The sequence below is a fragment of the Heterodontus francisci genome, chromosome 38 (genome assembly GCF_036365525.1).
Source record: "Heterodontus francisci isolate sHetFra1 chromosome 38, sHetFra1.hap1, whole genome shotgun sequence".
Taxonomy (NCBI): domain Eukaryota; kingdom Metazoa; phylum Chordata; class Chondrichthyes; order Heterodontiformes; family Heterodontidae; genus Heterodontus; species Heterodontus francisci.
This window is the reverse complement of record NC_090408.1, coordinates 22,619,982-23,727,813: the sequence shown is the minus strand read 5'-3', so window position 1 is coordinate 23,727,813 and position 1,107,832 is coordinate 22,619,982. Positions and strand designations below refer to the sequence as shown.

Here is a 1,107,832-nt window from a genome sequence, read left to right as displayed (position 1 = left end):
AAGTCTGATTAAGATTTACATTATTATGGGCGTGTCTGATCATTGCGGAAGGATCATTGGGCAGATGGTGTGGTGGTAATGTCACTGAGCTAATAATCCAGAGACCCATGCTAATCCCCTGTGGACATGGGTTCAAATCCCACCATGGCAGCTGGTGGAATTTAAATTCAATTAATTTAAAAATCTGGATTTGAAAGCTAGTCCCATGAATGGTGCCATGAAACTACCATCAATTGTTGTAAAAAAACCCATCTGATTCACTAATGTCCTTTAGCGAAGGAATCTGTTGTCCTTACCTGATCTGGCCTACATGTGACTCCAGACCCACAGCAATGTGGTTGACTCTTAAATGCCCTCTGAAATGGCCTCAGTTGTCAAGGGCATTTCAGGATGGGCAACAAATGCTGGCCTTTGCCAATTACGCCCGTATCCCATGAAAGAATGTTAAAGAAAATGAAATCCAATAGCAATATGCACTTCTTTTGAATACTTTTTTTGTGGTTAAAAACTCCTTGAAATAATGTCAAAGGACTTTGTATATGTTCTACAACTTTCTATAGCTTTGCACTGTAAATCACTTGTTGATAATTAGTGCTTGTGTTTTCTGTAGCTGCAGTGAAGGAGAATGACAACAGCAACAAAGTAGTGACAGATGAGTACAATACAACATCTGCAGAAAGCCCATCCATGGGGTGGGGGTTAGGGTAAAGCAAGACCTATCACCATTATTGAAGGGCACTCCCTGGAGCTGCATGTTATAAATACAATGAGATACGTTAGCTGCAGTCATGGGAACAGGAGTAGGCCCTTTAGTCCCTCGAGCGTGTTCCGTCATTCAATGAGATCATGGCTAATCTGTGACCTAACTCCACGTTACCTGCCTTTTCCTCATATGCCTTAACACTTTTAGTTAACAAAAATCTATCAATCTCATTTAAAATGAACAATTCATCTAGCATTAATTGCCATTTGTGGAAGAGGGTTCCAAACTTGTACCATCATTTGAGTGCACAAGTGTTTCCGAGCTTCACTCCTGAAATGTCTGGCTGTAATTCTAGACTATGCCCCCTGGTCCTGGACTCCCCAACCAGCGGAAATAGTTTCTCTTCTTTTTTCTGTACTCGATCATGATATTTTAATGCTCAATGTACCTGGACCCCTAAGTCTCTTTGGACTGCCACCGTTTCTAGCTTTCCACCATTTAGAAAGTACCCCGTTCTAGCCTCCTTGGGCCTAAAGTGGATAATCTCTTAATCATACAATGGCATGGTTCCATAGGCACTGGTCATGCTCCAGTACCTGTTCATATGTGAGCCTTGATAAATGTTAGGTTAGTCATCAGACTGCTTCTGTGCACAACTGAGGTTCGCACAACGAGCTTGCTGGATAATAACGAATAGGTATGGAATAAAAGCAAAATATTGCGGATGCTGGAAATCTGAAATAAAAACAAAGTGCGGAAAATACTCAGCAGGTCAGGCAGTGTCTGTGGAGAGTGAATCAGAGTTAACGTTTCAGGTCTGTAACCTTTCATCAGAACTTCTGATGAATAGGAACCGAACCTTGGCTAATTTCCCCCCTTCCTTCCTTACTAGTTGCATGTCAAAGGTGTTTTGTCTTTTGCCTGGAATTCAGGATTCCAATATTGGCCTGGATTTTCTGGTGGTAACGATAGCGAAACTGTCAATGTTCCTCCTTCATTATTCCGCTGAAATTGACAGCAGCTGCGGGAGTCCGTACATGCACAGAATTAATGCGGAAATCTAGAAGTTGCTGTCAGTGATTCTGTGTGTCTTCAGAGGGTGCACTGTTGCAGACCCCCAGAGTGCAATCCCTAAGAAATCAGTGAATTGATGAAAATTTCCACTTTGACATTGCTAGTCTCACTGAAAAAAACCCTTGAAAAAGTTACACCTTGTTGAATAAAGTGTAACTGGGTTTTTAACAGTGTACGAAGTTCATAATTGCTGCTAAACACCCTCAGTGGCTCAGAAAAGCTAACTTTATAGAATGTCACATTTATTTTATGATAAAATATTCCACATTTAAAATTATTTTTGATATTTTAGTTTCTAGCTAAATCCAATCATCACTTATTTCGCTATCTGAAAACATAAATTAAAAATGATAATCTGTATTTTTAATTTAGTGTCTTGATGTCGATAAGAATGCTTCAATGTGATTGGCTGCTTACCCTACTTCTCGCATCACTGCTGTTGCATGCCTGGAGATCCCGTTGACTTGGTGGCAGATTTAAACTGCCGCAGAAAAAAGGGGAAAGCCGTGCCAGAGAGATCGTTAGATCTTTGTGGTTTGCTTTCTTTGAGGTAAGTGGTGAGTGCTGTTGCTTTGCCCTGACTGCAAAATCCAGGCCAATATATTGTTCCCTAGTGATGTTTGGTGGTCTTTTAACACCTAACGTAAAACATGAATAATCCATCTGTTGAAATATTAACACAAAGGTAGGAAAACTGGCTGATGGAGTAAATATACTTCAGAAGTAAGAAATAGAAAAGTAGTTTATTGAAAATAATTGGCTTAATTACTTATTCATTTTAAACTGTTGCCCTTTACAACTGCTTTTAAATCCCTGTTGGAAATTGTGGTATGGAAGTAGCAAAATTTCCACCACTTATACTGCCCACACTTAATATAGCAGCGATGTATATCAGGTAAGCAGTACTGACCGTTTACCCATTACCATTAGAGTCAATTATAAAGGCATAAGCTTATAACATAATGGCCCAAATATTGGGAAGCCTCAGTGCGACCCTGTGGTGTCTTTCCCGCATTTTGTTTGCTGGCGGACTAGCTTACTCTGGTGCTGCTGCTTAAGGTCAACACACAAACTGATTGGAACGCTGCATCCCACACCAATCTGTATTTCAACGGGAGGTAGGTCCTGCAGGGATCACAGCAGTGGCATTTCATTTTGCTGTCCACTACTTATAGCAGGTAAAATCACGTTAACACCAACGGAGAGAACTGCACTACCAGGGGGACAGTCGTTGGGAAAAGGATCCTTTTTTCTCTTGCCGTTAACAGTTAAATGAAAACATACATAATAACTGCAGGCTTCCAAGTTGTTCAATGTTACAAGTCAATCATAATAGCATTATGCTAATAGTATTAATAGCATAATAATGCTGTAATAATAACATTGTTCTTTGATATCGGGGTGGTGAGATGTAACTGAAATGGGAATTTTGAGAGTTCAAAAAATGCTTTTGGTTTAGCCACCAGCCTCGAGCGACAGACAGCTGACAGCTCTAATCCAATACAACTCAAATAGTGAAGCTGATTTTGATGGGAATTGTTTTGACTTAAAAAAAATTCAATGGAATTTGTGGAAAATTCATAAACATTCACTGACTGCTGTGGCATCCAAGAAAACTCTTGTTCCAAGTCAAACAACTCAGCTCTTGGAACCATCTGATCAGGGTGTGTCCTACTGTCAGAATCCTTTTGAAACCAGATCCTCCAATAATTTCAGTAATGTGTGCTATTTATTTTACCATGTAAGGATATTTTGTCAGGTATTACTGGATGGAAAAACCCGATTCATTTTCCTACTTGACCTAAATCTCTGAGACGCAACAAGATAGATTGCAGTGCATAACTGCTTTTGAGATCAAGGCCCAATTTCCTTTTCATTTGTTGGATTGAGATTGAGTATGTTCATTTATTCATTTTTGTTACGTTATTTGGATTTCATTAATTGACTTCAGATTATACCTCTGGATACTATTTAGACCTTCAGCTGTAGTGTGGCACTAACCTTGTGAACAACAAAGCCTACAGTATATCAAGATGGCAGAAACTGTCACTATGGCTGGAATTTTATACCTCCTGTGGAAGTGGGCTGGAGGCAAGGGGTGGGTGCGTAAAATTGAGTGGGAGGCAGGGGGTGCCGTTCCTATCGCCTTCCCACTGTAATTTTACGAGTGGCAGGAGAGATGACAAATGGCCTGCCCACCCCAGGCCAATTAAGGCCATTTAAGGGCCTCTTCCCGCCGCCACTGGTACATTACCAGCAGCGGCCAAGCACTTCGCCAGCTGCAGAGGCCGCCCAGTAAAATCTGGCGGCCTCCTTGTGGGCTGTAGGCGGGGTGGGATGCAGGTGGGGGTGTGACTCTCCTGATCGGGCAACCTGTATCCCTCAGAAGCCACTCCCCCACGACACAAGACACCCCCACTGGAGCAACGACTCCCCCCCCCCCCCCCCCCTTTCCCGACACCCCTGCCTTGCCTGGGCCCAGCCGATTGTCCCCGGCGAGGCTCCACACACACCTCAATTCCAGGGCCTCCTCCATTGCTGCTCCTCTCACTGGGTGCAGTCCCAGCAGTGGCCACCGCTCCTGGTGGCGCTGCTGGGACTGAAGAGCTGCCGGCCCACTGATTGGCTGGCAGCTCTTGGAGGCGGGACTTTCTGCCTCAAAGGGGAAGAAGTCCCGCCCATGGCCAATTAAGGGTATGGGCCACATAAAATCACGGAGTGGCTTCCAGGCCGGGCAGAGGCATGCTCACCCCTGACTTTTTGGCTGGTGGGCGGGGCCCCAACGTAAAATTCTGGCCTATAAATTGATGTGAATTGACACTTCCATATTACAACAGTTGTGCAAGAAGATGAAGATAGCAGGTTGGTATCTGGTCCTCCACAGTTGACCCATATAAAAGGGGGTTTAGGATCCTGTACACCTGTTTCTGATCCTCATGGCAAATTGATCCTTCCCTCCAAATCATCAAAATCTGCTATTTGACAGAGTTTGCTTCACCATCCGTGACAATATGTCTGCTGCTTTAAGGCAATTTTTTTCTTCACCTATCTTCATCACATACCATCCCCAGCTGCAATGTCAAGCAGGCAACCTAGTCCCAAGGTAACTCTGGTAAGTTTACTTTGAATAGGGATGATATAAGTATGGTATAAGTGTACCAGTTCCCCTTCTATCTGTGGGGGAAGTTCTGAGGGTTTGCTTGATGTTTGCCAAAGTCGCACCAATGAGATACTCAATATGTGAAGGATTGTGAGCACATGCCCCACATCTTATTATCCTTAAGCGTATTGTTTTTGGGGCTCTGAAACATTGCACTGCCTGTTTTATTCTTTGTGATGAATTTTCCCCAAGTTGGGAGTGGACAGTCCTCGCGTAGGTCTGATGGAGGGTAGACTCAAAGCCCCATGTTAGCAGGTAGCGCCTGAGGGAGATATTTCATTTTATTCATTCATGGGATGTGGGCGTCACTGGCCAGGCCAGCATTTATTGCCCATACCTAATTGCCCTTGAGAAGGTGGTGGTGAATCCAATGTTGTATGGATAAGATGCATTGTAAATTAGTGTGCTACACCAGTCTGGGCCCTGAGTCGAGCACTATATCAAGAAGTGCCTCTGCGCTATTAAATTTTATTAAACTGCTAACCCCAGTAGGAGACACTTCGACAAATGCTTCAATTTATCATCACAAATAGGAGGGAGGTTGCTAGTAATTGGATAATTTGGCTTCTGTTTGACAGCAAAAAAATATAAGCAGAATTGCAATGAACAGAATTCACTTTTCTATTGAATTTCAAAAATGCTGCTTTCTGCAGCTTTCATCACTGGAGGAGACAATTCCACTGCTGAGTTCGTGGTGGTGCAGAAATGGATCTTTCTGACCTCTCCTCACCTTTCCCAATAGTGAATGTGAAGTCAGTCTTTATGCTGCACATGAGCACAAGACTTTCACTTCCATTCATGTTGTTCTAATGTCTCTGCTGATGCAGGAGGTGAGCCATTAATATAGGATTTCAAAACTGAGCTTGATAGATTTTTGTGAGGTGAGGATATTAAAGGATAGCAAACCAAGGTGGGGAAATGGTGTTGCGATATTAATCAGCCATCATTGGACTGAACGGCGGAACAGGCTTGAGTGGTCGAATGCTCAAAAAAGATAAGACTTGCATTTATGTAGCACCTTTCACAACCACAGGATGTCCCTGAAGTACTTCACAGCCAATAAAGTGCTTTTGAAGTGTAGTCACTGTTGAGATGTCGAAAATGCAGCAGCCAATTTGTGCACAGCAAGCTCCCACAAACAGCAATGTGATAATGACCAGATAATCTGTGTTTGTGATGTTGGTTGAGGAATAAATGTTGGCCAGGACACCAGGGATAATTCCCCTACTCTTTTTTTGAAAGAATGGCATGGGGTCTTTTACGTCCAACTTAGAGAGGGCCTCAGTTTAACGTCTCTTTCGAAAGACAGTATCTCAGACAGTGCAGCACTCCCTCAGTACTGCACAGGAGCATCATCCTGACTTATGTGTTCATGTCTGAGTGGGACTTGAGCCCACATCTTCTGATTCAGAGGCAAGAATACTACCACCAAGTAGGTGGCAAAGGATAACAAACATGCTTTTACTGAGATACTTTGTGCCCAAAGTTGCTCACATTCCCTCCAACTCATTTCTGTCCGGCTGTGTTGTTTAGGCTAAGACTAGAAGTGGAGTTTATTTATGAGAATTGGAATTATACAGAAACAAAACAAAACAGAAAGGAACTAGCAAGACAAATAATTCTATAAAAAGACAATTTTGGATCAATGCTCAAGCATTTGCAAATATCTGTTCAGAACATATCTCTTTCCAAATGCAATCATTTGCAAGATTTTCTGCTATGTTTATATGTGAGTGAGTCTATTATTGTTGCTTACCCTACAGATTTCAAACATTGCCTTAGATACATTTGAAACAGAATTGAAGACGCAATGACTGGCTAACAGTATGATATGCCCATCAATACAGAACTGTCAATCAAACCAGTCCAAAAACATAATGATGAGCGACGCTTCTTGAATACATTTCCTTGAAATTATTAATGCTGTAGTGCCAACCTCCCCTCCAGAACAAATCTCATTTTGATGACTCTGCTAGCAGCGATAGTAAATATGTCAGTTTTTATGCATCCGGTCTTTCCCAGACAGGAGAGAATTTCTGTTGCAATTAGCATGTAATGATATTATACAGCATCTGTGTATTTTATTCTACCTCCTGCCATACAAAGACAAAAATGATTAATTACAGAGGCAGCTAATAACAGCCGGGTTTAAATCTGAAATGGTTGGCCTACCTAATATTGTTGGACGTGTTCAAGACAGGATGGTTAGATTTTTGGATAATAAAGGGAATTAAAGGATATGGGGATAGTGGAGAATGTGGAGTTGAGGTAGAAGATCGGCTATGATTGTACTGAATGACGGAGCAGGGCTGCATGGCCGACTCCGGCTCCTGTTTCTTATGTTAGATAAGCAAAAAAACATAATGGACGTTTTATAAAAAGCCTTTGGCAACTCTGGTTCTGTAAAACCTCTGCTGCCTCAAATACAGACCACCTTATCCTTCCTCCTGTCCTCTTGTACCCACTTTATACCAGTAGAGAGTTCCTTGAGGAGGTGCAGGGAGCTTTTTATACTCGTTGGAAGTTCAATTACATAGAATTACAAAGTATCTACAGCACAGAAACAAGCCATTTGACTCCAGGTCCTTGCTGGTGTTTATCCTCCATACAAGCCTTCTCCCACCCCTCTTCATCCCACCCTATCAACATATCCTTCTATTCCTTTCTCTCTCATGTGTTTATCTAGCTCCCCGTTGCATGCATCTATACTATTTGCCGCACCTACTCCTTGTGGTAATGAGTTCCACGTTCAAACCACTCTCTGGGTAAAGAAGTTTCTCTTGTCCCCCAGTTCCGATTTCACCCACAAGTGCAAACATTTTTTCTGTGTCTACCCTATCAAACCATTGACTAATCTTGAAGACCTCTATCAGATCATCCTTAAGTCTTCTCTTTTCTAGAGAAAAGAGCCCCAATGTATTCAATATATCCTGGTTCACATAAGGAACGCAGTGGCCTTGGGAAAAATCCAGTTATTCTTGTCTTTTATTATTTGTAGGAATATTCCAGAGGAGGTTGTAAGATTAAGAAGTTAAGTGAACTCTGATTGATAAAGGAAGAACTGGTCAGTGTAGTTCATCTTGTCGGTTACCTGAGTAAATTGTTCACGGTTAATTGAAGAGCCCAGGAATGTCCCAGAGTGGATGAACATTAGATAGCAGGAATGAAAACAAGAAATGCTGGAACCACTCAGCAGGTATGGCAGCATCTGTGGAAAGAGAAGCAGAGTTAACGTTTCGGGTCAGTGACCCTTCATCGGAACTGACAAATATTAGAAAGGTCACAGGTTATAAGCAAGTGAGGTGGGGGTGGGGCAAAAGGTAACAAAGGAGGTCTAGATTGGACCAGGCCGCATAGCTGACCAAAAGGTCACGGAGCAAAGGCAAACAATATGTTAATGGTGTGTTGAAAGACAAAGCATTAGTACAAATTAGGTGTTAATACACTGAATATTGAACAGCAGCAAGTGCAAACCTGAAAAAAAGTGAGTAAGCAAACTGAACAAACTAAGATGAAATGAAATAAATGCAAAAAAAAGATTGTAAAAAATGTAAAAAGAAAAAAGAAAATCACTAAAAATGAAAGTAAAATGGGGGGCTGTCATGCTCTGAAATTATTGAACTCAATGTTCAGTCCGGCAGGCTGTAGTGTGCCTAATCGGTAGATGAAATGCTGTTCCTCGAGCTTGCGTTGATGTTCACTGGAACACTGCAGCAATCCCAGGACAGAGATGTGAGCATGAGAGCAGGGGGGAGTGTTGAAATGGCAAGCAACCAGAAGCTCAGGGTCCTGCTTGTGAACTGAGCGGAGATGTTCCGCAAAGCGGTCACCCAGTCTGCGCTTGGTCTCCCCAATGTAGAGGAGACCACACTGTGAGCAGCGAATACAGTATACTACATTGAAAGAAGTACAAGTAAATCGCTGCTTCACCTGAAAGGAGTGTTTGGGGCCTGGGATAGTGAGGAGAGAGGAGGTAAATGGGCAGGTATTACACCTCCTGCGATTGCAGGGGAAGGTGCCATGGGAAGGGGACGAGGTGGTGGGGGTAATGGAGGAGTGGACCAGGGTGTTGCGGAGGGAACGATCCCTTCGGAATGCTGACGGGAAGGGAGGGGAAGATGCGACTGGTAGTGGCATCACGCTGGAGGTGGCGGAAATGGCGGAGGATGATCCTTTGGATATGGAGGCTGGTGGGGTGAAAAGTGAGGACAAGGGGAACCCTGTTGGTTCTTGGAGGGAGGGGAAGGGGTGAGGGTAGAGGTGCGGGGAATGGGTCGGACACGGTTGAGGGCCCTGTCAACCACAGTGGGGGGAAATCCTTGGTTGAGGAAAAAGGAGGTCATATCAGAAGCACTGTCATGGAAGGTAGCATCATCAGAGCAGATGTGTCGGAGACGGAGAAACTGGGAGAATGGAATGGAGTCCTTACAGGAGGTAGGGTGTGAAGAAGTGTAGTCGAGGTAGCTGTGGGAGTCAGTGGGCTTATAATGGATATTAGTAGACAACCTATCCCCAGAGATGGAGACAGAGAAGTCGAGGAAGGGAAGGGAAGTGTCAGAGAGAGACCATATAAAGGTGAGAGAAGGGTGGAAATTGGAAGCAAAGTTGATTAAGTTTTCCAGTTCGGGGTGGGAGCAGGAAACGGCACCGATACAGTCATCAATGTACCGGAAAAAGAGTTGGGGGAGGGGGCCTGAGTAGGACTGGAACAAAGAATGCTCGACATATCCCACAAAAAGACAGGCATATATTATATTAGATAGCAGGATGTTGGTAAATTAAATAACTTGCTATGATTGTGGTTTCACAGTTGTGGCTTATTACAAATAAATAAATGCTGTTGGCTCTACCTTAGCATTGTCGGCTTGTGCTAGAGATAATAAAGTTATGCTAGCACAACACAACTTCTCACTTAGGGTCAGGAAAGGTAGGGAAACAACTGTGATACCAATAAGATACTTCATGATGTACTTTGTGGTGGCGTAGATACAGTTAATTAAAATTGAATTGGTAATGCTTCTCTATGTCTGACTGCATCTTTGATTCCTCCGGTAAGAATGGATTAAGTTGCACTTAACTTGTCCCCCTTGGATTAGTGGTAGTACTCGTCTCTCTAAGTCAGAAGGCCATGGGTTCAAGCTCCATAAGCTGAAAACCAAAATACCGCGGATGCTGGAAATCTGAAACAAAAACAGAAAGTGCTGGAAATGCTCAACAGGTCAGGCAGCATCTGTGGACAGTGTTACGACCAGGTGAGAAAGAGGTCTAGGGGTCTCTTTCAGCCTTCACCCAGTCTTATTGTAACAGGATTTAACTTTTAAACGCACTGAGTTTTGAACTCCCCCCTTGGTTGATCAAGGAGCATTCAGTATATCAGCTTCCGGACTGGCACTTCCAGAATGTTACTGTCACAACTAAACTGTATTGTGGTGCTTTACACGTACACTCTGTGGTTTCAACGAACAAAGAAAAACATATCGCCCTTGTAGATTGTGTCACCCAATTAAAAAATCATATTTGTCGCTAAATATTTCTCAGCAACTTTGAAATATATTATTGATCAAAATTTATTGCTGGTTTGTTTTATGCCCTTTCAACAATTTCACCCCCCCCCTCCCACCCCCGCCACCTGCTTTATTAAACCTGCTCTGAGTCTGATGCCTGTAATTACACTTTTATCAGGATGAAGAGACAGGCGCTGGGCAATGGAAAAGAAGGAACTTGCATTCATCTAGTATCTTTCACGTCCTCTGGGTGTCCCAAAGTGCTTGGTAACCAATGAATTACTTTGGAAACATCAGTGTTGTTCTGCAGTCATTGTTGTTTTGTAGATTATTGACTGGTACCATGACATCTGGGATATGCAAAGGACCTTATATCTTTGAGACTGGATGTGCAAAGACAATAGGATAACACGTGTCCCAAAATGCATGATATTAAGCAAGAGATTTAGCAACAGTTTAAGTTGTGTAGGTTTGTTACTCACCAGTTTAGAATTACTATCAATCAGTTTTGGACTGGACAGTCTGGTTTCTCAGTCCACTGTCCAGGAATTTCTAAGATGCAAGCTTAACACCAAAGGTCTTTTTTTTTTGTTAAAAAGATCATCTTTTCCCCCACTTCTGTGTCTTATAATGTGGAGACGTTACATGGTAGATACGATGAGGAAGGCCTCTCTTCTAGATCGTTCATTCAGAAAGTACAACTGTTTCCAAAATGAGTGCAAGATATTTTTGCCTTGACTGCCCCACCCAAAGTCACTTCCATGTGTTGATCATTGTTTGAGGAAAAGTTTCCTCAGATCAGTAACTGGGTTTCAATCCTGCCCCACCATTCCACTTTAGTTTCTCTCAGTGAAACTGCCCATCTCCAGTTACCCTGAAAAGATGTGGTAGACATTCTTCTAGTAATTGCATTTTTAACAACTGAATGGCCTGGCAGGCTACATCAGAGGACATGTCGGGGTTAGTGAACCAGTTGGGTTTTTATGACAATCAATTTTTCTGGTGTAACTTGCCCTAGTAAGATTTGTGAAGTGATGCATTTTGGAAGGATGAGGAGAGGCAATATAAACTAAATACTACAACTTTAATGGAAATGCAGGGTTCACATACACAAATCTTTGAAGGTGGTAGGCCGAGTTTATAATGATGTTCAAAAAAAAGCATACAAAATACTTGGCTTTATGAATAGAAGCATAGAGTACTAAAGCAAGGAAGTTGTGAAAAAACCTTTATACATCACTCACTAGGCCTCAGTTGGAGTATTGTGCCCCATTCTGGGCCCAACACTTTAGGTAGGATATCAAAGCCTTGAAGAGAGTGCAGAGAAGATTTACTAGAATTATACCAAAATGAAGGACTTCAGTTCTAGGGAGAGACTAGAGAAGCTGGGATTGTTCTCTTTAGAGCAGAGAAGGTTAAGAGGAGATTTAATAGAGATGTTCAAAATTGTAAAGGGATTTGATCGAGTAAATAAGGAGAAACTGTTTCCACTGGCAGAACGGTTGATAACCAGAGGAGACAGATTTAAGAAAATTAGCACAAGAACCAGAGGGGAGGAGGAGAACTTTTTTTAACGTAGCAGGTTGTTGATCTGGAATGCATTGCCTGAAAGGGTTTCAACAGAAAGGGGGGAATTTTATCCTGGCAGCAGGGGTCTGAACTTCCAGAGAGATTGACGCCAAGATCCCAGTATCTCCTCTTCTATGGAAGGCCCGCCGAATTTAGTGCCAATCAGGCAGTTAAATGGACAGCAGCGGGCCTTCCACGGGACCCCATTGCCGGAGGTCCTGCCTTCCAGAGCTGCAGGTCAATCAGAGGTGCACCTACTGGAGGCCGAGGAGCGTCGCTGGGATCACTCTCAGGTAGGTCAAGGCAGGAGGGGTCTCGTGGGATGGGGGTCACGGTTGGGGGGAGGGGTGTCGAGGGGACGGCAGCAAGGACAGGAGGGTGGTCCTCAGCGGGCTACCCCCCCCCCCCACTTCCTGATGCCAGGTTCATCGTTCAGGCACTGTTCCTTTTAACAAGCAACATGCTCCTACCCTGCCAGGAGCTGGGAAGTAGCCCGCATGGTTTTCCTTGCCATGCTCCCAGTTAAGGGCCTCAATTGGTGGCGGGGCGGGAATGCCGTTCACAGGAGGAGAGTAGAAAATTCCCCCCAAGCTTGCTGAAAGGAGTTGGAAATAGACTGAAAAGGGAACATTTTCAGGGCTATGGGGAAAGAGAAGGGGAGTGGGATTAATTAGATAGTTCTATCAAAGAGCTGGCACAGATATGATGGGCTGAATGGCCTCCTTTTGTGTTGTATGATTCTCTAGAGAATCTCTAGAGCACTCTGGCAGCTCCTTTGAGTTACTATAAAATTCCATGAAATAGTAAGGCAAATATGGAATGCTTCCAAGAAATCTAACATATCCCACTATTTCCCTCCATCAAAGTCTTGCTTTAAAATACTTTCCTGTCAAATAACTCACTACCATGGGCTGCAGCCATTAGAAATGTCCTTTTTTCAGATCGGAAGGAGGTCTTATTTCTACGTTAAACTTACTTCTTTGAATTTAAGCGCAATTTAATTTGAAGCTAATTCCCCGATTGTATCCCAAATTGGATTATGAACGTGGTGGCTGCTCAGTCACAGGCCTTTTGGACAGGATTTTAAGTGATGAGGCACAGTCTCAGCCTCACATCTCGCAGCACTTCGATTCCATTGGCCAGTAGTTAGCTCAAGACATGCAGACAAAGCAACAATTTCCCTTAATTGCAAACCATTTTGCAGAAATATTTGGTTCCATCTACTCAAAATAGTCAACACATAACCACGTGTCCATGTTTAAATCAGTCAATTAAGGAAGGCTAAAGATGCAGTATCTTCCTGGCATTTCTTCGCGGACGAAGGTTTTGGGAAGGTTGTAGTCATTGGTTGCAGGCCCGCTGGTGACCGGCAGGTTCTCCCACAGTGGGTGCAAGTGAAGGTGTAGTCGCTGCTGGGGGCAATTGGATCTATCCTTCTCCTCCTTTTCTCTTTCATGCTGACTCTTCGCTCAGTCTCAAAGGTGTCTGTAGTAAAGGCCTGTTACCCAACCCGAACCCAACGGGACCTGATGACATGTGTCGGGTTCAGGTCGGGTCGGTTTGCACTTCCGGGTCTGGCATTCGGGCTCGGGTCGGACACGCTCCATCACAGGTAAGTGGCTCCACTGTTAATGTAATGTTTTGACTAGAAAGGTGGTTTTGTTACAGTTATTTTAAGCTTGTGCAGATCAGCAACAAAGTGAAAAACGGAAGGTGTTAACTGATGGGTTGGGCACGGGAAAAATGGAAGGACTCGGGTCTGGTCGGGTTTTTTTTTTTTGCAGACCTGAGCAGGCCTTTAGTCAGTAGCCCTCCTGATGTAGCATCTCCAGGCATCACAATCTACGGCCTGCACTTCCCACTGGCGATGGTCGATGTGGCACACAGAGAAGGACTTCATCAGGGAGTCCTTGAAACATTTGCACGGGGCCCCTCTGTTCCTTTTACCTGTGGTCAGCTCTCCATATAACACGATCTTGGGCAGGCGACTGTCGTCCATCCGGGCAACGTGACCCGCCCAACGCAGTTGGCTTTGCAGGACGATGGCCTCCATGCCGGTGATGTTGGCTGTTTCCAGGACTTCAATGCCAAGATGCAAGTATAATGAGATTCATAACGGTACATATATCTGAACTCAGGAATAAACTTTCTTTAATTCCATTCTGTGTATGTGAACTTGACTTTAAGCTCAAGAGTATAGAAGGGAGTCAAACAGCGAGGACTCAATACTGGACCCCCCCTTAGTTTCTATAAAACATGAAGTGCAGCTCTTAATTCGGTTTGTGTAGTGAATTGTTAATTAAATGCTAGATGTTTTTAAAAACACTTTACTGCACAAACTTTATTAATTATGTAAATGCCAGCCATCAAACTGCATGCTCATTTCATTTGCAAACTGGAAACTCGCTGCTCAGGCTGATTGGAGAATCTCCATGGAAGTGGAAGAGTTTCTGGTTGAAAAGGTCGGGTTCAGGCACCTTTTCGCTGATTAAGAGCATTTTTTGAGGCTGATATCCTCCTGTTAGGTACATATTAACATAAAGGGAGCTAAAATGCCAGGTTAATTGGAGTTTGTTGTCGCAGGTATCTCCATTTTGCAGGGGTTTCACAGTCTTTCCAAATATTTGTGTAATTTTTTAAACACATCTCAATTTTTAATGAAATAGTGTAAAAATTATTTGGGATCAGTGACAGTAGATCATGCTACTAATCATCCAAACACCCTCATGATATCTCTTTAAACATTAGACCAGTGTCAATTTGCGTGCAACGAAAAAAGAATTCAAATTGATTCTCGGCAGGAATTATCGTTCAGGATCAGTCATACGATATACATTTAAAGGAGTCAAAGTTGTACAATTATTTGTTGGTGTGCAGACATTTGGCTGTGTTCTTGTGCCATTGCTTTGTAGCAGTGGGCCTGTTGTGATTGTCTTAGGTTGATGGGTGTGATGGCATAACTCTGCATGGGCTCCTGGCATGGCTGTTGTGGTTGTGCCTGCAAGGATGCTGGAGTAGCTTTTGCAGTTCGCTGAGGTGCCATGCTTGCCGCTATGTGGCTCCAATCTTTTACAAAGTGGAAAGTCACACAGCAGTGAGACGGGTCATTGCTTGAATTGCCTTTGTTAGCAATAAAAAGTCACTGAAAACTGGTGCCTCTACAAAACAGCTTTCTATCTAGCAAACAAAATTTTTAAGTCCAGTTTATGTTATTGAAATTTTTCAACTTCCTGCTGAAGAACTGGGCAAAGCTGAATTGCAATTGACCTACAGAGGGCAGAAGCAGGGATACCGAGTCTGCAGCATCCAAAGCGACAGGGGGCGCTGTCCCGTGAGTCGCGGTCCTCCGGGCCGGGTGAGGGCGCTGTCCCGTGAGCCGTGGTCCTCCGGGCTGGGTGAGGGCGCTGTCCCGTGAGTCGCAGTCCTCCGGGCCGGGTGAGGGCGCTGTCCCGTGAGCCGTGGTCCTCCGGGCCGGGTGAGGGCGCTGTCCCGTGAGCCGTGGTCCTCCGGGCCGGGTGAGGGCGCTGTCCCGTGAGCCGTGGTCCTCCGGGCCGGGTGAGGGCGCTGTCCCGTGAGTCGCAGTCCTCCGGGCGGGCTCGGCCATCTGCTTCGCCATTTTGTTGCGAGAGAGAGTGGCGAGGCGGCCGTTTGTGGTTCGAGGGTTAAACTACAACCCGGAGCGAAAATGCGGGTCGAGAAGTGTTACTTCTGCTCGGCGCCGGTGTATCCGGGTCACGGGATGATGTTCGTCCGCAATGATTGTAAGGTGAGGCCAGGGAGGTGGTCAGAGTGTGTGGGGTACTGGGCCCAGGCCTCGGGCCTGGAGCCGGCGGCTTCTGTCATTAACTCCTCGGTTCGTTGTGCTGTTGCCGAGTGGAGGCTGGTCCTGTGAGTTGGGAAAGATGCGGGTGAGATGGGGTGGAACAGACACAGTGTTCGCAGCCGCCGGACCTCACTCATAGGTAACAGTAAAAAAAAACATGTATTTATATAACGCCTTTCACAAACACAGGATGTTCCAAAGCGCTTTACAGCGAGTGAAGTACTTTTCAATGATAGGCACTGTTGTAATGTAGGAAACGTGGCAGTCAATTTGAGCACAGCAAGGTCCCACAAGCAGTAATCTGTTAATGGCTAGATAATGTTTTTGGATGTTGATTGAAGGATAACTATTGCCCCTGATACTGGGGATGACACCCATGTTCTTCAAAATAATGCCGAGGAATTTTTTTACATTCACGTGAGAGAGCAGATGGGGCTTCCGTTTAATGTCTGATCTGAAAGATGGCATCTCTGACAATGTAGTACTCCCTCAGTACTGCAATGGAGTTTCAATCTAGATTTTTGTGCTCAGGTCTCCGGAGTGGGACTTGAAACCAAAACCTTCTGACTCTGAGGTTAGAATGTTACCCACTGAGCCACAGCTGAAATTTAAGCTAGATTATTGATGTGCGATTAGTAATTTATTCTGCAATTGGCCATGACCTGGAAGTGTATGATGCTGACACTGAGGTCCCTGTGTAGCAGTGTCAGCACTGCTGTCGGTCAGGTGCACCCTCACATGAGCAAGCTGATCTCTCTCCTTCCATCAGTCTGCACGGAATGTCCTCAAGGCCCTACGGGAAAAGGAGACGGTGGATCCTGTCGGATGGTTCCCCGAGCAGACCGTCAAAGTCATTTGGCGGAATGCCTCATCACCAGAACTTTCAAACAAGCAGCGAGACGTAGCTTGGCTGGTGGTGAGAAGGGCCCTCCCCGTCAGATCCTTCATGCACACCCGAAGTCTCGCCGTCTCCGCACAATGCCCCCACGGTGGCTGTGGTGGGGAAGAGACGGTTGCCCATCTCCTCCTGGAATGTGTCTTTGCAAAGCAGGTGTGGAAAGAGATGCAGTGGTTTTTTTCGAGGTTCATCCCAAGCAGCTCTGTAACACAGGAGTCTGTGCTCTACGGGCTGTTCCCGGGGACGCACACCGAGACAAACATCAACTGCTGCTGGAGGACTATCGCTTCGGTGAAAGACGCCCTTTGGTCTGCCCGAAACTTGCTGGTCTTCCAGCGCAAAGAGTTGTCCACCACCGAATGTTGCAGACTGGCACGTTCCAAGGTCCAGGACTACGTGCTGAGGGACGCACTAAAGCTTGGGGAGGCCGCAGCAAAGGCTCAATGGGGAAAGACCACAGTGTAAGGTCCCCCCACCAAGCTGAACCGAGGGGCTGGATCCATGGGAAACCCCTCGAACTGTATCGTTAATATTTTCAATTGCTGTAAATGTAAAACTGTAATTGGCATGACAATTGTGCAATGGAAGGGTTGTGAAGAAACTCATGACAGTATTGAAGGAAACTGATCTCCCTTGCAATGTTTGTATTTTTTGGTGCTGTTTGGAAACTGTTTGGCAATATAATTTGTGCAGATTTTTATGAATAAAGTATATTTTGGAAATAAAAAAAAAATATCTCTCTCCACCTGCCGCCAACCCCCGGTGCTGCCGGGCCACGAGTAATGTTGGCGTGCTGGCTGGCGACAAGGAATGTTGGTACTGCAAAGTCAGTTAATTAATGTGCCAGAATGCAAATGTTCAGATTGTGTTTTGCTGCTGTACAGCAGTGAGATTTTCTGAAGTTCAGATTGGTGAAAGAGGTGACTTTTTACTTGTTCAAATGCAATTTTGTGCTGTGAAATTTACCTTGGCCTCAAAATGCTGTTTTGGTATTGCAGGTTATTATAGATTTAGAGGAAATCCAAATACCCAGTCTTGGAACCAGTTTATCACATGGCAGTGCATTATTGGAATGTTGTTTGAAATGCAGTAGTGATACTTAGTTTACTGCTGTAAACTTTGTATACCTCAAAATATATAATAGGGTAATTGAGATGTTGAACAATAGGCTTGGTTTGATTTCTTTCTGCTCAATCCATTCAGTTCTTGATCTTGGTCAAGCTGTTGTGCCCAGTTTGAGCTTCAGAGGTCTTCATGTTTTGTTTTTCTAATTGTCCTGCCCTTTTGACCTAGAAGGGAGGAGTGAAGTGACACCCCCAATTACTCTGTTATATATCTGTCAGTAACATTAAATTTGCTATACAAATTGTGCACTCTTATTTTTGGGGTCATCACCATTTTGATGTTCTGTCAGGTGACATCTCATTGGGGTGTTTCCATTATAAAGTTACCTGTCACACAGTCGCGCCTACACCTGCACGCTTCTACCACTACATGGTGTTTTGTAAGTGTCAGAAACTGCAGGTCCCTGTGTCTACAGCATCACTGCTCTCTAAGGGAAATTCACTTTGTCCTGACTTTCTGTGGGCAACACCACCTGAAATGGTTTAAATTTCTAAATCTTCTAGGTTTTCAGATTCTGCCGATCGAAGTGTCATAAGAATTTTAAGAAGAAGCGTAACCCAAGAAAGGTCAGGTGGACAAAGGCCTTCCGAAAATCATCTGGCAAAGAATTGACGGTGGTGCGTAAGAAGAAGCTTTTCTCGGCAACTACTGTCTAGTTTTACATCGTACACCATTTCTAACTTGATGTTCTTGACGTTTCAACTTTTATTTATAGGATAATTCATTTGAGTTTGAAAAACGTAGGAATATGCCAGTCAAGTACCAGAGAAAGCTCTGGTCTAAGTCAGGTAAGCAGCTCTTATATCGTTTGGCATTTGTATTATGAATGTATTGAACGTTTGTAGGTCACAACAGCAGTTTCGATGGATTTGATGAGATGTTCAGCCTGTCCCTGTTGCCATTTTGATGCTAGATTAACCTGGCACAGAATGTATTTTTGCAGCCCTCTCTGATTGAGTGTGTAACAAAATGGTCTGCAGTATGGGAGGGTAAATTTGAAGCAAACCTTTTATCTGAGTAAATAATTGAGAAGTGGAAATGTTATCTGACATTTCGCATCCATTTACAAAAGTGATGATAAGCTGGTGGATGAATGCAGAGTGGCTTACCAGAGTTTCTGCATATCTGACATGAGGAGCAGGGCACGGGGTCACAGTGTTAAATTTCCTTTCGATGTATGCCTAAGGCTACAACATTTTAATCCAACAAAAATCTAATTGTCGCCAGAAATGTTATTGGTGTCGCATGCTATTATGGAAGATGTTTCTACCTTTTAACTATGCATAGATTGTAAAAGTAAGTTACTATAAATTTAGGTGAGGGACGTATATGTTGGTTTCAGTTTGCATTGGTATTTCATATGCAAGCAAAGAAGCTAACTGTACAATAGATGATTTTCTTTCACATTTTGAAGTGTGTTTTGTTGCTGGAAGGGATAAGAGTTGATATAGTTGCGTAACTTTTTTATTTATATGCTGACGCTCTTGTCATTTGCTGTGTTCAGCACAATGTTAGCTGAACATTTTTTTGAAAACAATCACTTTACTGCAGGAAATCCACTGTGATGTTGAAATATACATTCTTTAATATATTAAGTTCATGGAAAGTTGCTGGAGAGTTTTACACACAATCCCCCTTTAGAAATAACTAACATTATATGGTGGCAGCAGCAGTGAAGAGAATGCTGAACCACTGAATGTGGATCTTCCTATGTATCAGAAAAAATTGGCTTGATTTTACTAAGCTCATCAATTTTAAGGCTCTTACATTGTAATGAAAGTAAAGATGAAAAATGGAGATTCTCTTTGCAATATCTCAGTGACATCTGACTGTGTACATGAAGACTGGTAGGTTTCTTAGGAAAGTAACTCATGTTTAACCTTTACTTTGTGATTGGGTTCAGGGAAATGCCTTCTTCCTGGATTGATGTTTTTTTTTTAGTGGATTTCTCTGACCCAACCTGATCTGACATGATTGAAGCCTGCTAGGATGCAGTTCCACAGGCACTGGTCATCCTCTGGGTACCTTCTCCAAAGTGGTCACTCCTCATGTTAGTTTAGACCTTGTTTTGACAGCTATTTGGCAGTGGGTGCATCACATCTGTCCTCAGAGTGCCTACATAACGCACTTGTCAACAGTGGCCGTTGAATGTTCCTGGGGAACCTTGGCTCATGCCATTTCCAAGCAAAGGGGTGTTGAAGTCTGTTGGCTTTGGAGCAGTATCTTTTAGAATCAGCTTTTATTTCTCTTGTTACATTTATTTAAGGCCATTGAAACACCTGGGTGAAAATGTTTTTGTTTTCATTTCATTAATGATGAAATTGTGTTCAACAGTTGAAGCAATGAAGAGAGTTGAAGAAATAAAACAGAAGCGTCAAACAAAATTTATTATGAACAGGTGAGTGTGAAAGATGACAAAGTGCAACATGTTATTTGCAATTTAATCCAATTATCAATATTTTGTGTCCTAAGGAAAGTTTTTTTGCATGAATATGTTCCTAGTGATTATAAAGCAAGAAATTGCATTTATGTTGCATTCGTAGATGGATACAGCACAGAAGGAGGCCATACTGGCCATTGTGCCTCTGCTCGCAATTTATTGCATTCCAAAATGCTTCACAGCCAGTGAATTACTTTTGCAGTATAGTTAAAGTTTTCTCTTGTTTGTCAAATGTGGCACCTAGTTGCATACAGCAAGGTTCCATGACTTCAAATGAGATAAATGAGCAGTTAATCTGTTTGGTGTTGGTTGAGGGATGAATGTTAGCCAGGACATCAGGAGGACTTCTCTTTCAGTCGTACCATATGATCTTCTATGTACATCTGAACAAGTAAGTAGGGCCTCAGTTTAACCTCTTGTATGATAAATGCACTTACTCAGTACTGTATCGAAGTGCCACTCTAGATGGTGTGCTTAAACTCATAACCTTGTAACTATGATGAAAGTGCTACCACTGAACCTAGTTGCTCCAGGTAATTTAGAAGGGCTGACGTGTGTGGACTGCACAGGGACTTTTGGATTGCTCTGTAGCCGTGCAGCTTCGAGGGAACATTGGAAGCAGGTTGCCTAACCACTAGTAGTTTCACATAGAGAAGGAGAGACAAAAACAAGAATTTTCAGAAATTTGAATCAAATGGAAATAGACCAAATTGAATCCAAGCTGTAGTAGATTTATAGTGAAGGTGAGCGTTCACAATATGTAAGAAAATACTAAGAATGTTTGTCAATGTAGTTAGACTAAGTAAGGCAAAGTTGAATGTATTTGTACGCATATCTGATGTAAATATAAGTTCTAAATATAAGTTTAGGATTCAAAATCTTAAATCTGAATTACTCTGTATGTAATCGTTCCTGTTGTGCGCACTTATTTTGGTTTCTAATCTGATTCTAAGTTCTGGTTGTGCAAGATCAGCTGGGGTATGTGGCTGAAACCTTAATCATCGAATGCAAGTGTTTAATAAAACAGGATTGCTGATATTCTGCCTTTTGTTCAAGGTTGAAAAAAAGCAAAGAGTTACAGACAAAGGCAGACATCAAAGAGGTCAAACAGAACATCCATCTCATCAAGGCTCCTCATGCAGGTAATGGACTGCGATTGCTTAAATATTTATGGCAAAGAAAGGAAACCTGTAAGCTCTAACATTGAATGTGCACTGTATATAATTAAAATAGCCATTGAGAAGTAAATCTATTTTAATATGTTCTGTTTTGATAATTCGTGAGTGTCATGTTTTCTTTTAACAGAGAGGCCAAAGAAATTGGAAGAGAAGATGGTACATATTTTGCAAGAAGATTTGGAAATGGCAGAAGATTCTTAACTGTTGCTATTTGGTGCCCCAAAAAGAGTGTATAAGATATGTTTCTACATAAAATCCCATTAATTTGCCTGTTTCACAAGCTATGGACACTAACAATTCTTAGAATTTATCCACGAGTGACCCAGCAGCACTTTCCAAACCTCGAGACTCCCAAAATTTAAACAGGACAAACCAGTGAGTAATTCAGATACCTGGATTTAATGCATCAGATTGACTAGGCTCATGGTTCAAATTGCTAGGGCCTAAAGGCAATAGTTTGGATGCTGATGGTATAAACTGCTGCTTTTGTTTGTATTATTAATGAATCTTTACCTGCAGTTTTTTAAAATCCGGATTACCGAATTGTCGTCATAAAAGAAAACACTTCGCTTTCGCAAAAGTAGGAAGGAAGATAACTGTTTGATAAGGACAACAATTGGGATCAGTTTCTGCTGTTTTCTGATATGAATAATCTGATGCGGATTTTGTTTTCCCCTTCAATTATAAAGTTTTCTGTTCCAGAAGTGACCTATATATTTTTTTAAAAGTTGATTGACCAGCCAGCTTTAAATGTAGGTTGCTTTAAACTTGATATGGAAAATTCCAGTCAATAAACATGTTTAATTAAAAAAAGCTTTTTGTAGATGTGGTGATTTGTGAAATTGTGACATTGATATTTAATTGTACAAATATTTTCCTGTTTTGTTTGGGTAGTGGTATTAAAGGCTTGTATTTGACTTTTTTAAAATTTGCATGAGCATAGAAACAGGCCATTTAGCCCACCCTTCCAAATCAACAACCTTTTCCACCTAGAAGGACAAGGACAGCAGATGCATGGGAACACCACCAGCTGCAAGTTCCCCTTCAAGCCACACATCATCCTGACTTGGAACTATATCACCTTTCCTTCACTATTGCTGGGTCAAAATCCTGGAACTCCCTTCTTAACAGCACTGTTGGTGTACCTACGCCCCAAGGATTGCAGCAGTTCAAGAAGGCAGCTCAATTAGGGATGGGAAATAAATGCTGGCCGGGCCAGCGATGCCCACATCCCATGAACGAATATAAAAAAAAACCTGGTCTGTGTTGGTGCTTATGTTCGATACGTGTCTCCTTTCACTCCTGTTTATCTAACCCTCTCAGAATATCCGTCTTTTCCTTTTTCATTCTTGGTTATTTAGCTTCTTAAATGCATCAACACCATTTGTCTCAACTATTCATTGTGGTATTAAGTTCCACATTCTTATCACAGTTTGGTTAAAGAAGTTTGTCCTGAATTCCTGATTGGATTTATTGATGACAATTATATTTATGGCTCCTAGTTTTCTTCTTAAAAGAGTTCTTTTTAGACACATCTTACTTTTTCAGTCTCCTTTTAGCATTGTTGACCATGTAACCAAAATGTGTGAATTTTAATATTTAAACAGCATGTTTTTCATCTGGCTGTTTAATTTTTTCCACCTAATCCTGGGCAGTTGAAATCAGTTGCTATGGAATTAAATCCAGAAACTTTTTTCCTGTTGTGTAATACAGTTCATGAGTGATAATTTCTAATCTATCTCAGCTTTGATTCTTGATGTGTATCGATCATGTGCTTTGCGTACACAGAAGCAGCACTGAATGGTTTGTTGCAGTGCCAAGTGTGTAATAAGCTTAGAGGTTGAAGTGTTTTTTTGATTTTCACATGTTTTAAGAGCTGCCCCTAACTTTAATTTCCTTTGTTGGATAAGTTTTACATTTTCAGCAATGAAGCATATAGAAGGAGATGTGTTATGAAGGTGCTTCTGTTTTAAATTTTTTTAAAGGAATGCATAGTCAAACTGAATAAATGTTGGACCAGTTTTTTTTCCCCCAAAGGTCATCAAGGGAACATTGTAAGAACTGGTTTGGCAATGATGTTTACTGGTTGTCACATGACTCAAATTAAAAATAGAACAGAAATCCTGGTAACAGGGGAAGAAGTGACAGGCGCCCCTTGATTGGACAAGCCCGGGAGCAGCAGCGCGCATCTGAGAGGGCAGAAAACTCATAGGCCTTTGGTTGTAGTGTCAGTATGTTTTACCTTCAGGAGTGAGATAAAGTCAAGTCTGCTGAAGAAGTGACGAGGAAGGAGAGAAGACCACAACCCGGCTCACTTTCCAGCAACACTCTAAAAGACTCTGAGAGGTCCACTGTTTCAATTCATCTTATCTCCTGTCTTTGAAGAAAAGCCTGCTAAATTAATTCTCAATGCTGCCTGAAAGAACTGTTCTAAAAGATTCCAGTAACAAAGAACAGTACAGCACAGGAATGGCCATTCGGCCCTCCAAGCCTGCGCCGATCTTGATGCCTGCCTAAACTAAAACCTTTTGCACTTCCGGGATCCGTATCCCTCTATTCCCATCCTATTCATGTATTTGTCAAGATGCCTCTTAAACGTCTCTATGGTACCTGCTTCCACCACCTCCCCCAGCAACAAGTTCCAGGCACTCACCACCCTCTGTGTAAAGAACTTGCCTCGCACAACCCCTTTAAACTTTGCCCCTCTCTCCTTGAACCTATGTCCCCTAGTAACTGGCTCTTCCACCCTGGGAAAAAGCTTCTGACTATCCACTCTGTCCATGCCGCTCATAACTTTGTAAACCTCTATCATGTCGCCCCTCCACCTCTGTCGTTCCAGTGAAAACAATCCGAGTCTATCCAACCTCTCCTCATAGCTAATGCCCTCCAGACCAGGCAACATCCTGGTAAACCTCTTCTGTACCCTCTCCAAAGCCTCCACGTCCTTCTGGTAGTGTGGCGACCAGAATTGCACGCAATATTCTAAGTGTGGCCTAACTAAAGTTCTGTACAGCTGCAGCATGACTTGCCAATTTTTATACTCTATGTCCCGACCAATGAAGGCAAGCCTTCTTGATTACCTTATCCACCTGCGTTGCCACTTTCAGTGACCTGTGGACCTGTATGCCCAGATCTCTCTGCCTGTCAATACTCCTAAGGGTTCTGCCATTTACTGTATACTTCCCACCTGCATTAGACCTTCCAAAATGCATTACCTCACATTTGTCCAGATTAAACTCCATCTGCCATTTCTTCGCCCAAGTCTCCAACCGATCTATATCCTGCTGTATCCTCTGACAATCCTCATCACTGTCCGCACCTCCACCAACCTTTGTGTCCTCCGCAAACTTACTAATCAGACTAGCTCCATTTTCCTCCAAATCATTTATATATACTACAAACAGCAAAGGTCCCAGCACTGATCCCTGCAGAACATCACTAGTCACATCCCTCCATTCAGAAAAGCACCCTTCCACTGCTACCCTCTGTCTTCTATGACCGAGCCAGTTCTGTATCCATCTTGCCAGCTCCCCTCTGATCCCGTGTGACCCGTCTATGTGTACTCAGAAGTTAGACTGTGCGCCAGTTTTGGAATACAACTTTTCTCATCTGTTTCCTTCGGGAATGAGGAAGTATTCAGTCGTATTTTTTTTGTCTGTAACAGCTCTGAATTTTAAAAAAACCCTCTTTTTGTCGGTTAACTGGTGTATGTATGTGTGTGAGAGGGACTAAGCTTAAAAAAAAGGACTTTAAAATTACAATCTGTGTGTTTATGCTTTACTTCATTACTAGTTAAGTCTTGTTTTATAATAAACTGATAATTTTATTCATTCAAGAAACCTGGTTAGTGTTCTATTCTGGGGAAAAATAGAGTATATAATTGACCGTATCAGTAAGTGGGAAAATTTTTAAAATATATATATTGTGACCTGTGGAGAAGTGGGGCTAGAATAAAGAGTGCACTCCTCCCGCCTCGGTCATAACAGATGTGAAAAGCTATTTTTGACTTATCCGGGTTTAATTGTAATTCATTCCTACTTATTGGTTAGAATTGTATTGTTGGTATGGGTTAAGTCTATATTTCAGGATGCCCTGTCCTCTTCACTTGAGGATGCAAGGCGAGAGAAGCATGGATTTGACACATGCCTTCAGGTTGGTTTAATCACTGCATTTTATCTTGTCATTCACTACCCGTATTTCCATTCAGATGTGAAATGCTGATATTTCTAATTAAATGACCATTAAAATCTATTCTAACGGCTGTGGTAGCATCCGTAATGTAGCTATAAGTTAAAATATTTTTGGTGGGAAGACGGTGGCGTAGTGGTAATGTCACTTAACTAGTAGTCCAGAGGCCTAGGCTAGTGCTCTGGGGATATGTTTTCAAATCCCACCACGGCAGATGGTGAAATTTGAATTCAATTAATCTGCAATTAAGAAGCTAGTCTAATGGTGACCATTGTCGATTGTTGTAAAAACCCATCTGGTTCACTAATCTCCTTTAGGGAAGAAACTCTTGCTGTCCTTACCTGGTCTGGCCTACATGTGTCTCCAGACCCACAGCAATGTGGCTAACTCTTAAATGCCCTCTGAGATGGTGTTGCAAGCCACTCAGTTCATGGGCAATTAGGGATGGGCAATAAATAAAAAATTGAATTTTGAATGTCAACTATGATTAAAATCTGAATAATTGTATCTGCTAAATGGGGCCATTTTAAATTTTGCATTGTTCTGTCCACCTGCTATTGATAGAGCTCTTGTCCTCAGCTGAAATATAAGATTATATTTGAATTCCATTAATGTGTAATGTGTCCCTGTCGTAAATGGCAGTGAATATAGAAAGATTTACGATGGTTTAGAACACTCATGGATGGAACAAGATTTAGGGGAACAGTCTCTCATTCTTCACTTGTTATCTAGTTGGTGGGTGCATTGGAGGAATTGGAAGGGATTCCTGCTCGTAATTTTCAATTCTCATTTCATGGAGGCATCTGATCAAAGAATCATGTAGCGCAGAAGGAGGCCTTTCGGCCCACTCCTCTACTCTTTCCCCATAGCCACACAAATGGCTCTTAATGTAGTTATGTTGCTCCTATGAGGAGTACTGGCATCTTCCCACATATGTAAAAATGTCAGAAATTTATGGCATGAAGAGCTAACTAAAATCAAAAATGTTTGTAACAAACTTTGTGTGTGGACCTAAGAACCATGATCTGTAACTGCTCCTTGAAAAACTGATTAAGAAACTTTGGGTGAGCAATAGAACTAATTCAAAACATGCAGTAACCTTGCAAGTACAAATCTCTATGGATATTCATGAGCTTTGGGATAAGATGGTAAAGCGAAATTGGAAGAAGAAAATTGGCACTGTAGGCACAAACCTCTTATCAAGTAGATTGTTATTGGCTGGGTAATCTTGTGATCACAATTTCAACTATATATTGATAACATAGGGACTGTCACCAATGCACGTAAGACCAGCTGCTTTAAGAAATAATTTTTTTCATTCCTTTGGCTTGAATGTGGGTTTCCTGCATAAGAATTAGAAGCAGGAGTAGGCCACTCGACCCCTGGAGCCTGCACCGCCATTCAATAAGTTCAAGGCTGAACTGATTACTTCACATTTCCACCTACCCCTGATAATCTTCCTATTAAATTAGGGAAAATTATAGGGACTTCTTTCTCTCCAAGGCATCTTTGAGAGGAAACAGAATTTGTTGACCTCATCTGCACTACGTTAACAACTTGCCCCATTCCTTTAAAATCATTTTCTCCTATTCAGATTGTGTATTCTGAAAGAATGTATAGGACTGGAAAGGACTAATGTGGCCCATGACATTTTATCAGTCTCAATTATCTACCTGTCCCAGCTACTCCAAGCATTCGACAGTCTGTGAAGTAGTTCTATCCAATCTGTCTATTCACCTCTCTTGAGTTTCATCCCATGTGCCTTTGTCTTCCTCAGGGTCGTGGTAAACGGTTTCGCCGTTCAACTTATCAATCTCCTTAAGCACCCCAACAAGGACCCTTGTTCATAGTCTTAAGTTGCCAGCTAGATAGTCTTTTGCAGTGCTATGTTATCCTTCCTAATTTATTGTGACCACACTGCATATTGGGAGATGCTAATGTCCAGTATAGACTCAGTACCGCAATCTGTGATTCTTTTTCTACCTCTTGAGCTACGTAACCTAAGTGCCTGTGTGTTTATTTACTACTGCCACATATTGTGCAAATGGTTTCAACTACCTCCTATCCAATACACTTATTCTTTATTTGTGTTGTTTCCAGTAGACTAATACACAGTTCCAATATTTATTCTTGCCTAGCCTCATCAGTTTTGTCAGCATTGATTTTCATCTGCCATTTACAGCCCAACTCCTCAATGTCTTGAGATCCCTCTGTACAGAATGATCCTGCTCTTGGTTGTTTGCAAACCCCTTCCACTTTACCGTCAGTTTGTTTCTATCTCCATTTCTAAATCAATGATGCACCCCTTGTTTAGACTTCTAATGTATTAAATATTTTTAGGCAGGATGTTTGTTTTTCATTTTCATTCTGCAATAAAAATTGGTGTGTGGCCCATTGTCAGGCTTTCATCCATGCTGACTGCTTGCAAATAGATGAGAATGACCTTGTGTTATATTTTGACACCTTATTTTTCTTTGACAATTCTTTTAAACTGTTGGCATAGTTTATTGAAGGTTATAAGCTAAACATTGACTACAGAAAGTGAACCTACACATTGCTTCTGGTACCTTCCTCTTGATTGCAACCTCGCTCCAAGCAAAATGTATGCTATCATTTGAAAGATAAATTTTCAAAAAATGCAACAGCTGTGTTCTTTCACCCAGGGAAAGAATGTGATAAAGATAGCCCGTGAATAAAACCATTCAACTGTTCTCTCTACTTCTGGAAATAAGAGAAAGGGTTGCTTCAGTGGAGCATTAAAGATCACCTTGGGGAAACGCAAAGTGGATTGTAAATTTATCGTCCAAGAATTACATCAGCCCTCTTCAACGTTGAGTATTCGGTTCTTGTAGAATTGTTTCCTGCTGCTTGGGTTGAAATGTGTCTGCTCTATACTATGGCTGTCTTGGGTGAACAAGTGACTTAATCAGAATTTTTCTCTTACAACTACCCATATTTACTTCTTTATTTATTTAGAGATGCAGCACTGAAACAGGCCCTTCGGCCCACCGAGTCTGTGCCGACCGACAACCACCCATTTATACTAATATATAGTATGAGTGTAGATTGATAAACTGAAGATTTCAGGCTTAATAACCCTTCAAACAGCTAATTGACTTGTCTAGTTCTAATATGTCTTGAAGGGTGTATGTCTTTGGTAGTGATGGTTGGGAGAAAAGGCAGAATGAAGGGACAACATTGCATAACACTTAATTTCAGTGATTGTAGAATTTTGGATAAATGCTGACAATGCTAAAAACCTCTAGTCGATCTTCAACATCAGGGATAGTCAGCTATTTCAGACAAGTTGAGTTTCTCTGTCTGTGGTAAATATTCTGTTTGGGATGCCATTTCTGTAGAAACTAAACATCTGCCAGCATATTTTCCAGGTATACCACTTATAATCAATGTCTAAAGCTTGATATTTTTGTCATAAATTCCTGTGTTCACATGATGGATGTTGCATATCAAAAGTCACATTTGAAGTTATGCCCCTCTACCAGTGATGGCCCTGTAGCACCTTTATGTCTCTCAGCTTGAACTCCTACGCGACTAGCCTGCTTTCCAAATCATTATAAGTTAATGGTATTTAACTGTAAATAAAAATATTGAATCAAAGTATATAAAAATGAAGCAGAATATAACATTTAATTGTGACTGCATTTTTGCTTCTTGGCCCAATTCTTGCTCATCCTCTTTGACACGCTGCAACTGGAGATTGTACTTGGTCTTGACTCCATGTGCAGCATCACAGTTCCAGGGACCCGGGTTCGATTCTGGGTACTGCCTGTGTGGAGTTTCCAAGTTCTCCCTGTGACTGCGTGGGTTTCCTCCCACAGCCAAAGACTTGCAGGTGATAGGTAAATTGGCCATTGTAAATTGCCCCTAGTGTAGGTAGGTGGTAGGGAATATGGGATTACTGTAGGGTTAGTATAAATGGGTGGTTGTTGATCGGCACAGACTCGGTGGGCCAAAGGGTCTGTTTCAGTGCTGTATCTCTAAATAAAATAAAAAATAAATAAAATCACCAGAAATCAACTAGTATATTTTAAAATCTTGTGTACTTGCACACTTCCTGTCCAAATTCCTGTTCACAATTTTCCCAACACTTGGCATCAAAATTGTCTTTGTAGTATTTAGACTTTTAATTCCTGTATGTGTACAGTATCCTGTGACAATGTAGCTATACACTCTGGTCAGTAGGTTTGTGCTCTAGAGTGAGTTTCTGAAATTCTGCAACTCTGTCTTGTGTAAAAAGACAATTATATTCATCAACTGTGAGCAGTGGCTTGGGCCTTCCCAATATTTAGTTGGAGGAAATTTCTACCTATCCAGTACTGGATGTTGCATAAGCAGTTTGACAAATCAGAAACAATGGATGGGTCGAGCAAGGTGGTGGTGAGGTAGGGCTGGGCTTTGTTGGCGTACATGTGGAATCTGATGTGCTTTTGGATGATGTTGAGAGGGAGCGTGTATACAAAAGATAGGGGGCCAAGAACAGATCCTTGGAGGACTTCAGAGATAATGATGTAGGAGTGGGAAGAGAAGCCATTTCAAGTGATTCTCTGGCTGTGGTTGCATAGGTGAGAATGGAACTAGTCAAAGGCGGTCCCACCCAATTCGATGGTGGAAGGGGAGTTGGATGCTGCAGTCAACCAGTCAAAGGCTGCAGACCGATTGAGAAGGATGAAGAAAGACGTAGGATGTAATTTGTTACTTTAATCCAGGCCATTTCAGTACTATGGCGGGCGAAAACCAGATCGGACGAATTCAGACGTGGGATTGTGAGATGGGCACAGATTTAGGAGGTGACAGCATGTTCAAGAACTTTGGTGAGGAAAAGTAGGTTGGAGATGGGGTGATAGTTTGCATCCATAATCTCAAATGGCAAGGGCCTTGTTCACAAGTAAACTGATATTCTAGAAGGAGAAGTGGAGAGGAGTGGTGATAGCTGTTCCAATGGCAGAGTCCACAAGGAAGGGTGAGTGGGATGGGAAGGAGATGGGCAAGATTAATCCCCAGTGGGTGCGTTGTGTGGGAAAGTCAGCGAGAGTAGGATGGGGCAGTTGGGGCTGCTACTCGTGAGAAGGCAGTGATGTGTGCCCGATGGGCCCAAAAGAGGCACCGAGGGAAGTGGGCTTATCTAAGAGGGGGTCAAGCTGGCGGCAGGAGAGTAGGAAGGCTGAGGAGTGATGAAGGGTTGGATGAGAGGGAAGATATGTAGTAAGTATGATAGAGAGGGGCTTAGGAGGTTAAAGAGAAAAGGGTGATTAAATATTTGTGACCACTGACCATAGGCTTAATGACCTTGATATTGAAGGTTTGTAGAGAAATAATCTGCATTTCTTTGAGATTCAGCGCCTGAGATGTATTACAAAACCTGCTAACACAATTGTTCATCTTGCGTATTGGCTTGTAAAGTAGTCTGATGAAAGCAATTTCTGTAAAACTTCATGGATGCCCTCGCAAGCCTAATTACTCTATAGTGATACTAATTTCCTGATTCTTTGTTGTTCTTGCAGCTAACTGCTATAAGCTTTCCTGTGGACGACCCTGTCCTTTTTCCTCCTGCGTTTTCCCCCGAAATCTCCCTGTACTTTAATCTCTCTGCCAACTACAGCTAATGGTCCAAAAAAGGTATAGAAATATTTGAGCGACAGCAAAATTGTATGCTACTAAGTCTTTTGGCTTTACTTAACAGGGGTTGTAGACTGATTGCAAGATATTACAGGAGGAACTTAGGAACAGGAGTGGGCCATTTAGCCTTTCGAGCCTGTTCTGCCATTCAATGAGATCATGGCTGATCTGTGACCTAACTCCACATACCTGCTTTTGCCTCATATCCCTTCATACATTTGGATAATGAAAATCTTATCAATCTCAGATTTAACATTTACAATTGCTGGAGCATCAATTGCTGTTTACGGAACAGTGTCTGGTAATTTCACTCCTGAAAGGTCTGGCTCTAACTTTTAGACTCTACCCCCAGTCGTAGACTCCACACCCAGTGATAGTTTCTCTCTATCTACCCTATCTGTTCCCCTTAATGTCTTGAAAACTTTGATCAAATCACCCCTTAGCCTTCTAAATTCCAGGGGATACAAACCTAGTTGGTGTAATCTCTCCTTGTAATTTAACCCTTGAAGTCCAGGCATGAGAAAAGTTGTTTAGCCCATCTTAGTTAATTCAACTCGAGAAATACCAATGTCCTTCTATCATAGCATCCAGTTGTCTCTGGTTCCATGGCTATTGCCTCCACTATTTTATCTGACATTTATTGCACACATTGGTCACTCTGAAAAATTTCCAGCTATCAATTCTAAAATTACCTTCCATTAGTTTGAACCTGTGCCCCCGGTTCTTCCACAGTTTAATTTAAAGTAATATTACACATTTCCTTTTCCAAATCTATAGCAATCTTCCATAGCTCGATAAGATCACCTCTCAGATGTTTCCTTTCAAAGCTGAAAATGTTAAGTTCTTCCATTCTTTCTTCATAACTCAGACCTCTGCAGCAGTTCACAATGGGATAAATTTTGTTTCCAGGGATGGTTAAAATTTGTGTGGAAATTAGGAAATTCTTTTTATTTTGCTTTCCCTCTTTTTTTTTTCTTTCTTGACTTAATGACTCCGAGGGAAAGCAGATTAGTGCCATTATTGCATAAGAGAACAAAATCCTCACTTTTGAGTTTTCTGTGGAAATGAAGGAAAACATTGGCTGTCATAGTTTTGGATTGGGAGAAGTCCTCATTCCAATTATGGAGTGATATGACAATTGGCAGAGAGGGAGTCATAAACTGGCTTGTTTACCTCCAAAGAAAATATTGTATAAATGAGAAACGTCATAATGCAATTAAATAATTGGAAATATTGAGAATATGAAATATTATTGGTGGAGCCCTTTTCTAATGCATAATGCTTATGTTCTGAGCTGAAATTTGAAGTAAAATGAGAATGTCTCCTGATATCATTCCTGCTGTGAACTGTAGATAAATAGTGATTTGTTTTGGTATAATTTCAAAAACTTGAAAAAATACCCAGTGGCGAATGAGAGAATTATGTTGGCAGCAGCAGTTTATTATGGAGTATTTATTCCATAGCAGTTTTTTTTTAACTGAGCAGTTCAGAGGACATTAAGAGTCATTCATGTAATGTGTGACTGGTGTCATTTATAGGCCAGACCAGGTAAGGTGACGGGTTCTTTCCCATGAAAGGCATTAGTGAAACAGTTGGGTTGGCAGCTTTCGTGGTAATTTTTCTTCTGGCAGCCTGTAAATTGCTAGCTTCATTGAACTCAATTTCACAATTTGCCATGGAGGGAATTGAGTGCTTTGGGTTACTAGTCTACTCCCAGAACCTCTCCACCATTTGTACACAAGCTTGAAAATTAGGTATGAGTGAGCCCACAGTTGTGGACTGAAGGACCAAGGCCTATTGAAATCAAATGAGGATCTTGTTGAAGAGGATGTAGCCTTTTATTGAAATAGAGCCATACTAGTGGAGGAAAGTGAAAATGGAAAAGCTTTGTTCGTGAGAAACAGTCTTTTCATAACGGCAAATTGATTAGAGATGGAATTCATGAGTAGGTGGATTCAAAATTGGCTTAGCTGTAGGAGACAGAGAGTGATGACAGATGGCTGTTTTAGTGACTGGAAGCCAGTGTCTAGTGGTGTACCACAGGGATCTGTGCTGGGTCGCCTATATAGATGACTATGTGGGGGGTAGGATCAGTAAGTTTGCGGATGACACAAAGATTGGCCGAGTGGTTAACAGTGAGGTGGAGTGTCTTAGGTTACAGGAAGATATAGACGGGATGGTCAAATGGGCAGAAAAGTGGCAGATGGAATTTAACCCTGAAAAGTGTGAGGTGATACACTTTGGAAGGAGTAATGTGACACGGAAGTATTCAATGAATGGCCTGACACTGGGACGTTCTGAGGAACAAAGGGACCTTGTCGTGTTTGTCCATAGACCTCTGAAGGCAGAAGGGCAGCTTAATAGGGTAGTGAAAAAGGCATATGGGACACTTGCCTTTATCAATTGAGGCATAGATTACAAAAGCAGGGAGGTCATGTTGGAGTTGTATGGAACTTTGGTAAGGCCACAGCTGGAGTACTGTGTGCAATTCTGGTCGCCACATTATAGGAAGGATGTGATTGCATTGGAGGGGGTGCAGAGACAATTCACCAGGATGTTGCCTGGGATGGAACATATAAGCTATGAAGAGAGGTTGGATAGGCTTGGCTTGTTTTCGCTGGAGCAGAGAAGACTGAAGGGTGACCTGATCGAGGTGTACAAGATTATGAGGGGCATGGGCAGGGTGGATAGGGAGCAGCTGTTCCCCTTAGTGAAGGGTCAGTTACGAGGGGTCACAAGTTTAAGGTGAGGGGCGGGAGGTTTAAGGGGGATTTGAGGAAGAACTTTTTTTACCCAGAGGGTGGTGAGGTTCTTGAATGCTCTGCCTGGGAGGGTGGTAGAGGCGGGTTGCCTCACATCCTTTAAAAAGTACCTGGATGAGCACATTCAAGGCTATGGCCAAGTGCTGGCAAATGGGATTAGGTAGACAGGTCAGTTGTCTTTAATGCATCGGTACAGACTCGATGGGCTGAAGGGCCTCTTCTGCACTGTATTATTCTGTGATAGGTAGTTAAGATCATCTTGTATTTGTCTTTTCCCTCTTTTAACTGAACTTTAAATTTATGCAACTGTAGTGAATTGGTGGTTAGCAGTGGTACTGGCTTGGTCACTTTAAATTCGCCAGTGGATAAGTGTTAATTGATAACTACAGTGTAGTTGGGCTGACTGATAATTTGTTTAAGCTCATCTGTGAGAAGGGCCTCCAACTGCAATTGTTCAAGTTGAGATGGAGATCAAGACAATCTGATGCTTCAAGAGAGAATGGAGTTTTGGAAGGCAGGTAAGCCATGGAGAGATTGGGAGATGGCAAAGATAGAAAAGAACTATTGACGTGCTAGCGCAATTGAGCGAGAGGCTGGAGCGGGAATGCCCAGAGCAAATTAACAGATTTGAAGCACTGTGGGGGGACATGAGGACTTTGGACAGGACATCCAATAGATTACTTGGGCACCAACAAACATGAGATGGTGGTGGGGGTAGGGTTAGCAATTCAAAAAATTAGGAATTTTCCTCTCCTAATAGCACTGTGTCGATGTACCTAAATCAGATGGACTGCAGTGGTTCAAGAAGGCGGCTCACTACCACCTTCTCAAGCGCAATAATGAATGGGCAACAAATGTTCGCCTTGCCAGTGCAGTAGTAATTAGAGACTCAGTAGTTAAAAGTTCACAGTCTGTACAGAATGCAGATTGCTTCTTTGCCTCCCAGATGCTAGGCTCAGGGACATTTAGGAAATAGGAACATTTATGAAGGGAGGGAGAGCAGCTAATCATTGTGGCCTACTTAAGCGCCAGTGGTTCAAGAAAGGAAAGACCTAAAGGAGTTTAGAAAACAGGTGTAGAGCAGGAATTCAAGGGTGGCAATCTCCAAATTACTCCCCAGCCATGCGCTATATAAGCCAAGGATGTGAAGGTTACGGAGCTCCATGTATGGCTACGTGGCTGGTGTTAGGAAGAGGGTTTCCATTATATGGGGCAGTGGGAGAGTTTTGCTGAAGGTGGGGGCTATGCCTCTACTATTGCCTACATCTGAACAGTAAGAGAGCTAATGAACTGCCAAAACAGATAGATAGGGAAGTTAAGAGTCATTTAACCAAAGAAGGAAGCAGGCAGGAAACATAAAAACAAAACAAATAGTGAAGGTAGAAATAGATTAGATAAATGTACAAACAAAAAAGAATTTAGTAAAACATAGAATGCAGAAGGAATAAAGGGTTCAGAGAAGGAAAATCAAATACACAAGTTATAAGCAAGGCAAAGACAGATAAAGGATGAACCGTTAGCTTTTTTAGGGAAAAAGGAGTGTTAAAAACCAAAAAAAAATCCATGTTTTGCAATGCTCTGAGTGTAGGACATAAATTGAGGGAATTAGAAGCAGTTATGCATCAGGAAAATATAGACTTAATAGCACTTTAACAGAAGTTTGAATGCAAACTGCACAGGAATAGAAAATAAAACATACTGGGTTATAACATTTTTAATAGGGCCACAATATGTAAGAAAGGAGGAGTGCCAATATTGGTGAAAAAGGGAATAAATGCTGTAGAGAGGACTGAGTTTCAGGAAAAGAGATTAGAGATCAAAGATGAAGAAGCGATTGTTACCATAGTGAGATAAAAACAAGAAATGCTGGAATCACTCAGCAGGTCTGGCAGCATCTGTGGAAAGAGAAGCAGAGTTAACGTTTTGGGTCAGTGACCCTTCTTCGGAACTGACAAATATTAAAAATGTCAAAGGTTTATAAGCAAGTGAGGCGGGGGTGGGGCAAGAGATAACAAAGGAGAAGGTGCAGATTGGACAAGGCCACATAGCTGACCAAAAGGTCATGGAACAAAGGCAAACAATATGTTAATGGTGTGTTGAAAGACAAAGCATTAGTACAAATAGGGTGTTAACGGACTGAATATTGAACAGAAGCAAGTGCAAACATGAAAAAAACAGTGGGTAAGCAAACTGAACAAACTAAGATGAAATGAAATAAATGCAAATAAAAAATCCAAAAGAAGGGTAGTAAAAAATGTAAAAAAGAAAAAGAGAAAAGAAAAAAAACAACTAAAAATGAAAGTAAAATGGGGGGCTGTCATGCTCTGAAATTACTGAACTCAATGTTCAGTCCAGCAGGTGTGCCTAATCGGTAGATGAGATGCTGTTCCTCGAGCTTGCGTTGATGTTCACTGGAACACTGCAGCAATCCCAGGACAGAGATGTGAGCAGGGGGCAGTGTTGAAATGGCAAGCAACCGGAAGCTCAGGGTCCTGCTTGCGGACCGAGCGGAGGTGTTCCGCAAAACGGTCACCCGGTCTGGGCTTGGTCTCCCCAATGTAGAGGAGACCACATTGTGAGCAACGAATACAGTATGCTACATTGAAAGAAGTACAAGTAAATCGCTGCTTCAGCTGAAAGGAGTGTTTGGGGCCTGGGATAGTGAGGAGAGAGGAGGTAAATGGGCAGGTATTACACCTCCTGCGATTGCAGGGGAAGGTGCCATGGGATGGGGACGAGGTGGTGGGGGTAATGGAGGAGTGAACCAGGGTGTCGCGGAGGGAATGATCCCTTCAGAATGCTGACGGGAAGGGAGGGGAAGATGCGTTTGGTAGTGGCGTCTCGCTGGAGGTGGCGGAAATGGCGGAGGATGATCCTTTGGATATGGAGGCTAATGGGGTGGAAAGTGAGGACAAGGGAAACCCTGTCACGGTTCTGGGAGGGAGGGGAGGGGAAGGGTTGAGGGCAGAGGTGTAGGAAATGGGCCGGACACGGTTGAGGGCCCTGTCAACCACAGTGGGGGGGAATCCTCGGTTGAGGAAAAAGGAGGTCATACCAGAAGCACCGTCATGGAAGGTAGCATCATCAGAGCAGATGCGTCGAAGACGGAGAAACTGGGAGAATCGAATGGAGTCCTTACAGGAGGTAGGGTGTGAAGAAGTGTAGTCGAGGTACCTGTGGGAGTCGGTGGGCTTATAATGGATATTAGTAGACAACCTGTCCCCAGAGATGGAGACAGAGAAGTCGAGGAAGGGAAGTGTCATAGATGGACCATGTAAAGGTGAGAGAAGGATGGAAATTGGAAGCAAAGTTGATAAAGTTTTCCAGTTCGGGGCGGGAGCAGGAAACAGCACCGATACAGTCATCAATGTGCCGGAAAAAGAGTTGGGGGAGGGGGCCTGAGTAGGACTGGAACAAAGAATGCTCGACATATCCCACAAAAAGACAGGCATAACTAGGACCCATGTGGGTACCCATAGCGACACCTTTTACTTGAAGTAAGTGCGTGGAGTTGAAGGAGAAGTTGTTCAATGTGAGAACAAGTTCAGCCAGCTGGAGGAGGGTGATGGTGGATGGGGACTGGTTGGGCCTCTGTTCCAGGAAGAAGCGGAGAGCCCTCAAACAATCCTGGTGGGGGATGGAAGTGTAGAGTGATTGGACGTCCATAGTGAAGAGGAGGCGGTTGGGACCAGGAAACTGGAAATTGTCAAAATGACGTAGGGCGTCAGAAGAGTCACGGGTGTAGGTGGGAAGAGACTGGACCAGCAGAGAAAAGATAGAGTCAAGATAGGAAGAAATAAGTTCAGTGGGGCAGGAGCAGGCTGACACAATGGGTCTGCCGGGACAGTCCCGTTTGTGGATTTTGGGAAGGAGGTAGAAGCGGGCTGTCCGGGGTTGCAGGACTGAGGTCGGAAGCTGTAGGGGGAAGCATTTAGTTACCATTGTGAGGTTGTATTAGATATACAATTGTGGGAGAGAAATAGAGGAAATCTATAGGAAAATCAGGGGGATGACTACATATACCAAAACTGGTTTTCTAGGAGATGTAAAGATCTGAAAGCCTGCAAAAGGAGTTTAAGAAATTAAAGAGTAAGCTTGCGAGCAGGACTGCAAGGGTGGTAATTTACAAAGAACAGTCCCAGCCACATACTAGAAATGGGAAGGGTAGGAACTTAAAGGAACTCCTGGTTGAAGGGCCTTAATCAGAACTGGCAGAGAGTAAACAGGAGTTGCTAACGTGCATGACATCTTCCTCAAGCAGTATGTTTACGCCTACAAATGGAGAGGCATTGCTTGATCTAGTTATGAACAATGTAATCTATCAGGTAAAATGTGGTTGAGCACTTGAGAGTAGTGACCATATTATTAAGTTTAGAGCCCAAAAGGAAAGGGTAAAGTTAGTATAAAAACAAGGGCTCCAGATTGGAATTGGGCAGGTTTTAACTGAGGAGTGAGCTAGCTATGGTGAAGTGGAAAGAGAAATAAGTACATAGGACTACAAATCAACAATGAGATTTTTTTTAAAGGTTGCAGAATAAACCTATAGCATATTTAAAAATGAGACTACAAGTTTCAGGAAGCTATGGATGAACAGAGGTTAGAAAATTAATATTAGAGGAGGGGATATGGGCCCTATAGATATGATGAAAATGCTAATATGAGGATGGAAAAATAATGAAAGATGAGCAAAGGAGTGAGTATGAAGAGAAAATCTCTATCCAAGAACAGCACTTTCAAATATATTAATAAAAAGATAATTGTAAAATATGAGGGCGACTCCTGAGAGGAAAGTATAGTGGGTTAGAGGACAAGTAAATGGAAGTTGGTAGGGATACTTAACAAGTACCTCGCTTCAGTGTGATTTCACTCTTGTGAAGTATCCTGGGGCATTTTATTACATTAAAGGCGCTATTTATAGAATCATAGAATGGTTACAGCACAGAAAGAGGCCATTCAGCCCATTGTGTCTGTGCTGGTTCTTTGCAAGAGCTGTTTTACAAACGAGAAGGACATTGGGATGGAGGTAAACCCAGAATTGATTTAAAAACGAGATGCAATATATAATAAAGGGAGATGCTTGATAACTTGGTTAAGCTAAAGAAAGGCAATGTGCCAGGGCCTGATGGGATACATCTAAAGAGCCTGAGAGAAATGGGAGTCGGAGTAACAGAGGCCCTAGAAATTATATTTGTGTTATATTGAGAGATTTGTCCAGGAGAATTGGCCAATGTCATACCCATTTTCAAAAAACTAATTTGGATAATTACAAACAGCTCAATTAACAATTGTGGCGGGAAAAAATGTTGGAATCACAAAAGAAATAATTAGAAGCAGTCAGCACAGATTTCAGAAAGGAAAATCTGATGGTACTCTGAGGAGGTGATGCATATGGTCGTTGGGGCAATGCATTGAATGTAGTGCAGATAGCTTTGACAAGGTACGATACAAAAGAATATTGAAGATCAAATGGCATGGAGTTGTGGCCGTTAGAAAATGGATTCGAAACCAGTTGGAAGGGAGGAAACCGAGTGGGAGCCAAGGGGAGTTTCTCAGTGGTTGGAAGTGGATAGTGGTGTCTCACAGGAATCTGCTCTGGGACCACTTCTGTTATACACACGAATCATGGCCAGAGGGAATGATGTCCACATTTGAAGGTGCTTCTAAGATAGGAGGCATATTAGATAATTCTGAGGAGCAAAGGGATGTTAATGGTAGAATGGCATAAAAGTGGCAGATGGAATTCAGTGTCAGCAAAGGAGGGTATATATATATATATATATTTTCTTTCTTTCTTTCTTTTGGGCCTCCTTGTCTCGCAAAGGTGAGTGTTGTGGGAAGCAGATAAATTTGGGTGTCCAGGTTCACAAGACATTAAGCAAACTGGATTAGGCCATGCAATTCTTTTAAATGTTTTTTTGATTCTTATGTTTGAGGAATTGCAACATGTGGGCTTATTAACTTGCATTAAAGCAGTAGATTGTCAGAACTAATGATCTGCTCATCTACCAGCAAAGGCCTTAAAGTGACAGGGCAGTGTTAATGTCAATTGTTTAAATATATGACCTTCGAAATGCAGTTTATGGTTGAAAGGAACATAAATGCTTTTGAGATGAATGGCAGATGCGAATTGTAAAGTTGTTTAATATTAGATAGTTTGGTGTAGTGTCCCTTGACTGATTTGCTGTATATGCAAAGGCTTTATACAGCTGGACAAGAATTAAAATGATGTTTGTTGACGACTGATTGTTAAAAGCCTGGGGCCATAATTAGTGCAACTATGGCCAATGACTAAGAAATTCAAGGGATTTTCTAAATGATGTGTAGGTTGTGTAAGAACTCAGAATTCTAGTTTATGACAGTTTATTTTGTACACTGGATAAAGACCAGAAAAATGTAAGGAACCCCTAGATTGAGAAGGACGCACTGACCTCATGCTGAACCAAGATATTTCAGCCATCACTCGGAAAACACAGCAGCTGAATGGAATACAAAGAGCTGCGTAACCAAGGCGAAAATCACTGACACAGCTGGTGGACTCCATAATTCAAAGGCACAAAATGAAAAAGGTACAGGATGACTTAACAGATCAAAATAATTGTGTAGCACAGATTAGAAGGAAATTAAAGAGGAGTTCAAGTAAAATGGGGGGAGGGGGAGTAATATGCAAAGATCCAGAAAAAATAAAAGCTGAAAAGAATATGGTGGGATATTAACAAAAAAGGCCCATGGGCCAAGAGGTATTTTACACATTTCAGCTTTAATTATGGCTTGCTGTCAATATACAATATCTTGAAACTTAAATCTTCACATTGTTAATTTGATCATTTTGGGGGCTGAATTGCCATGGCTCCCATTGACGGTGTTCCTGAACGTATAGTATTTCACTTCATGAGCATGTCTGTAATTTTAGTGCATTCTCATTCAAGGCTTTCACTGCTGTATGTTCTCCCCAGCCTAACCTCCTGGCTCTCCACCTGGGCTTTGCTGTGTGATCTCTTGTGACCTGACCTTCAGTCTTTTCTCTTGTCTGCTGTATTCAGTGGTTGGTCTACCACAGGGGATATTAAAAGTTTTATTCTGTTGCTGTTCTGGATCCCTGAGGGTCAGTTTTAGAAGGCTCTGCTCTCAGCGTGAAGTGTAGGATTAATCTCGACAGTGTTATAGCCCCAAATTTGATTGAGACCTCGTCTAATGAGACTTTATACTGGAATTGGAGCCTTGTAAAACTACCCAATGGTCTTTAATGCCATTTGTAGGCACTAATAACCAGCTTCACTGAAGATGCTACCAACCTGTAGTGGTCGATGAAATAGGCACAACAGGGAGTAGTTTTTGTGTAAAGATTGCACTGCTTAAGGGTTTGCGTGCTGGTTTGCATCTCTTGTTACGACCAGGTGAGGCAGGGGTCTAGGGCTCCCTCTCAGCCTTTGCCTGGTTTGGTCGTAACATGGTTTAATTTTTAAAACACCGTGTTTTTTCTAGCTTCCCCTCAGTAAATCCTTGTTCACTGCTCTCTAATTGTATTGGCAAAAAAATCAACCAGACAGATTTTCTTAAACTTACACCTTCCTTGTTTAAATCTATTAACCTTAAAACTCTAATTTGGTTAAATATGCGACGCGACCACGCTAACATGCATACACGATAAACACACATGCAAATAGAGACAGAGGAGGAGAAAAAAAGGGGAAAGGTTTAAAGTAATAGCTGGCGTTCAGTTACTGGCTTTTGAGTTTGATGTAAAGTCTTTGATTGCAGTTGTCTTGCAGTTCTCATTGGGGCCCAATGCACACTTTCAAACTTGTTTAGCTGCAGGAGTCTTCTGTCTTGAGGTTTGAGTGTCTTCCGTGGAGTTGTCTGTGGTGTCTTCTGGAACAAGATTAATGACTTTTTGGAGCATTAAAAATTCAGTTCAGTGGCCTGATTTGATTGTTAATAGACAAAAGAAGCGGTGGAGGGTGTCTTGATTTTATGAAATTATCACATTTGCTGATCCAAATTGTTGTAATGGTTTGTTAGTTGGCTTTCAAATTGCCTGCTACATAATTTTGAACTTCATTAATGGGATTAAATATATTTTGTTTTCTGCTAGTTAGAAATCTGCAGGCACTTTATAAGAATTTTAACGTTTATTTTCTGATCCAATGATTCAAACTCAATCTTGTGTTACAGTGTTAGTGGAAAGTTAACTAATTTACAAGTCAAATCTTACCTGGGAATGAATGGTAGTGCATTACACTTTAATGTTCTGTATGGAGTGAACTAGGGATTTCAGTCAGTGGAAATGTTTCATGCAAAACTATCGGATACTGTATAGAACTGTCAAAGACTGTATTGGGCCATTGAAGGATGTTCAAGGACAGGTTACAAAGAGTATGGCAGAAATATTTAAGTACTTTACATCAGTCTTCACTCTCGAAGATGCTTGACTATTAGGATTGAATGATAAAATTAATATTAAATTAGATGAACATATTGTTTTAGAAAGAATTAGGGACCTGAAAATAGAGCAGCTGGGCTGCATGATATCTACCTGAGTCTTCTCAGGAGATGGAACATATGTTGTATAAGCCCCTAACCAGAATTTTTTTATCGCTGACTGTACTCTGGTGTTCTCGTAGGTTGGATGAAGGCTAATGTATTCGCATTTTTAAAAAAACAGTGGCAAGCTGGACTCTGGTAACTATAGGCTCTTTAGATTGACCTCAGTAATGGGAAAGATACTTGAGGGAATCATCAGGGATGTAATATATGATTGCTTGTATAGAGGGGAATATATTAGGGGCATCCAACATGGCTTCATAAAGGGGAGGCCATGTCTAACAAATCTAACTACTTTTTGAAGAAGTTACAAAGTTGGCGGATGAGGGAAGCCCAAGAGACATTGTCTATTTCAACTTCCATAAAACTTTTGATAAGGTACTACACAAGAGGTTTCTCTCCAAGATTGAAGCCAATTGGTATTAATGGTAATCTATTGAGCTGGATTGAGAACTGGCTGGCAGGACATAGGCAAAAAGTGATTATAGATGGCTTTGGATCTGTTTGGAGATTGATCACCAGTGCTGTCTTCGAGAGATAGGTGTTGGGTCTGTTGCTCTGTTAACTATTATTAATAATCTGGATGTGGATGTTTCGTGGCACAATCTGTAAATTTGCAGATGACAACAAGCTCTGTGTGAGTGTTAGGACTATAAATGATGCTTGTCTGCTTCAGGCAGATCTTAATGTTTTGGGAGATTGCCAAATGATGTTTAAATTGGATAAGTGCAGTGTTATGCATGTGGACAGGGTGAAGTGCTCAACATTCATAGAGCCTTCAGACAAAAGCATATAAAGTTGGAGAGAGAGAGAGAGATCTTAGCATTCTAATGTATATCTCTCTAAAGATCCATGAGCAATGTGGTGAAGCAATAGAGCAAATAGGGTTTAGGGATGCATTCGTGAACAACCGAGTATAAGACGAGGCATACCATTTTGAGGCGTCACTTGGAATGCTGTGTCCAATTTTGGTCGTCTTACATGGTATAGACTTGGGGATGATCTGAGGTTTGTTAGATGAAGAAGAGAATAGATTGTATACCGGCTGACAATTTATTGTAATTAACTCAGTTAGGGAAGACCAAGGGTCACAATTTTGAGTTACTTAAGGCCAGATCTAGGTTAGGTATCAAGAGTTGGTTAGTTTTCTCCAGAGAATAGTGGACCTCTGGAACAGGCAATGGACGTGACTAGCTGAATCCTTTCAAATGAGAGCTGGACCTGTTTCTGGTTGGGACAGATATCGCCACTTTTACCAAGGGTAGTACTTCAGGGAATTCAAGGCCAAAGTGGTGATCTGGGCAAATTTTGATCATCTAGATGGGTTGGAGAGAATTCCCCCCCACCCCACCCACAAAATTGGCTTGGATTTTTGTCTGGCTTCTCACCTCTGCTAGGAGGTCCCATGGTTTTGGGTAGGGTGAGGCGTGTATATATTGTGATGCACAAAGTATCACAATTCTGTGGGACAGGCTGGATGGACTAGAGTGTTTTTACCTGTCCATCATAGTTTGTATTTGTCTCTTCTGATAAGCAGGGTAGGCAGGTGTGAGATAGATATTTATTGTGGCTGCAGAGGTTTGAGTGGCAACATTTATAGCTGACTGTATTCTGTCAGTGTCATATATATGTGATTATATATTTCATTGTAATGCCAATTATAACAAGGACAGTCACTATTATTCAATCATGAAATTTATTAAAATATGTGCTGTGTAATTCTAATGAAAGCTTAAATGCATTGACTAGCCCAGGGCAAATCAGGCATGCAGCTGTCATAGTGCATTTTGTATATTGTTGTATTGTAAAAACTCTGAACCTTCTAAATTTTCTCTCTCTATAATTGGTGTGTATTTAGTTCAAGTTTCAACAGCAAGCAGGCGGGAGTCACCTCTGGACAAGTTCATAATCTGAAATGTATTTTTTTCTTAGGTTTCACTGCCAAATTAAGATAAACTTTATATATCCGGGGCGGAATTTTTTCTTCATATTTGTCAAGTTTGGATCATAATTATATATCTGTATGTATGTAATGGACTAAAAAGGCAACATTTTATGTCCCCTCATTACTTTAGCAAAGAACCTTCTGAAAGTTGGCTGCAAATTTACCACTTAATTTCAAAACCTGTTGCATGTTTAATTTGGCTTTCATAGCAATTGCTCTTGTGCTCATTATAATTGTTTTGGTGCTGAATCTAACAGCATGTGCACAGTGAGCTGCTTGGTGCTCCCACACTGAGTAGCCCCAGTTGGTGCCTATGATGCAATGCACTTTGACTACACGAGTCGTGTTTGCTGCAGGCGGAAAAAAGCATGATTCATTCAAAGTTTCCCACAACTGAACCAATCTGAGAATTGAGGATTTTCCATATATAGCAGTTTCTTGTTTTCAGTTTATTAAGAACTCGCTTCACCAGATGCACAGCTGACTTGATTGAGCCTGTGGTCAGGTCTAGAAGACAATCAGCAAGGAAACTCTGCCACTTATACTAGCTCTTGCACTACTAGCAAGGAAGGACATTCCTCAGCTCTGACGCAATCTGACATCCTGCTGCCAAAAAAGCAAATGTGAGCAAAAAGCCTTTGGGATCAGGTGATATACAGATTATGGCTGGAGCCAGGAACTATAGACCACCTTCCTGCAAACCAACCACCCCAAGCCCTCACATCTGAAGGGAACCCTAGGGTGACTCCTGAATTGACGCATCCATGGCTTCCACCTTTACCCTCCTCCGATTCCAGGTACTGCACTAACCCAGTTGTCCAGCAAAACTTTTCACCTCACAAGAAAAGACAATGACTTTGCCAAATGATAACCCTGCTGAAATGCGAAGAACAGTATAACTATACAGTGCCCTCGATGTGCACGTTCAGTGCAACCCTCAAAGTAGCATGTGTTCCATTATTTTTTATTCTATCATTATTGGAGGGTGTGTATGAATCCACTTATAAGTCAATAATAGCAAAACAAAGTTTTTTGGAGGAAAGAACGTCAAATAATTTCCCATTTCCCTCCATTGATTTCAGAACGCCTCTAATTATTCAATAGGAACATAGGAACATAGGAACAGGAAAAGGCCATTCAGCCTGTTGAGCCTGTTCTGCCATTCAATGAGTTCATGGCTGATCTGTATTTTAACTCCATCCACCTGTCTTGGCCCCAAATCCTTTTAAAACCCTTGACTAGCGAAAATCTATTGACCGCTGATTTTAAATTATGAATTGAGCTGGCATCTGCTGACTTTTATGAGACAGTCCACACTTCTACCATCCTTTGCATGAAGTGTTTCCTAACTTCTCTCCTGAATGACCTGGCTCTGATGTTAAGGATATCTCGCCTTGTCTTAGACACTCCCACCAGAGGGAAAAGTCCGATAAGTTGCTTTCAAAATACTAAAAACCTCAATCAAATCACCCATTGACCTTCTATATTACAGGGATTACAAACCTAGTTTATATAGTCTCTCCTCATAATTTAACCCTTGGAGTCCTCTTATATCCACAGCAGTTACTCCTCAAGAATTTCAGCGACAAGATTAAACAAAAGTATTTGTTAAAACACCAACCTGTTGCTTAAATAAAACACACTGGGAAACACTTGTTTTCAGCAGTAATTCCCTTGTTTCTGCACAATTCCTTCGATCCCTGACGTTTACTCTGTATACAGCATTTTGGAGCAGTTTGAAAGGAATACCTGAGCAAATTGTAGTGTAATACTCAAGTTCCTTAAATATTGGAATTTACATTAGTTTTAAAAATTAAGTATCAAAATAATAGTGTATCACATAGTTTTAATTAATTTAATAATTCAATCAATCGAGCTGACCTATTTGTGGATCATACAAAAATAATATGACTGCCTTTTCTAGCACAATATTTGCTTCACATTTTGGTGTCACGCTGCTTGATTGGCTGAAAGGAAAAGGGAGCGGGTTCAAACATCATAAACAACAACAAACTGCAACAGAATAAGCAGATAATGTGCCAATTACACGGGGAAGAAGTGGATTAATTAACTTCCAAACAAAAAACAGAAGCATATGAGAAAAACTAGTAGAGATTGAACAGTAAGCAAAAGTTATCAGTTTTTAAAACAAGGCAATTAATTGAAATCATTCAAAATATTTTTTGTTCCCTTTCTTGGTTCCTCAATTAAATTGCGCACTTAGTACTGGGAACAAGATTTGTGTAATAAACCCGTAAAAAGTGAAAACTTTATTGGAATCATAGAATGGTTTCAGCACAGAAGGAGGCCATTCGGCCCACCATGTCTGTGCTGGCTCTTTGCAAGAGCAACTCACCTAATCCTACTCCCCCACCATTTTCCTGTAGCCTTGCAAGTTTTTTTTGTTCTCTTCAGGTGCTTAACCAATTCCCTTTTGAAAGCCATGATTCAATTTGCCTTCAGCACACTCTCAGGCAGTGCATTCCAGATCCTAACCATTTGCTTTGTTTAAACTTTTTTCCTTACATTGGCGTTGGTTCTTTTGCCATTCACCAACTTCCTCCTTAGTTATATCTTTGTTCAGTCCTCTTTCGGTGCTTACCAACTGTAGTTGCTGCAGGTCAACTGATATACAATGTCATTTTTGCTTTGTTATTTCAGAAAGACTTGGAAGAATTGCATCAAACTGTTTTGATATTTTTAATATATATATTTTAAATCTTCAAAGTCCCAAAAATGGGTTTGGGTCTTTGTACTGCTGGAACTTTTCCATCTCTTGCAAAGGAAGGGGCATAAAGGTAGAGCTTACAAAGTTCTGACTCATCCCATGAATAGCCAATTTTCTGTCATTCATGATTTAAAAAAAAATGTTTTAGGAGTTGTAGTCATGAATCCACGCTGAGATACACATTCTGCTACTGTATTGGTTCCCTTCAGCTGAGGCTTTGAGACCTCCATGAGGGGGTGGAAGGTTATCGGGGGCTAGGTGGAAATGTGGAGTAATCAGTTCAGCCATGAACTTATTGAATGGCGGAGAGGGGTCGAGTGGCCTACTCCTGCTCCTCATTCGTATGTTCGTATGACTGCCAGGCTTAGGCTTCTGACAGGCACAGGCCTCCAATAGACATTATTGGAGATATTTCAAATATAGAGAACACTACTGCACAGGCCAGTTTAATCATTTTAGTTATATGGATAGATTGGAGAAACTGAGGTGGTTCTCCTTAGAGAAGGTTGAGAGGGGATTTAACAGAAGTGTTCAAAATCATGAGGGGTCTAGACAGAGTAAATCGAGAGAAACTTCCCATTGGTGGAAGGGTCGAGAACAGAAGAACACTGATTGGCGAAGGCAGAAAGATTGGTAGCAGAATGTGTATCTCAGCATGGATTTATGCCTAAAGCTCCAAGAACATTTATTTTTAGTGAACGATAGCACATTGGCTATTCATGGGATGAGTCAGAACTTTGTAAGCTCTACCCTTTTGCCCCTTCCTTTGCAAGAGATGGAAAAGTTCCAGCAGTACAAAGACCCAAACCCATTTTTGGGACTTTGAAGGTTTATAAAATATTTATTAAAATATCAAAACACTTTGAAGCAAGAATTCTTCAAGTATTTCTGAAATAACTTTGAAAACAAAAACGATGTATATTAGTTGACCTGCAGCAACTACAGTTGGTAGGTACAGAAAGAGAACTGAACAAAGATATAGCTGATGAGGAAGTTGGTGAATAGGGGAGTGCTTGGGTGAGGACAACTCCGAACTTCTATTTTGTAAAGTATTCTGAACTGTTCCATTAGCTGAATTTCTTTTATTTATCTAGGAACTTAAAAATAGCCCTGAAAAGAAGCTGATTCATGTAAACAGTGGAATATCTGGGAGGACTCCGCCTATTATTAAAAAGTAAAAAATCTAAAGCTTGCATTTATGTAGCGTCTTTCATGATCTCAGGATGGCCTAAAATACTTTACAGCCAATGAAGTACTTTTGAATTGTAGTAACTGTTGTAGGAAATGCAGCAGCCAATTTACAAACAGCACGCTCCCACAAACAACAATGCAATGACCAGATAATCTGCTTTCAGTTATGTATAACTGAGGGATAAATTTTGACCATGACACTGGGGAGAATGTCCCTGCTCTTAGAAATGTAGAAGCAAAGAAAATTTATGGCATTGAAGGAAGCCATTCAGCCCATCATGTCTGTTCCTGCCGCAAAAGAGCTCTCCAGGCCTATCCTGCTTGCCAGCTCTTGGTCAATAGCCCTGTAAGTTATAGCACTTCAAGTGCATATCCAAGTAGTTTTTAAATGTGTTTAGGGTTTCTGCCTCTACGAACCTTTCATGCATTGGGTTCCAGACCCCTACCACCCACTGGGTGCAAAGAATACTCCTCAACTCCCTCTCTAATCCTTCTGCCAATGACTTTTAATCTATGCTCACTGGTTATTGACCTCTCTGCTAAGGGTAATAGGCACTTCCTATCCACTCTAAATAGGCCCCTCTTTTATATACCTCAATTAAATCTCCCCTCCGCCTTCTCTGTCCTAAAGTAAACAACCCCAGCCAATTCAATCTTGCCTCATAGCTAAAATTCTCCATTCCTGGCAGCATCCTCATAAATCTTCTCTGTTTCCTCTCAAGTACGATCACATATTTCCTGTAATGCGGTGACCAGAATTGTATGCAGTACTCTAGCTGTGGCCTAACTACTGTTTTATACAGTTGTAGCACAACCTCTCTGCTGTCATATTCTATGCCTCTGCAAATATAAGGCGGTATCCCTTATGCCTTCCTAATCTCATCCACCTGTACTGCTACATTCAGGGATCCGTGGACAAGCGCTCCAAGGTTCCTCTGATTCTCTACACTTTTCAGTATCCTACCATTTATTGAGTATTCCCTTGCCGTATTTGCCCTCCCTAAATGCATTATTTTACACTTCTCCGCACTCAATTCCATTTGCCACTTTTCTACCCACCTGTCTAGTCCATGGCTATCTTCCTGCAGTCTGCAGCTTTCTTCGTTACTATCAATATGACTAACTGTTACAACCAGGTGAGAAAGGGGTCTAGGGGTCCCTCTTAACCATCACCTGCTTTTACTGTAACAGAGTTTAATTTTTAAACACGCTGTTTTCAGCTCCCTCTTGGTGAATCCTTGTTCACCATTTTCCAATTACAAGGCAAAGAAACCAGCACAACACAGGTTATCTTAGGTTTAAAGAAGAAAGGTTGAAATTTATTAGACTTAAATTCTAATTCGATTAATGCCTAGGGATACATGACACGCTCACGCTAGCATACATATGCGATACACACGCAAATAGAGACAGAACAGAGCAGAAGAAATGAAGTGGAAAAGTTTGAGGCAATCTCTGAAGAGGGCTTTTGTTACAGATTTTCAAGCTCATTGTAGAGTCCTTGCTTGTAGGTCGATATTGCTTTTCGTTGGGGCCCAGTATTCTTCTTAAACCTTGTTTGCTGCAGGAGACTTTTCTCTCTTGGGGTTCATGTGTCTTCAGTGAATTTGGAGTTCCGTGAGAAAGAGATGGGAGCAGACGGGCGAGGCTGTGGTGAGCCAACCAGGAGAGGTCTTTTCAGTCCAGGAGCAAACAGACACTAAGTTCAAACTCTCTGTGGCTAGTTCAAAAAACCCTGGACCAGCCAGTTAGTCATGTGACTAGCTGGTCTAATCAGTCCTGGATTGTATCACCTTAGCAGTCTCTGGAATGCTCCTCTTACACGCAATACCTGGTGATCAAGGTCCATTGTGGGTTGAATGTGTCAGGGAATGGTCCCTTTGTCCTTCCAAACACTGTCTAATATGCAAATATCTCTTCCAGCCATGGCTGATCTGTTTAACAAGTCATTTCCTCGTTCCAGCAACAGTTTAAAATCAATGTTCATGACAAAATTAATGCGCCTCATTCTTGGCAGGTGGGGGACCTAGCATGACACTAACTTTTGTATCTTTATAGTGATTGCCTAGAAATAAATAAATATCTATAATGTAAATACATGGACTGTGAAGGTTTTACCATATTTCACGTAGATATTTATTTATATAATTATTGTATGTGAAGAGATCACGTCTAGCTATCTGCACTGAGCGAAGAAAATACTACTTATTTTCCAGGGAACAATTTAAAAACACGTCACTGCCTCTGGGAAGATGCCGTTTAAACTTCTTTCCAAATCCTTTCCGTGACGATGTAGCTCACTTTTGCACTTGCAAACCGCAGTAGTCCTCTTGCAACAGTGTAACCTCAGACCCAAAGTGCAACTAAAATATGTCTGTCATATTTCAGAAGCCACATTCCAATAGTCACATAAAAATGAATAAAAGAACAGCCATTCATTTCAACACAAAAGCACAATGCTGGAAACCTGAAATAAAAATGGAAAATGCTGGAAATTCTCAGCAGGTCAGGCAGTATCTGCAGAGAGAGAAACTGAATTAACGTTTCACTTCGACTTCTCATTAGTTCTGATGAAAGGTCATCGACCTGAAATGGTAACTGTTTCTCTCTCCACAGATGCGGCCAGACTTGCTGGGATTTCATTTCATGCTGATTTTGTCAGAGCAGGAAATATATGAGTCAGTCCCAGCCTGAAAAAGTTTTTCATCAACAATGAACTTCTAATTCAGGTTTTACAGTAGTTGGTCTTTGTGGCCTTAAAGAGACTGGCCATCTTAAACACAGCTCCATCAAAGCAGGCGAATAATACATTATGTTTTACAGGCTATAAACTCTCCTGTCATTGTAAAACTGTACCAACTGACTTTCTGCAAGCAACATCACTCGAGATCTGCTAATATTAAAAAAGAAAAATCACCTTGCTAACATTTTACTATAAGATTACACAAGACACCCTGTGGCATTTCACCTTGTAGCTTATGAAATACTTTTTTATACAAATAATCATTAGCCTGCATTATTTTAATATATCCTCAGTACGTTTAGTATCCCATGTATAAGATGTGCTTCTCAAAAGCTAGAAAAAAGCAAAGCATATTTGAGAGATTATTGTTTCCTCTCTTTAGCTTAAACACTGAACAGGGATACGTTTTAGAATAAATGAATTCCGATCAACATATATGATAAATAAGGCTATATTACTCAGTGTTGATCATGCTGTGTAAGGACCTCCTGCCCAATGTTGTCAGAATGTATCAGTATCATACCCGTACAGAGGGATCATACAAAATAGTAAGACTTGGGGAAATCTCAAAGGGCAAATACTTGTGTGTAAAAGTACTAACCCTACACAGATATTGCCCATCTTTGTGGCTGCTTAGGCTCCCATCATGGAGCCTCACGGGCTGCATAAAGTCAATGTCCCCATTAATTGGCACATATCTCAAGTTGCAGTGTTCAGGGATCTAAGTTAGGATTTAGCAATCAGTGAGGCCCTATTCAAACAGAATAAACCAACGACAATAAAATTGTCTTGCCTGAGTTTCATTGGACAGATTGCCAGGGGTTATGAGCAGTTGTTTGGATATCCCTGCATTTGTCTAGTAGCTGGAAATTCAAATGATTAAGTCTTGAGGCAGCCTGTCTTCAGACTCCATCTACCTCCATTGGCTAAGTTCTCATCTGGGCTTTTGGGTTTTGTGTCTCAGAGAAGTGATTGGCCCTCTGCCCTGGAATTAAGAGCTCCTATATGCCAACTAATGGGGAGCATTGACATTAGCCAAGATATTTCCACTCAACGTGTCACAGAAGTTTTAGTGACATAACAGTAGGAGAGAGAATAAAGCAATACAAACAAACACATCAATACGTTGTCCTGAAAGTTATTGAAAATCTTCCCAATGGTCTAATTTTTTTTAGAATTTCTTTGAAAGAAATATTAGATTATAGATAATTTTTCTTCATTAAATGTCATAAGCCAGTTATACTGTACATCATTTCTCGATGTGAAATAGTTATAGCTTTTCATTGATGTAAACTGTGTACTGTAACTCAAGTGTCAAGTTACCCAAATTCAAGGGATGACCTTACTCTTGGATTCCTGTTGGCTGCAGCAAGTTTGAAGCGAAGCTGAAGATTTTCCTCACCAATGTTAGGGATCACCTGGGAACATCTTAAATTTCATTTTTAACCTTTTCCAAGTTCTTTCCCATTGGCTCTTCATAACATTGAAATTAATTGGCATTTGGGGGTCATTGAGTGAACCCTGCTTTCCATCTACTTGCTTTGTCTGGCTTGTTAGCGACTATCCCATCAGCTCCACGTCTCCCGAAGCACATCCTGCAAAACTGGTACCTGCTGTAGAACTGTGACTATAGGAACATGCAATAGAACAGTGGAGTGCCTTATTTTTCTGTTTAAATAACAAGATTGAGAGTAGGCATTTCTCATGGTGCTTACTCTAAACTGTTTGGAATTAGTACCAGTTTGATTCTTACCAGACACTGTGTCCGAATGTCTATCATTTCTGGAGATTCATCTAGCATTGTTTTCGTAACTATTATACCGTCCAGTTATTATGGGTATCTTTGGGTAGCCTTTGGCACATTCTTGTGTAGACAACACAGCTAAGTCTCTCAAGATTTCCTTAGCTATTTGTATTCAGCACATTTTACTTACTGCTGATTTATCAGTTTAGGTATTTCCTGTGGGTCATTACACTGTACAGTCTAGAATTGTGACACTTTTCTTAATTAGAACTCGAAGTGCCAGTTTAATTTCATCTGCCACTATCTGAGGATTACTTCAAGTACAGGAATTTCGCTTGGATCCTGTAGGTGATTAGTTTGGAATTTGTTTTCTGAAGAGCCATTTCATCTTTGCAATGAATCTGGAATAAAATTTCACTGTGACCAACATTTCATGCTCACTAATGCGACAAAAAGATGCAGGCACATGTAGCAGGTCGTGTAATGTTGGGGAAATATAATCAATGGATGATTTGTTTGGCTAGTGCTGCTCTGAGGTTACCAGAAGCAAAGTAGCATTGTTAGAAAAAATTCCAAAAATTCAACTTATCTACAATCAGGTTGCCTGGCCCTTTAAAAAAAAAAAAGGCGACTGCAGGTCCCATCCTGCTGCTTCATGCTTTTTTTAAATGAGTGGGCAACGTAGGCGTTGCCAGGACCTGTGCAGTTCAAATGTGGGATCCAGTGCGATATCAGGATAGCGCCAAATCAGCGTGTTCGAGTGCATGCTGGGGATACACCTATGGGCACCATATCCTCGGAGAATGCCACACAGCTAATGGCCAGTAGTGCAGTCTGCCCCTGGGAAACCCAGGTAGGCCTTCATAGAAGTAGTGCTATGCATATGAATTTTGCACCTGTTATGTTGAATGCATTTTACTATATATTTAACAGAATATGTACCCGAAGAGCAAGATGCTCAATAAAACAGGTTAGTATTTACCTTTTGTAGATAAGTAGATTGGCTTATCATTGTACAGAAATTGACATATTTCTGAACTACACCGAATGGGGTGGTGCTGTTCCAAAAGCAATCTAGTGTTGTTATGACGGTTCTAACTCTTTTCTCCATTCCATTAGCAAGCGTCGCTGGCAAAGCCAGCATTTGTTGCCCATCCCTAATAGCCCTTGAACTGAGTTGCTTTCTAGGCCCTTTCAGATGGCCGTTAAGAGGCGACATTGCTGTGGGTCTGCAGTCGCATTTAGGCCAGACCAGTTCAGGACGGCAGATTTCCTTCCCTGAAGGACATTAGTGAACCAGATGGGTTTTTTACAACAGTTGATGATTGTTTCATGGTCACCATTACTGAGACGAGCTTTCAATTCCAGATTTTAATTAATTCATTCATTAAATTTTAATTCCACCAGCTGCCATAGTGGAATCTGACCTTGTGTCCCCAGGATATTATCCTGTGCCTCTGGATTACTAGTCCAGGGCTATTGCCACTACACCACCATATCCCCAAATGTTGGCCTTTATCTGAAGGGGCTGGAATGTAAAGAGGAGGAAGTACTGCTTCAGTTGGTTAGACCCCATCTGGTGTAAAATTAGAGCTAGGCCATTCAGATGTGAAATAGGGAAGCACTTCTTCACAGAAAGGACAGTAGAAATCTACAACCCTCTTCCTCCAAAAGGCTGTGGAATTAAAACTGTCAAGACTGAGATCGATGAATTTTTGTCAGGTAGGGGTAACAAGGGATATGGACCAAAGGGTGGGTAAATAGAATGGCGGAACAGACGCAAGTGGTTGAATGGCCTACTCCCCTTTCTTTGTTCAGCTTGTGGCAGATAATGTAAAATTCAGTTCTTCAATTCTGATTCAGAATAATCAGGTGGACCTTGAGATTGAAGTGAGGAGGGGTGTGACTCCATTTTGTGTTCACTAAGCATATACTATAGAGCTTGTAGCATTAGATTTACAAACTCCTCCTTGCCCCTAGGGTTAGCCAGCACCCAGCTAAGTTATTGAAAGCTCGCCTCTTGACACCGGAAATTTCAATTGAAATGAGTTGCTGCACATTCAGTCAACTCCCCAGGCATGTTGATTGTGCGGCACATAATTCTTTGAGGGATGAAAGAGTTTCTGAGACACACATGCTTCTTAGAACACATTCTATTATACCTGACACAAGGGGATAAGAGCATAATCTGAACAAAATGAGGGGGGCACAGGAAAGTTCTCTAGTATGTCGTACGAAATACTGCTGCAGTCTTCAGTTAATTCAACAGTCTGAACTCAGAGGTGCCTTAATGCCCAAGGAGGAAGGGAAGGGAAGGGAGGAAGTGAATGCTGAATAACATTTCTACTTATCGTATTAGGGGCAGCAGCTGGCTTCTGAAACTGAACATCTCAAACCTGATCTGGGAGAGGTTTAGAAATAGTCAATGAAAACCAATCAATTTGTCGTGAGTACAATCAACTCGCACTCTAGAATTCTAAAGAAATACAATTTTAGTATATGAAGATGTAATTTTCTTCTAACTTAATTGTCGGGTTCTGTCAAGAAAAACATGTATTATTTGTTTAATACTCTCAGAAATTATTAGCCATTTACAAGTTATTAGCATAACTGATTTCACTGTAAATGTGATTTATTGTTTTTCTTTTACAGACAATTTAATCTGTTCTAATTCCTACAACTTTGAATTTCCATTACAAAAAGGATGTTGACATCAAGACATGCTTCGTTGGTTTATAGCACGGCATTGTCCTCAAACCAAAGATCTTTTCTAATAAGTTACTTTCAGGTTAAACTGTTTTGAAATTAATTCTCCTACTCCATTATGGTCTGATTTAAAATATCTCGGCCTTCCAGAAAGCCCAAGTATAAGATTTGTTGTGCCTCTTGCTTCCTGGAGAAATTGTCATGTCAGAACCAAAAGAACAAAATCGTTTTCTTGATGAAGCAAATGTGATTATATTGTACATCTCCAGGAGTTCAGGTACACTCATTGACTTAAAAGTGTCTCTTTGACCATTGCCATAAATTCTAAAGCTGGAATGATATGAAAAAAACAGATGAGATTCGTCTGGTGTGATGCTGACAGACCACAGAAAGGTACATTGAAAGCAAGTGCCATGAAACTCATAAATGGCTTCATTTATCCCAATACTTTAATTCTACAGAGAAGAAAACCAAAGAGTAAAGGGACTAGTAGTGATACGGTAACAATTCACACTAAACTAATAAAATCAAAAATTGGAGCTCCTTTTTTATTCACATAAATAACAAAAGTTAATTTGGACAATGAAAGGAGATAGATTTGATTTTCCTTGAAGGCATGCTTGACAATTTTATAAGAGTTTTGTAATAATATTAATTAACCTTTATGAATTTCTTGTTAGGCCCCAACTACAGCATTGCATCCAGTTCTGCTAACCACACTTTAGGAAAGATGTGAGGGTCCTTCAGTGGGTGCAGAGGACATTTACTAGAATGCTTCCAGGGATGAGGGATTTTAGTTACAAGGTTAGGTTGGAGAAGCTGGATTTGTTCTCCTTGGAGCAAAGGAGATTGAGGGGACATTTGATAGAGGTGTACAAGATTATGATCAGCTTAGATGAGTTAGATAAGGAAAAACTGTTCCCTTTAGCTGATGGTACAAGGACTAGGGGACACAGATTGAAGGTTTTGGGCAAGAGATGCAGGGGGGAACATTTTTACGCAGTGCGTGGTAATGACTTGGAACTCGCTGTTCACAAGGATGGTGGAAGTGGAGATGATCAATGATTTCAAAAAGAAATTAGACGGGCACTTGAAGGAAATAAACTTACAGGGCTACGGGGATCAAGCAGGAAAGTGGGACTGACTGGATTGCTCTGTGGAGAGCTGGCATGGACTCAATTGGTCAAATGCCCTCCTTCTAAGCCATAAATGACTATAATGAGACAACTTTACCTGAAGATTAAACAAAATGCAACAAATAATAAATCATAAAAGCAAAATACTGCGGATGCTGGAAATCTGAAATAAAAACAAGAAATGCTGGAACCACTCAGCAGGTCTGGCAGCATCTGTGGAAAGAGAAGCAGAGTTAACGTTTCGGGTCAGTGACCCTTCTTCGGAACTGACAAATATTAGAAAAGTCACAGGTTATAAGTAGGTGAGGTGGGGGTGGGGCACGAGCTAACAAAGGAGGTCTAGATTGGACCAGGCCACATAGCTGACCAAAAGGTCACGGAGCAAAGGCAAACAATATGTTAATGGTGTGTTGAAAGACAAAGCATTAGTACAGATTAGGTGTTAATACACTGAATATTGGACAGCAGCAAGTGCAAACCTGAAAAAAAACAGTGGGTAAGCAAACTGAACAAACTAAGATGAAATGAAATAAATGCAAAAAAAGATTGTAAAAAATGTAAAAAAGAGGAAGAAAAAAAAACTAAAAATGAAAGTAAAATGGGGGGCTGTCATGCTCTGAAATTATTGAACTCAATGTTCAGTCCGGCAGGCTGTAGTGTGCCTAATCGGTAGATGAGATGCTGTTCCTCGAGCTTGCGTTGATGTTCACTGGAACACTGCAGCAATCCCAGGACAGAGATGTGAGCATGAGAGCAGGGGGGAGTGTTGAAATGGCAAGCAACCGGAAGCTCAGGGTCCTGCTTGCGGACTGAGCGGAGGTGTTCCGCAAAGCGGTCACCCAGTCTGCGCTTGGTCTCCCCAATGTAGAGGAGACCACATTGTGAGCAGCGAATACAGTATACTACATTGAAAGAAGTACAAGTAAATCGCTGCTTCACCTGAAAGGACCAGGGTGTCGTGGAGGGAACGATCCCTTCGGAATGCTGACAGGGGAAGGGAGGGGAAGATGCGACTGGTAGTGGCATCACGCTGGAGGTGGCGGAAATGGCGGAGGATGATCCTTTGGATATGGAGGCTGATGGGGTGAAAAGTGAGGACAAGGGGAATCCTGTCACGGTTCTGGGAGGGAGGGGAAGGGGTGAGGGTAGAGGTGCGGGGAATGGGCCGGACACGGTTGAGGGCCCTGTCAACCACAGTGGGGGGAAATCCTTGGTTGAGGAAAAAGGAGGTCATATCAGAAGCACCGTCATGGAAGGTAGCATCATCAGAGCAGATGCGTCGGAGACGGAGAAACTGGGAGAATGGAATGGAGTCCTTACAGGAGGTAGGGTGTGAAGAAGTGTAGTCCAGGTAGTTATGGGAGTCGGTGGGCTTATAATGGATCATGTTCTACACATATATATATATATATACACACACGTCGCCAGCATGAATAAAATCCATATTTGAACAGTTCTAATTAGATTGTTACAGTCTCGGTATAATCCCCTGATATATAAAACTATTTCAGAATAGGGTATATTTTGAAGATATAGCTATATTGCCAATGGTTTATAGTAGTTCAAAAGAAGATTTTTAACTGTACACATGGGAAAATATGCCCCATTTTTTCATGAGCGACAATCTTGTATATTTGTGTACAATAAAACTGTGTTCCAGAAATAGTCAAGATTGAGTTAAACAATAGGAAAGATATAAATAGAGATCTCTAAATGCAGATGAAAACAAAACGTTAAGCCATCTCTTCATTTATTCAGGCTCGCTTAAGAACATAGGATGGTAGAAACAAGAAAATCTCATTAAGTCGACCCAGGATATCCCATAATCTCCATTCTCCTTGTGATCTGCTGCAATGCCTCAGTCACTCAACTCTGTTGTATTGGGAACGTGGCCAATTTCTGTGTGAATATTCTGACAGCTAGCAGTAGGACACTCTACTGCTACCATTCTCCTGTCCCAGTTTGATATAAAGGTGAGTTCCCATTGGAATAGAAATGAGCAAAGTTGACAAATATGTGAGATTGTATATTGTGTGGCATGCAAATGTTTTAATTGTCAGTGCTGAGCTGAAGTGCCTGCTTTATGGAGTCGGAGACCCAGCCTATAGCATGCGAGTTGGAACTGAGCTGGGTTTGTGCTTTGTGGATTCTTGAGCTCCAGAGTGAGCCACACATCTGCTTCAAAAATGATTGGTGCCAAATTGAAGTGTAACTGCATGGTTCTTGTTCCGAGGTCAGTCTAATCATGAACATAAATAACCTGACTTTTATAAAGCTGACAGCAGAAACCCACTTTTGGTCTCACTAGCCTAGGACTGGGGCTGTAATGGAAAAGGACCTTCGAATTGTAGAATGATACAGGACAGAAGGCGGCCATTCTGCCCATTGTGCTTGTGCCAGCTCTTTGATAGAGCTATTCAATCAATCTTACTCCCCTGCTTTTTCCCCATAGCCCTGTCAGTATTTTTACCCCCTGCATATATTTACCTAATTCTCTTTTGAATGTTACTATTGAATCTGCTTCCACCACCCTTTCAGGCAGTGCATTCCTAATCGCAACGACTCATTGTGTAATAAAATGTTTCCTCATGTAACCACTGGTTCTTTTGCCAATCGCCTTAAATCTGTGTCCTCTGCTTAGTGGCCCTTCTGCCACTGGAAGCAGTTTCTCCTTTGTACACTATCAAAATCAATTTGAACACCTTTATCAAATCTCCTGTTAACCTTCTCAGCTGTAAGGTACAATAAACCCAGCTTCTCCAATCTCTCCACATAACCAAAGTCAATCATCCCATTTGAGTAAATCTTTCCTGCAGATAAGATCCATTGCTTGAGTTTTTAAAGCTTGACCATCCCTCTTCAACTTCTCAAGTTAAAAGTTTAAAAAGGTTCTTATTGAAACGACCTTCAGTAAACTATGACTTCCTTTGTTTGCATTCTGAACTCGAGGTTTTCTTTTCCTGGTTTGTACCTCTCTATAGTCACTTAAATGATTCCTTTGAAACTGGGATTGTGCCATTTTATATTTTTACTTTCTAATGAGAAGAGACTAAAACATTATCCTCTCCTCTTACCTCAGTGATCAAAGTCTGGAACTATCTTTGTTACCTTCCTTCCAAACTAATGTTTGACATTTCCTGTGACACTCCCAAGTTGCAGCCTAAATGTGAGCTCAAAATGTGTCAGCAACACAGTCAATCAAATCAGATCCATTTCTGGTAGGAATGTAACAACTAAATTGGTTGCACTGATGTGTTTTCATTTGTATTTTTGGTTAAATGTTGTGTTCATCCAGGTGAGAATTGCCATTGCTGGGGAATGGAACGTATTTCCAATTTTAGTGCTCATCTTTGCGAAGTCCTGTATGTGGAGACTTACTCAGCACAGCTAGAAGTAGAATAAGGTTCAGTATAGAGTAAGGTTCCTTCTATACTGCCCCAACAGTTCATCTCAACCCCATCATCAAAAAAAACACCCTCTACTTCCCACTTTCACACCAGTCTCGTCTCTTGGAGTAGGATCGACAATTTGATGCCAAACTGCCTCTTGCATACTGTGAGGTTGTGCCAAACAGTAACTAGCCCAAGCCTGCTTAAAATCATTGCAAATCTTTTGTAGCAAGTAGTGAGGGGTCTAGTATTAAATTAAAGTGTTGGCAAGTAAAACTCTCCCTCTGATTAAATCTGGTCTCAGCTCATGAATTCCTTTATTTGCCACTGAGGTTGCCTATAGTGTAGCCCATTTTGCTTCATTCCAAAGCAGTTTTGGTGCCAATTGTAAAGAGTAGCTGTTGTGGCCGGATCAATGTTAGTTTGTCACTTGGTGTCAGCTGGGAGATCTCTAGGAGGTAAACATTCAAACTAAGGTATAAAAATCAGCCGAGTGACCTCCTGTTTAAAGATTTTTTAAAAAGCTGCCACGCGGCGGGGCAGTTCTGATTTGAGAGTGGGGTTGTATGACTGGGTGGTGCCATCCTTGCATTATAGCAGTGTTAAGTTCCAAGCATTGTCCTGACTGACCACTACTGAGACATGCCCACTTGGCTGATTCATTTTCATTCAGAAAAACTGGCCAGTGTTGGGAATTAATAAACCTGAAGAGTATTAAAAGCTGGTGAAATTCTTCCAACCGTAACCACTCAACCACACTTAATGGTGCAACACTGGCCAAATATTTTTCTTAAAGAAAATATCATTTATAACAACAGTGGAAATCACTGGAAAAATGGAATGTGGCGCTTCAATGTCTAAAGTGTTGAATTTAAATATTATAGTAAATGTTGTTGTACCACAAACTGATGTAGATGTTCTAATATCTTCATGACTCAATACTGATGTTTAGGGCAGAATGGATTCCGAGCACAATGAATTCTGCAAGGCAAGTAAAATAGCGACAGTAAGTTTACAAAAAGGTAGACTAACAGAAAAGGGAAGGCTGGGTGCTCAGTACAACTGCTGGTTCACGAATAGTTTTTTTTTTAATGTAGTGCCTCTACAGCTATTTGCGTAATTTTGACAAGAAGTTTGAAAGCATTTAACTATTGCTTTGTTTGCAGTCAGTGAAAGTCAGTTCATCGTCACTTGATTCCAGCCAGAATTGCAGTTTGATTTTAGTCAGTGTGTTTGTCAATACCAAAGTGAATTTTCTTACCAGTGAAGTAGCAGCAATTCTGAATTTGCTGCACAGATTATTAGTTCGAGGGCAGATTTAAGAGAGTGTTCCAGTGCAAGAGTTGTGATGATGTGACCCGCTGCAGTAGGAACAGCCACAGTTGGTGTGCCAGCTTCTGCACTGGCACCATCGGCTCTCTGCCTCCCAAACAATCAACGTAATAGCACCTCATTTACCAAGTAGGCATGCTACAGCCTGCCGGACTGAACATTGAGTTCAATAATTTCAGAGCATAACGGGGCCCCCCTTTTTATTTTTATTTGTAGTTATTTTCTATTTGTTTATTTTATTTTTGTTTGTTTCTACAGTGCCTACCCACTGTTTTTTTCATGTTTGTGCTTGGGGCCAGGGCTGTTCATTTTTCTGTCACTTAACACCATCTTTGTACTAATGCTTTGTCTTTCACCACACCATTGCCTTTGCTCCATGAGTTTCTGGTCAGTTATTCTCTGTGATCTTGTCCTATCAGCACCTTCTGTTTTGTTATCTCTTGCCCCATGCCTGCTTTGCTTGATTAAAACCTTTTACATTTCTAATATTTGCCAGTTCTGATGAAGGGTCACTGACCTGAAACGTTAACTCTGCTTCTCTCTCCCCAGATGCTGCCTGACCGGCTGAGTGTTTCCAGCATTTCTTGTTTTTATTTCAGATTTCCAGCATCTGCAGTATTTTGCTTTTATATTAGCATTATTTTCCTGTTCCCTGTTTTACAAGTTATAGGAGAGTGAGAGAGGAAAGTCCAGGATGCTTCATTATACAAGAGTATCATTCTCATTCTCATTTTGCAAGTATAGCATGCACATTTTTTCATGGGGTTCGTTTCATTATTTATTTAAGCATTTTAACTCATCCTTCAGTCTGCTTAGTCATTGTGAACAAGATGATGAGGTATTTCTGTGGTGGTATCTGTCATAATCACAATTGTATTAGTACAGCCATAAGGAACCTCACAGGTGTTTTCCTGTTGAGTGAAAAGCATTGTTATAGAAAACATATATGGGATACTGTAATTCACCAGTAGAATAGAGATGGGGACCGACCCTGTTAGTGCTGAAATGTACCATTCTAGCTGTTCTATGTGTAGTAGAATCAGGCAGTGATGTTTACCAAATCCAAGTGTAACGAATCATTGTGACCTTTTTTGGTAATGAAGCACAGTTTCTGCAACTTTGCGACATCATGCTTAACATTTACAATGGAGGAATGCTGCTTTTTTGAAAGTATTCATGGGATGTGGGCGTCATTGGCCAGGCCAGCATTTATTGACCATCCCTAATTGCCCTTGAAGAGGTGGTGGTGAGCTGCCTTCTTGAACCGCACAGTCCACGTGAGGTAGGTACACCCACAGTGCTGTTAGGAAGAGAGTTCCAGGATTTTGACCCAGCGGCAGTGAAGGAACGATGATATAATCCAAGTCAGGATGGTGTGTGACTTGGAGCGGAACTTGCAGGTGGTGATGTTCCCATGCATTTGCTGCCCTTGTCCTTCTGGTTGGTAGAGGTCGCGGGTTTGGAAGATGCTGTTGAAGGAGCCTTGGTGCGTTGGTGCAGTACATCTTGTAGATGGTACAGTGCTGCCACTGTGTGTCGGTGGTGGAGGGAGTGAATGTTGGTGGATGGGGTGCCAATCAAGTAGGCTACTTTGTCCTGGATGGTGTCAAACTTCTTGAGTGTTGTTGGAGCGGCACCCATCCAGGCAAGTGGAGAGTATTCCATCACACTCCTGACTTGTGCCTTGTAGATGGTGGACAGGCTTTGGGGAGTCTGGAGGTGAGTTACCCGCTGCAGGATTAGTCTCTGACCTGCTCTTGTAGCATGGTATTTATATGGCTACTCCAGTTCAGTTTCTGGTCAATGGTCACCTCTTGAATGTTGATGGTGAGGGATTCAGTGATGGTAATGCCATTGAACATCAAGGGGAGATGGTTAGATTCTCTCTTGTTGGAGATGGTCATTGCCTGGCACTTGTGTGCGTGAATGTTACTTACCACTTATCAGCCCAAGCCTGGATATTCTCCAGGTCTTGCTACATTCATACATGGACTGCTTCAATATCTGAAGAGTTGTGAATGCTGAACATTGTGCAATCATCAGCGAACATCCCCACTTCTGACCTTAGGAAGGTCATTGATGAAGCAGCTGAAGATGGTTGGGCTTAGGACACTACCCAGAGGAGCTCCTGCAGTGATGTCCTGGAGCTGAGATGATTGACCTCCAACAACCACAACTATCTTCCTTTGTGCTAGGTATGACTCCAACCAGAGGAGAGTTTTCCCATTCCCTGATTCCCATTGACTCCAGTTTTGCTGGGGCTCCTTGATGCCATACTTGGTCAAATGCTTCCTTGATGTCAACGGCAGTCACTCTTTCCTCACCTCTTGAGTTCAGCTCTTTTGTCCATGTTTAAACCAAGGCTGGAATGAGGTCAGGAACTGACTGGTGCTGGTGGAACCCAAACTGAGCATCACTGAGCAGGTTATTGCTAAGCAAGTGCTGCTTGATGGCACTGTTGATGACACCTTCAATCACTTTACTGATGATTGAGAGTAGGCTGATGGGGCGGTAATTGGCTGGGTTGGACTTGTCCTGCTTTTTGTGTACAGGACATACTGGGCAATTTTCCACATTGCCGGGTAGATGCCAGTGTTGTAGCTGTACTGGAACAGCTTGGCTAGGGGCGCGGCAAGTTCTGGAGCACAGGTCTTCAGTACTATTGCCGGAATGTTGTCAGGGCCCATAGCCTTTGCAGTATCCAGTGCCTTCAGTTATTTCTTGATATCAAGCGGAGTGAATCGGATTGGCTGAAGACTGGCATCTGTGATGCTGGGGACTTCAGAAGGAGGCTGGGCTGGATCATCAACTCGGCAGTTCTGGCTGAAGATTGTTGCAAATTCTTCAGCCTTATCTTTCGCACTGATGTGCTGGGCTCCCCCATCATTGAGGATGAGGATATTTGTGGAGCCACCTCCTCCACTTAGTTGTTTAATTGACCACTACCATTCACAGCTGTTATGTGGCAGGACTGCAGAGCTTAGATCTGATCCGTTGGTTATGGGATTGCATAGCTCTGTCTATCGCATGCTGCTTACCCAGTTTGACACCTCATTTTGAGGTATGCCTGGTGCTGCTCCTGGCATGCCCTCCTGCACTCTTCAATGAACCAGGGCTGGTCTTCTGGCTTGATAGTAATGGTAGAGTGGGGGATATGCCGGGCCATGAGGTTACAGATTGTGGTTGAGTACAATTCTGCTGCTAATAATGGCCTACAGTGCGTCATGGATGCTCAGTTTTGCATTGCTAGATCGACTTGAAAACTATCCCATTTAGCACGGTGGTAGTGCCACACAACACGATAGAGTGAAGGCAGGATTTCGTCTCCACAAGGACTGTGCGGTGGTCACTCCTACCAAAACTGTCATGGACAGATGCATCTGCGGCAGGCAGATTGCTGAGGATGAGGTCAAGTATGTTTTTTCGGGAGGGAGTCGCTCTGGGAGTCCTCAACAAGTATGTTTTTTCCTCTTGTTGGTTCCCTCACCACCTGCCGCATACCCAGTCGAGCAGCTATGTCCTTTAGGACTCGGCCAGCTTGGTCAGTAGTGGTGCTACCGAGCCACTCGATGATGGACATTGAATTCCCCCACCCAGAGTACATTTTGTGCCCTTGCCACCTGCAGTGCTTCCTCCAAGTGCTGTTCAACATGGAGGAGTACTGATTCATCAGCTGAGGGTGGGCGGTAAGTGATAATCAGCAGGAGGTTTCCTTGCCCATGTTTGTCCTGATGCCATGAGACTTCATGGGGACCAGAATTGATGTTGAGGACTCCCAGAGCGACTCCCTCCCTACTGTATACCACTGTGCCACCACCTCTGCTGGGTCTGTCCTGCCGGTGAGACAGGACATACCTGGGGATGGTGATGGCAGTGTCTGGGACATTGTCTGTAAGGTATGATTCCGTGAGTATGACTATGTCAGGCTGTTGCTTGACTAGTCTGTGGGACAGCTCTCCCAACTTTGGCACAAGCCCCCGGATGTTAGTAAGGAGGACTTTGCAGGGTCAACAGGGCTGGGTTTGTCGTTGTCGTTTCCAGCACCTAGGTCGATGCCGGGTGGGTCTGTCCGGTTTCATTCTGTTTTATTGGCGCTGTAGCGGGTTAGATACAACTGAGTGGCTTGCTAGGCCATTTCAGTGGGCATTTAAGAGTCAACCACATTGCTGTGGGTCTGGAGTCACATGTAGGCCAGACCAGGTAAGGACAGCAGATTTCCTTCCCTAAAGGGCATTAGTGAAGCAGATGGGTTTTTAACAATAATCATGGCCATCATTAGACTAGCTTTTAATTCCAGAATTTTTTTGATTAATTGAATTCAAATTCCACCTTCTGCTGTGGTGGGATTTGAACCCATGTCCCCAGAGAGGTACCCTATGTCTCTGGATTACTAGTCCAGTGAGAATACCACTACGCCACCACCTCTCCAATTAGACAAAATTTATTGTCCTGCAATCAGTATATACTGGAAACCAATTCCATAAAGTCACTTACTCAAGAACTGCCATTGCACAACAAAGGAGTTCTTTGCTCATCAGGTAGCTACTGAGTTCTACCACTAGGTGGTGACATTTAAATAATTTAAGACATTTAAGGGTGCGGTGCCAGAGAAAATTTTCAGAAATAAAGTGAGGACATCTTTTTGTTATTAATGCTATCAGTACTATTTTCAATTTCTTTTTACTTTCATGGATTTTGCAAATCTAAATGACTGAGTCGACTGCATGAGATAATTAAGATAAAATGGAGGTCCTGCAACATTGAATTCCCCTCATGTAGAAACCTTAACTCCTCGTGCATCACAATATGGTTCATTCTAATAAATTATTCACACTGATATTTCAAACCCCCTAAACACAGTACAGTTAAAAAAAAAGACTGACAAAGTTAAATGATCCTTGCCAGCACCACAAGGGGCCATAAACTCCAGGCACAAGGAAAGCTCTGATCACCCATATTTGCATTTTTCTGCAGTCTCCATGCATTCGCCATCAGCTATACATTTTGCAGAAAAATAAAACAGCGACTTGTTCAACATCCCCTGGCTCTGCCCCATCCTCCCCCATTTACTGTCATTTACCAAAGCAATGTAACTCAGAGCATGAAGATGTGAATGAGTCAGTGCCATTGACATCATTACTTAATCACACTGGGAGTTACCAAGTAAATTGGATAGTTAATATAAAGATGAAAGCTGTAAATCAAATCCTTAAAATAAACGAAACAAAATGCCAGAGCCAGGAACAGCTTAGTAATAGTAGAGTCTTATCAGTAAAATCATATTGATCCAACTTGAAAAACTCATACAGGTTGATAACAGGAATATTTGGGAATTTAACAACTGGCTCCAGTCCGATTTCCATTCACTCCAACACAGCCTTTGCATTGTAACCTTCTCCCCAAAACACCGTGAATACTGGCGTCAATTGAAATTTACAGGACTGAGGTTTATAGATTCTTGTTCGTTAAGGGATGTCAAAGGATATGGAGCAAAGGCAGCTAAATGGAGTAGAGGTATAAAAATCAATGAATGGTGGAACAGGCTCGAGGGGCCGAATAGCCTCCTCCTGTTCCTATACTCATTACTGTTGCATATCAGCACAAAATCACATTCACAGAATTTCTGCCATCTCCACTGCAAATAGTAACAGTGGCTGGCGCTGGTCCAGGATTGCTCCTCTGTGTGGCATAGTGGTTACATTAGTGGACTGGTAATCCAGAGGCCTGGACTAATGATCCAGGGATATAAGTTCAAATCCCACCACAGTAGCTGGGCAAGTCAAATTCAATTAATTAAATCAGTCTGGAATAAAAAGCTAGTATCCGTAAAGGTGACCATAAAACTATTTGATTGTTGTAAAATGCCATCTGGCTCACTAATGTCCTTTAGGGAAGGAAATCTACCATCCTTACCCGGTCTGTATGTGACTTCAGATCCACAGCAATGTGGTTAACCCTGAAATGGCCCACTCCATTGTATTCAAGAAGGTGGCTCACTACCGCCTTCTTGAGGGTGACTAGGGATGGGCAATAAATGCCAGCGATGTCATCCTGTGAATGAATAAATAAAATTAATTAAAAAAAAGAGAGTACAGAGCGCTTTACAAAATGAATGAAGTGCAATCTAATTTGAACCACTAAATATATTCATAGTCAGTAATCAAACCATTAAGATCCTGTTTTTGGCACGATGTACATATTCTGTTCCCAGCGACTAGGATTCTTTCTCATTATGTAAACCTGCACAAGTAGGAATGTGACTGACTGCGAACTCTGAGAATGCTAACAGTTTATCTTTTACTGTGAGTTTCAACAGCAGTGGCAATTTTGCTTCATTTATATCAATCTTGACAGAACTCTGAAGCCAAGGCTACTTGGCCACTCCATGCAACAGTTGGCACCACGTGCTGACCTTTAGAGAAAGGTTTCTTGCAAATTCTTTAACAGCAGGACCATGAGTGGAAACCGATGACTGATCGAGCTCCATGCTCATGCTGACAGAATTGCATTTACATTGGTATTTGTGCTTAAGCTCACTTGAGTTGATTTTTAAATGACTTTACTTGACACTTGTCATGTTGACTTCTCCTCTGTGGTTTACAGATTTAAGTTCGAAGGGAGGCTGACTTTCCAATCTATCTGTCCAAAGTGCTGGAAGCTTCATAATTTTCAGCTGGTTGATCACAGCTGAGTATATCGACAGGAGAAACTCAAACCGCTCTCACTCAGTTCTACATGTGAATTTAGATAAACATAACATAAGGAATGGGAGCAGGAGTAGGCTATTCGTCCCCTCAAGCCTGCTTTGCCATTCAGTAAGATCATGGCTGATCATCTACCGCAGCTACACCTTCCTGGATTATCCCCATATTCCTTAACCTAACCCTGAGTATCCAAAAATCTATTTATCTCTGACTTAAACATACTCAACGACTGAATATCCACACCTCTACAAGGTACAAAATTTCAAAGATTTCCAACCCTTTGAGTGAAAAAATTTCTCCTCATCTCATTTCTATTTGGTAGACCCTTGCTCTGAGATTGCGACGCCATGCTCTAGACTCCCCAGCCTGGGGAAATATCCTCGCAGTATATACCCTGTCAAATCCCTTAAAAATCTTATATGCTTCAGTGCGATCACCTCTCAGTCTTCTAAACTCTAGTTCTAACTAATAACTGAACTCTGGCCTAATACCTTGATCATAGCAACTCAAATCCCAGTACAACTTTTGAAAGCAAATGTGTTCATCTGCTCAACAATGAGACGTGAGAAAAATAAAAATGAATGAACATTACAAACAGCAAAAAAAGGGATGACAGAGAGTTTCAGGTAGGAATAGCTGCCTGTGTGAGAACGAAGAACGAAGGGGAGAAGGAATTACAGTGTCAGGTTTCCCACAATCCAGTTACTTAAAATACAACAGCAATTGTGAGGAAAGCTATTGCTCTTGAGTTTTAACTGGATTCCTCAAATTCAAATTCATAGGCCCAATTTTCTGTCAGTCTAACACTTACTGTGCCCCTTTAACAACCTGTCCAATTGTTAACATTGTGCATATTTTGATCAAAAAGGATGGTTATATGGCTACACACTAATTATAGAGTGCGTGTCAGGAGAGGTCGTGCTCGTACATCAATCAAATTTGTCAAGGTTTTAAAAAAAAACATTGATCCTCAGGGTGTGGGCTTTGCTGGCAAGGCTCTGCCAATCCACTTGCCCTCAGAGGGTGATGGGCTTTCGCAGTTTGGTACAACAGGGTGACTTGCTAGGCCATTTCATTAGATTGTTAAGAGTCAACCAAGTTGGTGTGGGCCTGGAGCCACATACAGTTTTTCTTTCCGAATGGACATTAGTAAACTAGTTGTGTTTTTACAACAATGCAACACCTTCATACCAGCATTTAATTTCAAGATTTTGTTTTAATTGAACTCAAATTTTCAAATGGGCCTGGTACAATTTGAATTCATATTTTTTGGATTTCCGGTCAAGGAACATAACTACTACACCACCATAACTACTACACCAATATAACTACTGCACCAATATAACTACTACACCACCATAACTACTACACCAATATAACTACTGCACTACCAAAACTACTACACCACCATAACAACTACACCAATATAAATACTGCACTACCATAACTACTACACCACCCTAACTACTACACCAATATAACTACTGCACTACCAAAACCACTGCACCACCATAACAACTGCACCACCATAACTACTACACCAATATAACTACTACACCACCATAACTACTACACCAATATAACTACTGCACTACCAAAACTACTACACCACCATAACAACTACACCAATATAACTACTGCACTACCATAACTACTACACCACCCTAACTACTACACCACCATAACTACTACACCAATATAACTACTGCACTACCATAACTACTACACCACCATAACTACTGCACAACCATAACTACTACACCAATATAACTACTGCACTACCATAACTACTACACCACCCTAACTACTACACCACCATAACTACTACACCAATATAACTACTGCACTACCATAACTACTACACCACCATAACTACTGCACAACCATAACTACTACACCAATATAACTACTACACCACCATAACTACTGCACAACCATAACTACTACACCAATATAACTACTGCACTACCAAAACTACTACACCACCATAACTACTGCACCACCATAACTACTACACAACCATAACTACTGCACAACCATAACTACTACACCAATATAACTACTGCACTACCAAAACTACTACACCACCATAACTACTGCACCACCATAACTACTACACCACCATAACTACTGCACCGCCATAACTACTGCACCGCCTTAACTACTACACCACCAAAACTACTGCACCGCCATAACTACTGCACCGCCATAACTACTACACCACCATAACTACTGCACCGCCATAACTACTACACCACCAAAACAACTACACCACCATTACTACTGCACCACCATAACTACTACACCACCATAACTACTACACCACCATTACTACTACACCACCATAACTACTGCACCACCATAACAACTGCACCACCATAACTACTACACCACCATTACTACTGCACCACCATAACTACTGCACCACCATAACTACTACACCACCATAACTACTGCACCGCCATAACTACTGCACCGCCATAACTACTACACCACCAAAACAACTACACCACCATTACTACTGCACCACCATTACTACTGCACCACCATAACTACTACACCACCATTACTACTACACCACCATAACTACTACACCACCATAACTACTACACCACCATTACTACTACACCACCATTACTACTGCACCACCATTACTACTGCACCACCATAACTACTGCACCACCATAACTACTACACCACCATAACTACTACACCGCCATAACTACTGCACCACCATAACAACTGCACCGCCATAACTACTGCACCGCCATAACTACTGCACCGCCATAACTACTGCACCACCATAACAACTGCACCACCATTACTACTGCACCGCCATAACTACTGCACCACCATAACTACTGCACCACCATAACTACTGCACCACCATAACAACTGCACCACCATTACTACTGCACCACCATAATTACTGCACCACCATAACTACTGCACCACCATTACTACTACACCACCATAACAACTACACCACCATAATTACTGCACCACCATAACAACTGCACCACCATAACTACTGCACCACCATAACTACTGCACCACCATAACAACTGCACCACCATTACTACTGCACCACCATTACTACTGCACCACCATAACAACTACACCACCATAACAACTGCACCACCATAACTACTGCACCACCATAACAACTACACCACCATAACTACTACACCACCATAACAACTGCACCACCATAACTACTGCACCACCATAACAACTACACCACCATAATTACTACACCACCATAACAACTACACCACCATAATTACTACACCACCATAACTACTACACCACCATAACAACTGCACCACCATAACTACTACACCACCATAACAACTGCACCGCCATAACTACTGCACCGCCATAACTACTGCACCGCCATAACTACTGCACCACCATAACAACTGCACCACCATTACTACTGCACCGCCATAACTACTGCACCACCATAACTACTGCACCACCATAACTACTGCACCACCATAACAACTGCACCACCATTACTACTGCACCACCATAATTACTGCACCACCATAACTACTGCACCACCATTACTACTACACCACCATAACAACTACACCACCATAATTACTGCACCACCATAACAACTGCACCACCATAACTACTGCACCACCATAACTACTGCACCACCATAACAACTGCACCACCATTACTACTGCACCACCATTACTACTGCACCACCATAACAACTACACCACCATAACAACTGCACCACCATAACTACTGCACCACCATAACAACTACACCACCATAACTACTACACCACCATAACAACTGCACCACCATAACTACTGCACCACCATAACAACTACACCACCATAATTACTACACCACCATAACTACTACACCACCATTACTACTACACCACCATAACAACTACACCACCATAATTACTACACCACCATAACTACTACACCACCATAACAACTGCACCACCATAACTACTACACCACCATAACAACTGCACCACCATAACAGCTACACCATCATAATTACTACACCACCATAACAACTGCACCACCATAACAACTACACCACCATAACAACTGCACCACCATAACTACTACACGACCATAACTACTACACCACCATAACTACTACACCACCATAACTACTACACCACCATAACTGCTGCTCCACCATAACAACTACACCACCATAACTGCTACACCACCATAACAACTGCACCACCATAACTACTACACCACCATAACTACTGCACCACCATAACAACTACACCACCATAACTACTGCACCACCATAACAACTGCACCACCATAACTACTACACTACCATAACTACTACACCACCATAACTACTACACCACCATAACAACTGCACCACCATAACTACTACACCAATATAACTACTACACCACCATAACAACTGCACCACCATAACAACTGCACCACCATAACAACTACACCACCATAATTACTACACCACCATAACAACTACACCACCATAATTACTACACCACCATAACTACTACACCACCATAACAACTGCACCACCATAACTACTACACCACCATAACAACTGCACCGCCATAACTACTGCACCGCCATAACTACTGCACCGCCATAACTACTGCACCACCATAACAACTGCACCACCATTACTACTGCACCGCCATAACTACTGCACCACCATAACTACTGCACCACCATAACTACTGCACCACCATAACAACTGCACCACCATTACTACTGCACCACCATAATTACTGCACCACCATAACTACTGCACCACCATTACTACTACACCACCATAACAACTACACCACCATAATTACTGCACCACCATAACAACTGCACCACCATAACTACTGCACCACCATAACTACTGCACCACCATAACAACTGCACCACCATTACTACTGCACCACCATTACTACTGCACCACCATAACAACTACACCACCATAACAACTGCACCACCATAACTACTGCACCACCATAACAACTACACCACCATAACTACTACACCACCATAACAACTGCACCACCATAACTACTGCACCACCATAACAACTACACCACCATAATTACTACACCACCATAACTACTACACCACCATTACTACTACACCACCATAACAACTACACCACCATAATTACTACACCACCATAACTACTACACCACCATAACAACTGCACCACCATAACTACTACACCACCATAACAACTGCACCACCATAACAGCTACACCATCATAATTACTACACCACCATAACAACTGCACCACCATAACAACTACACCACCATAACAACTGCACCACCATAACTACTACACGACCATAACTACTACACCACCATAACTACTACACCACCATAACTACTACACCACCATAACTGCTGCTCCACCATAACAACTACACCACCATAACTGCTACACCACCATAACAACTGCACCACCATAACTACTACACCACCATAACTACTGCACCACCATAACAACTACACCACCATAACTACTGCACCACCATAACAACTGCACCACCATAACTACTACACTACCATAACTACTACACCACCATAACTACTACACCACCATAACAACTGCACCACCATAACTACTACACCAATATAACTACTACACCACCATAACAACTGCACCACCATAACAACTGCACCACCATAACTACTACACCACCATAACTACTACACCACCATAACTACTGCATCACCATAACAACTGCACCACCATAACTACTGCACCACCATAACTACTACACCACCATAACAACTACACCACCATAACAACTGCACCACCATAACTACTACACCACCATAACTACTACACCACCATAACAACTGCACCACCATAACAACTGCACCACCATAACTACTACACCACCATAACTACTACACCACCATAACTACTACACCACCATAACAACTGCACCACCATAACTACTACACCACCATAACAACTGCACCACCATAACTACTACACCACCATAACTACTGCACCACCATAACAACTGCACCACCATAACAACTACACCACCATAACTACTGCACCACCATAACTACTGCACCACCATAACAACTGCACCACCATAACAACTACACCACCATAACTACTACACCACCATAACAACTGCACCACCATAACAACTACACCAACATAACAACTGCACCACCATAACTACTACACCACCATAACAACTACACCACCATAACAACTGCACCACCATAACAACTGCACCACCATAACAACTACACCACCATAACAACTGCACCACCAAAACTACTAGACCACCATAACAACTGCACCACCATAACAACTGCACCACCATAACAACTGCACCACCATAACTACTACACCACCATAACAACTGCACCACCATAACAACTACACCACCATAACTACTACACCACCATAACAACTGCACCACCATAACTACTACACCACCATAACTACTACACCACCATAACAACTGCACCACCATAACAACTGCACCACCATAACTACTACACCACCATAACTACTACACCACCATAACTACTACACCACCATAACAACTGCACCACCACAACTACTACACCACCATAACTACTGCACCACCATAACTACTGCACCACCATCACAACTGCACCACCATAACAACTGCACCACCATAACTACTACACCACCATAACAACTACACCACCATAACTACTACACCACCATAACAACTGCACCACCATAACTACTACACCACCATAACAACTGCACCACCATAACTACTACACCACCATAACTACTGCACCACCATAACAACTACACCACCATAACTACTACACCACCATAACAACTACACCACCATAACAACTGCACCACCATAACAACTACACCACCATAACTACTACACCACCATAACAACTACACCACCATAACAACTGCACCACCATAACAACTACACCACCATAACTACTACACCACCATAACTACTGCACCACCATAACTACTACACCACCATAACTACTGCACCACCATAACAACTGCACCACCATAACTACTACACCACCATAACAACTGCATCACCATAACTACTACACCACCATAACAACTGCACCGCCATAATTACTACACCACCATAACAACTGCACCACCATAACAACTGCACCACCATAACTACTACACCACCATAACAACTGCACCACCATAACAACTACACCACCATAACTACTACACCACCATAACAACTGCACCACCATAACTACTACACCACCATAACAACTACACCACCATAACTACTACACCACCATAACAACTGCACCACCATAACTACGACACCACCATAACAACTGCACCACCATAACTACTACACCACCATATCTACTGCACCACCATAACTACTACACCACCATAACAACTGCACCACCATAACTACTGCACCACCATCGCTACTACACCACCATAACTACTGCACCACCATAACTACTGCACCACCATAACAACTGCACCAGCTTAACTACTACACCACCATAATTACTACACCACCATAACAACTGCACCACCATAACTACTGCACCACCATCGCTACTACACCACCATAACAACTGCACCACCATAACTACTGGACCACCATCGCTACTACACCACCATAACTACTGCACCACCATAACTACTGCACCACCATAACAACTGCACCAGCTTAACTACTACACCACCATAACTACTGCACCACCATAACAACTGCACCAGCTTAACAACTACACCACCATAATTACTGTACCACCATAACAACTGCACCACCATAACAACTACACCACCATAACAACTACACCACCATAACTACTGCACCACCATAACTACTACACCACCATAACAACTGCACCACCATAACTACTACACCACCATAACAACTACACCACCATAACAACTATACCACCATAATTACTACACCACCATAACTACTACACCACCATAACTACTACACCACCATAACTACTGCATCTCCAAAACTACTGCACCACCATAACTACTACACCACCATAACAACTACACCACCATAACTACTACACCACCATAACTACTACACCACCATAACAACTACACCACCATAACTACTACACCACCATAACTACTACACCACCAAAACAACTGCACCACCATAACAACTACACCACCATAACAACTACACCACCATAACAACTACACCACCAAAACTACTGCATCTCCAAAACTACTGCACCACCATAACTACTACACCACCATAACAACTACACCACCATAACAACTACACCACCATAACTACTGCATCTCCAAAACTACTGCACCACCATAACTACTACACCACCATAACAACTACACCACCATAACAACTGCACCACCATAACTACTACACCACCATAACAACTGCACCACCATAACAACTGCACCACCATAACAACTGCACCACCATAACTACTACACCACCAAAACAACTGCACCACCATAACTACTGCACCACCATAACAACTGCACCACCATAACTACTACACCACCATAACTACTGCACCAACAGAACAACTGCACCACCATAACAACTGCACCACCATAACAACTGCAACACCAAAACTACTGCACCACCAAAACTACTGCACCACCATAACTACTGCACCACCATAACTACTGCACCACCAAAACTACTGCACCACCATAACAACTGCACCACCATAACTACTGCACCACCATAACTACTACACCACCATAACAACTGCACCACCAAAACTACTGCACCACCATAACTACTACACCACCATAACTACTGCACCACCAAAACTACTGCACCACCATAACAACTGCACCACCATAACTACTGCACCACCATAACTACTGCACCACCAAAACTACTGCACCACCATAACAACTGCACCACCATAACAACTGCACCACCATAACAACTGCACCACCATAACTACTACACCACCATAACAACTGCACCACCATAACTACTACACCACCATAACTACTGCACCACCAAAACAACTGCACCACCATAACAACTGCACCACCATAACTACTGCACCACCACAACAACTGCACCACCATAACTACTGCACCACCATAACTACTACACCACCATAACTACTGCACCACCATAACAACTGCACCACCATAACTACTGCACCACCACAACAACTGCACCACCATAACTACTGCACCACCATAACTACTACACCACCATAACTACTGCACCACCAAAACTACTGCACCACCATAACTACTGCACCACCATAACTACTGCACCACCATCACAACTACACCACCATAACTACTACACCACCATAATTACTACACCACCATAACTACTACACCACCATAACTACTACACCACCATAACTACTGCATCACCAAAACTACTGCACCACCATAACTACGACACCACCATAACAACTGCACCACCATAACTACTTCACCACCATAATTACTACACCACCAAAACAACTGCACCACCATATCTACTGCACCACCATAACAACTGCACCACCATAACTACTACACCACCATAACAACTGCACCACCAAAACTACTGCACCACCATAACAACTACACCACCATAACTACTACACCACCAAAACAACTGCACCACCATAACTACTGCACCACCATAACAACTGCACCACCATAACTACTACACCACCAAAACTACTGCACCACCAAAACTACTGCACCACCATAACTACTGCACCACCATAACTACTGCACCACCAAAACTACTGCACCACCATAACAACTGCACCACCATAACTACTGCACCACCATAACTACTACACCACCATAACAACTGCACCACCAAAACTACTGCACCACCATAACTACTACACCACCATAACTACTGCACCACCAAAACTACTGCACCACCATAACAACTGCACCACCATAACAACTGCACCACCATAACTACTACACCACCATAACTACTGCACCACCATTACTACTGCACCACCAAAACTACTGCACCACCATAACTACTACACCACCATAACTACTGCACCACCAAAACAACTGCACCACCATAACAACTGCACCACCATAACTACTACACCACCAAAACTACTGCACCACCATAACTACTACACCACCATAACTACTGCACCACCACAACAACTGCACCACCACAACTACTGCACCACCATAACTACTACACCACCATAACAACTGCACCACCATAACTAGTGCACCACCATAACTAGTGCACCACCATAACTACTGCACCACCATCACAACTACACCACCATCACTACTCCACCACCATCACTACTCCACCACCATAACAGCTGCACCACCATAACTACTGCACCACCATAACAACTGCACCACCATAACAACTGCACCACCATAACTACTGCACCACCATAACAACTGCACCACTATAATTAGTACACCACCATAACTACTGCACCACCATAACAACTACACCACCATCACTACTCCACCACCATAACAACTGCACCACCATAACAACTGCACCACCATAACAACTGCACCACCATAATTAGTACACCACCATAACTACTGCACCACCATAACAACTACACCACCATCACTACTCCACCACCATAACTACTACACCACCATAACAACTACACCATCATAACAACTACACCACCATAATTACTACACCACCATAACTACTGCATCACCAAAACTACTGCACCACCATAACTACTACACCACCATAACAACTACACCATCATAACAACTACACCACCATAATTACTACACCACCATAACAACTACACCACCATAACTACTGCATCACCAAAACTACTGCACCACCATAACTACTACACCACCATAACTACTGCACCACCATAACAACTGCACCACCATAACAACTGCACCACCATAACTACTGCACCACCATAACTACTGCACCACCATCACAACTACACCACCATCACTACTCCACCACCATAACAGCTGCACCACCATAACTACTGCACCACCATAACTACTGCACCACCATAACAACTGCATCACCATAATTAGTACACCACCATAACTACTGCACCACCATAACAACTACACCACCATCACTACTCCACCACCATAACAACTGCACCACCATAACAACTGCACCACCATAACAACTGCACCACCATAACTACTCCACCACCATAACAACTGCACCACCATAACTACTGCACCACCATAACTACTGCACCACCATAACTACTACACCACCATAACAACTGCACAACCATAACTACTGCACCACCATAACAACTACACCACCATCACTACTCCACCACCATAACTACTACACCACCATAACAACTACACCATCATAACTACTACAGCACCATAACAACTACACCACCATAAGTACTGCATCACAAAACTACTGCACCACCATAACTACTACACCACCATAACAACTGCACCACCATAACAACTACACCACCATAATTACTACACTACCATAACTACTGCACCACCATTACGACTGCACCACCATAACTACCACACCACCATAACAACTGCACAACCATAACTACTGCACCACCATAACTACTGCACCACCATAACAACTGCACCACCATAACAACTGCACCACCATAACAACTGCACCACCATAACTACTACACCGCCATAACAACTGCACCACCATAACTACTGCACCACCATAACTACTGCACCACCATAACTACTACACCACCATAACTACTACACCACCATAACTACTGCACCACCATAACTACTAGACCACCATAACAACTGCACCACCATAACAACTACACCACCATGATTACTACACTACCATAACTACTGCACCACCATTACGACTGCACCACCATAACTACTACACCACCATAACTACTGCATCTCCAAAACTACTGCACCACCATAACTACTACACCACCATAACAACTACACCACCATAACTACTACACCACCATAACAACTGCACCACCATAACTACTACACCACCATAACAACTGCACCACCATAACTACTACACCACCATAACAACTACACCACCATAACTACTACACCACCAAAACAACTGCACCACCATAACTACTGCACCACCATAACAACTGCACCACCATAACTACTACACCACCATAACTACTGCACCAACATAACAACTGCACCACCATAACAACTGCACCACCAAAACTACTGCACCACCATAACTACTGCACCACCATAACAACTACACCACCATAACTACTACACCACCAAAACAACTGCACCACCATAACTACTGCACCACCATAACAACTGCACCACCATAACTACTACACCACCATAACTACTGCACCAACATAACAACTGCACCACCAAAACTACTACACCACCATAACTACTGCATCTCCAAAACTACTGCACCACCATAACTACTACACCACCATAACAACTACACCACCATAACTACTACACCACCATAACAACTGCACCACCATAACTACTACACCACCATAACAACTGCACCACCATAACTACTACACCACCATAACAACTACACCACCATAACTACTACACCACCAAAACAACTGCACCACCATAACTACTGCACCACCATAACAACTGCACCACCATAACTACTACACCACCATAACTACTGCACCAACATAACAACTGCACCACCATAACAACTGCACCACCAAAACTACTGCACCACCATAACAACTGCACCACCATAACTACTGCACCACCATAACTACTACACCACCATAACAACTGCACCACCAAAACTACTGCACCACCATAACTACTACACCACCATAACTACTACACCACCATAACAACTGCACCACCATAACTACTGCACCACCATAACTACTGCACCACCAAAACTACTGCACCACCATAACAACTGCACCACCATAGCAACTGCACCACCATAACTACTACACCACCATAACAACTGCACCACCATAACTACTACACCACCATAACTACTGCACCACCAAAACAACTGCACCACCATAACAACTGCACCACCATAACTACTGCACCACCACAACAACTGCACCACCATAACTACTGCACCACCATAACTACTGCATCACCAAAACTACTGCACCACCATAACTACGACACCACCATAACAACTGCACCACCATAACTACTACACCACCATAATTACTACACCACCAAAACAACTGCACCACCATAACTACTGCACCACCATAACAACTGCACCACCATAACTACTACACCACCATAACAACTGCACCACCAAAACTACTGCACCACCAAAACTACTGCACCACCATAACTACTGCACCACCATAACTACTGCACCACCATAACTACTGCACCACCAAAACTACTGCACCACCATAACAACTACACCACCATAACTACTACACCACCAAAACAACTGCACCACCATAACTACTGCACCACCATAACAACTGCACCACCATAACTACTACACCACCATAACAACTGCACCACCAAAACTACTGCACCACCAAAACTACTGCACCACCATAACTACTGCACCACCATAACTACTGCACCACCAAAACTACTGCACCACCATAACAACTGCACCACCATAACTACTGCACCACCATAACTACTACACCACCATAACAACTGCACCACCAAAACTTCTGCACCACCATAACTACTACACCACCATAACTACTGCACCACCAAAACTACTGCACCACCATAACAACTGCACCACCATAACAACTGCACCACCATAACTACTACACCACCATAACTACTGCACCACCATAACTACTGCACCACCAAAACTACTGCACCACCATAACTACTACACCACCATAACTACTGCACCACTAAAACTACTGCACCACCATAACAACTGCACCACCATAACAACTGCACCACCATAACTACTACACCACCATAACTACTGCACCACCATAACTACTGCACCACCAAAACTACTGCACCACCATAACTACTACACCACCATAACTACTGCACCACCAAAACAACTGCACCACCATAACAACTGCACCACCATAACTACTGCACCACCATAACTACTGCACCACCATAACTACTGCACCACCAAAACTACTGCACCACCAAAACTACTGCACCACCAAAACTACTGCACCACCATAACTACTACACCACCATAACTACTGCACCACCACAACAACTGCACCACCACAACTACTGCACCACCATAACTACTACACCACCATAACAACTGCACCACCATAACTAGTGCACCACCATAACTACTGCACCACCATCACAACTACACCACCATCACTACTCCACCACCATCACTACTCCACCACCATAACAGCTGCACCACCATAACTACTGCACCACCATAACAACTGCACCACCATAACAACTGCACCACCATAACTACTGCACCACCATAACAACTGCACCACTATAATTAGTACACCACCATAACTACTGCACCACCATAACAACTACACCACCATCACTACTCCACCACCATAACAACTACACCACCATATCTACTGCATCTCCAAAACTACTGCACCACCATAACTACTACACCACCATAACAACTACACCACCATAACTACTACACCACCATAACAACTGCACCACCATAACTACTACACCACCATAACAACTGCACCACCATAACTACTACACCACCATAACAACTACACCACCATAACTACTACACCACCAAAACAACTGCACCACCATAACTACTGCACCACCATAACAACTGCACCACCATAACTACTACACCACCATAACTACTGCACCAACATAACAACTGCACCACCATAACAACTGCACCACCAAAACTACTGCACCACCATAACTACTGCACCACCATAACAACTACACCACCATAACTACTACACCACCAAAACAACTGCACCACCATAACTACTGCACCACCATAACAACTGCACCACCATAACTACTGCACCAACATAACAACTGCACCACCATAACAACTGCACCACCAAAACTACTACACCACCATAACTACTGCATCTCCAAAACTACTGCACCACCATAACTACTACACCACCATAACAACTACACCACCATAACTACTACACCACCATAACAACTGCACCACCATAACTACTACACCACCATAACAACTGCACCACCATAACAACTGCACCACCATAACAACTGCACCACCATAACTACTACACCACCATAACAACTACACCACCATAACTACTACACCACCAAAACAACTGCACCACCATAACTACTGCACCACCATAACAACTGCACCACCATAACTACTACACCACCATAACTACTGCACCAACATAACAACTGCACCACCATAACAACTGCACCACCAAAACTACTGCACCACCATAACAACTGCACCAGCATAACTACTGCACCACCATAACTACTACACCACCATAACAACTGCACCACCAAAACTACTGCACCACCATAACTACTACACCACCATAACAACTGCACCACCATAACTACTGCACCACCATAACTACTGCACCACCAAAACTACTGCACCACCATAACAACTGCACCACCATAGCAACTGCACCACCATAACTACTACACCACCATAACAACTGCACCACCATAACTACTACACCACCATAACTACTGCACCACCAAAACAACTGCACCACCATAACAACTGCACCACCATAACTACTGCACCACCACAACAACTGCACCACCATAACTACTGCACCACCATAACTACTGCATCACCAAAACTACTGCACCACCATAACTACTGCACCACCATAACTACGACACCACCATAACAACTGCACCACCATAACTACTACACCACCATAATTACTACACCACCAAAACAACTGCACCACCATAACTACTGCACCACCATAACACCTGCACCACCATAACTACTACACCACCATAACAACTGCACCACCAAAACTACTGCACCACAAAAACTACTGCACCACCATAACTACTGCACCACCATAACTACTGCACCACCAAAACTACTGCACCACCATAACAACTACACCACCATAACTACTACACCACCAAAACAACTGCACCACCATAACTACTGCACCACCATAACAACTGCACCACCATAACTACTACACCACCAGAACAACTGCACCACCAAAACTACTGCACCACCAAAACTACTGCACCACCATAACTACTGCACCACCAAAACTACTGCACCACCATAACAACTGCACCACCATAACTACTGCACCACCATAACTACTACACCACCATAACAACTGCACCACCAAAACTTCTGCACCACCATAACTACTACACCACCATAACTACTGCACCACCAAAACTACTGCACCACCATAACAACTGCACCACCATAACAACTGCACCACCATAACTACTACACCACCATAACAACTACACCACCATAACTACTGCACCACCATAACTACTGCACCACCAAAACTACTGCACCACCATAACTACTACACCACCATAACTACTGCACCACTAAATCTACTGCACCACCATAACAACTGCACCACCATAACAACTGCACCACCATAACTACTACACCACCATAACTACTGCACCACCATAACTACTGCACCACCAAAACTACTGCACCACCATAACTACTACACCACCAAAACAACTGCACCACCATAACAACTGCACCACCATAACTACTGCACCACCATAACTACTGCACCACCAAAACTACTGCACCACCAAAACTACTGCACCACCATAACTACTACACCACCATAACTACTGCACCACCACAACAACTGCACCACCACAACTACTGCACCACCATAACTACTACACCACCATAACAACTGCACCACCATAACTAGTGCACCACCATCACTACTCCACCACCATAACAGCTGCACCACCATAACAACTGCACCACCATAACAACTGCACCACCATAACAACTGCACCACCATAACTACTGCACCACCATAACAACTGCACCACTATAATTAGTACACCACCATAACTACTGCACCACCATAACAACTACACCACCATCACTACTCCACCACCATAACAACTGCACCACCATAACAACTGCACCACCATAATTAGTACACCACCATAACTACTGCACCACCATAACAACTACACCACCATCACTACTCCACCACCATAACTACTACACCACCATAACAACTACACCATCATAACAACTACACCACCATAATTACTACACCACCATAACTACTGCATCACCAAAACTACTGCACCACCATAACTACTACACCACCATAACAACTACACCATCATAACAACTACACCACCATAATTACTACACCACCATAACAACTACACCACCATAACTACTGCATCACCAAAACTACTGCACCACCATAACTACTGCACCACCAAAACTACTGCACCACCAAAACTACTGCACCACCATAACAACTGCACCACCATAACTACTGCACCACCATAACTACTGCACCACCATCACAACTACACCACCATCACTACTCCACCACCATAACAGCTGCACCACCATAACTACTGCACCACCATAACAACTGCACCACCATAACTACTGCACCACCATAACAACTGCATCACCATAATTAGTACACCACCATAACTACTGCACCACCATAACAACTACACCACCATCACTACACCACCACCATAACAACTGCACCACCATAACAACTGCACCACCATAACAACTGCACCACCATAACTACTGCACCACCATAACTACTACACCACCATAACAACTGCACAACCATAACTACTGCACCACCATAACAACTACACCACCATCACTACTCCACCACCATAACTACTACACCACCATAACAACTACACCATCATAACAACTACAGCACCATAATTACTACAGCACCATAACAACTACACCACCATAACTACTGCATCACCAAAACTACTGCACCACCATAACTACTACACCACCATAACAACTGCACCACCATAACAACTACACCACCATAATTACTACACTACCATAACTACTGCACCACCATTACGACTGCACCACCATAACTATTACACCACCATAACAACTGCACAACCATAACTACTGCACCACCATAACTACTGCACCACCATAACAACTGCACCACCATAACAACTGCACCACCATAACAACTGCACCGCCATAACTACTACACCGCCATAACAACTGCACCACCATAACTACTGCACCACCATAACTACTGCACCACCATAACTACTGCACCACCATAACTTCTACACCACCATAACTACTGCACCACCATAACTACTGCACCACCATAACTACTACACCACCATAACAACTGCACCACCGTAACAACTACACCACCATAATTACTACACTACCATAACTACTGCACCACCATTACGACTGCACCACCATAACTACTACACCACCATAACTACGGCATCTCCAAAACTACTGCACCACCATAACTACTACACCACCATAACAACTACACCACCATAACTACTACACCACCATAACAACTGCACCACCATAACTACTACACCACCATAACAACTACACCACCATAACTACTACACCACCAAAACAACTGCACCACCATAACTACTGCACCACCATAACAACTGCACCACCATAACTACTACACCACCATAACTACTGCACCAACATAACAACTGCACCACCATAACAACTGCACCACCATAACTACTGCACCACCATAACTACTGCACCACCATAACTACTGCACCACCAAAACTACTGCACCACCATAACAACTGCACCACCATAACTACTGCACCACCATAACTACTACACCACCATAACAACTGCACCACCAAAACTTCTGCACCACCATAACTACTACACCACCATAACTACTGCACCACCAAAACTACTGCACCACCATAACAACTGCACCACCATAACAACTGCACCACCATAACTACTACACCACCATAACAACTACACCACCATAACTACTGCACCACCATAACTACTGCACCACCAAAACTACTGCACCACCATAACTACTACACCACCATAACTACTGCACCACCAAAACAACTGCACCACCATAACAACTGCACCACCATAACTACTGCACCACCAAAACTACTGCACCACCATAACTACTACACCACCATAACTACTGCACCACCACAACAACTGCACCACCACAACTACTGCACCACCATAACTACTACACCACCATAACAACTGCACCACCATAACTACTGCACCACCATAACTACTGCACCACCATCACAACTACACCACCATCACTACTCCACCACCATAACAGCTGCACCACCATAACTACTGCACCACCAGAACAACTGCACCACCATAACTACTGCACCACCATAACTACTGCACCACTATAATTAGTACACCACCATAACTACTGCACCACCATAACAACTACACCACCATCACTACTCCACCACCATAACAACTCCACCACCATAACAACTGCACCACCATAACAACTGCACCACCATAACAACTGCACCACCATAATTAGTACACCACCATAACTACTGCACCACCATAACAACTACACCACCATCACTACTCCACCACCATAACTACTACACCACCATAACAACTACACCATCATAACAACTACACCACCATAATTACTACACCACCATAACTACTGCATCACCAAAACTACTGCACCACCATAACTACTACACCACCATAACAACTACACCATCATAACAACTACACCACCATAATTACTACACCACCATAACAACTACACCACCATAACTACTGCATCACCAAAACTACTGCACCACCATAATTACTACACCACCATAACTACTGCACCACCAAAACTACTGCACCACCATAACTACTGCACCACCATAACTACTGCACCACCATAACTACTGCACCACCATCACAACTACACCACCATCACTACTCCACCACCATAACAGCTGCACCACCATAACTACTGCACCACCATAACAACTGCACCACCATAACTACTGCACCACCATAACAACTGCATCACCATAATTAGTACACCACCATAACTACTGCACCACCATAACAACTACACCACCATAACAACAGCACCACCATAACAACTGCACCACCATAACAACTGCACCACCATAACTACTGCACCACCATAACTACTACACCACCATAACAACTGCACAACCATAACTACTGCACCACCATAACAACTACACCACCATCACTACTGCACCACCATAACTACTACACCACCATAACAACTGCACAACCATAACTACTGCACCACCATAACTACTACACCACCATAACTACTACACCACCATAACAACTGCACAACCATAACTACTGCACCACCATAACTACTACACCACCATAACAACTGCACTACCATAACTACTGCACCACCATAACTACTACACCACCATAACTACTACACCACCATAACAACTACACCATCATAACAACTACACCACCATAATTACTACACCACCATAACAACTACACCACCATAACTACTGCATCACCAAAACTACTGCACCACCATAACTACTACACCACCATAACAACTGCACCACCATAACAACTACACCACCATAATTACTACACTACCATAACTACTGCACCACCATTACGACTGCACCACCATAACTACTACACCACCATAACAACTGCACAACCATAACTACTGCACCACCATAACCACTGCACCACCATAACAACTGCACCACCATAACAACTGCACCACCATAACTACTACACCGCCATAACAACTGCACCGCCATAACTACTGCACCACCATAACTACTGCACCACCATAACTACTACACCAACATAACTACTGCACCACCATAACTACTGCACCACCATAACTACTACACCACCATAACAACTGCACCACCATAACAACTACACCACCATAATTACTACACTACCATAACTACTGCACCACCATTGCGACTGCACCACCATAACTACTACACAACCATAACAACTGCACAACCATAACAACTACACCACCATAACTACTGCACCACCATAACAACTGCACCACCATAACAACTGCACCACCATAACTACTACACCGCCATAACAACTGCACCACTATAACTACTGCACCACCATAACTACTGCACCACCATAACTACTACACCACCATAACTACTGCACCACCATAACAACTGCACCACCATAACAACTGCACCACCATAACTACTACACCACCATAACAACTGCACCACAATAACTACTGCACCACCATAACAACTGCACCACCATAACTACTACACCACCATAACTACTACACCACCATAACAACTGCACCACCATAACAACTGCACCACCATAACTACTGCACCACCATAACAACTGCACCACCATAACTACTACACCACCATAACAACTACACCACCATAACAACTGCACCACCATAACAACTGCACCACCATAACTACTACACCACCATAACTACTACACCACCATAACAACTGCACCACCATAACTACTACACCACAATAACTACTACACCACCATAACAACTGCACCACCATAACTACTGCACCACCAAAACTACTGCACCACCATAACAACTACACCACCATAACTACTACACCAGCAAAACAACTGCACCACCATAACTACTGCACCACCATAACAACTGCACCACCATAACTACTACACCACCAAAACTACTGCACCACCAAAACTACTGCACCACCATAACTACTGCACCACCATAACTACTGCACCACCAAAACTACTGCACCACCAAAACTACTGCACCACCATAACAACTGCACCACCATAACAACTGCACCACCATAACTACTACACCACCATAACTACTGCACCACCATAACTACTGCACCACCAAAACTACTGCACCACCATAACTACTACACCACCATAACTACTACACCACCATAACTACTGCACCACCAAAACAACTGCACCACCATAACAACTGCACCACCATAACTACTGCACCACCATAACTACTGCACCACCAAAACTACTGCACCACCAAAACTACTGCACCACCATAACTACTACACCACCATAACTACTGCACCACCACAACAACTGCACCACCACAACTACTGCACCACCATAACTACTACACCACCATAACAACTGCACCACCATAACTAGTGCACCACCATAACTACTGCACCACCATCACAACTACACCACCATCACTACTCCACCACCATCACTACTCCACCACCATAACAGCTGCACCACCATAACAACTGCACCACCATAACAACTGCACCACCATAACTACTGCACCACCATAACAACTGCACCACTATAATTAGTACACCACCATAACTACTGCACCACCATAACAACTACACCACCATCACTACTGCACCACCATAACAACTGCACCACCATAACAACTGCACCACCATAATTAGTACACCACCATAACTACTGCACCACCATAACAACAACACCACCATCACTACTCCACCACCATAACTACTACACCACCATAACAACTACACCATCATAACAACTACACCACCATAATTACTACACCACCATAACTACTGCATCACCAAAACTACTGCACCACCATAACTACTACACCACCATAACAACTACACCACCATAATTACTACACCACCATAACAACTACACCACCATAACTACTGCATCACCAAAACTACTGCACCACCATAACTACTACACCACCATAACTACTGCACCACCAAAACTACTGCACCACCATAACAACTGCACCACCATAACAACTGCACCACCATAACTACTGCACCACCATAACTACTGCACCACCATCACAACTACACCACCATCACTACTCCACCACCATAACAGCTGCACCACCATAACTACTGCACCACCATAACAACTGCACCACCATAACTACTGCACCACCATAACAACTGCATCACCATAATTAGTACACCACCATAACTACTGCACCACCATAACAACTACACCACCATCACTACACCACCACCATAACAACTGCACCACCATAACAACTGCACCACCATAACAACTGCACAACCATAACTACTGCACCACCATAACAACTACACCACCATCACTACTCCACCACCATAACTACTACACCACCATAACAACTACACCATCATAACAACTACACCACCATAATTACTACAGCACCATAACAACTACACCACCATAACTACTGCATCACCAAAACTACTGCACCACCATAACTACTACACCACCATAACAACTGCACCACCATAACAACTACACCACCATAATTACTACACTACCATAACTACTGCACCACCATTACGACTGCACCACCATAACTACTACACCACCATAACAACTGCACAACCATAACTACTGCACCACCATAACTACTGCACCACCATAACAACTGCACCACCATAACAACTGCACCACCATAACAACTGCACCACCATAACTACTACACCGCCATAACAACTGCACCACCATAACTACTGCACCACCATAACTACTGCACCACCATAACTACTACACCACCATAACTACTGCACCACCATAACTACTGCACCACCATAACTACTACACCACCATAACAACTGCACCACCATAACAACTACACCACCATAATTACTACACTACCATAACTACTGCACCACCATTACGACTGCACCACCATAACTACTACACCACCATAACTACTGCATCTCCAAAACTACTGCACCACCATAACTACTACACCACCATAACAACTACACCACCATAACTACTACACCACCATAACAACTGCACCACCATAACTACTACACCACCATAACAACTGCACCACCATAACTACTACACCACCATAACAACTACACCACCATAACTACTACACCACCAAAACAACTGCACCACCATAACTACTGCACCACCATAACAACTGCACCACCATAACTACTACACCAACATAACAACTGCACCACCATAACAACTGCACCACCATAACTACTGCACCACCATAACTACTGCACCACCATAACTACTGCACCACCAAAACTACTGCACCACCATAACAACTGCACCACCATAACTACTGCACCACCATAACTACTACACCACCATAACAACTGCACCACCAAAACTACTGCACCACCATAACTACTACACCACCATAACTACTGCACCACCATAACAACTGCACCACCATAACAACTGCACCACATAACTACTGCACCACCATAACTACTGCACCACCAAAACTACTGCACCACCATAACAACTGCACCACCATAACAACCGCACCACCATAACTACTGCACCACCATAACAACTGCACCACCATAACTACTACACCACCATAACAACTGCACCACCAAAACTACTGCACCACCAAAACTACTGCACCACCATAACTACTGCACCACCAAAACTACTGCACCACCAAAACTACTGCACCACCATAACAACTGCACCACCATAACTACTGCACCACCATAACTACTACACCACCATAACAACTGCACCACCAAAACTTCTGCACCACCAAAACTACTGCACCACCAAAACTACTGCACCACCATAACAACTGCACCACCATAACAACTGCACCACCATAACTACTACACCACCATAACAACTACACCACCATAACTACTGCACCACCATAACTACTGCACCACCAAAACTACTGCACCACCATAACTACTACACCACCATAACTACTGCACCACCAAAACAACTGCACCACCATAACAACTGCACCACCATAACTACTGCACCACCAAAACTACTGCACCACCATAACTACTACACCACCATAACTACTGCACCACCACAACAACTGCACCACCACAACTACTGCACCACCATAACTACTACACCACCATAACAACTGCACCACCATAACAACTGCACCACCATCACAACTACACCACCATCACTACTCCACCACCATAACAGCTGCACCACCATAACTACTGCACCACCAGAACAACTGCACCACCATAACTACTGCACCACCATAACAACTGCACCACTATAATTAGTACACCACCATAACTACTGCACCACCATAACAACTACACCACCATCACTACTCCACCACCATAACAACTCCACCACCATAACAACTGCACCACCATAACAACTGCACCACCATAACAACTGCACCACCATAATTAGTACACCACCATAACTACTGCACCACCATAACAACTACACCACCATCACTACTCCACCACCATAACTACTACACCACCATAACAACTACACCATCATAACAACTACACCACCATAATTACTACACCACCATAACTACTGCATCACCAAAACTACTGCACCACCATAACTACTACACCACCATAACAACTACACCATCATAACAACTACACCACCATAATTACTACACCACCATAACAACTACACCACCATAACTACAGCATCACCAAAACTACTGCACCACCATAATTACTACACCACCATAACTACTGCACGACCAAAACTACTGCACCACCATAACTACTGCACCACCATAACTACTGCACCACCATAACTACTGCACCACCATCACAACTACACCACCATCACTACTCCACCACCATAACAGCTGCACCACCATAACTACTGCACCACCATAACAACTGCACCACCATAACTACTGCACCACCATAACAACTGCATCACCATAATTAGTACACCACCATAACTACTGCACCACCATAACAACTACACCACCATAACAACTGCACCACCATAACAACTGCACCACCATAACTACTGCACCACCATAACTACTGCACCACCATAACTACTACACCACCATAACAACTGCACAACCATAACTACTGCACCACCATAACAACTACACCACCATCACTACTCCACCACCATAACTACTACACCACCATAACAACTACACCATCATAACAACTACACCACCATAATTACTACACCACCATAACAACTACACCACCATAACTACTGCATCACCAAAACTACTGCACCACCATAACTACTACACCACCATAACAACTGCACCACCATAACAACTACACCACCATAATTACTACACTACCATAACTACTGCACCACCATTACGACTGCACCACCATAACTACTACACCACCATAACAACTGCACAACCATAACTACTGCACCACCATAACTACTGCACCACCATAACAACTGCACCACCATAACAACTGCACCACCATAACTACTACACCGCCATAACAACTGCACCGCCATAACTACTGCACCACCATAACTACTACACCACCATAACTACTGCACCACCATAACTACTACACCACCATAACTACTGCACCACCATAACTACTGCACCACCATAACTACTACACCACCATAACAACTGCACCACCATAACAACTACACCACCATAATTACTACACTACCATAACTACTGCACCACCATTGCGACTGCACCACCATAACTACTACACCACCATAACAACTGCACAACCATAACAACTACACCACCATAACTACTGCACCACCATAACAACTGCACCACCATAACAACTGCACCACCATAACTACTACACCGCCATAACAACTGCACCACTATAACTACTGCACCACCATAACTACTGCACCACCATAACTACTACACCACCATAACTACTGCACCACCATAACAACTGCACCACCATAACAACTGCACCACCATAACTACTACACCACCATAACAACTGCACCACCATAACTACTGCACCACCATAACAACTGCACCACCATAACTACTACACCACCATAACTACTGCACCACCATAACTACTACACCACCATAACAACTACACCACCATAACAACTGCACCACCATAACTACTGCACCACCATAACTACTACACCACCATAACAACTGCACCACCATAACAACTACACCACCATAATTACTACACTACCATAACTACTGCACCACCATTGCGACTGCACCACCATAACTACTACACCACCATAACAACTGCACAACCATAACAACTACACCACCATAACTACTGCACCACCATAACAACTGCACCACCATAACAACTGCACCACCATAACTACTACACCGCCATAACAACTGCACCACTATAACTACTGCACCACCATAACTACTGCACCACCATAACTACTGCACCACCATAACTACTGCACCACCATAACAACTGCACCACCATAACAACTGCACCACCATAACTACTACACCACCATAACAACTGCACCACCATAACTACTGCACCACCATAACAACTGCACCACCATAACTACTACACCACCATAACTACTGCACCACCATAACAACTGCACCACCATAACTACTACACCACCATAACAACTACACCACCATAACAACTGCACCACCATAACTACTGCACCACCATAACTACTACACCACCATAACTACTACACCACCATAACAACTGCACCACCATAACTACTACACCACAATAACTACTACACCACCATAACAACTGCACCACCATAACTACTGCACCACCAAAACTACTGCACCACCATAACAACTACACCACCATAACTACTACACCAGCAAAACAACTGCACCACCATAACTACTGCACCACCATAACAACTGCACCACCATAACTACTACACCACCATAACAACTGCACCACCAAAACTACTGCACCACCAAAACTACTGCACCACCATAACTACTGCACCACCATAACTACTGCACCACCAAAACTACTGCACCACCAAAACTACTGCACCACCATAACAACTGCACCACCATAACTACTGCACCACCATAACTACTACACCACCATAACAACTGCACCACCAAAACTTCTGCACCACCATAACTACTACACCACCATAACTACTGCACCACCAAAACTACTGCACCACCATAACAACTGCACCACCATAACAACTGCACCACCATAACAACTGCACCACCATAACTACTACACCACCATAACTACTACACCACCATAACTACTGCACCACCATAACTACTGCACCACCAAAACTACTGCACCACCATAACTACTACACCACCATAACTACTGCACCACCAAAACAACTGCACCACCATAACAACTGCACCACCATAACTACTGCACCACCAAAACTACTGCACCACCATAACTACTACACCACCATAACTACTGCACCACCACAAAAACTGCACCACCACAACTACTGCACCACCATAACTACTACACCACCATAACAACTGCACCACCATCACTACTGCACCACCATAACTACTGCACCACCATCACAACTACACCACCATCACTACTCCACCACCATAACAGCTGCACCACCATAACTACTGCACCACCAGAACAACTGCACCACCATAACTACTGCACCACCATAACAACTGCACCACTATAATTAGTACACCACCATAACTACTGCACCACCATAACAACTACACCACCATCACTACTCCACCACCATAACAACTCCACCACCATAACAACTGCACCACCATAACAACTGCACCACCATAACAACTGCACCACCATAATTAGTACACCAACATAACTACTGCACCACCATAACAACTACACCACCATCACTACTCCACCACCATAACTACTACACCACCATAACAACTACACCATCATAACAACTACACCACCATAATTACTACACCACCATAACTACTGCATCACCAAAACTACTGCACCACCATAACTACTACACCACCATAACAACTACACCATCATAACAACTACACCACCATAATTACTACACCACCATAACAACTACACCACCATAACTACTGCATCACCAAAACTACTGCACCACCATAATTACTACACCACCATAACTACTGCACCACCAAAACTACTGCACCACCATAACTACTGCACCACCATAACTACTGCACCACCATAACTACTGCACCACCATCACAACTACACCACCATCACTACTCCACCACCATCACTACTCCACCACCATAACAGCTGCACCACCATAACTACTGCACCACCATAACAACTGCACCACCATAACTACTGCACCACCATAACAACTGCATCACCATAATTAGTACACCACCATAACTACTGCACCACCATAACAACTGCACCACCATAACAACTGCACCACCATAACAACTGCACCACCATAACTACTGCACCACCATAACTACTACACCACCATAACAACTGCACAACCATAACTACTGCACCACCATAACAACTACACCACCATCACTGCTCCACCACCATAACTACTACACCACCATAACAACTACACCACCATAACAACTACACCACCATAATTACTACACCACCATAGCAACTACACCACCATAACTACTGCATCACCAAAACTACTGCACCACCATAACTACTACACCACCATAACAACTGCACCACCATAACAACTACACCACCATAATTACTACACTACCATAACTACTGCACCACCATTACGACTGCACCACCATAACTACTACACCACCATAACAACTGCACAACCATAACTACTGCACCACCAAAACTACTGCACCACCATAACTACTGCACCACCATAACAACTGCACCACCATAACAACTGCACCACCATAACTACTGCACCGCCATAACAACTGCACCGCCATAACTACTGCACCACCATAACTACTGCACCACCATAACTACTACACCACCATAACTACTGCACCACCATAACTACTGCACCACCATAACTACTACACCACCATAACAACTGCACCACCATAATTACTACACTACCATAACTACTGCACCACCATTGCGACTGCACCACCATAACTACTACACCGCCATAACTACTGCACCGCCATAACAACTGCACCGCCATAACTACTGCACCACCATAACTACTGCACCACCATAACTACTACACCACCATAACTACTGCACCACCATAACTACTGCACCACCATAACAACTGCACCACCATAATTACTACACTACCATAACTACTGCACCACCATTGCGACTGCACCACCATAACTACTACACCACCATAACAACTGCACAACCATAACAACTACACCACCATAACTACTGCACCACCATAACAACTGCACCACCATAACAACTGCACCACCATAACTACTACACCGCCATAACAACTGCACCACTATAACTACTGCACCACCATAACTACTGCACCACCATAACTACTACACCACCATAACTACTGCACCACCATAACAACTGCACCACCATAACAACTGCACCACCATAACTACTACACCACCATAACAACTGCACCACCATAACTACTGCACCACCATAACAACTGCACCAACATAACTACTACACCACCATAACTACTACACCACCATAACTACTACACCACCATAACAACTGCACCACCATAACAACTGCACCACCATAACTACTGCACCACCATAACAACTGCACCACCATAACAACTGCACCACCATAACTACTACACCACCATAACAACTACACCACCATAACAACTGCACCACCATAACTACTGCACCACCATAACTACTACACCACCATAACTACTACACCACCATAACAACTGCACCACCATAACTACTACACCACAATAACTACTACACCACCATAACAACTGCACCACCATAACTACTACACCACCATAACTACTACACCACCATAACAACTGCACCAGCATAACAACTGCACCACCATAACAACTACACCACCATAACTACTACACCACCATAACAACTGCACCACCATAACTACTACACCACCATAACAACTGCACCACCATAACTACTACACCACCATAACAACTGCACCACCATAACAACTACACCACCATAACTACTACACCACCATAACTACTACACCACCATAACTACTGCACCACCATAACTACTACACCACCATAACTACTGCATCACCAAAACTACTGCACCACCATAACTACTACACCACCATAACTACTACACCACCATAACAACTGCACCACCATAACTACTACACCACCATAACAACTGCACCACCATAACTACTACACCACCATAACTACTGCACCACCATAACAACTACACCACCATAATTACTACACCACCATAACTACTACACCACCATAACAACTGCACCACCATAACTACTACACCACCATAACAACTGCACCACCATAACTACTACACCACCATAACAACTGCACCGCCATAATTACTACACCACCATAACAACTGCACCACCATAACAACTGCACCACCATAACTACTACACCACCATAACAACTACACCACCATAACTACTACACCACCATAACAACTGCACCACCATAAGTACTACACCACCATAACAACTACACCACCATAACAACTACACCACCATAACAACTGCACCACCATAACAACTGCACCAGCTTAACTACTACACCACCATAATTACTACACCACCATAACAACTGCACCACCATAACTACTGCACCACCATCGCTACTACACCACCATAACAACTGCACCACCATAACTACTGTACCACCATCGCTACTACACCACCATAACTACTGCACCACCATAACTACTGCACCACCATAACAACTGCACCAGCTTAACTACTACACCACCATAACTACTGCACCACCATAACAACTGCACCAGCTTAACTACTACACCACCATAATTACTGCACCACCATAACAACTACACCACCATAACAACTGCACCACCATAACTACTACACCACCATAACAACTGCACCACCATAACTACTGCACCACCATAACAACTACACCACCATAACAACTACACCACCATAACAACTACACCACCATAACAACTACACCACCATAACTACTACACCACCATTACAACTGCACCACCATAATTACTACACCACCATAACAACTACACCACCATAACAACTACACCACCATAACAACTGCACCACCATAACAACTGCACCAGCTTAACTACTACACCACCATAATTACTACACCACCATAACAACTGCACCACCATAACTACTGCACCACCATCGCTACTACACCACCATAACAACTGCACCACCATAACTACTGTACCACCATCGCTACTACACCACCATAACTACTGCACCACCATAACTACTGCACCACCATAACAACTGCACCAGCTTAACTACTACACCACCATAACTACTGCACCACCATAACAACTGCACCAGCTTAACTACTACACCACCATAATTACTGCACCACCATAACAACTGCACCACCATAACAACTACACCACCATAACAACTACACCACCATAACTACTGCACCACCATAACTACTGCACCACCATAACAACTGCACCACCATAACTACTGCACCACCATAACAACTGCACCACCATAACAACTGCACCACCATAACTACTGCACCGCCATAACAACTGCACCGCCATAACTACTGCACCACCATAACTACTGCACCACCATAACTACTACACCACCATAACTACTGCACCACCATAACTACTGCACCACCATAACTACTACACCACCATAACAACTGCACCACCATAATTACTACACTACCATAACTACTGCACCACCATTGCGACTGCACCACCATAACTACTACACCACCATAACTACTGCACCGCCATAACAACTGCACCGCCATAACTACTGCACCACCATAACTACTGCACCACCATAACTACTACACCACCATAACTACTGCACCACCATAACTACTGCACCACCATAACAACTGCACCACCATAATTACTACACTACCATAACTACTGCACCACCATTGCGACTGCACCACCATAACTACTACACCACCATAACAACTGCACAACCATAACAACTACACCACCATAACTACTGCACCACCATAACAACTGCACCACCATAACAACTGCACCACCATAACTACTACACCGCCATAACAACTGCACCACTATAACTACTGCACCACCATAACTACTGCACCACCATAACTACTACACCACCATAACTACTGCACCACCATAACAACTGCACCACCATAACAACTGCACCACCATAACTACTACACCACCATAACAACTGCACCACCATAACTACTGCACCACCATAACAACTGCACCAACATAACTACTACACCACCATAACTACTACACCACCATAACTACTACACCACCATAACAACTGCACCACCATAACAACTGCACCACCATAACTACTGCACCACCATAACAACTGCACCACCATAACTACTACACCACCATAACAACTACACCACCATAACAACTGCACCACCATAACTACTGCACCACCATAACTACTACACCACCATAACTACTACACCACCATAACAACTGCACCACCATAACTACTACACCACAATAACTACTACACCACCATAACAACTGCACCACCATAACTACTACACCACCATAACTACTACACCACCATAACAACTGCACCAGCATAACAACTGCACCACCATAACAACTACACCACCATAACTACTACACCACCATAACAACTGCACCACCATAACTACTACACCACCATAACAACTGCACCACCATAACTACTACACCACCATAACAACTGCACCACCATAACAACTACACCACCATAACTACTACACCACCATAACTACTACACCACCATAACTACTGCACCACCATAACTACTACACCACCATAACTACTGCATCACCAAAACTACTGCACCACCATAACTACTACACCACCATAACTACTACACCACCATAACAACTGCACCACCATAACTACTACACCACCATAACAACTGCACCACCATAACTACTACACCACCATAACTACTGCACCACCATAACAACTACACCACCATAATTACTACACCACCATAACTACTACACCACCATAACAACTGCACCACCATAACTACTACACCACCATAACAACTGCACCACCATAACTACTACACCACCATAACAACTGCACCGCCATAATTACTACACCACCATAACAACTGCACCACCATAACAACTGCACCACCATAACAACTGCACCACCATAACTACTACACCACCATAACAACTACACCACCATAACTACTACACCACCATAACAACTGCACCACCATAAGTACTACACCACCATAACAACTACACCACCATAACAACTACACCACCATAACAACTGCACCACCATAACAACTGCACCAGCTTAACTACTACACCACCATAATTACTACACCACCATAACAACTGCACCACCATAACTACTGCACCACCATCGCTACTACACCACCATAACAACTGCACCACCATAACTACTGTACCACCATCGCTACTACACCACCATAACTACTGCACCACCATAACTACTGCACCACCATAACAACTGCACCAGCTTAACTACTACACCACCATAACTACTGCACCACCATAACAACTGCACCAGCTTAACTACTACACCACCATAATTACTGCACCACCATAACAACTACACCACCATAACAACTGCACCACCATAACTACTACACCACCATAACAACTGCACCACCATAACTACTGCACCACCATAACAACTACACCACCATAACAACTACACCACCATAACAACTACACCACCATAACAACTACACCACCATAACTACTACACCACCATTACAACTGCACCACCATAATTACTACACCACCATAACAACTACACCACCATAACAACTACACCACCATAACAACTGCACCACCATAACAACTGCACCAGCTTAACTACTACACCACCATAATTACTACACCACCATAACAACTGCACCACCATAACTACTGCACCACCATCGCTACTACACCACCATAACAACTGCACCACCATAACTACTGTACCACCATCGCTACTACACCACCATAACTACTGCACCACCATAACTACTGCACCACCATAACAACTGCACCAGCTTAACTACTACACCACCATAACTACTGCACCACCATAACAACTGCACCAGCTTAACTACTACACCACCATAATTACTGCACCACCATAACAACTGCACCACCATAACAACTACACCACCATAACAACTACACCACCATAACTACTGCACCACCATAACTACTGCACCACCATAACAACTGCACCACCATAACTACTACACCACCATAACAACTACACCACCATAACAACTACACCACCATAACAACTACACCACCATAATTACTACACCACCATAACTACTACACCACCATAACTACTGCATCACCAAAACTACTGCACCACCATAACTACTACACCACCATAACAACTGCACCACCATAACTACTACACCACCATAACAACTACACCACCATAACTACTACACCACCAAAACAACTGCACCACCATAACTACTGCACCACCATAACAACTGCACCACCATAACTACTACACCACCATAACTACTGCACCAACATAACAACTGCACCACCATAACAACTGCACCACCAAAACTACTGCACCACCATAACTACTGCACCACCATAACTACTGCACCACCATAACTACTGCAACACCAAAACTACTGCACCACCATAACAACTGCACCACCATAACTACTGCACCACCATAACTACTGCACCACCATAACAACTGCACCACCAAAACTACTGCACCACCATAACTACTGCACCACCATAACTACTGCACCACCAAAACTACTGCACCACCATAACAACTGCACCACCATAACAACTGCACCACCATAACTAGTACACCACCATAACAACTGCACCACCATAACTACTGCACCACCATAACTACTGCACCACCAAAACTACTGCACCACCATAACTACTACACCACCATAACTACTGCACCACCAAAACAACTGCACCACCATAACAACTGCACCACCATAACTACTGCACCACCACAACAACTGCACCACCATAACTACTGCACCACCATAACTACTACACCACCATAACTACTGCACCACCAAAACTACTGCACCACCATAACAACTGCACCACCATAACTACTGCACCACCATAACTACTGCACCACCATCACAACTACACCACCATACTTACTACACCACCATAATTACTACACCACCATAACTACTACACCACCATAACTACTGCACCACCATAACTACTGCACCACCATAACTACTACACCACCATAACAACTGCACCACCATAACTACTACACCACCATAACAACTACACCACCATAACTACTACACCACCAAAACAACTGCACCACCATAACTACTGCACCACTATAACAACTGCACCACCATAACTACTACACCACCATAACTACTGCACCAACATAACAACTGCACCACCATAACAACTGCACCACCAAAACTACTGCACCACCAAAACTACTGCACCACCATAACTACTGCACCACCATAACTGCTGCACCACCAAATCTACTGCACCACCATAACAACTGCACCACCATAACTACTGCACCACCATAACTACTACACCACCATAACAACTGCACCACCAAAACTACTGCACCACCATCACTACTACACCACCATAACTACTGCACCACCATAACAACTGCACCACCATAACAACTGCACCACCATAACTACTACACCACCATAACAACTGCACCACCATAACTACTGCACCATCATAACTACTGCACCACCAAAACTACTGCACCACCATAACTACTACACCACCATAACTACTGCACCACCAAAACAACTGCACCACCAAAACAACTGCACCACCATAACAACTGCACCACCATAACTACTGCACCACCACAACAACTGCACCACCATAACTACTGCACCACCATAACTACTACACCACCATAACTACTGCACCACCAAAACTACTGCACCACCATAACAACTGCACCACCATAACTACTGCACCACCATAACTACTGCACCACCATCACAACTACACCACCATCACTACTCCACCACCATAACAGCTGCACCACCATAACAACTACACCACCATAACAACTACACCACCATAACTACTGCACCACCATAACTACTGCACCACCATAACAACTGCACCACCATAACTACTACACCACCATAACAACTACACCACCATAACAACTACACCACCATAACAACTACACCACCATAATTACTACACCACCATAACTACTACACCACCATAACTACTGCATCACCAAAACTACTGCACCACCATAACTACTACACCACCATAACTACTACACCACCATAACAACTGCACCACCATAACTACTACACCACCATAACAACTACACCACCATAACTACGACACCACCAAAACAACTGCACCACCATAACTACTGCACCACCATAACAACTGCACCACCATAACTACTACACCACCATAACTACTGCACCAACATAACAACTGCACCACCATAACAACTGCACCACCAAAACTACTGCACCACCATAACTACTGCACCACCATAACTACTGCACCACCATAACTACTGCAACACCAAAACTACTGCACCACCATAACAACTGCACCACCATAACTACTGCACCACCATAACTACTGCACCACCATAACAACTGCACCACCAAAACTACTGCACCACCATAACTACTGCACCACCATAACTACTGCACCACCAAAACTACTGCACCACCATAACAACTGCACCACCATAACAACTGCACCACCATAACTAGTACACCACCATAACAACTGCACCACCATAACTACTGCACCACCATAACTACTGCACCACCATAACTACTGCACCACCAAAACTACTGCACCACCATAACTACTACACCACCATAACTACTGCACCACCAAAACAACTGCACCACCATAACAACTGCACCACCATAACTACTGCACCACCACAACAACTGCACCACCATAACTACTGCACCACCATAACTACTACACCACCATAACTACTGCACCACCAAAACTACTGCACCACCATAACAACTGCACCACCATAACTACTGCACCACCATAACTACTGCACCACCATCACAACTACACCACCATAATTACTACACCACCATAATTACTACACCACCATAACTACTACACCACCATAACTACTGCACCACCATAACTACTGCACCACCATAACTACTACACCACCATAACAACTGCACCACCATAACTACTACACCACCATAACAACTACACCACCATAACTACTACACCACAAAAACAACTGCACCACCATAACTACTGCACCACTATAACAACTGCACCACCATAACTACTACACCACCATAACTACTGCACCAACATAACAACTGCACCACCATAACAACTGCACCACCAAAACTACTGCACCACCAAAACTACTGCACCACCATAACTACTGCACCACCATAACTGCTGCACCACCAAATCTACTGCACCACCATAACAACTGCACCACCATAACTACTGCACCACCATAACTACTACACCACCATAACAACTGCACCACCAAAACTACTGCACCACCATCACTACTACACCACCATAACTACTGCACCACCATAACAACTGCACCACCATAACAACTGCACCACCATAACTACTACACCACCATAACAACTGCACCACCATAACTACTGCACCATCATAACTACTGCACCACCAAAACTACTGCACCACCATAACTACTACACCACCATAACTACTGCACCACCAAAACAACTGCACCACCAAAACAACTGCACCACCATAACAACTGCACCACCATAACTACTGCACCACCACAACAACTGCACCACCATAACTACTGCACCACCATAACTACTACACCACCATAACTACTGCACCACCAAAACTACTGCACCACCATAACAACTGCACCACCATAACTACTCCACCACCATAACAGCTGCACCACCATAACTACTGCACCACCATAACAACTGCACCACCATAACTACTGCACCATCATAACAACTGCACCACCATAACTACTGCACCACCACAACAACTGCACCACCATAACTACTGCACCACCATAACTACTACACCACCATAACTACTGCACCACCATAACTACTGCACCACCATAACAACTACACCACCATCACTACTCCACCACCATAACAACTGCACCACCATAACAACTGCACCACCATAACTACTGCACCACCATAACAACTGCACCACCATAATTAGTACACCACCATAACAACTGCACCACCATAACAACTACACCATCATAACAACTACACCACCATAATTACTACACCACCATAACAACTACACCACCATAACTACTGCATCACCAAAACTACTGCACCACCATAACTACTACACCACCATAACAACTACACCATCATAACAACTACACCACCATAATTACTACACCACCATAACAACTACACCACCATAACTACTGCATCACCAAAACTACTGCACCACCATAACTACTACACCACCATAACTACTGCACCATCATAACTACTGCACCACCATCACAACTACACCACCATCACTACTCCATCACCATAACAGCTGCACCACCATAACTACTGCACCACCATAACAACTGCACCACCATAACAACTGCATCACCATAATTAGTACACCACCATAACTACTGCACCACCATAACAACTACACCACCATCACTACTCCACCACCATAACAACTGCACCACCATAACAACTGCACCACCATAACTACTGCACCACCATAACAACTGCACCACCATAATTAGTACACCACCATAACTACTGCACCACCATAACTACTCCACCACCATAACTACTACACCACCATAACAACTACACCATCATAACAACTACACCACCATAATTACTACACCACCATAACAACTACACCACCATAACTACTGCATCCCCAAAACTACTGCACCACCATAACTACTACACCACCATAACAACTGCACCACCATAACAACTACACCACCATAACTATTCAGATCGATCAAGAAAGCCAAATGTGGGTGTACATAATTTTGCATAACATTTCCCATAGCAATTGAGTTCTTCACGGTTGGATAAAATCAAAATAACCAGGCTCTGTGAAGATCTTTTAACACATGAAACGAACCTTTTTTTGTGGTGTGATGTCTTATTGTATCTTTAATTTATCCTCATGCAAGAAGATACAGAATTCTTGATTCATCAAACCTTGTATAACATATGAGAAGAATCCTCACAATATTTAGGAATGGACGTGTAACATTTGAAAACTGGAGCAGTTTGGCACCTGAATTTGAATTCAAAGCGAGTAAGTGAAGCAAAGGGTTCAAGGAAGTCCTGGAGAGCACTCTTGACTCAATAATAAAACAACTCATCGACTGAGAAGCCAAAGCTAGTTATAAAAAGAAAGACTTCGATTAACTTTAGTAATGTAGGATACAAGGAAACAAACTCGCCCTTTGCAAAAATCACTCCTCAGCTTCATAATACAACAGTGGGACAGTGAAAGGCTCATCACATAGCTTTCTTAGTAGTTTTACAGTTCAAGACTATTATCCCCGATGGAGAAGTCTACAGTCAAATTCTGCTGGTTTCACAGCTTTGGTAAACAACATTCCCTGAAAGTTTTGAAACAACCCTTTCATGTATAAAAAAAAACTCCCAGATTTTCTTCTAATTGGATTGGATAGAAGGAATACAGATGGAGCATCTTTGTCATCCGAAGAAAACCGCTAGTGAGACCAATCGCAGTTGGTGTCAGGAAGAACATTTTCCGCTGTTTAGGTACATCTTTCTGCAGCATTTAACTAAATATGTGACTGAGAGGACGAAAGGATGCTGGCTGGTGAGAACCAGAAATATACTTAGTAATTACTGGAGCTGACACGCTTAGTAATTAAAATAGCTGACTGACTCTAGCTTTCAGCTATGTGTAAAATAACAAACTCTGTTTTTGTCAAGTCCCCAGTTACATTGTTAGAGGGGGCAAATTTTGTAGAATTGAAAATCTGGAAAAGTTTGCCAAATTACTAGCTCTATCAAGTACTGTGATCTAGCCGAAGAATGAAGGGAAGTCTTTCGAGGACAAGGAGAAGAATTTGTCAAAAATCTAATCACAGCTACGTTGACCCAATTTTGGATACAGCCAGTGTTCATGGAGAATAAACTAACCTGGCCAAAAGGAGAGGTTGACAGAATCTTCACATTACTTTTTTATGTTTCACATTTTCTTTCCAGAAATTTGCTCCAACATTTTAAATGAGATTGTTTGAAATTTTCTGGAATGTTCAATGCAACTTTGATAGTTTTGTGTAAAATTCACCTTTTCCTCCCTCAATTTTCAACCTTTCTTTTCTGGGAGTGGGGACTGGGCTGTGTATGGTCTCGTGTTATTACACAGGCAACTTATTGAAGAAATCATTCTTGTTCAGTTTGTCGAGGAGGATATGAGGTTGATGGATAATGGTAATCCTTTCGGCACTGTGGGGGATAAATTGATTCACACTGCTGCACGCAAAAGAAGAGACTGGCCCAAGGAGCACCCGAAGTTGGTTCTCGAGCCTCGTCTTAATATTTCAGGTGAGCGGCTGGTGCCTGTTGTGTCCTCAGAGGTAGCTCACTGCTATGGTCTCCTTCAAATTCAGGTTTCCTTTCTTGCCAGCAGTGGCCTCAAGGTAAGACCTGGGAGGAAGAGGAGGTGGATAGGAACTTGGGACCAAGCAGGATGAAGTAGCAGCTCGGAGTAGTGCTAAGGAACTGGGACAGGGGTTGGCAAACTTTTGTTTACCCGATGAGCCTTCTTTAAAAGTATTTTGCCTAAAATACAAACTGTTAGGAGCCGCAAGACCAAAAAAAAAAGAGTAAAATGAGCAAAACATCATTTTCTACTCGGATTAAAACATCAATAACCAATTTACTTATAAAAATGAAAGAATGTTTTTTGTCTTTGTGTTTTTGATAATAGATTGAATGATAGAATAAATGAAATTATGCTTTCTTATTTTAAATTTGTCAGTAAAGTCAACTTTAAAACAGGATTTTTGTTTTAAATGTTCAGAACAAAGACAATTTTCCAGCCCATAAATTCTCATGATAGAAAAATAGCGTATAATAGCACATTTAGAATAATTTATTGTTTTCAGCTATATTAAGAACATTAATGTCGCAACCGTAAAACCTGATCCTCTAACTCAAAGACATATCTATAACAATTGTGTAGATATACAACCCAAACAGGTTTATTTCACACACAATACTGTTTTTCATCAAGAAAATCATTTCAAACTGTGAAATTTTTCATAATAATTAACCTTTGATTCCACAATAAAAACATTGCTCTTATTTGCTCAACAAGTGAGAACAATAGCCTACAGGTATGTTTCCCATAATATCGTTTATAAAATTTAGTGAGTTCTAGCATTAACTAATTGTGCATGCTAAATTTTTCAACAAACTATGGATAAGTAGTGGGATAAATTGTTAATGATTTGAAGCCTGTATTGTTGAGGACAATCCAAACATTGAATTATTTTAAAGACGACAATCACCATATATTTTCCAAAAAAACAAAAATGTTACTTTTAAGCCCAATAGCATAAGATCTTTTGATAAAATTACTCAATAGGAAAATTGTGTTACCTTCTAGTTCTCTGAATTAACATTCTTTTGTCTTAATATTTCTAGATTTTTTTTCTCGAAAATGGGAACCAGCCACAAATGAGATGCGAAGGAGCCGAGGGTTGCCAACCCCTGAGCTCGAAGAACCAAAACTTGTCCATCTCAGGTCCCCATTAAGGTAAATATTTTTAAGGACTGCGGTGAGGCTGAATGTATACCAGGAATCCTGAGTTCAATAGAATGATTAATAGGCAGATCCTAAATTGGATAGAGAATTGGTTTGATTCTCTTAGACAGAGGATTGTCTTTAATGACTGCAGGTCCATGCTCAGTTACTCTACATGATCCGTAAAAACAACTTGGAGGAAGCCATTGGGGGAATTATCTGCAAATATCTACGCTGGTGTCAGAACCCTTGTTTACAAACTGAACTAGATGTGGTGGGGAAATGGGTCCAGGTCTAAGAGATGACAATTTAATGTAGATTAATTAATGTCATGCATATTTCGTGCAGCTAGCGCCAAGCATGTGTACACCATGTTGGGCTTTAAATTGTTGAGAGGGAAAGAGGGTGGGTTATTATGGTGAATGAGTTTCTAAAGTTCCACAGCTAGTGTTGAGAAGCTATAGTGAAAGCAAATACACAGTTGGGCTGTATAGTGAGAATGATCCTTCATAAAACAAAGAAGTACCATAGTGTTATGTACAAGATCTTGGTTGTAATATGACTTCCAGTTCTAGTCCTCTCACATGCTGGGAGACATAGACACCTTGGATAAACTTCAGAAGAGGGCCATTAGATTAATACCTAGCTTTTAAATCCTTAGTTACCACAATAGGGCCAGAAAGCTGGATCTTTTTACTCTAGAAAAACATAGACTTCAGGGAGTCTTGATTGAAGTATTTAAAATGATGAAGGGATTCGTCTGTTTACATGTGGACAGATTAGTTGAATTCGGCAAATTAGGAAGAATGAGGGGGGGCATGCCTATAAATTACACAAGCACATAATGAGGTTAGATGGAAAGAGGTTTTTCTTTTCACCGTGGGTGAATTATCTTTGGAATAATGGGTCTGGATTTGCTGCAAACATTCAAAAGGGAACTTGACAAGTTCCTGAAAGTGGCTGATATCGTTGTGTAGCAAAGGTAGGTCGCATGTTGGGTGATTTACCTCGTGGCCACTGTTATCTCCTGGAACTCGTTTCTGATCGAGTTTCTTTTTATCTGTTTCTTTGCCTCTCCCAGCAGAGTACACAGCTGCTGTTGGATGGGGAGCATTAGGAGTCACGGTGCCTAGTTGCAACATGGCTGAATGGGACAGGTGGTCTTTTTCTGTCTGCCTTTTTTGTCCGTTCATATAGTCATCATGTCGGGGCTTAGAGAGTGAGTGTTGTAAAGTAGTTGGAGGCCCCCCGAATCCAGACCTGACCCCCATTCCCACCCAACCTCTGCATAGAGTTAACGACCAAGAACCTGAGTTGGTTTTCCCCTCTCTTCAGTTTAGAACTATCGAAGTTAATGACACAAAAGGATGTCATTCAGCCACCCTGTCCATGCTAGCTCTTTACTAGAGCCGTCCAAAACAAACCCAACTGCCCTGCTCCCCATACTGTCACCCTGGCTAAGATCATGTAACTCCACACAGAGCAGGGATCCTTATGGTCCAGGTAGTGAATTTGTCATCTTGAGGACTTCATATGTTATCATTTTAAGGGCATGGTTCCAAACAGCTATGGTTGAGAAATTACTGTGTGTGATGTTATCGTGCTAATGTCTAACTCACTTCAATCACACAATCACATTCATCTCTTTGCTGGTTTAACAGGAGATAGATTAACACTTAGAGAACTCCTCTTTGCTGACGATGCTGCTTTAACATCTCACACTGAAGAATGCCTGCAGAGTCTCATCGACAGGTTTGCGTCTGCCTGCAATGAATTTGGCCTAACCATCAGCCTCAAGAAAACGAACATCATGGGGCAGGATGTCAGAAATGCTCCATCCATCAATATTGGCGACCACGCTCTGGAAGTGGTTCAAGAGTTCACCTACCTAGGCTCAACTATCACCAGTAACCTGTCTCTAGATGCAGAAATCAACAAGCGCATGGGTAAGGCTTCCACTGCTATGTCCAGACTGGCCAAGAGAGTGTGGGAAAATGGCGCACTGACACGGAACACAAAAGTCCGAGTGTATCAGGCCTGTGTCCTCAGTACCTTGCTCTACGGCAGCGAGGCCTGGACAACGTATGCCAGCCAAGAGCGACGTCTCAATTCATTCCATCTTCGCTGCCTTCGGAGAATACTTGGCATCAGGTGGCAGGACTATATCTCCAACACAGAAGTCCTTGAAGCGGCCAACACCCCCAGCTTATACACACTACTGAGTCAGCGGCGCTTGAGATGGCTTGGCCATGTGAGCCGCATGGAAGATGGCAGGATCCCCAAAGACACATTGTACAGCGAGCTCGCCACTGGTATCAGACCCACCGGCCGTCCATGTCTCCGTTATAAAGACGTCTGCAAACGCGACATGAAATCGTGTGACATTGATCACAAGTCGTGGGAGTCAGTTGCCAGCATTCGCCAGAGCTGGCGGGCAGCCATAAAGACAGGGCTAAATTGTGGCGAGTCGAAGAGACTTAGTAGTTGGCAGGAAAAAAGACAGAGGCGCAAGGGGAGAGCCAACTGTGCAACAGCCCCAACAAACAAATTTCTCTGCAGCACCTGTGGAAGAGCCTGTCACTCCAGAATTGGCCTTTATAGCCACTCCAGGCGCTGCTTCACAAACCACTGACCACCTCCAGGCGCGTATCCATTGTCTCTCGAGATAAGGAGGCCCAAAAGATTAACACTCAAGATAATAGCAGATAGGAATGTGATAGGAAAGTTAGATATTCATACAATAATATCACATATGGCAAGTTTCAGGCTTATAATATATATATCTGGGAGTGAAAGCAAACTTGGTTAAAAGCATCAGAAGTTTTCCGTACAATTTTTCATGCCCTCTGATGATTGCTGAAAAGAATGGGGTGTAATGGAAATATATTGAGATAGTGATGAATCGCACCTTGGCACGAGTGTGTAGGCATTGATAGATGCGAGGAATGAACCTAACCATTGATAATGACTTGGCTTAATTTGCTGGTGGGAGCATAACTAACCAAATCCCACAGGTGTCAACCATATTTTCAGCCAGCACCAACTTCCTATTTTAACCACAGGATTCATTAAAGAAAATTAGATTATTATGGGCTGTGAAATTACAGCAAGCAGGCATTGAAATACATCGATTAAAAATGCTCAAACATTTCAAAAATGAACAGGAACACAGGTCTGTGTGAAGGATGGCACCACTAACCGTGACCTGTATGAAAGGGAGGGTAGAAGGGAAATAGTCTCACCAAGCAAAGTGGAAATAATAGAAAGTAAGTGCCCTTGGTTCCCACTTGATGATGGAGTCCCTTGGTTCTGGGAACATGTTTTTTTACTTTGCTATTATCACTCCTGCATAAAGACCAGTAAGCACATATATTGTGAGCTGATTGGATAGAGATGCCAATACTGACATAACATTTATATAAATGTTTATTGTCCTGTTTTATATGCATTCCGCAAAGTTCTGGAAGCACAAATTACAGCACCTTATGCCACAGGCTTTGAAATAAACTGTGACAGACAAACCACAGCTCCATAAATAATTCTTTACATATTAAATCTTGGTCAGTTCCTCAATTAGTTGGAGGGACTGAAACTTTCATTTTTGTTATATTTGTTATTTGGGCTGATTTAGCGATGGTGCCCTCTGACCCATTACATTCTGGGAATTCACCTCGGTGAATCAGGTGAGTAGATTGGATATCTAGATTCACGAGGTGCAAAGTCAAAGACTACCCCAACATGAATTGAATGGAGCCTTTTCTGAGACCTTTCTATCAGAGTGCAAGAGTCACATTATGCTCTCCTAATTTGAAGCAATCTCCATGGCTGGAATTGTGTGTGGGGGGTGGGGGGGGGGGGGGGGTTGCGGAGTGTATGGGGGACAGAAAAGGGGCATTCAGATATGAGGACAGGTGACCAAAAGCTTGGTCAAAGACATAGGTTTCAAAGAATGTATTAAAGGAGAGGAGTGAAGTGGAGAGTTTAGAAGGGAATTCCAGAGTTTGCATACGAACATGCGAATTAGGAGCAGGAGCAGGCCACTCGGCCCTTCGAGCCTGCTCCGCCATTCAATAGGTTCATGGCTGAACTGATTACCCCACATTTCCACTTAACCCCGATAACCTTCCACCCCCTTGCTTATCAAGAATCTATCTACCTCTGCCTTAACAATATTCAAAGACTCTGCTTCCACCGCCTTTTGAGGAAGAGAATTCCAAAGACTCATGACCCTCTGACAGAAATAATTTCTCCATCTCTGTCTTAAATGGGCTACCCCTTATTTTTAAACAGTGACCCCTAGTTCTAGATTCTCCCACAAGGGATTCATCCACATCCACCCTGTCAAGACCCCTCAGGATCTTGTGTTTCAATCAAGTCACCTCTTACTCTTCCATATTCTAGTGGATACAAGCCTAGCCTGTCCAATCTTTCCTCGTAAGACAGCACGCCCATTCCAGGTATTAATCTAGTAAACCTCTATACTGCCTTCAATGCATTTCCACCCTTCCTTAAATAAGGCAACCAGTACTGTACACAGTACTCCAGATGTGGTCTCGCCAATGCCCTGTAGGTAACCTCCCTACTTTTGTATTCAATTCCCCTCACGATAAACGATAATATTGTATTAGCTTTCCTAATTACGTGTTATACCTGCATACTAACCTTTTGCAATTCATGCACTAGGACACCCAGATCCCTCTGCATCTCAGAGCTCTGCAATCTCTCACCATTTAGATAATATGCTTCTTTTTTATTCTTCCTGCCAAAGTGGACAATTTCCCACTTTCCCACATTATACTCCATTTGCCAGGTCTTTGCCCACTCACTTAATCTATCTATATCCTTTTTTAGCTCCCTTATGTCCTCTTCACAAGTCACTTTCCTACCTATCTTTCTGTCATCAGCAAATTTAGCAACCATACCTTCGGTCCCTTCATCTAAGTCATTTATATAAATTGTAAAAGGTTCGCTGTGGCACACCACTTGTTACATCTTGCCAACCAGAAAATGACCCATTTATGCCTACTATCTGTTTCCTGGTAGCTAGCCAATCTTCTATCCATGCCAATATGTTACCCCTACACCATGAGCTTTTATTTTCTGCGATAATGTTTGATGTGGCAACTTATCAAATGCCATCTGGAAATCTAAGTACAATACATCCACCAGTTCCCCTTTATCCACAGCTCATATAATTCCCTCAAAGAACTCCAATAAATGGGCTAAACATGATTTCCCTTTCACAAAACCATGTTGACTCTGCCTGATTACCTTGAATTTTTCTAAATGCCCTGCTATAACGTCTTTCATAACAGCTTCTGACATTTTCCCTAAGACAGATGTTAAGCTAACTGGCCTGTAGTTTCCTGCTTTCTGTCTCCCTCCCTTTTTGAATATAGGAGTTACATTCACTATTTTGCAATCTAACAGAACCTTCCCCGAATCTAGGGAATTTTGGAAAATTAGAACTAACGCATCAACTATCTCACTAGCCACTTCTTTTAACACCCTAGGATGAAGTCCATCCGGACCCAGGGACTTGTCAACCCGCAGCTCCAGTTCAGTACCACTTCCCTGGTGATTGTAATTTTCTTGAGTTCCTCCCTCCCTTCCATTTCCTCATACTGGGATGTTACTTGTATCCTCAATAGTGAAGACCTATGCAAAATATCTGTTCAATTCATCTGGCATCTTCTTATTATCTATCATTAATTCCCCAGACTCACCTTCTATAGGACCAATGCTCACTTGGTTAACTTTTCTTTTTAAAATATTTATAGAAACTCTTACTATCTGACTTTATCTTGCTAGCTAGCATTCTCTCGTACTCTAATTTTACCTTCCTTATCAATCTTTTAGTCATTATTTGCTGTTTTTTTAATATTCTGTCCAATCTTCTGATCTGCCTCCCATCTTTGTGCAATTATTGGCTTCTTCTTTAAGTTTGATACTATCTTTAACTGTTTTAGTTCACCACGGATGGCGGGTTCCATCTTTGGAATTTTTCTTTCTCTTTGAAATATATCTATTCTGTGTATTCTGAAATATCCCCTTAAATGTCTGCCACTGCATCTCTATTGACTTATCCCTTAACCTGATTTGCCAGTTCACTTTAGCTAGCTCTGCTTTCATGCCTTCATAATTGACCTTATTTAAGTTTAAAATACTAGTTTTGGACACACTCTTCTCTCCCTCAAACTGAATGTAAAATTCAATCATATTGTGATCACTGCTACCAAGGGGTGCCTTAACCATGAAGTCATTAATTAATCCTATCTCGTTGTACAATACCAAGTCTAGTATAGCCAGCTCTTTGGTTGGCTCCAGAATGTATTGTTCCAAGAAATTATCCTGAAAACATTCTATGTACTCCTCCTCTAGGCTACCTCCGCTCATCTGATTTTTCCAGTCTACGTGTAGGTTCAAATCCCCCATAATTATCGCTGTACCTTTCTGACAAGCTGCCATTATTTCTTCCTTTATACCCAGTCCAACAATGTGGTTAATGTTAGGTGGCCTGTACGTCACTCCCACAAGTGACTTCTTGTCTTCATGACTTCTCATCTCTACCCAAACTGCTTCTACATCCTGGTCTCCTGAACGTAGGTCATCCCTCTCTAATGTGCTAATACCATCATTAACTAACAGAGCTACCCCTCCACCTTTTCCTAGCTTCCTGTCCTTCCTAAATGCCATGTACCCTTCAATATTCAGGTCCCAATCTATGTCGTCCTGTAGCCATGTCTCTGTAATGGCTATCAGGTCATACTTAATTATTTCTATTTGCGCTCTCAGTTCATCTGTTTTGTTTTGAATGTTATGTGCATTCAGATACAGAGCCTTTAGTTTTGCCTTTTTATTATTTTGTAACCTCGAGCCTTATCTATTGATTTTACTCTTCGATTTGTACGCTCTGTCCCTTCCTGTCACAGTCTATCATTTCCCATATTAATACCTTTCTCTCTTGCTTTGTCTCTACTCCTTGATTTACCATAGCTTCCCAAATTTGATCCCTTGCCCCACTATTCAGTTTAAAACCCTCTCTACTTCCCTAGTTATGTGGCCCCAGCACGGTTCAGGTGTAGACCATCCCAATGGTACAGCCACCACTTTCCCCAGTACTGGCACCAGTGCCCCATGAACTGGAACCCACTTCTACCACATCAGTCTTTGAGCCACACATTAATTTCTCTAATCTTATTTGCCCTCTGCCTTTGAGAAGCAGCGGCAGGGGCGAGAGCGGGAACAGGTGAGAGGAGCCGGGATATAAAGAACGGAGACCCGAGGCCTGAGACCAGAAGCAGCCGCGGCAGCGAGAGCAGGCCACACCTGGAGTACTGTGTACAGTTTTGGTCCCTGTATTTAAGGAAGGATATATTAGCAATGGAGGCAGTTCAGAAAAGATTCACTAGGCTGATTCCTGGGATGAAGGGGTTGTCTTATCAAGAACACCTAAACAGGTTAGGCCTTTATTCATTGGAGTTTAGAAGAATGAGAGGTGGTCTTATTGAAACATGTGAGATTTTAAAGGGGCTTGACAGGGTAGATGTTGAGAATATGTTTCCATCGGTGGGGGAATCTCCAACTAGGGGACATTGTTACAGAAAAGTTACATTTAAAACTGAGATGCGAAGGAATTTCTTCTCTCAGAGGGTGGTGTATCGCTGGAATTCTCTACCTCAGAGAGTTGTGGAGGTTAGGTCACTAAATGTATTTAAGGAGAGGTAGATAGATTTTTGAAATCTCGGGGAGTCGAGGGTTATGCGGAGCAGGCCCGAAAGAGGGGTTGAGGCCTGGGACAGATCAGCCATGATCTTATTGAATGGCAGGGCAGGCTTGAGGAGATGAATAATCCAGAGGTTATTACCTTCGAGGTTCTGCTTCTTAATTTGATGCCTAGTTCCTCATACTGACTATGCAGAACCTCTTTCCTTGTCCTGCCTATGTCATTGGTACCTACATGGGCCACGACGACTGGATCCTCCCCCTCCCACTCTAAGTTCCTCTCCAGCCCTCAGCAGATATCCCGAACCCTGTCACCGGGCAGGCAACACAGACGCCTGGACTCTCGCTCTTTGCTGCAGAGAACAGTGTCAATCCCCCTAACTATACTGTCCCCTACTATCACTAGATTCCTTTTTTTTTCTCCCTCCACTTGAATGGCTTCCTGTACCATGGTGCCATGGTCAGGTTGCTCATCCACCCTGGAGCCCCCACACTCATCCAAACAAGCTGAAAGAACCTCAAACCTATTGGACAATTGCAAAGGCTGAGGCTCCTGCACTCCTGCCCTCTAGGTCCCCTTACCTGCCTCAGCTGCAGCCACACTCTCCTGTCCCTGACCACTGACGAAATCAGAAGACCCTATCCTAAGGGGTGCGACCACCTCCTGGTACAAAATGTCCAGCTAACTTACCCCCTCCCTGATGTGTTGCAGTGTCTGCAGCTCTGACTCCAGTTCAGTGACTCTGAGCCGAAGCTCTCTGAGCCACAAACATTTACTGCAGACGTATTTGCCCTGGATCACACTGGCATCCAGGAGCTCCCACATGCTGCAGCCTTGACACGTCACCTGTCCTGCCATCCTGAATCTGTTTTAATTAACTACTTACTTATTTTATTCAATTATTTATTTTATTTTCCTTTTTTTATATATTTTATTAAGCTTACTACTAGTCAGAGCCTAGACAGCCGAAGGCATGGCCACCTATAGTGAGGCAAAGGAAATTGGGTTTGCACAAGAGACCAGAACTGGAGGAACGCAAGTATATTGTCACATTGCTCCCAGACTCCCATAGATCTTCAAGCTGGCAGGGGTACAGGGTGGGTCATGTTGCCAGGTTTCACTAGGTATCTAATGCAGGCTGAGGGCCAGTTGCCCTAGGCGAGGGATGGTGAAGTCAGAGACTTTACATTAAGGAACTCTGACACCTTTCCTTTATGGATATCCCCAGGCGCAAGCCAGGCACAGAAGGAGGCCATTCAGCCCGTCGTGTCCATGCCAGCCAAGAAGAAAAACAAAGTTTCCGTTATTGCAATGATATCGTGATGCCATGTGTCTATCTGTGCCCTCAGCTTTATTTATTTATTTAGAGATACAGCACTGAAACAGGCCCTTCGGCCCACCGAGTCTGTGCCGACCATCAACCACCCATTTATACTTTTTAAATAAATACCCTTTAACACTGCAAATTCCTGTGCTGCACACTTTTTAACTTTTGTGACCTTTGTTCTGCTTTATAGAATGTTGTAATTGTGCTTCTATATCCTGTTACAGTCAAAGAAGCTCTTTGGTCAAGAAGGCATTGGAATAATGTGGAAAATGCTGAGATAGAGGTGAGGCAGCTTAGTGGGCTGGAGCTCAAAAGATGGTCGCCCGCATGTGTGGGCCGCACACCAAAGAGCCGCCACGATCCCCCATGGGGCGGCTCATTTATCTAGCTAGGGCAGCCTTTCCCCCGTCCCCCCCAATCAGGTGGAGGGGTGGGCTGTCCATTGCCGGCAATGGTGTCAGCTGCCTGTGCGCAGGCGCCATTTTTAAAGGGCAGCCAGCCCTGCCGGCATATTTGAATATTTAAAGAGAACCCCCCCCCTCAAAATTTACAAAATGAAGTTGTAACGCCCCTTTCCAACTCCCCCAATCAAAAATACATTAGTTATTTGCCCTTTCCCCCCTCAAAACACAAACCTTTGAATTTTGACCTTGCCCCACACCCCCAGACTGTACAAAGTTGAAAGTTCACCCCTTCCCACCATGCCCTACAGTCATAATGTTCATTTGACCCCATCGCCTCCCCGCACTGAAAACCTTAACTCCTCCCCAACGCCCCCCCCCCCCCGACCAGTGTCATGCCGGCTTTCCCCAAACAGGGAATTGAAGGTGTGGGAGTGCCGGCTGCCGCACTGAGGATTGCGGTGGACCCGGATGATTGCGGGCAAGTTGATTAAAATTTATTCATCTCATTAATTTATGTATTAAAATGCTGTTCCCTTCGCCCAGCAGTGGGGGGAACCACCACGGAGCCTCACCGCCGCCGGCAGCATTGGGCCAGGCCCTCCCTGTGCGGCCTCCGTGGCGGGCCTCTGCTGGACCCATCTTCTGGCATCCGCCCCTCCCCCCCCCCCCCACCTCTATGGAGCCTGATGTCGAGGTCTTGGTAAAATCCAACCCAGTATATCTAAGATAAGAGTGAACAATGTTCAACACCCAAAAACTCCATAACTTAAATATGGAGTATAAAAGCAGGCTTAGTGCTAAGGTAGATGCTTCCAGCCAGGGCAGTGGTAGTTTTAATTGTTCCGCATTGAGGGAGCAAACAAAATTCAACCTGGGACCTATTCAACAACCCTTGTTTACAAAATCCTTGTAAGTGAATTAGACAGTTACTTTACCGATAACTCTTATCTACCAGAAGTATGGGCACCATTACAGTTAAAGAGCAAATGTTGAACAGTATGGATTTAATTAAATATTAACTATCATGATCGATTCAATTTTCTAATTAAAACCTAATAGCTCATCAGTTTAGAGAGAGCTTAATGAAATCGATAACAATCAATTCTTCAGCAACAAGAAGTTTGAATATTGTGATTAAGTAATGATCTGTCACACTGACTTCAGAATGTACCTGCGGTCTTTCTATTCCGTCACCTGATTACAATCTGTGACATGATTCGGGAAAACTCCAGAAAGATGAATGTCAGCACCTTTCAAGAAATCCGGTAAGTAAAGTCTGCTTACATTCTGCATTCAAATTTATTTCAAATAGGTTTAAATCTTCCTTTTTACCTCAGGGTAAGAGTCCATTGTTTAAACAAGCAGTGCTTAGTGAGTGAACTAATGATGTAACTAAAACATTGTCCTCTGTAGCACTGGAATACAACAACAGAACGTGGTCCTTGCGAATTTGAATTCTTTAGTACTTCTTATAAATGCAGTGCAAAGAGTATCTTAAATGTGTTGAAAGCAGAAAATGTTTTTGTAATAAAATTTTCATGGCCCTGCCTTTTCTGGTTAACATCTATTCAATGAATTTAAAATATATATAGGAGGATTGAAAGCATTTTAATTTGAGAATAGACTTAAGATGGCAATGGAGTGATAGTTGAATGCCTGGTGAAAGACTGTTGAAAGTGCTTTCAGAACTGGAACTGGGCACCAAGGCTGTTTAGTATGTGCAATGTGTAATTGAGAGAAAACAAAACAAAGATAATAGAGATTCACTGATATGGCGGTGACCGAACTGTCTGGAGTTAAGAGTGGTTGGCAATGTAGCAGTTATAAGGTTAGAATCAGCTCCAGCAACGTTGCCACAGAGGGATTTGAAAATAATATATGTTTAGTATCACAGTCAATGCAGCGTGACAAAATAAATGACCTTTTATTTATTAACTTTTTGTTTTCGAGGCAGTCTGCTGTGCTGTGATGCACGTGACAGAAATCTCAGTGACTACCCTGAAAAGCTGCCAGTGGTTCTTCACAAAAATAACACTTCGTTAAAAAGCATTTGTGTCTCAGAGAGTGCACAGAAAAAGCAGAAGACTGGAAGCTCTCAATAAGTTGATTAACCTGTTAGTCAATTCTAATAAATTTGCCAAAACATAGTACATTTGGATCAGGATTTTCTTATATTGGGATGGTATACTAGAACTTTCCTTTGCATGAATAGATGCATGAAGCAGTATAGTCACATTTAATAGCTTTTCATTATTTTCTACGGCTGTGGCATTATCCAGGTGAACGTTACAGCGTTGTTTTCCGAGGCTGCACATGCGACCACGACACTGGCCTTGTTGGTGGCAGGTGAGAATTGCTTGTGCCAATCACATGCATTTGATTCTCAGTGTGCTGGATTATCTCTTGAGTGGTGTTGATCGAAGAAGCCTCGCTACCAGCATGTAGAACTCACATTACCCAATGTTAATTGTGCAAATTGGGTCCCCTGTTGAATTTCACGTGTTCGGGTGAGGCTCTGCCCCAGCCCGCGTAAAATTGACAGGTAACGGAGGTAATCAGATGACATAGATCCAAGATCATTGACAAAAGAACCCAGGGATGGGGTTTTGGGGGCAGTGGTGTGGTGGAGTTGGAGGTGGTTGGTGGTAGATGTATGGTGGTGGGGGGAGTCGAGGAGATTCTGTTTTACACAATGAGTTATGATTTGCAATGCGCTGTCTGAAAGGGTGATGGAAGAAGTTTCAAAGAGTAATGCTTAAAAAGGAAAAATTTGAAGGGCTATAGGGAAAGAAGAGGGGTGTGGAAATAATTGAATAGATCTTTAGATCTTTCAAAGAACCAACACAGACACGATGGGCTGAATGGCCTCCGTCTGTGTTGTATTATTCTATAAACAGTGTAGCCTGCTTTCAAGTGTTTCTTAAAGCTAATTTGTGGCTGCTATATGATTATTTGAAGCTTTTCTTGTCAGTGAGCATGGTTCTGCTTGTGCACTGAACTACTTGCACACATTAATTTCCCTCCAAATTTTCGTCGAAGCCTTCATTTCTCAAATATAAAACTTTCTTGGATTCTTGGCCATTATTGGTGCAGTCAAAGTTGCAGCAGATACAATGAGGCCTGTCCCAACATCTGACTTTCTGCAGCATGCAATGTGGGGATGTCAAAACAACAAGTCCATTGCTCGGACAGTTCTCCTGTGATCTCCTGACCCGTGAAGTGGAGGCATTGAACAAAGATTTCTTCTGACCTGTCCAGGCATGTGCGAAGGCGTCACTCGAGGTCAAATCTTCCTCACTTGAATCGAGCAGCACATTCTAAGCATATGAAAGAATTGTCCACACTTTACCCCTTGAAATATCGCATCAACCAAAAATAATGAAGGAAAGTATTTTTAGGCAGTCTATCTTCAAAAGACTTGATGTTCCATAGGGGTTCTGTTGGTCTAGCACTGTAGATCCAGCTGGAGACTGGTGGAACCACTCCCCTTCCTCCAGGAAAACAGCAGAGACCTGACCTTTTAGTACAGAGTAGTGACTTTGTGAAATGGTTTCTCAGATAAATAAATTACTGGAACACCACGTGGAATAACTCAAAAGATAAAACTGCATAAATAGCTTGGAACTTGGTAAAAGCTTACAAGGCCAGGCATGTTTGAGATGATCAGAAACTCCATAGATTTGTGTTCCTGTGTTGGTTGAGCAGGGCGTGGGGGCTGCTCTCTGTGGACCACTGCAGCTCATGGTTCAATAGTGGAGATATAGAACAGATTGTACATGATCTGTGTATTGAATCACCTTTTCTTTTTTAATGCTTGCTTGTGTTATTCAAATCAATTTATTTTGCATTATCGCTTAAGTTTAAGATCGGCAACGTGTACATTGTTGCTTGTGTGGCTGGATATGAATTTTACTGTGAGAGTGTTAGTGTATCAATGCTTCACGTAGGTGTGTGCAACCCCCTTTGTGCATTATGTTATTGGAGGCATGTCCAATTAAGGTAGTTTGCAGAAGAATTCATACAAACACTTGAAGCAATCATATGCTAATGACCTCACATCATAATTTCGAGGCAGTGAAGTAAATAATTGGGGTTTTGCGAGAGGAAAAAAAAATGTAATGCAACATCTGTTATAACGTTTGGTGTCCCTCTGAGGGGTTTTCATTATCACTTCACTCTGTCTTATGCTCAATTGTTTCTGGATGCACCAAAAGGATATTGTGCAATAAGCTGTCACAAGTCAATAAAAGAATATCAATTTTTGTGAAGTCCGAATGCTTCCAATTATTCAACAGCTCCAATGACTTATTTTGCTAATGATGTTTACTGAAACTGTGATGGCGTTTTGTAAATACAAGAAGACTCTCCATTCTAATGGTTGAGGGTACAATGGGGAATCGTTTCAATTAATAATTGCAGGACAGTTTTGTCTACTCCTTAGCAACAGAGTTTTGGCTTCCATCATGTGCTAGTCCCATTATTGATCTGTCTTTGGAATAAAAAAAGTATCAAAGTAAGTTTATTAATAAATGTGGAACAATACTATAGTATATGGATTATTTAATGATTAGACATGAAGTGGAGGATTGTAGAAAATACTGCGATGGAGAGCAGTACTTTCTCAAAATCAGAATGTCTTCTGTTCAGCACCGTTTCTCCTCAGCATCCTATTGATTACCAATGCATGTGTCACTTTTAAACATAGAGCATAAAACTCCAAAATGTGTGCTTAATCAGGCAGCTTGAACTGCTTACTACTGTCAGTTGTTTAACTGCTCAGAAACCACAGTTTGAATCGGAATGTGCATTGCTGCCTTTTGACTGCTGATGCTGTCTATGATTTAATTCATGTCAATGGTGAAGTTTTACAAAGAATGCAGTCGTGCTCCATATGCTGCATGGGGCTTTGCTTTTATTTGAATCGCCTGCTTTAAAGCTGATTGTTATTGTATTCTCATCCCTTCTGCAGTCACCATTCGATATGGTGGAAATGGACTGGTTGGGGGTCATCACCAGTTCTTTTCTGCACTTGTGAGAAACATCAAGTTGCCATGTAAGTAAATCGGGTGTTTTAGCTGTTTCCCTATATTACAGCATTGACTACACCTCAGAAATCCTTCAGTGACTGTGAAGTGCTTTGGGACATCTGGAAATCATGTAAGATGCTTCCTTTCTACCTGTTGATCCAAAATGAACACTCAATATTTCTTTGGGTGGTGTATGGCCAAGCTTTGTGCTTGTGCCCAATGGGGATACCAGGCTTTCCAAACCAATCAGTAATTTCTCTGATGGAGCAGTTGCCTGAATGGGTGCATAGTAACCAAGCACTCCATCTGTTGAACAGTGCTGATCTACCATTCCTGTATGGGTGTGACTACTGTCACGATGAATCCATGTGAACATTGGCAAGTTATTGGACCCTGAGACAAAGTAATGAGTGCTGTGGGAAGTCTTTGTACCCTTGGATTACTACACTCGCCAATTGGAGAGTGGGCCCACCTAGTTGGGAACTGCTCCTGCCCACTCTGACAGTCTGTCCTTATGTTGGGCTCTGGCATGTTTACACATTTTAAAAATCTCTGAGGTCAGCTGGACTTTAGAATTCTAAAGGGAATGAGTGAGGGAGTAGAAGAAGATCTGGTTAATATTTTTGGAGTTGCATAAATACAAAGGACAAATGACGCTATTAATTTATTTACTTCAGAGGGGGTGAAATCACGCTGTGGATATTAGTACATTTGAAAACATTCGTTTAGCTGCTGCTGGAGACATTAATGTGTTTAAAATAATGGATCAAGGCCTTCATTAAAATACTGAACGAAAAGAATTTATTCTTGTATCTCAGAGAGTAATCACACCCCACTGGTTACTTGTCACAACATAGATTCATTGTGGGTAATGTTTGGCTTAGTACTATAATGTAAAACCATTGAAATCAATGGGAATATAAATCAGGACAGATGTAAAATGGGATACCAATTCACTATCACCCATTTCACACCATTACACAAGGTCAGAATCTATTTTACAGAACAAGCACTAAACCTCTGCATACCCAGATTGGGAGGGAGGACAAGAAGGAGTGAGAGAGAGAGCAGGAAGGAAGGAAATTTCTTTCAGCATCTTTCACGTCTTCAGGATGTGTCAAAGTGCTCCAAAGCCAGTGAATTCTTTTGAAGAGTAGTCACTCTTTCTTGAGGAGGTTTTGACACTTTAATCTTCTTTTTCGTAAAGTATTTCCCAGGTCTTTTTTCATTGACTGGCTGTATTGAAGAGGGTAAAGCGATTTGTGATTTACTAAAAATAGCTCAAATAATGTTAGGAAATAATTAATTGAAAAACTATGAAGGGAGGTGAGTAATCTTCTCACATGAAAGATGGTCTGTTTTTCCAAAAGATGCTGTTCATTTTCTTGGTATACTTTACATTTACAAGTTAATATTGAAGTGGAGAAGCACTAAATCATTGTGACATTTGCAGCCCAGGGAAGCTAAGGTCATGTAATATCACAGCAGTTGCTTCCAGGTAGAAAACAAACAACTGCAAACAAGCTATTCTCCCATAGACCACCTATACAGGATAATTAAGGGATAAGTAAGAAGCTGTAGGCATGTAAAGTATCAACATGAATTTCCTGGCTGTTTACCAATAGTAAAAATAGTTTAGAAGAGAAATGGGCTTGAAATTCGATGTAAACAAAGAAAGAACTTCTATTTGTATAGTGCCTTTCATATACTTGGCACGTCCCAAAGCACTTCCCAGACAATATAACGTGAAGTTCGTATATAGGCAAACACAACAGCCAACTTGCACACCATAATATTCCACAAATAGCACATTAGACCAATTAATCTGTTTTCGTGGTTAGTAGAAGGATGAATGCTGAGTTCCTTTCCTCCTCTTAAAATAGGATCTTCTTACATTACCTGCACAGACAGGGCTTCGGTTTAACATCTCATCTGATAGGCAACACCTCCAACAGCACTTCAGTATAACACTGAAGTATCAGACTTAATTATATGCTGAACGGGACCTTGAACCCACAACCTTTTGACTCGAAGCCAAGCTGACATTAAGGAACATTTCATTGCTTAAAGCCAAACATTAATTTATCACAAATAATTTCCATATTTCTTTATACATATTCAGGCTCTTGATCGATCCATTTGGAAAGAAAAAAAATCTTTGGAACTGATTTTTTCAGACTGCATGTTGACCGTGTATTTGCTTGGTCCAGATAAACACTAAGAGGAAGCATCTGTTCATATTGTTACAACCTCATTAGAGACCGCTAACTTTAAATCAAGAGATATGTACTTCCCAATGACCAATTAAAGAATATCTCACGATTTCATGCTTTAAGACTTTTACTATAGCAACTAAACGAAAAAAGTAAATCAACATTAAACAATATTTAATAGGTAGCTAATACACTAAATTACAGAGAAAGGTATTTTCCATTAACACATTAACACACCCAAACCCCACACCATATTTATACATTACACAGTGTTCTCATTGAAAAGCTATCCTTGCAGTTAAAAGTCCTGAACTCCTCCCAGCTGCAATGGCTTGGATCTCCCAGTGTCCTGCTCAAAGCCAACATCCTTTTCACTCACTTCTTCTGAGCATATTCAACTGGACTTCTGTTAATAAGGCAATCTCCGGTGACCCTGTTGTTCTTTTTTCCTTTGCAACCCTCGAGCCTTTGAACTGGGTTCAAACCTTAACAAATGTTTTGCTGTGTCGTTGATCTGAGAGCAGCTATTTCCCCATCAACCAGCCCACTGGCCTCTCTCTTTAGGTTGCGCCTCCAGACCTAGCAAGACCTCTCAAATTTATCCAGCTTGAAAGTCAATAGACTTCGGCCTTTTCATAGATCATGGGCTGGATTTTACCTGCTTGCCGCCGATCTTGGCAGCGAGCTTCAAAAAAGGCACAGCGCACGTGCGAGATGTGCGCTGTGGAGATGCTGCGATATTTTGCGCGATGGCTCATTTACATGGAGGGAGTGGACCGCCCGCCCTTGATGATGTAGAGGGGGTTGGCGCTCTGTCCCCGGCAGCGGCGTCCGGCGTCACCGCGCAGGCGCTGGCTCCATTTTTAAAGGGCTTCAAGCCCTTACAAGTCATTTTAATTTTTAAAGAGAAATTCATGTTAGATTTAATTTTAAAAATTTAAAAAAAGATCGAAGCCCCTCTCCCACCCCCACCAATGACCACGCAATTTATTTATTGTCCTCTTCCCCCCCCCCACAAAAAAATTTCATTTGATCCTGAACTTCCCACCCCCCCCACCCAGAACTTTAATAACTTTGACCCTCAGCCAATAGAGTGTTCCCCGCACCTTTCCCCACCCTGAAAACTTCATTCCTCGCCCCTCCCAACCAATGTTCCGCCCCGGATCTCCGAATGATGATTGGCCAGCAGCTCACTGAGGTGGGACTTCCTCCCTCAAGCGGGTGGAAGTCCCACCTTGGGACAATTAAAGCCCGGGGACCCGTAAAATGCGGGTTGGATCCCCGGGCTAGGTGGAAGCGGGTTCACCCTGACTTTTACGTCGGTGGCGAAGTCCCATCCACCTATGGTAAAATCCAGCCGAGAGTCTGGGAGAGTGAAACCCATTGTCCTTTAGGTGTTACAACCTTGCACCCTGTTTTCAAAAGGGTCTTTGATCTAGATTCCTTCTTCTCATGGCTACCAAGACCTCTGGCTTGTCTCTGGGCAGAATTTGTGTGAGGTCACATGTTTCCTCCAAATGTCCATTTTACACTGCATTAAAGATCACAGTTTTTCAAACATAACTGTACTACAAAGTCCAACATTCATCATAATAGGTATTTAATCTTGGAAAATTAGTTAAGTAATACATTGCATACAGCGTGGAGAATGTTGGTATGTCTGGCTGAACATTCCTGGATGATTTTATTTCAGTCCTTTAACACTTTGTGAATACATTCAAGATCACTATGGTTTCCCACATCTGTCCTTAACTTTAAAATGTAGCACAAATCCAATGAATTAATGCTGAATTTTCAAATCGAATCACCATGGCTTATTGGATCAATATTGCAGTGAATTGGACAGCAGCAAGCTGATGAAGCAATACTGAATAAATTTTTTAAAAATAGTATATTTTGGAGTTTTTGTGACTGTAATTGTTCTCACTTCAATGCTGTTCCCCACCTTCCTGTGTTCTTGTAGTTTCTGGAGGACAGCACGCTTTTGATTGCAGAATCTCAGGCAATCACTCCAAAAAGGTAATAGGGCCAGTGTTGAACCGTCATTGCGTTTCGCAATTCCCACTGTCTGCAGAAACCACTACAGCTGGTGGAAATCTACGATAAAAAACGGCAAATTATTTCACACTGAAAAAGCCATTTTGCAAATTTAACCAAAAGAAATTTGAGCAGTATCAATGCCACAGTTACTCAGTCGCACCATCACTCAAAAGGCAATTCTCTTTGACAAAGCCAGCCTCTAAAATACAAGTTGGTAACTCTGGGAGACGACCTCTTTAAGTGCTTAATCAGAAATAATGTAAGTGGTAAAGTACACAAGATCACAATTTGCTGGTTTCAGGCAGTATTGTATAGCTAGAGTCTAAACAAGTAAGGGGCCATCTGGTCTGCAGAAGTACAGGCATTAACAGACCATTCACCTGCTGCTGCCAGGCAGCGTTATGTGCTAACAAATCAAAATGCAAAATGCTATGTACCAACTTGCTTATGCATTTAGTTTTGTCAATTTGATTTAGAAATAAATATTAGACTCGAGAGAAATATAAATGATCTCCCATTCCTAGGCAGCTGCCCTGGGTGCTAAATTATGGATCCTAGAATAGCTGAAACAAAATAAAATAGAACAACCCACCCTCTCTTCACTGCTGCCTCCCATAAGGTTAATGAATCATGCACGTTGGTTGTGGCTTCCTTGGTAATGGAGAGAGAACACAATCTGCCCCCATCCCTTTAGAGGATGCTTTTTTGTATAGCTGCCAAAGACGGCAGGTCTGTTGCAAATATATGTGTGTTGACAACTCTTATCATGAAGCTGGTGAGCCAGCTGTCTGAGTGGGTGTGTAATATACACCCATCCCATCAGCTTTTGTTTCTTCCTGTTGACTGCAGGATTGCTATAGGAACGTGCAGTCTTTCCATGATCATCTGTGGTGTGACTCTGATCATGGACATTGTGTTTTGGAAATCTTGGAAAGATGGTGTCTCAATTGATGGGCTAAAATCAAACACTGCGAGCCAAGAATTGTCCTAATGGCATGGTACACAGCCGCTCTGGTGGTGATGATTTATATTTCGGGGTTAGTGGGTGGGCTGTAGAGGGACTGGAGTAGTGAGTGGGTTGTTTCTGGAAGGCCGGTGTTATGACCAGGAGAGGAAGGGGCCCCTTTCCTGGTTTGGCCGCAACACAGTGTTTTTAGCTTCACCTCAGTGAGTCCTTGCTCACTGCTTTCTAATTGTAATTGTAAATGAACCAATTAGACAGGCTTTCTCAGGTTTAAACAAGAAAAGTGTAAGCTTATTTACCTTAACCCTCTAACTCAGTTAAAACTTATAAAAATACACAACCACGCTAGCATGCATACACGATAAACACAGACACAAATAGATAGAGGGGAAGAGAAAGAATTAAAGGGGGAGGGTTTGAAGTTGTAGATGGAATTCAGTTACTGTTTTTGGTTTGGAGGTAAAGATCTTGACTGGAGTTAAGTCTTGCAGCTCTCGTTGGGGCCCAGTGTATTCTTTCAAACTTGTTTTACTGGTACCAGATGGCTGCAGGTGTCTTCTGTCTTGAGGCTTAAGTTGCTTCCATGGTTCCCTGGAACTTTGCGTGAGAGAGAGAGACAGAGAGAAAGAGAGAGACCTTGTTTCTCCTTTGGTCTTCAAAATTGCCGTCTGCACCAAACTTTTCAGTGAGGCACAATGACCAGCTCTTTGTTTGAAACAACATTACCTGCGAGGATTATTGATTCTTAAAGCTTACTAGACACACTCAGTGGGGGTTGGGGGGGTGGGGGGTGGTGAAATGTTGGCTCTTACACAGACAATGACTCTCAATGTCTTTTGATCATCATTATTGGCAAAGCCCATCTGGCTAATTGAATCAGGGAGCACTACTATTGTCTCTCTATGCAACTGTCTCTCAGAATGCAAATGTGCAGCCATGTTTTCAGCCATTCAGCTCTGTGGTCTTTTTAAACAAGTTATGTTAAGTTATGGGGCGGCACAGTGGCGCAGTGGTTAGCACCACAGCCTCACAGCTCCAGCGACCCGGGTTCAATTCTGGGTACTGCCTGTGTGGAGTTTGCAAGTTCTCCCTGTGACCGCGTGGGTTTTCGCCGGGTGCTCCGGTTTCCTCCCACAGCCAAAGACTTGCAGGTTGATAGGTTAATTGGCCATTATAAATTGCCCCTAGTATAGGCAGGTGGTAAGGGAATATAGGGAAGGTGGGAATGGGTAGGAATATGGGATTAGTATAAATGGGCGGTTGATGGTCGGCACAGACTCGGTGGGCTGAAGGGCCTGTTTCAGTGCTGTATCTCTAAATAAAAAAATAAATAAATGTTCAATGTTCAGTAAAAGTTCAAATAGTGTTCCATATGACAAAATGAATATGTTTCCATTTAGCGGGTGTGGTTTCCGTCACACCAGGAAGACTCATTCATTAGCAGATTGGGATTGGATTTCATGAATGCCTGAATCTGAACCCTGAAATATTCCTTTTCATGATTTCTAGAAGATCTTCACTGGTGCCATAAGTATGTAGAAAATAAGGTATTAGATTGGAATTTCCAGACAATCAAATAAACCGACCTGTTTTGATGATGTTGCTGCACTGTGTAGGAGTTCCAATGCATTGTACTGCACACAGTTCATGGGTTAACTTCCATGGTTTCCCCTGCATGATACATTCTTAATATCAACTGCACAAAGGAGCAGAGGGTCAGGCATCAGATCATGAGTAACCCTGCTGTTGTGCATTTCCCAACCATCAGTTATAAAGTGACATTGATGAAAGTGTGGGTGCTTGGAGCCAAGCTTCTGCTCTTGGCTTGGTGTGGTATGAGCCACACACCTTTTCATCAGACCCGAGATGTGGACAGTGCTGCCATAATTGCATTTGTTGTTCACTTTCATCTACCCTGAGAAGCTGCTTTCTTGAGTGATTGTACAAACGTATGACTTGCTAGTCCCTTAAAACTCAACGATATATTGTGGATGTGTCACATATAGGCTTGGGGTGGGTGGGAAAGGTGACAGGGTCCCTTCCCTGAAGGGAAAACATTTCCAAATAGTCGAATAAACAAAACTGCTGTTGTGGTTTGGTTTTTCTTTTCTAGACTTTTCCCACAAATGATCAGTTTTTAAAAATTTAATTTCGGAACGTGAATTGAACCCATGTTCTTTAGCTTGCTCCTGCAGTACCATCCCCACTACACTACTGTAATCTAACAGGGGACATGAGAGAATGAGAACTGTAAATGAAAACAAAAAAAAAACTGTTATTCTGATTAAATGACAGACATGCATAATATTTAAATCTATGTGCAGAACTGAGATTATGACTCATAATAAAATACTTTTCAAACATTGCATTTTCTGTATCGATCAGAGTACTATTAAATAGTTTTACAGTAATTACGGTCAGATTCAGACTGCCAGTCAAACCTTTTACAGGTCCATTGTGCGAACTTTTCACTATCGTGCACCCTATGTTGGAATAACAGCCCACCTGTCGTCAGTTAACTATTTTCATGATATGGTGCCTGCATAATTTATACTTGTCATATTAAAATTATTCAGCCCAGCATTTTCTCAGTAATTGCAATTGACATGCGCCTGACATCTTTCAGCACATGTCACATGCATAGACAAGCCTCCTCACTCTCAAACTCAGATATGCAAATTAGATAGAGCACAACCATCTACTTCGCATTCATTTCAAAGAAAAAAGCTGGCATGTGTCAAATGTGTGCAGTTCAGTGCTTAACAATTTTTATACTTACATGCAAGAGTCAAAACCTGGATCTGCATTTGGTGACAAGAGTGGATTCTATGCAAACGTTGAAGAAACTGATAATAAATTCACCAATAAGGTAGGGATGAATCAGCACCTGATACACTTTTAGCAAAGTTAGACCTTTTGGTCATGGAGTATCAGTCGACATTCCCGAGATATAAGAAAGATAATCCAATCCGGAACTAAACGTCTCCATACTTGAACATCCATTTCTGACGCTGTGGACTCTGTTAGTGGATCAGCTGTCACCACCCCTCTCCACACCTCCCTCCAGAATGTCCTCGTGAACAAGGCCCTTGCCATCCTTGTGTTCATTGGGAATGATTGCATTGACATCAATGGTGTTGTCGGAAACCTGGGTGAGGGGCTATGACACCTTCCCCTTAAATGAAGCCTCCCCATCTGGCTATAACTTCCACAACTTGCCCCCCCACCCCAGACTGTTGTGGTGGCAGTGTGTGTGTGTGTCCCATCACTAAATCACACCTCGGTTTGTCCCCTTACTCCTCAGGCACTTTCTCCTCCTTTGAGCACCTCACCTTGTTCTATCACTCACCCTTCTCATTTTAAAATCCTCGTTCTCTACTGTCCACCCAAGTACCATCAAAATTTTCTCACTGCTTTCCTCCCTCAGCCTCTGCACCAAATGACTTCTCATCCTCACTGATTTCAATGTCCATCTCAATTCATCATGCTTTCAGGACACCGTGTTATTTGATGACCAGACCCAGTGAGCGAGGGGAGAGGAATTTGGGAGCTGCATTTGGAGCAGTTTACAGGATGGCAATGGGACCCAGGATCGAGAGACCGAGGGATAACTTGGATTATTGCAGGGAGTTCAAACAGGACCTTGGTTGGAAAAATACATCGGAAATTCTGGCAACGACTGGACTGAACTCAGGTACTGGAACCTCTGGGATGACCCGGCAATGGGTTTGGAATCAGGAGTTCAGGAGGGGCACTGAAGGGAGCCTGTGTGAGTGTGTGTGATGTGTGGCAGCGCGACTGTGTGAGTGTGTGCGACAGAGCGAGTGTGTGTGGCAGCGCTGGTGATGTGAGTGCGAGTGTGTGCAACAGCGTATGTGATTTATGAAGTGTGAGTGATGTGTGACGGTGTGTATGAATTGTTTCTTTACTCAGCGGGGTGTGCGTTTTTGAAGTTCTCTGTCCCAGAGGGCAGTAGATGCTCCATTGTTGAGTGTATTCAGCGCTTAGATAGATAGATTTCTGGTCTCTTGGAGAATCAGGGGAAATGGGAAGTGGGCGGGAGAGTGGAGTTGGGGAGGAGAATCAGGCATGGTTATGTTGAGTGGCGGAGCAGGCTCGAGGGCCCACGTGATTTACTCCTGCTCTTATACATATGAACACACAAATTAGGAGCAAGAGTAGGCCATTTGGCCTCTCAAGCCTGCTCCACAATTTGATAAGATTACGGCTGATCTGATTGTGGCCTCAAGTCTACCTGCTATAACCTTTGACTCCCTTGTCATTCAAGAATCTATCTAACTTAAAAATATTCGCTGACCCTGCCTCCACTGCTCTCTGAGGAAGAGAATATCACAGATTAACAACTTTGAGAGAAAATATTTCTCCTCATCTCTGTCTTAAATGAGAGATCCCCAATTTTTAAATGGTGTCCCCAAGTTCTAGTCTCTCCCATAAGGGAAACATCTTGTCAGCATTGACCCTGTCAAGTCCCCTCAGGATCGTATATGTTTGACTAAGATCACCTCTCATTCTTCGAAACTCCAATGGATACAGGCCCAACCTGTCCAACCTTTCTTCATAAGATAACCCCTTCATTTTCAGGATCTGCGTGTGGTGAGACACTGGCGCAAGCGTACAGGAAACAGGGCTGGAAGGTAGCAAGGATAGCGATAGTGAAACATATAAAATTCTTAAGCAGCTTGAATGGGGAGGTGCCATGGCCTACAGGGCTGTGAACCAAGAGCTGGGAAGTGAGATTAGGCTGGATAGATATTTGTAGCTGGCAGACATGATGGGCCAAATGGCTTCCTTCTGTGCTATAAATTTCTACGATTCTATGCTCTCTCCTCACAGTTCACTGCCCTCCTATCCTCCCTTAATCACTCCTATATAAACTCCACAACCCATATTCATGGCCACCGCCTTTGATTTAGCCATCTCATGTGGCTTTGCTACTCCAATTGTGTCAATCACAGGTAAGGCCATCTCAGATAACTTCCTTGTATTTCTCTCCACCCACATCTCCCTTTTCCCTCCCAACCCTATTTCCTTCTGTCTCTGCCCTGGAACAAAAATCCTCTCTCAATTCACTTACAAAAGCACTTTCAAAATCCTATCTGTAGCCTTTGACCCTCCGTTCACCACCATATTTCTGCAGATACCAACTGTCTGCTCTGCCAGACCCTCAATTCCACCTTCAATGCCCCATTAAAACTCTTTCTCTTTCTCACCCAGACTGTTGCCCTTTGTACGGCCCACATCTCTGCTCCCTTAAGTCCAAGGGATGCAGACTTGAGCGGATATGGTGGACAACTGGTTTAGGCATTTACTACCAGATATGGTTGGACTACAGAAAGCATTATCAGGTCCTGCTGTCGTCTGCCAAAACTGCTGACTATCTCAATATCATCCGGGAATGAAAAGATAACCCCTGGCTTCTTTTCTCTGTTACAAACAGTCTTCGTCAATACTGCTCCCTGTCCCCTCCACTCTAACAAGTGCGAGGAGCTCATGAACTTCTTTCTCACTAAGATTGCGACCATCCGATCAGCTGTCTCTGTCACTTCCCTCCCTTCCGCTAGCCCACCTGGCCAAACTTCCTCTAAATTGCCCCCTGTCAGGTCCCTGAATGCGCATCTTTCTCCAGTTTCTCTCGTATCTCCCCTCATGCCCTCTCAGAGATCATCTTGTCTATGAGGTCAACATCTTGCTCCCTTGATTCTATTCCCGCTAAACTGCTGACCATTCACATCCCTTCCCAGTTCCCATGTTAGCTGATATTGTTAACGGTTTCTCTCTGTTCTCAGGTACTGTCCCCCTCGCCTTCAAATCTGCCCCTCTCTTCAAAAAGACCAATCCTCGACCACCCTCCACTATCCTTGCTCACTACTGCCCACTCTCAAAACTCCCTTTCCTCTCCAATGTCCTTGAATGTGCTTTCGTCTCCTAAATCCATTCCATCGTTCCCAGAACTTCATACTTGAATTCCTCCAATCAGCGCCCCAGTACCGACATTGCTCTTATCAAAGTCACAAAGGACATCCTATGTGACTGTGACAAAGGCAAACTCCTCCTCCTTCTCCTTCTCAACCTGTCTGCAGCCTTTGACATAGTTAATCACACCATCCTCCTCCAATGCCTCTCCACTGTCATCCAGCTGGTTGGGACTACACCCACCTAGTTCCATTCTTATCTATCCAATTGAAGCCAGAGCATTCCCTGCAATGGCTTCTCTTCCCACTCCTGAACTTTTATCTCTAGTGTCCCCGAGGATCTATCCTTGACCCCCTCCCATTTCTCATCTATGTGCCGCCCCTCAGTGACATCATCCGAAAACCCGGCATCAGTTTCCATATATACACTGACGAACAACCAGCTCTCCCTCAGCACCACCTCTCCCAATCCCACCACTATCACTAAATTGTTAGATTGTTTGTCCGACGTCCAGTACTGGATGAGCAGAAATTTCCTTCAATTCCATGTTGGGAAGACCCAAGCAATTTTCTTTGGTCTCCACCATGAACTCTGTTTTCTAGTCAGTGATTCCATCTTACTTTGTGACAACTGTCTGAAGCTGAACCAGACTATTTGCAACTTTGTTTTCAAATCCCTCCATGGCCTTGCCCATCCCTATCTCTGTAATCTCCTCCAGTCCTACAAGCCTCCGAGATATCTGTGCTGCTGCAATTATGGCCTCTTGAGCATCCCTGATTTTAATCGCTCCACTATTAGTTGCTGTGCATTCAGCTGCCAAGGCCCTAAACTCTGGAATACCCTCATCTCTCTACCTCCTTTAAGATGCTCCATAAAGGCCATCTGGCCTAATATCTCTTTGTGTGACTGTCATGAAGACCCCCCACCTGCCAAGAATGAGGCATATGAATTTTGTCATATGAACATTAATTTTAAACTGTTGCTGGAGTGAAGAAATGACTTGTTTAAAAAAGAGATCATCAGACACTTGGCTAGAGGGCATTTGCATACAAAGAGACAGTGCTTGGAGAGACAAAAGAATTGCCCACTGATTCAATTAACAGAGATTGGGCTGGACAATGGTGGTCCACATCTTATCGGGGTAAGAGACAGCATGACACACCCCCACCGAGAGCTTTGAAATGCACAAATGCAGACGTGGTTAAACCAGCTGGTCACATGACTAACCTGCTGGTCCAAGCTTTTTGAACTAGACAAAGGAGTTTGAATTGAGACTGCAGAGTGCAACTGAACCTGAAACAAGGCAGCCTCTCTCCTGGCTGGCTCTCTCTCACTTTCTCAAAAGCCTCCGGACCCACTGAAGACATGAAAACCTCAAGAGAGAAAAGACTCCTATATCAAAACAAATTAAAGCATGCACTGGGCCCCAACAAACAGCAAGACTTACCGGCAACTAATGACTCAACATCAAACTCAAAATACTGTAACTACAATTCAGATATTGTCTCAAACCTTTCCCCTTTATTCCTTCTACTGTTTCTGTCTCTACCTGCGTGTGTGTTTATCGCGTGTGAACGTGTCGCGTATTCATAGTCGTTAACTAAATTAGAGTTTAAGATTAATAAACTTCCACCTTTCTTGTTTAAATCTAAGGAAACCTGTCTGATTTCTTTGCCTTACAGTTGGAGCAGTGAACAAGGATTCACTGAGGGGGAGCTAAAAACATGGTGTTTTAAAAATTAAACCCTGTTATCTCACCTGGTCGTAACAGTGTCTCAGTATCAAATTTTTGTTCTGTAATGCTCCTGTGAAGTGCCTTGGGTTGTTTTATTACACTAAAGGCCCTATAAAAATACAAGTTGTTGTTGTAGTTGACACAATGTCTGACATCCCAATTGTACTCAAACATCAGCGGACGGCTCTGTTCAATTTTCTGCTAAACATGCTGACTGTAGAGAATAATTTTTGAAGAATGTTGTGTGCTATCTAAAATGCCCTTATTTCATAAACTTTTTGTCCTTTTTGAAGGAAATGTATAATTTGAGGCACTGCCATCGGATTCTGTTAACATGATGACATAAAGCACCAATTTTATGTAATGCAGATGTCTTCTCTTGGGCAACTTCAGCCTTGTTTTCAGATTGTGGAAGACTTTGTTCAGTCCTGTGAGGAAATATTTAGATGTCTTGGCCATTAATCAACACTGAGGCACTGAAGCAGAGCCTGCAGGGAGATACACACCGTGCACACGATTGGGACAAGTGAGGTTTGGTAGTGATATGTCAAAGTGTCTTAAACTCAGAATCGGATGTTTATATTTGACAAGCAGGTAATATCAGTGTAATCGAATAACAGAAATAATGTATTCCTCCAGCTAAAAAGGCTTACGGTGCTGTCAATTCTAATCATATAGTTTATACACATGAAAAGTAATTTCTAATAAAAAGTATCTATAAAAACCAGGCTCCACTCTCAGAATATACAGCAAGGCTTACATCTATCCTGTCAAGTATTTGCAATCTATCTTCACACTGAAGTTCTTTAATAAGCTGCCACTCTGGCTTTACAGTCACATAAATACTCTCACCAGATTACTGAGGCATGGATAAAAATCAGTCACGCAAAATTAGGAAAATGTGCGTGAGCTATTAGCTTTTCAGAAGGTTTATATACCTGTGTTTCTCAACATCAAGCCACTTATTAATCTTAAAATGCTGACTATTGCCATACAGGAATTAAAGTATGATTGGTTGCAAGATGTAATATGTAATATTCTAAATCCTAGCCGCCTTATAATTATCAATTGATTACAATGCCCTTCCCGGAAAGAAAAATAATTATGGAAAATAGAAGTGATAATATCCCTTTATGTGCTCCATTCCAAAATGCTCAGTGAAATCTATGGGCTGAATTTTAACACCCAGACATGAGTGGGTTGGGGTCGAGTCAGATGCTAAAATTTAAAGAATCTGAAACTTGACCCCAACCCACCTCCAGCTGGCCCACTTCCGGATTTAACAGAGGCGGGTTAAGAGACTGACGGTCAACCTGCTCCCAGGAGGCAGATTGGCAATTTAAATATTTAAATGAGGCTGGCAGACTCTGATTTAACTTGTTTTACAGGTTTTACGATGGTCAGCCAGGAAACCTGACAGTTTCGCAGAGATGAATGCAGCTTCCTTCTGGCCCTCAACCCCACAAAGCTCCTGCAGCTATCAGAGCCCTTCCCCTCATAGAAAGACTCATCATCGGATCCCTCCCCTCACTCGAAGGATCGTATACCTCCCCTCGCCCCCACCACCCCCCGACCCAACCTCCAAGGCCCCCTAGGATCGGATGCCTCCCCCCACCCCCCCCAAGGCAGAGGATAGGAACCCCCCCAACGTAGTTGGGGATCAGACCTACAGCTCCTGCAGCCTGTGCTCCAGACTCCTCCCCACCTAACAGGAAGCTAAACTCCCTCAAAGAACAAAGAACAGTACAGCACAGGAACAGGCCATTCGGCCCTCCAAGCCTGCGCTGATCTTGATGCCTGCCGAAATTAACACCTTCTGCACTTCCGGGGCCCATATCCCTCTATTCCCTTCCTATTCATGTATTTGTCAAGATGTCTCTTAAACGTCGCTATCGTATCTGCTTCCACCAACTCCCCTGGCAGCAAGTTCCAGGCACTCACCACCCTCTCCGTAAAAACACTTGCCTCGCACATCCCCTCTAAACTTTGCCCCTCGCACCTTAAACCTATGTCCCCTAGTAACTGACTCTTCCACCCTGGGAAAAAGCTTCTGACTATCCACTCTGTCCATGCCGCTCATAACTTTGTATACCTCTATCATGTCGCCCCTCCACTTCCATCGTTCCAGTGAAAACAATCCGAGTTTTACCAACACTTCCTCATAGCTAATGCCCTCCAGACCAGGCAACATCCTGGTAAAACTCTTCTGTACCCTCTCCAAAGCCTCCACGTCCTTCTGGTAGTGTGGCGACCAGAATTGCACACAATATTCTAAGTGTGGCCTAACTAAGGTTCTGTACAGCTGCAAATTTTTATACTCTATGCCCCGACCGATGAAGGCAAGCATGCCGTATGCCTTCTTAACTACCTTATCCACCTGCGTTGCCACTTTCAGTGACCTGTGGACCTGTACGCCCAGATCTCTCTGCCTGTCAATACTCCTAAGGGTTCTGCCATTTACTGTATACCTCCCACCTGCATTAGACCTTCCAAAATGCATTACCTCACATTTGTCCGGATTAAACTCCATCTGCCATTTCTCCGCCCAAGTCTCCAACCGATCTATATCCTGCTCTGACAATCCTCATCATTATCCGCAACTCCACCAACCTTTGTGTCGTCCGCAAACTTGCTAATCAGACCAGCTACATTTTCCTCCAAATCATTTATATATCCTACAAACAGCAAAGGTCCCAGCACTGATCCCTGCGGAACACCACTAGTCACATCCCTCCATTCAAAACAACACCCATCCACTGATACCCTCTGTCTTCTATGACCGAGCCAGTTCTGTATCCATCTTGCCAACTCACCTCTGATTCCATGTGACTTCACCTTTTGTACCAGTCTGCCATGCGGGACCTTGTCAAAGGCTTTACTAAAGTCCACATAGATAACATCCACAATCCAAAGATTTCTGTCAAGGCCCCAGCAATTTCCTCCCTTGCCTCCCTCAGTATTCTAGGGTAGATCCCATCAGGCCCTGGGGACTTATCTACCTTAATGCTTTGCAAGACACCCAACACCTCCTCCTTTTTGATAATGAGATGACTGAGACTATCTGCACTCCCTTCCCTCGGCTCATTATCCACCAAGTCCTTCTCTTTGGTGAATACTGATGCAAAGTACTCATTTAGCACCTCGCCCATTTCCTCTGGCTCCACACATAGATTCCCATCTCTGTCCTTGAGTGGGCCAACCCTTTCCCTGGTTACCCTCTTGCTCTTTATATATGTATAAAAAGCCTTGGGATCTTCCATAATCCTGTTTGCCACTGACTTTTCATGACCCCTTTTAGCCCTCCTAACTCCTTGCTTAAGTTCCTTCCTACTGTCTTTATATTCCTCAAGTGCTTCATCTGTTCCTAGCCTTCCAGCCCTTACAAATGCTTCCTTTTTCTTTTTGACTAGGCTCACAATATCCCGTGTTATCCAAGCTTCCCGAAACTTGCCAAACTTGTCTTTCTTCCTCACAGGAACATGCTGGTCCGGGATTCTAATCAGCTGACGTTTGAATAGGGCTGGTGTCCGGGTAGGGAATCTGTCAGGCACAAAAGAAGCACACTGTGGAGTTAGAATTCCAGAGCGTGCGGAGAAATCCGGGCACCTGGGTTTCCCGCCCAAAGCTTTGTCCACTTACCTACGCAATCTGCCTGTGTTACCAGGTCTATGTGGCTAAGCTCCAATCGACCAGGATCTGATAGAAACATAGCAACACCAAAATCGAAGATGCGTTTTCTGCCATGAGTTGGAACATTTCATATCAGTGCGATTTTTATTGCTGTCTTTAATTTAATTATTTACTGTTGGTATTTCCAAAGGGTAAGAAGAACAAGAATTTGTAGAACTAGTCAAAAACATCTGTTGGTGACTTCTGTACCCCTTATCTTTCAATGGTGTGAATTTTGGAGGAAGCAGAACGTGAATATCAGTAGACCACATCCTGGGGGGGGGGGGGCGGGGGCGGGTTCAATGATATCAGATTTATTTTTGGGTTCACTCAGCACAGTTATTACCATCATTGTTACGATCCAACTGGGCCTCAATGACGACAAGCTTCAACAGGGGCACAATTTCATATCTGTGTCAGCCCTTGGAATCAGATGTGCATCCAAGGGACAACATCTGGAAGGCACAATTCCCAGCTTTCATAAAGGGTCTTGAATGTAGAATACATCTCAAGGTGCTGTAAAGAAGGAGAGGAAAAAATGGATGCCAAGCCTCAGTGGGAGACAGAGATAGACAAAAGCTTGGTCAAAAAGATGGGTCTAAGGAGGGTTTAAAGATAGAAAGGATAAGGAAGACAGAATGCTTTAGCGAGGGAGTTCAAATTCTGGCCTCTTGTGCATCCATGATTTTAGTCGCTCCACCATTGGTGGCTGTGTCTTCAGTTGCCTCAGCCCTAAGCTCTGGAATTCCCTCCCTACATAGCTCCGCCTCTCCACCTCACTTTCTTCCTTTAAGACACTAGTTAAAACCTATCTCTTTGATCAAGCCTTTGGTCATCTGACCTAATATCTCCTTTTGTGGCTCAGTGTCATACATTGTTATCACCTGTGAAGCACCTTGGGATGTTTTATTATGTTCAAGACGCTATATAAATAAAAGTTGTTGTTGTTGAAGTGTATCGAGTGAGCAGGATGGACAATAAAACACATGATTTTCCATCTATAATGAGATCTCCACTAATCTGATCATTGCTTCAAAAGTTATCACTCAAAGCAATTTTTAAAATTAATTGACCACCACAGTCTGGTGAGTCTAACATCAGTGGTTGGGAAGCTATTGGGAAAAATTCTGAGGGGCAGGATTAATCTCCACTTGGAGAGGCAGGGAATAATCAGGGATAGTCAGCACGGCTTTGTCAGGAGGAGATCGTGTCTAACTAACTTGATTGAATTTTTCGAGGAGGTTACTAGATGTGTAGATGAGGATAAAGCAGTTGATGTAGTCTACACGGACATCGATAAGGCTTTTGATAAGGTTCTGCATGGGAGATTGGTTAAGATGGTAAGAGCCCATGGGATCCAGGGCAATTTAGCAAATTGGATCCAAAATTGGCTTGGTGAGGGTAATGGTCGAGGGTTGTTTTTGCGAATGGAAGCCTGTGACCAGTGGTGTACCACAGGGATCGGTGCTGGGACCCTTGCTGTTTGTAGTGTACATTAATGATTTAGACGTGAATATAGGAGGTATGATAAGTAAGTTCGCAGATGACATGAAAATTGGTGGTGTCGTAAATAGTGAGGAGGAAAATCTTAGATTACAGGACGATATAGATGGGCAGAGCAGTGGCAAATAGAATTTAATCCTGAGAAGTGTGAGGTGATGCATTTTGGGAGGACTAACAAGGCAAGGGAATATACAATGGATGGTAAGACCCTAGGAAGGACAGAGTGTCAGAAGGACCTAGGTGTACTTGTCCATAGATCACTGAAGGCAGCAGCACAGGTAGATAAGGTGGTTAGGAAGGCATATGGGATACTTGTCTTTATTAGCCGAGGCATAGAATATAACAGCAGGGAGGTTATGATGGAGCTGTATAAAATGCTAGTTAGGCCACAGCTGGAGTACTGTGTACAGTTCTGGGCACCACACTATAGGAAGGATGTGACTGCACTAGAGAGGGTGCAGAGGAGATTCACCAGGATGTTGCCTGGGCTGGAGCATTTCAGCTATGAAGAGAGACTGAAAAGGGGTTGTTTTCCTTAGAACAGAGAAGAATGAGGGTGGACATGATTGAGGTATACAAAATTACGAGGGGCATTGATAGGTTAGATAGGAAGAGACTTTTTCCCTTAGCAGAGGGGCCAATAACCAGGGGGCATAGATTTAAGGTACGGGCAGGAGATTTAGAGGGGATTTGAGGAAAATATTTTTCACACGGAGAGTGTTTGGAATCTGGAATACACTGCCTGAAGTGGTGGTAGAGGTAGGAACCTTCACAACATTTAAGAAGTATTTAGATGAGCACTTGAAATACCATAGCATAAAAGGCAACGGGCCAAGTGCTGGAAAATGGGACTAGAATAGTTAGGTGCTTGATGGCCGGCACAGACACGATGGACCAAAGGGCCTGTTTCTGTGCTGTTTGACTCTATGACTCTACGACATTGTAAGTAGCTGTAAAAAAATCTGAGTGATTGTAATTTTCTGATATTCAAATGAATGGCATATATCACCTTCGTCTCTGCTTTTAAGTTTGGTATAGGAAACTGAAAGTAGAATAAATATTTCTTTATAGCAGACACCGATTGACAATAACCAGTACCTTTCGCCAATTAGACAACATTGGAAAACAGCAACATCCTGATAGGCTACTTAGTGGTTCAAGGCATTCATGACACTGTCTAATGAGAAAGCTGCACTGAGACACTCAGGACCAGTGAATAAGTCTTTAATATTGACTGCCAAATAATGATGAAAGACACAGACTGGCAAGAAACTAAACATTGGCCTGGGAAGTGCTCCTATTGAAAATGCAGATTTTGCCCATCTCAGCAGTTTGCTAGCAGTAGATGGAAAGCTACAAGAAGTGAAAGTCACAACTGAGAAAGCGAATGTGATGGCTCAGTTGGTCGATGTACAGTGTGGCCTAGATCTGAATTTCAGGAACGTTCAAACCTGATCTGCGTTGAGTTAGCGGAACTCAACTGACCTAACTATAACAATCGGCCTCAGTATTCCCAGTAGAGGGAAGTGGGAAATGAGCAGAAATTTGCTCCTGATTATTATCCAATGACTCCAGCTGGAATGTGCATGTATCTGCATATGATGTCTGGTCATTTATCTCATCACTGTTAGTGGGATCTTACTGTTTACAAATCACATTTCCCTACATTACAACATTGACCACCCTTCATTGGCACTTTGAATGACATGAGGTTGTGAAAGATGCTATATAAATGCAAGTTCTATCTTCCCTCATTTGCATATAATGAATGTGAACTCCTATTTCTCTGGTAGTCATGCATCAAAACTAATTATTAATAAAAACAAGAAATGCTGGAATCACTCAGCAGGTCTGGCAGCATCTGTGGAGAGAGAAGCAGAGTTAACGTTTCAGGTCAGTGACCCTTCATCAGAACTGACAAATATTAGAAATGTAAAAGGTTTTAAGCAAGTAAAATGGGAGGTAGGGTAAGAGATAACAAAAGAGGTGTTGATAGGACAAGGTCACAGAGAATAACTGACCAAAAGGTCATGGAGTAAAGGCAAATGGTATGTTAATGGTAAATGTTAAAATAAAACAAACAAATAAAAAAGAAAAATATAACTAAAAATAAAAATAAATGGGGGAGCCCGTCATGCTCTGAAATTATTGAACTCAATTTTCATTTATTTTATTTTAGTTTGTTTAGTTTGTTTCTACTGTGTCTGCCCACTGTTTTTTTCATGTTTGTGCTTGGGGCCAGGCTGTTCAGTTTTCTGTCAATTAACACCCTCTCTGTACTAACACTTTGTCTTTCACCACACCATTAACATACCTTTTGCCTTTGCTCTGTGACCTTCTGGTCAGTTATTCTCTGTGACCTCGTCCTAGCAACACCTTCTCTTTTGTTATCTCTTCCCCACCCCCGCTTTACTTACTTTACTTACTGGCTCTGCCAGTTCTGATGAAGGGTCACTGACCTGAAACGTTAACTCTGCTTCTCTCTCCACAGTAGTGCCAGACCTGCTGAGTATTTCCAGCATTTCTTGTTTTTATTTCAGATTTATTCCAGCATCTGCAGTATTTTGCTTTTATAAAACTAATTATTTTATTTGAGCATGGTAGCAGAGATGGAATGTATGCCAGCAGGAGTCTATGCTCAGGAGGGAAAGGAACACTAGGAACGTGTTTTGTGTATTCCATGAATTTCTATCCATTTGGAAGCTTAAGGTAAGGTATCAATGGTTCGGATTTTGCGGTAGGAATACTGATGAGGCAATCCATGTTCACCATTAATAAGGAATAAATCAGGCAGCAACTTCCGACTTCCTCACATGTGCAGCTAAACATGGAAATCAGGAAGTTGCTGTCCAATTTGCCCCACTTCTGTACACTTCACTAGTAGACTCAGCATTCAAACACAAGAAGTTACCCATTAAACATGCCAGGAAATGTTAGAGCTTGATCCTTCAAATGTAAGTGAATTTTTAACGATGTGATTAGTCTTAATTACTACCAAAATAGTGGCAGTGAAAATTAATTTTACAAGTGTGGAATTTCATTCCTTCTGATTTTAATAATTGTTGCAGATTTTAGAAAAATTAAAATAAAAGCTTACTTTTTTCTCTTAATCCCATTGTTTGTTCCCTCTCCTTATTTTGTTTTCCATGCATGATTTTATATTGAATTAAATACACTAACTGGGGAGGTGGTGGCATAATGGTACTGTCACTAGACTAGTAATCTAGATTCCAGGCTAATGCTCTGGGGGCATGGATTCAAATCCCACCATGGCAGATGGTGAAATTTGAATTCGATGCATAAATCTGGAGTTAAAAGCTAGAGTCTAATGGTGAACTTGAAACCATCATTGATTGTTGTAAAAACCCATCTGGATCATTAACTTACTTTAAGGAAGGAAATCTGCCATCTTTACTTGGTCTGGCCGACATGTGACTCCAGACCCACAGCAATGTCCTCTGAAATGGCCTAGCAAGCCACTCAGTTCAAGGGTAATTAGGGATGGGCGGTAAATGCTGACCTCACCAGGGATGCCCACATCCCACAAACAAATTAAAAAAAAACTTCCTGGTTTAGACTCTGTGGCCCAGATCTTGATTGGGGCAGATTTGCCAAGTGGGGGCAGGAGTTGTGGATGGGAACCCAGATGTCTGGGATTCAAACTCAACAGCGTGCTTTTTAGCAGTAGATAGAGAGCCTGCAGCTGGGTTAGTGCAATTGTCTGGAGTGTTGTGGGAAAAGAAATCGTCTGGAGGGGCAGATGGCGATCCTGGAGAGAGGAAGCAACTTAGCTTGGGGAGGCCACGCCGAATTGATCCTGTCCTCCTAGCCCACAATCAGTGCTGGAATAGCACTTAACCTTCCCACACAGCAGTCCCGGCTTCTCTTTAGCTGCTGGGCTTGCCGAGGGCTGGGAAAGCAGGCCGGCCAGGGTTAAGCCTAAAATTGAGATAAAATCTGAGGCACAGGGCCTCATTGAGATATTTGCAAGTCCAACCCACGTCCTGAGAGTAGATTGTTTGTTTGCCCCACCCCTCGGTCCCCATCCCACCTTCCAGAAAACCAAAAGCGGCCAGGTTGGATTAGGTTTGAGATATTTTAAATTTTTACATCTCACCAGATCCAAACCCACCCATTTTGAGGGTTAAAATTCCTCTTCTGTGTGTCGCAGTAAGAATTCTTCAATCTGATTGGTTGATGAGGCACACTGTCGCTTGGCTTGTTCACACAGGTCCCAGATCCTCTGTATTGGATTCCTGATAATCGTAAGTTGCTACTTAAAAGCCCACAAAAGGTCTGTGGGTGGTTATAAGTGCAATGAATGGAGTGTGTCAAAATCTGGGCCAATATTGTTTTCAGTTGCATCTGACAATTTGTGATTCTCGAGAAACATTTTACTGAGCTTCCAGAGTATTAAATACCAATTGCTTTCAGGAAATACATTGGGGATTCTAAATGCTCCATAATGCATAATGTTGTTCCTAAATCTAGCTTGAAAATTACTTCACCCACCAGTAATCACACTATTGCAGCCATTGTAAGGTTACTATCATTTTTCCTATAGCCGTCACTATTACTAGCTGCAGAAAACAGGCTTGTGTACTGTACTGATTAGTAACCTGTAGGTTGTGAGTTCAAATCCCAGTGTGGCAAGTTGTAAAATTAAATCCAATAAATCTGATAATTTGCGGGCTAGCGTCAGCACATGACCATGAAGGCTTGTTGTTGGAAACAATGCACAATTTTTTGGTGAATAAAAGACATAATTCTAATTTTAAAAATAACATTTATTGGCTTTTTGAAATCACTTACTGATGACAAAAGCAAAGCGTAGCCTGCTAAAAGGCTCTTGTAATGTGGCAGTGTTTCTCGTGGCTCTTCAGGATGTGTTGTAATGCTATGATCACAGGTTCGTATTCGAGTATTGCTGAAAATAGAGACGTGTTGTCGAAGCTTTTTGTCTTGTACTCATCAGGACAATCCGCAAGAATACCAATGTAAGGAACAACAACGACTTTATACTGTATGAGAAGAGAGTGCTGATTGGTTGGCAAGTGAACTCTGATTGGTAGAGGTGTTGCCATGGGGAATGCACCAGCTTACGGTGACTGACAGTTAACTGCCAAGCTTTGTTTGACATTTAAACCAGGCAGATTGACTCTGATTGGTCAAGGCATTGCCCTGAGGAATGAACTGGTGAATGGCTGTCACTTATTTTGTTCAGCTGAAACAGGTGAAATGTTTGTACGTGTTCTTTCTGTCTGCAAGGAACGGGGTGCTTTGTGTTAATATATGTAGCTTCCAGTACGTGCAAATGCGCTACACTGCGAGCCCGACTGACAATCTTAAATTGTGTGTCAGCATAATTCTTAGCACACTGAGGATTATTTAGCAAATGTTGTCCAATTGCAGAATCACAGCTAATGTCGGACACTGTGTTTTGAGTTTTGCAAGCACGGGCTGGTCCATATTCATTGCATAAACACTCTGGTCATCACTGTAAGCTATTTTAAGAATGCCTGTACACATTAATAACTGCAGGAGCAGACGATAAACTACACCTTTTATCTGATGTTCTAAAATGGTATTGGCCAAAAGAGGAGCACACTGACTGATCCTACCTCGCATTCAGTCCCGTTCACCTTTGTACTCGTTGACCTACATTGGCTTCCGGTCTGGCAATACCTTGATTTAAAAATTCTCGTCCTGTTTCCAAATCTGTCCATGGCCTCATCCCTCCCTACCTCTGTAACCTCCTCCAGCCTTACAACCCCCCCCCTCCAAGATCTTTGTGCTCTTCCATTCTGGCCTCTTGCGCATTCTGGATTTTAATTGCTCCACTATCTGTGGCTGTGCCATCAGCTGCTGAGGCCTTAAGAGTTGGGATTCCCTCCCAAAACCTGTCTGCCTCTCTATACTCCTTTGAGATGCTTTGTAAAGCCTATCTCTTTGAACAAGCTGTTGCTCACCTGTCCTCGTATCTCCTTCTGTGACTTGATGTTAGATTTTGTTTGCTAACACTCCTGTGAAGCTCCTTGGGATATTTTACTACATTTAAAGGCACTATATAAATGCAAGCGGTTGTTCTTGTTCCTACCCTAAAATTGAAAAAGTGACTCTGAAGTGTCTTGCTCTCTTTTGAAAATAGACAGTTTTATGTGATGTATATTTCCTACCAGACACCCATCATTGAATAGATTTACAGTCAACCAGCATCCGTCTGTGTTCAATCAAAATGTGCAGCAGAGGACAAACAATATAATCTGGATCTCTGTAGCATTTAACTCACATCTAATGGTCTTCAGAATCTTGATTATTGACTTCAATCGGGAATACCTGTCTGGAAAACAAAATGTTCCCTGATTTACTGCAGATGAGCAATTATCATTGTTGGTTCTACTGAGAGATATTAAAACAGTTCTTAAAGAAGACTAATAACTAATGTAAATAACAATGATGTGGAGAAAACTTGTGTACCATTAACAGGGAAAGTATACACTTTATAGTGAGTGCAAGCTTATTGTTCTGAGTGTGAGTCATACCTGGGAGCTGTAAGGGCATTGATGCAGCAACATGTGTATCACACATATATACACACTGAGATCGCAAACATGCTTTTTGTGTAAACTCTTTTAACGCTCCTTTCTTCCTGACTCAGTATGGTTTGTGCTCATTGCACAGTCATGCTTGGGAGTCAATCCTTCTGCTGTGGAAGATCCAGTGAAATACCAACGTCATACTGTTTGGTGATCATCTCTGTGGCATTCTTGGGACTGGAGTGAGGTTTAGCCGAGTTTAGTAAGAAAACTGAGATATAAAACTGAAAACTGAAATATACATCACAAAAGACTGAGGCATAAAGCTTTTGAACATAATGGAGTCTTCTTTATTCTGTTTTTACTTTCACTTTCACTTTCTCTTTCAGCTCCCTCTGCTGGCTCATGTGTGCATGGTAGCCTCAAGTGAACAATATGTCCAATGCAATTCTCAAAACACTACAACTCACCCAAAAATGTCTGCATTTGGGAGATCCTCTTAGTTTAGTGATACAGCACTGAAACAGGCCCTTCAGCCCACCGAGTCTGTGCCGACCATCAACCACCCATTTATACTAATCCTACACTAATTCCATATTCCTACCACATCCCCATCTGTCCCTATATTTCCCTACCACCTACCTATACTGGGGGCAATTTTTAATGGCCAATTTACCTATCAACCTGCAAGTCTTTTGGCATGTGGGAGGAAACAGGAACACCCGGAGGAAACCCACGCAGACACAGGGAGAACTTGCAAACTCCACACAGGCAGTACCCAGAATTGAACCCGGGTCGCTGGAGCTGTGAGGCTGCGGTGCTAACCACTGCGCCACTGCGCCGCCCTCTTTTTAGAGCCATAGCAGCTTGCAACTCAGAAGTGGCCATTTGAAACAACTATCTGATTGGTCCCAGTCCTTCTTTCCTCATTCCCTGCAATTTTTTCTTTTTCAAGTATTTATCCAATTCTCTTTTGAAAGTTTCCGTTGAATCTGCTGTCACTGCCCTGTCAAGCAGTGCATTCCAGATTGTGACAACTCGCTGCGTCAAAAAAATTCTCTTCATTTGCTCTGGTTTGTTAAAATGTGTTTTGTTTTTGCCAAGCATTTTTTTTTGGGAGATTTGGAGAGGCTTTGATTCTCCCTCTCTTGGGGACGAGGGTCCGTGGGAGAGTCCTCCCCCTTGAGGTCCCTCTTTATTGTGGGAATTTAACTGGGGGAGGGGGGAGGGCTCCTCTAACTAGGGGCAATGACAGTTTCATAGTCTAGGTTCCAATGTCTTTGTGAACTAATAGTTATTATTTTTTTGCTTTGTTGCTGAATTTAGTTGGCTTCACACTGTTGTCAGTTCTTGTTAATTGTGTTTTCTGCTCCGTTGGCTACTGGTTCCTCACTGTAACTGTAAAATGCGCCCAAAACCTGTTCAAACAAAAGAAGTGGTCAGTACTCATACAGAAGTATTACTAAGGTATGTCATAGCATCTAATTGAAAGGACTCAAAATTGATGAAAATTCCCATAGAAACACCTGGGGGACAGATTGGATAAGACCTGTAAACAGATGCAGGGATTGCCATGTGCAATTAACCTGCACTCGTTCATTGCGAAGTAGGCAGCACACACAAACTTTGTGCTGCCTGCTAACTTAAATGATTGTGGCATACAGCCCAGTACTATGTGCACCACTGAGTGGCTGCCCACCTCAGCAGGGGGCCCAAGTCCGTGGAGGCTAGCGCGACTTAAAGCTCGCCTGCACCTCTTGAAGGTGAGATGCTTTCTGGCTGCAGCAGGAAGTGGAACTGGTTAGAGGAGAGTTTCTGAGCAGGAAGAAGAGTGGAAATAGCACCACAGGCCAGAGTGTGTTCTACGCTGCAGCGCTGGAGACCTTGGTGGAGGGGGAGAGAAGGCTTCTTCCCTCCGGGGACAAGCAAGCCCTCCAGACGGATACTATGAAGGCAGTGGAAGCAGATTTTCCAGCACCAAATTGGCAGAGGGTGTTGTGCAGAACTCTGAGCCCATCCTTTTCAGAGTGAAGTGGTGGCAACCTCCATGAGAAGACTTGTGGACCCGGCTGATGGGCAGCGTCTGATGGACAATGTCTCGGCTTCTATTGCAGCACAAGCCGAAGCTACCCAAAATCTGAGGTCATGAAATCCCAGCTTGCTGCCTTGTAGCCTCGGACAGCTGCCAGTATGGCTGTGGATACCAGTGCTCAAAGTGACTTTTAGGATCGCACAGCGGTGCAGCAATCTGTGCTCCAGTAGATTATTAGGATGGTTGAGGCACCACCCTGCGGGGGTGGGGCTATGGTTTGGCAGTGACTCCAACCTGCTGTCCTCTCTCAGGATGACAGCATTCTCCCACCCCTGCCACTCTGCCAGTGGCCTAGCAAGCCAGCCCAGACTGCTGCCAGCCTTAATGAGGTGGTGCAGTCCAGAGCTGGGCCTTCTAGGCCCAGGGCTGCTCGAGGACAACTGGAAATGTCATCTACACTGAAAGTCAATAGCCTCATGTCTCAGCCTGTGGGGTAGCACTGAAGATGAGCACCTACAAGACAGGCACGAAGGATTTGCACAAAGGTTGACTATTGTATGGATTATCGGATGATTTGATTGATGTAGTTGGATTAGAATGATTGTTTTGTGGGGTTTTTTTGGCATTGTGGCCAAGAGGACGTTGTGATGGTCAAGGTGTGTTACTGTTGAACAATGGGAATTTGGGGTTGTGTTCAGTAGAATCACAGTCAAATGAGGTGATCATAGACAGCCCGGCCAGAAATAGGATGTGCTGGTTGCCTCCTTCCTTCATCCATTTCCTCACTGTATCACTGCTGGTAAAGGCTCCACATGACCAGGTTGTGCAAGATGCAGCAAACTAACACGAATTTGGACACACACTCCGGTGAGTACTGCAGGGCTCTTCCAGAGTGGCTGAGGTAGCAGAATCATTGCTTCAGTGCCCCGGTGGTCTGCTTTATGATGTTTCATGCGGTAGCATGGCTCTCATTGTACTGACCATGTGTAGTTGGGTTTCCCTCTCCTCAGCATAACGTGTATCTGTCACCTCTCTGATACAGCAGTGAATGGTGAACTGGGAGATGTTAGATATGTTACCTGCTCCAGCCTGGAAGGATCCCAGAAATTCAGAAGAAATTCAGGGCCAAGCACATTCCACTGGAAGCGCCGTCCTCACTCTGCTCTGAGGCTGGAGGCCCAGTTGCAAGAAGTGGCAAAGTTCTGTAAGCAATTCCTTCATAAAGTGTAGAATATGCACTCACTGGGCTAGATTTTGTGTAAGAGACAGGGCTCCCAGTCTTTTTCTGCCCCTCCGGACTTTTTCTATCAAAGTTTCAGGAGTCAGGATCCCTGTCCCTTTAAGGACAGGGATCCCGCCTCCATGAGCTGCTGACCAATCAGAGGGCTGGCAGCTCAGCAGTATTGACAGCTCCACTGGGAACTGGTGGCCACTGCCAGTACTGCAGAGGCCTTGGACCCAGGCCCAGCACTGGAACCCCAGAGAAGTAGGAAGCTGAGGCAGGGTCACTGGGGCCAGTTTGGAAGGCCCCAGCGAAGCGGGGTGGTTATGCAGTCCAAGGGGAGGGGATTCCCGGGGAGTGAAGTGGTTCCCAGTGGGGGTCCTCCGTGGGCCACAAATTGCCCAAAGAGGAAGAACCCCCCCCTCCCCCGACAAGCCTGCAGGGAGGTTGCCTTGTGTTACCCTGCCTGGCAGAAGCCCCTCCGCTGTTGGTAAGATCCCAGCAGTGAAAGGCCGTTGTTGGCTTATCCCACCCCTGGGAAGCTCGTTTTGTGATGTGGAGGTGACAGGCCCCCCGCCCCCTGGACCTGTAATGATTCTTCATGCCCTCACACCTCTGGCCCCGCCTCGGGGGGGCATAAAATTCAGCCCAATGCTCCTGGCTTAGGTGGAGTTATGAGAAATGCTCCTGCAAGCCCCTCGGTGGACAAGGCCTTTGGCTGAGAGCCCTTACCCACTCCTCCTCCGTCTATGAACCGCTTGTTCTTTTCTTTGCTGCTTCTGTTCCATCACCCTCTCATGCTGAGGCCCAAGGGGAATTGCAACGATAGCAGCCATGACTGAGAGCAAGTGGTCTGACCAGACCCATTGAAGTCTGAACCAAGGCTTTATTCATGAGTAGCACTATTTCCTGATGACTTCACTAACTTTAACTAACTCTGTAAATCACCAAGAACTCAAACAGACCCAGTAGAGAGTAATCAGCAACTAACCCGCAGGTTGTTGAAGACCGCTTTACATCGCGCTGGCGGGGGTACTTCCTCCTGGTGTGGGGTTAAGAGAGGGCATTAGCTCGAGTGGTGAAGTTGAAAGTGAGAGCACTGGCGTCAAATCAGCATTACATGTTGACTGACGTTGTGACCTCTGCCTACTCTGCTTACCTCTGTGCATGCTCCTACTGCCTACTCTAATGCCCTCACCAAGGCGGCATTCAGTGTGGGCTGTACCGAAAGAGTGCACGTGTGGTCCGGATGCCATTTTGATGCCAAAACAGCACCCATAGCACCAAATCTATCGCAGCTATGCAGTCGAATTTTGCGGCCCTGGTTGGGCGAGTTAAGCTCAAATTTTCCAGGCCAAAAACCTGCTTTAAATATAAGTTTCTGCCCATCAGTTATCCTGGGACTGACACTTTAAGGAGCTCACCTAATTGAGGTAATGCTGCAGGTGTCTATGTCACTACATTGTGGAGGCTCGTCTGCTGTAAGGAGCTGAAAATCCCAGCTGAGTGTGCCTGGTCTGGGGGAGAAGGGGTACCCCTTCCACCCTCAAAAAAGACCCCTTGGTTCCCTTTGAAAGGAGGTTAAAAAGGTGATAAAATGAAATTACCTTCAATTGCACAGGCCACATTGGGCCCAAATTCCACCATTTGGTGGACTGCTACACTTAGCCACACTTGGTTAACTGGCCTATCAATACTCTACCACACCAAAGCTACTGGACCTTCCTGACCATGCCCCTTCTTTTGTCACTGACTTTGTTTGAGGTAGACAGAGAGTTTATGGCCTACAAGGCCCTGCAGAACCTTCCCGTGGAAGGCCGGGCCCTGATTTTATCCAGCTACTAACCTAACCACAACATTTCTGCTGCTGGAGAAATGGGGACAGCTGTACTATCAGTCCTTCCTTGTATTTTGACAGAAATGTTAAATTTGTTTCACAAGCTTTTAGAAACGCTATGTACATGTATTCAAAATATGCCAATCCCAAAGGAAGTAATGCATTTTTCCTGTATGGTGTGAGTAATTTGAAGCCCATACTTGCTAAGATGTTGTTGTGAATTACCAATAACATCACTTTCCAGATTTACATGAGCTGCCAAGAAACCCATCAATCAAATCATAATGTCCTTTCCGGTGACAAGAGTCTGTAGAAACCTTGCTCCAATATTTTAATTTGCCTTTTTTTTTGGTTTGATTTATGAAGTAGTGTTTTTCTCTGCTTTACTCTTGCTCATTGCTGAATATTAAATGACTGGTAGACAGGGCCACAAAATTCAGGTTTCTGCTAGTGCTATTGGGAAAGAAATCTGGGTTGAAATCCGTTTTGATTATTCCAGCTCCATGGTGAAGTCGTTCATCTCCACTCCCCCTAGCCCAGGCCAAGATTGGGAGTCCACCATATAAGGGACTGTGGGTGTGAATTGTGACCCACTCTCTGATGCAGTACATCAGTGCGCAAAGCATATGGTTTATTCCCAAGTCAAGTTATTCTGGAACCAGATATCTGCAACATGTAAGTCACTGTGCATCATAGAAAATAAATGCGACATACCTTTTGCAAACCAAATGTAAATACTACATGAGCCAATATATCAATCAGAAGATCAGAGTGAAGAGATGCCTATCTAAATCTCATCTCTGCTTGATATAAGAACAGAGAAGAATGATCCAAAAGAATAGAGATCCAAAATAGTGTCTGTTTGAGTATTAGCTAGTAATGATAATTTTCCTGGTACAAACCGGTGTATTCCATTTCTAAGCTCCCTAGTTCACAACTTTCAGCCCATACATTTAAATGGACGGTAAATCATGGACTGGGGATTGTGAAAGTGGAAACAAACAGCCATAATGTTAATCATTTGCATATGAGGTGAGAGTGACTGCCCTTGACATCAAGGCAGCATTTGACCGATTATGGCATCAAGGAGCCCTAGCAAAACTAGAGGCAATGGGAATCAGGGGGAAAACCAGCACAAATAAGATGGTTGTGGTTATTGGAGGTCAATCATCTCAGTCCCATGACATCACTGCAGGTGTTCTTCAGGGTAGTGTCCTAGGCCCAACCATTTTCAGCTGCTTCATCAATGACCTTCTCTCCATCACAAGGTCAGAAGTGGGGATGTTCACTGATGATTGCACCATGTTCAGCACCATTCGCGACTCCTCAGATAATGAAGCAGCCCATGTCCAGATGAAGCAAGACCTGGACAACATCCAGGCTTGGGCTGATAAATGGCAAGTAACATTCACGCCACACAAGTGCCAGGCAATGACCATCTCAAACAAGAGAGAATCTAACCATCTCTTAATGTTCAATGGCATTACCATCGCTGAATCCCCCACCATTGACCAGAAACTGAACTGGAGTAGCCATATAAATAGCATGGCTACAGGAGCAGGTCAGAGGCTGGGAATTCTGTGGTGAGTAACTCACCTCATGACTTCCTAAAGCCTGTCCATCATCTACAAGGCATAAGTCAGGAGTGTGATGGAATACGTTGCACTTGCCTGGACGACTACAGGTCCAACAACACTCAAGAGGCTCAACACCGTCCAGGACAAAGCAGCCCGCTTGACTGGCACCTTCAACATTCACTCCCTCTACCACCGATGCACAGTAGCAGCAGCATGTACCATCTACAAGATGCACTGCAGCAACGCACCAAGGCTCCTTCGACAGCACCTTCCAAACCGATGACCTCTACCACCTAGAAGGACGAGGACAGCAGATGCATGGGAACACCATCACCTGCACGTTCCCCTCCAAGTCACACACCATCCTGACTTGGAACTATCTCACTGTTCCTGGGTCAAAATCCTGGAACTCCCTTCCTAACAGCACTGTAGGTGTACCTACCCCACATGGACTGCAGCAGTTCAAGAAGGCAGCTCACCACCACCTTCTCAAGGGCAATTAGGCATGGGCAATATATGCTGGCAAAGCCAGTGACGCCCACATCCCACAAACAAATAAAAAAAAAATGAATACAGCAATGAAAGTACCCTCCTAAGAGCTGGCAGTATAAATAGGGCGACTTTACTCAATGTTATTTCATTGATTAGACATAAATTAAAATGCCCAATTTCTGTATAAACAGAATAAAACAAGATTTAGGAAAACTTACGAATTTTTCACCCAAACTGATGTAAAGGCCATGCGAACACCTCCTTGTCAGCAACCAGATTCGCAGAATTGATAAGGTTTATGTTATGCACAAGAACAACCAAGTAATAATACGTTTGATTTGAAGCAATATAAAAAGCATGTACAAATGTTCACTTTTGGCTTGTTTCATTTCCTCTCCTCATAATCTTCTTGCAGTTAAAGCTTCTGTATTTTTTGATGCCTTATAAAATTTGGAATCAAGGTTTGGGTCAGTCAACGGAAAATGAGTAGATGTTTTTATGCTCTGTAAATATTGTAGATTGCATTCAATATGAGCCTGGAAATTGCTGATTTAGTACGAGTTGGAGGTATGAGTGCAAACAAATTTAATCCAGATATTCAGCACTTGCCCATTCAGTGAGAGTTGCCGGCTACACTGTGGAGTTCTGAATGGAGGGTTTGCACAAGGTTAAAAGCTGAGGCCGAATTGAAGGGCTGCATTTAAACACTTGCTTTCAGCTCACTGGAACAAGGTTTGAACTGCAAAATTGATACAGCACTTGATCATCAAGGTATTACTAATATGAGAAAAGAAATACTTCTAAAAATCAATACATCGTTGTGTCAAATGAGTACTTAAGATTCAGTTGTATTTTAAGAACTAAGGTTAATATATTGATGATGTTTCTGTGAGTGGAAACCACTGGACTGACCTGGTAACGAAGCATCTTAGGAAACAAGGAATAGGAGTTCTATAGATAAAGCATCTCAACCAGTTCCAAATCTTATTATTTTCATTGTCTGCCTTCCCCCTATCACAGACCTTCTCTTTTGTTCTTCCCTAACCCCCACTTTCCACTTTCCCTGCCTCTGTACTTGCTTAAAACCTGTTACACCTCTTACATTTTCCAGTTCTGATGAAAGGTCAATGACCGGAAACGTTAACTTTGTTTCTCACTTCACAGATGCTGCCGCACCTGCTGAACATTTTCAATTTTTATTTCAGATTTCCAGCATCCACAGGTTTATTTGATTTTTTGCTAACGTGTGCTTGACCTTGGGGTGCAAGATTAGTGTTGGAAATGGTGGAATCTTAACCACTGGGATTTGGGATGGGATTGTCCTTGGACTCTCAATGAAAAGACTGACTTTAGTTTGCCTATACTTGTTTCTTCCCAGTTTAAAAGAATTTGAGGTCTTGCTTCTTTCTGGTCCTGTCGAGCTTCTCAGCAGAAATGACACTGCTAATTGATGATGGTCAATAGAAGCCATTTCCTGCGTTAGATCACCTATTTCTTTACTGTTGGCCACAGTGCATACATGGGGTTAACATTGGCTGTTTTTGAAAGCTACAGGAATATACACTATGATCTGCCTGTAAAAGGTTACCTCTGAGACATTGTTTCAAAGAAACACATCCTAATGCCTTTCTGCTTAGATGTCATCTATTCAATTTGGTCAGTTTGACACTTTGGCTGCAGTCAGAGAGGCTGAGAGATAGCTTTTCAACATTAGTATAATGGCAGATGCATTTGTGGGGACACATGTTCCATATAATTGATAACCTGTCAATGGCTGTTGTTCTAATGTAATTTTGAGAAATGCATTTTCTTTCAGTGTATTGTCAATGGACATTGAGTAATATATCTGAGACTGATCTTAACCTCTGATGCTAACAGAGAGCTTGAGCTATGTCAATGATTCAAGAAGTGGGTGACTGTATTTCAAGGATCGACATTAGATTGAGAGTTAATAAAGACGAAGGCCTTTGGTAGTACAGAAGTTGAGTATTGCTGAAAAAGAGACATGCTGTCGAAGCTTTTCACTTGCACTCATCAGGACAGACACAAGAATGCCACATTTCAAAGGGAGCAACAATTTATACGGCATGAGAAAAGGGTGTTGATTGGTTGGCAAGTTGACTCTGGTCAAGGCGTTGCCATGGAGAATACACCAGGGAACTCTTGTCCCCCACACTTTTGTTTAATTCAAAAAAGGTGCAATGCCTGCACATGCTCCTTTTGCCTGCAGAGGACAGGTCCCTGTGTATGAATATATTTAGCTTCTAGCAAGCATAAGTGAGCCACATTGCGAGTTTGACTGATAATCTTAAATTGGTTGTCAGTGTAATTCTTAGCACACTCAGTTCAGTAAGTGCTGTCAAATCGCGGAATCACATCTAACGTTAGACATTGTGTTTTGAGCTTTGCAAGTACGGGCTAGTTGATTACGGTCAGTACTCTGTCTATTGTGAGCAGCCAAAGGGACGTGATGTTTGATACAATCCACCAGTCGTTGGGACACAAACAGGATGCTGCCGTCAAGTCAAAAAGACGTTCTGCCTATCACACAAATGAGCAATGTGGTATATGAATTCCAGTGTCGATGTGATGCCAGGTTCTTAGGCCATACATCCCAATGACCGGCAGATCAAATATCTGACCTTAGCACCTTGCAGCATATTCAAGTAAAAATTGGCAGCTTGGCTCGGTTGGTAACACTTTTGCTTCTGTGTCAGAATGCTGTAGGTTCCACCCCCACTTGGAGCAAATAATCTAAGATGACACTTCAGTGCAATACAGAGGGAGTGATGGACTGTTGGAGATGCCGTCTGTCAAAGAAGACATTAAGCTGGGTTCTTTTTGTCTGTTCAGGTGGATGTAAATGATCCCATGGCTCTATTTTGAAAAAGAAAAGCAGGAGAATTCTTCCAGTGTCTCCCGGTTAACATTCAACCCTCAACCAGCACCACCAAAAGCAATGTGAATTCATTTGCCGTTTGTGGGATCTTGCTGTGCACAAATTGACTGCTGTGTTTACTTCTACAACAGCAGCCACTTCAGAAGTAATTCACTGGCTGCCACTTTCAGACAGCCTGAGGCAGTGAGAGGCACAATATAAAACACAAGCCTTTTTCTTTCTATATTGTAATGTAGGTTATTGTATGTGAACAGTGAAAGTGCAAAGATTTCAGGCCGCGTGAACTGCAAATGGACAACTCACAATTTGACAGTTCCTGCATTCCCACTAACGAGAAATTCCTTACATAAAGGGAGACACAAAATATAATTACTGCCTGTTTAACATCCCAGCTGACATTGAATTGGACCTCCAAAGTCACTCTTTGATTATGGTGACCAAAGTAGAACAACAAGACACAAATACAAACCACCTGTCTGTTTCAGGGCAACTGGGGCATGTGTAAAAAATAAATCGACTGATTCAGGCTCCAGAATTTCAATTACTCAGTGTCACTTGTGATCAGAGACACCATTCATTTATTTGCCAGGCAATAATCTACAGCACCTTGTAAAGTGGAGCTGTGTAGTGAGTTACGGTCATTAAAACTGCACACGTGCATATTCATTGTAAATGTAGGTCACTAGGCAAGACAGACTTTTTTTAAAGAAAAAATCTAAATTAAAGAGCAGACAATGGAAAATTTAATTACGCCAAAATAGCTGCCAGAGAATCCATTAAAATGCTGAAGTTTCATTTAATGAGCTCTTCTGCAGTGACATTTGTAAATGTTCTTATTGCGGGATGGAGAAACGGACTAATCTTTTGGAAAATAAACTCAGTGACCTGGATTTTAGCTCAGAGGGTCATTCCATGCTGCGGTTGCAGGGGATGGCGGGGCTTTTTTGAAGTTGGGAAACTCACTTTTACAGGTTTCCCAAATGTCCTGCAGGTTTCTTGCCCATAGCCAGCCTGACTGACATGTTGGAGGCCTGTCAGGCAGTGAAAGGGTGAGGGGCCCTATTGCAGCGGTTGGGGGGGGGGGGTTTACAGATGGTGGTTGGGGGTGGGGTCCAGTGGTCGCAGGAGCAGACAGATCATGGCAAGTGGGGGGCGGTGTGGGTGTGGTGTTTAACTGAGTAGCTTGTTGCACCTGAAGGAAACACCCTTGCTCCTCCTGGACCACAAGCAGTGCCGTAAAGACACTTACCTCATGGATTCAGCCCTTCTCACCTCCTTTTACATGTTGGGTTTCCCCGAGTCCAGGGAAACCCAGCCGTCTGTGGTTAAAAATAGAATCGCTTAAAATGAAGGCATGCAGCCTCATTAAAATATTTAAGTGACCAACCTGCCCTCAGCGAGTGGATTGGTCGCCTGTCCCTTTTCCTACCTCCGTTAAGACTGGACATGGGCGGGTTGGGTTCCTGTTTCAATATTTTTTGAATTTCAACCTTTGACCCAGCCCCAACCCACTCGTTTTTGACAGTTAAGATTCCGCTCTGTGAGGTGCTGTCATTTTAGTGAATCCTGCTGGTGAAAACTGGGACCAGTGACTTAGTCACCGTCCCTGAATGTCTCTAATGTAAAAACAGAAAATGCTGGAACCGTCCGGTAGGTCAAATGGCATCTGTGAAGAGGAGGTGGGGTTAACGTTTCAGACTGATGACCATTGAGATGGTTAAGGCCAGAAAACTGGATTTGGCTAAGATTATGCGGAGAAATTACATAAACTAGACTTATATTCCCTGAAATATGTAAGGTTAAAGGGTGATTGGATTGAGGTTTTTTATGATTTTGAAAAGAATTGATAGGTTAGAGACTGAGAGAGGGAAACTTTTTTCCACTGCTGTGGGAGTCAAGGGGACATAACCTTAAAATCAGAGTCAAGCCATTTAGGAAATACTTCTACACGCAAAAGATTGTAGAAGGGTGGAAATCTCTCCCACAAAAAGCTGTGGATGCTAGCTCAAATAATCTAAAATTGGCAGATTTTTGCTTGAAAAAGGTTTAAAAGGATATGGAGTCAGGTGGACGGATTTAAGCTACAGATCAGCCATGACTTCACTGAATGCCGAAGAGGGTTCGAGGGGCTCAATGGCCTCCTTCTGTTCCCATGTTCCTAAGTGTCAGACAATCTCGGAAGAGAAAGAAGGAAGACATGCATTGATACAAGCCTCTCACAACTTCAGGATATCCTAAACCTCTTTACAGCCAATGAGGTTCAATGGGAACCACCGATGTAGATGTGTGGGGACTGGAACTGGTTAGAAAAAGAATGAAGCTGAGAAGAAAGGAAATAGGTTCCGTGAGGCAGGAGAAGGTGCAAACGCCGAGCTCGATTTTAACTACCAGACAGGAATGTACCAAAGCGAGAGATGGACCCATCCAGGAGCGGTGGCAGTAAGGTTTGGCCGATTTTACTGACCCGGCCTTGTTCATATGCCACTTGCCAACCTGCCAACCAAAATAGATGGGAGCTCAGCAAGAAGCAGCTGCACTGCTGTTAAAATCAGGTGGCAGGAGGCCACTGTCGAGGACCCAGGGACAAAGTAAGTGCGCTGGGATAGGGATCCCAATCAGTAGAAGGGTGAGGAAGCAAAGGAGAGCCAAGCTTTCCTTGTGGGGCCCGATCAGGTTGGGAAATGAGTGGTTAGGTCCCCTGCCCACCACCAGATACGAGGAGTTGAAATCGGCCCTGATGGGACTATGTTTGTGGAGGTTATAATAGGCTGTGTGGTCTTCTGGGATTATGAGGTTGAAGGCTGCAGGTGGTAGGCGAGAGGGCATGAGGTCAGTGATGGTCTGAGAGATGATGGCTTGATGTTCAGTAGTGAAGTGATGGTATGGGGGAGGTAGGAGGAGCTTTTGGAGCTGGTGTTACATCTCTGCAAGATAAACAACATCAGCACCTCTCTTGTCAGGAGGTTTGATAATGATTCCAGGGTTGGACCTGAGAGAATGGAATGTTGCAAGTCCGGAGGGAGATGGATTTGAGTAAAAGGGGAGTGTTGTAACTGTCACTGCTGATGTCATGCAGTTCTCCTTGAAGAGATCATGAAAAGGTATCATCCTCTGAACCCGCAGCTGTATTTTGCTAAAAGGCCATTGACCTGAAACACTAACCTTAAAACTTCTCTTTCTGACCTACTGAGTGCTTCCAGCGTTTTTTGTTCTTCTGTCATAAACTTCCAGCACCTGCAGCATTTACTTTTTTTTCCTGAAGGTTTTTAGCTGTTTGATATTTTGCACAATGAGTTTTAAGTTATTTAGGATCCACAGCTATTTTTCACCCAAAATACATTTCATTTAGTTAATGTTTACCTTTGCTAAATACTTTATAAGTACTTTACAGAAATTTTATGCAGTGCATTGGTGGTTCAGTGGTAGAATTCTCACCTGCCACATGGGAGACCCGGGTTCGATTCCCGGCCAATGCAAAGCTTATGTTCACATTGGAAGGAGTGTGTCCAGTAGTTTAGTTTAGAGATACAGCACTGAAACAGGCCCTTCGGCCCACCGAGTCTGTGCCGACCATCAACCACCCATTTATACTAATCCTACACTAATTCCGTATTCCTACCATGTCCCTATATTTCCCTACCACCTACCTATACTAGGGGCAATTGCTAATGGCCAATTAACCTATCAACCTGCAAGTCTTTGGCATGTGGGAGGAAACCGGAGCACCCGGAGGAAACCCATGCAGACACAGTACTTATGCCTCCCTTTAAAAAAGGGTGTAAATGCATTGGAAACAGTTCAGATGGAATTAACTAGACAAAGACCTGGGGTAATATACTGCAGATGCTAGAAATCTGAACGAAAAACAAGAAATGCCCTAAATACTCAGTAGGTCTGGCAGCATCAGTGGGGACAGAAACAGAGTTAACGTTTCAGTTCAGTGACCTTTCATCAGAACTGGCAAAGGTAAGAAACGTAATAGATTTTAAGCAAATAAAGCGGGGGTGGGGCAAGAAAAAACAAAAGGGAAGGTGTTGATAATGGAGCAAAGGCAAATGGTATGTTAATGGTGTGCTGAAAGACAAAGTGTTAGTGCAGAGAGGGTGTCAATTGACAGAACAATGAACAGCCCTGGCCCAAAGCACAAACATGAAAAAAATCAGTGGGCGGCCACATGGTTAAAAAAAAAGATTAAAATAAAATAAAAAGAGGGGCCGGTCATGCTCTAAAATTATTGAACTCAATGTTCAGTCTGGCAGGCTGTAGTGTGCCCAATCAGTAAATGAGATGCTGTTCCTCGAGCTTGCGTTGATGTTCACTGGAACACTGCAGCAATCCCAGGACAGATATTTGAGCATGCGAGCAAGGGTGAGTGTTGAAATGGCAAGCGACCGGAAACTTGGGGGTCATGCTTTCTGATTGAGCAGAGTTGTTCTGCAAAGTGGTCACCCAATCTGTGTTTGGTCTTCCAAATGTAGAGGAGAACACATTGTGAGCAGTGAATACGGTATACCAAACTGAAAGTAATTCAAGTAAATCACTGCTTCACCTGAAAGGAGTGTTTGGGACCTTGGATAGTGAGGAGAGAGGAGATAAAAGTGCAGTTATTACACCTCCTACGATTGCATGGGAAGGTGCTGTGGGAAGGGGACCAGGTGCTGGGGGTAATGGAGGAGTGGACCAGAGTGTCACAGAGGGAACGATCCCTTCAGAATGCTGACAGGGGAAGATTGTTTGGTAATAGCATCACGCTGGAGGTGGCGGAAATGGCGGAGGATGATCCTTTGGATGTGGAGGCTGGTGGGGTGGAAAATGAGGACAAGGGGAACCCTGTCGCGATTCTGGGAGAGAGGGGAAGGGTGAGGGTAGAGGTGCGGGAAATGGGCCGGATATGGTTGAGGGCCCTGTCAACCACAGTGGGGGGGGGAATCCTCAGTTGAGGAAAATGGAAGACATATCAGAAGCGCTGTCGTGGAAGGTTGCATCATCAGACCAGATCTGTCGGAGATGGAGAAACTGGGAGAATGGAATGGAGTCTTTACAGGAAGCAGGGTGTGAGGAAGTGTAATCGAGGTAGCTGTGGGAGTCGGTTGGCTTATAATGAATATTAGTGGACAGCCTATCCCCAGAGATGGAGACAGAGAAGTCGAGGAAGGAAAGGGAAGTGTCGGAGATGGACGATGTAAAGGTGAGAGAAGGGTGGAAATTGGAAGGAAGCAAAGTTGATAGAATTTTGCAGTTCGGGGTGGGAGCAGGAAACGGAACCGATACAGTCATCAATATACTGGAAAAAGAGTTGTGGGAGGGGGCCTGAGTAGGACTGGAACAAGGAATGTTCAACATATCCCACAAAAAGACAGACATAACTAGGACCCATGAGGGTACCCATAGCAACCCTTTTTATTTGAAGGAAGTGAGTGCAGTTGAAGGAGAAGTTGTTCAATGTGAGAAAAAGTTCAGCCAGGCGGAGGAGGGTGGCAAATAGAATTCAAACTGGAGATGTGTGGGGTGATGCACTTGGGGAGGTCACACAGGCAAAGGAATACACGATTAATGGGAAAATACTGAGAAGTGTAGATTAAGCGAGGGACCTTGGAGTGAATGTCCACAGATCCCTGAAGGTAGCAGGACAGGTTGTCAAGGTGGTTAAGAAGGCATATGAAATGATTTCCTTTATTAGCCGAGGTATAGAATATAAGAGCAGGGTGGTTATGCTGGAACTGTATAACTCATTGGTTAGGCCACAACTTGAGTACTATGTGCATTTCTGGTCATTACAGAAAGGATGTAATTGTACTAGAGAGGGTACAGAGGAGATTTACGAGGATGTTGCCAGGATTGGAAAAATGCAGCTATGAGGAAAGATTGGATAGGCTGGGGTTGTTCTCCTTGGAACAGAGAAGGCTGAGGGGAGATCTGATTGAAATGTACAAAATTTTGAGGGGCCTGGATAGAGTGGAGGTGAAGGATTTATTCACCTTAGCAGAGAGGTCAGTGACTGGGCGGCATAGATTTAAAGTGATTGTAGAAAAATTGGAGGGGAGATGAGGAAAAACCTTTTCACCCAGAGGTGGTGGGGGTCTGGAACTCACTGCCTGAAAGGGTAGTTGAGGCAGAAACCCTCAACTCATTCAAAAGTGTTCTGGATATGCACCTCAAGTGCTGTAAGCTGCAGGGCGACGGTCCAAATGCTAGAAGGTGGGATTGGAATAGATGGATTGTTTTTCGGCCGGCACAGACACGATGGGTCAAGTGGGCTCTTTCTGTGCCTTAAACTTTCTATGATTCTATTATTTTATGTTGGACCAATTATCTAGAGGATTAAAAATTCCTGCTCTGATGGCTCAGTGAATGTGTGGACTGCTTGTTGTGGAAGAACAATTGAGACTAGACCTCTCATCTAAAGAACTGTCCATTCTGAGTTTGCTGATTTCGGTCAGGCTATATTTGAGGTGCTATAATTAGTTTCAACAACTCAAGGCTATAGATGCGGGGAAGATCATTCAGGGTTCCTTCTGCAGCAAAGTGTATGCGCGTGTGCAGGATTAGCTTCGATGTGATGCTATTTACAACTGAATAGTTTCACAACCGAAGCTGACATGCAAGGAATGGCCCAACACCCATGGGAACAGACCCCCAGTTGGAGCCAGCTGCATCAAAAGAAGAGGAGGGGGAAAAGAAAATGTAAAAATGAAAAGAAGTGGGAGACACTTTCTCAGGACCTCAGTGGACCCACTGTGAAACACTTGAAGTGGTCAGTTGGTTAAAAACAAAATGAACATTTCATTATTTCCTGCCAGGAGGTGATTGCGGATGTCATATTAGATTTGTGGAAACGTCGACTGAGTCCCAATGTGACAAAGCAATCAACTTCAACATCTGCACTCAGAGCTCATAGCTTGGGGTGAAAGAGGAGACTGACATTCTGCTAGGACTGGGTGCCTCTGTAGCTATACTCTGAATGGCCCACTTAGCATCAAGGATCGTGCAGTATTAAATCTTTTTACTTTGTTCATTGTTGCTGTTTGGTACACTGTATATAAATAAATGTTTGGTTCATATAGAAAACAACAATCATCAGACAGAGTCTCACAGATCTGCCAGATTGTAGCATCTTTATGGAGGAAATTGAGGGTGACTGATTTTAAAAGCAAACTCTTAGTTCATTAATAACTGGAAGCAAGTAAACTGTAATCCCAAAGCAGTACTCGGCTTCCGGCTATTAGAGGTAGCAGTTTTACTTCATCTTTTTACAATTTGGACTTAGGTCTGTAGTTAAAGCAAATGTCACCTATTTGAACGGAAACTGGAAAAAAAATAGCTTTGTGACTTTTGCAAGCTCTTGTAATAAGTTTGCACTGTTCGAGGGCTGGCAAGAAAGTCCAAAAATAGATCTGTGCCGAACAACTGCTCTGAATGAAAATGTCTAGGGACATGGAAAATAAGCTGGGATAGTGGTTATACAGATCAAAAGCAAAAATAGTGCATATCATCAGTGTTACGTCTAAAAATTAGAATTCTAGCGTAGTCAAAGGTCAGCTTTAAATGCGGAAAGATCAGTTTAAATCTTCCAGTTACCTTGTTGTATCACTAATAAGGGCTATCAGAGATTATTTTTTTCCCTTTCAAAGGGCAGGAGCAGTCATTCCCAGTTTTTTTTATTGCTGCTGCTGATTAGGTCGATACTGTAATCCTCTCAGTGCCCAGGTTTAGCTTTCCTGAGGGATTCTATCTATGAATCGACACAAGGAAAAAAGAAATCTCTTCATCTGGAAAATCAGCCATTTGTGTTCAGCAAAAGCAGGTGGGCGCTGGTCAGGAAATGAAATGAAAATGTAACTGTGCCATTTTTAAGAACTCCTCTCCAATCAACAATCTGACAATACATCTGTGACAGTCCCCAAATAAATAAAATCTGAGCTTCCTCTTGCATTTTGTCATGATGTTGACATTATTGCGCACATTTAATCATTACAGTCAAATTCCTCTTATTAAAAAAAAACAAAGGGAGAATGCTGGTTTTCTCCTGCATTCAATGAGCCATTACTAACATCACATTATCAAAAAATGAGCAGATTTAAAACTGCATTCCACCAATTTAGTCAGCGGGTTGCCAATTACAGAGAAGAAAAAAGTATAGCCATTCTCCAGTTTATTTATTTAAATGAGTAATTCTATCCCCCGAAGTCTCTCGATAAAATGTATAAATCAATATGCATTCATTGTAAGATGTCAGGACTGTTTCCTTGGTCAAGTGGGTTTGCGTTGATCAGGTGGACGGGCTGAGAATTTCTGCATCAGGGGGTCAGTTAAACACAGAAACTTAACTGGACCAGCCGTGCCAGAGGCTGGGAATTCTGCGGCGAGTGACTTATCTTCTGACTCCCGAAAGCCTGTCCAAGATCTACAAGGCACAAGTCAGGAGTGTGATGGAATACTCTCCACTTGCTTGGATAGGTGCAGCTGCAACAGCACTCTGAAAGCTCAACACCATTCAGGACAAAGCAGCCCGCTTGATTGGCACCACATGCACCGCCCTAAACCTTCATTTCCTCAAAGACTGGCAGCGTACACCATCTTTAAGATGCACTGCAGCAAATCGTCAAGGCTTCTTTGACAACTCCCAAACCCGTGACCTCTACTGCCTAGAAAGACAAGGGCAGCAGCCACATGGGAACACCACCACTTGCAAGTTCCCCTCCAAGTCACACACCACCCTGAATTGGAAATATATCGCTGTTTCTTCACTGTCGCTGGGTCAAAATCCTGGTTCTCCCTCCCCAACAGCACTGTGGGTGTACCTACCCCACAAGGACTGCAGTGGTTCAAGAAGGCAGCTCACCACCACCTTCTCAAGGGCAATTAGGGATGGGCAATAAATGCTGGCCTGGCCAGTGATGCCCACATCCCATGAATGAATAAAAATTCCTAGAGTGGAATGGTTTTAAACTTGTTTCTACTTTTATGACTATCGAGAAGAAACAATAAGCATAAATTCACCAATCTTGCCCTCCCAGGAACGAGTTACACTCAACATCCTCCAGGTCACATTCCTTTCAAAGATGGTTCCTAGCTGGGAGCGTGGGGGTCAGTGAATAAACCCTTATAAATAGAATCAGCCATTTATGCTCAGCAAAAGAAAGTGGGCGGCGGTCAGGAAAAGAAAAATAACTGTGCCACTTGTTGGTTCCAACTTGCAATATTTACATTTGGCATTAGAAGTATATATTTGTGCCAGCGACAAAATCTGCCCTGCAGAAAACGGGCACATTCCTGTGTTGAAGAGCTGAAAGATTGTTGAAGTATTTTTTTCATCCTTCCTTCGTGAAGTGGCACCAAGTTGAGAGTGAACATTTGCTGGCATTTAAGTGAAGGCTGTGTACTAAAGTTAGACAAACCTTCCTGAGTCCAGAAAATTTCTTTCTCATCTACTCCCGTGACCTTTGCATTTGGGAGACTATGTCCACCATTGCTGCACCTCCAAGTGTAAGACATTTGGAGCATCATTATCAAAAGCAGCAGTCCTGCTCCTGTCCACCTTGTGCCTACTTCAGATGTTGGCTGTGATCCTTTAAATATCTCTAGTGTGCAGCTCTGCTTTAACAGTGACCAGTAGATGTCTTGCATACAGCACAGTCCGTGCACATGAATGAGCGATCATTGGTAAAATGAGTTGATCTTGCAAAGTCACATAATGTCAGAACCCTTTACTACATTTGTGCAATCAGCCCCATTGGCACTTCAGTAATTATTTCAACTATAGTCACCATTGTAACGTAGCAAATGTGGCAACTAATATGCGCACAGTAAGAACCTACAAATAGCAATGAGATAAGTGATCAGGTAACCTGTATTTAGTGGCGTTGGTTGAGGGATAAATGAAGGCTCGGACAACAACTTTTACCCCAGATCTTTGAATACTGTCATATGATCATTGACAAAGTCAATGGAAATGAAAATTGGAAGTTGCACAATATAAGAATGAGTTGCCTATTCCCCAACAGCCATTTTACACTATCACACAGGACAATAGCTACCTTTTGGAATGGGAGCTTAACCCATAACCTTCTGATTTCGAGGTGAGATATTCACTGAACCGAGCGAACTCTTGGTAATGGTATGTGTTGAAGAGAAACTAAAACTAATTTTAAATACAAAAAAGGGGATAATATGAGGTTTGTTTCCCACTGCCATTCAGCAATGAGACTGCTCATGGATGTTGAAACTGCCAGATGACTGGGAGCTCATTGCAATTCACCAGTTTTGCCATTTTCAACAGTTCACCCAGTTTGCTGGTCTGTTTATATGAGTGAGATAGTTAAGAAAAATTCTTTCAGAAATCTACAGCAGGTTATTAAGAGTTTGCTAGTTAACTGGCAGTAAAAACCTGTGCTGCTGTTGTGAAAATGTTTAGTGTGTGCTGTGCTCATCTGCTGCGCTGGAGATACTTAAACAAACCAGCAACTCAAGTATCTGTCTGAATGGAGTTTGATTGGTCTCCAGCACTGGGTGACTGAGTGCGGCCCTGGAGCAGAGTCTAATCACCCACCACACAAACTACTCCAGCCAAAAGGAACTTACCTCCGGTTCATGGAGAAACAATAAAGAAGAGAGCAAGATTGTCCCAGGAGATCTCAGCCATCGTGTGCCACCTGTTCCAGCCTGCTGTCAGAGATCATCAACAGTGAGCATATGGTGGCAGTGAAGGTGCCCAGTGCCATCAGTTCTTATGCCACAGAGCCATTCCAAGCAATGACTGACCCCATTAGCCCAGTGAGTTAACCTACTATACACAGTGATCTATTCAGTAGGCACTGCTTAGGAAGGTTCAAACCTACATCATATTTTCCACAAACCAGCAGCATCAGCACGCAAAGCAGGCTTATTGTTTTTTTGCATCCATTGAGATTCCTTTGCGTACATGGATATTAGAATCAACTATGTGGGAGACAGAATACAATGCAGTACATTAAAGGAACAAGCATTCAGCTGTGCAGATGATCTACGATCAGAAGCTCCAATTCCCAGACACATATATACAGTATTTATATAATACAATGAGGCACATCAGAGAGTCAAAGTGCTCTTTGTATCAGCCTTTGATTTACTGGAGCAGGGGATCTTCGCTGTCTGTCCTGAGAGAGGGGACGTAATAGTCACCATCTGCTGTATGTTGCATAACAACACCACTGATTGTGGCTTAAGGGTAGAAAACTAATTGTTGAAGAGGATCTTGAGAGGAAGATCATCTTGCACGAGGAAAAATCACTGTTGGCTGAGATAAAAACCATTCAAAAATGCTAAAAGAATTCAATAGGGTAGATACAGAAATACTATTTCCTCTGTTGGGGGAAAATCAAGAACGAGGGAACAAACATCCCGATATCTATGAGGAGGTGCGAAGGAGGCTGAAAATGGATTAAGAACTCGGCAAGGCCGGGAACAGAGATCCTGCCAAAACGTAATGCCAGGACCTCATTATAATGGAAAGGCAGGCTGGCAGCAGGGAGGGAAAACCATCAGTAGGAATCCACAGCCTTGGAGATGGTCCCCAGTAACCGGGAAGGGGAAAGCTTGGAAAAGCAGGACTTGAGGGGAGTTGTGCTACCTTAAGTTACCTTAAAGAGCTGGCAGTTCCCACCTCCTTTTCACAGCTGGGTTTTCTCAAACCCTGGGAAACCCTTGCAGCAGCAGTGAATTTAAAATCAGGCTCCCAATTGCACTGTTGCAGCCCTTTTAAAATACGTGAATAAAATATCCCACCTTTCCACAGCGAGAGATTCGGATGTCACAAAATTCACTGTAGTAAAAATGGCAATGGGAACGTGTGCAGCATGTTAGTGATGTGTCCCTGTATTTAAGTCTTTAAACAACTCCCCCCCACTGTCTCCTACCTTTGATAGTAAGGGTGGGGAAGGCTAATTAGGAGGGAAACCAGGAAGCATTTTTTCACACAAAATGTAGTAGAAATCTGAAATTTTCTCCCCGAAAGGCTGTGGATGATGGAATAATTGGAGCTTTGAAACTGGAGATCGATGGATTTCTGTTAGGTCAGGGAATCATGGATATGGAGAAAAGGCAGATAAAAGGAGTTGAAGTACAGATCAGCCATGATATAATTGAATGGCAGAGTAAGCTCTAAATGGCCTATTCTTGTTTCGATGCTCCTATTTAATTGGATGTAACTTTGCCTAAGCCTAGGTGATGTGTACAGATGCTGCAAGAAGAGACATACATCCTGTAATGGTCTACGTGAGAGTAATGGTCACTTTATGGCCACTCAATAAATTTATATTCCCTTGGCACCTAATCTGTGCTACTTCTTAACACCAGTAGAATATCCTTATTCCTACAATCTTCAGTTTTTTGCAAAACAACCTGCCATAACCTGTGTGTGCACCTTCATAGCTGGGACCCCCATCATAGAATTGTGGACTTACAGAATGATTACAGGACAGAAGGAGGCCATTCAGCCTGTCCTGTCCATGCCAGCTGTCTGCAAGAGCAACATAGCTAGTCCCCTTCCCCCACCCTGTCCCTGTAGCTCTGCAAATTGATTCTCTTTAGCTGCTTATCCAATTCCCTTTTGAAAGCTATGATTGAATCTACCTCCACCACACTCTCAGGCAGTGCATTCCAAATCCTAACCACTGGCTGCATAAAAAAGCTTTTCCTCACCTTGCTTTTGGTTCTTTTGCCATTCACTTTATATCAGTGTTCTCTGGTTCTTGACCCTTCCACTAATGGGAACAATTTCTCCTTATCTACTCTGCCGAGGGCCCTCATGATTTTGAATATCTCTAACCAATCTGCTCTCAACCTTCTCTTCTCTGAGGAGAACAACCCCTGCTTTTCCAATCTATCCAAGTAATTGAAGTCCCTCATCCCTGGAACCATTCTCGTAAATCTTTTCTGCACCCTCTCTAAAGTCTTCCCATCCTTCCTGAAGTGCAGTGTCCAGAATGTGGCACAATACTCCAGTTGCGGTCGAGCCACTGTTCTATAAAGGTTCATCATAACATCCTTGCTTTTGTACTCTATGCCTCTATTTTTAAAGCCCAGGATTCCATACGCCTTCTTAACACTTAAACCTTAAACTTAAACCACATTGTCACTCTCATCTCTGGACATCTTTAAACAAATTATTACACAAAATAACAAGTATGCTATTGCCTTTCCAAAACTGGATGGGATCTTTCATCTTCCAACAATAATGCTGGTCTGAAAATTGGGCAGATGCTTAAGTGGGCTGAGATCCCATGGATAATGGATGCCAAGACCCATTTCCCATCTGCACGTATACAATTACCATCCCAACATTGAGCAGAACACTGTGGAAATTTAGACCTTTAACACCACACACTATTCTTACAGCAGAAAACTGCCCCCAAGTATGGACAAGGAAAGAAACGTGAGCTGGAAGTTGTTATCTTAGAGAATGTGACAGATTTGTACAAAGAATGTGTCACAGTTAACGCATGGTATCCTACATCATGTCAAGCTGGGACACCACAGGGTAGAAATGTTTGCATATGATTGCTTAACATGCTTGCATCAAGCTGCTCTTACCATCATTTTAATGGTGGTGTTAACTTGTTCAAGTAAAATTAAGCATTTGTAAACATAGAGGGCTGAGATTTTAAGTATCATTATGAGAGAGTTGGTCATTGGCCATTAATAGTCTCAGTGCCAAGACCAAAAGTGACTAAGGAGGTATTTCAATATTGATCAACAGGACTGCTGTCAAACCTCAAAGGTTAATGTGTAAAAGAAACACACCCAGAAAGACAAACACAAAAGTATCATGAAAATGACTGCTATAAATGTCAGGCCTCTCAGTCATAGTCAGGTTCAAAGACAGCCCTGAATGGTTAAATTCTAAGCATAATTTTCCAACCTTGACAAATGCCAATAATAGAAGCCACTTCTGGTCTGTCAGAAAATGTACAATAAAACGAGGACAATACCATTCAACCTCTGAGCATTACATGCAAAACACAATTGAACTTCTAGGAGGCAACAATACATAATAATGAGAGGCTGTTTGTGTAGTTATTCCATGAAATATACAGCTTTTTATTACTTTAGATAGAAATTCAGTGTAAGATTGACAATAACTAATTTTTGCATGAATTTCATACCTTTTTAAGTGATTGCATTTGTTGTTGGGTTACAAAATTTGGGGAAGGGGAACAGCCCTGTCCCAATCCATTTACCTAACCCCTGTAAACACAGGTTGACATGTGTCTGTCACAGGGGATGGCTGTCTGTGCTTTACTCCAAGTCCCATAACTACTGATGTGGTTTTTCTGAGCCAGTGATTTTAATTGGAGTGCATCACATGGTAACTATGGAAAGAAGCAATTTCTGCGGCAGCCACTTATCAGAAATTACCTGAAGAAAAAGTGCCTCTATCTTTGGTTTGTTCCATTTTCCCCTTCTGCTTCTGTGAGGTGCCTTGGAAAATGTTTTTCTATGTTGAAGCCACTATTAAAATACAAACTGTTGTTATTGCCAATCCATAGCTCACCTGGTTACCTCCATCCAATCAGTATGTACCATTTAACTCCACATATGCATGTGTTCATCACATTGTATGGTTTGCACTTCCAAATGAACATGTCAATGAGTGAACGAGTGAACAAACCACATTGTGTGTTGTCGAAACTGTCCAGTACAGAATTGCCAACTCAGGTTGAATATATTAATGGGGGCATAGAGTACAAGAGGTTAGGTTGAACTTATATAAGACACTAGTTCGGCATCAGCTGGAGTGTTGAATCCAGTTCTGGGCGCTGCACTTTAGGAAAGATGTGAGGGCACTGGAGAGAGTACAGAAAAGATTCATGAGAATGGTTGCAGGGATGAGGAACTTCAGTTATGAAGACAGATTGGAGAATTTAGGACTCTTCTCGTTGGAGAAGAGAAGGCTGAGAGGAGATTTGATAGAGGTATTCAAAATCATGAGGGGTCTGGACAGCATAGAAAGGATCAATATTGTGAAAGGATCAAGAACGAGAGGGCACAGGTTTAAAGTATAGAGTAAAAGAAGCTGTTATGACCAGGTGAGAAAGGTGTCTGGGAGTCCCTCTCGGCTTTCACCTGGTCTTACAGCTCCTCCTTGGTGAATCCTTGTTCACCACTTTCCAATTATAAGGCAAAGAAACCAGCACAAACAGGCTTTCTTAGGTTTAAAGAAGAAAAGTTGAAATTTAGTAAACTTAAACCTAAACTCTAATTCGATTGGTGCCTACGGATGCATGACGTGTCCATGCTGGGATGTATACGTGATACACACATGCAAATAGAGACAGAACAGAGCAGAAGAAATAAAGTGGAAAAGTTTGAGGCAATCTCTGAAGAAGGTTTTTTGTTATGGATCTTCGAGCTCACTGTCGAGTCCTTGATTGTAGGTAGATCTTGCTTTTTGTTGGGGCCCAGTATTCCACTTAAGCCTTGTTTGCTGTAGGAGACTTTTTTCTCTCTTGGGGTTCATGTATCTTCAGTGGATTTGGAGTTCCATGCGAAAGAGATGGGAGCAGACAGGAGAGATCTTCTCAGTCCAGGAGCAAACAGACACTCTCAGTTCAAACTCTCTGTGGCCAGTTCAAAAAACCCTGGAGCAGCCAGTTAGTAATGTGACCAGCTGGTCTAATCAGTCCTGGGTTGTATCACCTTAGCAGTCTCTGGAATGCTGTTCTTACACACAATACCTGGTGATTAAGGTCCACTGTGGATCGAATGTGTCAGGGAATGGTCCTTTGTCCTTCCAAGTACTGTCTGTTAGTATGCAAATGTCTTTTCTAACGATGGCTGATCTGTTTAACATGTCATTTCCTCACTCCAGTAACAGTTTAAAAATCAATGTTCATGACAAAATTAATGTGCGTCATTCTTTGTGGTTAGGAAGGCATATGGGATACTTGCCTTTATTAGCCGTGGCATAGAATATAAGAGCAGGGAGGTTATGATGGAGCTGTATAAAACGCTAGTTAGGCCACAGCTGGAGTACTGTGTACAGTTCTGGTCACCACACTATAGGAAGGATGTGATTGCCCTGGAGAGCATGCAGAAGAGATTCACCAGGATGTTGCCTGGGCTGGAGCATTTTAGCTATGAAGAGAGACTGAAATGGCTAGGGTTGTTTTCCTTAGAGCAGAAAAGGCTGAGGGGGGACATGATTGAGGTGTACAAACTTATGAGGGGCATTGATAAGTTTGATAGGAAGAGACTTTTTCCCTTAGCGGAGGGGTCAATAACCAGGGGGCATAGATTTAAGGTTAGGGGCAGGAGGTTTAGAGGGGATTTGAGGAAACATCTTTTCACTCAGAGGGTGGTTGGAATCTGTAAGGGAATGCCTGAAGAGGTGGTAGAGGCAGGAACCCTCAATATTTATATGAGCACTTGAAACGCCATAGCATACAAGGCTACGGGCCAAGTGCTGGAAAATGGGATTAGAATAGTTGGGTGCTTGATGGCCAGCACAGACACGATGGGCTGAAGGGCCTGCTTCTGTGCTGTATAACTCTACGACTCTTGGCAGGTGGAGACCTAGTATAACAAAGCAAAAGTAACATGAGGAAAAACTTTTTCACGCAGCGAGTGGTTTAGGTCTGGAATGCGCTGCCAGAGTGTGTGGTGGAGGCGGGTTCAATTGAAGCATTCAAAAGGGAATTGGACTGTTATATGAGATGAAAGAATGTGCAGGGTTACAGGGAGAAGGCGGGGGAATGGCACTAAGTAAATTGCTCTTTCGGACAGCCGATACGGACACGATGGGCTGAATGGCCTCCTCCTGCACTGTAACAATTCTGTGATATACCTGAAGGTTCCATTGCATGGTCTTCTGCCTTCAACGGCCCCACCCAGTCCAACAGCCTATTTTTCCCCATCGCCAATATTTTTTATAACAATAAACAAAGAACTTCAAAGAAAACATTTTTTAATTATCCCAATGATTTTATTCTCCTTAATTTCTCCAGGAGATTAATTTTTAATTGCTGCAGACTCCAAGCCTGTCCTGTTGGTGGCCCAAGTGTGATATGATACAGTACAACTGGTTGTTGGGGGAAAAAATGTATAAGGAGAACCTTATGAAAGGAGATTGAACAGAAAGTTAATGAGGATGAATTTGATGAGGGATTATCTGGATCAACTGCTGTAACTTCATTGGAAGAGCACAGAAACCTTGGGAAAAATGTCAAAGAGGAGAACTCCCACAGGAATTGACCCTCCGTCCTCCCAAACAAATTTATCATAACCTTTTTCCACGTCAATCTAGTTTAACCGAAGAGTTTGGCTTTTCTCAACCAACGAAGCTGAAATTATTGAATTGGTTGACATGATCACAAAGGAAGATCAAAGATGAACATGTGACAACAGGAAATTGAAACTGGGAAAGCTTCGATTAAATTTGTACAAGCAAACGAGATATATTGTCTGTGATGAAGAGCTTTGCAATGTTACAAAGGGAAAACAAAATTCTCAGCTATTCAAAAACTGATGAACATTCTGGTGTGATAGGCACATTGGCTCCAAATAAGCCCACAACGAGAGAACAGTCACAGATGCTACATCTGCTGCACAACAAGTGATTGTGCGAGGGAAGGATTTGTCTTTTGCCAACTGCATGCTGCATGGCTAAAGGTGCAGAGGTGATCAGACTTGTTATACAAGAGTGGATGTTCTACGGAATTAGAAAAATAATCCACTTGTTCAGCTTTCCCTCCTACAGCAAACATAATTTTTGCTACTTCCATCCAAACACATTGCTAATTCAGCCCCACTATTCTGAGCTCTGAACAATAATATCACATGCAATATTCAGCTGTAGTTTCTAGAACGAATGTGAAGCAGGAAGTCGCGATCGCAGGGTTCTGTCCCATCTATCAGTCAAAAATAAATCTATTTTTCATTTGGACTCAGACCAAGCAGTATTGAATCTCAGCCACACAGTTAAATTTCAGTATTGATTCACAGCTTTGTTTAATGAAACGTATGGGGCTGCATTAATCAGTAAGTTGACGGCCTTCGGTAAATGGTGAAGACCGGGCATTGAAAGATACACAGACACTAATCCCAATATAAAGAGATTCTGTCATCTGGCCAACAGAGATACAAAGTTCCAAAAGTCATGATTTTCAAACAGGCTCCAAAAACTGGTAATACAGCTTCAACCCCATTTACACCTTCCCTGTGAAAGGACAGTGTTGTGCTATACCATTGAGGATAATGCAGATATGGTTCAGCACTATGTTGGCTGCAAAGTCACCTGAGATCTAAGGTTATGCACCAGTTCTCCTGTTGAAGAATAACAGTCCAATCAGCCAGATCAAGGCCAGGCACAGGACTAAATGAAACAAAGCCTGGAAAAATTACTGGCTCAATTACATTCATAGCCAGGTTGTCAAAACACTATCCCTGTTGCCTGCTTCATCCATATTGACTAATAAACAAGTAAGGATCAAAGTCCAATCCCAATACCAACAGACATGTATTTCTCTTGCCAAACATGTTAAAGCTCATCTAAATTGTCGTTAATGAGAAGCTGTTGGCATCATCTCAGTCACTGTTACCTGCTATTAATTTGGCCTCAGAGGAAATAATTGGACTCCTGACATTAATTATCAGAATCCTGCAATGTAGCAGTTTTCCTGACGCCCAACATGGAGACATCAGGAACAAGAGTAGGCCAATCAGCCCCTCAGGCCGGCTCTGTCAGCATGAAGTTTGAGAAGAGGCCCTTGAAATGTCTGCAGTCTTCAGTCATGTATTGTGTCCTAGGTGATACGACCAGGTGAGAAAGGTGCCTCGGGGTCTTTTACTGTCTTCACCTCCCCCTTTGTGAATCCTTGTTCACAGCTTTCCAATTATAAGGCAAAGAAATGAGAATAAACAGGCTTTCTTCGGTTTAAAGGAAAAAAGTGACATTTATTAAACCTTAATCTTAACTCTAATACGGTTAACGCCGACAGATATACGACGCGCCCATGCTAGCATGTGCACGCGACACACACATGCAAATAGGGACAGAAAAGAGGAGAAGAGAAATAAAATGGAGAGGTTTGAGGCAGTCTCTAAATGCGGTTTCTTGTTTCTGTTTTCAGCTCGCCGTAGAGTCCTCGACTGTAGACCGGTCTTACTTTTCATTGAGGCCCTTGTTCACCGTAAGAGACTTTTCTCTTTTGGGGTTCATATGTCTTCAATGGCTTCTGAAGCTGGTGAGAGTGAGATGAGAGCAGACAGGAGAGAGGTCTTCTCAGTCCAGGAGGAAAGTGCTTTCTGACTTCAAATACTGTTTTCTCCAATTTAAAACTCTCAGTTCAAAACTCTGCAACAGCAGTTAGTCATGTGACTAAACACTGGTCTGACCGCGTCTGTGTTTGTGGATTCTGCTATCTTAGCAGTCAACCTGGAATGTTAGCTCCCCCACCTTTAACATCTGGTAATCAAAAGTCCATTATTGGTTGAATGTGTCAGGGCATGGACCTTTGTCCCTTGTTCCAACACTCTCTGTTACTATGCAAACGTTTTTCCAGTCAGGGGCTTGCAATTTTAAGTTTTAATATTCATGTGGTGAAATAATGTGTGCCTCAGTCTTGGCAGGTGGGAGGCTTGCCTGACACCTAGGTTTATTGAAAAGCTGGTTTCTTGTGTCATGTACAGTGAGTTGCTGTGCTGGATGCATAACTTGCTCACAGGACATAAACGGCAAGTCATAATTGAGGTATTTGTCACATTGCTAATGTTTAGGGCCCTTGTCAAAGTATATTTGTTACAACTCTGTTTCTCATCATAAAACAATTGGTGGATATCATCAAAAGTGATATTCTCTTTATTTATGATACTACCTGCTGCAAAGTTGTCAAACCCCCTCTGCTATAAGAAAGGAAAATGCTTGTGTTGAAATTGTGTCCTTTATCTTCACAGGAAGTTGCAAGGTGCTTTGCAGCCAATGAATTACTTTATTATTGAAGTGCAGTTGGCATTGTTCTGTAACATGCACATGAACGATTGCAGGCAGGTTTAGAAGGATTGGACAATGGGCAGATCAGTGAGATTTATCTACAGAGCCAGGAAGACTATGCTCAAAGCTCTGCCAAGAATGACTAACTATGACATTGACCACCAATATCTGCTCGGCATTGGACGGAACGCTGTAGCCATGTTTGAAGGCTGCAGCGAATGCTCAATTCTTCCCTCTGGAACCAGTAAGCCTAACGGGCTTGATATGGATGAGCTACTCCAAAACAAGGCTAGTCTCCACATCAAAGAAGTGAGACTGGGCTGTCAGTTGTTTGAGACTATGACTGGAACCCCATAGTTGCTGAAGCTTCAACCAGAGCAGCATGTTTATGCCAAAACACAGTGGCTGCTGGAATTCAAAATGAAGTATCCACCCAAAAAACCAGCAGCAGAGCTTTACCGATCGCTTTTCTTGCCTGTGGAACTAACTGTCTCTCTTTCTCACTCAGACAATGTTGTCTCTCACATGAAGAAGCTGAAATACAGAATTAGCTACTAATTGCTGAAGCAGGGTTGCTGGACCAAGAGTCGGGCTGTGTGAAATTTGCGGAAATTTGCTTCAAGTTTTCTCTGTATTCCTAAAAAGCTCCAGGAACAATCATGTGAAACATATGACCTTGTCACAACTCTCTCGATTGCTTGTTGTTATGCTACCTCGATAAATTAATTAAGGTGATTGACAGCAGGAGAAAGCTGACCCAGCTTGTAGGCCTCAGGTATAGTCTGCCTTTACTGTAAATTAATACATGAAAATGGGATTCAAAATTGCATTGGACAGTTTAGAAACAACTGAGGAAACTTCTTCGGTTGAGGAATTAATTACTGCTCTAAGCAATGTGGCAGCGATGTGTGTGTAAGTCGATCACACACCGTGCTGTGGATGATATTGAATTGAGTGATCAAACTGAAATGTTGGAAACGTCTGAAACAAAACTAGAAATGGAACGAATTCGTAGAATCATAGCGTGAAGCAGGCCATTTGGCCCATCATGCCTGTGTCGGCTCTTTGCTAGCATTATCCTACTCTCCCCGTAGCCCTGTGAACTTTTCCCTTCAATTATTTATCCAATTTCTTTTATGAACAAGTTTTTATGAACTTGTGTAGTTAGTAGTTACTAGCGGTTCATCACGGAGCAATTAGGGATGGGTAATAAATGCTGGTCTAGCCAGTGACGCCACATGTGAAAGAATAAAAAAGGAGCAGGAAAGTGGAAAGACTGACTTTGGCTGTTGGAGTTCACACAGTAGCATCCGTGCATCAGAAAGTCTTGCCTTGCTGAAAAAGTTGGAGGAGGAGGTGCAGCAGAGAAGAGCAAAGAAGGTTCCAGTCCATAGGAAGAGGGTCACAGGATCCATGAGTACTTAAGGCAGCATGCTAACTGCAAGTGGAAGTTACTTCAACTGCATTGAGAAGCAGTATATAAAGAGCCATGATGAACCAAAGAAATTATATGCCATAAATTTTCAAACCGGGATTCAGAGGGTCTACAAGGTGATCAGATTTCAGAACTTCTCTGCGTTTAATGGCTTAATCGTTTCACATAAAATTACATCGAATTTTACAACGCAGAACCAGTCCATTTGGCCCAACAGGTCTCTGCTAGTGTTTACATTCCGCACGAACTTCCTGCCACCTTACTTCATCTTGCCCTATCAGCAGATTCTTTTAGTCCTTTCTCTCGTACTTAACTAGCTTCCCCTTAAATACATCATTGGTGTTGCTGGATGCTAATAACATTTGCTTTCTGCAATGATAGCTGTTTTCTTTTGGATAGCTAACGCTGTTGGGTTCAGGAGTGCGTGTCAGAATTTCCTGGCAGTCCATTCCAAAGGAATATACAAATCTCACTTTCACGGATCAATTCTGTCACTTGCTGGAACTGAATCTGTAACCAAGGAACAGCATCTGCACCGTGCTACCAAAAGCATTGAAGGTGGCAATAGCAACCTTTCCTGTCACACACCTCTCGCAGGCAATGACTGGAGACATGGCAAGGATCAGTCAATTTGTGGGTCATTGCTACATTACTCAGGTTACAGATGCCCTAGTTTGACATGCTGGTGAGCACAGTTAAGTCAGCAATGACATGCAGCAGTGGGAAAATCTGGTAGGGCTTTTTGAAAGCTGTGATATTCCCAGGGTACAGGGGTCATTCACTCCAAGTGCTGCATGTCGATACATGGTTTGCAGGGGATGCCATTATGCTCATATCTTAACCACTGATTACAGCAGGTTGAATGTTTGACTCTTTGGCGACATGGTTACCTGTTTGAAGCGCAGCACATGACACAATTATGCAACCCCTGTACATCTGCAGAAAACAGCTGATGATGACTCGCATTTCGCAGGCAGGGATTTCAGCAAACAGACATTTTGCTCAAATAATAGCTTTAATGATGGTGCCCCAAGGTGGGGCAGGCAGGGCTTTGAATTACAGCCTAGTGAGCGTTTGCAGAATGCTAGTGAAATACTGCACAAAATAACAGTCATAAAAAGATACAGATAAGGAAGGCCATTCAGCCCATCTTAACTCAACCCAATTGACTCTATCATGACAGTCAGCTGAGTTTTTGTCTCTAGCACTCTTTTTGGGAGTCCAGGCTAGGCCTTTGCTACTCTTTGTATGAAGAGAAATTCCTGATATCAGTTCCTAAATTTATCTTTCATTAGTTTGAGCTTGTGTTCCCTTTTCGTTTAGTTTGAGGTAGAGTTATGGACTTAGCTTTTCTAAGCCATTTACTACCTTACATATCTCTAAGATAACGGGCTTAATTTTCGCCACAGAGACGGGAAACAGGAGCTGGATCTAGTTTTGAGTCAGAAATGCACCACTGGTGGAAAACTGATTAAAAGTCAGATTTTCATGGGAGTGAGCCCTTAATCAATGTGGAGATGAGTTCCCTGTCCACTTAGACAGTGGGGGTGGGAATGGAGGTGGGTCAGATGAAGTGTGGGACTCATTTAGGCACCTCATGTCAGCCATCACTGAGGCTGCTGGTTGCCCTGAGGGAGAGATCTGCAGTTTGTACCAAAGCTTTCCACTTCAGGGGGAAGTGAGATGTCACAGGGGAGCTGAAGGTCTGGCACCTGGGGCAGGGCAGACCCTTGCTTCATTGATGCCGACCTGGATCTAATGCTGGAGGCCGTGAGGGAGAGCAGGGAGAGGAGGGAGGTCCTCTTCCTGGAGGGTGGCAGGAGGAAGCCACCTCGTTGTGCAGCAGGGGCACCTCCTCTGTTCAGAGTCATCTCCCTGTGCATCCTCTTCCTTCTTCTCTCTCACCTCCTGCTCCTGCCCTGATGAGCTGTTTCCTTCCAGGGCCTCACTGTCCTCAAGGTCCACACCTCTCTGGAGGGCCATGTTGTGGAAAGCACAGTCGGCCACTACAAGACTGAGATCCTTGCAGGAGGATATTGGAGGGCACTGCCCGACTGGTCCAGGCACCGGAATCGCAACTTCAGAAGCCCGATGGCCTGCTCAGCAGCTGGCATTGGTTGTATCACCTCTGTGCCTCTGTCTGGGGCTCCTGTAGTGGGGTTAATAGCCATATCTTCAAGGGATATCCTTTGTCCCCCTGGATCCCTCCATGCACTTTGGGGGTTGGAGTGCAGTCTGGACTGGCGAAGGATGAAGGAGTCATGGCAGCTGCCAGGAAAGTGAGCGCACACATGGAGGAAGCTCTTGCTGTGGTAGCAGAGCGGTTGGACGTTGAGGGAGTGGAAACCCTTCCAGTTGGTGGATTTCAGTAGCTGGTCACTGGGTACCTTGATGGCCACATGGGTGCCATCGATGATGCCTTGTATGGGTGGAAGCCAGTGATGGAGGTGAAACCTAATGCCTTCTGTCCCTGCGAGGCCATGTCTGTCGTTAACTGAATGTGCTGTCCAGCTCTGGCAAAGAGGGCATCAGTGACCAGTGAGATGCAGTGGTGCAGCCGTTTTATTAATGCCACTCAAGCACACAGCCGATCTTTGTAAGGTGCCAGAAGCGAAGATGTTCAAGGCCACAGTAACTTTGACAGGCACTGGCAGGATATGGCGACAGTGCAGCGAGGTGTGCGGTCTTTGGCAACAAGAGCAACAAGTCTGCGCCCATCTACCTGGAGAGTTGCAGTCTCCTGCGGCACTGGTTCTCTGTCAATTCCAGGTAGCTCCATCTTCGGTGGTTGGTCATGTGTTGCCTTCCTGCCCCTCTTTCCTCTCCTATGCCCTCCTGATGTTTGGGCCTCCACCATTCCTCATTGCCACTGGGCCCAAAATCTGAGAGTTGTGCCACCATTGCCAGCTGGAACCTTCCCTCTGGGCAGCTGGATGTCCAATTGTCTTTGGCAACCTTGTCTCCTGCTCGTCTGCCCCTGCAATGCCAAGGGGCTGCTGACCCCATTCAAAGTCTGGGCACAGTGTCCACTCTCCCTGCCAACTGTGCAGTGCCAAGGACACTCCCTTACCAGTTGCCCAGTCCCCTTTTGCTCCACTGACCCTCTTATGGGGCTGGGGTGATGCTCTGGGGCATCTGAAGGCGCAAGTAACCTGTCCAGCCCTTTAAGAGCTTTTCAGGGGTTCAAGTTAAAATTTTTAACGAGCTTTTCAACATTGTTAATTGGCCTTAATTGGGAAGAGTGGGATTCCTGTCCCGCCCTCCCCCAGCCCTAGTGATTATTGTTGGCGCTGGGATTGGCGCCTTGAAATCGGCACGCCGCCCAGCGCCAGTATTTTCGGGGCCCCCTTCCACCTCTGTTCCCACCTTTGGAGCGACACCAAAAATTGAGCCCTTGAGATCAGCCTTGTGATTTGTCTCGAACTTGTAGCTGGAGCTTGAGTGTCTCTCTTTTATATCTTGGTGACCTGACTGGATGAAATGCTCAATGTGTTCTGAGCAAAGCCTTATATAGGTTGAGCATGACCTCTCTGACTTGTGCTCTACAGTGTTCTGCCTCCTATTTGCTTTGTTTGCTGCAGTACGATGGTTGGCCATTGTGAGGATCTAATCTACGAAGCACCCCAGATCTTACTCAACTCCATTCTTAGTTATTTCATAGCTGCTCATGGAGTAGACATACATAGCTTCTTTATACACACGGTGCTGTGTTCTGTTTCCCCGGCTATGGTATCCTGAACTGCCTCCTTGGATTCAACTGCCCTCCTTCATAGTTTGATATCACCTGTGAATTTGACCAGTTTCCATTGATTTTTCTGAATCCGTGATATTGACATGTTAGTTTCAACACAGATTGCTCGGGCACCCGTTCAGTGCTTCCCCTAACCCTGGCTCTCTAAAAGGAAAATTTATCATGTCTGTAAATTTTAGTGATAGACTCTTGAATGACCATCAACCAGTTTTTGTTACTAAATCAGAGGTTCTCAGGAGCAACCATATTATCTGGTTTAACTGTACAAGGATATGCTAATAGATGCTGTTTATCAGATGTTCCTGATAGAATCTCAATGGTGTAAAGGCAGCACTATTTTATATATAGTGTTTTTCCTCTGTCTCAACCAGACGGATATCGATGGGTTGCACTGCATTTAGGGCAGTAACGTAATATCTCCTCTTTGTCACTGCACTGCACCATTCATCATCTGTTAAGATATCCTGGTGATGTAGGCTGGGAAATGTTGGAATGAGTTTACAGTGAGAATTCATGATCTATTCCTTTCTCACCAGGATGCATGCTACATTCCAAAGTGAGCTTGTGTTCTTCAGTTTTATTCAGAATGCACCAATTCGCAGCCTCTAGCTGTATAAAAGACTTGCAGATTTTTAACCCACTCGAATCAACAATAACTTTTGGCTCAGATTAATGGCGAGAAAAAAGATGCCTGAAGGCAGAATTAACAAAGTACAGCAAAAACTATTTGTGAAGTGGCATGTAAATAAAATGATGAAAGAAAAAACAAAACCGCTGGGAGTTGTTCACAGCGAGATGGAGGGCATGCTGTTTTATAATGACAGGAATGCCCTACCATAGAATACATCACATATTGTTATAAAGCACAGCGGATCGCCTGTTATGTTGACTTGATGAGGGTGGGAGCTGGCTTGAAATAAATAACTATGGGTCCAGATTGAAATAAATAAATTGCTCCAGCCATAGTCCCAAAGGCATCTCCCCATTAGAGACAGTTTGTGATGTATAGCTTGAGGGTCACCACTCTTCAAGGGTAGGGCAAGGTGAGGAGGCAAGTCTCCATGAACTGCCACAGCCAGTACAGGGATTGAACCAACACTGTTGGCATCTAATCTGCATTTCATGCTAGTTGTCTAGCCACCTGAGTTAACTGATTCCCCCCCTCCCCTGAAATGAATAATGTGACAAGAAATAAATTGACAACAAGGACAAACAAGCAAGAAAATAATAGATAATTATGAGATTGACAGCAAATAAATAAATCATACAGCAGGAAGGAACCAGCCGGAAATAAATAAAATAATATGCAGTGAGATTGAAGCAACAGGAGATAGATAAATAATACAATGGGAATGAACCAACATGGTGAGGGTGGAATGGAGTGAAAATTATAAATAAAATTATAAATATATGGAATGTTATAGGCTGAAAGAAAAATTACATAGTATTTACAGCACAGAACCAGGCTATTAGGCCCAACTAGTCTACGTCAGTGTTTATACTCCACATGAACCTCCTTCCACCCTACTGCATCTCACCCTATCAGCATAATCTTCAATTCCTTTCTCCACTCTATGTAGCTTCCCATTAAATGTATCCCTGCTATTTGCCTCAATTATTCCATGTGTAGCAAATTCCACATTTCTAACCCCTGTCTTTCACTCTACTTCATATCCCCAGTGGCATAGCCTCCATTTACTATGAAGCAGAGACTGTTTGTAAATTCTCCTGGAGCTGCAGGTTAAAGAAGTTTCTCCTGAATTTCTTATTGGATTTATTAGTGACTAGTTTTCTAGTGATTAGTGTTCTCTAGTTTTGGTCTCCCCCACAAGTGGAAACATCTTCTCTATGCCTACCCTATCAAACCCCTTCATAATTTTTAAATGTTCAAAGATGCAAAATTAAAGTCAATGGGAATTGCGGGGGGCGGGGTGGGGGGGAGCTCTTCACTGGTTGGAGTCATACCAATCGCAAAGGAAGATGATTGTGGTTGTTGGAGGCCGATCATCTCAGCCTCAGCATGTGGGTAGCGTCCTAGGCCCAACCATCTGCTGCTTCATCAATGGCCTCCTTTCCAACAGAAGGTCAGCTGATGATTTCACAGTGTTCAGTACCATTCCCAACTCCTCAGATACTGAAGCAGTCAGTGTCCAAATGCAGCAAGACCTGGACAACACTCAGGCTAGGGCTGGTAAGTGGCAAGTTACATTCACATTATACAAGCTCCAGACAATGACCATCTCCAACAAGAATTTAACCATCTCCCTTGTCATTCAATGGCATTGCTATTGCTGAATCCCCCCACCATTAACAACCTGGGGGTTACCATTGATTAGAAACTTAACTGGACCAGCCATATAAATACTGTGGTTATAAGAGCAGGTCAGAGGCTAGGAATCCCACGGTGAGTAACACACCTGACTCCTCAAAGCTTGTCGACCGTCTACAAGGCACAAGTCAGGGGTGTGATGGAATACTCTCCACTTGCCGGGATGGGTGCAGCTCCAACAACACTCAAGCAGCTTGACATGATCCAGGACCAAGCAGCCCACTTGACTGGCACTCCATTCACAATCTTCAACATTCACTCCCTTCACCACCAGTGCACAGTGGCAGCAGTGTGTACCATATACAAGATGCACTGCAGCAACATGCCAAGGCTCCTTCGACAGCACCTTCCAAACCTGTGACCTCTACCACCTAGAAGAACAAGGGCTGCAGATGCAGGGGAACACCAACTCCAAGTGCCTTTCCAAAACACACATCATCCTTAATTGGAAATTTGTCACCATTCTTTTACCATTGCTGGGCCAAAATCATGGAACTCCCTCTTTAACAACACTGTGAGCGTGCCTATATTACATGGACTGCAACGGTTCAAGAAGGCGGCTCACCACCACCTTCTCAAGGGCAATTAGGGATGGCCAATAAATTATGGCCTTGCCAATGACACTCACATCTCATGAATGAATATAAAGAAAGATAGTGAATCAAGTATAGAACAGTTTTTTTGAATGGCTTATCATATAACCTGTCCTTTCCTTTGTGTGACATTGTTTGTGATAAATGCATGCTAAACACACATGGCTTCCACTTCCAACCCCCAGTGTATCTGGGATTGGGGGCAATATCTGGTTGCCTATGGGCATTCAACAAACCCTATGCCTAATTATGGAGGCAGAGTTATTAATATCTTTTGGGAGAGTGCCAGTGACTTGACAGGGTAGATGCAGGAAGGATGTTCCCAATAGTGGGGAAATCCAGAACCAGGGGTCATAGTCTAAGGATACGGGGTAAACCTTTCAGGACTGAGATGAGGAGAAATTACTTCACCCAGAGAGTGGTGAGCCTGTGAAATTCGCTACCACAGAAAGCAGTTGAGGCCAAAACATTGTATGTTTTCAAGAAGGAGTTAGATATAGCTCTTGGGGTGAAAGGGATCAAAGGATATGGGAGGAAAGTGGGAACAGGTTACTGAGTTGGATGATCAGCCATGATCATAATGAATGGTGGAGCAGGCTCGAAGGGCCGAATGGCCTATTCCTGCTCCTATTTTCTATGTTTCTATATTTACAGCATTCTTGGGGGGGTGTCCACCTCAGAATGAGTCAGAAGATTCTGGGTTCAAGTCCCTCAGAAGTTGAGCACAAAAATCTAGGCTGACCCTCCAGTGCAACAATGAGGGAGTGCTGCACTGCTGGAGGTGCTGTCCTTTGGGTGAGATGTCGAGTCAAGGCCCCATATGCCTGCTCGGGTGGACGCAAAAGATCCCATGGCACTATTTCAAAGAAGAGCAGGGCAATTATCCCTGGTGCTCTGTCCACTATTTATCCCTCAATCAACAACACAAAAAACAGATTATCTGGTCATTACCACATTGTTGTTCTTGGGAGTTTGCTGTGCACAAATTGGCTGCCGTGTTTGGATATTGCTACAGTGACTACACTTCAAAAAGTATTTAATTGGCTGTAAGGCACTTTGACACACCTGGTGATCGTGAAAGTCTGCGACACCACCTTCCTTGGCAAGTGTAAAATGTATTAAACCTTGTAAATGCCAAGTTGCCACTTTTCCAATCACTCTGTGGGAAACCAGCCTTTGAAAACACTATGGGTCATGCTTCCACGAGCATTTAGCCCTGGCACAATGGAAAGCCTGCTTCATGCTCTCATACACAGCAATTGGGGCAAGGCAGGTATAACTGGCAGGGTTTCTGGTGGCTGTTGCCATTTCACTAGTCTTGCCTCTTTTTATGATGCCTGCTTAAAAGTGGCCTGATGCAAAAAACATCCTAACAGCACTGTGGGTGTACCTACCCCACATGGACTGCAGCGGTTCAAGAAGGCAGCTCACCACCACCTTCTCAAGGACAATTAGGGATGGGCAATAAATGCTGGCCTAGCCAGCGATGCCCACATCCAGGAACGAATAAAAAGAAAAAAAAAATCTGCCCCTACTTCTGGCGGAATTTTCAACAGGCCAAAAATATAAGGTGGAGACTTGTAACCAGACCCCGCCCCAAATTCCTCCCACTTGCACCGACATAATGCTGGCTTTCCCCATGTCAGTGCCTAGGAATTTCAGAGCTACAACATTTGTGTACAAAATAAGGGGTGAAATTCTTCTTTGGATTCCATTTTAACACATGTACCCAGCATGTGTTAATGTGTAGTAATTGTGTAATTAGTATTAGTGATCATCCTAATTTTCTCACACTCCCAAAATTTTTCTTGGGATTAAACGTTTGAACATTTAAGCACAGGTTCAGTATTCCCATATTGTTTGGATTATTAAGAGCTTGTCAAGCACCATTCTAAAATATCCGTGCAAACACGCTCCTGCCTGCATTCCAGCCTGTGCTAGCCCATGGGGCTAAAAGGATTTAAGTTATGAAGACTAGTTGCATAAATTAGGTTTGTATTCCCTTAAATGCAGAAGATTAAGCGGTGATATAATTGAGGTGTTTCAGATAATTAAATGATTTAAGAGTAAATAGAAAAATGATATTTCCTCTGGTGTGGTAAATCCAGAGCAAGGGGTATAACCTTATCAGAACTAGGCTGTTCAGGATACATATTTTCACACAAACAGTAGTGGAAATCTGGAATAGTCTCCTCTAAAAGGCTGTTGAGGCCAGGTCAATTGAAAATTTTAAAACTAAGATTGACAGCTTTTTGTTGGGTACAGGTATTAAGAAGTATGGAATCAAGGCGGGTAAATGGAGTTAAGCTACAGATCAGCCACCATCTAATTAAATGGTGGAACAGGCTCGGCGCTGAATGACCTGCTCTGGTTCCTATATTCCTATATCACATTAATAATGTTTGCTTATGGCAGAGAGGCGGCAAATGTTCAGCACTGAGCACAGCAGGAGACAAGTAAAGAATAGACACTGCAATATTAGCACTTAACATATTTGTATGGAGTTACTTTTTCTACCATTTTAATGGAGGTTCGACCCATTTCTTTTAGAATGTGGTGACCCAATAGTTTCACGCAGCAACAGCAAGTCTTTCTGTCGGATTTTGTTGTATGATTGCCTTTAAGAGCGATGTCCCTTTAAGATCTTAATATGCAAATGAGCTAAGTACCAGGACACAGTCATGTGACTCAGAGCCCGAATCACCCTGTAACTGTAACACCTCGATTAAGGTTCTGTAAATAGTTAGCTTTGCACTATATATACTTGTTAGCTCTTAATAAACCTGTTTTGAGATCTTCAATCAATTGGACTCCACACATCTCAATTATGTTGTTTCAGATAACATAAAAGGAACTCATTACAGACATATTGGACAAAAAGGAAGAAGAACCGCAGCTTCAAGAAAATGGCAAACACTGAGAACAAGCACCTAAACCCACTACTATTGCAGGCAGCTTGTCTATTTCAGATGATTGAACTACTCCAACCTTCCTAAGGTGCAATACGTGAGGAAGTGATTATGAATCACAATTTACACAGAGCATTAAATGTTAGAGAGCATAGGCTTGAACACACTATGAACCAAAGCAGGGCTGCATGTACAAAGTACCTGATAATGAAGTATGCCCAGGGTGAGCAATATTGTACAGTTGCTAAGCTCTCTGAGAGCGCTTGAGATGACTTATGCTCTCCTGGTCTCTCTGACTGATGGACAACACGGTGCCAGACCAGATCTTTCAGGCTATTAATCTGGTTTATTAAGGAGTAAAATTAAACAGAAGCAAAAGCAAATACTTTCACTAGATATAGTGGGCTGGATTTTAAGGAGCCCTCAATGTCGGGATCCGTGGTGGGGGCGGGGGCCGGGAAGATGGTCCCGGATGAGGCCCGCCACAGACCTCGACGCCGGCAGGGCCTGGCCCGATATTGCTGGTGGCGGCAAGGCCTTGTGGCGGCCCCTCTGCCGTTCAGCGACGGGACTGCAATTTAAATTAAAATACCTGAGTTAATTACTCTCCCGTCACCTCCTGACGTCCTGCCACAATCTTCACCCCAGCGGGCGGCAGTCCCGCACCTTTGGATCCCCATCCAGGGAAACAAGTCAAATTAACATGGGTGTAGAGGATGGTGGGAAGGGTTATAGTTAAATGTTTTTGCAGTTGGGAGGGGGAAGGTCAGATGGTAAAGGTAAGTGTGTTTTTGGGGGGGGAGGCGGTAAAGGGCAAATAATTAATTTAATTGGATGGAGGGGTGGGAGAGGGGCAAAAGAGATGTATTTATTGAATTTCATTTAATTTTTCTTCAAATATTTAAATTTGCCAGTAGGGCTAACAGCCCTTTAAAATTTGCGCACAGGCGGCTGATGCCATTTCTGGGGACGGACAGCCCACCCTCTTCACATGATCTGGAGGGGGGACCGCCCGCTCCGGCTACTTAGGTGAGCCAACACGCTTGGAATCGTGGCAGCTCTTTGGCGTCTGCCATGTTATAAAATTCAGCCCAGTGAAACAATACATGGGGCAGAGGTGATTTTCCATGGGCATGCTCCCATATGTTCACCGCAATTTCATCAAAGAGCCATGGAAATCCCAGAAAAATGGTATAACCTGGATTGTTTTTCCAGGGTCTCCACGTCTCTTCCACTTTGGCTATGCAAATGATTGTGAAAATCCCCATCGAATTGCACCCCCATTATTTCTAACCAGTAGTCAAAGCCAATTTTAAAATTAATGAATGCCTCAAAACTTCGACAATTCTCACAACCTGAAACACACATGAAAGCAGACATTCACAGCGGATTTCTATCTTGAGCAACTCTTTGGCAGTAATTCATTAAAGAGCCATGTACAGGGCGAAAGATGTACCCAATGCTTTGAAACGTGAACTCAAACAAAACAATATCAAAGAAAAAACGCGAGCAATTAAATACTGTCCTCAAATCACAGCAGGGTTTAAAAAAATTAGGCTGATTTTCTTAACAAACTTCAGCGAACCATGGCCTTTTCAGGGCAAAGCCAAGTTGAGAGCCTTGTTTGCTGGCCTCCCTGATGGGACATATGAGGTGGCTCGCAGCCCAGTAATCAAGTTTCCAAATAATTACATTTTTCAGGACAGAAGGGGTGTGGAAGCTGCCTGTTTGTTTTCTATCCCTTAACTGATTCATTGCCAGATTAAACCTACAACTGCAATTTGTGAACAGTATTTGCTGCTTTTAATGCCTGAATGAATTTTGGGCCCAATTTTAACTATGTGTAAATGAATTGGTTTTGAGTGAGCTAAAATCGGGCCCTTTTGTCTAACGCCTCTGAAGGTGTCCACCTGGACCTTTGAAATTACTTCGCCACATTAAAGAGCAAAGGATGTGTCTTTAAATGCCTTTCATGACCTCAGGATATTCCAAAGTCCTTTAAAGTAAATGAAGCAATTTGAAGTGTGGTCACTGTTGCAATGTAGAAAGATGCAGAAGATAAATAATGTGTGTTTCATGTATTTGTCAAGATCGTCTGTTTTCAGCAAGTAATGATCAAATGATAGTGGCCAGCTTGCAAAATCCAATACTAAAATATACAGACCAATTCCACAATCGTGGAAAACCAATCCTAATGTACCTGCATGCCCAAGAATGATGGTTTAAGCTTATTGGGGAGCTGAACTTGCTGGATTCAGTGAGATTAGCTAATTTAAATAATTGTCTGTTTCTCACCCAAGCAGAGAATCATAGAATGGTTGCAGTACAGGAGGCCACTCGGCCTGTCGCATCTATGCTGGCTCTCAAGAGCAACTCACCTAGGTGCACTCCCCTGCTTTTCCCCCTAGCCCTGCAAATTTTTCTCTTCAGATATTTAGTCAACTCTCCTTTGAAGATCTCTATTGAATCTGCCTCCACCACACTCTCAGGCAGCACATTACAGATCCTAACCAATCGCTGCATAAAAAAAGTTTTCCCTCATGTCACTGTTGCTTCTTTTGCCAAACACTTTATATCAGTGTCCTCTGGTTCGAACACTTGCGAACATATGAACTAGGAGCAACAGTAGACTCTGCGGCCCCTAGAGCCTGCTCCACCATTCTATATGATTGGTTTGAGGACTCAACTCCACTTTCCTGCCTATCCCCGATAACCTTTGACTCCCTTGTTTATCAAGAATCTGTCTACCTCTGCCTCAAAAACATTCAATGACCCTGCCTCCCTCGCTCTTCGGGGAACAGAGTTCCACAGACTCACGACCTTCTGAGAAGAAATTTCTCCTCATCTTTGTCTTAAATGGGAGACCTCTTATTTTCAAACTTTGCCCCCAAGTTTTAGTCTCTCCCACAAGGGGAAACATCCTTTCAACGTCCACCCTGTCAAGTCCCCTCAGGATCTTATGTTTCAATAAGATCACCTCTCAACCTTCTAAACTCCAATGTATACAGATCCAACCTGTCCAATCTTTCCTCATAAGATAGCCCTCTCATCCCAGGAATCAGTCGAGTGAGCCTTCGCTGAACTGCTTCCAATGCAATTATATCATTTCTTAAATAAAGAGACCAAAACTGTACACAATACATGCAGCGGGTAGTCAATTAAGCTCATTAAAGGCCTATTAAGGCTTATCAACAGAGGCCAACTGGGATTTTCCAGTCGGTCGCCAGGTTCCCAGATGTGGCAGGGCCCAGTTTAGTTGCTTGGAGGGGGCCTCCCGGTGGCAGACCCGGGGTGGGGACAGTGCTCCAGGCAAGCTTAGAGGCCCTCCCTGGCTGTCTGGGTATAGCAGCGGCCGCAGACTGTCCTGCAGAGGGGATTCCCCCATCCCCCGAACAGTGGTGGTCTGGCTGCAACTGCCATTTTTAATTCAAGTTTAAAAAGTTGGAGTGAGAGCGACTGCCCTGTCCCTCGCTTACCTGCCATGGCATCCCACTGCTGCCTTCAAGCTGGAAGGCCTCTCATTGGCCTTCCAGCTTCGTGAGCTTGCCCAAGGACAGCAAGGCCGCCCTTTGACCATTAATTGGCTGCTCCGGGGAAAATCACACTGAGCGACTGCTTGCCACACAATGTGGGTTTCTGAGCCCCATTTGAGTTAGATGCAAGGTTCAGAAGCCCGGAGGGAAAATCCTGCCCATAGCCTTTCATAATTTGAAACAAGACAGATCTCTGATCTTATAAACAGGCTACGTGTCAGAATGGAAGTCAGAGATGAATTGTGCATCTCATGGAATCAGGCCTGCAACCGCAGAGGAACATCAGCAATGCACTGGCAACAGTGGTAAAAGTGATAACACCATTAACTATTTGTTTTACCACAGGCTCCATTTCAATCAAGAGCGGGATCATCCAGTTGACAATTTGTCGTATTAGGCAAGTCACGGATCCTATGTTCTGACATGCTGCGCTTACTTCAAATGCCGTTCTGGGATTCAGCAGCAGTGGAGGAAGCTGACCTTATTTTGTTCAAAGAATTATTGTTACCATGGCACACAGACTGCAAGCATGTGCAACATCCCATGGCTTTCATTGACAAAAAAGGATATCGCAGAGAGCACTAAAATGGGGGACTGCAAAGATTATCCACATCACTGCATAGTTTCCCCAAAATGCCCTCAATGCTCATATCATAGAACCTTATCACACAGAAAGAGGCCATTTAGCCCTTCGTGCCTCTGCCTTAAGGGACTCGTTAATTTCCCACTTGTCCCTTGCTAAAGCACATTTGCGAGGAAGCAACATCGTTCACCAGAGACTTGCTGTACTCAAGCAAAAGTTGTATGCTAAATTCCTGGGCCACTGCTAACTGGATGATTAGCAGAGGAATTTCAGGTGAGACGCAGTTACTCTGGGATTCTGCCCCTTATATTGGCCTGTTCATAATTTCACCAGAGGTAGGCTCTTCTCATTTCAGTGTGGGCATGATGGAAAGAGGCATGGCTGGTGGGATGAAAATGCCACCAGTTTGAACTCAGTTGTCCCCAGTGCCACGAGTGTATCAGACTCTGAAATGGAAGGCTTTCTTTACCAAGACTGGCTTGCTGCAGAGTGTGACATGACTGAAATATCAATGTTGCAAATTTTTCTTTGGCTGTGTTTGCTGACAACGCAACCACTAAGTGGCGCAGTACTTACACATGTGCCAATGCAGCTGCGTGCACTGGAACGTCACTGTCTGCGATGTCACAGGCAGCTGCCAGTAATAAAGATGGCGCTGCTCAATGTATCACAAAAATAAAACAAGAAACCGAAGTTCGCACAGTGGCTTCGATCACCACCTCCATCCCACCCCCAACTGTACCTCACTCCCATCTGCCATTGCGCTTCTCCGCCGCTGCCTCCTGTGGTCGTCCGCTCACCGCTCGCTCCCTGTCTTGCTTCTTCTCCCCCCCCCCGCCCCCCCTTCCCCAGCCACTCACTCCACGCTTCACCCCCACCCATCACCACCAGTCGGCCACTCGCTCCCAGTCTCGCTGCTTCCTCCCCTCTGCTCTGCCTCTGCTCCCTGCTCCCTTCCGCTTCTGCTCCCTGCTCCCTCCCACTTGCAGTCTCCCTCTCCTCTCCTGTCTATCTTGTCACTATCTCCCCTGCTTCCCCCGTGCAGGGAAGAGAGGCGACGATTGTAGGAGGGAGTGTGGAGCAGAGGCAGAGGGGAAGAAGTGGTGAGGCTGGGAGCGACAGGTCTGGGGGGTGGGGGGGGTGAAGACGGGAGTGAGTGGCCGAGGGGGGAGAAGTGGCGAGGCGGGGAGTGAGCGGTGAGCAGCCGTTGCAGTACACGATGATGTTTTCGCATGCATGCGCGAATTAGTCCTGGCAAGTCAGGTGCTCACGTAGGCTGCGCATGTACAGCACCATACTGACAGCAAGAGTCCATTCTATGTATGTGTGAATCTGGGAGCGCTTTGATGACATCAGTGCTGGGCTGCGTTTTCAGGAGTCAGTTTGTTTTTCTTTAGTCTACAGCTTTCTTACTCACTATCAACCTCACAAGCAATTTTTCTATCATCAATTCGAACTTCTTAATCATCCTCCCTTAAATTTAAGTCGAAATGAAAATGTAGGAATTAGCAAAATAGCCACTGCAGGAAACAGCATTGGCTACCCATGGATTTGGAATCCCTTCTCCAAGGCCTATCTTGATGTTTCATTACATGTTCTTCTAACCAAACTTTCAACATTGTGTTTATAGAGTCAGCTTACCCAAGCCAACACCCTGGGAAGAATGTGGAGAGGGTTGACATCTTTCCAGTGAGTTGCAGCTGATGCAGATAACAGTCAAACCAAGTTCTGATGAAAGGTCACTGACCTGAAACGTTAACTCTGCTTCTCTCCCTAAAGGCCTGCTCGGGTCTGCAAATGAAACCCGACCCGAGCCTGACAGAACCACATCCGACCTGAGCCCGACCCGGCCCAAGTCCTTTCACTTTTTCCCGCGCCCGACCCGACCCGACCATCAGTTAACCTAGCTTCTGTTTTTCACTTTGTTGCTTATCTGCACAAGCTTAAAAAAACTGTAACTAAACAACCTTTTAAGTCCAAAACGTACATTAATATTGGAGCCACTTACCGGAGATGGTGAGAGAGTGTGTCCGACCTGACCCGACCCGACCTGAGCCCGAATGCCGGACCTGGAAGAGTGACCCGACCAGAACCCACCACATGTCATTGGGTCCCGTCTGGTTCGGGTCGGGTAGCCATGCTCTATCTCTCTCCACAGTTGCTGCCAGACCTGCTGAGTATTTCCAGCATTTTTTGTCAAACCAATACTGGCAGCTGAAAGAGGGACAGGAAAGACCAGAGAGCTGCAAAAGATAGGGAGAAATAGCAATAGATTAGCTTCCCAATTGAGGTAAGTGGTAAAGTGGTTTACCAAATTGATCAGACGAGTATTTTAATTCTTGTTAGCCTGTGAGAGGCAGGACTGTCAAAGGACTGGGAACTTGGTTTAACATCCGGAACGAGGCAATTCCCAAGGTGATTTGGCAATTCTGACCTAGTTCCCAATCTACCAACTACTCATGGCAAAGGAGCACTTGGTCAGACATTATCTGGCCTACTGGGAGTAATGAGAGCACGGATAAAACAATTGATGAGTGAAAGGGATAGGTTAGTATTTGATACTTCTCACATAGATTAGCTCCATAACTTGTCAAGCATATAACCCGGTGCTGCATTGTCAGATGTGTTGTCAGTCAGATGAAACGTTAAACCTGTCCCTGTCTGCTAGCTCAGTGCATGTAAAAGCTCCCAGTGTCCTGACCAACATTCAGCCCTCAACCAATATCACCAAAACAGGTTATCTGATCATATTGCTGTTTGTGGGATCTTGCTGTGCTGCAATCAGCTGCCACGCTTGCCTACAAAATGACAGTGCCTACACTTTAAAACAAAATTCTTCATTGGCTGTAAAGCACTTTGGAACATCCTGTCGACATGAACGGCACTTCCCTTTTAGATTTATCTTTTTATTACTTTTATACAAGGTAATTGATCTGTTTAGTTTTTATATGCATGAAGGACCAGGAAACACAACTTCATTTTATTGTTTCTAGTAATTTTCTACGAATGACAATTATTTATGATACTATGAACAAAGCTATTTATTCTGATGCTTGTATTTGATTTGGTTTTGCACCTCTACTGATCATTGAAAGCATTATTCATTGTGATAAAATAGTTTGTGCTGCTGTTTGACTGATGTTCCTCTTTTTTGAAGAACCCACAGGGCAGGGTTGCATTGCTCATGGAAGCCATCTTGCTCTGGGCTACTCATCACTCTGACAGCAACGTGATCATCAGAAATCTGTTAGCAGCTGTGAAAGAAACAGTCCAAGGTCAATCCGTGAAGTACAAAGAGCCACCTGCCTTTCACAGAGATTTCATCAGGAGCACATTCTTACAGAATCAACTCTTGGAGCATGGGAGCACTGAATTCCCCCTAGTTTCGAAATTCATAACTTTTGAACTGAGTACTCAGGGATTAAATGGAAGTGGGCATTTTGAGAATCACATGGATTGTGGTTTCTCTTTTCCTAGATAATTTATATTATTTTGAATGCTGAGGCTTAAAAAAAACTTAAGTCACTATAATTCGTAACACAATAATGATGCCGAATAATGAAATATCATTTTAAATGTTCTTTTCATTGCTTTTATCTTTAAGTTCTCACACAAATTTACTACATTCAATTGACATCCTGTATTGAATCACCATATTTTGTCGTAAAATATTTTGCACTTTAACAGTGCATCTTGCTCCACTTGTAGTTGACTCCACATATTGTGGTAGATAGAGCAGAATACCAAGCAGATTATGATCCCTGTGCTTGTCTTTGTGGGCGATCCAATTTAGCCTGCCATAAGTCTTAACAAGCACAAAATAGTCTGCTGCTTTTATGCTAAGATTTGCGAATTCATTTTTGGATGGATAGCGAGTGACAGATTCTAGGCGTTTTCATGAACCATTTTGTTCTTCAATCAATATATTAAATGGATGTATTTTACCCCTTGGTTTAAATAATGCTAGTGGTAGTAGCCACCTTGTATCTCTAAGTGCAATACACATGCAAGTTATTGTTGTCATATTAAAAAAGTGCACGTGTGGCAAGACAGTGATGCAGGGGTTATTTAAATAAATGGCCCCTGTTTTATCATACTTCAGTGCCTGCAAATAACAACAGGGGCTTCTGCAGACAATACAATTTGTAACTCTCACAACATGCATACAGCAAGTCATTCGTAAAAATGCAAAGATAGATTGAGCCTTGCTGTTGGAATGCAAGGAGTGAACTGCTTCTTTCAGTCTTATTTTGCTGGAATATAAGAGAAATGCAAAAAAGAAGTTCTCTAACTACCTTAAAATCAGACATTCTAGGTGACAGATTTTGCTGACACAATCATATCAAATCTAAAATACAAATAAATATGCTTAATTCTAAGAAAGCCTCCATGACTGGATTTTAAATGCAGTGACGTGACCTACTTTCTCACAGCTGGCGTGCTTTCATCATCCCAAGCTTAACGCTTTGATAATTAGTCCACAAATTATTCATAACCCTGACTGAAAAAGTGTCAGAAACATTTTTATTCAGCTCCAGAACTGCTTTTTCACTCTGTGACCTATGAAAACTAACACAATGAGGATCCATTTTGTTCACTACATTCTTCACAGCCTAGATTTGAGCCCATTTACAACCGGTTTACCTGAATTAAATTTCATTATTTTCACGTATTCTCTTTGAATCCTTTCTGGTTAATGGCTTTTTAGAGAAACATAGAATGGTTACAGCACAGAAGGAGGTCATTTGGCCCATCATATCTGTGCTGGCTCTTTGCAAGAGCTACTCTGTTAGTCTCACACCTTTTCCCTGTAGTTCTGCAAATTTTTTCTCATCAGTTAATCATCCAATGCTCCTTTGAAAGCCATGATTGAATCTACCTCCATTACACCCAGGCAGTGCATTCCAGGTCCTAACCACTCACTGCATAAAAAGGCTTTTCCTCCTGTTGCCTTTGGTTCTTTTGCCATTCACCTTAAAATCAGTGTCCCCTGGTTCTCGACCCATCTACTCTGTTCAGACCCCTCACGATTTTGAACACCTCTATCAAATCTGCTCTCACCTTCTCTATGCTAACTGAAGTCCCTCATCCTTGGAAACATTCTTATAAATCTTTTCTGCACCCTCTCTAAAGCCTTCACGCCCTTCCTAAAGTGTGGTGCCCAGAATTGGACACAATACTCCAGTTGATGCCAAACCAGTGTTTTGTAAAGGTTTACCATAACTTCCTTGCTTTTGTACTCTATGCCTCTATTATATAGCCCAGGATGCTGAATGCCCTATTAACCACTTTCTCAAACGGTCCTGCCACCTTCCATGATTGGTGCACATCTGCACCCGGGTCCCTCTGCTGCTGCACCTCAAATTGTATCCTTTAATTTATATTGCTTCTCCTCATTCTTCCTACCAAAATGCATCACTTCACATTTCTCTGCATTAAATTTCATCTGCCACTTGTCTGCCCATTCCACCAGCCTACGTCCTCTATAAGTCTAACACTATCCTTCTCACAGTTCAGAATACTTCCAGGTTTTGTGTCATCTTCAAATTTTGAAATTGTGCTCAGTTAAGTCTAGGTCATTAATACAGTTCAATAAAAGCAGAGGCCCTGATACCAATCCCGAGAGAACCCCTTTATATACCTTCCTCCAGTGCGAGAAACCACCATTTATCGCTACCCTCTGTTTCCTGTCACTTAGCCAACATTGTATCCATATTGCCACTGTCCCTGTTATTCCATTGGCTTTAACTTTATTGACAAGCACATTATGTGGAACTTTATCAAACACATTTTGGACGTCCATGTAGACCATATCAACTGCATTACCCCCATCTACCCTCCCTGTTAGCTCAACAAAAAACCTCAATCAAGTAAATAGTGACATGGAATCTTTTACATTCACCTGAAAGGGCAGGCAGTACCTTGGTTTAACTTTCTACATGAAACACCCTCAGTCCTGCTCTGAAGTGTTAACCTAGGCTTTTTTTGTACTTAAGTCTCTGGAGTGGACTATGAACCCACAACCTTATGACTTGAAAGTAACAGAATTACACCACTGAGCTATGGCTAACACTGTCTGTACTCCTGTTAAGAATCAACTTTTTGTCGATTTCTTTAAAACAAAAGTGCTGACAAAAAAGATATTCAAAATGGAATCTTCTAAGACATTTTGCCCATTCTTGCTGTCATTTTCTCGGCACTGCATGACATTCAATATGTTTGAAAACCCAAATGGGGGAAATACATTTCACATATTGTGCTGGAGAGGGGTGGTGGTGGCATAGTGGTAGTATCACTGGGCTAGTAATCTAGAAACCCAGGCTAATGCTTTGGGGACATGGGTTCAAATCCCACCTCAGCAGATGGTAAAATGTGAATTCAATTAATAAACCTGGAATTAAAAAGCTATTCTAATGGCAACCATGAAACCATTGTTGTAAAAATTCATCTGGTTCACTAAAGCCCTTTAGGGAAGGAAATCTGCAGTCCTTACCTGGTCTGATCTACATGTGACTCTAGACCCACAGCAATGTGGTTCACTCTTAAATGCCCACTGAAATAGCTTAACTAGCCACTCAGTTCAAGGAAATAAATGCTGGCCTCGCCAGCAATGTCCACATCCCATGAACAAAAAAAATAAATCCAAGCCTGTGAAATTTTTTTTATATACCGCAGAATTATATGACATGATTAGAACCCAAACTTGTTTTGACCCAAACCTGAGAATTGGAGGAGGATTTGTCCATTATTTTCTTAAACCTAAACTGTAGAAAAATTGATTGCAACAAATTTTATTTTTTGTAAGGTTAAGGGAAACAAAGCTGGAATGCACTGGCCGGGAGACCTCGAGTTCATGAGAAAAACTGATATAATGATTAAGTCCTTGCCGCTCATTTCTATGGCCCACAAGCACTGAGAATAATTGGTGCATCTCATGACAGGAGATTCTGCAGCATTGGGAATCCCTTGTGGTTAAGTGTCTGCCAAAGCTCAAGACTAGACTACTCAGAAGGTAGTGGGGGTTGGAACTTGCAATCTCATGAGGCCTATTTAAAAGTGACTGGAAGCCAGTCGTTCCACTTAAATCTAAGAAATGAAGGAGCAATTACTGTAGCATCACAAGCGCCTCTGGGCATTTCCAGAGATGTTTCACGATTTTCACTGGTGCTTCAGAATATACAGTGCAACCTCCAATCAAGTATGAGCAGAGCACTGTGCTAAACGTCAACATTTTACAACAAAGTTCTAAAAAGCTTGCTGCCTGCAAAATGGCTGCCGCGTTTGCCAAAAATAACAACAGCCACTGAATGTCAGTCATTCACTGTGTGGGAAAAGATTTAAAGTGCAATAAAATGTTATACAAATGCCACCCAGCTTTCGGCGCTCGCTCTTTGAAGCCCTTCTAACAGGCACTTGACTCACCCACATCACTGAGAAAGCCGTGGTCAAAAACAAGTTCCATTATTTTAATACATTTGTTCGATAGCTAAAGTGGAGTCGCTGTCCAGCACTGTATAATTATTCTGCCACTTTCCCAAATCAAGGAGGAGGAATTACTGGTCAGTCTCTGGAATTGCTATTATTAGACCTAGACATTTGGGGAAGTGAAACATTTTCTCCAACGCACTGGGTAAAGGATAACTTTACTGGAGCCATGTCAGAAGATGTACCTGAGTTTAAAAAAGCATAAAATCCCCCAAAACCTAACAACCTACTCTGCAAACTGTGTGTGAAACTCATGAAGGCCCCAAAAGGTAGGGTTAACAGCAGACTTTCCAGTAACAGGATAGAATTTCCACGGAAATTGAAGAACACCGCAGTGAATAAGGGCAAACAGTCATTTCCCCGGGGTTTCTTCTGAAGTTACAATGCACGATCTGAGACATCTCAACAGAAGTTACTGGTGAACGTGTGTAGGGTGTCTGTGCAGTGTTCCAGATTTACAGCTCCCATTTAGAATGGCTCCAGGGCAGCTCTGAATAAAAAGATCGACAATAGAGCAACCTTCTTCTCTCCCTGTTGCTTGCATGGCTACCAATAGCCAAACAAAGGTGAGGGTTCATCAGGCTGCAGAATGGCTATGTTGTCTAAACAATGATTGTGTTTCATAGCAGCAATCCCTAACTGGCTGATAGTAATAGCTGATATATTGATTACCAGCAATTATTTGATAATGTTCCCTGCAAGAGCATGGGATAGAGGATGGTACAAACTGGCTGGACAATATGAAGCAAGGGGTAGCTTTTATCATCAGTAGTAAATTTAATTGGGCTGCTGTGAGCAGTAGAATACCACAATGTTCAGTCCTGAGGCTGCTCTTGTACTTATTAAATGATCTGGATGACAATATTGTGAGCAGATGTCTATATCTGTAGGTGATACCAAGCAGTAGTGAAGCAGGATGTTCTCAGGTAGGGGCACAATTAAAAGCCACAGAGACTTTGCGATTGGGCAGGTGTTATCTAATATTGAGTTATGTAAGCTGGTGCCATCAGGGCAGAAATAATAAATGCTTTCAAAGGATGAATGGCGTGGTGTTAAAGAACATGAATCAATAAAACGATTGGGGCTTGTAGTTTGGTCAAATATTTGAACAGATTGGGGCCAAATAATTGTGGCCTTTCCAATGCACTCCCATCCCTAAGTCTGGTGGGCATGCAGGCCTTTGAATTAGGCCACTCTGGGTCCCAGACGTTTCCGACAGTTTCTGCAGGGCCATCTTTGGGGAGCAGTCTCTAGCAAGGATAGCAGCATGAGGAGGGTGAATGGACGGGAAAAGGGACTCCTGGGTGGTGAGGTTCTAGGTCTTTGGCTTGACAGTAGCGTGGCTTTTTATTTTATTCATTCATGGGATTTGGGCGTCGCTGGCCAGGCCAGCATTTATTGCCCATCTGTAATTGCCCTTGAGAAGGTGGTGGTGAGCTGCCTTCATGAACTGCTGCAGTCCATTTGGGATATGGGTATACCCACAGTGCTGTTAGGAAGGGAGTTCCAGGATTTTGATCCAGCGACAATGAAGGAACGGCGATATAGTTCCAAGTCAGGATGGTGTGTGACTTGGAGGGGAACTTGCAGGTGGTGGTGTTCCCATGCATTTGCTGCCCTTGTCCTTCTAGTTGGTAGAGCTCGCGGGTTTGGAAGGTGATGTCTAAGGAGCCTTGGTGCATTGCTGCAGTGCATCTTGTAGATGGTACACACTGCTGCCACTGTGCGTCGGTGGTGGAGGGAGTGAATGTTTGTAGATGGGGTGCCAATCAAGTGGGCTGCTTTGTCCTGGATGGTGTTGAGCTTCTTGAGTGTTGTTGGAGCTGCACCCATCCAGGCAAGTGGAGAGTATTCCATCACACTCCTGACTTGTGCCTTGTAGATGGTGGACAGGCTTTGGGGAGTCAGGAAGTGAGTTACTCGCCTCAGGATTCCTAGCCTCTGAGCTGCACTTGTAGCCACGGTATTTATATGGCTACTCCAGTTCAGTTTCTGGTCAATGGTAGGCCCTAGGATGTTGATAGTGGGGGATTCAGCGATGGTAATGCCATTGAATGTCAAGGGGAGATGGTTAGATGGTCAGCCCAAGCCTGGATATTGTCCAAGTCTTGCTGCATTTCTACATGGACTGCTTCAGTATTTGAGGAGTCATGAATGGTGCTGAACATTGTGCAATCATCAGCGAACATCCCCACTTCTGACCTTATGATTGAAGGAATGATGATTGACCTCCAACAACCATAACCATCTTCTTTTGCCCCAATTATGACTGCAGCCAGCAGAGGGTTTTCCCCCTGATTCCCATTGATCTCAGTTTTGCTAGGGCTCCTTGATGTCAAGGGCAGTCACTCTCACCTCACCTCTTGAGTTCAGCTCTTTTGTCCATGTTTGGACCAAGACTGTAATGAGGTCAGGAGCTGAGTAGTTATTGGTAGAACCCAAACTGAGCGTCACTGAGCAGGTTATTGCTAAGCAAGTGCCACTTGATGGCACTTTCCATCACTTCACTGATGATTTGAGATTAGGCTGATTTATTTTTATTTAGAGATACAGCACTGAAACAGGCCCTTCGGCCCACTGAGTCTGTGCCGACCATCAACCACCCATTTATACTAACCCTACATTAATCCCATATTCCTACTCCATCCCCACCTTTCCTCAATTCCCCTACCACCTACCTATACTAGGGGCAATTTACAATGGCCAATTTACCTATCAACCTGCAAGTCTTTGGCTGTGGGAGGAAATCAGAGCACCCGGCGGAAAACTACGTGTTCACAGGGAGAACTTGCAAACTCCTCACAGGCAGTACCCAGAATTGAACCCGGGTCGCAGGCGCTGCGAGGCTGCGGTGCTAACCACTGCGCCACTGTGCCGCCCTGATGGGGCGGTAATTGGCAGGGTTGGACTTGTCCTGTTTTTTGTGTACAGGACATACCTGGGCAATTTTCCACATTGCAGGGTAGAGGCCAGTGTTGTAGCTATACTGGAACAGCTTGGCTAGGGGCGCGATAAGTTCTGGAGCACAGGTCTTCAGTATTATTGCCCCTTTGATGTAGGTGGGCCACACCTCTAGATCCATGCCTGGGTAGTGTCCTGGACCGCTGAAGATTTTAAAAACTTTTTGAAGATTTATTGACCTCCTTACAATAGGGGCTGATGGGAAAATCATAGACAGGTATCGGAGGGAGCACCTTCTCTGAGATTCCTGACCTTCCCCCATTGGCGGTTGCTATAGTTGCAAGCACCTGCTGAAAATCTTAAAATGAAGTGACTTCTGCTGACCCCATGTACCTTGGCGGGGTCAGCGGTGGAGGTAACAGTTAGCTGTCCTGCCAAAACTTCAGGGCTGGAGATTTCTGCGGCCACACTAACACTAGTTACAAAACCCAGATAAATTGTTGGCCTGTATAAATGGATTCATAGAAAAGTGTTTGAAGCAAGTGATGTTACAGCTCCAGTATATTGGTCTCCGAACGTTGGCTAAATTTTAATATTAGGAGAGAACTGACTGCACTGGCCAACAGACCACCTCAAATCTTTTTAAACTTCGCTTCACATTGTTTGCAGAAAGTATAAACTTGTGCGCAGTGTTATTAGAACAGAGTCAAAAACATTCTATATCGTTGTAAATAGTGTAGTGTAACGAGCCAGTGACTGTCGACCCACTGATGAATAAGTGTAAGCACTTGAAGCCTACAACATCTGCTGTGGCTGAATGACAGTGATCATAAACGATTGCCAGTAATTGAAAAGTTATAAAGGGGTGGAAACAGTGATTTTCTCAATTTCTTTGTCCTAAGCCATGAAAGCTTCTTGTTGCCCACCAGCACTGATTGTTAAAAGCATGCACAGATTCTAAAACATATCCCAATAATAATTTGTGGAAAATCTCATTCCACAAACAATGAAAATATCATGACCTCCTTGTCAGTTATTCTCTGTGACCCTCTGTCCTACCAACACCTTCCTATTTGTTCTCTTTTGCCCCACCCCCACTTTATTTGCTTAAAACCTGTTACATTTCTGACCTTTGCCAGTTCTGATGAAAGGTCACAGACCTGAAACGTTAACTCTGCTTCTCGCTCCACAGATGCTGCCAGACCTGCTGAGTATTCCCAGCACTTATTGGTTTTATTTCAGATTTCCAGCATCTGCTGTATTTTGCTTTTATTTTAATGAAAAGACCAACCAGTGTTCACTCTTCCAAATCCCTGTCTTCTAGACACCTTTTAAGCAGCACTTCACTTCTCAATATATAGTTCTTTGAATCAATAATTTATAATCTAATCAGATTTACTTGCAGATTTATCATTTATTAAAACAACTATAACATTATTAATGAATCCTTCTTAGAAAATGAGAAAAATACCACATCCTCATTACATTTGAAGCAATACAATGGGACTTCTGCTGGCTGTGTTCCAATTTCCCACCTTCCCAATTATCTGTTTTAGTTTTAGTTTTAGAGATACAGCACTGAAACAGGCCCTTCGGCCCACCGAGTCTGTGCCGACCATCAACCACCCATTTATACTAATCCTACTCTAATTCCATATTCCTACCACATCCCCACCTGTCCCTATCACCTACCTATACTAGGGGCAATTTATAATGGCCAATTGACCTATCAACCTGCAAGTCTTTGGCATGTGGGAGGAAACCCACGCAGACACAGGGAGAACTTGCAAACTCCACACAGGCAGTACCCAGAATTGAACCCAGGTCGCTGGAGCTGTGAGGCTGCGGTGCTAACCACTGCGCCACTGTGCCGCCCAGAACCTCTCTAGCTTAGAGCCTTGTATGAGATGTTGTCTTATTTCACACCCTATTACTATAGTCTCCTCCTATCCAAAGTAAATCAATGTCACAGCCCAAATAAGTTCAATTTATGTTGCTTGTTATTGTGCTTATTTTCATTCCTGTGTTTTGGTTCAGGCTGTACATTATCAAGAAAAACCTGCGCCTTTGAATTTCCAAGACAGATTTTCCATCCAACATGATCTACTGACCTTTGTGCTCAAATTCGCGATCCGTGCTCCCATTGGCTGAAGCCCTCAGCTGAGAGTGCAATTCATAAATAAACCCTTTTGTGTAAATTCAAAATTCAAAAGTGACTCTCAGTCACTTGCTAATCCCCATAATCTATGAGATGTGCCCTTTGTGGCTTGCTGGAGAGCTGTTTTTCTTTATTTCTCAATAATATTTTCCTGTCATTGCAATTTGGTTTTGTTCTTTGTATATTATTGTTTTGCAGACATCTATCAAAACCATCACACCTTCTGGCCTTCCAGCTATTTTAATTCAAACCACTGAGCAGAGTGGATGTATTTTCTTGCCCTCTCAACTCTGAGTTCACTTCCCTCCTGACCTCCCTTAACCTCACCCTCCATACAAACTTCTCTACCCCTATTCACAGCCATCCCATCGACCTTGACATCTCAAGTGGCCCCTCTATTACCACGGTCTCAATCACAGATAAGGCCATCTCTAATCAATTTTTAAAAATTTGTTTCATGGGATGTGGGTGTCGCTGGCAAGGCCAGCAGTTGTTGCCCATTCCTAAATGCCCTTGAGAAGCTGGTGGTGAGCTGCCTTCTTTAACCACTGTGGTCCATCTGGTGTGGGTACACCCACAGTGCTGTTAGAGAGAGAGTTCCAGCATCTTAACCCAGTGACAGTGAAGGAACGGAAATATATTTCCAAATCAGGATGGTGTGTGACTTGGAGGGGAACTTGCAGGTGGTGGTTTCCTATGCATCTGCTGACCTTGTCCTTCTAGGTGGAAGAGGTCATGGGTTTGGATGGTGCTCGAAAGAGGCGTGGTGAGTTACTGCAATGCATCTTGCAGATGGCACACACTGCTGCCACTGTGCACCAGTAGTGAAGGGAGTGAATGTTTAAGGTGGTAGATGGGGTGCCGATCAAGCAGGCTGCTTTGTCCTGGATGGTGTTGAGTTTCCTGAGTGTTGTTGGAGCTGCACTCATCAGGCAAGTGAAGAGTATTCCATCACACTTCTGACTTGTGCCTTGTAGATGGTGGACAGGCTTTGGGGAGTCAGGAGATGGGTTACTCACTGCAGAAGTCCCAGCCTCTGACCTGCTGTTGTAGCCACAGTATTTATGTAGCTGGTCCATTCAATTTTCGGTCAATGGTAAACCCCCAGGATGTTAATAGTGGGGAATTCAGCGATGGTAATACCGTTGAATGTCAAGGGGAGATGGTTAGATTCTCTTTTGCTGGAGATGGTCATTGCCTGGCACTTGTGTGGCACGAATGTTACTTGCCATTTATCAGCCGAAGCCTGGATGTTTTCCAGGTCTTGCTGCATATGGACATGGACTGCTTCAGTATCTGAGTAGTTTTGGGAGTTCCTTGTATACCTCATCACTCACATCCCCCTTTCCACTTCCAACCAATTGTTGTCTACAGGGTTCCTTTACCGAGAAGAGAGATATAAGTTGCATAGCCTGTAGAATTAACTGCAGAGCTGATGCCTCAGCATAGATTAAACAATCTGGAATAAGTTTACCATATTCGTGAACAAACTGAAAGCATTCTGTCACGTTGCAAGGCATATAACAAACAATAATTAGATTCATTAGATCCTTTCAACATTTTCATTCCATTATGTAACATGGAGGTGGTGACCCAGGCGTCAACTTGTGGGCAACACTGGGGGAGCATGACGAACAAACTTTTGGACCAAACAGCATAGTGTCACGGGCAGCTTCTTCCACTTCGCCCAGTGTAACGAAGTCTGCCTTAGTCTCAATATCTTTCCATGTATGCAATAGGTGAATGTGCAGTTATGAGGGATTTTGGACCATTAAGTGAATAGGGGATAAATATTTACAGGGTGTCTATCCTGTCATGATCTTTGCATCTGCACATTTTGGCTGCTATCTGTGACTGGTCTCCATCTGTTCCCGTACCAAGGCTGTTTAAGGGATGATGAGCTTTCGAGTGCTCCAAAACACTCTTTGGGATACAAAAGGGTTTCTACCTCCTTCTGCTATCGACGCTGATACACCAACATCAGTCCCAACAGTCTGAGATGTTGTGGCATTGATGTGGACTTTATGTGAGCAGTGCTCCATTGCCATTTGTGCAGGGCCTTGTGTCTCTCCAAACTGCACTGCTTTAAGCACCAACCACATTTAGAATGATGGCACACGGTGCACAGGGACATGTGCTCAGGCAATGCAATGCTCTGTGTAAGGGTAGTGTCCAGCTTTGACTAATCAAAAAATCCAGTTGACCATGAATTGTGCACTGATTTTCATGTAGAATTTCCCAATATGTGCTCCCAAAGTGCAAATCACTGCATTGGAATTGCTATATTCTAAAATTGACCCATACATCTGAACATTAGAAGATAAATTTTATTCTGATGTTATAAGAGGAATTCTGTAGGAAAATAATGTCAATATTCAGCTGAAGAATACAGAGCTCCTTCGGAAAGGTTTTCATATTGTCGGACACAATGGCCCGGATTTTGCCATCAGTGGTGAACAAACGGTGCTCGGTATTCACTACACTTAGACTTGTCCACAGACTATCTGTGGGCTTTTGCACTGCAGCTTGCAGTTATTAGAGAGGCAAAACATTGTAGGGCATCTACAGGGAATCTGGGACCTGTGTAAAGAGGGCAAGCAACAGTGTGTCTGCTTAACCAATCAGATTGAATAATCCTCGCTAAGATACATAGGGCAGGACTTTTCCCGGGGCTTTGAAACCCCGCCGTCATGGGCAATTGGGGGTCAGAAGCCTGCACTTTGTGGGAAACAGTCACTCAGCTGTGATTGTCGCTGAACTGGCCAGTTAGTGGCTAGAGGGCAGGCTTGCTGTCCAATTAAGGATGGTGGGCGGGCTCTCGAAGCTGGAGGGCCAACAGGAGACCCTCCATCTTACAAGAAGCAGCAGCTTGCAGTACAGGCAAGTCAGAGAGAGAAGGAGCCTCCATTTTGAGGTGCCATGTCTCCAACTTTTTAAAATTTAAAATAAAAAATAGATTAAGTAGCCAGGCCACAATTGTGGTATTTCCTCCACAGGGCGGCCTGCGGCTGCAGCTAGAGCCAGGCAGGCTTGGAGGGCCTCTAAGCCTACCTGGAGCTTTGCCCCCCCCACCAGTCTGCCAGGAGGCCTCCTCCAGGCAGCTGCCCTGGTCACTGTTGTCCCTGGGGACTTGGAAGTCAACTGGTGGGTAGGTAGCCCTGCTGGCCCTCATCCCGCCTTCGGGAAAATGACCCAGGGGCAGGATGGAGGCAAGGAACTGGCATGCCAGCGCACAATTCTGCGCCTGCCCGCCTCCACTGCCTGTCCCCATTGGGGCACAAAGATCCTTCCCAGGAGTCTGTAAAAGGAAATGTAAGTGAGAATAGTTAATTCAATGTGAAATTATGTACCGAAAGCAAAATAAAGAGAAGGAAAGGAAGATTTATTATTGAGAGAAAAAAAGAGACAAAAAAAATAAGATAAAATTAAGTTGGATTAGTACTTAGAAATATGATGTTGTTGCTATTGCAGAGACTTGGTTGAGGGAAGGGCAGGATTGGCAGCTAAATGTTCCAGGCTTTAGAAGCTTCAGGCAGGATAGAGGGGGTTGTAAAAGGGGTGGGGGAGTTGCATTACTGGTTAAGGAGAATATCACAGCTGTACTGCTGGAGGACACCTCAGAGAGGTCGTGCAGCGAGGCAATATGGGTGGAGCTCAGGAATAGGAAGGGTGCAGTCACGATGTTGGGGGTTTACTACAGGCCTCCCAACAGCGAGCGGGAGGTAGAGGAGCAGATATGTCGACAGATTTTGGAAAGATGTAAAGGTAACAGGGTTGTAGTGGTGGGTGATTTTAACTTCCCCTATATTGACTGGGACTCACTTAGTGCTAGGGGCTTGGATGGGGCAGAATTTGTGAGGAGCATCCAGGAGGGCTTCTTGAAACAGTATGTAGATAGTCCAACTAGGGATGGGGCCATTCTGGACCTGGTATTGGGGAATGAGCCCGGCCAGGTGGTCGAAGTTTCAGTGGGGGAGCATTTCGGGAGCAGTGACCATAATTCCATAGGTTTTAAGGTACTTGTGGATAAGGATAAGAGTAGTCCTCGGGTGAAGGTGCTAAATTGGGGGAGGGCTAATTATAACAATATTAGGCAGGAACTGAAGAATTTAGATTGGGGTCGGCTGTTTGAGGGTAAATCAACATCTGACATGTGGGCATCTTTCAAACGTCAGCTGATTAGAATCCAGGACCAGCATGTTCCTGTGAGGAAGAAAGACAAGTTTGGCAAGTTTCGGGAAGCTTGGATAACATGGGATATTGTGAGCCTAGTAAAAAAAAGGAAGCATTTGTAAGGGCTGGAAGGCTAGGAACAGATGAAGCACTTGAGGAATATAAAGACAGTAGGAAGGAACTTAAGCAAGGAGTTAGGAGGGCTAAAAGGGGTCATGAAAAGTCATTGGCAAACAGGATTAAGGAAAATCCCAAGGCTTTTTATACATATATAAAGAGTAAGAGGGTAACCAGGGAAAGGATTGGCCCACTCAAGGACAGAGATGGGAATCTATGCGTGGAGCCAGAGAAAATGGGTGAGGTGCTAAATGAGTACTTTGCATCAGTATTCACCAAGGAGAAGGACTCAGTGGATGATGAGCCTAGGTAAGGGAGTGCAGATAGTCTCAGTCATCTCGTTATCAAAAAGGAGGAGGTGTTGGGTGTCTTGCAAAGCATTAAGGTAGATAAGTCCCCAGGGCCTGATGGGATCTACCCCAGAATACTGAGGGAGGCAAGGGACGAAATTGCTGGGGCCTTGACAGAAATCTTTGCATCCTCATTGGCTACAGGTGAGGTCCCAGAGGATTGGAGAATAGCCAATGTTGTTCCTTTGTTTAAGAAGGGTGGTAAGGATAATCCAGGAAATTATAGGCCGCTGAGCCTTACGTCAGTGGTAGGGAAACTATTAGAGAGGATTCTTCGGGACAGGATTTACTCCCATTTGGAAACAAACGAACTTATTAGCGAGAGACAGCATGGTTTTGTTAAGGGGAGGTCGTGTCTTACTAATTTGATTGAGTTTTTTGAGGAAGTGACGAAGATGATTGATGAGGGAAGGGCAGTGGATGTTGTCTATATGGACTTTAGTAAAGCCTTTGACAAGGTCCCGCATGGCAGACTGGTGCAAAAGGTGAAGTCACAAGGGATCAGAGGTGAGCTGGCAAGATGGATACAGAACTGGCTCGGTCACAGAAGACAGAGGGTAACAGTGGATGGGTGTTTTTCTGAATGGAGGGTTGTGACTAATGGTGTTCCGCAGGGATTAGTGCTGGGACCTTTGCTGTTTGTAGTATATATAAATGATTTGGAGGAAAATGTAGCTGGTCTGATTAGTAAGTTTGCAGACGACACAAAGGTTGGTGGAGTTACGGATAATGATGAGGATTGTCAGAGGATACAGCAGGATATAGATCGGTTGGAGACTTGGGCGGAGAAATGGCAGATGGAGTTTAATCAGACAAATGTGAGGTAATGCATTTTGGAAGGTCTAATGCAGGTGGGAGGTATACAGTAAATGGCAGAACCCTTAGGAGTATTGACAGGCAGAGAGATCTGGGCGTACAGGTCCACAGGTCACTGAAAGTGGCAACACAGGTGGATAAGGTAGTCAAGAAAGCATACGGCATGATTGCCTTCATTGGTTGGGGCATAGAGTATAAAAATTGGCAAGTCATGTTGCAGCTGTACAGAACCTTAGTTAGGCCACACTTAGAATATTGTGTGCAATTCTGGTTGCCACACTACCAGAAGGACGTGGAGGCTTTGGAGAGGGTACAGAAGAAGTTTACCAGGATGTTGCCTGGTCTGGAGGGCATTAGCTATGAGGAGAGATTGGAAAAACTCGGATTGTTTTCACTGGAACGACGGAGGTGGAGGGGCGACATGATAGAGGTTTACAAAGTTATGAGCGGCATGGACAGAGTGGATAGTCAGAAGCTTTTTCCCAGGGTGGAAGAGTCAGTTACTAGGGAACATAGGTTTAAGGTGCGAGGGGCAAAGTTTAGAGGGGATGTGCGAGGCAAGTTTTTAACGCAGAGGGCGGAGAGTGCCTGGAACTTGCTGCCAGGGGAGGTGGTGGAAGCAGATACGATAGCGACGTTTAAGAGACATCTTGACAAATATATGAATAGGAAGGGAATAGAGGGATATGGGTCCCGGAAGTGCAGAAGGTGTTAGTTTCGGCAGGCATCAAGATCGGCGCAGGCTTGGAGGGCCGAATGGCCTGTTCCTGTGCTGTACTGTTCTTTGTTCTTTGTTCAATGCCAGAGAGGTTGATTGGCAGTTATTCAAACTTAACATGCCATTAAAAATTCATTTGCACTTGAGTGGACAAGCCCTATCTCTATCATTTTTAAGTGGGTATCTAGCAGGTAAGTACCATTGGTTCAGACCCCTCCATGTATGTGAATGCCGTGTCTCACAGTGGAATAGTGTTAAACTGATGCTTGTAGATGAACAAGGCAATTCAGACAGCAAATTCCTGATTTCAGTGTTTAACTGCGCATGTGCGGACTGCAAATGTTAATGTACAATTTTCTCTTGAATAATGATGAGCGCTTTTAGCCTCACTGTTACCTGTAATACAAAATCTGGGCTATTAGGCTGTGTCTCAAATTCTGCTAGAGTTCTCGGAGCCAATTAAACCAAACTAATTAACTGGGCAGAAAGAGTCACTCATCCCAACGCTGGTGTGGGAATTTGTCAGGTAAGGGCAGCAACTGTTGCTTACTCAGTGAATGCAATTCAAAGTGATTCATTGTATATGAAGACTTTGAGAGATATGATTATCTGCTATATCAATGTAAGTCTTTCTTTCCTTCTTTCCATTGTCCAGTGCTAGGGTACAGTTTCAGACCACCCTATTGGAAATCCTACCTACAATTGAGCAAACTATGGGACTACACCCAGCACTGTGGAAATGTACCCAGTCAAGCTTTCTATACTCGTCAGGCAAACAGATGGGGGGGGGGGGGGGAAATATCACCATATACTGGATGGCATTTTCACTGATGATTTGACATACAAGCTGGGGAAACAACAGGGGAATGGGACAAATTGGATAGCTCTTTCAAAGAGTGGGAATAAGCATGGAGGGCTGAATAGACTGCTTCAGTGCTGATTGTATGAGATTCCTTTTATGTTTCATATCACCATAACTAAGCTTTATGAAGTTTTTCTGATGTATTATTCACTAATTTTCATATGAATATCTCATTTGGTGCTGCATTATTCTATGATTCTATTATATTCTTCCCTACATCTCATTGTAGGACAATACAAGAGTACTATCAAGATGTTACAAGGCTCATAAAATATAGACTTGTAAGTGTTTTATATTTTACGAACATGGGGATTTTTATTGTGGGCCTACATTTAGTTAGAAATTAAATATCCTCTTGCCTAGGGATAATAATGTTTTCCATACAATTTGAACAGATAACGACAGCAAAATTGGAGAGGTTGCCCGTAGTTCATAAAATGGATAACAAAGCACTTTTTCAGGAGTGTCAGAGCATGTTAAAGTGAAGCTTTTTAGTTTTTAAACCCTTGTCAACAACCTTTTGAATTGCTCCTTTTTATGAGGATCATGGTTAATATGGTGGAACTGTAGCTTACACAATCTAAAACAAACAGAATGTGTTGCATAAGGGAAGGTTTTTGGAATCCTAAGCTTTTGTCTTTTGTAATAAGTTGTTAGGTCTTTGATGGAATACTATAGTTGCACAGAATTACATAGATCGGGCAGCGCAGAAACAGGCCATTCAGCCTATGCTGGTGCTTTGCTCCACACACGACTACTCTCACCCCTCCTCATCTACACCCAATCAGCATATCCTTCTATTTCTTTCTCCCTCATATGGTTATCTAGCTTCCCCTTAAGTGCATCTATGCTATTTTCCTCAACTATTCCTTGTGGTAATGTGTTCCACATTCTTACCAATCTTTGGGTGAAGAAATTTCTCTTGTATTCCCTATTGGAATTATTAGTGACTATTTTAGTGCTCCACAAACCACTGACCACCTCCAGGCGCTTACCCATTGTCTCCCGAGACAAGGAGGCCAAAGAAGAAGAAGATGATTTTATATTTATAGCCCCTAGTTTTGGCCTCCCCGACAAGTGGAAACATCTCTACATTTACCTTTCATAATTTAAAAGATGTCTACTAGGTCACCCCTCAGCCTTCTCTTTTCCTGGGAAAAGAGCCCCAGTCTGTTCAGTCTTTCCTGATAGAGTTTTACACTAGGCCGTGAATTTACCAACTGAGTGGTCAAGAAGTTACATAAAACATTTTAGCAGAGAAACATGATGGGCGAGATTTTAACTCACTCAAAACCCATTCACTAACGTGCAGTTAAAATTGTGCCCGATGAGTCAATTGCAAACATAGCCATCAACATTGGAGTCTTTTTGAAAAGGGTGGAGGTTTAAAGATTATTGGAGGCTTATTTTTTAACAAACAATTGATTTAGCAAAGATGGAGCTTGAATTATAAAAAAACTCAGCACGTAACCTGGATTGATTTTGTAATGCACTTTAAAAAATAAATCATTCAGCATGCCCTGGATGCCTAGCAACAGGAATCTGTACATGAATGATTCTCTGTACATAGAGCATAAAATCTAACATTTGTTCCCACAAGATACATTCTACATGTAAAGTTCAACTTAAATGGCAATTTCTCTATAGATTCCTTTGTTTAATGTTAACAAACATCATATACATTTGATGAATAGTCAATGAAACCATGATATTCATGTCAATAGGAAGTAATAGGTTTAAAATGGCATCAGGCAAATATAATTTTTATTGATTCAATTAATATGTTAACTATAAGAAGAACTGTGTACATTTTTTTCTCATCCTAAAGGCACTGAACAAAAGTTGAAGAGTAAAAAGAAGTAGACAAAGGCATGATCGAAGAGGACGTTTTAAAAATGGGGAAAGCTGGAGGAGGTTTGGAAGAGAGAGTTCCAAAGTACATCGTCAACATTGCAGGAATCTCTTCCAAAGGCAACATTTGTGGTGGATGAGAACTGAGGAGTGGTGCAGAATACAGGCTAGGGTCAGAAGAGCTAGGAAAGGAGAAAGTTGCAGAGGTCAGGTGGGGTGAGACTGTGGAGGGATTGGTAAATGATGATGATGGTGAAATCAATGCACTGGAGGTTGGTGAGTGCAGTGGTGATAGGTGAGCAGGATGGGTTGCGTCCTGCTGAGTTTTGGATGAGTTGGAATATATGTAGAGTGAAGCTTGGGACATCGGCAAGAAGCTGTTTGAGAAGTCAAGCCCAGAGGTGGAAAAAGCCTGGTCGAGGGTTTCAGCAGCAGTGAGAGTCCGGTGAAACTCAGCTTGCTGCCTATTAAATTATATTCAGAACATTATTTTACCGTTCTGTTCTATTTCCTTAGAAAAGGCTGGTAACTAAGAAACATTAAAAAATGTTTCTGCCAATGATACATTCTGAATATGAATGGAAACAAGACAATAATCTGACCTCTATCAGGATTCAGTAGTTAAATAAAAACAACTTTCATAAAATCCCAATTTACTTGAGAAAAATGTCCAGCAACATTGCAGAGGGTTGGAACAAAGAGTATTCATGATTGAAATTCATGGGTTCGTACAAGACATAAGTTTCTACGAGGATGTAATGTGATTATGCTAACCCTCTGGGCAGTGTATCTTATTAAAGTAGAGTCAGTTTGGATTGAGGTTCAAGTAATGGATGTGTTAGAAGTAGCAGTGATAAGTCCAGACGATTTATTTACACACATCCATCCCTTACTTTATTGCTCTCTGAGTACATAATGCCACCAAAATCACCTAATCCCATGTTATCAGAAATACTGACCCATGCTACACTCTATATCCTGACTACATTGTTCAGACCATGTTATGCTTGGCATCAGCTGATAAAACAAGAGAAAGGCACAACGACAGATTTTTGGGATAGAAATGCAATACTGTACTAATGTGCCTCCTGGATTGCCATAGTCATGTGACCCCTCGACCATGAGGCACTCACTGCAGGCAGCCATCACAAGGCCAGTTCAATAAAGACACAGTACAAGCAAGATTGTTGTCCTGTGAGCTCATTATATGGTGTCAGAATGCAGCTGAGATGGAGTGTTGAAGAGCTGTATAGAAGCACAGCTACTAAAAGAGGAACACAGGAATGTTCAGAGCTTCTAAAAGCTGCTAAAAGCCACAGGAATGGGACAAAGAAGCAGGCCATAGCTGAAAGCACTGGTTACGACACAATGGCTGCAAATTTTCCTCTCACGGCACTGGTTGAAATGAAAGGCAATATGACGTAGAACTGGCAGTTTTTTCACTCACAATGGCAAAATTGCAACAGATTTAATTAACAAACCAGAGCAGCTACGAGTAGTTACACTTTTATCACTGTTGGGGAGAGTCTGTTACAATATGTATTCCACCCTAAATCTCTCCCAAGAACAACAAAAAGGACAGCAGAAATTTTGAAAGCCTTTAAGACACACTTTGAAACACAAGTGAACGTAACTTATGAATGGTATCTGTTCAATATTAGGGCCCAAGGTGAAAAAGAATCCATTGATCAATATGTGACTGCATTAGCACAGCTTGCAGAATCCTGTGAATTTGCGCAACTAAAGGATGATCTAATTAAAGACAGGATTAGGCATAAGAGATCCAGCAGTGAGAGCACATCTACTGAGAGAGGAGAAACTTACTCTCAGGAATGTGATCGACATGTGCAGAAGCACTGAGGTTGTAAATCAGCAGCTAGAGCATAATCGTGGCAGAACAGACCAGGCCTTGTATTATGCTGATAGACATTCCTGACCGAAAAGGGCAGAAAGATCACAGACAAACGGCAGGATGCAAATACTGCAGAGGACATCACACAAAGGAAAAGAAGGTGTGTCCAGCATGGAGAAAGCAGTGTTCTCATTGCAAAAAGCTGAATCATTTTGCATGCAAGTGTTTGGCTAGAAAGAAGCACAACAAGCAAGTACAGATGGCCACTGGAGAGATATCAGCCCAAGATTCTGACAATCACTATACATCATACAACTGGTTGGTTCAGTCAGATCGATAGGCGATAAATGGTTTGTGACTGTTGGAATGGTGACTGCAGAAGGAAAATATCAAGTCAACATGAAATGTCAGACAGACACCAGTGTGTCATGCAACATCATGACCTTCACAGACCTATGTGAAGTTACTCAACATGGTGATCCAGAAATGAAACCCTTGAAAGTAAGGTTGAGGCTGTATGATGGCACCATAGTAGTGCCAAGAGGACAAGTTACTCTGAGAGCCCAATGCAATGACAAGAATGAAGATCCAGATCGTAGAAGGCAAGCAAAAGCCATTCATCTCAGCCGGAGCAAGTCTAAAGCTTGGATTGGTAACCCTCAATGTGCAAAAAGAGATTTGCAATGTGTCGCAGTGCATTAAACCATTGACCGAGAACAGATCCTAGAGCAATACAAGGATATATTTACAGGTTTAGGATGTCTTCCTGGAGAATATCATCTCGAAGTAGGTGAGAGGGTAAGACCAATTCAGCATCTGCCGAGGAAAGTTCCAGCTGCCCTCAAGGCTAGCCTGAAAGAAAAGATAGAAGAGCTGGAAAAGAAGGGAGTAATCAAGAAAGTGACAACTCCTACAGAATGGATTAGCAGGATGGTCGCAGTGAAACAAGCTGGAAAGCTGAGAGTGTGCATTGACCCAAAGGATCTAAATAAAGCTCTGAAGAGATCTCACTACCCCATGTCAACCATCAAAAGAATTTTGCCACAACTTGCAAAGGCAAAAATCTTCACTACCCTAAATGCGAAGGATGGTTACTAGCAAGTGAAGCTGGATGAAAGCAGCAGCTTTCAGGACACTGTTTGGGAGATACAGATGGTTACGCATGCTGTTTGGAATTTCCACAACTCCACAGGAGTACCAGTGCTGACAGCATAAGATAGTGATGTTCCCAGAGTGGAAGCCACAGTGGATGATCTGCCAGTTTATGGATGTGGAGACTCAATGGAAGAAACCATTGCTGACCACGATCAAAATTGAGTGCGACTGCTGGACAGAGCTTGCCAGATGGACCTGAAGCTGAACAAGAAAAAATTGGAATTAAAGATGCCTGAAGCCAAGTACATAGGTCATGTACTGACAGCAAAAGGTCTTCGCCCGGATCACAAAAAGGTGAGAGCAGTAACAGCGATGCGGCGACCAACAGATGTAAAAGCAGTGCAACGATTTGTTGGATTCATCAACTATTTAGCAAAATTCTTGCCCAGTTTGTCTTTAGTGTGTGAACATTACGCCAACTCACTGCCAAGGATGTGCAGTGGTATTGGGGCACAGAACAAGAAGCAGCATTCACTAAAATCAAGCAACTAGTGACAGCAAGGCCAGTGCTGAAATACTATGATGTAAATGATGAAGTCACCCTGCAGTGGGACACCAGCATGACAGGATTTAGAGCAACCCTAATGCAGCAAGAACAACTGGTTGCATTTGCATCCAGCGCGTTAACGCAAATGGAACGACACTACGTTCAGATCGAGAAAGAGTGCCTGTCCATTTTATTTGCTTGTGAATATTTTCATCAATACCTACTTGGAAGAAACAAAGTGACAGTCAAGTTCAACCACAAGCCACTTCAAAGCATTTTCCTCAAGCAGCTACTGTCTGCTCTAAAGCGTCTGCAAGGAATATTACTCTGGTTACAGAGATATCATCTGGACGTGACATAGAAGCAAGGGAAACAGATGTACATTGCTGACATGCTGTCGAGAGCAGCACTCCCTATGAATAAAGTAGAGGATGCTACAAGAGTGTGAAATCTTCCAGATCACATGTGAAGTTGCAGCTCAACATGCTCTGGAAGTCATCAACCCAGCAGAGACATTGAATCTGATAGACAAGCACCTTGCAGAAATCAAGTGAACTACCCAACAAGATGGAACTCTCCAAGTGTTGCATGAAGTAGCAATGAAAGGATGGTCTGAAAGCATCAAGGACACTTCTGTGGTCACAAGAGCGTATTGGGCTTACAGAGATGATTTGACAGCCCAAGATGGCATGTTGCACCAAGGAAATAGAGTCATTATCCCTAAGGAGTTGAGAGGAGAGATGTTACATCACATCTGTGCAAGCCACCAAGGAATTGAGTCGAGTCTGAGGAAGGCAAGAGAAGTGCTCTACTGGCCAAACATGAGCAATGAAATCAAGGACCACATCAGCCAGTGCAGTGCGTGTAATGAGTACCAAGCTAAGCAAGCTAAAGAGCCGCTGATGACACATGACATCCCAGACAGACCATGGATGAAACTGGGAGTAGACCGCTTCACTCTCACAGGAACCTATTATCTTGTCGCCGTAGACTACTATTCTGACTACTGGGAGGTAGACCAGCTGACCTCAATGACTACCGGTGAGATTATAGAATGCCTGAAAGCACACTTCAGTCGTTACAGCGTTCCAGACATTGTGATGAGCGAGAATGGCCCTCAGTTCACAAGCGAAGAATTCAACCGTTTCGTAAAAAATTGGGAAATTCAACACCATATATCATCTCCACACTATCCCCAGTCAAATGGAAAGACTGAGGTGGCAGTGAAAATAGCCAAAGGAATCATAAAGAAAGTGAGCAAATCCAGCACAGATGTATACAGGCAACCCTTGAGTGGAGAAACACACCTGCTGAAGGCATGAAAAGTAGTCCGTTACAAAGAATAATGTCATGCCACACCCAAACTACTCTCCAATAGCAAAAATGTTACTGAAGCCAGACATAGTAACAGGTGTGAATGACAAAATAAAAGTGAAATGGCAGAAAGCCAAATTTCATTTTAACAAAACTGCCAAATCATTGCCAGAATTGAGCATTGGTGAGCCAGTCAGGATACAAACCTTCAACACTCTCAACAAGAGTCAGCCCAAGTGGCAACTTTGCACCTGCGTAGAGCAGTTGTCACCTCGATCGTACGCGTTGGAAATGAACGACCAGATATACTGTCACAACTGCAGGCACATACGCACAATTGGAGAAGCTGTTCCTTCACTGCGGTCGGCTGATCAGGAAGATGTGAACTCCTCATCTAGACAGACCACAGATCAACCATCAGTCCCAGAGGTCCACACCACCCCAACAACAGAAATGAAACAACAGCTACCATGGCAACAACAATTGACATGGGAACGACACTCTTCAGAGAAGGAAAATCACCCAGATAAACAGCCAATGCCAATGTGCACCACCGAGAGACGGGCATGATATAAAGACTATGTGTGCAATGCATGTTTAGTTTAGTTTAGAGATACAGCACTGAAACAGGCCCTTCGGCCCACCGAGTCTGTGCCGACCATCAACCACCCATTTATACTAATCTTACACTAATTCCATATTCCTACCACTAAATTCACTTGTAACAGCCCTTCAAAACACTCCCACAGGGGATGCTGAGACCAAGTGGGCCCACATCAGAGACGCCATCTATGAGTCAGCTTTGACCACCTACGGCAAAAGTGCGAAGAGAAATGCAGACTGGTTTCAATCTCATAATGAAGAGCTGGAACCTGTCATAGCCGCTAAGCGCATTGCACTTTTGAACTACAAGAAAGCCCCCAGCGATTTAACATCCGCAGCACTTAAAGCAGCCAGAAGTACTGCACAAAGAACAGCTAGGCGTTGCGCAAACGACTACTGGCAACACCTATGCAGTCATATTCAGCTGGCCTCAGACACCGGAAACATCAGAGGAATGTATGATGGCATGAAGAGAGCTCTTGGGCCAACCATCAAGAAGATCACCCCCCTCAAATCTAAATCGGGGGACATAATCACTGACCAATGCAAACAGATGGACCGCTGGGTTGAGCACTACCTAGAACTGTACTCCAGGGAGAATGCTGTCACTGAGACTGCCCTCAATGCAGCCCAGCCTCTACCAGTCATGGATGAGCTGGACATACAGCCAACCAAATCGGAACTCAGTGATGCCATTGATTCCCTAGCCAGCGGAAAAGCCCCTGGGAAGGACAGCATTACCCCTGAAATAATCAAGAGTGCCAAGCCTGCTATACTCTCAGCACTACATGAACTGCTATGCCTGTGCTGGGACGAGGGAGCAGTACCCCAGGACATGCGCGATGCCAACATCATCACCCTCTATAAAAACAAAGGTGACCGCGGTGACTGCAACAACTACCGTGGAATCTCCCTGCTCAGCATAGTGGGGAAAGTCTTTGCTCGAGTCGCTCTGAACAGGCTCCAGAAGCTGGCCGAGCGCGTCTACCCTGAGGCACAGTGTGGCTTTCGTGCAGAGAGATCGACTATTGACATGCTGTTCTCCCTTCGTCAGATACAGGAGAAATGCCGTGAACAACAGATGCCCCTCTACATTGCTTTCATTGATCTCACCAAAGCCTTTGACCTCGTCAGCAGACGTGGTCTCTTCAGACTACTAGAAAAGATCGGATGTCCACCAAAGCTACTAAGTATCATCACCTCATTCCATGACAATATGAAAGGCACAATTCAACATGGTGGCTCCTCATCAGAGCCCTTTCCTATCCTGAGTGGTGTGAAACAGGGCTGTGTTCTCGCACCCACACTTTTTGGGATTTTCTTCTCCCTGCTGCTTTCACATGCGTTCAAATCCTCTGAAGAAGGAATTTTCCTCCACACAAGATCAGGGGGCAGGTTGTTCAACCTTGCCCGTCTAAGAGCGAAGTCCAAAGTACGGAAAGTCCTCATCAGAGAACTCCTCTTTGCTGACGATGCTGCTTTAACATCTCACACTGAAGAATGCCTGCAGAGTCTCATCGACAGCTTTGCGTCTGCCTGCAATGAATTTGGCCTAACCATCAGCCTCAAGAAAACGAACATCATGGGGCAGGATGTCAGAAATGCTCCATCCATCAATATTGGCGACCACGCTCTGGAAGTGGTTCAAGAGTTCACCTACCTAGGCTCAACTATCACCAGTAACCTGTCTCTAGATGCAGAAATCAACAAGCGCATGGGTAAGGCTTCCACTGCTATGTCCAGACTGGCCAAGAGAGTGTGGGAAAATGGCGCACTGACACGGAACACAAAAGTCCGAGTGTATCAGGCCTGTGTCCTCAGTACCTTGCTCTACGGCAGCGAGGCCTGGACAACGTATGCCAGCCAAGAGCGACGTCTCAATTCATTCCATCTTCGCTGCCTTCGGAGAATACTTGGCATCAGGTGGCAGGACTATATCTCCAACACAGAAGTCCTTGAAGCGGCCAACACCCCCAGCTTATACACACTACTGAGTCAGCGGCGCTTGAGATGGCTTGGCCATGTGAGCCGCATGGAAGATGGCAGGATCCCCAAAGACACATTGTACAGCGAGCTCGCCACTGGTATCAGACCCACCGGCCGTCCATGTCTCCGTTATAAAGACGTCTGCAAACGCGACATGAAATCGTGTGACATTGATCACAAGTCGTGGGAGTCAGTTGCCAGCATTCGCCAGAGCTGGCGGGCAGCCATAAAGACAGGGCTAAATTGTGGCGAGTCGAAGAGACTTAGTAGTTGGCAGGAAAAAAGACAGAGGCGCAAGGGGAGAGCCAACTGTGCAACAGCCCCAACAAACAAATTTCTCTGCAGCACCTGTGGAAGAGCCTGTCACTCCAGAATTGGCCTTTATAGCCACTCCAGGCGCTGCTTCACAAACCACTGACCACCTCCAGGCGCGTATCCATTGTCTCTCGAGATAAGGAGGCCCAAAAGAAAGAAAGAACACTAATTCCATATTCCTACCACATCCCCACCTGTCTCTATATTTCCCTACCACCTACCTATACTGGGGGCAATTTATAATGGCCAATTAACCTATCAACCTGCAAGTCTTTGGTATGTGGGAGGAAACCGGAGTACCAGGAGGAAACCCATGCAGACACAGGGAGAACTTGCAAACTCCACACAGGCAGTACCCAGAATTTAACCCGGGTCACTGGAGCTGTGAGGCTGCGGTGCTAACCACTGCGCCACTGTGCCGCTGACAAGAATAACGAACTGCTAATGCATGAGAACAGTTGTATGCATAGTGGGTTACTTGGGCAACTTACAGTGTAAATGATAATGCATACAATGTTTTTTGTTTTTCTTTGTATGAAAAGGGGGATGTTTGGAATAGAAATGCAATATTGTACTAATATGCCTCCTGGCTTGCCATAGTCATGTGACCTTTACCATGAGGCACACGCTGCAGGCAGCCATCACAAAACCAGTTCAATAAAGACACAGTACAAGCAGGACTGTTCTCCTGTGAGCTCATAACAATAGATTTAAAAGTTATCCTACATCTCAGTTCATTCAGTGCTTCCACTTCAAACGGCCTATAGTTTCTCTCTAATGTTTGCTACTCCACTCAGTAGCTCTATCAACCAACACCTTAGACAAGATAGTATTTAGTGCCCAGTTTTTCTCTCAATCCCCTGTTCTTTTGGGAGGCTTGTAGCTGTTGCTATTGCATTCTCTGTAGGCAGTATGTGACCATACTTGCTTCAGAGATGTTTTGCATTAGAATTTATGTACAAAATAATTGCTCATGAAGATCACATTGCCCATCCTAGCTCAGCCATCTGGAAAGAAGCTGTAATCCCTCACTCCTTAGAGAGTCCAGGAGATTCTCATGAGTTCCCTGGAAGCTGCCCAATCCCGATACGATGGATTGAGACTTTTTTTTGCCTTTGTTGACCATTATTTCTGAGCTGGGGGCTTTTTATTCCTTGGACTGTAGAAGATATTTTAAGTTGATGGAAAGCAGAAGCTTACTTGTCTTTACTGAATTTTAACAGAAGTTAGGTCCATGCCCATCTTGATTCAGATTCCACTAAAGTACTGTACTTATTAAGAAAGGGTATGCAGAGAACTACAGTTCCAAAATTTGGAATTTGAAGTTGTTAACAAACACAAGTTTCTTAGGGCCTCGAGAAATAATCTATTTTTACTTTATAAAACTATTATTTTATTCCATTCCTTGGACTATTACGTGTTCGCTGCATATCATTTGTGTTACTTAGAGACACAAGGAAACCTTATCTTGCCATAACTTTTTGTTCTGGAAGCCAAACCTTTAGCAGTAACTATTACTCTGACCTGAATGCCACTTGAATGAGGACAGACATTAATGTTGTTTCACTCCAAGTCATTAACGACCTTTGTCCAGAACTAGGGTGCACCAAAGAAAATTCTTGATTGAAGTGTAATTTTGTAAAATAGAGCTGAGTAGGATCTTAGAAACAGGAGTAGACCATTCAATCCTTCATACCTGCTCCAACATCCAATTAAATCTTGGCTACTGATCTGTATCCGAGCTCCATTTACCCGCCTTAGCTCCATATCCCTTGATAACCTTACCCAATGAAACGCTAGCGATCTCAGTCATGAAAACTCCAATTTTCCAGCATCCACAGACCTTTGGGGAGAGAATTTCGCTACCATTTGTGTGAAAATGTGCTTCCTGATTGCCCTCCTAAATGGCATAACTCTATTTTTAAGGTCATGCCCCCATATTCTTAATCCTCCACCAGAAAAAATAGTTTCTCTGCATTTACCTTATCAAATACTTTAAACATTTTAAACACCTCAAGAGAATACAGGCTATGTTTATGCAACCTTTCCTAATTTAACCATCCAAGTCCCAGTATTATCAGAGTACATCTGCAATGGATTTGTATTGAAGAACCAAAATGTTCCAAATGTTGTGGGTTAACTTCTCCCTAATTCATGAGCTATGGGATTGGCCTCTATTAGTCTTGAGTGGCTCCACTGATTTCAATGGGAATCAATATTTTGAGCTGATTTGGGCTCACATGAGGAATAATAAACACTGTGAGCAAAAATACTCAGCCAATAATGTGTTAATTTTACAACTCTGAGCTACCCACAGTAATCTGAAGAGATGGTTCATCCTCCCCGATTCTTTGAAGGATAAAGGCTAGAGTATTGGTGTGAATGTTCCGCAAGACTGAGGTACCTCCTCCAGGTGCTCCAACCTAATATGTCATCAAGAATAGCATAGCATTGTAAGACAAGCAACTTAAAAGATATTCACACGTTTAGTCCTACTTAACTATAGATTCGACCTGATAAGGAAATAACTGCCAACACTTGTGAGCCCATTGGAGAACCTTAAGCTTTACTTTATATGGCTTTCAAAATTAAACATGCACTACAAGATTAAAGATTACATGAAATTTAGAGTACATAGAATTCCAGAAAAATAGCATTAAAATCCCGGTAAATAATACTGTGAAGCAATGTTACAAATGATACCCACAGACTCTCATGTATTCTGGGTCTTTAATCTCACCAAGTTGCCACTAATCGATGATCAGGAGGGATCTTCTTCCAATAGCTTGCCAGGTTATCTTGACTGCAGTGCCAGATAAAGGAAAGGGACCCCCTTATATCCGGGATTGACCCTTACTCTCCCCTCAAGCACAATGTTGCTGGGGTCAGTGATAGGGTCTTTCCCTGTGGATCAATCACTGTGCATTTTTTTTTACTCATTCATGAGGTGTGGGCGTCGCTGGCTAGGCCAGCATTTATGACCCATCCCTAATTGCGTTTGAGAAGGTGGTGGTGAGCTGCCTTCTTGAACTGCTACAGTCCATGTGAGGTAGGTACACCCACAGTGCTGTTAAGAAGGGAGTTCCAGATTTTGACCCAGCGATAGTGAAGTAACGGCGATATAGTTCCAAGGCAGGATGGTGTATGGCTTGGAGGGGAACTTGCAGGTGGTAGTGTTCCCATGCATTTGCTGCCCTTGTCCTTCTAGTTGGTAGAGGTTGCAGGTTTGGAAGGTGCTGTCTAAGGAGTCTTGGTGCATTGTTGCAGTGCATCTTGTAGATGGTACACACTGCAGCCACTGTCCATCGGTGGTGGAGGGAGTGAACGTTTGCGGATGGGGTGCCAATCAAGCAGGCTGCTTTGTCCTGGATGGTGTTGAGCTTCTTGAGTGTTGTTGGGGCTGCACCCATCCAGGCAAGTGGAGAGTATTCCATCACACTCCTGACTTGTACCTTGTAGATGTTGGACAGGCTTTAGGGAGTCAGGACATGAGTTACTTGCCACAGGATTCCTAGCCTCTGATGTGTTCTTATAGCCATGGTATTTACGTGGTTACTCCAGTTCAGTTTCTGGTCAATGGTAGCCCCTAAGATGTTGATAGTGGAGGATTCAGCGATGGTAATGCCATTGAATGTCAAGGGGAGATGGTTAGATTCTCTCTTGTTGGAGATGGTCATTGCCTGGCACTTGTATGGCACGAATGTTACTTGCCACTTATCAGCCCAAGCCTGGATATTGTCCAGGTCTTGCTGCATTTCTACACGGACTGCTTCAATATCTGAGGAGTCACGAATGGTGCTGAACATTGTGTAATCATTAGTGGACATCCCCACTTCTGAACTTATTATTGAAGGAAGGTCATTGATGAAGCAGCTGAAGATGGTTGGGCCTAGGACACTACCCTGAGGAACTCCTGCAGTGATGTCCTGGAACTGAGATGATTACTCTCCAACAACCACAGCCATCTTCCTTTGTGCTAGGTATGACTCCAACCAGCAGAGAGTTTCCCATTGACTTCAGTTTTGCTAGGGCTCCTTGATGCCAGACTTGGTCAATAGCTGTCTTGATGTCAAGGACAGCCACTTTCACCTCACCTCTTGAGTTCAGCTTTTTTGTCCATATTTGAACTAAGGCTGTAATGAGGTCAGGAGCTGAGTGGCCCTGGAGGAGCCCAAACTGAGCGTCACTGAGCAGGTTATTGCTAAACAAATGCCGCTTGACGGCACTGTCGATGACACCTTCCATCACTTTACTGATGATTGAGAGTAGGCTGAAGGGGTGGTAATTGGCCAGGTTGGACTTGTCCTGCTCTTTGTGTACAGGACATACCTGGGCAATTTTCCATTTGCCATGATCAATATCTCTTCCTATACCTGTCTGTACAACCCCACATACACATTCCATTTGCTTCTACATTCCAAGCCTCACCCATAGCTAATATCTTGTAATTACAGACTTCATTTTATTACCCATATCCTGTCTTCTTGTAATTGCAATCCTTTGGTCATTTACTCCTCCTGTCTTGTCTTAGGAATGCAGCACACAGGACATTCCATACTGATTTCTGTTGTGTTTGCTTGCACAGGTGATTTGACCATTACTATTTTTCACTCACTTAACCCTTGTGTTCCCACAAAATCAAGCTAGCAAATTCAACAGTGGCCAATTTGACTTCATCCCATCGTGTCTTACGTACATTCTCACAGCATTGCAGGCATAACTGCAGTTATTGTAGGCAGCCGAAAATTGATCAGTTATATCGTCATTTCAGTCCATATTTACACCACCCTCACCTATATTTTTGGATGGGCAAGAAGCCAAGCACCCACCTGAAAATTCTGCTTTGGTGGAGAATTTGAATGGGATTCCACACCCTTACACTAATCAATATTGTTCGGTTAAAGGATAAGGTTAAGATAGGAAAAATCACTCTCTTCAAAGTGTGCCTCCATACTCTGAAACAAAATATACATAGGATACTATTTCAGGAAAAATCTTCAATTTGTTGATTATTTTTGCAGGTTTATGGAGACCAATATGTTGCTTCTCACCTCAGTTGCTTTCATGATATAATTATGGGTCCTGGAGTGGTTCTGCTGATTTTAGTGGGACCCTTTTCTTTGGACTGGCCTGGGCCTAATTTAGACCAGTATAGGCTACAATAAATATGGCTACCGATTTGAAATTTTCACAGAAAAATGGACAGAGTCACAGATACTTTCCCTAAAACATTCGTAAAACTTCCAGGGATGAGGGACTTCAGTTATGTGGAGAGACTAGAGAAGCTGGGATTTTTCTACTTGGAGCAAAGAAGGTTAAGGAGATTTAACACAGGTGTTCAAAATAATGAAGGGGTTTTGACAGAAAAACTGGTTAGTAATGAGTGGACACAGATTTAAGATAATTTACAAAAGAACCAGAGGGGTGATGAGGAATTTTCTATTAATGCATCGAGCTCTGATCTCGAATGCACTATCCGAAAGGATAGAGGAAGTAGTTAACATGGTAACTTTCTAAAGGGAATTGGATATATACTTGAAAGGAAAAATTTGCTGGGCAATGGGGAAATAACAGAGGAGTGGGAATAATCGTATAGCTCGTTTAAAGAGTCAGCACAGGCACAATGGGCTGAATCAGCTTCTTCGCTGCACTATGATCTATGATTCAAAAATCCCACAAATCTGTATAATTTGACTTTTCATTCATTGTAAAACAGTGGCTCTGATAATATACACCATGTCCAGAAACAGTGGTGCAGTGGTTAGCACTGCAGCTTCACAGCTCCAGCGACCCGGGTTCGGTTCTGGGTACTGCCTGTGCAGAGTTTGCAAGTTCTCCCTGTGACTGCGTGGGTTTCCGCCAGGTGCTCCGGTTTCCTCCCACAGCCAAAGACTTGCAGCTTGATAGGTAAATTGGCCATTGTAAATTGCCCCTCGTGTAGGTAGGTAGTAGGAGAATGGTGGGGATGTGGTAGAGAATATGGGGTTAATGTAGGATTAGTATAAATGGGTGGTTGTTGGTTGGCACAGACTCGGTGGACCGAAGGGCCTGTTTCAGTGCTGTATCTCTAAAATTAAAAAAATAGCAAGCCAGTAATAGATGTTTCCCTGGCTTTGGATCTGTAATTACTGTTCAATAGATCCTTAATTGTATAAATTCCACTGTGATTGTGCGTCTTAGAAAAGCAGAACATTTACAAATTTTGACTTCGGGAAAATATTTAACTTGATAGAGAACAGTAAGAAAAGGAATCTACAGGTTTCCTTAGGAGACGACAAAACTGATGAAATAGAACAGAATAACATGTCAATCACTGAATCATTACAGCACAGAAGGAGGCCATTCGGCCCATTGTGTCTGCACCGGCTCTTCGAATGAGCAATTCACCTAATGCCATTCCCATTCCCTTCTCCCGACAACACTGTGCATTCTTCCTTTTTAGATATCAGTCTAATTCCCTTTTAAATGCCTCGATTGAACCTGCCTCCTTCACACTCTCAGGCAGTGCATTCCAGATTCTAACCACTCGCTGCACAAAGAAGTTGTTCCTTTTGTTGCTTTTGCTTCTTTTTCCAATCACTTTATCTCTGTGCTCCTTTGTTCTCGATCCTTTCATGAGTGGGAACAGTTTTTCTGTATTCATTATGTCAAGACCCCTCATGATTTTGAATACCTCTATCAAATCTGCTCTCAGCCTTCTCTTTTCCAAAGAAAACAGTCTCAACTTCTCCACCCTTCCTCCATATGTGAAGTTCCTCATCACTGGTAACATTCTCATAAATCTTTTCTGTACTCCAATGCCCTCACATCTTTCCTAAAACTGGACGCAATACTCCAGTTGAGGCCCAACTAGTGTCTTATACAAGTTTAACATAACTTCCTTGCTCTTGTATTCTCTGCCCCTATTAATAAAGCCCAGGATACTGTATGCTTTATTAACCACTCTCTCAACCTATCATGCCACCTTCAATGACTTATGCATCTATATACCCAGGTCCCTCTGCTCCAGCACCCTCTTTATGTTCTAGTCTTTATGTTATATTGTCTCTCCATGTTCTTCCTACCAAAATGAATCACTTCACATTGCTCTGCATTGAACTTCATCTGCCACTTGTCTGCCCATTCCACTGAATGTCTATGTCCTTTTGAAATTTGACACTATCCTCCTCACAGTTCACAATGCTTCCAAGTTTCGTATCATCTGCAAACTTTGAAATTGTGCCTTGTACACCAAGGTCTAAATCATTAATATGTTATTTCTCTAAATGTTCTTCACTAACATATGTTGCTTTTACTGTGTGAATGACATGTGGCAGCATGTACAGATCCTGTCTCCTCCCGTTACATCATTGGCCTTTCAGAACTCATTAAACTCATTGGGATTTTCTTCTCCCTACTGCTTTCACTTGCGTTCAGATGCTTATCCAATTTTCCTCCACACAAGATCAGGGGGCAGGTTGTTCAACCTTGCCCGTCTAAGAGCGAAGTCCAAAGTACGGAAAGTCCTCATCAGGGAACTCCTCTTTGCTGACGATGCTGCTTTAACATCTCACACTGAAGAGTGCCTGCAGAGTCTCATCGACAGGTTTGCGGCTGCCTGCAATGAATTTGGCCTAACCATCAGCCTCAAGAAAACGAACATCATGGGGCAGGACGTCAGAAATGCTCCATCCATCAATATTGGCGACCACGCTCTGGAAGTGGTTCAAGAGTTCACCTACCTAGGCCCAACTATCACCAGTAACCTGTCTCTAGATGCAGAAATCAACAAGCGCGTGGGAAAGGCTTCCACTGCTATGTCCAGACTGGCCAAGAGAGTGTGGGAAAATGGCGCACTGACACGGAACACAAAAGTCCGAGTGTATCAAGCCTGTGTCCTCAGTACCTTGCTCTATGGCAGCAAGGCCTGGACAACGGATGTCAGCCAAGTGCGTCGTCTCAATTCATTCCATCTTCGCTGCCTCCGGAGAATACTTGGCATCAGGTGGCAGGACCGTATCTCCAACACAGAAGTCCTCGAGGCGGCCAACATCCCCAGCTTATACACACTACTGAGTCAGCGGCGCTTGAGATGGCTTGGCCATGTGAGCCGCATGGAAGATGGCAGGATCCCCAAAGACACATTGTACAGCGAGCTCGCCACTGGTATCAGACCCATCGGCCGTCCATGTCTCCGCTTTAAAGACGTCTGCAAACGCGACATGAAGTCCTGTGACATTGATCACAAGTCGTGGGAGTCAGTTGCCAACGTTCGCCAGAGCTGGCGGACAGCCATAAAGGCGGGGCTAAAGTGTGGCGAGTCGAAGAGACTTGGTAGTTGGCAGGAAAAAAGACAGAGGCGCAAGGGGAGAGCCAACTGTGTAACAGACCCGACAAACAAATTTCTCTGCAGCACCTGTGGAAGAGCCTGTCACTCTAGAATTGGCCTTTATAGCCACTCCAGGCGCTGCTCCACAAACCACTGACCACCTCCAGGTGCTTACCCATTGTCTCTCGAGATAAGGAGGCCAAAGTAAAAACATGGTCTGCAGTCAATGCTGAAGTCATGAAGCTAGAAATGGAGGCTATGAATCTAATTAAATATATTATGAACCACAATGTCAGAAAACTATTTTACTCTCGATATTCCCCTCCCATCCCACCTCGTCACTATGGTAATAAACTTCAGAAGTAACATAGGGAGGAAACAATCTCCCACTCCCTCTGCTTGTCTCTCAGGTCATTAAGAGATTAAGCCAAACTATGGCTGGAATTTTATGCCACCCCAACGAACCGGCTGGTGGTGGGGGGTGGGGGGGGGGGGGTAGTGGGGTGGGGGGTGGTGGCGTAAAATTGAGCGGGAGGCTCTGGGAGGGCATCCCGACCTGCACCTGCCTCCGACCCACTTTACGTAGGGTGGAGTGGGGGGGGGGGGGGGGGGGAAGCGTAAAATGGGCCGCACGTCCCAGGCCAATCAAGGTCCTTAAGTCGGCCTTTCAATGTGGCATATGGCCTGGTGATTGTGATGAATGGCTTATTTTTCTGGTCTTCCCTACATTGATACTTTTTATGCAACTGTGCACTTGTGCCATGCACTGTTGTCTGAATTTGGGGGAGGGAGGATGGGTGGGCAGAGGAGAGGGAAATGTAGGGAGAGGGAGTGTAGCATCTAACAATATCGCCCCTTTTACACTATTGGCAGAAGCTAAAATTACATGAAAACTTCATAGTACTGTGCCACCTTGATGCTCATCCTCAAATTCTCATTGTTATTGAGCTGTAACAGAATTGTTAACACATCAAACATTCATAAAGCTTACAGCTGAAAGAAGTAATAAAATTACAACAGTGATGACATTTCAAAATACTTCATTGATTGTAAAGCACTTTGGGACATTCTAAGGTTGTGAAAGGCGCAATATAAATGCAAGACATTTTTTCTGTAAATATAGAATTAAAACACATGTCAATGCATGAAAGAGAAAAATCAAACATTTCCATATTTAAAAGTTAATTTTGTTTAATTTAATTTAATCCTGTGTAGTCTAGACAGAGTAGATAGAGAGAAATTGTTCCAATTAGTGGAAGGGTGAAGAACCAGAGGACACAGATTTAAAGTGATTGGCAAAAGAACTAAAAGTGACATGAGGACAAAGTTTTCTCACAGTTAGTGGTTAGGATCTGGAATGCACTGCCTGAGAAGGTGGTGGAGGCAAATTCAATCATGGCTTTCAAAAGGGAATTGGATAAGCATCTGAAGAGAAAAGATTGCAGGGCTATGGGGAGAGGGTGGGGGAGTAGAATGAGCTAAATTGCTCTTGCAGAAAGCCAGCATGGGCACAACAGGCCAAATAGCCTCCTTCTATGCAGTAGCCATTCTATTATTCTATTTTACTGTAAAAAGGGTGAACAAACTTTAACCTAGCAAGCCAAAATGATACTTGGTCTCCCCAAGACCATTAAAGCAAAATCTTGTATTGACAAACAAACACTTACCTTAATCTGAACTAGAATTATTTTATTTTTGTACTTAATCTATTTTCTTACACCATTGCTTCTCATTTACATATCATGATTTGGCTTTTTTGTGCATTTTCAGTTGTGCGGCAGATTTTGCATCCATGTTTACTGATGTACGCTCCACTCTAATTAAAATAACATTTTTCTCAAGTGTGTAAAAAAATTTCTGAGCACTGCAGTCCGGCCTGTTTCCAAATAGACCAGTTTCCCCACTGCAAATCGATCGCTCTGTAATGGATTGCAGTAGAAAATTCAGTCTTTTAAATCCTCTGGCTTTCAGTACAGCTGTATTCCAGTGATTCACAGGTGTTCCTGTGTTCAGTGCTGATATATTAGGTAGTAATCTAAGCACTAGATTAATTAGATAGAACACTATACTCCCTTCTATAGTGTTTTAACTCCCCTGGAATGTCTTTCCTAAATCTCTCAAAAATTTGAAGTTCCAACCATATGTAAACCGCCCATGTCACATGATTAAATTACTCGTTGTCTAAATCACAATACGGCCCACTCGATAACTTCTATCAAGTTGAGTTTTGCTGTCTAAAATGCTGCACATTTACATTGATCACCACTGCTTATAACAGCACATTCGCCGTAGAATTTGGATGTGCAGTACTTGTTTTGTGGGCACTACGAGTGGCTTTGAAGATCCAAAATGGCATCTGTGGCATGTGGCATCTGGTGCGTGCCACGCTGGACGCCATATTGGTGAGGACATTAACATGTGCACAGTGCCCTTCTGCCGGAACTGTGCAGAGTAGGGAGGGCATGACATCATGCTGATTTGATGCCATGCTGCCATTTTTGGAGCTCAGTGCTGAGCTAACACCCTCTCTTAATCAAGCATCGCTGAGCACACGTTCAGCAGCAGGAAGAACCTCCCTTCCCTAGTTCTTTAAAACTGCTTCAGTATACCGGGAGTGGTGTGACAGGTGCTGAAATACTTTTTCTTGATTTCAAGGTTTCTGCACAAAGCAGTTGCTCCTGGATGTGGGTGCAGTAGTATACATTCCCCTTGAAATACAGCATGAGAGGGAGAATGAGCAGAGGTGACAGAGCAGGGGAAGCTGCTAGATGGTGGAGTAGGAAGGAGCAGAAGGGCTCTCAGCAGGAGGCCATACCCACCCAGGGTGATTGGAGGCAACTTTCCTTCCTGCACCCCAGTGAGGAACACCTGCACTTCACTAAGGACGTCCTCACTGAAATCCATCACCTGCTGTAGCTGCAGCTGCAACCTCAGAGCAGGGCAAGAACCACATTGCCAGTGGCTGTGAAGGTGACTGTGACTGTGACTCATCAGGCTACCTCCACACTGGGGCTGGAGATATTTGCAACATCTTGCTGTTTTCTGTCCACTGTTGCGTAAAGGACGTTACTGAGGCTCTCTATTCAAAGAAAGGTAACTACATTTCATTCCCCCTCGCTAGAGAGCAAAGGCAGAGCGAAAATACGTCTTCATGAGGTTTGCAAGCTTCCCTAAGGCGCAGGGTGCCACTGACTGTACACACAATGCTTTGCGGGAACCACATGTCAACTCTGAGATGTACCAGACATCCAGCTGGTGTGTGATCAAAGTCAGTGAATCATGCAGGTCAATGCCCAGTATCCTGGCAGCAGGCATGATGCCTTCATTCTGTGGCAGTACGCTTTGCCATCTGCATTTGAGCTACCATGACAAAACCAAGGGCGCCTACTGGACAACATGGATCATGACTCCAGTGCGCAACTCACACCCACGTGTGCAGCATGCATACAGTGAAAGCCATGATGCCAATGTGATAGAGCATTTGCATGGCATGCTGAAACAACACCTCCACTGACTGGACCGATCTGGAGGAGCTCTGCAGTACTTTGCAGAGTCATGCCAAGATTCATGGTGTTCTGGTGCATGCTGCACAATCTCGCCATCATCGGAAACAATCCTTGCCTGCAGTTATACAACAAGTGGCTGAGGAGCAGGAGTATGAGGAGAAGGAAGAGGAAGGGAGGAGACAACCTAGACAGTGCCTTTTCACTGGGTTGTCCATGAACAAGTCATCTGATTGCGATACCAGTAAATGCAACCCCAATTCCCCATTCACCAACAGTCCCACACCTTACCTTCCCTCTGTTACTGCCCATCACAGTATCTGCTTGGCAACAATGCAAAAAGAAAAGCAAACACAAACAGAAAAGCCAACACAAAATAAGCATTCTAAGCCAAATTTATAAATCAAAGGATGCCATATTGCATCCAGATGTGAACTGATCACCCTTGTGCATTCACTTAGTGCCTGTCATCCATGTGCCTTTGTCTATCCTCGTGCTACCCCAGTGGCTGCAGCCTGGCTGGTGGCAGGCTAATGACTTGCAGTGGAGGAAACTGCAGATGACTTTGCAGGACGACCTTGAGCAGCTCTAGATCTAGAAGGCCTGTCTTTGGACTGCACCATTTCGGCATGAGCAGCAGCAATCTGGGATGACTGCTTGACAGGCAACAGCAAGGGATGGGAGGATGAATGATGTCACCCTGAGAGAGGATAGGAGGTTCGTGTTAATGGAGTCACTCCCACAGCCTGGGGCAGTGGCCCAGAAATCCTAGTAATCTTTTGGAGGTCAGATTGCTGTGACATACTTCAAGCCCCTTTGAACACTGGTATCCACAGCCATGATGACAGCAGTCTGTGCTTGCATGGCGGAGGTCTGAGCTTCCACTGCAGCACCCAGACGTCGGGTGGCTTTTGCTTGTGCTGCAATGGAAGCTGAGGCATTGACCATCTCTCACTGTAACACAGTTGTGTGTACAAGTCTGCTAATGGAGTTGGCCACCACTTACGCGCTGGAAAGGGTGTACTCCAAACTCTGCACAAAGTCCTGTGCAAAGTTGGTGCCGCACTCCTCCCTGCTCCTTGACATTGACCGCAGGCTTTCTGGCAGGCCTGTCAAATATTTCATTGTGCGTACCCATCAGCCTTCTTTTGGAACCTTCCTCATTGAAGTGCTCATCTGCTGCAGAACTCATGTGCAACTTCACCCTCTGGGGTGCTGGCACCTGTGCCACCTTCTACCTCTGCCCTGGCTACAGGCCACTCATACCCAGTGTCTCAGCTGGTGCATATCCAACTTTGAAGTTACCCTCTAAAGTAGGCACAATGTCAGTACCTGAGCTGGTGGCTGTGAGTGTGAGATCAAGTGAGGGTGTTTCTTCATCATCACTGTCTACTTGCTCTTCCACCACTGCCTGGCCAGGCTGCGTTACTGAAAATGGAAATCCACAAGGGTTGGTTTGTGGAGATGTGCGGGGGGAGAAAGTAAGAGGTGCATGCTGACTGCATCGGCAGCTTGTCAATCAAAAGAAATTGTAGGATGAGGGGGAAGGCGGATGTGAGAAGGAGGATTAGATAGGAGGATACCATCATCTTTGATGATTTCAGTCCTGCCATTGGCACGACCTCAGCCGTGGACACTCCAACGATGGCGAGCACCATCCCCTCCATGGGAGTAAGGGCATGCAGCCATGCCTGTCCCCCGCCAGTTAGCTCCTGCTGCCTCCAGTTGTGCACCACCTTGTCCTGCAACAGAGAGGGAAGTGTGTCAGGGAGAGTAGTGCAATGTGTTTGGATGATGTGGCTGTCATTGTTGAACAGTTGGAGGTGTGTGGAAGCTGTCAAATGTGGGTGTGAGGCTTACCAGCAGTGCTAAGTGTGTGGGGGTGAGGTGAAGCTATGGATGTTAGGTATGAGTTTGGATTGATAAGGATGGTAGTTGGTAGGTGAGTGATGGGGGTGTGGGGCACTGAACAGTGTTTGAGGTTAGTGCAGCATTTGGTGGGATATGGCATGTGAAGGTGCATTCACTGACCTTGACCACTAGTCTGAGGTCGCTGAGTATTTTCCACGTCCTTGGGGCTTGACTTCTGGCATTGTCCGCCATGGCTATCTGCTCCCACTGCCTTCGGAGAGCTTGTCTGGAAGACTCCCTATGGATTTAACACTTCCCTCCTTCTTTGTACGTCCTTGACCAAGGCCACAGTTCAGTGTCAGAAAATCTTGGAACCCGTGCGCTCCCATGTTGTGCCATTATTGTGTCTTTTCCAGTTCAGAATCAGTTGTAGGATCAGGAACCTTCTCCAGCCACTCTGCACCTCCCCTTTAGGAGGTGCAAGCTGGCTTTAAGTACTGCAGGCTAGCTTTAACTGGTGCTAGCCTCTCCCGATTTTGCACCCCCTGCTGGGGTGTGCAGCCACTGAATAGTGTGATTAGCACTGGCTTCACGCTGCCATCACTCAAATTAGCAAGCAGCACCAAGTTGGTGTGCCACCTGTATCGGAAGCAATGGGCATGGGTTAATCCCGCATGGTGCTTCATTTATGACAGGGTGGCTGTTGAATTTCGCTCCCTCTGTTGCTGTGAAAGAAATACTTTGCTTTTAAATATTCCTATAATGCATTTCAGTTGTGACTCTTGCATACCTATTTGAAAATCCTGAGCTGCCGTAAATTAAATACTGCTCTGTATTCTATGAACTATTATCGGATAACTGCCAAAGCCATAAGCCTGACTTCTAATTAGTTTGCTTCCAATACTGACTGAACTTTGCCAGTCATTACTGCCATGGTACCACTGAGCATGCAACTTGTTTACCAGCTTGTGCTATTTAAATACCTTTGTAGCTGTTACTGACCTGATATCTTGTCAAAGAGACACACGGAGAGCAACTCCATCAATCAGAAGCACAATAGCGTAACATGTAACTGAGACCTTGCTAGTCTACACCAGCATGAGCACACCAGTAATTGTCCTTACAGAATTGTGGTGCAAATGCATTGCACCCCAATCAAAGGCTGCAACCTCCAACTCAAACTGAGTTGTATTGTTAAAAATTGCAGCTTACACTGAAATGAAATAGTACAGTTTAACCCTGTTGAGTACTGAGTGTCTTTTGGAATTTACAGGTTTGCTAAGTGCCAAAAGTTAGTACCGAACTTAGCACAAAACACTTAAAATATGATTAAGTTTCAGAAAGAAAACATTTTGATCCGACTTATTAGGTGGATTATAGAAAGCTAATTGTGTGACATTAATTTGCTCTCACCATCTTGACAGTGAATCCGTGTTGTCTATTCCTTTTTTAAGCACAGCTTTATGGGCCAAGTAGCAAATTATAGTAAAGCACATGATTTTATTCTACTAAAGCAAAATACTGTGGCTGTTGGAAATTTGAAACAAAACCAGAAAATGCTGGAAATACACAGCAGCTCAGACTAGTATGGAGAGAGAAACAAGAGTTAAGGGCTGGAATTTTACCAGCCCTTTGGAGACGGGTTGCGAGGCGGGAAGATGGTAAAATGGCGGGAGGGAATGTGTTGGGAGGGAAGCCCGATGTGTTTCCTCCGCAGGGAATATTACAAAAGGCAGGAAAGGTGATATTGAGATATGGCGGGACAGTGGATTTGAGGTAGATCAACTGTAATCTTATTCATTGGATCGAGGGGGCCATATGGCCTATTCCTACTCCTATTTCTTATGTTCTTATGGGGTGAAAGTGGACCCTATGGACTGCTTTAAGGAAGGAATAATAAAAGGATATGTTAAAACTATGCTTGTCTTTTACTAGTTGTATTAAAATTGATTTGGTATCAAAGTATTTGCATTATTCATCTTTATATAAATATCAATGACTTAAAATGAGGATTAACTCCTTGTCCATGTCTCTGTTCTGGCACCAACTCATTTCACCACTGATTGCAATCAACTTAAAGCAACAGCACATCTGCTCAAGTTCCTCAATCAACTCAATCACATAAGCAGTAAATATTTGAAGCTGGTTTACACATAATTTGATGTAAATTCTAGAAAAACTCCCATTGACAAATAGTTGCTAAAACCTCATTTGGTTTTGATTAGTGATCAGGCTGTAGAGTACATCAAGTGTATTGATAGAAGGCACCTCAGCACTGCTGGGTCAAGATGCTAATTCACGCTATAGTTTGTGAACATCTGCTCTTCCAATATCTGTAAACTGTTGGTTGCAGTGCAGAGCAGTGATTAAAAGAGAAAGGCAGACAGCACAAAATGCAATACGCAACGGTGCATCCAAGTGCAAGTCTTGCATATTGTTTCATACTGATAAACATTCAACATGTTCCTAGAAGGATAAAGAAGTTTTAGAAAAAATTATGAAATCAGTGCTCCACTCAGAAATCTACTGCTGTTGTCTGCATGGTTTGTTAATTTATATTGGGGGAGATTTCTCGGAGGGGGCCTCAAGGGGGTGCAAGCCATTGTGCCAGCAACTTGTTCCTTGTTGCCCCGGTTTCAGGTCTGAAATATGGGCACAACGGGGATCACTTACCTCCATCCCCATCATGTTTGGTCTCTTCCACCTTTACATTGCTGTAGAATTTTTTAGGTGACCAAAATTGGAGTGAGCAACTAGGTGTGAGAGTGAGCATGATGAGTTAGGAAATGGTGTTTACTCATTTTTCTGCACAATCACCAGGCAGTCATCCATTTAGGATGACTCCCGGAAGAAGTGAGCCACAGATCCTGCACCCAGGCCTGCTTGGAGTAGAGGATCTGCATGGAGCCTGCGCGCCTGAGTGATTGAACCAGAAAGTAAGTTCTGTCTTTTACAGGGTTTCCAAGTTGATGTTTGGCCCTGGAGGCCTTCTGGACAACAGCCAGAGGACTCTCCAGCCAGTGGCCATTACTCACCTCTTAGGTCGGGAGTAGAGATTGGATTTGCACAACCTGATTCTGGGCATAAAGGGATCCCATTTTGAATTAGAATAGCTGATTGCAGAATTTGACAAAACAAACAATTAAGATTCCAATAAAGAGCTGGCCTATCCCAACTATTATTTTCAGCAGAAAATTAAAATGAAATTATATCTTTAAATATTTTGGGGTGGGGTGATGTGGGGGTGGGTGAACTAATTTCCTTATCAAAGGAGTTAAAGAGTAGGAGTTGGCAGGACATTTCTTAAAGTATGCAATCAATGTGAATCTGATATCAACAAGGCTTAGCATGCACTTAGGTGCATTTTAAGTCAAAATGAACTATTCTAACCTTGCAACAATCAATAGTGAGGCTACATTTAGGGATAATGAGTTGATGATATCCATCATTTTGAGTGCAATTTTGGGTTTGGTTCCAAAAGAGAAAGATATACGGCCTCACGCTCCCAGCACCAGATTCTGCATGACTTTGATATCCCCTTGTTTGTACGTTGTGTAATCATTGAATAAAATGGTCCAATAGTCAGAATGATTTTCCTCATTTTTAAAAATGAAATTCAGCCTCTCCCTGTATAAATGGTCGCTCCTGCCTGACCTGCGTCTCGTTTTTTTTTTGACCTGATATTTGACCTGTTAATGTTGGAGCTACTTATTTACAGTATACTTTTCATTACCCTTCTTGTTATTGTTTATCTTAATGCTACTTCACATGGTAGAAGAAGGAGGCATGGAACAGAATAAAGCCTATATATGGCAGAGTGGTGGAAGTTGGCTGCCCATGGCACAAAGTTCTTAAAAGGGACACTGACTATGTTGCTGAAGTTTACACCTGTGATAGACCTTCTAACAGCTGTTATTTCTAAAAGCTGTATGGCTATTCCAAATCTCATGCCTCACATATTCAGCAATGCAAGGCCAACAGAAAAATACATTTGCGTAGCTGGTAACTGGAAAATCAAACCTTTTTTTTTTGCACTGTGGCATATTCACATGTCTTGTGAAAACAATATACTTCCAAGAAGAATCCACACGCTCTGTATGAATACTGGAGATGCTCTGCTGTATTTGTTGGGTAAATGATCTTCGCTGAGATACAGAGCACCAGCATTCTTCGATGTGCTTAATGTATATGCTGCTTTAGTCCTCGATAATAATTAGCTGGAACTATTACCATGAACTTAATCCTACACTGCCAGCAAGTCCAGGGAAATGGATTGTGTCTCTGTGTTGGACAGCTTTTGGTCATTTTCAGTTCATATACATAAATAAATACTAATATTCTTACCTAAACATCAAAAGTGGATTAAAAACAAGAAATGCTGGAACCACTCAGCAAGTCTGGCAGCATCTGTGGAAAGAGAAGCAGAGTTAACGTTTCGGGTCAGTGACCCTTCTTCGGAACTATTCAGAGTCATATCCCCTACCGCATCCCCACACTAGAGGCAATTTACAATGGCCAATTTACCCATCAACCCGCAAGTCTTTGTATGTGGGAGGAAACCCACACAGTCACAGGGAGAACTTGCAAACTCCACACAGGCAGTACCCAGAACTGAAACTGGGTCACTGGAGCTGAGAGGCTGCAGTGCTAACCACTGCGCCACCCTAATGTAGTAAGGGAAATACTAGAATCTATTATAAAGGACGTGATTGCTGGACACTTAGAAAATAATGGTCTAATTGGGCAGAGTCAACATGGATTTATGAAGGGGAAATCATGTATGACAAACCTGTTAGAATTTTTTGAAGATGTGACTAGCAGAGTAGATAAGGGGGAACCATGGATGTGGTGTATTTGGACTTTCAGAAGGCTTTTGATAAAGTCCCACTTAGGAGGTTACTAAGCAAAATTAAAGCGCATGGGATTGGGGATAATATACTAGCATGGATTGAGGACTGGGTAACAGGCAGAAAACAGAGAGTAAGAATAAATGGGCCATTCTCAGGATGGCAGGCTGTGACCAGTGGGTACCGCAAGGATTAGTACTTGGGCCGCAGCTGTTCACAATCTAATATCAATGATTTGGATGTGGGGTCTAATTGTAATAATTCCAAGTTTGCATATGACACAAAACTTGGTGGGAATATGAGTTGTGAGGAGGATGCAAAGAGGCTTCAAGGGGATTTGGATAGACTGTGAGTGGGCAAGAACATGGCAAATGGAATGTAATGTGGTTAAGTGTGAGGTTATCCACTTTAGTAGGAGGAACGGAGGTGCAGAGTATTTCTTAAATGGCGAGAGATTGGAAAGTGTTGATATCCAAAAGGACCTAGGTGTCCTTGTTTAAAAGTCACTGAAAGCTAGCATGCAGGTGCAGCAAGCAATTAGGAAGGGAAATGGTATGTTAGCCTTGTTCTTGCTTCAATTGTATAGAGCATTGGTGAGGCTGCACCTGGAATATTGTGTGCAGTTCTGGTCCCCTTGCCTGAGGAAGGATGTAGTTGCCATAGAGGGAGTGCAGCGGAGGTTCACCAGACTGATTCCTCGGATGGTGGGATTGTCCTATGACAAGAGATTGAGGAGACTGGGCCTGCATTCTCTGGAGTTTAGAAGAATGAGAGGCGATCTCATGGAAACTTACAAAATTCTTAGAAGGATAGACAGGGTAGATGCAGAAAGGATGTTTCCCCTAGCTGTGGAGTCTAGAGCCAGGGGACACAATCTCAGGATAAAGGGCAAGCCATTTAGAACTGAGATGAGGAGGAACTTCTTCACTCAGAGGTCGATGAATCTTTGGAATTCTCTGCCCCAGAGGGTTGTGGAAGCTCATTCACTGAGTAAGTTCAAGACAGAGATTGATAGATTTCTAGTTGCTAATGACATCAAGGAATATGGGGATAGTGTGGGAATATGGCATTGAGGTGGACGATCAGCCATGATTTAGAATGGCGGAGCAGGCTCGAAGGGCTGAATGGCTTACTCCTGCTCCTACGTTCCTATGGTCCTAAGAGCTAATTGAAGGTAGAACAATAATTGACACAGTGGCATCAGAAATGCAACTACCTCAATCTCTGGCACACTTTTACTCCTGAAAACAGGAAGGAAAGGCCAACAAAAATCAATCGCAGACGACAGAGCAGAAGTGAACCTGGATGAGTAAACAGATCTGCATTGCACTGAAGGATTAATTGATATTGGCCCTGATTTTAGGGTCAGCAGTGAAGTGATCGTGCTCACTGCAGATTCAATGGAAGCTGTCCACCAAGATGTAGCTATTTCTCTGTTGTGGATTTCTCCTTTCCTGACATTAATTTATTTCCAGTGTCAGCTCTCGGGGACCTCTGGCATCCAGCAACAGTGATGTAATCAAGCAGACGAAGCAGCTAATCACATTGAAGAGTATTCAGAGACAGCAAACCAGGAAGGAAAAAGCATTGATTATCTTTCACTTTTTAATAATTTTACAGAAAGCAAAATAAAGATTGGGACATACACATGGGAATAAGATAGAAGTTGAGATATCATAAACAAACTTGCAAAATAATATTTATTATTTAAAAAAATCTATAGAATTGTTTTATCATAATGGAGAAATTTGACACTCCAGAAAATACAAAATTAGTTTTTCAAGGCCAGAGAGGTTGTTCAGCTGTAATTATGAACGCCAGTTACACCTCGTTCAACAAGGTTAACAAATATTTTTACAGCGAGACTAATAGCCTAAAACTGTAAGTTCATGCCAATTCAAGAAATTTATAAAGATTTTCATTTGTAGGGGCTTCAACAGTGCACCCGAGGGAGGAGTTGACAGTAAATTCTGGATTTCTATGTTTAACTGCACATGTGTGGATGCCAGAAGTTGCTGTCAGTTTCACAGAGCAAAGACGGTGAGCGCCTGACAGTGTTGCCAACATTACAACTGCAAAATCTGGTCTATTGTTTGAACATGCCCAATTTTGGGATTTCAAAGTGCCTTACCATTGAATTCTTTAAATGAAACAGGGTGATTTTTTAAATCTTCATCTTTAACATCTATCCTGTTCTTTATTTCCTGAAAAGCCTCAGACGAAAAGACCATTTAAATTATAAGAAGATTTAAGCTTATTTCAATCAGGATCACAGTTGAATCAATAGCACAAATTGACCCAACCAATGTTTAGTACCATATAAACAGCTTGGTCACCAATCCAAGTTCATAAGCTTAACGATACTGGACAGTTGCTTCAGACCCTTTCAGAATCGAAACAGGTAATTGCATTTTGCTACCAATCCCAGGAATGAATCAGACCCACAAACCACAGAATTACAGATTGATTTTCAACAGCAGAACTCCGCCATCTGACTGTTTAGTTTAGTTTAGTTTAGAGATACAGCACTGAAACAGGCCCTTCGGCCCACCGAGTCTGTGCCGACCATCAACCACCCATTTATACTAATCCTACACTAATCCCATGTTCCCTACCACATCCCCACCTGTCCCTATATTTCCCTACCACCTACCTATACTAGGGGCAATTTATAATGGCCAATTTACCTACCAACCTGCAAGTCTTTTGGCTTGTGGGAGGAAACCGGAGCGCCCGGAGGAAACCCACGCAGACACAGGGAGAACTTGCAAACTCCACACAGGCAGTACCCAGAATTGAACCCGGGTCGCTGGAGCTGTGAGGCTGCAGTGCTGCAGTGCTAACCACTGCGCCACTGTGCCGCCCTGTTGTTGAATTCAGGTACATTTGGCATGAAAACAAGTCTTAATCAAAAATTATTCTCTCATAGATCTATTTTGCTTGTCTTGCAAACTATAAGCCTGAAGGGTCGAAAGAAAATGTCGCAATCGAGATAAACAACTTATTCCTAACATTACACAAACATCTGTCTTCTGTGCTTTAACAGAATAAAGCCAGGAGAATGAGACACCTGTATAATTGCTGTAATTATTGGATAATGATTACACTTTTCATTTAAGATCTATCTTGATTATCTTAAACAGCTGTATTGTTTGATCGCAAAAGATTGGGTAGTGCAAGTATTCCTCACTGTGGAGTTTTAAACCTATCCAGATATATGTCGCATTTAAAAAAAAGCTCTGATTTATTCCAAGGGCCTAGAGATTAGATAGTTTCAGTGCCTCCAGATGTCCACCCTAATCCCAAAATTTGAAAGATGCAGCAATAATTTGGCAATTATTCAGAGAGGGCATTGGACAGCAGGTTTGGGGAATGGAGTGATGTTGCTGCAGTGGAAGGTTAGCTTTGAGACTGGGGTTTAGGTTCAGTATGGAACTATTACAAGGAGAAATCGAATGGCATTGATCTGGGTTAATATTATTCATTCATGTAATAATTAGATGAATAAATTCTTTTTTTTCTCACTACAGGTAGACAGATAAATACATTTGTTGCCTCAGTTACTGCATTCATGAGAAGAATTAATCTCGTCATGTAAACTGTCAGTAATGGCATCACTCAGTTGGTAACATTCTCACCTCTGAGTCACAAGGTTCCAGGTTCAAGTCCATTCCACAACTTGAGCACAAAAATCTAGGCTGATGCTCCAGTGCAGTACTGAGGGAGTGCTGCACTGTTGGAGTGTTGTCTTTTGGATGAGATGTTAAACTGAGGCCCCGTCTGCCTCCTTGGGTGGATGTAAAAGATCCCATGGCACTATTTCGAAGAGCAGGGGAGTTAACCCTGGTGCCCTGGCCAATATCTGTCCCTCAATCAATATCACAAAAACAGATTATCTGATCATTATCACATTGCTGTTTGTGGGAGTTTGCTGTGTGCAAGTTGATTGCTGTGTTTCCTGTTTAGAGTGTAGGCTTTTACAATGAAGTCAAAAATGTATAAAACCTAAGAAAAGATTAAAATTTTTACATTTCCTTCTTGACCAAATACCTTTGCAACAGTACTTAATATTGCCAAAATAAACATTTAAACTTCTGGACTTGTATTCAAGAGCACTCCCAAACTTGAATAATTGTGCAGTCCTTCTAGAACTTGTTACTGTCTATACTCAGAATTCAAAACAACTGCTGTTCATATTAACATAAACAAAAATAGAATATATTACAAGGTATTACATCCTGGTCAGAGCCTTTCCCTATTCCCTGATTTTCTCCTTGACCCTCTTACTTGCTAACTATAGTTGCGAGGCGTCACCAAGTATATGACATTTTTACATTTTTGCTTACAAAATTGCCTCTGAAAAAGTAGTACAGTTCATGATGTTATATATCAAGTGTCATGCTGACCCCCACCTGCCAAGAGCGAGGCATATTAATTTTGTCATATGAATATTGATTTTAAACTGTTGCTGGAGTGAAGAAATGACTTGTTAAAGAGATCACCAGATATTTGGGCTTGAAGGACATTTGCATACTAAGAGATGCTGCTTGTGGAGACAAAAGACTATATTCCCTGATCCAGTTAACCCAAATGGATTTTGATCACCAGACATTGAAGGTTTAAGGAAGCGCATTCCAGGGCCTGCGAAGATGATACAATTCACAAAAAACAGGACTGGTTAAACCAGCTGGTCACATGACTAACTAGCTGCTCCAGCTTTTTTGAACTAGCCACAGGACAGTTTGAGTTCAGAAGGCAGTTTTGCAATTGAAGCTGGAACAAGCAAGCCTCTCTCCTGGCTGTCTCTTTCACCTTCTCCCAAGTCACCCACCCCACGGAAGATACGTCCACCTCAAGAGAGAAAAGACTCCAACATTGAAACAAGTTGAAGCATGAACTGGGCCCCAACAAATAGCAGGGCTTACTGGCAACCAAAGAATCCACATTGAACTCAAAGGACAGTAAATAACCAACAGATTTTGCCTCAAACTTTTCCCCTTTATTCTTTCTAATTGTTCTACCTCTATCTGCGTGTGTGTTTATCGCATACGCATGCTAGCATGGTTGCATCGCATATTCGTAGTCGTTAACCGGATTAGAGTTTAAGATTAATAAACTTTTACCTTTCTTGTTTAAATCTAAGGAAACCTGTCTGATTTCTTTGCCTTACAATTGTAGCAGTGAACAAAGATTCACTGAAGGGGGAACTAAAAACACGGCGTTTCTAAAATTAAACCCTGTTACGGTTAAACCAGGGACAGGCTGACAGGGAACCCCTAGCCCCTTCTTACCTAGTCGTAACACAGGGTTGTCCACCCTTTTCACGTGGGGGACCACATTACAATTTTTGTCTTACATGGGGTGGGGGGGGCAGTGAGACAGTTTCGAAAAGACAAAGGCATTAAGAGTTTATCTTACTATTAATCAAAACAACAACAAAAGTGCACTTCTGTGAAGAAGCTTTAAATGAGAAGATTAATTTATTGACTTACTTTCTCATCACACTGATTTAGTGAGATACCTACATTTTGTTACTTGCACTAGTAGTCAATCTTTACCTGCACACTTGTTGTAATGATGCAGAGTATTCCAGATTGATGTCCATCTGTCAGGAGTGATCTCTCTCTCTCTCTGAGTTCCCCCCACTCTGTGTTGTTTCTCCCTTTCTGTGTCATTTCCCCCCGTGTTGTCCTTGCTCTCTCTCTCCCCCCTCTTTATCTCTCTCCCCCTCTTTCTCTCTCTATCCCTCCTTTCTCTCTCTGTCTCTCACCCCCTCTCTCTCTCTGTTCCCCCCCCTCTCGCTTTCTGTTCCTGCCCTCTCTCGCTTTCTGTTCCTCCCCCCTTCTTTCTCTCTCTGTCCCCCCTCTTTCTCTCTCAGACTGTTGTAGGGAGCGGGAGTGCTGAGCACAGTAGCTTTGTGGATAGTCAGTTTTTTTCAAATCGCACTGAGGTTCCCAGCTGTCAGGTGCTGACATTGGGAACAGCAATTTCCCAACTTCGTACAGACTCGGGGTTTTCTGGCAGCCTTTGAAAAAAAAGTCGGAAAACTTTGAATCTGTCCGAAGTTGGGAAACTGCTGTTACAGCTCTCATGCAGCAGTCGTCAGCTGTGAAACTGACTTGTGATTTTCTTTTTGTTAAAAAGCCCGGTTTGAAAGAAGACAATAGGAAATTTGTCTGAAATACATCCGCGGGCCAGATGGAAACCTTTGGCTGGCCGGCTCCTAGCCCATGGGCTGTATGTTGGACAACCCTGTTAAATACAAAAAAAATCCAATTGCTCCTCAAAAAAGGGTTTCCTTGAGAGTTATTGTTTTTTGAGATTTTCCACTGATGGGGCACGGGTTGATGAACAGCAAATCCTGGCACACTGTACGAATCCTGCAGCCAATTATACAAAGCCCCATATATTGTACACACAGTGAATGCTGGAATTGATAGTTGAATATACTCAAGCGGGCAGACTAACTATTGATAGATGTGGGAACGTGCACAATTCTCACATAGATATAATCTTAGACATTGCTACGGATGTTTCAAACATAGAAAATCCTATTGTTACAAAAAAGGAGCAGCTGTCACACATTGACTAAACATTACTGTCTATATTTAAGGGCAGCACACAATGTCTATGGAAGATGAGCAGTGTGCTGTAGTTCCTACAAAAATACTCCCCCCTCCTACCTTTGGAATACTGTGCTATGCTTCGACAGTGCATGGAGGATGAAGATGAAAGATAAAGTACCTACTTAGTAGCGTTTTCTTCGTTCTTTACATGATATTCATTCAAAATCACTCATCCATCCCTGCAGTTTAGTTTCAAGTCAAACTGAACGATTGTAACGACTGAGGCCCTGCAGCTTTTTATTTCAGGGGATTAGAAGACTGCATAGAATGATCGATTTGCAACGTCGCAACAACATTTTTACCTGGGTGTAAGTGTTTGCCCCAGAATCTATCAAGCTGGGCCATATTCCTCCAGTATGTGGAGATGCACATCACTCAAAGAGTAAACATGACTGCATCAAATAGGAATTCTATGTTTTCCTCAATCTAATTTTGACAGTGCTGTAATGAAAACAAGCTTCTACACATTTCTGTAATGATGGATACATATTGCAGTGCTGCTTCTGCACTGTGGCACCAATTCACTCGTTTAAAAATAGTTGGATCACTACCTGATTAAATGTTAGCACAACGATATTTTTAAAAATATTGATGAGACAACCCACAGTATAGAAACAGCGACTCTTGGCTCTTGACAATAATTACTGAATGATCATTTTTGGTGATCTCTTGTAAGAATTATCCCAAATTTCTCCGAGAGTGAACATTTCAGTTGCTTAATCAGTGATATATTTTACAAGTAAGATACGGGAAGCTCTCTTGATGTGCGGTCATTTATAACTGCACGGTCCTCCTCTGTTGACGACTCAGAAATCCATCCAACCTATTTGTCCCCAGAACATCCTTTGTTCTTACACTGGGAGGTGGAAATGAATTTGTGCTTGTGTGCGGGAGAGCTGGGCCTGGGCTGTCCTCCCATTGGCAGGTATGCAATGGAGTTCTAATGCCAGCCAATGTGAAACCACTGTTAACCTACCACAACATCCTCTCCAGCATTAACCATGGAGGGCAGTTTGGAGATAGAAAACCATCCTTCAGTGGCTTACCACTGCTGGGAGGGAGGGAGGGAAGTACAGTTCTGGTGCAACCTGTAAAATCCTGCGACATTACTTCCCAGGAAATTGCAGTGGCAGAAGGATCAGCAATTGGAAAGGTCCCTGGACTTTCTGATGCATCTGTAGATTTATGCTGGCAGAAGTGAGGGCCAGAGAACTCTCTGGTAGCACTGAGCGAGGAGGTCCCCTAATAGAGTGGGGCAGACTGTCTGGAAGGAGATGGAAGAGACAATCAGTGTGACCCCACATTGCTGTCACATAATGCAGGAAAAGATTCAATGACCTCCCAAGGGTAGTCAAGGTAAGTCCAGGCTCTGGTGCCAATATGTATCCTCTATCACTCATACAACTTCACTCAGTCTTTACTTGTGTTAAAGGTGCTATATAATGTGCAAGTTTTTGTTGTTATACTCTTTCTGTCTCAGTACCTGGATGTCATGGAAATTCATCTCCATAAAGGGCAATCTTTTCAAACACTCAGGCATATTCTTTACTTAAAACCACTCTCTCAACTCACTGAGTGACAGAAGGGGCAGGATCCTGCCCTTGGAGATGGGAATGGAGGCAAGGGGGGCATACAAAATGGCATGGGATGGCATTGGGCGACGTGCCTGAAATTGCCCTGCCCCTATACCATTTTGTCCGTGGCGGGGAAGTTGGAGGACGGCCCTCCTGTCCAAGGCTAATTGAGCTTCCCGCCTCCACTCCCATTAACTAATGCGGAGGGGCCCACCGCCACACAAAGACCTGATGGTTTCCTAGCATGCTCGGGGGTGTCCCTCCTCTAGGCACAATCCATGGCCCAGGGAGGGCCCCCCAGTGGCAATGGCTGCCCCCACAGCAAGACCCCTGCCCTCACCAAAAGCCCCCAACCCCTCACCGGGCCTGCCCAACAAGCCCTGGCGATCCTGACCTTACTTACCTGCGTTCCGGGGTCTCCATTTTTGCCACTGCAGGCCTCCTGCAGTGGTCACTACGCCCAGTGGCGCTGCTGGTACAGCTGAGCTGCCAGCCCTCTGATTGGCTGGTCCCAGACGGCAGGCAATTAATTGGCTGCCCGCTGTTGGATTCCACCAGGGGTCCGAACTAGGGCAGAGGTGGGGGTCTCCCCCCGCCTTCTGGCCTGCTGCTGTGACCCACCCCGTCGCTGAGAAAAAGTTCATCCCCTTCAAGGACTTCAATGCTACTTCATTTAAAGGGGCAGGGCACCTTCATCTCTCATTATCATGCCACGCATTACCTCATACAGGACAAGTCTCCGTGACAACCACAGGCCTGAAATATTGTCTTCTCCGTCGCCAATGGAAACAATGGCATACAGTCAGTATCACGGAAGGACAGCTGGGGCAGCACCAACATAACGGAAAACCCCGAGTCTGTAATTAGAATGTACTACGCCTAGTTGGCAGAGGTACAGTAGAGCAGGTAAATGATGGTGAGGCTTGAGGTAAGCTGGGCAAAGGCTCATTAAAGGCTGGACAAAGCGCGTTGTATGTAGGTTCAGCTTTACGTGCTTTCTCAAAGTATTGCAATGCTCTTACACTCACTCGATATTTCTTCATGATCAAATGCCAGCATGCGCTGAGCTGAATAAGCTCTTCTGTCTTTCATGGTGAGTGAGTATCTATGTGTTGGGAAGTGATACCTTCAATAATGTCTGACTAGGAATCTCCAACCTAGCCTCTTCCATGCATCCACCCTCCTCCTCTTCATACCTTCACAATGTTTCCATTGAGAAAACCAGGGCTCCGAATTTCCTCAGACTTTTTTTTCCACCACCACACTTCCAACAAAGTTGGCACTACGGCACTACGGCAAAAAGTCCAAGGAAAGTCAGGGCCTATGTGTAGGGTGTAAAGCAGGACTCTGAGCAGAACTCAGCACAAGTAGCAGCTAAAATTCCTGTCTCCAGGGCCCCAAAAACATTAAAAGGTTTGGGGCAGGAATGGAGGGAATGGGATAGGGAAATTAACCATACTCCCGTGACCTAATTTAAATGGGCCAAAGAGGGATTCTGACAGGTTTTTGGGATGGGAATGGAGATGTAATTTTTTTGTTGTCGTTTCAAGGTGCTAGCCTTTAAGAATTAATTTTACGCTGTTTATTTTCCCAAATCTGCTCCAAAATGGGAGGTAATTCAAAGGAGAATCCAAGCACCAGCTTCTGAAACTGTCTTTTTGTTTTGTTTCTTGTTTTTGTACTTCTACACCGATTTTCATCACCATAACATCGTCCATCTCTACTCCTGCTTCAGTCCATCTGCTGCTGAAGCCCTCATTCATGCCTTAGTTCGCTGAACAACATTGGCTCCAAGCCCAGTAATGCCTGAAATTTAAAATTCTCATTCTTGCGTTCAAATCCCTCGAGGACCTCAACCTAATCTATCTCTGTAACCTCCCACTAGCTCAACACCCCTCTGCACCTCTCCAATTCTGGCCTCTCATATATCCCTGGTTTCCATCACCCTATCATTGGCCTTCGTGCCTTCAGCTGCCTAGGCCCCAAATTCGGGAATTCCCTCCCTAATCATCTCCACCGCCCTCGTCATTTAAAATGCTCCTTAAAATCTACTTCATTGACCAAACTGTTGGTGACTTGTCCTAAAATGTCTTTATGTGGCCTGGTGTCAGATTTTGTTTGCCAACACTCGTACTTTGGGAATGATTTGTCATGTTTATTGCAAATCAGCTGTAGCTCAATCAGTAGCAGTCTAGTCCCACACCAGAAACTTGAGCACAAAATCTAGGCTGACACTCCAGTGCTGTACGGAGGGAGTGCTACACTGTCCAAGGTGCTGTCTTTTGGATAAGATGCTAACCGTAGGCCCCATCTGCTCCCTCATGTGGATGTAAAGTATCCCATGCCACTAGTTCGAAGAAAAGTAGAAGAGTTCAACCATTGTCACTAAAACAGGTTATCTGGTCATTATCACATTGCTGTTTGTGGGATCTTGCTGTGGAAAAAATGGCTGCCAGGTTTCCTACATTACAACAGTGACTATATTTCATTGGCTGTAGAGCTCTTTGGGATGTTTTGAGGTGGTGAAAAGCGCTATATAAATGCAAATATTTATTTCTTTATGTTGAATGTGCCATATAAATGCAAGATGTTGTTCTGTGAAAAATAGCTCCCCCTTGATACCATCTGTAGGGATTGGCTCTCCTCATATGTTTGTGCCTGTTTTCATTCAGTCCTTTCACTTAGGATATTGCATGAGGATTAGTGCGCTAGATCTTCCCGATTTTGTGCAAAAGCTGTGGATTTGTGATTTTTTTTTTGTGCTTGCATGCAAACAGTTATTGCACAAAGAAGATTTTCCCGAGGTGGCAGGGGTCCCGCCACCAGGACCGGAAGCGAGGCTGAACCTGCCTTGGTGGGGAAGGGACCCGTGGACACATTTTATCGGCAGCAGCCAATTACGTGCGGGGGCTGGGCTTGCCGTCCAATTAAGGATGGCGGCCCACTCAATCAGAGGGCTAGCAGCTCAGTGGTCTCAGCAGCGCCACCGGAAGTGGTGGCTACTGCTGGATATGTATCTGAAGGTTGAGGGCACATCAGTGGATGTGCGCCCTCACAACCAGGTGAGTGGGGTCTGGAGGCACTGTGCCAGTCAGCCTCCATTGCCACTGTGGTGCCCCCCATGGGCTAAAGAGTGCCCAGAAAGGAGAGCACTCCCACCCCACCATGAGCCTACTGGGAGGCTGCTTACGTGGATCAATTGGGCTCCGGGTGGTCTTTCCCTCTGCTGGCAAAATGGCATGGAAGCAGGAAGGCATCAGGCATGCCACCTGATGCCATCCCATGCCATTTTGTCAGTCTTCCCGCCTCCGAGCCAGTCCTCCAAAAGCCTGGAAAATCCTAGCCATCATTTCTATTCATTTAACATAAAACTATACTGCTGGCACTACTGGGATTGATTGGATGGTGAAATCACTACTGGCTTTCTTCCCCTATCTCAACATTTATTCCTGGCTACAGCTAAATGATTTTACAGCCTGACTAACTGCGACGCATCAGCAAGATTGTCTAATTAGTATTGAATGATGAGCACTGTTATGTTGTGGACTTGTGCCCACTGGGAGCACGGTGGAGAATGTCCAAACTGATCAAACTCAGGACCCTTTATCTGCATGAAAAAAGAGACACTTTCATCCCAGGGTCTGGGCTAGCTTATAGCTTCAGCCCCAGAGTTGCATAATGGTTGTTAAAGTCCTGTCAAAGTCTTGAACTTTCAGTAATCCCAACCATCAAGCTGTTTCACAAGAAATTCAACATACTGATCTTTAAACTGAAGATGTAATTCATCTAATTCAATACTGTGAAATTGACGCTGGGCGATGAACTCCTTTCCAACTGGAAGAAATGGGGTAGGGGTTGAGTTAAAATTGCAGGTTTGGATTCATTCACTCACTCACCCACCATCATATGTACCATCTACAAGATGCACTGTAGCAACTCACCAAGGCTCCTCCTAACAGCACTGTGGGTGTACCTACACCCCAAGGGCTGCAGCGGTTCAAGAAGGCAGCTCACCACCAGCTTCTCAAGAGCATTTAGGGGTGGGTAATAAATGCTGGCCTAGCCTGCGACCTCCACATCCCATGAAAAAAACAAAAATTCCCTTGAGTTTTAATGTGCGTCGAAGGCAAGCTTCACAAATCCATGCAAATCGGGGTTCCTTGACATCCACAGAACCCGAATATAATTTTAACAGTTGACTGGGCAGAGTGTACGCTGTGGAGGCTTCACCCAGTAAAATCTGGTGAGCGAGAGAAAGAAGCTTGAAAAGTTGTGTTAAACTTACTTTTACAAGGCTAGGAGGAGAAGGAATGTGCCTTCGCGCTCCATGGGAATAATGTAGGCCGCTTCAACCTACCAAGCATTCTTTCAGTCATGTTGTCCTCCAGGTTGACCAATGCATTTAAATGAAGCCTCACCCTTACATTGGACCAGGCCTCCCATAGCTGGTGTCAGGAGTCTGGCCACTCAGATTTTAAAGTCTCCTCTAGGGTGTTTCATGTCTAAACCTGATCAACTATGAAGCTGCATGAGGCATGGAACTTCTGAGAAGTATATAACAGAGATTTAGTTCGCCACAGAAATTTCCAGCTCCCATGTTTGTGACATAAATTAAATAAAAAGTCAAAACACTTATTTAAGGAGATTCATTGAAGTAGTTGATACAAATTTATAATCTCTACCTGGGAATATGCTGGTATAACTCATTTGTGACTGCTCACAACAGCCCAACTAGTATCAGCTGAGAGACTGCGTCTGGATCTGTAATTTTTCCAGAGAATACTAATGGGAACTATTGAATCTCTGAGAGTCCCATGAATTTTAAGTAGAGATGACTGGAATACTTCCAAATGACAAGTGACACTTGGAATTGCCTGCGTCTTGTTACAGAAATTACTCTTTCTTTTCCCTCTACTGCTACTTTTCTTCTGTTCTGGGCTCCGAAAGGTTTCAAATAAGCTGAGAGAAAACAAATTCTCTCTTTAAATTAAGGTTTCTGTGTGTTTTTCGAAGAACCAAGTCTCAAACATGACTCTTGCTGGTACATAATGCCATGGTCGTGTGTTGTGAACTCCAGCAAAAGCATTTCTCCCTCTTCCCATTTTTAATTAGTTCTCTTCTCCCTCTCCTTCTCCAGGTTTCTCACATCCCTCTTCACTTGGCACCATATTCAGGCCAATACTACTGAACATTATTAGGATGGTTTACTTTGAGTTACCTTCTCCCAAAAGAAATAATTCACCAGCACCTAGTGCTGAAATCAGGATCTAGAGAAGCCCAGACATTGATCTGTGCTGCACCATTTCTACTAATGAGGCTCAAGATGGTCTCAAGGATCATTGAGTTTAAGTTTCAGTTGACCCTTTCAAAGAACAATCAAATTCACATATGCTCCATTCAGATTGGACAGCACTGATAATCTGGCATCATCTAACTGCATTGACACCCTTCTGTATACAATCTTAAAGTTTTGAGCCAATTTCTAAAGTTTGATGGAAAAGACGGATATATTGAAGATCCAGCTGTTTCAGGGAATATTACAAGAATTTGATGTCGACATCTTTTGGGAATTTACACAAGGCCTTTTCTTCCTAAACAAAACACATCATACAAAGCACTTACCTTTTTTCAAATGTCTCACTTCCGTTTGAAAGCTATATGAGTAAATCCCAGAATAATTAATGCATTTCCTCCTGCACTACAAAATTTTACATAGCAACATCGATTCTGTTCCTCTCGTCTCTGCAATGTTTCAAGGGCAATCCCTTCAGCATCTTATTTGGGCTTTAGATTTATTCACTTCCACTTTCAGAGATGCTTGCATACTGACAAATTCGAGTTAGCAGGATTATTGTACACCATATTGAATGCTGCACTGCTGTGTCCTTTATATATAATTACTTAATCTACTTTTAAGCCTGGCCATGTCAATTTTGTTGGCAATCAAATCAATTATAGGCAGTTAAGCCAATCTGTAAACTTGATTATCTGAAGTCAGTGTTACTCCAATAAGTGATATTGGATTCATGGTCTGGCTCAAGGACTCTGAACTCCATGATCAAGAGTGATGCTCTTGTTGAAAATCACTCATTCCTAACTGTTACTTTACAATAGTAAGATTTCTTTTTCCAGAAAATTACTTTGTCACCTAAAGGGATGCCTAAGATTTCAGACAAAGAAAAATGATACTCAAAAAGTGAAATATTTCAATCAAGTACAAATTTCCCAATTTTAAACACTTCTGTTCTATGCCTTGTGGTTATGTAGCACAACGTTCTGTTCACTTCAGCACTCACTGAGAAATTAAGCATTTGAATTACATTAAAAATGACAGTTCTCTGCAGTAGCTGCGCTGATACACTTGTCATGAAGACCCTCAACTGCCAAGAATGAGGCATATTAATTTTGTCATATGAACAATAATTTTTAAACTGTTGCTGGAGTGAAGAAGTAACTTGTGTTACAAGAGAGCACCAGACACTTGGCTGGAAGGACATTTGTATACTAAGAGACAGTGCTTAGAGAGACAAAGAACTACTCCCTGGTCCAATGAACCCAAATGGAATTTGATCACCAGACATTGAAGGTGTAAGGAAGCTCACATTCCAGGGTCTGCTGAGATGATAGAATCCACAAATGCAGAAGTGGTTAAAACTGTTGGCCACATGACTAACCGGCTGGTCCAGGCTTTTTGAATTAGACATAGGATAGTTTGAAGAGACAGACTGCAGCGTGCAACTGAACCTGGAACAAGAGAGCTTCTCTCCTGGCTGGCTCTCTCTCCCTTTCTCACAAGCCTCCGGACCCATTGAAGACATTTAAACCTCAAAAGAGAAAAGACTCCTACATCGAAACAAGTTAAAGCGTGCCCTGGGCCCCAATGAACAGCAAGGGGCGGCACAGTGGTTAGCACCGCAGCCTCACAGCTCCAGGGACCCGGGTTCGATTCTGAGTACTGCCTGTGCGGAGTTTGCAAGTTCTCCCTGTGACCGCGTGGGTTTTCGCCGGGTGCTCCGGTTTCCTCCCACAGCCAAAGACTTGCAGGTGATAGGTAAATTGGCCATTGTAAATTGCCCCTAGTGTAGGTAGGTGGTAGGGAATATGGGATTACTGTAGGGTTAGTATAAATGGGTGGTTGTTGATCGGCACAGACTTGGTGGGCCAAAGGGTCTGTTTCAGTGCTGTGTCTCTAAATAAAAAAAAAATAAAATAAAGACTTACAGGCAACCAAAGACTCAACATCAAATGCAAAGGGCTGTAACTATAATTCAGATATTGTCTCAAACTTTTCTCCTTTATCCTTTTCTACTTTTTCTGTCTCTTTCTGCGTTTGTGGTTATTGTGTATGCATGCTAGTGTGGTCACGTCGCATATTCGTAGCAGTTACCCGAATTAGAGTTTAAAATTAATAAACCTCCACCTTTCTTGTTTAAATCTAAGAAAAGGCAGCTGAATTGATTTATTTGCCTTACAATTGGAAAGCGGTGAACAAGGATTCAGTGAGGGGGGATAAAACATGGTGTTTTAAAATTAAACCCTGTTAGAGTTAAACCAGGCAAAGGCTGATAGGGAACCCCTAGACCCCTTCTCACCTGGTCGTAACATGCTGCTTACAGTTTTTCTGTTAATTTTCTGCTATGGTGCCTTGCTTGAGCCTTTTGGGACTTTCCCAGTCATCGCTACCTTCTATTTATTGACTAGTTAATTCCATACTCCACTTGTAGCTCTATCATTATCATTTGTTTTTGCTAGATATCGTTTGAGAGGGACCTTGTGAAATACCTTATTGAGTCACATGAGTTTTTATAGCTAATAACATTATATAATTAGCCGTTTATCTGTAAACTGAGATTTATTCCACATATGCATGGGGAATATCTGAGTTGATCTACTTATCTGCAAACCATCAGCAATAAATAAAACAGTAAGGCATGCATGTTCAGTACCTGCAGACACCTGCAATCATTACAACTTGCAGCTAACCATTCAAGATTACAATGTGCAAGCATTTCATGCAGAACCAGAATGTCACATAAATTTTTTTTCAACATTAGTTTGTAAGAATAGATGGGCTCTGTTAATAGAACAATGCATAGGCTAATAATACAAATAAAGAAAACAAATTTAGTAACTCCCCTTTCACACCTACCTGTTGTCTTTATGATGACATGGAGGATTGCACAAACAATGTTGCCGTTTAGACAGAGGTTTCCAAAATAAATTTTCAGGGTTAAATTCATTTAGCTAGAACATAGAGGCTTGGGGGGTTTTAACAGGTAAGGTTTATTAACAGGTAAGGGGGGGTGGTGGAATGGTGGGTTGGGTTAAATCTATAACAGTGTGAAACACCACCCCAACCCACTGAGACCACACCTACTTCTGGTTTAACCATGGCAGGTTTGGGGACATCCAATAACCCGCTCTGGAGTGGTGCACCAGTGATTATAATATTTAAATGGGTCTCTGTGCCTCAGCAGCCATTTGCATTTAGTGGCTGTGTGTCCTGAGGAGCAGGAAACCCAAAGATAAAGGAAGGTAGGAAATGCCAGAACCAGCAGTTAAGTGCCTTTCCAGCACTGTTTGTGGGCCAGGAGTAACAGGAGTGCTTCCTCCTCTTTGGCCCCTTGTCATGAACATGTGTTATACTAAATGATTTTTTTAATCCATCGGTTGGAAACTTGAATTAAACTTTTTTTTAAAAAGGAGAAAAAGAACTGATAAGGTCACTGCAAACAGCTAAAATGCCCATTGCAATTTGCATCAAAATACACTGCAGACCAAGGTATCGAGGTGGAGATGCATGTCCGAATAACCCTCATCCAGAACAATGGCTTAAGCAGTTTGAACGAGCTACCTGGTATCACCTTCATTAGCAAGACATTCAAAGCCATCTTGGAACATTAACACCGGTGGAGACAAACCCCTCAAAATGTAAACACTGAAACAATGAGACCCGGGAGAGTGGAATTCTTCGACTTGGATCTCATTAAAGTGTAAGAGAATCTCTCTCTCTCTCTTTGGCCTCCTTGTCTCGAGAGACAATGGGTAAGCACCTAGAGGTGGTCAGTGGTTTGTGAAGCAGCACCTGGAGTGGCTATAATGGCCAATTCTAGAGTGACAGACTTTTCCACAGGCACTGCAGATAAAATTGGTTGTCAGGGCTGTTACACAGTTGGCTCTCCCCTTGCGCTTCTGTCTTTTTTCCTGCCAACTGCAAGTCTCTTCGACTCGCCACTCTTTAGCCCCACCTTTATGGCTGTCCGCCAGCTCTGGCGATCACTGGCAACTGACTCCCATGACTTGTGGTCAGTGTCACAGGACTTCATGTCGCGTTTGCAGCCAGCTTTAAAGTGGAGACATGGACGGCAGGTGGGTCTGATACCAGTGACGATCTCGCTGTACAATGCATCCTTGGGGATCCTGCCATCTTCCATGCGGCTAACATGGCCAAGCCATCTCAAGCGCCGCTGGCTCAGTAAGGTATATATGTTGGGGATGTTGGCCGCCTCGAGGACTTCTGCATTGGAGATACGGCCCTGCCACCTGATGCCAAGTATTCTCCGGAGGCAGCGAAGATGGAATGAGTTGAGACGTCGCTCTTGGCTGACATACGTTGTCCAGGCCTTGCTGCCGTAGAGCAAGGTACTGAGGACGCAGGCTTGATACACTCGGACTTTTGTGTTCCATGTCAGTGCGCCATTTTCCCACACTCTCTTGGCCAGTCTAGACATAGCAGAGGAAGCCTTTCCTATGCGCTTGTTGATTTCTGCATCGAGAGACAAGTAACTGGTGATTGTTGAGCCTAGGTAGGTGAACTCTTGACCCACTTCCAGAGCGTGGTCGCTGTATTGATGGATGGAGCATTTCTGACGTCCTGTCCCATGATGTTCGTTTTCTTGAGGCTGATGGTTAGGCCAAATTCGTTCCAGGCAACACAATCCTGTCGATGTGTCTCTGCAGACACTCTTCTGTGTGAGATGTTAATGCAGCATCGTCAGCAAAGAGGAGTTCCCCGATGAGGACCTCCCGTACTTTGGGCTTCGCTCTTCGACAGGCAAGGTTGAACAACCTGCCATCTGATCTTGTGTGGAGAAAAATTCCTTCCTCTGAAGACTTGAATGCATGTGACAGCAGCAGTGAGAAGAAGATCCCAAACAGTGTAGGTGCGAGAACACAGCCCTGTTTCACGCCACTAAGGATAGGAAAGGGGTCTGATGAGGCACCACTATGCTGAAGTGTGCCTTTCATATTGTCATGGAATGAGGTAATGATACTTAGTAGCTTTGGTGGACATCCGATCTTTTCTAATAGTCTGAAGATGAGGTCAAAGGCTTTGGTGAGATCTCTGAAAGCAGCATAGAGGGGCATCTGTTGTTCACAGCATTTCTCCTGTAGCTGGTGAAGGGAGAACAGCATGTCAATGGTGGATCTCTCTGCTCGAAAGCCACACTGTGCCTCATGGTAGACACGCTCAGCCAGCTTCTGGAGTCTGTTTAAAATGACTCGAGCGAAGACTTTCCCCACTATGCTGAGCAGGGAGATTCCACAGTAGCTGTTGCAGTCACCGCGGTCACCTTTGTTCTTCTAGAGGGTGATGATATTGGCATCGTGCATGTCCTGTGGTACTGCTCCCTTGTCCCAGCACAGACAAAGCAGTTCATGGAGTGCTGAGAGTATAGCAGGCTTGGCACTCTTGATTATTTCAGGACTAATGCCGTCCTTTCCAGGCGCTTTTCCACTGGCTAGAGAATCAATGGCATCACTGAGTTCCGATTTTGTTGGCTGTTTGTCCAGCTCATCCATGACTGGCAGAGACTGGGCTGCATTGAGGGTACTCTGGGAGAATACTCTGGAAGAATCATGTGACAGTCTCTCTATCTGTGTGAAAACTTAGTTTCTTTTGGCTACATCAGACAAGCATCTGAGTTTTAACCAGTGCAGGACCAAGTGGGTCTCTCACTCACTCTCTCTCCAGGCAATGCTATAAATTCGAACCCTGTCTGTGGGCTGCAAATCATCCAAGTCTATCATTGCTTCAGACAGAGATTCCGGGGAGAAAACCATCTATATTACTGTCTCCAAGAAAACCCTGAACCAGGTGGCTACCTCTGCCAGTCAAAAACGTCAGGATCACGGGTTCAGCTGGAAGAAAACTGAATTACCTGACTCCACAGACTGTATATTCTTTCATTTGTTCTGGACTCTAATCCAACCAATCTATTCTCCTTCACTCTGTAACCTATTTGTGTGTGTGTGTTATTCTCGTGCGTGTGTGTGTGTGTGTGTAAATGTTGAAGCATAGTTTATTATTTTACTTCGATTGGGTTTTGATTTTCAGTACAATAAACTAACCTCTTTCTTGTTAAACTCAAGAAAATCTGTCCGATTTGTTCTTTTATGATCATACCTAAAAGGGGTAAACCTCACTGAATTGGTCAGCACATTCACTCTTTAAAAGAAATAATCCTGTTTTGGTCAAACAACTAGAGAGGCAAGAGGGGAGCCTTTCAACCCCTCCTCTCCTGATCGTAAAACCCTGAAGCTAACCTGCTGCTGTGGTGTCTGCTTCTCATGAACATCAGAGCCTCTCTCATAATCTCTCCCTTCCACTATCTCGTCCCTGCGATCTATCCCTCTCTGCTCTGCCGTGCTCTAAGTCCCTCCACCAATCCCTTCTCCATTGCTAGGGACCATCCCGGCTGTCCCTGACTGCGGCCTACTACCACGGGGTTTCCTGTCTGACAGCTGATCAACCTCTTAGTCCCGCCGGCTGCCAGATGGGAAACAGAGTAGGAAAATTCCCCCAAGCATTTTGAGGTTTGCCCCACCCGCAAACACATGGCTCCCGTTCTCTCCTCATAAATTACAAGGCCGGGGTGTGTGATAATCACAGGAGGCATTAGGTGTCCCGGAGCTCGATAGAAGCTGGGAATTTTTAAACATGGATAGATTTCAGAAGTCCTGTGAAGGGTAATGCAATGTTGAGGAAGTAAATGGAGGCCTTAATGAGTACATGGTGTGAGGACAGGTCTAGATGTGTTGTAATGCATTCGAGAATGCTACACTGTAATTGAATTAGAAACAGCTTTTCCCATCCTGCCAGATGATTTTGAACTTTCTTTTTTCTAAACAGACTCATGTAGATTTTCTCACTCTAGTGTGAAGCTTCTAATTCCCAGGGCTGCACTATGAGATAAGGGGAAGCAGCCTGATATAATCATACCAAAAGGGTATCTTATTATGCTCCAGTAGTGGTCTCAATTCAGACTCAGTTATCTCCCACATCAATATTGTTCCCATGTTTTGGTCAACTCCAAAAAATAATATGACAAATATTAGAAAATTAATTTCTATCAAATGCCACATATGAAATGTAGGGAAGTATGAGAACGAACTACATTCAGGAGTGGTCCTCTGGATTGGAAAGTTGCACATGTCACTCCACTTTTTAAGAAGGGTGAAAGGGGAAACCAAGGAAATTACAGACCAGTTAGCCTGACATTTGTGGTGGGCAAGTTGCTGGAGTCTATAATCAAGGATAGGGCAACTGAACAACTAGAAAAATTTCAGTTAATCAGTGACAGCCAGCATGGATTCATTACGGGAATGTCATGCCTGACAAACTTCATTGAATTTTTTGAAGAGGTGACTAAGATAGTGGACAGCGGAGTGTCTATGGATGTTATTTATATGGACTTCCAGAAGGCATTTGATAAAGTCTCACATAACAGACTGTTAACTAAGGTAGAAGCCCATGGAGTTGAGGGCAAATTATTGACATGGTTCGGAAGTTGGTTGAGTGGTAGGCGACAGAGAGTGGAGATAATGGGTAAGTACTCCGATTGGCAGGATGTAACTAGTGGTGTCCCGCAGGGATCTGTGTTGGGATCTCAATTATTCACATTATTCATTAATGCTTGGATGATGGCATAGTAAGTTTGCTGATGATACAAAGTTAGGTGGCATTGTAGACAGTCTAGATGATAGCATTAAATTGCAAAGAGATATTGACAGACTAGGTGAGTGGGAAAAACTGTGGCAGATAGATTTCAATGTGGGCAAGTGTGAGGTTATCCATTTTGGACCAAAAAAGGTTAGAGCAGGGTACTTTCTAATGGGAAGAGGTTGAGTACAGTGGATGTCTAAAGAGACTTGGGGATTCAGGTGCACAGATCTTTAAAATGCCATGAGCAAGTGCAGAAAGTAATCAAAAAGGCTAATGCAATGCTAGTCTTTATATCTAGAGAATAGGAGTATAAAGACACAGAGGTTATACTGCAGCTGTACAAAACCCTGGTTAAACCCCACTTGGAGTACTGTGAGCAGTTCTGGTCACCACACCTTAGGAAGGATATAGAGGCCTTGGAGGGAGTGCAACATAGGTTTACAAGAATGATACCTAGACGACAGGAGTTGTTACGAGGAGAGAGTATACAAATTGGGCCTGTTTTTGCTAGAATTTAGAAGGCTAAGGGGTGATCTGATCGAAGTCTTCAAGATTTTAACAGGAAAAGACAGGCTAGATAAAGATAAACTATTTCCACTGGTTGGAGATGCTATAACTAGGGGGCATAGTCTAAAAATTAGGACCAGACCATTCAGGAGAGATGTTAGGAAGCACTTCTTCACGCAAAGGGTGGTAGAGGTTTGGAACTCTCTCCCACAAACAGCAGTTGAAACTCGAACAGTCGTTCATTTTAAATCTGAGATAGATTTTTGTAAAGCAAAGATATTAAGGGATATGGGCCAAAGGCAGGTATATGGAGTTAGGCCGCGGATCAGCCATAATCTCATTGAATGGTGGGACAGGCTCGATGGGCTGAATGGCCTACTCATGTTCCTATGTTTCTAAAGCATGGTGTGCTTGGCTTGAACGCTCTTGAACACTTCAGCTCTTTGCTGTTACTCCTATATCCTTAATTTTCAATTACTCTTACTCCCTCCTCCCACTTTTACACCCTATGCTGCTTTTGTCTGATTGAAATAAAAATATTGGCTTGAAATCCTCAATCCCTTTTGCAAGAAACATTTACTAAACATTTGTTTTTAAATTCAAAATCTACATTTTAGTTTCTAGTCTGCTGGTTAACTTGTTTCTATCCACACTCCTGATTATAACAATGCGAAGCAGCAGTGGCAAAAATAATGACCGTTTTGACTCGCATTCACTACCAGTCTTATGTTTTGTATATCTAAACATACCTCTAAGGAAACTCCAGCTGATGCATTCTAAGACATAAATGCACCTGTTCACTGATGCCCTTTAGGGATAAAATCTGCCATCCTTACCTGGTGTGGCCTACAAGTGACTCCAGACCCACAGAAATGTGGTTGACTCTTAACTGCCCTCTGAAATGGCCTGGCAAGCCATTCAGTAGTCAAGGGCAATTAGGGATGGGCAACAAATGCTGACCCTGCCAGTGACAACCACATCCCAGGAAAGAATAAAAAAAATAAAGTGGCATGATCTTTTGCAGATAAATTTTTCTTTCCTTTTAAGTCAAACATATTCACTTCTGAACCCTGAGTGGCCTTAAATCGTTATGAATGTAAATTAATTTAGATTCAAAATATGTTTCAAAACAATTACCGTACTTTGTAGCAATTTAATAGAATTTTCTGCTATTTTCGAATACTCACGGCCTAAATTCTTGGTTAGATCTTCCCTGTCAAGCCCTTTTGCCAGGCCTCTAGTCCTGAATAGCTGCTGGCAGCTCAAACGTGTCAACAGTGGCACAGAATAGAAGTTCATTTCCTCCATTACACTGCAGGGGAAAGAGAAAAAGGCCCATCCTTCTTCTGGTAGCTGTTATGTTTATGCCAGGTTACTGGATTTGGTTTGTAATATCTGAATAACTCAAAGTAATGTAGATATTACACTTGTGTTAAATAACCAACTGGTTTATGTACAAGACTTTAAGTATAAAGGTTCTTACAGGATTTCAGTACAATCAGAGCAGTGTGTTCTGTGGAAGCTTCTCGCTGTGTGTCTGTCTTAGTTTCACTTTTGCCCTGCAGCTCCACCCGGAGGCTTAAGCAATCAAACACAGTGAACATAGATAGTGGACAGACTGATAAAATCAAACTCTACAGTAGCCAGTGGGCATGAAGGAGTCAGATGTTAGTTTAGTTTAGAGATACAGCACTGAAACAGGCCCTTCGGCCCACCGAGTCTGTGCCGACCATCAACCACCCATTTATACTAATCCTACACTAATTCCATATTCCTAACACATCCCCACCTGTCCCTATATTTCCCTACCACCTACCTATACTAGGGGCAATTTATAATGGCCAATTTACCTATCAACCTGCAAGTCTTTGGCATGTGGGAGGAAACCGGAGCACCCGGAGGAAACCCACGCAGACACAGGGAGAACTTGCAAACTCCACACAGGCAGTACCCAGAATTGAACCCGGGTCGCTGGAGCTGTGAGGCTCCGGTGCTAACCACTGCGCCACTGTGCCGCCTGTATATTCCCATTAGATTGTCTTAGAAAGAAAATACCTGCGTTGATACTGAGCATCCAATCCACTGCTGCAATAGGGGCTGCATTTTATGCAGCTGGAGGGAGTCCCAATGCTATGTTGAAAAGGAGAGGGGAGCCCTGCCTTGGCCATTTGGGGGACCCCCAGTTGCATTTCATGGTGCTCAGGCAATTTACTGCCTGGCACCACGGCCCCTGTCCTTTTAAGGATGGGGATCCCGCCTCCAAGTGCTGCCAGCCAATCAGAGGGTTGGCAGTTCAGTGGTCCCAGCAGCGCCAGCACCACCAAGAGCGGTGGCCTTGGCTGGAACTGCAGCGGTCACCAGACCAGGAGCAGCCATGGAGTTCCCGACTGCAAGTAAGTGGAGACAGTCATGCAGGCCCCGGTGAGGGGTGGGAGGGGTGCGTTGTTGAGGGCAGGGTGGTGGGTGATGGCACAGGGGAGCGCCTTTGACGCTGGGGGACCTCCATGGGCCACAGATGGCCCACGGCCCCCCACCTCCCCACCGGAGTCCACAAAGAGGCTGCCTGGTCTTACTGTGTGGCATCAGAATATGGCAGACAGCCTCCCCCCACCTCCACTGACAAAATGCCAGTGATGGCGGTAAGAGGCCCCTTAAGGTCCTCAATTGGCCTCTGGGTGGGAAGGCAGTCCTTGACCTTCCCCGCCCTGGACTAAATTCCATGGGGTCTGGAAGGTGATGAGCAACCCACCCCTGCTTTCCCTTGCAATTTTACGGACCACCCCCAGCACCCCGCCTGCTCACAAATTGAAGCAAGTCTAATTTAAGGAGCTCCAATTGCCTTGAATGCTGTTTATTTCACATTGGGTTTGACATTCGTTCCCCTGCCAACTCTAGAAAAAGTATCAAGTTTGTGTTTCAGTGCAGCCAGTAGGAACATGCTATAAAGTGAGAGCTTCTAAAGGCTGCACAGAAAAAAAAAACTGAACAGAGAATAAGCACCAATTTACTCAGTCTTAGAAACATGAATATTAATTCTTATTAGTTATAGTTATGGTAATTATAGAGCTCAAATAGGCAGAATAACTGATAATTGGCATAATAAAGAGCTATTTATAGGCTTTGAAAAGCAGGCAAAGGAATAAATAGTTAAAGGAACCTAGTCAATGAAAAGCAGTGAAGTATTAGTGCCTTGGTGTGATAACACTTGGAGTATTGTGCATAATTTTGCTCTCTTTATCGAAGGAAGAATATACTTACCTTAACGGGAATGCAACAAAGATTCACTTGATTGATTCCTCGGATAAGGAAATTGTCCTATGAGGAGAGATGAGTAGACTAAGCCTATATTGCCTTACGATTAGAGGAATGAGAGGTGATCTCATTGAAACATATAAAATTCTTAAGAGGCTTCACCAGAAATGCTGGGAGGATGCTTCCCCTGGCTGGGGGTGGTCTAGAACTCGGGGGTCCCCATCTCAGAATAAGGGGATGGCTCTTTAGGACGGAGATGAGGAGAAATTTCTTCACTCAAAGGTTTGTGAACTTTTGGAATTCTCTACTGCAGCTGCGGATGCTCAGTCATTGAGTGTACTCAAGTCAGAGATTAACAGGTTTTTATATGCTCAGGAAATCAAGAGATATGGGAGATAATGCAGGAAGTTGTATTTGAGGCAGAAGATCAGCCATAATCTTATTGAATGTCAGGACAGTCTTGAGGGGCCGAATGGCCTACTCCTGTTTCTAGTCCTTCTGTTCTTATATAACCTTTACAAGGATATTTGCAAACATATAATACATGTGTCAACATTGCCTTAGAGGGTTGTGGGTTCACAGTCCACAAGATCTGTGCACAGAATTTAGACTGAATCTTCACTGTAGTACTGAGGGAGTGCTGCACTGTCTAAGGTGTTGTCTTTTGAACAATACGTTAAACGGAGACCCCATCTGCCCTCTCGGGTGGAAGCAAAAGATCCCATGGCACTAATTCAAAGAAGAACAGTCAGAATTCTACAGGTGTACTGGCCTGTATCTCTCCCTTGACCAACATCAGTGAAACAGATTTTCTGGTCATTATCTCACTGCTGTTTGCAGAAGCTTGCTGTACAAAATTTGGCTGCTATGTTTTTTATATTGCGTGACTATACTCAAAAATACTTGTGATGTCCTGAGGATATGAAAGGTTCTGTTAAGTATTTTCTTTTAATATGAATTGCTCCACCTGTGATGAGACAATTTATCTGAACAATAACAGAATTTTACAATATGAAAATGTGACGACTGCACCGTTACATTATCAGATATGAACATATATACGAACATACAAATTAGGAGCAGGAGTAGGCCACTCGGCTCCTCGAACCTGCTCCACCATTCAACAAGATCCTGGCTGATCTGATTGTAACGTCAACTCCACATTTCCACCTACCCCCAATAACATTTCACCCCCTTGCTTATTAAGAATCTCTCTCCTTCTGCCTAAAAAATATTCAAAGACTCTGCTTCTACTGCCTTTTGAGGAGGAGAATTCCAAAGACTCACGACACAGAGAGAAAAAATTTCTCCTCATCTCTGTCTCAAATGGGCGACCCCTTATTTTTAAACAGTGACCCCGAGTACTAGATTCTTCCACACGTGGAAACATCCTTTCCACATCCACCCTGTCAAGACCCCTCAGAATCTTATATGTTTCAATCAAGTCGCCTCTTACTCTTCTAAACTCCAGCGATACAAGCCTAGCTCGTCCAACCTTTCCTCATAAGACAGCCCGTCCATTCCAGGTATTAGTCCAGTAAACCTTCTCTGAACTACTTTCAATGTATTTACATCTTTCCTTAAATAAGGAGACCAGTACTGTACACAGTACACCAGATGTGGTCTCACCAATGCCCAGTATAACTGAAGCAAAACCTCCCTACTTTTGTATTCAATTCCCCTCACAATAAATGACAATATTCTATTAGCTTTCTTAATTACATGCTGTACCTGCATACTAACCTTTTGCGATTCATGCACTAGGACACCCCGATCCCTCTGCATCTCAGAGCTCTGCAATCTCTCGCCATTTAGATAATATGCTTTGTTATTTTTCCTGCCAAAATGAACAATTTCACATTTTCCCACATTATACTCCATTTGCCATATTTTTGCCCACTCACTTAACCTATCTATATCCCTTTGTAGCCTCCTTATGTCCTCTTCACAACCTACTTTCCTACCTATCTTTGTGTCATCAGCAAATTTAGCAACCATACCTTCTTTCAAGTCATTTATATAAATTGTAAATAGTTGAGCCCCCAGCACTGATCCCTGTGGCACACCACTCGTTACATCTTGCCAACCAGAAAATGACCCATTTATGCCTACTCTCTGTTTCCTGTTAGCTAGTCAATTATCTATCCATGCCAATATGTTACCCCATACACCATGAGCTTTTATTTTCCTCAATAACCTTTGATGTGGCACCTTATCAATTGACAGAGTCTTTAGTTTTGTCCTATTATTTTTGTAATGCCTAGCCTTATCTGCTGATTCACTCTTAGATTTGTACTCACTGTCCCTTCCTGTCACAGTCTGTTTATGTTTATCTTAATCCAGAGATTATTATCTTCGAGGTTCTGCTTCTTAATTTGGTGCCTAGTTCCTCATACTGACTATACAGAACCTCTTTCCTTGTCCTGCTTATGTCTTTGGCACCTACATGGACCACGCCGACTGGATCCTCCCCCTCCCACTGTAAGTTCCTCTTCAGCCCTGAGCAGATGTCCTGAACCCTGGTACTGGGCAGGCAACACAGCCTTCTGGTCTCTCACTCTTTGCTGCAGAGAACAGTATCAATCCCCCTCACTATACTGTCCCCTACTACCACTACTTTCCTTTTTGCTCCCCCAGCTTGAATGGCTTCCTGTACCATGGTGCCATGGTCAGGCTGCTCATCCACACTACAGCCCTCGCTCTTGTCCATATAAGCCGCAAGAATCTCGAACTTGTTGTTCAATTGCAAGGGCTGAGACTGCTCCATTCCCACCTTCTCGATCCCCTTACCTGCCCGACTCACAGTCACACCCTCCTGTCCCTGGCCACTGACCAAAACAGATGACCCTATCCTAAGGGGTGTGACTGCCGTCTGGAACAAAGTGTCCAGGTAACATTCTCCCTCTCTGATACATCACAGTGTCTGCAGCGGGGCCTCCAGCTCATCTACTCTGAGCTGAAGCTCCTCAAGCCGCAGACACTTACTACAGACGTGGTTGCCATGGATTACCGTGGCATCCAGGAGCTCCCAAAAATTGCAGGTAAGACACATCACATGTCCTGCCAGCTATATTGTTTTAATTAATTTAAATTTATTTTTCTTAATTAATTTATAGTTCCCCTCCTTACTGAACTCCCTCACTTATCAAACTCCCTTCTTCACACTCTGTGCACTCCAGCAGGACTCAATGCAGACAAACAGCACTCAGACTCCTGAATTTATACTCTCTGAAAACAATGATGAGTCAGCTTTGCTAGAGCTCAGAAACCAGTTTAAGATAGCTACCTAATTAACGAGCTGCAGCTACTCTCAGAGAGCTTGTATATTCCTGTTCAAAACTTTAAGAAACTTAACTAGCCTCTTAACTTAAACAGTAATTTTAGTTAATTGCTCAATGTAAACAAAAAATACACTTTAGAGGGATTAACCTTTAAAATCCCCTCACTTGCCAAACTCCCTTCTTCACACTCTGTACACTCCAGCAGCACTCAGTGCAGACCAGTGCAGATATCAGACTTGTCATAGGAAGCTTCCTGGTGATGAATACATGCAGCTTGAAAGTTTGGAATAGGTTGTTGCAGGAATTTAGCCTGTCCAGAAACTCCCACAAAGTCTGACAGTATCTCTTCAAAGAAAAGCCACAGATCTGATCCAAAACCAGATTCAAATTTAAAAGTATAAATCTAAACTGAAAGATTAACAGCAAAAATCATGCAGCATTTATAAAGGAAAAATCAATTAGGAACGTAGAACCAGTGAACTCAATAGAAGACAACTACACTTAAATTCCAATTTGTTTAATTGACCTTGTCTTGTTAACATTGGAGGCTATTGTGTTTGCCTTACACTATTTGCCTATTTGTTAAATATGTGTTTTTTAAGATTTCCCACTTTGTTAATACCTCTGACCTTAGAATCACTTCCTGTAAAGTCGAGTGCAATAAATTTGAATTCATTAGTAAATTTGTTATTTGGCAATGATTTGTAATTTATAACACTCGGTGCTAATCTTTCAACAATCATGCCTGTGTCAATTTCTGTACAGGTAGAGGCAGCTGGTATCGTGATATTTGCAAGTGATTGCATTTCAACAACTACTCATTATTATTCATTTATAATCACCATCAAACCACACACAGCAGATTACCAATCCGAGTGGAACCCAATAGAATTAGAAAATGAAGTCTCAGCTATGCAGCATCCCAAACTGCTGGCTGTGTTAAAGAGTTGATGTGCGAGGGAGGAAACTTTGTTACAAAAAAAAGCAGCAAGTCTCACAACTGCTAGGGATTAGGGGGAAAATGACAATTTCTTTGATAAAAAAGACTAGAGATTCAGAGCGAAGGTAACTGAAAAATCTACAGCAGATTGAAAGTGACTAAATCCTGACCTCTATTTGACAATATACATGGATGGAATTGTATTATCCTGTATGCGTGACATCAGGTATCGAATCAATCTTTCTCTTTCTTCTTCAGGCAGGGTAGATTTGTCTACTGCTGAATATTAGCCTCTTAGGTCTAGATTATTATTGTTTCACACAATGCTTGATGCATTCAGTGAAAATTAGAAAGCCAGTCAAGTAAATAATCCATATGGGAAGAAACAGCATCTCCCATTGAAATAAAACAATTACAGCAATACACTGGAGAGCTGGGTTTGTAAGTTGTCATGGTTGTGTATAAAGGCTACAAAGGGAGACTCACTAAAATCATTTGATGCAAAAAGGTTATTTGACTTGAATTCTGAGTACAAGTTAGCACATTTCAAACAGGACTTGAGAAAATAGGATCTTCCTCCCCCTCCCCACAGAAATGTGAATGTGTGGAAGGGACTGCCACTTAATGCTGAGTTTGTTTGATGCCTTTTAAAATGAAGTGGATCAATATCTGCCTTGATTGTTGCTTTCAGTTTACAAGCGGAAAACCATTACAACCATTTAGAAACCCGTATCACGAAATGGGAACCGCTGGCCACACCATCCCACTGAGACGTTAGATCGAGGACTGCATGGTGATTGGCCACTTCCACAATTACCAACTGATTGAAAATGTCATAAATATTATTCTTCAGTTGTTAATTTTGATTTTTTTAAAAATAGGAATTAATGATATCTTTATAGTCTAAGCATTTATTGATATTTCTTTCCTTCAGTGTCAGTGCGTTATATTTGATTAGTTTGATTAAGCAATTCAGACAGGGATAGATTTTCATTCTTACTGCCTGGGGGAGGAGGTTGGTGGTTAAGCATTGACTGGGTGCCAGGCAGAAAGGAAATTCTGCTCGGAAGGAGTGCCCACCTCTTACAGAACACACTGGATTTTTTTCCCATTCATTTTGAAGGATGGAAAATCAGGTGCTAGTGCCATATTTGGTTCTCTCTGCCAGATTTTGCCCTTCAGTTCTCCACCCAGGCGATGCCTATTTCCCTAGGCAGCAAAGGTGAATATCTACTTCATTAAAAAATTACACTGAGATCCCCTCATATTTAAGATTTGATTGCAGTGGACTACAGTTTATGGGAAACAGACGGCAATGGACCATGGTTTATGGGATGTAGACTGATGTACCTACTGTGTGTTGGTACAGTGCCCAGTTACGTCCTGTAACTCTGAAAATGATTTTCAGTTTGTTACAACATTGGAGGTGGAGGCCCCCTTGTTAAGATACAGTAATCAGGGAGAGAGTCCACTCCAGTGAACACTGGAGTGACCAAAATCCATGGGGACGTGTGAAGAGTGACACTAATAATCGACAATAGCTTGCAAACCCCAGAAATGGAGACAGTCAGGCAGCTTGACCTGAGGTCAAAACATTTATTTCCACACATTTGTTCCTGCAAACCATGTTTTCATGCTCTTCAGGTTTTTAAAAAAATAATTGCAGCGTTTAATGACTTTAATTTTCAATACTAGAAATGAAATCTTTTTGACAGGGTCAAAAAGGGCAACGTTAGTAGTGGGTGAATATTTATGGCATTTGCATGCCATTCCTGTCACCTCTTTTAATGGAGGCAGGAACCCATAAATGGATTAACAACCGTTAAGATAATGAACAGATGACTCTCATACAAACCCGTTAATTGTGTGCCTGCTATTATTGCCAACATTAGTTTCTAGCCTCAAAGGTTTTGAAATATTTGAAATATGTAGCAAGTTGATCAGCATCTAAAATAAAAGGCTGGCTAATATTTCTGTGTGACCCTACATCAGAACATGGTTCTCGGGAGTTACATCTACCTTGCCGACTTATCCTTATCCCTCCAGAAGCCAAGCATTAAAAAATAAAAACAGAAAATGCTGGAAATACTCAGCAGGTCTGGCAGCATCTGTAGAGAGAAACATTTAAAAATAATGCTGATTTTAAAAACAGATGAATCGGCATATTCCCAATTCAATTGATGTCCTGACTGCCTCGGCCTGCCACAAGATGCAGGGTGTGTGTAATATTGAGCTAATTTCACTGCAGGTTGGCATTATTGTAGGTATGAGCTGTTAAAGGTTTCAGGTCCCCAACTAACAATCTACCTGGGGCAAGATTCCTAATGAAAGGAACCAGATTGTGTACCATCAGGTTGAAGTCCATACAACTACTTTGATTTTCACACTGATACTATCCATGACTATCGCAGGATTATTTTTGGCTTGAAGGGCAGAATTATAGTAAGATTCAAAATGCCAGTAAATGAAGTGCTAAAAATCAAAATATTCGGGCAGGTATGCCATGGTCCCAGACTCCCTGGAGAATAAATATCATGCCTTTCACAATGACATTGTTAATCAGTGATTTCTAGCTCCACCACGCCTACAAACTGCATGCTTGTGTACTTTAGATATTTCCTCCTACGATAAAAATGGCTGAATGTTCAGTGGAGCTGTAGCTTACGGCGAGCTTGTGTTTCACTGAACTTTCCATTTAACTCCACCATCAGGCCCATATTCAGGCTCTATTTGAGCTTCCAGCTTTCTTGAAGCCATTAGTCAGCTTTTAGCTGCTGTCTAGGTTGGCACGTATGCTCCTTCTTCCTGTTTTGTAACAATCCCTTTATGTACCCATTGTGCTTTTGCCATTCCCTTCTTTTCCTTAACTCGGGACTTCCTGGGGATTTGCAAATATTATTTGGATGTTTTTGTTTCCACAAAATTACTCTGAACATATTCCGATAACAAAAGAAAAAGAGCGAAAAAAAAAATAAGCCAAGAGAAAACACACCCCAAAAAAGTAACAAAAATGCTAAGTAAAAATGACCATGTCCGCTGAAGAGCTCCTTTGTACGTTCTGTTTACATCCACTGCAGATCGTTGGGCTGAACACATGACAGGATTATCTTGAGCCTTCAAATACATTTACTTCAATATCTAAATGAAGCTGTCACACCTTCCTGGCAGCGGGTGACAAATACCCAATGGAGTTTCATTTTCATTCAATCTTAGATTACTAAGACTCCTAAAACAGGTTTAATTTAAGAACATTACAGGCAGCAGACGGTTAGAAAGAGCCAGAATCCTCTTTGATTTGTAGCCAGTACACCTTTGATCAGTGACAGTTTAGCTGGGAGAAATCAAGGGCTCTCTGCCTTTCTACTTTGTCCAGGCAGATTCATGCAGTTGCACATCATTATGAGCATTAGTATTTGGTTTCAGCAATATGTAAACATCTGGTCCTTGGGCCAGGAAACCTGAACACTTCTCTAATACTCAGTTTGAAGGACTGAAGGAATACCAAGTCTTGGCCAAGAAAATTGTGAAAGACCACTGGCTCAGTTTCTAAATCTGGTGTATAGGATTGTGTCAACAAATTACAATCACACTGATTCAATATTTCACCATAGTTCATAACCTGTCTCCTGGGAAACAATTTGTTAAGCCGATAATACTGGAAGCTTTGAAATGGGTTTCAGGAACTGTGCCAGGCAACTAAAGTCACTGAGTTACCAAAAATGCTGCATTAATGGTTATTTTATTTTAAAGAAATAGAAGCTTTAAGTTACCACAGAAAGGATGGTATCAACATGACATCGTTCTCAAAATATGAGCATCTTTATAGGGTTGGAAGTCCTGCTAATTCCTGGTCAAACCAGAAAGGATAGATTATCTGGTCCCTTCATGTTAGAGGTGCAGGGGAAGAACAGGTGTTGGGTAAGGAGAAAATCCATGTAGCTGGATTTGCACTACAGTTGTTTTTTCATATTGCTTTTATCAAAAAGAGCCATAGATCTTTTTATATAATACATTTAAATGGAACCTGCTTTAATTTTCTGTCTGCTTAGGTGCTGTCTTTGTCAGCCTGAAAGTGAGTCCAAAGGGAAGTCAATAAATGAATCTCCAGATGGTCTGAGGCTTTTTAGCTTTTTTTTGTTTTACATTACCGTTTTAGTACTGGCTTCAGCTAGAAGATTCTGTTGCTATTTGATGGAATTTCTTTTCATCTCTGCTTTTTTAAAAGAGGTTTTAGAGATTTTTTTTCTTGTGCACCCAACAGTCCTTATTATTCATGTGGAATTTAAAATAGCCAAATATTGCCTGCTAAATTCACGAGAAAACTAGCTGTAATTGTGCCATTTCCAAAACCTCAGCAGAGTAGGAAGGGCTGAAGAAAAGACAGGACATGAAAAAGAAATCTCACAAGATGCTTTCATGGGAGCTCAGGCAACAACGAGGCATCAAGTAAGAAGTCCCATGGCAGTCGGCAAGTCGACTCGAAAAAATCAATAACGTGGGTTGGATTTGAAGCACCACAAATACAGCTCCCTTTTCCCAAAGTAAGATGGCTGTTGTTTGCAGCATGTGGTCATCCTACGGTTCATCCTGTGAGTCAATAAGTGACCACATGTCATTCATGTAGTTAGTGTTACAATAATTTTAATTGTGAAGGTGAGTGTGCTTAGAGTATCAGTTGGGAGCTGCAGTATGAATGTGTGCTCTGCTGGAGTAAGGGCAGGTGCATTAAGCAACGAAAGGAAAAAAAACAAACTTGCATTTATAGAACACCTTATAATTTCTTCGAAATGTCCCAAAGCACTTCACTTTGAGTGAATTAGTTTTTGAAGTGCAGTCACTATTGTTCTATAGACAAATACAGCAGCAAATTATTTTGCACAGCAGCAGATGAGATGAATTACTATTTAATAGGTGTTTTGTGCTCTTGGCTAGGGAACAAAGTTTTACAGGAGAACTCTCTTTTCTTCTTTAAATAATGCCACAGAATATTTTATATCTATCAGACCTGACAGTTGGGACTTTGGCTTAACAATTTAACTGAAACGCAGCTCCTCTGACAATGCAGCACCCCCTTTTCCAGCACTGAATTGAGAGACGAGATTATGTGCTCAAGTCCTCGAGTTAGCCTCCAACCTTTGGACTCAGATGACCAATTTAGTCAAGTTACAATATAATGTGGAGGCTTGGCATGGGCCAGTAGTAAGCATAGATCAGACTGACAGCGCTATTGTTTGAGATGCAGACTTTACTCATCTACCGTGTAAACGATATCATTGGGTAGTTTTACTTTGGCAGTTACATTTCTGTGCACAATATTTCTCTGCATCCAATCCCAGCTCCTGCAGGTACTGCATGTTTTAAACAGCAACTGCATCTCATTTCCAATTGCTGTACAAGGGCTGAAAGAGACTTTTATTACAGTCAGTTTATATTTGGAACACTGTTTAGTTCTGGAAACTGCAGAGGTGTACATTGTTTTCTTAAAAAGGGATGCAAAGCAACATTCCTGCACATTAACTGGAGTGATTCAGAAACCTAAGTATTGGCATCATAAAAATGAGTATGAGGGTATATTTTCTGCTTAATATGGACCAGGAACATGTTGTGTGATTGCCTTTAAGAGTAATGTACCTTTAGGATCTTAGTATGCTAATGAGCTAAGTACCAGGGTGCAGTCATGTGACCCAGAGCCAGAATCACTCTATAACTGTAACACCTAGAGGCAAGTCTTGTAAATAGTTAGCTCTGCACTGTATATGCTTGTTAGCTGTTAATAAACCTGTTTGAAATCCTCAGTCAATTGAACTCCATGCATCTCATTTATGTTGCATCAGAGAACATAAAAAGCTTCTCATTACAGGTGGCAGCAGTTGTGAGAAGACAGAAGAGGGCTGAATTTTACCAGCCCCCCGATGACGGATGTCATGGTGGGGGGACCTGGAAAATACCACTGGGAGAGGCCTGCCACGGGCCTTGATGGTGGGAATGCCCAGCTCCGTTTTACCGGTGGCATATGTGTTAAATATGTTAATTAAATTTAAATGAATGACTAATGACTTACCTTGTCGTGATGGTCATCCCATGTCGATATTCCGGCTGATTGCGAGAACTCTTGTGCCTTCGGGAGGGGTTGAAGGTCAAAGTTAGTGAAGTTCGGGGGGGTCGGGTGAAGGTCAACATCTGAGAAAAAGTTTTTTTGGGGGCGAGAGGGCAATTTGCAAATTGATTTCTCATTGCGGGGGGGGGTGGGGGGGGTGGGGGGGGGGGGGGAGAGGGGATTCAAAGTGCAATCAGAAGTTTATTTTTTTGACAGTGAGACATTTAAAAATGTGATTCTCACTGAAGGGCTTCAAGGCCCTAAAAAATGACACCGGTGCCTGCACGATGGCACCGGATACTGTTGTCAGTGATGGAGCGCCCGCCCCCTCTACATTATTGGGGGCAAGCATTCTGCCCCTCCATGTTAGTGATCTGCTATGCTAAATATTGCTCTGCAGTGCATATCTTGTGCGTGCCAGAATCTAAAACTGAAGACCACAGGAAAACAGTTTTCAAAACTACCTACAGCTGAAAGAGAGAAAGTTAAAAGAAACACTGGCCCAAACAGTGTAAAGAAGAAAAAAAAACTCACCTCCAGCTGTAGAGGACAGAACTGAATGACAGGCTGCAAATCCATCACTGTGATTGGGCGAGTCAGTGCGGGAACTGACTCACCCAATGGGTGCAGGAACCCCAGTTAAAAAAAAAGCTTTGAGGTGCTTGCAAAGTTGATTTTTTTTAAAAAAGGCTCAGTAAAAGGAAAAAACCCCATCCCTATCTCAGGCTGATCGATTGTTTTAAAAGGCTCCCACCACGCTGGTCAGGTCGGTGTCAGTACAGGATGCATACGACAGCAAAAAGCATGGGAATCCTCCATTCACGCAGCTTGCAACTAGAGCTATAAAAAGAAATCCATTAAATCACTCCAGCGCGAAGATTTTTCTAAGTTTTAGCCTAAGTTTAAAAAACTCATAAAACAACTCGTGTGAAGAATTGCCTCTTGAATGGCTGTATAAACAAACTGTAGCTGAGAAAAAAACACGAAATGCCTATTGCACAACTGTGTAAACAAACAGTACAGAGCACTGGAAGCTAGACAAACAGAAAAGCATTGCTAAACACATGCAGCTGTCAATCAAAGCAGCCAAGAGAGTTTTTCTTAAATGGGGAAAAAGTACAGAGTCATAAAGCAAGGTCTTAAAGCAAGTTTTAAAGCAAAAGAACAGCAGAAATAAGGATACCAATTTTCCCAGCATGAACTGAAAAGCCTTGGATATCCTATCCAAGTTCAAAGTGTTCCAACAAAGAATGTGGTTATGCCTTACAGACCAAGTAATTACAGAACCAGGAAAGCAAGCTGTAAAATAATGATAGCAATAGGAAATGGGGGATTACACAGAATCAATACCTCTGGATTATCTGAACAGGACCAGAATGATCCTGTAACGATATGGAAAGTGCTCAGATAAACAGTGAATTTTAGAATTCACCGCCAAGAATTGATGTCCTACAGGCAACAGCCACAAGAACCAACAGACTAGTTTATTAGTAGATGCCGTAGTAAGGGCAACGAATGCAATTTCTCAGAAGCTGAGCTGTCAGACTGAATAATGGAGCTGGTGATTGTATCAACACCCATTGAAGTATTTCAGAAAGACCTCTTTGGGATAAAGAAATGTCACAGCAGTGATGCACTGCTGGAAGATGGCAGGAAATATGAAGCCATTGTAGCTGGACAACAGCACCTACAAGCACTAGGTGAAACCAACAGTATCAGCACCATAACCAGGTCGAAAGGGCAAGCAAGCTGTGTAGTAAGCGTGGTTGGTCCCACTCACGGGAAGGTTGTCCTGCATTTCCTGACCTGTGCAAGGCGTGCGGTGCAAAAGGACACTGGGTCCGCCTATGCAGGAATTCTGGCTCCAAAGACGCAGCCAGAAGTCACAGCTGGATGCAAACGAATGGACAACAGGACAATAGCAGCAAGGAAAGCACCAGGGAATGGCATAAATGCAAGCCGATGCACGAAATCCACGGTAAAACAGACCTGAGACAAGACTCAGAGAGAAGCAATTCTCAACCAAATGACAAACAAGCATTCCACATTATGAACCTGACATATCAATACTGTTGGGCGGCACAGTGGCGCAGTGGTTAGCACCGCAGCCTCACAGCCCCAGCGACCCGGGTTCAATTCTGCGTACTGCCTGTGTGGAGTTTGCAAGTTCTCCCTGTGACCGTGTGGGTTTTTGCCGGGTGCTCCAGTTTCCTCCCACAGCCAAAGACTTGCAGGTTTATAGGTAAATTAGCCATTATAAATTGCCCCTAGTATAGGTAGGTGGTAGGGGAATATAGGGATAGGTGGGGATGTGGTAGGAATATGGGATTAGTGAAGAATTAGTATAAATGGGTGGTTGATGGTCGGCACAGACTCGGTGGGCCGAAGGGCCTGTTTCAGTGCTGTATCTCTAAATAATTAAAAATAAAATAATTCTCATGTTGATGAAGTCCAATAACTGGAAGCTATTAACATCACGTGCCCAAAGAAAGCTGGCAAACATACATTCAGGGTCAAGTTTGACACGGGCGCTAGTGCAAATATCCTACCAGTCTGAATCGTCAAAGATATGTACCGGAGTTGTTGGAAGTCTATGATATAACTGACAACTGTCAAGTTATCTGCATACCATGGCCTACCCATCCCTTGCAGTGGCACATTAAGCATGCAATTCAGATACGGCAAGTGGGCATGGAAACCATAAGCGTTCTACCTAGTAGACATGAGCGGACCAGCAGTGGCAGGACTACCAGCGTGTAAGGACCTCAACACCATAACTATTCATGAGAGCATTGCCAACGGGAACTCTCCAAGGACCGAAAACCACTCGCAGCCTCTGGCCAGCATCAAACGGTGCGGTCTGGAAACCCAGCAACAGCACAACTATGCTGCGCCTTCACTTCTGCTCTCTGGAGAACCGCCAGCACCACAATGAGCCAGAACGGACAGGTATCTCCATGAGACAAAGTTACTTGGATACTGCAAAGCCTATGAGCCCTGACAATATTCTGGCAATAGTACTGAAGACGTGCTCCAGAACTAAGTGCGTCCCTAGCCAACCTGTTCCAGTACAGCTGCAACACTGGCATCTACCTGGCAATGTGGAAAATTGCCCAAGTATGTCCTGGGCACAAAAAGCAGGACAAATCCAACCCAACCAACTACTGCCCTCTTGGTCTACTCTCGATCATCAGCAAAGTGATGCAAGGGGTCATTGACAATGCCTTCAAGTCGCACTTGCTCAGCAATAACCTGCTCACTGACACTCAGTTTGGGTTCTGCCAGGGCCACTCAACTCCTGACCTCATTACAGCCTTTGTACAAACATGGACAAAAGAGCTGAACTCCAGAGGTGAGGTAAGAGTGACTGCCCTTGACATTAAGTCAGCATCTGACCGAGTATGGCATCAAGCAGCCCCAGCAAAACTAGAGTCAATGGGAATCGGGGGAAACCTCTCCACTGGTTGGAGACATACCTAGCACAAAGGAGGATGGTTGTGGTTGTAGGAGGTAAATCATCTCAGTCCCAGGACATCACTAAAGGAGTTCCTCAGGGTAATGCCAAGGCCCAACCATCTTCAGCTGCTTCATCAATGACCTTACCTCCAGCATGTCAGAAGTGGGGATGTTTGCTGATGTTTGCACAATGTTCAGCACTATTCGCGACTACTCAGATACTGAAGCAGCCCGTGTAGAAATGCAACAAGACCTGGACAACATCCAGGCTTGGGCTGATAAGTGACAAGTTACATTCGTGCCAGGCAATGACCATCTCAAACAAGAGAGATCCAACCATCGGCCCTTGATGGTCAATAGCATTACCATAGCTGAATCCCCCACTTTCAACATTCTGGGGGTTACCATTGACCAGAAACTGAACTGGACTAGTCACGTAAGCGACTCACCTCCTGACTCCCCAGTGCGTGCCCACCATCTACAAGGCAAAATTCAGGAGTGCGATGGAATACTCTCCACTTGCCTGGATGGGTGCAGCTCCAACAACACTCAAGAAGCTCGACACCATCCAGGACAAAGCAGCCTGCTTGATTGGCACCCCATCCACCACCTTCAACAGTCACTCCCTCCACCACTGATGCACTGTGGCAGCAGTGTGTACCATCTACAAGATGCACTGCAGCAACGCACCAAGGCTCCTTCGACAGCACCTTCCAAACCCGTGACCTCTTCCACCTAGCAGGACAAGAGCAGCAGATGCATGGGAACATCACCACCTGCAAGTTTCCCTCCAAGCCACACACCATCCTGACTTGGAACTTTAACGCTGTTCCCTCAGTGGCGCTGGGTCAAAATCCTGGAACTCCCTTCATAATAGCACTATGGGTGTACCTACCCCACATGGACTGCAGTGGTTCAAGAAAGCAGCTCACCACCACCTTCTCAAGGGCAATTAGTGATGGGCAATAAATGCTGGCCTAGCCAGCGATGCCTACATCCCATGAACGAATGACAAAAAATCTGCACATTTTCTCATTTCTTCGTTGGTGAGCTCTCACTACTGTAACCTAAGTTGTCCCTTCTTTTTAAAGATTTTGAGCCTTTGATGAATTGAGTGAGGTAATACAGCGGGTGTTATAAACTCATCATTGATCTGCCCTCTATGATTTTATATCACTTGTGTAATTCACACCATTATATGCCCTGTTCCAAATGATAGATGAAACTGCTTGTATTGTAATGGTTTGATGAGTATCATAGGGGCTTCCTTTATTGAAGACCTGCAGAAAATCTATTCTTCAAAACATTAAGGTAAAAATATACTGTGTCCGCTATGCTTGGCTTCCAGCCATGTTACAAAAAGCAACCAGACTACAAAGAACAAGAAGTTGGCAATTCGGTGACTAAGAATTTAGAGCATCTGCTTCCTAACCAGATGGTGGTAGGTTCAAACACTTGAGCTGGCTAGCACTCACGCTCATCTATTACTGCTCGGCAGAAAATCTACTTTTCGTTGGTGAGCTGCAAGACAGAGAGGGAAAAGCTATCATAGTTAGTTTGTTTCACTGTAGAAGCAACTATTAGCCAATAATAGAGCAGTATGACAGTTGTTTTAACATAGTCTACTTTCAATTCTCTTACCAGGAGAAAGCTTTGTGATCAACTTATAGTTTTTCAAGAAACTGGGCGGCACAGTGGCGCAGTGGTTAGCACTGCAGCCTCACAGCTCCAGGGACCCGGGTTCGATTCTGGGTACTGCCTGTGCGGAGTTTGCAAGTTCTCCCTGTGTCTGCGTGGGTTTCCTCCGGGTGCTCCGGTTTCCTCCCACATGCCAAAGACTTGCAGGTTGATAGGTTAATTGGCCATTGTAAATTGCCCCTAGTGTAGGTAGGTGGTAGGGAAATATATAGGGACCGGTGGGGATGTTATTGGAATATGGGATTCGTGTAGGATTAGTATAAATGGGTGGTTGATGGTCGGCACAGACTCGGTGGGCCGAAGGGCCTGTTTCAGTGCTGTATCTCTAAACTAAAAACAAGGGGGTTGAATACCTGTGGAGTTCTCCTGATCTCCCATCATAACTTTGGAGAAAGATCTGCAGAAACTCTGGAGAAATATTATAAATGGTGTTACGTCATTTCTCCAGATCGTACGCTAAAATTACATCAGATGAGAACCTCCGTAAAAATTGAACCTCACAATTTTTTTTCATTTTGTGACACACAATAGTCCTAACTGAATGAAGATTAAACACTCATCAGTAAACTTTATTAATTCTCCAATTACATCACCAAGAGGCTCACAAACCTCTGCCTTGAAAAATTAGTGGAACAGGATGCTCTAGCAACCATTTCTAGTAAGCAATACAATCAAGAAAGCACCATTTCTACGCGTTGATTCCAAATAACCATTTCAATACTGGCAACATAAAAGTTAGCAGCCAATTGTAATGCACATGGAATAATGATCTGTTCACCATTCTGAAGCAGGTAATGTGCCACTTAACTCCCAGAATTTTTCAAATGTCTAAAACTCAAGCTATGGAGTGCACACTTTGAGTTATTCATGCCTGAACAACTACAATGCAATGGCGATTTCATGAACCTCATCCTGGAGTTGCTGTTAATTGGGTCAGTCATGGCTCAGTGGGTAGTTCTCTTGCCTCAGTCCCAATTGACATTCAATGGCATTACCATCGCTGAATCCCCCACTATCAACATCCTAGGGGCTACCATTGACCAGAAACTGAACTGGAGTATCCATATAAATACCGTGGCTACAAGAGCAGGTCAGAGGCCGGGAATCCTGAGGCGTGTATCTCACCTCCTGACTGCCCAAAGCCTATCCACCATTTACAAGGCACAAGTCAGGAGTGTGATGGAATACTCTCCACTTGTCTGGATGGGTGCAGCTCCAACAACACTCAAGAAACTCGACACCATCCAGTACAAAGCAACCCGTTTGATTGGCACCCCATCTACAAACATTCACTCCCTCCACCACCGACGCACTGTGGCAGCAGTGTGTACCATCTACAAGATGCACTGCAGCAACGCACCAAGGCTCCTTAGACAGCACCTTCCAAACCCACGACCTCTACCAACTAGAAGAAGGACAAGGGCAGCAAATCCATGGGACCACCACCACCTGCAAGTTCCCCTCCAAGTTACTCACCATCCTGACTTGGAACTATATCGCCGTTCCTTCACTGTCGCTGGGTCAAAATCCTGGAACTCCCTTCCTAACAGCACTGTGGGTGTACCCTACCCCACATGGACTGCAGCGGTTCAAGAAGGTAGCTCACCACCACCTTCTCAAGGGCAGTTAGGGAGGGGCAATAAATGTTGGCCTGGCCAGCGACGCCCACATCCCATGAATGAATAAAAAAAAACTCCAGCAACTTGAGTGCAAGTAGGCTGACAATGCAGAACTGAGGGAAAGAGGGAGATGCTGGCTTTCAGATGAGACATTAAAGCCTATCCCCTCAGTTGGATGTAAAAGACCCATGCCATTATTTTGAAGAAGAACAGAGGAGTTCTCCCTGGTATTCTGGCCAATAATTTTCCCTCAACTAGCATCATTAAAAGACATTATTACATTGCTGTTCATGGCATCTTGCTGTGCACAAATTGGCTGCCATGTTTCCTACATTGCAACAGTGGCTATGCTTTAAAAGGACTTCATTTGCTGTAAAGCACTTTGGGACACCCTGAGATAGTGAAAGGTGCTATATAAATGCAAATTCTTTATTTTCTTTAACTGGCATTGTGAAGAAATTTGAGCCTGTTTTTGTTGGGTAACTCAACATTAAGCAAAGAAAGCACCAAACACAGCAGGTATCATGAACGGAATGAATGATATCTCAATGCCTTGGAGGTCCTGAAAGAAGGTGTGGAAGAAATGAACATGTGATAAGGCTTGAGTATTATTATAAAGTAACAACACAGGGCTTACATGCTCACAAGGGAAAGTTGGAAATGTGAAAGATAAGTGCAGAAAAACTGTATTGACAGCGAAATGTTGAAAAGAAAACACGATTTTATAATTCAGAATAGCAGGTTTGTACTAATCATTTTATCCATAGCATGCTGGGAGAGTGACCAAAATGAAGCCTTTTTATCGAAGATTCAGACGGAATCGGCTCTTTAATTCTTTCATGTATATAATGAGTTAAAACCAACTCCACTCACAGAAATTGTGTTCCAGCCAACCTGATACCTTGTTGCAATGATTAGTTTGTCGGTCATCAGGCAGTTGGTTTGAATGAGGAGCTAAAGTCACTCAATTCAAATACAAGCATGATTGAGGGGCTAATAGAACTTGGGAAAATAAAATGGGCCACGATATTGACAACGATGTAGAACAACAATGTGAAACATTTAATATGGTGTTCAACAGAGTGCAGGAAAAATATATTCCGCTAAAGGGAAAGAACAAACTAAACAAGAGTGAGGCTCCCATGGATGAATAAAGACATAAGGGAACAATTGAGGGGTAGGAAAAAGACATACATTAAATGCACAGACAGCAGAGGAGTGCATGATAAAAGAGAATATGAAGAGATTATGAGAGAAGTGAAAAACATTAAGAAGGCAGAGAGGAACTATGAAATTAAATTATTAAGGAACATAAAACAAAATAGTAAAATATTTTACAGGCCCACCAATAAAAAAAGGAAAGCTGTGATGGGAATTGGACCATTAAGGGATAGACAGGATAATACCACAGGCAACGATTGAGCATTAGCAGACATATTAAATAATTATTTTGCTTTGGTATTTGCCAGGGGGATGGAAAAGGTAGACATGACATTGAATGATGAGATGAGCAATCAGATAAATATATTTAAAATAAAAAAAAGGGATGTATTGAATAAATTAATCAAACTCAAGCAGGATAAAGACCCGGTCCAGATGGATTGCATCCCCATATTTTAAAGGAATCTAGGGAAGAGATAGCAGAGGCATTACTACACATATTTAATAATTTGTTAGAAAAAGGTGTCATGCCAGAAGACTGGCAGATAGCTAATGCAATTCTTATATTGAAGAAGGAATGCCCATGGAATAATAGACCAATCAGCTTAACATCAGTGGTAGAAAAAATTATAAAATTCCTACTAAATGAGAGAATAGAAGAACATCTAGAAACAAAAAATATAATGAATTATCGGCATGGATTTCAAAAGGGAAAATCTCGCTTGACCAACCTTATTGAATTTTTTGAAGAGGTATTATAGAGAGTAGACAAGGATAATGCAGTAGATGTAATTTATGTGGCTTTTCAAAAGACCTTTGATAAGGTGCCCTATTATAGACGAATGAATAAGGTTAGAGAATGTGGAGTCAAAAGACAAATGACAGAATGGATTGCTTGCTGGCTTCAAGACAGAAAGTGGAGAGAGGAAGTAAAGGGTAATTATTCAGAGTGGCAGAAGGTGGGAAGTGGTGTTCCACAAGGTTTAATGCTGGGATCACTGCTGTTCACAATTTACAGTAACAATTTGGACTTCGGAATCAAAAACACAATTTCTAAATTTGCGAATGACACAAAATTGGGCGGGGGTGGGGGGATGGGTGCGGTGTGGTCAATACTGAGGAGGACTGCAACAAATTACGTTAATAAACCTGCAGAATGAGAAAATAATTGGCAAATGAAGTCCAACACAGAAAAATGTGAAGTATGTCATGAAGACCCCCACCTGCCAAGAATGAGGCATATTAATCTCGTCATATGAACATCAATTTTAAACTGTTGCTGGAGTGAAGAGATGACTTGTTTGAAGAGATCAGCAGTGGCTGGAAGAACATTTGCATACTAAGAGACAGTGTATGGAAAGACAAAAGAATTGCTCACTGATACAATTAACAGAGATTGGGCTGGGCAATGGTGATCCACATCTTGTTGGGATAAAAGACGGCACTACACATCCCCACTGAGAGCTTTAGAATCCACAAATGCAGAAGTGGTTAAACCAGCTGGTCACATGACTAACCTACTGGGCCAAGCTTTTGAACTAGACACTGGACAGTTTGAAGGTCAGACAGTAGTTTGCAACTGAACCTGGAACAAGACAGCCTCTCTGCTGGCTGGCTCTCTCTCACTTTCTCACAAGCCTCTGGACCCACTGAAGACACTTAAACTCAAAAGAGGAAAGACTCCTATATGGAAACAAGTTAAAGCGTGCACTGGGCCCCAATAAACAGCAAGACTTACTGGCAACCAAAGACTCCACATCAAACTCAAAGGACTGTAACTACAATTTATCTATTGCCTCAAACTTTTCCCCCTTATTCTTTTCTACTATTTCTGTCTCTATCTGCATGCGTTTATTCCGTATGCATGCTAGAGTAGTCACAACGTGTATTCGTAGCCGTTACCCGAATTAGAGTTTAAGATTTAGAAACTTCCACCTTTCTTATTTAAATATAAGCAAACCTGTCTGATTTTTTTGCCTTACAATTGGAAAACGGTGAACAAGGATTCACTGAGGGGAGCTAATACATGGTGTTTCTAAAATTAAACCCTGTTATGGTTAGACCAGGCAAAGGCTGACAGGGAACCCCTAGACCCCTATCTCACCTGGTATCACAAGTAGCACATTTTGGTGGGAGGATTAGGCAGGTCATTTATTACTTGGAAGGTACCAATCTAGGTGGGGTAGAGGAAGAAAGAGATCTCAGAGTACAAATACACCAATCACTAAAGGTTGTGCCACTGGTTGGCAAGGCCAAACCAAGGACGAGACTTTATTTCAAGAAGGTTGGAATTGAAAATTAGGGAGGTTATGTTAAACCTGTATGAACCTTGTTTAGACCACACTTACAGTAGTGCATGCAGTTCTGGTCACCATATTATGGAAAGGATACAGAGGCACTGGAGAGGGTGCAGAGATGAATAATAAAGATGATACCAGAAATACGTGGGTATACATATCAAGAAAGGATGAACAGGCTGGATCTCTTTTCTCTTGAAAAAAGAAGACTGAGGGGTGACCTAATAGAGGTCTTCAAAATTATGAAATGTTTTGATAGAGTGGATACAGAGAACGATTCCTCTTGTGGGGAGCAATATAACTAGAGGCCATCGATATAAGATAGTTCCAAGAAATCCAATAGGGAATTCAGAAGAATCTTCTTGATCCAAAGAAGTGGTGAGAATGTGGAACCACAGGGAGTGGTTGAGGCAAATAGTATAAATGCATTTAAGGGGAAGATAGACAAGCATATGAGGGAGAAGAGAATAGAAGGTAATGAAGATAGATTTAGCTGAGGAGGCTCGAGTGGAGCATAAATGCTGGCATGGACTGGTTGGGCCGAATGGCCTGTTTCTGTGCTGTAAATCCCATGTAATCCAATGTAAAGATATCCTGTATTTCTTTTGAATGGGTTGACTAATATGGCATCAACTGGTTAAGTCAGAAACCATGAGCAGCTATTCTTCCAGTTGTTCCTTATATTTTTTTAAGGTGAGGCATTTGGAATAGAGCAATATGTTAAATTGAGCCAGACTAGGCATGTCGTGTAGGAATAGATGGTCCGTCACAGAGACAAATGAAAGATCCATCAACAAACATAAGATAGCAACAATAGTCTCAATAGGTTATTTCCCTGCCGGTGTGTTAATGCTCTCTATGGGTTTTGAGATCATGATTTTTTTGCAGAGATTAGACTTTTATCACACGTATACAGCAAATCTTTTGACAAAAGGAGATTCTTAATCCATAATGTTTTTCATAAGAAGGGGTTTTTATTGCCCTTTGCTGTCTCGTGATTTATGAGTGTTTGGCAGTGAATAAGTGTATGTAGCTCCCACACCACTGAAAGAATCTGATAAATGCAAACTCTACTTAAGACTTGAAAGCCGAGTCATTCAATCGCACTGGAAAACAGGCACACAGGATGTAGGGCTATGCACTGCATGCACCTGTTCATGTGAGTCCAAGGACAATGTGAGATACATGCAGGAAGCTCATTATAATGAGCCAGGCAGCAGCCGGCGCTACCTGCACTGCTTATTGGCTACACACTTGTTTCAAGGGTTGGAGCCACTTTAAAGATAGCCTGCACCTCTTAAAGGGCCACCGCACACTGACTGCAGACAGCAGGGAAACTTTGCAAGTGGAGAAATGGCTGCAAGACAGGCACTCGGTTTCTCTGATGCAGCGTTTGAGGCACTGGTCCTGCAGACGGGAGACCCTGTTCTCTCGGGGTCGGGGGCATGGGGGGTGGAGGTGTCAGGAAGCCCTCCAGGCATCACTGTGGTTGTCAGTGGGAAGAGGTAGCACAGGAGGTCAATATAAAGAGCTTAGCCCCCGGATCATGGCTGTAATGCTGCAAAATGTTTAATGACCTCACCAAAGTTGTCAAGGTAAGAATCTTACCTCCCACATCAACTGTTCTCTCCTCACACCTACAGTGCCATTATTCGCAACACTGCATTTTCCCACTTTCCTTCAAATTCCTACAATCACGACAGCACACACCACTCCAAGTCCGTCTCCTTCTACACCAGACAGATTCCCAAACACCTCACAAGGCTGTCGCTAACATACTCTAAGGTTTTAATAAACAATGAAAAATATTGTTGGCTTACTTGAGGAAATATGGGACCTGCTGCTAAGCTGTCACTGCACTAAAGCATGCAGAGGGGAAGGAGAGTGAGCTATGGTGCAGTGATGTGGTACATTCACTCAGTAGACATGGGGTCTAATTTTATCGTTCAAAAGCCAGTAAGAACAATCTGTTTATATGTTACATTTAAAAGCGATTCCATATTACAATGTAAGTGAATAAGTACTACTTCTTTTAAAGTGGGCTTGTTAAGAACATAAGAGCATAAATAAACAGGAGGAGGACTAGACCACACGGCCCCTTGAGGATCTCCACCATTCAATACGATCATGGCTGATCCTCTGCCTCGACTACACTTTCCCATCCGCTCCCTTGATTCCCTGAGAGATCAAAAATCTGTCTATCTCTGTCTTAGTTATATGCAACAATGGAGCATCCAGAACCTTCTGGGGTAGAAAATACTAAATATTCACAACCCACTGAATGAAGAAGTTTCTCCTCATCTCCAACGATCGACCCCTTATCCTGAGGCTGTGCTCCTGTGCTCTTGATTCTCCAGCCAGCGGAAGCAACCTCTCAGTGTCTACCCTGTCAAGCCCCTTCAGAATCACCTCTCATTCTTCTAAAGCCCCGAGACTATAGGCCCAATTTACTCAGCCTCTCATTGTAGGACAATCCTCTCACGCTAGGAAGCAATCTAGTGAACCTTTGGTGTACTGCTTCCAAGGCAAGTATATCTGTCCTTAAATATGGAGACCAAGACTGTGCACAGTACTCCGGGTGTTGTCTCACCAAAACGTATACAATTGCAGCAAGACTTCCTGGTTCTTGTACTCCAAACCCCTTGCAATAAAGGCCAACATGTCATTTGCCTTCCTAATTGCTTGCTGTATCTACATGCTGACTTGTTTCCCTGACATAGCCCACACCCGAGTGTATATCTTTCTTTGAGTGGTAGCCCTTCTCTCCTTCCTAAGCCTTTGCACCTACCAACTGCTCAACCTGTACCTTAATCCCCTTTGTTGCTACTTCTCAAACTTCTCTGCTGTTCTTTCCACACTAAATGTCACTCTTTGTATAAACTCCCATATCCATACTCACCCCCATAGGTCTTGTTATCTCATGCAACAAGCCTCTTAACTGGTATAAGTATCAGAAGGTTTATTAATTTAGCTGTGGAGAGTACAGTTTTACAGTAATATTCATGCCTCAAGTTTGTGTGCTCCTTTCAAATGTGCATCTCCTTCAGATCTCCAGTGAGGTCCTCTGAGAGACTGAGACAGAGTTGATGCCTTCAGTAATTTATGTTGAGAAATAGATAGTTCTTTCATCTTGAGTGTCAGGCCCAAGTTGCAATCTAACACAAAGATGCAATAAGTACGGCTGGTGCAAAAACTACAAAGGTTCACATTGGTGCAGTTGGGTGCACCTCTTCTGAGACTGGGCTGAAGCAGGAATTGTAGCAGTGTAGGGAGAGCTTAACCGTGCATTTGGGGTTTCATATGCTTCCCATTCATAATGATAGTGTATAGCTTTATCAAGGAGTAGAAAAAGTGGAAAAGTGTTCCATTCCCCCTCTTGCTGAACATATTATTATCGGTGTCGATCAGTCACTCTGTGTTTTGCAGTGCCAAAGCAGAAAGCGTGCTGGTGGGCACTTCATGGTCCCTCTCCAAAGCCACCTGGGCATAGACTTATCTGCAAAAGGAAGGCAAGTGAATGGCTATCTTTTCCAGGTCCAGGGACAGACCCCACGAGAAAGTCCTCTGACTTGCTCGCAAAACCCACCCTCCTCAACAAGTGGCCGAAGATCAGAAGTGTTGCAAAGAAATAGCCAAAAATAAAAGGTTGGAAGAGTTTATGGTGAGTTCTATATTGTTTCTGGAATAAGGTGTACTCAAGGAGGACCATACATACATATGCATAATAACTAAAGATCCTAAGGCTAGATCAAGTGTTATTCTCTGCCTGCTCTATTCGAGTCTTTTGTTGTATTTTAAGCAGAGGTTCTGCAAAAAGCACCGACTGCTCTGGTGTTTACTTTTATATGTGTAGATAGGACTGTAAAACCATGTTGTGGAATATGGGAGTAATTCTTAATACATTGTAAGAATATTATTGCAATCTAGAACTGCTTTCACTGCCCTGCACACAATAAATAATTGCTTATTCAGTATAGGTAAAATCATTTTTATTTTAGCTGAAGCTACTCAGCAGTCATGCCATGTATCTTGAGTTCTTGGTTGTGTGTCTGAGCACCGGGTTGTCGTGGCAACCAGTAATAGTCTGCCACAGGTTTTTGTAAACATGAGGTGACAGATACAAAAACACAACCAATCTGCTAATTTAGCTGTATCTATATCAGAGCACCTGGTCTCTTTTTAGATCAAGGTCAAGTTCAAGCCTATTCACAAACTGATAGCATCGCACCTGTTTCTGTTGCAGTTCTTAAATAAAATTATTTTTCTTGCTTAAAACAAAATTAAAACCATCCTTCTTTCCCCTCTCTTTACAATAGCTAATCTCATTCTACTTTTACCTTTCCTACAAAATCAATGTAGTGAGGGTTCAAATCCCATTCCAGAAATTGAGCACATCACCGGGCCGTCACTTCAGTGCAGTACTGAGGGAATGCTGCATTGCTCAAGAAGTTACCTTTTGGATGAGATCTTAAACGAAAGCCAGTTCTGTTCAGACGAATGTAAAATATCCCATGGCACTGTTCGAATAGCAGGGCGCATTCTCCAAGTTTCCTGACCAACATTCATCCCCGAACCCACATTTCCAACAAATTAATCAGCTGGCCATTTATCTCATTGCTGCTTGTGGGACCTTGCAGATTGGTCATTGTACTCTTCTGCAAAACAACAGTGATTATACTTCCAAACATGTCATTGGCTATGAAGCACTTTGTGGCGTCGTGGGATACTCTGAAAATGCAAGTTGGTTGTTTCTATGTCCTGCTACAAAGTCTGCCTCCCAAATTCCAGTTCCCCTCTCACTGACCTTGCCCCTGTTCACTACTTACATTCACTTTCTTCTCAATCATGATCTCTTTCAGTCTTCACCAGTCTCACTTTCTCTTTGGTTTCTGTTAAATCACATGACACTTTCCTATCCTAATTTTCTCAGGAACTGAATCCTGTGACTTCATTTTTTGGGCACATATGGCAGCGTGGTAAAGGTGATTTTCATTACTTGAAAAAATTTCTGATGATTCAGATGCGCAAAGGGAAGGAGGTGAGGGCATGGGGACAATCTAAAATGACTTCTGATTTAATTATCTGCATCTTGACCATTAATATATAGCCTGATGGTTCTGGAAGTCATTTCATTTTAAAAAGTTATGAAGGACATAAACAGAAAGTTGACTCTCATCATCAAAGCTCCTCTGCTTAAATTCGAGGGTCAGAGTTTAGATAGGAACACAGCAACACGAGTAGACCATTTAGCTTATGGAGCCTGGTCTACTATTCAATGATGGCTGATATGCAAATTAAGTCCATCCATCTGCTCTTGTCGGGCAAAAAGTCTAGAGATCTCAGATTTAAAATTATCAATTGAGCCAGCATCCACTGCTTTTTGCGGGAGAGAGTTCCATACTTCTACCACCCTTTGTGTGAAGGGGTGTTTCCTAACTTCTCTCCTGAATGGCCTGGCTCTGATTTTAAGTGTTTGCTTCATACTGCACTGCAAACACTTCTGGCATGTGAGAAGTATACACATTGTTTGCCCCTGAGAAACGGCTATCAAATTTTAAAAAGTCAGCTGTCAGCTTCCTCTCATCTCTCTGCTCTTTAATATCTGCCTGATGCAGCCATTCGTCTGTGACTGTTATCACTTAAAGTGACAGTCGTGACTTTAATTGATGACAATGCGGCACATAATTCTTTATTCTTCATTCACAATCCAGTGGTCACCACAGTGATGTGGTAAACTAGGATTAATGCTTAAAGGTACAGTTGAATCTTGGCAGGCCCATGACATGTTTCCCCAAATGTTTTGTGCTAAACCAGATAAAGACGGTCTGTTGAGTAGAACTGCTGAATATCTTTCTGATGTCACAATGAGCAAGTCTAGGCATCAAAGTCACAGTTAAGTTGTAAACATCTTCTGAATCTTAAATTATCCATATGACAACTTATCAGTGAACCAATGCAAACTTTTAATTCTTTAACGTCACGTAACACAACAGAAATATAATGGTTAAAAATCATTTTACTCTGAAGTATCCTTATTTCCCACCTCCACTTATGTTCTTCCGATTCTCTGTCCAGCTGTCCCTTTAAGGATTCATGTTATCATATGTGATACATGAACTAAGAAGGGAGATAAATGAGCTTGTGCTAGACCTCTGACAATACTGGTCACAGAAGGTCCATGAGAGTAACCTGAAATAGTTGCAGGTAAGCTCCACTTGGTTGCTTGCCTTTACCTTCTCACCCCCTGTAACACAACAGAAATCCAAAAAGGTACATGTGAAGAATTGTAGACTACAGTTATGCCATAGGTAGGGATCTCAGACTTTATATTGCACCAAGCTCAGGTTGTAGATCCAAGTTATGCTGCTGGCTTCACCTCATATTAAGCACAGCCAACAATGACGCTGTGCTCATGCATGGTTGGACAAACCCCGAGTGGTTATTTTTTACTGTTATGTGAAAATGGAAGCAAAGCATTACCAAAGAGTCATAGGTCAGGTACCACGCATTGAAATGAACAGGTCATGCGCAGCAACAAAAAAAGAGGGGACATTGGTTCCAATGGGCTGGATTTTACGGACTCTCCGATATCAGGGTCCGGAAAATGCCTCCGGGAGTGGACCGCCACGCACCCTGACACCGGGAGGGCCCGATGGCAGCACCCTGCCCCCACTGCTGCTCGGCAAAGGGGACCCCCATTTACATATTTAAATAAATGGTAATGAATGCATTAATCATACTTACGCCGCCGACTTCTGTCCTGCTGCGATCTTCCCGCCGTTGGCCGGCACTCCCGCGCCTTCGAATCCCCATCTGGGGAAACCATGCGGAACACATGTGGGGAGGTGGGAGAAGGTAAGTTTCTCAGTGCAGTTGGGGGGGGTTGGGGTGGAACGGGGTCAAAGTTGCATCGTTGGTGTAGAGGATGCTGGGTAGGGTTTTAGGTTAAAGTTTATGCACTTTTGCGGGGGTGGGGGAAGGTCAAGTAAGTGTTTTGTGGGGGGAGAGGGCAAGTAATTATTTTAATTATTATGGGGGAGAGGGGCATAATAAATTTATTCTTTTTTCTCATTCACTTTACCTTTAAATATTTAAATATAACGGTAGGGCTCAAGGCACTTTAAAAATGGCATCAGTGCCTGCGTACAGGCAGCTGACGCCATTGCCGAGGATGGACAGCCTATCCCCTCCATGCCTTCCCCGGCTATTTAAATGAGCCGCCGCGATTAGGACTGTTTTTGGTTGCGCAACTGTAAAATTCAGCCCAACATCTCTGACACACCCAAACCGATTATAATAGTTACATCAATCTACCAGTCCATGTTTTGTAATGCACTTGAGCATCAGTCCTTTCCCCTATGCGTGGTACACATTAAACTATGAGAAGAATAAATTGTATCCTTGATCAACAATAAAAACCTAATGTACTAAATCTCACCCCCTCTTCAATAAGTATACTGCTGTTCAGTGACTAGTTATGTGAAAGATGTACACTGGAACTTCTGTCCATATTTTTATTGCCTCCGTCTGGTGAATCCCCACCCAAGATCTGGAACTTCCTGTGTTGTTAATTGTGATTCCACAATGATTCCTGCTTTAGATTTATTAGGACTATTTTTTATGCTTTTTCAATATATATATATTTTCTTCTTGTATGTTCTTTGCCTTTGTTAGCCTACATTTAGTTCACTTTCTCTCATTGGCTTGAAGTGCCTACTGTGAATGCTGAGCGGAGGGATCTTTGAAGGAACCCATCAGTACCAGAGATAAAAAAGTGATGATGGGCGTGAAGAGATGTACAACTGCAGATGGCTGATACTACATTGCAATGCATTAACCAAGCCTGCAGGCCCTCTGGACAGATTACTTTTGGACCAGTCAGTACCAGTAGCAGAAAGAAATGTGTGTCCCCTCGAACCACATTACACGTGATCAGCAGCACTGATAGTCTTCATTTAATTCTCCTTCTAATTGTGTTAGTGTACCAAAGTCCTGAAGTACAATATCACTCGACTTCTAAAAATCAAGCCATTGTATCTTCATGATGTAACAGCCCACGTTGTTTAACATTAATACTACACCGGGGCTTTTCAGCAGGTTTGTTGAGGAGCTGCTGGAGAGAGGTGAGGAAGGTGTTCAGTGTTATCATATAATAAACTACAGAACACAAATGGAATTTAAAACTAAATTAATAGAGTTAGAGACCACCCAAGGATTTCTGCTAAGGATCTCAGCATATCTTTGTACAGTGTGATAGCTCATTTAATCATCAAAGTGATTCCTGACAACGCAGCCAGCCACTGACGTCATCAAGGCTGCGCCAAGGTGCGCACATGCGCAGACTGTCTCCTGCTCTCTGCGCGTGCGCCGCGTTCCGACTTGCCAGGACTGGTTAGCGCTTGCGCCAATGACGTCATTGCGTGACGTGTGCATCTTTGGGCAACGCGCCTGGTCGGCCTCTGTGCATGCATGCTCCGCTCCTCCCCCTTCACTCTTTTGGCCGCTCCGCTCCCCACCTTGCTGCTCTCTGTGGCCGCTCCGCTCCCCTCCCCCCACCCCGTCCCACTCCGCTCCCCCCTGCCCGCTCCTCACCCCCCCCGCTCGCTCGCTCTCTCCCTCCCACCGTTGCGTGCTGCCATGTGTTTAGGTTAGGTTGCCTTCGTGTGATTATTTGAGCAGCGCCATCTTTAGTCCTGGCAGCTGCCTGAAGTCACAGACTGGGACGTTTTAGTGTACATGCTGGATTTGCGCATGTGCCACTGCAGTGCCACCTAGTGATAGCGTTGTCAGCAAATGCAGCCTTTAATCATTCAATGTTTCTGCATTTCTCCCTGTCCAGCAATATGAGTTTTAATTAATTCAACTGTGTTATGTAGAGAGAAAGATTTGCATTTATATAGCACCTTTCATGGCCTCAGGATGTCACAAAGCACTTTACAGCCTATTATGTACTTTTGATGTGAATGCACTGTTGTAAGGTAGGAAACACAGCAGCCAAGTTGCACACAGCAAGCTCCCACAAGCAGCACTGTGCTAGTAAGCCAGATTATCTGTTTTTAGGTATTGGTTGAGGGATGAATATTGGCCAGGCCGCCAGGGAGAACTCACATGTTCTTCATCAATTAGTGCCATGGAATCTTTAATATCCATATGAAAGAGCCTTTGATTAATGTCTCATCTGAAAGATGGTGCCTCCAACAGTGCAGCACTCACACAGTGCTGCACTCAAGTGCCAACTTAGGTTATGTTCTCAAGTCTCTGGGGTGGGGCTTGAATCCATGGGCTTTTGACACAGAGGCAGGAGTGTGACCAGTGAGTTCAGAGTCAAAATACTATTACTGTTATATTTGGTCCTTCCCATAGCAAGGAAAATCATCACAAGCACTTGGAAAGACTCAGGGGATGCCAGGGTTCTCTCCCAGCTAATGAATCTGGCTCCATTAGCAACACTTGAGAGGATAATGTATGTGGTTCTGGAGTTAGCCCAGAAGCCATTTCCCATTCTGTTTCCTGAAGACTTTGTGTGTTAAAATTAAAAATTTCCAGCCATCAGCAAGAGTTCGCTGAATTGATTAGCGGAGAGTGTTGCTTAATGGCCTGTTTGACTTATTATTCGCAACTGGAATTACTGGGCTCAAACATAAAGTCAGTGGAAGCAATTCTTGGCCTGGCCAGGGAAGCATCTTTCAGTTACTACCTTTAGAGTCAAAGGAGGACATGTCCACATGAATCTAATCTGCTTTAATTGTAAGGTGCGAATGGAAACTCCACCTCTTACAAAGCAATGCCAAACCTGTCAGTGACTCAATGTAACTGGATCCTTGGTGGTTCCCACCATCACCCCCAATGTCCTCGCATTGGAAATTCTCATAGTGGGGCAATAATGGGAGTGGAAACCTAGCTGATTCCAGGCCTCACACCTTGGTCAGTACTTCAAGGACACATTAACCTGTTTATTTGTAATGCATTAGATATGCTAAAATTTACACAGCTTAATTTCAAGGTTTAAATTACCAAACAGCTATGATTTGTCATAAAGGAGAGATGGAAATAAACTATGATGTTCAGCATCGCATTCCAACAGCTCCTATCCTGTCTGGCAGTGAATGTTTTAGGAATGACTGAATGACTGAGCCCCAGTTTTGCAATCCTGACAGGGAACTGGCTTGTGCTGATTCAAGCCCGAGTGGATCGGTCGTTCAGGGATTGGACAGTACCAGATGTTGTGATGGAGCCCCAGTCTGGGGCTGGGCTACTTGTCCAGAGAGCTTGGCCTGCAACATGCCTGGCTATGGGTCGCAATATCCAAGAGGAACAGCACAACGGTGACATGTGGGAAACATGCTGTGGGCAGAATCTTTCCCAAAGTCACAAAATGTGGCCAGGCTGTTTAAAGGGTCATTATGTTAATATGGCCCATGCATGTCTAAAGTGCAGGTCTCAAATAAATTGCCAAAACTGCAATTTTAAAATTGGGCATGTTAATCTGTTAATTGTGTATCAATCAATGGTTTGATTATATGCAGGTGAAGGGTGTTAATTGGGGTCTTAGTTAAACATTTATAAACAGAAACTCACTGAGACTGGGGGAGGGTTTTGAGTGAGGAGCTACATGTTTGTAATCTTTTACTCTGCACAAGAAATGTGAAACTGAGTAAATATAGGCTCCAGCATTATCCTTCCATAACAAGCTTTCTGGAGTTGAACAGGGCATGTCAGGAAGTGGGCACATGGTGTCCAAGGCCCAATTCTGCAAACATTCCCGGATGCATGTGAGGCCCTGCCAGCAAAGTAAAGCCTCACAAAATCAGGACCTTTATGAACAATTAGAGTATCATAAATGGACTATTGTTCAAAAGCAGCAACCCAATCCATTAAATTAGATATCTCAGCATCCTTTGCAAGTTTTCACTGAAGTATTCTAAACAGTAAATCCCACACCCACTTATAACACTGTTACTATTGTTGTGATCCTGTTTTTTTTTTCTTTCGGTAAGTATGAGGTGTGCCTTTAAGTTAGCAAAGGATCAGTAGTGCTTTAAGAACAAGCAAGCCTCATGAGTTATCGAGAAGGTGCATTCTGGTTGCCGTTGGATACAACCCTACAGAGAGGGAACCAACAAAGGCATTCTGGTTGCCTTGGACACAATCACTCAAGAGACTGAGGTTAGATATACAATGTTGTGATTAACTTTTGAAACTAGCTGAAAAACTGGCTTTTGACAGACACAGAGACAGACTGTGCTGCCAGCATGTACTGAAGGAAATAGGAGAGCTCTCCCTCTGTCTATTTAAACCCTATTTATTATACACTCTCAACATTTTAAAGAAGCTTCAAGCCAAATTAATTTCTGAAAAGAAAATAACCAATTACTTTAACTACTGAACTGTAATCGCTGTATTCATCACTGGAGAAGAGTAACACTTCAACTGCTGAACTAGACTACTGACTGTCCTACTGTTGAAGAACCTTTTTTTCTCTTCGGACAACTGCAAAGACTTTAGGCAACATTGGACCGTTTCTACATTGGGTAGATGCCATTTCAGCAGGAGTGTAAATCTGCAAGGACTTTGTTACTTCTATTTTTTAAATGTTGTTTATATCTTAGTAGTATTTAAGAATTTAGTTTTTTCTAATAAACAGTTAATTTGTTGATCTAAAGATACCTGGTTTGGTTTGCCTCATTCGGGGTTAATAGATGAATCAATTTGGCTGTGACTTTCCCTAATTTGGACAGTTTAAAGTGATATGTTAGGTGATCTGTGGAGGGACAGGACTGAATTAACAGTGCATTTCTGCCACCGCAATCAGAATCATATATTTTGAGTGGGGGCTTTGACTTGAGCGGTCGGTCGTAACACTATGAGGAAAAATGCATTTTGTAAAACTCTATATGATTAAACTGAGGAATCAGTTTCTGATGGCCAGTGAGTCCTGATGCAAGAGTAGACAGCTTTCAAGCTGCTTTGACCTCAGTAGAGATTTACAATGCATGGGTCCTGCAAGACCAGTACTTGCTGTTGTTAGACTGGCAACACTGACAGTTCATCCCACCGGTCAGATCACCCGACATAGCCTCAGCTGTTCTGCCAATATGGGAATCCGACAGCCAAGGGTCAGTTCTTGTGTGTAAGGCTGCTGTCACTCGACAACACTAAAAGTGAACCAGGAGAGGAAGCAGCACTGACACAAAACCCCAGTTGGGATTGGCATGGGAGACTGCTGATGCTGAAGATTCTGACAATCATTCACCGCTAAATATCAAAATATGATGACAAGTTGATAACTGAAGACAATACATGCGGAGGAAATCATTGTAAACAAAATAAACCCTTGGTGTGTTGGTCTTTTATTGCAATTTTAGCTCCTCTTTAAACCTGAATGGTTCAGCAGAAGCAGGCTGCTGCCACATAGCCTTTATCAGTCAAGAGAATAGAACAATCTCAGCCACAATAATTCATCACCAGTTAATGGAAGGTGCACTTGCTATAGGTGATTATTAATGCATTAACATACAGCAGATATTGAAAAATTTATCACTTTGATCATTTTTCCCTCAAATTTAACATTGCTGGGATGACTCCAGTCCTTATTTGATGAGATGGTGCTGGTAGTGTAGAGGCTCACTGGGGGTGAGGGGGGCAGGATTCATGGCATGAGGCAGGATCACTGTGCCGGGGGTGGGGGGGAATGCCCAATTTGCAGCTTGCCTTATTTTTGGGGTAAATAAACACAGGGCAAGCTTTGTTCACCTTGGTCTTGTGCTGTATTCAACAGCTTTCTGATTGTCTGTTCACTGATAGCATCATTTGCATGTTCGAAAGGGGTGAAGCATTGCATGGGTGTTTGGACAGTAGGAGTAGGACTCCTACAGTAGGATTCTGGTTTTCAATTGCATGCCGGAAAGTTAGATTTGTCTTACCACATTGCTTTATCTGCATTTTCATTTCTGTATTAATTTTCATTGCAGTTTGGACATATTTTTCCAACACAGTTTCTTTACAGATGTTTTGATTCCAGCTGCTATTTTGTTTGTAGCGATCAGAATGGGAATCCTGTTGAGCATCTCGATGATGTGCAAAAATTGGAAGAAGGAAGAGAGCTTCCTGAAGGGATAAGAAAGATGGTTGCAAACACACCTCATCCACGTAACCAACCTTAATCTGGGGCATTCATTTACTGACCTAGAGTAGACTTGTCCTCAGCGCTCTCCCATTCAGCTATGCCATCTTCTAGAGGCCAACCTCCAGATAACTTGTACCACTGGGATAATTCTTCCTAAGGGCATGAAGTTCACTTCTGTAGTAAACTTTTATGTTACTGAATCTTTCCAATGCATCACCGAGTGCCTTTGGTTGTCAGGAGATGCCTGAAGCAAGTGACAGAGGACTTGTTTGCAAGGTGGAAACACATTCAACATTTCTCTGTGGAAAGAAGTAATCAGCGTAACAAGACACAGAACTTTTTCAGGGTGGTAGGATCCCAAAAAATACAGAGCATCATGGATATACCGAGAAACCTGGCCTCCATCTCCTGACAGGCAAGATGCACTTTTGTCCTCAGGGAAGGGTGTCCTGAAATGCCAAACAGAATACTCTTACTTTCATCCTTCTTACTCAGCAGCAAGTGCATTGTGCCTGACATTCTTTCCCTCCTTCAAAGACTGACAAATATTCAAAATATTTGAACCTTTGAAAAAGCTAAAATGATATTTGTGCCAATTAACTCCAAGTGGGCACATACCTTTAAATTTAAATTGTTGGCCAAATTTTCCACATGTACCATTAGTTTGGCTGACGGTACAAGGCCAATGCTATGCTAGGAGCTTATACTAATTTTTCAAATGACTTGACTGTTGAGTGTATTGAGCATTGAATGTATTGTCAACTAGCTTCACACTGGTAGTCAATCATTCCTGGCATAGGTTTTGGGAGTACAAAATTGGGGCTTCTATGTTATCATATCTAATCACTCCCTTCACTGGGGAGCAGGAAGGGAAGGTGTGGAGTCAATGGGACTCCAAGATGACACACCTGATGATAAAAGTTTGGAAGCAAATACATGGGCTGTAGCAGACTTAGTAATCTGATAACTGATCCACCCAGGTGTGCAGTACTCCAGGGCAATGCTGATGATGGGCCGACTGTTCGATATTGACCATTAGTAGTTGACTATCTTCCTATCAGACGCTGACTTGCGAACAGCAAGGTAAAATGTCCTTGTGACATTCCAGTTGAGCTTACAGATTACAAGTTTTGTTTTGAAACAAATTGTTAAGAACCAGACACTTACAGATAAGAGCAGAAAACAATAACAAACTGTAAGACAGAGATGGAGGTCGAGGAGATTAGGAGTTGATAATGTGACATCAGCTTGGTGGCATAAAAGGAACAGTACTGTAATGAGCATGTGGAACCCAAGATAGCTGAATAGTACAAAGGTAGAGCATGTTCCATTCGGAAGTCCATTTGCCTTAATGGTAGCCTAGAAAGCTGATCACTCTGGGCCTAGGAAGCAGGTTGAGTTATTTGCTTGCCATTTCCTTGTTTGCCTTTCAATGTAATCTGAAGATAGTTGTATTCTAACAGTGCAGAATTACAAAATATATTAAAACATCTCGTTGAATAAACCACTAGGACCTGAATCATGTGGAGGTTTTTGTTGTAGGACTAATGACCCTTTGTTGTGAATGTAACAAAGGGAAATCCATTAACACCAACTAACCAGAATTCACTATTGGGACCTGATGGATGAAATCTGTCAGTGGGGCTGGAATTTCCCTCAACTGGCTCCAGGTAACTCTGTAATTTGATGCCTTAAGACGCAAGGTGTATCCTAGCTGGACAACCCATCAGCCTCTGTATTGGCATGCTGTGTAGCTTTGGCTGCATAAGCTCTAACAGGACCTATTTATGCTCCTAAGCTTTAACTCAGGCAACCTGCACCTAAGCTTCCTGGACTGAGATAAGTGAGGAGTGTCACTTTAGGGAGAAGGTATGTGCTTCATATCAGCGAGATAGAAAGTCTGCAAACATAGATTTCTCAGTATCTTAATTTGGAAACTCTTTAACATGGTGATGGGTTTCCACATGTATCTAGACAGCTAGCTTGCTTGAAAAGAATGAATTTATCCCTGTAGAGTAACATTCTTCCTGCAGTATCATTAGTTGCAAGAACTTGATAGCATTTCGTTATTGAAGAATGTGTCAGTATTGATAAATAAAGAGACAGCAGATAGCAGAACAATATAGCACAATATCAGAAATTCATGTTTCCAGCAGTGCAAGAGTATAAAAATGTTCCAATTTAAATTATCCATATGCAAATTTTATTGTAGAAATAATGTGTGAGGAAATAATATGCTTGGTACAGGAAGTTAAATAAATATCACATGCCATTCAGTATACAATTATTAGAAATTCCTCCTATCGATAATTTTATCAACAAAGTCAGTGCGAGAACAAAGTGGGAAATTAGTGTCAAGAGATATTTCATTTTTGACATCTGATGGAAAAAGAAAAAATGATTCCAGATATATTCCCTCTAAGATGAGGGCATTGTCAGCATGCCAACTCAAACCTGGTATCTTCTGTCTTTAACTGAAATGCATTAGGCTGCTTGCACCCAACCCCCTCAGGAGAGGCAGATAGCCAATTAACATATTCACTCAATTAAAGTGATATTTTTAAATTTAACTGCATCCACAGGTTTCCTGGGCCTCCTGAAACTCACCAATGTAATCAAATTAACAGAACTGAGTGTTGTATGACATGTGGGTTTCTTATATTTAATTGTGTTGTCAGATAGCTGGGACTTCCCCACCTCTCCATCTCTAACAGCTAGGGACACTGAAACACCATGGATCTCCAGAACCTCCTCCTCGGCAGTTGTGAGCTGTGAGATCTTTTGAGGACCATCTCTGGTGCTCTCCTGCTTGTGTTTTGTGCTCTTTCTCTTTGCAATGGGTAAAAGAACAGACCTATGAGTGACTGTAATGGCATGTGTTCACCTGCTGGATGCAGTGCACTTGGTGAGGGTGACTATCAGGGAGAGACATCAAGTTACATAAGGATGAGGGTGAGTGCTAGTGGTGGATGGATAGACGGGAGTGTGAAGAACGCGAAGGATGGGTGTGTTCACAAATAAGTAGTTGTGAGGAGTGTTGTGTCAGCAAGGCAGAGTGAGAGGGTGTTGTGATGCATGCAGCAGGATGTAGGTGAATGTGCAACTGTACTTACCTTTTCTGACCTGGTTAGGTCATTAAAGTGCTTCTTGCACTGAATGCTGGAGCAAAGTACAATGCCCCTGCTGCTGAACTCTTGGGCCACCTCTAGCCGTGCCTTCTTGGTGTTGGCAGCAGGTTTCTTTCCCCCATTGCTGGGGAAGATTTTCTCTCTCCAGCTTCTCACAGTCCCCAGCAGTACATCAAGGGAGGCATCATTAAAGCGCATCACAGCCTTTGAATGTTCTGATTCCATAGTGAGACTTCAATCTCTGTTGCTTCCAACTCCAAGCTCCTGCAAATTCTAGCTTTGGATTGGCCCTTTATAACTGAAGTTGGCATCGCATCATGCAGGTCCTCATCACGCCCACTGCAGTGCAAACAGCGCCAAACCTAGAAGTAAAATGATAATGATCTGGCTCCATTAAAAATACAGATGTGCTGAACTAACTTCTGTGTTTCCCATGCACTATTGGACCACATTCCCGACCCAACGCTTCTCCAAACTAATTTTGGGGCTAAACAGACTGAAGCAGAACATGACAGAAAAATTATTTACTTAAAATAGAAAAATTACTTCACATCAGACCCTTGTAGCCATTTGGAAATACTTGGATCTCATTACATCCTGTCGCATTGTGTACCTTCTTCTGCGTGACCGTCTATCATTCATAGCCGATCCCTGACTACACCAACTTAGTGTCTTCAGGCCTACGAATGCATAATGGACACTAAATTAAGCTTTTGGCTTAATTGCTCAATTGTTTAACAATCTCAATTAAGTACTGAGCTACTTGTTACATTTGAAAACAAAGCATTTCATTCGGTTTCACATAGGAACAGAGTTAAAAGCAATCACAGTAACATTGAATAACATACGCCTTCACCAGCAAACTGTTACCAAAGGCAACAAATGCACAGCTGTATGATTGAAAGAACGGTTTCCAATTTATGGTCTATATGGGTCGTAGATGATAATTACCACATTCATATCTATGCAAAGTCCATTGTGTGTCACTTCAATTTTCTTTCAACCGAATACAATGAACAAATAGTTTAAGCTCTGGGAATTGCATTACAAAACCACAAAATTAATTTTAATCGTGTTAGGAGTTGTATGAAATATTTTGAGATGAATCTGAAATGTTAGAGGCAATTACAGATTTTATATAGTTGTCCCATGTAGCTTGTTTGAGATAGAGAACCAAAATTAAGAATCATGACATCCAATTAAAGAAAGGACATGAGCAGAATGAACTGAAAGTTAAAATGGAATACATGGCTAATTAACCACTAGTGTAGGACCATAGAATGGTTACAGTATAGAAGGAGGCCCTTTGACCTGTCTGCAAGAGCAACTCAGTTAGTTCCGCTCCCCACCCTTTCCCTGTAGCCCTGCAAATGTTTTCTCTACAGCTGCTTATCCAATGCCCTTTTGAAAGCCCCGATTGAATCTGCCTCCACCATACTCTCAGGCAATGCATTCCAGATCCTAACCAATCGCCGCATAAAAGAGCTTTTCCTCATATTGCCATTAATTCTTTTGCCAATCTCCTGATTTTTTGACCCTACTGCCAATGGGAACAGTTTCTCTCTATCTACTCTGTCCAGACCTCTTGTAATTTTGAACAGCTCTGTCAAATCTCCTCCTAAGCTTCTGTTCTCTCAGGAGAACAACCCCCGATTTTCCAATCTATCCAGGTAACTGAAGTCCCTCATCCCTGGAACCATTCTCGTGAATCTTTACTGCGCCGTCTCTAAAGCCTTCACATCTTTCCTAAAGTGCAGTGTCCAGAATTGGCCACAATGCTCCAGTTGAAGCTGAACCAGTGTCTTATAAAGGTTCATCATAACTTCTTTGCTTTTGTACACTCTGTCTCTAGTCCAGGATCCCGTATGCCTTTTTAACCACTTTCTCAACCTTCCCTGCCACCTTCAATGATTTGTGCACATATACCCCAGCTCCTGCACCCCCTTTAGAATTGTTCCCTATTTTTTGTATTGCCTCTCCTCGTTCTTCCTACCAAAATGTATCATGTCACATTTCTCTGCATTAAATTTCACCTGCCACATGTCTGCCCATTCCACCAGCCTGTCTATGTCCTACTAAAGTCTATCACTATCCTCCTCACACTTCACAATACTTCTAAGTTTAACAATAATCTTTATATATATATATATATATATATATATATCTTTATATAACTCACCTCCTGACTCCCCAAAGCCTGTCCACCATCTACAAGGCACAAGTCAGGAGTGTAATGGAATACTCTCCACTTGCCTGGATGGGTGCAGCTTCAACAACACTCAAGAAGCTCGACACCATCCAGAACAAAGCAGCCCACTTGATTGGCACCCCATTCACAAACATTCACTCCCTCCACCACCAATGCACAGTGGCAGCAGTGTGTACCATCTACAAGATGCACTGCAGCAACGCACCAAGGCTCCTTAGACAGCACCTTCCAAACCCGCGACCTCTACCAACTAGAAGGACAAGGGCAACAAATACTTGGGAACACCACCACCTGCAGGTTCCCCTCCAAGTCACACACCATCCTGACTTGGAACTGTATCGCCGTTCCTTCACTGTCGCTGGGTCAAAATCCTGGAACTCCCTTCCTAACAGCACTGTGGGTGTACCTACCCCAAATGGACTGCAGCGGTTCAAGAAGGCAGTTCACCACCACCTTCTCAAGGGCAATTAGGGATGGGCAATAAATGCTGGCCTGGCCAGCATCTCCCACATCCCATGAATGAATAAAAAAAAAGATATATAATAACCAGTATAGTTAATAGTTTTGTCTCTGGCAGGCAACCATATGGCAAAATTGTCCGCGAATGTCCAATTGCCCAATACAACTTCAACTACTATCCACTTGTGCTCACTATGTTGACAGATAAAAATATTAATATTACACTAAACTTTTTCCCATACACTAAGCTGTTTCCTGAGTCCAGTATAAGAAGTGGGAACCAGGTTACCTGGGGCCGAGGCAAGCGGTAAGGCCTGGATGATTTTTACTCCCGCTGCTCACCTACATGTCCCCGCTGGCCACCCAAAACTGGTGGGAAGCTGCGCCTAGTTGGCGGGTAGATGGGGAATGCCAGGTAGCCGGAAGCCACTGGTAGGGACCGAATGAATGGTTGTTGGCATGTGGGTAAGTTGCGGGGTTTCAGGATCTCGCCTGCTCAGAAGAACAGATTAAAATTGAAGAATGTGGGAAGTGAGGGGGATGCCCATGGGTAAATCTCCTATCTGATTTTTAACAGTCTGTCTGCTGGGTTTTGCCAAGCTGGCAGGGTTAACATTACCGTTTTAGCATCCTATTTAACCCGAGTTTCAAATGAAGCAATGCATGGTACAATGGGGTTCTGACTCACCATAGTGATTTGAATGTGCAGATTCCAAGTGGAATGAAGATAGCAATGTTGCTGTACAGATGCACCTGATCCCTGCAGTTTGCTCACTTCAAAGAGCGTGATTGTGCTGCTTTGTGGTGAAGCAATAGCAGCAAGTTGAATTTACATAGCATCTTTAACACAGAGCAAAAGTCCCAAAGCACGTCACAGAGATGCAACGATAAGATGGACGCTGATATAAAGAAGGACAGTGTAGGATGGGGTGACTAATATTTGGTCAAAGAGTTGAGTTTTAGGGAGAGTCTTAAAAGAAGAGGCAGTTCAAGAAATTAAGGGATGTAGGGAAAGAATTGCCTGAGTTTGGGCCTAGGCGGCTGAAGGCACATCTGCCAATAGTGGGCGAGGGAAGAGGGAGATGAACAGCCAGAGCCAGAGCAATAGCGAGTTCACAGGGCACAGTGAGCATGTAGATGTTTAGGGCTAAAGAAGGTTATAGAGAAATGGAGATGAGGTCTGAGAGAGAGGTAGAAGTAATTTTTTTTATTGAGAAGAAGGTGATGACTCACTATTGAAAAAGAGGGAAGCAATACCCGAGGAGAGACAACCATTTACAATATTAACAAGCGTGGAATCAGGAAACAAAGTTGGGTGGTCAGCAATTTAGTGAGAATGGGTTTAAGGAAGCAGATTGTGAATCTCAAGGACAAGAGAAGCTTGAGGGGGCATGGGGGAAAATAGGGGATAAATGAGGGAAAAACAAAGAGTTCAGGGCCAGTGCAGGGGGGAATGTGAGGGGAGGTTTGGATTGGTAGGAAGAGGAAAGGGGGCAAAGCAGCTGAATGGGTGGTTTCAACCATAGTGACAAAGCAGTCCATGAACTCTTCACACTTACTGTTGGTGGTGAGAGTGAATGGAGCAGGGAAGAGAGGTTTAAGGAAATGATTGGTAGTAAAGAAAACAAGCTGAGTGTTATCTTTGCTGTCCAGGATGATTTTGGAGGAGTGAACAGTTTGGCAAAGCGGTGAGAAAGGCCTGATAGTGCTTTATGGTCCTTCCAGAGACTCTAATCTATGCTCGTTTGAGCGAGTGAAGATGGTGGCCATACCATGTAGTATTCAGTATTTAATATGCATACAGGCTGGATTAATCTAATTGGCAAGGGTAGCCTCGAGGGAGAGTTCATTGAATGTATTAGAGATTGTTTTTTGGAGCAATATGTTGTGGAACCAACCAGGGAGCAGGCTATTCTAGATTTGGTATTATGTAATGAGGTGGGATTAATTAATGATCTCATAGTTAAGGATCCTCTAGGGAAGAGTGATCATAGCATGCTAGAATTTCAAATTCAGTTTGAGGGCAAGAAAGTGGAGTCCCACACTAGCGTTCTGGAGTTAAACAAAGGTAATTACATAGGCATGAGGACAGATTTGGCCCTCGTGGACTGGGTAGGAAGACTAAAAGGTAGGACAGTTGATGAGCAGTGGCAGATGCTTAAGGAGATATTCAATTCCTCCCACCTAAAATATATTCCAGAGAGGAAGAAAGATTGTAAGAGGGGGAAAAGCATCCATGGCTAAGTAAGGAAGTTAAGGATAACATAAAGACAAAAACTAAGGCACACCATATTGCAAAAGCCAGTGGCAGGCTGGAAGATTGGGAAACTTTTAAAGATCAACAAAGGGTTACTAAAAAAGTAATAAAAAGAGTAAAGGTAAATTATGAAAGAAAACTAGCACAAAATATAAAAACGGATAGCAAAAGCTTCTATAAGTATATAAAAGGGAAGAGAGTAGTTAAAGTGAATGTTGGTCCCTTGGAGGATGTGACTGGGGAGTTAGTAGTAGTGAACACAGAAATGGCGGAGACACTAAATCAGTAATTTACCTCAGTTTTCACGGTGGAGGACACTAGTACCATCCCAATAGTAACAGGTAATGCAGAGGTTATAGAAAGGGAGGAACTTAGAACAATCATCATCACTAGGGAAAAAGTACTGAGCAAACTATTGGGATTGAAGGCAGACAAGTCCCCAGGGCCTGATGGCCTACATCCTAGGGTCTTAAAGAAAGTGACAGTGGAGAGAGTGGAACCATTGGTTATAATATTCCAAAATTCCCTGGATACGGGAAAGGTTCCATTGGATTGGAAAAATGCTAATATAATGCCCTTATTCAAAAAGGGAGGGAGGCAGAAAGTAGGAAACTATAGACCAGTTAGTTTAACATCTGTTGTTGGGAAATTGTTAGAATCCATTATTAAGGAAGTAATAACAGGACATTTAGAAAGTCAAAACACAATCCATCAGAGTCAGCATGGTTTTATGACAGGTAAATCGTGTTTGACCAATTTGCTAGAGTTCTTTGAAGATGTAACAAGTAAAGTGGATACGGGGATCCTGTAGATGTAGTATATCTGGACTCCCAGAAGGCATTTGATAAGGTGCCGCACAAAAGGCTAATACACAAGGTAAGATTACATGGGGTTAGGGGCAATATATTAGCTTGGATAGAGGATTGGCTAACCAACAGAAAACAGAGAGTCGGGATAAATGGGTCTTTTTCTGGTTGGCAAGATGTAACTAGTGGGGTGCCACAGGGTTCGGTCCTTGGGCCCCAACTATTTACAATCTATATTCATGACTTGGATGCAGGGATAGAAGGTACTATAGCCAAATTTTCAGATGACACTAAAATAGGTGGGATAGTAAGTTGCAATAAAGAAATAAGAAGTTTACAAATGGATATGGATAGGTTAGGTGAATGCGCCAAAATTTGGCAGATGGAGTTTAACGTGGATAAGTGTGAGGTTATCCATTTTGGTCAGAAGAATAGAAAGACAAATTATCTAAATGGAGAGAAACTTCTGAGTGCTTCGGTACAGAGGGATCTGGGTGTCCTCGTGCGTGAATCACAGAAAACTAGTATGCAGGTACAGCAGATATTAAGGAAGGCAAATGGAATTTTGGCATTTATTGCTAAAGGAATAGAGTATGAAGGTAAAGAAGTGTTGCTGCAACTGTACAAGGCATTAGTGAAACCGCACCTGGAGTATTGTGTACAGTTTTGGTCCCCTTACTTGAGGAGGGATGTAGTTGCATTGGAGGCAGTTCAGAAGAGGTTCACTAGATTGATTCCAAAGATGAGGGGTTTGTCTTATGAAGAGAGTTTGAGCAGTTTAGGCCTTTACTCTCAGGAGTTTAGAAGAATGAGAGGAGATCGAATTAAGGTATACAAGATGATTAAGGGGATTGACAAAGTAGACTTAGAGAGGATGTTTCCTCTGGTGGGGCAATCTAGAACAAGAGATCATAGTTTTAGGATAAGGGGTAGCAGATTTAAAACAGAATTGAGGAGAAATTACTTCTCTCAAAGGGTCGTGAGTCTGTGGGATGCCTGGACATTGAGTAAATTTAAGGAGGAGATAGATAGATTTTTAATTAGTAATGGGTTGAAGGGTTATGGAGAATGGGGCAGGAAAGTGCAGTTGAGGCCGAGATGAGATCAGCCATGATCATATTGAATGGCAGAGCAGGCTTGAGGGGCTTAATTGCCTACTCCTGCTCCTAGTTCTTAAGTTCTTATTCTGGCAAATAGAAGACCAAAGTCTTGGCAGTTGGGAGTTTCAAGGTGCAGTTGTAGTGATAACACAGAAAGTAGTAAGGTTGGAAGCCGGTAGGCAGATATAGGTGGTGAGAGATAAAAGGCAGCAGTCGGAGACGGCCTTGACTGTGACTGAGACCATTGCAGTAAAGAAGCCACTTGAGAGAGGGTAACTGTGAATATGGGTAGGAATTTCGACAGGGAGGGAGCAGTTTAGGGAAACAGGAGGGTAGCGAAATCAGAGGAGAGTGAATCAGGGGAGTTCAAATTGAAATTACCTGAGGATGAGGAACTGCTCAGTGCAGAGGCTGAGGGAGGAGTGGAGGTATGATACCCCAGAGAGAAGCTTGGAATTTGAGTGGGCAGTACAGAATAAAAATTTTAAAGGAGAGGAAAGCTGGGTGGAACAAGGTGAGAGACTTGAAGGAGGAAAAGGTGCTAGAGGAATAGATGAGTAGATCACTGTGTGATTTGGTGATGGGTCACATTGCCACTGTGGAAGTTTGGGCAGGATATGTGATGGAAAATGTGTGGAGGCTTTAGAAAGGGGAAAGGTGCTGCTACCTGTGAGCCAAGTTTCAATCAGAGCCCTGGGTCAGAATTTCCTCAGGTGGGCCACAATCCCTAAGGCAGGGTCAATTCTGAGTCGAGAATCCAGAAATGGCTGTGGTGGGATGTCAGACATGATCCTCCTAGAGGTAGACAATTAAGAAGTCTCCCCTGGGAGCCCTGTAAAATTAGGGGCGATGGCTGGGTTCCAGCGTCAGAAGGTGCATTCAGTGGCCTGTGGATAAGGCTGGCAGCCCCCTTTTCAGTGTGGGTGCTGCTGGGGGACAAGCATCAAGAGTGGCAGTGGCACAATGGAAGCACCTTTGGTAGGAGGGGAACAGCTGCCATTGCATCAGGTATAGCATTAGCAGAGTCATCAGTCTCCATGAACTGACTGCAATAGCATGCATTGGAGGCAGTTCAGAGAAGGTTCACTAGGTTGATTCTTGGGATGAAGGTGTTGTCTTATGAGGAACGTTTGAGCAGGTTGGACCTATACCCATTGGAGTTTAGAAGAATGAGAGGTGATTTTATTGAAACATATAAGATGCTGAGGGGGCATGACAGGGTAGATGCTGAGAAGATGTTTCCCCTCATGGGGAAATCTATAACTAGGGGGAAGAGTTTCAAAATAAGGGGTCTCCCATTTAAGCTGGCGATGAGGAGGAATTTCTTCTCTCAGAGGGTCGTTAATCTTTGGAATTCTCTTCCCAGAGAGCAGCGGAGACTGGGTCACTGAGTATATTCAAGGCTGAGTTGGACAGATTTTTGATTGACAAGGGAGTCAAGGGTCAAGGATTATGGGGGGGTGGGGGGTGTGCTGGCAGGAAAGTGGAGTTAAGGCCACGATCAAATCATCCATGATCTTATTGACCTGCGGAGCAGTCTCAAGGGACCAAAATAGCCTACTCCTGCTCCTATTTCTTATGTTCTTCTGTTTGGGGATACATAAACATTGAGAATTACAGGCAGAAAATGAATAAAAGGCCTCAAATGTTTTCCAACTCGGACCTCCTAATGTGAAGCCACCTCCCATACACTGCCAGGCTCCTGGCAGAGGAGGGGGCCCTTGTGATGCTGGTAAACTTGTCCCCCTCTATAAAAGTGACCGCCTCGCATGGGTGGGCTGCAATTCCACCCACATCCCGGACGTGGGAACATGTTTTCATGGCATCACCACCACCTCCCCAAACTCCCCTCACCTCCAAGCCCACGTCCAAAGGGCAAGGAAAATTCCAGCCATGATGTCAATGCAATTGTTCATAATCAGATCATGATGGCAAACACCTAGCTCTTAAAGTGAACAGACATTCTGGAGGGAAATACAGAGAGGGAAGATGATTGGCAGAGTAAGTGGGATGATGAAAAGGTTTGCTCCCAATAGGCATGCTGGGTTGGAAGGTCAGTGAGGGAGGAGAATGGCACAGTTGGGATTGCTACTCATAAGGAGGCAATGATGACTGCCTTGATGATCAACCATCACCATGGAACATCAAGAGTAGTTTTGGAGAAGGAGCAGATGCAGGAAGAGTTTGAGGGACAGTGTATCAGTGAGTGCATTGCCTGAGGTTGTCCAGTAGAAATAAAGATCTGGAGAGGAGTGAAGAGTTCACTTTAGGCCAACAGAGTTTGATCCAGAGATTCAGTGGAGATGTGTAGTGGCTTTGGGTGTTGGCAGTGTGCACCAGTGGATGCAGTCTACCAACAGAAGAGTGTGAAAGGTAAATCCATGGGATCATTCACATTAGTCGGCACAGTGGCGCAGTGGTTAGCACCGCAACCTCACAGCTCCAGCAACCCGGGTTCAATTCTGGGTACTGCCTGTGTGGAGTTTGCAAGTTCTCCCTGTGTCTGCGTGGGTTTCCTCCGGGTGCTCCGGTTTCCTCCCACATGCCAAAGACTTGCAGGTTGATAGGTTAATTGGCCATTATAAATTGTCACTAGTATAGGTAGGTGGTAGGGAAGTATAGGGACAGGTGGGGATGTGGTAGGAATATGGAATTAGTGTAGGATTAGTATAAATGGGTGGTTGATGGTCGGCACAGACTCGGTGGGCCGAAGGGCCTGTTTCAGTGCTGTATCACTAAAGTAAACTAAACTAGTCCTAGGAACAGCTCCAGGGAGGTGAAGAGCACACAACATCAGGAGCAGCACTAGGTCTTTGAGAAGCCAAATCAATTCAGTCCATCAAAAGCTGACAGAGAAGTTCTGAAGGATGAGTGGAATCAGCAGAAACAGCTAGCTTTGTGAAAAACTCCCACAGAGGAGCAGCAAACATAGGACCAAGGCATCTAGAGTGGAGGTGTTCAAGAGGAGAATACAATCTCAGTAGAAAACAGGGATGACAGTGAATTATCGATGGCTAGACGATAAATATGTCCAGGGTGCAGGTAGGTGGTTAATTGCTCTCATCTTTCGACATCAGTACAGATCAATGTGGCAAACTATTTCACAAATAGAACAGAATGAAAGAATCATTTGATTTAATAGGGCTGAATTTCTGAATGAGTGTTTCAATTGGAGAGCTTCTGCTGTCTCTGCATATCAGGAAATTATGGGTATGCTGCCCAGGAACAAACCCAAGCCCAGACACAGGCAAACCTACCTGAATAATAATTGCCATGCTAAATTCTCAATATATGTTTCCAGTTATGAAGTACATAAAATCTGCAGCATAATCCCTAAATGAGCATAAGTATCTGGAAACAAGCCCCCTTGAGCCTTATAAATAAGATCTGAGCCTGCGAAGAGCAGTTGAACCTAACAAGGAAAAAGCAGTATAAGAAATACGAGAGTCCAAGAAGTCTAAAGATGCCCAATGTGCAGAGTGAATGGGTGAGATATCTAGTCCTATAGTCTGTGGATGAAGTAGCAGAATATCAAGAGTCAATTTTTGGTTTGTGCAAATATTCCTCCACAATGGATGAGTATCTTGCTGGGCAGAAATTGCAAACACAATTCATGTAGTTTCAAAGGTCAAATAAGATTAAGAAAACTGTCAACTACATCTCGGCAATGGGAAGAGGACCATGAAGGGCAAAATTATCATCAATAAGCACCTCTAGATAGCATTCAGGCAAATGAGAAATGTGACTAAATGCGTAGATTGTTGCATTTCAATATCCAGATTGTGAAATAGTCAGTGCTCTTTTGCAATGCAACGTTATTTGTCAAATGCAGATCTTCAATACTTGGTCACATCACTGACAGTCCTGCATCACACTCCAGCAATAAGCAGTTATTGTTTATAAATTCACTAAAAATTAGATATCTTTAGAATTTAAATTAAATCCTTTATGGTCACGAATCTCTGTACAGATAATGCCAAACCCTCTGCAAATTTACTTATGATTGCTTGAATAGGTTTGCTCTGTTAACAACCAAAAAATAACTCACTAACAGTGAGTTTGTGCATTGACATTCAATATTAGTTTGATACAGTGCCACTCAACAGGCTTGTGAGCAAAGTTATAGCTCATGGAATTAACGGGGCAGTAGCAACATGGATACAGAATTGGCTGAGTGACAGAAAACAAAGAGTAGTGGTTAATGGATGTTTTTCAGGCTGGAGGAAAGTTTGCAGTGGAGTTTCCCAGGGATCAGTGTTGGGACCCTTGCTTTTCCTGATGTATATTAATGACCTAGGCTTTGGAGTATGGGGCACAATTTCAAAGTTTGCAGTTGGAAGCATTGTGAACTGCGAGGAAGATAGTGTAGAACTTCAAAAGAACATAGACAAGTTGGTGGAATGGGCAGACAGATGGCAGATGAAGTTCAATGTGGAAAAATGTGAAGTGATTCATTTTGGTAGGAAGAACATGAAGAGACAATATAAAATAAAGGGTACAATTCTAAAGGGCGTTCAGGAGCAGAGGGACCTGGGTGTATATGTGCATAAGTCATTGAAGGTGGCAGGACAGGTTGAGAGAGCAGTTAACAAAGCATACAGTATCCTGGGCTTTATTAATAGGGGCATAGAGCACAACAGCAATGAGGTCATGTTGAACTTGTTCAAGACACTAGTTTGGCCTCCGCTGGAGTATTGTGTCCAGTTCTGGGTGCCGCACTTTAGGAAAGATGTGAAGACATTAGAGAGGGTGCAGAAAAGATTCACGAGAATGGTTCCAGGGATTAGGAACTTCAGATATGAAGATAGATTGGAGAATTTGGGACTTTTTCCATTGAGAAGAGAAGGCTGAGAGGAGATTTGATAGAGGTTTAGTTTAGTTTAGTTTGGAGATACAGCACTGAGACAGGCCCTTCAGCCCACCGAGTCTGTGCTGACCATCAAACACCCATTTATACTAATCCTACACTAATTTCATATTCCTACCACATCCCCATCTGTCCCTATATATCCCTACCACCTAACTATACTAGGGGCAATTTATAATGGCCAATTTACCTATCAACCTGCAAGTCTTTTGGCATGTGGGAGGAAACCGGAGCACCCGGAGGAAACCCACGCAGACACAGGGAGAACTTGCAAACTCCACACAGGCAGTACCCAGAATTGAACCCGGGTCGCTGGAGCTGTGAGGCTGCGGTGCTAACCACTGCGCCACTGTGCCGCCCTCATCCAAATCATGAGGGGTCTGGACAGAGTGGATAGAGAGAAACTGTTCCCACGGGTGAAAGGATCGAGAACGAGAGGGCACAGATTTAAAGTATTTGATAAGAGAAGCAAAAGCAACATAAGGACTAACTTTTCCACACAGACAGTGGCTAAGGTCTGGAATGCACTGCCTGAGAGTGTGGTGGAGGCAGGTTCAATTGAAGCATTCAAAAAGGAATTAGACTGTTATATGAAAAGGAAGAATGTGCAGGGTTATGGGGAGAAGGCAGGGTAGTGGCACTAGGTGAATGGCTCATTAGGAGAGCTGCTGCAGACACGATGGGCCAAATGGCCTCCTTCTGCACTGTAACAATTCTGTGATTAGGAGCTCATGCAAAAAATTAGCCACCTTCATTTCAACACACAAAATGACTACACTTTCATCTACACTTAACGTTTGCACTAACTTTAACAAAGGCCGGAATTTTACATTGAGAGGGAAGCCCCAGTCACTGGCTGAAAAGTTGGGGGCGAGCCCACCTCCACCGGTCTAGGGGAACTAGACTGGGATTTTCTGCTCCCCAGGTCCTTAATTGGTCTTGGTGGGACTTCCACCTCCTTGAGGCAGGAAGTCTGGCCTCATGGAACTGCCGGCCAATCAGCTGGCTGGCAGTTCTTAGTCCTAGCAGCGCGACCGGGAGCGATGGCCACTGCTGGGACTACGGCCCTGGAACTCAGGTAATTTTTTAGGGCCTTGCTGGGGACAATCAGCTGGGCCTTGGTGAGGCAAGGGGTGTCATTTTGGGGGTGTTGTGTATTGGGGGCAGTTGGGACTTTGGGAGCGACCCTCTATGGGGCACAGGCTGCCCGATCAGGAGGACCCCCCCACCAGCCTGCTGGAAAGCTGCCAGGTTCTTGGGGCCTTTGCCATCCAGCTGCCAAGGGTAAAATACCCGCGGTGCTGGGAGGAGGCCCTTAAGGGGCAATTAATTGGCCACTTAAGGGCCTTGATTGGCCTGGGGTGGGCGGGCCGTTACTCACTGCCCCGTGTAAATTGGCAACGAGGGCAGGATGGGATCGGGAACAGCCCCACCCCCCGCCACCCACTCAACTTTACACCCGCCCCTGCCATCAGCCCGCTCGTTGTGGGGGGGGGGGCATAAAATTCCTGCCACAAAGAGGATTTTCATCACCTGCATGCATTTGGTTAACAGCCCCTCAGATCTTTAGAAAAGTAGCAATGGCATAAAACTATTGATAAGTTTTCACTTGTTGTATGCGGCCTCTTTGTTCCCTGTACATTCCAGATTGCTTGCGTGGTTGTGTACTTGCACACCTTAGAGAGAACATTGACTGGCAATAAAAATTGCATGTCTGGCATATTTATTACATTGAGATCAATGGGCTCAGCATCACACTGATGGTCAGAATTACTATTAATATATGGCATAAAATGGAAAATGGAAATTTTCATAATTAATGCCAGATCTGAGGTGACAAATCGCATCACTGCTGGTAGTAAACTCTTAAGGGACTATGCAACCCTCTCTTTGGTAATTTTAACAATAACGTTGATTTATTTATTTAGAGATACAGCACTGAAACAGGCCCTTTGGCCCACCGAGTCTGTGCTGTAATGTAGGCAGAAAACATTAACTGGTTGTTTGGTCATATTTAGTGCTGCTCTGAGGATTTTTACTCCTCCAAAACTGGCTTAATGAAAATCCAACTATAGCTTGTTAGGATCCTTAATAATAAATTGATGCAACATTCTGTAGCTATACAGTCAAACATTATTTTATTGTCAGCCTTGGAATCACTACGTGTAATGAAGTGGAAGGTTGTGAAGTGTCACAAGACAAGTGAGCACTGATGAATATATCAGTGAAGCAGGAGGAGGGAGAAAGGGCAGACTAGGAGTGCAGAGAGCATAGGCAGTGCAGTTTGCAGTCAGTACTATCACCGGCAGTGGACTTACCGCAATGGAATTGCTACCTCATCATGATGGATGAGCACCTTGCAAGGAGGTTGAAACTCACCATGATTAAGGTAATCCGCGAGTTGGAAATAATTTCAGGGATGGGCAATAGTGGGTGTGAAAATCTAAGTGTTGGATTTTGTGGTCAGCAGCAGTCACTGCTGACCTTGAAGAAAGCTGCCCATGAAGAACTAGTGATCTCAATGGCGTGGTTTTCCCTTTTCCCAAGAGCAGTTTAAATCTGCTGCCAAATCAAGGGGATCTCCAGGCATGCAGCAGCAGTGATATCATCAAGCAGGGTAAGCAGCCAATCACATCTAGATATTCACACAGACAGCAAACCAGGAAATTAAAACCAATGAATCCCTTCACTTTTAATTTCAGATAGCAAAAAATGAATAATTATGATTGAACTTAGATAGAAGCTAAAATATTAATATAAACAAGCTTTAAAAATAATATTTTAAAAATGTGTTTTATTTTGTAATGGAGAAACTTGACATTCCACAAATATAAAATTAGCTTTTCAGGGCTGGTGAGGGTGTTTAATAGTAATTACAATTAAGTAAGCAGTTTAAAAACCCATTCACATCTCATTCAACCAGGTGTACCTTTTTGCAGGTTTTTACAATGAAACTAATAGCACAGAAGTGGAAGTTTGCATCAATTCATGATTGCAATGGACATTGCAGTGTGAGAACCTCAACACTGCACCCTATGCAGTAGTGCAGACTCACTGACGCAACTTCTGGATTTCTGCAGAATTCTGTGCGTGTGTGGACTCCCGAACTTGTTGTCAGTTTCAGTGGTGATGGCAAACACTGACAGTTTTGGCGTCATTACCACTGCAAAACCCAGGCCTATGTTTGTAACACCTGACCATCACGGCACTGCTGGTGTCATTACAGAAGTCTGCAATATTGTTTGCCTCTCTGACTTCCGACACTTTCATTTCAGCACAACAAAATAAGTAAATGAGCACTTGAAACTCCATAGCATACAAGGCTATGGGCCAAGTGCTGGAAAATGGGATTAGAATAGTTAGGTGCTTGATGGCCAGCACAGACATGATGGGCCGAAGGGCCTGTTTCTGTGCTGTATAACTCTATGACTCTAATACAGGACTGAAAACTATATTAAAAGCAAATGAATTATATTCAGTTGTGCACTTCTTGTGCACATTGTGATGGAAAATTCACATGACAAATGGAAAATATTAATTTTGTCATATGGAATTCTGCCTGAGACTTCTTTACTGGACATTATTACAAATAACATAAAGAAAGAACAGCTAAAGATGGCCACGCACAATTTGCATATGAGAAGCCAGAGGCCGTCTGGGAGACAGAGGTGATTACCCTGTCTAGCCAGAACAATAGGGGTGCACTCTGATTCAATCACCTAGAATGGTTTTGTCAATGTTGGTCATCAAAAGCCATCAGCACCCATTGACTCTGAAAGAGCCAACCCCCCACCAAGTATGTCTGAACTACTTTGAATTCTGAAGATCAATCCAGAAACATCTGTTGCAAACAAAGAGGTGGTCACATGACATGACTACCTGCGTAATTGAGAATTTGTGACTTGTGCCTGAGAAGGCAGATAGTAACTGAACTCCAAGGAAGAAAGCGTCTCTCTCTCTCTCTTTCTCTCTCCTTCTCCAGCAAGGTCCCAGGGGAGACTCAGTGCAGCTGAACCTCAATTGTACAGATCCTCATAGTCATCAACAAAGCGGATGGATAAAGCCTCTCTTCAGCCTTCTGGAACCAGAGAAGCAAGCCGGAATTGTGCACGTGGCCCAGAGAGGACTTCAAGACTGCGATTTCAACTAATGACACTGGGACTACACTTCTGATTTTAAATTCCATTTTGATTAATGACTCTACTCCAACCTCCCAACTCTGCCTTTTCCCCTGTGCATCTATTTGTTTGTGTGTGCGCTTCTGGTATGAATGTGAACGTGGATGTGTTGCGTATCTTAGTACGTTTAACCAGTTTAGAGTGATAAGGTTAATAAACTTACATCTTTCTTGATTAAACTCAAGAAAACCTGTCTGATTGGTTCATTTGCAAGTATATATTAGAGTAGCAAGAGCAAGTGCTCACTGGGTTGGTAAGTTAAATCATTGTGTTCAAAGGATAAACCCTGTTGCAGTCAAACCAGAGAAGGGGTGAAAGAGGAGACTGAGACCCCTTCCTCACCTGTCATAACAACATATTTTGCTGTTGTGTTTACCCCTTGAGTTGCTTGTGGAAATACTAAGTGTCCCCCTCGTTGAGGGAGTAGCTTTGGTAGTTGGCTACATCTGTGAGGTCACATAGTGAGTTGCATGGGATCCAAACAGCCTGAATCTGTAACCAGCCCCGATGAATTTAGAATCATAGAATAATAAAGAAGGGGGCTGTTCAGCCCATTGTGTGTGTGCAGGCTCTTGGCAAGAGCTATCCAATTAGTCTCAACCCCTGTTCTTTCCCCATAGCCAGCAAATTTCTCTTTTTCAAGTATATGAAAGTTGCTAGTGAATCTTCTACCACTGCCCTTCCAGGCAGTGCATTCCAGTTCATAACAACTCATCACATAAAAAAATGTCTCCTCATTTCTCCCATGGATGTTATGCCAATTAAGTGACTTGCATCAGTGTCAGGGGTTTTCCTTTGCCGTAATTGCTGTAGGCTCAGATATGTCACTGACCTGTGTCCCAATTGACTGTGCTTGTGCTACTCCATACATTAGTATTGGAGAACATCGTTTTATGCTGCCTATTCATCCATATCAGCATAGAACAGCATGCATTTACAAGGTTACAGAACACTTCTTTCATGGCAGACTATTGCCATTCTCCAGGAGAATTTAAGGGATAACAGTAACTGTATCTTGGAATTCAGACCCCAAATCCTCCTTAGCAACACTTGCAACATTTATGAAAGAAGCTGAAACTGTACATACCGTCTTCATAAATGAATGATGTTGCCATGTTCTCAATAGTAGATTGCAATGTCGACATCCATTTACTCAATCTACTAATACTGTCTTACAATGTTATATCTATTAGCCTTGGTCCTACACCATCTGGCTTCTCCTCAACCCCACTGCTCTCCCTTCATCCTCAGATCTTGTGCTTCATCCTGTGTTTCCTCAATATCAACAGAATCTTCTTCTACAGTGTGGGCACTTGTGCTGTTGTTTTCTTCAAGAGGGAATGCAATTTTGAAAGTTGGTGGGGGAACACTAGCTGAGACAAGGGAAGCATTTACAATGTCAGCTAGCAGGGAGGCAAGAAAGGGAGTTTGGTGACCAACAATTTAGTGGAAACTGAGGCAAGAAGCTAGAGCTGAGTCTCATACACAAGATGAATTTGTGTGGGAGATAGGAGAGAAACTGAAGAGATGCAGGTTCAGGGCTCGAGCTTGCAGGGTGGGCTCAGTGGGCAAAGGGAAGGGGGCTGGGGAGCAGCTAAATAGATGGTGTCAACCTTAGTGACAAAGAAGTCCATGAATTCCTCATGCCTATTGCTGGTGAGGGTGGAGGAAAAAGGAAGAGGGGTTTAAGGAAATGGTTGGAGAATTTCACCCTGGATTATGAATGGCAATTGAAAAGTGTAGTTCTTACTCTCTTAGAATGAATATTTTACAATTGTCTGCTACATCAGGTTTGTACTGAAACAAAAAACATAATTATTTCCAGACATCTGTAGACAGCACTGATTGTAACTATTATAGACAAGCATCACTGCACTGACATTGATTCTCCCAAATGTTAGGAACACAAAACTAATCCAGAACTGGTTCAGTGAGCCTCACAAATAGATTCTCTACATTCGCTGTTCTATTCTTCTGTTTACAATTGTGACAGACAATAATAATAGATAAAAGGCAGGAGAGCTGACCTTCAAGGCTACATTTAGATGAAGTTACAGCTAGTCAGGAAAAAAAACAATTAGCATCTATCGCCCTGATTTGACTCCCTGGCAGGAGTTGTGTGGTGGGGGCCGAGGGCGAGGTCACATACACCAGCCAGCCACCCCGTTAGGCCTGGGAGATTTTTGGCTGGAATTTTACACCTCCCACCCTGGGAGTGGGCTGAGAGGCTGGGGGGTGGCATAAAATTGAGTGGGAGGTGGGTGGGTGCCATGCCCGTCACCTACCCTCCCCCACTGCTATTTTACCAGTGGTGGGGGAGGTGGCAAACGGCCCGCCCAGCCTAGGCCAATTAAGGCCCTCAAGTGGCCAGTTAATTGCCACGTAAGGATCTATTTCCACCGCCGTTAGTATTTTACCAGTGGCAGATGGGCAGTTCAGCACCTGAGGAGGCTGCCCAGTAATGCGCCACAGACGGCACCCACCCCCCCCCCCCCCACCCCCAGCAGCATGGGCCACCCCCACAAAAAGTAACCCCCGCTGCCCGACTCCCACCCCACCCCCTTGGTGAGGTCCAGCTTGTTGTAACCTGGTGGGGCCCGAACCCCATTTACCTTTTTCAAGGATGATGTCCATCATCTTCTTTTTGCTGGGTGTAGTCCCAGCAGTGGCCACCACTCCTGGTGGCGCTGCTGGGACTGAAGAGCGGCCAGTCCTCTGATTGGCCGACAGGTCTTGGAGGCGGGACTGCCTGCCTCAAAGGGGTGGAAGACTCAACGAGTCCAATTAATGGCTTGGGCCATGCAAAATTGCAATTTGGCTTCCAGGCACAGTAGAGGCAGGCTGTCCCCCGACTTTTCAGCTAGTGGGCGGGGCTACCGCCACAATGTAAAATTCTGACCTTTAACTCCAGGTCCCGTATGCTCGAACCTGGTGGGAAACGCTAGCTGTCCAATGGATGGAATGGGATTTTTGCCAGATGGAGGCCACTGCTAGGACCTAAAGGAGCTCAAAAAAGAGAACTATTTTTCAGAGTTGCTGAAGATGCTGGTCGTGACATTGCCAGATTACATACAGCAAACATTTAATGCTGTGTTGTTGGTGGAGCTGAATATAGCACAATGTTAGAACACCTTCATTTTTTTGGAAACTGACTTTGAACGCAGCTGAGACAGATGGACCACATCTACAGAACCTCCTCACCTCACTCCCTCCATCGCTAACGATCCAGAAACACAGATGCAAGATGGCAACCCCTGTATCAGAGGGTTCTTTCAAAATTTGAGGAAAAATTTTTTCCCCCTCCCCCACCCTACCAATCTTCAATCATCTGGGCCATGAGGAGCCCACATCCATCCTTCAGGAGGCTGGCACACACCTCATCTCACTCGATGTGCCAGCCTCCAAACCTACGCTGAATTCCTTTGAAGCGAAGGAAGCTGGAACTGCTGGTGTAGAGAATGCCCACCCCCATTGCATCAGTGGCTTTTTTTGAAGTGGGGCAAATAGAAGAACGCACCTCATATTGTTAGAGAGCAAAATTGAAGAATAATTAAGAAATTCATTTTCAACTCAATAATTACTTATTACATTTTCCAAGATTATTTCTGTAGTTTAAGAACCCTAAAACTGAAAGACTGTTAGTATGTAAGAAGCATTCTTGAAGACAAGCTGATACTGTTTACCTTTGGACTCACTTTATCACTCTGAAGTAGAGACTGAATATTGTTGTTTTGGCAGTTTGGCTCCTTCTGTTTCATGCTGGTGTTTTTATAATTACAACACGAGATTTCAGAACCTGAGACCATGAGACGTCAGAATGGAGATTCAGTATCAGAGAATGGTCACGGAGGAGGTGACGTAATAGCCTTTTGGCTAAGCTTAAAAGCAAGAACATTGTGCTCTGTGTGAAGATGATGAGGAAGGGAGATGTCTGGTTTGTTGTCCTCACCCGACATCTCCTGATGTGTGCATCTCCTGGGCAAATCATCCTTTGTAATCTCTGTGTATCTCGTAAGTGTATGTCACATTTATTCGTTAACAAAACTTGAAGCGTGTTTGAACTCATTAACATTCCTCACATTACTAATCAACTTATTTATACGACAGCATTTTGCCAACCTAAGTTACACCCAGTGGCAGAGCTGATTCCCATCATGTAATATGCTGTAGCTTTATCAAGTCTTAATGTTATTATACAACCTAACTGAGGTTTTTGAGTTTAAAGAAAACCTGATGTGTGACAAAACCTTCCTTAATAGGACAGCCATGAAGCTACAGTTTGTCTCACATTTCCACCAAATACACTCTTGTTGCATTTTAAAATGCAGTTAATTAATTATCGCGATTCAATGGCTTCCTACAGTCATGAATTCTTTCATGTGCCAAGTAATAACTGCTACCATATACTTGTATTGCTTTACCCTCGATGAGCTCAGAGGCCCTAATCATTTATTTGTTTAAACTACTCATTTCTAGTGCAGCAGTAAATTTAAATTAATTTGTTCAAATCAAGTATTATTTAATTATTCAAAAACAGAACCCTGTTGCATACATGTAATTTTATCCATTCAACATATTCTATAAATGTAGTGGTTGGTTCTCTGGCTTGTTCCCAGGGTTTCAGCAAGGTCAATGGTGGATGACGCTGAAGACTTTGTCCCAGGTCCACTTCAACGGTGATGTATAATCAGAACTTTTGTTCCTTCAAATTTCTCTTCAGTCAGTATTCTTTATTTTCTTAACAGAAAAGCCTCAATCTGGCAAGACATCAGCGAGGCGGTTGTCTAGAATGTCCACAATTGCTTAATCATCCCTTGTGCTGTCATGTCAGGCTTATCTAATTTAGGATAGGTGTGTCTGAGCTGATTAGCATTAAAAGGTGTAAAATATTTGGTCTGTGCAAAAACCATCATAATGCTTAAGAGTCTCTCGACCAAGCTACTGAGAAATTCACACAAGCAGATTTCTTGTTTGTCCAATATAAAATAGGCATTCTTTCTCCAAAATGACAAATTCAACTTACCTGGAAGAGCCCATCCTTGGCTACTGGGTCATTTCCTGTCAGGGTATGAGTATGACAAGTACTTTTGATCTCAGTGCAGGAAAGCTCCCGCCCCTATGGTATAGACTTCACCAAGTTGCTACAAACAATGTGAAACACAGAGTTATGCTTTACTGCTGTGTTATAATTGAGGTCTTTGGTCCCCAGTACAGTCCAATAGCAGTGATGCCATAAGTCTCGTCGCAAAGGGCAGCTTGCAATCTGTGATTACTGGTCATCACTGGAACCACAAGAATCAGCTGCCTTGTACTTGCATGTAAGCATGAATTATACATGTTGCTCTTAGATTTACCACCTATACACTAATTAATCAGATATTTACAAATTATGATGAAATATAAGAAAATAACAAGAGTTAGAATCATCAAACGTCAAAACCAAAAATGGAGGCTAGGCTTATTATTATCACTTATTGGGGTGGGTCTTGACTTTGTGATAGTGTGAAGTGAACCAATATAAACATTAGGAGAGATGTAAAATGGGCTGCTGACTCACTATGACCTGTTTTACATTTTCACACAAGGTCAAGATCTACTCCATCATTCTTAAATCAAGACATTTCGGTAATATGGAGGAGGAAGATCATTTGACATATTTTAGTTCATCCATCCAGAAAAAGCCTACAGTCCCCCCATCACAATATCCAATGTTTCTTAAGCAATTCCAAGGTTTATCTCTCTGCCATTCTATGCTGAGATCCATTCCATGTATTGATCAGCCTTCCTTTTACTAGTTTAAACCTGTGCATGTTTGCCCTACTCACAATTTATTTAGAAGTCATTTTCCACATCTGCCTTTTCCAAACTGTTTGCTATTTTGCATATCTCTACATATTCATATCCCAGTCACCGCTCTTGAGCCTGAAACGTCAAGGTTTCTTCAGTCTGTGTTTTCTAATGCAATGGCTCTGCTTTACAACTCTGCTTAGAATTGCTTCCTCTGACTGAATGTTCTCCTTGTGTCTTAGTGATCAGTAATGGACAAAGGGACACAAGGTATGGTCTGACTATAGTATTATACAGTTTGACCATGACTTCCTCCTACTTGTACTTGTTTTGGCTATATAGTTCAGCTTTCTATTGGTTGGACATGGTGCGTTCAAGTCAACTAGGACACCTAGATGTCCCTCAGCTCTTTCACCACATCCTGAGTATCTGTGCTAATTATTTTTTATTTTTCAGTGAAATACCGTTATCTCTGTAACTTTTCACCTAACAGATACATATTTTTGGCCAGAGGATTTTCTATTGCCTGAGCTAACTCTTCAGAATCAGCTGGCCCTCCTAGTTTCGCATTATCTGGAAATGTAATTGATTTACATTGTGAAACAGTCCTTTTTTTTACTGTTTGTGTCAGCTATTTTGCAAGACCACTGAGACTTTTCTTTGATTTGAAACTCATTCATCACCTATATAAAATCTGTTTTTGTGGCTTGAACCATATATTATGAACTTTTCCTATATCTGGATAGAGTTTAATTGCTCCCCAGATATTCCACTGTGGGATAATTTTGCAAAAGGGCAATGAATTAATCTTAATAAAAACCAGACTCAATGCATCACAGTCCTACAGTTGACTAATTTAAATGAGCTGTTGACTTAACTTCACTAGCTAATAAACATGATTTGCCTAATATACATTTTCACAATATTTGCCGGTATTTGCTGCAATATTTAACAATTACAAATCTTCTGAAAGTGAGAATTTGATTACTTCTTCATTAATCATGCAGATAAGGCATATTTCAGAGTTCCTCTCAATTAATTTAAGGACAGAATAATTTTGAATATTCAAATTGCTTCGTATGAGTTGGAAAACATTTCTATGGATCCCATCAGCCAGGAAAATATTTGGCTTAATTTATATGCAACTGGCAGATTTGATTGATTCAGTTTAAACCAAATGTCAAAAGGTCCTTCACCCTAAAATTGTTAGACAAAATACAGCTCATCAACTCTGATTTATGATACAGGAACAATGGATAGAATTGGTTTTGCTCTTTAATTATTATAATCATGACAGGAGGTGTTTAGAATGAAGGAAACAATTATTAACAATCTCATATAACACCACAGGGGATTCTTCAGAATGTTACACTTTCCAATAAATATCAACACGACCTCTAAAAGCAACAATGAGACAGGACCTTGAATTGGAAATCCTAACATCAGAATTCTCTGAAGGAGCAGTTTAATGCCACTTCATAAGAATAATACTAACTTTCTACTTGTAGACGTTTAGCAGATTTCTCATGGAGTTGCTCCTGATAGACCAGGCCCTGAAGTACAGTTTCTGATGTTTACTGCAATCCAGTTACAAGCTAAAGACAGCAGCACTTCGCCCATCAATGTAAGACAGTACATTTACTGAATCATTAGACTGAGATGAAGGATGTAAATTACGCCATGACCTCTGAAAGTTTTGAAGATAAAATATTGGTAATGCTACTTAGCTACCAACTTACAAAACTTCTATTAGATGCTTTGTGTTCTGTCCTCCCTCAAAAACTTCGTATTCCTAGATATTCACATTATCTCACTTTGCTCCGTCTCTCAGTGAATTGAAGAAGCAAGCTGTAACAAAAATAAAGTATTTTTGTCCAGTTTTGATTGAATGGTGGTTTTTTAAATCCAGTCAAAGTAACAGTTGAAGAAAAAAAAACTGACTGCAGTTCAGCCTTAAACCAATGAAATTTGGAGCATTAGTTGAGTACAACGGTACAAGTTTAACTGTGTACAGGCTGGGGAAGGAATAATTCACACTTAAGCAAAGCCATATCTTTGGTTCAGTTTGTACGTAACTAACAGTTCTTTTTTAAATTCGATTTGTCAGATATTCTAAATCCAGGATTTCTTGGGTGTCTGAATCAAGTGAGCACTTTGCTAATCTCTGTTAAAAGGAACCCATCAATTTGAAATTCTGACTTGAATTTTCAAGAGATGGTTTAGATTAATTTTAGGCCTCCACACTGCTGAGGAATTCCATTTTTAAAAGCCATTTACAAACAGTGATCTTGGTTCTCAGAGATGTGATTTTTAGAATTATTTTGTCCACCTCACGTTACAAGTGAAAGTTTGTCTATTGTAAATGTATAATTACACTTGTGAATCTCCCGTCACTGAGCATGCGGTTAGTCAAAGGTAATGGTAACCGAGGTGTTCTGTTTCTGCACGTGCCACCCCATAATTTTCTCTCCAATCACTTTAACACACAAAAATCATGGTTTAACAGTCACAGAGATGGAAAACCTCAATTTGGGGCCTAGAAATTTGGCTGAGCAGCAGCTGGAGGTTGGATGTTAAACAGTTTCCTATGTCTCCAATACGGCGGTGCATGCTCATTAGGAGCCAATGTGCACTGCCTGACATATTCTTCCAAGACTATAAGATAATACAAAGATACTAAAAATATAACAAGGACTTAACAGGCTAAAAAAGTAGTTGTACAATGCCAAGGGGCATACTGCTTGTCATTTGAGTGAACATACCTTTTTCAAAACTTCGATTAACTGGAAATTTTGCTGAAAATGAGTTCCATTCTTTGCTAATCCATGAAGACTTCATCGTGACTGATCCATACACTACAAGAGGCAGTGACAACATAAAAGAATTAGAACTCGCAGCTGTTCTCAAAATAGTGTCCAACTGGGAAATTCCATGAGCAATAATATGAAAACCTTGATCGTTAACAAGAATGCAATAAGAAGGAACATGTGAAAACAACACAATTTTCTTTCACACTGAGTTTTTTTGATGAACACTCCTACTTCATTCTGGCATTGTTTATTGTATTATATTTAATCGTAAATTAAATTGCTGGTTATGTAAAAAGGCCAGAGTTTGGCGCTTAAATACATCATACTCTGTGACAGGGCCTAGATCTCATCATGGTGCACTCTGTTTCAATCTCCTTTTAAAATGTGCTTTGGACCGGGGGGAAATAATTCTCGACTGTTTTTAGGTTCGAACAGAATATGCAATATGCCTGACTGGATGAAAGCTTAAGGTTATTGAAAATTACAGCTGAGAACTATGTTGAGAGAAAAGACTCATTCAAACTGACTGGGAGAGCAGAGAGGTCACAACTACAAATAAAGAGTTGTGAGCTGTATGGGCATATTTTATTCCATCTTTTCTTATCACATTTCCCTCGCAATCTCTCCTTGTTTGATATTTATGTTTATTATATTCATCAACAATCTACATATAGGGGAGCTAAAACAGATGGCCTGGCCATTTGCTTCATTACTGTTTGTGAGAGCTTGCTCTGCTCAAATTCGCTGATGTCCCATTTCCTACAGTGCAACATTTATTGACTGTAAAGCACTTTGGGACATCCTGAGGTCTTGACATGTGCTATATAAATGCAATTCCTTCCTCCCTCCCCTCCCGCTAAAGACAACCAGACTGTCTGGCCTTGATCTCATTGTTGTTTGTGGGACATTGCCGACTGCAAACTTGCTGCCACCTTTGCCTTCTTTACAGTAGTGATTACATTTCATTGGCTGCGAAGCGCTTTGGGAAAAGGAGAATAAAATAAATAATTGAATAAAATAATTAAGCAGCTAATTAAAACAGATTAAGGATGGCAGGACAGATGACGTGTCAGGGCTGCAGCATGTGGGAGCTCCTGGATGCCAGTGTGATCCAGGGCAAACACGTCTGCAGTAAGTGTTTGCGGCTCGAAGAGCTTCGGCTCCGAGTCACTGAACTGGAGTCGGAGCTGCAGACACTGCAACACATCAGGGAGGGGGTAAGTTACCTGGACATTTTGTACCAGGAGGCGGTCACACCCCTTAGGATAGGGTCATTTGATTTGGTCAGTGGTTTGGGATAGGAGAGTGTGGCTGCAGCTGAGGCAGGTAAGGGGACCCAGAGGGCAGGAGTGCAGGAGCCTCAGCCTTTGCAATTGTCCAATAGGTTTGAGGTTCTTTCAGCTTTTTTGGATGAGAGTGGGGGCTCCAGGGTGGATGAGCAACTTGACCATGGCACCATGGTACAGGAAGCCATTCAAGTGGAGGGAGAAAAAAGGAATGTAGTGGTAGTAGGGGACAGTACAGTTAGGAGGATTGACACTGTTCTCTGCAGCAAAGAGCGAGAGTCCAGGCGGCTGTGTGGCCTGCCCAGTGCCAGGGTTTGGGACATCTACTCAGAGCTGGAGAGGAACTTACAGTGGGAGGGGAAGGATCCAGTCATCGTGATCCATGTAGGACATAGGCAGGACAAGGAAAGAGGTTCTGCATAGTCAGTATGAGGAACTAGGTGCCAAATTAAGAAGCAGAACCTCAAAGGTAATAATCTCTGGATGATTACCTGAGCCACGCGCAAATTGCCATAGGGCAAATAAGATGAGAGAAATTAATGCGTGTCTCAAAGACTGGTGTGGTAGAAGTGGGTTCCGGGTCGTGGGGCACTGGCATCAGTACTGGGGAATGTTGTGGCTGTACCATTGGGACGGTCTACACCTGAACCGTGCTGGGGCCGGTGTTCTAGCGAGCCGCATAACTAGGGAAGTACGGACGGTTTTAAACTGAATACTGGGGGCAAGGGATCAAATTTGGGAAGATATGGTAAATCAAGGAGTAGAGAAAGGTACTGATATGGGAAATAATAAACAGACTGTGACAGGAAGGGACAGAGCGTACAAATCGAAGAGTAAGTCAACAGATAAGGCTAGAGGTTACAAAAATAATAAAAGGACAAAACTCTATCTAAATGCACATAGCATTCGGAAAAAAAACAGATGAACTGAGAGTGCAAGTAGAAATAAATAATTGTGATCTGACAGCCATTCCATAGACATGGCTGCAGGACGACATAGATTGGGACCTGAATATTGAAGGGTACATGGCATTTAGGAAGGACATAAAGCTAGGAAAAGATGGAGGGGTAGCTCTGTTAATTAATGATGGTATTAGCGCAATAGAGAGGGATGACCTAAGTTCAGGAGATCAGGATATAGAAGCAGTTTGGATAGAGATGAGAAATTATAAAGGCAAGAAGTCACTTGTGGGAGTAGTGTACAGGTCAGCTAACATTAACCACACTGTAGGACGAGGCCTTTATAGCCACTCCAGGCGCTGCTTCACAAACCACTGACCACCTCCAGGCGCGTATCCATTGTCTCTCGAGATAAGGAGGCCCAAAAGAAAGGACGAGGTATAAAGGAAGAAATAATGGTAGCTTGTCAGAAAGTTAGTGATAATTATGGGGGATTTTAACCTACACATAGAATGGAAAAATCAGATGGGCAGAGGTAGCATAAATGAGGAGTACATAGAATGTTTTTGGGATAATTTATTGGAACAATATGTTCTGGAGCCAACCAGAGAACAGGCTATACTAGACCTGGTATTGTGCAACGAGATAGGATTAATTAGTGACCTCATTGTTAAGGTTCCCTTAGGTAGCAGCGATCATAATATGATTGAATTTTACATTCAGTTTGAGGGAGAGAAGAGTGGATCCAAGACTAGTGTTTTAAACTTAAATAAGTGCAATTATGAGTGCGTGAAAGCAGAGCTAGCTAAAGTGAATTGGCAAATCAGGTTAAGGGATAGATCAATAGAGATGCAGTGGCAGACATTTAAGGGCATATTTCAGAATACACAGAATAGATACATTTCAACAAGAAAGAAAAATTCCAAGGGTGGAACCCACCATCAGTGGTGAACTAAAACAGTTAAAGATAGTATCAAACTTAAAGAAAAAGCCTATAATTGTGCATTGATGTGAGGCAGGTCAGAAGATTGGACAGAATATAAAAAACAGCAAAGAATGACTAAAAGATTGATAAGGAAGGTAAAATTAGAGTACGAGAGAAAGCTAGCTAGAAATATAAAGACATATAATAAGAGTTTCTATAGATATTTAAAAAAGAAAAGATTTAACAAAGTGAGTGTTGGTCCTATAGAAAGTGAGTCTGGGGAATCAATAATGGATAATAAGGAGATAGCAGATGAATTGAACAGATAGTTTGCATCGGTCTTCATCTTGAGGATACAAGTAACGTCCCAGTATTAGCTGTATGTCAGGGAATGGAAGGGAGGGAGGAACTCAAGAAAATTACAGTCACCATGGAAGTGGTATTGAACAAATTGTTGGAGCTGCGGGCTGACAAGTCCCCGGGTCCTGATGGGCTTCATCCTAGGGTGTTAAAAGAAGTGACTAGTGAGATAGTTGATGTGTTAGTTTTAATTTTCCAAAATTCCCTAGATTCGGGAAAGATTCCGTTAGATTTGAAAATAGCGAATGTAACTCCTATATTCAAAAAGGGAGGGAGACAGAAAACAGGAAACTACAGGCCAGTTAGCTTAACATCTGTCTTAGGGAAAATGTTAGAAGCTATTATTAAAGACGTTGCATCAGGGCATTTAGAAAAATTCAACGTAATCAGGCAGAATCAACATGGTTTTTGAAAGGGAAATAATGTTTAACCAATTTATTGGAGTTCTTTGAGGGACTTACATGTGCTGTGGATAAAGAGGAAATGCAGCAGCTAATTTGCACACAGCAAGCTCCCACAGGGAGACAGAAAGTAGGAAACAACAGGCCAGTTAGCTTAACATCTGTCTTGGGGAAAATGTTAGAAGCTATTATTAAACGTGATATAGCAGGGTATTTGGAAAAATTGACAGTAATCAGGCACAGTCAAGATGGTTTTGTGAAAGGAAAATCATGTTTAACCAATTTATTGGAGTTCTTTGAGGGAGTTACATGTGCTGTGGATAAAGAGGAACCGGTGGATGTATTGTACTTGGATTTCCAGAAGGCATTTGATAAGGTGCCACATCAAAGGTTACTGCAGAAAATAAAAGCTCATGGTGTAGGGGGTAACATATCAGCATGGATAGAAGATTGGCTAGCTAACAGGAAACAGAGTGGGCATAAATGGGTCATTTTCTGGTTGGCAAGATGTAACAAGTGGTGTGCCACAGGGATCTGTGCTGGGGCCTCAACTTTTTACAATTTATATAAATGACTTAGATGAAGGGACCGAAGGTATGATTGCTAAATTTGCTGATGACACAAAGATAGGTAGGAAAGTAACTTATGAAGAGAACATAAGGGAGCTACAAAGGGATATAGATATGTTAAGTGAGTGGGAAAAGTCCTGGCAAATGGAGTATAATGTGGGAAAGTGTGAAATTGTCCACTTTGGCAGGAAGAATAAAAAAGAAACATATTATCTAAATGGCAAGAGATTGCAGAGCTCTGAGATGCACAGGGATCTAGGTGTCCTAGTGCATGAATCGCAAAAGGTTAGTATGTAGGTACAGCACACAATTAGGAAAGCTAATCGAATGTTATCGTTTATCGTGAGGGGAATTGAATACAAAGTAGGGAGGTTATGCTTCTGCTATGTAGGGCATCGGTGAGACCACATCTGGAGTACTGTGTACAGTACTGGTCTCTTTATTTAAGGAAGGATGTAAATGCGTTGGAGGCAGTACAGAGAAGGTTTACTAGACTAATACCTGGAATGGACAGGCTATCTTACGAGGAAAGATTGGACAGACTATGCTTGTACCCACTGGAATTTAGAAAAGCAAGAGGCGACTTGATTGAAACATATAAGATCCTGAGGGGTCTTGACAGGGTGGATGTGGAAAGGATGTTTCCCCTTGTGGGAGAACCTAGAACTAGGGGTCACTGTTTAAAAATAAGGGGTCGCCCATTTAAGGCAGATATGAGGAGAATTTTTTTTCTCTCAGGAGGGTCGTGAGTCTTTGGAATTCTATTTCTCAAAAGGCGGTGGAAGCAGAGTCTTTGAATATTTTTAAGGCAGAGGTAGATAGATTCTTGATAAGCAAGGGGGTGAAAGGTTATCCGGGGTAGGAGGGAATGTGGAGTAATCAAGTCAGCCATGAACATATTGAATGACGGAGCAGGCTCGAAGGGCTGAGTGGCCTACTCCTGCTCTTAATTCGTATGTCCGTATGTTAGTGCAAGTCCTTCCCTTTTTCCTCACTAATATGAAGTACAAGATTATGCTGTACAATGTATTACATTGGAAAAGCAGGACAAATACAGGTGAGACTACAGCATGGGGGTATGGCAGAATGTTAGTTATGTTACTGGACTAGTGATCCCGACGCCTGGACTAATAATGCAGAAAATGTGAGTTCAAATCCAATGCAATTGAATTTAAACACTGGAAATAAATAAATGGCATCAGTAAAAGTGACCATGTTGACATTGTGGTCATAAATATCCTTTAAGGAAGGAATGTTGCTGTCTTTACCCATTCTGGCTCCAGTCTCATACCAACATGGTTGACTCTTAACCACTCTCTGAAGTGGCTTATTTAAGCCACTCAGTTGTATCAAACTGTTATCAGCAGTTCAAGGAGAACACCTTCATTATATGAAATCATGTAGATTTGCCTTAGGGCTGGTAAGGAAGATACAAGGTATATCCAGAGAGTGTGAGGTTCAAATTCCAACAAACTGAATTTAAATTCTGGAAATAATTAATAACTAAAGAATAGATGGTATCAGATGTACCAGCTCAAAATTTACCTTTCTAATTCTATGGATTAAGCTAAAACACATCCGTTCCATCTGCTGAGACAATGGGCTGGATGTTAGGGGCCCCCCTGAGGTAACGGAGCCCATAGAATCGCAATGGGGGGGGTGGGGCTGGAAGGCCCATTGCCGTCCCATTGCCAAGTGATTCTTCCGGGGATAGGATAGGCCGATGACAGCCTTCCTGCCCAGAGGCCAATTGAGGCCCTTAACTGGCCTTGAATATTAAAGGGCACCGAAGGGCCTCTTCCCGGCGCCGCTGGGATCTAACCTCCGCCATGCAGGGAGGGCGCCTTGGAAAACATGCACCTTCCCTGTGGGCTTGGTGGGGTGGGGGAGGGGGTGTCTCTCCATCATGGGCAATCTGGCCTGCAGAGGAGCCCCGCTGGCAAAATTTACAACGTCATGGCTCACCCACCCCCTGGACATCACGCCCTGTGATTGGTTGGCAGCTCTTGGAAGTGGGATCCCTGTCTTTAAACGGTTGGAGATCCCGGCGACAGGCACTTCGGCCTCAAAACACCGGAGGATTGCTCCAGGGTGAAGGTGGGGGGGAGGGGGTGCGGGTGTGGCATGAAAAGGCCGAGGCAGGGTTCCCTCCGCATTTTTGGCTAGGTGCCGGGAGCCCCATCTCCTCCACAAAATCCAGCCCAATGAGTGCATCTACAATTATCCAAACCATGTACAAAACACAACTCTAGAGTAGCAACAAAATTCAAATAAAACCAGTTTTAACTGCCTCTGTATCTGGTGGTAGTGGCAGAAAATGTTGTTGGGTTATTTGGGGCCAATTAGGCTCGTGTTCCGACCACTGCCATTTTGGATAGGGTTTTGAGAGGGAGGCTCGGAGCACCCACCCCCCACGATTTAGACAGGAGGCTACTTTCAATATTTAATTAGGGCTCTATTACATACACAGGATCCCAGTTACTATTTTGAGATACAAATGGGCAGACTATACTTAGAAAACATTGCAGACTTTTGTCGGGCCATAATACTCCATTTGCTGCTAGCCATTGCACAGCAGCCTCACCACTCACCCCCCCTCCCCCCACCATCCCATCCCAGATTCACGTCACCCTTCAGGCTCTGTCAGGTGACTCCTTGTGATAGCTGGATAATGTTCAGCACCTCCCCAATCAGCCAGCTGTCTTGAAGCACTGACTTGGTGCGTGTAGTTTGCCGCATGTGTGCAAATGTGCCCTGGGCCTGAAAATGCTCGCAACACTCCACCTGCTGACCACATGTTGTGCGCCTGGAGTTACAATCAGTTCTTTTGTGTATTTGAAACTTGCTGGTCTTCCAATGTAAGGAGCTGTCCACAACCGAGTGTTACAGACTGGTACATTCCAAGGTCCAGGACTATGTGCTGAGGGATGTACTAAATCTTGGGGCCGCTGCCGCAAGAATTCAAATGGGGAAAGGCTGCTCTCTAAGACATAGTACACTGAGGGGCTGGAATTCATGAAAAACTCCTCGGGCTGTGTGCACCAGAGAAGGTTTGACATGAAATGTATATTGTAAATATAACCTGTAATTGTAAATGTAGTGAGGCACTTCAGTGTGCCACATACTGTATTGAAAGAAATTGAACTGTATTGTACTTTATGTAATGTCAAATTAGAATTGGAATGCAATATACTTTTACAAATTTTATGAATAAGGTATATTTTTTGAAAAAAATTCCTTCAATAGCAGGAGAATTAAAGAAGCTATAGAATAGTTTCCATTGATATGGCTTCGTGACACAAAACACAGGCGTGAAAGCATTCCTGCATACATTTACTGGAACCATCCAAGAAGTAATATAGTACACCTGGTTACTCCTAGAACTTACCCTATTATTTTGCTAAACAGTGTATACAACAAACCACCCGAATACTTTGTAAATCAGATTTGACATTGTACTGAGTTTATACTCCTCAAGTTGCTACTCCGATGAGGAGGAGCTATTTTGAGGACTTTGATGTTTATGATTGGATGAAACCAAGGAAAGAGTCACAGAAGTGATCATCAAATACACAAATGAAAAAAAGACCAATTCTTAGGGAAATATTTAGGAAGCAAGTGAAAGAAAGTTTCCAAGGAGGAAGGCTCTGTGAGACGGTTAACTGCTAAAGATATTTTAAACAGTTTACAGTGGAGGAAATCTCAAGCACATGCTCCAGAATTAATGGTATCAAATTCTGTCAGGCTGTCAAAGAAATGGGAATAGTTTCCAATCAGAGAGATAGTTGCACTCATTATTAAGGGTTAAAATAGAAAAATGATGAGAGTACACAGAACCTCAATCTAATTAATACAACTTGTGATAAATACACAAGAAAAAAATTCAAAATACCTGTGAATGTGAGACCATCAATGAAACACCCACATCATTTCCAAACACTAAAACATACTAATTACTTGCATTTATATCAGTGCAACATGGACCACAACCAGCAATCAAGGACTGGCTAACAACAATGAAACAACTCCACTAATAAAGATACTTACACACAGTGGCTGAATCATAAATGAAGACTTAATCAGGCAGAATTCACAGTATGCTCTTTGTAAGATTAAAGGAAATGGATAGAAGCCTCCTGGAAACATTTCTAATGACACCTTTTCTGATGAAAATATGACTGAAGTGAAAATCCAACCTACCAAATATATGTGCAAATAGCAAAAGGGTATACCCGTTCTTCTATAAACAAGGAACATAATACACCTCTTTCCTTTATTTTAAACTTGCCTGAAGTAAAAACAGGCTCACAACACCTCTTGGCTTTAAAGGCCACTGATACAAAGAATAGATTTATGGACACCTTGCTGTTTAGAAGACTATTGAAGGAAACATGAAACTGACATAGTAACGAATAGCCCGCCCATGGATTTGGTCATAGGTAGTCTGGGACCCGGAGAGTGGATTCTAATGTTTTCTGTTGCCCATTCAGTCCTATACATGACAGTCATTTGTCCATCTTTACTAAAGTGATATAGCCCATAACTGACATGAATTATAAATATCCTACCCCTCACTGATACTGGAACTTACAGGGTCTAATAAATATTAGGGTAGATTTTCCTGCTCTTGCATCTGGGAGTACTGGTTTGCCTCAGAATAGCAAATACAGGAAAATTGGATGAGAAGGCATGCAAGCCACTAAAGAAGCTCAACGGATTTGCTATTCTTTCATTTAAACTGACTTAAGATCAGGTAGGCTACCTTAAGGGCTTATTCTCTTCCTGAACCAAATTTCCTTTATTCATTGCATCCAGGTGATCCAGTATGTTCAGGCGCAGGACCAAGAAGATCTGCCCTATAATGTTTGCAATGACGTTGACCTCACACTTTACAAAACTTGCTCCATTTGTTCAAACTTCTACAAACTTCTCATTCTCAAATGTTTACATTATTTTCTAGACTGACCTTCCACCATGAATTTGTGGTAAGGTGCAAATACTTTACTTTTTTGTGGATCTTCCCTTCTCCAAAACCCACTTCTCAGTTATTTTCACATGGTTATAACCAATTTCTCTTTACCCCTAACTTTCCACTGTGGTTTTGCAGTTGTTGTTTAAACTGTTGTTGGTTCAGTGCCAAAGGTGACATCCATCTCTTCTGGGTGAATGCTCCTTGTTCAAAGTGCCGATCATCAGAGATTTGATAATGGAAAATTCCTCAGCACTACACCAACAACAGCTTCAACAAGAACACTGCAAAGCCAGTGTGGAAAATATTCTGGCTTCAAGGTAGAGGGATCAGCAACAAAGTCATTCCCAACACCTTCTCCCCTTTCTTGCCACACCTTTCCATGGAAGAGCAGGAGATGCAATACCTGCCCTTTTAACTCCTCCCTCCCCACCATCCAAGGCTCCAAACGTTCCTTCCAAGCGAAACAACGATTTACTTGTACTTCTTTAAATTTAGTATACTGTATTCGCTGCTCGTAATGTGGTCTCCTCGACACTGGGGAGACTAAATGCAGACTAGGTGACCACTTTGCGGAACACCTCCGTTCAGTCCGCAAGCACGACCCCGAGTATCCTGCCACTTGCCATTTCAATTCTCCACCTTCTTCCCATTTTGATCTCTATGTCCTTAGCCTACTACACTGTTCCAATGAAGTTTAGCGTAAGCTCGAGGAACAGCACCACATCTTTCGACTGGGCACTTTACAGCCTTCTGGACTCAACATTTGAGTTCAATAATTTTAGATCATAACCTTCGCCCCCCCATTTTATTTCTTATTTCATTTCTTTTTCGCTGGTTCACTCCCCTCACCACTCCAGGCTTGTTTCTTTTGTGTTTGGATGGCTGCTATTTGGCCATTTACCCCTCATCCAGACAAATCTTTTGTTTCTTCACTTGGCTTTGTACCATGAAACCTTTTGTTATTGAATCTCTCCTACCCTCAACCTATCACAGGTCTTCCCTTTTGTTCTTCTTCCCTCCCGCTCCCCGCCCCCCTTTCACTTGCTTGAAACTATTACATTTCTAACTTTAGCCAGTTCTGATGAAAGGTCATCAACCTGAAACGTTAACTCTCTTTCTCTCTCCACAGATGCTGCCTGACCTGCTGAGTATTTCCAGCATTTTCAGTTTTTAATTTCATTCTTTTCTGTTCATTCTGCTCCCTTCAGGTTTACTGAGCAAACCTCACCCCAAACAGCAGCTTTCACTGAGAATTTTATTTAATTTGCTTCCTCTTTTCTTCTTCTTTGTCCTCCTTGTCTCGAGAGACAATGGGTAAGCGCCTGGAGGTGGTCAGTGGTTTGTGCAGCAGCACCTGGAGTGGCTATAAAGGCCAATTCTAGAGTGACAGACTCTTCCACAGGTGCTGCAGATAAAATTGGTTGTCGGGGCTGTTGCACAGTTGGCTCTCTCCTTGCGCTTCTGTCTTATTTCCTGCCAACTGCTAAGTCTCTTCGACTCGCCACACTTTAGCCCCGCCTTTGCTTAAACTGTATCAAACAATGAAAAGAGGGAAATCTTTTTTATTTTTCCTCCACTGCACTCAACTGACAAAACTTCTGCTCAGGTGCCATGTGACACATGTTACGATGCACTTTGGCTACTGCAGTTCTGCCAGGACAGGGCGGGGGAAAGTGCATCTTCCGTGATGCATCCCAGAATTTTTTAAGAGAAGCCAGAACTTCCCAGGATCTGAGATCCAATTGAAATTTCCAACACTAGGACGAAGCAGAATTTATGACTCAGGCTGCAGAGAGAGAGGGAGCAAAATGATATCAAAACGAAGGCCAAGCTTTTGGGGGCAACTGAAGCCTTCAAGTAAAAACTTTAATGAAGGTGTTAAAAGATATGCAAAAAAAAATTGGTTGATACATTTAATTACGTCGTTGTGAGTTATGTCATTTTGTTTCAAACCTTATTTTAGATATTAGGGGCTGAATTTTACCAGCCCCTTGACGCGGGGGTCATGGCGGGGGGGTCCATAAAATACTTGTGGGAGCGGCCCGCCACCATCCTCGACACCGAGAAGGCCCCGCGCATTTTACCGGCAGCGGCGAGGCTTCGGTGCGGTTACCCCCCTCCCCACCGCTCGGCGATGGGGCCTTCATTTAAATCTTAAAATTATGTAAAACAAATGCAAGTCCACATACCTGGTCCCAGCGGCCTTCCCACACCAATATTACCGCCACCCGCTGCAACTCGCGTGCCTTAACTCCATATGGAGTTCTGAGGGGGGGTGGGGAGGACTGAAATTATCAGGGTGGGAGGGATGGGGGGAGTGGAGAAAAGGTTTTTTATTGGCTGTGGGGATGGTGGGAAGGGGTTGAAAGTCAAAAGTGACAGGGTTTGGGGGGGAAGTTCAAGGTCGGAATAAAATTAATGCTTGTCATATTGGCATATAAAACAACCATGGGGGGGGATGGGGTTGGGAAAGGGCCGCCTGCTTTTGCTTTATATTTTAAAAAAATTAACAAAGTACTTTCTCTTTAAACATTCAAATTTTTGTTAAGGGGTTAAAGCCTTTTAAAAATGGCAGTGGCGTTGGACCCATTGCCGGGGACAAAGTGGCCGGCCATTCCACCCACTCTATTTAAATGAGCCCCTGCATGAAATATCGCAGGGGCTCAGCGGCGCGCTTCCGTATCGGAAGGCCGCCATCTTCAAAGCATGTGAATTGCAGCACGCTAATAAAATTCAGCCCTAGGCATTTAATTTATCCATAAGAATAGATTTTTCTCTCAAAAAGCATTTTAAGTGATTTATTTAGTTTATCTACAAAGTGTGAAGGTGATATGGAATTTTCCCATCATAAATGTATACATGGAGTTTTTCCAATTGTGACATGTTGACTTATGGGTATTTGACTGTAGAGGCAAGAAGTAAGAATAATGTGGGTAGGAAGTACAAGCATTCATGAGATCTTCAATAATAGATAGTCTAAAGTAACGAAACAAACTTCATGCCATTTCAACATGATGACTTGTTCTTCTGTTAATGAGAATTAAAGCTATATGGAGTCTATGGGATGGTATGTAAGCTTCATTGATATACAGAGGATAATCTCACTAGTGCTATTATTAGATTTGCAATATCTTGTCATGGTCCGCTAATGGTCTACTAGGTCATACTGACAAGCAAGGAACGTACTGCATGAAGAGGATTAATGGATCAATCTGTGAATTGTCCAGACAGTTGAAATTTAACAACCATGAAAATCCTAATAAGATTGGAGTTGTAGGAGCAACATTCATAAATTCAGTTCCCCTTCTCCTTCTAACATTTTTTTAAAATTTAGTTCCCAAATAAAATAAAACACATCCACTGAAAATAAATCTGTCTACTGACATTCTCAGGGTGTAAAAAAGACATTTTTAACTGATTAATACTTCATGTGATCAAAGACTGTGCACTAATGTTCCAGTAAATCGACACACAAAATAGGACCAAATCGGATCACCATGGAAACTTGTACGAATTCTTCTGACACAGCAGATGTAAAATGTTACTGACAGGTTGGGCACTGAAGAAGTAAAATGGAGGGTGGAGGGGTGCAAATCGATTGCATATATGTCCTGATTTGTATGATAATGATTTTGAGCAATAATTTCAGCTGAAATGATGAAAAAGTATCCAGTCAGTCCAGTAATTGGTTCAAAGATGAATGACATTTCCCTCTGGTATTTTTATCAGCATTTATCTTATCCTTTGCTGCACTTGTCATTTCAATACATTTTGTAATTTGAAATCTGTCGTTGCTTATATTACACTTTTAATCAATTTACTCATTGACCAATTTTGTTTCATTGGGAACCTTATGCATGTCCGGGGAAACTTCAAGTCAGCACTACTTTCCGGCAGTAATCATGGGAGGTAGCATTACTGGTGAATGTGGTAACTATTCTTAAAGCTAAAGAATTGTGAAAGGGATAAAGTACAGAAGTTTTGCATCCGTTGGTAAGCACAGTAGGAACTTGTTGTAGTGAGTGACTGTTAAATAGAAAGTAGGTGGCATATTTTCACATCAAAAACTGATTGCTATCATAACATGTCCATTGCTTTCTGACATTTAGATAATGCAAACTATAGCTTTTAAGCATCTAGAAGTCAATAACATATCATCAATTTCTTAAGGTCAGTAAACATTATCTATAGGGTGCAGATTAATAATGTAATCCCAGCATCTCCAGTGCAGTTATCCCAGCTGCACTGAAAGAGCTCAGGAAAAACATCTGGGCAGGATATTTAAATTTGACAATGCCTTGCTTTGTAAGGATGGAGCTCGCTTTTCAGTTCCATTTCTCTGGGCTTTCTGTTCCTAATTTATGGATTATTATAGCAAAGGAAGCTGATTTTAGGGGCAATTTTAACTCATTTTGCACAGTGCAAATGGGGCAGTCGCTGTGCGGCAGTTACAGCCCCATTCCTGCTTGGGATCCCGCCCGTCACCACCTATCTCAGGGCTTTCCGGTGCAGCACAGCTTTTAGAGGAGCAGGACAGCAACTTGCTAACTTCCACAATTTACTGCGCATGTGCGATCACTGGAAGTTATCGCTGATTTACTCTTTAACAATTGTTTGGCTGAAAATCCAGGCCAATGTGCTGCTCACTGGAATAGTCTTGATTATTATTGACAGTAATAGTACATTGTAATTTTTATTTCATTAATTGATTAGTGCAAATTAAATATCATCATGCTCTTTTGGGTTAGCATTAAATGGTAACATTAGAAGCAATCTTTAAAAGTAACATGTTCATTATCCAATGAATTGAATTCATGCATGATGTGTTTTATGTAACACTGTTACACACATTTTCAGATTTGTGGAATCATTTGCCGTTTCCTGCAGTGGAAACAAGTCATTTACAGTACTGTCTTAAAACCATAATAATCTATTGTGTTTGGTCCCCGCTACAAACTCTGTTCCCTAGCTACCAACTCCATCGCTCTCCTTGGCAACTGTCTGAGGTTGAACCAGACTGTTCGCAAGATAAGCTTCTGACTACATATCCACACCATAAATAAGACCATCTAGTTCCACTTCCACAGCACTGCCCACTCCACGCTTGCCTCAGCTCATCCGCTGGTGAAACACTCAGCCATCTTTTTGTTATCTCTAGACTTGACTATTTCAACCCACTCCTGGCTGGTCTCCCACATTCTACCATCTGAAAACTTGGCATCATCCAAAACTCTGCCGTCCATGTCTTTACTCAAGCCAAGTCCAGTTCACCCATCACCCCTGTGCTCACTGGCCCTCATTAGCTCCTGGCCAAGCAATACCTTGATTTTTAAAATTCTCATCCTTGTTTTCAAGTCCCTCCATGGCCTTATTACTCCCCATTTCTGTAATCTCCTCCAGCCGCACAACCCTCGGAAATGTCTCCACTCATCTAATTCTGGCCTCTTGAGCATCACTGATTTTAATCACTCCACCATTGGTGGCCATGCCTTCATCGGCCTAGGCCCTAAGCTCTGGAATTCCCTCCCGAAACCTTTCCGGCTCTCTTCCTATTCTTTCTTCCTTTAAGGTGCTCCTTAAAACCTACCTCTTTGACCAAGCTTTTGGCCATCTGCCCTAATATTGCTTAATGAGGCTTGGTGTTAAATCTTCTTTATAATGCTCCTGTGAAGTGCTTTGGGACATTTTTTTCATGTTAAAGGTGCTATATAAAGAAAGTTGTTGCTGTTGTCATGGATCAGATTTTGTTTATTGTGAATTGCAATTGTAAAAGAGCTTCAGCATATTTGGCAAAATGTTTTTGAATAAGCATTATAGATAACTGTTCAAACAGAACTGCTTAAAGTTACAAAAGTTTGATCTAAACAAATATTCCGACTCTATACTTATTCTAAAATGGGGATTTGTTTCTATTACAATAATCAGCTACCCCTCCTCTGTCGATATGTAATATAAAACATTTTGATAGAAAATATTATAAAAGAGAATTGACTCTCTTGCATAGTCTTACTCTTTATTTGGTTGATGCAATTCTCCACTCCCACACCAACATTACGGCCAACCAGCCACAACTCGTCCGTCTTCGGCACTCTGTTGGAGTTCCAAGGCGAGACACTGGTGGGGAGGGGGGAGGAATAAAATTATCAGGACGGGGGGTGGTGGGAAAAACAATAATCACTGGCCGTTGGGAAGGTGGAAAGTGGTTGAAAAGCTAATGTGGTGAGGTTGGGGTGGCAGGTTTGAGCTGCGACTAAAATACATTCCAAACACATCAGACAATAAAAACACCATTGTGGGGGTTGGGAGAGGGCCTCCATGTTTTAACTTTGTATTAGAAATAAAAATTTTGTGACAGCGCTTTAACTATTTAAAATTACCTGTAGGGCTTGGAACTCCTTTAAAATGGCGGTTGCGCTGGACACCAACGGCCGCCCCCTCTACGTCATCCGGGGGGGGGGAGGGGGGGGACTGCTCCCCCCGCCATTTAAACAGCGTAATTTTGCGCGGCCTCTGCTGTGGTACTTTTGTGTCGGAAGGCCGCCGACTTCACAGCGCCCCATTGCGCTGATAAAATTCAGCCCAAAGTTTCATCAGAACTGGTACTGTGAACTCTTTCTCTCCTGTACATGGTGCCTGACTTGCTGAGTGCTTCCCAGCATTTATTGGTTTATTCCTAGACACATGAAATCTGTAAGGATTACTTTTCTTACCGGCTTTAAGACGACAACCTTTGAAAACAGACTGAACAAATGGCTGCTATTTAGATTGAACATCCTTTAACTTTTCCAGTGGTAATCAATCCATTGATGCACTCAATCAATAAAGTACCTAGCCCATTTTGAAGAGAAAAGTGAGTAAAATAATTTCTCTCTTTTGTATTTTTTTCTGTTTCAAATGTTCCATGATCTGTGTGTAAAAAGCCATTAGCAGGTTTCCAGTGTACCCTCCTATCTCTAAATCTCAGAGTACAACATTATCTTTAAACAGCTGCAATCACAGTTAAATACCTGAACAAACAAGAATTGCAGCAGAAATCACCATTAGGAATTAAGGAATTACACCAGCAGAACTGATTATAGTGGCGGCCCTGCCACAAAGATAAAGGGGCCCAAGTTCTCCGAGCCCGTGATGGTCCTGCGGCTCACAGGGTCTTTAGTATTTGGAAGAAACTTCGAGCGTTCCCACCACCACACACACTAGAGCGAAGCCCAAGAGGAAATTCTGCAGCAGCCAAATACAATCTCCATGACGTATCTGGTAAGAGCTCGGGAAAAGAATATGAACTTGTTTGAAATTTTTGATGAAGTAATCGAGAGGGTTGATGAAGGTAGCGCAGTTGATGCTATCAACTTCAAAAGGCACTTGTAAGCAAAGTTAAAGCCCATGGGATTAATAGGGCAGTGGCAGCATAGATATGAAATTGGCTAACAGACAGAAAGCGGACAGTGTTACGACCAGGTGAGAAAGAGGTCTGGGGTCCCTTTCAGCTTTCACCTGGTGTTACTGTAACAGGGTTTTATTTTTCAACACATTGCATTTTGAACTCCCCCTTGGTGAATCCTTAAACATCGCTTTCCAATTATAAGGCAAAGAAACAAGCACAAACAGGCTTTCTTAGGTTTAAAGAGGAAAAGTGAAATTTATTAAACTTAAACTTTAATTCGGTTGACGCCTACGGATACACGACGCGCCCATGCTAGCATGCATACGCGATACACACGTGCAAACAGAGACAGAAAAGAGCAGAAGATAAATAAAGTGGAAAGGTTTGAGGCAATATCTGAAGAGTTTGTTATGGGTCTTCAAGCTGACTGTAGAGTCCTTGATTGTAGTTAGTTCTTGCTGTTCGTTGGGGCCCAGTATTCTTCTTAAACCTGGTTCACTGTAGGAGATTTTTCTCTCTTGGGGTTCACGTGTCTTCCGTGGGTTTCAGTTCCGTGAGAAAGAGATGGGAGCAGACAGGAGGAGAGGTGGTCTTTTCCAGTACAGGAGCAATGAGCTTTCTGCCAGTTAGAGCACTATCTCTACAATTTAAAACGCCCCAAGTTGGCCAGCAGGGTGGTCATGTAACTGACTGGTTTGACCAGGTCTGTTCTCTGTATTGTATGGGAGCAGGGGATAGCTCCATTGTTCCAACACTGTCTGCTAATATGCAAAAATGTCTTTCTGACCAGGTGCCTGGCAATTCCTTGTAACAAGCCTTCTCCTCTTCCCAGCAACAATTTGAAATTTAATATCCATGTGGTGAAATTAATGTGCCTCATTCTTGGCAGGCAGGGGCCTACATGACAACAGTAATGGTGAATCATTGTCTTTCAAACTGGGGAGAAGTATAGTGGTGTTTCCCAGGGGTCGATATTTGGACCACTGCACTTTTTGATATATATTAATGACCTGGCTTGTGTACACAGAACATAATTTCAAAGTTTACAGATGACATGAAACTCAGAAATGTGGTAAACTGACAGGATAATTCAGGAAAACATAGACAAACTGGTGAAATGGACAGACACATGAGCAATGCAATTTAACACAGAAGTGTGATGCGATGCATTATGGTAGGCGGAAGGAGGAGAGGCAATTTAAACTAATCGGTAAAATTTTACAGCAGGTGCAGGAGGGTGCACATATACAAATGTTTGAAGGTGGAACGACAGGTTTAGAATGCAGCTGAAAATGCATATGGGATCCTTGATTTAATAAACTGAGGCATTGACTGCAAAGGCAAGGAAGTTATTCCCAACCTTTATAAATCGCTGGTTGGGCCCCAGCTGGAGAATTGTGTCCAATTCTGGACATAGCACTTTAGGAAGTTTGTTAAGGCCTTAGAGAGGGTGCAGAGGAGATTTACCAGAATGGCACCAGGGATGGAGGACTTCAGTTATGCGGAGAAACTAGAGAAGCTAATGTTGCTCTTCTTAGAGCAGAAAAGGTTAAGGGGAGATTTAATAGAGGAAGATGAGGATTTTTTGAATGTGGTGAGTTGTTATGATGTGTAATGCACTGCCTGAAAGGGTGGTAGAAGTAGATTTAATAATAAAACTAAAAAGGATTTGAAGTTGAAGGTAAAAATGCAGGGCTAGGGCGCCAGGGCAGGGAAATGGAAAACTAGTTGGATAGATCTTTCAAAGAGCAGGCACTAAGGGGAAAAAAATGTTAGTGGGGATTGTATATAGATCCCCAAACTATAGTGGTGATGTTGGGAATGACATTAAACAGGAAATTAGAGATGCATGCGATAAAGGAACATCTGTAATTATGGGTGAATTTAATCTGCATATAGATTGCGCAAATCAAATTAGTCACAATACTGTAGAGGAGGAATTCTTGGAGTGTATACGGGATGGTTTTCTGGACCACTACGTTGAGGAACCAACTAGAGAACAGGCCATCCTAGACTTGGTATTGTGTAATGAGAGAGGAATAATTGACAATCTAGTGGTGCGAGACCCCTTGGGGACGAGCGATCATAATATGATAGAATTCTTCATCAAGATGGAGAGTGACGAAGTTGATTCTGAGACAAGGTTCCTGAATCTTAGTAAAGGAAACTACAAAGGTATGAGGCACGAGTTGGCCATGATGAATTGGGAAACGTTACTTAAAGGGGTGATGGTGGATAGGCAATGGCAAACATTTAAAGAGCGCATGGATAAACTGCAACAATTGTTTATCCCTGTCTGGTGCAAAAGTAAAATGGGAAAGGTAGCCAAACCATGGCTTACAAGGAAAGTTAGAGATAACATTAGGTCCAAGGAAGAGGCATATAAATTCGCCAGAAAAAACAACAGACCTGAGGATTGGGAGCAGTTTAGAATTCAGCAAAGGAGGACCAAGGGATTGATTAAGAAGGGGAAAATAAAGTACGACAGCAAGCTTGCGGGGAACATAAAAACTGACTGTAAAAGTTTCTAAAGGTATGTGAAGAAAAAAAGATTGGTGAGGATAAATGTAGGTCCCTTACAGTCAGAAACAGGGGAATTTATTATGGGGAATAAAGAAATGGCTGACCAACTAAATGCATACTTTGGTTCTGTCTTCACAAAGAAGGACACAAATATCATACCAGAAATGTTGGGGAACACAGGGCTTAGTGAGAGACAGGAACTGAAAGAAATCAGTATTAGTAGAGAAATGGTGTTGGGGAAATTGATGGGTTTGAAGGCCGATAAATCCCCAGGGCCCGATGGTATGCATCCCAGAGTACTTAAGGAAGTGACCCTAGAAATAGTGGATGCATTGGTGGTCATCTTCCAAGATTCAATAGACTCTGGAACAATTCCAACAGATTGGAGGGTAGCTAATGTAACCCCACTATTTAAAAAGGGAGGTAGAGAGAAAGCAGGGAATTATAGACCAGTCAGCCTGATGTCGGTAGTGGGGAAAATTCTAGAGTCCATTATCAAAGATTTTATAGCAGAGCACTTAGAGAACAGTGGTAGAATCGGGCAGAGTCAGCATGGAAGGGAAAGGGAAATCTACTAGAATTCTTCAAGGATGTAACTAGTAGAGTTGATGAGGGGGAGCCAGTGGATGTGGTGTATTTTGACTTTCAGAAGGCTTTCGACAAAGTCCCACATAAGAGATTAGCATGTAAAATTAAAGTGCATGGGATTGGGGGTAGTGTATTGCGATGGGTAGAAAATTGGTTGGCAGACAGGAAACAAAGAGTAGGGATAAACGGGTCTTTTTCTGAATTGCAGACAGTGACTAGTGGGGTACCGCAGTGATCGGTGCTATGAGCCCAGCTATTCACAATATACATTAATGATTTAGATGAGGGAACTAAATGTAATATCTCCAAATTTGCAGATGACACAAAACTGGGTTGGAGGGTGAGTTGTGAGGAGGATGCAGAGAGGCTTCAGGGTGATTTGGACAAGTTGAGTGAGTGGGCTAATGCATGGCAGATGCAGTATAATGTGGATAAATGTGAGGTTATCCACTTTGGTAGCAAAAACAGGAAGGCAGATTATCTGAACAGCTATAAACTGAGAGAGGGGAATATGCAGCAAGACCTGGGTGTTCTCGTACACCAGTCGCTGAAGGTAAGCATGCAGGTGCAACAGGCGGTAAAAAAGGCAAATGTTATGTTGGCCTTCATAGCGAGAGGATTCAAGTACAGGAACGGGGATGTCTTGCAGCAATTATAAAGGGCCTTGGTGAGGCCACACCTGGACTATAGTGTGCAGTTTTGATCTCCTTATCTGAGGAAGGATGTTCTTGCTATAGAGGCAGTGCAGCGAAGGTTTACCAGACGGATTCCTGGGATGGCGGGACTGACGTATGAGGAGAGATTGAGTCGGTTAGGATTATATTTGCTGGAGTTAGAAGAGTGAGGGGGGATCTCATAGAAACCTATAAAATTCTAACAGGACTTGACAGGGTAGATGCAGGAAGGATGTTCACGATGGTGGGGGAGTCCAGAACCAGGGATCATAGTCTAAGGATACGGGGTAAACCTTTCAGGACTGAGATGAGGAGAAATTTCTTCACCCAGAGAGTGGTGAGCCTGTGGAATTCGTTACCACAAAAAGCAGTTGAGGCCAAAACATTGTATGTTTTCAAGAAGGAATTAGATATAGCTCTTGGGTCTGAAGGGATGAAAGGATATGGGGCGAAAGTGGGAACAGGTTATTGAGTTGGATGATCAGCCATGATCATAATGAATGGCGGAGCAGGCTCAAAGGGCCGAATGGCCTACTCCTGCTCCTATTTTCTATGTTTCTAATGGCCTTCTCCTATGTTGTAACATTCTGTGATTCAATGGTATTGGGAGAGTTGTAAAAGTGAAGATTGTGTGAAATTATAAACCAGGAGAGCAACTGAATGATGGCACTGGCAGCTGAAGGAACTGTATGAGATGAAGAAAGGAGTGGTAGAGTTTCAGCATTTGTAGGCCATGCCAGAAATTTATGTGGGAACCTTCACGACTGACTTTGGTGAAGATCTCCCCAATGCCCTTTATCTTGTAAGACCAGTTAGAAAATCACACCATTGCTGATCTATCAATAGAGAGGTAGCAACATACCAATGCCATTGTAAATAATTGCCAATACATTTACAATTGCTGCACTGGTAATATTGTCATAAAGATAGTGTATACACTTTTAATATGTATGCTGCATCACAACCAAAGGAAAACAAAAGATATATGGTGGCACTTACCAATGCAGAGATTGAGATATTTACATGCACATATCTTCTTTGGCCTCCTTGTCTCGAGAGACGATGGGTAAGCACCTAGAGGTGGTTTGTGAAGCAGCAGCTGGAGTGGCTATCAAGGCCAATTCTAGAGTGACAGACTCTTCCACAGGTGCTGCAGATAAAATTGGTTGTCGGGGCTGTTACACAGTTGGCTCTCTCCTTGCATTTCTGTCTTTTTTCCTGCCAACTGCTAAGTCTCTTCGACTCGCCACTCTTTAGCCCCACCTTTATGGCTGTCCGCCACCTCTGGCAATCACTGGCAACTGACTCCCACGATTTGTGGTCGATGTCACAGGACTTCATGTCGCGTTTGCAGACGTCTTTAAAGCGGAGACATGGACGGCCGGTGGGTCTGATACCAGTGACGAGTTCGCTGTACAATGCGTCCTTGGGGATCCTGCCATCTACCATGTGGTTCACATGGCCAAGCCATCTCAAGCGCCACTGGCTCAGTAGGGTGTATATGCTGGGGATGTTGGCCGCCTCGAGGACTTCTGCATTGGAGATACGGTCCTGCCACCTGATGCCAAGGATTCTCCGGAGGCAACGAAGATGGAATGAGTTGCGATGTCGCTCTTGGTTGACATACGTTGTCCAGGCCTCGCTACCGTAGAGCAAGGTACTGAGGACACAGGCTTGAAACATTCGGACTTTTGTGTTCCGTGTCAGTGCGCCATTTTCCCACACCCTCTTGGCCAGTCTGGACATAGCAGTGGACGCTTTTCCCATGCTCTTGTTGATTTCCGCAAGGAGAGGCAGGTTACTGGTGATAGTTGAGCCTAGGTAGGTGAACTCTTGAACCACTTCCAGAGCATGGTCGTCAATTTTGATGGATGGAGCATTTCTGACGTCCTGTCCCATGATATAAAAACAAGAAATGCTGGAAATACTTGTTCTTGTTTTTATTTCAGATTTCCAGCATTCACAGTATTTTTCTTTTAATCCTGTCCCATGATCTTTGTTTTCTTGAGGCTGATGGTTAGGCCAAATTCATTGCAGGCAGCCGCAATCCTGTCGATGAGTCTCTGCAGACACCCTTCTGTGTGGGATTGTTAATGCAGCATCGTCAGCGAAGAGGAGTTCCCTGATGAGGACCTTCCGTACTTTGGTCTTTGCTCCAAGACGGGCAAGGTTGAACAACCTGCCATCTGATCTTGTGTGAAGGAAAATTCCTTCTTCTGAAGACTTGAACGCATGTGAGAGCAGCAGGGAGAAGAAGATCCCAAACAGTGTAGGTGCAAGAACACAGCCCTGTTTCACGCCACTCAGGATAGAAAAGGGGATAGGAAAGCTGTTACATAAGTTCCCAAATTCACTTGAAAAAGCCCTTCAAAACACTCCTGCAGGAGATGCAGAGACCAAGTGGGCCCACATCAGAGACGCCATCTATGACTCAGCAATGACTACCTTTGGCAAACGCGAGAAGCAGAATGCAGACTGGTTTCAATGTCACTTTGAATAACTGGAACCTGTCATAGCCGCTAAGTGCACTGTTGAACTACACTGTTGAACTACAAGAAAGCCCCCAGCGAGTTAACATCCATAGCACTTAAAGTAGTCAGAAGTGCTGCACAAAGAACAGCCAGACACTGTACAAATGACTACTGGCAACACCTAAGCAGTCGTATTCAGCTGGCGTCCAACATCAGAAACATCAGAGGAATGTATGATGGCATTAAGAGAGCTTTTGGGCCAACCATCAAGAAGATTGCCCCCCTCAAATCTAAATCAGGGGGCATGATCACTGACCAACGCAAGCAAATGGACCGCTGGGTTGAGCACTACCTAGAACTGTACTTCAGGGAAAATGTTGTCACCGATACCGCCCTAAATGCAGCCCAGTCTCTGCCAGTCATGGATGAGCTGGACGAACAGCCAACAAAATCGGAACTCAGTGACGCCATTGATTCTCTAGCCAGTGGAAAAGCCCCTGGAAAGGACGGCATTACCCCTGAAATAATCAAGAGTGCCAAGCCTGCTATAATCTCAGCACTCCATGAACTACTTTGCCTGTGCTGGGATGAGGGAGCAGTACCACAGGACATGCGCGATGCCAAAATCATCACCCTCTATAAGAGCAAGGGTGACCGCGGTGACTGCAACAACTACCGTGGAATCTCTTTGCTCAGCATAGTGGGGAAAGTCTCCGCTTGACTCGTTTTAAACAGACTCTAGAAGTTAGCTGAGCGTGTCTACCCTGAGGCAGAGTGCGGCTTTCGAGCAGAGATCTACCATTGACATGCTGTTCTTCCTTTGCCAGCTACAGGAGAAATGCCACGAACAACAGATGCCCCTCTACGTTCCTTTCATAAATCTCACCAAAGCCTTTGACCTCGTCAGCAGATGTGGTCTCTTCAGACTACTAGCAAAGATCGGATGTCCACCAAAGCTACTAAGTATCATCACCTCATTCCATGACAATATGAAAGGCACAATTCAGCATAGCGGCGCCTCATCAGACCCCTTTCCTATCCTGAGTGGCGTGAAACATGCACATATGGTGTTGCATCAACCCCGCCATGAATAATCACTTGGTACGAAGGATGGAGAGCTCGATGGGTTAAAGTACATTGGTAACAGGGCTTGCAAGAATCAAACGTTTGAAATGCTGGTAGAAATGCAAGTAAACACAGGTCTTTGGGATGGTCATCAGGGAACTAATGTTACAGCAATAGCAGGATATCAACAGTACTTTTAATCAGTGTGATTAAAGATTAAGAACTTAAGCAGTTGCCAGTTTCAAATAGCCATTGATGGTGGAATTGTTAGAGCCTAATGTGACTTATAACATTCTTTTAGTAATCAGCACATGTTAGATGACCACCAAATTTAGTCCACCAGTGTAATGCATCTACCTTTGTGTTAGATGTCGTATACAATTGGACACAGATACTAATGTAAAGCAATCCTAAAAGATATAACGTTATGTTTTGTATGGTGGTTAGCAAACATTCAAACTACCACAGTATCTAAAATGTCTTTTCCACCACACTACAAAATTCGATATTTCAACCTGAAAAATAACTGAGTTAGAAATGCTGAACAAGTTCACAGCAACCAAGTGTCTTGACACGAGAGGAATTTTCAATACTTTATTGTACAATTGTTCACTAAATATATTTACATGACATTAATTTCAACATCAGTGCAATACATAAGAATGTTGCATAATTACCAATTGTTGAAAATGTTGAAACAATAGGGTTACAGCAGAACCGATAGTACAATTTTATAAAGCAACATTTACAAGCGCATCATTGAAAATAGTAACAGCTTCACTATTTATCAGAAACATAGTAATATCTTCTATTCAAATCACCAAAACAGCCCGTAGCTCTGTAAACATATGGCCTCTTAATGTGGCATAAAAAAGTGTTGAATGGACCTTAGATCCCTTTGGCAACTTTTGGAAATTAACAATGCCAGTTTGCTTGTGAGCTGTTCCTTTTTAAGAAAATTGGTTACAATGTCGGCTAAGCATCATTTTCACAGTGATATGTCAGAAAAATTCAATGAAGCTAATATTAATTGTTTGCACCTTTGATAAGGATGGGAATTATGGTTTTTGTTAAATTAATAGTGAAAAATTATAAGCAATGTAGATGTAATAAATAGCTACCTCAATGTAGAAGTCCTAATATGTGTGAAGGAAAAACGTAATTAACAAAAATGTGAAATATACTAGTAAGTTTTAGGATGTAACTTAGCTGAGATACACAAACATGCGCTGGATACTCACAGCCCAACATCACAGAAGTAGAGACAATGCCTGCCACAAATGAGGGACCAACAAATACTTGTGTAAAAACTACAGAATAGCAATTTAGTACTAGAATTTAATCATTTAGCAAATTGAAAAAAAACAAAATACCAGGAAAAATTCCCTTGGGTAATCTTGATTTGGCACTTTATCAGAACAATTAGTTGTCTGAGAGACCAAAGATAATGTATTTCAGTACTCCCCATTTCATCAACATAATTATGGGCTGAAGTACTTATAATTATCTGCACACACCTGCACATATTCAGATAAACATACCCACACATTTATAAAGACATGCACAAAAGATAACTTCAACTTATACTTCCTTGCTGTCTCTCTCTTATGCTTCATTTTATGTGGTTTCTTCAGTAGATCTGGTATCTGATTTGAGGCGTACAAATTCTTTGGCCACTTCATCATTGGTCCTCTGTGACAATATTCTGAGAATTGTCAGCCCAGTTTCATCCATGTGAACATTTCTGATCAGGGCATACCATGATGCGCAGCTCCCTTTCTCAGCTATGTCCTTTAACTGGATGACTGTCATTCCTATAACCCGGTCTTCCCTGGCAAAGCAGTAATCTTTCACAGAGATATGAAGCTCATACGACTCAGGGCCATTCTCATTACTCAGGATGCTGTATACAAAAACAGACATTTAGTATGGAGATCTTTCCCATTTGCCCCTTAATTTCTTCGACTCTCTTTTATCCTCATGAGGATGTCCATTGCAGCTGTGTTTCCTCCTTTAGCTGATAGAACAGTATGGTATCAGTCCCTGAAGACGTCTCAGGAGTTGCCATGAACACTTTGCTTTTTTTTCTCTCCCATCTCCAACCCCAGAAATACAATATTCCATTATACAAAAGTGCTTCAATAAGCAACCAAGTCAAGAACTGGCAAAATTACAACCATGAGCGCAGTTTTTGTTTAAATGTAAATTTTGTAGTGAGCTTTGTTTTCCTTATGTTGGAGATATGTTCCATCCCATCATAATGAGGGGGAAGACGGAAGTTCCTGCTCTTTTGTGCCAAGTAAGCAATTACAAGCACTGTCAGGTCAGCTCCATTGCTAGTTGGATATAAAATGACTTGCACAATATTGGGGCAGAGTAGTGTCTTAACCTTAACCTAAGTACATCACTGCCTTCTCCACAGCAGCCATCTTGATGATATTCTGGAGTGAAACCAACAATTTCGTGAAATATAAGCAGCTTTATGCTTTGACTTGTCCCAACTCATGTTAAATAGGACTGTATGGCTGGCAAAGGGTCTCATTTTCATCCTATTAGTCTGAGGTGTATAGGAAGCCAGGTTCCAGAGGTGGAAGTAAAATGTTCAAATCTAATGCACTATCTGGGCCTCTGGGTTGTTGGAGTTTGGGCATTAGTTGAGATTGTGATTTGAACTTTCTTTCTCAGAGTGCAAGTCCTAAACTCTCCAAAACTGAGACCTTTGTGCCTTCAGTAAATAGATTGGATTTTGGACTTAAATATCTTATTAAAAAATCTTTTCAATTACTAAATTTATTCTACATAGATTGCATAGAATATACAGCACTGAAAGAGGCCATTCAGCCCAACTGCTGTTTATACTCTACCCGAGCCTCCTTCATTCTTCCTCATCTGACTCTATGAGCATAACCCTCTATTCCCTTCTCCCTCACATGCTTACATAGCTTTCTCTTATATGCTTCTATGCTATTTACCTTGATGCCTGTGGTAGCGAGTTCCACATTCTCACCACTCTAGGATAAATATGTTTCTTCTGAATTCCCTAATTGATTTTTGGTGACTATCTTAAACTGATGGCATCTAGTTTTGCCCATCCCCACAAATGGAAACATTCTTTCTCTGTCTACTCTATCAAAACCATTCATAATTTTAAAGATCCTATTAGGCCACCCCTCAGCCTTCTCTTTTCAATAAAAATGAGACCCAGCCTGTTCACCCTTTCCTGCTAGGTATTACCTTGCATTTTTGTAACTGCTCCAGTGCCTCTACATCCTTTTCATAATATGGCAACCAAAACTGTCCACAGTTTTACAACTTTAAGTGTGGTCTAACTAAGATTCAATACAACTTTCGTATAACTGCTGTAGTTTTCAATCCTATCCCTCAAAATAAACCCTCATGTTTGGTTTGTTTTTTTATGGCCTTTTAATCTGTGCCACTACTTTTAGTGATTTGTGTACTTGTACTCACAGATCCCTTTGCTTCTCTACCAGATTTAGATTCTTGTTTTCCAAGTAATAATTTATCTCCCACTTTTCTTACCAAAATTTAATAAATCACACTTAACTGTGTTGAAAATCGTTTGCCAACTATATGCCTATTCTGCAAGGTTATTAATGTCTTCTTGTAATTTGTTGTAATCCTCCTTAGTATTGACTATCCTCCTCCCGAATGTGATGTAATCCGCAACCTTAGAAATCATGGGCTGAATTTTTATAGCCGCCGAGCTTCCAAGACCGCACTTTGCACACCTGAGACATGTGCAGCGGCTCATTAACATGGAGGGGCCGAGTGCCCGCCCCTGATGACATAGAGGGGGCAGGCGCTCCGTCCCCGGCAATGGCGCCTGGCGCCACCACGCAAGCACCAGCGCCATTTTTAAAGGGCTTCAAGCCCTTAATGGCAATTTAAATTTTTAAAGGAAATGGATGTTAAATTTACATTTATATAGTTAATAAAAGATCAAAGGCCCTCTCCCAACCCCCAGGGACCAAACACTTCAGTTACTGCCTTTCACCCACTAAAAAAAATTTTGTTCCCATCCCAAACTTTCCCCCCCCCCCGAACTTCATTACCTTTGCCCCACCATCCCCTCAGCCAATAGCAACAGTTTCCCCGCTCCCCCACTCCCTCCCTGAAAATTTCACTCCTTCCTCCCTCCCCCCACCAGTGTTATGCCTCGGATCTCCCAATGGAGATCCAAAAGCGCGGGACTTCTGGCAACTGGCTGGAATATCGGCATGGGACGGCCATCACGATAAGGTAGGTAATTATTCATTTATTAGCATTGATTTTAATATGTAAATTAATTTGTTTTTGCTGAGTGGCAGAGGGGCTGCCCCGAGGCCCCGCCGCCGCCAGTAAAATGGGATGGGGCCTTCTCTGCGTCGAGGCCCGTGGCAGGCCACTCCCAGAGATATTTTCTGGGCACCTCCTGCCACGACCCCCAACATCGGGGGGGGCTGGTAAAGTTCAGCCCTATGTTTTTGATTCCGAAGTCTAAATTAACATAAATTGTAAACAACAGTGGTCCTACTCTGTGCTTTCCATCCTGCAGCCAACTTGCTATCAATTCTGCTACTTGTGTCCTGACTCCACATGCTCTGAAATTATTCATTAGTTTATTATGTGGTACCTTATCCCAGGTCTTTTGGAAATCTAGATCTAATACATCGACTGCATTACCCTTCTTTACTCTCACTGTTATCTCTTCAAAGAATTCAATGAGGTTGATCACGCAAGACTTTACCTTTTGATATCCAAGCTGACCATTCATTATGATATTTCTGATTTCTAGATGTTTTTCTATTTTCTCCTTTAGTAGGAATTCCAATATATTTTCTACCACTGATGTTAAATTGACTGGTCTATAGTTTCCTGGATATTCTAAATAATTATTTAAAAATTATGATACGTCTTTGCAACTTGTACATATTGAACACAATAGCTTAATATTAGCTGAATACTTAATGTGTAAATGGCTTTAAGAAACAAATAGACAGAATACGCATGATCACTTACAAGTGAAATGTTTCATTGTATTTTGGGGACCAAGCATTGTTTTTTGTCTTTGTAGTAAATTTTCTTTTCTTGTCACTGAGGTTTGGTCCAACCACATGAAGTTCTACAAATGGTCGGAACATAGCAGTTGTTTGCCAGTTCAGCTCATTGACTGCAACAACTGTAAAGAGAAGGCAAGATGCCATTGGCTTCAAATTGTCACAATATTTGACATAGGGTGAGTCGCCTGTTAAATAATATTCAGAGCACATTAGATTGCTGGATTGATTGGGATACTTACTTTTAACTGTAACTTTGTGCTCTCCAGTCCCAGGATGTGTAAACAGATCCACATGAACCGATACTTCTCCCACTGAGCCATTTTTAGATTGAGCTGAAAAGCAGCACAGTAAACAAGAAAAACAAAGTTAGTAAAACAAGACAAAAATCTGTACATCCAAACAGGAAGTTTATGAAAGTTCAGGTATAAGTATAATTTTGTCATTTGCAACTATAAATCATCAATACCTCATGTAATTTATAAATCAATATTTCATGATAGTGCAAAATCCTTGTTCTTTACATGCAAATTATAAATGGTCAACAGTTTATAGTATCAAGTACAAGTAATGGAGTGCTGCATTGTCGGAGTGATATTAGGATGGGTAAAAGGAACATTTAGATAAATTAGGTAAGCTGAGGGAAGGCAAGGCACCAGGATCCAACAAGATACATTGTAAAACCTTGAAGGATTTGAGATATGGTAACTAAAGGTGCCCTAGAAATTAAATTTCAGGGCTTTATTGCATGTGGATGTGTGCTGGAGGACTCTACAGTGGTCAATGTAGTACCTATTTTTAAGAAGGAAGACAAAGCTAATCTAGATTATTATGGATTAACTAATTTACCGTTTGTGCTAGGGAAAATTTTGAGTCTTTATTAAGGATGAAATAACCACATATTTCGATAAAGAGAAGGAAAGGGGATGATTGTGCTCGACAAACTTCACAGAATTCTTTGAGGAGGTGGCAGATGGGGGAAATTTCAAGTATGTAGTGTACACGGACTTTAGGAAAGCCTTTGACAAGGTACCATATGGGAGATTACCAGAGAAGATTGAGGGATATGGAATTCAGGGAAGGATAACAAACAAGAATAAAAATTGATTGGAAGACATTAAAGGCAGTACCTCAGGTTCATTAGTATCTGAATAAAGCTAACAGAATTCCAAGAATTACCTCAAGAAGTATAGAATATAAAATCCAAGAGGTAATGATGAGCCTATATAAACAGTGAAGACCTTAGTTACAGTACCCAATGCATACCATCCTCTACTTTATAAGAAAGATATTGAGACCAAAAAGGTGTAACAAATTCATTAGGATGCTTCCTGATATATGAAAGTATAAATATGAAGAAAGACAGGAAAAGTTGGGTCTTTTTCATTAGAATGTAGATTGCAAGGTCATGTAATAGAAGGATAGATAGAAGCAGACTGTTTCCAGTAGTTGAGGGGTTAAGAATGAGGGGCCTTGTATACAAGATTAAATGCAAGTGGTTTAGAACCGATGGCAGGAGGAAGTTCTTCACACAGAATTGTGAGGCTGTGGAATTCACTTCCAGAATTAGTGGTTGAGGCAGTAACTATATCAACACTCCGCATTAAATTGTATAGGAGGATGAATGAAAATGGATTGAAAGGCTATGGGAACAGAGTGGGTAAATTTGATTAGAACTATTTGCTTGCATGAAGTGTAAACCCAGACTCTGATTATTGGGCCAAATGGACGGTTCATATGTTCTAACTTCTAAGTATCTCTATGTATATGTGCTGTCTTTTGGTGAGATAAGAAATTGAGGCCCTGCCTACCTGTTCAGATGGGAATAAAAAATTCTATTGCATTATTCAAAGAGGAGCAGGGAATTCTCTCAGAGTCCTACACACCAATTCTCTCTCACCTAACACTACCATAGATACATTAGCAGGTCATTTATTCATTTTCTGTTGGTGAGATCTTGCTGTCTTCAACTTGGCTGACACATTTGTCAAATGAAGAACAGCAACTGCACTTTGCAAAGAACTTTAGGGTGTTCTGAGCACATGAAAAGCACTTTAAAAAAAAATTGCATTTATGAATAATACATAGTTCAGTTGAATTGAATTTTTCAAGTGTGCTTTTAGAAACAGAACTTTTTTCACCAATCCAATTAGTACATATTAAGCAACTACAAATATAAATAGCTGACATTTGTAGGACAATATGTGATAAGATGATGTATATCATTCCACACTATGGTAATCAATATGGAGTTTTCCTGTAGTGCTATTCATATTCATTGTCAGTTTGAGAATGAATACATCAATAGCAATTTTTTTATTAATTATGATATAATACACATGTACAATTCATCCAAAATAGTCTGCAGTGCCTCTTGTTTGACATATTATGCTATAAATACTGATTTGAGATAAGTACCTATTTAGTGTAATGGAGAGCTGGTAATACTGGTGAAGACTCCAAAGGAGAGCTAGTTCTATTAATGCTAAAAAAAAAAGTTGAAATCCAAAAGGTGGGCTGAAACATTTTAACTGCTGGAGTTGCAAAACTGGAAGGGGTGCGACATGACTCTTCAAGATGAGCTCACACCATATGGTAAAATGTAAAACATCATCAAATCAGTGACCTTCCTCCTTAGTTATACTACAGATTGTGATTTGAAGCAATGTGCTTTATGTGACACATGAACAGCAAAGCTGCTGTATAACTAAGGCATGCACACACTCTCATGTTACTCTCTTTGAAGATAGATAAGCTCTATATTATACATTGTGTCATGGAAGTGTATTTTTTATCCTCTGTTTAAAAACAGTGTGCCAGCAGCAAGCCTGTTTCCTAGGCAACAGCAGGAGAGAGGAAGCCACCTGCTGTATTTTATTAGTTAACTGTGTGGAAAGGCTGGCTAAAACCAGTTTGATCTGAACACCAGCGAAGTGTGCTCATTGAAGAAAGGAGTTCTCTGTTTCTTTCAGCAGAAAAATCTACATTATTCTACAGGCTGTGTTATTGCCTAAGGAGGAAAAAACCCCTGGAGAAGAACATTGGTATTGTTGGAGGTAGCAAATTCCTTTTTTACTTCCAATATATAAGAAGTCTCTGCCTCAGGAGTGACTCTCTGTTGCCAGTTTGTGGTTTCTGGAATGCTCAGTAAAGTTTCTACTGAAAGGCTGCTTATTTAAACATTCAAATAGACCTGTTGCTATACTCCTTCTTGAAAGAACTGTGTGACGCCTGCTGCACCCGAAGTGCTTTGAACACCTATCCCTTAAAGACTGTTCGTCGAATTTGCCTGGAGACTTTGAATGGAATCTGACTATTCTATTCTGGGACACCTCACCAACTGGGAATGGAAATCACCAGGACTCACACCCCAGCTACTTATTTATTCCTAAAAAACGTCATTTTTAAACCGGATAACTTTTGGTTTTTGAATGTATGTGTATGTGCATGAAGGCTAAGATAATTAAGAAGTTATAAAGTCTTTTAGACATAGGTTTATCTCAATACTGTTTAAGATTTGGTTTATAAATATATAGTTAATTTGTTGTTGTTTAAAGATACCTGGTTTGGTCTGTTTTATTCTTGGGGTGGGAGGGTGGGGTGCTTAATAAGGTGTTTAACTCGGTTAATTTCCAGTAGGTGGGAAAACTTTAATAATATGCTGTGACCTGTGGAGTAATGGGACTGAATTGACAGTGCATTGCTCCCGCCTCGGTCGTAACAATTGTGCTTGCAGTAGCACACTACAGCAGCCTGTACAGCTGATATTGCTTTACAAATGTGGCTCTTTCTATGCATTGTAAATGCCTGATAAGCCTATAGTGCTTCCGGATGACAGCAGAAACAATCCATCTGCAATATTGTTTATTCTGTGTACAGCTTCCCCTTTCTATACGCCAGTGCAAAGACTCACTGTGAATGAACACATTTGCTAATATTTATTGCAATTTGTGCAGACTGCTATACATTTGAATTAACTGTACAGCAAATATTTGACTAAAGTACTCCAAATATTCTTGTCGCACTGCTGCAATCTTCTGATTCAGTAGTATATAAAAAAAAAAATTAGTGCACTTATACTTAGGGCCCTACCAAATTCACAGCCATGAAAAATGCGCCATGGACCGTGAAATCTTGGGGCCTCCGTGAAATTGGAAATTTTGAAAACTTTGCGCATTTTATTCATTGACACAAGGCTCACCTCGCTGATTGCTGATCATGTTGCGAACATAGTGTGTTTTAGCAACACAAGGTTCCCCTTGCTGATTGGTAGATGAGGGAGCACTTTTGGTATAGTTTTGAGAGAGACAGTCTCAGATATTAGCAGACAAGTGAAAATGCCAGAATAAGCATATCAAAAACAGCCACAACCCTTACTGCAGCACATTGAGTGAAAGAATTTGGAAGTCAAATTCTGCATGGTGAATACTGTTTTATACAAGCTGTGATATTTCATTGGATCATACACAGCGGACAATGGTTCAGCGCCACTTAGAAACTGAAAGTCATAGCAGCAGAAAGAGAGCATCCAACACCGCACTGCTGGAAAACGAGCATGTAAAAAAACAAGCAATGATTTCATTTCTTTTTAAGGAGTCGACAGAGAGCTCAGAAAATCATCAGTTGGTTACAGTGGAACTTGTGGATGCTTTTCCAAGTACCAACGTACCCTTGGAAAAACCTGATCATCCAAAGCTGCGGGCATTCATTCAACGTAATGTGCAAAATGGCGGTTGCTTGCCAAGTGGAAATAAACTACGACAGGACTACCTATCTCAATTCAAACGTAGAATTTATTCTCAACATTTTAAATATACAGAGTGGACGAGCGTTTGCAGTTTGACATGATTTCGTCTGTCTGAGGTTCTGCAGACAGGGATGAGCAGTGCTACACATTGTGAGGAGGTGAAGTCTCAGATTAAGGTATGTGAGCCTTTTGCAATTATTTCTGATGAGTCCACCGATAGTTAGACAACTATGTGCTGCATGTTTTGTTTGATTTTATGTCTGGTAAGGTGAAGATGTACAGTCAGGAAAGCTAACAATAGTGTTTGCAGACTGTGTCCACTTAGAAGTCCACAGTTTCCCAAGCGATAATCAAAACTGTTTCAAAATACGGTGCAGATTTCAACAAAACAAACATGCTCTTATTAGTGACAATGCAACTTATTTGGTAAGATCTTTCAAATCTGTGCTCCAAGGTGTAATGCCTAATGCTGTCCATATTACATGTAAGGCACATATAATTTATTTTGCCAATGAGCTGTTGAAAAATGAGTTTTGTAAAATCGACAAACTGGTCAGCTACATTAAAAGGATCTTCAAACACTGCCCTAGCCGTAAGCTTCGACATAGGCAACACATTGCAGATGTGGCTGAAATTGGGGAACAAAACATCACCCTTCCTCCAGAGCCAGTAGTTACATGTTGAAGTTCTTGGTTTAGGGCAGTACAGTATCATGCAGCTCACCTGAAATATTACTCAGACTTCGTTTCAGAAGAGCTCACACTGACACTGAAAATACAAGTTTTAACAGACATTGTAACCATTCTAACTGATGCTCAGCTTAATGAGCCAAGAATGCTACATGACTGATGGATTTAATCACTTGGTTTGAATTTTGACATGTCACAATCCACAAAGTTTACAATAAAATAATAGATGTACTGTTCTAGGCTGAAGCACTGTCAAAGAACCACACTCTGATGACGCTGATTTAAATGCCTGCGCTCAATAGGCGTTTTCTTGCATGGTAAAGAAGCTCAAACAATATTACTACTAAGGGTAAGAGTCGGTGGCAAAGAAAAAGTAGCTCAGAGGTTTCAACAACCTTCTGCGGTGTTCCTGAAGGCTGTGCATATCTTTGACCCTGCATAAATGCAGCATGGTGGATTTAAAGTCGTTTGATGCAATTTCTGGCTTTGACAAGAACTGTAGGCTGGAGATTTATGCTTATAAAAGCATTGCAAATGAAACAGATTGGTAAATTCCCCCAGGGTTGGAGGGGGTCGAAACAGTCTCACATCAGTGCATAACAAGGTCATGTCGGAACCTGTCTGGATTTATATTGCTACTTTAGCATCTCGATGAAGTGGAAACTGCCTTGCAACAAAGTAAAAATGACAGTATAACTAGGGCCCCACCAAATACACGGGCACAGCATTTTAAGAATCATGAATTTCACAATTTCACGTATTTAAATCGTAAATGTGTCGCAACAAACCATGAAAATTATCTATTTAAAACAAAACAAAAGGCAAGGGAAGTTTCTGGTTTCAAATGGCATTTATTGTGTCCTCAAAAGCCATTGTAAAAAGCTGACTATAAACAGGCCACATTCTTTACTCACTGAAGTCAGTGGTTGAATGTGAGCATGGAGCAACCTGCAACTGTCTTTTCCTTCATTCCCTGTCTCTGCGCTGCGAACACCTGTCAGTGCTTAGACACAGCTCCCTGCGTCCACAGAGTTTGTTGGAATTGTGAGACAGTGCCATGCTAACTTTGTAATGTGCGGGATGCTGCATTCCACAGCGTTCCAAAACTGCAGCATATGCAAAGGGATGGAAAGGTGGAAAAGTGTTGAGCAATTGGGGATTTTTTCGCAGGAATCGGGGACTGATGAGAGGCTCACGGTCAGCGATGATGTCCTGGATGGTTTCTCCCTTTGTCCTCTTCCTCCTCCCTTGAGGTAGTTATGAAGGCCTGGTGGCAATGGCTGTGGCCTCATGATTGCCAGGCTGTGGAGGACACAGCAGACCATCACTAATTGCGAGTTGCACTCCAGCGAGTATTGCAGAGCCCCTCCCGAGCGGTTCAGGCAGTGGAACTGTTGTACGAAAACGCCGATGGTTTGCTCCATGATGTTCCTGGTTGTAGCCTGGCTCTTGATGTAGGAGCGCTATCTGTGTGACCTCAGATGGTAGAGGGGAGTCAGTAGCCATGTGTACAGCGGATAACCCTTGTGGCCGAGCAGCCATCCTCTGGTTTGACGTGATGGCTCGAAGATGGCAGGAACAGCTGACTGGTGCAGAATGAAGGTATTGTGACTGCTGCTAGGATAGTAGGTATTCACTAACTTGATGCTGTGTGTGTGGCCTCACATCCACTGCACATTCAGGAAGTGGAACCCTTTGCGGTTCCTGTATATCTCGCCATTACGATGTGTCACCCGCACAGCCATGTACGTGCAGCCAATGTCTCTCTGCACTATTGGATAGCTCTCTACCCTGACAAAGCCATGTGCTCGCTCCTCCTGCTTCGCTTTGTTTAAAGAGAAGACAATGAGTTCCCCTCTCTTTTGTGTACCGGGCCTCAGTGGCCTCGCTGATGCAGCAATCCACTGTGAACTGGGATATTTTGGCAATGTCGTCGGTTCCAGCCTGAGGTGTAGAAATTGAGGGCGACGGTGAGCTCGCCCTGGTCTGCAACTGTAGGTCCGGTTGCAGGAGGTGGCACAGTTCAGTGACCACCTCCTTGGTGAACTGTAACTGCCTCAGACACTGCTCCTGGCTGAGGTGCAGGTAGGAGAAGTGCTCCCTGAAGACCCTAGGTGGGTATGGCCTTCAGTTGACAGCCCTCCTCCTCTTCCCTCTGCGCACAGCTTCTCCTCTCTACTGCCTCTGCTTCATCTCCATCCCACGTTGCAGGCCAACTACAGCCACATGACTGAGAGCAATTTCTACGCTCAATTTCTACCTTTAAAATCCAGTCCACTGTCTGCAAAGGTCCAGCACCACTCTCTTCTGACTCGAAGAGGTTGTGTGAGGTCCTCCAACAACACTGTACACAGTACTTCCATTAACCTTGCAGCAGCAAAAGTCATAAGCACCTCACCAATAAGTGATCTGATTAAATATCACCAATTGGGGGGAGGTCTCTCATCATTTGAGAGGGTGTTACCAGGACCTACGAGATCCAAAATGGCAGGTTGGGCGCCAAATCAGCATGAGACGCTGACTGGCTTCACGATTTGCGCACTCTGCATGTGTCTGGCATGTGCCCTGGATGCCTGCCCAATTGCCCTTCCTAACATGGTGCGTGCCACACAGGAGGTTAATGAGGACAGGCAGACCCCATGCCATGTCTCTTGAACTCTGGGCTCCTGTAGCGCCGAAACCAGAAGCACTGTGGACCCGAATTTTGCAGATAACATATTTCTGGCAGCACAGGTAATCTATAAATTTAAGCAGAACTTTTGGTTAATGTTTTCAGATGTTGGATCTTCCCGCAAACAATCTCAAAACGTTTAAAACATCCTAGCCAGGCCCAAACCTCTGCAGAGGTGTGTGCAAGGAGGTAGGCACATAGTTCTCCCCTCGTACACAAAAAATGATTCAAAGCCAGCATCTGCAAATCTCAAGCCCAGTTTTGGCCCAGGAAATATTGAATGCCCTCCTGCCAATATAGTCCTCTACATCTACGGTTACTTGAAGAAACACAATACACTGAGCAAATGATGAAAAATACAATAGCTGCAGAGTAGATTTGAGAGCAACAATGTCTACGATTAAAAATGTAATAGCTCAGTTGAATAAAAGTAGGGTTAATTAGGATTCCTGGCTTGTTGCTATAACTGTGAGAGCTCTAAGGCTAAGCTGACTGTTTAACTCAGCCCTCTCACCCAGCTTAACATTAATTGCAAAATGAAATGTATAGAGTAAATGTCATGTCAGCTTGGTTCAGTTGGTAGCACTTTCAGTTCTCATTCAGAAGGATGAAGGTTCAGGTCTCTTAGGCTGACACTGTAGTGAACTATTGAGGGAATGCCGTAAGGGGGAATGGTAGCATAGTGGTAATGTTACTGGACTAGTAATCCTGAGGCCCAGACTAATGCTCCAAAGACATGAGTTCAAATCCCACCATGGCAGTTGGGGAAATGTAGGTTCAACAAATATGGAATAAAATGCTAGGCTCATTAGTAATGATAACAGAACCGCAGGATCATTGCAAAAATCCATTGGTTTCACTAATCTAATTTTTAAAAAATGCATAAGTGCTGTCTTTCAGATAAAACATGGAACTGAGGTGCCATCTACCAGCTGTAATACATCCCAGCTATTCTATGAAATTCTCCTGGTAAAATGGCCAACACCCTTCATGAGAATTTGTCTTTTAAGACAAAGGCCAATTTCCAAAAAAAGTAGCATAACAGACAGAATAACTAACATCTCAAAGGATAACATAAAAGGGTTAGTCTTGAAATTATGGTCTGGGTTACTACTCAATGCATTGATCTAAAAGTCCTCATTGCAAACTAGATGTTATCACATTTAAAATAAATGGTTTAATAGATCTGCTTTTTTTTATTGGTTCTGGGATGTGGCTGGTGAGGTCAGCATTTATTGCCCATCCCTAATTGCCGTTTAGAAGGTGGTGGTGAGCTGCCTCTTGAACCGCTGCAGTCCTTGTGGTGTAGGTACACCCACAGTGCTGTTAGGAAGGGAGTTCCAGTATTTTGGCCCAGCAACAGTGAAGGAACAGCGATACAGTTCCAAGTCAGGATTGTGTGTGGCTTGGAGGGGAATGTGCTGGTGGCGGTGTTCCCATGCATCTGCTGACCTTCTCCTTCTAGGTGGTAGAGGTCACGGGTTTGGAAGGTGCTGTCTGAGTAGCCTTGTTGCGTGGGTGCAGTGCATCTTGTAGATGGTACACACTGCTGCCACTGTGCTCAGTGGCCTCACATGTGCCACGCTGAACTCCATCTACCACAGTTTTGCACAATGTTGATATCTCTGTGCAACTTTCTATTCCCATGTACATTATTTACTGTGCCACCTAACATGGTGTCGTCAGCAAACTTAGATATACGGTTCTCTGTTCCTTCATCTAAGTCATTTATAAATAAAGTGAAATGCTCAGTCCCTAGTACAGATCCCTGGGGGAACAACACGAGTCACAGCCTGCCAATTTGAGTGCATACCAATTATTTCTACTCTCTGTCTCTTACTTCCTAACCAATTCCCTACCCATATCAATAGGTTGCCACCAATTCTATGCACACTCATTTTTGTTAACTGCTCTATCTTTTATTCTCTCTTATGCTGACACTTGTAATAATAATTACTTATTTGGCCTGATAATATTCAGTGGACACAGAAATTCATGGGCTCAGGATATGGCATTTTATTCTTGAATTGCCTGGAATCCATTTTCCATAGCTGATGAATAATTTATAGACCTGCCTGCTGAGAATATTGTAATCAAATTATATTTGCACTAGGCGTGGCATTAAATTTGTAAAAATGTGGTCCTGGCTTCCAAAAATGACACAAATACATAGTTATTGGGCTGCCTTAGGAGAACTCTAAAACAACAGGCGATGGGCTTTTAAAAAAAAAAAAAATCCTTCCTTGTACCCACCTGCAGGAGGTGCACATGAGCAACCCAATTAATTCTCTCCTCCCCCTCCTACTTTGCTACATCAATGTACCTGATCTCAGGAACTCAGAAGAGTTCAAATCCGAGTCTCGTCATTCGACTGCCGATACATTGCACATTATATTTAATTTCTGACTTTGGTTAGGCTTCCCTATACAATTTAGCAAATGTGACCCTAGCAATATTTCTATAGTTTTAGCATCAATACCTGCAGGAAGTATCCTCCCTTCCATTTCTGCTACTTGTTGTCTATATGCTTTGCAAGCAGCTTGTTTGAACGTAGGTCTTAATTTAACTTTTTTTGGAACTTCAGGACATTCCTCTGGAACTGTCTGATTTACATAATCTTCTAGAACAGTCTGATTTTCATCTCGTTCTGCTTCTCCCAAGATAATGTCTTTTCCAGCCACGGCAGATCTGTTTAACAAGTCCTTTCTTCACTCCAGTAACAGTTTAAAATCAATGTTCATGACAAAATTAATGTGCCTCACTCTTGGCAGGTGGGGGCCTAGCATGATATCAACAATGGTTTGTTTACTCCTGCTCAGCTGATCGCTGTTAGGAGCGGTCATTAATTGAAGTGGTATTCACCAAAATGATATGCAGCCTCTTCAATGAACACTAGCAGGCAATTTAATCGTCGATCAGCCCCCTCCAGGTGGCTGCTACCAGCACTGGCTTCAACCCCTTTACCAAGATGGTGTCCCGCACGAAATGCAGGCTGAACCAGTGTTGCAACTTAAGACCCCATCTTGGTCACCTCTAAAGTATTCAGCCTGAATCACCCCCATTTAAGTTTTTGTATGCTAATCACCCAGAGCGTCACTTAAAGCCCATAATATGCAGCTTTAAGCATAGATATAATATTTATCCTCTTGGTGAGCATGATCGGATGTGTTCACATAACCATTATATTACATGGAATACCACCTAAAAGCACAGAGTTTACTGGTTTCTAAATGAAAGCAGCAGATGGCTAATGGAACGGTTCTAATGAATGGATATATAAGGCAAAAGTGTGTACATTGCACCCCTGTAAAGGGCTTTAATGCAGGCCAATTAAGGGGCAGGGATAGCGACCACAAAAATATATGTGAAGGAGTTCTTCATGCATTGTATTTATGGTAGCTAATAATAATCTAATTATACAATAAAATGCAAGTTTTCAGTGACAGAAATTGCATTTATGTCTTCACATAATATCTGATTTTTTTCAACTGCAAAAAGAAATTATACTTGGATGTGGCATTTTATTCTTGAATTGCCTGGAATCCATTTTCCGTAGCTGATGAATAATTTACAAGAACGGCCTGCTGAGAATACTGTAATCAAATTATATTTACACTTGGCTCAGTGTTAAATTTGTAAAAAGGTGGCCCTGGCTTCCAAAAATGACACAAATACTTAGTTATGGAGCTGCCTTAGGAGAATTCTAAAACAACAGGCAATGGGCTTTTAAAAAAAAAAAAATCCTTCTTTGTAATAGTTCTTAAAAAAAAACAAACATATTTCCAGGGAACTAATTTCTCTGAATGCTGTGTTAGAATAATGATTTGTACACTCTTGTAGTAATTGAAAATTACGAACATTGGTCTATGGAGCTATAATAGTCCTTATATGAGGTGAGTACAACATATCTGTTATTACTCAAAATTGTCTTGAAAATATTATCCTCTGCATTGAAGTCAAGAATGCACTTATTTCTGTTTGAAAAGGGAGGCACTTATTCATCTACTCTACATGGAGACACACCCCACAAAGCAGGGTCAATACATTTCTTTTAAACTTTTAAACATTCTCAACTTTGCAACATTTTAAAGCTTAAAAAATATTTTTAAACTCGTGGGCCTTAGTTTTCTGAGTTAGAAGTGCGGCATGGTGAGATGTTACCAAAGGTGAGAAACAGTAGTTATAGAGAGAGCCTTGAAATAATGGGATTATTTCCACTGGAGTAGAGAAGGCAAAGAGGATATTTTCTAGATGATTTTAAAAGTATGAAGGGGTTTGAGAGGCAAATAGGGAAAATCTATTTGATGTTGATAAGAAGACCATGTCTATGGGGCATCAATAATCACCAATGAGGGAGGAGAGAGGTTAAGAGAGATTTCTTTACATAGGAGTTGTTAGGGCATGGCATGTTTTGCCATCAGGAGTGGCAGAAGCAGAGATCGCTGCAACTTTTAATTAGATAAACTGTTGAAGCAAAGAAAGATACAGGCCTATATGGAGAGCAGGGCTGTGGGATTAATTTTGGATTGCTTTAGGAAAGATTTGGCACAGGCACAATGGTCTGAATAGCTTCCTTCAGTGCTGTAAACCTCCATGGTTATATGACCTGCAGTGTGCTGACCCAATGTATATCTCTGGGGTCAGCACTGTTAGTATAATCTCAGGAAGGGTCCAGCATTTGAAATGCTGTGATTGGGATCTTGCCTGACGCTGAGTGGGCAATCGCACCTTGCTGCAGGGTTTAAAGGCCTGCAGCATTCTTTGAAGGGCAGGTATCATGGCTTGCAAGGGGGCACAATGCTGATGGCTGCAAGTGACCTGAACAAGTTAGAACATGGAATCTCTTCTGATTCATTGTGATATTGCATAATGGAGCATGGGTACAATCGATATTCTCCAGGACTTTTGGGAATCCTTCTATTTTGTAAGGTTGCACAGCCTGCTCCTGCTGCTGCCAGTTGCCTATAGGGAAGGAGAGGAAATTACTTGCTGAAGCAAGTAAGAAATATGTCACTTGCTTGGGCATTGTGGAATAATTAATGTGGGAATTGTTGCCAGTGGCACTTTGGAATGATCTGGAGGCAAAGATTTGAAGGGTCGCATGTCTTGACCTTCACAGCTACTGGCAGTTCCAGTGCCTGAGGATGAGTTTGGCTGCAGTTTACATTCCAGTGTGTGGTACAGTTCAGTCACAGCCTCCCTTGTGAATTGCAGTCTCTGCAAGCACTGCTTCTCTGACTGTGCTATTTATGTCGGTCTCAATCTGTAAATACTTGCGCAAGGGTACCTCTGGATTCTCACCACATCTGATGACTACCTGAATAACAAACCCCCTCCTAAAATAACAAAAGGAAAGGTTCAGAAATGGCCTTAAATGCACTTAGCAATCTCAGGCAGAGATCTAGAAGTCCACTTCTGTAATCAGCTCAGTGCCTTGGCACTTGGTGGTGGGGAGGAGTGGGAGGTGGTGTAGTGAAGGGGAATAACAGAAAATAGTGTGGTCATTGAAAAGATGCCATTGAGCCTTTATTAATACATTAACATGTTCAGGTGGAAGCTTTCAACACCTGTCAAAATCAGACCCAGCGATATGGGAAGTAGCAGAGATCTGGCTTTATGGTTCTCTGCCACTTGTTTTTTCCAATCATAAATCCTAGGCTATGTTTTGAAAAGGCTAAACTTTTAATCAGTTTTCATGAATTAATCTCTTTAATCTGATTACAGCCCAAAATCTCAGAGTTACAACCAATCTTTAAGCAATGGTGTGCCATTAATCTCCGTTTGATCTTACAAATGAATTCACAACAAAGAGCAGATTGCAGAAAACGAGAGGCTCATGAGATACACAAGGTTTGCCTATCACACTCAGGTGGTATTTGTTAAAGCTTGTCCGAATACATGAAACGATTTCCAATTTCTACCAATTGAAAATGGCTCACTGTTCTGCAGCTCTTTTCAATGTTAGAAATTACAGAAGGGAGCTGGAGTCCAATACATAAGCATGCATGAATACAGATTGCTGTCTTCCTGATCTTCACTTATGATGTTAAAAGAAGATACAACTAGCTTCTCACTTGCTCTGCTACTGAAACATTTAGGGCTGGATTTTCATTACAGAGGTTGGAAACAGGAACCGGGTCGGGTTGTGTGTCAGAATCCTACCTCCTGTGGGAAACTGATTCAGATTTCAATTTTCAAATGGGTAAGCCCTTAATTGTTATGGAGACGGGTTTCCTGTCCACTTAGAGCCAGTGAGATTGAAAATGAAGGTGGGTCAGACCAAGTGTGGGACTTGGGCACCCCACAGCAGCCATCACTGAGGGAGGTATCTGCAGTTTGTGCCAAAACCTTCCACTTCACCAGAGGAAAGTGAAATATCACAGAGGAGCTAGAGGCCTGGCACTAGGTGCAAGGCAGACCCTCCCTTCATTGATGCCGAACTGCATCTAATGCTGGAGGCCGTGAGGGAAAGGAGGGAGGTCCGCTTCCCAGAGGGTGGCAGCAGGAGCACCTCTTTGTTTGGTGTTATCCCCCTCCACGCCTTCTTCCTCCTCCTCCTCTCTTACCTCCTGCTCCTCCCTGATGAGCTGTCCCCTTCCAGGGCCTCACTGTCCTCAATGTTCAGCACCTCCCTGGAGGTCCATGTTATGGCTAGCGCAGCAGACAACCACAATAACGGAGACCCTTGCAGGAGGGTATTGGAGTGTGCCACCCAACTGATCCAGGCTCTGGAATCACATCTTCAGAAGATCCATGGCCTGCTCAATGGTTGGCCTGCTGAGCAGGTGGCATTGGTCGTCTCACCTCTGTGCCTTTGTTTGGGGCTCTCGTAAAGGCATCAGTAGTCATCGCTTCAAGGGATTTCACTTCTTCCCTTGAATTCATCCATGCACTTTGCAGGATGGAGTGAAATCGCAAAGCAGCCTGATGAGCTGCTGACTGTGAGATGCCTCCTAGGTCCACAGCTGATCCCTGGAATGACTTGGCTGCATAGAAGGTTAGGACGACAGAGACACTGATGCCTGTAGGTCGGGGACTGCTATGGGCTGTGCACTCAATGTCTTGGGTAGTGCCTTCCTCTCCTTGCAGCCCCCGCTGTGCTCCTCTGGTCTTCTGCTGTCCAGGAGGTTGGATCTGCTGAAGCTCATCCTGGCTGCTCTGTCCAATGTCAGAGTAGCCTCTTCCCATCTGAACTCCCTCATTTGGGCTTTGTGTGTTCACCAGGCCTCCCCCTGCCAACTCCAGCTGCCCCTGTGATGCCAGCAGCCTCACATCCCTCTCCAGATTCCTGCCACTCACCACTGAGAAAAGCAAGTCTTACTGCTGCAGAAATGGCCACTCTATGGCACTTTTGAAGCAGCTGAGCTTTACTTTGTGCCTCTGCAGTATTTTAATCAGCCCTTCCCATAGCCCTCATGGTACCTGCTGTGTTCAAGACTTGAACACTCTGTTGTGTTTCCCACATGGCGTCCTCCACATTTCTAGCCTTCGAAAATTAAAAGCTGCTGCTGACAAGCCTGTTAATGAACTCTTCAGTGAGCTCAACAGGCACTTAATTAGACGCATTTACCTGACACGTTCCCTACCTCCCAGTGTCCCTTTAAAATGGCTTTGCCTTCAGGAAGCAATGGGTCCCAGTGCTGACCTCTGAGAACACGGTCTTCAAATTGCACTCGCCTCTGCACCCGCGCTCAGCGGGCTTTAAGAATCCGACCTGTTGTTTTACAGCACATTGTGAAGTTTCAGTTGGAGCTGGCATTATTCCTGTTCATCTAACAGTGACTACACTTCTGCTTTGCGGAACACCTCCGCTCAGTCCGAAAGCATGACCCCGAGCTTCCGGTTGCTTGCCATTTCAACACATCCCCCAGCTCTCATGTCAACATCTCTGTCATGGGATTGCTGCAGTGTTCCAGTGAACATCAGCGCAAGCTCGAGGAACAGCAACTCATTTACCAATTAAGCACACTACAGCCTGCCGGACTGAACATTGAGTTCAATAATTTCAGAGCATGACGGGCCCCCCCATTTTACTTTTATTTTTAGTTAATCTTTTCTTTTTTATATATTTTTTGTGTTTATTTTATTTTATCTTAGTTTGTTCAGTTTGCCTACCCACTGTTTTTTCATGTTTGTACTTGTGGCTGTTCAGTTTTCAGACCGTTAACACCCTCTCTGTACTAACGCTTTGTCTTTCAACACACCATTAACATTTTGTTTGCCTTTGCTCCATGACCTTCTGGTCAGCTATTCTGTGACCTTGTCCTATCTACACCTTCTCCTTTGTTATCTCTTGCCCCACCCCCGCTTTACTTGCTTAAAACCTTTTACATTTCTAATATCTGCTGGTTCCGATGAAGGGTCACTGACCTGAAACGTTAACTCTGCTTCTCTCTCCACAGATGCTGCCAGACCTGCTGAGTATTTCCAGCATTCACAGTATTTTGCTTTTACTTTAAAAGTACTTCATTGGCTGTAATGCACTTTGGGACATCCTGAGGTCATGAAAGGTGCTAAATAAATGCAAGTCTTTCTTTCTTATGGAAAGAGAGAAAGAATGGGGGGCGAGAGAGGGAGTCAGAGAGAGAGAGGGGGTAACAGAGAGGGGGGGTCAGACAGAGAGGGAGACAGAGGGAGAAGAGTGAGAGAAGGGATGAAGGAGGGAAAGGGGACAGAGAGAAAGAACAGAGAAAGAGGGGGACAGAGAGTAGGAAAAACACAGGGGGGGGGCAACACATTGAGAGGAACGATACAGAGTGTGGGAACGACAGAGGGGGGAGGGGAGACAGAGGGGAAGCACAAAAGGGGAGTGGGAACAGAGAGACAAAGTGGGAGAAATAGAAAGAGACAGACAGAGAGAGAGAGAGGAGGGAGAAAGAGTCATCAAGATCATTCCTGACAGATGAACATCTATCCAGAATACTCTGCATCGCTACAAGAAGTGTATAGGCAGACACTTACTACTTGTGTAAGCAAAAAGGAATGCCAGGTATCTCACTAAATCAGTGCCCAACATAGTGATGAGAAAGTAAGTCAATAAATTAGTCTTCTCATTTAAAGCTTCTTCATAAAAATGCACATTTGTTGTTGTTTTCATTAATAATAAGGTACATTTTTAATGTCTTAATCTTTCCAAAACTGTCTCAGCGGCCCCCTATGTAAGACAAAAACTGTAATGTGGCCCCCCTCAGTGAATCCTTGTTCACTGCCTTCCAATTGTAAGGCAAATAAATCAGACAGGTTTTCTTAGATTTAAATAAGATAGGTGGAAGTTTATTAATCTTAAATTCTAATTCGGTTAACGATTATGAATATGCAACGCGACCACACTAGCATGCATACGTGATAAACACACACATAGATAGAGACAGAAGAAGTAGAAAATAAAGAGGAAAAGTTTGAGGCAATATCTGGATTATAGTACAGTCCTTTAAGTTCAATGTGGAGTCTTTGGCTGCCAGCAAGTCTTGCTGCTCGTTGGGGCCCTGTGCACGCTTCAACTTGTTTCAATGTAGGAGTCTTTTCTCTCATGAGATTTACATGACTTCCGTGGGTCCGGTGGCTTGGGAGAAAGCAAGACAGATAGAGACAGCCAGGAGAAAGGCTGTCTTCTTCAGTTGAAAATTCTGCAGTCTGAATTCAAACTGTCCTGTGTCTAGTTCAAAAACCTGGATTAGCCAGTCAGTCATGTGATCAGCTGGTTTAACCAGTCCTGTCTTTGTGGATTGTATCATCTTAGCAGACCCTGGAATGTGAGCTTCAATGTCTGGTGATCAAAATCCATTTGGGTTAATTGGACCAGGGAGTAGTTCTTTGTTTCCACAAGCACCATCTCTTAGTATGCAAATGTCCTCCAGTCAAAGGTCTGGTGCTCTCTTTAACAAGTCATTTCTTCACTCTAGCAACAGTTTAAAATTAATATTCATATGACAAAATTAATATGCCTCATTCTTGGCAGGTGGGGGTCTACATGACAAAAGGCTTGTGTTATGTAAACTCATTTTAAAATGGCAAAAGTCACTTAGGGAATGTCTCGATTTCTGCGCTCTGGCACATATTACTTTCGCTTGGGATACAAGCTCAGTGACATGTCAAAAGTTGCTGGACTTTTACTTCTATATAAATGTTGCAATTCCGCTGCTATCCATTAGAATCATGTTGCATTGAGGGGAAAATGGGCAAGAAAATCCAAGGAATCTCCAGAAGTCAGCATTGTAAGTTATTCATGAGTACAAGAGTACGGTGTAATGGGGCTGAGTGATAGTGACAAAAACAGAATGCTGCTGACCCATATAGAATAGTTAGTAAATACAATGTAACGGATAGCTTTAATAAACCTTAATCGATGAAGAACTGTCTAGAATCCCTTAATGGAATCCATGCTGCATTTGCAGTTTTACAAACTGTCGTGGAAGACATAGTAAAAATGTATTATGTTGCAAAGACCACGTTAGAAATAGTCATTGACTTTTGTTTGCTGCGAATTGGATAAAAGGACAAGTTTTAGAAGTATGTCAAAGATCAGTATCTGCAACACTTACTATCCAGTTTGAGGGCAGATAACCTGAGTGGCCAATGTAATTTAAAAGTTGCCTATATCATATAATTACATTACATTAAATGTGCACCTTTGTTAACAGGTAAGAGATTTGGCTTGGACATAAATTGGTTAATCGGGAGTACAATCGTACAGATAGTGACTAAACATTTTATAACTGAATATACATGCAATAATAACTGCTCAACTTTTTGCAGAAAAGCGTTTTGCTAATAATTATCCTGTCAGAGCTGAACCAGAATCGACAGTGATAGACTGAGATACAGGCATAAGTGAATTTTAGAAAATCACTTCATTGTAGGAACTGAAGGGTGTTCTTTGTGTTTATCCAAGTTTGTCACTAGCTTTGGTGAGCAAATTACATTTTGTTCATGAGAGATTCTGTTGTTAATGTATTTAAGAATCCAGGACCTAATTTAACAGCCTGTCAAGATGAATAAACTAGTCTTGGCTACCTACCGTTAATCTCTGTTCCTTCCTGTCCCACTCTGCCTTTTCTGTGCATGACTGTTCTGAAGGACCATCTACTCCATCCCATAAAATTCTCCTGATTTGGGGATCACTGCCCTTTTGTTGGCTGCCCTGTCTTCAGACACACATTACAAGCAGATCGAGAAGTGGCACAAACATTAACCATCACGGGTTAAATTGCGTTGTGACAACAGCAGTGTGAGAAATGGTCCGACTTCCTATTGCTGAATTTTCTACTGCCTTAACTCAATAACAATCCTCTACTTGAGTTTCACGGCTTATTGGATGAATTTGCACCCCTGACACAGCTTGAATCCACAGAAGTTATCTGATAAGGTCCATCTATCACCCCGTGACATGGTGTAGCTAGCTTTATTCTGTCAAGAAAGGTCATTTGCATTGCATACTATTTTGCTTGCTAGCTAGCTAATACAGTTGTGCTGCTCTTCATCGATATTTGTATGCTTAGCTACTTCACTTATAGGGAGAAAAGTATTTTAAAATCAGACTGTGTTTTGATGGCATTTGATTGGTTACACACGTTATATACAGATTAATTGCCCCAATGTCCATGGTTGAATCAATAATTTGTCAAATGTACATGGTGCAACATGTCAGTGCCTATCCCTGCTTGTGCCTTATAAATGGTGGATAGGCTTTGAGGAGTCAGGAGGTGAGTGATGGAATTCCCAGCCTCTGGCTTGGTCTTGTATTTATATGGCTGGTCCAGTTAAGCTTCTGGTCAATGATAATCCCCAGGATGTGGATGGTGGGGGATTCCGTGATGGTAATGCCATTGAATGTCAAGGGGAGATGACTGGATTCCCTTTTTTTTTTTGGAGATGGTCATTACCACTTATCAGCTCAAGCCAAATGTTGTGTAGGTCTAGCTGCATGCAGGCACAGACTCTTCAGTATCTGAGGAGTTGCGAATGGTACTGAACACAGTGCAATCGTCAGCAAACATCCCCACTTCTGACCTTCTGATGGAGGAAAGGTCATTGCTGAAGAGCTGAAGATGGTTGGGCCAAGGATACTACCCTGAGGACCTCCTGCATAGATGTCCTGGAGCTGACATGATTGAAATGACATGATTTGAACTAATGTCTCCAGAGTATTAGTCTGAGCCTCTGGATTACTTGCCCATTAACATAACCACTATGCTCCCATCTCCTGGCATGCCGGGCCATCAGAGATGGAGAGATGGGGGCCTCCCAGTTACCTGGTGACAGAATTAAATATAACACTACCACATGGCATACAACACTCACTCACATTAACTTGATGCCAGGAGCCAGTGAAATATGATGATTTGCACTAAGTTGACTCAACACCTTCTTACCTTGATGGTTCTAATTCATGTTTCATCTCCAACAGACCCATGAAACTCCTGCAGGAGGTGATGCAGAGGACGACAAAGACTCATTAGAGGAGGTCACTCACTCTGAGGATGCACTGTCACAGGACTCATGCAGACTGTGCACCAGCTCTGATACACCTACCTCCGTGGCATCACCAAGACAGGGAGTTGGGTTTTCACCCTGGTGTCTCACACATCAGAAGTGTGCAAGAGCAGATGGTGGAGATGGGGACAGCAGTGGAGAGTCTGCATCAGTGGGTGCATGACGCTCCAAACTCTGCTCGGCTGGACGCAGATGGTGAACTTTGGCGGCTGTTGAACAGGACACTTCTGGAGCAGCATCAAAAATGCTGCACTGTGCACACTTGTAGAGGGATTGGAGGAGTTTGTCCTAACCATGAGTGCCATGAGGTCTCAGGCCCTCACTATGATGTTTTCATCCATGTAAAGAGTGGCCACCTTCATGGAGCATCAAATTGAGCAGTCAAACGAATACATGCAGGCCCTTACCCACAGCTTACCACCTTAAACAGGAATGATGAAAACTTCACCGTGGTCCTTCAGCAACCTACTGAAGTGTAGCAAAGTGCTATCCAGCTTATTGCTGGCAGAGAAGTACACGAGAGGGATGTTAGTGAAAGGGGACATGGAAGTGGGGAATCTACTCAAAGTTCTTCCACTTCTCACCAGTTGTCACCCCCTCCCCACCATCCATGCTCAGTCAGTGCCCCATGCTGCATCATTTCCCAATAGCGGAGTTGGCCCCTGCACAGACATAGGTGGCTCATTCCTTGATGGCACCCTCATGAGCTCCACAACACAAAGAATATTGACTGAGTATCTGAACAGTCAGAGCAGGGATATGAGCAGCCTGCCTTTACCTCTGATGAAGCCTGAGGGGTTGTACCATATAGGAGCAGCAGGAAAAGAGTAATGGTTTGTAGTTGCATAAGGGTATACACCTGTGTGTTTAACAGTATACTACATTGTTAAGTTTATGTTCAATTTTTCAGTCAGATAATAATCACTAGTTTGCACCATTTCCCAGTTTGCCCATTTTTGCCTGTTGCCTGGCAAGTGGCCTTCTCACTTTAATGAGAAGACAACAGTCAAGGACAAGCAATGTTTTGCTGACTGTTGGATTGCTTTGTGTTGGAGGATGCCAAGCGGGTTCCGAATGTGGCTGCCAGGTTGGTGCACTGCTTCATTCCAACTAAATAGTGCCAGAATTAAGAAATCCTGGACCTCCCAGGCAGCAATGTGCCCCACTACTGATGCCCTTGCCACATCACGCTCCTCCACCTCCTCCTCCTTTAATGAGGCACTATGCTCAGCATCTCCCTCCTCCTGCAGCTCCAACCCTCATTGCTGTGCTACGTTGTGCAGAGTGCAGCACACCACTGTCATTCTCAAGACCCGGGCTAGTGCATTACAGCCACCAGATCTGTCCAGGCACCTAAAGCGCATCTTCAGCATTCTGATTGCTTGCTCAATGACAGTTCTTGTGGTCAGGTGGCGTTGACTGTATCTCTCATTGTTTGGCATCCTTACAGGTATCTTCAGCCATGTCTTCAGTGCGTCACCTTGTCTCTAAAAAGCCAGCAACTAACTCTGCTTCAAGGTGCAAAGAGCTCAGGGAGGGTGGACTGCTGCAAGATGAAAGCTCATGGCAGCTCCCTGGGAATTGTTGCACATGCAAGCATGACTATCTTTTTGTGGGTTGCACACAAGCTGCATGTTGATGGAGTGGAAGCTCTTGCATATGCAAAGAGCCAGGACATCTGTAGTTCAGCCTTTACCAATATGGCGGGCACTGCACCTCTGGCATGGACTGTGCAAACAAACGCCACCCACCATAATGGACGGTTAGATATCAATGAATTTCTAGGCTGAAGAATGCTCACTTTTCTGCAGCACCATCCTCACGAGTCTTAAAAAAACCCACTCAAAAATACAAATAAAAAGTCGGTCTAGATTGATTTGAAATGTCAAGAATAGTGCTCTTTCAACCTCCACATGCATCAGAGGTTGATCAGTGCATGCCTGGTGCAAATACTTCACTGCAAAGAGAGAATGAAGATGATGAAATTCAGTTTACTGAGACAGCTTTTCCTCAAGACTTTTGAAATCTGTTAGAAGATGGAATTTAATGTTCCTGTACCTGGATGAAGTGAATGGAGGAAAACCGGGAAGGGAGGGGTTTGCACCCAATAAGAGAGCCTGTCCTATTTTCCTTCCATTAATTTAAATGGCTGGAAAATCAGGGGTGGTGGGGAGAGTCGGGGGGAGATGGTGGGACGTGGGGGGAGGCTCTCTTTGCAGTGTCCAATCCTCCCCCAATTTTCCTTTATTTGCTGTTCTAAAGTGATCCAAAACATCCTGGCTTAGGACCAGGAAAATAGCCGTGTCTTTAAGTTTCTGGTTTTAAAAGTTTTATTTATTATGCAGAAATGCTGTCATAGCTGCATTTCATTGACATCACCTGATTTACCTCAGATTCTTCTTTGATCTTAGGCCAACAAACAAACTCTTATCACCAAAAAATAGTGACTGAAATGTGACTAAAGCAACATTATCTGAGCAAAATTGTATGGGTTACTTCCACATAGCAAAATTGGTGATATTATTGATTATAAAATCTTGTACAGATATTTACACACTTTTTTTAAACAAGTAAATTGTCAGTTTGCTAGCCTGCCAACCACTACCTGATTAAAGCATTTATTAAACTGATCCCACCAGCTGTTGGAGTTTATAGAGATTTGCAATGCTGCCATTCTACTCTGACTGCTCCATTTACCACTCAATATTTTGAGCAGAGATTACCAGCTACCAACTGACCAGTCACCCATTGCTGAAAGATGGATTATATTTTTGATGAATGATAAGTGTATGTTCTCATCATTTCTCTAAACCAATATACTGTGTACTTTGCATTGGGTGAAATAATAAAAAGGTACAGCTGGATAGGACTGTAAGCAGCACAGATGTTTCAGAAAATTTGCTCTGCTGGTTGCTGGGATACCAATGAACAAATCACAGAGGTGTGCTCCAACAACCCTGCTTCTGCAAGTGATGGTAAGCTCCAGGGAGAATTTTAACCCTTCGCCTGACAAAAGCCCAGTAGGACAGTGGTGATGGTGGTGGGCGGTTGGTTGGAAGGTTAAAATCAAAGTAAACCACTTACCGCTGGTTTTCCACCCCACCACCACCTTCTCGCTGCTAGTTTACTAGGCAGCTGAGGCGTTTGCCTGACTCAGGTGGGAGCTTCAAGAACACAGTGGTGTTGACATCTGGTTATGCAGCTTGGATCTCTTCACATCCATCACTCTCTGTGGTAGCGAGTTCCACATTCTCATCACTCTCTGGGTAAAGAGGTTTCTCCTGAATTACCAATTGGATTTATTAGTAACTATCTTATATTCATGACCCCCTAGTTTTGGTCTCACTCACAACTGGAACCACCTTCTCTAGTCTACCCTATCAAAACGCTATCAGGATTTTTTTTGTAGAAACCCTGTGGTTCTGGAGATCGAGTTGTAAGCATGAGATAGCTGTGATTTCAAATCCACAAACACCAGGGTGACTCTGCATTATTTATCCAACAGTTACACCGCACATGTTGAATTAGTGTAACATGCTTTCATGTTACATTGGTGTAAGATGAGCAGTGTTGAAGTCATTAAAATATTATGTTTTCCTGTGTGAGTTACTCAGAGATAAATAGCAAAGCAAAACCACAAATGCTGAAAACCTGCAATAAATGCAGACAGAAGACGTTGGAAGTAGACAGTAGACCAACCACATCCGTAACAAGAAAAGACAACTTAGGGATCTGGAAGTGGCCTCTCTTAATGGTAGCAATGTAACAGCAACTGATGCAAAACTAAATTTTGAGAAGAGCTAACGTGACAGTTGGCTCTTTTCAGGATAAAACATTTCACTGTCAAATGGAGGCTGGTGAACAATATTCTGAACACTTGTGGAGTACACATTTGCACAGCTCCAATTTCCCTTATTGGATGGACAATATAGCTCAGCTGTTCACATAATACAACAGCTTTACATAGAAAAGCAGATGATCAGAAGATCTCATTGTGGGGCTGGTTTCAAAGCTCAAAAAATACCATGTGCAACTTTATCTTCAATCCAAATATTTATCTAGTTCCTTTTTGAATTTGAAGGCACTATCCCTTTCCAAAGTCTCTCCAGGTGGGTTAATTCTGTGTAGTCAATTAAAAGTCGTGAAATCTAAACTGCTGTTCATTTTCTTTTTGAGTCCATACTGCCTTTTGCAGAACTTCATGGTTATTCTACATTGACATTAGAGCTATATATTACGACAGCTATATGTTATTAAATGTCATTCTTTTCTAAAAACCTTACTTCCTTTTGTCACAATTTATGGCCACACTTCTGTGGCAACGTTTATCACTTCAAATTGATACGTCAAAATTGCCCATTCAATTTTGCTATGTCAACTGTCACAATGTAGTTGCTACCACTAGTAGCCTGATGGGATAGTTTTTGATGTCTCCTTGCTCTATAACTATCTTGAATATAAAAACATTTCTAGGCAATACCATCGGCAATGTTATTTATTTAAAATATAAATAATCATTTTTCACTTGTTGAATTTTGACAACAGAATGTGCAGGGATACCTTAAAAGAAAGAAAAACTAGCCACAGAATACGGAACAATTATTATAGGACCTAATGCCAATTTATAATTCTGGTACTTTTCATTGAGCAAGAAACATTTTCCCCTCGAAATGTAATGCAATAAAGTAATTAATCTAAAAACGGCTTGCAAGATTAAGTGTCTTTAATCAAGTTAATGGCCCAGATTTTCCTGTCAAAATAACAGTGAGGCTAATGGCACTCGTTGTTATTTATGAGCAAATGGCACTGCAGCTTCAGATGAAGGGCAAATGTGCGGTTAAATTCAAATATTGAAACGTTGCGGTCCAAGTTCTACTGTTCTGTCATTTGCTTCGCGAAAACAGCATCTTCCTCTCTGCCTCACTACTGACATGCATTGAGTAGCACAAAGTTTCTGCATTTGTGCAATAAATACAAACTAGATTTGCCACACAAAGTTAAATCTTGTCCATTCCAATCTAAGTACTCTTTTAATGATGTGGTAAGTGTTTACTATTGCCAATCAATCTTGCTAGCACTGTAAATTAGTATTACAATTGTGGACTCTCATTCATTCAGGTTTTTAAAATTGTTGGAGATTTTGAATTACAAGTTAACTAAAACTGAATTTTTTTCACTTTTCCTTTCTCTCTTTTAATTCAATCTTTCCTTTCCTCTCTCTATTTCTCTTTCTGTACCTGATTTGACATTGAATTCACCCACTCTAAATTACACTTCCTTCTCGGTCCACGTGCTGTTAATTTCACAACCCTTCACTCTGATTCGTTAAAGAGATACTCAGTTGCTTGCCCTGTTCATTCAGGCTCCAGATGCTCTGTTTCACTTGCTGTGCAGCTATTAGCTCACATTTTCGGCAACTTGCTGCACAAAAAAATTAAAACATTAAGTGTGCAAGGGAAAGTCTAATGGTAGCTGCTGTTAGATGCCCTGCTACTGCAAAATTTGGCCCAATATTTTCTTCCAACAACCTGCTTCTTCTTACACAGAGGTGCTGACAATCACTAGCTTTTGACAGTTGATTCCGTGCCTTTGGGGAAAAGGAAATTACACCAGTTAGCAAATCTGAATTTTCCCTGCAAAGTCTGCCCAAGTTTTTTATTTTCTGATGTGTAGATGTGCACGCGCTCATGAAGTTAACAACCTGCATTCATATAGCACCTTTAACATAGTAAAATGTCTCAAGGCAAAACCTAGTGCACTATAACTCCCTTGGAAGTTCCATTTATTAGAAGTTATCAATTATCTTTAAGTTGCTGCTACCTGCTACTACATCTGTAAACAGTTCAATGGCCAAACGAAAATGTAAATTTTTTTAACTGTATGACCCTCAACGTGTTAATATATAACTTCGCTCACTTAGGACTAATGCTTGTGTAGAAGATAAACAACAACATGGTCTGGATGGGCTGAATGGCCGATTTCCATGTTGTAATTCTACGTAATTATTGGCCGATATTTTCTTTACTTTCATAAAACAGCAACACATCACAACTGAGCAGTACCAACTGGAATTAAACCAAATTTACAAGAAAAAATATATTTATGACATACCAAACATTTAAAAAAATTGATAAGTTCTAAATTAAGCCTTTCTTCTTACTCATAGATTAACTTCTACAGTTGTCTAAATCATTGGACAATAACACCTATTCCACTTGCCATCCCAATTGTTAATTTATTTGTTGAATTCTGAGTCCTTCCCACTCAATCTGCCCAGCCTCCACTTTCTTCTGGGTTCAACAACTGCTTTCTGTCCTCCAACCACATACCGCTTGCTCGTACACATTATCTTCTGACTGTAATCTTTCATATGCATTGCTCTTGGCCCTTGTCACTGACTCCCAATCTGGACATCACAAAGCTCTCCTGCTGCCATACAGGTCTGAGATTTGGGCCTGAGATATGGACAACCCGTGGTCTCAGCTTGACATTGTCAGCCTTCCTCAGCAGGAGGAGAAAGTAAAATTTTCATAAGACTAGACAGGCTAGATGCAGGGAGGATGTTCCCGATGGCTGGGGAATCCAGAACCAGGGGTCACAGTCTCAGGATACGAACCGAGATGAGGACAAATTTCTTCACTCAGAGGGTGGTGAACCTGTGGAATTCTCTACCGCAGAAGGAAGTGGAGACCAAGTCATTAAATATATTCAAGAAGGAGATAGATATATTTCTTAATGCCAAAGGATCAAGGGATATGGGGAGAAAGCGGGAACAGGGTACTAAATTAGACGATCAGCCATGATCTTTTTTGAATGGTGGAACGGCCTACTCCTGCTCCTATTTTCTATGTTTCTACGGATCTCTTTCTGGCTGGGGCGGAGATACATTCTACAAAAGGAAGGTATTGCATAGAACTATTTTGGCCAGAGTGATCTCCTGGACTAGTTTTGATTGTCATGGGTAAGATGTGGGGGGGAAGTTGGAGAGGAATTTCCCAGATTCCTCCCCCCACCCACCCCCCAAGCCTGGGTTTTTTTTTTGTCTCAGGAGAACACGTGATTTTGGTTGGCATGGAAACTATATATTGCAATACACAAGGTATCACAATTCTGTGGGACAGACTAGATGGATCAGAAGAGGGTCTTTTCCTTTCTGTCACTGTTTATATGTTCTACTCCAACATACTATTTAAAGTATTCACATTCCATCATTGCAGCAGTAGCTCTGACTCTTATCCTCCTGGACCAGGCTCTGCTACAACACCTCGTTCACAACCTTTGCCGCTATCAATTTCCTCATATTTCAATACCTCTCCTGTGGAATGATGAGTACAGCTAACCCCGCTTAGACATACCACTTTCACCACCTTTAATTCTTCTGTGCAGAACATTGAGGGATCATATCCACCAGATTATTTTACCAAATGCATATTACTGTTATCTTGCTCTTTAAATCTTAGCATTCAGAAAGTTACTCTCAAGGTCAATAAATTACTCATTAAATTTTACAAGTTTATTACATTATGACAAGATTTAATGGCTACCTTACACAAGAGTCAACATATGGAATGCATTTTATTAATTAGTGCCTTCATTAAAATTAATAACATTTCTGTTTGTTTATCAGTTTATATTTTTATAATAGGCAATCTAATTCCATTATTAATCTGTCACTGTGTTATTAAGCAATGCTGCGTGAGGTAAATTCATGATTTTAATGGAATGAAAATGTGTTAAGTGCAAGTACTAGTGGTTGTCGCAGCAGGAAAATTGTGTGTCCCTCTTACTTGAGGATCACAGTGCCAACAATGGAGGGAGCATAAGTTCATGGTAGATGTGTGTGTGTGTTGATCACAATGTAGGCTAATATGAGGCAGCCACTGCCTAACACAACCTTCGTATAACCACATTCCTGGGAGGTTCTTCTCTGGATTCCTCTGAAATTGCTGATTCTTCTGTCACTCATGTCTTGCCTTGAGACTGGCATGCTTTATAGTTATTGAGTGTACCTTCTATAGAGCATCCATGTTTCGCATCCGTACAATCATTAGTAAGGACAACCACCTTATAAACCTCCATTTTACTGGCAACCCTGATACCATGCAGATTCCACACATGCTTGGACAGGCGAGCAAAGGCCATGCTTGCTCTTTGTAAGCGAGCCATCATTTCCCTATCAATCCTTCCATCATTTAATGGCACATTTCTAAGGTAAGTGAACTCCTTGACTGCATTCAATTCAGTTTCATAAACATGGATCAACGGTGTAGTAGATGGCTTCCCAGGAGTTGGTTGATACATTAATTCAGCCTCATCTTAAGCTCAAAGTGCTCTTCAGAATGCACAAGGGCTGGATTTAGTTGCGCCTATGGGGCTTCTGGTGCAGGGCCAAAAAGCCTGCCTCAGCCTTTCGGACCTCCCCCCCACAACCGGCGCGATTCTACGGCACTCAGGCACCTAAGTGTCTGGCGCTGGGAGTCCCATCCCTTTAAGGATGGGGATCCCGCCTCCCATCTGCCAACTAATCAGAGGGCCAGCAGCTCAATAGTATCATCAGCACCACTGGGAGCAATGGCCACTGCCAGTACTACAGGAGGCCTGGGATCAGGCCCAGCGTTGGAGCCCAGGATAAGAGGTAGGTGAGGTGGGCCCCAGCGATGTTTGGGGGGTGCGGGGGGGTGGTGGTTGATAAGGGTGGGCGATGAGTGCTGGGGGGGGGGGGGGGGAGTTGTTTGCTGGTGGGGGCCCTCCGTGGGCCACAGATTGCCCACTACGGAGGAGACCCCAACCGCAAGCCTGCAGGGAAGTCATCTCGTTTCACTGGCCAACCTTGCCATGTTAGTAGCTAATAATAGGCCACTTAAGGGCCTGAATTGGCCTCTGAATGGAAGGCCATCTTTGGCTTCACCTGCCCTCAATTTAATCATGGTGTGACAGGCCCTGCACCCCCCCTCCCCCACCTCCCATCGAAATTCTATGGGCCCCGCCCCGCCTCCTAGCCCGACTCTGGGGGGCCCCATTAAATTCAACCCCAAGTGAGCAGTCTTCAACATACAACAGTTGTTGTATCATTCATTTTGAGACCTTAGCTGATGATTACAATCTTGACAGATTGAACAGTTACCCCGTTGTGTAGATTTGTAGACAAACTCTTAACTGAACAGCACTAGTTGTATCATCCAGCATAGCCATTTAGAAGAGGGCAAATAGAACAAGGCTCAGCACACATCCCTGCTTCACACTATTTGATATAAGGAATGTTCAAACAGAGTATCTATTCACGTTCCACCACACATCATGGAATGGATAAGAACCTTCCCAGACAACTAACTTTCCCCATAAGTTTCCAATGTCCAGGCTGGATAACAGTGTCGAAATCTCTGATCAAGTCAACAAATACCATTTTATGGGTCTTGATTTTGCTCCCTGCGCTTCTCTTAAATTTGGCGAGCAAGAAAGATCATGTCCAAGACCCCTCGGCTAGGCGTGAAGCACCATACGATTCCTGTTGCCTCCTGCCCACTATGTTCAGAAGATTAACAGCAGATGATCAACTCAGAATCTTGCTAGCTACAGACATGAAATGCCCCGATATGCAAACATCCTGATCCTGAGGCCCAAATAGAAACACCAACACCATAGGTCGATACAGATATCAGTGGACCACCTATAAATTGAACTTGAAAGCCAGCATCATGTTATTGCCACCAAGCACATTGCAGTGGATGAGAGACTAGCAAGGATGAAGGCATCTATCTCAGCGAGATCCATTTCTCAGAAAAATAGCTTTATTCTATGTGATAAGCCAATAGTTAGCTGAAGTTGCCTATTCACCCAGGGACTGAGCAATATAGGGTTATTTGATTAACTATGTCTGATTGCTCCTATAGCTGACACTGTCAGAGTGCCACAGGTCATCTGAACTAGTGATAATAGCTGATGTCACTAAAATTGCTGGATATTTCTTCTGGAACCCCACTGTGAGGGAAAAACCCATCTATAGAAACTGTTTTTGGTCTTCTTCAACCTGGTACTGTTGATCACTAATCCCTCTACCATTCTCTATGAACAAGCTATAAGTCCACATTTGGATATGCCAATGTCAATCAGTTGTATTGCTACAAGAAAGGGAGAACTGATGCAACACCATAGCAGATAGTCACATGGTGGGCAGTAGAATGCAATTTGTAGAGGACACTATGAACTACACACAGTGGGCACATATTTCATCTGTGCAAAGAACATAGATATTCTTTTTGGGATATTGGTGATGCTGGCAAGGCCACATTTATTGCTTAAATATAGTTTTCCCGATAGGATAGTGGTAGACCTTCTCCTTGAATTGTTACAGTCCTTATGATGATGGTGCTTCCACAACAGCATTAGAAAGGTGAATTCCAAGATATTGAAATAAAAACAGGAAGTTTTGGAAATACTCAGCAGGTCAGGCAGCATCGGTGGAGAGAGAAGCGGAGTTAACGTTTCAGTTTCTGATGAAAGGTCACAGGTCACACACCTTTGCTGTGTCTCTTGATTACAATTATTTTGATTAGGCATAGAACAATAATAAGTGTATAAAATGGTGTAATTTCTGGTTAAGGAGAAAGACGTGTTTCATGATGGTTGATGATTTGTTGTATCCTGTAACTGCAGTGTGCAAGACTGATAATGTTTTCTATGGGTGTTTGTTTAGAGGTGTAAGCCGGACCAGTAAATAATGCTATTTCTGTTGGCATGAGAGATTCCACACATTGAAATGCATGCCACCCAGATTTTTTTAAAACCTCCTAACAGTGTATGATTATTTTTTAAAGTAGGAGGTTTAAGGTGACATAAAGCTCAAAAATAATTGTGCGTTATGAGATTAAAATGCAGTGCAAAGGCCCCATACCATATAGGAAATGTCTTTAGACCTTCAGGCAAACTTAGCTGATACCTGCAGCCTTCCGAGAGTGCGAATCTATCAATAAAAATCACATAAATTACAAATATATATAGAATATATATTTGAAAAACACCCGTTCAGCCCCAGGTGGAGTAATTCTGGACACCACTTTTTAGGAAGGATGTGAAAGTTTTGCAAAGGGTACAAAAGAGATGTACTAGAATTGTAAATAAATAGTAATTTCCAGCGCATACTGTTTTTATTTCAGATTTCCAGCATCCACAGTATTTTGCTTTTATTTACTAGAATAGTTCCAGGGAAGAGGGATTATAGTTACGTGGATAGACTGGAGAAGCTGGGGTTGTTCTCCAAACAGCAGAGAAGAGATTTGACAGGCATTTAAAATCATGAAGGGTTTAGATAAGAGTAAATAAAGATAAGTTGTTTCCAATGGCTGAAGAATCGATAACCAGAGGGCACAGATTTACAATGATTGGCAAGAGAAGCATGAAGAACAACATTTTTATGTAACGAGTAGTTAGGATTTGGAATGCACTGCCTGATAGGATGGTAGAAACAGATTCAATAGTAGCTTTCAAAAGGAAATTGGATGAATATTTGGAGACAAAAATTGAGGGATATGAGAAAAGAGCAGGTGAGTGGGACTAACTGGATTTCTCTTCCAAAGAGCTGCACTGAATCAGTGGACCAAATGGCCGTCTTCTGTGCTGTATTCTACTATTATTCCATAATTCATAGCCATCTGCAGCAACATTAGACATGCGACTGCAATTCTCATTATTTGTCTTGTCCTTTTTCTTTAAAACATACATATTATTCCACACAGCCTTTAAATCAGGTGGGGCTTCTTCCTTGCATGTCAAACTCATTAGACTCTGTTTTGTTAAGGATTGCCCTTTTGATTCATAGACGGTATATTGTGGTTTCCTTACATCATTCGTAAGATTGCAGAACCTTAGTTATAAAGTGAGCTATTTGGGGTCTCCTGGGTACCTTCATGGGCTCCCAAGTTTGTAAGCTTCACAGCTGGATTGACACACTCAGAATAATTTATAGCATTTATAGGTCTATTAAGAGGGTAAACACGATTCAGCAGCATTATTGTAGATGTGTTTGGATTGGTTGCTCAGTTGTATGCTCATTATAATACACTGACCACCCCCTGGCCCCACAAGAAAGTGCAGAGTAAACTTGGATGTTTATGAGACCAAAACAAAACCAGGCAAAAAACATGACCTCATTTGTTCCACAATCAGTTCTTAGGATCCTGTATTCAATTCTGAACACTGCACAAACAGGACATACATGCATTGGAAAGTGTGATCCCAAATATAAAGGGGATCAGCAATGAGGTGAGATTAGAGAATCTCAAGCTGTGCACTCTAAAAAGCAGGAGGTTATGGGAGATCCTAGGCGGTGACTTCAACTGCATCATCGATGCGGCTGGACGATCCGGCAGTGACGACAGCAAACTGGACGCTACGTCCAGATTCCTAGTAGAAACAGTTAAGGATGCCAAACTGCACGACGTCTTCAGCAAACCTGCAGACGGAGCGCAGCGCAGATACACATGGTCAAGATCGGACGGGTCTGCCCGTTCCAGGATTGACTTCCTGTTTGTGTCCCGTGCTGTCACGGTCGGATCCACCGACGTCAAGCCGGTGTTCTTCTCCGACCACTGCCTCTTACTGGCCGACTGTCACTTACAGGACGACCAGCGGGTTGGCAGAGGGACGTGGAAGCTCAATGCGACACTGCTGACCCCAGAGAACGTTGAGGAACTCAAAAGGGATTACAATGGTTGGAGGACCGTGAAACCCCTCTTTGAGTCTCCAGTTCACTGGTGGGAAGCGATTAAGGAGAACATCAAGAGGTTCTTCATCCACAAAGGTGTTCAGAAGGCGAGAGAGAGACAGAGGGAACTGTCCCGACTCCAGAAAATTATGCAAAATCTACTCCGGTTGCAGTCAATGGGGGTCGAGGTCAAGGAGGACCTCCAAGAGGTGAAGAGCCAGCAGGCCTCGCTCTTTGCCAAGGAGGCCTCCAAGATCATCTTCCGGTCCAGAGTCCGCTCCATCGAGCAGGATGAGACGTGCTCGCGTTACTTCTTCCAAAAGGTACACAGAGAGAGCTCTGTTATCAGCAGCCTGAAGGAAGAAGATGGCTCGGTAACGTCTTCGCAGTCCGACATACTAAGGATCAGCAAATCCTTTTATGCTGGGTTGTATGACGCGAAGCCCACAGACAGCAGAGCCTCCCAGTCCTTCCTGTCATCTGTCACAGAGGTCTTAGATGACAGCAGGAGGGAGGGACTGGACAAGCCGCTAACTCTGGACGAGCTGACAAAGGCCGTCGAGTCTTTCGAGGCGAGTAAAACTCCCGGGAGCGACGGCTTACCGGTCGAGTTGTACTCGGCCCTGTGGGACTGGGTCGGCCCGGACCTGCTGGAAGTATACGAGAGTATGCTCCTGGCCGGCAGCATGTCAGAATCCATGAGAAAAGGCATCATCACCCTCATTTACAAGCAGAAGGGGGAGAGGGTAGAAATCAGAAATTGGCGGCCCATCTCACTGCTTAATGTTGATTACAAGATTCTGTCCAAAGTCATAGCCAGTCGAGTCAAGTCTGCTCTGGAGCTGGTGATTCACCCCGATCAGACCTGTACTGTACCCGGCAGGAAGATCTCTGATAGCCTCGCGCTACTCAGGGATACGATCGCCTACGTACGGGACAGGAGGGTGGACACCTGCCTCATCAGCCTGGACCAGGAGAAGGCTTTTGACAGGATATCGCACACCTACATGATGGACGTGCTTTCCAAAATGGGGTTTGGGGAGGGAATCTGCAATTGGATACAACTGCTCTACACAAACATCAGTAGCGCAGTGTCAATCAACGGGTGGGAATCGGAAAGTTTCCCGATCAAATCTGGAGTCAGACAGGGCTGTCCTCTGTCCCCGGTCTTGTTTGTTTGCTGTATTGAACCCTTTGCTGAGTCTATTAGGAAGGATGCGAGCATAAGAGGGGTGACAATCCCAGGCAGCGGAGGCACTCAGGTCAAAACCTCCCTGTACATGGATGACGTCGCCGTCTTCTGCTCGGATCCGCTGTCCGTGCGCAGACTGATGAGCATCTGCGACCAGTTCGAACTGGCCTCGGGAGCCAAAGTTAACCACGGCAAGAGCGAGGCCATGTTCTTTGGGAACTGGGCTGACCGATCCTTTGTCCCCTTCACCGTCAGGTCAGATTACCTGAAGGTGCTGGGGATATGGTTCGGAAGGGCCGGGGCGTGCACCAAAACATGGGAGGAGCGAATAGCCAAGGTACGACAAAAGTTGGGCATGTGGGGGCAGCGATCTCTCTCCATTGTGGGTAAGAACCTGGTCATCAGGTGCGAGGCGCTCACGTTGTTGCTCTACGTGGCGCAGGTCTGGCCCATCCCCCACTCCTGCGCCGTGGCAGTCACCCGAGCCATTTTCCGCTTCGTCTGGGGATCTAAAATGGACCGGGTCCGGAGGGACACGATGTTCAAATCTCTGGACATGGGCGGGAAAAATGTACCCAACGTGGCCCTCATCCTGATGACCACCTTCGTGTGCGGCTGCATCAAGCTATGTGTAGATCCCCAGTACGCAAACTCCAAGTGTCACTACGTGCTGAGGTTCTATCTGTCCCCGGTGTTGCGAAGGATGGGCCTGGTCACATTGCCGCGGAACGCACCATGCAGTTGGGCGGCGCCGTACCACCTATCCTTCGTGGAGCAGTTTCTGCGGAAAAACACCTTTGACCACCGGTCCATCAGGCAGTGGTCTGCACGGAATGTCCTCAAGGCCCTACGGGAAAAGGAAACGGTGGATCCTGTCGGATGGTTCCCCGAGCAGACCGTCAAAGTCATTTGGCGGAATGCCTCATCACCAGAACTTTCAAACAAGCACCAAGACGTAGCTTGGCTGGTGGTGAGAAGGGCCCTCCCCGTCAGATCCTTCATGCACACCCGAAGTCTCGCCCCCTCCGCACAGTGCCCCCGCGTTGGCTGTGGTGGGGAAGAGACGGTCGCCCACCTCCTCCTGGAATGTGCCTTTGCAAAGCAGGTGTGGAAAGAGATGCAGTGGTTTTTGTCAAGGTTCATCCCAAGCAGCTCTGTAACACAGGAGTCTGTGCTCTACGGGCTGTTCCCAGGGACGCACACCGAGACAAACATCAACTGCTGCTGGAGGACTATCAATTCGGTGAAAGACGCCCTTTGGTCTGCCCGAAACTTGCTGGTCTTCCAGCGCAAAGAGTTGTCCACCACCGAATGTTGCAGACTGGCACATTCCAAGGTCCAGGACTACGTGCTGAGGGACGCACTAAAGCTTGGGGCAGCCGCAGCAAAGGCTCAATGGGGAAAGACCACAGTGTAAGGTTCCCCCACCAAGCTGGACTGAGGGGCTGGAACCATGGGAAGCCCCTCGAACTGTATCGTTAATATTCTCAATTGCTGTAAATGTAAAACTGTAATTGACATGACAATTGTGAAACGGAAGGGTTGGGAAGAAACTCATGACATTATTGAAAGAAACTGATCTCTTTTGCAATGTTTGTATTTTTTCGTGCTGTTTGGAAACTGTTTGGCAATGTAATTTTTACAGATTTTTATGAATAAAGTATATTTTGGAAATAAAAAAAAAAAAAAAGTTATGGGAGATGTCTGGCCTCGGGAGCCAAAGTTAACCACGGCAAGAGCGAGGCCATGTTCTTTGGGAACTGGGCTGGCTGATCCTTTGTCCCCTTCACCGTCAGGTCAGACTACCTGAAGGTGCTGGGGATATGGTTCGGAAGGGCTGGGGCATGCACCAAAACCTGGGAGGAGCGAGTAGCCAAGGTACGACAAAAGTTGGGCATGTGGGGGCAGCGATCTCTCTCCATTGTGGGTAAGAACCTGGTCATCAGGTGCGAGGCGCTCACGTTGTTGCTGTATGTGCCGCATGTCTGGCCCATACCCCACTCCTGCGCTGTGGCAGTCACCCGAGCCATTTTCCGCTTCATCTGCGGATCTAAAATGGACCGGGTCCGGAGGGACACGATGTTCAAATTTCTGGACAAGGGCGGGAAAAATGTACCCAACGTGGCCCTCATCCTGATGACCACCTTCGTGTGCGGCTGCATCAAGCTGTGTGTAGATCTCCAGTACGCAAACTCCAAGTGTCACTATGTGCTGAGGTTCTATCTGTCCCCGGTGTTGCGAAGGATGGGCCTGGTCACATTGCCGCGGAACGCTCCATGCAGTGGGACCGTGCCGTACCACCTATCCTTCGTGGAGCAGTTTCTGCGGGAAAACACCTTCGACCAACGATCCATCAGGCAGTGGTCCGCACCGAACGTCCTCAAGGCCCTACGGGAAAAGGAGATGGTGGATCCTGTCGGATGGTTCCCCGAGCAGACCACCAAAGTCATTTGGTGGAATGCCTCATCACCAGAACTTTCAAACAAGCACCAAGATGTAGCTTAGCTGGTGGTGAGAAGGGCCCTCCCCGTCAGATCCTTCATGCACGCCCGAAGTCTTGCCCCCTCCGCGCAATGCCCCCGCGGTGGCTGTGGTGGGGAAGAGACGGTCGCCCACCTCCTCCTGGAATGTGTCTTTGCAAAGCAGGTGTGGAAAGAGATGCAGTGGTTTTTGTCGAGGTTCATCCCAAGCAGCTCTGTAACACAGGAGTCTGTGCTCTACGGGCTGTTCCCAGGGACGCACACCAAGACAAACATCAACTGCTGCTGAAGGACTATCAATTCGGTGAAAGACGCCCTTTGGTCTGCCCGAAACTTGCTGGTCTTCCAGCGCAAAGAGTTGTCCACCACCGAATATTGCAGACTGGCACATTCCAAGGTCCAGGACTACGTGCTGAGGGACGCACTAAAGCTTGGGCCAGCCGCAGCAAAGGCTCAATGGGGAAAGACCACAGTGTAAGGTCCCCCCACCAAGCTGAACTGAGGGGCTGGACCCATGGAAAACCCCTCGAACTGTATCGGGAAAATTTTGTGTGCTGTAAATGTAAAAATGTATATGGCATGACAATGAAATGGAAGAGTTGTGAGGCAACTCATGATTGTATAGAAGGAAACTGATCACCTTTGCACTGTTTGTATTTTTTGACTTGATGCTGTTTTAAACTGTTTGGGAATGTAATTTTTACAGATTTTTATGAATAAAGTATATTTTGGAAATAAAAAGAAAGTTATGGGAGATGTCATCAAGGTTTAGAAATTTACTGAATGTTCGACACAAGGTAAACCCTGAAAATCCCTTCAGTGGCATCAGAGGACGTCAAGGATTGAAACAATCTCCCAGGCAAGGTAATACAATCAAAAGTGTTATGAGGCATTCAAGATATAGTTGGCTGCTCAATTGCAAGAACTGGGGTTCTAGTAGGTTAAGTTTCAATGAAAATCATAGCCGTTTGCTGCCCTTTACTATTCTTGTGTTCTCTTTCTGTTTAGTTGTAGGGAAAAATAATCCACACAATTTATTTGGTAAAAGTGCGCTTTTCAATTTTATAAAACCTTCTGGGGATTGCAAGAGTTGGCAAAGATGAGCTGAGGCTTTTGAGTTTCCAATAAATCTCATCTATTTTATAGTGACAAGTCAATATAATACTCAGCGTATTGCCATATGCGGCTCTGCTTTAGCAATTCTGAGAAGACTACGGTAAGCTGTTAGATTTCATTGTTCAGTACAATGCTGAATTACTTGTACTCTTCTTTTGGTTAGCACAATGGAAAAATGCTCTTAAAGAAAGATACTCCTACTTGTTACAACCCACATGTTTTCGTTGCTGGCTCTATTTTAAAATAAGTAATTTTTGAAAGCATATTCTTTTTGGAGGTCACTATTATTATTCATTAAAAGGATTTGCATTTTAACACGCATTGCAAAACATATTCAGTGTTATGTTACAGTTATATATTTCATATTTTAATGACTTTGCTCCTGCCTAAAAATATGATTTTTTTTTTATTCATAGGTTGTGGACATCACAGGCAAGGCCAGCATTTATTGCCCCTCCCAAATTGCTCTTGAGATGATGATGTAGAGTCACCTTCTTGAATCGCTCCACCGGATGGTGTAGGTACACCCATAGTGCTGTTAGAGAAAAAAATTCCAGGATATTGACCCAGCGACAATAAAGGAATGGCAATATATTCCAAGTCAGGATGTTATGTTGTGTGACTTGGAGGGGAACTTGCAAGCAGTGGTGTTCACATCTGCCTGCTCCCCTTGTCATTTTAGGTGGTAGAGGTCACTGGTTTGGAAGGAGTTCACAGGTTTGGAAGGTGCTTTCGAAGAAGCCTTGGCAAGTTGCTGCAGTGCATTCTGTAGATGATACACCCTGCAACCCCTGTATGCTGGTGGCAGAGGGAGTGAATAGTTAAGATGGTGGCTGGGGTGCCAATCAAAATGGCTTTGTCTTGGATGGTGTCAAGCTTACTGAGTGTTGTTGGAGCTGCAGTCATGCAAACAAGTGAACAGTAATCCATTACACTCCTGACTTTGGCCTTGTAGATAGTGGAAAGGCTTGAGGGAAACAGGAGGTGAGTTATCTGCTACAGAATTCCCAGCCTCTGACCTAGACCTCTTGTAGCCACGGTATCTATATGGCTGGTCTAGTAAAGTTTCTGGTCAATGGTGACCTCCAGGATGTTGATAGTGAGGGATTCAGTGATGGTAATGCTGTTGAATGTCAAGGAGAAGTGATGAGATTCTCTTTTGTTCGAGATGGTCATTGCCTGGCACTTGTGTGGCTTCAATGTAACCTGCCATTTTCAGTCCAAGCCTAAACATTAGCCAGGTCTTGCTGCTTGTGAGCATGGCCTCATTCATTATCTGAGGAGTTGTGAACAGAACTGGACATTGTGCAATCAGAGAACATCCCCACTTCTGACCTTGTGATGGAGGAAAAGTCATTGATGAAGTAGCTGAAAATGATTAGGCCTAGGACACTACCCTGAGGAACTCCTGCAGTGTTGTCCTGGGGCTGAGATGATTGGCCTCCAAAGGCCACAATCATCTTCCTTTGTGCCAGGTATGACTCCAACTAGTGGAGAGTTTTCCCCCGATTCCCATTGATTTCAATTTTGCAAGGTCTCCTTGATGCCACACTCAGTCAAATGCTGCCTTGATGTCAAGGGCAGTCACTCTCACCTCACCACTAGAATTCAGTTATTTTGCCCATGTTTAAACCAAGGCTGTATACAGGTCTGGAGCTGAGTGGTCCTAGTAGAAACCAAACTGGGCATCAGTGAGCAAGTTATTGGTGAGTAAGTGCCATAAGATAGCACTGTCGAAGACACCTTCCATCACTTTGCTGATGATTGATAGTAGACTGATGGGGCAGTAACTGGGTGGATTAGATTTGTACTGCTTTTTGTGGACAGGACATAGGTGGGCAATTTTCCACTTTGTAGTGTAGATGCCAGTGTTGTAGCTGTACTGGAACAGCTTGGCTAGAGATGCAGGTGGTTTGCAATCCATATCTTCAGCACTACAGCTGGGCTGTTGTCAGGGCCCATAGCCTTTGCTGTATCCACTACGTTCAGCCATTTCTTGATATCATGCGGCATGAGTGAAATTAGCTGAATACTTCCATCTGTGATGAAGACCTCAGGAGGAGGCCAAGATGGATTATCCACTCCACAATGTTGACTGAAGATGGTTGCAAATGCTTCAGCCTTAGCTTTTGGACACATTAGTTTTAGTTTTAGAGATACAGCACTGAAACAGGCCCTAAGGCCCACCGAGTCTGTGCCGACCATCAACCACCCATTTATACTAATCCTACACTAATCCCATATTCCTACCACATCCCCACCTGTCCCTATATTTCCCTACCACCTACCTATACTAGGGGCAATTTATAATGGCCAATTTACCTACCAACCTGCAAGTCTTTTGGCTGTGGGAGGAAACCGGAGCAAACCCACGCAGTCACAGGGAGAACATGCGCTGGGCTCCTCTGTCATTAAGAATGGGAATGTTCATGGAGTCTCCTCCCCTCATTAGTTGTTCAATTGTCCATCCCAATTCATGACTGGATATGGCAGGACTGCAGAGCTTTGATCTGATCCATTGGTTGTGGGATCACTTAGCTCTGTCTATAAAATGCCGCTGCCTCTGTTTAGCATGCATATAAGTCCTGTGTTGTAGTTTCACCAGATTGACACCTCATTTTTAGGTATGCCTGATGCTGCTCCTGGCATGCTGTCCTACACTTTTCATTGAACCAGGGTTGATGGTAATGGTAAATTGGGGGATATGCTGGGTCATGAAGTTACAGATTGTGGTTAATACAGTTCTGCTGCTGCTGATGGCCCACAGCACCACACGGACGCCCAGTTTGGAGCAGCTAGATCTGTTTTGAAACCATCCCATTTAGCACAGTGGTAGTGCATAGCAAGATAATGGAGGATGTCATCAGTGTGAAGATTGGATTTTAACTCTACAAGGATTGTGCAGTGGTCACTCCTACTAATACTGTCAAGGATAGATGCACCTGTGACAGGTAGATTGGTGAGGACAAGGTCAAGTAGGTTTTTCTCTTGTGTTGGCTCTCTGACCAACTGCTAAAAGCCCAGACTGGCAACCATGTCCTTCAGTCTACAACCAGCTCAGTCAGTAGTGGTGCTAATGAGCTACTCTTGGTGACAGACATTGAAGCTCTTCATCCAGAGATCATTCTGTGGTCTTGCTACCCTCAGTGCTTCTTCCAAGTGGTGTTCAACATGGAAGAGTAGTGACTCATCAACTGAGAGAGGCTGGTAGGTGGTAATCCAATGTTTGATCCAATGCCATAAGACGTCATAGGGTCTGGAGTCAATACTGTGGACTCCCAGGGCCGCTCCCTCCAGACTGTATACCACTGTGCTGTCACCTCTGGTGATGTGATGACGATGAAGGAGTCTGGGACGTATGATTCTGTGAGACTGTTGCTTAACTGCTCATAGAGTCATAGAGTATTATCGCACAGAAACAGGCCCTTTGGCCCATCGTGCCTGTGCCAGCCATCAAGCACGTATCTATTCTAATCCCATTTTCCAGCACTTGGCTCGTAGCCTTGTATGCTATGGCGTTTCAAGTGCTCATCTAAATACTTCTTAAATGTTATGAGCTCTCCCAATTTTGGCTCAAGTGTCCAGATATTAGTGAGAAGGACTTTGCAGGGTCGACTGGGCAGGATGTGCCTTTGTCTAGTCCTGTGCCAAGGTTGATGTCGGGTGGTCCAGTTTTATTCTTATTAGACTTTGTCTTAGTAGTTTGATACAACTGAGTGGCTTGCTAGGTCATTTCAAAGGGCAGTTAAGAGTCAAAGACATTTCTGTGGCTCTGGAGTCACATATAGGCCAGCCTGGCTAATGACAGCAGATTTCCTTCCCTAAAGGGCATTAGTGAACCAAATTGCTTTTAATGGCAATTCGGTAGCTTTCTGCTCACTGTTACTGATTCTGAATTTATTTAGTTAACTGAACTTAAATTCCCCAGTTGCTGTGGTGATATTTGAACTCATGACTCTGGATCAGTAGTGCAGGCCTCTGGATTACGAGTCCAGTAACATAACCATTATGCTACCGCTATGGAAAATGTATGTATGCTAATTCTCATAGCTTATCGACACTGTTTGTTCTTTATGAAATGTTCAGATTTAAAATCAATGATATAATTGCTTTATGGATTCCTCTAAATATTTGTTATCCAATCTCTGCTTGTTTAAGTAACTTGTAGTTAAATTGCCTTTGATCCAGGTTTAACTCTGTATTACAAAAATATTCTGAGCCCAAGTAGTGTTCTAATAAAACATAATTTACATCCTTAGTTTGATAGTATAATATTTACTTTTCTATGTGTGCTGATTTTCCGACACACTTCTACCTGAGACACTGTGCCATTTGCTGCGCTTTGTCACACAGCTATCAAGTGGTCCAATGTTCAGGGCAAAGAAAGTAAGTTGAGAAATTCTGTGTTACAACAAATTTGCACTGTATTTATACCAGTTAGAATCAGTTGAACAGTTCAACTGTTCTAAACTGGTTTTACAAGTACCAGTTAAAGTGACTTTCTACCAGTTACAGTGGCTGCCCATCAGTTCTATCTGGAACACTCCTAAAGGAACCGAGGAAAATCCCTCAACCAAGGACAGCAAGACCTGAATGACAAACAACATGCAGATCATACCATAAAAACCTCTGCCCAAGAGATAATTGGTCCATCTCCTCGGTCATCTTTCTTTCAAAGCATTTGTAATTTTATCATGTTTAACATTTATAATTTTGCTGTAATCCACCAAATATTTCACAGGATATTTAACGATGATATTTTAAAACTGTAAGAATAAGCATTTGATTTTGTTTTAAATTCCAATTCTTATATGGCCTCACTTAAATCCCAAAATGGTAATAAATGCGCGACTTCTTCAGAAAGAGATCAAAACAAACTTTGATGCCTTCCTGTAGAAAAGGGAGTCTATATGAGGCATTTTGATGTTGAAGCTCATTGTCAGCATTTAAAAAAAACTTTGTTGGCTTATGACAGAATCACATATCCTACAGAGACTTGGTTGAGGGAAGGACAGGATTGGCAGCTAAATGTTCCAGGATTTAGAAACTTCAGGCGGGATAGAGGGGGATGTAAAAGGGGTGGGGGAGTTGCATTACTGGTTAAGGAGAATATCACAGCTGTACTGCGGCAGGACACCTCGGAGAGGTCGTGCAGTGAGGCAATATGGGTGGAGCTCAGGAATAGGAAGGGTGCAGTCACAATGTTGGGGGTTTTCTACAGGCCTCCCAACAGCCAGCGGGAGGTAGAGGAGCAGATATGTAGACAGATCTTGGAAAGATGTAAAGGTAACAGGGTTGTAGTGGTGTGTGATTTTAACTTCCCCTATATTGACTGGGACTCACTTAGTGCTAGGGGCTTAGATGGGGCAGAATTTGTAAGGAGCATCCAGGAGGGCTTCTTGAAACAATACGTAGATAGTCCAACTAGGAATGGGGCCGTACTGGACCTGGTATTGGGGAATGAGCCCGGCCAGGTGGTTGAAGTTTCAGTAGGGGAGCATTTCGGGAACAGTGACCATAATTCCATAAGTTTTAAGGTACTTGTGGATAAGGATAAGAGTAGTCCTCGGGTAAAGGTGCTAAATTGGGGGAAGGCTAATTATAACAATATTAGGCAGGAACTGAAGAATTTAGATTGGGGGCGGCTGTTTGAGGGCAAATCAACATCTGACATGTGGGAGTCTTTCAAATGTCAGTTGATTAGAATCCAGGACCAGCATGTTCCTGTGAGGAAGAAGGATAAGTTTGGCAAGTTTCGGGAACCTTGGATAACGTGGGATATTGTGAGCCTTGTCAAAAAGAAAAAGGAAGCATTTGTAAGGGCTGGAAGGCGAGGAACAGACGAATTCCTTGAGGAATATAAAGACAGTAGAAAGGAACTTAAGCAAGGAGTCAGGAGGGCTAAATGAGGTCATGAAAAGTCATTGGCAAACAGGATTAAGGATAATCCCAAGGCTTTTAATACATATATAAAGAGCAAGAGGGTAACTAGGGAAAGGGTTGGCCCACTCAAGGACAGAGAAGGGAATCTATATGTGAAGCCAGAGGAAATAGGCGAGGTACTAAATGAGTACTTTGCATCAGTATTCACCAAAGAGAAGGACTTGGTGGATGATGAGCCTAGGGAAGGGAGTGTAGATAGTCTCAGTCATCTCATTATCAAAAAGGAGGTGGTGTTGGGTGTCTTGCAAAGCATTAAGGTAGATACGTCCCCAGGGCCTGATGGGATCTACCCCAGAATACTAAGGGAGGCAAGGGAAGAAATTGCTGGGGCCTTGACAGAAACCTTTGCATCCTCATTGGCTACAGGTGAGGTCCCAGAGGACTGGAGAATAGCCAATGTTGTTCCTTTGTTTAAGAAGGGTAGCAAGGATAATCCAGGAAATTATAGGCCGGTGAGCCTTACATCAGTGGTAGGGAAATTATTAGAGAGGATTCTTCGGGACAGGATTTACTCCCATTTGGAAACAAACAAACTTATTAGTGAGAGGCAGCATGGTTTTGTGAAGGGGAGGTCGTGTCTCACTAATTTGATTGAGTTTTTTGAGGAAGTGACAAAGATGATTGATGAAGGAAGGGCAGTGGATGTTATCTATATGGACTTCAGTAAAGCCTTTGACAAGGTCCCCCATGGCAGACTGGTACAAAAGGGGAAGTCACACGGGATCAGAGGTGAGCTGGCAAGATGGATACAGAACTGGCTCTGTCATAGAAGATAGAGGGTAGCAGTGCTTTTCTAAATGCAAGGGCTGTGACTAGTGGTGTTCCGCAGGGATCAGTGCTGGGACCTTTGCTCTTTGTAGTATATATAAATGATTTGGAGGAAAATGTAGCTGGTCTGATTAGTAAGTTTGCGGAGGACACAAAGGTTGGCGGAGTTGCGGATAGTGATGAGGATTGTCAGAGGATACAGCAGGATATAGATCGGTTGGAGACTTGGGCGAAGAAATGGCAGATGGAGTTTAATCTGGACAATTGTGAGGTAATGCATTTTGGAAGATCTAATGCAGGTAGGAAGTATACAGTAAATGACAGAACCCTTAGGAGTATTGACAGGCAGAGAGATCTGGGCGTACAGGTCCACAGGTCACTGAAAGTGGCAACGCAGGTGGATAAGGTAGTCAAGAAGGCATACGGCATGCTTGCCTTCATCGGTCGGGGTATAGAGTATAAAAATTGGCAAGTCATGCTGCAGCTGTACAGAACTTTAGTTAGGCCACACTTAGAATATTGCGTGCAATTCTGGTCGCCACAATACCAGAAGGACGTGGAGTCTTTGGAGAGGGTACAGAAGAAGTTTACCAGGATGTTGCCTGGTCTGGAGGGCATTAGCTATGAGGAGAGGTTGGATAAACTCGGATTGTTTTCACTAGAATGACGGAGGTGGAGGGTGACATGATAGAGGTTTACAAAGTTATGAGCGGCATGGACAGAGTGGATAGTCAGAAGCTTTTTCCCAGGATGGAAGAGTCAGTTACTAGGGGACATAGGTTTAAGGTGAGAGGGGCAAAATTTAGAGGGGATGTGCGAGGCAAGTTCTTTACACAGAGGGTGGTGAGTGCCTGGAACTTGCTGCCAGGGGAGGTGGTGGAACCAGGTACAATAATGACGTTTAAGAGGCATCTTCACAAATACATGAATAGGATGGGAATAGAGGGATATGGTCCCCGGAAATGCAGAAGGTTTTAGTTTAGGCAGGCATCAAGATCAGCGCAGGCTTGAAGGGCCGAATGGCCTGTTCTTGTGCTGTACCGTTCTTTGTTCTTCTCTCCAAAACACACTTTTAAAATGCCACATATTTCGCGGTAAGACTTGAATAAATTCAAATTTTATAATCAGCAATTCTACAAAGATTAATATACAAAACAAATTCAATAAATTCATGGCTGTTCACCACACCTTTCTGCATTTATTTGGAAAGAATCATATCTGGACATACAAAATCCTGAAAGTAAATAAAGGATTAGGGATCCATTTCTGCTTGTGAATGCTCCATAACAGGAAAATGATTTATGTCCTGTTTTACCTTTCACTTTCATAATGAATGGACTGGGGACACAAAACATGTGCAATTACAATTCAGGTCAATTGTAAAGGTGCAAATATTGTGCTGTACAATATGGACTACGGCATCATCTTGTGGGGGCTAAATTTACTTCAATGTAAAAGCAGTAAGGGGACAGAAAGATTTATGATATGAAGTAGCAGAATAATTTCCAGGGCAGTGTAAACAGAAATATTTATAATGCTGTAAATTTCCATATTTACAATACTATTTAATGTGGGTTTGCTTGTTCAAATAATACAGGAAATGTTTTGCAATTAAATTAAACTCCAGAATTTAAGTACAAATTAATAAAGTTATTAATCATGATACTTCATTGAATACATCTAAGCCAAAACTTAAGTTATTTTTTTTCATGCAATACCGAGAAACGTCATTAGATACATACTTACCGACTATAGATAGAGTGTAATCTATTATTATTATTTCAAACACCAACTCTCTCCCCCATAAAGTTATTTTCTCTGTCACCAGGTTTCCCCAGGTTATGCAGTACCTCAAGAGCAAGTCAAAATCTACTTCCATGTGTTTTGTCATAAGCTAGCATATAGGAGCTGAAAACTTCAATTTTTTTCTAATTTTTCCTTTCTTTGTGGAAGCACCTACCTTCTACCCTGTCCCTCTCCACAGTAATTTGGATGAGGCATGTGTGTGCATTAACCCATGGCCCCAAAATTCCTGAACCTGCAGGGCACTGCATCAGTGTCATGTGGGCAGGTTAGAATTTGGGGTGGCATATGGGTGTATTGATAGTCTTCTTGCGGGTTCTTCTGGGGATCAGGGGTTTATCTTGTGTTCAGCAATCGCCTACCCCCCAACCCCATGCTGTCAGAAGAGATTGAACTGTCGGAAAAACACCAAATGCAAGAAATACTGTCAGTTCCACCTTTCCCAACGCAAGTACGCCTGCATGTGTACCAACATAACACCCTCGTGGAAGTCGGGCAAAAATGGTTTCCTAACAGCATCGGCAGTGGAGCAGAAGTGAAGGGATTTTGGGATCAATGGGCGGGATTTTAAAGCCCCTCTGCCATCAGGAAGGGCAGCGGGGGAACAATGAAGATTGGTACAGTGGAGCCCATCCACCGACGCCGACGGTGGCAGGCCCTATACCAATCTCGGCGGTGCCGGCGAGGCCTCGTGGCGGCCGCCCTGCTGCTTGGCGACGGGACCACAATTTAAATATGTAAACTAATTTGCATATCTGATTTAATGAGGGTCCCGTTGCCTCCTTAATCGCTGCACCGATTTTCATTCGGGCAGCTGAAAATGCGGCGCCTTCGAATCCCCATTTGGTGAAACCTCATGCAACACCTGTGGGGAGGGGGGAGCAGATTTGTTTCTCTGTGCAGGAGTAAGGGAGCGGGGTGACAGCACTGCAGATTGGTGTGGGGAGGGGTTGGTGATGGGAAGGGTAAAAGACAAAGGTGCCGAACTTTGTGGGGTGGTGGGGCGGTGGGGGGGGGGTCAAATTCTCAATATTGGAAATCTTGGGTGGGGTGGGGAAGGGCAGGAATGTTTGGAAATGCCATGGGGGGGGGGGGACAGTGGGAAAATACATAGGAAGGTCATCTGATTCTGTTTTGCGAAACTTTAACCTACCTGGCCCTTTCAATTTTAAATGTGCATTGAGGCCTGTAAGCCCTTTAAAAATGGTGCCATTGCCTGCTGCGGCTCACCCACCCCCTCCATGTCATCATAGGGGGCGGACGCCGTGGCCATGCAAATGAGCCGCCGTATTTGAAATGTGGCGGCTCCATGGCGTGGTGCCCACGTGCGCACGGGTCGCAATTTTTTACATCCGCTGCCTACTTCGGCAGCGGACTCTTAAAATGCAGCCCAAAGTCTCTCACCATTCCATAATGCTGAATGTTGCTGCTTCTAACTACATCATCACACTGCACACACTCAAAGATATCATACACAGCAACATTGAAATAAAATCTGTGAAAAGATAATCATATAGGTTTGTTTTTCTCAAGCCAAGAAATGTCTATAATAAGATTTTCTCTTGTACGATATTTGCTTGTGGGTGTTTCTTCGAATCATTTGACTGGTGTCAACAATAGCTCAGAGGCAGCACTTGCATCTCTGAGTCAGAAGCTTGTGGGTTTAAGTCCCACTCCAGAGATTTGAGCACAAAAATCAAAGTTGACACTCCAGTGCAGTACTTAGGGAGTAGCTGCACTGTTGGAGGTGCCATCTTTTGGATGAGACACTAAACTGAGGGCCTGTCTGCCTTCTCAGATGGATGTAAAAGACCCCATGGCACTATTTCAAAGAAGAATTGTGGGGTGGGGGGGTTGTCCCTGATGCCCTGGCTTATATTTATCACTCAATCAACATCACAAAAACAGATTATCTGGTCATTATCACATTGCTGTTTGTGGGAGCTTGCTGTGTGCAAATTGTCTGCTGTGTTTACTACATTACAATAATGGCTACACTTCAAAAGTACCTCATTGGCAGAAAAGAACTTTGGGGTGTCCTGTGGTCATGAAAAATGTGATATAAATGCAAGTTAATGTGAAATGCAGGCACCAGTAAAATAAAGATATAATATGTCACTGAAAGTCTTTTTCTACTTGCATATTAATAATGCAATATAATTTAAAATTTATCTTGTCGCTCCTTACCTTGGGAAGACTGGGTGTTGATAAACTTTTTAATCAGAGCATCGGTAGTTTGAGTGTAGAGGCTAAGTGCATATTTCAAGGACTGCATGTCTGGACTCTTCTCTAAGAATGTCTTCTTGAGGCCATTTCCTCCAGCATGGAAATATTGCTAAAGAATGGGTAAATCCACCAAAAATAGGAATTAAACAATGACAACACAGCAGAAAAATGATGTGAACAAGACAGCAACATTTTTATAGGCACCATCAAGCATGCTGAGACACAAATCCATGGCAGTACGTGTTTAAATGCTGCATCTGAATGCTTTGAATTGCCTGGCTGCAGCAAATACAGGAGATTGGATGGGGAGAAGCCTATCTCAGTAAGGGAGTCCATTTAAATTACTGGACAAAATACTAAGGGGTTGCCTTATCAAAGCACACTCCTCCTCACTCCACTGTGTATATCTGTTGCTCACAGATGATCCAGTGCCCTCAGGCAGAAGACCACGAAAATGTATCCCATTACGGACAGTTAAAACTTTAATACAGGTTACTTTAGAGTTTTTATGCAACAAGAATAATAAATAACAAAGAACTAAACCTACAATGTAGCTTTTTTCTCATTAAACATTATTTAAAAAAGTATAGTAAATTTCATTTTATACCAACCCAAGAATTTATTTCCCAGATATTTATTTATTTCCATTCTTGTGGCCTTGAAGTTATCATGTGTCGTTATTAGCATATGCATGATTAATGGATTTACATGTAACTTCTCTGTCCATAATTTCTATGAAAGCCTCCATTACAAACCCATTCAGCAGCTGTTTGCTAATATTTACACATTGTCAATTCGATCAACTGAGTAGGTCTGCTCAATTACTGATGGCTTCAGGGCAGTTTTGTTCTGTGGTCAATCACTCTCCAGAAACTACACTGAAATAGCCCAAACTCATTTTACTTCCAACAGTTACAGCTGTCTGAATGTGGAAACTCTAATCCAACAGTCAATTTGAGCTGAAGCCTCAGAGATGCAATGTTAGCTCAGTGCATCACACATTTCCCAAGTAAAGTGTTGTTGTAATCATCTCAGTACAGCTGTGCAATGAAGTGACTGACAATCCAAAAATCTCACTCTGTCTACTATATGTTTTCAAAGAGGCTGAAATAAAATGTTCTAACTTTTTCCATGCAGAACATGTTACTTAACTGGTTAAAATTACATACGAACATACGAATTAGGAGCAGGAATAGGCCACTCAACCCTTCGAGCCTGCTCCGCCATTTAATAAGTTCATGGCTGAACTGATTACTCCACATTTCCACCTACCCCCGATAACCTTCCACCCTATTACTTATCAAGAATCTATCTACCTCTGTCTTAAAAATATTCAAAGACTCTGCTTCCACCGCCTTTTGAAGAAGAGAATTCCAAAGACTCACGACTCTCTGAGAGAAAACATTTCTCCTCATCTCTGTCTTAAATGGGCGACCCCTTATTTTTAAACAGTGGCCCCTAGTTCTAGATTCTCCCACAAGGGGAAACATCCTTTCCACATCCACCCTGTCAAGCCCCCTCAGGATCTTATATGTTTCAATCAAGTTGCCTCTTACTCTTCTAAATTCCAGTGGATACAAGCCTAGCCTGTCCAATCTTTCCTCGTACGACAGCCCGCCCATTCCAGGTATTAGTGTAGCAAACCTTCTCTGTACTGCCTCCAACTCATTCTGAAACTAATTAAAACAGACTAATAAATACAATTCAAATTCAAAATAATACTGATGGATTGCCCATAGGGAGTGTGATATTGTATACTTATTTAGAAAAGTTCTGTTGTCAGTATTTGTCCTCAGTTTGGGAGGAAACCTGAAAGTCAGAGCAACTAATGGGGCTGCCTGAAAGAACTGAGAATTTATGCCAAACTGTCAAAATGTGAAATTAGATGTTCATTCTAACAGGGCTGAATTTTACCAGCCCCTCGATGCCGTGGGTTGTGGTGGGGGGGCCGGTAAAATTCTGCGGGGAGAGGCCCACCTCGACACCCGAGTTGAGAAGGGCCCGCTGCATATTACTGGTGGCAGGAGGCTCTCTGTGCAGCCCCCACCCCCACTGCATGGCTGAGGGTCCTTCAACTAAATGCACACTAATGATGTATAAATGAACTTACCTGCAGGAGGGCCGTCGTCCCACGCCGATTTTACAGCCACCGTTCGTACCTCGCACAGCTTCGGATCTCCGTATGGTGGGGAGCGGGGGAGGAATGAAATTTTCAGGGCGGGAGGGGTGGGGTAGCGGGGAAAACAATTTTTATTGGCTGTGGGGATGGTGGGACGGGGTTGAAGTGCAAAGGTTAGAAGGTTGTGGGGGAAAGTTTGGGTAGGGAATAATGTAAGTTTTGCAAATATCAGGCAGTGAGATGACCATTGGGGGGTTTGGGGGAACAGCCTCCATCTCCTAATTATTTATTAAAACACATTATGTCCGAAACATTTTTAAAAATTTAAATCTGTGCTAAGGGCTTAAAGCCCTTTAAAAATGGCGCCGGCGCCTGCATGGTGGTGCTGGACACCAATGCTGGGGACGCGGTGGCCGGCTGCTCTACGTGATCGGCAGTGGCTGCTCCACTTCCTCCATTTAAATCAACCCCCGCACGTAATATCGTGGGGGCTGTGCGGCGGCATTTCCATGTCGGAAGGACGCCGAGTTCAAAGGGCGCCGCCACGGCTCGCTAATAAAATTCAGCCCACAGAGTGTGACACATACTTTAGGGCACAGAATATTGCTTTTATAATTAAGTTGCGAATTCTGGAAATTCTGAAGCACAAATTTTGGATTACAGCCTCAACATTGCAAAGTGTGTTGCTTTTTAGTTATCAACCCAAAGTGTTTTCAAACCTAAAACAATCTGCAAAATTAATTTTTAAGAAAATAGTTCAAGTAGATTTGTTTTGGCTCTGAAATATTAGCTGGAATTTTATGATGGGTGGGAGGCCCTGCCCACTGGCCGAAAAGTTGGTGGCAAGCCTGCCTCCACCGGGCCTGGGGTGCCAGGCTGGGATTTTTCGCTCCCCAGGCTCTCAATTGGTCTTGGGCGGGGCTTCCACCTCCTTGAGGCAGGAAGTCCCACCGAATGGAGCTGCTGGCAGCTCTTAGTCCCAGCAGCGCCATTGGGAGCAGTGGCCACTGCTGGGGTTACACCCAGCTATTGGAGGCAACAGAAAGGACGGCCCAAGATATAAGGTAAGCTTTTAGGGCCTCGCTGGGGCCAATCAACCGGGCCCTAGTGAGGTAAGGGGGTTTGGTTATTTGGTTAGGGTGTAGGGGGTGGGGAGAAGTGTTGTGCGCTGGGGGCAGTTGGAGCTTCGGGGACGGCCCTTTGTGAGGCACTGCCCAATCAGAAGGGCCCCCACCACCACCCCCCTCCCTCTCCCCCCAGCCCGCAAGTAGGCCACCAGGTTTTACCAGGCAGGGTTCTGAGGCCTTTGCCGTCTGGTCGCCAAGGGTAAAATACCCGCGGCGGAGGGAAGAGGCCCTTAACTGCCAGATAATTGGCCATTTAAGGGCCTTGATTGGCCTGGGGTGGGTGGGCTGTTTCTCGCCACTGCCCCGCGTAAAATTGCAGTGGGGGCCGGTGAGGGTCAGGAACAGCCTCCCCCCCACCGCCTCCCACTCAACTTTATGCCACCCCACCACTCCCCTCCCCTGCCACCAGCCCGTTTGGGGGATGTAAAATTCTGGCCACTGTGACTGAGTGTTTTTTTTAGATTCTGTATCGCATATCTCCTTATTTATCATTCTACCAAGAAGATTACATTCTGGTTCTTTATTATTGAGCTTATGGGGTTATAACCCATTTACATTTTTGATGATCATTTGGTTATAATAGTTTATTATAATGGGCATAATGGTATATTATTGTACTGGTAATATATAACTGTGCTAAGTTGTATCAGTTCCATATGTAAGTTTGGTGCAATGTATTGTTCAGTTTGACACAAATAAAATGTATTTTGCCCAGTGCTCATTGACCCCACTTGAAAAAAGAAAGCCATGCATTTGCTGATAGTTTTTCTGACTTTTATAAGATGGTCTCTATTCCAAGAGCAGTTGGGGATTTGCAAACAATTACCAAACCACAGAATTTCCTTTAATAATTTGTATTTAATTAACTCCAAGTGGATCTTTTAGTTTTTTTAGTTTAGAGATACAGCACTGAAACAGGCCCTTCGGCCCACCGAGTCTGTGCCGACCATCAACCACCCATTTATACTAATCCTACACTAATCCCGTATTCCTATCACATCCCCACCTGTCCCTATATTTCCCTACCACCTACCTATACTAGGGGCAATTTATGATGGCCAATTAACCTATCAACCTGCAAGTCTTTGGCATGTGGGAGGAAACCGGAGCACCCGGAGGAAACCCACGCAGACACAGGGAGAACTTGCAAACTCCGCACAGGCAGTACCCAGAATCGAACCCGGGTCCCTGGAGCTGTGAGGCTGCAGTGCTAACCACTGCGCCACTGTGCCACCCAACTTCCTCATAGGGGAGTACCTGAATAATGATCTTAAAGGGACAGATGGATCAGTTTAGTCACAGCTCCACTTTGGCAGCTAAACATTACAACCGTGCCCCAAACACCAGATTACCCTGTACCAATGCCACTGGAGTTTGTTAATTTATACATTTGATTTATCTAACTGAGTCAGGTAAAGATACAGAATAATTGTGTAAAAAAACTGTGTATTTCTAATGCTTCAAAACATCATTGACTCATCTATCAGAACCAAACAGATGCTTTGTAATCTTTCATTTGAAAAACTCATGTTGTTCCTTGAGGCATATGGATCAATAAATTATTGTACTTCTTTAGTAAAAATTTTGAAATTGAATTACGTATATGATCAATATTTACTTCCAAGACACACAAATCTCTCAGTCAGAAAATACATTGTTTTCATATCAACAGATTAATATCTCATTCGATGATACTGTGTATTATCTTGTTTGCCTTCCAGTTACATACTAATGAACACTGCACAATATGTGGATTGCTGTTGCAGCCTCAACTGTCTTTGTACCAACAGTCTTTTTGACCAACATCATATCTTGGCTGAGTCGCAAGTTCCTCCAGCTCAACATTGGGAAGATCAAAGCCATTGGGGTAGAAATTCGTCTTGGGCGCTTTTGCAAAATGGCAGGATCGCCTCCATCACCCATTGTACCCCCTGCCCAATTCTCTGTTCCATTGACTTCAGTAGCACTGAATACTGGGCTGGATGTATAATGGGTGGTCAAAGCAAGACCACTTGTTTTGTGCAACAGTATTGTCTTTGGCCCTTGTCTGAAGCAGACCGCTTAAAGTCCTGTTAGCTGAGCTTTAAACTCCCATGCTATCTATCATCATAAGTAGTTCACTTCCACAATATTGTCTGCCTCCACCCCTACCTAAGTCTCACCCCATTTACTGCAACATACATTTGTTCCTCCTGGCTTGATGGCTCTGATGCTCGCTTTGCTGATCTTCCTTCTTCCATAAATTCCAATTTACTCAAAACTCTGTTGCATATATCCTGCAATGCACTAAGACTTATTCAATCATCACCGTATTGTTGCTGATCTTCATTGACGTCCTGTCCTCCAATGCATTAATTTCAATTGGATATAAATCCCTCAATGACCTTACCCCATTCTACCTCTGAAATCGCATCCAGCTCTATATGCTGCCCTGAACACTCCATTCTTCTGTTTGTGGCTTCTGTGTCTCCCCACATCCTTCCCTTCACCCCACAATAGGTGACCAGGCCTCAAGTCACCTTTACTCTACTATCTGGCACTCTGTCCCTGAACCCCTCCTCCCTTACCTCATTCGCCCTGTCAACCTGTGAAAACCTTCTTAAAATCCATATATTTGACAGCTTTTATTACCCTCCTTAATATGTTCCCTCTTCGCTTGGCATTCACTTCTTTACACCTACTCATGAAGCATCTTGTGACCTTTCTCTATGTTAAAGCCACTCTGCAGCACCTGTGGAAAAGCCTGTCACTCTAGAATTGGCCTTTATAGCCACTCCAGGCGCTGCTTCACAAACCACTGACCACCTCCAGGCGCGTATCCATTGTCTCTCGAGATAAGGAGGCCCAAAAGAAAGCCACTATATAAATATAAGCTGTAGCTGCACAATCTATAACGTATCTGGTTTTGTTGACAACACAAGACACTTACCACAGAGACAGTTTATATAAATTAGAAAACTATAGTGTACTTGAGCATTGTGTTAGATAATCTTTTTCATTGCCTTGCAGTAGCCTTTAAGTTAAATATATCAAACATATTCTGGAACTTGCTTCTCAACATGTTGCCTTATACAATAAAGTTTATTTCCCCAAATTTATGTGTTGTTCTAGGAGTTATGACTATTATCCAAGTTTCAAATATGCCTATATCCCTGCAATAAACCCATGCATAGAATGCTCTCATTGGGTTACAAAACCGTATTTCCACATTCAAACTTTTACTTTATACTAGCAAGACTAGCGTCTATCATAAACCCTCTTTTCCTTGCCATACAACCTGTAAAACAATCTGCAAACTCAAATCCATAAATTCTGACAAAAGAAGAACAAGGATCAGGATTTAATTTATAGCAATGGTAAGAACCTATGGGAAAGAGCCTTTCTTATTTAACTAGGCATTTAATTATGAGGGCAGAAAGTTTTTTGCACGTGGGAATATACTTTTATTTTCCACACGTTATCTGTGCTTTATTCACAGAACGCTTCTGTTAAGATTTGACAGGAAACAATGTAATATTAATAGGAAGAATCCTTTGACAGATTTCAGTGTAAAAAAATCCCAAACATACTTGAGATTTTGTCCCCACCCATGGTTCCCAATGGTCACCCACACAGGTTTTCTTGGGTCAGCTAATTTAAATATTTTTAAATGGGCTTTTGGCAATATATTCTGGTGGAGTCAGGGATGTTACATTGCAGATAGACAGGTGGTGAAGGATAGAACTAGAGCCTATTCTTTACACAATTGTATATTTTCATTTACAAAGACACACATTACAAACAAGCACCTCCAACCCAACCAACAGTCTCAATCTGCTACTATATATACAGTAGCTACTATATACACAGGAGTTAATCCCCAATTAATGCCCATCACCTGAATACAAATAAACATCCAATTAATATACGATTAACAAGGGAGGCTGCCTCGCCTTTTTTTTTAATTTATTCATTTCATGAGATGAGGGTGTTGCTGGCCAGGCCAGCAATTATTGCCCATCCTTAATTGCCCATGAGAAGGTGGTGATGAGCTGCCTTCTTGAACCGCTGCAGTCCTTGTGGTGTAGGTACACCCACAGTGCTGTTAGGAAGGGAGTTCCAGGATTTTGACCCAGGAACAGTGATATAGTTCTAAGTCAGGATGGGGTGGGGTAGTGGGACGATGTCTACTGTTGTGCTCAGGAACTTGCAGCAGTTGAACAAATGGCGGGTTTTAAATTTGTCCACACTGGTTGAGTGCCATTTCTCACCTTTTCATGCACACTCATCTTAAGGGTCATTTAAAATTGAATCCACCCCCCTGTCAGGCAAACCCTGTCAAGACTGAGGCACACATGATTTTGCCACATGATTAAAACTTAAAATTTCAAGCTCCTGACTGGAAAGACATTTGCATAGTAACCAACAGTGTTGGAACAAGGGGGACCCAGTTGTTGCTCCCCCAATACACAGAAGTGGCGGTCAGGCCAGTTTTGGTCACATGACTGACAGACTGTTGGAAGTTTTGAATTTTAACTTCCAACAGAGGATTTGAACTCAGAAAGCCGTGTTGCTCCAGTCCTGCCTGCCTCCATCTCTTTCCCACGAACTGAATCTTGTGAAAACACATGAACCTCAAAGAGAGAAAAGTCTCCTGTGTGAACAAGGTTTAAGAAGAAAACTGGGCCCCAACAAACAGCAAGACTGCCTACAAACAAGTGAGCTCCAAGCACAGTAAACAAGAAACTCTTCTGATATTGCCTCAAACCCCTCTCTACTATATTTTACCCTCCTCTTTTCTGTCCCTATTTGCATGTGTATATCGCTTGTGCATGCTAGCGTGGGCGCGTCATATATCCATAGGCATCTACCGTATTAGAGTTTAAGTTTAAGGTTTAATAAATTTCACTTTTCTTCCTTAAGCCTGAGAAAACCTGTTTATGCTCATTTCTTTGCCTTATAATTGGAAAGCTGTGAACAAGGATTCACAAAGGGGGAGCTCAAAACACAGCGTGTTTAAAAATAAAACCCTGTTACAATAAGACCAGGTGAAGACAGCAAAAGACCCCTGGACATCTTTCTCACCTGGTCGTAACACCCCACTTCATAGGACATCAGAGCACTACAGCATTCCTACAATTCACTGTTGCTCAAGGTTTAAATGAAGGAAAATGTGCTGGATTTACATGGAAATCTCGATTAAACCCATCTGAATATGGGCGAACGCATTCACAGACACCCATCACTGCAAGAGGAAAATCTGACTCCCTAGCTGATTCTTCATCCCAGCATACATCAATATCACTCAAAAACAGCAGTTTAGGCAAGTGAAAAGTAGCCCAATATGACAAGTGGGAAAACATTTCCATTTTAACAGAATACTATGTGAATACTCTGGTTTGATGAATTAACAGAGAATGCAACAATGTACACCTGAACGATAGATAACCCTCACCTTATGATTTTTATGAGTAATTATCATCTTGTGATATCACAAATTGTGTCAGTGAATGGACAGTAGAACATAAGATAAGAAATGCATGAATCAGAATTTGTACCTATCCTTTAACTTCCACAAATTATCCTACACAACACTTGCTAGGATTCAACAGAATGCTGCTGGAGTCATGAAGAAATCCAATGCAACTTCTCGATTTTTATGTATTTTACGGTTTTTGTTACCTATTAAGTATTCAGCTAGATTGTATTAGAAATATTAATGTTTCATGTTCCACTTAACTATTACAATTTTTTAATTGCAGGTAAATAGGGAGAGGATAGATTCAGCTTTTCTGCCATAAAGTTAGTACTATTCTGTTCTGTGGCTACTTGGTTTCTTGTTCATTATTGCTCTGCTAGAGAGCTAGTTTATTTTCCTTATCGACTTCTAAAAAGAAGTGCAACTTGTTTAGTTTCACACTTCATTAGTTCGGAAATTATTACTAGCCGATTGCAATTGGGAGAACAGGATAATAGTCGTTTGGTAGTACAGAACTTGAGTATTGCTGAAGACATGTTGTCGAAGCTTTTCGTCTTGCACTCATCAGGACAATCTGCAAGAATACCAATGTAAGGGAAAGCAACAACTTTATAGTGTATGAGAAGAGAGTGCTGATTGATTGGCAAGTGAACTCTGATTGGTAGAGGCATTGCCATGGAGAATGCACCAGTTTACGCTGACTGACAGTTAATTGCCAAGCTGTGTTTGAAATTTAAACCAGGCAGCTTGACTCTGATTGGTCAAGGCAATGCCCTGAGAAATGAACCAGCGAATGGCTGTCACTTTGTTTGATATGATGCCAGTGTGATGCTAGGTATATAGGCCATACGTCCCAAAGACTGGCGGATCGTTTCAAACAACATGTCCCTTCCGCTGCTTGCAACGAGCAAGGTACTTGTTTTGTTTAGTTGAAACAGGCACAACGTTTGTACATATTCTTACTGTCTGCGAAGAACAGGGCCCTGTGTTTTAATCAATGTAGCTTCCAGTACGTGCAAATGTGCCACACTGCAAGCCCTACTGACAATCTTAAATTGGTTGTCAGTGTAATTCTTCGCACACTGAGGTTTATTTAGTAAATGTTGTCCAATCGCGGAATCACATCTAATAGTGGACACTGTGGGCTAAATTTTATCAGCATGCCACACTCCGCGGTGATGTACTGTGAAGGCGGCAGGCTTCCAGCACGCAAGTGCCACCACACAGCCCCCGCAATATTACACACGGGGGCTGATTTAAATGGAGGGGGTGGAGTGGCCGCCCCCGATGATGTAGGGGGGCGGCCGGCATGTCCCCAGCAATGGCGTCCGGTGCCACCGCACAGGCGTCGGCACCATTATTAAAGGGCTTCAAGCCCTTCAGGATATATTTAAATACTTAAGGGGCCGGTGAGATTTAAAAAATTAATAAACTTTTAATTTAACATTGAATCCCCTCTCCCAATCCCCCCCCCAACTCTTAAACACATAAATAGACTTATTCCCCCCCAAAAATACACTTTATGAAATTCTGAACTATCTCCCCTCCCCCGAGCTTCAGTATCTTTGACCCTGAACCACTTCCCACCATCCCCACAACCAATAGGAATCGTTTTCCCCACCTCCCGTCCAGATAATTTTATTCCTCCTCCCTCCCCACCAGTGTCTCGCCTCGGAACTCCAACTGAGTTCCAACACATGACTATCTGATTCAGGTACTTTTGTTACACCCACTTTATACAAGTATAAATAGGGCACTGTGAGTCAACTCCCACAAAAAATAAGATGCTCAGACTGCTTAAGACACTGATGCCTTCGAAGGTATCTTTTAAAGAACTACATAGGCTACTTTTAACAGAATAGTAGTTGGTGAGGAAAAATGTTGAGTAGTCACTTTTCATTCCTGCTACACTCTAGAGTATTACGAACCTGATTAACTGTTGCATTTACAATCACTTTGCATTCATCATAAGCTGTAGGTGCTTGAAAACTTATACTCCATGAAGCACTACCTCACATAGCAACTTGTGCAAACTCCTTGGAGTGCTACCAACTTAGATGTCTTTGCTGCCATAAATCAATCAGCTACCAGAATGTAGGTAATCCCTCACCCTTTGATGGATATTGAAAATTGGTGGATAATCAAGAATCCACTAATTTTGCTCTTAAATGTATGGTACAGGAGAGGAATCAAGACAAGAACCATGCAAATAACATAAGTTGGTCAATCTTTCTTGAGCTGTGACATTGACTTATACGAGACAGGAGGAGATTAGTGTTAATAGGCTATGCAATGAGGCAGTAACAAGTGCAAGGCTCTGTCTTTCAAGTATTTTGGTGGAAAATGAGGAAGGTGAATGCTGGATATGCTGTAATTAAAAGCAAAATACTGCAGATGCTGGAAATCTGAAATATAAACAAGAAATGCTGGAAATACTCAGCAGGTCTGGCAGCATCTGTGGAGAGAGAAGCAGAGTTAACGTTTCAGGTCAGAACTGACAAATTTTAGAAATATAACAGATTTTAAGCATGTAAAGCGGGGGTAAGGCAAGAGATAACAAAAGAGGTGTTGATAGGACAAGGTCACAGAGAATAACTGACCTGAAGGTCATGGAGCAAAGGCAAACGGTATGTTAATGGTGTGGTGAAAGACAAAGCATTAGTACAGAGAGGGTGTCGATTGGCTGTAAATTAAACAGCCCTGGCCCCAAGCACAAACGTTAAAAAAGTGGGTAGGCACAGTAGAAATAAACTAAACAAACTAAAATGAAATAAACAAAGAAAAAAGAAAAAATAACTAAAAATAAAAAGGGGGGCCTGTCATGCTCTGAAATGATTGAACTCAATGTTCAGTCCGGCAGGTTGTAGCGTGCCTAACTGGTCAATGGAGGTTCTGTTCCTCGAGCTTGCATTGGTGTTCACTGGAACATTGCAGCAATCCCAGGACAGAGATGTGAGCATGAAAGCAAGGGGTGGGGTGTTGAAATGGTGAGCAACTGGAAGTTCGGGGTCATGCTTGCGGACTGAGTGGTGGTGTTCCGCAAAGCGGTCGCCCAATCTGTGTTTGGTCTCCCCAATGTACAGGAGAACACATTGTGAGCAGAGAATACAGTATACTAAATTGAAAGAAATACAAGTAAATCGCTGCTTCGCCTGAAAGGAGTGTTTGGGGCCTTGGATAGTGAGGAGAGAGGAAGTAAGTGGGCAGGTAATACACCTCCTGTGATTGCAGTGGACGGTGCTATGGGAAGGGGATGAGGTGGTGTGGATAATGGAGGAGGGGACGAGGGTGTCGCGGAGGGAACGATCCCTTTAGAATGCTGACAGGGAAGGGGGGGGGGGGAAGATGTGTTTGGTAGTGGCATCACGCTGGATGTGGCGGAAATGGTGGAGGATGATCCTTTGGATGTGGAGGCTGGTCGGGTGAAAAGTGAGGACAAGGGGAACCCTGTCACGGTTCTTGGAGGGAGGGGAAGGGGTGAGAGTAGAGGTGCGGGAAATGGGCCGGACAGAGCCCTGTCAACCACAGTGGGGGGGGGGGGGGGGGGGAAAATCCTCGGTTGAGGAAAAAGGAAGACATATCAGAAGCACTATCGTTGAAGGTAGCATCATCAAAGCAAATGCATCGGAGGTGGAGAAACTGGGAGAACGGAATGGAGCCTTACAGGAGGCAGGGTGCGAAGTAGTGTAGTCGAGGTAGCTGTGGGAGTCGGTGGGCTTATAATGAATGTTAGTGGACAGCCTATCCCCAGTGATGGAGACAGAGAAGTTGAGGAAGGGAAGGGAAGTGAAGTGTCAGAGATGGAGCATGTGAAGGTGAGAGAAGGGTGGAAATTAGATGCAAAGTTGATAAGGTTTTCTAGTTCCGGGTGGGAGCAAGAAACGGCACTGATACAGTCATCAATGCACCGGAAAAAGAGTTGGGGGAGGGGGCCTGAGTAGGACTGGAACAAGGAATGTTCGACATATCCCACAAAAAGACAGGCATAGCTCGGGCCCATGCGGGTACCCATAGCAATACCTTTTACTTGAAGGAAGTGCGTGGAGTTGAAGGAGAAGTTGTTCAATGTGAGAACAAGTTCAGCCAGGCGGAGGAGGGTAGTAGTGGATGGGGTCTGATTGGGCCTCTGTTCAAGGAAGAAGCGGAGAGCCCTCAAACTGTCCTGGTGGGGGATGGAGGTGTGGAGAGATTGGATGTCCATCATGAAGAGGCGGCGGTTAGGGGCAGGAAACTGGAAATTGTCAAAATGACGCAGGGCGTCAGAAGAGTCACGGATGTAGGTGTTAAGAGATTGGACCAGGGGAGTAAATATAGAGTCGAGATAGGAAGAGCTAAGTTCAGTGGGGCAGGAACAGGCTGAAACAATGGGTCTGCTGGTCAGTCCTGTTTGTGGATTTTGGGAAGGAGGTAGAAGCGGGCTGTCTGGGGTTGCAGGACTATGAGGTTGGAATCTGTAGAGGGAAGATCTCCAGAGGAGGTGAGGTCAGTGACAGTCCTGTGGACAGTAGCTTGATGTTCGATGGTGGGGTCATGGTCCAGGGAGAAGTAGGAAGAAGTTTCTGAAAGTTGGCGCTGAGCCTCTGCAAGGTAGCGGTTGGTACGCCAGCCAACAACAGAACCACCCTTGTCTGCAGGTTTGATGACAATTTCGGGGTTAGACTTGAGAGATCGGAGTTGGGCAAATTCAGAGGGGGGCAGGTTAGAGTAAGTGAGGGGGGCAGAGAAATTGAGACCGCCGATGTCTCGCCAACAGTTTTCAACGAAAAGATCAAGAGCGGGTAAGAGGCCAGAGGGAGGGGTCCAGGTAGATGCAGAATACTGGAGGCGGGTGAATGTGTCTGCTGGGCGGGGGAAGGACTCCTGGTCAAAGAAGTGAGCCCGGAGGCGAAGGCGACGGAAGAATAGCTCAACATCATGCCGAGCATGAAATTAATTGAGGTGGGGACGTAAGGGGATAAAACTGAGTCCTTTGCTGAATACAGAACGTTCAGCGTCAGAGAGGGGAAGGTCAGAGGGTATAGTGAATACACGGCAAGGGGTCAGATCAGAAGGGTTGGGGTCAGAGGGAAGTGAAGGGAAAGAATGATCCGGAGGGGCATTAGTCCCCATCTGCTGCTGGAGCTTGTGTTATGCTGTAATTATGCAGGATATTCAATAATCTACCAAATTTAGTTTCTTACCAGTAAGTGGAAATGATATTGCTGGAGGTTCCTGTGAGGAACAGCTGTGGATCAGTGCAAGAGATTGATTTTTCTATGTTTTACTGTTTCTGATTAAAAGACAAGATTTTTGAAACAAAAATATTCATTGGAGTAAACAACCTGAAGCCTAGGGCAGTTTCTAATATTTTTCAGTATGCTGCTTCCAACTTTTCTACTTACCAACAGCATTGAGAAAATAATTATGGTATAAAATGACAAGGTGCGTTAAGTGTTTCTGATCTAATGAAGAATACCTCACAAGAATAATGCAGTTTAATAATATTGTATATTTCAGGAGATTTATGGCAGATTTCACATTTGTACTAAATATATGGTAAGTGCTATCACCTGGTCAGAAGCATTTATATATGTGGGGATATTGGAGGCTGAGTTCTAATAATTCGAAGACCTAATAGTGAAATGATTTTTCAGAAACTGCTGCAAGGGAAAATAAAAAAACCTTGCTTAACTGTATATTAAGAATTTTAGCTAAAAACATACCAAATGTTATATAACTGCAATACAATATTGTATAGCTTCTTAGTGAAATAATAATCGAATGAATGTCAACCTGGGTGTTGGCCACCTATAATTGAACTGAAGAATTCCACAGGGGTGAAATTGGGCTTTGCGGTAATGTGAAATGGATGATGAAAAGAAAAGTCAGACAGGGCACAAAATAGGCAGTAAATTCGCAATCACCCATCCTCATGACTGCCTCAGACCAATTTCAGCCCCATCCTGTCTATTGACAGCTACTTTTCCCCCTAATCTCAGGGGTGCTTCTGGGATGTTGGTGTGTGATGAGTTTCATTTGGAGACTGCAGATTAATCCACTGTCGGCGAGAAAAATACTTTTGTCTTTCTTCTTCAGATCCCTTTCACTGTCATAATTGAATGGAAAAACTTCACCGGTGAAGGGCAGCTGTGCCCACTCAGAATCTAGGAAATATAAAATTACCTTTATGGTAGCCAACACTACTTCCATTATAGCGCACTGACGTGGGCTGAGACTTTTAACCTCTTCCCGAATCACATGATCCTACGTGAAAAGGACATTAAAGGAAACATTGTTGGTTTACTGAAATTAGTGAACATTTCAAAATAATCTAACAAAGAAACTACTCAATGAGATCTGCTTGTCAGAAACATAAGTAACTAATCATGCTAATATATTCATTTTACTGGCCATAGTTAAGGAAACAATGGTATTAGGTAAACCGTATCAATTTTTGTATCTGAAAGAACTTTACAGCAATGATCAGGGTTCTCGGACTGAACAAAGTAGGACTTGAGATTTAGTGTACCTATTTTACTAGAAGCAACATTTTTAGTGAAAGCTGATAAATATATATTTCTGATAAATGAATACAAAAACACCCATATATCTGCATTGGCTGTTAAGGCAACAGCATTTGATAATGAATTGAGTTATTTAATTTGTGGTAAACTGAAATAAAATGTAGATGTTTAAATTGCATTTTGATTTCTTAAACCAGAGCCCTGCGACGAGCTTGTGCATTTTGCACATCCTACATTTTTCTGTATTATTTAGCACTTGCAAAAGTGCTTATTAAAGCTGTCCCCGAGTGTAACTCTGTTGTGCCTTTCTATCAATTAAAAATAAGTAGAACAAGCTCTGATGTCCTAATTGTACTGCCTGGATTTCTATGGAATGAATTCTTAAATCACTTAAAAAATGCAGCAGTTTCTATTTTCAATGTATTTACTTGATGCAATTCATGAGGGAATACTTTTAGACAAGGGCATTTGAATTATAATCCACATAGTCCCACACATATCATTTAAAAATAATTATGCAGGTGAACAGAATTCAAGCTAAGGAATTCCTGAATTGCTTGAGTTTTGAATATATATAGTACAGCTTCACACAAAGAAATTCAGTTGTTAATGCATGGTGTACGGGTGAGGGGTATGGAATTTGAGGACAGAGCAGTAGAGAGGACAGTATGAAATGTAAGAGTTCTATACCATGCCAAGTACATTTATATTGATACCTTCAGCTTTGATAATTGGCCCAAGTCTTTAGCTGCACTGAAGATCATCTGTGCTCCCTGGAAGAACAAGATTAAAAGAATATGGCAGTAAGTGCAAAACATTTTGGCATCAAGGTAGAAAATATGCTTTGGGCAACTGTGTTTATTTAAAGAAAAGTTTTAAAAGACTGGTTTGCCTGTATGTGACCTTTTATGATTGACAGTAGCCAGGACTAAGATTTTATGCAAACAGAGCAAAAATAATTGATACTGTATTAACTGTATAATTGATACTGATAATTGATACTGTATTAACTGTATAATTGATACTGTATTAACTGTATAATTGATACTGATAATTGATACTGTATTAACTGTATAATTGATACTGATAATTGATACTGTATTAACTGTATAATTGATACTGTATTAACTGTATAATTGATACTGATAATTGATACTGTATTAACTGTATAATTGATACTGATAATTGATACTGTATTAACAATTGTAAGGCTTGCAACATTTGTTGCTCTTATATCATCACATTCATTGCATTAATAAGACAAGGTCCAGATAAAATTCTATCGCAGTAGGTTGATCACAAAATGTGCTACTTAAAATCAGTATGCCATACAGTAATAACGTAACTATTTTAAAAAATTCATTCAAAGGATGGGGGTGTACACAAAATTATGGAACATTATGAAACTGTTCAGGGAAATACATATTATGTGGTATTTTTGCTTTCAATATGTCAGCTATAAAGAACATTATATGGACACTAGGAGAACCTTAGAGAAAAACTGATATGATTAAAGAGAATTCCAAGTTCAAAGAAATTCCCAAAGGATTATCACTCACAATAAGTATTGCTCTGAGCATTTCTATCACCCAAAAATAGAAGTACAAGCACTGGCAAAAAGCAAAAAGTAAAGCGTAATTAACTTGTTGAGAGCTTGTGCAACAATCTGCAGCTGCAACTGCGCATCTCAAGATGAGTATTTCACTACAGAATGAACCTACCAGTGACCATAATGAAGTCAAAAGTCTTGAATGTAATCTAACCTGTCAGACCAGTGATAGGCAGGTTTGGGTCAGATGCCCTTTTGACCCTAATTTTAACCCACAATGATTCTGATGATTTTGAAGAGTAAAACCATGGATGGAGTACATTGGATGAGCTGAATCTGCCCGGTTCCCTCTGGGCAGATTAGGTTAAAATTGGGGCTGAAGAGTTGGGATTTATAAGAGAGCCGTCAATACTGCAGTTGTTTCGTGGTGAAGAGCATAGCTACAGGGATGAGGGATTACAGTTACATGGAGATGCTGGAGAAGCTGAGGTTCTCCTTAGAGCAGAGAAGCCCAAGAGGAAAGTTGATAGAGGTGTTTAAAATCACAAAGGGTTTAGATAAAAGTATATAAAAAGGAACTGTTTCCAATGACAGAAGGGTCAATAATCAGAGGGCACAGATTTAAGGTGATTGGCAAAAGAACCAGAGGCAATGTGAGGAAAAACTTTTTTATGCAACGAGTGGCTAGGATTTGGAATGGTCTGCTTGATAGGGTGGTGGATACAGATTCAATAGTAGCCTTCAAAAGGGAATTGGATAAATATTTGAAGGGAGAAATAATTGCAGGGTTATTAGAAAAGAGCAGGGTAGTGGGGCTACCTGGATTGCTCTTCAAAAATGTCAGCACAGACTTGATGGGCTGAATGACCTCCTTCTGTGCTGTACTATTTAATAATATACTTAAAAAGGAAACGTTTGCAGGGCTATGGGGAAAGAAAAGGGGAGTGGGACTAATTGGATGACTCGTTCAAAGAGCCACACTGACACAATGGGGCATTGTGAAAAAGAACATTGGGCAGGGTATGAAACAAGCCATCGATTCATTACCATGCATTTTGTGTTGCCATAAAGACTAATTTCATGCCCCATTTATTTCCAAGACACCAGCTCTAGCGCCAACAGATATTGAGAGCGAATACAAACCATTTAGTCAGGTTTTAATGAACAGTTGGAGAATAACAGGTAATTAGTGAAGATATTTCACAACATAATATTTAAAGCCAACTGTTGTCCATCTGAAAGGGGCCACAAATTGCTGGGTTCTAGGTCTGAGGCTTTTATCTTGGTGCAATTAATCATGTACCCCAAGCGATCACCATACTACTTAACACAACACAGTTTTGGAACAACATCAGAGGATCATAGAAATATAAAAATGCATTATCTATATTTTGGAGGATTTTATATTCTTGGCCTTTTAAATGAACTCCTAGGAAGTCATCAGTTGCTCATATGTTGGTAGTTAGTGGTTCAGCGAAAACAAGAGTGGAAGTAGCGCATCCTTAATATTTACCAAAGAGCAAATTAAAACTGGCAGAGACTATATCTGCTTTGTGAGAGCAGCTGGCTGGATTGTGACCAATTGATGAAAACTTCACTCAGACTCATCGTCCCCAACATGCAGAGTCAATTCCTTTCAACTCAATTTAAGGGTTTCTCTGCGGCCCACATGGTGTTCTAAGCATTTGACGTGGGACTTTTTAAATATTATAATTGTGTGCAGCCAAATTGAAAATACAGAATATTAAAAGAAATGTTTTAAAAAATATATATGATGCACACAAATCTGTTGGTGCTTGGGGGAGGGAATATGGGTTGATATCTTGGCTGTACAGCCTATGTCGGAACAGAGTACCAGCAGGGCAGGGGTGGAAGTGACAGAGCCCATGATAACATGTGAATTAGGAGCAGGAGTAGGCCACTCGACCCTTTGAGCCTGCTCCACCATTCAATAAGTTCATGGCTGAACATTACTCCACATTTCCACTTACCCCAGATAACCATCCACCCCCTTATCAATTTCCCTCCTAATAAACGATAACATTCTATTAGCTTTCCTAATTACTGTACCAGCATACTAACCGTTTGCGATTCATGCACTAGGACACCCAGATCCTTCTGCATCTCAGAGCTCTGCAATCTCTCACCATTTAGATAATATGCTTCTTTTTTATTCTTCTGGCCAAAGTGGATAATTTCCCACTTTCTCTCATTTTACTCAATATTGGCTTATTTTTTGGTCTTTTTGGGGGCTGGCTGATCCACAGAAATATGCTGATGAGATTTTCTAGTTTCATTTTATTTGCATTTGTAGATTTGTGTTCTCATTTTCCCCATTTTTGTATCTTTTGTTTGGGGCCATGTCGTTTCACTTTCTTATTTGTGCATTCCTCTGTTTTAGTATCTTTCCACTGCCTTTTGAGATAACCATTTATATCAGTTAACAATTCTCGACTAAGTATTTTGCAAACCAGTGATCCAGTAGTTACCCCCTCCATAACTGGAGTATTTTCTGTTCTCACCCCAATCCGCCTAACATCTTTTTGTTTGCCTCTGGTTCTTTCCTTTCACCTTTGTTGACTGACCTGCTCTTCAGTATTTTCAGTTTTGTTCTTTCTTTAATACACACAGAGTTGCACATGCACAATCACACAGCAAGTCCTGTTCAATGAAACATGCTGAAATCAATAAAAAGGTGCTCATGACCAGATTTGTACAAACCATCAGCCTGGGACTTGATGTAAAGTTGCTGGCGTTAGATTTACATGGGAGAGAATTGAATTTGCCTTCTCGTGTCATTTCTAGAAATAAAAAGTGTTGGCTACATGGACACATAAGAAATTAAAATACCCACACAAACACGTATACCTGAAGAGATGGGTGAAGACTTGTATTTGGAAAATGAGGGAAGATTAAAATTTTTTTAAGAAGTTGCTTCAGCAAGATCCAGATGGTGGACGTGTAAGGTGAGAATGTTCATCACGATAAAGTAAATAATCAAACTCAATGGTCTCAGCCTTGTGTTAATTTGTTTTTGCACTTTCAGAATGTTTGAAACTTTTGGCACTGTGTGGCAGTGGGTTGTCGTACTGTACCAACGCCTAACGTCATGGAGCAGCATGAAACCTATGTGGCTGTCGTTCTCACATGCTGAGTTCCTGAACTCAGTGCTGTTGCCATGGAAAGGGTAGCACTTCCCCACATCTTAGCTCACTCATGTGTACCTGTTAATTTCAAAACAACATTGACAGAGGCTATGAAACTGATGCCCTTTAATTCGGAGACACTGGGTGTCGGGAGGTCCAGAAAAAGGGATGGGAATAAAACACTATACGGCTAAAAGCATGGAATTCGGTTTTTCATTGTAAATAATTTTATAACCTCTGTTTTATTTTGTCTTCTGCTCCCTATTTAACATCTACCTCTTCCTTTAGTTTTCTCCATAACACATCTTTAAAAATCATCTTCCAGATTATTCAAGGGGGGATCTTAATTCCTGGCAGGAGACAAGGTGGGCAAGCTGGTGACACACTGGCCGGAATTTTACGCCGCCCCAGCGGGTCGGATGGTGGTGTAGGAGTGGCGTAAAATTAAGCGGCAGGCTCCGGGAGGCCTACCCGCCCCTATTCCACCTCCGGACAAGTTTACGGCGGTCGGGCGAGGGGTGGGATACGGTCCGCCCCGCCCGAGGCCGATCAAGACCCTTAAGTGGCCACTTAACAGCCACTTAAGGGCCCTTGCCCACCTCCACGGGTGTGCCGGGGACGTGAAAGGCCGCCCAGTGATAGCTGCCGGCCTTTTCGCGCCCGGGGTGGGGGCACGGCAGTCGGGCACAAGGTGCCCAATTGAGGGCCGCCCTCGCCTCCCAACCCACCCCCCCCACCCCCACTGGAAGGACCGATCCCCCTGGTGAGGCATGGCCCTACTTACCTTCCCTCCTCGATCCATGACCTCAGTTGGGTTGCAGTGTCAGCAGTGGCCACCTTTAACTAATTTCATTTCAACGTGGTTTATCCTTCTTCTCTTCCCCCAGTTCAAATCCTGAAATTATCTGTTTCCCATCAACCTTCCCTAATTCATTGTTACTTTAACTTTGATAAGTAAGAAATAATTGCCCACTGCTATCATGCAGTCTGCAAAGGTCTAATCCTTCTTAAGTACAGAAGCATCACTACTTATAACCACTGCTACACATCAGAATTGTTAAACATTTTCCATGTAAATCTCAAAACAAACAAATACATTTATCTTCCTCTAAATATGACATTGTTTCACTGATCAAAAGCAGCTTGGTCAATTGCCAAAAGCTGTGGAAATTGAAATCAACGTGTCATTCTGAAATCAAAAATGGCTATCACATGGGTAAGGTTAATAACTTCAATCAGATGAGATAGAAATCTCCATCTACACAATCCAAACTGTAACAATATGTCCTCAATAGAGTCTCGACAACAGCCTCAAAAGGAGATGCTCATTTCTTAGGCCACCTATCTGTGACTAACATTACCAAATCAAAGTCAATCATGTGGGACAGAAATGTTCAAAAGACTCTTGTCCACTGTGAAATGAATTAAGAATTTGCATAAAACCTCTAACAGGGAGCAGAAAAAGAAGATTTAAATTCCATCACAGAAGTCGGATTTGTTGGTGAATAAGATGCACAAGTCATTGTTGGAGATTGCTTGTACTTAACCAGAATTTTTGCACAGAGAAACAGAGGGGAATTTTAACTCCCTCTGCCCAGTGGAAACTGGGAGGCGGGGGCCACTCAATTACCTGCTTCATCCCAGATCTATTGTGATTTTAAAATGTTTGAGCTTTCAGACCTACGAGGCATTTGCCCTCGTTAAGTGGGAGCCTCATACAATCAGAGTCTTCTTATATCAATAAGATTCTTTTGGGCCTCCTTATCTCGAGAGACAATGGATACGCGCCTGGAGGTGGTCAGTGGTTTGTGAAGCAGCGCCTGGAGTGGCTATAAAGGCCAATTCTAGAGTGACAGGCTCTTCCACAGGTGCTGCAGAGAAATTTGTTTGTCAGGGCTGTTGCACAGTTGGCTCTCCCCTTGCGCCTCTGTCTTTTTTCCTGCCAACTACTAAGTCTCTTCGACTCGCCACATTTTAGCCCCGTCTTTATGGCTGCCCGCCAGCTCTGGCGAACGCTGGCAACTGACTCCCACGACTTGTGATCAATGTCACAGGATTTCATGTCGCGTTTGCAGACGTCTTTATAGCGGAGACGTGGATGGCCGGTGGGTCTGATACCAGTGGCGAGCTCGCTGTACAATGTGGTCTTTGGGGATCCTGCCATCTTCCATGCGGCTCACATGGCCAAGCCATCTCAAGCGCCGCTGACTCAGTAGTGTGTACAAGCTGGGGATGTTGGCCGCCTGGAGGACTTCAATAAGATGATGTCATCTTAACCAGGAAGTCAGCAAGAACCTGGTCTGACCACTGAACAGACACTGTGAAGTGAGTTAAAAACTTTCCTTTGTAGAGCCAGGAGAAGCAGGGTTGCTCCTTTGGGTTCCACAAGGGAAGTGTACTCTCCTTTGCCCAATCTACCCTTTCTGAACTGCTGACTGCCCGCGACCCCCCTCCCCCCCCCTCCCCCGTCCTTCAGCATCCCCAGTAGGTGGCATCGGTGGTATGCAACTTTCCGCCACTTCCTGGCCATTGTCATGTTAGTGAGGCCCAGTTGTTAAAATCAGCTGGTCCCGTCACTGTTGCTCTCAGACAGTCTGTCTGCTCGCTCAGCCACTTTCCTGCTCAGAAGTTAAAATTCCCACCGCTGTGTCACTCCCAATAACTGAGCAGGTTTATGGTAAGCCCATTGTAGTGGTATATCTCACCTACCGCTCTAGCTTCAAACATTGTTATTGTTTGAGCTGCAACTGATCCCAGATAGCTGAGGTGAGCTGGTTAAATGGCGCAACTTTGTCTGAGTATGCACATTATTATTGTGTCATGGAGTACAGCACAAAATGGAATTTCATCAAACTTTGATTCAATCAAGGTTATTTTTGCTGTTTTACTTTTTTTTGTAATGTCTATGAAAGAGAAATTGAACTCAGTAGCATGTTTTCTTTAGGCACTGTGTGGCCTCTGAATGCTCAGGAATGGGGTCAGACTTGCTTGCGCACACTTCTGATGGCCAGACGCCATCTTGGTAAAGGTTTCTGTGTTCACCTAATGACTACTGGCAGCATGCAGATAATGACATTAGCGTGCAACATTTTCAAACACCATGCTCAAGCCTAGAACTGTCTTAACCTCAACCAGCTGAACTACACCAGCACTACTTAAAGGGATCACGAACTACTTAGAAGTCTGTTGCTGGGTTATTTCTTCTGACTGTTGATGCAGTTGTACTCATTTTTGGAGTTTTCTTATACTTATCTACAGTTAAAACAGTCCACAGGTAGTAGACTGGCTGGTGCTGAAGTGCTGTTTTGTTCATTTAAAAAATAATTTGCTTCCAGACATGGGTGGTCATCTCGACTTCCTCTAGGAATTGAGCCTGACTGGGGGAATAGAAGCGAGGCCACGCAGAGCAGGACAAACTGCCAGAAGAGGGAGGAGGGGGAGAAGGACTCTCAACAGGAGGCCATTCTGAGGAGGTCTTTACAAACAAAGAGCAAAGAACAAGACAACACAGGAACAAGCCATTCGGCCCTCCAAGCCTGCGCCGATCTTGATGGCTGCCGAAACTAAAACCTTCTGCACTTCCGGGGTCCGTATCCCTCTATTCCCATCCTATTCATGTATTTGTCAAGATGCCTCTTAAACGTCTCTATGGTACCTGCTTCCACCACCTCCCCCGGCAACAAGTCCCAGGCACTCCCCACCCTCTGTGTAAAGAACTTGCCTCGCACATCCCCTCTAAACTTTTCCCCTCTCACCTTAAACCTATGTCCCCCAGTAACTGACTCTTCCACCCTGCGAAAAAGCTTCTGACTATCCACTCTGTCCATGCCGCTTATAACTTTGTAAACCTCTATCATGTCGCCCCTCCACCTCCGTCGTTCCAGTGAAAACAATCGAGTTTATCCAACCTCTCCTCTGCCCTCCAGACCAGGCAACATCCTGGTAAACCTCTTCTGTACCCTCTCCAAAGCCTCCACGTCCTTCTGGTAGTGTGGCGACCAGAATTGCACACAATTTAGGAGCAATTTGCTTACCTCAACCTCTGTGACAACCAATGTTTGAGATGTTTTCAATTCACTAAAAAGGTTGGCTGGGATCTTGTAGCGGCAGTGGGGCTCCCGGCGCTGGATCGTGGCCTTTGCGTATGCCACTACCAACCCCCTCAACATCACCCCGGCCCCCACCTCCAGCCGCAATCCTCCCTTGTTCCGGAGGTGAAATATCTGGTGCTGGGAACTCTGTCCCTTTAAAGACAGGGATCTCTCCTCCAAGAGTTGCTGGACAATCACAGGGCTGGCAGTTCAGCCAGATCGACAGCGTCACTGGAAGCAGTGGCCACCGCCAGTACTGTAGAGGCCTTGGATCGCAGCCCAGTGCTGGAACTCCAGGCCTCAGTTAAGTGACGCGTGTTTTCCAGGGCCAGTCTGGAAGACCCTGTTGATGGAGGGTGGGAGGGTGGGCTTGAAGTCCAGGGGGAGGGGGGGTCCGTGGAGGTAGAGGTTTTGCTAGCACGGTCCTTTGTGGGCCACAGATTGCCCACAGAGGAGGGACCCCACCCTGCAAGGAATGCACCTCGTTTTTAAGGTGCTCTCCCTGCATTGCGGAGGCCCCCTTCACTGTTGGTAAGATCCCAGCAGCAGCAGGAAGAGTGGCCATCAATAGGCCACTTAAGGAACTCAATTGGTCTCTGGGCGGGAAGGCCATTATTGGCCTATCCTGTGCCCTCGGTAAAATCGCTTGGCAATGGGCTGGGAACGGGCTTCCAACCACCCGTCGCGATTCTATGGGCAGCCCCCGCCTCTGACCCTGCCTCAGAGAGCCCATATAATCCAGCCTGTTGTGACAGAAATCTGCCATCTGCTGCACAACTGTAACCTCAAAGCAGGACAAGGACTGCACTGCCCGTAGCTGTCAAGGTGACCATGACTCAATCTTTATTTATCTGGTTCCTTTCAGGCTGCTGCTGGAGATATGAGCAGCATCTCTCAATTTGTAATATACTGCTCCATAAGGGAGGCCACTGAGGCTCTCTGTACCGAATGAAGCAGCTTCATTTCATTCCTTCTTGCCAGAGACAAGGAGGTAGAACAAGCACGAGGGTTTGCTCAGATTGTAGACTTCCCTTTGCTGCATTCGCATTGCCCTGCGTGCACCTCAGCTGAACTCAGCTGTTTTCATGTACTGAAAGGGATACCATTCGCTCAAGGAGCAGCTGGCAGGCAGTTAATCATGTAGCTGAATGCTGTCATCCTGGCGATAATCACGATTCCTTCATTCGGCGCAATCCTCTGTGCCACTTGTACTTGACTGAACACGGCAAGTCAAATGCTGGTTTTTGGGAGAACGACATGGCTGATGACACCTATCTGGAATCCACACACACGTGCATGGCAAGCCTACAATGACAGCCATGATGTCACAAAGAACATTCTAGAGCACACCACTGGCATCCACAAACAACAGTTCCACAGTCTGGACGGCTCTGGTGCAGCCTGCTGTACTCAGCTGAGCGGGTATCAAGGTTTGTGTTAGCATGCTGTACAATCTGATCATGAAGAGGGAACAGCCTTGGCCCCCACTTATCAGCTGGGAAACTGAGGAGCAGGAAGAGGAGGGGAGGAAGAAGAGGAATAGGCGGGGAGGAGGAAGTGCAATAGGAAGTAGAGAAACTGGAAGAGAAAGGGAGACTACACCATAGACGGCACCTTTGTGCCTGGGTTCTATGTGATGAAATAATTAATGAGCGATACCAGTAACCTCAACCACACCTCCCCGTTCACCAATAGTCCCAAGCTCCTTATCTTTCCTCTTTAACGATCACATTGCCCGCTTTCCGGCAACACAAAAAATAAAAACTATCAGAAAATGGAAATTCTGCTCCAACTTTACAAATTTAGTCACGACATAACACATACAAAAGTAAACTAATCACTCTTGTGCATTCCCTGTATTCCATCTGCCTTTGCCTCTCCTATCAGACGCTTCCCCAGCAGCTGCAGCACGAGTGGTGGGAGGCTGCTGATCTCCAATTGAGAAGATTGCAGATGGCCTTGAAGGGTGAACTTGAGCAGCTCTCGGCCTGGAAGACCCAGCTGCAGACTGTATAGGCGGCAGTGGTCTGGGCTGCCTGGCTGACAGGCAAAGGCAGGGGCACTGGCAGATTGGCAGGGGGTGGGAGCACGAATGCTGTCATCCTGAGAGAGGGCAGCAGGTTTGTGCTCCATGGAGCCACTGTCACTCTTCCAGGGCATTGCAGAACAGACTGATGGACTGCTGTGAAGCCTTGGAAATCCCTTTGATTCATCATATGCAGAGCCATGAAGGCAGTAATCGGAGCTTCCACTGCAGCACTGAGATCTTTGATAAAAGCTGTTTGTTCTGCAGTGCACATCCACCATCAGATGCTGCAATATGGTGGGTTCCACATGTGTTGATGGAGGTGACCGCCTATTCCATGTCAAAAAGGATGGGCTCCAATCTCTGTGCAAACCCCTTTTGGTGTGGGACTCCTCTTTGACGTTGTACTCAGGCTTTTGGGCAGACCTTCCAGTGAACCAAGCATTTAGTACACCCATTAGCCTTCTTCTGTAGCCTAGCCCATTGAAGTCCTCATTTAAGTCCCCTACAGCAGAACTAGTATTTGTGACCTCGCCATCTTGTGAGCTGGCACCTGCACTATCCTTTTCTACTGCCCTGGCTCCTGTGCACTTATGCCCGGTGTCCCAGCACGTGCAGGTCCCTCCTCTGTCCCAGCCTCTGTTGTCAGTATCTGAGCTGGTGGCTGCGAATGTAAGATTGAGTGATGGTGCCTCTCCATCTTCATTGCATTCTTCCTTTTCCTCCACTGACCTGGTAGGTTCCAGGTCTTGGGTATCTGAAATGAAAAAGGATTGGGTTGTAGTGGTAAGAGAGGACGATGTAAGAAGTGCATGTTTCCGCCCTCTGCAGCTTCTAAGTCAGAAGAGCTTGAGGGAGAAGTGGGATGAGAAGAGGATGACTAGGAATGCAGATAGCCTTATCAACGATTACTTCAGCTCCGCCAGTGACCATGGTCTCAGAGAAGCCCCTTGCCATGATCACCACCACCGCCTCCTCCATGGGACAAAAACATGTAGACATGCTTGTCCTCCTTCAGTTCTTTGCTACTGCCTATGATTATGCGCCACATTCTCCTTCAAGAAAGAGGGAAGTGTTATTGAGTGCTGTGTAATATGTTTGGTGTAATTGAATAGCAGCCAGTGTGAGCAAGCAGCGAGTTGTGGCTGTGAGGCTTGCAACAGTGTGTGAGGGTGAGGGAAGAGTAGTTGAGTGCTGATTGATAGAGAGTTTTGGTATGTGGGTGATGGGGATGTAGTGAATTGAGCAGTGGATGAGACTAGTGGTGTAGCTGGTAGGGTATGTCATTTGAAGATGAACTCACTCTCCTCGACAATTTGTATGAGATCATTAAAATTCCTCCTGCACTGCATCCATGTTCTTGCAGCAACGCTACTGGATTCTTCTCACTGTCTCCTGAGTATCTGTTTCGAGGGCCTCCTGTTCCCCTGTGGATACAGGACTTCTCTCCTTTCCACCAAGGCCTCCAGTGTCTGAAAAACATGGAGCACGCTTTGTTGCATGTCCAGCCATTATTCTATGTATCAGAGCACAAATTCAATTTTCAAATGACTACCACCACTTCTTGCAGTGCAATGCACTTCCACTTTAAGAGGAGTAGACTGCGTTTAAGCAGAGCTAGCCACTCACGCTAAATGGCCCCTTGCTGATCCGTGCAGCCAATGAACAGCGAGGGTAGCACTGGTGCATGCAGCAATCATGTAAAGCAGCAGGCAGTCCAAATTTACCGGGCTGCCTGCAACGCAATGAATGGGCGCAGGGTTAATCATGCCCATTTCCAATTCCTCCCCTATTGTTTTATCAATCAATTCATTTCACTTGAACTGACACAGCTAGAATTCCAAGATAATCACCAGGATGTAAAATACTAATTCTGCATGATTATAACAAAGAGCATACATTGCAGTGTGTAATGTTTAATGAAATTTGGTTGACAATTATATTCTCCTAAATTGTATTATATTTGTAAAACTGATGCAGTGCCAAACAGTGATTTATGTTTTCCAGAAGTAAACTTTTTTTAATGATGCCTCAGTGCTATACAGAAGCAACTTGACAGTGGCAACTATAAAAATAAATCTGATCAGTCATGTCACAAATATAATGATACGGACAGTGACCTCAGTGCAGCGATCAGCCCTGTTTAAATGGACATTACGCCTGGAAGTGGCCACAAACAACGTTCCAAACCTATATTATCTTTATTGCTTTATATTTATGGGAAACACATCACTTCTATGCCTGCTGACAGCACTAATCAGTTATGCATTGTGTACCACTTGTACTTTTGTTACTGTAAAGCACTCATCCCCAAGAGTTAACCTTTATCTGGTTAGGTACAGACCTTTAATTTATCTTCTGCAATTTTTTTTATTTGCCACATGGTTATGATACCGCTATAAAATCAAACCTTTCAGTATCAATATTATTAAAATGCACTGAACAGAAAAACAACAGATATTAGAAAGAACCGTAGCAACTAATTAGTTAAAAATAAATAATGAAAGCATTAATGAAGTATAGACATTAAGCCGTTGTAACTCCTGTCCACCCTGTTCACATTCAGCTAAATCATATAAGGGTGGATTTTAAACCCTATGAGGAGTCATGCAGGAGTGGGGCCAGGTGGAGAACAAACTGTCTGGCCCTTCTCAGCATTTGGCCCAGGAGAATTTAATTTCTGTATCTCATTTGATAAGCCCCAACAGTCTTCAACGGGGTGGGAGTGCCAGCTGGCCAACAGGTGGAATGGGATTTTGGGGGCCTGCAGTCCAGTGCCGGGGTACTTGTAGGAATGCTCCCCGCATCTGTGGTGTTTGGGGGCGGCGGGCATCAGTTAGGGAAGGAGGAGGAGGAGGAGGCTTGAGTATTCCTCGTGGAGCACTCCTGCACCCCCGGCCCATAATAAAACACAAAATATGATGACCTCACGTTTCTGGGCCTCTTCTGGTCCTTCTTTCATAATTTACAGCAGCTGTTTCCACTGCCCATCCAGTTCTACGAGGTGGGCGGGGATAAAATCGGCCCTATCCTTTACTGGTTTATAAAGTTCTCAAATAAAAATATGCCTGATCTGCAATTAGTGTGATCTCGTCCAAGCGTTTTTTGATTGAACTGTAGACAATATGATAAATAGACATTGGCGTATAAATTGGGATAGCGTAAATGTGCTGGTGCAAACTGGGCACAAGGAAAATTACCTGTGTCAAAACAGGTATGCTTGTGGCTCAATCTAAAATGGGCCTTGGACCTCATTTAAACTAGACTGAGAAGCAGTGGGCACCCGCAGCATGTCCCCAGACAGGTTTGCCCATGAAGCAGATGTGAACTCCAGCTGCTGCCATTCTGACAACAGCCTTCAGTTAGGTCCTGGGAAGGGGAACTGGATGCTTTTATGGACCGCTGTTTAGGCTGCATGTAGACCTGGTTGTCCTGAATGTAGCAGGATTGTCAGATACTACAGCAGACTAATACACCTAGTTAAAAAGTAGCTGTGAGATTAAGCAGCCCTATTTCAGGAAGGAGCCTTCAGCAGGCATTAGAACACTCATTAAAATATTCAAGAGACTGAACACTTGTTTTAGATGTCCACCTGAAACGTGCAAGACATGGCCCTCCACGAAGTCAGCAGTGCGACAAAGCCCTGCACAGATCAGTCTCAGGGCATCCCACTGCTAAATTTGAAGCTTTGGAGCCATTTTATGCTAGGAAAATGACAGCAACACATGAATTTCTACCCCATTGTTTATTTTTACCTCCAGTTTATAGAGATCCAGATACAGCTAAAATCCCAATTCCTGCAAAAAGAAATGTCACTGATCAACTAGTTACCCCTTTATTATGATTCAGCCACAATTGGTAAACGTCCCAACTACTAGCCGGGAAGCTGGAACACTTCAGAAACTATGTACAACGTAACTGGGGACCCAATTCCATGTTATGTCACACAAAATGTGCTCTGGTCCTTGAATATAAATGGATGGCAGGTTGCCTGGTGAGATATATCACCAATATCTTTGGGCTGATGTTTAATCCACAGCTACATTTTATCTGGAAGATGCATTAGTATGTTGAAGTATTTGACAATTAGCAATCTGTATCTTGCCTGGGTTCCAGTTTAGATATTTAGAAGACAGGTGTGAAAGTCCAGAAAGCTTGTATGGAAGGATAATGCTGGAGCCTATCTTTACTCAGTTTCACATTTATTGTGCAGAGTAAAAGGATTTCAAACATGTAGCTCCTCACTCAAACCCCTCCACCAGTCTCAGTGAGTGTCTGCTTATAAGTGCTCAAGTAAGACCCCAATTAACACCCTCAACCTGCATATAATCAAACAATTGCTACACAGTTAACAGATTAACAGGAGGTACCTGAAGCTGGGTACTTACTTTTAAATAATTTTAACATATTAGATTTTGTGGCAACAATGGGCAAGTATTCAGCTGATACTTACACTTTGGTCAGTTAATGGAGGCAGAACAATTTTTTTCTCTATGGCATTCAGAACTAATTTCCAAAGTTCCTTTAGAACCCTTTTCAGAACAGTCTTTTCACAGATTTTAGCAAACAGTGTAAGGCTGAAAAAAAGGAAATTATCAACTGTCACTGGAGTTGAGATATCAAAAGTCCTGTATTGTAGTTCACAAAATTTCAAGGCAAATTATAAATATAAAGCAGTGTCACATCAGCGTTTTAGCAAAATGTAAGCTGGCAAGACAGTTTTCTGATGTCTAATTTAAAGGCCAAATTTCCAAACTGTCCAAATGATATTTGCATTTCAATACAAGTGATGGAGTATTCAAAAATGGATTACTGCAAAGCTATGAAAGTCTGGATGAAATGAATATCTTTGGGCTGACACTTATTAACAGAACTACATTACTTTTTATCCAAAAGGTCCATTAGTGGCCTCAAGACGGTTTCTGCATCCAGGGCTGCACTGTTCCTATTAGCAGATGCATTTCCATTTCCCCTCATTTGATATAACTCAATGTTCATCTGCTTGACACATTCTTCAATTACAGACTGGAAACTAAAACAATAAAGCAAAAACAGTGATAAAATCATGCATGTAAAACCAAATATCAAAAATGTCAGATAATAACATTTATAAAAAACTATCCTGCCAAGATCAATGATGCCAGCAACAAAATGTTAACACAATGATTTGACCTTTTTCTTTACATACATACCTGTAACAAAAAAGGCAGTGCTGAAATTCAGCTTTTAATACATGAAGGCTATCATTTGATTGGGTCTTTGGTTGCCAGGTAACAGAACACATAGGCACTTTAATAGAGGGTTGTCGATGCCATTTTTCTGAGGGTGTGCTTTCCACACACAATTCTCTGTTTGCCGACCTGCACTTTAAATGTCACACTTAGTGAAAGAAAAATTGGCAAAAAGGTCGGTTTGGGTAGATGTTTACAGCGTATCAAGTCTCTCAGAAGAGCCTCAGAGTGTTACGCATGCCATGAAGCACTTTGAAGTCTGGTGACTGTTGTTATGTAGGCAGCCATTTTGTGTGCAGCAAGGTTGTACAAACAACAATGAGATGCAAGACTCAGTTAATCGGTTTTAGTGAAGATGGTTGGGAGTGGGATTAATTAGAAAGCTCAATAAAAAGCTGGTGCAGGCACAATGGGCCAAATGGCCTCTTTCTGTGCTGTATCGTTCTATGATTCTAAGGGAGGGGAGAGTTGACCAGGATCAAGGAAACCAACCTCCCTACTATGTTGCAAATAACACTATGTGAGCTTCAACATCCACCTGGAGCACTGTAACAAAGCAGTAATCTCCATCTACTGCACTGAACATCAGCCTAGATCATGTGCTTCAATTATGGACTGTATCTTGAACTGTCAAATTTATATGTGATAATCTGTCAATGTTAACAGTAACAGTAGTCTAATTTCATTATCTTATTTATTAAAGAAGAAAAGTAAGGTAGGGGACAGGGTGGGATATTTTCTGTGCAAGATATTCTTCCCCCACTGCATCTCTCTTTAAGTTATAGATAAGAAATTAACATTCCAGGAAGTATTTTTGATTTCACAGCTTTTTTATCTTCATGGAAACTGAGATTTCATATGAGAAATGCAGTCATATCACACAAAATGTTTTTACACAATTTATTGGTATTGTTGACATTTTTACTCCGAATATATTTCAATACTTTTATTGTTTTTCATCATTTTATCCTCTTGAAGGCTGCTTATTACCAAGGAGGCTCCTCAAATCATGGAGCTGAATTGCAAATTGCCAATGAACAGGGTTTTTTAAATGTGCAAGTTATGGGAATGTTGTTTCCTTGGTGATAACGAAAAATGCCAACTAATCATAATGCACTTGCAAAAATGATCCTTTAACATTTCTCTAGGATCAGATGAGACGCTTAACCAGTAGAAACCTCCCAAACGTTTTCAATGCAGCTGTGTAGTGCACAATTCGGCAGAATTACATCATAAGACCTAGTTTCAGTATCAATGCACTGCAAGCTCTTTGCAACACCATAATGAAGAAGTGTGAAAAATCCTTTGATGACAAAGGGGCCTCAATTATGCAGAGAAGGCGGCATGGTGGGAGTACATAATCCTAATGATGGATCTCTGTCTAAAAGACTTGGAAAGGTGGTAGAAAATTACATGTCTAAGGAACACCCCCACGGTAGGATCTGAATGGTAATGTAACATAGCAGTACAGGACACAGGTTAGAATTTGAAGAACATATCGAGTAAGATGTTTGTAGTGAAATTAGCATTATGCAAATTACATCATATATGGCATGATGGGAGATCAAATCCATTGCAAGAATCAATTTCCAATTGCCAATTGATTTTACTATTATATTTAAAAGCAAAATTGGGCACTTAAAAGGAGGAAAAGGAGTAAAACCAGTGGTAGAGCTCAAGACTAGGGCTGGGATTTTATCTTGACGATGGAGATCTTGAACACCAGTGACAGCCCTGCGCACCTCCTCTGGGGAAGGTCTGCTGAAATAGGCACTTAAGTGGGCAACGGTGGGGTTTCCCCAGGATTAAGGACCCTGGCGACAGATGTCCCGCCTGCTGAGAGCTGCCGGCCAATCAGACGCAGGCAGCTCTTTAACTGAGCAGCACCACCACAGAGGTGGTGGCAGCTGCCGGTACTCGATTCACTGGTGGTTTTGGAACCAGGCCACAGGCAAGTCAGGGCGAGAGGGATTTCGTGGGGTCAGCAGCAAGGGCAGGGGGCTGGAACTCAGCAGGCCACCCCCGTTGCGTGCAGAGACAGGCCCCCCTGCCGCTGGGCTAATACCGGCTGAGGCAGGATGAGGCCCTTAATTGGGCATTAATTGCCCACTTAGGGTCCTCAATTGGTGGCGGGGCAGGAAGGCCGTCACAGGTCTTCCCACCCTGGACTTAATTTAGGTGGAGGCGGGAAGGTGGTGGGGTCGCTCCAAAGTCGTCACGGGGGAGAACATGGAATTCACCCCCCGCCCCCCCACCCCCACCCCAGGGGAGGTATTCACAGATCTTTTTGGAAAAGGGTATTTGGAAACAATTGTGTCTGAAGACTGGAGTAAAGTGCAGAACACATGGTATGTACCACATTACGTAGATATTTTATGACTTGCTCTCAATGTCACCTTAATGCGTCTACATACAATTATGCACAAGCAGATAAACAATATGTAATACTCATTATGCACCACTGACTTCCGTAGAGTTGCCTTGCACCAGAATATGAAGAGTGACACTCACCAAGGAACCAAGCACCAACAGTTTCTCTTACAGTAAGCACAGTTACAGACATTTCAGGAGAATTAAATAATGGGCATGATTTTCCATTTGGGGTCTGCTCCCCAACTTCTGGATCAAATGCGAGTCCCAACCCTGCATCATGTCGGGAGCAGTAACCCAGAGTGATTTTTTTTCAGGATTGGCCAATTAGTGGCCCAAGGCCACGCTCACTGTCCAATTAAGAAGCTGAAAGACAAACAGGAAGCTCTCCAGAACTGAAGGAGCTGCAGCCTGCCATTGCAGGTAAGGGGGAGAGAGGGCGCCTCCATCTTTAGGTGCCCTCTCAGCAGTTTTAAAATATTTGAAATTAAAAGTGGCCACAGCTGCCAGACCACCACTGTGGAGAGAAAACCCTACCACAGGATGGCCTGCATGGCAGCTGCTGGGAGTGGGGGGGCCTCGAGGTCATCCTGGAGCCAGCTGGTCTGCCAGCTGTAGGCATCTGCTGTGCTCCCAATGCCTGATCAATGACCTTTTAATTGTGTTAAAAAGCTACACACCGCTTGTGGATGGGCAGCCGTTCCTTGGCCATCCGGCCTCCAGGAAAATGGACAAGCTGGCTGGCGTTGGGAAAAGAGCATGTACTGTGGGTGGACTAACTAACCGCCTCAAACGGCATAAGATACAGGTCCACATCTATCTCTCCCTTGACCACCCATGAGCTTCTGTTCATCTCTTGTAGGGATCTGCATTGGGACAGATCTTCAGCAACCATTAAAAGAGTGAAAAGCCTGCCCATCAATGGAAAATGGACAGGAGCCAGGGCTGTGGTGGGGAATTCCCCGCCTTTGTTCCCGCCCCCATATCAGCGCCAAGATCCTGCCCAATGAAACAGCAGTCAGATTCTGAGCAGCAATGATGCAGAAATACCACTGGTGTTGATTAATGACGCAGAGATACCATTGATGTTGCTTAACGACGCAAAGGTACCACTGGTGTTGATTAATGAGGAACTGGCTGATGCTGATTCTACATTGAATGATGATACAGACTGTAGTGGACCTGCTTGGTACAGCAACAGTAGAGTATTATGGCGTCGCTTACCTCCTTGCTTACATTAGTGGAAGGTGATCTGGGCAGTTTGTTTCTTCGACACAGGTGATGTCATAAGGATCAGTTTTTTTTGCACTGGAGGCTGCCATTGGGAATGTGGTAACACTTGTGATGGGGGCGTTATTTAACATGGGTAAAGAGAGAGTGGGGAATATGAAGTGCAGCAGCTGTTAAAGGGCTGCTGCATTTATAATGATGTACAACCTTGGTTTTGTGGGTTGATTACTTCTGATTGAGCTGTAAGCATTGAAACTGACTCCCTTCATTAGAATCATCTGTATGGCCTGCTTTCTTAGTAGAAGACTGTCCACAATTTACGTAAAAGAGCAAGTACTGTGGGTGGACTACCTAACCGCCTCAAACGGCATAAAATACAGGTCCACATCGATCTCTCCCTTGACCACCCTTGAGCTTCTGTTCGTCTCTTGTAGATGATCAGGGATCTACATTGGGACAGATCCTCAGCAACTATTAAAAGAGTGAAAAGCCTGCCCATCAATGTTCTTTCAAGCCAATGCCATTGCCTCTGTAGACCAGGAGTGGAGCCCAAGATCTGAAACTATTGCTTTCTTACCAGTGGAAACTGTGACATATGTGTTGCCAGGGCAAACAAAACATCAGTGATCTGCCTGACGCAGTGATGTATGGACATTCGACTCTCTGGCTTGAAATGCACGGGAGCTGAGAAGCTCAATGTGACAGTGATTTTGGTTGCAACACACAGGGCTATTCCTGTGCTGAATGTAATCTGAAGGTCAAGCTCCAGGAGATGGCATAACTTGGTGACAGTTTCTCTGCTGAAATGTAGGAGGCAGACGCAGGTCTCTCTCAATATGCCCAAAATCACTGTGCCCGAGGCAGACTACGCAATTCCTGGGCCATCTGCACATGGGTGCCATGCAATTCCAGGACAATTCCAGGACAGCCACAGTCAGGGCTAATGGAATGCCTGAGCTGGGCTGTTGGAAGTGTGCACCAAAGGGAAAACAGCAACAAGTGCAGAAAAACAAAGGTACTTGTTATAATCCCCAAAGTTCAGTTTGGCAAGGCAAAAATAACAGAAAAAAGGCAAGTTTCACAATCAGGCAACCTCGCTTTAAGTGGTGGAACTGTGGATGGACAGATTCGTGGCCACCCAGCTCCCTTTTTTATTTACAGATGCTCAATAAGTGAGTACCTGTTGTGCAAAAAGTCATGGGAAATGCATTGTGGGGTCCATTATAATTAATCTACGTCATTTTTGTCGGGCTACGAGGCCAGCCCACGTTTGTAACATGTGCTGTTAGACTTCTTGTGTGGAGTCAGTCCAATTCTGCAGATATTGTGAGTTGTCACTGAAGGGCTGCTTTGCCCTTAAGTCTGCCCAGGCAATTAACTTCTCCATTAGCAACAAGATTACTCTGATCCATTGGAAAGAGGACGATTAAGAGAAGCCGGATGATGCCAGATTTTTCTGCTTCACCTAGTCTGCTAAAGATGAAACTGCATGCATCCACTCAGCAATATAACTAGCTGTCTGACATCTGATTAAAGGCAACCAATGGAGGCAAACAGGCTGGAGTGATGGGAATGACACGATATTCATGTGGAACTTTCTGACCGTTCATTTAACCTTCTGAAGTTACCGATACTCCCACAAAATACACATTTGGAAGACCCTTCATGTAATACAAATGATCCGAAATAAATTATAAAATGATAAACCCTTACACAATATCAGAACATACAAAATGCTTGTGCAATTTACTTGTCACTCAACTGCATTAATCAGTACTTCACCTTGAGCCAAAGGTATAACTCAGTTCATCCAAGACACCATTAAGCTTGACTTGTAGCTCTTTCAGGATATCGCTAGCCCCAGCGTCAAGCTAAAAAGAAAGCAATAATTATCCATGAAATATCAGCTACATTATAGGTTGTCACACTGATTTCTAATGACTGTTGGTCTAAAGTTTTATGTCAATCATTCAAATAATGTTTCAATGCTAAGACAACGTGAGAATGAGAATGAATCTTATTTGCATTCCTCAGATGAATTTGAATGTTTTACTTGTGTACAGGTTTGGGTGGAAAATAGTTCAAATCAAATTCTAGTAAACCGAATTTGCAGGTGCTTTAGAACAGAGCAGATTAATCTCAACTACATGCCTTAATGTTGTGTGCAAGAAAACAGATATAGATGGCTTGAATCACCAGAAGCTTAAATGCACAGTCTGCTTAGTATTACTTTATTTGGAGTTACTCAATTTGAGAAATGGTATGGCAAGTGTTAAAATGCACGTTATAAGCAAACTGGTTCAATTCACATGTTTAGACTTATTTAGAGATGAGGAAAACCTTAGTGATTTTGTTATTTCACATCTGACCCCATTTACCTGCCAAGCAAAGACAGCATGCTATTTCAGAACTGATTTGTTGATTATTCTATGCAGTGTAAATCAAGAAGCTTTAGACTGCTGTCGGCAGTGCAACAGACTTATCAGATTTAAACCCTTTCTTAGAATGCATTTCATCTCACACAATGTCTTAGCCAGTCATATCAACACATCATAATACATGACAACAAGCCGAGAAAAAGAAGCAAGGGTCACCAATGTTCTTTTTTGGATAGGCAATAAATTCGTACAAAATATTCTTAAAAGAAATGGTGTATCTTTTCTTGGCCAATCACCCTTCTCATACATGAGTAAGTTTAGCTCCTTTTTCAATGGAAACCTCTTTCATGGCATGCACTATATCTTACCTACTTAATTTTTTTTTTACTTTGGTGCTTCATGCCCCATTAATTGAGCTCCACTTTTGGGTACTGACAGGCTGGTTGGTATAGCATTCCTAACTGCTTGCTAAACAATCCGTCATTTGGCATCAGATGCTGTGTGGAAGGATATTGTAAACGTGGGAATTGAGAAGTAAATTTCATTGCAAAACAGATCTGCTAACTTAGAAGCTCCTGGACTGTTTCAGCAAACTGACCATAGCTAAACCTGGTGTATGCCAGGAAAATGTTTACTATGCAAATGAATTATTTTCATGACCTTGAAACAGATGTTGTAAAAGGAAAATAAGCTTAGCAACAGTTCCTTGAAACAGTGATAATGTAGGTTTCAGATTTTTGTAGATACATATATCACGCACAATTTGATAATCCTTTGCAGGGTCAAACTTCTTCAATTCCTGACTAATTTGCTAAAATACTGTAACATCTCATTTCTTTCAGGTCAGATGAACTCAGAGAAACAGCAACATGAATCAAGTATTGAGACGGATACAATAAACTGTAAATTTGGTGCCAGCCAGTCGACCATACCAAAACTTAATCATGATAATGAAAAACAAGCTTTTGCATAGACACTATGATCCTACAAGGAGACGCTATATCACCATGTGTATCAGACCAAAGCATGCGTATGATTCCCCACAGGCTTTTCTTTGAGCCTTACAGATTTTTGCGCTTTGGTGATTATATGTCAGTTATAAATGAATGTAGAAATTTGTACAGTATGGTCTAGAATTCATCTAATTTGTTTCATTAATCAATAATCAATGGCTGGGATTTTATTTCAGGATGGAGGCCCCACCCACCAGCTTAAAGGTTGGGCGCAAGCCCACTTCCGCCGGGCCTGGGAGCCATGGAGAGATTTTACGTGGCCCAGGCCCTTAATTGGCCTTGGGTGGGACTTCTGCCCCTCTGAGGCAGGAGGTCCCGCCTCCAAGAGCTGCTGGGCAATCAAGGGGCGGCAGCTCTTCAGTCCCAGCAGTGCCACCGGGTGCGGTGGCCACTGTTGGGGCTGCACCCAGCTTCAGGAGGATCGTGGACGCCAGCGGTGAAAATGGTAAGTGGGGTTTTGGGCCTTGCCGGCAACAATTGGCTGGGCCCCGGTAATGGAGGGATGGGGGTCAATTAGGAAGGCAGTGGGAGGTGCATGAGCAGGGCGACAGGAGCTGCTGGCGGGGCCATCCTTGGGGCACAAGGTGCCTGATCAGGAGGGCCCCTGACTCAGGCCCACAAGGAGGCCAGCTGGCATCGCTGGGTGGCTTCCACAGTTGACGAAGTGCCCATCCACCACTGGTAATATACCAGTGGTGGAGGGAGAAAGCCCTTAAGTGGCAATTAATTGGTCACTTACGGGCATAATTGGCCTGGGGCGGGTGGCTATTTGTCACCTCTCCTGCTGATCATACAATTGCAGCCCTGGTGGGAAGGTGACGGAAACGGCACCCCTCCCCCAGCCTCCCACACAATTTTACACCCCCCCCCGCCTCCAGCCCACTCCTGCAGGAGGGCGTAAAATTCCGGCCAATGTGTGCAAACCTCTTACTTTTCTCATGAAACTGGCTGCCTCGTGTTTAAATCTCTTCATGGATTTGCCCATTCCTACATCTGTAACCTCTTCCAGTCCTACCATTTCCCCAGAACTCTCTGTTCCTCCCACTCTGGCCGCTTGAGCATCCGCCCCACCACACAACTGGTGACTGTTCCTTCAGACATTTACTGTCCTACACTGTGGAATTAACTCCCTAAATGTCTTTACCTCTTAACCTCTCTCTCCTTCTTTAAAACTTTCCTTAAACCCCACCCCCACCCCCCCGCCCGCCCCTTAAAGCAAGCTTTTGGTTCCCCCTCCTGATATCTCCTTCGTTGATTCAGCTTCTATTTATATTTGATCAGGCCCCGTGAAGTTCCTTGTGACAATTTTCTGCAGTAAAATTGCTATATAAATGCAAGTTATTTTTACTGAAGATTTAAAAATTATTAGAAATGAAGATAAAATCTATACAACTTAGCATTTAAATTTACAGTCTGCATAAAAATGGTGTGGAGTTATTTGACTTTAATTTTAAATGTATGCAACCTTCTCTTAAAACTTTGTGGTGAGAGTAATTGGAGTCTCAAAGGCCTGACATTGCCTTTTTTTTTTGAAAAGTTGGCAAAATACCTGTGGTTTGTTGAAATTAATGAACTGGTCATGAAATTGTAGGCGTACACATTTGAAAAACACGATATTCTCAAGAATATGTTTTCATTCACAACAGCCAATAAGGATGCACTTTCAACCATAATCCTTTATTGCTCTTTTTAAACCAGCCAATGAGGCACTAAGTCTCCCGGGACTGAAGCGCTGCCACCCCTTGATTGGTCAGCAGCTCCTGGAGGCGGGACCTCCTACCTCAGGGAGGCAGAAGTCCCGCCCAAGGCCAATTAAGGGCCGGGGCCACATAAAATCTCTCCGTGGTGCCCAGGCCCGGCAGAAGTATAGATATCGAACTGTTTATAACTCTCATTGGTGATATCACAATAATAATGGAAAATAGTTCAATGCCAACAGAGGAAACCATATCCTCACTGACCAACCCTTGCAAGTCCTGGTGAACTCTGCTAGGAAGTATCACAATTTTTGGCAGGAAAGAATATGTAAATTAGAAGGCAATCATGGGAACAGATGATGAAAATCAGAAACTCTGGTCTCCTGCTAGAAGGAATGCTGTGAATGAGAAAGGTTGCATGAAAGAACAGAAAGGTAAAACATTACTATTCATGTAACAAGCAGCAAAGGACTTATATACACAAGATGTAAAGTTGTAGTGTAAAAAAAGACATGCAAAAAAAATGCTGCACCAATACAGCCTAATGTTAGTAAGAATGTAACAAATAAAGTATTAGTACTGAAAATTGAAGGGCTACATAAGTAACATTATGTGCGCTCTAATGAGAGAAATAAGGTACTGGAGGAAACAATTCCTTAGGGCCAAATCATTATTTCTCAATCTCTACTGACTGTTAGGGGTAAAACTTGGAAAAATGTGTGATGGAACAGGTGCTAACAGTCACAGTGTAAACCACTAAGGGCATATGAGTAAGCTATTGTCAGTCTATTCACGATAGTGTGTTCAGAAGAAATGTAGTCTGTGGAGGTTGAAGAAAAGTGAAGAACTCATGCTCTGAATCCTATTAGATATTTTACGATATGCATGATATGCTAAATAAACATGTCCACAGTGTATAGTAAAAGATGTGATTGCAGTATTTATTAGGTTAAGTATGCTTACTTATGCTTATTTTATCATTTGCTTTTCTCACAGAGCAAGAGAACACAGTCAGCCTCCAGTTGAATTAGAAGAGTACATTCCTCCTCAAATAGTTGCTACCACTGATACATAGGCACTAAACTTTGGTCAAGAAAGAACAGTAGAGCGGGTGGGTGAAGAGGGACAAGCTGGTGCAGGGTAGAGATCCAGCATGCCCCTCCTGAGTTGTTTGTGATGCTTTGAAACAAGAGGCTGGTACAGCAGCTTTTATTGAGAGGTCATGCACCTTCTTGTAGGTGGCAGTGGAAACTTGAACAGCCAGATAAGTTGTCATCTGCCAGATGAGATGTCACAAAGCAATAAGTCCATCAGAGGATGTTGTGGAACGACTGTAAAAGGACCACCTTCAGAAGCTATAAGTGAAGGTCACTGGAGGAAGTGATGTCGTGTCACACATGACCAGGGAGTTTTGGCTGCCGCCCAACAGCGTGAGACGTGTATTAGTGTGTCTTCTGTATGTTCTAGTTAAGTTGTAATAAAAACCCACGTTTTCTTTGAATATTACTTGTAGTCCTGTGAGTCTTAGAATAGTCCACATACTAAAGGAACAAGTAATATTACAGAGGAGACCCATGGGTACTAATGCAGGTGTTTCTATGTTAGAACAGAGTGCCAAATATGGAAGTACATCAGCGTGCAGGGATCCCCAGCATATCTGCCCTCTTGGGTCAGTGGTGACACCGTTGGCTGGGTCACACGCGCCAAATGGATGACAGCTGCATCCCCAAAGACATGCTCTATGGCAGGCTTGCTATTGGCACAAGACCAACAGGTCGTCCACATCTATGACACAAGGATGTCTGCATGCAAGACCTCAAGTTGACCGGGATCAGAGTAGAGACATGGGAAGCCGTCGCTGCTGACCAGAGTTCCTGAAGAATTACAGGACGGGCAGGAAAAAAGCAGAGGACAAAAGAAACGACCAGATGGTGGAAGAGAGAGCCTGGCAGAAGGAAAAACCTCGGGCCCAGGATGTTCATCTGTGCCAGCTGTGGAAGGGATTGCCACTCGCAAGTTGGTGTCTACAGTCACAACAGATGATGCTCAACTCAGAAATGACATACACCCCGTGCACAGACCAACATCTTCTGAGATGGACGGATGCCAACTACTACTTCTAGTGGGTTACTTGTAGCCACACTTAGCATGATTTCTGGTTTTCTTGCAGCTTTCCAGGTACCTATACAGCTACACATGAGTTCTACTCCTTCAGTTAGATTTGCATCTGGTAGTGAGCCACATTTATCACAACAATCAAGAGGAAAATACATTGAACACATCCACCACTACTACACAGAATTAAATAAAATGTGTTCAGTTTTACAGTTTTGAAGTGTCAGCTTTGGCTCAGTTAGTAGCACTCTCACATCTGAGTCAGAAGGTTTTGGTTCAAGTCACACTCTGGGACTTGAGCATGAAAATCCAGCTCGACACTCCAATGCAGTACTAAAGGAATGCTGTACTGTCAGATGACCACTCAGATCCCATGGCACTATTTCAAAGAGGAGCAAGGGAGTTATCCCTGGTGTCCTAGCCAATATTTATCCCTCAATCTGGTCATTATTACATTGCTGTTTGTGGGAGCTTGCTGTGTGCAAATTGGCTGCTGCATCTCCTACATTGCAACAGTGAATACGCTTCAAAAGTACTTCATTGGCTGTAAAGGGCTTTGGGACATCTTGGTTGTGAAAGGCACTATAAGAAATGTAAGTCTTTTTTATATTTTACAGGTTTCATCTCTTCATTACAAGAAAAGAAAGCATCAAATGGCTAAAAGGAAAACTAAGTGGTTGGGCCTTATTTTAACTCTGTGTAAGCGAATGGGTTCTGAGTGAGTTAAAATCTCGCCCGTTAACTCTGGAATGAGTCTGCAGCATTAAAGTTGATGATAGTGGTGACACTCATGACTGTTAGTAGCGCACTGCAGATGGCTGGCTTTCCTTGAAGATCTTCATTGACCAAGTGATGTACCTCAGTCACGGTCCCTCTGTTGAGTCAGAACTCCCTCCTGCACTATTCATCTGCCATACTTAGATGGCATTTCTTTCTGTTCCTAGGCCACTCTCCTTCTGCAATGTGGTATGTCCACCAACGGGCATTACACCAACATTCCCCAACATAAAACTCCTCTACACTATTCACTTTTGACACTACTGTGGTTAATTCTTGAACATTTTGCTACACCTGAATTGCATTAACGTCAGATATGACCAGGAATAAATGTTAATTTTTCGATTTGACTGTGTATTTCTGGATTAATTACCTTAATTTTAATAACAATGTAGCAACAGTGACTGCAGTTCAGAAGAACAATTCATTGCACTTTGCGACATTTCCCAGACAAAAGACAAGGTGCAAAATAAATTCAAATTCTCTTTGTCTTCCTGAGCAGCCAAAAGTTGACTTTTTCACTTTTTAATAATGCTCATTAATCTATGTTGGGATATCAGAATCCTGAGAGCAATATTAGCTGCAGATGACGAGCCTTTCTCTGCCTAAATCGCATTATTATTTATTTGCATCTTTTTACTTAAATTTGTAAAACCAAGAATGTCAAGCACTAAATTACTTTAAATGATTTGATAAGGCTCCCACAATACTGCTGCCTTAATATTTGAAATTTAATCCTTGAGCATGTGTAAAAAGGATGTTAATAATTTATTGAAAGTAATTGGTAGAGAATGTTGGTGTGTGGGTCGATACATCTTGTGGATTTATTTTGTATGTTTTATTTAACAAAGTGAAATTAACTTACTCAAAGAGTATTCATGAGGAGTTAATTTGCTCACGTTTCCTCCCAAGTATTCGACTACTCAATTTATATTAAATGATCTTTGAAAAATCAATGTGCATGTTTCCTTCAACAAGTTCAGATTTAGCAACATAAATCTAATAAAATAACATTCCCATAAGTAAGCAAGTTATAAAAAAAAAATGGAATTGCTTTTAATAAATTAATATGTAGTCCAGCATTCATCATAGGGCCTCAGACCTTAACCTCCTTAAAACTAATTGTATGAGTTGTTCTAATAATCAAGCTGATGTCCTACTAAATATTGTAGCACTCTGCCTGAGGCATTATTAGAAGTGTTCATTTCATAGTACACATTATGAGGAGGATTCAACATATTGTTAATATTCAGAGATCTACATTATGTTCTCACTTCATCTGCAATTTGGCATCGGACTTGTACAAGACCTCAAATTATTATTTTTTGCAAAATGCTTCATGCTACATTATATATTATAGATACAATATACTATTGTTTGAGATACGTCTGGAGGAACAGCAAATTAAGGGGATTCATCAATATACCTTGAACATCCATTAACAACCAAGGACAGCCAAGGTCCAAAGTAAAAAAAAGTAAGAACGTATGGACCAGGAGGAGGAGTAGGCCACTCTGCCATTCAATAAGATCATGGCTGATCTTTAAATTCAACTCCACCTTACTGCACCATCGCCACATCCCTTGATTCACTCCTATCCAAAAAATCGATCAATTTCTATTTATTTATTTAGAGATACAGCACTGAAACAGGCCCTTCAGCCTATCTTGAATATACTGAACAACTGAGCATGCACCACCCTCTAGGGCAGGGAATTCTAAAGATTCGCAACCCTTCGAATTTTTATTTCTTTCATGGGATGTGGCCATCACTGGCTAGGCCAGCATTTATTGCCCATTCTTTATTGCCCTTGAGGTGGTGGTGAGCTGCCTTCTTGAACCGCTGCAGTCTATGTGTTATAGGTACAACCACAGTGCAGTTAGGAAGGGAGTTCCAGGATTTTGACCCAGTGAGTGAAGGAATGGTGATATAGTTCCAGTTCAGGATGGTGTGTGACTTGGAGGGGAACATGCAGGTGGTGGTGTTCCCATGCATCTGCTTCCCTTGTCCTTCTACATGGTAGGGGGCATGGGTTTGGAAGGTGCTGTCGAAGCAGCCTTGGTAAGTTGCTGCAGTGCATCTTATAGATGGTACACACTGGTGCAACTGTGCATCGGTGGTGGAGGGAATGAATTTTGAAGATGGTGGATGGGGTGCTAATCAAGCGGGCTGTTTTGTCCTGGATGGTATTGAGCTTCTTGAGTGTTGTTGGAGTTGCACTCATCCAGGCAAGTGGAGAGTATTCCATCACACTCCTGACTTGTGCCTTGTAGATGGTGGACAGGCTTTGGGGAGTCAGCAGGTGAGGTACTCGCTGCAGAATTCCCAGCCTCTGACCTGCTCTTTTAGCCACAGTACTTCTATGGTTGGTACAGTTCAGTTACTGATCAATGGTAACTCCTGGATGTTGATAGTGGAGGATTCAGCGATGATAATGCCTTTGAATGTCAAGAGGAGATAGTTGGATTCTCTCGTTTGAGATGGTCATTGCCTGGCACTTGTGTGGTGTGAATGTAACTTGCCACTTATGAACCCAAGCCTGAATGTTGTCCAGGTCTTGCTGCATATGGACATTGACTGCTTCAGTATCTGAGCAGTTGGGAATGATGCTGAACATTATGCAATCATCAGCAAACATTCCCACTTCTGACCTTACGATGGAGGGAAGGTCATTGATGAAGCAGCTGAAGATGATTGGGCCTAGGACTCTACCTTCATCTCAGTCTTAAATGACCAACCCCTTATTCTGAGATTATGACCCCTGGTTCCTGCCTCCCCAGCCAGGAGAAACATTCTCCCAACATCTACCCTGTCAAGCCCCCTTCAGAATTTTATGTTTCAATTAAATCTTCTAAACTAGGGAATATAGGCCTTGCCTACTCCACCTTTCCTCATAGGACAATCCGTTCATCCAGGAATCAGTCCAATGAAGCTTCATTGCATTCCCTCTATGGGATGTATGTCCTTCTTTAGGTACGGAGACCAAAACTGTACACAGTGCTCCAGGGGTCTCACCAAGGCTCTATACAACTGCAGTCAGATTTCTTCACTCTTATACTCCAATCCCTTTGTAATAAAGGCCAAGATACCATTAGCCTTCCTAATTGCCAGCTCTACCTGCATGCTAACTTTCTGTGATTCCTGTACATGGACACCCAAGTCCATCTGAATGGCAACATTTCCCAATCTCACCATTTAAAAGATATCTAAATTTCTATCTTTCCTTCCAAAGTGAATAACTTTACATTTTTCCACATTATATTTAATCCACCACATTCTTACCCATTCACTTAACCTGTCTGTATCCCTCTGCAGCCTCTTTGTGTCCCAGCTTACTTTCCCATCTAGCTTTGTATTGTCAGTAAACTTGGATATATTACACTCAGTCCCTTCATCTAAGTCACTGATATAGACTGTAAATAACTGAGGCTCAACCACTGATCCATGCGGTAACTCACTAGTTACAGCCTGCCAACTATTTCTGTCCATTAACCAATCCTCAATCCATGCTAATATAGTGCCCCCGATCTCATGAGTTCTAATTTTGTGTAGCAATCTCTTGTTTGACACCTTATTGAATGCTTCCACTGGTCCCCCCTTATCTGTACTGCTAATTACAGCCTCATAAGCTGCGAGAGATTTGTCAAACATGATTTCCCTTTCATAAATCCTTGTTGACTCTGCCTAATCATATTACGACTCTCTAAGTGCTCTGCTACCACATCCCTAATAATAGATTCTAGCATTTTCCCTACTACTGGTGTCAACCTAACAGGCCTATGGTTGCCTCTTTTCTCTCTCCCTACTTTCTTGAACAATTTGCTTTCTTCCAATCGATAGACTGTTCTAGAGTCTAGGGAATTCTGGAAGATTGAAACCAATGCATCCACTATCTCTGTAGCTAACTCTTTTAAAACTCTAGGATGCAGCCATCAGGCCCAAAGGATTTGTTTACTTTAAGCCCATACATTTCTCCAGTACTATTGCTTTGCTAATAATATTCTCGAGTTCTCAGTTCTCTAGGTCCTTGGTTTGCCATTATTTGCAGAAAGTTTTTTGTGTCTTCTACCGTATTTGTTCACTGTCTCTGCCATTTCCTTATTTCCATTATAATTTCTCCTGTCTCTGCCTCTCAGGGGCCCACATTTAATTTTGATAATCTCTTTCTTTTTACATACTTTTACAATCTGTTTTTATGTCTCTTGCTAGTTAAGTCTCATATTCTTTTTTTAAAATCAATTTCCTGGTCATCCTTGGCTAAATTCTAAAATCCTCCCAACCCTCAGGCTTACTACTCTTTTTGGTAACATTATATATTATATAGTTGAGATATTTTATAATACAATAGATGTTCATTATTTCCATTTTAACTTGAGAAACAAAATTCCACAGATTTATGTAGTACCAAACTGAGCTATTAAAATAGCAAAAAAACAAAAGTAGTTGCTGTTAGTGTAAACTGTGGCTAATTGAGCTTGATTTCTCACTTTGTAGGCTGGATTTTCCCTTCAAGGGATGGGAAACAGAGGTCGGAACTGTTTCTAGGTCTTGAACCCGCCCCCGGGGAAAACTCACTCATCTGTGATTTTCCCCAGTGTTGCCAATTAAGGCCAGAGGGCAGGTTCGCCATCCAATTAATGAGCTCTTGAAGCTGGAGGGCCAGTCAGAGCCCTTCCAGTTTGAAAGGAGCAGCAGGCTGCAATGGAAGGTAAGTAAGAGAGAGGGTGCTTCAAGATGGGGGCACCCTCTCTCAAACTTTTAAAATTTTAATTAAATAGATTCAGCAGCCAGGCTACCACTGTGGGGGGGGGGGGGGGGGCTAGTGGGTGAGTTGGTGTGTGGGAAACCATCTACAGGGCAGCCTGTGGCTGCTCCTGCACCCAAGCAGGCAGAGAGTACCTCTAGACCTGCCTGGAGCACTGCCACCCCCCCCCCCCCCCCCCCCAGATTCCCAGCCTGGTCCACTGCCAGGTGCCCCTCTCGAGGCACCTAAACTAGCCCCTGCCACCTGCAGGAACTTGGAGGCCGACTGGAAAATTCCTTTAATTGGCCTCGATTAGGCTCTTAATGAGCATTATCGGCTAACCACTGTGTGCGGATCAGTAGCCCTGCCGGGCACCAATCCTGCTTCGCAAATATCGCCCAGAGGTTGGGTAGCGCCAAGAACTGGCATGTCAGCTGGCGGGGCTAACTTTAGCTTCTGATGGCTCCGGTCCTGGTCTTGATGGGGGCTGAAAATTCAGCCCCACATAATTTCAATCATAGGACCATTACAACCAGTTATCTCTCAATGACAATATTCCTTTGTTAAGTCTAACATAAAGTGCAATCAAATATTACCATTAACCATTGACTTTACACTCAGAAAAAAGTCAAAAGTCTGCTGCACACAGGCCAAAGAATGTTGGGGTAATTTCCCATCTTTGCCTGCTAGAAGTTTGAAATTGTCAAATTTAATCTCACTTTGACAAATATTAATTTTGATGTCTTATTATCTACATCTCTAATTACACTGCTATCTCTTGCTTCATTTATTCCAATTCATAGGATAGCTGGTAACTACATGCCACTGTATCATTTATTTCACCAAGCCACAAGTGATGTCTTATTATGAATGTTGGAAAAGAGTTACATACCAGCAGCTAAGTAGAGATCAGTTTGTAAAAAAAAAAGAAAATCACATTTTGTGTTTCTGAGGAATTGAGTATGTCTCCTCGTGCAAATGGTGTTCCCAAATTGCTTTTAATCATTTTCAATTGGCTACAACGTGCTTCTCTTATGCTAACCGATCCCTAGACAATATTTAATGCCAGTAACATTAGCTGAGATAGGCTGTGAGAGCGTTTTGTGCAGCATTGTGCATTATTGGAAATTAGGTTGAAATACTAATGTTGAAGGCACAGACTCCATTTTAGAATTGAACTTTGTGATAATTTAAAAATCAAAGCCAGTGCTGAACATAAATGTAGGAGGAATCTGATCACAGATATCTGAGTCTCGAATAAAGGCATTACTGTGTTTTTGGCATGTGCGACCTGCATGACAGATCTCTCGCCTGCAGGTTGGATATAAGCTGAAGGAGCAGAATTTTGAGATGGAAAGTGTTAAATATTCTAATTTCACAATAGTTGTTTGAGGGGCTATCAGAAATTATCGGGAGCAAGGTTTTCATAGAAACATTTAACATGCTCATATGAGATTCTTCTCTCAACTGTCTTAATGGGGCATTATTTTATTTATTTTAAATGGATGAATGCTTCTGCTAAAATAATGAACAAGGAATTTGATACAAACACATAAGCTGTATGCCATAACATCACTTAGAGCAATTTCCAAGCTTAAGTAGTTTATTTTGGTTTCAGAGCATAAATGTAATCTCACGTCCATGTAACAAATCCTTCACTTACAAATTAGGCATTGGGATATAACAATACTGGGATAAGAAATGTTGAAGATGTGTTCAGAGTGCATCTCGAATATTTCTATAATGAGTACCTGTAAATTCAGCTAGGAAGGATTCAGTGTTAGGTCTGGTTCTGGGTAATGGAAATGACTTGAAGCAGATTAGTAGAAAAACACTTAGAAAATGATGACTACAGCCTAGTTAGTTACATGGAGTTGAAGTAAAAGGTTTTGACCTGAAAATTATCCAATTGCACTGGGATGACAGGGGATATAGCCCAGATTAATCAGTTGGATAAGATGGCAGACAAAATAGCAGATCAGCAGTAGGAAATATTTAAACATAAAACAGATGAGGCACAAGTTAAGCACATTACAACAATGCATCAAAGTCTGAGGTGTCATAAATAAAGAAAATAAAGAAACTGAAGCAAAATTTAGATAAAAAAGGAGGTATAGGGTCAGCTTTCATAAACATGTTAATGGTACAGAGTAAAACTGTGATTTTCTGTTCAATGCTAAGCTGAGCTTTGAAGTGCTTACATCCTATTATCATCAAGACTGCTTACTTCCACCTTGGTAACCTTGTCTATCACTATCTCTACCACAACTCACTGCCACTGAAACCTTTAATAATGCCATAGTCTCTTCTAGACTTGATTTTTCAGATGTCCTCTTTGCTGTCCTTCCATTTTCGACCCTCCAAAAATTCCACCTTGTTCAAAACTCAACTGCCAGTGCACTGTCTTGCAGTAACCCCACTTGCCCATTACTTTTATCATCACTGATCTCCAAACATCCTGTTCCCCTCCCCCCCTGCTCTGAATTTGAACTTCTTGGCCTGTTCTTCAAACTCCTCCAGGGCCTTGCCCCACTCTTTGCCTGCAATCTCCCACCCTGTTGTACACTTTGTTCTTCTGACTCTGACCTTTTTTTGCATCCACTTGCTTTGCTCCACCATTCGTGAAAGATCTTTCAGTCTTTTTGCCTTACCCTCTGGAATTCACTTCCATAAACCACTCGCCTTCTCAATGCACATTGAAAATCTTCTCAAAACCCATCTTTTCAACCATCTGTCCTAACTCTTCAATCATGGCTCCTCTGTTCTTTTGTTCCATTTTACTCTCCCTCTTTAAAGATGTAGGATATATTCTATGTTAAAGGCACAATGTAAAATTGGGTATTGAAAATGAAGAAACTAAAAGGATACAGAATGGGTGAGGAAATGTGATTAGAGTGGACAATGCCAGTTGCAGGTCTCGTGCTGACACATGCAGGATGCATCAAATGGCCTTCTTTTGGGATGAAATTTCTTTAATCAGAAGGTTTTTTTCATGTTGACAAGATGTATAGAAATTGAGAGGAGGATTTCAGCAGCAAGGGTTGGGAACACCAGGTTAGAGGTTTGTATTCTGAATAATGGGACCTACTCAAAATTGAATTTATCTTCAGAATGATTTAGCAAAGGTGAATTATCAGACAGGGGACATGAAAGAACTTCATATATCATGAGCCCCTGAAGTATATTCGCTTTTAGAACAAGCATGAGGAAGCAGAGAAATACTCACAGTGAATGCAATGATTCCATGAATTGTCATCATACAGTTTACTTTTGTGGATAGATGGAACATACTTGGAACATAGGCATGGTCATATTACTCAATTGATTATTTTATTCATTAGCTCAACATGCAATTCTTAATGGAGGGAAAAGAATAACGGCATTTTAAAAAAGATGAATGTCAGCACCTAGATAGTCCCCAAAGTAACCACACATTCCCATTACCCGAGGTGCATGTCATTGCGCTTGCATTCTGTATTTCAGATCTCAGATGGTATCAGCGGACTAGTTAAAACAGTACTGATGATTCTACTCCACTGTGCTATTTTCCCCAACACATTCATCAGGCTGGAACATGCCACCATGCCAACTCCCTGATCTAATCTAAATGCAAAGTGTAGGCTGTCGACTACACAGCTAAAGCATTAATGGATTAACTCAAATATGCCAATACTGAAGAACCTACACGTTATTAAAGAAGGTGAGAATAGTTACATGTCAAATACCAGTGGCCCAGACTGTGTGTAACATCCAGAAAGGCAAATATATGATGTGGGCTTTTTTTCACTTTATTGAGTGATATGCTCTCCCCCCAAACATCAAATGATTCTAATCAAAAATTCCATACAGAATTAAAGATTCTGATAGTAATGAGGACGTGAAGTTTTCTCTTTTTTTAATTAGAAAAAAAATCAGGAAACCACTAATTAAAATCACTAGTTCATTTAACTGAGCAGATGCACAATTTTGTTTGCAACTTTTAAAAATAACAATTAGAAAATGGAAGTAAACTAAACCAGCGCGTGGGCTTTGTTTCATTAAACTTACAAAACATGGAACAGCTCAAATTTGGGAGTTTACTTAAATGCTACTTCTTAACATTTAAATTCTGATCTTATATTTCTATGAAACTTATAAATAATAAAACTACTCCCTTTTGGGAAAGACACATAATTGGTAGCAAATCCATTCTCAATACAGTGAAAACTGTGTAAATGATCCCCTGAATTAGGTGCCCATCTGTCAATAGTGACTGGTACATTCAATGCCAGTGGCTTGTCATGCATTAGAAGTCAAGCAGTAGTTAAAAATAGTGAATGTAGTTGGTAGCCATAATTACACCACTAAATTATATTACTGTGGCTGAACTAGTTTCAATCACTATTCATATTTAGTAGCCATTCATTGATATTGCCAAGCACAGCTGTCCAAAACAGGTTTACATTGACTCATTAAATTAGTTCAAGAAAAATATAGTTTTATATTTGTCTTGATTTATCCATTAGTTATATAATCCTTGTTCACACAGACCTTACAGAAGGCATTTTCACTTTCCTCCTGCAGCACAGTTGAATGAAGAACAAAAATATTGGACAAAGACAAGACAAATTACAGATGGTGCCCAAAGCATGCAACAAGGTATGTTATACAGAACATGTTTACAAAGGTTTCCTTACACCAAAGCAAACACAGCTAATCATAAGGCCATCAGGTGCTTACTATATCATTTGTAAATAGTACTTAAGCAATATACTGCACATAGCAAATGTAGCAAGAATCATAAAGTGTATGTCATTACTGCAAAAGGTAAAATTAATGACTACAAAAAGCAAATAATCTAAATTCACAGTATTAAACACTGGAAAGCTATTAGCCATCTCTATATATTTAATGGGTTTGCCTCTAGATTTTAAACAAGCACTGACCTCTTTTCCGCCCATTGACTCAAACATTTTCTCCAGCTGGACCCTCAATTGTTGGATGTTGTTCATCAGAATGCAAGGCTGCAAAAAGTTCAATCAATAAATCATTTAAAAGTGCCTGACAGTGTTAACCAGAATATCACATGGAAGCAATTGAGACATATTATGCAAGAATGATGATGGCACATAATTTGCCTAATGTTTGTCTGTGAGCAAAGACAATCTCATAATTGACAAGCAATATAAAACTCTTTCTCTGAATAAGGTATTTATTCTACCATTCCTCCATCTTATAATGCTTCTAGTTTCCTTTAATACCTTCTTTCCCTCAATCAGTTATACCATTTTAATTTGATCTGCTCAGTATGCAGTATTATAACAGTTCTACAACCATCTCCTGTCATTTCAGCACCTGTTAATGATGGAATCATTAAGGTGACCTCACCTTGTAACAACATTAATTCACTATTATAAAAACATGAATTACAGTAAAAAAGAGGCATTGTAATGTTTTTAGGAAATGGAGGTAAATGGATAAACACAGGGGCAAGGTTCTCCTGGGCAATCAATTTCAAGAATACATGATGGAAGAATACCAATCTGACTCTGTTCTCACAAACTGACTGAATTTTAAATCAATCTGTATTTGTGCATTTATTAATTGTTCACTCTTAGCTTAAAAGAAAAAGTCTCTTTCACTTCGTGCAAGAACACTGGCTATAAGTAACAGATAGAATAAAAGACATCCCTTTTGGCAACCCGAATTAAATTTAGTAGATATGTGCAAAGTTGCAATCACAGTTTTATTCAATGTTGCTGGACTATGTAATACAAAGCACAGGGATTTGAAGGGAAAGAACCTTCATGAAAAATTATTTGGCAAGGCCTTTTATAAGTTGATTACAAACGTACGAATGATGATATAAATCCTGTTGAACACGTTCTACAGGAGCACTAGCCAGTGACATCAATAGGACAAATGGTGCATGTCCCTCCCCTCCCGTCACGAGTCTTCTTTAAAGAAAGAATCCCCTCTACCCCACCAGCACCAACATTTTAACAGGTCTGTTGAAATGACTAGGATATTTCATAGGACTATGTTAAGCAATCATATGTTAATATCTGCAAAAGATAATTTCAAAGACTAATGTTGTTACGACATCCATAGCGTGAACTAAGCCCATCACATAATTATAACCTGTCACTGGAGGAAAAACAGAAATATCTGGGTTTTCCCAGAGCTACTTGTGCATCTCTGTATGAAAATGATGAAAGTAATAGAAATGATGAAATAATGTTACACAGCTCTTTAAACCTGTAGGTCTCTCTGAGTACCATATTAGTAGAATGCATTCACTGCTGCTGATGGTGTTGACACTGAGGAGGTGTTAAGAGTGAGGTGTATGATTATAAAGATTGCAAAAACATTTAAATAAATTTGTTTAAGAAATGACTCACTCCGAATGAATGATGCTTGATCATCAAAGTTAGATTCTGAACTGGAAAAAATTAAACTGATCCGAAAAGAGCTTAATTTTACTTCTTACATTAGATTCTCAAAAATAGGGTTCTCAAACCAAGTTGCAATGGTTGTTAAATATTAATCAAAACAAAAGCTCTTTGAACGAATCTGTGGGTGAATTTGTCACTCATGTGTCATTGCATTATATGAACCAAAGCGTTGCGCTGTGATCTGTGATGAGTTAGCTGTTCTTGGCCAGGAAGACAACACCAAAGTAGTATGGCACCCCTAGATTAGAATCATCATCAGATAGGCTTCCTTATTGTGATCATTATCCACTGCCCTTTCTCCACAGAAAAGTAATGTTTTGTGACTGAAGTGTCAGATTTCACTGTTGGACAGCCTACTGATGTTCAGGAGAAATTTTAACCTGACAATATGCTTGGAGTGGGGGTGGAGGATGTCCAGTAGCGCGTGTCATCCCACAAGTAAATGCAGTGCATCTGGCTTTTTAACGCAGCCACTGCATTTGCATCTGACTTCCGGGTTTCCCAGCCAATTAGTGTGAGTGGGCGTGATGACAGCCCACATGAGTCAATTTCAATTCCACTATTTAAAGGGACACTGTAAAGATCACAGTTGAAGGATTCTGGAGGTGGGGGACCAACAGAAGTAACTGTCCTAATGGAGTCCCAATGTGTCAAGCATGTGCCTTGCTTTATGGATGCCTCACTGGATCTAATGCTTGGGCTGCAAAGACCCGCAGGGTCAGGAGGAGGAGCATGGTGCTATTCTCATGGATTCAATGACCTAAGTAGGGCAGGAAAGGTGAGTACAGTGGCACTTCACCCACATCCTGACATGCATCACCCAATCCCCTTATTCTGCCTTCTCAAGCCTACAACAGCACATCACTCCTCACAGCAACGTACCTTGTAGGTGCACCCATTCCTATTTATCTATGCACTTCCTCACATCTTTATCTGTCTATCCTCAACTGACACTCACCTTCCTAGTCACTGTCAACATCTGTCCATCCATTTGTTCAACATATTCCATTACCATCACTCATAGGTCTCTTCTTTCCCTCCTTGCAGGCAAAGGGAGTACAGAACACCAGTGAGAGGGGAGAACTAGAGATGGTCCTCCAGCAAATTCCCTACTAACATCTGCAGAGGAAGGAGGTTCTGGAGATAAGTCGAGTCTCGAGGCTGTCGGAGATGGGGGCCTCCCAGCTACCTGGTGACAGAATTCATTATCACACAGCCACGTGGCATACAACACTCACGCATGTTGACTTGATGTCAGCAGCAAGTGATCACAAACTATTCTTATCTTGACAGTTCAAATTCATGTCTTTAATCTCCCACAGAGTCATCAAGAAGTGGTCCAGGTGGATGACAACGACTCCTCTGAGAAGGCCACTCACTCTGACATGCACCGTCACTGGATTCCTGTAGACCATGTGCCAGTTCAGATACTCGCACCTCAGTAGGACCAGTAAGGAAGATAGTTGGGACTGCACCAGGTGACTCACACATCACAAATGAGCAAGATGTTGGAGAAAGGGACAGAAATTGGGAGTTTGTGTCAGTGGGCACAGGATGGTCCAAGCTCTGCTCAGCTGGATGCAGATGTTAAACCTCCAGAGGCTATCGATGAAGAAGATACTTCTGGAGCAGCAGCAAAGAATGTGCAACATAATGGCAAGCTTCCTCCCCACCTCCCCCCCACGACCACCCAGCAACCCCCCCACAACCCATCCCACCCCCCACGATGTGTAGTCTCAGATGTAAAGAATAGTACTTTCTTACTTTTAATAGCACATTGCCTTTGGAACTATTACATGGCATGAGCCAATGTCTTTAAGAGGGGAAGGAAGAAAAAATAACATGTAAACAGAACAATTTGAAAACAGGAATAAAGAGAGCCTTTTGGCTCAATGAGGGAATATAGCAAGTATAAAATAGGGCAATTCCTGCAAAATTAAAATAATTAGCATCCTTTTGAGGAGGGACAATTTCCAATCCCTTCTGACAATATATGATTCATTTAAAATGGTCAGACAATATGCTGTTTTCATTGTTAGTCTGGACGTTGTAGAACAAATGGTCTCTTAAGATTGCTTTCCCCCTCTTTCTGGCTGCAAAAAGTCAATGTGATATTGTTTTGGTTACCAATTTCTCTTGTAGTCAAATTTAGGGAATAAATCTGCCATTAAAATGACCTATTCTGAACTTCTAGTCACCATAAAACATCTGCTTTAATTAAAACAAATTGAATATTGTGGGAGCTCAAAAGTTTTCAGACACTAATGTGAAAGACAATGGTTTTTTACCTTCAAAAAGATATGATTTAAATTCTGACTTGATCATTGACTGGGTATCACTCACTGCTGTTAGAACAACAGTACCGTCCCAGAAACATATATTAACCAGGTTTTTTAATTGGATTTAAATTGAAGAACTGAGATGCAAGCAAATCATTGACCATGTGAAATGTAGAGAGGTTTGGATCCATTCCATGTTTAATAAAAAGTCCTGCCTGCTGCTTGGTACACTTGACTAAAGGTTCATGCGGTAACAATTTCGATGGAGTAAGTCTCATTCAAAGTTACACCCATAAAATATTCTTCCATGCATCCCCGCCTTCCTTTCATCCCACAGTTGTAGCAGAATCTTCAGCCACTTTATCCTAGCCTCTGGAACTTGCTCTCTAAACTCTTCCATTTCTCCTCTTCCTGCCTTTTTGACCAAGCTTTTAGCCCTCTCTCTTAACTTCACTGCATGGCTCAGCACTCTGCCTTTTCCTTTTTCCCTCTTATGCTTTTCTACATTAACAGCTTTATATCAAGAATAAGTGCTTTAGAAGGACCTTTTACATAGTTTAAGAGGACAACATTGTTAATTTAATGCGATTTACTTGTGGTCTCTGTAATAAATATTTTTTTGTAAAGCTTTTGTTTTGTGCATGTCTGATGAGCTGTTAGAAGGCTACAACTAGAAAGTTTAAATTACTCTAATTAAAATTATTGTTTTAAATCATTATATTAGGATAAAGGTGGAACTAAGGTCATTTAAGTTGGATGGCTTAAGAAAGAAAGTGGACAGAAAATGATCATATTTAACTAGCAACACATAGAAAAATGTTAGCGTCTGTGTGAGAATTTCACAGTGAAGACTTCACTGATACTGGTAACGTCATTTGCATATCCTAATTAAAACACATAATTATTCTAACCTACAGAAACAACATGCCATATGTCCAGTGGGATTCTGCCAAATGTTATTAATTAAGGCTATGTGAGGGGGATGCTTGAAAACCTTAAAAAAAACTGTTCTGATGTTAATTGTGGTGACAAATAAACAGAAAGAAGTTGGGATTATTCTCCTTAGAGAAGAGAAGGTTGAGAGGAGATTTGATAGAGGTGTTCAAAATTATGAAGTGTTCAAAATCATGAGGGGTCTGGACTTAGCAGATAGGGAGAAACTGTTCCCATTGCGGGAAGGGTCGAGAATCAGAAGATACTGATTTAAGGTGACTGGCAGAAGAACCAAAGGCGACATGAGGAAAAACCTTTTTATGCAGCGATTGGTTAGGTTCCAGAATGCACTGCCTGAGGGTCTGGTGCAGGCAGATTCAATTGTGGCTTTCAGAAGAGAATTATCTGAAGAGAAAAAAATTGCAGGGCTATGGGGAAAAGGTGGGGAGTGGGTCGAGTTGAGTTGCTCTTGCAGAGAGCCTGCATGGACACAACGGGCCGAATGATTCTATGATTCTATGAAATGGAATGAAGAGTGAGGAGGAATGACCTGGATGCTGATGTTTATTATCAAGCAGTTCTTTTATGCCACAATAGAGAGGTCAGAAACAACCCCAAGTGATTGACATCAAGATTCTTTGCTTTCTGAAAACTCTAGGACTACTCGCTTTAAATGATATAATAGTCTTCATCCAGATATGACCATTACTGAACCCTGTTGTGGAGCAGGGATCTTAAATGTAGTGTTGGAGGCCAATGTAAGAAAGGGGGCTTCATTACATTCCATCTGTGTTATACTAAGAGAGCTAGATGCCGTGACAAGGTGGAAAATCTGTAGCAACATGACCATGATTTTTTGTAAGCAAATATAAAACAACTATCCTTGTTACATTGACTTCTAATAAAATTCATCAGACATTGTTTTTAATAATTTTGGATTATCGCGTCCAAAAGTTAATAACTAATAAACCAGGAGTAATGAACAGTTCAAATAAGTCACACCATATATTCTTTTGTCAATGATTCATTAACTTGTTTCTAATTAGTTGGCCAATAAATGGACAAATCCTCCTTCATACACATGAAACAATAATATACATAAATACGAGCATACGAATTAAGAGCAGGAGTAGGCCACTCGGCCCTTCGAGCCTGCTCCGCCATTCAATAAATTCATGGCTGAACTGATTATTCCACATTTCCACCTACCCCCAATAACATTCCACCCCTTTGCTTATTAAGAATCTATCTACCTTTGCCTTACAAATATTCAAAGACTGCTTCCACCGCCTTTTGAGGAAGAGAATTCCAAAGACTCACGACCCTCTGAGAGAAAGAATTTCTCCTCATCTCTGTCTTAAATGGGTGACCCCGTAGTTTTAAACAGTGACCCCTAGTTCTAGATTCTCCCACAAGGGGAAACATCCTTTCCACATCTACCCTAAGGATCGTATATGTTTCAATCAAGTCGCCTCTTATTCTTCTAAATTCCAATGGATACAAACCTAGCCTGTCCAATCTTTCCTCATAAGACAGCCTGCCCATTCCAGATATTAATTAGTCTGGTAAACCTTCTCTGTACTTCCTCCAATGCATTTATATCCTTCCTTAAATAAAAAGACCAGTACTGTACAAAGAACTCCAGATGTGGTCTCACCAATGCCCTGTATAGCTGAAGCAGAACCTCCCTACTTTTGTATTCAATTCCCCTTGCAATAAACGATAACATTCTATTAGCTTTCCTAATTATGTGCTGTACCCATATTCTAACCTTTTGCGATTCATGCACTAGCACACCCAGATCCCTCTGCATCTCTGAGCTCTGCAATCTCTCACCATTTAGATAATATGCTTATTTTTTATTCTTCCTGCCAAAGTGGACAATTTCCCACTTTCCCACATAATACTCCATTTGCCAGGTCTTTGCCCAGTCACTCAACCTATCTATATCCCCTTGCAGATTTCTTATGTCCTCATCACAATATGCCCTCCCACCTATTTTTGTATCATCAGCAAATTTGGATATATTACACTCTGCCCCCTCCTCCAAATAATTGATATAGACAGTAAATAATTGAGGCCTAAGGACCAATCCTTCTGGCACTCCACTAGTTAAGTTTTTCCAACCCGAAAAAGACCCATTAATCCCAACTCTCCGTCTTCTGTGAGTTAACCAATCCTCAATCCATGCTAATACATTACCCCCAATACCGTGAACTCCTAACCTGTGCAATAATCTTTTATATGGCACCTTATCGAATGCCTACTAGAAATCCAAATACACTACATTTACCAGTTCCCCTTGATCGACTCTGCTTGTTATATCCTCAAAGAACTCTAGCAAATTTGTCAAATATGATTTCCCTTTCACAAAACTATGTTGACTCTGTTTGATTGCGTTAAGCTTTTTTAAATGTCCTGCTATTTCTTCCTTAATAATGGACTCTCGCATTTTCCCAATGACCGATGTTAGGCTGCCTGGCCGATAGTTTCCTGCTTTTTGTCTCATATTATGATCGTTGCTACCTAGTGGCGCCTTAACTATGAGGTCATTAATTAATCCTATCTCGTTGCACAATACCAAGTCTAGTATAGCCTGCTCTCTGGTTGGCTCCAGAACGTATTGTTCCAAGAAAATATCCCAAAAACATTCTACGTACTCCTCATCTAGGCTACCTCTGCCCATCTGATTCTTCCAATCTATATGTAACTAAAAGACTCCATTTATTGTGGATTCTCTGTTTCTAACTGCAATTAAATTTGCGTATTTTATCCTGAATTAATCCATTAATAGGATGCTATCTTCTGTATAAATAAAATAGTTTTCCTGTTAATAGAAAATGCTTTGACACTCAGCAGCACACCAAACAATATCAAATGCCTGTATCACTAAGATTAACATAGCAGAACTCAAGTTTTAATTAAAAACTGAAACTGTAATGTTCATGTATCATTGCATTTCCATGATTTAAAAAAAACAAGACATTGAGTTCCATTAAACTGCAAACCTATAACGACGCATTCCATTGTGAGAAATTCAGAGGGAGCTCAATAATAGCATTAGCAATATACTTGCTTCCAACTAATATGGCAGAAACCTTTTCCCCAGAAGGAGTCATTTGATAGACATAGCATTCTCATGATTTGCTAATTGTGTGTTATATAATTTGGGTCACCAGTAAGGAGTAAAGTTACACTTCTGTCAAGTCAATATCCTACATCAACACTGGTAGTAAATTTTGTTAGCACAGTAAAGGGTTCACAGGCCATGTACACCTCTTTACCTACCACTTTTTCCTTGGAACAGTACAAGTGGAAATCTTTTGAGACAATAGCAGAATATTGGAGGAGGACTTTATTTATGGTCTGCAATGAAAAGGAGAAGTATGATCACCAAGTTTCATTTAAGTAAAATCGTTGTGATTATTTTTCCCGCAAGATAATTATAGTACATTAAATACTTCATGGACTCTAACACAGCATGCGAATCAAAATTTATATTAGTGTACTCAGAAACTGCATTTTCTGTTGCCTTTTTATAGTTATTGTAAATATAATCTTGTTGAATATCTTTTGGGTGGCAAAAAACATGTTTCCTTGAATCGATCTGTTAAAGTGACACAACAATAATCCAGGGAAGCAAACAGAGCAACAACTCTGCTCTTCTACGCAGATGTAGTAATCACCATATATCACATCTACCACTTTTTAAACATTTCAAGCTTTTGTATCTTAAGATTGTTAATGAATGTACCTTAGCAAATCTTCTCATGAAATGTGCCAGTGCCTCTGGATTAGGGCATTCAAGCTTTTTGATAATCTCAAAACTTTGATTCAGTTGAGTGAAGACATCCACAACAGAGCAAGAAAACAGAGCATGTTCAGAGGTTTGCTGGAACTAGATTAGATAAAAATATACAAAATACATAATAGCTAATCTCTTAAAGAAAGTTAAAGGAAAGAGAATTCTATCAAATTGAGGTTATAATCTATTCCAACTGAAATAACATTTATGGTTGGTGTAAAAATTCAGAAGATATTCATATAGTGTGTTTTATCTGTAAGATAACCTATATAACAATCTTGACACTTGCCCCGTCTTTTTTGTCCCTCTCAAGTGCTCCATGAAGAAACTCCATTGCTACATCTTCATTTTCATCCAGCCAATCGATGACAAAGGGCTCAAACCACCTGATTAAAAAAAAATCAGATGATGCTATACTAAAATGTAAGATTATATTTATTTAGTGTATCATTAATCTGTATCAACTAATTCTGTAGGACTACTATGTCCCTTTATCATGTTTTCTAAAAGATTTAATATGCCCCTTTCTTCTACATTAGTAATTATCCTTCAAATGGTGGTTGTATTCCACTCATAATGGGTGAAAAAAGATACATAATTGGAAAGAGTTACACTATTTCTCTTAAGAGTATTTTAACCTTGAATTCACCTGATCTTAACTGCAGCTATATAACTGTACTCTTTATATATTAGCTTCAGTTCTTTCAACAAGAACTGGCAAATACTTCAATCAATAAGACCATTAAGATGCTTTTCTTTATATACCAAATGCAGATTATAGTGTTTTATAAACATTTATATGAAGCAAAAATAACTTGAAAACATGTTGTAAAATAACTAGTCCTTTCTCCAGCTATTGCTCAGTGGGATCATTCCCGCCTCTGAGTCAGGAGGTTGTGGATTCAAGTTTCACTCCAGCGACTTAAGTACATAAAATGTAGGCTGGCACTCCAGTGCAGTACTGCACTATCAGAGGTGTCATCTTTTGGATGAGACATTAAATCAAGTTCCTGTCTGCCCCCTCAGGTGGATGTAGAAGATCACATGTCACTATTTCGAAGAAGAGAAGGGGAGTTCTCCCCGGTGTCCTGGCCAATATTTATCCCTCAATCGACATCACAAAAATGGATTATCCAGTCATTATCATATTGCTGTGTGACCTGGCTGCCTGCAAATTTGCTGCCGTGTTTCCAACATTACAGCAATTACAACTTCAAAAGAACTTCATTGGCTGTAAAGCTCTTTGTGATGTCCTGAGGCTGTGAAGGGCACTATAGAAATGCAAGTCTTTCTTTCTTTGTCTTGCATATACTCAATGCAGAGCATCCACCGCTCTCTGATGTAGAGAATTCCAAAGATTCACAACCCTCTGAGTGAAGAAACTTCTCATCCCAGTCCTTAATGACCTTACTCTGAGACTGTGACCCCGTGTTCTAGATTCCCCAGCCAGAGAAACATTTTGTCAGCATCTACCCTGTCAAGTCCCTTAAGAATTTTATATGTTTCAATTAGATCACCTCTTCTTCTAAACTCCAGGGAATTTAGGCCTAGTCTACTCAACCTCTCCTCATAGGAGAGCCACTCAGCCCAGGAACAAGTCTAGTGAACCTTGTTGCACTCCCTCTAGGGCAAGTATGTCCTTCCTTAGATCACCCTGGAGGGCCCCTGAAACTCGCAAATGTAGGTGGACATTGGTATAGTACAGGGCAAAATAAAGGTCTAGTTTTTGATTAAGATTAAGAAGCTTTTAATTATAGTTCTGTTTGACCAGTGACATTGCTTTTTTCTTCAAATGGAAGCTTAATAGTTGTTTTTGTTGAATAGTTGCAATTCCAAATACCAAAAGAGAGTTGAAAAGTGTAACAGGCTATATGATTGCAACAAAATGCCATGAAATGTGGACTTAAGTCACCGAGTTAAAGGCTAGCACCACTGCTTGGTGATGCTGCTCCATTGTATCCTGCACTTATTCCTCAAAGAAGAGCAAGAAATGCTTGTTAATAAAAGACTCTTCTTAAACCAAATCATGACTGCCAAGTGAGACATGTCTGTTAACAGGTCGTACATGCTCAAAGCTCTAGTGCGTACCTCCTGCACACAAGAAAGTCCTTGCATCTTATTGTCAGTCAGCTAGCTTCGAATGAATCTCTGATGCAACTGACTTTCTGTAATGAGGGAGGACTTGGGAGACTGACCCCAGGGTTTGCTCCTGCACCTGAACTAAAGGACAAAATGATCCAGGAAGAATCCTGCAAAACCAATCTAACCAGAGGATATAATCTGAAAGCTTTCCTGCAGCGAGCTGCATAAAATTCTGTTGTATTTGCCTAAAGGGCTGAGAGCATGAGAAACATAATAGGTTGTGTGCTGTCTGAAGTAAAGGGCTGCAGTAGGGTCACTGGGAACCCAGCAGGAATAACATTTAACTCCTGCACCATTCAGCTACTAAATGCCTCAGTAAATCGAGCACTGGTTTCTGTTAGCACACTTCACCGTCATAGAAGAAGCCATTCTATTCGTGACTCTGACCAGGGCAGTTGTGGTGTTGTGAGCAGGGCTGAACTTAAGGTAGATAAGTCCAAGGGGTACTTCTGCACCTTACCAGAAGTCCCTATGGCTTTAATGTATAAATTTGGATCTTTTTAATCCATGTCTAAGTGTACAACCTTTGAAAGAAGGAAATAAGTAAACCAAGGACCTGCCTTATATACTGTTTTTAGTAATTTAGTTAGCTGATTTAACATTGCTTCATGAGAAATATCTATAATATTTTGATTGAAGTGAAATATTTAGAATCATAGAAAGTTTACAGCACAGAAAGAGGCCACTTGGCCCATCGTGTCTGTGCCAGCCAAAAAAGGATCCATCTATTCTAATCCCACCTTCCAGCATTTGATCAGTAGCCCCACAGCTTACGGCACTTGAGGTGCATATCCAGACTCCTTTTGAATGAGTTGAGGGTCTCTGCCTCAACTACCCTTTTAGGCAGTGAGTTCCAGACCATCTCCACACTCTGGGTGAAAAAGTTTTTCATCATCTCCCCTCTAATTCTTCTACCAATCACTTTAAAGCTATGCCCCCTCATCACTGACCCCGCTGCTAAGGTGAATCGACCCTTCATCTCCACTCTATCCAGGCCCCTCAAAATGTTGTACATTTCAATCAGATCTCCCCTCAGCCTTCTCTGTTTGGGCAGCACAGTGGCGCAGTGGTTAGCACCGCAGCCTCACAGCTCCAGCGACCCGGGTTCAATTCTGCGTACTGCCTGTGCGGAGTTTGCAAGTTCTCCCTGTGACTGCGTGGGTTTTCGCCGGGTGCTCCGGTTTCCTCCCACAGCCAAAGACTTGCAGGTTGATAGCACCATTAGGTGGTAGGGGAATTGAGGGAAGGTGGGGATGTGGTTGGAATATGGGATTAATGTAGGATTAGTATAAATGGGTGGTTGATGGTCGGCACAGACTCGGTGGGCCGAAGGGCCTGTTACAGTGCTGTATCTCTAAATAAAATTAAAATAAATAACAACCCCAGCCTATCCAATCCTTCTTCATAGTTACATTTTTCAAATTGTCATTTGTCCAGGTTCTTTCAATATGATCATGACACTATACACAATAACTACCCAAAGAGCCTCATTAGGAAGTAAAATTCTAATCTGTGCAAAATGTATTTCTTCATTTCTGTTTTTCTTCTATCTAAAAACCAATTGCTATCATCCATTCTCCTTCAGCTGAGAATATATGAAGTGCTGGCCCACTTAAATCTCTCGTCATCCTCAATGCCACTATAATCAGCTAACAGGAAGCACAGTTTCACAGGATAAATCAGATAATCTCAGTGTTTCCACTTCCCAGATGAAATTCAGCATAGTCTTATTGCTTAATGAGCACCAAAATCCTTGTGTACCAGCTCACTGATTGGATGTAGAGCACAGAAGCAAAAACATCTTAAGCCAGTGATGGAGATCAAAATAATGAAATACGTCAAGATGTTCGCACTGTGCAAAACTTTCATTAGCAGAAATGATATAAACAGGATTAGAGATCCGTAAGTAGCAGAGGCTGAAGAACTGTTCATGGTTTTGGATTACACAGTCAGCCACCCATAGAACGATTAATAAATAATGACAACAAAAGATGTGCTAATAATTTTATCTGAATGATTACAATTAGACAACTCGGGGCGAAAGACAACTTTGGCAGTAGTTGAGTCAGAAAGGAAAATCGGGCAGGGTGCAAAATGGGCTGACGATTGGCTAATGCCCGTTTCATGAGACCACTGAAGTCAAATTTCATCTCCTCATCCAAGACTTTCCCACCAGTAAATGCAAGATTCAACAAAAAAATGAAATCTTACAATCTCAGCACTATGAAAAAATTAGCAGCATCACACTGATTGATAATTGACAATTTGAATAATTTAGACTTAATGCAGTAAATGTAACAGACCAACTACCCTACTCTGACATTCTCCTCTCCTCAGTTAAGGGTAACAATCAGCTCATGTATGAGAATTTGTTGTTAGGGTATAAGTATGTTCTGTATGATAAATAGAAATGAAATGAAATTTCATTACTTACAAAGAATATTCTGCTACAGCATCTTTGAAAGCTGGAAGATCTCGCACATATTCATTATAAAACCATTTTACTTTGAAGTGCAAATTCATATAATCAGCGCTTTTGCAAAGTCGATGTTTTTCATGTTCTGTTATAAAGCACAGAAAGAAAATAATGTCATATTTTTATATTTCTCTGAAAAAGAATTGCACAATAAATGGACGGTTCAAATTTCTATATTTTCATAAAGTGCAAGAGTGTTCATTCTAATGTTGCATTTCAGTAATACAATAATATTAAAACACTATTAAATTATTAAAATTTCTATATAACCGTTCAATATCACTATTTTCCTGTGGTTACTTGCAAATAAGTATTAGACATACTTGAAATTGATTGTTTATTCACTAATTGGAAAAAAGTATAAAGATTGAGAAGACCATATATAGTGACACTTAAAGCTACCAGGAGCATTGAGTTAAAACCACAATTACAGCCACAGTGAACATGAAAGACTGATTTGCCTTTAATCATGAACAATGTCACAAATCCTGAAATTGCAAATAACTCTCTTAGGATCTGACCAAGGCATAGGGGCTGGGTTTTACGCTAGGCGGATGGGAGCTGGCCACCGACATAAAAGTCGGTGGTGAACCCGTTTCCGCCCAGCCTGGGGACCCGACCCGCATTTTATGGGTTCCTGGGCTTTAATTGTTCCAAGGTGGGACTTCCACCCGCTTGAGGGAGGATGTCCCGCCTCATCGAGCTGCCGGCCAATCATCGGGCCGGCAGCTCTTAGTCCCAGTAGCGGTGGCCACTGCTGGGACTGCATCCCAACTGAGGACATGGAGCCATGACTGAAGGCAAGTTTGGTTTGCCTTGCCAATGTGATCGGTCACATCCCATCGAGGCAAAGGTGGTCGTGTGGGGGATGGGGGGGGGGGGGGTGCGTCTCGGGACCTGAGGGTGGTTGGAGAAGCGGGGGCGGCCCTCAATCGGGCACCCTGTGCGCTGAGAGGCCACCAGGTTTCACTGAGCGGCCTTTCACGTCTCCTGGATGCCCGCTTGCCACGGGTAAAATACCCGTGGAGACGGGCAGAGGCCCTTAAGTGACTGCTTAAGGGCCTTAATTGGCCTGGGGCGGGCGGCCCGTTTCTCGCCCCCCACCCCACCGGCCCACGTAAAGTGGGGCAGAGGCTGGAGCAGGCTGGGAAGGCCTCCTGGAGCCCCCACTCAATTTTACGCCACCGCCCCAAACACCCGCCACCATCCGGCTTGCTGGGGTGGTGTAAAATTCCAGCCATAATCACAGTACCATTCCAGTAACAAGGTATGAACACGGATATAGGGAAAAAGCAATTTCAAAACATTTCGTGGCTGATGAAAGACCCATGGTAAAAGGCCTTACTATGGTCAACTTGAGGCTCCTGTTAGCACTTCTGGTTCTAATAAATGTCTGATGAAACTATGAAAGAAATACCTGAGATAGGAACTTCCCAGTAACATCAGCAAATCCTTATAACAGGAATTGTTTGTTGACAAACCTGCCAACTGCCTGTGACGATTTTACACTTGCACCAGCCTCTGAATCTGCTCATACTGTTTTCACATGGACAGGCAAATTAAGATAGATGCTGCACCTCTTTTAAGGGAGTGAATTAATAGACATGTACATATATACTTCAATAAATCCTCAATGCAAATCATGACTTTCAGCAATTACTTATTTTTGGTGACAGCATCCCAGTGTCAATAGCTACATTTCAGTGATACAATTAACTATGATCTTTTAAACTAGACAGTGCATTGTTAAGGTACATACGTAGCATGGGACTGCTGGCTGAAGTTATATTGTAACCATGAAAATGACCTCAGGGACCATCACTGGAGAAGGTTTGATGTGAAGATCCCCTATGAGCTGAGAATGGCAGCATGTTCCCCTTATTACAGTTTAGGAAGGGTTATATCAGAATGTTCAATGTTGCCCCAAGTATGTCATATAATGGGGAAACATTTTTAATGTGTTCCTATTTGCCATTCTTATCAATAACAAACTTATAATGGGCACTGTCTTGGCTTTTAAATGGCATGTTTCTAGAAATTTCCAACTCATTTGCTACTCGATTATATAAGTATGCTGCAACAGCAACTGGCTATCTGCTCCCTTTAAAATGCAGTTTAGGTTTTACTCTTTAAAAACTTATGTTCTGATGTGAAGAGATTAATGAAAATGAAAAACAGGTGCTGCAGAATCTTGAAATATTATTTACTGTGTCTTCTAAGAGAAAAGACAGCTGAACAAGACATCAATTACACACCACTCGCTATACTTTGTAAAATTTCAAAGTTAGCATTAGCAACAGTCCAGTGTATCTCTATGTCACTAAAGTGTTTCATTGATTTATTGATTTATAATTCCAAAAAGGATTGTCATTGCATTGATTTTCTTTCTACAGTGGCAATCTGAAACATGAACTCTAGTAATTCACCTCTTCTAAATAGCTGTAATTGTTTCTTTATACACACATATACAGATACACAAATTGCACTTTCCAGGAAAACAGAACTTACTACTCATAACTAAATGAAGGGACAGTCAGAATTACTGACATAGAACTAGTTTATGTTCTAATAACTATATACCAAGTGATCTTACGTTCACACGAACACTGTATTTAGTTTTGAATGCATCCATTACTTCAGATGTTGCACTTTATATTGTCAAGAGTATATTTGGAAAAAAGGGAATGCCCTCATTTCTTTCTGAACTGGAGTTGGAAGTTTCCAAGCACCTTTTAATCTGAAAATCTTCCCTCACCAGAAAATTATTAATGTCGGATTGACTTCAGGCTATGTTTACTTGGCCTGCAAGTTCCAGGTCATACACCATCCTGACTTGGAAATATATTGTCCTGCCTTGATCATCGCTGGGTCAAAATCCTGGAACACCCCTAACAGCACTGTGCGGTGCCTTCATCACATGGACTGCAGCAGTTCAAGAAGGTGGTTCACCACCACCTTCTCTAGGACAATTAGGGATGGACAATAAATGTCGGCGACATCCACATCCCCTGAATAAAAAAGTTTACACAAGATACACAGATGATGAAGCCTGCTTTAGCTCATTACCCAGAATAATAACTTACATACCCCTATCATGCCCCCTCTCCTTCAAATGAATCTAAGGTTTTCACCTTGCCACTATATCAAGAAGACCTTCCCAAGTATTGACTACTTTTTGGGAGAAGCTGTTCTTCCTAAGATCTATTACAAAAAATTTTTTCACCATTTTTTTTTTTTACAGGAAGCATCAGGTGTATGTATTAGAGGACATTATGTGAGAACAGTGGCCGTGACAGAATTTGGAAGTGGAAGAAGGTGGAGGCCATTGAAGGCTGTTGCAATGATTAGATGAGAGGATGTGAAGCAGAGAAGGTTAAACTTTTCATTGATGGTATCACCATGACAGGGCTATACTGACAATGGGCATTATTGGAGAATCTTGGCATTCCCTCAATCAAAATGTTTTGCCTTCTGGTACACTAGCTGTCTTCAGTCGAGTTTAACAAGCACTGCATTTCCCTTTGAAAGGTGAAGGCCACCAGGAATTGATGCTGGGCCGGTCAAAAATCCTTTCCCCTCAATGGGGGAGATGTCCAATCACCAGTGCTGACTGTTCGGCCATCAGGTTTTAAATTAGCATCTGAAAAGGGTTCATTCCTGACGCTAGTGTCAGGCAAGCCCCCCACCTGCCAAGAATATGGGGGGCTCAGTGGCGCAGTGGTTAGCACCGCAGCCTCACAGCTCCAGCGACCCGGGTTCAATTCTGGGTACTGCCTGTGTGGAGTTTGCAAGTTCTCCCTGTGTCTGCGTGGGTTTCCTCCGGGTGCTGCGGTTTCCTCCCACATGCCAAAGACTTGCAGGTTGATAGGTTAATTGGCCATTATAAATTGCCCCTAGTATAGGTAGGTGGTAGGGAAATATAGGGACAGGTGGGGATGTGGTAGGAATATGGGATTAGTGTAGGATTAGTATAAATGGGTGGTTGATGGTCGGCACAGACTCGGTGGGCCGAAGGGCCTGTTTCAGTGCTGTTTCTCTAAACTAAAATGAGGAAACTTAATTTCGTCACATGAACATTCATTTTAAACAGTTGTTGGTGAAGAAAGAACTTGCTTTAACAAACAATCGGAGACTTTGGCTGGAGAGACACATTAGCATATCAGCAGACAGTACTTCAACAGACAAAGGGGCTCTTCCCTGCTCCAATTTAATCCACAATGGACTTCTGATTACCGGATGTTGAAGGTGGAAAGGCTAGCATTCCAGTTAACTGCTAAGATGGCCGAATACACAAACAGACATAGTCGGACCGGTTTGGGTCACATGACTTGAAGTTTTTTTGAATTTGAACTTACAACAAGGAATTTGAAATCAGAAGGCTGTTTTCTCCTGGACTGAGAACACCTCTCTCCTGTCTGCTCTCATCTCACTCTCACCAGCTTCGGAAACCATTGAAGACACATAAACCCCAAGAGAGAAAAGTCTCGTACAATAAACAAGGTTTAAGAAGAATACTGGGCCCCAACGAAAAGCAAGACTACTTACAAAAGAATTACAAAGCACAGGAAACAAGAAACTCTCTGATATTGCCTCAAACCTCTCCATTTTATTTTTCTTCTGCTCTTTTCTGTCCCTATTTACATGTGTGTATCACTTGTGCATGCTAGTGTGGACCTGTCTTTTATCTGTAGGCGTTAACCGTATTAGAGTTCAAGTTTAAGGTTTAATAAATTTCACTTTTCTTCTTTAACTCTCAGAAAGCCTGTTTATGCTCATTTCTTTGCCTCATAATTGGAAAGTGGTGAACAAGGATTCACTAAGGGGGAGCTCAAAACAGAGTGTGTTTAAAAATTAAACCCTGTTACAATATGACCAGGCGAAGACAGTAAAAGACCCCTAGACACTTTTCTCACCTGGTCGTAACACTAGCGTCATTGTGTGAGCAACATGTCCATTTTGGGCGCAAGTTGAATGTCTTCCAAAAACCGTTCAGCCAAAGAAAGGTGTGAACTAATGTCTCAAAACTAAGAACGAGCTTGGCCTGAACAGCCAGACAACATTTTGATGAGTAAACTCGCCTTTGGCATTCAGAGAGTCAATTGCAAAAAGAAATCTTTTGGGGGGAAACACACAGCAGTAGCTTCAAGACCACTTGCTCAGAACTACTGGCCAATGAGAGGTCTGAGCTTAAATAGGCCAAAAGTTGAAGAGTCACCAAAAGAGAAGTGACTGCATTAAGGTAGCCTTTAAAGCACACCCAAGATGAAGCTGCCCAGGAATGAGGGTTGTATAAGCATGGGCTAAAATGAAGATGTGTCAGTAAAAAAGAAAATTTTAAAGAAGTGAAATTACTTGTCTGATCCTGTTGGCACAAAGTATATTGTAATTTACAACATTAATGAATATTTCCAATCTATTCATTTATTTAAACGGAAAGGCAGGCACCCTAACTAGTCTCCAACTAGTTGGGGTTTTATTGGCATGCGCTCTTTAGATTGGCTCAACCCACTTTTGTGTTTGGTTGGCAGGTAAATATTGACATCTTGCTTTTCAAACTTGCAAGACTCAACTGACATTTTTCAGTTCCATGTAACATTTAAAAAAATCATTCAGCTATTGTCTTGGTTACATCAAGTTCAGAAAATATATCACAATATTTATTTATTTTTTTATTTAGAGATACAGCACTGAAACAGGCCCTTCGGCCCACCGAGTCTGTGCCGACCAACAACCACCCATTTATACTAACCCTACAGTAATCCCATATTCCCTATCACCTCCCTACACTAGGGGCAATTTACAATGGTCAATTTACCTATCACCTGCAAGTCTTTGGCTGTGGGAGGAAACCGGAGCACCCGGTGAAAACCCACACGGTCACAGGGAGAACTTGCAAACTCCGCACAGGCAGCACCCAGAATTGAACCCGGGTCCCTGGAGCTGTGAGGCTGCGGTGCTAACCACTGCGCCACTGTGCCGCCCTATTGTAGTAAAAATTTGGGACTTTCTCAGAAAAACTCGCAAAAACTCAAAAGTCGTCATTACTCAGCAAATACAATTAACTGCAATCTATAATAAAAATATTTTCTGCTGATTATCCAGAATCTGCAATTAAAACATTTGAAATTTGGCGTTACCTTTGAGTGCCACCATAAAATTATAGCTTTTGATTTATCCAGCTCATACATCTTTTGCAGCCGTGATTCTAGAAATAAAAGCTGTTGCTACTAGTAGACCAACACTTCACGGACTCGTAAGATTTGCTTCTGTCGCTATGGTAATAAAAACATGAATCTATTGAAAATAAATATTACTATAGTGATTTTTAGTCTTAGAAATTTGGGAACTAGGTGGTTCAGTGGGTTAGCAAACTACCCTTTTACCTCTGGTATAATCCAGTCATGATGATGGGATGAAATTCTTCTCCCTCTACATTGCTGGCTGTAACAATTCTCCATAAAAATCACTGTGTCAATTTCTGAATTTGCGTCAATGCTTTCTTCATCATGTCATAGTTGGTTTGCTGAGCTAATAACAATACATAATGTTTAAATGTCTTCCGAGTGTAACTCCAGCCCCTTAATCAAGTTTAAATACAGACTGAATTCAAGAATTAATTAGAGTCAGCTCACAGCACTGGAAATGGTGTACTGGGAAATTTGGAACTTGAGATTGCTGGTGCTTAATTAGCTTTATTTCTGTACAATTTACTTCTTGTAGCTGTTGAACATCTCTGATCAATCTGCCTTATCAACACTCAGGTAAAATTTCATGTCAAAGTGCTCTCATTGAGGTACAGCAGTTAAATATTGGGAGGTTGCAACTTTCCCTCTCTCAAAATTTTCTCACTGTTCAGTAATTAGAAATACTTTACAGTGAAACTCTCTTTTAGGAGGCTGTAGTAAAAAAGAAAATCCTTTGGAATGGTAGTTTAGGCATTCAAGTTCAAGGGTCTAAATTTTAATTAAATGAAACATATGGGGCTGGATTTTCAAAGTGGAGGCAGGAAACAGGAGCCTGGTCTGGTTTTTTGGTCTGAATAAGGGGTCTTCCTTTTAAGATGGAGATGAGGAGGAATTTCTTCTCTGAGGGTCATTAATCTTTGGAATTCTCTTCCCCAGAGAGCAGTGGTGGCTGGATCATTGAATATATTCAAGGCTAAGTTAGACAGATTTTTGATCTACAAGGGAGTCAAGGGTTATGGAGGACAGATAGAAAAGCGGAGTTAAGGCCACAATCAGATCAGCCATTATCTTATTAAATGGCGGAGCAGGCTCGAGGGGCCGAATGGCCTACTCCTGCTCCAATATCAATCACCGCAACTGATCTGAATGGTAGATTTACAAAATCAGCAAGTAGTTAATATTGATTTACAGTAATTTGTTAAGTGACCCTATTAATTAAATGCATACTCAATTTTTAAGTTTAAGGGCTGCTAACTGTGATTCTGAGCTTAATACACAATTTGTGTTCATGGCTTTATTGTCTTCTTTGATAACTGGCAGGGGTTAATTCATTCATTCTTCACAAATGCCTTTAAACACTAAATATCACCTTTTCCCCTTCTCCCCCTAAAAAAACACAGCACTGATCTGCTTGAAAACTAATTAGTCAGCAACCATAAGAATGGCTAAACATTTTAATAAGTAAATATCTAGTATCGGTCATCAGCCAAGTGATCTTTCACTTGGATAAGTACAACAGCAGCCTCGAGGGTATGACAGAACTCTACAGTATGGTGCTCAGACACTGAAGCACTAGTTTTGGGAATTACTAGTTATCTGTCAATTTTCTTGAGCAGCCTTATCTGAAAAGACTCATTGAGTGGCACAGAGAGTCTTGGAATAGTCATTACTGAGCTTTAAAATAAGTACACATTAAGCTTTAATTTACAGGGCCCAAAAAGAGATCACTGCATATGCACAGATTGGAAGACAATTAAAAACATGTGGAGCATCTGAAGCAAAGAAAGTGCATGGACATCATCGTACAACAGCCTGGCAATACTGCCACTGTCCACTCAAATTTTGGCACTAATCAGGTGGGTAGCAACACCTGCTCATTTGTTGCTGCTACCCGGAACCTGAACATGTAATCCGGAGTGCTACTTCATTGCTGTAATGAGTGCTACACTGTCACAGGTGCCATCCTTCAGAAGAAACAGCCTCATCTGCCTGTCCCAGTAGCTAACGTTCCTTTGTAAGCCAACATCACTGGCACCACAAAAGTTGAACCTTATGTCCGCCTTTGGCGTGCCCTGTAGCTGTCTAGACCATGGACTACAGTGCGGTGAAGCCATCTAGCTTGCTTCAGCAAATTTAGGCAGCAGATTAATCTACCTGAGCTGTCATCTGTAGAACACTGTCAACAGAGCACTTCTGAGTATTGCACATTCTTGGGAGGTGGATTTAGTTCTGCTTGCTTCGCCTAATCTGATAAGTTTATTTGACTTTGGTTCAGCACAGAGTTGCTGTGTTTTGGTTGCTCTTTTTGACACTGACTGTCTTAGTCACCTCCTTTCACTAACCCTGAACGTTCTACTTTGGCAGCCTTAGCTGCTCTGTCCCAAACAGGGCCAGCCACCTTTGCCTGATGTCTTGCAGCAGTAATTCTACAGTGATGTCAGTGAATATTGGGACTCTCTGGCTTGCTGCAAACTTCACGGACAATCTTTCAGAAGAAAACTTGCAGATCTGCTACAAAAGTGATTTTCTGTGTTCCTTCACCATTCAAGCTGTTGCTGTGGTTTCAATTTTACAAGGGAACGCCAGTGACATTCCAACAGGTTATCTCCCAATATGTGGCATTCCAGATGCCTGGACTTACCCAAAATAATTAAATTAAGCTGACCCCAGAAACTACTGTGAGGTTAGCTCGTTTAACATATTTGCCCAATCTGAAAACCCAAGATAACGTGTCACAACTGCAAATAGAAACTGAGCTGCATCATAAACGTTCCAACTGGAAACATAACTGACTTAAAAAAAAATAGTGTTAAGGCTCATCGCAGTACGCCATGAAAGAACATCCTTGGAAGAAGTCATGTGTGCTGGCTGTCAGCTACCAAAATCTATACTAGAATGCTGGGGATCTGTGTTCCAAAGACAAGGGGTGACGTTTTACTGGCCAACGGGTGATGGGCCTGCAGGCAGAGGGAGCCAGTAAAATACCAGAAGCTGCATTGGGAGGGCTCCCTGAAGCATTCCCACTGTTGGGCCATTTTACTAGCGGCAGAAATAGCAGCTCGGCAACTAATTTGAATAAAGGCCCAATTGAGGGCCATTTTCCCAGGATGCCAGCATTTTGCCGGAAGTGGAATGGCCACCCGCTGTGTGGGGATGCTGCCAGCTGTATGGAGGCAGCTTCCGGGGATGGGGGAGCAGGGAATCACTGTATTTGGAGGCTCCATGGCCCAAGGCAAAGGATGCCGCCGCAGCCCTGATACTGCTGCTGCTGGAGGGGTTACCCCTCCCGATCGCCGGGAGCTGCCTGCCTAGTCCTGGATGAGAAAAAAAACTTTATAACTCCCCTGTCAGGGCGGCTCAAGATGGAGGCACCCTCTTGTTCTCCTTGCAGCCCCAGCAGCGGCCTTCTCTATCGATGGTGCTGCTGAGGCTGCAGAGCTGCTGGCTCTCTGATGGGATCAGCAGTGTGGAGAGCCAGCCCGCCGTCCTTAATTGGAGCTGAGCCAGGGCGTAAACAGGACTGATACAATGACCTGAACTTTATTAGCATGCTGCACATCGCAGCGGTGTGCTTTGAAGTCGATGGCCTTCAGGCGCGGATGCGCCGTCGCTGAGCCCCTGCGATATTTTGCGTGGGACTCATTTAAATGGAGGGGCGGAGCTGCTGCCCCCGATGACGTAGAGGGGGCGGCCATTCCGTCCCCAGCAACGGTGTCCGGTGCCACCGCACAGGCGCTGCCCTTCAAGCCCTTCAGTGCCATTTAAATGTTTAAAGAGACAGGGTTGCGAAAAAGTGGAATAAAATTATATTAACATTTCCAATCCCCTCTCCCACCCCTGCAATGAATAAACAGTTGATTTTTTGTCCTATCCCCCCCCCCACAAAGAAAGTGAGTTTTCACTCACGACCTTTCCCCCCTGAACTTTATTCCCTTTGACTCTAAACCCCTTCCCACCATCCTGCAACCAATTGGAGGGATTTTCACCGCTCCCCCAACCCGCCCTGAAATTTTTACTCCACCACCTCCCCACTAGGGTCACGCCTCGGAACTCTGAATCGAGTTCCGAAGACACACGAGTTGTGGCTGGCAGCTGGAATATCGGCTTGGGACGGCCATCAGGATCTGGTAAGTTTATTTGCATGCATTAACCTTTATCAACATATTGAAATTAAGTCCCCGCTGCTTGGCATCAGGGATTGTGGTGGGCCTCTCCTTGAAGAATTTTCCAGGTCCTCCCGCCACGACTCCCAATGTCGGAGGCCTCAAAAAATTCAACCCAATATCCCTAAGGTTAAGAAGGGAAAATTTGCCATGCCTTCCTACCCTTATTGCTGTCCTGATTGTAGCCCTTGATGGAAGTGCACACTTGGGGAAATTGGGTCAGACCAATGATTGGACTCAGATGCAACACCTCTTACCAGAATGAAACTGTTGTAACTCTCTCTGGACCCTTTTTAACTTTCTTTGGACATCTGTGAAGGGAAGGCTTGTTTGAAAAGATTCGCTGGGAGGAGTTGGTCACTATGCCCAGTCATTTTTTGTAGGGAAAAAACAAATTCCTGCCCATGATTCCCTAGAGTTAGGGAACTGGCTAAATAGTAGTGTTTGAGATTGGGAAGGCTGATCCCTCCTAAAAAAAAACTTAGGAGCTGCAGGCATTTGAGATATATCAGCAAATCTTTTCTATAGTTGATGTATCTGGCACAAAAACAGAAAAGACTTCAGCTGTACTGAAATTATTTGGATTAGAAGTGTGGAGCATTAATTCCAGTTTAGTGGTTTAGATGTTTTAATCACAACACCACCCAAACAAGTAATGTTATCAGTTCACTGGAGCATGTATGTACCAGTTGGTTAATGCAATGATATGTTTCTATTCTCCAGCAGTCTAGTTGCAGTGAAGTGGGAAAAAAGCTACGTATTTGACTCCAGATGACTGACTTATTTTGTGTGGGTGATCAGGTAAACCCTGGCAGCTTCCTGGTGGCCCCCCACTGGGCTCTGCGGGGGGGGGGGGGGGGGGGGAGGGAGACTCCCCTTTTTGGGCACACTTTTTCCCACGGAGGGACCCACCAGTGGCAATGTCTGCCCCTTCGACAATGTGTCGCATTCCCTGAGCGACAAAACCACCACCACACCCCCACCCCAGCCCCTTGGCCTGCCTGACTGACCACAGTGCTCCCAGACCTCACTTAACTGCCTTTGAGGGTGCACAGCCATCGTTGTGCCCTCATTCTCCATCTGCAGCCCCAGCAGTGGCGCTGCTGATGTGCTGGCCCTCTGATTGGCCGGCAGCTCTTGGGGGTGGGCTGCCATCCTTAATGGGCATGGCAGCCCTGGTGGCAGCCACTTAACTGGCTGCTACTGACAAGGTGCAACCCCAGTCCCGCTGACCACCCAATGCGTTTGTCCCCCCCACCGCTTTCAGCCCAGCGGTGGGACCCCTGCCGCCTCCATCAAATTCAGCCCCACATAACTGTAATCCCTCATCCTTGGAACTTTTCCAGTAAATCTCTTCTAAACCCTCGCCAAAGCCTTCATGTCCTTCCTAAATGTGTGGTGTCTGGCATTGGACACAATACTCCATCTGGAGCCATGCTAGTGCTTCAGAATTCAGGAAGTGCTACGATTCTAAATATATCTGACTTTCAGATGTCTACTTAATTTCTTAAGCCAAGGAAATTAGCCTGGTCTGTTCAGTAAAATAATTATTTTGATTCTAACTATAAAAGAAACGCATGAGTTACATTGATAAAGGGTTCCGAACAACAGGATATTATTTCAAAGCTATGAAAAAAAATGTAAAAATAAGGAATACAGGCAGAACAATTTTACACAAAGGGCAACAGACATATGGAATAAGCTGCTGGGAAAGGTCATTGAAACAAATCATCTAAATGGGTTCAAAAATATGTTACATGTACACAATTGTATTAAGTCTTTGCTTTGCTTTGTTCAAAAACAATCCCTGGCTACAGCGAAACACCTGATATACTCATGACTTGACATTTATCATTGCCTAAGTAAGCTCCTTCTATCTTATTCCTAATGCTTAGGGACTGCTTTACTATTTTCCCAACATAAACTTGTAGCCCCCACAGCAGCAACTGTTTGGTTAGCAAGAATGGTTCACCTACGTTAGTTATAATCTCCAAGATTCACCAGATTATTATTACCGTGTGTCCCTCTCAAAGATTACTTTGTCCAAGAGTGTTTGGGGGCAAAATTCATTGGTGCCCTGAAAACAGGCACAGGGATCGCGATGCATGGTTAACCCACACCTGTTGATTCCAATGAAGGCAGCATGCCAACTCCGTGCTACCAGCTAATTGGCCTGATTCCTATGTGCAGCCACCACCAAACATGTTGTTGAGTGGCCGCACATATCAACAGAGCACCCATGTTTGTGTGAGGTTGACACCACTTAAACCTAGTCTTCACTACCTAAAACTAATCTACATCTCATAAAGGGGAGGTGTGTTCTGGCTGGAGCAGGGGCTGGAACTATTTGTGGAAGAGCGCCTGAGCAAAATGAAGAGTGAATTAAAGTGCAACAGGGGAAGACAGCATGCTCAAAGGTCCTTTGATGTTACACTGGACACCTTAGTGGAGGGAAGGGCCAATGTGATCTATCCACAGGGGGCCAGGAGGCTCTCCAGTCAAATGTTGCTAAGACAGTGGCAGCAGATAGCCATGGAGATCAAGGCAAGGAGTTGAACCCAAAGGACCTGGATGCAGTGCTGCAAAAAGTTCAATGACCTCACATGAGTGATCAAGGTCAGTGAAGACATCTTCAAATCCCGTATCTCACCAATTGCACTTCGAGCCTCAGACAATGCTCAATGCACCACACCTCCATCACTCACCTACAAGCTACCTCTGTCACTCATGACTCAAACCTAACATTCATAGCTTCAACTCACCCTCACACACCCAGCACTGTTGCAAGCCTCACACCCATGTCTCACAGCTTGTATGTACTGCTAGCTATTAACCACGATAGCCACATCACCCAAATAGATTGCACCACATTCACTGACACACTTCCCTCTCTCTTGCAATACAATTTGGCACATAACCGGAGGCAGCAGGAGCTAACCAGCATGGTTCAGAGAGGGCTGCATGTCCTTACCATCATGGAGGAATCAGTGGTCGCCGTCTTAGGTGTGGCCATCGCTGAGGCCATGGTCAGCGGCAAGGGTGAAACCATGAAACATTATTTTCCTAACTAATCAACCTTCTCACATCCCACTTCCCCCTCATCCCACAATCTCTTCTGATTTACAAACTACAGATGTTGTAAGCATGCACCTCTTGGCTTCCTCTCCTCACCACAGCCTTACTCTTCTGCCTTTTTCCTTTCAGATGCCCAAGAACTGCCATGTGGCCAGGCAGTGCTGGAAGAGCAAGAGGAAGAAGAGCAGGAAGACAGTGAAAAAGAAACACTGTCACTCACTCTCACATTCACAGCCACCAGCTCAAATACTAGCACAGCGCATACTCTACAGGATAACTTAGAGGCAGGAGCTGCACATGGTGAGCTACTGGGCACAAATGTCTGCAGCCAGGGCTGGGGACAAAAGTAGGGCAGATGCCAGTTCACTGGAGGGCGAGGTCACGCATAACTCCTGCAGTAGAGGATCAGTTGAGTATGTTGATGGGGCAGCCTACAGAAGAAGATTGATGGGTATGCACAATGAAATGCTTGGTATATTGCAGGCCTGCCAAAAAGCCTGCATTCAATGTCAAGGAATATGGAGGAGTCCAGCACCAACTTGGCATCACAGAGCTTGGAGCCCATCCTTTCCAGCATGGAAATGGTGGCCAACTGTATTTGCACATTTGTGGACCCAGCCATGAACCAGCATCTGATGGCTGATGACTCAGCTTCCATTGCAGTACAAGCAGAAGCCATCCAATGTTTGGGTGCTACAGTGGAAACTCAGTCTTCTGCAATGCAAGGTGAACTTGTTGCCATGCACGCTCAGACTGCTGCCATCATGGATGTGGATATCAGCATTCAAAGGTGCATACAGGGCATCACAGCAGTCCAGCAATCTTTGCTGCAACAGATTATGAGGATTGTTGAGGCGCCGTCCCTGGTGTGTGGGGATGGGGGAAGAGGGTGGGATGGTAGTGGTTCAGTGGAGCACGAAGCTGCTGTGGTCTCTCAGGATGACAGCCTTTGTCCTCCTATGCCTGCCACTCAGTCAGTGCCCATACTGTTGCTGGTCAGCCAGCCAGCTGCCACCCATATCAAGATGGTGCAGTCCAAAGCCATGCCTTCTAGGCCCAGAGCTGCGCGAGGTCATCTTGCAAGACCATCTGTAATCTCCTCCACTGAAAGTCAGCAGCCTTACACCAGCCACTGAGGATAGTACTGCCTGGAAGAACTAGGACAGGCAATGTCACACAGAAGATGGACATTAAGGAATGCATGTGGGTGATTAGTTGACACTTGTATGCAATATGGCACAGTTTGATTTGTTAATATGGTTTGTAATGTTTTTGCCTTGTGGCTAAGAGAATGCTGTGATGGTCGTAACAGGGGGAAGGTAAGGTGTGGGATTGTTGATAAATGTGGAATTCGGGTTGCATTTACTGGTATCACAATTGGATGAGTTATTCATGGACAACCCAGCCAGAAATGGGCCATGCCAATTGCCTCCTCCCTTCCTCCTCCCCAGCTGATAACCTATAGCTGGTGGCAAGGAATGTACCCTCATTCAGTACAGCGGTTGTGGAGCATGCAGAAGACCACCACGAGTCTTGACACATGCTCTGAGTACTTCAGGGCTCCTCCAGACTGGTTCAGGTAGTGGAAGTGTCGTTTCAGCAACCCAATGATCTGCTCATGGCTTTTGTGTATGCATGCTGCTCACATGTGCATGGGTTGCACACCAGTGTCACGAGTCTTTTCACGCAGTAGCCACCCTTTGGTTGTGGTGGCTGAAATGCAGTTGGCAGAGTGGTTTACTACAGATTGAAGGCATGATGATTTTTGCCAGGATATCTGGCATTGACCTGCATATGGTCACATACCACCTGAACATTGAGGAAGTGGAATGCCCTTCAGTTGCAGTACATCTCAGGGTTGGCGTGTAGCATTTAACAAAGTGACATGCTTATGGTCAATGGCACCCTGCACCATGGGGAAGACTGCAATCTGCACAAGGTGGTGTGCTTGCTCCTTCTTCTCTCTGGCGAGAGAGAATGAAATGTATTCATTTCTCCTAGAATACAGAGCCTCTGTGACCTCCCTTATGCAACAATGGACAGCAAACAGGGAGATGTTGCAAGTATGTCCAGCTGTAGCCTGAAAGGAGCCTGACACATAGAGCTTTATGGCCACAGTCACCTTCTCAACCACTGGCAATGTGGGCCTCGTTCTGCTCTGAGGCTGCAGTTGTGGCTGTAGCAGGTAGTAGATTTCAGTGAGGACATCCTTACTGAAACACAGATGTCTGGCACACTGTTCCTCACTGTTCAGGTAGGAGAATTGCTCCGTGAACATCCTGGGTGGATATGGCCTCCTACTTAAAGCCCTTCTGCCTTCCTCTTCTTCCCTCTTCCAGCAGTTGTTCCAGCTGTTATGTTTATGCCGTGTTGCTGGATATAGTTTGTATATATGATTTATCTCAGAGCAATGCAGATATCATACTTGTGTTAAATCACCAACTGGTTTATTTACAGCACTTTAAACTACGTTCTTACATGATTTCAGTACATGTTTTGGCAGAGCAGCCAGTGTGTTTTCTGTACAAGGTCCAAACTGTATCTTTTTTAGTTTCACTTTCGACTTTTCAGCTCTACCCATAGGCTTAAGCAATCAAACACAGTAAACACACATAAATGAAAACTAATACAATCAAACCCAGATCAATCAAACAATACACCAGCTCTATGTCACCTCTGCCATTCACCAAGTCATGCTGTCGTCCAAGGTGGATGCATACTGCTGCACCCATGTCTGAGAACAACTGGTTTGTGCAAAATCCTTGAAGTCAGGACAAAGTCCTTCAGTTTGTACCACACCACTCCCTATAGACTTTGGCAACTTTAAAGAACTTTAGAAACTACCAAACGTTACCATAATCACAGCAACAGCTAGTAGGAATCAATCAGCAACTAACCTGTAAGTGGTTGATGATACCTTGAAATAGCACTGGGGAGGGCAGGAGTGGTTGTGGGGAGGGGTGGATCCCTCCTGCTGAACGTCTGTGTGTTTAAGCTAATTGACATCACAATCTGCCTACTCTGCATACTTCCAGCAGACATTCCATGCGCGTGCATGCTAACGCCCTCACCAAAAGGGCATCTGGCGTGGCTCACACCAGAAGTGTGTATGTGTGCTGCAGACACTATTTTGGAGCCAAAAAAGGACTTGTAATGCCAAAAAGCCAGATACTGAGGAGCAGACAGGCTGTTTTAAGGCAGTTTTGTATTTGAGATTAGTTTACCATGTTATGTGAACTGACTGTACTAAATGTGCTAAATATGCTGTACCACGGACAATAACACATTTTAACCACCCACTCAGCAGGATTCTGGTCTTTCTGGCAGCCTTCTTCCCATATTGTGCATTAATTTCCTATCTTATTGGTGTCAATTTTGCTTCTATGTTGTAGGATTCCATTTGACAAAAAGCACAACTTTAGATTTAAAACAGCGGCAGATTGAGAAGAAACTTTTATGATATCTGTGCCAATGCATTTTACGCATTTGGATGAACAAAATGTAACTGGCGCTTCCTGTCCCATTTCTTAAGGACTCTCAGGTGGATATTACCCAGGCCTGCAGCTCAATCTATTTTAAGGTTCCTTATTCCAGAATAACATCCTTATCTCTTTTAATAACAATTTTACTGTTAACAGCTTAGTGCTGTCAGTTGAGCATTATCAAGAGTAAAGACTGAAGCAAAGTGCTTGTTTAGTATTTCTACTCTGGGAATCCTTTCTCTCCTGTCCGAGCACCATTTAATGGCTCCAGACAGCTTTTGTTGGTTCTGTAACTCTTAAACATAGCTGAAAAAGCTTTTCCCATTACTACCACAGCTTTCCACTATTCTCTTTCCATTAAGCAGATCTTATACGAGCTATAGTTTTATTCAACTTTTCATGGTACTTGTCTTTATTTTTCTATGTATTATTTAATCCATAGGGATATTTTTTCTTACCTCTTATTTGCCTTTGCACATGGCCAGCCAGCGACCTTGGCTTCTTACAACACTCCCTTCTTTTGACTTTAGGGGCATACATGCTTTATATCTGTTTTAATTGACTCTTAAGAACATGCTTTTTATATTCAGCATCAGTTGTATCCCCACCTGGTAAGATTGACCACTTGACCTGCTTCAAATCCTCTGCTATTTTACTGAAGTTTGTCCTTTTAAAATCTGGAATTAGTAGTTTTCCAATACCTTTGTTCTGCCAGCCAACTGAAATTTTATAAACCTTCCTGGTTTCCCAAACATTGTCTCACATGCAGGTCTGATACAAGGTTAGGCAGCAGCTGGTTCAATGCTATTTATGCCGTCTCTGCTAATCACTGCTATTTTCTGTAAACGTCTGCGTTTGAATTCTGTGTCCGTTATACAATTACATGTGGAACTCAGTAATGGAATTAGTGGCTGACTCGCCCTTTGTTTGAGCTCCTGATTGTGGTGTTTTGGGAAGAGCTTTGGAATTAAAGTAAATGAAGTTAACATAAATTAAATTTTAATTTTAATAATGATTTCATATAGAGGAGCTTTTTGAGCTAAATAGAAACTGAGCTATTTTATGGTTTCACCATACCACATATCAGTCACTAAGGCAGGCAGATGGCCTCTGTGTCACTCTGTGAATGAATATTAAGAGTGTGTAAGCAGAGTCCGAAAACGTACTCAAAAATTCCCTCTCCCCTTCCCCTGTGTGAAAACCTAATCCGCTTGGCACCCTCCTAAGGCACAGGAGAAATCAATTATAAAGCAGTGTTTCCACCTTCGGTTGGTTTACTTTTTTTCAACTCTAGCAAACAGGACATTATGGGCCCAATTTTAACTCTATCCAAGTGGTGGGTTTTGGATGAGTTAAAATCTTACGCTCTACTTCTACAATTTAATTTCTCACTTTAATGTAGAATGTTCTTTAAATATATTTTTGCATTGCATATTAGATTATTATAAACGTCTATAGGTTAGAACAATTGCATTAGTTTTGAATTTTATAAAAGATTTTAGATGCTTCTCCATTGGTGCTGTTCTTCAGAAGAAGTGCCAACTCATTTTCATAAGAAAAGAGATTTATGTCCTTCTATAAGATTCAAGCTGAATGCGCACAGACATCTGTACCATGCAGTTTCTTGGTTATGCTAAATATAAACTGACAGTCTTTTCATAAAAGTCAAAATAAACATTATGTCTAGATAATATCTTGCTCAATGTATATCATTTACAATACTTCAAAGTTCAGCTAAGAAAGTTTAAAGTTTTAAATGATTAGGAATTACTTGTTATCATAAAGCCAGGATATCTTCAATATAATATCATTTGGTGAGGTTCACAGTTCCTATTTATCATAAAACTCTGAATCAAATCATTCCAGTGTGGTAAACTCAGACTTCATTGAGGCTACCGTATAATCTTTACTTATTATAAAACTAAGCTCTACATAGTGTTCGTTAATCCACAACATTTTTAAAAATCTCACTTTCCGGGGATTTGTTAAACAGTAGATTTGCTACATTAAACATACTTTATTCTGTCTGCTATCTTAACTAGAATCCTTTAATGGCTGATTTTATTCCTTGACAGAGGTTGTAAATCTGGTGGTGTTAAAATAAATCAGTCACAGTTGCCTGCTATGCAATAAAAACGGGACTAAAACTATAATAAATGCATTCTGGATTGTGGAGAGCCGGTATGAACTTGATGGGCCAAATGGCCTCCTTTGATGCCATAAATGACTCTATCATTTACTGCAGCAACACATAACGGCAGATTTTCAACTTGAATGGAAAATAAAATCAGACGGTTTCTACAGCCATAACTGCAATTTTACAACTAGCGGAGGTGGTTGTTTAAAATCCATCTCATATTGTTCATTGCTACAATAAAATTCTGCTTTGGATGGATAAATAAATATAGATGTACTTTTGCTATTAAGAATGTTTTATTTACATGGGGGGTGGGGGTGTAGGAATTTATGCACTTAACAAAGTAAAAAGATTTAATTCTGGGAACAAATGCTGGTTAACTTCTGGAATCCAGCAATTCCAAAGTAAAGGGCAGGTGTGAGGTAGAACAAACTAGAGGCCAAACAATATTTCCAGCTTTAGTGCAAATCTTATGTTTCTCGCATTCCTGCTTCACGATTGTCTCCATTGACAAAAAGCAAATAGAACAATGGAGATGGGACTATTTGTGCTAACTTTGCTCTGTTAAATCTATAGGCTGGTATTATTGGGTTTTCAATACCATTATGAGTGTCAACATAGCTGTGTCTACACATGGGAGATTTTATGCTCTCTCCCGCAATGAGTTTGGAGGCAGGGAGAGCATTTAATTGGGGGGGGGGGGGGGTGGGGTTGCATGGTGGTGGGGGGAACCCCGCCACCTTCCCATGTCCACCCCAAATAAGTCCATGGTGGGGCGGCTCGTGGATGGGCTTCTTGCCCCACAGCCAATTGAGACCCTTAAATGGGCAATTACAGGCCTCATTCCACCTCTGCCAGTATTAGCCCAGCAACGGGTGGGCCTGTCACCACACGGGGAGCACACCAAGCAAAGCTGTGTGTGTTGTTTGCCGGCTCCTGGGGGTTCCCTTGTTCAAAAGCACTTAGTGCCTGATCGAGGGACCTGGCATCGGGAAGGGGTGGCATGTTGAGACCCAGCCCCCCGCCCTTGCTGACGATCCTCTTACAACCCCCTCTCACACAACCCCCACTCCACGAAGCCTCTCCCACCATGATTCACCTCTGGCGTGGGTCCTTCAACACTCCTGGGCCTCTGGTGAGTGCATTATTGGCAGCAACTACCACCTCCGTGGTGGCGCAATTCAGTAACAGAGCTGCCAGCCTCTGACTGGCCAACAGCTCTCAGCAGGCGGGATTTACATCGTCGGGCTCCTTAATCCCAGGGAAGGTCCACCACTGTCCACTTAAGTGCCTAATTGACACGTAATATGGCAGGCCTTCCCCAGAGGTGGTGACGTGGGGATCTCGCTGGATCTTCAGCTGGTGGCCGAGACCCAGAGAACCCCCTGTCACCGACATAAAATCCCCCCCACGGTGTTCTTTAGTCTGTTCTTCCTATACAGTGAGATAGTGATAGAAGATAATGCCACCATTCACTGCTACAAACAAGTCAGCTATTTAATGAAAATAAAATGATGGAGAAAGAGAGTGACAAGGGTTAAAGGCAAAAGAAAAGAACAAAATATATTGCTGTCACTTTGTACTACACTGAAAGTTGGAGTATTGCTCTGTAAACATAGCAATGCAAGTAGAAGGAACCACATTTACGTTACTTACATCATTGTGCAGGTGAGGAAAGCAGGGTCCATACATGGTAATTAAACAAATAGATATTGAACTGCACATTGTCAAACGACTGACAAATTAGGCACCTCTTTTCATTACCTACATTACTTCAGCGACAACACTTCAAAAGCACTGTTAGGTGCTTTGGGATGATCTGAGGTTATGAATAGTACTAAACAAAATGCAAGTCTCTCTTTTACTAAAATATGCATTGTGTTACCACAAGCCACAAGTTGAACAATTCAGATAACTGTATATAATACAAATACTGGGCAGAGCTTCCACTCTGTTGTGCATTTTTCTTTGGCACAATTCACACGTAATTGGCATAGCTTCTTCCAAAAGGTACACAGAGAGAGCTCTGTTATCAGCAGCCTGAAGGAAGAAGATGGCTCGGTAACGTCTTCGCAGCCCGACATACTCAGGATCAGCAAATCCTTTTATGCTGGGCTGTATGACGCGAAGCCCACAGACAGCAGAGCCTCCCAGTCCTTCCTGTCATCTATCACAGAGGTCTTAGATGACAGCAGGAGGGAGGGACTGGACAAGCCGCTAACTCTGGACGAGCTGACAAAGGCCGTCGAGTCTTTCGAGACGAATAAAACTCCCGGGAGCGACGGCTTACCGGTCGAGTTGTACTCGGCCCTGTGGGACTGGGTCGGCCCAGACCTGCTGGAAGTATACGAGAGTATGCTCCTGGCCGGCAGCATGTCAGAATCCATGAGAAAAGGCATCATCACCCTCATCTACAAGCAGAAGGGGGAGAGGGCAGAAATCAGAAATTGGCGGCCCATCTCACTGCTTAATGTTGATTACAAGATTCTGTCCAAAGTCATAGCCAGTCGAGTCAAGTCTGCTCTGGAGTTGGTGATTCACCCCGATCAGACCTGTACTGTACCCGGCAGGAAGATCTCTGATAGTCTCGCGCTACTCAGGGATACGATCGCCTACGTACGGGACAGGAGGGTGGACACCTGCCTCATCAGCCTGGACCAGGAGAAGGCTTTTGACAGGATATCGCACACCTACATGATGGACGTGCTTTCCAAAATGGGGTTTGGGGAGGGAATCTGCAATTGGATCCAACTGCTCTACACAAACATCAGTAGCGCAGTCTCAATCAACGGGTGGGAATCTGAAAGTTTCCCGATCAAATCTGGAGTCAGACAGGGCTGTCCTCTGTCCCCGGTCTTGTTTGTTTGCTGTATTGAACCCTTTGCTGAGTCTATTAGGAAGGATGCGAGCATAAGAGAGGTGACAATCCCAGGCAGCGGAGGCACTCAGGTCAAAACCTCCCTATACATGGATGACGTCGCCGTCTTCTGCTCGGATCCGCTGTCCGTGTGCTGACTGATGAGCATCTGCGACCAGTTCGAACTGGCCTCGGGAGCCAAAGTTAACCACGGCAAGAGCGAGGCCATGTTCTTTGGGAACTGGGCTGACCGATCCTTTGTCCCCTTCACCGTCAGGTCAGATTACCTGAAGGTGCTGGGGATATGGTTCGGAAGGGCCGGGGCGTGCACAAAAACATGGGAGGAGCGAGTAGCCAAGGTACGACAAAAGTTGGGCATGTGGGGGCAGCGATCTCTCTCCATTGTGGGTAAGAACCTGGTCATCAGGTGCGAGGCGCTCACGTTGTTGCTCTACGTGGCGCAGGTCTGGCCCATACCCCACTCCTGCGCCGTGGCAGTCACCCGAGCCATTTTCCGCTTCGTCTGGGGATCTAAAATGGACCGGGTCCGGAGGGACACGATGTTCAAATCTCTGGACATGGGCGGGAAAAGTGTACCCAACGTGGCCCTCATCCTGATGACCACCTTCGTGTGCGGCTGCATCAAGCTATGTGTAGATCCCCAGTACGCAAACTCCAAGTGTCTCTACGTGCTGAGGTTCTATCTGTCCCCGGTGTTGCGAAGGATGGGCCTGGTCACATTGCCGCGGAACGCACCATGCAGTTGGGCGACGCCGTACCACCTATCCTTCGTGGAGCAGTTTCTGCGGAAAAACACCTTTGACCACCGGTCCATCAGGCAGTGGTCTGCACGGAATGTCCTCAAGGCCCTACGGGAAAAGGAAACGGTGGATCCTGTCGGATGGTTCCCCGAGCAGACCGTCAAAGTCATTTGGCGGAATGCCTCATCACCAGAACTTTCAAACAAGCACCAAGACGTAGCTTGGCTGGTGGTGAGAAGGGCCCTCCCCGTCAGATCCTTCATGCACACCCGAAGTCTCGCCCCCTCCGCACAGTGCCCCCGCGTTGGCTGTGGTGGGGAAGAGACGGTCGCCCACCTCCTCCTGGAATGTGCCTTTGCAAAGCAGGTGTGGAAAGAGATGCAGTGGTTTTTGTCAAGGTTCATCCCAAGCAGCTCTGTAACACAGGAGTCTGTGCTCTACGGGCTGTTCCCAGGGACGCACACCGAGACAAACATCAACTGCTGCTGGAGGACTATCAATTCGGTGAAAGACGCCCTTTGGTCTGCCCGAAACTTGCTGGTCTTCCAGCGCAAAGAGTTGTCCACCACCGAATGTTGCAGACTGGCACATTCCAAGGTCCAGGACTACGTGCTGAGGGACGCACTAAAGCTTGGGGCAGCCGCAGCAAAGGCTCAATGGGGAAAGACCACAGTGTAAGGTTCCCCCACCAAGCTGGACTGAGGGGCTGGATCAATGGGAAACCCCTCGAACTGTATCGTTAATATTCTCAATTGCTGTAAATGTAAAACTGTAATTGACATGACAATTGTGAAACGGAAGGGTTGGGAAGAAACACATGACAGTATTGAAGGAAACTGATCTCCCTTGCAATGTTTGTATATTTTGGTGCTGTTTGGAAACTGTTTGGCAATGTAATTTTTACAGATTTTTATGAATAAAGTATATTTTGGAAATAAAAAAAAAAAAATTGGCATAGCTTACACAAAAGATCATGGAATTTTAAGTGCAAATTCCATTCAACACAAATTTTTGTGATTGTTTGTGCTAGTTTAAAAAACATCGCACGAGAAGCCAGCCCTCTCCAGAAAACTGGCCACGCCTCCAGGGTGACTTTCGAGGAGCTTCTAAAAACTAAGTTGGTTCTTTTAGGTGCAAAGGCTTATGCAGGGAGAAATTATGAAGTATAAAATGAACAGATGAATTGAACTCAAAACAGACACCCTTTGCTGCAAAACAAGATACAGTAACAGGTCAGGTGAGAATACACATGGTAATTGCTGGAACCCTGAACCAATCATGTTGTCTGGTCAATTGATGAAGAAAGCATGAAAAATGTAAATGGCCCATTCAATGTTAATGGCTATCCCTCTTCAACAAGTTGGGCTAACAATGCCTTCACAGACATGGAGACTCCAGACTCAAACACAGGATAAAGGAGGTGAAAAAAACACCATTTCATCAAACTGGCATAGAGATGAGCAACATCAAAGTCATTGTCTAACAATGGCTACACCATCTATGAAAACACAAGAAACTTGGGTCACCTTACAGAAACCAAGGGCTGGTTTTACCAGCCCCTTGACGCCATGGGTCGTGATGGGGGCGCCCATAAAATGCTAGCGGGAGTGGCTCGCTACGATTCACAACGCAGAAAAGGCCCCGGCAGATATTAGTGGCGGCGGTGAGGCCTTGGTGCAAGTGGCAGGATCTTCATTAACATATTCAAATGAGGTTAATAAGCATGCAAATGAACTTACCGGCCGCTGCTGGCCATCCCACATCGGTTTTATGGCCACCGGCCACAACTCGCACGCCTTCGGAACTCCATACAGAGTTCCGAGGCAAGACACTGGTGGGGAGGGAGGAGGAGTCAGATTATCAGGGCTTTGGTGGGGGGGTGGGGGGGGGCGGTGGCAAAGTTGGAAAAAACTTTTTCATTGGGAGTGGGGATGGTGGGAAGGGGTTTACGGTCAAAGAGAATAAAGTCCGGGGGGGGGGGGGGGGGGGGGCGGAAAGGCCGTTACTGATAACTAATTTTTTTGGGGGGGGGGGGGGGGGGGGACAGGCCAAAAATCTAACTATTTGTGCATTGTGGGGGTGGGAGAGGGGATTGCAGGTGTGGGCAAATCTTTATTTAAATTTTCATAGAACCGGCACCTTTAAAAATTAAAATTTCTCCTGAAGGGCGAGAAGCCCTTTAAAAATGGCGCCAGTGCTGGCACGGTGGCGCTGGGCACCGTTGCCAAGGACGCGGCAGCTGCCTCTTCTACATCATTGGGGGCGGCCGCTCTGCCCCCTCCATTTAAATGAGCCCCCGCGCGTAATATCACGGGGATTCTGCGGCAGCACTTCCATGTTGGAAGGCTGTTGACTTCACATTGTGCCACCGCGGAGCTCAGCGTGCTGATAAAATTCAGCCCCAAGTCTCTGATAAGGAGTTTTAATAAGAGACATTTTCTGTGCAAGAAAGCCAGAAACCATAATGAAGAGACACCCATACCAGCAAGAAGGAGGACCCTGCCAGAATACCACCTTTAAACTATCTAGAGGCAGAGACGAAAGGTGAGCTTGAAACTCCCTGCCTGAGAAATTGTAACAAGATTTTTGCCATTGAACTGTGAGTGAGATTTAACCAAAGAAGTCTGCAGCAAAGCATCCATCCACCTGAAACTTCCCAGTCAGTGAACAGGAAAAAGGAAAAACAGGCCTGCACCATTTTTAAGTCTTCCTCCCAGGGAAACAAACAAGGTTTCACAACAAACTCTTTTTTTTTAAACCATCAGACGTAAATGCATGCTATCTTTTAATCTCTATCTTTTTTTGTGTATGTGCGAGAGAGGTGTGAATATTTTTGGGTGCTGTTTAATAAACATTTATCTTTCTCTAAACCTGCACGAAAACCTGTCTGTTTATTGACCAGTAAAACACTCAAAGGTTATGACTCAATTCTAATAAAAACACACTGTTTTCAGTCAGTTGAGAGGTGAAAGAGGGAAACCATCCCTAACATTTCCCACCTGTTCATAACAGCACTAACAGACACATAAAAGTTTTTTGAAGTTTTTAGAAAACTGATCACTACATAAAATCATTCTCAGTGTTAAAATCTAGTTGCACACAGTTGGCGGATTGACACTGTCATTTAAAATCATTATATTTTGTGATAAATCCATTTTCAGCCATATTAGTCAAGCTGTACCAAGTTACCACACTTCAGTACATCAATAAATATTTTGTAAAGCAATTTTTGTTTTAAAAAATTAAGTTTTAAAATTCTGCCCGATCGAGCTGGTTCATAGCAGATTTTGCATTTGGCGCTAAGCAAAATGAGTTTGAGCAAAAACTCCAGAGAAACCTAGAATTCTATTATCTATAACAAATGTATTATAACTTACATAATCCTGAAAAAATTCACTAAACCTACCCATAAAATTGTGACTTAATTATTATGGGAGTTGTAGATCTCACTCTGGGGCAATGCAACTACAAAACCCAAGAATGTATCATCATCAGTTATGTTATGTGTGAGAGAGAAGATGCATTATGGAGGTTTTCACTCTGGTCATGTGAAACTATAATACCATAGAGTTTTGAGAGATGTAGGCAGAAAACTTGAAAATAACAACTGCAAGGTACAAATTGAGAAAAAAAAACAACTATCAATAATGACATTTATCAGTTTTATGCAGTTTAAGCCATTGATGGTGCTAGCTATATTGTGTTGCAGAGGGTGGAGGTGGGGATGAACTGTTATTTGCACCAGAATCAGATGGGGATGTTTATGAGATATTTGATGCTGCTCTTTGATACAGTGACCTCTGTCAGCCATCCAGTTTGAGCCTATGGTGAATAACTACACATTGAGGCACTGGTCGTTTGGAGGTTTGACAGTTGGAATGGCCAATCTTCAACCACCAATGACAATGACAGCCTCAGCTATAAATCCACCATGGGATTTAAGTGGAAGAAAAAAAAATCTTTCATAATCATATAACTGAGAAAAAGGAAGGTTTCGTGGAGGGAAGCAAAAATAAAGTGCTTACTTTTTTGGCAAATAATGTAAATATACCATGGGAAGTAGAGAAAAATATTGAATGTAATATGAATAAATGAGAATAAGATGCTTTGGAGAGGAAAGAATGAAGCTTTTTGCATCTTAAATGATTTCTGTAAAGTGGTGGGTAAATACTATAACTCTGACACTTGTATCTTTCAGAATGGGAAAAATATGTCATATTCTTACATTGAGTCAGTTATGTGATATATTGTGTGCTAAATATCTGAAACCACACTACTGATCATAGACTGCTGTGAACAAAAATATATAGATATTGAGATGCAACCGTTGTACTTCAAACAGCACACAGTCTTATTTATGGAAAAGCATTAAAAACGTATAATTTCTTGATGATTCCTTGTCATTTTTGGGGAAGGTGCCAGGGATTAATAAACAGCTGCTTACCTATGCAGAAACAATTAGCATTAGCAATGTGTTTGTGTTATAAATAACCTTTGGATGTTCTTAATTACAACTAAACAGGAAGATAAGAAACAGGAGCAGGCATTAGCTTGCACCACAATTCAATAAGATCATGGCTGATCTACCTCAGGTAGATCTTCCTGCACTATCCCCACATCCCTTGACTCCCTTAGTGACCAAAAATCTATCGATCTCTGTAGTGAAGCATCCACAGTTCTCTGGGGTAAAGAATTCCAAAGAAGACAGGTGAAATGTTGATACTGGTACAGTAGGAGTTGCATGTTTGAGGTCTTCTTTTGCATAATCATCTTTATTTTGATAAATTCATAACTTTGGCCTCTTGATCTACAGCTACATAGAAATGGATATATGAAAACTTATGCATGAGTTCCTGTCAACCTTTCTATGCCCATACCTCTCATGCTTGTGTAAAACTTGTCAAGCTAGAATGCCACCCTCCTCCACTGGAGGTACTGTACTGCCATCAGTGGCAGGAGGCTATAATTACAGATTGATGAATTTTATACGAGCGGTTTTCCATTAGAATTTATAAAGGATATGCAAAATTACGTACAGAATGAATGAACTTCAAATGCAGATCGAATTATCTCTGTAATGTCTGGTCCATCAACCCCATTCTCTAACCCTACTTCACCTGACAGTTATGGGAGATTTATATATAATTACAGAGTTCAGATTATAACTGGAATCTACTTAGGCTTCACTCCAGCAGTTTGATGTCATCAAAATCCTAGATTACATTACTCTAAATGACAGCTATATGCATAATTGTTTCACTTATGCCGTATACATTTGTAATACTGACAGTTATTTTCCTCCTGCTTATTAACAGTTTATTAAATATTTCCATAATATTTCTGCTCATCGACCATAATTTATTTTTCAAATATTCATTGATTTCTTCATAATCACTAAACTTCCACTGTCTGTGACATCAAGCAACAAATAACATGGACTTCTCTGGTTACTGACATTTGCACTGAGAACTGCTGTTGGCAAAATAAGTGCAAGATTGAATAAACAACCCCATGAAGGTCACAGTATATCAGTCTATATAGTTCAAAGTCTTATGTCTGTTGTGTTTCCACAGCATTATATCTCTAAAGATACCACTGCCTTCTTTCTGACACCTCAGTGTCTCCTAGCCTGAGTTCCTCGCTCATTGCTCCCAATCCTTAAGTTCCCATTTTCTCCCTCAGTCCAATGTCCCACCTCAGTGATTCAAGATTCCATCCTCCCCCTCAGCACTGCCATGCCCAGGCCCAGCAAACTTCCTCTGCATCCTGTTACCACCCCACTGCGAGCACATGCCAGACCCAGCATTGTTTCCAGACCAGATTCCAGTCGGCCCACTGTTCCACATTGCCCCACCCTTACAACTCCCTTCTTTAATGTGGCATTCCAAAGCTTCTGAGAAATGCTTTCTCCAAACACTCCCTTGAGAGATCTCACTCCCATTCTATACATATGCTCCCAAATCGCAGTTCCCTCCTTTGTTTTCGAAGAAAAAAACTTTCATGGGATGTGGGCATCACTAGCAAGGCTGGCATGTTTTGCTTATCCTTAGTTGTCCTGAAAAGTGGTTTGATACAACCGAGTGGTTTGCTAGACCACTTCAGATAGCAGTTAAAAGCCCCATATAGGCCAGACTAGACAAACACAGTAGGTTTCCTTTCCTAAAGGATGTTCGTGAATCAGTTGCACTTTTACAATATTTTGACGGCTTCATGGTTATTTATTTTTACTGATACCAGTTATTTATTTCCAGATTTATTTCTTTAGGTACATTCACATTTTTAAACTATGGGTGGCATTGAAATTCATGTTCTCTGGATTATTAGTCTAAGCCTCTGGATTGCGAGTCCTCCCAGCACTCCATGAAAATGTCAATGCTTCAGCCTGACCCCTAATGTATGACTGCTTGTAGAGCTCAGACTTCCACCAAAGTCCTCCCAGTCTCCAGCCAACAATCGTGATTGTTCTCCGACTTTAGCACTTCACAGTCCTCACTCCACTAAGCCCCACATCTCAGTTTACATTCCCCTCTGCCTTCTCTCTCTCATATACGACATTCACCTCCTGCTTCTTCCTGGCTGAAGCCCTTACATCAATCAAAGCCTCATCTTCTTTCCTATCCACTTCCCCAATGCCAGTATCCATTTCCAACCCAGTACATGATGCCTCTCATTTTGCAGTGTACCATAAGCCTTAAAAATGGTTAGAAATAGATATTTAATACACTAATAAAAGTATATCCTGTCAGAGGTGCTCATGAATGTTGGAGGTGAGGGTGGCATGTACTGAAAAGAAAGGAGACAGAGGGCAGAGACTTAAGAAAAACTGAGATAGAAGGAAAGAGAAATGGAGATTTTAGCCCCTGACATGGAACAGGTGGGCAATGGACTGTTGGTACGTCTTCTGCTTCATTGCCCAGTATAACTGGGTGGAGTGTGCATGGTCTGCTCAGTTGTTCCTTAAAATTGTCCCATGTACATCATTAGACACTGATTTATATGCAGTATTAAAGCCCCTATCTAATTCAGGACGGCAGCTCAGTTGCCCAGCAGAAAGCCCAGGGAAAAATGACAGTGAGTCGGACTGGAATGGGAATGGAGCAGTAGGTGAAGCATGGCTATTTTAGGGCCATTACTACCACATTTCCACTGGAAAGATGGAATTATAATCAGCCCTATGGACTGGTCAGACACAAGTCAAGCAAAACAGACACGACTTACAGAGAAAGAGAGAGTGAAATAGAACTAAAAAGACACAGAGAAAAACATAAGAAGAATTAATGTGTGAAAGAAGCGAGGGCACAGCCACAAGAAGGCAGATCTTTAAGTATTTCAGTGAGCACGGAAGACCAACTAGATTGCAACATATTTTATATTACACATCGCAACACTCATGTCATTATAATAGTATCCTGGCTCCAATTCATCATGAGAACTACCTCAGTATTGTTAAATGCAGTAGCTACTCAGGGTGACTGCAAGTCTGTAATCTCAAGTCATATCCTTATAGCTTATATCATTATCTGAATCGCCATTAAATTGCTGCTCACTGATCGGTCCAGATATCTATTAGTGTCTGCTTCCATCATTACCGTGTTCTTTTAAGAAGTGTGGTTTGAAATCAGTGGCTCTCACTGGTCACTACATCACCATTTGAAATTATGCAGAAATAATAAAGACAAATGACTCCTCTTGTACAAAAGGGCACTCCATAATTGGGAACAGAGAGATCTAATTAGTCGATCATTCAATTTGGACTTCAATATTAAATCTTTATTAAGGTCACTGGATAATTGCTTTGGACTCTGTCTACAGATTGCAACAAGATATTTTTATTTCACAAACTTGGTGCTACCTCCAATCACGTATTGTATTACAGGGCGATCATATTTCAGTTTTTAGAAAATGTCATGATTGACATAAATTACCTTCAAGAGCATACTTCATGTCCTGGGCAAATAGCTGCCACGTAACGTCAGCACTTATTTTTCCCATGTTAAGTTCTTGAGGAAACCTGAAATTGAAATGTATTTCAGTATGTCAAAGAAACACGACTGCATAAAAATAGGAAATTTACTTTCAAAAAAATTGCAACTTGAACTTGTCTACACTTAGAAAGGAATAACATGGATTTCACATATGCAATTTTCTTTGGTCTCATTTTGTTACAAGAATTTCCTAGAAACGTGCAGCTTGCTCTACCCAATATAATGCATTAATCTCCCACCCCCTCTCTGTCTTCTGCTCCCATCAGTTCTCACAAGAGTACTAAATATCCTGTATTTTTTGCTCGGTATGAACTCCTTCCCCTTCCTTCTCAATCCTTTGTGGTCGCATCAGTGATACACTGATTGCAGCTGAGAGGGCTTCCACCTCCCAAACAGTTCTCAATCAATTGCTCGATGATGTGAATGAATGTCCTGGTCATGAGCTTTGGAGCCAATTTTCTTGGATCTGCGGAGCCATCTCCTTTCCATTGATACTTCCCAGAACATGACTAAAATGCAGAATATAGAGAAGGGTGGGAGGGGAATCTGTACCAGTGTCTGATCATTCCACATCAATCGACCCCATAGACTCATCGGTGCATTTACAAGATATGTCACAGTTCTGCAAACATTCTCTGTCATGTAAAGTTTGCTTTTTGATCTGTCCACATCTAGCATGCAATAATAAAAAGACAATTGATCACAACAAAAACATATCTATGGTAAAAAATAATCTGGTCAAAAATAACACCAGACCAATGTTAACAAAGCCACGATCACACGACACACTTGGGGAGAGCGGCAGCAGTACTCCAGATTTACCAGAAGTGGAAATACTATTGAAAGAACACTGCAACTTTTGGCTTTGAGTTCGAAGCTGATATTGGAAATAAAAATGTTTACTCACAATTCTCAGTAACAGAACATTGTTTGGTGCAGTACATTTATGCTCTGTACTAAAAATAAGTCAATACCTTAAAAGTTATCAAAATTGTAATTTTGACCCAGTATTGCGAGATGGAAAGTTTCAAATAACAACAGCCAAAACTGTGATCCTTCCAACACAGTAAGATGACAATTTACAGCAATATAGCTTTCATTAGCTACATGAGCACCTGGCAGAAAAAAATGCAGATTTTTGCATTTTGTTGCTGGTAACTTCCTTTAGTTTTAAAGAATTAAATATCTATCAAAATAGTAACATAAAGATTAAAAAGATCATGCCAAGCACCTGATTTTCGATTTAAAGTATGATTATTACTTGAATAAACAGATCTAATGTCATTTATTCATACACAAAAATGCTTAACTGTTTTTAACCACATTTTTCTCAATCAAAATTTCTTGTAGGTATTATTTTAAAAGATGTTTTAATGATGTGCATAAAGGACTAATGGGTAAATCCAGACCCTCTCATGTTCTCAGCAGTGAGCTGCACGTAAAGGGAATATGAGGCAGAAACACGACTAAAAAAATGAAGTTTTGATTCTTCACCCCACGTTTCCTTACAGTGCTGCTTCTGGCTGCAGCCCAGATGTCCTGCATTTACCCTAATATTTAACAAATGTACAATTCTTCATCCTTCCTAAATAATGACCGGGAAAAGTATTGAGACTCCGATATTTCCACATTTTTGCAAAATTCCATTTGCGCTCAAAGCTATATTTAAGATGTATCCCATCATTTTGTACCTTTGATGAAAACTGCTGGGGTTGTTTCATCATCAGAAAGGAGAAAACCAGAGCAACAACAGTGGATATAACAGATTAGACATGGTATTCCTGACTCATCCTCTTTTGCTTTTGAACATTCAAACAGTTTAATTCTCCAATTCTTTCAACCTTTTCACTCTTTCCTGAGGGTGCTGACAGATCTATCCAGTCCTTCAGTGCATCTCCAAAATGAGTATCAGCAGACCACTATCAGACCATCGCAGTCAAGCCTGACCCTGTCCTCACAGGGAGGTGGTGGTGCTGTTTTTTTAAAAATTCATTCACGGGATGTGGGCATTGCTGGCTAGGCCAGCATTTATTTCCCATTACTAATTGGCCTTCAGAAGGTGGTGGTGAGCTGCCTTCTTGAACCGCTGCAGTCCTTGTTGGGTAGATACACCCACAGTGTCAGCCAAGAGCGACGTCTCAACTCATTCCATCTTTGCTGCCTCCGAAGAATCCTTGGCATCAGGTGGCAGGACCGTATCTCCAACGCAGAAGTTCTCAAGGTGGCCAACATCCCCAGCATATACAGCCTACTGAGCCAGCGGCGCTTGAGATGGCTTGGCCATGTGAGCCGCATGGAAGATGGCAGGATCCCCAAGGACGCATTGTACAGCGAGCTCATCACTGGTATCAGACCCACTGGCCGTCCATGTCTCCAATTTAAAGATATCTGCAAACGCAACATGAAGTCCTGTGACATTGACCACAAGTCGTAGGAGTCAATTGCCAGTGATCGCCAGAGCTGGCGGACAGCCATAAAGACGGGGCTAAAGAGTGGCGAGTCGAAGAGACTTAGCAGTTGGCAGGAAAAAAGACAGAAGCGCAAGGAGAGAGCCAACTGTGTAACAGCCCCGACAACCAATTTTATCTGCAGCACCTGTGGAAGAGTCTGTCACTCTAGAATTGGCCTTTATAGCCACTCCAGGCGCTGCTGCACAAACCACTGACCACCTCTAGGCGCTTCCCCATTGTCTCTCGAGACAAGGAGGCCAAAGAAGTGCTGTTAGGAAGGGAGTTCCAAGATTTTGTGGGGCGGCACAGTGGCGCAGTGGTTAACACCGCAGCCTCACAGCTCCAGGGACCCGGGTTCAATTCTGGGTACTGTCTGTGTGGAGTTTGCAAGTTCTCCCTGTGTCTGCGTGGGTTTCCTCCGGGTGCTCCGGTTTCCTCCCACCGCCAAAAGACTTGCAGGTGATAGGTAAATTGGCTGTTACAAATTGCCCCTAGTGTAGATAGGTGGTAGGGCATATGGGATTACTGTAGGGTTAGTATAAATGGGTGGTTGTTGGTCGGCACAGACCCGGTGGGCTGAAGGGCCTGTTTCAGTGCTGTATCTCTAAATAAATAAAATTTGACCCAGCGACAGTGAAGGAATGGTAATATAGTTCCAAGTCAGGATGGTGTGTGACTTGGAGGGGAACCTGCAGGTGATGGTGTTTTCATGCATCTACCGTGCTTGTCCTTCTAGCTGGTAGAGGTCATGGGTTTGGAAGGTGCTGTCTAAGGAGCTTTGGTGCGAGCTAACTGAAATGACCACCTCACTGATCAGGACTAAGCAGAATGAGCGCATTGCTCTGATTGCTGCCACATCTGACATGAAGCCCTAGAAAATCGATAGCATTACTCCCATTTTACAGGCGTAAAATGGCCGCCTAAACATCCAACATGGCGGATGGCATAGGCATGTTGGAAATGCATTGCCTGTCATATTAGTAAACGCTTACTATAGGCATCTAGGGCCCATGCTTGAAATGGGTGTTATGTCCTTTCCATATGGAAATAGTGTAGGTAGTTTTGAAGTGGTTAGAATTAGCTTCACTTTATTATTTACTTTATTCTTTAATCTGATACAAAGACATTAGTTAAAGGTGTCAGTTTTATACCAATGTATTAAAAGAAATCAGTCACAATTAATCCTAAAACCTTGATTGAGTGATATGAGTTCTATATGTATTAAATTGTGTATGTCTTAATTATGTAGCTTTAATAATGAAAATGTTTAAAAATATTTAAAGCATTTTCTGTAACTCATTGTAACACAAGTATGTCAGCACAAAGGTATTGTGAATCCTGATATCCTTCAGCAAATCTAACAACGAATCAGTTTTTGTACTGTCTGTGTCAGAAAAAAAGATAAAATTACTAAAATAAATAAAGCCTTTCACAGCTGCAAGCAGATGTCTTATCAAAGAGCCAATTAAAAGAGGCTAGCAACCGACACAACATGGGCTAGCCAACCATCAGGCCAAACACAAGGTGGCCTGTTGGTCAGAAAAGGTTAAAGGTCAGGGTCCACAATGCTTTTGTGTGCACAGACCAAGAAGATTCACAGAAGTTGAAGAACTCCAGCACATGACATGAAGAGAACAAAAGAACCATTCAACCACATGGACTTAGAGGATCTTCGCATCACCTGCAAGAGCTGTAAAGTTATTTTCCTAAGCTTGTTAAATATAATTTTACTTCTAATAAATTTTCTGGAATTACTATCCAAGTATCCTATTATCTTAATTGATTAAGTCTTGTCTGGACAAGCATTAAAGTTGTTTAGACTTATAATTGGGGTCTTTAACATGTTATACACAGGTGGAAAGAGATGTGGGTGGTTCGTACTGTTCACCTCCCAACTGACTGCAATCGTGTTTTGTTAAAAATAATGCATTAACCCCTGTCTTTGGGTCAAATAAACAGACAAATGACAGGTTTTCTCATAGGTTAAGAAAAGGATAACTATTTATTTTTACATAATTCCCGAAATGGTCGCAACCTCACCCACGCACTCACTCATACACACGTACACAAGAATAGCTAAAGAGCAAAAGGGTAAGTAGTTTAAAGTTCAAAGTGAGGTAAGTGTTTGTGGTTTACAATAAACCTGTTGAATCTTCTCAGAAGGAGTTTCTTTTAAAGGTGTCGGCCTTGGTGTTTACAGTCTTGAATTTTTGAAGTGTTGCAGAGTTCTAGTGGTTACAATGCAGCACAAAGCTGGTGTATGGATTTTATTCCCTTCACATATGGTGAGTCTTAAAGTCACTTTCTGATGTGTCTACAATGGTGGTTGTTCAGTTGTTGTTCAGCAGGGATTGTCTTGCTTGGCTGGATCTCTTTTCACAGCCTCTGCTGGATTGCTTTTTGAAGATGTTGGCTTTATCTCCACCCACCCCCCCCCCCCCCCCCCCTCCCCACTCTCTCTCTCCAGAGGGCTAATTATTAAATGCAAAAATCCATTACATTAGAGATTCTGTTAAGAGATATATGGCCCTCTCCCCTGATGTAACCACACAATGGATGAGGCTGTGGAGACCATGGTTATCGATTGATGTCTGAATGGGGACCATTCTGTTAACACGGTGGTATTTCACACCGATTCAATTTGGTTTGGGCTGTGAGTCTATTTGTCTCCAGAAACCTTTGTTAGTTCATTCATGTTGACAAGAGTCATTAGAATGCTATCGTGCTGTTTTCAATTTCAAAGGGATTCTCTCCAGAGCTATTTCAGGTGAGGTTAACGAGTTCCATCCTTTTAGACAGGTTTGTTGATTTCCAATACAGGAGGGGTCATGTGATTGGTACTCCATTTTGACTGCGGCACAAGTGTCCATGTTCTCGTGTTTTGTTTAACAGTTGACTTTTTAATTCATAATTCTTCCATTTCATTGTTTATTTCTTCACGGTTCCCTCCATGCGTGACAAACACCTGTTTTAGAAGGTAGTTATCGCCAACGTTTGGGTACCGGAACGAGGCATGAGCGTATCTCAAAGATTCTGCCTAACCTAACCTTTCTTCCAGCACAGTGGGAATGGTAACCATCATATTGCACAGAGAGCACTAATGTTCCATTATCTCCAGTTTTTTTCCTTGAACGCAGATGGCACCAGCTCTGCTGCATTTAGGATAACAGATCCACATGTCGCCTAACCAGTGGTCCTTAACAGGGCCATTGGAGACCACAACCAAAAAGGTAAGTTTTGTAAACATGTACTTAACTGAATGTGAAGCTGGATGCGGGGTGGGGGGGGGGGGGGGGGTGGTGGCAGGAGTGCTTGTCCTGGCACACAGCAGTCCCGCTTGGTCCCATCCTGATCAGCTCCGCCCCACCCCAATACCTACCTAAGGGTCTCTTCCAGTGTAATCTTGTGAACTGATGTCTGCTTTGCTGCAGAGTGACTGGGGATGAGTGACAGGCATTTGCTGCTTGAGGTCCAGTTTTGATTGAACCTACCTGTTCTGACACAGGGATTGGCCCAATTTGTGCCAGCAGACTAGTGCTAGATAAGTTCTGCCCCCGGTCTATTATCCAAAATGATTACTAAACAATCTCATAAAAATATATTCATCCACAAGGAAGCATTTTAATAGTTACACCTATTGTTGTTCTCAGATAGTGAAGTGACAGACAGGAGGACATGCTCACCGTCGTTAAGTAGAGCACACCAGAGACAGCAGCCTTTTCCTCCATGTTGTTTTGACAGGTATGTGTGGTTTGCTGTCTCTGATGTTACTTGCCTTGGCAGGAAAATTGCCTGAACTGAAATGTGGCAGTCCCAAACCACTCATTTGTCTTGTTTGTCATCTGAAAGAGTAGAAGATTGGAATTGAGCCAACTTCTGTGGCAGGCTTGGCTATCTGATACTTGAGCCACATGGATCCTCAGTAGTCTAATGCATTTTTAATGATTGACTAGCCAGCTTAGCTCATTAATGGGTCCTAGAGGGACAGACCTAGTAAGAAAGCTGAGTTCCTTTCGAAACAGCTAACAAACAATTATGAAATATATAGGGTGGGCTGGATTGTGTGTAGGATGCAGGGCTCCCGGCGCCAGGCTGAAAAGGTGGGGAATCCCCATCTCTGCATTTTCACGGCGCCCCCCCCCCACCCCCCGGAGTGATCCTTTGGTGTTTTTCAGTCAAACATTCACGACCCAGGATCCCAGTCCCTTTAAAGACTGAGGAGCTGCTGGCCAATCAGAGGGTACTGCAAGGGCCTCAGACCCAGGCCCAGTGCTGGAAGTCTGGGCAAGAGGTAGATGAGACGGAGTTGCCGGAGCCAGTCCTGAAGGCCCTGGTGAGGGGAGTGGGGGGGTGGGGGGTGGGAGGCGGGGGTGGTTGTGAAGTCCAAGGAGGGGGAGTCGGTGGGGGGGTAGTTCTTCTTGGTGGCAGTCCTCAATGGGCCACAAATTGCCCACAGAGGAGGACCCCCCCCCCCCACCCCACAAGCCCACAGGGAGGGTGCCTTGTGTTGCAAGGCATCCTCCCTGTATGGCGGAGGGTCTCCCTCAGCCACTGGTAAGATCCCAGCAGCGTTGGAAGAGGTCCTTAACTGGCCATTAATGAGCCACTTAAGGACCTCAATTGGCCTCTGAGCGGGAAGGCCATCGTTGGTCTATTGCACACTGGGAAGGTCGCTTGGCGATGGGTCTTCTGCCCTGCTACCACCACCCCCGCCCCCCAGCCCCCGCAACCCATCGCAATATTCCATGCTCCCCTGCCTCCTTCCCCACCTCAGGCTGGGCCCATCCTGGGTGGTGTTTCTAGTTAGATAAACTTACCTGTGCTGGTATGATGCATGCTGGTTAAACTCCAGTGGTATTATTGAAAATACTGAGAGTGGTAAGATCCTTATTTGTCCAAAACCTCTACTTATGTTATCTAGATTTAGGTGGGTGGGTTGTATACTGACAAGAGTGTGTTTATAAGATACTGGGCAAACAGAAACTCTAACTACAAATTTATCAACAGTTTGACTCGGATACATGTGATGAGTTTCTACGTGAGTCAAACACCTGCCTGCGGGGAAAGGATGATGCTAACTGCCGCAGGATAAATACAGAGGTCATTGTGCTGTTGGCTTTGGCAAAGACATTTGCTGTGAAATTCGGACTGGTAGCCCCCATTATTTAGAGGGAATGGTGTGGCCTGTGTTGAAGGCTTTGATTCTCACCTTACAGGTTCTGCTCAGACCACTTGCTCCCAGACATGTATTTTCCTTCATGCTTTTAGCATGACAGGGAGAATGAGCAGCGGTGACACAGAGAAGAGCAAACTCTATGAAGAGAGTGGAGGAGGAAGAGGGGGAAATAGGGCTCTCAGTAGGAGGCCATATCCACCCAGGGTCTTCAGGGAACAATTCTCTTACCTCAACCTCAGTGAGGAACCGTGGGTCAGATGTTTGCACTTCACCTAGGAGGTGCTCACTGAAATCTACCACCTGCTGCAACCTCCGCTCAGCAGGACCACATAGCCAATGGCTGTGAAGGTGACCATGGGCATGAACATTAATGCACTTGGCTCCTTTCAGGCTGAAGCGCTGGATATTAGCAACATATCGCAGCTTGCCATCCACTTTTGTGTGAGGGAAATCACTGAGGCTCTCTATTCATTGAGAAATAATTAAATTTTATTCCCTCTTTCCAGAGAGAAGTAGGTGGAACGAGCATGTGATTTTTGCTAGGATTGCAGGATGCCATTGACTGCACGCACATTAAATTGTGGGCACCGCATGTCAACTCTGAGACGCACCACTGCCGAAAAGGATTTCACTATCTCAACATCCAGCTGGTGTGTTACCAAACACAGAGAATCATGCAGGTCATTGCCTGGTATCCTGGCAGCAATCATGATATATTCATTTTGCAGCTGTTTGCTGTGCCAGCTGCATTTGAGCCATCTCTGTAAACCAAAAAGAGACTACTGGGCAATGAGGACTATCCGCTGACCATATGGCTGATGACTCCGGTGTGCAAACCACACATAAATATGCGGCATGTGTACAATGAAAGCCATGCTGCCACACGAAATGTGATAGAGCAGACTATCGCTGAAACAATGCTTCCTCTGCCTGGACAGCTCTGGGGGGGGGGGGGGGGGGGGGGGCCTGCTGTACTCGGCAGCTTGGGTATCAAGATTTGTGGTGGTCTGCTGCATGATGCATAACCTCTCCAGGGGACAGTTCTTGTCACCAGCAATAGCGTGAGCAGCTTAGAGGAGGACTAGAAGGAGGAAGAGGAGAAAGAGTGGAGGCAACCAAGCCAGTCACTTTTTTTGGCTGGGCAATCCTTGAAGAACTCATCCGAATACAATACCAGTCACCACCGCCTCAATTCCCCATTCACCATCACCCCTCACTTACCTTCCCTCTGTCATTGATCATCACAGTGTCCATTTGGTCATAATGCAAAAACAAAAGCCACCACAAAATAAACATTCCAAACCAAATCATTCCATATTGCATACCAAAGTCAACTAATCAATCACCTTTGTGCATTCACTTGGTTCCTTTCTTCCATATGCCTTTGCCTGTCCTAGTGCCCCTACAAAGTGCTACCCACAGTAACTGCAGCACTGTTGTGTGTATACCTTTAAGAGGTGTGGCTATGTAATCAGACCAGCAGTGTAAGAGCTGTGATGTAATCCACCATGTGATCTCCAGGTTGGGGGGCTGTCTTAAGTAAGTACTGTGCAGTGAAGACCAGTCAGTACATGCAGAACCGACCCCACCCTGCCTGCAAGAAAGCCGCCTGGTTTTACCAGGCAGGGTTCTTGGGGCCTTTGCCGTCTGGCCGCCAAGGATAAAGTACCCTTGGCGGCAGGAGAAGGCCCTTAAGTGGCAGTTAATTGGCCACTTAAGGGCCTTGATTGACCTGGGGAGGGTAGGCCATTTCCCGCCGCTGCCGCCCTGCGTAAAATTGCAGTGGGGGCAGGAGGGGGTCGGGAATGGTCCCCCCCACCACCTCCCACTCAATTGTACACCCCCCCCCACAACTCATTGTGGGGGGAGGGGCGTAAAATTCCAGCCATTATTTTCCAGTTGCACTATTATAGGGCTTGCTGCCTTTAAAGGAGGTCAATGTAAAATTATAAATTACACGTGTGGTTAGGATGAATTTTGTGTGCTTCCATTTGCATCATGGAGCCTCAGTTTACTTCAGCATAGATCAAAGAAAAGGATGTGGATTTCATCACATCCCATTTGTGGTGAGTCATTTCAATCACTGGAAAATTGGGAGTTCAATGATCTGCGCTCCCTCCGATTGAGGTTTCATGCTAAAAGCTGAGTTTTACAAAAGTTATCAGATACCCTTTAGATAAGAAATTCCCACACTGCATTGTCACTATATTCTACATGCAAAGATCTGATTTACAGTTATCTTAGGTACCATCGCATGCTTCTTGCATGCAAGCACTATAGAAATGTAACAAATCCTGAGTGTTGTTTAATAAATCATTGATATAAAGAAACATTTGTCCGAAGGGGTGGTTTGAAGAAACTGTTGAATGTAACAGAAACATCTTGGGACTTTGTTTTAGATAAAAATGTTGTGTAGTGAAAGTTGTCAGTGTGATTACTATGAACCACAGTCCCCTATTATAATTCCTTTTCTCAAACCCTCAAAACTGTGCAACTCTACTTCTCTGAAACTTTCATCCTAAATTCTACAAGCTTTTAAAATGTAAGCTTGATGACACCTGCCCTAGACTTTGAGTTTTCCCGTTTTCTCTCTTATTCCCTTTTTTAACTTTCATGGTGTTCTGAACTCAGTTTTCCTAAGTTTGTCGAAAAACCAGAGAGATCTAGAGACTGACGTTGAAGCAATTTAATCACATGCATTATAACTTCTACCTCCTCTGAATACAATTTCTTTCAGACAAATTACCCAGAATGAGATATTAAACTCAGTTACATTTTCAAGTCAATTGTACTTTAAGATTTCAACATAAATTAGCTTCTCCATTAGCCAGTGAATCAGTTAAAAGTTCAAAGTTTTTTTTTACTGTTCCTAATGGGATAGAACTGAAATACAATTGAGGACAGTAATGAGTTTTAAAAACTGCAGATTAAGTAGGGGAAAAACATTTATTCAGCTTCGTTTGCGATGTGGCAGATTTTATCAGCAAAATGAATGGATTGACCAGAATTTCATTCGAAATTCTAAACTTTTGGTATGATAAACAAAAATAAGTGCCTTAAGAACTCTTACCATTCAACTGTTCCACTAACCCATCATTCTTCATTTTACAATTTTCTTATTTTATATAAGAAAAAGATCATTAGGAAGTAGCTGGAGGCTACTGATCTCACTTGTACATCACTCTTTTTGTTTGTATTGGTTATATACATATTGTCATTGTTTTTCTACATACACCAGAGGCTCAATTCTTAACGTGATACATAAATTTTCAGATGCAGCACCTGTTTGTTTCAGACATATGTTAAATCTACATATGTACTTTACTGGGGGAAATGTCACGGATGGCCGCTGACTTTCTAATTTCATTGCATCTGAAGCTCAAATCATTATTTGGGCAATTTAGGAACAAAATTGTACACGTTGGAAATTTGTGCCTTTGTTTTTTTGCAAACTGAAATGGGGATGTTTTGGGCCAGCAAACCATTTCAGAAATGCAGAGTTTTATTCCACTCAAGTAGGTCCTAAAATGAGAGTTACAGCTAAGAATTGATTAATTTGTTTAAGGCTTTTACTGACAAATAATTTTGAACAGCTACTGAAGAATGAAAATATGCTTAAGCTGCACTGCTATAAATACCATGAATGAATTTTAAAACAGGAAACTCCCTAACAAACGATCAGAAGCAACATTACACAAGGTACATCTTTAGGTTTGTAAATGATACGACCTTGGATACAGATGGTACCTCTGGATCCTCAAGTTACCTCAGCTTCTCCCTGATTACCAATATTATGGTAAGAAAGCTTAAATTAGGAGTACTGAGTGCACAATGTTTGTTCACTAGTGCAACATGAGTTTGCATTTTACAATTACACTACATAAAAAGTAAACTAAATTGCAAGACATCACAGTGAAATATGGATGTTTCCACTATGGACGTACACAAAGATATGTAGACTCTGTTTTGATTGGCTCAATTTTTTTCAGCAGAATTCTACCTCGCCTCCAAACAGTAATGAAATTCTTCAAGTTCTGACAAATGTAGCCTTAATAATTTAATATAACTGCCTTAAGGCATCTGGCCATAGATCATGCAGCCAGAAAAGAAAGGCCATGTTGACAGTCAGATCATTTGATTTTCAGATAAATCTAATGGTAGAAAATACATATATAAAGTTCATATCAACTACCACCAATGGTTAGGAATAATCTGTTGGCCTAATGTGACTCTAGCAAGCTGAAACTGTGCCTGACATAAACCAACACATGTCAAAGATCAAGACTTAACATTTTCATTCCAGCAATGAATAATTTAAATATTTGACAATTTGCTTGGTGAGCTGTACTTCCCTCAGATTTATTTTGCACATATAGTGGATGGGCCAAAATAGAAGTGTTATATAACTTGCATCATGGGACAGTGAATAGATGCTCAACACATTCATTTGAAATTCTACTCTCCAATATTTTAGAAGAGGCGTTTACTCTGTTTAAACTAAATTGGTCAAATCTTCCACTAAAATAGCGCAGATCAGAACTTCAAACATATTAACCATTGGACGTTAGTTAACTGTGTTTAATCATATGCAGGCGGAGGGTGTTAATTAGGGTCTTACTTGAGTATATATAAGGAGACACTTACTGAAATTGGGCGAAGGTTTGAGTAATCTTATTTTTGTAATCTTTTTACTTTGTAAAAGAAATGCAAGACTGAGTAAAGATTGGAGTATAATATGGTGGTAGAGGATGGTTGCCTAAAAGAGAAGGTCAGAAACTAAAAAAATAACTTTTTCACATAGAAAACTAAAATCCCAATGGCTATTGTGGAAAATGGCAGAAAGCAAGTGTGAATTGTCAGGGTATGATTACCCTCCGATGTTCTCTGAGTCTGAACCATATGACCAGTGGAAGAATGAAGTGGATATGTGGACTCGGGTCACGCCCCTACCAAAGAGGAAACAAGGTGTGGCCTTGGCATTGTCACTTCCTACCAAAAGTAAAATCAGAAGTCAAGTATTTTGTGAACTGGATGCTCGTCAGTTGGACACTGATGAAGGTTTGGATCTTCTGTTAGAATTCTTTCTTGGATGAGATTTATTAAATGCCTATGAGGCATGGTCAGACTTTGATAGACTTTGGAAAAAAGATGGTTAATCAATGCAGGAATATATCATGAACTGTAACAGACTGCATAGAAGATTGAGGAAATTCAATTTGAAGATCCCTGGTTCAGTGCCAGCATTTAAGTTGCTAGATTGTGCTAAGGTGTCGCAGATGGACAGGCACCTGGTTCTAAATGGGGTTCGGTTCTCAGAATAAAGACTCAATGTTGGGTCAGATGTCTGCTGCCTTAAAAATCTTTCTGGAGAAACAGTCATTTCCTGCAGCCTTGGTAGAACAAAAAGGGGCATTCTGTGGTGACAGAAAGATTGGAGGACTCAATGGTCCAGATACTGGATGCAGGCACCAGGACAATGGAAAAGTTAAAGACAGGAGGAATGAGGATGAAAGCATCTTTAGCAGGACTGGGTATTAAAGCAGAAGAATTGGAACAGCAATAATAGGCGAATGAATCCCAGGAATGCCCAAGGAACAGTTAACAGGTGCTTCAGGTGTGACTTGAAACTATTCAATGAACTACCCAAAGCGGAGAGGCAGGATCCTTGAAAAGACACATAACACAGAGAATTCTGAGGCAGAAGAGGAAGATAATGAAGAATCTGAATGAATTGTATTAGTCACAAGGAGATTTAGTCCTGTGATGAATGTGTTAGCTGTGGATTCATTCAACTGTGTTGTATTAGATAATGCTTGCATGTCAACAGTATGTGGAGCAGATTGGTTAAAATGTTATCTGGATTCACTCAGTAGTGAGGATTGACGCTAGGTTAAGGAGTATAAAAGTACTATTTGCTTTAATTTTGAGGATGACAACACATTGAAGTCACTAAAGGGAGTTGTAATTCCATGTAAAATAGCTGGAATAAGCCACTTTATCAGTCCTCAAATAGTCTCTAGTCTCTTTACTACTGAGTAAACCTTCTCTGAAAAAAATCACAAATGAAGCTGGATATGGAGCGTAATAAGGCAATTGTTTTTGGAAAGTCAGTGGATTTGTAGTTTACCCAGTCAGGGTATTATTGTATCTCCTGAATAAAACCTGATGTTAGAGAAGTATTAATGGCATCAGGTGATAAGAATCAGAGAGAAAAAAAGCAAATTATCTTAAAGTTACATAATTTGCTCACCCTTCTTGTCAAAAATTAAAAACCTTGCTAAAGGATGCAGTTGTAAATGAAGAAGAGTATACAAGGATAACAGGAGAGATTAGTGAGAAGTGTGGAATCTGTAAAAAGTGTTGGAGGACCCCTTCACGTCCTATCATAAGCCTTCCATTGGCACGTGACTTTAACGAGGTAGTTGCCATGGATTTAAAGTTATGGGACAAAGATAGAAATATTTTCATTCTACATTTTATAGACCTGGCAACCAAATTTTGTCTTTCTACAATAATACATAATAAGGACAAAAGGGTGATGATAGATAAAATCATGGAGAAATGGATAGAGACTGGATGAGGGGCACCAGCTAAGTTTCTGACTGATAATGGAGGGGAATTTGTCAATGATGAGTTCAGAGACATGTGTGAAAACATGAACATTATGGTTATGAATACTGCAGCTGAAAGTCCTTTCAGCAATGGGCTCTGTGAAAGAAACCAAACGGTGATCGATGAAATGCTGCACAAAGTCTTAGCTGACCAACCAAATTGCAAGTTGACTACTGTGCTGACATGGGTAGTGCATGCAAAGATTTTGCTTCAGATGGTTGGAGGATATAGTCCCTATCAATTGGTCTATGGGCAAAATCCCAAATTGCTTTCTGTGCTGTACAACAGTCCTCCTGCTCCAAAAGGTACAAAAATTAGGTCTTTTATATGCACATTTGAATGCTTTATATGCAGGAAGAAGGGCTTTCATTAAGGCTGAGGTCTCAGAGAAAATTCAGAGAGCTCTGAGGCATCGTATAAGACCATCTGAGGCAGAATTTAGTTCGAGATTTGGTGTATTATAAAGAAGAGGATCATAGGGAATAGAAAGGCCCTGGTAAGGTAATAGGTCATGATGGTAAGACAGTAATTATCAAGCATGGAAAACAAACTGTTAAGGTTGATTCCTCATGATTAATCGGGGTTGATTACAAAACCTCAGAATCTGAGTAGCTGATAGAAGGAAATGAGGCACCTTGTACCTCAAATGCTCAAGTGTTTTGTGATAAAGGTCCTGAGGAGCAGAATACAGTAGATCAAGGGTTGTTTAGTGATGTGAGCGATCATGAAGCATAGGACAGAACTATCACATCTAACGGACAATTGCTCTGAATAGGTAATCATATATTCCAGAGGGGTCTAGTGAGTGGAGGGATGCGACAATTATGAGACGTGCAGGAAAATCTACTGGCAAGTTTAAATATTGGTTGAATGTTCAGGAGGATGGCTAAGGAGCAAGGTCCATGGACTGGCAGAATGGGGTGAAAGAGTAGCAAGTAAGAAAGCGCAGTGTAAGTTCGAATAGTGGGTCTGAAAGTGACTCTTGTGTAAGATCACATTATGGAGAAAGAGACTCCAATAGTGTGAGAGAGAAATCTTATAGTAGTAGTCCTGAAAGTTGAAATACATCAAGTGCTAGTAAATGCCATTGTTTGAATAGATTACACAATGAAGTGAAGGTTGAGGAACAGTCTTGCAATAGAACTAGCAGCAAAAGTACTCAGGACTGTGAAGTTTTGGTGGCTGCCAATAAACTTGAGGACAAACTAATAAGAGAGGCAAACCAAAAGGAGTTAGAGAGTTGGAGACATCTGGGGAGTTTGATATTTATTCTGAGGCACCAGATAAGGGACAGCCAGCCTTGTCACGTAGATGGATTTGTACTGAAAAAGTCCTTGCAAATGGGACTTAGAAGGCTAAAGTGAAGCTAGTTGCGAGGGATTTTGAAGAGTGACTGGGTGATACAGGTGTTAGAGTGGATTCTCCCATAGCTGGAAAAGTAATCTTGAACATTTTCTTAGCTCTTTTGGCCACATATTCATGGTTGTGTAGGTCAATTGACATAAAAGCTACATTTCGGCAGGGTGATACTTTTCAGAGAGAAGTGTTTCTGAAACCACCTGAAGGAAAACTATGGAAATTAAACAAAATGTATCTATGGCCTTAATGATGCTTCCAGGATGTGATATTTCTCAGTGAGATATATCTTGCTGAAAATTAATTGTGTTCAACTAAAAGAAGATCCCGCAATGTTTTACTGGTATCATAAAGGGAAATTTTCAGGCATCGTCATGATGCATGTTGATGATTTCTTATTTGGTGGTACTGCAGAATTTGAGAAATCTGTTATTAATAAGACAAGATGGGAGTCAGGCTTGTGGGGCTTTTAAATATATTGGGTTTAGATATTAAGCAGAGTAGCTCCGGAATAACTTTAAATCAACAATCCTATTTAGAGAGCGTTACTCCCATCCATGCTAAGTCATCACAGAAAGATGATGATATATCTAAAGAAGAGACAGAGCAATTGTGAAGCTTGATTGGTCAATTAAACTGGTTGTGCACTCAGACTAGGCCTGGTGCTTGTTTTGATGTGTTGGAGTTAAGTAATACCAAAAAGTTGAGAATGTTTCAAGGGAAAATAAAACATTAAAAAAATTAAATCTGGATAAATGTGTCCTTAAGTTCCTATCCTTAGGTGACCGAAAGATTATGAAATTAGTCATTTTTAGTGATGCTTCACTGCTTATCTTGCTGATGGATATTCGAGTGGAGCTGGTTTCATAATATTTTTGATGGGTGAAAAATGGGAAATGTAGGGCTGAATTTTACGGGCTGCGGGGCAGGGGCCGGTAAAATCCTGCAGGGAGAGGCCCGCCTGCACCTGCGATGTCGAAAAGCGCCTGCCACATAATACTGGTGGCGGGGGGGGGGGGCGGTGGTGGGCCTCGGTGTGGCCCCTCTCACCGCCAGGCCACGGGCCCTTCATATACATATGCAAACCGTATCAAATGAGATGCAAATAAACTTACTTGCAGGCGGTGGCCGGCCTACGCCAATATTACGGCCGTCGGTCATGCTTCGCGTGCCTTCGGAACTCCGCGTGGAGTTCCGGGCGAGAACCTGGTGGGGAGGGGGGAGCCATAGAATTTTCAGGGTGGGAGAGGTGGAGGAGCAGGGTAAACAATCGTTACTGGCTAATGGGATGGTGGGTAGTGGTTGAGGGTCAGAGGGAACAAATTTTGGTGGAGGGGGGGGAAGTTCGTAATACTATTAAAGGTTTATTATGGGGGAAGAGTGCGATTAATGTTTAATTTACTTATTGGGGAGGTGGAAGAAGTGATTTCTATTTGACATGACACTGTATTGTTGCATCCCGGAGATCGGGACCTTTACATTTTAAAAGGCTACTGAAGGGCTTACAGCCCTTTAAAAATGGCGCCGGCGCCTGCACAGTGGCGCTGGACGCCATTGCTGGGGACACGTCGGCCACCCCTTATGTCATCGGGGCAGTCGCTCCACCCCCTCTATTTAAATGAGGCCCTGCCGTGAATCGTGGCACACTCATAAAATTCAGCCTGTAGTCTTATAGCTTGGGAAGCTAAGAAAATAAAAAGGGTTGTTAAACTACTTTAGCTGCGGAAACACCGGCTCTTGTGGAAGCAGTGGATATGGAGTGCTATTTGTCAAATATATTAGGTGGGATTCTGTACAAAGGGTGTATTGAAGATAAGATACCCATTGAATGTTAAGTAGACAATCGTTCCTTGTGGAATAATGTACATGCTGTAAAAAGTGTGAGCGAGAGAAGGTTACAGGATTGATTTCGTTGGATTTAAACAAATGCTGGATAGAAAGGAAATCTCCAAAATTAAATGGGTACATGCAAGTCATCAACTATCTGTTTGTTTTACTAAAAGAAATGCTTGTACAGAGAAATTGTTAGGGGTTCTAAAGGAGGGGGCGTCTCGCAATGTAATACTTTGTAGAGAATATGGAATTTATTTTGATTTGTTTTGAAATGTTTGTATATGTTAAACTTTGAAGTTTTATTTAAAGAAAAAGGGAATCTGTTAATTGTGTTTAATCATAAACAGTTGGAGGGTCTTAATTAGGGTATACTTGAGTATACATAAGGCGACACTTACTGAAACTGGGTGAAGGTTTGAGTGAGGAGCTGCAGGTTTGTAATCTTTTTACTTTGTAAAATAAATGCAAGACTGAGTAAAGATTGACTCCAGCAAAATCCTTCAACAACAAGCTTTCTGGAGTATAACAAATATCCCGTGGGGTAATTTTGGAGCTAAGGCAAATTAACATAAACTTTTCCAACTAACAGAAGTTAGTTGCCGAGATTTCTCGAAGGCCACTAGTAATCTGATTGCTCGCTCACTCATACTTGGAGTCATTTACAACTAATAAAAACAATGTATTTTGATTGAAATCATATACTGCATACAGTTCTCTACTTAAAATAAAACAACAGGATTTATGTAATAGTACAATTGTGAGTGATGTGCTGCATCCCACAAATTTTCTGCTGAAAGATTTGTGTACTTTGTAATTGACAGCCTGTGACACAGATATCCCAATGAGATAAATTTATCAAGCCAAAGTAGATTAAGTTGTTGTGACAAAATCACCTTAAGAGTTGATTATAAATTTACTATTTGGAGTACAAAAAGTGCAGTTGTAATTTTATCCACAACAGCAAAAATTTGTGGCAATAAACCAACAGTAACTGCCAGAGTAAATTTGTGGCTTGCTGGCCAGGAAACTCTCTTTAATAAATTATGATGTCTGGCTTCAAAATCGTTTTCCCATTTAGCACAGGAATGTGTATCTGAGGTGTAACTTAAACTATGACTTTACTTACTGGTTCAGGACAGGAGTATAGGCTGTCTTATCCTCATCTACACAAGAAACCATCAAAGTAATGAGTTTAGGCCAGAAATCTAAGTTTTTGATGCTGGGCCCCTGCTCCTCACGAGGAATCTCTTGTTTTTTACTCTGTCAAGGTAAAAATTCCTCATTAGTTTAAAAGCAAAATGTAATATTGGAGAAACAAAACTAATTCATGTTAATAGCTAATGTTGAAACTATATTAAGCAGCTCAAAACCACACAGTACAGAATAGTCAAGATAAGACAGCAAACAGGTAAAAAGGTGAAATATTGGTTATTTAGGAGGCCACTCGGCCCCTCGAGCCTGCTCTGCCATCCAATAAGATCATGGCTGATCTGATTGTAACCTCAACACCAGATACCCGCCTATCCCCAATAACCTTTCACCCTCTTGCTTATCAAGAATCTATCTACCTCTGCCTTAAAAATATTCAAAGACTCTGCTTCCACTGCCTTTTGAGGAAGAGAGTTCCAAAGACTCACGGCCCTCTGAGAGGAAAAATTTCTCCTCATCTCTGTCTTAAATGGGCGACCTCTTATTTTTAAACAGTGACCCCTAGTTCTAGATTCTCCCCCAAGAGGAAACATCCTTTCCACATCCACCCTGTCAAGATCCCTCAAAATCTTATGTGTTTCAATCAAGTCGCCCCTTACTCTTCTAAACTCCAGTGGCTATAAGCCTAGCCTGTCCAACCTTTCCTCATAAGACAACTGCCCAGTCTAGGTATTAGTCTAGTAAACCTTCTCTGAACTGCTTCCAAAGTTCAAAATACTCAAAAGGGCCAACAATGTGTTTCCACCCTCAGCACCATGAGCCATCATGGGCTCCATAACGGTGTCCGACTCAGCTGACCGTGTCTCATTATACAAGGTAAGCTCGTTGGAATAAGTAAATGTTGCTCTGACCGTATCAATCCAAACTTGCTGGGAGAGCAGTAAATTCATGGGGGCCAGATTCCTAGTGCCAGCATCACATAAATGACTGCTAGTGACTCAGGGAAAAGGACCTACTGGGAGGGGAAAAGGGGACAGCACCTGAGCAAAATCCATATTCAGATGCTGCAGTTGAACAGTAGGTGAACTCAGTGGCCCTAGTTTTGTTTCGGTATAGTTAAAAAAAAAATCCAAATTTGCTTCTTAAAACCCTTTTTGCCTCTTTACTCTCCTTTTGTATAGCCCATTTTTGATGTATTTGTTCTATCATCATCTGAACAAGCAAAACATGATGCATATTTGAATAATCACATTGTTAAATATTTACATAATGCACAATCTGCAAGAAAACCAAGTGAGAAATCCTCCATTAGTGGTGTATTTTACAAAACATTGAAATTTGGAAGCTGTTTTTGTTTCCTATGCAAGGGTCAGGCAGTGCCCTTGCACATACCTTGATTGATCCATGGCAAAGTGTTGTGCCTGTAGCACAGCAGAGAAGTGTCAGCCTTTCCCTCCCCAAGGTGGAATGTTCTGCTATAATTCTACCTAATAGCTGTTCAATGGTGAAATTCATCACATGAGGGGAATCAGAGTTGAGCATCAACCAGCCTGGGAATTTGAACCTGCAGCCCTGCAGTCATAAGTGAACGTTTGCAAGGCCATGCTATTAAAATCCTGTGTCATTTACTTGGCATGATCAACATTTACCGTGAAATTTGATAAGTTACAAGAACTACAACCAGCAGTAATGGCAGCCATAAATAATGGAATATTAAAGTTACCACTACCTTCTTTCTGTTAGCTATTCTCATCATTTTATTACTCTTTGTAAAGACCATTGTTATTTTAGTTATCTATGTAAAGTGGACTTTTGTGACTGTCATCTTTTTAGTTTTCATTTCATTGGCATTACAATTCTTCAATTTACTTTCTATTAAAACATTTTACATTTGAATTGTCACAAAGGATTTAACATATAAAACATGCTGAAGTGCCCCATGTGTTCTAGTCCAGAGAGGAAGAATTAGTGGAAATGCAGAATAACAAGTCTCCATCCCTTATGATAGACTATTCTGCAAGGGGTGCTGGGTGGAGGAAGCTCCTGCTTAAAACACAGGAGAGCTTAATTAAAATATGTAAATAACACATTTTGTAATGTACAGCATCTTTTAGACATCTCCCATTTCTTTTTGTCTTTTTACACTTATCATACCCAGGCTTGCTTTGTGCTGAGCAGTACAAGGAAGTATGGACAAGGAAATTTCTTGCAGCAGGTTTGAGGCCACGTCTAGCCTGTTTTACTACTTTTTAAAAATGTTATTTTCTCCAGGTACTTATTTTCTCCTGAGCTGTTGTGCTAACTGTTTAATTTTTTTGCCTGTATCGTCTATACCCACAATAATGGGTTTCCCAATCGAAATTCCCCTATCTGAGATGTTGGGAAGAAGTACCACATGGACGCCAGGCAGGTCTGGTTGCATGACCAGAATTTGTGCCAACTTGCCATTACTTGCACACCTGCATCTGCAGACAGAAGTGACCAAACCTCACTTGGGAAACTGATTAGTACAGGCGGAGGTTCTAATTCTCAATGTAGCTGGTGACAGAAGGTCCAATGGCACACATATATGTGAAGGTTCAATTAACTGTTATGTTGGATGGCTCTTCAGAAATACCACAAATATAATGTGACATGCTTTAAGGGTTAGTACACGAGGGAAGGAATACTGCCGTGATCATCTGGAAGCAAAGCCTGATTGGTTGAATCTACCAAAATTCCACCAACCATATTTGTCAGTTTTGCTGCACCTACCTAGCAATGGCTGAGGGCAGTGTCTTCACAGGGTCCAAGACCAGCAGACAGCCAAGTACAGGGCAGTGCCATTTGCTATAATGACCCCTCCTGCCAGTATAAATCATAGGGCTGGCACAACCGGAGGCAGAGCCTGGCTGCCCCTGCTTCAAGCTTGCATAGGGTTCCATAATCCCTAGTGTTTGGCGATCATTAATTAATCCCTTGCCTCTCCAGCTTGTGTAAACACTGCTTGTGAGTTGAGATGTCTTCTGAGCCTTTCTAAAGACTTTCAGATTTTTTTGTGCCCATCCCTCTAAAATTTCACACCCACACAATTTTCTGTACCCATCACTAGTGTGCTCCCTCCACCTGGATCTCTGGAGAATTATGCAAATGACCTGGCCCATATTGTGCTATTAGAAAATAACCATTCAGGTAGGATAGCATCAGTTCTGAACCTGTTTGGCATGATGTACAGGAACATCAACCCCGCGAAGAGCTTTTAGTATCCTCTGATAATCAAGAATCCGCCTCTGAAAGAAATTGCATTTCTAAAGGAAGCAAGTCCCATTATCAACACTACTCATATTAAAATCAGCACTTACATATTTCACAAACGATATATGCATATTGGCTGCTAACATTATTCTAGTGAAGCTAAAAATAAATAATGTGATTAAAAATGCAGTACATATATTTTGACAAATTTAGTTTTTTAAATGGTACTAAGTGCATCATTATTTGTGGTGCTTTAAAAAAATGTTGTCAGCTACCAAAACAAGGCAACTATTATGTACCAGCTCCGAATGCAACATAAATGTAACTTGCATAAATTGACCTAAAATTTCTTGAACTGTAACCTCATTATTAACTATTCCTGAGGGAAAGTTTGGGAGTACTGAAGTGTAATTAATTTGCTATGACCAATATGCATTTGGAAAAAAAATCATTCATAACAAGTCACACAGGAGTACAGCTGAGCCATCCATCACCTTCATGTGAAATTGACAGTTCCTCCTGCAACTTCTTGAACCAAATGAGTTTTTGCAGCAATGGTTTGCATACTTGAGATTTAGGGTTAGTGCATGTGTAACATCGCAGACAAATCACGCAGAAAAATTCTGATCATGTAAATACAAGTCTTGCATTTTATTTTTGACAGATTACATGGATACTAACTGTTCTAACAACTTTGAATGACCATGTTCTTACAGACTACAGTTCAAATGACAGATTGAAACATAGCCCAACATTAAATTAATATTTAGTTCAAGTATTAAAAATATATTAAGTGTTATCTGAATTATATCAGACATAAAGAGAACATGTGTGATTTGAATATGAAATATGCAATTCCAATGAGTATATTTTAAACTGTTGCTGTAAGAGTGAGAAAGATATAGAAATGTATTTTAATTTCTATTTTAACATTACAAACCACATATCAGCCTTTAGTTCACTGACGTAATATTTTAATGGTGGGATCAAAAACAAAATTACATTCATTTTTAAGCTTAAATAATCCTATGCATTTATAATTAAAAGACTGGAACCTATCTGGATGCATTCTTGCACTGTGGGCTACTGCAAAGGTAATTCTGGTGGAAGGGGGCTTTGAAATAACGGGAAGTAATTTCAACTTTTGGTGATCATGTAAAACAGGTGATACTGGATCGGCTGTCAGTTATACACCTCTCCCAATTTCCAAAGTTAAAACTGCTGCCACTCAGTAGTTTTCAAAAGACGTGTGCAGAATTTTTTGATGATCTGCACCACTGGTGGGGAAATTTATCATAAGATCTCAGGCAATGCACAATTGTTCAACAAGTCATCCATTGTGTGCAATTGGTGGCATGGAGTCTTCAAAAATACCGCCCATACTTCGGGACCCATTTTGTAAGGCTTTGCTTATAGATGGACTTACCCAAGGTATTATTGCTGCATGTTACCTTGAACTGAGCATATCCTTAACCCTACTGAAGTAATGGGAAAGAATTCTAAATATGTCAAAACACTAGAGTGTGCATTTCACGACACTGGTATCAGATTGCCGACAAGATTTCCACAGCACAACCACTTGGGAAGTATTCTGACATGATCTTAGACATAAATTTTGAATAGGAATTGAGAGCCATAAAATGTATTGTGGATACATGAGGATAGCTTGAAGCTCATTACAGCTCTGCATGTCTTCTGATGGTATCTGAAATTTGCAAGTTAAATACTGAACACATATATTTCAGGTTCTTCCTGTCTTTGACCTGCCTCCACCCTCCCAGCATTTAGGAGAATAGTGTCATATTAAACACGTGTTATAGTAATTTGTTGATCTCAGCTAATAACATGGAAGGCAGGAAACCGTTTTTTTAGCAGTCTGATAGTTCCCTACTGGACTTACAATCTGGTGCATTGGCTAATTTTTTATCTCAAGAACAGTACATCTGGAACTGAACTCAGTTCATCAGGAGGCTCTTTGTTTGAATCAATTTTAAGACTACCACAGCAATACTGTTCTGGCATCAACAGAGGTAAATATTGTCTCCTGGGATATAAGGATGGATTATCATTTGCTATACATACTGCAGAGAAATGGGATATACCCAATTAACATTACTTATCCTTTGCATGAATTTGTATCAAAGATCCTAAGATGTATTGCATCTACAAAAATATAAAAATAAATTAATTGTGGAAATATGTAGTAAATTAATGAACTTCAATTTATCCTCAATTAAAAAGTCACATAATTGGCTCCAGTCCGAAAAAGGAATTTGAAAAATTATAAAAGTATGGGGACAGAGTTCCTGCTTTGGGCAAAAAATTGTGTCCATTTTTAAAAGTGCTTGTTTTTTTTCCAGCAAGTTTCTGCCCAAATTCATTTGCATTTTGCTGCGCTGGTTCAAAGCATTCAATCAGGTAGCATGTTAAAGCATAATTTGAAAAGAAAATTGCTTTAAAAATATTCCTTGATATATTTAAGAGTGGTAACTTGGTAAAGTTGATTAATACTGTTGAAAATAGGTGTATCACAAAAAATAAGTATCTTAAATCACAGTGTCAGTGTGATTAACTGGATTTTAAATTATTTAAATGATTTTGAAAGAATATACAAAACTATTTTCTCATTAGCTTGGGGTACGCAGTCGTCTGTATCTTCGAATTTATTTTTAAAATTCAAAACCATTCAAAACATAATATTAGTGTCACTTTGACCAAAAATTCCAGCTTAATATCACCATTCCTTCACTGTCACTGGGTCAAAATCCTGGAACTCCCTATCTAAGAGCACTGTGGTTGTATCTAGGTCACAAGGACTGCAGCAATTCAAGAACATACAAACACACGAACATACGAATTAGGAGCAGGAGTAGGTCACTCGGCCCTTCGAGCCTGCTCCACCATTCAATAAGTTCAAGGCTGAACTGATTACTCCACATTTCCACCTACCTCGATAACCTTCCACCCCCTTGCTTATCAAGAATCTATCTACCTCTGCCTTAAAAATATTCAAAGACTCTGCTTCCACCACCTTTTGAGGAAGAGAATTCCAAAGACTCATGACCCTCAGAGGAAATTTCTCCTCATCTCTGTCTTAAACATAGAAAATAGGAGCAAGAGTAGGCCATTCAGCCCTTTGAGCCTGCTCCGCCATTCATTATGATCATGGCTTATCATCCAACTCAGTAACCTGTTCCCACTTCCCCCCCACCCCCACAACCCCCCACATATCCTTTGATCCCTTTCACCCCAAGAGCTATATCTAACTCCTTCTTGAAAACATACAATGTTTTGGCCTCAACTGCTTTCTGTGGTAGCAAATTCCACAGGCTCACCCCTCTCTGGGTGAAGTAATTTCTCCTCATCTCAGTCCTGAAAGGTTTACCCCGTATCCTTAGACTATATGATATGACAGGGAGGGTCCTAATCACCACCAGCCAAACTACGTCTTGGTGCTTGTTTGAAAGTTCGGGTGATGAGGCATTCTGCAAAATGACTTTGGCAGTCTGCTCGGGGAACCATCCGGCAGGATCCACCATCTCCTTTTCCTTGAGGACATTCCGTGCAGACCACTGTCTGATGGATTGGTGGTCAAAGGTGTTTTTCTGCACAATCCTTTTCCACGAAGGATAGGCGGTACAGCCCTGTGCTAATGAAGGATGGGTGAAGGCCATGTTTGTGATTGGCTGGTCCACAAGATGTCAATGACTGATGTTCTGTATCTATCTGATTGGGCGACCCCTTATTTTTAAACAGTGACCACTAGTTCTAGATTCTCCCACAAGGGGAAACATCCTTTCCACATCCACCCTGTCAAGACCCCTCAGGATCTTAGATGTAACAATCAGGTCACCTCTTACTCTTCTAAACTCCAGGCTGCTCACCAGCACCTTCTCAAGGGCAATTAGGATGGGCAATAAATGCTGATGCTGCCAGCGATGCCCACGTCCCAGGAACGAATAAAAAAAAGTTTAAAGCCTCCTCAAAAAAAAATTGATCTGCTGAAGGACTTCAAAGCTTTTTTGAAAGCAGCATCCCTCGTCCGTTGGCAGAATGACTCACCCAATTTCCTTGCAGCCTGCCATTCAGCTCTGTCTTCTACAGCTTTAGGTAAGTGTTTTCTTCCTTCCCTGTTTGGGCCAGTATTTTTCTTTAACTTTCTCTCTTCCAGCTGTAGGGAGGTAGTTTTTAAGAGCTGTTTTCCTGTGGTCTTCAAACTTGGATTTTTTTTATTCTCAGCACAGCTGCCACCATGCAATGAGAAGCTTTTTTTTATATGTTGTCTGATGTAACATAAATGAGATGCGTGGAGTTCAGGTTGTTTGAGCATCTCAAACAGGTTTATTAAACAGCTAACTAATATATACAGTACAGAGCTAACTATTACAGGATTTGCCTCTTGGTGTTACAGTAGCAGAGTGAGACTCGCATGTAGTCACATGACTGCATCCTGGTACTCAGTTCATTAGCATACTAAGATCTTAAAGGTACATTACTCTTAAAGACAATCACACAACAATACCCACAAAGGAATGCAATTAATAGTAACTCCCAATGGCAATTAAGTCACCCTGGGGGCAAGGCCAGCATTGTGGGTGGAGCCTGCTTCCAGCATGATGTATTTAAAACTAGTGTAAAAGATAGCAGAAACCTGAGTTGTGGGGGTTGTAATCTGCACTTAAAATTCTGTGATCTTTAGTGCCAGTTAGGTCGATATTGGGGGAATTGTGCCAAAAAATGAACAAGTCGAGCAGGCGCTCCAGACCATGATTTATTAGAATTACAGTCTCCTCACTTTTTTTGGACATTAGTGAATGTTACTTTTTCCTGGAACTTGCTTTTTACTGACAATCAAACAATAATGATTTTGCATGAAAAAAAATTATCAGTTAACAGAAACCCACATACCAAGAAGCTAAATGCAGCTAATACCTCAATCATCTAAAGTACAACTCTGTGAATTTATGATTCTTGTGAGCTTTTACTCTAAAAGGTGGCTGTATCTGTTCCTGTGTTCTAATGATAATTTTCCAGCAATTGACCTATGACAGCTCTGATTCTACCATGTCCTCATTTAATCTGTCAAAGGCTCCAAATTATAATCATTTTGGTAATCAGCGCCACCTATTTTCCTAAGCTTGGCAACTGAATCCATACAAATAGTTATCCTTTATTTCACTATTTATAACATTACTGCTTTATATTAGTTATTCAGGAATCCTTTAGATCGTAAAATTGCACATGTCACTCCACTATTTAGGAAAGGTGACAGAGGGAAACCAAGGAATTATAGACCAGTTAGCCTAATATCTGTTGTCAGGAAATTACTGGAGATTATAATCAAGGATAGGATGACTGAACATCTTGACATTTTTCAGCTGATCAGAGACAGCCAGCATGGATTTGTCGAGGTAGGTCAAGCCTGACAAATCTGATTGAGTTTTTTTGGAGAGATGACTAAAGTAGTGAACGGGGAATGTCTCTGGGTATTATTTATATGGACTTCTGGAAGGATAAAATCCTTCATAACAGACTGCCAGCTAATGCCAAAGCTCATGAAATTGAAGGCAAATTATTGACCTGGTTCGGAAATTGGCTGAGCGGCAGGAGAGAGAGAGTAGGGACAATAGGCAGGTACTCTAATTGGCAGCATGTGACCAGTGGTGTCCGCAAGGATCTGTGTTGGGGCCTCAACTATTCGCTGTATTTATTGACAACTTAGATGATGGGATAGAAAGCAACCTATCCAAATTTACCAATGACACAAAGATAGGTGGCATTGTAAGCAGTGTAGATGGAAACATAAAATTACAAAGAGACATTAATAGATGAAATAAAATCCATTTGCCACAGTTTTGCTTATTCGATATAGGCAAATGTGAGGTCATCCACTTTGTACTAAACATGATAGAACAGGGTGTTTTCTAAATGGTGAAAATCGAGCAACAGTGGAGGTATAAAGAAACTTGGGGTCCAGGTCATTAAAATTTCATGAACAGGCACAGAACAAAAAATCAGAAAGGTTAATGGAATGCTTGCCTTTATATCTAGAGGACTAGAATACAATAGAAGTCATGCTTCAGTTATACAAAGCGCTGGTTCGACCACACCTGGAGCACTATGAGCAGTTCTGGGTACCGCACCTTAGGTAGGATATATTGGCCTGGGAGGGAGTGTACACAGATCATCAACATGATACCTGGACTCCAAGGGTTAAATTACAAGGTGAGATTACACAAACTAGGGTTGTATTCCCTCGAACCTAGAAAGTTAAGGGCTGATTTGATCGAAATTTTCAAGCTATTAAGGGGAACAGATAAGAGTAGAGAGAAACTATTTCTGCTGGTTGGGGAGTCTAGGACGCGGGGACATAGTCTAAAGATTAGTGCCAGACCATTTGGGAGTGAAATTAGGAAACACTTCTATACACAAAGGGCAGTAGAAGTTTGGAACTCTTTCACAAACAGCAACTGATGCTTGATCAATTCTTAATTTTAAATTTGAGGTCGATAGATATTTGCTATCCAAAGGGATATGGGGCAAAGGTAAGTATATGGAGTTAGGTTGCAGTTCAGCCTTGATCTGATTGAATGGTCAAATAAGTACAAGGGGCTAAATGACTTGCTCCTGATCCTATGATCCTATTTGAATTAACTTGCAGCACATGTGCATGTGACAGCTGGAAAAAATTAATAACAAAATGACAGTTGCTCATGTTAGGGGTTCAATTTCTTTCCTTTGTGCTCAGGAACTGACAACAGGCAGAAGCATTCAAATGAGATGGAAGTGAGTTAACAGTGGCTCCTGCCTCACTTTGCATTGAGTAGGCAGATGGGTGCTTATTTCCAGCAGCACTGAGGGAAACTGGGTCCTTGGGCCTGTGCCCACCCCTACTCGGCTGAGAGGACCTGAGAAAGGGCAGGCATCATGAAGATGGAGCCAGGAAAGAACTAAGAGGCTACCATCAACACTTCAACTTTGGTTGGCAGTTTCAGGCACAGCAGAAGAACTTTGAACATTTTTAAGTGACCTAAACTGAGAAACATGAATGAGTGGAAGACAAGTCAACCTGGGGAAGTATAACTGCCAATATTGCATCATTGTATGTTTATGTATATTTATGTGTATGTTTATATTTCCAGTAACACAGCATTTTAGTTTGTGTAGGAACCAAAGGTACGCGATAACGATTTGGAATAAGTGGCAATTTTCTAAAAGCTTTATATCAATGGATTAGTTCTTGAAACAAACATCCGAGTATGTATGTATGTATCTATCTATCTAGTGTTGTCCCTCATGTGTCACTATCTCAGGTATCACACTTGATCTGAAAGATGTGTTTCACACATACACCTGACTGAACCTAATTTCAGATTCACAAAACTAATCACAATCAAGCAAGTCAGGAACATGCAAATCAGAAGTGGGCATATGAACTTTAAAAAAAAATAAAGACAACAATGAGCAGTCAGCAAAATACACCAACCGAAAGAAACAAATTAATCAAGTTGCTCCAAATATATTTTAGAAACTCCTTTTAGCCACTAATCCTTCCCTAAGGTGGGAAATTTAAGGTTTGTAACAATGTTAAGATACAAAAAAAGTGTTAACTGACAAGAAAGTGCATAAACCTACCTATACACCAGCATTTTGGGTGTTTAGAAGTACATCCCTCTCTGAGAGGCCCAAGACCTGACTTCATGATACTTTCCCAAGCCATCACTACCAGCTGCAGGGACTCAGCAATACAACAGACTACAGCTCTCATGATGCATCGATGTATATAACTACCAGGGTACCTCTCTGCCTATGACTCAATCTTTTTATGATAGACAGTAAGACTGACGAATCACAATATACTAACATTTGCTGTTTGTGAACTCCACTCCCTTCCTACTTCCTATCCAGTAATGTATAAGTATTAACAAAGTGGAGATTTCATGATAAATATAAAAGTATTTATTGTTAGATTTGAAACACCAAAACAATATAATGCATGAATTTTGGAGCATTTTTTGGGGATATATTAGACAGGAAAAATAATGGCTGGGATTTTACGGGACAAAGCGGGAAAGGAAAGGTGGAACCGGAAGCAGGTGGCAAAGCCCTCCCACTTCGACTCCTGTTTCCATTGGAATCTTGCACCAGCCGCCAATTAATGGCCGGCAGGCCGGATGGCTGACCACTCAGCAGTCAGAGGCGGGCACTTAGGCAGCGTCTGCATTGTCACCGCGAAAGGAAATGCTGGCACCATGTTTTAAAAGGCCGCCAGCACCCGAGCCCCAATACGGACATCCGTTCACAGAATCGCAGAATTGTTACAGCACAGAAGGAGGCCATTCGGCCCATCATGTCCACACCAGCTCTCTGAAAGAGCAACTCCCTCAGTTCCATTCCCCTGCCTTCTCTCCGTTACCCTGAACATTCTTCCTTTTCCTATAACTAATTCCCTTTTGAATGCTTCAACTGAACCTGTCTCCACCACGTCATCAGGCAGTGCATTCCAGACCTTAACCACTAGCTGCGTGAAAAAGTTTTTCCTCATGTCACTTTTGCTTCTCTTACCAAATACTTTAAATCTGTGACCTCTAGTTCTCGATCCTTTCACAAGTGGGACCAGTTTCTCTCTATCTACTCTGTCCAGACCTCTCATGATTTTGAATATTTCTATCAGATTATCTTTCAGCCTCTCTTCTCCAAGGAAAACAGTCTTAACTTCTCCAATCTATCTTCATAACTGAAATTCCTCAACTCTGGAACCATTCTTGTGAATCTTTTCTGCATTTTCTTCAATGCCCTCACATCTTTCCTCAAGTGCGCACCCAGAATTGGACACAATACTCCAGCTGAGGCCGAACTAGTGTCTTATACAAGTTCAACATAATTTCCTTGCTCTTGTACTCTATGCACCTGTTAATAAAGCCCAGGATACTGTATGCTTTTATTAAACCCTCTCTCAATCTCTCCTGCCACCTTCAATGACTTATGCACATATACACCAGGTCTCTCTGCTCCTGCACCCCCTTTAGAATTGTACCCTTTATTTTATATTGTCTCCCTATGTTCTCCCTACCAAAATAAATCACTTCACATTTCTCTGCATTGAACATCATCTGCCACCTGTCTGCCCATTCCACCAACTTGTCTATGTCCTTTTGAAGTTCTACACTATCCTCCTCACAGTGCACAATGCTTCCAAGTTTTGTATCATTTGCAAACTTTGAAATTGTGCCCTGTATACCAAGGTCTAGGTCATTAACATATATCAGGAAAAGCAAGGGTCCCAACACTGATCCCTGGGGAACTCCTGTACAAACCTTCCTCCAGCCTGAAACACCACTACTCTTTGTTTCCTGTCACTCAGCCAATTTCATATCCACGTTGCTACCGTCCCTTTTATTCCATGAGCTACAAATTTGCTCACAAGTCGGATGTGTGGCACTGTTTCAAATGCCTTTTGAAAGTCCATGTACACCACATCAACAGCATTGCCCTCATCAACCTCTTTGTTACCTCCTCCATTGCTGCAGCATTCCTCCCAGCAACCATCCTCCCAGCAGCCATCCTCCAAATCACAGGCTTGCCAGCATCCTGCTGCCAGTGACCCCTGCAGCATCCTCGGAGGAAAGCCACAAGAGAAAAGAACGTAGGCATGGCTGAAGCAAGATCCCGGGTGGCTCCATGCTTCAGTGATGACTCACTGCACGTTCTCGTCAAGGCTACTTGGACAAGACAGGAGGTCCCCTTCCCCATGAACAGAAGGAGGAGACCACCCTGCCTGACTGTCTGCATCAGTTTGGTAATGAATGTATTGGCTGGCCCTCCTTAAGAGGTCATCTGTCACCATCTTGATGCAGTAATTGGGAGATGCCACATCCGTCTCCAGTGGGCCTCTGAAATGAACCTGAGGCATAGAAATTCAGGGCCACAGTGACCTTAATGGCCACTGGCATCAGATGATCATCACTACAATCAGAGCTTTACCTCCTCCACCATCGTGGCACACACAGCAGTCATGGCCTCTTAGGAGAAGTGCAGTCTTTGTTGACGGTGCCTCTCCGACATCTGGAGGTAGCTGATCCTCTCTCTGTATACCCATGTTGTGGGTACCTTCGTCTTCAGGCTGGTGGCTGCTCATGGTCCCCTCGGCAGTCTTCTGCCACTTCCCCATCAGGAGGCTGCCCCTGCAGGTGACCAGAGGTTTCTGCTGTCCCAAAGTGTGTGCCCGCACCACCTCCCCTCTCAGGTTCTCCTCCTCTGGAATGAATGATGCCCATGGCACTTGGGCACTGCCAGCCTGACTGACACATTCTGCAAGCAGCTGCTCCAATGCTGCCCTGATCTCCCCCCTCTCTGGCCCCTCTCTCGTGAGCCCCCTGCCAGGAACACAATCTCATCAAGGGGGCCTCGACCCGAAGGCAATGGCTGTCCAAATCCTTTCAACCAACTAAAGAAAAAAGCTTTATCCACAGTTGCTGCGTGCAGCAATGGAAACAGCTGCCAGCTCCTTGTTGCCCTTGAAAAGCTGCCGAGGCCTGAGGGAAATTTTACGCTCTCCCTCCTGTTAGTTTTGGAGGCGGGGAAAGCTGAGAATTGGGCGGGATGGTGGCGGAGAGGGGAGGGGGCCCTGCCACCTTCCCGCCTCCACCCAAATTAATCCAGGGCGGGAAGACCTTCCTGCCCCGCTGCCAATTGAGGCCCTTAAGTGGGCAATTAAGTCCCAATTAAGGGCCACATCCCATCGCTGCTAGAATTAGCCCAGTGGTGGGTGGGCCTGTCACTGCACTGGCAGCACGCCAGGAAAACCCAAGCAGGTTGTTTGCCGAGTCCAGGGATGGTTCCTTGTTAAAAGGCACTTAGTGCCTGAACCCTGCTATGCCCCCCTCCCTTGTGATCCCCACCCAACAAAGCTCCTCCCACCCTGACTTATCTGTGGCCTGGGTCCAGGGCACCGGCAGCAGCCACCGCCTCCACGGCTACTCAGTTAAAGAGTTACCAGCCTCTGATTGGCCGACAGCTCTCAGCAGGCGGGTCTCTGTCGCCGGGGTCCTGGATTCCGGGGAAGGCCCGTTGCTATCCACTTAAGTGCCTAATTGGCACTTGATCTGCTGGGCCTTCCCCAGAGGTGGTGACACGGGGCTCTCACCAGTGCTTTTGCCAGTGGTTGAGACCCCCATCACCAAGACAAAATCCCAGCACCCATGTCCCCTGTGCACTTACTGTTAAATCCAGAGGGTCCAGTTAAATTGGGGTCAATTGCCTCATTAACAAACTTAAATGCCTGTCAGTTGCTACTTTCAAAAACACGTGTGGTGTCCCCATGCTGCTCATAAAATTCAGGCCCAGTGTGATGACGTCAGGGGGCTGAGCTGATGCCATCCCACGCAATTCTACAGTCCCCTCCCCCACCGCCTCCATTGCTGTCCATTGCTGCAGCATAAAACCCCAGCTAATTGTTTTTAATATATTCATTCATGGGATGTGGGCATCGCCGCAAAGGTCAGCATTTATTACCCATCCCGAATTTCCCTTGAGAAGGTGGTGGTGAGCTGCCTTCTTGAACCGCTGCAGTCGATGTGGGGTAGGTACACCCACAGTACTGTTAGGAAGGGAGTTCCAGGATTTTGACCCAGCGACAGTGAAGGAACGGTGATATAGCTCCATGGTGTATGACTAGGAGTAGAACTTGCAGGTGGTGGTGTTCCCATTCATCTGCTGCCTTTGTCCTTCTTGGTGGCAGAGGTCATGGGCCTAGAAGCTGCTGTCGAAAGAAGCTTGGTAAGTTGCTGCAGCGAATCTGATAGATGGTACACACTGTTGCCATTGTGCGCTGGTGGTGGAGGGAGTGTATGCTTAAGATGGTGGATGGAGTACCAATCAAGTGGGCTGTGTTGTCCTGGATGGTGTCGGGTTTTGTGAGTGATGTTGGAGCGGCACTCATCCAGGTATATACAAGCACTTCTTTATTCATGAAATTCACATGTATTGAAGTAACTATGTGTTTAGTTCCTGTTCCAGAGACAGAATCTCCCACTTCTCCTGTCTATCTACCTACTATTTTTCAGGAGTACTGCTTTGGTTTGGTTTTTCTCCCAATATGTAGATCTAGGTCTAGGATTCTGGAGCCCTTGGCCCCTGCAATATCTTTAAACCTGATCAGCAATTCAACACATTGTCACTTTGCATCTATTCCCTACATCACTTTACAAGACAAAATAATTAAGCACCATGTAATACTGAGATGCCGTTACCCCTCAAATTAATTTTTTTAATTCATTTATTCATGGGATGTGGGCGTCGTTGGTGAGGCCAGCATTTGTTGCCCATCCCTAATTGCCCTTGAACTTAGTGGCTTGCGAGGTCATTTCAGAGAGTATTTAAGAGTCAATCACATTGCTGTGGGTCTGGAGTCACATGTAGGCCAGACCAGGTGAGGATGGCAGATTTCCTTCCTTGAAGGACATTAGTGAACCAGATGGGTTTTTACAACAATCGACAATGGTTTCATGGTTGTCAATAGACTAGCTTTTAATCCAGATTTTTTTTTATTAATTGAGTTCAAATTTCACCCTCTACCGTGGTGGGATTCAAACCCATGAGCATGAGCTTTGGGGTCTGGATTACTAGTGACAATACCACTACGCCACTGCCTCGTCGCTTTCGTAGTATGTGAGGGGAATATATTTATTTTAATATGTATATATCTACCTGAGGTAGAGGAAGAAATTAACTACTTATTTATTTTCTTGTAACTAGTCAGAATATACCTCTTTCACCATTTAAGAATGCATCTCTCTCCTTTCCAAATTCTTTCACCAGAAACATGTACTTCTTCTTCACTATCCCTCACTCCATGTTCTTCCTTTGCAACGGCATAACTCACTGATGATAGAACATTGCTGACAAGGACAATTGTATGCTTCAAGATTTATTTTTAGTGGTTACATTTTTGGTATGCCCATTTTGTTATTTTTGTTTTATTCGTTTATGGGGAGGTGGGCATCGCTGGCCAGGCCCGCATTTATTGCCCATCCCTAATTGCCCATGAGAAGGTGGTGGTGAGCTGCCCTCTTGAACTGCTGCAGTCCATGTCCACTAGGTACACCCACAGTGCTGTTAGGAAGGGAGTTCCAGGATTTTGACCCAGCGACAGTGAAGGAACGGCGATATAGTTCCCAGTCAGGATGGTGTGCAGCTTGGAGGGGAACTTGCAGGTGATGGTGTTCTCATGTTTCTGCTGCTCTTGTCTTTCTGGCTGGTAGAGGTCGCGGGTTTGGAAGGTGCTGTCTAAGGATGCTTGGTGCATTGCTGCAGTGCATCTTGTAGATGGTACACACTGCTGCCACAGTGCATCGGTGGTGGAGGGAGTGAATGGTTGTGAATGGGGTGACAATCAAGCTGGCTGCTTTGTCCTGGATGGTGTCGAGCTTCTTGAGTGTTGTTGGAGCTGCACCCATCCAGGCAAGTGGAGAGTGTTCCATTACACCCCTGACTTGTGCCTTGTAGATGGTGGACAGGCTTTGAGGAGTCAGGAGGTGAGCTATTTGCCACAGAATTCCTAACCTCTGACCTGCTCTTGTAGACATGGTATTTATATGGCTATTCCAGTTCAGTTGCTGGTCAATGGTAACCCCTAGGATGCTGATAGTGGGGGATTCAGCAATGGTAATTCCATTGAATGTCAAGGGGAGATGGTTAGATTTTCTCTTGTTGGAGATGGTCATTGCCTGGCACTTGAGTGGCATGAATGTTACTTGCCACTTATCAACCCAAGCCTGGATATTGTCCAGGTCTTGCTGCATTTCTACATGGACTGCTTCAGTATCTGAGGTGTTGCGAATGGTGCTGAACATTGTGCAATCATCAGCGAACATCCCCACTTCTGACCTTATGATTGAAGGAAGGTCATTTTTGAAGCGGCTGAAGATGGTTGGTGGTGAGCTGCCTTCTTGAACCGCTGCAGTCCATGTTCAAGTTCAGTCCACCTACCCTGAGGAACTCCTGCAGTGATGTCCTGGAGCTGAGATGATTGACCTCCAACAACCACAACCATCTTCCTTTGCACTATGTACGACTCCAACCAGTGGAGAGATTTTTTCCCTGATTCCCATTGACTCCAGTTTTGCTAGGGCTCCTTGATACCATATTCTGTCAAATGCTGCCTTAATGTCAAGGGCAGTCACTCTCATCTCACCTCTCGAGTTCAGCTCTTTTGTCCATTTTTAAACCAAGGCTGTAATGAGGTCAGGAGCTGAGTGGCCCTGGCAGAACCCAAACTGAACATCACTGAGCAGGTTATTGCTAAGCAAGTGCCACTTGATAGCACTTTCGATGACACATTCCATCACTTTACTGATGATCGAGAGTAGACTGATGGGGCAGTAATTGGCCAGGTTGGATTTTTCCTGCTTTTTGTGTACAGGACATAGCTGGGCAATTTTCCACATTACCGGGTAGATTCCAGCTTTGTAGCTGTACTGGAACAACTTGGCTAGGGGTGCGGCAAGTTCTGGAGCACAGTTCTTCAGTACTAATGCCGGAATGTTGTCAGGGCCCATAACCTTTACAGTATCCAGTACCTTCAGTCATTTCTTGATATCACGGGGTGTGAATCGGATTGGCTGAAGTTGACATCTGTGATGCTGGGGACATCAGGAGGAAGCCGAGATGGCTCATCCACTCGGCACTTCTGGCTGAAGATTGCTGCAAATGCTTCAGCCTTATATTTTGCACTGATGTTCTGGGCTCCCCCATCATTGAGGATGGGGATATTTGTGGAGCCATATCCTCCTGTTAGTTGTTTAATTGTCCACCACCATTCACAATTGGATGTGGCAGCAATGCAGAGCATGGATGTGATCCGTTGGTTGTGGGATCACTTACCTCTATCACATGCTGCTTACGCAGTTTGGCACGCAAGTAATCCTGGGTTGTAGCTTCACCAGGTTGACACCTCATTTTGAGGTATGCCTGGTGCCACTCCTGGCATGCTCTCTTGCATGCTTCATTGAACCAGGGTTGATCCCCCTGCTTGATGGCAATGGTAGAGTGGGGGATATGCCAAGCCATGAGATTACAGATTGTGGTTGAGTACAATTCTGCAATTGCTGATGGCCCACAGTGCCTCATGGATGCTCAGTTTTGCATTGCTCAATCTGTTTGAAATCTATGCCATTTAGCACGGTGGTATTGTCACACAACACGATGGAGGGTATCCTCAATGGGAAGATGGGACTTTGTCTGCATAAGGACTGTGCAGTGATCACTCCTACCAATACTATCATGGACAGATGCATCTGCGGCAGGCAGATTGGTGAGGACGAGGGCAAGTATGTTTTTCCCTCTTGTTGGTTCCCTCACCAGCTGCCGCAGACTCATTCTCCAGCTCGGTCAGTAGTGGTGCTACCGAGCCACTTTTGGTGATGGACATTGAAGTCCCCCACCCAGAGTACATTCTGTGCCCTCGCCACCCTCAGTGCTTCCTCTAAGTGCTGTTCAACATGGAGTACTGATTCATCAGCTGAGGGTGGGCGGTAGATGGTAATCAGCAAGAGGTTTCCTTGCCCATATTTGACCTGCTGCCATGAGACATCATGGGGTCTGGAGTCGTTGTTGAGGACTCTGCCTGTGTGGAGTTTGCAAGTTCTCCCTGTGATCGCGTGGGTTTCCGCCGAGTGCCCCAGTTTCCTCCCACAGCCAAAGACTTGCAGGTTGATAGGTAAATTGGCCATTGTAAATTGCCCCTAGTGTAGGTAGGTGGTAGGAGAATGGTGGGGATGTGGTAGGGAATATGGGATTAATGTAGGATTAGTATAAATGGGTGGTTGTTGGTCAGCACAGACTTGGTGGGCCGAAGGGTCTGTTTCAGTGCTGTATCTCTCTATGACTCTATGACTCCCAGGGCAACTCCCTCCCAACTGTATACCACTGTGCCGCCACTTCTGCTGGGTCTGTCCTGCCGGTGGGACAGGACATACCCGGGGATGATGATGGCAGTTTTTCTTGTGCCACAGTTTGACTGCCTATCTGTGCATTCCATTGTCCGGCCACCTGCAATGATGCCTACTGCTCAGATCAACTTACTACATGCCTAGTCCTTGCTCAGTGAGGCCACAGGACTACCAGTGTGTCTGAACCACTGCACATCTTTAGAGCAGAATATTACCTTCTCCCACCAGTAAGTATTTTGTCTGTCCTGCAATTTAGTTCTTCATCTGGTACTCTGCCCATTCTAATATCCACTGCTTGCCTGTCTGTACAGTTATCTTTGCCCAGCCCATTGCGAGTTTTTGTGCATTGCTTGCCAACTGTCCAGCCTATTATCAGCTTCTCTTGCTGTTCTTTTGACCATCTGATTGTTTGGCTGCATAGTTCACAGCCAGACTTTTCATTCCTCTGTATGTTTCCAGCCTTTATTCACCTTGCTGTCATGTTGTTAGTATCTTCTGTTGTCCATCTGTTTGTACTGATTCCAACTAACTCTGCCCGTCTGTGCGTTAGGAACAGGGAAAGGTTTGTAGGCCAAGCAAGCCCGTTCCCTGCCGTAGCTGACCATCTAGAAAGAAAGGCCTTTCTGCAGGTCATCAGTTTTACTGCAGGTGGGATAAGGATTTGAAATATAGCTTCAGACTATATACATAATCAAAAGAAAAATAACGTGAAACTGCACTGTTAAGTTATGAAGTATTTGGTATTGCTACATTATCTTGAGAATTCCTTGGTGGCTGCTTTTTTTCTTCAAGTCCTGACAGTCTCAATCATCACAGATTGATCCCATTATCCAAAGTTTGTTTTTAAACTCTGAATATTCAACTCGTAATACATTGATGAAGAGGGCAATTAGACAGGTATAATAGCTCAGTGCTAGTTTTCTGAAACACAAGTGAAGCCATTTATATTTAGCTTGTGTATTATAATGAGTATCTGACTTGCAGTTTATCAATGAACCTCTCCGGAAAGATGCTGAATAATATATAGATGGTAATTCAATGTTCATTGCAATGTTGCTAAAGATAAAAAAAAATGTCCTGGCTAGAAGTTATGAGATTTTAAACCACTGCAAATAAATGTGCATCTAATATAGCTGTCATCTTGACTATTAGACTCAAATTGTAAACATTGTCGATTTTCCACACATCTCTTTGATGTGCAGTTTACTAGATAATTGTATAGTCATGGAAACTTTAAATGCAATATATATAAGATATTGAGCAAAATGTATTACCTGATCTACCAATTGGTTGTACAGATCATGACAGTTGTCAAAAATATACTTGTAGGTTGAGTCCAAGCAAGCTTTGACACAGTCTTTCACCACAGAACTTGCTCTTGGAGGGCTCTGCAGTTCTTGAACCTGAAATCATCAATGCTCAGCGAGTCAACAATTTTGAAATGCAAGGTGTGAAAATTAAGCACAATTCTTTATCCTGATAAGGAATATTAGGATATGTACATAAAATCAGCATTTGTGGTAAAGCGGTTAGCTGATTAGCTAGGGCAACTTCTGAGCTAACAAGAGGAAAATTAGCCGGAGTTCCTACTACTGACCATTGACCATCAATCACTACTGGAAGTGAGTGAGTGGGTTTGTGTGTGTTGGGTGAAATGTTGCTAGCTGTACTACCTTGCTGGAATGTATAACCTTCTGAGTGTCAGACTCAAACGTGAATAATGATCACTGGGGCGAGGTACAAGCGAGCACCCAGTGTCCGGAACTGCAACCTAGCATATAGTCAGCATTTACAGAAGGGAAGGGAAGCAATTTGGCTGGAAAATTTATCCAAGGGAAACACTATGGATTGAATATTCTTCAGTAGTAGAGGAACAATGTTGAATTTATATTATTAAAAAGAGGATTGAGAGATATTAGTTTTGAAACTAGCTAAATGAACTGCAGACTCTTTTCTGGTCCTGAACTTTCCTTTCTAATCAATTTACTGGGTATGTTTAGTAGTTAGTAGAAGCATGAATAATACATTCCAAAAGTTAACTACTCTTGGGCAAAGCCATTCTCATTCTTTTCTCCTCATACTATGGATATTCTATTAACTCAACAAATCATGTGGGGTAGTTTTCATTAAGAACTGTTTCTTTTAAGAGGTACTGCACCATGATGCTGATGCTCAAGTCTTTTCCTTCCCTTCCTCTAATACACTTTTATTATATTGCAACCCATGATCTTGCTCATTTCAATTCTTCCCAACAAGGTAATATCCAGGGTGAACTTTACCTGAAGTATGGGGGTGGGAGGCCGGGGAGATTGGCGATGATCGGGAGTCATGGTGGCAGCAGTTGGTGTACTTTAAATGCAGGGTCAGCAGACGCACAACAGGAAAAATTGCAATTGGTTCAACGGGCTGAATGGCCTTTTCTTGCTTCATAGAGCATAAGGAATAAATATTTTCACTTTTTGGCGGTCGGGGTGTGACGCAGAAGGAAGTTTGCAGTAAGCAGTGCAGTTCCATATATGGGGCTGGATTTTACTTTAAGTGGACGGGAATTAGCCACCGATTTTTACATCGGTGGTGAACCGGCTTCTGCCTAGCCCGGGGATCCATCCCACATTTTACAGGTCCCCAAGTTTTAATTGTCCCGAGGCGGGGCTTCCACCCACTTGAGGAAGGAAGTCCTGCTTCAGTGAGCTGCCGTCCAATCAGCCGGCCGGCAGCTCTTAGTGCCAACAGCGCCACCAGGAGAGTTGGCTACTGCTGGGACTGCAGCCCAGCCGACGCCATGGAGCCAGGAGTGAAGGTAAGTTGGGCATGCCTCACCAGTGAGATCGGTCGTGCCCTGGTGTGGCTAGAGTGGTCATTTGGGGGGAGGGGGGACGTCTTGGGTCCCAGGGGTGGATTGGGAGGCAGGGGTGGCCCTCATTCAGGGACTCTGTGCCCGACTGCCATGGCCCCCCCCCCAACTCTGGCACGCAGAAAGGCCGGCAGCTATCGCTGGGTGGCCTTTCACGTCCCCAGCATGCCTGCTTGCCACGGGTAAAATACCCATGGAGGTGGGCGAGGGCCCTTAAGTCACCATTAAGTGCCCACTTAAGGGCCTTGATTGGCTTCGGACGGGAGGACAATTTTTCCCTCCCTGCGCAAGTGCTGTAAAGTTGACTGGAGGCGGGAGTGGGGCGGATAGGCCTCCCGGAGCCTCCCGCTCAATTTTATGCCACCCCCCTCATCCTCCCCCATGCCACCATTCGACCCACTGGGGCGGCGTATAATTCAGCCCATGACCTTTGTTTGTGCATGTGACATAATGTTGTTTGTGATAGCACAGTCAACCCTACAGAAACAGTCACTTCATGACAAACAAATTCAGAGTACCCTGTAATATCTTTAGAACTACAGTCACAAAAAGGCTCAATTGAAAAAATGCTCAGTAATAAAATTAAACCAAATATTTAAAATGTTCTTTCAGAAAACAGATGTTGGATCATATGGCCAGGTTTGCAAGAACAAATGATCATATATCTATGGCACAATGTGGTACATCAGATTCTACATCAATTCAGTGTTACAGTCAGTGCTTGCTAATAGGGTCAAGTCACCAGAGAAACCTTATCTACACAAATGACAATTAGCAAAAGAAAATCCACATTACATGGAGTAAAATTTCAAAAAAAACTTTTTGCAGAATATATTTGTCATGAACAATAATGAACAAAGTAAAGTTGTCTTTACTAAAAATAAATTAACTACATTCCACATAATAGTCCCATTAGGTAAAATAACATCCTACCTTCATTCGGAAAAAGGTAATGCTGGTTAAAAGGTCCACAGTTGATTTCAGGTCTTGCAGTCTTTCTGGATTGGTTGCTGGGAAATTATCCTAGGAAAAGAAACACATAAAACTGATATAAAAACAGTAACTGCTGGAAATACTCAGCAGATCCTGCAGCATCTGTGAAGGGAGAAACAGAGTTAACGTTTCAGGTCCATAATCTTTCATCAGAACTGGGAAAAGTTAGAAATGTAATGGGTTTAGGGAGGGTGGAAAAAGAACAAAAGGAAGGGTCTGTGATAGGGTGGAAGATGGGAGATATTAAATGAGAAAAGAGTTGGTGGGGCAGAGTCAAAGGGAATAGTAATGGGACAAGTAAAGAGACAAAAGATGTAACCAGAGGAGGTGTGAATGGCAGAATGATGAACAGCTGCTGTCCAAAAACAAAAACAAGAGAAAAACAAAATTAAGACGGAAACATGCAAAGAAAAGGAAATAAAATGGGGGCAGAGATTACAGTCGAAAGTTATTCAATTCAATGTTGAGTCTGGAAGGCTGCAAAGTGCCTAATTGAAAGATGAGGTGCTGTTCCTCGAGCTTTTGTTGAGCTTCTCTGGAACACTGCAGTCGGCCGAGGACAGAGAGGCCAATGTGAGACCAAGGTGAAGAATTAAAATGGCAGGCCATCGGAAGCTCGGGGTCATGCCTGCAGACTGAATGGAGGTGTTCCGCAAAGTGGCCATCCGACCTGCATTTGGTCTCCCCAATGTAAAGCAGACAGCATTGTGAGCAGCGAATACACTATTCTAAATTGAAAGAAGTACAAGTAAATCGCTGTTTCCCTGGAAGGAGTGTTTGGGGCCTTGGATGGTGAGGAGAGAGAGGAGGTAAAAGGCAGGTTTTGCACCTCCTGAACTTGCATGGAAAGGTGCCGTGGAAAGGGGACAATATGTTGGGATGATTGAGGAGTGGAACCACATTTATCATTTTATGAAAGTCTCAAGTCCAGTGTGCGTCTGTCTCAGAGAAATAAAGCCAGTTATTTCATGGTGACCAGGAATTGTCTGCAAAGGGTTAAAAATGCCCTCTGGCTTCTAGAGTTTACAAACAGCTACAAGTAAAACAAAAGACTTGCATTTATATAGCGGCTTTCACAACCACTGGATGTATCAAAGTGCTTTGCAACCAATGAAGTGCAGTCACTGTTGTAATGTGGGAAACGCAGCAGTGAATTTGCACAAAGCAAGTCCCAACAAACAGCAATGTGATAATGACCAGATAATCTGTTTTTGTGATGTTGTTTGAATTATAAGTATTGGCCAAGACAAAGGGGATAACTGCCCTGCTCTTTGAAAGCGTCATGGGATCTTTCATATCCACCTGAGAGGGCAGACAGGGCCTCAGTTTAACGTCTCATCCAAAAGACAGCACCTCTGACAGTACAGCACTCCCTCAGTACTGCAATGGAGTGTCAGCCTAGATTTTTGTGCCCGAGTCCTAGAGTGGGATTTGAATGCACACCTTCCAACTCAGAGGTAAGACTGATACCCTGCCTTTTGAGACCATATACCCATCGGGAATACTTTAGCGATTCAGACCAGACTAGCTGCTGGACATATCAACCACGATCAATCCAATGATTGGAGTTCAATGACCAACTGGAAATAGTTCCTTCATTTTTATTTTCAACACCTCAATCCAACTTATTGAAGCTAAGTTCAGCCAGTTTCATAGAATCACAAAATCTTACATTACTGAAAAAGGCCATTCAGCCCATTGTATCTATGCCAGTCTCTGTCTCCCTGAAGTCTGCTACTATCCTCCTCACCGCTTACATTTTCAAGTTTTGTGTCATCTGCAAACTTTGAAAGTGTTCCCCTATACCCAAGCCCAGGTCATTAATATAAATCAAATAGAGCAGTGATCCCAACACCAATCTCTAGGAGACACCACTATATACTTCACTCCAGTCTGAAAAACAACCATTCATCATTACTCTCTGCTATCTGTCTCTTAGCTAATTTTGTATCAATGCTGCCACTGTCACTATAATCCCATACGCTTCAATTTTGCTAACAACTATTATATGAAAGCTCATATACACAAAATATACACAAAATCAACTGCACTACATTTATTAATGATCTCTCTAATTTGAGTTTGAAGATACCTGGTTTGATCTCTTTGCCTCAACATTGGTTTCTGAAAAAACTGTTACTTCTTTAATGTCTGAGATGTTCTTCACTGCTTGTACGTTACCATTACCAATTATTTTACTTAAAAGATAACTGTACTATATTTACCAAGCAGAAAGCTTTGCTATTGACCTTCCTATCTTCTGAAGAAAGTAGCTACACATGTCATCTATCTGGAGTTCACCAATAATTTCAGATCAATCAATGGTGCCTGAAAGTAACATCAGGCACATCTCCAGTCATACTTCATGCTGAGATATGAATTAAAATGCTTGACTTTCCACCTTATAGATACACACGAGCTGAAATACAGGGTTGGAACCAAGAATCCCCTAGCGATTCAATGCCACACTGTGCCTTATTTATCAAAAGGGGAATGAAAATGGCCTAAATCTATTTTAACGCTTTAAAAGAAATGTTGTTCTAGCATAATAAGCATTGTTTCCCTCTTACCCTTTTCATTGACTAAGTATCAGACTGCATTCCAAAGTTAATATAACAGTGGAATAATCCATGACGATTTCACAGTCCCAAATATGGATGGAAACAGCTATTGTTACTAAATAAAGGATTATGTGCATTAGTCAATTGTTCTTGTGGAATAGGGAAAAACTTGGTATAAATTAGTTTTGCTTTAAAAAAGCATATTTTTTCCTGGTGCACATTTCAGACCAGGGTGTCCGTTGTATCAGAGGAAGGACACCATGTAGATTTTGAAAATAATTGTGAATTCTTAATTTGCCATTCATTGAACAATCCAGTGTTCCTTATCTTCCAGAAATAATTAAGAAAGTACGTCTAATTAGATTTTGTCCAAGTGTACCTTTTGAAACCGATTCAGGCGGTTTTATAGATCAATGAAAAATTCTTATCCATCAACCTTTTCCTGATATCAAAGTACTAAGTGTTAAGCAGGTGACTATGTCAGCAGCTCAAGGCAGGCTTGTAGTGAATTGGTAGCTGATTTTTCATTGCCTTCGATCTTCTTTCCACTGAAGTTCACAGAATGATAGTTCAAAGTCTTTTTGGAGATGTGTTTTCTAGTCTCACTGTCAATTTTACTTGGTTTGAAATTGAAAATTTTGGCAATATTTTTCAAGTCGATGGAAAATAACTGGCACGTGAAATACTGGCTGCCGATTCACTAAAGCCCATTTTGCGCCGCCGGTATAGACGCAGGTCACCCACTAAATACATTAGAAGTGCAAGGATACTGTGCCTAAACCTGTCTGAAAGCAAGGTATTCTAAAAGTCAAAAATTTATTACAAGCAGGGAGAAATATTGCTCCGTAACAGATGTTTCAGTCACTCAGCACTACGTTTCACAGTGTCCAAATACACTAGCTCACAAATTCTGTTCAAAGCAGCAATGTTTAAATAAATATTCAAGGCATCATCCATTGAGTGGTTGGTCTAATTAAGTCTTAGAAAATCTATCTCCTGCAATGTTGATGCTGAATCTCCCCAGTTCCGTAACTGCTCTCGCCAATAACCTAAAGTTGAGGTTTTCATTAAATGTAAAGTTTCAAGTATTTCCTCATAGATATGACAAACTGAAACGAAGAGAAACCTGAAGCAAAGGAGGAATATCTACTCAGCTACATATAACCTGTGTCAGAACATATCATCATTGCATATTGTCTATACATACCCTATATTTAGATAGGTCAATCCTCAGTGAGTTGTGTAACTGATCCAACAGCTTTATAAATTTCTCTCTCTGTAAAATAAATAAAATATAAATTTTTGTATGTCTTTGGAAAACACTATTGAAACTTTCAACTCTTCAACCATAAATATTTATCAGGAAATGAAGATAAAATTATGGATAAGCACAGTTTCTATATACATCCTTCTCCCCAATGCCAATTCCTTGTGTCATATTTAATTGATATTATATAAGTATGAGCATTTTCATGCAAAACTTTGTTTTGCTATTACCTTGAAAAAGTAAAAAAAAAATTCAAATGTTTTACTGCAGATTGCTAAGATCTAAGTGTACCAATGCAGAATCAGACTTAATTTTAGAAAGCCTCTTTCACCATACAAAAAAAAAATCAATTTAACACAGTGCTATCATGATGAATAGAAGTGCCAGCGTAATTTATTAAGAACATTATTCTGTGATGTTGTAGGTAATCTACAGATAATATGAATTTTGCTGAGACAATCAGCAGAAACTCTGGGAACATGCATAGTTCATTTTCACCATTTAATTGATTCCCAAGAAACTATCATATTTTCAACTTAGAATAGATACTCAGGTCTTCAGGAAATGTAAGGGATTTAATGAGCTTTTGATGGAAAGGAAACCTGCCACACAGTTTTATAACAAATTCTCCAAAATTAAAAAACAAAATTCATCTTACCCATCACGGTTTAGCTTTCTCTTACTTTGTTTCAATAGAGTTGATGAATAGTCAGTGATTGCATGAAATTGGCTGCAGAAATACATTTTTATGCTAAGGCATTTTATTTAGAGGGGCAGCAGTTACAAATATGCTTCTTGGCACATCCAAACTAATGAATATGGTTTACTGTGAAATAGTTTGTGCCATATCTATAGTAAAGCAATTGCTAATATAGATATGTTTGAGCAATTTAACAGATTAGTGAAAGTTATTCATTTTAACCAGTTTTGGTGCTAAGCATTTGAAAATTATATTAAAATTATGAAAATCTATGTAATATTTCAGACTGTTAATTTTCAACATTTAATTTCTTCAGCAAATATTCAGTCAAATGCTTTGTACCTAATTGTGTATCATGTCATATTAGTTCAAAATACAAGGTTATTTGCAGAAAGAAATAATTTATATATCAATTACACATCAAAGAGAATTATTTATGAGGAAAGACATGAACAAGGTGCTCTTCATCATGTTAGAGCAGAATAGATTGTGAGAAAATCTGATAACTATGTTGAAAATTCTGATAGATGATTTGGTAAGTCGGGAAACTTCCAGCCCCTGGTCAGTGAATCAGTAACTTTATGGCAACAAAGGGAGAGGATGCAGGAATGAGTGCAGCAAGCCTACTATATAGATTAATTGCAGTAACACATGACAGCCTTAGTGCCTCCACAGAAATTCTAGACCAGGTGAATACGGGGCAGTAAGTGCATGGTGCAATGTGCTGTCCACAATTTTACATTTACTCCAGTGTAAAAGTCTGTGCAACAGCAACTTTCATCTTGGTTAATTGTTTCCCGGATTCATGGATATTACCAATTTTTCAGCATAGGTTCGTAGAATTGTCCTCAGTTGCATTGTCACTATAGCATCTTATACCTCCTTCAAGTTAGGAAATGTTGCATTTTGTGCAACAAATTCTGGGGAAAATATAATTCTTTTCTGAAAATGTCTGCCTAATAATGTGGTGAAGCTACATAATTTGCTACAAACTGACTTTCGCAATGATGGAAAATGCAGTGCAAAATGCATCAGATTGGGATCAAGTGTGGAACCGCCTCATAAGCTTTGGAAAGTGCTGCAATATTAACCTTTCAAGTTTTTAAAGTTTCATAAAAGTCCAGGCAATCTTCTAACTTGGAATTCCTAATATTTGAAAATAACCAATTCTCCTGAGTACCGACCAAACGTTAGAAATGTTATTAAGCAGGTAAGTTGAGCCTGCAATTCTTTTAAGTATATACATAGATACACCACAGAGCTTTGCTTTCCCCTAACTAAAAATGATGTGAGATGAGCAGTACAACTCAAGGCTTCTATACTGCGACACTCTAAAACTGAATTGAAATATGACAATAACTGAAACTTAAAGCATAGTAAGAGTAATGTTGGAAGTTAGCAATATTTTCTTTAAGATATAGTGGAGAAAGCTAACTAACCAAAAGACAGCTCAACTGAATTAAATAAGAATTTAAAAGGAGACAAATGACTTATCGACCCCATTACAGTACTGGTTTACAGCTGGCAGTTTATTTTCCATAGCAATGATTTCCTAGAGTCAGTGGCAAATATTGCAGTCGCATTGCCAGTACTTAATGATGGTGCAGCCTGTAGCAGGTACAACTTTTGATTTTATTTAAGGACATTGAAACTCTTCCAAAACATTTTCCAGAAGGCTGAATTTCGAATTCTAAGGCCGAGATTTTACAGGTGCCCCCCCTCCCCCCAAGACGGGATTGCAGGTGTGGAGGGGGGTGGTGGGAGGTCAGGGTGAGCTTGGAGCATCGCGACAGGTGGAGGTGGGGGAAGAGGTGGGGAGAGCGGGGTGGAGGGCCCGTCACCCAGTGATTTTTCCAGGTGTGGGAGAGGCCAACAAATGGCTTTACCACCCAGAAGCTAATAGGTGGCCTATTAACAGCCAATTAAGGGCTGCTTCCTGCCGCGGTTGGGATCTTACCAACAGCGGGGGTGGGGGGGGGGGGAGGCTCTGTTGTGCGGGGAGGATGCCTTGTAAAATGAAGTGCCCTCCCTGTAGGCTCAGGGTTGCGGTTCCTCCTTCGTGGGCAATTTGTGGCCCCGCCATGAACAACTTTACCCCCCCCTCCGAGGATCGCCCTCCCCCTAGACTGAACGACCATCCCCACACCCCAGCTCACCAGAGCCTTCTGGACTGGTTCCGACGATCCTGCCTTACCTACCTCTGTTCTAGAGTTCCACTGCTGGGCCGGGGTCTGAAGCGTCTGCAGTACCTGCAGTGGTCACCACTGCTGCTGTTACTGTAGAGCTGCCTGCCCTCTAATTGGCCGGCAGCTCTTGGAGGTGGGATTTCCCCATCCCTTTAAAGGCTTTAAAGGGATGGGGATCCTGCCTCTGAAAACTTTGAATCAAAAAGACTGGAGGATCGCTCCGGGGGGGCATGAGAAAGCCTTTTCAGCCTGGTGCCAGGAGCCTTGCCTCCAACACGAAATCCAGCCCTTACAGTTTAAAGGAAACAAAATGGATTGTGACCCTAGTTTCTTCTTTGGTTTATTTTTATAAATCAATGTTGCTTTCAGATATCATCTGGATTCTTAATTAATTTGCAAAACAAGATTTCAATACAAAGATGCATAACTCATATTGGACTTACTCCAAAGTTTGAAGCAGCAAATCGATCTGAGGCTGAAACATTTGTTGAAGCTGTCGTATGTGCAAAATAGGCATTAATATTGGCCAACAAAGTGCTCATTACAGCAGGAACCCCTGGGCACATATATTTGGATGACAGACAGGAGAAATGCCTACAAGAAAAAAATAAGAGTTAAAACATTTATTACAGATCGTATTTTTTTTTAAAGGGATAGTACCAATTTATATCTTTGTTGTCACATTTAGATACATGGTTACATGTCACCAACATAATTCACAATAAAATGCAAGCTCTTCTGTGATGAAATACATTTATAGGGCTGGATTTTATGGCCCCCCCCCCCAGAGGCGGGGTCGGAAGTGGGGCCCCATAGAATTGTGACGGGAGGGAGGGGGATGGAGGACCCGTCGCCTCCCTGTCGCCAAGTGATCTTGTCGGGGTGGAATAGGCCGACAACAGCCTTCCCACCCACAGGCCAATTGAAGCCCTTAAGTGGCCTATTAATGGCCACTTAAGGGCCTCTTCCTCCTGCCACTGGGATTTAACCAGTGGAAGGGGATGACTATGCCATGCAGGGAGGTCTCTCAGTAATACGAGGCGCCCTCACTGTGGATTGGGGGGGTGGGGGGAGGTGGTGATCCCTCCTTCATTGGCAATCTGAGGCCCACAGAGGACCCCTTCTGGGAAAAGCTCTACCTCCCTGGGCCCCCCTCCTCCTGCACAACATGCCCACCTTCCGACCCCCTCCTCACCGGGGCCTTCTGGACTGGCCCCAGCCACCCCACCTCACTTACCTGACGTCCAGGTCTCGAGCACTGGGCCTGTGTCCAAGGTTTCTGCAGTACCAGCAGTGGCCACCACTCCTGGTGGCGCTGCCATTACTGCTGAGCTGCCAGCCCTGTGATTGGCCGACAGCTCTTGGAGGAAGGATCCCCGTCTTTAAAAGGATGGGGATCCCGGCGCCAGCACCTAAATGCCAGAACAACGCAATATCGCGCCAGGGGAGGGGGGGCTTAGAAAGGCTGATGTGGAGTTTCCCCCACCTTCTCAACCTGGCACCGGGAGCCCCACCATTGCCACAAAATACAGCCCATAAATTCCCTTCCATTCAATAAATTCCAATCCACAACTCCTCAGATAATGAAGCACTCTGTGCCCACGTGCAGCAAGATCTGGACAACATTCAGGCTTGGGCTGATAACTGACAATTAACATTCACTCTACCCAAGCGCCAGGCAATGACCAACTCCAGGAAGAGAAAGTCTAACCACCTCCCCTTGACATTCAATGGCAGCACCATTGCTGAATCTCCCACTATCAACGCACTGGGCATTCATGAACCAGAAACATAACTGGACCAGCACCTAAAAATACTGCAGCTCCAAGAGCAGGCCAGAGGCTGGGTATTGTGTGAATGTTTCAAAATTTGATCTATAATTCTCCTGATAGCCTACTGGGTAAAAACAACTTTCAACGTGGTACTAAACCATACATACAGGAAGTACCAGGTTTGAATCCTTTGGATTGATGGATCTCAACTAGGTCAGTGATAATGCTGCTACAATTGTCTCAGAGTCCATGGGCTAGGGTAGGACTTGAAGAATGACCACTTGGGTAAGTTACGAAAATGGTACCATTCCCCATTTCTCCAGGGGATGATCAAAAGAACCGCCATGGGAATTCAAGCCCAGAGATTTTAGATCTGAGGATTTTTGGAAATGTTTACACATTTTTAAAAAAGTAAATTGTGTTTTATGTATTTCAGTTCTATACTATTATCATTGCAAGAAACACCAAGCTTGCATTTGTACAGCATCTTCCACATTCTTGGGACACCCTGCAGTGCGTCACGGCCAATGAATTACTTTTGAGGTGTGGTCACTGTTATTTTGTAGGTTTTGTTGATTGAGATACAATTAGCCAGATCACCAGGACAACTCCCCTGCTCTTCCTTCAATAGTGCCATGAGATCTTTTGCCTGAACAAGGCAGGAAGAACATGGTTTAATGTTTCCTGCTGTCATAGGATAACATCTTTGACAATACAGCAATGCATTGAAGTGTCAGGGCATATTATATATTCAAGTCCTGGAGTGGGAAATGAACATTCAACATTTTGTCTCAGAAACAAGAATACACCCATCTTTGAATAGCTTATTGCTGTAATAGTAAAAGCAAAATACTGTGGATGCTGGAAATCTGAAATAAAAACAAGAAATGCTGGAACCACTCAGCAGGTCTGGCAGCATCTGTGGAAAGAGAAGCAGAGTTAACGTTTCAGGTCAGTGACCCTTCTTCGGAACTGACAAATATTAGAAAAGTCACAGATTATAAGCAAGTGAGGTGGGGGTGGGGCAAGAGATAACAAAGGAGAAGGTGTAGATTGGACAAGGCCACATAGCTGACCAAAAGGTCAAGGAGCAAAGGCAAACAATATGTTACGTGTGTTGAAAGACAAAGCATTAGTACAGATAAGGTATTAACGGACTGAATATTGAACAGCAGCAAGTGCAAACATGAAAAAAAACCAGTGGGTAAGCCTTGTCCAATCTACACCTTCTCCTTTGTTATCTCTTGCCCCACTCCCACCTCACTTGCTTATAACCTGTGACATTTCTAATATTTGTCAGTTCCGAAGAAGGGTCACTGACCCGAAATGTTAACTCTGCTTCTCTTTCCACAGATGCTGCCAGACCTGCTGAGTGGTTCCAGCATTTCTTGTTTTTATTGCTGTAATAATGTTTGCTACAGTGTCATGGTTTGTGAAATGGAGGAAAATACAATGCCATCTGGCTCAGGGCAACAGTCAGTACATTAGGCCTGCTGGAAATCTAAAGGTTAACTATCCAAATGCAACCTATTTTAACAATTTGCATTGCAGGTATTTTTGATAGCCTAATTATCAGGAATGAATTATGAACTACTGAAGAAAATCCATTTTAGAGCAAAATGTCACTAAATACATCTCAAATACAGTCTAATATAAAGGATCTATAAGCCTGCCATACAATCTAATCAACACATCATTTATTGTCAGTGTATTCATGACAGGAATGTCCAAATAGGAAAAAGAAATATCAACTTTAAATACATTACGTTCACTCACTAGACTGTGTTGATGTATTGTCACAGAACTGTAAAGATGAATAATAGTTTGTGGTTGTAAGAGAAAAGGCCGCTTAACCAACTAAGAGCTGCAAAACATTTTCCAAACACTGTCAAATGTGATTTCTTAATTACACTTAATTCTATATTTGGAGAGAATTGAATCACAATCCTGTTTTGCAATGCAATTCAAAAATAACTGAAAATAATTTTACCTGTTTACGTTATGGTTTAAGTTCAAACCATAATATTTCAAAGGCTACATTTCTTGCAAATTTTACCAAAAACCTAAATGTTTCAAGATCAAGACTTTAACTGACTTCCCCTTCTCTGATCCTGCTAATATTATTACAAATTGTCCTCTATTTCCAAATTTCACTATAGTAAAATGTAGTAATTGTACCCTGCAGGTATTCAGAGTGAATTAATTAACAAATATTGTAACCCTTAGAGAGTACATACAAAATACAGAATGAGACACAGGCATAATTTTAATTCCCATTGTTCTTTGCAGCAAAATAATTTAGTTTAATGCTAGAATATTTCACAGCAGTAAATATCAATTAACACAAAGAGCATTTTATGGTTGCTGGTTACTTTATTAATTGGAAAAAGTCCCATGTGGCTGGGGATTGGTGGGGAAGGGAGGGAGGTGAGGGAAGGGAGGGAAGCAGAATTGTCCACCATTCTCTCACTGGTATAGGGTGACGTATTTCATTAAGATTAGCAGAATTTCCCAGGTCTCAACAATGTAAAACCTGTCACTTTAATGATGTCCACAGGCATGTTGAGGAAACACTGTCTGAGATCAAACTCTGCACAATCCTCCCTGCAGGCATACTCATCAAGCTGAGGAGAAACCCAAACAACTACAGTCACTCGCTGCCAAATCCTCTCCCTATCTCTTTCAAAGGTACTGACTGGGATGCCGTTCCAGTTACTGGTGGCTCCCCTGTACCCCAAATACAGGTCATTCTTCACGGATGAGCCAAGGTTGGCAGGCTATAAGACAGCAAAGCTTAGGCCAATGCTTGCCTCAAGTGGTACATATTTTCCAGGAGGATTCACTGAATGAAGCAGCTCCTCAATGTTAGAACTCAGTCAGATGGTGAACAATACAACATCGGAGCCTAGTCTTTATACACTTTTAAGCTTTTATTTACAGAGACATGCATTGCACATCGTGCACCTCTAACCAATAACTCCTCTTTCAGTCTGCTCCTATATATATGAGCACAGATGAATCGCTAATTAATAACCACCACTGAAATACAATTGACATCCAATTGATATACAATTAACCTTCAAGCAGGATAGTTTGCCACTTGTCTAACCCAGGGGTGTTGAGGCCAAATGCAATCCCAGGTCAGTTGGTTCAGGACAGATTGTGAATCAAACCTGGAACCTCCAAATCTGCAATACTGGAAAAGCTAGGTTCAAATCCAGTTCAATTTTATGATTTAATTGTTGCTGTATGCTAAACTTTATAAGCTACAATCAGTGTCCAGCACAGGAAGTTTTTGTATTTCATCCACTGAGATTTCAAGGGTGATCCATATGTTTAAACATAAGCAAATGTAACTTGTTACTTTTAATATACAAGACAATCCCAGTTCATGTGCCCACGCAGTGCATTTTGAGGTCTTAGCTTTTGTGCCTAGGGTTGCCAACGTTTCAAGATCGTCCTGGAATATCCAGGCATTAAAGATTAATCTCTTGGACACGTCTGCAAACAAACCAAAAGAAAAATCATAAGGGTATTAAAAAGGTATTTTTTTTCCATTTTCTTTGAACACTTTTTAAAAATTATTAAAATATTGGAGATAGGCCAAAAAAGGCCTTTTGGCTAGGCAGGTAGGAGATCACGAGATGCAACCTCCCAGAATATGTTCAACCCTACTTGGGCCAGTCTTTAAAAAAACACTACATGCAAGTTTCCAGCAAATTTGCACTTGCCTCCCTCTCTTTAAAATGATTATTGCTTTTGGCCTCGGTCTTTTTTTAAATGGTCTCTTTCTGTTGTTTTTCTAAATAATTTGTGTGCCCAAGGTATCCAGGAAAATTGTCGGCTCGACTTTCCCACAAGCTACTTCAGTTTGAAACTAAATAAAATAGCACTCCCTCAAACTGTAAACATTAGCTATAACCTTGGCAATTCTCTTACCATGACTGCCTGAAAGAATTTTTGAGGATAGCCATTGAAAATTAGAGTCTAACCACGCTGGAGTGTTCCTATGTACTATTCTAAGCTGTGTAGCAAACTAAAATAGCACCATGCCAGACCAAAACTTTGCTCACAACATGCTCCTATAGTTCCCAACATTGCCGAAGCATTGAAATCGAGGTGAGAGATTCCTATATACGAGGAGAGAATCAGGTATGGAGCATGATGACAGGCCTCAGTGAGAGACAAGGAATGGAACCAAGCCTTCAACACTGGGGTGGGCCTTGAAGATAGGAAAGAGTAGGACTGAGACACTTGCAAAGGCCTCAGTGGAAGAGAGAGACGAGAGCTGCTGCATGTCACAAGTATCTAGCCTGGGTTTATCGAAAAATTCCTTCTTTAGTTAATCTAGTTTCAAGACATAGCATCATGTAATTGTTTACAGCGATATTAGAAAGGAGGTCAAAAAATCAACTAAAGACAGAAAACAATAAAAAGGGCCAAGAAAATGCAAAATCAGCAGAAATTCTGTAATTGAACTTTCCTATTACAAAAGAAAGCTGAAGCAAAAATGAATAACGAGGCCTGTAGCTTTATATCTTAATAAATTATGAACTTGCCAAGTGGAGCCAATAGGTTATATGCATTTTTCTTTAAAAAAAAGGTCAGTCAATAATCATTAAATTTAATTAGAAAGAACACTTTTGTTCTGGACTTATTTTTAGTCTCTTTAGGTTCCTAATGGTGGTCTAAAAATACTTTGTACAGATCTCACTGATGTGGTGATGGCAGCTAACTGGCAGGCTGATGTTTTTCATTGCAGCAAACAAATATTTTCCATGACTACTGACGAGAAATGGCTTCTTAAACTTGTCATTATACACACTGGCCGGAAATTTACACCCCCCCCCCCTCCCACAAAGAGTGGGAAGGTGACAGGGGGTGTAAAATGAAGTGGGAGGCTCAGGGGGCCCTTCCCGATCCGTTCCCGCCTCTGCTGCCACTTTACGCAGGGGGGCAGTGGTGAAAAACTGCCCGACAGCACCAGGCCAATCAAGGCCCTTAATTGGCCACTTAAGGGCCTCCGCCCACCACCACAGGGCAGCCCAAGCCTGAGAAATGCCGCCCGACGGCCTGGGGGCCCTCATGATCAGGCACCCTGTGCCCGACGGAGGGCCGCCTCCGCTGTCCCAACCACCCTCAACACCCAAAACACACCCCCCGTTCCCCCAATCGACCACCCTTGCCTCGTTGGGGCCCAACCGATCACTCCCAGCAAGGCAACAAAAACTTACCTTGGTCCCGGGCTCCCCAACATCATCTTCTTGAAGCTGGACTGCAGTCCCAGCAGTGACCACCGCTCCCGGTGGCGCTGCTGGGACTAAGAGCTGCTGGCCCGCTGATTGGCCAGCAGCTCCATTAGGCAGGACTTCTTGCCTCAAGTGGGTGGAAGTCCCTCCTCAGAACAGTTAAAGGCCGGGGAACAGCAAAATGCGGGTCGGATCGCCAGGCCAGGTGGAAGCAGGTTCGTCACTGACCTTTCAGATGGTTCACTGAGTTAGCACAGCTGACAAGAAATCATACCAAATTTAAATTCTCTTGAGTTTAGCTTTATATGTACAAGTTATTTCAGTGAAACTATTAATTTGTGTTCAACAATCAAAGCAACGTACAATGATTACATTCCAATTTAAAAAAATTCATTGCTGGGATGTGGGAGTCACTGGTGAGATCAACATTTATTGCCCATGTCTAGTTGCCCTGAATAGGTGGTCCTGGGCTGCCTTCTTGAGCTACTGCTATTCTTTGTTGTGGTGTTTTGATGCCACGGAGTGACACTGACTTCAGAAAGCACTTAAAAGTTAACCATGTTGTTGCGGAACTGCAGTCACATATATATGCCAGACTGGGTAAAGATGGCAGGGGCCCTTCCCTGAAGGGTAATAGTGAAACAGTTGGGTTTGTATGACAATCTGACAGCTTCATGGGCACCTTTATTGACACCAGTATTTTATTTCCAGGTTTATAAAACTGAATTCAAATTCTCAAAGTGCATGGTCGGATATGAATTCACATCAGAGTTAACATTTCAGGTCAGTGACAAAAGGTCTCAAACCTGAAACGTTAACTCTGCTTCTCTCTCCACAGATGCTGCCAGACCTGCTGAGTTTTTCCAGTACTTTCCGTTTTTATTTCAGATTTCCAGCATCCGCAGTATTTTGCTTTTATTTTAACTTCTTTATACGAGTTCACATCCTCCGATCCCTTAAGAGTCAAAATTGAAACCATTTAGGTCTAGGATAACTGAACAAAAAATTGCAAATACGTTACTTACGTCATGGCCTGGTAAATTGACTCAACTCCATAGCGCATTGCAAATTCATCTACAATTTCTTGAGCAAAATCTTCAAAGTATACTTTCCATGCCTCATCACCTTTCACTTGTGGGATTTTCACGATACCGTTATATTTTGTATCAGTCAAATAATTGAATAGGTTCTGAAGGTAATAAGAGTTATGTTAAATCTATGCGTTGTATTTCTGGCCTTCTTGACGATGATCTCATTCTATTCATACAGCCCAAATTCTATTTTCATTTCAATGCATATTACAATTTTCCTACTTGTGTCTTTTAAAAGAAAGGTAACAACATAATTTACATGAACGACAGACACTAAGGGGCAGAAATCTGTCTTGGGTGGTAGCGCAAAAAAGGCAGTATTGGATTGACCACGTGTTATACATAGCATCTGATATTTAATTCCATTGACAGCAACGGGCGGCCGATCTGATATCACCTGTTTTTGTGCCACCTCCCGAGACAAATTTTCCTATCTCCCCGCAATACTTTACCAAAAGCTCTTTTGCAAACATTACAATGCTATGTTAATAAATCGATTAAAATACAAGGCGCATAACCATCTATCAAATCAAACAAGACAGCAGGATAATAGTTCTGGATTAAAAGTTTTTGAACAGGAAGGCTTTTTTGATCAACATAATGTGGGTGCCATTGGTAACTTTCAATCGAAACAGAAGATTGTCCTGTTTATTCTTCAGTTGGAACCAAGTACAGCACAGTTACACTGTGCAAAATTAGTGTAGATTTGAAAATTATGAAACATTACATAGTTGTGCTATAGTCCCTCACCTCATGTAAACATGTATACTGCACATGATACGGGGCTACTTTTTCTTCTCCTTTAATTTCAACGCTGATTTTCATTCTAATTGCACCTGAAACAGCCGATTTGTCCGTTCTCTTCTCTGTAAAACAAAAAACACAGTGCATAATTCTGAGATATTCTACAATGCATGAAAATATTTTAGTGCTCATTCAGATGTTAATGATTTATAAATAGAATGCACGTGATACATTAATGAAGTCCCTGAAGATTGTTCATCTCCTCCTTTCATTCATGGATAATAATTGTTACTCATGTTGTAAATTGATCTTTCAAGCTAAAAATTATTTTAGGATTCTCATTTACATGTACTCAAAATTAACTATAATAATCAAAAATTGAAATAGGATGAATCAGAGTCAGATCAGGTACAGAAAAATAAATAGAGAGAAAGGAAGATTGGATTGAGAGGAAAAAAAGACAGAAATGAAAAGTAAGAAAGAAAATTAAAACATTTAAAACGAGAAATGTAACAACATTTAGGAACGACACGCCACAGTTTCAACTGTTCCCTTTCTGGGCTGGAGGGATTGAGTGGCATTGCACAAATCTCATTATTAAAAAGGTCCTTGCGCTGTTACGTACTAGCCCTAACTTCTTACAGCCAATTTAATTGGTAATTAATGCACAAATATCGCATTTTCTTTCAGTACTTGATCCGTCATTGAATTCACTCCCTTTAATTCACCCTCCTTCTCTGTCCTTCCCATGGTTATTTCCCAATCCTTCAATCTCACTGACGGGTGCAGAGGTAAGTTTAATTAATGTCAGATACCATTAGGTATCATGCTACAGCAAATTCTGGCCCAATATTTACTGAGGTACAAGACAGCAAACTTTTATCTTTACTTTTAGCTATTTTTTCTTATCTTCATACATTCATTTCTCAGCCACGAGCTGATAACTCGGTATCTCTAAATTATTTCCCCTTCGGATTTTACATGATATATGTTCTGCTGAGTAGTTTCCTTTAATCAAAGGTGTACCTCATTTGCTCCGGCTTTATTCTAGTTTTGCATTTGTTAATTGTTATTTAATTCACTCAAGTATGTGTCTTCAAACTCTCAATATTCTTGCATCCCCCACTTGGATTTTAATGTACTGTGATCAGCCTCCACACAGCTTTCATAGTTACACTCCTCCGTGGTGGATTCTATAGCAACCTGTCACTGTTTGATGAATTCCTATGTCTATGCCCCAGCATGCTGCTCTGGGTACATTTTTGTTTCCAGTTTCTTTTGAGGCTGGGAGCAAGCTTTTGCTTCCCACTCACTTCTCCTCCTCATCCTTCTCTTTAGAAGCACTGCCCAAACTGACAGAATCAGAACCAGAAATTCTACCTTTTACCAAGGAATAACTTTTACATAAAGAATGGAGATTCGCAATTGAACTGTAAAATGCGTTGCAAACTTGTTAATAATACTGTGGCTCTCCTGACCAGCCTCCCATCTTGAGCTCATCCAAAACTCTGCTGCCTGTATCCTAACTCACACCAAGTCTCGTTACCCATCACCTCTGTCCTCACTGATCTACACTGGTGCCCAGTTTGACAATGCCTCAATTTTAAATTCACATCCTTGTTTTCTAATCCCTCCATGGCCTCGCCCCTCTCCATCTCCATAACCTCCTCCAGTCCTGCAATCCCAGAGATCTCTGCAATCTTCCACGTCTGGCCTCTTGTGCATCGCTAATTTTAACCACTGCACTATTAGCAGCTGTGTCTTCAGCTGCCGAGGCCTTAAGCTTTGGAATTCCCTCTCTAAACCTCTCTTACTTTCTGCCTCTCTTGCCTCATTTAATACTCCTTAAAACCCACCTCTTTGACTAAACTTATCATCTGTCCTAATATTTCCTTATGTGGCTAGGACAACACTCCTGTAAAGGGCCTTGGGATGTTTTACTTTGTTAAAGGCTTTATGCAAATGCATGTTATTGTTGTTGTAGTTGTAAACATCTTGTTTTTTTTACTAACACACAGAAAAAGTTGATGATGAATGGAACGTAGCCCTAATTGATTAGCAAGATTCTCAATAACCAATTTAGTCCTTGCATTAATTCCACACATAAATAAACATGTTATCATTTGTCCCACTTCCCAAACCTGCCATGCTGATTGAAATGGTCAATATAGTGTCAAATTGGGAAACTTTGTGTTGTGATTCCAAGCTGATTGGGACCCGGCTAAACCCATTTCATGAGATCCTTACAACCAGAAGAAACTTTTATCTCATAGATTTGGGTTCAATCTGAATTTAGATACCAAAGCCAAAAATGTCAATCCGGCACACACATAGGGCAGTATTTATTTAGGTAATAGGGGTCTTGACCACCGGCTGAAGAGCTGTCAAGAGCCTCGCGTTGCCTCTTTGCAGGACAGCCCGCCACATCATTTGCCAATCAGGCACTTAAGTGGGCAGCAGCGGGCTTTGGATTAAGAACCCTGGAGATATAAGTCCCACCCTCTGAAAGCTGCCGACCAATGAGAGGCTATTCTACTGAGCTGTGCCATCGGGGAGGCGGTGACTGTTCCTGGTTGAGTACCCACCCGAGGCCTAGGATTGCCGAGGGACCCATGCCACAGGTGCATCATGGCAGGAGGGTTTCGCAGGGTGGGGGTTGCGAGGTAGGGGGGGTGTAGGGGTGTCGGCAGCAAGAGCAAGGGGGTGGATCTCAGCAGCCCCCGCCCACTTCTCGATGCCAGATCCCTCGATCAGGCACTGAGTGCCTGTGAATGTGGGACCTCCCCCTGGCACCACCCCCCTCCCCCCCGACCCCAGCCCCGGAGACGACAAGCAACTGGCATGGGTTTGCTTGCTATACTCGCCATGTGGTGACAGGCCCACCCACGGCTGGGCTAATTCTGGCAGTGGCAGGATAAGCCCTTAATTGGGGATTAGTTGTCCACTTAAGGGCCTCAATTGGCAGTGGGACAGGAAGGCTGTCCACGGGCTTTCCCACCATGGACTTAATTAGGGTGGAGGCAGGAAGTTGGTAGGGTCCCCACCTGTCATTATCCCACCTGATTAAATGTTCTCCCACCTTCAAACTCGCTGTGAGAGACAGCAATCCCTTTCATGTGGTATAATTACTGCCAGGTGTTCTAAATGTAATTACTCTCCATAAAGCTACCATTAATGATTATTGTTCCCAAATTATCATTTGCAGGATCAAGTCACATGTCTCATCAAACTAAAAAAGATCAATCGAAAGCCGAGCAAAGGTGAAAAAGATAAATTGCCCTATAGTAGAACTGGGCAGCCGTGATAATCAATTTGTTTGTAACTTTGTTGCTTGATTGTAGAAATTGGTACAAACATACTTAGCATTTCTCATTGGCAATATCATAAATCAGTTAGGATTTCATAATTACTTTTAAATGGTGAACAGCTATCTTGTTTATCCCAAATTCACATAAAAGTTAATTAACATAAAAGAGAAACTGGGGATTCAGGGGTTCTGAAAATGTGTAACAAATGATCAGATTCTTCTCTGTATGTTGGCAAATATTGTTTTAAATTTCAACCAGCAATTGAATATTATCCTTGCACATAAAGACACAACTGCTAATGGTGTTCAACACATGAACAAAAACAATATTAGACTGCACGAATGTGGTCTAAATATATACAGCGCATGGAGTTACAATTTCTTCTGGAGTTAACTGTCACGAAAAGTAAATGCAAGTCAGTAACAAAGACTTGTAGTAAGTGCTGCTTCATATTTTACACCTATTGTAAAAGACTTGAAAGGCAATTAATGAAAAAAACCCATAAAATGCTCTGTAAAGGTTACGATGCTCTTGTTCAAAGCCAGTGATGGTAAAATTGTACGGCTTTGTTAAGAAGAGAATAGGAGCAAATACTGAATGCTACATTTTCGCAGAGTGGAGATAAATAGATCAAGATTTGGAGTATCAGCACAGCTAGTACTTATTGTGGGGGAAAAAGTCAGCAACTGATTTAGGTTGAATGACTAGTTAAAGCGTATTCTCCTGATAAACCCAATTCCTACTGGCAGTTCTGCCCTGAAGCAACTCCAGCTGAGAGTCCCAATATGAGCCAACTCCTGCTGACAGCTCTGGTCCAATCTGCTCCCTTTGGCACCAACATGCTCAAATGAATAAACTTACAACTGGTAAATCAGACAGAGGCCTTTTCCTTTCAGTGTGGAAGTGTTTTATTTGCTTCAGTCACATCTTTAAAAATTAGCTCTCGTACCTATTTCCCCATATAAGCCCATCCTCTCCATTGTATGAGTTCCTGATTGCTCAGCTTTTAGCCCATTAATTTGAATTTGAGAGATGCCAGTGAGAATCAGATCATGTCATGGGTCTTAGCAGGAATCTGGCTGGAGAACCACACAGTTAGGCTGGGCTGTCTGACAAGATCTCATTGCCCTCATCTGTAAACCAGGCATTGCAACATCTTCATTAGATCCATGTGGTCTCCACTGCTAGATGAATTAAATATTCATCTTTCTGCCATTTCCTTGGTAATTTACGGCAAATAAGCATTGTTACAGATATGCCCTGACTGACCAGTTATATGTAGCTCAAGTTTTCAAATATTTGTAAGAAGCTCAACGCAAGCCTGAGGAATAGGACTTCATCTTTTGACTGGACACTTTACAGCCTTCCGGACTCAACATTGAGTTCAATAATTTTAGATCATAACCTCTGCCACCATTTTTTTCTTTTTTCATGTTTTTTGATGGTTTGTTTTTTTCCCCTTCTTTCTTTCTTTACCCCTTTGCTTTGCTTTCAGACGGCTGCTATTCTGCCATTCACAACTCATCCAGTCACAGCTTTTGTTCTTTTGTCCCATGACCACTCCATTTGGCTTTGTACCATGAAATCATTTGTCATTTAATCTCTCCACCCCACCACAGACCTTCCCTTTTGTTCTTCTTCCCCCTCCCCTTTATCACTTGCTCAAAACTGATCACATTTCTAACTTTTCACCGTTCTGATGAAAGGTCACAGACCTGAAACATTGGGCTGAATTTTATGAGGCCTCCGATGTTGGGGGTCGTGGTGGGGGGGCCCGGAAAATTCTTTCGGGAAAGGCTCACCAGGACCCCCGACGACGAGCATTTTACCAGCAGCAGCGAGGCCTTGGTGGGGCTCTCTTGCCGCCAAGCAGCATATGTAGGCTGGGTGGCTGTCCCACGCCAATATTCCAGCCAGTGGCCGGAGGTCCCATGTCTTTCAATCCCCGTTTGGGGATTCAAGGCGAGACACTGGTGGACAGGGGGGAGGAGTTCAATTTTCAGGTCGGGAGGGGGGAACGGAGGAACCTTACTCCATTGGCTGGGGGGATGGTGAGAAGGGGTTGAAGGGCAAAGGTAATGAGGATCGGGGGGAGGGGGGGAGTTTGAGTTGGGAATTAAGTTTATTTTGGATGGTATAGGCCCAAAAACAAACATTGGTTGGGGGGGGGGGGGGGGGGGGGGAGGGGTGGAGATGGGATTCCAGCTTTTATTTAGTTTTTTACACAAATTTCAAATTAATGTCCCTTTAAAATTTCAATTGTTACTGCAGGGCTTAAAGCCCTTTAAAAATCACGCTGGACGTCATTGCCGGGGATGGAGCAGCCGCCCCCTCTACATCATCGGAGGCGGCCGTTCCGCCCCCTCCATTTAAATGAGCCCCACACAAAATAACACGGGCGTGGGCCCGAAGACCACCGTCAGCAGAGCACGCTATCGCGATTTGCCACACGCTCATAAATTTCAGCCCATTCACTCTGTTTCTCTCTCCAAAGCCTGACCTGCTGAGTATTTCCAGCATTTTCTGTTTTTATTTGTTAGATGATACTGGCCACAGCAAAATTAGGAGCACCCATAGTTTTGATTGACAGCTGTCAAATATGACTGTAAACATTTTGTGGCTGCAGTAATGTAGTTCTCGGCAGCTAGCAGGTTTCTGAATGAATGGGAAAATTGCTGTTGTTACTTTCGTACAAAGACGTTTGTAGTCAACATAGGCAAATATATGACATCAGGAAGTTCTTCCTCACATAAAGAATGATCAATGCATGGGATGGACTCCTGAACAGATCAGTGCAGGCATGGATAGGTGTAATGGAGGGAATTTAGGATCATTCTGCATGTTGAACTGAGATGGGCTGAATGGATTTTCTCATACATAATCATATTGTGATTGTTTTTTTAACAATAAAAGCAAGCAGCTCAATCTTTTGCTGCTTGTTGTTACAACTTTGCAAATCCTACATCAGATCTTGAAAAGATTGGTTACTAAAATTACACTTCGATAAGGTGCATCATATTCATCTGGTTCCTCAGAATACTTTTACATAACCAGGGACTCACTGAGGCACACAAAAGTTCAAAATCACTGGCGTAGGACCAGAAAAGCAATAAGTTCATGTGCAATCTTGCCTTAATCTGCATTTGATGCACTAATTAATTCTATTTCAGATACTGCGCAAATTAAAAAGCTTTGTAAATTGTTCCAATTTGGTCTACTCTGTCGTGTGATTGGCAATTCAAGAAGACTTGTGAGTTTTATATTCACTTCACTCCATCAGATGTGCATATAGCTGGAGATTGCCACCATAATATATTATAATAGGTTTATATTGTGGGGTAATGAAAAATTCACTGTGGGTGAACAGCAAAGAAATTAAGTTACAGCTTATGGTCGCAAAAATGCTAAAGCATTTATATGGATGTAATAAAATTCCGATACAATGAGCAACTTAAATTGAAAATTTAAATGTTACGTGGATATCTGGAAGTGAGTTACAAGGTTGTAATCTGATGGATGAGTTCAGAAGATATTCTTAACCAAGGGAATAAAACAGTTTATAAACTCATCTAAAGCAAAATTCGATTACAGCTTTTGACATAACCCCAATCTAAGATAGATATTTACAAATATAAAATGCATTCCTCTTGGTGAGTTGAAAGATATCCTGTTTTGTAAAAGGAACATTCAACCATATAATGCATAATGTGTCATTCTGTAATGTCTGGAATATATCATACGAGCATAATATAAAGCATTGTGTGCTTAAGGAGGATGGAGGACCTCAAACGGTCAAAGGCAGGATCAGCACCTCACACGTGTAATTGAGCTTGATATCAACAGAAGGAATAAATTCAGGAGATAGACAGCAAAAAGAATGTTTGTTAAATAAGAAAAATTGGAGAATAGGATTTTAAATATCACAGGTCATTAGATGATGCAGGTGCAGACTGTGAATGTAAACTGTGGCCTGATATCAAGCAGAAAAAACAAGAAGGCCATTTCAGCAATAGTAACTGTGGAAAAGCAGCCATGTATCCTTAACTGAGATGCTAGTTAAGGGTGTTCAGGGAGAGAGTTACCAATCTGTGCCACCTGCAACTTTCAATCATCTGCAAGGGTTACCCTTGCAATAATATGAATATCAAACCATTAAACTGGATGGAGTGGAGAATGGTGAATATTTTGGATTTATACAGTGAGGAATTTTTCCAATTTCCATTAAAAAGGTTAAAACATAATTTAGGTATAACTAAAATCAAACTGACTACCTTATAAGGTGATCATAAATTTATGGTTGTTGGTCAATTAAAATGACAATCTAACGAGTTTCATCATGCTGATCAAGAATACATTAAACAAAATACATTTACTAAAACTTTTATAAAGTACAATGGGGAAAAATAACCAACTATAAGCCAACTTTGTTCTAATTTGATATTTTGATATGTCAGTGTGAATATACTCCTTTTAATGACTGCTCAGGGCACAGAGTGTGGTTTCTGAATAAACCAATTTATGGATGAGAGAGAAAAAGAAATAGAAAATGAGGGTGACAGAAAAAAACTGAACTCCATTTAAATTTAAGAAATTTTAATCTTAAAATTAGAGGTAAGCCATTTAGCAGTGATTTCAGAAAGAATTCTTTCCACATAAAGAGTCGTGAAAATCTGGAACATTCATCCAAAAGGCAATGGATGCTGGGTCAATTGAAATTTTCAAGACTGACATCAACAATTTTTTGTTACGTATGGGTAATAAGGGATAAACAGCAAACAAAAGCAGATAAATGAAGTTGAACTACAGATCAACCATGATAGATTAGAACAAGCTTGAGGGGTTAAACGGGTATCACTGTCCTATGATTCTATATTCAGCCATAATAATAGGAAAAAACAAAAGGTCACTGCAGTGCCTTATAAATAGCCAGCAAAAAATAATCACATACCTAAGTTGTACCAGACATCCATCTCACCACTCAGTGTTCGTACTTCAATAATTGTTTGTCCGAGGAAATCGTCTGATTCTTTCTTGAAATGCTGCTTAACTCGAGACTTAATATCATCATCTTCATCCCAGACTCTAACTTTTATTCTATCGGTGGAATTGTGGCACTCACTGTCCATGAATAAAATATAAAGATTAAAAGTATATCACGGCATCAGTTACCACATTACAGAATCTCTCTTTCTTACTTCATTTATAAACATCTTTTTATTAAGTGAAATAACTTTTAACACCATTAAGAAATGATTCGGTGGACTAGCAATAAAATTCGTATGACAGCAATTAAGTTTTGTTATTAGTCGATTGCAGAATGTTTATGCATACGTTTAGCTGCATGCTGTAGTCTGGAAAACATTTTTTCTCTATCATTGCAATTTTTCTCCAGCAATTATCCGACATCAAGACAAATGAGACATCAGGAAAACTTTCGCCACTGGTAGAATTAGTTAGGCTCTGTCGTTTAGTGTGACGGGAATACATTTGGATCTATTAGTGTTCTTCCTCAACATGAGGGCGGCACAGTGGCGCAGTGGTTAGCACCGCAGCCTCACAGCTCCAGCGACCCGGGTTCAATTCTGGGTACTGCCTGTGTGGAGTTTGCAAGTTCTCCCTGTGTCTGCGTGGGTTTCCTCCGGGTGCTCCGGTTTCCTCCCACAGCCAAAAGACTTGCAGGTTGATAGGTAAATTGGCCATTATAAATTGCCCCTAGTATAGGTAGGTGGTAGGGGAATATAGGGACAGGTGAGGATGTGGTAGGAATATGGGATTAGTGTAGGATTAGTATAAATGGGTGGTTAATGGTCGGCACAGACTCGGTGGGTCGAAGGGCCTGTTTCAGTGCTGTATCTCTAAATCTAAATGAGCTGTAAAGAGGCTGAAAATATGTTTTTTAAACTAATTAAATATAAATAAAGCATATTTCAGTTGCAATAATGCAAACATAAGCACCCTGATGCTTGCAAATTTTGGAAAATATTATTGCAAGAATGAATGCATTTTAAAAGCAGTAATGAAACATTGGGCTGGATTTTATTGTGAAGATGCCGGTCCCCTCATTGGGACTGGAAATGACTGCATGACACGCGGGGGCAGGTACGGACAGCGGCACGCAATCCAGTGGAGGCCGGACAATTACGGGCCTTGAGGAACGGGAACTGACCAATTGGGTGGCCGGAGTGTGAAGACAGAGAGTCCTGTCAGCTGACACCTCGGCAGGTGCGGCCACCATCTTTAAAGGGCTGCCATGTCCTGCACCTAATCTTGCAGCCTGCAGGCCTGGGAGAGGAGGAAGTCATAGAAGCTATGGAGAGATGGCAGAGAGTAGACCCCGGGCGGGCCCCTGATTCCCTGCTGCCTCCCTCCCGCTCCTCCTACAGGCTGCAAGAGAAAGGAGGCACACTCTATTCCCGAGGGACGGGAGGAGAAGACCTGGCAGCGTCACCAAATAGGCCTGGCCGCAGATAGTTGAAGAGGTCAGCAGCTGTATGGTAACACAGAGGACCTGGATCCAGTGCTGCAAGCTGCTCAATGACTTCATGCGGGCAGTGAAAGTGTGTACCTTTTACTGCCTTCACCTCTTGGGCCTTGCATCTGGCGAAGCAGAAGTGTGCGATGGGTTGAGAGGGAGTACTCACCCAGACATGGGCAAGGGGTCAGAGGATGCATGCACATTGACTGCACCATGGGCAAGTGGCCCTGAAAAGAGGTCCCATATCATAGCAGAACCTCGGACGGTCCCTGGAAAGGGGCCGCATGCAGGAGGCATCCGTGCACCCCCATTAGTGGCAGCTGGACTGCCACCAGCCTATCTCTTGGGTTTGTTCTCTATGGAGGACCAACAGCTTCCATCCCTCTGTCTGCAGGAGAAGATTGGACAGAGAGCAGGCCAAGACCGGCAGTGGACAGCCCATTCTCCATGTACTAACCCCGATGAAGGAGAAGGTCAGGGAGCTGGCTGGACCTCAGGAGCCAGAGCATCATGGATGGAGAGGGAGGGGCATCATCTCAAGGCAGTGTGTATGGTCGCCATGGGGCACAAGGGTGCATCTGCAGCGATGGAGCCAGGCTGTTCATCAGGCATCGGGTGCCTACAGGGATCACCAACACAGGGGTGTTTGCTATGTTGGGAGGGGAGGCCCTTTACCCTTACATGTCTCTGTTCTCTCATGCCGATCAAGCAATGCCTACACAAAGAGCCTCCGAAACTGAGGGTGAGCCTGCAACCTCTGAGGGGCAGGAAAACGCCTCATATCCTTGCAGCCTCCTCCGAGCAGCTGATGGAGGCTGTATGAGGCCGTATGAGGCCAAGCCCATGCTGAGCCCCAGGCTCATGAATAAAAAAGACAAAGAACAAAGACAATTACAGCACAGGAACAGGCCCTTCGGCCCTCCAAGCCTGCGCCGATCCAGATCCTCTATCTAAACATGTCGCCTATTTTCTAAGGGTCTGTATCTCTTTGCTTCCTGCCCATTCATGTATCTGTCTAGATACATCTTAAAAGACACTATGGTGCCCGCGTCTACCACCTCCGCTGGCAACGCGTTCCAGGCACCCACCACCTTCTGCGTAAAGAACCTTCCACGCATATCCCCCCTAAACTGTTCCCCTCTCACTTTGAACTCGTGACCCCTAGTAATTGAATCCCCCACTCTGGGAAAAAGCTTCTTGCTATCCAACCTGTCTATACCTCTCATGATTTTGTCCACCTCAATCAGGTCCCCCCTCAACCTCGGTCTTTCTAATGAAAATAATCCTAATCTACTCAACCTCTCTTCATAGCTAGCGCCCTCCATACCAGGCAACATCCTGGTGAACCTCCTCTGCACCCTCTCCAAAGCATCTACATCCTTTGGTGTCTCTGGTGTCAGCAACATCATGGGAAATGTTACAGCTGCAGCGAGAGGTCAGGCAACATCTGCCAGAGGGGCGTGTGTGCCAAAGTGCAGACGATGGAAGAATCCATCCAGGCCTATCTCTGACTGGTGGGCAGTTGGTATCCTCCATTGAGAGACTGGCAGCTCTAATGGAGAGACATATCCTGCAGAGCACTCAGTGGGCTGGATTTTTGCAGTGAGCTCAAAAAACACCCAAGAGCTGCTGCAATCTTAAGCCTGACCTCCCCCACCAAATTACGTGGAGGGGTGAGCTGTCCACCCTCGGCAATGGTGTCAGCTGTCGGTGCACAGGCGCTGGTGCCCTTTTTAAAGGGCAGCAAGCCCTGCTGCCTAATTTAAATTTTTAAAGAACTACACCCCCCGCAAAAATTAATTTTTAACATTTAACATTTAATATTTAATTTTTAATAATTTAACGCTGCTCTCCTACCCCCCCAATAACAATTACATTAACTGTTTGACCTTCCCCCCAAAACACTTACCTTTAACATTAGCCCTTTACCCCCCAAAACTGCACAAATTGTACTGTTCAACCCTTCCCACCATCCCCTACACCCAATATGTTTATTTGACTGCGACCACCCCCCCACTGAAAATCTTACCTCCTCTCCCCTCCCCACCAGTGTGGCGCAGTGTTTTCCCGGACGGGGATTTGAAGGCGAAGATCGGGGCAGGTCCACAAGATCGCAGGTTAGTGTAGGTTAATTCATTCATTTTATTGGTTTGAATATTTTAATTGTGGTCCCATCGCCCGGTGGCGGGGGGTGCCGCAATGGAGCCTCACCGCCACAGGAGGATCGGGTCAGGCCCTCACGGCGTCAAGGTCTGTGGTGGGCCTCATCCAGAGCCATCTTCAGGACCCACACCCCCCCACCAGGGAACCCAATACGTGGGGGAGAACAAGATACAGCCCAGTGTCTGCAAGACATTCGTGCAGACCTGCATACCCTCACCTTGAACATGGGCGCAAGGCAGCAGTGGAAATGCGAGAGGTACAGGGGACTTGGAGTCACGACCAGGTCCTCCACTCTCCAGCCTCAGTGAGGCTGAAGCCTACCTTGCAAGGGAGGAGGGGCGGCTGCCTCCCGCAGCTGGGGGCTCCTCTCAAGGTGCTCCTGGTTCAGGCAGCTGCTCCGCTGCCAATTATACCAGATCCTCCTTCATCCCTGCTGGACAGAGGGTAGTATTTCTGTGCAGGGGGCCCTCAGCATGCTGAGGCCCTCCAGGCCTAAGACATCCAGATGAATGACGCTAAGGTCATCCTTAGCCAAGGGGCAGCAAGGTCAGCAGCCTGCCTCCATTTCAGCTGACAGCGCAGAGGGAGCACTTCGTAGGAGTGCATGCAAGAGAATAAAGAGGAACACACATATTCACGGGGTTATCACGAGTGTTTGTGTGTAGTAGATGCAAAGGGTAGGGTCTGCTGTAAAGTTGAATGAATCGCTTCTCTAAAGCATAGACGATCTCTCTCTTCTTCCATCAGGCCTTTGGCCCTTCATTGCAACCCAGCCTCTATGGAGAGGCTGGATGCAAAACATCATATTGCAAGGGGTCAACTCTGGAACTTGGCCAACGCAGCGCTGTGCAAATGTTCAATGAGCGAGTGCTTCTTGGAGGAAGGAAGACGATAACATGGCTGCATAAAGGTAAGTCTTTATTGGTAAAGTTGCAACTTGCAATAAGGATCAAAGGAAATGTGAATGTATAAGGGCATCGCGAGCCTCCCTTGCACGTATCTTATGGCTACTCTCCTGTTGTCCCTGGGGTCCTTCATCTGGCATTGCTTGCCCATCATCCTCCCTCTGCATCCTCATTGTCCAAGGAGGCAGCACACTCCTCGATATCTTCATTGCACATCAGCTCCCCCTCAGCAGTGCCAGGTTGTGCAGTACACTGCAGACCACCACGATATGTCAGACCCTCACCGGAGCGTACTGAACGGCTCCACTGGACCAAACTAGGTACTTGAATCTTATCTTCAGCACACCAATGGCCTGTCCTATGCTCGTTTGCATTGTCCTGTGGCAGGCGTTGTACCTCTCCTCTGTATCTGCACAAGGGTTCCTCACAGACATCAGTATCCATGTCCTCAGTGGGTAGCCCATGTCTCCAAGGTTCCATCCCTGAAGGCACGCAGGAGGCTGGAAAAGTTCAGGCACCAGGGACTGCCTCAAATGTAGGTATCGTGGCAACTTCCCAGGAAGCGTGCATAGACCTGCAGGATCTGTTTACGATGGTCGCAGACCAATTGTACCTTGAAGGAGTGGAAGCCCTTCCTGTTGATGAAGGTGTTCAAGAGCCTTGATGGCCACATGCAGTGGATGACACCCTGCACCTGGGGGAATCCAATGATGGTCCCAAACCCGATGGACCTCCCAGCTCGAGAGTTAGTATCCGTGCAGAAGTGCACATAGTCGCCGGCCCTCCTGAAACGGGCATTGCCGACCTCCATGATGCACTGATGGGCCGCTGACTGTGAGATGCCACACATACCCCCAGTGGATTCCTGGAATGATCCAGAGGCGCAGAGGTTCAGTTCCAGGGTGAACTTCAGCGTCACAGGCTTTGGATTTCCACCCAGCCCCTTGGGGCACAGCTCGTCCTGCATCATAGCGCATAGGTCAGTGACAGCCTCCTCGGTGAGGCAGAGGCTTGGACATCTGTAAGTAGTTGAACCTCGGCCAGTAGACCCTCTCTGAAGGATTCCTCCTTCTGCATGGGGGAGCCACCTCTCTTTCTCCTCTGTGCCCTTCTTCACATCTGGAAGCTGCTGCTGACCTTCTTGTCTACTTACAGGTCATTGTGCTGCCACTACAGATACCTAGCCTTCCCTCCAACCCCCACCCCCCCTCCGCTGCACCTCCACTTGAACAGGATCCCTGAAGCCTGGATGAATGAGGCCCATGATAGGTGGCATTTCTAAATGCATCTCCTTCACTGCCAGCGGCCCCCCTCCTTCCCCACACTGGTCACCTCTGACGAGGTGACGCTTGCCCGTTGTCCCCCTTGCAAGGCCCCCCCAGAGTTCATAGACCCTTGCCCTCTCCTCTCACAATGAGTGATGTCCTCTCACGGCCACTTTGTCTGGCAGTTGATGGTTCCTGTCCCAGTGACCTCCCCTTGCAGCCGGCAATGATCTCCCGCCTCCATATCACTTCCTGAAGCCCTCTGAAACTTGTGCTGCTTAGAAAATTCAAACAGGACAATAAAATTGCTTTCAGTTATCCTCTTAACTATCTCAATTACTTGCCCACTACTTGGCCATCAAAACTCCAGCTTTCATCTTTGTCGCCATCGGTAAAATTCGATGGGACTTCACGACGTCGGACTTCCTGTCCAACATGTCCCGTCCCGGTTATGCCCCCCCACCGCCTCCAATCCCCTTCCCTAGGTCCGCTTAAAATTCAGCCCATATTAAGAAACAAATTAGATCTGGCCGACTGAAAATATAAAATTAATGGTTATTTTGTAGCTCAAGTAACTTGAGAGTCAACACTCCAAAAAGTATATAAAGAAAGTTACAGGTAAAATTTTAATTCAAGCTAAAAACGGCTACTGCAGATCTCCAGCTAATTAATGGTATTTTAACTAAAGTTTATCTCTGAGAGTTGCTGAAATTACTTCTAGCATGCAATAATACCCTTAGCTGTCACTTTTAATTTATGTAACAGAGCTTCAGTTACTTTCATAACTCTCCGGGTAGTGTTGTAGCATCAACCACAAGTCATTTGTATAATATTTGAGATGTACAAAGCAAAGGTTTTTCCACTGCAGCAGTAACAACCTCAGTTAGTATAGAATGTAGTCTTCTTCAATTAGGTTATTGAATATTCTGAGGCTCTGTGAGCTCAGCACTGTCTCATTTATAGTGTTTGAATCATTATTCATCTGTTACAACTGAAAAAATGGTGAAATGATTGCATAAAACAGTACTGAACATCAAGAGGTTTGGATTTGCTTTCTAAACAAGTTAGTTTATTTGTCTTATCTGTCTCAATTGATTCAGTTCTAGTAATGCAGACTTGTCTTTAGTAGAGTGTATAAAAGCAACTGTTGTAATCATAGCATAACAGAAACACGAGACAGCAGCAACACAATAAAGAAACTGCTTTCGTGCAAAGCCATCTCATGAACTTTGCAAATTAGGAAAAAAATAATGTAAACTAAAGAATAACTTGCTGAGATTGTGGATATTGCCTTGCTCAGATTGTGAATACTTAAAGTAAATTGCATATGTTAAACTGATAAGTATAACCAGTTGTACCATTATGAGATCTATTGAAAAACACATTTGTCACATAATTCAGTCTAATATTGTTTTAAGGCACAAATATTATAGTACACAGGAAAAATGCATATATTTACAGTGTTTATGAAATTACTTATAAAAATATTTATGGAAAAGTTAATGGTGTATGACCAACTGGATAGCTCTTTCAAATATTATTGTATGATTCAACGATGACAGAATTTTATTTAATACATAGGCCATAATGGTCCAGATGTTGCATGGATAATCACAGTGAGGCTAATAGTGCTTACTGTTATAACTGGATAAACCAGACAGCAATTTCTGGCATCTGCAAATGCGCAGTTAAACACAGATCCAAAAGTTGCCGTCAGAGATAAACTGCTCCTCCACTGCTGTTGCAGTCCTCGCTGATAGACTTGGCACTGAAATTACTGTGATGGCCTCAATTTGCTGTACTTGCTCACGCGTTCCCCAATAAATACAGCAGTAAAAGTCAGGGCTGGTGTGTATTCAGGAGTAAGTGAATTTTTAATGGCTTGATAAGTGGGATAATTACTGCCAAACAATATCTCTGGTCCTGAAAATTTAATTTAACAAGTGTAGGGGCTCATTCCTTGAGAAGTTAATTAGTGTTGGAGATTTAGTGGCAGATAGAATTTAATAAAGAGAAATATGAGGTGATGCATTTTGGCAAAAGGGATAGGGAGAGGCAATATAGACTAAATGACACACTTCTAAAGAGTGTACAAGGACAGAGGGACCTGGGGTTTCATGTGCATAGATCTATGAAGGTGGCAGGACATACTGAAGAGAGTAGTTAGCGAAGCAAATAGGTTCTTGGGCTTCATAAGTACAAAAGCAGGGAAGTTATGCTAAACCTGTACAAAGCTCTGATTAGGCCACAACTAGAGTATTGCATCCACTTTAGGAAGGATATGAGGGTCCTTGAGATGGTGCAGAGGAGATTTGCCAGAATGGTACCAGGGTTGAGGGATTTTAGCTACAAGATTAGATAGGAGAAGGTGGAGAAAAGGAGATTGAGGTTAGATTTAATAGGTGCGTACAAGATTATAACAGTCTTAGATAAGGTAGACAAAGAAAAGCTGTTCCTATTAGTTGATTGTTCAAGGACTTGGGGACACAGATTTAAGGTTTTGGGCAAGAGATACAGGAGGATGTGAGGAAAACCCTTTTTACACAGTGAGTGATAATGACCTGGAACTCGCTACCGACGAATGTGGTGGAAATGGAGATGTCGAAATGATTTCAAAAGGTAATTGGATAGGCAATTGAGGGAAATAAACTTGCAGGGCTACGGGGCAGACAGAGGTAGGAGAGGTGGAGTTTTGAAAGGGGTAACCCAGAAGTCCGGATTTCTCCGCATGCTGTAGACTTTTAACTCCATAGTGTGCGACTTTTGTCATTGACAAGTTCCCTGCCTTGAAATCAGCCTCATTCATTCCATGGGTCTTTGTATGGTGGTTATTCGGTGGGGGCTTCTGATAGAGGGCAGAGGGGGTTGGTGGGGGTGTGGGGGGAGACGGGGTGCAGAGGTAAGTAATCCTGCTTCTCTGGTCCACAAAGTGCTGCAAAGGCACTTGCTTTCTCACCAAAGCTGTCCTAGCCTCCTTTGATAAAAGCAAAACACTGCAGATGCTGGAAATCTGAAATAAAAACAAGAAATGCCGGAAATACTCAGCAGGTCTGGCAGCACCTGTGGAGAGAGAAGCAGAGTTAACGTTTCAGGTCAGTGACCTTTCATCAGAACTCCTTTGAACTAGGCCGTGTCTCCCAAGGCCTGGGAAAACCAGGACATGCATCAAAAACTGAAAAACTGGTCAAGTCAAGAGGCTGCCAACCTCATTGAAATGATTAAGTTGCCTTCTGGGAACAGGCTGGCTGCTCGTCCCTTGTCTACCTCTGTTATGTCCGGAAGTGGGCAGCTTGGAGAGGGGTTAGGGGTTGGGGTTCCAAATTTTAAAATGTTTACACCTGTTCCGATCCCAATATACCAATTTTCACTGTTAAAATCAGCCCCATGTGTTTCAGTGAGGATTCTTCAATCTGATTTACTGAGCTGCTGCTTGTCTGCTCATAGATGCCTTGTAGAGGGCATCGCAGTGGATCAGACGCAGGATTAGAACAAGTCTGTACTCTAAACCTTGCAAAAGCCCTTCCTTCGCTACTGACCGTAAACTCCATGCCAATATAAAGTCACTATTACAAACAGACATCACCATAGAAAGACAGGCACAGACAAGAATGTAATAGGTAAGAAGGAAATGGCAGACTTGTTAACTGAGAGCTTTATATTAGTTTTTATAGCAGGTGAAAAGGACAAAATACCAGCTACATAAGGAAGCCTAAACATAAGCCAAGTGGCAGAGTTTAGTGGAGATAATTTGTTCAAAGAATGATAATGGAGAAAATATATTTTAAGGTAAACAAACCTCCATGACTTACTTGTTTTGACCCTAGGGTATTAAAACAAACAGGTGGGGAAATTGTAGATGCATTTGTCATAATTTTTCAAAGGTTTCTAGATTCGGGAATTGTGCCCTTGAATTAGAAAATTACAGATGACATGTTTAAGACAAGAGAGGGAGAGAAATCAGAAAACTACCAATTTGTCCATTTAATCTCAGTTATGGTGAAGTTATTGGAATCTATCATTAGATACCGAGCGACTTAACATTTAAACATGAGCTGATTAAAGAGAGTCAGCATGGATTTGTGAAGGGTAGATCATGTCTGACTAATCTACTTGACTTTTTTGAGGTCAGTAACAAAGTGGACAGAGGAGTGTCTATGATTCTGTCTATATGGACTTCCAGATATTTGATAAGGTCAGTACAACAGATTATTAGCAAAAATGAGAGTACATATAATTGAAGCTAATCTTAAGATGTGGGTTGATAATTGGTCAGGAAGTAGGAGGCACAATGTCAGGATAAAGGGAATGTACTCTGATTGCAGGAATACTTAAAAGTGGTGTTCCCCTGGGATCTGTGCTAAGGCATCAGCTTTTCAACATGTATGTATATTAATGACTTGGATATTGGAATACGGAGTTATTTATCTAAGTTTACAGGTGGCACTAAATTAAGAAAGACTTTGAGTTATGTAGATAGGGTATTGCCTGTGTGGAGTTTGCAAGTTCTCCCTGTGTCTGCGTGAGTTTTCTCCGGGTGCTCCGGTTTCCTCCCACAAGCCAAAAGACTTGCAGGTTGATAGGTAAATTGGCCATTATAAATTGTCACTAGTATAGGTAGGTGGTAGGGAAATATAGGGACAGGTGGGGATGTTTGGTAGGAATATGGGATTAGTGTAGGATTAGTAGAAATGGGTGGTTGATGTTCGGCACAGACTCGGTGGGCCGAAGGGCCTGTTTCAGTGCTGTATCTCTAATCTAATCTAATAGGAGCAGGAATTTATAAAAGGCACAGACAGATTAAGTGGATGGGCAAAGCTGTGACAGATGGAGTTCAATTTGAGGAAGTCTCAGGATCCCCAAAAGGCAAATCGGAATATTTTCTTCATGGCAAGTGACTACAAACTGTGGAGGAGTAAAGGGATTTGGATGTCTTGGTAGACAAAGTGCTAAAAGCTAGTGCATGAGTACAAAATAATTTAAAAGGCTAATGGAATGGGATTGGAATTCAAAAGTGAGGAAGTGATGCTTCTTTTATATGGAGCCTTGATCAGACCCCATCTGGAATATTGTGATTAGTTTTGAGCAATGTACTTTAGGAAGGATATATTGGCCTTGGAGGATGTACAATGCAGATTCACCAAAATGATAACAGGGCTTCATAGGAGTTAAATAATAAGGACAGGTTGCATAAGCTTGGGATTTATTCACTTGAGTTTAGAAGATTGAGGGGTGACCTAATTAATCCAATTGTTTAAAATGATAAAGAGATTTGATTGGGTAGAGACAGAGAAATGATATTCTCTGGTGGGGTATTTCAGAAGAAGACCCTACAATCTTGAAATTAGAGCTCGGCCAGTCAGGAGTGAAATCAGAAATTTTTTTCACACAAAGGATAGTACAAATGAGGAGTTATTTCACCCAGAAGGCCGGATCAATTAAAATTTTCAAGACTAAGATCGACAGATTTTTATTAGGTATGAAGGGATTTGGATCAAACGTATGTAAATGAGGTTGAGCTACAGATCAGCCATTATCTAATTGATGGAACGAAACAGGGTCGAGTGACTGAATGGCCTACTCCTGTTCCTACAAAATAAATCCCTGTTTAACATCTGACTTTTAATTCTCTTCAATCCTTTTTCAATTTTAATCCTGTGTGGCAAATCACTAAACCTTTCGTGAACTGATGTAACAGCTACAGTCTCTGTAAAAGCTGACCGCACAGGCAGAGACATTTGGCATTACAGCCTGCAAAATCACGACTGGGAAGGTTACTGTATGAATGCCCAACACGCAAGGATTAAATTCTCCTCTCCAAAGGAGGCATTAATCTCTGTATTTTATGAGACGGCACCTCAGTTAAATAGAAGGGAGGAATTTGATATCATTGCGTTAAGCCACAGGTCAAAAACCTTTCAAAGCTCAAAAGTCAGTAAGAGTAATTTTTACCAACATCCAGTCATAAGCATTAAATATTGAGCACTGAGATGTTCATAAATACTCTCACCTTCAATACAACTGTACCATGCAAAAATATTTTTTGTTTCAAATTTCAAATTTTATGAGCCAGCTTCTGAACAACCATTTCAATCAAGCACTGTTTTGAGATCAGCCTTTAAATCGACAGCAGACTCCACCTCTACTAGGATCAGGCTCTGGCACAGAAGTACAACAGCTCCTTGTGTTTTTTGTTCCCTCTGAACTTTTTTTAAACCTAGAATTTCAAAGGTTTTGAAGATCCAGAAAAACAAGGTCCTGTCCAAAATTCCACAGATTCATTCCCCCACATAACCTTATTTCACAAACACCTTCCGTGCACTTTTGTAAATGAGAGAGTACCAGAGTAATCTAAAGCATCGAACAAAACCAAGTTTGAAGAAATAAACACAATTGAAGTGTGATAGCAGATTGGAAAACAATGGGCGTTCCAGATCACAACCTCGGAAGAAAAACCTAAAGCCAAGTTCATTACCAAACACTGAAGTTTAATACTGTACAGTTTATTTTTAGAAGTCCTGTATGTTAACTTAAAGGAACTTGTACTTTACTACATCTTTTAAGAAGTTCTTGTCATTAAATTAGTGACATGGCTATGCATAGAAGATAGAAAAACGGCAATTAAACTATGAAACTTTTCTTTTAGATCTACTTAATTCACTATAAACATATTGGCAGGAGATTCAAGAAGAAACACAAAAAATCAACTTCCTAAAAATACCATAATTATAAAGTGAAGAAAAGGGACTTTTTCAGAATGGTTAAACAAGAGTTTTATAACCACCTGTATTTAGTGTTGTGCTATAGGTGAGAATGCATGAGTTTTTTCTGCACATCAGCAGTAAATAGTTAATATAATTAGTTCTAAATATATAGTTGAGTCAGTTCAGAATGGAAGGAGTACTGCTGGTTTTGTTTTTGTTCTGTTTCTCTCACATCAGGGAGGAATACCTGGACTTTGTAGCTAATTAAAGCAACCAAGAGTCATCCTACAGCTGCAGAGGAGCCTTATGTGGCTCACGAGACGCCAGCTGGACATCCCGCAGTTAACCATTCATGCAATCACATCACTGACAGCAAGCTCCAGCCTTATGCTGTGTACTTTTAGATGTCCAAGTTGTTATTGCCTGGAACTCGAAATCTCAATTTGACTTTGACCTATGTATAATTGGAATGCTTTCATTTTATGGAAAAAGGCTCATGTTACTTTTTTGTTTAAAGAAGATAATCATGAATGAGGAAGTTCATTTGGCCCATCTTAACACAGCTATCCAGAAACACCCTAAAAGTTCTTCTTGCACTACAGCATCCATTTGGTTATTAAATGATATCAGGCTTTCTGCCTCAACTGCTCTATCCAGGAGAACATTCCTTATGTTGAACTTGTTACTTGTTGCACCTGTTCAGCAGCCGAAAAACCAGCACTGCAAGGACCAATTATTTCTCCGCAAGTTTCTCCAGTCATTCCTTATAATTCCGACGTTTAAGACCAAGGATCAGCATTGTGACTCTCCTTTGTATTGTCACCAATGCTTTTATATCTTGACCCATGTAATGTAATGTTGTGGTGATTTCACCTTTAAGAAACTGTACCTTGAAGAAGTCACTGACACAACTGATATCATCATACATATATAAGGAGACACCATTTTGAGAGACACATTCAGCACATGGCTTGCAGAGAACACACACACCCACCCACCAGTGAAGAAAAGACCTGCACCTGAGATCATGCAATGTACATAAGACAGACAATAAATAGTATTTGTGTTGAATCCAAATATAAAGCCTGCAGTTATCATTTAATGAAGACTTAAGAACATTGCACAACACTAAAATTTCTGGTGATGAGGAGAGAAAGAGGAAAAAATGAAATGAGGCACAGAAGGATCCAAGGACAGAAAGCAAACACAGAAAGTAAAAAGTCAAGAGACACCAAGACTGGATCAGAGAGAAAAAGTGGTCGGGAGTAGAGAGAAAACGTGAGCTGGAACAGAAAAAAAGTTTTGTTCCAGATTTAAGCAAAAGCAATCACCAAGTGTGCGCAGCAAGTCCGAGTCTTCCCACCCTTTACAGAGATGGACAGAACCCAGGGCCACACTAGAGCAAATGGCTAGCAAGATGTGAATGACTAATAATGGCACTCGATATCAATACACCCCGAAGAAAGAGAGTATCTCTCCTACACTATGCTGGACCAAAAGTCGGTGATATCTTCGATACGCTCACAGACACCGGAACTGACGATGATTATGAAGCAGCAAAGAATGCTCTAACAAGATATTTTCAACCGAGGGCAAATCCCCACGACAAAATTTATGTCTTCAGGCAAGCAAAACAAGATAGGTGCGAGACCCTTGGCCACTATGTGACAAGACTAAGAAGTCTGAGCCAGAAAGGCAACTTCACAGACATGGGACAAAGAAGTCATTTCCCAGATCATTATGACCTGCCAATCACCAAGACTTAAGCAGACAAGATCTTAGAGAGGGAGAATCGTTAAACTAGCAAAGGTTACTCGATATTGGCAGAATGCTGGAAGCCAGTAAAAGACAAGCTGATGTCTTAGAAAGGAAAGAGGCAAATAACATAAGAATCTCCTGAGACCAGGTCAGGATCATCAACAGAATCAGTGAATGCCACAAGAGGTTGGTTTCACCAGAGAAACAAAGCAAACACAAGGGTACAGAGGAAACCCAGAGAAAGGTCTGAGGCACGTCAAGGAAGACCAAGACAGAGATCACGATCACATCACAATCCAACTAGCAACCATTGTGGTGGTGCATATCTGAAATTATCCTGCGAGAGAAAAGAAGTGTGAAGCTTGCAGAAAAATGGGACATTTCACAAGAGTAGGCCAATCGAAGCCTGCACAAGACATTAATAGAGTTGAACGCCAGAAGGAAGATTACATATTCGCAGCACAAGGGAAGATTTTTGTCGCTCACAACCACAAGTACTGAAGCCTGCCCATGTGCGATGTGTTCATAGGCAAATCAACAATCTCTGCAGTAATTGACTCATGAGCAACAGTCAACAGACTGGATGCCCCGACATTCCATGAGTTGCAGAGCAAACAGAAACTGCAATTGAGCAAGCCAATATCTAAAATCTTCTCCTATGGATCAGGTATCCCTCTATTGGTCCTCGGGATCATCCAAGTTACTCTCAAATCCTCCCGTGGGTCCACATGTTAGACTGAGTTCCATGTTGTAGACTCAAACAAGGGAAATCTGCTAAGTTTCGAAATGACCAATGAATTGAAGCTGATCACGATCAACATCATCAGAGGACAGAACTCCTTGACAAAAGAAGACAGCTTGATGAAGTATCCACTGCCACAATTCACACCTACTCAATCCTACATGCACTCAATGGAAAGCTTGAGAGTTAGAGGCAAGTGTCAGAAACAGAGGATAAAGACGCATGCAGACCGACGGATGCACGCAAAAGATAGCGAGATAAAAGGAGACAAAGTCCTGGATCGGCAAGAAAAAAACATCACAAATTAGCTCACTATTTGACCCAAGAGTGCTTACGGGAGTTCAGAGAAAAGGAAACATGATCGTAGTGAAGAGAGGAACCTACATTGTGAAGAGAAATGTAACCTTCTTCAAAAAACTCAATGCTAAAACAATTCCAGAAGAAAGTGACGAAGATGACTTCAATTACTTCATGCCTGCGACAACTCAAAAAGCAGCTCAGCCAAATTAAGCACAGCTGAGATCGATACGTCAAGATCCATAGAGAAGATCGAGACCTCATCGAATACCTGTCCCATTTAATGACTATGTCATGCATTGAGCGGAGTCAGGCAGGAAAAAAGTCTGATATTGAGGGTAATGTGCCTGAAACCTATCCCCTCCAAGTTTTAAAACTTCACAGAATCACAGAATTGTTACAGCGCAGAAGGAGGCCATTCGGTCCATCGTGTCTGCACCGGCTCACCAAATGAGCAATTCACTTTGTGCCATTCCCTCGCCTTCTCCCCATAACCCTGCATATTCTTCCTTTCCATTAACTGTCTAATTCCCTTTTGAATGCTTCAATTGAACCTGCCTCCACCACATTCTCAGGCAGCGCATTCCAGACCTTAACCACTCGCTGCGTGAAAATGTTTTTCCTCATGTTGCTTTTGCTTCTTTTACCAATTACTTTAAATCTCTGTCCTCCTGTTCTCAATCCTTTCACGAGTGGGAACAGTTTCTCCCTATCTATTCTGTCCAAATCCCTCGTGATTTTGAATGCATCTATCAAATCACCTCAGCCGACTCTTCTCCAAGGAAAATTGTTCCAACTTCTCCAAACTAGCTTCTTAACTGAAGTTCCTAACCCCTGGAACTATTCTCGTGAATCTTTTCTGCACCCTCTCTAATGGCTTCACGTCCTTCGTAAAACATGGCGCCCAGAACTAGACGCAATGCTCCAGCTGAGGCCAAACTAGTATCCTATACAAGTGCAACATAACCTCCTTGCTTTTATCATAGAATCATAGAAGGCTAAAAGCACAGGAGGAGGCCACTTGGCCCATCATGTCTGTGCCAGCTGAAAAATGATCCATCTATTCTAATCACACCTTCCAGCATTTTATCCATAGCCCTACAGCATATGGCACTTGAGGTGTATATCCAAACTCCTTTTGAATGAGTTGAGGGTCTCTGCCTCAACTACCCTTTCAGGCAGTGAGTTCCAGAACCCCACCACCCTCTGGGTGAAAAAGTTTTTCCTCATCTCCCCTCTAATTTTTCTACCAATCACTTTAAATCTATGCCCCCTCACCACTGACCTCTCTGCTAAGGTGAATAGTCCCATCACCTCCACTCTATCCAGGCCCCTCAAAATTTTGTACATTTCATCAGATCTCCCCTCAGCCTTCACTGTTCCAAGGAGAACAACCCCACCCTATCCAATCTTTCCTCATAGCTGCATTTTTCCAGTCCTGGCAACATCCTCGGAAATCTCCTCTGTACCCTCTCCAGTGCCATTAGATCCTTTCTGTAATGAGGTGACCAGAACTGCAAACAGTATTCAAGTTGTGGCCTAACCAATGAGTTAAACAGTTCCAGCATAACCTCCTTGCTCTTGTATTCTATATCTCAACTAATAAAGGAAAGGATTCCATATGCCTTCTTAACCACCTTATCGAGCTGTCCTGCTGCCTTCATGGATCTGTGGACATTCAGTCCAAGTTCCCTTACTTCCTCTACACTTCTCAGTATTTTCCCATTAATCGTGTATTCCTTTGCCTTGTTTGACCTCCCCAAATGCATCACCTCACACTTCTCCAGTAGGGGAATTCCATTTGCTACTTTTCTGCCCATCTGATCAGACCATCAATATCTTCCTGCAGCCTACAGCTATTCTCCTCGCTATCATGACCAATCTTTGTGTCGTCTGCAAACTTCTTGATCATGCCTCCTACATTTACGTCCAAATTGTCAATATACACCACAAAAGCAGGGGACCCAGTACTGAGCCCTGCGGAACACCACTGGGAACAGCCTTCCAGTCGCTAAAACAGCCGTTAACAATTACCCTTTGTTGCCTGCCACTGAACCAATTTTGTATCCACCTTGCTGCATTTCCCTGGATCCCATGGGATTTTATTTTTTTAAACAGTCTGTCATGTCAAAAGCCTTGCTAAAATCCATGTAGACCACATCAACTGCACAACCCTCATCTATCTTCCTTGTTACTTCTTTAAAAAATTTGATCAAGTTGGTCAAACAAGATCTTCTCTTAACAAATCCATGCTATCCTTGATTAACCTGTGCCTTTCTAAGTGACAGTTTATCCTGTCTCTCAGAATAGATTCCAATAATTTGCCCACTACTGAGGTTAGACTGACTGGCCTGTAATTATTTGGTCTATCCTTTGCTTCCTTTTTAAACAGAGGTACAATGTTAGCAATTCTCCAATCTTCCGGCACCACCCCTGTATCCAGTGAGGACTGGAAAATGGCCAGACTCTCTGCTATTTCCTCTCTTGCTTCTTTTTATTTATTTTTTAATTTATTTATTTAGAGATACAGCACTGAAATAGGCCCTTCGGCCCACCGAGTCTGTGCCGACCAACAACCACCCGTTTATACTAACCCTGCAGTAATCCCATATTCCCTACCACCTACCTACACTAGGGGCAATTTATAATGGCCAATTTACCTATCAATCTGCAAGTCTTTGGCTGTGGGAGGAAACCAGAGCACCTGGCGAAAACCCACGCAGTCACAGGTAGAACTTGCAAACTCCGCACAGGCAGTACCCAGAATCAAACCCGGGTCCCTGGAGCTGTGAGGCTGCGGTGCTAGCCACTGTGCCGCCTAGGATACATTCAATCTGGCCCTGGTGATTTATCAACTTTCAAGGATGCTAATCCCATTAATACCTCCTCTCTCCCTATGTTTATCAGATCCAATACTTCACACTCTTCCTCAACTAGAATATCTGCATCGTCCCCATCTTTTGTGAAGACGGACGCAAAGTATTCATTAAGGACCATACCAATATCTTCCGCTCCTACACATGGGTTACCTTTTTGGTCTTTTATGGGCCCTACTCTCTTCTTAGTTATCCTCTTAATGTATTGATAAAACATCTTTGGGTTCACCTTGATTTTTCTTGCCAATATTCTTTCATGCCCTCTCTTTGCATTCCTAATTTCATTTTTGATCTCACCCCTCCACTTTCTATACTGAGTATTGAGTTCTCAGTGTCGGACATAAGCTTTCCTTTTCTGCCTTATCTTACCCTGTAGGCTCCTTGACATCCATAGGGCTCTAGATTTGGCCACCTCACCCTTTTTCTTTGTGGGAACATGTTTACCCTGAACCCCTTAAATCTTCCCTGTAGGCCTACATAAACCTCCCACTGTTCTGGCACTGATTTACCTTCAAGTAGCTGTTTCCAGTCCACTTTCGCTAAATCACTCCTCAGTTTAGTAAAATTGGCCTTGACCCAATTGAGAACTCTAATTTCTGTTCTATCTCTGTCCTTTTCCATAATTATGATAAAACTGACTGAATTATGATCACTATCACCAAAATGCTCTCCCGCTGCCACTCCTTCCACTTGCCCGTCTTCATTTCCTAAAACTAAGTCTAAAACTGCGCCCTCTCTTGTTGGACTTGCTACATACTGGGCAACAGAGTTCTCCTGAATGCACCTCAAGAATTCTGCTCCCTCAATTCCTTTCCCAGTAAAACTATCCCAGTTAATATTGGGGTAATTAAAATCCCCTACTATTACTACCCTATTGTTCTTGCTCTTCTCAGAGAATTGCCTACATATCTGTTCTTCTATCTCCCTCTCACATTTTGGGGGTCTATAGTGCACTCCCAGCAGTGTGATTATCCCTTTTTTGTTCCTTAGCTCAATCCATATGGTCTCATTTGATGAACCTTCCAACACATCATCCCTCCTCACAGCTGTCTTAGTTTCCTTGACCAAAATTGCAACTCCCCCTCCTTTCTTATCTCCCTCCCTATTGCGTCTGAAAACCCTGTAACCAGGAATGTTGAGCTGCCATTCCTGTCCCTCCTTAAACCATGTTTCTGTAATAGCTATGATATCTACTGCCACATGTCTATCTGGTAATAGCTATGATATTATACTGCCATGTGTCTATCTCTATGTCTGTATTCTATGACCCTATTAACAAAGCCCAGGATACTGTATACTTTATTAATCGCTCTCTCAACCTGTCCTGCCACCTTCAATGACTTATATACATGAATACCCAGATCCCTGTGCTCCTGCACACCCTTTAGAATTGTACCCTTTATTTTATATTGTCTCTCCATGTTCTTCCTACCAAAATGAGTCACTTTACATTTCTCTGCATTGAACTTCATCTGCCACCTGTCCACCCATTCCACCAACTTGTCTATGTCCTTCTGAAGTTCTGCACTATCTTCCTCACTGTTCACAATGCTTCCAAATTTCATATCATCTGCAAACTTTGAAATTGTGCCCTGTACACCAAGGTCTAGGTCATTAATATATATCAAGAAAAACAAGAGTCCCAACACTGACCCCTGAGAACTCCACTACAAACCTTTCTCCAGCTCGAAAAACATCCATTAACCACTACTCTTTGTTTCCTGTCACTCAGCCAATTCTGTATCCATGTTGCTACTGTCCTTTTTATTCCATGAGCTATAACTTTGCTCACAAGTCTGTTGTGCTGCACTGTATCAAACACCTTTTGGAAATCCATGTACACCACATCAACTGCAGTGCCCTCATCAACCCTCTCTGTTACCTTACCCCCTCAAAAAACTCCAGCAAGTTAGTTAAACATGGTTTTCCCTTAAGATAGTCCAACTTCAGTCCGACCGAGTTTTGTTCGATGTAACTTTGCATTATTAAGTAGCTGGAGAGTAATTGTTAATTTTCAAAAAGGGGGAAACTTTAAATTTAAAGAGAAATGTAATATAGTGTAGTGGTAACTTCACTTTGAAGAAACCGTACTTTTAAGAGATCAGGCCACTGATGACATCATTATATATATAAATGAGACACTATTTTGAAAGACACACTCAAAGGTCTGGATTTTATGTGGCTACCTGAGGCGGGGTCGCAAGGCGGGGGGGTTATGGCGTTGGGTGGCAGTGGGTAGAGGGCCCATCATCTCCCCGTCACCAAACAATCTTCCTGGGGGCGGGATAGGCCGACAATGACCTTCCCACCCAGAAGCCAATTGAGGCCCATAAGTGGCCTATTAACAGCCAAGTAAGGGACTCTTCCTGCTGCCATTGGGATCTTACTTCCGGTCTTTAAAGGGACGGGGATCCTGGCTCGTGAAACTTAGAGGTTAAAAGACCGGAGGACCGCTCTGAGGGTGGGGGATGTGTGAAAAGGCCGGGGCGGGGCTCCCCCCGCCTTTTTGACCCAGCACTGGGAGCCCTGCCTCCAACACAAAATCCAGCCCAACATATGGCTTGCAAAGAGAGCACACAAGCACACACAGACACACACGACCTAGACCTGAGATCATGCAATGTAGATAAGTAAGACAATAAAAAGTGTTTGTGTTGAATCCAAATTTAAAGCCTGCATTTAAAGACATGAAGACTTAAGAACACAGCACAACATTACACTGCAACCCAGGAGTCACTAAATAACATACAAGGATGGAAATCCTGATTTTTTTTTTCCTTTTCAGGCCAGGGGTCCTGAGGCCAGTGGAAAGCCCCACTGTAACAGGGATGGGAACTGAGACTTTCCCCTTCTGTCTGGCCCAGCACCACACCACATATTACAATTACCTACTGAGTCGTTAGTAAAGCTTGTTGTAAAATGTTTAATTCGTGTTAATCAGGCACACAGACAGAATCACATAGACAAAGATTTAAATATAAAACCTCAATGCTGCAAATGGATCAATGTACATGTTGCACATAAATTAATTAATATCTCCACAAAAAGTGTATGAGGCTCATTTTTCCTGTCTCCAATGCCCTCTGTGCATTGGTTGTAAGGGGTGTTAGGGACAGGGAAGAGTTTAGAGAGTTATAATGCCTGATGTTTACACATTTTGCAGATGACGTGCGTTTCTGGGGTTGAAACATGTAGAAGAAATGATGTTATTTTTTTTTATTTAGAGATACAGCACTGAAACAGGCCCTTCGGCCCACCAAGTCTGTGCCGACCATCAACCACCCATTTATACTAATCCTACATTAATCCCATATTCGTACCACATCCCCACCTTCCCCTACCTATACTAGGGGCAATTTACAATGGCCAATTTACCTATCAACCTGCAAGTCTTTGTCTGTGGGAGGAAACCGGAGCACCCGGCGGAAACCCACACAGTCACAGGGAGAACTTGCAAACTCCGCACAGGCAGTACCCAGAATTGAACCCGGGTCGCTGGAGCTGTGAGGCTGCGGTGCTAACCACTGCGCCACTGTGCCGCCCGTATGTTATGTACATGATGTGGAAATGGTGTTGAGATGCTTTGTCTTTTATCTACAAACAAACACTGCTTTCAGCAGCACTTAAACTGGTTGCTGATTACATTTGGAGCAACTGCTAAGCAGAGATTTAGAGGTTTGGAATTTAAAATAACTGATTCTGCCAATATACAAATACAGCACAACCCAGACTAACATCTTCTGTTGACCTACATTGATGCTGATTCCAGCTATGTTGCCATAGCTATTAATCTCAGCACATGTACCATCAAATTTAGGCCAGGAATTAAGAAACTGTATTGTGTTGTAACTTATAGTAAAGGTAGGAAAGAATTCAACAAGATAGGACAATATTAAAACTATATTTTATTTGATGTTTGGGAATTTTTATGATAGAAAAATCTGAGTCAACCAAGGTAATAAACAAATAGCAAATGAAGCCATAAAAAAGTCTGCAGCTTCTTTACTTCCTACTGCGCATACCAAATAAACCACTGAAGTAATTTACAATGAATATTCAATAGGGACTCAGCCTCAACAGACCTTCATTGCATTAGATACATCAATGATTGAGAACTTATGTTCAGTGAGCTGCAAGAGGATATATTCTCATCTTGATAAAACAATTATTTGATTGCTTTGACATTCAGGTAGTTAAAAAAGTCATAGCTTTATTCCACTCTTTCCAGAGGAGGAAAAACAACAGAAAATAAAACAAGATTTTTCATACTATGAGACAAGGAAGATGGAGCAAGATCCGTATTTGGAAGAGACCCTGGGCAAAATCTTCTCAACTTATTCCAATTAACGTTGTTGGGCAGGCTCCGTAGGTGAGAGGGACGATCGGAGTGCTCAAGGATGTAGGCGGCCAGCAGTCTCACCGGGAGAGGTGGGCGCTGCCAATGTAGATGAGAGATCACAAGAGCAGCTCCAGATGGAGGCACCTTCTGAAGACTTCAGAAAATGGTAAAAGTAGGTGTGGGCACAGCTGCCAAGTCATCATTGTGGAGAGGGACCCCCTCTCCAGGATGGCCCTCTGACACCCACAGCTCTGGGTGGAGGGGGAGAATTAAAGAATGTAGCACCTGCCCTTTTGTCTCCTCCCTTCCTACTGTCCAGGGCCCCAAACACTCCTTCCAGGTGAAACAGCAATTTATTTGTACTTCTTTCAACTTAGCATATTGCATTCGCTGCTCACAATGCGGTCTACGCGATACTGGGAGACCAAATACGGATTGGGTGACCATTTTGCGAAACACCTGCGTTCTGTCCACAAGCGTGACCCCCAAGCTTCTGGTTACCTGTCATTTTAAATCACCGTCCCACTACCACGCTGACCTCTCTGTCCTCAATCTTCTACACTGTTGCAATGAAGCTCAATGTAAGCTCGAGGAACAGCACCTAATTTTTTTCATTAGGCACTTTACAGCCTTCTGGACTCAACACCGAGTTCAACAATTTCAGATCATTACCTCAGACGCCATGTTTTGGATGGCAGCCGTTAGTGAGGATTCTGCTATTCCCATTTACACCAGCTCCAGAATCATCTTTTGTTTCTTTACTTATCCCATTACCATCCTCTTTTTCCTTGCACCATCCATCCCTTTCGTTCTTTAATCTCCCCTGCCTTCCACCCTATCAGACACCTTTCCTTTTCTTCTCTCCCCCACCTTTCCCTGCTCCTGGAATTGCTTAAAACCTGTTACATGTCTAATATTTTGCCACAGTACCGATGATAGGTCATTTACCTGAAACATTGGCTGGATTATTTCATTGGGTGGGGGGCCCGTCCACCAGCTGAAAAGTCGGTGGCAAGGCTGCCTCCACCAAGCCTGGGGATTCAGACTGGAATTTTCGCTCCCCTGGCCCTTAATTGGTCTTGGGCGGGACTTCCACCTCATTTTGCAGGATGTTCTGTCTAATGGAACGCCAGCCAATCAGCAGGCCGGCAGCTCTTAGTCCCAGCAGCGCCATCAGGAGCGGTGGCCACTGCTGAGACTAGACCCAGATTCAGGATGAAGATGAAGGACATAAAGGCCTGCTAACCGACCCGAACCAGATGGGACCCGACGACATGTGTCGAGTTCGGGTCGAGTCGGGCCCTTCTTCCGGTTCCGGCTTTCGGGCTCGGGTCGGGTTGGGCCGGGTCCAGACACACACGGTAAGTGGTCTGCTGGTAAGTATAAAAATAACTTACCTGAGCTGGGAGTCCGGGACGCAACTGAGTCTGCGCAGTGAGCGGGTGACATCACTATGACATCACCACACATGCGCTGCAGCGTCCTGAAGGTTCCGAGTCCGAAGGTAAGTAATGGGATGGTTGGGTTGGGTTGGGCTCGGTCGGGTTCGGGGCGAAATTGGAGGGACTCGGGCCGGGTTGGGCTCGGGTCTGCTGTGGATTAGTCAGGTACGGGTTGGGTTCTTTTTCCCGACCTAAGCAGGCCTTTAGAAGGACGGCCCCGGAAAAAAGGTAAGTTTCTAGGGCCTCGCCGGGGACAATTGGTTGGGCCGCAGCGAGGCAAGGGAGGTCAGTAAGGGGGGGCGGGGTTGGGGGGCATGTTGTGCGTTGGGGGGAGTTGGAGCTTCGGGGGTAGCCCTCCATGGGGCACAAGGTGTCCGACCAGAAGGACCCCCGACCAGTGCGCAAGAAGGCCACCTAGTTTCACCTGGCGGTCTTTCTGAGGCCTCAGCCGCCCGCCAGCCAAGCTTAAAATCCCCGTGGCGGTGGGCGGAGGCCTTAAGTGGCAGTTAATTGGCCACTTAACAGCCTTGATTGGCCTGGGGTGGGTGGGCTGTTTCTTGCTTCCGCCACCCTGCGTAAATTTGCAATGGAGGCAGGAGCAGGTCAGGAAGGGTCCCCCCAGCCTTCCACATGCCACCAGCTCGCTCTTTTAGGGGTGTAAAATGCTAGCCATTAACTCTGTTTCTCTCTCCACAGATTCTGCTTGACCTGCTGAGTATGTCTAGCATTTTCTGCTTTTATTCAATATAAGGAAATGTTATAGGAAGGTTTTAAGGAACGTCACAAAGGAGGAGAGGTGGAGAGATTTCAGGGTTGTGGGGCTAGAGTTAGGGAGGGGCAACACCATGGAAGGATTTGAACACAAGAATGAGAATTTTAAAATCAAGGCTTTGCCTGACCGGGAGCCAATACCGATCAGCCTGCGCAGAGCAGATGGGTGAAAGAGATGTGGTGCGAGTTAGGATATTGGCAGCAGAGATTTGGATGAGCTCAAGTTTACGAAGGGCAGAAGGGTGAGAGGTCAGCCAAGACAGCATGGGAATAGTCGAGTCTGGAGGTAACCAAGGCATGGATGAGTGTTTCAACAGCAGATGAGCTGAGGCAAAGGAGGAGACAGGCGAAGTTAGAGGAAGTAGAAGTAGGTAATGATATTGGGTCAGAAACTCAGTTCAGGGTCAAACAGGACACCAAGGTTGTGAACAGTCTGGTGCAACCTCAGACAGTGGCCAGAGAGAGGAATGGAATCGGTGACTGGGGAAGCAATATACTTAAATAGACAGCATAAAACTGTTATCGTTTATGTTGTTACAAAAGACAACTGCAGTGCAATCCTTGGGCCTGGTATCCTGAACTGTGCTGTGTTAAACTGTAAGGATAAGACTGTAACACAAAACCCTCTGATGTCAACTTGAGCCCAACTACTGCTATGATCTTGTTGCTTTAAAAGTGTTGTGATGATTACTCTGATAACCATGTTTTATTTTCATGTGTAGAGCTAGGAAAATAAAGCAGAGTTAGAGGTACAACTCTGTACACTTGTCATTTCTCGATCTGTGGTAAGCCAAGAACTGCGTGATTTTCACCCGCTGCTTACTCTGGTCAGGCTGCTGGTGGAATATTTTCTTAATCAATTAATACTATTTGACCTGGTAAAAGTAGCACAACTCAACATGAGTTCCATGTGGCATCATATATTAAATCTGAGACAAAAATGAATTTGAATATAATTCCTTATAAGTTGTGGGCATCATAACACTTGGATTTCCTAGCTACTTATCCTTATCTTAATGAGCTTGGATCTAGGAACTGAATTTCTGATATTAACAAGGAATTGGGCCTAGTGGTACATCTTAATTGTTTCTGCAGCACTTCTAAATAATATGCAGACAAAACGGAAGCAATTTCCAATAGCCGGCTGCCCATTTCTCATCCCAAAAAAAGGAAGCAGGCAGTTGATAATCGGCAGTAGGGCTAGGGATGGGTAAGGGTGGGAAGGTCTTAGCTGCTCCATTAAGGTCAAAGGCCAAGAAGGGGCTGTAAATAGAGCAGCATGCTGGCCTGTTTCAGTTGCAATTTTCAGGTTAAAATCGGAAGAGTATGCACCCTGGATGAGCTGCTCATTCGCATTTGGTCCTGAAAGAGAACACTGGTGGCCGCTCAAGAAAAAAATGGCCCAGATTTGTTTTTTGGTGAGGGGGAAGAGTTACTCCTACTGGGTCCACAAAATGACTGCAGCCTGCTGCTGGCATCTGCTCAACCCCTGCCCCTTTGCGATCAGCTCACCCACTTCTCGCCCAGGCCTGTTTTGCCATCTAGCTTAAGGTGGCAGCCACTGATTTTCCACCTTCTGCATTCAATAAGCCGTCGCGGGATGCCTGTTTTGTGCACATGATTCACTAACAGGTGTCGCATTTCTAGCTTTGGACAGGTGGTGCAGCTGCTCCACTCATTTTGCACCTCTCGGGTAGAAGTCAAACATAGAAGTATATGGAATTTTTAGACATATTATCCTTTGTTTACATTAGCAGGCAGGAAATTGCTAACACTGTTTACTTTGCACCAGATCAGTCAAGTTCCTATTCTCCTGAAGTGTTTGGTGTTAAGATTAAGAAAAATTGCCTTGGTAACACAACTTGAGCACGTCTTATTTTTACTTTTGTCAGTTCTTACAATTTATTAGAAAATTGGGAAATAAAGGATGTTCAATGAGGGCAAAAATGTATATATTCATCCTTATGAAACTCATTATATGTAAATAAAATATCACATGAATACAGATTCTAAGATTTTCTCATAAAGGTATGACAACACATTGCAAAAACTGAAATTATAATCCAGTACTTACAAGTGAAATTTTTCATCCCAGATTGGATTGAGATTCCCAAAAATGGTTTTTGTCCTCCTTTTGGTTTTCCCCACTTGCACTGTGACATATGGATCACTCGAACCTGTCTTGTCTTTTGCTTGTAAACCCTGAGCACAAAGCACTGTATGCACAAAGGAAAGCTTGGAATATTTAATAAATAACTTCAATCAGACACGTTAAAAATTTAAATATGACATTGTATAACAGCATCTTTTCTACTGTTCACTATTGCTAGCAAAAAGTCTGTATGAATATTAGGCTAAGTTCATTGGTCTACACTCCCACTCAAAGGGAGCTTAGATTTAAGATAGAAATACAAGACTTACATCAATCTTCCGACCTGCACTCTCTTCGAGTTCAACATCGGTAAATTTACCCCATGAAGCATGTTTGCTGCTTTATGTTTGCTGATAGACAATGGCTGTTTCACTTCATAGTATTTCATTGTACGTGAAGGCCTTTTAAATGTTCCTGAGAGATGTTAATAGGAGACATGCTGGGAGGCAGTAGGGCTCGTAAAAAGACAATGGAAGCATCAGCAGCAGAGCCTGACACCTTCCCGCTGCTTGGCAGGAACCTCAGCACACGGCCGCCCACCAGGCAGCCAATTATGTCAATCAAGTGCCCGATTAAGAGCCACCTCCTGCCCCCATTGGTATTTTACCAGCGTCAGAAGGGGGTGCCATGTGGGGGGACCACCAGGTAAATCCTGGTGGCCTCCCAGTGAGTTCCTGGGGTGGGGGCCCTCGTTTATAGCCATCTCATGGTCCACAGAGGCCCCCCCACCCCACCCCCAGCAGCGATGGCTGCTTTCATGGCTACGGCCTGCCAATGGAAGGTGCCAAACCCACCAGGTGCCGGGGGCTGCCTGCCTGGCCCCGGCACAGTAAAAAAAAACTTACCTCGTCTTTAGGGGTGCTTCGGCATGGTGATTCCCTCTCCTTTGTCCAGCAGTCTCAGCAGTGGCCACCTATAAAACAGTGTCGCTGCCCAGATGCAGTGCTGCCTGCCCTCTGATTGGGCCGGCAGTTCTGGGAGGCGGGCCGCCGTCCTCAAGTGGATGGCGGTCCAGGCGGCAGCCTCTTAATAGGCTGTTGTCGGTAAATACCATCCAAAGTCCCACAGTCCGCCGGCGCGGGTTTGGGTCCCACTTTCGCCCCGGAGGCAAGACTTCATACCATGTTAAAGTGGAGGCACACAGCCTCCTTAAAGGCTTTCAATGACCGGCCTACCTCTTGAGAGTAGACCGGTTGCCAGCCCCCATCCGACCTCCGTTTAAAAATGTAAGGGGGCAAGTGCAAGGTAAGGGTTGGGTGCAAGTATGAAAAATTAAAAATTTTAACCATCCACCTGACCCAAACCCATCTGCTTTCGGGGGTTAAAATGATCCTCTCGGTCATTTATTCATTCCAATTTTGAGGGGATATTGTGAGCTATTATCTGTAGATACACTAGTAACCTTCTGAGATTTGACATGCTTGGACGTCACATCTTACTTGTCAAATTGAATTTGAGCACTCCCGCTAAGCAAGTAATTATCCAACTGCATCTCATATGGTTCTTTTTTTGTATGCAAGGATTTTTTTTACATTGATTTCTTTCTCTAGGCCCTTGGACTAACTTCTTACTTGGATAGGTAAGAGGCTGAAAATTATAGGCAATTGATTATTCACTCTGAACAACAGGTAATGTTATTTTCCCTCTGAGGTAAGGATGCCAAATCATATGGGAATCTGAACAAGATGAATGGGAACAGAGTAGGCCAAGGTTGAGAGACATCTAGGCTGGATTTGGATAAAACTTGATAGTCGGGGACTGTAAGTCAGATTCTTCAGTGAAGGAATGTTAATAGGAAGTGCGAAGGTTGAAACACTATATAGAAGATGGAGAATTTTAAGACTGGACCATGTTGAATACTTTGGTAACTTTGACTTAGCAGGGCAGGAGATATCTGTAAAGATGGTATCCCATGTTATCAACAGCTTCACGAAAGGGCTTTCTAGGATGAAGGGTTTGTGATTCATTTAGCCATTATATAGGCAGCACATTTGATTGAGGCGAGTTACAAAATTTCAGAAGAGGTGTATAGAAATGATCTTATTTTCTCATTTTAACTGCAAGTTTGTTGTTACAACATGGATGTCGAATGGAACAGAGGCAGAACTTTGACTTGCAAAGCAGATGGCACTGGCATTACTGAGCAGTTGAGGAAGAAACATATGTTCTGAGCAAATCCGGTGCCTTGAATGTCCATTATTGCAATGGTTTAGAAGGCTGTGCCAGGTCTAATTTTGGGCAGGTCTGGAAACCCTCAGGGAAACGCATCTGTTTGGAGGGTAACTCAAAATATTCAAAATGAACATTCTGCTGCAGTTAAACTGGGACTGACATCTGATTTTCTCCCAAAACACAAAGCAGGGTTCTGAGGACCCCTTGAAGAATGATTAAAAGTAAAAAAGCATGGACCTAATTAAGCTTCATACACCTTATAAGCATTAGGCTACCCAACTGACAACTCTAAAACCTGGCATATCAACTCCAGCTGAAATTGCATCAGTTACTCCCTTTGGTTTCATATTAAGCTCCATGACAGTGGAACATAAATTGGCAGAAATTTTCATGTGAACTTTTCTGTAAACATGTAATATGATTTGGGGATTATTTGGTTTCCCAAGCACCCCAAACATTCTGGATGCTGTACAGATTTATTGAAACGCAACAGCCTTCGGTTCTGGACTGAGGAAGATATTAAATAAAACCTTCATCAGAACATTTTGGGCGATTTACTCAATCATACATTTCTCTGATTTAATCAGTTCAATAGTACCTCATGTCAAGATCTGACAGAGTAACTCAATCCATCAGGACCCGAATATCATCGGCCTTTGAACGTGGAAGGAAAAAGTGTATTGGAAGGAAAAAGTGTATTGGAAGGAGAAGGTTTACAGACATTACAAACATAAAATAAGATTAGCTCTTTAAATCTCTAAAAGTAAGATTTCCCAAAAGACAAAGAACTTCTTAAAATACACTTCTGCATGTTGGAAATTGTTTTGGATGTACAAACAGCTATGATGTCATTTACAGACAATCAGATAGCTATGTTGCGAAGGATTTGGACTAGAAGCAATTTTTGTTAGATACATTATAGGACAAAATTGATATGCATTGCTGAAGTGGTCAGTGCAGTGTGGGCAAGCAGGGCACAGAAAGTCATTCAGGGATTCATATTACCGGATTCCCATCTGTTTTGTGCAGTGTCAGGCTAACGTGCAAAAGCTTCATTAAATATACTATAGATTCCAGTATTTAAATCATTATAATACATGCAACTGTTATAATGGTTGTAATTAAGGCACAGCCAGAAGTACTGCACAAAGAACAGCTAGGCGTTGCGCAAACAACTACTGGCAACACCTATGCAGTCATATTCAGCTGGCCTCAGACACCGGAAACATCAGAGGAATGTATGATGGCATGAAGAGAGCTCTTGGGCCAACCATCAAGAAGATCACCCCCCTCAAATCTAAATCGGGGGACATAATCACTGACCAACGCAAACAGATGGACCGCTGGGTTGAGCACTACCTAGAACTGTACTCCAGGGAGAATGCTGTCACTGAGACTGCCCTCAATGCAGCCCAGCCTCTACCAGTCATGGATGAGCTGGACATACAGCCAACCAAATCGGAACTCAGTGATGCCATTGATTCCCTAGCCAGCGGAAAAGCCCCTGGGAAGGACAGCATTACCCCTGAAATAATCAAGAGTGCCAAGCCTGCTATACTCTCAGCACTACATGAACTGCTATGCCTGTGCTGGGACGAGGGAGCAGTACCCCAGGACATGCGCGATGCCAACATCATCACCCTCTATAAAAACAAAGGTGACCGCGGTGACTGCAACAACTACCGTGGAATCTCCCTGCTCAGCATAGTGGGGAAAGTCTTTGCTCGAGTCGCTCTGAACAGGCTCCAGAAGCTGGCCGAGCGCGTCTACCCTGAGGCACAGTGTGGCTTTCGTGCAGAGAGATCGACTATTGACATGCTGTTCTCCCTTCGTCAGATACAGGAGAAATGCCGTGAACAACAGATGCCCCTCTACATTGCTTTCATTGATCTCACCAAAGCCTTTGACCTCGTCAGCAGACGTGGTCTCTTCAGACTACTAGAAAAGATCGGATGTCCACCAAAGCTACTAAGTATCATCACCTCATTCCATGACAATATGAAAGGCACAATTCAACATGGTGGCTCCTCATCAGAGCCCTTTCCTATCCTGAGTGGTGTGAAACAGGGCTGTGTTCTCGCACCCACACTTTTTGGGATTTTCTTCTCCCTGCTGCTTTCACATGCGTTCAAATCCTCTGAAGAAGGAATTTTCCTCCACACAAGATCAGGGGGCAGGTTGTTCAACCTTGCCCGTCTAAGAGCGAAGTCCAAAGTACGGAAAGTCCTCATCAGAGAACTCCTCTTTGCTGACGATGCTGCTTTAACATCTCACACTGAAGAATGCCTGCAGAGTCTCATCGACAGGTTTGCGTCTGCCTGCAATGAATTTGGCCTAACCATCAGCCTCAAGAAAACGAACATCATGGGGCAGGATGTCAGAAATGCTCCATCCATCAATATTGGCGACCACGCTCTGGAAGTGGTTCAAGAGTTCACCTACCTAGGCTCAACTATCACCAGTAACCTGTCTCTAGATGCAGAAATCAACAAGCGCATGGGTAAGGCTTCCACTGCTATGTCCAGACTGGCCAAGAGAGTGTGGGAAAATGGCGCACTGACACGGAACACAAAAGTCCGAGTGTATCAGGCCTGTGTCCTCAGTACCTTGCTCTACGGCAGCGAGGCCTGGACAACGTATGCCAGCCAAGAGCGACGTCTCAATTCATTCCATCTTCGCTGCCTTCGGAGAATACTTGGCATCAGGTGGCAGGACTATATCTCCAACACAGAAGTCCTTGAAGCGGCCAACACCCCCAGCTTATACACACTACTGAGTCAGCGGCGCTTGAGATGGCTTGGCCATGTGAGCCGCATGGAAGATGGCAGGATCCCCAAAGACACATTGTACAGCGAGCTCGCCACTGGTATCAGACCCACCGGCCGTCCATGTCTCCGTTATAAAGACGTCTGCAAACGCGACATGAAATCGTGTGACATTGATCACAAGTCGTGGGAGTCAGTTGCCAGCATTCGCCAGAGCTGGCGGGCAGCCATAAAGACAGGGCTAAATTGTGGCGAGTCGAAGAGACTTAGTAGTTGGCAGGAAAAAAGACAGAGGCGCAAGGGGAGAGCCAACTGTGCAACAGCCCCAACAAACAAATTTCTCTGCAGCACCTGTGGAAGAGCCTGTCACTCCAGAATTGGCCTTTATAGCCACTCCAGGCGCTGCATCACAAACCACTGACCACCTCCAGGCGCGTATCCATTGTCTCTCGAGATAAGGAGGCCCAAAGAAAGAAGAAAGAATTAAGGCACTGCAAATTTCCACCCATTTAAAATGGAATCACAATCTGCAGTTTTCTTGCCCAACTAGAGTGGGTAAAACGGGAAGTTCTACGTGTGATACACATTTTATTCTGATGCCTCTTACTGAAGGTTATAGGGGAGAGGAAATTTCGGGAATTTTATGAGATGTTGTACTTTGTGTCCCATAATGGTGTTGTAAAATGCTGTGGAATGGAACACTTTTCATTTCTTGCAAATTGTGTCAATCAAACATTCTCAAGTTGCAGCATGATTTAGATTATCTGTTAGGCCACCTCTGATCTGCCCCAATAACGTGCCTTAAACCCAACTTGAGAAGAGCATCGCTTAATGTGCTAATTTGACTGTCCCATTTCTCGCATAAGTCATCTTTATGGCTTCTCTAAGAAAGATCCTTTCAATTTGTGCAAAAATCGGTCTCATTTTATAGCGGGCCCTTACAATCTGACATAAAAAGGAGAATTTTTCTTCATCACTCTGATGTGAGGTAAAGTAGTTTCCTAACTTACTCCACCAGTTTTTCCATAAACGTAAGGAGTTTATGGAGGTTACTCAGCATTGAGCATACACAATTAAGGTCCAGCAGGGACAATGCAATTATTAATGTTGTAAGATGCACATGTTTTATTTAACCTGTCAAGTCTGAAAAATACCAAACCATAAATATATTCTGGACAACAGGTATAAGTGAGATTTTCTCAATGATATGGCTTATTTTTATGTAGTAAATGTAGTTGCTTAGGAAAAATATTCTATGGATATCTAACCTGTTATGTTTATCTTTGCCGACCATTTGGAAGTCCCATCCAATACACTCTGCTTCGCTGTTTTCAAATGCTGAGCATAATCTTCTTTAGACACTTGAAATTGCTCTTGGATCAGCTCAAAAATCTCTGGTTTGTTCCTCTCTCTGATTTTCATTCTTTCCTTCATAGCTGTGATGATGTTTTGTGTTTTGTCCTCGGCACCATGCTTTGAACTTTTCTCAGCTGCTCCTGAAATTAGAAATGTGAAACTGGTCAGTCATTTAGAGTTTTAAATGGGCTAGATTTGTGAAGTAAAAGCAACCCAAAGGATTTTGATGGACTGACCCTGGAGGTACAACCTGTGTTAAATAATTATATTTTCTCTGAAATTGAACTCCAGACAGCCCATCATGCAGTTCAACTGCAGTTCTAGAGAAAAATCAAAAATGTTCTGGTAAATTTTTTTTTTGAAAGTTATAAACCTTTAAAACAAACTCACTAGAAAATTAAATGCTTGAAATGTAGCATAAACTCTTTTAAACTGATGTAATCACTAGGTTTCTTGCTTTTCGTACTTTCCAGCAACATGATTAATTTTTTGACATCTTTATGATGATAAAATTCGGACCAGTCAAGGTAATGAAGTAGCTAGGTATCTCAGTTAAATGGAATAATTAGGCTTAAAAACAATATCCAAATTCTTTTGTAACCTAGTTTAAAATCCATAAACATTTCCTGACCTAACTTCGAAACTATTAACGGTTTACCTCCAATGTCTGTATGGCTCTAAGACGCATTCTTTTAATGATGCACTCAATATCTATCCCCTATCTTAAAGCTGAAAGTATACAGTAAGACAAGAGGTAATATATATTGGGTTGTAGGTGAGGGAGGAGTTGACAGAGACATGGAGGAAGAACAGGGAGAAGGTGAGATCAGGAATAATCAAGGAGGTGGATTGGGAATGAGAGTTGGATTGAGGGAAAGATTTGAGAAAGGACATAGGAATATTCATACAGGTTGGATATGAGAGTGCTGGTGTCTTGAAAAATTAGTGGGAATGCAGTCTAGAGTCTAAGAGGATTTTAGAGGCATTTGGGCTTGGGGACTGCCGGTGATAGGACACAGTGGAAGATTTGGTATGGGATTACTCACCAAATGGACTGCCCGGCTTGAGAGCATTTGGATGCGGAAAGGTGGGCATGGGGATTGTTGACTGGGAGTTATCAGAGGGTTGGAAGCACTCAAGAGGTGTCTAGAAGTTTGAAGGATTCCAGATATTAGGGAGCTGAGCAATCTTGGTGTGGGTTGGTGGGGTGGGGGTAAGGGGGTTGATGTCAGAGAGTGGTTGGGAGCACAGGAGACTTGGGTGTGGGACCAGTAGGCATGCTAGAATGTAGATCGACTGAGGGTAGATGTACTGGAGGGTACTGGATTGTGGAAACAGCGAGGGAGGAAGTTAAGATGAAGACTGGAAGCAATCAGAGGGTTTTGGAGCACTGATGTCCAAGGTGGATGTGTTGAGAGGGATGTGCAGAACTTGAGCAGAATCTAAGCTGTTATTTCCGTGCAGGATTGAGTGGTGCTACATTGTTGAGTTCCTGTCATTTGAAGGAGACAACATTGCCTGGATATGGTGGTAAAATAATGAAATGAGGCTATTATTACTGCCAAACAACCTCTCTGGCACTGAAAATTAACTTTACAAGTATGGAGTCTCATTCCTTCATATTTTGATTATTGTTGATTAAAATTTTTTTTAATATTTACTTTCTGTTCTGTCACTTGTGTCTCTTTCTCTCTTAACCCCATCTTTCTTTCCCTCTTTTTATTTTGTTTTCTGCACATGATTTTACATTGGAATAAATGCTCTAACATGGACTTCTTGGTTTAGACTCTCTGGGCTGGATTTTCAATATGGAGGCAGGAAACAGGGTCTGAAACATGCCTCCACTGGGAAGCTGATTTAGATTGCAATTTTCAACTGGGAAAGCCATTAATTGGTATGGAGATAGGTTTCCTTCCTCTTAGAGAAGTGGGATTGTGGGTCAGGACAAGTATGAGGCTCATGTAGACTCCACGGCAACCATCACAGAGGCTGCTGGTTGTCCCGAGGGAGAGATCTGTCTTCCAGAGCACCAGAGGGAAGTGAGATGTCACAGGGGATCTCAAGGCCTGGCACTAAGGTCAGGGCAGACACTCGCTTCATCAATGATCACTCATATCTAATGCTGAAGGCTGTGAGGGGGAGGAGAGTGGCAGGAGGAGGCCACCTCGTTGTGCAACAGGGCCATCTCTCGGTTCAGTGTTATCCCCTCAACCTACAATTCCTTGGCTTCTCATAGCTGTTGTTCCTCCCCTGATGAGCTATCTCCTTCTAGGGTCTCACTGTCCTCAAGGTCCATACCTCTCTGGAGGGCCATGTTACGGACAGTACAGCAGACCACCACAATAACCAAGACCCTTGCAGGAGGGTATTGGATGGTGCCACCTGACTAATCCAGGCAGCAGAATCGCATCTTCAGAAATCTGATGGCCTGCTCAGTGGTTGGCCTGCTGAGCAGGTGGAATTGGTTCTTTCACCTCTGTGCTTCTTTCTGCAGCTCCCATCGAGGGGTCAGAAGCCAACTCTTCAAGGGATTTCCCTTGTCCCCTTGGAGCCAGCCATACTCTTTGGGTGATAAAGTGAATGACCGAGGTAGCCTGGACTGATGGAGGATGAAGGAGTCATAGCAGCTGCCAGGAAAGTGAGCGCACACATGGAGGAAGCTCATTTTGTGGTTGCAGACCAGTTGGACGTTGAGGCAGTGGAAGCCCTTCCTGTTGATGGATCTCACTGGGTGCCTCGATGGTCACGTGGGCGCAAGCGATCATGCCCTGCACCTGGAGGAATCCAGCGATTGAGGCTGAACCCAATGCCCTCTGTGCCAATGCAGGCCCACCTTTGTCAAAGTGGGTGTAGTCCCTGCTCTCCTGCAAAAGGGCATCTTTGACCTGCCTGATGGCCTAATGAGCTGCGGACTGCGAGATGCCACCTAGGTTCAGAGCTGATCCTGCGATTGACCAAATTCCATAGAAGTTCAGGGTGAGGGAGACCTTGACAGCTGCAGGTAGGGGACTGCCATGGGGTCCATGACGCCTCAGGTCATTGTGGATCAGAGCACACAGGACCGTGATCATCTGCCTGGATAGGTGCAGCCTCCTACAGCACTGGTATTCTGTCATGTGCAGTTATCCGATTCTTAGGTTGTGCACCCAATGTCTTGGGTAGCGCCTTCCTCCCCTTGCAGCGTCAGACTGGCCTGTTCCCATCTGAACTCCCTCAGCTGGGCTTTATATGTTCACCAGGCCTTCCCCTGCCAACCCCAGCTGCCCCTGTGATGCCAGTCAGCTCCCATCCCTCTCCAATTTTCTGTCACTTACCAATGAGAAATTCAACTCTTCAGAAAAGCAGCTGAGCTTTATTTGCTGCCTCTGCTTTATTTCAAACAGCCCTTCCCACAGCCCTCTTGGCCCTCCACACTGTTCACATCTTCACAATCACGTCATATTCTCCCCATGGAGTCTTCCCCATTCCCAGCCTTTAAAAATTGTGAACTGCTACTGACATAGCTCTTTAATCAACTCAACAGGTATCTGACCTGTTCCCTTGCTGCCAGCATCCATTTAAAAATGGCGCTGCATTCTGGAGGTGGCGGGTCCCACTGCCGACCTCTGAGAACACAATCTTCAAAGTGCGCTAGCTCCACACCCACACACAACGGGCTTTGAAAATCCGGCCCTGTGTGTCTCAGTGAGGTATCTTCTATCTGACTGAATGAAGAATACGTTGTTTCTTGCCCTGTTCGCACAGGTCCCAGATCCCCTGTAGAGGGCTCCTGATGACTGCATGTTGCCGCTCAAAAGCTAATGAAAAGTCAGTGGACAGCTATAAGCATTATGAAAGGCGAGCGCTGTTCGTTTGCCGCTGACCACAAAATCTGGGCCAATGAACAGATTTTTTTTTTCTCATGCTTGCTCTCTCACTTGCTGAACGCAAGACACACCAATTTGTCAGCAAAAATACTCACTTTGTAAACAGTCAGCATTTAGAAGGTCTTGACACTTTTCATGGCATTTGACACCACACTCTGTACATCTCATGCCTTGCCTGGCTATGCCCCAAAGCAGCCCCTCACATTCATAGCAGTAGGTCGGAGTAGTTGCTGTCCAAACCTCAAAGTTATGTGGAGTAGTTGATGATATTGGGTAGATTAAGGCCTGTAATGTCTTCTTGTAAACATGTGATTTCTGTTGAAAGTAGGATCAAGAAATACCTGAATTTGTTATTTTAAAGCACTGCTTTAAAAGCTTTAACAAAATATGGGCAGATAAAATTTACTACAATTTTCCATGCTGTAACTGGAGGCATTAAAACCATTATTAACTAACAGTAACTAACTTGATTCTGGTTATATGTATTCTTCTGCATATTACTCTCGTCAATAGAGTCATCCTAATCTTTTCCTTTTGACTCATAGTTAAATGTGCTGTTGGAGATACATTTAGCATCCAGGCATAGTAAAATACTTCATAAAACAAACAAGTGTCAACACTGTTACCAGAGGAATATGTACAGTTTTGTACGAATAAGAACACAATACGGATTATTTCTTAGAAATACTAAATATATATAGTTAGTTAGTTACAGATACAGCACTGAAACAGGCCCTTCGGCCCACCGAGTCTGTGCTGACCATCAACCACCCATTTATACTAATCCTACACTAATTCCATATTCCTACCACATCCCCACCTGTCCCTATATTTTCCCTACCACCTACCTATACTAGGGGCAATTTATAGTGGCCAATTAACCTATCAGCCTGCAAGTCTTTGGCATGTGGGAGGAAACCCACGCAGACACAGGGAGAACTTGCAAACTCCACACAGGCAGTACCCGGAATTGAACCCGGGTCACTGGAGCTGTGAGGCTGCGGTGCTAACCACATGTAGTATGCTTGTGGCATTCAGGTTTGAATTAGTGAACTATAATTTCATTTATGCGATCAGATTTCCTGTGACAATGCTCTTGGGTAGCCTGGGTCTGAAATGCAGCTGTGAGGTTTCATTTCTAATCTAGCCTCAAGGTCACTGCACAGGTACTCTCTGTGGGAAGCCAAGTAATTGTATCTGCTTGGAATTATTGAATTAGGCGTCAGTAAATTGCATGTGAATTTAATTCTCCAGATTAGAACTAGAATAGAATGACTGGCTTTTTTTTTAAAAGTGTTTTACATTTGTAACAAAGACTGAAGTCTGGTGTGTGAAGTCTGTGAGCAATGTATCAATATTGAAAGGTATTTCATTTTTCTCTTGTATCTTATGGTCAGAAATGTGGATTGAATATTTTTGAAATGGAAACAGTCTTTAAGGAGATCATTCCAACTGAGGCTTTTAAATTTACAGTTTTCAATTAGTCTTGAGGATTCCTTTGTGTAATTTTGTGTAAAGTGATAATGAGAATAACTAACATTATGGGCGAATTTTATGCTCGCCCCCGCAGCAGGTTTGGAGGTGGGGAGAGCATATAACGGGTGGGATGGTGGTGAGGGTGGGGCAGAGCCCTGCCACATTCTTGCCTCTGCCAAAATTAAGTCCTGTGAACGGCCTTCTCGCCCTGTCACCAATTGAAACCCTTAACAGGGTAATTAAATGGTCGGTTAAGGGCCTCAATCCGCCACCACCGCAATTAGCCGAGCAGAGGGCAGCCTTGTCGCTGCACAGAGAAGCACGACAGGAAAAACAGCGCGGGTTACTTGCCAGCTCCGGGGAGCAGTCCTTCGTTAAAAGGCACTTAGTGGCTGGACGAGGGACCCGGCATCAGGAAGGGGGGGGACCTGCTGAGAGCCACCCCCCTGCCCTTGCTACTGACCCCGCTACACCCCCCCCATTCCACAAGACCCCTCCTGCCCTGACCTACCTGTGGCTCCTGGGCCTCGCGTGCGTGCTCCACCATTAGCGCTCAGTTAAAGAGCTGCCAGCCTCTGATTGGCTGGCAGCTCTCAGAGGGTGGGTCTTCCGTTGCCATGCTCCCACGGAAGGCCCACGGCTGCCCAGTTAAGTGCCTGATTGGCACTTGATTTGGAGGGCCTCTCACAGAAGAGGCGACCCCCAGCTTCTCGGCGCCGCTCCTGCCGGGTGTCGAGACTCCCATCACCCAGATAAAATCCCAGCCTATGTCTCTCATATTCCAAACATATGACATGATCATTATTTTTAGAGACAAAAATTTAATCATTCTGCGCCAAATATGCATTCTTACATTGGGTTAAGACACCGACTCACAGCATAATTCATTTAATTTGAAATCCGCTGCTGCTAGCTTAAGCTGTTATTAAACTTCATGGGATTTCAATGTTTGCTGACACTTAATGAAACTTATAAATCAGAACAGCATCCAATCATATTTTGAAGTCAGAGGCATATTTCAGAGCCCCTTATGATAGACCATTATTTAGAGGGGTGCAAACCCTCAGCATACTCTTCAGTTATCTTAAAGGATTGGTGTGCTAACCTACGAGAGGGATCAATTTAATAATGGCAACATTTTTAATAAATCCAAATTATGCTTTATTTTGATTCTTTTGTACAATATTAGTCTTTCTTAATGCATATTTTCACTTTATTTACTCTCTTTCCAAGAAATGATGTGGTGATCTTTAAATTGGAGGGTGAGATTCTGAAATATTTTGTGTAGTGTGTTTGAAGAGTCTGATAAGTTTGTGTAAATTAAGTTAGAATGTTTATTGCTATGGTTTTTAACTGGACACGAAGCATTCCCTTTTTAGAGTGACTTTTCCAGGTGTTTTGCTATTTGAATAGAACTGCTTCCATTCATATGTCTCCAATTGCATCAGCAGGAAGTCTAGTAGAAATTGCACCAACAAATATTATAAAGTCATTATAATATCACACTTGCAAGTTTTCTGTCCAAACTCCTATTGTCCTGATTCTTGGCCATGCTTTTTTGTCAATGCTTTACACTGAAAATGCCAAGTAAACATTTACACTATAACTCCTGTATGTAAACAATTGCCTGTAACAAAGCATGGTCTAGCCAGTAGGCGGTGCTTTGAAACAAGTTTCGAAAGTGTCCCTCCCAAATTCTCACCATTATGTGTATGTATATATATGTAAAAAAAACTATTTGTCAACTGACCGAGATTCATATTACAGACAAGGTACTAGTAAAGAAACATACTTACCAATTCTTCAGTGTTCACTGATGTTCTGTTGACCATGTTAAAAGATATACCTGCTTTTCGTGCAGCAAGAGTCTGTTGAGATGGGTTAAAATGCAAATAGTAAGTGATGAGAAAATTTTTTTTTAAATTTCAGGTAACTAATGGATGTATACTGGATTTTTTTGTAATTAAAAATATGTGAATTAATGCTTTTTACTCCCAAAATAAAATACCTGGAGATTGTGCTTGGTGGGACTGCAGTCAATAATTGATTTAGAACTAACACATGGTCCAAGAGTCAACTGATCCTACCAATTTAATCAAACAGATCTTATTCTATATCTGTGATAATCATAAGGAACATCTGCCTTCACCAATGAGTTTGAAGACTTTGTACTTCATCTGCTGTTGGGCCTCCGATCATGGGTATCTGTCTATGGGACGTTCATTGAGCTGGGGCTCAGAACTGTTCCCTTTCCTTCCTTTCCACAAAAGGAAGGCAAAAGGAAGTTGTAGAAATATTCCAACTTCAATACAGCATGTAAAGGCCATTATTAAAACTGAACTGTGAGGAAGTGTTTGGCAACTGTCAGCAGTGAGATGTTTGAAATCAGGAGTTCACTGTGCAGGGAATTGCAGGCATAGGCCCTTATTCCATCAGCTGATGGTACAGCACATTGCTGCATTCCTTGAGTAAGGTATTAGTTAGGAAAGCGACCTTCAACCCAAGGTTGAGTAATGCTGTTCTGTACAAGAATGCTGATATCTCTGACAGCATAAAATGCATATTTAATCTGTTCATTATTAACCCAAGGTACTATGCTCCATATATTTGGTGGTTTTAATGATCTACAGAAAGTCAGACTATAAAACAAACAGTCCTAAAGGTTTGTCGTTCAAGGACTCAAGTAAGCACACATAAAATAAGCGACGATGCACATTCTGTGTTTAGCTGAATACACAGCAACAAATAGGATTCAGATGTTTGGAAAGTTTATAGGCAAATAAAAGCTCCTGAAAACGAGACATATAAAGCACTTTTATTCAGCAATTTAAGGTCTATTTTGTGTGGTCCGAGTAAAAAGAGCTATTTAGAAGAAATCTTATTCAACACTTAATGAGACTTAGATCAGACAATTTTCCTCGTCCACCACTAGTATGCTCCCTAAACCTTGTCAAACACTGCCCCCTGTAAGTTATGCTAATGAGCTGACCTAGGAAAATTGAGTGTCAACAGCACACTTTCATTTGGCTGTAAACCCACCAGACGTGTAAACTATGCCAAAGAAAGAAAATTCAGGCTGATATGTTTTCATGTAAAACGTATAATCAGTTTATTTTGAATATTTTTATTATTCATCAAAACCTATCATATTGCACATATACAACTTTGAACAGAATTACTGTAATTCTATGGTGTGTAATTGCATGCCATAATTTGTCTGAAAGTAAGTTGGGAAATCATTGTGAAAATGAAGGTTGTGGATTCTTACACAAAAATATTGTGGAATATTTACTGAATGGCTAGAGAACACAGCTAAAAATATCAACTTGCAATAAAAGGTGCAGCTGTGTTTAAAGAAAAAATGTAACTATTACAGAATGTTTGGCATTTCATGGCAGTCAATTCATAACACAGTGGAAGAAAATACTGAAAACTTCTTTTAAAATCAAACATCAGATGTGATACCAATGAACAAAATAAAAATGATTTCGAAATTCAGCTCACTTAATCACAATCTGAATATTTAACTATTGAAATTTCACCAAGATCATGCTCGCCCCACTTGACCACCAGTGGAATAACTTAAGTACCCATCATATCAAAATAAATAACTGAATTAACCTTACTGTTTCAATGGCATCGTCAACTCAAACTACTGTCATCAGCCTCAAATGAGTGAAAGTCAGCCATTCAATCCCATTTTCAGCTAATCGAGTTCAAAAATTCGAAACATTATTCTTTGCAAAGGAAAGCAGTTCAATTTAATGAAAGAGCTATCCAATTAATCCCACAGACCTGCTCTTTTCCCCACAGCCCTCCAAATTTCAAGTGGGCACGCACCATTTTATTTTATGTTTCAAACATAAGTTATTGGGTTTTAGCAGTTATTGCAAGGTAGAGACAAATGTTCGATATATTGCCATCTGTAATTTGAAATTAATAGCATTTTTATTATGATGAGCTGCAGAAACCATTTATTTTTAAATGTAAATTATAATCCTTGTCCTGCTGAATTTTTAAAAAAGTAGTCGTTACAAATACTGTGAACAGCACTTTCAGGATAGCACACCGTATGTGATTTATATTTGGAAAGCACTTACCATAGCCTGTTTAGTCCAAGAAGCAAGTGAAATAAATTATATTTAGTTGTTAGTTTCACTGGTTCTAGTTGCAATTAAAATATCAAAGTACACTTCAGTGAATTTTTAATGCAGATATAAATTTTGCAGAGAACATGCAATAACGTTAGCAGCTACAATGCGTTACTATCAGTCATTATGTGATCAGTGTACTTATTAGGTATTCTGCAGATATAAAAATATACCAATGCATTATTCACAATGAGTTTCTAATTTCTACCAGGCCTGGGTGGAGACATAAACAGTGCCATCCTCACACATCCTCCTGTTGCTGGTTACTGAAAGACACGAGCCAAAGCCAGGCAACAAATCACACTACAGGAAATGTGGTGTGATACAGGGACATAACATAAATCTAAAAAGTGGATATTTGAAAACCACAGAAATACAACTTCATGTTCCTTCGGCTTATAAATCACTTGTCTTGAACTTAACTTGTCATCTAAGAGCAGGCAAGTCTTTTCATTTCAAATAAGAAATAATTTTCAAATAAATCCAAAATATAACTCACCAAATCCCGAACGATAGGCATCGTCTTCTTTCGCCGCAGATCTGGCATGCTGTCAATGCCATATAGCTCGCTTCCAGGCCTATAATAGATCATACAGTTTAGTAATGTGATTTACATGTTACGAATTAGAAAGCTACAGTAGTACGATTTTCAGAATATTTGATGAGCATTCCTAGTTCTTACCATCTGATTTCTTCTTAGCATTTGTAGAATTTGTTAGGTGTTAACATACGTTCCTGTTATATGTATATTGGGTGTATTGTTTTTACCAAAATATAAACAGTAATGATTGTTGGTTACTCCTAAATTTTTTGGCATTTTCTCACCAGCTGTCTCTCCTTTTCTAATCTCCTAATCTGAAGACATTGACTCGTTGTTGCATACAGGGCATTGAGCAACAGAGACTCTATAGTATCTCTCACATGCTTAACACATCGATATGTGAACCTTGACAGTGACCGTCAATGTGCTGTTGGATTGCTGGGGAACTTCCAGCAGAGGTTGTTGGATCATGGCCTGAGTGGGTAATCCAGAAATGCTAAACACAAATACAGCGAGTTGAGAGTGATAGCCCTTGATATCAAGGCTATCAAGGCTTGATATCAAGATTGAGTGTGGCATCAAGGAGCCCTAGCCAAATTGAAGTCAATGGGAATCGTGGGAAAAGTCTCCACTAGTTGTGATTGTTGGAGGCCAATCATCTGAGCCCCAGGACATCGCTGCAGGAGTTTCTCAGGGTAGTGCCCTTGGTCCAAGCATCTTCAGCTGCTTCATCAATGACCTTCCCTCCAACATAAGGTCAGAAATAGGGATGTTCACTGATGATTGTACGATGTTCAGTACCATTTGCAACTCCTCATACCTGAAGCAGGTCGTGCCCATATACAGCAAGACCTGGACAACATTCAGGCTTGAGCTGATAAGTGGCAAGTAACATTCGCACCACACAAGTGCTAGGCAATGACCATCTCCAACAAGAGAGAATCTAACCATCTGCCCTTGATATTTAATGGCATCACCACATCCCCCACTATCAACATCACGGTGGCGGCAGGCGCAGTTACCACTGACCAGAAACTGAACTGGAGCGGCCACGTAAGTGCTGTGGCTACAAGAGCAGGTCAAAGGCTGGGAATTCTGTGGAAGGTAATCCATTTCCTGACTCCCTAAAGCCTGTCCACCATCTACAAGGCACAAGTCGGGACTGTGACGCAATACTATCCATTTACCTGGATGAATGCGGCTCCAATAATGCTCAGGAAGCTTGACACCATCCAGGACAAAGCAGTCCACTTGATCGGCACCCCATACACCACCTTCAACATTCAGTCCCTCCACCACTGACGCATAGTGGCAGCAGCATATACCATATACAAGATGCACCGCAGCAACTCACCAAGGCTCCTTTGACAGCACCTTCCAAACCCACGACCTCTACCAACTAGGAGGAGAAGGGCATCAGACATGTGGGAACACCATGTTCCCCTCCAAACCGCATACCATCCAGACTTGGGACTATATCACCGTTCCTTCACTGTCGCTGGATCAAAATCCCGGAATTCCCTCCCTAACAGCACTGTGGGTGTAGCTACACCAAATGGACTGCAGTGTTCAGGAAGTCAGCTCATCACCACCTTCTCCAGGGCAATTAGGGATGGGCAACAAATGCTGGCCTTGCCAACGATGCCCACATCCCATGAACAAATAAAGAAAAAAACTGCCACTCTGGTGCAGACCAACAATTGAGTCTAAAACCTTCTTGGGCGAAATGAATTGATTAATATTTGGATGAACTGCTCAATGTTTTATATAAAATCATAGGACTGGCAAATAAGAATATATTCATGTAAAAATAGCTAGACTTTTGTTCTCAGCGGAGTAGAATTCCAGCCATGTGCATCATGGACCAGGTGGTAGCTGAAAGTATTTTACCTTCAAGTCAAAGCATTAATTACACTTACAAACCATAAGGATCTCTTCAAACAAGCTCCAAAAGACAAATCCAATCTGGATTCTTTTCATGTATTTTTGCTTTTCATCTGCCTCCCCAATATCCATTCGAATGATGCCAGATATAAAAATCATACCAAGCATAATGGATTCTTCAATATTCAACCCTTATTCACAACATAAGCATCACGTTTTCACTGCCATCACTCTGCCTTGAAAAATATTCTAAGTGTTGATCACAATCTGTATGAAGAGCAACTTCCTGCTTTCAGTCCTAAGAACACCTTTTATTAGTTTGAACCTGCATTTCCATGTCCTACTGCCACAGTTTAACATAGTGATCTGGAATTTCCTTGAAGTTGTTCCCACATCCACCACCGTAACTTTGGCAGAATGTGGAGGAAAGCCCAATTTGTGCATAAGTTAGGTCACTTTAAGCAAAGTTACAGCAGCTAAGTGAGAGCAGCTCCAAGGAAATTTCTGGATTAAATATTTCTACAACATTTCATATCTTATATACCTCATTTACCCTTGTAGGATCGCCTCTCAAAGAACGCCTTTCCAAGCTGAGAAGCCTAACTCTCTCCAGTCTTTCCTCATAAACTCAGTCTGACAACACTGTTACGCCTATATGATTTGTTGAATGATAATTTTCTTTAATCCACTGACTGGAAATTTGAATTTATATATTTTTTTATACGACATTTTTAAAAGACAAGCTGCCAGCAGAGTCATCCTTTCAGCTCAAGATGATCACCTAGTTTGCTACACTGTATCCTACATTGCAAAGGACTGTGAGGAGAGACAAAATGTCTGCTAAGTCCCTAGCAAGAACCAAGACACAAGAAGTTTAAAGGAACTACCTGTTCTCTCAGCAAGAAGAAATACTGCTAACTGCTATATTTGAAACACTGAGTGACTGTCATGTGACAAGCCCCTCCCCATCTGTGGTTTTAAGCTGGTGTTTTCTCTGCAGCAGAGGAGAAGCAACTGGACTCTGACATGAGCAGACCCTAACTGGGGGTCCCTCTCTCTCCCCATTCCAGCTTGAAAGCTTTCAAATCCTGCCTGTTGACTGACTGCCTTTGCATCCTCCGGCTACAAGCAGAAACCCCGTTGGAGGAAATCATCCGCATCGCTATCTCCAAGAAGTCCACTGAACAAGTCATCTACCTCTTCAAACTAAAAGCCTCAGGACCACCAAATTCAGCAAGAAGGCAGCCGAATCACCAAATGCCGTAGACTGTATACTTTTTTTTGGACTCTAACTCACCCAGTCTACCTATCCTCACGCTGTGACCTATTTGTGTGCATGTAAACCTCCAGAGTGTGTGAGTGAGAGTGAAAGTTGGCGCGTTATTATTTTATTAGTTCGGTTTAGGTACAATAAAGTTGATCTCTTTCTTTGTTCGGAACATAGGAACATAAGAGCAGGAGGAGGCCATTCAGCCCATCAAGCCGCCCCTGCCATTCAATAAGATCATGGCTGATCTTCCATTTCAATGCCTTTTTCCCACACTATCCTCATATCCCCTTATGTCATTTGTATTTAGAAATCTGTCAATCTCTGCTTTAAACATACCCAATGACTGAGCTTCCACAGCTCTCAGAGGTAGAGAATGCCAAAGATTCGCAACCCTCTGAGTAAAGAAATTTCTCCTCATCTCTGTCCTATGTAGCTTCCTCCTTATTTTGAAAATGTGTCCCCTGGCTCTAGACTCCCCAACCAGGGGAAACATCTTACCTGCATCTACCCTGTCTATCCCTTTAAGTATTTTGTAGGTTTCAATGAGATCACCTCTCATTCTTCGTAACTCTAGAGAATACAGGCCCAGTTTCCCCAATCTCTCTTCATAGGACAGTCCCACCATCCCGGGAACAAATCTGGTGAACCTTCCTTGAACTCCCTCTATGGCAATAATATCCTTCCTAAGGTAAGGGGACCAAAGCTACACACAATATTCCAGGTGCAGTCTAACCAAGGTTCTGTACAATTGAAGCAAGACTTCACTACTCCTGTACTCCTGTACTCAAATCCTCTTGCGATAAAGGTCAACATACCACTAGCCTTCTTAATTGCTTGCTGCACCTGCATGTTAGCTTTCAATGACTTATTGACAAGGACACCCAGGTCCCTTTGTACATCTAAACTTTCTAATCTCGAACCATTTAAGAAATACTCTGCACATCTATTCCTCCTACCAAAGTGGATAACTTCACATTTTTCCACATTATATTCTATTCCATTCTTGCCCACTCACTAAGTCTGTCCAAATCCCCTGTTAACTGAAGAAAACCTGTCTGATTACTTACTAGCTATGATCATAACAAGAACCAAACACCTACTGAATTAGCCAGTACATTCACTTTAAAGAAGAATTAAACCTGTTGTGGTCAGACAAGGAGAGGGAAAAGAGGGAAGCCCTTCGACCCCTCCTCACTTGACCATAACAACACTAAGGGTCATCCACATGGCTGTTCTCTCTCCAGCACTTGGTTTCCCCTGTTTCTCAGCAAACTGGACCAGACTCCACATAATACTCAAGGTGCAGTCTGACTAGAGCACTGTACAGTTTGATCACAATTTCCTCTAATTTGTATTCTACTGTTTTGGCTATGTAGTTCAACATTCTATTGGCTTAGTTGATTACTGTTCTGCATTGGTTGTACATATTGAGTGTTCAGTCAACTCAGAGTCCTAGCTCCCTTTCAACTTCATCCTTAGTTATTTCAACAGCACTCATGTGGCAAATGGTGGGGGTCGTGACGCCGGCCCAGAGATTCTAGAGGAACCCCGCCTCGCCAGTTCCGAGGGTCCCCCGGCAGCATTTAATGGCGCTCAGGCAGTTAGCTGCCTGGCGCCGGGGTTCCCGTCCCTTTAAGGATGAGAATCCCCCCTCTAAGAGCTACCGACCAATCAGAGGGCTGGCAAATCAGCAGTCCCAGCAGTGGCACTGGGAGTGGTGGCCACTCCTGGTACTGCAGTAGGCCCAGGACCAGGAGCAGTCATGGTGCCTCAGACTGCAGGTAAGTCAGGCAGGCCGCAATGAGGGGTGGGGCATGGATGGTTATTGAGGGCAGGGGAGTCCTCAGCCTTCCCCGCCCTGACAAAATTGAATGACGTCGGGAAGGCACTCCACCTCTTGCCTTCCCTCGCTATTTTGTGGGCCCACCCCTACCTCCCTGCCTGTCCCAAGAGGGCTGGTAAAATTCAGCCCACAAAGTGCATAAATTGTCCAATTTTCCATCCTATATGCTGTGCTTTACACTGGTCTGCAGTAAATCTAAATCCAACATTGTTCGGCCCATTCCCATATTGTTTAATTTATTTTATAGCTTTTGTGCTCCTGCCCTCAATTTCATTGTACCTCCTAGTTTGGTATCATTTGCAAATTTGACCAATTTGCATTGAGTTTCTGTTTCCAAGTCAATGATGTAAATTAGAAGTAGCAATGGTCTCAACACAGAGCCCTGGGGAACCCTACAGTACTTCCCGCCACCCCCACATTACTCCTCTGACTAGTACTTGTTTTATACCCTGCTGCTAATTTTCCATTACCACATTTTACTCCGTATCTCACAGGCTTGAGTTTAAATAGTAGCCTTTTGTTTAGAACTTTGAGATGCCAGCTTAAAGGACACATTGTGGGATTTAACATAGTTTACTTGGGTTGATATTTTCTCAAAGAAATCATAGAAGTTAGTCAGGCAGGATCTTTCCTGTTGAAAGTAGGATTGACAACTATTTATTAAGTTGTTGTTGTACAGATGAGCCAAAAATTTACCCCTGATTATATTGATTCCATTATTTTACAGAAAAATGAAATAAGATGAATGGGTTTGTAATTGCTGCTTTGTTATCCTTTTTAAAGATGGCACTACATTAGCCCATTTCCAATCTCCTCACTTGTGGCTATTGACTCTGCTAAACATGCTGACATGTGATGAAAGGTCACTGACCTGAAATGTTAACTCTGTTTCTCTCTCCACAGATGCTGCCAGACCCGCTCAGTATTTCCAGCATTTCTTGTTTTTATTTCAGATTTTCAAAATCGGCAGTATTTTGATTTTATATTATTATTATGTTGACATTTATCTTGTCCATCATACTTTGCTCAGGAAGGTTCTGTAACTTTTTCCAAACATAATAGCTTCGCTGTTGCATTCTTGTTCAATCTGTCATATATTTCTGCTCTACAGAACAGGGCCCTTTCCATCACGGAGAGAGTTTCCCTTGTCTAAAATGTAATCTTAGTTGCTTGTGGATAATACAGCGCTGCAGTTAGAAAATAGACATGCAATCTTGAAATGTTTAAGATATTGGAATGACTAGGGAGATCCTAGGTAGCTATTAACTGTAAGAAAATTAGAACTATGATAATAAATCCTAAATAACTATTTAATATACAAAGGCACATGTTCTTGACTGGGGCAGAGATTGCATCATATAGAAGGTAAGTGGATTAACAGGTCACAAACACATGGTCCATGTGACCTCCTGAATTGGTTTCTATCACATGAGGGAGATGGAGAGAAATTTTCCAGAAGTTTTACTTTCCCTTATTTGCCCTGTTTTCTTTTTTTGCCTCTCCCTGGGGAATAAATGGCTGCTGCCGTAGGTGGGGGTGGGAGGGGCAATGGGGATAGGAACTGTCTAGTCATGATTTTTAAAAATTCATTCCTGGGATGTGAGCATCGCTGGCAAGGTCAGCATTTGTTGCCCATCCCTAACTGCCCTTGAGAAGGTGGTGGTGAGCCGCGTTCTTGAACTGCTGCAGTTCTTGTGGTTCCTAACCCTTCCTGAAAGCACCGTGGGAGCTCCAGGATTTTGACCCAGTGACAGTGAAGGAATGGCGATATAGTTCCAAGTCAGAATGGTGTGTGACTTAGAGCAGAACTTGCAAGTGGTGGTGTTCCCATACATCTGCTGCCCTTGTCCTTCTAGGTCAGGGGTCTGCAATCTGCAGCTCCAGAGCTGCATGTGGTTCATTAAGGACTCATCTGCGGCTCCCAATCTTGATTGGTCGAACCCATTTTGATGGTAATTAAATGGCTTGTTTTGATTCTTTTACATTTTTATTAACATTGTACTTGTCAGAAAGTATTATTCAATTAACAACTTTTTTGTAAAAACCTTTCAAATGTTGTTGAAATGTGTCTTAACTTGTTTTTCATTATTATTGTCATTTGAGGAACAGCATTGCAGCTCTTAAGATACTGGATTTTTGACCATTTAAAAAACAAACTCTTCTTGTTGTTAAGGTTGCCGACCCCCTTGTTCTAAGCGGTGGAGGTCGCGGGTTTGGAAGGTGGTGCCAAAGGATGCATGGCGAGTTGCTGCAGTGCATCTTGTATACGGTACACACTGTTGCTACTGTGTGCCAGTGATGGAGGGAGTGAATGTTTAATGTGGTAGATGGGGTGCCGATCAAGCGGGCTGCTCTATCCTGGATGGTATTGAACTTCATGAGTGCTGTTGGAGCTGCAATCATCCAGATAAGTGGAGAGTATTCCATCGCATGCCTTATCTGTGCCTTGTACATGGTGGACAGACTTGGGGAGTCAGGAGGCAAATTACTCGCTGCAAAATTCCCAGCCTCTGACCTGACGGTGGCCACTGTATTCATATGACTGGTCCAGTTAAGTTTCTGATCAACGGTAACCCCCAGAACGCTGATGCTGGGGGATTCAGCAATGGTAATGCCATTGAATATCAAGCAAATATGGTTAGATACTTTCTTGTTGGAGATGGTCATTGCCTGGCACTTGTGTGGCATGAATGTTAGGATGTGTGTGGGACAGGCTTGATGAACCAACTGGTCTTCTCCTGCCCAACATTTTCACATGTTTGTAAGCACATTTTCTGGACAAAACATTAGATTGATTGTTCTTGTTTCAAGCTGTTTCTGGACAAAATAAATGAAGCGCTCAAAAGACACTATAACCAGCATCGGTGAAATTGATGTGAATGCAAATGGTTAGTGGCTTACACTTTTTGGATGATAGAAGTGAATTCTCCTTTTAAATGTGGACATTTTAAGTGGTGGAGACTGTATAAGCATATTCCTTTACAAACTTGTGAGGATTTAGATCTCGCATTGAAAACAATTCTGCTTGGTAAATATGCTTCCTTTCAATGGAAAATATGGGTTGAAATATTCTGTTGTTTCCAGCTGTCAAATTCTATGAACGTTTCTTGAAAGGTTTCTAAAGTCCACAAGTTATTTTCAATAAAACCAACTTTTTTTGAACAACCATTGTCAAACCCTACATTAAGCTTTCCAAGTGAGATGTCAGCATCAAAGATCATTCAACACTCGAAAATAAAATCAGTGTGGGTTAAAGTTATTAAGGCTTCCCAGAAATTTGGATTAACATCTTCTGTCAATACTTTTAAATTTTGTTTCTTTTAATATTTCAAAACTAACCTACTTTTGCAACGCCAAATGGCAATCGTTGGATGCAAACAATGCAGTTTGAATATTCAGAATGTTGTTCTATAGTTTTCAACAACAATTTTTATTATTACATCTTAAGAACAAAAAGGTGTCAAATTGGACCCACTTGTCTATATGTCTGATGACAGCAATTAGCTGTTTCCAAATAAGGTGATCTTCTTTCCATCATCACCTGGTTTTGAGGTGCTACGAGTGCCTTTTTGCCTCCAAAATGGCATCCACAGCATACACACACGACTGGTGCGAGCCGCAACAAATGCCATTTTGGTGTGGGTGTTAGCATGTTCACCATCTACCAGATGGATGCAGAGTAGACAGATAGTGATGTTGATCAATATATAACACTGATTTGCTGCCATTTTGGATCTCAGCACTCAGCTAGTGACCTCTCTTAACCTCACGTAGCTGAACATGCTTCAGCAGCAGGAAGGACACCCCATCAGTGCCATTTAAAGGGATCATCAACTACTTTCAGGTTAATCGCTGAGTTCGACTGGCTGTTTTTGCAATTGTAGCAGTGTTTGGTGGTATCTAGAGTTGATTAAAGTTGCTGAAGTCTACACCATGTTGTGATGCACATGCTCAACAAATTTGTCCTGACGTCAAGACTTCTGCACAAACCACTTGCTCCCAGACATGGGTGCGGTAGTTTGCATCCCCCTTGGAATACAGCATCACTGGGAGAATGAGCAGAGGCAGCAGAGGACAGGACAGGGTTAGGGTTAGGGTTGGAAGGTGGAGGAGCTGGAGTGGGCGAAGGGCTTTCAGCAGGAGGCCATATCTACCCAGAATATCCAGAGAACAATTCTCTTACATGGAGGAACCATGTGTCAGATGTTTCCACTTCACTAAAGACATTCACACTGAAATCTGTCTCCTTCTACATTCGTAACTGCAGCCACAGATTAGGATGAGAATGGCATTGCCACTGTCTGTGAAAGTGACCGTGGTCATGAACTTTTATGCCTTTGGCTCCTTTGAGGCTGGAGTAAGCGATATTTGCAATATCTCCCAGGTCGCTGTCCATTGTTGCACAAGGGAGGTCAGGGAGGCTCTGTATTCCAAGAGAGCTGAATATTTTTCATTCTCTGTTACCGTGGAGATGCAGGCGGAGCAAACACGTAGCTTTGCACAGATTGCAGGCTTCCCCATGGTGCAAGGTGCCATTGATTGCAGGCGCCTCATGTCAATTCTGAGCAACCAAAAGGGGATTCCATTCCCTCAATGTCCAGCTGGTGTGTGACCATAGGCAGAGAATCATGCAGGTCAATGCCCAGTATCCTGGCAGCAGTCATGATGCCTTCATTCTGCAGCAGTCCACTGTGCAATTTGCATTTAAGCTGCCACGACAAACCAGAGGTTGGCCACTGGGCGACAAGGGCTATCCTTTGGCGAAGGCTCATGGCTCTGATGTGCAATCTGTGCACAAGTGGGCAGCATGCATATTATGAAAGCCATGTTGCTATATGAAATGTGATAAAGCAGACCTTTGGAGTGCTTAAATAAGGCTTCCTGCTCTGGAGAAGCCCTGCAGCAGAACACGTCAAGATTTGTGGAGGTCTTCTGAATGTTGCATAACCTCACCATCATGAGGATATAGTCCTTACCAGCAGCCGATGAGGAGGATGGATACTTTCTGACCGAGCTGTCCGTGATTGCGTCATCCATCTGCAGTGCCTGTAATCACAATCATAATTCCCCATTCACCAACAGTCCCGCACCTTACCTTCCCTCTATCACTGACCATTACAGCGTCGGCCTGGCCACAATCCTGAAATAAAACCCACCATAAAATAAACTTTCCAAACCAAATTGATAAATCAAACTATGCCATATTGCATACAATCATTGACTAATCACACTGTGCACTCCTTTAATGCCTGTCTTCCATTTGCTTTTTCCTGTGCTTGTCCAGTGGCTGCTGCATGACTGGTGGAATGCTGCTAACTTTCAGTGTGGGAGATTACAGATGGCCTTGGAGGACAACGTCGAGCAGCTCTGGCACTAGAAGGCCCAGCTTCAGACTGCACCATCTCAGTATGGGTGGCAGCAGTCCGGGCTGTCTGTCTGACGGGCAACAGCAAGGGCACTGGTAGAGTGGCAGTGGTGGGTGGAAGAATGCTGCCATCCTGATAGAGAACAGCAGGTTCGTGCTCCATGGAGCCATTGGCATTGCCCAGGATGGCACCTCAGCAATCCTAGTAATCTGCTGGAGGACAGATTGCTGAACTGCTGTTTGATCCTGCAAGCCCCTTTGAACACTGGTATCCACAGCCATGATGGTAGTAGTCTGAGCTTACATGGCAGCAAGCTGACCTTGCATGACTTCAGTCTGAGTTTCCACTGCAGCACCCAGACATTGGGTGGCTTCTGCTTGTGCTGCAATGGAAGCTGAGACATTGGGCACCAGACGCTGTGTCATGGTTGGGTCCACAAGTCGGCTAATGAAGTGACCACTTCCATCCGGGAAAGGATGGGCTCCAAGCTCTGTGCAAAGTCCTATGCCAAGTTAGTGCTGGACTCCTCCATGCTCCTTGACATTGACTGCAGGCTTTCTGGCAGGCCTGCCATGGCACCAAGCATTTCAGCGTACATACCCATCAGCCTTCTTCTGTAAGTTGCCCCATCAAAGTCCTCATCTGGTGCTCTGCAGCAGAGCTCGTTTGCGACCTCGCTCTCCAGCCAATTGGCACCTGCACTACCCTATCCCCTACCCTGGCCGCAGTGTACTCATGCCTAGATCTCATCACATGCAGATACTGCCTCTAATCTAAGCGCTAAAGTGTGTGCCGTGCCAATAGCGAGCTGGAGACTGCAAGTGTGAGAGCGAGTGGCAGTGCTTCTTCTTTATCACTGTCTTCCTGCTCTTCCACTACTGCAGTTCTTGGGGTCTGAAAGGAGAAGTGCACAAGGGCTGCATGAGGGGAGGGGAGGGGTGCAAAGCAAGAGGTGCATTCTTACAGCATCTGCAACTGAAAAGACTGTGTGCTGAGGGAGAAGTGGGATGCAAGAATGATGACTAGGTATGAGGATACCATTATCTTCACTGGATACTGCCCACTCTGCCACTGGTCATGGCCTCAGCAAAGGCCACTCCAAAGATAGTGACCATTGGAGTAAAGACATGCGCCAGCTTGTCCTGCAAGAGACAGGGAAGTGTGTTACTGCAATTTGATTGAGTGATGAGGCCATCATGGTTGAATAGCTGGCAGTATGTGCAACCTGTGAGATATGTGAGACTTGCAGCAATGCTCAGTGCCTAAGTGAAGCACGTGAATGTTAAATATGAGTCCTGATTGATGGAGACTGTTGGTAGGTGAGTGTTTTTTTTAATTCGTTTTGGGATGTGGGCATCGCTGGCAAGACCAGCATTTATTGCCCATCCCTAAGTGCCCTTGAGAAGGGTGTGGTGCACTAAGCAGTGTCTAAGGTTGGTAATGCAGTTGGTTAGATATGGTATTTGAAGATGCATTCGGTGCCCTTGACCACTCGAGTGAGGTCATTGAACTTCTGATAGCACTGCATCCAGGTCCTTGGGGTTTGACTCCTGGCATTGACCTCCACAACTATCTGGTCCCTCTTCCTTTGCAAGAGGACGTCCTGTGGATAGATGACATCTCTTCTCTCCACCTCCTGCACTAAGACCTCCAGTGCAGCGTCGGAAATTCTTGGGAGCCTGTTCTCTGCCATTTTGTGCCATCATTATGTGTTCCCCAGTCAACATCACTTTTAGAATGACTTCCAGCACCTGCTCAGTCACAATGCGTCACTCCTTTAAGAGGTGCAGACTAACTTTAACTCGTGTTCATGCCGCATGATTTTGTACCCCCTGCTTAGGCATGCAGCTATTCAAATGGACACTTAATGTTGGCTGCAGGCGACAATGATTAAAGTTAGCAGGTAGCACATTGTCTGCTACTGCATGCATCAGAAGCAATGGGCATCTGGTGATCCTGTATCATGATCCCCACGCCCATTTATGGGCCTTGTCCAATTTTGCGGCAATAGAAACAGGCGGAGGCCATTCCACCCTTAAATATGTTCCGCCATTCGATTAGATCACGGCTGATCTGCACCTCAACTCCATTTACCTGCCTTTGATTCATATCACTTGATGCTTTACCTCACAAAAACCGAGTGAATTCTATCTTGAAAGTTTCATTGACCAAGCATCCACAGCTTTTTGGGGGAGCAAATTCCAGATTTCCACTAGATTTGATGTCAAAAGGTGTTTCCTGATTTTTACTCCTAAAAGGCCTCACTCTAATTTTAAGATTGAGGCCCCTTGTTCTGGATTCCCCATACAAGGGAACAGTTCCTCCAAATCTATCGAATCTAATCCTTTATCCTTTTAAACACCTTTATGAGATCAGCCCCTCAACCTTCCTGTCCTTATCATTTAACTCTTTAAACCCCGGAATCATTCTGTACTCCTTCCAAGTTCAAGATACATCTTCCCTAAGATTCAGTATCCTAAAGTGAATGCAGCACTCCAAAGGGGTCTGTCCAAGACTCTGTACAACTGAAGGATCACTTTTTGACTGCTGAATTTCAAGCTCCTTGAGATAAAGGCCAACATTCCGTTAGCCTTGCCAATTGCTTTCTGTATCTATGTTAGTGACTTCTATGCACGGACACCTGAATCCTTTTGCTCTTCCACAGTTCCAGGTCTCTGACTGTTAAGAAAATTGTTTTCGATTTGTGTTTCTCAAATCCAAAGTTTCCCATATTGGACTGCATCTGCCACAGGTTTGCTCACTCAGTTGGTCCTCATCACTTTGATCAGGCAACCATGCTCATTTTCACTGTCCAACAATTTAACAAGTATAAATGGAACATATACATAATTAAAAAAAACATAGTTAGCAAATACCTAAACCTCTAATTAGAATAGGAAATGAGCTGCATTATGTTGAAAAAAAAATTTAAACTGCTGCAATTTTTTTAGAACAAAGTTGCAACCATAACAATCATGAAGACCAAGGGAACTAATAACCACAATGAATAAAAATTCACCAATGTTTCACAATCCAGCATCTGGAAAAATGACAAAAGAAAGTTAAATCCCACAGATCCCAGAAGAATTGAGCATTGGTTTAAAGGCTATTTCTATTGATGCAGTTCTAAGACAGATACTGCTCAAAAGTGTTTCATGGTCCGCACAAAGTATTGTCTTGTTTACACAAAATGTACAGCATGGGACAAAATTATCAGTCACTTGGACACATGTGGATTAATTAAGGAAAGCCAGCATAGATTCGTTAAGGGAAAATCATGTTTAATTAATTTGATTGAATTTTTCAATGAAGTAACAGAGAGGGTTGCTGAGGGTAATGCAGTTGATGCAGTGTACGTGGACTTCCAAAAGGCATTTGTTAAAGTGCCACAAAATAGGCTTGTCAGCAGAATTGAAGCCATGGAATAATAGGGATAATGGCAGCATGGATACAAAGTTGGCTGAATGACAGGAAACAGAGAGTAGTGGTAAATAGTTGTTTTTCAGACTGGAGGAAGGTACATAGTGGGGTTCCCCAGGGGTCAGTATTAGGACCACTCCTTTTCTTAATCTATATGAATGACCTAGACTTGAGTGTGCAGGGCACACTTTCAAAATTTGCAGATGAGACAACAGTGGGGATGATAGTGATAGACCTCAAAGAGGACAGACAGGCTGGTGGAATGGGTGGACACATGGCAGATGAAATTTAATGCAGAAAAATGTGAAGTGATCCATTTTGGTAGGAAGAATGAGGAAAGGCAATATAACAACTAATATTTCCATAGTGCCTTTAACATAATAAAACCTCCCAAGGCGCTTCATAGGTGCATTATAAAACAAGATATGACATCAAGCCACAAAAGGAGATATTAGGTCAGGGGATCAAACGTTGGTGGTTGATGGTTTGTGGTGTAGGGAGGGAATTCCAGATCTTGGGGCCTGGGCAACTGAAGGCATGGCCACCAATGGTGGAGTGATTAAAATCAGGGATAAACAAGAGGCCAGAATTAGAGGAGCGCAGATATCTTGGAGGGTTGTGGGGTTGGAGGAGATTACAGAGATAGGGAGGAGCGAGACCATCAAGGGATTTGAAACAAGGATAAGAATTTAAATATCAATACATTGCTTGACCAGGAGCCAATGTATTGATGTACCAGCAAGCACAGAGGTGATAGGAGAACGGGACGTGGTGCAAGTTAAGACATGGGCAGCAGAGTTTTGGATGATCTCAAGTTTGCGGAGAGTAGAATGTGGGAGACCAGCCAGGACTGTGCTGGAATAGTCAAGTCTAGAGGTAACGAAGACATGATGAGGGTTTCAGCGGCAGATGAATCGAGACAGGGACAAAGTCCGGCGATGTTATGGAGGTGGAATTAGGCGGTCTTAAGTGATGGCACAAGTATGAGGTTGGAAGTTCATCTTGAGGTCAAATGTGACATCAAGGTTGTGAACACTCTGGCTTAATCTCAGACTGTTGTCGGGGAGGGGGGAATGGAATCAGTAGTTAGGAAATGGATTTGGAGTGGGGACTGAAAACAATGGCTTCAGCCTTCCTAATAGGTGAGGTGAAAGTGACTGCCCTTGACATCCAGGCAGCATTTGACCAAGTATGGCATCAAGGAGCCCTAGCAAAACTGAGGTCAATGCGAATCAGGGGGAAAACCCTCCGCTGGTTGGAGTCAGACCTAGCGCAACGGAAGATGGTTGTGGTTGTTGGAGGTCAATCATCTGAGCTCCAGGACATCACTGCAGGAGTTCCTCAGGCTAGTGTCCTAGGCTCAACCATCTTCAGTTGCTTCATCAATGACCTTCCTTCAATCATAAGGTCAGAAGTGGGGATGTTCGCTGATGATTGCACAATGTTCAGCACCATTCGTGACTCCTCAGATACTGAAGCAGTCAGTGTAGAAATGCAGCAAGGCTTGGACAATATCCAGGCTTGGACTGATAAGTGGCAAGTAACATACGCGCCACACAAGTGTAAGGCAATGACCCTCTCCAACAAGAGAGAATCTAACCATCTCCCTTTGACATTCAATGGCATTACCATCGCTGAATCCCCCACTATCAAAATCCTAGGGGCTACCATTGACCAGAAACTGAACTGGAGTAGCCATATAAATACCATGGCTACAAGAGCAGGTCAGAGGCTCGGAATCCTGCGGCGAGTAACTCACCTCCTGACTCCCCAAAGCCTGTCCACCATCTACAAGGCACAAGTCAGGAGTGTGATGGAATACTCTCCACTTGCCTGGATGGGTGCAGCTCCAACAGCACTCAAGAAGCTCGACACCATCTGGGACAAAGCAGCCCGCTTGATTGGCACCCCATCTACAAACATTCACTCCCTCCACCACCGATGCACAGTGGCAGCAGTGTGTACCATCTACAAGATGCACTTGCAGCAATGCACCAAGGCTCCTTAGACAGCACCTTCCAAACCCACGACCTCTACCAACTAGAAGGACAAGGGCATCAGATGTGTGGGAACACCATTACCTGCAAGTTCCCCTCCAAGTCACACACCATCCTGACTTGGAACTATATCGCCGTTCCTTCACTGTCGCTGTGTCAAAATCCTGGAACTCCCTTCCTAACAGCACTGTGGATGTACCTACCCCACATGGACTGCAGCAGTTCAAGAAGGCAGCTCACCACCACCTTCTCAAGGGCAATTAGGGATGGGCAATAAATGCTGGCCAAGCCAGTGATGCCCACATCCCATGAATGAATTAAAAAAAATATTTAATTGGAGGAAATTTCTGCTCATTCAATACTGTATGTCAGATAAGCAGTCTGATAATTTAGCAACAGTGTAGGAGTTGAGAGAAGTGGTGGTGAGGTAGAGCCGAGTCTTGTCAGCTTACATGTGAAAACTAACGCCGTGTTTCAGACGATACCGCCAAGGGGCAGCATGTAGATGTGGAATCGGAGAAATAACAAAATAAAGGATACGATTCTGAAGGGGGTGCAGGAGCAGAGGGACCTGGGGGTATATGTGCACAAATTGTTGAAGGTGGCAGGACAGGTTGAGAAAGTGGTTAATAAGACTTACGCGATCCTTGGCTTTATAAATAGAGGCATAATGTACAAAAGCAAGAATATTATGGTCAACCTTTATAAAATACTGGTTTGGCCTCAATTGGAGTATTGTGTTCAATTCTGGGTACCACACTTTAGGAAGGATGTGAAGGCATTGGAGAGGGTGAAGAAAAGATTTACAAGAATGGTTCCAGGGATGAGGAACTTCAGTTATGAGGATAGATTGGCAAAGCTGGGGCTGTACTCTTTCGGAAAGAGAAGGTTAAGAGGAGATTTGATAGAGGTGCTTAAAATCATGAGGGTCTGAACACAGTAGATCGGGAGAAACTGTTCCCATTGGCAGAGCAGGCGAAAAGCAGAGGACATCTATTTAAGGCGACTGGCAAAAGAAGCAACGGCAACATGAGGAAATACTTTTTTATGCAGTGAGTGGTTAGGATCTGGAATGCACCACCTGAGAGTGTGGCGGAGGCAGATACAATCGTAGCTTTCAAAAGGGAATTGGATAATTATCTGAAGAGAAAAAATTTGCAGGGAAAAGGCAGGGGAGTGGACCTAGCTGAGTAGCTCTGACAGAGAGCCAACATGAACATGATGGGCTGAATGGCTTCCTTCTATTTAGAGCAATAATTTATGATCAATTATTTATGCCTCCTGTAAACCATTGCTGGAACTACATTACATCAATCCATTGGGAGACTGATAATGCTATTTAGAATTGTATTGCCACCAAGCTAACTCCTCAAAGCAACTGAAATAATGCAGGACAAACAATCAACATGTCTATTTAAAAATGTATTAACACAGCTACCCAGCGATGAGTAAATCTTACAACTTAGCTAGAACTTCAATTCAAATTACTTTATTAAAAGTCCCTGAATTGCAAAAGCCCAACCCTAAATGACAACGTAACATTTTAACACTCTCACAGGATCAGGCCATAGTTTATCACAACTGCAAATCATTTCACAGCCTCTGAAGACATCTTTGGGCTGTATTCTGTTTGCATTACATTTCAGAATGGAAATAGTATTTTCCCCTCAAGAATGCCTTTGCACAAACTTCCATAGAGAGAAAAGATGTCAGTGTCTTCAAAAATCCATTTGACTTTATTAAAAATTTCAGTTGCGGAGGTAATATCAAGCATCTAGACCGAAAATTGCAATTGGAAAATTGAGTTGTCATCTACGGACAGCAGCAGCTGACCCAGCCAGTTACAGCTTACAATGAACCATTAATCCCACCAATGGGGCAAGGGATTTTAACGTGTAACAAAAATCAAAAGCGCTGGAAATACTCAGCAGGTCAGGCAGCATCTGTGGAGAGAGAAGCAGAGCTAACATTTCAGGTCTGTGACCTTCCATCAGTTCTGATTTCAGATTACCAGCATCTGCAGTATTTTGCTTTTATTTTGGATTTTAAAGTGTGTTCTGCGGTACCTTACTCCAGACCACGATGCACGGTCAGAGTCTTTTATTTCACTATTAGAATTTATTATAATTTTTGATACATAAAAATAAGATATAATGATGCCATTATGAAATCTGATTTTAAGGCAGCGATGGCCAACATTCAAGAAGCAGAAAAATAAACCGTATGCCAACAAAGAACTAGAAGTTTTGAATATAGCTTACCAGCATGGCTGCTGAGACTTCGATTACAAACCCAAGAAAAACTGAAACCCAACTCACAATGTGATTCCTGGCATGTTTCATTGACAAGCACCTCTGGGAAACTGCCACTGCACGCTTGCACACTCCTCTCCTCCTCTCTAACCACCCTTGTCCCACTTCACCCTAAAGAATGCAATCCTCTTGTAGAGAATGAAAGAATGGCAGGAATGATTATCAAGTATTTCAACTCTGCATTTATGGAGATGAAAGACTGCAGGAATTCCAGAAAATATGTGAAGAATGACTGGGACAAATTTGACCCAATCCAGCTGATCTATACTCCCAAAGTCCTAAGAAGGTTAAAGACAAAACAACAGATGTATTAACCACAATTTTCCTAGCTGTCCCAAAACACTTCACAGATTTTTAAGTGTTATTATTAGGGCAAATATGACAATTTGCAGACTGTAGGATTAGTAAGAGGAGACAGTAGTGATAATGTCACTGGATGAGTAATCCAGAGGCCCAGATTTATGCCCTGGGGACACGGGTTCAAATCCCACCTTGGCAGCTGGTGGAATTTGAATTCAATCACTTAATAAAAATCTGGAATTGAAAGCTAGTCTCAGTAATGGTGCCATGAAAATATCATCGATTGTCGTAAAACCCCATCTGATTCACTAATGTCCTTTAGGGAAGGAAATCTGCTGTCCTTACCTGCTCTGGCCTACAAATTTAGAGATACAGCACTGAAACAGGCCCTTCGGCCCACCGAGTCTGTGCCGACCATCAACCACCCATTTATGCTAATCCTACACTAATCCCATATTCCTACCACATCCCCACCTGTCCCTATATTCCCCTACCACCTACCTATACTAGGGGCAATTTATAATGGCCAATTTACCTATCAACCTGCAAGTCTTTTGGTGGTGGGAGGAAACCGGAGCACCCAGAGAAAACCCACGCAGACACAGGGAGAACTTGCAAACTCCACACAGGCAGTACCCAGAATTGAACCCGGGTCGCTGGAGCTGTGAGGCTACGGTGCTAACCACTGTGACACTCCAGACTCATAGCAATCTGGTTGACTCTTAACTGCGCTCTGAAATGGCCTGGCAAGTCATTCAGTTCAAGGGCAATTGGGAATGAGCAACAAATGCTGGCCTGCCAATGATGCCCACATTCCATGAAAGAATAAAAAAATGAAATCAGCTTTGACGTTAATGTCCACAAGTGGCAGGAGTGGAGTTAAATAAGGGGAAAGCATCCCCAACATGCACGCATCCAAACATCCTGCCAGGGAGAGGCGGGACACTTCATTAATATATTTAAATTGGGCTCCTGCAGTGGATTTGGAAGCCGATTTAAAATTTGCTCCTGAAGTCAGGGAACCGAGCAGTGAAAGGGAGGCAGTAGCTGCCCACTCCACAAGGCAAGTGTCTGTTCCAACAATCCTTATGGGCCTGGAGTTGCAGGAATGCTCCTCCAGACTACTCAAGAAAGTCTTTGACATCCCCCCAACCGACTATGGCGTCTCTCTCCCCCAACCCGTTTGCGGACCATCCCCCCGCTCCCCCACCGATTGCAAGGGCCTGCCCCAAGAGTCCCTAGCCTGTGGGCTCTTGCTGCTAGCGTTTTCCCCCCCCCACCACCCTCATCCTGGACCTCCAGCCAGGCTGTCAATTTGGTTGGCTGCCAGGCGGGAAACAGAACAAAAATATGATGAGGTCCTGCTGTTTGGATTGGCAGGACATTCCTGTCCCCAGCCTGGTCGGGCCCTTTGACTATTTTTGGCCAATCACACACATATTGGGGCCATTGTTACCAGTTAATCTGTTTTTGGTGCGAAGGGATGAATGTTGGCCAGCAGATATCTCATAAAAGACAGCACCTCTGGCAATGCAGAACCCCCTTAATATTGTACTGAAGTGGCAATTTACATCAGGTCCCAATAAATTGGCAGCAATGTATTTCAAGTTTACATAATCCTTTGATAGAAGAGTGAGCATGTACAATCCTTGGTGAAGCTTTAGAATAAAATAAACCTTATGCTTTCTTAAGTGCTCTAAATTCAATAAGAAAGTTGTTCAATTTCTTGTAGATTTTCTCATTCATGGAAACTCCAAAAAGATTAAACTTTTCCCTTAAGAACAATGTGCTGTTTCAGATTCTGCACCTTTCAACAGCAATCACATATCTGTTTCTGTGTTTGCATCAATTCTACTTGGTCTGCATGCAAAAATTTATCCATAAAACAACCGGAGCCCCCCGGGACACCTTTCCTCCTGGACCAAACGACCACCCCAAAAGCCACCCTCGCTGGGGCCTTCTGCACTGGCCCCGGTGACCCTGCCTCACCTACCTGTGTCCTGGGACTCCGCTGCTGGACCTGGGCCAGAGGCCTCTGCAGTACCGCTCCCGGTGGTGCTGCCAATACTGTTGAGCTGCCGGCATCTGATTAGCCAGCAGCTCATGGAGGCGGGATCTCTGTCCCTAAAACTTTGACCACAAAAAAACTGGAGGATCACTCCGGGGGGGGGGGGGGGAGGTGGGGTGGGGGGGGGGGGGGGGTGGGGTGGGGGTGGGGTGGGGGGGGGGGGTGGGGTGGGGGGGGTGGGGTGGGGGGGGGGGGGGTGGGGGAGGGCCGAAAAAATGCAGAAGCGTGGTTCCCCACCTCTTGCACAAAATCCAGCCCATGTGAGCAGTTAACGTCAACTGGCTACTCTATCCTAATGTGTCCTCAACATTTGCCCATCATTCATCTCTGGCTGGAATATTTCTGTGTAATGCTAAAAATGGTAAACACATGAACTAGGCGATTCCAGTATATGATTATTCTCAGTTCCAGTTACGTTATTTAGAATATTAAATAAAAAATTGACTAAGTCAAACTGACAATACAGTTAATTTTCATCTGTGTGCAAATCACTTTTGAACTAATTTAAGCCAACTCATTTTGACACATTTAACATCTGTCTAATTTGGGGCATTCCGATTTCTGAGCTCTGGTGCATCTTTTACAATGTCCAGTGTGCGTAAAGCTAATGCGTCTTAAACATATTTCAGGATCAGGAGAAGAAACATGCTCCTCTGCAATTTCTATTGGTATTTAGACAGATATTAACTGTCTGGGTTTTATTTCCAGTTTGTAACAATCCTTTGAATGGCTCTGTTGCCTAGCCTGCAAATTCAGTATTCCATATGCAATTTACAATACATTTCTTCCATTCTTGAAATGTTAGAATCCAATCTTGATTTTGGAACCAATCTTTTTTTTAATTATGTGAGCTCTCTAAGAGGGATTGTGCTCACAATTCTAATCTTGACAACAGGTGTAGGCAGGAATATGACATGAAAAAGGAAAAAAAAAAGACTTTAATTAATAGAGCCTTTCATGACTTCAGGACATCCCAAAGTGCTTTATTTCTAATGACAGCATTTTGAAGTGCTGTAATTTAGGAAATGCAGTAGCCAATTGTGCACAGCAAGCTCCCAGAAACAGCAATGTGAAACTGATCAGATAATTTTTTTTAAAGTGATATTGGTTGGGCGATCGCTATTGTCCAGTAGACTGGGGAGAACTCCCCTGTTCATCTTCAAAATAGTGCCATGGGATCCTTTACATCCACCTGAGAGGGAAGACAGGCCTCGCTTTAACGTCTTATCTGAAAGACGGCACCTCCGACAGTGCAGCACTCCCTCAATATTACACTGGAGTGTCAGCCTAGATTTTGTGCTCAAGTCTCTGGAGTGAGACTTAAATCCACAACCTTCTAACTCAAGAGGTGAGAATGTGACCCAGCACTACATGGTTTCTTTATATGACCTAGAGTGGGGAAGGAGGTGGATCTTCTCAAAAACCTGTGCTTTGGGCTGGGCATCACAGGTTGAGAGTGGCTGAACAGTAGACAGGAAGTCAGACAAGTGAGATTCTGTGTGAGTGAGGCCTAGGATCTCCACCCAGGGTTGGGTTTTATGGCTGATTGAGAGGGCAGAGATTTCAAAATTGAAGAACACAAGTTAACCATGAAACAGCATAGATGCAGAAATAGTACTCAGTTGATGGTTCAGATCTTAAGACCCTTACTCAGGACCTGACGTCACAGATACTGCCTGACCTGCTGAATGTTTCCAGTTTTTCTGTTTTGATATTTACGGCATCTGCAGTATTTTACTTCTAGTTAGCTTTGAGAATTAGCTTCACCATTGGTGGCTGTGCCTTTAGCTGCCTAGGCCCTAAGCTCTGGAATTCCCCCCGCAAACCTCCTCTCTACCTCTCTCCTATGCTTTAAGATGGTTTTCAAAACCTACCTCTTTGACCTAGCTTTTGGTCACCAGCCCTAATATCTCCTATGTGGCTCAGTTGCAAATTTTGTTTGATAACTCCCTTAAAGGGATGTTTTACTACATTAAGGATACTATATACGTGCAGACAATTGTTGTTTGCGTGTCAGTAGAACAGTTAAGCCTTACAGCTGATTGAACTAACAGAAGAATGAACTGCAGAGAAACTGTGGAATCAGGATTAGAACAAACGGAGCCTCACTGCACCCTTACGTTTTGTACCACACTGCACATGGAGCTGCATTGCACAGTTGACTGTTCTGTTCCCCAATTCAGTGGACTGAGACTATTAACTCAATGATTTGAATGTCTGATGACCCAAATTCCACCTGGCAGATGTCTACGTGTTCAATTTTATACCTCTGCCAATATGAAAAAAAAACAGTTGGTGCACTGAATGAAAAGCATTAAGCAACTATTACAGCTTATAACAGTTTTCAAATCAGTGCCCGAGCATATTGGTTAGGCATGTCTATGACAATTACAGCAGAACCAAGCAATTAATCAATCCCTAATCAATTCACCCCACTTAGGTAGAGTTTATTGCACATTTAGCTAATTAATCTGTAGAATTCTTGAGCACAAACAACCTGCCAGCTTGAGGTAAAGTTCTGACTCAGAGGCAAGAGTGTTATCACTGAGCCACATCAGACACTATCACTGGCTATTTTAAAACAGGTGGGGCTAAAACAAAACTCTAGTGGTTTTATGGCAGTGCTGTCCCTCTGATCCTGGTATAGGTTTGATTCCGGTTTCTCAATAATTATCAGTATTAATATCTCAGCAACAAAACCTTCATTTATATTGCTCACTTGTAGTAAAATGTCCCAATGTGCTTCACAGAAGTGCTATCAAACAATATTTGACACCAAACCACATAAGGAGACATTAGATAGATGAGGTAGTAATTAAAGAGCATTGTAAAGGAGGAGAGTGAAGCTGAGAGATTTAGGGTGGGAATTTTGGAGTTTAGGGCCTAGGTAGCTGAAGGCACAGCCACCAATGGCCGAGCGATGAAAATTGCGGATGCGCAAGAGGCCAGAATTGGAGGAAAGCAGAAATCTCGAAGAGTTGTAGGGCTGGAGGAGGTCAAAGCATTTTATCATTTGGATTAATTTACTAAACTTTAATTTTAAAAAAGTCAGATATTAGAAGATTAATTGATTAGGCACCTGATTCTTTAAACTTCTTATTTGAATTCTTAGACAAGGCTCAAGAATATAGCTGACATAAGGATAAGTATTTTTGATTTTCGAGTGGAATTTTAAGGTGTCTCACCCCAGCAGCTGAACACTCTGGTTATTACTGTTTATTAATGTGTTGAATTAGCTTTTAGTGTTCGCGGGGGTTTTGCTGAAGCACGACTTGACTTGTTTTCATAAAAAGCAAAACTGGCTGATACTAGAAACATGAAACAGAAGTAGAACATGCTGGAAACACCGAGAGGGTTCAGTCAGCATCTTTGCAGAGAATGGAATATTTAGTATTAGGTAGTATTTTTGGCAAGAAGGGATCATGTCAAACCTACTCCACAGCTGAAACATTAACTATTCCATTCTCTGCAAAGATGCTGACTGACCCGCTCGGTGTTTCCGACATGTTCTACTTCTGTTTCATGTTTCTAGTATCAGCCAGTTTTGCTTTTTACGAAAACAAGTCAAGTCGTACCTGTGATTTATTTTCATTTTTAAAAAGTATAATTAGGTCATTCTTTTCATTGCTGATGATTCTTTGTATGTTGTTTTCAGTTATTTACTCACTTGGTTAGAAAATTATAGGAATATGATTAAGCCACCATTATCCACATGGAAAGAAAAACATTTATTAATGTCTCATCAAGACAAAATGCTTCACAATTTCTGGAATTTTTTGCAGTGGACTACTGTTACTACCTAAGCAAAAATGACAGCCAATTTGCTCGCAGTAAGGTCCCACAAATAATAAATGCAATGAATGATCAAATAATGTGTTTTTGGTGGTGTGAAACAAAATATGTCATGGCGAATTTATAACTACTGTGGAAAGCCTGCCTTCTGTGAAATAAAATCATTTTCATTCAAGTATTTAAACCATTTTTTGGTGATATATGGAGAGAAGCTTAACACAAGAGCTGAGCCTGTCATAATGCATTGATCTTACCAGGAAATATTAAACATGGTTAAGTCTGGTAGCCTTAACAGTTGAAAAAAACATTTATAACAACAAACAGAGGAAAAGTGAGTGGCACAATGGAAGAAATTACATCACTGCTTGACTTCAATCCATCTTTAAATAATAGATATACTGTACATCACCTGAGGGAATTTTTTCCTAGCAGTTTCTGGAGGTAGACCATCCTCTGCAAATTTAGGTTTATATTTTATTTTTGTGTAAAATTTTTCTATACACAAATATACCATGCTAAGTTGGATCTAAACACTATAATAGTGAATCATGTACATTCTGGTAATCTATTAACAGAAGAAGTACTTGTTTCTCCAGTCTTGTTCCTTAAACTATTGTACTTTGGACTGGGAAGTTGCTGTTGGTGATCATGGGATAATATTCCTCTGACTGTAACTTTGATTGTAATTGCAAGCATTGGTCTCAGAATGAATCACCGACAATGTAATAGTGCTTCGGATAAAAATAGCCATTCATTATGGCAATTACCACAGAAACTTACAATCTCCATTAGAGGATGGCTATCTGTATTGCTTTGACCTCATGTAATTTGCCATCTTGTGCTTTTACAGCCAGAATCAAAATAGACATCTAAAATTTGGAGTGTGTAATCTCTATACCCTCCACTACACCTCCGGCTTTGAATCAAGCAAGAAACAGGTTTCCAATATGTGGGTCCAGAAATGGGAATAATCCCCGTGCCAGAATGGGCACACCCAATACCCACCCGATAAGGGCTTCAGGCCTCATTTACATGAGACCTGCTTGGTGTCTCCGGCAGATCACTGGCTAAGAGGATTTCAGTTGTGGGCCGCTGCGTCGCTGGCAGTGGCAGTCAGCAAGGTCCAAGCAAGGGATGATGGGGACAGTGACCAAGCGAGAGGGAGGAAGAGATTGGTAGAGGAAGGGGGCCTGGAGATCTTAAGGGGGCTAAGCTGAGGCCAGTAATGAACGTAAAAGCATAAGAAACAGGAGCAGGTGTAGACTATTCGGCTCCTTGAACCTGCTCTACCATTCAATATGCTAATGACTGATCTTCTGCTTCACTTTTACTCTCCCTATATCTCTTGATTCGCTGAGAGACCAAAAATCTGCCTATCTTGTTGTGAAGCCAAGAGCAGCACTCCTGGATCTCCCGGTTCCACATACATATAAGTATTTCTTTAAAAATGAACCTTTTGGTGGCAGCTTTTGTCTTTGAGGACCACTGGTTGGCTGCATGCAGACCATGTTTCCTTTAGGACCACGTGTAAATTAATTCTACAAAGGTGGCCTCATACAGGTGTAATGCATTTGCATTTGTGAAGGAATTAATGCCTGTTTCAGGCACATGTCCTTGATTCCTTTTCTACCTTTACCAATATGGTGGGCAGTGCACATACGGCACTCAACGAGCACATGCACCTGCCTACCAGATTGGATGCTTAGGTGCCTGTTTTGCACCTGATAAACAGGTGCTGCATCAATGAATTGCTAGGTTATTAAGTTTGATTTGAACTATTTTTGCAGATGGTCACATCTTCTGATTGTTTGACTATTTTTCTATGGTAAGCATAGTTATATAGAGCAGTGCCATTTGTTAAAAGTGTGTTCACACAGGTTCTGAATTCTCCTTTCAGCTACTGAGACAAGAAGTTATTTATACGTTACTGAATCAAGCATTGAAGATGTACTTCAACTAACACAGGAAAATTATTAATTTGTTCTCTGGTCTCAGGCTTCCCATGAACATCCACACCTACTATCTAAGGTGATCTATTCATTTGATCCCAGCTTGATAGGATGTCTGCCAAGAATTCACTTGGCGGGGGGACGGAGTGGGAGGTGGGGGGGTCATTGAGTTAACCTCTTTTATTGACAGACTCACTGGGAAATCACTGAACAGATATGAAGTTGGAGGGGCAGCCCATCCATTTCCTGCGACCAGGAACATGAGAGAAAATCCCGGCAGTACAGTACTGGAAAACAGGCAGGAAACAGTATGAAATAGGTAACTACATCAAATTAAGCCATAACAAGAAGTCAAAGATTCAAAGTAGTAAAAAGCAAATCAGGAATAATGTCAGTAAGCTTTTCACACAAAGACTGATCAACATATAGAATGAGTTTCTGCTTAGAGTAATTGGAAACCCTTGAATCATTTAATAGTTGAGTGCCATTACGAGGGATTTTAGGACCTTTCTCAATGGGTGAGCTAAAATTGGTTGAGTGATACCCTGTTGCTGGCCAATTTGCCCTGCTCTGCCATTAGCTTTCCGAAAATAGCATCACCCGCTTAACCTCCCCATGATTTTTTTTATAAAGTTGCTGCATTTGCACATTAATTGCCCAAATTCACCACAGAAGGTTAAGTCTAATAAATAATGGCACGAGTACCTTTTTAAAGGCATGATAGTTGTTAATAACTGCCAAACAATCTCTCTTGGCCAGAAAGTAAACAATTCTAAGTGTGGAATCTCATTCCTTCAGGTTGTGAATTGTTTTAGGAGATTTTAAAAAATGTCAAATTTTAATTTTTATCTTACTTTTCCTTTGTGTCTCTTTTTTCTCTCTCTCTCTTAATCTAATCTTTCTTTTCCTCTGTTTCTGTTTTTGTACCTGACTTGACCTTGAATTCACCCACTCTAATTAACCCTCTTTCTCAGTCCTCCTCTGTTTATTTCTCAATGTTTAAACCTCATTGGTTAAGGAGGTACACTGTCCCATTGTCACATAGGTCCCAAATCCCTGTCGCCAATGCTGCACTGTTGACAGCTCACACTTCCAGCAATTTTGTGGGCATTTTTTTTAAACATAAATATGCACCAACAAGTTTAATTAACTGGTCACTGTGAGGTGCTCTGCTCCTGCAAAATCTGGCCAATGTGATATTTGTTTCAGTCTACCAGTCACTCTTTGGAGCCACCTATTATTGCTACTTCCACAATGAAGAATATTCTATTGTAAAATTATGAAATTGATTCTATAACAATTTTACATGTAGATAGAACAGTATCAGATCTTCGTGTTACTGTCATGCTGACATTTATGGATAGACCCTTATACATATTTTGGTAAAATACGTATACATTATCAATTCACAAATATATTCAGAAAATTGATTTTCAATTTACTTTGGAGCTTTAAGATATATACATTTATTAGTTATATTTCAGTAATTTAATATTTAACCATGTGTGGAAATAAACATTGTGCAATGAAAATCTTAAAGATGATGAAACTGTACTGAAATAATGGAAATACCTTCGTCCAAAATATAGATTGATAATAAAAACGGCTATCCAGGAATCAAATCCTCTCAGCCAGTCCAATGGCAACAGTTTGTATCCAAATGTTATGTACCAACTAAATAGAGTCATGAATGTAATACATTTATTAGGAAGCAATAGGTAAAATAAATTATAACAGAGAAGTACCTTTCAAATTCCTTAGAAATCCTTGCATTTGATGCCATGTCAGTGTCATTTTGTCCAGCATAGTCAAGCATTATGCTTTGGGCTGTTGCTTCAGATATGTTTTTAGAAAACATGCTCACTGTTCATCAAGAAGTTTCATATTTGCTTTTCAGCTTCATACCATATTTTGCTCAGCACAAGATACATTATATCCAAGCACGTTAGAATGCATAGTTCCATTTTAGAGGCAAGGTTTGTGTTTCTCTGTCCACAGATGCTGCCGGACCTGCTGAGTATTTCTAGCATTCTCTGTTTTTACTGTAGTGATGTTTTTATCGTGCTACAAAATGACTTATCAAATACTGATTGCCTAATCCAGGAATACATAATACTCACTTAATAACTTTACTGCACACTGCTTTAAAAAGGGTTCTTAAATCTTTGATCAATTGGTCAAATAAAAATGTACATGTTTTTAAATGTGGCAGAAGGATTGTAAGAGGAGCAAATTACTCCCAAGCGATATCTACTACTTAGACAGAAGCATTGCTAACACCAGAGAGGACATATCTATTGGATGCCCATAACTAAACAAACTACTTCAACATAGTGGAGTAACTAGTCCTGGCTGGTACAGATTTGGTTTTTGAGGAAGGTTTTTCTTGAAACTTGGGTGTTGGAAAACATTACAAACAGTTTTTTTGCAGCATTAGTACAGGCCAAAATGAGTCAGTTGAACTACAAAACACAGTTAAAAGCAATATAGGAAAGGCAGTGTTATATTTTATATAATTATAAACTCTCAGGAGCACATATGGGATGACTCATTAATACCAGCCAATACTCTGGTAGCTGTAGCTACAACTTCTCTATAGTTATGAAACTTCAGTTGTATGTGCACAACACCACCCAGATCTTTCTCTTTCAACCTCTTGCAGAATTGTTACATTTGCTACCAACATGAATGGCAGAACCTTTATCCAAGTTAAATGCCATTTGCTAATGTGTTGTCCATTTCGCTAGTACATCTAAATCTTTTTGCAGTTGATTACACTCCTCTACCGTCTTAACCCTTGCACAAATTTTGGTTTCATCTGCAAACGTACTAACCATACCCCCAACGACACTGACTAGGTCATTAATAAAGGCAGTGAATAAAAGAAGGCCTAGGACTGATCCCTGAAGGACACAAGTCGTAGCGTTCCTCCCTTAACTGCAACTTTTTAGCTGTGGGATTGGAGCAAATTACTAATCCACTGCTTGTCTGGACTCACACATAAAGAATGGCCACTTGGGTGAGTTACTAGAGGAAACTGTGTTTGCAAGAGATGTGGAAGTGAGACAAAAAAAATTGAGAAAATGAATATAAAGGACAGAAAGAAAAGTTAGCCTGGTTCGATCAAGATGTCACTGATGTCAATTTTTATATTCTAGGTTTAAAAATAAAACCATTGAACAATAGGTTGAAAAAGCTTTGTTTCGAATGTTCCTCCTGCCTCCAAAATTGAATAATGGAACCACAGATATTTACAGCATAGAAGGAAGCCCTTCTGCCCTTCTTGTTTGTACTGGCTTTTGCTGGAAATTAAATGATTTATTTAGATCACAATATGGCGCAGCTGCCGTTGTTTCAAATCTCTGATCTCGGCAGTCTTCAGGTGTGAATGCACCATCGCTGAGCCCCCGCAATATTTCACGCAGGGGCTCAGCCAATACAAAGTATTTTCCCCACTAACCCAACCCCACACCCTGCACTGATAATCTCGGTGCTCCCCCCCCCTGCCCACCAGTGGCACGCCTTGGAACCCTGAACGGAGTTCTGAAGGCGCACGAGTTCCGGCCAGCAGCCAGAATATCGGCATGGGACGGCCGTCGGGACAAGGTAATTTAATTTGCATCTTGTAACTTAATTTTATTAAAATGAAGTCCCCGGGGGCCCCACCGAGGCCTCGCCACCGCCAGTAAAATACAGCATTGGAGGTTGTGGTGGGCCTCTCCTGGAAGAATTTTCCAGCCCCCCCCACCCCCGACCACCAGCACAACCCCTGATGCCGGAGGGCTCATAAAATTCAGCCCTCTGTGTTTGTACTGTTGGCAGATTCAAAGTTACTGGTTGCATAACTAATGACCTCTTACAGCTCGAAAAAAGGCCAACCTTTGGGATACAGTATCATCAGAAGGACCTCATTTATGTTTGTCCACAGAGGTCCCTTGGAAGCTTGCTTTTGAGAAAAATCAATTATTTATTGGTTGCAGAACTTATAATGAAATTAGTATCAATTTAGCATGGTAGCTCAAACAGTGAAATGTTGGAATTTGTTGAAAACAACTGAAGTTCAAATTTGAACATAACCACACAGTTGAACTTGCTGAACCCTAATAGGTGAAGCTCCCCCTAGTTCCCAGATGAGCCACTGAATAAAATACTTTGCTACAACAGAAACATAAGGGAAATCAAAGTCTAATAAGGATCCATGGAAGCACATTTCCCGAACTTACCCATACCTTCACACCTAACTAAGCACAAACCAAAAAATTATAACTGCTGGAGTACTCATTAAGTGAAATCTATTAAAAATGCAGCAATATTCCTATTGCCATATTTTATTTTTCCAAAGTCAGTCAACTTGGTATTAAATACACAGCAACAATATCCAGGGAGCTGCAGTTACCAGAATGCATTCTGACAATTTAAGAAGATTATACAATATAATACACCCAAGGGACAATATCTCTGCTTCTCTAGTTCAATTGTGTCATCTATAACAAATGTCACATATGGTAATTTTTTTTTATTCAATGTAATGTTCATTTAACATTGATCTCTGGGATTGCCTACAAGAAATAGGAGACTCTTTCACAGTAATGTGAACAATATTTACTATAAAAACATGGTACATAACATAGCTGTCCTACCTTGCTCACTAGTATTATCATGCCACTAGTAAATTAATCAGATTCAATTCTTTCAGTGTTTAAGTTCATAATGTACATTTTTTTTAAATGCTATTTTTTTTTTTAAACTGAGAAGCTGAGTATCCACCACAGTGTTATCACTGCTATATCACAACAGAGACTACACGACAAGTACATAATTGGCTGTAAAGAGCTGGTGATGTTTTCATCTATTTACAACCTATATCAATGACTTAGATGAGGGGACCAAGTACAACTCCTGTATAGCAATGGGAAGCAAGAACTCCTGGTCGGGTTTCCCTCCCTAACCCTGGTCTGTATATTTCAGTTACTCACTGGATAAATTTGCTCAACCACTGCAGAATGCATTTACTTTATCCCAGCATTTGTATATCTTTTCCTTATTTCTCAAGTTTAAATACTATCTTTCAGTGTCCCTAGCATGTTTAAATATCTTGCAATTTACAAAACATTAAGCTTTTCCCTAAAATGCTCCAAAAGGCTTGTTTGGTATCAGTGACAGAGACTAGATACAGAAAGCCTCAAAGGAGTCAGTGCTTAGAGTTAAACTCACCAGTTTGTAGATAATGGATATGTGTTGGTGCAATAGTATCATCCAGGAATAAATGGATTTTGTTTTTTCCCTTTCTGTGTTTCACCAAAAACTAATCAGGCCTCCACCTCCTCATATCTGATAGCTTGACATAAATAGATAATGCTTCTCAAAAAGCACCAAAAAAAAAAATGATCTGGGCATTCATTCATTTGCTGTTTCAATAACTTCACTCATCACAGCTGACTGCCACAATTTGCCTATGTCACAGTGAGTGCACTTTAAATGCAATTTATTGTCTGTGACACACACTTAAGCATGTAAAAAGGTGCTTTACAATTGTTTGTTGCTTTTTTCAAGCATCCCATCATAATGACTCTCCCTTCTTATTCATGAACAGCAACTGGAGAAGGACCATTACCAAGGATATACAAGAGTATGATTTACAGAAGGCAAGGACTTCTAACAGTTAATATTGATACGGTATTTCAGAAGTTCTGATTACTTTGCTCCTCATATTTGAGCGAATTAGCTGGGGGTGGGTGGGGGGGGGGGTAGAATTATAGTCTGCCCACAGCTGGTTTGGAGGCAGACCGAGCATATAATTGGGTGTGATGCTGACAGGCGGGGGAGAGGGTGGGCCGGCCCCCTCCACCTTCCTGCCTCCGCTGAAATTAAGCCCGGGCCAGGAAGACCTGTGAACGGGGGAGGTGCGGTGGTCCCCTCATTAAAAGGCACTTAGTGCTTGAATGAGAGACCTGGTATTGGGAAGTGGCAGGTGGGGTGGGGTGGGGGGGGGGGGGGGGTTCTGCTGAGAGCCAACCCCTGCCCTTGCTGCCAACCCCTCCCCCCCCTACAACACCCTCCCCGTGAGACCCCTCCTGCCTGATCTACCTGTGGCCTGGGTCCAGCACTGCTCCTAGGCCTCGGGTAGGTGCTCCACCGCCTTTGTGGTGGTGCTGCTCAGGTAAAGAGCGGCCAGCCTCTGATTGGTCAGCAGCTCTCAGAGGGTGGGACTTCCTTTGATCCCGTGGAAGGCCCGCCACTGTCCAGTTAAGTGTTTAATTGGCACTAGATTCGGCGAGCCTCCCAGAGAAGGGACGACAGGGGGTTCTCAGCAGCACTTTCACCGGACGCCAAGACCCCCGTCACCTGGATAATATCCCAGCCGTGACGTTAAATAATTTAGACATGTTTTTGAACAGATTTAGATTAACAAAATTGAAAAAGATCATATCCATCAACCTTCCTGTGTAGGTACCAATTGACTGAAGGGCCTTAAACATTCCTGGGTAAACTTGCACCCTGAATTCAAGTCATAATCCACAATTAAAGAAATCATGTAGGGGAGGGACACATTGTGACCTCAAAACAGCAATAAAACATCATCTGCAAGCACATCTTGTGCACATGATTCAGAAAGAGTTTATCCTTCTGACAAAGACCAGGGGTTTCAAAGCCATTAAAGCTGTAAAGGATTTTTTTTCTCTTCCTACAAAAAGGCTATCCTAGTCGTTAATCAGCTTAAATGCTGGAGAATTTCAAGGCACTTGATTTGATTTTGAATTCCTTTTACATTTAATGAGACCAATTTAATATGAGAATTACTCATGTTTCTAACTCTGTTTCAAAACTGAAGGCTTCTTTCTTCATTCTATAAGTCTTCAGTTTTAATCAATTCTGTCAGCATTCTATAGCCCCTTCTGAACACCATATTACAAACTCAAAATATTAAAGGTAGCACCACCCCACCAACTGCAAGTGGATGGCTCTTATTGGGCGCTGCTAGTTTTTCCCCTGGGACAATGCTATAACACTTATTTAGACATTTTTTCTCACCTGTTGCACCTCACAATGAGCTAGTCTCTTTTCAAAACAAAAATATTTCCCCTTTTTTGAGCAACTGTTCTTTCAAACTCATTAACCTCCACTAATTGTCATTGGGAATCCATTCAGCATTTCCCCAGATTTAAATCAACCTAAGTTAGCCCAGCTACTCTTCCCAGGATAGGTTCTGAGAGCCTGCCTCACATTCTCAACATTAATTCCATTATGTTAGGAAAGTCATTATGTGTTTATCCAAAACAAAATGCCCATGACTATATCAACATTGTCTGCCACAAGTAGTACTATCTCTGGAATACAGAAGGATATACTGCTGGAGGAAAGTGCGTATTTTTTTGATCAGGTCCGTAATAGTATTGATGAAGTCTGGTAACTTCCAGCTGCGTATTTATATACATTAGGTGCTGCTGAGAATGGTTGGGGAATCCTGAATCCAATATTAGGCATCTTGCAATTGATTTGGTCCCAGAAATAAAATGCATTTATTTTTCTTACTTATTTCTCCCCACGACACCAGTTCCTTTATCCTAATTCAGGTGTAGAGTGCAAGCATTCAGAATGTTGGTTCTTTCCCTTCTGGTTGTAAGTGCAAGAGTTTCTTTAATATTTAGTTATATGAGTCACTTGCGCGCATTTCAAATGTATGCATTCAAGATAGTGCACTAATATAACACATATAAATGTGTTTTCCACATATCGTAGTGCACGGCAATGTGATCAATACTAACCAGTGTATGATGACCTCACAAACATCAACATGGTGTGCACACATATTGGGCTAGATTTTCCTTCAAGAAACAATCACTCATTGGGATTTTCACGGGGGCGCCCCACTAACTGGCCTGGAAACAGGTTTGGCATCCAATTAAGGATGGTGGGCAGGCTCTCAAAGCTGGAGGACCAATCAGAAGCCTTCCAGCTTAAAAGGAGTAACAGGACTGTAATGGAAGGTAAAAGAGTGGGTGCTTCAAGATGGAGGCACCATTTCCCGAACTTTTTAAAATCTTTAATTAAAAAACAGCTTTTGCAACCAGGCTACTACTGGGGGGGTTGGGAGTGGGGGGTGGGGTGCAGGGAGAGACCCCTCTACAAGGTGCTCCTGCACCCAGGCAGGGAGGGAAGGCCTTTAGGCCTGCTTGGAGTGCTGGCCCCCACAGTCTGCCACCTACAAGCACCGAAACTGGCCCCTGCTGTTTGCGGGAACCTGGAGGCTGAACGGAAAATTCCAGTCGGCCTCTTTTAATTGACCTCAATTAGGCTCTTAATGTGGGTAGCACTGCCGGGCCCCGATCCCACTTCCACAAAAATGGCCAGGAGGTAGGATGGAACCAGGGGACGAGCATGCTAAATGGTGGGGGTAATTTTCAGCCCCACCCACCTCCAATCCCAGCCCCAACGGGGGCCGAAAATCCAGCCCATTGTCTGAAACATTTGGACAAATAGTAAACAAACATTGAATTAAATTAACTTTAGCCTGCTAAAACAGATGAAAGCTTGAGTGCTATTTAGAAGACTGCCAAAGAGAGTTACATAGCAATTTGGAATTTGTAACTTGATTTAGGTCAATTGGATCCACCCTCCATAATTGATGTATTCACTCACTGGCAGAAAATATTTATCATTGTGTTCATTCTGCTCCAGCACATGAAAACTGGCACTAATACACACAGACTGCAAATTTTCAAATGACAATAAATCAGCATAAAAATTAGCAACAGTTCGAATACTAGCTCTTAAATGTCTATAGGACACTTCCACCAATCCCAAATTCTCATGAAATTACGTGAGGCTTTATTCCTTTCTTGTACTGCCATAAATAGTGAGAGTGCAGCAGAGAACTGTCGGATAGCTAATATAATTCCAATGTTCACAAAGGAGTGTGGCATGAATCAGAGAATTATAGTTCCATTTGTCAAGCACTGGCAGCATGGAAAATGCCATAAGGTAGGATGTTTTATAGGAGACTATGATTATTTAAAGAGTACAAAATCTACTTGAATAATTGTCATGGAATGAATAGAAGATCACCTTGCTGGATAGGAAACTGTATTGATACAAAGTAGAAGGTGGTGATAAACAGAAAGGTCTCTGTTGGGTAGAAGAGGCAATGTCTTGTGAGGCCCAGAGTTATACTGGGTGCTTGATATTTGTACCACACATTACAATGATGTATAATAATCTATAATATATTAAAAATTCTGATAGGCTCAAAAGTAAAACAGCGTTAAATTAGAACTGAAACGTCTGAATCAAAAGCAAAGAATTTAGCTAAAAAAACAATGAGAAACTATTGAACTTAAATAATCCATCAGAAGAATTTACTAGCATAAAGGATGAAAGAAGGAAATCTGAAATAACAGAAACAATTGAATTACTCAAAATTTATTGAAAGCTTTTTCCTCTCCTAGTTTTCTCATAATTTAAACATAAGAATGTTCAGTTGAAGAATTTTAAGCAAAATTAAAATATAAATTACATACTTCACAATAATATTTTTGAATTTACCAAGAAGATTGTCTTTTGTGTCTTTTAATACTTTCATGAAGGTCAAAGCCTCTCCCAAAACTTGAAAATATTTTATTTATATAACATAATTGAATATTGATGATACTTTACAAGCATTATTTTCTTGCCTCCCAACCTAGTACAAATGCAGCAGACTTGCAACAAAAAAAAGTTAATAGCCCAGATTTTGCCACTGACTGCACAGAGAAATATGAACTTACCTGGTCCACTGGCTGCAGCAAGAACTTCCACTTCTTGCTGCCACATGGCCCACTGGCAAAATGATCTGTTAGGCCTAGCAGCAAGGGACATTGCCAGCGAAGCCACGGTCAAGAGTGGCCTGGCGAGCTGAAGACATGCCCTTTGAGGTCAGTCTTCAGCTCAAAGGCATGTGATGAAAGAGGCTTTGTCCACACTTACACAAATGGTTAAGGTACTGCGCCACAATGATTTTATTTATATTGGATAATTTTGTGATGCAATCTATTGTCATCATTGATAGGATCTGTACTTTAGGGAAGAATCATTAAACAAATTGATAATACATGCAGTGTCAGTGCTCGTTGCAGTGAGCATTTTTAAAAAGGTTTGGTTAACCTTGTCCTTTTTTGCTATCCTTTCCTCTTCTTCCCACCTTGCTGTTCTTCTACTGTGAAGGTAGGAATGTCTAGTTTGTGGACTTTGTAGTCATTTTGAAGCCACTTTTGATGAGTCGAACAGAAGGCCAGTGCAGGTTATGTCTCTCATTCCTTTCCACATTCCCAGCCTCCTGTTACATTACTGCAAGGTGATCTATCTAGCAAACTGGACAGCAGAATCAATAAAACTCAATAAAAAATAAAAATAAGCAAAATTGGTGTTTGGACTCCATGCTGAAATGCAGACTTCCAAGTTCCCTACCTCGAAAGGTTGTGTTCTACCACAAAAACTACTGAGACAGGTGAAAGCTTCAGTGCTTATTAATCTTGAAAGGAGAAACAACATAACAATAATTTCCACTTCAAGAGCAGATTTATTTCTTTCCCATTTACAGTTGCAAAAGAGAATGTCAGGCATAAATGATTTACTTCCTCCCACCATACCACTTCTTTTTTTCAAATCTATCACTCTGTATCATGTACCCAAGGGGGGGAAAGCAATGGTCGTTCCCTCAGCTCTTCTCTATCCCAGTGGTAACCAGGTGTCTGGAGGGACACAAGCGTGACAGTCATCAGTTCGGTTTGCCAGTTTGCAGCCTCCCTGCAGAGAGTTGCCTTACTATTCCTCACTGACTCGTTCTCCCCGGCGCTGTTGTGACTCCTTGGTCAGACTTAATTAATAACAAAATGTTTTGTGTCTCTTACAGTTTATCAGCAAAACTTGAGGTACACTCTTCTCCCTTTCATGTTCTGATATTATTTCCAATGCATATAAGAAAAAGGTTGATCTTAAATTAACAAGTAGATCGTAGTTTTTTAAAATTCATCTTAGGATGTGAGCATCACTAGCAAGGCAGCTCACCACCACCTTCTCGAGGGCAATTAGGGATGGGCAATAAATGCTGGCCTTGCCAGCGCCGCCCACATCCCATGAATGAATTTTAAAAAGGCCAGCATTTATTGCCCTTGAGAAGGTGATGGTGAGCCGCCTTCTTGAACCATTGCAGCCCATGTCGTGTAGGTACACCCGCAGTTCTTTTGTGGGGGGGAGGGGGCGTTCCAGGATTTTGACCCAGCAACAGTGATGAAACAGCAATTTAGTTCCAAGTCAGGATGGCATGTGAGTTGGAGGGGAACTTACAGGTGGTGGTGTACCCAACGTGTCTGCTGCCCTTGTCCTTCTAAATGGTAGAGATCTCAGGTTTGGAATGTGCTATCAAAGAAGCCTTGGCGAGTTGCTGCAGTGCATCTTGTAGATGGTACACACTTGTTGCCACTATGCGCCGGTGGGGGTGGAGGGAGTGAAAGTTTAAGGTGGAGAATGGGGTGCCAATCAAATGGGCTGCTTTGCCTTGGATGGTGTCGAGCTTCTTGAATATTGTTGGAGCTGCATTCACCCAGAAAGTGGAGAGTATTCCATCACACTCCTGACTTGTGCCTTGTAGATGGTGGACAGGCATTGGGGAGTCAGGAGGCGAGTTACTCAGAATTCTGGGCCTCTGACCTGTTCTTGTAGCTACAGTACTTATATGGCTGGTCCGGTTCAGTTTCTGATCAATGGTAACCCGCAGGATGTTGATGCTGAGGGATTCAGTGATGGTAATGCTGTTGAATATCATGGGGAGATGATTAGATTCTCTCTTGTTGGAGGTGGTCATTGCCTGGCACTTGTGTGGTGCGAATGTTACTTGTCACATATTAGCTCAAGCTTGATCGTTGTCCAGGTCTTGCTGAATGGGGACACAGACTGCTTCAGTATCTGAGGAGTTGAGAATGGTACTTAACACAGTGCAATCATCAACGAACATCCCCACTTCTGACCTTGTAGATGGTTGGGTCCAGGACACTACTCTGAGGAACTCCTGCAGCACTATCCTGGGGCTGAGATGATTGGCCTCCAACAACCACAACCATCTTCCTTTGCGCTTGGTATGACTACAACCAGTGGAGTGTTTTCCTCTGATTCCCATTGATTTCAATTTGGCTAGGGCTCCTTGATGCCACACTCAGTCAAATGCTGCCTTGATGTCAAGAGCAGTCATTCTCAACGCACCTCTAGAATTCAGCTCTTTTGTCTGTTTTTGCACCAAGGCTGCAATTAGGTCTGGTGCTAAGTGGCCTTGATGGAACCCAAACTGAGCATCAGTGAGCAGATTGTTGCTGGGTAAGTGCTGCTTGATAGCACTGTCAATGACACCTTCCAGCACTTGGCTGATGATCAAGCGTAGACTGATGGGCCGGTAATTGGCCGGATTGGAAATTTCCTGCTTTATGTGGACAGGACATACCTGGGCATTTTTCCACATTGTCAGGTAGATGACAGTGTTGTGGCCATACTGGAACAGCTTGGCTAGATGTGTGGCTAGTTCTGGTGCAAAAGTCTTCAGTACTACAGTTGGAATGTTGTCAGGGCCCATAGCTTTTGCTGTATCCAGTGCCTTCATCTGTTTCTTGATCTTTCTTGGAGTTGTTCAAATTGGCTGTAAACTGACATCTACGATGGTGGGGACCTCAGGAGAGGTCAATATGCATCATCCACTCGGCAATTCTGGCTGAAGATGGTTGCAAATGCTTCAGCCTAGTCTTTTGCACTGATGTGCTGGGCTCCACCATCACTGAGGATGGGGATATTTGTGGAGCCTCCCCTTCCAGTTAGTTGTTTAATTGTCCACCACCATTCCAACTGGATGTGGCAGGATTGCACAGCTTTGAACTGATCCATTGGCTGTGGGATCACTTAACTCTGTCTATCGCATGCTGCTTCCACTGTTTCGCATGCACGTACTCCTATGTTCTAGCTTCACCAGGTTGGCACCTCATTTTTAGGTATGCTTGGTGCTGCTCCTGGCATGCGCTCCTGCATTGAACCAGGGTTGGTCCCCTGCCTTGATGGTAATTGTTAGTGTGGGGGATATGCCTGACCATGAGGTTACAGATTGTGGTTGAATACGATTCTACTGCTACTGATGGTCCACAGCGCCTCATGGATGCCCAGTTTTGAGCTGCTAAATCTGTTCTGAGTTTATCGCATTTAGCACAGTGATAGTGCTGCACAACACAATGGAGAGTGTCCTCAGTGTGAAGATGGGACTTTGTCTCAACAAGGACTGTGTAGTGGTCACTCCTACCAATACTGTCATGGATAGATGCATCAGCGATAGGTAGATTGGTGAGGACGATGTAAAGTAGGTTTTTCCCTCTTGTTGGTTCTCTCACCACCTGCTGCAGGCCCAGTTAGGCAGATATGTCCTTTAGGACATGGCCAGCTAGGGCAGTAGTGATGCTACCAAGCCACTCTTGGTGATGGACATTGAAGTCCCCCATCCAGAGTACATTTTGTGCCCTTGTTACCCTTAGTGCTTCTTCCAAGTGGTGATCGACATGGAAAAGCACTGATTCATCAGCTGAGGAAGGGCAGTAAGTGGCGAACACAGCAGGTTTCCTTGAACATGAAACCTGATGCCATGAGACATGATGGGGTCCGGCAACAATGTTGAGGGCTCCAAGGGCCACTCCCTCCCAACTGCATACCACTGTGCCACCATCTCTAATTGTTCTGATCTATCGGTGGGAGGACATACCCACGGATGGTGATGGAAGAATCTCTGACATTGACTGTAAGGCATAGCACTGGATTTATGCATCTTTACAACCAGAAATTCACAAAATCATTTTTGTATTTGTGGAGAGGCGCTTTAGGTTAAGGGGGCGCATTAATTTATCGTGTGGAATTTCCTGAGCAGGCTCTGCGCCTGCTAATATCAGCTTTAAAAAATGCATGAAAATCATCGTAATTTGTGGGCAATCAGCCCAAATTGTTGTATTATAGGTCCCTGCCGCTTTACAGAGCAGCTCGGCGGGACTATCACTGTACCCTCCCCAGAGCCCACTGCGCCACGCTACAACTCCTGGTTTTCGGTGCAAGCGTGCACGCTGGAAGTTGTGGTGCCGTTGCGGACCTCAATAGTGGCAAACATCTCAGCGTTCACTATTGGGATTGCAAAATCTGGGCCAATCTGATGTAGATCTTAATTTGTTTACAGGTTTATTTGCAGTTAATTACTTCTTTTAGAAAAGAACTAAGATGTGTAAAGTCTATGATGGAGCAGATTATGTAGTTTGGGAAGAAATTAAATCAATAGGTTAAAGGCTTGATGATTTTATCTCATTTCATATTTCCTTTTGTTCTTATATAATGTATGTCATCAATAAAATAAGATGACGCATATTATTTTTCAATGGAACCTCTTTTCCTTAACCTATGTGTGATAATTCCAACCTTTTAAGCTTTATCAAAGATACATAAAATAAGCACCATTTTTGTCCCAAATATACAATTGAAATAGTCAACTATTGAAAAAGGAATGGGGTGAATGTGAAACTACAGTTACATAGCTTTGCTAAGCAATCTAATCAATTAACTGCGATTAGGTTGTTATTGTTAACCAAAAAAAGCTGTGTGTGCAAAATAAAACAGCATATATTATAAAATATTAGTGCGGTGCATCATGCTTTAGATCTTTGACCAGATTGTGAAAATTACTGTACAGTGTAATGATCTATTATTATCATATTCCCTTTCAGGTTTGAAATTTGCCCTGCAAATGACATCACATGAGATCAATGTCCTGCTAAAACCTTCATCTGTGCATTCGTCACCTTGAAGATCATTTTTTAATGCTCTCCTCACTGCTTTCACAAATGTCATCTGAACCAGAATGCTGCAGCCAAATTCTTCTTCTGCAATAAGCCCCACAACACCCATCTTCCCGTCCACATCGAGATCCATTGGCTTACATGCATATCACTGAATTAGTTTCAAAATCCTCATCTATGTTTTTCCCCAGTGACCCCGCGCCACTGTATTTTAATACTTTCTTACAGGCATGAACTCCCCTGCCCCCACCTGCTCCTTAGATTTGGGATTATTACTTGCTTTCTTCTCCATCTGGATCTAGCAGTGATTATGACCCTGCCCTCTTCTCAAACTGTTCCACTTTGCTATTCCTATCCCTGCTTTCAAGAACCTCCTATTCAGTCACCTCCTGCTGTGTCTGCCTTTCCCCTTTGTCGGGCCCTCTAAGGTGCTTTTTACACAGGGAAACGTGTTACTTAAAGAGAAAGTCTCATCATCTTTTTAAAAATTTGTGACAACCATTCTGATTAACATCTTTGGGTTTCATTTCACCAACTAAAGCCTATTATTAGAATATTTTTCAAAGGGACCATTATTATGCTGAACAGACTGAAAGCCTTCAAAGGACTTTTGGGAAAGGGGGATGCTTAATGCAGCACTAAGCCGTACAGACCAGAAAAGTCACAGGTTTGATTCCTACTCTGTGGCAAGTTAGCCATTTTCATTTGAGGTTCTCACAGTTGGCCTCGGCAGTCCTGGGCAAGGCAGGAATAAAATTAGCAAGCTTTCTTGTTCAGAATTGCTTTCCAGTGCCCCTTATGGAAAATGAGTGATGCCTCCCTTAGTGCTCTCTACTAAATTCATACCTAAAAAATTATTACTTATGTAAGGCACAAGAGGACTGCCAATGTCCATGATATACCAAGTGAATTACGATTTCAGGAAATGAGGGCAGAAAAGGAGAGATTTGGAAGGAAGCAAAATACCCATAAAAAGAATATTTTTACATGATTTTATTTTTGCACTCCTTTCTTTTTAGAGCAACTATGTCTTTTTAATAAGTGAGTATTAGAAGGACCATCTTGGGTGGATCCCTGAAACTGTGAGTAGCTGAAATAACAGGCTTAATTGATGCTAGGTTGCTCGTGTTAATAACTATACCTGCACTAACATTAATCCAGCTCCCTCATGCTGTCAGTCTCAGGAACTCCTTCAAGCCATTGTCCTTGATATCAGCATTGCTTAAATAAAAAGATTCCAAGACTGACAGAGATAGATGAAACAAAACAAATCATAATTCTTAACTATTTGTATTTTTAACATGGTTCCTGATGTTGAGGCTCTTTTCACATTGGGATCGTACTGTAATGTAATATTGACCCTGTTTACCCCTCAACCATTGCCCCCTGAAGAAATATCCAGTGTTCAGGCATTCATTATTAAAAGTCACTTTTGTTATGATTGAATCACTAACACCTTCATGGGTCAAACACTGAACAGCACTTCAAAATATATTTTTCAGGAATTCTCTATTCAGCTACACAAATATGTACAGAACCGAATTTGATAATGTGTGGCTCATTTTGAATATTTGTCCATACAGAAACGTTTGGGTAAAGCAAATTCCCATTCCTGTGCAAGTTATGTATTTATAAAAATTCCAATAAAACTCAATTATATATAAAAACATTTCCAAACCCGAATGCTCAACACAACTTAGCCACTAGAGAAATATTTCCTCTGTCCATGCTTCCCTGCTCCCCACATCAATGCAAGCTGGGCAGTGCACTTTTTGCAAGCACCCGACTTAACCTTGAATAAAGCCAGCCACATTTCTGCATTCATCTATTTTGCTGCTGTTGTCATACCAGCTGGGACTATTGCCTGGCAATCAGTGCTTGCTCCAAATTAGGGCAGGAGAATTCCAGGGGAGTGAAATTGGTCTCCGCCTCTAGTGTGTATTGGGCTCATAGCGAATTGGCAGCCAATTTTTCACCCCACCTGTTCTTCTTTCCATGAAAGTCCACAGAGCAATAGTCCAATCACTTTCTAGAGATTCAACGAGTTTCAATGTCAGTTTGAACTTGGTTTCAAATTAAAAATCTTGGCAATATTTTCCAAGTGAATGGAAAATAAAAACTGGCGCCATATGTATTATACGCCATATTCTACATATGTATAATGAGCTGCTGATTCGCTATCGCTAGTTTTGTGCTACTGAACTCGACCAATTTCACCCCCCAGGTGTTTTATTGGCCTGATAACAGCAGTCAAATGCCCTCCACAGTGGAGAAATGTGGACGGGGTTGAAACAAAACATTGGCCAGATTTTTACATTGGGTACCGGCCTCCGGTGGGCCTGGGGAGCCAGGCCGGGATTTTTTGCTCCCTAGGCCCTTACATGGTCTTGGGTGGGACTGCCACCTCCTTGAGGCAGGAAGTCCCGCCTAATGAAGCTGCCGGCCAATCAGCGGGCCCGCAGCTCTTAGTCCCAGCAGCGCCACTGGGGGTGGTGGCCACTGCTGGTACTACACTCAGCCATCGGAGGCAAGTGGAAGGACGGCCCAGAACTCAGATAAGTTTTTAGGGCCTCGCCGGGGACAATCGGCCAGGCTCCGGCGAGGCTGGGGTGGGGGGGGGGGGCTGTCGGTTGGTGGGGGTGGGGAGGATGTGTTGTGTATTGGGGTGGTTGGGGCTTTGTGGGTGGCCCTCCCTGGGGCGCAGGGTGCCCGATCAGGAGGGCCCATCCTTCCCCTCAGCCCCGCACGAAGGTTTTACCAAGCGGGGTTGTTGGGGCCTTTGACGTCCGGTCGCCAAGAGTAAAATAGCCGTGGCAGTGGGAGGAGGCCCTTAAGTGACAGTTAATTGACCACTTAGGGCCTTTGGCCTTGGGCGGGCGGGTCGTTTCTGGCCGCTGCCCCGCGTAAAATTTCAGTGGGGATGGGAGGGGGGTCAGGAACAGCAACACCCCCCGCCCCGCCTTCCACTCAATTTTATGTCCTCCTGCCGCCACCAGCCTACTTGTTGTGGGGGGGGGGGGGGGGGGGCATAAAATTCTGGCCTTTGTTTTAGTGGCTGCTGCAGACAATTCAAACAAAAAAGTGATACGATGATAACATCCATGTTTATGCAGAAAACTGGAGAAGATTCATTGGATTCAACTTTGAAGGAGTAACATATCTAACATTGGATAAAATAATGAATAAATTGGAGAGATATTGAAATTCTCAATGAAATCTGAGCTATGAATAGCACAGTTTTTTTCTCGTGTAGCAAGTGAGAGAAACCATTGATCAGTATAACTTAATCATAGGCTTCAAGCAAGACGTGAATTTGATAAACTACGAGGATTACTAATGACAGACAGGATGGCTGGTTGAATACCAAATATTATCCTGGACAGGATGGCTGGCTGAAAACCAAATCATTCTCCTGGAGAAAAGCTTCCATGAGAGGAAAATCTGGGGTTAGGTTTTTTTTTGCGTTTGGATACAAATAATCGCCTGCACAGAGCACACAGAGGAAATTCCAGCAGAATGGAGTGTGTTCAATTTTCTGTCCATTTAAAATAGGCGTTAGAACAATATAAAAACTCGTAAGTAAGGCCACATATTGAAACCACTGGAAACTCAGCCAGTACCACACTGACCGTCTCAGAAAATTGATACTGATTTGCTCCTATGGCAGAGGAATCATGGAGGAAGAAGTTCCAATCATGACACTACTGAAACATCTGGGGAGGGAATTCCAGAGTGTGGGGCTAGCCGGCTGAAGGCATGGCGACCAATGTTTGGGAGAAGGAACTGGATGGTGCAGGAGAGATCAGAGTTAGAGGAGCTGAGAGTTTGGGGCGGGTGGAAGAGTGGGTTGGTGGGGGGAGAGGGGGTGGGTGGGGGATGTTTACAGGGCTTGAGGAGGATGGCGAATTATTGAGGGCCAAGGTCCTGGATGTCCTTGAACAGGAGAATGAGAATTTTGAATTTGGGGCTGGTGACTGGGATACAATGTAGGTCAAGGAGAACAGGGGTGATAGATGAGCATGAATTGGTGCAGGATGGGATACTGGCAGCAGAGTTTAGGCTAAGATGAACTTATGGAAGTGGTGTTTGGAAGGCCGGCTGTCTCTCCATCTCTTGTTAGAAGGCCTTCTGCTTAGATCTATTACAGGCACTTGGATTATACGTCTTCTCATCATTCTTAGTTGTCCCATTTCTGTTCTACATGATCTAATGACTCCACTTTCCTCACCACAACTTCCGCAATGTCATCATTTTTCCTCCACCAGGGTTCCCCTTTAACTGTGATCGACAAGACTCTGCACTGTTTGCCCCATTTCTCAAGCCTTCACTTTCATTACCTCACCGACAATAAGCAATGACAATAAAAAGTTGATTTTTATAGGAACATCAGAATGCAGATTTGCCAAGTCCTGTTCTTACACCACAATGTATTAGGATGTGATGGGTAATGTTGTCGATATATCATCCACTGATTTTGATGGATGGAAAACTCCCACAGTGTATTAGGTCCCTTACCACAGTCTTGGACTTTGAAAGTCTATTTTAACAACTCCAAGATAGGGAAGGATTGAAGAGGCTCAAGTCTCAGTCTACATAAGTAACCTGTCTTGGCATCAACATCAAACATCGGATAAAGGTCATTGACCTGAAACGTTAACTGTTTTCTCTCTTCACAGATGCTGCCTGGCCTGCTGAGTTTTTCCAGCATTTTCTGTTTTTATTATATAAACATGACATTGTGTGGTGTGGTGCTGTGATAAACCGAACATTTCAAAATAGCAATTTGCAGAAATTTGCAAAATATGAATTAGATTTTGTACAAATGAAGAATTAAATCTTGCAAACAAACCTTTCAAATGCTATTCCTTCATTCCTCAATAACACCTCCATAAGCATTCAGGCCATCAGTGGTGTAAAAGTGTACAGGTAGTTTGGTGTGTTTGTATGTTATATCGTGCAAAAAGATGATTCAACATAGGGATGTAAAAAGTAGTGTCAAAAATGATTTGTTTAGTTGTTTAATGGTTTTTCAACTAAAAGACATTGCTGATATGAGATCAATTTTAGAAATATATAAATTTAACTCACCCTCCGGAGGCCTTGAAGCTTGAAAGGGTAGATGCATCGAAAACATTTTGACTTTGTAGCTGTGCCTTTAACAAAGAACAAATAAATAACTGTAAGCATTATGGAGTCCTTAAACAATGCATGTGCAGTTTTAATGAAAAATTCTACATTTTTTTTCTTTTTGCACTTAGAATATGAAATACATTATGAAAAAGCATGTTTGTGGAAGTTTATTCTCAACATTAAGTGTCCTGTTTACAAATGCATCATATATTGAACATAGGACAAATAAGATAAATTATATCATGTATTTGTAAAGGTGGGTTCCATGCAATACAAGTAGGATGTGAAATGAACATCTTTACTATGAAAACCACATAAAAATGCAATAAATTCAAATGATACTTTATGAAGGATGGAACACAGCAATTTAGAACCTGTTGATCCACAGAACTGTTATCTGAAAAAGAACCAAGGAGAGGAGGACATAATATGTTAGATATGCAATATGCTAAAGTAATATAATTTCCTTGTCCACTCATAAAATAAACAGAATGATTACTCCAGTTACTGCAGTCATGAACCCAAGTGCTATTTCCTACTTAAATGGAAACTAAATTAATGCAAACTTAAACCAATGGAAAACAACTCCAAAAATTATAAAGTAGGTGAAAAATTAAATTAAAACACTACAAATTCCTGTGCCATAAATAGCTGCTACTGGTATGTCATAATGATTTTAAGCACAAAACCTTAATTTAAACATTTTATTGTAATCATTGCACTGTCTAATTGACAAAGAAACAAAAGCTAATGATTTCAATTTTTACCTTTTCTAGTTAAAAACCACACCTTGTAACATGCCATTTGACCTAAGTGCAGTTCTAAATTTAACTGCTTTCTGCAGCTCATTGCTTTTTAGCATAATATTAAAAAAAGTCCCATAATATTTTCTTGTGATATTTGTCACCTTGACCCACAACCTTGATTTGAACTTAATTACTGTTCGCTTAATTTTATTTTGAACTGCAAGCAGCTCCTGAAACTGTTCATTCATTAAAACTGTTTTGATGTTGTGCTTTTACACCGTGCCAATTGATCCCTTGATGGTGATCGGCTCAAAACTTCAGCTGGAGTATGTGTGCATCAATAATATCTGGAGGCTGCTGTGGTATTGATGTGCTGAAGTCCACAATAAGTTAGACTGTATAAGAAGGAGTGAGATTGTTTGGTTTTTCTCGTTCATGATTTATGTTCTTATAAAATCAAGCTGTTAGCACTGATAATGCTTATTAGAAATATTAATTTTACTTTGGCAAAAGTTGATATACATAGCTTTAATCAATGTAATTGATAGAGTTTCAAGAAAACAGAACATTAACAGACAATACATCTAGTGAGAAGATACTTTAACATTGACAAGAGACCGTCACTGAATATACAACTTGTGCTATAATTGAGATTTAGGAGCTTGAAGCACAAGCACACTAATGCTATCTCCTACAATGTATTGGTGCCAATATGTTCAATATGCCCGATGGCAACGCTGAATCATAATACAAATTGGGTGCAATAGCCACCCCTTTCAGGCAGGAATTCTCTACCCGGCATCATGGTGGGAGAACCACCAGCATAAGGAATGCAGTAGTTAAAGGACAAAGTCCACTGCCACCATCTCAGGACAATGAGGAAAAGGCAATAACAATGCAGCTTTGCGTTACCCACATCGTGGCAACAAATATTTAAAATAAATCAGCTTCACTGTGAAGCCCAAACTGGTGTACAATGGCAAGAAAATGCACAGGATCACTGCTCTACTAAACAGGGGCTATTTCATGATTTCTTTCAATATATGTTGTCAGAGAATATCAGAACATGCATTACTATATGAACGTTAACCATTTATATTTCAGTAGATGGCTGTCTGCACTAAAGATTTTAAGACCATGTCCCCTCTTCTAGACTCACCAACCAACCAACGGAAATATTTTCTATCTACCTGATCTGTTCCCTTTGATATCTTGAAAACTTCAATCAAATAACTCCATAACCTTCTAAATTTATGGGATACAACCCTAGTTTGTGTGATCTCTCCTCATAATTTAACCCTGGAGTCTAGGTATCATTCCAGTAAAACTCTGCTGCACTCTCTCCAAGGCCAATATATCTTTCCTACAGTGTGGTGCCCAGAATTGCTCATAGTACTCCAGTTGTGGTCTAACCAAGGTTTTGCATAGCAGTAGCATGACTCTACCCCCTTGTATTCTAGTCCTCTAGATATAAAGGCCAGAATACCATTACTTGGGTAGCAGGGTCATTTGAGACCTCAGGGGGTTGTCGTCCCTGCCCTTTTGCAAGTTGTCCCAGGCCAAGGTCAGGGTCCCAGGCTCAGGGTTACAAGCCATGGTCAATGGTGGAACCAGCATCCGTGGTAATGGTGGAACCAGCAGCCGTGGTGATGGCGGAAGAGCGAGAACCTGGAGGGACAACGGCTGCTTACAGGAGGAGGATCCTTCAGCAAGAGGACGTGTGTTTCCTTTAAAGCACAGATGAAGAAGGCAACAGAAACCCACCTCATGTACTTTTTCCCTAGTCATATGCTCATTTCTCATCCATGTTAAAAAAGGGAGGCTCTTACGAACAACTGAAGAGGAAAGCACAGGACCATGAGATCCTGTGGAGAAATAAGCAGAGGCCCTGCCCTTGAGCAGATCACCACCACATTCCACTAGCCTTTTTAATTATTTTCTGTACCTGTTCATGTCATTTTGATAATCTACACACCTGGGCCCCCAAGTCTCTTTTGACCTTCAGTCTTCCTAGCTTTTTGTCATTTAGAAAGTAAAAAGCAATTTTTCCCCATGAGACATCTCAATTACATCCCTATGGCAGTCGAAACTTATTGCCATTAAGCAACTTAAAAATTGATTTTGTGCTTCCGCAAATTGGTGAATTCAACACTGCAGAAAACGTCATCTGCCAAAATTGGTGCTAAATTGGCCAAAGCTTTATCAAAATTCAGTTGCCCCACAGAAAAAAAAGGAAGATTTTCAGATTTTACCCCTTTTTCAACATATTTCTTTTATAATCTGAGATAAGTCCATATATCGCAGACTCTGGCCTTTAAATATTTTCTGCATCCCTTCCACCATTTCTCAATATAGCTCAAAAAAATCTCAACAGAAATATAAGTCTTACTTGCTTTTACTGGGTAACATTTTCTAGTTAGGTTAATGCTACAGTTGAGTATTGAGAACAATTTTCATTTTGACCTGTGGAATAAGCTGCAGTTTATTTCCCTCCATTGTAAAATGTCAGATCTGAATGTGCCTATTTGAAGCAATTGTTACGAGAGAAGGGTGAGAGGTGAAAAAGTTCAGAGAAATTCTGAAAGTACTTAAACTGAGAAAATTAGTGAGAAATAGAGAAGATTTACTTTTGCAGATTGGCTGATTCCTTTGTTAAATGGTAACTTAAGTGCCCCATGTACTGGAATTTAAAGAAGTTGGATGTCTGTCAGTAGAGGGCTATTACATTTACAATTAAAGATGTCGCAAAGAAACCCATTTGGAAACTTATAGTTCTGGTGATGACTTACATTTCTTCCATTGATTTTGTTTACGCTTGTTGTTATTTTAAGAAGGAAGGTGGATGGAGTTTCCACAAATACAGCTTCAATTAGTTAGAAGGCCGCATACATTACAATGTTAATATCTCGGTTACTTTATCGAGAGAAGCCTACAATTCTTTGTTAATAGTGAAAGTCTCTTGGCTCTTTAGCCTGGAGAGTATGACATTCTGAAACACATATATAGATGGGAGTCAGATCTGAGCTGAAAATGCGACACACGTCCTCTCCACCTTCATCCCTCCTATTATCTCCTCTTTGGCCTGGTGTCCTCTGTCTGATGATGTCTCTGTGAAGCGTCTTGGGAGTTTTTTGTTAAAGGTATTATTGTTGTTCTTTGAACTGAGTATTAGAACTTTACATGATACTTCTGCAGATATTCTTATGGAGCTACAAGTCAAAGATTCTCATTGTCACAAATTGTGCAAAAAAAAGCAATACTTGCTTTTTTTAGATCCACATTGTACAGTCATATCTAAAGTCTACTGCTAATCTGTGCAATCCAGGATATTTCATTTGGGCAAAAGATCAATTAAACACTGTTTTAATAAAATCAAAACAGATCAAATCTTGCTTTGGAAATTCGACTAGCACATAAGCATTCTTCAAACTATGAGTTATTGTGGAAATGAAAATTGCACTCTTTCTATTACAGGTGGCTATCCACAACATTTGTTTTTGCTTGGATGGCAAGTTAAAAATCTACTCTATTATGTCCCGATTTCTGCCACCCGAACCCCCACAACCCTCACAGTAAACTCCCTTTATAATGATGTTTTTTTGGAGCTCAAAAATGAGGTTGTAGATTCTCTATTAACAAGGTAGCTGTAAAAAAAACTCCTATGTCAAAACATCTCACCAGCGGGTCTAATGGAACCCATTTTACTTCACTTTAAGTATATAATACTTTCGCTTTAAAAGATGATCTCTAATTGTTTAGATTAGATTCCCAAAAAAAATTTACATTTTAAGCTCCAACTTTGATTTACAATAATCCTTTTAGTAAAACTCAGATACTAACAGGACAGATTGCACCAGTTCTGGATGACTCAAACCTACAGCAATTGATATTGGTGGACTATCAATTGTTCATAATTTTTTTTAATGGAAAGGGCTTGTATGGTTTTTACATGAAGTTCATCTTTTGCTGTTTGTTAACTTTATGGACATACAAAATGTAGCTGGAGGGTAGCACCCCACTTTTCAACAATGCAGTCAAACTGCATCCCATCTCCTTAGATCTTTCCACAAGGAGACTGCATGGAGGCTCCGGAAAGGAATCAACCTTTCCCTGCAGAGAATCCAGAAGGAATCTTTGAAGAAAATCAAAACTCCTGCCCAATCCCAATTCAAAGCTCCTTCTGTTTAGCCTTGATATAACCCAAAGCAACTAAAAGTTTCCAATAATTAAGGCTAACTAGATGCAACCTTAAGCACAAAATCATTAAAATGTATACATAATTTCAGACACGTACACCCACTTGTTCATTATAATTCCACGTTTGATTTTTAAAATGATCAGGCAATTTATTAATAATAGAATAATTCTGCCATAAAAAGTGTCTGTCATAATGCAAAGAGCTGCATTGCTGAAAATGCTGTTTCACTTCATTCTGTCCAAGAACAAAATCTTTACAAACCCTTGGCAGCTACAAGGTTTCAAAATTTACTAGCAAGCAAATAACTCCACAACATACATGAGGGGGGGATGGCGGGTGGAGGATTTCTACAAATTGTCTTACTAAGTTAGAAAGTCTTGGAAAAAATGTATTTCAAAGTCCAGTTATTTAAAAGTAAAAGTTAGCGCAAAGACTTAAATGCCCTGAAAGTCTATGGGTGATGATGCCAGCAATTTCCCAGGATTGCATTCACCAGTAGCCTCCTACGGTGAACCCTGCTTGTGTTTGAGGAGTCAGTCAGAGGGCATTTATTTACATGGGCAGCCGGTGCAAGCACCACTTGGTCCCAGCATTGGTACCCGCTCGCCCCTACCAGCAGAAATTTGGCCATTCGGCTGGCTACCCACCCTTGGCAGGAAGATTGCCCATCACAACCCCCAAACTCTGGCAATGCTGTGAATGAACCACAATGAATTAAAATAAGAAAATCTTTTTCTCCCTCGGGGTTCCTAGCCTCTCAGCAGACAGGTTCCACAAGTACGCTAATGACACCCAGCTGTCCCTCAACACCACCTCTTTCAATCGCTCTTCTGTCTCTAAATTATCAGACTGTTTGTCTGACATCCAGTACTGGATGAGCAGAAATTTCCTCTAACTAAATCCTGCAAGTATGAAGCCATTGTCTTCAGTCTTTGCCACAAACTCCATTCCCTAGTCATCAACTCCAATTGTCTAAGGCTGAGCTAAACCATTCACAATGTTGGGGTTGTATTTGACACAGAGATGAGCATCTGACCACACATCTACTCCATCACCAAGACTACCTACTTACACCTCCATTAAATCCCCCGACTCTGATCCTGCGTCAGCTCATCTACTGTTCAAACCCTCAACCATGCCTTTGCTACCGCTAGACTCAACTATTCCGATGTTCTAAAATAAAAGCAAAATACTGCAGATGCTGGAAATCTGAAATTAGAACAAAAGGTGCTGGAAATACTCAGCAGGTCTGGCAGCATCTGCGCAGAGAGAAGCAGAGTTAACGTTCCATGTCTGTCATCTTTCATCAGAACTGGCCAAGGTTAGAAAAGAATTAGGTTTTAATCAAGTGAAGGGGAGGGGGGTTGGGGAGAGAACAAAGGGGAAGGTGTTTGATAGGACAGGAGAGATTAAATAACAAAGCTATCCTGGGACAAAGGCAAAGTGTGTGTTAATGCTTTTGGTGAAAGACAAAGCATTAGCCCAGAGAGACTGTTAATAGCAGAATAATGAGCAGTTCTGACTACATGAAAAACAGGTACATGGTTAAAAAATAAAATATAAAAAAGGCCAGTCATGCTCTGGCCGGTTGCTGGCCATTTCAACACTCCTCCCTGCTCACATGCCGATATTTATGTCTTTGGCCTGCTCCAGTGTTCCAGTGAACATCGACTCAAGCTCAAGGAGCAGCACCTGATCTTTTGATACGGCATTCTACAGCCTTGTAGACTGAATATCGAGTTCAATAACATCAGAGCATGACTGGCCTTTTTTTATATTTTATTTTTTAACCATGTGCCTGTTTTTCATGTAGTCAGAGCTGCTCATTATTCCGCTATTAACAGTTTCTCTGGGCTAATGCTTTGTCTTTCACCAAAAGCATTAACACACACTTTGCCTGTGTCCCAGGACAGCTTTGTTATTTAATCTCTCCTGCCCTATCAAACACCTTCCCCTTTGTCCTCTCCCCCACCCCCCTCCCCTTCACTTGATTAAAACCTAATTCTTTTCCAACCTTTGCCAGTTCTGATGAAGGGTCACAGACCTGAAACGTTAACTCTGCTTCTCTCTCCACAGATGCTGCCAGACCTACTGAGTATTTCCAGCACTTTTTGTTTTTATTCTGGTGTTCTCCTGGCCAGCCTCCCACCTTGACTTTTTTGTAAACCTAGGTCATCCAAAACTCCACTGCCCATTCCTAACTCACACCAGGTTCCATTCACCCCATGGGTTAGATTTTAAAGGAGCTCTTGACATTGGGATCTGTGACAGGGGGGCCTGAAGATGACCCCGAATGAGGCCCGCCCCGGACTTTGATGCCGGCAGGGCGTGGCCCAATATTGCTGGCAGCAGCGAAGCCTCATGGCAGCCCCTCCACCGCTTGGCAATAGCACCGCGATTTAAATATTTAAATAAATTAAAATAATGGAACTAATTACTCTCCCGTTGCCTACCGATGTCCTGCTGCAATCTTCACACCAGCAGCCGGCACTGCCGCGCCTTTGGATCCCCATCCGGGGAAATGAGGCGCAACACTGGTGGGGAGGGGGAGGAGCTAAGTTTCTCAGTGCGGGGAGGTGAGGGGGAATGGGGTCAAATTAACATCATGTGGGTAGGGGATGGTGGGAAGGGTTATAGTATAAACTTTTTGCAATTGGGAGGGGCACAGGCAGCCGACGCCATTGTGGGGACGGAGAGCCCGCCCTCTCCATCTGTCCGGGGGGGGGGGGGGGGGGGGGTTGCGGCTCGGCCCTGCTATTTAAATGATCCACCATGCTTGGAATCGCGGTGGCTCTTTGGCGTGCAGCCCGCCCGGGCAGACGACAATTTGTTTTCACCCATCGCCGATTTCGATGGCTGGTTTATAAAATTCAGCCCCTTGTCTCTGTGCACCTACACTGGCTCTTGGTCTGGTAGCACCATAATTATAAAGCTCTCTTCCTCATTTTCAAATCCCTCCATGGCCTCTCCCCTATCTCTGCAACCACCTCCAGCCCTAAACTCAGCGAGATCTCTAGTAGATCCTCAATTTTAATCACTCCACCAGCTTCAGCTATCTAGGCCCTAAGCTCCAAAATTCTCTAATCTCCACCTCTCTACCTGTCCTCATATATCCTTATGTGGCCTGGTGTCAAATTTTATTTGATAACACTCCTGTGAAGCACATTGGGATGTTTTACTACATTAAAGGCATCATATAAATGCAAAGTATTGTTGTTGATGCAGCCCAATTGTGCTGTTGCGGAGGTCAGTATCCTAGTGAGCCTCAGGAATGGGAGCTCTAGCTCTGGGAGACCCCCATCCATGGCTTCATCACCACCCCCTCCCCAATCCCCCAGCCACTGTTGCCCTTGTAAGGAGTGGACAGAGGATCTATTTCTTACCTGGAAACCAGGAAGCTCCCAGAAATAGCAGAGACCCAATGTAGCCAGTTTTCTGGTACTACTGCCAATCCTCTGCCAAATGCAGCAGCAGATTGTTAGAAATCGATGGAATTTCAGGGTCAAAGGATATAAAATTTAAAAATTTGTAGAATATAATGCTGCCAACAACAAATAGTGATTCTGTTAAAATATTCAAAAAAGAATTGAGTTCAATTTTGGTTCAGCAAGGGAGCAGAGATACTTTGCTTTATCAGGATCCTGTTTCAGGGCTCAATCTGAGCACGTTTCATCTATTATGATCACTAATCAAACTTTTCCTTTGTTGAATCCAGTTCTTTTTTGCTTTAGTTTCAATTTTACCTCTTGTGACATAGGTGTGAAAGGTTTCTAAACCATTCAGAAGCAACATGGAAGATTTCAGTTTTAATACGCTGTGATATCTGTCAGCTATTGCTTAATCTTGAAGTATCTGCAAGCTAAACCGGAAAGTAGTTACAAGTATAACTCCATTCATGGTCAAATATGATAACTACGGGCACGCTGTGATGAATTAGTTTCATTTGACTTGATAGAACACCATTTTCCGGTTCTATGCTGGTAAAATGAATGTAAATGCACTATAAGTCTCAGGTCTATCTTGCCATTATTAAATACTATGATATATTATGCGTGCAGAAACCAAATGGAAGTTAAATAGATCAAATGAACCCTCTTTAGTCATTTTCTGATTACCATTATAACTTATATGAAAATGTACAGAATTACTTATGGAGAGCCTCAGATTCTAAATGTGACCCTGAAAAACCCTGTTGGATCACACAATCAAGATATATATTTATTATCATTGAAAGCTGCAAATACCCTGATAAGTTTCTGTACAGTAGCTGATGTCACAATCCAACAGTTATGACATTAATCATGAGGGCCAATTAGAATTCTCGAAGCCCGAGCATAAGTTGCATGACATTCCATTTCAGTTATGCCACATAACCCCAAGATAATATATTCATGAAGCCTGCAAAATTTCCCCAAACTTGCGAACAAATTCCATCAAGAACCAATTAGTCTTAAATAATTCATCTGTTCCATATATTGAATAGAATAAAGCTTGCATTGACAATTTGTTATTTCAGGACCACTTGATGCATTACCGCTCTGCAACTGATTTATGTCCATTATTCCATATTCATTATTTTATATTATGTCCATTATTCTATACTGGCAACACTAGGGAGATCATTCTAAGATACTAACAGCATTTCCATTCATGTGTCTCAACAAAGCACAAAAGGAAATAAATATCAGAGTAGAGTAGTAATCTAACACATCAATTGGGTTACAATTAACAAGGTTGTTACTTTTTACAAGTCTCACTATTCATCCCTCGTAAAACTAAATGACTGGCTAGAAAGAACTATAAAGAATACAACATATATTAATAGGAATAAATAAATATTAGTCAGACACAATGTGTGTGTGGGGGGGGGGGGGGGGGGGGTGGATTTTAACCCCCAGCACCCTGCAGTATGAGCAGGAGAGGGGTGGCAGAGGGAGGAATTTAAATTCTTAACAATGGGAAATGCAAACTAAATTGCAGCAAAGGTGCCTACATCCGTTTAACTGGGGTGGGTTGGAGGTGGGTGATTGACCCATTTTCAAAGGGGGGGGGGGGTCGCTAATATTAATGAGGTCACCTGCCTTAGATTTTAGCAGGCTTTTAGATTCAATGGCTGTGGGACAGGTTTCCCATGGCTGGGGAGAGTAGCTGAAGAGAGGCAAGAACTGGTGGATTGACCAGACAAGTGCTTTTCCTGCACTGCTTGTGGGCCAGGCAGGAGCAGGAGTGCTTCTCCCCGCCACCCCCCCCAAAGGCTAATTTGCCTCAATTGATGTTCCTCCCTGTCATCTTCAGCCAACCCCCGACAATCTCTCCCTCCCTCGCTCGCTCCTCACTAGTCCCTGGCTGCAGCCTTGTTACATGGGCCTTCACACTCAACATTTGGCCAGCCTCTCAATCTGCTGGTTGCTGGCCTGAAAGCAGGTTAAAAAGTTTGGTAGGACCTCAGCATTACCTGTACTTCTGGGTTTCATGGTTGCTAAAAGTCGTCCCACCCCCTCCCTGACTTCCAATAAATTTCAGAGCCAATATTACTACACAGTCATAAGCAAAAGGAATGAGATTAGTTGTGTTGCTTACAGGATTTAAGAATACTTTATTTAAATGACTTCTGTCAGTAATTTTCTCCCATGCTTCCTGTGAAGCCATTGACTCCTGCTGGCATACATTTGCATGGGTGACAGGAACCTTCAGTCGCCCACCAAATTGGCAACTGTTCATGTGCAGCCTTGCAATGAGTATCAACAGGTTATCATAGAGTGGCATTACAGCCATGCCAGAGCCTACTCTCATCACACATCTGACCACATACGTTTCCAGAAATTGTCACCAAATAACAATCAGCAGTGGGAGCTCTAACTAATTTTATTCCTCTATAACTCAAGTACTGATACCAACTGAAACCCTACTGTTCTCCAGCTAAAAATAAGCAACTTGATTTTTACATAGCACTTTATCCCATCTCTCAGGAATGTCTCCAAATGCTTCACATATAATTAATCATTTGGAATTGCAGTGACATGCTGGGTATGTGATGCACCCATTTTGCACATTGCAAGATCTGACAAAACTGCAGTTAATCTGTTCTGGGAGATGTTGGTTGAAGTAGAAAAGTTCACTAAGGCACCAGGAGAATTCTCTGTTCCTCTTGAAGTGGTACCATGGACCCTTAACAGGCACCTGAATTCCAGCTTAGGTGGAATGCTTCATTTGAAGGATTGGATCTCCAACAGTACTAAACTGTGGGAGCAAGTATGGCTGTATTGGTCCATCAATCCAATAGCCTGCGGCCACTCACTGTTAGGCTCACAGACAAACAATGTCAATTTTGATAGGTGACCAGTGGGTGTCTGCTTCCTGTCGAACTGTCAGCAAAGAGTCAGGAGAGGAAAAGAGAAAATTGATGACCAAATAAAGCTTTTTAAAACAAAGTATCAGTGGATCCCTCATGCAGCCATGTTTTGTATGAGATGTTGCATCCCTTACTACCACACTGGAGTGTCAGCCTGGAGGTTGCTGAAGTACTGGAGTCAGGCTTGAACCTAGAAGAAGAAGGACCGCAAACTGAGCCAATTCTGATGCTTAAGAGCAGATAACTCAGTACAGACTGGTGAACAAATTGAGGATCCTCTTGGTCTGTATGACTCAGTTACTTTACAGCATATATTTGCTGCATCACCAGCAGACCTGAAAGCAACAACCTGATGTAAGATGCTGCAATCCAGCAGTTTGACATTCACTCCACATGCATTATCAACTTCCCGATCTATGCTGAATCTTATCAAGACAAGATTCAACGGTCTAAGTATGGAAAGCCCTTGACCTGCTCCACTGGCTCTGAAATTGAATTACAGAATAATGATAACTGAGCATCACGGAGCCCATTTCTGTCATAGGTAGCGACTGTCTTAAACCAATAATGCCATCAGCACATCCCACTCAAATGCGAATCATTTGAAATTGCTTGAAATTGAGTTGGTTCTCCAAAGTGAAGTTATAATTCAAGTTTTTACTCAAGCATTTTTACATTATTACAAACATAGAATATTCCATGATCCAGCGCAACATAATTGTTTATTTTTTTCTTTGCAATAAAAAATATTCATTGGTGTATTTAAGAGTGGTAATCCGGTGCAGTTTTATTAGTACAGCTGAAAGTGAGTTTATCGCAAAAAATAAGCATTTTAATCAGTGTCTAGTCCAGCACCTATGAGTAACCTGATTTTAAATGACTTTAAAAAAACTATAATGAACCATTTACTAGTTTCATTGATATACACTAGTCAGCTTCTGAGTACTTTTTTCATGGTTAAAAACTTTCAAAACATGCCTATTGGTGCCTTTGCGCCTAAAAAACACCTAGCTTAATTTGAAAAGCCTCCTTGCAAACAGGTGCAATCAGCAGAAACTCGCCAACCTCAGAATCACAGAATCGCAGAATCGTTACAGTGCAGAAGGAGGCCATTCGGCCCATCGTGTCCACACTGGCTCTCTGAAAAAGCAACTCCCTCAGTTCCATTCCCCTGCCTTCTCCCCATAACCCTGTACATTATTCCTTTTCATATAACTGTCTAATTCCCTTTTGAATGCTTCAATTGAACCTGCTTCCACCACGTTCTCAGACAGTGCATTCCAGACCTTAACCACTCGCTAAGTGAAAATGTTTTTCCTCATGTCACTTTTGCTTCTCTTACCAAATACTTTAAATCTGTGCCCTCTCGTTCTCGATCCTTTTGTTTCTCTCTGTCTACTCTGTCCAGACCCCTCCTGATTTTGAATACCTCTATCAAATCACCTCTCAGTCTTCCCTGCTCCAAGGAAAACAGTCCTAACTTCTCCAATTTATCTTCATAACTAAAATTTCTCATCCCTGGAACCATTCTCGTGAATCCTTTCTGTACTGTCTCCAATGCCCTCATGTCTTTCCTAAAGTGCGGCACCCAGAACTGGATGCAATACTCCAGCTGAAGCCAAACTAGTGTTTTCTATAAGTTCAGCATAACTTCCTTGCTCTTGTACTCTATGCCCCTATTAACAAAGCCCAGGATTCTGTATGCTTTATTAACTGCTCTCTCAACCTGTCCTGCCACCTTCAATGACTTATGCACATAAACGCATACCTAGGTCACTCTGTTCCTGCACCCCCTTTAGAATTGTACCCTTTATTCTAGATTGTCTCTCCATGTTCTTCCTACTAAAATTAATCACTTCACATTTCTCTGCATTGAACTTCATCTGTCACCTGTCTGCTCATTCCACCAACTTGTCTATGTCCCTTTGAAGTTCAATACAATCCTCCTCACAGTTTGCAATGCTTCCAAGTTACGCATCATCTTCAAACTTTGAAATTGTGCCCTGTACACCAAGATCTAGGTCATTAATATATGTCAGGAAAAGCAACAGCCCCAACAGTGACCCTGAGGAACTCCACTACAAACCTTTCTCCAGCTTGAAAAACATCAATTAACCACTACCCTTTGTTTCCTGTCACTCAGCCAATTCTGTATCCATGCTGCTACCGTCCCTTTTATTCCTTGAGCTATAACTTTGCTCACAAGTCTGTTGTGCGGCACTGTATCAAATGCCTTTTGGAAGTCCATGTACATCACATCAACTGCATTGCCCTCATCAACCCTCTCTGTTACCTCCTCAAAAAACTCCATCAAGTTAGTTAAACATGATTTTCCCTTAAGAAATCCAATACTGGCTTTCCTTAATTAACTCACATTTGTCCAAGTGACTATTGATTTTGTCCCTAATTATTTTTTCTAGAAGTTTTCCCACCACTGCAGTTAAACTGACTGGCCTGTAGTTGCTCGGCTTATCTTTACACCCTATTTTGAACAAAGGTGTAATGTTTGCAGTTCTCCAGTCCTCTGGCACCACCCACGAGTCTAAGGAAAACTGAAAAATTATGGCCAGTGCCTCTGCGATTTCCACCCTCACTTCCTTCAGTATCTTGGATGCATCTCATCTGGTCCTGGTGTCTTATCCACTTTAAGTATAGACAGCCTATCTAATACTTCCTCTTTATCAATTTTAAACCCCTCTAGTTTCTGACTTACCTCCTCCTTCAATATTGCCTGGGTTGCACCTTCTTCCTTGGTAAAAACAGATACAAAATATTCATTATTTCGATCTGGGGGTGTGGCCACTTTTGTGGACAGGGCCAGCTTCCACTGCAATGTTTTTTAAACCAGAGATAAAGACTACGGAAACTCAATTTACGCTCAAAGTAACTTATGCTTAAAATTCCTTGATCTTTTATGCTGGTTTGGCTGATTTCAGGCACCCAGGTCATTATATTTATAAGTAATATATTCATTTATTTGAGTAAGCTTGAATGACCTCCATTAACATTTGGTCAGATTATGCAGGTCACAAGTGCATCTCATTGCATTCCCCAGTATATTTGCGCACTGGCGTGCTAGTAAATGGCTTCTTACTTGAAAATAATTTTTTTTAAAAAATTTTTTAGTTATTAGTTACTGCGACAGATGGTCTCCTTGGCACTCAGAACAACGTCAATATAATTATCCAGTGATTGCCTGAATACGTAATCAAACAAAATTAGGTATGGAAATAAAAATGCAAAACTAGACAGAGCCCCAAATGCATTAAAGAGCCATTTACTGCACACACTGGTGAACTAAAAATCTGTAATGGAATGTTAAGCAATTATTTTGCATCTACAATTCCTCATTTGGCAAGTTCCTGATCTCAGCTGGGACATTAGAGTTGGATAAAGCAATCGTGATGCACTATTCCACAGAGAGATCAGACCACACATTCCTTAATTCTGTGATCCATGGTCAGCTTAAGAAATACATAGAATCAGCACGCAGTCCTCTGCCTATCAGTCTGGAAATGGTGCATGGGTCACACAGAGGGAGAAAAAAACGCAAAATACAAACAGATTTTTAAAGCAACTAAATATTACAGTACAATTTGGAACTGTTGAAACTTGCAGTTGCTGAAATGGACAGTATTCAGATAGTCACACTATTTTCTCTGCTGTATACACTCTCGCCGCTGGGTGATTCTGGGAGGGCGGGAAATCAGCATGGCAGCAAGTCCTAGGTCGCGCAGGGCAATCCCAGAGTGAATTGAGTAAAAGTGGCAGCAGTCTGCCTTATTTTTCTGAAGCCCTGGCCCCACAATAATTAAACAAGGTTTGAAGCTCTTTCTTGAGGAGCCACAGGTTAGGCTGTTCATTGACTGGAACAAAAAACACGTGTGGCACTAGCTTTGCCCATTTGTACATGAAAATTTGCAAATGAGATCTTACAATTGGCATAGAACCCAATTTGCATATTTAAGAAGCCTCCCACAGGTGGGCATGCTGCTCCGTCTTATACAGGCCTACCTGAAAATTGCATTGCAATACCATTGATAAAGTATTCGCCTATTCTCCCTCCTTTATGCAGTTATTTTCCATTTCTCTACAATAAATTTAATTTGCTATTGTTCTGCCTTCTTACATATTTTGTCCAACTCAGTCTGCAATTTCTCAACTGCTTCCTCTGATTCCATTGCCCCTCCTCATTTAATATAATTAGAAAATTTGACCACTTTGCAGGTTTCTGATTTCAAGTTGAACTTAGAATCAATAGTGATCTAAGAGAGAGATTTAGGCCACTCAACTCAGTGCTTCTACACACCCTGATATAACTCCTCTGACAAGTATTCATTGTTTTCGATCCTTCAGCCAGTTCCTTATATATTACCAGTGTTTACTCTGAATTCCTGATATTTTGCATTTAACAATTTTTCATGGAATTATTGGAAGTCCAGGTACACTGTATCAGACAGCTTTCTACACTCATCTTGGGCTGACGTTTCTTATTTAAGGAAGTCAAAGCCGTTGGGCAGAAAATTATTGCCTTTTGAATTCATGTTTATTGCTGTTTACTCGGTTAGTACTGTACAAACCATTCTTAAATTTACCCCTGATAATTGATTCCATAATTTTATATGTAAGGGAAGTGAAAGTAATGAGTACTGTTGCATGTGTTCATTTCATCACCCTTTTTGAATATGGAAATCTCATTGATCTGTTTCCAGAATATTGATAACTCCTCAATGCCCAATTACGTCCTCCTCATCTTCTCCCTAGTCTCTTTCCTAAATCTGGGATACCAGCAATCTATGTTGATTTATTTGCTTTGAACTATTTTAGCATGTCTGGAACCTCCATTTATAACAAAGTCATTGATTTTGCTTAGGCTATCTCTATGGGAACAGAATGTTGCTCATCTTGATTAATATTTGTGGGAAGTAATCACTCAAAAAACTTACTATTTTATGCTCATCCTCAGGGTTTTTGTCTTACATCTTTTATAGTTTTCACCTCATCTCTGACTGCCTTATGATTGTTGATGTGTTCAAAGATTCTTTTAACTTTTAGATCTAGTCTCTACTAACTATGTCTTTTTCTAGGTCTTTCTCTGCCTCTTATGTCACCTTTTTAACATGTTTCTACATATTATATTCATGCCAATAAACCCCTTCCCTGCCGGTCGCGCACACCTTTTTCATATATCATTTTAAATTTCTTTTTTGGCTTTGTTAGGGTCAATTTATTAAGCTTGTTGACTTTATGTATTTCTCCTACATGCTCAGCATGATACTGGTAAAAGGTATTTCATATTTACTGTACTAAAGTGTTGTTGAACAATCTAATGCTTTAGCTGTTTCTTCATTTTATTTAATTTAGACATTTTTAAAGTTATGTTATTGACTCGTGGGGGCAGTATGGGGGGGGGGGGGTGGGGGTTTTAATTGTTTTTTGTTGCAACTGTTTCTAGGCTGTATTGGTGGTCCTGACAGCTGCCTAAAACAAGCATTGGGCCCCTTCAATATGCCAATAAGGAACTTAATGCCTGTTTTAGGACACAAACCAGAAATGCCAACTGTAGCTCAACTGGTAGCACTCTTGCCTCTGAGTCAGAGGGTTGTGGGTTCATGTCCCACACCAGAGACTTGAGCACAAAAATATAGGCTGTCACTCCAGTGGAGTACTGAAGGAGTGCTGCATTGTGGAAGGTGCTGTCTTTCGAATGAGATATTAAACCGCGGCTCCTCTCAGTGGACGTAAAAGCTCCCATGATACTATTTCAAACAGTAGGAGAGTTATCCCTGATGTCCTAGCCAATATTTATCCCTCAATCAACATCAGAAAAAAATCAGATTATGTGGGCATTATCACGTTGCTGTTTGTGGGAGCTTGCTTTTTCCAGCCTGCCTTCAACATTACAATAGTGACTACATTTCAAAAGTATTTCATTGACTGTAAAGTGCTTTGGGACATCCTGAGATTGTGAAAGGTGCCACAGAAATGCAGGTCTTTTTTTTCAGGATTACCAAATGGTGTGGGCTAAACAACAGTTCTTCAAGGGTACACTGGAGCCCCCACCCAAAATAAACTTACTAACCTTAATATGGAGCCATGAGGAGCAGGAATGCTGCTCCAGCATTCAACAATCATAAAGCCTGATTCTGTACCTTACTCATCTCAAACTAGACATTTTGATTAATTGGGGCAAACAGTGATCTTGTCCTAAATCAACAGGAATAAAACTATAGCTCACAATAGAAATTATGTCTCAGTAATTTGAAAAGATAGCAAAGAGTAGAGGGAATATTCTAGGGAAGGCTCAAAGAAATTGCATTTGTTGTAAAAGCATAAGCTGAAACTTACCTTTGTTACTTTTGTTGATTGATCTCCAATGGCTACACTGCCTATTTGGATCATTGCAGCAATTGCACTCTTCCTGTACTAATATCTGACCATAAAACACCCAACAACGCCACAGGAGTGCTGGATTCCAAGCACCCAGCTTCAGGGCTGAAAAACATTCCAAACTAAAGCAAAATTTTACTACAATAATATACTTCTCACCAACAGACACTCCCTTTACACTTTGCATTACAGTTGGGAGCTTGTTACTGGGAACAACCATGCCAGAGGGAAACTTGTTCAGATAGCATTTCATTTCTTACTTGTTCTTGTTCAATATATATAGTATTGTTATAGCTTGGTGTTGCCTTACACCGATTCTTAGCCACCATTTGCTATTAATCTCTTTTGGATCAATAAATGTTGAAACAAAGATATGCTCCCCTGATGCTCAGCTGGTTATGCAAGTGAGCAGCTGAATCATACACACCAAAGTGTTTCTACTTCAATCCTCTGCGCTCAGTTAGGTGATCTCAGCTGGGATCATGCAATTAGCCTCAGCATACCTATGTTGGGGGGTGAAACTTTCTCAGATGGCAATGTGATTGGACTTAGCTGTGGTGTTCCAAGCGGCCAAGCACTCAAGCCCCAATGCTAACTTGGGGTGGGAATTGGATGGATGGGGCTGGGTATAACAGAGGTGGAGGGAGGCACAGCAAATTGTACCAATCTTGGCAGCATGAGGCTCGGGAGATCTTAACTCCCTCCCCCGGCCTCATCTACATACCTGTCAGTCAATGGGAAATGGCAACCGGAGTGTAATGTTGGGCAGCAAGAGGCCTCTGCCAGGAACTAAAACAATGATCCCGAGTGCTCAGGTAAATCACGTGGAAGGCATTTTGGAGGGCTTCGCAATTGGGGGAATGGGAAAGTCTAAAGAAGGGGAGGCCAAAATTTTCTTTGTGGGGCCTGGAGGAGCACTGCTGCTTCTCCTACCCCCAGAAGGAAAGTCAAAAAAACTAAAATGACTTGACTTTTTGCCACTTCTGGTCCCAACTACTCTTCCTGCTGGGTTGGTCTGGGGCCAACTGCTTTTCCACGCAGGCCCCTGGTTAACATAGCACTTGGGCATTATTGCAGCTATGTCTGCATATTTCCGGCATGTATCTCTATCATGTGCTCTGACCAGCAGATTAAAATCAGAACTTGTGGGATTTATGTGGGACCTTGGGCGGCACAGTGGCGCAGTGGTTAGCACCGCAGCCTCACAGCTCCAGGGACCCGCGTTCGATTCTGGGTACTGCCTGTGCGGAGTTTGCAAGTTCTCCCTGTGACCGCGTGGGTTTTCGCCGGGTGCTCCGGTTTCCTCCCACATCCAAAGACTTGCAGGTTGATAGGTAAATTGGCCATTGTAAATTGCCCCTAGTGTAGGGAAGTGATAGGGAATATGGGATTACTGTAGGGTTAGTATAAATGGGTGGTTGTTGGTCGGCACAGACTCGGTGGGCCGAAGGGCCTGTTTTAGTGCTGTATCTCTAATAATAATAATAATAAAAAATCCCATGTACACCCAAATCGGCAGAGTTAAAATCGCTCTTCTATGTCTCAGCTTGCACATGAATAATGGCCCCTTATCCAAGGTGCCAAAGTTCAGCCAATGGCAGTGAAACTGTACTCCAGCAGGAAGGAAACACTTCAGGAGAAGAGAAGTGATGGGCAAACAAAGAAGAGAAAAACAAAACAAAACCATCACTCTTTGTGCTATTTAAGTGCTTAGCCCCATTACTGCTCTTCATGATGAACGGCAATTAAATTTTATAAACAAAGTGTAGCGAGGGTGACTGCATGCATTCGGCTAAGGCAGCTTTGCATAAGCTCCTGCTAATGCTGTACAAGAGTCCTAAAGATTTCCATGACTGTTTCATAGCACCGACTGTTAACATGCTGTTATGATAGCTTCCATTTTGAAACATAATCTATGAATGCCAGCATTGGCCAGAAACTTCAGCAAATATTTATCAACGTGAAAATAAGTCTCAGCAAGATGATATAGGGAAGGGGGTATGGCTGAGAGGGCAGGCAAGAGAGAGGTGTCAATGTAAATTGATTTTTAAAAAAAATAAGTGTAACAAGGGTGCAATACACTTCACAGTTTCCTCAGTGACTGAAGACCTTTGCATGCTCCATGGCCACCAGACACTTATCAAAGTCTTAACTCTTACAGCACCAGCATCTCCGGGCACTTGTTTGTTCCTGGACTTTTTTTTAATAAGAAGTTTTGGTGCACACAACATGAGATTAAGAAACACTCAAATGTTATATTAATAATGTCACTAACAGATCAAACATACACTTTACAACCTTTAAATAAAGTGTTTTTTCAAAAAATATTTTTGTGTTGTCTTTTTCCCTTACCATTTCTCTCTTCCAGAATTCCACAAAAATCCACAGGAAAATAGGTTTGGACTCTTGACTGAAGGTGATTGTGAAGAATGAAGAGTAAATCCGGAAAATGAAGGCACGTGGGAAGAAATGGAATTCATGTCAAGGGATTGAGGATTTTAGTGAGGAATGGGCTGTAGGCTGGCAATGTCGGAGAGAATGGATGGAAGGATGGTGAAGTGAAGGAGAAGAGCTGGGAATGGAAGGTAGGTTCATGAACTGATTTGACCTCTGGTCTCATTCTTCAATCAGCCAACTGATCCTCAAATTTCCTGTTTCTTTTGCCAAATAGAAGTATGCAGACTTGGTTTTCTATTAATCTTCAAATTTTCCTTTTTTAAATTTAAATCAAAGTTAAAAAGCCTGTTATGTGAAATAAACTCTCATAATCCCCCCCAAAGCTGATAGTAGTATAACACATACAAATCTCCCAAATCACCCTCATTTTAGGGAGGCATCCTGAATCAATTTATGACAGCAAAGATCTGTACATGTCCTGTTGAATTGACTGAAAACCTGTTTCTGAATAAATTGCTTTTGATGGGCCGAAGGGCTTGTTTCTGTGCTGTATAACTCTATGACTCTAGTGAAGCTATGCCCGGAGTCAAACTGTGAGGTCATTACATACTATTAATGTTATTTGTTTAATAAGAGCGAGTAGATAAAGTGAACATTTGATTTACTTTGGCAGCTCTCTAATATACATGTAATAGTCAGAAAAAGACATCTTACACACAGTCTACTGGAAAAAAAGACCTAAAATATTATTTTAATTGTTGATCCTGCCAGCACTGTCAAATTTCACCTATTGTTATATTATACATACATTTTCCTCATTAATTTGATATTTTGTTTCAAAAGAGTGAACTCTCAGTTCATTTAGTGCCAGTGCAGCGAACATGAACACACAGAAGTTTTCCCGTTCCTCTAGTTACCTGATTAATAATTCAACCAATCAATAACAGCAGTTCACTGATATAAACAGAATAGATGTATCAAAAACATACCAGCCCCAATTGTACATTGGGTCAATTCAGAGGGCCAGTTTGTCATTCAACATGTGATGAAGGCAGATGAGAGAAGTCTAGCCATTTCGTGTAGATTTCGAGCATAGAGGGTATTACCCAAAGTTTTAATTCAAAGACAGAAAAGGACAGGAATGCATCTCAGAATTATATATATGTCTCACATCCAAAGCCATCAAGACCCCCAAACCCCACACACTTAAAACTGTCCCCGAATCCACAGCTGACCCAGTTCCATCTGATGTCTTCAGTATTTAGCAGCTTTCCAACCTGAGAAAAATCTAGGAGAGCAAAGATCTGCACGTGGCCTGTTGAATTGATTGCAAACCTGTTTCTCAATAAATTGCTTTTGAAGAGTGAAGCTACGCCCTGGGTCAAACTATGAGGTCATTGCATACTATTAATGTTATTTGTTTAATAAGAATGAGCATTAAGTGAACAGTTGATTTACTTTGGCAGGTCTCTAACATACATATAAGAAATAGTCAAATCTGGACATCTCACACAGTCTACTGGAAAAAAAAGACCTAAAATATAATTTTAAATGTTGATTCTACCAGCACACAACCAACAAACTGAAGCATCCAGTGAAGGAAAAAAGCTCGATTGTGCCTGTGAGCACTGATAGCCCATTTGTCTGTCAATACACATTACAATTGTAATGATATTTCCTTAGTGTCAGGCTAGAAGTTAGAGCACCTCAGGTCATGACTGAACTCTAGAGGCAACAAGCACAAACTGTCATAGCATTTATTAGCGTGAGTATATAACTACTGCAAACTGGCTCTGAGCCACACAGAAAATGTGGACTGCAGTGTTGTGAAGTGGAAATAAAGAATCTACAGGGATAAAGGGCCTACTGTAAATAAACGCAAAATCATACTTGAGGCCAGGGAATTCCAATAGGAGAATAATTCTGAAATTCCCTCTTCTATTGTAGCCTTCATTCTAAACTAAGCTGTTCCTATAACAAGTAACAAGCTGGTACGGAAAGGTACAACAGCTGTTGAGGGTGGATCAGGCAGAAGGGAGGCTGCAGAATTTAGTAATGGTAAGGACAACAAAATAGTAGTTAGCAATTGCTGGCATCAAAGTGAAGGAAGAAAGGTTGGTGGAACGTTAAGTAGTAACTCGAATGGCAGTGCCTGCAGAGAATCCAAGCGAGCAATCTTAGAGGAAATGGCAACTGGAAAGGGTGCACCTAGAAACAGCTTCGAAAAGATAATGTGACTTCAAGCAATATATGAAGGATAGATGCAATATTTAGCAGTCCATCAGAACTGATTAGCTGACATGTTGGAAATCGCCTGATGGCCCAACATCACCAAAAAGAGATCATGTGATTCTCCATTCATTTACTGTTTGTGTGATCCTCCTGTGCTCAAATTGGTTGCTACATTTACCCACATAACAACGGTAAATACACTTCAAGCACCAACTTAGTTGTAAAGTTTGAGACATCCTGAAGAGTGATAAGGCACTGTTACAAATACAAGAATTAGAAAATAGTCGCTATATCAATGAAACAAGAATGTGGACAAATTATGAATTCATTTTATTTTTTGGCTTGGATTGCTATAACATATGTCGAGATCAGTAAACCATGTGTCACAAAGAATCTTTAGGAATTAAATATCTACAGGGCACCGGGACCAGATGGCATACACTTCAGATTCTGTCAGGAAATGAGTGAGGAAATAGGGCAGACTTAAATTAATATTTTTCTGAGCTCCACAAAAGAGACGTACAGAGTATCAGAGGGATCACAAATATAATCCCAATATTGAAAAGGGTGTTACTAGCCCAACGTTCGTTGAACATGCACTACAGGATACTAAAAGTATTTATTTAGGAAGCAGAGTCAGCATGGTTTGAAAAGCAATCACACCTTATACATTTATAGTGCTATTCAGATGCAGTGATCGTTAAGCGTTTTACAAAGTAGTTGACAATAACAACTTCCATTTATGTAGCACCTTTAATGTAGCAAAACTTCTCAAGGTGCTTAACAAGAGCATCATTAAAAAGTGGGAAGACTGAAGCCGTTGTTTTTGGTACCCATTCCAAACTCCGTTCCCTAGCTACCAACTCCACTTCTCTCCCTGGCAACAGTCTGAGATTAAGCCAGCCTGTTTGCAACCTTGGTGTCACATTTGACCCCAAGATGAGCTTCCAACCTCATATTCGTGCTATCACGAAGACTGCCTATTTCCACCTCTGTAACATTGGCTGTCTTTGGCCCTGTCTCAGCTTATCTGTTGCTGAAACCCACATTCATGCCTTCGTTATCTCTAGACTTGACTATTCCAACATACTCCAGGCTGGTCTCCCACATTCTACTCTCTGTAAACTTGAGGTCATCTAAAACTTTGCTGTCCATCTCTTAATTCATACCAAGTCCCATTCCGCTGTGCTCGCTGACCTACATTGGCTCCCGGTCAAGCAACGTATTGATTTTAAAATTCTCATCCTTGTTTTCAAATCCCTCCATGGCCCTGCCCCTCCCAACCTCTGTTATTTCCTCCTGCCTCACAACCCTCAAAGATATCTGTGCTCCTCTAATTCTGGCCTCTTGTGCATCCCTGATTTTAATTGCTCCACCATTGGAGGTTGCGCCTTCAGTTGCCTGGGTCCCAAACTCTGGAATACCCTCCCTACACCTCTCCGCCTGTCCACCTCACTTTCCTGCTTTAAGACACTCCTTAAAACCTACCTCTTTGACCAAGCTTTTGGTCATCTGACCTAATGGGCTGGATTTTATGTGGACGCCCCCGACTGTGGCGGTGGCCGTAAAAGATGGCGGCCCGCACGCACGTCATTTACTTCACGGAGTTGCTGCGATCTTAAACATGGCGGCTCATTAACATGCGCGGGGCGGACCGCCCTCCACCGCCTGGCAACAGAGTCGGCACCATTTTTAAAGGGCTTAGAGCCCTAAATGACAGTTTGAATTTTTAAAGAGGCAGTGCATTTAAAAGTATTAAAAATAATTTTAAAAATCTTTCCAGCCCCTCCCTCACCCCCCCATAGCCTTACATGTCATTCCTGTCCTCTCACCAACCCCCCAAAATATTTACCTTCAGTACCTGCCCTTCCCTCCCCATTCCCCCCAAAGGTCAGAAACCTTGTCCTTTATCCCTTCCCATCACCCCATCGACCAATCAGATAAGTTTGGCCCCGCTCCCATCCTCCCACACTGAGAAAATTAACTCCACCCCCTCCCCAGAGGTGTCGCGCCTCGTTTCCCTGGCCGGGGATTTGAAGGTGCGGCCAGAGGTGGTGGTGAATTGCATTCAGACTCCTGCCTGAACCCATTATCTGGCCAGCAGGCAAGAGCGGGATTTCATGCAGTAAAGGGGCCGACACGAAGCTAAGGGCAGGAATGGCGGCTCAACATTCCTGGTTATAGGGTTTTCAGACGGGATGGGGAGTGGGGAGGGGGTTGCAATATTGATTAAAGCAACAATTATAGCTGTGAGGAGGGATGATATGGTAGAAGGATTATCCAATGAGGCTATGTGGGTTTAACTGAAGAACAAAAAAGGGGCAATCACACAACTGGGAGTGCACTATAGAGCTGCAAACAGTCAAAAGGAGACAGAAGAGCAAATATTTAGGCAAATCTCTGAGAAGTGCAAAAACAATAGGGCGGTAATAGTGGGGGATTTCAACTACCCTAACATTAACTGGCATTGAATTAGTGTGAAAGGCACAGAGGAAGCAGAATTCTTAAAATGCATTCAGGAGAACGTTTTTAGCCAGTACGCATCAAGCCCAATAAGACAGCAGGGGTTCTGGACTTAGCTTTAGGGAATGAAGCTGGGTAGGTGGATCGGGTGTCAGCTGGGGAGAACTTTGGTGGAATTGATCATACTTCAGTTAGATTTAGGGTAGTTATGGAAAAGGACAACGACAGACCAGGAATAAAAATTCGCAATTGGGGAAACGTTAATTTTACTAAGCAGAGATGTGATTTTAGCTAAAGTGGACTGGAAACAACTACTTGAAGGCAAATCAGTGCCAGAGCAGTGGGAAGCAATCAAGGAAGAGATAGTGAGGGTTCAGAGAAAGTAAGTTCCCTTAAAGAAAAAGGGAGGGACTAACAAATCCAGAGCTCCCTAGATGTCAAGGGGCGTAAAGGATAAAGAAAAGAAGGGAAGATTATGACCGACACCGAGGGCTCAATATCGCAGAAAACCGAAAGAAGTATAAAAAGTGTAGGGGTGAAATTAAAGAGGAAATTAGGAAAGCAAAGAGAGAGCATGAAAAATATTGGCAAGTAAAATCTAGGAAAACAAAAAGATTTTTTATAAATACATAAATAGCAAGAGGATAACTAAAGAGTGGGGACCATAAGGATAACGTGTGTGGAGGCAAAGGACGAGGTATCACTCGTAATGAATCCTTTACATCTATTTTTAGAAAAGAGAGGGAAAATACACACATCGCAATCAGGGAGAAGGAGTTTAAAATATATTAGGTGAATTTAACATAGTGAGAGAGGAAGTATTGGGAAAGTGGAGTTGAATCCTAAGATCAGTCATGATTGTTTTGAAAGGCGGAGCAGGCTCAATGGGCCATATGACCTACTCCTGCTCCTATTTTTTGTGTTCTTTTATTAAAGGGTTTAACATTTTTGAAAGTGGATAAATCCCCAGGCCCAGACGAAATATATCCAAGGCAGTTCAGAGAAGTAAGAGAAGAAATAGTGGATGCTCTGACCATCATTTTCCAATCATCTCTTTTTACAAGGATGGTGCCAGACGACTGGAGGAAGCTAAGTCATATCATTGTTCAAAAAGGAAGAAAGGGATAGATTGGAGAAATTGGGACTGTTTTCCTTGAAGAGAAAGTTGAGAGGAAATTTGATAAGGGCATTCAAAATCTGCACAGTGTCGATAGGGGAAAGCTGTTCCCACTGGTTAAGGATCGAGAATATGAGGGCACAGATTTAGGGTAATTGGCACAAGAAGCCATGGAGACATGAGGAAAAATGTTTTCACACAGCAAGTGGTTAGGAACCGGAATGCACTGTCTGAGAGTGTAGTGGAAGCAATTTCAATCGAGGCATTCAAGAGGGAATTGGATTGTTATCTGAAAAAGAAGAATGTACAGAGTTACAGGGAGAAGGCGGGCAAGTGGCACTGGGGGGGATTGCTCCTTCGGAGAGCCACCGCAGACATGATGGGCTGAATGGCCTCCTTCTGTAACAATTCTGTGATAGACCGATCAGGCTAGTCAGCCTAACCTTGGTGGTGGGAAAATAATTGGAAAAAATTCTGAGGGACAGGATAAATCTTCATTTAGAAAGACACAGATTAATCGGCAATCAGCAGGGATTTGTTAAGGGAAGGTTATGTCTGACTAACATGATTGAATTTCTTGAAGAGGTAACAGGGAGGGTTGATGAGGGTCGTGCATTTGATGTAGTCTATATGAATTTTACCAAGGCTTTTAATAAGGTCCCACATGGCAGATTTGTCATGAAAGTAAAAGCCCACAAGAACCAAGGCAAAGTGGCAAGGTGGATACAAAATTGGCACAGAGGCAGGGAGCAAAATGTAGTCATTGATGGGTGTTTTTGTATGTGGAAGGTTATTTCCAGTGGGGTTCTGTGGGGCTCAGTACAAGGTCCCTTGCTTTTTGTGGTATATATCAATGACTTGGACTTGAATGCAGGGGGCAGGATTAAGAAGTTGGTAGACGATACAAAAATTGGCCATGTGGTTGATAATGAAGAAAAAAGTTGTAGACTGCAAGAAGATATCAATGGACTAGTCAGGTGGACAGAACAGTCCACAGTGGCGCAGTGGTTAGCACCGCAGCCTCACAGCCCCAGCGACCCGGGTTCAATTCTGGGTACTGCCTGTGTGGAGTTTGCAAGTTCTCCCTGTGTCTGCGTGGGTTTTCGCCGGGTGCTCCGGTTTCCTCCCACAGCCAAAATGACTTGCAGGTTGGTAGGTAAATTGGCCATTATAAATTGCCCCCAGTATAGGTAGGTGGTAGGGAAATATAGGGACAGGTGGGGATGTGGTAGGAATATGGGATTAGTGTAGGATTAGTATAAATGGGTGGTTCATGGTCAGCACAGACTCGGTGGGCTGAAGGGCCTATTTCAGTGCTGTATCTCTAAACTAAACTAACAGCGGCAATTGGAGTTCAATCCGGAGAAGTGGGAGGTAATGCACTGATGAGCTCGGCACTGTGCACGACTTGTGCGATGGTGGATTAAAATCACGCCACAGGATGTGTTACAGGACCCCAATATTTATGGAGTAGCAAGGCCAATGCTTGCCTGCACCGAGTGCTTCAAATGCTTCCCAAAAGCCGGGAGCTAAAATGGCAGCATGTGGGGCAGAGTGAGAACGAAGCAGCAAGTACTTTACCACTATTTGAAGTCGAAGCCCATCCCGTTGTCATTGGGTGTAGGAGCTTGAAATCAGCCCTCAAGTTTTCTTACATATCGTACCAGTCAGTCTCATTTTTGTTGATTTTCTTACAAATTCAAGACATAAAAAATTGAGTCATTCTGGATACATCCTGAGTCACGTTCGCTCCCAAAACGCAATTGCTCCTCATAAATTACCAACATTAAGTACAGCTTAGTATCTTTGATATGCTGTTTTACATATGTGAGCTTCTCCAATATAATTAAACTGTTCAAGGTTCACAAGCAACCAGCACAGCAGCTTCAGGAGTTCAAATGTAGTATGTCGTTATGCGAAAGTTAACCGGTTTAACAAGCTGAATAGGTTGTGTCTCTGCAGAGCAATGCAAAAGCTGGTTGGTCTCTTGCAAAAGGAAAAATGTATTGCTATGTTCCAGTAAGCTTGCATCTTATTTGCTAATCAGAGTGGTGTGTGTGTGTGTGTTTTCCCGCACAAGTTACTGCAGTCCATATTTTGTGGCTCTATGATTCCCAACTAGTTAATAATGCCAACTAAAATTGGAGGAAAACCTCGCTGTTATGGTTTCCAGTAGAAATCCATTGTATTTGTACTGGAAATAGTGATTTTGGGCAGGATTTTACCATGGGCTGCGGGACCCCGACGTCAGGATGAAATGGGGGCCCTGTGATTGCACTTGCCAGCAGTGGGACTGGCTCAGCCATTTTCACAGTAGCAGCCTCTTAATTGGCCGCCTCCGGGCTTGCTGTCTGATTGATGATGGAGAGCGGGATGTAGATGCTGCCAGCCCAATCAGACAGCTGGCAGATCTAGAGCCTCAGCAGCCCCATTGAGGGAGGTGGGTGCTACTGAGGCAACTCGGAGAACACGAGGATAGAGAGGCAAGTTAAAAATTAAAAACCAGAGGAGTCAAGCAGACAGGCTCCTCTGGATAGCACACTGGGGCTGTGAGGGCTGCCTTCTCTCTCTGCGGCCCCACCTTTGAGCCGTGGAGCCTCCAGGTCGAATGGACCCATGGCTGCTGCAGGGAGGCTGCCTCCATCAAGCTGGTGGCCTCCCCATGTGCTGGAGTCTGCTCTGCTGCTGGCAAAATGCAGGCGCACCCGAGGAATCAGCCACAAGTGGTTCATTCATGATTTAAATTGGCCGTCCACCTCCATTTGGTGGGCAGCGGGTCCACATCCAATTCTGCTGCTGGGAAACCTCCAGGCCCCACCCCCTTCCTCCCAGCTCCCCCCGACCCCCCACCGCCTCCTCGACTGCCACCCCAGGGCTGTAAAAATCAAGCCCAATAAATCAAAGAAAAATCAGGCCCAACATAACTGCAATTTTATTTATTCTTTCAATGTTCTTTAAAGCAAATGAGGTTTCGCTTGACAGTGCCAAGTTCTTTGCTGTACCAGAGAAATAAGTGCATTATCATTATGGCAGTAATCATGGCCAAAATAAATTAGAATGAAATGAACCCAAACTGAACTGAGGGGCATATGATTGTTGGTAAAGGCATATGGAAATTGTGAATGGCGTGAAAACCTTAAAAGGAGGAATTTATGACTCTCAGAGTTGAAGTAAAACAAAAACACTTCACCTCTTCAATACAACACTAGTATTGCAAGGAAAATGGCATTGATTTGAATATACTGTGTATGCGGAATCTTAGTACCCCATTAGTATTTATGAACTAAAACTCAGCAAGGGCTTTGTGACAATGTTCGGGCTGATGAGGAATTTTTTTTTTAATTCGTTCATGGGATGTGGACGTTGCTGGCTAGGCCAGCATTTATTGCCCATCCCTATTTGCCCTTGAACTGAGTGGCCATTTCAGAGGGCATTTTAAGAGTCAACCACGTTGCTGTGGATCTGGAGTCACATGTAGGCCAGACCAGATAAGGACAGCAGATTTCCTTCCCTAAAGGACATTTGTGAACCAGGGTTTTTACAACAATCGACAATGGTTTCATGGTCACTAGACTAGCTTTATAATTCCAGATTTATTAATTGAATTCAAATTTCACCATCTGCTGTGGTGGGATTCGAACCCATGTCCCCAGAGCATTAACCTGGGCCTCTGGGATACCAGTCCAGTGACATTACCACTATGCCACCGCCTCCACCCACATGTGTGGAGCACGCAGAGGACTAGGAGAGGAATATAGGATCACAGGAGCAGGAGCAGGCCATTCAGCCCATGGAGTCTGCTCTGCCATTCAACACGATCATGGCTGATCTTCCACTTCAATGCTTTTTTCCCACATTATCCCCATATCCCTTTATGTCAGAGGTTGTTAAAACTCCGTGCTGATGCAACGCCAAAAGTGACATTCCCATCTCATTGAACTACTGCAGTTTTCTTGGCCAGGAAGGGCTCAAGTGTAAACTCCTCTGGCTTGCCACCACTCCTGAAGCAGCTCCTTAGCTCTTCCATACATGGCCACACCACCACACTACAATTGGCCGAGGACAGTACAGTATCTGCCATGTGGATGATAGAGAGAGATAGAAACTGAAATCCTTCAATTAGACCTACAGATATACTGGTAAGAGGGCTTTCTCACTTCATTTAACTTGCTAAGAGTAATACAACTTTCAATTCAACGAATGGCCACATGCCTAGAATTTGTTTAATTCTATTGATGGTTCTTTAAGGCAGCTCCAAGTTACAGTACAGTACAAATAACAACAGCACATAAAACAAGTAAATGCATCTTTAATAGCTAAAAAGAAAGACATCAGTCTGACAGGAATTGAATTAGTTATATTGCATGATTATCCAATACAAAAGATATGCTTCAGTGTTCAAAAGCTAAAAACTGAAAAATAAATTTCTGTAACGCTGACCAGAACAATTACATAAAACAAACAAGGGATGTTATTTAGTTTGAAACAAAATCATAAAAAGGTGAAAAAGCATAGAAAGTCAGTCAGCATCTGTGGTGAGAACAGAGAAGTCAATGAGTAAAAGAGGCAACAGAGGCTTAAGGACCACCCAAAATTTGTCCTTGGACCCCATTGGAATAAATCTGGTGACCTGCATCGGGACATCCCACGGATTTTGGCTGGTTCAGACGTCGAGCCAGACCACAGGTAAGTCCAGAGGGCCCAGGGTAGGGGAGGTTGAGGGGGTGAGGGGCCAAGTGCAGCTGTCAGTGGCGCGCAGTGTTAATGACTGCTGATTGGGCCACTGTAGAGCCTGAAAAACTAGTTGATGTTGCAGAGTGCAATTTTGAAATAAAGACTGCGTTCATTTCAGGTGGGCGCAAAGACCTGCTGAATTTAGCGGCGGCTCATCTGCACATGCAAATTGGGCACAGGTATGCACGCTGCTATGTTCTTCATCGTTGTATCTGTTTTACGCCAGTAAAGTGGGACCAACTACATTGAATTTATGCCCCAATGTTTTGGGCTGGGCCCTTCTTCAGAAATGAAAATGAACAAGCATCTTAACAGCATAGAAAACAGAGGGAAGGCAACAGAGGGGAAGGAAACAGAAAATAGAGTTCTGGTGAAATGATTGTCAGATGATTTTATAGCTCAGTCAGGCAATGGAAAAGAAACTTTCAGGAAATTACGAACGTTAAAGGTGAGAAAATAAGAAAAATCATCGAAGGCCTGCAGGTCTGCTCTGAAATTAGCACGCTGTGAGCCCACCAAGAGAACAAACAAGCCAACACCATGGGCACAGACCCACCCAGCACTACTCTGTTCTGACAGAAGGCCTCCATCCCAAATGTCAACACACCTCTCCTCTTCTTGGAAACCAACAGGCCCCCACCCCATATCACCAGCACTTCCTGCTGTAAGATAGAGGATACAGTCAGTTCAGAACAAAGGGTTATAGAACATCCAAGAGCATAGACTGAGTTTTGCTGGAAACGTGCAAGAGACCAAAGACAAAAGACAGTATGGCTCTAATTTCTTGACTAAGCCCCCTAGTCCCAGACTCCCCGACCAGATGAAATATTTTCTCTCTATCTGCCCTATGTCTGCCGCTTAATATCTTGAAAACTTAAATCAAATCACTCCTTAACCTTTTAAATTCCAGGGAATACAACCCTAATTTGTGTAGTCTCTCTCCGTAACTTAACCCTTGGAGTTCAGGCATCATTCTGGTAAACCTATGCTGCACTCCCTCCAAGGTTAATATATCCTTTAAGTGTGGTACCCAGAACTGCTCCCAGTACTCCAGGTGTGGCCTACCAGGGCTCTGTATAGCTGAAGCATGAATTCTACTCCCTTGCATTCTAGTCCTCTAGATATAAAGGTCAACATTCCATTAGCCTTTTTGATTATTTTACTTGTTCATGACGTTTTAATGATCTACATGCTTTTCACCATTTAGAAAATACACTATTCTATCCATTTTAGGTCCAAAATGGATGATCTTACATTTGCCTAAATTGATATCAATTTGCCACAGTTTTACCCCTTTATTTAATCGATTAATATCGTTTCGTAATCTCATGCATCCATCTACACTGCTTACAATACTGCCTATCTTTGTGTCATCGGAAAACCTGGACACGTGGCTTTCTATTCTATTATCTAAGTTGTTAGTTAAATATGATGAATATTTGAGGCCCCAACACAGATCCCTGTGGGGCAACGACAGTCGCATCCTGACAATTAGAGATCTACCCATTATCCCTACTCTCTGCCTCCTGCCACAATTTCCTAACCAGGTCAATAATTTGCCTTCAATTCCATGAGCTTCAAGTTTAGCTAACAGTATCTTATGAGGGACTTCATCAAATGCTTTCTGTGAAGTCCATATAAATAACAGGCACAGTTATTACCCTGTCCATTAATTTAATCTTTGGAACTTTAGATTCACAGCAGAATTTATGTTTGGCAATATGCTAATATGTTTGAGCAGAAACTTGAGGGAAAAAATATCTTCTCAAAAGTAGTGCAATTTTGTGAAATTGGTCAGATTTTTTTCCTACAGTGCACAATCTAGGCCATGTCACTCCTGAAGTTACAAGGGATAATTACAACAGTTTGTTCCAAAAGCCAGGTGAAGTCCCTAACCAAAAAATGGCTAACTAATGTTTCAGTTCTGATATAACTAACCACAATTCCATTTAATCGCCTGGATTCCCTTTTAATGACCATTTAACAAATATTAGATAATGCGTGGAGCTGGAAAATCTAGCAAAATAAAGAAGGACGAGTCTCACCCACCTCCCAGCATTTGCCTGTCTTTCTCCTTCAGATACTAATTGCCTGCTGGAGATTTCTAGCATTTGGATATTTTTCTTTATGTCCTCCAAAATCTGCCAAATATTTAACTGACAAAGGCAACAAATGGCCGTGCAATTGAACTTAGAAGCTGCGAGGATTTAAGAGCTGGAGGAAATGATTTGCTCCACGGAGCCAGATTTTACTTTTATTGGATCAAACCAATATGTGTGAAACTCTGCCTGCAGGCTGAACTATCAACCAACATACAAAAACATCTGAATGACAGGTGACTTAGAGCTTATTTCACTTTTCAACAAGAGGTATACAGCCAGTTGTAGTACAATGTTCAAAATGACAGCAGATTAAACCACTTGAGAATCACAAATCACTGAAGGTGGGAAAGATAATTGCTTAGTTCACTTCCTGTTCAGCTTCTTTGAGACCCAGAACCTCTGCACTGAGCCAACACGAGAACTGGAGAAGCCAAACTGACAAGAAAATTGAGCCCCAAATGCTGACCATTCTTAGAATATTAAGTTTCCTGAGAAAGAAGCAAGACAAGCTGCTTATCTAAAAAGCTCTGCACTGGGAGAGGAAGCATATTTTTCATATCTTAGTGCTTCTCAGCAGAGATAAATTGGGCTTTATTTTGTTTTGATGTGGTCAAGAAAATTTTAAGGCAAGAATGCGATAAGTACAGACTCTGCATTTTGGTGTTAACAGTTGTTACGACCAGGTGAGAAAGAGGTCTAGGGTTCCCTTTCAGCCTTCACCTGGTCTTACTGTAACAGGGTTTAATTTTAAACACACCATGTTTTTAGCTCCCCCTTGGCGAATTCTTGTTCACCGCAAAGAAACCAGCACAACAGGTTTTCTCAGGTTTAAAGAAGAAAAGTGAAATTTTATTAAACTTAAACACAAATTTGGTTAACGTCTCCGGATACACGACATGCCTACGCTAGCACACACACGTGATACACACACATGAAGATACAGATAGAAAGAAAACAGAAGAAATAAAGTGGAAAAGTTTGAGGCAATATCTGAGGAGGTTTTGTGTTACAGGTCTTCGAGCTCACTGTAGGGTCCTTGATTGTAGGTATATCTTGCTTTTCGTCGGGGCCCAGTACTCTTCTTAAACCTTGTTCGCTGTAGGAGACTTTTCTCTCATGGGGTTCATGTGTTTTCATGTGGGTAAAATTCACTCCAGAGGAAATCGTAATCAACATACAAAACAATACAAGATGACTGCAATCTATCTAGGCAGCTGCATAACTAATTGGGACAGATAACCACAACTACAAGTGTTAAATAGATTTGTGGACAATCTCAATCTTAATGTCGCTCCTAACACTTCGCCAATGTGCTAAACAATGAGAATAAATATGTGAAGCAATCAAGAAATAAAAAAATTAATTTATATAGCGCCTTTCACATCCTCACCCTAAGGAACGTTTGCAGCCAATGAAGTAATACTGTAATAGCTGATGTACTTTCAAAGTGTAGTCACCGTTGTTTTAGAGGCAAGGTCCCATAAACAGCAATGAGATTGCTATATGACTAGGTAATAGCCCAGATTTTGTGGTCAGCGGCAAAGTGAAGGTGCTCGCCCCTGAACTCGAAGAAAGCTGCCCACAAAGCCCTAGTGAACTAGGTGCAGGACTTCCCTTTCCCGACATCCGTTTGAATCTGGCGCCAAGTCAAGGGGATCACTAGGCATCTAGCAACAGTACGTCACCAAGCAGGGTAAACAGCCATTGAAGTATTCTCATAGACAGCAAACCAGGAAGTTAAAAGCACTGATTATCCAACATTTCTTAATATCATTTTACAGAGCGCAAAATAAATATTGGGACATACATATAAGGTAGAAGTTAAAATAATAAACGTGTTTAAAAAAAAATTTAAATGTGGATTTTTTTTTATCATAATGGGGAAATTTGACATTCCACAAATATAAAATTAGTTTTTCAGGGCCAGGGAGACTATTCAGCAGTGATTATGAACTTAGTATGCTGTCAAAATCCCTCATTACACCTCATTCAACAAAGTGCAATTTTTCCAAGGGATTTTACAGCGAGTTTACTAATGTAAAAGAACAACATCTGGTCAGTTCCATGATTCCTAATTGAGTGCAAACTGGGGCTACTTCAACAACACACCCTATGGAGAAGCATAGAATCACTGACAGGAACTTCTGAATTTCCAGGTTGAATTTCTCATGCTGACTCCAAAGTCTGTTGTCAGTTTCAGAGGTGTAATGACGCTGACAATGCATGGGAACATCATCATCTCCAAGTTCCCTTTCAACTCACACGTCATCCCGACTTGGAAATATCTCAACGTCCACTCATCAAAATCTCCCTACCTAACAACACTGTGGGTGTACCCACACCACACAGAATGCGGCAGTTCAAGAAGGCAGCTCACTGCCACCTTTTCAAGGGCAGTTAGGGATGGCAAACAAATGCTGGCCTTGCCAGTGAAACTCACATCCCGTGAACAAATAATGAAAAAAATGAATGAATTAAAATTCCTCAACTGCCATGGTGGGATTTGAACTAAAGGCCTGCTCAGGTCAGGAAAAAGAACCTGACCCGAGCCCTACCAAACTACAGCGGACCCGAGCCCGACCCGAGTCCCTTCGATTTTGCCCCGAGCCTGACCCGACCCCGAATCGACCATCTCTTTACTTACCTTGCTGACACCGAAACTGCAGGAGGCTGCAGCGCATGTGTGATGACGTCACAGTGATGTCACTTGCTCACTGCGCAGACTCAGTTTCCCTGCCTGACGTCCCGAACTCCCACGCTAGCATGCATACACAATACACACATGCAAATAGAGACAGAAAAGAGAAGAAAAATAAAGTGGAAAGTTTTGAGGCAATATCTGAAGAGTTGTTGTTACGGTTCTTCGAGCTCACTGTAGAGTCATTGATTGTAGGTAGATCTTGCTTTTCGTTGGGGCCCAGCATTCTTCTTAAACCTTGTTTGCTGTAGGAGACTTTTCTCTCTTGGGGTTCATGTGTCTTCAGTGGATTCAGAGGCTTGTGAGAAAGAGATGGCAGCAGACAGGAGAGAGATCTTCTCAGTCCAGGAGTAAACAGACTTTCTGACCAAACTGTTTGCACAAATTCAAAAAACTCAGATTGCCCAGCAGGTTAGTCATGTGACTAGCTGGTTTGACCATGTCAGTTTGTGTATTCGACCATCTTGGCAGTCAACCTAGAATGCAAGCTCCCCCACCTTCAAAGTCTGGTGATCAAAAGTCCATTGTGGGTTGAATATCAGGGAATGGCTGCTTTGTCCTTCCAAACACCATCTGTCAATATGCAAACGTCCCTTCCAGCCATGGCAGATCTGTTCAACAAGTCCTCCCCTCAATCCAGTAACAGTTTAAAATCAATGTTTATGACAAAATTAATGTGCCTCATTCTTGGCAGGTGGGGGCCTAGCATGACACAGTATACATCAAAACCCCTGCTAACAAAACCTTGGTTTCTCTTTTCACACTTCTGTGGAGCAAGAGAGCCCAATGATGAGCATTTTTTGGTCTGTAATAAAATGAATTAAATAGAAGGTATAGCATCAGCCATGGCTGCAACACTTTCAAGAGCTTTAAGAGCAGGTAGCTGCAGTTACATTGCTTTCACAAGCAATTCTCAAGTTAGGGAATGCAGAGCTACTTGCATCCACACTTAATTACCTGCCAGGAAGTCTGCTCACCAGGCGAAAATTTCTAGTGACATTTTAAAGCTGGAAAATTGCTGCAAGGGATGGGAAACAGCTCTTCTCTATCATGAGAAATTTAAAGGAATATAATATATAGAATATGTTGATGCATGGAGCTAATGGTCCGTGATTATGTCTTCCAGGTGATCCTGGTATGAACACAAAGGTGCAGTATTTCTATGAAATCAGAAACACCGGACACAGTTCCAACAAAACATCATGGTGCATCAATGGCAAATGTGAAATATAACTGGAACATTAATTTCCCTGGCAAATCAGATTATATATACATTTTAATAACATAGCTCTTCGTAGGATTCCAGGCAATCTGCCTTTTGGGAGGGGCATACAGTCATTTACCAGACAAACTCTAGGCTATAATTTTGAGAGTTAGAGCCATACATTTTTACAAGACAGTCATAGAAATCAGATTAGTTCAACTGCTGGCACTGAGCTGATATTGGGACACAGTGGGTTTAGGGAGATAGCTGCCTGTTTATTTGTACAAGATCCGTTTTATGCTACTAACTGCACATTTTAAGAAAATAGGAAGGAAGAAAGGAAAGACAGGGGAAAAGAAGAAAGGAAAAATGAAATAACTGGTTTCGTAGTAGGTAAAAACCTCAGCTCCACATTTTATACAAATGGGCCAAGTGCCCACTGATAGGTTCTTCATACTGATGCATGTAAGGAGTTTGGGAAAAGACTCACTGGTATTGAACTATATGAAAACTCTCAAGATACAAATATGATAGTGCAGAGGACGTGAATTCAAATTCCACCATGGCAACATGTGAAAATGAATTCCATAGGTCTGGTCATTTATGGGCTAGTACCAATGATCATGAAACCTCCTGAATTGCCCTAAAAACCTAACTGATTCACTAATGCCCTCAGGGAATGGAATCAGTCACCCAGCCCTCTCCACCCAGTAACAAGCCACTTAGTTGTACAAACAATTACATCAAGGGATGGGCAATAAATGCAGCCTTGCCAGTATGGGATTACTGTAGGGTTAGTATAAATGGGTGGTTCTTGGTCGGCACAGACTTGGTGGGCCGAAGGGCCTGTTTCAGTGCTGTATCAATAAATAAATAAAGACAATATTGCATTCCCTCAGCATAGCACATGAGCTGCAGCCTAGATGAGGACTGAAGCCATGAATTTCTGTTTCCACTCAATATTATCAGGCCAAATGAGTAATTATTTATACAAGTGTCAGCATAAGAGAGAATAAAAGATCGAGCAGTTAAAAAAAAATGAGTGTGCATAGAATTGGAGGCAACCTATAGATATGGGTAGGGAATTGGTTGGGAGGTAAGAGACAGAGAGTAGAAATAATTGGTGTGCACTCAAATTGGCAGGCTGTGACTCGTGTCGTTCCCCCAGGGATCTGCACTGGGGACTGAACATTTCACTTTATTTACAAATGACTTAGATGAAGGAACAGAGAACCGTATATCTAAGTTTGCTGACAACAACATGTTAAGTGGCACAGTAAATAATGTAGAATAGAAAGTTCCAAAGGGATATCGACATTGTGCAAAACTGTGGTAGATGGAGTTCACGTGGCACATGTAAAGCCATCCACTTTGAACCAAAAAAAAGATAGAGCATTTTTTAAATGATAGGAAGCTAGGAACAGTGGAGCGGCAGAGAGATTTAAGCCAGTGGACTGGTACAAAAAATAATTTAAAAGGATAATGGAACATCGGCCTTTATCTCAAGAGGGTTGGGACACAGTCACAAAACCGTATTTATTTTCTCCTTGGATTAAAACAGTGTGCCTTTAAGACTCTGTTTGAAACAGTGTGCCTTTAAGACAGAGAGAAGTTTTTGGATTTCTGAGGCACAGGGTGTCAGCTGCACTTGTTACTTAGGCTACAGCAGGAGACAGAGGTCACATGTTGCGGTTTGACTGTGTGTAAAACTGGCAAAAAACAGTCTGAACCAGCCACTATTGAGGCATGCCACTGAAGAAAAGAGCTGTCTATTCTCTCTCAGCAGAAATTCCACAAGGAGCTACAGGTCAGTTAATTGCCTAAGGAGGGAAAAAGCCCTTTTTTTGAAGAGACCATTTGTACTGCAAAAGGTAGCAAAACTCCTTTTCTTTACTTCCAAGCCAGGAAGTATTTGCTTCAAAATTGAATCTCTCTTGACTGATTGTATTTTCTGAATTCGCCAGTGGTCTTGATGCCTGCTGCAGCCGAAGTGTTTTGAATGCCTATCGACTGAAGGACTGTTTTATCAAATCCATATGAAGACTTAGAGAGGCATTTGATTACTTTTACGCTCGGATACCTCACCCATCAGGAACGTAACCCACAAAGATTTATTTATTTACTCTTAAGAAACAGCTAATTTTTAAAAACATTCTTTTTAAAGAAACAGGTTAACCATGATCTTTGAGTGTGTGTGTGTGTGAATGGGGGAGTTAGGTTAAAATAAGAAGCTAAGAGGTCTTTATACATAGGCTTATGTTAATAGTGTTTAATATTTAGTTTATTAATCAATAGTTAATTTGTTCTTATCTAAAGATACCTGGTTTGGTCTGTTTTATTCTGGGGGTTTAATTTGGCTGTTTTCCAGTTGGGTGGGAACACTTTAATAATATGCTGCGACCTGTGGAGTGATGGGACTGAATTGACAGTGCATTGCTCCTGCCTCGGTTGTAGCAATACAAAGGGGTGAAAGTTATGTTACAGTTATATAAAGTACTGGTCAGACCCCATTTTGAGGACTGCATTTGGTTCTGGCCACTGTACCGCAGAAAGGAGATATTTTGCTTGGAGAGGGTGCTGCACAGATTCACCAGAATGATATTAAGTCTAACAGGATTAAATTACGAGGACAAGTTGCATAGACTATGCTTGTATTTCTGTGAGCAAAGACCATTAAAATAGAGCATTAAAGCTGTTTCTGATTAATGAAATCGATAGGGTAGCTAGAGAAACTTTTGCCTCCGCTGGGGCATGTAGAACGTCAAATTCATAGCTAGGCTGTTCAAGGGTGATGTCAAAAATCACTTCTTGACACAATAGCTCGTGGAAATCTGGAACTTTCTCCCCAGAAGGGTGTTGTACAAGGCCAATTGAACAATTCAAAACTGAGATTGATAGATTTTTGTTGAGCAAGGGTATTAAGAGTTACGAAACCAAGGCTGGTATAGGGAGTTAAGACACAGATCAGCCATAATCTAACTGAGTAGTGGAGCAGGCTCGAGAGGCTGAATGGCCTATTCCTGTTCCTATGTTTCTATGTAACAGTTTCTTTGATTTCTCCAATTATCCAGTTTGATAAAAATCGTCCCGGAGGCTGACATTCAGGAATAGATATTCCTGAAGGACACTTCAGAACAAACACATATTGCAGTTCACTTGTATACACTGTTCCTGGTAAGTCAGAATAAAATCCTAATGGGATTTAAGTAATGCTGAGAAATAACCTCAGGGTCAGTTTTGCTTTGGGACAATTGAACGGTCAAGTGGAAGAAAGTCTCCCTCTTATCCAATGAAAGCTGCAAGAGAAGTGAAAAATGGTACACAGAATCCTTTGGACACCTTCCCGACTGCAGGGTTCTGATGCTTTCAAAGTCAGTGGTCGCTAGAGATGCAGAGAAGAGCAAGAAACTCTCACATATCCATTCTGCAGGTAATACACGACAAAAGGATTTTGCAATGGATGCATATGCTGCATCTCTTAAGATCATGGAGACGCTGATTATTTTGCATCAACCCCTACTGATATCGAAGAACTTCCAATGGGGAACATACTTGCTGAAAAGGAAAAGACTACTACCGATTCTCCTGACTATGCAAAATGGTAATTATTCAGGACTGGAAAAACATATCAATAACTGTTTCATAATTGGTCTGCTTTGACTCCAAGGAGTGTTAATTCGTTGAAGAAAACTAGCAGACACTTGAGAGAAAAAGGAAACAAAATTTCTGCTTCTGCATTCCTGTCACATTAACTTTAAGGTACGTAAAATCACAGACTGAAGGTGTACAATCCTTGCTCATGCTCCTGGCACACACCAGCAGGACAGAAGCAGAATTTTACCTTCCAAGGTCAATGACAATCTGAAACTGTTCACTTGCAAGGAGGACAACACCAACCTAGCCTCTGGTGAGATAGTTAGCTCAAGTGTTGACAAAAAGATACTTCCTCAGTGTTACAACAATATAAAGATCTGGAAGAAAAACCAACATATACATCTTAGTTGCTCTGCATTTCCAGGTGGCATTGTGACTTATCCTATTATGTAATATACCTTAAAGGAATATGAAATATACCTTAGATATTGGAGACTAGACGAGTGAATACTTTCACCTGAAGGTGAAAATGGTAACAAAAGCCAAAATACTGCAGCTAACAGGTAGGAAACTACAAGTATTAAATTAATTATTGTGTTGTTAGTATTTGTAAACCTAGCTTTGGGTTTGGAGACTGCTTTTAGTATGTAGATTATATAACATTATTTAGACATTGCATCCACCAGAAGCTAATATGTGTTGGGGGATATCTCTTAAGAATAACTATAAATGCAACTATATGATCATATTAGCAATAGACATGTTTTCAGATTGTATTTTATGCTCCAATTTGAGATATGCTCCTTTGTGTTTTGTACTGTGTAATGAAATATTTAAATAGCACATCTGTTATGATTTTTATTATCTTCCTAGGTATTGTCCATTTTACTAAACTCCGCTTTATACCTGTTTTTATATTGAAAGGAAAACTGCAAATAGTTTCACATTACTGTTAGTACAGTTATTGGCCCAAGTACTTTATGGGTGGAAATTGTTTCATGTATTGTATTTATTCCAAGGGCAAAATCATGTACTCCCTTTGATTTTCCATGTGGAAAGATTATAATGCACAAAGGATTTTTTTTCAGTATTGACAGTAGAGATGTTTATTCCAACTAAGAACCAAATAAATGCAAAGTTACCATCAGGTGTGTCTTTGAGTATATTTTGATGTGTGTATATATACATATGGACACATAATAAATCAATGTTGTAGCATTTGACATTGCACTGCCAGTGTTTTGGACTATTATAAATATTTAGCAGGAACTGTGACTTATGACCTTTGACACTCACAAAAGGACTTCTTTAAAGCATCATTACTAGTGAGCAATCCTATATAAACAGCATTACTTATCCACCATTACCCCATATATTTTTGTATTATATCTGCCCTATTCATTGTCTCAGCTAGTCAGTATAAATAAGGAGGCTTATTTATGCAGAAACTTGCCAACTCCAAATAAGTTGAGAGGAATTAGGGTAAGGGATCATGCAACAGGCTCACACAGTAAGAGGGTACAATCTTAATGTTATAGCTTGTTTATTCAGGAGTGATATCGTAAACCACTTTTTCACCCAAAGTATAATAGATATCTGAAATTTTCTCTACCATGAAACTGTGGATGCTGGGATAATCAAAATCTTCAAGACTGACATCAAAAGGATTTGTTGGGTAAGGCTATCAAGAGACATGGACCAAAGGCACCTCAAATATTCACTCTCTCCACCACTGGCATACAGTGGCAGCAGTATGTACCATTTACAAGATGCACTACAGCAACTTGCCAAGCCTCCTTCAACGGCACCTTCCAAACTCACAACCTCTGCCACCTAAAAGGATAAGAGCATCAGCCTCACTTGGAACTATATTGCCATTCCTGCACTGTCGCTGAGTCAAAGACCTACAACCTGAACCCTGAGATTACTGCCTGGAATGCTCTTAAATATAATGCAAGAATTTTATTAACTCTTTAATTTAAATGAAATTGAGCTTAAAATTTATGGATGTCTTACAATGCTGTTGTTTCTTCTGCTGCCACTGAGTGATGACGCATGAGAGACAGGATAATGAGTTATAAAGGGAGTCACCATTATATATAAAATAATTATATATAATAAATATAATAAATATATAAAAAAAAACCCTCCCTCTACCCCTCCCCCTTGCATCCCCTCCTCCCACCGGCACCATCCTACACCTGTGTAGGGGCCCCAACAACCCCACTGCCTTGTGGGCGTCTCGGGAGAGACCAAGGCTAAGGGAGTAAACCCTAACAGAAAATCCGGAGCGGAACCCCGTAGGCGGTCATGTGTCACCTTTGGCATGTTTCCGGCAGTTCCTGCAGCCATACTGGTGCCAAACGTCGTGTCCTGCACTCCTTTGGACCCCACCAGAAAGGCCGAGAGGGGGGTTTTGACGACTGGGCAACTCTCAACCTCCATAAATTTGCCCAGGCATGCGCCATGGAGAGGTCACTCCATAATCACTGACCACCTCCAGGCGCGTATCCATTGTCTCTCGAGATAAGGAGGCCCAAAAGGAAAAAAAAAGGAAAAGGATAGCAATGAAGCACAGTCGTTGTATAATTGATTTGTAAAATTACTTTTCCACTCATGAGTTATCTGTTCAACTTCCCTTGCAGGGATATTCATCAAATGTTATGCCTGGCTGTGATATATCCTCTTTATCTTCAATTAAATGTAAATCTTTGTTTTAAAAAAAAAGAAATCTGTCAACTTCTCCAGCAGTTTGTTTGGTTAAGTAGGTCATAGTAAAGGCAAGAGTATATGGTTTGCAGTGTAAACAACTGTATTCACTATATTCTATGCTAAATACTCATCGATAAGCTGCCCATCTCTCTGAGCTTTTAACCATTAACAGTATTTTACACTGAAACTTTAAGCAGTGCTGAATGGTCCTAGTACTGCAAGTGCAAAATCAATTTACAAACAAATTATTTTAGTACCATAACATATTTAATTTAGCCGCTTTCTAATCAATATCACAATTAGGCTGATGGAAATTCTGGAAAATTGGATGTTTTGTGAATGATTGTGCACCATGTTAGTTTTCTCATCAAGTACCAAGAGAATAACAGCCAACCTCACAACATCCAAACAGGGGGGTGCGGGGGGAGAAGAGTTGGGAACTATGGTGATTTTGTATACTTGCATAGAATGAAACAAGAAACAAATGTTATCCCAATTTGCCGATTAAACTACATATGTTAAAACCAGATCATGGAATTTACATACTCCTGAAAATGACAAGCATCATCAGTGCAAATGTGCTAAGTGTCCAGATTTCTGAACAGTTAAGTATGTTCTAATTTTATACACAAAATTGAAACAAAATCCAAGGAGATGTAAAACTCACAACATTTACCAGAATTATCAAATCATTAATTGTTTGAAACCTAATTACAACAGAGTAGTTTCTGCATAAATCAGTAAAACCCTTCACTTGTCTAAGTGCAGTACTTTTAGCAAAGATGAACTATTAATCCTTGTGTAGTAATTGAACATTTTAAATTGTCTTGAATACAAGTGAAAATAATCCAGAGTTAGTGTTAGTCAGGGTGACAATTATCGCCTACATCTTTTAGAAAGGTAATTTATTCCACGCAATTAACAACATGTGATGACAGAAACACTTTCACAGTAAATCAAATCCAAAAAGGAAAAGAAAACATGCAGGATAAACAAAAGTTGCTATTTTTGCATGATATTGTAATTAAAAAACATACTACAACCAAAAGGTTCAGGATTTCAGACAGCAATAAAAAATTCTATCCTATTTCTCAAATGTGCAACTTACAGACTAAAAGTAAATTTCTGTCTTTTTTTAAACAATATCCTCCCTCTATTTTTCCTGATATCTCTCCCACGTTTTCCATGCTGCATACCTAGTGCGGCCAGAAGTGCAGGTGGCAACCTGTTCTCTGGCCTCTCCCAATGGCATGCTGAACCCAATTATTTCTCTCCTCCCCCTCCTACTTTGCTACATCAATGTATTTGATCTCAGGAACTCAGCAAATGAGTTCAAATCTGAGTCCCGTTATTTGACTGCCAATATGTTGTACATTATATTTAATTTCTGACTTTGGTTAGGCTTCCCTGTACAATTTAGAAAATGTGACCCTAGCAATATTTCTATAGTTTTAGCATCAATACCTGCAGAAAGTATCCTCTCTTCCATTTCTGCTACTTGTTGTCTATATGCTTTGCAAGCAGCTTGTTTGAACGTAGGTCTTAATTTAATTTTTTTTGGAACTTCAGGACATTCCTCTGGAACTGTCTGATTTACACAATCTTCTAGAACAGTCTGATTTTCATCTCGTTCTGCTTCTCCCAAGATTTCAGTTGTAGGCTCTATATTTTCATCAACACTGTTAATATCATAAAGGATCTCATAGTTGCCTTCATCTAAAACTGGAACAGTAAATTCTTCTAAAGGCTCAGGGGATAATATCTGTTCACCACTTTCTTTCAGAAATGTTTTATTTTCCAGTTTTGCAAGCACCTCCTCCATCACCTCAACATAATCCATTCCATTGTCTCCTGCCTGCTCACTAGTCTCATCTTCCTCAGCTCTGTAATAGTAAGGTTCATAGTACATATCAGAATCAAGGGTAGCACACGATTCATCTGCTGTAGATTGAGACAAGGTCCTGAAGCGGCCCATAAAACCACCTTTTTTTCCATCTTCACTCAGACTTTGGGTACTTCTGGAGTCCATTTTATTCCAAACAACCTCTAAGGCAGATTTAGCACGCTGAAGTGATGATCCAAATTTTTGGAAGCTGAATCCAGTATCCGAGAGATCAATACTCAGGCGACTATGCCAGGATTTAGCAGGCACCTCCATTGAATCACTATCACTAGGTAGCTCACTCTGACTATGACATCTTAGAGAATATCTGTTTTGATACTGATAATTATCACTAGAATACGAATCATGATAGGAGTCGTAGGTGCTTTCCCACTGATTTTGAGGTCCCCTATCAAAACCAGAACATTCTGAGGTATCAAGTGTTGTCTCATATGTTTCTTCCTTGAATTCTTGGCCAACAGCCTGGTAATTTCCATCAAAATCTGTTGTGTAGTTTAGGACATTTTGCTCCGATGGGCTATTTACTTCAGAAGCAAAGACATACTGTGAAGTGTCTAGACCAGAGTCTGTGCCTTGTTCTAAATGTTGCAATTCTTTCCATGGTGAAAGATCACCTTGCAAGGACAACTGAGAGTCACTGTAATGACTTCTGTCACCTGACACACAAATTATTCCATTGCTCAAGCCACTATCAGCAGTTTCAGCGTTCTCTACTTCATTTTGTTCCATATAATGTTGGTCCTCATAATCATAATGCTGATTGTCTGTATTATTAATCCAGGTAGTTGCTGCTTCGTCCTTACCTCTTAACCAAATATCTTTTTCTGAAGATGATACAACTGATGCACCATCAGCTCTGACGAAATACTGATTGTCTGAAAAGTCTTCAGAGTAAGATATTGACTGGCAGAGTTTAGAAAAATCAGATTCTGATCGGCTGAACTTGGCTGTTGAGTAATCGCTTTGCAGCCATGAAGATGCCACCTCATTGTAATAAGGTTCTATCTGTTTCTGGGTGTCTTCAAATGGAGATGAGTGACAGCTGTCATCAGCACACAACTGTGTTGAGTCTGAATATGAGCTGCAAACAACAGTTCTGCCAACGTTAACCATGTTGTGAGATTCTGCACCTAACTTTGAAGAGATAGACACTTTCTCAAAAACTGTTTTTGAACTCATTTCAAAACTATGGTCATCCTCCAGCTCTTTGTCACTAGATTCAGGTGATGCCAATGCACCCCCTCTGGGTTCCTCTTCCGTGGTCGCTAATTTCATATTCATACTTTCATATGTCTGGGATTTTGATGGAAGTGAAAATTCCTTTCTGTCATTTAGGTCATAGAAGATCTCTGTAGAAATTCCAATGCCTGAACCTTTCAACTTATAACATTTTTTAAGAATTAAATCTCTGTTTTGTGGACTGTCAAAATACACAAGAATAGGACGGGGCTTGGCACTGGCACAGTCTCTTCGCTGCCCTAGCCTATGGACAAGTTCAATCTGAACAGTTTTTCGTGCATCAGTAAGCCCTAGTTTTTCTTCTATAACTTCATAAACTTTATTTTCTGTATTCTCATGCAATTCTTCAGGTACATTAATAAATCTTAGACTTACATTGCTTCCTTGATAGTTAATTTGTCTTATATAGTCATGTATGTCTCTGTTTTCTCGTCTGGACTGCACAAATCCCGAGCGTAATTGTTCAATTTCAGTTTGCACCACCTCTACACTGCTGGAAATTTCATCAATGGATTCTTTCAGAGCATTTACATGCCCACGTAGTTCACACAATTCCGTTTCTATTTGGCTGATTCCTTGAAGTTCCTTAAAGATCATTTCCATGACATCGTGAGTTTGACTGATGCAGCCAGTTGAACTGAACGCGGGTTCTAATCCACTCTTCTGCTGCAGACGCCCAGTTCTTTCCAGAGATTTACTCCTAAAGCCAAGAGTTTTTTTCCATGCACTCATTTCCGTCTCTGAGGAAATACACTCTTGACTTTTCTTCCATTTGCGAAGTTTACGTAATGCACCGAGTCTTAACAATGTTCGATCTCCATCTGAGCTTCCATCTGACGCTGCAAGGCTGCTGACACTTTTCCTGTTTCTCCGGACTGGCATAGTGTGTGACTTCTGCTCTTTCACTTTCCGCAAAACACTTAATTCATTCAATGATTCAGAGGTACCACTATCAACAGACCATAACTCTGGACAAAGGTTGTCATTATTAGATGAACTAATATTTTTTTTCAATCCGTTAGCTATAGCCACCCGGTAACTCAATGTCGGAGAAAGTGAATATTCAGTCTTCCCTTCCTCGTCTTCAACAGATAAGTTACGGGCAGACTGACATTTTGCTATTCTTTTGACAGTGGTTTTCAGGTTTGTTGAAAATTTTTGATTTCGAGCCGGATTATCTTGCAGGGGTTTTTGTACTTTCTTATCTATATTACTCTCTTTTTTCCTTGTTGTATTTGCTGGTTTCCTAGTAAACATTCCTTTGTAAATCTTTGAAATGTAGACCTGGAGTCGATTCTTCAAAAAGGAAGAAACCATAGGGAAGGGCAACAGGTGTTACCAATTCTGGTCAAATACCAGTGCAGCCCGCAATCAAGCCAGCTACATATTTCTGAAAATGAGTATGTAACTTTCTTCAAAAAGCCACATCAACAGCACCAAACTGTATGTCCTATATCTTAACAAGTAGATAGCATTTATAGGCTATGAAAGATTTATGCAGACAGTTGTCAGAAAGCAATCATAATGTATTTGTATCTGACAGAAGCAGCTAAAAGTCCTGGGGGAAGGGCAACAGTACTGAACCAGCTGGTGATCCCATGTCTGCCTCTGTTACAGAAAGAAAGACATTAGCATTGAACTACACACCATTTTCAACTTTTTCTGTTCATGCATGTAAAGTGAACATCAATATATTATGCTATCAAACCATCTATTGGTGTTACAAATACTAAAATATAAACATGCATAAGCTTTTTCCTGGCCATATCTTGCAATAACAATTGACTTCAAAAACTGCTTACTCTTTGCAAAATGAGGGCAAGATAACTTATTTGAAAAACGGCACATCTCTGTAGTTAACCTTTATTATAAATGTTCTAATCTACATGTGATGTGTAGTAGGAAACCTCAGCGTGCAGCATTGTATTTTTTTCATTAATGGGACTTCATTCATTCCCTTTCTTGCAATGCATTTCGATATCACTATGCACAGGTTGCTTATTCTAAAACTATCCACAAGAGTTTGGCTCACTGAAAATAACAATTCTTTTGTTGAAATGAAGAATGTATTATAGTCAGTTTTATATGCACTTCATTCATAATAATTTCACATTTATAACCATCACAAATTGCAGATAATATAGTAGTACACTTGTTCCTTTCAAACAGTTAGAAAGAACTGCAAGGAGCTCCAATATTCTTTTCTATGTTTTTTTTTTCATTTGAGCTGTGAATATTGAGAATATTCTAGGAGGAAATTAGCTGTGAAGAAATACTGGGAGAAACAGTGTGAAGGAGCTGAATTAACAACCTGGTTTTAGATATACTATTTACTTAGGGTGCTTCTCTGAGTTCATTTCAGCAGTGTATTCTAACCTAGTATCTCACATTTTCAAGCTCAGGTACCTCATTGCTGATTGCTCCAGTACTATCAATTTAAATTAAATGTCACAACCCTTCCCTGCAAAAACTGCAGTAAAACTCTAAGTTTTATATCATTTGTTTACTTTGAAATCTGTTGCACAGTTCCATGTTGTTACTCTTTTCAGTGCTATGTTAAAAAGAATACATAGTGCCTCTCCATGCAATACGGCTTTTAGTTTTCCAAGTGAGTCAGATTGTATAACGTCTGAAGGATGAATTTGTGAGTAAATTTAAGTTATGGTTAGCCTCACAAGAGGAGATTTATCAACAAGGTGTGTTATTCAGCATTTTGCTTATAGCAATCAGTGTTGTAAGAGAGAAATTCTCAATCTTTTGTTTTGCTTTTGACAGGAAATAAAACTATTTGATTCATGAAAATACAAATATTCATAATTTAGTTACCACACAAAATGTTAACGGTGTGATATGGGCAAAATCTGGTAAAGTATTGAGAAAGATCTTGGGTTCACTACTTTTGTAAGTTTTCATCTCATGCTGAAACAAACATTAATGTGCCAGTAATGAGGCAATTTTAATATCTAGTACAGGATGATTAAGACTGCAAAAAATGTCAAAACAAATTTAAAAACATTCAATAAAATGTATTTCAGTAATGCTACTTTTCCACCCCATTTAACCTAATTTATTAATTATGGCACCTCTGCTTCTTACAAAGGAACTTTAAAGGACTTTACTTTCTTGTTTCCTCTTATGTTCCAGCATCCAACATTCATTTCGCAGATGAGAACGTTCTAAAAGTATGGGCTCGATTTTAACTCTGTGCAAGTGGATGGGTTTTGAATGGGTTAAACTTGGGCCCATATGTATTTATTTAGAGATACAGCACTGAAACAGGCCCTTCGGCCCACTGAGTCTGTGCCGACCAACAACCACCCATTTATACTAATCCTACATTAATCCCATATTCCCTACCACATCCCCACCATTCTCCTACCACCTACCTACACTAGGGGCAATTTACAATGGCCAATTTACCTATCAACCTGCAAGTCTTTGGCTGTGGGAGGAAACTGGAGCGCCCGGCGGAAACCCACGCGGTCACAGGGAGAACTTGCAAACTCCACACAGGCAGGACCCAGAACTGAACCCGGGTCGATGGAGCTGTGAGGCTGTGGTGCTAACCACTGTGCTGCCCGTATGTTTGTGGCTGAATGACAGCTCCAAAGTCTGGGTCTGTGGCCAATCAAGCCTCAAAGTCCCAAAATTTAACCTGGATACATTCCACATGTAACCAAGTTCACCTTTGATAAGTAAAACTACCCTCAGTCCAAATTGTTGGCAACAGCAACAACCCGCGTTGATGTGGTCAGGGCTGGTTGTAAAAAAACTAACAGAACAGAAAGGTTCCTGGAATCTTTATACTGAGATAAAGTACTATAAATGCGAAAGGCCTCCTTTGAAATATAAGCCAGCCTGATCACAAAATGGGAGAAATTTATCAGAAAACCCCACTAACATTTAGGATTTGGTAAAAAGTTACAATTTTTAAAAAATCCAAATTATGAGCCAAGGATTCTATGTAAACTTATATAACACAGTGTCTGTCTGCAGTTATATCTGTCTCCCCAGAACCTTGCAGGAAAAGGCAATAGTCTTCACAGTGGTAAAATGCAATGCTGCAAGTTAGATTCCTTCACTACACAGCAGCACATTAACACAAGAATTGAATCTGCAACTAAAATATCCATTTTAACAAAGGATTTAGCTCCCTTTTATTAACCAGTATAAATAGTACCTGCTATTTTTTATCATTATAAAAGTAACTGATAATAATTGTAGATAAAATATCATTTTTAATTCTTTTGTTGAGAGATATCATTCAAGTTCCAGAACATGACATCATTTGCAATTGGATTTATTTAGAGCCATACGAGGCTAATAAGAGATAGCATTTCAGTAACCTGTTCAACTGACAATTGTGTACAAGTGTGTGAAAGGCAGATGATTCTGTGTGGAAAAATGTGTCAAAGCTATGATAATGCCACCAATGTTTTGAAAAAGTAGAGCTATGTGTCATTGTTGTACTTGACATTGTGATATTGATATGCATGATATCATGTGTGAAGTCTTTAAGAAAAATACCCTCTATGACTACTTTCCAATGCCGTGCTAACTTCTTCAGCAAGTAGCTAGCACTACATGGACTGCAAACTTCTTTCAAAGCTGCTAATGCTGCTGTATGACTGGCTAAGGTAAAAGTCTGCTTCTTTGCTACAAAACTAGTCTTGACTGCTTCTTCTAGTATATAGTGCTACATCTTGCAGCCCAGGCATGAACAGGCTAAATTCATAAATGAAAATCACGTGATCCTTTCAAAGTTACAACCTTTGGGAGGAGTCCAATGCTTTTACATTAGACCATCCTCCTGTTATTCTCATTTCGATCCCATGATAAATTTGGAAACATTTGCAAAAGAGACAATTAAAACCTTTTATAAAAGCTTAGAAGATGCATTTTTAAATATATGCAGCCTTTCTTGAAAATGCATGTAGAGCTATGAAAAAGCCCCAATTATGTTAGAATTTCCTTTATTCTAATTTAATCCCATTTTACAACTGTTTTAGCATAATGAAGAAGCTGAATGGAAATTAATACTTTTATTGTGCCAGCTTGACTTTTATACATTACAAAATGAATCACTAGGATTCTGTGTAGATTTTGTGGAAGCTGAATTAAAATCACTCCAAGTTGTAAAGCACATTATTACATGATAACTATAGTGTGCACTAAGATATACCTGAAGTTGAAAATAGCGGTTCATGACAATTCTAATCATGTAAAGGGGCATCAATTGGATAACCTAAATTGTGCTGTTATTTTATTTACCTGTCTCAATTGACAGGCATTTAAATTGCTGATATGATTATTAATGTTTTTATACTAGCAAGGAACTTGAACTTAATATTAAAACACTGAACTATAAGCATACCAGATTGTTTTTAAAGTATGGCAGAAGTTTGTCATTTTCAGATCCATGCGTGTTCATAAAACAATTATTAGCTACTTTAAAGTTATGTGTAATGTGTTGCTAGTTAATCATGCAATCTATGAAAAATTCTATTCTAACCATCAAAATGCATTATTGTCTGTGTCAATTTACAGCAAAAGTGAGACTTGGGGCTGGATTTTACGTCGGGCGGATGAGAGCTGCCCACCGACGTTTCGAACCCGCTTCCACCTGGCCTGGGGATCCATCCCCCATTTTACAGGTCCCCAGGCTTTAATTGTTCTGAGGTGGGACTTCCACCTGCTTGAGGGAGGAAGTCCCACCTCATTGAACTGCCGGCCAATCAGCGGGCCGGCAGCTCTTAGTCCCAGCAGTGCCACCGTGAGCGGTGGCCACTGCTGGGATTGCAGCTCAGCCGAGGACATGGAGCCAGGAGTCCAAGTAAGTATGGGTTGCCTCGCCGGGGGTCATCAGTCAGGCCCCGGCGAGGCAAGGGTGGTCGTTTGGGGGGGAAGGGGGCGTCTTGGGTCCTAGGGCTGGTTAGGGAAGTGGGGGCGGCACTCAATCGGGCACCCTGTGCCCGATTGTCAGGGCCTGCCCCGGGGCATGGAAAGGTCGACAGCTTTTCTCAGGCTGCCTTTCCCAGCTCCAGAACGCCCACTTGACATGCGTAAAATCTACATGGAGGCAGGCGAAGGCCCATAAGTGTCCGAAGCCCTCCTGGAGCCTCCCGCTTCATTTTATGCCAACCCCACCCTGCCACCATCCGGCTCGTTGGGGTGGCATAAAATTCCGGCCTTGGTCCTCCTTTAAGAAAATGTTTTAATTTAAAACAACTTCCATTTTAGGAGGCACATAATCAAAGCAGACCATCCTAAATACAGTGGACAAGCACAGAGGTAGGTGTTAAGTGGTTTACTTTACTTTATAAGTTCAGGTAAGGGGTATCATATCTCAGGAGTAAGGCATAAAGGGTGCTAAATTGGGCAGGCCCCTGAGATCGGATGTGGGGATTGCGATGCAGGATTAACCCACACCTGTTCAAAGTGATGCAAGAAGCGTGCAAACTTTGTGCTGCCTGCTAATTATAATGATTGTGGCCTGCAGCCTGGCACTCAATGCACTGTTGAGTGGCTGCACATTTCAGCAGGAGGTCCCAAGTTTGTTCAAGTCTAGCACCCACATAAAGCTAGCTTGCACTACTTAAAACCAGATGGCACCTCTTAAAGGCAAGGTGCATTCTAGCTGCAGCAGGAGCTAAAAAAGACCAGGAAGAACCTAGAAAAATGGTGCAACTGGCCAAAGTGTGCCCCAAGGTCGTCGGATGCAGCGCTGGAGGGACTGGTGCAGGAGGTGGACAGGAGGAGAGAGAGATCCTCTTCCCTCTGGGGGCCAGGAGGCCCACCAGACAAGTGCTCAGAAGGTAGTGGGAGTAAGGTAGCTGTTGCGGTCAACGCCAGCAGTCTAGCCCTGCGGACCTGGATGCAGTGCCGAAAAAAGTTGAATGACCTCACACAAGTGGTCAAGGTCAGGGAATGCATCTTCACATACCACTAGTCTCACACACTGCTCCATTCACCATGCTTGCTTCATTTATCTACCAACAATCTCCATCAACCGTGACTCATACTAACATCATAGCCTCACCTCACCCTGACACACTTGGCACTGTTGCAACCCAATCCTCGCATCTCACAACTTGAACACACTGCCAGCTATTCAACTGTGGCAGGCACAACACCCAAACACGTTACACCACACACACTGACACCCTTGCATCTTTCTTGCTGGACAAGGTGACCCACAATAGGTGGCAGCAGCAGCTAACCAGCGGGGCACAGGCACAGCTGCATTTGCTCACACCCATGGCGGAAATGCTGCTAGCCATCATTGGAGTGGTCATCACTAAGGCCATGGCCAGTAGCAGGGCTGAAACCATCGAGGATGATGGTGTGCCCCTTCTCAATCCACCTTCTCAAATCCCACTTCACCTTCATCCTGCTATCTGTTATCATTTCCAATCTGCAGATTGTGTGACCATGCACTTCTTGCTTTCCTTTTTCTCTGAGCACAACCCTTCCCTTGAGCCTTTATGCTTTCAGATACTCAAGAAGAGTGTAGAAGGGCATGCCAGGAGCAGCACCAGGCATCCCTAAAAATCAGGTGTCAGCCTGCTGAAGCTCTAACTCAGGATTACTTGCATGTCAAATAGCAGAAGCAGCATGCAATAGACAGAGCTAAGCGATCCCATAACCAACAGATCAGATCTAAGCTCTGCAGTCCTGCCACATCCAGCCGTGAATGGTGGTGGACAATTAAACAACTAACTGGAGGAGGAAGCTCCACAAATATCCCCATCCTCAATGATGAGGGAGCCCAGCACATCAGTGCAAAAGACAAGCCTGAAGCATTTGCATCCATCTTCAGCCAGAAGTGCCGAGTAGATGATCCATCTCAACCTCCTCCTGAGGTCCCCAGCATCACTGATGCCAGTCTTCAGCCAATCTTATTCACTCCACGTGACATCAAGAAATGGCTGAAGGTACTGAATACTACAAAGGCTATGGGTCCTGATAACATTCCAGCAATAATACTGAAGACTTATGCTCCAGAACTTGCCGCACCCCTAGCCAATCTGTTCCAGTACAGCTACAACACTGGCAACTACACAGCAATGTGGAAAATTGTGCAGGTATGTCCTGTACACAAAAAGCAGGACAATTACCATCCTATCAGTCTACTCTCGATCATCAGTAAAATGATGGAAGGGGTTGTCGACAGTGCTATCAGGCATTACCATCGCTGAATCCCCCACTGTCAACATCCTGGGGGTTATCATTCATCAGAAACTGAACTGGAGTAGTCACATAAATACCGTGGCTACAAGAGCAGGTCAGAGGCTAAGAATCCTGTGGTGAGTAACTCACCTCCTGACTCCCCAAAGCCTGTCCACCATCTACAAGGCACAAGTTAGGAATGTGATGGAACACTCTCCACTTACCTGGATGGGTGCAGCTCCAACATTCAAGAAGCTCGACACAATCCAGGACAAAGCAGCCTGCTTGATTGACACCCTATCCACCACCTTCAACATTCACTCCCTCCACAACAAACGCACAGTTGCAGCAGTGTGTACCATCTACAAGATGCAGTATAGTAACTCACCAAGGCTCCTTCGACAGCACTTCCAAACCTGTAACCTCTACCACCTAGAAGGCCAAGGGCAGCAGATGCATGGGAACACCACCACCTGCAAGTTCCCCTCCAAGTCACACACCATCCTGATTTGGAACTATATCACCGTTCCTTCTCTGTCGCTGGGTCAAAATCCTGGAACTCCCTTCCTAACAGCACTGTGGGTGTACCTACACCCCAAGGACTGCAGCGGTTCAAGAATGCAGCTCACCACCACCTTCTCAAGGGCAATTAAGGATGGGCAATAAATGCTGGCCTAGCCAGTGACATCCACATCTCCCGAATGAATAAAAAAAACAGCTGCCTGGTCAGGCTGTGGGGCAGAAGGCTGTAGCCCTAGAGAGAAAAGAGACAGAGAAAGAATAAACACTCACTTAATCTAACACTTGCAGCCGCCAGCTCAGGTACTTGAATTCAGATGCGCAAACTTTAAAGGATGGCATAGAGGTGGAATCTACACAGGCTGAGTCACCGGGCACAAGTGGGCTGCAGCCAGACCAGGTGGATAGGATAACATGGATGACAGTGCACTGGAGGCAAGGCTGCAGGCGTTCTGCTGCAGAATACTCAGATGAGGACTTGGATGGAGTGGCATTTTCTGTTTTTAGTTCAGGTTTTCAGTATCTGTCGTATTTTGCTTTTGTATCGAAAAAGACTGATGGGCAAGCACACAGAAATGCTTGGTCCATTGGCAGACCTGCCAGAAAGCCTGCTGTCACTGTCAAGGAGCATGGAGAAGTCTGGCTCCATCTTAGCCCAGAGCTTCAAGAAGAGCTTGGAGGCCATCCCTTCCAGTGTGGAAGTGGTGGCCAACTCCATGAGAACACTCGTGGGACCAGCCATCATGCAGCATTTAATGGCCGCTGTCTCAGCTTCCACTGCACCACAGACAGGAGCCACGCAATGTCTGAGTGCTACAGTGGAAGCTCAGACTGAGGTCATGAGATCTCAGCTTGTTGCCATGCAGGCTCAGACTGTACTGTTGCCTGTCAGCCAGCCAACCCAGACTGCTACTGCCCATGCCACAATGGTGCAATTCAAAGCCTTGCTTTCTAGGCCCAGAGCTGCTTGAGAGGATCCTGCAAGGCCATCTGCAATCTCCCCCATTGAAAGTCAGCAGCCTTCACCAGCAATGCAGCAGCCACTGGAGTACTAGGCCAGGCAAAGGCAAGCATGACAAGCACTAATGGAATGCACCAGGGTAATTAGTTGAGTTTTATATGGAGTACTGGATATTTTGTTGGATAAAGTTGGGTATGGAACGGTTGTTTTGTGGTGGCTTTTATTTCAGGATTGTGCCCGAGAAGATGCTGTGATAGTCCAGAACAGATGAATGGTAACTTGGTGAACTGTTGAACATAGGGATCTGGGGTTTCATTCACAGGAACCAGAGTCGAGTGATGCACACACGGACAGCCTGTCCAGTACGTGGATGTGTTGGCTGCCTCCTCCCTCCCTCCTCCTGAGATGCTCGCTGAATCCATGGGGCAAGGGCTGTGCCCTCATAATGGCCAGGTTGTGGAGGCTGCAAAAGACCACCACGCATTGGAACACCTGCTCCAGTGAGGACAGGAAGTCTCCTCCAGAACGGGCAAGGAAGTGGAACCTTTGCTTCCGCTCCCCAATTATCTGGTTGATGACCTTCCTTGTGGCAGCATGGCTCTCATTATATGAATATTGGCCACATGTAGTTAGGTTATGGAGGGGAGTCATTAGCCCTTGCCACCCAGCAACCACCTGCTGGTTTCATGTGGCAGCTGAAAGGGTGCTGGAACGACGACTGGTGCAAGATGAAGGAATCATGACTGCTGCCAGGACAGTGGGCATTCATCAGCATATTGTGCTGGGCATGGTCGCATACCGACTGCACATTCAGCGAGTGGTAAGTTTTGTGGTTTCAGTACGTCTCACCATTGCGATGCGGTGCCCAAAAAGCCACGCATGTACAGTCAATGGCACCCTTTGCCATAGGGAAGCCTGCTATCATTGCAGCAGTCATGTGTATGCACCTCCTGCTTCTCAATGTTCAGAGAGAAGACAATAAAGTCCTCTCTCCTGGCATGCAGAACCTCCATCACGTCTCTGATGCAGTAATGGATGGCAAACTGCCTGATGGAAAAGCTCTGCTCTGAGGCTGCAGGTCTGCTTCCAAGAAGTTATGTGACCACCTCCTTGATGAATCACAGGTGCATAACACACCACTCCTGGCTTAGGTGGAGGTAGGATAAATGCTCCAGAATACCCTAAGTGGGTAAGACCTCCTGCTGAGAACCCTTCTCCCCATCCTTCTCCTCCGTCAGATAACAGCTTGTATTCTTTGCTGCCTCTGCACCATTTCCCTTCCATACTACGACCCAATGGGGACTGCTACTAAAGCCCCCATGACTGGGAGCAAGTGGTGTGCTCAGAGCCCGCACAGTCAGAATCAACACCTTCCCCACATGCAGCACCACTCCTTGAAAACTTTACCAATTGTTATCAACTCCTCCAAACACCCTCCACTTCCACAAACTCAAACAGAGCCAGTAGAAAGCATTCAGCAATTACGCTGCAAGTTGTTGATTGTCCCTTTAAACTGTGCTGCTGAATGCAGGGTTTTAACTAGAGCGGCGAGGTCCCAAATGGCGGCGAGGCATCAAATCAGTGCTAGAAGCTGATTGACATCATGATCTGCCTACTCTGCATGCTTCTGGGGCGCACAAGTAATGCCCACGCTAACGCCCTCATCAAGATGGTGTTCAGCTGCAGGCCACTCTGCAAGTTGATGGAAGCAGCATGGATGCCATGTTGCAACTAAAACTACAAGCCCTAGGGGCCAAAGTTTGCAGCCAAACCATCTTTTGTTGCCGGAAGCATGCTGCCTGCCAACCAAGAATAGAATGATATCGTTGCCAAATTCATTGCGATGCCTTCAACCACTTCAAACACAGCTACTTTCCCAGTTGAAGTAGACTGTGCAGAAAGAATAACCCAATGATGGAGGAGAGCGGGAGAAGTATGGTTAAAATGACTCTCTGCAACATATTCTTTCACAAGCCAGAATGTAAGTGTACCCATTTCCAACACAACCCTCCAAGAACTAAGGCTTATATAAAGAAACAGTTTGTGATCTGAGCAGCTGCCAGATTGTTGAAATATAACTAGCTTGAAACTGGAATTGTTTTGTTCTCGACGAGCATGATTCAAATGCTGTGCACTGAATTTGAACTCTCATATATTCGTGTTCAACTATGTGATTTAGCTCAGGGTAGAAACTATTATTGTTTGAAAACATATGAAGCAAACTTAAAGTAAATGCTGTACACTTTGCCTAACAATTTCTTGCCTTAACTTCTTTGACCAATAAAAACTCCTAAAGTACAGTGGGGTAGATTTTCAGCTTTATTGCGTGGGCCATTTGGTCACGGAATCAATCGCTTGTCCATAATAGATTGCGGCTGATTTTCATTCCATTGATTTCAAAGGAACAGAAATCACCAGGTTTTATAAAGGATGGCAATCCATTCTGCCCCGGCGCTGAAGACGACAATCTACCCATGCATTTTTCTTCAACGCAGAGGCTTTATTTTAACAATGACTGAAACCCCTGACCCATGAATTTAATGCACTTTACCATGTTAGTATTCAATAAGCAGAAGGAAAACTGTCTCTTAAAAGGTTTTCTCAGCTAGCAAATGCTCTTGCAATCAAGTTAGCAAATAAAGGAACGTGCAACAAGATTGCTGGGATAGTGACATTATTCCGTCATCAGCTAAGCCTTACACGATTTGCTGTAAAAATACATTTATTTGGGGAAGAAATGGTAAACTAATAACTTGATCACATTGCCAAAGTTCATACTCAAGGACATATAACATCTACTGCGGTAGGAACTTTCCCCAGCAGTTAATACAGCAGCATTACAGCCAAGGTCTAAGGCTGCCTAAAAACTCCCCCACTGAGTTGATAATGCCTCTTTCAATGGTGGAAATGTTGTCAATTGAGCAAAGTCTCTTTGATCATCAGATAAAAAATCTTGTGAAATCATGCTTTGAAATAGATTTATCATTTTGTTTGCCCAAATGATACTAGTTACAGGATTTTGGTTTTCTTTTTTTATACAAGACTTAATAGTAAACTCTGCTATATACAAGATTTTAGTTCTTAAACTCCATAGCAGGCTACATAGGCATGAAATGTATGTGTTATTTTGCATAAAGATTTGAGGGAGTCACAATGCTGTGGCTTGACTTACATGGTACAGCTCACATGTCAGCTTGTGCTGTTTAAACCTTATTTAAAGAATGGCTTAAGATAAAGAATGGCTAATGATAACTGAAATGATTTCAGATGTAAAAATAAGAAACCATCAAAGCTATGTTAAAGGAACAGGTACTAACTGCATGAACAACTGTCGGCTATCCTAATAGTAGTGGTGGGGAGAAAAAAACAGCATACATTTTAAACAGTCTGTCTGTTCATGGCAATGTTGCAGGCTGCTCATGCTGAAAGATTAATTAGGACACGGGAATGCACAAAACAGATGTTATACAACATTTTTATTCCTATTTGTGAATTGACTTAAAATTGCTGTGTTGCACAGCAAAAATATAATACCAACATGGTGGCGTTAAAGGAATAAATGGGTTCTTCAGCTAGGCACTGAACTACATTCTTATACTTCAGACACTAAAACTGTAATACACATGAAATTTAAAGCTCTGAGATATCAAATGGGATTTACTTACATTAGCAATCCACGATTTCTGTACAACAGTTGATGCTACTATTGATTTAAGCAGAACAAAAGACAAGACAAAGCATCTATAATAGTATTAACTTAAGTGCCAAGCAAGATTAATTTAATCATTTTAAAACTAGTTGTGAAGAAAAAGATCTAAAATTAAGTAATTTATACATTTCAGATGCATAAGAGACTGAACGAAACATACCTGTATTTTTCCAGAGTTGCTTTCATGAAAGAAATTACCCAGCAAACAAAGGAACAAATGAGAATTTTCCTTCAGTGCAGAAATACAAAGCAAAGAGCACACATTTCATCTCCCATGCTTAATCAAAAAAGGAAATGCTACAACAGACGGTACAGCCGATCCACAGTGCTTGAACTCAAGTGTGATCAGGCACACTGGTACCCTGCAATGTTATCTGTTCCTCTAAATTCCAGTGGTTTCCCTAAGCAGCATTAACTGCATCTTTACAACTTGCTACATGTAGTAAATTGCTGTCACTATTCCCAAACATCACCTGAAGCACAGTCCTTTTCTCCGCTTCCTTTCATGCAGCTTTGGCGTAGCTTTAGCATGAGATTAAGAGTCAGTGTCCCTGACAACTATTGAATTGGTACAGCTTTCAACAACCACAACGGACTGACAATCCTATCATCGCGTGCATCAGCTTCAACTTCACACAGCAACCTTCTTTGTGCCACAGCTTTATACTCTTCTGCCCACATTCTGAATGGTGTGACCACCAGTCTTTCTCCCCTATAGTAACGTGTCTTCCTGCTTAGAGACAGTGTGAAATGAGCTCACCACAGAAGAAAAACAAACCCTGCACACAGATATTACACATGCAATGTTGTCACAGACCTACAGCCGACAGCAGATGCATTGCTAGCTGCAACACTGATAACAGTGTGAAGCTCTCCCTCAGGCTTGGTGAGGAAATCTGTTTGCTAGGGTTGTGCTGTACCTGACCTTTCATTTATCAGCTCAACGTGACCTATTGCAACAACCACATAACCATTTCCTATCATAGGGTACTGTGTATGACAGATGATCACTTCATTAGCTGATCTGATGGATGTTCAAATAGATAAAAAAATTTAAAATATTTTTGTACTTTCTCAGTACACTTTTCGCTCAACTATTTGTCTAATATAAACAATTTTAAAAATCATCACAAAGCAATAAGATACAGCTTAATAACATTCATATAAACCTGGAAGAGAATCCCAGCTTCAGGGTTCTTTCCAACAATCTGTAAACCAGTAATTAAAGTAATTAAAATATACACCAATGAAATATCCACATATACATAATTATTTGAACATAACTATTTCTTAATTATGTTTGAAAGGATTAGGGTGGATTATTTTCATTAATATCTAATGCATTATGTTTTGGAAAGCATAAGAACAAGGATTTGCACAGAGGCTATGTCTCAAAAGACTTTCAGTATAGAATTTGGCCAAAGGACTGTCTGGCATTTCACTCTCCAGCCACATGCAAACTCCTTGCTTTTCCTAATAATGGAAGTCCTGCTTTGTATACTTACATTATGTTGTGGGATTCAAATGAGAAAGTTGCCAATGACAGTTAATAAAAATAATTCATTTTAAATGAATACTGTTGGCCACACTGACAGTTTCTGTAGGTTTAAAAATATATTAATTTGGTGCAGAATTTCACTGCAGTAACACACATGATTTATATTGGGTTGGATCTTTCTGGAGTGGGACATTTCACAGTGTATGCCATTAGTTAGACTTTCCTCTGCATCCTTCAGCGCGAAATTTTATTTCTGCACCGTAATCTGCTGGAAGTGCGAGCTGATAATGCCGTGGCACGGGCAAAGGGGGCAACTGGGACCTTAGTTAATGATGGGAACCACAGTGTATATCCTTAACCAATAAGATTTAATGATTGAGGAAGAAACAGTAATGACAAAGAGGTGAATTGGAGTCAAACCAGGTACAGAAGGAAAAATAAAGACAGACAGAAAATTGGATTAAATGAGAAAAGAGTGACAGAAAGGAAAAGAAAGAAAAAATGCTAATTTAAAATTTGACTTTTTAAAATCTTTAATAACAATTGATTACATGTAGAAATTGAGATTTAACACTTAATTGTTCCTATTCTGGGCCAGATAGGTTGTTTGGCATTGCATTAACAATTAACACAATTTTAAAAAGGTACTTTCACTCTTAATTACCAGACTTAACTTGCTGTGGTGAGGTTAATGGGCAAATAATGTGAAAATCCAGCAAGTTCTTAAAAGCAATGGGGAAGCTAAGGGTGAGATGCTATTTGTGCAAAGCAAATGGCGGAGTGGCATAAATTGACCTGCAAGTTCTGGAGATATGCTGGCTGATTCTGATTTGCACATTAATAATGGCATGTGTCATTAACACACTATTATTTTTCCAGCAAGATCCACTCATTAATTGAGCAATCAGTGTAATGACAACAAACCCAATGGCAAAGTGGCCCAAAGTCACTAATATCATGACAGTATTTAAACAAGCTCAAACTAGTTGTATTATATAATTCACTGTCCGCTTACTTTCCCCCATTTTTTAAAGCAAGAATCAAAATGCAGAAATCCAAGTGCGAATAACCTGCTGCGAATAGTTATGCACTGTACATATTATTTTTTCTTATGTAATTTAAATAGTTTATGAGCTGCAATGTTGAGAAACCATCAAAGTTGTAAAAAGCATCATAATAAATATGGTCTATTGAGCCATGATTTTTTGAAGAATGAAATATACAGGCAGCTACTGTAATTTTGTGTGGCTGTATTGAGAGCCACATACTACCCACTCAAAAACTTGGTTAAGTAATAAAAATAAATACTAAAAGAAAGCCAAATTTCACTTGCTTTATTATATGTGTGATAGAGAACACAACAGGGGGCCATCTATTTGAATCATTTCTGCAATACATTCTATATATCAAAGACAACCATAAAATTTCCATTGTAAAAGAGCACTTATACTTTTCAAAATTACTATTGAGACCTGAAAGGCCTCAGTATTAGGAATAGGAGTAGGCCATTTAGCCCCTCGAGCCTGTTCTGCAAATTACCTGCTCCACTCTTTTTTTTGGTCAGCCAACTATCAGCCACATCAACAAACACATCATCATATTTAAGAGTCTTAAAACCATGTTACTGACTCAGTTTCAATCTTCCATCTCTAAATGTGTTATCTTGGCCCTCCATTTAGCTCCCACATTAGAGGCATGGTCACTGCTAGGTCATGCTTCTTCCGTGTGTGTCATATTTAAACTCATTACAACTATATCACCATAGACACAGATAGGTCATTAGATATGATTCACCAAGTTAATAGACCAACGCAACATCTGTTTGGGATGCAATTTCATGTCTGCTCTAGTGGCAGAAACCTCTCCTTCACTGCCTCCATTCTGCATAAAATCTGAAGGTGAAATATCAACACACAGACTGTCGTCCTGTCTGTCTACTTAAACTTTTCCCCCAGTACAAAAGCTCATGACAGCATTATACAAGCTTCACTATTGCCTGACAAAAGTCTAGCTTTTTAATGTTCTGTATTTCAATTGCACTTTTGAGTTGTGTACAATAGTTTCATGACAAAGGAATAGCAAAAATCATATAAATGCCATTACTAGGACTTGCAAAAAAGGATAAATCCATTTAATTTCATTATTTCACAAGGATTTCCATCTGATAACTCAAGGGAGTACAAATTTGTTTCAACTCCAATTTATAAAATTCCAATATTTTTGCTGAAATGTGGGAATGCCATCAGTAGGGATGGAGAAATACAGAATAGCACAAAACAAAACAAGCAACAAGTTCACTAAGAGATTGCATATGCTCGCAATTTTGATGCTTCACTTTCTTTTCCGATCTGCATTGAAAATCTTCTTCATTTCTGTGACTCTGTGCTTTATGTATTTTGTCTTCTTCCTTTTATCCATATTTCTCTATTTCTTCAACTCTTTTCACGCACTTATTTCTGATTCTTTTTCTGTTACATTTCTCTAGACTACTAATTTTTTTTTTCCCCCCTCATCGCCCCAAAACCACTTGCCCACGAGAACAGACGCATACATAGTTATTGCTGTTATGACATTACAAATGTCGTTTCTAACTTGAGTACAGTATTATTTTAATAAATGATACTTTATGTTTTACTTTAACCAGATTAGAGACCATTAAAAAATCATCAAAATCAATACTAAGATAGTATTTTGCATTAGCTAGAGTTTAAACCAATTTAAAAAATAATTTGGAACAATTTTTGATATGATGATGGCTGGAACTTAGACATGAGGTTTTCGGGCCTTGAAGATTCTATTAAACGAAAAAAAAACAGGAGCCATTGTCGTATTGGCATGAGTTCATACCTCAGTATAACCTGCACTGTAGTTTACTGAACATTGTCAAAGAGCATCTTTAAAGCAAATAAGGTGCAACACAGATTAATGTTTCCCAATCAAATTCCAGATGCATATCACATTTTTATCATGCAGAATTACAGGTTAATGATGCAAAAGACTCACTTGACTGCTAGCCACTTATTTTGCAAGGCTGGCAGCAGTCCAAAAGGCAAGAACAGAGGCAGGGTACAGCTAGCTTTTGTATAGAATTAATGTTTAAATAGAGGAAATTATGAGGAAAAGGTGAAATTTTTGATACTGCTAACGAATGCACCAAAGCACTGGATCTGGAATGAAACTGCAACATCGCTGGCTGATACATTTTAATGTCCAAACACACTTGAAGGAGAAACTCATTGCCAAAACAAATGGCAGGCGCGTAAAGTAGAACCAGAGACCATCTTCAAAAGCTGACTGCACCTACTATACAACTGATTACCACTCAGTTCATGGATGAGGTGGTCTCTATAGTATCAGGATACTAGGGTTAAAGGTAAAATATTCACTAGACGTCTTGTAGACTTTCAATATCAGGTCTTAAGTGGTCACTAAATAACACAGTTGAAGCTAGTTGCTGCTAAACAGAGCTTTGTAATTTGTGATTTGAATTAAGTCCACAAAAAGCAGGACAAATCTATGCTGGCTAATTAATGTGCCATCAGTATACTGTCGAACATCAGCAAAGTGATGGAAGGTGTCATCAATAGTGCTACCAAGAGGCAGTTACACAGCAACAACCTGCTCACCAATACTCAGTAGGGTTCCACCAGGGACACTCAACACCTGACCTCATTGCAGCCTTGGGCCAAACATGGGCAAAAGAGCTGAATTCAAGAGGTGAGGCAAGAGTGCTTGCCCTTGATATCAAGGCAGCATTTGACCGAGCAAGGCCTCAAGGAGTGGTAGCCAAATTAAAGTCAATGGGAATCAAGGGGAAACATTCCACTGGTTGGAGCCATACCGAGCACAAAGGAAGATAGTTGTGGTTGTTGGAGGTCAATCATTTCAGTCCCAGGACATCACTGCAGAAGTTCCTCAGGGTAGTGTCCTAGGCCCAATCATCTTCAGCTGCTTCATCAATGACCGTCCCTCCATTATAACGTCAGAAGTGGGGATGTTCGCTGATGATTGTACAATGTTCAGTACCACTTGCAACTCCTCCGATACTGAAGCAGTCCGTGTCCATATGCAACAAGACCTGGACAACATTCAGGCTTGGGCTGACAGTGGCAAGTAACATTCGTGCCATACAAGTGCCAAGCAATGACAATCTCCAACAAGAGAGAATCTAACCATCTCCCCTTGATATTCAATGGTATTGCCATTGCTAAATCTCCAACTATCACCATCCTAGGGGCTACCATTGATCAGAAACAGAACTGGACCAGCCACCTAAGTACTGTGGCTACAAGAGCAGGTCAGAGGCTGGGGATTCTGCAGCGAGTAACTCACCTCCTGACTCTCCAAAGCCTGTCCACCAACTACAAGGCACAAGTCAGGAGTGTGATGGAATACTCTACATTTGCCTGGATGAGTGCGGCTCCAAAAACACTCAGGAAGCTCGATACCATCTAGGACGAAACAGCCCGCTTGATCGGCACCCCATCCACCACCTTCAACATTCACTCCCTCCACCACTGACCCAGAGTGGCAGCAGTGTGTATCATCTACAAGATGCACTGCAGCAACTCACAACGCCTACTTTCACAGCACCTTCCAAACCCGTGACCTCTTCCACCTAGAAGGACAAAGGCAGCAGATGCATGGGAACACCACTACCTGTAAGTTCCTCTCCAAACCACACACCATCCTGACTTGGAAATATATCGCCTTTCCTTCACTGTCACTGGGTCAAAAACCTGGAACTCCCTCCCTAACAGCACTGTAGGCGTACCCGCACCAGATAGACTGCAGCGGTTCAAGAAGGCTGATCACCAGCACCTTCTCAAGGGCCATTAGGTATATGCAATAAATGCTGCCCTTGTCAGCAATGCTCACATTCCAAGAAACAAAGAAAAAAAAGTCACTTGTGAGAGAAAAGGCAATGATCAAAAAATGCAGGATGCATACCTTGAAGTATCAATTTGAAATGACATGACCTAACTTCATTTCAGTGCTGGAAGTGGTTTGTCAGCATGTTGGGATCCAAACCTTTCTCAACTCTCCCCCTCTATGTTATTAAAGCAAATGTGGGCAGTGCTCCGATGAGCTTGCTCCTTCTAAGTTCCAAATAAAAAATTCTACACATTCCTTTTCCTCCCTGCATCAAATCTTACAATCAGGAAACATCCTGCTGTTCCCTACTCAAAATTCATTATTTATAAACATTCCATTTCTGAGATGGGATTTCTGCGGAACATGGAAGTGGATTATTTGAGGCAGTAGAGATTCAAGGAAAGTAAAAAGATTATGTTGTCAGTAAACTGTTCCTGTCATACACACTTGTTGGACTTAGATGTCTTGAACCAAAACATCAGAGGAAAAATCTGACTAGAATCCACAACAAAGGCCAGAACATATCTACAAAACTACATGCTCCGATCTACTGCTAGTATGTTTGGTAAATTGTGTGTCATTGAATATGAGCACTGCAACTGAGTACTTCTCAGGACGCTGTCACTGTGAATCGCATAATGGACTGCTTGCATAAACTCTTTGCCTCTTCTTCATCATTTCAGAAATGAAAGGGTGATCAATGAGATAATAGGTTTTGCTAAAGACGCAGCTTCACAAAGGTCTAGTTTGACCTACAATTATAGCCACAGCAATCAGCCCCAGACCCAGAAAAAAGCTTATCCTTTGACTTGTTCTTGCTCTCTCTATTCTATTGATATTAATATGATCAATGGTCCTCTTAACTTGCCATTCTTGCTTCTTCTAAGCTGCAACTATTTAATTTTACACGGTCTTCCTTCTCCCGATGCAAAATCAAGATTGACCTTATGGATTCTTACTCTAAATCACTATTTCCCAGGACATTTAAACAATGCAATGTTTACCAGCTTTGGCTTTTGCTCTTCCTAACAATTTTTGGTTTAATGAATCCCATTTTTAGTGTGATTTAAAAACTACTTGCTGTCGATCTTATGTCCTTTACTGTTTTTAGGCAGACAATTTGCTAACCTATGAAGCTGGCGCTCCAACTTTGTTTCTGAATTTAAAAAAAAAAATTCAGGTGATAAAATTAAATTTGGCGGTGGTGCAAAATGAGCAGTAGAATATTGGCTGCTCGGAATATATCCCGCTCAATTTTCCTATCCATTGGCCTCAATCGGCAGGAGAATCAGGTGAGGTACACAATGTTCAGTCGATGTGCTGTAGCTTGTTTTGCATTCCCAACACAGTGGAGTTTTAGCCCCTTTGTTGTCAACAAGGATGCCAGTTGTTAATGGCATTCAAGGAAGTTTATTTTCAACAAGGAATCCATCCTTAGAACATTTTGAAACCTGTCTCTTTTAACAATAATATCCTGAGCATTTATTTGGGTTTAATAGGAATCCTAGCTGCCTGGACATGATACGTAGGCGTTGAAAAGCTCTCCTGACTTCCTGAGATGGTGATTTTCATCATCAAATTATCTCAATAGTGTGAACCTCTGTAGGTGGGGATGGGAAACAACAGATCAGCATTCAGTATAACACTTGATTCAAATATAGTTAAAAGTACCTTATCCCAGAAACAACTAACTGGAGGAGGTGGCTCCACAAATATCCCCATCCTCAATGATGGGGGAGCCCAGCACATCAGTGCGAAAGATGAGGCTGAAGCAATTACAACAATCTTCAGCCAGAAGTGCCGTGTTGATGATCCATCTCGGCCTCCTCCTGAAGTCCCCAGCATCACAGATGCCAGACCTCAGCCAATTCGATTCACCCCCGCGTGATATCAAGAAACGACTGAAGGCACTGGATACTGCAAAGGCTATGGGCCCTGACGATATTCCTGCAATAGTACTGAAGACCTGTGCTGCAGAACTTGCCTCGCCCCTAGCCAAGCTGTTCCAGTACAGCTACAACACTGGCATCTACCCTGCAATGTGGAAAATTGCCCAGGTATGTCCTGTACACAAAAAGCAGGACAAGTCCATCCCGGCCAATTACCGCCCCATCAGTCTACTCTCAATCTTCAGTAAAGTGATGGAAGGTGTCATCAACAGTGCCATCAAGCAGCACTTGCTTAGCAATAACCTGCTCAGTGACGCTCAGTTTGGGTTCTGCCAGGGCCACTCAGCTCCTGATCTCATCACAGCCTTGGTTCAAACAAGGACAAAAGAGATGAACTCAAGTGGTGAGGTGAGAGTGACTGTCCTTGACATCAAGGCAGCATTAGACCGAGCATGGCACCAAGGATCCCTAGCAAACCTGGAGTCAATGGGAATCGGTGGATAACTCTCCGCTGGTTGGAGTCATACCTAACGCAAAGGAAGATGGTTGTGTTTGTTGGAGGTCAATCATCTGAGCTGCAGGACATCACTGCAGGAGTTCCTCAGGGTAGTGTCCTAGGCCCAACCATCTTCAGCTGCTTCATCAATGACCTTCCTTCAATCATAAGTCAGAAGTGGGGATGTTTGCTGATGATTGCACAATGTTCAGCACCATTTGCAACCCCTCAGATACTGAAGCAGTCCGTGTAGAAGTGCAGCAAGACCTGGACAATATCCAGGCTTGGGCCGATAAGTGGCAAGTAACATTTGCGTCACACAAGTGCCAGGCAATGACCATCTCCAACAAGAGAGAATCTAACCATCTCCCCTTGACATTCAATGGCATTACTATCACTGAATGTCCTTCACTGTTGCTGGGTCAAAATCCTGGAACTCCCTTCCTAACAGGACTGTGGGTGTACCTACCCCACATGGACTGCAGCGGTTCAAGAAGGCAGCTCACCACCACATTCTCAAGGGCAATTAAGGATGGGCAATAAATGCTGGCCTAGCCAGCGACGCCCACATCCCATGAATGAATGAAGAAAAACTGGTGCCAAGCATTTGGAGTCAAAATTTCCTGAGGTTTTTACTGTTTGCTATATAGAAGTACACATTAATGCAGATAACACATAGCCACTCTCCCAAATATAACTGAATACGTTAACAAGCTTTGAGTATTTTTCGCTTGATCCTGTTCGGCTGTTTAAGTCCATGAATGAACACCACCAAACATTTTCAAGTTAAGAAATGTAAATACCGTGAAACAGGTCTGTGATTTTCTCAACCAAAGGTACTTCTCAATAGCCTACATGTGAATTTCTGGCTGGTAGGGAGAAATGGGCAGTGAGCTACACAGTAAAGAGATGGAGCCAGGAATTGTGGTACAGGATACCCAGCACCAGCTGAATAGTGTGGCTTCGATGTTGCTGACGTTTGTTGAGGGAAGTTGCTCATCCAGAACATGGTCAACAGCTAAGCAATTATAAAGCACAGCGGCAGTTGGAGAGACAACCATGGTGGCAGAAAGACAGAACTAGTTCTCTCTAGCATACATGTGAAAGCTAAAGCCACATCTACAAATGATGTCATCAAGGAAAAGGAAGCCAAGGACAGAGCCTTGGGGCACATCTAAGGGGACCACATGAGGCGAGAGGAGACACTATCACAGGAAATGTGCTGACTTTGCTGAGATAGTTGGGAGGGGAAGCATGGTTTCAGAAAAGAATGAGAGCAGATAGTGGAGGAGGATAATGTGCATCAAACAGCACTGAGAGTGGAAGGAGGGACAATGTACTGGAATTACTGTCATAAAGGGAATAGTTAGTGACTTTGACCATAATCATCATTGTGCTGTGGGTGGGATGGAATCCAATCAGAAAGATTTGAAGAGGAAACTCACTGAATACATCCTAGTTTCTTGTTCATCTTTCTCATTATTCCCTCTTCAAATCTTTTCAATTGAATTACATCCCATCCACAGCACAAAGATGAAGTCCCCCCCCCCCCCCCCCCACCACAGCAATATCCTTAGCTCCCTTTTCCCCCGTCTGCGTGATGCTGCTTGGTTACATCATTTGCAAATGTGGGGAGAGCTTTCACAAGTATGTGGGAGACAACTAGCTCAGCCTCACTGCCAACATCACTGACTCTCCAACCACCATGGTTAAATGGGTGGTTGATGGTTGGCTCAGACTCGGTGGGCCGAAGGGCCTGTTTCAGTGCTATATCTCTCTCTCTATGACCACTGTACTTTACAATTGCTTAGTTGATGTCAAGTCCTAGATGAGAAACTTCCCTCAACAAACATCAGCAACATTGAAGCCACATTATTCAGCTGGTGCTGGGTGTTCTGGAGCGCAATTCCTGACTCCATCTCTTTACTGTGCAGCTCACTTCCCATTCCTCCCAACCAGGCAGAAAAACACACATAGGCTATTGGGAAGTACCTCAAGGTGAAAAATCATGCACTGTTCATTCATGGACTTAAGCAGCTAAACAAGATCAAGAGAAAAAAGTCAGAGCTGGTCAACTTGTCCAGGTACATTGGGAGAGTGACTATGTGCTATTAGCATTAATGCAGACTTCTAAATAGCAATCATAAAAGCCTCAGGAAATTTTGAATCCAAATGCCTGCCTCTGGTTGCTGGTATAAAGTACTTTGAACTAGTTTGAATCCAACGATTTTATGAAATGCTTGGATAGAGGAAGACAACAAAATGTAGACAATGGCAGCATAGTCCACTCATCCAAAGAGCACAATCATTATTTTTGACAGTGTTCCCTCTGTTAAATGTATTTATAAATAGGTATCGATCAACAAGTAATGGGACCGGTTTCTGGTGCAATAAAAGGAGAAAGACACCTGCAGCTATGGCTGATGATATATTGTAACCAGTAATTATATTTGTAAAAGCTGATCTTCATACAAGCATAAGGCTATTATCAGGGTGATTGTGCGTGCCCACAATCAGCGAGATCAATGAACATTTATTGTCATCTTGGTGCTGGAGACTCACTTCAATTATATGCTTGGTATTCACATTGTCCTTAGCCTATTTCAATGCTTTCTTACCTTTTGTTGGTACAGGTAGTCAGGAACATAGCACTTAGGAACAGAAGCAGGCCATTCGATAAGATCACGGCTGTTCTGGTTGAGGGCTCAACTCCACTTTCCCGTCTACCCCCGCATAATCCTTGTCTCTCTTGTCTATCAAAAATCTATCTAGCTCAGCCTTGAATAAATATAATGAACCAGCCTCCACTGCTTTCTGGGGAAGAGAATTCCACAGACTAGCAACCCTCTGAGTAAAAAATTCTCCTCATCTCCATCTTAAAGGGGAGACCTCTTATTCTTAAATCCTAGCTGTAGTCTTCTCCACAAGAGGAAACATCCTCCCGGTATCTACTCTATCAATCCCCTCAGGATCTTATATGTTTCAATAACATATATTTGTCTCCCATAGCCACAGCCAAGTGCATTTTTTAATTTAATGTGAAGTAACTTTTCTTTCCCATGGCATGGGAGAATGTCTCAATAACCAAGACTTGCTGTCTCCAAGTCTCATTCAACCATTAAAAAATCGTCAACATCCAGAAATTTGGCTCTATGCTTGTTACAGCTGGTTGAATCAGACCCATTTGTGTATTGATATTTAGTGTCAGAATCAATGTCTACTTTAACAACCATCTACTTAAATAATAACAAAATCTTGACTTGAATTTAGGATAGCATTTCCCTAATCGTCATTTGATTTCCTACTTCTGTTTACTCTGACAACTTTGCAGAAAATGTGGTCATTAATTGCAATGTAATTTTCTTTGTCTTCATCCATCCCATCACTAATGTTTGAGTAACCTGCCCTTGCAGTAGTAGACACAGAAGAACAAGGAAGGTATCATATACTTTAGTCACATTGGAGATAACTGCTTCTGCCATTCTGAACGTGGTAATTCCTTCAACCTCTTCCAGTCAACAGATTTTGGATCTTCACACAAAGTTGTGGTAGAATGTGCCCAATGCAAACTTGAATTCAAGCGAAGGATAACAAGGGTCAAAATGATGACCCTCCATGAAATATAGAAATTCCAGCACCAACATAAATTCAACAGACTTCTAAAAGTTTAAATGGAAAGGCCTACTGTAACTTACTAACAGAAATGTAGGGGCAAATTTTTAACTGTCTGCATTGGCCAGGTGGGCAGTGAGTGGAATGTCCATCTGTTCCTGCTGGCAGGAGGCCAGGTCAATTTCAAGAATTAAACCTTGCTGCCAAGCGACTGGCAAGCTATACACCTATCAGCGCCAAGGAAAGGCAATACTGAACGGCTCAGGAGCTGGTTGGCAGGTGGCTATGGTTGGGAGTGGAAGTGTTAAAGGTGGGGGGGGGGGGGGGGGGAGGGCGGTTGATCATGGAGCAGAGGCGCATCTTCCTCCTGGCCCCGTAAAAGATAATTATTTATTTACCATTATGGGACCTTTTTCCTCTTCACAACCTGGTTCAATTGGGCAGAGCAGAAGCTTTGTTCAGTTGTCCCTTAAAATTGCATCGAGGTCCTACTTTAGCTGCAGGACATTGATTCGTGAAGAGTATGAGGCTCTAATCTGATTCAGGCAGCACCGGGGCAGCTCAGCGGCTATGCCGCAGTGAGTAGGAGGGCGGCTGTGTTGAGCATGGCAGCCCAGGGCGTGGGCCAGTGTGGAGGCCCCACAGGTGCTCATTTCGGTGGTAGTAGCAAATGTCGAAATGAGAGCTTTGAAGGCCCGAGTGGAGAAGGGTTCCATGTGAACAGCAGTTGAACATGGGTCAGTCAGATCCAACAGTAAATGTGGCAGCAGAGTAATTACGGGGCACTAACTGATGCGCAGTGGTTTTAACTGTGCTGCCTCCCTGTTTCCACTGTGTTAGCATCAACCCTGTTATTTCTTTCACCACTCAAACAAACATCACTTTACGGATTTTATCAGCGCACCGCGGTGACCTTCCAACAAGGAAGTGCACCGAGGCCTTACCGCCGCTGCTAATATCCGGCGGGGCCTTCTCAGTGTCGTGGGTCGAGACGGGCCACTCCCACTAGCATTTTATAGGCCTCCCCGCCACGGCCCATGACGTTGAGGGGCTGGTAAAATTCAGCCCTATGTTACTGACATAAACAAGGCATGAAATGTTGATATGGGCACCAAGTGTGCGCAGGAAGATGGCATATTTTGACAATAATTTTGTTGTTTATGAATTACTATTTATTTCTGGAAGAGGATAAATCATACCTTTCTCAGTGAAATTCAAATTGAATTGACCATTATTTTCTTATTTAATTTGTAAAAATTAATTATAAAACAAGGCATGATCAAATATACATGTATATAAATGGTATCTTCTGTGAAGAGGTAGATACCTAATTTTTGAGGCAAGTGTTTGCACACCAGCTATCAAAGTGGCAGAGGCAGATATGTATATACGATTAACATATTACCAACAATACAACATAAAATCACGGTGGTACTAGAAAGTATATATGAATATGATTACATTTTCAGGAGGTGGAATAGTGGTAGTCATGGCTCACTGCCTTTGAGGCAGACGATTGTGTGTTCAAGTCCCACTCCAGAGACTTGGGCCGGAATTTTATGTTGGGGGTGAGGCCCTACCTGCTGGCCAAAAAAGTCAGTGGCGAGCCTGTCTCTGCCTGGCCTGGGGAGCCATGCCAGGATTTTACGGTCCCCAGGCCCTTAATTGGGCTTGGGCAGGACTTCCTGGTGGCCACTGCTGGGACTGCACCCAAATCAGCAGCAAGAGTGACACCAGCCCCAGAAGGTAGGTAGGTTTTGGGGCCTCGCTGGGAACAATCAGCTGGGCCCCGGCAAGGTAAGTGGATGGGTAGGGAGGGGGGGGGTCTTTATTTTAGTGTGGGTGGTTGGGGCTTCGGAGGGGCCCTCCGTGGGGCACAGTGTCCCCAAACAGAAGAGCGCCCCCCACCCCCCCCCCCAGCCTGCAAGGAGGCCACCAGATTTCATCTGACGCCGTTCTGGGGGTCTGAGTCGCCCCCCGGCCACTGGTAAAATACCGGTGGTGGCAGGAGAAGGACCTTAAGTGACAATTAATTGGCGACTTAAGGGCCTTGATTGGCCTGGGATGGGCAGGCCATTTCTTGCTGACGCCACCCCTGATATAATTGCAGCAGAGGTGTGGGGCGGTGGGGGGGGAAGGCATCGGGAAAGCCCCCTCCCCCACCCCCGGCACCAGTCCACTCCTGTGTGGGGAGGAGGGGAGGGGGGGTGTAAAATTCCAGCCTTCAGCACAAAAATCTAGGTTGTCACTCCAATGCAGAACTGTGAGGGTGCTACACTTTCAGAGGTGCCGCCTTTTGGATGAGATGTTAAACCTAGTCCCTGCCCGTGCTCCCATGGCACTATTTCGAAGAAGAGCAGGCGTGTTGTGTCCTGGCCAATAGTAATCCCTCAATCAATATCACAAAAACAGACCATCTGGTCATTATCACATTGCCGTTTGTGGGAGCTTGCTGTGCACAAATTGGCTGCTGCATTTCCTACATTACAACAGTGACTACATTTCAAAAGTAAGTTTTTGGCTGTAAAGTGCTTTGGAATGTCTGGCGGTTGTGAAGGGTGCTATATAAATGGAGTTGATCAAGTCTTGCTTTTATTACATGGAATGCAAAGCAATCAGCAAACGTTTTGATGTGAATGAACTATAGGGGTCCTATACCCCAGCTGACAAATATGATCTGACTCCTGTGTCTTCTGGGGAATAATTAAGCTATATTTTCTAAGAATACCTTACATTTTCAAAATAGCACCCAAGCACTACCAAAGCTGATTCTTCCTTCAAAATATACTGGATTTTATTTTATTAAAATTAAGATTTTTATAACAGCAGTTTGTTCTTATCAAATTTTATTTTTTTAAGTGTTCCTATTCAAATGAGTAACTATAGGATGATAAATGTATAAATACCATATAAGCAGGGTTAACTGTTCACCTTAAATGGCGACATAAGGAGGATTAAAAAATATTTAATTCTGCAGAGATACTTTCCATTTCAAGTTAGGCTGGTGTTTGGTAGTCATGTTATATAACTTTACATGAATGCTTGAGTTTGCTAACAGTTTTTTTTTACGTGTCTGTGGAGAAATTCAGTGGCAGATTAGACTTGGGACCTACAAAGCACAACTGACCAGAACAGGGGAAAAAGCAGCGATTGTGTCCCTCTGGTGGTAATAAGCTGAAACTGCAATGTGATGCTATGGGTTTTCACACTATATCATTATTTAAAGAACAAATTATGCTACATAATTTACCTAAAAGTTGTCTAGCATTTTTCCAAACTGTAAACTGTTTCATACTATTATTTTAAATTTTGTCGATTGTAAAGAGAGAGGTCAGAGACAATACAGAGGGAGGCTATAAAATCTGCACTGCATGAAATGCACAGTCTTAACAGAAATTATTTATGCAACAATATTTCACACTTAGGTTAATAAGCATTGATAAAATGGATTTTAAATACTCAGTGATTTAATATAAAAATTCAATTGTTATTCACTAACTCGCAACCCGGGTTCAATTCTGGGTACTGCCTGCGCGGACTTTGCAAGTTCTCCCTGTGACCACGTGGGTTTTTGCCGGGTGCTCTGGTTTCCTCCCACAGCCAAAGACTTGCAGGTTGATAGCTAAATTGGCCATTATAAATTGCCCCTAGAATAGGTAGGTGGTAGGGGAATATAGGGACAGGTGGGGATGTGGTAGGAATATGGGATCAGTGTAGGATTAGTATAAATGGGTGGTTGATGGTTGGCACAGACTCGGTGGGCCGAAGGGCCTGTTTCAGTGCTGTATCTCTAAATAAATTCAAGTGGACTTTTTGGTGGGGATGAACTTGCTTGTTCATTGCTTTTTAGATTAATAAAAACACTTCAACAATTTTGCATAGTTACTTCAAATTAACACAGTTGCAAAATATGTTTTGTCTTTGAATCTTGCACTTTTGTTCAGTGTCTCAAGTACTGGCAATTAGAATGTATACTGCTGTTCTCAATGTTAATTTGTATACCTGAAAGATGACTTATATTACTCTTGTGCAGAATTAAATGAGATTTATTAATGCAACACTTATTTTAAGTTCTTACATTTGAATATCTGATTGTGCATTTTTCCGAATGTAATTTCAGTTCTGTGAATTGTTATTTTCATAGCAGTGCCTGCCTATTATTTCTGGAGGCACTGCACCCTGTCTGAAGCTGGATTTCCCTGCGTCAGAGCACTGCATGTGCCAGAGGATTTTACTGTAGAATACACTGCTGAAAGATGTAGTGGAAGAATTCCCCTTCAATAAGATGCATTATTACATCTTTCCCATTCTAATTTGAATAGTTTCAAATTCTTCTTATGACAGAACATATCAACATGGCAAACAACAGTGCCAAAATAATTTTACAAAGCCTGTTGGAATAGATTGTAAAGTATAGATACTAGTGAGTACTTTTCCATAATTTATTACATCTAGAATTTGCATCAAGTAACTGAAGCCAAGTATCACTCACAGGAATAACAGTAGGCCATTTAGCCCCTCGACCTTGTTCTACCATCCAGTGAGATTCATGGCTGATTTGTGACCTAACTCCATATACCCACCTTTTTCCCATATCCCTTAGTACATTCAATCTCAAATCAAAAATTAACAATTGACCCAGCATCAATTGCCATTTGTGGAGAGAGTTCCAAACTTCGACCTCACTTTGTATGGAAAAGTATTCACTCCTGAAAAACCAGGATCTTTTAAGCTATATCCTCTAGTCCTGGTTTCTCAACCAGTGGAAATAGTTTCTATCTACCTACCCCATCAGTTCCCCTTAATATCTTGAAAACTTTGATCAAATCACCACTTAACCGTCTAAATTACAGGGAAAACAACCTTAGTTTGTGTCTCTCCTCTTTAACCATTGGAATCCAGGTATAATTCTAGTAAATCTATGCTGCACTCTCCCAAAGACCAACATATTCTTCCTAAGGCATGTTGCCCAGAACTGAATATCTTACTCCAGGTGTGGTCTAAACAGGGCTTTGTATAGCTGTAAAGTGACTTCTAACCCCTTGTATTCTAGTTCTGTAGAAATAAAGGCCTGCATTCCATTAGCCTTTTTGATTATTTTCTGTACGTCTCCATGATATTTTAATTCTGTACTCGAGTATCCCCAATTTTAATCGCTCCACCATTGGTAGCCGTCCCTTCAGTTGCCTCGGACCTAAGCTCTGGAATTCCCTCCTTACACCTCTCTGTCTCTCTAATTCACTTTTCTTTTAAGACGCTCCTTAAAACCTACCTCTTTAATCAAGCCTTTGGTCGAATATCTCCTTATGTGGCTCAGGGTCATATTTTGTTTTATAATGCTCCTCTGAAGTACCTTGAGACATTTTATTCTGTTAAAAGGCACTATATAAATATAAGTTGTTGTTGTTGATGTATGTACATGAATTGCTTCCAGCTTTTCACCATTTAGAAAGTACCCTGTTCTATCCTTTCTAGGTCCAAAATGGATGACTTCACCCTTCCCTGCTTTGAAACCTATTTCTCAGTTTTGCCTATTCACTTAATCTATTAATGCCTCTATATTTTAAGCTTTCATCTACACTGCATAAAATGCCAACTATCTTTATGTGTGGATGTGTGGCTTTCTATCCAGTCATGTAAGTCATTAATAATTACAGTATATCGTTGAGGCCCCAACACAGATCCCTATGTGTTAACATTAATCACATTCTGTCAATTTGAGCTCCTGAACATTATCCCTATTCTCCAACTGAGTGGCATGAGACAATCTCCTAACCAGGTCAATAATTTGCCCTCAATTCCATGAGCTTCAACAGTCTCTCATGAGGGACTTTATCAAATGCCTTCTGGAAGTCCATATAAATAACATCCATAGATTTCCCCCATCCACTACTTTAGTCACCCCTTCAGAAAGAATTCCAGTAGCTTCTTCAGGCATGACCTATCTGTAACAAATCCATGCTGGCTCTCTCTGACAAGCTGAAAACTGTTAAGGTGTTCAATCATCCTATAAGTAATTATAGACTAGTAATTTCCCAACGAAAGATGTTAGGCTAACTGGTACACATTTCTCTGGTTTCTCTCTCACACCTTTCTTAAATAACAGAGGGACAACTCCAATATTCCAATCTAAATCCTAAATCAAGAGAACTTTGGAAGATCATAGTTAAAGCATCTGCAATGTTCTCACCTACTTCCTTTAAAACCCTGGGGTGGAAATCATCTTGTCCTGGTTGCAAGACAGTCAGGACTAGGAACTGAATATACCAGGTTATAAGGTCTATGGGAAGGATAGGGAATCTGGTGGAGGGGGACTCTCTTTATTGCCATTATTTTCTTCATTATGGTTAATTTTTTTACGTTAATTATGCTGTATCAAAATGAGTTTCCTTTGAATGTCTGGAATACTATCCTTTCCTCCACTGTAAATACTAACGCAACATGTTTGCCATTTCCTTATTTTCATTTATATCACGATAATAAGTTTTCGAGGGGCCCATTTGCTCTTAACAGCCCTCTATTCCCTCATATAATTGTTAAGGATTTTAGTGTAGATTGTGATATCCCTTGCAAGTTTCTTTTCATTCTCCCTCTTTGTGGCTCTTACTATCTCTTTTGTCAACCTTTTATGGTTTTTTTTATATTTCTCCAGGATCTATGCTATTTTTGTGCTCTTGTATGCTTTTTCTTTCAGTTTGATGTTGTCCTTAACCCGTTTAGTTTTCTATGGCGTTTTTTTATTGCCAAGCAGAGATCTTCCCCCTTGGGGGTATAAACTGGTTCTGTACCATGTTAAATTCTTTTTTGAACACATTCCACTGATTTTCTGTTATCTTAACCATTAACAAGTTTGCCCAATTTATTGTGATAGCCTCTGTCTCATCCCGTTGAAGTTGGCCTTACCCAAGTCTAGAGTCTTATTGGCTGCTTCATTAGGCAGGGGAATGGAACTGAGGGAGTTGCTCTTTCAGAGAGCCGGTGCGGACACGATGGGCCGAACGACCTCCTTCTGCACTGTAACGATTCTGTGATTCTGTTTCATATTTCTCCTTTTTAAAAACACATTGAACTCAATCATATTATGGTCACTATTAGATAGAAGTTCACACATTAGACTGTTAATGAAATCTGTCTCGTTACTCGTTTTTAAATCCAATATAGCCTGCACCCTTGTTAGTCCAAGGACGCATTGCTTATCCTAATCTAGATGGATGTTAAAATCTCCCACTCTACATTGACTATCTGCTTGTCTAATCTCTGCATTAATACATTCTGTCACTTCACAACTACATCCAGGGGTCTGTACACAAATCCCACTACAATCTTAAATAAACCTTTTTCTTCTTAACTCTATCCATAAAGTCTCCACTGTATGCTACCTCTCAATATATCCTCTCTAATTTCTTGAATTTATCAAAGAAGTAATTTAATTCCTTAATCACTTATGCTACTTCCCCCCCTCCACCAGATTTCCTATCCTTCCCGTAGACCTTATAACCTGATATGTTCAGTTCCTAGTCCTGACTGTCTTGCAGCCATGTCTCAGTAATGGCTACCGCATCGTACCCTCTAAGTTGGATTTGTAACTGCAATTAATTCAATTAGTTCCTATGCCAAATGCAAACACTTCACTCTTTCACCATAACTTCCCAGTTTCTGAAGGGTAGCCCCATAACTGTATCATTGTGACTTTTCCATTTCTTACAATAGTCATCCCAATGCCCTGAACAAAACTCCTTACTAAGTACAAATTATGGGTAAATCTTGATAGTTTTGTGTTCTAGTTTGCTACTTACTAGAGAATGGGTTGAGGCTGCCCTGAACTCATTTTATACAACAGTCTTAAAGACTTAATTTACAAATGCAAACAACTAGTGGAAAAATGATTAGCAGTACATCCATGATTTCCTGAAATGCCAACAGACAAAGTGCCCACCATGAATCCTTAAGAGTCCTTAACAGCCAAAAAAGGGAGACATTTAAAGATCTAAGGTAGGTTTGAGCCTGGGCTGTGGTTGAACAGAGTGGAATAATTTATGGTGGGATTCTTGAGGAGTGGAGCCATAACAGCTATTATGGAAGGAGTGGGGATGGTGGCAGATGAGAAAGCCAATTTAATGGACAAGATGAGCAAGCCTAGGGCTGAGGTCCAGGAGATGTGGGATGGACAAATGTTCGAGCTGGAAGCTTGGAAGAAAGTATGGCGGAAGCCAGAGAAAGTAGTGGCCATAATGTGAATGGCCTTGACTTTGACAAGAATTCCTTTTGAGTCTGAGGTAAGAATGGGAGTTGAGGTATGCAGAAATTCTGTGGAGACACTCAAGGGGGAGAAACTGAGTTTGGAATTTTTTTTCTAGCTAGTTTTTCTAGTTAGAACAATAAACAATTTGACCATGAACAGGGAGTAACTGAACAACTTGTTGTGGTATAGCCAGAGCTGTTGGTGAACTGCTGGGCTACATGAACACCAATTACATGTAAGCTTATGACTGGAAGCTAAGGTGTGGCTGTTAAACCACATAGACCTGGATGGGTGGAAAACTGAGTCAGGTTGAGGAGGACAAGGACATCAATGGTGGAAACAAAATGGTTATAAAGAAAACTGACGTTTGTATCCATGTCAATTCAGGTAGCAAGCTCCAGATGGGGGAGATCAGAGTTAGGATAAACAATAGAGAGTTTGGGATCAGTACCTTTTTAGGGGCAGAAAATGACAATATAGGGGCTTGGGGTGGAGATACCTAGAGAGTGGAAATGACAAAGTGGTCAATGATGAAAATGATGGAGTTTTGAGAAAACGCATGGTGACAAATATAAGGAGATGGTCATCAGTGAAAGGCAGTGAAATAGAAACGGCTGAGTTGAAGTGAATATTAAAATCATCAAGAATGATGCAGATGTCTGGCAATAGGGAAGAGATTTCAGTGAGGAAGTTGCTGGAATGGGGCAATTAATGAGGATTTTATAGGAGAGATGCCAGGGACAATAGAGAATAATGTATTTGAATGAAGGGAAGCATTTCTACATGAATCTCACATCACTGCTGATTGCACCATTTTCCTCTTCCCAATGTAAAGCTAGCTGGTGTGGCCTCAGTGAGGGGAAGAAGTCATCCACAGTGAACCAAGTTCCAGCCAGGGTTGCTCCAGAATGAGACGGTGGATGGAGACCAGCTTATTTGTGAATGAGAGACTATCACTCAAAGTGATGAGGAGGATGCAGTTGACTAGATGGTCACTGAAAGGCATGCAAGAGAAACAGAGGGAGATTTACTACAGGAGTTGTAGTCGGAGGTAGAATAGGGATGATTAGAGTGTTAGGGATCTAGGATAGACAAGAGTGTGAGGTGATTGAAAAAGAAGAGTTCAGGGTAGTAGTAGACATTGGGACAGCACGGGACATGGGTTGGTTTATTGGGAAGAATTGAGATATGTATGAAGTGAAACAAGGTGGTGAAGGGAGAGGATGGCAGAACTGGGAGGAAGTGGGTAGGGGAGTAGAGTACTCGGTTCTGGGCAAAGGTCATTGCGGGTACACAATGAAGCAGGGAAACTGCAAGATTATAAAGCATTAGCAGCACTTATATGTCAAGTGCTGGAGGAAAGGGAATTTCAATTAGGAGGAATCTAAATAGTGGATGGAATCTGTGGGCAGTGTGACAGACCATTTGTTGTCAGAGTAATGATGGTCAAGTAGGCAGACAGGATTCAGGATTCTTTGTTCTGGTTAGAGACCAGGGGCTGAATTTTACATCAGTGACAGGGGTCCCAGGGACGGGCTGGAAGGGAGAGGGGCGGGGGGTGGTGTGGGGGCAACACCACCTCGGCCCTCTATCGGACCCACGGCTGAATTCAAAGGAAGGCAGGCAATTAACTGCCCACTGTTACCGACGCTGTCTCTTTAAGGGGCAAAATCCCGCCCCAAGAGCTGCCAGCCAAAGGGGGGGGGGGGTTAGGGGGGTTAGTGAGGGAAAGGGGAGTCTTGTCACAGGGGTCACCCCTGCCACCCGGGGGGCCCCATCGTGGGCCATGGACTCCCCACAGAGAAGGGGCCCCCGCAACTCGCTAAGATGCCGCCAGGTCTCACCTGGCGGTGTCGCCACGCGGTTGTGGAGGCAGAAGGCAGCCCTCAATGGGCCAGTTAAGTGGCTTAATTGGCCTCCCAGCTGACTTCCCGTCCACCACGATGCCCACCACGAACAAAGTGGCATGAAGGCAGGACAACAACAGCACCCCATGTCATTTTGTGTGCCCCCTCCCCGCCCCGCCTCCAAGCCCCTCTCCAAGGAGCGGATGAACTCCAGTCCTAGATGTGGGAACTGGTTTGATAGTTTGTATGAAACAGTTCTTGAGGGTAAAGTTTGTTGAAATACATAGTACCTGTCACAGAAGAATAAGGAACAACCAACTTTCTTCAAATCCAATTTATATCCTAATAATCCCAGAAGTAATACAAGACTGCAATAAGCTCACCATCACCTCAGTTGTGACAAAGTACAAGATGACATTAAAAACTTGGAGAATGGGTGTGTAATTAGTACATTTTGGCAGGAAGAATATTAAGGCACACACTCCTTGGAAAATAAGAGTCTATGTGTAGAGGAGCAAAATAATCTAGGGATATAGATATACAAATAAATAAAATACTGACCAATTAATAAGACCATAAAAAGCAAACAAAACACTGAAGTTAATTTCTGGAGCAAGTTATGTTAAACTTGTAAAGAGCCTTTGTTAGACCACTCTTGGGAGTACTGTGCGCATATTCTGGTTTTAATGTTATAAAAAGATCATAGAGACACTGAAGAAAGTACAAAAAAGATTTATAGGAATGATACTAGAATTGAGAAGCTTTCAGAAATACCCATCAGAAAAGACTGAACAGACTAGGGCTCTTTTCTCTAGAAAACAAAAAACTGAGGGGTGACCTGATAGAGGTCTTTAAGGTTTAAGAGTAAGTTTGATAGGATAGACGTAGAGAAAATGTTTCCTCCAGTGGGGGAGCATCAAAACCAGGAGCCATAACTATAACATAGTCACCAATAAATCCAGTAGGGAATTCAGGAGGTACTTTTTAACACAGAGGGTGGTTAGAATGCGGAACTCACTACCCACAAGCAGTAGTTGATAGGATAGATACATTTAAGGGGAAGCGAGTTGAGTACATGAGGGAGAGAGGAATAGAAGGATAGGCAATAGGGCTGGATGAAGTAAAGTGGAAGGAGGCTAGTGTGGAGCAAAAACACTAGCATAGATCAGCTGGGCCAAATGGCCTGTTCCTGTGCTGTGTAAGTTCAATTTCTGGAAGTCATTGGTGCAAATAGTCTCATTAGCTAGAATTATTGTGGACAGGACACTATTATAGCTTCACAGACAGCAATTATTCAATATTGAGTGACTGACTACTTACAGGGGAATCAAAACAGACATCCACATTCAATATATTTCCAGTTCCTTTAAAAACTCTAATTTTAGCAGCTAAGAGGAGAAATTTAATACCCTATCACTCAGTGGAAATTGGGCTTGGGGACAATTAAAATGGATTGAAGGACATTAATTGGAGGTTTTGAAGCACATTAAGGTGGATAAATCCCCAGGGCTTGACCAGATGTATCCTAGGATGTTATGGGAAGCAAGGGAGGAGATTTCTGGGGCCCTGGCAGAGATTTTTGTATCATCGCTAGCCATGGATGAGGTACCGGAAGACTGGAGGATAGCTAATGTTGTGCCTTTATTTAAGAAGGGCAGCAGGGATAAGCCAGGGAACTACAGGCCGGTGAGCCTTACATCAGTGGTGGGAAAGTTATTGGAAGGGATTCTGAGAGACAGGATTTATACACATTTGGAAAGGCAAGGTCTGATTAGGGATAGTCAGCATGGCTTTGTGCGTGGGAAATCATGTCTCACGAATTTGATTGAGTTTTTTGAGGAGGTGACCAAGAGGATTGATGAGGCCAGGGCGATGGACGTGGTCTACATGGACTTGAGCATGGCCTTTGACAAGGTCCCACATGGTAGGCTGGTCCAGAAGGTTCGAACACATGGGATCCAGGGTGAATTAACCAATTGGATACAAAATTGGCTTGGTGATAGGAGGCAGAGGGTGGTAGTGGAGGGTTGTTTTTCAGATTGGAGGCTGGTGACCAGCGGTGTGCCGCAGGGATCGGTGCTGGGCCCTCTGTTGTTCGTCATATATATTAATGACTTGGACGTGAATGTAGGGGGCATGATTAGTAAGTTTGCAGATGACACCAAAATTGGTGGTATAGTGGACAGTGAAGAAGGTTGTCTAAAGTTACAACAGGATATAGATCAACTGGGAAAGTGGGCAAGGGATTGGCAAATGGAATTTAATGCAGACAAGTGCGAAGTGATGCATTTTGGGAAGTTAAACCAGGGCAGGACATATACAGTGAATAGCAGAACCCTGGGGAGTGTTGTTGAGCAGAGAGACCTTGGGGTGCAAGTACATAGATCCCTGAAAGTGGCAACACAGGTAGACAGGGTGGTGAAGGCGGCGTATGGCATGCTTGCCTTCATCGGCTGAGGCACTGAGTACAAGAGTTGGGACGTCATGTTACAGTTGTATAGATAACGTTGGTTAGGCCTCACTTGGAGTACTGTGTGCAGTTCTGGTCACCGCACTACAGCAAAGATGTGATTAAGCTAGAGAGGGTGCAGAAAAAGATTCACAAGGATGTTGCCTGGTTTGGAGGGCTTGAGTTATAAAGAGAGATTGGATAGGCTGGGTCTGTTTTCCCTGGAGCGAAGGAGGCTGAGAGGGGACATAAAATTATGAAAGGCATAGATAGGGTAGATTGCCAGAGTCTGTTTTCCCTTGGTAGGGGTGACTAAAACTAGAGGGCATAGATTTAAGGTGAGAGGGAGGAGGTTTAAAGGGGATCAAAGGGGTAAATTTTTCACACACAGAATAGTGGGTATCTGGAATGAGCTGCCTGAGGAGGTGGTGGAGGCAGGAACAGTAACAACATTTAAGAGGCAACTGGACAGGTACTTTAATGAGAAAGGCATAGAGGGATATGGAATTAATGCAAGCAGCTGGGATTAGTATAGACAGGGATTATGATCGGCATGGACGCGGTGGGCCGAAGGGCCTGTTTCTATGCTGTACGACTCTATGACATCCCCACTCTGTTCCAATGCCTTGCAAGCCACTGCAATTTTAAATTATGTGCAGCAAGGACACCCACTAAAGCCAGCAGGGTCCCCTTCAAATATGCAGATTGGGCTTCACTGACATCATCAGGAACCCGACCTGCTATTTTAACTTGAGGCCAGAATGGGGGGGAGCAGTGATTGCTTCCCTGCCCTGCCAGAACTGCCAGGAACAAGAACCAGGGCAAACAACGTCCCTGAAGGTGCTTCTCCAGGTCCCACAAGGAAAATATTGGGTCTCCCCTATCCTGGGCCTCCTTTTCCTTTCCTGAATGGCCTCTCTCGGTGACCTATGGTTTTAATGACCAGCCACTTCCCAGCCCGAGCCTCCCTGTTGCTGCTCCCACATAGTCTGGCTGGTCACTCAACCATGTTCCCTCCTGGGAGAAAGAATCGATTCCTAAATGCCTCCCTTTCCATTTCCTGCCTGACACACAAGATCACTTCTCACATCAAGGTTTTGCACCAAAGGTTTTGAACACTGGGAAGATTGTGATAGATCTGAAACAGGCAAATTAAGTTCCCATATTCAAATTGGCCAACAGAAGAAGCCTGGCACTTAGCCCCAACTCATTAATTGTAAGATTATAGAAATTAATCATTGGAAACAAAATGGGAAGAATAAAAATAACTTATGAAAGGACAGCCGTTATGGTAGAACTTGCCTGACCAATTTCAGACTTTTCTTTAAGGAGATAAGACTGTTGATCCAGTGTATTTTAGAAGCTGTGGTCTGACAGCTGATTAATTAGATATTGTAACATTTTGCTTTAACACTATAGGACGAAGGGGAACAATTTTTGATCCATCTGATACCAAGCACCTGGAATAAGAGAGAAGGTCCTCAGTTTATGACAAAGGTCACCTCTCTTCTAATTTCTGCCGCACCAATCTAATCAGAATTCTTCTTTGTCCATTTGCATTTGTATTTTAGCTCTGCGACTGAGCCCATTACCTATATCACTTCATTTTTTTCTCCTAGCTTTTCTCAATCCCTCCTCTTCTGTCTTCTCTCCTTCCTGTCACCCAGTTACTTCTCCGCTCTCGGGTACTTTGTCCGCACCCCACGCACCCCCCCCCCCCATCCCTTCTCCAACTCATCACTGCTCCTCTGCCTTCCTACTCTCCTTCTGCAGTATATCAGGCTTGAATCCCCCTTGAATAAGCCACCCTCTACCCTCTCTGTTTCTCTTAGCATTCTTCGAAGGGTCCATTTGGGCACCAGTCATCGTGTTCTTAAGAGCAGGAATCCTAACCACCCCATCGTTCACTCTCGCAAATGTTCCCACTAAGGACACATGCCGGGACATTTAGACCTCCATTTGCCACAATATTTCTACAGCCATCAATTTGCTGAGCCACTCACTTACCTCCACCCTTGATGATCTTGTCCTCAGCAAAACCTTTACTTTCTCAAATTCTGACTTTTCCTTCATCTTCGCTCCCTCAACTCCAAGTGTGCAGGATTGAGCATCTCTGGCACACAACTGGTTTAGTCATCATTGTCAGATCGCATATGACCACATTAAATGCTATCTGCCTAAACCATCTACTATTCCAGGATCATCCGGGAGAGAAAGGATAACTCCTAGCTTCTTTTCTCCACTACCAACTATCTTGTTGAACCCCTCTCCTACTGCCCCTTCCACCCTCACCTCCAACAAGCAGCACATATACTTTGTCACTAAGGTTGAATCAACCAAACAGCTGCTTTCCCACGTTCCCCTTGGCTACCAAGCCTAGCCTTCCCCCAGGATCCCCTGCTAATCAGGTTGCCGACCCTGCTAAAATAGCCCTAACCAAAGTCAAAATTGACATCCTCTGTGATTGTAGTGCATTTTCCCTCCTTCACCTCTCTGCAGTCTTCAACATGGTCAACCTCACCATCCTCCTCCAACATCTCTCTTCTGTTGTCCAGCTCATTGGCGTGCCTCATTTGGTTCCTCTCTTACCTGAAAAATGGGTTGACAACCAGCAGTTTAAAATGATGGGGGTTTGGGGTGGGAGGAAGAGAGGGGGAGTGGGGGCACCTGGTTGACACCCAAGGCCCACTTGATGCAATTTGCAGACAGGCTTGTAAATAGCCAAGAAGCACACCTGCCTGTTTTGGGTGGCAAGCTGCTTAAATTTGCAAATTGGAGTTTGACATCTGTTGTAGGATCTTGATTACAACTTTCAGGTAAAAATGGGTGAAGGGTGTGTGTGCACCTGCTCCGCTCATTTGTGTCAGGTGCTGTGTGGCCTAACCAACAGTCCGAAAGGGAACCGCCAGAAGCCACTCCATGGACTGCTGAAGAAATGTTTAACTTTTAATTTTGAGGGACTAGGAGGAGCGGGAGTAATGGGCTCATAAAAAAATCCAGCCTTTTGATGGCCTATGTGAAATGGGCTATTAAACTGACAGATGACTAGAAGGAGGACTAACTGTGTATTCAAAAGGAGGCAACTCGGATCTTACAATCAGGAACTGATGGGGTTTACATCTAGACTGACCAATGGCAAGTGATGTTCCTGTGGACAATCACAGGTACTAGATTCTGAAAGTAAGTGTAAGAAATAAAGTATTTTTTCCCTCTCCCAAGCCTGCAGCCATGTTCCTGTTTCCACTCCAAGGGCCTAAAGCCAAGGGCACACCCAGGCCACACAAATGGTCCAGGACAGCAAAATGAAGAGCACCTGCCCCTTTATCATCCCAGTGCGCCTTAGGTACATTGGGCCTGATGGATACTCTAGTATCTTCAGGCAGAATTGTAGTATATGGTCCCATTCTATTTTTGTAGGCTTATTGCAGGAGCCACTCAATAGTCCTTGTACTACACAATTGAGCAGTGCCTCAGTGACCCGCATCACTCCCTCTACCTACCACAAGTACCAGCATAGTTTTATCCACCCGAGAGGATTTAGGTGGGGAGTTTTGGGTGGGAGGAAAAACAAGTTAGGGTGGCCAACTCTCGCGGATTGCCCTGGAGTCTCCAGGGATTAAAGACTAATCTCTTGGGCTCTGCTGCAAGCAACTCTGGAGAAAGTCAGAGAGGCATTAAAAAAAAAAATTGGAGTTGGGTTACAAAGCCTGTTTGACTGATAGCAAAGATCTACTTGGATAATGAAGAGTCTGTTCACCTTCCTATTGGTGTGGGAAGGTGGTGAGCAGTGAAGATGGACCTATTGGGTGACCAACGTCAGGAGTATGGGGTAGGGCAGTTGAAGGAAAGAAGTGATGTGGTGAAACCTCTGCAAATATGTCTAACAAGAGTTGACAACCCTCGGGCAACTGGAGATGGCACTGCAAGACTGGTCAGAAAGCAGTTTATTTCCTTCCTCAGTTGCAGAGTCTAGGAATATGAACCTCACACAGCCTGTTTACAAAAGAAGTCTGCTGTCTGGGTATGTCCACTTGAGCTATTTGCATCTGCACGAAGCAGCCTGCAACATACGGCTAAGGGTGTAAATAAGTTCACCAGTTACATCTGTGCAGTTGTGCAGGAAATATTATAGGAACTGCAGTCCACCAAGGAGCATGTGGCACCTCCAGTGTTGGGCACCAAGTGACACAGGTCATGAGCGCAGTCAAGAGTTTCTCACATGAAAGCTCAGACTGCTGCTATAGAGACTGTAGAGCTTTACCATATTATTCTCTTGTCTGACTTTAACATGTTGAGAGATTGGAGAGAATGAGAGCACCACAAAGTACAGCTTCACAGACCTAAGGGGTAATTTTAACGCTATTCACTCAGCAAAAACCATACAGGTGGTCAGTTAAAATCGCTCTAGCTATCCACTCTCGAGCTACCTGGATCACTGAAACCACAATTTTTATGCAGGCTTCTGAATGGGCAGCTAAGATACCAGCTCAAAGCCAGTGAGATCCTTCTTTAAATATACAAATCCAGGTCATCATGCACTGACTGCAGTAATTCTAACACCGTTCTGACCAGGGCAATCATAGTAGATTTCCCACCAGACTGAAAAGAATTCGAACCTGCAAGAAAAAAGAATGGTTCTGTCAAGCAATTCCCCACCTGCCCAGCATGAGGCATATTAATTTCACCACATGGACATTAAGTTTCAAACTGCTGTTGCAGTGAAGAAAGGACTTGCTTTAAAAAATGCCAGATCTTGGCTGGAAAGACATTTGCATATTAACAGACAGCGTTTGGAAGGACAAAGCAGCCATTCCCTGACACATTCAACCCACAATGGACCCTTGGCTGGAACTGCATTTGCATATTAACAGACAGTGCTTGGAAAGGACAAAGGACTATTCCCTGACACATTCAACCCACAATGGACTTTTGATCACCAGATGTTGAAGGTGGGGGAGCTTGCATTCCAGGTTGACTGCTAAGATGGCCGAATACACAGACAGACATGGTCAAACCAGCTAGTCACATGACTAACCTGCTGGACAACCTGAGTTTTTTGAATTTGTACAAACGGTTTGGGCAGGAAGCAGAATGCTCCTGGACTGAGAAGATCTCTCCTGGCTGGCTCGCCATAGCCTCTCTTGTCTGCCTGCTCCCATCTCTTTCTTACAAGCCTCTGAATCCACTGAAGATACATGAACCCTAAGAGAGAAAAGTCTTCTGCAGCGAACAAGGTTTAAAAATACTGGGCCCCAACGAAAAGCAAGATCTACCTACAATCAAGGACTCTACAGCAAGCTCGAAGAACCGTAACAAAAACTCTTCAGATATTGCCTCACCCTTTTCCACTTTATATCTTCTGCTCTTTTCTGTCTCTATTTGCATGTGTGTATCACGTATGCATGCTAGTGTGGGCGCATCATGTATCCACAGGCGCCAACCGAATTAGAGTTTAAGTTCAATACATTTCAACTTTTCTTCTTTAAACATAAGAAAGCCTGTTTGTGCTGGATTCTTTGCCTTATAATTGGAAAGTGGTGAACAAGGATTCACCAAGGGGGAGCTAAAAACACGGTGCATTTAAAATTAAACCCTGTTACAGTAAGACCAGGTGAAGGCTGAGAGAGAACCCTAGACCTCTTTCTCACCTGGTTGTAACAGGTCTAAACAGGTATTTTTTTTTACTTTCCTTTGTGGGGGCCAGATAGAAGAAGAATGCCCCTCTTGGCTCCACAACGAAAATTTAGGCTTCCTTTGCTTCTGACTAACCACCCCCCACCCCTTGACCTTCAACCCACTAGATCCTTCCAGAAGTCCCTCCATTAAGTGAGAGCAGGCAGTCATGAAACTATCCATTTTTCTGGAGGCCAGCAGCCACTTCCTGCCCATTTCCCAACATTCCAGGCAGGAAGTGCACCGGCAGCAGGTTAATGAAACCTGAGAATTAAAATAGTGTGGGCCTGAATTCTACAGCAATGAGTTTCCAATTGAACTCATCAAAATGTTAAATCAGAGACCTCATTGCTGCTCTCAGATCTATTATCATGGGGATCAGCGATCATGCCTAATGAGTGTCCAGTAGTATAGGCCTGGCTAGTGTAGGCATGCTAAATACTATTTTCTTCCAAGGTGATGGCACATGCAGCCCACTGGACAAATAACAGTAGATATACCAGAAAGCACACAGGACCAACCAAGCACTACAGCAATGAATCAAGTAGTTATATCACCAGAAGCAGTTTATGAGTACAAAGCCACCTCAATCCCAAGTATCTCTCACAAAAGCAGCAGCCAATTACCATATGCAGAAGTTAAAAACGGCGTTAGGATTAAAAATTGAGCGTTATCAATGAAATACAGACACCTGGGTTTTATCCATATTCTATGAGTGTGCTTTAGTACAAGACATTCTGGAAGAAATGTCTACAGTCATCATTTGAGATAAAGGGATATATAGTTCCGACCAATTTACCTTTGATTATACTGGTGGATCCATTTTTACTTCCAAATCGGAAAGAAACACTGGTCAGTCATTTCTGACTTTGGCAACTCCGATAAAAGGGCAACAATGGAGCCACCTCCTGCCCGGTTTACAATCTGTCGCCCAAGTCCTGACATCCAACCTACAGCATCTTCCCCATCTGTTGCTGTGCAATGGAAAATACTAGCAACCGCCAGTGAAAGGAGTCAGGAAATGGAATTGGCTGCAGGATTAATCAGTGATAACGGAAGAGCAGCTATACTCCAGATGTCAGCTTAGTCAGAACGTTTCGCCTTGAGGTAGCTGGGTGGGGTTATTGCTGATAGGGCAATACCATGCTTATACTAGAGTTGTTTGAGGAACCATCATAAACCTTTTATACTGGCTGTAACACAGATAAGTGCTAACGCCCACAGATATCCTAAACAGTATCACACATATGTCTCTCCCTCTTCAATCCTGGCCTTTGCTATCCATTTAAAATTAGTATTTTTTTTAAGGTGTAAACATCTGTTTTTTCCTGGTAATAGCAAACAGTAGTTTGATTTGAAACTTTATTCTTCAACCCAATTACCTGGCTTAAAATATCATGGCATTTCAAGCAACTGAGTTATTCGTGTAACTACAATATGCCCAAGTCTCCTCAAAGTTCATCAAACCCTCTGTCCAAGCAATCTCCTCACATAAAACTGGCCATACGCTTCACTCTTAAATGTGAATATCCTCCAACTGCACTTTTTCAAGGATCTCTCAACATTGCAACCAGATTTTTCAGATGTGGCAATTCTTAATGAGTGTTTTTTTGAAAATGTATCGTCATTGAGACCTGCTCTGTACTTTCTATTTCTTTTAATACATTCTCACAGTATAAGTATAAATCACATTAAAAAATTATTTAAATTTTAAGAAATATAGTGGTCTGTGTTTGGCATTTTCTTGGGGCCCGATTGTTTACACTGTATGATCTCAATTTATGCCTATTTTAAATTTGGGCGTATTCCAATAAGATTGGGAAGATACTTGGGTGTACCTTTGACAAGGGCATCTGGTGCAATTTCAGGTCTAACTTAGGGTTGTGCCCAAGGAGGAAACTCCAGACCCTCATCAGCGGTTACAGAGGAAGGATGGTCTTAAGTATTTTTTAAACAATGCATAGTATATGGACAAATCATATCCCTTAATAGCAAAGAAGTTTTGAAATAAAGTGTGCCAAGGGTCAGGTATTGAGTTCTGTATTTGTCATTAATTAATTTGAAAGAAAATTTAGGATTCTACTTGTCACAGTGGTCACATTTTTATCCTCAGTAACAGAATATCAGCTGATGTAGACAGAAGGAACATTAATATATATGAAAAAAGATATCAAAGGCCAGAATCAACATATCTTCCCCCCCACTTATCAACTAATTATAAGAGTGTAAATGTTAAATGTAATCCAGATTATAGAAGGTGTGGGTCGACAGTATGAAACTTCCGATAATCCTACTCAACATGGCACAATAAGAAGCTTTTTCTTTCCAAGATATATTTTATTCATATAATTTGTTAAAATACATGAAAAAAATCAAATTTGACATTACATAGTGCGCAATACAGATCAGCTTCTTTCAATACAGTACACAAGGTACATCACTACACGAGCCATTACAGGTTATATTTACAATGTACATTTACATTAAATGTCAAACATTCTCTGGTGCATACACAGTTTACAGCCCCTTGGTATACTACGGTGCCAGGGTTTGTGGAGGGCAGTTGGATCCAATTGCAGATTCCCTTCCCGAATCCCATTTTGGAGAGCACGTGGGTGTGCGATATCTTGTCAAAGGCCTTCTCCTGGTCCAAGTTGATGAGGCAGGTGTCCAGCCCCCACTGTCCCACATATAGGTGACCATATCCCAAACTGTTGCACTGTTGTTGGGCTGAGAAAACCGTCCTGGTCTTCCACAGGAGGGTTCTTCCATCAGGGTGACATCAGAGGGTTCTTGTAATGAATGAGGTTTGGACTGTCCTCCGCTGGTGCTGTCCTTTCCCTCCGTTCCTCATTGAGGACATTGCTGCTCCCGGTTTCCTGGAGCTGGGGTACACTGGGCATCTCGCTACACTCGGTGCTTTGGGGTTGGGGTGTGCTGGGCTCTTCGCTGTTTCCAGTGTTTCAGAGGTGAGGGGCCTTCTCCTCCAGCTCATTTGCATTCTGCCACTTCTTTCCCTGATGTCGTCTTTCCTGCCCTTCCTCATCTGATGAGGAGCAGCCGCTGTAGTCCGTCTCAGACGTTGCCTCCTCTTGCCACTGGTTTGGGTGGTGGCCTGTTCCCTTTTTTTGGTGGTCTTCTTTGTGGTTTTCCTCTTAACCACTTGCCACTCACCCAGTTGTCCCTCTTCTATTAATTCTGTCTGCTGAGGAGGCGGCTCAGGGCACAGGGTTGGTGCTTGACAGCTTGCTGCATCAACCACTTCCTTCTTCTCTTCGTCCTTCTTTGACAAGTTTTCCTTAATCATGGGTTTGGTGGGGGAAGAATTGTTGGTCTCCTTCGCAGTAGCAGCCACGTTTGCCGTTCTTTCATCGCACCCCTCCTTGTTTCTCGCCGCCTATGCATAACTGAGACAGCATTTTGAGAAGAGCCTGTAGAGGTGGCCTGCCCCACCACACAGGTTGCAGTACATACTCTGCTTGCAGTCCCTTGTCTGGTAGCCTTCCTGTTTGCAGGTCTTGCAGACGACTGTGCTGCAGTTGCCTGCCACATGATCAGACTTGCTGCAGGTGCGACAAACTCTGGACTGCTCAGCGAAGACCAAGTAGCCCCAACTTCCTGTAAAGCTGGAGGAGGATGGTGGATGGCTCCATTGGCATCACCTTCAAGGTCACCTTGACCTGCCATTTTCTGGTCCAAATCCCAAATGGGTCCTTGACCTCAGTGCTGCTCCCAGCCATCTCAACGCACCTGCACATCCACAACAGGAATAAGGGGGTTGTAGAGCTGGGTGGTCACCACCTCACCACCCAATTCCATTGCAACGGCAACGTAAAGAGTGGCTCCGCCATGAGGATTGGCAGTGGTGCCTGATTTCCTCTCTCCTTGAAGACCTTCAGGAATTTCATTAATCCCGCCACGTTCTTAAACATCACATCAAAGCAGCCGCCACTAGGGAAGTCCTGCAGGCAGAAGATGTCTACTGCTTCAAATCCACAGCATTCAAAAAGAACACGCTTAATGCAGTAGGTACAATCCATGGGTGCACCTCCTTCACGGTTTTTCACCGCCACTGTAATGGTGTTACGCACCCCTTGGCTTGGAGCTCTGGTGTTGGTTGTAGCCATTTGCTGAAAGTGAACCAGCATGAAAACAACAACTGTGGGAGAGCTCCAACACCAACAGGATGAAGAGCCAAAGCCAGTGCTGAAAATCCCCCAAAAATAAAACCCAAACCTCCACAACTCACACTCGCCCAGAGAGAACCATCAAGGTCTCTCCCCTGTCAGATACGTAGTGCAATAAGATGTACTCTTTTGAACCTAGAAGCTAAGGAACATGATTCAGACAAATTAAAGGGAGCTTGATTCTGTATCTGGTTTTGCTGCAATAGCTTGGGAATGACTGACATTAACACTGCTTGGAAAAAAGTAGAAAAGGTATTCCATCCTTCATGGTGACACCATTCACCTTACGAGCACAAACTTCACCAAAAATGTAAGTAAAAATGTCAACTTCATTATATTGCAACTCTGTCATTTGAAATAATATGCTAATTTCTGAACATTCGACGCAACAGCAGTAACTTTCCTTTCCCTTTTACAACTAGAAGGTTAAAACTGGCACATATTGCAATGGTACATGCTCAATTCAAGTGGCTCTTGTGGTCACAGTACTTGTTTCATCATATACATTGATTTATTCCATGCACATTCAATAGCATAGCAACAAGGTACTTCAACCGTCACACCAGCTCACGTGATTCCATTTAGTTGTATTTTTACTGCCTCAGATGGATCTGCACTTAAATTTGATTAAAAAGAAACCCATTTCCACGGTTTCGATCTATATGGCAGCTTTATTTCTTCCAAGCACAAAACCTTATTTTGCACATAATCCAGTAATATTCCCAGAGTACTGCATCTCCCCAACGAATCCAATAACCTACACAGAGGTGATCAAATGTTCGGTCATGCTTAATCCGTAGTGCAAATTTGAGCACCCGTATGACTTTATAACCTCAATCCTAACTCCTCAGTCTTACTCACATCATTTCTGGTCTCCTCCATTCTCCATTAGTTCTAGTTCTCTGACCAGATGAGTCAACCTTCCTAGATGCACAGGTAATTTTCAGTATTACACGAACTCCAGTTAGCTCCTAGACACAGACTGAATGACACAGCTTCCAGCAAACACTTCATATGATACCATGGGAACTGCTGCTTTAATGAATTGTTTACATTTAGAACAGAGACAACAGTTACGAAAGTTTAAATAAAAGATACACTTATGTTCATTTCATGCGTTATAAAGCACAATACACCCTGGAATACAAAGGAGATGGGCAAAATTGGTGACCATTAAGCCCACTAAGTGCTTAGGGGGACAAAAAGAGGCAGAAAAACAACAACTACAGCTGGCCTGAGTATCCTTTGAACTATAAATTTTTTTTTTAGCACAGAAGGAGGTCATTTTTACCTGTTCTTTACAGAGCAATTCATAACTAATCCCAATGTCCTTCTATCTCTCCATAGTCCCATATCTTCCTCTGCTTCTAATATTTATCCAAATTTTCCTTCAAAATTGAATTTTGAAATTCCTAACTTGATTCCACACTTCTCTATCCAATTGTACCAGAACATCTCCAGCAATTGCTTCTCTTCCCACCCTTATATTATCATCTCTGGAGTCCCACCAGGATCTACCCTTGACTCCCTTGTCTTCCACATCCACAGTGACATCACCCCACATGTATGCAGACAACACCCAGCTCAACCTTTATACCACCTCTTTCAACCACTTCATTGCCTCTGCGTTGTCAGACTGGCATCCAGTCTTGGATAAGCTACAATTTCCTCCAGTTAAACACTGGGAAGACTGAAACCATCCTCTTTCACCTTTGTCACAAAATCAATTACCTTGCCACCAATTGCATCTCCCATCCCAGCCACTGTCTCAAGCTGTTTGCAACTTTGTTGTCCTAGTTGATGCAGAGTTGAGCTTCTGTCCCCATCTCCTTTCCTTCAAAATAACTGTCTACTTTCACCTCCATAACAAAGCCCATCTCCACCCCTACCTTGGCCCATCTGCTGCTGAAACCCTTATCCATGCCGTTGTCATTGGCAACCCCAATCATTCCAATGCTCTCCCGGCTAACCGCCTGTTCTCCACCCCTGTAGCCATTACCTCATCTAAAATTCTGCTGCCTGTACCCTATCCTGCACCAAGTCCTTCTCACCCATCAGCTCTGTCCTCGTTGACATACATTACCTTCAGGTAACTCAATACCTCCAATAAAAACTCTCATTCATGTGTTTAAAAAAACCAAGGATCCAATATGCTTTTTTAACACCCATCTCAATTTGTCTGCCACCTTCAAACATCTGTGTACTGTTATGACCAGGTGAGAAAGGTGTCTCGGGGTCCCTCTCAGCCTTCACCTGGTCTTACCATAACAGGGTTTAATTTTTTTTTAAACACTGTGTTTTAGTTCCCCCTTGGTGAGTCCTTGTTCACCACTTTTCAATTATAAGGTAAAGAAACCAGCACAAACAGGTTTTCTTAGGTTTAAAGAAGAAAAGTTGAAATTTATTAAACTTGAACTTAAACTCTAATTCGGTTGACGCCTATGGATACACAATGCACCCACGCTAGCATGTATACGCAATACACACATGCAAATAGAGACAGAAAAGAGCAGAAGAAAAATAAAGTGGAAAGGTTTGAGGCAATATCTGAAGAGATTTTGTTACGATTCTTCGAGCTCACTGTAGAGTCCTAGGTTGTAGGTAGATCTTGCTTTTCTTTGGGGTCCAGTATTATTCTTAAACCTTGTTCGTTGTAGAAGACTTTTCTCCCTTGGGGTTCATGTGTCTTCAGTGGATTCAGAGGCTTGTGAGATAGAGATGGGAGCAGACAGGAGAGATCTTTTCAGTCCAGGAGCAAACAGTCTTCGGGCCCAAACTCTCTGTGGCTAATTCAAAAAACCCTGGAACAGCCAGTTCGTCATGTGGTCCAACCAGTCCTGGCTCCTGTGAATTGCATCACCCCAGCAGGCCCTGGAATGCGCTTCCCCACTCCCTCAATGTCAGGTGATCAACATCCATTGTGGGTTGAATGTGTCAGGGAATGGTCCTTTGTCCACACAAGCACCGTCTGTTAGTATACAAATGTTTTTTTCAGCCATGGCTGATCTGTTCAACAAATCATTTCCTCACTCCAGCAACAGTTAAAAATCATTGTTCATATGACAAAACCAATGTGCCTCATTCTTGGCAGGTGGGAGGCTGGATGACAGTATGTAAACTCTCAGGTTCCTGCACCCTGTTAAAAATTGTACCATTTAGTTTATATTACCCTGCCTCAGTCTTCCTTCCAAAATGCATCACTTCATACCTCTCTGCATTAAATTTCATCTGCCATGTGTCTGCCCATTTTAACAGTTTGTTTATATCCTCCTGAAGTCTGCTACTGCCCCCCCTCACTGTTAATTATTTTTTGGAGTACAAGTTACGATAAAAATTGAAAATCTTCCTGATTGCAGATTCCTAAACATGCTGTGCCTAATGTGCATGAATGATGCTTAAGTGAGTTGAAACTTACATTTTCGTAGTTAAAGAAGAAACATACTGGTGTAGTGTCAGTGCTTTCTTTGGGCTCCAACTATTCACACCCATTTTAAGTTTGGGTGTATTCTCATGAGATTGGGAGAAGAATTGGGCGTAACTCGACATCTGCAAAATAGGGGCAACATTGGCCACATTTTGGACTTAACTTCTGGGTTGCCCCCAGGAGGTAACTCCAGGCCATTATCTACCTCCTTTTCCAGGCAGGTTCACGAATAAGTTCTGATGACAAATATTCACTCTATCTTGTTAGAAAGAAATAACTGGTTTCAAAAAGCAGAATAAAGCATCTTCTCTGATTGTACATCAAGTCCCAACCCTAGCTTTAGAAGGTCACTCTCTATTGTGGTATAATTCCTTCAACACCTCAATCACACCCCTCCCCACCGCCCATTTAAGATGTCCATTCTTACACCACACTTTCTTATGGCCTGAGATTGAATTTACTTATACTTTGTGTGAAATTATAAGCAATTCAATGTCCACTAAAAACCGTGTAAGGACCACCCAACCTGATTACCCTTAAGAACCTTATACTGGCAAAGAAGGGAGATGCATCTAACCAGTATTGGACTTGTTTTCATATGAAAAGGCAGCAGAAGATAGCATTTTAGCAATTAAAGCTCAACGCTAAGCTCTGCCAACCTCAGCCCATAAGGAAAAATGAGTACAACTCCCAATGGTGCAGCATTCAAACCAGCAGATAAATTCTCACTCACAGCACAAAGTAATAATTAGTCTGAACAACCCTTCATGTCAAACTGACAATATTCCCAGATCACTTAAAATAATTCAGCTGTCCACAAGTCTTCTTGTTATACTACAAATAGTACCATCAGGGTCATTAAGGAGCTAACTTAAAGAAAAAGCCTATAATTGCGCGAAGATGGGAGGCAGGTCAGAAGATTGGACAGAATATAAAAAACAGCAAAGAATGACTAAAAGATTGATAAGGAAGGTAAAATTAGAGTACAAGAGAAAGCTAGCTAGAAATATAAAGACAGATAGTACGAGTTTCCATAGATATTTTAAAAAGAGTTAGCAAAGTGAGCAAAGGGTTCTGATGAAGGGTCACCGACCTCAAACGTTAACTCTGCTTCTCTCTCCACAGATGCTGCCAGACCTGCTGAGTATTTCCAGCAATTCTTGTTTTTATTTCAGATTTCCAGCATCTGCGGTATTTTGCTTTTATTATATTAACAAATCGGAACTCAGTGATGCCATTGATTCCCTAGCCAGCGGAAAAGCCCCTGGGAAGGACAGCATTACCCCTGAAATAATCAAGAGTGCCAAGCCTGCTATACTCTCAGCACTACATGAACTGCTATGCCTGTGCTGGGACGAGGGAGCAGTACCCCAGGACATGCGCGATGCCAACATCATCACCCTCTATAAAAACAAAGGTGACCGCGGTGACTGCAACAACTACCGTGGAATCTCCCTGCTCAGCATAGTGGGGAAAGTCTTTGCTCGAGTCGCTCTGAACAGGCTCCAGAAGCTGGCCGAGCGCGTCTACCCTGAGGCACAGTGTGGCTTTCGTGCAGAGAGATCGACTATTGACATGCTGTTCTCCCTTCGTCAGATACAGGAGAAATGCCGTGAACAACAGATGCCCCTCTACATTGCTTTCATTGATCTCACCAAAGCCTTTGACCTCGTCAGCAGACGTGGTCTCTTCAGACTACTAGAAAAGATCGGATGTCCACCAAAGCTACTAAGTATCATCACCTCATTCCATGACAATATGAAAGGCACAATTCAACATGGTGGCTCCTCATCAGAGCCCTTTCCTATCCTGAGTGGTGTGAAACAGGGCTGTGTTCTCGCACCCACACTTTTTGGGATTTTCTTCTCCCTGCTGCTTTCACATGCGTTCAAATCCTCTGAAGAAGGAATTTTCCTCCACACAAGATCAGGGGGCAGGTTGTTCAACCTTGCCCGTCTAAGAGCGAAGTCCAAAGTACGGAAAGTCCTCATCAGAGAACTCCTCTTTGCTGACGATGCTGCTTTAACATCTCACACTGAAGAATGCCTGCAGAGTCTCATCGACAGGTTTGCGTCTGCCTGCAATGAATTTGGCCTAACCATCAGCCTCAAGAAAACGAACATCATGGGGCAGGATGTCAGAAATGCTCCATCCATCAATATTGGCGACCACGCTCTGGAAGTGGTTCAAGAGTTCACCTACCTAGGCTCAACTATCACCAGTAACCTGTCTCTAGATGCAGAAATCAACAAGCGCATGGGTAAGGCTTCCACTGCTATGTTCAGACTGGCCAAGAGAGTGTGGGAAAATGGCGCACTGACACGGAACACAAAAGTCCGAGTGTATCAGGCCTGTGTCCTCAGTACCTTGCTCTACGGCAGCGAGGCCTGGACAACGTATGCCAGCCAAGAGCGACGTCTCAATTCATTCCATCTTCGCTGCCTTCGGAGAATACTTGGCATCAGGTGGCAGGACTATATCTCCAACACAGAAGTCCTTGAAGCGGCCAACATCCCCAGCTTATACACACTACTGAGTCAGCGGCGCTTGAGATGGCTTGGCCATGTGAGCCGCATGGAAGATGGCAGGATCCCCAAAGACACATTGTACAGCGAGCTCGCCACTGGTATCAGACCCACCGGCCGTCCATGTCTCCGTTATAAAGACGTCTGCAAACGCGACATGAAATCGTGTGACATTGATCACAAGTCGTGGGAGTCAGTTGCCAGCATTCGCCAGAGCTGGCGGGCAGCCATAAAGACAGGGCTAAATTGTGGCGAGTCGAAGAGACTTAGTAGTTGGCAGGAAAAAAGACAGAGGCGCAAGGGGAGAGCCAACTGTGCAACAGCCCCAACAAACAAATTTCTCTGCAGCACCTGTGGAAGAGCCTGTCACTCCAGAATTGGCCTTTATAGCCACTCCAGGCGCTGCTTCACAAACTACTGACCACCTCCAGGCGCGTATCCATTGTCTCTCGAGATAAGGAGGCCCAAAAGAAAGATATTAACAAAGCGAGTGTTGGTCCTTTAGAAATTGAGTCTGGGGAATTAATAACGGATAATAAGGAGATGGCAGATGAATGGATCAGATATTTAGCATCGGTCTTCACTATTGAGGATACAAGTAACATCCGGTATTAGCTGTAAGTCAGGAAATGGAAGGGAGGGAGGAACTCAAGAGAATTACAATCACCAGGGTAGTGGTACCGAACAAATTGTTGGAGCTGCGGGCTGACAAGTCCCCGGGTCCTGATGGACTTCATCCTAGGGTGTTAAAAGAAGTGGCTAGTGAGATAATTGATGCGTTGGTTTTAATTTTCCCAAATTCCCTAGATTCGGGGAAGGTTCCGTTATGTTGGAAAATAGCAAATGTAACTCCTTTATTCAAAAAGGGAAGGAGATAGAAAGCAGGAAACTACATGCCAGTTAGTTTAACATCTGTCTTAGGGACAATGTTCGAAGCTATTATTAAAGATGTTATAGCAGGGCATTTAGAAAAATTCAAGGTAATCAGGCAGAGTTAACATGGTTTCGTGAAAGGGAAATAATGTTTAACCAATTTATTGGAGTTCTTTGAGGGAGTTACATGTGCTGTGGATAAAGGGGAACCGGTGGATGTATTGTACTTAGCTTTATAGAAGGCATTTGACAAGGTGCCACATCAAAAGGTTATTGCGAGGGGAATTGAATACAAAAGTAGGGAGGTTATGCTTCAGTTATACAGGGCATTGGAGAGAGTACTATGTACAGTACTGGTCTCATTTAAAGAAGGACGTAAATGTGTTGGAGGCAGTACACAAAAGGTTTACTAGACTAATACCTGGAATGGGCGGGCTGTCTTATGAGGAAAGATTGGACAGGCTAGGCTTGTACCTACTGGAATTTAGAAGAGTAAGAGGTGACTTGATTGAAACATATAAGATCCTGATGGGTCTTGACAGGGTGGATGTGGAAAAGATTTCTCCTCTTGTGGGAGAATCTCAAACTAGGGGTCACTGTTTAAAAATAAGGGGTCGCCCATTTAAGACAGAGATGAGGAGAAATGTTTTCTCTCAGAGGGTCGTGAGTCTTTGGAATTCTCTTCCTCAAAAGGCGGTGGAAGCAGAGTCATTGAATATTTTTAAGGCAGAGGTAGATAGATTCTTGAAAAGCAAGGGGGGGGGGTGAAAGGTTATTGGGGGTAGGTGTGGAGTAAGCAGTTCAGCCATGAACTTATTGAATGGCGGAGCAGGCTCGAAGGGCCGGGTGGCCTACTCCTGCTCCTAATTTGTAAGCTCATATGTAACTTGTCAAGTTACAGCATTGGGAGCTTGGCTTTGAATAAATATTGACATGGTCAATTCAGATTTGAGGCTTATCAAAAACACGTCAGCTCTGCTCACTGTGATAAACCCTTTCCCCTTGAAAAGAATGAAGGAAATATATCAGATAACATGTGGAAAAAGTTTATGCTTGTAATAGTTCTAGTTAGTAAATATTGTTGAAGGATGAAATGTCACCCTGCAAGTCTGAATTCCCCAGTTCTACGTAAAAATAAAAGGTTTTCTGATTCAGAAATACTGCAGGGATTTCCTTGTTCCACTGATGTAACTTTGCCCGAAAAACGGCAGAAACCCCAATCACACAAGTTAGCCTGAGGATCTCTGAAGAAAGTCTTGTTGATCAACAACTATTGGCCAGCAATACACATAAAAAAAACCTTAGGACAACTGAATGTCAAAACTGTTGTTTAAAATTGCAATAGGGGCTTGCATTCAAATGAATGAAGAACCGGTTAAAATTATTAGATTTAAATTCAGTATGTTTCCTTTAGTTTCATCTAATGCCAAAGAACTCCATTAAATTCATTAAAGCAATATTAATTGTCTTCAGTCACCGTCACAAACTCTGTTCCCTAGATATCGACATCCTCTCCCTGGCAACTGTCTTGGGCTAAACCAGACCGTTCACAACCTACTGGGCCCCGAGATGAGCTACAAACCCATAACCAAGACTGCCTACTTCTACCTCCACAGTATCACTTATCTCCACCTTGCCTCAGCTCATCGGCTGTTGAAACACTCATCCATGCCTTTGTTATCTTTAGACTCGATTATGCCAGTGCTCTCCTGGCCAGTCTGCTACCTTGCACCTTCCATAAACTTCAGCTCATCCAAAACTCTGCTGCGCGTATCTTAACTCGCATCAAGTCCAGTTCACCCATCAGAGATGTGCTCACTGGCCGACCTGGCAATGCCGCAATTTTAAAATTCTCATCCCTGTTTCCAAATCCTTCCATGCCTCTCCTCTCCCTATCTCTGTAACCTCAACCAGCTCTACAACCCTCAGAGACATCTGCACTCCTCCAGTTCTCGTCTCTTGAGCATCCCTGATTTTAATTGCTCCACTTTTGCTGGCTGTGCCTTCAATGTTCTAGGGTCTAATCTGTGGAAGTCACTCCCTAAGCCTCTCCACCTCACTACATCGCTTTCCGACTTTAAAACACTCCTCAAAATCTATCTCTTTGACTAAGCTTTTGGTCACCAGTCCTAATGTGTCCTTATGTGGCTCGGTGTCAAAATCAGTTTGATTATGCTCACGTGAAGCCCCTTGGGACATTTTACTACATTAAAAGCAAGTTGTTGCTGCTGTCACAGTCACCCAATCAAATGGGGCATTGTGAAGAACGAGGGCAATGTCTGATGCCAACAATGAGGTCTGAACAAATGGCCTGATCCTCCACAAAGTGGTGAAGAAGGCATATGGAATGCTTTCCTTTATTGGCCAAGGTGTAGAATACAAAAGCAGGGATGTAATGCTGGAACTGTATAAAACGTTGGTTCGGCCACAGCTGGAGTATTACGTACAGTTCTGGTCATCACATTATCGGGAGGACATAATTGCTCTGGAGAGAGTATAGAGGAGATTTACAAGAATGTTGCCAGGGCTTGAAAGTTGCAGCTATGGGGAAAGATTGGATCGGCTGGGGTTGTTTTCCTACAACAGAGGAGGCTGAGAGGTGACTTAATTGAGGTGTACAAAATTATGAGGAGCCTAGATATAGTTGACGGGAAAGACCTGTTTCCCCTAGCGGAGAGGTCAATTACCAGGGGGCACAGATTTAAGGTGATTGGTGGAAGGATTAGAGAGGACCTGAGAAAAGTCTTTTTCACCCAGAGAGTGGTGGATGTCTGGAATTCACTGCCAGGAACAGGTGGAGGCAGAAACCCTCAACTCTTTTAAAAGGTACCTGGACGTGCACCTGAAGTGCTGTAACCTGCAAGGCTATGGACCAGGTGCTGGAAGGTGGGATTAGATTGGGTGGATAGTTTTTACGGCCGGTGCAGACACAATGGGATGAATGGCCTCCTTCTGTGCTGTAATTTTTCTATGGTTTCTATATCCTTCCTGAATCTCCGCAGCAGGGAACAGGGAAAGATAGGATGCAAAATTCAATCTAAGTGAATATAAATCAAAGTAGTATGTTAATTTCAATAATTTATACGGAGTGTTTCCTGACAACGCAAAGCACGTGCAGAGCGATCGCTGATGTCATCAGTGAGTCCAAGCATGTGCCTGTTTGCCAGTATGAATCTGCGCATACATGCACTGTCGTCACCACACAATGATCCCAGATGTGACGACGTCAGAGTGTCACCTCGCCCCTCAATGACTGCAATCGCTGCCTCTGTTCCCCCCTCACCTCCACCCAACAGTACCCAGCTTCGACTGCTCACTTCCCACCTCACCGCTTCCCCCGCTCGCTCCCGGTCTCATTGCTCCCCCACCACCCCCATCCCCCCCGCCCCCGACCGCTCCAACTCGGCCTTGCCGCTTTCCCCCCCTCAGCCACTCCCTCCTGACCTCGCCGTTTCCCCACTCAGCTGCTCCATCTTGGCCTTGCCACTTTCCTCCTTGGCCAATTGCTCCGCGCTTCAGCCACTCACTTGCTGCTCCTCCCCCAACCCCCTGAGACGATGGCTGCCCGCTGCGCCGCCCGGAAAAGCGGCGGGGAATGAGCTGCCGAGAGTGGACCGAGCGTCCGAACGGTCACGCGGTGATGTGTGGAGCGAGCAGCTGAGGGGAGGCAGCAATGAGGCGGGGAGTGAGTGGTTGAGGGGATGCAATGGCAAGGTGGGGAGCAAGAAGAGAAGCTCGAAGGCAGGAGAGAGTGGGGCACTGTTGGGGGTGGAATGGAGGCGGCAACTGCAGCCATTGAGTGGATTTGGGGTTTAGTTCATTTTTCTGTGACAAATTGAGCAGCACCATCTTTATTACTGGCAGCTGCCTGAGACGTAGCAGGCAGTGATATTTCAGTGGATGAGGCTGCATTTGCGCATGTGCCAGTCCTGCTCTACCTAGTGGTTGTGTTGTCAGCAAATGCAGCCTAACTTATATTCTACTAAACATGAACACTGTTGGCACAGCCAACCTTTCTACACCTTAATTCATTAAGCAGTTCTTTAGAGCGAACATGGTAAAAAGTTTGGTAAGTATGACTAAAATGACGGTCCCAGATCTTGGGACCTAGATCTATATCAGTGGCTTGAATTTTCTCTTCAATAATAGACAGCACAGCTCATCAAAAGAAGACTGCTTCCGACGTCTTCTGCCTGCAGGATTTCCCCAGCAGTGGATACTTCGACGTGACGTTCCGGAACGTGGCGGGATGCATCAAGTTCCTGAAGGCGTTCAAGGAGAAAGGGGACCGGGCGCCGCTGTCGATCCACACAGCGGAGCCGCTCTTCACGCTTCCGTCACAACGGGACCGGGTGGTGACGATTCACCTCTACAACCCCCATGTTCCGGTGGTGGATGTACTCACCTTTCTCGCCAGGTACGTCGAGGTGGCCGGCAGCAGCACTGATGTCAAGGACCCCTTTGGGATCTGGACCAGCAAGCGGCAGGTCAAGGTGACCTTGAAGGTAGATCCCAGTGGAGCCATCATCCACCCTCCCTCCAGCTTCGCTATCGGGGGAAGTCGAGGCTTCTTGGTCTACGCTGGGCAGCCCAGAGTTTGCCGCACCTGTGGCAAATCTGGTCACATGGCAGCCAACTGCAGCACGGTTGTTTGCAAGAACTGCAAGGAGGAAGGCCATCAGACCAAGGACTGTAAGCAGACTAAGTGTTGCAACTTGTGCGGTGCGGCAGGCCATCTCTACAAGACCTGCCCCAAACGTTGTCTCAGCTATTCTCAGGCGGCAAGGTCCAAGGAATGGCCGGGCGAAGGTTCGACGAAGGCGTCCGCTGTTCGAAAGGAGACCAGCAACCTTCTCCGCAGTGAGGAACTTCAACCTGAGAAGGAAGGGGAGGCGGCTGAAACCAACGACCCAGCACCTACCCAGTTCCCGGAAACCCCTCCTCCACAGACAGAATCAATGGAGGAGGAGGCAGCAGATGGACAAACAGGTCAGTGGCAAGTGGTCCAGAGGAAAACCACAAAGAAAAAACATCCCAAAGCCACCACCCAAACCAGTGGCAAGAGGAGGCTCTCTTCTGAATCAGACTGCAACAACTCCTCTTCACTTGACGGGGAAATGCTGGAACGACAGCCCCTTCAAAAGAGGCGGCAGAACTCCGAGATGGATGATAAAGCATCCCAGCCCCCGGGCACTGGAAGCTGTGATGGGCCCGGCGTGCCCCAACCCCAATGCCCCACACGTAACGACGTGGCCAACGCATCTCAGCTCCGGGACACCGGGAGCAAAGACACGTCTGGCGCACCTGAGCTCCGGGAGACCGGGAGCTGTGATGTTTTCGAGGAGGAACAGATGGAAGCAGCTGAGGACAACCCAATGCTCTCTGCCTACAAGACCCCCCCCGATGTCACCCGAGTGGAACAAACCCTGCATGAAAAATCAGGAGGGGTTTCTGAGCCCAACCAACGTGAAACTGCTTGCGCATACGATGGGTATGCAGGAACATCCCGAAGGGGAAGGACTGGGACTAGCGAGGACAAATGGTATGGGAAGCAACAACTAATTTTTAGTAAAAAATGGGTGTAAGAATTGCTTCCATTAATGTGCGTAGCATTAAATCGACTACGCGATGTGTTTCAACCTTGGATTACCTTGCCAAGGTCAAAGCTGACCTACTGTTTCTGCAGGAGTGTGGAATACCACACCTCAGCACCTACAGGCAGTGGTCGCGATGGTGGTCCCACGGGCCATCGATCTGGTCGGGGGGTAATGACTGCCGTTCCTCCGGCCTGGGTATTCTGCTGCGGGGAGGTAATTTCACCATCTCCGAAGTTAAGGAGGTGGTGGGCGGCCGCCTCCTCGTAGCAGACGTGATGTACAACAACGCTCCGCTCCGGTTGATCAACGTGTACGCCCCGGTACAACGCAGCGAGCGGCTGACCGTCTTCCAGCAGCTCCCACTGCTGCTGGCGACGTCCAGGCCGGTCATCCTAGGCGGTGACTTCAACTGCATCATCGATGCGGCTGGACAATCCGGCAGTGACGACAGCAAACTGGACGCTACGTCCAGATTCCTAATAGAAACAGTTAAGGATGCCAAACTGCACGACGTCTTCAGCAAACCTGCAGACGGAGCGCAGCGCAGATACACATGGTCAAGATTGGACGGGTCTGCCCGTTCCAGGATTGACTTCCTGTTTGTGTCCCGTGCTGTCACGGTCGGATCCACCGACGTCAAGCCGGTGTTCTTCTCCGACCACTGCCTCTTACTGGCCGACTGTCACTTACAGGACGACCAGCGGGTTGGCAGAGGGACGTGGAAGCTCAATGCGACACTGCTGACCCCAGAGAACGTTGAGGAACTCAAAAGGGATTACAATGGTTGGAGGACCGTGAAACCCCTCTTTGAGTCTCCAGTTCACTGGTGGGAAGCGATTAAGGAGAACATCAAGAGGTTCTTCATCCACAAAGGTGTTCAGAAGGCGAGAGAGAGACAGGGAACTGTCCCGACTCCAGAAAATTATACAAAATCTACTCCGGTTGCAGTCAATGGGGGTCGAGGTGAAGGAGGACCTCCAAGAGGTGAAGAGCCAGCAGGCCTTGCTCTTTGCCAAGGAGGCCTCCAAGATCATCTTCCGGTCCAGAGTCCGCTCCATCGAGCAGGATGAGACGTGCTCGCGTTACTTCTTCCAAAAGGTACACAGAGAGAGCTCTGTTATCAGCAGCCTGAAGGAAGAAGATGGCTCGGTAACGTCTTCGCAGTCCGACATACTAAGGATCAGCAAATCCTTTTATGCTGGGTTGTATGACGCGAAGCCCACAGACAGCAGAGCCTCCCAGTCCTTCCTGTCATCTATCACAGAGGTCTTAGATGACAGCAGGAGGGAGGGACTGGACAAGCCGCTAACTCTGGACGAGCTGACAAAGGCCGTCGAGTCTTTCGAGGCGAGTAAAACTCCCGGGAGCGACGGCTTACCGGTCGAGTTGTACTCGGCCCTGTGGGACTGGGTCGGCCCGGACCTGCTGGAAGTATACGAGAGTATGCTCCTGGCCGGTAGCATGTCAGAATCCATGAGAAAAGGCATCATCACCCTCATTTACAAGCAGAAGGGGGAGAGGGCAGAAATCAGAAATTGGCGGCCCATCTCACTGCTTAATGTTGATTACAAGATTCTGTCCAAAGTCATAGCCAGTCGAGTCAAGTCTGCTCTGGAGCTGGTGATTCACCCCGATCAGACCTGTACTGTACCCGGCAGGAAGATCTCTGATAGCCTCGCGCTACTCAGGGATACGATCGCCTACGTACGGGACAGGAGGGTGGACACCTGCCTCATCAGCCTGGACCAGGAGAAGGCTTTTGACAGGATATCGCACACCTACATGATGGACGTGCTTTCCAAAATGGGGTTTGGGGAGGGAATCTGCAATTGGATCCAACTGCTCTACACAAACATCAGTAGCGCAGTGTCAATCAACGGGTGGGAATCTGAAAGTTTCCCGATCAAATCTGGAGTCAGACAGGGCTGTCCTCTGTCCCCGGTCTTGTTTGTTTGCTGTATTGAACCCTTTGCTGAGTCTATTAGGAAGGATGCGAGCATAAGAGGGGTGACAATCCCAGGCAGCGGAGGCACTCAGGTCAAAACCTCCCTGTACATGGATGACGTCGCCGTCTTCTGCTCGGATCCGCTGTCCGTGCGCAGACTGATGAGCATCTGCGACCAGTTCGAACTGGCCTCGGGAGCCAAAGTTAACCACGGCAAGAGCGAGGCCATGTTCTTTGGGAACTGGGCTGACCGATCCTTTGTCCCCTTCACCGTCAGGTCAGATTACCTGAAGGTGCTGGGGATATGGTTCGGAAGGGCCGGGGCGTGCACCAAAACATGGGAGGAGCGAGTAGCCAAGGTACGACAAAAGTTGGGCATGTGGGGGCAGCGATCTCTCTCCATTGTGGGTAAGAATCTGGTCATCAGGTGCGAAGCGCTCACGTTGTTGCTCTACGTGGCGCAGGTCTGGCCCATACCCCACTCCTGCGCCGTGGCAGTCACCCGAGCCATTTTCCGCTTCGTCTGGGGATCTAAAATGGACCGGGTCCGGAGGGACACGATGTTCAAATCTCTGGACATGGGCGGGAAAAATGTACCCAACGTGGCCCTCATCCTGATGACCACCTTCGTGTGCGGCTGCATCAAGCTATGTGTAGATCCCCAGTACGCAAACTCCAAGTGTCACTACGTGCTGAGGTTCTATCTGTCCCCGGTGTTGCGAAGGATGGGCCTGGTCACATTGCCGCGGAACGCTCCGTGCAGTTGGGCGGCGCCGTACCACCTATCCTTCGTGGAGCAGTTTCTGCGGAAAAACACCTTTGACCACCGGTCCATCAGGCAGTGGTCTGCACGGAATGTCCTCAAGGCCCTACGGGAAAAGGAAACGGTGGATCCTGTCGGATGGTTCCCCGAGCAGACCGTCAAAGTCATTTGGCGGAATGCCTCATCACCAGAACTTTCAAACAAGCACCAAGACGTAGCTTGGCTGGTGGTGAGAAGGGCCCTCCCCGTCAGATCCTTCATGCACACCCGAAGTCTCGCCCCCTCCGCACAGTGCCCCCGCGTTGGCTGTGGTGGGGAAGAGACGGTCGCCCACCTCCTCCTGGAATGTGCCTTTGCAAAGCAGGTGTGGAAAGAGATGCAGTGGTTTTTGTCAAGGTTCATCCCAAGCAGCTCTGTAACACAGGAGTCTGTGCTCTACGGGCTGTTCCCAGGGACGCACACCGAGACAAACATCAACTGCTGCTGGAGGACTATCAATTCGGTGAAAGACGCCCTTTGGTCTGCCCGAAACTTGCTGGTCTTCCAGCGCAAAGACTTGTCCACCACCGAATGTTGCAGACTGGCACATTCCAAGGTCCAGGACTACGTGCTGAGGGACGCACTAAAGCTTGGGGCAGCCGCAGCAAAGGCTCAATGGGGAAAGACCACAGTGTAAGGTTCCCCCACCAAGCTGGACTGAGGGGCTGGAACCATGGGAAGCCCCTCGAACTGTATCGTTAATATTCTCAATTGCTGTAAATGTAAAACTGTAATTGACATGACAATTGTGAAACGGAAGGGTTGGGAAGAAACTCATGACATTATTGAAAGAAACTGATCTCTTTTGCAATGTTTGTATTTTTTCGTGCTGTTTGGAAACTGTTTGGCAATGTAATTTTTACAGATTTTTATGAATAAAGTATATTTTGGAAAAAAAAAGAATACTGCTTCCGATCCAATCTGGAGTCAGACAGGGCTGTCCTCTCTCCCCGGTCTTGTTTGTTTGCTGTATTGAACCCTTTGCTGAGTCTATTAGGAAGGATGCGAGCATAAGAGGGGTGACAATCCCAGGCAGTGGAGGCACTCAGGTTAAAACCTCCCTGTACGTGGATGACGTCGCCGTCTTCTGTTCGGATCCGCTGTCTGTGCGCAGACTGATGAACATCTGCGACCAGTTCGAACTGGCCTCGGGAGCCAAAGTTAACTATGGCAAGAGCGAGGCCATCTACTTTGGGAACTGGGCTGACCGATCCTTTGTCCCCTTCACTGTCAGGTCAGACTACCTGAAGGTGCTGGGGATATGGTTCGGAAGGGCCGGGGCATGCACCAAAACCTGGGAGGAGCGAGTAGCCAAGATACAACAAAAGTTGAGCATGTGGGAGCAGCGATCTCTCTCCATTGTGGGTAAGAACCTGGTCATCAGGTGTGAGGCGCTCACGTTGTTGCTGTACGTGGCGCAGGTCTGGCCCATACCCCACTCCTGCGCTGTGGCAGTCACCCGAGCCATTTTCCGCTTCATCTGGGGATCTAAAATGGACCGGGTCTGGAGGGACACGATGTTCAAATCTCTGGATAAGGGTGGGAAAAATGTACCCAACGTGGCCCTCATCCTGATGATCACCTTCGTGTGTGGCTGCATCAAGCTGTGTGTAGACCTCCAGTACGCAAACTCCAAGTGTCACTAGGTGCTGAGGTTCTATCTGTCCCCAGTGTTGCAAAGGATGGGCTTGATCATATTGCCGCGGGACGCTCCATGCAGTTGGACCATGCCGTACCACCTATCCTTCGTGGAGCAGTTTCTGCGGGAAAACACCTTTGACCACCGGTCCATCAGGCAGTGGTCTGCACGGAACGTCTTCAAGGCCCTACAGGAAAAGGAGATGGGGGATCCTGTCGGATGGTTCCCCGAGCAGACCGCCAAAGTCATTTGGCGGAATGCCTCATCACCAGAACTTTCAAACAAGCACCAAGATGTAGCTTGGCTGGTGTTGAGAAGGGCTCTCCCCGTCAGATCCTTCATGCACGCCCGAAGTCCTGCCCCCTCCGCACAATGCCCCCGCGGTGGCTGTGGTGGGGAAGAGACGGTTGCCCACCTCCTCCTGGAATGTGTCTTTGCAAAGCAGGTGTGGAAAGAGATGCAGTGGTTTTTGTCGAGGTTCATCCCAAGCAGCTCTGTAACACAGGAGTCTGTGCTCTACGGGCTGTTCCCAGGGACGCACACCGAGACAAACATCAACTGCTGCTGGAGGACTATCAATTCGCTGAAAGACGCCCTTTGGTCTGCCCGAAACTTGCTGGTCTTCCAGCGCAAAGAGTTGTCCACCACCGAATGTTGCAGACTGGCACATTCCAAGGTCCAGGACTACGTGCTGAGGGACGCACTAAAGCTTGGGGCAGCCACAGCAAAGGCTCAATGGGGAAAGACCACAGTGTAAGGTCCCCCCACCAAGCTGAACTGAGGGGCTGGATCCATGGGAATCCCCTCGAACTGTATCGGAAAAATTTTCATTTGCTGCATGATGTAAAAATGTTAATGGCATAACAAATGAAATGGAAGGGTTGTGAGGCAACTCATGATTGTGATGAAGCAAACGGACCGCCTTGGCACTGTTTGTATTTTTGACTTGGTGCTGTTTGAAACTGTTTGGCAATGTATTTTTCACAGATTTTTATGAATAAAGTATATTTTGGAAATAAAAAAAAATACTGCTTCCTAATCTTTCCGAAAATATTAATTTATGTTCTGAGTATGCAAAGCTTTTATGATTCAGAATTTGATTTTGGGTATGAAGGGATACAGAACCAAGGTGGTTAGATGGAGTTAAAGTACATTCAATCTAATTGAATGGTAAGTCAGGTTTGAGAGGCTGAAAGGCCTACTCCTGTTCCTCTATTCTGATAGGATCAACCTTTGATCACATTGTCCTTGCAAACTACCGCCCCATATCCACTCTCCCTTTCCTCTCCAAATCCTTGAACATGTTGTCTCCTCCCAAATTTGTGCCCATCTTTTCTGAAACTGCACATTTGAAAGTCTTCAATCAGCTTTCCAATTCTGCCACAGTACCAAAGACACAAATGACATCCTCTGTGACAGTAACAAAGGTCAACTATCCCAGCTCGACCTTCTCGACCAGTTTGCAGCTTTTGAAATGGTTGACCACACCATCCTCCTCCAATGCCTCTACACCGTCATCCAGCTGGGTGGGACTGCTCTCACCTGGTTCCATTAGCTACCTAATAGTAGCCAGAGTATCACTTGCAATGGCTTCTCTTCCTGCTCCTGCACTGTTACCTCTGTTGATCCCCAAGGATCTATCCTTGGCCCCTTCCTATTTCCCATCTACATGCTGCCCTTCAGCAACATCATCCGAAAGCACAGCGTAAGTTTTCACATGTACGCTGATGACACCCAGCTCTACCTCACCACCACCTCTCAACTCCACCACTGTTGCTAAATTATCAGACTGCTTATCCAACATCCAGAACTTCCTAATTAAATATTATTTTCAGTCCCCGCTTCAAACTCCATTCCCTAGCTACCAACCCCATCCTTCTCCCTGGCAACTGTCTGAGACTAAACCAGTCTGCTCACAATTTTGGTTTCATATCTGACCCCGAGATGAGCTTCCAACCATGTATTCATGCCATCATTAAAGCTGTCTATTTCCACCTCTTTAACATTGCCTGACTTCGCCCTTGCCTTAGCTCATCACCTGCTGCTGAAAGTCTCATCCGTGCCTTTGTTACCACTAGATTTGACTAATCCAATCCACTCTTGGCTGGTCTCCCACTTTTTACCCTCTTTGAGGCCATCCAAAACTCTGCAGTCCATGTCCTAACTCACACCAAGTGCCGTTCACCCATCACCCCTAGGCTCGCTGACCTACACTGGCTCCCAGCAAAGCAATATTTTGATTTTAAAGTTCTCATCTTGTTTTCAACTCCCTCCATGGCCTCACCTATCTCTGTGATCTCCTCCAGCCCCACAACCCTCCAAGATATCTGCGCTCATCTAATTCTGCCCTCACGAACATCCCTGATTTTAATCACTCCATTTTTGGTGGCCGCGCCCTCAGTTGCCTAGTCCCTCAGCTATGGAATGCCCTCCCTACACCTCCAACTCTCTACCTCGCTTTCCTCCTTTATGATGCTCCTTAAAACCTAACTCTTTGACAAGCTTTTGGTCACCTGACCTAATGGGCAGGACTTTACTGCAGACTTCAGGACCCCGATGTCAGGACAAAATGGAGGCCCTGAGCCTGCATTTGCTGGCAGGCGAACCAGCTCACCAATTTTACCAGAGGCAGCCTCCTAACTGGTCACCTCCAGGCTCACCATCCAATTAAGGACGGCAGGTGGGATGTAGATGCTTCTGGCTCTATCAGAGAGCCAGCAACACTGAAGTCTCAGCAGCCCCACTTGGAGAGGTGGGCAGGTTAGGGAGGCACCCTCAGAGAAGTAAGAAAGAAGTTTAAAATCAGAGTGGCCAAGCAGGCAGGCAGGCCCCTCCGGATGGCTCACTGGGGCTGCAGGCATGGCCTACCTTGACTGTAGCCCCCTCTTGGAGGCATGAAGCCTCCAGCCCCAATCAGCCCTCGAACATCCACAAGATGGCCACCTCCACGCAGCTGGTGGCGGGGTCAGTAGGGGCGGGGCGAGGGGGGCAGGCCGGCTGTTCTGCTACCGGAAAAATGCCGCTAGGCTTAGACAAATCACCCTTATTAGGGCCTTTAGTTCTTTAAATTAGCTACCCGCCTCCAGGCAGCTGTTATGCATCTGGTCCCACCACTGAGAAACTTCCCTGGCAGCAGGACTGTGTCGGGAAGCCACCCTGACCCAGTTCCCTGCTATTTTCCCAGCACCAACCACCCCCCCCACCCCACTCCCTCCCCCCCCCCTCAAGCCTCCCAGCCCAATATCTCATGTGGCTCAGTGCCATACTTTGTTTTATAACGCTCTTGTGAAGAGCGTTTTCTTACGTTAAAGGCGCTACATAAATATAAGTTGTTGTTGTTGCACTCATGATCAGAGATTCCATTACATATAGAATAAGGTAATTTGAACGTAAGCTAATGTGATCTCAATATATCATGCCCTGAACTTCGCATGCATGATTGCTGCAGCCTTATCTGAATTTTCCATTGACGTCAAGCATGTATGCCTGCTTCAATTCGTGTCCAGTTGGTCTGGTTATCCTTTAACTTATTTCCACTAGTAGCGACTCTCCATCTGGTGGTCTGTATTTTACATCCTTAGAGATTTTGTCTGACACTTTAACACAACCAGTATATGCTCTAAAGTGCAACAATACTTGTGTTGAAGGATACTTCCACCTGTATCGGTTCCTGACTCAGATTTATTTTCCCCGTAACTTTGTTACTTGTTGCTTCCGGTCCCCCTGCTTGTTCTGGAGAACTGTTAGTACTTGTTTTACACTTGTGTCAGATTTGCTTCAGTGGGACCACTATCAAAAAGAGAATGTTTAATTGTTCATCCTGTACCTTATTTATCCAGAAACTTCAGTATTATATTTGGTGACAAAATGATCTTTAACTTACTATTACATATACTTAATTTGTTGTAGGAGCTTTGTCATTTTATTCAATTTCTGCAGCAAATCAACTATATGTACAGAAAATCCCCTAGCCAGTAATCTCCATTCTCCCAATATACAGGCGGGGAAGACAATTTATTTATATATATATTAAAAATTATGAATTTTTAAAAATAATGCTCTCAGGTGGTTAGAACTGATGGATTTTGTTGCCAATCTTAAGTGGCCCTGCTCAATCCCCAGCTCTGAATCAGCAACTAATTGAACAATCTCTTTTGGTGTAAATTGGCCAGTGTATTTCTGCGCCTGCAGGGAAATTCCAAACATTTGAAAAATGTTGTTCAGCCCAGCATATCATGGTCTAATTTATCATCCACCTCAATTCTGTTGTACAGGAGACCCACAGCACCTCATTCTGTCAAACATTTGACGTCCTCACAAAGTGACGAGCTGTATTTACCCATATCATTTCCCATTTGTGTCATGCTTTTGTTTGAGTTCATAATAACTGGGGATTATTGTGGCTGACGTTGAGTTGAGTGTTTGGGCAGTGCTTATTGTACTGGACCACCAACCAAAGGTTCTCAGTTGAAATCTCACAATGGAAAGTTGTTTAGTTTAGTTTAGAGATACAGCACTGAAACAAGCCCTTCGGCCCACCGAGTCTGTGCCGACCATCAACCACCCATTTATATTAATCCTACACTAATTGCATATTCCTACCACATCCCCACCTGTCCCTATATTTCCCTACCACCTACCTATACTAGGGGCAATTTATAATGGCCAATTTACCTATCAACCTGCAAGTCTTTGGCATGTGGGAGGAAACCGGAGCTCCCAGAGGAAACCCACGCAGACACAGGGAGAACTTGCAAACTCCACACAGGGAGAACTCAATCAATAAATCTGGGAATTTATGGGCTAGCACCAAAAAGAAATTATGAAAACTGAAAGAACGTTGTAAAAACCCAACTGTTCACTCATGCCCTTCAGAGAAGGGAGCCTACCATCCCTACCTGGTTTGATCCACACATGACTCTAGTTGACACTACATGGTTTACTCATAATATCCTCTGGAGTGCACTGGCAAGCCACTCAGCCATATAAACAATCACTACTTCAAGAAGTTGGCCAACCATCATCTTTGCAGAGCAATTAGGGATAGACAATAATTGCCAGTGTCAATAACATCCTGAGAACAAAAACTAAATCTCACATTTGCAATTTAATAAACAAATTCATCTAATTCCCATCATAAATGTTATTCCAAGTAGGTCTATTCAAAGTGCTGATTGGCTGTCTGCTTAAGTAACTAAACTATATGTAACTTTTAGATCAGTTGCTTTGTACAAATGCAATAATACAGTTCAGTCCGATGACTAGTGCAGTTAGTTACAGATGATCGATGTCAAATTCAGAGGGCCTGCAGCAGGAGGTGGAGAGGCAAATGGATTTAGGGAAGGAATTCCAAAGATTGATGCCTAGGCAGCTGAAGGCATAAACCTCAATGGTGAAGTGAAGACAGTGGAAAGGATGCAAATGAGAATGAGCAGGTGGAACAGATAGTTCGGGGGGGGGGGGGGGGGGGGGGGTGAATGGGGGGCAGTGTAAGGACATGGAGGGATTTAAAGACAAGGGGATAGAGTTACTGTTTTGGGCATAATCACAATCCAAGCACTAATTGTGCTCAAAATTGCACCAGTTTAGGGTCCAAGTTTTCACTCAAACTCACCCGCGTTATCACAATCTTCCATGAACCAGCATAATCGGGAAACATTTTAGCAAGTAATTATTTATTTTCCGTGCATTTAACCATATTCCTTGATGCATTTAAGAGTGATGATCTGGTGCAGTTTCATTAATACAGCTGAAAATCGCAAAAAAATAAGAATTTTTTTCTTTAAGTCTGGACCTCTACCTGTGAGTAACCCGATTTTAAATAACTAAAAATAACTTGGAAAAAAACTATGCTGAACCATTTACCAATTACATTGATACTACAGTTCAGCCCAATGATTAGCTAAGTTAGTTACAGAGGGTGGATGTCAGATGCAGAGGGCCTAGTCAATTTCGTGGTAAATTAAATGTTTTTAAATATTTAAAAGCTCTGAAAAGGTGCCAATTAGTCAGTCTTGAAAACACAAGTTAATTTGAAGAGCTTCCTCAATGGGTCACAAAAGGGTGCAATTAACAGACACTTGCCATGCTCGTTTATTTGATCTGGGGGTGTGACCAATTTTGTGGGCAGGGCCAGCTTCCAACATAATATTTTTAAACCAGCGCAAAAGATCACAGAAACACGATTTGCACTGAACATAACTTGCACTTGAAATTTCTCGATCTTTTGCATTGGTTTTGCTGATTTCGGGTGAACAGCGCAACCTAATGGAAGATCTACCCCAAGGACTGGACCTTAAATTTGAGGCATCACGGACTGTAAAAAATGTAGGTCAATGACAGACACTTTATAGGACAATTCGACTTAGTGAGAAATAGGATGCCAACAACAGAATTTGGATGAGCTGAAGTTTACGAAGGATGGAAGGCCATCATGGAGAGATTTGGAGTAATCAAGTCTGGAGGTGATAAAAGGCAAATCTGATGGGTTTTAACAACCCATGTGCGGATGTAGGAGTTGATAAAGGTGAAGTTGCAGAAGCCGTACTTGTGAAATATAGAACAGTGGGTCAGAAACTCAGCCCAGAGTTGAAATGAATGGCAAGGTTGAGAAGAATTTGGTTCAGAATGTCACAGTGGTCAGAGATGGATCTGAAATCAGTAGTGAAAGAGTGAAATTTGCAGTGAAGACCGTGGCTTCAACCTTCCCAATGTTTAGTTGACGATGGTTAGACAAGTCGTCTGACATTACAGAGACTGTGGAGGGGGGGTCAAGAGAGGTTGTGCGGAGGCAGAATTGGACATCGCTGGTATGCCAGCATCTTTTGATTTGAATACTGTAAAGGTTTGTCAAAAAAATACACATACTTTTAAAAACCTGGTTTTGGAAGGCAGTTTTAAAGAGGTCAAAGGTAAAATGTTAAGGCCGTTAAAACTGCATTGCAGATATTAAAAGGCTCAGCATCTGTTTTCTTCATGAAAGAATATTCATACAAAGACCAATCAATTACCTATAATATGTGAAGCACCTTGAGACATTATAAACATGATAAGACATGACATAAATGCAAGTCTCTTCTTTTTTGGAATCAACTTGAGCATTTTTTTTAAATTATGGGCCATTTCTGTTGATTAAAAGATGATGAAATAGCTCATAACTTCATTGGACAAACTAGCCAAGTATGAGGGATCTGAATTAGTATACACAGTTAGATTTTCAGGAAAAAACATTACTGTGGTACCCAGGTTTAATGGGTGTATAAATCTTCTGTGCTCCCTTACACTGATGGTTTATATAACTCACCTTCCAGCCATCTCCCCCCCACTGACGTCAACACCATTCGGTGTTGAAACAAAGGATCAAGAAACGGGGAGAGGATAAAATGTATTCGAGCTAATTAGTTTTCTTCTAAAATAGATGGTTTCAAGCATCACTTAAATGGTAAGTCGCACTTTCTATCCTTAACAAAATTCTGCTTCATTGGTTAATTGTATTACTTAATCAGCTGCAAAATCGGTAGGTGTCCAGCTTCTAATGAGATTGATCTGTTCATTCCCTGTAACATATCAGCATTTCTAATAGTCTAGATTTATTGCTTTTTTCTCCAACTATTTTTAAGGCAGTTCACATCAATGTAAGAGAGGCAGCAATATTTATTGATAAGGCAGATTACTCAAAAATTAGATTCTTTACTACGTAAAGTATATTCTCTGAGAATATGGGGAGAATTATTTTCCTTTTGGTATTGTAATCATAATTCCTCAAATGAACGCATATTACATAGGAGCAGGAGTAGGACATTCAGCCCATTGAGCCTGCCCCACCATTCAATAAGATCGTGGCTGATCATTCACATCAATGCCTTTTTCCCACACTATCCTCATATCCCTTTATGTCACTGGTATTTAGAAATCTGTCAATCTCTGCTTCAAACATGCTCAATGACTGAGCTTCCACAGCCCTCTAGGGTAGAGAATTCCAAAGATTCACAACCCTCTGAGTAAAGAAATTTCTCCTCATCTCTGTCCTAAGTGGCTTCCCCCTTATTCTGAAATTGTGTCCCCTGGTTCTGGACTCCTCAACTAGGGGAAACGTCTTAGCTGCATCTACCCTGTCTATCCCTTTAAGTATTTTGTAGGTTTCAATGAGATCACCTCTCATTCTTCGAAACTCTAGAGAATACAGGCCCAGTTTCCCCAATCTCTCTTCATAGGACAGTTCGAACCTTTGTTGCACCCCCTCTATGGCAATAATATCCTTCCTAAGGTAAGGGGACCAAAACTGCACACAGTACTCCAGGTGTGGTCTAACCAAGGTTCTGTACAATTAAAGCAAGATTTCACTCTTCTTGTACTCAAATTCTCTTGCAATAAAGGCTAACATACCATTAGCCTTCTTAATTGCTTGCTGCACCTGCATGTTAACTTTCAGTGACTTATTGACAAGGATACCCAGGTCCCTTTGTATATCTACACTTCCTAATCTCTTACCATTTAAGAAATACTCTGCACATCTATTCCTCCTACCAAAGTGGATAACTTCACATTTTTGCACATTATATTCCATCTGCCACATTCTTGCCCATTCACTAAGTCTGTCCAAATACCCTCGAAGCTGCTTTGCATCTTCCTCACAACACACATTCCCACCTAGTTTGTGTCATCCGCAAACTTGGAAATATTACACGTACATATGGGAATGAAATGAAAAAGTTATGGGAACAGTTGTTTCTTTCATAAATCCTTGTGTGGAACAAATTCCCTGCATTATATCATGGTGTGTGTTGAACAATGATCTTCAATTCCTTCTCACGAGTGAAGACATAAGAATGAGATCAGTATGTGTTCCCAGATAAACTTAATGAGGCAGATTTCCCTGTTCCTATGCCTGGGGTGAATGGATTACTTGGGCACAATGAATAGAAGAATATCAGAGAAAGCTGAGAAAATGAATCAGTGGTTCCCAGGTCCCTGTGCACGATTTCCATTGTTGTGATCAAACCTATTTGCAGATGCAATCCAAACAATGCTTTCCTTGCTGCATCTGCTCACCAACATTGTGAATAGAATTGTAAGAACACCACAACTGACTTTTCTATAATGGATGGCACACAAGGCATTTTATTTTTTTGGAGAAAAAAGTACAAGTTGAATAATCCTGCATCTTTACCCATGCAAAAATATTTCTCCATAAACATAACTTCCACTCCAGCAGCATTCTTCTATCCTTATGAGACTCCAGAAAGGGATCAGTGTCTACTGATTCTTCACAAATCAATAAATTTAAAAATATAACAAGATTCTCCCATTGCCAAGATAAACCGAGCCAAAACTGTGGCTTTCTGAATGGAGGGATGTGACTAATGGTGTTCCGCAGGGATCAGTGCTGGGACCTTTGCTCTTTGTAGTATATATAAATGATTTGGAGGAAAATGTAGCTGGTCTGATTAGTAAGTTTGCGGACGACACAAAGGTTGGTGGAGTTGCGGATAATGATGAGGATTGTCAGAGGATACAGCAGGATATAGATTGGTTGGAGACTTGGGCGGAGAAATGGCAGATGGAGTTTAATCCGGACAAATGTGAGGTAATGCATTTTGGAAGGTCTAATGCAGGTGAGAGGTATACAGTAAATGGCAGAACCCTTAGGAGTATTGACAGGCAGAGAGATCTGGGCGTACAGGTCCACAGGTCACTGAAAGTGGCAACGCAGGTGGATAAGGTAGTCAAGAAGGCATATGGCATGCTTGCCTTCATCGGTTGGGGCATAGAGTATAAAAATTGGCAAGTCATGTTGCAGCTGTACAGAACCTTAGTTAGGCCACACTTAGAATATTGCGTGCAATTCTGGTTGCCACACTACCAGAAGGACGTGGAGGCTTTGGAGAGGGTACAGAAGAAGTTTACCAGGATGTTGCCTGGTCTGGAGGGCATTAGCTATGAGGAGAGGTTGGAAAAACTCAGATTGTTTTCACTGGAACGACGGAGGTGGAGGGGCGACATGATAGAGGTTTACAAAGTTATGAGCGGCATGGACAGAGTGGATAGTCAGAAGCTTTTTCCCAGGGTGGAAGAGTCAGTTACTAGGGCACATAGGTTTAAGGTGCGAGGGGCAAAGTTTAGAGGGGATGTGCGAGGCAAGTTTTTTTACACAGAGGGTGGTGAGTGCCTGGAACTTGCTGCCAGGGGAGGTGGTGGAAGCAGATACAATAGCGACGTTTAAGAGACATCTTGACAAATATATGAATAGGAAGGGAATAGAGGGATACGGACCCCGGAAGTGCAGAAGGTGTTAGTTTCGGCAGGCGTCAAGATCCGCGCAGGCTTGGAGGGCCGAATGGCCTGTTCCTGTGCTGTACTGTTCTTTGTTCAATGGGGTGAATTTTACCCAGCCCCTGACATCGGGGGTCATGGCAGAGGTGCCTGGAAAATACCTCCGGGAGAGGCCCACCACGGGTCTCGACACCGGGAAGGCCCCGCCCCATATTACCGGCGGCGGGGAGGCCTCGTGGTGGCCCCCTGCTGCTCAGCAGTGGGAGCAGTATTTAAATATTTAAATTACTGAATTAATTACCTATTTGCTTCCATCGGCCGTCCCCCGCTGCCATATTCCGACCGGTTGCCAGGACCCCCGCGCCTTCGGATCTCCGAGGCCCATTGGTTGGGAGGGCGGGGGAGGTGGGGGGGAGATGCAGGGCAATCAGTTGTGATCGGTGGAGAGGATGGTGGGAAGGGGTTGAAGGTGAAAGGTAATAAACTTTGTTGGTGGTGGGGGGGGGGGTAAGGTCGAGATCACAAAGTAAGTTTTTTGGGGGGGGAAATAAAAAATTGCTTATTCATGGGGGGGGGGCTGGGAGAGGGGCTTGAATCTTTTTGTGAATTTTTTACTTTAATTTTAAAATGTATACAAATTAAAAAATTTAAATGAAGTTGAAGGGCTTGAAGCCCTTTAAAAATGGTGCCGGTGCTGTGCCGGGAACAGAGTGCCTGCCCCCTTCCATGTCACCGGGCGGGGGGAGGTGCGGTCTGCCTTGTGCATTTAAATGAGCCCCCGCGCTAAATATCACGGCGGCTCCACGGAGTAAACCTCCCGCATGCACCCAGCAGGTTTTGAAGCTCACCACAAATTCAGCCCAATAGTTCACCTAATGTTTTGTGATAAGCTCCATTCCATAGCTTTAAAGAACAAAATCACTTCCACTGTAATACATTATGGACAGTTTCTAATGCTATAAAACTTAAAAATTACTCCTAAAAATCTATAGAAGTATTTTTTCTAAATCAATGATTAATATGCAGTCATGACTGAAACAAGAATTTAAATGCTACATGTGCAATTAAGCAATATTTTAGAAAGATCAATGCCTGAAAAAAATAGTATAATTGCGTCATTAATTTTGCAAAACATTGCTTTTTGACCCACTAACAACATTGTGGCCCATATAATTTAAATCACTCTGAATACAGATGCAAAGCTAAGTTTAGTTATTTGAGTAATTAGGTTGTTGCTTAATGGACAAGTTAGATTGGGAAATTAAATTAAAAGATATGAGGAATAAAAACTTCACTGGAAAAATGGCTCACTAGAGAAGTTAAGGATAGTATTAGATTAAAAGAAGAATATTACAAGGTTGTCAGAAGAGTAGTAAGTTTTATACTCTGGACTCTGTAGTATAAAGGTTCGAAAGGGACAGTGTGAGTAATATCTCCCACCGTGATGATGTAAGAGATCACATTAGATTAGAGATACAGCACTGAAACAGGCCCTTCGGCCCACCGAGTCTGTGCCGAACATCAGCCACCCATTTATACTAATCCTACACTAATTCCATATTCCTACCAAACATCCCCACCTGTTCCTATATTTCCCTACCACCTACCTATACTAGTGACAATTTATAATGGCCAATTTACCTATCAACCTGCAAGTCTTTTGGCTTGTGGGAGGAAACCGGAGCACCCGGAGAAAACCCACGCAGACACAGGGAGAACTTGCAAACTCCACACAGGCAGTACCAGGAATCGAACCCGGGTCCCTGGAGCCGTGAGGCTGCGGTGCTAACCACTGCGCCACTGTGCCGCCCTAAGTGAGAGAGAGACTTGAAGAAGCAGCAGCATAGCATCAATGGAGTTAGACATACTTCAGTAAAACTGTATATAGTTCTTTAATATGCAATAAACTAGTTGGTAAAACTTACTGAAGACTTAGTAATCTCTCCTAGCTCGACTAACCAAACATACAATATGGTGAACAACACTGGTTCTTTCCGTACAACACCGACCACAATTGCAGCAGATGCCTCATCTACAGGGTTAGGGGCAGTCCTTTTTCAAGAACAGACAGACGGATATCACAGAGCATTGTCTGAGGCTGAGAAGAGGTACACCGTCATAGAGAAAGAGGCTCTCACAGTCACCTGAGCTTGCGAAAAGTTCTCAGATTATATCATCGGCTTAAAGGTCATCATAGAGACAGACCACAAACCATTGTTTCCTTACTTGATGAAAAGGAACTCGCTAAAATGCCGCCGAGAATCCAAAGATTCCAGTTGAGGCTAATGAGATTCACGTATGAAATGCTGTATGTACAGGGCAAGCTGCAAACATCAGCAGATACATTGTCCTGAGCTACTGTTGACCATCCTACACAACAGGATGTTACCTTCATTCATGAGATTGAGTCATATTCTCAGTTCACTGCATCACAATGGCTGACAAGCTCAAAAAAGCTCCAAGAAATTCATCACATGCAGATGCAAGATGAGGAATGCATCTGTATCCACCAAAATTGCATGAAAGGTTAGCCACAGCAGCGTCACAGTGGAACAGTGATGAAAATCTTCTTTGAGCACTGAAAGCACCTTACTATTGTGGATGATTTGCTAGTATATGACAAGAGGCTAGTGATTCCGGTCTCACTCCGGGTAGAGAAATACACCAGGGCCACCTGGGTATCACAAAATGCAGAACACTGGCTCAGTCAGCAGTGTGCTGGCCGGGAATATCGAGATGCAGAGACAAAATGATTTCTAATTGCCAGGTATGTGTGGTGCACAGACCAGAATAGAGGGAACCTCTTATCTTGACCCAATTTCCAACCAGATCGTGGGAACATCTGGGGATGGATCTATTAATGTTTAATGGGAAATCCTACCTGATTGTCATTGATTATTTTTCCACGTGGATCGAAATCAAACGTTGGTACACACCAACTACTGAGACAGTCATTTGAGTTTTAACGGAGATCTTTACAACACATGGGATACGTGACCAGGTTGTTACCGATAATGGTCCACAACTTGCAAATGACTATTTCACACACTTTGCAGAAAACTGTGGATTTGTACATCTTACAAGTTCCCCTAGATATCCTCAATCTAACAGTGAAGCTGAAATAAGAGTCAGAACTATCAAAGCACTCTTAAAGAATGAAAATTTTCAAACAGCACTCCTAAACTATAGATCTACTCCATTGCTATGTGGATTAGCACCGTCAGAACGGTTAATGGGGAGAAAGCTCAAAACATAACTTCCTATCTTACCCAAAAAAATTACTTCCAAGGCTGGAAGTCCAGGATTATCAGAGAATTCAATCTAGCATCGAACACAACAAACTTATAACTATAACAGGAGATAGTGTACCAGGAACCTACCCAAGTTGATGGAAGGAGAAAAGGTATGGGTACGAGACCAAGGCAGAGAAGCAGTAATCGTCTGGAGAGATGATAATCAACAAAGATCTTATTTAGTACATACTTCAGAAGGTACTATAAGAAGAAACAGGAGAAATCTTATTTCTATTCATCAAAGATGTCAATCAGTCATACATTTGGATGAACCAGATGTTGAACCTGAAATTCAGAAAGCACCGGATGCAACAAACCTCAATGAAGGCCGTCCAAGTCAAGAAACAAGGGTTCAGAGAAAGACTGATCATCTGCGTCTGACAACAACATGATCGGGGAGAGTTGTGAAGCCTGCTGACAGATTGAATCTGTGGTGTCAGAGACTTGGGGAGAGATGGGGTAGTATGTAAAAGTAAAAATGAATGTATGAAAAAAATGAACAAAGACTTCGGGAGAGATGTGGTATAAGGGATTGAAAGGGTTAATGTCTGGGACAGTGAGAGTAATATCTCCCACCATGATGATGCAAGAGATCACATGAGAGAGAGACTTGAAGAAGCAGCAGCAGCATGACATCGGTGGAGTCAGACATACTTCAGTAAAGCTGTATATAGTTCTCCAATATGTAATAAATTAGTTATTGTTAAAACTTACCGAAGACTCAGTACTCTCTCCTAGCTAGACTAACCAAACATGCAACGGACTCAATGTTGAGTTCAACAATTTTAGATCGCAACAATTTTAGATCGCAACATTTGCCCCCATTTTGTTACGTGTTTCTTTGTTGGCCTCGGTTTTTCTCTACTTTTCTCTTATTTCCTTTACTTTGCATTCGAAGGGCAGCTATCCTGTCATTCACACCTCCTCTAGATACATAATAATAAAAGCAAAATACTGCAGATGCTGGAAATCTGAAATAAAAACAAGAAATGCTGGAAATACTCAGCATGTCTGGCAGCATCTGTGGAGAGAGAAGCAGAGTCAATGTTTCAGGTTAGTGACCCTTCATCAGAACTGACAAATATTAGAAATATAAAAGGTTTTAAGCAAGTAAAGCGGGGGTGGGCCAAGAGATAACAAGACCTGATAGGACAAGGTCACACAGAATAACTGACCAGAAGGTCATGGAACAAAGGCAAACAGTATGTTATCCTCTAGATATATCTTTTGTTTCTTTACTTGTCTCATTAGCACTTCCTATGGACTTGCACCATGAAACCTTTTGTCTTTTAATCTCTCTTTCCCTTCACCCTATCGCAGACCTGCCCTTTCGTGCTTCTTCCCACCCTCCTCCTTTTCACTTGCTTAAAATCTATTGCATTTCTAACTTTTCGCAGTTCTGATAAAAGTTACAGACCTGAAACGTTAACTCTGTTTCTGTCTCCACAGATGCTACCAGACCGGAGTATTTCCAGCAATTTTTTATTTCAGATTTCTACCTTCTGTAGTATTTTATTTTTGTATTATTGTTTCCATCCGGTGGTTTTACTGTAGTGCTCCGCCCTTGAGGTAGAATATAAACCTTTTCATCATGGGACCAGATATATTGCCCATGCTTGCACTTCAAAGCCCATCATATTCAAACAATTGTTTTATCGAAGAGCAGTCATCAAGGACTTATAAATTTATGTAGCATTTATCTTATCAATAAGAAGTCTGAGAATGCTTTATAGAGCAGTTGTGAAAAAAATGGACACTGAGCAGGAGTCAAAAACAAATGGAAACAAGAGAAATTCCAAAATAATATGAAAGTTTTGAGAAGACTTTTCAAAGCAGCGAGGTCAGAGACAAGGCACAAAGTCTCCTGGCGCAGTCTCCCAGGTAGATTGCCACCTTGAGCTAAACACATAACGCAATGAGAAGACTTCAGCATTAATGGATTTTATTCAGGTGCAAAAAAGTAACACTCAAAGAGAGGGATGTCAGCATTTCCCATTTCAGCAGCCAAACATCAGCATCAACTGCTTCCAGATCGGACATAATGTAATTGGTCAATAAGCATGGTTGCCTCGTGTATATGCTACTGCACTAGCAATCCAGAGGTTGAGATTTCGAATCCCTCCCCATGGAAAAAAGTTCTGGAATGAAATTCAATAAATATGCTAAATTGTAGGTTAGCACCCGAAAATGGATATGAAGGCAGCTGCTTTGGTACAAAAACTCAAATAGGTTCACTATTGTCTTTTAGGGAAGGAAATCTGCCATACACATTACTCCAGCTCCACTCAGGGTAATTCAGCATCGTGTTAAATACTATCTTGCCAGCATTGTCCACTTCCAAGAACAAATTTTAAAAAGGTCCTTCTAATATTAGGTTGGCTGAGTTGGTAGCGCTCTCATTTCTGAGTCAGAAGATATTGTGTTCAGGACTGGTACGATGACTTGAGTCTACGCTGTCATTCCAGTGCAGTACTAGAGAGTGCTGCATTATTGGAAGTGCTGTCTTTTGGATAAGATATTAAACTGAAATCCTGCCAAGGTTCAGTAGGATGTTAAAGATCACATATAGTATTTGATAATAAGCAGGACATTATCCTAATCTCCTGGCCAACATATGACACTATGTAAATACAGGTCATTATTTCTTCTTTGTTTATTCTGTCACAAAAAATGTGCCCTAGCTGGAATTGTTCCACATTGTTCACATGCTTCAATATAATGAGACCCAATAAGAAGATTGGACACTGAAGAATTTGTATTGCGTTGCGCACTTTCAGTGCGCTTTGCATGAATTGCTCCTGGTCAGTACCAGCAAAAGATTATCCTCTTTTGTTACTGATGCAATCAATGAATGTTCATCAGTAACGAAAAATCACATTTGAATACATTTGCCCATCTCCAGCTTTGCCTGAATTGTGTCCCGTTTGGTTATAGACTTGGCAAAACATGGCAACCCTCTTTTCTCCAATTGATTAAATATTCTATTCTGCATACTGTAGCTGCACTTTGAAATTATTCCTCTAGATTCAACTAAACGACAAGGACACAGCTAGCAAAGTACAAGTTGGCCAAGTGCCAATTCTTTAAAGGCAGCTTAGTATTGGATTAGCTTGCCCAGCTTATTGTATACCATAGTCTTTCAAAAAGTCTTAAAAGACAATGTGCGGATCTGTGATACATGGGGCTTTTTGGTCTGTTCATCTACAGCTGATGCAAAACACACTGGTTCCCGTGGTCGTAAATCGTGAGGGTGCAGAGGAGATTCACCAGGATGCTGCCTGAGCTGGAGCATTTCAGCCATGAAGAGAGACTGAAAAGGGCTGTTTTCCTTAGAACAGAGAAGGCTGAGGGGGGACATGATTGAAGTATACAAAATTATGAGGGGCATTGATAGGTAAGATAGGAAGAAACTTTTTCGCTTAGCGGAGGGATCAATAACCAGGGGGCAAAGATTTAAGGAAAGGGGCAGGAGGTTTAGAGGGGATTTGAGGAAAAAATTTTCACCCAGAGGGTGCTTGGAATCTGGAACACACTGTCTGAAGTGGTGGTAGAGGCAGGAACCCTCACAAAATGTAAGAAGTATTTAGATGAGCACTTGAAATGTCATAGCATACAAGGCTACTGGCCAAATGCTGGAAAATGGGATTAGAATAGTTAGGTGCTTGATGGCCAGCACGGACACGAAGGGCCTGTTTCTGTGTTGTATAACTCTATGACTCTATATACAGAACATTTGTTTAGGGTGTTCCAGTGCACAGTGAGTATGGCTTCTAGTCACATGACTACATCCTGGTACTTAGCTCATTAGCATAGAGTTCTTAAAGAGACATCACTCTTAAAGCGATCATACAACAATCATAGGCTTATTGTCATGCAGACTCCCACCTGCCAAGAATGAGGCATATTAATTTTGTCATATGAACATTGATTTTAAAATGTTGCTGGAGTGAAGGAAGGACTTGTTTAAAAAAAATCACCAGACATTTGGCTGGAAAAACATTTGCATACGAACAGACAGTGCTTGGAGAGACAAAGAACTACTCCTTGGTCCACTTAACCCAAAATGGACTTTGATCACTAGACATTGAAGGTAACGAAGCTTACATTCCAGGATGACTGCTAAGATGGTAGAATCCACATCAGAAGTGGTCAAACCAGCGAGTCACATGACTAACCAGCTGGGCAACCTGGGGTTTTTTTGAATTGTGCCACAGAGAAAGAGGCAGAAGGCAGTGTTAGAACTGGAACCTGGAGCAAGGAAGCCTCTCTCTCGCTTTCTCCCAAGCCAACAGACCCACGGAAGACACGTAAACCTCAAGAGAGAAAAGATTGCGACATCGAATTGCAAGTCTGACCAGCAACCAAAGACTTCACAGCAAACTCAAAGGACAGCAAAACAGAAACCCATCTATTGCCTCAAACTTTTCCCCTTTATTCTTTTCTACTTTTCTGTCTCTGTCTGCGTGTGTTTTTTTGCGTACGCATGCTAGCGTGGTCGCGACGCATATTCGCAATCTGTAGCTGGATTAGAGTTTAAAATTATTGAAATTGTTTAAATCTAAGGAAACCTGTTTGATTTCTTTGCCTTACAATTGCAGCAGTGAACAAGGATTCACTAAGGGGGAGCTAAAAACAGTGTTTTTAACATTAAACCGTGTTATGGTTAAACCAGGCAAAGGCTGAGAGGGAACCCTAGACCCCTCGCTCCTGGTCGTAACATTATCAACAAACACAAGGCATTTACTTATTGGGGCAGTTATCTGACTTTACACTGTCAATCTGGTGCCTCAACGAGTGTGCGAAATTGAAAAGTTACCTCCATTATTCCACTGTCATAGTTACATCAGGTAGTCCGTTCTGCTGAGTGATTTATATAGTAGCAACTGGTCTCAGGCCAGCTGCAATACTGCATGCATTTAGGCAATACTCCAATAAAACTTCCTGTCTGGAACTATAATTCTCTTGTTTAGGATGGAGTTCTGGGTGTGTGTGCTTTTATACATGTGTAACATGACTCTCACAGCTATTGAACTGTAAATGTTTAGAGAGCACATGCAGCAGTCTCCATATGGTAATTCTGAAAGTTAGTTTGACCCTACAATTGAGTAACGCCCGAATGATGTGAGACTCAAGTGGTGTACGACAGAACACGCTCGAGGGGCTGAATGGCTTACACCTGTTCCTATGAGACTGACTGCTTCAAGGGAGTTGTAAACTGTTTCCTTCCAGGATCAGGTTGATCTCCAACTCCAGATTTACACTGCAACTTCATTGCTGTATGAAGTGCAAAAGCTGTAGTGTAAACACACTGAAAAAATTATTCAGGAGACATCAGTGATTAAAGTAAAAGCCATATGTGGGCCTAGGTGTCCAGTATTCAGCAGTGAATAGATAGGAAATATTAAACCTGAAAGAGTGAACTTTGATTGTTATGGAATGCAAGATATTTAAAATATATCCAGGAGAAAATTCAGATAAAAAGTCACTGTCCTGAAATGATAATCCTGCCTTTCTCTCTCCACAGATACTGCCTGACCTGCTGAATCCTCGAGAAGTTTCCATTTTTATTTCAGATTTCCAGCAGGTGCAATATTTTGCTTTTTGTTTTACAATCCTTGTGTTGATGTCATTCTTAATCACAAGGACATTTACACTGCTGAGTTTGGGACATGTTCAAGAACAAACTGCTCAACACACTAGCCTCTTTCATTTTTAAACTCATGGGGAAGTGGCAACAAAGGAATAGAAAAGCTAAAGACAACTGACACTGGGGGCTGAATTTTCAATTGCTCACGGAGGGGGGTGGGGGCACGTTCAGGTGGGGGTGGGCCCAGAAAATCACGCACTCAGAAGGCGTCACTGGTTCCCCTGCCACCTCTGTGACACAATGTGATTTTCAAAGGGAGTGGGGAGGCAGGAACCCGCACGCCTCCAATCAATTGCTTGTTGAGCTGGTTGTAGAGCTTGTTAAGAGGATGGGGAGCAACAAATAGGATTTTTCAAATGGAAAGCATGGAGAACATGGAGGGTCTGGGACACGTTTGAGCACGCCTGCTGGGAACACAGCGGGGAGCCATTAGAACTCTTGACTGCAGTGTGGAAAAGTTTTATAAAATGGGACATTTAAACTCAGTTGCTCATACAGTGGTGCAGAGCTGCCATCACTAGAGCTGAGAGGCTTGATCTTGTGAGGAGCGTGTGTTTAGACTCGAGAGGAAATTGATGATGCTGGAATCTGTGGCCACCTCTAGCCATGTCTACTTGGTCTTGCTCGCTCCTCTTCCAGATGGAGGGAAGAGCACAGCTATCCGTTCAGCAACAGCCTCGATCAGGCTCTCAAGGAAGGCATCAGGAAAACGTGGGTCTGCCTGTGGACAACCACCCAAACCACCGCTGGCCCTCCGCTCTTCCTGCTCATCCGTCTGCAAAGTAAACAGCAAACCCAGTCATGGCTGTCATTTCCCTTTTAAATTCTTCTTCCATGTCTAGCTCCTGCCCTTGGCATCACCATTAATTGGGCAGTGAACTCACCTCTGGACCAATTAGTGGCTGACACATGGAAAATTGCATCATGTCAATAACAATGATGCAGTGCAGGTTTAGGACCCGGAAATGTTCCCGGCGTGGCTTCTGGGCCCCAGAATAAAAATTCCGCCCTGGAAATCTGAAATAGAAACAGAAAATGCTGGAAATACTTAGCAGGTCAGGAAGCATCTGTGGAGTGAGAAACAGAGTTAACGTTTCAAGTCGATTAAGCTTTTCCAGTTCTGGCAAAAGGTCAAGATGTAGCAAGGTTTAACCAAGTACAGAGGCAGGAAAAGGGTGGAGGGGGAAAGAACAAAAAGGAAGCTATGTGAGAGGCTCAAAAGCAGGAGAGATTACATGACTTAAAGGGGTGATGGTGCAATGCAAAAGTAGATGATTATGGAATAAGTAAAGAAACTAACGATGAGTTTGGAGAAGGTTCAAATGAAAATAGCAGAATCATCATGAACAACTGCTATCTGAAAAATACGGGAGAAGAGGTTAAGATCTGAAATTGTTGAACTCAATATTGAATCTGGAAGGCTGTAAAGTGCCTAATTGAAAGGTGAGGTGTATTCCTTGAGCTCATGTTGGGCTTCAATGAAACAATGTAGGAGACCAAGGTCAAAGTGGGGCAGAGAATTAAATTGACAGGCAAAATCGTCACCCAATCTGCATTTGGTCTCCCCAGTGTAGAGAAGTCCACGTTGTGAGCAGTGAATCTTTACCTCGAAGGAGTGGTTGAGGCCCTGGATGGAGGGAAGGGAGGAAGTAAAAGGGCAGGTGTTGCATCTCCTGTGCCTGCAAGCTTCTGGTTGCCTGTCATTTAATTTTCCACCCCAACCCCATGCTAACCTCTTTGTCCTCAGCCTTCTACACTGTTCCAATGAAGCTCAACATATGTTGCAAGAACAGCATCTCATCTTTCGATTAGGCAGTTTACAGCCTTCCTGACTCAACAATGAGTTCAACAATTTTATTTTGGACAGCAGCTGTTGGTGATGATTCAGCTATTCTCATTTACACATCCTCTAGACCCATTTCTTGTTTCTTTACTTGTCCCATTGCCATGTCCTTCTGCCTTGCACCATCATTCTTTTTGTCATTTAATCTCTCCTGCCTTCCATCCCAACAGAGACCTTCCCTTCTGTACACTTGCCCCACCTCCCTGCATTCCCTGCCTCCCTATTTGCTTAAAGATTGTTACACCTTTGACTTTTTCCAGTTCTGACAGAAAGTCATTGAGCTGAAAGGTTAACTCTGTGTCTCTCTCCACAGATGCTGCTCGACCTGCTCAGTATTTCCAGCATTTTCTGTTTTTACTGCAAAAGACAATGCCAGTTCTCCAAAGGAAAACAGCATAATGAATGCAGAATATGTATTAACTTTTTTATTAAAGGCATATAAATTGTGTAAAAGTACAAATCTGGCGAACTCTTCACTGGCACACAATCATTTAATTCATCTAATCATACCTGCTGTAACACTAAGACCTGAAATGGTAGAGTCACTTGATTGCTAATTGAACATTAATGCGCTGGATCATGTATTAAGATCAACATTCAATTTTGAATGTTTCTGAATTAATAAAAATAAATCAAATTATATTACATATTGCATTTCCATCATATAGCATTTTATTTTAGCTTTATTAATGAAGTATTCAAATATGCTCAGGTTTATAGAAAAAAAAAATTAAAATACAATACCCAGAGTAGCAATTGCAGGATATTTGCTTTTTAATATTGTAATAGAAAGCATGAGTTGGAACCAGCTCTCAAACTTTTCAGTTACGAAATGGAATTTCTTTTTTAAAAAAAATATTCAATCCATTTTCTCAAACTCCTGAGAAAGAACATAAGAATTTGGAGCTGGAGTAAGCCATTCAGCCCATCGAGCCTGAAGAATCATAGAAGGATACAGCACGGAAGGAAGCCATTTGATCCATCATGCCTGTGCCAGCTTTTTGGTTGATTCCACTCACCTGCTCTTTCTCTATAGCCGGTAAACATTTTTCCCTTCAAGCGTTTAGCCAATTCTTTTTTGAATGTTAGTATCGAATGTGCTTCCAGCATTGTGTCCAGCAGCGCATTCCAGATCACAACTCATTGTGTAAAAAAAAGTTTCCTCATATCGCCTCTTTTGCCAATTACCTTAAATCAATGTCCTCTTTACCAGCCCTTCTGCCAGTGCAAAAAATTTCTCCTTATTTACTCTATCAAAGTCTTTCATGATTTTAAATACCCTTATCAGATCTCCTCTCAGCATTCTCTGCTCTAAAGAGAACAACCCCAGCTTCTCCAGTCTCTCCACATGACTGAAGTCCCCCATCCCTGGTAACATTCTAGTAAATCTCTTCTGCATCCTCTCCAAGGTCGCTATATCCATCCTAAAGTGTGCTGCCCAGAACTGAACAAAAGCGTGACTGGTGGACCATTAAACTATGGGAAAAGGATGCTCCACGAACGTCCTCATCGACAATGAAACCCAGCACGTGAGTGCAAAAGACAAGGCTGAAGTGTTCACAACCAGCTTCAATAAAAAATGCGGAGTGGATGAACCATCTCGGCCTCCTCTCAAGGTCCCATGACAGATGCCAGTCTTCAGCCAACTCTCTTCACTCCAGCTGATATCAAGAAACGGCTGAACACACCAGATACAGCTTAAGACTTGTGCTCCAGAACTAGCTGCACCTTGAGTCAAGCTGTTTCAGTAGAGCTACAACATTGGTATCTATCTGACAAAGTGCCAAATTGCCCAGGTGTCATTTCTGTGTCAAAATCCTGGAACTCACTACCTAACTGGACTGAGGGACCAGATGGACGGCAGCAGTTCAAGAAGGCAGCTCACCACCACCTTCTGAAGGGCATTTAGGGATGGGCAATAAATGCTGGCCTTGCTAGTGATGCCCACATCCCATGAACGAAATAAAAAAAGAATGTTAAAATATATTCCAGGTGAGGCTTACCAGTGTTTTATAAAGGTTTAGCATAACTTCCTTGCTTTTGTACTCTATTTCTCGATTAATAAAGCCAAGGATCCCATAGGTATCTTTAACCGCCTTCTCAACTTGTCCTGTCATCTTCAAAGATTGGTGAACATACACCCCCGGACAATCTCTTCCTGCACTCCCTTTAAAATTGTACCATTTAGTTCATATTGCCTCTCTTTATTCTTCCTACTTTACCCTGCAAATTCCTCCTCACTAACATCTGGGGGTTTGTGCCAAAATTGGGAGAGCTGTCCAACAGACTGACATAGTCATACTTACGGAATCATACCTTACAGACAATGTCCCAGACACCACCATCCCTGGGTATGGCCTGTCCCACCGGCAGGACAGACCCACCAGAGGTGACGGCACAGTGGTATACAGTCAGGAGAGAGTTCCCCAGGAGTCTTCAAAATTGACTCCGGATCCCATGAAGTCTCACGGCATCAGGTCAAACATGGGCAAGGAAACCTCCTGCTGATTACCACCTACCGTACCTGATGAATCAACACTTCTCCATGTTGAACACTAATTGGAACAATCACTGAGGGTAACAAGGGCACAGAATGTACTCTGGGTGGGGGACTTCAATGTCCATCACCAAGAGTGGCTCGACAGCACCACTACTGACCGAGCTGGCCAAGTCCTAAAGGACATAGCTGCTAAACTGGGTCTGTGGCAGGTGGTGAGGGAACTAACAAGAGGGTAAAACCTACTTGACCTCGTCCTCACCAATCTACCTGTCACAGATGCATCTGTCCATGACAGTATTGGTAGGAGTGACCACTGCATAGTCCTTGTGGAGACAAAGGCCTGTCTTCACAATGAGACCAAAAGCATGACTCTGAGCATCCAGCTGCTTTCCATTTCAACGCACCCCCTGCTCTCATGCCCACATTTCTATCCTTGGTCTGCTGTAGTGTTCCAGTGAACATCAACGGAAGCTCGAGGAGCAGCACCTGATCTTTCGATTAGGCACTCTACAGCCTCGCAGACTCAACACTGAGTTCAGCAATTTCAGAGCATGACTGGCTTTTTAAAATATTTTTCTATTTTCTTTTATTTTGTTTTTTTAATGATGTGCCTGTTTTTCATGGACAGAGCTGCTCATTACTCTGCCATTATCACTCTCTCTGGACTAATGCTTTGTCTTTCACCGCAAGCATTAACACACGCTTTGCCTTTGTCCCATGACAGTTTTGTTATTTAATCTCTCCTGCCCTCTGCCCTATCACACACCTTCCCTTTTGTTCTCTTCCTCATCAACCCCTCCCATCCCCTTCACTTGCTTAAAACCTAATTGTTTTCTAACCTGCGCCAGTTCTGATGAAATCTCACAGACCTGAAACATTAACTCTGCTTCTCTCTCCACAGATGCTGCCTGACCTGCTGAGTAGTTCCAGCACTCTGTTCTTACTCCAGAATTTATATCCTTTCTTCTCTCAATGACCTAGGGTACATCCTATTTGGACCTATCTTTGGGAACAAGCCTTAACAAAAGAATAAACCCAGGTAAAAGGCATTCTGCAACATAAGGATCCTAACAAATAGGAGCAGGAGTGGCCATTTGGTCCCTCGATATATTTAGTAGCTGCAAGTAATTGAAAAAAGGGGCGAAGTTCTTCTCCACCAATAACATTGCTACAACTGTTACTGAATCCTTTATCTAACAGAAAAATGAGGGTCATAATACACTTTGTTGATTGTGTTCAGGGAAATTCAGGCACATTTGATCAGTAAGTACCAGCATGGCATAAATTACAATGTCAGGCTGGGATATTTGGAATCAATAGCTTAGAATCAGGTATATGGGATATTCCACAAGGCAGCAAACAGAATTAACCACATGGGGTTAGACTTTGAAATTTGTTAAGAAACTGAGGTATATCAAAATGGTGCAAACCATCTTCGCCCAATGACCTTCATAACTAATTTCAATAATACAAACATTGGCTAGAAAAATAAAAATAAAACTTTACACGGATAAAATTTTGGAGCTAAAAAGAACTAGTTCATAGGTGAAGTGCCTTGCAATATTCCACCTCACTGATAATCAATGGATTTCATGCTTATTTGTTGATTAAATCAGTATATCGCCTGCTAAAATGTTTCAAAAAATTATCTTAGTTTGTTTATAGTCGACTGAATTGCCACTTTGTTGTGGGTGCAATAACACTGATCAGCAGTTTCCTCAAGAGGTTGTTCCTAGCAGTGCAGGAACCCTCCCATCATGTTAAGTGGGGAAATTTAATTGAATATACTTAAAAGTACTGTGTTTATACATTCCATCAAACATTGTATCACCACACTGAACATCAAAGGGGTCGAATATTCTTCATCTTCTTCTGGGATCTCGAGGAGGATGTCTGAAGGACTTTAAATTTTGAAGAACTAAAATGCTATTATAGACAATCTGATACCTTACAACTGTATTAACAGTTAAGAAGTATCTTAGTTTTTTTAACAATGGTTTTATATCGATTTGGGGAAAACATATTGGGGTATTGTTGATTCATTGGGGGGAATGCTAAGCCCCTAGAAATTTGGGTTTGACTCGGATGGAATGTAAATAATGCTAGAAATCTCAAAGCTGAACCCAACCCACATCCAATCCGTTCACTTCCAGTTTTAATGGAGGCGGGACTGGGGCAGACAACCACTCCCAGGAGGCTGCTCATTCATTCAAATTATTCAATGAAGCTGCACGCCTTAGATTTTTTACCTCTGTTTTAGGTTTAACCCTGGCCAGCCTGGTTTCCCAGATCTTGGGAAACCCGGCAGCTAAAGGGAGGCGAGGGCTGCTGTGTGGAACAGATACTTTCCAACACTGATTGCGGGCCAGGAGGAGGAGGAATGTTTTCCACCCACCCCCAAACTAACCTGCTCCCTACTCCACAGGACAGGACCAGCAACCCCCATCCCCACCCCCACCCCACCCCCACCACCATGATTACCTCAATCTGGCTGGCTGCTGCATCTCCAGAACAGACTGCTTTTGAAATGATCCCAGTTACCAGTCTCTGCATACCCCAACGTCAGACCAAAAAATACAGCACTGAAACAGGCCCTTCGGCCCACCGAGTCTGTGCCGACCATCAACCACCCATTTATACTAATCCTACATTAATCCCATATTCCTACCACATTCCCACCTGTCCCGATATTCCCCGACCACCTACCTATACTAGGGGCAATTTATAATGGCCAATTTACCTACCAACCTGCAAGTCTTCGGCTGTGGGAGGAAACCGGAGCAACCGGTGAAAATCCACGCAGACACAGGGAGAACTTGCAAACTCCACACAGGCAGTACCCAGAATTGAACCCGGGTCGCTGGAGCTGTGAGGCTGCGGTGCTAACCACTGTGCCGCCCATAAGTCTTTTTTGTCTTTTCCTTTGTGACAGACCTCTGCAGAGAGAATTTCTGTACTTTTTTCCAGTGTGTGTGTGTGTAATTGGGGAATTTAAAAAAGGGAACTTTCATATTTCAATCTGTGTGTTAATGCTTTGCTTCGTTACTGGTTAAGTCTTGTTTCATAATAACCTGATAATTTTTTTGTTTATTAAAGAAACCTGGTTAGTGTGTTTTATTCTGCAATTTTAAAAAAGAGTATATGATTGGCTGTACTGGTAACCGGGTAAACATTTAAATATACGTTGTGACCTGTGGAGAAGTGGAACGACAGCAAAACATAGATGAAACATTAAAGCATAATTTTAGATATATGGAACCTCAAAATAAACTAGAAGCACTGAAAGAATGTCAAAATTATGCTTGTCCAGATGCTTCCAGTAAATTAGTGATTTAGACAGTCCTTGATTTAGATGCCCCTACTATTTCATGAGTGTGCAGTTAATTAACTTTGACATTGTCTCGGGTACTGTTTTTCTTCATTAATCTTCTGACTGTAGTGCACTCAGATATTCAGTATAAGTAGCATCAACATAGGAAGTGTAAATATACTGGTAAACCTTAAACAGAGAGCAAACCCATTCAAAACAGTCAATATTTTACTCGTACATGCAATTCTCAACCACATTTTCTGAGCAAACAAATGTCATAACAGCATTAATCTGGGGATATCATTGCTTCATTGAACCATAGGGCTGGATTTTGTTTTGAAGACACCAGTCCTGCCACTGAGACCGGAAGCAGACGTGCCTTACATCGAGCCAGGAGCAGCCGGCCGCAGGCAATCAAGCAGCAGCCAGCCAATTAACGGCAATGAGGAACAGCGGCCGACCAATTATGTGGACTGTGGCAAGGGTGGAGACAGAGACACCAGCATCAGCTGATGCTGGTGATTGCACAATGTTCAGTACCATTCGCGACTCCTCAGATACTGAAGCAGTCCGTGTAGAAATGCAGTAAGACCTGGACAATATCCAGGCTTGGGTTGATAAGTGGCAAGTAACATTCGCGCCACACAAGTGCCAGGCAATGACTATCTCAAACAAGACAGAATCTAACAATCTCCCCTTGACATTCAACGGCATTACCATCGCTGAATCACCCACTATCAACATCCTGGGGGGGTTACCATTCACCAGAAACTGAACTGGAGTAGCCATATAAATACCGTGGCTACAAGAGCAGGTCAGAAGCTAAGAATCCTGTGGTGAGTAACTCACCTCCTGACTCCCCAAAGCCTGTCCACCATCTACAAGGCACAAGTCAGGAGTGTGATCCATGTCCTTGGGGTGACCCCACGGCTGCTGACCTCCTCCACAATGGAATACTCGCCACTTGGATGGGTGCAACTCCAAAAGCACTCAAGAAGCTCGACACCATACAGGACAAAGCAGCCCACTTGATTGGCACCCCATCCATGAACATTCACTCCCTCCAGTGCCGACGCATAGTGGCAGCAGTGTGTACTATCTACAAGGTGCACTACAGCAACGCACCAATGCTCCTTAGACAGCACCTTCCAAACCTGTGACCTCTACCACCCAGAAGGACAAGGGCAGTAAATGCATGAGAACACCACCACCTGCAAGTTCCCCTCCAAGCCACACATCATCCTGTCTTGGAACTATATCACTGTTCCTTCACTGTCGCTGGGACAAAATCTTGGAACTCCCTTCCTCACAGTACTGTTGGTGTACCTACCCCACATGGACTGCAGCGGTTCAAGAAGGCAGTTCACCACCACCTTCTCAAGGGCAATTAGGGATGGGCAATAAGTGCTGGCTGGCCAGCGACGCCCACATCCCATGAACGAATAAAAAGAAATGCCACAGTAGGTACTGCCGTCATTTTTAAAGGGCTGCCGGAGCTGCATTCAACGTTGCTGTCTGCACTGATTGGAAATTCCAGAGTGCTGAAAGGCTGCAGAGTGATGGCAAACAGTAGACACTAGGTGGCCCCACGCTTTCATGATGCCGCCCTCCAGGTGCTCTTAAAGCTGTCAGGGCAAGGCAGGAGATTGTCCTCCCTGGAAATGGGAGGAAGAGAGTAAGAAGCCTGACCAAGCAAGGCTGGCTGCAGATTGCGGAGGAGGTCAGCAGCCATGGGATCACCCCAAGGACATGGATCCAGTGCCTCAAGCAGCTCAACAACCTCATCCGGGCAGCAAAAGTGTGTCCTCATAAAACCTTCAGCTCTTGGGCCTTGCATCTGGCAAAGGAGGAAGGTGCGTTGGATGGAGAACGAGTGCCCACCCAGATGTGGGCAAAGGGTCAGGGGATGCAAACTGCCTGAGGCATGGCGAAATGGCCCTGAAAGGAGGCTGCTTCTCATTGGAGACCCTCACAAGGTCTCTGGAAAGGGGCTGGATGCAGGAGGCATCTGTGTGCCCCCATTCAGAACCAATGGACATACACCAGCTTATGTCTTAGGGTTGTTCTCACTGGGAGACCAACAGCTTCCATCCTTGTGGCCACAGAAGATTGCACACAATCACAGAGAGCAGGTCAAGACAGGTGGTGGGCTATCAATTCTCCATGTCCTGAGCCCATTGGAGGAGGAGGCCATGGAGCTGGCTGGACCACAGGATGGAAGAAGTGTTGCGGACTACGAGACAGGGGCATCTTCCCAAGACAGTGAGTAAGGTCATCAGAGGCACAAGGCTGCATCTGCAGCAATAGAACCATGCTGCACATCAAGTGCCGACAGGGATCTCCACTGTCGAGGTGTGTGCCATGTTGGAAGAAGAAACCCTTGACCCTTCAATGTCTCTGTTCTCTCATGCAGGTCACACAAAACTAGTTGAAGAACCTCCAAGACTGCGGGAGAGCCTGCAATCTCTGAAGGGGAGGAAGAAGCCTCACAGCGCCTAGTGTCACCTCATACCCCTGCACCCTCCAGCAACACAGATACTCTCACGTCGGTGGGTATATGCTCACAGATTCAGGCGCACAACCTGGTCAGCACAGCACGCGTGCGCCCGAGCAGCTGACAGAGGCTGTGACAGCCCAGGCCACTGACAGTCAGAGGACTATGGGAGGCCAGGCCCATGCCAAAACCGGGCTCATGATGTGTCTCTGGTGTTGTCAGCATCACGGGAAATGCTGCAGGAAGAGGTCAGGGAACATCTAGCAGAGATGCCCAAAGCTATGCACGCCCAAGTGTAGATGATGGAAGAGCCCATCTAGGCCTTTAGTGCGGCACGGTCTCTGACTGGGGCACGAGTGGCACCCTCTATCAAGAGATTGGTAGTGCTCTGGGGGGAAATCCCAGCCTTGTCCTTTTCGTTCCCCGCCACCCCCCCCCCGAGCGATCTTCCAGTGTTTTGCACATTACGCGTACCGCGCCAGGAACCCAATCCCTTTAAAGATGGGGATCCCGCCTCCAAAAGTAGCAGGCCAATCACAGGACCAGCAGCTCAGCAGTATCAGCAGCACCACCGGGAGCGGTGACCACTGCCGGTATTTTAAAGACTTTGGGCCTAGGCCCAGCGCTGGATCCCCGGACCTCAGGTAAGTGAGGCAGGGTCACTGGGGCCAGGCTGAAAGGCCCCGCAAGGGGAGTTGGGGGGGCTAGGTGGTAGTCGTAAAGCCCGGGGGTGGGGCATTCTTGGAGGTGTATTGTTTCCTGGTCAGGACCCTCCATGTGCCATCACCACCCCCTCCCCAAGCCCACAAGGAGGGCGCCTCATTTTACAAGGTGCCCTCCCCACTTGGCGGAGGCACCACCTTCGCTAGTTAGCTCCCAGCGATGGCAAGAAGAGGCCCTTAAGTGGCCGTTAATAGGCTGCATAAAAGACAACATACTAATGCCAGTACGGATCAAAGGAAACACGAATGTATGAGGGCATCGCGTACCTCCATGGCACTTATCTCACGCATCTCTCCTGTTGTCCCTGGGATCCTTCAGCAGGTAATGTTTGGCCAGCTTCCTTCACTGCATCCTCATTGTCCGAGGAGGTATCACATTCTTCACCTTCTTCATTGTTCAATGCCTCCATGCTTTATAGTGTCAGGTTGTGCAGTGCACTGCAGACCATCACGATACGTGAAACCCTTGCTGGGGCATACTGAAAGGGTCTACTGGACCAATCTAGGCACCTGAACCTCATCTTCAGCACACCAATGGCCTGTTCTTTGGTTGCTTGCGTTGTCCTGTGGCAAGTGTTGTACCTCTTCTCTGCATCTGTGCGAGGGTTCCTCAAAGGTGTCAATAGCCATGTCCTCAGCGGGTAGCCCTGGTCTCCAAGGACCCATCCCTGAAAGCAGGCGGGAGGCCGGACAAGTTCTGGTACCTGGGACTGCCTCAAAATGTAGGCATTGTGACAACTTCCCAGGAAGTGTGAACGGAGTTGCAGAATCCAAAGAAAATTACAGCACAGGAACAAGCCCTTCGGCCCTCCAAGCCTGCGCCGATCCAGATCCTAAATCTAAACCTGTCACCTATTTTCTAAGGGGCTGTATTTCTTTGCTTCATGCCCATTCATGTATCTATCTAGATACATCTTAAAAGACGTTACCGTGCCCGCGTCTACCACCTCCGCTGGCAATGCGTTCCAGGCACCCACCACCCTCTGCATAAAGAACTTTCCACGCATATCCCCCCTAAATTTTTCCCCTCTCACTTTGAACTCGTGACCCCTAGTAATTGAATGCCCCACTCTGGGAAAAAGCTTCTTGCTATCCAACCTGTCTATACCTCTCATGATTTTATACACCTCAATCAGGTCCCCCCTCAACCTCCGACTTTCTAATGAAAATAATCCTAATCTACTCAACCTCACTTCATAGCTAGCACCCTCCATACCAGGCAACATCCTGGTGAACCTCCTCTGCACCCTCTCCAAAGCATCTACATCCAAAGCATCCATTTATGGTGGTTGCAGACCAGTTGGACCTTGAGGGAGTGGAAGACCTTCCTGTTGATGAAGGTCACTGGCTGGTGTTCAGGAGCTTTGATGATACCCTGCACCTGGGGACATCCAGTGATTGCCCCGAACCTGATGGACCTCTCAGCTTGAGAGTTGGGATCTGTGCGAAAGTGCACATAGTCGCCGGCCCTCCTGAAAATGACATTGGTGACCACCTCAATACATCGATGGGCCACTGACCATGAGATCCCACACATGTCCTCAGTGGATCTCTGGAATGATCCAGAGGTGTAGAAGTTCAGTGACCTTCACCGCCACTGGCACAGGATTTCCACCAGCTCCCCAGGACACAGCTCACCCTGCATCGTAGCGCATAGGTCAGTGATGGCCTCCCTGGAGAGGCGGAGTCTTCGTGAGCACTGCCTCTTGGACATCTGCAGGTAGTTGATCCTTGACCAGTAGACCCTCTCTGGAGGGTACCTTCGTTCTGCATGGGCCACCTGTCGTTCCCCTCTGCACCCTTCTCCACTGTCTAGAGGCCGCTGCTGACTCTCCTGTGGCCTCACAGGTTGTTGCGGTGCCGCTGCAGGTGCCTGCACCTCCTTCCCACTCTACTGCACCTTCACCTCAACAGGTGCCCCGAAGCCTGGATGATTGAGGTCCATGACAGGTGGCCTCTCCCTAAGTACAAGTCCTTCCCTGCCAGCAGCCACCCTCCTTCCCCCCCATTTGTCACCTCTGCGAGATGGCACTAGCCCTTTGTCCCTCTTGGAATGGCACCCCCCACAGTTCTGGGATCTTTTCCCCCACTCCTCAGATGGTGCCTGATGTCCTCCCTTCTCCACCCTTCTTGGCCAATAATGCTGCTTCTCCCAATGGCCTCCCTTTGCAGCCAGCAATGAGATCCTGCCTCCAGGTCGCCTCTGTCAACCAGGCGAGGCTCTGAAGTCCCGTGAATCGTGTGCACTGTCAAACCCACAAATAAAATTGCTGCCTCTTAAGTACCTGAATTGCCTGCCCGCAGCGTCGATGTCTGAGCTCTGTCCTCCATGTTTGCCACCGTGGGCAAAATCAGGATGGACCGTCACAATGTCGGACTTCCTGTTCGATGTCTCCCATCCCAATTCGATGCCTTCCCCACGTCCATTCCTGTCCCCAAGGTCCACACAAGATTCAGCCCATAGAGCAAAGGAGGCCAATCTGCCCATCATGTCTGTGCCAGCTCTTTGAATGAGCTATCCAATTGGTCCCACTCCACTGCTCTTTCCTCATAGCCCTACAATTTTTTTCACCTTCAAGTATTTGATCCAATTCTCTTTGAAAGGTTAATATTGAATCTGCTTCCACTGCCTTTCAGGTAGTGAATTCCAGTGCTTTGGAACATTTTGGTTCACAATCAGTAATGATATGATGACTGCACACACTCTTTAGTTATACTACGAAATTTGCTACTAAATTGTTGCATACATATCAGATATATACTTCACTTTAAAGTAAAGCATTATAATGAAGTTAAGGATTCATTGTTTATAAAGACTACAAAATCATACTGAATTTTCACAAAGGTTTGTTCAGCTAGAATTCCCACAGCTGCTCTGAATATCCCATTCAATTCTTTTTTGTTTCAGTTCCAGATCATTTGGGATTTCCTTCACGATGACCGTTTTAATTTTGTCACATTTTCTTTGATAAATTGGTTATCACAAACAAAAATGTTTTTCCCTGAACATTACCAATTATGTAATCATATTAAGATTCCAGATGAGCAATACTCATCAAATTGTTGTTTTTTTGGTTGAATTCCATCCAGTGAATGAAATTTTTGACAACTAAGTTTATTCTCCCTTCTGAAACTAAACACATTGGGTGAAACTCTCTCTTTGTTTTTCAACTATTTTCTCCTATACGTTCCATTTTATTCATGCCATTTTATACATTAAATTATGATGTGAGGGCAAAAAGATAACCCTGTTCCTGGGCCTCTGCCAACTATGTCTGAAACCGATGTGCACAATGTCAAGATTGACACGCCCTTTCATTTTCTCTCACTCCCTGTGGAGAAACGGCTAATATTTGCTTGGTTCTTCTACAAAGTAAATTGTCTTGTGGTCTGGAATTTAAAAAGACTACTATTAGAGGCACAGACCTGCTTTTTACCATTCCATGGTACAGTACATATAAGGTGCAATTTTTTGCAAAAGATCTGGTATACAGGTTCAACGGTCAAGGAGCAGAACCAACCCTGCAAATTAACCAGCTCATTAGCAAGCATTCGAGGAAATTATTGTTGTGCCAAATGACTTGGCATTAGGTAACAAAAAAGCTCAGGATTTACCCATGTGAACATCTACACCATTTGTGAAACTATTTTCATTCATTTTGACGTTATCCTCTAACAACATAAAGTCGACTCACTGATTGGAGATGAGCAATATTCACAGTTCATGAATAAAAATACAATGCATTATTTAATAGAGATGTATTGAGATGTAATTAATCGGATTAAAATTTGGTCCTGTTCTGATGATAAAAAACCATGCTTGAAGATGAGTAGTCATTTATGCTGTTTTTGACAAATCTAGTCCAGGACATAATATGAACATTTTGTACTATGGTCGGCAGTTAGCTGCCAAGGAACCAATCAGCATAAAGCTTCAAACTGAGTATTCAAGACACTTTCGTGACAGAATTCAGACCTGAGTACTGTGCTTGAGCAAGCCCAAAAGCACAGATATATTTCAGTCTGACAGTGAGAAGCTTATGTTCTGGTTTGTATATAAGAATCCATTAAATTAGAAACTCTCAATTTCTGAGTAAAATTGAGGTGGGGAAAGAGGTGATCAAAGGATAGAAAACTGCATAACCAAAGCTTGAGATAAGAAAGAGGAGATAGGCAAATATATAAACCTTAACTGGCAGACGTATTTCTTCCTTTGCGACAAAACTCTGAAAAGTTACACTACAAGATTATAGAGGATGTATTATAAGTGTGTGTGTTTGTTCAAGCTGTAGTCCCAAAGGACCATCGGCATCTCTCCCCATTAGAGAGAGAAAGTTGGTAATGTATAACTTGAGGGTCATTGCTCCGCATGCATGGGGGCAAAGCGAGGAGGCAGGCCTCCATGAGCTATCACAGCCGGTCCCGAGACTGAACCGCAATGTTGCTGTCTTTCTGCATCAGACTCTCGCTGTCTAGCCAACTGAGTTGTGTATTTATATCTTCATATCACTGTGACCTTTTTTTCAGATTGGATTGAAGGAGGAAAATAGAAACATCCTGCAGGTTCAAAGCTAATTTGTAATTCATCATGATACAAAAGGATATAACAGAATATATTAGGTAAAGAATTACATTGTAATAAACTACTTAATTTTATCTATAAGTAGGGACATTTGCACCTTTAAAATGCCTCAGCTATAGTTTGCTGAAACCTTTGAGATTGCATTCAAAAGACTTGCACCAAAATGAAAAGATGATTTGCTCTATAGTAACTCATAAAACATTAAGAGGCTCCAGATTGCCTCCATTTTGAAACAAGACGAAGAAAAGTGGCACTTATATTAACTGTTGCAAAATAAAGCTCAATCTCTCAAAGTCATCAAAGCTGAACAACAATTAAAATACAAATACAGAAATCACCTTAAATATTATGTCATATATTTCTTACTAATTTAAGTGAACATATTAAATAAATATGCATTTGGAAACAGGAACATATAATCATGCAAACTAAGTACAAAACTATACTTCAGGTGAAACCTTTCTGTAAAGATTGAGGTTATTTTAAGTCATAATCCAATTTAATGTTTTCAGGAAAGATCAGTGAACTTTTTCTTTTCTTCCCCAAGATAATTATATGAATGGTTTTTGATTTTAAGTGTTTTAAATGTTCATTTCCAGTCATAAGTAACAGCTGTAAATTTGAAGAAGCACTTGGGCTTGGTTAATTTTACAAATGTTGCATCATTCTAAAAGCGAGTCGGACATTAATACTTAGAGGCACCTGAAAATATCTCCTTTATGAAGATGAATTATAACCTCAGGTGTTCTAACCATGTCATGAAATATACATACCTGAATGCCTGTAAAAGCAAATAACTTTCCAATTTTCATAAAACAAAACTAACTAAATTTCAAACCAATAAACTTAGTTTCATGTTTTATATAAAATTAAGTACCTCCATGTTTTCTACATTTATATTTTATTTTCTTAAATTTATTTTAATTTTTAATAGAAAAAGTTTGATTTAAAATATGTTCAACATAAGTTTTAAGTTAATTGTATAAACTACCATGTAATTTGACCAATAAATAGTAATACTGACCCCCACTTGAGCCTGACAGCGGGGTTCAGAAGCAAGCAGGAAAATCCTGCCCAATGTCTTGAGTCCACACACTCGGATTGTAATAATAGATAGAATAGAAACAGTTGCCCATTCAGACAATGCAAATCAGAAATGTAATTGGGGCAGTGTGTTGCTACAGTGAATTAGAGGTTCCAAAATCCTGTGTCAAATAGTTTTATGGTGCTAATTTAAGTCTATGATTTCCCCATGGTGTCGTTCCAATCTAGGTCTTGCCATTATGAGAGAGACATTGAAAGGAAGCAGTCTGACGGCAGGGGGTATTAAGGAGGCAGCTTAAAAAAAAAATTAAAAGGCAAATCAGTCTGGGTCACTTACAGACCAGAAATGGCACAAGTTCGGGATGAGGTTTCCTGCCCATCTTCCCAAGCAATGGTGCTTAATGGGAGGGAGTTTGAAGACAAGGAAATTGCATTTTAAATGGTAGGAAAAATATTTAAAATTCAAAACTTTCAAATGACAATAAGGAGGAGCAGAGAAATCTTTCCCAACATACATGTAAAAAATCTTCTCTTGAAGTATATATTATTAGTTTTAATGAATGCGTTGACAGTTATATGCTGGCATAGAGGACAGAAAATTAAGACTGGAATTTTACAATGGGCTGGAGGCCCCGCCCACTGGCCAAATAGTTGGGGGCGAGCTCACCTCCTCCAGTCCTGGAGGCCACGCTATGATTTGACGTGGCCCAGGCCCTTAATTGGCCTCGGACGGGACTGCTGCCCCTCTGAGGCAGGAAGGCCCGCCTTCAAGAGCTGCCAGCCAATCAGTGGGCCTGCAGCTCTCCGTGCCAGAAGCAACCACTGCTGGGGTTGCACCCAGTCAAAAGAGCAAGAGGGACGCCAGCCCCAGAATGAAGGTAAGTGTGTGCGGCCTCACTGGGGACAATCGTCCGGGCCCCGGTGAGGCAAGGGGTGTCGGTTAGGAGGGGTGAAATGTAGTGCAGTGGGGGAAGCTTGTAACAGGGGGTGGGGGGTCTTTCATGGGGCAGAGGGTGCCAATCAGGAGGGATCCCCCCCACCCCACCCCAACCTGCAAGGAGGCTGCCAGGTTTTACTGGGTGGTTTCCTGGGGGTCCTGAGCAGCCCACTCACTGCTGGTAATATACCAGGGGCGAGGGGAGGAAGCCCTTAGGCAGCAGTTAATTGGCCACTTAGAGCTTTAATTGGCCGCTTCTTGCCACCACTCATAAAATTGCAGCAGGGGTGGGAAGGTGATGGGAACAGCACCCCCACCTCCCACACAATTTTACGCCTTCCCCGCCTCCAGCCCGCTCCTGCGGGGGGTGTAAAACTTTGACCTAAAGGTCTGTGCTTTAACAACCCTCCTCTATTCAGCATTAAAGCTACTAGAAGATGCATGATTACTATTACAAGGGCATAGTTTGGCAGACATAACCCATATTACGTGATAGCATTTAGATGCCAAAACTCTCCAAAGATTGGAAACAACAGACACCAGGGAGTAAGATCATGTAATGTATTCCCATGACTCAGAAAACATTTAGAAACTATTTGAATTTCCATTTTATCATTTATGATGCCATTCAGTCACTTAGCTTACAATCTCTAATTCACCACCAGTTAGCCATGAAATTTGATATGCTTACGATCTGAAAAATCACATTGCTTAAAATCACAAGTTGCTTCATATTGCAAGATTCATAAGGGGTAATTTTGAACTTACCATCAGAGCAGAAAGCCAGTATTGAGAGTCAGGCACCTGCTATAGAAACTTCCCAGTACCCCTTTCCAATGAAATGAACATCGGGCAACTCCTATATCGACCACATGACCCGCAACACCAGTTTTACGCACCAGTAGTGAAATGAAAATGACCCCCCCAAAAATACCACTTAAATCTTGTCAAAATTGGTGTAAAATTGAAATAAAACTTTGCAATGCAAATCCATCTCCGCCTAATCAAGCAAACATACCACTGAACATTGTAAACTTTCCTTCATTTTTCATTAATGGATTGCTTACTAGAATAGGTTTAATAGTTTTTGCAAAAAATTAACAGCTCGGTTTTTCTCCACAAGAAAAGCTACAATTCCCCATGCCTATATCCTAATGACAGTAAGATGCAGTCTTACCTATTTCCTTTTATCACTGTTCTACCGTTTGTGAACTTTAAACAACCTTACCAATCCCCAGAGAAGTTCCAAAAGTCTCAAATTTAATTAAAGCAATATAGCAAAGCAATTAAATAATTTCAAAGATTTACAGTCTTACTTTTTCAATGACTCTTTTCCACCTTGATCTTGAAATGCTATTTGTACAAACGACCTCTTCATTCCTGAAAGACAATTTATTTTATTAAAAGAATTATTTATAGTAGTTTTAGAAAGAAGTTATAAATGTTGATATTCAAAACACTAAGTAATCAATTAACAAAATAAATCATCACCATATTAAGGACAAGATTCTGTATTATTATGATCAAATCACCAAGGGCTGAATTTTCAGGGCTCTCCAAAGATGGGAACAGAGGCGAGGATGCCCCAAAAATACTGGCACCAAGCAGCGTGTCTGTTTCAAGACGCCAATTTTGGCGCCAGCAATCATGAGCAGTGTGGGGAGAGGGTGGGACAGGAATCCTGCTCTCCCTCCATTTCAGGCCAATTAATCTTGTTAAAAAAGCTCATTTAGAGCTTGTTGAAGGGGGAGGGTGGATATTTAAAGGGTCGCATGAGTTTGAGAAGCTGTCAGTTTCAGAACAGGTGAGGGGAGGTGGGTACAGAGTGGGAAGCCAGCCTTGGCTGCTCCAGGGCATCACCCTGGCTCCATAAGAGCATCTGCAGCACTTGGTAAATGGCTGCCCTTGGGGCTGCACAGGTGGCAGGGAGAGTGGGCATTCATGGGGGAGGGCAGAAGAGCGGGGGAAAGGCTGCCAAGGTCAATCGGGAAGCCACCTACCCAGGAGGAAGGCTCGAGTTGGCAAAGGGGGTGTGACTGTCAGATTTTGGGCCCAGGGCAGAACCCCAAGCATCAGGAAGATACAGGAGAGGAAAGAAGGACAGGAAGGCAATGGAGGCCAAACCTTCAACAAACAATCAACTGGTGAAGATGGAGATGACTGAGAACCAGTGCTGGAGGCAACTGAGACTCTACAGACAAATGGTCACAGATATCTGTGCCCTCATCGCCAAAGACCTCGACCTCTGGTTGCCATGCCCTGCCTGTAGCCATCAAAGTCACTGTGGCCTCGAACTCCTACACTTCTGGCACCTTAAAAGGATCAGCTGCGGACCACAGTGGCATCTGAAAAACAGCTACACACCTCTGCATCTCGCTGGTCACTGATGCCCTCTTTGTCAGAGCACATTCATTTAAATGACAGACATGGCCTTGCAGGGACATAGACATCGGGTTTTGCCTCCATCGTTGGATTCTCCCAAGTGCACGGCATCATCAATTGCACCCATGTGGCCATCAAGGCACCCAGTGACCAGCCAGTGAGTTTCATCAACCGGAAGGGCTTCCATTCCCTCAACGTCCAACTGGTTTGCAACCACAACAAGAGCTTCCTCCGTGTGTGCGCTCGCTTTCCTGGCAGTTGCCAGAACACCTTCATCCTCTGCCAGTCCAGGCTGCCTCTGATCTTCACTCCATCCCACAAATTGGATGGATGGATCCTAAAGGACAAGGGAAATCCCTTGAAGTGATGGCTATTGACCCCTCTACAGGAGGCCCAGACAGAAGCACAAAGGCGATACAACCAATGCCACCTGCTCAGCAGGACAATCGTTGAGCAGGCCATTGGTCTTCAAAGATGCAATTGCAGTACCTGGACCAGTCAGGTGGTGCCCTCCACTACCCTTCTGTAAGGGTCTCAGTCACTGTGATGGTCTGCTGCGCTTTCCATAACATGGCCCTCCAGAGAGGTGTGGAAGTTGAGGATGATGAGGCCCTGGAATGAGACAGCTAATCAGGGGAGAAACAGGAGCAGGAGGAAAGAGAGGAGGAGGAATTGGAGGTGGAGGGAAATAACGCTGAACTGTTGCATGACGAGGTTGCCATCCTCCTGCCACCCTTTGGGAAGACTACCTCACTCCTCTCCCTCATGGCCTCCAGCATCCAGCCTCCGGGTGCCAGGCCTTTGGCTCTCCTGTGACATCTCGCTTCCCTCTGGTGCAGTGGAAGGCTTTGGCACAAACCGCAAATGTCTTCCTCAGGACAACCAGCTGCCTCAGTGATGGCCGTGAAGTGTCTAAATCAGTCCCACACTTCAACTGACCTGCCTCCATTCCTGCTCCTACTAACTCTAAGTGGACAGGGAACCTATCTCCATATCAATTAAGGGCTCACCCTATGAAAATGTGAACTTTAATCAGTTTCCCACCAGAGGCGCTTTTCTGACCCAGAAACAGACACAGCTTCCGTGGTGAAAATTCAGCCCCAAATATCAGCAACACATTTGATAGAAAACATCTGCAAATAATGTATAGTACTACAATATGAAGTTTTATCTTTAAAATTTTGAAACTTAATAGATTTTAAACAAAAATGAGAGAAAACTTGTAAAATAGATCCTTTTCCCTCCATTAGAACAGTACAGAGTGGTATATGTGTCAGGTGTGTTTACATTCAAGAAAGGATGAAAAGGATAAACAGAAGCAATCAGTTTCTGGTAGTTACTGGGTCTAGATTGAAGCAAAATTAAATGTAAGAGATTTTGAACAAAAAGCCAGAGAAAACACAGAGAATGGTGAAGCTGTGGAGAAAGATTGGATAGGCTGATGAAGGAAAAAAGGAATGAAGGGATAGGGGAACAGAGTGAAGCTGATTAGCACTGTTCACAAGCATGACAGTAAATGCTGACACAGACTAGTTAGGCCATTCAGTTGTTTCTGCGTCATAACTTCTATGTATTACTATATATAGTTCACATCTGCATAATAATATGGAGTTTTTTTTTAAAGCATATATAGATAAGATAGCAAGTTAAGATCAAGGGCAGCATGTGCACATACCAATGCTAAAACATAAGTCTAGAGGAACTATTGTCCTTCCATGCTATATCATCCTCTTTCAGATCACAGGATAAATAATTTATCTATTACAATACTACTCTTGCTACCACTGATCAACAATTTTAATAATGTCAACACAATAGTGTGGCTAATTGTAGAAAAAAACCATTCAGCGAATCATAATGCTGCTTGAAACAAAAACAAAGTAGCTAAATTTGCTTAGAAATGAAATGCATCTGTAAGGTGACACAAGATGGAGTATAACAAGGCATCAAAACTCTGAAGAAAGGAGAAAAGCTGTACCAAGACACAACAAAATTTATATTATCTCTGCAGTTTACAAAGATACCAAAGAAAAGATTTAATTGTGAACAATATTGTTCTTGAAGAAAAACCAATACAGTCCAAAGAGCTGAACATTGAAAAGGTTAAACGTTTAGAAGACTATTTTCACAAAGGTTTCAAAATCTCTGCTTACTTTACTGCCATTATTGAAAATGTTTGAGAAAGCCGTATCCATTCTTTTCTCTATTTAGGAAAGACGATGAGAAGCTATTGTCATGGAGGAATTTAGAAGAATGTTTTAGGGTGGAAAGATTTTTAGTTCAAAGATAATGATCTTGATTTATGTGAGGAACAAAGCATCAAAAGGTTTAGATTAAAGTGGCCATCATAGATAAGAACATAAGAATTAGGGGCAGGAGTAGGCCATTCAGCCCTTCAAGCCTGTTCTACCATTCAATACGATCAAGGCTGATCTTCTACCTCAACTCTACCTTCTCATCCTAGCCCCATATCCTTAAATTCCCTTAGTATTCAAAAATATATTCAATGACTGAGCATCCATAGGCCTCCTAAAGAAGCCATTGCTGGGTTTCCTTGTTACGACAGTCAATAGCAATCTCCTCTAGTATAAGTGCTTTAACTTGTTTAGAAGAAGCCAACAATAAGTGGTCTTCAGGAGGATATAAGGAATGATGTCCCTGGCATGCTCAGCATGGAATAATGCATTGTCAAATTTTCTGGTCTTATACTGGTATTTGTAAGAAGAATAAGCCAGATCCTCATCAACTGCTGCTACATGGATCTAGGTGATACAACTGGTTAGTCTGGGAGCAGTGCTTCTGCAAAACCCACTCCTCATGCTATAGCAGCAGAACTCTCAGTCACTTTGATCTGCTTGCTTGTTTTACCATGGGGGCTTTCCAAGGTTCTGGCAATATTTTATTATTGAATAAAGCAAAATATTAATTTGTATACATGATGTAATCAAAGCTAATATGGGACGTTTTTCCAAGTTCAAATATTCTTCAAAAACGAAACCTATTGTGAAGGCATCAGAAACTATATGCACCAGCTAGATACCCAAAAGAACTGCATGTAGCAGACTGCCACAAGAATATTAAGTGCTTAATATGAATTCTACTTACAAAATATGCTGACTCTAGCTAAATTCTTTGGATCTCCATATGATTCTATCATTAATAATCAATGAGCTCCAGCATTATTCAATAAATTCAGAATAAATGGCAGCAAGATAGCTGTTGGAAGATAACATGCACACATTAAAATGATCTCATGACACCTCTGTGCACCTCACAAAATGAATCTGAACATAATTACCACCATAAACATCAAATGGAAAATTTACTGAGTACACACGCCGATTGTTGAAATTAAAATGTAGAGATGTAATTATTCTGTAACTCAATAAAGGGCTGCAAAATATTTGTAGTTTTTGCACACTGCATCATCTTATAATTCACTGTGTATTGCAATTCTAAAGTAATGAGAAATGGATGTACGTCACAGGAGTAGCATACCTTCAACAGCTTGTTCCAGAGGTGATATCCTGATACTGACTAAAACCACAACCAACTGATCGAAAGATATTGCAGGTCAATGTTCATATTGAGTAAAGTTGGTGAATTATTTATCTTGGTATTTATTTTTGAGCAATATGGCATTGCTCATAACAATGTTGGCAAAAGATGCGTATAATCGCCCCAATATTATCTGTATTGCTGCAATTTCCCAAGGCAATGGAAAAAGGGGAATGAACCATGATGTCGGGTCTCCTCCTCCTATACATTGCCCTGGGATTTCCACAGCTTACCCCAAAGAGGTTGGGGGAGCAGAGTGTCTGCACTTACAACAAGTCCACATGCCTCATTTTCCTGAAGATCTACCAGAAAAGTGCCAAGACATGTGAACAATCAAAACAGCTATTGCTGGCCTTCGTCCCTAACTTGCTCCCTCCACCTTCACATCCGTATGCCCGAGATGGATCAGCAGCAAAGTGAAGGTAGATCAACAATTAAGTACCTTTTCATTTCCCCAAAGCAAGCCATCAGATTCTCGGGCTAGGTGCCATCTAACTGCTGCTTCAGACAGCACCCAGAAAGCCCCACAGTCGACAGTCACTTCCACTGCCGCAGGCCTTCAAGGCTGATTTTCATTCCCAATCTGAGCATAAGTCCTTGCCATGAGGTGAGCAGTGCCACGGGCACCTTTTGGTGAATCAAATGACCTGAACCCACAAAACCAGGCAGGTGGTCAGAATATCTGCAGCATATCTTGGTGGAAACTGTGCCTGACTGGTGCCCAAGTGCAGAGTAGGGAAACAGGAGAGGAACAGGAAGGTGTATAATGTGTTTTTCTTGAGTCAGTGAACCAGCACACAGAATTGCCATCATACAAACAACAACACCAAAAAATACATTACAGAAAAAAATAGCCTCATTATGTAAACTTTTGCTTCTGCAAACCTTAAAATGGCTAAATCAAACATGATAAATTAATTGCCAATTCATTTTTAGCCACCAATTATAAAAATGCTTGCCTAATATTTTATCCTGGTCACCTATTATGTTTCCACTGAGTGCAGCCCAGTGACGGAATTTGATTTGGTGAACCACCTTCACCACCCACAAATAGAACAGTATCAGTAGAAGAAGGGTTACATCAGTCGTTAGGTGCTCAATTTGCAAGTGTGGATGACAGCTGCAGTCATAGCACCCGCTAATAACCTGGAACACAGCAAAAACTGTTTCAACCATCAGAATGGAGGTAAATATGTACTTCATGCATGGTTGATATGCCAAGAATTACCCCATCGTGATTTATAACTGATCAAGGAAGGCATCAAAATTATTTTGAAGCTGTGTCATTTGGATCCCAAATTTGACAGACCCAGTAATCCTGCTCTGATATCAGCAAGTCCATTCCATCAGAATTACTGCAACATCAGCCACTTTTTCAAAAGTGTAAAATATCCCTCCCCGCTCTTTTTTCATAGTTACGAGTGCTAGGGGCTTATTTTCACCTTGGACAGACGTTGAGCAAGTGGCAGGCAGTAAAGTTGCATCTCCTTTTCTGTGTTCTTGATGAAAGGCCTAAGCCCCATTTGCTGACATGCTACAAGCACTGAACCAGCACTCTCAGGCAGCTCGATGGTTGGAGAAGCAGGGGATACAGAGAGGTGAGGAAGAGCATCCTTTAAGGACCGATGTTTAGTCCGCCCAATGGCTAGCAGCAATAGAGGACCATGCATTGCACATGCTCTGCCCACGGGTACCTCAAAATTGCATTGATGTTCTACAGCTGGCATAGGACCATCATTTGCCTGCTACTAATAGTCTCTCAGCAGAAGTAGGCAGACGCATGGGATGCCCATATGAAGGACCCAACAAAAATCCAACATAAATGGTAGCAGAGAGATTGGGAGCAGGAACAGGGTGGTAAATTTAGCCCTGAGATTTTCGAAGCACCATTCCCACATGAAAACAGAGATGAAATTTGCCTCTACTTAGTTTAAATATGCACTTTATTGAACGGTCTTGGAGTGATAAGCCCATTGCTAAGTTTGCACCTATACACTATTGTTACGACCAGGTGAGAAAGAGGTCTAGGGTTCCGTTTCAGCCTTCACCTGGACTTACTGTAGCAGGGTTTAATTTTTAAACAGACTATTTTTAGCTCCCACCTGAGTGAATCCTTGTTCACCGCTTTCCAATTATAAGGCAAAGAAACCAGCACAACAGGTTTCTCAGGTTTAAAGAAGAAAAGTGAAATTTATTAAACTTAAACTCTAATTCGGTTAACGCCTACAGACACACAATGTGCCCACGCTAGCATGCATATGCAATACACACATGCAGATAAGGACAGAAAGAGCAGAAGAAAAATAAAGTGGAAAAGTTTGAGGCAATATCTGAAGAGTTGTTATTATGGTTCTTCGAGCTCACTGTAAAGTCCTTGATTGTAGGTAGATCTTGCTTTTCGTTGGGGTCCAGTATTCTTCCTAAACCTTGTTCACTGTAGGAGACTTTTCTCTCTTGGGGTTTGTGTGTCTTCAGTGGGTTTTGGAGTTACGTGAGAAAGAGATGGGAGCAGACAGACAGACAGGAGGTCTTCTTCAGTCCAGGAGCATTCTGTTTTCTGCTGACTCAGTTCAAAACTGTACAATTCAGAAAAAAACCCAGACTGCCAAGCAGGTTAGTCATATGACTAACTGGTTTGACCATGTCTGTTTGTGGATTATATTGGAGAAGGGGATAGCTCCTTTGTTCCATGCACTGTCTGTTAATATGCAAAGATGTCTTTCCAGCCAGGGGCCTGGCAACCCCTTGTCACAGGCCTTCTCTTCTTCCCAGCAACGATTTGAAATTTAATGTCCATGTGGTGAAATTAGTGTGTCTCATGCTTGGCAGGTGGGGGCCTACATGACACTATTTATAGAATATAATGGCCACAAAATAAAACTGATTGGAATCTTTAAGCACACTTATTTCTGGTATAGATGAAAGTGAATAATTATTCATCATTAGAGGAAAAAGAGATTGCATTTTATGAAAATGTTATTGATAGAGGCAAATTGAAGCTCATGGTGATCGGATTATTTAACGATTCTGTATGCTTTTAACCATGTCAGTGGTGCGCCACATTATGTAGGTATGTCTGCAATGAATGGTTTAAATAATTCTTACAGATTGTTCACCACCTAATGGGAGACTGAGACAAGTACAAAAGTTAGGCTCAAGGATCAATTCCCAGTCTCTGTTGGGTGGTAACTGAGGCACCATTATGGATCTCAGTGTCCCTGAACTAGGGAGGCAAAATTCTAATCCTGATTAAGTGACCCTTATTGGAAAGTGAGGACGTTAATGTTGGGCGAGGCAGATTGCAGAAATTAAAATCTGGTCAGAAAGTTTGCACAACTCTTACAGAATTTGCCTGATTTTCCTTCCATTCATTTCCGGTACCTACCCACACAATCCAGGCAATTCTAACAGCCCAGCAATAAAGATAAAAATCCACCCCAAGAATCTAGGTTCAAACTCAAAAAACAGTCTTCAGGAGAAAAGAAGGCAATAGAAACTGACAAAGGCAAGCAACTTCAGCAGCACAACTAATACTTCCAGCTACCACATGAATACGAAAGTGTTTCCAACTTACAATATCCCACCATTTATAATCAATAGCTGCTAAACACTGTAACTTAAGCACCCTGGTAATCAGATATCTGCTTTTCAACAAACTGTTGGTTTAATGTACGTCCATAATGTGAGATTTGCCATAACTACTAAAGTCAGCAAGTTCTGGTCTGACTAGAACTGTTAATGTTTCTGGAAAGGAAAAATGAAATACTGCCTTCTCAGCACAATATAATGTGGACGTGGAAATAAGTGTGGAGTATGTGACATGGGCTAAGGGTTATAGTGGGTAGCAGACATAAATCCTTCAAATTACTTTTTTGATACAAAATAATTGATTTACAGCCTAGACAGTGATTCAAGAAAATTGCAAAACTATTCGCACTTACATCAAGCAGTTCAATTTTTTGGAAACTAAAGTGAAGCGACTAAAAAATTCAAAATATCAAAAATCTTTTGTTCTTTAATTAATTTTGAGGGTTTACATGATACAAAAATCATCTTCCTCTAAACTTGCTTATCCTTCTTCCACCATAATTGAATGGGCTCGCCTGGCTTGGAGTCACACGTCTGGTGGGATGAAAAAACTTTGCAGAAACCTTGCTCATTGAGCATATAATAGAACATAGGTATCAGCAGGTTGGGGTCTTGAACACATAATCAAGGCCAACACTTCACTTCAATACGGAGGGAGTGCTGCACTGTCATAGGTACCGTCTTTGGAATGAGACACTAAAAAGAGGCCCGGTCTGTCCTCCACAGTGGATGTAAAAGTTTACATGAAGAGCAGGGGAGTTCTCCCCCGTCTACTGGCCAATACTGATCCCTCATCCAGCATCACTAAAAAGGCTTAGCTGGTCAGTGTCTTATTGTTGTTTGTTGGATCTTGCTGTACCCAAACTGGCTGCCATCTTTCCTACAGTACACGTGATAATATTTCATGAAGTACTTCATTTTCTGCAAAGCACTTACAAACATCCCGAGGTCATGAAAGTGCTATGTAAATGCAATATATTCTACAGAAGAAATGGAACTAATGGGCTAAATGGTCTTTGCTTAATTTGTTTTCTTAACTAAACTCTGAAAATGAGAGTGCAGTTGCCGAGTTTACACGGTCAAATGACAAAGGCCTAAAGAATATTTAAAGTTTGACATCTGGAAGTTACTCTGGGCGATGTTATTGTGTAAACAGAATACCGCAATCACAGAATTGTTACAGCGCAAAAGGAGGCCATTCAACCCATCATGTCTGTACCAGCTCTCCTAATGAGCATTTCACCTAGTGCTACTCCCCCACCTTCCCCCCCATAACCCTGCACCCTAAGGATTTATGTCTGCACATTCTTCCTTTTCATATAACTGTCTAATTCTCTTTTGAATGCTCCAATTGAATCTGCCTTCACCACTTTTTCAGGCAGTGCATTCCAGACCTTAACCACACACTGCATGAAAAAGATTTTCCTCATGTCACTGAACGCATTCCTATCAAATTCCCAGTCTGCAATTGTAAGGGGTGTTAGTTCATTTACTTTCAAATTGGTAAATGCCTCCATTAAAAGAGAGAAGAATTTGAATGTTAAGCACGCATATATTTGTATGATAGCCTCATTCACAGTTATAAGCGTAATAGTACAAAGTTACATTTATTATTACAGACATTAGTATTTGGTAATACTGAAAATCTTTGTACACTCCAAACTATTGGTGATTATTTGATCACAATGGTGACTAAAGAATCAAAAACAATTAAATCCCTGATTTTTATTGTACTATAACATGGCCGTAACAATTCCATGTGAAATATAAACATAACCAGATATTCAAAGTCCCGTTTTTCAGTTTAGTCTCAAAGACACAAATACCAATATTCAGAGTGAATGTAGCCTAAAATAATTGCTGCAAAAGTCAATAGGGCAGTAGAAAGATTTTTTAAAAATCTTGATATAGATCTTAATAAAAGTGACTGAAGGGTATGGATGGCTCTATGTAAAGCAAAATCAACTGTTCTTCCTTTACAGCTATGAAGTGGGGGACTTGCAAGTGCAAGTATTTTTGTGTTTTGATTCCCTGGAGGCATTTATGATTAAAGAATGGGGGACTTTCCTCATCTTTGCTCTGAATTGGTACCAAACACTTCCAGGTTAGGTGCTGGATGGACTGGATGGAAAGCAACTCTTCATCCTCTCTTCCTCAACAAAGTGTCTTATTCTCAACCTTAGAATGGCACCAGTGTGAATTTTCCCATCAGTGATCGTTATGTTATGCACTGAGAGTACTTTATGTTGCTTGCTCACACCCATAAGGAACAAGTTTAATATTGACAAAATCATTTCACAGGATCCTTACTAGAGAAAACTTTAATTCTTTCAAAAATAAAACCAGAAAACACTAAAAGCAGTCAGGCGGAACCTGTGGAGAGAGAAATGGAGAATGATTCAGGTCGATTACCTTTTATCAGAACTAGAAGATGTGAGAGAGGAATGGCCATTGAGCAAGTACCAAGCCAGGGAAGAAGGGCTCAGGGAAGAAGCAAGGAGGAAAGGTCAATGATAGGTTTCAGGGCAACTGTGATTAAATGACATTGAAATGTTAACTCTGCTTCTTTCTCCACAGATGCAGCTTGACCAGCTGTCTCTGATTTCGAGCATCTGCAGTATTGTGCATTAGTTTACTTCTATCAATCTGGTTTAGATTTTAAGCCAAGTTCAAGAAGCAAACATAGTGTGCCCTTTAATCCATTAAATGAAGATTTATCAAAACCCTATTTTACTGTAAACTAGAAAATGTTGTTTTAATTATATTTTAACTGCATTTTTCTAGGCACTTGCCAATGCCAAAATGCCTTGCTATAGCATCAAATTTTCTAATCTGCCATGTGCATTATGTTTCCCATTCTGTTATTTGTTGCCTTGCAGATGCTTGCAGTAGGTGCACACCTGCAACTGATATCACTGGATAGTGACCCAGGAGTAGGGTAACTGGTTGACTTTCCCCTTTCCCAGGATACTGAAGATAAAACTGTTGCATTCCTACTGCTATTCCTGTTTACATTGACCAATATAGACAAAGCAGGAATCAAACTGGGGACCTTGGTGTCTGTATGGTTCACTCCCATAACATCCTGCACATCCACTGGCTGAGCTACTTCTTACTACTTTTAGATACACTTGAGCACTCTCCCAATAGCATGTGTCACTACCTTCCAGAAAGGAGGATAAAGCCAGCTGAAGAGTCAATAGTAAATTAGTCAGGAAATAAATATTTATACGGAAGTTGGCATTATTAAACACAAGAATTTATCATAATAGTAATTTAAATACCCAAGTTTATATAAATATATAGCAGCAATGTAAAATCAGAAAAATGACTTCTAATGTATTAAAATTAACTTTTACATTTTACGATCAAAATACAGCAAAGGTAGAATAAATTGCTTCTGAGACCTTACTGAAATCTCTGAGCAGATCACAGCTGGGAAATAACAGCTGTTTGCACTGTGCACTATATGAAGTTATCCCATTAAAGCTGCTTGAACCTAAAACAAAATAACAAAAAAAGTGATGAAATTTCAAAGGAACCCGATTAAGCTCCCTGCTGGTGATAATAGTCATTAGCATCTTTAATGAGGCTACTGTAATTAGAATGTCTAAGGGAGGGTGGTGCGAGGAGTTGACTAAGTTATGTGCAAATGCACAATATTCTGAAGGGATAAATATTGTTCAAATAAGATGGAGGTTAAACCTGTTTCCAAAACTCAGGCACAGCCCCTCTAGCCTCCTTCTTAAGAAGGGCAGAATAATGAACCATACTGTGCAACTTAAGATCTGGGAGATTACAAATTTGCTGAAAAACCCTTCGCAAGTCTGTGGCCTTGTATTAGTTTGTTCAAAAAATTGACCCTACCAAAAAGGTGCATAACGATTTTTGCAAATTCATGAATACAATACCCAAACGATAAAGTGTAAAATATATACTAAACCACAAGTAGGCTGCAACCAATGACAAAAATGTGGCATTATGCTGGAGGTTTGATTTCCTCAGGGGACATAAATATCAGATATTGACTAATGGAGGTAAGTTTCTTATCTTACAAAGTCAATTGGCAAAAAGTTTTAAAAATCTAAATACTTGAGCTAACACTTGCATAATTGCTGCTTAGAGTAACTCAACGTCAATAATTAAAAAATACTAAAACTTTTTAAATGGAATTGGGAGACACTCAAACCGCGCAGCAGATCAATCTGCATCTTTGAAGACAGGAGGTAAGTTGACATTTCAGGTAAGGCCCTCCTTCAGAATTCAAAACTGACAGATCAGCAAGCATTTTACTAGAATTAGAAGAAAGAGTGAGGGAACTTTTAACTTTGGATTACACTTGTGATGCACCAATGTTACCATGTCAGTAAACCCAAGAATAATTCAAGGAGAACATCCAACAATTCACTTGCCAGTATTACAGGTTCAATGTCATTATCAGATCATGAAGTTGAAGCACATGGCACACATGCAGCAGATAAGATAACCGGAAGAACTGACAAGGGTGCATGCACTAAACAGACAAGGATGTTTCCAGAGTTATGTATCCAGTGGAATTGGAGCAATAGTGTCTGGCTGATGTTACTATTTCGTATCAACAGGAAGAGTTTACATCACAAAAAACTGACCAGTCAGATTACTATGCCACCCTATAGTAAATGTTTTGAAGTACAAATAAGCTGGAGAAATAAATTACACTGATAACCGTAAAAACATTTACTTCCTTGCAGTTTGCACACAGTGATTCCTGATGGAACATCAGTAACTATTCATTTCTGCAGTCATCACCACATTCTTCATGTGAATCCCAATGACATATCTAACCTCAGTGCAGCTCCTCATTAGCCATGTATAATGGAAGGTTCATAATATCATATAAATTGTACAATAATGCACATTTCCCGCTTCTGATATCACATTTCCCATGTCACACTTTGGCTAAAATTTAAAAGACAAATTCATAACTATAATAACCTATGGAGTTTACCAAGCCTGAAATTCAAGGTACCGAGTCATTCAATATCATTTCAAAATCCTTTCAGCTATAATTGTTATCCCTCAGTGATAATGTCAGAATGTCAGAAACTTGAGCATGAATAAGGACTAGAATATCTCAGCATACACAAGCTAATTTTGTCAGTGTGAATGGAAGCATGTCGTTCCTCATACTGAAATAGGATTTCTGACTATCTGTTTTCACTGATGAGAAAATGAGATGGAGAAGGAATTTTGTGAGTTTGTTCAGGCAACTGCAAATTTAAAAAATTATTAAACTTACTTCAGAGAGAAAACTTAGCTCAGCGATAAACAGAAAAAGAGGCAAAAAGTGAGTGAATACTGAACTTTTGAGAAATCCTAAGTTGTTGTTTACAGAATTGCGCTTTTTCAGTACAAATTAATTTACGCTTTATGTGGTTCTCAAGATTTGCATCCAAGCACCCCAAACATACACAGTATTGGAATTAATTTGTTTGTCTAAATGATTTGAAAATAAGCTGATAGATGAATTTGGGAAACATCTAGGGAGCGAAAGTTTTGCATCAAAACAGTTATCACTTTCTTTTTAAAACTTTAGAGTCTAATTCTGAGAATTCTAGAAAATATGCAAAGTAGATGGCTCATGGCAGAAGGCCAGTTGTGCACTCCCATTGCCAATGTTGGCTAACTTAGCACAACGCAGGTTTTAAATCCTGACCTTTCTAGCCTGTGAAATTCTAAGCCACACCATGCATTTCATTAACCTCCTGAACATTCTTTTTTCCAGAATGACTAAGTTGCCCACAATTATCTCCTTTCCTTTTATATCATGATTTCCTTGTGTTTAAATAATTGCAGATTACCTTTATTAATTTAAAAATATTTGTTATGATCCCACATGCCATAATTGATGGGATTTACAGTGGTTGCATTTTGAGCTTTTTAATTTAAATTCTATTCACATGGGCAGGGAAGTCAATATTTCAGTTAAGGAAGTGGCATTGGGACAGGACTTTTCTCTTGACTCAGTGGATAATCTTTCATCTGAAAGCACAGCAGATTCCACATGTACAACACTCGATCTCACCACAACCTCTCTTGATGCTTCCACTGTCTGATTTGTCAAACTGTTTCCCAACCTTCAATTTTGTATGAGCAAACATTTCCTCCAACTAAATATTGGGAAAGCTGAAGCCATTGTCTTTGGTCCCTGTCACAAACACCATTCCCAGAGAACCATTTCCATCCCTGGCAACTGTCTGAAGCGGAGTCAGGCTGTTTGCAACCTTAATGTTGTATTTGATCCCAAGATAAACTTACAACCCACTTAATCGCTCCTTCATCAAGACTGCCAACTTCCACCTCCGTAACATCACCTGATTCCGACCCTGCCTCAGTTCATCTGCGGCTGAAACCCTCATCTATGCCTGTATTGCATTTGTACTTGACTATTCCAATTCTCTTCCGTCCAACAATGTCTCAATTTTAAAATCCTCATCCCTATTTCCAAATCCCTCTTTGGCCTCACCCACCCTATCTCGTTAATCTCTTCCAGCATTACAAGTCTTTGCGATCTCTGGGCTCCTCCAATTCTGGCCTCTTGCGCATACTTGATTTTAATTGCTCCACCATTGACAGCGTGCAATAAGCTGCCTTAGGCCAAAGCTCTGGAATTCCCTCTCTAAACCTCTACAACTCTCGGTTCCTCTCTCATCCTTTAAAATGCTCCTTACAACCTACCTCTTTGACCAAGCTATTGTTCATCTGTCCTCAACCCCTTCTGTGGTTCAGAGTCAAAAATGTTTTTTTATTGGTTATGCTCTCGTTATGTGCCTTGCGACAGTTTACTCCATTAAAAGGCGCTATATAAATGCAGGTAGTTATTGTTGTTATTGGAGGCACTGTTGTGGTTCTGATCTATGCAAAGCAGGTAGTTGTAGGTTTAGCCTCTGGTCTATGTTGAATTTGCTAATCTTAGCTGGACAGCAATAAGACACTTTAAATTAATCCCACTATTTCTGGAGTAGGGCATAGGAAAAAATAAACAGCCATCTCTGTTGCTGCTCGCTAACCAATGATACATGTTGAAAGGTGTTTGGTTTCTGGTTAGGTTCAGTTGTGATGTCCTTTTAGTCAAACAGCCTCTCAGCACTTATTATCTGGGCTCAAATATGGAGAATGATTATTCGAGTGAGGAACTGGAGAGCTGCCTGAACAGTACAATAGAAGAGGGGTTTTTTTTGTATAACTCCCTCAAAAGGCACATTTCTTGTTATAGGGTTACTTTTTTCTTGTTTGTTTTAGAACAGGTCAGTAGGAGCTGCAACATGAGAAATAAAGGAGAACAGGACTTATTAAAATTATCTCTGGATTACTCATCGGGTTTACTGAATGCATACTAAATGAAATGATTTTATGTAACCATAACATTAAATAAAAGGGTAGGCTTTTATTGCAAAAATGTCACAAATAACAAGTAATGGGAGAAAAGCAAAGTGATGCAAAAAGTGGGATTTATGGAGGTAAAGCAAATTTGTTTCCTTAGCTTTACAATAATAATGCCTCTAAGTATACATACATGTTGTCTTCTCTTTCAGACGTATGGTTACAGGATCCATCAGGGTCCGCCTCCATTTTCAGATGGTCCTGGGAAATGCAGCTGCAGTCAGAATTGCATTGACTACAGCATGTGCTATTCTCTTGGTCACTGGGCTGCCCTTGTGAATTCTGCTGGTGGCTGTACACAGAGGAGCGGGATTCACAATCACTCTCCACAGTAGAGTCATGTACAGCATCACTCTCACTTTCTTCAGAGTAACTTGGCAGGGAATTGCCATGACTGGGGGTTGTAGACAGGTGTTGCCTGCTTTCCACTGATCCACTGCAGAAATCACAAATAAATCTTCTGCATCATATTTGGCACAAAGTATTCTGCAAATATTTTGCCTTCCTATAAACAAACCTTTCTTTTCATGCAAAGCGCAGTAGAACAAATCAACAAAATAATGTTACGTTAAATCCCACTAAGTCTGAAGACCACAATATCTTTCATTATGTTAACTTCAGCATTTCAGCAAATTAGACAGGCAAATTAGATGTTTATCATTTACAGGCAAGTTACCGAAAATTGAGAATTTAATCATTTTTGATGAGCAGTTTGATAATATACTTTAATATAACATGTGAATTATAAAATATATGGTACACCTTCTAATTGCAGTCATAGAAAGCCATATAAGATGTTTTAAAAAGGATGCTTAAAAGATGCTTTGTTACTGAGGAAATGGTAAACAACTAGTGGGGGTTGTGGTAAGTCACATGACAGACATAATTAAACATTTAATTATAAAACTCTATTATAAATTTTAATTTGACACACCAGATCAAAAGCACTTTGAATTACTCTTTTCCTTTCAAATACCACAATATCGAACTGGAGCTAGAAATGCACAGTCCAATATTTTAATAAAAACACTCTGCTTTCAGTTCAGTTCTTTGGAACAGAAATCGCCAACAGCAGCTCCTAAAAGTTAGTTAGTAAATCACTGTGCGGTACAGACCAAGAGAAATAGTCGTCATCCTTACTCTACCCTTAGGTAATTTATCTCAACTCATCCACTTCATTTTCTAAGGTCATTGCTATCGTGTCTCCAATCTTCCCTTTGCATATCCCCTTCCAAACAATGACATCTTGCCTCCTCTTCAGGAATTTTTTATTTTTAAACAAAACTAGCAACTAACTTGCCATCAAAACAGAAGAGCGATGAAAAGAAGGATCCATGTAAGTTGAGAAATAGCTTTGCAATAGGTCTAGGGAACTGATTACTGGAAGGTCAGGAAAAAGCACTTGATGCTTCTGTTCAATAAACTTGCATTTACCAGCTCCAAAAGTGGATTTACATGGGAAACGCACACAGATAAGTTTGGCCTAAGATACTTTGAGATGCTTAAAATGCCAGGTCCAATAAGAAGAATTGTTACCTCTGCCAGTAGACTGGCAGGTGAGATGGAACCACAAAGTAGTGCAATTACTGCAACAATTAAGATACATAACAAAATATAAAGATCCCATTTGGAAATTTGTTTAAAGCCCTGATATGCTTTTTGGATGGCCAGTCTTGCTGTCAATAACAAATGTTTGTAGAGTTTCTAGAAAATATTATGAACATTTCTGACATAAAAATACATTGCTGCCAACTGCTCTCATGGCTCACAAATAGCAAGTCTTGGAATGGTCTGTGAATGTTCATCAGATTCAGAGGGAAGGATCAATCACTTTCACTACAGAGCCAAAACGAAGAGAGTAATGGCTTGCTGAGATTGACAGGGACTGTGGCCAATCAGGAAGAACCAATGCATTTACAATATAAATGATCAACAAAGCTCAACCCAATACCTGAAGCTCCAACCAAACATGACGACAACAATACAACACAACTTGAATTTATATAGTGCCTTTATTGTAGCAAAATGTTCCAAGACATGTCCCAGGTGCATAATCAGACAAAAATATTGGGGATGAGGCGTTAATCTGTTAATTGTGTATCAATGGTTTGATTATATGCAGGTGAAGGGTGTTAATTGGGGTCTAAGTTGAGCACTTATAAACAGAAACACACTGAGACTGGGGGAGGTTTTGAGTGAGGAGCTACATGTTTGTAATCCTTTTACTCTGCGCAATAAATGTAAAATTGAGTAAATACAGGCTCCAGGATTATCCTTCCCTAACAAGCTTTCTGGAGTTTAGCATGGGGGCTGTGACTAAAAGCTTGATTTTAAGGAGGATTTTAAAGGAGGAGTGAGGTGGCGAGCTATAGGGAGGGAATGCCAGAACCTAAATGGCTGAAAGTATGGCCGTCAATGGTGGAGCGAACGGTGCAGAGGATTCGTAAGAGGCCAGAGTTGGAGGAATGCAGAGTTCTGAGGGTTATATGGCTGGAGGAGATTATAGAGTGAAAGGAGGGGCGATGCCAAGGAGGGATTGAAAGATGAAGATGAGTAGTTCAAATTTGAAGTGTTAGTGGGTTGCGAGCCAACGGAGGTCAGCAAGCACAAGAATGATGGATGTGTGTGAGTTGGTGTCAGTTTGGATATTGAGCAGCAGAGCTTGAGGTTATTGAGGCCAGCCATGAGAGCATTGGAATATTCCAGTTTTGAGGTAACAGAAGCACCGATGTCAGACAAGCAAGCCAACAACATAGAGGCAGTCGAGGAGTTGAGAGGTGGTGGTGGCATATACACAAGATTCTAATAAGGTAACACTTATAGGGAATCCTTCTCTCACCTCTAACCTCTCTCATTCTTTATAGCAAACCTTTCTGGCCCATATTGCATTCTTAATCAATGCTCTTTGAATTTTCTTCTCCTGCTTAAAATATGCCATTCTAGGCAATCCTCCTCCTCCCTGCATCATCACTGCGTTGGAATGAAGTATTATCACATTGCCTCCTATTTGAAATCATTCTTTCTCAGGACCGCAAAATTATCAAACTCTTACTTCATTCAACCGTCCTCCAAGAATCAAAGTTTTTGAAACCCAGGCTCAGGATCACAATCACCATTCTTGAAGTTACCTAATCTCTTTTATCCTTTTTTGTCTTGCTGATGTCCAGGATTCTGGGTCTTGGTCCTTTACCTTGTTTGCTCAAATACAATGTTCTCTGTTTTTATTTCTGCACCACTACCTCAGTGAGATTAAAGAAAGATTTCATGCAGGTAATACTTGTTGCAACCAGAAAATGAAGCATGAAATAAACCATTTTTACACCTATGGGAGGGCAAGTTGCAAAGTGTGAGGTAAGAACAGACACACGGATTAACAAATTCGAAATTGAATGCTAACAGAAAGGACCAACATCCCAGGAATAGCAATGCACATAAAAGCGAGATACTGTGAGAGGAGAGACAAACATGGCAGACATTGTATTTGAAAGCTAATCTGGGCAGCAATGCTCTTCTAGATAAAGCATGTAAAAAAAAAATGAAAAATGAAAGTGGTCTTTGTATTTTAAACCGATTAAAAATTGAAATAGAGGACAATAGTACCAATATTTAAAAGCCGAACAATATTTTAATAAAAGATAAAGAAAAAAGTGTCTGCTTTTTCAAACAAATTATGTCATCTTGGAAATGACTGCTTAGCAATTAACAGTTTGCTGAAGTGAATTGAGCAGGTTACATTCCCGTGAGAAGCACATTCCATATGTGACTGTTACAAGGAATCAGTGGGACCTTCACTACTCTGCAACGTTGTCTGGTTAGCTTCCAAAAGCTGTACCATGCTTCAGTGTGCGGCCACTGTTCAAAAGAAACAGGAAAATGGTTTTCCACACAGAACTGTGAAACTTGGTTCCTGCCCTGCCCTTATTACGGAGAGAAAATTAGTTGGGAAGCAATTAAACCTGCAGGTTTAATTAATATTAATTAGCCATTCTAAATAGGTTAATTGATGTTTCATAAAGCACTACTCATTTTTCTATGAAAGAACAGCATCTTGCCTTCATAGTTGATGACTAATAACAACCACCCAGGGGTTTTGAGAAAGCAATCAATCTTTAAAATGGATGGACATTCAAATGTTTAAAAATTTAACCCACTGATAGCTTTCTTTACCTACCATATTATCTGGAATATAGGCTGCACTTTTATTCAAAAGCCAAAATCGTAGTTTTAAGTTATGAATGGAACCTATATACAAGTTCCATTTATCCTGGGAGAAAGTTCCAGTTTAGGGTGCGGCCTACATTACATAGAATGTGTGGCACAGAAAGGGGGCATTCCGTCCAATAGGTCTATGTTGGTATTTATACTTCACAGGAGCCTCATCCTACCCCTCTTCATCTGAATATATCAGCATAACCATTGTCAACATGAAATACTTTTGAAGTGTGGTCATTGTAGTAATGTAGAAGACACAGCAGCCAATTTGCATACAGCAAGATCCCACAAATGACAATGAACAGATAATAACCAGATATTCTGTTTTAGTGATGCTTGTTGAGGGATAAATATTGGCCAGGACACCTGATAGAACTCCCTTGCTCTTCTTCAAATGGCGATAAGGGATCAGTTATGTCAACCTAAAGGGGCAGATGGGGCTGTTGTTTTAACATCTCATCTGAAAGACAGCACCTCCAACAGTGCAGTACTCCCTCAGTACTGCATTGGTACATCAGCCTAAATTATGCATTCAAATCTTTGGAATGGGATTTGAACAAACAATCTTCAGACTGAGAGACAAGAGTGCTCTCTGAACCATGGACGACAAATCGCTGTAAATAGTTGAAGCTGAAGGTCAGTTAGAGTTTAATTGCTACTGTTTTGCCAAGTGCTCGTAAATGTCAAGTGCTTGCTCCAGGTCAATTTGCAAACTTCCCTAGCAGCAGCTACAACACTGGCATTTACCAGACAATGTGAAAAACTGCCCAGGTACGTCCTATCCACAAAAAATGCAGGACAAATCCAATCCGGCCAATTACCGTTAGTCTACTCTCAAACATCAGCAAAGTGACGGAAGTTGTCGTCGGCAGTGCTATCAAGCGGCACTTATTCAGCAATAACCTGCTCACTGATGCTCAGTTTGGATTCTGCCAGGCCACTCGGTTCCAGATCTCATTAGTGCCTTTGTCCAAACATAGACAAAAGAGCTGAGTTCAATAGGTAAGCTGAAAGTGACTGCGCTTGACATCAAGGCAGCATTTGACTGAGTGTGGCACTAAGGAGGCCTAGCAAAATTGAAGTCAATGGGAATCAGGGGTAAAATTCTCCACTGATGTCACACCTAGCAAGGGGATGATGATTGTGGTTGTTGGAGGCCAATCATCACAGCCTCAGGACAACACTGCAGGAATAAAAGCATCAGAAAGGTTACTGACCTGAAATGTTAACTCTCTTTCTCTCTCCACAAATGCTGCCTGGCCTGCTGAGTATTTCCAGCATTTTCTGTTTTTATTTCAGATTTTCAGCATCTGCAATATTTTGCCTTTGCTTCACTGAGGAGTCCCTCAGGGTAGTGTCCTGGCCCAACCATCTTCAGTTACTTCATCAATGACTTTCCTTCCATCATGAGGTCAGAAGTGAGGATGCTCACTGATGATTGCACAGTGTTCAGTATCATTCGCTACTCCTCAGATACTGAAGCAGTCTGTGCCTGCATGCAGCAAGACCTGGACAACATTCAAGCTTGGGCTGATAAGTGGCAAGTAACATCTGCATCACACAAATACCAGGAAATGACCAGCTCCAACAAGAGAGAATCTAACAATTTCCCCTTGACATTCAAATAGCTTTACCATTGCTGAATCTTGGGGTTACCAATGACCAAAAACTTAACTGGACCAGCAATATAAATACTATGGCTACAAGAGTGGGTCAGAGGCTGCAAATTCGGTGGTGAGTAGCTCACCTCCTGACTCCCCAAAGCCTGTATCCAAAGAACAGAAGAAAAAGAAAAATAGCCTATAATCAGCCTCACCTTTAACAAATCTGCATAACTGATCCTATTACTCTTAACAACCACACACACACAAAAACATGGTTTACAAATGTTTTATCCATAAAGTGCATCACAGCTTAATTCCTTACACTCGAGTTCTGATTCCTAATAACTCAGATACCTTACATAACCATTATACGATAAAGAATTAAAACAGCAAATTCACTCCTCAGATGCAGGTCAAATCTGAAGCACTTGCATACAACAGGAAAAGGAAAAAGTAGTAAATAATTCCTTAAATGTAGTTTAACATAAAAGTTTTCATTCACTCTTATAACCATTTCTCCAAATACATCTGAAAGACAGCACCTCCAACAGTGTAGCATTCCCCCAGTACTTCAATAACTACTGTTCTAGCAAAAACTTCACAATGAAAATAGGCAAATAAAACTGGCACAATTAATAACTACAGGAGTGCCATTGTCTGTAATAAGAATTTCCTACATACCACAAAAGTTCCAAAAATAAACTTTTCCTGCATTGATTCATACCCAAAATGAATTATTTTATATAACTAGCAAATAATTACACTGTCTAATATTTTACTAATATTTGCTAAAATTAATCTCATGTAATTTTGTACTTTAAGTCAAAAGCGTAATTTACAGATTATGGATTGTGAAAATGCATACATACAAGCCATAAGACTTTCCACCTGCAGTAATGGAAATTGTACGACTGCTGACACTAATGTCATTTTCTCACTAGCAACAGTAGTAGAAATTGTTCTCATTATTCCCTCAGCCAGCCAGCCAGCAATCTGTGTCATGTTTGCAACCTATGATACAGGTTTCCATCCCTTTTCCCTCTTCCAAAATCCCCGAGGACAGGCATGTACAGGGCATTAGGCAGAGGAAAATCAGCCGTGAAGATTCCTGCTCTGCAGAGCATACTATTATTAAGTATTTAAAGGCTGTTTACCAGTGACATTGTCCTAAGCAAGAGGCCACTACAATACAGTTCCAATCTCCCATTTCTGCTGTTGAGTGAAACTAATGCGGAAGCCGAATGAATGTGTTTGTTAACATCTAGCATGGGGACCATGCTCACTATGAAATACTACAAGAAAGATCTTAAATGGGAAGGAAAAGTCCTATATTTTTGCATAGTCTAATGGAATAAAAAGCTTTTTTTAAGGGGAAAGGTATAACTTGTTAAAAGCACTGCTCATACTTTGTTCACAGGAGCATGTTTTCCTCGGACTGGATGATTTTGGATTAGTATCCACATCAATTTGAAGCCAAGACTACTTTGCAATCAATTGAGTGGTTCAAAGTCACATGGGACTCACCTATTCTATGACATTATCAGAGTAAACTGGACACATGGAGAATATATACTGCAGCCTCCTTTCATTGAAGGTAAAAAAAAAACACCAATTTTTCAAAACGCCAGATTTTGCAGTTGCAATGACGGTCAAACTGTCAATATTCGGCGTCATTACTCTGTGAAACTGACAGCAACTTTTGGCGTCCACACATGTGCAGTTAAACATGGAAATCCAGAAGCTGCTATCAGTGGTTTACCTCTCCTCCACATGGTGCACTGTTGAAATCCTCGCAGATGAAAATCAATTAGAAATCACTGAATTGATGTGAACTTACACTTTTTATGCTTTTATTTTCACTGTAATCGCCCTTGAAAAAGTTGTGCCTTGTTGAATGAGGTGTAACTGGCTTTTTAAGTCATAATTACTGCTGAACAAACTGTCTGGCCCTGAAAAACTAATTTAATATTTGTGGAATGTCAAATTTCTCCATCCCATGATAAAAATTCCATAGTCTTTCAAAATAATAAAAACATTCTTTTTAAGTTTATTTCTGATATTTCAGCTTCTACCTTAATCCTATGGGCATGGCCCAATCTTAATTTTGTTTTCTGTAAAGTCATAAGAAGTATATGATAAAACCTGCTTGTTACTTCCTGGTTTGCTGGCTATAAGAATTCTTCAATGTGATTGGCTGCTTAGCCTGCTTGATTGCATTAAGGTGCTGGACACAAGAGATCCCCTATAGCTGACACCAGAATGAAAGTAATGTCAGGAAGGGTGAAATCCACCCCACAGAGCTTGCTGGTTCTTTGTGGGCAGCTTTCTTCAAGGTCAGCAGTGAGTGCTGTCATTTCACCACTGACCACAAAATCCTGGCCAATCAGTGTTTACGTTGCACTACTCTGCACAATATTAGAAAATGCTTTGAAAATGTATAAAGGTTGAGCCAACTCACCTATTAGTTAATTCTAATGACGGTTTGCTTTCCAGTGAATGCTGTTGACTGGATAATTGGCTGCAACTTGAGAACGATTCTAAATCACTTTTGCTGTCAAAAGAGTCTTTCCCATCATGTTTTCTGTTAATTAAAACAGTTGTTTAAAACAGCACCCAGTTATCAAATTTCTATCAGATCAATATAATGGTACAAAACTCAAATGCATTAAAATATCAGATCTGATCATCCACTAAAATACAGAAGTTAACATATGGAGCACTGCAAGCAATACTGTCAAAAATTATAATCTTTAGTTTAAAACAAGTTCAATTTAATAACCTTAGGCAAAAGAGAAAAGCAATTCAGGAACTGGTTGACATAACAATTTAGACAATGATTGTTCTGGGGATTAATCCTAATGCAAATGGACAGTCTTGTGTAATCCAGGTCCACTGTCAATCATCTGCTGACCATTACTAGTTGAGTCTTCTGCAATAATGTTTTTCCTCTGATATTAACACAGATAAAACACAGGCATCTACCCCACAATGTGGAAATTGCAAAGGGTATGTACTGACAGCAAAAAGCAGAACAAATCTAATCCACCAATTACCACCCCATCAGTCTACTCTCCATCATCAGCAAAGTGATGGAAGGTGTCGTGGACAGTGCTATCAAGCAAAACTTACTCAGCAGCAATCGACTCAATAATGCTCAGTTTTGGTTCCACCAGGGTCACTCAACCCCTGACCTCATTACAGCCTTGGTCCAAACGTGGATGAAAAGGCTAAATTCCAGGTGATGTGAGAGTGATTGCCCTTGACATCAAGGCAGCATTTGACTGAGTGTGGCATCAAGGAGACCTAGCAAAATTGAAGTCAATGGGAATCAAGGGAAAACTTTCCACTGGTTGGAGTCATACCTAGCAAAGGGACGATGGTTGTGGTTGTTGGAGGCCAAATCATCTCAGCTCTAGGACATCACTTCAGGAGTTCCGCAGGGTAGTGTCGTAGGCGAAACCATCTTCAGCTGCTTTATCAATGATCGTCCTCCAGCATAAGGTCAGAAGAGGGGATGTTCGCTGATGGTTGCACAATGTTCAGCACTATTCACGACTCCTCAAATATTGAAGCAGTCTGTATCCACATGCAGCAAGACCTGGACAACATTCATGCTTGGGCTAATGAGTGGCAAGTGATATTCGCACCACACAAGGGCCAGGCAATGACCATCGCCAACAAGAGAATCTAACCATCTCCCGCTGGCATTCAATGGCACTGAATCCCCACCATCAACCTCATAGGGGTAATAACTGACCAGAAACCGAACTGAACCAGCCATATAAATACTATGGCTACAACAGCAGATCAGAGGCAGGGAATTCTGTGGTGAGTAACTCACCATCTGACTCCCAACAGCCTGTCCACCATTTACAAGGCACAAGTCAAGAGTGTGATGGTATATTCTCCACTTGCCTGGATGGGTGCAGCTCCAACAACGCTCAAGAAACTTGACACCATCAAGACAAAGCAGCCTGCTTGATCAGCACCCCATCCACCACTGGTGCACAGTGGCAGCAGTGTGTACCATCTACAAGATGCTGCAGCAACTTGCTAAGGCTCCTCAGACATCGTCCAAACCCACGAACTCTACCACCAAGAAGGACAAGGGCAGTAGACGCATGGGAACACCACCACTTGCAAGTACCCTCCAAGCCACACACCATCCTGATTTGGAACCATATCACCATTCCTTCACTGTCGCTGGGTCAAAATCCTGGAACTCCCTCCTTAACAGCATTGTCAATGTACCCGCATCACATGGACTGCAGCGGTTCAAGAAAGCAGCTCACCAGCACTTTCTCAAAGGCTATTAGGGATGGGCAATAAATGCTGGCTGTACATGTGATGCCCACATCTCAAGAATGAATTAAAAAAGAGTAATGCCACATTTTATGTCGCATTTGGCTGCATTTTCCCAAGTTTCCTGAATGCTAAGTCACATTCATTAAGCTTTGCCTTCAGGATATCCTTGAAATGTTTGCTCCATCCTCTTTTTGTAATCAGCTGGCTGTGGATTTTAAAAAAATTTAGTTTTTCCTTACCCAGTTCTCTTACAGGTGATGATTTCTTATGAATCTTGGCAATTTCTGCACACTTCCTCCCTTGGAGTGCTAAATGCAGACACTTACAGCAACTGTCAGTTTCAATTGAAATGAGTTGCTTTTCTTTTAAATTAAGTTACTAAGTTCTTGTGTCGAGCATAAAATTGTCATCACTATTTTATTTTTTGCTATCAAATTATAATAGCAACATTGAAGAAAGCAAAAGCTTGCAGTTTAATATTGTTTCCCATGCTCATACCAATTCAAATATTCTCTTGAATATCTACACACAAATGAACAGACCATTGTCAAGCAATGAAAAGCTAGAACGTAACTAAAAGATCTCATTTTACATTCAGATATCCAATCACAGAGTTATATTTCTTTCTAGTCTGTTTATAGTAATCATGCATTCCTATATCTTTTAGTGCAGCATGCCAATTTTAATCTGGCAGATTTAGACCAGAACAAGATTTAAATGGAGAATTAATTTCCAAAATGTCTGTGTGTATGAAATTTCCCTTGAAAAAGAAAATATCATTCTTGTGATTGTCAATTTATAACATCTGTTAACTCAGTTGAGAAATACCTTCAGCATACATTTTGTCCCTCTTTCTAAACTACTAAAATGGCATAACTAAGGCAGGCATGGGTGGGAAATAGATTGAGGAGTCCTTCTACCAGAACCCAGCCTATTTCATACATGGATCATACATTATCAATTGCATACTGGAAAGCATTTGTATAAAAAAATTATTTTTTTCCCCAAAAGTTCGATACACAGTAGTAGAGTTTCCAGCCACATTTTTCTGCTGCATTCTGCAGCACAATCTTTGGCCTCTTCCATGTGGGCATCCCAACATAGGCCGAAAACCCTTCCTAAAAGATGCCATTTTTTTTTCTAAAAAGTATAATTTATTCATAAAATGTGTAATAGTTCATCATTGACATTGCATGAAGTGCAATACCATTCAGTTTCTTTCATTACAGTATGTGGCACTCTGAGGTGCCTCACTGCACTTACAATTACAGGTTATATTTACAAGATACATTTCCAGCCCATACTATGGCAGGAGGGCCTTAGACTGCGGCCTTTCACCATTGAGCCTTTGTGGCAGCTGCCCAAAGCTTTAGTGCATAAGAACACAACATAAGAAATAAGAGCAGGAGTAGACCATGTGGCCCCTCAAGCCTACTCCGCCATTCAATATGATAACGGCTGATCTTTGACCTCGACTTCACTTTCTTGCCTGCTCCCCATATCCCTTGATTCCCTGAGAGATCAAAAATCTGTCTATCTCAGCCTTAAATATATTCAATGATGGAGCATCTACAACCCTCTGAGGTAGAGAATTCCAAAGATTCACAACCCTTTGAGTAAAGAGATTTCTTTTCATCTCAGTCCTAAATGATTGGCCTCTTATCCTGAGACTGTGCCCGTGTTCTGGATTCCCCAGCCAGAGGAAACAACCTAGCTGTGTACCGTCAGCAAACTTAAATACATTACTCTTGGTCTCTTTATCTATGTCATTAACATAGATAGTAAATTGAACCACAGAAAAATTATGGCACAGAAGGAGGCCATTCGGTCTATGGTGTCTGTGCTGGCCAAAAAACTAGCCGCCCAATCTAATCCCACCTTCCAGTGCCTGGTCCATAGTCTTGCAGGTTACAGCATTTCAGGTGCATGTCCAGGTACCTTTAAAAAGAGTTAAGGGTTTCTGCTTCCACCACCATTCCTGGCAGTGAATTCCAGACACCCACCACCCTCTGGGTGAAAACGTTTTTCCTCATGACCCCTCTAATCCTTCTACCAAACACCTTAAGCCTGGTAATTGACCTCTCTGCTAGGGGAAACAGGTCCTTCCTGTCTACTCTACCCAGGCCCTTTTTAATTTTGTACACCTCAATTAAGTCACCCCTCAGACTCCTCTGTTCTAAGGAAAACAACCCTATCCTATCCAATCTTTCCTCATAGCTACAACTTTCGAGCCCTGGCAACTTTCTTGTAAATCTCTTCTGTACTCCCTCCAGTGCAATTATGTCCTTCCTGTAATGTGGTGACCAGAACGGTACACAATAATCCAGCTGTGGCCTAACCAGCATTTTATACAGTTCCAGCATTACTTCCCTGCTTTTGTATTATATAGCTCGGCCAATAAAGGAAAGCATTCCATATGCCTTCTTGACCACTCTATCTACCTGTCCTGCCACATTCTGCGACTTGTGAACATGCACGCCAAGGTCTTCCACCTCTTCTACCCCTCTCAATATCCTCCCATTTATTGTGCACTCCCTTGTTTTGTTTGCCCTCCCCAAATGCAGTTAGCCAAACCATTGATATCATTCTGGAGTCTACAGCTATCCTCTTCACCATCAACTACATGGCCAATTTTTGTGTCGTCAGCAAATTTCCCAATCATGCCTCCCACATTTAAGTCAAAATCGTTAACATATATCACAAACAGCAAGGGACCCAACACTGAGCCCTGTGGAACGCCACTGGGAACCGCTTTCCATTCACAAAAACATCCATCGACTACTACCCTTTGTTTCTTGTCACTGAGCCAATTTTGGATCCAACCTGCCAAATTCCCCTGTATCCCATGGGCTTTCATTTTTCAGACCAATCTACCGTGTGGAACCTTGTCAAATGCCTTACTAAAATCCATGTAGACCACATCCACTGCACTACCCTCATCAATCCTCCTTGTTACTTCCTCAAAAAACTCAAGCAAATTAGTAAGACATGACCTTCCCTTAACAAATCCATGCTGACTATCCCTGATTAATCCATGCCTTTCTAAGTGACAGTTTATCCTGTCTCTCAGAGTTGATTCTAATAATTTACCCACCACTGAAGTCAGACTGACCGGCCTATAATTATTTAGCCTATCCCTTGCACCCTTTTTAAACAATGGTATAATGTTCGCAGACCTCCAATCAGAGAAACATTAGTTCATCAGTTTGTTTTACAGTTCATAATTTCTCCAGATCACTTTAGTTCATAACTGTTACTTGCGTGAGTGTGACGCTATGTAATTGGCTTTGTTTAAGATTCCTGTTTGGTACTGGAGTATGTCGCTTTCAAACTTAATATGGAATTCAACTGTATTATGATGACTTTTTCCCAGGGGATCTTTTCCTATGAGATTACTAATTAACCCTGTCTCATTGCACAATACTAGATCTAAAATAGCTATATCCCTAGTTGGTTCCACAAATTATCTTCCAGACCACCTTTGCCAATTTGATTGGTCCAGTCTATATGAAGATTAAATTCCCCCACAATTATTACATTGCCTTTGTTACAAGCTCCAATTATTTCTTGTTTAATGCTTTGTCCAACTATATAACTACTATTAGGGGGCCTATAAACTAATCCTACCAGCTTTTTCTGACCTTTGTCACCATACTGATTCTACTTCCTGATATTCTGAGCCAAGATTTTTTCCCACTACTGTTCTGATGTCATCCTTTACTATTCGAGCTACTCCTCCTCCTTTTCCATTCTGCCTATCTTTTCAAAATGTTCTGTACCCTGGAATATTTATCTCTCAATCTTGGTTGCCTTGTAAGCATGTCTCTGTAATAGCGATTAGATCGAAACCATTTATCTCTGGTGTGCCACTAGCTCACCTACCTTCAGCATGTAGTCCTGGACCTTGGAATGCGCCACTCTGCAACACTTAGTTGTCAACAGCTCCTTGCACTGGAAGACCAACAAATTGTGGGCAGACTAAACATCCTCTTTCACCAAATTGATGGTCCTCCAGCAACAGTTGATATTTGTCTTGGTGTACATTCCTGGGAACAGCCCGTAGAGCACAGCGTCCTGCTGCTCAGAATGAACCTCAACAAAAACCACTGTCTCTCTTTTCAGACAGTGCATAGGCACATTCAGAAGTAGGTGGGGATCCATTTCTTCCCCATGCAGCCACCTCGAGGACAGCGTGAGGTGGCGCTGAGACTCCAGATGCGCATGAAGGATCTGACGGGAAGGGCCCTTCTCACTACTAGCCAAGTTACATTTTGGTGCCTGTTTGAAAGTTCTGGCAATGAGGCATTCTGCCAAGACGTTGACAGTCTGCTTAGGGAACCATCTGATTGGATCCATCATCAACTTTTCCCACAGGGCCTCAAGGACGTTAATTGTGGACTGCTTCCTGATGAACTTTTAAAAATTCTTTCATGGGATGTGGCCGTTGCTGGCTGTGCCGGCATTTAGTGCCCCATCCCGAATTGCCCTCGAGAAGGTGGTGGTGAGCCGCCTTGTGATCAAATGTGTTTCTCTGCACAAAGGTTTCCACAAGGATCAGGTGGTATGGCACAGTCCAACTGAATAGAGCGTTCCGCAGCAACATAGCCAGAGCCATCCTTCACAACACTGGGATCAGATAGAACCTCAGCACATAGTGACACTTGGTGTTTTCATACCGAAGGTCCAAGCACAGCTTGATGCAGCTGCACACAAATTATTCTGACCACAGGTGATTAGCTGATGTCAGAGGAACATTCTTTTGACAGAAGAACTCCAGCCTGGCCAAAGATACTCCTCAAATCTACAACAGTGGATATCCTAGGCCTCTATGTTCATGGCAACAAAAGCAAAATTTATTGTCATAGCTTGTTCCATGTCAAGAGACAGTAACTTTTGATATCTTGGTTCGGTTCAGCTAATTTAAATTGCTAATAGATAAATTAAAGTAAAAAAAATTCCTGTAAACTATCAATGTGTGCAAAATATGAATTCGCTGCATCATCGCAGAAAAAAAAATACTTGCTTAATAGAATAGAATGAATTTCTTCTTTGTGATTCACACTACATAAATTTGTCCTTGCAGTATATGCAGCATTTAAATTGTCAATAGGTATGTCATACTGTTAAGATCAATAGAAAAATCTAAACTTCATAACAATTATAGTCCCCACCACTTACAGCAGGGGTATTTATGTGAATGCGATCCGTCCACTATACATAAGAAATAGGAGCTAGAATGGGTCATTCCACCCCTCAACCTGCTTCATTAATTCAATAAGATCATGGCTGATCTGATTGTGGCCTTAACTCTATTTTCCTGCCTGCCCCCCATAACCCTAGACTCCCTTGTAGATCAAAAATCTAACTGAGCCTAGAATATATTCAATGACCCAGCCTCCACTGCTCTCTGAGGAAGAGAATTCCAAAGGAGAAATTCCTCCTCATCTCAGTCTTAAATGGGAGACCCCTTATTCTGAAGCTGTGCCCCCTAGTTCTAGATTCGCCCAGGAGAGGAAACATCCTCTCAGCATCGACCCTGTCAAGTTTCCTCAGAATCTTATATGTTTCAATAAGAACATCTCTCATTCTTCTAAACTCCAATGAGTATAGGCCCAACCTGCTCAACATTTCCTCATAAGATAGCCCCTTCAACCAAGGGTTGTGAATGTTCTCTGAACTACTTCCAATGCAAGTATATCCCTCTTTAAGTAAGGAGACCAAAACTGTACGCAGTACTCAAGGTGTGGTCTCACCCATGTACAGTTGCAGCAAGACTTCCCTACTTTTATACTCCATCCCCCTTGCAATAAATGCCAACATTCCATTTGCCTTCCTAATTAGGTGCTGTACCTGCATGCTTAACTTTTTGTGATTTATGTACAAGGACACCTAGATCCGTCTGTACTGTAGCATTCTGCAGTCTCTCTCCAAGTAAGTAATATTCTGCTTTTCTATTCCTCCTGCCAAAGTGGACAATTTCACATTTTCCCACATTATACTCTATCTGCCAAATTTTTGCCCACTCACATAACCTGACTATATCTCTATGAAGACACTTTGTGTCCTCCTCGCAACTTGTTTTCCTACCTATCTTTGTATCATCTACAAATTGGCTACAATTCACTCTGCAAGGCTACAGACCAGGTGCTGGAGGGTGGGATTAGATTGGGCGGCTAGTTTTTTTTCAGCCGGCACAGACACGATGGACTGAATGGCCTCTTTCTATGCTCTAACCTTTCTTTGGTTCTACAGTTCTACACTTGATTCCTTCATCCAAGTTATCAATACAGAATGTAAATAGTTGAGGCCCAGCACTGATCCTTGTGGCACTCCACTAGTTACAGTTTGCCAACCTGAAAATGCCCCATTTATCCCGACTCTCTGTTTCCTGTTAGTTAGCCAATCCTCTATTCATGCTATTATATCACCCAACACCATGTGCTCTTATCTTATGTAGTAATCTTTTATGTAGCACCTTATCGAATGCCTTTTGGAAATCCAAATACACTACATCTACTGGTTCCCCTTTATCCGCCCTGCTTGTTACATCCTCAAAGAACTCTAATAAATTTGTCAAACACGATTTCCCTTTCATAAAACCATGTTGACTCTACCTGATTGCATTATGATTATCTAAATGTGCTGCTACTACTTCCTTAATAGTGGATTCTAGCATTTTCCCAATGACAGCTGTTAGGCTAACTGGCCTATAGTTTCCTGCTTTCTGTCACCCGCCTCCCACTTCCTTGAATAGAATCCACTGGGACCTGGCCAGTATAATGTGATGTTGCCATTATAGTGCTGCAATACACAACAAGAAAGTTGTAGATCAAGTCTGCATGCAATGCAAATCACTTTATTTAAACTGCAGTCAATGCTGAGCACAAACACCACTTGGAGGGCTTTCAATGGGTTTAAATATACAAAAGGTAACTGAACATTAACAAGATGTTATTTACCCAGCTGATGGGGACTAATGCCCCTCCAGATCCTTTTTCCCCTTCACTTCCCTCTGACCCCAACCCTTCTGATCTGACCCCTTGCCGTGTATTCACTATACCCTCTGACCTTCCCTTCTCTGACGCTGAACGTTCTGTACTCAGCAAAGGACTCAGTTTTATCCCCTTACGCCCCCACCTCAATAAATTTCATGCTTGGCATGACGTTGAACTCTTCTTCTGTCGCCTTCACCTCCGGGCTCACTTCTTTGACCAGGAGTCCTCCCCCCGACCAGCAGACCCAATCACCCGCCTCAGGCATCCTCCCTCTACCTGGAACCCCCCTCTGGCCTCTTACCCACTCTTGATCTCTTCATTGAAAACTGTTGGCGAGACATTGGCCGTCTCAATTTCTCTGCCCCCCTCACTCACTCTAACCTGCCCGCCTCTGAACTTGCCGCACTCTGTTCTCTCAGGTCTAACCCCGACATTGTCACCAAACCTGCAGATAAGGGTGGTGCAGTTGTTGTCTGGCGTACTGACCTCTACCTTGCAGAGGCTCAGCGCCAACTCTCAGACACTTCTTCCTACCTCCCTCTGGACCATGACCCCACCAGCGAACATCAAGCTACTGTCTACAGGACTGTCACTGACCTCATCTCCTCTGGAGATCTTCCCTCTACAGCTTCCAACCTCATAGTCCCGTAACCCAGGACAGCCCGCTTCTACCTCCTTCCCAAAATCCACAAATAGGACTGTCCTGGAAGACCCATTGTTTCAGCCTGTTCCTGCCCCACTGAACTTATTTCTTCCTATCTTGACTATCTTTTCTCCCCTGGCCCAGTCTGTTCCCACCTACATCTGTGACTCTTCTGATGCCCTACGTCATTTTGATAATTTCTAGTTTCCTGGCCCTAACCGCCTCCTCTTCACTATGGACGTCCAATCTCTCCACTCCTCCATCCCCCACCGGGACAGTTTGAGGGCTCTCCACTTCTTCCTTGAACAGAGGCCTAACCAGTTCCCATCCACCACCACCCTCCTCCTCCTGGCTGAACTTGTTCTCACATTGAACAACTTCTCCTTCAACTCTACTCACTTCCTTCAAGTAAAATGTGTTGCTATGGGTACCCGCATGGGTCCTAGTTTTGCCAGTCTTTTTGTGGGATATGTCGAACATTTCTTGTTCCAGTCCTACTCAGGCCCCCTCCCCCAACTCTTTTTCCGGTACATTGATGACTGTATCGGTGCCGTTTCCTGCTCACTTCCCGAACTGGAAAACTTGATCAACTTTGCTTCTAATTTGCACCCTTCTCTCACCTTCACATTGTCCATCTCCGACACTTCCCTTCCCTTCCTCGACTTCTCTGTCTCCATCTCTGGGGATAGACTGTCTACTAATATTCATTATAAGCCCACCGACTCCCATAACTACCTCGACTACAATTCTTTACACCCTGCCTCCTGTAAGGACTCCATTCCATTCTCCCAGTTTCTCAGTCTCCGAATCATCTGCTCTGATGATGCAACCTTCCACGACAGTGCTTCTGATATGTCTTCCTTTTTTCTCAACCGAGGATTTCCCCCCACTGTGGTTGATAGGGCCCTCAATCATGTCCGGCCCATTTCATGCACCTCCACCCTCACCCCTTTCCCTCCCTCCCAGAACCACGACAGAGTTCCCCTTGTCCTCACTTTCCACCCCACCAGCCTCCATATCCAAATGATCATCCTCCGCCACTTCTGCCACAACCAGCATGATGCGACTACCAAACGCATCTTCCCCTCCCTTCCCCTATCAGCATTCCGAAGGGATCATTCCCTCCGGGACACCCTCGTCCACTCCTCCATTACCCCCACCACCTCATCCCCTTCCCACAGTACCTTCCTATGCAATTGCAGGAGGTGTAATACCTGCCCATTTACCTCCTCTCTCCTCACTATCCCAGGCCCCAAACACTCCTTTCAGGTGAAGCAGCGATTTACTTGTACTTCTTTCAATGTAGTATACTGTATTCGCTGCTCATAATGTGGTCTCCTCTACATTGGGGAGACCAAACGCAGACTGGGTGACCGCTTTGCGGAACACCTCCACTCAGTCCGTAAGCATGACCCCGAGCTTCTGGTTGCTGGCCATTTCAACACCCGACCCCTGCTCGCATACTCACATATCTATCCTGGGATTGCTGCAGTGTTCCAGTGAACATCAACGCAAGCTCGAGGAACCGCATCTCATTTACCAATTAGGCACACTACAGCCTGCCAGACTGAACATTAAATTCAATAATTTCAGAGCATGATGGGGCCCCCCCTTTTTATGTTTAGTTATTTTTTATTTGGTTATTTTATTTTAGGTCTTTTTTATTTCGTTATTTTATTTTAGGTTTTTTAGTGTGTTTAGTTTGTTTCTACTTTGCCTACCCACTGTTACTGTTTTTTTTTTAAGTTTAATGTTTGTGCTTGGAGTGCTTTGTGCTTTACAGTCTATTCACACCCTCTCTGTACTAACGCTTTGTCTTTCAGCACACCATTAACGGACCGTTTGCCTTTGCTCCGTGACCTGCTGGTCAGTTATTCTCTGTGACCTTGTCCTATCAACACCTCTTTTGTTATCTCTTGCCCCACCTCCTGCTTTAATTGCTTAAAATCTTTTTAATTTCTAATATTTGTCCAGTTCTGAAGGGTCACAGACCTGAAACGTTAACTCTGCTTCTCTCTCCACAGATGCTGCCAGACCTTCTGAGTACTTCCAGCATTTCTTGTTTTTATTTCAGATTTCCAGCATCTGCAGTATTTTGCTTTTTTGTTATTTACCTATGTTTGTTTTTGTATTCAATGCACCTCAAGGAGGTGCAAAGTAGTAAGCGAGCACAATTGTTTCTGCCTGAAATAACTAACAACTTTGAAATCTACATTAATTCAAATAGATAAAGAACTGCCTATTTTAAGTGGGGACATTACTAGCTGAAAAGGGGAAACTTGCTTCAGTTCAGCTGTTTTTCCACTTACTTGTGAAAGATCAGATGGAAAGCTCATTTATAACTTACTACTTGAGGGAGAGTGATACATTACGTCAATACCAAAGGGATATGAGATAATGAAACCAATGAAAACTTTGGCAAGACTAGGGCTATCACTAAAAACTACAATGGAGAGTATTCCTGCTGAAGAAATTGTACCCGGGGCAAATGGGCCATTACAGGCTTGTTGCAATATATTTGTACTTCCATCAAAATGATGGTGATTCATATTTCTGTTTATATTTTTCCAGTTATTATTGTCCTAAAATTTCATGAGTTTATTACGTGCCATTTCAAATGGATTGTTGGGGTGTAGCACAAATTTATGTTTAATCTAGTGAGCAAATTGTGCAAGTCAAATAATTATAGAACTTTTTGGCCAGAGAGAAATCTAATTCCCTTTACCTGAATTCTCCAAGAATTCAACAACAATTTTCATTTTCCTTACTCTCTAAGCTCCATACTAGAAACACATTATAGCCAACCTGCTGGGAACACCTCACCTCGTGTCATACAATTAATGCATACAATTGCTGCATAAAAGGTTAAAAGATGTTTTATTTTAACTTTTTAATCAAATTCATCACAGAAATCTCAGCAGACTCATCTTCAATTAAACACATTTTTCAACTGGTGATGCAAGCAGTCTTTTCGACAATGCAAACTTGTGATACTACTTGGAGAAATTTCATATTTTCATTTATTTCTTTGCAATTTTTTTAAGAATGCTATGATCTACATGATACTTCAATTAAAGTTGCTAAATTAAATTTCCAGTGCAGTAAAATTGAAATATTAAAGAGACCCTTGGAATCTGCAGTTCATTTCTTCTAAACTGCTTATGTGAGGTCTATAGGATCCTGTTTTGATAAATGGGCCTCTACATAAAACTAGATTGACACGTCAGATTACTGGTGGCTCCTAAGTACCATTTTGGAACTAAAAGGACTCCGAAGAGAAGATGCAAGAAATATGAAACCTGCACAAATCACCATCTCAGACATAGCATCAGGAGAACCGAACAGCACAGCAGCAGGGCAGTTCAAAGAATATTATACTTATATCATATAGATTTGATACACAATGATAAAAGACAATAGTGCAAAGATGTTAATAAATAAAACAAAGATGTTGCCTGGTTATAACGGATATAGTCTCTCAGACCCATATCATAGATCTGAATGTTAGAACTAACAACTTGTAAACATGGCTTTGTATAGGGTAGCATGTAGCTATATTTGGTTTATAAAAAAAGACAGCCTTTGCTGTCTTAGGTATGTTGTGCTTTGACTTTTAAAAAAACCATATAAGTTATTACAGTCACTGTGCTTGTTGCGCCCTCTTGTGCAGGTTTCCATACATATTAAATATGTGCAATGCCATGGGAGATCAACTAATAAAAATCAGAATACTTCAAATTTTAAATCAAATGAAGTGCAGAAGCGCTAAAAAAAAATTTGGTATGACGCTGCTTAAAAGCCAACACTCCTAATTGTACTGCACAACAGTTGCACATTTTATACATGAGAAGGTTTATCCAACTCTTATACCTATGAGACAAAATACCAGGCTCTAAATCAGAACGTTTTCTCAGATAGTGCAGCAGATTTTCTTCTTCTGCGCCTGAATAAACTGTATCATCTGGGGGTTAGTGCATAGAGAGCAAGGTTAAATATTACAAACTGAATTTACGTTCTTAGTAGCAGTATTAGCTGATCTATGGACGATTAAGAAAAATGCTGAAGTTTTCCCATCATCAACTCTAAGTTCTCCTCCAAGTCATACACCATCATGACTTCGACATGTATCACTGTTCCTTCATTGTTGTGGGGTCAATAGCCTGGAATTCCCTATCTAACATCATTGTGGGATACCTACACCACATAAACTACAGTGGTTCAAGATGAAGGCTCACCCACCACCACTAAGGGTGGACAATAAATGTTGCTCTTGCCAATGATGCCTACATCCTGTACTTTTGAACTGTAGTCATTGTTACAATGTAGGAAACGTGGCAGCCAATTTGTGCAAAGCAAATTCCCACAAACAGCAATGTGGTAATGACCAGATAATCTGTGGGTTTTTCACGTGGATTGAGGGATAAATATTGGCCTAGACACCAGGGATAACTCCCCTGCTGGTCTAGGTCGTTAGTCTGGTACAATATGGATTTATCAATGTGCTATGGTAAACAAAATGCTATGATCCCAGTTCAGAGAACACCTTCTGGTATGCCAGCAGATCATTTCCATTGTCTAATTCAACCACCTTTTATGGCTTTCCTAAGAGAGGATGCCAATTTAATGTGAATTAGTGTTGAATTACAGACAGTTTTCAGTTACAGACTCAAGCCTGCCAGGAACTCAACTGCACACTGCCTCATCTTATTTTACTTACAGCCTTAATAGCCAGGAAACTGTTGAACTTGTAGCTTGTAAATTTAAAGTACCATTATTGGTAATCTAACCTGATGTAAATCAGTTTTAGCATTGCTGTAACAATAATATGTCAATACACAGCTCAAGTGCAAGCTCCAAAGTGCTATAGAAATGCTTGCATTACAAAATTGTTTTTGCCTAAATAACATTGACTTCAAAAGTAATCCTTCGGAGGTAAAGTAATTTGGAACATTCTTATGGTATGCCTGAAGAAAAAAGTTTGTACAATGGGAATGAGTCAGAGAAATTGAAAATAGTTTCCCATATCTTCACTAAATTATGTATTTTAATTGGTTCCCACATGGAACATCCTAGCAAGGATTTACCAATATTGAAAAAGCCAATAATGCAAATAAAAGTAGAACAAAATGTCATGCAATATGGCAAAATGATATGTTGGTGGCACATATTTTCCCCTTACAAGGCCTGAACGCACACAAGAACACTAAACTGCATCCTTCTTCAATACACATGTATGAATTGAAATTCATACTTTTTATCAAGCACTTTTAAATACTTCTTCCCAGTTTCTCATTTTCAGTAAATCAAACCCCAGTGTATTAGGATCATGGTAGTATCATGCTACTACTGCATTAATAAACAAGTTCTTCCTTATGTGGCTTCAGCTTCACATTGATGCAAACTCTTTAGTGTAATGCATGAGGTTTACCAAGATTCAATTCAATACAAAGTTTAGAAGATTTGCATCAATTGACACCACTTCTGTTTGGAGCAACAGGTATTGAGCTATCTAGGCATTGGTGACCTGTTATTTAACATTTAGTTGCCACTTAACACCTAGCTGTTTTGCTTTGCTGCGTGAACGTTAGACTAAATGACTAGCTGTGAAGTGGCAGCTATTACAGTGAACAGTTAAGCAGTGCAGAGACTTAACTTCAACAGTTTAGAATGTACATTATAATATAAAATAGAAATGCTGGAAATACTCAGCAGGTCTGGCAGCATCTGTGGAGAGAGAAGCAGAGTTAACGTTTCAGGTTCTGATGAAAGGTCACTAACCTGAAACGTTAACTCTGCTTCTCTGTCTACAGATGCTGCCAGACCTGCTGAGTATTTCCAGCATTTCTTGTTTTTATTTCAGATTTCCAGCATCTGCAGTATTTTGCTTTTATATTAGAATGTACATTTTTTTCTGAACAAAAACTACTCTTTCAGCACAGAAACATACTGAAAATGCTGGAAATCGGAAATCAAAACAGAAAATGCTGGAAACACTAGGCATGTTGGATAGCATCTACAAATAGAGGAAGGTCGGTGCCATTTCAGGACAACCTATAGCATGTTTTTTTTACATCATTTTCAAAATAGCCCTCTTGAAAGTGAGATATCCCTAGATTCCGAATATGCTTTAATACAAAAGCTATATTTCCAGGTCACAAAACTTGAGAGGAGTTGCTGCACAAACTGGCCTCAAAGTGCCACAGCAAATCAGCCTCAAGGTGCAACCGAATTCTAAACCAACCCCCACCCCCACTCCCCACCTACCACCCACCCCCAGTATGATTGTATGATTCTGCTGAACCGCTGGGAACTTTATAAGCTTAATTTTGAATGCTTTCGATGTTATCAGACGGTGGCTGGGACAGCTATGGGAATTCCACGGACAAGTACAGAAAATAATCAAAAAGGCTAATGGAATGCTGGTCTTTATATCTGGAGGTCTACAATACAAGGGGGTAGAAGCCATGCTTCAGCTACACAAAGCCCTGGTTAGACCATACCTGGAATACTGTGAGCAGTTCTGGGCACCAAACCTTAGGAAGGATATATTGGCCTTGGATGGAGTGCGGTGTAGATTTACCAGAATGATACCTGGACTCCAAGGGTTAAATTACAAGGAGAAATTGCACAAACTAGGGTTGGAATTTAGAAGGTTAAGGGGTGATTTGACTGAAGTTTTCAAGATATTAAGGGAAACAGGTAGGGTAGAGAGAGAGAAACTATTCCTGCTGGTTGAGGAGTCCAGGGCAATGGGGCGTAGTCAAAAAATTAGAGCCGGACCTTTCAGGAGTGCAATTAGGAAACACTTGTACAAAGGTTGGTAGAAGTTTGGAAGTCTCTTCCGCAAATGGCAATTAAATCTGATAAATTCTTAATTTTAAACCTGAGATTGATAGATTTTTGTTAACCACAGGTTTTGAAGGATAGGAGATAACTTTCTTTAGCAAGTTGTAAAGAGAGTTAGATTCAAAAAGGAACATTGGAGTTTACATTTCTACAAGGGGAAATCAGGGTAATACCATTTGTTTATTTATATGCTTACTGCTTAAAAATACTGGACTGGATTTTGTGGTGTCAGCAGGACTCCCAGCGCCGGGTCAAAAAGGTGGGGTTCCTTTTCGAGTCCCCCGACGCTATCTTCCATTGTTCAGGCATTTAGGTGCCTGGTGCCGGGATCTCTGTCGCATTAAAGACAGGGATCCCGCCTCCAAGAGCTGACAGCCAACCACAAGGCCAGCAGCTCAGCAGTATTGGCAGCGCCACTGGTAGTGGTGGCCACAACCGGTACTGCAGAGGTCTTGGACCCAGGCCCAGCGCTGGAGCCCCGGACCTCAGGTAAGTGAGGTGGGATCGCCGGGGCCAGTCCGGGATTCCCCGGCGAGGGGCTAGGGGGGTGAGCATGAAGTCAAGGGGTAAGAGGGCCCATGGAGGTAGAGACTTTGCAGGCGGGGGCCCCATGAAGGAGGGAGCACCACCCAAGCCCGCAGGGAGGATGCCTCATATTACAAGGTTAAATCCCAGCGGCGGGGAGGGGGGGTGGGTTGGAGAGAGGCCCTTAAGTGGCATTAATAAACCACTTAAGGGCCTCAATTGGCTTCTGGGCGGGAAGGCCGTCATCAGCCTATCCTGCGCCCGGAAAAATCACTTGGCAACAGGGAAGCGACAGACCCTTTGCCCCCACCTCCTGTCGCAATTCTATGGCAACTCCCCCCGCCTAAGGGGGGACCCATAAAATCCAGCCCGCTGTGTGTATCTGGACTTGGTCAAACACAATAAATGTATCTGTAGTTGCAAACCGTAAGTGTTACAAAAGGAATAGGAAGATATGTTGATGAGTTAGATGAAGAAGGGTGGGTAGAGGCTTGTCTGAAGCATAAATACCAGCACTGACCCATTAGACTGAATGGCCCATTTCTGTGATGTAAATGCTACGTAATACTGTGCAGTGTCTTAACCCATTAAATAACTTTAAAAGTTGTATCAATTTACCACTTTTCACTTTTTGGTTTTCCCATAGTCATTTCTATTTCCCTTTTGTCATTAATTTTAATTCCTCTTCTATTTAAATTTTTTATTCCTTGGAGTTATCATTTCTAGTACAGGAATGGTTCGGAAAGTGTGTTAGAGCAGGTGCACACATGAATGATGTGCTTAAATTTGGCAAGTCTGTCTGAGCATTACTGAAACACTTTTCACACTTGTAGCAAACTGCTTTATTGCATGTTTATACAAATAATATTTTTGGACAAATCCTTTATTTACTCATTAAAAGCTTGGCCAGAAATGGCTCACACTACATTATTGAGATTGGAGGTGTCCTGTTTTCATGAGCTGGTAACTTACAGTGAATTCAGGACTGGAAGGCAGCAGCAGGAGCAGCAGGAGCTGACAGCTGAAAAATGAGGCATTTTCAGAATGCTGGACACCATTATCACCCACATGAGCATTCAAACACTTGTGTAACATGTCACAAAATCTATCAACAGTAAAGGATGCCACACTAAGGATGTTTAAATGTTGTGCAGCCACCTCCAAAGAATTCTCAGCTTGGTGCAGTATTTCATTTGAAGGAATTCATGGGTTCCCATATATTGTAAAATCTCCCAAATGTGTCTATCCTAATCTTGCCTAAAGGCCTGCTCGGGTATAAAATGAAAACCCGACCCGGGCCCAACCTGACCACAGCCAAACCGAACCCGACTGGAGCCCGAGTCCTTTAATTATTTTTCATGCCCGACCCGGCCCGAATATCGCAATGAGTTTAATAATATAAAACACGGAGCCAGTACAGTCCAGCCCGACCCGAGCCCGAATGCTAGACACAGAATATAGAACCGACCCCACCCGAACTCGGCACATGTCGTCGGGTGTGGGTCGGGTAGCCAGGCTTTAGTCTTGCCATCAATATCTGAGCTCCTTTTTTCCTAGTACTAGCACCACAATATGTAGGGTGTTACAATGTAGGAGTGCACAATTACATCAAATACTGGACATATTCCATTACTCGTATCTCTCATGCTCAATATGACAACAGAGATCACCCAATACCCTCACCATCACTTCCACAGATATGTGTCGAGGAATTACTCTCCTAAATTTAAATCTGTTTTTTTTTTAATCTATAGATGCCATACCTGAACAAATTCATAACCTGATGAGAAGGTAGCCTGTTACCCTGTTTCAATGACAGCTTCCATTACTGATTTTCCATCACTCTAACATGCATGACTCCATCAACAAGTTTCAATTGTGTGTTAATATACCAGAGGAACTTTGCAACCTTTTCAATATTCAGCCTCATACAAATGGGTTGGGAAATTTTGTGATGGAATATAGGTATAATAGACGTAATTCGGCAGAATTTAGAATATAGTTAATATATTATACCTTTTAAAATTAGCGATTGAATAAATGGTCAGTTTTCAAGACTCACTGACATTCCCCTTTAAGAAGGTAGAGTTAAAAATTCCAAGGTCTTTCAAGGTCCTTGTTACAATAGAATGTGAACCAGAAACACCTTTTAAGTTGGAAAATCCATTTCAGCGTTTCTGTTGCCAGGGACTTGGAGGATAAACACACATTGAAATATCCTGTGTGACATCAGTAAGAGGTAGCAATAAACTTAATTGATTGTTGGTTGGTGATGTAGACACCTCAACTCAAAATGTTGTTACAAGGTACCATAAAAATACAATTATAGATAATAAAACAATAAATGGAATAGTACTTACAGGAACAAGAGGTCAAGTAAACACAATTATAAACATTTTGACCAGATAAATGCTCACAACTTCAAAAGCAGGGGAATTCCAGCAAAACATTAAGTGGAGATGTTAGTTAATGATACTACCAAATATGAATTTCAAAAGCAAGAAAAACACACACAGAAAGGTGTCACCTATATGCTAAAAGATCAGATGATACCTCAGAAACAGTATAAACATGAGGGTATCTGAAGCAAAAATTAGAAGTGCTGAATTCCTCAACAATACTGCTTACTCTATAGCTTACTTGAGGAATTTAAGGTAAAGGTTTGCTTTTAATTTTGATGGATATTCTAAGATACTTTGCTGTAACATTAGCAAGGTTAAACTTTTGGATTCTATGTTAGAAATAAGGTTATGTGTTACATCTCTTAGTAATATTTGATAGTGATATATTTATCCACTTAAGGTGTATGTTCAATTCTTTAATAAATATATAAAAGTTAATAAATCAGCTCATGTAGCGTTCTGTATACAACTACAAGAACCCCCTCTCTATGTCTCTTTAAGTGGAGAGATACGTATTGAAGAGTTTCCCAAACCCTTGCATCTGGGATATTTAGGACTTAGCCATAATTATTTTTTAAAATAGGCTATCCGAAAGATGGTAATATTCTGTTAGTTTTCTTTCTTTGATGGAAAGCTAATTCAATTCTTTGGACCCAAATAAGTGTCTAGAAGAATTGGTCTGGTTTGAACTTAATTAAAGGAGATTCATAGGGATGTACTCCTGATTTGGTTTAGTCCCTATAAGGAATTAAAGTCATCAATCACTTCAATTTGTCCCCTTACATAAAGCAATACAATGGGGAAAATGCCAGAATCTTCAAAAACAAAATTTAAAAATTTAAACACTTCATCGGGAACCTTACAAAAAAAGTAATTTCTGCTTTGTCATATGGATAGGAAAACTTAAAAAGGTCGGAAGGTCTAGGAGAAATGCTTTTCAATCAAAGGACTTCTCCATTCTCTACTCAAAGCCAAACACATTGATAAAATCAAGCCTAAACAGTTAAGAGGGAAATCCTTCAACTCAGTAGAGATCGGCCATGTAGGGTATCTTTGCTTCCAAACCAATGCAGCAACATCATTGACCAGGAGGAACACTATGCATCACTGTGCAATGGGAACAGTAGGTTATATTTTCAAGTCACTAAGACAACTGAAACTTTCCATTTGCTGAAGAGGGGAGTGTGCTGGTTTCTCCCCTCACTCATCTGAAGAGGACCTAAAGGAAGCTCCACAGTGGCACAACCCATTTCCATTATGCAAAAGCAGGGTAACTAACGCCATGGATTTTCTAGGCTTAGTCTTTTGTTCATAGATTGTTTGATTTACTAATTGACTACACAAGGTACCTCAGGATATCACTTAAAACACAGCATTCTGATCAGCTAAATGCTAAGCTTGAGATTAGTTAATGACACTCTCAGGATACACTCTATGACGAATCACCACTTAAGCATGTCACTAACAATGGAAAATTACCTCCTATACGAATTCACACAAGAAGGATCAAAAATAAAATATGGTGTCAACTATACTGAAACTTTCAGAATTAGTAATGATTGATACTGCAGATGGTGGAAATCCTACAAAATGTATTCAAAAATGTGATGTAAACAATAAGTGCTTAAACATGCAAATATAAATTCAGAACCTATTGGTACAATATTGAAGAGAATACAGAAACCAGTTAGTTTACACAAGAGATCAGAAGGCTGAGAAGGAAACTTACTGAAGTATACAAGACCCATAATGCTATTAATAAGTTGAACCCTGAGAAATGACAGCAGATAGGCATGGATGAAGTTCAGAAAGGACAACGTAAATGGGCTTTTTGGACATTACTATTGCACACAGGTGTTGAATGTTTGGAATAGATTGCCCAGGGAGACAATCAAGATTGATAACATTGATAATGTAAGGGAGAGCGGACATGCATTTGGCAAGAAAAATCAATTGAAGGATATATATGGTGAACTGTGTTTTCCATTCTGATAAACGGTCATTGTCCTGAAATGTTAACTGCTTCTCTCTCCTCAGATGCTGCCAGACCTGCTGAGTATTTTCTGTTTTTATTTTCCATTTAAACTCTAGGACCAGCCAGATGGATCTAAATGGTCTTTACTGGTCCTGAACTTTATTATGTTCTTGTTTCTAAAAGCTTACTTTCGCTTATGAAATGCAGAATGAAGTATTGCAAAGCACCATTTTAAGTATTTGCACAGAAAATAAAAAATAGTATTTCAGTCAAAAACTAGAACACAAAATGATGGGCCAGACCTTGCTGGAAAAAATAATGGCATGTTAACGACGCACGCTGCTGTTAACGTGCAAATCAGCCAGCAGGTTTAGGGGATCAAGATATATGCTGTGATCTGTGAATCTCCAGAATTTGCTGTTGATTTACACTGCTCTACCATTCGCTTCACTCAAATGGCATCTCGCCCATTATTTTTAAGAACTTGCTCAATTTGCACATTAATTGCCTATTAAACTAATTAACAGCATAAGTATCTTTTTTTTTAATGAACATGAGAATTGTTAATGCAATGCCAATTAACTTCTTTGTTAAACAAGCTAACAATTAAACAATTCTCTTTGGTGGTAAATTCTTGTTTGAGATGTAAAAATGTCAGATTTTTAAATTATTTTTCTTTGCCTTTATTCCCGCTCTTAATTCAATCTTTCTTTCCCTTCTCTTTTCTGTACCTGTTGTGATGAATTCACCACTCTAATTCACCCTCCTTCTTAAACATTACTCTGTTTCTTTCTCAATCTTTAAATTTCGTTGGTTGAGGAGATGCACTGTTGGTCCCACCATTCACCGAGGTCTTAGATGCCTTGTTGTCCTCGCTACATCGCATTATCAGCTCGCACTTCTAACAAGTTATGGCCCAACATTATTTGAGCCGAAGGGTGCAGAAAACAGTCTAACTATAGCGAAATATCCACAAGCCGTCCTGCTCCTACATTTTACCTCATTTCCTCTGGGTCAGAGAAGAGTGATAGGGGGAGGAAAAAAAAGTTCTTGCTCCTGATTACCACACACTTCCAGCAAGGGTCATCAGATTTGATGGCTCGGTGTTCAAATAGCATCACTCTAGGTTCACACAGCAATAATGATCACTCTCCCTTATTTTAGCACATCTCCGACAGCATAGTTTTTTTTAATAGCTTCTGTATTACCCAATAATGTTTGTGGAGCATAAATAATTGCAAACATTGGCTAATTAAGGTTATTTGACGCTGAAAGGCACACAACTGGCCAATACTGTCCATAATTAATGTTCTATTCTGCTCTACAATCCTGCCTCATTTTCTTGCAGCTGTTTTCAACTTTATTTTTCATTTTAATAAGTATACTTTAATTCTGTCACTGGAAACAACTCCTCAGCACAATACACAAATCATTCCCATTTGACATCAGTGCTTTCAGGCACAACAATACAATAATTCCTGCTTGTCTACACAACACCCCAGTACTAAACAATATCATTCCCATTTGGAAAAACAACTCCCCAGCTCAGAAACAAATCATTCCTGGGCAATGCAGTTCTACAGAACACAAAAAAACAAATCATTCCTGGTCGGCAGCACAGCTCCTTAGCACAAAACCCAATCTGATTCTTACTTGGCAGCACGGTTCACCAACTTCAAAAGCTGCCATCAAACCAGTTTGTCTGTCAACAACCAGACACCTGCCTCTGGCTGAAAGATCCAATTAAAAAACTTGGCAGTTTCTCTCAAGAATATTCTGATCTAAACAGCTGTCGTCTTTACTACTGTCCTCTCTTCCTTCCTCACACATCAACTCCAGCTGCAGTTTACGACCGAGTCTTGCAAATTCTTGTTAACGACTGCTGAACATGATGAAGATCTCTTACTCCCTTCAAGTATCTTCACCATTAACTCTTGCAGCAACACTAATAACTGCTTGCTATAGTGTATTCATTGAGATGACTTACTGAATAGTAACACACTATACGTTATTCAGAAATTAGCAAGTTGATGCTGTTTAGAACCAACATCTGCTTTACAGTGGTGCCAGTCAACAAGACTAAATTGGACTGCAATCTTTACAGCCCCTTATACACCAGAAATGCTCACCAGCATCCGAATGCTAGTGATATTTTTGACATGATTTCCATTCGCTTTTGATTGCAATAACTGAAACTATGAGCGCAAATTTAGTTTTCATAGCACTACTGGAGGTGATGCTACCTCCTTGCGCCCTCCTGGTGGTGCGTGCTGTGCCACCAGCTGCTTCTGGCACATCCTCGAGAAGGGAGCCTGCGCAGGCGTCCCTTGCACGCACTGGAAGCACCTAATCTGGTGATATCGTGATGCCACACAGCCCTACTGCCTGATGTGATGCCAGACTTCCTCATTTGGACCACGCAGATCCACTGAACGAATTGACACGGCACTCTACAAAGATCCAGCACTGAGCTGCAAGATGGGCCCTGGATCACTGATCCAGGCGCACAACTTGCAGGAAGGGTTATTTTGAATTACTTTAGCTTAGACTGAGTTGGTGGAAGTACTGTTGAGTGTTTCTGGAGTGTGCACTTATAGTCAGTGAGAAAATAGGAATATCTGACCTAGGTATGGGGGCTGTGGTTTCAGTGCATCTTGGTCTGCAACATGACCAGGAAATGGAGCAAAGAATGCAGAAAGGGGAAGCTGTACGTAGATGGTCGAAGAGGAGGTGGCCCTTTTTAAACGTACGGGCTGTGAAAGAGATCATCAGGCTCTGATTTCAGTTATACAACTTCCAGAGACACACATGGACTCACGATTCGCCACCACTACATCCATCTGAGACACCCTATCACAGGGTCCCCTTGACCACCATCCAATGATAATAGCCACCAACAAAACCTTTACATCACGTCTTTATCGAACAACCTATGCAATTATACAAACAAGAATGAGCTATTCACACTTCTGCAATCACTTAATGCATGGCAGAAGCCTTCGCACACAGAGAATCGACCAAACATCCAGGCAAATGGTACAGCACCCGACCTCACATCGAAAAACCTAGTGATAAAAATGTTTCCGTTCCACAAAAAAATACTTTGCAGCTCTCCACAATGAGCCCGATAGCTGTGCAATGAGGACTATTCGGGTTTGTCCCTGCTAGGCCCGTTAACAAGCTCAAGGAGCTTAATGGGCTATTAATTGGAAGTGAGCAGGTTCCCCATTTCCCCCCTCATGCCCTCCCTTTGAAAATTCCGACTACATCAGAGGTGGAATTTCCTTAGGTGCAATGAAAGGTCAGCTCATTGATGTATTTTTCTGGCTCTCCCACTGCATCGAGCGTGATGCTCTTGGAGTACCATGAGTGTGGTACCTAGAATGTACCTAGAATGGTGTGCCCCAGCAGCTAGTAAAGGGCTGTTCAATGCTTGTGAAGCAGCAAGTGGTTTTTGGGTTCCTTGGCTCTCCTTGCAAGAATTTGCCTATGAGCCAAAATCGCCAGGGCAAATAAGAAAGGCTGTCCTAAAAGAAGGAGCGAGGCCACCTCGATCCAATTTTAAACTCCCCTTCAGTGCCCATTAGGAATGACTGTTGTGCATCTGGAGTGCTACCCAGGTGCTCCAGACACATTCTTAGGGCCATACTGAGTCTTGAGCACAGGCTGTATTTATACTGGGGCCTGGCAGCTCTTTGGGCCCACAATGGGATTGGATCAATCGGACCCACAGCCGACAGGAAGAAAATGGAGATAAAGTAGAATTCTTTCTAAAATAAACATTTTCTGCTTGGCAGGAAACAAGAAGTAATGTCATTGAGCATCCCCAAAGCAGACTCCTATAGCTTCAGTTTAACAGACATATAAATGTAGCTTCCACCAGTTTACAGGCAGCTTGTTTAACTGTTGGCAGAATCCCAGACAAATCATTTAAAGAAACTGAATGTGAAAATAAAAACAGCTCCAAGGTCAATTATCAATATAATGAAGCATTCACATTTAGGGGCAGGTATTTTGAGAATATCAGACAATCAATGACAAACTTTGAAAAATATGAAAGTTATCAGTTTTCATATAATTAGAATCAAAAATATACATTTTGAAAGTGAATGGTTATTCTACCTTAATTCTTTCCCTGGTAACAGCCTCTCTTTAGTTTTGGAGTACAAGTCAATTAACCCAGAATGTTGCTTCAACTGTCCATTTCCAGCTTTTATTGATGAATTATTGGGACTGTTTTGATGGTCATAATATAAGTCTTCACAAGCGCTGTCTGTGAGTGCTGTAATGAAATAATTAAAAGAGTGAATGTGAAACTTAGCCATAACTACAGCCTTGAAAATAGTTTCAATTCCTGCACTGCACTCAGAAATGTCACTGGAATCCCAACAGTAATTTCTACAGACATCAGTACTACTTCCTGATCTGTGCAAGTGCATTGGACAACATGATGGTAGGCTAAAATAAAAGCAAAATACTGCAGATGTTGGAAATCTGAAATAAAAATCAGAAATGCTGGAAATACTCAGCAGGTCTGGCAGCATCTGTGGAGACAGAAACAGAGTTAATGTTTCAGGTCAATGACCCTTCATCAGAAATGGTAGGCTACACAGCAAGACTCCCAAACTCAAAGGCCACTTGTGAAGATGCCAACTGTAGCTGCTTCCCATAAGAAGGGAAATAAACAAGACTGGGAATAAGGGAGCTAAGAGGGATAGGGCAGAAAATAACTAAGCATGACTAATATTCAAAAATAAATGAGACTATATTTGAAGAATGCCTCACTAATTTAATGTTCGAAAGACCCACTTCAATGAATGTCCTAAAGAGAAGGCTTTTACTAAGTAGTTAGAAAAACCTAACACATAATCATCAAAAATTTGGAAGTGCCCAGTTTTGATCACTTGGACAAAGATTGTGAGGTTTCAGGCACCTGATATTGAACCTCATTGTCATGGAAACAGTATGGTATTCAAGCCCACTGTTGAAGAGCGGAGAAGACAGTTCAGAAAACAGGCCACTGGTAGAACCACAGCAGCATTCAGGTAAGAGGTGATGGGGAGGGGAGGGGGGGGGGGGGGGGGGGGGTCCAGTCTTGAATTGGGTGGGTGTGGGTGGAATGAGATGACAAAGAGATTGGGGGGTTGAGATTGGGTTGGGGGCTGGAGACACGCAGGGACAGCCAGAGATTGGGACAGGTGGGAGATTGGATATCAGGCATTTCGGGAGGAGGAGTGACCAGGAGGATCAAATAATTTGGGGTCAGGAGGAGCTCCTCCCAACTCCACAATCAGTTCGGTTACTCACCTTCTTTGTTGCAGGTGTTCCAAGGGGCTAATTTCCCTGAGTGCAGCCAATAATGGCATTGGTTGTCTTAAGCCAAACAAATATTAAAGACCTCAAACAGGTGTTAAGTTCCTTATTTGCATATGCAAGGGGACGAACATCTGGTTCAGACATGGGTAGAGGCTGCCTTTTATTTGTCACTGCCCATGAAAGCAGGTGGTGCACTTCCATCCAGAATTGTGCATGTGCTTCCAAACCACCATTTTAGGGTCTTAGTAAGTCACATAGAGCTTGAGAAAACGGATAACGTACAGCCTAATTTGTAGGTCAATATCTTCTAACATAGTCTGTGTCAGGTACTTAACAAAACAAATGACTGAAAACTTAATTTTTAAAAATTACCGGGGGGCAAGGGAGACCTAAGCCTTCCCCATGAGGCCCGGAGGAACATTCTTACCTGCTTGAGGTTCTTCTGTCTACTGGCAGATCTGGCCAGATGGGGACACTGTCAATGCTCCCCCATTCAAGGCCCTGACTAATATTGCAGTCAGGTCCCAATCTGCACACTTACAGAAGAACACCCTAGTGTCCTGGGTGCCTGTTCAAAAGAGCAGGTTAACACACAGCGGAAAGGCATTAGGATCAGAGGGACCAGAAGTATATAGAGTAGGCAGATCTTGAAGTCAATGAGCTTGCAACACAGATTTGATGCCAGTGATGCCATTTTGGAGCTCAATGCTCCAGCTAACATCCTCTTTTAATCATGCACGGCCGAACCCGTGTTCAGCACCAGGAAGGACTCCCCCACAATGCTATTTAAAGGGATCATCAACTACTTATAGGTTAGTCGCTAGCTGCTTCCAGTGTAGCACGTACTAGAGGCCCAGGAGCGACGCTGGACCCAGGCCACAGGTAGGTTCAGGTGGGAGAGGTCTCGCGGGAGAGGGGGGGTGGGGGGGTCGCTAGCAAGGGCAGGGGCTGGCTGTCAGTGGGCCTGCCCCCACCACCTTTCCCGATGCTGGGCCCCTCATTCAGGCACGAACTGCCTTTTAACGAGGGACACATCCCACCACCCTCTGCAACCAGCAAGCAGCCCGCCTAGCTTTTCATGCTGTGCTTCCCATGCGGTAACAAGGGCCACCCCGCGCATTGTTAATTGCCTTGGGGGCAGAATGAGGACCTTAATTGGGGATTAATTGCCCAGTTAGGGGCTTCAATTGGCAGCAGGTGGGAATGCCATTCACAGGCTTTCCCGCCCCAGTCTAAATTTTGGCCGGAACCCCCCCCCAACCACCATCCCACCCGATTTTATGCTCTCCCCACTTCCAAACCCACCGTGGGATGAGCATAAAATTTCCCCCCCTCATCTTCTTTAGGTTGGAGAGATCAGTTGTGTTTGAAAATATGAGCCTGCTGGAAATTAATTTCTCTCTCCCAATCCAAAAAGAGAGCATCATTTATTGCCCAACTATCCATCACATACATAATTGTACTCGGATTGCAACGTTTTTAGTATAATATACAATCCTCCTCACTGCTGCATGCTTCCTTCTCTTTAGCTAACAATTGATCTGGCTGTTTTGTGTGTTTGTATTCTTTCAACAGTGAAGCTATTTTTTATTCTTCAGGCAATTTCATGTGAAATAGCCTTCACTGTAATTGTACATTTGCATTTGTTTAATTGGAAAACTTTAAAACTTGTCCTTGGATTTCCTGTCTTGTAATGGCCCACATTATTAAACTAGGACTGTCCCTTGGCCTTTCCATCTCTGGCTCAATATAGCCTCTTATCCTTCAATAGGGTTTCTCTCCCTTTCCCTCAAAAGAGTGTCCCTCCAGCAAGAGAGAGCATCACTTTCCCTTCCTTCCCCATACCACACGAAAGATGATTTCTCTCAATGGTAGCTTCTCCATCTGTCTCGCTTTGTAATTTCTATATTAATTTCTCTTTTTTCTTTGCCCTTCTCAAATACATGACATCCTGTGTGTTCAGTCTTCTTCTATGCTTACCCACCTCTGAACTTTCTGCTGCTCTCCCATTCTATTTAGTTCTCTCCAACTGGCCTTGTCAGTCAAGTACTATTGAATTAACTGAACAGGAGCCTCATGGGGGTGGGCTGTTTTCTGCTTTTGTTTAACTACAATGATGTTGGAGGCAGACTTCAAAACTGGCAAGAAACTGGCAGAGAATACAAAACTAGCAGTTTTCGCGATTTAGCACCTGCTGAAAACTTTACAACCTTTGAAAAAAGTGATGAATAAATTTAAGAAAATTTCTTGCATAAAGTATCTTCAAAGTTAATGAGGCCGATTAAGGACTTGTTAGTTACATAGCAGCAGAAATGTGCTGTTTTCCGATGGTCAATATAAGCATAACCACAGTCCACAGTGCTCAGATACTGAGCTAAGGTTGTTTCGATGGGGTGTCACCAAGATGGGGCAGCAACAGTACCTGGAGAATGAATGCTTAAGAGCAGAGGGACAGCTGCCTACAAAGAGATCGAGGGCAAGCTGCCAGCAGGCTGCATAAACAAAATAAAATCCAGTATTTATTTAGTGGTACAGTAAAGATCCTCTAAGTCAAGCCCCAGTTCGTTGGTTGAGGTAAAAATCTAAACAAAAGGTCAAATGAGCATTTCTTGACATCAATGAAATAAGACAAATACTGATGCAACTAAATATAATACTGCAATGACCTCTGGAGGTTTAATGGAGAACTTCTGCTTCTAATGCAACAAAATTTCCTGAAAAATATTTTACTGTTAAGACATTGCACAACCGTTTTTCAGTTCCACATTAAACAGTGTCCATTTTGCTCGCTGAAAATACCAACGCTTGCGTTACAATGGATATCAAACTCATATACATTGTCCATCCACAAACAAGCAAGCAGATAAAACTTTACATTACGATGACCCTATCTATTAATAATTGCTCTGTACAGTAATTCCATTCTTTGAGTAGCATCTAATATTGCAAAGCTTCAGGCAATTACATGCTGTTACATAGTCTTTGAAGCTGAATACATTACTGTCATTGCAACAATTTGAAGTGAACATTGTACTGTAGTTGGCACTCTTCTTCAGTTACACTGCCTTCAGTAAGATCCACCCAACACGACAGCCTAGCCGTAGAGCAATATTAGTACCAAATGACACAAGGGAGGCCAGGAGAGAGGGGAAAAAAAGAGAAAGAGAGAAGGTAGAGAGTTGGAGATTTTTACAGCACCATTCATTACATCAGGGCATCCCATGGCACTATTTAAAAGAGCAGTAGGGAGTTCTCATGGTGTTCTGTCCAACATTGATCCCTCAACTAACTCTACCAAAGCAGATTAAAGTAATTTATTCCAATTTTGTTTGTGGGACCTTAAATACAAATTGGCTACATCATTTACCTACATAACAACAGTGACCATAATTCAAAAGTAATTCATGGTCTGTGAAGCATTTTGGGAGGTCCCAAGGATTTGATAGGCACTATCTAAATCTAAGTTGTTTTTTTGCAAGATCTCCCAAAGTGTGGCTGATCTCACCCAAATTGTCGGAGAAGGTGTTAGAAAAAAATACCACAGCATTCAGGCATTAGAGTGACTGATAACTTATTGAATTAGCTCACCCTAAATAGGGTACACTCAGTGGCTCTGCACTCTCAGCAAAGAGCTTTGTGATTTGCTGTTTTTTTAGTCATTCGGACGTTTATGTCAGCCATGGCTAAGTCAGTAGCATTCTTGACTCTGAGTCAGAAGGTTGTGGATTCAAGTCCCACTCCAGAGACATTAGCATAAAAATCTAGGCTGACACTCCAGTGCAGTACTGAGGGAGTGTTGCACTGTCGTGGATGCTATCTTTAGAATCAGATGTTAAACCAAGGCCCCATCTGCTGTTTCAGATGGACATAAAGGAGCTACATCACTATTTAAAAGAAGGCTGTGTTTGCTGACAACGCAACCACTAGGTGCAGCACTGGCACATGCGCAGATGCAGCCTCATCCACTGAAATGTCACTGCGATGTCTCAGGCAGCTGCCAGTAATAAAAATGGTGCTGCTCAACTTGTCACAAAAAACAAATTAAACCCAAACCCCCTCAATGACTGTGATTACTGCCTCCATCCCACCCCCAACAGTATACCGCTCCCGCTTGCCATCGCCACTCGGGCCCAGCCTCGCCACTGCCTCCCCTTGGCCACTCGCTCCCGCTTTTCCCCCATGCCCGGTCGCTCACTCCCGGCCTCACTGCTTCCCCCATCTAGACAGCTCGCTCCCCGCGTCGCCCCGTCACCCTTCAGCCTCTCGCTCCCCCCTTGATGGCTCGTACTCAACGCTTCTCAGGGCAGCGCGGCAGGGAGCGATTGGCCAAGGGGGGGGGAAGCGACGAGCAAGCCGCTAACGCAGCGAGGCGGTGACCGTGTGTCCAGGGTGTGGGAAAGCGGCGAGGCCAGGAGGGAGTAGCCGGGGGGGAAGCGGCAAGGCCGGGAGGGAGCAGCTGAGAGGTGGGTTGTGGCAGGGGGGGGTGGGAGAGAAACGCCAAGGCGGGCAGGAAGCGAGCAACCGAAGTGGGATACTGTTTGGGGGGTGGGGTGGAATGGAGACAGCGATTGCAGCCATTGAGGCAACGCTCAGACGTTATTACGTCTGGGGTCATTGCGTGGTGACATCAGTACGTGCATGCGCAGATTCATACTAGCAAGTTGCAAATGTTCGGACGCACTGATGACGTCGGCGTTCGCTCTGCATTGCCAGGAAACACTCTGTTCAAAGAAAAGCAGGGGCATTTTCCCCATTGTCCTGACCAATATCCATCCCTCAATCAACAACACAAAAACAGACTATCTGATCATTATCACATTGCTGTTTGCAGGTGCCTGCTTTTCACAAATTGGCTGCTGTGTTTCCTAAATTACAACAGTGACCACCTGGCTGAAAAGTGTTTTGGGACATCCTGAGGTCATTAAATGTGCTATTTAAATGCAGGTCTTTTTTTCTTAAATAAGCATGGTTTGCTTCCAGATAGTGATTTGTAATTTTTATTAATGGGATATTTGAGCCAATTAGGATACTTTCCTCATGGATATTTTCTAGGCTCTGGTTTACAAGTGAATTGGAGACATGATATTTCTAATTGTATGAAAATATTATATGTACAGGGAGTCTGACCATTAGGATGTCTAAAGATGAACAATTTACATAGAATTAAAATCAGCTATATAAGTTGTTTAATTGTTTTCTGTTGACTGATGTGCCTTGTGCCATGATACCAGTATAGAATGGTTTTGAGAAGTTTTCAAGCTTGAGTATACACTTGAATTAAAATACAATCAGTTAAAACTGAAGTGCCAACACTGTCAGATTAAATACATTTTCTATGGCAGTAATTACCAGTTTAGTGGCAGAACTCTATACCGTTGATAAACTTAAATCAACTAGAGTTCAATTAAAGCAACATTTCCTGCAAAACTTTTGATTTTAAATTGGAGGACCTTGATGGTGAGGTTTCCTCATGAAGATTTTTTTTTGCTTGTTGCAATATACTTACAACTTTGAGGAACAGGTAATGAGAACTGGACCTGACCAGGATAACTTTTAGAATGGAAATCATTTCCATTGGTTTCCTGCAGAGGGAAAAAAAGAAAATATATTTTTTTAAAACCTTCACACATGCTGAAGCTACCTTTATATACTCACTTCCCTCATAACAAGCAAGCACAGGCCTTAGCTGAATCGTTTTATAATTATAAATGTGGTCAGATGATGCCCATAAAATTACACTGTAGGAGAACGACATTTGAACGTGTAATGCATTTGTCTGAAATTCTGCTCTCTGCTGTTTTAAATATTTGAATAACTCCTCTTGAATAACAAATAAACTAATTCCAGACAAACTTGTTAAAGCATGTACAACAAAAACAAGAAATGCTGGAATCACTCAGCAGGTCTGGCAGCATCTGTGGAAAGAGAAGCAGAGTTAACGTTTCGGGTCAGTGACCCTTCTTCGGAACTGACAAATATTAGAAAAGTCACAGATTATAAACAAGTGAGGTGGGGGTTGGGCAAGAGATAACTAAGGAGAAGGTGCAGATTGGACCAGGCCACATAGCTGACCAAAAGGTCACGGAGCAAAGGCAAACAATATGTTAATGGTGTGTTGAAAGACAAAGCATTAGTACAGATTAGGTGTGAATATACTGAATATTGAACAGCAGCAAGTGCAAACCTGAAGGAAAACAACCTGAAAAAAACAGTGGGTAAGCAAACTGAACAAACTAAGATGAAATGAAATAAATGCAAAAAAAGATTGTAAAAAATGTAAAAAGGAATGTAAAAAAAAAAGGAAGAAAAAATAACTAAAAATGACTAAAAATGAAAGTAAAGTGGGGGGCTGTCATGCTCTGAAATTATTGAACTCAATGTTCAGTCCGGCAGGCTGTAGTGTTTTGTTAAAGCATGTGCATGCTGTTCTCTCTCAATGCAATTTCAAGACAATGGAGAACTACTTAGCTAGTTCTCACCAATTTGCTATAACAAGGTCTTCTTGTGCCTTAACTGTAATAGTCATACAAATAGAGAAATACATCGCCAAGATCTTGCAAAATATCCAAACAAATTTGAAATAAATTTTTGCAAGTAGCAAGATGTTTACAAAAATGTGCTGTGTGCGCTGTAAAGATGATGAGGATAGCATCAATTGAATAACCTGCTTTTATGAGTGTTACTAAAATGTCTTGATGGACCAGGTTATTCTTCTGGCCAGAGAGAAATCTCTGCATTACATTGCAATTTACAAGAACCACCCCACACAACACTGCCCACAACACCGACACCTCCATCCCCAATCACTCTCAATCCACAAAAGAAATCCCAAAACTTCAAAGCATCGTTCACAAATTTCAAAAGATTATTGAATGTCATTAAAATTAGAGTTGGAGGAACAGTGAAACTGCTTGGCTCTTTTTACTTCTGGGACCAGAGTTAAACCTGCCCAGAGTGATGCCATGATTTAAGAATTCTACGTGAAAGCTAGAATGAGTAGTTTCAACCCAAGAGTTTAAACAGAGGACAGTGGCACAAAACTGTATGTAATTTCACAGCATTTGACCTAAAATTTCCACCCTTGCTCAGAGTCATCATAAAGTCCCGTGCTAGAAATAGAAAATTTGCACTGTTGCAGCAGAGAGCATTCTTTTGAGGCTGATACTTTGTTAAGCACGATTAGATGATGCTCTGCTTTATGCATACCCAAGCTTTTCTCAAACTAGGTGGGACATCATTTCGCCAAAATGGAGAAGTGTCCTATTGCCTGGCATAGACAAGTACAAAACTGTCACTTAAAAAATGTTACATATTTCATGATAAATGGTTGTTGAAATCTTGAAAGCACTTGTTTGCAATACCCAGCTTACAAATTAGGATGAATTTCATAATGCTCTTGTAAAGTTGTTACAAATGCACTTTATAAAATGACTTGTTACACTGCTAATAGCCATATGTTGCAGGAAAGGCAATGGTTTAAAAATGAACAAGTTTGACAGATTTCTGCTTTCAATTACTTCCACATGAACAGCAGCTTGCATTTATACAGTGTCTTTATCACACTAAAATGTCCCAGGATGTTTCAGAGGTATGTTTTCAGGCCACAATGAGATATAAGGAGAGGTGACCAAAAGTTTGGTCAAAGAGATAGATTTTAAGGATTATCTTAATGGAGGAGAGGGAAGCAGAGAGATTTAGCAAGAAGATTCCAGAGCTTAGGGCCTAGGCACAGCCGCCAATGGTGGGACAATGGAAATCAAGCATGCACAAGAGGCCGGAATTAGAGGATCAGAGTTCTGAGAACGTTGTAGGGCTGGAGGAAGTTAGAGGTATGTAGGGGCAAGGGATGAAGTAATTTGAACACTTAGGATGAGTATTTTAAATCTGAGATGCTGCCAGTCCAGGAGCCAATGTAGGTCAGTGAGCATGGGGTGGATAGGTGAATGGGAATTGATGTGAGTTAGGATGCCGGCAGCAGAGTTTTGGATGTGTTGAATTTTGCAGAGGGAGGAAGTTGGAGGGCATCCAGGGAGCACAGGAATAGTAAAGTCTAGAGGTACAAAAGTATGGATGAGGGTTTCAGCAGCAGATAGGCTAAGGAAGGGGCAGAGACAAGCTATATTATGGAGGTGGAAGTAGGAAGTCTTGATGATGGAGTGGATATTTGGTTGGAAGTTCAACTCAGGTTCAAATAGGACACAGAGGTTGCAAACAATCTGGTTCAGCCTCAGACAATGGCCAGGGAGCAGGATAGAGTTGATGGCTAGGGAACAAGATTTGTGCAGTACGTACATAATGATGTATAGATTTATTTCGTACCACATGTACACATGCAATCTTTCATTTTAGGCTCCAGCAATGAGATATAAATAGGAACTGACTCATTTTGTACATCTTTGGTGCCATTAAACTGTACATACTAGATAAATGAACCCATGCCAAAACAAAATTTATTACTGCATAACTAAAAAAAATGCTGTGAAGAACATTCTCACTGTGAAAATGTGTGTATATTACCTAATCAGAATAAATATTGTGGCATACTTCTACATTTCTGTACAAGCTGCAGCAATCAATACAAATGATAACAATTGAGAATTACTGATTTTGAATAATTCTCCATCTAGAATGTACAAATTTAAATACCCTGTATTTCCTGCTATGGTAATACCTCTTGTACGTAACTGTCAGGCAAACCACCGCACCCCCACACCCCCCCCCCCCCAAGATTGAGGCACACAGTATTTCGCCACATGGACAAAAAAATTGCGAGCCCTGACTGGAAGGACATTTGCATAGTACCAGACAATGTTGAAACAATGGGGACCCAGCAGTTGCTTCCCCAATACACAGAAGTGGTCAGACCAGTTTTAGTCACATGGCTAACTGGCTATTGCAGAGAATTTGAACGTCCAACAAAGGATGTTGAAGAGACTGTTCCATATAAGGAGCTAGTCACATGACTAACCTGCTGGGCATCCTGGGCGGTTTTGTTTTAATTTGAACCCCTGACAAAGGGATTTGTATAGAGAACATCGTGTGCTCATGAACTGAGAACATTTCCTCTCCTGTCTGCCTGCCTTCATCTCTTTCCATGGAACTGAATCTTGTGAAAACATGTGAAACTCAAAAAGGAAAGGTTTCCTATGTGAACAAGGTTGTAGGAAGACTACTGGGCCCCAACGAAACGCAAGACTATATCTTCAATCAAGGACTACAGCAAGCTCAAGAAACCGTAACAAGATATTGCCTCAAACTGTTCTACTTATCTTTTCCTCTGCTCTTTTCTGTCCTTATCTGCACGCTTATATCACATGTGCATGCTAGAGTGGGAGCATCGTATATCCATAGGCGTGAACCGTATTAGAGTTTAAGTTTAAGGTTTAATAATTTTCATCTTTCTTTTTTAAACCAAAGAAAGACCTTTTGTGCTCATTTCTTTCCTTATAATTGGAGAGTTGTGAACAGGATTCACAAAGGGGGAGCTCAAAACACAGCGTGGTTAAAATTAAACTCTGTTACAATAAGACCAGGTAAAGACAGCCAAAGACCCCGAGATACCTTTCTCACCTGGTCGTACCAGAATTTGGGTGCTAGCGTCCAGATTGTTACCCACAGACAAATGAGTGAAGTTTGAAGTGGGAAGCCAAATTGTTCCCAATCAAAAAGAGCAAATCAATACAGGTTTTCTCGTGGTTGTGTGATTGAATACTAACATGTCTGCAACTGAAACTAGCAGCTCTCCAAGCCAGGGTGAAGTAACTTGGGATAAGTTAAAAGCATTGTCTATGGAGGAGTTGAGAAAAATGGCTGTGCAGTGTAGGATCACTGTACGTGGCAAAGCTAGGAAGTCTGAACTCCTAAGGCTGGTGGCCCACTGTTCTTCTCTTGAATCTGAAGAAGTAGAAACAGGCTTAGAAGTAGAATCCAACAGGGTATTGTTAGCAAAGATACAATTGGAACAGAGGAAGCTTGAATTGGAGGAAAGAGAAAAAGAGAGAGGCAGGAGAGAGAGAAAGAAAGAGCCTTCCAAATGGAACATGAAGAAAAACAAAGACAGGAGAGGGAACGAGAGAGAAAGGAGAGAAAGAAAGAAAGGAGAGAGAGAAAGAAAGACAGGAGAAGGAAAGAGAGAGGAGAGAGAGAGAGAAAGAATATTCTGGAAAGAATCCGAAGAGCGAGAGCTGAAGTGGCTTGAATTAGCTAGGGGTCGACAAAGTAACCCTAGTGAAAGCATGGTCAATATGAAGGATCAGAATTCAGGACTGGGTACAAGATTGCTAAAGCTCGCCCAACTAATTCCAAAATTCAATGAGGAAGATGTGGAAGCATTTTTGTGTCCTTTGAGAAACTGACAAGGCAGCTAAAAAGGCCAGCTGAGACCTGGTCTCTTTTACTGCAAAGCAAACTGACTGGAAAAGCCCATGAGGTTTATTCCTTGCTGCCAGATGAGAGTTTGTCAAACTATGAACTGACCAAAAATGCTATCCTCGGGGCATATGAATTAGTACCCGAAGCCTATCGCCAGAAGTTTAGAACCCTCAAAAAGCAAGCCAATCAAACCTATCTGGAGTTTGAAAGAAGTAAGCAACTGGCTTTTGACCAGTGGCTGAGGGCTTTAAAAATACAGCTCAGTTATGAGACTCTCAGAGAAGTAATCCTGTTAGAGGACTTTAAAAACTCTCTCCCATTCTCAATAAAAACTCATGTCGAGGAGCAGCGGTTCAGGGAGCCTGACAAGCGGCCATTCTGGCCGATGGGTTTGCTTTAATTTATAAGTCGGTTTCCCAGGGGAGAACCTTTCCTAATCACCCTAACAAATCCAAAAAGGCCAAAGGGTGGAAAAGTGATATCTGCCCAGGCAGTCCTGGTGTAGCAGGAACAAGGTTTTAAGAAGACTACTGGGCCCCAACGAAACATAAGACCATATCTTCAGTCCAGGACTACAGCAAGCTCGAGAAACAGTAACAAGATATTGCCTCAAACTGTTTAGTTATCTTTTCCTCTGCTCTTTTCTGTCCCTATCCGCTTCTTATATCACGTGTGCATGCTAGCGCGGGTGCATTGTATATCTGTAGGCATGTACTGTATTAGAGTTTAAGTTTAAGGTTTAATAAATTTAATTTTTCTTCTTTAAACCAAAAAAAGCCTGTTTGTGCTCATTTCTTTGCCTTATAATTGGAAAGTTGTGAACAAAGATTCACAAAGGGGGAGCTCAAAACAGTGTGTTTAAAATTAAACCCTGTTACAATAAGACCAGGTAAAGACAGCCAAAGACCCCTGGACACCTTTCGCACCTGGTTGTTACAATAACAATTAGGTTATTGGTGTATGTTGAAGTGAGAGGTACAACCATGTAATAAGGACATTTTATATCAAAGTTTCTATGCATTGTAGAGGCAAAGTTTTCTAACTGCTATTTAGAAACATAGTTCACAAAAATGATTAAAACATTCATACAGCCTTAGTTCTTTTTCCATGATCATGCAGTCATCAATTTCCAGGAGACCAAAAAGATAAACTGAGCAAATAGAAATATGGCTGAAAAACATTAACACTGATTACATTCTCCTGTAATTCTACTGAACAATGACACTTGCAAACAACTTTACAGCATTTGACCATCCTGTCTAATTTTCCTCCCTGCTTTTGGTCCAGGTGATGCTTTACACTGTGGCATGAAAGATGAAAATCTACCCCCTTTGTGAGAGATGTTCTAGAGCACTGGAAGGATGCAATCAGAATGTAGATAGTGAGAGGTACATGAATTAAACTACCTGGTTCAGATCAGTATGTTGCTTAAATATTGGAAGGCATTGGAATTCTTGCAAGCCAATTCCTGCAATCAATTCATCAACACACAAACCAAAATTCCCAGTAAATGTACAGTACTAAAAATATAAGTTAATAGAACTTTACATAGATGACATGGCACTTTTGATCTGGGATATTTTCAAATTATCTGTTTGGGTACTTCATGCCTATGAAGCATGGCAAATAAAAGAATGAATCAAAGTTCAACCAGGTCACTTATAAATTACCTAGGATATACAACACCTAAACAGGCCCTCCTTTTTTATTGATGAGCCTGTAAAATATTTTACTATTTTGTTTTATTTATTTATTTAGAGATACAGCACTGAAACAGGCCCTTCGGCCCACCGAGTCTGTGCCGACCATCAACCACCCATTTATACTAACCCTACAGTAATCCCATATTCCCTACCACCTACCTACATTAGGGGCAATTTACAATTACCTATCACCTGCAAGTCTTTGGCGATGGGAGGAAACTCCCGGAGCACCCGGCGAAAACCCACGCGGTCACAGGGAGAACTTGCAAACTCCGCACAGGCAGTACCCAGAATTGAACCCGGGTCCCTGGAGCTGTGAGGCTGCAGTGCTAACCACTGCGCCACCCTATGTTCCTTGATAATTTAGTTTCATAGTTCCTCTTTGCCTTCCTAATTGTTCTTTTGACTTCTCTCCTAAATTCTTCGTATTCCCTCTTAACATGCACTTTTCTGCTGTCTATGTACTTAACATAAGCCTCTTTCCCAACCCTCAATTGTTCCCTTATGTCTTTATTCATCCATGGCATCTCACTAGTGTTTAGTTTGTTCTTTCCTTTTAGCGGAATATATTTTTCCTGCATACAGTTGAACACCATTTTAAATGTTTCCCATTGTTTTACATCGTCGTTTGCCAATATTGTTGCCCATTTTATTTTCCCAAGTTGTATTCTCAGACCCTCAAAATCAGCTTTTCTCTAATCTATTAACCGTTGGCTTTCATCGTACTTATGTCCGTCTCTATCATCATCTTAAAGCATAGTATATTATGATCACTATTGCTTAGATGTTCCCCTACTTTTACTTCTCTTATCTGCTCTGGTTCATTCCCCATTACTAGATCCAATAGCAAATCTTCCCTTGTTGGGCTTTTCACATATTGGGTTAGAAAGGAGCCCTGTACACATGATAGGAAACTTCATTTCCAGGACAAACCTTAATGGTCAGTCCCCCGATTGACATGATAACCAGCCTTTCAAACTAAATCTTGATTAGAGGTTCAGGGAAACATGCAAATAGAAATTAGACAAGAAATAAGGATGGAAAATAAAAGTTAAAATAATAAGGGATTGTGGATAGAATGGGCTAAGAAAGAGAGGCAAGCAGAAGGTTATGATTTTAAAACTTTTGTTCAGAATTTTTCACTATTTATTATTACGATAATGCTACTCTGCCATTACCAGTCATATTCCTGTAATTTATGTAGTTTTTTAAGTGTTGAGATGCATCAGTAGCTGACAAATTAATAACATTGAGCAGCTGAAAACATTATTAAAATGGATGATGATTAAAGTTTTAAGTCATTTTTGCATTACAGTATGCTTACCATAGCAACCAAGGACACAGTGCATGAGCTGGTTGGCATCTGAAGGAGCACTGCTCTCTCTGAAGGTACTAAGGCCCACCTAAAGAGACATTTTCATCAGACCTTTGGAGGCAGTAATGCCACTTCAGCAATCCAAATACTATGGAAGGAGAAGCTAATAAGATTTTGCTGATCACTGATATGTACAGATCTTTCTCTGCCTTGGCAAAAGGTCCAGTGGCTGACAAAGCAATTATAATTTCCAAACAATGGAATCATGTGCAAGCACAGCTGTTTGTTTTTCTTGTACTGTGTAAGTCAGCCTTCAACAGAAATGCAGAGAAGGGACCTTAGCATAGTCCACTGCGCCAGTAATAATAAATATGCCATGACTTATTTCCTTTCATACACCGGGATATTAGGAAGTATGTAAATTTGTGCTTCTACATTTCAAGTAATGTGATCGCAACTCGTAATAGAAGATGCATACCTGCTCAGTTTCCAGTTGTGCATTTATCCTTCGAAGACGTTCGATTAAGTACTGAGCCTCATCCTCTGGGATTTCTGAGAAATGAAACAAATATCACATTATTTTCATTTGCAGAACAATTACACAACTGCACAAACTGGCTTTGAAGAGTCACTGAGCCTATTTCGGAGATCGTTCAATTAATATCAACAGAAAGTCCAAAATCCCTCAATGAGACCACCCATCAGCATCCACCATTGAATGTACAAATATTAAGGAAAAGATATTAGCCATAATTCTCTGACAAATTATTAAATTCCATAATTGTCTTTTTTTTTAATCCAAAATTTCAGACTGTAATTTTGCCAAACTGAAGGGAGTGTGTGGAAGCAAGACTAATAAAGCTCCTAATTGCCCTCACCTGTGTTGTCTCTTTTTGAATATGGGCACATTAGCTTATATCTAATCCACATTTACCTCATCAAAGTCCAGTAACTCTCAATGATGGGTAGTGCCTCCCAAATCGCCAGACTTTGTGACAAATAACAAAGAATCTAGTACTTGCAACTTCTTTATGTTAAATTCCTTGATCTTGCTTAGGTTATCTCTGTTTGGAGAGGACATTTTGCTCATGTCTTCAAATATTTCCTATTTGTTGTTAATCCTCAGATTTGAGCCCTTCACATTTTTGGGGATTTTCACCTCTTCTCTGACTGCCCTGTTACTGTTGTATTACAACAATAAAACACATTTTTTCAGTGTCTCTGCACCCTTTTAACAAGCTCCTGCATTTTCTTATGTACATTCCAGTGAACCACTTCCTTTTCTCCCTGCATGATTTGTAGAGATAACGTTTCTTTTTACCTCACTTTACATTTGATAGTTAATCGATTTAGGCCCAAGCTTGTTTTATTCTGAACTGGTTGGTTTAGATATGTATAATCATACATTTGATGGGGTTGCCCTTGTGCTCTAGTTATGTGTTGCTGGATAAACCACCTAATCTATTTGCTTTCATAGCTTCTTCATTTCTTTAAATATAGTCATTTTAAATTATACTAGCTCCTTATGTTAAAGATATCAGACTCCCAGATCAAGGTCAATTTGGTACACTTTGGAGTGCCTGTCCTCCAGGGGTGCTATTATCTCAATTTCCAGTATATTGCCTGGCCCACTAATAAACAGGATGAGATACAATCTATTGTGGCGCCGTTCATCACAAGGTTAGAGTCATTGCGTTACATTTACCAACTCTGACTTTAAACCACTTGTGTTTTCTCAATTAATATTTGCTTAATTGAAGTTTCTCATTAAAATAACTTTCTGTTATGGGCAATTTCTAACTCAATTAAAACTTCTAAGGGTAGAAATTTGACTCGGGCGGTGGTGCAAAATGGGACGTAACGGATTGGCCGCCTGGTATACACAGCGCCTGATTTTCAATTCCATTGCAGTCAATGGGCGGCCGATCCGATATTGTCTGTTTTTTGCCACCACCCAAGATAAAGTTCTACTCCCCAATCTTTAAATATTCTTACTGATGATGTGCTTTACAGTTTTTAAAATACAAAATTCAGCCATGTAATTTCAAAACCAATTATATAAATCTACGATGCTAAGTATCATTAACAGAAATAATGGTACTATTACACCATCAGATCAGTAGTTTCACACAATCATTAGATGCTGTTGTCAGCCCAACTGCTACTGTGGTCTGGTCAGGTAAAGCAAATCTCCAAATATGCGTGAGCGTGCATATATCAATCTTTGGCCTCTGCCACACAAATACTGACTGTATTTCAATGTTAGTGCAGAGTCAACCAGAAACCCAGCTCGTCATTCAAAAACAAGTTTTCAAATGGTCTTTGAACCACATGGGAGCTCACAGTGCATCACATACCAGTTATACTGCATTCTGTACAAGTTAATGCAATGCAAGGCACTTCCTCCTCACACAACTTCTGTTAAACCGAATCTGGGCTCAGAGTGCTGCAGTAACACTGCAAATTTTATATTGCTACGAAACCAAAATTACTTAGCAGGGCAGCCAAATATGTATTACAACTACTATGCCATGCACATGTGGCGTAAGCAATGGATGAGTACTTACTCTTGCAAAAATCAGCCACAAATATATTTTGCAAGTATGTACAATTCAAGGAAGACTTTTTTTTGTTCAAAGTTATAACGTCTCACAGATTTAATTTGATTCTAGCTAGCCAGGTGATCAGGTGAGGAGGGGTCGAAAGGCTCCCCTTTTATCCCTCTCCTTGTTTGACTGCAACAGGGTTTATTTCTTTTAAGCAGTGAATATGCTTACCAATTCAGTGTGTGTTTAACCCATTTTGTGCTATGATCATAAAAGAACCAAATAAGGCAGGTTTTCTTTAGTTTAAACAAAAAAATTAGTTTATTGTACTTGACATCAAAACCCGATTTAAGTAAAAAAAAATAATAAACTACGCTCCAACTTTCTCATACACACATGAATCACACAAATATGTTACAGAGTGATGAAGAATAGTTTGGTTCAATTAGAGTCCAGACAAATAAAATAATATACAGTCTGTGGGGTCTAGTAATTCAGTTGTCTTCCGGCTGAATTCATGGTCCTGAAATTCCTGACTGCTAGAAGTGGCCCCCTTGGTTCAGGGTTTTCTTGGATGGCTTTCCCCCCAGAGTCTCTGTCTGTTGCAATGATAGACTCGGATTTCCTGCAGTCCACGGACAGGGTTCGAAACTTGCAGTATTACATGGAGGGAGATAGACAGGGAAGGAGAGAGAGAGAGAGAGAGGACCCCACTGGGGTCCTGCACTGATTAGCTCTCAAAGCTTGTCTAATGTGTTCAAAAGAAACTCCAAGTTTTCATAGAGTTGGACAGACTGTCACATGATTGTCTGAGTGTATTCTCTGTTGCATTTAATGAGATTCAGGTCTAAGAATTTCAATCTCTCTCAGCCCTTATTTTTTCAATGATTACTCTCTGGAGGCTCATCTCCACTAGGGCTAATTTTCCAAGATGGATTTGAATGTCTTGCTAATGAAAGCGATATCAGGTAGTTCATTCAACTGTTCAAGCCATTGTTCTGGATGAGACCTATTTAGACATGTGTCTCAAATACTATACCTTGGAATGTGAGGTATTTCAATGCAAATTGTGGTGGCTATCTTAGCTGCCAGCTTTTTAAAAGTTGAATGTAGGATTCCAGCTTTCCTTTTAAAAGTTTATTGTCGGTTCCCAACCGATGAATTAAAATCATTGTTCAGCATAGAAAATTTTCATGACAATATTTATAAGTATTATCAAAGTCAAAAAATGAAGATCAGCAATTTAGATTCAACCACTTCACACAGAATTCCCCACACCAGAAATCACTTTGTAAAAAGATTGATTTTCATTCCAACAGTATTGCCCAGTAAGGAAGTAAGTCACCATGCCAAATTTAATTACTGCAGCCAGTTTTTAAAAAAGCAATAAATCTGTAACAAACAATAACAGCAACCACTTGGATGGTTATGGTTGCTTATGAATGCCAGTTTTGACCTTAGTGGTTCTTTGCATTCTCACTTATGGTGGAAACAACCTCAAAGAATGGTGCTGGCAGCCCTGTGGTAGTTATGTGGTAACTGACAGCATATTCACTGTGGTAGTGGGCTAGTTCAGCAAGTCAATGCCTTAGTTCCATATCCCAGCACTCTCTCAATGATTTGGCATTTAAGCATTCTTAGTTCTATACTACTGAGACATACAGGTCCCAGGTTCAATCCCTGGGCCATGCTGTGTTAGCTGATTCCTGATCTCAGCTAGGTGACCATTTGGCTTAAGTATTTCTAAGCAAGGGAGGTCAGATCTAATCTGCTGGGGATCCTTTCCCTTGTGGCAATCCAGTGACACCCTGCTGGAAAGTGTACATGTACTTAATACATGTTGGCAAGCTTCAGTTCACTGTGATGTCCCACATGATTGTTTATGGATGAATCACTCTCTAAGCCTGCACATGGAAAGAGGCCTGATGACCAAGATACCAAAGTGCTATGAGTCAGAAAGTCATGGGTTCAAGTCCCACTCTGGAGACTTGAGCATAAAATCAAGGCTAACACTCCAGTACAATACCGAGTGAGTGCTGCACTGTCGGAGGTGCACTCTGTTGATGACATGTTAAACCAAAGTCCCACCTGCCCTTTCAGGTGGATGCAAAAGATTCCATGGCACTATTTTGAAGAAGAGCAGGGAATTCTCCTCAGTGACCAGTCCAATATTTATCAAAGAACAGTACAGCACAGGAACAGGCCATTCGACCCTCCAAGCCTGCGCCGATCTTGATGCCTGCCTAAACTCAAACCTTCTGCACTTCCGGGGTCCGTATCCCTCTATTCCCATCCTATTCATGTATTTGTCAAGATGCCTCATAAACGTCTCTATGGTCCTGCTTCCACCACCTCCCCCTGTCAAGGCCCCAGCAATTTCTTCCCTTGCCTCCCTCAGTATTCTGGGGTAGATCCCATCAGGCCCTGAGGACTTATCTACCTTAATGCTTTGCAAGACACCCAACACCTCCTCCTTTTTGATAATGAGATGACTGAGACTATCTACACTCCCTTCCCTAGGCTCATCATCCACCAAGTCCTTCTCTTTGGTGAATACTGATGCAAAATACTCATTTAGTACCTTGCCCATTTCCTCTGGCTCCACACATAGATTCCCTTCTCTGTCCTTGAGTGGGCCAACCCTTTCCCTGGTTACCCTCTTGCTCTTTATATACGTATAAAAAGCCTTGGGATTTTCCTTAATCCTGTTTGCCAATGACTTCTCATAACCCCTTTTAGCCCTCCTGACTTCTTGCTTAAGTTCCTTCCTACTGTCTTTATATTCCTCAAGGGATTCGTCTGTTCCTAGCCTTCCAGCCCTTACGAATGCTTCCTTTTTCTTTTTGATGAGGCTCACAATATCCCGCGTTATCCAACGTTCCCGAAACTTACCAAACTTATCCTCCTTCCTCACAGGAACATGCTGGTCCTGGATTCTAATCAATTGACGTTTGAAAGACTCCCACGTCAGATGTTGATTTACCTTCAAACAGCCGCCCCCAATCTAAATTCTTCAGTTCCTTCCTAATATTGTTTTTATTAGCCTTCCCCCAATTTAGCACCTTCACCCGAGGACTACTCTTATCCTTATCCACGAGTACCTTAAAACTTATGGAATTATGGTCACTGTTCCCGAAATGCTCCCCTACTGAAACTTCGACCACCTGGCCGGGCTCATTCCCCAATACCAGGTTACCAGGTCCAGTACGGCCCCATCCCTAGTTGGACTATCTACGTATTGTTTCCAGAAGCCCTCCTGGATGCTCCTTACAAATTCTGCCCCATCCAAGCCCCTAGCACTAAGTGAGTCCCAGTTAATAGAGGGGAACTTAAAATCACCCACCACTACAACCCTGTTACCTTTACATCTTTCCAAAATCTGTCTACATATCTGCTCCTCTACCTCCTGCTGGCTGTTGGGAGGCCTGTAGTAAACCCCCAACATCGTGACTGCACCCTTCCTATTCCTGAGCTCCACCCATATTGCCTCGCTGCATGACCCCTCCGAGGTGTCCTCCCGCAGTACAACTGTGATATTCTCCTTAACCAGTAATGCAACTCCCCCACCCCTTTTACATCCCCCTCTATCCCGCTTGAAGCTTCTAAATCCTGGAACATTTAGCTGCCAATCCTGTCCTTCCCTCAACCAAGTCTCTGTAATAGCAACAACATCATAGTTCCAAGTACTAATCCATGCTCTAATTTCATCTGTCTTACCTGTTATACTTCTTGCATTGAAACAAATGCACTTCAGACCACCAGTCCCGCTGTGCTCCGCAACATCTCCCTGCCTGCTCTTCCTCTTAGTCTTACTGGCCTTATTTACTAGTTCCCCCTCATTTATTTCACTTGCTGTCCTACTGCTCTGGTTCCCACAATGAATATCACTAAAAAACAAATCATCTGGTCATTATCACACCGACTATGCATTTCCTACAATTGCACATTAAAAGTACTTCAAGGCTGTAAAATGCACTGGAAATCCCTGAGACTGTGAACGATATTACATTAATGCAATCCTTTCTACTGGTACCCATGTAGGAAAGGAAGGTCCACAAGCCTGCTCCGCCTTTCAGTTAGATCATGGCTGACACCTCAACTCCATATCCTTTGATACCCTTACCTCAAAGCTCTAATTGATCCAGCACCCACAGCCTTCTTGAGGAGAGAATTCTGGGTTTCTATTACCCTTTGTGTGTAAAAGTCCTCCCTGATTTTCCTCTTAAGTGGCCTAGCTCTACCATTAAAATTATTTGGCCTTGATCTTGATACCCCCCATCAGAGGAAATAGATTCTCTGTTATCCACCCTGTCAAAGCATTTTGACATTTAACATTTTAACCATCATTGTTATTCTATATCAAGGGATTACAAGACAAGTTCATATAAGCTGTCCTCATAAGTTAACCTGCTAAGCCCAATTATCATCCTGGTGAATCTGCACTGCACCCCCTCCAAGACCAAGATACCCTTCCTTGAGATGCACTGCCCAAAACTGAACACATTACTCCAGACAGGGTCTGAGCAAGGCTCTAACAACTGAATATAATTTCCTCTCCATTATCATCCAACCCCTTGAGATAAAGGCTAACATTCCATTAGGCTTTTTGATTTCATTTTATACCTGTCTAATAGCTCTAAGTGATTTGTGTAAATGTACTCTGGTAATAGTAACTACACTAAAGGGAGTAGAGAAAACTAGAGGAACAGAACATTCTACCACATTATAGAACTCCATTCTGCAACCATACAAATCTACAACTCATGTATAGACACCAACTAAATTCATAAAGCACAAATGTGAAGAACTGGCTGAGGCATCTACCTACTGAATCTGTTGTATCATGTTTGATTCTAACGTCCCTCCTTTGCTGCTGAAGAATTTTGCTGCTGTGTTTCTTACTTCCACACTTGGTTATTAACTTGGATTAGTCTCTGTAATAGTGGAGTGCATATCCACTCAGTGTTTCAAAAAGTAAATCTGTCATTGATTAGAGAACCTGCAATTGCAGAGAGAAAGAATGAAAAGAGGAATGAAATGGAGAAATGGGAACTGTAGGTCAATGAGCCTTACATTAGTAGGATAACAGCCCACTTAGAAACTCATAATCAGATGAAGCACAGTCAACACAGATTTATGAAAGGGAAATTATGTTTGATAAATCTATTAAGAGTTAAGAGTTTTTTAGGGATGTAACTAGTAACATGGATTTGGGGGAACCAGTGAGCATGTATTTGGATTTTCAAAAAGCAGTCGATAAGTTGTCACATAGAAGTTATTGCACAAAATTAGGAATCATCATCTTGGAGTAATGTATTAGCAAGGATTGAGGATTGGTTAATAGACAGTAAAATAAAAAAATTAGGACTAAATGGAACACCTTGGGATTGGCAGGCTGCAAGTAACAGGGTACCTCAAGGATCAGTACTTGGGCCTCAGCTATTTGCAAACTATATTAATGACTTAGATGAAGGGACTGAGTGGAACGTATCCAAGTTTGCCAACAATACAAAGTTAGTTCGGAATGTAAGCAGTGAGGAAGATGCAAAGTGGCTGCAGAGCAATATAGACAGGCTGGGTGAGTGGGCAAGAACATGGCAGATGGAATACAATATTGTGATGTTTGACGTTATCCACTTTGGTAGGAAAAATTTTAAAAAGCAGAATATGTTGTGAATGGTGGGAGACTGGGAAATGTTTGCATTCAGAGGGACCTGGGTGTGTTTGTACACGAATCACAGAAAGATAATTAGATTAGAGGTACAGCACTGAAACAGGCCCTTCGGCCCACCGAGTCTGTGCCGACCATCAACCACCCATTTATACTAATCCTACACTAATCCCATATTCCTACCAAACATCCCCACCTGTCCCTATATTTCCCTACCACCTACCTATACTAGTGACAATTTTTAATGGCCAATTTACCTACCAACCTGCAAGTCTTTTGGCTTGTGGGAGGAAACCAGAGCACCCGGAGAAAACCCACGCAGACACAGGGAGAACTTGCAAACTCCACACAGGCAGTACCCAGAATCGAACCCGGGTTCCTGGAGCTGTGAGGCTGCAGTGCTAACCACTGCGCCGCTAATATGTAGGTAGAGCAAGCAATTAGGAAGGAAAATAGAGAGTCAGAGTCATTTACAGCACAGAAGGAGGCCATTTGGCCCATCAAGTCCGTGCCAGCTCTCCATGGAGCTATCCAGTCAGTTCCACTCCCCGGCTCGATCCCCATAGCCCTGCAAGTCTACTTCTCTCAGGTGGCCATACAACTTCCTCTTGAAGTCATTGATTGTCTCCACTTCAACCACCCTTGTGGGCAGCAAGTTCCAGGTCATTACCACCTGCTGCGTAAAAATGCTTCCTCATATTCCGCCTGCAACTTTTGCCCAAAACTTGCAACCCGTGTCCCCAAGTCCAAATACTATTTGTTAATGGGAACAGCGTTTCCTGGTCTAAATTATCTAAGCCTATCAATCTTGTGCACTTCTATTAAATCTGTCCTAATCTCCATTGTTTTAAGGAGAACAAACCTAACCTTGTGACTAAAATCCCCCATCCCTGGAACCATTCTAGTAAATCTCCTCTGCACCCTCTCAAGGACCCTCACATCCTTCCTGAAGTGTGGTGACCAGAACTGGACACAATAATTGGGGTCTAACCAGAGCTTTATAAAAGGTTCAGCATAACTTCCCTGCTTTTGTACTCAACACCTCATTTATGAAGCCCAAGATTCCATATGCTTTACCAACTTTACTCTCAATATGTCCTGCCACCTTCCAAGATCTATGCACATGCACCCCCAGGTCCCTCTGTTCCTGCACACTCTAGATCTGTGGCATTAAGTATATATTGCCTCTCCATATTTCTTCTACCAAAATGCATCACCTCACACTTACCACTATTAAATTCCATCTGCCACCTCTCTGCCCATTCTGCCAGCTTACCTATGTCCTGTTGCATGGTATGCTAGCTTTTGTTACAAAGGTATTATATGGATCCAAGCCAAACAGTGAAGAATTAAACTAGACACAGATCCATTTCTTGATGGTCAGTTTATTCACAGAATACACCATTACACATCTCTACCTTCTGATCACCCAACCCTTGTGTCCAGCAGGCTCTCTTTATATTCACTTCATATCCTTAATTGAACAATGATCTTCAGCTGTTTACTTTTAACATAATTAACCATTTACCTTTAACAACATAATGAAATATTCACATAAGGGATTGGAGTATAAGAGTAAAGAGGTCTTACTACAATTAAACAAGTCATTGGGTGAGGCCACATCTAGAACTACTTTGTGCAGTTTTGATCTCCTTACCTAAGGAAGGATATACTCGCCATAGAGGGAGTGCAAATAAGGTTCACTAGACTGGTTCGTGGGATGAAGGTATTGCCCTATGAAGAGGGATTGAGTAGACTAGGCCTATATTCCCTGGAGTTTAGAAGAATGAGAGGTGACCCAGCTGAAACATAGATAACGGGCTTGACAGGGTAAATGCTGAGAAAATGTTTTTCCCTAGCTGAAGAATCTAGAACATGAAGTCACAGCCTCAGAATAAGGGGTCTGTCATTTAGGACTGAGATGAGGAGAAATTTCTTCACTCTAAGGGCTGTGAATCTTTGGAATTCTTTCCCCCAGAGAACTGTGGATGCTCAGTTGTTGAGTATATTCAAGACAAAGGTAGATAGATTTTTTGAGTACTAAGAGAATTAAGGGATATGGGGATAGTGCAGGAAGGTGGAGTTGAGGTACAGGGTCAGCCATGATCTTGCTGAATGGCGGAGCAGGCTCGAAAGGCCAAATGGCACGAGGGGCCGAAGGCCCTGTTTCTGTGCTGTATAACTATGACTCTACTCCGCTCCTATTTCTTATGTCCTTAATAGGAAAGTAAAATGGAGATATTGATGTGGTTAATGGCAATCCAGTAAAGATGCGGCCAGATTACAATCCCAAATCATGGCCTTTGTCACACTTTAAGATTTTTGACCATTATTCCACAGAAATAAGCAATTCAATAAATAGTTCGTAAGCTTGTTGCAGAAATTGATAAGCAACTCACCCATGGTGTTAAAGGTGGTTGGTTCCTTTCCAATTATGAATAGGGGGAAAAAAAAAAGAGATATTGACACAGGTAGAAAGTTAAATTCACCTAACACTGAATCAGTTTTTTTTTTTAAAAAGTAAGTTTCAAAAGCTTTTACAAAGACCAATAGGTTAGAAATGTTGGAGGACATTTAGAAGTCCCCTTGTTTAAGTAATATGGGTCACTAATGTGGCGAAACAAGATAGAGTCTTGAGAGGCACAGACAGAATGCCCTCAGACTCTGTGCCCCTTTCAGGTGGTAGACTACTAGATGAGAGGAGATCTAGCCAGGGTAAAATAGAACCAAAGATGGACAAGAAAAGCAATAACGGAGTAGTGGATGATCTTTAAGGAGAAAACATCAAAAAGATGCTTCTGCTCTGGATTACACTGATTATACAGTAAGACCCAACTTCTGTCTTTAATTTGCTGTTCTTTTGTGATATTTAAAGTAACTTTGATCAGTTTACTGCCATTCCCCCACCACCACAGTGATTGAGAGACTTCAGTCTCCTACTAAGCCTATGACTGGCCACTAGTTATACTGATTTTTCAGCTTCAGTCTGTTGTCGGCCCGAATATTACCCACCTGAGTTGAAAAACAAACCTCGACTGCTTCTGCATTTTATGGTATCCTCCAAATTCGCCATCATCTTTTTATCCTGCGACTGACTCTGGACACCTCCTGGATCTTGATTCCTATGAAAATACTTCCATCATTGTGTCCTCCAATACTCTACCCTCAAACAGCCTATGGATTTCACCTGCTACACCTGACTCCACACTCAGTCAATAGCTCGTTGATGCTCCATGCTGATTCCACCACACCCAACTCATCATTATTCCACCACAGGACCTCCAAATTTAACTCTGGACTCCTTCCTATTAGCTTCATTTATTTTCTATTGCTGTTTACTATCATGTTTTTATGTACCCTAATTTTTATGTAACTAGATCTATGTAATTTGAGCTCTCCCAGAGTCGATTCGCGTGTGCATTTTGACTGCCACTCTGGACCCAAGCCAATCACTTTATTTCCCTTTAACTTCTTTTCTCTTTACCCCTCCTGGACTCTCTTCTGTGGTCAGGCCTCCTTTCACTTCTCCCCTCTCAGGTACTCTGTCCTCCCAATTCCCTACCCTAACCCGTCTGTACTCCTCAACCTTCTTGCTCTCTTGCTGCCATCCAAGGCTTGACTTCCTACTAGATAAAGTTCCCTCTGTGCCTCTCTCCGCATCCGTCAACGGGCTCATCGAGGCACTCGGCGCTAGCTCATTATGAGCACCAATCCCAATTGCCCATCCCACTCTGTTGTTGACCTTCCTGCCCAGTGCGCCCGCTGGGGGCTAATCTTTCCAATCTACTTCCTGTCTAACTCACCCCTCCACACAGTGGACTCTGCCAGATGAGCTCTCACTGCCCCTCTACGCATCTCCCTCCAGAATGTCCATTCACTTCCATGAACTTGTTGTGGTTGATTGCATCGGCATCATGGCCTTAATGGAAACCTGGCTGAGGGATGATGACACCTTCCCACTTAATGAAGCCTCCCTGCCTGGCTACATCTTTCACTACTTAACCTACCAAGACTGTCACGGTGGCAGTGTGGCGCTTACCACCAGATCACATCTTGCCTGACCCCCTACTCCTCTGAGACTTTCTCCTCCTTGGAGCATCTCACCTTGTTCTCCCCCCTCACCTCTCTTTCAAAGTCATCATTCTCTACTGCCCTCCCAAGTATGATAAGAATGTTATCGCTGAGATATCATCACTGCTTTCCTCCCTCAGCCTTTGCACCAAACAATCTCTCTTCCTTGGTGATTTCAATCTCCATCTCAACACATCATGCTCTCTCTCCTCTGAGCTCACTGCCTGAGATCTCTCCCTCCATGTAAACTGCCCAACCCATATTCAGGACCACCCACTTGACCTTGCCATCTCATGTGGTCTTGTTAGTCCCATCGTATCAATGAGAGATGAGGCCATCTCTGACCACTTCCTTGTATCACTCTCCACCCACATCCTCCTTCCACACCTGCCTCATTCTGTATCCCCCTATTCACTTATAACTGCACTTTCAAAATCTCAACTATCTAGCCTTTGGCCCTCCGTTCGTGACAACATTTCTGTAGCTACTGATTTCCTCAACCACACCCTCACCTCCACCTTTGATGCCCTAGTCCCCAATAAAAAGGTCAGTCTCATCCTGGCTATTCCCCCTGGTTGGCCCTCATCTCCGCTCCCTTACGTCCAAGGGACACTGACTTGAAAGGATATGGTGGACAACTGGACAATCCAGCACCAGATATGGCTGGAGCACATAAAACACTATCGAGTCCTGTTCTCATCTGCAAAAATTGTTTACTATTCAAGGATCATCTTGGGGTACAAAGATAACCCCTGGTTTCTTTTCTCTACTGCAAACGATCTTCTTGACCAAACCATCCTCCTCCAATGCCTCTTTACTGTCATCCAGTTGCGTGGGACTGCTCTCACCTGGTTCCATTCTTATCTACCTAATCATAGCCTGCCTATTACTAGCAACGGCTTCTTTTCCTGCTCCCGCACCGTTACCTCTGGCGTCTCTCAAGGATTTAGAACCATAGAAAATTTACGGCACAGAAGGAGGCCATTCAGCCCATCGTGTCTACGCTGGCCAAAAAAAACTAGCCTCCCAATCTAATCCCACCTTCCAGCACCTGGTCCATAGCCTTGCAGGTTACAGCACTTCAGGTGAATGTCCAGGTACCTTTTAAATGAATTGAGGGTTTCTGCCTCCACCACCATTCCTGGCAGTGAATTCCAGACACCCACCACTCTCTGAGTGAATTTCTTTTTCCTCGTGTCCCCTCTAATCCTTCTACCAATCGCCTTAAATCTGTTCCCCCTGTAATTGACCTCTCGGCTAGGGGAAACAGGTCCTTCCTGTCTACTCTATCTAGGCTCCTCATAATTTTGTACACCTCAATTAAGTCACCCATCAACCTCCTCTGTTCGAAGGAAAACAACCCTAGCCGATCCAATCTTTCCCCATAGCTGCAACTTTCAAGCCCTGGCAACATGCTTGTAAATTTCCTCTATACTCTCTCCAGAACAATTATGTCCTTCGTGTAATGTGATGACCAGAACTGAGATCCCCACCATCACAGATGTTAGTCTTCAGCCAATTCAATTCACTCCACATGATATCAAGAAGCAGCTGAATGCACTGGATGCAGCAAAGGCTATGGGCCCCAAAACATCCAGGCTGTACTGCTGAAGACTTGTGTTCCAGAAGTAGCCATGCCCCTAGCCAAGCCATTCCAGTACAGCTACAATACTGGCATCAACCCAACAAAGTGGAAACTCTCCCAGGTATGCCCTAAACACAAAAAGCAGAACAAATCCAATCTGGCCAATTACAGCCCATCAGTCTACTCTCAATCATCAGCAAAGTGATGGAAGGTGTTGTCAACAGTGCTATCAAGCGACACTTACTCAGCAATAGCTCGCAAGCCAATGCTCAGTCTGAGTTCTGCAAGGATCACTGGGTTACTCAGCTCCAGATCTCATTACAGTCTTGGTTCAAACATGGGCAAAAGAGTTGAATTCCAGAGGGGAGATGAGACTGACTGCTCTTGACATCAAGGCAGCATTTGGCAGAGTATGGCATCAAGGAACCCTAGTAAAACTGAAGTCAAGGAGAATCGGGAGTGGGCGGGGGGGAAACTCTCCAAAGGAAGTTGGTTGTAGTTGTTGGAGGCCAATCATCACAGCCCCAGTACAGCACTGCAGGAGTTCCTCAAAGCAGTGTCCTATGTCCAACCATCTTCAAATCCTTCATTAATGATCTTCCTGCCATCATAATTTTGCTTTATAATGCTTCTGTGAAGCACCTTGAGATGGTTTATTACATTGAAGGTGCTTTATAAATATAAATTGTTGTTATTGTAAGGTCAGAAGTGGGATGTTCACTGATGATTGCACAGTGTACAGTTCCATTTGCAATCCCTCAGATAATGAAGTAGTCTGCGCCCACATGTAACAAGACCTGGCAGCATTTAGGCTTGGTCTGATAAACAAGTAAAGTTCGTGCCATATAAGTGCCAAGCAATGACCACCTCCAACAAGAGATTCTAACCACCTCCCTTTGACATTCAATGGCATTACCATCACTGAATCCCCCCACTATTGACCAGAAACTTAACAGGACTAGCCACATAAATACTGTGGCTACAAGAACCAGAGACTGGGTAATCTGCAGTGAGTGACTCACCTCCTATCTTCCCAAAGCCTCTCCACCATCCACAAAGCACAAACCAGGAGTGTGATGGAATACTCTCCACTTACCTGGATGAGGGCAACTTCAACAACACTCAAGAAGCTCAACACCATCCAGGACAAAGTAGCCCAGCTGATTTGCATCCCACTCACCACCTTCAACATTCATGCCCTCCACCATCAGCGCACAGTGGCTGCAGTGTGTACCATCTACAAAACACACTGCAGCAACTCTCCAAGGCTCCTTCGACTGCACCTTCCACCGTCAAGAGGAGCAAGGACAACCATCTGTATAAAGGGGGCCTGGGGAATAAAGGACACCTCAACAAAAATATATAAAAGGGGCCTGGGGTATAAAAGCCACCTTATAAAAAAGAAAACAAAACGGGTTAGGTACAAGAGTAAAGCTCCCCATTATATAGGTTGTTGCCCTTTTTTTTTTAAAAGGGGGGGTGCTGGGAAATAAAGGCCTCAAGAAATATTGGCTCACATCACAAGGGGGTACTTTTGTAGGAACCTGGGTTAAGCTATTGTATATGTTAATATAGGGAAGTTTGAGAAACTCCCCTAAAAGTAAGACACTCTGGTGTTTTCAGGAGTGACTGACACCACTGAACCAGTGAAGTTGCCTATATCAGACCTAAATTTATGAAATCATGACGGAACAGAATTTTTTTTTAAACTTTGTTAGAGTGAGGAAACAAAGATTGTTGTACAGAACCCCAGAACAATTGCTCTTACCAAAAAGGAAAAAATATTTATAATTAGCATTTCATATTTTTAGTAATAGTTGTAAATGCACGTTTATTTTTTGAAAGAAATTCGACATTTGATGAAAGAATGTTCAAGTTTTGCTAAAATTGGGTGATTATGAAGTGTTGAAAGGATAGGTAAGAATATTTTCCATTTTGGTGCTTGCAGCACAGCCTGGAGTGCATATCAGCAAGCTGTGCACCCCCAGTCTAGATTTTCTAATCACTTAAATTAATACATGGAAAATCACAGGCTGGGAATGCAACAATTTCTCAATATGCACCCTAACCATGCACTGGGAGCACCAAAGTGGCAAGCTTCTTTTAGTCATTTACTAATTCTGAGAGTTGTCTTGACCCTTAACTTCCACTCTCTCAGAAAGGAGTATACAAGTGCTGAATAAATTTGTCTGAAATAGCCAAGTTATTCTAGTGGAAGCACAAACTCATGCATTTTAAATGAGTTAGCGCCTCTGCTAGAATAGCAAAGACAGGGAATTCAGACAAACATGCAAAATGTTCATATCGTGGGATGCTACACATAATTTCATTGTCCTGGTGTCTCCTGCCCCATGGTGTTTCAGCATTCTAGTGATTGCTTCTTGTCTGTTCAAATCATCATGTGCTGCAAAATAAGTCTATAATGTAAGAGCTGAGGAAGGTGTAGAAATAAAGACATGAATAGCATACACACGATGATCAGGGTTGCAAACTCATACAGGGATTTAAGTAGTTTAATCGATTATGGTTTAAAAAGCCTCAGTTCCAAAATGATGCTGTGGGATGCTAGCATTCAGGCATTTACCAGGTTTGTTCAAAATTTCTATTGCCACCATTTGACCAGAGGTGTTAATCTGCTTGAAACAAATAGCAGAGAGTCTTTTCAGCCAAATAGCATAAGCATTCAGACTCTAGTGCTCCATGGTATAATTCCAGGATTCATGTATTTGGGTAACCATGATAAGTGCTGACACGAGAAAAGATTATCTCACCCATTTTCAGAATTGGACAGACAACACCAGAGTGCAAGATTTGAGGGCTGCTTTTCAAATTGAATTCAATCCCCAAGAAACGAAAACATTTTCAATTAAATGCCAAGCCTAGATGCAGTGTATACATATTTGACCTACACTGAGTCAACAGTGGAAAAACAGCTCATTTGAGCCAACTGGTTTATACCAGCATTTATGCTTTATATTCGCCTCCTCCCATTCCTCTTCATCTAATCCAATCAGCACATCCTTCCACTCCTTCCTTCCTCATGTTCTTATCTAGCTTCCCTTAAATGCATCTATGCAATTTGCTTCAACTACTTCTTGTGGTAATGAGTTCCACATTCTTACCAATCTTTTGGGTTCAGAAGTTTCTCCTAAATTCCCTATTGGATTTATTAGTGACTATCTTAAACTTATGGCCTCGAGTTCTGGACTCCCCCCCACAAGCAGAAACATTTGCTCTACATCGACACTATCAAACACTTTCACTATTTTAAAGATTTCGAACATGCCACCCCTCAGCCTTCTCTTTTCTAGAGGAAAGAACCCCAGCCTGTTCAGCCTTTTCTGATAAGTATATCCTCTCAATTCTGGTACCATCCTTGCGAAGCTTTTTGCACCTTCTCCAGTGCTTCTATATCCTTTTTATAATATGGGGACCAGAACTGTGCACAGTCCTCCAAGTTTGGTCTAACCAAGGTTCAATACAATTTTAACAGAACTTCTTTGCTTTTCAATTCTATCCATCGAGAAAATTAACCTTTTTGTAGTATTTTGTGAATACGTACCCTAGGTCCATTTGCTCCCCTACCCCATTTGGACACTTATTATCCATGAAATGGCTTCTTTATTCCTCCTTCCAATGCAAATATATCTATATTGAAATTAATTTGCCAATTACATGCCCATTCTGTAAGTTTATTAACACCCCCTTCTTTGGGGTTAGCTACAACAGCCAACAAAACATACAAGCTAGTTTACATTTAGTATTAATCAATTTTTTAAAAAGAAAACACTTTACTCACCAGCAGGTAGTTCAAAGTAGGCATCCAACAGGATTTCATGGAGCATTGGATTTTTTGCACCACAAATTTCATCTCCCTTTGTAAGAACTTCAGAATTCAAAATCCACCAAATCCCAAGTCCTTCCTAACAAAATGTGTACAAGAACTTTACAAATCAGGTGATGATTTGTGAACTTATTTTTAAGAAACAATTTAGATAGGAAAAGCACAAGGAATCAGAAATATGATGCTGTAGGTACAGAAATATATATATTTTTTAATCTACACTTTCTCAATTGTGCAAATTCACAGCCAAAATGTTTTTTTGCAATCCTGAAGATGTTACAAGTGACAGAATCTACAACACATGAAATGTTACAATTAAGAGATGTAGGCTATTAAGTTGGAATGGTTGATTTCAGTAACTTTTAAGATCAAAATGCAATAATTCTTGATTTAATTAGCAACATGTTCCTTTGATGGGGCAAATCCTGTTCCATTGTATGTTTTGTTGGTTAATGAAGACATCCAAAATGGTAACACATTCCTGTATGTGTGGCAACTGGTTTCTCTATTGTTAGTTATAAATATGCATGTAGTACTTTAGAATATGTCTGGCATTCTGAAAAGATGCAACAGACTGAAAATTGTGGTTCAGAAACAAAACTTTACTCAACCGGTATCAGAGACCCCATCAATCCAAAGCCATTCTTACAAAGATGTATTGGGTTTTTCATTATGCACAAGCTACAAATTTCATACATATTGTTGTGTGTATGTCTCTATTTGGGTGCATGTATGTATGTGTGTGTTTATCTCAATTTATTAGCCATTAATTGTAAATAAGAATATTAAATACTCCAGTCTGTAAATCTCTAGTTGGTTTAGTCATATGGTGCAAGGGTACATTAATTCAATAACTCCTCGTCTATACACCTCAGTGGCGAAAAGGTATAGAAAAGTAAGGCTTCCCGAATATAGGAAACAAAGTCACAGGAAAAACAGTTTTGAGAAGAAAGGCAGTTCTAAAAAGTCTTAAATTACAATAGAAAAGTGCCAGAATCACGTGGATAAAAGTAGTTATCATAGCGTCAGGCAAATCCCCCAACTGCCAAGATTGAGGCACACATGATTTCGCCACATGAACATTAAAACTTAAAATTGCAAGCCCCTGGCCGGAAAGACATTTCCATGGTAACCGACAGTGTTGGAACAAGGGACAAAGGGTCATGCCCTGACTCATTCAACCAACAATGAACTTTTGATGACCAGACGTTGAAGTTGGGGGGAGCTAGCATCCAGAGACTGCTAAGGCACAATCCAGAAACCTCGTAGGGGTTCCATGTAAGTAGCTGGTCACATGACTAACCTGCTGGGCAACTTGAGAGGTTTTTTTTGAATTTGAACTCCAATCAAAGGAATTGGAACAGCAGACAAAGCCGTGTGTTCATGGAGTAAAAATCTCTCCTGTCTGCCTGCTTCCATCTCCTTCCCACAGAACTGAATCTTGGGGAAAAACATGAAACTCAAAGGGAGAAAAGTTTCCTACATGAACAAGGTTTTAAGAAGACTACTGAGCCCCAATGAAACGCAAGACCATATCTTCAATCCAGGACTGCATCGAGCTCGAGAAACAATAACAAGATATTGCCTCAAACTGTTCTTACTTATCTTTTCTTCTGTTCTTTTCTGTCCCTATTTGCAAGTGTGTATCGCGTGTGCATGCTTGCCTGGGTGCATCGTAGGCGTGAACTGTATTAGAGTTTAAGTTTTAAGGTTTAATAAAATTTCATCTTTCTTCATTAAACCTGAGAAAGCCTGTGTGAATTGGTTTCTTTTTCTTATAATTGGAAAACTGTCAACAAGGATTCACAAAGGGAGAGCGCAAAACACAGTGTGTTTAAAATTAAACCCTGTTACAATAAGACCAGGTGAAGATAGTAACAGACTCCTGGACGCCTTTCGGACCAGGTGGTAACAATAGTTAATGACACATCCATAGTTACTTTACATTTAGACTTACGGAGAAATATTGTACCTTTGCACCAAGGTAGGGAGGCTCATTTCAATGCTGTAACTATTGATTTTTGTGCTTTTCATGAGATCATGTTGAAGAAGTCAACTTGCACAGGGTAAGAAACATGTCACCTGCAGCATCAAAATCAGCCATTGCAAAAATAACACAGCAAGTCAGTTTTTAAAATTAAAAACCAACTCTGGTGGCCCAGTATATCTGTACTGTTACTTGATTTAGAAAAAAGGGCTATCTAGTCAGGTCTTTAAATATTACACCAGCACTTGAGATTGGGAAGCAATAATCCATAGATTTCTTTTGTGTTTGCATGCACAGACGTCTTCCTTCCCATTTTGAAATGCAATGAATAACCAAGGACAATTAGTGTGGAAGGATTAATGGGAGGGTTTTTTAAATTGAAGAAGCGATTGATGGGTTAGACCAGGAGCCTGCAACCTGCGGCTCTAGTAATTAAATGGCTTGTTTATTTTTTTTTAAATTTTTATTAATGTTGTACTTGTGAGAAAGTATCTTTCAATTAACCTTTTGTAAAAACCTTTAAAATGTTCTTGAAATGTATCTCTGTCTTGTTTTTCATTACTATTGGCATTTGAGCAACAGCATTGCGGCTCTTAAGACACTTTTAGACTAAACTTTAAAAATGGCTCTTCTTTGTATTAAGGTTGCCGACCCTTGGGTTAGACAAAGGGAATGCAATAGATAAAAGCAAAACAGTGCTGGAAATACTCAGCAGGTCTGGTAGCATCTGTGAAGAAAGAAACAGAGTTAACATTACAGGTTGATGAAAGATGCTGTGTATATGGACCTTCAGGGGCCATGCATTTTACTAAGTGCATCACAAGAGGCTTGTTACAAACGTTTGGTGTATAATGTAAAAGGAAATGTAACAGTATGGATTAAAAATTAGACAATCAGTAAAGTGATGCAAGGCATCGTTGACAATGCGATCAAGCAGCACTTGCTCAGCAATAACCTGCTCACTGTGCTCAGTTTGGGTTCTGCCAGGGCCACACAGCTCGTGACCTCATTACAGCCTTGGTTCAAACATGGACAAGAGATAAACTACAGAGGTGAGGTGATAGTAACTGCCCTTGACATCAAGGCAGCATTTGACTGAGTATGGCCTCATGAAACTAGAGTCAATGGGATTCAGGGAGAAAACTCTCTGCTGGTTGGAGTCATACCTAGCACAAAGGAAGATGGTTGTGGTTGCTGGAGGTCAATCATCTCAGTCCCAGTACATCATTGCAGGAGGTCCTCAGGGTAGTGTCCTAGGCCGAACCATCTTCAGCTGCTTCATGAATGACCTTCCTTCAATTATAAGGTCAGAAGTGGGGATGTTCGCTGATGATTGCACAATATTCACACCATTCGCGATTCCTCGGATACTGAAGCAGCCCATGTCCACATGCAGCAAGACCTGGACAATATCCAGGCTTGGACTGATAAGTGGCAAGTAACATTCGCGCCACACAAGTGCCAGTCAATGACCATCTCCAACAAGAGAGAATCAAACCAACTCCCCTTGACATTCAATGGCATTACGATCACTGAATCCCCCACTATCAACATCCTGGGGGTTACCATTTACCAGAAACTAAACTGCAGTAGCCATATTAATAAGTGGCAACAAAAGCAGGTCAGAGGCTAGGAGTCCTGTGGCGAGTAACTCACCTCCTGAATCCCCAAAGCCTGTCCACCATCTGCAAAGGCACAAGTCAGGAGTGTGATGGAATACTCTCCACTTGCCTGGATGGGTGCAGCTCCAACAATACTCAAGCAGCTCGACACCATTCAGGACAAAGCAGCCTGCTTGATTGGCACCCATCCACACACATTCACTCCCACCACCACAGACGCACAGTGGCATCGGTGTGTACCATCTGCAAGATGCACTGCAGCAACGCACCAAGGCTCCTTAGACAGCACCTTCCAAACCCACCACCTCTACCACCTAGAAGGACAAGGGCAACAGATGCCTGAAAGTTCCCTTCCAAGCCACACACCCTCCTGACTTGGAACTATATTGCCGTTCCTTCACTGTCACTGGGTCAAAATCCTCTTGGTGCACCTACTCCACATGGACTGTAGCGGTTCAAGAAGGCAGCTCACCACCACCTTCTCCAAGGGCAATTAGAAATGGGCATTAAATGCTGGCCTGGCCAGCGACACCCACATCCCATGAATGAATAAAAAAGAAACAAAAGTGTAATGGTTAATGGGTGTTGCTCAGACTTGAAACATTTTTTTTTGTCATTCGGGGGATTTGGGCATCGCTGGCCAGGCCAGCATTTATTGTCCATCCCTAATTGCCCTTGAGAAGGTGGTGGTGAGCTGCCGCCTTGAACCACTGCAGTCCTTGGGGTGTAGGTACACTCACAGTGCAGTCAGAAAGGGAGTTCCAGGATTCCAAGTTCCAAGTTACGATGGTATGTAGCTTGGAGGGTAACTTGCAGATGGTGGTGTTCTCATGCATCTGCTGCCCTTGTCCTTCTTGGTGGTAGCAGTCACAGGTTTGGAAGGTGCTGTCGAAAGAGCCTTGGTGAGTTGATGCAGTGCATCTTGCATATGGTACACACTGCTGCCACTGTGCATCAGTGGTGGAAGGACTGAATGTTGAAGGTTGTGGATGGGTGCCAATCCAGCGGAATGCTTTGTCCTGGATGGTGTTGAGCTTCTTGAGTGTTGTTGGAGCTGCACTCATCCAGGCAAGTGGAGAGTATTCCATAACACTCCTGACTTGTGCCTTTGTAGATGGTGGACAGGCTTTGGGGAGTCAGGAGGTGAGTTACTCGCCACAGAATTCCCAGCCTTTGACCTGCACTTGTAGCCACAGTATTTATGTGGCTGGTCCAGTTCAGTTTCTGGTCAATGGTGATCCTCAGGATGTTGATAGTGGGGGATTCAGCGATGGTAATGAACATCAAGGGAAGATGGTTTGATTCTCTCTTGTTTGAGATGGTCATTGCCTGGCACTTGCGTGGCACGAATGTTACTTGCCACTTATCAACCCAAGCCTGGATGTTGTCCAGGTCTTGCTGCATTTCTACATGGGCTGCTTCAGTATCCGAGGAATCGCGAATGGTGCTGAACATTGTGCAATCATCAGTGAACATCCCCACTTCTGGCTTTATGATGGAGTGAAGGTCATTCACGAAGCAGCTGAAGATGGTTCGGCCTGGGACACTACCCTGAGAACCTCCTGCAATGATGTCCTGGGACTGAGATGATTGACCTCCAACAACCACAACCATCTTCCTTTGTGCCATGTATGACTCCAACCAGCAGAGAATTTTCCCCCTGAATCCCATTGACTCCAGTTTTGCTATGGCTCCTTGATGCCATACTCAGTCAAATGCTGCCTTGATATCAAGGACAGTCATTTTCACCTCACCTCTGTATTTCAGCACTTTTGTCCATGTTTGGACCAAGGCTGTAATGAGGTTAGGAGCTGAGTGGCCCTGGCGGAACCCGAACTGAGCGAAGTGAGTAGCTTATTGCTGAGCAAGTGCCGCTTGATAGCACTGTCGACGACTCCTTCCATCACTTTGCTGATGATCAGGAGTAGGCTGATAGGGTGGTAATTGACCAGATTGGATTTGTCCTGCTTTTTGTGCACAGGACATACCTGGACAATTTTCCACATTGCCGGGTAGATGCCAGTGTTGTGGCTGTACTGGAACAGCTTCGCTCGGGATGCAGCTAGTTCTGGAGCACAAGTCTCCAGTATATAGCCTTTGCTGTATCCAGTGCCTTCAGCCATTTCTTATGGAGTGAATCGAATTGGCTGAAGACTGGAATCTGTGACGCTGGGAACCTCAGGAGGAGGCCGAGATGGATCATCCAGTCAGCACTTCTGGCTGAAGATGGATGCAAATGCTTCAGCCTTATCTTTTGCACTGACGTGCTGGACTCCCCCATTGAGGATAGGGATATTTGTGGAGTCTCCTCCTCCTATCAGTTGTTTAATTGTCCATCACCACTCATGACTGAATGTGGCAGGACTTCAGAGCTTAGATCTAATCCGTTGGTTGGGGATCGCTTCGTCCTGTCTATTGCATGCTACTTCCGCTGTTTGGTGTGGAAGTAGTCCTGCGTTGTAGCTTCACCAGGCTGACATCTCACTTTTAGTTATGCCTGGTGCTGCTCCTGGCATGCCCTCCTGCACTCTTCTTTGAACCAGGGTTGGTCTCCTGGCTTGATGGAAATGGTAGAGTGGGGGATATGCTGGGCCATGAGGTTATAGATTGTGGTTGAATACAGTTCTGCGTCTGTTGATGGCCCAAAGCAGCTCAAGGATGCCCAGTTTTGCATTGCTAGATGTGTTCGAAATCTATCCCATTTAGCACGTTGGTAGTGCCACACAACACGATGGTGGGTATACTCAATGTGAAGACAGCAGGAGGTTTCCTTGCCTATGTTTGACCTGATGCCATGAGACTTCATGAGGTCCAGAGTCAATGTTGAGGAGTCCCAGGGCAACTCCCTCCTGACTGTATACCAGTGTGTCACCACCTCTGCTGGATGGGACCCACAGCCCAGGGATGGTGATGGTGGTATCTGGGATATTGTCTGCAAGGTTTGATTCCGTGAGTATGACTACGTCAAGTTGTTGCTTGACTAGTCTGTGGGGCAGCACTCCCAATTTTGGCACAAGCCCCCAGATGTTAGTAAGGAGGGTCGACAGGACTGGGTTTGCCTCTGTCGTTTCTGGTGCTTATGTCGATGCCGGGTGGTCCGAACAGTTTCACTCCTTTTCTTAGACTTTGCAGCAGTTTGATACAACTGAGTGGCTTCCTGGTCCATTTCAGAGGGCTGTGGGTCTGGAGTCACATGTAGGCCAGACCAGGTTAAGGCGACAGATTGCCTTCCCTAAAGGACACTAGTGAAACAGATGGGTTTTTACAACAATCGACAACAAATAACAAAGGTTTCATGATCACCACTAGACCAGCTTTTTAATTCAAGATTTATTAATTGAATTCAAATTCCACCATCTACCATGGTGGGATTCGAACCCTTGTCCCCAGAGCATTAGCCTGGGGCTCTGGGTTACTAGCCTGGTAACAGTACCACTATGCCACCACCTCACCTCTTGGAAGTGATGTTCTGTCCACCTTTGTTCTCAATTTATGATTGATGATTTGAACTTGGACTTAGAAAGCACAATATTAAAATTTGATAATAACAGAAAAATAGGAGGTTTAGGCCCACTGTAAAAAAAAAAATCAGGACTACAAATACTTTAGCAGAATTAGCAGGTAGCTGGCAGTTGCAATTTAATGCAGAGAAATGAAACACGAGCTATTGTACTTTGGAAGGAAAAACATGGAATAAGAGCATACACTCAAAGGAAAGACACTGAATGGTATGGATGAGCAGAGACACCGATGGGGTTCAAATATATAATTCCCTGCAGATGTTAAATTGTATTTGGGGTTGTATAAATGGTGACATTGGACTAATACAAGAAGATTATGATAAATTTGCACAAGGCAATGGTTAATATACACAGTTAGAAAGAAGTAGGAAGTTTTCAGCACTATGGTTTCCCAACTGCTGTAATGTGAGCACAAAGCAATATTGTCATTGCTCCTGGCAATGATAGTGCAGCTTTTTGTGCAAAATAAAAATGGCATAAGATTGTACATTGATCACATTTAAGTACTCAAATTATTCTGTTATATATGTGTACAAAAATAGCAACGAAAATTTAAGTTTTGTCACCTCGAGTAATATATAACAGATTCATCTTATTTGCATTGAGAACAACATTTCAATCCAATTTTATTTGAACAGTTAGAATCACAGGCTGGTTGAAAAAGAAATCAAGACAATTTTAAACCAAAACTAGAAAAAAGCCTTGTATTCATATAGCACCTTACATGACTGCAGGATGTCCTAAAGTGTTTACAACCAATGAAGTTCTTTTGAAGTGTAGTCATTATTGTAATGTAGGAAACACAGTAGTCAATTTGCACACAGCAAGATCCCACAAACAGCAATGTGATAATGACCAGATAATCTGTTTTTGTGATGTTGATTGAGGGATAAATATTGGCCAGGATACCAAGGTGGCGCAGTGGTTAGCACCGCAGCCTCACAGCTCCAGGGAACCGGGTTCGATTCTGGGTACTGCCTGTGCGGAGTTTGCAAGTTCTCCCTGTGTCTGCGTGGGTTTTCGCCGGGTGCTCCGGTTTCCTCCCACATCCAAAAGACTTGCAGGTGATAGGTAAATTGGCCGTTGTAAATTGCCCCTCGGTGATAGGGAATATGGGATTACTGTTTCTTTTTCTTTCTTTTGGGCCTCCTTATCTCGAGAGACAATGGATACGCGCCTGGAGGTGGTCAGTGGTTTGTGAAGCAGCGCCTGGAGTGGCTATAAAGGCCAATTCTAGAGTAACAGGCTCTTCCACAGGTGCTGCAGAGAAATTTGTTTGTTGGGGCTGTTGCACAGTTGGCTCTCCCCTTGCGCCTCTGTCTTTTTTCCTGCCAACTACTAAGTCTCTTCGACTCGCCACAATTTAGCCCTGTCTTTATGGCTGCCCGCCAGCTCTGGCGAATGCTGGCAACTGACTCCCACGACTTGTGATCAATGTCACACGATTTCATGTCGCGTTTGCAGACGTCTTTATAACGGAGACATGGACGGCCGGTGGGTCTGATACCAGTGGCGAGCTCGCTGTACAATGTGTCTTTGGGGATCCTGCCATCTTCCATGCGGCTCACATGGCCAAGCCATCTCAAGCGCCGCTGACTCAGTAGTGTGTATAAGCTGGGGATGTTGGCCGCTTCAAGGACTTCTGTGTTGGAGATATAGTCCTGCCACCTGATGCCAAGTATTCTCCGAAGGCAGCGAAGATGGAATGAATTGAGACGACGCTCTTGGCTGGCATACGTTGTCCAGGCCTCGCTGCCGTAGAGCAAGGTACTGAGGACACAGGCCTGATACACTCGGACTTTTGTGTTCCGTGTCAGTGCGCCATTTTCCCACACTCTCTTGGCCAGTCTGAACATAGCAGTGGAAGCCTTACCCATGCGCTTGTTGATTTCTGCATCTAGAGACAGGTTACTGGTGATAGTTGAGCCTAGGTAGGTGAACTCTTGAACCACTTCCAGAGCGTGGTCGCCAATATTGATGGATGGAGCATTTCTGACATCCTGCCCCATGATGTTCGTTTTCTTGAGGCTGATGGTTAGGCCAAATTCATTACTGTAGGGTTAGTATAAAGGGGTGGTTGTTGGTCGGCACAGACTCGGTGGGCCGAAGGGCCTGTTTCAGTGCTGTATCTCTAAATAAAAATAAATAACTCCCCTGTTCTTCTTCTATATGGTGCTGTGGGATCTTTTATACCACCTGAGGGGCATCTCGGTTTAATATCTCAACTGAAAGACAGCACCTGACAGTGCTACAAGAGAGTATAAACCTAAGTTTTTGTGCTTAAGTCCTGAAATGGGACTTGAACCCGCAATCTTCTGACTCTAGAATTCTACCAACTGAGCTGACACAAGGGGCTGGATTTTGCCAAAATTATCAGGGCCCTGACGTTGGGACCATTTTCGGATTCTGACCCCGCTGGAGGTCAGAGTGCAATGTGCATTAGCAGTTTGCAGAAGCGACCAATTAGTGGATCGCCTTTACAATATCTGTGCAATTACAGACAGCGATCATGACCAGGAGGTAAGAGATAGAAGTGGCGGGCCCCATTTAAAGGGCACCCGTCAGTGTTCAAAGTGAATGTAGTCAGAGCACGTCAGCCCTGAGGGTACAAGCTTTCAGAGCATTAACATAGCAGTCTGTCATGGTAGAGTGGCACCACCATTCAGTGATGCCTCTTGGAAGTCGTGTAGAGGTGACAAGAGCCAGGAGAAACATTTTATTTCCGGAGAGTGGCAGGAGAAGGCTTGCCAGCCAAACAAAGGAGGCATGGCTGGCGGACGCTAGGGAGGTAAGAAGCTGCAGTGTGGTTAGGACTTGAGTCCAGCGCAAGAAGAGCTTCAACAACCTTCTGGCAAGGTGAGTAACATGAAAAGTCAAGCTGTCGGCCATGAGGGGGGCACACCTCTGAACAGGAGGGCCTCAGGCAGACAGTGTATAGGAACACTGAGGAGATGTATGCCCAGTGCCACTCCTCAACTGAGGGAAGGGATCAAAGCAATGTAGGTTTGGGAGGATGGTAATGTAAACTCTGGGTCAGTGCAATGCCAGGACCATCACTTCTGATTGGGGATCATGATGGTCAAATGGGAAGGTTAACTGTAGCTGAATGCTTCACCCTCACATTTCAGAAGATCGTATAATGCTCACAAGAGGAGGAGTTCAGGGGGTGGAGTGACCAACCTGACAACTTTGACGTGCATGGATGAGGAGGCGCTTGACATTGGCAGAGTGGCCACAGTGCAGGCCGTCAGCAAACGGCGAGACAGGTGTGCGGCAAAGAGGATGAACATTTATTGAGTGCGCCTTGGAGCAGCTTCCAACTTTGTGAAGTCATATCCAGTAGATCCAACTTGATGTGCTGAAAAATATCTGATGAAGCAGCTGCTGAGATGAAGATGGGTGAGTGACTGATGTTTTCTCCCTTATACCAGGCTGATGCCACAGGATCATCAGCAGCTGATTGTGGAAGCGGCAGCGACGTCATTGGACAACGTGTACTCTGAGGAACTGCTGTCACAGGAGTCAAGCGCACCCTCCAGCAGTGCAGATATACCCACCTCTTTAGAACAGGTGGCACAAGATGAGCGTCACATCATGTGTAAGCAGGAGCAGGCGATGGAAGCCAAGGTGGCTGTGGCCAGTCCCCATTGGAGGATGAAGGACAGCTCCAGCCACGTTTACCTGGCTGGAGATGCTGACCCTCAGGGGACATATACAAAGTGAGTACTACTGCAGCAACAACAGGAGATGAGTGGACATTTGGCAGTTTCCGGAGACAGCGTAGAAATGGAGGAGTCCATTCACGACATGAGCAGTGCAATGTCTCAGGCATATGAGCACATGAACTCCTCCACTGAAAGAGTGGCCACCCTCATGGAGAGCCATATGCGGCAGTCCACTGAATGGATGCAGGAGCAGCAAACTGACATGAACAAATTGTACGATTCTTTCTGTAGCATTGAGCAGTCTGTTGTAGTGATGGAGCATGGATGCACACACGTCCAATCAGGTGTTCTCCTGCACCTGGTGAGTGCAGGGGTGCAGCTCAGCTATGAAAGGGCTGAGGCAGGAAGGGATGAGGTAGATGGTGCCACTATTCAAGGAACCCCATCTTCTAACTGAGACACACAATAGGCCTCACGTCCCCATAACCAAGGCTGTCTCTGCATAAATGCAGCTGGCGGAGCCTATTGTGGTGTCATCACACACACCGCAACTACTAGGAAAGGCGCCACGGGCATCTTCTCAAACAGCCTGCCTCCACATCTTCTGCACTCACAGCGGGAACACCACGTAGGAACTCTCACAAGAGGGCAGAGAAGTGACAGTGGCATCACTTTGGGTTTTACCTGGACGCACAATATAAAGCATTCACTTTGAAAAGGCTGTAGTCAAAACCTAACATGTCTCATCACTTTTTTTTTGAGAAATTGCAATCTCATCATAAAGTTCTGCCTGTATGTGAGATCTGAAAGTGTCATGTGGCAATGTGCCCTCGCAGGAGACCTACTCCATCATGACTGCTAACCCTCATGAGACATGGAAGTCATATTGGACTCTGGATTGGGGCCGTTATATATAAACTGGATGCCCAGATTAGATATTTCCATTGGAGGACCTGCCATGCTCAGGAGAAGCTCAGGGCAGCCCAGGCCTCACAGGAGGCTGATCTCCGGGCGGCCTTGCCGCACCGCCAGCTGATCTTCTTCATCCTCCAACGAGGCGGTGTGTTCTTCATCATGGGCTTCCTCCAGGTCTGCTTCTCTCTGACGGCCCTGTTGTACAGACCATAACAATGCAGGAAATCCCTGAAGGGCCATACTGGAGGGGGCTCCCACCCCTCTCTCCCCCAACCCGGTCAAGTTACAGGAACCATATCTTCAGGAAATCAATGGCCTGCTCAATGGTGGCTCTTGGGCTGAAATGGTAGCAGTTATATCACACCTGTGCCTTTAGTTGTGGAGTTACGCACAGGAGTTAGCAGCCATCTTTACTGGGTAACCCTTGTCCACCAGGAGCCATCCACAGAGATTGTGCAGTGGAATGAACAGCTGCAGCACCTGTGACTGCCTCAGAATGAATGGGTCATGACAGCTGTCAGGAAGCATAGTGCACACTTGAAGGAACCACTTACAATGGTCACACACCAGCTGCACGTTTAATGAGTGCAAGCCCTTCTTGTTGAGGAATTCTCCAGGCTGAGATTAGGGGGCTTTGATGGCCACGTGTGCAGTCAGACACACACCGCACCCGAGGGAATCCTGCCATGGAGGCACCGCCACAGTCCTCTGTGCCTGACTGGCCGCATCTGTGTTGAAGGCGATGACACCAGATTCCCTCAGAAAAAGTGCATCCACCACCTGAAAATGCTGCTGTGGGCAGCCAATTGCGAGATCCCACAGAGGTCAGCTGCCAACCCCTGAAATAAACCAGATGCTAGAAAGTTCAAGGTCACCGTCAGCTTGACAGCTACAGGCACCAGGGTCTCCCCCTGCACCTTGTGGCATAAATTCACCTTCCAGGAGCACACACAACTCAGTCACAATCTGCCTCGGTAGGTGCAGCCGTCGGCGGCACTGCTGAATCGATATGCTCAGGAAACTAATCCTCTCGCGGTACCCTTGATTCCTCAGGTATTGCCTTCTAGCCCCTCCTGTCCCTCGACCAGAACCTCTGTACCCATGGGCACCATGAGACTGCCCTTTGTTGCTGTGGCCGCTGCTCCAGCCTACCTGTGAGTAGGTGGCCCCATGGCCAGATACTGCCTCAATCACTAGGACCTCAGCTGCCAAATTTCCTTTGCACCTTGCAGAATGAGCTGTCGTGCAAAACCCACTGTCTTAGTCAACATTCCCAATTCTAGAAATCAAGCTCACATCTTGGCAAGTCAGCGGCTATGCATAAGTTCCTGAGTGCTGATTGCCTCTTTTATACAGGGGATTTAATGGCTGCCACTTTAGTCAAAGGCTTCCTGCTGTGCAGCCGCCTCATCTGCTTGGACAAGGTGCTCACAGAGTGTGGGGCTTGTACTCCTCTGATAAAATTGCAATGAAGTATCAAATGATCTCTCAAGTGCCTGCTTAATGACCCTATTGACTGCCCCCTGCTACGGGGCGGCTGGTTGTCCTCTCCGAGAAGCCCCCTCCAGAAAAGTCGCGTGGAGGTGGCAACAGGTCATGCAACTGGCATGTCGCACTGCAGCGTGCATTTGCTGACTCGCCTACCTCTGCTTCCATGGAAAAGGTCAGCCCCAGGGGCAAAATTTTAACTCGTTGAAAACCCATACACTTACATAGAGTTAAAAGCAGACCCAAGATGTCAAGCTATATTTATATTGAGTTAATCAGATGGTATTTTCCTAACAGCATATTTCATTGAATAATGCAATTTCTCAGAGTGACAGCAGTTTTTAAAAAAATCTGACAAACCGTATGTAATCTTATTCAATACAATACTTCTCAGTTTTGTTTTATTTAGTCTTAAAGAAATAGAAGGCTGTTTCTGTTTGTTTTCATTATACTCTGCATGAAGAACATAAGAAATAGGAGCAGAAGTGGACCATTCGGCCCATCAAGCCTGCTCTGCTATTCAATACAATCATGGCTGATGTTCAATATTCAGTGTATTAACACCTAATCTGTACTAATGCTTTGTCTTTCAACACACCATTAACATATTGTTTGCCTTTGCTCCGTGACCTGTTGGTCAGCTATGTGGCCTGGTCCAATCTAGACCTCCTTTGTTATCTCTTGCCCCACCCCCACCTCACTTGCTTATAACCTGTGACTTTTCTAATATTTGTCAGTTCCGATGAAGGGTCACTGACCCGAAACGTTAACTCTGCTTCTCTTTTCACAGATGCTGCCAGACCTGCTGAGTGGTTCCAGCATTTCTTGTTTTTATTTCAGATTTCCAGCATCCGCAGTATTTTGCTTTTACAATCATGGCTGATCTTCGACTTCAACTCCACTTTTCCACCCACTCCTCAAATCCATTAATTCCAAGAGACCAAACCTCTGAATATATTTAAGGCTGAGATAAACAATCAGCTTTAAAAAAAAGAGAGAAAATACTAAAACAAAAGTCAAAATTCTTTGAATTGTTAATTTTGTGGGAAAATGGGTGACAAGTGGTAAAATGTAAATTGATAGTCCTAATAGACCAGATATGCTGTTTTGACCATTCCTACCCCTCCAAAATGGATTAACAAGCATAAGTGATGAATACAAATACTATACAGGAGATTTTTCTTCATTAGAAAGCAGGGATGTAGTGGACATTGATGTAATGAAACAGGAAGCACAATTTTGGAGTACAGAGGGCACAAAACTCTCAAACTAGGTACCAACCCAGCAGAGTTAGTTGGGACACAGTCATTATAATTGCTCCTGAAAGCCCTTCTAGGCATCTGCAAAAAGAACATCTCAGGACTCAAATAAAAACAAAAAATGCTGGAAATACTCAGCAAGTTTGGCAGCATCTGTAGCGAGAGCAGCAGAGTTAACGTTTCAGGTCTGTGACCTTTCATCAGAACTGGCAAAGGTTAGAAAAGAATTAGGTTTTAAGTAAGTGAAGGGGAGGGGGATGAGGGAGAGAACAAAGGGGAAGGTGTTTGATAGGGCAAATTAGATTAAATAACAAAGCTGTCCTGGGACAAAGGCTAAGTGTGTGTTAATGCTTGTGGTGAAAGACAAAGCATTAGTCCAGAGAGAGTGTTAATAGCAGAGTAATGAGCAGCTCTGACTACATGAAAAACAGGCACATGGTTAAAAAATAAAATATATATTTAAAAAAGGCCAGTCATGCTCTGAAGATGTATTTGGTGGTGGCATCACGCTGGAGGTGGCGGAAATGGCGGAGGATGTGGAGGCTGGTGGGGTGGAAAGTGAGGACAAGGGGAACCCTGTTGCGGTTCTGGGAGGGAGGAGAAGGGGTCAGGGCAGAAGTGCGGGAAATGGGTCGGACATGGTTGAGGGCCCTGTCAAGCACAGTGGGGAGTAATCCTCGGTTGAGGAAAAAGGAAGACATATCAGAGGCGCTGTTGTGGAACCAAATGCATCTTCCCTCCCCTCCCCTGTCAGCATTCCGAAGGGATCGTTCCCTCCACGACAGCCTGGTCCACTCCTCCATTACCCCCAACACCTAGTCCCCTTCCCACGGCACCTTCCCATGCAATTGCATGCAATACCTGCCCTTTTACCTCCTCTCTCTTCACTATCCAAGGCCCCAAACACTCCTTTCAGGTGAAGCAGCGATTTACTTGTACCTCTTTCAATTTAGTATACTGTATTCGCTGCTCACAATGCCGTCTCCTCTACATTAGGGAGACCAAACGCAGATTGGGGGACCGCTTTGCGGAACACCTCTGTTCAGTCCGAAAGCATGACCTCGAGCCTCCGATTGCAGGCTATTTCAACACTCCCCCCTGCTCTCATGCCAACATTTCTGTCTTTGGCCTGCTCCAGTGTTCCAGTAAACTTGAAAGCAAGCTCGAGGAGCAGCACCTGATCTTTCGATTAGGCACTCTCCAGCCTTGCGGACTGAACATTGAGTTCAATCACTTCAGAGCATGACTGGCCTTTTTTCTTATATATTTTATTTTTTAAACCATGTGCCTGTTTTTCATGTAGTCAGAGCTGCTCATTACTCTGCTATTAACAATCTCTCTCGACTAATGCTTTGTCTTTCACCACAAGCATTAACACACACTTTGCCTTTGGCCCAGGACAGCTTTGTTATTTAATCTCTCCTGCCCTATCAAACAACTTCCCCTTTGTTCTCTCTCTCAACCCCCTCCCCTTCACTTGCTTCAAACCTAATTCTTTTCGAACCTTTGCCAGTTCTGATGAAGGGTCACTGACCTGAAACGTTAACTCTGCTTCTCTCTCTACAGATGCTGCCAGACCTGCTGAGTATTTCCAGCACTTTTTGTTTTTATTTCAGATTTCCAGCATCTGCAGTATTTTGCTTTCATCTCAGGACTCAACTATTTTGCTTTCCCTTTGAACTCCAAACACACTTATTCCTGACAAAGAAAGGTTCTAAGATGTTAAAAGATTATTGAATGTTGGTGTATTTGTGATGTATGTGTCTTGTTGGTCCATTTGTCTTTTGTGTCAAAAAATTGCAATATTCCAACTTCGATTACACATTAAAAACACAGCTTTTAGTTGTGATATACAATTTGTGTTACTTCTGGTTTAATTGTAAATTTTAGGATAGATAAGAAGGAATTCCTTTTGAAAACCAGGTGCCAACTGAGAGTTTTGCTAACTGCTTCTGCTGATCTGAACACCAAAAGTCTCTGTTAAAAACAAAAATGCTTTCATAAAGCACCTTCATGTCCTCAGGACATCCCAAAACACTTTACAGTCACTTTACTTTTGAAGTGTAGTCACTGCTGTAATGTAGGAATTTGCACACAGCAAGCTCCCACAAACAGCAATGTGATAATGACCAGATCATCAGATTTAGTGATTTGCTTGAAGGATAATTATTGGCCAGGAAACTGGGGAGAACTCCCCTGCACTTCTTTGAAATAGTGCCACGGATCTTTTACATCCACCTGAGAGGGCAGATGGGGCCTTGGTTTAACGTCTCACCTGAAAGACAGCACCTCTGATAGTGCAACACTCCGTCAGTACCTCATTAGAGTGGCAGCCTTGAATTTTGTACTCAGGGCCTGGAATGGGGCTTGAACCCACAACCTCAAAATGCAAATACTATCCGTTCCTCAATTAGATCAACATAAAACTTACCTCAGTTGCGTGTTCAATTTTTTTGAGTGGAATCCATACGGTGCCCAGAAGTGTGTCCCATATCAAGCCTTTGTCCCATACTTCAACAACAAGACCCTTTCTTAAATCATTTATTTCACTGTAAGAGAAATACAGTTTTTCTAAATTAAGTGCATATAATGAAGGTCATATTTGCAATTATTGCTCATTAATTGACTAGTTCCCTTTTTAAAAAAAAACTTGCATTTATATAGCGCCTTTCACAACCACCGGATATCTCAAAGCACTTTACAGCCAATGAAGTACTTTTGAAGTATAGTCGCTGTTGTAATGCAGGAAATGCAACGACCAATTTGCACATGGCAAGCAGCAATGTAATAATGGCCAGATAATCTGTTTTTTGCGATATTGATTGAGGGATAAATATTGGCCAGGACACCAGGGATAACTCTCCTGCTCTTCTTTGAAATAGTGCCATGGGATCTCATACATCCACCTCAGCAGGTAGAGGGGGCCTCAGTTTTACATCTCATCGGAAAGACAGCACCTCCAACAGTGTACTGGGGTGTCAGCTTTGATTTTTGTGCTCAAGCCCTTGAGTGAGACTTGAACCCGGAACCTTGTGAGTCAGAAGCGAGAATTCTACCAACTGAGCCACGGCTGACAACCAAAGAAAGTACAAAGCCACAAATAGCAAATGCTTGAGAGTTAAAAAAACTTTCTCTCCACAGTTATTATTATGAAGAACAGAGTCAAACAAGATTAATCTGCCATTTCCCCTATTAGACTATAAAGAAAAATAATGAAGTAGGATTTGCTCATATCCATTGCTAAGAAAAATTACTTTTAGGAATATTTAAATAAATTAAACAGGTTATATATAACAGTCAGTGTAATCATCAGATATCGTAATCATCCAGTAATATCCTTCAAAGTTTTACTGTATTTAGCTATTTTTCTAAACTTTGAACAGGCAATGATTGAGGGAAGCATTTTTTGTATTCAAACATGGCACCAGGGCACTAGTATTGCGCTGTTGCAGTGATGGACCAATTAAGTGGTCATTTGATATGAACAACAAGGAGTGTACTTGTATAAAGCCAATTTGGTCTAGGTGTACTAATCCAGGAACAACTAACATTTAATCTGGATGCAAACGTTTTAGCAAGTAGTTTAAAACCACAGATGAGGAAGGATATTTACAGGATAGATGCACATTGGGGTCCTATTGTGAGCTAGGCTAATTGTAGTGAATTGAAAGACCCTGGTCCAGTGTCAATCTGCATTCTACAGTGGAGAAGCTTCCTTAGCAGAGGTGTCAGTTGGGCAACAGTGCTTATGGGAATGGTCAGCACACTATACCAAAGAGAATGTCTGTAACAGACCTGAAACTTGTAATTAAGTCCCTTGATATACATCTATAAGTAGCGGGTAAACTGAAAATCAGCAGGTTATCTATTAAGAATTTTGATCTGATTCTTACATAGTTCTTATATAGCTTGATAATAAGGCAATATGCTAGCTCCTGTGCTTTACAGATGTTCATAAAATGTAAAATGCTGATAGCCATTCAATTAAAAGTCAGGGCTTGTTCATATGAATTTGATCACTGTGTAACCCAAATGTGGTTTTGAGAAGATTGTATATGAAAACAGGGTAACCAATATGCATGGAAGTGGCCATGTAATATCTGAAAAATATGAAGTCATATTTTTGTTTGGTTATGTACCATCATCATCATTTAATGTCTGTCCACTTTTTTTTTTCTTCAAATCAATTATGCGGATAAAACAGGAGCGTATCTGCAGATTCTGCAGTTCTTCCTGGATTTTGAATTATGGTCAAACAAAGTAGCTGTGTGAGCATGTGGCTCACATGTTCACATCAAACTTCCTATCTAAAACATACAGCTAGAGGCAATATTATGTTGTCAAAGGACACAAAATTGTTAGCATTCACTATACCAGTGCTCAACACTCAAAGAGACAGTATAGTTTATCAGAATCAAAACAAACTGTTGCAGAGAGTAAACAATGTCATCCATGACAGGAAACTAGGAGGCGAGGGGAAAATATTTACTAGTTTCCGGAAGGTTTCCAAGGTAACTGCGCAATGCAAACAATTATAATACATCTCAACAGCAAGTCGGTGTAAGCTCATTGGAGCATCACAGAAGAAGAATGTCCAGAATTCTGGCAACAACCTATTTTCCAAATGCACAGATATGCCCATGTTTTAGCATTGGACTCTGCATTGTTGCCATGCCAATGCATTTGCCCTGTGGCTCATTAAATGTAGCGCTGAACACACTGCCAACACAAGGCTGCATTCACATAAGGTGGCTGATGGTTGGGTTCCTATCTCCATCTATGCCACAGCAATGGCCCTTTGCTGAGTGGGGCGTGTATGACACCTTGGGTTGTAACCATCTTTGATATCTGCACCACATGCCTCCTTTAATCCTACTCCTTTCTAAGCCAGCAGATAGTGAAGAATGGCGAAAGGGCTGTCCATAGCATGATTCAATACAATTGCTTCTGCTAACACCCACTGGCTGGTTGAACAATTTCCCCAAGGTTGTCACAGATCGGGAGAAACACTATGGAAATTGTGCCCCAAATATGCTTTGAAAATGCACACTTGGCCATCTCCTGCCCAGCACTCAGATAAAACTCTGTTGTATCGCATTTATAAAACCTGCTGGAAACAGCTTGCATACTTTTATATCCTAAGGCTGCAGCTTTACTGCCACTTTCAAGTCAATTCAAGTGTAGGCCAATGCTAAAATGGTAATCTACCTCATGAGACTCGTTGCAATCTAATTCTCGTGTACATCAGTGGCAAGCAGGGTGAAACCATCCGGGAGGACATTTCATACTGCTCAGGTTTCACACTGGGTCCAGTATAATTGTAGTCTGGTGTGAAATTGGATTTTTTAAAATTGTAGGATGTTCATGCCACTTCATAAAGTGCAATATTCAACATTTACAGTTATATAAAAGAAAATGTTGCCACTGTTGTTTCCCTAACGTAAAGTGACTGAAAATAAGCATGGATATGCCGAGTGACTTTCTGGCAGGTGCCATGCAAGTCGCAGCAAACAGCATCACTTGCGTCTTGTCAACTATTTCACACTTTCTCACCACTGGCCCGAGACCAGTAGTGTGGTATAACTGCAGCCTTTACATGTGTGCTACATGCTGATACAATAAAGAGTATTACAACTAACATTTTGAACTTACAACATGTAATCTTGTTCCCAGCAGGGTTCATTTCCCCGTCTTGTCATTGTCGTACTTCTCAAATTTTGCACCTTCAGAGCTACATATGTATTAAATTTGTCTGAAAAATAAAACAGTATTAATTGTACCACATTGCAAAGGTATTTTCAAGTATGCTATTGCATAATGCTTTAAAAAGTTAGTATCAAATCTCCTGTGGTATTCACAAAGATGAAAGATAAGGGACATAATGAAACTAGTCATGTTCCTTTTGGAGTGTCAGAGGTTGCTATTGTGAAGGGTTAAGATGTGAAGGGGTGGTGGTGGTGCTGCACATCTCCACTGAACAGATTTTGAAAAAAAAACAACTTTTCAGGAGATCTTCCATGGATTTTCAGCCCCACCATCCTTTGAGTCACATCTGAATTATGTCAAAACAGACAACTTGCCCAGAACCGTATGGGGAGAAACTGGGCTGATGCACCAACACAATCTGAAAGCCCTCCAAAGCCTGGATGTTTCCATTGCTGCTAATGGAAAGACTGTGCACACGTTGCACAGATTTTTAAAATCTTGACACTGCAGCAGTTGGTTACTTTGCAGGCTAGCACATGATTGAGCAACATAGAAGATCTCCTCTGTCATCATATCATGCCCTGCATTCGCATTACTTCAAAAGTCTGCAATTTGAATTGTTTACACTGAAGGCGACTAAAGCAGGCCCTAATAGCCATTTCAAAATATGCCAAATTGGGTTAGAAATGATGTTATGGTGCTAATACTACCCTCCCCTTTCCTTAAATTGCATTCAAATATAATTGCACTGTTGAGTTTCAGCAAGGACAAAGGCAGATGTGATATATTTGGTGCATTATAAATCCCATTTAATATTGCGCATAGCACTGCAACAAAGACATATATGAGGAACAATTACACACTTAGGAAAGGTAAGTCCACTGATTTTCTATCATGTTTACTTTCATTTATTGTACTCAAAAACTTTTAGAACTTTTCCAGTCCCAGAGATGATACTTGGCAGTGTCGCCAGATGGTATTCATAATACAGCAATTAAAATAACAGTGGGGCTCTTGAGCGCAGACCTAGTGGGTTCATTTAGAAAGCCTATACACTTTGAAACTACTTTCATTTTTTTCTATCACTACTCTACCCAGATCAATGATTGCAAGGAACTATGACAATATAAAAGATTTAAGCTACAAACAAATCTTAATGCACTTCACAGCTTGATTCTATGAAAGTGTTCCCTAATGTCCTCCATCCAGTAGTTCATCATTGCATTAGTGTCCAATTATTATTATTCTGCTTGATGTCTTTATTGTGACCACTTACTGCTTTTCCTTTATTTATTATTTGCAAAATGAGTGATCGTTTACTGTAACCAATATATATCTCTAGATTAGAATTATATAAAGGTGAAGCATGGTGTGTAAAATGGAATGTGAAAATTTGTGAGATCAAAAGAAAACAAATAATGGACACCAGCCAGTATATTTCAAAAAGAAATGCTACTTTAAATACACTTACATCAATATATTACGGTTTGTGGTATACTTGTTATCAATGTGTTATTTGCCCTTGTTGGCTGTTGCTTGGACCAGAGAGAAGGGCCGGACTATGCTGGAGACCAAGGCAGAAAGCCCACTTTACTAAGTATTCGGGTGGTGCATACAAGTTTATCGATCCAGATGGTATCAAGCGGTGGGGCAGCTGGTGAGTATATATTTGAGCAGTACCCTATCAGTTGAGAAGTGTTATACTGTCAAAGATTGATCTGGTTATGTTGATGACACCAAGTTGTCAAATTTCAGAATATGGGTTTTTAAGAGGCATGAAGTTGCCTTTTAGCCAATGAACACCATCTTGTAAGAAAAGCTTTCTCCTCTCACCTCCAAAGTAAACAATAGGAGCAGAGTGCTTAAAGAATAATAGCAAGTGGAAGTTACGAAACTTCAAAAATTAAGGGAGAAAATTAAATAGAGCAATATTAGAGAAAAAAGAAACATTCCATTTGGCTAGAACATGAAAACAAAAAAACACGACAGTTTTGGTGCTGGCTTGTTTTTATTGTGGTGATGATGATAACGTTTGCATCTATATAGCGCCTTTCGTGACCTCAGGATGCCCCAAAATGATTTACAGCCAATTAAGTAGTTTTGAAGTGTAGCCACTGTTAGTAATGTAGGAAATGCAACAGCTAATTTGCGCACAGCAAGATCCCACAATCAGCAATAGGCTAACAACCAGATAATCTGTTTTAGTGATTGTTGGTTGAGGTATAAATATTAGCCAGGATAGTCGGGAGGATTCCCCTGTTTTTCTTAATAACAGCATTAGTAATAAAACAAACATCAAATGGATGCAGTAATTGTACTAAATAGCAACTAAAACCAACAATAAATAAGATTTCAGATTTTAATAATGAGATCAATTGTGATAATTTTTTTAAAAATTTTTGACAGCCCTGAAAAAAATTACGGTTCAATCTAATTTGACTCTGAGATTTTAACTTTTTGAAAACAGATGCTCATATTTCTGGAACAATAGTTTTCTGTTCTGCCTTTCAGATGTTTTCAAAAAAATTGCTTTATTTAATCCAAAATCCATACACACAAAGACTTTAGTTATGGTATACCGTCAATTGAAGTCAAACATGAACTGTTCTGTGCCTTAACAATTAGTCAATTTGACCATGAGAAAGCAAATTCTGCTCCGTTCAGGATGAGCTGGTGAATTAAGCCTAATGGGATTTACCACCACCAGTCAATTTTGCCTTTCGCATGGAATTGACAACAATGCCATCGCTATTCAATCCTTGAAAGAAAATGATCAAGATCACGAACAACTGAATTAACATAGCAAAATAGATTGTTTAACCATCGGTTGATTTTTAGAGGTCCTAACAGTAGATCCTCTTAGAAGTGTGCAATCTTTTGGCCACAGGGCGTCACCAAATCATGTTCTCATAAATCTAAATTTAGAACTTAAAAAAATGAATTCTGTTGAAGATACAGTTTCAATATTCTCAAAAAAAAAATCACTCTTGTAGAGGCCACTCTCCTATCAGCAAACAATTGCAGGCACTGCGGATAACACTTTCACCAGTATGTAATGGTAGCAAGAAAAATACGTCTGCATTGTGTTTCAAGGGGCTAAGGAGATACAACGGCCAGGATTCCTGGTGGGTGGCATCATGCCACTAGTCTTGCCATCTCTCCTGAAATCAACAACAGAGAAGGGCGAATGCAAAGAGTGCCCAGTCACATCCCCTCCCCCGCCCTCAGAATTTCACTAGGTATAAAAAAGGGGCAGAGATATGGAAGAATCAAGTTATCCCCATCCCACTTAAGGCACAAAAGTGCCTTCCCAAGCTCAGAAACTTTGATGCTGCTCTGTTTATCATTACAACTCCAACCACTTCTGCTACTACAAGAGAGGAATAGTAAATATTGCTGGGAAACAACCCTGATCTTGCTTTTAGTAAACAAAGCCTACATATACGTCCTGATGCAGCCTGATGGTTCCTTGTATGCAAAGATGTAAAAGAGTAAAGCAAGAAAGAGAAGGGGTACATAAGAACGCAAGAAATTGGAGCAGCAGTAAACCGTATGGCCTCTCGAGCCTCCTCCGCCATTCAATACAATCAGGGTTGATCTTCTGCCTCAACTCTACTTTCCCACCTGTTCCCCATATCCCTCAATTCCCTGATAGTTCAAAAATCTATTTATCCCAGACTTGAATATACTCAGTGATGGAGCATTGTAAACCTCTGGGGTAGAGAATTTCAAAGATTCACAACCTTCATCTCAGTCCTAAATAATCAGCCCCTTATCCTGAGGCTGTGCCCCCATGTTCTACATTCCCCAGCCGGGGGAGGGTTTAAGAGCATGATATGAAGGAAGAGAGCAAAAAATAAGGAGGAGACCTGAAGAGCAAGAAATGGAAAGAAAGAGGAAAAAGCAAGAAGTGAAGGACTAGGAAAGTGAAAATTCGCTGTTGTCTCTCAAACTGCTTTTTTCTGGGTTTTCCACACAGTTAAGTTGAAACATTATACCATGTGACCTTTCTCTCCTGCTGTCACCCAGGTAGCAAGTGCAGCTGGCACACTGTGCCTCAGAAATCCAAAAACATCTCTCTCTATCTTAAAGGTACACCGTTTTAACAGTGTCTTAAAGGCACACTGTTTTAATCCAAGGAGAAAATAAATACGGTTCCATAACACTGAATACTTAAAATTCTTATGTTGAGCACATCACTAGTGCATATACAAAATCTACATCACACATTCTCCTGATTGGTTCAAATATCTTCTTCACATAGCAACAAATCACAACGATTGCTTCCAGCTGAATGATACAGATTTCCCATAATATTACAGAAGGTAAGTTGGTTACAAAGGAGGGAACTATAGTTGTGGCCAGGATTTTGTCTTGGCGACAGGTGTCCTGACCAATGGCAAAAGCGCCGGCGAGTGCCCCACATCGCCTCTTCTGGGGAAGGCCTACCAAATCAAGTGCCAATTAGGCACTTAAGTAGACAGCAGCGGGCCTTCCCTGGGATGAAGGACCCTGGCAACGGAAGTCCTGCCTGCCGAGAGCTGTCAGCCAATCAGAGTCCGGCAGCTCTTTAACTGAGCAGCGTCACCGCAGAGGCGGTGGCTGCTGCCGGTAGAACACTCACCCGAGACCCTGGACCCAGGCCACAAGTTAAGTGAGGACAGGAGGGATTTTGCAGGATGGGGATCATGGGAGAAGGTGTATGGGGGGGGGGGGGGTTCAGCAGCAAGGGCAGGCGGGTGGCTCTCAGCAGGCATCCCCTTCCCGAGGCCGGGTCCCTCATTCAGGCACTAACAAGAAAAACCCCACCTGCAGCCAGCATGCAACCCGCACGGGTTTGCCTGGCATGCTCCCCGTGCGGCAATGGACCCAACCGCCGCTGGGTTAATTCCGGCGGTGGTGAGATGTGGCCCTTAAATGGGCATTAATTGCCCACTTAAGGGCCTCAACTGGCAGCGGGGCGGGAAGGTCCTCCCGCTTCAGGTGTCATTTGGATGTAGACAAGGTGGTAGTGGGGGAGGACCCTCCCACCATCCACCACTGCCCCCCCCCACCAATTATATGCTCTCCCCGCCTCCACTGACGCAAGAGAGAACATTAAATTCCCCCCTTTATTTATAAGAAAGATATAACTGTGTGTGAGAATGAGTGAGCGAGTGAGTAAGAGAGAGAATATTGTTCAGCAGGCGGAAGTTGAAATGGTTTGGGTGTAGATACATTGTACAGTTGTCCAATCTACAAAAATGCTGCTTTCAACCATCAGCTTTTAAAAGCATAAAACACTGAAACAAGAGGATAACCTTTACTCTTTCTGTAGATCTTCCTGTTTTATCAGATAGCGGATTCATCTCCTCAAAGAAAAAACTCCCAAGTATAACTTCAAAATTCTTCTTTTCAGATGAGTTCTGCTCTTACAACAGATGCTGTTGACCTGCTGAGTATTTTCACCACTTCTGGTTCATATTAAAAATAATTGTTGGTCCCACCAATTTAAAATACTTTTGTTAGCTACTTTTCACTTAGCTGTTAATGCCACAGGAATAAGCACAAGAAATACAGAAATGCCGCATGTATTTTGCGAAGTTTTAATTTTGCTTCATGTAATTACAGTAAAATGGCACATACCGAACAGATGTTTTCTTCCCATACAGCCTAAGAATGTTCAATTTGATTCATTTTTAGTTGTTAGAGATTAATACTAATTCAACCAATATGTGCTAAACACTACAGCTGCATATTTTACATAAATGTAAACCTAAAGTCTTTGCTGATCTATACAGTATGCTAATAGATAAACCTTACAAATACAAATCAATTTCAACACGATTTATTTATGACTGTTTTTAGGCAAATCCATTTGAAAAGATTTTTATTTGGAGTTATTGTGCACCCATATCTCAGACCATTAAAAGCTAAATGCATACTTGAATTTATTCCCCAAAGGCACAAGTGCTTATTTCAAATAGAATTAGTCATACTCTGAATAACGTTGATCTGCAGCTGCACATGGCACAATGCCACAAGTTAAATACTGAACGTCTAAAAATCAATAGGATATTCATATTTACGACTTCCATTGCAACAAACTGAACTTACATTTTATCAGCAAAAGGCAAAGAAAAACAAAATCAGTTGGTAATTCATCTCAAAATTTACCTAATGTTATAATCACAATTTTTAACAATTTTACTTCTGTCTCCTCTGAAATAAAAAGGACAATCCTAATATTTCCAAATATTGACAGTTAAGAGTATGTCGGAATGCTAAACATTTAGGGGGTTACTGATAGTCCCACATCCAACTGGGGAATGTTGCCCATGAGAAACACAACTTCAGGAATCATTTATTTTTTATTTATTTATTTGATTTATTTAGAGATACAGCACTGAAACAGGCCCTTCGGCCCACCGAGTCCATGCCGACCAACAACCACCCATTGATACTAACCCCACAGTAATCCCATATTCCCTACCACCTACCTACACTAGGGGCAATTTTATAATGGCCAATTTACCTATCAACCTGCAGGTCTTTGGCTGTGGGAGGAAACCGGAGCACCAGGCAGAAACCCACGCGGTCACAGGGAGAACTTGCAAACTGTTCACAGGCAGTACCCAGAATCGATCCCGGGTCCCTGGAGCTGTGAGGCTGCGGTGCTAACCACTGCGCCACTGTGCCATCCCATTGCGCCACTGTGCCACCCACGGCCGCCCAGCCAGTCATATTCTATCCATTAAAATTAGTGGATGGGAGGTGAGAATAATGAGGAATTTGAATTTGCAAAGGCTCACGAGAATCAAGAGCAAAACCATTAGAAACGTTTCCAAAATTTCAGAAAATAGCAATTCAATTATTTGTGTTGTGAAACCAGTTACTACCAAGCTGATTTTCTAGCAACACTAGGCAACGACCAGAGACAGGGTTAACGGGCGAACAGGACATATTGAGCAATAAGATATGGACAGCAGAATTTTGGAGAGGTGGAGTTTACAAAAGGTGCAGGCCAGCAGGAGAACAGTGGATTAGTTGTTGCAAAGGCATGAATGAGAGTTTCAGCAGCAGGTGGACTAAGGTAGGGCTGGTGGTAGGTGATGTCACACAGATGAAAGTAAGCAAGCTTTGTGATGTAGAGCATGTGGGCTGGAAGCTTGGGGTCAAATAAAACACTAATGTTGCAAACATTCTAATTTAATCTCAAACAAACAGTGGCCAGGGATGAGGTATAGGGACAGCATAGGCCATTCAGCCCCTCAAGCCCGTTCCGCCATTCAAATAGATCATGGCTGATCTGTAGTTTAAAACTCCATTTACCTGCCTTTGTTCCATAATCCCTTGATATGCTTACACAACATAAATTTATTGATCTCAGTCATGTAAATTTTAATTGATTTAGCATCCACAGCCTTTTGGGAGGGTTAATATATCCTTCCTGAGGTCCAAATTGAAACCAGTATTCTAGATTGGGTCTGACCCTGCCTCTGTACACCTGAAGCATCTCTTCCTCATTTTTGAATTCCAATGTACTTGAGATAAAGGACAAGATTCCATTACCTTTTTTGATTACGTTTTTTTTTACCCGTGCATAAGTTTTTAATAATTTGTGTACATAGACACCCAAATCCCTTTGATGTTCCACAGCTCCTAGTCTGTCACCATGAAGACAATATTCTGTTTTCTCAAATCCAAGATGGATGACCTCACACATTTCTTAAATATCATCGACCATAGTTTTACCAGTTACTTTGTCTGTCCAAGTCTCTTTGTAAGTTCCTATTCTCATCCAAACAACATACTGTGCCTTCTAACTTAGTGTCATTTGAAAACTTAGATATATACTTCTCTATTCCTTCATACAAGACATTAATAATATATGGTGAAACACTGAGGCCCCAGTAGACATGCTTGGGAAATATCACCTGTCACATCCTGCCAATCAGAGAACATTCCCTTTATTCTCGCTCTCTATCTCCTACCTCCCAACCATATGGAGTAGCCACATAAATACCGTGGCTACAAGAGCAGGTCAGAGGCTAGGAATCCTGTGGCAAGTAACTCACCTCCTGACTCCCCAAAGCCTGTCCACCATCTACAAGGCACAAGTCAGGAGCGTGATGGAATACTCTCCACTTGCCTGGATGGGTGCAGCTCCAACAACACTCAAGAAGCTCGACACCATCCAGGACAAAGCAGCCTGCTAAATTGGCACCCCATCTACAAACATTCACTCCCTCTACCACCGACGCACAGTGGCAGCTGTGTGTACCATCTACAAGATGCACTGCAGCAATGCACCAAGGCTCCTTAGACAGCACCTTCCAAACCCGCGACCTCTACCAACTAGAAGGACAAGGGCAGCAAATGCATGGGAACACCACCACCTGCAAGTTCCCCTCCAAGTCACACACCATCCTGACTTGGAACTATATCGCCGTTCCTTCACTGTCGCTGGGTCAAAATCCTGGAACTCCCTTCCTAACAGCACTGTGGGTGTACCTACCCCAAATGGACTGCAACGGTTCAGGAAGGCAGCTCACCACCACCTTCTCAAGGGCAATTAGGGATGGGCAATAAATGCTGGCCTGGCCAGTGACGCCCACATCCCATGAATGAATACATTTTTTTTTTAATTATCGACCCATGCCATAGGATTTTCTCCAATTTCACGTGCTCCATTGCTCTTCTTCAGATAGTGGCATGGGATCTTTCATGTCTACATGAACAGGCAGAATGGCAGTTTAAAGTCTCATCAAAGAATGCATACAGCACTGATATTACATTGGAGTGTCAGCCTAGATTACGTGCTAAATCCTGCAGTGGGAAACCAATTCATTGGCTGGAATTTTATGCCCCCCCCCCCACCCCCGAAAGAGCAGGGTGGTGGGGAGGGGAGGGGAACGTAAAATGGAGTGGGAGGCTCAGGGGGCCCTTCCCAACCCGCTCCTGCCTCCATTTTACGCAGGGCGGCAGCGGCAAGAAACGGCCCACCCACCCCAGGCCAATCAAGGCCCGTAAGTGGACAATTAACGGCAACTTAAGGGCCTCCACAGTCACCATGGGGATTTTACCATTGGCAGGCAGGTGGCCGAGACTTCAGAAAAGCCGCCTGATAAAAGTAGGCAGCCTTCTGACGGCCTGGGGTGGGAGGGCCTCCGGATTGGGTACCCTGTGCCCGACAGAGAGCCGCCCCCAATGCCCCAACCGCCCCCAACACTCAACATGCACCACGTCCCCCCCCACCCCCCAATTGAAACCCATTTGCCTTGCCGGGGCCCGACTGATCGGCCCCAGTGAGGCCCCAAAAACATACCCGTTCTCCGGGGCGCCCAGACATCTTCAGTCTTCAGCTGGGCTGCAGTCCCAGCTGTGGCCACTGCTCCCGGTGGTGCTGCTGGGACTATGAGCTGCCAGCTCACTGATTGGCTGGCAGCTCCATTAGGCGGGACTTCCTGCCTCAATGAGGTGGAACTTCCATCTAAGACTAATTAAGGGCCTGGGAACCATAGGACACAATTTTATTGTATGTCCAAACTCCATAGTATAATAGCACTTCAATGGTAAAATGTTCTGGGAACATGAGCTCAAATCCCACCACTGCAGCTGGGGAAATCTGAATTCAGTTAATTAAAAAATCAGGAGTAAAAATCTAGTGTCAGTGATGGTGACCATGAAACTACTGGAGTGTTGTAAATACCTGTCTGGTTCACTAATGTCCTTCAGGCCCAGTCTGGCCTACATGTGACTCCAGACCTACAGCAATGTTCTTGACTCTTAACTGCCTTCTGAAATGGCCTAGCAAACTATTCAGTGGTATCAAACGGCTACAGAAAAGGCAAATAAGAATAAAACTGGACGTACCAACCAGCATAGACCTAGGCACCAGAACAAACAAAGGCACCCCCTGCCAGTCGACCCTGCAAAATCCTCCTCACTTACATCTGGGGACTTGTGCTAAAAGTGGGAGAGCTGTCCAACAGACTAGTCAAGCAACAGCCTGACATAGGCATACTCACCTTACAGCCAATGTCCCAGATTCCTCCATCGCCATCACCACCAGAGCTGGCAGCACAGTGGCATACAGTTGGGAGGGAGTGGTCTTGGGAGTCCTCAACATTGACTCCGGATCTGATGAAGTCTCATGGCAACTGGTCAAACTAGGACAAGGAAACCTCCTGCTGATTACCACTTACACCCTCCCTCAGCTGATAAATCAGTTATCCTCCATGTCGAACACCACTTGGAAGAAGCACTGAGGCTGGCAAGGGCGCAGAATGTACTCTGGGTGGAGGACTTCAATGTCCATCACCAAGAGTGGCTCAGTTGTACCACTAGTTGACTGAGCTAGCCGGGCCCTGACGAGGGAAAAAACAACTTGAGCTCGTCCTTGCCAATCTATCTGTTGCAGATGCATCTGTCCATAATCGTATTAGTTGGAGTGACCACCGCACAGTCCTTGTGGAGACCAAGTCCCGTCATCACACTGAGGATATGCTCCATTGTGCTGAGTGCCATTACCACTCTGCTAAATAGGATAAATTCAGAACAGATCTAGCAGCTCAAAACTGGCCATCATGAGGTGCTGTGGGCCATCAGCAGCAGAATTGTATTCAACAACAATCTGTAACCTCAAGGCCCTGCATATCTCCCACTCTACCATTATCATCAAGCCAGTGGACCAACCCTGGTTCAATGAGGCATATATCATGCCAAGAGCAGTACCAGGCATACCAACAAATGAGGTCCCAATGTGGTGAAGCTACAACACAGGACTACTTGCATGCTAAACAGCAGAAGCAGCATGCTACAGACAGAGCTAAATGATCCCACAATCAATGGATCAGATCAAAGCTCTGCAGTCCTGCCACATCCAGTTGTGAATGGTGGTGGGCAATTAAACAATTAATGGGAGGAGGAGGCTCCACGAATATCGACATTCTCAATGATGGCGAAGCCCAGCACATCAGTACAAAAGACAAGGCTGAAGCATTTGCAACCATCTTCAGCCAGAAGTATCGAGTGGATGATCCATCTCGGCCTCCTCCTGAGGTCCTCAGCATCATAGATGCCAGTCTTCAACCAATTCAATTCACTGTACGTGATATCAAGAAATGGCTGAAGGCACTGGGTACAGAAAAGGCTATGGGCCCTGACACCATCCAGGCAGTAGCACTGAAGACTTGTGCTCCAGAACTTACCACGCCGCTAGCCAAGCTTTCCAGTACAGCTACAACACTGGCATCCACCCGACAACGTGGAAAATTGCCCAGGTATGTCTTGTACACAAAATAAAGGACAAATCCAATCCAGCCAATTACCATCCTATCAGGCTACACTCAATCATCAGCAAAACGATGGAAGGTTTCATTGACAGAGCTATCAAGTGGCACATACTCAGCAATAGCATGCTCACTGATGCGCAGTTTGCCGTCTGCCAGGGCACTAGGCTCCAGCCTCAATACACCCTTAGTCCAAACATGGAAAAAGATCTGAATTCTAGAGGTGAGCTGAGAGTGACTGCCCTTGGTATCAAGGCAGCACTTAGCCGAGTGTGGCATCAAGGAACTTTAGCAAAATTGAAGTCAATGGGAAACGGGGAAAACTCTCCACTGGTTGGAGTCATGCCTAGCACAAAGGAAGATGGTTCTGGTTGTTGCAGGTCAATCATCTCAGCCCCAGGACATTGCTGCAAGAGTTTCTGAGGGAAGTGTCTGAGGATCAGTCATCTTCATCAATGAGTACCATTCTTGACTCCTCTAATGAAGCAGTCAATGTCTGCCTGCAGCAAGACCCGGACAACATTCAGGCTTGTACTGATAAATAGCAAATAATATTCACACCACACAAGTGCCAGACAATGACCATCTCTAACAAGAAAATCCGACCATCTCCCCTTGACGTTCAACAGGATTACCATCGCTGAATACCTCACCACCAACATCCCGGCGGTCTCCATTGACCAGAAACTTAACTGGCTAACCACATAAATACTGGGGCAACAAAAGCAGATCAGAGGCTGGCAATTCTCCTGAATTCCCAGAGCCTGTCCAACACTTACAATGTACGATTTATTGCTGAGCCATGTCTTTGAGAAGCTGGTGGTGAGCCGCCTTGAACCCATTGTGCTGTTAGGAGGACGTTCCAGAATTCTGACCCAGCAACAGTGAAGGAGCGGCGATATAGTTCCAAGTCGGGATGGTGTGTGATGCTCACATCCCACAAATAAATATTAAACAGGTACATGGTACTTTAGAAGTGCTGGAAAAACCATTAAAGTTTCTGTGTCATAGTTTACAGAGTCATTAAAACCTTTATATGTTACAGTCTTGTCGCAACACCCCGCCTGTATGTTATCATATATGTAATGATTGTAATAACAAAAAAATGGGAGAGAGAGATCTGGGTATGCTAGCAAAATATTCCAAATGTTATCACCACAGGCCATAAGAGTTTGCTCAATGAAGCAGATCTTGGAAACTAGATGGCACGGAAGTTAAATTAGAAACTTCTCAATCACCATGTTATCACGGATAGGTGTCAAAAGGAAGCTAAGAAGTGAGAGCAAAATGGATTAGAGTCACCCCAGATTGCTCTCTCATACCACCTATCAACTGATTTCCGAACAGTACTGACAGAAAGCAGAAAGAAGACTGTCCACCATGTCAGATGACCTGTGTTTGGCACAGAGTTGGAGACAGAAGATGATAGTGACTTGCAAAACCTTTTCACAGGTTTTTTTTTTGGAAAGTTCTTTATTCGTTTGTCCTCTAGTTAATTTTTGGCTTCCATGTTTCAGACCAGTCTCTGTACCGAGCCCGAGCTTCCAATGTGTCAGAGACATCGGGCAGAAGTTTTGCTGACCTGCAGGGAGTGGGTTGGTCAGAAACTCAGGGGAACCCACAATTTGAAGCTTTAATTCCACAGCGTGTCTCTGACGTCGCAGGTCAACTCCCCAACGGGAAGCCAGCTTGATTGGAGGGCCAGGCCAATCAGGAGGGGAGCTAGTCACTGACTGTCACAGCAGCAGTTAAATCCACACAAGGAACAGGGAGTCAACGAGGGTAGTGGGGGAGGGGTTGTGGTGGGAGTAAGCGATTGCGGGGCTGCTGATCCATGGGTAGGTTGGCGATCTCGTGGTTGGGAAAATTGGGATCTGGGTGGTGACGGGAGATCAGGGTAAAGGCCTGCTACCCAGCCTGAACCTGACGATATATGTGTCAGGTTCGGATTGGGTCGCACTTGCGGATCCGGCATATGGGCTCGGGTGGGGTCAGGCCAGATTGGACACGCTCTGTCAGGTAAGTGACTTTAATGTTAATTTAATCTTTGGACTTTAAAGGTGGTTTTGCTACAGTTATTTTAAGCTTGTGCAGGTAAGGAACAAAGTGAAAAACGGAAGGTAGGTTAACTGATGGTCGGGTCGGGCGCAGGATAAAATGGAAGGACTCGGGCTCAGGGTCGGATGGGATTCTGTCGGGCTCGGCTCGGGTCGGGTCTCATTTGTAGATCCGGGCCTAGTTGAGTTTGAGGGAAGGTTGGTGGCCTCGTGGGGAAGGTTGTTGTAGGGGGGCCCCGATCACAGAGGTCTTCAAGGTCATTGTGGGGCCCCCCCCCCCCCCCCCCGGATTGCAGAGACCCCTCAGGCAGGCACATGGATCTAGGAGGTAGTTGTGAAAGCACTTACCTCCTGAAGCCACCAAGTTCTCACCTTGGGAGATCCAGCCAACAGCAGTTCAATATCAAAAGCTGCATGACAATGAGGCTCACAATCTCATTATCCTATTCAAAGCTGCTAACCAGTCCTTGGAGCATGTCAGGTAAAGCCAGAAATGGGTGGGTTGGAAAACAGATTTCTGAGACTTTCACCCCCCAAACAGACCCAGACCCGTCTGTTCTTTTAGGTTAAAATTCAGCCCATTTTTTACACTAGCCCAGATATCTAGGTGAAAATATATTGAATCCAGAGAACAGAAAATACACTATTAAATTGAATGTAAATGAGAAAAGTAAATATCTTACCTGATGGTCCATGCAGTTTCCCTCTTTTAACTAGACAAATGTAAAAAGAAGTGTTAGTAGAGTTTAAATACACACGGAATATGCAGTTAGATTTATCATTGTACATTCATTCAAAATTTCTATACAATAAAGTGGCACACACCATTAGGTCACTGGAATTTCTTTTATATTCGTCCGTGGGATGTGGGCATCACTGACCAGGTTAGTATTTATTGCCCATCCCTAATTGCCCTTGAGAAGGTGGTGGTGAGCAGCCTTCTTGAACCGCTTCAGTCCTTGGGGTGTGGGTACATCCACAGTGCTGTTAGGAAGGGAGTTCCAGGATTTTGATCCAGTGACAGTGAAGGAACGGCGATATAGCTCCAAGTTAGGGTGGTGGAACTTGCAGGTGGTGGTGTTCTCATGCATTTGAGGCCCTTGTCCTTCTAGGTGGCAGAGGCTGCGGTTTTGGAAGGTACAGTTGAAGAAGCCTTGGTGAGTTGCTGCAGTGTATCTTGCATATGGTACACACTGCTGCCAATGTGCGTCTGTGATCAAGGGAGTGTATGTTGAAGGTGGTGGATGGGGTACCAAACAAGCGGGATGCTTCGTCCTGGATGGTGTCGAGCTCCTTGAGTGTTGTTGGAGCTGCACTCATCCAGGCAAGTGGAGAGTATTCCATCACACTCCTGACTTGTGCCTTGTGGATGGTGGACAGGCATTGGGGTGACAGGAGGTGAGTTACTCACCACAGAATTCCCAGCCTCTGACCTCTTCTTGTAGCCACAGTATTTATGAGGCTGCTGTTCAGTTCAGGTTCTGGTCAATGGTAACCCCCAGGATGTCGATAGTGGGGGATTCAGTGATGGTAATACCATTGAACAGCAAGGGGAGATGATTAGATTCTCTCTTCTTTGAAATGGTCATTACCTGGCACTTGTGTGGCGTGATTGTTGCCACTTATCAGCCCAAGCCTAGATGCTGCATCTGGGCACAGACTGCTTCAGTATCTGAGGAGTTTCTAATGGTGCTGAACATTGTGCAATCATCAGCGAACATCCCCACTCCTGACCTTATGATGGAGGGAAGGTCATTGATGAAGCAGCTGAAAATGGTTGGGCCTAGGACACTACCCTGAGGAACTCCTGCAGTGATGTCCTGGGACTGAGATGATTGACCTCCAACAACCACAACCATCTTCCTTTGTGCTAGGTATGACTCCAACCAGCAGAGAGTTTTCCCCGATTCCAATTGACGCTGGTTTTGCTAGGAATCCTTGATGCCATACTCGGTCAAATGTCAAGGGCAGTCACTCTCACCTTACCTCTGGAGTTCAGCTGTTTTGTCCATGTTTGGACCAATGCTGTGATGATGTCAGGAGCTGTGTGGCTCTAGCGGAACCCAAACTGAGTGTCAGTGAGCAGGTTATTACTGAGATTTGAACTGCAGATTGATGGGATTAAAAAAAACTTATAAAATCAGCTGATGAAGGAAATAGAAAGCTCGGCGTGTGTGTCACTCTCAAACCAGTACTCAGCTTTGGAGACTGCTGGGATTCCGGTCCAGTCCATGACACCAATGGACAAAAGGGAACAGCAAAGAATAGCAATGCAGTCGATTTCGGAGATTCCATACAGAAAGGCATTTCTGTAACTGTCATCGTGAATCCCGCATGGTGTGTTGCCTCCCTGGTATGAAGGTAAAGGGCATCATGGAGAGGGTGCATAATATTCTGCAGGGGGAAGGGAATGAGCCAAAAGTTGTGGTAAACATCGGTACCAACGACATAAAGAGGGGCAGGTATTGAGGTCCTACTGTCAGATTTTCAGGAACTAGGGCAGAAGTTAAAGAGTAGGACCTCGAAGGTTGTAATCTCTAGACTACTCCCAGTGCCATGTGCTAGCGAGAGTAGAAATAGTAAGATAGAGAGAATCAATGCGTGGCTTGAGGCATGGTGCAGGAGGGAGTGATTAAGATATACTTGGTTCACTGGGACGAGTTCTGGGGCAGAAGGCATCTAGTCAGAAGGGCCGGGTTGCACTTCAATAGGACTTGGTCCAATGTCCTCATGGAGACGTTCACTAGTGTGGTTGGGAGGGTTTAAACTAAATTGGCAGGGGGATGGGCACCAGCATATAGAAGTAGAAAAGATATTCTATAGGCTTCCAAGTAGTGAGAGAGAGATAGAGGAGCAAATCTGCAAGGAAATTACAGAGATGTGCAAGAACTATAGAGAGGTGCTATTGGGGACTTTAATTACCCAAATATCGATTGGGTTAAGGTTAAAGGGAAAGGAGTGGAAGGAGTTTCTGAAATGTATTCAGGAGAACTTCCTTGACGTATATTCTCAGTCCAACTAGGAAGGAGGCATTGCTGGATCTAGTGCTGGGGAATGAGGCAGGCCAAGTGGATAAACACTTGGGTAACAGTGGCCATTGTATCATAAGGTTTAGATTAGTAATGGAGAAGAGCAAGGAACAATCTAAAGCAGAACATTTAAAGTGGAAAAGGGCTAACTTCAATGGGATGAGAGGGAATCTAGCCAGGGTAAAATGGAACCAATGATTGGCAGGAAAAACTGTAATAGAACAATGTGTGATCTTTAACGAGGAGATGTTTCAGGTACAGGCTAGGTATGTATGAAGAAGGGCGAAAGGTGAGGGAACCAAAACCAGGGAACCTTATATGACTCAGGAGATAGAGAACAAGATGAAGCAAAAAAAATGGGGTGTATGATGCATGTCAGGTGAGTTCTTTAAGCAAGAACCAGGCCAAATACAGTAGATTAAGAAGGAAATTGAAGAGGAAAATAAGACTGGCAAAGGGAGAATGAGAATAAAATGGCAGTTAACATAAAACGAAATGCAAAAATCTTCTACCGGCATGTAAATAGTGAGCAGGTAGTAAGAGATGGGGTGGGGCCTATTACGGACAAAGAGGGAAACATATGCTTGGAGGCGCAGGGCAAGGGTAGAATACTTGACGAGTACTTTGTATCGGTGTTTACTAAGGAAAAGGATGCTGACAAAATATTAGTAGAAGTGGAGATGGTGAAAGTAATGGATGGGGTGAAAATTGATAGGCAGGATGAACTGGAAAGGCTGGCTATGCTTAAGAGTGGATAAACCGCCTGGTCTGGATGGCTTGCATCCCAGGTTGCTAAAGGAAGTGGAAGTGGAGATAGCAGATGGGATTGTCATAATCTTCCAATCTTCCCTAGATACAGGAGAGGTGCCAGAGGATTGGAGAGAGGCAAAGTGACACCCTTATTCAAGAAAGGGTGTTAAGGAGATTTCTAGTAACTACAGGCCGGTGAATTTAACATCTGTGGTGGGCAAGCTTTTGGAAACAATAATCAGGAGAAAAAAAATCAATAGGCACTTGGAGAGGTTTGAATTAATTAAGGATAGCCAGCACAGATTTGTAAAAGGCAGATCATGCTTGACTAATCTAATTGATTTTTTTGATTTAGTAACAGAGAAGGTTGATGAAGGGAAAACAATGGATGTAGTCTGTATGGATTTTAAGAAAACATTTGACAAAGTACCTCATTAAAGGCTGGTAACCAAAATTGAGGCTCATGGAATTGGAGGGCCAGTGTCAGCTTGGATAAAAATTTGGCTTAAGGACAGAAAACAGCGAGTCATGGTAAATGGTTGTTTTTCAGACTAGAGGATGGCAGGCAGCAGTGTTCCCCAAGGTTCAGTGCTAGGATTACTGCATTTTTGATAACATAAATGACTTGGATATTGGAATACAGGGTAAAAACTTCAAAATTTGCCAATATGAAATTTGGAGGTGCAGCAGTCAGTGAGAATGATGCCAATCAACTGCACAGGACATAGATAGGCTAGCAGAATGTGGCAGATGGAATTTAATAGAGAGAAATGTGAGGTGATGCATTTTGGCAATAGGGAGAGGCAATATAGACTAAATAGCACACTTCTACAGGACAGGGATAGAGGAACCTGGGGGTTCATGTGTACAAATCCTTGAAAGTGGCAGGACATATTGAGAAAGTAATTAGCAAAGAATATGGGATCTTAGGTTTTATAAATAGAGGTATTGAGTACAAAAGTAGAGAAATTATGCCGAGCCTTTATAAAGCTCTGGTTAGAGTATTGTGTCCGGTTCTGGTCACCATACTTTAGGAAGGATGTGGAGGGTCCTTGAGAGGGTCCAGAGCAGATTTACCAGAATGGTTCCAGGGATGAGGGATTTTAGCTACAAAGGTTAGGTTGGAGATGCTGGAGGGTTGTTCTCCTTGGAGAAAAGGAGATTGAGGGGAGATTTGATAGAGGTGTACATGAATATGACAGGTTTGGATAGGGTAGACAAAGAAAAGCTGTTCCCATTAGTTGATGGTACAAAGACTAGGGGACACAGATTTAAGGTTTTAGGTAGGAGATGCAGGGGGGTGTGAGGAAGAACATTTTTTACGCAGTGAGTGATAATGACCTGGAACTCTCTGCCTACGAGAGTGGTGGAAGCGGAGACAATGAATGATTTCAAAAGGAAATTGGATAGGCACTTGAGGGAAATAAACTTACAGGGCTATGGGGATAGAGCCGGGAATGGGACCAACTGGTTGCTCTACAGGACTCGATGGGCCATTACGGTGTTATGACTCTAAAAAAGGCTCTAATGGTTCAATAGCGAGTGCATTTCAAATTAGAATGAATAGAGGGAACTTTATACAGTTCCAAACGTTACTTGTATTTTTTTAATATAGAAACTAGATGTAACTGGCCTCCCTTAACTTGGGATACAAGGTATAAAATTATTTTCCAGCTAGCCTTCAGTATTTATGTTAAAATTGTTTTAAAAACTGAAATGAAAGCATTAGTTATTTTAATGTTAATTCTGAATAATGGATACTCAAGATCGATGAATTTAAACCAGCAATTAAATAATTAAGTTCCAAAAAAATCCTCATCAAGGTGAGAATGAATCATAAAACTAGAGACAGGAAAGGCTAGTTCTAGCTGTATGTTGTACAATACTTGATAGTCAATTTACATCTAGTAGTGAAAACGTACATGTATTTGGCTAAATAAAAAGGCATTTTAGTGATCATTTTACCATACACCTGGATGGCACACAATTGAAAAATCTATTTGGTTCCAGGAATTAACTTGTACCATGGCAAAGGTAAAAGAAGAGGATTTTCTCTTTTAGATAAAATAAACCTACTCACAAACTTACAAAGGAAAAATTTGCAATTGGAAATGACCAGATAACAAGAAAACAGCCTGTTATTTCCATTTTTATTGTCATGATGGACATCCAGAATCATGGCTATGCCGACCAGTTAGTAACATCCTACAATTACCTGTGAATGCAAAGATAGATTTAATAGGACACCTTTTAATTTAAACCCCAAAGTTCCATCCTGATACGAACGAGCAAGCAAGTGAAAAATACAAATAGGGTTCCTATTCCTGATTTCACAGTTAGTGGATGTTTGCTTGAGGACTGACTCGAGCTAGCCTGTGATATTACCTGTGCACAAATATAGCTTGGCAGCACTCAGACATGAACCATGGCCACTTGAGTGAAAAATTCATGGAAATGTGCTCTCGCTAGGAGTCAACATCTTCAGGTGGGCTGCCAGAGAAACTCAACACAATATTTTAAAAATGCTCATTAAAAGCACAGCTCCATAGTTAAAAGTATAATAGTGACTTTTTAAACTTTCAAGTCTTAATGCAAGGGCTTAAAACTGCTGTGACCAAAGACTAGTTCCTGGGATGAGGGGTCTGTCCTATGAGCAAAATTGAGTGGACTAGGCCTATAATTCACTGGATTCAGAGGTGATCTAATTGAAACATATAAAATTCTTAAAGGTCTTGACAGGGTAGATGCTGAGGAACTGTTTCCCCTCGCTTGGAAATCTAGAAAATGGGGTCACTGTTTCAAAATAAGGGATTGGCCATTTAGGACTGAGATGAAAATTTCTTCAAAGGGTTGTGAATCTTTGGAATTCTCTACCCCAGAGAACTTTGGATGATCAGTCATTGAGTATATTCAAGATAGAGGCTGATAATTTTTTTTTGGGTAAGGAATTAATGGATGTGGGGATAATGCAAGAAGGTGAATTGAGGAGGGAAGATCAGCCATGATCTTGTTGAATGGTACAGCAGGTTTGAAGGGCCAAATGGCCTACTCCTGCTCCTATTTCTTATGTTCTTATGAAAACTCTAGCTCATTTAGATTCATATGTGGATATTTCAGTACCTGATATTGCAGGATCTAGTCAGGAATAAGCCACAGGCCTAACAACAGAGGGCAGTAATAATCATGTCAGCTACAAGTAATGTAGTCTGCTTGTTGCTGCAGATGTCAAAATTATGACCCGTTGATCTGTAGCAACCGAAAACATTTGTCTTGGATCACTGGCAGGTTGGTGTTCGAAGGTCTACCTGATGGCCCTCGATGCTATCTTCTGGCATTCTTTCATTCAACTTGCACAACTTCAATCATGAAAGTACATCATGTATTTGAAGTACGTGAAAAATATATTTACCACAAGGTGTGCAAAGGTCACTATTTCTTTTCCAAAAAGTTAATGTACAAATAAAATTTTCAGAAATGTAGAAAAATGTCTAACAAAATGCATTAAAAATAATGTAGATATCACACACATATCCTTTAAACAATTTTTAAGAGAAAATGATCCAAAGGGACTTCCCACAGTCCCCTTTAATTATACACACAAAGAAAAAAAGAACATGGCCAACATAAGTGCAATTAAATTGTGCAACCTAGTCATTTAAATATTCTAGCATTAAATCTGCAGTCTCAATTAAAAGTCAGACAGGAAATGGGCACAAGCTCTTCAGCTCACTAAAAAAGACGAGTGCAGAATTGTAGGCCTGACAGAAATTAGTGCAACTGTGTACCTGCTGTCCCAGCCCATAGTGTTAACTGTATGTTAATTGCGTTTAATTGTATGAAGGTGGTGGACATTAATTGCGGATTCACTTGAGCCCCTATAAATAGACACAGACTGAAACTGATTGGTGGGTCAGGAGGTCATTGCTTGTAATTTGTAACTCTGTAAAGAAATGCTTATAAAAGTATGTAAAGGTTGGCTCCGCTTCTATCCCTCACCAACTGACTTTCTGGAATATTACACATGGGACCATGGAATCTTTCGCATTTTTAGAAAGGAAGCAAATTCATATTGGTACAATGATAAGATAAGCTGTTGCTACGGTGAGAAGAAAATTTTAAATTCAGCACTGGCAATCTTAAATTTTATATCAGATCATGATCATTTTTTAAAAATCAGTGTTGCGACCAGGTGAGAAAGGGGTCTAGGGGTTCCCTCTCAGACTGGTTTAACCGTAACAGGGTTTAATTTTAAAGACAGTTTTTAGCTGCCCCTCAGTGAATCCTTGTTCACTGCTCTCCAATTGTAAGGCAAAGAAATCAACCAGACAGATTTTCTTAGATTTAAACAAGAGAGGTGGAAGTTTATTAAACTTAAACTCTAATTTGGTTAACAACTATGAATATGCGACACGACCATGCTAGCATGGAAGGAGTAACAGGAATGCAGAGTACTGGGCTAATGGGAAGATTCTTGGTAGTGTAGATGAGCAGAGAGATCTTGGTGTCCAGGTACATAAATCCCTGAAGGTTGCTACCCAGGTTAATAGGGCTGTTAAGAAGGCATATGGTGTGTTACCTTTTATTAGTAGGGGGATCGAGCTTTGGAGCCACGAGGTCATGCTGCAGCTGTACAAAACTCTGGTGAGGCCGCACCTGGAGTATTGCGTGCAGTTCTGGTCACCGCATTATAGGAAGGATGTGGAAGCTTTGGAAAGGGTGCAGAGGAGATTTACTAGGATGTTGCCTGGTATGGAGGGAAGGTCTTACGAGGAAAGGCTGAGGGACTTGAGGTTGTTTTCGTTGGAGAGAAGGAGGAGGAGAGGTGACTTAATAGATACATATAAGATAATCAGAGGGTTAGATAGGGTGGATAGCGAGAGTCTTTTTCCTCGGATGGTGATGGCAAACACGAGGGGACATATCTTTAAGTTGAAGGGTGATAGATATAGGACACATGTTAGAGGTAGTTTCTTTACTCAGAGAGTAGTAGGGGCGTGGAACGCCCTGCCTGCAACAGTAGTAGACTCGCCAACATTAAGGGCATTTAAGTGGTCATTGGATAGACATATGGATGAAAATGAAATAGTGTAGGTCAGATGGTTTCACAGGTCGGCGCAACATCGCGGGCCGAAGGGCCTGTACTGCGCTGTAATGTTCTAATGTTCTAATGTAAATATGCGATAAACACACATGCAGATGGAGACAGAAAAGTAGAAAGAATAAAGGGGAAAAGTTCGAGGCAATAGCTGGGATTTATTTACGGTCCTTTGAGTTCGATGTAGAGTCTTTGATTGCCAGTAAGTCTTGCCATTTCATTGGGGCCCAGTGAACGCTTTAAAACTTGTTTCGATGTAGGATGTCTCTTCTCTCTTGAGGTTTAAATGACTTCAGTGGAACCGGAGATTCGTGAAAACGTGAGAGAGAGGGAGAGAGAGAGAGATGGCCAGGAGAGAGGCTCTCTTCTTCTAAATTCAGTTGCAATCTCAGCAACTGTGCTGCCAGCAGTTCAAACAAAAGCTTGGGCAGCAGGTTAGTCATGTGACTAGCTGTTTCAACAAACTCCTGCATTTGTGGATTCTCCAACTGAGCAGACTCCCTGGAATGCTGCCGTTCTTCCACATTCAATGTCTAGTGATCAAAATCCATTTGGGTTAATTGGATCAGGTAGAAGTTCTATTGTCTCTCCAGGCAACTGTCTCTTAGTATGCAAATCTTTCCAGTCACTGCTGATCTCTTTAAACAATTTATCTCTTCAGTCCAGCAACAGTTTAAAATTAATGTTCATATGATGAAATTAATATGCCTCATTCTTGGCAGGTGAGGTCTTCATGAAAAGTCAGTTTTTATAAACTTTCAACATCAAAATACCTCCAGATCAGACACAACACAGGACAAACAGAGTGATGATCTCTCAGCTATACATTCAATAAGCATCTCTGAACCACACCTTCTGATAAGCAATTCCTACAACACGAGTGGAATCCTATTATTACTGTTTATAGCGATCAGTTCACTTCCCACAATCAAAACCTATTTTTCAAAACCACTATCCACCTGACAAAATACTGGTACTTTACTGTAGTTATTTGTCATGAAGACCCCCACCTGCCAAAAATGGGGCATATTAATTTCATCACATGAACATTAATTTTAAACTGTTGCTGGAATGAAGAGATGAATTGTTAAAGAGATCAGCAATGGCTGGAAAAGCACTTGCATACTAAGAGACAGTCACCTAGGAAAAGACAATGGGAACTGCTCACTGATTCAATTAACAGAGATTGGTCTGGGCAATGATGATCCACATCTTGTTGGTGTAAGAGACAACACTACACCAACGCCCCCCACCCCCTCCCCCCAAGCCCGAGAGCTTTGGAATCCACAAATGCAGTAATTTGTTAAAAAAAGCAAGTCACATGACTAACCTGCTGGCCTAGATCTGGTTTTGAACTGCTCACAGGACAGCTTGGGTCAGACTGCAGATTACAACTGAACTTGGAAGAAGAGTGTCTCTCTCCTGTCTGGCTCTCTCCCTCTCCCTAATCTGTGGATCTGCTGAAGTCATTTAAACCTCAAGAGAGAAAAGACTCCTACATCGAGAAAAGTTTTAAAGCATCCACTGGGCCCCCAACGAAATGGCAAGATTTACCAGTAACTAAACACTCTACATCAAACTCAAAGGACCATAAATAGAACCCAGCTATTGCCTCAAACTTTTCCCCTTTATTCTTTCTACTTTTTCTATCTCTATCTGCGTGTGTGTTTATTGCGTATGCATGCTAGTGTGGTCACGTCACATATTCATAGTCGTTAACCGAACTAGAGTTTTAGATTAATAAACTTCCACCTTTCTTGTTTAAATCTAAGAAACCCTGTCTGATTGATTTCTTTGCCTTACAATTGGAGAGCAGCGAACAAGGATTCACTGAGGGGAAGCTAAAAACAGTGTTTTTAAAATTAAACCCTGTTACGGTTAAACCAAGCAGAGGCGGAGAAGAAACCCCGAGACCCCTTTCTCACCTGGTCGTAACAGAAATTTGGGGGCTAGCGTCCAAGATTTGACCCACTGACAAACGAGGAAATTGCAAGTGGGAAGCCAAATTGATCCCAGTCAAAAAAGAGAGATTTCAATACAGGTTTTCTTGTGGTTGTGTGTGCTAGATTACTAACATGTATACGACTGAAGCCAGTAGCTACCCAAGCCAGGGTGAAGTGACTTGGGATAAGTTAAAAGCACTGTCTATGGAAGAGTTGAGAAAAATGGCTGAGTAGTGTGGGATCACTGGCTGTGCCAAGGCTAGAAAGTCTGAACCCCTAAGACTAGTGACCAACCATTTTTAGCTTGAATCTGAAGAAGCAGAAACTGGGTTAGAAGTAGACCCCGACAGGGTATTGCTAGCAAAGATACAATTGGAACAGAGGAAACTTGAATTTGAGGAAAGAGAAAGAGAGAGAAAGAAAGAACCTTCCAGAAGGAATGTGAAGAGAGAGAGTTGAGGTGACTTGAGTTAACTAGGGGGCGACAGAGTAACCCCAGTAAAAGCATGGCCAGTATGGAGCAGTATAATTCAGGGCTGGATACAGAATTGTTAAAACTTTCCCAATTGGTCCCAAAATTCAATGAGGGAGACGTGGAAGCATTTTTTATATGTTTTGAAGAACTAGCAAGGCAGTTAAAGTGGCCAGATGAGGCTTGGACTCTGCTGATACAAAGTAAGCTAACCAGACAAGCCCATGAAGTTTATTCCATGTTGCCAGATGAGAGTTCATCCAATTATGAACTGACAAAAAAATGCTATCCTCGGGGCATATGAATTAGTACCAGAAGCCTATCGCCAAAAATTTAGAACGCTCAAGAAGCAAGCTGATCAAACTTACCTGGAGTTTGAGAGAAATAAACAGCTGGCTTTTGACCAGTTAAAGTGCAGCTCAGCTATGAAAATCTCAGAGAGGTAAATTTGCTAGAGGAATTTACAAACTCTCTACCACTCTCCATAAAGACACATGTAGAGGAACAGAAGGTTCATAGATAATAAAAACAAGAAATGCTGGAACCACTCAGCAGGTCTGGCAGCATCTGTGAAAAGAGAAGCAGAGTTAACGTTTCGGGTCAGTGACCCTTCTTCGGAACTGACAAATATTAGAAAAGTCACAGGTGAGGTGGGGGTGGGGCAAGAGATAACAAAGGAGGTCTAGATTGGACCAGGCCACATAGCTGACCAAAAGGTCAGGCAGCAAAAGCAAACAATATGTTAATGGTGTGTTGAAAGACAAAGCATTAGTACAGATTAGGTGTTAATACACTGAATATTGAACAGCAGCAAGTGCAAACCTGAAAAAAAAGTGGGTAAGCAAACTGAACAAACTAAGATGAAATGAAATAAATGCAAAAAAAAGATTGTAAAAAATGTAAAAAAGAATGTTAAAAAAAAAAGAAAAAATAACTAAAAATGAAAGTGAAATGGGGGGCTGTCATGCTCTGAAATTATTGAACTCAATGTTCAGTCCGGCAGGCTGTAGTGTGCCTAATCGGTAGATGAGATGCTGTTCCTCGAGCTTGCGTTGATGTTCACTGGAACACTGCAGCAATCCCAGGACAGAGATGTGAGCATGAGAGCAGGGGGGAGTGTTGAAATGGCAAGCAACCGGAAGCTCAGGGTCCTGCTTGCGGACTGAGTGGAGACGTTCTGCAAAGCGGTCACCCAGTCTGCACTTGGTCTCCCCAATGTAGAGGAGACCACACTGTGAGCAGCGAATACAGTATACTACATTGAAACAAGTACAAGTAAATCGCTGCTTCACCTGAAAGGAGTGTTTGGGGCCTGGGATAGTGAGGAGAGAGGAGGTAAATGGGCAGGTATTACACCTCCTGCGATTGCAGGGGAAGGTGCTATGGGACGGGGACGAGGTGGTGGGGGTAATGGAGGAGTGGACCAGGGTGTTGCGGAGGGAACGATCCCTTCGGAATGCTGACAGGGGAAGGGAGGGGAAGATGCGACTGGTAGTGGCATCACGCTGGAGGTGGCGGAAATGGCGGAGGATGATCCTTTGGATATGGAGGCTGATGGGGTGAAAAGTGAGGACAAGGGGAACCCTGTCACGGTTCTGGGAGGGAGGCAAAGGGGTGAGGGTAGAGGTGCGGGGAATGGGCCGGACACAGTTGAGGGCCCTGTCAACCACAGTGGGGGGAAATCCTCGGTTGAGGAAAAAGGAGGTCATATCAGAAGCACCGTCATGGAAGGTAGCATCATCAGAGCAGATGCGTCGGAGACGGAGAAACTGGGAGAATGGAATGGCATCCTTACAGGGGGTTGGGTGTGAAAAAGTGTAGTCGAGGCAGCTGTGGGAGTCGGTGGGCTTATAATGGATATTAGTAGACAACCTATCCCCAGAGATGGAGACAGAGAAGTCGAGGAAGGGAAGGGAAGTGTCAGAGATGGACCATGTAAAGGTGAGAGAAGGGTGGAAATTGGAAGTTGATAAAGTTTTCCAATTCGGGGCGGGAGCAGGAAACGGCACAGATACAGTCATCAATGTACCGGAAAAAGCGTTGGGGAAGGGGGCCTGAGTAGGACTGGAACAAGGAATGCTCGACATATCCCACAAAAAGACAGGCATAACTAGGACCCATGCGGGTACCCATAGCGACACCTTTTACTTGAAGGAAGTGCGTGGAGTTGAAGGAGAAGTTGTTCAATGTGAGAACAAGTTCAGCCAGGCAGAGGAGGGTGGTGGTGGATGGGGACTGGTTGGGCATCTGTTCCAGGAAGAAGCAGAGAGCCCTCAAACCATCCTGGTGGGGGATGGAGGTGTAGAGCGATTGGACGTCCATAGTGAAGAGGAGGCGGTTGGGACCAGGAAACTGGAAATTGTCAAAATGACGTAGGGCGTCAGAAGAGTCACGGATGTAGGTGGGAAGAGACTGGACCAGCGGAGAAAAGATAGAGTCAAGATAGGAAGAAATAAGTTCAGTGGGGCAGGAGCAGGCTGACACAATGGGTCTGCCGGGACAGTCCCGTTTGTGGATTTTGGGAAGGAAGTAGAAGCGGGCTGTCCGGGGTTGTGGGACTATGAGGTTGGAAGCTGTAGAGGGAAGATCTCCAGAGGAGATGAGGTCAGCGACAGTCCTTTGGACGGTGGCTTGATGTTCGGTGGTGGGGTCATGGTCCAGAGGGAGGTAGGAAGAAGTGTCCGTGAGTTGGCGTTGAGCTTCTGTAAGGTCGAGGTCGGTACGCCATACGACAACATAGGTTCATAGAGCCTGGCAAGCCACAGTTTAGTTTAGTTTAGAGATACAGCACTGAAACAGGCCATTCGGCCCACCGAGTCTGTGCCGACCATAAACCACCCATTTATACTAATCCTACACTAATCCCATATTCCTACCACATCCCCACCTGTCCCTATATTTCCCTACCACCTACCTATACTATGGGCAATTTATAATGGCCAATTAACCTACCAACCTGCAAGTCTTTTGGCTGTGGGAGGAAACCGAAGCACCCGGAGGAAACCCACGCAGACACAGGGAGAACTTGCAAACTCCACACAGGCAGTATCCAGAATTGAACCCGGGTCGCTCGAGCTGTGAGGCTGCGGTGCTAACCACTGCGCCACTGTGCAGCCAGTTCTGGCTGATGAGTTTGCTCTCATTTATAAGTCAGGAGAAAACCTTTCCTAGTCACCCTCACAAATCCAAAAAGGACAAAAGGGTGGGAAGGTGATAGAAGCCCAAGCAGTCCTCGGTGGGAAAGAAAAGCAGGAGACACAGGGGCCTCCTCCAGCCAAAAACAAAGGTGTTGTAAGTAGGAGTGAGACCTCAAGACCTCTGTGCTTCCTTTGTAATAAAGCAGGGCATCTAAGAGCTGACTGCTGGAAACTAAAGAGAAACCCTGTTGGGTTAATCAAGACACACGTGCTCAGTGAAGGAGAAGGAACCCTGATAGAAAGCACAGCAGAACAAGCTGTGGCTTTAACTGTAGAAAGAGTCAGACCCAGGAAACCTACTGCTGCAAGTGCAGGAAAATTTAATAGGATTCCTGAAAGTTATCAGGGTTTTGTGTCTGAAGAGAGAGTAACCCTATATCCCCCGAGTAGGGCAAGCAAGCCCATAGTAATTCTCAGGGACACAGGGGCTGCTAGATCCCTTTTACTGGAAAAGGCCTGACCTTTCCCCCAGAGAGTGCAGTAAACACCAGAATGGTGGTGAATGATATTGGAGGGCAGTGTACGCCTGTACTTTTACATTGGGTGCACTTGGAGTGCGACCTAGTTTCGGGACTGGTGACCATAGGGATTGTCCCTTATTTGCCTGTGGACGGGGTTGACCTGCTTGTAGGTAATGATCTGGTGGGGACGAAGGTGGTAGCTTCCCCAGTAGTGAAAGAAGGCCGCCGGAGGTCAGAGAAATGGGGCAGTGGCAGGAGACTGTTCCCTGCAGTTTCCCTGAATGTGTAGTGAATGAGGCAGTGATCAAACCAGCTCCCCCAGAGGAGACTGAATTGGCACTGCAGGCAGATGACCATGAGGTCTGTCTGTCCGAGACTTTCTTTGGAAAGTTATAAGACCCAGGGAATGAATTAAATGAATCTTCCCCAGCCGAGGCTCAGCATGCCGACCCAGTACTGAGAGAATTAGCACAGGCTGCCCAGTCTGAAATTGAAGCAGAGGGAGTCCCTGACTGCTACTGTTTAAGGAATGAAGTACTGATGAGGAAGTGGAGTTCTCCTCACAGACCTGACAGCAAGGTGTCGACAGTGGTTCACCAGTTAGTGGTGGCGCAGAGGTACCAGAGAGAAATATTAAGAATGGCCCACGAGACTACAGTGGCTGCACATATTGGCATATGAAAAGCCAAAGCCCGCATAAGACAGCAGTTTGACTGGCCAAAACTCCACAAAGATGTGGGAGTTGTCACATGTGCCAGGTTGAGGGGAATTCCCAACCTACAGTGAAATCTGCACCCCTAAGTCCTGTATCGATGCTGGAGAGTCCTCCAGCAGAGGGTTGCCAAACTGTAAGGGACTCCTGCCGAGAACAAAAGGGGACAGACAGGCACAAGGCTGGCAAAAGGTTAGAAAGGAAAGGGGAAAAAGGGACTAAGAGGGCAGGTTAATGGAAGTCCAGGAGGTCTCCCAGATGAAAACCACTACTGTCCGGTCAGCCAACCCCATTATATTTGAAAAGTTAGACCCCCACATCCTCCTATGTAAATGCAGACACTAGGAGCACCCACCAGAGTTGCTCACAGAATTTACAGGAACCTGCAGAGACAAAGCAAGTTCTCAAGAGGGCAGAAAAACCACAAGGGTGATGCCTCACCTCGTCGAAGTGGCGCAGGGACGTGCAGTAGAATCTGGACAAATAACTGCAAGCAGGAGTGTCCCAGAGCACAAAGGGAAGATTAGCAAAGAATCCTCCCCCAGTCAGAAGAAAAGGGAACCAACCATCCCCGAAAGTGAAAAGCCCTTGCATGACTCTTCAAAGCACTGAAAGAGTTCAGAGTATATCCACCCACTGCCAACACCCATGAGCAGAACTCCAACCTAGGGCTAATTAAATCTAACCCTCGCCTTGCAGACCTCAACAGGAACAAAGACACCCCAGGCAGTCATGGAATTGTGCAAACTGAAAAACTTCCCCAAAAACCACATGTTTATTGGGAGGCCAAAAAGGGCAGTTTAAAGCAGCACTGCTACCAAGAAAAGATAGGCTGTAATCATTGTTAGGATTTCTGAATGAATGAGAAAGATGCATGTGTGTTTTTCTGTACCTACTTCCTTTCTCTAGTCCCTTTTAATGAAAAGCTCTTTAAAAAAAAAAATCGCATTTTTCTGCTGGCTGTGCAGGTGTCATGAAGACCCCCACCTGCCAAAAATGAGGCATATTAGTTTCGTCACATGAACATTAATTTTAAACTGTTGTTGGAATGAAGAGATGACTTGTTGAAAGAGATCAGCAGTGGCTGGAAAAGCATTTGCATACTAAGAGACAGTCACCTAGGAAAAGACAATGGGAACTACTCACTGATTCAATTAACAGAGATTGGTCTGGGCAATGGTGATCCACATCTTGTCGGTGTAAGAGACAACACTACACCAACTTCACCACCCCACCCCCCCACCCCACCCTGAGAGTTTTGGAACCAAAAACGCAGGAGTTTGTTAAAAAAAGCAAGTCACATGACTAACCTGCTGGCCTAGAGTTGGTTTTGAACTGCTCACAGGACAGCTTGGGTCAGATTGCAGATTGCAACTGAACTTGGAAGAAAAGTGCCTCTTTCCTGTCTGACTCTCTCTCTCTCCCTCTCACTAATCTCCAGATTCACTGAAGTCATTTAAACCTCAAGTGAGAAAAGACTCCTACATCGAGAAAAGTTTTAAAGTGTGTACTGGGCCCCAACGAAACTGCAAGACTTACCGGCAACTGAAAACTCTACATCAAACTCAAAGGACCATAAATAGAACCCAGCTATTGCCTCAAACTTTTCCCCTTTATTCTTTCTACTTTTTCTATCTCTATCTGCGTGTGTGTTTATCGCATATGCAATGCTAGCGTGGTCACGTCACGTATTCATTGTCGTTAACCGAGCTAGAGTTTAAGATTAATAAACTTCCACCTTTCTTGTTTAAATCTAAGAAAACCTGTCTGATTGATTTATTTGCCTTACAATTGGAGAGCAGTGAACAAAGATTCACTGAGGGGAAGCTAAAACACGGTGTTTTTAAAATTAAACCCTGTTACGGTTAAACCAGGCAAAGACTGCAAGGGAACCCCTCGACCAATGACTCCCACATTATGGGTCCAAGCAGTTGGCAGCAACTCCAAAATAAACTTTTTGAATTTCCCAAGTTGGAAGCCAGTATTCCTCGGACTCCACTGAGTGCAACGTAAAAGCATCTTATGCTGTTTTTATTTTTTCATGGAATGTGGGCATCACTGGCAAAGCCAAAATTTGTCGCCCATCCCTAATTGCACTTGAGAAGGTGGTGGTGGGCTGCCTTCTTCAACTGCTGCAGTCCACCTGGTTCGGGTGTACCCACAAGGGCAGGTTAGAGGCTGGGAATTCTGCAGCGAGTAACCCACCTCTGACTCCCCAAAGCCTGTTCATCATCTACAAGGCACAATTCAGGAGTGTGATGGAATACTCTCCACTTGCCTGGACGGGTGCAGCTCCAACAACACTCAGGAAACTGAACACCACCCAGGACAGAGCAGCTCACTTGACGGGCACCACCTTAAACATTCACTCCTTCCATCACACTCCTGACTTGTGCCTTGTAGATGATGAACAGGCTTTGGGGAGTCAGGAGGTGAGTTACCCACTGCAGAATTCCCAGCCTCTGACCTGCTCTTGTAGCCATGGTATTTATGTGGTTGCTCCTGTTCAGTTTCTGGTCAATGGTAACCCCCAGGATGTTAATAGTGAGGGATTTAGCCATCGTAATGCCATTGAATGTCAAGGGGAGATGGTTATATTCTGTCTTGTTGGAGATGGTCATTGCCTGGCACTTGTGTGGCGCAAATGTTACTTGTTAGCCCAAGCCTGAATGTTGTCCAGGTCTTGCTGCATATGGACATGGAGTGCTTCAGCATCTGAGGAGTTGCGAATAGTACTGAACATTATACAATCATCAGTGAACATCCCCAGTTCTGACCTTATGATGGACGGAAGGTTATTGATGAAGCAGCTGAAAATGATTGGGCCAAGGACACTACCTTGAGGATCTCCTGCTGCAATGTCCTGGGGCTGAGATGATTGGCCTGCAACAACGACAACCATCTTCCTTTGTGCTAGGTATTACTCCAACCTGCGGAGAGTTTTCCCCTTGATTCCCATTGACTTTAGTTTGGCTAGGACTCCTTGATGCCACACTTGGTCAAATGCTGCCTTGATAGCCAGAGCAATCACTCTCACCTCACCTCTTGAGTTCAGCTATTTTGTCCATTTTTGGATCCAGATTGTAATGAGGTAAGGAGTTATTGCAATGGTTTATAGTAGTCGGTGCAATTCAAAACATGTAATCATCATTTCAGTTGTAGTGCCATTTTTTGAAACATTGTTCGATCATTAATCCACACAATTAACGCACGAATAAGTAATGATACTACAGATACACTGCAAATTATCCTTCATTTTCCTGAGCAGTTATTAAGATTGGGAAGCCTAGATGATTTTAGAGTGTTGGCTTGGTTCATTGGGCAGTATGCTTGGTACCAAGTCAGAATAATCTGGGCTCGAGCCTCACTCCAGGACTTGGGCACATGGTTTAGGTTATAATGCTTTAATATTGTGCAATAGTCACATTAATTTAGCCACGCCTCCCAACTTGTGGGTTTTATACAGCCAGCGATAATCCTGAAGTAAACACACCAGATTCACTGAGGTTGTCAGACAGGAAGATCCATTTCCTCCTAGTAAATGGCTGTAGGAAATCCAGCAACTTTACATTAGCATTTCCACTTTCTGTACAAGACTCCCACATCGGGAGCAGTAACACAGCATCTAACCCATACAAGAACACTCCAGTGCCATACTGAGATTGCTGCAAATGCCAACCTTCAACTGAAGATGTAAATCAAGGTCCAATACATCTGGTGATTCAAGTGCATATTAAAAAGAGCACTATTCAAAGAAAATCAGGAATTCTCCTCCTGTCTTTTCCAAGATTCCTGCTTCAACTTCCACCACTTAAAAAAACACACACAAATTAACGGGTCATTCAGTGCTTTGTTATTTGTCAAATCTGTTTTGTGTAAAAAGTCTGCCATATTTGACTACACAACAGTCACTGTGCTTCTGAGAAATGTGTTAAGGTGCCATATGAAATCACATTTTATATAAGTGATATTAGCTGGTTAACTATAAACTGTTTTCTTGACGATTCAGTAACTAAACTGCTAAGCAGTGCTGCACTCAGAATGTTAGTTTTGAATGAAGAGCTACTGGCCAAGTCAATCCCTCTAACCGAATTCCACAGCAATACATTTCCAACTCCCAGACATATCTGTTATGCCTTAGTCATATTGTGCCAAACTATGTTTAATTAAGTCCAGTGCACTCTTTTATCTGAGAATCTGATCTGATTGAATTTGCACACAAATATCCTGCTATTGTGAATCACATGCTTTTGGAAGAATACCAGCTAGTCACAGAGCATTTCTTTTATATCATAATAATTGCTGTGGTGTGTTATTTGGGGATTCATTTAGGAACATAGAAAACAGGAGTAAATCACTCAGGTGGCAGAACTGGGTATAATCAGCAGTGTTACAGACAGAATTGAGAGAGAACTGAAACCCCAGTTCTTTTCTGTAATCAGCGTGTTTTTGACGAGGAAGGTGTGTGCGTTTCTAAACCCGAGTGTATGGCCAATTTGAATAACCAGCAGCACGCTTTTCGTGGGTTTAAATAAAGAGGATTATTTTTATTCACACGTTCAACCCGCAGGTCTAATGCTACATCACTGACTCACCACTCACAAACACAGACACACGCACACACATTGACACAGACTCGAGAAAGAAAACCGTTTAAAGGATAATGCACTTTTACAAATTGCAAACAAAGGAATAGTTCGCAAGTCACATGATTTGGCTCACCTTCGGGAAAAGGCATGCGTTGCAGGCCTGCGCAGTGGTTAGCACCGCAGCCTCACAGCTCCAGCGACCCGGGTTCAATTCTGGGTACTGCCTGTGCGGAGTTTGCAAGATCTCTCTGTGACTGCGTGGGTTTTCTCCGGGTGCTCTGGTTTCCTCCCACAGCCAAAGACTTGCAGGTTGATCGGTAAATTGGCCATTATAAATTGTCACTAGTGTAGGTAGGTGGTAGGGGAATTGAGGGAAGGTGGGGATGTGGTAGGAATATGGGATTAATGTAGGATTAGTAGAAATGGGCGGTTGATGGTCGGCACAGACACGGTGGGCCGAAGGGCCTGTTTCAGTGCTGTATCTCTAAATAAATAAAATAAATAAATAAGGTGCTTTCACTCCTGAAAATGGAATTAGGTGAATTCAATAGCCAGAGTAGTATATCAAAGTCATTGCAAGATTCTCTCTAAGAGGTGGATTTTCAGCAGGTCATGAAGTTAGTTGCTTGTAGTCTCATCACTCGGAGATCGGCTTTCTGTACTGGTGGACTTGAAACGGTACAGGCTTCGAGACTTTAAGATGTTACAGCCTCCAGTTCTTTTAAGGAATGATGGTGCTACCTGCTCTGCTTGCTGCTTTTCCTGCAGTCTGTATTTTAAAATAATTTTAAATGGAGACCAACATGGCTGCCCCACCATCTGACTTCTCACAGTTCCTTTTCCAAATATGGTGCGGGTCTATTTATCGTTGTATGGCATTCATCCTGAGGAGGGTCAAGACGATCACCTTCTTTGTTTCAGGAGAAACCCATTCAATTCAGGAATGTCTCCTGATGGTTTCAGGATGGATGTTGATGACACCTCTTAGTTTGGAAGGTATCCATTTGTCATTTCGAGACAGCGAGACAGTTTTTGAATGCACAGGTTGAAGGTCAGCTGCCCTTTGGCCGCTATCTTTGCAGCCCATTCCCATTGCGGTTCATTTAAAACCAAAAGGAAAATTCAATTCCAGAAGATGCTACGTTGAACATAGTCCATGTTTAAAATTATAAATAGGACATGCCTTTACTTGGCATGACAGCAGTTAAGAACAGAAACCCATTCAGTCCCTGTTCTGCTATTCAGTTGGGTCTTGGCTGATCTGTATTTTAAATCCATCTACCTGCACTGGTTCCATTACTCTTATTACCCTTACCTAACACAAACATATCAATCTCAATTGACAGAGCCTCAACAGCTTTTTGGGGGAAGAGAGATCCACATTTCCATAACCCTTTGTCCAAAAATATACTTTCTGACATCACCATCACCCCTGAATGGCATAGTTCTAATTTTAAGATTAGACCCTTCTGTCCTGGACTCTCCCACCAAAAGAAATAGTTTATCTGTCTTCCCTCACAAATTCTTCAATCATCTTGAACACCTCAATTACATTACCTCTTTCTATACTCAAGGGAATACAAACCTCGTCCAAGTAAGATGTTCTCATAATTTAACTTAGGTTATTAATGATTCTCATTGGCCCACTACCCCCAATAATCAGTTTCTAGCTGTTCAATCCCCAGCCCACAGAATGAAGTATCAGCAATGACTGGCATGCACAGCAGGAATTAAAATGGCTTAAAGAAGCATTTAATCCCGTATGTTTGCACAATGGATTTCTCTACAATTTTGCTATTGAATATTGGCTGGGAGGAGAATGGACATCCTATTTAATGAAAGGAGGGTTGTCCTCTACTGGACAGAAGGATACCCTTCTCCTGAAAAGACAGACAGCAAGCTTGAAAGCAAACTGCTAACAGTGATTTTTTTTTTATTCATACATGGGATGTGCGCGTCGTCAGCCAGGGCAGCATTTATTGTCCATCCCTAATTGCCCTTGAGAAGGTGGTGATCAGCTGCCTTCTTGAACTGCTGCAGTCCACGTGGTGTAGGTACACCCACAGTGCTGTTAGGAAGGGAATTCCAGGATTTTGACCCAGCGACAGTGAAGGAACAGCAATATAGTCCCAAGTCAGGATGGCGTGGAGGGGAACTTGCAGGTGGTGTTCCCATGCCTCGGCTGCCCTTGCCTTTCTAGGTGGTAGAGGTCGTGGGTTTGGAAGGTGCTGCCTAAGGAGCCTGGGTGCATTGCTACAGTGCTGCCACTGTTGGTCGGTGGTAGAGGGAGTGAACGTTTGTCGATGGGGTGCCAATTAAGCAGACTGCTTTTCCTGGATGGTGTCGAGCCTCTTGAATGTTGTTGGAGCTGCACCCATCCAGGCAACTGGAGAGTATTCCATCACACTCCTGACTTGTGCCTTGTAGATGGTGGACAGGCTTTGGGGAATCAGAAAGTGAGTTCCTCGTCGCAGGTTTCCTAGCCTCTGACCTGCTCTTGTAGCTACGGTACTTACATGGCTACTCCAGTTCAGCTTCTGGTCAATGGTAACCCCCAGGATGTTGATAGTGGGAGATTCAGCAATCATAATGCCTTTGAATGTCAAGGGGAGATGGTTAGATTCTCTCTTGTTGGAGATTGTCATTGCCTGGCACTTGTGTGGCGCGAATGTTACTTGCCACTTATCAGCCCAAGCCTTGATATTCTCCAGGTCTTGCTGTATTTCTACACGGACTGCTTCAGTATCTGAGGAGTCGCAAATGGTGCTGAACATTGTGCAATCATCAGCGAACATCCCCACTTCTGACCTTATGATTGAAGGAAGGTCATTGATGAAGCAGCTGAAGATGGTTGGGCCTAGGACACTACCTTGAGCAACTCCTGCAGTGACGTCCTGGAGCCAAGATGATTGACCTCCAACAATCACAACCATCTTCCTTTGCGCTAGGTATGACTCCAGCCAGCGGACAACAATGTAGTGAGCAGAACCTAATGTTGGTCAGAAGGTGAGTGGCCTTCAGAAAGCTTTTAAACTAAGGCTAAACTACAGTTTTTGATGTCAAATTTTTATTGTTGTTATTCTTTTTAAACATTTGGACCATAAATCAGTTGTTATGTTTTACTGCTTATTACAAATTTCAGGGTTACTCTAGATATTCTCAGGTTTGCACCAACAATTCCTCTTGTCGGCAGCCCAAAGTCCTTGACAATCATCAATTTGCCTGAACTACCCAATATCTAGTTATACAATAGGAACATAGGAAATAGGAGCAGGAGTAGGCCATTTAGCCCTTCAAGCCTGATCTGCCATTCAACTAGATAATGGCTGATCTTCTACCTCAGTGCCATACACAAGGGCATAACAATGCGACCCTCTGTTATGTGAACTGGAAATCATGATCCTTTTATGTCTCTTCACTTGCACCTCACTAATCATCTGCAGGGCAAGCAGATTAACACTTCAGTGATACCTATGGTTGTTAAGTTGCTTCGTTTTACAGTTAATAAGTAAACAGACAAAAAGCAACCAGTACAGAAATCTTACCTTTCTTTATAACTTAATTTCAGGTTCTCCTTGCAGCAAAGAAAAAAAATGCACCACACAGTTCATAAGTGAGCTAAGCAACCCCTTCTTTTAGTCAGTCTTTCACTGATTTATACCAAAGTTAGTTATCTATTAGACTGGGTCCAATGTCTTAACTACCTCTCTCAGCAGAACTTCCCAAGTGTCCCAGAGCATGTGCTTCCCTTTCCTATTGTTCCTGTCTGGACAGTAATCTGAGGGCTTGGCCTTTGACCCCTTCATTGTCTAGGAGCTGATCAAGAATGCACTGCCAATTAAACCTGGACCATACTCTTGGTTGAAGGTCCTTGGCAACAAAATCCTAGTGCTTTCAAAATGAATACAGTCATATAATAGGTCTGTATAAAATGGTGGTTAGGCCACAATTGGAGTATTGCGTACAGTTCTGGTCACCACATTACAGAAAGGACATGACTGCTCTGGAGAGAGTGCAGAGATTTACAAGAATGTTGCTAGGGCTTGAAAGCTGCAGCTATGAAGAAAGATTGGATCGGCTAGGGTTGTGTTCCTTAGAACAGAGGAGGCTGAGAGGTGACTTAATAGAGGTGTTAAAAATTATGAGGGGCCTCGATAGAGGCAGGAAGGACCGGTTTCCCCTAGCGGAGAGATCAATTACCAGGGGGCACAGATTTAAGGTGATTGGTAGAAGGATTAGAGGAGACATGAAGAAAAATGTTTTCACCCAGAGGATTGTGGGTGTCTGGAATTCACTGCCAGGAATCGTGGTGGAGGCAGGAACCCTCAATTCTTTTAAAAGATGCATGGACATGCACCTGAAGTGCTGCAAGCTGCAAGGATACGGACCAGGTGCTCAAAGGTGGGATTAGATTGGGCGGCTAGTTTGTTTTTCAGCAGGCATGGACACGACGGGCTGAATGGCCTCCTTCAGTGCCATAATTGTTTTATGGTTCTATGGTCTGGATAGGCTTCCACTATCTGAAGTAACATTCCATAGACCAGTCCATCAATATACATCTTCCACCCACTGATGCCACTACTGCCTCCCCACAACAACCAACCCACCCAGATTCATGTTGCAAATGGAATTTTTAAACCCTAAATGCATTCAGTTGAAAAGGAACACTAATATAATTCATACCCTGATATTCCCGAGCAAAGAGCTGAATATCCCAAAACATGGCACTGCTTTCTATATAAAATCCGACTTGTAAATAAATCTATTCATTTTAGTCTGAATGTAATGGTCATTAATGACTTCGCCTGCCCAAAGAAACTGCATTTCTGATTTGAGTACATGTGTTGGGAGAAAGCCCAAGCTGTACCATCTGTCTTCGAGTTCAATACAGCTTGTGTTTATTTTTTTGAAGACAGTACCTGATTTGAAATTGAAACTAAAGGCTTCCAGGTTCTGGGACGTCAAACCCAGGTTAGACAAACAAACAGTCATGTGACTGAGAACAAACAAGAAACAGATTATTAGAGCTTAGGTTTCAGTTTTACAAGAAGCCAGCTGCAAAGCTGCAAGACTGGTTGTTTATAGAGATTGAAAAAGCAGCAGGCTGGAATGGTTGTTTTGGATGAGAGAGAGCCAGGAACAGCAGAATGCCTCTGCTGAGGAATGTAAATTAACAAGTGGATAAAGAAAATAATGTCCAAAGGTAAAGTACCTTCTGAGTAGACAAGCCACTGAGTTTGGAACCTGTTTTCTGCTATGGGGAGAGCTGCAGATTTTTGGCACTTCCAGAAAGGCTGCTTGGATTGAACAGACTACAAAACAGCCAGTTGAAGCATTTGTTTCGGTTATGGTCAGAGAAGCCTATATTGAGGACTGACCCTTGGAAGATACAGGTTGCTACCATTGTTTTCGGTGCCTTAAAGAGTTATATAAGGCAGAACCAGTGAAGCTACACCACCAGGACTGTTGTGAGCAAAACCATGGAAATTCTCAAAGCGTGCGTAGTTTTGGTGGAGACGGTATCAGTGGGTTTTGGATTGCAGAGAAACTGCCATCCACTGGAAACTAGCGTTTGCAACTTGGGAGAAGGGAATCTGGAGATCTACTTGAAAAGTTGAAAAATCTAAAGGACTTTGTTACGGTTTGGCATCACCCTGCAGATAGGACTACCAAAGGACTTGTGAAATACATCCTTGTAATGTCTCATAGTTAACATGTAACTGTTAAGATATACATAAATCGATTATGGTTAAACTGTTAGTTCATGTTTAATTTGTTGGTTTTGGTTTGAATGTTAAAGAAAAATTCATAAAAGTGACCTGTTTGTTTTTTGTTTCTTAAATTGGGGTCAGTCGGAGGATTCGATTTTTTTTTCTTTGTTGGTGGTCTCCACGGGGATCACAACACAACTTATTCTCATACCAGGCAATTTTAACAAAATATTTATTTTTAAAAGTTCACTTCCATTTCAAAATGCACCACAACACTGGAAAGCTTATGAGCATCCTGTTATTCATGCAGGCAAACCAGGATCCTTTCCAATATTACATCTTTCATCCAAAGATCCTCAACCCATATAGATTGGTCAAATTGTTGCTCTGATGTCTCCCCTCAATCAGTAGTTTGCAGATACGTTTAGACATAGCACCATAGTAGCTTTTTATTTATGTAATCTTTCTAAGTTTCAGACCTTGATAACATGAAGCTCATCAGTTTGGGAGAAAACTTTGAACAAATATTGAAAGTTTCTTACATAAAAGTTCTTCTTTCAATCCAAACTTCTTTCCCCCACTCAGACATCCATTTGTTCCAGTCCCAAATAATTTCTGTCCATTTCTGTCAAGTACAATCAGACTCAAAATGTGGATAGGGTTCCCTCTCCTTCTATAATCCGTATCTTAAGTATTCAATGTACTGTAGAAATGTTCAATCGTTCACTGAATTAAATCAGTCACATCACATATACTGTTGCTGCTGGTTCATTTTCTTTTTTGCTATGCTTTATTATTTCACTGTGTTCTTTACAAAGGCTTTTCAATCACTATAATTGAAATATTTATTCATGGCATTTGTCCTTAATCAAGTTAAAATGCACTTAGCTACTTACAGTGCACTCCCCTTTCTCATGGTACATCAAGACTTACATAGTTTCCCTCCATAAATCTTAGTTGAACAAATGAGTGAGTTAGCATTACTTTCATTTAACAGAAAGCAGGAGTGAAAATAAGGTTTGTTCTGTCATGTTACTTTATTACAATTAGTATTTAGTTTTAATAGAGAGGAATTTTAGAATTTTTGGAAGCTAATTTTGTTGAAAGAAAGAAACTACCACTCTAGGTTGAAGCATTTGAAACACAAGGCTGAAGCATTTGCAACCATCTTCAGCCAGATGTGCTGAGTGGATGATCCATCTCAGCCTCCTCCTGAGATTCCCACCATCACTGATGCCAGTCCTCAGTCAATTTAATTCACTCCACGTGATATCAAGAAACAGCTGAGCACACTGCATACAGCAAAGGCAATGACCCCAACAACATTTCAACTAGTGCTGAAGACTAGTGGTCCAGAAATAGCTGTGCCTCTAGCCAAGCTGTTCCAGTACAGCTACAATACTGGCATCTACCAGACAATGTGGAAAATTTCCCAGGTATGTCCTGCGCACAAAAAGCAGGACCATCCAATCTGGCCAAATACCGCCCCATCAGTCTACCCTCAATCATCAGCAAAGTGATGGAAGGTGTCATCAATAGTGCTATCAAGCAGCACTTACTCACCAATAATCTGCTCACCGATGCTCAATTTGGGTTCCACCAGAACAACTCAACTCTAGGTCTCATTACTGTCTTGGTCCAAACATGGATAAAAGATCTGAGTTCCAAAAGTGAGGTGAGAGTTGACTGGCCTTTACATCAAGGCAGCATTTGACTGAGCATGGCATCAAGGTGCCCTGGTAAAATTGAATTCAATGGGAATTAGGGAAAATTCTCCAATGGCTGGAGTCACACCTAGCACAAAGGAAGGTGGTTGTGGTTGTTGCAGGCCAATCATCTCATCATGGATGTCAGTCTTCAGCCAATTCAAATTGGAAAATTGTCCAGGTATGTCCTGGCACAAAAAGCAGGATATAAATTCCAAAAGTAAGGTGAGAGTGACTGCCCTTGACATCAAGGCAGTACTTGACCAAGTATGGCATCAAGCAGCCCTAGTTAAATTTATGTCAATACAGACCAGAGGGAAAAACTCTCCACTGGTTAGAGTCATACCTAGCACAAAGGAAGATGGTTGTGGTTGTTGGAGGTCAATCATCTCAGCCCAAGGATATCACTGCAGGAGTTCCTCAGGACAGTATCCTAGGCCCAACCATATTCAGCTGCTTCATCAGTGACTTTCTCTCCATCATAAGGTCAGAAGTGTGAATATTCACTGATGATTGCACAGTGCTCAGTTCGATTCGCAACTCCTCAGATAATGAAGCAGTCCATGCCCTTGTGTAGCAAGACCTAGTCAACATTCAAGCTTGGGTTGATAAGTGACAAGTAACATTCATACCACACAAGTGCCATGCAATGTCCCTGTAAAATGTGACTACCACCCCTTGACATTCACCCAGCACTACCATTGCTGAATCCCCCACCATCAACATCCTGGGGGGAGGGGGTTACCATTGACCAGAAACTTAACTGGACCAGCTACATAAGTATTATGGCTACAAGAACAGGTTAGAAGTAGGGAATTCTGCAATGAACAATTCACTTCCTGATCCAAAACTTTTTCCCCCATCTGCAGGCACAAGTCAGGCGTGTTATGGAATACTCTCCACTTGCCTGGATGTGTACACTCCAATGACACTCAAGAGGCTTGAAACTATCCAGATCAAAGCAGCCCGCTTGACTGGCACCCCATCCACCACCTTCAACATTCACTCCCTCCACCATCGACACAGTGGGGTTATGGTGTGTACTATCTACAAGATGCACTGCAGCAACTCACCTAGACTTCTTTGACAGCACCTTCCAAACCAGTGACCTTTACTGGCGAGAAAGACAAGAGCAGCAGGCGCATGGGACCACCACCTGCAAGTTCCTCTCCAGCTCGCACACCATCCTGACTTGGAACTATATCACTGATCTTTCACTGTCGCTGGCTCAAAATCCTGGAACTCCCTCCCTCACAGCACTGCGAGCACACCTGCACCACAGGGACTGCAATGGTTCAAGAAGGTGGCTGGCAACCAAGGGCAATTAGGGTTGGGCAATAAATGCTGTTCTTGCCAACAACACCCATATTCCATGAATAAACCAAAGAGAAATTCCCAAGGCCTATCATTTTAAAATCCTAACTGCAGTCCTGGATGTGATAGCTGCAGAGTTAAGCTAATAATCCAGTTAAACTCCAACAGAAGTTTTTTTGGCATTTCGCAATGGTTGTAGTACCTGAATCCATTACCTTGATTACTGTAAGCAGTTAATCAGTATTCATCTTGAATTTTGTTTTAAAGGTTTGACACTTAATCTATAAATGAAGCAAACGTGAAACATTCATAATGGAATTTATACCTCAATCAGCATAACTTGAAGTAAAGAACAAAGGATGAATGAGGTTATTCTGCATTTAGTTTGTTCAAATTAAAAACATTCTGCTTTGGCTTAAGAACTGAAAAACACATAATTTGTATTTATTTATACAGCAATGCTCTTTTACTGTAAACTAATTATAAAGCAAATAATCCATCATTCCATGGAGTTAAGCAAATGTCCTCACATACTCTTAAAGTGCAAAAACAATCCATTACAGCTTTGTACTATGACACATCTCCACCAAACACTATTGTTCATTCTTCCTGATGATAGCTGGAAAACAGGAAGAAGACAATCACTTCAACTGCATATTTTCCACCCTTCTCTTCCTTCATCTGCATGGCTCTTAAATGCCTGCCATTCATTCTATTCATAATGCAAAATAACTGCAATTTAGTTCATATCCATAGCAAATGTGGTAGTGGGATGCATGAAATGAACTATAAAACATTTTGAACCTTAGTGCATTACCCACGAGTGCTTTTCAAAAAATGATCAAGTTGAAGCAGCTTTCAAAAGATCCTCTATATCACTTCCTTAATAAAACTAAACTGACATATGGATTCTTTTTATTTTTAAGGGAACAATAAGATAATTTCTGATGGTAAGTAATAGTTTCTGGAATTCAATCAACACCCAAAAAGTCAATGAATCATTGATGTGCATCCTTACGTTGTTTTTTTAAACTATTATATGTGGAAAGAAATAGTATGTAGAAATTTCTTGTCCCAATACTAAAGCAGTGGAACCATGGAATTGCGAGCGAAACCCACGCAATATCACAGGGTTTTCTGATTGGGCCCATTAATTAAATGTACTGAGCTTAGATTCAGAATTATGCTTGGTGCTGGGTGATCACTAATAAAATGAGGCAATTAGCTCTTAAAGGCTGCCACTACTTTTTTTTTTTAAAAGGGGCCCACATGAATTGCTGCAGTAAACTTCAGTGCAGCACTGAAGAAGTGCTACATTGCAAGAGTTCAATTTTTCAGTTAAAACCAAGGCCCCAGCTGCCTGTTCAAGGGAACATAAATGATCCCAGGGCACTATTTGAACAGCTGGGGAGTTCTGCCTATGTCCTAGTCAGCATTTATCCCTCAACCAACACCATTAAAACAAATTACTATTTGTGGGACCTTGTTGTGTGCAAATTAGCTGCCACATGTGCCAACGTAGAACAATGACTAAACTTCAAAAGTAGTCAATTGGCTGAAATGTGTTTGGGACATCCCAAGGACATAAAAGGTATTGTAAAAATGGAAATTAATATGTTCCTTCCTTTTCACACAAAGGATGTGGCTGCAGCAAGTAGCAAGCCAGCTCCATTTTCCAATGCTTCATTGGACATCCTCTTACAGTCTTTTCTTTTGGGCCTCCTTATCTCGAGAGACAATGGATACGCGCCTGGAGGTGGTCAGTGGTTTGTGAAGCAGCGCCTGGAGTGGCTAGAAAGGCCAATTCTGGAGTGACAGGCTCTTCCACAGGTGCTGCAGAGAAATTTGTTTGTTGGGGCTGTTGCACAGTTGGCTCTCCCCTTGCGCCTCTGTCTTTTTTCCTGCCAACTACTAAGTCTCTTCGACTCGCCACAATTTAGCCCTGTCTTTATGGCTGCCCGCCAGCTCTGGCGAATGCTGGCAACTGACTCCCACGACTTGTGATCAATGTCACACGATTTCATGTCGCGTTTGCAGACGTCTTTATAACGGAGACATGGACGGCCGGTGGGTCTGATACCAGTGGCGAGCTCGCTGTACAATGTGTCTTTGGGGATCCTGCCATCTTCCATGCGGCTCACATGGCCAAGCCTCTTACAGTAGGTACAGTAAAATAGGGCTGCCCTCTTTGGCATGCCAAGATGTATTCCTACCCAAGCTTCTTGGCAGAAGGAGTCAATACAGTGCCCACCATCCAAAGGCCCTAGAAGCAGATGGGTTAAGAAAAGGAATACCCTCAGGAAGTCTACTTAAAGACTATCAAGTAGATAGTAAAAGAATCCAGCTCATCAATTACACCCTGACTCGGAATCCATCCTAAATTCAAAGTAGTTCTTCCTAAAGCTTCACATGCTCATACTGCAAAAGAACATATTTTATGCTGTCACCTAAAACTACAGCTTCTGTCCATGATCATTGGAAAGGTGACTCACACAGCAAACTTAGCATACCAGTAGCCAATATGGTGCATGATGCAGGGTGCTCATTGGGCTATTTTCACTTCCAAATTCTAATCACTTCTTGGTTTACGGGAATTTCTGCTCATAGCAGAGCCAAACTGGAAGGACTTACTCAGTTCATATCTATCATAATACTAGCAGGCCACACTGGAATTTATTTGCACAGAAAATAGATGGTGTGGGCCATGGAGAGCCTCAAAGGTTATATGATCATTTTTTCATTACTCTTCCTCCACATATTCACTCACTGGATACACATTGCATCAAAATTCCAAAAATACAATATTACCCATTTCCCAGACCTCCTGTTTCCAGGCACTAGCATAACATGCAGATTTACCCGAAGAGGAGGCTGTAGGCCCAAATGGCAGCCTCACATCACAACACTGTGTCACCCACTCCACCATTAGTAAGCATCCACATTATTGTATTCATCACAGGGTATTTAATTGACAGCATGAGAATTAGTGAGTGGGAGCAGAGGAAGGAAGAGGAGAGTAGGAATCTGCTGGAAGCTCATGTGCATCGTCAACACAAGCCTTGGGATCCTGACTTCACTTCCTGCATTTAAAAGAATAATGCTCCCACATTTTCTAGTCATTATAGATTATGCCTAGCACCATGTCAAATCTGGTGGCTATTGTGAAGAACCTACTAGTCTCATTTGTATGCAAGACTGCTTATCTGACATGGGATGCTTCGCAACTCCAGGAAGATCTGCAACAGAATCCAAAGAGGTCCTTTACACAGTGCAACAATCTCAAACCGTTCACGTCCATGTTAGAGAAACAATTAACAAGAAGATGTTTTTGCCGGCCTCAATATGCAGGAAGAATTGGGTGGAGGGAGACCAGCAACAGACTGAGAAGGGTGACATGAGGCTCTTTCAGTCACTCCATACAAAATGCAAACATTTATGAGCACAGCCAAGAAACCAATGCAGCAGCACACGTGGTGCAGGCAGTTGCATGGCCATCTCATGATCTGCCATAAGGAGGCAAAGGGTGACTTCAATCCCCAGAGGCCCTCATTGAGGCACAGTAGACAGTCTCCTGCCACTGTGGGCAGCACTACATTAGGCTTTAGAGCACACAAATTATACACCATCACAAAGAGGAAACAGGTGTAACAGCACTCGCCATCTGTACTATTCATGTTAGTTTGCGATTTATTTCAACTGTGTCTAAAGAATTTTCCTGGAATTTTCTCATTCATTTTCAGAATATGGATGTTGCTGGCAAAGCTGACATTTATTGCCCAGCCCTAGCACTGTTCCCTTTAACTTCAGTTTGCTGTGTACAGCTGGTTTGCTGTACTGCGTGGTGCCTTTAAGATTGGCACATGGTCGCGCATGCATGCATCTATCTTAAAAGGGAACGGTGCTTGTGTGCGACCTGTTTGTTCCCTGCACAGCACATTCCTGATTACTGTGCGGCCACACAGCTTAGAGGGAATGTTGATCCCTAGTTTCCTAGTCCATGTGGCAAAGAAGCACCCACATAAAAAGGTTCCAGGCTTTTGATCCAGCAACAATAAAAGGAACAGCGATATATGGGAGGTACTGCTAAGAAGGTTTGGTGAGTTGTTCCAATATATCCTGTAGACTCATACACAGTGCAGTCAGTGGGAAGGGATGACGGTCAGCAGAGTGGACAAACTGCCAATCAAGTAGACTTTTTTGTCCTGGACGGTGTCAAGCTTCTTGAGTGTTGTTGTGCCTACCTATCCAGGTGAGTAGAGAGTAAATTGTAGTTGGGTGGAGACACTTTGCAGATTTGGGAGCAGAATACCCTGCCTCTGACTTACACGAGTAGAATTTGTGAGATAAGGCCAGTTGAGCTTCTAGTCCACAGTGACCCTGAGGATGTTGATGGTGGAGGACACAGCAATGGTAATGTTATCAAATGTCAAGGGGAGATGGTTAGACTCTCTTTCATTTGGGATGATCATTGGCTAGCACAGTATAGCCCTAATGTTACTTGCCATTATCAGTCCAAGCTCAGTTGTCCAGGTCTTGCTGTGTGCAAGCATTGTCTGCTTTGTTATGATGAATTGCAAAAGAAGCTGACCACTGTGCAATCAGCAATGAATAGCCCCTCCATTATAAGGTCAGAAGTGGGAAGGTCCTCATGAAGCAACTGCAGGTAGTCGGGCCTAGGACAGTACCCGGAGGAATTCCTGCAACAGTGTACTGCTGTCAAGGTGGCTAGCTTTCAAGAACCACAACTATCGTCCTTTGTGTTAGAGATCATCCCAGAGAACGTCCCACGATCCCCAATGACTTCAGTTTTGCTTGTGCTTTACTGGTGCCACTCCCGGTCAAATGATGCCTTGATGTGAGGGGCAGTTACTCTCACCTCATCTCTGGAATTCAGCTCTTGGCCATATTTGACTGATGTTTGGAACAAGGTTGGGAACCAAGCAGTTATGCTGCAACCCAAGCTGAGCATTGGTGAGCAGGTTATTGATGGGTAAATGCCACTTGATAGCATTGTTGACATCATTTTGCTTATGATTGGGAGTTATCCGACTGACCAGTAATTGACTGGGTTGGATTTGTCCTGCTTTAGTTTGAATACACCTTACCTAGGCAATTTTCTACATTATAGGGTAGATGTCAATGTTCTACCTGTACTAGAACAGCTTAGGAAGGGGCATGGTTCATTCTGGAGCCCAGATCTTCAACACTACAGACAGAATGTTGTCAGGGCCTGTAGCCTTTGCTCTGTCCCGATCACTCAGCTATTTCTTGATGTCACATGCAGTGAATTGAATTGGCTGAAGCCATTTGGTTGAAAAGCAGCTCCTGTGGCTCCTCCTCTTGTTCACCTCCTGACTGCAGGTGGATGTAATCCTTCTCCATCTACGAAACAATGATACCTGATTGGATTGCAAAGTTATGCTCCAAACAAACTCCCCCCCTGGAAGCCTGCAAACACCAAAGGTTGCTCAATCTTCACCTCCAGCAGCTTCTCTTGCATGCTGCTCTGGGTTTAAATACCCTAGGCCTGAAATTTAGGTCAATGAGTATTTTGCACACACTCTGCCCGAAACTTGCTCCAGGTTAAAATCAACCCCATAGTTATACAAGATTTTGAACATGTTACAATGGGGCATCCATTTGGTGTTAAATGTAAAGCTAAATCACGTAGTTACAGCAAATAAGGATCTTTACAGTATTTTCTTTTGATTCCCAGCAGGGAGAGTGCGTACTCTACACTAAACTGCAATTTCCCAAGGTGTCACAGTGAATGCTGTCTCAATCCAACAGCACAGAGCTCCTGTTTTAATTGGATGGATTTTATGCTGGAGGTGGGGCTCCCGACACCAGGTGAAACGGCAGGGGGAGCCCCACCTCAGCCTTTTCGGCCCTCCCGGAGGAATCCTCTGGTCTTTTTCAATCAAAGTTTAAGGAGGCGGGATCCCCATCCCTTTAAAGACAGGGTTCCCACCTCCATGAACTGCTGGCCAATCTGAGTGCTGGCAACTCAGCAATATTGGCAGCACCACTGGGAGTGCTGGCTACTGTCGGTACTGCAGACACCTCAGAACTGGGCCCAGCTCTGGAACACCGGTCAAGAGGGAGGTGAAGCAGGTCACTGGGGCCAGTCTGGAAGGCCCCGGTGAGGGCAGGAGGGGGTAGGCCTTGCAGTCCATGGGGAGGGAGATCACACGTGGGGGTGAAATAGTTCCTGATGGAAGTCCTCCATCCTGAGGGACCCTCCCCCCCAACAAGCCTGCAGGAACAGTTACAAAGTGACCCCCTGCGTGGCGGAGGCACCTCCCCCCTCTGCTGGTAAGATCCCAGCAGCGGCGGGAAGAGGCCCTTAATTGGCCATTAATAGGCCACTTAAGGGCCTCAATTGACATCTAGCCTATCCCGCCCCTGGGAAGATTGCTTGGCAAGGGGCCCTCCACACCCATCACATCCCCATCACGATACTCTGTGCACCCCCCCCGCCTCCAATCCCGCCTCATGGGGTCACACAAAATCCAGCCCAATGTGTATGTGTGTATGACCAAATTGAGTCTTCTATATCTACATGAGACACTGTAACCTCTTCACTATACTGTGGATTTGTTATTTCTGCTGCACTTCACTGTCAGATATATGTTCAGCCTGTTTATTTTGGTCATGTATTCCAGGCTAATATAAGAACTTTTGAAATATTATAAACTAATAAAACTAGTCTTCAACAGTAATATTCAGTAAGTTCAGTTTTTCAGCTCCTACTATTATCAGTGCAAATGAGACAGAGAGAAAGAATGAGAGTCAGAGAGAGAAAATTGTGCTCATCATAAGAATGTGTCAGCATGGTAGAACAGTATATTTTTATACTTCATACCTCCACGGTCTGATTTTCTGAATGCACATCCAAGCACAGAGCTTAATCTGTTGGGAGTGCAATCGCAAATGCCATCCCCATGATTTAACATCAATTACCATCAACTGGTGGAAAATTGTGGGGGGGGGGGGGGGTATGCCCACAATTTGGAAAGTCAGTCTTCTAGTGTCAGCATCAGGCAGTTAAACATGTCAGATGAAAAGATCAGCATTCCAATTATACTGTACAAACCAGCTTCTTTCAAAGGCCTTTTCAAAGTCTGACAAGTTGTACTTCATTCCATTCCGTACAACCTGTGATATACACCTTAAGTGAGCTCATTGTCTTGGTTAGGTCAGCAAAAGATTTACTACACATTACTCATTATTACTTTTTGAATAAAGAAATACCATCTGTAACGAAACACACCATATTGGAAACAGAATGCTGAATGCCACTTCATACCAATTTGTATTCAAGTTACACAGTTTGCTTCATTAAGTAATCAATGGAATTTAATTTTATAAATGTATTTTTCTTCAGAACATGACCTAATAATCAGATAATACTCTGGAGTACTGTATAAATCTCAGTAACAAGCACACTGTCAGTCAATAGGAAATAACTTTATAAAGTTCTGCACTGTGTTGAAGACATCAGGATGGGTGTATCTTGTTAATAACATCTGGTGATATAAACTTCCATCAAAGCTATTTCCTACATCTACAAATATTCTAGAATCTGGGTCTGGACAAAGAAAAAGAATCCAATTTAAATCTGACCCTATTCTTGCAGTTAAAAGTAAAACAAAAAAATTGCTTTAAACTTTAATAACATAAAAATTAATTGAAGAACAGGCCAGATACTGTCAAGTTCCCCTTTCTAAAGACACGCACAATTTACACCAACTAGAATTTATCCAATTTTGTTTAATCACCTGAGGGAATTGAAAAACCAAAGTTAGGCAAATTCCACACAAATGTACATCACCACACCTCTCACTATTTGGTAAATTGTACATGCTTGGCTAATTTTATGGATTCATAATAATTTGTAAGTCGTGTTCTAAACTGGTCTCTGATAAGGTCATATTAAAACTATATAACTCTTGGTTCACATCTGACATAAACTAATCAGTCCAACTTACACTAGTGCAAGAGAACTAAAACTACTTACACCAGCTGCATTATTGTAAAAATAATGGTTATTTGGAAGTGAACCATATACATCAGTTTCAAATTTTTTTAAGAAGTCACTGACTGTTTTCCTTAGTTCTTGATGATACTGAAACCCTAATAAGAACAGTTCATGTTATAAAGCAGAAGGCCAGGTGATGAAGGACAGAACTGGAGCCAATCTTTACACACTTTTATAAGTGTTTATTTACAGAGATACACATTACAAACATGTACCTCCTAACCCAACAACTACTGTTTCAGTCTTGTCATTTTTATAGCAGCACGTGAATCCCCAGTTAATGCCCACCACCTTTATACAGTTAAATACAATTAATATACAATTAACAGATTCCCCTCTCTCTCATTAAATAAAAATTAGAGTTTCATATGTACATTCAAAATTTTAAAACAAATTAAATCAAAGAACTCGATATTCTGTATAAAGCATTACACCAATAAAACATTGCAGGATCTGCTTTTAGTTGAACAATCTACTTTCAGAAAAACAGCTCTCACCGAAAATTACCACACCCAGGAAGCATCATTCAGGCCATAGACACATTTGTTTAGTTTCCATAGTTGTCCTTCTCATCTGCTACCTCTCTGAAAGGTTTCAGAAATGCTTCTCGTAGAGTCAAAGAGTTGCATCTAGAGTCATTTATGGCGTAGAAGGAAGCCATTCGGCCCATCAACTCCATGCCAGCTCTCCACAGAGCAATCCAGTCAGTCCTACTCCCCCACTCAATCCCCATAGCCATGCAAGTTTATTTCCTTCTGTCAGGAAAGTATCACCCTGCTGAAATGCAGTTTTTAATATCGATTGACCTACACACCATGAACATGTGGCCAAAAGGATCTTTAAGATTACTTTGCCACCTGTGGGAGAATCCACTCTAACATCTGTATCATCCAGTCACTCTTCAAAACCCCTAGCAACGAGCCTCGCTTTAGCCTAATAAGTCCCATCTGCAAGGACATTTTCAGTACAAATCCAACTGTAACAAAGCGGGTTGACCTTTATCTGGTATCTCAGAATAAACTCCAAACTTTCCCAAACGATCCAACTCCCTTTGTTTTTCCTCTCTTATCCTAGTTTATTGACAGCCACCAACATGTCATCATCATGAGGATTTCTGCTTCTATTTCTGTTCCAAGACTGTTCTTTAGACTTCATTTCATTGTAGAATCTATTCAAGCTATGGCCTCTACTTCCACTTTTATGTCTGCTGTGACTACTACTGTGAAGTGTCCCTTTTGCACTATCAAAGGCTGTTTCTCTGAGATGTGATTGTTTTCTGATGCAAGAATCAATTATGGACTCTATCAGTACTTGCACTGTGCTTTCTAACTCTTCATTTTTTCATCCCATTCTGCCAGTCCATAGACTTCACCTTTTGGCCATCATCCTGAACATTCAACCAATATTTCAACTTGCCAACAGCTTTTCCTGCATGTTCCACAATTGTCACATCCCTCCATTCACTAGATACCTCTATGTCACCCGAGTACCCACTCTGGGCAATTGACTTGTGGATGTGATAGCTTTGTCATGTGTGTCATGATTATTCACATTAACACTATCCAGCCCTTGATCTACCGTTCCTCGGGACCTTCCTTGCAAAACACATCAGCATTTGGGCTACAAGGTGCCCGGTTACTTTTATCAGTTGCTCAGAGTCCAAGATTTTGTAATTAATTCTGATTTATCGTTAACAATTTGATTGGCATGTTTGATAAGTGCTGCCTTACTATCTTACCACCTTACTAGGACCTTTCCATTCCCTATGACCCTCTCTTTTATAGTATCCTAAATCTCCTGAATTGATGTCTGTCTCAGCTGGTCTTATACGATGCCTCAGTGCTCTCCAGATTTTCTCCAAGACCTCAGCATTGACGAAAATCTGTCTCCCTGCATACAAAGCATTCAAATGTGCAGAACAAAAATGAAATTAACTGTAGCACCTTCTAGCACCTGAGGACTATCCCACAGAACAGAAGACAATTTGGGATATCGCCCATAGACTAATTGATTGGTTCTATATCCTGCAATTCTCTGGAGTGAATTATTTGCATGCACTGCTCATGCCAGGGCTGTTGTCAACTTGCAGACTGGTTGATCAATTAAAATTTTATGCACCATTTCATCAATCACCGCATGATTCCCTTCACAAAGTACATTGCTGAAAGGACTTACAGCTGCAGTATTCATGACTATGATGTTCATATTTTCACACACTCTGAACTCGTCATTGACACACTCCCCTCCATTATTAGTCAGAAACTTTGCTGGTTTTCCTATCTATTCCTTCATGATTTTGTCTATAACAAGCCTTCTGTCTTTACTATGTATTACTGTAGAATGACTAAATCTGCTCACCAAGTCTATAAAATGCAGAATGAAAATATTTCTGTCTTTATCCCATACCATTGGATCCATAGTAACTACCTCGCTAAAGTCCCATGCCAATGGAAGGCTTAAAATAGGATGTGGCAGCATCCTCCAATTTTCTGTTTTACAGTTTTCACACTTCTCACTAATCCCTTCTATTAGCCTCATATATCCTTCAACAACCACACATGCATCTTGCAGCAGGATTTTTAACCATTGACAAGTAGGGTGAGCAAATTGTCGATTTAACTTTAAGACAATTTGCTTTTTTTTCCTCTCTGATTCTTATCGCCTGATGCCATTAATACTTGCCTAACACTATGAAGAGAAACATCAGGTTTTAAGGGGATACAATAATGTCCTTACCGGGTAAACTGCAGATCAACTGACTATCCAAAAATAATTGTCTAATCATGCTCTATGTCAAGTTTCATTTGTGCCTTTTTCATAGAAGATTTACTCAACAACACAGATATCTCACCAAAGACTATGTTAGTACTTACAAAATGGCTTATTCCAGCTAATTTACATGGAATTACAACTCTTTTTAGTGACCTCAATGTGATGTCATCACCAAACCGAAAGCAAGTAGTACTTTTGTATTCCTTAACCTTGTGTTGATTGTAACTACTTAGTGAATCAAGATAACATTTTAACCAATCTGTCCCACATACTGTTAAAGTACAAGCATTATCTGGAACTGCACAGTTAAAGGAGTCCTAGATGGCATCCTTCCATCTATGAAGGGTGGTGGGCACACAGCAAACAGTCCATTTAGGTGGGGTGTCTTCTCTTGGAGCACCTTTGCTGATGGCTGTGAAGGCCAATCCTTGAGAAGCAGGTTCTGCCACAAGTGCTGAACATGAAGTTGCTAAGTGACGCTGTGAGTTGTTGTTTTTGATGTTGGCGCCTGTTGCCAAGTTGCTGTAGCAACTGGTCATCGTGGCAGTGCATCTCAGGTGCGATAGTCAACATTTAGGGCCTTCATGTCACACCTGCAAGCATCCTTGAAGTGGAGCTTTGGGCGGCCCACTGGTCGTCTGGCCCCGGCGACCTCACCAGACAGAAGGTCCTTGTGTATGCGACCACCTTCCATCCTACGGACATGTCCGATCTACCGAAGCTGCCTTTGTTTGTTTAGTGCCAACACACTTGAGAGCTCTGCCTTTCAGAGGCCTGCCACATTTGTGATTTTGTCCTGCCAGGATATATCCATGTGTGCCACAGACAGCGAAGATGGAAATTATTGAGTTGCTTTTTCTGGTAGATGTAGGTCGCCCATGTTTCACAGTCATACAGCAAGGTGCTGAGAACACAGGCTTTATAAACCATCAGCTTGCAGATACTTGCAGACTGAGTGTACCTGGAATCACAGTCCAGTTTCCGTGCCAGCAGATCTACTATGGATATGATCTTTTCCATACTCCAGCTACAAGAAGTGTAGGGAACAGAGTAAGGCAATCCACAACTAACACATTCATCACAGGACTAAAACTCTTTGTGACCATTACAGTTTGTTCAGAATCATCATTATTTTCATCGTCTTCCTCAGAATCTTTTTCATCATGTATCATTCGGAGGACTGTAGCTCTTCACTTTGAGCAGTTCACCACATAATGGTGCTTCAAGTCACACCTGAAACACTTAACTGTTCTTTGAGCATTCCTGCGATTCATTGGCCTATTATTGCTGTCTCAATTTTGTCTTCTGCTGTAATGGCCAGATCTGCTAAAGGTGCTTCCATCCTCATTTTTCCTGTCTTTGATGCTTCCATTGTATTGACACCTGCATGCAGCATCTGGACTATTTCGAAATCTGGCAATCATTGAGTCTTCTATGCTTTGCGTCACTGTGGAATGTCTCATTTGTACCTTGAAGGCTGGAGAAAATGACCATTTCCTCAGGATTTTTTTTAAAGGCAGCATACAGCTGATCCAACAGAGTCTCCCTCTCTGAGAACCAAACACCAATTAGAACCAGCTTCTTCATGAGATACCTTAGCACAGTCCAGTAATTTAAACACTAGTACTAATCCAGGGACTCCCAAATTGAATTTTGCCAATCTTTTTATACAATTTGTTGAAAGTCCATGATATATTCTTCCATGGAATAACAATCCGTTTTCCAAAATGTATCAATTGTGACCAAGCCTCAAAGGCATTTAACAGATCATCTTTCTTATAGATATCATTCAAGAACTCTAATAGAAAGACCAAACTTTCATCACTAAGTAACTGACAGGCATCCATCTCACAAAATGCTCGACTTCTAATTTTACTTCTTGTAGGAAGCGACAAGGCCAAAGCCATACCTTGTTTCCTCTTTGGTAGGGACGTAACCCTTGTCCGCATATCACTTTATTCTTCCACTGGTCATGTGTTTCTGACTCCGAGAACATCAGAGGGTAATTATACAATAATTTATACTTGGTTTCTGCCATTTTCCACAATGACCACTAGGATTTTAGTTTTCTGTCTGAAAACATTTTCTTAAGTTTCCAACATTCACCTTTAGGCAACCATCCTCTGCTTCTGTATTATAAGCCAGAAAGCTAGGTGATGAAGGATAGAACTAGTGCCAATCTTTACACACTTTTATAAGCATTTATTTACAGAGATACAAATTGTAAACATGCACCTCCTTACCTAACAACCACAGTTTCAGTCTGTTCCTTTTTAGAGGGGCACAAATGAATCTCCAATTAATGCCCACCACCTGCACACTATACAATTAATATATAATTAACAGTGCCTGCTAATAGTTATTGTGGACTTGTGGAGAGTAGGGGTTAAGGGGAGCTGCTCTAACTGGCGAATGGTGGGAACTAGTGTTCCACAGGAGTTGGTGCAGGGACTACCATTGTTCACAATTTATATAAATGAGTTAGACTTAGGAATCAGAAGTTCAATTTCCAAAATTTGCGGATGATAGGAAACTGGGGGTATAGTTAATACCGAGGGAGACTGCGACAACATACAAGAAGACAAACTTGCAGAATGGGTGTGTAATTGGCAACTGAATTTCAATATTGATAAGTGAGGGGTTACATTTTGGTATGAAGAATAAGGAGGCCACATACTACTTGGATAATACTTGGTTGCTGTACGCAACTTGGCTGCTGGGTTTCCTACATTACAACTGTGATGGCAACCTCAAAATTACTTTATTGGCTGTAAAGCACTTTGGGATGTCCTGAGATTGTGAAAGGCACTATATAAATGCTACTCGTTATAATGTTTCTCAGCTTTTGGGCTTGTGAAGAGGTGCCATTGGAATTGAAATAAGTAAATTAATGGAAGGGGCGTGGCTGTTTGCAGCCTCGCTGAGCTGTAACCTTGGCACCCATTCTAATTGCACTGAACCCTATAATTAGGACGACCTACACTTTCCAAGCTATAATGGGTGTGGCACCATTTACAAAGCCATCTCTTCCCCTTCCAACTGGGACATGCCTTACTCACAGGGCTCTGCAGCAGTGAGGATTGCTGCAAGTGTCACCACACAATATTATGGGGGAAAAGGTGGGCAGCACACAGATGCCAAAGGACACTTGGACAGAGAGAGGGGGATACAGGGCGCGTGCGCGCGCCGCCAGACTCGCGCCCGCCCAGGGGTGAACTCGCGGCGCGCAGTGGCGCGCACACAATGCGCGCTCACGCCCGCCTGCTGTCCAAAAAGCAACATTAAAATCAGAGCAGGGGGGACAACACACAAACTGCAGGAGGAGGGAAACAAGTGTAAACCCTCCATGCAGCGCAAAGCATAGACCACAGCTTAAAATGCAAAACTATCCTTTGACATTGGTAAGAAATCACGTTTTCCCCCCTTTAACCGGAATGCATAAAAGGGCTGTATTTTTTTTTAAAGTTTTTACAACTCCTTTATTTAGCAAGCAAGTTCCAACAAGTACCACAGAAACCGTCTGAGTAATGCCTTGCACCAGTTTTTAAAATATTCCTTTTTTGAATGTTTGTTTAAAAAGGGTCGAAAAGCAAATACTTTTTTCCCCCAAAAAATAAATCTTACTTCAGAAGGACAGTGAGCTTACTTTACTCAGCCATTAAATGTAAACTGATTACCTTTAACACACAGGAGTGACATTTTACTTGCGGGTTAACTCCCCTTGTGTTTCCTTGTTGAGTTTCGGGTACAAGTGAAGCTGCTCAGAACTTCATCGCCAGGGAGAACTGCCAGGTCGCTGATTGGCATCCACAATAGCCAATCAGACTTTGCTATGCCCTGGTAATGGCATGCAAATTGTTACTTCCCACCAATCAGCTCCGCCTGTAGGCGGGACCTCTGGTTGTCTGAGTCCCAAAGAGCCATATCAGTTCATCGGGAACTTGGTGGCTCGAAGCCAAGTATGAAATGAAATATCTTTTCCCCGGAACCCTTTAAACGAGGAAAACTATTTCGACAACCCACTTTGATTGATGGTTATTTAAATAGATGCAGTCAATGTAGAGGCTTTTTTTCTCAAAATCCTTTGAATAGTATTTCTGCAACCCCCTGTTATGTTTACTATATGGACACAGTTCTTAAATGCATGCAGTTCATAGCAAGGGTTCTATAAACGGCTCCGGTATATTTGTCTGATTCCCCTTTGTGACAGTGTCTGGAATGTAAACAATGCGGTATGTGACGGGCAAGCATATTTTAAAAGGTACTTATCAACTGATGTTGTTAAGAGTCTGTTATAATCATTAAGACAATCCATATGAGTCAGTCAAGCATTTAATTTATAGATTTTTCTGTGAACTCGTACAGGTGAATATATATTTCAGCATTCCACGTGTTTTTAAAAGTGGGAATAAAATGCTGGCATTTCACGTTATAAACTATCTTTTTTATGTGAATACAAAACCACATCAACTTCATGGATTCCAGCCTAATAGATGCACTCGCCTGTTGAAAATAAACATGTTGTAAAAAAAAAATCCTTTATCGCCTAACATTGTCAACTATGCAGTCTGTCTAGGTCTGCCCTGAACAGTAAGGCAGCGTCTGAGAGTATGGAGTGTAACAAATGATTTGTTCAAAGGAATTCCCGGTGGGTAAAATAAAAAAAAAGGACGATTTACATGATCAAATTTCGCATTGTCAAGCAACCGACTTCCTGGCTACTTATAGGGACCGTGCGCTGAGTTCCGAAATATTACATTTAGTTAATTCACCGGTTAGCTCACATCTATTCGGCAGAGATCTGCCATTGCTGTAGATTACCCCACATTTAATGACCCCCCCCCCCCACCCCCCGGCAAGATCCATGCTTAAAACAGCATAAAATTGCTACTTTTATTGGCGAAATATGGGTTTACCTTGCGCATATAAAGACAACTTAATGCTACAGGAGAGCACCGCAGGATGTCCTGACCTGACCACAGGAATTTGCTTAGAAAAATGGCCAAAAAAAGTGTTGGTAGTTCACTCAGTTTTGAAAGAAAACAAAGTTTGTTGCTATTCGGCAACACCAGTTGCAAACTTTTCGACTCTTCTGAGGTCTCTGATACCCACCCATTGCCGAATAAAGTAAAACATATTCCACTCAACCCGCCTCCCTCAAATGAATGATAACCCTCCCCAGTAAAAGTTTACACCCATGGCACTGACTCACTGTATCCTGCCGTTGATTACGGGAAGTCTTGCTGCAGTTCCACAGACCACAATGATATGAACCAGGGAGGAATGTACAATACTGTCGCTGGCTGCATTTGCTGTGAACGGGAAGGTGACATACCTATCCTGAAACCAAATTACTAAATGAAATCGAGTGCAAATTATTGGTATTGTGCACTGCTAGGGGAATTTCCACTAACTGAAAAGACTCACGTGCTTTATGTTAAACTGTGTAAAAACTCGGGCAAAACTTTGACAAAGTCGGAAGAATTACAAGTTTGGAACCGATCAATTTCCTTTTGGCTTACTTTGGCTAAATAGGACAAGCACATATCTTATCGAAGAATAAAATGTACTGATGAAGGGTCACCGATCAGAAGCGTTAACTCTGTTTCTCTCTCCACAGATGCTGCCAGACCTGCCGTGTATTTCCAGCACTTTCTGTTTTTAATTATAATAAAAAGTATTACTTCGTAAGATTGTTCATTTTAGTAGTTATTTATGACCAGTCCAGAAGATGATGCTCTGAAATTCGTCCTTGACCCCTCGCTCTGACAGGTAATCAAAACTGCAGGATACTAACCTAACCCGTCAGCCTATCCCATTCAACTTTGACTAGTTCCATTCTGGAGGTGACTTATTAATGATCACGAAAGCACATGTTTTATAAAGAATTTTATCACAGATATTTACATTTTCCTTAAAACTCTATCGTTCTTAAACATGATAACTGTAACCAACTTTTATTTAAGCAGTTAACCCTCTTTAGGACAAATTTCACTGCACACTTTGTGCCTATGCAAAGTGACTTGCTGATGCACATCACTCCGCAGCCAAGTTTCCCTAAATCAACTTGAGAAAAATAGTATAAGGTAGTGTCATAGAGCTTCAGGTCCAGTGTAACTGCAGCCGGTCCAAAGGTTTAAATGCAGTGCAACTAATGGCGTGTGAACTGTTTAACTTCATTGTTTTCGCCCACTCAATTAGCAAGGAGTTGTATATTTGTTAATGTTAAAATTAGTTGAATTGCCATTGAGTGGGTAATGCCTGCAGACATGCACAGAGATTCACAGAGCTAAACCTCAGTGCCAATATCAGTTTAAAACTCCAATAAACTGGACTGCCAGGAGATGGAAATTGGTTTGGGAACTGATTACATTTAGCTCTGGTTCCATTTTCCACCCACTAAAATTTCTACATCATTTGAGGCTGGGCATATAATGCTCTAGCCCACATATAGATCAACATATCATGGTGCTATTCAAAAGATGAAAATACATTATACAAAACATTTAACATTATTTGTGTCCTAGCATCGCCAGGCGTGAGGGAAACCAATGCATACCAGGCGTCCATTGTTGTTAAAAGCATTTCTCAGGTACAGCCACTGTATTTGTGAAGCTCCTAAAAAAGGCTAAACACATATAATGAGAATATTGACGGTAAGTTTCAATTCTAAATTTAAGTAAATGTTGTTATAATTGCGAGTTTGTTATTCTTTATATTGTGTTTGGCTCATTTTCTTAATATAATCCTATTCCCTGAAGTCTCTTCTTGTGCACAGAGAACTTATGAGCATCTGCTTGAGTTCTTTTCTTTTCCCAGGGAGAACTAGTTGTTGATTCAGAGGGGAATGTTATCCTAGAAACAGCATCACATGAGGTTTCCCACCAACATGAAAAGAAACTCTTACAATTTTCCAGACTGCAATCAGCTCTACGCTTTTGTCCGCAATGCCAGCATTGTTGGTAGTTTATTAACTGTTGCTTGCATTGGATTTAGTTTCTTTGTGTAAATAAATATGCGGAAAATTGACAGCAATGCTTCAAGTCAGAAAGTATGAACATTACATTGACAGGATTACATTTTGGCTTATTCAGGCTGACTATGAAACATACCTGCAGAACCAGAGAACAAAAATTATTATTTTTTTAAAATGTGTTGTTTAATTCTTGTTATGATTCATACTGTGCAAATTTCACAACATTAGAATAGTGGTTTCCTTAAACCTGCGATAACTTTCCTTCCTGTGTGATTTTATTGGAATATTGTATGTGATCATTAATATTTGAAGAGTTTCAATTTGTTATTTTTAAAAATTGCACGTGCCCTTCTGAGGTCAAAGTTAAGACATAGCATTGGGACAGAGTAGAGGAACTTCCATTGTGCATTTGACCCATTTAATGCCTCAATTGGGAGTGGCTAATTTTGACTGACTACTCAGAATGGAAAAGAAAGCGAGTGGACTTGAACGTAGAGGGTAGGATTAAGGAGTTTACAGACAATACAAAAATTGGCCGTGTGGTTGATAATGAAGATAATAACTGTAGATTGCAGGAAGATATTAGTGGATGAGTCAGGTGGGCGGAACAGTAGCTATTGGGGTTCAATTTAGAGAAGTGTGAGGTAATGCATTTGGGGAAGGCTAACAAGGCAAGGGAATACACAATAAATGGTAGGATTTTGAGAAGTGTAGGGGAACAGAGGGACCTTGGAGTGCATGTCCACAGATCCCTGAAGGTGGCTGGACAGGGTGATAAGGAGGTCAAGAAAGCATACGGGATACTGTGAGCCTCGTCAAAAAGAAAAAGGAAGCATTCGTAAGGGCTGGAAGGCTAGGAACAGACGAATCCCTTGAGGAATATAAAGACAGTAGGAAGGAACTTAAGCAAGAAGTCAGGAGGGCTAAAAGGGGTTATGAGAAGTCATTGGCAAACAGGATTAAGGAAAATCCCAAGGCTTTTTATACGTATATAAAGAGCAAGAGGGTAACCAGGGAAAGGGTTGGCCCACTCAAGGACAGAGAAGGGAATCTATGTGTGGAGCCAGAGGAAATGGGCGAGGTACTAAATGAGTACTTTGCATCAGTGTTCACCAAGGAGAAGGACTTGGTGGATGATTGATGAAGGAAGGGCAGTGGATGTTATCTATATGGACTTTAGTAAAGCCTTTGACAAGGTCCCTCATGGCAGACTGGTGCAAAAGGTGAAGTCACACGGGATCAGAGGGGAGCTGGCAAGATGGATACAGAACTGGCTCGGTCATAGAAGACAGAGGGTAGCAGTGGAAGAGTGCTTTTCTGAATGGAGGGATGTGACTAGTGGTGTTCCGCAGGGATCAGTGCTGGGACCTTTGCTGTTTGTCGTATATATAAATGATTTGGAGGAAAATGTAGCTAATCTGATTAGTAAGCTTGCGGACGACACAAAGGTTGGTGGAGTTGCGGACAGTGATGAGGATTGTCAGAGGATACAGCAGGATATAGATCGGTTGGAGACTTGGGCGGAGAAATGGCAGATGGTGTTTAATCCGGACAAATGTGAGGTAATGCATTTTGGAAGGTCTAATGCAGGTGGGAAGTATACAGTAAATGGCAGAACCCTTAGGAGTATTGACAGGCAGAGAGATCTGGGCGTACAGGTCCACAGGTCACTGAAAGTGGCAACGCAGGTGGATAAGGTAGTCAAGAAGGCATACGGCATGCTTGCCTTCATCGGTCGGGGCATAGAGTATAAAAATTGGCAAGTCATGCCGAAGCTGTACATAACTTTAGTTAGGCCACACTTAGAATATTGCGTGCAATTCTGGTCACCACACTACCAGAAGGACGTGGAGGCTTTGGAGAGGGTACAGAAGAGGTTTACCAGGATGTTGCCTGGTCTGGAGGGCACTAGCTATGAGGAGAGGTTGGATAGACTCGAATTGTTTTCACTGGAACGACGGAGGTGGAGGGGCGACATGATAGAGGTTTACAAAGTTATAAGCAGCATGGACAGAGTGGATAGTCAGAAGCTTTTTCCCAGGGTTGAAGAGTCAGTTACTAGGGGACATAGGTTTAAGGTGAGAGGTGCAAAGTTTAAGAGGGGATGTGCGAGGCAAGTTCTTTACACAGAGGGTGGTGAGTGCCTGGAACTTGCTGCCGGGGGAGATGGTGGAAGCAGGTACGATAATGACGTTTAAGAAGCATCTTGACAAATACATGAATAGGATGGGAATAGAGGGATACGGACCCCGGAAGTGCAGAAGGTTTTAGTTTAGGCAGGCGTCAAGATCGGCGCAGGCTTGGAGGGCCGAATGGCCTGTTCCTGTGCTGTGCTGTTCTTTGTTCTTTGTTCTTTTGTTTATTAGCCCAGGCACAGAATATAAGAGTTGGGAGGTTACGCTGGAATTGTATCAAGCGCTAGTTGGGCCTCAGCTGGAGTAGTATTGTGTGCAGTTCTGGACAATGCACTATAGGAAAGATGAAATAGCACTAGAGAGAGTACAGAGGAGATTCATAAGGATGTTGCCTGGACTGGAAAATTTTAGTTATGAGGAAAGATTGCATAGGCTAGGGCTATTTACTTTGGAAGAGGAGGCTGAGGGGATACCTAATTGAAGTGTGTAAAATTATGAGGGATGTAGATAGAGTGGATAGGAAGGCCCTATTCCCTTTGGTTGAGGTGTCCATAACCAGGGGGCATAGATTTAGGGCAAGAGTTAGAGGGTTTAGAGGGGATTTGAGGGGAAATTCTTTCATCCAGAAGGTGGTGGGGATCTGGAATTCACTGCCTGAAAGGGTGGTAGAGGCAGAAACCCTTGTCGAATTTTAAAAGTACTTGGATATGCATTTGAAATACCGTAACCTACAAGACTGTGGACCCAGAGCTGGAAAGTGGAATTAGGCTGGATGGCAATTTATCAGTCAGCATGGACATGATGGGTCAAATGGCCTCCTCTTGTGCTGTAAATTTCTATGACTATGATAGGCAAGGAGCTTAAATTTTTGAGGAAAAAAAAATAATTAAGGAGGCCCTGACATTTCAGATTTGACAAAACTAGCAGTTGGGACAAGAAATTATTACTCCTGTTATACAAAAGACCCCGATTTATTCCTCAGATCTCGGTACCTTTCTTTTACAGTGCATAATATCTTACAAGATATCCAAGTGGCAAACATTCAAAGGACAGCATTAAAGTATATCTGCTCATTAACTAAGATAAGAGATTTTGGACCTTGAATTCCAAGTATGTGCTTCATTGTGTTGAGTTCAGCAGCCAGTGCCTCATTGATTTCCACACCTGCAGAAGTATGTAAACAAATACCATAGTCGTCAGTCTAGCTTTTGGTCCTTAGTATTGAAGTGTGCAAAGAAATTATAAAGTGTGCTAAGCCTTGAAACAAGGTTTGGGAGAAAAAAATAGAAATCGGTAAGAAAATACATTAAGATTGCATTTCTACCTCATAACTTCCACGTAAACAAAATAAACATATTCACCTAACAGCCAGTCCTACAAGCTGTTACGTGTTTACAATCATTTGGGAAAAGAGCCAACGGGGACACAAAGAGTGTATCATAGGGAATTAGGAAATACATGGCTGATGTTATTGTGTGCATCACAGTCTACCTGCACATTTCCAGAGGACGATCCTTTATGTTTTTAAAACTGGGTTATGTTCTGAAGAAGTGTACACATTTCAAATTACTTACAGACAACTATTTGCAGAGAGCCTAAAAAGCCAGTTATGACAAGAAATAATTCTGTTTTCCATAATTGCTCAGTTATATCTGGAAAAACAAATATGGAGATCCATTACTCCAGGTAAAACAGCTGTTACTGGCACACAGCATTAGATACAGTGTGTTGATTGATGCCCGTGATATCATAAACAGGGGCCCGAATAATGCCAGAAGCATAGCAGCTGAGAGAAGTTGCAATTTTCATTAGTATTAGAAAGCCTGTGCTGAGGAAAATAGCCCTGTAATTTGTTTCTTTCTGATGACTATGGTGCAACCTGCATACATATATTTTACTAACACTTTCTTAAGTGTAAATATAGTTCACAAAAATTTGTCCCCTGGCAAAATGCTAATGTGTAAATTAAAACATAACACACCAGTTGTAAAGAAATAGTAAGTAAAAATAGAGCCTTTAAACCCTGAATGACTTGTATATGATATTATAATATAAAAGATAATGGAACAAACTGTAAAAGAAAAAGTATGAGTTAATCTGTGTTAGCAGGCAAATCTGAAAGAAGTTCCTCTATTAATAGACGGGAATAGGGAGAAAGAATTCTTACATTTAAAAAGTTTCAACACTTCCTCCAGGACCCAGCCATGCTCCATAAAATTCAAAACAAACTGACTCCATTAGAACTTGACCCTCGTATCACAGATTTGTTCCACAGACATGTACCAGCCAGCCAGCCATTCAATATTGTCCTCCTCTGCAATGGATGAAAAGGAAAACCTAGGTAACTTGTGAAAGTGCGACTTGAGTCATCAACTCTTAAAAGGAGACTGGAAGGAAGTTCTGAGACTGACACTAATGACCTGCCCCTGCAGCAGAATGAGGGGAATTCAGTTCAAAATCTTTCACTGCATATGCCTCCCTGCACACAAACTTAGAAAATTCTGCATGACCTTGACATGTAAATGCTGGCGTTTGAGGGCACACTCCTCCACATAGTTCTGTTCTGGCCTCCAACCTTTCCGGCGAAGGGTCTGGAGGGTACTGGACCTATTACTGGCTTTACCATTCACAATATCACACAATAATTATAGATGAGGAAGGCCAGTCTCCCATTTCATGTCTACAGGTACCTAACATCAACTCAAGGTCCAGTGAAACCTCATCATTGTCCCCGCCTCCACATTCTCATCAAAGCAAACCCTCCTTGACTCAAAATGGCCCTAACCTAATCTCCCAAAATATAGAATATAACTCAATGAATGCTCCTGCAAGTATTGTACAATCTGTAGTGTGGCATACACTCTGTAGTAAATCATAATATGAGAGAGCATTTAAGTTTCTTGTACAACACACTAAGGTACCAACAATAAGACTGACGAGGGTGGGAATCATAGTAACATAGGTTTTTGAACAACTGCACTACTTTATTAATTTTTAAAATGTATTTATTTTTTGCTCAAGTTGGTTATTTTTTCATTTCTCTTTCTTATACAAAAACATACGAATTTGGAGCAGGATTAGGCCACTCGGCCCCACGAGCCTGCTCTACCATTCAATAAGTTCATGGCTGAACTGATTATTCTGCATTCCCGCCGAGCCCCGATAACCTTTCACCCCCTTTCTTATCAAGAATCTATCTATCTCTACCTTAAAAATATTCAAAGACTCTTCAAGGAACTAATCCTTTGTTCTGATCAGTGCAGAGAATACAAAAGTGAGGCGAGTTGAGTCATTCTCTAATTTCCCTTATTTATTCGTTCACAATGTAGGCATCGCTGGCGAAGTGAACATTAATTGCCTATCCCTAATTCCCTAGAGAAAGTGACAGTGAGCCTCCTTCTTGAACCGCTGAAGTCCATATGGCATAGGTACACCCACAGTGCTGTTGGGAAGGGAGTTCCAGGATTTTGACCCAGTGACAGTGAAGGAACAACGATATAGTTCCAAGTTAGGATGGTGTGTGGCTTGGAGGGGAACTTTCAGGCGGTGGTGTTCCCAGGCTGCCTTTGTCCTTCTAGGTGGTAGAGGTCGCAGGTTTGGAAGGCGTTGTTGAAGGAGCCTTGGTGAGTTGCTGCAGTGCATCTATAGGTATGTGAAAAGGAAAAGATTAGCAAGGACAAATGTAGGTCCATTACAGGTGGAGTCAGGAGAATTTATAAAGGAGAATAGGGAAATGGCAGAGAAACTAAACAATTACTTTGTGTCTGTCTTCATGGAGGAAGATACAGAAATTCTCCCAGAAATACTAGGGAACCAAGGGACTTGTGAAAATGAGGAACTGAAAGAAATTATTAATAAAGAGGTAGGACTCAAAAATTAACTGGATCCCCTGGACCAGATGAGCTCCATCCCAGAGTGTTGAAGGAGGTGGCTATAGAGATAGTGAATGCATTGGTGCTTACCTTTCAAAATTCTATACATTCTGGAAAGGTTCTTGCAGACTGAAAAGCAGCAAAAGTAACCATATTATTTAGGAAGGGACAGGGAGAAAAAATGGAGAACTACAGACATTGTAGTTTGATGTCAGTAGTAGGGAAAATGTTAGAATCTATTATAAAGGATGTGATAACTAGACACTTCGAAAATAATGATATGATTTGGCAGAGTCAGCATGGATTTACGAAAGGGAAATCATGTTTGACAAACCTGTTCGAGTTTTTTGAGGATGTTACTTGTAGCATAGATAAGGGGGAATCAGTGGATGTGGTGTATTTGGATTTTCAGAAGGCTTTTGATAAGGTCCCACACAGGAGTTTAGTATACACAATTGGAGCACGTGGGATTGGGGTAATATACTGGTATGGATTGAGAATTGGTTAACAGACTGAAAACAGACAGCAGGAGTAAACGGGTCATTCTCAGGCTGGCAGGCTGTTACTAGTGGGATACTGCAAGGATCAGTGCTGGGGCCACATCTGTTCACAATCTACAGAAATGATTTTAATGTGGGGACCAAATGTAATATTAACAAATTTGCAGGTGACACAAAACTAGTTGAGAATGTAAGTTACGAGGAGGATGCAAGGAGGCTTCAAGGGGACTTGGATAGGCTAAGTGAGTGGGCAAGAACATGGCAGATGGAATATAATAAGTGTGAAGTTATCCACTGTGGTAAAAAAAAAACAGAAAGATGCAGTATTTCTTAAATGGTGAGAGTTTGGGAAATATTGCTGTCCAAAGGGACCTGGGTGTCCTTGTTCATGAGTCACTAAAAGCTAGCATGCAGGTACAGCGAGCAATTAGGAAGGCAAATGGTATGTTGGCCTTCATCACAATGGGATTTGAGTACAGGAAGAAAGAAGTCTTGCTGCAGTTGTATAGAGCCTTGGTGAGACTGCACCTGGAGTATTGTGTACAGTTTTGGTCTCCTTATCTAAGGAAGGAGATACTTGCCATAGAGGGAGTGCAACGAAGGTTCACTAGACTAGATGGTGGGATTGTCTTATGAGGAGAGATTGAGGAAATTGGGCCTGTATTCTCTAGAGTTTCGAAGAATGAGAGATGATCTCATTGAAACTTACAAAATTCTTACAGGGCGTGACAGGGTGGATGTTCCCCTAGCTGGTGAGTCTAGAATCAGGGGACACAGTCTCAGAATAAGGGGCAGGCCTTTTAAGACTGAAATGAGGAGGAATTTCTTCACTCAGAGGGTGGTGAATCTTTGGAATTCTCAACCCCAGATGGCTGTAGAAGCTCAATCATTGAGCATATTCAAGACCAGAAATCGATAGATTTCTGGATACTAATGACATCAAGGGATATGGGGATAGCGCAGGAAAGTGGCGTTGAGGTAGATGATCAGCCATGATCTAATTGAATGGTGGGGCAGGCTTGACGGGCTGAATGGCCTACTCCTGCTCCTATGTTCCGATGATCCTACACACAGCTGTACCTGTGCCTTGGTGCTGGAGGGAGTGAATGTTGAAAGTGCTGGATGGGGTGCCAATCAAGTGGGCTGTTTTGGCCTGGTTGGTGTCGAGCTTCTTGAATGTTGTTTTTAGGTGAAGTGTCTTTGCTGCTACTTAACACTTCCACAGACAACACCCACTAATATTAAACATTCATTTGTTGAGGGCCATGGTAGGAGAACTGAATCCATTTCTGCCTGGCACAGCACGTCTGTGCTTATACACCAGGTCCGTTCTGGTTAACTTTGTTGTATTTTATTGGTAATTTATGAGTATTTCTAAAGCTACCACATGTCTGTTTTTGTCTCTCCCACTAGAATTTCCATAGGTATGACATAATTACTTGGCGACTGAACTGTATTATTGATGTGAGAGACTGCTTGCTTTGGCAGCTGACGAAGATTCATTTTTAAGAGGAAATGAGTAACTCATTCCCACTTATGCAACATCACAATGCTAAATTTCCCCAATAATTTGCATCTGCAAAGGCATAGTTTATACAAATACAAAAGCAAATTACTGTGATGCAGCAAATCTGAAAGAAAAACAGAAAATGCTGGAAATACTCAGCAGGTCTAGGAGCAGCTGTGGTGAGACAAGCAGAATTAACGTTTCAAGTCAGAAAGATTCTGATGAAAGGTCATTGACCCGAAACATTGGGCTGAATTTTACCATAGGCTTCGGGACCCTGAGGTCGGGCGAAAAGAAGTCCCGAGCCCGCACTTGTTGGCAGTGGGATCAGCTCAGCCATTTTACTACAGGCAGCCTCCTAATTGCCTGCCTGTGGGCCCGTCATCCAAATATGGACAGTGGGCGTGCTCCTGATGCTACTGGTCCAATCAGAGGCCTGGTGCCTCAGACAGGTAAGTAAATACTTTTTTTTCCCCAAAAATATACTTTATTCATAAAAATCTGTGAAAAATACATTACAAAACAGCACCAAGTAGACATTTCAGAAAGTGCAAAGGAAATCAGTTTTCTTCAATACAGGAGTGAGTTGCCTCATAACCCTTCCATTCCATTTTACCTGCCATGTACATTTTACAGCAAACCTGTATTTGGTGTATACAGCCCAAGGGGTTTCCCATGGGTTCAGGGGACCGAAAGTCGGAGGGAAAGTGCCTCCAGGCGATTGTTGGGGCCGCGGAGACTGCCTTCCCTGCCCATAGCCTCCTCTTTGGGGGAATGCTCAGGCTCTGATGGCTCCCTGGACTGCCACAGGGAGTCAGCCTCCATTAAGTTGCTGGCCACCCCAGGAGACGGGGGGTGGGGGGACGGGGAGGTGTTGGGGGGGGGAGGGGGAGTTGTTCGTGCATCGGCAAAATGCCGGTGGTTCCCTAAAATAGCCCTAAATAGAACCTTTAAGTATGCAAATCGGCAACCCACTTTCTTGCAGCAGGTAGCTGATCTTCCTAGCAGCTCACCACTGGGAATATTCCCCAGCTGCAGCGAGGGGCCATCCTGATGCGGCTCTCTGCTATTTTACTGACCGCACGCTGCCTCTGTTTCTGCCACCCGGGGGACGGAACACTCTGCCTCTTAATTCCATGTCTCTCTGCGCAGATTCTCCGAGACCTTTTGAGTATTTCCAGCATTTTCTGTTTTTAATCACAGTTTATACAAATATTCATTTCCAACTAGAAGCATATGATATTGGTAAAGTGAATTCTTAGGGAACAATTAGGCCACAGTCCTACAGAAACAAATTGCAAAATAATTAGCATATAGTTGTCTGACTGCAAAAGAAAAAACCCCAAAATTTTCAAATTCTAGTAATTGTTTTAAGTTGGATTTTTAACGTTATGAGTTCAATAATTACCATCTAAAATAATAAGGAAACTGTGAACTGAATATTCAGTTGTTAATCTTAAATGAACACTCTCCAAGAAACTTTCTCCATCACATGGCAATGCCTGCACAATAGCAAAGTTACAACTTATATTTTTTCCTAGGATTAACCGATGTATATGGTGCAACCCGTATTAATTTCTTTTGGATCAATGCAATAATTATGAATGTAGGTTACAAACGCATACAACATAAAAGATTTGAAAATTGTAGGTTCCCATACCGTACCAAATGTTCACCCAGTGGCACTTGTGTTGAGGTAGCATTGCGTACATCAAATTCAGTTCAAGTGCAGATCTAAATGGTGCGCAACTGAGAAATGAGCATAACTTTTTGTAAACAAAAAAAACCATTAAAGTTACCGAAACCTGTTTCAGTTAAACAAGGGCCAGAATTTTCCAGACCCTTTGGAGATGGGCTGGAAGGCAGGAAGGCTAGCAAAATGGCACAGGATGCAGTCGGGAGGTGGGTGCCTGACGTCTTCTCACCGGCATGTCATTTTGCCAGCGGGGGGAAGGTTGGCAGATCGGCTGCCTGCCAGGAGGCCAATTGAGCCACCTAAGTGGCCAATTAAAGGTCACTTCACGCCTCCGCGGACTTTTGCCGCATGGAGAGATTGCTGGGTAATGCTGGTGGGCTTCCAGGGGTGGGGACCCTCCTTTAGGGCACTCCATGACCCACGGAGAGGTGCTCTGGCACCAAGGGACACTCCCATGGCAACAGTGCCACCAGCGCTCAGTGACCACCACCTAACACCCCCCCCCCCCCCACCCCGTTCCCCCGATTGCCGGAGCCTGCCCGCCTGTTCCTGGTTACCCCCAACCAAACGTACCTGTCTCTGAGGGCACCTGGTCATTGAGGCACCCTCTCTCCGCAGCTGCAGTTTCAGCAATGGCCACCACTAGCGATGGTGCTGCTGAGGCTACTGAGCTGATGGGCCTCCGATTGGGCCACAGCTCTTGGGGAGGGGGTGGGGGGCCGCCGTTCTTAATAGGACGATAGACCCTGCAGTAGCACTTTATTGGCTGCCACCAACAAAATACAGCCTCTTGTCCTGCCACTCACCGAAGTGGGGTTGCCTCCTGGTTTCAGCCCCAGCAGTGGAACAGCTGCCCTCTCATGAAAATTCAGCCCCTGAACTCTGTTTCTTCATCCACAGATGATGCTAGACCTGAATATTTCCAACATTTTCTGTTTTTAATTTATTCATAAATCCTGACATAAAGATACAGAAACATTACACCCAAGATTTTTTTGAAAAGGATGAACATTTGAGGGAGAATTGATATTTGCATGCACATTAGACTAATGACTGCAAATGCCATGAAATAGTTGGAGAAATCATTTCAATTCTATAAGGCATAAGGGATTAAAAACTGAATTTTTGTGTAGAGGCATATATTGTAATACGCCTAAAGGTATACTTAATTCTAAAGATAATAAAATTAACTCTAAGGTGCATTTCAAAGTTGACTTAACAAAGATAATGGCTTGGGATTTGTGGTGGTAGTGACAGCAAAACTGGCAGCGTTCGCCAAAAGACTGCAATTGATTGAATTCAATTGAATTGTTGAGAATTTCTACTCTTATGCTGTTAGTCTCACTGTAAAAAAAACCCTTGAAAAAGTTACACCTTGTTGAATGAGGTGTAAATGGGTTTTTAATGGTGTACTAACTTCATAATTACTGCTAAACACCCTCACTGGCCCTGAAAAGCTAATTTTATATTTGTGGAATGTCAAATTTCTCCATAATTATAAACAATTTCATATATTTGTTTTAAAAAAGATGTTTTTCTTTTTTAAAAAGTTTGTTTTATCTTTAGTATAGCTTCTATTTTGACCCAATCAGAACCACTTATTTCGCTATCTGAAAATTTTAATGAAAAGTGAAGGATATTAAGTGCTTTGAACTTTCTGGTTTGCTGTGTGTGAATACTTCAATGTGATTCGCTGCCTACTTGCTTAATGACATCACTGCTGCTGCACGGCAAGAGATCCCCATGATGCCAGATTTAAACTGCTGTCGGACAAGGGGAATTCCCACCACAGAGATCACTAGATCTTTGTGGGCAGCTTTCTTTGAGGTCAGTTGGAAGCATCCTTGATTTGCTGTTTGCTGACCACAAAATCTGGGCTATTACTTGTTCATCAATGGTCTATGTTTTGACTAAAAATGGTTAGTACAGTTTCAAAATTGAAATAAATATCAAAGTATAAAAGACAATAAATGGCTCCTGTTTATCAGATAAATGCTGAGGCTGCCAGTCAGAGCTTTTAATCAGTGCAAGTGGAGGCTATTTTATGGTGAGTGCATTTGGCATTGATGGTAATCACTTTTAATATTACATGTTCATTTTTCAAGTAACACAGAGGTAGAAAAACAACTGCTGCCATTGACTCAGACTGTACTACTGTTTGATATGTTCCCAAGCCTCTTATTTTCCATTACACAAAATCATCCTCGAGGAAGCCATTGCATTCACTAAAGCTACCCTTCACTGTTGATTGCCACTGTTACCTTAACTCTATCATGCACTATCATTCACCTCCAACAGGTGACCACATCTTTTTTCCCCGAAGGCTGTCAGTCATGGACACCAGTGCTGGCCAACAGGAAATGCACAAATCCAGTAGACTGGGACAGCTATAAAAAGTAACAAAGGGATACATAGAAAGTAATGTGTAAAAAGAGAACATGAGATTAAAAAAAAATAGCAAGGGCTATTAAAGTTACCAGCAAAAGTTTTTAAAAAATCAAGAGAAATAGAGTGGTAAAAAGGAGAAAGTGGGCTCATTAAAGACAGATACAGGCATGATTATAATGCATAATGCAAACTTGTTAAATGAATATCTGGTTTCACAGTGGAGGGAGAGGACAAAATGCCAGCAGGACAAGGGAACGTAATAAGGAGACGATCACAATCGTGGGAGGGGGAAGGACGCTCCAAGTATAGGAGATGCAAGGTTCCCATTGTGGGGCCCAGAGAAGCAATCCTGCCCCGGCCTGATCCACAAAAAAAAACCTTTAAAAATAAAATTTTAACTTACCTGTGCCTCTTCTGGCCATTCTACTACTTGGCTCCTAGGCTGGCTATCTGTGTGACTTGCACAGCCTAGGGTTAAAATCACATTGGGTCCAAATGTCATCATCAGATTCTAACTTTAATATGTCATTGAGGCTGATGGCTACGGGAGGCGCCTTCTGCACAACTGGGACTAGTAATCCAGAGCTTTGAATGAATAATCCAGAGAATGTGATCAACATGATATCTGGTGTACTGAGAAAACGATAAGTCCCAATGAAAGGATGCAGCTGGGAATAACTGTAAAGAGGACAGATGACTCACAAGCTTAACCTTGTTGAGTCTTGGAAGCAGACTGATGTGTAGAAACCATGCTAGGTACCAACAGTCAAACCTGAGATTGTCCCTGTCTTCCAAAAACTGCTGTGCAGCAAGAGATGGTTTATGTCCCGTTTGAATTCCTGTATGCAAAGCACAAGATTCAAGGCAATAACACTGCCTTACACATGTTCCACAAATGCAAGTAACAGTGAAGCTTTAAGGTTGAAGTTTTACAGCTTAATGATTAGCAAGGACCTGAATTCAGCTGAAGGGAACTTAATATCCTCATACTCTACAGGCGAGTCAGCAAAATCTTTTCTGATATTTGGGCGTGAAGTGTCATCTATTTTGGAGCAAATTTGAAACAGTAAACTATGCTTTGTTAAAGGTGACTGCCTCAAATTTGCCACAAAAAACACTAAACCTGAATTCTCCTCCCAGAGAAATGACAGTATCCATTCTGCCACATTTAAGTGGGAGCAAGATGTGGCTAAACCCTCTGCCCCATTCCTCTCCATTTTCTTCCCTGAATCACCTCAAATAGTCAGGGGCTTCATATAAGTGGGGGTAACGTATGCCTGATGCAGGCTGTTTTGTGTGTTGTTACTGAAGATCGGGGTTTCTTTCCTGGTGTAGTGAGGTTTGGGAATTGAATAAGAACTTTTGCTGTTAATTTTACTCGGTTCCACTCAAAGTACTGTATTGCTGTCTCAACTTGTATATCCCAATGTTGTAAAGAAGAGGGGAAGACATGGGAGAGGCTAATTTGAAGACTCTTAAGGGCCAATTTTAACTCCACCCTGCCCAACTGGAATAGTGGTTGTGGGTGTGTAAGATGGGGATGGGGATGGGGTGCGGGGGTGTAGGGTGTAAGATTGCAGGGGCGGGGAGTTGATGTAGGGTGCGATCCTGTCACGTTTCTGCCCTCCACCAATTTTACTTAACTGTCTTCAGGAGCAAACGAACATACGAAAAAGATGGGCAGGAAAAGACCAACTGGTTCATCCAGCCAAGCTCATGCTTATAATGGCTTTAGCATCATATATCAACACTTCCAACGCCTCTCACCCTATCCCCTCGCAATCATGTCATCTCCTGGGAGAGGACAATAGGGGCCAATAAAAAAAATACTCTGGATGCTACCTCTCTGATAGAGATGTAGAGACAGGAAGATATCAATGGACTGAACAGGTGGACAAAAAAGTGGCAAATGGAATTCTACCCGGACAAGGATGAAGTAATGCATTTAGGGAGGGAAACAAGGAAAGGACGTGCACAATGAATGACAGGATACTGAGAAATGTAGAAGATCAAAGGGGCGTTGGAGTGCATGTCCACAGATCCCTGAAGGGAGCAGGAAAAAGGCATACAGGATGCTTTCCTTTATTAACCGAGAAATAAAATATAAGAGCAGGGTAGTTATGCTAGAACCATATAAAACACTAATTAGACCACTGATAGAATACTGTGTACAATTCTGGTCACCACATTACAGGAAGAATGTGGTCACATTCAGTATCATTACAAGGATGTTGCCAGGGCTGGGAACTTTTAGCCATGAGGAAAAATTGGATAGGCTGGGGTTGTTGTCTTTGAAACGGAGGAGCCTGAGATAAAGCCTGGCTACCCGACCTGAACCCGGCTAGACCTGGCTACATGTGTCGGGTCGGGTCGGGTCTATATCCCCAGTCCAGCATTCGGGCTCAGGTCGGGCTGGGCTGGACAGTGCGGCCTCCGGGAACTCACGGGATCAGGCTCATCCATGATTCCCCATAAATCCATATGCAGGGATAGCCTGCTGCCGGAATGGATGAACAGGATCACAAGTATTACCATTTGGATAAGGTAGAGCACAATAACATGTTTGATATCATTAAATTTATTGCGACATTCATGTCGGGTCGGGATCGGGTTGACTGTGGTCGGGTCGGGCCCAGGTCAGGTTTCAATTTTATACCCGAGCAGGCCTTTAGGCTGAGGGGAAATATAATTGAGGTCCTAAATAAAGTGTTTAGGTAGGACCTATTTTCTTTTGCAGAAACGTCAATAACCAGGTAACATGGATTTAAAATAAACAGTTAAATGATTTTTAATGCTATTTCTACTTTTAAGAAGTGGAAGATTTACATCTTTTCAGAGTATCCCTGCTGCAGCTGGTTACAGTATCTATTCCAGACAACCCTGATACTATTGAAGAGTGCCAAATATGACAGATGACTTAACATCATTATCATTGAATGACTGTTTGCACGGGAAGCCTCGTTGTCAATAATTTTGCAAGGCGTGGCTGAATTTCTCAGGATCTATAAAGTGTTTAAATTTTAAATTAGTTGGGTAATGTTTGCTAAAAGCAAAATGACCTAATGATCATGAAATATTTATATTTAAAATATTGTATAATTTTATTTTTTCAAAATGGTTAATTTTACTCTTACTAAGCCTACTAGCACTGTGGTGTAAATAGGAATTAATCACGTGGAATAAAGAGGGACGCTTTGTATCTCACTGATATAAAAATGGCCTAAAGTATTCAAATGCATTGCCCCACTCCCATGTCTTAAGAACATAAGAAATAGGAGCAGGAGTAGGCCATTCAGCCCTTTGAGCCTGCTCAATGAAATGATGGCTGTTCATAGTTACAGAGTTCAATTAAAAGAATCTGGCAGACCTTTAGCGAGGGCACCACCCATTTGAAGAAACTAAGTAAATATATTCATGTGTGCTTTGAAAATAAAACAGCAGCTTCTGTTCGGCTAATTTAGGCACAGGTATAACCTCCCGCTAGCAAAATGTTTGTTCTCCTACAGCTTTCATCCTCCACATACCTCTGGAGTAGGTTGGCACAGACCATACATTCTGGAAACAATCACCTTCCTTTAAGATGTTTTCTGATACTGGGAAGTCTGAGATGTCCCCTGTAGAAACATAGGTGTGCCAAAGGCCAGAAAGGATCACATGGCCAATCTAACCAGCCCAACGTGACCAGTCCCAATCTCATGCCGTATATAAAGCTTTGCCCTACCCTACAATCTCATTTGATTTTTCCCCAGTTTAAGCTGACCCTTCGACATATGTCCATACTCCACCTCAAGTGTTTGTTTCAGTCCCAAACTGTTGTCAGCGCTTCATTCTTCCCTATTCTTCTGTTAGTTCTCCAAGAGCTTTTTAAACTTATCACAGAAAAAGGTTTATCTTTGCCTTCATGATTTCCAAATTAGCATATTTTCCCTCAGAGATGGCCATTGCACAGGTTAAAACAAATTCTAGGGAATTCAGCAAAGCCAAAAGATGATTCTCTTCAATGCATGATATCTTTCCCTAATACAAGAACAAATCACTGCGGATTTTGGAAATAAAAGCAGAAAATGCTGGAAATGCTCAGCAGGATTGGCAGCATCTGTGGAAAGAGCAACAGAGTTAACATTTTAGGTCAATGACCTGTCATCAGAACCTCTGCACCTGGCTCACTCAACAAGTAATGCTTAGTATCGAGCATTCTGGCCTCTTCTTCAACAAGGGTGTTAACCATTATCAATCTGGTTACTGCTCCAGCACTGACCAGCACCACAGTAGTTCAACTTCAGACCAGCAGAAGGCTCTATCCAAAGGCCACAAGCATTTTTATGAGACCTGGAACTCATAGCAACATTCACTGGAACCACTTGTCTTTGGACTCAGTCCATCATAAAATGAGCTGTTAATGTAAATATCACTAAAGAGGTTGGCATTCCAAAGCACAGTTGTAGCAGTCAAATGATCCTTGTTCAGCCTTCATCAGTCTTGCATGGCACTGAGATAGTTTTGGGCAGATAGTCCTTGTTGCTGCGATATGCTCTGGAGGCATCATCTTCTGAGATATCAAGCACTTACTCAGATACTACCTATTCTGAGGGCTCATGTTGTATTGAAACATGGTTTCTTTTTCATCCATTTTGTGTCTCTTTTGCCAATCAATTTTCCTGTACCCTAGCCCCACCCCTTGGCCATTTTACAGTCCCAAAGACATCTGCTCCCAGAGAGGACTCAGACATTAAAGCTGCTGCACTCCTTCAGTAACAGGGTTCTCAATATAAGAGCTTTCACACCATCACATCCTCAGTTTAGAAAATCACAGCTAAGATAGGTCCTCGCCAAACAAAAGCCTCTTTCTCAATTTTGTCTGCAAATTTTGGCTGAGCAGTTTGTCACATAAAGTTCCCCACTTCCAGATGGCAAAGGGCAGCTCTGATCTGACCATGAGCAATAAAAGAATGACACTGACATGCCAATTTTGGGCACGTTAGCACCTCCTAGATTTATGCCCGTCTTTCCTGCAGCTCCATTTTTGAACCTCTCCAATCAGGTTTCCACAGCCCTCTTCAAAGTCACAAATTACAACTTCTGTAACTGTCACCATGGTGCACGATCCTTCTCGACCTGTTTGCAGCCTTTAACACAGATGTCAAAGTCAACCTCCACCAAGGTCAGTTCTCCATTGTCTAGCTGAGTGGGGCTATTTCACCTGATTCCACTCTTACCTATCCAGTCATAGTCAAAGAATCGTGGCTTCTCATCCTGCCCTACGTCTATCTCTGGAATATTACTTAGTCTCCTCTTCATTTAATCTACATTGTGCACCTCAGCAATATAATTTTTTCAGATGATGCCACCAAGGGGCAGCATAATCGAGAATAGATCTTCACATGATGTCAGATTCCACATGTATGCTGACGACACCTATCTCTCCCTCACCACCACCTCTCTCGACCCTCTGTGTTGTGTGACAGCTTATCTGAGATCCAGTACTGGATGTGCCACAATTTCCTCCAATTAAATATTAGGAAGACATAATCCTTTTTCTTTGACCCCCCACCCCCCCCCACCGCAAATTCCATTCACTTGTCGCTATCCCATTTCCCTCCCTAGCCACTGTCTCAGGCTGAACCAGAATGGTCACAACCTCAGCATTCAATTTAACCATGAACTGAACTTCTGATCCTATATCCTCTCTGTTGCCAAGACAGCGTACTTCCACCTCTGTAATATTGTCTGTCTCTGCCCCTGCCTCAGCTCATCTGCTGCTGAAACCCTCATCCATGCTTTTGGATTGGAAAACACTTTATTTTAAACAACTATGACATCCCCAGGGTGCAGAGCATCACCTGCATTCATGTGCAATTTTTTTGCACTCATACAGAATTTTCTTTCATAAATAGGAATATTATTCACATAATGTGCAAATGCTATGTGACCACACAGACATTGAATCATGGATGTAAGTCAACAATATTCAGTAAGCGCTCAGAATGACTTCATTTTACATCAGTTCATCACCTTCCCTGACTCCTCCCACCCACCCCATCCACATTACTAAAGGTGCCAATTGTTTACTAAGTTGACTCCTGAGAGTTACGGTGTACCTGCTGGAACTCTGGTTGTTGACATCACTTTGCAAAACTTGTGCCCTAGAGGAAACTGTGTATAATTAGACACATGAGGGAGGCAGGAGCATTTTAGGGCAGACATTTGGGGTGTTCAAACAAAGGTTTAGATGTTTGGAATACTCCAGCTTACACTATGTCCCAAAGGGAGCAGGAAACATTAATTGTTGTGTTTCATTTGCTGTGTAGTGTGTGGACAGAGGTAACAGGTGAACTATTCCAAGGCTTAGTGCCATGCACACATGGACAGTTTATTGGACAATCATGGGTGAACTGCCTGTGAATTCTGTCCATTAGCATTAATAGAAGGAAAATCTGAGACAGTGCACCGTGATTTTCTGACAAGCTGTTGGCGCACACTGATGGAATAGGGGTTAATGTTGAATAAGAGTCACACATAGGCCAAACAGAGTCATGGATGGTAGACTATCATCCCTGAAGGCATTACTAAACTAATTATTTTCTTTACAATAATTGAGGTACCGGATGGGCTAAAAATTGATAAAGAGGGGATATTAGAAAGACTGGCTGTACTTAAAGTTGATAAGTCACCAGGACCAGATGGGATGCATCTGAGCATGGTGAGGGAAGTAAGGGTGGAAATTACAAAGGTACTGGCCTAACTCTTCCAATCCTCCTTAGATACAGGGTTGGTGCCAGAGGGCTGGAGAATCGCAAATGTTACACCCTTGTTCAGAAAGAGTACAAGGATAAGTCCAGCGACTACAGGCCAGCCAGCTTAACCTTGGTGGTGGGAAAGCTTTTAGAGTTGATAATTTGGGACAAAATTAACAGTCCTTTGGATAAGTGTAGATTAATTAAGGAAAACCAGCACAGATTTGTTAAAGGCAAATCATGTTTAACTAACTTGATTGAGTTTTTTAAAGAGGTATCAGAGAGGGTTAATGAGGGTAATGCAGTTGATGTGGTGTGCATGGACTTCCAAAAGGCATTTGATAAAGTGCCAAATAATAAGCTTGCCAGCAAAGTTGAAGCCCATGGAATAAAAGGGACAGTGGCAGCATGGATACAAAGTTGTCTGAGTGACAGGAAACAGAGAGTAGTGGCGGACAGTTGTTTTTTGGACTGGAGGAAGGCATACAGTGGTGTTTCCCATGGGCCGATACTAGGACCACTGCTTTTCTTGATATGTATAAGTGACTTAGACTTGGGTGTGCAGGGCACAATTTCAAAATTTGCAGATGATACAAAAACTTGAAAGTATTGTGAACTGTGAAGAAGATCATGATAGACTTCAAGAGGACATAGATAGCCTAGTGGATTGGACGGACATGTGACAGATGAAATTTAATGCAGAGAAGAGTGTAATGATGCATTTTGGTAGTAAGAATGAGGAGATGTGATATAAAATAAAGGATACAATTCTAAAAGGGGTGCAGGAACAGAGAAACCTGGCGATATATGTGCACAAATCATTGAAGGTGGCAGGGCAGGTTGAGAAAATGGTTAAAAAGGCATATGGGATCCTGGACTTTATAAATAGAGGCATAAAATACAAAAGCAAGTAAGTTATAATGAACCTTTATAAAACACTGGTTTGTCCCCAACTGGACTATTGTGTCCAATTCTGGGCACTGCATTTTAGGAAGGATGTGAAGGCTTTAGAAAGGGTACAGAAAAGATTTACAAGAATGGTTCCAGTGATGAGTAACTGCAGTTACACAGATAGATTGGAGAAGCTGGGGTCGTTCTGCTGATAGAAGGTTGAGAGGAGATTTCATAGAGGTGTTCAAAATCATGAGGGGTCTAGACAGAGGAGATAGAAATTGTACTTGTTGTTCCTGAAGGGTCGAGAGCCAGAAACCACCAATTTAAGATGATTGACAAAAGAAGCAACAGTGATATGAGGAAAATTTTACGCAGCGAGTGGTTAGGATCTAGAATGCACTGCCTGAGAGTGTGGTGGAGGCAGATTCAATCATGTCTTTCAAAAGGGAATTGGATAAGCACCTGAAGAGAGAAATGACAAGGAATGGGACTAGCTGAGTTGCTCTTGCAGAGAGTCAGCATAGACAAGACAAGCTGAATGGCCTCCTTCTGTGCTGTAACCATTCTATTATTCCAAAAGTATTCATTGTCCTTTTCTTACTGAATTCCAGTTCACAACTTGTTATGATGGGATTTGAATTCATAACCTTTGTATTACTCCTCCAGCACCATGACCACTGGACCACTGTACTCAACTTCACTAAATCACTAACATGTTTAGAGGAGAAAGTTAGAGGTGGGTAAACTTCTAAGTCAATTGATGGATTGTTTCTTTGGAAGTTGTAAAAAGATGATATAATTAACCAGGAAAATATTGGAGTGAGATTTTAAACAGAGTAATAAAGCACATACTGGGGGCACAGTGCGCACAACAGAGTGTAAATGATTGAATGAGCTAATAAAAGTGATAAAATATCATTGGGGGAAAAAAAACTGATGCAGAATTCATGCTGGGAGGAGCAGAAACCAATTTTCTGTTTATACTCCTTCAGGCGAAATTCAAAGGCAAAGCTTAGCATTTCAGAACATTTGTCTTCAGCTAGAAAGTTAATGCCATATTACCCAGAAAACAATCCGTTAGAGCAACTTCAAATTATGTTCACATGTAAGGAAGTCAAGATAAATACCATAAATAGTAAAAAAAATTCTATAATCGTATACTAAGATAATGCATTAAATCAAATGTGCCATTTATTAATGTGATACTTCTTTTTCAAGGTGTCACTCTTGCTTCTGAGTCATTGTGGTTTCAAGTCCCACTCCAGAGACTTGAGGATATAATTCAGGCTGACACTTAAATGCACTGTCGGAGGTACCGTCTTCAAATGAAATGTGAAACTGAGAACCCCATCTGCCCTCTCAGTGGAAGTAAAAAAATCACATGGCACATGTTATATTAAACTTGTATAGAACCTTAGTTAGTCCACATTTACAGTACTGTAAACAGTTCTGATCTCCATATTATAAAAAGGATATAGAGACACTGGAGAAGGTACAAAAAAGATTTACTAGGATGATACCAGATGTGAGAGGTTATACCTATTAGGGAAGATGGAACAGTCTGGGGCTCTTCTTTAGAAAATAAAAAACTGAGGAGTGATTCAATAGAGGTCTTCCAGATTATGAAAGGGTTTGTTAGGGCAGACGTAGAGAAGATGCTTCCACATGCGGGCAAGACCAGAAATAGGGGCTATAGGTTATTCACCAATAAATTAAATTGAGAATTCGGGAGAAACCTCTTTACACAGAGAGTGGTTAGACTGTGGAACTCCCTACCACAGTGAGTAGTTGAGACGAATAGCATTGATGCATTTAAGGGAAGCCAGATAAACACATGAGGCAGAAAGACTGATGGGGTTAGATGACGAAGGGTGAGAGGAGGCTCGTTTGGAGCATAAACACAGTATGGACCTGTTGGGCCGAATGGCCTGTTTATGTGCTGTAAATATTTTTAATACACTTCAAAGAAGAGATGGGGGAGCTTTCCCCAGTGTCCTGGCCAATATTTAACCTTCAAGCAACATCACTAAAACAAGTTATCTAGGCATGATCCCATTGCTGCAAATTGGTTGCTGTGTTACCTATGTTATAACAGATTTCCAAAAACTGCGGGTAGAGTTTCCACTTTAGGAGCATTCGGCAATCTGGGCACAAATTATTCTTGAAATTCAGCTGCTATTCCGATGTGACGTTATGATTCAAATTTCCACCCAAAGTCATTTGCATAATCACAAATGTCAAATCTTCCATGAACTAGCGCAATCAGGCAGTGCAAGAGAGCATAACTGCTTACTCTTCTTCCTAGCATTAAAAAATACTCCTTGATATATTTTAAAATGGTAATTTGGTGCAGTTTTATTTTTTTACAGCTGAAAATGGGGTTACCGCAACAAAAAGCATTTTTAGTAAGAGTCCACCACTTGTGAGTTACTCGATTTTAAATCATTGAAAATGACTTTAAAATAACTATACTAAACTATTTACTACTTTCATTGGTACGCATCAGTTAGTTTCTTAGCAAATTAAATACTTTTTAATACTTAAAACTTTTAAAATCTGTCAATTGGTGCCTTCACACCAAAACAAAAATCCTGCTTATAATGGGTGCAATCGACAGAAGCTCACCAATCTCATTATTCCGATCGGGGGCGTGGTCAGTTTATGGGCGGGGTAGGCGTAAAACATGATGTTTTTTAAACCAGTGTTGAAGATCATGGAAACTTTACACTTGGAATAATTTGCGTTTAAAGTTGCGTAACCTTCTGCGCTGTATTGGCCAATTTCAGCTGGAACTAGCAGAAACCCTAGGCCAAGCACTTACTTGGTTGTGAAGTGCTTGTGGATGCCCGAAGGCCATGAAAGGAGCAATATAAATAGCTGTTCTTTTAAAATATCACAATACTCTAAAAATCCTTTCAACGTTCTCAATCTCTGGAATAATAGCTTTCTTAAATACCGATCTTGGTATTCAGTGTTGTTTCACGCACAGCAGTCTGTGTTATCTTCTTCTCTCCAGTTGCAAAACCCAGCAGCCCTTAATGACTACAGCTGATCTAGGCAGCTGTTTCAAGGATAGTTCAGGTTTATTTGCATATCATTAATATTAATACACGATGATTTTCATTTTGGTCTGTGTGCACAGATATTTCCCAGGTGCTTACATTTAAAAATGGCTTCTCACACAGATTAGCACTGGAACACAGAAAGGAAAATACAGCAGGACATTTTAGTCCTGAATGAGGGAATTATAAGAATTCAATTTTGTACATATACTGTGCATTAAATAAATCAAGCTATAAGAGAAAAATTATAAAATAAAATTATTGTGTATTCCTGGCTGAATAGCAAAGTGTCAGTGTGTACATATAACTTTCTGGTACATTTGTTATGTAACTATTACTGCGGTGTTTCAAAATGGACAAGAGAATTCATGATGGCGGCAATGTCTAGTTGTAAGTTCCGCAGCCCTTGCAGGTAAATACTGCAGAATGAATGATGTGTTAAATTCAGACACTTTAGCTCTCCAAACTTTAAAGTTTACAAAGTTTCTCATGGACCTGCCATCTGTGCCATCCTAAGGAGGATTTATAGCATCATACAGCACAGAAGGAGGCTATTTGGCCCATCGTATCTGTGCTGGCTCTTTGAAAGAACTATCCAATCTGTCCCGCTCTTTCCCCATGGCCCTGCAAAATTTTCTCCTTCAAGTATTGATCCAATTTCCTTTAGAAAGTTAATATTAATTATGCTTCCAACACCCTTTAAGGCAATGAATTTGAGATCCATAACTCAATTTGTAAAAACAATCCTTCTCATCTTGTCCCTGGTTCTTTTGTAAATGACCTTAAATCAGTCTCCTCTGGCTACCAAACATTTCTCCATATTTACTCCATCAAAACCCTTTATGATTTTGAACATCTCTATCAAATCTCCCATTGACCTTCTCGGCTCTAAGGAGAACAATCCCAGGTTCGCCACATAACTGAAGTCCAGCATTCCTGGTATCATTCTATTATATATCTACGGCACCCTCTCCAAAACCTTGAATCCCTCCTAAAGTTCAGTGCTCAGAATTGGCAGCTAGTGCCTAACCACTGTGGTTTAAAGGTTTAGCATAACTTCCATGCTTTTTTACTGTGCTGGTGGGGGAGGCCAGCAGCACATCGGGAACCCAAACGTTTCAGCCACGGGTTTGTCAGTGACATTTTAGCCCGTCCACTGCAGTTGCATCTGACTTCTGGGTTTCCCAACCAATTAGAGCAGGCGGGAGTGGTGACAACCTGCATCAGTATATTTCAGCTCCAATATTTAAAGGGACCTTGCGAGGATCAGAATTGAAGAAGTGTAGGTGTGTTTCCACAGAGCCAGGAACTGCACAGATGGGGCTGAATTTCATGAGCCTGTCACGGGTCCCAGCGGCGGACCTGGCAGTGGGCACCGTCGTTGCTGATCATGTGTGTGGCCGGCCGACCACAATCACACAGCGTTCAGCCTAGTTGAATGCAGGAGGCGCAGGGCCTGTCCTATTGGAGGATGGGTGCGGGCAGTGAGATGCCGATGGTGTTGTCAGTGGAGATGAACGCAGGTGCTGACGCCATGTTTAAAGTGCTGCCAGCCCTGCTTAAACTGTTGCTTCACTGAATGACTTTGCTGCTGCTTTTCCTTTGCTGCTGCTGTGCTGCTGAGCTCCGTGCCTGGGGTCCATGTGCCAATCAGGCACTTAACTGGACAGCAGCGGGCCTTCCATACAATTTAGGACCCTGCCACTGGAAGTCCCGGCCAATCGGAGACCGGCAGCTGCAGCGCCACCACGGAAGGGCTCTCGCAGGGTGGGAATCACTGGGGAGGGGGGCACTAAATTCAGCAGGCCTTCTGTACAATAGGCAACGCGGGGATCTCAGCATCGGTTTCCCCCGACGTTGAGAGACCACCGCCAGCATAAAATTTCACCCAGAGAGGTGGAAAGGTTTAGGGAGGGAATTAGATTAGATTAGAGATACAGCACTGAAACAGGCCGTTCGGCCCACCGAGTCTGTGCCGAACATCAACCACCCATCCATACTAATCCTACATTCCTACCAAACATCCCCACCTGTCTCTATATTTCCCTACCACCTACCTATACTAGTGACAATTTATAATGGCCAATTTACCTATCAACCTGCAAGTCTTTTGGCAGGAAACCGGAGCACCCGGAGAAAACCCACGCAGACACAGGGAGAACTTGCAAACTCCACACAGGCAGTACCCGGAATCGAACCCGGGTCCCTGGAGCTGTGAGGCTGCGGTGCTAACCACTGCGCCACTAGTGTTTCGAGCCAAGGCAGCTGAAATGGGGGAGCACTTAAAATTGTGGATGCACAAGAGGCCAGAATTGGAGGAATACAGAGATCTCAAAGACTTGTGTGTCTGGAGGAGTTTACAGAGATAGGGAGGGGTGAGGCCATGGAGGGATTTGAAAACAAGGATAAGGATTTTAAAATTGAGGCATTGTCAGACTGGAAGTCAATGTAGGTCAGTGAGCACAGGGTGATGGGTGAATGAGACTTGGTATAAGTTAAGAAACTGGCAGCAAAATTGTAGATGAGTGCAAGTTTATGCAGGGTTTATCATTTTATTTTTATAATTTTAGAGAGATGAGTAGAATGGTTTATTTATGATGTGCTATATTACTTTTGTTCCCTGAAACACATTTTTCAGGTAGGTAGTGTTAGGTGAAATATTAATGGAATGTTCTTCTAGAGGTTCAGTGTACATAGTTCAGAATTTTCCAATATTTTGTGGTTTCCACGATTTGTCGTGACAGGTTGTTCCTACCTACCTCATTTTATAAATAGCTGTAATTGATAATGAAAAAAAATGCTTTCTCATACTTGTTTTTCTCTCCAGTTGTGTGGGAGGTTGCCCTATATGTGGCATGTGTTGTATAAGTCTCAAAAGACAAATCACAAACTTACTGGGAGTTTGGCTGAGCTGGTGAGATTTTAACTTCCGGCTCAGAAAGGTTATGGTTTCAGGTCCACTCTAGGGCTTGAAGAAAGTCTGGATAATTGGGCCTTTTCTTGTTAGAACAATGCAGATTATGGAGCAATAGAATAGAAATATTATAAAAAGATGAGAAAGGATAGATCAAGAACAAGATTTAGAGCTGAGGGCAGGAGAAAGATCTTCAGAGAATTTTGAAGCTGTGGAATTCATGTCCAGGGTTGGTGGTTGAGGCAGAAACAACGGGCTGGATTTTACCAGGCCTATGGCGACAGGCTGTGAGGTAGGAGGAGTTACAATATTGCGACAAAGGGCGTCAGGAGGGAAGCCCGCATCTTTAGGTTGCAAGTGATATTCCGAAGGGCGGCCGGGCTGGCGGGAGAACCTCGCGTTGAAATGTGTTGAAAGGTAATTCAGCCTATTTAACAGGAAATTAACTTCTATTTTTCATTTCAAATTTCACCAAGTGTGCACAGGAACAACAGGCCTTTGGAGCTTTGCCTGAGGCGGTAGGTTAGTGGGAAGTCAGTGCTGGCTCCAGATGGCAGCTGTTGAGAATGGGAGTGTGGTTTGGCAGGGAAGGTGGAACAGGTGGGCAGTGGCAGTTGGGAGCAGGGACAAACGTGCCTGGACAGCAGTGACATACCGTCGGACGTGGCACTTGCATGAAGAGAAGCAGGTGAGAGGCCCTGGAAACTGAGTGCAGCTATCTGCCATGGGCTTCATTCACTCAGGCTTCGAGACCTCCAGTGAGGAGAGAGATGCAGCCACAGGCAGCGGGCCAGCAGCAACCACAGGGCCCCCTGAAGCTTCAGCCTCGGAGGGGACACGGAGGAGGAGGGTGCTTCGGGGCATGCAACCTGCCTCTCGTGCGCAAAAGAGGTTACTCACCAGAGAGGGTCTACACGAAGCTCAGCTTTCTGCAAATGTCAGAGCAGCAGTGTTGCGGAAGACTGCATCTCTCCAGGGAGGCCGTCAGAGAGCTGTGTGCCATGTTGGAGGACGAGCTGAGCTCTCTGGGAAGTGGTGGCCACCCAATGCTAGTTGCACTGAAGGTCACTGTGGCGTTGAATTTCTACATCTCGGGATCATTCCACTGGAGATATGTGTGGGATCTCCCAGTCTGCAGCTCATCGCTGCATCAATATGGTCACCAATGTCATTTTCAAGAGGGACAGCCAATATGCATAGCCTCTGGAAGCTCCGCCAGATGCTCACATACCTCACGCTGCAGCACCAGCATCTGTCGCCTTGTTGACGATTCCAGAGGTATGTCATCAGCCTGAAGCTCAGCATCGGTCTGGCCTCCACAGTCCTTTGAGTGTAAATGGCCTTGGCTGTCACATCCTCCGTCAGTTGCTCAGGCATGGCTGTGCTGTGCTCACCAGGCTGTGATTCCGAAGCTACATGTGAATAAATACCCACCGACGTGAGAGGTATCTGCGTTGATGGAGGGTATGGGAGGAATGATGTGACGGTGTACCGAGGACCCTCCTCCTGCTCAGAGGTGGATGACTGTCCCCCAGTCACTGCAGCTGGCTGCTCTTGCTTTGACCTGCGTGAGCGAGAAGAATGATTCGAGGGTAATGTGCATTCCATCGCATCCTTCACAGCACTGCCAATGTGGAGCTCCATGTGACCAGTGGTGGATACATGAACACTATGCCTCGTGTTCCCCAGCAGCTCTCTTGTGCCATCCATTAGGCCACTTCCGCCTCACCATCAGCTCTGGACCGGCCAGCTTGCAAGCCTCTGAGCTCCAGAGCCTCTTCCTCCATCGGCATCGGGAAGGCCTGGAAAGAGACACTGCCACCCATCTTGGCCTTTTCTTTCACATTATGCGCTGTCTTCTCCTGTGAACACATAAATATCCATTGTTAGTCACCCGCCAAAGACACACACAACGCTTATGCTGGTGGCAGTCTGACTGTCCGTAATAGTACCACAGGGATGCCTCCTGCATGCAACCACTCAGAAGCAGCAGTGCAGGAGTCAACTCTAATGGACCGGGGCCCTTCAGAGAGGCTGACATGCCTCTGACAGGCAATGCTGCTGCCTGGTCATTGCCAGGCATGCCCTTTCTACCAATTTCACATTCATGCCTAGTCACATGTAAGGCTGTGAGATAAGCAATGTGTGGTGCACGCACCTTGACAGATTGCATGCAGTCATTAACCCTCGCGTGCACTAAAGCCAGGTTTGAAGGACAACCCCATGGCTACTGACCTCCTGTGCGATCTCTATCCAGACTCTTTGTCTGCCAGGATGGTCCCCTCCTCTTGTCCTGGAGGATGAAAACCTCCCTCCTTGCCCGAGCAGTCTGGTGGAGAACCTGCAGGGAGGCATCAGCAACCGTGGGGCTACCTGGATCATCCTTTGGCCATTCCTCATGTTGCCTTGTTCTTCAGGGCTCCAAAATGTGCTGTCTTTGTAGACGGATCGATTTGACAGAGTCCTGGCAACCCTTTAATATGGCGCCAGTGCTCCCAGCAGCATGATCTCCCACCCTTGTGGCAATGGCTCCCGCTTCAGAAGGATCTTGGACCTTTCTGGAAAATCCAACCCAATGTCAACATTAGCTGGCATAGGTGGAAGAAGAAAATGGGGTTGAACTGATATGGAAACACGGCAAGTAAATTCAATTCTAACTATTTGCTCGCATGGAGAGTAGACACAGGCATGGACTGGTTGGGCCAAATGGCTGTTTCTGTGCTGTAACCTTTATGTGTAATCTAGGCTGACACTGCAATACAGCATTGAGGGAGTGCAGCATTGTCAGAGACATTGCCCTTAAGTTGAGATGTTAAACCAAGACCCTGTCTATCCCTGATGATGGTTTCGGTAGATGTTAGAGATTCCATGATGCTATTTAAAGAAGAGCAGCGTATTCACTCGCTATCTTGTTCAACAGTTGTCCCTCAAATAACACCATCAAATCAGGCATTTCTGATGTTCATAGTCACTTTAAAGAAATTGCAAGTTGCAACTACAATATAGTTTTTCAATTCACCCACAATCCCAACATACAAATTAAGAGAAGTCCATTCAGCTTTTTGAACCACTCTGCCATTTGATAAGATCGTGTCTGACCTGATTTATTAAAAACCCATGTCCTCATTGATTCCACAAACAATTCTTCCACAAGTGGCCTCAGGGACAGAAAAACCTCAGAGTACCGACATTCTGATTGCAAGGAGGAGAAGACGCCCATTCAGCATAGAAACATCGGAACAGGAGTAGGCCATTCAGCCCCTCGGGCCTGTTGCACCATTCAATTAGATTATGACTGATCTGTACTTTAACTCCAATTATCCACCTTGGTTCCACCTCCCTTAATACACTTAACTAACAAAAATAGAACAGCATGAATAAATTGTTGCAGTTAAGATGGTAACCATCAGCCTCAAGAAAACGAACATCATGGGACAGGACGTCAGAAATGCCCCATCCATCAATATCGGCGACGACACTTTGGAAGTGGTTCAAGAGTTCACCTACCTAGGCTCAACTATCACCAGTAACCTGTCTCTCGATGCAGAATTCAACAAGCACATGGGAAAGGCTTCCTCTGCTATGTCCAGACTGGCCAAGAGAGTGTGGGCAAATGGCGCACTGACACAGAACACAAAAGTCCAAGTGTATCAAGCCTGTGTCCTCAGTACCTTGCTCTACGGCAGTGAGGCCTGGACAATGTACGTCAGCCAAGAGCGACATCTCAATTCATTCCATCTTCGCTGCCTCCGGAGAATCCTTGGCATCAGGTGGCAGGACCGTATCTCCAACACAGAAGTCCTCGAGGCGGCCAACATCCCCATCATATACACCCTACTAAGCCAGCGGCACCTGAGATGGCTTGGCCATGTGAGCCGCATGGAAGATGGCAGGATCCCCAAGGACACATTGTACAGCGAGCTTGTCACTGGTACCAGACCCACCGGCCGTCCATGTCTCCGCTTTAAAGACGTCTGCAAACGCGACATGAAGTCCTGTGACATTGATCACAAGTCGTGGGAGTCAGTTGCCAGCGATCGCCAGGTGGGGCTAAAGCGTGGCGAGTCGAAGAGATTTAGCAGTTGGCAGGAAAAAAGACAGAAGCGCAAGGAGAGAGCTAACAGTGTAACAGCCCCGACAACCAATTTTATCTGCAGCACCTGTGGAAGAGTCTGTCACCCTAGAATTGGCCTTTATAGCCACTCCAGGCACTGCTTCACAAACCACTGATCACCTCCAGGCGCTTACCCATTGTCTCTCAAGAAAAGGAGGCCAAAGAAGAAGTGTTAAGATACAGAAATTTAAGGGGGGGGGGGGGGGGGGGCAATACATTATGTGGTGTGCAGGCTTCAAAGTGTTCAGTGAGATGGCAGGAGTTAAAATCCCATGTGAAGCATCGTCTACAAATGTAAAACTGGTAAGAGGGATTGGCAAATCTGAAAGATCCGCAAGAATATATTCTGAATGAAGAGTCACCAAAGAGTTTTCATTTAACTTTAAAATATATGTTTGATAATTAATTTACTATTACAGCCAGCATCTTCACTGCGGTCCCATAGCCAATGCCTCGTTCTGCTTTGATTATATAGTCTTGAAACTTTTGACTTATTTTTAATCGTTTGCAGGAGAAAGATTTATTATTTAAATACATCATAAATTTATTCAAGAGAACACATTTTTGTAGATGCAGACTGTTCTTCTCCAGCGTAGAGCGTCGGAGAAGAGAATAATAATTTTATCTCATTATCAGTTCACTCTTCTGGTAGCACTCATGCACTATTTTTATATTTATGAGAGTCATAGAGCACAGGCTATTCAGCCCATCGAATCCATGCCAACTCTCCGTACAGCAATCCAGTCAGTCCCATTCTCCTGCTGTATCCTCATAACCCTGCAAATTTATTTCCCTCCAGTGCCCATCCAATTTCCTTTTGAAATCATTGATCATCTCCACTTCCACAACCCTTGTAGGCAGCAAGTTAGCAAGTTCCACTCGCTGCACAAAAGATTTCTTCCTCCCAACCCCCCGCATCTCTTGCCCGAAACTTTAAAGCAGTGTCCCCTAGTCCTTGTACCAAGTTAATGGGAACAGCTTTCCCGTGATTCTGTGAAAACATTGATGGGGAAATATTTAATATTTAAATACTTCAAAAGCAAAGTCATAGCACAGGCCACCTTTTATTATGAACAGAATTTGTGGAGGTATAATCTGAACGACAAGCAAGTAATGATTTGTTCTCTTATCTATGATCAATACCATGGGTGACCAATCTATTCCTAATATCATGCAGAAACTCTAATTAAAGTAACAGGGACTAGGATGCTGAAAACTATGGGAAAGTCTTGCATTCATGTGAAAGCAGAACTGAAAGCAAAAGCGACAAACATAATTTGAAGGGAGATCATGTTATTTGAATGTGGTGTCAGAGTGCTCTCTTCTGGTAAGGCAGTATAGGTGACTGATTCTGAATGCACATTACATCACATGTAGCTACTGACCAAGTTTTTTTGGATCCTCCATCTACTCATGAATGTTAAGACGCAGCCATAATAGAGATATGATTAAAATGTTCATAAAGGTCAATACAACACCAAAGGAAATGGGTATGCTGAGCTAAAGGCCTCTGATTAAGACAGCAGGCCACTAGAAGACAGCAGCAACAATGCTAGTGAGCAGTCAAGCATAAAGGAGGTACCGTTTGAGGAACCAACAAGGATTTTTAGAGATTGATTTAGGGACAGCACTCACTCCTGACGTCAATAAAAGATGCTGAGAGCGACTTAGAGGGCTCAGAGTATTGATTCCCTCTACTCTGATTTGACTTTGAATCTGGCGCCATCTAGAGGGGGGTTGTGGCATCCAGCAACAGCAAAGTCAAAAAGCAGGCTGATCAGACAATCAGGTTGTAGAATTCTCAGAGACAGCAAACCAGTAAGTAAAAAGCACAAGTTAAATTCACTTTTTTAATCATTTTACAGAAAGCGGAATAAAGATTGGGACATGCACATGTGATTATGGTAGGTGCTGAAATATCGACAGCAAACTTGTAAAAAAAATTTTTAAACCATGGAATTTTTAATTGCCACACTTGTAAAATGAGTTTCTCAGGGCCAGAGAAGTCATTCCACAGTAATTATGACTTAGTACACCATTATAAACTCAGTTACATCTCATTCCATAAGACTTAAACCATTTCAATGTTTTTGACAGCGAGAAGAATTCATTAAAAAGTTGAAATTCATGTCAAATCATTGATTGTGTTGACTGTATCTGCAAAAACTCCAACAGTGCACCCTATGGAGGAGCAGGGTATCACTTCCAGATTTTCATGTTTAACTGTACATGTTGGAAGGCAGACGTTGCTGCCAGTTTCACCCAGTAATCATGGAGAGCAATGGCAGTTTTGCCTCATTACAACATGGCAAATTCTGGGCCATTACCTTTTCTATTGCTAAGGAGTTTTAAGTGACTTTCGTTTCAAACATAACTGCAGAAGTTTATAGTGTCGTCTGAATGAATTAAGTGGAGTATACCCATTGGATTCCTATTCAGTGGAGCTTTCATATCTTCTTAAAAGGAAGCCAAGGTTGCGAAGTCAGATTCAGGCTGAGATAGATGGGTAGGATGGAGAGCTGGTGGCAAGTATCTATTTTTAAAAAAAATTGTTCTTGGGATACAAAGGATTGCTGCCAAGGCCAGCATTTGTTGTCCATCCCTAATTGCCCTTGACAACTGCGTGGCTTGCTAGACCATTTCACAGGACAGTTAAGAGTCAACCACATTGCTGTGGGTCTGGAGGCACACGTAGGCCAGACCAGGTAAGGATGGCAGATTTCCTCCCCGAAGGCCATTAGTGAACCAGATGGTTTTTATGACCAACAATCATGAAATACCAGATGAGAAAAGCATTTTATTCCAGATTTAATTAATTACATTTAAATTCTCCCCAACTGCCATGGTGGGATTTGAACTCGTCAGCAGAGCATTAGACCAGGCCTCTGGATTACTAGTCCAGTAACATTACCACAATGCGACCATCCCCACAGCTTCCATCTTCCCAGTGCTTAGCTAGTTGAAATTAAAGCTCACCCAATGCAATTTAACAGACAAGCAGGCTAACAACACACAAGCAGTCATGATTCAAGAGGTGGTAGAGCTGAGTGTCAACAAATAGGAAGCCATTCAGCCCCTCAAGCTTGTTCAAGGCTTATCTGTACCTCAACTCCATCTACTAATCTGATCTGCATCTCTCTTGCTACCGCACCTACCAAGAATCCAAATGTTGAAAATTTCACTTAGACGCAGCAAGCACAGCCTTTTCTTTTGGAGTTCCAGGCTTTCGCAATCCTTTGTACTTTGTAATTTCACTCTTGAATGGCCTAGCTCCAGTTTGAAGCTTATGACCAGAATTTTAGATGGTGGTGGAGGCCCCACTCACTGTCAGGGCAAGCCCACCTCCACCAAGCCTTGAAGTCACAGTGATTTTACATGGCCCAGGCCCTTAATTGGCCTTGGGCTGTACTTCCGCCCCTCTGAAGCAGGAAGTCCTGCCTCCAATAGCTGCCAGACAATCAGCAGACTGACAGTTCAGTCCCAGCAGCAACACTGGGAGCAGTGGCCATTGCTGGGACTATACCCAGCAGGAAGAGCAGAAATGGAGGCAGCCCCGGAATATAGGCAAGTGCATGTGGGGCCTCATTGGGGACAATGTGCTGCAGTGGGGTAGCTTGTGCCTTTCAGGGGCCCTCCCCCCTCAGGACTTAAAGAAGCTGCTAGGTTTTACTTGGTTGCCGGAGGTGCTGAGCTGCCCACCTGCTGCTGGTAATATGCCAGCAGCATGGGAGGAGGCCCTTAAGTGGCAATTAATAGGCCACTTGAGGGCCTTAATTGGCCTGGAGCAGAAAGGGCATTTGTTAACAATGCTACTCAAAATTGCAGCTGTGGTGGTGGGGGGATAGGTGACAGGAACAGCACCCCCCAACTGCCAGGCTACTCCTTGGAGGGCAGGGGTTGTAAAATTCCAGCACATCTCCCCTATTCTGCATTCCCTCGCCAGAGGAAATAGTTTTATATTAACACTTTAATTGCCTCAATTACATTGCCCCTTAATCATCTGGTAGGAATACAAGCCTGGTTTCAGAATCAAACAGGTGGTCATTTGGCCCATCATGCCTGTGCCAACTCAAAGCTACACATTGGTCCCACTCACCTGTTCTTTCCCCATAGCCCTGCAAAGTCTTTCTGTTTAAGTATATACCCAATTCGCTTTTGAAATAACTATTGAAAATCGCTTCCACCACCTTTTGAGGCAATGCATTCCTGAAAACTCAGTAAAATACTCAACTGCCCCTAGCATTTTTTGCCAATTATGTTATGTGGTCTGATTACCAACCCTCCTGCCAGTGGAAAGTTTATCCTTATTTACTTTATCAAAACCTCTCAAATGTTGAGCACCTCTATTAAATCTCCCCTTAACCTTCCTTACTCCAAGAACAATTCCAGATTCTCTAATCTTTTGAAGTCACTGAATTTCCTCATCTCTGGTAACACTCTGGTAATTCAGCTCCACATGCTTTCTAAAGTGTGGTGCCCAGAATTGGGCACAGTACTCTGCTGAGGTCTAACCCTTAATTTATAACTTCCTTACACAACCTGTCTTCATAATTCAATTTTTATCTGCAGATAGTACCACCAATTGACAACATTCAGATGAAGAGATGGAAGGGGCCAAGGATGAATCGTTGAGGGATTCTGGAGCAAACAATGAATAAAGAGAAACCAAGCAGAACCAAACAAGAGCAATGGAGAGGTGTGGTCAAATGCATCAATAGTTGCCAAGAGGCCATGGAGGAAAATGTCGCCATATCATTTGTGACTTTGTTTAGAGGCATTTCAATGTTGGAGAATGGGAGTGGGGTAACAACTGGATTGGAGTAATTCAAACAGGGAGTTATAGAAGTGAGCACTAATCTGGGAAGCAACATGTCGTAGAACCTGAAGAAACAATTATCATGCTTACAAGGCTTTACAAACACCTATTAAATCTCAGGCCTCCTGGCAAATATCTAAGAGTAGCACTGGCAGTGATCGGTTTCAAAACATCTTCATTCTACTGAATCATCCACACATTGGGGCACAGGAGAAAAAAAAAAGGGAAGAATTTTAACTAGGTAGGATGAGGATGGTGTATAGTTTCCTGAAGTTGTCAGTACATCTGGGTACTCATCCTTCAGATAGTTCAAGCAGCAGTGAAAGTTAGAAAACAGGATGTCTGTGGGTTTTATCATATTACTTGAATGTTTCACCCCTATCGTCTACCAGCAGAGATTACATTTTGTTGCTATTGTAGATTAGTTCCTCACATTTGCAACTTACAGATAAGTTAGAGTTGTACTAGTACCAGTTCAAAAGATTAAACTAAATGTGCTTAGTGAAAATACAATTCCAGACAATAAGAGCAAACTGAAAATACAATATACAGAGTGCTACAAATTTAGTGTGCAAACATTGCAGTGCACTCAGTTTGGTTTAAAGGGGTTTATTGTTCCAAAATGTACAAAAACATTCACCAGTACAAAATAAGACCAAAACAAAACCTGAATTTCTGCCCCTTTTGATTCAATAACTCATCAATAGTGCATCTTAAAATTGATACAGAAATGGGACTGGTATGGCAGACTGTGAATTCTCTTAGAAAGTGACTATACCACCACCAAATCTCTAACCCAACCCTGGCTCCAATTACTCCTTGCATATCAATATTTTAAGCATTTGAGGTGCTTCCAGTAATTTACAGTTCTTCCTTGTCCTTCTTCTTCTTCTTTGATTTCTTTTCTTCCACTGCTACAGCCAGAGGGTGTGTAGATTCTTTCTGCAAGTAACTCATGAAGTCACTAACTTCACGGCCTCCCTGAATTAAGAACATAATTATCAGCCTGTTTGACATCAATAGCTAACATAACATGTTGTGATGAAAGTAGTTTGTAGATTTTAGAATTTTGATCACTCTTAAAGCTAAATGTATTTAGTTGATGTGGAGCACTAATTTTGAATTGCTCAGCATGGAGTCAAAGTTCACTCAAAAAAGTCTGGCGTTCAAAGGAAACTCCTCCATCCATCAAATCCAAAATTAGTGCTCCACATCAACTAAATACATTTAACACATTTTAAGATTGAGATATAGAAATTTTGGAAATAAAAGTTGGTATTGAAGGTGCTCATTGTTCCAATGCCACAAGTTAAACGTCTAACGTGGCTATTAAAAATAGTACATACAGGAGATAACTCGAGATCCTTCTCAGATAGAATAAAAAGGATGGTCTTTAATCAGATGAGGAACCAAGACATGAACAAAAAAAGCAAATTCCAGTAATATCCAATTAAGTTTGGAGGTTGAAGAAATAATTCAGGTTGCATGCAACCCATGAAATAAGCAAGACTCTATATAATAATGTATTTTAGGCACTCAAATGATAGCAAATCTATTCAAGAAAATAAATACAACACAAAAATAGTTCAGGTTAGGTTTAGGCTTTTCTGCCTAGCTGTTGCTGAAAAGTTAAAAATACTCCAAAATTAGTTAAGTCAATAATTATTTATAGCTGCTTGCAAATCCTTAGCCTTATGCAGGTCTAGACAATTATGCATTGCCTAAATAAGGCACCTACAAAGTTTGGCCAGCAGTTCATATTTAAAAGCATGCTTAAGGAAATGGCTACATTCTGGGAAAAAGTTTTAAAGGCTGAAAAACAATTCCAAAATATTTAAATACTTGACAGCTCCAGCCAAACTAATGGTAGCAGGAGGAGAAGAGGAGGGTCTGTCAAAAGGATACCCAATCTGGAGCCACACAACTAAGAGCACTACAGCATCCAACCCTGCCTGATGGCTGGCAAAGTGGATGCATTGCTTGAGATTGGTTGCCTGCTTTGGTATTTCACGACCCATACAAGAGGCAGCTGTGCACCATTCCTAACAGCAAACATCGTGTATGCAATATTGTGAACATGGAATCAGATACACAAGATGACAGCATAGGTTTAAGCAATCTAGCAAGGTTAAGACTACCCAACAGAGCCATGCATCAGGTAGACAGCCAAAGACTGAATCCTACAATATGGTGCCTTTTAAACTTTTATATACCACTTAACCATGCAAAACCCTCACACAAATTTACAGCCCTTTCACTGTATCAAATGCATACACTTATCTTAACAAAATGCACATTCATGATGCAATGTACAACTGAAGCCTTGCCAGATTCAGCTTCCAAGGGAATCATGCCTCAAATCATGAATATAACCTGGCTGCATGATGCATAGGGAGTAACCAGGTTGGGTACATACCAATCATGCCCTTCAAAATCCAGCAACTCAGAAGTACTTGTCTGCTTGTCAATAGGGCCGTGACATCAGGCCTTGAAAAACAACTCACTGGTGAGGTCTGAACGGCAAGCAATCTCGACAGTGCCTAAATATCCCTGGCAGTGCCTGTGCACCCATGTAGTTAAGGGCAGGTTAGGGTAGACCACCTCATATGCAGGTGGTTTTGCCTCTACAAGTCTCTGAGCAACTCTCCCTCCAGCTACCAGAGGGTGTGAGGAATTCCCAAGCAATGGTCCATCCTCCTAAGTTTTGTTAGGTGAGAAATGAAAAATATCCAAAATTTCAAATAGGGCAAAAAAGTGCAGCTAATTAAATGCAACCCCCCCCCACCCCAAAAAGGGTCATTACAGTACTTCTTCTCTGGGGCAAGCTATGAAAAGCAAGGCCTGTTACCTATATAATTTGAACTGCAACGTGCATAGCCTTGAGGAGCAGCGTGCTTCATCAGGAAAAACCCAGCCTCCATGACCCAAGTGCCACAAAGGCGAGGCTTAATCCACAGAATTACTGATCCCTTAGCAATGGGGAACATGCTTTATATTCTTTGATGAAAGGCTTTTTTAAATGACATTGTAACTTGAACTCAGACATTTATTTTCTTGGTTTCTCAGATTCCGACTCCAAGATTGACTTAGAAATAAACCGATTGAGGTTTTTGCTACTGTAAACTGGATCCAGACACTGTGGCTGATAAAATAATGTAGAACTGCTTGAAATATGGCAGTTTCCTGTGGCACCCAATATTAAAACTAGTTTTCCCTCAAGAGTTCTAAACGATACACAATTCCAATGATGTTCCTTGTTTGGATGGTGTAACTGGTCTTCTAATAGAATGTAACCAGATGATAACTTAAGTACCAATAACGTAGAGTTAAAACCTCACTCCTTTATCTTTGCATATTTGTGTACAGAAGTTGGTCAGCCACCACTTTGTTACGAAGTGACTCAAAATGTCGAGCTACAAAAAGAAACATACCTCGTATCTCTTTGGACTCTGCTTCTTACCCATCGGGGCAAAATAAAGTGTGGGGAACCTAAATATTTAAAAAAAAAATTTCAGCAAGTTTCAAATTGGGGACTTAATTTAAAACAATAAAAATGACTTTCTGTTGCTCTTACCCTTGAACTTCATACGGTGAAGGCACATCATTGGCGGTGGCATCCATCTTAGCAATGACAATGTTAGGATCACTGCTCAACTGGCACAGAAAAATAGTTGAGAATATAATAAAACAATTTTTTTTTTTTTAAAAACACCAAGGTTCATTTTCACAATCAGAATGTATTCTAACCTTATCTCCAAGCTCTTTATACTTTGGCTCCAGACTCTTGCAGTGGCCACACCATGGAGCATAAAATTCAATCAAGACATCCTTTGTTTCATCATTTACAATGTCATCAAAATTCTCAGCTACTACAACCTATTAAAATAAAAGTTTGCAATAGCAGATGAGTAATTTCAGACAGGAATGCTAAATTCTGACAATACAACATTCATAAGTTGACAAGACAAAAAAGTAATCATTTTGAAAATAGTTAATGCTGGAAGTATTCTTCAGCCATTACAAACATGAAAAACGCTGTCCCATTTCATTTCTGCGAACTCTTTTTTCCATCCTCTCAAGTGTATAAATTTGAACTATTTTCCAGATTCAAGGTATAGCCATTTCCGATAAACAAATTCAAACATCTGATGCTGAACATTAAAAGATGATCAGCAACTTTGCCAAACATACAGTCACAGTTTTTCCACCATACAAGTAATTTGGCATGTTTGAAAAGGTGACTTTGGATCTAATATTAACAATGTTTTCCCCCACTTAAGTTTCCTTGCCTCAGGTCCAGGTCTGTTGCAGACAAACAGAGATTGATTACCATAATTAGTCAACAACTCTATTGTCTGATTATGCAGCTACCAGTATGGTAGAAGGCACGTGGACATTTAACAATTTTATGTTTGCTCTCAAGAAATCCACAAAATGTTGCCAAACAGACATACAAAATTGCTTAAGTTTTCTAGCAGTTAAACGCCCTCCAAAAATCAAACCTTCTGAAAAACATACAAAAAATTAGTATAATTTCCAATATTGCATGTGGAGACATGGAATAAATTACTGTTGACCTTTACAAATTTTTAGAACCCAACATTGTTAAGTCATCATACTATCTATCAGTCAGCAAAAGAAAGGAAGTGCTACGAAGTTGTGCCATTGTACCAGTGTATATACGGAGAATAATCACTTAGAATAAGAAGTCACTTCAGCCTGGACTTTTAACAGAAAACAGCTTGACTGTAAAGAACAAATACACAAGAGACTAACCTTCACAGGCCCATCATTGCTCTCTGGAATTGGTTCAGACTTAAGGTAGCGTTTCAACTTGCCAGCAAAGTAGTCCTCTAGAAAACGCTCCAGTGCTTTACCATCACGCCTGGAAAGAAAAAAAACAAAAAACCAGGTCCTCAAAAAAGTGCCACTTACAAAATATGAATGTTTAGTTATTTGGTACCAATAAAAAGAGTTTTTAGGACAGCAAGAACATTTATATTTAAAGTATCACATGCCAAGGCACCATGATTTTTGACAAAACTGCCTAAATAAAAGTTTTAGTTTGGATCTATGCAGCTTATAGGGTGGGGGCCGACCATGACTCATGGCCCTCCTGCCTTGGGCGCTATGGCATTGAAAGGATGAATGAGAATGGACAGAGACTGCTTGAGTTGTGTACCTATCATAAGCGCTGCATCACCAACTCATTATTTCACACTAAACCCTGTCACCAGGTTTCTTGGAGGCACCCAAGATCACGCCAGCTGAACCTCATCATCACAAGGCGAGCCTCTTTAAACAGCGTTCAAATCACACGCAGCTTCCAGAGTGCGGACTGCGACACCGACCACTCCCTGGTTTGCAGCAAGGTTAGCCTCAAACCAAAGAAGCTGATCACCCCAAGCAGAAGGGCCACCCGCGCATCAACACTAGCAGAATTTCTCATCCACAGCTGTTACGTAAGTTTCCAAATTCACTTGAAAAAGCCCTTCAAAACACTCCCACAGGTGATGCAGAGACCAAGTGGGCCCACATCAGAGACGCCATCTATGACTCAGCAATGACCACCTATGGCAAACGTGTGAAGCGGAATGCAGACTGGTTTCAATCTCACATTGAAGAGCTGGAACCGGTCATAGCCACGAAGCACATTGCACTGCTGAACTACAAGAAAGCCCCCAGCGAGTTATCATCCATAGCACTTAAAAACAGCCAGAAGCGCTGCACAAAGAACAGCCAGGTGCTGCGCAAATGACTACTGGCAACACCTATGCAGTCATATTCAGCTGGCCTGTGACACTGGAAATATCAGAGGAATGTATGATGGCATTGAGAGAGCTTTTGGGCCAACCATCAAGAAGATTGCCCCCCTCAAATCTAAATCAGGGGTCACAATCACTGACCAACGCAAGCAAATGGACCGCTGGGTGGAACACTACCTAGAACTGTACTTCAGGGAAAATGTTGTCACTGAGACCACCCTCAATGCAGCCCAGTCTCTGCCAGTCATGGATGAGCTGGACGTACAGCCAACAAAATCGGAACTCAGTGATGCCATTGATTCTCTAGCCAGCGGAAAAGCCCCTGGGAAGGACGGCATTACCGCTGAAATCAACAAGAGTGCCAAGCCTGCTATACTTTCAGCACTCAACGAACTGCTTTGCTTGTGCTGGGACGAGGGAGCAGTACCACAGGACATGCGCAATGCCAATATCATCACCCTCTAAGAACAAGGGTGACCGCGGTGACTGCAACAACTACCGTGGAATCTCCCTGCTCAGCATAGTGGGGAAAGTCTTCACTCGAGTCGCTTTAAACAGGCTCCAGAAGCTGGCTGAGCGTGTCTACCCGGAAGCACAGTGTGGCTTTCGAGCAGAGATCCACCATTGACATGCTGTTCTCCCTTCGCCAGCTACAGGAGAAATGCAGTGAACAACAGATGCCCCTCTACGTTGCTTTCATTGATCTCACCAAAGCCTTTGACCTAGTCAGCAGACGTGGTCTCTTCAAACTACTAGAAAAGATTGGATGCCCACCAAAGCTACTAAGTATCATCACCTCATTCCATGACAATATGAAAGGTACAATTCAGCATAGCGGCACCTCATCAGACCCCTTTCCTATCCTGAGTGGCATGGAACAGGGCTGTGTTCTCGCACCTACACTGTTTGGGATCTTCTTCTCCCTGCTGCTCTCACATGCATTCAAGTCTTCAGAAGAAGGAATTTTCCTCCACACAAGATCAGGTGGCAGGTTGTTCACCTTGCCCGTCTAAGAGCAAAGACCAAAGTATGGAAAGTCCTCATCAGGGAACTCCTCTTTGCTGACGATGCTGCATTAACCTCTCACACTGAAGAGTGTCTGCAGATTCTCATCGAAGGGGATTGCGGCTGCCTTCACCGAATTTGGCCTAACCATCAGCCTCAAGAAAATGAACATCATGGGACAGGACATCAGAAATGCCCCATCCATAAATATCGGCAACCACACTCTGGAAATGGTTCAAGAGTTCACCTACCTAGGTTCAACCATCACCTGTCTCTCAATGCAGAATTAAACAAGCGCATCGGAATGGCTTCCTCTGCTATGTCCAGACTGGCCAAGAGAGTGTGGGAAAATTGCACACTGACACAGAACACAAAAGTCCAAGTGTATCAGGCCTGTGTCCTCAGTACCTTGCTCTATGGCAGCGAGGTCTGGACAACGTATGTCAGCCAAGAGCGACGTCTCAATTCATTCCATCTTCGCTGCCTCCGGAGAATCCTTGGCATCAGGTGGCAGGACCGTATCTCCAACACAGAAGTCCTCGGGGCAGCCAACATCCCCAGCATATACACCCTACTAAGCCAGCGGTGCCTGAGATGGCTTGGCCACGTGAGCCGCTTGGAAGATGGCAGGATCCCCAAGGACACATTGTACAGCGAGCTCGTCATTGGCACCAGACCCACCGGCCGTCCTCGTCTCCGCTTTAAAGACGTCTGCAAATGCGACATGAAGTCCTGTGACATTGATCACAAGTCATAGGAGTCAGTTGCCAGCGATCGCCAGAGCTGGCAGGCAACCATAAAGGCGGGGCTAAAGTGTGGCGAGTCGAAGAGACTTAGCAGTTGGCAGGAAAAAAGACAGAAGTGCAAGGGGAGAGCCAACTGTGTAACAGCCCCGACAACCAATTTTATCTGCAGCACCTGTGGAAGAGTCTGTCACTCTAGAATTGGCCTTTATAGCCACTCCAGGCGCTGCTTCACAAATCACAGACCACCTCCAGGCGCTTACCCATTGTCTCTCGAGACAAGGAGGCCAAACAAGAATAGTGTGTCCGGTCAGCATGGCAAAAAAAACTTCATATATCTGCAAAAGGAGAGAACTGTTTTTAAACAGTGCCCCTACACTAATTCTCATTACAAAAGATTAGCGTTAAACACAGCAACCATACTTTTTGCACATGTTGGTTTTGTACCTACACTCTGCACGTGGGTGCGGAGCCTATGTTACTTAGTTTGAGGAATCCATCACTTAAACATTCCAAAGGTAAACTTTTCAAACATGAACTTTGCACTCTTTTCTAATATCTTCCCAACTTAAACATTCCACTGTGGAACAACCTCTTTTTGCAAGGGTGGATTTTTCTAAACACATTTGACAAAGATGCTTGAACATGCCAAATAAAAAGGGCCTCTGATGTCCATCACCAATTCACAGTACTTACGAGAATTCCTCCTGCATCACATATTTTTCATCTTTTGCAGTTTTGATAGCGACCACAGGAATGTCACCAGTGGCTACGTCCAAGCCAAATTCTGAGAGCTCGTGGCTAAAGGTTCTATGGTTGGCAACAGCAAAATACAGCTTCTCGCCAGCATCCAGGAATTTCTGAGCGACCTTCATCACTCTGTACAATTAGAAGAATGGACAGAACCAAATATTTAATATCGTAAACAATACAGTTAACAATTAACAAAATGGGCTTAAATTAAGATTCTGGAAGGAAATAAGATGAATAAAAGTAACCAAAGATCAGGTGGATTTTGTTTTAAAATAAAATCGCCTGAGTTGGCTACACCCCATCATATTTGGGCTAAATACAACTTAGGAAGTGTGTTACAGTGCTGCTAATACTTTCTGCAGCACTTCAACTTGATATATGAACTTTTATTGCCTAATATTTCAAGCATGTCCATTTATTCCTACCTCATATTTATTAACTGCTCCCAACCTGATGGAAAATAAAATATTTCGGGAAGCAATCCAGAATAAATCACCCACATCAGAATCCAGTTTCAATTTATAAAATTCATTCTCCTTCCCCCACCCAAGACAAAATATAACTACTAAATCAAACAGATATAAACTTGGGCTTCCAAATGAACACCAAGTACAGATGGGGAAAGCTGTTTGGTCGACCTAGCTCAAGACTCCACAGACAGCTATCACATCTGTGATTGACCTCTGCCACATTGCTTAAGGAACATGATACAGTTAACTTCAGTGCCCTTTCTTGGATTGTAGAACTGTTCCTGCAGAAACAGCAGCAAATTCGTTCTGGTAAATCCTTTCACAAGGAAGGACTCAAATTTAATAGTCTTATTTTTACATCTAAATAATATACTTTTAAGTTGTCACATACAGCTCCATACCTTGTCTGCCTCCAGTGTGTTGCAAGCATCAAAGGTAACAGCCAAGATGTCCTGCCATGTTAGAGGAGTGACTTAGATTATCCACCCTACAGTGTTAATCCATTCCAAAATTGCCCAAGAAACACATTCTTATCCCTGGATTGCAGAAAGCATCAACTATTTACCCAGATGTGACGACTCTCGCATCAGCCATCCTTGTCCTTTATCTAATGTTGTCAATTTTGTGCACAATTTTATACTGAGTATATATCTTCAGTAGCAAATTAAGAATGTGCTAATTAATTTATTTTGCTTTCAGGAGCTCTTTGAAGCTCCTGGTGACATTTTCTAAAATTAAAATTGTTGCAAACTTGTACGGTATTGTTGTTGATGGTATAAGAATGTCCACTTACCACTCCGATTTAAACCAAAGCTCCTGCCAGGATAGTTACTGAATCTTTATTAAATAATTTAAACATCTGTTCCAGACTAAAACAGATGTTCACTAATGACGGCTTTTACTTTGAAGTGCTGCATAAACTAAATGAAAGTAATAGATTATGCCACAGAAGGCACAAAGGATAAAACAAAGAGCTTAACCGCCACCAGCCACTGCAGTTATTGTGCTGCTATGAGGTTAATTTTTTATCAAATCTGATTACCAATACAATCTCATGTTCAAGACTGTTCAAATTGTTCAGCTGAAATCTGCGACATACATTTCTAACCATTTTGAAGATGACACTTTTTTTTAATACTGAAACTTGCTGTGATTGGGTAGTGCAATAAAATATGGAACATTAGATGTTTTAATCGATTAAACAAGTTTATCCTGCAAGCAAAAACAGGAACACTTAAAATTTAAAAGCATTAAACTAGTTCCACCATGCAGCCAGTACCTATTCCTCCAGTAGTTGGAACCCTTTGGATTCTTTTCATAATCCACATCATAGTAAGCTACCAGCAGGTCCTTCCCTTTTAATTGATCTTTATTATCTTCAGTCATATGGGGACAGATACCAAAGCTGCATTAAAAAGAAACATAGTTACAAAATCTGACTGCAATATTTACTAAAACATATTAGACAATGTTGAGCAAAAAAATAAATCAGGATAGACCTTTTGAATTTCCTTTGGCTGTAATTAAACTTTTTTTTGGATGAAACCAATGGGGTAGATTTTCAACTAAAACTAGCATTACAGATCAATCGCCTTATAGAAATCATCCATAAGTTGAAAATCCATCTCCATAAGACGCGACAGAACAGAATTTTCTTTCCCAATTGGTGTCTATCCCCAGTAACCTCAACAATTCCACTTTTAAAACCTATTGGACCACTCCAAAACCGGAACTCCCACTTGCACAATTACACCAGGAAACTGGTGAAGATGATTTGGGACTTTTCACAATACCAGTGCTAATGGTCACAAATGACATGCCAGAATATCTGGTTTGTTAAGTATAAAACTCAAAGGGAAATAGGAATTACACCAAAGGATTGGAGGGTGGTGAATGTGACACCCCTGTTTAAAAAGAGGGCAGGGATAAGCCCAGTAACTGCAGACTAAATAGCCATATGCTAGTAATAGAAGATTGTTGCAGACCAGAACAGACCACAACAATGAACAACATTACTGAACATTTAGTCCATACATTAAGTGAAGACAGTTGGTGTGGATTTATAAAGAGCGTGGCAGAGGTGATCGATTAAATTCAAGAAAATTACAGAACTCAACTGAACATTGGGGTGGGGGGGTCCAGTATATTTTGGCCTTCAAGGGGCATTTAATAAAATGCCACAGAGACTCATTTCTGAAATTAAGGCCCATGATATTAAAAGATAAAGTAGTAGTATGGGTAAAGAAAGACTATATGTATTTCTCAGACTGACAAAACACAGTTACTGGAATGCCCAGGGATCAGTACTGGAACCTCCCCTGGACCCCATATCAATAAATGATTTGGAGAAAGGTCAATCAATTTGTTGACACCAAATTGGCAACATAGAAAGCTGAAAAACCAGGCTTCAGAACATAGGCAGCTTAGGCGCATGTGCAGATACATGACAAATATTGCTTAATATAAATAAATGCAGAAAAGGAACAGACTGTTGATACAGAAACCTTAAACACAATTGTAGGTGGAGAAAAAATTATGGGGAAAATTGAATTCTTAGTTTATACAGAAAAGCATTCAATATAAAAGGAAGGTAATAAATCTATACAGGCATTAGTTAGGCTGCAGTTAGGATTGCTACATACGTAAAATAGAATAAATAGTAAGCCTCTGATTTCTATGTAGTCCAAAGTAACTGTACGATGACTGGCAGAAGGCATGGAAAATTAGTCAATGGGAATCAGAGGAAACAATCTCCACTAGCTGGAGTCATACCGAGCACAAAGGAAGATGGTTATTGGAAGCTAATCATCTCAGTCCCAAGGCATTGCTGCAGGAGTTCCTCAGGGTAGTGTCCTAGGCCCAACCATCTTCAGCTGCTTCATCAATTACCTTCCTTCCATCACAAGATCAGAAGTGGGGATGCTTGCTGATGATTGCAGCGTTCAGTACTACTGAAACAGTCTGCGCCTGCAGCAAGACTTGGACAACATTCTGGCTTGGGCTGATGAGTGGCAAATAATATTCACACCACACAAGTGCCAGGCAATGACCATTTCCAACAATAGAATCCAACCATCTCCCCTCGACATTCAATGTCATTACCATCGCCGAAAACCCATCAACGTCCTGGGGGTCACCAATGGCCAGAAAATGAACCAGCCATATAAATGCTGCGGCTACAAGAACAGGTCAGAGGTTGGGAATTCTGCAGCAAGTAACTCACCAAAGCCTGTCCACCATCTACAAGGCAAAAGTCAGGAGTGTGGTAGAATACTCTCCATTTGCCTGAAGAACAGTTCCAACAACACTCAAGAAGCTCAACACCAAGGACAAAGCAGCCCGCTTGATCAGCATCAAATCCACCACCTTAAAACATTCACTCCCTTCACCACTAGTGCACAGTAGCAGCAGTGTGTACAATCTACAAGATGTATGGCAGCAACTCGTCAAGGCTCCTTTGACAGTATCATTCAAACCCACGAGCTCTACCACCTCGAAGGACAAGGGCAGCAGATGCACAGAAACACCACCATCTGCAAGCTCCCCAAGTCACACACCATCCCGACTTGGAACCGTATCAGCATCCCTTCACTGTTGTTGGATCAAAATCCTAGAACATTCCAACAGCAGTGTTGATGTACCTACACCACATCGAATGCAGCGGTTCAAGTAGATGGCTTAAAATGACCTTTGCAAGGGGAGGTGGCTGCGTAGTGGTAATGTCACTGAACTAGTAATGCAGAGGCCAAGGCTAATGCCCTGGGGACATGGGTTCAAATCCCACCATGGCAGCTAGTGGAATTTAAATTGAATTAATCAATTTTTAAAAATCTGAAACTGAAAGTTAGTCTCAGTAATGGTGCCATGAAACTATCATCGATTGTTGTAAAAACCCTTAAAATGTGACATTCACTAATGTCCTTTAGGGAAGGAACCTGCCATCCTTACCTGGTCTGGCCTGGCCTATATGTCACTCCAGACCCACAGGAATGCGGCTGACTCTTAACTCACATCTGAAATGACCTAGCAAGACACTCAGTTGTCGAGTGCAATTAGGGACTGACAACAAATCCTGGGATTGCTAGCGATGCCCACATCCCATGAATGAATTTTAAAAAAATCTTTACAAGGTCTAACTAATGCCAGTTACTGGATGTTCTTGATCAACTCTGAAGTCTTCCAATGTGATCATAAATGCATGCAGTTTTATCATTCAGTTGCCTTGTTCAAAATATACTTTTGATAGTTACCCTCTTCCCAGCATTGGAATCAAATTCAATAAGCATTAAGCTCCATATCCAAAACATTAACAATGTAATGTCACGCCCATTATAAAATTAGTCAGAGTCTGGACTTACATGTTGTCTAGAACAAATTTTTTTATTTTTGCATTTGTAAACTTCTCTTCTGTGTACTGTACACTGCTGCTCTCAAACTTGTTTGCCAGTCTTGGAGGTCGAAACAAGATAATGCCCCTATTAGAAATAAAAGCAGGTATTAGGAAAGTGGTTAGCAAATAATCTAAAAGGATCAATTTTAGTCTTCAGTACATAGAAATGTAACAAAATATTTCTTTTTTACAAAAAGGTGTTTTGATTCCCCCACCCAACAAAAATGAACAGTCACTGTACTATATAGCCTGCATTTATCACAAACACTAGTGCTGGGGCACCATTACTGCCTGGAATTTGTATATGCCTGATGGGGTTTCTCTCAACAGGAACTAGGGAAGGAAATGTTCAGGAGAATTTGGAATCGTCATTTCCATTGTAATTTTTTTTTTTTAAAGGATGGAAGGTTTTAAGTTTTACAGAAGTCAGCAATAGATTTTTGCTGTTAAATAAGGAAAGGAGTCACACGGGATCAGAGATGAGCTGGCAAGATGGATACAGAACTGGCTCTGTCATAGAAGACAGAGGGTAGCAGTGGAAGGGTGCTTTTCTGAATGGAGGAATGTGACTATTTGATTCCGCAGGGATCATTACTGGGACCTTTGCTCTTAGTAGTATATATAAATGATTTGGAGGAAAATGTAGCTGGTCTGATTAGTAAGTTTGCGGACGACACAAAGGTTGGTGGAGTTGCGGATAGCGATGAGGATTGTCAGAGGATACAGCAGGATATAGATTGGTTGGAGACTTCGGCGGAGGAATGGCAGATGGAGTTTAATCCGGACAAATGTGAGGTAATGCATTTTGGAAGATCTAATGCAGGTGGGAAGTATACAGTAAATGGCAGAACCCTTAGGAGTATTGACAGGCAGAGAGATCTGGGCGTACAGGTCCACAGGTCACTGAAAGTGGCAACGCAGGTGGATAAGGTAGTCAAGAAGGCATACGGCATGCTTGCCTTCATCGGTCGGGGCAGAGAGTATAAAAATTGGCAAGTCATGCTGCAGCTGTACAGAACCTTAGTTAGACCACACTTAGAATATTGCGTGCAATTCCGGTCGCCACACTACCAGAAGGATGTGGAGGCTTTGGAGAGGGTACAGAAGAGGTTTACCAGGATGTTGCCTGGTCTGGAGGACATTAGCTATGAGGAGAGGTTGGATAAACTCGGATTGTTTTCACTGGAACGACGGAGGTGGAGGGGTGACATGATAGAGGTTTACAAAGTTATGAGCGGCATGGACAAAGTGGATAGTCAGAAGCTTATTCCCAGGGTGGAAGAGTCAGTTACTAGGGGACATAGGTTTAAGGTGAGAGGGGCAAAATTTAGAGGGGATGTGCGAGGCAAGTGTTTTTACACAGAGGGTGGTGAGTGCCTGGAACTTGCTGCCAGGGGAGATGGTGGAAGCAGGTACGATAATCACGTTTAAGAAGCATCTTGACAAATACATGAATAGGATGGGAATCGAGGGATATGGTCCCCGGAAGTGTAGAAGGTTTTAGTTCAGGCAGGCTTGGAGGGCCGAATGGCCTGTTCCTGTGCTGTACTGTTCTTTAACTTGTGTTTTAAGTGTTTTACCACCAACCCCAGGCAACTAGGGACTAACACTCTTCTAGTTAAAATGAACAAGAATCTTACTTCAGGCATTTAATGACCAAGTATTTATGATTCCATCCTGGCAAGAATTTATTGTTCTTATCCAATTACAAGAATATGTGCCAAACAAGTGGTTTCTCCATACTAGAAGCTCACTGCACATGCAACAAATTATTTAACAAAGTTAGCATTATATGCAATTGTTTGGTTCACAGCCTGTAAGGGCAGGTTAGAATCGTACCCCAATACACACAAGGCCATTAAAATAGGGAATGCTTTGTGATGAAACATAGGTATAATAGGCTTATTTAGGTAGAATTTAGATATAGTTAACATACTATACCTTTTAGAATTAAAGATTGAATAAATGGTCAGTTTTCAAGACTCACTGAAATTCCCCTTTAAGAAGGTGGAGTTAAAAACGTCAAGGTCTTCCAAGGTCCCTGTTATAACAGAATGTGGACCAGAAACACCTTTTAAAAGGTGGAAAAACCATTTCAGCGTTTCTGTTGCCAGGGAATTGGAGGATAAAAACACATTGAAACATCTTGTGTGACATCAGTAAGTGGAAGCTATTAACTTAATTAATTGATAGCGTTGGTAAAAGTAGACAGATTGACTCAAAAGAAGGGTTCAAGGTACCATCAAGACAATTATAGATAATAAAACGGAATGGTACTTACAAAAACAGACGCCAAGTAAACCCAAGTATAAACATTTTGACCAGATAAACGCTCACAACTTCAAGAGCAGGGAAATTCCAACAAAAACATTAAGTGGGGATGGTAGCTAATGACATTACCATATATGGATCTTAAAAGTAGGAGAAACATACAAAGGTAACACCTATATGCTAAAAGGAGAGATGATATGTTTATACTATTTCTAAACTGAGGGTTTTTGAAGCAAAAAACTAGAATTAATGAATTCCTCATCAATGCCTCTCAACCTGTGGCTTACTCGGGGAATTTAAGATAAAAGTTTACTTTAAATTTTGATGGATATTCCAAGATATTTTGCTGTAACATTATCAAGGTTGAACTTTTGGACTCTTAGAAATAAGATTATGTTTTACAACTCTTAGTAATATTTGATATCGTGATATACTTATCCACTTAAGGTATGTTCAGTTCTTTAATAAATATATAAAAGTTCATAAATCGTCTCATGTAGCATTCTGTATACAATTACAAGAACCCCTCTCTGTGTCTCTAAATGGAAAGATACATATTGAAGGGAATTTCCAAGACCCTTATAATATCTGGGATATTTATGACTTAGCCATGATTATTAAAAAATAGGCTATCTGTAAGATGGTAATATTCTGTTAGTTTTCTTTATTTGAGGGAAAACTAGTTCAATTCTTTGGAACCAACTAAGTGTCTACAAGAATTTGTCTGGTTTGAACTTAAAGGAGATTCATAGAGATCTAAGCCTGATTTGGTTTAGTCCCTATAAAGGGATTAAAGTCATAAATCACCTCAGCTTTACTACATGGCTAATGAAACTAAACCAATCACAGCACAAGAGAGATTTGTTCAAATCCTTGGAAAAGAAATATTAGAAGGTTTAGGACAAGAGTAGGAAAACTAGATGAAAAGTAGAAAACCTCAACATGGCAATGGCACTCAGACACAAGTGCCCCTAAGATGAAATCTCTATTATTCTTCATCACAGCTGGCACACACCCAGAAAGCCTAGGAGGAACTCCAGATAGATAAACGTTGCTTTCCCAAACAATGCTGCTACTAAGCCAGTTGGTGGTGTTATTTTACAAAAGAGATCTGTACATAGTGAAATGCTGGGGGAAAGCACTTCATTTCCTTTATGGCCAGCAGGATTAGGAGCATGCTTTTCATTGTGGATTTTCCTGTTGGGGTAGCTGCCCAGCACTACAAACATCACCAGTAAGACAAAATTTCAAATATAGTCACTTTTATACCATACAGCCCCTTGAGCTTGCTCTACCATTCAACAAGATCATGGCTGAACTTTTACATCAACTCCACTTTCCCACCCTATTCCCTTACTGCAGTTCTGAATATTCTTAATGACTGAACATCCACAGCCCTCTGGGGTAGAGAATTCTAAAGATTCACAACTTCCCCTGAATCAAGGAATTTCTCCTCATCTCAGTCCTACATGGCTAACTCCTTACGGCAAACTCCTTCTATACTCTCCAGCCAGGGGAAACAGCCTCTCAGCATATACCCTCTCAAGCCTTTATCCTTTATAACCCAAGTATGAAGAGCAGCTTTCATTAAACTTGAAACTAAATGTTGTCTCTGGAACTGGCCAAATTCTGGCAGTTAAATGCTTTCCTTAAGATATCCAGGAAATGGGCAAACTGAATTAATGCTGACTTGTGTCAGTTATAAATATTCTGCACTGGGTGTGGCTTGTATACAAAGAAAACCTCTGGCACTTATATACGGAGCAGGAAACGACCAAAAATAAAATGGATTAAAAAAAAGGTAGGAGTGAAAAAAATAAGTATGGTACAAGACTAATTTAAAAATTACTCCAAAACGCTTAAAAATAAAGCTTTGAAATTAAGCAGTGCAATGTTAAGTGTTCAAATGCTAAATATGTTGGTGTGAAATTCCTTTGTCTGCTCTTCAAAGAAGCGACAAACCCACTTAATTTGGGATAATGCAACTACTCAAAGCAGCAAGGGTTTGCATGCCAATATGGCACAGCTTAGCTGCATGGCCTTGAATATTTCTACGTTCATTCATGAAAAGCTTGCAATTCAGAGGGGTGTAATTTAAGAGAAAAGAATCCATGTAATGAGTTTCCAAATACTGAGGATAATGTACCACCATTTTGGAAATGATCCAGAAAACCAATGCAAAGGGACTACCACTGAAGCCACATTTTTATAGAGAAAAAGAGTAGAGAGAAGAGTTTAATTTGTTGAAGTCCACTTAAAAAAAATCAGGAGACAACTCCATAGTACGAGTTCTTTATGTACTACTGCTTTGTATTCAGAAGACTTGGTCAAGACTAGATGGTTCCAAATACACATCAATACATACTTGCTCTTAATTTCATATTTCTCAAGAAGCTCTTCTACATTGGTGTGTGCGAAACGGTAGTTCTCCCTCATTGCACTTGCTGCTTTAAGGAAATCCGCCTGGGGCGTGCTAGCAGTGTCCGCGAAGAAACCTGCACAATAGGTACACACAAATTAATACAAGTTAGTTATTAACCATTTTGGCAGATCAGCATCAGAAGTCGACTTACACATAATGCACATTTGAGAGCCATTCTTTTCCACTTCACTACCAACCACCCCCAACCCTGAAAAAATTTTTCAACTTCAGTTCATAGTCAAGAAAAAGCACTCTTGTTCAGGTTGTGAGGCATTTTCAATAAACCCATGCATGAAAGCACAGTAGACTTGAAGGTCAGCAATATTTAAAAAGACTTTATATTTTACAGCAAAGGTAAATAATTTGTAAAAATAAAAATCGATGCTTCTATTCCTGTAGATTAGAACATTGCTGAAAGATAAAAAATTATGGCAAAGCTGTGTAAAATAGCTGTGTAAAGTACATTGTAATATTTTACTAGCATTATTGAGCCTTTGTTATTGCCGTTGTGTGCTTTTAGTATTGAGTAGCGAGTGTGGAATAAACACTATCTGTACTTGCAGAAAAATTTTATTAACCATTTCCCAGAGTGATTAATAAATCACTTGTGCACCTCATGCAACAAGTACAGCTTGACATGCTTGGGCCGAAATGTATAATTTGGCTTGAATTGGGTTGCTGATGAGGTTTATGTCACAACCCACAATAACTAAACAGAATCAGCAAGTTCTTCCAGCTCTATTAAACATGCAAACAAATTATGCAAATACATTATCTATAATGGCAATACACCTCTGATATTCCAGTTAGACACACCAATTACTTCTTCCAGTGGGATAGAGGTTACATATGGCCAATTTCAGTTCATGGAATATTAAACGAAGGAATTTCCCCATACTTCTATGACCCTCCTTCCTAGAAGGCACTACATAATGACAACTTGGTAATGTTTCAAACTTAATTACTGCGCTCCTGCCAGATGTAGCTGTACAATGTGGAGATTTCAACATTTCCCATCTAAAGTTGTGTAAATGTCATATCATACAGACTACCTTAAACTTCAGACAATTTATTTAATAGGTTAACAAGTGTAACCCCTGAAATCCTACTCAGTGAAGAGCTGCTGCAGCAATGGATCCAAATTTTCTCACTAGCTACTTGGACATGTCCATTAAAAAAAAAATCAGTGTCTCGTTAGTTTTACTAGCAGCTACTCACCAATAACTGAAGCATCATCATCATCAATGAAGTTCTCCAATTCTTCAGCAGTTTTAATTTCTATGGAGCTGGGTCCTGCCTGTTTCTTCAACTGGCTGACAATTCCATCTATGCAGAGGTCAGAGACGGATGAGTTACTGCAGCGCTAAATCATCCTTATAATCATGTTAGAGTTTTTGATTAGCCCCAAGTGGTGCCAAGCAAAAGCTATATAACAATTATGTTTCAGCATCTGAGTGAGTCACAAGAGATGATTAACAAACCCAAAACCATTTACTATTTGCATAATTGCCTGCAAGATCACAAGAGGCCAGAGTCTGGGGGCTAGAGGGGTGATGGAGGCTGGTGGTGTAGCAGGTGTTGTAGGGCTGAAAGAAATACAGAAATGGGGATAGGCAAGGCCATAATAGAATTGAAATACAGGATTGAGAATTTTAAATTGGTAGCATTGGGAGATCTGGAGCTAACATAGGTCAGCAAGCACAGGAATGATGAGTGCCGGCTAGGACACAAGCAACAGAATTGTGGTTGAGCTGAAGTAACAGGATAGTCATCTGGAGGGGACAATGGTAGACGGGTTTAAGCAGCAGATAGGCCAAGGCAGGGTGGGTTGGGGTATGGGTGACGTACAATAAGGAGAGGAAAGCATGCAGTCTTTTGATGAAGATATGCAGGCAGAAGCTCAGCTTGGGGGACAAAAAAAAAGACACCAAGGTTGCCAACAGTTTGGCTATACTAGAGATGTGGTGGCTGGGGTGAGAAATAGGTTCAGCAGCAAGGATATGGCGTTTGCTGTGGTGCCGAGGACTATGGCTTTGGTCATCCAAAATGTTTAACTGCAGCTCATCCAAGACTGGATGTCAGACAAGTAGTATGACAACACAGAGGCAGCTGATGGACTGAAACAGGCACTGGAAACATAGAACTGGATATTGTCACAAATACAAATGGAAATTGATCTCCTGTCTTTGGGTGATGTTAAGGAACAGCATGTAGATGAACAGGAAGGGGCCAAGGATAAATTGATTCTTGGGGGACACCACTGGTCATGATGTTGGGGCAGAAAGAGAGGTCATTGCTCGCTATGTTCAAGCTACTATTTGATAGATAAGAGTGGAACCAAGCAGGGTAGTTTCACTAAACTGAACAGCTGAGAAGCAGCTTTGGAGGAGGAGAGTGGGGCATTAAAGGCTGCATCAAGTCTGAAAAAGATAAATGCTCAACAGTTTTTTTTTGTGGGAGCAGGGTCAAGAGCACAGAAAGTGGATCTCATGGACAAAATGGGAACGCAAGGAGAGATGAGAGAATATGTGGGATCAAGGCTGGGATTTAAACAAAGGCTTGACCGACGAACTTAAATAGCAACTTGATAAGCAAATCTGTAGTTTAAATTGCCAGTGTGTTCTTGATTGCAACTCATCAGAATATAGTTTGTGACTCAAACCACCTCTTAAGTGGTGGCATTAATTGCCCACAAGCATTGTAAAATATTGTGAAATTATTCTCATCATGTTAGTTCTTACCTGCTGTTCTAGGACCATCATAAGAACCAGACTCTTCACCATCACGGAATATCTTCAAAGTTGGGTAACCACTGACTCCATACTTGGTACATGTGTTTGTATTTGCAGTGCAGTCAACCTAGTTGAAGATCAACAGAAAATATCAGACCAAAATGGCATTTACTTGCAAAATACTGCGGATGCTGGAAATCTGAAATAAAAACAGAAATACTCAGGTCAGGCAGCATCTGTGGAGACAGAAACAGAGTTAATGTTTCAGATCTGTGATCTAATGAAAGGTCACAAACCTGAAACGTTAACACTGTTTCTCTCTCCACAGATGCTGCCAGATCTGCTGAGTATTTCCAGCACTTTATTTATGGCAGTTACCTGACTTGGAAAATACAAATTCTCGAAGCTTAAGAGTTGTCTCAACTGTCACATGGAAATAAAATGCAAGTAATATTTTCCTACTTCAAAGACTGCCAGTAGGTTATCTGCAATTTTTGTTGCTATGCGAGCCTCTACCATTTTAAACAGATTTAATACCCGAGCACTGCTGTTTTCAGATTATCAGTTATATAGGCAGTAACATACGAGAAATAGTACAATTTCATCATCTGGGACAGAACTAGCAGTAATGATATACAGGTGATTTGTTGACGCTATTAAACTACTGCCAAATTATGTTTTTAGCTTGTCATCATTCCTCTCAAAACTGAACAAGTAGCCTATAAGTTGTATGCATTGTACTTCCACTGTTCCAAGAACTCAAGATTAACTTAGGATGAAGTAGTATGACGAGTATGAATCCACAAACTTCAACCCAATCTTAGAAGCCATTGCAAGACTGATGTTGCAAGACTGATGTTACAAGACAAAAGCCTTTCAGAGTGCATACAACTGAGGAACAAATTAAGAGTTTGGTCTTTGAAATGTCCCTCTGTATAGCTGCACACTCAGAGCCCAAGGTAATAGTCAAGCCAGACGAACACTCATTTCCTGAAGTAATCCTGCTCACAAAGGACCATCACCATCTCTGCCAGATCTTAGAGCAGCCTTACACTTCCCCAACCTCATGCCTAAATGCAGTATATCTTTGCCAAAGCATATTGGACCTCTAGCAGATTCAGAGCTGAGTTGTCACTTTGTGGCTTGAAATGGATTTTTCTGGTGGGTGTGCCAGAAATCTCCGTTTTCATCAATTATTTTCAACTTTAGTCACATCCCAACACTAGGTAATTCCATTCTTTGAAATCTCAGCATATTACAGCATTGCATAACCAACCCATTGCAATTTAACTACTTTTGAAAATGTGTGGCCTTAATACCACACTATTCATTGTAAACAAATTTATATCGTTTTGGTCACAGAACCAGAGAAATATACTTGAGAAACATGTGCTCCATCAAGATGTGTGTGGTATTATACTTTAACTTGGTTATCACGATCACTAAATTTTCTTCACTATGTACTTTACCACAACTTAGTACAGTACTTGTAGATTTACATCTTTGCCCAGTTTGTTATATTTTGATTCAAAACCAGCGACACACTGCTTCACACAGCTGGCAATAGCCCACACAGATATCCTCGGTAACTCACCTTTGCTAGAGGAACTTTTCCCTTCAACCTAGTGGCGGCAGCTTCATACTCTGGGGCCAATCGTTTGCAGTGGCCACACCTGCAGAAAGTGAAAATAAATGACAAAACACAATACACCTTAGAAGATCTTGTAGGCAATGCTCCCAGTCAGCTAGATTGTTATCAGGAAGGAGGGATTAGTTATGAAGGAGAAGTTAAGAAATTATGATTTTTTTTCATTAAAACGGAGGAGATTAAGGAGTAATCAGATACAGGCACTCACAAGTATGAAGGATTATGATAAAGTAAATAGCAATAGATTGTTGTTTCCATAGATCAGCAAAAGAGCAACAAGAGACCACAAATTTAAGATAATGAATAGTTCGGGAAAAAATGTTATACTCGTAGTTGAAATGTGAAATTCTGTAGCAAAAATTGTTATAGATGAATCCACTTTTGTTTTTAAAAAAGGCAATTAGATAGCAGCTTAAAAAAAAAAGAGCAATATTAAAGAGCATATGGAAAGAAAAGCACCAGCACAGGCTATTTGGACTGACCAACCATTCATGCTAGAACAGTTTCTGATATTTATCGCTGTCTTCCTAAGACATAACATTTTTGGCATTTTGCCACTGCTACAATGCAGCAACTTTACTGCAAAAATATACAACATAAGAGTCTTATATAACCTTGCTGATACAGAAAAATACAAACCTCAGTGACATATTAAATATACCACTTTACAAAATCGGGGATGCTTAAGAAGCCAGAATTAGATGAGTGCAGGTATCTCGGAGGGTTGTGGGGCAGTAGGAGATTCGAGAAAGGGAGGGGCAGGGCCAAGGAGGGATTTGAAAACATGGATGAGAATTTTAAAAATCAAGACATTGCTTGACCAGGAGCCAATGTAGGTCAGCGAGCACAAGGGTGATAGGTGAACAGGACTTGGTGCCAGTGAAGACAGAGGCAGCAGAGTTTGGATGACCTCAAGTTTACAGAGGGTAGAATGTAGGAGCCCAGCCAGGAGTGTGTTGGAATAGTCAGGTCAAGCAGCAACAAGGCCCTGAACAAAGGTTTCAGCAGCAGATAAGCTGAGGCAGGGCGATGTTACGGAAGTGATAACAGACGTTCTTAGTGATAAGCAACTATGTGGTGGAAAGCTCCTCTTGGTGTCAAATATGACAACAAAGTGGCAAAGAGACTGGTTTAATCTCAGACTGTTGCCAGGGAGAAGGATGGATTCCACCGATAGGGAACAGAATTTGAAGCAATGGTGTTCCCAATATTTAATGAAGGAAGTTTCTGTTCATCCAGTTCTGGATGTTGGATAAGCAGTCTGATAATTTGGCAACAGTGGAGGAGTAAAGAGGTGGTGAGGTAGAGCTGGGTATTGTCAGCAGATAGATGAAAACGAACGCTGTGCTTTCCGATGATGTCACCGAGGCACAGCATGTGGACGAGAAATAGGAGGGGGGCCAAGGGCACCAGAGGTAATAGAAGAGAAGCCAATGCGAACACTGGCTATGATCAGATAGGCAAGGCTGGAACCAGATGAGAGCAGTCTCACTCAGCTGGACGACAGTGGAGAGATGTTGGAGGAGGATGGCATGATAAACAGTAACAAAGGCTGCAGATAGGTAAAGGAGGATGAGGAGGGAAAATTTACCTTCATCATGGGATGTCAAATATGACTGATGAGAGCTGTTTCGGTACTGTGGCAGGGGCTGAAACCTGAATGGAGGGACTCAAACATGGAGTTCCAGAAAAGAGGAGCATGGATTTTGAAGGCAACATGTTCAAGGACTTGACAGGAAAGACAGGTTAGCGATGGGACAGCAGAGTCACGGGTGGGTTTTTTGAGAGAAGGGTGACAATGGCATATTTAAAGGATAGAGCGACAACACCTAAGGAGAGAACCATTAACACCAGCCATCAATGGGACCAGGAAGTTGGGTAGTCAATAGTTTTGTGGAATAGGGTCGAGGGAGCAGAGGTGGGTCTCATTGACAGGATAAACTTGGCTATGAGGGGAGATTGGAGAGAAACTAGAGAAAAATAAGTTCAAGACCAGTGCAGAGGGAGCATTAGAGCACTCGCCCAGTAGGCTAGTGGAAGGGAGGGACATAGCACAGGCTGGTGTGCATGATCTCAATCTTTCTCCAGGACTGCCATTTATTTCAACTGTTAACCCTTGGGGTGGGGGAAATTGGGGAGAGGTTTCTAAAATTTTCATATTCTACTGCTACCTCTTCCTGAACAAGCTGCCAATATCCTGTACTGTGGAAGCAGCATTAATCAAAGGCAGCTAGCTCCCACATGACTTTAAACCTTGTAATCCACCCAACTCAGTGATTGCATGAGACAGGAATTCACCAGTTATTTTGCACTGAATCCGAGCTCAATGTACAGGATCTGTCTGAATCCTGACCAGGGACATAATTCATTCCCTTTTCCACTGCCCAGCAACGTAGCAGAAGCTCCATTATAATCACACACAATGAGTAATCTACCAAATAAGTATTCCTCCTAGCGGATTTGCAGCCCAAAAATCAGGGCACTGTAAAATAAATGCATGAGTGACAACTGAAACCACTCAGCAATAATATTGCATACAACATAACTGCAAGGTAAATATTTATATCCATTCCACTTCTGGCATTCAGCATAACACAGGTAACGAGAAAAAAAAATCATGTCAAGTCAAAGTATTGATCAATAAGGTTATTGCCCCAACCAAGCTACTGGGATGAAAACAGTTCATTTGTTTGTAAATCATCTACCTCATGAGGCAAGATTTTAAAAGTAGACTGCTTCACATCAGCTCATGCATCCCCCGCAGCCTCTACATTCAAAAGAACGTACAATCCAACAATTAAATGTATTTTAGTTGTATGCAGCAGCTTTACTTCAAGGTTCAGAATATGTAAGAAAGGGAGCGAGAAGCTTCAGTTTCAAGATTATTCTGAATTTGAGTTTAGAAAATGCTTTGGCAATCCCGGTAGTCGTACTCACACAAATCAGAATGCTGTGCTTAAACCCCACCCCAGGGCTGGAACTTTATGTTGGACTGGAGGTCTTGCCCGTGGGCCAAAAAATTCAGTGGCAAGCCCACCTCCACCTGACCTGGAAGCCACGCTATGATTTTACATGGCCCACGACCTTAACTGGCCTTAGGCAGAACTTCTGCCCCTCTGAGGCAGGAAGTCCCGCCTCCTAGAGCTGTTGACCAATCAGCACACCAGCAGTTCTCAGTCCTAGCAGCGCCACCAGGAACAGTGGACACTGCTGGCCCTGCAGCCATGGAGAGGAGCAAGAGGGATGCCGGCCCCAGGATGAAGGCAAGTGTGTGGGGCCTTGCTGGGGACAATCAGCCAGGCCCCAGCGAGCTGGGGGGGTGGAGAAATGTCGTGCAGTGGGGGTGGTCCTCTGTGGCGCACAGGGTGCCTAATCAGGAGGGCCCTCAAGAAGGCCACCAGGTTTTACTGAGTGTCTCCTGAGACTTTGAGTCACCCGCTCACCACTGGTAATATGCCAGTGGTGGCGGGAGGTGGCTCTTAAGTGGCAGTTAATTGGCCTGGGGCAGGCAGGCCGCTTCTCGCTGCTACCTCTCATAAAATTGTCAGAACATTTCAGATGATTCTATTCCCTCACACAGTAGTCCCATAGAAAAACTGTATGAACAACCACCACATAGGGGATGGAAGGATTGGATTACGAGTAGCAATTTTGCATGTTCTCATTGGAAAAAAGAGAATGCTGAGAGGCGACATGATTGCTATTTGCAGGATTCTAAAAGGGACTAAATAACGTAGACAATGACAAGCTGCAATACCTAATCCAGAATAGTTGAACCATAGGACATAGGCTGTACTTGGGTGGGTGTGAAGTGGGAAATTTAAAACTATTCTGCAGAAACATAATTTCAATGAGCAAATGATAATGGATGAGGCTCCCTAGGGAGAAGGTGAAAGCAAATGGTAATGATTCATTCAAATGCAAAGATAGATTTTTCAGAAAATATTTTGGGGTACAGTATGAGCAATTTGAGCCTTGACACATGGTAATTGTTGCATACTTGGAAGGACCAGATAACTTTGGACCCATGGTTCCCATAGCTTTCTACCACTTCATGTTTGGGTCTGTTGTAAACTAGAGTGACAAACAAAAAAACAGAGTTATCATGACATATGACTACCAAGATGATAGAAAGCAAACTAGATGGGCTACATCTCTTTTTGGCTAGCAATTCTGGCAGTCAATTTGCATCATGATGTCCTTCATCCCACCACCTGGTACCTGAAAGAAAGTTCTATAAAATTTATTTTCTGCTAGATGGATAATTAAATAAAACTCTAGCACCTGCCCTTGGATCATTTAAAAGATAGTCTGAGGTTTAGTTTAGTTTAGAGATACAGCACTGAAACAGGCCCTTCGGCCCACCGAGTCTGTGCCGACCATCAACCATTTATACTAATCCTACACTAATTCCATATTCCTACCATATCCCTCTACCTGTTCTGATATTTCCCTACCACCTAACTATACTAGGTAAATTGGCCATTAGCAATTGCCCCTATCAACCTGCAAGTCTTTGGCATGTGGGAGGAAACTGGAGCACCCGGAGGAAACCCACGCAGACACAGGGAGAATTTGCAAACTCCGCACAGGCAGTACCCAGAATTGAACCCGGGTTGCTGGAGCGGTGAGGCTGTGGTGCTAACCACTGCGCCACCCTAAGTTAAGTTAAGTTAAAACTATGCATCACTGGATTCAAGTACACACAACCCACAAACAGGTCACACAACAAATTTGTTCACAGACTATCTTGTCTGTGGCATCTCTTCACTGTTGCTGGACCAAACTCCTCGAACTCCCTCCCAAACAGGGCTTTTGAGTGTAACCTCACCACATTAACCACAATATTTCAAGGCGGCACCTCACCACCACCTTAAGGGCAATGAAGGATGGAAATAAATGCTGGCCTTGCCAGCAACGCCCACATCCCATGATGCATGTTCAAGACTGAGATCGATAGATTTCTACATATTAAAAACATCAAAGGTTACAAGAATAGTGCAGACAAATGGTGTTTAAGTAGATCAGCCATGATATTACTGAATGGCAGAGCAGGTTCGAAGGGCTGAATGCCCTAATCCTGCTTATATTTCTTATGAACCAATTAAAAAAGTAACCTAAATACATTTACAATAGCTATATCAGATGTGTGGCCAGATGACATGATAAACCTACACTATAACCTACTTGTTCAACTGGATAGAGGAGATTTCATAACACTATCTAAAGACCAAGTTAACCTGGTCAGCATACCTTTCAACCACCATCAGAAGTATTTCGGAAAATGCCATTCAACGGCCATGAAACTGATATGTAAAGAAATGCTGCACGAACGGAAAAAAATCTGCTTTCTGTTGTTAGTAACCCACTAGTTGTCCTGGTCACCTGTGAGTAACCCAACTAAAGGTGTATCATTTGTCCTAGCTACCACTGAGCAACCCATTCTAGGATTACAGCAGCTCACTAGGACTGGAATGTACAGTTGATGAGATAATAGAATTATTTAATTTTATAAGTTTCCTTTATAATTTGAGTGTATTGTTTGTTATTCTTTACCTGCCGCCAGAAATGCATACCGAGGTAACATTTCTACAGTTGCTATGAGCCAAGGTTGAACGCCAATCGCCGGGCAGCACGACGTCAAAAGGGGCGGGGCAGCGATAAACCAATCAGCGCCGGCCACCGATTCCTCGTCAGCCAATCAGCAGGAGCCACGGGGCGCGTGGCCATCATTTCCTGTTCGGGCTGCTGGTGAGGGCGCCGCCGCGGCACCATGGGAATTGTAGTCAGTTTGTACCGCGGCGCCTACTGGCAGAAAGGGGGCTACGGGGGCAGACAAACTACAATTCCCAACGTGCAGTGTGCGCCGAGCTGCGTGCTTCATCAAATCAGGGCGACTAACTGGGACGCAATAACTACCCGGAGCTCGGTCGACGTCGGTTAGCAACCAAAAGGAACCCCCATACACCCCACTCACCTCCTCAGTCAGTGTGCAATCAGCCGTTGGAGGGGGCGGTCGATGCAGGTCCTTCATTCCGGGAGATAGTGTGAAGGGGGCGGCGCCCCCAGGGCCAGGGGAGTAAAGGGGGAGTAGTGGCCTCTCCTTCCGGCCTGGTCGCAGCGTCCGTTTCACGCTGTGGCACAGTCGGCAAGATGGGGCTGGGAATGGGAAGCGGAGCCAAGGGGTGGGCCTTGGACTCCCGCTGAGACGCCGAAGCCGGGGTGCAAGGGGACTCACCAGGGGGCGAAGAACTCCACCAGCATCAGTTCATGTTCCCCGACCCGATCCTCGAAATCGTCGTCCGTCAGATCAAGCACGTCGCTAGCCAGCGCCGTGCCCACAGTGAAGGCGAGGAGCAGGAAGCGAATCATGGCGGCTGGCGTCAACTGCTCGGGGTTTCTTTTCACTGGTGCTGCTCCAGCCGCCAGCGTCTGAGCTCTCGGCGAAATGGCAAAGTGAAAGAACAAGCGCGAGAGGGATGGACCCGAAGCCTGGAGTGTGGCGCGCTGCCATTGGACAGTCCCCCATCATATGGGTGGGAACACACCAATCACAGGCGGCGAACCATTGCCTTGCAGGCTGGCGACCCGGGCCAATCGTAGCAGAGATCGGGATTCTGCGCAGTGGGGCCAGAGGGTAAAGCTGCTCTGTCATTGCAGCTCATTCAATGCTGCAAACTGTCCCAGTGATGGTACTTCTTCACTAATTAAGTTTTCTTTAGAAATAGTGCAACAGGAAAAAACTTCCAACTGGCTTGTAAAACTATATATATATAAACTATAAGAACTTTTGTTCTTCCATTCCATATCATTCAATATTCCTTTATTTCCTGATCAAAACTGATGTTATATATGTTGAAAGCTGCTGCATCTGGTTTATATAAAATGGTCTCATTATTTCTTGTAATTGGTAATGTAAAAAAGTGGAGATTTTAAAATGGGCGTCATTAATTATTCACCCTGAAAAAGAATATTCAATAATTGAGAAGGACATTAAACTGAAGTTCTATTCCTCACCAATGACATCAACAACAACAAAAAACAAAACTAAGAAAATACTCACTTTATGACAAAAGAAAAATAATGCATTTGCTAGAAATCTAAAATATAAGCAGATTGTTGGAAAACACTCAGCAGATCAGGCATCATGTATCGAGAGGGAAAAGGTTAAGAATCAGAATTCACTTCCACATATACAGAGATGATACCCAGCTCCTCCTCACCACCACTTTTCTCAATGTTTTCATGTCTCTGATTCATCACCCTGCTTGGATGAGTAGGGGTTTCCTCGAAATAGATATTGGGAAGACCAAAACTATTGCCTTTGAGTCCTGCCGCAAACTGCATCCTTCTTGGCAACTGTTGATACTGGACCAGACCATTCGCAACCTTGGTGTCATACTTGATCTTGAGATGAGCTTCCGACCACATGGCTGCTCCATCACCAAGACTGCTTAATTTCACCTCCGTAACATTGACCAACTCCACCCCTGCCTTAGCTCATCTGCTGCTGAACCCTCATCTATGCCTTTATTACCAATGGACTTGACTATTCCAATGCTCTCCTGGCTGAACTCCCATCTTCCATCCTACTTGAACTCATCCAAAACTCTACTGCCCATATCCTAACTCGCACCATCCCATCACCTCTGTGCTCACTAACCTATATTGGCTTCTGGTACAGTAACTTCTCAATTTTAAAATTGTCATCTGTATTTTCAAATCCCTCCCTATCTCTGTAACCTCCTCCAGCCCTACAAGCCTTTGATGTCAAATTTCATTTGATAATGCTCCTGTGAAGTGCCTTTGGGATGTTTTACCATGTTAATGGTGCTGTATAAGTACAAGTTGTGGCTTTATTGATATTGTTGGACAAATTAGGTATTGTAAACTTCTAGCATCTTTCCTGGCTACATCTCTTATCCATACTTGCTTTACACTAAAAGCTATTAGTGTGCTGATTTGTGAGCATCATTTAGTAGATCTCATGGGTATCTCTCTTTACATTCAAACATTGGAGAAAGAAGAGGTGATACATCAAATGAGGCATGCCATACAGGTGTTTTTGCTCCAGATACATCCTTATGCTGCCATGTGTGTACAGTGCCATGCACTTGAATTTGGACTTATCCAAAGACGTGGTTCGACTAGTATTCATGAAGAACATTGAAAGAGAACTATGCACACACAGTTCTGTCAGTGGCTATGAAGGTTACAGATGTGCTGAATATTATTCCAAGCAACCACATCAGATTTATGCCAAATCTAAACTATCAGTTGCATCATATATGTTACTGAAGCATTGTTTCCAGGGCCATTGATCCATTAGAATTAGAATTAGAACATTACAGCGCAGTACAGGCCCTTCGGCCCTCGATGTTGCGCCGACCTGTGAAACCATCTGACCTACACTATTCCATTTTCATCCATATATCTATCCAATGACCACTTAAATGCCCTTAAAGTTGGCGAATCTACTACTGCTGCAGGCAGGGCGTTCCACGCCCTTACTACTCTCTGAGTAAAGAAACTACCTCTCACATCTGTCCTATATCTATCATCCCTCAACTTGAAGCTATGTCCCCTCGTGTTTGCCATCACCATCCGAGGAAAAAGACTCTCACTATCCACCCTATCTAACCCTCTGATTATCTTATATGTCTCTATTAAGTCACCTCTCCTCCTCCTTCTCTCCAACGAAAACAACCTCAAGTCCCTCAGCCTTTCCTCGTAAGACCTTCCCTCCATACCAGGCAACATCCTAGTAAATATCCTCTGCACCCTTTCCATAGCTTCCACATCCTTCCTATAATGCGGTGACCAGAACTGCACGCAATACTCCAGGTGCGGTCTCACCAGAGTTTTGTACAGCTGCAGCATGACCTCGTGGCTCCGAAACTCGATCCCCCTACTAATAAAAGCTAACACACCATATGCCTTCTTAACAGCCCTATTAACCTGGTTAGCAACCTTCAGGGATTTATGCACCTGGACACCAAGATCTCTCTGTTCATCTACACTACCAAGAATCTTCCCATTAGCCCAGTACTCTGCATTCCTGTTACTCCTTCCAAAGTGAATCACCTCACACTTTTCCGCATTAAACTCCATTTGCCATCTCTCAGCCCAGCTCTGCAGCCTATCTATGTCCCTCTGTACCCTACAACATCCTTCGGCACTATCCACAACTCCACCGACCTTAGTGTCATCTGCAAATTTACTAACCCACCCTTCTACACCCTCTTCCAGGTCATTTATAAAAATGACAAACAGCAGTGGCCCCAAAACAGATCCTTGCGGTACACCACTAGTAACTAAACTCCAGGATGAACATTTGCCATCAACCACCACCCTCTGTCTTCTTTCAGCTAGCCAATTTCTGATCCAAAGCTCTAAATCACCTTCCACCCCATACTTCCGTATTTTCTGCAATAGCCTACCGTGGGGAACCTTATCAAACGCCTTACTGAAATCCATATACACCACATCCACTGCTTTACCCTCATCCACCTGTTTGGTCACCTTCTCGAAAAACTCAATAAGGTTTGTGAGGCACGACCTACCCGTCACAAAACCGTGCTGACTATCTCTAATGAACTTATTCTTTTCAAGATGATTATAAATCCTGTCTCTTATAACCTTTTCCAACATTTTACCCACAACCGAAGTAAGGCTCACAGGTCTATAATTACCAGGGCTGTCTCTACTCCCCTTCTTGAACAAGGGGACAACATTTGCTATCCTCCAGTCTTCCGGCACTATACCTGTCGACAATGACGACATAAAGATCAAGGACAAAGGCTCTGCAATCTCCTCCCTAGCTTCCCAGAGAATCCTAGGATAAATCCCATCTGGCCCAGGGGACTTATCTATTTTCACACTTTCCAAAATTGCTAACACCTCCTCCTTGTGAACCTCAATCCCATCTAGCCTAGTAGCCTGAATCTCAGTATTCTCAACAACATTTTCTTTCTCTACTGTAAATACTGACGCAAAATATTCATTTCACACTTCCCCTATCTCCTCTGATTCCACACACAACTTCCCACTACTATCCTTGATTGGCCCTAATCTAACTCTACTCATTCTTTTATTCCTGATATACCTATAGAAAGCCTTAGGGTTTTCCCTGATCCTATCCACCAATGACTTCTCGTGTCCTCTCCTTGCTCTTCTTAGCTCTCCCTTTAGATCCTTCCTGGCTAGCTTGTAGCTCTCAAGCGCCCTAACTGAGCCTTCACGTCTCATCCTAACATAAGCCGCCTTCTTCCTCTTGACAAGCGCTTCAACTTCTTTAGTAAACCACGGCTCCCTCGCACGACAACTTCCTCCCTGCCTCACAGGTACATACTTATCAAGGACACGCAGTAGCTGCTCCTTGAATAAGCTCCACATTTCGATTGTTCCCATCCCCTGCAGTTTCCTTCCCCATCCTACGCATCCTAAATCTTGCCTAATCGCATCATAATTTCCTTTCCCCCAGCTATAATTCTTGCCCTGCGGTATATACCTGTCCCTGCCCATCGCTAAGGTAAACCTAACCGAATTGTGATCACTATCACCAAAGTGCTCACCTACATCTAAATCTAACACCTGGCCGGGTTCATTTCCCAGTACCAAATCCAATGTGGCATCGCCCCTGGTTGGCCTGTCTACATACTGTGTCAGAAAACCCTCCTGCACACACTGGACAAAATCTGACCCATCTAAAGTACTCGAACTATAGTATTTCCAGTCGATATTTGGAAAGTTAAAGTCCCCCATAACAACTACCCTGTTACTCTCGCCCCTGTCGAGAATCATCTTCACTATCCTTTCCTCTACATCTCTGGAACTATTCGGAGGTCTATAAAAGACTCCCAACAGGGTAACCTCACCTCTCCTGTTTCTAACCTCGGCCCATACTACCTCAGTAGACGAGTCCTCAAACGTCCTTTCTGTCGCTGTAATACTCTCCTTGATTAACAATGCCACACCCCCCCCTCTTTTACCATCTTCTCTGTTCTTACTGAAACATCTAAATCCCAGAATCTGCAACATCCATTCCTGCCCCTGCTCTACCCATGTCTCCGAAATGGCCACTACATCGAGATCCCAGGTACCAACCCATGCTGCAAGCTCACCCACCTTATTCCGGATGCTCCTGGCGTTGAAATAGACACACTTTAAACTAGGTTCTTGCTTGCCAGTGCCCTCTTGCGTCCTTGTAACCATATCCCTGACCTCACTACTCTCAACATCCTGTACACTGGAACTACAGTTTAGGTTCCCATTCCCCTGCTGAATTAGTTTAAACCCCCCCGAAGAGCACTAGCAAACCTAGGATATTGGTACCCCTCTGGTTCAGGTGAAGACCATCCTGTTTGTAGAGGTCCCACCTACCCCAGAAAGAGCCCCAATTATCCAGGAAACCAAAACCCTCCCTCCTGCACCATCCCTGCAGCCCCGTGTTCAACTCCTCTCCCTATTCCTCGCTTCGCTATCACGTGGCACGGGCAACAACCCAGAGATAACAACTCTGTTTGTTCTCGCTCTAAGCTTCCACCCTAGCTCCCTGAATTTCTGTCTTAAATCCCCATCTCTCTTCCTACCTATGTCGTTGGTGCCTATGTGGACCACGACTTGGGGCTGCTCCCCCTCCCCCTTAAGGATCCCATAAACACGATCCGAGACATCACGAACCCTGGCACCTGGGAGGCAACATACCAACCGTGAGTCTCTCTCGTTCCCACAGAACCTCCTATCTGTTCCCCTAACTATGGAGTCCCCAATGACTAATGTTCTGCTCCTCTTCCCCCTTCCCTTCTGAGACAGTAGCAGAAAGTAGCTTTCCACTTAAACCATATAATAGTTTCTCCAGATAACAAGGTATAACTTATACACACATGATCATATGTGTGCCTATTCCTAATGCTACTCCATTCATGAATACATTTGATAAATGTGCAGCTGGTTTGCAAAGTATGCATGTAAGTGTCTGTTATCTTGGTACCTCCAATGGCTTCACAATTTCTAAAGTTGTACCAGTGTTATTTGAAAAGTCAAAGGTTACAGGTTCAGCTGCTGGGAGAACAAGGATAGACGTTACGGATGTTAGAATGTGGCCCATGCACCTTACTGGAGCTGACCATCCACATATTCTGATGTTAAATAGATTGAAGGAAGTGTTGCAGCACCATCCAGCCAAGATCACCAAGATTATTGCAACCGACTTGTGTCCTGCACAATTTTGCCCCTACACAGGGGCCTAACTGTAAGGCAGACAAAAGAAGAAAGATGGCAACATGCAGAGGAACAGCGAAAGACAGAGAAATTGGTTATGCAATAACTAGCTCAGTGAGCAAAGAAGAAAGAACAGTACAGCACAGGAACAGGCCATTCGGCCCTCCAAGCCTGCACCGATCTTGATGCCTGCCTAAACTAAAACCTTCTACAATTCCGGTGTCCGTATCCCTCTATTCCCATCCTATTCATGTATTTGTCAAGATGCCTCTTAAACGTCGCTATCGTACCTGCTTCCACCATCTCCCCCAGCAGCAAGTTCCAGGCACTCACCACCCTCTGTGTAAAGAACTTGCCTCGCACATCCCCTCTAAACTTTGCCCCTCGCACCTTAAACCTATGTTCCCTAGTAACTGACTCTTCCACCCTGGGAAAAAGCTTCTGACTATCCACTCTGTCCATGCCGCTCATAACTTTGTTAACCTCTATCATGTCGCCCCTCCACCTCCGTCGTTCCAGTGAAAACAATCCGAGTTTATCCAACCTCTCCTCATAGCTAATGTCCTCCAGACCAGGCAACATCCTGGTAAACCTCTTCTGTACCCTCTCCAAAGCCTCCACGTCCTTCTGGTAGTGTGGCAACCAGAATTGCACGCAATATTCTAAGTGTGACCTAACTAAAGTTCTATACAGCTGCAGCATGACTTGCTAATTTTTATACTCTCTGCCCCGACCGATGAAGGCAAGCATGCCGTATGCCTTCTTGACTACCTTATCCACATGCGTTGCCACTTTCAGTAACCTGTGGACCTGTACGCCCAGATCTCTCTGCCTATCAATACTCCTAAGGATTCTGCTATTTACTGTATACTTCCCACCTGCATTAGACCTTCCAAAATGCATTACCTCACATTTGTCCGGATTAAACTCCATCTGCCATTTCTCCGCCGAAGTCTCCAACCGATCTATATCCTGCTGTATCCTCTGGCAATCCTCATCACTATCCGCAACTCCATCAACCTTTGAGTCGTCCGCAAAATTACTAATCAGACCAGCTACATTTTCCTCCAAATCCTTTATATATGCTACAAAGAGCAAAGGTCCCAGCACTGATCCCTGCGGAACACCACTAGTCACATCCCTCCATTCAGAAAAGCACCCTTCCACTGCTACCCTCTGTCTTCTATGACTGAGCACGAGTCATCAGGCAGAATCTAATAGGCCAAACCATTACTTAAATGCCTTACACTTTCAAAACAGAAGAGGCATCGCTATATGTGCCCCAAACCCTTGCCACATGAAACCATGATTCCATTACATCCACACCCAAGATTGCTACATCATTTCTCTCTAATGGCCTTCAAGTACCTCATATCAGAACAACTGGCAGGACATATTAGAGTAAAAGCAAAATACTGCGGATGTTGGAAATCTGAAATAAAAACAAGAAATGATGGAACCACTCAGCAGGTCTGACAGCATCTGTGGAAAGAGAAGCAGAGTTAACGGTTCGGGTCAGTGACCCTTCTTCGGAACTGGTTAGGACATATTAGAGGTTCTTCTATTAAGACTCACAATGGATGGTGTAGGTATGTCCAGTGACTATTAGCCTGGCACATCCCTCTGTGACAGTGTAGGTTATGTGCCTTCTATGTTCCTAACCGTGTGCTCCTAAATGTTTCTTCAGTGGGGGGAGGATAGCTATGGGTGTCAGTGTGTGCCCGTAGGGATGGAGGTGGCTCAGTATTGCAATACTGGGTCAGAAAATGACCCTCAAACTGGAGGCACCATGTGCATTGATGTGATGATTGCCTGGGCCTCTTTGCTTTAAGCCACATCTGTAGCAATATGAATGCGGTGGCACTTAAGTATTGATGTTGCATGACCCTGAAGGACATCGACATCTGATCCAGGTTTTGTCCTTTTCATGCTCCTGGGTACTCCCTCACCATGGCTGCAGATCTGAGTGAGAACAGGCTCCACTGAAATGAGATTGTTTGAATCGCTGTATGATGGTAGCCACAAGTTGATTGTTCAAAGTAGTCAACACAATCTGCTGTAGATTGAGCTCAAGGTCTGTAGCGCCCAGTGATAGCATTTATGATGGTAGCTATGGGCATGTTCACCATGTGGTATGCACCAATTTGGTATCTTGCAGCAGTATACAGATGAAGATCAAGGATTCCTCCATTGATGACTCCAAACCATATAGCCTACTTGGCAAATTCTCAAATGATTTCATGGTGTGCTAAAGCAGAGCTATCAAAGTAAACTTGTAAATAGTCCCTGTGAATTTCCAATCCTGAAGTCAACAACTTAAAAAGCCCTGGAGGTGACCTTCTGTATATCACATCTCTTGCAAATCGAAATACACTTGCTCCTTCTGACTCACGTTCTGTGTTTTAGTCAGTTTTACCTCTAACCCACTCTATGTGTGCTTGCAGTAAAATACAACTTGAAACAGCTTTGTATGTCAAGATATTGCATTGTATTGTCCATAAATGCTTCAAAATCTCCTTGCGTAAGGGAGTGAATATATAAGGAGGAAACAATGAAAAGCAAAGTATACTAGTCATGAAATTGGGGCAACCTCAGGCTTCAACATTCCCCACTCCCTCCATTGCTTTCATGTCCATAAACTCTATTGCTCTCTTCTCATTACGAGTCTAAGATTGTAGCATTAATGATCGCACACTCTCCTCACTTTTGTCTTCATATGCTGATCCTGTTTTGTGAAGCCTTCTCCTGCAAGCAGTTAAAGAAGAGTTTTATGTTGGAAAGAGAAAGGTAAGAGAGGTATGCCACCCAAGCATACAGAACACTATCCACTTTATGTGGACTTAAAGAATCTTGTTTATACATTGTACTTGGTGCTTGTTACTCACCAAATATAGTGGGTGATGTTGTCAGCAACTTGATGTGCCAACATTACATAATGCCATGAAAGAGCAAGAACAGCCATTTAGAATGGTGAACCGTTGGCTGAGTGCACTTCATTTTCTGGGAGTACCTTTAAAATATTTAAATGAGTTGCCCTTGCATTATATCAAGAAGTCAGCTTTTTATCCCACAAACATAGCTATCACTCACGCAGCAACTGGTCTGCCACCAAGGGCAAATTAATGGCTCCTAGAAGTAAGAAGGGAAGTCATATAGAATGGTGATGGACTTGTGCAATGAATTACTAAGTATGACAATTGATGAGCACCATATAAATATTTACCTAGTAAAAAGATAAATAGATATGTTTCTGCAGAGATAAGAGATTGAGGGATGTAATGAGAAGAAAGATAGGTAGGGTTGGTTTCTATCAAGAAATGAGAATTTAAGCTATAAGTATGTCAGCCGTGGCTCACTTGGTAACACTCTTGCTTCTGAAGCTTGTGTGTTCAAGTCCAACACCAGGACTCGAGCATAAAAACTGCTCAATCTTTCAGATGTGATGTTAAACCAAGGCCCTGTCAGATGACAGTAACAGATCCCATGATGTTATTTTGAAGTAGAGCAGGGGAGTGACCAATATTCATCCCTCAATCAATGTCACTAAAAAACAGATTACCTGGTCATTATTGCATAGATGTTTCTGGGATGCTTGCAGTGTGCAAATTGGCTACTACATTTCCTATATTGCAACAGTGAATACACTTCAAAAATACTGCCAATATAACCTCGTGGCTGCTATATAAATGCAAGACTTTCTTTTCTTCTTTTGGGCATAATGGGTTTGTTTCTGAAAAGTCTTATGTTTATATTTATTGTTCTGGAATTCTGAATACTATTCTCATTTACATTGCTTTATGATGTCATGTACAAGCTATTGTGACATCAGAAATGTAATGATATGAAGAAAGTATGGATAGTGAAGTATACTTCACTCAAAAACCTCATTGTACAAATGAAAAGGACAGTGAAAGTGTGGCAATTCAGTGACACCAATCAAAATTCTGCTTCTATTTGAGAATTATTGTCAGGACATTGGTAAGCAGATAAAACAATAAAGGACTTGGGCTATTACCTATAACTCAGAAGAATCTGTCAGGAAATATATATAGTAAATAAATAAGGGAAGATTATAATATTAAGAACAAATAAATAAACTAAATTTTCCTATCACATAGCCTGTATATTAATTATATTTTTCTCACTTATTTTTCTCCCCTCAATCCCAAAATATAATGGGTTGAATTTTGTGGTCAGTGGCGAAGCAACAGTGCTCACTACCGACCTTGAAAAAAGCTACCCACAAAGATCTCTGCTGTGAATTTCTCCTTTCCTGACCGCAGTTTAAATCTGGCACCAAGCCAAGGGGATTACCAGGTATCTGCAACAGTGCTGGCAGCAAGCAGGGTAAGCAGTATTTTCACAGAGAGCAAATTAGGAAGTTAAAAGCCCTAAATACTTTCACTTTTATTGTAAGTATTTCAGATAGTGAAATAAATGATTAGGATTGGATTAAGATAGAAGCTAAAATATCATAAACTTTAAAAGTATGTGGAACTTTTGTATCATTATGATAAATTTGACATTCCATAAATATAAAAATAGCTTTTCATGGCCAATGAGGCTGTTTAGCTGTAATTATGAACCTAGTACACCCTTAAAAACCCAGTTACACCACATTCAACAAGGTGTAACTTTTTCTGTGGTTTTTAAGCAAAACTAACAGCTTAAGAGTGGGAGTTCTGACCAATTGATAGGTTTCCCATTGATTGCAGTTTGGGGTGCCTCTACAGTGCACCCTCTGGAGAAGCATAGAATCACTGACAGCAACTTCTGGTTTTCCATGTTATTCTGCGCTTGTGCGGATTCCCGAAGTTGCTGTCAGTTTCAGTTCAGTGGAGTCATGACGATGAACACTGACAGTTCCAACATGGACTTGATGGGCTGAATGACCTGCTTCAGTACCGTAAATGACTCTAAAGTCCGGGCCATTGATAATTCATAAGATTAATGTTTCCCAAGCAGTGATCCTTTCTGGTATCAAATACTAGTGACTATTATTAATGTGAGTCATGACAGTGAGTGCTAACAAGGTATTGGATTACAGGGGCTATTACAGACAAGTCTGATTCTCTCCAGACCTATGTTGTGCTTTGGGGTTTTCTGTATTGTCTAAATAGTAGTATTTAATTAATAATAATGAATATAATGTATATGTCTCAATATTAATCAGCAGACATGGAATCCAGACTGGTTGTCATTGTAATTTGCAATGTTGATTGACAAAAGGGAATGTGGGAATGTTGTGTTCATTCTCAAGCATTTCACACCATTATGATAAAATTATTTCTTCAAGACACCGTAATGGCCAGGTTTTGGCTCATTCCACGTACTCAGCAAGGTGCTTTGCTAAACTGGATATTTGGGTGCTCCAGGCTCCCATACCAAAGAGAAGGCATTTCAAACAAAGTGGTGACTATTAATGATTAAGAGGGCTAACCCAGTCTCACACTCAAGGAGATGGCTTTTCCTCTCTTTCTTGCTTTCTGATGTCAGGGTGTGTAAATGGTAGATTAGTTGCAATATAAATATGTGTGAGATGGTGCATTTTGGAAGGAGGAATAAGGAGGCCACATACTGATTGGCAAATAAACATCTATGTGGGGTAGAGGAACAAATAGATCTATTTTTATTTAGAGATACAGCACTGAAACAGGCCCTTTGGCCCACCGAGTCTGTGCCAACCATCAACCACCCATTTATACTAATCCTACATTAATCCCATAATCCTATCACATCCCTCTACCTATACTAGGGGCAATTTATAACAGCCAGTTTACCTATCAACCTGCAAGTCTAGCTGTGGGAGGAAACCGGAGGACCCGGCGAAAACTCACACAGTCATAGGGAAAACTTGCAAACTCCGCACAGGCAGTACCCAGAATCGAACCTGGGTGACTGGAGCTGTGAGGCTGCGGTACTAACCGCTGCGCCACTGTGCTGCCCAAGGGTACAAATTCATGAAAACTTAAAAGTAGCAACACAGGTTAACAAAGGCCATAAAAATGCAAGCAAAGCACTGGAGTTCATTCTTTGAATCATGCTGAATTTGATGGGCACAGCCAACTCTTGTCTGAAGGTCATTTGAAAAGCCCAGTACAAAGATTCCTTATAGAATTTTCACATCGTTTGAAGAAGAGCAGTAAGTTCTCTTTGTGTTCTAGCCAATACTTCTTTCTTAATCACAGCACCCAAAACAGATTAATTGCTCGCTCATCTTGCTTGCTGCTTGTGGGACTTTGCTGTGCAGAAATAGGCTGCTACCCACATAACAGTGAATCCACTTGGAAAAGTACTTCATTGGATGTGAAGTGCACAACGTGAATGCAAGTTCCTCCTTTGTACTGATTTCTTTTTATTTTTGTGCTTCTTTCTAGCCCGCAAGCTACATGGAAATACTGTGGCTTTTTGGTTGACCTGACAAAAGAAGGCCTCGTTGTGATTTTGTCCTTTTACACTGGGCTATTTACAATATAGTGGTAATTTTACATTTACTCGTTGCAAGTAGGAGATTGCTGTTATTTGGTTAGTATTTACAATTTCTTGATATAGGTTTAACAGGATGTAAATCTTTTACATCACTGGACTAAAAAATTAGTTCATTTTTAAGTAGGGGGACAGACTTCATGAATGCCAGCCATGATGCATCTTCTGAATAGTTACATGTACATTAATTTTATGAAATTATAATGCATTAATAGTTCTTCAAATCTGAAAAATAAAATCCTGTCTCAGGTGCATTGCAAGATTTATACGTTGAAAGGACATTCTTGCTCTGCCATTGTAAGGTAAATGAACAGAACGATTTTCAGAGTCTTTATTGTCTGCTTTGCTTGTTTATATTAGTTACTGATGTTTATTTGCGAACGCAATGATTGTCATATTCCTTCAACAACAAGAACAACAGCTTGTATTCAAATAGTGCCCTAAACGTAGTAAAACATCCCAAAGCACTTCACAGGAGCATTATCAAACACAATTTAACACCGAACCACATAAAGGAATATTAGGATGGGGCCAGAGGTCGGTTTTAAGGAACATCTTAAAGGAGGAGAGGAATGTGGAGAGGCGGAGAGGTTTAAGCATAGTATTCTAGAATTTAAGGCCTAGGCAGTTGTAGGCACGTTTGCAGCAATTAAAATCAGAATGCACAAGAGGATTACCGATATCTTGAAGGTTGTAGAGCTGAAGGAAGTTGCAGATTGAAAACTTGCAGTATGAATGAATTACACACTTTCTTTCTATTGAATAGCTTCTGACAAATGGATACATTGAAAATAATTCAGGAAAGAAAAGGAGTTGCCGAGATCCATTCAAAGGATAACCCTCGGGCTGCAATGATCCGATCAAAACTCATTCAGGATTTTAATTTGCTGGATCATTTACAAGGATTGATCATCAATGATCCCAAATATAACATGAATGACATTAAAGGTACTGTAGATTGATAAAATTGACTTTGGTTTTTAAAACACAGTAAAAGAGAACAATGCACAAATGTATAAAGTGCGGACAAAACTCTCAGTTAAATGAGTAAATGAATTTAAGAGGCGTTGTCTTTTCAGCAAGACCAGAGTCTATATGTACAAAGTGCAGGATATACATGTTTGCCATGCAGTGCAAGCATGATATTACACAACATGGATAAACACTGCAAAGAAAACATCACCTCATAAAGCAGTTTTCTTTCTGATTTTATTATTTTGAATTTGAAAATTGAATGCACCTTCATTTTTGCAACTGTTTAATTTTTTTTAAATGTATACTTAAATGTGAAGTTGACACCAAAACCTAGTTAGTCAAACTTTCCTCCATTATGTCATTGAGCCAGTGGATTCATGGCCGAAGTAATGATTATATCATGATTTGTGTCCAACAAGTTTACTCATTTAGAGTTACAACACACTGATTTGGAAATGAGGGTCCATTTGCTGGTTTTTATGCAGCTACATTCTACACAGTCCGTCCAAAGGTGAAAGAGTGGATCTGAATAGACAGCAGAAGTGACACAATTATTTTATTTTGTGATACAAGCACTGAAACAGGCCCTTCAGCCCACTGAGTCTGTGCCAACCATCAACCACCCATTTATACTAATCCTTGCATCATTCCAAGCAGAAGGGCCACCCGCGCATCAACACGAGCAGAATTTCTCACCCACAGCTGTAACAAAAATTTCTAAATTCACTTGTAACAGCCCTTCAAAACACTCCCACAGGGGATGCTGAGACCAAGTGGGCCCACATCAGAGACGCCATCTATGAGTCAGCTTTGACCACCTACGGCAAAAGTGCGAAGAGAAATGCAGACTGGTTTCAATCTCATAATGAAGAGCTGGAACCTGTCATAGCCGCTAAGCGCATTGCACTTTTGAACTACAAGAAAGCCCCCAGCGATTTAACATCCGCAGCACTTAAAGCAGCCAGAAGTACTGCACAAAGAACAGCTAGGCGTTGCGCAAACGACTACTGGCAACACCTATGCAGCCATATTCAGCTGGCCTCAGACACCGGAAACATCAGAGGAATGTATGATGGCATGAAGAGAGCTCTTGGGCCAACCATCAAGAAGATCACCCCCCTCAAATCTAAATCGGGGGACATAATCACTGACCAACGCAAACAGATGGACCGCTGGGTTGAGCACTACCTAGAACTGTACTCCAGGGAGAATGCTGTCACTGAGACTGCCCTCAATGCAGCCCAGCCTCTACCAGTCATGGATGAGCTGGACATACAGCCAACCAAATCGGAACTCAGTGATGCCATTGATTCCCTAGCCAGCGGAAAAGCCCCTGGGAAGGACAGCATTACCCCTGAAATAATCAAGAGTGCCAAGCCTGCTATACTCTCAGCACTACATGAACTGCTATGCCTGTGCTGGGACGAGGGAGCAGTACCCCAGGACATGCGCGATGCCAACATCATCACCCTCTATAAAAACAAAGGTGACCGCGGTGACTGCAACAACTACCGTGGAATCTCCCTGCTCAGCATAGTGGGGAAAGCCTTTGCTCGAGTCGCTCTGAACAGGCTCCAGAAGCTGGCCGAGCGCGTCTACCCTGAGGCACAGTGTGGCTTTCGTGCAGAGAGATCGACTATTGACATGCTGTTCTCCCTTCGTCAGATACAGGAGAAATGCCGTGATCAACAGATGCCCCTCTACATTGCTTTCATTGATCTCACCAAAGCCTTTGACCTCGTCAGCAGACGTGGTCTCTTCAGACTACTAGAAAAGATCGGATGTCCACCAAAGCTACTAAGTATCATCACCTCATTCCATGACAATATGAAAGGCACAATTCAACATGGTGGCTCCTCATCAGAGCCCTTTCCTATCCTGAGTGGTGTGAAACAGGGCTGTGTTCTCGCACCCACACTTTTTGGGATTTTCTTCTCCCTGCTGCTTTCACATGCGTTCAAATCCTCTGAAGAAGGAATTTTCCTCCACACAAGATCAGGGGGCAGTTGTTCAACCTTGCCCGTCTAAGAGCTAAGTCCAAAGTACGGAAAGTCCTCATCAGAGAACTCCTCTTTGCTGACGATGCTGCTTTAACATCTCACACTGAAGAATGCCTGCAGAGTCTCATCGACAGGTTTGCGTCTGCCTGCAATGAATTTGGCCTAACCATCAGCCTCAAGAAAACGAACATCATGGGGCAGGATGTCAGAAATGCTCCATCCATCAATATTGGCGACCACGCTCTGGAAGTGGTTCAAGAGTTCACCTACCTAGGCTCAACTATCACCAGTAACCTGTCTCTAGATGCAGAAATCAACAAGCGCATGGGTAAGGCTTCCACTGCTATGTTCAGACTGGCCAAGAGAGTGTGGGAAAATGGCGCACTGACACGGAACACAAAAGTCCGAGTGTATCAGGCCTGTGTCCTCAGTACCTTGCTCTACGGCAGCGAGGCCTGGACAACGTATGCCAGCCAAGAGCGACGTCTCAATTCATTCCATCTTCGCTGCCTTCGGAGAATACTTGGCATCAGGTGGCAGGACTATATCTCCAACACAGAAGTCCTTGAAGCGGCCAACATCCCCAGCTTATACACACTACTGAGTCAGCGGCGCTTGAGATGGCTTGGCCATGTGAGCCGCATGGAAGATGGCAGGATCCCCAAAGACACATTGTACAGCGAGCTCGCCACTGGTATCAGACCCACCGGCCGTCCATGTCTCCGTTATAAAGACGTCTGCAAACGCGACATGAAATCGTGTGACATTGATCACAAGTCGTGGGAGTCAGTTGCCAGCATTCGCCAGAGCTGGCGGGCAGCCATAAAGACAGGGCTAAATTGTGGCGAGTCGAAGAGACTTAGTAGTTGGCAGGAAAAAAGACAGAGGCGCAAGGGGAGAGCCAACTGTGCAACAGCCCCAACAAACAAATTTCTCTGCAGCACCTGTGGAAGAGCCTGTCACTCCAGAATTGGCCTTTATAGCCACTCCAGGCGCTGCTTCACAAACCACTGACCACCTCCAGGCGCGTATCCATTGTCTCTCGAGATAAGGAGGCCCAAAAGAAAAGAAAAGAACATTAATCCCATATTCCTACCACATCCCCTCAACTCCCCTACCACCTATCTACACCAGGGGCAATTTACAATGGCCAATTTACCTGTCAACTACAAGTCTTTGGCTTTGGGAGGAAACCAGAACACCCAGTGGAAACCCACACAGGCAGTACCCAGAATTGAACCTGGGTCGCTGGAGCTGTGAGGTTGCGGTGCTAACCACTGCACCACTGTGCCAGATTATAAGAAATCTTCAAAAACAAATAACAAAAGGGATATATAAGGGCTATCCAAATTACCAGGAAGTAATTGCACTGAGATATCAGATGATGAGAAGGCAAAACTTGAATGGTTTATAACTATCATCTTAACTTCAAGAATAGATTACTGTCTAAAAATTATTGATGTTGTTTTATGATATGCTGGTTAACTACACGACCAATTTTTGTGTCATTAGCAAACTTCCCAATCATGCCTCCCACATTTAAGTCCAAATCATTAATATATACCACAAACAGCAAGTGACCCAACACTGATCCCTGTGGAATGCCACTGGAAACAGCTTTCCACTCACAAAAGCATCTGTGGACTATTGCCCTTTGCTTCCTGTCACTGAGCCAATTTTGGATCCAACCTGCCACATTCCCTTGTATCCCATGGGAAAATTTTACTGACCAGTCTGCCATGCGGGACCTTGTCAAATGCCTTATTAAAATCCATGTAGACCACATCCACTGCACCACCCTCATCAATCCTTCTTGTTACTTTCTCAAAGAATTCAATTAAGTTATTAAGACATGACCTTCCCTCAACTAATCCATGCTGATTATCCCTGATCAGTCTGTGCCTTTCTAAGTGGCAGTTTATCCTGTGCCTCAGAATTGATTCTAATAATTTACCCACCACCGAGGTCAGACAGACTGGCCTATAATTATTTGGCCTATCCCTCGCACCCTTTTTAAACAGTGGTATAACATTCACAGACCTCCAATCCTCTGGCACCTCGCCCGTATCCAGTGAGGATTTGAAGATTTTCTCCCTGGCTTCCTTTAACAACTTGGGATGCAATCCATCCGGCCCTGGTGATTTATTCACTTTCAAGGATGTCAGACCCTTCCTCTCTCATTATGCTTATCATATCTAATATTTCACATTCTTCCTCTTTTACTACAATTTCTGCATCATCCCTCTCCTTTGTGAAGACAGTGGGAAAAAACTCATTAAGAACCCTGCCCAGATCATCTGCATCCAGCTATAAGTTCCCTTGTACATTTCGATAGGCCTTACCCTCTCCTCAGTAATCCTCTTGCTCTTAATGTACTGATAAAACATCTTTGGGTTTTCCTTGATTTTACCTGCAATTATTTTTTCATGTTCTTTCTTTGCTTTTCTAATTTCCTTTTTTACTTCACCCCTGCACTTTCCATACATCTCTAGGCTTTCTAAAGTGTTAAGTTTTGTGATCGTCATAAGCTTTCTTTTTCTGTTTCAACATACCCTGTAAGCCTCTAGATAACCGGAGGCTCTAGATTTGGCTGTACCACCCTTTATCTTTGTGGGGACATGCCTCCATTGTCCCTGCAGAATCTCGCTTTTGAATGCCTAGTTCTTTGCAGACAGAAAAAACATATACAAACATTGCGCCCGTTTCAGCTAAACAAAATAAGTGACAGCCATTCGCTGGTTCATTCCTCAGGGCAATGCCTTGACCAATCAGAATCAAGCTGTCTGGTTTAAATTTCAAACAAAGCTTGGCAGTTAACTGTCAGTCACCTAAACTGGTGCATTCTCCATGACAACGCCTCTACCAATCAGAGTTCACTTGCCAACCAATCAGCACTGCCTTCTCATACAGTACAAAGTTGTTCTTTTCCCTAACGTTGGTATTCTTGCGGATTGTCCTAATGAGTGCAAGATGAAAAGCTTTGACAACATCTCTCTATTTTCAGCAATACTCACGTTCTGTACTACCAAATGACTATTTGCATACTTTTTAAATGTTCTGAGGGTTTCTGCCTCTACCACCCTTTCAGGCAGTGAGTTCCAGATCCCCATCACCCTCTAGATGAAAACGTTTCCCCTCTAATCCCCTCCTATTATTACCCTAAATCTATGCCCTCTGGTTATCGACCCCTCACGCAAGAGGAATATGGACTTGCCATCCACTCTATCCAGACACCTCATAATTTTATCCACTTTAATTAGGTCTCCTCTCAGCCTCCACTGTTCTACAGAAAATAACCTTAGTCTATCCAATCTTTTCTTATAACTAAAATTCTTCAAGCCCGGCAACATCCTTGTAAATCTGCTCTATACCTTCTGTAGTGCAATTGCATCTTTCCTATAGTTTCCACACCTTTATGACCTTCTTCTCTGTTGGAAAGTAGGCTCTGTTCCACAGGAGATGCGTAATGCTAAAATCATCACACTATACAAAATCAAAGGCGACAGAGGAGACTGCAACACCTACAGGGCATCTCACTCTTTAGCGTCATGGGGAAGGCCTTTGCTAGGGTCATACTTAAAAGACTCCAATTAATTACAGACCGGGTGCTCCCGGAAGCACAGTGCATTTTCCATGCTGGCAGATCTACTGTGGATATGTTCTTCTTCATATGCCAAGTACAAGTGTAGGGAACATAGGATACCCTTTTACCTTAATTTTTAGATCTCACTAAGGCATTCAACACCATCAGCAAAGCAGGACTCTACAAGATTTTGGGGAAAATTGGCTATCCATCAAAGCTGTTCAGTCTCATCCACTCCTTCCATGACAACATGCACTACATTGTACAGTTTGATGGCTCCACTTCCAATAGTTTGTGAGTGAAGAATGGAGTGAAACAGGATTGTGTACCAGCCCCCACTCTGTTTGGCATCTTGCTCTCCATGCTCCTGACCTTCGCCTTCCCTGCAGATATGGAAGGAGTCTACTTGCACACTAGGTCAGATCGCAAGCTCTACAATCTATCAAGGCTGAAAGTGAAGACACAAAACACATCAGGTCCTGATCAGAGAACTCCTCTACTCTAGTAATGCTGTTCTAGTTACTCACAGGGTAACTCAGCTACAAAGACTCATGGACTGTCTCTTCCATGCCTGTAACTTGTTCTCCTTGATGATAAGCATCAAGAAAACTGTGGACATGGGTCAAGGTGTTGCATCTCCACCCCAATCACACTAAATAATACCTCACTGGATGTGGTTTGCAAATTCTGCTACCTTGGGTCCACAGTGACAATCTGTCCCTTGATGCAGAGCTCGATACATGCATAGGGAAAGCAGCAACCAACATTGGCCGACTTGCGAAACGCACGTGGGATAACACCAAGCTGACTCTTAGGACTAAGCTGATGGTTTATCAGGCCTGTGTTCTCAGCACCTTGCTGTATGGCTGTGAAACATGGGTGACTTACAGCTACCAGGAAAAGAAGCTCAATAATTTCCATCTTCAGTGTCGGCGGTGCATTATGGGTATATCCTGGCAGGATAAAATCACAAATATGGCAGTCCTCTCAAAGGAAGAGCTCCCAAGTGTGTTGGCACTAATTAAACAGTGGCGGCTTCGGTGGATCGGACATGTCCGCAGGATACCCAAGGACCTTCTGTATGGTGAGGTAGCTAGGGCCAGACGATCAGTGGGGCGCCCAAAGCTCTGCTTCAAGGATGTTGCGAATATGATATGAAGGCCCTAAATGTTGACTATCACACTAGTTGGCAAAAGAGGGAAATAGTGACAGATACTGTGGACTGGTGTGCACTACCACGATGACCAGTTGCTACAACAGCTTGGCAACAGGGGCCAATGCCAAAGGCAAAAACTCACAGTGTCACTTGGCAGCTTCACATGCAGCACTTGTGGCAGAACTTGCCTCTCAAGGATTGGAATTCACAACTATCAGCAAAGGTGCACCAAGAGAAAACACCCCACCTAAATGGATTGTTTGCTGTGTGTCCATCATCTTTCGTAGATGGAAGGATGCCAACCCCACCCTCACTAGTGCAATCACATCTTTCCTATAGTGCGGTGACCAGAACTGCATGCAGTCCTCCAGCTATGCCCTAGACAAGTTTTTATACAGTTCTAGCAAAATCTCTCAGCTCTTATATTCTATGCCTCAGCGAATAAAGGCAAGTATCCTGGATGCCTTCTTGACCACCTTATTTACCAGTCCAGCCACCTTCAGGGATCTGTGGACAGGCACTCCAAGATTCTTCTGTTCCTCCACAGTTCGCAGTATTCTACCATTTATTGTGTATTCCCTTGCATTGTTAGCAATCCCCAAATGCATTACCTCATACTTCTCTGGATTGAACTCCATTTACCACTGTTCCACCCACCTGACTCGTCCATTGATATCTTCCTGTAATCTACCACTTTCTTCTTCATTGTCAACGACACGGCCAATTTTTGTATTATCTGCAAACTTTTTAATCATCCCCCCCTAAATTCAAGCCCAAATCATTGATATATACTATAAAAAGGGGTGGTGCAGTGGTTAGCACCACAGCCTCACAGCTCCAGCGACCTGGGTTTGGTTCTGGGTACTGCCTGTCTGGAGTTTGCAAATTCTCCCTGTGACCATGTGGGTTTCCACTGGGTGCTCTTGTTTCGTCCCACAGCCAAAGACTTGCAGGTTGATAGGTAAATTGGTCATTGTAGTGACCTAGTGTAGGTAGGTGGTAGGAGAATTGTGGGGATGTGGTAGGGAATATGGGATTAATGTAGGATTAGTATAAATGGGTGGTTGATGGTCAGCACAGACTCGGTGGGCTGAAGGGCCTGTTTCAGTGCTGTATCTCTAAATAAAAAAATAAATAAACCATTACCCTTTGCTTCTTGCCTCTGCCAATTTTGGATCCAACTTGCCACTTTGTCTTGGATCCCATGGGCTTTTACTTCCGTGCAGTTTATTTTGTTTCCACCTTATTTTAAAATCGGGGCAAGTATCATGAGACAACAATGGCAGGATACATCATGCAATTGGTAGTTTGACCCCCAAAAAACATGTAAATGGTAACCCTATCTGATTTTTGTTTGCCGAGAAATTTGAGAATGCGAGGCGGACCCCAGGCAAGTAAGTTAGTTTTCTCCAATCTGCCGCTTATGATTTGGAGGGATTAGTTATTAAGATTAGGGTTTTCAATAAATTTTCATTAGCAAAACATGAGAGAGTGAGCCACAATCCCATCGCTCTCCTCTTGTTGGAGCTTTGGACCAAAGATGGTAACCCTAGCAATTGTGATACTTGCTAGCTGACTATGTGTTAATCTGCAGTTGAAATAACATAAAACCAGGGAATTCCATAAGACCAGGAACTATGTTAGCAATGTTAACAGATGAATGCTTTAGGCACTAACTTGATATTCCTCTGTCCGTTATATTAATGAAGGCATTAACCTGTTGAAAGTAAATTTTCCTTGAAAGTTGACTGCTTGCATTATAGAAGTAACCAAGTCAATCAGATAATGCTTTTCGGGAGTGACATCAGACAATTTGACTGTTTAACATGAGAACTCATCAGTGGCCTCAGAGCAAGTTATCTGAATGGTGATGCCCTACAGATTCAAGTTTATCTTAATTATTTACTCTCCCTATTTAGCCCCTACTGAGTGACTTACCAAACATCTGCCAGTACTGCTTTTATAGCTGACACTGTGCTACACATTGTGTCATATACCCTACCCCAAATTGACTTATCTTCTGACTTTCCTTCTCTTTCCTTGGCCATGTTGCTATTAATAATATGCTATCAGACATGGTATCAGACCCACCGGCCATCCATGTCTCCGCTTTAAAGATGTCTGCAAACGTGACATGAAGTCCTGCAACATAGACCACAAGTCATAGGAGTCAGTTGCCAGCGATCTCCAGAGCTGGTGGACCGCTATAAAGGCGGGGCTAAAGAGAGGTGAGTTGAAGAGACTTAGCAGTTGGCAGGAAAAGAGACAGAAGTGTAAGGAGAGAGCCAACTGTGTAACAGCCCCGACAACCAATCTTATCTGCAGTGCCTGTGGAAGAGTCTGTCACTCTAGAATTGGCCTTTATAGCTGCTCCACAAACCACTGACCACCTCTAGGTGCCTTGTCTCTTGAGACAAGAAGGCCAAAGAGAAAAAAAAGAATTGCTATCCTAGTAAGATAAATAAAATCTATATTATTTTAATATTTGATGAACTGCTTGGTAAAATGCTCTAATGTTTAGTTTGTGAAGACTTGCTTGTGGAGAAAATTTGTGTTGCTTTTGCAAGGAGAGTTAGCTTGTGGCTGGCTTGCTTCCCATTCGAAGTGCACAATTTGCACCCAGCTCTAGGTTATTTATGCCTTTTGCTGTAATTATATACAGACATAAAGCTGATGCACTGACAGTTCCGTAGAGTACTACACCTCAACGGCAAAAAAAAAAAAAATTGGGAGGGATAACCGCCTATGTGTATTGTAGTCAAGAGCTCTACTGGAGAACAAAAGTTGCACAGTCATTCTCTCAATTTATTTTACATTGCTCCAAGTTTTGGGGCCAGCCTGAAGCAGATCATTATTTTTTGCTTAGTTCAGGAGATATCTCTAATTTGTAGCGTGTTCTATACACTTCTGCTGGATATTTTAAACAAATTCTGTTTTTATTAAATGAGAGAGGAACATTGGATATCAATGTTGCCAGTCCCAGCAACCTCAGGTTAATAGGAGAATTGTCAGGTCTTAGAAATCTGAGAGGCCATGATTTCTTAGAGATGGGAAAAGCTCTTGTTATACTGTCACCATCAACACATCATATAAATATCTTGTAGGGTAAATTTACTACTTTAAATATGACTTTCTAATTAGAAAGTGAAGCAATTAACATAATAGAAAGATACATTTCTCGAAAATATCTGTAAAAATGCTAAAAAGTAATGGAGTCAATGCACAAAGGTTTATAATGTTCCTTACACATTGTTCCTTAGATCCAAAGAAGTTGAACAAGTTGATGATTGAAGATCCACTGCAGCTGGTGCGTTTTGATTTTAATCCAGTGCGAAATGTAAATGTCTCCTCAAACCACAGGCAGAGAAACTGTCTTCAGAATCGCTATGTCAAGTACCCACCACTCAACATGTGGGCACAATGGATCCTAGAAAGTATCCTTATCAAATCTATAGTCATCGTTATACCTTTGTTATACCTATTCTTAAAAGTGGAATTTAATTAACATTGCTTTTTGTTTCTCCAAGTGGAAAAGTTAACATTACCTCACATGATTTAGGTGATGTATCCAGGAGGTTGATTGGCTACATGAAACTTCAAGTATGCCTACCTTCACATCGTCATTTGATTTTATCATTAAAGGTCCACCTGAGAGGGAGGACAAGGCATTGAAGTTTCATCCATAAGACAGCACCTCCATCAGCGTAGCACTCTGTCAGTACTGCACTGGTGTCAGCCTAGATTATGGGCTGAATCTTTAGGCCCCTATTGAGGTGAGTACAGAGGCAAGCGGCTGAAATTTCACGCCACCAGCCAGTTTGCCAGTTCCCCGGCTCCATCCCACCCCCGGGCCATTTTCTCAGAGGTTGGGGGGTGCGGCAGGGCTACATGCCCGCAAGTGGCGGGTAGCCAGTTGAGTCACATAAAGGCTTATTAAGGCCTATTGTAGGAGGACTCCAGGACCCTGGAGGTGTCAGGAAACAGTGTAGCTGCCTGGTGGCGGAGTCCTGGCCGCAGACCAGGGGGCCAACACTCCAGGAAGGCTTAGTGGCCCCTCCCTCTTGCCTGGCTTCCGCCTGTGGAGGAGGATACCTCCAATTGTGGTGGCCCGGCTGCTGAGACCATTTTTAATTTAAAGTTAAAAAGTTGGAGAAAGGGCACCTCCATCTTAGGACACCCTCACTTACCTGGAAGACCAGCTTTTGCTCCTTCAGTGCTGGAGGGCTTCGTTGGCCCTCCAGTTTTGAGAGCCCACCCACCCTCCTTAATTGGAAGGCGAGCCCATTCTCTGGCCATTAATTGGCCAATTTGGGGAAAATCACAGCCTGATGACTGTTCCCCACATAGTGAGCGCTTCTGACCCCCATTTGATCATGACAGCAAAGTCCCGAAGCCCGCGGGGAAAATCCTGCCCTATGTGATATGTATTTGATTTTTAGCTCTGCCAGAGCTGGGATAATGCCACTAGACTGCATGCTTGTTCTCTGGCTCCATCTCACCCTGATGCCCCCACACTGTGGTGGCAATGCTGCAAAACACATTTTTTAACTTAAACATTAAAAAATTTGGAGAGAGGGTGCCTCCATTTTTAAGTGCCCTCTCCCTTACCTTTCATTGCAGGCTGCTGCTCCTTTCAAGCTGGAAAGCCTCTGATTGGCCCTCCAGCTTCAAGAGCCCACCCACCATCCTTAATTGGATGGCAAGCCCGCCCTCTGGCGATTAATTGGCCACCTCAGGGAAAATCATATCGAGTGACTGTTTCCAACACAGTGCGGGCTTCTGACCCATATTTCACCCTGCCGGCTGTGTTCAGAAGCCCGCAGGGAAAATCTTGCCCTATGTCTCTGGAGTAGGATTTGACTCACAATCTTCTGACTCAGAACTGAGCCACAGGGTGCTATGAGGTACTGGACATGTCAGGGCTATTGAGCACTGCTGCCAACTCATTGGGCATACCTAGAGAATGAGAAAAGGAGCATAGGTCAGAATGTTGTCATTTTGACAAATCCTGCATCATAACATAGAGCAGAAAGGCTCACATGGTATTGGGTTTCAGTATATGATTTGGTGCTAGTGAGTGAACAAGTACCAGTGTTGTATGTGTTTACTCTGTGATGCTGTGAAGCTTATATTTCATGTGCCATTGGCACACACTGTAAAATGAGATTGCTAAAATAGTTAAAGATGAGTATTCTTATCTTTGTATCCTTTCAGAAATCAAAAAAATGCTTTCTCGTCTGTTCAATATATTTACTCTTTCTACAACCTCTCACCAGCCTGTTCTTGATGGGAAGATGCCCCTCCAATCCCCCATCAAATAAGACAACTGTTGTGTGAATGACATCCTGTAGTAGGAGCTTCAAAACTGCATCACCAAAGCTACAAATCACCATCTTTGAGTTGGTGGATGCATTTCTCCTTGCCCAATAGTAGGATAGCTTTAAGAGTGACAAGCAGCCCTTTAAGAGCTGTTGACATCGGATAGCCTACCCATTGATCCCAATACATCCAGTACATCATCCAATGTGTCCCAGGAGGACCACAATTAGCTAATTAACTATTACACTAATTAGCTATTATACTACAGTGGAATGTCAAAGAAAAACAGTCCTGCCAGCACTGCAACATTATCACAAAGTCGCTCCCATACTGGGATGTTTCCAACATGTTCTGAAGAAGGGTCACTGACCTGAAATGTTAACTCTGCTTCTGTCTCCACAGATGCTGCCAGACCTGCTGAGTATTTTCAGCATTTCTTGTTTTTGTTTCCAACATGGTTGGTGCAAAAGTATTTATTTCATCTTTCCCAGTCTACTAAAGATTTTATTTAGAAAGGTAATGTATTTTTGAACATGTTGCTTGAATAAGGTTTTAATGAATGATAATATAGAAAATTGTAATCCTTACAAAGCGAAGCTAATATTAATTATACTACCGTATAGTAAGGTTAGAGCGTATTAGTCTTTTTACTTGTTTAGCCCCATTATTTAAACATTTCCTTAATGCCAGTTTCCTAAATATGATTTTGATGTTTTGAATGGAATTCAATTGATTAATAGGATTGTGAAAAATATGGTGTAATTTTCCTGATCAGAGTCAACCAGGTTCATTTTTCAGAAACCTTATTCTATATCTCATTATCATCAACAGTATTGTATTTGGGGTGTTAGTAGGTAAGACAAAGCAAGTTTTCCTGTCTTTGCTGTATACTAGATAAATGCAACACAGAAAAACACAAAAATAATAAAACAGCTTGACAACCAATTCGGCTATAATTGGAATGACTGCTCCTTCCAAATAGGGTGAGATGCAGTAATTCCAATTTTAACCTCCTTGGGAATGTAGACTTGGATAATGTTAATCCTTATAATTCCATGGAAACCCAAATACTTCTGTGAGCTAGGAATAAGAATTCCTTTCAAATGCAGAAAAGCCAGTGCTGAAGTTTAGAGACTGAAACTGTAGCATTTAGTTCAAAATGACAGAAATTCATGTTCATGTCCTTTAGCGCAGGTGAAATTGGGTTACATCCACTTCACTAAAACTTTAGATGAGTGCATCACTGTTGTGAAAGTTTCTCCTCCCCCTCACAAACAGGCTACTAAGAATCAGATATAGCATGTTGTCATAATGTGGTGCAGAGTCTCCCAAGAAACTACCAGGACAAATCCTTTTGCTCCTCGTGCTGCCGTCAGGAAGATTCCTCAGACAATTTTGTGCCCTTTAACTTCAGACCATCCTAGCATGGTGGCATTTCAGCGTGTTTGATTGTTTTATTTTATCAGCAGCCTGCATCTTTCCAACAGCAAATAGCAATGAGACAAACTTATGGAACATTTTGGAACGTTTTAAAAACTGCTTACCACGCGTACTATGAAATAAATGCAAAGTTACAACCCTGTAGCATTTATACTACAGGTAGCCATCTTGTTCACCTTGTTAAATTATTATTATAATACTATGGTATATGATACTTTCTCAGATGTCTCTGACAAACCAGCAGCAAAATTCTCTGCCATAACAACCATGTTAGTGATCATCGACTGGTGCATCCTTTCAGTTTTGACAAGTGAAATCATACTCAGGTGGCTTCATGATTTTGTACATTTTTGGAGAAGCAGCTGGAACGTGTTTGACTTGACTGTACTAATTACGGTAAGCAACAGAGTCTATATCATTTAGAGAACTGCCTTAGAATTCTTTAAATCTCCTTCCTTGTTCACTTAAATAGAAGCTTGGTTTTTATAAGCATTCTTGTGATGTTCTGTGGTGTTGCTCTCTGTAAGAGGTTCCATTCCCGTACCCCCTTACTGCAGTTCTCGGACTTTGGGAATTACAAGAACAAAATTGCACACGACATAGGATAAGGCTGAACCACAAATTTGTTTATTTAAAAAAACAAAAACCCTCCTAACACCCTGTTACAAAGACCTCTAAACTAATTTAAAGGACACCGCACGACACCTTGATTGGTTAGTCCGATTTAACTCCCTTCACGATTTAACCTCGGTGCTCACCCAAACACACAAGTCACCACGACTTATAAAATAAATCTTTTCGAAAAAAAACACAGACAAAACCCCAGGTTTCTGCCCCAAATTCAGTCAATTCAAAACCCTCCCGGGATTTGGTTGCTACACTTAAAATTGTTTTAAAACTCTCGGCCCCAAATACCCCTTGAATTTGTCGAATAGCTTACAATCCTCCACGCGGTTGGTCCTTCCGGTGAGGATTGTAGGTCCACGAACCAGGTTGACCGTTCCTGACCCTCCTTCTCGAATGCAGCCCCCACAGTACAAACCCCTTCAAGATTTGACTGAAAAACTTACAATCACCCACACGGTTGGCCATTACCATTGTTGATTGTAGGCCTGGACCTGAGATTTTTTTTTATTTCCAAAATATACTTTATTCATTAAAATCTGTAAAAAATACATTACAAAATAGTTCAAAACAGTACCAAGTCAAAAAATACAAAGAGTGCAAAGGAGATCAGTTTCCTTCAATACAGGAGTGAGTTACCTCACAACCCTTCCATTTCATTTTACATGCCATGTACATTTTGCAACAAACCCATATGTGCTGGATACAGCCCGAGGAGTTTTCCATGGATCCAGCCCCTCAGTTCACCTTGGTGGGGGGACCTTAAACAGTGGTCTTTCCCCATTGAGCCTTTGCTGCGGCTGCCCCAAGCTTTAGTGCATCCCTCAGCACGTAGACCTGGACCTTGGAATATGCCAGTCTGCAACACTCGGTGGTGGACAACTGTTTGCGCTGGAAGACCAGCAAGTTTCGGGCAGACCAAAAAGCGTCTTTCACCGAGTTGATGGTCCTCCAGCAGCAGTTGATGTTTATCTCGGTGTGCGTCCCTGGGAACAGCCCGTAGAGCACAGACTCCTGTGTTACAGAGCTGCTTGGGATGAACCTCGCCAAAAACCACTGCATCTCTTTCCACACCTGCTTTGCAAAGACACATTCACGAAGGAGGTGGGCGACCGTCTCTTCCCCACCACAGCCACCTCGAGGGCATTGTGCGGAGGGTGTGAGACTCTCGGCGTGCAGGAAGGATCTGACGGGGAGGACTCTTCTCACCACCAGCCAAGCTACATCTTGGTGCTTGTTTGAAAGTTCTGGTGATGAGGCATTCTGCCAAATAACTTTGGCAGTCTGCTCGGGGAACCATCTGACCGGATCCATCATCTCCTTTTCCCGTAAAGCCTTAAGAACATTCCGTGCAGACCACTGCCTGATGTATTGGTGGTCAAAGGTGTTTTTCTGCAGAAACTTTTCCATGAAGGATAGGTGGTACGGCACGGTCTAACTGGATGGAGCGTTCCACGGCAATGTGACCAGACCCATCCTTCGCAACACCGGGGACAGATAGAACCTCAGCACGTAGTGACACTTGGTGTTTGCGTACTGGGGATCTACGCACATCGTGATGCAGCTGCACACTAAGGTGATCATCAGGATGAGGGCAACGTTGGGTACATTTTTCCCGCCCTAATCCAGAGGTTTGTACATCGTGTTCCTCCGGACCCAGTCCATTTTGGATCTCCAGATGAAGCGGAAAATGTCTCGGGTGACCGCCACAGTGCAGGAGTGGGGTATGGGCCAGACCTGCGCCACGTACAGCAACAACGTGAGCACCTCGCATCTGATGACCAGGTTCTTACCCACAATGGAGAGAGATCGTTGCTCCCAAATGCTCAGCTTATGGTGTATCCTGGCTACTCACTCCTTCCACGCCCCCGCCCTTCCGAACCATATTCCCAACACCTTCAGGTAGTCTGACCTGACGGTGAAGGGGACAAAGGATCGGTCAGCCCAGTTCCCAAAGAACATGGCCTCGCTCTTGCCGTGGTTAACTTTGGCTCCCGAGGCCAGTTCGAAATGGTCGCAGATGCTCATAATTCTGCGAATGGACAGCGGACCCGAGCAGAAGACGGCGACGTCATCCATGTACAGGGAGGTTTTAACCTGAGTGCCTTCACTGCGTGGGATTGTCACCCCTCTTATGCTCGCATCCTTCCTGTCTGACTCCAGATTGGATCAGGAAACTTTCCGATTCCCACCCATTGATTGAGACTGCGCTACTGATGTTTGTGTAGAGCAGTTTGATCTAATTGCAGATTTCCTCCCCAAACCCCATTTTGGAAAGCATGTCCATCATGTAGGTGTGTGATATCCTGTCAAAAGCCTTCTCTTGGTCCAGGCTGATGAGGCAGGTGTCCACCCTCCTGTCCTGTACATAGGCGGTCGTATCCCGGAGTAATGCGAGACTATCAGAGATCTTCCTGCCGGGTACAGTGCAGGTCTGGTCAGGGTGAATCACCAACTCCAGAGCAGACTTGACTCGACTGGCTATGACTTTGGACAGAATCTTGTAGTCAACATTAAGCAGTAAGATGGCCTGGACCTGAGATGACCAGTCCTTCTTCACATAACTGCAGTGCCAAACCCTTCGATCTTGACCTTTTTATGATGATCCTTATCGAAATATCATGAACACATCTCCTGAAGCCATCCTGCTGGATGGTCAGCACTTAGCACCTTTTAATCCTTTTCCTCTGTTACCTGCCTTGTCAAATCAGATCCATATAATGCTGATGTGATTTCCCTGACCGAGAACGATGAACTCCACCAAGGTGAGGTAATCCAGGCTCCAAATCTAATATCCATGAAAGGTTTCTCTCCTGTCTTGACAGGAGTGAATGCTGTGCTCTGGAGCCAGTTAGTTGCAACAATGGCCTCCCCAATCACTTAACATGATGGTAGTTACACCGTGTCACTGTTATGATAATGTCCCAAATTCCAGTCCTTTAACAGTATCAGTTCTGTTGCGATGTTGGGATGTTTGAAAATTGACTCATCGGAATGCAGCTTGCCTCTGTGTGCTTTGTGTTAAGGCTCTTATTCATAGTACTAGTGTCTGAGGGGGTTGGGTTCCTTCCCCATACTCCACAAAGTCCAGTTTTAAAGTCCAGTTTGGGGGAGGGGGGGGAGGTGAGTGTGGAAGTGGAGGAATTCTGATCCCACACCTTAGAAATAAAATTGCCAATGGCCCTCTCATTCAGTGCCAGTGCCAGGGCCTCCTCTCTTAATGCCTGTGCTAGAATCTCTCAGTGCCAAGATCTTTTACACAGTGCCAGTGTCTCACTCACTTTCGATGCCAGTTACAGTATAAGCACTATTATCATCTCATGCTGATTGACTGTGATACAGACATAGATAGGTAGATAGACAGATGAAGGTAGATAGTTGATGGATGATAGTTTGGTGCATATTAGTTCATCCATCCCAAAAGATCCTAAAGTTCCCCCCTTTCACTATATTAAAAGATTCCAACTTTTTGTCTCTGCTATTCTACCTGAAAGTCTAATGCAGATGTTAATCACTTTTGTGTAAATAAGAATTTCCTGATATATCTAAATTTACCTTTCATTAGTTTGCACCTATGTCCATGTCCCACTTTAACTATTGTAAAAAGTAATATTCTGAACTTACCTTTTCACATTCCCTTAGCTCTTTTACATACCTCCAGAAAATCATCTCTCAGCCACCTTCTTTCCAGGTTGAAAAGCCAAAGTCCCTTCAGTCTTCCCTCATGAATTATACTTTTGACATAACCTTGTGCATATTCTTTGCATGGCTTCCAGCGCTTGAATATCTTCCTTGTTTCTCAGTAACCAGAAGTAAACCAGAAGTGGGAACGAGAGAGACTCACGGTTGGTATGTTGCCTCCCAGGTGCCAGGGTTCGTGATGTCTCGGATCATGTTTTTGGGATCCTTAAGGGGGAGGGGGAGCAGCCCCAAGTCGTGGTCCACATAGACACCAACGATATAGGTAGGAAGAGAGATGGGGATTTAAGACAGAAATTCAGGGAGCTAGGGTGGAAGCTTAGAGCGAGAACAAACAGAGTTGTTATCTCTGGGTTGTTGCCCGGGCCACGTGATAGCGAAGCGAGGAATAGGGAGAGAGAGGAGTTGAACACGTGGCTGCAGGGATGGTGCAGGAGGGAGGGTTTTGGTTTCCTGGATAATTGGGGCTCTTTCTGGGGTAGGTGGGACCTCTACAAACAGGATGGTCTTCACCTGAACCAGAGGGGTACCAATATCCTGGGGGGGAGATTTGCTAGTGCTCTTCGGGGGGGTTTAAACTAATTCAGCAGGGGAATGGGAACCTAAATTGTAGTGCCTGTGTACAGGATGTTGAGAGTAGTGAGGTCAGGGATATGGTTACAAGGACGCAAGAGGGCACTGGCAAGCAAGAACCTGGTTTAAAGTGTGTCTACTTCAACGCCAGGAGCATCCGGAATAAGGTGGGTGAGCTTGCAGCATGGGTTGGTACCTGGGATCTCGATGTAGTGGCCATTTCGGAGAATTGGGTAGAGCAGGGGCAGGAATGGATGTTGCAGATTCCGGGATTTAGATGTTTCAGTAAGAACAGAGAAGATGGTAAAAGAGGGGCGGGGTGTGGCATTGTTAATCAAGGAGAGTATTACAGCGACAGAAAGGACGTTTGAGGACTCGTCTACTGAGGTAGTATGGGCCGAGGTTAGAAACAGGAGAGGTGAGGTTACCCTGTTGGGAGTCTTTTATAGACCTCCGAATAGTTCCAGAGATGTAGAGGAAAGGATAGCGAAGATGATTCTCGACAGGGGCGAGAGTAACAGGGTAGTTGTTATGGGGGACTTTAACTTTCCAAATATCGACTGGAAATACTATAGTTCGAGTACTTTAGATGGGTCAGTTTTTGTCCAGTGTGTGCAGGAGGGTTTTCTGACACAGTATGTAGACAGGCCAACCAGGAGCGATGCCACATTGGATTTGGTACTGGGAAATGAACCCGGCCAGGTGTTAGATTTAGATGTAGGTGAGCACTTTGGTGATAGTGATCACAATTCGGTTAGGTTTACCTTAGCGATGGGCAGGGACAGGTATATACCGCAGGGCAAGAATTATAGCTGGGGGAAAGGAAATTATGATGCGATTAGGCAAGACTTAGGATGCGTAGGATGGGGAAGGAAACTGCAGGGGATGGGAACAATCAAAATGTGGAGCTTATTCAAGGAGCAGCTACTGTGTGTCCTTGATAAGTATGTCCCTGTGAGGCAGGGAGGAAGTTGTCGAGCGAGGGAGCCGTGGTTTACTAAAGAAGTTGAAGCGCTTGTCAAGAGGAAGAAGAAGGCTTATGTTAGGATGAGACGTGAAGGCTCAGTTAGGGCGCTTGAGAGCTACAAGCTAGCCAGGAAGGATCTAAAGGGAGAGCTAAGAAGAGCAAGGAGAGGACACGAGAAGTCATTGGTGGATAGGATCAGGGAAAACCCTAAGGCTTTCTATAGGTATATCAGGAATAAAAGAATGACTAGAGTTAGATTAGGGCCAATCAAGGATAGTAGTGGGAAGTTGTATGTGGAATCAGAGGAGATAGGGGAAGTGTTAAATGAATATTTTGCGTCAGTATTTACAGTAGAGAAAGAAAATGTTGTTGAGAATACTGAGATTCAGGCTACTAGGCTAGATGGGATTGAGGTTCACAAGGAGGAGGTGTTAGCAATTTTGGAAAGTGTGAAAATAGATAAGTCCCCTGGGCCAGATGGGATCTATCCTAGGATTCTCTGGGAAGCTAGGGAGGAGATTGCAGAGCCTTTGACCTTGATCTTTATGTCGTCATTGTCGACAGGAATAGTGCCGGAAGACTGGAGGATAGCAAATGTTGTCCCCTTGTTCAAGAAGGGGAGTAGAGACAGCCCTGGTAATTATAGACCTGTGAGCCTTACTTCGGTTGTGGGTAAAATGTTGGAAAAGGTTATAAGAGACAGGATTTATAATCATCTTGAAAAGAATAAGTTCATTAGAGATAGTCAGCACGGTTTTGTGACGGGTAGGTCGTGCCTCACAAACATTATTGAGTTTTTCGAGAAGGTGACCAAACAGGTGGATGAGGGTAAAGCAGTGGATGTGGTGTATATGGATTTCAGTAAGGCGTTTGATAAGGTTCCCCACGGTAGGCTATTGCAGAAAATATGGAAGTATGGGGTTGAAGGTGATTTAGAGCTTTGGATCAGAAATTGGCTAGCTGAAAGAAGACAGAGGGTGGTGGTTGATGGCAAATGTTCATCCTGGAGTTTAGTTACTAGTGGTGTACCGCAAGGATCTGTTTTGGGGCCACTGCTGTTTGTCATTTTTATAAATGACCTGGAAGAGGGTGTAGAAGGGTGGGTTGCAGATGACACTAAGGTCGGTGGAGTTGTGGATAGTGCCGAAGGATGTTGTAGGGTGCAGAGAGACATAGATAGGCTGCAGAGCTGGGCTGAGAGATGGCAAATGGAGTTTAATGCAGAAAAGTGTGAGGTGATTCACTTTGGAAGGAGTAACAGGAATGCAGAGTACTGGGCTAATGGAAAGATTCTTGGTAGTGTAGATGAACAGAGAGATCTTGGTGTCCAGGTGCATAAATCCCTGAAGGTTGCTACCCAGGTTAATAGGGCTGTTAAGAAGGCATATGGTGTGTTAGCTTTTATTAGTAGGGGGATCGAGTTTCGGAGCCACGAGGTCATGCTGCAGCTGTACAAAACTCTGGTGAGACCGCACCTGGAGTATTGCGTGCAGTTCTGGTCACCGCATTATCGGAAGGATGTGGAAGCTATGGAAAGGGTGCAGAGGAGATTTACTAGGATGTTGCCTGGTATGGAGGGAAGGTCTTACGAGGAAAGGCTGAGGGACTTGAGGTTGTTTTCGTTGGAGAGAAGGAGGAGGAGAGGTGACTTAATAGAGACATATAAGATAATCAGAGGGTTAGATAGGGTGGATAGTGAGCGTCTTTTTCCTCGGATGGTGATGGCAAACACGAGGGGACATAGCTTCAAGTTGAGGGGTGATAGATATAGGACAGATGTGAGAGGTAGTTTCTTTACTCAGAGAGTAGTAGGGGCGTGGAACGCCCTGCCTGCAGCAGTAGTAGATTCACCAACTTTAAGGGCATTTAAGTGGTCATTGGATAGACATATGGATGAAAATGGAATAGTGTAGGTCAGATGGTTTCACAGGTCGGCGCAACATCGAGAGCCGAAGGGCCTGTACTGCGCTGTAATGTTCTAATTCTAATTCTAAATGAAATGTAGAAAGTGTATTCTGACTATTATGCAGTTTGGTCAGAACTTCTTCTGACCTGTGTTCTGCTGCTTTGGGTATGCATTTCACAATTAATTGGTTTTGTTGATAACTGCTTCGCATTGGCTGAACATGTTTCATATTAGTCTACTAAGACTTCTAAAGTCTCTTTTGACTTCAACCTTCGTTATTTCATTTGTGGAGTACATGTCACTTATTTATTTATTTCTTTGTACTAAACTGTATATTTGTCTGCATTAAATTTGATCTTCCATATTTCTGCCCACTTACATATTTTATCCGTTTCATTCTGTAATTTCTGAACTGCCCTCTTCTAATTTTATTGAACCTCCTAGCTTGACTATTTCACATTGAGTTGCTGAAACCAGGTAATTTATATAAATTAGGAAAAGTATTGCTCCCAATACCAAGCCTTGGGCATCCTACTCAATAATTAACCCCACCACGACATTATGCCTATAATGAATTCTAATTGTTTTCTACCCTTTGGCCAATTTCTTAACTATTTTCAAGATCCTCACTGCTTTGCATTAAACTTCTATATGGAATCTGTCAAATACCTTTGGAAATTAAGGTATACCATTATCATAGAGCTTCCTTCCCTTAGTCCACGTTGGTAATCACTTTCTCAAAGAAGGCAAGGAGATTTGTCAGGTAGAATCTTCCCCTTCTGAATCTGTGCCGACTATTGCTTACTAGGTTACTATTGTTAACTAGGTTACTATTGTTTACTAGGTTACCATATCCAATCTATTATCAATCTACTGCTACTCACCCATGTCTAGTAACTCCTAATGATCATCAGTTTCTTACAAATCTCCTTCTATTGTCTCTCAGCATCCTGAGATAAATATAATCTATCCTTGGGTTTGTACTGAGGCTTTTTAACCTGTTTTAGGGCTTGCATCTTATTTATATCTAAGTTATTCATTTTTGTTTAGGTTATCTCTCTGTTTTGGGAGGGCACGGTGCTCATGTCTTCCTTCATGAATATGTGGAAGAAGCAATCATTCACAATAGTTGTGTTCGTACTCTGTTTCAACCCTGTTTTCATCTTTATGGTTTTCACATCTTAGTGTTGTTTACTGTTGTTTAGCCTCTGCTGCTATGCTTCTTTCGAGGTTCCTCTTTTCTCTATTCATTTGTGGGATGTGAGTGTCGCTGGCAAGGCCAGCATTTATTGCCCATCCCTAATTGCCCTTGAGAAGCTGATGGTGAGCTGTCTTCTTGAACCACTGCACTCCATGTGGGATAGGTATATCCACAGTGCTGTTAGGGAGGCAGTTCCAGGATTTTGGCCCAGCGATAGTGAAGGAACAATGATATCGTTCCAAGTCAGGATGTTGTGCAGCTTGGAGGGGAACTTGCAGCTGGTGGTGTTCCCAGGCCTGCTGCCCTTGTCCTTCTAGATGGTAGATGTTGTGGGTTTGGAGGGTACTGTTGAAGAAGCCTTGGCGAGTTTCTGTTTGCCCTCTGATCATTCTTTAACATGTTTCTTCATTTTCTTATATTCACCCCAATGAACCCCTTTGCCTTTTTCCTTCCAGGATTTGTAGTGATTATTTTTCCTCTTTATTTCAATTTTAATTTTTTTATCTATCTACTTAGGGTCACGCTTGTTTAGTATGAGCTTGTTGGTTTTAAGGATGTATTTATTCTTTATGCTTAGGATTATGCCTTTGACGGTATTCCATTTTTTTTCCACTGGAGGGAGCAGCCAAGGGCTGGAAAAGAATGGGATCTGAGTTTTGGAAGTAGAACCTTTTTATCTCTGCAAAACTGCACAGGCCTTTTAATGTGGGCAGCAGTTATGTTCACATAAATCTGCTCCATCAAGATTTAAGGTGGGTTGAAAAAAATTACAATGTTTATCAAACTCATGAATTTTTCTGATTCTCTTTTGTAACCAGTCTATTGTTCCAGAGGTTGTGAAAGGAACTCATCTCAAAACCAGCATTGAACTCCACTTTTTAAAAGTTATTCGAATCTTCAGAGCTTTACGTTCGTTGAAAATGATGAGAACATTTCATCAAGTGCGGCTGATTTTGTTAGCTATGACAAAAGCATTTGAGGTAAAATTATATTTATTGCCTACAACAGTGGGCGAAGTGGACTTACATGGACAGCACAAGTACCTTACATTTACAATTTAATACATACGTAATTAGTTGTTTGGTAGTACAGAACTTGAGTATTGCTGAAAATAGAGACATTTTGTCCAATCTTTTCCTTTTGCACTCGTCAGGACAATTTGCAAGAATACCATTGTAAGGGAAACAACAAATTTATACTGTATGAGAAGAGAGTGCTGATTGGTTGTCAAGTGGACTCTGATTGTACCTGTACATATACAACATGTCCCTTCCGCTGTTCGTAACGGGCAAGGTCCAGGCTGTACCCAACCAGCCCCTGCTTGCAAAACTCAAAATACAGTGTCCAACATTGGATGTGATTCTGTGATTGGCCAGCATTTTCTAAATAATCCTCAGTGTGCTAAGAATTATGCTGGCAACCAATTTAAGATTGTCACTGGGGCTTGCAGTGTAGCGCATTTGCGCATATTGGAAGCTACATATATTAATACACAGGGCCCTGTTCTTTGCAGACAGAAAGAACATGTACACACATTGCGCCTGTTTCAGTTAAACAAAATAAGTAACAGCCATTTGCTGGTTCATTCCTCAAGACAATGCCTTGGCCAATCAGAGTCAAGCTGCTTGGTTTAAATTTCAAACAAGCTTGGCAGTTAACTGTCAGTCACCATAAACTAGTGCATTCTCCATGGCAATGCCTCTACCAATCAGAGTCCGCTTGTCAACCAATCAGCGCTCTCTTGTCATATAGTATACATTTGTTGTTTCCCTTATATTGGCATTCTTGCAAATTGTCCTGACGAGTGCAAGACAAAAAGCTTCGATAAAATGTCTCTATTTTCAGCAATACACACACATAATTATTTACTTATTTAAAAAGTTCCATTGACAGTGTTTGTGAGAATCTTGGAATCGTGATCAACTCTGAGATGTAAACTCTACGTTCTATCCATCACCAAGACCACTTGTTGCTACCTCTGCAACATTGCGTGCTTCCGCCTGTAAATTAATCCTTCTGCCAATGAAGCACTTATACATAGCTGAATCACCCCAAGACCTCAGTGCTCTAATGTTCTCATTGCTGACATCCCATCTCCACCCTCCATAACCTCTGTTGCACACATTCTGTTCTGCATGAAATCTGATTATCCATCACACCTGTCCTCTCTGATCTACATTAGCTGTCCATTCCCCCGATGCCTTAAACTCAATTTGATAGTCCCCCCAAAATGGACACAGGGATCGTAATGCACAATTCACCTGCGCCCATTCAAAGTAATGTTGGAAGAATGCAAACTTCGTGCTGCCTGCTAATTTAAATGATACTGGCAAAACACGCTGTTGAGTGGCTGCATGCCTCAGCAGAGGAGACCAAGTATGTGTGAGGATTGCACCATTTAAAGCCAGCCTGCACCTCTTAGAGACAAGGTGCATTCTAGCTGCAACAGGTACTGAAAGTCATTGTAGAATAGTGTCTGAGCTACAGGAAAAATGAAGATGGACCAACATAGCAGAAAGCAGGCACCCAGAATTTCTGCTGCAGCACTCGAGGCACCAGTACAGAAGGTGGACAGCAGGAGAAATGCTTTGTATCGACACAGGGCCAGGAGGCCCTCGAGACAAGAAAGAAATGGCAGCAGATACCCATGGAGGTCAATGTAAACAGCATAAGCCTGAGGACCTGGATGCAGTGCCGCAAGAAGTTTAATGACCTCACATGCGTGGTCAAGATTAGTGAATTCAACTTTTAATGTCATATCCTTACAACTGAACAAATAGCTTTACATACTGCTCAATTCACCACACCCTTCACTCACCTACCTACATTTTCTTTCAAACATGCTCTCACCTCACATTCATAGATTCACCTCACCCTTACACACTTAGCATTGCTTCAAACCTCACACCCACATCTCACAGCTTGCACACACTGCCAGCTATTCAAATATGACAACCACATCACCCAAACACACTGCACCACACTCACTCACACTTCCCTCTCTCTTGTAGGACAAGGTGGCACGCAAACAGAGGCAGCAGCAGCTTATCAGTTGGGGACAGACAAGCCTGCAGGCCCTTACCCCATGGAGGAAGCGGTTGTCGTCATAATTGGAATGGTCATCACTGAGGGCATGGCAGTGGCAGATCTAAGACCATAAAAGATAATGGAATGTTCTTACCTAATACAGCTTTTCACATTCCACTTTCTTCTCACCCCACAGCCTCTTCTGATATATATGCTGCAGATGATGTCAGCATGCACCTCGTACTTTCAACTCCCACCCCCTTCCCTTCACCACAATGCTACCCTGTGCCTTTCTCCTTTCAGATAACCAAGAACTGCCATTTGGTCAGACAGTGCTGTGGGAGCATGAAGGTCAAGAGGAGCAGAACACTGATGATGAAGAAACACTATCACTCAATCTCACATTTGCAGCCACCAGCCCAGATGCTGGCTTTGTGCATACTTTAGACATTAGCATAGAGGTGGGATCTGCAAGTGGGAATGAGTGACCTGCAGTCAGGGCAGGGGGAAAGGATAGCAAAGGTGCCAGTTCCCCAGAGAGTGAGGTCATACATGAGTGTTATATTCCAGAAAGTCAGTTGGTGAAGGAAAGAACTGGAGCCAATCTTTACACACTTTTATAAGCATTTATTTACAGAGATATATGTTATAAACATACACCTCCTAACGCAACAACCACAGTTTCAGTCTGTGTCCTTTATAGGGGCACAAATGAATCCCCAGTTAATGCCCACCAACTGCCTACAATTAAACACAATTACTATGCAATTAACAAGGTGTTCTGCTGCAGAGGACTCAGATGAGGACTTCAATGGTGCTGCTAACAGAAAAAGACTGATGGACATGCATACAGAAATGCTTAGTGCATTGGCAGGTCTGCTAGAAAGTCTGCTGTCACTTTCAAACAGCATGGAGAAATCTGGCTCCAAGTTGAAACAGGGCTTTGCGCAGAGCTTGGCGCCTATCCTTTCCGGCGTGGAAGTGGTGGCCAACTCCATGAGAACTTGACCATGATGCAGCACCTGATGACCGATATCTCAGCTTCCTCTGCAGAAAAAGCAGAAGCCACCCAATGTCTGAGTGCTGTAGTGGAAGCTCAGACAATCACAAATCAGGACACACACTCTGGCAAGTACTGCAAGGCTCCTCCAAGGTGGCTGAAGTTTAGTTTAGTTTTAGTTTTAGAGATACAGCACTGAAACAGGCCCTTCGGCCCACCAAGTCTGTGCCGACCATCAACCACCCATTTTTACTAATCCTACACTAATTCCATATTTCTACCACATCCCCACCTGTCCCTATATTTCCCTACCACCTACCTATACTATGGGCAATTTATAATGGCCAATTAACCTATCAACCTACAAGTCTTTGGCATGTGGGAGGAAACCGGAGCACCCGGAGGAAACCCACGCAGACACAGGGAGAACTTGCAAACTCCACACAGGCAGTACCCAGAATTGAACCCGGGTCGCTGGAGCTGTGAGGCTGCGGTGTGAACCACTGCGCCATTGTGCCACCCTTAAAAGTCAACCACATTTCTAGCTTTTAATTAGAGATTTTTATTATTTCAATCCAAATTCTACCTTTTGCTATGGTTGGATTTGAACCCATGTCCCGAAAGCAATACCCTGGGTCTCTGGGTTACTTGTCCAGTGACAATAACATTATGCCACTGCCTCCCCTATATGTAGCAGAACCATTGCTTCAGAACCCCAATGGCCTGCTCTATGATGTTTCTCAGGTAGCATGGCTGTCATTGTATGCATGCTGGCCACGCATGGCTAGTTTGCCAAGCAGAATCATGAACCAGGTGCAAAGCGGATAGCCCTTGTCACCCAGTAGCCACCCTCTGGTTTGTCATGGTGCCTGAAAGATTGAAGGAAAAGCAGACTATCGCACAATGAAAATACCATGATTGCTGCCAGGATAGCAAGCATTCACCAATATTATGTGCTGAGCCTGGTCACACACTAATTATATATTTAGCAAGTGGTAACCTTTCTAGTTGTGATACATCTTAGCATTGAGATGCGGTGCCCGCAAAGCCACATGCGCAGTTGATGGTGCCCTGCACCATGGGAAAGCCCGCTATCCTGGCAAAGCCTCTCTACCAGCTGCAAGGTACAAGTCAGGAGAGTGATAGAATAATCTTAACTTGCCTGGATAAGAGCAGTTCCAACAACACTCAAGAAGCTTGACACCATCCAAGATAAAGCAGCCCGCTTGATTGGCATCCCATTCACAACCTTAAACATTCACTCTCTCCACCAGCAAAGCACAGTGACAGCAGTATGTACCATCTACAAAATGCACTGCAGCAACTCGCCAAAACTCACTTGGCAGCACCTTCCAAACTCGCAACCTCTATTACCTAGAAAGACAAGGGCAGTAGACAGCTAAGACCACCTGCAAGTTCCCCTCCAAGTCACTCACCATCCTGACTTGGAACCATATCGCCGTTCCTTCACTGTCGCTGGGTCAAAATCCTGGAACTCTGTCCCTAACAGCACTGTGGGTGTACCAAGACCACATAGACTGCAACGGTTCAAGAAGGCAGCTTACCAGCACCTTTTCAAGGGCAATTAGAGACGAGCAATAAATGCTGGCCTGGCCAGTGATGCTCAAATCCCAAGAACGAATAAAAAAATGATAAATAGAAGTAACATTCATGCCACACAAGTGCCAGGCAATGACTATCTCCAACTAGACGGAATCTAGTTAGCGTTACAAGGGGTCATAAATTTAAGGTGAAGGGTGGGAGATATAAGGGGGATGTCAGGGGAAGGTTCTTTACCCAGAGAGTGGTCGAGGCATGGAATGCCTTGCCCGGGGAAGTTGTTGAGTCAGAAACTTTAGGGACTTTCAAAAGGCTTTTGGATAGGTATATGGATAAAGGAGAATGATGGGGTATAGATTAAATTGTCCTTGACAGAGGACAAAGGATCGGCACAACATTGTGGGCCGAAGGGCCTGTTCTGTGCTGTATGTTCTATGTTCTATGTTCTATGTTCTATGTTCTAACCATTCTCCTTGATGTTCAATGGCATGACCATCACTCAACCCCCACCATTGACTATAAACCTAACTGGACCAGTTAAATAAATACTATGGTTACGAGCAGGTCAGAGGCTGGGAATCCTGTGATGGTAAGTCATCTTCTGAGACCCCAAAGCCTGTTCACTATGTACAAAGTACAAGTCAGGAGTGTGATGAAATACTCTCCACTTGCCTGGATGAGTATGACTCCACTTAAGAATCTCAGCATCATCCAGAACAAAGCAGCCTGCTTGATCAGTGCCCCATCCACCACCTTAAACATTCATTCCCTCCAACACAGGCTTACTGTGGCAACAGTGTGTACCATCTCATGATGCAAGGGCAGCAGATGCATGGGAACACTACCTGCTGCAAGTTCTGTCCAACTCACAACCATTATGATTCTTTACCAAATGCTGGAAGGTGGGATTAGACCTGGTGGATCGTTTTTTGGCCGGCACAGACCTGATGAGCCAAGTAGCCTCTTTCTGTGCTGTAAATTTTCTATGATTCTATGATCCTGACTTGGAACTATATTGCTGTTATTTTATTATCGCTGGGCCAAAATCCTAGACCTCAATCCCTAACAGCAGTCTGGGTGTATGGACTGCAGTGGTTCCATAGGGTTATCCAAAATCACCTTCTCAAGGGCATTTTGGATGGGCAATATATACTGGCCTTGCCAGCAACACTCACATCTCATGAATGAATTAATAAAAAGCCACATGCTCGCTCCCCCACTTCTGGCTGGTCAGTGAGAACACAATGAACTTCCCTTTCCTGACATTATGAGTATCTGTCACCTTTCTGATACAGCAGTGGATGCTGAACTGGGAGATGTGAGATCTGTTGCCTGCTCAAGCCTGGAAGGATCCCATCTTAAAGAAATTCAGGACCTGTCACCTTCACAGCCACTGGAAGCGCCGTCCTCATCCTGCTCTGAGGCTGCAGGCCGGGTTGCAAGAAGTGGCAGAGTTCTGTACGCAATTCCTTCATAAAACACAGAAGATGCATACACTGCTTCTGGCTTAGGTGCAGGTAAGAGAAGTGCTCCTGCAAGACCCTCGGTGGATAATGCCTCAGGCTGGGAGCCCTTATCCCCCCTCCTCCTCCTCTTTCTGCAAGCAGCTTGTCCTTTTCTTTGCTGCCTCTGTTTCATCACCATCTCATGCTACAGCCCAAGGGAAATTGCAACTATAGCACCCATGGCTGGGAGCAAATGGTGCCTTAAACTCTTGAAGTCACAACCAGTGCATTCTTCGAGCTGACTTTTGTGGTGCCGGCAGGTCTTCCAGTGGCAGCCTGAAATAGTGGTGGGGTCCCCAGCTCGTCCATTTGGAGCCTTCTCGGCAATAAACAGCCTAGCGCTGGGATCTATGTCCTGTTAGAGGTAGGGATCCCCCCCTCCGAGAGCTGCCAGTCAATCGGAGGGCGGGCAGCTCAGTAGCATCGGCAGCACCACTGCAAGTGGTGGCCACTGTTGGTACTGCAAGAGATCATGGACCCAGGCCAAGTGCTGGAGCCCCGACTCAAGATGAGTGAGGAAGGGTTGCCAGGGCCAGACCGGCAGGCCCCAGAGAGGGAGGGGTGGGGAGGGTGGGCGTTTAGTGCACGGTGAGGGGCGGATTAATGTAGGTGGTGTTTTTAATGGCGGGAGCCATCTGTGGCCCATGGAGGAGGACCCCCTCCAACAAGCCTGCAGGCAGCTCACCTTGTTTTAGTGGGCGAGCTCCCCACGTGACGGAATGCCCCACCACCCCCCCCCCACCCCCGCTGCTGGTTAAATCCCAGCGGCGGCAGGAAAGGGCCCTTCAGTGGCCAGTAATAGTGTCCAAAAACCTATTCAATCTGAGTACTCATCCAATGAGCATCCACAGCCCTCTGGGATAGAGAATTCTAAAGATTCACAAAACTGACTGAAGAAATTGCTCCTCACCTTAATCATAAACAGCCGACCCCTTATTCTCAGACTATGAACTCCAGTTCTGGATTCTCAAGCCAGGGGAGACAGCCTCTCAGCGTCCACCCTGTCAAGCCCTATCCGAATTGTGTGCATTTCAATAGGATCACTTCATTCTTCTAAACTCTCGCGAGTATAGCCCCAATCCACTCAATTTGTCCTCAAAGGACAATCTTCTCATCCCAGGAATCAATCTAGTTGCACCCACTTTAATGCAAATATATTCTTCCTTAGAAAAAGAAACCAAATCTGTACACAGTATTGCAGGTGTGGTCTCACCAAAGCCCCATATAATTGCAGTAAGGACTTCCTCACTCTTATACTCCAACTTCCTTGCAAGCCTAATTGCTTGCTGTTCCTGCATGATAACTTTTTTGTGATTTGTGTACAAGGACCCCCAAATGCACCTGAATACCAACATTTACTAGTCTCTCAGCTTTTAAAAAATATCCTGCTTTTCAATTCTTCCTACCAATTTGGATAATTTTACACTTCCCCACTGTATACTCCATCTGCCACCTTCTTGCTCAATCACTTAACCATTCTTTATCTCTTTGTAGCTTCTTTGTTTCTTCCTCACGGCTTACTTTCTCACCTAGCTTTGCATCATCAGAAAACTTGGATATATTACAATCGCTCCCCTTATCTAAGTCGTTGACATGAATTGAAAACAGCTGAGGCCCAAGCATGCATGCTCATAGTAGGTCACTAGTTACACCCTGCCATCTTGAAAATTGACCATTTTTTCCTACTCTCTATTTTCTGCCCATTAACCGATCCTCAGTCCGTGCTAATATAATACCCCCAATCCCATGAATCCTAATCTTGTGTAACAGCCTGATCAAATGCCTTCTGAAAATCTAGATCTTCTCCCTTATCTACCCTGCTAGTTACACACTCAAAAAGCTCTAATAGATTTGTCAAACATAAGTTCCCTTTCATAAAACCATGTTGACTCTGCCTAATCATATTATGATTTTCCAAATACCTGTTACCACATCCTTAATAATAGATTAAAATATTTTCCTTACTACTGATGCCTGGCTAACTGGCTTATATACAGTTCCCTGTTTCTCTCTCCCTCCTTTCTTGTACAGCATTATCTCCATTTGACCTGGTACAATTATCCATCACCCCCTCAAATCCCACTTCAGCTGAAGACTACATTCCCTCTGTGCAATGCGATAGAAGATCGACAATATAGGTATCTATATATTAGAACCTAAAATTCTTGGACCCGCTTCACCGCCATAACTGCAGTGGAGTAGCATTCCCACTGCACCAATGGTCTCCACCTCAACTCCACCAAGGTATCCTTTGTCAGGCAAGGTCTACCAATTTAAGTTGGCCTTTGGGTGGAGGGTGAGAGGGGTAGGAAGATGCATCACTGGCAAGCTAATTTGGGTAAGCCAATCATAATGCTGTAAAAATCTTTTAAACTGTTAGCAATTATCCTCCTTTATAAGAGAACCAATCCTACTAGCTGTCTTCTCCCGATAGCAGTGATGTAGTGGGGGAATGTATAAATAGAGAGATCAAGGAAACATGCAACGCGAACAATGTGATAAGAATAGGAGATTTTTATTTTCAAGTAGACAGGGAGATGCAAAGCAGATAAACTCAATAAGGTAAAGAATTTCCAAAGTGTATTGAGGACCGTTTTCTGAAACTGTTTTAGAACTGACAAGGGAACATGCCACACTAAATTTAGTATTGAGTAACAAGCCAGAATTAATGAATGATGTGATAGTAAGGGAGCATCTTGCAAACAGTGACCACAACATTACAGAATTTGACATTAAATTTCAGAAGGAGAAAGGTGACAAACAAACCAAGGTTTTGCATTAGATAAGGATGACTTTGAAGGAATGATATGTAAGCTAGGTGCGGTAAACCTACAGAAAAATAGTGGGAGGTATTTAACAAAGTATTTAGGACAATATAAGACTAAATAAATATCCCTAAAGAGCAAAAGCTCCACATGTACAGTTAAGCATCCATGGCCAACATACAACGTGAGACAGAGTTTAAAACTAAAGGAAATGGCTTACACAATTGCCAAGAAAAGTGGTAATCCAGTGGACTGGGAGAGCTATAAAAAGTAAAAGCACACAAAGAGAGTAATAAGAGGAAGTATCAAAAAATCACAAAGCTATCAAAACTAACAGCAAAAGATTTTACAAATATGTTAAGAAATTGGCTAAGGGAGATGTGAGCCCATTAAAGACACAGCTGATCATAAGGCAATAATAATGCAATGGCAGATTTATTAAATGAGTACTTTGCATCTGTTTTCACAGCAGAGGACGAGGATAGCAGGGGAACTAAAAATAAATCAAAGGGACAAACTTATAGGAATGAATATAAGTAACAAAATGGTAATGGAAAAAAATAATGGGACTTAGGATAGAAAAATCTCCAGGACCTGATGGTTTCCACCCCTAGGTATTCAAAGAAGTAGGTGAGGAAATTGCAGAAGCATTAGTCATGATCTTTCAAAGCTCTCTCAATTTGGGAATTGTGCATTTCAATTAGAAATTTGCTGATTTCACTCCATTATTTAAGAAGGGAGAGAAAGAGAGAGAGAGACCAAGTAACTACAGACCCATCGGTTTAACATCAGTTGTGGGGACAAAGCACCCCACTTGATCAGCACCCCATCCCCCACCTTAAACATTCACTTCCTCCACCACTGGCGCACAGTGGCAGCAGTGTGCACCATCTACAAGATGCACTGCAGCAACTTGCCAAGGCTCCTTCAACAGCACCTTCCAAACCCATGACCTCTATCATTTGAAGAACAAGGGCAGCAGATGCATGGGAACAACACCAGCTGCAAGTTCCCCTCCAACTTCACACACCATCCTGACTTGGAAATATATTGCCGTTCCTTCACTGTCGCTGGGTCAAAATCCTGGAACTCCTGTCTTAACAGCACTGTTGGTGTGCCTACACCACATGGACTGCAACAGTTGAAGAAGGTGGCTCAACATCACCATCTCAAGGGCAATTGGGTAATAAATATTGGCTTTGCCAGCAATGCTTACATCCCAAGACTGAATAATAAAATAAAAGAGCAAGATGCATTCGAGGGACTTCTGCACTATCTGCCTGGTCCTCCTTGTCTATCTGGCGGTCATCCATTCCCTCTCTGCCTGCACTCTCTTAATCTGCGGGATGGCCACCTCCTGAAATGTGCTATCTACATAGTTCTCAGCTTTCTGGATACACTGCAGTGATGTCAGCTGCTTCTTAAGCTCCGAAAACTGGAGCTTGAGCTCATGCAGCTAATGCTATTTCCTGCACATGTGGTTGTCCAGGTCACAAGAAGCATCCTGGAGGTCCCACATGGCACAGAATGTGCATTCAACATGACTGAGGTGCTCTGCCGTGCCTCTATTTATTAGACTACTATCTAAACATTCCAGAAAGAAACAAAGATTTGTCCCTCATCCAGACAAATAAAAATACCAGCTACTCACCAATCAGCTAGTCCCCTTGTGCTGATGTCACCTTAGGTGCTCTTTACCTCTCTCCCTGGCACTCTCAGGCTCTCACTCTCTCTGCTTTCACTGACTCTTGCACTGTTTCATCGAGATATATATCCAAGTTTGCAGGTGACATTAAGGTAGGAGCCACAGTGAATTGTGCAGATGGAAGCAGGAAGTTACAAAGATAGACTAAGTGGGTGGGCAAAACTGTAGAAGAAGGGAGGTCAATGTGGGGAAGTGTGAAATCATGCACTTTGGATTTGAGAAAGGCATGCTGGAATATTTTCTTAAATGTGAGAGACTATGAACTGTGGAGAAGAAAGGGGGTTTGGGTGTCCACATATAGAAATCTCCAATAGCTAGTGCACAGGTGTAAAATGTGATGAACCATGCCAATGGAACATAGGCAATTATCTCAATGGAGTTGAAATTCAAAATTGAGGAAGTGATGTTTCACTAGTATATAGCCTTGATCAGATCCCATCTCCAGTACTATGTTCAGTTTTGGACAGTGCAATTCAGCAAAGATATATTGGCCTTGGAGGAGGTGCAGTGCATATTCAGTAGAATGATACCAGGACATAACAGTTAAATTATGAGAACAGGTTGCATAACTTTGGTTTGTATTCTCTGTAGGGTTTGGAAGGTCGAGAGGTAATCTATTCATCGTTTAAAATGATAAAGGGAATCAATGGGGGCAATGCAGCAGAACTATTTCCTCTGTTGGGAGGGACCCAGAACCAGTGGGCATAATCTTAAAACTAGAGCTAGGTTACATAGGAGTGAAATCAGACAATGGGACAGTGGAAATCTGGAACATCTCCTCCCTAAAAGGCTGTGGATGCTGGGTCAATTGAAGCTTTCAATACTGAGATCGCTAGATTATTGTTACATGGGGTTATAAAGGGACATGGAGCAAAGGCAGGTAAATGGAGTGGAGGTACAGATCATTCATGATCTAATCAAATTGTGTAATAGGCTTGAATGGCCTGCTCCTGTTCCCATGTTATGGCAAGCTCAGGCCATGACCCTGCACTGAAACCTCGGTGCGCTCCATTTGCATCTCTCCACGCTAGGTTCTATTGGCTTCCAGACTTATAGCTTCTCAGGAAGTGGAAGCAGTAGGTTTTCTTGCTGTGAAGGCCATCGTGCCAACCCTGCCTCTTCCAATATCTTGGACCTTCTGTGGGGTATATAGAAGTTTCATCCACACCAGACTTCACCAGGAATTTGCCAAGGTGCTCATTTAGGATGGAGATCCAGTATTTCTGGCTGCTGCCTGATTTTCCATCCCCTTTACTGCACTTTTGGGCACTTTATCCTGGAAGGGTGGCCCAGTACTCAAAGATATTTAGGGCTATTTTTTAACTATACAGAAAAGGTGGTTATTTTAACATACTTTGACAGCATGATGATAATTTTGCCATCTGTTCCTTGTGTACTTTCATTAGTTTTCACAATGAGTATTAAGCTAAGGGAAAGTGCTATGTTGTACCTACCTATGTGTGCTACAAACTAACAATCAACTTTTTATCTATTCTAGGCAATGACTTTCATCTTGCTGTTGGTGTTGATATTTGCTTACGTTTTTGCTGTAGTTGGAGTGTTACTTTTTCGGAGTTACACAGAGTCTGATGATCCAGATCTTGGTTACCGCTCAGCTTTTCGGTAAATGCATTTTAAAATTTCTCCTAAAAATTAATTTCATTTTTAAAAGAAATAACCCTTTCCTTTTATGATTTATCTCAGTTTGACAACTGTTAGGAATAACCCAATTTATTTACAATGTTCCACTAATTCAGCCTACTTAGAGGCTGTCCAGAAATGTGAGCATTTCCCTTTCTTCAACATTGTAACCAAAAATAGAATTGTCTGCCTTTACTGCTAAATCATGTAAAATACAATAAATCTCAGTCTCACCATTAATACTCCAGGTCAGGTATATCACCAGTTAGCTGTGTGTGATAGCTCTCTCTGCATTGTTCTCACTTTGCCATAATCCCAAACGCAGGAGAGTTCTCCTGAACATTGTAGTTGTATGACATCTCCTACAGTAGCAACCATTGTAACCTCCATGAAGGAAACTGACAATTTACAGCGAATAATGAAAAGTTTTGCGCTGTGATTTATGTCTACTGGAAATGGGTTGAGACCGTTTAATTTAGTATTGCTGCAGTTATCAAAGAGAGGAGGAATTCATACCATCAAGCTGCACTGGATTCATAGATGCTGAGTGTCTTTAGTGATCTTTTTAACATATATTCCTATTATATTGTTACTACTCCCAGCCATCCCTTTATTAAAGAAAGAAGGACTTGCATTTATATAGTGCCTTTCACAACCACCAGATGTCTCAAAGCACTTAACAGACAATGGAGTCACTGTTGTAATGCTAGAGGCCAGCACTCTTATGCACAGCAAACTCCCACAAACGGCAATGTCTTAATGACCAGATAACCTGTTTTCTTGTGATGTTGATCGAGGGATGAATATTGACCAGGATACTGGGGATAATTCCTCTGCTGTTCTTCGAAATGGTGTCTTGGGATCTCTTACATCCACCTGAGAGATGCACTTCTGACAGTGTAGCACTGCCTCAGTACTACACTGGAGTATCAGCCTAGATTTTTGTGCTTAAGTCTCTGGAGTGGATCTTGAACCCACAACCTTTTGACTCAGAGGTGAGAGTGCTGCCAACTGAGCCAAATCTGATACAAAGAGTCAATATTATTAAAATAATATTGTCACTTGAACATGGGCATCAGCTAATGGACCAATCAATTCACAAGGCTTCATTTTTGGTTTCAATTAATGGAAAAATCAAGTTGCAGAAATGGAACTTCACTGATGTTTTCAGCTAACAAACCAATCAGATCCCAGAATGGTGGCCGATGGATAAGTGAACTTCAATAAAATCAATCAGTTTTTCTCATCAAAGTGAAATGAACAGTAACACAAGTGAAGAATGTAATGCTGCCAGATTTCTGCATTTGTCTATGTCTGCAGAACTCTACTCCTGCAAACCTGTTCTCAAATCAACCCCTTTTTCAACAATCTCTCTTGGATCATTGGCGTACACTGCTCTCCTGATATATGATGAGGAAAGGAAGATGCCAACATGGCACCTTTATAATCAGGCATAATATTATGGTCAACCCAATCCCCTGAATGCACTATTATGTGGTAAGAAGTTTCAACTATTGTGTAACAAGGCAGCTCTGGAGTGAGATTTTCTTGATTGTTGAGCAACGGTGGTAATAGATTAGATTTAAAAGTAATCTTTTGCAGGTTTCTGGCAAAGAATGTTGTAGAACCACCCTCTTAGCAGAGAATACACTTTACTGAGATGCACCTAAAAATGTTCAAATAGATTGCTAGAGTAGTTTGTGACGCCTATTGATTGAGAGATAGCTTTCCTACTGCTGGGATAAATGCCGTTAATGGAAGCAGTTTGATTTTGGACTTCATTGTGGCAGTAAAGATAGATTACTGGCAGCTCCACAGTTCTCATTTCACTGGCTTTTGGGGAGTTACCACCAGGTCTTCGTGAAATGAGTGAGTCAGTCAACAGGGGGTTAAATTGTCAATGCCATTGAACTGTTATCTGACTTTTAACTTTTTTTGGTTAGTTCAACTATTGATGAAAATAAGAACAGTGAAAAGCAAGAGGATGATCAATGACACATAAGGGAAGAAAAATTGGGGGCAAGAAGTAACTATTTCTGTTTGCTTTGATATTATTTAGTAGAAAACAAGTAACGTTACTTTCTTTTGATTATTTTTACCAGTGGTATCCTGCCTACATTTCAGACCCTTTTCCAGCTATTTACCTTGGACCATTGGTATGCCCTGCTCACTGATATATGGAAAGTAAATGAAGTTGACAAAGTTTCAAGTGGGATCTATATATTGCTCTGGATCCTGATTGGCTCTTTCATATTCAGAAATATAATTGTAGGAATAATGGGTAAGCAAAGCATTGCGTTTTTTTTAAGTTAAGAATTACAATAATAGAATAGACAAGATGTTAAGAGTCTTAGTACTTGTTTGTTTAAAATAACCACAAAGAATAGTGTTGCGTGTTCATTGAACCTCTGTGTTAGTAGAAAGGATACACAAAGACTGACCACTCCAGATGGGATCAGTAATGCAATATTGTGGGTTTTTAGATTTAGATTTAGAGATACAGCACTGAAACAGGCCCTTCGGCCCACCGAGTCTGTGCCGCCCATTAACCACCCATTTATACTAATCCTACACTAATCCCATATTCCTACCACATCCTCACCTGTCCCTATATTCCCCTACCACCTACCTATACTAGTGACAATTTATAATGGCCAATTTACCTGTCAACCTGCAAGTCTTTTGGCTGTGGGAGGAAACCGGAGCACCCGGAGGAAACCCACGCAGACACAGGGAGAACTTGCAAACTCCACACAGGCAGTACCCAGAATTGAACCCGGGTCGCTGGAGCTGTGAGGCTGCAGTGCTAACCACTGCGCCATTATTGAGTAATGGTAGAGCAGCTAGTACATTAAGATGTTCACTGTACGAGTGTTTCGTCAAGACTGCTAAACACTCAGAATCACATGGTGTGTTACATCATAGCTCTTTCATAACGAACATGATCTTGTAGCTACACCTCTTAAAGATGTACACACACAGCGGCCGAAATTTTACGCCACCCCAGCGGGTTGGATGATGGCGGGCGGGCGGGCGGCGTAAAATTGAGTGGCTGGCTCCGGGAGGCCTACCCACCCCGATTCCGCCTATGTACAAGTTTACGGAGGTCAGGCGGGGGTGCGGGTGGTGGGAAACGGCCCGCTCGCCCAAGGCCAATCAAGACCCTTAAGTGGCCGCTTAATGGCCACTTAAGGGCCCTCGCCCTCCTCCATCTATATAATGCTCTGGATCCTGATTGGCTCTTTCATATTCAGATTTTACCGGTGGCAGGCGGGTGTGACGGGGACGGGAAAAGCCGCCCAGCAATAGCTGCCGGCCTTTCCGCACCCCGGGGGCGGGGGCAAGGCAGTCGGGCTCAGGGTGCCCGATTGAGGGCCGCACCCGCCTCCCAACCCATCCCCGGGATCCAGGACACCCCCTCCCCCCAAACGACCATCCTAGCCAAGGGCTAAAGATCCCCTTATTATCAGACAAGGAGGAGTTCAGCAACCCCTATATTGGCTGGCGACTGCATAACACACTGAGTATAGTGCACAGAAGGGGCACAAAACTCAGTGGAACCCTGAAATTTATTTAAATTAGGGGTCAATTCTACCTGAGACTACCTGGCTAGGTCTTTGCCCAGATGAACTGATCTTAGCCATTGTGATATGAAGTATTTTAGCAGCTCTCCCAACTCCTATTGCATGAGGCACTGGGAGCTGTTGAACAACAGAACCAGTGAAGCGTGTATGGTGCCACCATTTTCTTTCATCCTGGTTCACTGGTGGGGACAGGAACACCTGACCTGTTCCCCAGTTGTAAGGTGCCAGTTTGGAAAACATACTTAAAAGGCAAAGCCATTAGAAGTAAAATGATGCACATTGGACAGCCCTCTCCATAACGTCTAGGTACTGCCCTGACATTAGAAGCTGAGATGGACAGCGTCTGCTCAGTGTGCTGCCCTGTTGCTGTGGATGACCGTGGGGGGGCATCCTCTGGAGGAACGGGGCCTTGATGGCTCCATCCTACTGGGGGTCCCGTGTACTCACCTGCGGGAGGTAAGGGGGTCAATGTCGGCGGGAGGTGGAGGGGGTGGGGGTGGGGTGGAGGACGAGACGCCACTTACCCTGCGGGTGTCCTGAGAGGAAGGCCCTGGTACAGCTGACAGATGCTCCTTCTCCATATGTGTGCACGATGGCACCTGCCTGTCTCCCTGAAGGGAAGGAGCACCTGGGGGGAGGTCCCGGTTCCTTGTCCCCCTCTCGCTTAGACTCTGCTGCATGGAGCCCACGGCAACAGTGATGGAGTGCAGGTCAGATCGCATATGGCTCGAGTGCTCAACCAGACTCGCCATGACTTCACCAGACTCTGGTCTGAGGAAGCCATACGCTCAAATACCTGGGACATGTCAGACATCATGGCTTGCATGGACTCCTCCACAGTATGCGCAAAGCCACGCATGAGCTCAGACATCTCCGATATATTTTTCACATGGCTTTCCTGAACATACAGACTTCTTATAGCAACAAGCAGAGGATCATCATGAGCGTGTGGTTGAGCAGGAGCCTGGTCCGCAGCAGTCCTCCGATTGTCAGGGGACCTGGCTGGCACATGCTCCCTCAGCTGCTGGGATGTGTCTGTGTCGTACATGTCGCCTTATACCCAGATTCTAATCTTAAATCCCTCACGGACTGTGTGGATGTATCTGCGCTGGTGGAGGTGGAAGAAGAGGCAGGTGACAGTGCAAACTCTGGGGTATTGGCTTCCTCGTCCTCCCCAGAGGAGGATTCTTGGGCCTCGCGGCATTCTGTGACTTGAGTGCAGGAACCTGCAGTGGAGACACAAACTGAGGCACTTTAAACACGTGCTTCACATGAGTTCACACAATTTCCATCAGTTTTCACATATGGCTAAAAAAGCAGAGATGACACTTCATCCTTACACCTTGTGGATCCTGCCTCGCCATCTCCGCTCACCCTGCCTCCCTCTGTCACGATCTCCGAAGCCTCCTCCTCAGCCGTGGTCAGTAGCCTGATGTCAGGGGCCCTTCCTCCCGTCTTAGCACACTCACGCTGGTTATGGCTTTGGTTATGCTGCAACAGACAGTGCAGATTTAACTATGTGGCAAATGATACATCACAACCATTGCACACATGCATCAACATCACTCATTCCACCTTGGCTTTCACACGACACATCCAATCACATAAACAATGCCAATCTTCATCATTTAGTGAATGGCACCAAGGCTGCTCACACATTCCACTGCATTTCTTGCGTACCCTCTGCCTTAAAGACACTGAGCCATGGAAGAAAACAATGGAGCAGCTTCGCCGGGACCACTTACCCTCGCTGATCTGATCAACTCATTGATTCCCTTGTGGCACTGCACCCATGTTCTATGAATTACCCCACGGTTCGAGACCTGTTCTGCTCCCTCCATCCAGGCCGCCTTGGTGAGGTGAGAGGGTCTTCTGACTCCATCTGCAGGGAAGAGCACCTCCTGCCTTTCCCTGACAGCCTGGAGGAGAACCTGCAGGGAGGCATCACTGAACCGTGGGGCGGGACGCTGCCTGCTGGCTGCCATGAGATTCACTTTGGTTGCAGGGAAAATAAATGATATGAAGTTGATGGTGACTTTCACAATATAAGGGAGGCAAAAACATTTTGATTTAAGTAAAAGCTTCAATGTAAGTTATCCTGAAAATATTTGCATGAAAGGAAGGCTGCTGATCCTGGAGGCTGCAAACACAATGTTTTATATTTATTGCGATCATGGCGCTTGGGGTAGTGATGGTGGATTCCACCAATGAAAGGCCACCCACACTGCATGATCCTAGGTGTTCCCTGTGCCCATTGCCGCATGGCTAATTTAAATACAAAATCGCATGGGAAACATGATTTGCGGCGGGGATGGAAGTTATGACAACTTTCGGTCCTGCCGTTGGGACTGCCGCAGCACTCATAAGCTTCCACCCCTAGTCTTCGATCTTGTACGAGTTCCAGTGGAGTCTTCTGTAGACTTGGAATTATGAACCACTCTGATTTGCCCTCAGTTATGATGCAATGTAGCACCAGTAGGTGTAGTTACTTCAGAAGAATATGGTTCTGGTTGAACTTTGGAGACTATTGCAGAACTCCATGTACCAGTGATAGGGTTTTGAATGGTGACTCGCATGGGAATTGTCATGCATTTCTTTCATTTTCCTGCATTGTTCTAGAAGAACATCTCTAACTTCATGCACTGGATACAGTTCGCACTGGAGCTGCTGTATGTTGGATGTAACAGGCTGTGCCTCATCCTCATTCTACCCTTAGGGATCTTGAAACCACAAGATGCGCAGAAGTTATAAAGATTATCTTTTGGCCACAATATGGGCAAAATTGAAAAACCATTGGAAAACCAGGGGAACCATGGCCCGCATTGCACTCCTTTGTTGCAAAGTTCCTTCTAGTCACCGTCTGAGGACTGGAGCGAGATAGTGCTTGGCGTCGCCTGATGCTATGGATGGTTGTCAAGGTTAGGTCACTGCATGTTCACATCCAGCGATAGCAGGTTCAGCTGTTTAAAGAACATAGAAGAGTTGGGGTTTCCAATCCAAATCATTATAACAAAACTTAATCGTAATGGATCCGAGACATGGCGTTGGGGACCCATTGTAAGCAGTTAGCTCAGTGTTGTTCGGAGTTATCTTGGCATGCACAGTGGCGCAGTGGTTAGCACCGCAGCCTCACAGCTCCAGCGACCCGGGTTCAATTCTGGGTACTGCCTGTGTGGAGTTTGCAAGTTCTCCCTGTGTCTGCGTGGGTTTCCTCCGGGTGCTCCGGTTTCCTCCCACATGCCAAAGACTTGCTGGTTGACAGGTAAATTGGCCATTATAAATTACCTATAGTATAGGTAGGTGGTAGGGAAATATAGGGACAGGTGGGTATGTGGTAGGAATATGGAATTAGTGTAGGATTAGTATAAATGGGTGGTTGATGGTCGGCACAGACTCGGTGGGCCGAAGGGCCTGTTTCAGTGCTGTATCTCTAAACTAAACCTAGATATATGCGTTTTAAGATGCATAGGGGTAAAATGGCACCGGTGTCCACTTTTGCCCATAGCAAAAGCCCTCTTCCTGGACATGAAATACGAATGGATGCAAATGCTTCTAGCCGAGTAAACGAATCAATGTGCTCGGTGACATTGACAACATGGAATGACTTTTCCGCTCGCTCGCTTGTGCTTGTACTCTGATCTTCGGGATCAGTAGTGCTAGTGTCAGCTGCAACTGCGTGGATGAGTCGGTTGTGTCGTGATAGAAATTGTGAAGCAGTCCTGCAGTTCAACTGTTTGTGTTCAGGACTCTTGCCCACAGTGTCTGTCTTTTTTTGCGACATTGTTGTTTCTAGTGGCCCCTGACACTGCATGCTTTGCAGAGGGAGTTAAGTGCTGGACAGGCTTTAGGCGAATGTAAAAGGCCGCACCTTGTACATGATGTCTTGGATTTGGAATCCCTATTCAATGCACCTGTGGTGTTTGTCACACATAGAGATTTGAAGTCTTTGTTGATCCAGGACGATGGACTCAAATTTGCGGCCATCCTTCAATAAAGCGTCAGCGGTGTAATCTTTGGGTTTGTGCAAAACATCCTTTTGGTAGAGTTCCATTGGGTGTGTATGCAATCACAAGTTCGATGTTGTGATCTGTCAGTTGGGTGTCAGTAAAATCACACGCTCGGCCTTTGGCACGACAATGACTGACTAGTTTATGGATTTGCTAGGCCATTGTCTGAAAGACATGAATTGGAGTTGGTGTACTCGAAAATTGAGCTTGAGGCACAATTGGTCTTCTAGATTGGACCAAATCTTTGCAGGATACTTCTGTTGCACCATTAAGGCCAGAGGTGTTGAGACGATGTAGTCCTTCATTGCCAATAGTTATGCATATCTTTACCACTTGCTTCAGTGGATCATCAATGGCTAGGTCATCGAAACAAAGCTTGACTCTGCTTGGAAAGAAGAAATTCTGAAAGCAGGTCAGACGCTTTCCAACTAATAGCAGGATAAAGTGTTGCTATGATTCCAATGACTCTGTGTTGTTGCATCTAGAGAAGAAAAGATAAGCTGTGAAGGCAAATAATAGAAAGACCTGCAGTACCACTTCTGAACAGACTTGGAGGGTGTGGTGCTGTCTTCTGCAATAAAAAAGAGTTGCAGTTCCATTGGTAAAATGGTTTGGAGGTTGTGGCACTGTCTCTTGCTGTGGAGACTTGTTGTAATACCACTAATGGACAGGCCTGGAGGTTGTGGCGCTGTTGCAGAATTTACCTGCTTTTGGCTTAGCCCTGGCCATGAAGGCTGGATTTGGCATGAAGAAAAATCGAAGGCCCAAAACTGTAATGGTGATTTTCCTTCAAAATATAGCAATAGCGATTGCTACTACTGAAACAACAATAGATAACTATCCTCTGTTCTGTGTCTTGGCTGTTGCCAAGTGTTCCACTGTTCACTGACGGATTGCAGTGCTCCCCATATTGAAACTGTGCCAATTTTCTGCTCGACCTGGTAGCCCACTGCTATTATGGTGCTAAACCGTTCGCTGCACCTCACAAATGTAACATGGTGTGTTACCTTTGTACAGCGTTCACTCGCCCAGACTTGCCAAGTTGCTCCTGATGTGAGAAATTGACCTCAGGATCCCCATGTCAATCAAGTCAAAAGGAGTCTGCAGCCACCTGACCTCACAGCCCAAAGTGAAAAGAAGCTTACCTAGTTGCTGCTGATTGCATTGCTTCGAAGGTAAGAAGGCTGGAAGGGTTGGGATGTTGGAGATCCAGATCGTTGCTGAATAGACTTGAATGAAAAAAAATGGCTTGCAACATAGTCTGATCTTCCAAGAGGAAAAGAAGTGTGCTCTCTTCAGAATTAATATATCTATTTCTTCTAAAAACCCAGCAATGCTAATGTGTTGCATGTTTGGGTCTTCAGAAATCTCACCACTGCCAACATGTTGCACGTTGCTTGAACCTCTGTGTTAGTAGAGACTGTACACAAAGACTGACCACTCCAGATGGGATCAGTGATACAATATTATGGGTTCTTCATTGAGTAATGGTAGAGCAGAGTACATTGAGATGTTCACAGTACAGGTGTTTCTACAAGACCGTGAAACACGCAGAATCACATGGTGTGTTACATCATAGCTCTTACATGACTGACATGATGTTGTAGCCACACTGCTTAAAGGTGTGTGTACACAAGTAACATTTTTAAGAGCATTTTAGAAAACTCATTCTGTCATTCATTCAGCAACTAATTGTCTTGATTTAACATTAAGAAGCATATGTCAAAATATGTAGTCGAAGAGAAAGAAAGAGTTGCATTTCTATGGCACCTTCGACAATTTCAGGATATCCAAAAATGTTTTACAGTCAATGAAGCATTTTTTTTAAGTATTGTCACTGTTGTTTGTATTGCAGGAAATGCAGCAGCCACTTTGCACACAGCAAGGTCCCATTAAGAGCAGATAATCTGTTTTAGTGATGTTGATTGCAGGATAAATATCAGCCAAGAGACCCAGGATAACGTCTCATCTGAAAGACGGCACCTCCAACTGTGCAGCACTTCCTCAGTACTGCACTGTAGTGTCAGCCTAGAATTTTGTGCTCCGTCTCTGGAGTGAGATTTGAATCCAGAATATTCTGACTCAGCCTAGAGTGCCAGCAACTGAGCCATGGCTGAATGGAGAGAATCCTTTTTAAACGATTGTGAGCATTTTTGTTCCCCCACTAATGGGTAAGTGCAACCACCAAGATCCAGAAAGAGCTCAGATAGCCATCCTCAGCTGCAGTTGCAGTTAACAGTGCCTGAATGTCCCAAACAGAAATCAGCTGAGATTCCAGTCACTATCCAGTCACTAACCACCTTATGTGGATATCAGGCAAGGCCATGATGGGTTCAGCTGTGATGGTCTCCATGGTCCACTAATCTACTGACACTCCCTATGAAGATGCATAAATTAGGAAAATTGGTTACTTAAATGAACTATTGGAGAACTGTGATGGCTGTGGGACCAGACCATAGTATTGCTCAACATTTTCAGGAGAGGGAAAGTAAAGCAAGAAACCGAGAAGAACATGGGGCGATTGAATGGGAAAAAAAGTAGACTTTGTTTTGTTCAAAATTTAGCCTCAAAAGAGCAGTGCAACAGTCAGATGCATTTGAAGCAGGTTTTATCTGTGAACATGACAAAGCCCTTTTTATACAGGGAGAGAGGGTGGGGGCGGGGCAGTGGGGGTCAGGGAGAAGTAGGTGTGGAATGTGAGAAATGTATTGAACAAACTATATGAATACAAGAAGGTCCTAAAGGTATTGTACAAGATATTGTAAATCAACCTAGGTGCACGATGTTCATTTAGTGTCAGACAAAATGGTCTTGAGGAGGGTAAGCCGTATACCACTATTTGTGTTCCACATAATTGCTATGTGGCAGCCTTGGTTTAGTGGTAACACGCTTTCTCTGGCCAGAAGGTTGAGTGTTCAAACCCCACTCCAGAGATGTGAGCAAATGACACTTTAGTGCAGGACTCAAGGAGTGCAACACTGTCAGAGGTACTGCCTTTTGGATGAGATGTTGAACTGCAGCTCTGCCTGCTTTTTTTATTTGAAAAAGAGCAGGGGAGTTCTCCAAGTGTTCTGGTCAACATTTATCTCTTAATTAACATCACTGAAACAGATTATCTGGTCTTTTATCTCATTGTTGCATGTGGAATCTTGTCTGCAATTTGGCTCCCATTTTTGCCTACATAACAACAGTGGCTACACTTCAAAAGTACTTCATTGGCTGCGAAGATCTTTGTGATGGCCTGAAAACATAAATGCAACTTCTTTCTTTGCTTGCAGAAGGAGATGGCACCTCATAGAAGGGAGAAGATTGGAGAAGTCAGAGGCAATAAAAAAACCTTAACTCCTTTTGAGAAGTACACCTATATCATAAAGGAAATGAAGGATGGTGAAGCCGGGGGCCTGTCATGAACTTGGGGCCTTCATGATCCTGTCATGTCTAGTTGCCCTATGCAGTCACTGACACACAGGCATATTATACTCAACTTCAGGAATATCACGCAAAGTATATTGTGCTGACAGGACTGATTGAAGATGTTAATTTGATGCAGCACTTTGACATATGATGGGTCCAATTTGGTACACCAACAACTAGGAGAATGCATACAGTATCCTCTAAGTGTTAGCAGTAATGTGCACACTTTACTGGATGATAACAGAAATACTGCCGGTATAAGCCTTATTGATAAAATACATTTCTGGACCATAATTTCAAAAATCATATGCAAAAATTTTCCGTAGTTTCAAAATATTAATATTTGTTTACCCACAGTGAGCAATTTTCAGACCATAAGGAAAGATCTAGCAGGACAAATTAAGCAGCTTGAAAGCCAACGAAAAGCAGACCATTTTAAATTACAGATGATGCAGAGGTACAAAGCAACTTTATGTTATAGTCTGTATGATATTGAACATATATGAAACGCATGTCACGTAATAATATGCTGCATTGCATATTTGTTTAAGTGATTTCTTTTTACTCAAAGTAGTGTATGTCATTTTTTCAAATGGGTCATTTTCCTACCCTTTGGTGCCCAGTGTAATATAAAGAAGTTCTTGATCAGACACTGCATGGATCATGATTCCTACTCTTGATTACTGTATAGTGATCTCTACTATTTGCTATTTGTAGATTTTTTTTTTGTTCATGCACAGTTTGTGGGCATTGCTGGCAAGGCCAGCATTTATTTCCCATCCCTAATTGCCCTTGGGATGGTGGTGACAAGCCAGCTTCTTGAACTGCTGCAGTCCATGTGGTGAGGGTACTGCCACAGAACTATTAGGAGATGGGAAATGCATGTGTACCAAGATTATTTGCTGTTTTGCCATAAATAATGAACTAAGGATAACCCATTTCTCAAGGCCTACTCCTGCTTTTATGAGTTATCTTGAGAGTATGACCTAAATGAACAATCACAAATCTTGTGGTGTAATGTGACAGTAAGTGTATACTGATATAATGCAGTATTGATGGTATTAAATTTGCAACTGGCTTAGCTAAACGCAAATAATTATTTATATCAAATCTAAATGCTTCCCTTGGTGCAAGAACTTTAAATAAATATTGTGGTTTATCAAATAGATATTCTATATCACTGCTGCTTCAATATTGGTGATCAGCAGATAATAATTTCACCTGTGCAATAAATATCCAGGATTTAAAACTTTGATTGGAGAAAAAAACCACTACCTCAAAATTGCTTACCAGCAATAGACCTCCAGATGACAAAAATAGCTAGAGAAACCCAGACTGCAAAGTGACTAGCATTGGAGATAATGCTATCTTCTGTCTGACTTCATTGTTGCCAGTGATAAGAAGATAATCATGTGGCAGCTTTATCGTTCTCTTCCTCTCTGAGACTAGCGTTAGCTCACTACCACTGATGTTCAGAGATACAATAGGTGCTACCAGGCCCAATTTCGTGCCCAGTGACGAGTCTCAGTGTCATCCTAAATTACCACTGGTAGAAAAAGTAAAAGAAAAGGGTGGAATTCATATACAGTAGTGTCTTTCATGACCTCAGGATGTCCCAAAGCACTTTATTGCCAATGAAGTATTTTTGAAGTGTAGTCGCTGCTGTGCTGTAGGAAATGCAGCAGCCAATTTGCACACATCAATGTCCCACAAACAGTAAGGTGATAATGACCAGATAATCTTTATGAGCTATGATTTTTGAGGGATAAATATCAGCCAGGCCACAAGGGTGGAATCTTGCCCTGTGTTATCTGGTTTCTCGTAGAGACATTGCCAGAAACCTAGGAGGAAGTTGGAAATCCTCATTTTTGGATGATGATAATATGAGATGGGGGAAACATGGATAGGCAGGGAAAAGCAAACTTACCTACTGTTGTTACTTCTCATTTTCAGGAGGTTGAGTCAGCAACTGAGCTTAAAAGATGTTCTGAGCAAAGTGTAAGTGTCTTACAGTTCTTATTTAATATATTAAAGTAAATGTCTCATATTAAGTATTAAAAATAGAGTTTGCAGAGCTAGTAGCATTATGAGGAAGCTAGTGTCATAACCATATAAATTGTGTGGGGGATATTCGACTAAGAAATTAAAGTAAAACATGCGGTGCTTGCCAAGTACTGACTGAGCTTTTTGATAAACTTGACTGCAAGCTTTTTTGTGAGTACTTGCAACTTGTCACAACCTTCCAAGTTCTCACAACTAAAATTACATGTATTTATCAGAGTGGCTTGGTGTGATACATATGATGCTCATGCTTGTCAGACACTTGATGGCATACTTTCACCACCATTGCATTCCTTCTCAAGGTGATGCACTCGGATATTCTCATCCCTTGCCACTATTTACCTCATTGCTCTAGCATTGTGAATTTTTATAATAATATTATTTCTTAGAAGGATTTATCGCAATACATTGGGAAATTGACTCTAACTGCCATATTGTGATTTACTATTACAAGCCATTATTCAAAGGTCTCACTGCCCACAGATTAATCTTTATACAGTTGTCTCCAAGGCTCAGAGACGTTTTCGTTCTTCACACAGCTTAATGCAACACTCTTCTCATCACAGGAGTTTTATTTGCTAATTTTCTTTTTACGTAGAGGCTTGTGATTTTTTTGCATGGAATTTCGCACTTTTTTCAGATGGATTTGTTGCAACACTCATTGAAGTGGATTCTTATTCTTCACAGGATTCAGATGTGATTTTTTCAGTTCATAGGATTCAACATAAGATATTTCTTTATCTGTTAATATTCTATTTCGTAATAGTCAGCTGCACCATAATACTTTATTTGGTGAAGAAAATACAACTATGCTAAATGCTTGCACATGCTGTTGCTGAAAAACACAATTTTTTTGAATCTGAAAAGGCTTGATGACAGGAGGTTGGTATGTATAGAGTACCATATAATGATAATTATGATAATAGAGGGTACATTTTATCTGTAAGGTATGCTTTGTCTATCCATTATTCTTTATTTGTCGAATGCCTGAAGTAGCTTTTTAAGTTCAGTAAATGTTTATGAACATTATTATTTATACATTAAAAATAAATTAATATTGATATTCCCATTGTGCTAGTGCTAACATAATTAATCACCATCATCGGTCACATTTCTTATCACATTGAAATATTGTCAAGATGTTGTCATGTAGTCCTTAAATTTTCACCTGAATCTGTTTATAAGCAGAAAATGCCAGGCAGCATCTGGCCTGCTCAGTATTTCCAGTATTTTCTGTTTATGTTTCAGATTTCCAGCATCTGTAGTATTTAGCCATTTTTATGAACCAGTTTTGTGGCTTAATTTTTTTTATTTTATAAGGACAAATGATATTGTTCCTTTTGTTTAACAATTTTGCCTTTGATTTTGGATGAAAAGATGTCCACAGATTGTAAAATAAGCAGCAGAAATTTACACTGTAAAATATGAGTTATGGAAAAGTTTCCCTGATGGCTTAATGGGTGCTGCTCAGTACAGTATTGAGCCAGACAGACCAGGAGAGGCCTAGGTTCTGCCTTGATCTATCCTGAGTTAAGCGATCACAGCCAGGATAGGTAGTAGTAGTGAAACGATTAGCCTCAGTGTTCCTGGGCAAGGGAGGGGAAGAATCAGCCCGGTTCTCTGCTTCTGTTTGCCATCTAGTGATTCCTGCTGAAAAGTATAGATGTCTGAACTTCTGGGAAATGAAATTCCTTCTGCTGATAATTTGAGTGAAAAATTGGCAATGAGTGGAAAACAGGAAATCTCGCCTTTTGTTCCTGTCTGATCATTTTCACTAACATCAGCTGGAAAAATTTCAACTTTTTTGGTGAGGAAAGGATTGTGCTGCGTTATGGTGCCCTTCATATAGTCCACTGATATTCATCACCTAGTTTATGCAGAAAAATTGGCCACTTCGGTGAAGTACGGGAATGTGCTTGTGGAAATGAGCTAGTGCCTTCAGGTGCAAAGGGGAGACAGCTTGAGTGGGGACAAACTAACTTATAGCAGAGTGCATTGCATTTTTCAATTTCCACTACTTGCTGCATGCAGAGAGAGACCGTCAGAATCTGAAATAAATCATTCTAGCGACGTGGATTTTAGGTCGAGCAGCCTCGCGAGTCATTCAAGTGAGCTATCTTTCAAACGCACAAGTAAAGGTAAGAGAGGAAATTATAGGTTAATGAAAAAACATTGAAATATGAATTTCCTTTACAGCTTTCAAAACATCATAAATTACAAAAATTCTGTATTGCTGGCTTCTCCATTTGTACTAAACTGACAACTTTTTAATAATAGATTGTTAAGTTCCTTTTGTAGAGTATTTTGCCTTGGATACAAGTCTGCAGATTGCAAGACAAGCAGTAAAAATCTATGTTCTTAAATATGAACTTACTCAAGGTTAGATTGTTGAATAAAGGAAATGGAAATGCTGGAAATACTCAGCGTTTAGCCAGCATCCGTGGAGAGAGAAACAGTGTTAACGTTTCAGAAGTTTATCAGAAGTGGAAAAAGTTAGAGATGCAGCAAGTTTTCAGCAAGTATAGTGGCAGGGAAAGGGAGGGAGGGAGGAAGAAATAAAATGGAAGGTCTGTGATAGGGTGGAAGTTAAGAGAGATTAAATGACAAAGGAGTGATGGTGCAAGGCAAAAGGAGATGGTAATGGCACAAGCATAGAAACAAAGGATGGGTCTAAAGGAGGTGTAAATGGGAATAGTGGAGTCAATACCAACAGCTGCTGTCCGAAACAAAATGGGGGCTGTGGTTATGATCTGAAATTGTTGAACTCCCAGGACTGAATTTTCAGACCCCCTCCCACCCCCCCGAGGGCAAGAACGGAGGTGAGAGGGGCCCCAAAAATGCCGGCGCTGGCCTGTGTGTCAGTTTCAGGGCGCCGTTCTCAGTGCCGGCAATGTTTACCAGGAGGGCGGGACAGGAATCCCGCTCGCCTCCCTATTGAGGCCAATTAAAGTGGTTTATAAGTTCATTACGGGCTTGCTAATGTTGAAGGGTGGAATTTTGAAGGGGGCACATGGGTTTCAGGAGGTGTCTTTTGCAGATCTGCCGAAGGGAGGTGGGTACAGAATGGGGAGCATCACCCTGGCCCCATAAGAGGTCAGATGGGCAGAGGATGACTCACCCTTTGGTAAGGAGGTGCCCTTACCGCTGCACATGTGGCAGAGAGATTGGGCAGCCAGTGTTGGACATTGAATCGGGTCGTCACTCCCTGGCATTGCGGGAGCAGAAGAGCAGAGGCAAGGCTGCCAAGGACAATTGGGTGGCCACCTGTCGAAAAGGAAAGCTGCAGTTGGCAATGGGGGCACGACTGCCAGATTTTGGGCTCGGTGGCGATGAGGGGCAACACGCTCTGCGGGAAAGGTGGAATCCTGAGCAGCAGGAGGACATGGGAGAGAAAAGAGGGGCAGGAAGGACACAGAGGCCATACCTTCAGCACAGGATCCACCGCAAAAGACTGAGCTACATGGAAATGACTGAGACCCAGTGTCACAGAAGACTGCGACGCTCCAGGAAGATGGTTACAGACATCTGTGACCTTGTCGCCAAAGACGTAGCATCTCACAGCACTGGTCACCTTGCCTTGCCAGTAGCCGTCAAAGTCACTGTGGCCTTGAACCTCCTCACTTCTGGATCCTTTCAAAGATCAGCTGCGGACTTTAGTGACAATAAGTTGAGAGGGGAGGTGAAGAGGAAAATAAGACTGGCAAAGAGAGAATGAGAATAGAATGGCAGTTAACATAAAAGGAAACCCAAAGATCTTCTACCGGCATGTAAATGGTAAGCAAGTAGTAAGAGGTGGAGTGGGGCCTATTAGGGACAAAGAAGGTAATGTATGCTTTGAAGTGCAGGGCAAGGCTTAATGAGTACTTTGTATCAGTGTTCACTAAGAAAATAGAATCAGTAGAAGCAGAGAGAGTAGGGGCAATGGATAGGGTAAAAATTGAGAGGGTGGGGGGGGGGTACTAAAAAGGCTGGATATGCTTAGGGTTGGCAGGAAAAAAGACAAAAGCGCAAGGGGAGAGCCAACTGTGTAACAGCCCCGACAAACAAATTTTTCTGCAGCACCTGTGGAAGAGTTTGTCACTCTAGAATTGGCCTTTATAGCCACTCCAAGCGCTGCTCCACACACCACTGACCACCTCCAGGCGCTTACCCATTGTCTCTCGAGATAAGGAGGCCAAAGAGATAAGTCACCTTGTTCGGATGGCTTGCATCCCAGGTTGCTAAAGGAAGTGGGGATAGAGATAACGGAAGCGCTTGCCATTATCTTCCAATCTTCTCTGGATAGGGGAGAAGTGCCAGAGGATTGGAGAGTTGCAAATGCCCTTATTCAAGAAAGGGCATAAGGACAGTCCTAGCAACTACAGGCCAGTTAGTTTAACATCAGTGGTGGGTAAGGTTTTAGAAACAATAATCAAGGGAAAAAAAGCAACAGACGCCAGGAGAGGTTTGAGTTAATTAAGGATAGCCAGCATGGATTCTTTAAAGGCAGATCGTGCTTGACTAATCTAATTGAATTTTTTGATCATGTAACAGAGAAGGTTGATGAAGGAAATGCGGTGGATGTTGTTTATATGGATTTAAAGAAAACATTTGATCAGGTGCCATATAGAAGGTTGGTTAACAAAATTGAGGCTTATGGAATAGGAGGGTCAGTATCCAATTGGATAAAAAATTGAATTGAGGACAGAAAACAGCAAGTCGTAGTAAATGGTTCTAAAAGGAGGATGGTAGACAGTGATTTTCCCCAAGGGACAGTGCTGGGACCACTGCCTTTTCTGCTTTATGTAAATGACTTGAATTTTGGAATACAGAGTAGAATCTCAAAATTTGCCGATGACACCAAACTTGGAGGTGTGAATTACATGGATTGTCTGCAACAGAATATAGATAGGCTAGCAGAATGTGCAGACTGGTGGCAGATGGAATTTAATACTGATAAGTGTGAGGTGATGCATTTTGGCAGAAGGAATAGGGAGAGGCAATATATACTTAATGACACTGTTCTAAAGAGTGGGCAGGAACAGAGGGACCTTGGGGTGCAGGTGCACTGATCTTTGAAAGTGCCAGGAAATATGAACGTACGAATTAGGAGCAGAAGGAGGCCATTCGGCCTCTCTAGCCTGTTGCACCATTCAATAATATCATGGCTGATCTGTTTCTGTCTCAAATTCCACACTCCCATCTACCCTCACCCCCCAATAACCTTTGATTCCCTTGCCTAACAAGAATCCATCTACCTCTGCCTTAAAAATATTCAATGAATCCACCTCCACCACATTCTGAGGCAGAGAGTTCCAAAGTTGCACAACCCTCAGAAAATAAATTCTCCTCATCTCTGTCCTAAAAGGGCAACCCCTAATTTTAAAACAGTGCCCACTAGTTCTGGATTCACCCACAAGCGGAAACATCCTTTCCACATCCACCTTGTCAAGACCATTCAGGATCTTATATATTTCAATCAAGTCTCCTCTCACTCTTCTAAACTCCAGTGAAAACAACCCCAGTCTGTCCAACCTTTCCTCATAAGACAACCTGCTCATTCCAGGTATCAATCTAGTAAACCTCCTCTGAACCATCTCCAAAGCATTTACATCCTTCCTAAAATAAGGAGACCAAAACTGCACACAGTTACAGAGATGTGGTCTCACCAAAGCCCAGTATAACTGAAGCATAATATCCTTACTTTTATTTTCAATTCCTCTGATAATAGAGGATAGCATTCCATTAATAAAAACAAGAAATACAGGAAACACGCAGCAGGTCTGGCAGCATCTGTGGATAGAGAAGCAGAATTAACGTTTCAGGTCAGTGACCCTTCTTCAGAACTGGCAAATATTAGAAATGTAGAAGGTTATAAGCAAGTAAAGTGGGGGTGGGGTAAGAGATAACAAAGGAGAAGGTGTAGATAGGACAAGGTCACAGAATAGCTGACCAGAAGGTCATGGAGCAAAGATATGTTAATGGTGTGTTGAAAGACAAAGCATTAGTACAGAAAGGGTATTAACGGACTGAAAATTGAACAGCCGCCAGTACAAACATGAAAAAAACAATGGGTAAGCAAACTGAACAAACTAAGATGAAATAAAATAAACACAAAATGTAAAAAAAGGAAAAAGAAAAAAATAATTAAAAATAAAAGTTAAATGGGGGGCCCGGCATGCTCTGAAATTATTGAACTCAATGTTCAGTCCGGCAGGCTGTAGTATGCCTTGGTAAATGAGATGCTGTTCCTCGAGCTTGCGTTGATGTTCACTGGAACACTGCAGCAATCCCAGGACAGAGATGTGAGCATGAGAGCAGGGGGTAGTGTTGAAATGGCAAACAACCGAAGCTCGGGGTCCTGCTTGCGGACTGAGTGGAGGTGTTCCACAAAGCGGTCACCCAGTCTGCGTTTGGTCTCCCCGATGTAGAGGAGACCGCATTGTGAGCAGCGAATACAGTATACTCCATTGAAAGAAGTACAAGTAAACCACTGCTTCACCTGAAAGGAGTGTTTGGGGCCTGGGATAGTGAGGAGAGAGGAGGTAAATGGGCAGGTATAACACCTGCTGCGATTGCAGGGGCTTTGTCACCTCACTGGATTCCCCCAGGCGCAGGGCATCATCAATTGCACTCACGTGGCCAAAAAGACACCCAGTCACCAGCCAATCAAATTCATTAACAGGATGGGCTTCCACTCCCTCAATGTTCAACTCATCAGTGATCACAACAAGAGCCTCCTCCAAGTGTGCGCTCGCTTTCCTGGCAGCTGCCATGACTTCTTCATCTTCTGTCAGTCCACATTGCCTCAGATCTTCGCTTCAAGCCCCAAAGTGTGTGGATGGAAGCTAGGGGACAAGGGATATCCCATGAAGACATAGCTAATCACCCCTCTACAGGAGCCCCAAACAGAGGTGCAGAGACGTTACAACCATTGCCACCTGATCACTAGGACCAGCATTGAGCAGGCCATCGGGCTTCTGAAGATGCAATTCCAGTGTCTGGACCTGAAATGTTAACTTTGTTTCTCTCTCCACAGATGCTGCCTGACCTGCTGAGTGTTTCCAACATTTTTTGTTTTTATTTTAGATTTACAGCATCCGCAGTAGTTTGTTTTTGTATTGGATTGTTGGATGCTTAACTAAGGATTTCGAGTTTAAATCTCTGGCTTGATATCGATTCCCACCTGACTGTCCTTAAATGATGAATATCTGTGCAATTGTGAGAGACATATCCCTCTTTGACAGTTATTTTCAATTGTTGCACATAGAGAAATCCTATATATACACATATCCAAGTTAACAATGCTTTAAAGTATTGTCTTGTGCTTAAATAATTAACTTAAAAAACATTGTTAAAGTAAGCCCACAAGAGGGATTTGTGGCTATTGTAGCTTTTATACCAGAACCCTGAAATGGCAGCCTCCCCACTAAGAGCTCCCTGTGACTGCTGGGCCCTGCTGCATCTGTCGAATCACAAAATTGACCCTTGTGTGCTTTTAGCAGTTAGAATGTCATGTGATTAAATATGAAAGAAAGGACAAATTAAAGCCATATTGGTTTCATTTCTACACAGACTGGGAAGGCTACGTTCGTAAAAATATAAAGCTGATGAAAAATAACTCAGCAAAAGAGAAGGTTATCTGGCCGAGGGACTCTTTGTTTCATTACTATGAACTACTAGAACAGCTCCAATACAATCTGGGAGAACGGAAGAAACTACAACTTCTTGCAGGTTGGTGCAATCACTGATGCTAAATGAACCTACATGTCAAATGCTGACATCTTTATTAGGTCCTGTAATCATAAATGACAGAAGTAACATTAATAATCGACATTAAGCAGTGTTGAGTGCCAGAATGTTTGAGCTTAGCAATGCAGTATAGGACTGAGATGAGGAGAAATTTCTTCACTCAGAGGGTTGTGAATCATTGGAATTTTCTATCCCAGAGCGCTGTGGTGCTCAGTCATTAAGTATGTTCAAGACTGAGATCAATAGATTTTTGGGCACAAAGGGAATTGAGGGATATGGGGATCAAGCGGGGAAATTGGGGTAGAAGTTCAGCCATCTTATTGAATAGTGGAGCAGGCTCAAGGGGACATATGGCATAGTCCTGCTCCTATTTCTCATGCTCTTAGCTTCAATTCACAATGAAATTGAAAAGCAGATGCATAAGCATGAGGAATTAAATAAAACTACCCTGGCTCTTCCACCCCAAATGGTAGGAAGGTGATCGTCTGTCAGATCTCTGCCAGTGTGGCATTTAAAAGTTTCACAAGGGCAATGAGAAATTCAAGTCTGTTGAAACATTGACCTGAAACGTTAACCCTGTTTTCCCCTCTCCGCAGATGCTGACTGACCAGCTGAGTATTTCTAGCATTTTCTGTTTTTATTTCAGATTTCCAGCATCTGCAGTATTTTGCTTTTGTTGAGATGATACTTCCTCTCTTTGTACCCCTCTGCCTGTATAGTAGCTGCTGGGTTAACGTTTCGGGTCAGTGACCCTTCTTCGGAACTGACAAATATTAGAAAAGTCACAGATTATAAGCAAGTGAGGTGGGGGTGGGGCAAGAGATAACAAAGGAGAAGGTGCAGATTGGACCAGGCCACATAGCTGACCAAAAGGTCACGGAGCAAAGGCAAGCAATATGTTAATGGTGTGTTGACCACAGTGTGGTCTCCTCTACATTGGGGAGAACAAGCGCAGACTGGGTGACCGCTTTGCGGAACATCTCCGCTCAGTCCGCAAGCAGGACCCGGAGCTTCCGGTTGCTTGCCATTTCAACACTCCCCCCTGCTCTCATGCTCACATCTCTGTCCTGGGATTGCTGCAGTGTTCCAGTGAACATCAACGCAAGCTTGAGGAACAGCATCTCATCTACCGATTAGGCACACTACAGCCTGCCGGACTGAACATTGAGTTCAATAATTTCAGAGCATGACAGCCCCCCATTTTACTTTCATTTTCAGTTATTTTTTCTTCCTTTTTTTAACTTTCTTTTTTACATTTTTTACAATCTTTTTTTGCATTTATTTCATTTCATCTTAGTTTGTTCAGTTTGCTTACCCACTGTTTTTTTCAGGTTTTTTTTTCAGGTTTGCACTTGCTGCTGTTCAATATTCAGTGTATTTACACCTAATCTGTACTAATGCTTTGTCTTTCAACACACCATTAACATATTGTTTGCCTTTGCTCCGTGACCTTTTGGTCAGCTATGTGGCCTGGTCCAATCTGCACCTTCTCCTTTGTTATCTCTTGCCCCACCCCCACCTCACTTGCTTATAATCTGTGACTTTTCTAATATTTGCCAGTTCCGAAGAAGGGTCACTGACCCGAAACGTTAACTCTGCTTCTCTTTCCACAGATGCTGCCAGACCTGCTGAGTGATTCCAGCATTTCTTGTTTTTGTTTCAGATTTCCAGCATCCGCAGTATTTTGCTTTTATTGTAGTAGCTGCTGGGCTTTGCTCCCCATTTTACACAACTAAGATCAGACACCCAAGTTGGGAGTCGTCTGCAGTCACTCCACAGCACTCTTTAGTGGCACACTGCCTTGCAGCTCTAATACAGTAAATCACTGTGTTGCCATGCGTCATTGTTCATAACAATGTTATTATAGTTCATAAATATGCAGATAGAATTATTTTCAGTTGTACAAGTGAAATAAAATATTTCAGGATCTGAGGTAGGTTCAGATCATGGTGCTGTGAACTATTAGCCAAAAATAATAGCAGGGATAAAATCTTATCCTACACATGAAATGAAATCATTAGTCTATCTCATATATTTGACACTTGTATTTTTGTTTTCTCTAGCTCAGGCCCTCCTGAATATGCATGATGTGTAAAAAGACTTCAAGATGTAGTTGGCCAAACTGAATACTCAAGAAAGTAAAATATATTAATTGCAAACTCTGTAAGGCTAATGTTTGATAATTAAGTTATTACCAATATTGTAACTTAACTATTTCAGTTCTACTTTATGTGCCATTTATTTTATTTACACTTTTACTCTTGTTACTATAATTTTTCAGTTATTTCTCTCCCTTGAGTCACATAAAGAATTTTGGGGAGTAAGATAAGTTTCCTCTCTTTTTGGGAAGGCCCAAGCCTCCACTTGACATTTCCTTTATACAGTAATCAGGTACGTTAGGCCCTGTGACACACTCAGATGAATTTTTACTCTTACTAGCAGGCAGAACATGGGCATTACTGGATCGACCAGTTGATTTGCATTTATTGAAGTCAGTGGAAATGAAATTTAGGTGGGGTGCCAGACAGATGGCTGATCTGCTACTGCCTATTTTATGCTCTGCAATAAAAGCGAAAATTCATCCAGTCTGTGCAATACCTTTCTTTTATATAAAAAAAAAACTTGGCTTTGGAGAGGGTTCTGAGTGCAGCTGCAAACTGAGCCCTCAATGTAAAGAGGATGAGCTAAGAAGGAAGTTTGGAGAAACTCAACCTCTGTAGTCTAAAAAGATGAAGGTTAAGAGCGGACCTCACTGAAGTATCTAAATTACTAAATGGCATAAGATGTTACCTTAAAGGAACCCAAGAAAGTAAGGTCATAGGGCACAACAACATCCTGCTTCCTGTGGTGCACTTCAACATGTCTCCAACATACCACCTTAAGGAGGGCATAACAGTGAATGCCAGGCAGGAGGTAAAAAGTAGAAATGTGCAGCATGGTTGAAGAGAAAAATGTTGAAAGGTTTTGAAAACAGAGTGAAAGGAAGCATACTAAAAGGAATAAGGCAGTAAGGTGAAGGGTATTATAGCAGGTAGGACATGAGAGGTTGAACGAAGGGCCACCGAAAGTGGAATAAAAAGGGCAAGGGGCAAGAAAAAGGCTACTGCTACGGGAATGGAGTGGAGGGGGATGGTTTGCATGTGGGGACATAAGGTAAAGCAGAGCAAGGCCAGGAGGGATATCTACGGGGCCATAGGGAGCCAATGGAGGATAAGAGTGATGGGAACTAGGTCTTCGTGTAGATTAGGATGTGGAGGGTTGAGGCAAGGAGGTCAGATGGAAGGCCTTAGTGAAGTTAAGCCTCAAGGTGATGAAGCTTGGATTAGGGTTTTGTCAGCAGAACAGGAAGTGATGGGAATAGAGATATGCAATGTTGCAAAGGTGGACGAAAACAGTCCTGGTAATACAATGGATCTCCAAGAGGATCCTGAGCTCAAGGTTGAGCAGCACATTAAGGACCCACAACTACTGGCAGCCTGATTGGCAGGTCAGGAAGCCGGAGGTGTATCGGTGGTGTTGGAAGCCAAGAACAATGTCAATGGTTTTTGGCACATCTAGATCTTGGTGCCAGAGTTGGAGAGTATCGCAACATCTTTTGGATAAATGTAAGAAGTAGAGCTAGTGTCATTAGAGCACATGTGGAAGCTGATCCTATGCTTCTGGTTGAAGTCACCAAGCGTGTAGCATGTAGACAGTAAAGATTAAGGTGATCAAAAATGGATTCCTGGGTACTCCAGAGAGTGCCAATTATTGCAAATATCCTGTAGTTGTGGTCTGTCATTCACTGCTCAGCCGCAGACTATGCTGTGGACCCCAGGCACACCCAGTCTCCCCAAACCAAGCTGGCAATCAGCGAAATCAGTTAATCTCTCATATCGCTGTTAGAAACCCCAGAAAAAGCTCAGGCTAGTTCGGTGAGGTGCATCTATGTTTTTAACAGCGATCTGAGTAATAACTATTGCTGAACACTGGTCTGGCCCTCAAAAATATGTGGAATGTGTTAAATGTCTCCAATATGATTACATTACTAGATTTTTTCAATAACTAAAAAAAATGTTTTTCGGGATATTTCAACTTCTACCTTCACCCCATATAAATGTCCCAATCTTTATTTCGCTCTGTGTAACATTTTTAAAGAAGTGCTTTTCATATCCTCATGTACGGTCTGTGGGAACTCTTTAATGTGATTGGCTGCTTGGACAGCTTGATGCCATCACTGTAGCTTGACGTTGGGAATCCCCATTAAATAATGCTACAAACAGTTGCTCAGCGAAAGAGTTAATTCTCAACACAAGAGCTCAGCGAGTCTTTTCTTGATGTCAGCAGTGAGCACCCTTGCTTCGCCACTAACCACAAAATCCAAACTATTATCTTTCTGAATTCCTTAGAGTGAGGACTATAATATCAATCACCAATATACGAAATATTTTCCAAAAGAAACACAGGTAGACAGTGTTTTGGAAAAACGCAAAATATAAATCAGTGACTAAGTATAATATTTTATACAAAATTTAATGTAGCAGGATTACAAAATATGATTAACCACTTAAAATAAAGGATTAAAAACATTGTAATTATGTTATGATATTAACACTGCATTACATATAACATTAGTTGAAATCCAGTATGTAACACTAGCACTTGATTACTGCTTTATTTTGGCAGCTTTTGGTGTAATTATTGCAAGTTTGCATTCTTCGTTAAGAATTAAATAGTTGTTATGGGTTTATATATGATTGCAAAGTCATCAAATAAACCACAAACTAATGATGAAATCTGAATAAAATATGCTAAGCTAGCATTATTTTTGCACTCCTAAATAAATCAGAATTGAATGCATAGTTTTGTAGGTCCTCCGCTGGGGTACTAATAATTAATGACAAATCTGCGATTATATATTGGCTATATAGCTGTATAAAACGCTAATTAGGCCACAGCTGGAGTACTGTGTACAGTTCTGGTCACCACACTATAGGAAGGATGTGATTGCACTGGAGATGGTGCAGAGGAGATTCACCAGGATGTTGCCTGGGCTGGAGCATTTCAGCTATGAAGAGAGACTGGATAGGCTAGGGTTGTTTCCCTTAGAACAGAGAAGGGCATTGATAGGATAGATAGGAAGAAACTTTTTTCCTTAGGGGAGGTGTCAGTAACCAGGGGCATAGATTTAAGGTAAGGGGCAGGAGGTTTAGAGGGGATTTGAGGAAAAATGTTTTCACCCAGAGGGTGGTTGGAATCGGGAACACACTACCTGAAGGGGTGGTAGAGGTAGGAACCCTCACAACATTTAAGAAGCATTTAGATGTGCACTTGAAATGCCATAACATACAAGGTTACGGGCCAAGTGCTGGAAAATGGGATTAGAATAGATAGATGCTTGATGGCCGGCACAAACACGATGGGCCGAAGGGCCTGTTTCTGTGCTGTATAACTCTATGACTCTATGATTGTATATGTAGCGCTGAAGAGGGACGTTGCAGTTGAGGGGTCAAAGACAAAGTCTATTTGGTTAGATTTAAGGAACAATAGAGGAGCCACTCATTCCTAATGGGATACATATTCGGCTACTGAGGGAAGTAAGGGTGGGAATTGTGGAGGATCTGGTCACAAGCTTCCAATATTCCTTGGGTATGTGAGTGGTGCCAGAGAACTGGAGGATTACACATGTTACATCCTTGTTCAAAAAAGGGGAGAGAGTTAAACTAGGCAACCACAGGCCAGTCAGCCTAACACTGGTGGAAGAGAAATTTTTAGAGACAATAATCGGAGACAAAATTAATTGTCATTTGGAAAAGTATGGACTAATAAATGAAACTCAGCATAGATACATTAAAGGCAAATCATTTTTGACTAACCTGATCAAGTTTTGCGATGAAGTAACCAGAGAATTGATGAGGGTAGTACAGTTAATGTTGTGTATATAGAGTTTCAAAAGACTATTCCAGACATGTTAGCAAAATCAAAGGCCGTGGTAGCCTGCATACAAAATTGGCTAAGGGATAGAAAGCAGAGAGTAATGGTGAAAGATTGTTTTTCAGACTGGAGGAACATACACAGTGGTGGTCCCTAGGGGTTGGTATTAGGACCATAGCTCACTTCGATTTGTATTAATAACATGGACTTGGATATATAGGGCATAATTTCAAAGCTTGCAGATGATATAAAACATAGAAATGTATTAAACAATGAGGAGGATAGTAGACTTC

At 42.8% G+C, this 1,107,832-nt stretch overlaps 4 protein-coding genes, 2 long non-coding RNA genes and 1 other non-coding gene across 33 annotated transcripts; 4 read left to right on the top strand and 3 right to left on the bottom strand.

The window, feature by feature from the left end:
* The first annotated feature begins 15,589 nt into the window (after positions 1–15,589).
* rsl24d1 (ribosomal L24 domain containing 1) lies at positions 15,590–22,287 on the top strand. The gene is made up of 6 exons (XM_068017827.1): positions 15,590–15,776; positions 18,360–18,473; positions 18,572–18,644; positions 20,191–20,254; positions 21,353–21,438; positions 21,602–22,287. The coding sequence occupies exons 1-6, from the start codon at positions 15,696–15,698 to the stop codon at positions 21,673–21,675; spliced, it is 492 nt and encodes a 163-aa protein (XP_067873928.1). The 5' UTR covers positions 15,590–15,695; the 3' UTR covers positions 21,676–22,287.
* Positions 22,288–163,166: 140,879 nt separating this feature from the next.
* trnag-gcc (transfer RNA glycine (anticodon GCC)) lies at positions 163,167–163,237 on the top strand. Its single transcript has one exon. It is a non-coding gene; the product is annotated as a tRNA-Gly (tRNA).
* Positions 163,238–326,818: 163,581 nt separating this feature from the next.
* On the bottom strand, positions 326,819–344,541 carry LOC137352328 (uncharacterized). 2 transcript variants are annotated; one of them, XR_010969680.1, is made up of 3 exons: positions 344,483–344,541; positions 328,646–328,738; positions 326,819–327,731 (listed from the first exon to the last, which is right to left on the bottom strand). It is a non-coding gene; the product is annotated as an uncharacterized lncRNA (long non-coding RNA). The 2 variants fall into 2 exon arrangements; XR_010969681.1 differs by lacking the exon at positions 344,483–344,541 and adding an exon at positions 344,116–344,202.
* A 61-nt stretch (positions 344,542–344,602) lies between these two features.
* LOC137352423 (uncharacterized) lies at positions 344,603–412,986 on the top strand. 6 transcript variants are annotated; one of them, XR_010969712.1, is made up of 5 exons: positions 344,603–344,955; positions 357,910–358,046; positions 395,545–395,702; positions 396,371–396,471; positions 411,662–412,986. It is a non-coding gene; the product is annotated as an uncharacterized lncRNA (long non-coding RNA). The 6 variants fall into 6 exon arrangements; XR_010969713.1 differs by lacking the exons at positions 395,545–395,702; positions 396,371–396,471; positions 411,662–412,986 and adding exons at positions 345,093–345,362; positions 358,137–358,292; positions 360,680–361,318; XR_010969711.1 differs by lacking the exon at positions 411,662–412,986 and having other exon boundaries at positions 396,371–400,212.
* On the bottom strand, positions 353,424–965,437 carry LOC137352421 (protein unc-13 homolog C-like). 14 transcript variants are annotated; one of them, XM_068017811.1, is made up of 41 exons: positions 965,346–965,407; positions 927,744–927,870; positions 922,560–922,589; positions 908,493–908,592; positions 905,272–905,389; positions 888,339–888,462; positions 871,145–871,218; positions 862,784–862,859; positions 856,084–856,243; positions 830,729–830,851; positions 822,588–822,890; positions 806,821–806,884; positions 657,807–657,871; positions 611,639–611,717; positions 608,785–608,856; positions 605,608–605,827; positions 601,559–601,786; positions 595,276–595,417; positions 568,416–568,585; positions 560,166–560,281; positions 559,350–559,513; positions 551,747–551,897; positions 548,358–548,426; positions 544,530–544,619; positions 542,017–542,145; positions 521,536–521,669; positions 502,923–503,008; positions 472,296–472,422; positions 468,009–468,105; positions 467,669–467,812; positions 467,203–467,280; positions 459,194–459,271; positions 443,327–443,415; positions 437,596–437,745; positions 437,167–437,290; positions 422,618–422,674; positions 421,561–421,641; positions 406,656–406,803; positions 358,110–358,202; positions 357,830–357,989; positions 353,424–354,713 (listed from the first exon to the last, which is right to left on the bottom strand). In XM_068017811.1, the coding sequence occupies exons 2-41, from the start codon at positions 927,832–927,834 to the stop codon at positions 354,428–354,430; spliced, it is 4,890 nt and encodes a 1,629-aa protein (XP_067873912.1). In that variant the 5' UTR covers positions 927,835–927,870; positions 965,346–965,407; the 3' UTR covers positions 353,424–354,427. The 14 variants fall into 14 exon arrangements, with proteins under 14 accessions (XP_067873912.1, XP_067873913.1, XP_067873916.1 ...); XM_068017812.1 differs by lacking the exon at positions 927,744–927,870 and having other exon boundaries at positions 965,346–965,437; XM_068017815.1 differs by lacking the exon at positions 822,588–822,890.
* A 38,432-nt stretch (positions 965,438–1,003,869) lies between these two features.
* Positions 1,003,870–1,031,945, bottom strand: pdia3 (protein disulfide isomerase family A, member 3). Its single transcript, XM_068017810.1, has 13 exons — positions 1,031,714–1,031,945; positions 1,025,422–1,025,500; positions 1,023,837–1,023,954; positions 1,022,314–1,022,421; positions 1,021,039–1,021,168; positions 1,016,371–1,016,487; positions 1,013,292–1,013,417; positions 1,011,486–1,011,668; positions 1,008,053–1,008,161; positions 1,007,024–1,007,152; positions 1,006,851–1,006,930; positions 1,006,708–1,006,765; positions 1,003,870–1,004,257 (listed from the first exon to the last, which is right to left on the bottom strand). The coding sequence occupies exons 1-13, from the start codon at positions 1,031,845–1,031,847 to the stop codon at positions 1,004,138–1,004,140; spliced, it is 1,491 nt and encodes a 496-aa protein (XP_067873911.1). The 5' UTR covers positions 1,031,848–1,031,945; the 3' UTR covers positions 1,003,870–1,004,137.
* Positions 1,031,295–1,106,203, top strand: LOC137352419 (cation channel sperm-associated protein 2-like). 8 transcript variants are annotated; one of them, XM_068017806.1, is made up of 14 exons: positions 1,031,295–1,032,112; positions 1,044,075–1,044,222; positions 1,044,950–1,045,131; positions 1,055,158–1,055,331; positions 1,058,002–1,058,070; positions 1,058,880–1,059,052; positions 1,068,445–1,068,606; positions 1,080,687–1,080,811; positions 1,082,932–1,083,110; positions 1,092,192–1,092,291; positions 1,093,788–1,093,832; positions 1,095,927–1,096,033; positions 1,101,450–1,101,608; positions 1,103,690–1,106,202. In XM_068017806.1, exons 3-14 carry the CDS (start codon positions 1,044,960–1,044,962, stop codon positions 1,103,719–1,103,721), a joined length of 1,497 nt encoding a protein of 498 aa, XP_067873907.1. In that variant the 5' UTR covers positions 1,031,295–1,032,112; positions 1,044,075–1,044,222; positions 1,044,950–1,044,959; the 3' UTR covers positions 1,103,722–1,106,202. The 8 variants fall into 8 exon arrangements, with proteins under 8 accessions (XP_067873907.1, XP_067873903.1, XP_067873902.1 ...); XM_068017802.1 differs by having other exon boundaries at positions 1,031,296–1,032,167; positions 1,044,075–1,044,176; XM_068017801.1 differs by having other exon boundaries at positions 1,031,296–1,032,167.
* Positions 1,106,204–1,107,832: the final 1,629 nt, after the last annotated feature.

What these genes read in the sequence shown, in the direction of transcription:
- rsl24d1 (XM_068017827.1), top strand. Translation starts at nt 15,696, where the DNA reads ATGCGGGTCGAGAAGTGTTACTTCTGCTCGGCGCCGGTGTATCCGGGT. An exon ending in ACAAAATTTATTATGAACAG is followed by an intron (nt 20,255 to 21,352) that starts GTGAGTGTGAAA and finishes CTTTTGTTCAAG; the next exon opens with GTTGAAAAAAAGCAAAGAGT. An exon ending in CATCAAGGCTCCTCATGCAG is followed by an intron (nt 21,439 to 21,601) that starts GTAATGGACTGC and finishes TTCTTTTAACAG; the next exon opens with AGAGGCCAAAGAAATTGGAA.
- LOC137352421 (XM_068017811.1), bottom strand. Translation starts at nt 927,834, where the DNA reads ATGATTCTGGATGTCCATCATGACAATAAAAATGGAAATAACAGGCTG. An exon ending in TGGGAACAAGATTACATGTT is followed by an intron (nt 905,390 to 908,492) that starts GTAAGTTCAAAA and finishes TTTCTCTTACAG; the next exon opens with TGAAATAAATGATTTAAGAA. An exon ending in GCTGTAGCAGAATATTCTTT is followed by an intron (nt 468,106 to 472,295) that starts GTAAGTAATGAA and finishes TTTTTTAATCAG; the next exon opens with GTGGTTTGAGCCCTTTGTCA.
- pdia3 (XM_068017810.1), bottom strand. Translation starts at nt 1,031,847, where the DNA reads ATGATTCGCTTCCTGCTCCTCGCCTTCACTGTGGGCACGGCGCTGGCT. An exon ending in TGATGGTCCTAGAACAGCAG is followed by an intron (nt 1,022,422 to 1,023,836) that starts GTAAGAACTAAC and finishes ACCTCTGCATAG; the next exon opens with ATGGAATTGTCAGCCAGTTG. An exon ending in TGATGATGCTTCAGTTATTG is followed by an intron (nt 1,021,169 to 1,022,313) that starts GTGAGTAGCTGC and finishes CCTATTGTGCAG; the next exon opens with GTTTCTTCGCGGACACTGCT.
- LOC137352419 (XM_068017806.1), top strand. Translation starts at nt 1,044,960, where the DNA reads ATGGATACATTGAAAATAATTCAGGAAAGAAAAGGAGTTGCCGAGATC. An exon ending in GGTTACCGCTCAGCTTTTCG is followed by an intron (nt 1,080,812 to 1,082,931) that starts GTAAATGCATTT and finishes TATTTTTACCAG; the next exon opens with TGGTATCCTGCCTACATTTC. An exon ending in AAAGATGTTCTGAGCAAAGT is followed by an intron (nt 1,093,833 to 1,095,926) that starts GTAAGTGTCTTA and finishes TGCTGCATGCAG; the next exon opens with AGAGAGACCGTCAGAATCTG.